Source organism: Podarcis melisellensis (genome assembly GCF_964234715.1).
Source record: "Podarcis melisellensis genome assembly, chromosome: 4".
Classification (NCBI taxonomy): Eukaryota; Metazoa; Chordata; class Lepidosauria; order Squamata; family Lacertidae; genus Podarcis; species Podarcis melisellensis.
In genome coordinates, this window is record NC_138531.1 from 13,163,252 (window position 1) to 14,316,684 (window position 1,153,433).

The 1,153,433-nt window shown below is 43.1% G+C and overlaps 5 protein-coding genes and 1 pseudogene across 9 annotated transcripts; 3 read left to right on the top strand and 3 right to left on the bottom strand.

The window, feature by feature from the left end:
* Positions 1-20,156: 20,156 nt before the first annotated feature.
* Positions 20,157-23,849, top strand: SOX21 (SRY-box transcription factor 21). The gene has a single exon (XM_081908270.1). The coding sequence runs from the start codon at positions 22,489-22,491 to the stop codon at positions 23,347-23,349; it is 861 nt and encodes a 286-aa protein (XP_081764396.1). The 5' UTR covers positions 20,157-22,488; the 3' UTR covers positions 23,350-23,849.
* Positions 23,850-63,716: 39,867 nt separating this feature from the next.
* GPR180 (G protein-coupled receptor 180) lies at positions 63,717-83,054 on the bottom strand (the record flags this gene model as incomplete). Its single annotated transcript, XM_081909072.1, has 10 exons — positions 63,717-64,974; positions 65,562-65,639; positions 66,555-66,746; positions 69,382-69,539; positions 71,891-71,940; positions 75,360-75,540; positions 77,871-78,071; positions 80,529-80,687; positions 82,547-82,714; positions 82,997-83,054. 10 exons carry the CDS (start codon positions 83,052-83,054, stop codon positions 64,816-64,818), a joined length of 1,404 nt encoding a protein of 467 aa, XP_081765198.1. The 3' UTR covers positions 63,717-64,815.
* Positions 83,055-84,250: 1,196 nt separating this feature from the next.
* On the top strand, positions 84,251-103,408 carry TGDS (TDP-glucose 4,6-dehydratase). 3 transcript variants are annotated; one of them, XM_081908254.1, is made up of 12 exons: positions 84,253-84,421; positions 86,356-86,422; positions 87,459-87,527; positions 87,859-87,949; positions 88,597-88,739; positions 90,549-90,647; positions 93,005-93,064; positions 93,613-93,656; positions 94,303-94,468; positions 96,767-96,825; positions 100,622-100,719; positions 102,583-103,408. In XM_081908254.1, exons 1-12 carry the CDS (start codon positions 84,333-84,335, stop codon positions 102,660-102,662), a joined length of 1,065 nt encoding a protein of 354 aa, XP_081764380.1. In that variant the 5' UTR covers positions 84,253-84,332; the 3' UTR covers positions 102,663-103,408. The 3 variants fall into 3 exon arrangements, with proteins under 3 accessions (XP_081764381.1, XP_081764382.1, XP_081764380.1); XM_081908255.1 differs by lacking the exons at positions 100,622-100,719; positions 102,583-103,408 and adding an exon at positions 97,014-97,103 and having other exon boundaries at positions 84,251-84,421; XM_081908256.1 differs by lacking the exons at positions 100,622-100,719; positions 102,583-103,408 and adding an exon at positions 98,305-98,649 and having other exon boundaries at positions 84,252-84,421.
* A 13,063-nt stretch (positions 103,409-116,471) lies between these two features.
* Positions 116,472-137,035, top strand: DCT (dopachrome tautomerase). The gene is made up of 8 exons (XM_081908219.1): positions 116,472-116,979; positions 123,143-123,442; positions 124,283-124,383; positions 126,238-126,404; positions 128,278-128,457; positions 128,539-128,674; positions 133,203-133,404; positions 135,644-137,035. The coding sequence occupies exons 1-8, from the start codon at positions 116,682-116,684 to the stop codon at positions 135,823-135,825; spliced, it is 1,566 nt and encodes a 521-aa protein (XP_081764345.1). The 5' UTR covers positions 116,472-116,681; the 3' UTR covers positions 135,826-137,035.
* Positions 137,036-146,556: 9,521 nt separating this feature from the next.
* GPC6 (glypican 6) lies at positions 146,557-933,957 on the bottom strand. 2 transcript variants are annotated; one of them, XM_081908217.1, is made up of 10 exons: positions 933,684-933,957; positions 694,950-695,108; positions 503,222-503,613; positions 341,400-341,565; positions 203,366-203,496; positions 196,724-196,867; positions 185,981-186,010; positions 155,382-155,518; positions 149,847-150,022; positions 146,557-149,009 (listed from the first exon to the last, which is right to left on the bottom strand). In XM_081908217.1, exons 1-10 carry the CDS (start codon positions 933,844-933,846, stop codon positions 148,804-148,806), a joined length of 1,704 nt encoding a protein of 567 aa, XP_081764343.1. In that variant the 5' UTR covers positions 933,847-933,957; the 3' UTR covers positions 146,557-148,803. The 2 variants fall into 2 exon arrangements, with proteins under 2 accessions (XP_081764343.1, XP_081764344.1); XM_081908218.1 differs by lacking the exon at positions 185,981-186,010.
* Positions 785,853-786,267, bottom strand: LOC309368760 (large ribosomal subunit protein eL27 pseudogene; annotated as a pseudogene). The gene has a single exon. The product of its transcript is annotated as a large ribosomal subunit protein eL27 pseudogene (transcript).
* Positions 933,958-1,153,433: the final 219,476 nt, after the last annotated feature.

The window sequence follows — 1,153,433 nt, forward strand, 5'->3', positions numbered from 1 at the left end:
CAACACACAAGCAAGGAGTAGGTGCTTGGTATGAAGAAAGATGGAGAGATGCTATTGGGAGACAGAGAGAAGGCAGAACTACTCAACAGCTACTTTGCCTCCGTCTTCACCTAAAATGAAAGCACTGCCCAAGCTGATGATAACAAAATGAACTAAACAACAACAACAACAATTTATTGTACCACGCCCATCTGACTGGATTGTCCCAGCCACTCTGGATGGATTCCAACAAAATATAAAGGGACAAAACAAAACATCAAAAATTAAAAGCTTCCTGAAACAGGGCTGCCATCATAAGGTCATGTGATTGTTTCATGACACCACAAATCAGCCGTCTGAATGCTTGCTTCCGTGTAACTATGTGGACTAATAGTCATTAATTTGTGTATTCTCTCCAACCCCAGAATATATACAGTATTTTTAAAGCTATCTATATATAAGAAAAAGGAATGAGGGGAGAGAAACTGCTGGAACTTTACCCAAGAGGTTTCTCACCACTATCTTGTCAAATCCAAATGTCAAAACATTGAGGGTGGCAATAATATATACTGATGAAAGCAGTTTATCGGTGTTTCAATAGAGGACAACTTCAAAATGTCTTTTGAGACGGGTGGTTTCATCTCCCCCATCCCCTGTCACGAAAGCAAACCATAAGACAATGTTCTTCCAGGATCGCAGAGCCTGGAGTAAAATTTCATGGCACGCTGCTATGATAATCTGCTGTAGTTGCCACTCTGTTACTGATATGGGCTGGTGAAACATCACCCCGGACTTGATTTGCTATTTATGTAACTGATCCGTCAAGTGGAAACCTGCAAGTCCTCTATTCAGTTTGGTAAACATGGGCTTGTCTGTCACCTCGCATTGTTCCTCTTCAAAGTACAGTTGCCACCTTATCTGGCAACAGCTTTCTTTAAGAGTGCTGTGCCTGTGAAATCATCTTTCACCACCGAAGCTGGCATCTTCTTGTTTCTTCTTCTTCTTTTCTTTGCAGGAGCAGAGACATTCATCTCTACCTTAATGGTTAATTAATTTTGAAAATGTGTATTTCACAACACAGTCATAATAAAGAATGAATGGAGACTGGGAGGTGGACAATGGAGCCCCTTCTTCACATTGCCTCCCTATTTAGTTCTTCCAATGTCATCCAAAACACAGATAACTTTTCTTTCATGAATTGTCCTCTTGAATGATTTATACATGTTGTGTTATCTGAAGCCCTCTCCAGATCCCCTTGTGGGTTCAGCCAGCCATCAGCTGAATAATTGTTAATTTTAACACTATAAAAGGTTCTGATGCCAGGGAGATAAAGTGTTGAAGGGGAGAATTAATTGAAATGTATCTTCTAATCACAGTGACTCTCCACTTTTCAGCCCTACAAAAAAATTATACATTGGTTTTGAGGCGGAGAGAAATTTACATCTGCGTGGCCCATAAAGCTTTAGGACTAGCAGGAAATAGATAAGTTAATTGTCTCTTGGACCCATAAAGGGCTTGCCCAGAAAATAGACCAGGGCAGGCCTGCTGTTCACAGAACACTGAGCGCTCATACATCGGATCCTTCCAAAGCAACGACAAAATTGACCGGGAGATCTTTGACAGGCACCTTTGACAAGACAGGAGATGAGGAAAGATAGAGGGAGGAGCAGCAGGCTGGGAGGGTGGGGAAACGATTCAACTCAACCAAAATTTAATCTGGGTATTAAACACTCTACGCTTCTGAGATACTTTGGAAAACATGCTTGTGCACACATACATACATATATATATATTGAATTAATATGAGGCACCATTTCAGATGGCAGCAGGACAGCTGCAAAGAGATCCCAAGGTTCCCCAAGGACCGAGGCCCTGTTCTTGGATGCGTTCAAGGTCAAAGTGCAAAAAAAAAAAAAAGCAATGCAATTTCCCTCTTCAGTACAATAGAGAATGGGGACCATTATCAACCCAGGACCAACTAGCATCTGTTGTCGCTGGGCTTCTTTTAAAACAACAAAGGAGCCTGCGCCTTTGGCATGCTAACATGCTACATAGGTATTGTTTATTGGAATTGTCACTGAGTGTGTGGCACCTGTCAGCTATCCTGAGACGTTCCTGAGGATTAGTGGGGTCTGAAATGTGGAGGGCCGGGTCCCCTTTCTGGCCTCACCTGAACTTAAGCAAACAAATGCCAGCCATTTTCCATCCGCAGGATATTTCTTTATAAAAACAAACCAACCAATAATATATACAGCATGGTCCCAGGGGTTATGATCGGAGCGAACTTGTGGTTGTTCAAACAGAGGGGGAAACAAGAGCCTAATCTGGAGGACAGGATGGGAAGGGAGAGCAATGGGACAATACTGAGTTCATGGCAGCAGCGCCATGCCAGACCACTGGTGCCATGAAACCGACTCTAGAAAATAAATCGGAAGTTTTGTGAGAGTACAATATCAGGTGTGTCCTGAACAAAGGGAAAAGGTATTAAAGTACATTAACGTGGCCTTTTCTTTAGAAACTTGAGTTTCCCCTCACAATTACTTTAAGTGAAATGAACTTTGAGCCACCTCTGCTGTCCTTTGCAGATGCTCCCCTCTGCAGGGGAAAAAAACACACCTTTGGGACAGTGCTGGAACAACAGGACGTTACAAGATTTAGGCTGCAGTCCTATCCAGTGTATAGCAGGCTCGTCCAACAGGTAGATCGTGATCTACCGGTAGATCACTGGATGTCTGTGGTAGATCACTGAAATATACTCGGAGTCGAGAGTGGATTTCATGCTCTTTATTCAGCACATGGTGGTGAGGAGGAATAGAAGTTCTCCCACAATATCTGCTTTATATACATTATTTACACAATAGGCTGCACGTGATTGGCTACCTCGAGTTAAGAACTTAATTCATTCTGGAGGTCCGTTCTTTTTTTATATATATATAATTATTTTTATTAGTTTTCAATACAATCATACAATTTTATCCAAATTTTAACTGATTCTAACAAAGTACAAATTTTGGTCTTCCTTCAGCTTCTCTGGTAATCATCCATTTTTACCCTTCAATATGCATTTCTTTAATTGCATTGCCATTTGTCTTCCCTCCTTTTTCTATTTTCTTTCAACAATACCTCTTAAATTTTTTACAGTGCTTCTTGGAACCCCACTAGCGTTGTTTGCACCTCACATATATTTTTCAGATATTCTACAAATTTTCCCCAATCCTCAATGAACTTTTGGTTTCGGGCATATGTTATTTCCCCAGTCAGTTTGTCCAGTTCCGCATAGTCAGTCAGTTTCATTCTCCATTCTTGAATCGTCGGTATTTCCTCTTGTTTCCATTTCTGGGCCATTAACATTCTTGCTGCCGTAACTGCATATGGAAAAGTTTACAGTCTTTTCTTCTTATTTCTTTTCCTGTAATCCCTAAAAGAAAGGCTTCTGGTTTCTTAACAAAAGTATATTTTAACATCTTTTTCAATTCATTATATATTGCTTCCCAGAAACTCTTTACTTTCTTACACTCCTACCACGTATGGTAGAATGTTCCGTCTTTTTATTTACATTTCCAGCACTTATTACATGTTTTATACATTTTTGCCAATTTCGCCGGTGTGATATACCATCTATAAAACATTTTCACTACATTTTCCTTCAACCCCGTGCATGCAGTAAATTTTAAATTTTCCTTCCAAAGTTTTTCCCATCTTCAAATTGAATGTTATATCCAAAATCTTTGGCCCACTGTATCATTACCGATTTCACAGAGGGAGATCAGTGCATGGCCAAATTAAATTTGATGGGTTGCTATGGCTGAAAGGACCTCCTTTAGTGGTGGCACCCTGGTTGTGGAACACCTTTTCCTGACACATGCTTGAATGTCTTTTCTGTAACTCTGGGGAGTTACAGATTTGGATATTCCACAAAAAATGAAGGGTATCTTTTTATACGACACGGCGGCGGCAAGAGTTCTCATCGCAGCAAAATGGAAGAGTATTTAAATTCCCACTATACATGAATGGATCCAAAAGCTAACAGAATATGCTGAATTAGACGGTCTATCAGAAAAAAATAAAGAATAAATCAAAACAGGAATTTGTCTCAAAATGGGAGGTTTTCAAAGAATATTTGAAATATAAATATAGTAGTTTAAACTCTGTTGCAGCATTCAAGGAACTTCAGTAATAGCTGCAAATTAGACATAAAAGTTAAGATATATTAAGAAAAAGTTAAATGATGATAAAAGTGTGTATTAGGAATAAGTAATATGAAATTGAAATAAGGAATAGACGGGAGGTCGGGTCTATAGTGTTAAGACCAACTTATGTTTCATTGTTTGTTAAGGAAATTTTGTGTTTATTGTTATTCCTGTGTGTAATTCGTATCTGTGTTTTCTCTCCCCCCCTTGCTGTATCAATAATTTTTTTAAAAAAATGTTTTTTCTGGTGCCCCCCTCCTTTTAAAACTTGTAAAATAGCTTTTAAATAAGTGTGAGTTGTTATGTTTTACCACTGCTCTTCATGGGGCGTATTTTTTAATTTAACTTTGGAAACCATTTTCTGATATTTAGAATGGGAGTGTCCCACTAGTGGAGGAAGAGATGTGCAGGGGCAACGTGATCCCGGTGGGGCGCCATCGCGGCTACCCCCCCCCCCGCGCGCTGGGTGGCGTGCCCCTGCAGGTGGCGCAACACCCCCCGGGACGTGCGCTAGCCCCGCCCCCACCTGCTCTCTCCCCCACCCCCCTAGTGCCAGAACATGAAGCTCCGCCACTGGGAGTTCCATTGCTTATATGCAGACAAAACAGCACCACCTGCATATAAAACGTAGGCATTGGCAACCTTGGGCAAGTGCCAAAGTTTGCGGGAAGTATGTATATATATATATATACATACATACATACGGCGGGGGGAGGCTTTAGGGAGATGAACACAGCCCAATGAACACAGAGGATGCTCAATAGAAATAGAATGCATTTGATGGGGTGGGAAATGAAACGGTCTATCTGAGACAAGAGCTCTGCAGGTTGAAACATTCTTATCCAGATCCTGGTTGTTCTATTGTCTTCTTCTTCTTGTTGTTGTTGCTTAGTCGTTTAGTCGTTTTCTTTGTGACCCCCTGGACCAGAGCACGCCAGGCACTCCTGTCTTCCACTGCCTCCCGCAGTTTGGTCAAACTCATGCTGGTAGCTTCGAGAACACTGTCCAACCATCTCGTCCTTTGTTGTCCCCTTCTCCTTGTGCCCTCCATCTTTCCCAACATCAGGGTCTTTTCCAGGGAGTCTTCTCTTCTCATGAGGTGGCCAAAGTATTGGAGCCTCAGCTTCAGGATCTGTCCTTCCAGTGAGCACTCAGGGCTGATTTCCTTCAGAATGGATAGGTTTGATCTTCTTGCAGTCCATGGGACTCTCAAGAGTCTCCTCCAGCACCATAATTCAAAAGCATCCATTCTTCGGCGATCAGCCTTCTTTATGGTCCAGCTCTCACTTCCATACATCACTACTGGGAAAACCATACCTTTAGCTATACGGACCTTTGTCAGCAAGGTGATGTCTCTGCTTTTGAAGATGCTTTCTGGGTTTGTCATTGCTTTTCTCCCAAGAAGCAGGCGTCTTTTAATTTCATGGCTGCTGTCACCCTCTGTAGTGATCAAGGAGACCTAGAAAGTAAAATCTCTCACTGCCTCCATTTCTTCCCCTTCTTTTAAAGGTTCTTTAAAGATGCCCTGAAACCTGTTGTTATAGGACAGCCTATACGTATAGAAGATAAAAATAAATGTATTAACTGTGTGGATAGCTCAGTTGGTTAGAGTGTGGTGCTGATGATGCCAAGGTTGTGGGTTCGAGTCCCCTGTGGAGCAGCTGCGTGTTCCTGCATTGCAGGAGTTGGACTAGATGATCCTTGGGTCCCTTCCAACTATACAATTCTGTGATTCTACTATCTGCCCTGGGGCCAGTGGCATCTTGAAGCTGTGAACTAGATTTGGAGTATAAATAAACTGAACAACTTTTCTTCCATAGGAAGGTGCTAAATTCCTGATTTCTGCCTTAGCGTTTGGACTTTGAGATAAGTGTGTGTGTGGGGAGAGAGAGAGAGAGAGAGAGAGAGAGAGAGAGAGAGAGAGAGAGAAAGAGAGAGAGAGAAGATTGCTATTATGTTTCAAGGCACATAGCAAAATGAAGATTAAGCATATAGCTTCAGAACAAAATGCAAAAGCATCCAAGATACTGAACGAACCAGGGACATACTTGCATAAACTGCATTGTATTAAAGTACACAAAAATGTCATCCGAAGCTTTCCTCTGCAAAGCCCAAAAATGGTCTACGGGCTCAGAAACAGCTAAATAGCAAAAGTTTACTCATTACTTAGATGAAAAGTAATTCCCATTTCTCAGCAATCCATGTCTTTAATTGCATTTTCTTTATAAGCTGAATGTAGGTAGGCAGAATTGTAGGCAGAATTACAATGGAGCAATTGAGAACCAATGATTTTCTAAGCCGCCGATAGTAGGTATTTAATTTTGCTTTCAAATCCATACTGTGGTGGGCACTTAGGCACACAATAGCCGAGGAGATATGCCCCAATCAGTTTATAAGATAGTATGAAGAAAATGCATAATGGAGCAACCAGATATATAAATAGAATAATACAAAGAAACCTAATCTACTACCAAAGCTATAATTCAATCCTTTTGCAACACAAGTGCAGAGCTAAACTGGCTTATGAATAAGCACTACAATCCATAGATGGGGCTGTATAACCTTGGCTGGGTCTAAAACCTTGAATTATTGTTGAGCATTTTAGAGGAAAGAAATAAAGAAAGCTAATGACTGTGTCAGAAACAGGAAATATTAGTAAATACTAATTTTGGATTAAACGCATGACAAAAGAGCAGGTCCCACACCCCCTTCCGCTCTCCTGTCAATCCCACCATCTTTTCTTACACATGCACACCCAGCTCTTTTTATCTCTCTCTCTCTCTTTTTGAATGTAGCCCATACAAGGGGTGGGGGAGGGAGACAGACCACAATTATGGAACTGCAGTTCAGGGAAAGGCTGCCCTGGCCTTTATTCCGCACAGCTCTCTTGATATCAGATCAACAGACTTTAAGGGAGGATAAAATTTAATCAGCAATGCTGTGATGCATGTCGCTGGGGCCCGGATGCACCAGTCATTATGCATGTGTGTATATGTATTGTTGTTGTTGTTGTTTAGTCGTTTAGTCGTATCCGACTCTTCATGACCCCATGAACCAGAGCACGCCAGGCACTCCTGTCTTCCACTGCTTCCCACAGTTTGGTCAAATTCATGCTGGTAGCTTTGGGAACGCTGTCCAACCATCTTGTCCTCTGTCATCCCCTTCTCCTTGTGCCCTCCATCTTTCCCAACATCAGGGTCTTTTCCAGGGAGTCTTCTCTTCTCATGAGGTGGCCAAAGTATTGGAGCCTCAGCTTCACGATCTGTCCTTCCAGTGAGCACTCAGGGCTGATTTCCTTCAGAATGGATAGGTTTGATCTTCTTGCAGTCCATGGGACTCTCAAGAGTTTCCTCCAGCACCATAATTCAAAAGCATCCATTCTTTGGCGATCAGCCTTCTTTATGGTCCAGCTCTCACTTCCATACATCACTACTGGGAAAACCATAGCTTTAACTAGACGGACCTTTGTTGGCAAGGTGATGTCTCAGCTTTTGAAGATGCTGTCTAGGTTTGTCATTGCTTTTATCCCAAGAAGCAGGCATCTTTTGATTTCGTGGCTGCCATCACCATCTGCAGTGATCATGGAGCCCAAGAAAGTAAAATCTCTCACTGCCTCCAATTTTTCCCATTCTATTTGCCAGGAGGTGATGGGACCAGTGGCCATGATCTTCGGTTTTTTGATGTTGAGCATATATAAACATGGAAACATATGAAATATATCTCAGACAGTTTAATTGGTGGATTCATGCTTTCTACCTAGGGAAAGGTCATCATCGCTCAGTGGTAGAGCTATGCATGCGGAAGACCCCAAGTTGAATCTCCAACATCCCCAGGTAGACCTGGGAATGTTCCGCCTCTGAAAAAAGTGGCTGCCAGCGAGCACCAACAATACTGAGCTGGTTGGACCAATGCTGTGACTTGGTGTGAGTCAGCTTCCCATGTTCTTCAATCACTCTCCTGTCAAGAAGAAGAAGAAGAAGAAGAAGAAGAAGAAGAAGAAGAAGAAGAAGAAGAAGAAGAAGAAGAAGAAGTTATTATTTATACCCCATCCATCTGGCTGGGTTTCCCCAGCCACTCTGGGCAGCTCCCAACAGAATATTAAAAACATGTTCCAGTAGCACCTAAGAGACCAACTAAGTTTGCTATTGGTATGAGCTTTCGTGTGCATGTACACTTGTTCATGTTTGCACACAAAAGCTCATACCAATAACAAACTTAGTCGGTCTCTAAGGTGCTACTGGTACTATGTTGTTGGAACAAAAAAAAATTATTTTGTTTTAACTACAGCAGACCAACACGGCTACCTACCTGTAATTAAAAACACAAACATGAAACATTAAAAACTTCCCTAAACAGGGCTGCCTTCAGATGTCTTCTAAAGGTCAGGTAGTTGTTTGTTTCTTTGATATCTGGTGGAAGGGTGTTCCACAGTGTGGGTGCCACTACCAAGAAGGCCCTCTGCGTGGTTCCCTGTAACCTCACTTCTCACAGTGAGGGAACTGCCAGAAGGCCCTCAAAGCTGGACCTCAGTGTCCAGGCTGAACAATGGGGGTGGAGATGCGCCTTCAGAAACTCCTGAGCTTGTGCTGTGGATTCCTCATGCATTGCAAATAACACTAGGTCTTTTTGTAAGGACACACACTCCATTTGCACCCACCAGGCCCATGGGGAATTGATGCTGACCCCTGTGAACTTACTTGCCGCTGTGGATTGAGCATATTTTTGCACGTTGCAGTGAAGATCAGCTGAAACAGACAAGCTGGAGAAGCTTGTTCATCATTTCTGGTCATCTCACTGCACTCTCCACAATAAGCTTCCAAGGAAGCCCAGCCCTATGCAGCAACCTGTTCATTGAGCTCGTCCAGCAAAACTTAGTATGTTCTTTGGTCATAAATGAATTTTATGGAAATGAATTGTCATGATCCTAGCCATGCCACTGTTGTCCCTCTTGTTGGAGAGGACAAAGAGGAAATTGCAGTAGGGTTTGCAGACCCAAAAATGCCCAAGAGGAGAACTAGCTGGTCCACAAAACACGTGTAAAACTTCTCGCAATTGTACCTTCCGTTTTGCATCACATCACAATCATACACGAGTCTGGCCATTTTGCCAAGGTCCCTTTTAGAAGGTGCATTCACAGGGACCTCACCAAGGAAGCACAACATTTAAAAGTTCAGGTTATTCCACCACTGTTGGAATAAAATTGAGACTACATTTATGATGTTGAGGAAGGATTCATTTTGCAGAGTTACTCACATCTATGTTACATCATGCCAAGATGATAGAAGGTGGTCGTAGTTCAGGGGTGGTGAGGGTTGGAGAATGTGAGGCAGAGATTTGCTGCACTTTGAGTTTTTTAGAGCTCTATTCCAGATTCTCCATCATGTTCAGTCCTGCGTACATGCTTTCCATAATGATTGTTTTTCTCATTTGGCTAGATTACCTCCTATGATTTTTAAGAGCGACATTTGTGTTCAGGTGTAGACAACTCTAAACACTTACATAAGGAATTGCATACAAGTATATTAAAGCCGCCGCTTCCACTTTCCCCCCTCTCCTCCTCCTCCTTTTTCAGGGGCAATTTAATATTCTGCAAATGTTACAACTTTTCTCCCTCCCCCAAATTAAAAATAAATCAGCTTAAACGCCTAGAGGAAATCTGGCTGTTTTTAATTTATTGTTTTGTCGTAAAACTCTGTGTGCTAAGAGCCAAAATAAACCAACTCTTGGAACTCAAAAATATAATGTGAATGTTCTGTCTCTCTTCTTTTTTAAAAAAAGAAGCCAAGGCAAGCAACAGCTGTTAAAGGGTGAAAGCATTGCGCTTATTGTTTATTACAATTCTATACTACCTTTCTTCCAAGAAGATGAAGGTGACATCTCCTCTTCCCTGAGTTTATCCTCACAACAACCCAGAGAGGTAGGTAAGACAGAGTGGTGCCCGAAAGCAAACAAACATTTCAGGTCTATTTATCCTAATGCAGCTGCTTACAGACATGCCTCTGGTCTCCTTGTGAGTAACGCAGCATCTTGGATGTTCAGGGCTTGATAATGAAGGACAAACAGGGAGGGAAGACCATTGGCAATATTCCACTCTTAAGGGATCTTGACCCAGGTGGGTCAAAGCACAATCCTATACATATCTGCTCAGAATTAATTCTTGTTGAGGTTTAGGATTGCAACATAAATGTCTAACTAAAATGCATGCATGCTATACAGTTTGGCTCCAACACCCCTTGCAGTATACCCCCACCCTCAATATTCAGTCCACCTGGTCATTATAGCATTTAGAGTAATTTTCTCAGCAGCAGGAGGGTTGGGAGATATTGGAATTACTTTGTTTTTCTTCTTTCCACTCTACGCTCTTTTGCTTTTTTAAGAAAAGCATGTCCATTAGATGCTTGGCCTATGGTCAGGGCCTGTGTTGTCATTGTAGACTAATTTGTGCAGCTCCTGGAAAAAATGTGCAGGTGCGCCTTGTCATGTGATTGCACCCCTGAGAACGACTGGTGGAAAAGTCACTCCTGCAAGATGGGGTAGAGAGGGAAATACAGTCTTGCCTTGGTTTTCGAACAGCTTAGTTCTCGAACGTTTTGGCTCCCAAACGCCGCAAACCCAGAAGTGAGTGTTTTGGTTTGTGAACTGTTTTTGGAAGTCGAATGTCTGACGGGGCTTCTGATTGGCTGCAGGAACTTCCTGCAGCCAATCGGAAGCCTTGCTTTGGTTTCTGAACGTTTTGGAAGTCAAACGGACTTCTGGAACGGATTCCGTTTAACTTCCAAAGTATGACTGTATGGCTTAGGACAGAGGGGTGGGTAGCTGGGAAAACAACGGAGTACTGATCTAGCCCCCAGCACCACAGTTGGGTGAGTGTGCATGTCCTAAGGAAAAGTGGGACATTCTGGTATCAAATGAGAAACTGGGACTGCTTCTGTAAAGCCAGGACTGTCCCTGGAAAATAGGGACACCTGGAGAGTCTGTGAGGAACATACACATCTGAAGCAGACTTTGGTGTAGCAGAGCCTTTCAGATGTTGCTGGGCTGCATAAGAAGCCCCTGCTGAATCAGGCCCAAGCCCCATCCTGTCTGGCCTCCACTTCTGAGAGTGTCCTATGGGAAGCCCACAAGCAAGACTACAACACCCATCATTCCTGGCCAGTGACCATACTGGCAGACCCTCCAAGTATTCCTATTTTCCAGGGACAGCCACAAATTTACAGAAGCTATCTCGGTTTCTGAATTGATTCCAGAATGTCCTGCTTTTCCTTAGGGCATCCCTAAGGAATGTTGAAGGGTATGATAGGATGTCCCTATTTTCATTGGAGAAATGTTGGAGGGTATGGAGTTATGCAACCACCAAGCCAAGGAGATAAGTAACTATGCAACCTTTAGAAGACATCTGAAGGTAGCCCTGTATCGGAAAGTTTTTTAATGCTTAATGTTTTGTTATGTTTTTATATATGTTGGAAGCCATCTAGAGTGGCTGGAGTAACCCAGTCACATGGGTGGGGTATAATAATAATAATAATAATAATAATAATAATAATGGAATAGGATGTCCCTATTTTCATTGGAGAAATATTGGAGGGTATGTACTGGCATGGCCTGATGGGAGTTGGAGTCCAACAACATCTTGAGAAGGAAGGCTGTCATGGCTGTTACTTGAGTTCTCCACTGAATAAGTTCCATACCAGTTCTTGGATTCTGCTAAATCAGCTCTAGGGCAACTGAAGCACTTATAAACCTTAGTGTGTTCTCTCTCTCCTTCTCTCTCTCTCTCTCTCTCTCTCTCTCTCTCTCTCTCTCTCTCTCTCTGTGTGTGTGTGTGTGTGTGTGTGTGTGATGGTGGGAGCTAAAGAAAGAAAACTATACAAATGAGGAATGTAGTCTTGCAAGTGTGTTTAAGGGCCTGGCAACTTTTGACAACTGAAAGTGATGTGGAATTGGTGGCGGAGACCTGCACAAAGAAAAATGTCAACTTTGAAGGGAGGGTATGGAAAGGCTTTCGTGCACAAACAAAGCAGCAAATACACAAAGTGCCTCTTCAAATAGCACAGTGATAAGTCTATTGAGCGTGTGAGTCATCTTTTCAGTTAGTGAGAATGATTAGGTGCAGATCGCTATCAAGAAAACCACTATTCTCTTCTAATCCTTTTTTTTTTAATCTCTCATGCTTGCCAATTTATTATTACATTCAAATTGCCAAAATTAGATGGGATTGCGGCTTTTTGCTTGCTCAGGAGTGTTGTTGACGGTAATAAAAAATAATGCAACCAGACTTTTTAAACTAGGCCCAAGTATGTCAGAGACACATACACACAGAGAGGGGGGGGGCGTCAATTAAATACCACCCTTTCTCAAAGCTCAGAAGTAGAGTAGCCATGCTGTTTGTGGGGAAATGTTTTGAGTCCCTGAGCCAACTGAAACTGCTTCTCATTGCCGTTTCAAAAACTCTCCCTTCTGCGCCTCAGTTTTGTGAAATGATTTATTCAAATAAGGCAACCATTGCCAGCATTGCGTTTCCCTGAAATGGTGGGCTAAAATTCCCCTCAGCCTTAGCTGGCATGGGAATTGTAGTCCAAATTCCCCTGAGGGCACCAGGTTGGATGAGGCTGAAATCAACTGTTGCAATTTCCAGAGAGAGTTTATTAAAAAGAAAAGAAAATCAATCTTTGACATGGTAATGGATCTTATTCATTAAGAGACGATAAAAAAAAACAAAAACCCCAAGCAAAATGAAGGGCCTGGATTTAGGTTGCATCATATGCTTCAGATGCAAATTGACTCCCTTGCACAAGATGACTTTCTCATTATTCCCCGTAATTATATCGATACCATTGCATCACCGCAAGAATTAACACATAATAAAGGCCATGTTAACCAAGCATCAAAGCAACTGAATGCATTTCAACCATCCACTCCTAATTAATAATTTTCAAGGGTCTAAAGTAAGAGTGTGATGGATGACAACAGGATTCCGCTTCTGCTGAAGTCAGTGGGAAATCTCGCAAAGGCAAGAGAAACAAGATTAGTATAATTGTGGTGTCTTGGTGGTGGGAAGTATGAAAAGGGGCAGATGTCTCGGGAGCATTTTTCCTTGATAGCAAAACTGTCAGCCCTTTGATAGCAGCGACAGCTTTGTCACTGCATTCAAGGAAAAGGGAAACCAGCGAGGAAGGGATACCATTACTGATATCAAGAGGGGAGATGGAAGGGGCAGAGATTCCATTAGGAGGATAAGATTCTCGGCCTACCTTAGGAAATGATGAGGGCTGAATTGCAAAGTAAACATAAACCCCCAAACCACCCAATGCATTTTAAGAGTTAATTGTTGTGCGGTGCAAGGAGACAGTCGGGTCGTGCATCCACAGCAGTGGACCACTGGGAGGAGCACTAGATAAGAAACACCTTCATCTAGTCTGGCTGCAACAAAACATGTCTCTCCCATATCAGCCTCTACAGCCACAGCAGGTGCTGTAACTCTCCAACAATTTGACTTCACCCCCAAAGGTGCACTCCTCCCAAGACATATGCCAATAGATGCCACCAAGTTGCCAATACCACTCTGTTTCTTAAACTTCTTGGACTCGCTTCCTTTTTGAAGCTTGTATTGGGGAGAGAAGCTTGTGACCTCCTAGATGTTTCTAGACTGCAGTTCCCATCACCAGTGACTATTGGCCTGTTGTCTGGGATTGATGGGCATTGGAGACCAAAACACCAGGAGAGTCACATGTTCCCTATCCCTGATTTAAACTTTTAAAAGAGCTTATTGTGTACACTAGGGATTTATATTGGTTTTGCTTCAGTTTAACGGTAATGATTTTCTCTAACAAATTCCTCCATGGGGGCCTGCCCCACAGTTTGAGAACCATGGCAATATATTATATCACAGAGCCATTACTGGGAGCAGGGGTTTGTGCCTTTGAGGTTCTGCATTTAATTGTTTCAAATAAGAGTCAGGCCAGATGTAGTTAATGCAATAGCTAGCCAGAGGTAGAGGTGCTCCTCCTGAGGAATAGCCATTTGACATAGATGGGGTTCAGGAGGACGGGCAAAGCTTTCCCCTTCGCTCTCCAAATGGTGTCCCTGAACACAGCCTTTTCTCTACTGCAGGTCAATTTTGTTTGAGGTAAAAAGAGCAGAGAGTCCTAACACACTAACATATTTCTTGCGACATAAAACTTTATGGATTAGAGACCCACCTTCATCAAATGCAAGAAGTGTTCAGTTTGGGGTGGGGCATATCTGGTTTGCTTCTCTCCCCCAGCTGATGAACTTGGAGATCAGGCAATGAGAGAATGTTCCTGATGTGTTTGAGTATCCTCTAACTTAATTCTGGGCAACAGAGAAAGGCCCCTTGCTTTCAACCTGATGTGAGGTGGAACAAGAAGAAGAAGAAGAAGAAGAAGAAGAAGAAGAAGAAGAAGAAGAAGAGTAGTAGTAGTAGTTTGGATTTGATATCCCGCTTTATCACTACCTGAAGGAGTCTCAAAGAAGCTAACATTCTCCTTTCCCTTCCTCCCCCACAACATATACTCTGTGAGGTGAGTGGGGCTGAGAGACTTCAGAGAAGTGTGACTGGCCCAAGGTCACCCAGCAGCTGCATGTGGAGGAGCAGGGAATCAAACCTGGTTCACCAGATTACGAGTCCACCACTCTTAACCGCTGCACCACACTGGCTCTCAAGGAAAGAGGAAGCTGAATTTAAGCAATTATAATGTTTAGGCAAAATATATGTATATTGCACATTTTAGATCCGTTGTATACAGCCAAACTATCAACTTACATTCCAGGGATAACGCTTAAAGTCAAATTGCATATAATCAAAACACATTTTTTCCTGGATGCCTGCCCCCTTTCCACCCCCCCTTTTAATTTAAAGAAATTGCCAAGCGTGTAAAGCTGAATGCACACAACTTAAATGCGGGTAAGTTGCAAGCTACCTGTATTTCACATTATGTGCACATTTTATGTCAAGTACACATTACAGAGTAAATCTCTATAATCTCTGCAATATGTAGAGCAGGGCTTCCCAGATTGAAATCTGTGGACCACCAGAAGTCCATCACATGTCTGCATTAAATAGCCATATAGATTTTTAATTGTATTTTATTGCGTCTTTTATTTCTTATACTGTACTCTGTTGCATTACAATTTGAAATGTAAGGAATGCAAATTGTAATACAATAAAATACAATATGAGAAATAAAATGCAATAATAATACAGTTTAAAATCACACAGCGTTTAGCAAAGCACATTACAATTACTACAACAAGCAGAGAAATCATTATGTGTGTTGCCAAGACCCTCAACTATTTTCAAGTGGTCTGTGGGATAAAATGTTTGGGAGCCACTGATGTAGGGTTCCTCCCTCTATATAATTTCAATATAAATTTCAAGTTTGGAGAAGCCAAAAAAAGGAAAGAAAGAAGTGAAGAAAGAAGTCAGTGTCATAAGAAGTAAGTGAATGTACCATCAAGTCTTTCATGTTAATTGGAACCATGTACAGGTTAAAAAAAACCCCACTTTTTTTACAGGGAGTGGATAAATTCATTGGCTTAGTCCTCTGCATTCTCAATCATTTCGCCATTTAATATGCAGTCCTATATTTACTTGACTGGAAAACTATGGGACTTACTTCTAAGTAAACATATAGAGAAGTGTGCTATATGATCCCCCAACTTTCCTGAAATATCAAAAAGTTTGGAGAGAATCATTTAGTAGCAGCCTGAAAGGATTAAATTGTTTTGAGCTGTAGAGGATCTCAGTGATCAATGACTTCCATGGTTAATGACTCAGGAACTTGCATTGGTGATATTGAAAATGTGAATAATAATAATAATAATAATAATAATAATAATAATAATAATAATAATAATAAAGGCTGCCTCTGAGTATATACAGAGGACTCCCCACACCCGCCTACTGAATTACATAGCCATTCTTTACGAAAGGATTAGGATAAAGTCTTCTGCATCTGAAGCAGTTTTTCATAGCTTTAAGTTGAATATAGAAGAGTAATTAGAATAGCATTTCACTTACAAGAACAATCAACCATCTCACGTCTCTCTCTGCAAAGCATATTTCAAGAAATAACAATGGTGATGATAATAATATCTCTTACATTATTGGCTTTTTCAATGCATAAAAAGAGGAAACTTATACATTGCTTAACTGGACCAGTCAGATTCCAAGCAGATGATGGAAAGGAGCATAGGAGTAGGCCTGGAATTAGGTCCTCACTTTCCCATTAAACTCACCAGTTGATATTGGGCCAATCACCAACTCTCGGTCTACTTCACAGGGTTGTTGTGAGGCTCAATAGAAGAGAAAAATATTTGTGGTTTTGAGGTCCTTGGAAGAAAAGGAGAGTACAGTGGTACTTCGGCTTAAGTACTTAATTGGTTCCGGAGGTCCGTTCTTAACCTGAAACTGTTCTTAACCTGAAGCACCACTTTAGCTAATGGGGCCTCCTGCTGCCATTGCGCTGCCGGAGCACAATTTCTGTTCTCATCCTGAAGCAAAGTTCTTAACCTGAAGCACTATTTCTGGGTTAGTAGAGTCTGTAACCTGAAGCGTATGTAACCCGAGGTACCACTGTATGATGCAATAAATGGCATAAAAGGAATTGTCAATGACTGAGAGTAAATCTGGGCATGTCAGTCTGTGTTTGTGATTCTTCCCCCAGAATTTGTGGGGTGCTTAATATTTATTATTCAAAGCATGGTAAGTGTTGTAGTAGTTGTAACGGTGTTGTGTTCAATTATGCCAAAAGGAATTTTTTTTGTGTTAAAAACACACCACCACCACCACAACAACAACTTTGGCTGCCGTCCTAAATGCACCATGATGAGCCCCACTGAAAGCAGGACGCAACTATACCGTATATTAAACATGTGTAGGATTTGTTTAAGGCATTTGACTTTAAAACAACAGCAGCAAACACATTTGCCTATCCGAAATTCTAATCTGTGTGATAAAATGTAATCTTTCTAAAATCCGCCCCCTTTTCTTAAATCCATGCCCACAGTTTGAAGGTCCAAAGTACAAATGGAGGAGGCTATTTCAGGATTGTGGGGTTTTAGAAAGGGTGGCAAGTCGCACCCCTTCTCTTCTCGCTCCCCCCACCCCCCACATATCCTCTTTTTTTTTGCTTCCCGGTTTAACTCTTCTAAACCCAACTGAAGCGAATGACACACAAGCGGAGTCGCTCCTTTGGGGTCCGCATTAATCAATCTGACACGTCCATTCATGCCGTGGCCACGGGAAGGGAGTGTTAATCGTTGGTTCTCTTTGACTCTTGAAGGGTGTAGCATTCTGCCATATGCTGGTATTTTCCAGATCTGGCTCTCTTGGGGCGAGGGAATTAGTCGACCCTTAGTCTTCTGGGTATATATGGCTGGCCTGTCTACCCGTTCCGGGAAGGGAGACAGATAGACAAATTAGATGCATGGGAGGAGGGGAAAAGAGGCTGTTAAAGGGGGGGGGGAGCTGCTCCCATTCTGTTTATTGTAACAAAACGAGTTATAAGAAGTTCCCAGAAAAGATACGAGGAGGGGGGAATCCCATGCCAGCCGCTTTCCTGCCTGGTAAGTAAATTTCTCAAAGAGAATTTCCTAGCCATCCTGAACGGTTCAGATGCCACAATATGACGCTATTGGCAAAGAGATGGATTTTTTCATTATTTTTTGTCGAGGCCTCGTAAGACTTTGCAATCTGATGCATGTCTATTCAGAGGTTAGTTCGAATGGGTTTTACTCCCCCAACCTTACCGATATGCTTCCTCGAAATTCAGCCCCCGCTGAGTACAAGGGGACTTTCTGCTTCTTCTTGCAAAAACCGAAGCAGATTGTAGAAATAAGGCACGAGTCATTGAGGCACTTTTAAGTCCCTTTGACTTCGGTTTCCATTCTCAGAACTAAGCCCACTGTGTTCAGCGGGACATGTTCCCCGGTCAGTGTGTGAGTGACTGGGACTTCAAATAATAATTTTTAATTTTTATTTTTATTATTAACATTTGTGAACCGCCCTTCATTGGAAAAGCCTGAGGCGGTTCACAACAGAAAAAATACAAAATGAGAATGCAGAATACATAGTAACACAGAAACGAACCAATAACCCCACCTCCCACAACACAGTTTAAAGAGGAACGCTTTTGCCTGGTGCCTAAAGATGTATAATGAAGGCGCCAAAAGACCCTCGCTGGGGATAGCATTCCACAAATGGGGAGCCACGGCAGAAAAGTCTCCTCCACCCTCCGGACCTCTGCTGGAAGAGGAACATGAAGAAGGTCCACCAGAAAAGTGCTGATTGCTTTTTTCAAATCTCAGAAATAAGGTCCCAGATATTAGCCCTTGACTTCTCCAATTGAACCCAAGAACCTGAAAGAAGCCAGAGTGGAGAATAACTGGGGTTAGATGAAGACATCGTCTGCCTGCGTTTTTCTCCCTCCCTTACCCTCTGCCTCCTTTTCCAGATTCTCCTCTAATCCCAGTTTTGATTATATCGGTGTGAACATGCAAGATTATATGGGTGTGAACATGCAAAAGCGCCTCCTTCCACTCTGGCCTGGCTGGCGTTGTTGGTGTAGCTTCACTTTTAGCCAGGCACCTGTTACTTCTCTCTCTCTCCTTCCGTCTAAAGTTGGCGGCATGCATTTAAACAGGGGGCGTCGTGGAATGAGCCACCGGCCCCGCTATACCTGAAAATGCAGACTGAATGAAGTTCGACGGCTCCCGACTGATCTCTGGAAGAAAAGAACTTGAAGAAGGGAATAATACCGCGATGCCCAACCGAAGTCCCAGTTAAGTCGCAGCGCTTGAATTCAAGCCGACTTTGGTGTCGCTGAACGACACCGTCTGGACAAAACGCTCTGAATTTCAGTCCGGAGTGAAACCGATTTAAGTCGTGCTAGCACCAAGGAGACTTTAATCGGTTTAAATTCAGACACTGCGCCCAAGCAGTACATTCAAAGCGCATTGTCCCTCTCTGGGAACTCTCGTTTAACTCCCACAAAGCTATAGTGCTCAGCACCCATAAGAACCACATTTTCCAAGATTCTTGGGGCGGAGGGATGAGGAGAGAGATGTGTGTTTTAGATGTACTTTAAATGTGGATCGGGCTGACAGGTGGCTGCAGCAATTCTTCACCTGCCTATTTGGGGACTGGGAGGGTCACTTAAAGGAAAGGTGGATGAGTTCAGAAGCAAAGGTTTGTGGGTTAGCTGCTAGACGGATGGCAGGGTCGAAGCAGGTAGCGGGACAAATTTAAGGAGTAAGTGGCGGGTCTTGTGGGAAGGCGCCGGGCAAAAGCGATCTGATTTCAGAGCTATCCGACGTGGGATGGGGGAAGCCTTACGCCCCACCCACTTCTGCACTCTTTGATCCGAGGCATCCTTTCATGGAAGTAATTTTTTTTTTTAAAAGTCCCTTTGATTTAAAATGAATTGCGCCTCTCCACAAAAATAATAATAATCAAAAATCAAAGTAGCGCTGCTTAGGGTCGCATCCTCTGCAGAGCATCATTCCACACGCAGTGATAACGTTTCCAAAGGCATCCGAGGGGAGATTGGAGGAGCAGCCGCAGGAGGAACTCCCTACCGAAGTTGATGCTCTGAAGTGACCGAATTTCGGAATAAATCGTTTAAGAGAGCGAAAGGGAAAGTGCGAGGCGTGGTGAGGGGGGCTTCTTGCAAACTGCAACGGAAGAAATGCGCTTGTTGAACGTCCCCGTCCTCTCCATGGGCGTAGCCAAGAGGGGGAAGGGAGGGGCAGCTGCCCCCCCAATCAAGAATAATCAATAAAAATACGTAGCAAACTGAGGTTCTGCCTCCCCTTAGAAAAAAGGTCTGTCCCCCCCCCAACAAAAATCCTGGCTATGCCCATGCCGCTCGTCCTGCCTGAGCGATCCCGGGGGGGGGGGGGCGACGTGGGCTCGGTGCTCCCTCCGGCTCTCTCCCCCGCTACTTCCCTCCCCCACCATCACCCGCCTTGTGGTATTGATCAGAGTTCACGGATTGAGGCAAAATAAGCTCTCCCCCCACTCCCGTCCCGTCGATCAGCCTCGCCTTCGCCGGGGAAAGAGTTAATGGTCCCTGCCGGGCCGCTTACTTCCACACACCGCGAAGGTAAGTCACAACTAAGCCCTACGTTCAAACCAGGCGAGCGGGTTTTCCCTTGACAGACGGACGGGCAAGTCAACGCGACGGCAGCCGACCTAGCAGGTGATCTGGTAGCAGGGAAGCAAGGGGCCGGTTGAATAGGTTCCCTCCCCACCTCCCGCCGTCCAGGAGACAAATATTGGGGGGACCGGGGTCTCCTTCTCCTCCGCCGTTAGCTCCCTAAGGATTTCGGGCCTTCCTCCTCAATTCAGGACCTCCCCTCCCAGCCAGTTAAGTCTGAATTGCCAAAGGGAACGGGGTGCGTTTGGATGCGCTCGTTATCCCTTCCGCTGCCTTCCGGATCTCTCCCGGGTCATTTTTCCCGGTGCGCCCAGGTGTGCACCTCGGAACCAAGCGCCGCCTCCAAGTGGAAGAGCGTTTCCGAGAAAACTTCGCCAGCAAACTGTCGAGAGAGCACTTTTTTCCGCGCAAGAGAGATCCGCGCGGACCAACTCTCTCTCCCCCCCCCCCTTCGACGGGCAATATGCTCCTCGGAGAGGAAGAGGAGCGAGAGCCAACGAAGCGCGCGTTCAGTTTGGGGATCCTCGTGAGCGATCGCGGCCGTCGAGAAAGGGGGAGCCGTGGCGGCCCCGTCCGCCCCCTCTCCTCTGCTTCTTCGACAGGCGAAGCCGGATGGCCGGCTTTTTCGGAAGAGGAGGGCGCAGGGTTTCCAAAAGGAAAGGTCCCGGAGAGATGGCTCCGAGTGCGCACGCGCCCCGTTTTTCGGGGGGGCGGGCGGAGAGGGAAGGGAGAGAGGGAAACACCCCCCTGGCCCAGTCCCCGCCCCTCGAAAGCCTGCGGCAGCGTGAATGAGAGACGGAAACGCGCGCTCTTTAATCAATGGGACGCGGGGGAGGGAGGAGGGGAGGAGCCGAGGGGGGCCGCCCATTCACTCGCCTAACACCCCGCCCCCTCCTCCTCCTCCTCCTCCCCCGCCTCCTGCCCCCAGATACACACGCTGCCCATGCACCATATAGGCGAGCCTAATGCATTCGCCAGCGCACAGGGAGCAGAGCCGGCGTCTCGGAGGCAGCTGGCACCCAGCGCTAGGGCGAGATACGGATATAAATACAGATACGGAGAAGGCGCTTCCAATCTAAGGGCTTTGCGCCTGGATCGTCCGTCGTCGACACCGGCCGCGTTTCCAGCTTTTGTTTTGTTTTGTTTTCCCCCTCCTCCCTCCTCCCCCAGCCGCCTTCCGGCCCCCCCAGGCTCCCTCTAAACTTCAGCGGAGCGGGGCGGGCGCAGGAGCGAGCGGGCAGAGGTGGAGCCGACGGGAACTTGCGGCAAGTTTGCATCGAGATCGGGAGAAAGGAGCCGCTCCGGAGAGCGCTTGGCCGCCGCCCGTCGTCTTCCTACTGCGCCCTCGACGGCTGCGAGGAGCTAGTCGTGGCGAGCGCAGGAGGGGTGCTAGCGGCTGAGCAGCCCGGAGGGGGAAATCCAGCCCGGGATCTCGAGGGGAAGGTCGTCAACCTGTTCCAGGAAGAGACCGGCGAGCGAGGATGACGGCCGGAGAGGAAGCGCCTCGCTCCCCGTCCACATAGAAAAGTTGACGGAGAGAGACGGGCGGGCACCGGACAGCCAGGCTGAGGGTCTCTGCGGGAAGCGGACAGCTCCCGTCCCCCTCTCTCTGGCAATCCAGATCGACTTTAGATTGGTGCATTGGACTTCAAAGAATAACACTCGTAACTAAGTTTTTTGGCCTGCTCTTACCGTCGGGTTTAAACTTTTCTCGGCGGCCAGTCATGCTGCCGGTGACGACAGTCCGGGGCTCCTTTGCTGTCCTCCAGTCGGCTGTCAAATGCCCCGATTCCCGCCAAGAGTAAACTCCAGTCGGACTTGGGTGTTGCAGGGAGCGCTTTGCACCTACTCGAGCTAAGGAGCGGGCCATTGGAGGGCGGGGGGCGTCGGGGAACGGGACCCGAGGAGCAGGAGGAGAACCGACGGCGCGCCTAACCACCTCCAGTTATAGGCCGTGGCAGGGAGACTGCGGCGGGGTTTTGCCGGAGCACGTTTCGGGGTTCGGAGAGAGGGGTCAGGCACCCCCGAATTTGGGCGTCCGGAGCGCAGGAGCCACCATTGATTTCCTGCGGGTGGCTCGCAGCGACGGGCTGGGCGCTGCCGCCGCCGCTGCCGCCGCCGCTGCCGCTGCCGCCGCAGGCATGGCCAAGCCGGTGGACCACGTCAAGCGGCCCATGAACGCCTTCATGGTGTGGTCGCGGGCGCAGCGGCGCAAGATGGCTCAGGAGAACCCCAAGATGCACAACTCGGAGATCTCCAAGCGCCTGGGCGCCGAATGGAAGCTGCTGAGCGAGGCAGAGAAGCGGCCCTTCATCGACGAGGCCAAGCGCCTGCGGGCCATGCACATGAAGGAGCATCCCGACTACAAGTACCGGCCGCGGCGAAAGCCCAAGACGCTGCTCAAGAAGGACAAGTTCGCTTTCCCCGTCGTGCCCTACGGCTTGCCCGACGCCGCCGAGCATCACGCGCACCATCTCGGCCACCACCACCCGGCCCTCAAGGCGGGCGCCCTCCACAGCCACGAAGCCCTGCTGGCCAACCCGGAGAAGGCGGCCGCAGCCGCCGCAGCGGCGGCCGCGCGCGTCTTCTTTCCCCCGACGGCGGCCGCGGCTGCGGCGGCTGCTGCAGCGGCCGCTGCCGGCAGCCCTTACTCTCTGCTCGACCTGGGCTCCAAGATGGCAGCGGAAATCTCCTCATCGGCGTCTGGAGGTTCGGGCGGAGGAGGCGCGGCGTCGGGGCTGCCCTACGCCTCCTCGCTGGCTTACCCGACGGCTGGCGGCGCTTTCCACGCGGCGGCGGCGGCGGCGGCTGCCGCGGCGGCGGCCAGCGGCGGCCACACTCACTCGCACCCGTCCCCGGGTAACCCGGGCTACATGATCCCCTGCAACTGCAGCGCCTGGCCCAGCCCGGGGCTCCAGCCCCCGCTGGCCTACATCCTCCTGCCCGGCATGGGCAAGCCCCAGCTGGACCCCTACCCCGCGGCCTATGCGGCGGCGCTATGACATCCTGCCCCCCACGTTGGACCCCTGTACAGAGGAAGCCTGTGGGGCGCCTGGGGGCTGGACTCCGACGCCGGACTCTAGCCGACGGGACCCTCTTCTTCCCAGCCTGATGCTGCTGCTGTTGCCGCCGCCGCCGCGGTGCCCTCCAGCCATCTGCTCTACGGGGACGCCGACTGGGGTGTCCGGACGAGAACATTTCGCCTCTCCATCCGTCTTGTCGCCTCCCTCGCCGCCCGTCCATGTCTTCAACCTGTTGCCTTCCCTTCCCCACTCCAGAATCTGCTGGCGCTGCTCCTCTCCTTGGTTTTCCTCGACGGATTTGTTGGAGGGTGATGGGGGGGGGGAGAGAGGAGAGAGGTCGCGCGTCTCCCGGTGGATACGCTTCGGGTAGCCCGTTGCCTTTTCTCCTCGACGTCTCTTGGGATTGCCTTTTCCTTTCCTTTTCTCTCTCCTTAACCTCTCCTCCCCGCAAATCCTTCTCTCTCTCTCTCTCTCTCTCTCTCTCTCTCTCTCTCTCTCTCTCTCTCTCTCTCTCTCTCTCTCTCTCTCTCTCTCTCTCTCCACACCCCCGCTAAATCCTGCCCAGTCCACAGTAGGTCCAGAAAAACGGACCCAAAGCCATTAGCCTTTACTCCACGCTGAACCAAGTGGACGAGGCGCGCACAGCTAACCACCCCGCGAAATAAGCAGAGTTTGATACCTCGCTTTATGAGGAGGAGATCGGTTCACTAAAAGGAGAATCAGTATGCACTCCCTCCCGCTGTTGATTTCCTCCTAGCTCCCCTCCCTTCGCCCTTTCCCCTTTTAATGTATACAGCAAAGTTCCCCATGACAACTTTTGTAATTCTGGAGAAGGGACCTGTAAATGTCTACATGCGCGTGGGAGCTTTAGGTGTAAGACTGCTTCGCTGTATTATCTGAGTCACTTTTTTAAAAAATGAGATATAGATATATATATTGGCTGCGATCCTAAGCATACAGTATCTTGGTAATGGGTCTCGTTGCAATCAATGGGGCTTGTTTCCAAGCAAAACTGTGCAGGAGCTCGAGTGCCATAAATAGACAGCGCCAACAGACCGCGAAACCCCTTTTTGGGGGGTTTCGGAGTTCAAACTAAAAATAAAAATCAGACTTCTTGTCTGAGAGATAATCCTATACTTTCTGTGATGTTGGCGTATCCAAAACTGCTGTGTTTCGAGCGAAGACATTTGGAATCCGCTCCCTTTCGGACACCTTCTTACGGCAAAACCTGGAGTGCTTCCATGCGATTTGGCCCGACTGGGGAGGTGGGGGAAGGGGAGAAAATATTATTCTTATTCTTCTTTTAAATAAAAGCATACAGGATTCAGTTGCAGGAAATGATTTGGGCGGGCGGGGGAAGTCATTCTGAGCAATCTCTTCCATCATGACCATTTTCGTTTACTTTTGTAATGTGTATATTTGGATTAATGTTTGTGAATCAAGTTGGCTAACCTGTATTTAGTTTCCTTTCCTTTTGTTTTTCGCTTTCTGTAATATAAGGTTTTTGGAGGGGGGGTAAGTTTTTAAGTATTGGTTTTAACATTTGACGTGTATAAATGAGTTTGCTGGTGTGTTCTAATTTAAAATTAGACGTCTAAGCTATATCTGTACATTTAGAATCCGACTTACCACTCTGTTCATTTTGGAACAATGAGTTTAAATAAAAGCCTGAAGCAGGGGAAAGAGAAAATACTCTATTTCTTGTTGAGTTACTTACAAGATTTTAATCTCAATTGCCCTTACCTGCCTAGGCCAGGTGAAGTGTAAGGTATCCTCCAAAGACTTTCTTTGTTTCGCTTTTGAATAGATTGACTAGGAAATCTAAATCAGAGCATTGTAAGGTAGAACTAAACCCTGATTTATCACATTTGAAATCGTGAATAGGAAAGTAGGGTCCCCCCCCTTTTTAAAAAAAAATCCAAGTAGCTCTATTATGTGGGGGATGGGTGGGTGAAGAAAAAGAAACAGCATTCATTTGTTGGTTGGATAAGACACACAGGGAACCCTGAACCGGTTTCCGTGCAGTGTTTTCAGAGTAGAAAGTTGTTTGCCTTCTCTGTCTTCCCACTACAAAGGGTTTCTCTGCTTCAAATCTGTGCAATTTGCTAAAAGTGGGATATTTCTTATATTGCACACCTTGAGGTCGTCACCTGGCGCTCAGGACATGCCGTCCGGGCCTGTTTGAAGCAAATAATTAAAAAAAAAAGTGAATGGGGAGCCACCCGGTTAAATAAGCTCTTTTAAGGACTATTGATTCCAGTGGCCAACGTTGCATGCCGCCCTGTTAAAAATCAGCGGGCACTTATTTTAACGCTGCACCCCTTAAAAAAAAAAACACCTTTAAAATTTCATCCAGGTAAGCACATATCAGATCGGTGTGCCTAGCTGCAATTCTTGGCAACTTGGAAGTGTCTCTCGCTCCGGTTACTTTCGAGAATCCATCCTCCGGGCTGGGGTGGCACTCGGTTTCCATTGAGCCGGTTTCTTAATTTGTTGAGGAGAAAAAGGAGGATGGAGAAAGGCTCATTGAGCAAGCCTAAAAGGGAGGGGGGCTACTACTTCACCCAACGGAAGGGGAATCAGCTAGAAATAAAGCCCCCTTCAATCAATTTCAGCTTCCAAATCTATTTTATTAGCTCGGAGGAGTTAGCTCCCTGTTCCAAGGCTGGGCCCAAGGTTTGCTTAGGAAGGGATTTATTCTTTGCAACTCCCCTCCTCGCTGGACGAAATTGAGTTTCCTTGTGCGACACCCCCTCCTCGCTGGACGAAATCTCCAGCGCCATTCTTGGCACGGTTGCTTGGAGGCAAGTCCCGCGGAAAAAGCAAGCGGGTCTCTTGCTCCCAAGCAAATGGGCACCGGCGTGCACACGTGCGATTGCTTCCCAAGCGCGTCTTTGACTCGGAAAGAGCTTCAGTGGGACGATCTCAACCGAGTATGCAGAGGACTGGAGCCTTTAGTTTTTCGAAATGAAATGTGTGCGCGTGTGTGTGCATTTTGCGGGGTGTGGGTCGGTGGGATTCTGCGTGGAAGGTGGGAAACACGTCCGAGCAAGGAAGTCTTTCCTGACCTGGCACTGCTCATTAAAGCGATCTTCCTTTGTCGCCACTCCAGCTGTCCCCCCCCACCCCCAATATCCTAAGTGAATTCATATGGTTAGGAGCGATTATGCAAAACTAACTCGGACTGTCCAGGGGTAATTAGCCCTGACACGGTTAATTAAATCCCTTTCAGGGCTCGCCATCCTCCACCCCCTCCTTTTGTGGCAGCCCATCATTGCTTCACATGGAACTTCCTGCTGCTCTCTAGAAATCCCAGCCCTAAATCTTCCCTGACCCCCTCTCTGTTCTGTGGACTCTCCTTGGACTCGAGGACCCGGGAGGCACCGCTGGCTTCTTCTTAGGCGCCGTAGGGCCTTATTTGTTAACTCCTAGGGCCCGTCGAGGGGGTGTTCACCAACTGAGAGCTTATAAAGGGTGCCCCCCTCCTCTCCACCCCAGAAACCCCTTTGCAATGCACGTGGAAATGGCGTTTCTCGTCCGCCTTGGACAAGAACGCAGAACGAGGGGGCAGAAATTGCTCCAGATTAATCAACCTGCCCCAAGATTAATCAATCTTGTCCACTTTTACTGAGATGTAAATCGATTGGCGGGACTGACCGAAGCCCTAAAGGATCCTCCGTCCTCTAGTAATAGCAACAGTGCACGTTGTGATCTTGTGTGTGCAACCGTGGTAAACTTTCGACCAACTTTGCCGCCTGAAGCGTCTTAGAAAGGAATAAACAGAAGGGTGAATCGTTTGTTTTCCCCGATAAAGCGGGATTGTGCGTGGAAATGAGTCCCACCAACAATTAGTAAGGCAGCCTTACTGCTAAGTAAATGGTTTTAGTTTTAATTTCTTCGCATTCCGCTCGGGACAGGGACCCTGGCAGTCAACCGTTTTTGGCCCAAGGATGGGGGCTTTTGCAAGATCAGAATTTCCCCTTGCAAAGTTCAAGCGTGCAAAACGTTTCAAAAGAGGAAGCGAACTGGCCCAGGGCTGGCGCAGAGATCAAGCTCTGGTCCTGTTCTTCACCCAAGGGCGGGGGTGATCCCAGACACCACCGCCTAGTAATTAATTTGCAACGACGTTGTCCACGGTCTCCAAGTATTTGAATAAGTACTTGAAGCAACCGTCTCTTAATTGCAGTCTGGGTTAAACAGAGACCGATGAAAGTATGGAATGGGGATGTGTATGTGTGTTTTTAAAAATGGGCAACTTGTTTCCTAATGGCCCCGTCCCTTTCCTTACTCCCGTACCTCCCGCCCCGCGCCGTGGAAGGGAACCCAGATTTCTCCCGTGCAGGTCACTTCCGACGGAGGCCGAAGATTCCTGGAAAGAATGCAGAGGAGGCGAAGATTCCACCAGAGAACGACAAGAGCGCCAACATTCCACCAGAGAACACCGGAGAGCTCAAGATTCCACCAGGGTCCCTTCGACGACAGGGGTTAGAGGCGGAGCGGCGGCTGGCGCGACCGTCGGGGAAGACACCACTTCAGACCTGGAGATCTGGAGCCCCCCAGATGGGACGGAGGAGGCAACGGCCTCTTGGAGGGGGACCAGGGACGGCGCGCAGCACTTTTGCCCGGAATGAGGACGACACCGCTCGTCCCCCCGAGCACCAATGCCCCCCCCCCGGGCCACTCACTGCTTTAGAAACTTTCCTAATCTCCCCCTCGCCCCTACCCACCCCCCACCCGGCCCTTCCCTTTCTCTCCTCCCTCCCGGTATCCCTCAAAGGTCACCACTTCCCTTTTCAAAGACTGATATTATTAATTCGCGGACAATTTCCCTCTCCTCCGCAAGCTCCTTTCCCTCTTTCCCCCCCTCTTATTCCCCCCACCCCCTCTCTCTCTCACACACAAGGGAAATGGGGGCAGGGAGAGAAGGGACCAAATCGAGAAACGCTCTCTTTCTCTCCCCCCCCCCTTCCCTTTCTCCTCTCTTTTTTTTGTTCTGCAGTGGGAGCGTTTAGACTGTCGAGGGGTTTTTTTGTGCCAGAACAAAACCAGGGGTTGGGAGGTTCTGTGAGGGTGTTGTTTGTTGAAGTGGAGCTAAGAGAAAGCGGCGGCTTTCTCCTCTTTGTGAAGAAACCAATCAGTGGTATTTGGAAAACTGTTAGCATTGTGCATTTCTTCTGTGCCCATTGTAAAGCAGTTCTTTTCACAAGGCTTCTTCTTCTTCTCCTCCTCCTCTTCTTTTCTTTCTTTTTCTTCTTCTCGGGCTTTTTTTCTTCTCTCTCTCTCTCTCTTTTTTTAGCCGATCCAGCTGGCCAGACTGAATAGCGGTGCAATTGTGTACACGCTTTGTCCCTCCGGCCCTTCAAGTAGCCCCCTTTGAATAGACTAAGTTGACACTGCATGACAGAGAAACAACATAATAAAAAATACATGAGCCCCTGAATGGGAACAGGCGCATAAATAAATAAAATGGGTGACCAAAACTGGATAAACTGAATGACAAAACGGTGAAAGGGGAACAAAAAGATATTTAACACGCTAGATTAGCATTAGAATGCCATCGACAAGACTGAACAATTGATGAATAGGGTTACCGGCGAAGAAAGAAAGAAACTAAATGCCCTTTGAATAGATTTTTTTTTTTTTGCGTGTGTGTGTGTGTGTCGAGGGCACTGAATAGAATATGCTTCTTGCAAGACTGAATGAGAAAAGGTAAAAATGAAGCTATGCAAATTGGGGGAGAAGATGGGCGTCCGTGTGTATACGCGGTTATGCATATAGACATGCACACGCATATAAGTGCATATTCCTGTGCGCGCGTATATGTTTGAGAGATGCGCATCTACGCATGCACACGCATATCCTTGCACGCGCACACACTGCACTGGCAGATGCTTGCAGCAAGCCGAATTACTGAATATAGATAGCCATATGCGGAGCATTATACAAACATACACCCTAGCTGGGAATATGTAGGCACATCTATGCATATTTATTTATATATCGCACGCACTTTATTTTTAATTGAATGGGTTTTTTTTCTAGCTTTGCGTGTGTGAGAGAGAGGTAGAGGGAGAGAGAGAAATCCTTGCAATTTAGGATTTACAAGGTATCGCAGCAATATCCGCGCTTCTTTGCATAGTCTTGGGACGGGAATCAAGTAACTGGACTGATTGTATCCATTTCCCGAGGCCTAACTCTTCGACGAAGGAGCGGATCTCCACGCACCCATCACTAATCTTTCCCAGACAGGTTAAGTTCCCGCGAACTGACCTCAAATCCCGCCCGGTCCTGAAATTCAGCGAGCGAACCCTGGAGGTTGCTGCGGCTGCCTGCGCGCAAATCACCTCTTATTAGCTCTCTGGTTCTCTAGTTATTTATTTCGTTTTTTCGAAGTGTCGCGTTTGTGGGAAGGATGGTCTTGTGGCAAGCCCCCGCTTGGGAATGCGAAGTGGTGAGGAACTCTTCGGGAGATGTAGCTAAGGAGAATTAGGACAGAACCCCGAAAAGTTTGCAGAGAGTTTTTGCAGCCTTTTTGTGGGGTGCTGAGGAACAAAACAGCCTGTGATCTATCTTGCTCTCGGCTAAAAACTGTAGGCACACATATAGGAGCGGAAAAACCTTTCCGCTGCCTCCTGTGGTCCATAGAAATGACGAGAAAACGTCCTTCGGGCATCGTTCCTCCCCTGGCTGAGCTCTCTTTGTGGTCTGAGCAATATATGGCTGACCCGCGTCAGGATGATGCGTGTGGAGGGCGTGCTTTCTGGAGTTGGTGCGTGTTTGCTGGAAGAGGGTCGGGAACTGGATTTTAGGGCCTTTTCGCTCCCTCGGATGCTGTGATGCCTCCCAGTTCTGCTCCCTCTTGAGGAACCGATACTATTTGTTTCTTGTTAAAAATAAAAAGTGCTTTTAACAAGAAACAAATAGTATCTGGTTCCTCAGGAAGCCCCAGTAAAGCTGAAGTTTAGCTAAATGTTTTTCGACGTGTCTCCTCGAGAGCCTGCTGTTCGCGGCCGCTTTCTGACGTTTTGAAAACCCGCCTAGTTTCCAGCATCTAAGAGCGCACCTTTTCTCATACGAACAGGTGCGTGATGCGCGCGTTGCCTGCAGCCAGCGGGAACGACCCGTTTTCAACGGGCGAGAGTCTGTTTCGATTTTGCACCGCTGTTGCAGGCGACGGCCGCTCCTGCCTTGAACCTGGACGTGAGGACCCCTCCTCCAAGTATAAGCCGCGTTTCTCTGGGAGAGGAGACCCCTCTAAAAAGGGTGGGCGAGGGGAGGAAAGTGAAGTAGAAACCTAGTCCGATTCAGTCGCACTGAATCTCAAATAAACCGAAGTGGAATCGGATTGCAACAGGCATCCATTCCCCAGCCCACCCCCAATAAGTTAATTCGGTGAAAGACGATCACAGGTCGGAGTACATTTTCTGCACTTAAATCCCCCCCCCCCCGCGGTATGCTTTAAACCTTCGTGAAGTATAATGTCATATCGTAGACGCACACACGTGTAATTCCATAGGGATTCCTTTTTTATTTTTCTTCTCATTTCGTCCTTTGAAAGAACCCCCCCGCCCCCAATTCATTGAAACTTTCGCATCTACAGACCCTGGGAATTTGCCGGTTGCCTCTGAATACAAGGTTATCCTCTACCACGCGCGCGCACACCGAAAGTGACACTTGTTTGAGAAAATTGACGTCGAGGGTGCCACGCACAGACACAGTCGCCTCGCTCCTCGGAGTTTCCTCCTTGCGCCTGGCTCTTTCCTTCTTTCCATTTGGAAAAGAGGAGAGCCCTGGGTTGTCAGGGAGCCTTTGAAGAATCCCTAACAACAGCCTGAGTTAGCTGTGGGCACAGCAATGTACATAATTTCTTTCCGCCCGCTCCCCCCCCGTCGGAAGCCCGGAGGATGCAAGTTGCCTTTCGCTGGTTTCAGAAATAAAAAGTGTGCTTCCTGATCTCGATTTGCTTTCCTTCCAGCCGCACCCCCCAGCTCACCTCGCCAGTCCTGAGACTTCTTAGGTGAGTGAAAGGAATGAAGCAGTCATTGTAAACACCTCGTTGCATTTTCTGAATGTGCTTATTATCATATTAGCAGAGGAGTAAGAGACACATGGCGCATTACTCATCCAGCGCCTCTAGGCAAAGAATTCTCCTATTGAGATCAACCAGTATAACCAGATTTCTTATGGGAAATTACAGAAGGCAGCTTTAAACGCTTCTCCCGGAAAGAGATTGCCAGTCCCCTTTCTCCTCTCTCTCCCCCCGCCCCACATCAGCTACAAGCAAAAAAAGTAATTAGCTATTTACAGCTCAAGACTTGGAATTCAGCAAAGAGAAGAAGTGGGAGAGAGAGATGGAAATCACTTGGAGCACTCCAGAGGAGAGGGGCGAGGAGTGGCGGGCTGTGATTGGGATCCTGGCCACACTGAATGGAGAACAAGTCCTGTAGAACTCAGTGGAACTTGCTCTGGTGTAAACACACAAAGGGACATGCTGTGCATATTGCTATGGATGGCACAACATACAGGACTTTTTTAAAAAAAATATTGCCATGTCAGGAAAGTGATAGGAATAATGCTGGCCTTTTGAAAAGGTGTGATCAAAGGAGCAGGAGGAGATCTCTGTCCTCTTAGCAATTCCTAAATTTCTTCATGGATTTTCCCTCCCTGTATGGGCATAAGAGAGACTTACGTGTGTAGATCATAGATTACGTCCTGGTTCACACATGCATGCATTTTACTTGATTACTCTGCAGTTGATTACTGTATAATTTGGGCTGGGTCACACCCACGTTATTCGTAATTTGATGAATGTGAAATTTACAGCCTGTCAGTGTGTAATTGGGCCACCACAGATATAATGGTACAGATAGCACCTCGCACCACCTCAAATGTAAAAGCCGACTTTCCAAAGGAGCCAGGTCACATGTTTAGCTGCCGGTCATGGATGAAGCAGTCCTTGATGCTGACTGCATCAAAAACACTGGTGTTTCTGTCTTGTTTTATAGGCGATGGGAAACTACATTAAAGTTCCATCTCTGCATCTGTAATGGCCCATTCACACCTGCAAGTTATCACGATGCTAAGTGACTGGCAGGTATGTACCAAGGAGCCCTGTAAACTGCATGCATGTTGTTTCCCATAAAATGGATGCTAATTGCTTCTGCAAATGTTGGGAAGCTGCAATAGGTTCTGGCCTCTCAGTTGCACACAGGTTTCCTACATGCTATAGCCTCCATGCCATAACCATAGACTTATTGCAATATCTCCATGTAGGAGTTCAGTATCATCAGGTTTCCACATATTGCATTGCCATCTCTTTCTCTCCTTTTAATACTTATCATGAAGGGAGAAACATCTCAAAACAATTAATAGTACATCGTTATGGTGTCTATATAGTAGAAAAATCATTACAGTAATCCTCCAGAGGACACCAAACTTAAGATTCACAAACACACTATACAATTAAAGCAAATTCAAAGCACATTTCCCCCTCAAAAATTATGGGTGCTACAATTCTCAGCAGCCCTTGACAAACTGTAGTGCCCAGAGTTTTTGGAGGGGTGGGGTGGGGGAATGTGTTTGGGATGTGCTTTAAAGGTATCCAGTGGTACCTCAGGTTACATACGCTTCAGGTTACATACGCTTCAGGTTACAGACTCCGCTAACCCAGAAATAGTACCTCGGGTTAAGAGGTTTGCTTCAGGATGAGAACAGAAATTGTGCTCCAGCGGCGCGGCAGCAGCAGGAGGCCCCATTAGCTAAAGTGGTGCTTCAGGTTAAGAACAGTTTCAGGTTAAGTATGGACCTCCGGAACGAATTAAGTACTTAACCCGAGGTACCACTGTAATGTGTATGGTGCTTTGGAAATAAAGATTATAATAATCAAATAATGATAATGCAAGAGTGTGTGTTTTTCAGTGTGTGACCAGAAAGCCATGGTTTACTTTTTTCCCAACACTGTGACCCATTTTCCAGTCCATTTATGCTGTTTCATGGAATTTAATGGGAGCCTGTTTGCAAAAATTGAGCCTGTTCCCAGCTCTGCATAGCTCCATCCCAAGTTCTGCTTCTTGGTCTCCCTGGACTGTGGTGGAATCTTCATATCCAGGTCTTGTATGTTGAGGTTATCTTAAGACCCATCAGGTTTAATGAGGGTGGGTGGGTGGGAATAAAGCATGCCATCCCTTTTATCTATCCACATTTACTACCCCTAATCAAGACTGTCTGCCCCTAACCCAAGACTTACTACCCCTAACCCAATCCTGAAACACACAGCATTAGAAGCAAACTATCACCTTTACCTTTTTATCACAGTGCATCTGACTCTGCAGGAGTGATGGCTTAGTGGTGGAACAGAAGGTAGGTTAGAATCTGCTGATAGAAGGAATTATGAAACGAAAATCTCTGGTAGATCTCTGGGTAATTTGCAGCACATCAGCAAATGCTTCTGTTCTGATTCTCAACTATTTTACAATGCCAATCACACCACACTTTTTCTATCTACATTCCACTACTGAAATGAAAAAGGTAATGAGGAGTGGGATGTGTTTGAAAGGACTGTGAGCTCCATTCAGTTCTGGTACTGAAAAGAATGTCCATCTGCTCAGAGGCACACTATTCTATAACTCTGATTTTAGATGTGACTCTGTTTGGTAGAAGATCTTGGGGTTCTAGCAAAACACCAAGTAGATCTGGCAAGTCTGCCCACCTCTGTGATATACTGCACGGCTTGGCTGCAGGAGGTCCAAATGGGGAGGTCCATTCATGACACCGCCAGTTTAAAAGGATCTTGGGTAGCATCACTGGGTAAAGACCTCTGCCTTGAGAATCTGCTCAGCAGGTAATACCCAGAGCAGGCAGTACATTGGACCAGTGGCGCAAGACAGCTTTGTGTGTTAGAAAGGTTGGAGGACGTTTCTATGTTAATAGGATTCTCTATATACTTAACCAACAATTGCATTCTCCTCTCCAAATGCAGTAAACAACTGAAAAGGAGATTATAGCCTCAACACAGCGTAGAGTTGGGTGCCCTTAAGCCTACTGAAATCAAAGGATTCTAAGTGTATGTAATTCTGTATTGGATTGTGGCCTGCATATTCTGCACCTCCTTCCAAGAAGTCTCTTGTTGTGCTAGCTGGCTGCATGATAAACGTGGCTGAAATGTTTTGTCCCTTCCTGTAAGCTCCTGCCCATGTACATTTACCCCGGGAAGCAGTGGCGTAGCGTGGGGGGTGCAGGGGGGCCTGGCCGCACCGAGCGCAACATCTGGGGGTTAGGGTTAGGGGGCGCAAATCCACGGGTTAGGGGGTGCAAATCCATTGGTTAGGGGGTGCAAATTACTTGCCTTGCCCCGGGTGCTGACAACCCACGCTACGCCACTGCCGGGAAACAATCCCCTGTGAGCCAGAGAAGACAACTGAGAAGGAGTGAGAAGAAAAGGAAATGAAGCGGGAAAATTTGTCCACCTTTCCCCAGTTCCCGCCTGCTTTTGGTTGGTTCCAGGACTGTATAGAGCCTCTGTAAGCAAGCCCTCTCATTGCTATTTTCTCTCATGTTTATCAAATGCATAATAGGTAAAGTAAGCTTTATAGTGGGCTTGACTCTTTCCCACCCGCTTCAGTGGAGGTTTCCACCTGCTGGGGAGAGCTTTGGGCTCCAGCGATAACAAGATAAAAGGGACAGAGCTGGCATCTGGCTGCTGATTGGACGACAGGCCCTCCTGTTTGTTCTGTAGGACCAAACAGCTTTTGGAAAAAGGGAAACAACAGCAGAAGCAGTATTTGTTGTTTTTTTTTATAAATATTTTATTAGGTTTTTAATAAACAAATTTCCACTTTCAAATACATACTTCCGTAAATCCAATGGACTTCCCCCATCTCCCGAGCACTGCATTCCCTGTGTAACCAAAACCTCAGCAATTTGTTGACTTGTTTTATACATAACAATATATCTTCCATTTTATCGTGCTATCTGTTGTAAACATTTCGATACAATTGCATTAATTTTTAATTTCCACACAATAAAAATATTTCGTTACCTCACTTCTGTCTTATAGTGTCTTATTTATCAATTCAGAAATTTGCCGATACTGAAGGTATACCTTCCTAGAAAGGAGCATTTTTTAACATTCATACAACTTATAATGCTTTTTCAAATAGTCCTTAAAATTTTTCCAAACTTCCTCCGTTTCTTCTTCTCCCGAGTCTCGAATTCTGCCAGTCATTTCAGCCAACTCCATATAGTCCATCAGCTGCGTCCAGCAGAAGCAGTATTTGAACCCTCCTATCAGTTTTGCACATTCGCAACATCAGAAACAACCAGGAAAGCCCAGCTCTCTATATCTTTAAACAACAACAACAACAACGCAGGGTCAGTAGAAGATTGGAGGGAAGAGGCGGCCATAGACAGAAGCGCGAGCTTTTAAAGGAATTTTCAGGAGTGCCAGTGATTTTTGATCAAGCTATTCCCTTGGAAATGTTCCTACATGCTCTCTTGAATTGAAATTTCCTTCGGCTGCCAGTAATGAAATGTGAGAAATTACGATCAATTACTAAGCAAGGGGAATGCAAGGGAAACTTTGGGAGGGGAAGAAAAGAAGACGGGGGGAGAGCCAAATAACTGTCAGGTTACATAATCCAGTATTCCTTCATGCTTCTAACAAAGTAAACCCATGAAAACTGTGGCAGTTTTCTCACTGAACCAGGTATATGCAAGATCAGATTTTTAGATTCTACGTGTCTAGAACAAATGTTAAACTCCATTCTCTGGTTTGGTCTTGAGAACTAATACAATTAATAAGAAATATAGGTAAAGGGACCCCTGACAGTTAAGTCCAGTCGTGAACGACTCTGGGGTTGCGGCGCTCATCTCGCTTTACAGGCCGAGGGAGCCGACGTTTGTCTGCTTCCGCAGACAGTTTTTTTGGGTCATGTGGCCAACATGACTAAACTGCTTCTGGTGCAACGGAACACTATGACGGAAAGCAGAGCACATGGAAACACCGTTAACCTTCCCGCCGCAGTGGTACCTATTTATCTACTTGCACTGTGTGCTTTTGAACTGCTAGGTTGTTAGGAGAATAAAAAATATAGAGAACATTAACAAACCACCCTGCAATGTGGACTGTGTTGGTTTTTTTGCACATAGCTCACTACAAATTAGCTACAGCTTAAAACAGCTTTAATTACCATTTTGTTCAGAGTAGCTAAAGAATTGCAAAAGATTGGTATTTCCTGAACTTTTCCAGTGCATATTTGTGGGACTCTTCTCTTAATCCCCTGCTGAGCTTATTTATTCCAGGAATACCCCTCATATTCACCATAACTGATTAGAATGACTGGTCTATATGTTAAGACTTAAGGTTTAAGTGCTCCTCGGAGGACTGAAAAAATCATATTTATTTTATCATTTCTAACCTACTTCTCAGAAAAAAATAAAAATAAAAATGAATGTTCAGGGAAAACGACTTCATACAATCACACAAATGTCTACCTTGGGAGCATTGTACACACTATGACTTACTTCTGAGTAACATGCAGAGAACTGGGACACACATGTCCAAGGTGCATAACTAGTTTCTTCTTCCATACTTTCCCCAAGTCTAGTGGATGAGAGTTGAACTATGACCAGTCATAATGTCCCTTTTAAGGGCAGAAAGTCAACTCGTAAATTCAAAGATTAGGAACTCCGGTTATCCATTTGGATGTATACAAACTTTGTCAGATGCCTTTGTCAAATTTTTTTATAGTAGTGTTGGTGGACTAGGTTTTTTAAAAAAATAGTGATGGTGGTAATGAAACCACGAGAACATGACATTTTTTGGATGTGGCAACTGGTCTTACGAATGCTACAATACATTTACACACACTGAGACAGTGATAAACCGCTTGGTTGGAACTTACTCCTAGAACATGATCCTCAGGAAGGTTTACCTGTTATCATTTAGGCATCAGGAAAAGACCATTTTATCTTCTCAAGCTTTTCAATTACTTTTGTCCTTATCTGTGCTGGGTTATTTCTTACGCTGTCTTTAATTGGCCATTTTTAATATACGATGTTTTAATTGCTATTTTATTATGATCAAAATATCTGAAATAATAAATTATGCCAAGGATATAGACTTGGGTGTCCAAAGTTTGTAGAGATTCTCACAGCCTCAAGCCAATTAGACCCTTGTCTGAGTCCCACCAGCTACAATATCTGTGGCAACCTGGTTGTCCAACTCCCTTGTAAGAAGCTACCCTGGTGCTCATTTTATTACCTTTTAGGCACCAGGGTACAACATTTTTATTCTTCCAGGCATTTATACTTCAAAACAATGGAACTGGGTTTTTTGTTTTGCTATTTTAGTTTGTGAATTGTGTTGTTAGTGTTATTTTTAACAAATATTTCTCAATGGTTGTTTGCACATTCCATTGCTTTGTTTTAAATCGCATTGTGACCTGCACAGGGATAAATATTATGATGGGCATTATCTAAATACATGGGCTGAGCAATCCTGTGGTTGAGAATTCACAAGCCCAAATGTATGCCTTTGTAAGAAAAACCCCCAAACCACCCCCAGCTTAGGAAGGGTGAAAACAAGAGAAAGGAAGAGGTGGACTTCTCACAGCCTGACTTGGAATTGGATCGGCACTTACAAGTGTACCTGGAGAATGTTATGTATATCTCTATGCACACAGATACAAACACAATATTCTGTAAGGGCTTATAATTGGGTCATTTTAATTTTTTTACACATGCACGATTGCTCTCTGGAACACTCTAAGAATCTGCATGTATTCCAGAAATCAACCATGCATGTGCAAAAAAAAAAAAAATTATAAAAAAGGAAAAAGGTGGGGAGAAGAATGTTGCTTGGGAATTTAGGGGGCGAGACATTAATTCCTACAGGTAGGTAGCCGTGTTGGTCTGCCGTAGTCGAAACAAAATAAAAAATTCCTTCCAGTAGCACCTTAGAGACCAACTAAGTTTGTTATTGGTATGAGCTTTCGTGTGCATGCACACTTCTTCAGATACACACTTCCTACAGTTATGGCAGATAGACACTGATAAATTCAACTCTCCACTCTCAAAACAAAAACATCCGGTAGCAAGGTTTTAACTCTGAAGTGGGGTTGGGGTGGGGCAGTGATAACAAAAAATTAAAAATTAAAAAAAATATATATTTTTTAAAAAAAACCCTTCAAGAAACAGTTTTTGAGAATTGACTCAAATATGTTCCACGGAAAACAACAGGATGCTTGGTCAGGCTGTGTGTTTCACAACAATCAGCAAGGATAAGGGTTTAATGTTAATTAACTTCTGTGCATGTACTTACAAGGCACCTAGTTTTGAGCGGCAAATCTGCCGAAACATGACTAAGCATGGTCAGAATCTTCTTTAACTGTTCCAAGCCAGATAAGAACTTCTCAAGGAAATCACACTTAATTCAGAGTGGGACCAGTTTGTATTTTGAACCAAGCAGTTCCAAACTTTGAAACCTAGATTTGCAGAAGTGCTGTACCCTTTGCCAAATATTTAAGCCCTCACAGTTAGCTTTGTCAACATAAATTGATGTATTCAAGAGAAACATACTGCAGGTTGTTCCTAAATGTGGATTTCTAGACCAAGAGTCCCATAAAATAAATAGCTGGAAACAAGGAAATATTGAGGACATGTTGTAAAGCTAAGTGCATACATATTCTTTTCCAATGATAAAGCATCACAGAGTACAATCTCCAAGATGCCTCATATCTAGTGATATCTCCTGTATTTCTGCTTTTCAAGACAACATGTAATTAAAAAACTGAGTGCAGTACCTGGATCAATTTATTTTACTGACTTCTTTACAATTTTATTTTGTCCTGAAGAATTCATGTAAACTTGAGAGTTTTGAAATAAAACTTATCCCTATATTTGAGTATTTTGAAAAGAGAAAAGGGGGAATTTTAAAATCCACACAGGAGTGGAGTCAATTTTTCTTCCTTTACTCTCTATTCATTTTCAAAAATTCCCCTTTTTTAAAGCTCCCTTTAAAATGCAAAAATAAAATATTATATTCACATTTCCTGGATTACTTTGAAGCAATGTGTGTCTTCTTGCGTTTGGTCACACCAAAATTGCACCAACTCTTGAGCTCATCACAAAATATATTGTAATAGTACCCATAATATTAACCAGAAATAACAATAAGCTATCAGCATCCGATACAATTTGGACAATACAAGTCTCTAACCAACACTAGATATCTCAAGAGGTCTATATCCCCTCACTCCTCATCAAACAAAGCATTCAGTTTTGCAATGAATCTACGTAAATGTATTTAGGTTCTGGTAGCAGGATATTGGTCCAAGCAATTTTCGGCATGAATTTTCAGCAGCTAGATTTCAGTATGGAACCACGCACCGAAGGCAAGCAAGATGGGATTCAAACACAGGGTCTGAAGATTGCAAACAGATCACTTCATTAGCAGACTGGAGAGAGGAATTTCAATTGGCAATTCCACTCTAAAGTGGGGAATTCTAGTTCCTGAATCTATATCTGGTTATGTTCAGGTTACAAGACTCACGGAAAACTCTCAACTGGTTTCTTTGACCACCACATACAAGAAGTAGATGCCACACTTGAGCACTGACTCTTCAGACAGTTGTTGACTGGACAGTTGTTGCTTGACCACATTATGTACCTACTTTGCTGTGACTTCTCTAGGACAACATATATATAATTTCAGAACTGAGGTGGAGGTAGCAGAGGAAGCAGAAAAGAGTTTAAAGCCTTTGTAATTGCAGAGGCAAAAGCTTGTTATGAAAATAAGTGCTCTGTGAATCCTCTTAATATAAATGGGGCCAAATACAGACCATGTTCTCAGTGCTTCAATATATAATGACTATAGTTAAAACTTTGGTTTTCTGGTAATAAAAGCAGAGGCACGATTGCCTATGGAAAGGTAAAGGGTAAAGGGACCCCTGACCATTAGGTCCAGTCATGACCGACTCTGGGATTGTGGCGCTCATCTCGTTTTATTGGCCGAGGGAGCCGGCGTACAGCTTCCAGGTCATGTGGCCAGCATGACTAAGTCACTTCTGGTGAACCAGAGCAGCACACGGAAACGCCGTTTACCTTCCCGCCAGAGCGGTACCTATTTATCTACTTGCACTTTGACGTGCTTTCGAACTGCTAGGTTGGCAGGAGCAGGGACCGAGCAACGGGAGCTCACCCCATGGCGGGGATTCGAACCGCTGACCTTCTGATCGGCAAGTCCTAGGCTCTGTGGTTTAACCCACAGTGCCACCTGCATCCCCGGCCTATGGAAAAGGGATGCATTAATTTTAAATAAAGTAGGATTGTCAACACTCCTATGAAAATTCAGGAGGCAAGACTATTCCTGGCATGCGAGTGATGGGGAATCACTTTACCTGCATAACTGCTGTTTTGCCATGTTGTCATAGCAAGGCCCCAAAAGCAAACGTACAAACTGACATCTAGCACTAAGCAATATAGAAGACCTGCATGTAAAAGAAGCCGATAGAAGGATAACATTTGTTTCACTGATACGACAAGTTTATTCACAGAATATCAAGGACTGTAGCCATGAGCTGAAATTTAACAGATGTGGTGTTGAGAATCAAGGATGCTCCCTATGGGCCAACTGGGTTAACTGCCTTTTCTTAAACATGTAACCCAATGCTCAAAGCTTCTACAGCAGATGTCTGGCAAACATTTTCCTGAAATCTTGTATCAGTCTTCCGAGGTGTTTTATTTCATTGCTAAATTGCTCTTAACCTCTAGGATGTTTTTGTTTGTGGTAATGACAATGATCCACTATTATCCTCATACATTCTCCTCTTAATCCTTTTCAAGCTGCCATAATATTGAGGATGCTTAGCCAGTACTGGCTATAATAGCTTCTATTTCTTTTTTAACAGTGCGATCCTATACATCTTTACTCAAAAGTAAAGACCTAATGTGTCAGTGGCACTTGGCTTAATCCCAGAAAACCATGGTTGGGATTACAATCTAACAGCACAACACTGTATTTACCTGCAATTAAGTTCTACCATGTAGGGACACGGGTGGCGCTGTGGGTAAAACCTCAGCGCCTAGGACTTGCCGATCGTATGGTCGGCGGTTCGAATCCCCGCGGCAGGGTGCGCTCCCGTCGTTTGGTCCCAGCGCCTGCCAACCTAGCAGTTCGAAAGCACCTCCGGGTGCAAGTAGATGAATAGGGACCGCTTACCAGCGGGAAGGTAAACGGCGTTCCGTGTGCTGCGCTGGCTCACCAGATGCAGCTTGTCATGCTGGCCACGTGACCCGGAAGTGTCTCCGGACAGCGCTGGCCCCCGGCCTATAGAGTGAGATGAGCACACAACCCTAGAGTCTGGCAAGACTGGCCCGTACGGGCAGGGGTACCTTTACCTTTACCTTTAAGTTCTACCATAATCAGTGCAGCTAACCTCCAGATAATGTGAACAGGGTTGCAACTGGAGTCTCTGAAATGTTTAAAGTAATCGTAAAGGGCAGCGTCACAGTTGACTCTAGTTCAGTTTGTTGAATCTCTGCATATTTCTTGGAAATGTTGCTTGGTTATCATCTGATTTATATTGTAAACTGGTATCTTATTTTGTATGATATTTGCATCTTATTTACATTTTGTTACAGTCTGTTTAATTTTTTCACCCAGGAGGGCAATTTTTCTGAGACTATTTAAACATTTTTATCCTCTAAAGTGATAGGCAGTGACCAAAGGGCAGCTTGCAGACTATATCAGACACCTCAACCAGTTTAGTCTTGCAGCACCTGCCAGCAAACAGAGGGAGTCTCTCACACAGCTGCTATTTTTGTACCACATCCCTGTTAGGTAGGTTCATATTATATACATATTTCAAGATGAGGGTGCAAGTGGCTTGTTTATGACGTCATACTGAGTTTATGGCTGAAGTGAAATTTGAATTTGGGACTTCGTAGCTGGCACTCTTAGGTACCACTCAACACAGTTACCATGTCACAATTAAGCAGTTGTATTTATAATAAAGAAAGAAAACAGACAATACGTTTCAGGAGGGATGGCGCCTATTCACCATTTGCTGACAGGAAAAAGTTAAGCTGAAGGATAGAGAAAGGAATAAATCTATTTTCCAAAAAATATACAGTGTTGTTCACAATTACGGAACATGGTGCCATTTTGTAGTAACATTATTAACTGAGCTGAGTGCCTATAAGAGGCTTTGTGCTAAATCAGCTGACATTAGATTTCAAACTTAATTTAAAATAGTATGTACAAATTGTGAGCTATGGAGTGTACTCCTATGTATGTTTGCTCAGAAATACTGTGTTCAATAGGGCTTATTTCCTAATTGGTGCATTTAGTATTGCAGCCACAGGCAAACGTACATTATTGCTCTGTTTTAATTCCCAAACCTTGTGACAGTAATACAAGCACTATTGGTGTGAATAGGCCTTGAGTAAGCAGTTCAATGGTGCTAGCCATGAAATTAAGATGAATCCACAGTTGTTGTTTTTATTTCAGTGCAAATATTACTAAGAAACACATACTTTCCATTAAGATTGCCATGAAGTATCATCCCTCCCGCCATCCCTCCCGCCATCAAATAATTCACAAATAATATAACAGCATAATTGGGCTTCACAAAAGGCCAGAATGATGAGAGTCAACTTGGGGGACACACACAAGCAGAGAAATAATCACACACTCACCCCAAAATGTTCTGCACAAAAAAGGGTCAGATGATTGAGGTTTTGTGGAGGAAATCTCCTGCAAATACTTTACAAAAAAGAAGTGTGGGGATGAAGCTATTAATTTTAATAGCTATGAACTACAATGTGAAGGGTTTCAGATAATACAGTTATATAGTTCAGCCACATTCCTGCCAATGGTAATTTCACTTTGAGGAGCTTTTCCTCTAACAATCACCCAGTTAGAGAAACACAGTGAAGCTGGCTATTTTTAATTGTAAGATATGGGCAGGAGCCAGCCTTAAGTATTAAACACGAGACGCCATCTAATATGGTTTTTAGGTCACTTTTACTACTTCATTCAGTGCCTGATACCACATTCTCCCATGTTGTTATCTCTTCTGGGCCTGACACCATTTCATCTGGGCTGTGCATCTTTAACAGGGAATTCAAACTGGCAGTGTGGAGAATTAAGAGATTATCAGCCATCAGATGATAGGCAAGTTGGATTTATGCTTAAACATTACAGTATCGCTGGTTTAAGAAATATATCAAAAGGTACATTTCAATGTGGTTTGAAATGTGATTTGAAAAGATGACCCTAATCTTCTGAGAGTCTGTCTGGACACATGTGCATTTCACTAGATTGTACCTTTTCTTTCCCTCTTTCCCCCACCCTGAGGAATTTAAAGAGATATGCTAAACTGTTACCTAATGCAGCTTTTCTGTACAGGAAGTGTTAAACTACAGCTACTGATAAAAGCGGCTGATAAAGCGCATGAAATATATGCCACTGCTTCGCTAGGAATCTCCATTTTTACATGTCTGAAGCTGAAGTAAAGAGCAGGTTGCCTGGAACCAAAACTTCCCATGCTGAAATTGTAAGGGGAAGAGAGATTTGGGATGTAATGAGCATCCTTATCCTCCCTGGTATCTTTTACAACTGCTTTAGATGACTTCCTAATGGTTGCTTTAATACATTTTAATTAGGACGACACTTCCTCATTTTCGAGGATGATATATTAATATTACAGATCATTAACATTGCTAAATGGCTGTAATGGCAAAGAAGTCTTTAATTGTCCCAGTTAGACAGAGACCCACTTTTTCATTTGGCTTTTTTCTTTTCTTCCTTTTTTGCTATTGGTCATGCAGAGAATTCAGGAATGACTCCCCAGTCTTTAAAGCATGTAGCAAGAAGCAGCTACACCCTCCTTATTAAATTATGGATAGAAGAAAGACTTTTGTGTAATGCGATTTCTTCTTGAGACTGCATGACAGCTAATATTGTCTTTCTAATATCCACTTCATCAATATCAGAAGTTAGGAAACTTTGGCTCTTGAGCAGAGCTTTCTTTAAAAAACCAATTAGAGCAGACTGTATTTAACATCTGCAAAATACTCATGCTTATAAGGAATGAGCTGTTCCATTCTGTTTGCAATGGTTTTAATCTCTTAACTTTAATATATGTCCTCTAGCAGGCTACACTACTTGGATTTCATTTTTAGATCCTTAAGGCTGCATATATCTGTCAAACAGACATAATGAATTTAAAGTGCTAATGCTTAGGAGGAAAGAAAAAAACAACAACATTGAAATATATCCTCGGTTGATTAAATTGCCACCTCCAGCGACTTTACCTCCTTATGTCCAAACTGATTTCCTTTTCTACTTTCCAGGTACTGGATCTAGAAGATGTGGAAGATGTAATTTAATGGTAAAACATGCACAAGTATTTAGACAAGAACATTTTCTTTAAGCATCTTTTTGACTCTGTGTCTATAAGATAGGGCTTCTAACTGACTTGAGGGACTTTCAATTATACTCAACCTCCAGGCTGACCTTAGGCTGAAGGAAGACTTTTGTATACTGGCACCGAAAGATGATTAGGGTTAAAAATATCTGGCATCACACTTCAAATTTCAAACAGCCTATCTCCCTCTTTCTCAGTTTAACTTGCTCTGCTTATTTCATGATTTATTTCATTATACACAATTGGTAGTGTGTGCTGTCCACACCTAATACTGTAACCTCTGTGTGATTTTGTCACCAAAATAAACAACCCTCTTAATGTGAATTTAATTATCACACTTTTTTTGGGGGGGGGGAGAGAAACGTCTTTACTATCATTGCTCCACTGGCAGTATGTTTTTGCAACAAGCAATTGCCTTGCTTTGCATCTACAGCTGTGCCATTATCATCATCATCATCATGCAATGGCTCATCAAATATAATCTATATACCATATTTTTTGCTCTATAAGACTCACTTTTTCCCTCCTAAAAAGTAAGGGGAAATGTGTGTGCGTCTTATGGAGCGAATACAGGCTGCGCAGCTATCCCAGAAGCCAGAACAGCAAGAGGGATTGCTGCTTTCACTGCGCAGCGATCCCTCTTGCTGTTCTGGCTTCTGAGATTCAGAATATTTTTTTTCTTGTTTTCCTCCTCCAAAAATTAGGTGCGTCTTGTGGTCTGGTGCGTCTTATAGAGCGAAAAATACGGTAATGTCTTGCTTCTGCTGCCATTGTGAAGTGCAGTGCCACTATTCACAAGGTTCTTCCTTAAGGCATGGGAAGTGTCCACCCCAATTTGGCCCAGTCTTGTGGTACTCGAGCTGTGTAGAAGAATTAAGTAGTGGGAAGAATTAAGCTGGAGATGGTACTCCCTGCTATGGTAGTAGACTGGATAAAATACTCTACGGAGGCTGTTACGGTGTGATCAAAATAATATACAGACCAGGCTTTACTCATAATAGTTGAAAGCAGAGAGCACGGGGAATTATACGGGTTAAGCAAGGTTGTAGAAATGTCTTGGTCTGCATAGAATCATGGTATTTGAAGGACACCATGTTCTCTTGTCCTGGAAGGTTTGAAAATATGCCTGTGCAACCACAGCATGCATATATGTGCCAAATAAAAACATGAATATTCAAATAACTTCAGAAACGCAAAGGCACAAATATGAAGGAAATTCTCCCGTATGTACACATTTAGTCTACGTAAAAAAGTTTACTCATGCAAATAGCTACACAAACAAAAATCCAGTTCAGGAATATTAACTCGCACAAGAGAGAGGGAGTGTGTGTAGATAGATTAGATAGATTAGATGATAGATAGATGATAGATGATAGATTAGATAGATAGATAGATGATAGATATAGACAGATAGATCGATCGTACCCATTCAGGTAGCTCTACTAACCCATAAATACACGTAAATGAATAAATTGCTGTTGCATCTAATATATACCATAATTAATCTTACTCTTTCATCTTTCAGGAAATACAGACATAAACATAGTCAGGCCTTGCAAGAATGTGCTCGTGTAAATCTTCATTATAATAAAAAATACCCTATCCTTCATATTCTTCTCAAGATAACTCACATCCACACAATCCTGGGGTTGCACAGTTACAAATATTTGTTTCCTTGGCAGTACAAATATGCATGTGGTCAAGATGAACTTGCATATACACCCTACGGAAGCGCTATTGCTTCCTCCAGACACATCAATGCCCCTTCACCCCAAACACAAATGTGAACAACACACTCTGTTCGCACCAAACATGAATGCCCTTGGTTCATGGCCTGGGCTGCTTTGGTAGGAAGGGTGGGATACAAATGACATAGTAAATGGCAATTTCCCTATTCACATGCTCTCATCTTCTTTCATTTTTCTCCAAGCATGGTGTTCACACTTTGAATCCACCCTCACAAAATATGACCACAGCTCCCTTGAGATGCACATTTCTAGACTTTCCCCGCATTCGGATTGGAGCACACTTTCTCATCCCAGAACAACCCCCATCAGACCCACCTCACACTTATTTACCATTTTATTTCATTTTTTACACTCCTTGCCCACCAAGGAGCTCAAGGTGGCACACATACTTCTGCTTGTTCAACAACCCTGTGAGGTAGGCTAGGGGGAGAGCAAATGCAGGGCCCAACATCACCCAGCGAGCTGCGCTGCCAAGTGGGGATTCGAACCCTTCTCGGGGAGATTTGCCTAGAAATACCGCTCACTCTGTCCGTAGATACAAATGCATCCCCACAAGGCCTAATACGTGGCCCACCCAGTTCTTCCGTTTCCTCAAATAAGCGCCCCATGTTACACTGAAGCACCCTCGCACCCCATCACGCCTCACGCCAATGCCCCCATGCTCTCCCATCTCTCCCCGTACCCAGACAACGCCCAGTTGGCAGAGTGCAAGACCCTTTTAACCTCAGGTCCGTGGGTTTGAGCCCCACCTTGGGCGAAAGGTTCCTGCATTGCAAGGCATTGGACTACATGGACTATGCCCTTTTAAAATGTGGTTCTTTTTGGAGTGTGTGTGTGTGTGTGTGTGTTATTGGGTTGCTGTTTTTATTTTGATTATATATATCTTGTGGTTTTATATTTTGATTTTGTTTTGTGAACCGCCCTGAGACCTCCAGATATAGAGCGGTATATAAATTAAATTAAATTAAATATAAAATAAAATAGTCAGGGTTTTCCAATCTCAGGTCTCCGGGTATTGCCGGACTATGACTCCCATCATCCCTAGCTAGCAGGATCAGTGGCTGGGGATGGTGGGAACTGTAGTCCAGAAACCAAATTTTGGGTTTCCCAAATTCCCAAATTTGGGAAACCCTTGGGGTCCCTTTCAACCCTACAGTTTTGTGAGGCATCCCTTGGCCCTTCCTCTCAAATGCAAACAGGCTTAAGCCACACGTAGTAAATGGCCACTTCTTCAAGTTTCTCTCTCACACACTCACAAGACACCCTTTTCCCGCACAGCAGTGTCGATCGATCGAGACAGGGTTCTCTTTTTCTCCCTCTGGAGTCAATATGGCGGCGTTCCCTTGCGAAGCGAGGGGCCATCTTCCCATGAAAAGCCCCCTCGCCTACTCTGGAGAAAAGAGTTTTCCCGCCAAAACTCCCCTGCTATGAAGTTCCCTCTCTTTTTTTTCCCTTTGGAAAATTTATTTATTTGGTTTTTCAGTTGAAAGTTTTTACAATCACACGTCCAACATGCAACATGAAAACAAGATTCCAAAGGATCTCCTGGACTTCCCTCCTCCCCTTTGTGGGTCCCATTATTAGTCATTTCCGCCTGCATCTTTTATAATAACCCAAAGCATCATCTTCTTCTTCTTCTTCTTCTTCTTCTTCTTCTTCTTCTTCTTCTTCTTCTTCTTCTTCTTCTTCTTGGAATTTATATACCTCCCTATACCCAGGGTCTCAGGGTGATTTTACATCTCCATTATATCCAAAATTCACCATTAAACTGTTGTTGTTTAGTCGTTTACTCGTGTCCGACTCTTCGTGACCCCATGGACCAGAGCACGCCAGGCGCTCCTGTCTTCCACTGCCTCCCACAGTTTGGTTAAACTCATCCTGGTAGCTTTGAGAACACTGTCCAACCATCTCGTTTTACATTCCAGGTTCCTATGCAACATTTTTCTTTACAGCATTGGACTTTCCTTTCGCTTTCAGGCATATCCGCAACTGAGCGTCCTTTCGGCTTTGGCCCAGCTGCTTCATCAGCTCTGGAATCTACTTGTACTTGTCCTCCGCTCTTCCTCAGTAGCATGTTGGATGCCTTCCACCCTGAGGGGCTCATCTTCCAGCATCATAACTTTTATTTGCCTGTTGCCTTTGTCCATGGAGTTTTCTTGGCAGGGATACTGGAGTGGCTTGCCAGTTCCTGCTCCAGGTGGATCACGTTTGGTCAAACTCTCCACTATGACCTGTCCATCTTGGGTGGCCCAGCACAGCATGGCTCATAGCTTCTCTGAGTTATTCAAGCCCCTTCGCCATGGCAGTGATCCATGAAGGAGACCCATTAAACTACAAGTGTTATTCCAACCCTACTAACAATTTTAGCTGTTTGCAAGGTTTTTTTCAGATAAATTATAAATGTTCCAAATTCTTTATTAAAATTTTGGTCTTCCTGATCAGGAAAATCAGGACATTTCCTCTCCGCCATGGCAAGGTAGTGATCCATGAAGGAGACCCATTAAACTACAAGTGTTATTCCAACCCTACTAACCATTTTAGCTGTTTGCAATGGTTTTTTCAGATAAATTATAATTTTTCCCAATTCCTTATTAAAGTTTTGGTCTTCCTGATCAGGAAAATCAGGACGTTTCCTCTCTTTTGCCAGGGGAGGTGTTTACCCCACCTTTCCCCCCTTGCCCTCAGCCAGAGCCACAAGGGCCAAGCAAGCTCAAGTTTCCCAAAGGCCTGAGGGGTCTCTCTCTCTTTCTTTCCCGCCATTTTGTTCCATGCATGCGCCTTCTTCTCCCTCCTCAGCAGCAGACAGAGCTGGGGGGGGAAGGGGGGACACAAATGGGGCTTTTCTTCTTCCTCCATTGCTGCTGCTGGAGGGCTGGTGGGGCCTCTGAGGCGCCCACAAGACGACCAAGGGAAGGGGATACGACAGATAGATGTATTTAGGCATCGTTGGATAAGGAGCTTTCCCTCAGTTTTTCGTTTATTTTATTATTTTTTGAAAAGAAAACCAAGTGCCCCCAACAGATGAGCAAAGTCCCCACAATTTGAAGTGGGTGGGTGGGGGTTAGGGGGCAATGGGTGTGGGGCAGCATGAGGTAAAAATGAACAGGGGACGGTGAAGTTATTGGGGGGGGGGGTAGGGAGAAGCAAATGGAAATGAGTGAGACAAAAAAAAAGGGAAAAAAGGCAGAGAGAAAAAGAAAAGAGAACAAGAGGGGGGAAAAAGAAGTAATATTTTCCTTGATAAAAATGCACAAAAGGGAAGATGAACTTTGTTCTTTTTCTCTTTCTACTCTCCTCTCTCTTTCTGCTTTTCGCCTCGCAGCACGCCAGCCTAAGCTGAGAGCTGTAATGTCATTAAATTGCAAATGCTTTTTCATTTCCGACACACACTGTTTACTTATCTGGCAAAAACATATGTTGGAAGGAATCCGTTAAATTCTGCCCATTGCCTTGGGTAAAAGTGCAATGGAAACGGACCCAGTGAGCGTCTTCTTTCTTCTTCTTTTACCACTTCCCTTATCTACAAGACTGCTTCGCAGCAAACTGGCTAGTTCAATGAAAAATGAAGATACAGCAGGAGATTAGAGAAGAACAGTGAGCAAAAAATTCCTGGAGAGAGGGTCACTTCATTGCAAATGATTTCACTTCTCTAGATCTGCATAAATTACTATTTTTAAGGCATCTCCAAAGTCTGTATATTTTTCTCACTCTGTCAAACATTTAATTTCACGCCCCGTGTTCTGAATATGCTAAAATGCATATCTCTGATGCACCTTTAAGCCAGAAAAACGAATGCAAAATTGAAGATAAAATGATGTGATTTGCACTACAAGCCTATTACTTGAGGTATTTACATATAGTTTACCTCTGCAGTTCTGAGAATGATTTATTAAAAAAAAAATCGGGATTAAGCTCATATAAATATGTATAAATCTTTGTTTAGAAAATAGATTTTGCAGCTGTTGTGTCAAGAAGTTCTTTAAGATTCTGTGAAGAATTTTCCTTTTAGTGTGCCTTTCTATTTAAAAAACAACAACAAAAAGAAAGAAAAGAATTTGACAACCTTCTTTGGCAGGAAAACACATATTTTTTTCCTAATGCCTTGGGGTTTCCCCCCAAAGATTCACTTGAAGTTTCTTTCCCCCCCACCGCCTTTTGCCTCTCCCCACCTATTTTCCTAATGCCACTTGGGGCCTTTCTGTCTTATTTGTTTGGACCCTGAAAATAACCGCTACGGTATCTCTCGAATTCAAAGGAAATATTCCGGATTTATAAAAGTAGATCAAACCACTGTGGATTTCTCTTATTCCCACTAAACTATTGTTGTTGCATAGGCCCCAGCCTTGGGAAAGAGAGCTCTTCAGATTTAAAAGATTCTTGAAACAGAAGCATCCTTTTTAAAAAGGGATGGGGAGGGTTGTCCCTTTTATTTTGAAATTGATGCTCCTTTAATCGCCTCCGTTTAGGTGAACAATACCTTCCAGATCTGGCATCCTTTCACCTGGTGAAATAGAAAATAATGACATTATGACGTTTTCACCCTCCTTGGAATAAATCCCATCCCCACCTTCTAACAGTGAGAGTCTAACTCTTCTCTCCGGCCTTTGCTTACAGAAATCAAAGCAATGGGAGATGCAAAAGCAAGGCTGAGCCAAGGTGCTGCCAGTCTCCAAACTAAAACCAGGAAGATGCTTCTGGTTTCCTCTGCTCTGGTGCTTGCTAGCTCAGCTAGCTCTGGGGAACAGGTACTGGAGGAAAAGCAGGTACTTCAAAGGTTACGTTAATGCAATTAAAAAGACGAAAGGACTTTGGCCAGAGACAGATTGTACTGGAGAGAGTGAGAGAGTTTGCTGTTTGCTTACAAAAGCTGCGATTGAGAGCTCTTAAGATGCGCTTGCTTGGAGTTGGCTAATGACCGCTGGGAAGAGGGGAGGGGGGGAAAACACCCACAAACTTAACAGTTACTTCCAGAAATTCAATTTAATTTTCTCCCACACACAAAATGGTTTAACGATCCCCCTAGCGGTATTTCTAGTGCTACTGTAAGTACACACAAAAAATTGCACATAAACAAATTCCTACTTGCAAGTGATAGCACGGTTAAAAGATGGAGATTGTATAGGAAGGGTGTGTGTGTGTGAGAGAGAGAGATCATTCATGTTGTGAAATAAGCACAGCTTATGTTGTATATAAACTGCACATGCATATGCCTGTGAAGAGATATAAAAATGTATTTTAACAAATGTTTTTACCCTGCACATCTCAGATCAAACACATTGGTATAAACTACCGTAATTTGTCAGCATACTTTATCAAATGGGGCAATAAATTAAAAGTAAGCATCCTTTGGATAATTAAATCGTGTCAATCTCTCCGCTGTTAACCATTTCCTGAAACAGGACTGACTATGACCACTGCCTGTTCTCCAGCTAACCAATCCTATAACTAAGATTCAGAGTTCAATGCGACTAACTCCCAGTTAATGAGTATAGTAGGACTATAGCCTAAATACTATAGATCTGTAAAACGAATATAAAAGCTTTATTGGCTAAAACCCACATTTGATTTTCAAGTTAGCTTTCTTACACTGCAATCAAATATCAGGTTATGTATTTCAGCACAAAGTGTGTGAAACATGTGCTGTCATCATTTGTGAAAATGCAGTAGAAGAACCATTTTACATATTATGCAGAAAGAGTTGTTAAGCTGTGGTGGTAGATTACTGGAGCATGCCGCTTCAGACTCCAGGTGGAGTTCATATTATTGAATGCGTTCCCTACTTAAACAGCAAATAATAATATTAGTTACTGCTACCTCCATCTAATGAACAGAAGGACTCTAACATATCAGCTCACAAAAGCAAGGAAATATATAAACAATAACTTTTGATTGTTACTGTCTATAGCTGTTGTCTGACATACGTAGCTGAAATATTATAAATGTATTCATATAAGTTTGTACAACGTAAGGGCCAAACTGCATCCCTGTAGTAGCAGTTTATCTGAAACAATTAAAGTTTGTGTGGCCTTCCCATTGCAATGCCTTACATTTTCCACACACCTGCGATTTCAAAGGTTAAAGGTGGGTTGCTCCTTTTGCTATAAGATTGCATCCTGCATCCTGTCACCTGTTTGCAGTTATTATAGAAAATTGCATGCTTTATTTTATCTATTGTCCATTTCCTCTGCTTTTACATGCACTTAAAAAAGCAACTTTGTGAGCTATCTACATCTTAGCCATAAATGCTTCAGAGTCATGTTTGGCAAAAATACAAAGGTAGTTTTAAATGGTGTTTGTGGTGGTTTAAGCAAGAGTAGAAGGCAGGCATGACTTGCAGAATTACCTGGTTTGGTTTTCAGACCCCAAAGAAAGAAATTACACATACAGTAGGTGCTGCAATACACTCTTTGTATATTAGGACTGATGCAGGAGTTACACGGGAACAACCTTTGCACTTGTGGAACATCTCCCAACAACCACATTCATGTGACTAATGTAACATATGAGGCAGAGACCTTTGCTCTCTAATGCATGTTAGAGATATTGCTGTGGATGAGGTTCACACAGTTTGCTGCTAGGAAGAATGCTAAGAGAGTTTGGTGAATGCAAAAATCACCTCCGTGTAATGTTAAAATTGGTCCTTAGATATGTAGGTGAAAATGCCTTTTGCCTGACACAAGCAATTGATATTCATGATAGCCTTTTGTTCCAGTGGCAAATAATTATGGACCATTCCACAATATAAGAATCAGGCATTTAGTATCATGGCACCAACCCTTTGGAATTCTAGACCCTTTGGAATATTAGACAGGCACCATTACCATTGTCTTTTGGGTGCCTACTGAAGTCCTTCTTTCAATAGGCCTTTTCAGTTGAGCTCTTTCCCAGTCCGCATCTGTACTGAGATTGTTTTTAGATGTTTTAATTGTTTTCCTCTGGGCTCCTTTGGCAGAAAGTGTAGGATATAAATTTGAATAATGATAATGGTAATAATTTTCTTGTCTTACATTTATATCCCACCTTTCTTTCCTTGTGAAAGTATGTCCAAGGTAAGTGCACCTCATGGTATAAAAAGTAAACATGCATTTTGTGCATGTTAATGAGACATCATGTGACTTTTTTAGACAAAGAAGCACAATCTGGTTCTTTTACCCAGGTGGAATCTACACACATAGTAAAAATGCTGTGAAAATGCTTTAAAAAAAGTTTTGAAAAATACATTGAATTTGGTATAGCTCACTGTCACCATCTAGTGTTAGAACACATTTAAACTACTCATTTGCATAAACATAAACAACACATTTGCAGCTGTATAGCTGAGTCCCAGGTTGCCATTACTAGCATTTTCATATACACACATCTCTAATTTTTGGATATCAGAGCAGCAGCTTTCTTGTTCCAGTGAATGACACATTCATATGTGATTGATATAAGAACTTTCAAGATTGTTGTTACTTCCGTTCATTGTTTTCCTAAACACACAATCTAAGGTCCACTTTTCTAGCAAATGTTTCCCATTTCTATCTTTGATTCCCATTGCAACACACTATATGGATGGTGTCAAGCACTGTTTTCCTTTGCAGGAAGGAAAACTATAGTTCTGTAGAGATGATAGAGTTCAGCTCAATTCTACTTGCTTTGCTGTTCACTTCTGACAATATTGCATATGGCAACCAGATCAGGAACTGAGCTTGGACCTGCAGGGGAGCTGTCCAGCAGAATCTAAAGCTGAGTTAGGTAGGCTATGTGGCAACCTTCTTCATTGCTTTGTACTGACAGCTAGCAGGCCGGTATTTTATAGCAGACTTGGCAGCAGCAGCACCTCTTCCTGAAGCTGTTGTTGTTGTTGTTGTTTAGTCGTTTAGTTGTGTCTGACTCTTCGTGATCCCATGGACCAGAGCATGCCAGACACTCCTGTCTTCCACTGCCTCCCGCAGTTTGGTCAAACTCATGCTGGTAGCTTCGAAAACACTATCCAACCATCTCGTCCTCTGTCGCCCCCTTCTCCTTGTGCCCTCCATCTTTCCCAACATCAGGGTCTTTTCCAGGGAGTCTTCTCTTCTCATGAGGTGGCCAAAGTATTGGAGCCTCAGCTTCAGGATCTGTTCTTCCAGTGAGCACTCAGGGCTGATTTCCTTCAGAATGGATAGGTTTGATCTTCTTGCAGTCCATGGGACTCTCAAGAGTCTCCTCCAGCACCATAATTCAAAAGCATCAATTCTTTGGCGATCAGCCTTCTTTATGGTCCAGTTCTCACTTCCGTACATCACTACTGGGAAAACCATAGCTTTAACTAGACGGACCTTTGTTGGCAAGGTGATGTCTCTGCTTTTAAAGATGCTGTCTAGGTTTGTCATTGCTTTTCTCCCAAGAAGCAGGCGTCTTTTAATTTCGTGGCTGCTGTCACCATCTGCAGTGATCATGGAGCCCAAGAAAGTAAAATTTCTCACTGCCTCCATTTCTTCCCCTTCTATTTGCCAGGAGGTGATGGGACCAGTGGCCATGATCTTCTAAGTAGGCCCAAATCCAAAACATGTACTAGTGCTTGCTTCCTCCTCCTAAGTAGGGAGGAGGGAAGGGAAGTCTTGGGTTGCTGAATGGGCACTGTATCTTCAGTGCCTATTCTTGTACAGGGCCTTCCTTGCCTTTGTTCCTGTGGTCACTGGAGTGATGGTATAGAGTCTAGAGCTGTTTGGGTTCCTAGTGCCCACAACCTCTTGGAGCAGCCGCAATCTGAGTTCAGGGCATTTACTCCTTATGGTCCTCGTATGAGGTGCAGCTCTCAGAATGTGCCACCATCAGTGCTGTGCCTGCCCCCCCCTAGCAATGGAGAGGCAAGAAGAAGCAGCGGTGCCTTCTTGTAAAATTTCACGGAGCTCTTGTGAGATCTTGCTGGAAGCCACCGTTGCTTCTCCTTGCTTCTCTGCTGCCGCTGTGGACATCCTGCCTGCCTTCTGCTGCCACAACTGGGGGAAATCAAGGCAGCTTCTGGGGGTTGTGGCAAGATCTTGCCAGGACCTGGAAGTTGCTGCCACAGCTGCACAACCCCAATAAGTGAGATTTTGGTGGGGGCAGTGGCACCTTCCCATTTTGCCTCAGGCTGTGAAGCAAGATGCACCAGCCCTGGTGAACACACACAGACCAAAGGCAAATAAAGTTTATTTGCATCTGGATGTACCTAGAATTCCATGGGAAACTCATTAGCCCCAAAGTTGCAGCATTTCCTGTTTTCTACCCATGGGTAGAAATAACCCACGCAAGACTTTTCATAGCTGCTCTCAATTCCCTTGCATTTTAGATTAAATCCAGCCTCTCTCATACGCTTATCTTACTGCCATTTTATCTGAATATGTTTATTTAGAAGTCACCCACTGACCTCCACTGCTCTTGTGCAGCAATTGCTGCCTATCACTCAAATACATATTTGAGCTTTGAGTAGCACCTTCAGTGTATGTTCGGCAGAAAACCTCCTGTGTCTCTGAAAAGTGGTTGCACTGTGTGTACAGCAGGCACTTTTCAAAGTAAAATATATCTTTTCAATTTTTTTTTTTTAGTTTCAAAATACCCAAAGCAGTAAAATCATGTAATTGACTAATCACTTGCCAATTTTCCTTTTTTTAATCTAATCTATTTTAATTTTTAACAGTGCCAAAATGCAAATGAAACTGGTATGCTTCCAAGCTGCTTTATTTCTTTTACAGCACAATTTAAGGTATTCACAATTTAGAGAAAACATTCCCCCCCAAAAAATAATAACATTCCCTCTAGTATTCATGAGCGTTGTTTTGCAAGTTTCAGCCTGAAGCAAAGGTTCGTGTTGAGGGAAGTGAATAGAGGCCTTTTGTAAATATTGAAACACCTTTGACTGCAATGTATGTTTTCAGCGTATGGATTGAAATTCATAACTCAATTGTCTTAAAGTGAATCACATGCCCAAGAAATGTTTGTTAAATGACTTACTGTCCTGATTGCCCTTTCAGCTCTACCTACCACATCAAACAAGCCAATAGATGGCCTCCTGAGACTGCCTGTTTGCAGAGTTTTCCCTGGTGAGTTTTCTTAGTGTACCGTGAAATACTCATTAACCAGCCTAAACACACTCTTCAGCACTTTATCCTGAAGTGGGAAAACACAATTTAAGTAGGCTGCTTAAATGAACCTTGCCACCATTTTGTTTGTATTCCTTAGTACCCTGTACAATTCAGGCTGGTTAGCCTAGTGCTTTAAATCAGCCTAGTTCATGGACTGAATACAACTATCAGTGTATGGATTATGTATCTGTCTGTCCAACAATTCACCCATCCAGAAAGAAACACACACACACCACACACACACTTCCAGAAATCACATATTTTTAAATGATGTATGGCAGGGATGTCCAACCGGTAGATCGTGATCTGGCTGTTCCTGGTAGATCGCGGGATCCTTACCGTGTACAAAAAGTTATGGGGAAAAGGCTAAAAAAACTCTGTGCAGTCCTCCCCTCAAAAGTTCAACAACTCTGGGCAATCCACCCACCCCACCCACGCTCCTCCTCCCTCCAATGACAAAGGGTAGATTACAGCCAGTTTTTATATATATATATACTGGGAGGAGATCACAGTCTCTTGGGAGTTGGACATGCCTGATGTATGGCTTCTCTTGCCTTTCTTGCTCCAGATAATTTTTTTTTTAAAAGGGTTTTCACAAGGAGAAGGCAACAATGACATTCTGGTGTGTAGAGGTGACAACCATCTAGAGAACCAAGAATAGGATGGGGGGTATCTTGGACCTTCTTATTTGCCCAGGTGTTTCTTGATTGCTCATTACGTGTAACTGTTAGACGCAAATTATTTCCAGACTGAGGATGACTCCATTTCCCCACTCTCTTAAGCCTGGGCCTACTGAAGGCTTTGCCACTGCTACTAATGGGTGGACAGAACAGTATGGCGAGTGTTATGCAGTTTAGGCCTGACATTCCAAAGGGATTCGATGATTAAATCAACTCACGTTGGTTGATCTCGTTTCTATGCAAGCCTTAATGAGGAAAGATAAGCAAGAAGTGGGGATAGGCATGAACCAACTAATACTTTCCAAATGTGTAGCTTCCTAGAAGTTACAGAGGGCTATGCAGGATCTCCCCGCTCTCTCTGGATAAGCACTCTTAAAATGCCCAGATACTAGGTATCAGGAAGAGTGGAATAAATTGAATGATTATTTAGTTAAATTTGCTAAGTTAAACTAACTGAAAATAGCTTGCAGATACTTAATGGGCTTAGGATTTTATTTATGTTAAGTGATGAATTAATATGTTTAATTCCATAAGGTGAAGATTTAAGGATGCTAATGTTTAAGTTAAATTTCATAAAAATTGGGATTTGGAAAACCCTTAAAAGGACATGCAATGAAATTCAACCAAGGGGAAGTGAGGAAGTCACTTAACAGAGTTAATAACTGTAATTTTCAATAAGGCTATGATTTATGTTTGTTTGTTTTGTGTGTTTGTTTGTTTGCTGATAATATTGTGAAAACTAATAAAATTTTGGGGAAAAATAAAATAAAATGCCCAGATACCATCGCCACCAAACAGTATGTCCAAAATGGGCAGTGTGTCTCCATGAAAGCATTTGGAGTTGCCTCGTTTTATTCACAGCTTTTCTTGTAAAAAATAGCTAGCATGAAACTTGAGCACAGAATTCACCACTGAAATAAGGCTACTCGTGCAACGCATCAACAACTGCCTCCAGGAGCTTAATATCTACCATGTGAGTGCGAAATATAGGCTTTGGCTTTGAAGAAGAAGAAGAAGAGTTTGGATTTGATATCCTGCCTTTCACTCTCCTTCAGGAGTCTCAAAGCGGCTAACATTCTCCTTTCCCTTCCTCCCCCACAACACTCTGTGAGGTGAGTGGGGCTGAGAGACTTCAAAGAAGTGTGACTGGCCCAAGGTCACCCAGCAGCTGCATGTGGAGGAGCAAAGACGCGAACCCGGTTCCTCAGATTACGAGTCCACCACTCTTAACCACTACACCACACTGGCTCTCATTGAATGCAGCATCATGCATGAGAACAGCAATGCAGACTGCAGACAGGTGATGCTGCCTTGATAATAGAACTCTGGTGGAGCCCACGTTCCTCTGAAGAAGACTGGGGTTCTCCAGTATTTTATAAAGATTATACCATTTGATAAAAGAGTGTCATAATAAAATACTGAAAAAAGCCACTTGGAGGCCTCCACTTCACTCTGCTTTCAGGTGGACAGCAGAATACTTGGCAGTTGGGCTGACAGGGACAACTGCTGCAGAATCGGCTGTGTAATATATTTAAACTTGTTTAAACGCTATTAACTTACATAGCATTTATTTTAATTTCGAACAACTAGACACTTTTTAAGGCGGGAGATTTTGCTAGGAGGCTTAGCAAATGCAGCTGGCCAGATAAAGTGGCAATTTTGCAGCCTTTCAATTTTGTGCCTAGAGTCCTAACACTGTAAATTGGATAGTGCAGGATACGGGAAGAGAGAGAATTTGAAAGAGATTCTGGACAAGTACTACGCTATTTGGAAAGGAGCGTCCAGCAGTGAGTAGCAGGAACAGTCAATCTGAACAGTGGGAACCAGACATTTTAGTTATCAATTAAATTATAAACTAGATTATGTGTACTAATTTACCCTATGCAGATGAGGCTGGTAGGGGTACTTGCTGCAGGAACAACGCACCTTGAGAAGTCATATATTAAAGGAAAACAGAAACCTTCTTCTACAGTGGTACCTCAGGTTTCAAACACCTTAGGTTACAAACACTTTGTTTTACAAACTCCACTAACCCGGAAGTAGTACCTTGGGTTAAGAACTTTGCCCCAGGATGAGAACAGAAATTGCGTGGCAGCAGCAGGAGGCCCCATTAGCTAAAGTGGTACCTCAGGTTAATGAAGGTTTCAGGTTAAGAACGGACCTCCGTAACTAATTAAGTTTGTAACCCGAGGTACCACTGGATATGTACTTCATGTCCTCTTCATGTAGCTAACGAACTAAATTTTCTGTCATGAAAGCTGGTATGTCAGAAACAAATTGTGGCCCAGTTGCAGTTCTGGTACTTGTGGTCTGGGTTTAATAGTTCTATTATGATGCGTTGTATTATCCCGGGCAATTGCTGGGTTTGGTATAGTTTTGATAAGAGTTGTAAAGGACCTTGCAAAGATTTTTAGTTTTGAAAGGTGATATGTATATTTATTAAATAAAATGAAATAAAATCAGTCTGTGCTTTATTATTTTTTTGTACAAATTAAGTAAAACAAGCAAACCAGCATGCATTTATTGCCGTACAGTGTTATTCTTCTTTTTACAATCACTGGGAGAGCGAAGAACTGTGCAGACTCCATAAGCATGCACACCCCCCTGCCCCACCCAGTTCTGAATCTTGCTTCAGATTAGAACATTATCTCCAGCATCACCCACACATTTACTGCCTTAAGCGCTAGAAACTTCTTCCAATTTTTTTTTTTTAAAGCTAGGATTCTGGCCCCTTCTGGGCCTGTGATTGCACGAATAGGGAAAGCATAAAAATCAAGGCAGACGATAGGATGTATGCGTGACTGAGAGTGAATCAGAGCATGGAGAAGGTCAGTCAGGGCATCAGCGATTCAAAATGGGTATTGATAATGGCCTTCATCTTTCAAGACCATACCTTTTGGAGAACTGCAAAGAGAACTAAATGGTGCCCTGGTGCCTTAGCCGCTAAATGGTGTCTTACATTCTCAGTTTAAGGGCAGGTGTAACCTAATAATAGAATCTAACAAAATATGAGACAAGGGTCAGAGAATCTGCCTGCAGTTCTGAGATTACTTTTATTGCCATTAGGGCCTGTTCACTTAGAAAATCAGAGTTTCTGTTACATTAGCATCACTTGAAATATTGTGCATATTAGCAGAACAATAGATTGCTTAATTTTTTCCCCTATTCCCATTCTATTTATAAGACCTTTAAAAAAGCCACACACCCAAAGAATGCCCTCTCCACTAATGCACGATACAGCAAGATTATTTTTTTACTCTTAAACCAAAAAATGTGATGAACTAGAATCCAACAATGTGTTGATCGACTAGCTTCTGAGAGAGCACCCTTTCTGTATCCTGAACCTTTTCTAATTATTAACTATGTTGGCTATGTTTGCACAGGTTTCCACAGCTCCAAATACGCCCACTGGGTGCTGCTTAAAGGGCCACAAAGCATGATTGTGCTGGTTCTCTAGGCTGCCCTCTTGCACCATTGCAGGAATTCTAATGATGGGTGGTGTGGCGATCACACAGGGCCCCCGGACGTTTGACGGTCTATTGACCCTGTGCCACCACTGTGATTGCTTTCTTCGCTGCCACCAACCCGTTTCTCCTCTCGGGTACACACGGAGTCCAGTCAGTTGTTAACGTTAACAAATAATCAAGTTTATTTTTAGGCATGAACATTAATTTTTCTTGGCAGTTTCTTAATCTTAGTTCCTTAACTGCCCAATGTGTTCCTAACAACTTCAAACTGATTATTCCAACTATCTATCTGACTCCACCTAACAATTCCTCTCACTCACAACTCGACCAACCCACAGACTATTCCTCCCTCCTCCTTCTCCAACCCCCAACTCTCAACTGACTTTCACACAACTCCCCATCTAACCCTAACTCCTCCTATCAGTTTCCACTGGCCAATCCCATCACTCATTTTAACCCTTTCCTTATGACCCACCTAGGAGGCAAACGCCACAGATGGGCTGCTGAATCAATGTGTGAAACAACAGAGAACTTCAGAGCACACCCATTTTAAAGACCAAAGGCCATAGCACTCGCAGGGACTTACTGTTTTTAAGGGCCATACTGCCAAGAAGCAAATTTCTACAGGGTAAAACTAGATAGCTAGTAGAGGAAGAGCGCCACAGCCAAAGATTAGAGTTAATGACTGGCCAGTGTGGAAACAAAACTTCCTTAAATGGCAGTACAGCTGTAGGATCCAGTCTGGAGAAGTTCAAGCAGAATCTTTCACAGATGAACACCCCTTTCTGTACCAAACTCTGGTCTTTTATTCCTCTTCCCATAATCCCTCCTCATCATCTCAGTCATGAAGGGCAGTGCTGTCTGCCCATACTGAGAAGGAAGCTCTCAACGTTCTTCTGTGTAACTCAGCAGCTTCTGAAAAATAAGGGCGAGAGGAGAAAACAATGCAGCTCACGGCAACCGTTTATCAATAGAAATGGTGTATGTGGACAATTAACAATGTTACCATATGCTGCTGTATGGCATGTATGGGGTTTCGGGGGGGGTAGGACCTCTGGTGGGGGACATGTGGTGCTCCTTCTGGGGTAGTGGGGCCACATTTGGACCCCACCCTGCACTCAGCTCTTACCTGTGGCTTCTAGAAGCTGTCAGCATTCAACAGTGGCCACAGCCCGGGGAACGGTTTCACCTGGTCGGCTAAACCAGGCAAGGGTAGCCAATAGGTCTCAAACCCTTGGTGCATTACGGACTTCTTCTAAAAGTGAAGCAGACTGCATGTGAAGCGGATTGAGTTGATAAGACCAATAGCAAGTCCAATGGTGGAGACAGTTACTGCACATGCTGTAGAGGGAAGTGAAGCAACCTGGGAAGGCAGCCCATCGAGGAGAAGGAGAATCGTAAACTTCCACTGCCTTGGATATACTCATTTGTGAGAAAGGGGGAAGAAAAGGCTGAGGAGTAAGCCCTACACAAATCTGGAGTGGAGTCCCTAAGACGATTGAATGGCATCCTGTACGCCTCTTTCCGGCAATTCCTGAAGCCAAGCTGGTGGCAAACATATTGCTCTGCTTTCCTTTTGAGCGCATCAGCCAGCCTGAGAGCGGGGTCTTGCTGTCTGCCCTGACAGTGGCTTTGGTGCTGCCAACGCAGCAAAAACAAAGTAGGATGCAGCAGTTATGAGTCTTTGCAGCCACAGCAGGTGCTGTGATTCTCCAGTGGTTTGACTTCGCACCCAGTCCACTGACTTTTGAGACAGATGGATGCTGATAACATGCTGATGGTGGACCATTCATCAGAAGCCCAATCATTACATTCTCCCCTAACTTCAACTCCTGGACTCCACTTTATGAGTAGCAACCCCCTGCGGTTAAAATAATCCAATCTCTAATTTGCCGGCACTTGGACTACTGAAAGCAGAAACCACACTGCACAATTAATATGAGAATTGAAGTATCAGAGTTTCATGCATTTTTTCTGGCCAAATGCAACTTTTATCACTCAAGATGACAATTGGTACCATTCCTCACTCTTGGTGCAATGTGTGCATTTTGCGTGAGAGGAAACCCAGATATGTGTTCTCTTGTATTATTAAAAGTTTGTGCCAAAACCCACCTTTCCTATTCTGAATACGAGCACAGAGATAAACACAATTTAAGCCGACAACATTTTGATGTGGCTACCAGAGAAATGCAAAAATTAACGTTGCAGTCGATCTGCTGATGGCATGAAAGTCTACGATTTCAGTCTTTCCAGCCTCAACCTGCCGTTCTTGTCCTGAATTACAAAGAGTAACGAGTGAACCTGTTTAATGAACAACTATGTCATGTTGCCATTTGCCTTAGTCAGAGGCAAAAATGTGGCACCTATAAACTTAAATGAAATCCCGAGACTGATTCTCAAAGCGGTTTGTAACTGGAAGCTCTATTACCTTTAGTAAGGCTTGTGCTGAAGCAGTGCTTTTGAAGACTAGACTGTCTGATTTTAAAGGCTGCATTCCTAAAATTATGTTCAAGCTTGTACTGTATCAGGATTGCTGCCTCAGGCTCCCCTGACGCTCTCCCTGTACGCTCCTGACCAAGTTCTTTGAGGATAAGTCTGCCATAGTTGTATTCCCCACTGCTGCTAATCCTGGTGTGAAGGGGGAAAGAGAGTGGGGAAGGGGATAAGTGGGAAGCATTAGTTTTGTACGGCCTTCTCCTCCTTTCTTCTGGCAGTTGGCTCAACGCAGTGTGAGTATTGCCTTGGAGCAAGTAGGAAGAGTAAATAAGCATGAATCAATCAGCTTTCATGGCTGGCTTCTGATGATGGTACAAACACAGCCTTGTGTCTGGAACTCAGAAAAAAACCTGAAGCGTATTATAAAACTAGCTTCACATTTCCTCCGAGACACCAGTTTACAAGCATGATTTAATAGCACACAACAGCACAGAAATTACTTAACAGGAATGTTTATTTTATATAGCAAAACTCATTCAAATTATTTCAATCTTGAGCAATAAATAGGCACTTCAACAAGAGTATATATTTACAATGGCAGTCTGAATGCTAGGAATCATTTCAAAGTGTGCTTCTACTACAATGGGTGGGAGATGGCAACTACTTAGAACCCACTGCCAACATGGATTATAACAAATCCAGTGAGTATTTTGTTTTTCAATTATTCATAGAAAATTTAATCCTGATTAAGTATCCTTGGGCAGGAATTCATGGGTAGTTGATGACTGAAACTAACATTTATTTGAAATGCTTCTGTTAATTTAATCTGTGAATATGGCTTAATTATGATTGAATCCTCAATGTAAGAGTAATGAATTATATCAGGATTAAAATTCTAGTGCTGCATCACATATTCCCCCCCCCAAGTTTAGGAGATGCTAGCCTGCTGTTTTTATAACCTTAACAATGCCAAGTTTTTGTTTTTTAAAAAGCAAAACTCAAGTTTGTCCATCACCCTTATGCTCTTGTAACATTTGTCACAAACATGGTGTGTAAAAAGCAATTGGTAATCAAGCTGAAATCTGAACTACATCCAAATCTCAAGGCAAGGAAGTGTTTTTTTCTTTTCATTTTCAAAAACACAAATAACAAGTGCTACAGTTTGCTGTAAACATTTTACACTGGTTTCCTGGACCTATTACAATTTTCAAGTCCTTTTAAACTTCTGCACAATTTGCACTGTTTCAAAGCAACTTTAAACCAATATATTATTTTAATTCCAAAAGTGGTCTATGTGATCCATTTATGCTTGTAGTTATGACAATTTGGATCTAGTTCCAACATAAGATGAGGCAGTTTTTAAATGAAAACACCGAGGTTAAGAATTTTCTTTGACTTCATCCAAGGTGCTTTGTCACAATTTTTGAGAAAATCTGCCTCATACCTGCACTCGTTCAGCTCCTGCAGCAGTGTAATTCTGTATTTTGATTGTTTCGTTTCTCCCAAAGATCCTCTGTGGTGGATTCACTGCTGAAAATAGCTGCACATTTCCAAGTCTTTATTGCACATTTGTCAACGGATCTCCCAGATGCATCTCAGAAATGATGCCGACTTTTATGTCCAGATGCTACAGTAAGTGGCAGTGTTACTGAAGAGAGGGAGGAGACTTCCCAGTACAGACTATGGGAAACAAAGAGTCGGTACAGGAGCACCATGGAGAACAACTGGCAGAGGATGACGCCTACGGTAATGACCTAAAATATGAAAGGAAAAGAGAACAAAGGAGAGAGCTTTGTAGGAAGAACAGAATATTCACCTGAAATTTACTGGACCTACCCAGGAATTCACGTTTAGAAGTTCACCTTGAGAATCGCCAGATCTCTTAAAACACAATTTTATGTAGTTTTTCATGGGATCTCTTAACATTACAGTTCTAAAGCTGCCTGCATACATTACGCACATGAAGGGGCAACACAGGTAGGAAGGGACTGTGCAGTTCCCTCTGGCCCCGCCATTCACGTTTTGCAGGCTTTCCTGGAACTTACACAATTAAGATATGAGGAAGTCTACATGCTCAGATTTCCCTGCCTCAAGCATCCACACTAATACATGACGGGTGGGGCCAGGGGAACTTGATGTTCTGGGGGAATGGAAGGGGTCCCACAACCCCCCTCTATACATGTTGCTCCTTCATGTGGAATGATTGAAGGGGGCTACGGGGGGGGGGGAATAGATTCATAAATTCCCATTACTTATCAAAGTTTAACAATCCAAAGTCTTGCATACAATTAAGCCTTCATTTGGTAACTGACTCAAGTTTTATTATGCTGTATCTACCTACCTTCTCTCGCTGGTAATCTCTTAACATTAGAGATATGGATACAAGACTTGGGTGACACAAAAACCAAAGAAGACAGCCCTGAAAGAAGAAGGAAGACCACTATCAGCTAAGGAGCATCTCCATCATTCAGCCCGGACACTGAGGTTCTTCTCCGAGGGCCTTCTGGCGGTTCCCTCACTGCGAGAAGTGAGGTTACAGGGAACCAGGCAGAGGGCCTTATTAGTAGTGGTGCCCACCCTGTGGAACGCCCTTCCATCAGATGTCAAGGACATAAACAACTACAGTGGTACCTCAGGTTACAAACGCTTCAGGTTACAGACTCTGCTAACCCAGAAATAGTGTTTCAGGTTAAGAACTTTGCTTCAGGATGAGAACAGAAATCAGGCTCTGGTGGTGCGGCAGCAGCAGGAGGCCCCATTAGCTAAAGTGGTGCTTCAGGTTAAGAACAGTTTCAGGTTAAGTACAGACCTCCGGAACGAATTAAGTACTTAACCTGAGGTACCACTGTATCTGACTTTTAGAAGACACTTAAAGGCAGCCCTGTTTAGGAAAGTTATCAGCATCATCATCATCATCATGTCAGTACTAAAAGTCACTCTGTCCATTAATGGATCTCTAGTTACATATTTTCATTTTCATTTCACACATTAAAATACGTTCTGTAAATTACCAAGTGCTCTTTTGCATCAAGCCATAGAACATTATGAGAGTCTTGATGTGTAACATCATACCTTGCTTAACCAAACCCTATGTATGTATGTACTCAGAAGTGAAGTCTCACTGTGTTCCATGGGGTTTACTTCCAAGTAAGTGCATAGGATTGTAGCCTCAGACTACAATCCTGTATACAATAACTTGTAAATAAGCTCCATTAAGCACAAGAAACATTTGTAAGTACATATGAGATTGCTCTGTTTTATTTTCCTCCAAACTAGTCACTGCATTCAATAGCGCTCTGGAAGAATACACTGAGTTTCTATATGATGCACATACCTTTGTGAAAGTGATATAGAATTCTCTTTTCAGTGTACTTCTCTCAGTTCGGATGATCTGGTAAAGTCCGCAGCCGAGCGACAGAGCTAGGCAAATTCTCAAGCCAATGAGAAGCCCGCCTGCTAAACTTTGGTGTGAGTGGTAGCTGTGATGATTTGTATCCTCAAACTGTTCCCAAATTAGCAAAATGCCCTGCAAAAGAACAAGGAACACAATTAGAAGATAGTGTCAGATGGATCTTTCTTCATATAACTTTGTACAGTATAAAAACAAAATATGATGGCCCCACATTGTTAGTCTGGGCAGTGGAGAGAGGGGAAGGAGGAACAGAAAGAGTACAATTCGCTGAAGGCCTCTTCAATAAAACTGAGATTCTAGTCAGCAATTGTTTTTTTTTTAATACAATCTTTTTAGGATGTGAGGTGGTCAGGGGTGGACAAAAGTTCAAGCGCTCTGTTTGGGACTGATGTGGATAATTTTGCCTCAATTATAGGGTCTCAATTCAGTGGCAAATTCCATCTGTTGACAGCACCATGCAGGCTTCTATGAGGTGTGACAGGCACTTGCCAAGAGAACTCTGTGAATGGGCTTTTTAGCCTTGGGAGAAGAAATAAACAAGCATTGGTTTAGAAATAATTAGAAGTATGTCGGAGAAGGAAACCTTTCACCTGTGGCCCATTTAGCTTGTTTGTTTAAAAAGTAATATAATCTTTCAATATTCCGTATTTTCCCCTGTATAAGACTAGGCTTTTTTCCCCTAAAAAATAATATAAAAATAGGGGGCATCTTATACATGGGGGCATCTATAAGATGGAAAAATATGGTACCTGTGTGTGTGTGTGTGTGTGTGTGTGTGAGTGTGTGTGTGAGAGAGAGAGAGAGAGAGAGAGAGAGAGAGAGAGAGAGAGAGAGAGATCACAATAAAAACTAAATGGCAGAGAACACTTATCATGGCTGATGTGCATATAATACAGATACCAGCTCAGGGCCACATGTTGTAATGGGGTTCGCAAAGGCATATGGCTGAGAGGTGAAAACTGCTTTTTTCTGCTGAATGCCCATCGATATATGAAGCACAGAGGGCCAATGAATGAATGAATGAATGAATGAATGCTTGGAGACATGTCTCTTCATTCTCTAGACTAGGGTGGATAAATCAAGGCCTAATCCCGTGGCACCCTGAGTTCATACAGGTAATAAGGGGAAACTAGGGAGTTAAAGGGAGAGAACGGAGTGGTAAAAAGAGAAAGAAAAGAGAAGCAGTGCCATCCACCTTTGGTGCCAATATGCAGTCTCCCACAGATTACCCTAAGGGTATGAAGCCCTTGACAGAAAAGAGTTTGTTCACCACTGCTCTAGACAATAGTCCAAGAAGTATATTTTGCCAAAAATGAGAAAGAAAAGAATCCCGTCTATAGGCTCTCATGGAATCTTTAGATAACTGATCAGTTGGAACATTGCATACCTTCCCCTCACCCCCCAAAAGGCATGTAACATTCACATGTGAAATTTTCCTCACAGCTTTTGAGAACATTGGCCTTTTCCTTTCTAGTGATGAGCTGGACAAAATAGTTACCAAATCTTTATTTGAATTTGGTAGAGTTGCTGGGGGGGTGGGGGACGGCGACAGATCAATTACAGTGGACCCTCTAGTTACATACCGCTCTGGATATGCAACTTTCGGGTTACGAACGCAGCAAACCCGGAAGTCTATACTTCTGGGTTTCGTCATGCGCAGAAGCGGCGCCTCTGCCTACAGACTTTTTGGGTTGCGGACGGACCCCTGAAACAAATTTAATTCATATCCGGAGGGTCCATTGTACTTTGGCAACTAGTAAGCCAATGCGAGTGGCGCTGTGGGTTAAACCACGGAGCCTACGACTTGCCAATCGGAAGTTCAGCGGTTCGAATCCCCGCGACGGGGTGAGCTCCTGTTGCTCGGTCCCTGCTCCTGCCAACCTAGCAGTTCGAAAGCACATCAAAGTGCAAGTAGATAAATAGGTACCGCTCTGGCGGGAAGGTAAACGGCGTTTCCGTGCACTGCTCTGGTTTGCCAGAAGTGGCTTAGTCATGCTGGCCACATGACCTGGAAGCTGTACGCCGGCTCCCTCGGTCAATAAAGCAAGATGAGCGCCGCAACCCCAGAGTCGGCCACGACTGGACCTAATGGTCAGGGGTCCCTTTACCTTTACGCCAATGCTGGTATGAAGAGAAAAACAGTTTGCCTGTGGCAGCGGCGGCAAACATGATGCCCTCTAGACACTGGGCTACAAATTCCACCATCTCTGACCATTTGCCATGTGGTCAGGAGCTGATAAGGATTTTAGTCCAACAACATTTGGGTGGGTGAGGGGGGCAGGCTGGCTTCCCCTGGCTTAAGACAGCAAAGGAAGTTCCTGATTAAGAGCAGATTTGAACGAGGGACTTCCCATTTCACACTTTGGGCTGATGCAGTATATCAGTGTAGCTAAAGGAGAGACTTTGAGTGACCCTGGAAATACTTAGCCATCAGTGAGGATTTATAAAATGTACAACCAGGTACTCGGGGCTGCTACTTTTTCGGGAGCTAGGTATTACATTAAATCCTCTGTCAGCCTGCAAGAGCTCTTCTGAAGAGTTTTTCAATCATCTGTATCACTACCATCAACAGCAGCATTTGCAGTCTTTCGGGTTGGAGACCCTTTCACAACATTCCCAAAGGAACATTAGTATAGACAGCCTCTTCTCTTCATGCAGGACCATTATCACATCATATGCTTATTAATGTTTCTTAATTACCCCACAAAGCACTTCCACAGTAAATCAAACACCCAGCATGAAAACAGACCTGTGTTACCACGACAGCTATTGCAATGGCTGTGGATGTTGGAGTGGAATCCCACTGGAGAGGTTTACTCTGAGATTTCTTCATTCTCCCTATTGTCCATCCCATGCACAAACTGAGCAGTAGATAGAGCATCTGCACCTGAGAGATTATGTCGCACACTAAGGGGAAGAACATTAATATAATTGAATTGTCTGAATTACGTCACCAAGAAAAACCGCTGTATAAAATGGCCTCTTGTAAGGCTGTACTTCTGCAAAACATACATAAGAGGTCAATTAACACTGTTGTAAACACTTCAATATAACTAGCGGGATAATCTAGCCTAGATAAATAGTATGCATACTGACCAGCACTCTTGCAGTGTACAAATTCGTTTAAATTTTGTCCATTGGTGTTCCAATACGAAGTTTCTTGTATACACTGGCTTTTTCCTCAATATTTAGAGCCTCTGCTGTACGCAATGTCCTCTAGTGGAAGAATGCAATTTTCATAATCTGGACCAGACTTCCCCAACCTTGGGACCCAACATCTTCATCACCCCCAACAACTGGCCATGATGTTAGCGAAGGCTGGTCCAGAGCTTTACTGTGGCTGTCACTGCAACCACAGCATGAACAGTTTGCAGGGACAGCCTTGCATGGCTTTTAATCTATTTTTGGAACGCTTAAACCAGAATCAGATATACGGAACGCACAAGGAAGAAGGAAAATGCCATAAAAATATTTCTGAAATGAGAGGGGACAAAATGAAGGAGGACCATGATTTCATGCTAATGTTTTTCCCCTCCCTCTTGAGAGTATGTACACGTCATCTATCCAGAGCTGTTCTGTATGTGTCCAGAAAAGCATCTTTTTTTTTTAAAAAAAAGTCTACGTCACCAGATGCATCCAGTACAGTGGTACCTTGGTTCTCAAACGCCTTGGGTTCCCAAATGCTGAAAACCCAGAAGTAAGTGTTCCGGTTTTCGAACGTTTTTCAGAAGCCGAACATCCGATGGGGTTGTTTCTGGAGAACCTGCACCAATCAGAAGCTGTGCCTTGGTTTTTGAACATTTCAGAAGTCAAACGGGCTTTCGGAACAGATTAAGTTTGGCGCTTTTGTTTCTGCCATTTATTTTGCGTTTTTGTTTTTCAGGCTTTTTCAGTTCATTTGTTTTTTTGTGACTGTGTGGAACCCTGTTCAGCTACTGACTGATTGGTTGTGCGACTGAGAAAATGGATAAAAGCCCCCCATCCAAACAATTACTATCATCAGTGCAGGTAAGAAAAAAATAATAATTTTAATTTTTATCATCTACAATACTGTCTTATTTAATAAATAGTACAGTAACTTGATTATTGCTTTCATTTTATGGATCAATGGTCTTGTTAGATAGTAAAATTCATGATAAATTGCTGTTTTAGGGGTTGCTTTTAAAAGTCTGGAACGGACTTATCCGTTTTGCATTACTTTCTATGGATAAGTGTGCCTTATCCATTGGTTTTGGAATGCTTTGGTTTTGGAACAGATTTTCAGAACGGATTAAGTTTGAGAACCAAGGTACCACTGTATTTGCCACACAACAGCAACACAGTCACCTTTTGTACACTGAGGGTCAACAGTTGCAATAGCTAGGGACAGAAATGTGTTTTTTCCCCTGACACTGGCAGGAGATACACTGGTTTGCAATTAAGTAAGTTTTGCCACAACAAAAGCATTGGCTGCTCCAATTAACACTGCACAGTCCTCCTGGAAGTACAAGAGCCCCAGGAAACTGCACAGTATTGTAATAATTGTACCCAATAGATTCTACGCAATATGCTACAAGAAAAATTAAATTAAATTAAAATCAGGACATGTAAGGGTGGAGTCGTGTTGGCATATCTTGAAATAGTAAAGCTGTCAGGTTTAGCTTTTGCTGCAAGAAATTCAGCGAAGGCGTATGGAGACTTGAGTCTACAACGTCTGGGGAAAATGCACACCTCTTTTGTGAGGAAGCAAGAGAAAGAAACTGGAAGTGAGGAAAGGAGCAGTGGCAAATCATAGAGTGGGATCTAACCTGTGCCACGTCTTTACAGGAATATTTGCACAAGAAACTGTCTGCCTGGAACACCCTAAGGGGGGAAATGAAATTTGTTTAGCTGAAGCGATTTAACTTGTAGTTAAGCTGCAATCCTATATTGACTTATATGAATGAAGTTTTACTGATTTCATGGGGCTTAGTTTTGAGCAGAATGCTTGAGTGGACTCTAACACTGTTCTAAAAAGCGTAACTATTTTTAATAAATAAGGGTAAAGAGCTCTATTTGCTGCAGGGGCTCCTTCAGACGCAGCCGGGAATTGCAACTCTGTGCAAAGACAGTTTTCTAGGTGTGGCTTAAATTTTTTATCTAATATTTTAAACCACTCTGACTTCCCAACAGACTCAGCATTTCATGTTATACAAGATATATTAACATCCAGATAACGTGTTTCCCTAAAACCAACGTCCTCATTTGTGACCAGCTCAAAGAAAGCAAGATGTACTTACGCTCTGCAAGGCTTCCCATAAAAGGGGCTCCTACTCCATTTTTAGAGTAACTAAAAAGGAAAACCAGCTTGATAAATTAGCCTATACTAAAGAAATATGCATCATAAAAGCATAAACTAATTGCAAAACACAACCACCACTAATATTATTTTTGGATATTAAAAAAAAAGGAAAATAACTTTGTAAAAGCTTTAAGAATACATAACATGAAAATCAGCTGGGTTTGCCTCCAGCTTGTAAATGATAAAGGAAATGGGCAAATCTACTAGCATATAACTATTTTGCATTCCGCACAGAAGCTCCAGAATTCTGCTTTTCTCATATGAATTTCTGTGAAGCAGATTTGACTTCTTAACAGAAGAGGCTACACTAGCGGTGCGCAGTGGCATGCAAATTGGATTGATTTGGAGGTCTCCTGCCTCCCAAAATGCAATGCCAATACCTCCCTGAGTTGGATTAGCTGCTGCACATAATGTCCTTTCTCTGCACTGTATTTCCTATTTTTCTTTAGGTCCACAAGTTTTGCAATAAGTGGAGCTGTCCAAAACGTTGCCTGCAGAACACTGAAAAGCTGGCGATTGTTTTTTGTGAAAGTGCAGCAGAAGAGGACTTTCAAAAACCTAAAAGCTTTTATTTACTTACTTTTTAAAGTGTTTTTTTAATTGGAGGGCAAAAGAGCAATACACATATATATATAGAGAGAGAGTGTAAAAAGTGGAGTGGTAAAAAGGTAAAGGGACCCCTGACCGTTAGGTCCAGTCGTGGCCGGCTCTGGAGTTGCGGCGCTCATCTCACTTTATTGGCCGAGGGAGCCGGCGTACAGCTTCTGGGTCATGTGGCCAGCATGACTAAGCCGCTTCTGGCGAACCAGAGCAGTGCACGGAAACACCGTTTACCTTCCCGCCAGAGCTGTACCTATTTGCCTACTTGCACTTTGACGTGCTTTCAAACTGCTAGGTTAGCAGGAGCAGGGACCGAGCAACGGGAGCTCATCCCATCGTGGGGATTCGAACCGCCGACCTTCTGATCAGCAAGCCCTAGTTTCTGTGGTTTAACCCACAGCGCCACCCGCGTCCCCTCCAGAGTGGTAGGCCTCAGTTAAGTTTAAATGCAGCAAATCTAGAGGAACCAACAATAACGACAATTGATCAATACATCTGAGTTGAAAGGAAGCTGAAGCATACATGTTTAATTACAAGAAAATAAAATTAACCTTTAGAACAGCATATTTAGGCTTTATAGTGGAAAGTGACAAGTTTGTTTCTTCACCTGTTTTCAGCACTGAATTGTATTCCCTACTACAAAACCTAAATGAGCTCTGCTAAATGGTTATTTCCTATCTCACTCTTTTGTACAGAGAACAATGATGATCTATTGGGGATGGTGTAAATATTAGGAGATAGATGTGTTTCCTACACACCCACACACCAGTGTTTCCTGCAGCAAATATGTATTACATAAAGTGTGGGAAACATTCACACCTGTGAATGCATATGGAGACTTTGGAGATTCAGGGTTCCAACATACATTTACAGTGGTACCTCAGGTTAAGTACTTAATTCGTTTCGGAGGTCTGTACTTAACCAGAAACTGTTCTTAACCTGAAGCACCACTTTAGCTAATGGGGCCTCCTGCTGCTGCCGCGTCGCCGGAGCACGATTTCTGTTCTCATCCTGAAGCAAAGTTCTTAACATGAAGCACTATTTCTAGGTTAACGGAGTGTGTAACCTGAAGCGTATGTAACCTGAGGTACTTAAGGTACACGTTTGTACATCTTTTATGCTGTTCTAGGAAACAGCAGTGTAATACTGTGGTACCTCGGGCTACAGACGTTTCAGGTTACAGACTCCGCTAACCCAGAAATAGTACCTCGGGTTAAGAACTTAGCTTCAGGATGAGAACAGAAATCGTGCTCCGGTGGCGCGGCGGCAGCAGGAGGCCCCATTAGCTAAAGTGGTGCTTCAGGTTAAGAACAGTTTCAGGTTAAGCACGGACCTCCAGAACGAATTAAGTTCTTAACTCGAGGTACCACTGTATTGCAGTATATGTAGCAAAAACATTTATTGAGCAAAGCAGGGAGCTGCCCTAAGATACATGTAGCCTACCTTTGCAGAGTTGTTCAGGTAATTGTATCAGTGTGCCTGAGAGTTCAAAACCTGCTGTTCCCGTGCTGGGGCAGACCAGCACCCTGCATTTTGCTCTACCACCCTTGTGTGGTGATTTGCAGAAAGAACATTTCAGATTCAATCTGAAGGGAACAAAGGAACATGGGTAGGAATGACGTCTGGGTCAACTGCAGGCAATGGAGGACGATGGAGGCCACTTACACTGAGCGGCTTGATTGCTGTGAGGAAATGGGAAGGGAGCAAAAAAGTCGAAAGGAAAAGTTTGAATTCTGAAGGGTCCAGCAGTGTTAAAGGACGCTCTATAGGAGCTCCCAAAGCTTTGGAGGGAGCGGCTGGAGCTCCAAGATCAAGCACAGATACATTCCACCATACGTGGTGGGAATGTAAGAAAGTAAAGAGTTTCTGGGGAGCAATTTATAATGAATTGAAAAAGATGTTAAAATACACTTTTGTTAAGAAACCAGAAGCCTTTCTTTTAGGGATTACAGGTAAAGAAATAAGAAGAAAAGACTGTAAACTTTTCCAGTATGCAGTTAGGGCAGCAAGAATTCTATTGGCCCAGAAATGGAAACAAGAGGAAATACAGTCAATTCAAGAATGGAGAATGAAATTCACTGACGATGCGGAACTGGACAAACTGACTGGGAAAATAAGATATGTCCGAAACCAAAAGTTCATCGAAGATTGGGGAAAATTTGTAGATTATCTGAAAAATATATGTGAGGAGCAAACAACGCTAGTGGGGTTTCCAGAAGCACTGTAAAATTTTAAAGAGGTATTGTTGAAAGAAAATAGAAAAGGGAGGGAAGACAAATGGCAATGCAATTAAAGGAATGTGTATTGAAGGGTAAAAATGAATGATTACCAGAGAAGCTGAAGGAAGACCAAAATTTGTACTTTGTTAAAATCAATTAAAATTTGGATAAAATTGTATGATTGTATTGAAAACTAATAAAAATTTATTATAAAAAAAGATCAAGCACAGATACACGGTGTAATCGAGACCCACAGCAAACTGCCTCAAGAGCTGCCACTGAAGCAGAAATTCTCGAAATAAAAGAAATTTGGGCCAATTTGACAATGTAAATTCCTTCTTGAAACCTGGGAAAGTCACTACCAAAGCAAGACCAGGGATGGAAGACCTGTAGCCCTCCAGATGTTGGACTCCACCCTGCATTTGCTCCAGGCAGAATCCCCAATGATCAGGGGTGATCACTGTCAAACAACATCTGGAGAGCCACAAGTTCCCCATCCCTGACACAGACAGCACTAGACATGGAAGACCAATGATGTTACTCGGTATGGCAGCTTCGTATGCCCAAAGGCGGAGGGTTTAAATTTACCTTGAAAAATGTAGGTAGTTAGCAAAAGCGGAAGCGGCTTGCAAGAGCAGAACAGTCGACAGAACTTTTAACACAGTGTGCATAGGCCCTGCTTTTTTAATCGTCTGCCACAATGTCTGAGCGTATATGCAAGCAGCGACGAAGTATGCCAGAACAAGCAGGAAGAAGAACTCATGGAGGCCTGCAAAGAGAAGAAATACCTTACATAACATTTCTTTACTTAGATATTTAATGTCCAATCCTTAAAAAAATAAAAAAAATAATACCAGAGCTAAAATAATGACAAAACACAGTAGCAACCTGACCAGATAAAATTTAAATTAAGAACAGAAGTCTCAAAGGGAAACTCAAAAGGGTTTCACCCAGTAAGGGTACTACAGAAAACGACTCATCTCTGGTGCGCAAAGATGAGCCTATTGAACAGGCCAAAGAAGTGGTTGAACAGGCCAAAGCAGGGTTATTATTAATACAGGCCTATATACTGAGTAATTTCAACAGAGACAATTGCTAGCTCAGTTTTAAAAAAGGCTGGAAATTTTTTTTCTATTAATAAATAGAAGCAAGAAACTGCCCCAGCAGATTGCAAGTACTGTGCTCGCATATATACTCACAATACCAGCATAACAACACTGGAAATGCTGGAATCTTGTCATTAATTATGTTTGTTACCTGTCCCAGGTCCCAGCATAGGCTGCATCTAAAAGATAATGCAATACATTTCTGCTGATATGCCTTAACCTATGTTGTCGTGTGCTACCTTTCAAGGGCATTGCAACCAATTTATTTCAAAGAACCAATTAAGATGTGACCAAAGAATATTGTGTTCCTTCACCAAAATAACTTAATAGGTTTTAAAATAACTGTTAACTATAACACCAATATTTCCAGTGTGATGCTGGTACAATGGAATATTGCTTACAAACCTTGGGGACAGATATTGAATTTTCTTGTTTCTGTGTAATAACAAATAATTTGCAGCCTACTTTATTTTTACTAAGCCGGCAACCGTCTCTGTTGAAATTACTAAGTATATATGCAAACAAATGCGCCTTGTAAGAAGTGTCTGAAACTTACTGTGCTTAGTGACAAGAATCTAGCCTTTGGGTAAATGTAGCTTCTCTTTGCAGTCATGGAATAGAGCTGACTTTGCAATACAAACATTATACGTTTGCCTTGAGGATATGGCATTTGTGAACAGTGCTCTCAACTCAACAAATCTGTTTATACGAAGACCTCTTTGTTGCTGTTGTAATGTCTTTTGCTAAAGCAGTTGACAAACACCGAGTGACTGAAATGTTTCAAGCACAGCACACACAGAAGTATAGTAAACGCCAGGATAGTAGTATATGCATGTCAGGCACTCCCAGGCTAATGCCACATCCATTGTGAATGGGCATCAATGCCACGCTTCACACACAAAATATTATTGCTTCCCAAGGGTGTGATTCTCCGAACCCTAGCTTGAAAGCGTCACTGAATTAATGGGATTTACTTCTGCGTAAACATGTGGAGGTTGGCACTATAAAAAGTGCTTCCCATGCACTCATATCTCTATTTTTCCTCACAATACCAAAAAGAGATGTTTGCAGCAAGTTTGCTGCATATATTCATAGCGATTGCAGCGTTTGAAGAGGAGGTTCTCAGGTGTCTGTTGGCAGACATACATTTCTGTTCAAATATAATGCTGGACATGCTCCAAACACCACTTTTTCATACAGAACAAAGAAGCTTCCCCTTTTGCTTCAGACTTGCGGACACAATTGACTCACCGAGATTTTACTATGCCAACATTTGAGAGGCCGTGCAACAGATGTGTGAAACATTCATCTTACCACTAGATGTCATTGCTGCAACATTTAAAAGGCATAGCCAGACCACAATGCACTTATTTTCAGTTTTGAATGAATGATGTTCGTGTTCTATGGTGTGTAACATGAAGATGAATTAAAGAAACCTGGTCCCTGAATTTCTCAATATTTTATTTTCCTTTTATACTTGTGTGGATTTTTTTTCCTGTGTAAGAAGTAGTCATTTATCTCTGTTACATTGTAAATTCTTAGCCCATTCAATGAACCCCAAAGAACTTTCTTTAAAGCTGTGTTTGCAGTCAGAACTAAAGTGCCATATATATATTAGCAACTAATGTTAATTATGTAATAATAAAATTGAAGTGGTTGATTCTATTAATATGTTACTGTATCTTCTGAGACATCACAATTAGAATGCACCAAAAATGGAACTAAGTAGATACTTTGGGTAATTGTCCTGGATTGTAGAAAAAAGGTAAAAAAAAGTGGGTGAACACTAATCTATTCGGGCAAATTAAAGTTATCAGACACTTCAAAGTCATTGTTATATGACTAATCCTATACTTTTTCCAAGCAAGTATGTTTCCCTCATCCTATAGATAACTGGATAGCAACATCTAATATATGTATACAATTTAATGGGTTATTTTTGCCTGTCACTTCCCCAACCAATTTCCTCCAAAGTCCAGAAGAAACATCTTACCTGATTCCCCTGCGCTAAAGTGATCTAAAGGATTCCCTTCCGCATCTGGATTTAGTAACACCATTTCAAATTGAACTTCCTCGGATTCAGAGTCCTCATAATTCACCGCACAGGTAAACTTGTCAACATAAAACACATACCATGTGTCAGGATATGGAATCTGGGACACAGTCAAATTTTGTTCTGTGCTGTTCAGGTGCACTGCAAAAGGAACCAGACTTGAATAAACTCAGAAAGCTTTGGCTTACAGGACATAAAACAAGGCTGGAAAACAAGAAACTTTTCAGGTTAGCTATGGCTAAGGAATGCAAAAGGCGTTTTTGCCAGATGCACATGCATCAAGGTGCTTTTTAAAAAACAGATCCATATGATGCATTTGTGTTACATGTTTTAGTGTGCCTGTACCCCTTAAAAACCATACGGTTCAATGCATACACATGTTAAGCAGTTTCAGTTATCTTTTAATTTCAGTAGGAGGCAGTTAAGCATGTGCATAACTAACTCACTGCAATCAATGGGATATAAAAGTGCTAAGCTGTGCTTAGATTGTGATCATAATATTTGGTCTAGTTCAAATGTTAATTCAGTGGCATGCCTTCAGCCCCAAACCACATTCTCAATTCTCTACTTGTCCATGGTAAAATCTGAACAGGCTGGGCTAAAGGAAAAGGGGGGGGGGATTCAATTATAACTAGACTTGTTCATATAAATACACACATGATGCTACAATAATGTTTTTAGTATCTGTTCAATTCAGTTATATAATTATACTGTCCTGAGATATAATTTGCACGTCTTTATTTTGATCAATAAAATTAAGAATGAGCATGATTAGCACTTCTTTGATAATAACTGTAAGAGGAACTTCGATATTTTGTACATTAAATATTTGTGCTCCACAAATGTTATATTAAGCTTTAGATTCTGAACTGCTGACTTCATTTTCAATGAGTCTGTAATTGGACCATGGTAGCGTATGGGGAGATAGGATGATACAAATGACTTAATTTTCCCAGAAACTAAACAACACTGCACGCTCATTCTATGCTAGCTTACTTATGAACTAAATATTAACACTCAAGATATTCAAAGACAAACCACAATTAAGTGATGAAATTTGTTTTAAACCAGCTGTAAAGAGAGCAGAGCAGTCTACAAGTATTTTGAAGAGATAAAATGTTTAAGAGAGATGAGAAGCAAATATTTAGAAAACAAACAGACACTTTGTGCAATGCAATTCTATGCATATCTACTCTGAGGTAATTGCCACTGAGTTTAGAGGAACTTGCTCCCAGGTATGTGTATATAGGATTGCAGACTTATCGATGTATCTTAAAAACTCAGACATTATGCCAGCAATGAGGAACTTGGGGTCCTCCAGATGTTCTTGGACTACAGCTCTCACCGTCGCTGACAGTTGGTCATGCTAGCTGTGGCTGATGGGAAATAGAGGCCAAAACATCTGGAGGAACGCACCTTCCCCATTGCTGCCCTAAAGCTCTTGGCATAAAAGCAGGGATGGGAAACCTGTAGCCCTCCAGATGCTATTGAACCAGCTCCCATCAGCCCCACCCAGTCAGAATGGTCAAAGGTCAGGGATGACAGCTTTATCTGGAGGGCCATAGGTTTCCTTCTCTTGAATGTGAGCATAGTCCAGGGGTGGCCAACTCCCAAGAGACTACGATCTACTCACAGAGTTAAAGACTGGCAGTGATCTACCTCCTTTTTGGGGGTTCAGATCAAAGAAGTTGTTGAGCTTTTTTAGGGGAGCCAAACTTGTTGAGCTTCTTTGGGGGGAGCCAGTGATCTATCAGTGATCTACCACAGATGTCCAGTGATCTACTGGTAGATCACAATCTACCTGTTGGATGTGCCTGGATAGTCTATACCTGTAAGAGCTTGGATTCTAACAGGTTCATGGTAGAAAAGTTTCCTCCTTCCAATCCCAATGCCCTCTAAATCCCAACCAAAATTGTTTAGGAAGACTCCTGATTTCCTGGAGAGAGGGGTTTTGGTGGAATAATGGGCCGGGAACTTATCTTACGATGCAAGGCATTTTTTCAATAATTACAAAACTTTCCCCCGATGGATTATCATGGCAGTTTTGATACTTCTCAGATTAAAAATGGTGGTCACAATTTGAGCAGGCTGCTTTCTGGATTGAGGAAAGGGCAGCCAACATGCTGCTGTGTGCATTTTGCATGTGCTGAGCTGCTTCTTGCACATGATGCGTTGCTGTGCATATTTTTATGTGATGTGCTATTGCACATGCTTGCTCATGACACAGTTCAGCCTACTGCTGCATGTGCCTGCACGAGACACACTGCTGCACACATTACTGTGTGAATGTGCTGTGCATTGCTACTGCATGTATATTCCCCCAATATGAAAATTGTGGCTGAAAAACCACAGGAAAGTGCATGTATGAAGGCTAAGTTGCAATCAGGCACAATATATACTGCTTGTATGGCATGGAAGTTAAGTCTAGGTAACTTGGCTTACAATTTCATGCCTTTTGTTTACATGAGCAAATTTATAAACACCATAACTCTTCTCTTAGTTTTTTCTTCATCCTAAACCTATTGTTCAACTGATGCATATAATAAGCTATGAACTGACTCAGTATATTTATGACACCCACCGCCCATTCGAACTCACTTATCAGCTGAGCTTTGGCCAATCTCTCTTTACAGCTGTAATCCTGGTAGCTTTCTTGCAGCTTTAGCCATTCCTGAGCTTGAAAGAGGTGAAGCTTGGCTTCTTTTCCAACTGCTGTTGCTACATTGTTGATTCTGACATACAGAAGAGCACAATCACCTTGATATTTAAAAAGAAGTCAAAGTCTATTACACAGATAAGGACGGAAATAAAGGAGAAATATTATCTAGATGGCAGAATCGCCTCTTAATGCAAACTGCTGCCTAGTGTTCATTTTCCTACCAATATTTAGGTCAAGAAATAGTTGTATTAGATGCCTGCAATTATTTTTCCAGCTTACATCAAGGCACAAAAAAAATCCAAACTGCAAAAATGCTCTACATTGGGCTGCTATATATTTATCTTAAAATAGGATTGTAGAACCTAGATTTATTTGGGGAAGGGCACTTTGGACATTCTGACGTGGGTATAAAAAATGTTTTGGATTGTCCCTGCTGCAAACCAGCAGAAAGGAGATGCGACTAGCAAGGCAATGCTTGTCATTTGACAGCTGCCTGCAGGATAGATAGCTCACTCAGTAGAAGAGCATGAAGCACTTTATTTCAGGGTTGTGAGTTTGAGCTCCATGTTGAGCAAATAGATTTCTGTATTGCAGGGGGTTGGGCTAGGAGACCTTCGTGATCCCTTCCAACCCTACGATTCTATGACCCTCCAAAGGGGAAAACAAGAAGCCATTCCAACAGGAGAGAAACTCCTGCTGCAACAGCACCGTCCTCCCTCTTTGACAGCGAATGCTGTTTGTTAAAAGTGGGGCATGCAAAATTTAATTGCTTACCTAAGATATATAAAAAGGGAAAGGACCCATGGACAGTTAAACCCAGTCAAAGGCAACTATGGGGTTGCGGCGCTCATCTCGCTTTTAGGCCAAGGGAGCTGGCGTTTGTCCACAGACAGCTTTCTGGGTCATGACTAAACCGATTCTCGCACAATGGAACACTGTGACGGAAACCAGAGCGCATGGAAACACCATTTACCTTCTCTGCCACAGCGGTACCTATTTATCTACTTGCACTGGTATGCTTTCGAACTGCTAGGTTGGCAGGAGCTGGGAGAGAGCAACGGGAGCTCACTCCATGGCGGGGATCTGAACCTCCAGCCTTCTGATCGGCAAGCCCAAGAGGCTCAGTGGTTTAGACTACAGCGCCACACCCTTCCCTTTACCTTTACAGTCACTTATATATGCAGGACTAAATGGTCTAAACCACTGAGCCTCTTGGGCTTGCTGATCAGAAGGCTGGAGGTTCGAATCCCTGTGATAGAGTGAGCTCCCGTTGCTCTGTCCCAGCTCCTGCCAACCTAGCAGTTCGAAAGCACACCAGTGCAAGTAGATAAATAGGTACCGCTGTGGCGAGGAAGGTAAATGGCATTTCCATGCGCTCTGGTTTCCGTCATGGTATCCTGTCGCACCAGAAGCGGTTTATTCATGCTGGCGAGATGAGTGCCGCACCCGATAGTCACCTCTGACTGGTCTTAACCATCCAGAGATCCTTTACCTTACCTATATCGGTGACGATATATATGGCTGCAAGATCAGCTGAGGTCCAGTCAGAGCCGTAGCTACAGGGGGAGCCAAAGGGCGGTAGACTTCAGCATGGGGCGGGTCTCAGAGCCCCCTGGAGTCGGGGCAAACCCTTGTCAAAAAGGCGTGGAAGCGGGTGCAGACAGCAGAAAACGCCCTGGCAGGTGATCCCTCACATCCCTCCTTCTCCCAACCGAAGGCTCTGCTGCGCTCCATCCGGAGCTCGGTGTGCATAGGATCGCGCTGCGCAAAGGCGCATAACGCTTGGAAACGGGCGCAAACAGCAGAAAACGCCCTGGCACGGGGCCCCTCGCATCCCTCCGTCTCCTCCCAACCGAAGGCCCTGCTGCGCTCGATCCCGAGCTCGGCGCGCATAGGATCGCGCTGCGCAAAGGCGCTGGGCGGGATCCTCCTCCAGGCCGGGCAGCGCCCAGCTTACCGTGGAACTGGAACTGCGCCGCCGCCTGGCCAGCTCCGGCGGCCGCGCTGGAGAAGCCGCCCCGGACCGTCTTGGCCTGCGCCGCCGGGAGCCACGCACCGCAGCACAGGGCGGCCCAGGCGAGCCAGAAAGCCCCATGGTCGTTCCCTCGGCGGCGGGAGCGGCCGCCTCAGTCACCGCTTTCTCATCCCCGTACCACGTCTACAACCTCACGGGTGGGCGGGCGGGAGCGGGATTGACCGCGCAGCTAACCAATAGCGTCCTTCGGATCGGCGGGATGGGCGGGGCCAGCCGATAGAGACGGGAATACTTCCGGCCTGCCGCCCGTTTGAATCCCCCACTTCTGCGCGCGGCGGCGGTTGCTAGGGAACGAGCTCTCCAACCGCGTGACCCGGCCGTGTTTGACGAGCCTGTTGATTGGTTGCTGGGTGGGTAGGGGGGCGGGGAAACTTCCAAAGAAGGGCAGAGGGTGAGGGAACGCGGCGTCAGAAGGGGCTCGTGACGTCATGGCCGCGGGACACGTCTTATACACAGGATGATTATGGTCATTAAGATGATTATTTATTGAATTTATATACCCCGAGGTCTCAGAGCGGTTCACAGAACAAAATCAAAAGACTAAAAGCACCAAATATATAATCAATATTCGTATTTTACTTTATAGTCAGAATCAGAAGAATCTTTGATTTGCATCAGCCACTAAGCAATAGCAATAAAATAACTTGTACTGAAGAGATAAAAACTATACAAAATGTATTTTGCAGGTTTACATCAATAATCAGATAATAGATCTTATTCTAATTGCCCCCGCTAGAAGCCTTTCAGTTTTTGCTGTCACCTGATCATCTTTATCTGCTAAAAGAAAGCAATGGTCGAGCGACAATAATAGATGGGTAATAACTTCACTCCTCAAATCTTTACAAAAGAGTGCAAGCCAGAAGCACATGAGCCACTGACTCAATACTGCCATCTCCACAGAGACGCAACCACCCTTCTCTCTGTGCATGCCTCCCCTTTTTCAAAAAAATAAATTGTACAGTATAGGGAGTCAAACCAACCCCACTAGCCTATTTGCCTAACCTGCTTTATTTCAGAATTAAAAAGATTTGCAAAAGGTGCCAGGAGACCTCACTGCAACGTACACTCCCCATTAGAGTAAATAATTTGCCAGATTTGACCTTTTCATATATTTCCTTCGTGGTTGTGTAATAATGTCCAGTCAGCCAACTTGAGGACATATTGAACGTGTGATCCCAGCCACCTGGAGTCACGGGTTAAATGGGAGATCCAAGGGCGGTTCACGGAATAAAATACAGGGTAAAACGCAGGTAAATATAATTAAAGCAAAACAACAAAACTAAAACTCCCCTCCTTTCCCACGGATAACATTTAAAAGGGTGTAGGATATTCAAAAGTCTGGTTGAAGAGGAGCGCATGCCGCCTTTGCACAGTGCCAGCCGCGCTCAAGGCGGTCGACGACAGAAGGAAAAAGCACATCGTTGCCACATAACAGAAAAAAACTGAATATATATATTTTTTGGGGGGGGAACAACTTTATTTTATCACGCCCAGTTTTAGAAAGAGACGAGCGCCCGAGTGCGCATGCCCAGGACACCCCCCCACCCTTGCGCTACGTTCGCCGAACGAAGATAGAGGCGCACGTGCAAAGGTCGCTGTAGGTGACAGTAGCAGGCGGAAGTGACGTATACAGCCGTGGCGGAAGTGACGCGTCGACGGGGAGGAGGCGAGAGAGGGAGGAAGGAAAGGCTCTCCAGCTGTGGGGAGAATGTCTGGGGGGTTGTCCGGGTCCGAGGCCGCCCCGCTCCCCCCGGGCTTCGCCAAGAGGATTTTGGTGACCGGCGGCGCGGGCTTCATGTAAATTCTCGCCTGGGTTGGGTGTTTTTTTTTGGGGGGGGGGGCTTTCAGGCTCCCTAAAAGCCCTCGCGAAAGGAGCAAAAAGCGCATTGAATAGGATGGGGTGGGCTTACTCCTGAGTAAAGGTGCCTAGGGTTGTGTGTGTGTTTAAAAAACCAAAAACTTTTGGCCTGCTTTCTCTGCCAGCTTGCCTTTCAAGCAGCCTTGCGAAATTACCGGAGTATCACTTCCTTAAAAAAAAAAAGCTTGCAAAAATAGGTTTTAGTATAACTCCTCTACCTGGTGAGCTGCAGGGTAGTTCTTTACCTATTAAGATTTCCTTCTCAGAAAATATGGGCCTGGAAAGAGAGAAAGGTTTCTTATGTTTCTTCTCCATTGAAGTTCTTTACAACGAAAAAACAAACTTGCTTGTGTTTGCTACTTAAGAAAAAGAGAGGAAAGCAATAGGTTTTAGTATAACTCCTCTACTTGGTTAGCTGCAGGGTAGTTCTTTATCTGCTAAGCTTTCCTTCTCTGAAAATATGGGCTTGGAAAGAGAAAAAGGTGTCTTATTTTTCTTCTCCATTGAAGTTCTTTACCAAAAACAAAACAAAAAACAACAAAAAAAACCCATGCTAGTGTTAGCTACTTAAGAAAAAGAGAGGAAAGCAATAGGTTTTGGTATAACTCCTCTACCTGGTGAGCTGCAGGGTAGTTCTTTACCTATTAAGATTTCCTTCTCAGAAAATATGGGCTAGGAAAGAAAGGTGTCTTATCCTTCTCCATTGAAGTTCTTTACAAAACAAAAACAAAAACTTGCTTGTGTTTGCTACTTAAGAAAAAGAGAGGAAAGCAATAGGTTTTAGTATAATTCCTCTACCTGGTGAGCTGCAGGGTCATTCTTTACCTACCATTTGTGATTTGGCTTGTGTCCGCTTACAGGGTTGGGTTGGGGTGAGTTTGGGGCAAGGGATTAAAGGCTTTAAGCTTTCCTTCTCAGAAAATACGGGTTTGAAAAGAGAGAAAGGTGTCTTATTCATCTTCATTGACATTCATTCATGAGGCCCATGTCATGTTTTCCATGACTGTAAAAATAAAGAAATCCTAATATGTGTGACTGGAAAGGGTGTCACTTATTTCTTAATGCCCCTAATAAAGGGGTGGGAAGTTCAAACTATTTGGAGGTGGGTAGGTAGGTTGCTTAGGGACGCAGGTGGTGCTGTGGGTTAAAGCCTCAGCGCCTAGGACTTGCCGATTGAAAGGTCGGCGGTTCGAATCCCTGCGGCGGGGTGCGCTCCCGCTGCTCGGTCCCAGCGCCTGCCAACCTAGCAGTTCGAAAGCACCTCCGGGTGCAAGTAGATAAATAGGGACCGCTTACTAGCGGGAAGGTAAACGGCGTTTCCGTGTGCGGCTCTGGCTCGCCAGAGCAGCGATGTCACGCTGGCCACGTGACCCGGAAGTGTCTTCGGACAGCGCTGGCCCCTGGCCTCTTAAGTGAGATGGGCACACAACCCCAGAGTCTGTCAAGACTGGCCCGTACGGGCAGGGGTACCTTTACCTTTACCTTTAGGTAGGTTGCTTATTTGCCAGAAGCTTTTTATGTTTTTGTTTCTTAAAGAAAACCACAGTTGCTTCTTAAAGAAAACAATATTTTGGATTATTCTGAAAAAAGTTTACAAATATTCTAAGAGTCCGCAAGTGAATATATTTTCCACTGAGATTTGCTTCTCTGTTCAGGCTTATTTCTTGAGAGACAGTTCGTGAGACATTGCCACAAGACTCTTTTGCGGTGTGCCAGTCTTAGTGACAGAAAAAGCAATCTGACCATAGCAGCAGAAACAAGGGAGCAGCATGGGACTGGTACATGTGTGTATGTGTTTTGGAAGTGTATCTGAAATCAATGCAGTTTGAATTTGAAATATGTTGATTTTTTGTTTTTTCTTCAAAACCTGCAGTGCATCTCATGTAGTGGTTTCCCTCGTAGAGAAGCATCCAAACTATATGATTATTAATCTTGATAAGGTAAGACTCTTTTGCTGAAATAAACATAAACTAGCAAGCCAACATATACTTGACAGGCAATAGGTGACTGCATGCAAGATTTCAGGTCTTCATTTTAAAGTAAGCCATTACCATGGAACTCATAAGCATGTGCTGCCATGGTGAATTTTGATCCAGAAGGCCAGTGTCTTGCAAAATACTCTATTTACTTAGCTCTGGAGATAAACAACAGTAAATGAGATTTGAATGTTTGCAGCTATGCCACTTTAATCCAAATAGCCATGCTCTAAGGGAGAAATCCCATGCAGAAGAAGCTGATGTAAAGTGAGCTAGTGTAAATTAAGGTGGCCTAAGGTTACACTAGATTCCAACCCTGTTCAGCAGTTTCTTTGTTGCTATAATATAATAAAAATAGTCATTCCAACTTCCTCAATATACCTCCTTGTTCTTATATAAATTGAAGGATCACTCAGAGTATAGATTACAGATACCACTTAAGGTTTCTTCATATGATACATATTATACCTGGTAACAGATTCTAAACGATGAAGTTCAGTGCATTGTCATTAATGAAGAAAAAAAAAACTTATCATCCTTCACAGCTTACTGTTACTGACTTCCACACTGTTTCTTTTTGTAATCCTGGCTTTTGGTCTTCTCATTGACCAGTTCTGTGTGTCTTGCACATTTATCCATGTAAATAAAAAATTAAGTTCTTCCTTGGAAGAGTTTATAATGAAAATACAGTCTCTATGTCTCCTTCAGATATTAACTCTGCAGACCAAGGAGTTGTCATTAAACAACTGCTTTCATTATACTTTTTCTCTCTCTTAAGAATTGATTTTCTTGACATTATTTTTGTAATTGAAATGTGGATGTGATTATTTTCATTTATTTCATACCAAGACACACGAGTTTAATTAAAAGGGTTGATTTGTATGAGTCCTAAGATACAGAGAAGGTGGGTTGGAAGAGAGTGCTATGAGAAAAAATGGAGGAGCAGAGGTTTGACTCTAGAAATAAAACTTCTCTGTTATTTTCTTTTTTTGCTGTTAAGCTGGACTATTGTGCAAGCTTAAAAAATCTTGAGAGAGTTTCTGAGAGACAGAACTACAAGTTTATCCAGGTAAACTAGATCTTTTTTTGGGGGGGGGGTAATTCATTTTTATTTTAAAAACCACCTACAATATAAAGGATGCATACCTGTGCAGACTTACCTGAGCGTAAGTCTTGTTAACTGACATGGAACTGGTAGCTTTTTCTTTTCTTTGTTACTGAATATTTCACTGTGTTCACTGAAGTTAGAACTGACTGGAGCATCCCTCCGCAGAGCTTTGTGAAGTGAAAATATTAAACTTTCTGCAACAGGTGTAAGATTTGGTGTAGTTGAAGAGTTTTGGGCATACATAACCAAAGCTGATGTTGAATACTAATTTTATACTTTTCATCTTTTATAGGGAGATATCTGTGAACCCAATTTTGTAAAAGCATTATTTGAGGCTGAGAAATTTGACATAGTGCTACATTTTGCAGCTCAAACACATGTAGGTGAGCATTGCCTGTCACTACAATAATCTACTAGTAGTAGTAGCTTCCAGTTTTTGCACGAGGGGCAGAGGAAACTGCTTATGCTGGCACTGCTAACATAGCTGGACACCTATCCTGCTGTACTCCTAGTGACAATGTGCGTAAATTGCTACGTTTTACTGTTTTGCCATTGTGTCCCTTGATTCATCATTGCTTAAACTTTTGACGTCAGGTGATAATTATGCTGCTGCTGTAAGTGGCACAGCACATCTGGCCCATGGACCTGATTAATGTTTTTAATAGGAGCTGCTCAGAGTGGCTGGGGAAACCCAGCCAGATGGGTGGGGTATAAATAATAATTTTTTTATTATTGTTGTTATTAGGCCCCGTAGGGATCAGCCTGCAGTAGCTCTGCTGCTGAGTGGAGTTTGGGTCTGATGGAACTTTATCATGGCTTAATTTACACTGGCTTGCTTTATACCAGCTTCTTGTGTGTAGGACTGCTCTCTTAAGAGTAGTTTTGTTCTACTGCATATGGAGACAACATTTTTTCTTTTACTTGAGTTCATGTTGTAGGTCTGAAGATCTCCCAGAGATCATGGCCTCAGGCTTTTTTTGGTACCAAGTTTGACGTACATTTCTCTTTATTATTTTGTTTCAAAACTTAGATCTTTCTTTTTGGCATAAGCTTGAATTCAACTATGTCAACGTTTATGGAACTTGCATTCTGGTTGGTGCTGCTTATGAGGCTAATGTGGAGAAGTTCATATATGTCAGTACTGATGAAGTTTATGGGGGAAGCTACAACAAGGTGAGCATGAATTAAATGAGTTTCCTACATCTCTTGGGTGAATTAAACAGGCCTTGATCTTGCAATGACCAGTAAGTGGAGACTGTTAGCTTTGTTTAACTAATACCACTTTACTTCCCATGACCAACCAATAAAAATAGACAAACATTGGAACTGAGCCTCTCTTGTTTCCAACTTAGTAAGCATATTGTTTTACATTTACACCAATGTTCGGCCACTTGAAAATAACCAAAAGATAATGATAATCTTACACAGAAGGAATGTGCTGGTACAAATTTGACCTAAAACGTTGTTGATTCTGCTGTCTTTAAAGGATGCAAGAGTTTTTGTTAGTACTTTGGTATTTTAGGATTGCTGTGCAAGTAAATGCTTTTTTTTCAGTAAGAGGATGGAACATAAAACCTCACTTGTCACGGAGCAAGAGTAAAATATTAATTACTGGTAAAGGTAGTCAGAGTTGAATTTAGGAGAACACTTTGGGCAGGGTGGTTTCCTTATACTATATAGGTAGACAGGATCACTCTCCCTTTTTCCATGATTTCAGCTGCATCTGCTAGGAAAAGGATCAGGCCCTTTGGGGTATCTTGCAGCACAATCCTAACCAACATCTACTCAGAAGTAAGCCCTATTGAATTCAGCAGGGCTTACTTCTAGGTAAGTGGGTTAGTATTTTATCCTTATGTGCTTAGCTGGGGGTAGATTTTTCTTAGCACTACTGCTAATTAGAGAGTGGAAGTATTATTTGGGTATAATGTTAGATAACTAGCAATGAGAAAGATTCAGGTAGGTAGCCTTGTTGGTCTGATGCAGTCGAAATAAATAAATAAATTTTTTAAAATTATTTTTTTTAAAAAAATAGTCTAGTAGTACCTTAGAGACCAACTAAGTTTGTTCTAGGTATGAGCTTTCGTGTGCATGCACACTTCTTCAGCTACTCTTCATGCACATGAAAGCTTACACCTAGAACAAACTTAGTTGGTCTCTAAGGTGCTACTAGACTATTTTTTAATTCTTTTAATTTTTTAATTTATTAGCAATGAGAAAAACCTCTTAAATTTTTTCACTCCGTATATAGCATTTTGTATTTATTTCAAAGTGGTGGAGGTGTTTTTTTTAATTTACTACATGTTTTTGGCAAGCTTGCACTGCTTATTTGTGTTAACTCAAACCAAAAAAGGAAAGGTGTCTAAAGTAACAATTTGCGTGCAAATCCACAACTATCTTAAACATTACTGTTGGTATATAAATGTAGAATTTAGTATTGTGCAACCATTAGCCAAACTGAACAATGTTTCTATGAATTACTGCTACATTAGTAACTTAATGTTTCTAGTTTCAAGTTTATCCTCAATCACTAGTCTAGTTTGTAGACTATTTAAGCCATGAATTACTGTTTTCTGAAAACACTGGCAAATGACATAACTGTTTATTACCAAGGAACTGGAATATAAAGTTGTGATTTGTTGCTGGCTTACAAACCCTGCTTTGTTTTACTTATGACTTGCTCTTAATGTGTGAGTCTAGTACCCTTCCATAACCATAGTTTGTTTGGTTGCTTAACCCCAGATGCTCACTAAGCTACAAAGACACAAGGCTAGTGTTAAAAAAATCCCAAACAGTGGAGGAACAAGCTGTTCTTTGCTGCTTTATCAGACAGCTCATGGTTAATTTGAGGTTTGTTAAATAAGCCATAGTTTAGCATTATGTGAGAATCTGGCGATTAACTAGAGTCATTTTAAGCTGCCTTGTAAATCAATATAAATTCTTTTTAAGACTTTGAATGTCTGGCATGTAAAAAAATTGTTCTAGGAATTTGATGAATCCTCATCTAAAGAACCGTCAAATCCTTATGCAGCTTCTAAGGCGGCAGCTGAATGCATTGTCCAGTCATATTGGGAAAGATACCAGGTAAGCAGATATGAAACTTGGTATTTTAGGTACTATTATTAATTATTTGAATTTCTGAACATGGTCCATATGCCCAAAGATGTTTTGGACACAGAAGAAATGCACAACAACCCACACTGAGGTTAAAGAAGTTACCACCGCAAACTATATACATTTAGTCAGAAGTCAATTTCCTTATGTTTAATGGGCTAGCCAATGTTGTGTCCTCCAGATACGATGGGACTACAACTCACATTCCTCACCATTGTCCATGCTGGCTAGGGCTGATGGGAGCTGGAGGACACAATATTGGCTACCCCTGCTATGCTGGTACCAGCGAGTTTTAAAATACATAGTAGATTTCCAGTATAAAATATGGTAGTTATATTTTTGCTGTGGGCTTACTTACAACAAAAAATGAACATTTAAAAACTTGATATGTAACCTGCTAAACTTGCTATGCTTGTTTGTGGTTTTCAGTGAAATGCTGCACCACAAGTATCAATTTCCTGATAACGTCTGGCTTTTCCCTCTTTCGAGAATATCTGTTTAGCCTTTGACCCCAAAGCCCAGCCTTTAAGAGAAGTGAAGCATGTCCCAGAGTCCCCTTCTGCTTCTCCATATTGGAAGCAAGGAATACTTTAAAATAGAACACCACTAATTACTCTTGCTGGGCCTGGTGGCCACGTGGCACGATATACAGTGGTAACTCGGGTTACATACGCTTCAGGTTACAGACGCTTCAGGTTACAGACTCTGCTAACCCAGAAATATTGCTTCAGGTTAAGAACTTTGCTTCAGGATGAGAACAGAAATCATGCTCCGGCGGCGTAGGAGCAGGAGACCCCATTAGCTAAAGTGGTGCTTCAGATTAAGAACAGTTTCAGGTTAAGTAAAGACCTCTGGAACGAATTAAGTACTTAACCTGAAGTACCACTGTATGCTTGTCAAGGAGCAAAGTTTTTTTAGTTTGTGTACATGGTGATAAGCCCAGGCTTGCCATTGTATAACATGCAATAGGGCCCAAAGTCCTATCCCAAAAGTGTATTACAGTGGTACCTCGTAAGACGAAATTAATTCGTTCTGCGTGTTTTTTCATCTTGCGAATTTTTTGTCTTACGACGCATGGATTCCAACCCAAAATCCAAAAACCCCCAAAAAAGTTTTAAAAGTTTAACTTACCAAATAGCTGCAAAATAAGTTTTGGAAAAGCTTCAAAAATCACCAAAGTCTTCAAAAACCTCAAAAAAGTCTCAAAAAAAGGACACAAACTTGCAAGACGTTTTCGTCTTCCGAAGCAAGCCCATAGGGAAATTCGTCTTGCGAAACAACTCAAAAAACGAAAAACTCTTTTGTCTTGCGAGTTTTTCATTTTATGAGGCATTCGTCTTGCGAGGTACAACTGTATTTTGATCTTAGCTGATATTCTTCAGAGCTGTGAAAAGTGCACCACTTACTGCTTCTACTGTTTGTGGAAGAAGGCATTGGTTTGTATCCTTACTAGTCCCCTGCAAACAGGTGGGCTTGTTTCATTTGCAGAGGGAGCTGTGAGGCTAGGACATGATTTTTTCATTTCACTTCACTTTTAATTTGTATACAATGGTACCTCCGGAGGTCCGTTCTTAACCTGACACTGTTCTTAACCTGAAGCACCACTTTAGCTAATGGGGCCTCCCGCTGCCACCGCGCCGCCAGAGCACAATTTCTGTTCTCATCCTGAAGCAAAGTTCTTAACCCGAGGTACTATTTCTGCGTTAGCGGAGTCTGTAAACTGAAGTGTATGTAACCTGAAGCGTATGTAACCCGAGGTACCACTGTACAGTCTTTCTATTTTACAATACCCAAGGCGGTTTACAAGCTGAAGAAACAAAGAATGTACACCTTATAACAATCCAATTCAAAAATGTGATAATAAAACATAACTTTAAGCAACATATATCAAATAAAGTAATGTACAACAATCCATTAGAATAGTATAGAATAATATTAAATATCAGCATATAAAAAATTAAACAGAAATCCACTCTTAACAATTACAATAAATAATTGCTAAACTATAATCAGCAAAACATCGGCAAATCACAGTGCATAAAATAATACAATACAAACTGAGAAGCAGAGACTGGCGGGTGGGGCAAGGCAGATGGAAGAAGGCCTTGCCTGATGAAGTCTCTCCCCTCACATGCTTCTCATGCTGCTTGGGAGGATATACCAACACCCTAGAGCAGGTTTCACAGGGGAAAATCAGCTGGGTGGTGGGAGGAAGGGGAGATGCCCCCCACCAGCAGAACCTGAGTTAGGATCTAAGCCATCGCAAGCTTTTTTATGGCTGTTCTCCTTGAATTTGTGCTGGCACACTCATAGTATATCCTTTACAGTTTCCAGTGGTTATCACGCGGAGCAGCAATGTTTATGGACCCCATCAGTTTCCAGAAAAAGTAAGTGAGATGAAGGCATTTCTTTTATTAAACAGACCCTTTGTGAGCCCTCAGTTAACACGCCACAGTACTTTGCCAAGCATTTATTACGTGGTCTCTGTTCTGTAGAATTACAGCTTACTAATGTGCATGCCGTCAAATATTAAGAGTTGGCCATTCATCTAGCTAGGGATTCTAGCGTGTGAAAATAGGCTTCCATGCAAATAGTGAATCCCAGCCGGGTGAGGAACCATGCATGCAGCTAAGTGCTACCCGTCCAGTTCACCTCTCCGATCCAGCAGCCAAAATTGTGTGTGCAGAACCCATAATTGAAAACATTTTGGCTTTTAATTGGCTGTTTAGGAGATGGAGCAGGGTGTCGTTTCAGCCCCTTCCCTTTAAAAAAAGAAAAAAGAAGGCACTGCTACAAGTGATTGGTGGTTTCTATTACTGTCCGTTGCTAGAATTAAATATGTTCTCACACAAATATTTCAAAAAAGCTGAAAGGTTTATCATTCTCTTTAAGTAGCCTGGATTAACAATTGCTGCCTATTTTTAATGTTTCTTAGGTTATTCCAAAGTTCATTTCTCGCTTGCAGCAGAACAGAAAATGGTATGTATCACAGTCATATTCGGTCCCCCTGCCCCTTCTGGTATAAGTGTATGGCAAGCTAAGTCAGTCACATGCACCCTTGAAATTGAACACCCCGTGCTAAAATCAGTCCGGACAGTAAAATGGGTCACGTTTTGAGACCGCACTGCCCTGGGACAAAACCTGCATGCACAACTGCTTTTAACCAACAACAATAGGTATATGGTTTCTTAATACTCCGTCCCACCACAAGAGGTCATAGATGACATAGCAGAGTCACTGTTTCATGCTTTTCGCTAATTTAAAACCTTGCTGAAGAGAATGTATAAAGCTGGGGTAAAGAAGATTTGTTTTCTTGGTCTTGTAGTTTCTCATTGACATGGATTTACACCTGTTATATGTTTTAACACTGCTAGGACACACTCTGTAGTGCAAAGTCTGACACAGGGTGCAGTGCAACAGCCACTTTTCCGTAATTCTTTGTAACTTGCTGTGTGTGCCACCAGATTTATTGCCATTGTGAAGAATTAGCATGAATGGAGGTTGTGTTTTGTTATCACATACTTTGCCCTTTGTAAGCAGTTTATGATTTTGCAAACCTGGCTGGAATGTTAGAATAGCGTTTGAAAGCAATGCTAAATGTATGCACTGTCTTACTTGCTTGTAGCTGTATTCATGGCTCAGGACTTCAGAGAAGAAATTTTCTTTATGCCAGTGATGTAGCCGAAGCATTTCTTACTGTTATGAAGAAGGGGCAGCCAGGGGAAATCTACAACATTGGGACCAGCTTTGAGATGTCGATTGCACAACTTGCAAAGGAATTAATCCATCTAGTGAGTAACAAACAGTGTTGGAAATTGGTGGCTTAGTAGCAATAAATACTGACTAGGACAAATGAACTCTATTGGTACATTTCAGTAAATGACTCTGTAAGATGTGTGTGTGCAGATACATTTGGAAATGGGGGAGCATGTGCAAAGTTTTATTTTACTAACCAGTGGGGTCTGTTTGCTCTGCCTTTGATCCTGTGTTGACAAATTCATTTCCATCATATTTCAGGAAGGCTCTCTGCTTTTGGGTTTTTTTGTTTATTTTCTAGCACTCGCATGCTTATATGTTTAAACATTTGACTTAACCTCTTTTTGCCTATACAGTGGTACCTCAGGTTACATACGCTTCAGGTTAAAGACTCCGCTAACCCAAAAATAGTGCTTCAGGTTAAGAACTTTGCTTCAGGATGAGAACAAAAATCGTGCTCCGGCAGCATGGCGGCAGCAGGAGGCCCCATTAGCTAAAGTGGTGCTTCAGGTTAAGAACAGTTTCAGGTTAAGAACGGACCTCCGGAATGAATTAAGTACTTAACCTGAGGTACCACTGTAACTATTATTATTATTGCTGTTATTAAATTTGTATGCTGCCCTTCATCCAAAGATCCCATAGTGTTTCACAACATAAAATACAAAATGAGAACACAAAATATGTAATAGAAAACAAAAACAAGCCAATACTCCCCTCCCACAACACTTGGAAAACTTCAATGACAAGAAAAGTGGCTTCATTTCTGATGCTAGAGAAATCAGTTGGGCTTTCATAGAGGAAGGTTGATAGGGTAGAATCATAGAATTGTACAGTTGGAAGGGATCCTGAGGGTCATCTAGTCCAGCTCCCTGCAATAATAATAATAGTAATACATTTTTATTTATACCCCGCCCTTCCCGGTTCAGAAAACCGGGCTCAGGGAGGCTAACAACAAATTTAAAACACTTAATTGATGCAAAAAAAACAGCATAAAATACAGGAAAAAATGTGAAGAACAATAAATTCAGAATTCAAAAATCAATTTAGGGGGGAAATCCATCCAATAAACATTAGATGATCACCAGGGCTAGCTGGTTAGATTAGTCCTATTTGGTCCAACAAGGAGACCAGGGGAGAATTAGCTGTGGGATCCCAGAGCGGGTAATCTTCATAAAAAGGGGAGGGGGAGGGAAGGAAGGGGAATAAAAGATCAGGCTAAGTTCAAATTGAAAGCCAGGTGAAATAGCTCTGTCTTACAGGCCCTGCAAGGCCCTGGTCTCCTGGGACAGAGCATTCCACCAGGTCGGAGCCATCACTGAGAAGGCCCTGGCCCTGGTGGAGGATAATCTGACTTCCTTAGGGCCCGGGACCTCTAAACTATGATTATTCATGCTTTAAGGTCCTCTGTGGGGCATGCCAGGAGAGGCGGTCCTGTAAATACGAGGGCCCTAAGCCACAAAGGAATCTCAACTAAATGCAGGAGGTCATTCAACCGCTGCTTAAAAACCTTCCGGGAAGAAGGGTCAACCCTTTTCCATGAGGAACCGTTCCACTGTCGAAGAACTCTTAGCCAGAATTTCCCTGTAACTTGAAGCCATTGGTTCAGGTGTTACCCTCTAGAGTAGGAGAGAACAAGCTTGTTCCGCCCTTTCGTGTGACAGCCCTCAATCCATTTTCTGCTCAAACCAATCCTTGTCGTTCCCCCCCCCCCCAAGTTCAAACCAGGGAAGAATGTGGCTTGCCCAATTACAGCAGACTTCCTATGGTGGACTCCTCACTGAAATGTTGTGTTTATGGATGTACCCATTAATTCCATTAGAGTCTCCCTTCCTGACACTTTCAGGTATCACCAATTATATAAGAACACAGCAGTTCTTTCTCTTCTCTTTAAGTGATGCAAGGTAGTTCCATTCAAACTACTAGGGCAAATCCTCATCACTAATCTGCATGGCTTCATGCTCTTATATTACGGTCAATATTGCATGGCTCAGAATATATTTAGTAACCATGTTAGTCACATACACCAAAAGATAAACACCTTTGATTTCGGCCGACTAGCTAGCACTTAGCATCTTAAATGTAAGATTTATTTACGGCCACTTGAGTGTTTCTCACAACTTACGTCTCTTGTTTTCCTTAGTAGTTTTATAGATACGGCTAGCAGCACTTGGGAATCGTCTACATTTTAAACAAAACAGAGGATGGAAATGTTTGTGGAAATCTGTTCATTAGAAGTAGTTGTGCTTACAATGCAATAGAAATCAAAAACGTTTTGTTAAATGTTAAGTCTCTCACTGCTGACATAGATCTCCCCCCTCCCTCCTGATTTACAGATTAAAAATACCAGTTCTGAAGCAGAGACAGAATATTGGATGGATTATGTTAAAGACAGGTAAGATATTTATTATTTCGTTTCAAATATTTTGTCCTGTCCTGTAAAATATCCCACAGGATTTCAGATGCCATCTTAATTTGGGTAATATAATGTGTCCTCTTCTTTAGTGGTACAGAATGTTTTCCTTATGTTACAGCGAAGCCAAATTTTGAGCTCCTCTGCCCTCCACCCCCCACCCTTTGTAGGTTGGGCTGTGGCATAGAGAGGCAAGCATGGAGCTTTGCTGTACAATCCTTTCCTGCTCCAGGATAGGAAGGTGAGTTTGGTCCTGGGTGCCCAAGGTAAAAAGGTAAAGGACCCCTGGACGGTTAAGTCCAGTCAAAGGTGACTATGGGGTTGTGGCGCTCATCTTGCTTTCAGGCCGAGGGAGCCGGCGTGTTCACAGACAGCTTTCTGGGTCATGTGGCCAGCATGACTAAACCGCTTCTTGCACAATGGGACACTGTGACAGAAGCCAGAGCGCATGGAAACGCCTTCCCGCCACAGTGGTACCTATTTATCTACACCCTTGTGCAAATTAATTGAAACAAAGCATGTTTTCTGTCTTCCTCGTAATCCTGTACTCAAAACAAACACGAAAAGTCACTTGATCATTGTGGTGTCGGAAGCCTGCAGCCAATAGAAGGAATGATGCGCTTGCCGCAATATATTGAGGTTCTACCAAAGAGAGTTATTCCAGAGCTGGAAAAGAGGTATCCTGACACTACTGGGATATTGCAGCAGGACCTTGCCCTCTGTCACACATCAAAAGTGGTGAAGAAATTCATGACAGAGCAGTACTTGATTGGCCAGGGAATTCCCCAGACATAAATCCCATTGAGAATTTGTGGGCTATATGCAAAAGTCGCCTCCGTGCTGTAGACTGTATGACTATGGAGAAACTCAGGCGCTGATTCAAGTGTGGTCCAGGGATCCAAAAATCAGCAGTGACTGTTCGAAACTAGTAGACTCCATGCCAAACCGTGTTCAAAGGCTGCTTAAATATATTGTACGTATATGTGAGTTTTGTACACTAAACAACATTTTTTGTTTCAATTAATGTGCACAAGGGTGTACTTGCACTGGTGTGCTTTCGAACTGCTAGGTTGGCAGGAGCTGGGACAGAGCAATGGGAGCTCATCCTGTCGCGGGGATTCGAACCACCGACCTTCTGACCAGCAAGCCCAAGAGGCTCAGTGGTTTAGACCAATACACACTACCATGAGCAGTGAAGCCAGAACAAACCTTTGGAGTAGCTTTGCATGCAAGCCAAGTCACTGCATTTCATATTGGCGTAGACACTGCTTTTATGTTTTACCAACCATCAAGTGACTTGCTTGAGACTTTTAACTATTTGAAAGTAGCTATAACTATTTGAAAGTAGCTTATAGTTTATTGCTACAGTTAAACAAAGACCCTATGCTTGGATTTGGATATAAAAGTAATGAGCCAAACTACCCAGTATTTTTACTGGGATATTTTATTTCTGTTTTATAGTTCCCTGAAGCAATTCAGTTAAAGATTTCATATAATGAAGCTTCTTCTTGAAAAACCAAAAACACCACAAGAGATATTCAATTGGGTCTGCGGTCACACGGCAATTTTTTGGTCTTCCTGGCATTTCCTGTTATTTTCTGCATTGCATTTGATCTTTCACACAATGGAAATCTGGCTGAATTTAGCATTAATTGCTTTACAGATAAATTCTGTATCCAACTCTTTTAGCTTGGAAGACCACAGGAATCTGGCGTTTTAATTTCATGTGACAAGTTTTGGGGTGGTATCCCAGCATGCACTCCTTTCCTGCCATTTAAAATTTAGTGTAACATGGTGGTATATCAGTTTAGTAGAGATCCAGCGCCGAGGGCCTTCTGGTGGTTCCCTCATTGCGAGAAGTGAGGCTACAGGGAACCAGACAGAGGGCCTTCTCGGTAGTGGCGCCCACCCTATGGAACGCCCTCCCATCAGATGTCAAAGAGATAAAGAATTACCTGATATTCAGAAAACATCTTAAGGCAGCCCTGTTCAGGGAAGTTTTTAATATGTAATGCTGTACTGTTTTTAACACTGATTGGGAGCCGCCCAGAGTGGCTGGGGAAACTCAGCCAGATGGGCGGGGTATAAATAATAAATTATTATTATTATTATTATTATTATTATTATTATTATTATTATTATTATTATTATATTTAGTGTAACGTGGTATATCAATCAATTTAGTGTAACATGGTGATATATCGATCAAAAAGCCGCCACTCCAGAATGAAACAAGTACTTCAGTGTGAAAGGAACTTTTGAAATCGGGAAAGAAATGTTATATATAATAAGAAAAACTAACACAGTAATCCCCACATCTGAATTCACGCAGAATGATTGAATCAATGAACCTAAGTTAACTGATTTGATGAATGTTGTTTATTGCTAGTGGAGCTACTGAAATAGTCCTAAATGTGACTTGTTCTTATCTATCTCATTTTCTTTACATGTACCAATAAAATGTTTCATCTGCATATGGTCTCGCTTAATACATTTAGGGTTGTAGAAAGAGTGGTTTTCTTTTATGAGAAATTAGAAGTTCTCAGTGTGGTGTAATAGATAAAATATGAGTCTTGAATCAAGAATACTTGAGGTTGAAGGGATGCGGGTGGCGCTGTGGTCTAAACCACTGAACCTCTTGGGCTTGCCGTTTGGAAGGTTGGCGGTTCAAATCCCTACGACGGGATGAGCTTCCTTTGGTCTGTCCCAGCTCCTGCCAATCTAGCAGTTCAGTGCAAGTAGATAAATAGGTACCACTGTGGTGGGAAGGTAAACGGCGTTTCCGTGTGCTCTGGTTCCGTTGTACCAGAAGCAGTTTAGTCATGCTGGCCACATGACCCGGAAAGCTGTCTGTGGACAAACGCTGGCTCCCTCGGCCTGAAGCGAGATGAGCACCACAACCCCATAGTCGCCTTTGACTGGACTTAACTGTGCAGGGTCCTTTACCTTTTACTTGAGGTTGAATCATTTCACAACAATGAAGCTTATGACTATTTCAGCCTAAGCAATCTTCTAGAGTTGTTAGGATACGATGAGAGCTCCTTGGACAAAGAGTGGGACAGAAATGTAGTAAACTTTGAAATGGAGTTTTGAATATGCAAGGGCTTTCAAAACTCCATTTCAACGTTTTGATACATTTCCTGAAAAATGCTGTTGGTGTTAGGGCTTAAGGATGTTCATAATACTCCTTTCTAATTTGTTTTTTTTAAAAAATAAAAATTGACTGGGATCTGATTTGGCATGTTTGTGTTATGTGTTCCACATGGTTTTAATTTACACACGCCCCATTTAGTGACTGGAATTGTGATGGGTTATATAAATTAAAACTAAAATAAAGGTATTCATAATCAGAATGTATATGAATACATCTATGCACCTGCCAGGGACAGTCATCTGAAAATGCAATTACAACTGCTCAGATTCATTGGTATTCATCCATAATATTCCAAATAAATTTCCCATGTTTGAGGTTAGTGGTAGTATATTTTTCTGCCCCACATGACTGATCTTTTCTATGATTACTCACACTCGGGTCTGTGATTGCAGTAATCGAGTCACAGATTGGAAATTATTTGGGTGCCTTGCAAGTGCGTAATATTTGTGAATATAGACTATTCTGTGTAAATCATGCGTGTTTAACAAGAGAAGGGCAGCCTAAAGATTAATCCAAAGGAATAAAGTGCTGAACTTCTAAATGTCCTTTGAAGGTAATTAATACACATAATGTATGAAACTTTGAGTTTTCCATTGGAATAACACTCTTCTCATTTATTTAAAGGCCTACGAATGACTTGGGATATCCAATGAATTCTGGAAAAATGCACAGCTTGGGTTGGAGACCTAAAGTGCCTTGGAATGAAGGAATAAAGAAAACCAGTATGTTGTATTGATACTAAATCTGGAATGAGAGTGGAAGGAAAATAGGGAAGCACTGTTTTCAAAAAACCTGTTTTTTATAGGTTACTTTGGAGAGTAAGCTGTTTACTGAATTAGCTAAAGCTAGAATTTTTAAAGTAAAGGCTTTGAACCTCCCATTGTATTTTTGTTTGTATATACAGTCGTACCTTGGATCCCAAACTCCTTGGCTCCCGAACAAATCGGCTCCCGAACGATCGAAACCCGGAAGTGAGTGTTCTGGTTTTTGAACGTTCGTTTGGAAGTCGAATGTCTGGCAGGGCTTCTGCGGCTTCCGATTGGCTGCAGGAGCTTCCTGCAGCCAATCATGCTTTGGTTTCCAAACGTTTTGGAAGTCGAACGGACTTCCGGGATGGATTCCATTCGACTTCCAAGGTATGGCTGTAATGATAAGAGAGGAAATAAATGTTGCTTCTGTGAGCTTGAGAGTAAGCACTGTATGTTGGGGTGGGGGAAGCAGTAAGAAATATGAGAATAAAAATTATCTAATTCAAGGCAACTGTTAGACTAGACCACATAAGCACTTTTCACATACATCATTTACGTTTGGACGTGGTATGTGCTTGGTTGCCGTTGAAGGAATTTCACTTCTGTAGTTTGCACCAGTGCTTTTCCCCCCTAAAGAAATGTTTAGGGGTACTCTCATTTTCCTACCCATATTTAAATACTGCCCCTCAATGAGGCCAAACTTAGATTTACAAAATATTTAGGGGTATGCGTATCCCCAGAAAAAAAGCACTGGTTTCCACCATTAGCTTAAGTGCCCCATTAAGTTCCTAGGCTGCTCTGGAAACTTGGCAAAGGACTGCAGACCTTGATTTAAACTTCCATAAGACAAATATTTGTTCACAAGCTAACCTGGAATTCAGGGCCTTCTGTGTGTGAGCAAAAGCCAACTCTGCTCTTGCAAGTATTGCCTGAGTTTCACCAACTTGTGCTAAAACCCTGTGGACCTTGAGGAGTGGGAGTGCCTTCTCAAGAGACACAAGGGTCTGTAGAGGAAGATAGGATGGCTTGTTGTGAGAGTAGAGTTCTGCATACCTTTCTCTGGTTCCAACCAGAGAAACAAGTCTATATATGCTGTGAGATGAAATTGACTTCCTTTTGGGGCGATCAAATGCCCTGCTTAATCCTAAATGTCTGGCATTGTTACTCTGCTGTTAACGACATTTAAACCGCCATAAACCAAAGCTTTTTATTTGTGCCTTTTGGTTCCTGAATCCTTGAAATGTACTGCTGTAATGGTTCTAGGGGTTGCTCGTGCGTAAGTTGTCGCCACTCCTGGCTAGGTTACCTGGTTGAACCCTTTCTGTCTGGACAGCCTCTCACCCGTGGCTGCCTCAATCGCTGGCAGAATCCATCAGTGGGCGTTTCTTGAACTTCTTCCAGCAAAGAAGTTCTTTGACGCCAAGTCTCCTCCTACTCTCCCTGCGCGGAAGTCTTCTGCGCAGGGAGGGTGTGGGCAGCGGAGTACCTGTGCTCTCCCCGCTGGTCTCCGGCGAGGAGTCCTGGAGCCTCCTCTCCGATTCCCCCATCTGCCCCCCTTCTCCACTGGTGTTACGCTGATTTCCTTCTCCAGCAGATGAGCTGCCTCTCTCCCTACTGGGACCCTCTCCGGCATCCCTCTGGAGCCTTCCCTCCGCCTCTGGCTCCGATGGCAGTTCTCTGACAGCTACCAAAAAAATCAAGAGATGGAAACCTTCTTCAAAGTGAAGAACATTAATGCACTTAATGATTTTGTGTGTGTTTGAGCCTGCATGGAATATCACTGTAAGATTGCTTATTACATATTCATGCTTTGAAATCTTCCTTTTCTTGTCCTAGTTGAATGGTATCAAGAAAACTTCCACAACTGGAAGAACGCGGAGAAAGCTTTGGAGCCTTTTCCTGAAGAATCGGTATGATTTAGTCTGCGGCAAAGTTGTGAAGAAAAATAATAATGAAGGAAAACGTTCTACCTCAAGATCATCACATTAATGAAAAACTGTACTCAAGCAGCAAAATGGGATTGTATTCATGGAATGTCAACTATCAATAATATCAAGAAAGACAATTTTACAGTATGGGCTGTAAAGGCTAACGCCTTTTAATCAGCATTCCAGTGCAATATTGAAGCTTTAATATTTTTCTATAAAAATAATAATTGAATTGGAGCGATTTTTATTAAATAATGCACTTTTTAATACGTACAGCTGTTTTGCATTTTAATTATTTATTAATGTCTTGTATTGACAGGCTTATAGTTTTTTACAACCTAGGCAGCAGATTTTGGTTCAGGAGTATTTTCTGCTTTTTGTAGTTGTATCTTCCTGTCCCAGAAGTCTATGCTTGATCACGTGCTTGTTTTAAAATACTGTCATATCATGTATCTTCAATGATTTGGTAAGGAAATCTGTCTCTCATTGCTCTACAGAAATTAAGCTTTGTAGACAACCAAAGCCTTCCCTGAACTCAAGAATACAGTATAGAAACCTGAGAGTGGCCTCATGCCAAATATTTATCATTTCTAATAGCTTCTTTCAAATTTATTTTGAAGAATAACAGTGCTTCCAAATTTAATTTGTCTTTCTTGTTGCCTAGAAGTATTTTAACTCTAGGAACATGTGAAATTATGTGAACAATATTAAAATGGAAGACTATGTTAAATGTAGGACACATACCCAGTGGTGCATTTTCTGAGCTAGACCTGGAGCTGTGTATTCAAAAGGTAGTAAAGTGCAACAGCTGGCATCTGTTTTGTCACTGAGCAATCTGGCAGGTAACTCCCATGCTTTACTACTATTCTTAATAATAATGATAATAACAACAATTTATTTTTAACATGCTGCCCATCTGACTGGGTTGCCCCAACCACTCTGGGCAGCTTCCAGAAAATTAGAACACCAAACACAATAAAACTCCAAACATTAAAAACTTCCCTATACAGGGCTGCCTTCAGATAGTTGTTTATGTTCTTGACGTCTGACGGGAGGGCATTCCACGGGGAAGTCACCATTGCCAAGATGACCCTCTGCCTGGGTTCCCTGTAACCATGCAGTGAGGGAACCACCAGAAGGCCCTCGGAGCTGGACCTCAGTGTCTGGGCTAAATGATGAGGATGGAGACGCTTCTTCAGGTATACAGGGCCTAAACCATTTAGGGCTTTTGAGGTCAGCACCAACACTTTGAATTGTGCTCGGAAACATAATGGGAGACAATGTAGATCCCGTTTTCGGGTTGCCCTTCACCGAACCCAGAAGTACCGGAACGGGTTACTTCTGGGTTTCGGCGCTCGTGAATGCGGAGAAACACTAAATCGCTCTTTGCGCATGCGCAGAAGTGCCGAATTGTGACCCGTGCGTGCGCAGATGCGGCGCTGCGGGTTGAGAATGCTGCGGATTGCAAACATGCCTCCCACACGGATCACGTTCGCAACCCAAGCGTCCACTGTACTGTTGATGCCACTTGGCACATTCTATCTAAAGGCACTGAAAAAATCAAACCCAATTAGCCTGGACAGTGGTACCTCTGGTTACATACGCTTCAGGGTACAGACTCCGCTAACCCAGAAATATTACCTCAGGTTAAGAACTTTGCTTCATGATGAGAACAGAAATCATGCTGCAGTGGTGCGGCAGCAGCGGGAGGCCCCATTAGCTAAAGTGGTGCTTCAGGTTAAGAACAGACCTCCAGAATGAATTAAGTTCTTAACCTGAGGTACCACTGTACATTGCTTTATGTTGATAGAGATACTGAACCAGTGTATAGTATTCTTCATCACAAACTGCAGTCATATAAAGGCGCTCTGCCAAACCTCTCGAACATCGAATCCAAGTCTAAAACACCATAACCACATTCTGTTGTGCCAAAAGGGTCGTGTGAATTTACCATTGCTCTCTTCCCAAAGCTTTCAGTATGAGGAAACAATGATCAAGGTATTCTGAGGCCAAATTTCATGTCATGCTGGCCACTGGTGAAGCATTTGCCTATATGACAGAGGGAGCTTGCCTTAGGCCAACTTGGAGCATTGATTCATCTATTGTTGACACTGACTTAAGAAATGGCTGTCCAAGGTTTCAGGCCGAAGTCTTTCCCAGCCCTGCCTGGGGACACCCAGGGATAGAAGTAGAGACCTTTTGCATGCAAGGCATGCACTGTACCACCAAACTATGCCTGTCATGTCATTTAAATGGTGTTATTGCTTGAGCTGGCCCATATGCCTGCCGTGTTGGCATGCCAGCAGCAGCACTGTAGGGCTCAGAATTTACCAGCATGCAAATACCGCATGTGATAAGAGAATTTAAACAAGATGCCGGCTTTGTGGAACGCTTACCTGAGAAAATGGCTTGCCCAAGCTCGACATAGCCTTGAAAATCTAGTGAAATCGCAATGGAAAATGTTTACCAAAGAGGAATGCATGCATGTCCATATTGTGTAAAAAAAATAAAAGGCAAAAAAGGACAGACTATAATTGAAATGGCATAGGCTACACATTCAATATTATTATAACACAGGAATCGAGCTAAAGGCTTATAAACCCCCAACTCTGTTTAGCTCCTGAAATGAAAGGTGCGAAAATGGAATAGTTTTCCTTTGTCCCACTTTTTTCTTTCAAAAATTTTATTAGTTTTCACAATATTATAAACAAACAAACAAACAAACACACACACAAGACAAACAAACATAAATCATAACCTTATTGAAAATTACAGTTATTAACTTTGTTAAGTGACTTCCTCGCATCCCCTTGGTTGAATTTCATTGCATGTCCTTTTAACGGTTTTCCAAATCCCAATTTTTATGAAATTTAACTTAAACATTAACATCCTTATGGAATTAAACATATTAATTCATCACTTAACATAAATAAAATCCTAAGCCCATTAAGTATCTGCAAGCTATTTTCAGTTAATTTAACTTAACAAATTTAACTAAATAATCATTAAATTTATTCCACTCTTCCTGATACTCCTCCTCCTTCTGGTCGCGGACTCTTCCGGTTAGGTCAGCTAGCTCCGAAAATTCCATCATCTTCATCTGCCATTCTTCTATTGTTGGTAATTATTGGGTTTTCCACTTTTTAGCTAACAAAATATGAGCAGCAGTTGTGGCATACAAAAATAATTTAACATCTTTCTTCGGCAATTCCAAACCTGTTATTCCAAGAAGAAAGGCCTCTGGTTTCTTTATAAATGTATATTTCAACATTTTGTTCAATTCATTATAAATCTTTCCCCAGAAGTCTTCCACCTTGGGACAGGTCCACCACATATGATAAAAGGTTCCTTCCTTTTCTTTACATTTCCAACATATATTGTCACAATTATGATATATCCTTGCTAATTTTACAGGAGTCAAATACCATCTATACATCATTTTCATTATATTTTCCTTTAACAAAGAACATGCGGTGAACTTGTTTGTCCCACTTTTTTTTAATGCTAAACCATTGAAGACTAAATCAGCTGAATCCCTCGAAGGCATGTTTCCTCACTATGTTAGTTGTATGGAATAATTCATTAATTATGGTCATTTAAAAAACAACAGTGCAGAGAACTTTGATGGCTACTACTTGAAAGCAATATTTGCCTCCTTTAAATGACCTCCCCGCAGTCAATGTGTTTTGATCAGTGCAATGCGCCATGCTTTGAAAGCAACCCAGGACCGTCAGCTGGTTCACGGGACGCCAGCACACATTTTTGTCGTCTGCGATGACTTCCGGTCCATTTCTGTGTCCAATTCAAAGTGCTGACGTTAACCTTCAAAGCCCCAAATAATTTTCCGCCAAGTTATCTCAAAGGACTGTCTTCTCCCACAAATACCGCTCAAGCTTGGCCCCTAAGAGCTTGTGATGTCCTCATGTTCCCTCACCCAGTGAAATGAGGTGAATGGGTTACTACAGAGGGGACCTTTGGAGTTAATAGCAACCCACTGCACAGAAACACTGTAAAATTAAGGAATGTTAGAAGGATGCTGGAATGAAGTTATATGGTTTTAGCAGTAATGTTACAGGGGTATGTAAAAATGGATTGTTAACAGGTGAGAATGTAAAGTTACAATATAGTAAGATAAATTATTAAGATAAAAGTAAAAATGGAAAGGATTTGCTGAAATAACTAATTGAACTAGAATACAAAAAAGGGAGGTGTGAGGAAGTCAGGGAAACAAGTAAATGAAAGACAAGACATGGAAAGATTGACTTGTTTTTAACTGTTTTTATTTTTCTGTATTTTATATTTTTTGTTTCTTTTTTTCCTTTGTAACTTTTTTGAAACTTTAATAAATATCATTTTTAAAAAAATAGCAACCCACTGCAATGCCCTCAAAGATACTTGCATCGTAACCTACCACCAGCTAAAACACTTTTTCTTACAGGCCTTTGCACAACATTTGCATATTTTTAGTACTTTTTATATTCCTCAACCCTTTGGGATTTTATCCTGTTTCATGTTGATTTGTGCTGCTGGGGACATTTTTGCTTGTTTTATCTTTTTTATATATCTATAATTTTTATTAAATTTTCTGTTTTACAATTTACTCATTTTTACATCCTTAAAATATCCGTGACTTCCCTTCTTCTCTTTCCATGGATCATTTTACTTTGCCTGCATTATTTTACAGAAACTATACCATTCAGTATTCCATTATTACATCCATCAAAACTTATTTACACTGTTGAGTTTATTTTAATGTGGCTAGCGTTTTCAGCTGTTGCCTGTTTTATCTTCTATTTGCATGCGTGCAGCCAATTCATACTATATATATTTTTCTGATTGTATGTTTAATGCAATGGTAAACCACTCAGGGGGCAATATATAGAAATGCAGTTTTGGTAGCGTGTTAATAATAATAATAATAATAATAATAATAATAATAATAATAATAAGGCAAAACCTTGCATGCTGCCTTTAAAACCCCACGTGGCAAAACTTGCCCGCAGCTGCTTTCGCTGCCATAACTTGGAAGTAACTCCCGTTGAAGTCAATGGGCCTTAACTCGAAAAGCAAACATTGGCAGAGTTGCCACGTGGGCATCTTTAATAGCGCTGTTATCGCTGGAGGAAAGGCGACAGAGGCTGCCCAACTCGCCCCCAGTTTGCAACGTCGGACTGCAGACGTGCCAGCCTGCGATTTCCTCCTTTCCATATATAATTTTTTTAATATTAATATTTATGTTGTGTATTGAGTCAATTTAAGTTTATTTTTATATATAAATATACATATATATTTCAGTATGTGTGTGTGGATATATATATATATGTATGTATGTATATATGTGTATATATATATATATATATATATCTCCACACACACAGGCACATTCATATATATATATATATATATATATATATATATATATATATATATATATATATAAAATATAGGGAAAACTTTTAGCTCCCGTGGTGCTCTCTGCAAAGCCCGTGCCGATACTAAAATGTAAATTTATATCTATATCTATATCTATCTATAAACTTAAATATAAATATAAAAATTTAAATTTATATATATGAAAAGGAGGAAATCACAGGCCGGCAGGTTTTTCAGAACGTGTGTAAAAATAAGTCCTAAAGAAATCGCCAGGCTTGTCGGGGGAGGGAACCTTTCCAGGTGGTGATTATTATTATTATTTAAATAGTTTCCCCCCCCCCTTTAAGCAGAGGCGCTGCTCACAGCCACTGCCATGAAATGGAACCTGCAACTAATTCAACCATCGTCGAGAAGCTGCACAAGACAAGACCAGCGCCGAGCGAAGCAATATATATGCATTTTCAAATAAAAAGCACGGAATTAATCAAGCGGGAGAGTCCTTTTGCCAGTCCTTCCTCGAAAGCGGCAGAGCAGCTGCCGAAATAGCTCAGTTGGGAGAGCGTTAGACTGAAGATCTAAAGGTCCCTGGTTCGATCCCGGGTTTCGGCAGGCGGTCTTTCCTTAGAAAGGGAGATTTTTTCCCCCCCTCCCCTCCTTGAACTACTTCCTGCACGTTGAAATCTGCTTTTTGGGAGAGGTTAATCGCTGAAGCTCGATAGCTGCTGTGCAGGATCGCACACATACGGAAGCTGAGCTTTTTCTTTTTTTGCTCTGAAAAAGCAAAGGCTGCCAGAGCTCTGTTTGCTGTCTGGGAAACCAGAATTAAGAGGGTTTAACTCCAGACAGAGGCTTAATGTTGCAAACAGGTCGTTCAGAGATCACAAATGGGTTGACAACATTAAAACAAGCCCCCCCCCCAAAAAAAAAAACTTGCTGGGTTTTCTGTAGAAAATGTCAAACTGGATTCAATTGGGGGCGGGCTGGCAATTTTTATGTAGTTTAGATAGAAAAATAGGGGTGGTTGGATTTTGCTGCCCAACTCCCCAAAGGACTGAGGGGTCCCCAAAGTTCATGATCTGTCAAGAGATGAATGGATGGAGGCAGATGCACTGAAAACAAGGCAGAACTTGATTTTTCTGTCGCAACGGAGTCCCCTCCTCTCCTAGCAAGGAGGCCAGAGAGACCCAGAAGAAACACAATAAGAATAATATTAATATTATTTATACCCCACCCATCTGGCTGGGTTTCCCCAGCCACTCTGGGCGGCTCCCAACAGAATATTAAAAACACGATAAAGCATCAAACATTAAAAACTTCCCTAGACAGGGCTGCCTTCATCTCTTTTAAAGGTTTTCATTTTGGTGTGCATCCCCTGTACAGTCAGAAATTACATCACACCTGAGGTTGGGTTACTGTGGCTCAGGCAAGCCAAGGTGTGATGTTCCTGAGGATTTAGCAAGTTTTACATAGTTCCAGACACAGTTTATGCAAAACATTAGCATTGGATAAGACAATCAGGATGCCCCTTGGACATGCCTCAGTGCAGAGCATCTGGGCAAACAATTGCAATTATTACAAAGAAGTTCCATAGATATGTGGGACGCGGGTGGCGCTGTGGTCTAAACCACAGAGCCTAGGGCTTGCCGATCAGAAGGTTGACAGTTTGAATCCCCGCGACACGGTGAGCTTCTGTTGCTCGGTCCCTGCTCCTGTCCACCTAGCAGTTCGAAAGCACACCAGTGCAAGTAGATAAATAAACGGTGTTTCCGTGCACTGCTCTGGTTCGCCAGAGGTGGCTTAGTCATGCTGGCCACATGACCCGGAGGCTGTATGCGGACAAACGCCGGCTCCCTCGGCCTATAGAGCAAGATGAGCACCGCAACCCCAGAATTGTCTGCGACTGGACCTAATGGTAAGGGGTCCCTTTACCTTCATAGATATAGGAGAGGAATTCCTTCAGCAACTTCCCTGATTGCTCTTTGCCTGCATGTTCTCAGGCAAGGGGGATGAAGGAGGCAGAGGAAATATTGAGGGTCTTTAGGAGAGCCAAGATGGCTTTTGGATTGCTCTCCTGTAATGTTTTAGACATGTGGCTTATATACTTATGTATGTGCGTTTACCTTATGCAATTATCAACATTTATTCTATATTTGAGACCTTAGCCAGGGGTCAGCAAACTTTTCCAGCAGGTCCACTGTCCCTCAGACCTTGGGGGGGGGGGCAGACTATATTTTGGAAAACACACACACACAAAAAACCCTGACTTCCTATGCCCCACAAATAACCCAGAGATGCATTTTAAATAAAAGGACACATTCTACTCATGTAAAAACATGCTGATTTTCGGACCGTCCGGGGGCCTGATTTAGAAGGCGATTGGGCCGGGCCTTGGTTTGCCTAAAAGTAAAGGTAAAGGGACCCCTGACTATTAGGTCCAGTCACGGACGACTCTGGGGTTGCGGCGCTCATCTCACTTTACTGGCCAAGGGAGCCGGCGTTTGTCCACAGACAGTTTTTCCAGGTCATGACTAAGCCGCTTCTGGCGAAACCAGAGCAGTGCATGGAAACGCTGTTTACCTTCCCGCCAGAGCAGTACCTATTTATCTACTTGCACTTTGACGTGCTTTTGAACTGCTAGGTGGTCAGGAGCAGGGACCGAGCAACAGGAGCTCACCCCATCGCGGGGATTTGAACTGCTGAGCTTCCGATCGGCAAGCCCTAAGCTCAGTGGTTTAGACCACAGCGCCACCTGCGTCCTCTACCCATGCCTTAAAAAGGTAAAGGTACCCCTGACCATTAGGTCCAGTCACAGACGACTCTGGGGTTGCGGTGCTCATCTCGTTCTATAGGCCGAGGGAGCCGGTGTTTGTCTGCAGACATCTTCCAGGTCATGTGGCCAGCATGACTAAGCCGCTTTTGGTGAACCGGAGCAGCGCATGGAAACGCCGTTTACCTTCCCACCGAAGTGGCACCTATTTATCTACTTGCACTTTGACATGCTTTTGAACTGCTAGGTGGGCAGGAGCTGGGACCGAACACTGGGAAAAGCTTGCCTGCCTGAGGAGCAGTGATGCCGCAATAAACACTTGTCTGGAATGTGTTCCTTCTGCTCCTGATCTGCATGGCTTGCGATAGGGCCAGCCTAGCCCACAGATCATTTAGGTACATTTGCCCTAAATAACATCATGTTGCTTCTAGGTCAAAATCTATCATAAAATAAATTTACGGCTATATTGTTCAGGAAAGCCTTAAGGCTTAAAGAAAGAAGCTTGCTTTGTTTAGCTACTACTACTACTACTACTATTTATTTCAGGCAATCAATGCTTCCATTGTTCCACATGCAGAAATATGTCAATGAATTTGAATGACTTCTGCACAGCCGTGTTGTTGTGTTTCCTTCTGCCAACTTCGAGACTTGGGTTTCTGCACGGATAAAAAGCAAAGCAAATAAACCACTCTCAGGGAGCATGTGATTCACTTCAATGCTTGCTCACGTACGGACACATACCCGGGGCAAACAATTGCATGATTTGCGTGATTTGCTAATATGGCTTCCCATGTCCGGTGAACAAACAGTCCTGCCGATGGCTCACATTTCCTGTTTCCCAGAAGGACAAGCCAGTCATTAAAGTACCATCACATCGACACAAACCAAAACACTAGAGACAAAGCGTTCCACACACAGAAGACTCATTCATTGAATGTTTGCTGAATGTTTGTGCCGCTGCCTTGTCTCGTTCATAGGCTAGTATGCCCTTTGGTGCTGAACTGTTTTCTCAGATCTTGCTTTGAAAAGAACTTTTTGAAGATGAAAAATCAAGTAGGAGAGCCAGTGCCGGGCTTCGCTGGAACTTCAACATGGTGCTGACAGCAAGATGGGCCCCTGCTTGAAACTCAATGCCTGACCCAATGTTTGTTCAAGTTTTGAGTTTCAAGGCAATGTGGCCACTGCGGAGCAGAGCCAAGCGTGAGTTTGTTGTTGTTTAGTCATTTAGTCATGTCCGACTCTTCGTGCCCCATGGACCAGAGCACACCAGGCACTCCTGTCTTCCACTGCCTCCCGCAGTTTGGTCAAACTCATGCTGGTAGCTTCGAGAACACTATCCAACCATCTCGTCCTCTGTCGCCCCTTCTCCTTGTGCCCTCCATCTTTCCCAACATCAGGGTCTTTTCCAGAGAGTTTTCTCTTCTCATGAGGTGGCCAAAGTATTGGAGCCTCAGCTTCAGGATCTGTCCTTCCAGTGAGCACTCAGGGCTGATTTCCTTCAGAATGGATTGGTTTGATCTTCTTGCAGTCCATGGGACTCTCAAGAGTCTCCTCCAGCACCATAATTCAAAAAGTCATAGTGGAGAGTTTGACCAAATGTGATCCACCTGGAGCAGGAACCGGCAAGCCACTCCAGTATCCCTGCCAAGAAAATTCCACGGACAAAGACAGCAAGCATGAGTTTGGCTCCTGTTTAAAAGTAAGGTTTGTGTGAAGTGATGGCAGCAAACGGCAGCAGTGCCACAAACACAGCTTTGGTGGTGGTGAACATGGCAGGGCCACAAAGCGCAAGAAGATGGTCCTGATGACAGCCTGGCAGATGTGGGTAGGCGATGGCCCTTTCTGAGTGCTGGGCCTGCCAGGTGGTGGGGCTGCCAGGAAGCCATACGTTTGAGGAGAAACGTCATTTCTGCACCATCCCTTGGAATCCAGCTACCACATACTTGATATCAGAGGAACAGGAGATGAGGATTCCAAGTAGGAATTGGAGTGATTCTTGAGAGTTCTTGGGAAGTTTCTGGCTAGAATGGTTGACTATTCTGTCAATGTCCTAGTCATTCTGTGGGATGTGGAGATGACTCAGGAGGTTGACATGATTGTTCCTAAGCATCCCATCCTCCAATACAGAGGCCATCCAATACTTTGATTTTCTGGGGATGTATGGGCAATGAAACAGGGCAGGGAGATAGCTAGAACTTTGGTGTTGATAAACCCTGATGTACATCTAGACTAACGCAATGATGAACATGTTATCCAGGCTACAAAGTGGTGGCAAAGAAGTGATACTTCACTGCCATGGTGTCAATGGGCTGCAATCCAGTGATGCTTTTGTTACTGGTCTGAGGCCTCTTACAGCTTTTCTCATGGTGTAGTATGAAGGAACAGGATGCGGGTGGTGCTGTGGGTTAAACCACAGAGCCTAGGACTTGCCGATCAGAAGGTCGGTGGTTCGAATCTCTGCGACAGGGTGAGCTCTCTTTGCTCGGTCCCTGCTCCTGCCAACCTAGCAGTTCGAAAGCACACCAGTGCAAGTAGATAAATAGGTATCGCTCCGTCGGGAAGGTAAACAGCGTTTCCGTGCGCTGTTCTGGTTTGCCAGAAGCAGCTTAGTCATGCTGGCCATATGACCCGGAAGCTGTATGCCAGCTCCCTCGGCCAATAAAGCGAGATGAGCGCCGCAACCCCAGAGTTGGTCATAACTGGACCTAATGGTCAGGGCTTTACCCTTTACCTTAATACGAAGGAACCCTGTAAACATGTTTGCTATGTACTTTGAGGAGAGGAATTTCATTGTCTCAGGAACCACAGTTTCTGCAGATTAGCCAAGGGGTGTGTCCAGAGCACCATCTAGTCATTTTCTATGGGATGCATAGCTTCAGTGCCTGAAGCAGCCCCAGCTTTAAGAAGTGCTGGTTCTCAGTGCTTGAGCCTACAGCTGGAGACATAATTCAGATTTCAGCTGGAGTGATGATGATGAGCAACTGTGTGAGGTTGGGAAGCGACTGTTTGTCCAAATATCTAAGCCTACTTCTATTCAAATATAGATACCTGGTAAAATCAGAAGGTGTATTAGTTAAATAATTGTCACACACTAGCTAATGGGGTGCAATAACATTAAACTTGACAGTGATAGCGGTAGGTTGGAAGAGCTTGAGTCATTTAAATTCCAACTTAATTTCCGATATTTCTCAGATGAAAATAGGAGCTTGCTTGTTAATTCTCCAATTGTCGTCCCAAAGATTTCTGCCAGAGTCCCAGCCACCTCCTCTGTGATACAGAAGAAGAAGAAGAGTAGTTTGGATTTGATATTCCGCTTTAGCACTGCCCTAAGTAGTCTCATTTTGAATTATGGTGCTGGAGGAGACTCTTGAGAGTCCCATGGACTGCAAGAAGATCAAACCTCTCCATACTGAAGGAAATCAACCCTGAGTGCTCACTGGAAGGACAGATTGTGAAGCTGAGGCTCCAGTACTTTGGCCACCTCATGAGAAGAGAAGACTCCCTGGAGAAGACCCTGATGTTGGGAAAGATGGAGGGCACAAGGAGAAGGGGACGGCAGAGGACGAGATGGTTGGATAGTGTTTTCGAGGTTACCAGCATGAGTTTGACCAAACTGCGGGAGGCAGTGGAGGACAGAGGTGCCTGGCGTTCTCTGGTCCATGGGGTCATGAAGAGTCGGACACGACTAAACGACTAAACAACAACAACAACAAAAGTAGTCTCAAAGTGGCTAACATTCTCCTTTCCCTTCCTTCCCACAACAAACACTCTGTGAGGTGAGTGGGGCTGAGAGACTTCAGAGAAGCGTGACTAGCCCAAGGTCACCCAGCAGCTGCAGGTGGAGGAGCGGGGAATTGAACCCGGTTCACCAGATTACGAGTCCACCACTCTTAACCACAACACCACACTGCAGAAGTCTAGTATTTGTTAGTGTTTCTTTCATGGGCTGTACTCATGCCCTGTCTTCTAATGATAAAAAACCCAAGAAAATTCAGGCAAAGAGGTACTAAGTGCAATAATCCCATGAGGTTCCTTAGGCTGTGATAACCTCGCAGCCCAAACGACCTCATGGGATTATTGCAAGCATACAATGAAATAGAAAGCTTTGAACCTTCCGGGGAAGGGGGAGATGTCACCTGAATGAGTATATACATGTTTGATATCATCTTAAAAGTCTAGCCTGGGTAAGTTGGCAGACAACTTGCCTACCGTTTCTTGAGATGGGGTTGCTCAAGGCGAATTTCTGGTGAATTAATTGCATTTGTAATGCTGTTTCATTACTTTAGGAAATGAATCCTCAGTTTAGGGAGATTGGCAGATGCAAGATGGCACAAGAAAACAAAACCAAACAAGCCTTGTGGGCAGGAATTGGGGCAGGCAATCTTATGGGGCGGGTGTGCTTGGAGGGAGAACATCGACATTTGAGGGTGTACCCCTGTGAAAGTAGGGGGTGAAGAAAGCCCACAGCAAGGACTCATTCACACTTCTGCTTGCCCTGTGCCCAGAAAGTTCCAAAAACACTTGTTCCAGTCCTGGAACAGGACCTGAGATCTTATGCATGTGCAGAGTTTCCCCAGAAACAGTTGCACATGGAAAGCTGTCTTATCCCAAGTCAATCCTGCTTCCAATCAGTTTATCTGAACCTTCACATAAGTCTTTATGCATACAAAGCATGTGACTCACCTCCCAGCAGTCTGGTATCCCCTTCTGTGTCTGAGCAAGGACTATAGCAATTGTTGGCTTCTGTTTCCTTTCCTTTCTCCCTCCTTCCTTTCTTGACATTCTTCAGGCCAGAAATATACTTAAAAGAGGGAGGGACGGAGGGAGGGAGGGAGAAAGAGAGAGAGAGAGAGAGAGAAGAAAATGGTTTGGAAGAGGAATGTCACTATTAGTGGCTTGCAAACTCATATTGCTTTTTCCTCCAGTAACAATATTTAGCAGATTTTTGATACTGTTTAAAAGACCTGCAAATCCTGTCTTCTCAGAGGTAACAATGGTACAAAAGATGTGTGTGAGAAGCGAAAACGTCCCTCCAACTGCTCTTGCTTTTCTCATAAACGATTATCTGCTTCCAATTTATTTATAGAGTACTTATTTTATTTATCTCTAGAGAAGTTCTACACCTCAGTCATCTGGTGCCTGCATGCTACTTTTTGCAGCTATGAACAATTAAAACCAATCTGAAAATACAAGGCAAGTCCGAAAGAACAAAGACAAGACAAAGAAACTCACAATATTTATTATCAAACCAGAGATAGGTGCAGCAGATAGGCTGGGGCTTTCAGCGCTGAGAATTTATTTAAGGCTTTTATAGTAGGTTACTGTTTTAAATTCTCTCTCTCTGCATAACATTATATTTATTCTAGCTATCTATGCCACAAAGAAACCGGTGTCTCCATGCACAGTGCATGAACTCTGATGCTAGCGGTGTTGCAGAATACAAAAGACAACAAGCGAGAGAGAAGACAAGGAGACCCAGAGCCAAAGTCTTTCACATCTCCCCCACCTCTCAAAAGGCCTCTCTTTGACCTTCATGTCATGTGCTAAGCACGAGGGTTGGTAGAAAGCTAATCCTTCTAATTAGGGTTTGCTGCCCCTACACAGAAACCCCCCCAGCCGTGGCCTCTTGGCAAGCAACAAAGGACCAAACTGTCCTCGTTTCTACCGTATTCAATAAAATTAGGCTCCAGGATTAAGCAAACGCCCCAAAGTCTAACCCGGTTGTGGGTTGGAGACCTCATTTGGTCACATAAAACCTGGCTTGCTTGTTCAGCCCAGAGGCTGAGAATAAGACCGCCTGCCCTGAATCCCGTGCTGACTTTGCAGGTTGAACAAAGCGAGTCGAGAAGTCCTGGAGTCTGATACTGATGGCCTTCCTGCTGCTTTGCTGTGTTCTCTTAGGATGCCTGAGCCCCTTTTGGCTTCCGGAGACCACGGCGCAATTCCCACGAGCGTGCATGACTGCGGAGATGCTGCAGTCCAAGCAATGCTGCCCTCCTTTGGGGCCTAATCCTAACAACGTGTGTGGCTCGCAGCAAGGCAGGGGCATCTGTAAGGAGGTGCAAGTGGACACCAGACCCTGGAGCGGTCCCTACACTCTCCGCAATGTGGACGACCGAGAACGATGGCCGCTGAAATTCTTCAACAAAAGTTGTCAGTGTACAGGTGAGAAAATAATAATAATAATAATTATAATTATACCCTGCCCACTCTGGGCGGCTCCCAACAGAATATTAAAAACATGACAAGACATCAAACATTAAAAGCTTCCCTAAATAGGGTTGTCTTCAGATGTCTTCTAAAAGTCAGATAGTTGTTTATTTCCTTGACATCTGATGGGAGGGCGTTCCACAGGGTGGGCGCCACTACCGAGAAGGCCCTTTGCCTGGTTCCCTGTAACCTCACTTCTCGCAGTGAGGGAACTGCCAGAAGGCCCTCGGAGGTGGACCTCAGTGTATGAGGGCTGCATGATGGGTGTGGAGATGCTCCTTCAGGTATACTGGGAGGGAGGTTCCTTACTCTCTGGAGAAAGCCAGGAAGATTCAGAAATATACAGTGGTACCTCGGGTTACATACGCTTCAGGTTACATACGCTTCAGGTTACATACGCTTCAGGTTACAGACTCCGCTAACCCAGAAATAATGCTTCAGATTAAGTACTTTGCTTCAGGATGAGAACAGAAATTGTGCTCCGGCGGTGCAGTGGCAGCAGGAGGCCCCATTAGCTAAAGTGGTGCTTCAGGTTAAGAACAGTTTCAGGTTAAGAACCGACCTCCGGAATGAATTAAGTACTTAATCTGAGGTACTACTGTACTAGAAAGTCCCCATGATTCTGCCGGGTTCCATTTATTTTGCATGTGCAAAATAGACACAAAGCTACGTTTTATATTTCTTATTTTCATCCCCAGTACTTGTGATACGTATCAACAGTTTCCGATGTTACTTTTCCCTATTAACGTTGCAAAAACAGCTATACAGAAACAGGAAGAAAATGGCTACAGGTGCCCAGCTTTGTAATGTGTTCAGACCCGAATTGGACGTACATCATGATGAAAGGCAGGAGAGGAGAGTTTTGCCACTTTTGCCACTTTTAGGCTTTTCCCCACATTAAAAAGAACCCTTTTGATTCATGGAACTTACTAATTGCCTGACAAGAAAGACACTGAGAGCAAAGTACTGTTATATGGTCCTCATTTTCCTGAATGGTGAAAATTTACAAGGGAAGAGCTACAAATTTAACTTCCTTTGGGGGAGAGACCACTAGAGATTTATGGTGCCTTTGCAATATATGTTGAAATTGTTAGTATATGAGCAGAGTATATTGGAAGCAAACAGAAACTCCTACAACAGAAAGCAAATACCATACAGCGTTTCTGAAAGCTCAGTTCAGCTTTTCTACCTCCAGACAATTTTACAGCTCCCAAACTCTCTCTAATGCTCTCTAAATTCAGACTGACATCTGGATCCAACTTTATTTACTCTGCCTCTCACCTAGAGAGTCGTCATCTTTTCCAAGCACTGGATATCACATTGCAGAAGCTGGGGGAGAGATTTCTATTCCAGCTATCTCCTATCATTTGGGAATGTTTTAGTAGTCAACAGACTGATAAATAGATGCTCACAGTCACCAAACAATAACAAAACAGTATTAAAATGAATACGACATTTTTTCTTCCCTTCCTGCTCTTGGGTTTTTGAAATGTATTAATTCGGAGGAAGATCTGGAGCTAATTACCAGTTTAGTAGCAGCAATTAGACAAACAAGAGATCCTTTTGGAAATCTCCAAGATCTCCCAAAGTGTGTTCTCTGGTATATTTGTTTGTTTTTCTAATGCATTAGTTTAACCTTCTGGTGGCTGCTTTGCTGATAACATTGCTCTGTTATGCTAAAGGCAGCACTGTTCCGTCTTTGCCAAATGTTTCAGCCACCAGAACACAAAGTGCAGTTATGAGACCTCATGTAAGAACAGCGCATGAGGCAGCTTGAAGGAAAGTTTTGAGCTGACAGATAAGGTTTCATTTGAAAGCATTTGTGTGTTCCGCATCAAATGCATTAGGGTAGCCAATTTGCCCAGAGGCGAGAAAAGGAAAAAGAAGGAAAAGAGCCAGTAACAGTTGCTGCGGTTGTACCTATCAAGTCCCTCAGTGTCAATTTGATTGCTAGGTTAAAACACAGAGATAATGCTATGTTAATTTATTCATTATATTTACATCCCATTTTTACTTCAAGGATCTTAAAAGGTAAAGGTAAAGGTACCCCTGCCCGTACGGGCCAGTCTTGACAGACTCTGGGGTTGTGCGCCCATCTCACTTAAGAGGCCAGGGGCCAGCGCTGTCCGGAGACACTTCCGGGTCACGTGGCCAGCGTGACATCGCTGCTCTGGCGAGCCAGAGCCGCACACGGAAACGCCGTTTACCTTCCCGCTGGTAAGCGGTCCCTATTTATCTACTTGCACCCGGGGGTGCTTTCGAACTGCTAGGTTGGCAGGCGCTGGGACCGAGCAGCGGGAGCGCACCCCACCGCAGGGATTCGAACCGCCGACCTTTCGATCGGCAAGTCCTAGGCGCTGAGGCTTTAACCCACAGCGCCACCTGCGTCCCCTTCAAGGATCTTAAGGCAGGGGAAATGATCCTCCCCACTTTTATTTGGACTAGATAGATCTTTGGTCTGAACCGGGAGCTCTCACTCATATTTGTAGGCAGTCTAGAGAGGGTATTTTGTTCGTGAGCTCCCAAAATCTGGAGCTGGCATTGTCTGCAGATAAGCTTCAAACAGGAGCCAGGTGGCAACTAGATACTTCAGACCACAAAGGTTTCGGTTCTGAAAACAGGGCATTTGCACCTCGTCAAACAACATATGTTCTCTCCATCTTCATTTTCTCCATTGCGGGGGTAATCTTGACTGTATCCTTCCCAGATGCAGTTAAAGAGTTAGTGATGACATTCGCTTGCCTGAACCATCTGAAACAATTGCAGCTTGTCATTGCAGTTATCAGAAGAGTTATTTAGAAGTGTGGCTTAAATGTCCCTGCAGAGCTTAGGCACTTTAAAACTATCATCAGGCATGACGCTACTTCTGAATGCAGTTGTTTTCAAGCCAGAGCAGGGAAAATAATTCTTGCTTGTCGGAACTGGTTTGTCCCCATGCACTCATCCGCAAATTTAGATCGGGTCTGCACAACTTGTGCCCCAGCAGCCATGTGGTGGCCTACTAAAGGTAAAGGTAAAGGGACCCCTGACCATTAGGTCCAGTCGTGGCCGACTCTGGGGTTGCGGCGCTCATCTCGCTTTATTGGCCGAGGGAGCCGGCGTACAGCTTCTGGGTCATGTGGCCAGCATGACTAAGCCGCTTCTGGCGAACCAGAGCAGCACATGGAAATGCCGTTTACCTTCCTGCTAGAGCGGTACCTATTTCTCTACTTGCATTTTGACGTGCTTTCAAACTGGTAGGTTGGCAGGAGCAGGGACCGAGCAATGGGAGCTCACTTCATCGTGGGGATTCGAACCGCTGACCTTCTGATCGGCAAATCCTAGGCTCTGTGGTTTAACCCACAGTGCCACCCGCGTCCCCTGGTGGCCCACTAGGACCTTGTTAAATCTTTGCTTGCTTGCTTCTGGTCTGGGACTGTAGAGGCTGGGAGATTACGAAGCAAGGGGCCAGTACATGACTGATGGTCTCTCTTGCGTTAGGTGGGTCAATCAACACAGACTGCCAATCTAGCTGGATTTCCTGAGAGACCAAGGTTGTGCATGCTATATATGCAAACCCTCCAAGTCTCCCTATTTTCCAGGGACAGCCCCGGATTTACAGAAGCTGTCCCGGTTTCTGATTTGATCCAGAATGTACCGCTTTTCCTTAGGACGTCCCTAGTTTCATCAGAGAAATGTTGGAGAATATGGAATAGGATGTCCCTATTTTCATTGGAGAAATGTTGGAGGGTAAAAGGTAAAGGACCTCTGGAAGGTTAACTCCAGTTAAAGAGCACTATGGAGTGCAGCACTCATCTCGCTTTCAGGCCGAGGGTTTTTGTCCGAGTCATGTGGCCAGCATGACTAAACCCTTCTGGCTCCATGGGACACTGTGACGGAAACCAGAGTGCATGGAAACACTGTTTACCTTCCCACCGCAGTGGTACCTATTTATCTACTTGCACTGCTGTGCTTTCGAACTGCTAGGTTGGCAGGAGCGGGGACAGAGCAATGGGAGCTCACCCCATCACATGGATTCGAACTGCCGACCTTCTGATTGGCAAGCCCAAGAGGCTCAGTGGTTGCAGTTAACGACAGTGGCAAACTCTCAAATTTCAGTGGTGCCTTGCCTGATGCTAAAATTGAGCACCCCTACCTCTCTCACTCTTTTTTGCAGCATCATTTTGGCGCCCCCTGCAATGCAACCACAGTGTTTGCACTTCTATAAAACTGCCTCTGTTAATGACCTACCAATGGGGCAGTGGATCAGTAGCCTTACTGAGCTACTGTTATTAGAGCCATACTTTGTTCTGTGGACACTGCTCCTTCTTGTAGCTAGGGCATTATAAATCAGAAATAATTGAATATGAAAGTCTGACCTATCCCAGTTTTCTTCTACTAATACTGCTTGTAAGGGATTATTCTTTGAATGCGTCGACTGATTTAGGGCAGAGGTCATGAACGTAATTGCAAGCAATTACCAGCCATTATGGCTCTTAGACGGCTTCTTCCATACTTCATCTTTTATGAATGTGATAGATTTTCCTCGTATGTTGAGACAAGTCAGCAAATCCTGTCCACACATTTCCCTTTTCTCTGCATCCCATGTGCTCCCTGTACCAAGTGGTGTTCACAGGGCATTAGTCCCAATCAGTATCTCTACTGTCATTTCTTATCAAGTACTGCATTTGGGGGTCTTTCCCCCCCAAACCAGCTTTGATCTGAATTGAGGCAAAGAATGACCCTGGCCATTTCTACACAGTCTGTACTCTGTTTCTGGGGTTTTTATTTCTGCTGAAGCTAAATCCCAGGGGGCAGTGATCTCTCCAGATCTCAGAACCAGGGAAGGGGAATATTACTGCTTAAAAATAAATATATATATTAAATCTGTTCTCATAGCTGGTTCCATGTTACCTACTGCATGGTGAGCTTGTTCATCAGATTTAGGCTGCTTTTTTTCCAAATGTCACACCAACTCTGCAGACTTCAGGGAGGATGGCTGGCAAATCTGACCAAGGTAGCAGTCATGGTCTCATTTGTTCACAATGCCTTTAGCGTACACATGGAGGTGGATTTATGGAAACAGCCCTTCTGAGATGTTGGAGAGCATGGAGTAGTCATTTTGGCTGCATACACAACATACATTTAAAGAATCACAGAGAATCATGGAAAATGGAGTTTACCCCTCTCTGAGTTACAATTCCCAGCCTCTTTAACAGATTATAGTTCTCAGGATTCTTGATGTGCATGTGTGTGCATGTGTGCGCTTTTGTCAGGCTTCAGGGAATTGGCTCCCCCCCCCCAATGGCAGTAGATAAGCAGAACAAAGGAAAATGAGTCTTCTTACCAGTTAGAAACTTTAATAATCACAGCGAGAGAACAAAGAACACCTCTCCTAGAAATGGCGGTGCTCCCAGTTAAGGAATCCACCCCTTTCCGTCCCTATTAATCGACGTCACTCCTACGTCTTGTAATCTGAGCTTGTACCCTCTGTGCTTTCTGTTCTGCCACTTTCTGAGCTCTCCGTGACTTTGGATAAGGGGGTGGGGGGGGTGGATGTTGTCTAGAGACTGTGAATCTGTTAACCCCCTCTCTCCTAGTGTTTCTTCTCCTAGCTGTTCCCCATCCAGTATTTTCCAGCTTCTGCCTTCTGAGCTATGTCCCTCTGCAAACCACTGTTCCAAATCTATACGGTCCTCCTGCTCCTGGGAAGATTCAGGATCTGGAGCAGGAGCAGGCAGAGGGGGAGGCTCCCAGCATTCCTCTTCAGCACGGTCCCTGACAGCTTTGAATGTTTAGCATTTACAGTGGTACCTCAGGTTACATACGCTTCAGGTTACATACGCTTCAGGTTACAGACTCCGCTACCCCAGAAATATTACCTTGGGTTAAGAACTTTGCTTCAGGATGAGAACAGAAATCGTGCAGCAGTGGCGCAGCGGCAGCAGGAGGTCCCATTAGCTAAAGTGGTGCTTCAGGTTAAGAACAGTTTCAGCTGAAGAAGGGACCTCCAGAACGAATTAAGTACTTAACCTGAGGTACCACTGTATTCAACCTTTAACTCCTCCTCATCACAGAGGTTTGGGCAACATCTGCTTCTGTATGCTGACGTATGACTGATGCTGTCTTTTTAATACAGGGAACTTTGCCGGCTACAATTGTGGGGACTGCAAATTTGGTTGGTCAGGGCCCAACTGTGACGAGAAGAAGCCTCTGGTTGTCCGGAAGAATATCCACGCTTTGACGGAGGAAGAGCGAGAGCAATTCTTGGATGCCCTCAACCGTGCAAAGACCACCGGTCACCCCGACTATGTGATCGCTACACAGCATTGGCTGAGTCTGCTTGGTCCCAGTGGGAATGACCCGCAAGTTGCAAATTGCAGCATTTACAATTACTATGTGTGGCTTCATTATTACTCAGTCAGAGACACCCTTTTAGGTTGGTGATTTCCATTAGCAAGGGATAAGATAGGAAAAGGTGAAACACACACTAAAGGGAATGTCAACAGAGTGTTGTTGTTGTTGTTTTTAAAAAAGCCACTTTGGAAAAACACATATGAAATGGAACATTTTCAACACAGTGGATGTGATTTGTCTGAGAACTTCCCCTCTTTTGGGGAAGGGGATTCCCCCCCATTCTCCCTACTTAGAAGCTTCGGAATGCTCCTTGAAGCTTCTTAGGATTCCTGTAATTTTTGGAATAGTCTAGTTAGTAGAAAAGCAGTATGGTTTGTACAGTACTGAGGTTTGAATTTGTATTACATTTATTTTACACTGTTTGGGTTTTTTTGTGGGGGGTGCACGCACATGTTTCTTTAAAAACACACAAGAAAGCCATTCAAAAACCCCCCAATAAATCAGAAACAGATGTGGAAATGTTCTAGTATTACATTCCTTTGTCTGAAACATAAAGTTTAGAGCCACATACGATCACTGTTCTGATAGCCAAAAATGGAAATAGTTTTCCATTCTGACTTTCCACGCAAAGCATACAGGGTTTTCACCATAGGATAAGAAGAAAGAATGCTGCTGGCAGATAAAATTTCATGTGAGCCTACCTGGCCTAATCTGAATCCTGGGCATATGGCATTCAGCTAAATGGGTAGATATCTAGAATTTTAGAAACAAGAATGTGCCATAATTTATAAGCCAGGACAGCAAAAGGCACAGCTTTCCCTCGTCTGTCAAGGCATTGTAGCAATGTTTTTAAAAATGGATTTCTAGCCAATGTGATAGAGAAAACGTCCCCTTTCTAAGTTTAATTCCATTTTAACCACAGGACCAGGCCGCCCCTTCACAGCAATAGACTTCTCCCACCAAGGACCTGCCTTTGTAACTTGGCACAGGTATCACTTGCTGTTGCTGGAAAGAGATCTGCAGGTTAGTGAAAACACCGACTGGTGTATGTTTGAAAGATGTAAATAGAGACGCTTCTAAGCCCTCCCTCCCTCTCACCCGCCCCCCACCATTCCTGAGAGGGAGGAATTCTCAGCATAATGAGCCTCCTTAAGGTTTAGCATTCTACCACAAAATGGGAAATGTGTAAAGATGGTCCTGAGGAAAGAGAATGATGTGACAAAGGATTTGGAGCTTCCCTATCTGCTGCATTGGTAAAGGTAAAGGACCCCTGGATGGTTAGGTAGGTCCAGTCAAAAGTGACTATGGGGATGCAGCGCTCATCTCGCTTTCAGATGGAGGGAACCAGCATTTGTCCACAGACAGATTTCCGGGTCATCTGGCTAGGATGACTAAACCGCTTGGGCCCAAAAGGACACTGTGACGGAAACCAGAGCGCATAGAAACACTGTTTAGTTTCCCGCTGCAGTGGCACCTATTTGTCTACTTGCACTGGTATGCTTTCGAACTGCTAGGTTGGCAGGAGCTGGGACAGAGGTCACCCAGTCGTGGGGATTCAAACTGTCGACCTTCTGATCAGCAAACCCAAGAGGCGCTCAGTGGTTTAGACCACAGCTGCATTGGCTGGTAGAGGGATCAGCTGAGGTGGGGTTAAACTACACCGACAATAATCCAAGGCCATCCCACTCTAATTAGGCATGTAAGAATGATTGTTTTGCATGCCCAGGCGGTGACCCCCCGGCCCCTGAGAGACCGCTGCATGCTTTGCTGTCAGCTCCGCCCCCTAGTAAACAGCATGAGTAGACCCCTCGGCTGGCCCTGCCTCCACCAATGCCACTGATTGGATTATTTGAACCAAGGTTTGGCAGGAACACCCAACGGCTGTGGCACCAGGGAGGCGGGCCAGCATGGCAAGCTGGTAAGTCCCACAAGGCTCGGGGGTGCTGCACGTGGTCCCGCAAAGGGTGCCCACCGTCTGAGGCCTGAGCGTTCCTTTTCTTCTCCCCTGTATTTTCGCATGCAACACTGTTTCCATTCCACTGCTGTTCATCTTCTGCTAAAACTATGTTTGTCTCGCTGTCTGTTGTTTGCTATCATTACATTGTTCCTCTCTTTTCATTTTGATACAAAGGCAATCCATTGGATAGCTCAGTTGGTTAGAGCATGGTGCTGATAACACCAAGGTTGCAGGTTCAATCCCTATATGGGACAGCTGTATATTCCTGTGAAATATACTCAGAGTCAAGAGTGGATTTCATGCTCTTTATTCAGCTCATAGTGGTGAGGAGGAATGAAAGTTCCCCCAGAGTGTCTGCTTTATATACATTATTTACACAATGGGCCCCACGTGATTGGCTAATTCACCTGTAGGCCAATCAGGTTGCGGATTCACTTTCACCTGGAGCTGGATTGGGTGGCTCCTGTGGACCAATCAGACTTCTGCATTCTGGACCCTATTGTTCTAGGACCAATCAGACTGCTGCATTCTGAATCCTATTGTTCTAGGACCAATCAGACTGCTGCCTTTTGGATCCTATTCAACTCAGTACATAACATCCTGCATTGCAAAGGCTTGGACTTGATGAGCCTCAGCGTCCCTTTTTGTATGCAACACAAGGCACATGTGTGTGTAGAAACTTTGTGCTCTGATTTCAGGCAAATATAGCACACCTACCTGAAGAGATATCCATGTTTTTGTAGTGATTGGGATGTCCTGGATTTGAAAAAGGAAAGAGATGTTTTGGGCAAGTGTTGCAAAGAGGTTATCTGGGGTTTGTTGAGTTGCGGAAATAATTTTAACAAATGTTTTATGCACAGACCTAATCCAAAGTGGTTTCATTTCCACCCCCCCCCCCATTTCCCCACTCTCATATTTAGCGGATGATTGGGAACGATTCCTTTGCATTGCCTTATTGGAATTTTGCTACAGGCAGAAATGAATGTGATGTGTGTACTGATCAGCTTTTGGGAGCACCGAGTCCAGACGACCCAAACCTAATAAGTCGGAATTCAAGGTTTTCACAGTGGCAGATAGTATGCAACAGGTAACAACACATTTTTGTTTAGAACTGAAGTATTGGGGATACCTATGCATCCAGGTTTTTGACTCCTTCTTTGATTATTTTCTTTGAGCTGTCAATAAATTCAAGAATTACCTGCCCTTTCATTGATGAATAACTCATTCATTGCATTTAAAGAAATGCTGCATCAAAACCTCAATAAAGGTGACATTTTAAAATCTCTGGAGGAAGTGTAAGATAATTTTCAGTTTCATAAGTAATAGCTGCCACCAAGACTTGGTTCAGATGTAATGCTAAACTATGGTTTGGTGTTACATACAGAGCCTCAGGCTCATGTTTTCCATCTTTCTTCTGCAGCACAGCTGCAGTAAACTCTGGTTTGCTTTTATGCCCGAAGCCACAACTGTGGTTAATCGTCACTACGGTTTAGCAAAACGAACCAGGACCACAAGCCACAGTTTGAAGTTGACTTGTTTTCCTAAAGTGTAGATAAGACTACCCACAGTTTGTTTGGGTTTAGACATAACAACAAACCTTAGTTAGTCAAAAATGGAAGCAAAAGCTCTCAGCAAACTTGGAGAGGAAGGGGGGGGGGAGCGGCTTATGCACAGGTGCCTGAATACAGCCAACTATTTGAAGAAAAGTCTATTTTTAATTTGTTGAGCATGATTTATTTCACTTTCCTTGCACATGGCTCCAAGAGGGATTCCTCAATTGGGACCTCTAACTCCCCCAGCCCTGAATCTGCCTGAGCATTATCTCAACTGTGTGTGTGTAGGGGGGGGGGATATGTTTGTATTTCCAACACAAAGGTCCAACACTTGTAACTCCTATGCAAGGCCATCTTAAGCATTAGGCCTAGGACCCACATACCTACGGGACCACCTCTCCCCCATGGAGGACCTTAATATTTTGGAGGTCCCAAGTTGCAAGGTGTTTGGATTGGTCACAACTAGGGCCAGGGCCTTTTCAGTACTGGCCCCAACTTGGTGGAATGCTCTGTCACAAGAGACTAGGGCCCTGCGGGACTTGACATCTTTCTGCAGGGCCTGCAAGAGAGAGCTGTTCCACCTGGCCTTTGGTTTGGACTCAGTCTGACCCTTATGTTTCCCTCCCCTTATGGTTTTGAGCTATGGGCTACTTTTAAAATGAGGCTGCATTTTAAATTGCATTTTAACCTGTATTTTAAATTGGTCTCCCCCCCCCCTTATGTTTTTACTGTAATTTTACTGGTGTTAGCCGCCCTGAGCCCGGCTCTGGCTGAGAAGGGTGGAGTATAAATAATTTTTTTTTAATTATTATTATTATTATTATCATATCTGGTGCTGTGCTGCAAAGCTCCCTCTGGTGCCCCTCCCATTTCCCAGAGTTTTTAAGGGAGGACGGCACTGCCGGCAGGGCTGGAGGAGGCGGTCAGTGGCTGGAGGGCGGCTCCTCCGGTGGGGAAGAGGCGGAGGCTGGATGCGACACCTCCCGGCTCAGCTGGACGCTTCGTGCCGTGGTGGCCATGGCAGACGGAGGCTCCGGGCGCGGCACTGCTTCGGTGTGGCATGGGGGAGGTGGGCGAGGGTGGCGAGCTGATTCCGGGAGGCGCTGCGTCCAGCTTCCGCCTCTTCCCTGGCACTCTCCAGAACTTGGCGCCCCGTCCCCCCGCGCCACTAGCCTCTATGGGTAAGATGCCCCTGCTCCTATGCTCCCTGGTGCGCAAACACTTCATGTATGGGTGACCAACATTTCCCCCAACTGGAAGATTAACTAAGCACCGGCTAATTAATCTTCCTGTTAAAACCAGTTAAAGCTTTCGGCCTGTCTTCCTCCCTGCATAAAATCAATAACAAGAAAGCTCAGCCCAAAATCAAGTCTGACTGCTTCATGTCTCTCTATTTGTAAACCCAAGTTTGGATGACTATAACCGCTTGGTTACACTTTGTAACGGGACCAATGAAGGACTTCTGCAGAGGAACCCATTCAGCAAAGCAGGGGACCGGCTACCAACCATGGAAGATGTCCAGAATTGCCTCTCTCTGCAAGACTTTGACAAGCCGCCTTTTTTTCGGAATTCTAGTTTTAGCTTCAGGTTAGTTCTTTGGTTTGCATTGTTTGCTTTGCTGAACAACGGAGCTTGTGGGATGGTAATGCTCTGCGTTGCTTGACACAGGAATACTTTGGAAGGCTTCGATGAACCCAACGGAACCCTGGGCCCATCAGCCGTGAGCCTCCATAACTTGGTCCACTCGGTCTTGAATGGAACGAGTGCTTTCCCTCATTCTGCAGTGAACGATCCTGTCTTTGTGGTATGTCCTTATCTCATTTTAGGTCCCCTGAAGTCCTTGTAACCAAATATGCCTATTGGGACATGGGTGCCACTGTGGTCTAAACCACTGAGCCTCTTGGGCTTGCCGATCGGAAGGTTGCCAGTTCGAATCCCCACAATGGGATGAGCTACTGTTTATCTGTCCCAGTTCCTGCCAACCTAGCAGTTCAAAAGCACACCAGTGCAAGTAGATAAATAGGTAAGGTAAGGTAAACGGCATTTCCGTGCGCTCTGGTTTCCGTCATGGTGCTCCGTTGTGCCAGAAGCGGTTTAGTCATGCTGGCCACATGACCCAGAAATCCGTCTGTGGACAAACTCAGGTTCCGTTGGCCTGAAGCGAGATGAGTGCCGCAACCCCATAGTTGCCTTTGACTGGACCTAACTGTTCAGGGGTCCTTTACCTTTACCTATTGGGGAACATTTCCCAGGAGGACCACTTCTACGAATGAGAACAGAAATCATGTCTTCTCTTGATTGTTATCTGTACCTGTTGATGCTAGCCACCCAATATTGACGTTTTCAATTTTCGCTAGGGCCAGACATGTGCCATTTTTGGAGCTGCAATCTTCAGCAAGACACGTGCCCAGCCATGATCGCGCACGTTTTTAGGTGCTGTGCTCTCACATGATAGCATGGCCCCCCAAAACAGGATGTCCTGGACCTGTGATGGGTGGGTTACACAGATCCCCTGGAGTGAACCACCAGTTAAGAACCACTGGGTTAAAGTGTTGCTACTTCAGATTTAACCAACATATGTCAAAAGTACTCAGGTTGGCGAATTGGTGATCTGACGTCGTGTAAACAGACTTTAGTCCTCTTTCGGAATCCTGCCTGCATTTCAAAATAATGGAATGAACTGTGGAGGTAAAAACAACTCTCTGATCAGATCATTTAGACACAGAAGGGAGGAGGCTGTGGAACGCCCTCCCATCAGATGTCAACAACTATCTGACTTTTAGAAGACATCTGAAGGCAGCCCTGTTTAGGGAAGTTCTTCATGTTTGATGTTTTATCGTGTTTTTAATATTTTGTTGGGGAATATTCCTCAGCCCAGAGTGGCTGGGGAAGCCCAGCCAGATGGGTGGGGTATAAATAAAATTATTATTATTAGTATTAAGACAAATCAAAACTTGATTCATTACTAGTTTTGTTTTGATAAAGTGTTTACAACCCTTTTGTGAGTGTCCTATTCCTGCACCTTATAGAACCCCTATGTGGGCAGTCGGGGGAAAAAGCAGGGAAGAAGGAATATTTCGTATGCATGAAAGTGCCTCTGTTAATTCATAAGATCTTCCATCGGTGTTCTGGGGGCATAATGGAGTATGTGAGCCCCATCTGGTGGCTATATTAAAGCTTGAACCCTGCAGCTTTAGTAATGCAAATAGAAGAACTACATACATGGAAAAAAAACTTGTAGGAAATGTAAGAACTCTGATTGACTGCAGTACAATTCTGTAACGATGCCTAAGGAAAGAAGCCACAGCTGCGTTCCTTCATGGCAGGTTTTTAAAGAATGGTTGATACCCAAAGAAGGAGGTGGATTTTCATTCTCTGTGGCCCAGAGAAGGACCTGAAGGCACAAGATGCTGGTCTCAGTAGAGGTGATGCCTTTATAGATCTCACAGAACCCCATGTGAAGTGTCCTGAACTCCACAGGGATCTAAATGTAATAAATAAAACTGATAAAAACGGAGAGAAAATGAAAACCCGCATCCCAGGACCAGCCCATTAGAGAATCTAGACGTAGTAATATTGATATATTATTAAATCCAACCTTGCAGTTCTTAAATATTGTTGTTGGCTTCCATATTGAGTGCACCCCCAAATCACTGTGCTAGCTGCACCGAAGTAACCTTCCACTGTGTGCAAGCTTGGGCAGTGTGTATGGAGGTCCTGGGATGACTAGACAAGATCTCCCTGATTCTTTCTTCTTCTTTCTTTCTTAGGCAATCACTCATATTGCAGAGTAAAATTGTCTCCCATAAACATGGTTTTAACAATGAGTCCATAGGTGACTGTGGAGGCCAATTCTGGATCCACACGTCCTTCCACAGTGGGGACATTGAAAATCCAGTCAGGGAAAAAGGGAGGCAGACTATGTTGAGGGCAGCTTTTCTAGCTCCTCCCCCTTTTTGGGGTGAGAAGAGTGCATCCTAAAAAGGGCTGCTCAGTCATGGATACAGCTGCTGATCTGCTGAACTGCCTCGTTCCTTGAGTCAGAACGACTAAATCTGTATCCACCGTCCATGTGCCAGTTCATGACTAGGGGCTTCCAGATTTCACGATCCTTCCCCCGTTACCATGGGACTTTTGGGGTTTGGTTTTGGGATGGGTTTTTGGAAGATGCCTGTGCATGAATTTGTTTTATGTGTGTAGATCAGTGCACGCTGACCACCGCACAGTCTTTGCAGTAAGGCTCTGTTCCAATGGCATGTTAGTCACAATGACCAGTAGATACTTATCTGCTGCAGCCTTCATCCACCTTCACAGCCGATGTAACACTGCTTGTTATCACCTCCCTGATGTGCATAGGCGCCGACTCCATGGGGCCTGAGGGGGCCCGAGCCCCCTCAAAAATTCGTTTGGGGGGGCTCCACCCCCCCAATAATTTAAGAAAATTATTAGTTATATTATGCTTTGTAAAATCACAAAATTATGTTGGTATTTTTTATTTTCCTTGTTTGACGATAGTTACCTTTTAAAATACATTCAGTAATGAGTTAAAACAAAGCCACTCCCGATCTAGAGAGGGGGTGGGGTTGCGGGCTCTCGACCCATCAACAATCTCGCGGGGCTGGCGTCAGCCCCGCGAGAAGCGGGGATTCCCCCTAGCTCATTAATATTCACCGCCCACGGCAGCAGCCAATCGGCTGCCGCAAAGGGCGGGCCCTCACAGGTTCACTTAAGGTTGGGGCTCGCCCCTTTCGTTCCCCCAGCAGCAGCGGTTTGGAGGTCTTGGGCCCCCCCAATATTTTTTATAAGTCGGTATGGGCCCCCGCCCCCCCAATATTTTTTATAAGTCGGCGCCCCTGCTGATGTGATCCAAAGGAAAACAGAGCAATATGTTTGACACTAGCTTGGCTGCAGGAGTTGCTGGAAAGACGTGTATAAGGTGCCATCCAACCATCTTAGGGATTCCACTCCAGATTTGTGTAGAGTTTATTCCTTAACCTTTTCTTTTCCCAAAGGTAAAGGTAAAGGGACCCCTGATCATTAGGTCCAGTTGTGGCCAACTGTGGGGTTGTGGCGCACATCTCGCTTTATAGGCTGAGGGAGCTGGTCATGTGGCCAGCATGACTAAGCCGCTTCTGGCGAACCAGAGCAGCGCACGGAAACACCACTTACCTTCCTGCCAGAGTGGTACCTATTTATCTACTTGCACTTTGACGTGCTTTCGAACTTCTAGGTTGGCAGGAGCAGGGACCGAACAACGGGAGCTCACCCTGTCGTGGGGATTTGAACCGCCGACCTTCTGATCAGCAAGTCCTAGGCTCTGTGGTTTAATCCACAGCGCCACCCGTGTCCCTTTCCCCAAAGGTATCCTGTGAGATAAGAAGATGAGCTACTTTTCGGGGTTGAAGAGCCCCATCTTCCCCTTACTTCCTTCTACAACACATGCAGAAACCGTATTTTTGACCATTGGACCCACTCTTAGTCTCATCTGCTCAATCCACTGCAGCCTCACTTTGCATGCAGCAGAAGTCCTTAACTCACCGAGGGTTTGAGGCTCATTTGCTCCCCTTACCTACAGATCGTGGCTTCATTTATCTGAAATTTGGATTATTTTAAATATTGAGTCTTGGTGTCACTTCAAAGCATGCCAGGAAGTAACAGCCAGCACTGCTGATTGCATTATGATAGGACTAGGAAATGTGTGGGCCTTCAAGTGTTGATAGACTCCGACTCCCATCAAGAGCAGATGACCTCCCACCCATCTGGACTAGGGAACCACCCACTAACAGTGCGTCAGTCTTATCTGCCTTGAGCTTCAGTTTGTTGGCTCTCATCCAGTCTATTACTGAGGCATGACACCGGTCCAGCACATCCGTTGCCTCACCTCACAGATGTAAAAGAGAAACAGAGTTGTGTATCATCGGCGTATTGCTGTCAATGTACAGTGGTACCTTGGTTTAAGGAACTTAATCCGTTCTGGAAGTCCGTTCTCAAACTGAAACTGTTCTTAAACTGAGATGTGTTCCCTAATGAGGCCTCCTGTCGCTGGTGCCCTTCCACCATTCGGCTTCCGTTCTTAGACCAAGGTAAAGTTCGCAAGCCGGGACATTATTTCCAGTTTTGCAGAGTTTGTAAACCGAATAGTTTGCAAACAGGCCTGTTCTTAAACCGAGGTACCACTGTGCTCCAAAACTCCAGATGACCCCACTGGACCCCACATATAGATGATAAACAGCACAGGGAATAAAATGAACATGGGCAAATTATTTGTTTTCATCATATTGGCCTGGGCATATCCCTGTGAGCTTAAAATCATGTGTGAATTGGCTTCCCAGATCCTCCATTCCTTTACGGATGCTATTTTTGATGAATGGATGAAACGATTTCGCCCGTCTAGCAGTGCGTGGCCCGAAGAACTGGCTCCTATTGGCCACAACCGGAAGTTCAACATGGTGCCTTTCTTCCCTCCGGTGGCCAACGATGAACTGTTTCTACCTGCAGAACAGCTTGGCTACAGCTATGCCATTGACTTGCCTGGTAACTAGATAGTTTTGTGAGTTATATAGTTTAGCTTGCAAGAGCTCAGCACTGCGGCATGTACCAGTTGTCGCAGTGTGGTACCACTCTGGGCTAAGGGCACAGTGTGGTAGCCTTTGCCAAACTGGTGCCCCTGGTTGTTTTGGCTTAAAATCCCCACCGGTTTAATAGCATGGCTATTAAAAACAATGGAAGCATTGTCAATTATGGCAGTTGTCCAGGGATTTAGTGTAATGGTTAGAGTGTGGCTTTGTTCTTTGTTCTTTTTACAAAATTTATTTATTTGGTGTTTCAAATTAAAAAATTAGAGTTATATTAGGCATAAATCATAAAAGCAAGATTCCAAGGAATCTCCTGGACTTCCATCCTCCCCTATTTTGGTCCTATTATTAATCCTTTCCTCCCTCATCTTTAATTCAAATCCTTTACCTCTTCCACTATGTTCGGAATTTAACCTTAAACTACAAGTGATATTCCAATCCTACTAACGATTTTAACTGCTTACAATGGTCTTTAAGGTAGCTTATAAGTTTCCCCCATTCCTTATTGAAATTTTGGTCTTCCTGATTTCAGACTCTTCCGGTCATTTTAGCCATTTCAGCATAATCCATTAACTCCATCTGCCATTCTTCTCTGGTAGGAAATTTATCTTCTTTCCATCTCTGGGCCAGTAACATCAGTGCAGCCGTGGTCATATACATAAATAGTATTTTCTGCTCCTTTGGGATTTCCACACCTAGAATTCCTAAAAGGAAGACTTCAGGCTTTTAAACAAAGGTTATTTTAAACATCCCCCCAACTCATTATATATCATTTCCCAAAATCCTTTTACTACCTTACAATTCCACCACATATGATAAAAGGTGCCTTCTTTTCCCTTACATTTCCAGCATACATTTGAGCATGTTTTATACATTTTTGCTAATTTACTAGGAGTTAAATACCAGCGGTACATCATTTTCATATAATATAACATGCCGTGAACTTCAAGTCCCCCAAATCACATAGCTATTTATCTGTTTGACATCTGTTGGGGGAGGGTGTTCCACAAGGCAGTTACCCAAAAGGCCCTCTGCCTGATTCCCCGTAACCTCACATCTCACAATGAGGGGGCTACTAGAAGACCCTCGGACCAACAGCTTCAGACACTCAGTGTCACTCTCAGCACCACCCAACCCTTGGCAGCAGACATGCCAACTTTGAGGGCTGACGTATCTCCGGCCCTTTCAGTCTCCGGCCTCGTATCTACGGGACTGCCTCTCCTGGTATGCCCCACAGAGGACCTTAAGGTCCACAAATAACAACACTTTGGAGGTCCCAAGCTGCAAGGTGGTTAGATTGGTCTCAACTAGGGCCAGGGCCTTTTCAGTACTGGCCCTGTCTTGGTGGAATGCTCTGTCACAAGAGACTAGGGCCCTGCGGGACTTGACATCTTTCTGCAGGGCCTGCAAGACGGAGCTGTTCCACCTGGCCTTTGGTTTGGACTCAGTCTGACCCTTATGTTTCCCTCCCCTTATGGTTTTGATTTATGGGCTACTATTAAAATAAGGCTGCATTTTAAATTGTATTTTAACCCGTATTTTAATAAACTGTTGTTGTTTTTTTAGTTTCTCCCCCCCATTATGTTTTATCGTAATTTTATTGGTGTTAGCTGCCCTGAGCCCAGCTCTGGCTGGAGAGGGTGGGTTATAAATTATTATTATTATTATTATTATTATTATTATTATTATTATTATTATTAATATTATTATTATTAAAGGGGTTGGGACCCCTCAGTATTGAGGAGGCCCAGCGCATGTCCCACAGGCGTGACATATAACATGCCGTGAACTTTAAATCCCAATTCCATAACTTCTCCCAAGCTGTGAGCTGTATGTTATACCCAAAGTCTCCCGCCCAGTGTATCATTACGGATTTGACCTGTTTGTCTTTTGTCGACCATAATTGGTGTTATGTACTGAAGTTCTCACCCTGGGCCAGCAGGGGGATACTTTAGATAGTTTTCACTCAGGTCCACATATGCAAACAAGGGATTGAAAGTGACGTTCAGTGATTGGATAGTTACAGAAAATGGTTACTGTTGCGTTGTAGTGGAGCTCTATATAAGCAGGCTGGCTGAACCATTCAGTTCAGTTCTGTTCTGGCCTGTGAATAAACAAGAGCTGTTTGAAGAATCGCTGTGTTGTCTGATATGTTCACCCACAACTTAACAATTGGCTTTGCTCTTCTGCCTTCACAGAATCGGCTGAAGAAGCCCGTGCTTGGGCTCTCATGGTTGGATCTACGATTGGAGGAGCTCTGATTGCTTTACTTGTTCTGGTCCTTTTGCTTGTCCTCTTCCAGCACCGGAGACACCGAAAAGGCTTTGAGCCGCTAATGAACGCAAGGTTTAATGTGAAGAAATACAGCGATGAAGCTTAAGGGGGTGGGGTGGGGTACTAAGTGTTTTGCAATCGACTGCCCTTGAGAAGTGAGTTGGTCAACACATACCATTTGTTGCTTTAGCATCTTGACAGAGAACAACGCCTGGACAACTTATACTTTCACAACCAGCTCAACTAAGCCTCCATTCCTTTCTGATTTGATTCGAACACCCTTCGAAAGGACAGGTGCAGATCTTGATTCCTGTTCCACGGACTGCAACTCATCGGCTCTTGCAGGATTTAAAGTGGGGTGCTCACATGTGCAGGAAGAAATCCTCCCCAGGTCGCCGAATCTCTGTGAAATTGATTTGTCTGCTCTTAGCCCAGAGTTACCATGAGAGATTTCTCTTAAGTGTTATAGGTGGCTAGGTGCACAAATATAGAGGAGAAGAACTGATGTGTTGCAGACATTCAAAATACAGTGGTACCTTGTTTCTCAAACGCCTTGGTACTCAAACAACTTGGAACCCAAACACTGCAAACCCAGAAGTAAGTGTTCTGGTTTGCAAACTCTTTTCGGAAGCCAAACATGCTCCATTTTGAGTGCCACACTTCCGTTTTGAGTGTTACACTGAGGCTTGTCTGTTTTTGCTATTGATTTTGCATTTTTGTTTTTGTGACTGTGTGGAACCCAGTTCAGCTACTGATTGATTGATTGTCTGCAAACAATTGCAGTACGTTGACTGCAAACAATGCAGTACATTGTTTATTGCTTTCATTTTATGGATCAATAGTCTCGTTAGATAGTAAAATTCATGTCAAATTGCTGTTTTAGGGGTTGTTTTTAAAAATCTGGAATAGATTAATCCATTTTGCCTTACTTTACATGGGAAAGCATGCCTTGGTTTTGGAACACTTTGGTTTTGGAACAGACTTCCGGAATGGATCAAGTTTGAGAACCAAGGTACCACTGTATGCCTTGTTATAGACAGGCAATGCTGATATCCACATATCCATCATATGGGTAACACCACTTTGATCTCCTAACTACTTAACTGTGAATGCTGTTCTAACATTTATTTAGCACAGCGTGCTAAGTGCTGTACAGAGCATGCCCTCGGTGCTTAAAGTACACTTGCCAGGGGAGAACTGTTGTCGCTTGCTACCTTCCTATATTTTTAGTCAGCTCTGAGTGCTTATTACACTGTGCTTCACATGTTTCACTGAAGTGTTCTGTATACATTAAATTCCTCATCTCTTTGTGTGCAGTAACATACTTTGATTCCTACTTGTATGTCTGCTTACTGGTGAAAAGGTGTTCACCAGTATCTGATAGTGCCAATTGCCTGTTGGAGAGCATGAGAGAAAAGTGGATTCAGTGGGCCTCTATCCTGCTTCCAAAAGTGATTATTATTTGTTTTTATCTCAGTTTTCCTCTAAGGACCTCAAGAATAATGCATGGCATTCCCTCTCCACCCATTTGATCTGCCCAACAACCCTTGGAGGTAGGTGAGGCCGAGAACCGATGACTGGCCCAAGGTTCCCCAGTGAGCTAAATGGCTGAATAGAGATTTGAACCTAAGTCTCCCTTGTGCTAGTCAGATACTCTAAATACTGCACCACAAATAGTGGGTGCCCTTTTTGGAAACAAATGTATAGGCCTGATTCAGGGCAGCTCCAGGGAATGCCGGACCCAGAAGAACCTAGTTTCAAAGTGCAGCTAGTGATTGCTGGATTTCACTTAATTTGTTTTGTTTAACTGCATACATGAATTCATTTTTTTTTAAATGTGCTGAGATTTCTGTATTACATCCTTGGCTAATGCACATTACAGTAGCACTTTGGATCCCAATGAAATGTGGCTGTTCGTCCTACAAATCATGGAGATGCAAGTCTTACTTTCCCTCCGGTGCTTTGCTTCATTAAATAAAACGTAACCTTCAAATAATGCAAGAAGGAGAAAACTTTGTTTTAGAAGGGATGGAAACCTGTTCTGCATGAAAGTGTGGGTTGCCCTCTTGTGGCTTGCTTGAGAACTACAGGGAAACCCTCTTCTGCTTGATCAGAATCAAGACCGAGGACCAAAGCTTTGGGAAAAAAGCATGGTTAGACTGACCACTTTTGTGTTGAAGAAAAAGCAGCTGTGGCATCCTGACCTGAAACATGGTCTCAAGCCAGATCAAGGGCTCCATGTTGGAGGGCCTCTTCCAACAGAGGTGCCCTCTAAGCTCTCTCCCAGCTCCTGCCATTCTAGCAGTTCGAAAGCACACCAGTGCAAGTAGATAAATAGGTACAGCTGCAGCGGGAAGGGAAAAGGCGTTTCCATGCACTCTGGTTTCCATCATGGTGTTCCGTTGTGCCAGAAGCGGTTTAGTCAGGCTGGCCACATGACCCAGAAAGCTGTCTGTGGGCAAATGCCGGCTCCCTCGGCCTGAAAGCGAGATGAGCGCCGCAACCCCATAGTCACCTTTGATGGGACTTAACTGTCCAGCGGTCCTTTACCTTTTTTACTCTAAGCTACAAAGGGGTGGTATTGAAAACAACCCCGCCACAAAAGCCAGTCGCACGATAAACCTCTGCGTCATGGCATCACCCCAGAGCCTCCCTTGCATTTAGGCTGTCAGGTCACCATGCACATGGAAAAGGGAACCATTTTGCTTCCATGTACAGAACAGCCAATATTCATCCACAGTATTCCCTGGCTGAAGCAGAGTGCCATTATGTCAGTAAGGACCTCAGAATGCCGCTCAGAAAGCGTGAGTGTGGCCTTGTCATAATATATGGCTGCAACTCTTTGGCGAGGGGGTAGTCTATATATGGTGTAAGCTCTTTAGAACCCTTTTGGTGTGTGAATGTGGCAGCACACTCTGTACCCTTCAATAGTTCGGATTTAATTTAATACATTCAGTGATTTGCTACACTTGGTTTAACCTCCCTGTACTCCCCACCAAGAGATGCTGCTGCTGCAGGCTGATTAACAAATTAGATTATGAATTCTAAGAGAGCTTGTTGTTAATTTAATTGAAACCTAATTGTGACTTCATTAGCATCTTCTATTCCCCCCCCCCCCGATACTTAAGGTTATCTGAGGTATTGTGCCTCTCTAAAAACATATTGTTGAAAGGAATCCCCATTGATCCCTACATGACTTGCCACTGTCTTAAGTGCTTAGTTGCCCTTCTGGCCTGATATGGAAGGATATAGGATGCAGACAGGCACCGTTTAGGGAAGACGTCATGTGAAAAGCCCTGCTGGTTCGGATCAATGGCCCATCTAGTCCAGCATCATCTTTTCACAGTGGCCAATCAGATGCCTGTGGGAAACCCCAACTGTTGATCCTGAGCACAACAGCACTCTCTTCATTTCTGATACCCACCTCGATAGAGGTGGCTGGAAGCCACTGATAGTTTTATCCTCCATGAACTATCTTCTAAAGCCCCTCTAAAGTCATCTTCACTGGTGGCCATCACAATGCCTTGTAGTAGAAAATTCCATAGCGTGAACCATGTACTGATAAGGCAAAGGCTTAAGACAAAGACCTCTTGCGTATTAGATAGATCCTTAAAAAAACACTGACTTCCTGAACAACTTCACACTCCCTGCTAGACATTTGTCAGGAAGGTCTTGAGCCCCGAACCCTGGCAGCTGCTAAGACAATTTTGCAAACAAACAAACAAACAAACAAGCTGCATGAATTATTATAGCTAGGGAGTGGAAGGGGCAAGCAGAATATAAAACGGAAGAATGGCATAAAGAGGGGTGGGATATAGCTATTAATGATAAATTAACATGTGCCATTAAGGCAAGGTGGGGAATATGCAGGAGAAATGATTTTGAGGAGATATGGAGGGTGTTTGTAGAATTTGTACGGTTAAAACGGAAAGGGGTCAACCCATCGCAAGAGGTCTTGAAATTTTGGGAGACTGTATAGTTAGAATGGAATGGTCTCGGTGGTGGGGTGCACATTTTTATTCTTATTTATTGATGATTATTACTTTGTTAAATTAGATCAAAAAAATTTAAAAGAACAAAAAAGAGCATTATAATATATCAGAGATATTTAAAACTTATCTGGCTTAAGGCCAATATAAACAACAAAAAGTGAAACAAACAACACAACGCAACACAACGCAACACAAATTACAAGACTGTCTGCATATATCTGTGTTAGAGAAACACCAAGATGGTCTGCAGGGTGGTAAAGGTAAAGGTACCCCTGACCGTTTGGTCCAGTCGTGGACGACTCTGGGGTTGTGGTGCTCATCTCACTTTATTGGCCGAGGGAGCCGGCGTACAGCTTCCAGGTCATGTGGCCAGCATGACTAAGCCGCTTCTGGTGAACAAGAGCAGCACACGGAAAACGTCGTTTACCTTCCCCCCAGAGCGGTACCTATTTATCTACTTGCACTTTGACGTGCTTTCGAACTGCTAGGTTGGCAGGAGCAGGGACCGAGCAATGGGAGCTCACCCCATCATGGGGATTCGAACTGCCGACCTTTTGATCAGCAAGTCCTAAGCTCTGTGGTCGTTGAGGCCAATTCTCTTCCAATGCCTAGTTGCCTGTAGATGATTTTTTACATGTGGCAAGCAACCAGGCAAACTGCTCTTCACAAGCCTGTGGCAGGTTAAGAAGAAGAGGCAGCCAAGTCTGTCCACTGCCTTGCTTGTGATCAAAAGTCACCATGAAATATCTACTCCCTTCTCAGGCGGCAACTGCAACAAGAGGCTATTTTGTGCGGCTAGGAAGACTGCACACTATTTCAGTAGCATCCCTTGGAAGTCTTTCTGAGATTTCTTGCTGCTGTACTAAATGCACCAAACTGACTCGTGACTTTTGCTTTTCCTCTTGTAAAATATGTTGTCCCCATGGTTATTTTAGCTCTTTGTCTATGCCATTGCTCTTCTAACAAAAGGACCATAATTGCAAATGGTAATGAGATCGCTATAATGAACAAGCGTATCTAAGCAGAATGGAAAAGCTGTTCTATTTGGAGCCTTGCTTTGCTGACTGGTCCTTGTTTGTTATCTGAATGCAGGCACTGAGCGCTGAATGCACGGACAAAATAGACTCACATTTAATCCTCAGCATCTAAAGAAGTAAAACTGAAGCACTTCCAGATGCTCTAGACACCAAACTCTGATCGGACCTGTGTTATCTTACCCTTCAACTATAGAGAACCTGGGTTTGCAAATGTCAGAGGCATGGATTCCTTTCAAAATATATGGGGTGCTTGCCAGAATTTCCTTTCCATGTGCTCTGAAAAAACTGCATTTCCACCCTTTCCAAACTTTATTTTCTTCAATGGTGCAATGCTCATGAGGAGAGCAGAGTATGGAATGTGAAAACATTGTTTAAAAAGAGCATACGGCTGTTATTCACCCGAACCCTGTGAATTTTCACCATCAGCCACTATTTGTTCAAGGGCCAAATGCAGGGAACCTTTATGCTGTCAGTTAAATTTGTGATTATTTCTGTGGTGTAACAAAATAATTTCCCTCCTCTCTGCTACTGGGGCACTATTTCTGATTTCTCCTTGCTAGCTTTACAACAATACAAATGGAATATGGACGTTCATTATTCTCTCTGCTTTTCCAATTGCAGAAGCCTCCCCTGCCCATGTAAGTAAAAGGAATGCTGGAATTGTTTAAGGTAGTTCACGGGCAGTTTCTGGCTTAGTTAACTTTACTCCTAAGGCAAATGAACTTTAAAAACAAACAAAACAAAGTGAATTTATGTCCATTACACCAGTGTTGATCTTGCTTCTGGTAGCTTGTTTCAGAGACCTTGAAGTGCTACAAAAACCTGGAAAATCATCAGATATCATAGTGCCACATGAAACGCAGGAGAAATGGCAGCTCCACAGTACCATTTCCAAGTCACAGGAACATTTTCTGTCAAATGCGGTGACATTTCTCGCTGCTCCTGAGACCAGTGTTCTCATCACACTCCCATTCAGCCGATCACTGGAAAAAGGAAACCACTGCCTCGAGAAACAGGTCTTCCTGCAATTGCGCAGATCTTCCAGTAGCTGGAGCTCGTGGAAAGGGTCAGGAGCAGGCTGAAAATATGCAGCTGGTTCTGTGGCGGCTGCCGCAGTATTCAGAAGCTGACCACTGTCAATTAAAATCAGCTGGAAAAAAGTATTCTGAGAACGATGGATGAATCACTCACAACACAGCACACTTCAGCTCCTTGGCTTTCCTGATACACAAATCAGTTGGATTTGGCTGCTGTTGGGATGAATGGGACTTAAACCCAGTGATTTTTTTCTGAGGGTATGCAGGGGTACGCATACCTCTAAACATTTTGTGAATCTTTGCACTTTTGTCCATTTACTGTATTTATTTCCCCTGATTTGAACTATAAAACGGTGCTTTTCCTGAGTCAAAATGAGAGCACCCCTAAACATTTTTAATTTTTTTTAGAAAAAATCATGGCTTACACCATACATCTAAAGCATATTGCTTCCCCCCCAAAATGCTGAGAGCTGTAGCTTACCACTAGCAGATGATAATTCTTCTCATTGTTGTTTAGTCATTTAGTTGTGTCCAACTCTTCATGACCCCATGGACCAGAGCACGCCAGGCACTCCTGTCTTTGCATAATTCTTAGCACTCAACAAACTACAATTCCCAGGATTCTTTGGGAGAAACCATGGCCACTGAATGCCTGGCATCTACGCTGTCACAGTAATAAACTCTCATTTGGAAATGGCATGAAAAATATTCCCCTTAGGGGGTTGGTTTTTACAATGATTAATTGTAGAATCCCATAGGTAAATGTAAGGGGACCACTGACCATTAGGTCCAGTCGCGGACGACTCTGGGGTTGCAGCGCTCATCTCGCTTTATTGGCCGAGGGAGCCTGCGTACAGCTTCCGGGTCATGTGGCCAGCATGACTAAGCCGCTTCTGGCGAACCAGAGCAGTGCACGGAAATGGCGTTTAGCTTCCCGCCGGAGTGGTACCTATTTATCTACTTGCACTTTGTGCTTTTGAACTGCTAGATTGGCAGGAGCTGGGACCGAGCAACGGGAGCTCACCCCGTCACGGGGATTCGAACCGCCGACCTTCTGATCGGCAAGCCCTAGGCTCTGTGGTTTAACCCACAGCGCTACCCGCGTCCCTTAGAATCCCATAACCCCCCCCCCCATTTTAAGCACTTTATCGTTCATTTATGATTATTATCATTATGTCCGGCCGCCCTTTTTGTGTGTGCAAAAGTCAAAGCAACCAGGGCTCTCTCTTCCAGCCATTGATCTGGTCCCATTTATTTACCTTCACCATTGAATATGCAGCTCCAGGGAGCTTCATGTGTCATTCTTGTCATCTTCCCATCGGCACCTGATTGGCCACAGTCAGAAAGAGAATGCTGGGCTAAGATAGGCTTTTGGTTTGATCCAGCAGGGATCTTACTCTCTTAAATCCTCCATGTGCTCCGTCAAAGTGAGAACATTAGGAACTAGCATCCTGAGAAGGTTATGGGAAAAGCACCGAGTTGGACCTCACAATGTTAAATACTCTGAGACCTGGGGAGGCAGGGAGGGCCATAGCACAGGGTCTGCAGCTCCCTCCCTCCACAATTTCACATTACATATCTGCAGTTCCTCATCCAAAGTTATCTTGGTATTTACCAAGGTGGCGGCGGCACTAAAGTCTCATAGATGGGCCACCTAGTTTGTGGAACTGGAGAAGAAACAACACCTAAGGGGAAAAAGGAGGGGGAAATGAGATCTGCATTGCAAGTGGAACTAATGAATAGGGTTTTCCTCCCAAACAAAATTTAGCAAAATCCTTGGGAAGCGTTCTGTTTCTAGTCGGTATGGTTAGGACAACTACCATACAATTATCTGCAACCATAACCATGTAATTTCCACATCCAATTTAATTATGATGCTGCATTAATAGAAAAAAACTATGATATTCTAAGGGATTTCAAATACGCTGCCCCAGCTGTTGCATGATTATTAACGCGACCTCGTTGTGAAAACAACTTAAGCTTTGTTCGCTGTATCTCACCACAAACAGAAGAGAAGCATTTGAATTATGGCACTGAAATAATTCCACATTTCCTGTAGACAAATAGTTATTATAAGCAAAGAAAGTGTAAAGAGAGGCACTTCAAATGATATAGAAACTTGCATTTAGAAGCACCAGGTTTTTAAATTTTTATTTCCTAACTCCAAAATCCAACACGCTCTGTAGATTTAATAGCTCCTTCACATTCCAAGACAATCTGAGGTGTGAAAAAAAGAGAGACAATTCAAGCTTTAGGGAATATTGGAGAATTATGTGCACATCTCGCACAAAGCGATCACCATATCTACTGTGGAGAAATAAACAGAGAACCATGACCGGACAAATTCATCCCTGATTTAACTCACATGCTAATCAATGAACTGTGACCAAAATATGATGGATGGAGGCAATGTTACCTATTTCCATGTTACCTGGCCTCCTCAGCCAATGGCAATCTCAGGATAGGGAAGTAGAACCATTACTATTGCATAGCACATGGCACCTTCGTGAATGGATGCCATCCTGAATCCGGATGAAAATTGCCCTCTCTTGAGAAACTCATTATGGCTGCATGCTCCTCATTTCATCACCATTTGTTCTCTTGCGATGCCGAATATGCAACTGGGTTACTACCATCTCTATGAATACTCAGACCAAGTCGTATGCTAATGCAGTGCTGTGTGAGCGCCATTTCAATGCGACTGGATCTCACATGGCTCTGTTAATGTTTATAGATAGGAAGCATCTGTGACAGGCCAGTGAAGTGGCACCTTCGTGTATCAGCTGGTAGGGAAAAAGTAACCACATCAGCCATCTTTGGCCCATGTGGTTCCTTCCTACAGACATGAGTGGAACGAGATTGGTCCACACAGCAGAAGTTGCCATACAGTTCTAGTATCAAGTCAAGACTGTCCGATTGCCCAGAAGCGGATTGAGTCTGCAGTAAGGGGCAACGCAGTGGAGGGCAGCCCCACAACACTTTCCTAAGAAATGTCTGTGAAGCGGAAACCATTTTAGAAGAAGGCAAATCACATGACAGAGTGGACTATGTTTTTTGTTTTTGTTTTTTTTAAAAAACAGGGTTCTACCATTTCTCTTGCCACTTGTCTCAACTGTGCCAAGAAGTTGTAATGGGGAGTAGCAGAGAACTGAACGAGGATAAAGGTAAAGGGACCCCTGACCATTAGGTCCAGTCGTGACCGACTCTGGGGTCGCTCATCTCGCTTTATTGGCCAAGGGACCCAGCGTACAGCTTCTGGGTCATGTGGCGAACCAGAGCAGCACACGGAAACGCCATTTACCTTCCCGCCAGAGCGGTACCTATTTATCTCCTTGCACTTTGACGTGCTTTCGAACTGCTAGGTTGGCAGGAGCAGGGATCGAGCAACGGGAGCTCACCTCGTCACGGGGATTTGAACTGCTGACCTTCTGATCAGCAAGTCCTATGCTCTGTGGTTTAACCCACAGCGCCACCCGCGTCCCATCTGAACGACGATACATGGGGTTATATTATATTTACCTATAGCATAATTAGATGAAAGTGAAACTGGACTCTGTTTTATTAACATCTCATTACATTGGCAAAGGCCCAAGAAGAATCCTGGCATGCTAGAACATGCTGGATAAGTGTACTGAAGTGTCCAAGGATAATAAAAATGGTAAAGGTAAAGGACCCTTGGATGGTTATGTCCAGTCAAAGGCGACTATGGGGTTACGGCGCTCATCTTGTTTTCAGGCCAAGGGAGCTGGTGTTTGTCCACAGACAGCTTTCTGGGTCATGTGGCAAGCATGACTCAACCGTTTCTGGTGCAACGGAACCCAGAAACGTTGTTTGCCTTCCCGCCGCAGGGGTACCTATTTATCTATGTGCACTGGTGTGCTTTTGAACTGCTAGGTTGGCAGGAGCTGGGACAGAGCAACGGGAGCTCACTTCATCGCAGGGATTTGAACAGTCAACCTTCCGATTGGCAAGCCCAAGAGGCTCAGTGGTATGGACCACAGCGCCACCCGCGTCCCTAAGGATAATAAGGGTGAGCTACAAGATAAGATGGTAAACATAAATCAATAAACTTAAAAATAAATGGGATACAATTAATTGTGGGGTGATTAACTGCTGGCTCTCTCTGTGACAAAGAAGATGGTTTAGCATTCATAGGTAGATGAAGTTGAGGAATCAGCTTATGGTGTTTACTGCATCTTTTTTCTTAACACCTTAGGCAGGTGAAGGGAAGGGCCATTGCTCAGTGGGACAGGATAGGTGCATATAAGGCCCTAAGTTCAACCACTCACATGCTCAGTTAAAAATCCCTTAAGAAATGGTCTGCAAGTAGTCTCTGCCTGAGACAGAGCTGCAGCCTGCCTGTCAGAGCAGATAGCAAATCGACCATTGGCCTAATCGCATACAAGGCAGTCCATTATATCCATATTCTCAACTAGAGATTCTGAGTTTGTGTGTAACCTATAAAATGTTCAGTCCAAGAAAGATTCAACGGCTGATGTACAGTCAAAAGGTGCCTTTACTTAAGCAACCACCGCTACCATCATGTAACTGCGAATGGGGGTTGACAGGGTTGTGGGGTATAACATTTTAAATAATAATAATAATAATAAACCCAGAATAGACCTCTTTTTGAGAATCAAAACCTCTGCCTTTTGTTTACCTACGGGACGTAGCATTTAATCGTTAGCTGCATATATGCTCATTTTAGGGGGAAAGGGGAGTGTAAAAGTGCTTAAGTATACTTTATACATTTGTGCTGTGCGCCTACTACTTTCATTACTAAATCGATAGCTAATTATAATGAGATGAGGAGATGATTATTTTGAAACATGTACAATTCATACGGTCAAAGCCTTAACAGCAACGTGAGCAGCTTCCTTGAATGTGTTTCACTCTGTGCTCTCTCTGCTAGAATAGCAATCCAAACTGGGCCATCTATTTGTAACGACTCCCTTTTCAATGAGGCTGTAACCCTATACCTATTTACACGGGAGTAAGCCCTTTTGAACTCACTTGGATTCCTGTGAAGACATGGAAGGTAGCAAGGATCCAGTTTGGGTCTGCTCACTCATGTTTATCATTAGTTTGTGATCCAGGCCCCTCTGAGCATGGGGCAGGGCTAGGACTTCTGCATAAATTGCCCCCCTCCCTTGCCATGCTACCTTTACACTATGCCTAGCATGGCAAGAGGGGTAGAATTTATGCTGATATCCTAGTCCCTGCTGCTTCCATTTGCACCCAGTGCCTTTGACAGCTCACCTTGCAACGTGCTAAAGCTCCATCTTAGCCTCCCCGTTCCTGGTACACAGGTGTGATACCACACACAGAGGCTTTTCAGACATTATCAATAGGATCGCTGATGGCAGTGTAGCAAAGGAGCATAATATTTATGCACATGTGAGCAGGATCACAGCCCTGGACTCGAACACTTTCTTTTACATCAGATCCTGCTACCCAGACACATTCTGGGGGGTGCTATCACCATGGAGGCAGTCAAACTGACTTTTGAAGGAAGCACACAGGAGTACAAATTGCCACCACAAAGTCACACTGCATTTCCATGTCCGCGTTGCACGTGCAAATGCACAGACACAGAAGAGGGAGAGAGAGACACCCCTTTGCAACTCTGTAAAGAAATGGACCAATGAAAATGCAGAAAAGTTCCCTTTCTGATTCTTGCACTTGCCAGTTATGAAAAGACGACTCTTCCTAAGCAGAACAACAAAAATAAAAGCCGGTTGACAAAACATTTCCCCCCCCCCATACAAAGATGTGTCAACCCTGAGCTTGTAATTAAGAAGTTAAAATCTGTGATTTATATATATATATATAATATTCATATATATAAAAATAGATGATCATACTAAGACTAAAAAAGTGAAAGAAATTTTCCATGTCAGTACTATATATATATATATATATATATATACTTGTGTCGACGTTTTAGCAACAGAGTTCCCTTCTGATACAGAAACTAATAGATACGAAGGATGCCGTTTCTATGCAAAACTAACATATCGATCCAATTACTGTTATCAGTTCCTTTGAAAACTGCCATTTGGTTAAGGTAATGAATACAGTTGCAGGAATTTCTACTTGATGCCAAACCTGCAGCTAAAGAAAAAGGAGAGATTCTATCGCAAGAGATTAGTTTTTATGTCAAAACCCTCGAGTTAAAACTTTTCAAGCATTGTTAAGACTTTGCTACAAACCAGATGGTGATGGGCAACTTAGTGGCCGCCTTTTTCAATTACATACCATGGCTAAAGGGTAAAACCAGCTAAGACAAAGAGTGTTGGAATTCAAATCAGAAGTGTGCTAAACAACGTGAATATTCTGAGACGAATGATGTTCCTTGATTAGTAGACTTGTTCCTGCTTTTATTTTGGACCTCTTGGCAAGTCTTCTATTTATGGCCAATGGAGTACAAATAATACAAAATATAAAAGATACTCCCTCAATAGTAAAGATCATTTCGGTGATCTGAAGTGAGATACAGAAGCACTCCTTGTTTTTTTTTTTATGTATATGTTTGAAGTCACATTTTGCTATTTTGGGGGGCCTTGGACTTAGCTTGATTTTTTTTGTGTGGGGGGAGGCAGGACATTCTTTATTTTGTTTCTCTTCTCTTTTTTTCCTTTGTAATGGAAAACCCACACTTTGTACCCTTAACCCTTTTCCCGCCTCCCCCCCCTTTTTCTTCCTGCAGCATAAAAGCAAATGAAGCTCTGAAAAGTCTCCTGTAATAAAAACGTGAGAAAAAGAGATCTTGCCGGGGAGCGGACAGCGTCTTCATCACAGCTATCTGAAGGAAACAGGGAAAGGTCACTCTAGCACCTGGTGCTCTTTGGAAATGCACAAAGGGGAGCAGGTTGCAGTGCCGCTCTCTTCTACTAGAAAACTGTAAGTATTTGTGGCATGGTCTGTTGCCCAAGAGCATAAGAAAAAGAGAAAGTTGGCTGTTTTTGTTTTTATTTTCCGAAAGCTAAAAGGCAGTCATCGCTGACCAGAGCCAGGATTATCTGCACTGTTTTTGCAGTAGGAGAGCCAGGCAGATGACAAACCACGTGAGTGCTGACCAGCTGGGCTGACTGGCTGAAGAAGAGTCCACTTCCCTTCGGTCTGAATCAACGAGGGGTGCATCTGTGGTGATGAATTCAAACTCCGTGGGACAAATGTCATCCGTGCAACCGCTTCCGCTTCCTGAGCCACTGGTCTCTTCACCTGCGGGAGTGGAGGGGAGAGGAAGAATGTCATCATCGACATCATCATCATCACCATCACCATCTATTTTTTATACCCCATGCATCTGACTAGGGGACCCCAGCCACTCTGGGCAGCTTCCAAAAAAATATAAAGGAACACACCAAAACATCAAACACTAAAAGCTTCCTGGAACAGGGCTGCCTACGAAAAGTCATATAATTGTTTATCTCGAAGGAATGCCTCAACCCCCATTGATCAGCCCAGACACTGAGGTCCAGCTCCGAGGACCTTCTGGTAGTTCCCTCACTGCGAGAAGCGAGGTTACAGGGAACCAGGCAGAGGGCCTTTTTGGTAGTGGCGCCCGCCCTGTGGAACGCCCTCCCATCATATGTCAAGGAGATAAATAATTGCATGCCAAGGCCCCATGACCAAGGTCCCCTAGTGGATAAATAAAACACATGAACAAGCAGATTTTGGTTTATGGGTTCAAATAGGGACACAAATAATAAAATTATTATTATTATTAAGGCCAACTGTCACGGAGGATGGAAGTTATGGGCCAACAATATCTTGGAAGACCACAAGTGGATCTCTGGGGGCCAGGGAGGTCAGACCTTTCCCCATGAGACCTCAGACAGCTAGCATGTAAACAGCACTGAGATAGGTCAAGGCAGTTTCCTGGTCCCAAGTAAGTTTTCATCCAAAAATAATGAATAAAGGGATCACAGTGGACATTGCAGCATCTCAGCCAGTGGTTTCGACTAAGAACAACCTTGAAGAATACTTTTCTACACCATTAAGCACTGCTGTTGTAAGGGACCCGATTAAGAGAAGCTGAATGGCGCGGGATCTTACTTGTATCCTGAAAATTCACATCGTTCCCATTGTACGCGTTCTTGAGTTTGTTCGTCATGACTCTCAGGGCCATGATCTGCTGCCTTATGTAGGTGTCGGGCCTGGTGATGTCGACATCAACCTCAGGATTGTTGATCTGGTTGGTGAGCCCATCATTCATGATCTCTGGGAGGTATCTGTGCATCAGAATGAAGAACTGCATCAGAATGATATGCCATGACCAAGAAATTTCACTAGTCCCTGACACAAAAAGCCGGAAAGTTCAATATGTCAATTCAATGTACATGCAGTATTTACTGCAAACATGCCTCCATGACCACTCACTCAATCCAGTACCGTAGTTTTTGCTCTATAAGACTCACTTTCTCCCTCCTAAAAAGTCAGGGGAAATGTATGTGCGTCATATGGAGCGAATGCAGGCTGCGCAGCTATCCCAGAAGCCAGAACAGCAAGAGGGATTGCTGCTTTCACTGGGCAGCGATCCCTCTTGCTGTTTTGGCTTCTGAGATTCAGAATATTTTTTTTCTTGTTTTCCTCCTCCAAAAACTAGGTGCGTCTTGTGGTCTGGTGCGTCTTATAGAGCGAAAAATACGGCAAGTCTTTTAAAAGTTTTTCTTTTTTAAAGTACGAAGGAACAGGCAACCTGTTTTTCAGAATGGTCACTTTAGCTCACCATTAAACCCACCGTTTGAAACTGAATAAGCAGTGAGTCCCAGTCAGGCAGGCTTTACAGATGATATACTGTGCTGGTTTACACATTTAGGAAAGCACTTTGCTTAGTAGCAATTAAGAAATGTATTGTAGTTAATGCAGGTTTTTTTTTTTTAAGGTAGGGAGATGGGAAAGAAAAGGATTTTCAAAAAATATGTATCTGCATTAAAGAAGGAACTGCATGTTATTTTGACAGGGTTTAATGTAAACTCTGTTAATATTATTAACATGCCGTGACAGAAATGAATGCCTGCAAGTGTAGAAAATGCTATGTGAGAAGCACAAGGAAACTGGCACAAACCATCTGCATCTGTGCCTCAGAGGAAGTGCTTTTAGATAAAGAATAATAATCTCATTTTAATTCCCTTCACTGTCAACATTATGAACTAAAAGCTATGGATCGGATTTAAACTAAGGCTACAATCCTAAATACTGCACACATTATACATTTAAAGCATCTCCCCAAAAGAATCCTGAGAATTGTAGTCCACCCCTCGCAGAACTACAATTCCCCGAACACCCTGAACAAACTACAGTTCCTAGTATTCTTTGAGCAGGGATTGTGCTCTAAACTCACACAGCCACAGACTAGGAAGTAAACACCACTGAACACAGTTAGCCATGACTCAACTCTTGATGATTTCAAAGGGAATTAAATGAAACTAATGGGCAGAGAAATCCAAACTGGCAGAGGACCAAGTTCCGTGTAACAAGGGGGGGGGCTGGTTGTGTGTGTAAGGCCCTCCGCCATTTTGGGGAGGCTTGGTGGGGCCCAGTCCCTCAAGATTGGGGGTGGGGCTCAGTCCCATAGAGTGGGCACAACGTTGGGTCTGGCAAGAGTGTAGCAGCCCCAAATGCCCTGTTTCAAAGACTTCTGCCTCCTACCACGGCACAGGCTGCCTGTTGGCTTCGCACAGTGGTGGCTGATGCACTTGTGAGGCTCCTCACTGCCAGCGGAGGCATACAGGATTGCAAACGACTGGTCATGTTGGACTGGTCATGTTGTAGAATCATAGAATCATAGAGTTGGAAGAGACCACAAGGGCCATTGAGTCCAACCCCCTGCCAAGCAGGAAACACCATCAGAGCACTCCTGACATATGGTTGTCAAGCCTCTGCTTAAAGACCTCCAAAGAAGGAGACTCCACCACACTCCTTGGCAGCAAATTCCACTGTCAAACAGCTCTTACTGTCAGGAAGTTCTTCCGAATGTTTAGGTGGAATCTTCTTTCTTATAGTTTGGATCCATTGCTCTGTGTCCGCTTCTCTGGAGCAGCAGAAAACTACCTTTCTCCCTTCTCTATGTTACATCCTTTTATATATTTGAACATGGCTATCATATCACCCCTTAACCTCCTCTTCTCCAGGCTAAACATGCCCAGCTCCCTTAGCCGTTCCTCATAAGGCATCATTTCCAGGCCTTTGACCATTTTGGTTGCCCTCCTCTGGACACGTTCCAGTTTGTTAGTGTCCTTCTTGAACTGTGGCACCCAGAACTGGACACAGTACTCCAGGTGAGGTCTGACCAGAGCAGAATACAGTGGCATTATTACTTCCCTTGATCTAGATGCTATACTCCTATTGATGCAGCCCAGAATTGCATTGGCTTTTTTAGCTGCCATGTCACACTGTTGGCTCATGTCAAGTTTGTGGTCAACCAAGATTCCTAGATCCTTTTCACATGTACTGCTCTCGAGCCAGGTGTCACCCATCTTGTATTTGTGCCTCTCTCTTTTTTTTGCCCAAGTGCAATACTTTACATTTCTCCCTGTTAAAATTCATCTTGTTTGTTTTGGCCCAGTTCTCTAATCTGTCAAGGTCGTTTTGAAGTGTGATCCTGACCTCTGGGGATGCCTGATGATTGTCCTCTGAAGCAACTACTCTATTTCAAATTTCAAAATGGAAAGCGTAATGCTGGTGGTCAACAAAAGAGGTTTAAAGACTTTCTCAAGGCAAATCAAAGAAAATGTAGTAAAGACACCGACAACTGGGAAACACTGGCCTCTGAGTGCTCCAATTGGAGAACACCCTTTACCAAAGGTGTCATGGGCTTTGAAGATGCTCGAACTCAGGATGCAAGGGAGAAACGTGTTAAGAGGAATGCATGCTTGGCAAATCCACACTGTGATTAACTCCTGCCTGGAAACCTATGGCCCCTCTGTGGAAGGACGTGTGGATCCAGAATTGACCTCTGCAGTCACTTAAGGACTCACAAGACCGTGTTTATGGAAGACAATCCGACTCAGCTATGAGTGATCACCAAAGAAAGAAGATTACGACCTACCGTATTTTTTGCTCTATAAGACTCACTTTTTCCCTTCTAAAAAGTAAGGGGAAATGTGTGTGCATCTTATGGAGTGAATGCAGGCTGTGCAGCTATCACAGAAGCCAGAACAGCAAGACGGATTGCTGCTTTCACTGAGCAGCGATCCCTCTTGCTGTTCTGGCTTCTGAGATTCAGAATATTTTTTTTTCTTGTTTTCCTCCTCCCAAAACTAAGTGCGTCTTGTGGTCTGGTGCGTCTTATAGAGCGAAAAATACAGTATATACTGAAAGTCTGCATTAAATCTCATCTCCACTGAACTGATGGATAGGTTGGATACCTTCTGTCGATGTATTGATCAAATTCTACAAACACCTTCCATATCTCCTTGAAATCATTTCTTCTACATATTCCCCGCCTTGCCTTAATGGCACATGTTAATTTAAAGCTGACCAAAAGTCCAGAGGTAGCATTATTATTAATTTACGATGGGGTGGAAGTTTCGCAGGCTATGAAGGACTTGCTCACAAATTTATTGACAGCTGCACAAATGATGATACCTAGGAATTGGGAGGGGCAAGCAGAATATAAAATGGAAGAATGGTATAAAGAGGTGTGGGATATAGCTATTAATGATAAATTGACATGTACCCACTTTCTTTTTAATTGGATAGGTTTCACAAAATCCACACATAATTGACCCAATTATACAGAAATAGGGTCTCACTTTTTTTTGTTTATTTCAAAGACTTTTAATTTTGATGAAATACGTTTTGTAAAGTAGCACCAATCTGTGAGAACGTGTTGTGTTCGAAACATCTCTCTCCCTTTTATTTTTTTACATAGATGTCTTTTTAGGAATGTTGTTTCTGCTCATTTCTTTTTCTGAGCACCGTTAGTGACAGAGGCCATCCTGCTCTGTATTTCTGAAAAGACCAAAAAGCTCAGAAAAAGCTATGACTGCGTTTTCACTTGTTCATTAGGGTTCCATTCACATTATAAGAGCTGTTTCACACTCCCAGCTCCCTGGTCGTATATGGCCTGATAAAATTACATCTCTGATAATGAGGCATTCCTGGCTGCCTTTCAAATAAAGAGCTAGAAAGATCAATCCTTCTCTGTGTTATTTGCTAATTGATGGCCTAGAATTAACTCTGCCTGGCCTCTTCTTAATTAATAGTGGCAGTTGTAGAGAAAGGAGTGATTTTAATAATCACAAGTAATCTTGACATGATGACTTCTTCACAGTCACATAGCTTCCTTTGCCCTAAAACTTAAGTTAGGTTTCCCCTGCTCAGTGATATAAGAGGCCCATTTTAAGACATGTCTACTATAAATGGAAATTAGTTTGATATCAGTTTGTCATGCCTGTTTAAGAATGAATCCTGGGATTTGTAGCTGGGCAAGCGTACTGAGTGTGCCTAGCCTCTGGTTTCCAGATATAGTTCTGAAAACTTCTTTATTCCTTTGTTGCAAATTGAGCCTTACATTGTCTACTCATAAGTACGTCCTACTGTATTCAATGGAGCTTACTCCCGGGTAACTGGGTACAAACTGTGCAGCCTTACACTGTAATCCTAAGCATTTTTACTCAGAACTAAGTTCCACTGAGTTCAATTGGATTTACTCTCTGGTATGTGAGTATGATCTTTTATTCCCCTTCTCTTACCTCCCCCTCCCCTTTTATGAAGATTACCCGTTCTGAGACCCCACAGCTAATTCTCCCCTGGCCTCCTCGCTGGTCCAAGTAGGACTAATTCAGCCAGCTAGCCCTGGTGACTATCTAATGCTTATTGGATGGATTTTCCCCAAATTGATCTTTGAATTTTATTGTTATTCATGCTTTTATACTGTATTTTATGCTGCTTCTATGTTGTATTAGAATTAAGTGTTTTAAATTTGTTCTTACAGTGGTGCCTCGCAAGACGAAATTAATTCGTTCCGCGAGTTGTTTCGTATTGCGATTCTTTCGTCTTGCGGAGTGCGGATTCCCTGGGTATTAACGGCTTTAAGAAAAAGGAAGCAAACTCGCAAGATGTTTTCATCTTGCGAAGCAAGCCCATAGGGAAAATCGTCTTGCGATAGGGAAAAACCCTTTCGTCTTCCGCGTTTTTCGTCTTGCGAGGCATTCGTCTTGCGAGGTACCACTGTAGTTGCCCTGAGTCCGGTTTTCTGAACCGGGAAGGGCGGGGTATAAATAAAAGTTGTTTATTATTGTTGTTGTTGTTGGTATTAGTATTATTATATCCTGCCTTTTCCCCTGACAGGGACTCAAGTCAGCTTACAGGATCAGCTGAGAGGTTGTAATTGGCTGAAGATGACAGGTGTAGATGTGTATTTGACATCTATGTGTGCAGGAGATCAAACATAGGAGAAGCTCCCTGAGGTGGAATAGGATGTCCCTATTTCCATTTGAGAAATGTTGGAGGGTATGTTTCTGTGTGTGTACCTTCAACACGGTACAGTATTTCAAAACAATGCCTCACAAAGTGAACAATGTATGGTTCCATGGAAGTTTCAGATGCAAATATTAATATATATTTTTGGTCTCCCCCCCTTACTTAGCTTTGGTGTGCCCATTCCAGCAGTCCTCCTCATTGGACAGGCCTGCTGTCACTCTTTCTTCTTTGCAGATACTGTATGGTAAAGTGGACCAAAACTTTTTGGAAAGCTTCAGTTTTTCTTTAATGTCAATTACCTGATCAAAAGACAAAAGAAGGGCATTTGGTTAAAAAGCGATAAGAAAAGATGAATAGACTCAGATTGTGTGCGCGTGTGTGCACACATGTGCATATTTTTTCTTTTCAAGAATTACAAAATGGCATATATTATTCTTGATAGTGGAGACTATTAAGGAACTCAAGATAATTTCTATATAGACTGAAACTAGGTGCAAACCACATGGGACTGCAATCCTATGCCTACTTACCTTCACTAAACTCAACCAGATTTATTTCTGAGCAGGCAGGTAAAGGATTATGCTCTCAATTTACCTTAAGGCCATTTCTACATAACATTTCAATTGCCCTTGTGCCATCCCTATGCATGTGACTTTGTGATTATTCATCCAAAAGAGAGTGTGGGAGAAAAGCACTCGTAATTCAAATTGTCAAAGCAGGTTTGTATTTGCAGGATAAACTGAAGTAAGAAGACGACCTAATAAGAAGACCTAGAAGCTTATCAGGAGTAGCTCAGTTAGATGATCAGCAATGGTGGGCAATTTCCTTTGAGGCTTACCCTCTGCTACTGAAAGATGCACCTTCAAGTTTGTGTGGTTTTCAAGGTCTTGCTCAGTTCACATGGAGCAATGGGGAGGCCCACCAACCAGAATATGTTCTAAAATCCTAGGAATTCTTGCTCAGTATTTCATGCAGAAAGCATACCTTTCTGGTAGAAAGCCAGACAACTGAGATGGAAGAAATGACTTGCCACATGTCAGAAAAACAGCATTTGAGCTTCAGTAAGAAGACCTAGGCTATTTAATTGATTTTTATAATACGTAAGCAAACCTGCCAGCCTTCCATTTCATTGTGCTGAGTCTGAGGAGTTGTCTTTGCTGCTGACTTAAAGAACAGTTGGCTCATCTCCTTGTTTCATACACCCAGAACCATAAAGTACTCTAGATGGCAGCATCGGCCAATATTCTGCAGAATGAAGCGTTTCCTTGGCTGCACACAAAACATTACACCCCAAATAAAATTGTAGATTGTTCTACCGAATAGAAAACTGACAGGCCTGATATTTTAAAACTTGAAACTGACAGGCTGCTATTTTAATGAGGTCTGCCAGAGCCAAGGTTAACCAAAGCCTTAGTTCCTTACAAAGCATTACTGCCTTGCTTCTCAGCAGGAGGCTGCACAATGCAATGTCTATTGATATCTTTATAGAGTTCTCAAAATTGCATCATGGGTGTGTCTGGTACAATAAAGGCCTTTAATTTTTTTAAAAATATGCAGTTTTGGACAAATTTTATTTCTTTAAACAGAAATGGCCTTACCTTATTTTTTGTAAAGCATAGCAGTGTACCATCTAGAACTGAACGGGCCCTTTTATAATTTGGAAATAAAGTTGGAGACCTTTCTTGTAAAGAGATATCTCCTTCCTCTCTGATGTTTCAGAAACACAGAAGGAAATTTAAAGGGAGGAAGTGTGTGTTTGATATTTGCATATGGCTTCATGAATTTAGACAAGGAAATAAATGCCAGAGGTGGTCCGACAGCCCACGCCCATTTCATTTCTCTTCCGCATTGTGTCCTACATGAGCACCACTTGCATAAAAAGCATGCATCAAACTCAAACATGATTTTCCGGCTTCACACGTGACAGTGGTCTCTAAAGACAAATTAAAGGTTTGCTTCAGACACTCTTCTTCTCACATCCCTGGACCTTGAGCTGAGGGAGTTTGTGATGCCACAATAGTGCTTGTAACCTGGCCAGGATAACATGCAAAATATGGGATGAATGAACAAGCCTCTCCAAATTGATTTGATTTAATATTTGTATTCTGCTTTTCCAACAAAAAACAACAGCAAGGCAAATCTTGTGGTCTTGCACACCCTCCAACATTTGTTTGATGAAAATAGGGACATCCCATTCCATAATGATAAATTTACTATTTACACCCCACACATTTTACTGGGTTGCCCCAGCCACCTTGAGCAGCTTCCAACATATATAAAAACATAATTAAACTTTAAACATTAAAAAACCTTCCCTGTACAGGACTGCATTCAGACGGCTTGGGGGTTGGATAACTCCATACCCTCCAACATTTCTCCACTGAAAATAGGGACATCCTAAGGGAAAGTGAGGGGACACGGGTGGTGCTGTGGGTTAAACCACAGAGCCTAGGACTTGCTGATCAGAAGGTCGGCGGTTTGAATCCCCGTGACTGGGTGAGCTCCCGTCGCTTGGTCCCTGCTCCTGCCAACCTAGGAGTTCGAAAGCACATCAAAGTGCAAGTAGATAAATAGGTACCGCTCCGGCGGGAAGGTAAACAGTGTTTCCGTGTGCTGCTCTGGTTCGCCAGAAGCGGCTTAGTCATGCTGGCCACATGACCTGGAAGCTGTATGACGGCTCCCTCGGCAAATAAAGCGAGATGAGCGCTGCAACACCAGAGTTGGCCACGACTGGACCTAATGGTCAGGGGTCCCTTTTCCTTTACCTAAGGGAAAGTGAGACATTCCGGGATCAAATCAGAAACTGGGACACCTTCTCCAAATCAGGGACGTCCTTGGAAAATAGGGGCACTGCAAAACACCTATGGTGAGGGATCATGTTTCTCTTCTGAAAGTAGTATTTTATTATCTTGCTTCATGTTCAACACAAATACAGCTACTGAGTCCTCATACCATGTTTATTTTAGGGGGGAAAACAGCTTTCCAGCTTTCAGGTGGGGCAGTTGGGGAGGAGAGAAGCCACAGGGATCCCTTAGGCATTTCCTGATTCCATCCCCAGCCTTGCTGCTCATATGGGACTTTAAATGTGTGCTTGCTTTCACATCGTCTCACCTTTAGGAGGTGGAACTAAGAGCTGATGGCTTTAAATATTCAACTAAGAGCCATATGAGCTACAAAATTGCTGCGTTCTTGGAAATGACCCACAGTGGACAGGCTAACACCAAAACTGTTTTATTTGTTTGTCTGTCACATTTATATCCCACTGAGACATTCATGGCAGCATGCATATTTCTCTTCACCCCCATTTTATCCTCACAACAAGCCTTTGAAGTAGGTTAGGCAGTGAGACTGTGACTGGTCCAAGGTCACCCAGTGAGTTTCATGACTAGGCAAGGATTTGAACTCTGGTCTCCCAGGTCCTAGTCCAACACTGGAAGCACTAAACTACATTGGATCTCTGGTTCGTTGCAATTTCTAACAGTCGATCTCATGTTAAGATGAGCTCTTGTTAAAGCAGGTTTGTTTATACACTTTCAAATGTCATCATCTCTCCCTCTCCGTTTAGTCACCTTCTCCAGATGACTGTGAAATAAGACTCCTAAAAATGGAGAAAGACAACCAAGTACGGAAGCATAATTTAGCATTCAAAATAATTAAAAACAACAACACGAACAGGTTTTATATGTCACAGCAGAACTGCACCCACTTTAATATGTCCTTCACACCCTACTGTACAATGTAGGATTCAGAAGTAACTCAAAATGGTGGGGAGTTAATTCCCTGAAGTGGAAATCTGAAAAAGTCTGTTAAAGATTTTCCTTCTCCTAGACAACTTGGGAACAGTGTTAAAAAGCTAAGTCATAAATCTGAGTCAAGGAAATCCAAAGCGTTCTGACGGAGATGCGTTTTACTGCAGATGAGTGTAGCAACAGTACTGCAACCACACTTAAAGTGCAGGGAGGGGGTGTTTCTGTGACACATCCATAGCTAAATGCTGAAATTTGAGGAAGAAACTTTCATCTCTCTGAGAAAGTACAAGCAAAACAGGATCTCAGGCAAGCAGATAATAGTGACAGAATGTTGGGTCCCTGCATCTTTCCCACTGTTTAAGAAAACTCATTTGCTTGCAGAAAAGAAATGGCCCACCCTTTTGACATTTTTGAAGGTTGTGAGAATGGTTACTTAAATGGTGAAACATGCGTCGGTAAATCAGTAAACTGGAGGAGGATGGAATTTGATTGATGTGGATATACACATTTGAATGGTGGCAAAGCTAAGGCAATTTTTGCGCATATCCAGAAACTTGAGACGTACAATGGAATGCCACTTTCTTTCAATGCTGTGCTCTCACGCCCTCAGAGGTCAACCTGAATGGTGTTCCAGTCAGGCTGCTGGTCAAGGTCTGGAGGAGACACTGATGACTCCAATGGACCAGAGGCTGATGATATCGTCACAAACCCACAGTACCATCTCTGACAATTTTAGACAGGCCCGGTATCAGCACAGGGCATGATGGGACAAAACGAAGGGAGACCAGCCATAGTGGGCCTTCCTGATGGTACCTCCTTTTCTGAACATCACTTTTCTTTTTTAAAGAGCCGGGAGGTAAATGGAGAAGTTCCAGGCCAAGCAAATGTGGTCACCATCTTTCATTATACCCAGTGCCTCTGGGCTCTGCCCCCAAAGCTTTAGCTACCTGTGAATCTAGGTTGGTACGCAGAGCTCAGTGGAAGGAATGAAGATACGATGTAGTAATAAATGTAAAAGAGAAATCAACAATAAAACACATTTCCAAACAATTTCAAGTCCAATACAGATACAGACTTTGATAAGAAAATAAAAAAGGCTTTCTGGTAAAGGATGGCCTTCTATTGGTGCCAAAAAGGCTTTTGAGAAGGTGTCTGTCTGATGTGTAATAGGAGGGAATTGTAAAAGCTAGGTGCTGCCACCCCAAAGGCCCTATTCCACAGGAGACCCTTTCCTGCAAAAAGCAGGATTATAAGGGGTGAGACAGTTTTTTTCTATTGAAGTTACAATAATCACAGAAAAGAAAATAGCAGGGATGGCCTTGCTGCAGAAGGATATGCTAGATAGGAAGGGAAAGTGCCTTAAAAGAAGTATTTCATGTTCGAACACTGGAGAGCAATAGCACGCAGTCTCTGGAAATACGAAGGGGAAAGAGGGAGGGCAAATTCATATCACCAGTGGACTCTGAAAACGGTGTGGGCAGGCACTGAGCAACATGAACACCAACAAAGAGGTTCCCATCACGCCACTCAAACAACCCCCTTTCCCATGGCAAGGGCCACAAACAGACACAGTTACTGGAACTGGAACTGCTGGAAGCAGCAGTTTGAGTGCCAGTGCGCAACCATTCTGCAACATGAGCATTTCCTGGCTGGCTCAGTCACAGCGGCACATTCCCAGGGGCGAACACACAACATCTGGAAAAGCCCTAAGTAAACACAGGATGCGGCGATATTCCCTTAGTAGACAGAGGCCTAGGTGTTTATTTTCAGGGCAGACATCCTGTGTGAAAATGTCCGCTTGTCTTCAGTCTTCATTCTCTTTATCTTCTGTGAACTTAGCTCCCCTGATCACTCATTCATTCTTTTTCTTTCCTTATCCCATCTCATTTTACATAGTGCAACACTGACCCCAAAGTTTCTATGCTTAACCAAAGGAACATTTAATGATGGGATAGAGTTCTCAGTGTGTGCAAATTTGAGCTATAGAGCTTAAAGCAACAGGCTGGTTCTACTCCACCAGCTGTTGGTAGCGAAACAATCTTTTTCCAGGAGGATTTTTCAGTGGACTTGACGCTGACCTGGGAGTAAGTCCCATTGAACTCAGTTGGACTTAATTCTGATTAGATCTGCATAGGGCTGCAATACGAATGTAGTATTCGTATTCCAGTCAGGCAATCTCACCAAAATGTTGGCTTGATGTGGGCTGGTTTCTAATATTTAAAGAAACAGCTAGAGAACCTTTTGGTAGCTGAACTTCAGTTTCTTCCTACTTAAAAATTGAAATAATAATAGTCAGTGCTTTTCCCCCCACTTGGAACTTGACAGAACTGAGTTCAACATGTAAATAATTGTGTTATTTTCCACATTGTCAGACCCTGTGTGAGAATCCAGAGGCTGAGTGGTAGGGAGTTTCAGAAGGAAACTGATTTGATATTGATTTATATATTAGCAACTTAACAACAACAACAACAATTTATTTATACCCTGCCCATCTGGCTGGGTTTCCCCAGCCACTCTCCCAACAGAATAATAATAACAATAAGCGATAAAACATCAAACATTAAAAACTTCCCTAAACAGGGCTGCCTTCAGATGTCTTCTAAAAATCAGATAGTTGTTTATTTCCTTGACATCTGATGGGAGGGTGTTCCACTACCAAGAAGGCACTCTGCCTGAATTAATGCAACATTTCTATATGTAACTGCACTTTTTGCAATACTTTGCTTAAGTTGTCTGTTGTTGCTTCAGTTTTTTGTATACTGCTTAGAAATATTTTTTTAATATATTAAGTGGAATAGAAATACAATTAATACAATAACAAAATCAAATAGTTGAAACACTTTTCAGCCTATGCTGAAGGCACACCTCTTTATCCTGATACCCTATTCTTGTGATTGTTAATTGCTTTAACTGATTTTTAAAATTGCATTTTTACTTTGTCAGTAGCCTGCCCTGGGACCTTATGGTAAGGAATAAACAGCAGCAGCAGCACCAACAACAATTTTGGTCACATTTCTCCTTAGAAATAAACTCCAGTGCCAGTTTACACTATTTTATTCAACAGCTTTTAATCTCTCTTTCCTAAAGGCAGGAAGGATTTAAATACACACACAGAAGCCTTGAAGGATTGTACTGACGGTTCTTGAGCCATGAGGCATTAGGACCAAACGTTTCTCAGAGAATCCTGCCCTCAGGAGCATTTCTGAAGGGTCTGAGGAGAAGGGTGAATTCAATGAACACCACACACGCCCTTCCTTCAAGTATCAGATTTCACACAGCGGTCAAATTAAAACAAGGACCAGGTTTTCCAAGGTAACCAATGCAAAGGAAGTTTCGCTAGGCTTTTAAGGATGAGTCATGCACAAAATACATTCCAAATATAATGGGTAGAACAGGAAAAGGCTTTGCTGAAGGAACGACAAGACCCTGGTGGATATACGGTTACATGACCTGCTAGTGAACTCTCCTCGCTGCCCCCCAGCAATGCAAGAACGGGAGCAAGTCCTCCAATTAAACAAATGAATCCGAGATTGTCTGTATATAAGATAATAAAAAGTAAGCTCATTCCGCAGTGGTGAAGCTTTATGTAGCCAAAATGGCACCAATCATGCAGAAGGATGAGCTATCTGAATAATGGGATGAACTGCAAAGTTTTCATATATATATATAAGAACCCTAGGGGGGAAATCAGCTTAATGAGAACTGAGCAAGCTGAATGCAATGGGCATGGGGTGCTGATGAAGTATTGCATGTGTGTTTTGGGGGGTTAGATGGAAAACTGATGGGAAAGAATGGAACGGATTATGGAGAAGTACAGTGGTACCTCGGGTTAAGCACTTAATTCGTTCCGGAGGTCTGTTCTTAACCTGAAACTGTTCTTAACCTGAAGCACCACTTTAGCTAATGGGGCCTCCTGCTGCTGCCGCACCGCCGGAGCAAGATTTCTGTTCTTATCCTGAAGCAAAGTTCTTATCCTGAAGCACTATTTCTGGGTTAGCGGAGTGTGTAACCTGAAGCGTATGTAACCTGAAGCGTATATAACCTGAAGTGTATGTAACCCGAGGTACCACTGTATGTTGGAGGCTTGCTGGATTCCTGAACACTCTGAGCTGAAACATTTTGTTGCATTTCCCGCTGAGTTTGGTTATTATGTTCCAGCTCAAGATGACTTGCAGCAAGCACCTAAAAATGTACAACATCTTCCTTTTGCTGATTTCCGCCAAAGAAATACAAACAAGTTATTCCAATTTGTGCATATTCTTTGATGGGAATTAACAAAAGGAGACTGGCATTTTGTATTTCCCAATAATGGAAATTTAAGCAGGCAGCAGAAAGAGGAATATAGTCAATGGGAGAAGAGGGCAACATTCTGCGAGTAAATCCAATGCACACTTACCTGGGAGTAAGGTAAAGGGACCCCTGACCATTAGGTCCAGTCGTGGCCGACTCTGGGGTTGCGATGCTCATCTCGCTTTATTGGCCGAGGGAGCCGGCATACAGCTTCCAGGTCATGTGGCCAGCATGACTAAGCTGCTTCTGGCAAACCAGAGCAGCGCACGGAAACGCCGTTTAGCTTCCCGCCAGAGCGGTACCTATTTATCTACTTGCACTTTGACATGCTTTCAAACTGCTAGGTGGGCAGGAGCTGGGACGGAGCAGCAGGAGTTCACCCTGTTGTGGGGATTCAAACCGCTGACCTTCTGATTGGTAAGTCCTAGGCTCTGTGGTTTAACCCACAGTGCCACCTGAGTCCCTTTACCTGGGAGTAAACCCCATTTAACTTAATGGGGATTAGTTCTGGGGAGATGCATAGAATTAGACTGCAAAGGAGTCAAAAGTGAAGACTTTCAATTTCTGCCTTGTTGTGTTTAAACAGTCTAAAATGTGAAGAAATGGGCAGAGAACTGGGAGTTCACTAAGAGAAAAGGTGGATTCAGTTACCTGATGTAGACATCAAAGTGATCAACATCTTTGATTTGCTATAATTCTTATCTCAGATTTTTCTCAGTGAAAGTGCAGTTTAGTTCTCGTGTAGCTGTAATTTATCCAGGCTTAAGACATGTCCTGTCAAATCTGTCACAGCCTCTCATATTTCATTTGTCCATCAAAGTCAATGGCATTATAGACGGGAAAATTGAAAATAAAGGGAGAAAACCTGCTCAGCAAAGACAGGTCTTTCAAGCAAATGAGGGAATTTGGGGAAGAGTCTTTAGGGCAATTGATTTACTGTAGGTCTTCATGAATATAGAACTGTAATTTTTAGTCTTTAGGCACCCCACGGCATAGACACAGCAAGGCTCTTAACTGGATCTGATGTGTGACGAGGAAGCAAAGCAAAATATAGACAGAATGTAAACGCTCAACAAGAATTTTTGTATGAAATGATTGTTAGGGCCCAGTGAACCTTCTGACATCAATTCTCTGCTCTTTTGATGTGTGTGTGTGTGTGTGTGTGTGTGTGTGTGTGATTTGCAATACAAAGCAGAACTAGAACATGATCCGTCATCAAGAAGACATACAGGGCTGATTCTGAAACCAGCATTGGTGCAGTTAAGGAATTTTGAGTAATAGTGGACTTACAGGAAGGGAGCTTTTTAGATGTAAATGAAAGGTATTCAACAAAAACAACTGCAAAACTGTTCTACTTGCACGACAGGACATGCCCTCTTCTCCCCTTGAGTGCATCCCATACTGCCCCCAGATCTGCTGCAGAGGGTTTGGGGAACCCCCTGAACAGCTTTAGGGGGAACACAGGACTCAAAGAGGGGGAGAACATTTCATTGTGCAAGGAGAAATCATAGAATCATAGAGTTGGAAGAGACCACAAGGGCCATCGAGTCCAACCCCCTGCCAAGCAGGAAACACCATCAGAGCACTTCTGACATATGGTTGTCAAGCCTCTGCTTAAAACCCTTGTGCCAATGGAACATTCTCCTTCGTGCTACTTTGAATACAACCCACTGTACATGACTTCACTTTTAAAAAATATGGTAAGCAAACCCTGCGTGTATGGAGACCCTCATGTACATGTAACTGGGTGGGAGGGGACAGGAAAAGAGAAGGGTGTACTGGGAAGAAGAAAGAGGAAGAAAGACTGGGATCCATCTTGGGTAGGCTGGGTGAAGGCAGGCTGGAAGAGATGCCTTGCACTCCATAGCTGCATAGCTTTGGGGTACAAGTCCCGCTTGAAATGACCACACTGTAAGATCTGGACTCCCTCCACGCATACTGAAGGTGTAAATAGGTGAATAAACCATATTTCTCAAAGCTACATCCGCCTCTGCCATTTCTCAATTCTCCAAAGGAACACAGACCCTGGGTGAGTGCCTGGAACACGCAGGAATCTTGCAGAGAGTGGGGGTGGCACATGACTTTTGTAACAATATATGCGCATTCAGAGTAATGTATTGCCCTCACTTTCTCGTTGCTCCTTTCCTTCCAAATACACAGAAGCAACTCAGGTGTCAGGATGTCAGGTGAATGCCATTGCCTCATCATATTGGCCGCTGCGCTCTGGAGGCTTCACATTACTTTCGCTGAAGCCTGGAGAGTGAGAGGGGTTGGTGCACACTGACCCCTCTTGCTCTCCTGGCTTCGCTTTGCTGGAGAGGCGCTGCACAGCTTTCCCTCTTTGCGCAGCACCCCTTCAGTGAAGCAGGAGGAGAAATGGCTCCGTTTCTCCTGCCGCTTCACTGAAGGGGTGCTGCGCAGACAGGGAGAGAATTTTTTTTCTTGTTCTCCCCGTTTAAAACTAGGTGCATCTTATGGTCGGGTGCATCCTATAGAGCGAAAAATACAGTATCCTACTTTTAAAAGACATCTGAAGGCAGCCCTGTTTAGGGAAGTTTTTAATGTTTAATGCTGCATTGTGTTTTTAATATTTGATTGGGAGCTGCCCAGAGTGGCTGGGAAAACCCAGCCAGATGGGCGGAGTAAATAATAATAATAATAATAATAATAATAATAATAATAATAATAAAAATAATTTGGGATGGAAAGCTGATGAGAGGCAGCTGTAATTGCAATGGCATTCGGTCCAGTGCAAGTTTTACATTTGCAAAAAGTCACATGTGAAAAACACAACGTAAGAATGTAAGAGCCCTCAAGCTATCCACAGCCTGTAAGTAGCTTTTAAAGATATTTCAGATCTAGTGTTCTCAGCGTCAGAGCTACTACTTCAAAATGCTTGCCCAACATTACAGGTCCCCCCCCTCCATTCTGGGCAAACTGGGCAAAGGACAAAACTTTGAGTTTCAAAGAAGAAAAATACTTTGTCTCACAGGCTGCATTTGAATCACTGACACTGACTGAGTGAGAGAAAGAAGAGAGGGAGGTTATCAGCGAGGCTTAAAGGTCTGTTATCGAACCTGTAGGATTAAATTGCACAAAAGCAGCGCCCTTCAAGGGCATTTGTTGTAATTGCTTTCCTCATAATTATTATAGGATTGTTATCAACACATATCAAATAACCATCATAACTTTAAAGGTAAGGGACTTGCGCTTACACAGACCCTTTTAAGTGTTGATAATCATGGTCACTGAGGATCAAATGCTATAGATGATGTATTATTTGCACTTGGAAATAGCTCTCTTTTTGTTATCGTTCTTGAATTTCTTAACATTGAGAATAAATACATATTAGACAACAACAACAACAAACAACATGGGAGATCCATGGCTTTTTTGTTTTGCTCAGTGACTCTTCAGCTGGAGTCAGCAACCTTTTTCAGCTGTGGGCCAGTCCACTGTCCCTCAGACCTTGGGGGGGGGGGCAGACTGTATTTTGAAAAAAAATAACAATGAACGAATTCCTATGCCCCACATACAACCCAGAGATGCATTTTAAATAAAAGCATACATTCTGCTCATGTAAAAACACCAGGCAGGCCCCACAAATAACCCAGAGGTGCATTTTAAATAAAAGGACACATTCTACTCATGTAAAAACACACTGATTCCTGGACCGTCCATGGGCTGGATTGAGAAGGCAATTGGGCCTCATCCGGCCCCCGGGCCTTAGGTTGCCTACCCCTGCTCTTCAATGTTACAGAGCAAACAAAATCACAAAAAGACAGGGTTACAGACTTAGTTTCTCTACTTGTTTCTGTTGGTGATTTCCACAATTTTGCTATGGGACACTTAGTGTTCCCTATGATAGCTAGGGCTGAATAAACTTGTCGATTTCAGTTTCTTTTTTTTGCAAATCTTAATATCTGTTTGCCTCTTTGTCACAACAATTTGTGACTGCATATTTTACCTATTATGCAATTCTTGAAGCAATTTTCCTGAACGTAATGTATTTATCTATGCTCTTTCCAGTAATATATTGATTGTGTGTGTGTGTGCAAGTAGCCTCCTAAATTACACTTTGTTTTGTATGCATTCTCTCTCCCCACCCCCTTTTTTCGGGTGGAGAACAGTGCTGCAAAGTTCAGAGAATTGCAAATTTCAAAGGATTATCTGTTTCAGGTCACTTATTCGTTTGGGAAATGTGAATTAGATGACATAAAAATAAGAACGAAACAAATCCATTCCACCATCCCTAACAATAGCAGATGATCTCAAAGACTCATAAGATTCTTGTTCAAAAGCGGATGCTGTCACCCTTATTTTCTTTTTAGAGTGGAAATCTAGGGTGACCTTCCTTCTTCTGGATAGTTGCTGCATAAACATGAAGTCTTCATTCACATTTTTTTTTGTTTTTAAAAATTGCTAACCTAGCATGGTAGCATTGGAGGAAGAGAGGGGAGGCAGCCCCATTGTATATCGGGGGGGGGGGGGACAGTGTGGAGAAAGTCTCTTCCTTTAAATTCCTGGGAATCCATCTTAGTGAAGACCTTACTTGGAAGGTCAATACAGCCCAGGTGGTTAGGAAGGCCCAACAGAGACTTCATTTTCTTAAGGTCTTGTGAAAGAACAACGTTAGACAACAACTGATGATTTCCTTCTATCAGTCCACGATAGAAAGTGTTCTCTAAAGTGGATTATAGTGTGCTACGCTGGTTTGACAACCATGGACAGAAAGTCCCTACAGAGGTAGTGAGGACGGCACACGATATCATGGACTGTCCCCTGAGTCTGTTAGATGTCATTGCAGGAGACCGTTGCCTCAGAAGAGCGAGGAACGTTCTCAGGGATGACTCACACCCTGGCCAGCACCTTTTTAATCTCCTGCCCTCAGGCAGGAGATATAGAAGCATGATAACAGGTTAAAGAACAGTTTCTAATCGTGGGCCGTGAGGCTGCTGAATGGAAGACAGCAACATTGCACCTGACATTTGGGGTTGGTGGTCGTATGACAGCACACAAGCGTGTAACAAGGACTGAGAGATTGGGGGGCCTCATTTAATCTCACTGTGAACAAGTTGTACAGTGACAATAAAGTATTTCTATATTCTATATATCAAAAACTTGCAGGGATGGATAGAATGCAGTCCAAACCAGCAGGCCTCTGCAATGTTTATACTGAGTGGTAATATATTTATTGCCTTTAGGAGAACCAGGCAAGAGTTTGTGAGGAAGGCTGTGTTTGGTTTCAGAATTATTGCGTGAAATATGGGCAATCTTTAGGACCAAGGGTATATAACAGGAGATAAGGAAGACCTGAGTGTTGCCATATTTTCTATACCTTCCCTACTGCTTTAAGTTGCATATAAGAGAAGTTTCTCCCCCCCCCCCCGCAAAGACCTTTTCTCTCTCTTTTGGTATTGGATGTTTGTTGGAGAAATGCTTTCACGTTTCGGGAAATGGTCAAATCTCTTGCAGGTTCACTGGACTTGAACATCTCTCCTCCCTATTTCATGATCCTTATTTAATAGAATGCTAACTTATCTGTTATCATAACTTATGAGGGACGTGGGTGGCGCTGTGAGTTAAACCACAGAGCCTAGGGCTTGCCAATCAGAAGGTCGGCGGTTCAAATCCCCACAACGGGGTGAGCTCCCACTGCTCAGTCCCTGCTCCTGCCAACCTAGCAGTTCGAAAGCACGTCAAAGTGCAAGTAGATAAATAGGTACCGCTCCGGCGGGAAGGTAAACGGCGTTTCCGTGCGCTGCTATGGTTCGCCAGAAGCGGCTTAGTCATGCTGGCCACATGACCCGGAAGCTGTACGCTGGCTCCCTCAGCCAATAAAGTGAGATGAGTGCCACAACCCCAGAGTCGGCCACAGCTGGACCTAATGGTCAGGGGTCCCCTTATCTTTTTTAACTTATCTGTGAAATTTTGTTTACTTTTGACTACCCCACCACAGTGGCTTCTGCTGCTGAGCTCATAGCTTTCAACTTTTCCCTTTTCTTGTGAGGAATCCTATTTGGAATAAGGGAATTTCCCTTAAAAAAATGGAAAAGTTGACAGCTATGGCTGAGCTTGTCTTAGTATGAGGGCAAAAGCCTCTGCCCTCCTCATGCCAATACATGTCTATACTCAGTGAATCAGGCCATAAAACAATATAGGAAGTATTATACAAACATCGTTGGACACTCTATAGAAATGGATGAAAGAGCTTGCCAGATATTTTCATTTTCATATTTTATGAAGCTAGTAACATGGTCATTGCATCAACTGGAGTACAGAATTCAAATTACCATAAAAAAGGGGGTAAAGTTAAATTGCAGATAAAAATAAAGCCTCCAACCTATATAAACAACCGGCCTGCAGCTGGTGTAATTCTTTATAAAGGTCTTCATAAAAATACTCAGTTCCTATCAGAGGATTCATAAAAAACACCTTCCGTAAATCCAAATGTGCCACAAAGAATTTATATTCTCATGTCTCAATTCCTTATTTTCCCCACAAACCTCCAGAATAGCTTGAATGTTTTTTACATACTAATGAACGATTCCTCACTAAGTTCTCTAAAACAGTTGTGTAAGGGAAAGGGATAAGAGCCAGTGGCCGCGAACATGGCTGTGATTTGGGTACCAAAAAACATGGCTCTCAGATTACAGTGCAGTGCACATTTAGGGAGCTTCCAGATTATTGCTTCTGTGAGGTGGACTTCAGTTATATTGGGTACATTCAAAATATTGGGGAATGTTCCTTTCACATTGCAGTAGCTATTGTGTTCTGGAACTGTGGCATTTTGACGGATATACTGGCATTTTGCACTAAATTTAATTCATACCTAGTGGGTGTGGTCAGGGCCGGATTTAAGTTTGATGAGGCCCTAAGCTACTGAAGGTAATGGGGCCCTTTATATGTCCAGCTGTCCTTTGTCAACAAAGCGTGTTCTCCAATAAATGAGCGCACGTGTTGCGGTGTGGGCCACCGGGCCAGGCCTCTTGTTGCCAGGCAGGTTAATAGTTGTTGCCTGGCATTGTGATTGGATAACCGGGTTGCTGGGGCAAATTGTATGTTGCAAATTGGGTGGGTGGGACCATAGTCTTTAAATATTGGTGCACTCTGGTTTCTCTTTCTCTTTGCAGAGTGCATCGGATCACCCGTCCGCCTGCCCTTTTTTCTGATTGACCTTGCCTGTCATGGGGTCGTTTGCCTTGGCGCAGGGGCCTAGTAGGAATTTTGCCATTTGGTGATTGGCTGTGCCATTTGGTTTTTGCCTACGGTTGTGGTTAGGCATTGGTTACAATATACTGGTGGTGGAGGGGTCAGAATAGGTGGTGCCTGCCCCTCCTATTGCGCTGAAGGGAATTCCGTTAAAGGAATCCTGGGGCTTGCCACGATTTCGTCCAATCCCTGTCATGGAACCAGGGCCGCCCAATCCCTTTCATGGGAATCCTTGTCATAGGACCAGGGCCGGCAAGCTTTCGGGGAGCTGCTGGGGTGAGCGGCGTGGGTCCGACGCTTAGCTCAAATGTCCCCCAAGTTTGACTTTCCCTTCTACTGGCTACTGATCGGACCTCGGGATGTCAGTTCTGTCCCAGGCGGGGGGACAGATAGTCATAACCAATGTCTAAACAACCACTCACTGATTTTGTATTTTAATAAAGTTGTGGCCAAAATAGTGCCCAAAAACCAAAACTAAATTACGTGTTATGTGTGAAGTTATTTGAGGGGTGGCCTAGGGACCTACACAAGCAACAAATTGTTGCTCTTTTTTGTGTTGAATATATGCTAGCTATATGGTAATTTATGCACCTAATAGGTATCTAAAGCCATTTGCTGCATGTAGGTTTTATTATATATATTTTTTATCTTATTATCTTTTATCTTTTTATCTTATATTTTGGAAATGTACATTCAGGTTTTTTTCCTTTAATTTTTTTGGGGGCCTCCAAGAGAGTGGGGCCCTAAGCTATAGCTTGTTTAGCTGATGCATAAATCCGGTACTGGGTGTGGTATGACACAATAAACACCTTGAACAACGCCACTGCTCCCCACCCTTTTTGTGCATGTGCGCTTCTTCTGTCCTCCATAATTCCTTCATGAAAAGAGCAGTATGCCCCAAATTTTGTTATTTTACTCCCACAATTTCCCGTGGAGGCTGGAAATGACCCCCCCCGGGAATCAAATAACATGGAAATGAATGCTAAGCATGCACTACATTTCATTTTTTTTCTGGAAGCGGCTTATGCGGCATGTGGAATCTCAAATGTAATGTGGAAATTAACAGTTTGGGAAATGTTGGGGGAAATGTAATAAACTGCAGTGGTAATGCAGCTGTACTGGCAAATTCACAAACCCTCCAAGTGTCCCTATTTTGAAGGGACAGTCCCGGATTTATAGAAGACGTATCGGTTTCTGTCCCATTTTTCCTTAATATGTTTTTTCATCGGAGAAATGTTGGAAGGTATGGAGTTATGCAACCCCCAAGCCAAGTTGATAAGCAACTATACAACACAACCTTCAGAAGACATCTGAAGCCAGCCCTGGAAAGGGACATTCTTAAAAAATGTTTAATGTTTTAAAATGCTTTAAATATACGTTGGAAGCTGCCCTGAGTAGCTGGGGCAACCAAGTCAGATGGGTGGGGTATAAATAATAACATTATTATTATTATTATTATTATTATTATTATTATTATTATTATTATTATGGAATAGGACATCCCAATTTTCATAGGAGAAATGTTGGAGGTTAGGTTTTAGCTTTGGTGTATGCAGGCTGAAAGCCTGAAGGAGTCTTAACTGTGGCTAGTTTTCAGTGTGTTTTTGGTTATTTTGTTTTCTTACTTTGCTCTTCAGCCGTATACCGTTTCTGATTATTTCATTTCTGCAGAGGCTATGGTGGCTTGGTAAATTTTTAAGTAAGAATCCAGTCTCAGCTATCTGAGCTGCATAGATGCCAGCCTGTGGCATTATCAAGACAGCTGAGGTCTCAGAGCTCCTGCTTTTTTGTCTGTGAGGCTAGTTCAGAGCAGGCTTATGAAGAGAAAGAAGCTTGGCTCAATGAAAAGGTAGATTGATTTCTTACACTGCATGAGATAGCGATTTACCTGAGGTTACAAATTGACTGCAGCTGCTAAAAATAACGAACCAGCCTCATTTCTTACTTTTGGGGAATACTGATCTGAGGGATAGGAAACCAACAGTAAAAAAAATTAATATTTAGCAGTAATCCTGTTGCTGTGCTTCATTATTTTTGATTAAATTTGTGAGAAAAGGTGTAGGCGATGTTCCCATTTTTATATTTTCCAGATCCTACACTCTCCACCCCCGCACACAGGTCATTATTATGGAACAACTATCCTCTTTGGTGAAAACTTCATGCTGGGAAGAAGCCAAGAACTTTTCTAAAGAGCATCATTGTGGTTCTAAAACCAAGTTTAAATGATGTCTAACCTTTTCTCACGCAAACTGTTTTGAAACATGTACACTAAGGATCAACAATTGCAGTGCCCCCATGAGGCAATTTTGGGCTCACTGGGATTTTGCCTCGCTTGGAAACTCACTATAGGGGCCTCCAGTTGCCTGCTAAATTGGAGATTGGGGTGGGTGATTCTCTCAACTTCAGTTTCTCCTTTTTCCAGTCTTAAATTCAGTGCTCTAGATTTCCACACCAGTCCTCATGAAAATGCATTCCCTCCAACTTTTCTCCAATGTCCTATTCCTAGCTGTCAACATTTCCCCCCTTTTTAAGGGAAATTCCCTTATTCCGAATAGGATTCCTCACAAGAAAAGGGAAAAGCTGACAGCTATGGTCCTATTCCAGGTATGTCCAAACACAAGTAGCCCATAGCTGTCAATGTTTCCCTTTTTTAAGGGAAATTCCCTTATTCTGAATAAGATTCCTCGCAAGAATAGGGAAAAGTTGACAGCTATAAAGTAGCCTGAGATCTACCATTGCATATAAAAAACTGGCAGTGATCTCCCACACTCTCCTATTGTCATTCTTCAACTTAAACATATTATGTTTGGCTGAGCTTATGATAAAAATAATAACAAATGACAGTCGCTTCCATAAAACCTGAAAAGTTAATCATAAATCAATATATTTTTTTAAAAATACATACTTCGAATACTTGTAATGTAAGAAAATAACATTGAGGACAGGTTCCTACTTATTCAGAACATGATGCACAGATTGTTCTTCACCAAAGCTCATGCCATAATAAATGTGTTAAGTCTTTAAAGTACCCCAGGACTCTCGCTGTTTTTCAAATGAGTCAGGAGCACATGTCATCCACAGCGGTTTCCCCCATAGTTCGAAACAGAAATTGCGTAAACTCAACTGCAGAGTTGACAGCCTTCAAGCACCACCTTAAGAACTGGACGAAACCTGTAGAAGCCCTTTCCCCTGGATCCACTCCTTCCTTTCGAGTAAACCAAAACCAGCCCTTTCTCTCTCTGAGGAGCCAGTCTGCAGGGCTGCACACACACAGCTCCCTATGTGGGCAGGGTTGGCAGCAGCCACAAAGGGTCCCCAACTCCCTCATGCATGTTTACTCAAGAGTAAGTCTCGTTGCACTCAGTGAGAGAGCTTGTTGGTTTACAATGGGGAGGGGAGCAAGGTACTCCTCTCTTTGAGAACTGGATCCTTGGATCTTGGAATGTCCCTCTCTCTCTTTCTTTCTCTCTCTCTCTCTCTCTCTCTCTCTCTCTCTCTCTCCAAACCAGTCCCTTCTCTCGAGGAGCCCACACACAGGGCTTCTCTCTCTCATTCGGTCTCTCCATCTGTGTATGCTTCCACCCACCTCATGCCCATTTGCGTTTCCTCCTTCAGAGAGAGAGAGAGATCGACAGAGATTGATGATAAACAATCACATGATCTACAAGTAGATCCTGATTGACATGTTGTATGATGCTGTCCTATTCAATAATACCACTACTAAAAATTATTTTATTATTTATACCCAGCCCATCTGACTGGGTTGCCCCAGGCACTCTGGGCAGCTTCCAACATGTACAAAAACATAATAAGACTTCTCTATACAGGGCTGCTTTCAGAAGTCTTCTGAAGGTTACATAGTTACTTATCCCCTTGGCTTGGGGGTCACATAACTCCATACCCTTCAATATTTCTCCAATGAAAATAGGGATGTCCTAAGGAAAAGTGGGACATTCTGGGATCAAACCAGAAACTGGGGCAGCTTCTGTAAATCTGGGACTATGCCTGGAAAACAGGGACACTGAGAAGGTATGAAAATGTAATGGCATTTCAGTGCAAATTTGTTTGGAAAACTACATTGCAAAATTCAGAAAAGCATGAATTTTTTAAAAAAATAATCATTGGTTTAAAATACAGACATAAAAGATCATATGAATTTTGAAGGATGCTAGGGCTTCACTTCACTTATTGTTTTGGGAAGGGCACATTATACAAGTTCACTTTCGAATGTGAACTGAACTGAATGTCTCCCCTATCTCTAGTTGTGGTCTTCTCACAAAAACAGCGAGCTCACATGCTAGCACCATAGATATCTTGGTGGCATACATGTGAAATTCACTTGGTGTAAAAAGACACAAAGGCAACTCAGCAATGGGTTTAGGGTATGGTTACCAGTTTTTTCAATGAATACGTGGACACTTTTTTTTTTTTTTGAAGCTGAGTAGCAACACGGAGTCAGTAGTAGGGATGGTGAGGCAAAAGACCCTGGGCCCAAGCACACATGAATATTGTGTAAAGGTGCAAAGCCCTTCTTTCCCACCCTGTGAAACATAAATGTGCAGAGTTTTTAAAAAACTGAGCAACGGCCACCTGCCCACAACTCCTGAGCCTCCAGCGATCAGTCAAAACAAAGGGGGAAGGGGGCAGGAGATCTGTACCACCGGACGTCCCCGATTCCCCTTCGGCAGTGGCGGTGGCAGCGGCAGTCAGACGCCCAACGCCAGCCTGGTAGCACAGTTGGCTCTGGCTGGCTTCAGGAGCTGCTCGCTGCCGTGGCGCCCACCATTTTTCCTCGCCGGAAGTCCCCATATGATCATATGGGGACTTCCAGCAAGGAAAAATGGCGGGCTCCACAGCAGCGAGCAGTGAGCAGCTCCTGAAGCCAGCCAGAGCCAACTGCGCTACCAGCCTGGCTCTGGGCTGCTGAGGCTGCCGCTGCCACATTTCCCGGGGAAGGTTTCCCAACCCAGAGGACAGGGTCACACTTCAAAATGACCTTGACAGATTAGAGAACTGGGCCAAAACAAACAAGATGAATTTTAACAGGGAGAAATGTAAAGTATTGCACTTGGGCAAAAAAAATGAGAGGCACAAATACAAGATGGGTGACACCTGGCTTGAGAGCAGTACATGTGAAAAGGATCTAGGAGTCTTGGTTGACCACAAACTTGACATGAGCCAACAGTGTGACACGGCAGCTAAAAAAGCCAATGCAATTCTGGGCTGCATCAATAGGAGTATAGCATCTAGATCAAGGGAAGTAATAGTGCCACTGTATTCTGCTCTGGTCAGACCTCACCTGGAGTACTGTGTCCAGTTCTGGGCACCACAGTTCAAGAAGGACACTGACAAACTGGAAGGTGTCCAGAGGAGGGCAACCAAAATGGTCAAAGGCCTGGAAACGATGCCTTATGAGGAACGGCTAAGGGAGCTGGGCATGTTTAGCCTGGAGAAGAGGAGGTTAAGGGGTGATATGATAGCCATGTTCAAATATATAAAAGGATGTCACATGGAGGAGGGAGAAAGGTTGTTTTCTGCTGCTCCAGAGAAGCGGACACGGAGCAATGGATCCAAACTACAAGAAAGAAGATTCCACCTAAACATTAGGAAGAACTTCCTGACAGTAAGAGCTGTTCGACAGTGGAATTTGCTGCCCAGGAGTGTGGTGGAGTCTCCTTCTTTGGAGGTCTTTAAGCAGAGGCTTGACAACCAAATGTCAGGAGTGCTCTGATGGTGTTTCCTGCTTGGCAGGGGGTTGGACTCGATGGCCCTTGTGGTCTCTTCCAACTCTATGATTCTATGAGATTTGCAAATCTGGGGACATTCCAGGGACAGAATTTGTCCAGGGACAGATTTGCAAATCCGGGGACTGTCCCTGGGAACCAGGGACATCTGGTAACCCTAGTTTAGGGTTGTCAGTTTTGAAGGCAGGTTGGGGAGCAGGCTGGTGATGGGGGTGCTATGCCACAGAAGTGTTTTGGTGTCACAGCTGCCCGGTCATGCCGCTCTACTATTTCATGCTCCTTCTGCTCTTGCTCAGAACAGACCTGTTTTCCTTCTCCAAGCCCAATATGAGGATTTACTTCCTTACGGAATGTGAATTCAATGAAATAAACTTGTCGTTATGCAGGCACGAGCCTTTTACCTTGCCTGTTCCCTACCCACCCAGCCAACGAGGGGTGGGAGAATTAGCCCAAACTCCTTTCTCCTTCACAAACCACAACCCTGCAATAAACAGAATATTGTAGCTGAAAACAAGTGCTGGTTCCTGAATGGGAATCATTGGTGATTCCAAATGATGATGTATGAAAGAGAGGCAGGGAGATTTGATTTTCTCAGACTAGGCTGACCCTATAAAACTGAGCGGAGCAGAAAAATTGGTTTTACTAAGCAAACATGACATGGAAGTCATAAAAGGAGCAACGCTTACAATATGAAACATCAGAATGCCTCATTGCTATAAATATATTGTCTAAAGCAGAATGACATTTAAATGACAGCAATAAATGCATTTTCTTCATTATCCTTTATATGCTTGCTTTCCTGCCAATTTTATATATGCCAGTGGAATCCCAGGGCCTAGAAATTTCAGTGCCACAACTGCCCTAGGTGAAATGCAATTTACTAGCATAAAATGTGCTGACTCTTTCAGAAAATGTTAAATATCTGGGGCTTTTTTTGATTAAAAAACCTTTCAAAAGCAAAGTTTCTGTCCACCATGGCTACAGACAATCTAGCCAAACCTGAAATCAGTGGGTGAGATGATGATGATGATGATGATGATAATAATAATAATAATAATAATAATAATAATAATAATAATAATAATTTTTATTTATATCCCGCCCTCCCCAGCCGAAGCCGGGCTCAGGGCGGCTAACAACAATCAAATAATCAAACAATCAAATAATCCTGCATTTTAAAAACATTTCATTATAAAAATTAATTAAAATCAAATTGATGGCAACCGTTAAGCAAAATTCTGTGCAGGTTGCCAGAGGAGGGGGTCGGGCTGCGCCCTGACCAAAGGCCTGGTGGAACAACCCTGTCTTGCAGGCCCTGCGGAAAGATGTCAGGTCCCGCAGGGCCCTAGTCTCTTGTGACAGATGCACATCCTTAACTGTCCCATTTTAATCAAGGGAATTTGAAAGGGAGAGAGATGCACTGGCTGTTTACTATCCCCTTAACATACAGATAGTGTCTGCTACAGACTGAAACAGAAAACAGAGGTGGGTTTAAGGGGATGGATGTCAGTTCCAGATCACCGTCTTACAAATCTGCTCCGAAAATAGCACAAGGCAAGGACCACTCTTTTGCCTTGTCACTTGACTCTAATTAAAACACCACATCCTTATTCCTTAAGCAAGTGACTTTGCATAAATTGTTGCACAGGATATACTAACCAGATTTTAATATCATGGATATTTAAGGCTTAAGTCAGACATCATCTATCTTAAACGGGTGGCTTTCACATAGACTGTTGCCAAATACACTGACATAAAACGGCAATCTGCATACAGGAAATATTACCTATCCATCTTGAATGTTTTATTTATAGAGAGCCGCCAGCTTTCACTCAAGTGAGAGCCTTTGCATTTGGCTTTTTGCAGTTTTCAAACAAAGGCTGCTAGCTCTTACTCAAGTGAGAAACTTTGCATTTGACTTTCTGCAGTTTTCGACCAAAGGCACTTAGGAATGCAGTCTTGTCATCAGTTTTGCACAGTCAAATCTACTGATTCAAATAGGGCTTGTACAGGAGTATCTGTACACCAGATTCAGCCCAGGAGCAGTCATGTGTGGTGTGCAAAAATCACAGTTCCCAGTACTTCAGTTAACACCAGAGTTAGTTGAACATCTGGCTGACCCCAAGGCTCCTCTTTTTGCGATCAGTGCCATAAGCTACAAGCTGGGACATAACCGCATGCCTATAGATTTCTGTACAATGACAAATCATGCTTCTTCATTCTCAGAATCATATGAAAGACATCACAAGTGGGGAAGATGACTCTGAACCAGGTTGGCTTTCTCTCAGTATACATCAAAATGGGTCTAGTTCTCAATGATGGCTGCAAATGGAGAATCCGGGTTCAGGGAAGCAATGCCAAAAGTCTACGGATATCTGAGCATGTATAAAACGTCTCTCCCAGTACTGAGATCCTGCTATCACCTCCTGTAAAACATACATGTGGGTTTAAGAAGAAGGACAATGAGAAGCCACACCTTTTCACTACTTTCAGTATATCTGAAAAGTAGTGAAAGGATCTGAAGGGTAGTGGAACGCCCTCCCATCAGATGTCAAAGCGATAAACATCTACCTGACATTCAGAAGACATCTGAAAGCAGCCCTGTTCAGGGAAGTTTTTAATATGTGACATTTTAGTGTATCTTTCATCTTTGTTGGAAGCTGCCCAGAGTGGCTGGGGAAACCCAGCCAGATGGGCGGGGTACAAATAATAAATTATTATTATTATTATTATTATTATTATTATTATTATTATTATTACTACTACTTTCTGCTAGCAGTACTGAAGCAGATGCCACAATGGAAAATACAGTTACAGTGGTACCTCGGGTTACAAACACCTCAGGTTACAAACACTTCAGGTTACAGACTCCGCTAACCCGGAAGTAGTACTTCGGGTTAAGAACTTTGCTTCAGGATGAGAACTGAAATCGCGCAGCGGCAGCGGGAGGCCCCATTAGCTAAAGTGGTACCTCAGGTTAAGAACAGTTTCAGGTTAAGAATGGACCTCCGGAACGAATTAAGTTCATAACCAGAGGTACCATTTTATTTCTCTAGGCAGCTGGAAGCAGCAGACAGTCAATGCCCACATTACGAGGGCTGGGCCATTTCAGAATCAACTGGCTCACCAAATCAATTGCCCTATAAGCAACCATGGCAGGACCATCTGATCTGGAGGTAATGGTCTCCCATGATGTCACTGCCACAATCAGAGTGACAAGAAACTGGCATATTCCAGTTAGGCCCCAGAAGGCCAAGGTCTCATCCTCTCAAGTAAACATCTCCTGGCTACATCTGCTTAGCTGATCATTATAAGAACTATGTACCATCCACAATCCCTGAGTTTGCTTATTGCCCCTTCCCTTCCTGTTTCTTCCTTTTGTGAGTTGTCTTGTTAAACTGTAAGCTTGAGGGCAAAGTCTGTGCTATTTTCATTAATTCAGCCACTCTGGCCAAGTGATGGGGTGCAATGTCTTTGAATGACTGACTGACTGAATGATTGACAGAGAACACTGCTTTGCTAAGCCCAGGTGAGGACTATGCTTAGAGAGGACAGACAGGTGGCTGAGTAGCTATACCAGCTTCTGCTCCTCCTCCTCCTGCCACTTGTTCACCCCTTTCTGCCACTAACAGTGCTCTTCTTCCTTGTGTTAGATGGCGGTTTTGGCTCTGGGAAGGAGAGAGGAGAGGATAGGAGTAAGTTTCATTCCACCCAGGCACAGTGGGTGCAAGCCACTGTGATGTGAGGATGTGAGGGGAAAAGACCTACACAAAAACCCAGAGCCAGCTCTGCAAGTGTGGAGAGAAAGGTGTGGTGTGAACAATGCAATAGCATCTCTATTCAATGCTAGACATCTTCAAATGGCTGGGGAAGAACTCTGGACTCAGCTAAAGAAAAGGGTAAAGGGACCCCTGACCATTAGGTCCAGTCATGGCCGACTCTGGCATTGTGGCACTCATCTCACTTTATTGGCCAAGGGAGCCGGCGTACAGCTTCCGCGTCATGTGGCCAGCATGACTAAGCCGCTTCTGGCGAACCAGAGCAGTGCACAGAAACACCGTTTACCTTCCCGCCGCAGCGGTACCATTTATCTACTTGCACTTTGATGTGCTTTCGAACTGCTAGGTTGGCAGGAGCAGGGACCGAGCAACGGGAGCTCACCCCATCGCACGGATTCGAACCACCGACCTTCTGATCGGCAAGTCCTAGGCTCTGTGGTTTAACCCACAGCGCTACCCGCGTCCCTCTCTGGACTCAGCTACACAGCTGCAAATAAAACCTTTTTGTAACGTGTTGTAGAGTGTGACAGTACAAGTAGAGGGCGATGGCGAGCTATGGCAAATTCAATACATTTTTTCAAAACGTTTTTTAAAAAAAGCATTTTCACAACATTTTTTAAAAAATGTGTGTGCAGATTCCACTTCACTCTCTCTGGCCATCTTCATGAGTTCAGTACCATTGCTCACCATTTGGGGCTTGCCTGAAAGTTCACGGAGAGAACAAGTCTCGCGGCAAAAGTAAATAAATCCCTTTAGTTTTAGTATCTGACTTTTTTCTCTAAGCACTAGTAACATCCCTAGAAGTCCATAAAGTGTCAAATGTCCATTACGAGCCAAAGAGAAATGTATTAGGGGCTATATGTTTGGCTTGGGAAATCACTTTTCATTTGCTGTAAACCAACTTCCTGTTATGACTGTGTCTGTCAAAGGCAAAACCTTCCGCAGCGCATTTCTGTTATGACTACTCAAGCAGTGCATCTGTTAAAACCAAAAAGCTGAAAATGGTTTGGGAGAACTAGTATCAAGAGGATAGATGAACCGGGGTTTTCCATTTGCAGCTCTGGCCTTCTTTGTCTGCGATAAATTCAGACTGCAGCAAAGAGATTTAATTTCACTTATCATATTCACCCCGGTTCTCAAGTGACTTTTTCCTGGAATGATTTCGACACACACTACATCAGCGTTGTCAAATGAGATTTACATTCCCAACCGAGTGTGAGTCGCCAGTGTCATTCCCTGCTTTCCCTCTGTCGGAGGGAAGTCACTGCCTCCAATTTTGCTGATCTAGAATGAGGTTAAATAAAAGCAGAATTCTGAAACATTTGCTATGCCCATACTAAACCAACAATAAGAATTGTGAAGCCAGTTCAGACATTGAGGAAAAAAGGTGGTACAGTCCTCCCTGGGGAGGACTTCAGAACGCAGATGGGGTACTGTATGCACGAAAATTTACTGAATACCTTAGGGGAGAGCCTTTCCCCTTGTTACCATTTTACAGAAAAGGTCAATTGTCACCATAGCTTTTGTTTTCAAAGGCTCAAGTTTCCTCAATGTTGGGCAGTCTATTCAGTTGCTTCATGTATTCATTCTTTATAATTACTATTACTGAACTGAAAACCTACCAGAACCGAAGAGAACTAAACCGGGAGTAACAGGTTCCTTTACGGAAAGAGATTTAGAGAGGAGTTATTTTACGATCAGCAATTTTTTTCTTTCACCAAAGAAGAAGGCTGCGAGGAAACCTAGCTCCAGAGATTCATGGCTGTTTTTACAGTAGAATATTGCTAAAAATCGCCAGCTGAACGACCAGTTTCTTTTGGACAGCGGTTCTTATGAAACATCAGAATTTAAGTAGCGTTGTGGTGAAGTAGTTCAGCACCTTCATATGCTAAACAGCAGCAAAGCATCAGAATTAGAATAATGTGAACGTAGTTGGCTGCTTTTTGGAATAATACTGCAGTTTAAAAAGGTGTGCGTGCATGCATGTCTCTGCAAGATTTCGAAAGCCATTGTTATCTAACTCCTTGTCAACTGAATCTAGTAATAAGCTATGAGTGGGAGAAAAAAACCATCCAGCATCTAATCTAGTATTGCTGGGTCATCCTTCTCCATTGATATCAAACGGGTAAACTTTCTCTTGCAGGATTCAGCTCGACTTTTAACACTGCTGTCTGCAGTTTTCAGAATCTTTGGAAATAAGGGTAATGTTCAGCCTTCATCTGTGAGACGTTCTCTTATGGAGGAACTGGGCATCACACGAACCTCTGTGATTGTTGTTTATTTCAGACACTGGACCTGGTGCCACCAAATCTACAATTTGAGGTAGTTATCAGGCACAAAGGGAAATGGGTTTCTGAATCCCTTGCCCTCATGCTTCAAATCAAGTCTTCTTCTTCTTGTTGTTTTTAACCTGCTGAGGCCAATTGTAGACCACAGTGGTCCAGGCACTGGTGATTTCAAGACTGGTTTACTATAATGAACTCTCCGTGGGGCTTCCTTGTCAGTTTGCATTTCTTAGTACAGAAAGTATTGATCTGATGTGTAGAGATCTTTCCTGTTCTAATTAATTCAAGAGGGTTCTGGAAGCTTCTGGAAGTTTCTCTGTGCGAAAGAAACAAGCAGATGGTTCATGGTGTTTGGGTTATTCCTTCAGAGAAGCTGAGTACAGCTGGTTTAAATGGTTCTCTTATCTCTTTCTGTCAAGGTCATACTGACTATAACAGGCTAGGAGGAGCCTGGGTTTCATTTGCTTTCTCTTTCTATCTCCTTTCCTTCTAGTGTGGTGTTCTGTATGCTTAGTGCTAAGTTTTAGACGCATTATAAGTTATTGCAAGTTTAAGTTAAGTCTGCTGCAACTGGATTTCTTATGGACAGTGCCAATCCTGAATGTATCGGATTTGTGATCATTACGCTCATTTTGCCTTCAGTAGCAGTAAAGCTCTGCTGGATGAAATATTAATTGCATCTGGTCCACTGTTTGGGAATCCTGCAATGTGTTTAAGTTTTTACTCTGCTAACGATACATTGGAATCTACTCTGGATCAATACTGAGTAGAATTCCAATGACATTGCTTTGGCCTTGGTCCAGAAACTGCAGTTAGCGCATAATGCTGCAGTGTGATTTCTGACAAGAGAGTGGCAGCTGTGGCAGAGAATGTGAGGTGAGGAGAACTGTAGGTGGCTCACCACTTCCTACCTCCCAGTCAGGGCCGTCTTAAGCATATCTGGCACGGTGGTGCAAAGATCCCTCCGGCGCCCCACGCCCCATTTCCCAGAGTTGTCAACCTTTTCCCAAGCCTCTGCAGGGATCGCTCTCCTCCTGCAGGGGCTTGGGAAGGAAGTTGCCTGCTTGCCGGTCATATGGTTGACAGGGCACAGCTGGCAGGCATGCAGGAGGGAAAGGGGAGGCTGCCAGCAAAGCCGCACAGCTCCCCCACTCGCTGGGGTGCCCTGAGAGGCCGGCGCCCTGGCGCAATGCACCAGTAAACCCAATGGGAAAGACGGCTCTGCTCCCAGTCAAAGTAGCCTTCTGACAAAAGTAGCTGGAATTCTAGTTGGCCAATCTTGTTCTTCTGTTTGGGAGGCCAGGATTGAAACCCCACATTTGCCCACGGCTCATTTGAATGGGCAAACTGTGTTCTATCAACTTCAGTTTTCCTCTGGAATAACACAGTGAGAGATTATGTTGCAGGGAAGAACATGATTAAGGTTAGGGATCACTCTTCACATTCAAGAAGATGTGCTACACCCCTGATTAAGGATGACCACAGGGGCTCCCTTTTATGAAGAACATTTCTAAAGGCGTTCAACTCCATCATTGTCTCTTACAGAGAGAACAGACAGGCAGGCGGAGGTTGCTAGATGGAAACTGTATGCTTTGACTGAGATCAGATCCTCTGTTGTGATCTCATCCACGAGATGTTCCATTTTATGCATGAGGAAATGGCACCTGCAGCAGCTTAGCAACCCAGCAGTGTGAAAATATTGGCACGTTTACATCATTGGCTTGTTTTCAACCTGTTATTTTCTGACTTGGAGGTGTGACTGAGACCATGCAAGGTCTTGCCCCTTTAACATATTCTGTTGTCACATCTAAGTATTCCGTATTCACATCTACATATACCCATGAAGAAGAATTGCGGAAAAGGCTGTATCCGTCCCGTGGTGTTAAAGATACTCGATGTCATTTGCATTCATTAAATATGAATTTATTCTACTTTATATTCTGTGAATGCTTGAGAGACAAATTGTATATTTAGAGTATTAATATACTTCCTGACTCAGACATACTGTATGTCTGCAGTTTTAAGCGGCGATGCTAGAGAAAAATCCTCCTTTTTTTTTTTTTTTTTTTTTTTGCTACATTGCAATACACCAGCTAACTGTAAATGAAATCTGGCTGGAGGATTATGGTGACTGCAGACTGATTAAATGTATTCTATTGAGACAAGTGTGCTGGTGTGCCCCAGGCAGCTGACTCAAATTCATCCCTCCTTCAAACACAATGCCCTTCCTCCTGGCTTGGTGATGCAACAGTTAGAGAAATGGCCAGCTTAAGTGGATGACATTAAGGAATTCCTCGTCATAGCTGTTCCCTGACCCACCAAGCAACTGTAAGAAGTTCTGGAGTCTGACATCAACTAAACCAGTTTTTGAAATTAAGCACCGCCCTAGTTCCCCCTTGGACTTTCCTGTTATGAAAGTTGCTTGACTGCATAAGCCTAACCAGAGAATATACTATGTTTTTCTGGGTGGCGCCCAGACTATGAGATGGATAGATTCTATTCCACAACCCTTGGTAAAACAGGAAAAGCAGTAGTCAGGAAAAGGTAGCACAGGAGCTGTGAAATCACTTTTCAGAAGTACATGACACATAAATAAATGTATGAATATCTTGCTCTGGCATTCGCTGATTGAGTCCTTATGGAAAGTAAGAAATTGCCTGTATTTCAGCCTTCATTCTTACCACGACCTATTCCGCCCCCCGTCCAGCTCAGAAATAAACACTGGTTGTACGAACAGAGAAACAATTGCTACAAACAATAAATTAAATGAGCTTGTGCACTAGGTATGCAAGTCAAAGGTACAAATCCCATTGTGAAATAAGTACCGTGTTGATTCCATTGCTATAGGTTTTTTTTTTTTGATGCATTAAAAATAACATAAGATATATTTCTATTATTTCCCTCCCTTTTTACAATAAATTAAATGTAGCTTGTGGGAGGGCATGTACCTTTGAAGTTTACTGAATCTTGTATTTCTCCAATTGAACTATCTACCCACTATCCTAAAATATGAAATTTTACTCTGGGGCCTTGCTGAAACTAAGTTTTACTTCATGAAGGCCTTTCCAGATCATTTAAAGAGTAGAGTCTGCAACAGTTAGAATGGATTGAAGCAAATGCAGATTCATGCAGAGGATGGAGACACCTGAGGGCCAAACGAGATGAGCAATTACACAAATGGCTTTGGAAAAAGGAAATTCCATACAGGGAGATTTGCAACCACTGCAGTGGCCAAAGGGTTAAAGTCCCCCCTATTCCCCACACCAGAGTCCCGATCAGATTCAGAGGCTCCTTGTCCACAATTTATTTTTTTAAAGCCATTAACCCAATTGTTTGGATGGCATTGCATTTAGGTGGGTGCTCAAGAGGAGTAACAACGCAATCTAAAAGGAAATCGGTACAGCTGTATGACTGGTGTGTCATTTGAATTTTAAGGCAGAAGAAAAAAACAACACATTATTTCAGTCATTAGAAGTTTGGGAAACACTGACTTAGATGAAAGCCACTCTGGGAAATGAGGGGTGATGAAAAGAACCCAAATCACCCGTTCCAAACACTGAGATTTCTGAAAACTGGAAATGAATTCATTTTGCAGGAAAGCCAAGGGAACGTGACACAGATGATACTAGATGGAGTTTGCACAGCAAAATCAGAAACAGGCGAATGGATATGAAAGTCAAGAATAAGAATACCAGAGCTTACACCATGTTGCATTGTCCTCCAGATAGTCCTCTGGGAAGCAAAAGAAAGAGAAAAGAAAAGAAAATAATTCAAGACAAAGTGTTAGGTTATAGACAGAAGACAGCTGCAAAGAAGATAGTGTATCAGTATTAGCAAACCACTGTGAATGGGACTTATTTAATTATGGCTGACAATATACACATATCCAATTAGCCCCAAACCACCTCTGTCTCACATTTAGCTTTTATTTTGTTCTATTTTTAATTGAGTGCATGTTTTAACTTTTCTATAGGGCTAATGCTAAAAACTTCAGAATACAAACTCTCAGGAATGTAATAGCAGAATTCATAATTTTTCTCCCCCTGCCATTAATCTCTGTGTCCCACCACTCACCCATCCCCAGTTCCTACCAAAGTTATCAAAGTCTCTCCTGCTAAACAGAAAGGGGCATATTTCCACAATAATAATATCAGACACTTCCTGCTTAAGACCTTAATGGAAATAAAATTGGGGCAGCAAATTATTAGATGCATGCACTTTTAGAAACTCAGACTGCAGTGAAGATACATCAGGGTTTCTGAACTTTTGTGCACCATAAACACAGGTGACCATTTTGCACTCTCTCTTCTCTTTAAAAGGTGACATTCTGACAAAGACTGATGTTTTGATGATGGCAGGGGTGTCTCTCACTTCATTTTAACCACTCCATGCTGCCTGGTATTGGAGTGTGTTATGATAAATCAATATAAAACAATTTGGCCGTATATGATCAGGGAGGCCTCAAAGGCAGTTTTCTTCCAAAGCCCTTGCGTTTATTTTGGTCCTATTCTGGCTTAGTTGCAATCAATTGTTTTGTTGTTTTGTTCTGCTTCAGGTAACTCTCTGTCTGTCTCTTTCTTTCTCACCAGTTGGAACCAGTTCAGATTGTCCTGTGCTGCTACTCAAAGATGAAATCACAATCATTAGTGTGACATTTATACCCCATCTTTCTTTCACAATGAAGGGCAAGGTGGCAGACTTAGAATTCTCAAGTGGTCTCCCATTCATTTATGGACCAGATCGAGACTTGATTAGGTTCAGCTTTTTGGATTATGCTGCGCCCTGGGACCAGCTGCACTGAATGTCTAAATATTAATCTGGGAGATTCGGGGCTTGGTCTATTCACTGTGATTTGTGAAGGTTTTGGAAGTGGGCACTACTGGGACTTTGATGTTTGAGCTTCTTGATTCCTGAAGTCTCGAAAGCACAGAGGACATTCTTTGTGGATTCTAGAAGATTGCTCATTTGATCATGACAACTAAATGAAACCTGAAATGAAATTGCTGAGTGAGGTGCCTTACAAAGTTGGAGGGAGATGTCATTCGTATCTAGATGACACCTAACCCTATTTCACTTTGTCATCAAAGTCAGGTAAGGCTATGGTGGTACTGAATTACTATCTGGACTTGATGAGGACCAGTAATTTGAAGCTGAATCTTGAGGAGACAAGCACTGTGGGTCGATAGTTTCCTGGTCTGGAAAGTTGCTGTGTTAACTTTTCTGGATGGGGTTACACTCCTGCAAAGGAGCAGATAAATAGCTTGGTCCAGCATTGTCAGTGGTGACCTTTCCTGGATAAGGATAGCCTGGCTACAGTAAACCATTCTCTGGTAATCTCCAGGTTGAATTATTATAATGTGCGATATGTGGGGCTGCGGTTTGAAATCTTCAACTTGTACAGAATCCCAGATGGTTTTTCTTGATGGAGCCAAACCACATCCGTTCTGAGGGAACCATACTTGCTTCCTGTTCAATGTCAAGGTGCTGGTTTGGGCCTTAAAGAGCTTGGGCCCCAAATATCTGAAGGAGCACCTCCTCCCATATCAAGCTGGCCATGCATTAAGATAACCAGAGGAGGCACTTTCCCATGTTCCAGTTATTTGAGAAGTGTGTTATACATATGTAGAAAAGAGCGCTTTCTCTGTGGTAGCATCCCAGCTTTGGAATGCCCACTTGGCAATCCTGGTGCCGACAATTTGTTCCTTTTGGCACCTTTCTATTTGCCTAACTTTAAATTATTATATTTTCAGCTGGTTGACTGGTTTTATTCCTCTCACTTTTATGATATTGATGTTTAACATTGGCTTTGTATTATTATTATTATTATTATTATTATTATTATTATTATTATTATTATTAAAGATTTTAAATGTCTACTGCACTGCTCCGAAATCCATTTGGGGATGAAGGCTCAGTTTACAAGTCCTATAAATATATACCTAAAATAAATAAATAAAGATGAATAGCGACACATGGCTTTCCCATTCATAAGCTACCCAGGGAGAGTGGGGGGAAGAAATAACCATTAGCTGTAGCATATGGCTAAGCGGGGAGCTTGGTTATGTGCCTGCTGTTTTTGCAGAAATGCAGAAAAGAATCTGGCAGAGTCACACAAAGCTAAATTTGTCGCTGCAAGTTAATGGGAATGCATAGAGCAGATTGCCTTATTTATGCTGAGATTTGCTTGCCTTTCAGACACCTAGGACCAGCCGCCCAATATAGCTCCTGCAAATCCTTAGGAAAGACAGACATGAGTTGTTCTAAAATGATCCTGGAGTCAAGCTGCTGGTAAGTAGCACAGCTTCAAGCCGTCACTTATCCCCCATTTTGTCAGCCCGTCTTATGAATTTACAGTGGTTAAGCTGACTCCTGCCTGGTAAAATACACAAAGAAGATATTGCACTTGGTCTATACAATAGTGTTTTTCACATTTAAAAATACCTATTCCTATTGTAGAATGAAGAATAAACCCATCTTTAAAGGGTTTTCTTTTCTTTTTTAAAGAAAATGTCTCCGGTGGGGACATGGCAAATCATTTTACAGCTTATTTATGGTTGTAAATGAAAGGGGGCAGGGGATGAATAGAAGAAATTCGCTGTGTAAAATAAATACTACTGTACTGTGCTAGTTGCATTTTCTGCCCTTGATTAAGACTCCAGGAAGTTTTATTTAATGAGTAGAACCATTAAAGTCAATGGGACTAATTAACACTACAATCAGTGAGCCTCCTCTAAGTCTATGTGTGGATCCAACTTAATGGCCCCAATGCTCCCCCAATGAGTTGGGGAATTGGTGGCTCTCCAGATGTTTTTGGACGCAGATTCCTACCAGCCCCATCCATTGTGGTGCCTGAGTCCCATTAGGGTTTATAGGAGTTGTAGTACAACATCATTTTGCCATGGGTTCCCTATTCTTAATGTATTAAGTACTGACGTGGAAGCATCCTTAGGCACTTGAAGTCAGTTCCATGGGATGAAATTAACACTACGGTATGATTAGAACTGCACATTCAGATGCACACCTGTATCCGTATTGGCTAAGTGTGGATAAGCACAATTTTCCTAGATTTATCAAATTGAAAAGTCAGACCCTATGGACCTGGGAGCTTATTCTTCTACCCATTTTCTGCCAAGTTGATTGGAAAGATTAGACTTCTGTATTAGAGCTGCCAGATGTTCATTACTTCACCAGTAAAGACACATTCCGGAAGGAGATTATATATATATATATATATATATATATATATATATATATATATATATATGTGTGTGTGTGTGTGTTTGAAAGCCCAGGATTTCAGATGTATTCAACAGTATTATATTCATAACCACCATTATCATTATTTTGCCATTGCCCCACTCTAAGAATGCTCCTAATCCACAATAAGAATAAAAAACTTGTAGCCCTACTTTAATTTATCCACCTCAAATTGAAAATTCCATGTCCCCAATTAGAGGGAGGGAGAAGGGTTTTCTCAACTGACTGAACAGTGGCCACCTATGTGCTTCTAAGCTTAGAAGTCTGAAAGATTTGTTAATCATGGACATTACTGCATCCATTATATTGCAAGTCTTGTAAAAGATCAAGAGGTTTGTTGTTTTCACACATTCAAATTTGAATATGTGTGTGCAGGTGTAGACAGATAGGTAATAGATAGATAGATGGGCCTTTTTCACTGATAGCAGCAGTGCTGTGGAATCCCTACCCTGATGAAAAACCGGAAGCCCCATCAGCATTGGCATTCCGCCGGCTCTTGAAAACATTTCTTGAAAGCATTCCCCTAATTGGCTTGTTTATCCTACATATGTTAATTGTGGATGCTTTAATGTAGCCGTTTTACTATGTATTTTAACTACAGCAGCTGTGTTTTTAATTAGTTTTATTATTGTCATTTTACTATTGGTTTTATTTGTTTGTGAGCCACCCTGGTATTTATTTTTGAAATGAAAGGCGGTATAATAATAATAGTAGTAGTAGCTGTAGTAGTAGCACCAGCAAAAAATAATCTAGAGATCTCGACCAGAGGCTATACAGCCATATCTTGGGGATTGATTGATTGAATGATTGATTTTGTTAAATTCATAACCCACTCTTCCTCTCTCAGAAGAGACCAGATGCTCTGGCACTGAATTTTCTGCATTAAGCAGGGGGTTGTACTTGATGTGCTATACTGTTTTTAACACTGATTGGGAGCCGCCCAGAGTAGCTGGGGAAACTCAGCCAGATGGGCGGGGTATAAATAATAAATTATTATTATTATTATTATTATTATGGCCTCAAGACTTCTCCACCTCTGTGATTCTATATTTTTAATTCTCAAAATGATTTTGCGTGACAACCGATAACCCCAGCAACATGCTTCTTCTGATATTTTTTTTTAAGTGTAAATGTATACCGATAGCTAAAACATGTAAGTGTTACGAATCCCTTTCATATTTGTACATTTGTAATAAAATGTTATTGCAGCTTTGTCTGTTGAAACTCTTTGAATAGGCTGCAGAGTTAGAAAACAGTAAAAAAAGATAGAGGGTAAAATATGCAGACTTTCACAATGAAAGTCAAGAGCTGCTTTTATGTAGCACACATAACAGCATCACTTTTATATTTTGCACGTAAAGAGTCATTTTTGAGAAGAAGTGAGTGTCAAAAAACTTTTTTTTTTGGTCTGAGGGGACAAAAGAAAAGTACCCGATGGTTGAAGGCATTGATAACAAGAACACTGATTCATATGTTCAATGTAGTTGTGAAATAAGTTTTGTGTCCCAACTCGTTGAAACATGAATTCCTTAATTAAAGTTTAGCGAGCGAAGATGCATTATGCATATGGACACTTAACAACAATAAGTGCTTATTTAATTATGAGAGGAGCTGTAAAAATGAGTGTATTGTAAAGTTAATTGGGAGTTGAAGTGATTGCACTTTAATTTGACAAGCTCAGGATTACTTGTTTCAGTTTTGGGCGCGTTCAATTTTCTCATGGACAGAAACGGATTTCTCCGTTGAAAAGCTGTTCTCGCCATTTCATCTTAAGAGTAATATATTATGACTAGTGAGATGCATGGCAAATTTGTGGGAATGTTTTAAATCTGCAGCATAGATTTGCCATTTGGAGTTCGTATCGTGGAGATTAGTTTGCTAGTAGCAGCAGCCAGTAAATCTGGGAGGAGGAAACTGTTGTTCTCCAGAGGTTGTTGGCCTGCCTTTCCCATAATCCCTGACTATTCGTCATGATGGCTGAGGCTGACAGGAGCTGGAGTGACCATAAGGAAGGTCACAGTTTGAGCGTCCCTGATCTGCTGGCTTCTGCTAGTGCTATAATAGTCTTTTTCCTTGCTGCTTTCCTGTGCAGGGCTGGAATGAACTATCTGGGGGTATTTCTTCCAAGTAAATAGGCATAGATCCCCTAGACAGAGTCTCTTGGATTCCCATCTCTCAGCTTTCTGACAGGAAAAAAGCTAAAGGACCCCTGGATGGTTAAGTCTAGTCAAAGGTGACTGTGGGGTTGCGGCGCTCATCTCGCTTTCAGGCCAAGGGAGCTGGTGTTTGTCCACAGACAGCTTTCCGGGTCATGTGGCTGTGACGTTAACATATGAGAGTGCTGGAGGTGAAATAGTTAAACAGGTTACCCAATCAGGACCCGGGGGGTGGAGTCAGAGGGTCTATAAAACCAGCTCTGGGAGGAGTTTGTTGGGAGTTGGGTGGTTGGTTGGAGTGGGAGTGAATTGGGATAGAGTTTGTGGGTAGGTTGAGTTAGCATAGTGAAATAAGCTGAGTCAGGAACAGTTAGGGGCTAGGAAGACAAGTAAATATCTGAGAGGTGGTTTAGTGAGTGAGAGCAGGTAGCAGAAGTTATAGGTCTGGATAGGCACCCCCTGACTGTAATTGACCGATACCGTTTATGAAACCACATGCTTGTTAAACTGCAATAAATAAACAAAAGTTTATGTTCCAATTTAACCCTGACTGGACTCAGCATTGTACCAGGTAGGGCCTGGGTGGTGGCAGTGAGAAATAAAGTGGCACAGGGATCAATAGATAGTGAAATGTCTGGGAACTAAAACACTTCTGATGCAACGGAACACTGTGACAGAAGTCAGAGTGCACAGAAATGCCGTTTACCTTCCTGCCGCAGCAGTACCTAATTGCACTGGTGTGTTTTCGAACTGCTAGGTTGGTAGGAGCTGGGAGAGAGCAATGGGAGCTCACCCCATTGCGGGGATTCAAACTGCCAACCTTCCAATCTGCAAGCCCAAAAGGCTCAGTGGTTTTTAGACCACAGTGCCACCCGCATCCCTTTCTGACAGTACCTACCACAAGCAACATGCTTCAAAAAAAAATAGCTAGGCAGTGAGAAGGACTCTCTTCCATACAAGGGAAAATCACAATTTGGGGTCTGTGTGGAGAGGGTAACAACGTTCAGATTTTTGGGTATTGAATTACAAGAGGATCTGTCCTGGAGTGTCAACACAAGGGGGCTTGTGAAGAAGGCACAGCAGAGACTGTACTTTTTAAGAATCCTAAGGAAAAACCATCTTCCACAGAAACTGCTGCTTGCCTTCTATCACTGTGCCATTGAGAGCGTGCTCACTTATGGCTTGTGTGTGTGGTACGGAAGCTGTACTACCCAGGACAGGATGGCGTTGTGCAGAGTTGTTAAGGCAGCAGAGAGCATTGTTGGCTGCCCACTCTCCACCTTAGAGCAGATTTATGCGACAAGGTGCCATAGGAAGGCACTGGACATAGTAAAAGATCCATCGCATCCTGGTCACTGTCTCTTTGAGCTCCTGCCGTCGGGACGGAGATACAGGACGATGATGACAAGAATGAGCCGTCTCAAGAACAGCTTCTTCTCCAGAGCAATCTCAGCCCTGAATGGGAAACCTGGACTTTGAAAGTCATCTAATCTTCCTTGCTGTATTATATTATATTGTTTTAATTAGTGTTTTTATAGTTGTTCTGATTTTGAGTGGAGTGCCCTATCTGGGTGGATGGAGCAGCCAAGTAATTTCGTTGTCCCTGAGAGGGGGCAATGACAATAAATATTATTATTATTATTATTATTATTATTATTATTATTATTATTATTATTACAATCCTTTAACACTGGATGCCTGGAGCGGTCTTTCCACTAGGTGACCACTTGTGATTCTTCATTTGGAGACATGAGGACTTTTCTTATTGCAGAATTCTATGGAAAGTAGTTCTTATGATGTATTGCATTTCTGTAGCACATGAAGAGAGGCTTGAAAGGTGATATTGCAGGGAGGCAAGCTGGGTCAATGGAGCCCAGCAATATTTTAATAGGGTAGTAAAAGTTTAACAGGGCCCAGGGAAGATGTGGTTGGTTGAGTAGCAGCAGCCTATTGCAGGGAAAACCCAAGAGAGACCCAAAGAAAGGGAAGGATGGAGTCAAATTGTAGGCTTGGCAGATCTACTCTCTGCCCTAAAAGAAGTCTGAGGTCTACTAACTGGACCCATGTGCAAAACAGGAAAGCTGACATAGAATTGTAGGACAAGGTAAATACTTGCTCAGTCCACAGATTTGTTATCAATACCAAAAATTAGCTCACATGCAAATCTACTCTGATTTCCTCACAAGCTGTCTTAATTTCAGACGGGGAAAGGAGAAAAGAATGTTCTGGGGATTTGGGGGGCAATTGTATTGGGAGTCAGAAACTCTTGCTGGTTTACAGTCAGGTGATCCCAGTCTATCTTCTTCCTGCTTCTCTGAAATGGCATGAAATGTGAGTGAAGTGGACCAAATAGCAGGCAATATTTTTAGTATTTTAATATTGTGTCTTGGGTGTCTGTCATTCTGTTGGACAGAACAGAGTGGTTTAATTCTGTTAAGCATCAGAAAAGGATAGCATAAAAAGTGAACTAAAAAAAGCGATTGTCATTTATAGTAGTTGTTCCTATTACATCCAGCAATCTGTTCTCAAAGAGTTGGGTCAGAATGTGGGTACAAAGAGGCACATTTCACTGAAAACAATGTAGGGAATAGAGATATGTAGCATCCCTACTCAGTTACATAATCAGAACTGACAGTGAAGGAGCTGAGAGCACCTTATGCTATAAGTATTGTTGAAACTAAGCAGGCATGGACCTGATCAGGGCCTAGATGTAAGACAGCTGAGAGCTCCTTATCTGGATGATAGACAACTGGAAACTCCTGAGAAATCCATGTAAGCAGCAGGGAGTTTTCTAAATGAAATGGAAACTACACATGCATATCTTATATAATTACCTGTAAGCATCCGAAATGTGACCGTGTTTTTATTAGGAATGCCATGAAAGGTGTCATGAAAGGTGGCAAGCTTCAGATTTGGTCTTGACTTTGTAGTATCCTACTCATAGAAATCTGGGGCAAACGTGGGTCTTTCTACCTATCCAAAAATGTTTCATGACATTCCCCAAAGGTTTCTAACCTGATATATCTGGGGCAGTGACATTGGGGAACTCCCCTCGTCTTTGATAACACCACATTCAGCAACAGCAAACACCACCAATCAGGAGTGCCAACTTGAATAAAATATTGTGGGGACCTACGTAAGCCCCGCCCTGCATAATCGATCACTAAATGCGGTACCCCCTCATCTGAATGTCAATGCATGTCAACTTTGGGGCCCTCCAGTCTCCTCAAATATTTTATTAGGGGGCGGCTGAAGGGACCTCAACCACTAGGAGTTGGCTCCTATGCCACAAAGCACGTGCAGGGAGACGACAGGAAGGGCAAAGTCAATCCAGTGCTACTATTTATATGTGACATGTTGTACTGGAATGTGAATGGGGATTTACATCTCATTGCAGGAGAAGTTCATATGCTGGTGTCAGGGAACTGACATCGGAGCCAGTAGTGGAGGCAAGGCTCCCAAGCAATGCCAGAGAAGGGCCCAGCAGGGAGAGAGGAAACTCATCGACTGGGGAAGGAAATCAGTGTAACACCAAGGATAAAGGGGGGCGGGTGGGGGGAATCAGCGAGGGGGCTCCAGGACTCTTCGCCGGAGACCAGCGGGGAGATCACAGGTCCTCCGCTACCCGCACCCACCCTGCGCAGAAGACTTCCGCGCAGGGAAAGTAGGCGTAGACTTGGCGTCAAAGAACTTCTTTGCTGGAAGAAGTTCAAGAAACGCCCACTGACGGATTCTGCCAGCGACTGAAACAGCCACAAAGTGAAGGGCTGTCCAGCCAGGAAAAGGTTTAACCAGGCAACCTAGCCAGGAGTGGCGGCAACTTACACACGAGCATATAACCATTACAGCTGGGGGTACCACTGCTACTAAGCCAGTGGTCCTGACCTTGCTGCCATCTTGACCCGTCCATTGCCATCCAGGTAAGCAACAATGGCACTGGTGTTGGAAGGATGGTTCTCCTCATCCTACATGCCCTACTGCCTCACTGGAAGTAAGGCTGAGCACCCATACCCCCATGTGCTTCTCCTTTCCACCCCCATAGTCAGAAGTGCAAAGGACAACATGGGGAAGGATGGCATATGGCTATAGTGCACTTGTGAGCCTCAAAAGGCCATTCTCACATTCTGTTAGGCCAGAGCTCAGTAGATTCATCCGGTTCTAGGAAGAGTGTTGAGTAAGCAAGCAGGTACTTTTTCAGCATAATTCTGCAACATCCCTAGTTTTTAAGAAAACATTTGTTTTGTTGGGTGATAATTGTTCACATCATGTGAGCAAGGTTTTGTCGTTACTAGCCAGCTGCTTTGGCCATGTATAGCCATATGGTGAAGCCACATACATAACCAAGATTAAGAGGCGAATGAGAAAAGATTAATTATCTGTTAAGTTCTAGCTGACCAGAATTCTTTCCTCCCTATATTTTTTAATGATTTGCAATTTGTAAAATTAGAAAACTGCTATAATGAATAAAGACACCCTGGTCAGAATTGTTTTATAGGTCCACACTTTGAAAAGCTAGCTTTTTATGTCCTTTATTTAAGATTTAAATGAATATCTGAGGTAGGTTGTTTTTCTAACATTTTAGGTAGATTCACTGAACCACTTACCTCAAGAATAAGCAATATTTAAGTCTCTGGCCTACAAAACTTCCCCAACTAACACAAACTTTTCCTACCATTGTGTGGCACCTCACTCAAGAATAAGTCATTCTGAAGGAAAAGGAGAGAAAAGCTTTCCCAAGGGAAATGCTTTGAAGGGTCACACATGACATATACTTACGCTGTTCTAGTGGTCTGCAGGAAAGATCATTGTTACTTCCAGTATTGTTAGTTTTTCACTGCCCAAATAATTCAACTATTTTGCCATTCCTTCTTTTCAGAGTGAAATAGCTGTTCATTGTACTGTTAGACATTTTTATCTGGTGGTGTCATGCAACAGGTATGAGCATCTAAGAGTGTGGAGAAGGTCAACTTTCAAAATAAAATCCATTCCTTTTCATAACAATTGAGATCACTTTACCACAGTTATTACTTACCAGCCTGTCCAAACTTGTACCAGCAGCTGTTGTTGGTCTTTCCTCAGGATTATAGGGTCGAAAGCGGGTATTAAAGGTATCCGGAACAGAGCGGGAGGATCTTAAAGCTGGAGCTGGTTTAGGCTGTCCACATCCTTGAAAGACCTGCAAGAACCATGCTAAATTACTCCAAAGGTTCACGCAGAATTGAATCTAGCAGCATCTTATTCCTGGGTCTCAATTTCACATGGATAAATTTGATAACCTGGTGAAAGTGATCGATCAACAGCGTCATCAACAACTGAATAAGCAGATTTTTTGTTACTGACTCGATGTGTTATACTTGTGAATTTTATTGTCTAAGCACCAAGTTACATGAACTGGATTTCAAGCTGTGTCACCTGTATCAAAACAGATACCTCACACATGCAACAGGAAGGTCTGAGTTCAGAATACTTGAATGGCTCTATTTTGGCTTTCAGTGAGACTAATCAATACCTTTGTTTTTTTTACTATTTTTTGCCCAACCTGCTACTCAAAAGCATGAACAAAAATTACCAGAGCATAGACCATCTCAAGCATCATATAGTTATCCCTTTCAAGACCTTCTCTGGGTTCTTTCTTTCTTTCTTTCTTTCTTTCTTTCTTTCTTTCTTTCTTTCTTTCTTTCTTTCTTTCTTGGAACTGCCCAAAGACTGGGTAGTTTCTTCAAGTGTGTACATTTAAGTCTGAAATTTTAAGTCTTAGAATGTCTAAGTACATTCCAACATAATTATCAAACAGCCTTGAAAACATTGCTTTTACTCATTGGCTACCTATTTTTTTTCAATGAACAAAAAGCAAGCTCAATGAAAGGACAACATTTGAGGTAAAAATCAAAACCCATGAAATTATGGCTCAAATTGCTCAGGTGATTCACTGACTTACTTAAGCAATCCGCTTGATTTTTCTACACCTAACTGGCAGCCAAATGTGTGAATGGACTGCACTGGCAAGTGTTCTGTTTCAGGTGTTATTTTCTTAAAGGAGTGTAACTTGTTTTTGGAACTAAATGGAGTTCTTTTTAAAACTTAGCCACTACCACTCCAGCTCCCATCTGTTTAAGCCTTATTTGTGTTTGGTGAAGAGGCATTTGCATCAAGGCTTCCTGGCATGTTTTCTGAGACCCACCAAACGGAGAAAAGCTATACAGTTGTGCAGTAAGCCACTGCTAGATCAAGGGGAGCAGGCTTGTCTTTGGATAAGAAGATGTAAGGACCAGTCTCTTGCATTCAAGCGTGCACCAAAGAATTATGAGCAACACAATCTACATAAACTGAAGGTGAAAACAATGCAGAAGGAGTGGACATATTGCAAAGGTGATTGTGTGACAGCAGCCTCAATATGGCTGGCGTAATAGGTGGGGGAGGCAATGGGGTTAAAAATGAAAAGGAGGAAATTGATCTCATTGATTCTACTTAGTGATGTGTCAGAATAAAGACAGAGTTCTGCCAGAATAAAATAGCGTATTTGGAGGCTGAAGAATATAATGTCATGCTCCTGAGTGGTTTTTAAATTGAGTGCAGCGGATGCTTCGTTTAATCACTTTCCACGTGTTATATTTTGAAAGGTAGTCAGCATATAGGAAATCTAGATTGGACCTGGATAAGCCCCATTCAGGTCAGGCTGGAGGTATGCAGATCTAGATAAATAACCATTTGTCATATTCATATGTCATATTAGATGTTAAGGGCCTTTGATTCAGGCTGACGTGAATGACCTCCGTCTGAGTTCTAGCTAGCAACAAGCTTGTCAAAAACAGTTTTGCCAACGTGGAAAGCTGAAACCTGGAAATTTCTGCATTGATAAAACAAAGCTGCATTGTCTGCAGCCCTAGGGCTCTTCTAAGTAGACAGGAGAACGGAATGGACACATCCTGATAGTGTTGGTGTTTGGGGGAGATCTGTGCACCTTCGGGTGAATGCTGCTGAAGGAAAGCCCAGGAGGGGAACACATGCTATCACCTCTTAAGGAAACCACCAACTGTTTCAACAAACCCTCCTCCATCTTTAGGGATGGGTGAATCTGTCAATTTTGGTTTCTCTCAATTTCTCATTTCCCCCCGAACATAAGTTCAGTTCCCCACATCTTTTTAAAAGGCCTTTTGGAGAAAATACCTTTTAAAATTTGTTTAAGCAAACAGTTGGGTTTAGTTAGAAAAAGGGTGTGTACAGTGGTACCTCAGGTTACATACGCTTCAGGTTACATACACTTCAGGTTACAGACTCCGCTAACCCAGAAATAGTGCTTCAGGTTAAGAACTTTGCTTCAGGATGAGAACAGAAATCCAGTGGCACGGTGGCAGCAGGAGGCCCCATTAGCTAAAGTGGTGCTTCAGGTTAAGAACAATTTCAGGTTAAGAACGGACCTCTGGAACGAATTAAGTACTTAACCCGAGGTACCACTGTACATGGTGGGAGGCCCTATAAGGGCTAGATTAAAATATTAAATATCTGTTGACAGCTGACAGTTGGCTGCCATGTAAGTACCTCAGGCTGGTCTGGGGAAACTCGGTCCTTTTTGATAAACTTTCGATTGGTCATTTGGGCTCAAATGCCTGGTCACTCATTGGACAGTTGAGGTGGTCTGATGAGTGGGGAGAAATCAATGTCACCCAAATCTGGTTGAAGGATAGGCTGGCTGGGACATAATTCATACTGTTGAGTGACCAAAGTTACTGAACAAGACAGAGGGTGAGACTGAGAGTGGCTGAGATTAAGAAGCTGAGAGAGAAGTCTGGGGCAGAAGTAGGTGGAAGGTGGCCAAGACACAACATAGGCTGAAGAAAGTTGAAGCTACAGCGTGCCCTGAAGATGAAGATTGGCAGTGAGGCCATATAAGGATGCCAAGCAGTGAGGAGAATTCAACAAGGAACTTCTAGAACTGACCAGAGTGAGAGCTTCATGCAAGCCTGGCTCAAAGAAAACAGGTCTACAGGACCTTGTGGTGAGATTGACTAGGAAAGAAGGGATATGGGTAAATATGGGCAGTGCTTTTTTCTTTAAATTTCTTTTAGGGGTGCTCTCATTTTGACTCAAGAAAATCTCCATTTTATAGTTCCAATTGGGAAAAATAAATACAGTAAATGGACAAAAGTACGAAGATTCACAACATGTTTAGGGGTATGCGTACCCCTGCGTACCCTCTCGAAAACAGCACTGAATATGGGTAAATGGCATATAAATTAAACAAGGTTAGGAACTAGGTTTTATCAGCCATCATGTAAGCCTCTCCAACTGTCACTTAAAGCTACAGTAACCTTATTAAATCACCTATAACTAAGCCTTAAAGAACTTGTAATAAAACTAGGGAGAAGAGAGACTGTAAGTTTTGTAAATACAGTTAAATGTAGTTCTAAGCCTGCTCTTCATGTTGTGGTCCCCGATCCCTTCAGCTCACCTCCCTTGCAAAATATGTTTATAAGGTGTGTTTGCAAAGCAGTACAGGTTTACTGTACTGATTCTGGTACTATACCATGTCAACTATAGTATTAGTAGCTGCTCTTTAGCTGGAACAATTTATTAAATAGAGAGATTCTTATTTGACTTTTAAAGAAAACCCTAGTAGAGCTGCAGAAATGTAAAGTTGTAAGGGACCCTGATAGTCCTCAAGTCCTTATAGCTTTATAGTTTACAAATAAATAAAGACTATATTGTTATTTTTATTTACTTCTAAAAAGTGTGTCTGGCTGATTTTGCATCACAAAATCACATCTAAATTACCAAGCTACTGGGATATAGTTGGTAAGCAGTATAGGACAGAAAAATAGTGCCAGCCATTAGAAAGTGAATCAGCACTGGTAAATAAAAGCGGGTTCTCCCAACCTACAAAATATTAAGAAACCGGTGGGGTGAAATGTGGGAACACCCTCCATTTTTAAAAAATCATTTTAGTGCAAATCTCTCCTAAGACACATGCCAAGTTGCCTAATACACAGTTTGTCCAATGCAATTCATTTTTGTATGTTATTTTCATGAATGCATGCATTTCTATGCACACTTTACATAGCTATCTGCATTTTTGTATGCATTAGTTGGCCGAACTGAATTGCAAAATTCAGAAAAGTGCAAATTTTGAATAACGGGTGCATTTTGGTTCATGTAATGCTTCGCAAAGTGTGAATCAGTGTAAATGCAAACTGAATCAAGTTTTTAATTTGAAGTCAATTTGTTATATATATATATATATATATATATATATATATATATATATATATATGCAGGTTTTGGTGTCCTCGGGTGTCTTCCCGTGTAAAAGTTGGGGTGTCTAGGCGACGTTTCGACGAGGTCTCACTCGTCATCTTCAGGCTGGTGCTTTCGGCTTCTTGTTACTGGAACAGAGCAGGATCTCAGTGTTTGAGTTCCTATAAATACTGTTGAGGGGGTGTGGTGTATAGCCTCCAATGTTCTGGGCAGAGAGGAAGTTCCCAGGCTAGTGTGCCTTTTCTTCTTTTGTTCCTTAATTACTTGAGGGATATCTTGAGTGATTTCTTGAGTGATATCCTGAGTACCACTTAGGTGGGTCATTAGGTGTGGATTAGTTGCTAAAGTCTTTGTGTCTTGACCTCTTGAACTTTGTGAAGAGTTTTTCTGAGAAGATGGCTGTACTGCACTTAGTTGTGCTCTGGCTTGGCTTCGTGTATAGGGGCGAGCTGTGGTTTTGTGGCCTGTGTCAGCCAGATCTGTGTAGGGATTGCAGGGGGGTGCAGCATCCGGAGGTGCCAACATGGAACATCACCACAAGAGAATAATCATGGAAGCCATCGAGATAGAGAAACACCCTCACAACATGAACAAGCGTGACGACACATCCCGCTTGCCAGACATCTGGAAATTAGCCCTCCCCACAAAAACTGACACCAGATCCAGAGGCACACAGAACGCCATCACCAACCAACCACACCAGACCCAAACCCAGACCCTCTCCACAGATAAATTACAGACACCATCCAGTAGCCAAACCATGGTGGCACCTCCGGATGCTGCACCCCCCTGCAATCAAACACTGAGATCCTGCTCTGTTCCAGTAACAAGAAGCCGAAAGCACCAGCCTGAAGATGACGAGTGAGACCTCGTCGAAACGTCGCCTAGACACCCCAACTTTTACACGGGAAGACACCCGAGGACACCAAAACCTGCATTCCTGTACCCGTGAAAATCTACGAAAGCATATATATATATATATATATATATATATATATATATATATATATATATAGTTTAAATTATATTGGGAGAAAGGTACCAATGGTAAGATGGGCTAACTCCCACAGGCATGCCCTTCAATTGTCCGGATGGAGTGTTACAAATATGGCAATTGGTTTTTGAAGGCTGTTTTAATAAAGTTGGGGACCTGTTGCAACATTTCCTTGTTATATTATGGGAGGAACAAGACAAAGGTCTAGTGAGGGACAAGAAAGAGCAATCCACAGCTAGCAACATGTAACAAGACAGTAACCTCTGTATTTTCTAGCCCAGTGAACAGGCATGGTCGTCCAGAAGCTTTTGTGGGAATCTGGAAGTACAACCTGACCCACTCTTGATTATTGGTGTACAACGGTACCTTGGTTCTCAAACCTCTTGGTACTCAAAAACTTGGAACCCAAACACTGCAAACCCGGAAGTAAGTGTTCCGGTTTGCTATCCTTTCTTGGAAGCAGAATGTGCTCTGTTTTGAGTGTTATGCTTCTGATTTGAGTGCCACACTTTTCTTTTGAGACTTACGCTGAGGTCTGTCTGTTTTTGCTATTTCTTTTGCGTTTTTGCAGCTTTTTGTTTTTGTGACAGTGTGGAACCCAGTTTAGCTACTGACTGATTGATTGTGTGACTGCAGTACATTGTTTATTGCTTTCAGTGGTCTCGTTAGATAGTAAAATTCACGTTAAATTGCTGTTTTAGGGGTTGCTTTGAAAAGTCTGGAATGGATTAATCCATTTTGCCTTACTTTCTATGGGAAGGCGCGCCTTGGTTTTGGAACACTTTGGTTTTGGAACGGACTTCGGGAACGGATTAAGTTTGAGAACCAAGGTACCACTGTAATGAAATTTCCTCTGTTGGTGTGGATGGTCTTTTCATGCCATTCCCTCCTTTGATTTATTGCACAGGCAGGATCCCTGCTTGAGATCCCTTGATTGCCTGCTGAAGACCTACTGAGAGTTCAAGCCTCTTCATGCCTTCATTCCAGCTCCTGCATAGGACTTCAGAAGCTCAGAAAGCAGATTTCAGGCCAGACCTTTCAGGAAAAATAGAGAAAAATGCTCCAGATGCTTAAAATAACACTTACTCCAAGCCTGACACATTTCAGAACAAATCCTTCCTCGGGGAGTAGGAGGAACACACTATAAATATACCAATAACATACATAAGAAATGGGATAGCAAAGCAACTAATGTAATAGATTCTCATAGCCTTGTTTTACTCTATACTTTACTACCTCATTTCATAGAATAAATCATATGGCAAGCATCTGGAGGTTCTCCCCTCTTTTTTCCTGCCAGTGGTGATTTCCTGGTTTTGTGGTTGGTCATCTGGATATTTAAGGAAAGAAACAACCAAATTTCTAAAGAAGCAACGGTAGAGTTTGCTATCTTGCTGAGGCATTTAGTAGCAACAATGTGTTTGATACCTTTGCTGTCACGTGTACACTGTTTTCTTGCATGTTCATGATGGCTTCGGAAATCTTGACATCAATAGGATCCATAACAGATTCAATGTTGAATGGTCCCTCTAATCTGTCTGCTACCAAAAGCATAGCATCTGTTGAAAGACAAAGCAGCCAGCCGTCAGATAATAAGTAACTATGGAGCCTCACATGATGGAACACAAAGGGTCCTGACAGATGATTCAACTTCAGAAACTTGCCATTGTCTCGCAGAGAGACAATGGAAACCAGGTGTGTCTTTCCTATATAAGCACATAAAATATGTCAGTACTCAGCTGGAGAAAAAGTCGAGAGCACCTGAATTGGACACCAGCAGGAGAAAGAAAGAGGAGGAGAGGGACACACGCGCGCGCGCGCGCACGCACGCACCCACCCACAGCCACACAGGAGTACTGCAAACTCAGCCAACAGGTGTACCAAAAAGTAGAGTTGTCTGCCAGTCTCTCTCTCTCTCTCTCTCTCTCTCTCTCTCTCTCTCTCTCTCTCTCTCTCTCTCTCTTTCTCATACACTCATTCATTCACTCACTCACATATATTATAAAAGGTGTACCTAAAAAGCTTTGTTATGTTTATGTTAATACAAGACATTGTATTGTATTTTAGTGTTCTGTTGGAAGCCCCCAGAGTGGCTGGGGAAACCCAGCCAGATGGGCGAGGTATAAATTATCATCATCATCATCATCATCAACATCATCACACAAGTGTGTTTTCAACTACATGTACCAATTCAACAGAACTGGCTTGGGTAGCAGTCCTTTACAGTGGTGCCTCGCTAGACGAAAAGAATCCGTTCCGCGATTCTCTTCGTCTAGCGGTTTTTTCGTCTTGCGAAGCAAGCCCATTGACAGCTTAGCGGATTAGCGTTACAGCTGTCTAGCGGCTTCTAGTGATCAGCTGTTAAGCGGCTTATCAGCGGAACAGCTGATAAGCGGCTTAGCGGCTTAGGAAAAGGGCGAAAAAAGCGGAAAAAAACCCCGGGGGGACGCGAGATTTTTTTGTCTTGTGAAGCAACCCCATAGGGAAATTCGTTTTGTGAAGCGCCTCCAAAACGGAAAACCCTTTCGTCTAGCGGGTTTTCCGTCTTGCGAGGCATTCGTCTTGCGGGGCACTACTGTATTTTACATTTACATCCGTCAGGGCTGGTTCAGCTGCAGGTCAGCACGGAGACTCAGTGATGAGCAATGAAGCTAATTCTTTTTTCAAGAAAACACAATACAGACAGAGAAACCTACAGGCAAGACTGGCCCCGGTAAAGCAGTTGGCAGAATGGACAATCTGTGCCTCCTACTTCCCCCCAAGTCTCCTCCCCATCCAGCTGTTTTCCCAGCCATCGGCAACTCCATCGGGAAGGGCTCTCTGAGCTCTTTGCTCTGCTACATAGTGGCTGGGGAAACCCAGCCAGATGGGCGGGGTACAAATAATAAATTATTATTATTATTATTATTATTACATGCAAAGCCTTTCATGCCCTTGGAGACAAGGGAGGAGAGGAGCTGAATAGAGTAGGACCGGCAGACTCCTGAGAGTCTGCTGCAGCCTCAGCTCCCACCTCCTCCTGCCTGCCCTGCATCTTGAATGCTTTCTGCCTCTTCTTCCTCTCTCTCTCTCTCTCTCTCTCTCTCTCTCTCTCTCTCTCTCTCTCTCTCAGCTGTTGCTTGTTCAGCAACCATTCTGCCCCCCTTCATCCTCTGACCTTGTTCAGTGTCCCACCACCATGTCCTTGGCTCTGAGCCTTCCTCTTCTGGGACTTCCCTTGTAAGGTTCTCCAGCTGAAGCCTCCCACCACTGCTGATCATCCAGCCAATCCCTTCCCACTCTCCAAGGAGCTCAGTGTGGAACATGTATCATTGCATTTTATCTTCATGACAACCCTGGGAAGTTGGCTAAAACAGAGCGTCTGGTTCAAAGCCACCCAGGGATCTTCATGGCTGATCAGGGTTTTGATCTTTGGCCTCTCAAGTCCATGTCCAACGCTAGCCTGGCACAGTGACCCCAGCTGTTAGGGAAGAGCCATAGCGCCATGACAGAACAGATGTTTGGCATGAAGAAGGTTCCAGTTTCAACCCCTGTCAACTTCAGGTAGGGATGAGAAAGCGAAGAGACCACAGCAGCAAGAATACTTATCGCAAAATATTGGAAGACACAAGATCTACCCACTTTGGAAGAATGGCAGATGAAGGTGATGGATTACATGGAATTGGCGGAAATGACCGGCAGGATCCGAGATCAGGGAGAAGAGTCGGTGGAAGAAGACTGGGAAAAGTTTAAAGACTATTTACAGAAATACTGTAAAAATAATGAATGTTTGAAAAATGTTGGAATGAAGTTATATGGCTTTAGTAGAAATGTTATAAGGAATTAAGTACAAATAGATTATTAGTGTATTAAAGGAAAAAATAAGGTTAGAATATGTTAAGATAATTATAGGACAGAAAACAGAGGAAGATGGAAAGGAATTGCTGAAACAAAATTTAGAGACTATTTACAGAGACACTGCAAAACTAATGAATTTTAGAATAATGTTGGATTGGAATTAAGTGGTTTCTAGCTGTAATGGGTTAAAAGAATATGAAAAAATGGGCTTATATAAGTAAATTCAAGATTGTAATAATTTAAGAATAAAGATTTGGGTAGCATAAAGAGGGAAAGAAATTGCTGAGCGAATAACTCGAATTGGAATACAAAAAGGGAGGTATGAGGAGGTCCGCGAAACAAGTAAATGAAAAATAATGTGATGGAAAGATTGATTGTTTTTAACAATTTTTATTTTGTATTTTGTATTTTTTCTTTTTCTTTATTTTTTGTAATGTAAAAACCTTAATAAAAATTTTATATATATATAAAAAAAGAGAAAGCGAAGAGACCTGCTGTTTCTTCATCGGTGTCATGCAGATTTTGCTTATTTGCCAGCCACAGAAAAGAATGCAGCCACCCCACCTTCCTCTGTCAGGCATCTTGGAAATGATTGAGAAGGCAGCACTAGAAGCAATAGGGAGCAGAATCCCTCTTCCCAAGCAGATGAAATGCATGGTCATTATAGCTGAGGATCTGTGAATATATGAGCCAGGTGTGCGTAAATGCTTTGAAGATGGTGTGGCCCACAAGACAGAGAGGTGTTCTGAAAAACTCAATATTGTTGCTTAACGGAACTCTAAGCATCACTGTTAGGTGGTGACACAGTCTACTCCATAAATGCATACCCACATGGGTCCATGTGTGCCAGCCTGTTTGTGGTTTCTTGGCATGTATTTGTGAGGGGTGACTGATACATCCCTCTGGGGCAGAGAATGATGACTTAAAGGATTCTAAAGGATCTATTGTGGCTCCCTGTACATTTCTGAGCACAATTTAAAGGGTTGGTGCTGCCCTTTAAAGCTCTAAATGGCCTTGGCCCAGGATACCTGGAGGAGTGTCTCCACCCCCATTGTTCAGCCCAGACACTGAGGTCCAGCTCTGAGGGTCTTCTTCACTACAAGAAGTGAAGCTACAGGGAACCAGGCAGAGGGCCTTCTCGGTAGTGGCACCCTCCCTTCAGATGTCAAGGAAATAAACAACTATCTGACTTTTAGAAGACATCAGGAAGTTTTAAATTTTGTTTGTTAGTTATGTTTTTATATGTGTTGGAAGCCACCCAGAGTGGCGGGGGCAACCCACCCAGATGACCAGGGTATAAATAATAAAATTATTATTATTATGTGTGCAAATATGTTTGACCCGTGTTGTGTTTCTCTCAAACATATAGCATACAGTCTGTGCGGCACAGGGTTTTAGTGGTTTGACACATAACAGGGTGGACCAGGAGAGGCACAGAAGGGATTGCTGGGCAAAACTGGAGCCCATGGCAGTAAGGAAAGCCTATTGATATATATATCAAAGCTTCAGTTTGAAGTAACAAGAAGCAGGTTGAAAACTTTCTTCACAAAAGCCGTCTCTTGTCATACTTCTCTAAGAGAAAAAAAAGGCAGCAGAGAGTTTAAAAACTGCATTAATAATAGATGCCACATCCTATTGCCTCATGCAGCAGAGTTGAAAACGGGCCTTTTATCTTGACACCCGAAACAGATAATTTGCTAGACGATTCGTACATAGACATATCAATCATAAGAATGGAAGCTGATCGAAATGAACCCTTGGGGTATATTCTGGAGCTTTGCACAAGACGAAGAAAACTTTTATGTGATATACTGGGATCTTATAATTAAAGCAGCTGTTCATTCTGACCCCAAGGACCCCATTTCCTTGCAATACAAACAGGGGATAAATATTGGATTCCTGCCATGACGTACAGGTACAAGTCATGTTTTATGCTCTGTGCTTTGTACAAAATGCAGCTGTCGGCTGCAAGATATATTTTATGGTTCTGCTGGGGTTACACAAACTCATTTGTCTAATTACATGGCGCCGTGCTCAGAGAATTACATAATGTACAATCATAAGAGCATAGTGATGCATATTCTACTGTGTTTACAGTGCACCTTTGACCAAGTTAGACGCTACCAGCTAATCCATCCCTGAGAAGTATGTGCTCCCATGCCTTCTAACCTCAGCCCATGATCAGACAGCGTTTCCTTTCTCAATTGTTTAAAAAGAATATCCTCCCCTCCACTCCCCACTGTAGAATTCCCTTTAAGCTCTGCACTAGACAGACTGCAATATCTGCTCTGCAAGCAAACAAGAATTTACAGAAATGCTGCAAAAGACCTCATGGTTTGACTCAAAATATTGTCATTTCCATCAGAGCATGGTGGTGAACTTGCTACACACCATTCACAGAGCAGCTTTGAGCGGTTTCTTTCAGAGGTGGGGGCAGAGAAAGGCATGAAAGGATGGGTGACAACAGCCACACCCCAGGAACAGCTTCGATTGGTCAGCTAAACCAATGGGTCTCAAACTCATGATGAGTTAGGGACTTTCCCTGTAGGTGTAGACAGGCTCCAGAAGATTGACCAGGCAAGACCAAGACTAGGTCCAACAGTCAAAAAGGTTTCTGCATGTGAGGGGCAGATGTGACTCATCAACCTGAGAAGGTAGCCCATCTTGGAAAAGGAAAACTGATTCTAAACCTCCGCTGCCTTGCAGGACATTTTCAGGAGAAGCAAACTCAGAGTGGAGTTCCTAAGAGGGTTGGACAATGCCTTGTACACCTCCTTCTGGTAACTCCTGTAGCCTAACCAGTGCTAAACATATTGCTCTGCTTTCTTTTGGACCACACCATCAAGGCCGAGAGTGGGGTCTTGTTGTATGAGCAGCCCAGGACCTCCACACACAGTGCCCTGGCTTTCACCCAGGGAATTCACTTTGGTGCTGCTAATGCAGCAGCTTGACATCACCCCCAAAGCCCACTCCATTGTTTCTTAAGACAGACGGATGCCAATAACACTGCTGGTTGATTCAACTTGGCTGACTGGAGAGGCAGGTATGTTATTAGGTTTGAAGCTGCTTGAACTCAGGACGAAAGGGGGAAATGTACTAAGAAGAAGGCACGTTTGGCAAACCCTCACCATGATCAACTCCTGCCCAGAAACCTATGCCCCCACTGTGGAAGGATGTGTGGATCCAGAATTGGCCTCCACAGTCACTTACGGACTCACGGTTAAGATTGTGTTAATGGGAGACAATCTTACTCAGCTATGAGGGATCGCCAAAGAAGAAGAAGAATTACGTTGTGGTCCAGGCCAGAGGTCACAATGAGCTTGAGGTCTTCCACCCCCTTTTATTGTTTTATTGGGTATGGGTTTTTTTGTGGGATTCGTTTGTTGATGATGAGAGGGGGTGCCCCAAAACATAAAGCAGTTCAGCTGTACCTAGCCAATGTGTAGATAGAAACAGTGCATTTATATCACCTTTATACAAAAAAGAAATCAACCCATTTTTTTCTATTTTCCCTCCCCTCCTCTGCCAAGTGCCGACTGGTAAATCATTCAATGGCACTCCTCCTCTTGAAAGAAAATGGATGAAGTTTCACAACACTGACTTATTATACATGCAAAGGATTAGAGAAGTTTTAATGGGAAAGTATAAAACTAATGCTGAATTATTGGGCATCTATGAGTATGCTGGGACCTAAGCCAACTTCTAGTCTATTGGATTTGGGAAAAGAAAAGACTGTGGAAATGAGAGCTTTTGCATCTAGCACATTATTTCTCATCTCTCAAGTGATATACATCACTTGGGATTTATACAGTTTTGAACTAGTATGAAGCGGAAGAGAGGAAACCTTTCTGGACTGGAAACAGAAATATTCAGGGCCAATTTATTCATTTGTATTTTATTCTATTCAATTTATTCCCCGCCCTTCCTCCATGGAGCTCTTTTATCCTTACGGCAACCCTCAAGATAGGACATGCTCCAAGGGTATGAGTGGCCCAAGATGAAATGGGGAGCTTCATGGCTCAGCAGAGAGTTGAACCTGGATTGTATTCAACCATTACACCACACCATTTCTCACATAATGTCAAAGTACTTGTGTGGGGTTTCTCATGACCCAGTGTCAGGGATTGGGTAGATGAGGAAGAATGGTGGAGACCACCACCCCAGGTGTCGCCCAACGTCAGGGACTGGGCAGAGGAGGAATGGTGGAGACCATCTCCCCATCCTGACCCTTCCAGGGAGGAGGAAGAGGAAGACAGTATAGATTTACAACAGTGGTTTGAGGGAGGTCACAGCTCAGAGGCAGATGAAGAGAAAAGCTTGGAAATCATGGGAGAGCCGGAGCAACACCCAGCTGACACATTGTAATTAGAAAGTACTCCAGACCCTCCGTCTCTCAGAACCACAGCGCAACACATCATATGGGGACTTCCGGCAAGGAAAAATGGTGGGTGCCACGGCAGTGAGCAGCTCCTGAAGCCAGCCAGAGCCAACTGTGCTACCAGGCTGGCTCCAGGCTGCTGAGGCTGCCGCTGCCACGTTTCCTGGGGACAGATTTGCAAATCTGGGAACGTTACAGGGACGGAATTTGTCCAGAGACAGATTTGCAAATCCAGGGACTGTCCCCGGGAACTGGGTACGTCTGGTAACCCTATGTTATACCCCTCTGAGAATCGTGGCTCTGTGGGGGGAATAGGGATCTCCTAACAACTGTTTGCACCCTTAACAAATTTCACTTCCCAAGATTCTTTGCAGGAGACCATGACTTTTAAAAATGGTACAATACTGCTTTAAATTTACAGAGCAGATGGGGCCTGAAATGAATGACACTTTAGGCTGCATCCCTATATACTGTGCATAGGGAGCCTTTTTTTTAGTCTGAGGACACAATATCCTTATGAGCGACCTTCTGGGACCACAGCCTTCTGGTGGGCAGGGCCAAAGAGAAAAGTGGGTGGAGCAATGGATGTGACTTTGTATAGTAGGCTACACTTCAGCCCCACAAAAGCCAGAGGTTCCTACACTCCGTACAGACACTTTTCTCCATCCAGGCATTCAAAAAGCATCCTCACAGGACACATTCTGGTCAGGTAAAAGCATTCAAGAAGGATGCAGAAGAGGGTCACCTGGGAGAGACCCAAGGGCTGAGGGCATCACATTTGGATACAATGAGTAGGCAACAAATTTTATTAATTACAGTTCAAGCAATGGTAGACTTATATCGCACCAAAATCATAACAACATTCAAATGAAAATTAAAGGCTACAGCAAATAAACTTCAGATGCTGGTTTTAACTGAACCCAACAATCAAAATAACTACGTTAAAATGAAAGCGTTAAGAACTTCCAATGTGTGCTTTTCTTTAAATATACAAATGGACTTCAAGAAGAGAAACCTGCCCTTTTACACTTAATGAAGTGCACAGTTGAGTAGAGTTTTCCCCCTCCGCAAACGAGATTCCCCATTAGGAGCCATGCCAAGATGTCGGTTTTATTTTTTTAAAAGGTGCTCAGTTTATATTTCAAATCAAAGCTATTATTTAGAGCAAATGGCTGCGGCATGGCTGCCTTTCAGCCATGCGAATGCCGCATGATTTCAGACCTGAAGGGTCAGGGTGAGTGATCTTTCCTTCATGAAGCAAGTGTTGCCAGAGCAGCCTAACAACCCAAACGCCAAAGAACAAAAAATGAGCCTTGAATGCATACAGTCAGGTTACCACTCACTTCATCCTCATTCGTTTCGAGTTCCCCTCTTTTCTTTTTAAATACCAAATTGTGCTACATCTGTGCTTTACACGCATCTCTCAATAATTGCAGGAATCATGGCCTAGTGTCATGACCTTCTGCAAAGCCACTTCAGGGACTGCGGTGCACTGTTGACATGAGCTCAGAAAAGGGTGCAGAAGCAGATGGTGGGGAGAAGCAACAGCACTAAATCGACCCCCAGGCCACGGACTGGCTGCTGTTTAGCGGGGTGGGGGGGAATGGGAGGACCAAATTGGTGGGGAGAAGAGTGCTGTGCAAATGACCTGGCAGGAACACTGTTTGCATGTCGAGGTCCCCAGGTAAAAAGGTAAAGGTACCCCTGCCAGTACGGGCCAGTCTTGACAGACTCTGGGGTTGTGCGCCCATCTCACTTAAGAGGCCAGGGGCCAGCGCTGTCCGGAGACACTTCCGGGTCACGTGGCCAGCGTGACAAAGCTGCACCTGGCGAGCCAGAGCCGCACACGGAACGCCGTTTACCTTCCCGCTGGTAAGCGGTCCCTATTTATCTACTTGCACCCGGAGGTGCTTTCGAACTGCTAGGTTGGCAGGCGCTGGGACCGAGCAGCGGGAGCGCACCCCGCCGCAGGGATTCGAACCGCCGACCTTTCGATCGGCAAGTCCTAGGCGCTGAGGCTTTAACCCACAGCGCCACCTGCGTCCCCAAGCCACCCCCAAATAAATCACAATTCACACAGAATTTAATGTTTCTGGTATAATTTTGGCCACAACTTTATTAAAATACATAAATGTGAGTGGTTGCTTAGGCATTGGTTACGACTATCTGTCCTCGCTCAGGGACAGAACTGATGAAAGTTCTGGATTCCAGCGAAAGCCAGTAAGGGAAAACAATATTGGGGAGAAAATGGAGCCGGGCACCAGACCCTCACCTCTCCCCACATGCTCCCAGGGGCTTGCGTGGCCCAAGCCCCATGCCAGGGATTCGGATGAAAAAATGGCAAGCCCCTGGATTCCTTTAACGGAATTCCCTTGCAGCAGCAGCATTGGAGGGGCAGGCCCAGCCAACCACATCCCCTCCACTAACCAAAAAATTAACCAATGTTTAACCACAACCTTACAAGTTGTGACGATTTGCTACACAGTAGGCAAAAACCAAATGGCACCAGCCAATCCGCCAAATGGACAAAATTCCTACCAGGCCCCTGCCCCCAAAGCAGACGACCCCATGACAGGCATAGCAAGGTCAAACGCAAAAGCCCTAAATTAGGAAGGGTGGGTGATCCGGTGCACGCAGAGAATGCTCAATGTTGCGTGCTCAGTGTATAAAACCCTTGATCCATCCCACAAATTGGCAACATCAAACAGCCCAATCACTGCTATAGCCATCTATATGACCAGCAACAGAGGGGTGGCCTGTCAGACCCCACTGCAACATGTGCTCTCCATGAAGGAGAACAGGCTTTATCAAGGCATCTCCTCCAACATTTCTCTGATTAAAATAGGGACATGCTATTTAATAAAATAAATAAATAAATAAATAAATAAATAAATAAATAAATAAAATAATACTTTCATTATTATTTATACCCCACCCATCTGACAGGGTTGCCCCGCCACTCTGGGTGGCTTCCAACATATATCAACACATAATAAAACATTAAACATTTAAAAAACTTCCCTATATAGGGCTGCTGTGAGGGACTGGGCAGAGGAATGGTGGAGACCACCTCCCCCGCCTGACCCTTCCAGAGAAGATGGAGACAGTTCAGAATTACAACAGGGGTTTGAGGGAGGTCACAGCTCAGAGGCAGATGAGGGGGAAAGCTGGGAAATAATGGGAGAGGAGGAAGAGGAGGAGGAGGAGGAAGAAGAAGAAGCACAAGAGTGGGGACAGCTGATGGACTCAGTGTCTTTAGGAAGCATTCCAGACCCTTCCTCTCCCAGAACCTGGTGAGCCTTGAAAGTAGGAGAGCAAAGAGCTCAAAGACAGAGGGCACTTTTCAGCACCTGCAGTGATGACTCATGAGAAAGTGGGAGAGACGGAGGGGGTGGAGATTCACTCGCATCAACACCATTATTCCGAGAGGCCCCATTCCCAAGCCTCTCTCTGTGAATATTGAATAAAAGCAGATGGTAAGGACTTTTCCTTGTCATGTCCGTTCCCGGCAACCTGCTGTGAGGGTTGGTTCCACTGCCGCCTGACAGTAGGATTGTATCAAATCGCATAATCAAAACCCTATGTGTTTTTTTTCTGGATGGATGGATGGATAGATAGATGATGCTTTCAGTTTTAAGAGATGTGGGAAGAGAGAGGAAACTGCTTTCTCAAGCATACTTTCTGTACTTGAAAATATTTGATCTGCCAGTCTATTTTCTGTGCTTTCAGCACACCGAGACCTTGTCAGAGTGGGCTGAATTAAATTGTATAGAATTGCTAATGTTGTAATGTATTAAGCATTGAGTGGGTTTTGTTGGGCTTTTTTTTTTTATTTAACATATTTATTCCTACAAGCAGAATGTCATTTTCTCAGACATGTAAAGAAATGTGCTGTTCCAATGTCCAATCCACTGCAGAAAGCCCACTGCTCACCCACAGAAACTCATTTCCTTGCTATCAGCAAGTACAAGATGACAAAAGCCTGCCAATATTTTTCACTCTTTATGTCCTATGTGGTAGGAGAATGATTTCTTGAACTGTTCTACGCAGAGGGCGAGAGACAAGCATAACGGGATTGATGGAAAATCTTTCTTCATTGTAGTTTGAGAGAGGAAGCAAATAAACTCTTTTGTATTGTTCAGCTTTTCCTTTTTCTCCCCCACCTTTCCCAGAGGTTCATCTGAAAGCGTACTTGACAGTTCACCTGCCTATCAAAACTTACCTTGAGGTGTGGGAGCGGATTATAGCCTTGGTCCAGCCGTTCCAATATGTGTACAAATGCAAATATTTAAATGGGCATATAAAACGTTCATGTGGGCAGCAGGTTTTCCATTCACTTAAACAAGGGGGACTTGAAATGAATGGGACTTGCAGGTTGAGTGCATCAGTTCCTGGTTCCAGTCAACTAAGCTCTCTGTCAGGAAAGTCTATTCCATTTCTCCTCCTCTTGGACAGCTTTCCATATTTTACTCCCTCAACAATTAGTCAGCATTCGGTGGACACAGAGAATGGAATCGGACTGCTTTCTCCCCCCCCCTTAGAGCTTCTATTTCAGAAGGGGGGGGGAAGACTGGGACGGCTCTTTTGTTTTCATAAGTATCCATGATTTAGAAAATTGTGTTCTCTATTAGTATACAGTGGTACCTCTAGTTACGAACTTAATTCATTCCAGAGGTCCGTTCTTAACCCAAAACCGTTCTTAACCTGTGGCGCACTTTTGCTAATGGGGCCTACTGCTGATGCCATGCCGATGGCGTGCAATTTCCGTTCTCATCCTGGGGCAAAGTTCTCAACCCGAGGTACTACTTCTGGGTTAGTGGAGTTTGTAACCCGAAGCATTTGTAACCCAAGGTACCACTGAACTGCAATCCGAATGTTGTTGGATTACAAGTCCCATTGCCCATTACCATTGGCCATGCAAGCCATGATGAATGACAGTTCTAATCCAACAACAACTGGAGGGCACTAGGTTGGTGTTGTCGATGATATGCAAAATAGGCTCTGTACGTGTGGATAAAGATTTCAAGTTCCTTGGCTCAGTTTCCCTCCCCCTCCTTCTTAACCTGCCCTCTGTCTTTGAGCTCTTTGCTCTCCTACTTTTAAGGCTCGCCGGGTTCTGGGAGATGGAGAGTCTGGAATACTTTCTAATGACAACGTGTCAGCCAGGTGTTGTTCTGGCTCTCCCATGATTTCCCAGCTTTCCCCCTCATCTGCCTCTGAGCTGCTCCCTCCCTCAAACCCCTGTTGTAAATTTATCCTGTCTTCCTCTTCCTCTTCCCTGGAAGAGTCAGGACGGGGAGGCAGTCTCCACCATTCCTCCTCTGTCCAGTCCCTCACACCTACATACCACAGGTGGTGCTGTGGGTTAAACCACAGAGCCTAGGGCTTGCCGATCAGAAGGTCAGTGGTTCGAATCCCCGCGACGGGGTGGGCTCCTGTTGCTTGGTCCCTGCTCCTGCCAACCTAGCAGTTCAAAAGCATGTCAAAGTGCAAGTAGATAAATAGGTACTGCTCTGGCAGGAAGGTAAACAGCGTTTCCATGCGCTGCTCTGGTTTGTTTTCTTTCCTCTGTGATGCCTTGACATGGAAAGCTACATTGGCTGAAACTGCTGTTCTCCATGACTTTTCAAAGGCACAGCTGTCAGCGAGGCTGGACTTGCATAGTTGCTGGCCACATGACCCGGAAGCTGTACGTTGGCTCCCTTGGCCAATAAAGCGACCCCAGAGTCGGTCACGACTGGACCTAATGGTCAGGGTTTCCTTTACTTTTACCTTTTAATGCAGCTGAATGATGGAGGATTTGGGACAGATAAAAGGAACTACTCCCCATAGATAAACTATGGAATTTGCCCCCACAAGATTTGGTGATGCCCACCATATTGAATGGCTTTAAAAGGGGATTTGATGAATTCATGGAGTGGAAGGCCATCAGTGGCTACTAGCCGCAGTGTCTCCATGACGCCTCTGGGATCAGAAGGAATATGTCTTTGAATGTCAGTGGCTGATCACTGTGGGAACATGATGCTAAACTAGAGAAGTCTTTGCTCTGGTGCAGCAGGGCTTTTTGTTAAGTACAGTGATTTACGTAATTGACTGAAATTGGGAATGCTTAAATGCATTAAGGTCCAATCGTGACCGACTCTGGGGTTGCAGCGTTCATCTTACTTTATTGGCCGAGGGAGCCGGCGTACAGTTTCTGGGTCATGTGGCCATTATGACTAAGCCGCTTCTGGTGAACCAGAGCAGCACACGGAAACGCCGTTTATCTTCCCGCCGGAGTGGTACCTATTTATCTACTTGCACTGTGACGTGCTTTCGAACTGCTAGGTGGGCAGGAGGTGGGACTGAGCAACAGGAACTCACCCCGTTGCAGGGATTCGAACCACCGACCTTCTGATCGGCAAGTCCTAGGCTCTGTGGTTTAACCCACAGCGCCACCCACGTCCCACCAATGCATTACTGTGTGTTTAATTCTGGAATGTTCCCAAGAAAGTCTCGTGTGATTGGTTAACCAATCACATGGGAGAGGTATCCTATTACATTCTCTGTTTTGTTTTTGCATGTGAGTGACTTGACTGTAATGGCTGCATCTCCATGAACACTGAAGAAGAGAAAGGGTTAGACAACTCTCACTAAACTCAATAGAGGAGAGGCGTGCTAATGTTTCTGTGTGAATGTATGTGACGGAAAGAAGTACAGAAGTTGATGTTCTCCCAAAGAAGCAGGTAAGGGAAGTCTGCTGGAGGGAGAAAGTGGAAACCTCTCAGAAGGAACTGCATGGCCAAGCTGGGTAAGGTACAGAAGGCTGAGTGCAAGTACTGGAAAGAGAGAAAGACACAAGAACTAAGCCCTTGCTTGGATAAGCATGTGAATGTAAATACTTTGCATATATTCTTGTTTAGCTATACATTCTGAAAGTAAAAGTTTTTTGAATATTCCCGAGAGGCTCCTGCCCCATGACCATTGCGTCTCTGCTACGCATAATGACATATATGTTGAACATGCTCTAAAACAGAGGTGGGGAAGCTTTATCAATCTGTCCCAGGCGGCAGAGAAACCAACCCCCATGGCAGGTTGCCAGGAACGGACAAGACAAGGAAAAGTCCTTACCATCTGCTTTTATTCAATATTCACAGAGAGAGGCTTGGGAATGTGGCCTCTTAGAGTACAGTGGTACCTCGGGTTAAGAACTTAATTCGTTTTGGAGGTCCATTCTTAACCTCAAACTGTTCTTAACCTGAGGTACCACTTTAGCTAATGGGGCCTCCCATTGTCACTGCACCGCCAGCGCACAATTTCTGTTCTCATCCTGAAGCAAAGTTCTTAACCTGAGGTATTATTTCTGGGATAGCGGAGTCTGTAACCTGAAGCGTCTGTAACCTGAAGCGTCTGTAACCTGAGGTACCACTGTATTGCACATGATTTGGCTTCCTAGATGCCATTTGGCTACTCTGCCAGCATGCCCTGCCCCTTTCTGCCCATTTTTGTGAATTTTGGGGTCACTTCCCGGTTCAGCACAATGTGTCTATACGCTGTCACACACATACTGAAAGTGCGTAAATGGGGAGTTTAGCTACTCTGCCAACACTTTTGATATTTGCTTTTGTTCTTGTTTTCTAGTCCTTGAACCACGTGTTGGGAACCTTTGGGTCTCCAGATGTGGCAGAACTACATCACCCATCAGCCCCAGCAAACATGGCCAATAACCAGAGTCGATAGGAGTTGCAGTTGACAATGGAAGGGCCAAAGACTCCCGATGGCTGCCTTACGCTATATGCAACCTGCGATGGAGACCTGGCGAAACAATTCACCAAATAATACTTTGGAGTGAATCTTGAAACTTCCCCATTCAGACATAAGATCAGGGACTGCTCAGCTCTTTCTCTGCACTTTCAGCCCTGATCTCCCAACTTTATCTTAGTTGTGAGCAGTTTGGTTCAACTTCCCTACACAGTCATTCACAATTAAGTCTGCCAAGAGCAGAGGTTTGTAACGCAAAATAAAGTGCAGCTCAGAATGGCTTAGGTCCTTTCTAAATGAATTGCAAGGATCTGTGTTGCAACTTGCACTGGCTTTGCACTTTGCCAAAAACAATTTACAAAGTCCTTTAGTTTCATCTAGCAGGCTCTTCTCTGATCGGAAAACCTTGCAGCCACTTTGTGATTGGCTGTGCTTTCGATTAATCTACCTATGAGTCAGGTACATGAGCTCTGTGTATTCTCATTATATTTGCATTATTGCAGTATTTCACCTTTAATGTCCAGATATCAGTTAGGGATGGGCAAATCTGTCAATCTCCATTTTCCCCAGTTTCTTCCTTTTCCAACCATAATTCTAGCTTTTGTAATCAGTTTGCATTTTATGAAAGGTTCTCACAATGTTCAAAAGCATCTTAGGGCAAATTTCTCATTTATTTATTTACTTAATTAATTCATCCCTCTCTTTTTCCACACACAAAGTCTCAGAATAAAATGCAATGGAATGCAATTTAAATCCAAAAAGAATTCAAAGCATTGACAGTAAAAATTTATATAAAATGTTCATCCTCCAACTTATTAATAAGGACTAAGACCTAACCACCCCACTAAAGGTTTATAGGAGCAACAACATAATATGCACATATTTATATGCAATTTTGTAAAAAAAATGCAAATAATTTTCTCTTATATGGTTCATTTTCTGTACGTTATTTTTCGCCAATATATGCATTTTTATACACATTTACTCTAATACAGTGCATTTTTGTAGACATTTTGCAGCTGGAGAACTGCATTGCAAAATTTGGAGAAGTGCAAATTTTGAAGGATGGTTGTGTTTAGGTTCATACAATGTTTGGGAAAGCACAAATTAATTAGATTTATACTCATATATGTGAACTGAATCAAATTCCTCCATTCCTATTATCAGTGAGTAGTTTAAATTCCTTTCTTCTCAGCTGCAGTCATTTATAGAAGTGAAAATGAAGATGCAGGTGTAATAATAACAATGATTTATGTAGCCTTATGACTACAAGATCCATGATGCATTGTGACAGAGACTTAAATATATTTACATAGAAACATCTGGGGCCTTTAACTGAAACACGCAACTAACAATATTGAAGAAATGCCTGTGCAGATTAAACCAGCCAAAATTTAAACAGGTATATAGATTTCCTGTTGAAGTTTATCTTCAGGGCTGGGAAAATGAAATTGAAAATAGAATTGCACCTTCAGTTTCACACACCCTGATGGAAGATACAGAAGGAAATGGAGTATCTTTTTGTGAGTGGTCTGTGCAAAATACACAAAAAGGAATTATGCTCACAAACTCAAAATTATAGTAATGAGTTGTAATTACTCATTGGGAGTATCCAGTTGTGATAGCATAAAATATCGATGGTATGCTAATTGAGCCTCCATCCCAATTTGTTTGCACAAAATGTGCGGGAAGATCATGATGTTGGCTGTACGCTGAGCATTCATTCTAACAGCAGCAGCAGCAGCAGCAATAACAGCAACTGTCAAATGATTATTAATCTTTGAATCCTATTATTAATCTGTAATCCCATTGTCTCTGGGAGGGTGTTCCAGAAGCTGTAGAAATCTCCACCTGTCTTCAAGGGCTAAATAGGACCTCAGTAGGCACGCGGGTGGCACTGTGGGTTAAACCACAGAGCCTAGGGCTTGCCAATCAGGAGGTCGGCTGTTCGAATCCCTGCCATGGGGTGAGCTCCCGTTGCTCGATCCCAGCTCCTGCCAACCTAGCAGTTCGAAAGCACATCAAAGTGCAAGTAGATGAATAGGTACCTCTCCGGTGGGAAGGTAAACCGCGTTTCTGTGCACTGCTCTGGTTCGCCAGAAGCGGCTTAGTCATGTTGACCACATGACCCGGAAGCTGTACGCCGGCTCCCTTGGCCAATAAAGCGAGATGAGCACCACAACTCCAGAACCATCCACGACTGGACCTAACCGTCAGGGGTCCCTTTACCTTTAACTTAGGGCTGAATAGGGTCTGTGCTGGGGGAACAGGTCTGGCTGTGGGATCCAAAATATTAATAGTCTTTTCAGTCTTCCACCCCACCCCAAAATGAGGACAAAAACTATACCAGGCCTGGATTTGACATAGTGAGTTTGCCTTCTGTTGCTTCCAGTGGAAAAAGATGGAAGGGCCAGTGTGACATATTGGTATTGGACCTGGGCCTTTAGGGGTTAGGATTAGGAGAGGAGTTTTGCACCCAGCTTTACTATTGGGCTCAGGGAGGAGATCAGCCCCCCATCTGGCAGGGTAATGGGGCTTTGTAGCGGCTTCTCCCAAAGGAAGGAGTCAATACAAAGCCCCTCTGGTGGGTGCGCGAATCTGGAAAGGATCCCCCCCCCTGTCTGTTGGGGGAGACGCCTTATGGAGATTGCATCCCCTGCACTGAAATGGCAGCAGAGTGTTTCATTCCTTAATCCTGTGGGTGCCTGTCTGGTGTTTGCTATGTCAGGCATCAGAGGGTCCAGCCCCCATGGCAGGTTGCTGGGAACGGACAAGACAAGTCCTTACCATCTGTTTTTATTCAATATTCACAGAGAGAGGCTTGGGAATGGGGCCTCTCGGAATAATGGTGTTGCTGCGATTGAATCTCCACCCCCTCTGTCTCTCCCACTTTCTCATGAGTCATCACGACAGGTGCTGAAAAGTGCCCTGTGCCTTTGAGCTCTTTGCTCTCCTGCTTTCAAGGCTCGCCAGGTTCTGGGAAAGGGGGGGGGGTCTAGGAGGCTTTCTAAAGACACCGAGTCCCTCAGCTGTCACCCCTCTCGTGCTTCTTCCTCCTCCTCTCCCGTTATCTCCTAGATTTCCCCCTCATCTTCCTCTGAGCTGTGATCTCCCTCAAACCCCTGTTGCAGTTCTGAACGGTCTCCTTCTTCTCTGGAAGAGTCAGGCTGGTGAGGCGGTCTCCACCATTCCTCCTTCCCAGTTGCCGACATGCTACAACACTGTGTTTAAAATTTTATTGCATTCCTCAGATGAAGATTTCTCACTCCCCTCATGACAAACCCTCCTTAACCCCCCCCTTTTTGGTTATCCAACAGCACTACACCAATGGAACACAGTACACATGCCCTCCAGCATTCTGAAAAAAAACTCTTTGTGGACACACAAAGCGTTTTTTAAATAACAAAAATCAAGACTCCTTGCACTCCATGCAGCCCCCCTTTTTCTTTCCATCCAGGGCAGCCCTTCCCTCTGCCTGCCCCTGAGAGCTGGCGCATTATGCTGGGCTGGGCCTTGGTGACAGAAGCTTCTTGTCTTCCTTACCCACTCTCCAGCAGCCACTACTAGCTGCCCAGTCAATATTGTCCATATAACCCTACTTTGTAACAGTTGCTGCTTACTGCAGCTACTAAGGTAAAGGTAAAGGTACCCCTGCCCGTACGGGCCAGTCTTGACAGACTCTGGGGTTGTGCGCCCATCTCACTTAAGAGGCCAGGGGCCAGCGCTGTCCGAAGACACTTCCGGGTCACGCGGCCAGCGTGACATTGCTGCTCTGGCGAGCCAGAGCCGCACACGGAAACGCCGTTTACCTTCCCGCTGGTAAGCGGTCCCTATTTATCTACTTGCACCCAGAGGTGCTTTCGAACTGCTAGGTTGGCAGGCGCTGGGACCGAGCAGCGGGAGCGCACCCCGCCGCAGGGATTCGAACCGCCGACCTTTCGATCGGCAAGTCCTAGGCGCTGAGGCTTTAACCCACAGCGCCACCTGTGTCCCACTGCAGCTACTACTATGCCATAATATCCACTGTCCTGTAATATTACATATGGTATGTACAGTTGTTTATGGTTTTATATTATTTTTGCTGTAAAACGCGTGAGATCATGATATTGTATTTATTTGCATTACTTAGAGCTTTAAGTACTGATGAAGCCCAGGACGGCAAAACAAGGCCAATATTCTGGAAATCCTTGTCTTAGACTCTGCAATAGGATTTTGTGAACCAGTAACAACCTTTCATATGGGTTTTACGAATGGACAGATGGAATAGACACCATTACATGGATGGACCTTATGCATGAACTGACTACAGAATGATCTGATCCACCGGGTCTTCTGCTTTGTTCGTTTGTTGAACTTTATGAGTGACTTCTGTTGAAATTTATAATTTAATACAATGAATAGTATACCTGATTTATTTAAGAAGACAGCCGGTTACATTTCGTATGTTTATCAAGTGGGGAGGCTGGCAGCAGCAGCCATGAAGAGGCAATGAGATGTTCCCTCAGAGGCTCAGCCACTGTAACTTCCATTGCTCGGGACAAACACCAGTTCATCCTCATCCCTGAGCTCAGGGCAGCAGCACTGGCAGGAGAAATAGGGACATTCCCGGATCTAATCAGAAGCCAGGATGGCCTTTGTAATTCCGGGGCTGCCCCTGGAATTCCAGGACAGTTGGAGGGTATGTTATTGCTGCTTATTTATATTAATATTTATTTGCCGTGTCATTTGCAGCTTGTAGAGTTAGCATAATTCATAGAAACCTACTGGGTCTGGCCCCTTCTTTGATGAGATATGCTCAAACAGCAAATCACCACATGAAATTTCTAGTCTAATTTACCCTTCCCTTGGGGAAAAAAAATCCTCTGAATTTACTGTTCATTTCATCTTCTTCCAATCACAGAAATCAGAGCTGAAAAAAGGGACGTTTTCAGCCAGCTAGTTCATTCCCTCGCCACTGGAAAATTATTACCTGCTGTATATATTCTGCAGGGCTGCTTCCAGTCCAATTTTAAAATGGCTCAGGTGCTAAGGCTGTCATCATTCCACTTCAGTATCCAATGCACCACAGAGTCAGAATTTTAAGTTCTATTCTTTAGCTTGCAATTTCTTTGCTCCTTTTTGACCAGATAACCTCATTTATACGGATCATATACAATTGCAATTTTTTTAAAAAATATATGTTTATGTTCTTTTTTGCAGATACTTGCCATACACTTACTAAGTCAATATTTCCCAAAAGTATACATATTTATCTTTTCAAATCCTTTTTCATAAATCAAAGTCTACTTTTCATTTCCACTGCTTCTCAAGTCTTTTCACTGAGCTTCAGTTGAACTCAGAAACAGTTTTCAGCTTGTGTGGAACAAAAACAAGATTGTTGTGTTGTGCTTTTAAAAAACTGGAATATACCCCTTCTTGTATGCTTTGCACATAGCTTGCTGTAGGATATTGAATAACCATAACAATACATTCCATTCATTAACTAAAATAGCTATGTGATATACATATGTAGTACTGAAACCAGCAAATCCCTCTCTCCTCAGGTGGGTGGCAAGAATGCTAAAACTAACTCTGTTTTCTCTAGTAGTTCTCATGTGATTGGCTAACGTTGGTCACATGGGAGGTATTTAGTGAAGGAGAGACTCCATTTTATGTGAAACAAGATGGCTGTGTTTTAGAATCCACTGTGAACACTGCTAAGTTGAATGGAGTGTTGGACTGCTTGTTCTTTGCTCGAAAGAGAGCAATGCTGCAGGAGAGGGTAAAAGTGGAAATCTCTCATATAAGCTGAAGGGCATGGCCTAACTGAGATACAGAAGGCTGAGTGCTGAGCTCTGGAAAGAGAGGAAAATACGGTTTGAAGAAGAGACTGTAGGCCTATGCATGGAGAATCATGTGACTGTAAATACAGTGTTTTAATTTCTCTATCACTATAAGTTTCTGACGCAGGCAGCGGGTGGCGCTGTGGGTTAAACCACAGAGCCTAGGACTTGCCGATCAAAAGGTCGGCGGTTCGAATCCCCGCAACAGGGTGAGCTCCCGTTGCTTGGTCCCTGCTCCTGCCAACCTAGCAGTTCGAAAGCATGTCAAAGTACAAGTAGATAAATAGGCACCACTCTGGCGGGAATCTAAACGGCATTTCCGTGCGCTGCTCTGGTTCGTCAGAAGTGGCTTAGTCATGCTGGCCACATGACCTGGAAGCTGTACGTCGGCTCCCTTGGCGCCACAATCCCAGAGTCAGTCACGACTGGACCTAATGGTCAGGGGTCCCTTTACCTTTACCTATAAGTTTCTGAAAGTAAAGTTTTTGAATGTTCAGGTCTGGACATTGGTTTAACTTCCAAAGAAGACTGTCAGTCAAATATACGGTTTGGGCTTCTTAGCTGCTATTTTGCTATTCTTACTTCAAAAACCTATGGTATCGCTGCCACAGCAACTGCCATACAGTAGAATTCGCTCACCAGACGAAGCAGCCAGCCTGCTACATGGCTATGTGCCACTTTAATCAGCCTATCAAGGTCATGTCTGGCCATGATTAAACTTTAGATCTTATTCAGCATAACAGGATTGTCTTGAAGGATTCACACACACACACACACACACACACACACACACAGACACATTTTTTCCTTTCTTTGTGAGCATGCTGGTACTGGAGGAGACTCTTGAGAGTCCCATGGACTGCAAGAAGATCAAACCTCTCCATTCTTAAGGAAATCAGCCCTGAGTGCTCACTGGAAGGACAGATCGTGAAGCTGAGGCTCCAATACTTTGGCCACCTCATGAGAAGAGAAGACTCCCTGGAAAAGACCCTGATGTTGGGAAAGATGGAGGACACAAGGAGAAGGGGACGAGAGAGGACGAGATGTTTGGATAGTGTTCTCGAAGCTACAAACATGAGTCTGAACAAACTGCGGGAGGCAGTGGAAGACAGGAGTGCCTGGCGTGCTCTGGTCTATGGGGTCACGAAGAGGCGGACACAACTAAACGACTAAACAACAACAACAACCAAAAAGAGGCATACACTATGGGAGTTACCAAATGGCCTAGGGCAAGTAGACACCATTCTGAAGAACCATTCATAAGGATGGATTGCTTATTTGTGCGCTCAAATGGCCCCCTTTCATGTACGGAACAGTTACAGTGCGATAAACTTCTCCTTATGATAATGCGACTTTGTGGAGTTTGTCTCTATAATTAGAATCAGAAATGGTCTAGCCCTCGAGAGGACAACCTGTTCCATTTGAAATGCATGCTAAAAGCACTGGTTCTAAGTGAGTGCTAAAAGCATTCTAACTAGTGCTAGAAGAGCTAGCAGCAACGCATTCCTCAGGGGGCTTCGCCATTAAGAAGACAGTGCGCACAGTCCTGCAGGAGCAGCAAATTTATTGGGCGATTCAAACTGAAGGAAGCCAGTGTATGTTATAACAGGGTGAGTTATGCTGGTGTACCTTACCCTTACTTCAAACTCCTTTCAGCAACAGAGCTTCTATTGGCTGAAACAGCCAGAACCCAACAGAGGGAAAACAAGTCATATAATAATAATAATAATAATAATAATAATAATAATAATAATAATAATAAATTATTTATACCCCGCCCTCCCCAGCCAAGACCGGGCTCAGGGCGGCTAACAACCAATAATAAAAACAAGTTGATTGAAATACAACTTAAAAAACAAGATTGAAATACAACATTAAAATGCAGCCTCATCACAGGAGGAGAAAGGAAAAAAGAGAAAGAGGGGGAGGGAGTCAAATTGATTCTAAGCCAAAGGCCAGGTGGAACAACTCTGTCTTACAGGCCCTGCGGAAAGAAATCAGATCCCGCAGGGACCTGGTCTCATGAGACAGAGCATTCCACCAGGCCAGAGCCAGTGTTGAAAAGGCCCTGGCTCTGGCTGAGGCTAATCTGACTTCCTTAGGACCCAGGACCTCTAGGGTGTTGCTATTTATGGACCTTGAGGCTCTCCGTGGGGCATACCGGGAGAGGCGGTCCTGTAGGTACAAGGGTCTTAGGCTGTGAAGGGCTTTAAAGGTGAAAACCAGCACCTTAAGTCTGACCCTGTACTCCACCGGGAGCCAGAGCAGCTGGAAAAGCACTGGGTGAATATGCTCCCATGGCAGAGACCCTGTGAGGAGCCTCGCTGCAGCATTCTGCACCCGCTGAAGTTTCTGGGACAGCTTTAAGGGCAGCCCCGCGTAGAGCGAATTACAGTAGTCAAGCCTGGAGGTGACCGTCGCATGGATCACTAGGAGTTGCTAGGCCGCGTACCTGAGTTGAATGAAGTTTGGAATAGGTGCAAGTCTCTCCTGGCTCCATCCCATGTCCACAACTCCCCCAGAATGCTTTTTCAAGACTTGTACCCAAGCTTGGGCAGGGCGAAGCATGCCGAGTGGGGAGCCCACTGCAGAGCAGCTTCCTCTCCTGAGCTGAGGAGTCATTGAACCATGCCACAATTTGCCTCCTCTACCCCTGTGACATTGAGGGGGCCAAGCCCCCTGCCAGCTAATATTGAGGGGGCCGAAGATCCCTCTGCCCCTAGGAGTTGGTGTAGGGAAAGCAATACTACAGAAATGTGATTAATAGCAATGTATCACACACACCTTGCCTTAGTGTTTACTGCAATTCACTTTCCATGCGGTGGAGGAAAGAGAGACAAAATAATAAAATACCATATTTTTCGCTCTATAAGACGCACCAGACCATAAGACGCACCTATTTTTTGGAGGAGGAAAACAAGAAAAAAAATATTCTGAATCTCAGAAGCCAGAACAGCAAGAGGGATCGCTGCGCAGTGAAAGCAGCAATCCCTCTTGCTGTTCTGGCTTCTGGGATAGCTGCGCAGCCTGCATTCGCTCCATAAGATGCACACACATTTCCCCTTACTTTTTAGGAGAGGAAAAGCGAGTCTTATAGAGCAAAAAATACGGTATACAGGATGGAAACAGGACTAATCCAAAAAAGGGAAGGGGCATCTTCACGATACCCCCTCTCCACCCAAAGCACCATGTTTCGCAGTAACCATTCTCTCTCTCTCTCTCTCTCTGTGTGTGTGTGTGTTTGTGTGTGTGTGTGTTGTGTCCCACAAGAGAGGGCTGCACAGACGAGTAAAATAGGACATGGGGGTGCTTTCAGAAAACCGTTCAGCTCCCACCTCCCTTTTTATGCCAAAAAAATGTTCCCTGGAGAGCATTCAGCTGAGCCCTAAAGTCAACACCTCTGGAGAAATGTCAATGTGTTTGGAGAAAATCGGAAAATGAGATCTGAGCTAGTGGAGGGGCTGGCGAGCCTAGCCCATATTGTTCATGCCTTAATACCAGCTTAGCTAGATCCTCCTAATCCATGGAGTATGTAGCAAAATTCCTTTTTGTAACAGTGACATCTGGTATCGAACAGCAGAAATAATAATACGTTCCCCAAGTTCTCTGGCTGAGAGCTTTACTCTACAGATCTTCGTCACTGCCTATATCTCTGCACTGCTGAGCCAATGCCAACCAGAAACTATTTCTTGCAAAAAGCCACATTTTATGTATTACCGGGATCTGTTGTTATTCAGGGCCCGGGGTGGGGGTGGGGGTGGGCAGGTCTACGCTAACCTTTGAGACGGGGCATTTATTTATTTTTTAAAAAAATGCTAGCAAAAATTATACAGACTATTTAGTAGTCACCGTGCCAGCAACTACTTTGCTGTCCTGAAGAGCCAATGCGGCTGCTGCCAGCTTTACTAGTATGTAATAAATTCCAATGGCACCGCTGCTAAGCAGGTATCAAACTCAGGGGCACAGGTAATATTGATTTTTTTCTGCCTCTAGCTTTTTGATTAATATGGAAACCTACTGCACATTGCTCACAGCAGTCCAGAATCTGCTAGCTGCATTTATTCTCCACAGAGCTCAATACCACAAATAAACATGAGGTTTAGAAAAAAAATGAAAAAACAAAGTGAAAAGTCCCCCCCCTTTTTTCTTTTGGTTAACATCCAGCTAAGTGCTCAACTACTTAAACTGTAACTCTGAAAAGCACATTTGTATTCCCAAATGGCATTGCACACCAGGACAGCCGCAGATCGATACAGCCGATATGATTTATCTGTTATTTTGACATCCCTTCTTGGGGAAGTTAGAAGGGGTGGGGGAAGCACCTCAAAGGGAAATTTCTTCACACTTGCCTTACTGCGCTAATGACATTATTGGGATGAAAACAGAACTTGATCAGTAACAGAAGTGCAGCATGGTGCAAACTTGTGGATGGTTTCAGCAACACTTAAAGAGCACAGGAAGCTTTAGAAAACTATAATGAGAACCACAGGGGAAAGCAGGAGACTTGTCCCTTTCTCATTCCTTCTGGCAAATACTAAGAATTGCATTATCCATTTCTGATGCTGAGGTTGCGAGGGCCATTGCATATGTTGTCAAAACAGCATCACGCACAAGGGAGGTTTCAGAGGGGAAACACCAAGATTTGCAGAAGTCTAAAAAATATTTAGAAAAAGAAAGACTTGAAGGAGGACTCAAATAGCCCAGTTAGGACTCGTAAGTGGAATGCCGACAGACTATTACATGATATACTGTGTGAAACATGCCTAAGGTGTTTTCTTTTCTTTTTTAAATTTGCCTGGACGATCAGACGAATTCTATGTCCTTCTGCTCCTCTCAGAAAAACACAACAACATCTTATCACCCTTGGTGAGGTCAAGTTCTGTGTACCAGCAAGCAAAACCAGCCAGCAACAGACACCGGACATTTTGAAATCTTCCTCTTTGGATTTCATGCCATTGTTACATATTTTAGAATGCCAATGCTCGTTTCATTTCACTCTACGCTATTTTTATTCATTTTAGTTTAACATTTTTTTTACCCTATTATACACATTTGGATAATGCGTTTCTTGTTTCCTTAATGCTGAACACTGACCCAAACAGTAAAGATTTGATTTGATATATTCACAGTTGCCGTATTGGCCTGAATCTAAGCCTCACTTTCCCCCCAAATTCTAACCATGAAAAGTTAAAGTGAGGCTTATATTCGTGACCTTACGGTATGCAGCCAGGAGCGTAGGGCAAACAGCGCCAGGAGTGCAGAGAAGCAGTGCCCGCCCCATCCTCTCCCCCAAGTCTGGAAAGGGGGAGAGTGAGGAAGGGGAAAGGCCGCTGGCAACACAGCACAGCTCCCCCCCGCGCCCCCAGGTATGCAGCCAGGAGCAGTGAGGAATGAAGCATACATCCAATTTTAAAGGTGCAGCTTATATCTGGGTGCGGCTTATATTCGGGCCAATACGGTAGATCCAATCTGAGCCATGTTTATTGTAACCTAGTTGCAAATCTGTGCAACACATGAGAAGGTTAGCAAAGGATGATGAAGTAGGTGTAACATCAAAAAAACTAAGATAGCCACTGGTCCCATCACCTCCGGGCAAATAAAAGGGGAAGAAATGGAGGCAGTGAGAGATTTTACTTTCTTGGGCTCCATGATCACTGCAGATGGTGACAGCAGTCACGAAATTAAAAGATGCCTGCTTCTTGGGAGAAACGCGATGACAAACCTAGACAGCATCTTCTAAAGCAGAGACATCACCTTGCCGACAAAGGTCCGTATAGTTAAAGCTATGGTTTTCTCAGTAGTGATGTATGGAAGTGAGAGCTGGACCATAACGAAGGGTGATCGCCAAAGAATTGATGCTTTTGCATTATGGTGCTGGAGGAGACTCTTGAGAGTCCCATGGACTGCAAGAAGATCAAACCTCTCCATTCTTAAGGAAATCAGCCCTGAGTGCTCACTGGAAGGACAGATCCTGAAGCTGAGGCTCCAATACTTTGGCCACCTCATGAGAAGAGAAGACTCCCTGGAAAAGACCATGATGTTGGGAAAGACTGAGGGCACAAGTAGAAGGGGACGACAGAGGACGAGATGGTTGGACAGTGTTCTCGAAGCTACCAACATTAGTTTGACCAAACTGTGGGAGGCAGTGGAAGACAGGAGTGCCTGGCGTGCTCTGGTCCATGGGGTCACGAAGAGTCGGACACGACTAAACGACTAAACAACAAAAATACACAAATATGGGAGCATTAGCAACTTGCCATCAATTTTTTGTATAATATATTCTTTTTCTTTTTTAATACGCAATTGGCACAAATTCACTAATGCATGAAAAACTCAGTGGGTCCGATAAAGCTTAAGTTAGCTGAACTTAAAAAGGTAAAGGTACCCCTGCCCGTATGGGCCAGTCGTGTCCGACTCTAGGGTTGTGCGCCCATCTCACTTAAGAGGCTGGGGGCCAGCGCTGTCCGGAGACACTTCCGGGTCACGTGGCCAGCGTGATGAAGCTGCTTTGGCGAGCCAGCACCAGAGCAGCACACAGAAACGCCGTTTACCTTCCCGCTATAAAGCGGTACCTATTTATCTACTTGCACTTAGGTGTGCTTTCGAACTGCTAGGTGGGCAGGAGCTGGGACCGAAAGATGGGAGCTCACCCCGCTGCGGGGATTCGAACCACCGACCATACGATCGGCAAGTCCTAGGCACTGGGGTTTTACCCACAGCGCCACCCGCATCCCTCCTAGCTGAACTTAGTTCTCATCAAAATCAATGAAACTTAAGTCACTACTATTTCCCATTGATTTCAGCGGGAAATAATTTCAAGTAACCTGGGGAGCAATCCTATGCATGAAAAGATGCTCCAAGAATGCTTCTTTGGGGGGGGACTTGCCTTTGCTGGCTGAGCAAATTACACCAGCATATCTTTGGATGAGCTGAGCCTGGCGACTTGATAGCACTGAGACTGAAATTAGCTGGCTGAGCCAGAGTTCTGCTGCATCCTAAACTACTTATTCTGGCAGATCTTGCCATAGAATAATGGCAATCCAATGCCCCCCTCAAAATAATAAATAAAACAGCTATGGGAAGAGAATTTGGAACAGAGAATAAGGGCCTGTGCGCCCTACCCTTTCCCTACCCTAATGTCAATACCTTTAAATTCATTTCAAATCACAAAAAAGAACTGCTGGGGAAGAAAGTTGGGGTAAGTTATCTATCCTCCTTGATGCTTTCCCACTCCCAGTTTTATTCTGTCAAAGCTGCCTTTCTTGTTGGTTTTTAAGAGCACCAGAACTCTTAAATGTGTTGTCAGTCCAGAGAAAAAAATAGACAGGTGTGCTACAGAAGGACCCTATAGAGCAAAGAAATTCAGGCAACTCAGACAAATGAGAAAACTCTCTCACTCCCAAAGAAAGTGAAAAACAACAACAACAAAAAACCCTTTCCCCAAACGACTAGCTAATATGATCTGGGAGAACAATGAAAGTGGGAAAGAGAGCTCATTAAAGAGCATTAGTGCATTTTATCCCTCCAAACCTTTTGTTTATGTTTGCAAACTTTGCGTGTCCTCAAATGATAAATGACAGAGCTTCCATCATAACAGTGCGACGTGGCATCTATATTTCAAACTTCTGCATGCTACACACAGTGAATGACTTCATATGAAATTAATTACCTTTAAAATGGAAGACGCGCATAAATCAATCTAGCCGAAAAAATAAATGATTTATTTTTCCTCCATCAAACAGGAAGAGATAATGATGCATGCTGATCAATGCCTTGCAAAAAGGGAGGGAGGGGGTATGTGATGGGACGATGAGCTGCTTGTGCGTAAAATGCAAGTCCCTCAGAGTTTGATCAGGTTTTCAAACCTCTGCCTGTGACGGAGCCCCTCCAGCATGGCTGCGTCAATCACTAGTAGAATCCGAAAGTGGCTGCTTTCGGAAACGTTTCCAACATAAAAGCTCCTTAACGGAAACACGTCGTCTGGCCTCTCGGCGTGACAGTTTCCGTCGAGGTGTGGGTGTCCCTATAGGAGGTCCTGAGACCTCCCCACTGGTTTCGCTTGAAGCGTCTCTGAGCCATCCCTCCGACTCACTTTCCCTTGGAGTTCTTGCTCGCCCTCTACTGGTTCCCTCTTCCGCTGCTACTGCTCTCTCAACCTCAGGGAGCCTTTGCACCTGCGGCGCTTTAGATGTCAGTTCCCTGACATCCACCTCCCCTCCAGGGCCCCCTTCACCCCCTCCCGTCTCCTCTCCTACTGGCGGTGAGGAGGTAAAACCCCTGAAAGAACCTCCCTCATCTTCCGACGTCGCGAACACTTCCTTCCACTTGTTGCTGTTCCTACTCTCTAGGTACTCTTCGTCATCAGAGTCCACTCCATCTTCCAACTCCGACTCCGCGAACCCTTCCATTTCCTCTTCCTCATCGGTGGTGCCGAAATACTCCCTCCTAAACCTTGCTATAGGCTGAGGTTTCCTCGGGAACCTTTGGTGGAACGTTTCTGTTAAAACCTCGTCATTGACTTCCTCTGCACTTACCCAGGTGTTTTCTGACTCCGGTTCCCCTTCCCACGCCACCAAATACTCCACCTGATTACCCTTCCACCTGGAATCGAGGATTTCCGCTACATGGTTGCGGCGTTCCCTCTCTTCCAAGGCTGGTCCCCTGACGTGCTCCCCTTCACGTCCCCCCCTGTATGGTGACAGTAACGACCTGTGGAACACTGGGTGCAATTTCATGTGGTTGGGTAATCGGAGTTTGAAAGCTACCGGGTTGACCTGCTGAATCACCTCAAAGGGTCCCAATCTTCTGGGCCTCAGTTTCTTACAACCCCCTTTGAACGGCAACCCTTGGGTTGACAACCACACTTGATCCCCCACCCTTATGGTTTCACCTTCCCTTCTGTTCTTGTCTGCCTGCTTCTTATATTGTGCCTTGGCCCTTTCTAAGTTGAGCTGGAGCTGCTGATGGATGGCTTCCATCTCTTCTACAAAATGTTCAGCCGCTGGAACGCTCCATCTCTCCCCTCCTTCCCCTGGAAATGCCCTGGGGTGACACCCGTAATTAGCCAAAAAGGGACTCATCCCTGTGGACACATTCTCCGCATTATTGTAGGCAAATTCTGCCAACGCCAACTTTTCGACCCAATCGTTCTCTCTGTCATTGACATAACACCTAAGATATTGTTGAAGAATGCCATTTGCCCTTTCCGCCTGCCCGTTGGTTTCAGGGTGCCGGGCAGTTGAAAAATTAACTTCCACGTGTAGCAAGCTCATGAGCTTCCTCCAGAACCTGGAAGTAAATTGTTTGCCTCGATCTGAGATCACCCTCGAGGGAGCCCCGTGCAACCTAAAGATATGTTCCACAAACAACTTCGCCGTTTCTTCCGCTGTGACTGCATGTGAGCATGCTACAAAATGGCACATCTTAGTTAACAGGTCTACTACTACCATGATGGCTGTTTTCCCCTTGGACCTTGGCAGATCCGTCATAAAATCTATTGATATCGCTTCCCAAGGCCGTTCTGGTGTGGGTAAAGGTTCTAATAACCCTGCCGGCGCCCTTCTTTCCCCTTTGGCTCGCTGACATTGGTCACACCCTCTTACATACTCCCTTACATCTTCCCTCACCTTAGGCCACCAAAATTCCCTGGTAACCAACCACATGGTTTTGTGTTGCCCAAAATGTCCCGCCGTGGGGCTATCATGCAACTGCTTGAGTACTCTCCCCCTCAATTCACCTTCGGGTATATACAGTGCCCCTTTGTAATACAATGCCCCATTTCTTTCCTCAAAACCTCCGGGGCTCTCGCCCTCCCCCCTGAGACCTCTGAGCTTATCCTGGGCATATTCATCATTTTCCGTTTCCTCCACCAGTTCCCGTTGCCCCACCAGCGCCGCCCCACACACCCAGCGGTCCTCCGGGATGACATGTCTCTCTTCGATCACCTCCTCCCCTTCCCAATATTCTGGTTTGCGTGAGAGCGCATCCGCCCTGACGTTTTCTGGGCCTGGCACATAACAAATCTCAAAGTTAAATTTGGAGAATTCCTGTGCCCATCTCACTTGTCGTTGGTTGAGCACTCGAGCTGTTCTCCAATACTCTAAATTTTTGTGGTCGGTGCACACTTGCACCTTGTGTTGTGCCCCAATTAATAAATGTCTCCACCTCCGGAATGCTTCGTGAATGGCAAGTAGTTCCCTGTCATACACCGTGTAATTCCTCTCGGACTTATTCAGTTTCCGCGAGAAGAATGCACACGGTCTCCACTCCGACGCACTCCTCCCCGGTTGAAGAAGGACCGCCCCTATAGCCCGGTCGGATGCATCTGTTTCCACTCTCATGGGTTTTTGTAAATCCACATGCAGAAGTTGTTCTTCCGAGGCGAAAGCCCTTTTCAGTTCTTCAAAGGCTCGATCCGCCTCCACCGTCCAAACAAATTTCTTCTTGCTGCTGAGGCAGTCGGTGATGGGCGCCGTCAAGTGGGCAAAGTTCTTGATGAACTTCCGATAAAAGTTCCCAAACCCCAAGAATCTTTGCACGTCCTTCTTGGTCTTCGGTGTCTTCCATTCCAGTACCGCTTGAACCTTGCCTGGATCCATGGCCAATCCCTTGTCTGACAAGCGGTACCCCAGGAATTCCACCTCCTTGGTATGAAACTGGCACTTCTCCAGTTTCACCCACAGCTGGTTGGCTTGCAGCCTGCCCAACACTTCTCGAACGTCCCTCACATGCTGTTCCTCATCTTCCGAATACACCAACACGTCGTCTAAAAAGGCCACACAGTTCTTGTAGAGCAAAGGTCCCAGAACGTGGTTTATAAAAGCTTGAAAACAGGCGGAGCCCCCTTGTAGACCGAAGGGCATAACGAGGTATTCAAAGGCTCCCAAAGGGGTAAACATGGTGGTCTTCCATTCATCTCCCTTCCTTATGCGTATCAGATTGTACGCCCCCCGCAGGTCCAGTTTTGTAAAAATCTTTCCCTTCCTTACTCTGGTCAAAATGTCGTCAATTCGGGGCATAGGGAAAGCCAGGGGCTCCGACACTGCATTGAGGCCTGAAGTCACACACCAGTCTCGGTTTGTCTGTGTTCTTTTTGTCCACAAAAAACACTGGGCTGCCCCCCACCGCTCGGGACTCTCTGATGAAACCTCGCTTCAAGTTTTTGTCAATGAACTCCCTCAGCTCCTGCATCTCCCTGTCTGACATGGCGTACAGCTTGCCTACTGGGAGTTGGGCCCCTGGGAGTAGGTTGATTTGACAGTCAAAGGGTCTATGCGGTGGCAGTTTGTCTGCTTCCCTTTCGCTGAATACGTTGCTCAGATCTGCGTATTGCGGGGGCACCTTCCCTTTGCCCATCACTTCCATCCCCGCTAGGGTGACTCTGTCTCCTCCCGAGACCTTCCCCTCCTTGCAGTGTTCTAGGCAATGCGCTGACCCAAAGGAGACCACCCTCTGATGCCAGCCCACTAGCGGATCGTGTAGCGCCAGCCAGCTCATCCCCAAAATGATGGGCGCTCCTCCCAGGATGGCCACATTAAACGCTATCTGTTCGGTGTGCCTTGCCACTCTCATTATCATCGGGACAGTCTGTTGGCTAACTTCTCCCCCCAACAGCTCTCTGCCGTCAATCGTAGTCACCTGCAAGGGGTTACTTAAAGGGATGGTCTGTATCTGGTGCTCAGCTGCAAACTCCTTACTCATGAAATTACAGGAGCTGCCTGAATCCAAAAGCGCCTTGACCTTTAGTGGGTGTCCGTTTGGCAGTTCTAGTAACACCTCTATCACTAAAGCAGGTCTGGGAGGTTCTGGCATGGGCACTTTCATTGCTCTTTGGCCTGGCTGCTGTGCCCCGACGGTGGCAGCCAGGCGTTGGCTTTTACTTGCTCCTTGCTTTCCTCTTCCTTTCCCCCAACAGCTCCTGCCATCCCTTGCCATTCCTTTCTTTGTGGGCAGACTCTGGCAAAGTGCCCTGGCTGTTGGCAGAGATAACATCTCTTGGCGCTCTTTCCCTCCTTCTTCCGCCCTTCACTGGGATTTGAAACTGCGCGCGCCCGCGCTGTTCCAACTTCCATCGGCTCTGCCGGCGGGAAAGATGGCTCTGGAATGTCTGGAATGCGGAACTCCCTCCAACGGTCTCCTTTCCCTTCCCGCCTTTCCAAAGCCCTCGCCTCCTGGCGCGCTCCTATGGCCAGCGCAGATTTGGTTAATTGGTCCATAGACTCCGCCCTGGGCCCCCGGGAAAGCTCATCTTTGACGGTTGAAGAAAGCCCCTCTTCGAAAAGCATTTGGATGGGCTCCGCCGATAGGTCCCACCCCAATTTATGAATCAGCATAGTAAATTCAGTCCAGTACTCACGGACAGATCTGCTTCCTTGCTGGCAAGCCATTAACTGCCTTCGCACCACCCCCTGCTCAATATCGCTGGAAAACATCAGGTCCATGGCACGAAAAAACTTCCTCGTGTCCTTTAAGATCTCATTATTCGCTGCCATCAGGGGTCTAACCCAATCTTTCGCCCCGGATTCGAGATGGCCAATCACATACGCCACTCGCGATTCCTCGTCGGGGAAGTCATCAAACTGCAAGTTTAGAGCGTATTGCATCTCTGTTCTAAAGGCATGATAGTTCCTGGGATCCCCCCCGAATTTCTGCACCAATCCTGGTACCTTTCTGGCGAGCGGGGTGGTTTTCTCCTTTCCCTTTTCTGCATCCTGAGCCCTCCTCTCCTCAAGCCTCGCCGTTTGCAGCGCCAACTGGATCTCCAACGCTCTGTACCTTTCTTCCAGGCTTGGACCCCCTCCAGCTGCTCCTGCACCCCCGGTTCCGGCTGGGTTGCTCATGATGCTTCTCTCTGCACAAGCTGGCTTTCGGTGACTTTCGGATTGCTGTGATGGGACGATGAGCTGCTTGTGCGTAAAATGCAAGTCCCTCAGAGTTTGATCAGGTTTTCAAACCTCTGCCTGTGACGGAGCCCCTCCAGCATGGCTGCGTCAATCACTAGTAGAATCCGAAAGTGGCTGCTTTCGGAAACGTTTCCAACATAAAAGCTCCTTAACGGAAACACGTCGTCTGGCCTCTCGGCGTGACAGTTTCCGTCGAGGTGTGGGTGTCCCTATAGGAGGTCCTGAGACCTCCCCACTGGTTTCGCTTGAAGCGTCTCTGAGCCATCCCTCCGACTCACTTTCCCTTGGAGTTCTTGCTCGCCCTCTACTGGTTCCCTCTTCCGCTGCTACTGCTCTCTCAACCTCAGGGAGCCTTTGCACCTGCGGCGCTTTAGATGTCAGTTCCCTGACAGGGTACAGAAAGTTATATGGCCTCGTGGGATTGCTCCAGTTCCACAAGTAATTTTATTTGCCTGTGTATCTCTAGGAGAGAAGCTTGCACTGATAAAATGACAGACATGATGTAACAAGAGCTTCTTGGTTTCCTCTTGGTGAAGAGGTGGAAACTTCATACAATATGAGGAGAAAAGGACAACCTTATCCACAACTGACACAAGAAATGAATCACAGGAACTGATTAGCCTCAGGCAAAGACCCCCTGAAACAACTTTGTTTTTTCCTCTGTTGCATGAGCTCATGTGAGATAATTTAGCTAAAGTATTTTGAAACGTGGCATTTTTTAAAAAAGCTGTCTTCTTTGAAAGAGATGGCTATGATCATCATAAACACATGATGGTGTGTCCTGCTTCTGCTGAGAAATGATATTTGCCTAGATTTAAAATATTTGCTCAAAGCCTTATAATCAGAAAAATAACCCCAAGGTATAAAATGGCAACTACAGTGGTGCCTCGCAAGACGAAAAGAATCCGTTCTGCAAGTCTCCTCGTCTAGCGGTTTTTTCGTCTTGTTAAGCAAGCCCATTGACGGATTAGCGGATTAGCGCTATTAGTGGCTTTTAGCGGCTTTTAGCGGCTTTTAGCGGCTTTTAGCGGCTTTTAGCGGCTTATCGGCTTATCGGATAAGCGGCTTAGCGGCTTAGAAAAAGGGGGGAGGGAAGGGAAAAAACCCCGCAGGAACTCGCAAGACATTTTCGTCTTGCGAAGCAAGCCCATAGGAAATTTGTTTTGCGAAGCACCTCCAAAACGGAAAACTCTTTCGTCTAGCGCGTTTTCCGTCTTGCGGGGCACCACTGTATCCCTGGCCACTATGATGACCTGTCCATAATAAGTCAGCATAGCACTAAAGCACTACAGCACTACCAGCTACATATATGTACTATTGTTGAGGACCAAGTGCTCTGCTGGATTTTCTCTTAGTTTGAATTTTTGTGCGGAGGGATAAAAATAAATAAATGCATATTCACGGTGGAAGGTGGGTTTCCCCAGCCCTGATCATCTGTTGCTACATGGCTAGCCTGATCAGATTTGGCTCGCTGATGATACCAGCAGGACAAATAAAGCTGTTCAACATGAGTCTTTGCCCATAAGATTTTTCTGCTTTCAATAACATTGTGATGCATCCAAATCTGATGGGATGTGATACCAATTTCTTGTTTCTAGAGTTATGCAGCAGGTGATTAAGGCTGCAATATTTCTTAACAGGTAGCAGGGAGAAGACCTGTGTGGCTGTGGCAGAATGCACTCATGTTGGAGGGGATGTTTTAGAGTAAACATTTTCAGTTCCTTTTGTGTGTACACCCCCCACACCAAATAAATAATAATAATAATAATAATAATAATAATAATAATAATAATAATAATAATTTATTTATACTCCACCCATCTGGCTGGGTCCCCCCAGCCACTCTGGACAGCTTTCAACAAAACACTAAAATACAATAACCTATTAAACATTAAAAGCTTCCCTAAACAGGGCTGCCTTTAGATGTCTTCTAAAAGTTTGGTAGTTATTTTTCTCTTTGACATCTGAATCATAGAATCATAGAGTTGGAAGAGACCACAAGGGCCATCGAGTCCAACCCCCTGCCAAGCAGGAAACACCATCAGAGCACTCCTGACATATGGTTGTCAAGCCTCTGCTTAAAGACCTCCAAAGAAGGAGACTCCACCACACTCCACCATCTGGTGGGAGGGCATTCCACAGGACGGGTGCCACTACTGAGAAGGCCCTCTGCCTGGTTCCCTGTAACTTGGCTTCTCACAGCGAGGGAACCACCAGAAGGCCCTTGGCGCTGGACCTCAGTGTCTGGGCAGAATGATGGAGTAAAGCAGAGGCATAATTTACAGGTTTTGCAAAGAAGCCCTTTGCAAAACACACTCCTTCTGTTGGGAGCAAGTCAAAGGTCATATGCTATTTCATCACACACAGAACCATAGCTGTCAACTTTTCCCTTTTCTTGTGTGGAATCCTATTCAGAATAAGGGAATTTCCCTTTAAAAAAGGATGTAAAATGTCATTGTACTCTGATGCTGTGTGGCTGTCAATAGGAGCCAGCCAGACAATATGAGGAATGCCAGACAAAGTCAGACAAACTGCTTAAATGGGGGTGGGGAGGGGACCAAGCGCCTGTTCTGGTTTGTTACGTGTTTCTGCAGTGAGGTTTAGCAGAGGAATGGAGAGGCCCTTTGCCCAGAGGCTGAGCAGTGGGGTGGAAGGAGCTGTGGGGGTTTGGGGTAAAGTGGGGAGTGGGGGTTTGGCAACTGAGGGTGGGGGTCTGGCAAGGGGATATAGGTGGGGTTCGAGAACTGAGCCCCCAGTATACACAGCTTATGCTTGCTTATAGAGTCGTACCTTGGAAGTCAAACGGAATCTGTTCCAGAAGTCCATTCATTCCAAAACGTTCAGAAACCAAAGTGTGGCTTCTGATTGGCTGCAGGAAGCTCCCGCAGCCAATCAGAAGCTGTGGAAGCACCACCAGATGTTCGGCTTCCAAAAATTGTTTGAAAACCGAAACACTCACTTCCAGGTTGTGATTGTTCAGGAGCCAATTTGTTCGGGAGCCAAGGCGTTTGAGATCCAAGGTACGACCGCATCCACTGTGTGTAGTGTGTAGTGGCAACACTCTGGGAGTGGTGTGTCAACTAGGCCTTGCAGCCAGATTCTAAACATACATTGATTTGTTTAAATGTTCTTATGGTCCATTTTGAGTACTATGTGGAAAAGCATTATATAAATAAACTTGACAATGATGGTGATGACTGGCTAATACGCATTTTAGTTCATTAATAACTCGTTTACAATTATTTCTTTGTTCAAGACGCAGGCAATTAAGAATATTTTCCAGAATTCCCAGACTTAATTCCATCCATTACACCAATTTCACTTGTGATGTATTTCTTTAACTCTCAACGAACAAAATGTGCTCTGCAGCATCTGGTAAACAAAGCAATTTCTTGATCAGATTGGAAGAATCTGGGCAGGTGGCTGGATCAGAAAGAAGCAAGGAAAATTATTTCGCTTAGTCCAGATATTTAAAAAGACATGTCGGAATGGGCTTCCAAGTTTATGCTTCTGTTTTGTATCATGTCAAAATGAAGGACAGATGTCCTTCATGCTGGCAGCTTAAAATATAAAGACCTCCATACTAGGGATTCTCCAGCAGCCAGATGGATGACAAATCCTACACTAGGAGAGATTAAGTCCATGGAAAATGGTGTCCAAACCATTGAGAGCTATTTAACATGCACCCCAGCAGACAATTCTCTACAAAAGACAACTCTTCTACAGTTGTTAAGAGAATGCTGGCACCACAATTAGGCAGAGAAACTAAAAAGGGACAGAATGCTTTAAACTGGGGATCAAAACAGGAACCAGGAACGAAGGAATGTGAACTGAGACTAATATATTGCAGCTGCTGTCTATCTGCAGCAGCTGTTGCAGGATTTTGGAGTAAGTCAGTAACACACTGACAACCATATGCAATGAAGAAAATCAGCACCATAGCAATCTTGCTAGAGGGTGGCCAAACATGCAATGGCAGTGGTGGTGACCTAGAGAATCAGATGGGGCTTTCAGATTGACTGTAGCTCCTGTCAGATCCAATAGCTATTCCAGGCATGTGGAAGCTTTTTCTCATATGAAGGCTCTTTACAGACCTCCTGTGTGAGCCAGGTCTCAGGGTTCTCAGCAGGATGCCAGAAGAATCTTCTCTTTACTTACAAGTAGAGCAACCCAGGCAGTCTCAGAAGGGTGTATTTCTTCCCTCGGGAGTTACCAAGGTTGACTTCAATGCCATGGCTCAGCTCTGCAAAATGCAAAGCCTGTCCTTAATGCAAATGTATTGATGTCTACCACTAATAGTCTTACAGAAACTGTGAACACCATTCTAAGGCTAAGGTCTTCTATCAGAATACATAGTTGTCTCTGAAGAAAAAGAGCACGCCCATTTTCAAGGTGTTAATGAAAATATGGTCAGGCTTGCCAAGGGCATCTTTCTTCATCAAGGCAGAACTACGTATGATGGTGTCAGAGCTATGCTTTCCAATGGAGGTGGGTATCCAAGACCAGTAAAGCCATGGAGTGGGATGGGAATTTCCAGTGCTGAAATGGCAAGCGAGAGGAGGGTACCAGTCTTTTCCTATTTCACCCCTGCAGCCAGGCTCATCTCCACTCCGAGAGCCTGGCAAGGAAAAAGAAAGTGGCTGGGGCATGTTAAGTATAATTGATTTAATTCACACAAAAATGGAAAATGCATGTGTATTAATGAAGGTTTAAAATAGAAAACGGCTCAATGTGTATTGCTGAAAGGTTACTAATGGCCTCTATAAATCCAGACAAGTAGGCAAAATTGTTTACAAAATGTGCATATTGGGATTTATGGGCATGAAAATGCACACAAATTTTATAGGCACTTTTTAAAAAATGCATGCAGAAGTGGGGTAAACTGAATTTAAGACTGGGAAAATGAGATATGGAGAGGAACGGAGACAGATAGATTCCCTTATCCCTACTCCTGGCTTTGGGACTTGTTAGAAACTAGGCACCTGTACTGCAACAAATTAAGACCTGCTTGCCCTGCTGTTCAGAGAAACACACACAAGGAGAGAGAGAGAGAGAGAGAGAGAGAGAGAGAGAGAGAGAGAGAGAGAGAAGGAAAGTACATTTCCTTTCCTCTCTAGTCATGAGCAGAAGTCTCATGAAGCCAGCCCCTAACCTGAAAGTAAAAAAATTCTTCCTGGACACCTGAGTGGATAAGATAGTTAGCAAGAGGCCTGCAATGTGAGCTCTGCTTTTGGGAGTCCAAATAATTTAGAAATCCATTTCATTCGCCACCGTAAAGCTCACAGGCATTTGAGCCAAGGTATGGAAATCATTTTTTGATGAGGACTCTACGTGTGTGTGTGTGTGTGTGTGTGCTTGCCTGTCTGAAGGTCACTTTGAGCAATGTTTGCAAAGGCATGCTGCACATATTTTTGGTACTCAGTCCCTTAGACAATTTCGAAACTGAATTCTGAAAGCACCTTCTTAGGAATGATAAGAAATGTAGAAACCTCAGGAGTAAACCTGCTGGAATGGGGAAATATTAAGAAGCAGTCTATTAACATTTTCCATTTTATTATGTCAGATATGTCAGCATATATCGGCTATTAAAAAAAAACCCAACCACCAGCATGCAAATTGCTCTCAGTCCAGAAAACTCCAGCTCCAAACCTTTCCTTCTTAGCTTTACAGACTGTTGCCTTGGTCCTCAGAACTTTCACAGATCTTGCTATTTGCAGAGCTATCAGCCCCTCCCACTTCCTCAGACATGTCTGTCTTGAAACTCTCTCAACCTATCTCTTGGGACATGAGGATTACTCTGGGTCATTTGCATCACTTAACTTTCAAAGATGAAGACACCTTCTGCTTTAAAGGTCACCATAACCTTCTCTAGCTAATGATGGAAAGGACATTCTTCTGCTTGCCTGCTTTTGCCCAGAAAGTTGTGCTGGTTAACAGTGGTCAGGCAAAAGGATCAAGCCTGTGCTTCAGCCAGAGTTACACGCAGTGCTATTTTTCTAGAAAAGCGTGTTCTCACTAAAGAAGAGCACGTGTTGCGGATGGGGCCTAGCAAGACACCCCGTAGTTGCCAGGCAGGATAAGATAAAGGGGCCTGGCAAGGATTGGCTGTTTGTGTTGCTGGGGTAAAATTGATGTTGACAATTTGGGGGTGGGAACCTTAAACAAGGTTCACAGCAAGCTGCTTTCTCTTTCGATGTGGGAACTGGATCACCCGCCCACCCTCCCTTTTGGGCTTGCGCCTTGACCTTGCTATGCCTGTCATGGGGTCGTCCGCCTTGGTGCGGGGGCCTGGTAGGAATTTTTCCATTTGGCTGATTAGTGTGTGCCATTTGGTTTTTGCCTACTGCGTAGCAAATCGTGACAACTTGTAAGGTCGGCGGTTAGGCATTGGTTTAAATTGGTTGGTGGAGGGGTATGGATTGGCTGGGCCTGCCCCTCCAGTGATGCTGCACGGGAATTCCGTTAAAGGAATTCAGGGGCTTACCATTCTTTCGTCCAAACCCCTGGAATCGGGTGCGGGCCGCGTAAGCCCCTGGGAGCATGCGGGGAGAAGCTGAGGGACTGTGCCGCAGCTCCAGTTATCCCTGATCTTGTTCCTCCACACTGGCTTTTGCTGGAATCTGGGAGTCAGTGCTGTCCCCCAAGGTGTGTGTGTGTGTGGGGACAGATAGTCATAACCAATGCCTAAGCAACCACTCACAATTTGTATGTTTAATAAAGTTGTGGCCAAAATTATGCCAAAAACCTTAAACAAAAAATTATGAGTGATGTGTGAGTTATTGGGGTAGGGGTGTTTTGGGGGACCTCAGCACGCAAAAGAGGTGCCAGAACTCACCATGAACACCTCCCTTCTTCTCTTAGAATGACAAGTTCCAGCAAGATCTGGTTGAAAAAGAAGAAGCTCTGGTTACATCTGTTTTAGATGGGCAACAAAAGACTAAAATGGCCATTTCTGATTAAGATTGGGATCTGGTCAATGTAAAACAAAAATAACGCCACTTACACACGTAAAAAATAATAACGGAAGTCACAAGAAGTTCAGAGATGCTGCCGGTTCCCTGTCTGAAAAGACTCTGTGGTTGAGAGTCATGCAGTTTTCAGCCTGGTAAGGTCACTCTCACAGACATGTTTGTCTCCTCCTAAATTCTTTTAATGAAAATAGCTCTGTGTTTTTCACGAGATTGCTTTACTTTTATCTAACAATCTGCAGCACAGCTGAAAGCAAGCATATTTCCAACACAGCTCAGCTCCTGTCATTTGGAGGTGCCGCTCCAAAGGCGTTCGGCTGCTCCTAGGTGAAAAATGAGCAAGACCTTCTCAGGACCTTCATATAAACATTTCAGTGTCTCACATTCTAGACAGCTGAGATGTAAAGTCTTGCAAATAGACCCAATACAATATACTTACCCTTCAGCTTCCAAGCAAGGCACTATAAAGCAACTTAACATTTTTGGTTTTAGCACATTCTTTGAAACAAGACCAGAATGAATGCATCTGGAAAGTTGTATTCTGGAAAGTTGTTAGTTTGCTCTGCATTTTCACATCTCTCAAGAGATCCTAACCAAATTTAGCAGGATGGTTCCTGAGATCAAGGAGATTTTCCATCTGTGTTTGGATGCCATTTTGAATCAAGGTGAACCTTTCAAAAGTGCAAAGGCATTTTTGCTTCATAGAATTTCGGACACTCCTAGTTTATTATACTTCCCTCACTTTTCTTATCTTTACTTATAACTTGTGAGTGGGGTGTTTGTGTGAGGATTTAAGGAAACAGGAGACCAGATAAAATTCCCCCTGGAAAGTGTGGTAGCACTGACAACTTTGGAAATCCCTGGCTATTGAAATCAAGAGGACCTCTTCACTGTACTCTTTATGGTGTCTGGTAAAAACATTCTAAGCATACCCAGATGCTTAGAAATCCGAGGCAATTTTTATCTGTTTTAGGATTTTAACTTTTGTATGTTTTAATGTATGGTTGTGATTTTTTTTGATTTTTTAAAATTTTATCCTTTTGTAAACCACTTTGAGGTTTGGTTTGGTTTTTACCATCAAGCAGCATATCAATGTTAGCAAGTAAATAAATAATAAAAGCGCTAGTAGCCCCAAATCACTGTTCAAGCAGGGCATAGTTCACTGTGATGGGTGAAGTTTGTAATAGGCAGATCTTCATTCTGGCTTCACCAAAGATATGTTGATGTAAGTCCATCAGTTGGCGGGGAGTGAGAAATGTCCCTCATTTTCATTTGAGGAATGTTGGATGGTATGCTACCTTGTAACCAACCTGAATGAAGTTTGAAGCAGGAGGCAGAGGCGAATTTAGGGAAGCACGACTGGTTCAATCGCACTGGGTGCAGAGCCTTGCAAGCACCACGGAGAATGCCATAGCTATGCTTTAGAACAGAGTGCGAGAGGTGGGGGACGCTGCTGAAATTTGAGACCCCAAGGTCTACCACGGCAAGGAGTTAGATCACCCCGCTCTGCCCCGCCCTTCCTCTGCCACACCCCTTTTTGGGATGTATGTTGCTCTCAGCTCATTCCCCTTTGGCGCAGTTGACTAAGCCGTAATTGAGCCAGGATGGAGGACTTATGTGGCTGGACCAGGATGAGGGACTCGGCTCAGCCAGAAAAAAGTCTTTTCCAATCTGTGCTCAGCTCCTAGTGGTTCTTGGGTTTGGATTGCTTCCTAAAGCTTATTTGCAATTGGGAAAGAAAATTAAGAGGCCAGGTTGGTTTTGAGGAGGATGTTTATGGACAAAAGGGAGAGCTTTCTCCATCCAGGTGTTTGGGAAGAGAGTTCCATAACTTTGATTCATAGACAGAAGTGTTTGATTCATAATTGGCTGTGCAGAAATCGACTCTCCCTTACAAATTCCAGCTTCACAAACAAAGTTATTTGATTGTACAATGGTACCTCAGGTTACATATGCTTCAGGTTACATTCGCTTCAGGTTACAGACTCCGCTAACCCAGAAATAGTACCTTGGGTTAAGAACTTTGCTTCAGGATGAGAACAGAAGTCACACAGCGGTGGTGCGGCAGCAGCGGGAGGCCCCATTAGCTAAAGTGGTGCTTTAGGTTAAGAACAGCTTCAGGTTAAGAATGGACCTCCGGAACGAATTAAGTACATAACCAGAGGTACCACTGTACATTTAATTCGGTGCTACATTGCCTTGTGTGTGCATTGTCATGGAATGGTGGAATAAAAATGCCAAAAGAAAGAAAAAAACCAAAAACTTTGCAACTGGGCCAGAAGGTAAGAGAAACCTAACTAGGCCACGAAAAAAAAAAATCCGTTCGTTGGCAATCATACAGATTCTGCTCTATAGCATATTGCCATGGCAAAAGCAATTCCTTGAGGCCACTATATGCAAGTCTTGCAGGAATTGCCTCTAAATATTCAGGTGATACAAATGCACAAGGCAATTACTAATTGCTAATTGTCTTTTTGGTCCTCTGGGAGCACTTTGCTTATCCCATATCACAGATAAAAATGTGAGAAAATTGAGTTTGGTCAAAGCCAAATAATGAACTTATCTGATTAAAGGAGGGTGAGCTAAGTCACCATTGTCCCAAAAGAACAGAACATCTTATACTAAATTGTGGAGTAAAATGCAATGTTTCATCTATCTGCTGAGATTTATTATTATTATTAAACTTTTCATCTAAGAGGAAATATATGGATGATATACATATGATATAATTGCATTTTAAGTATATTCGTAGCTAATCACAACCATTTTTAGGGCATTTTATTGTGGGAGGAGGACCTAAAAAAAGAACAAAAGTATAACTGGAGTTCATAGCAGACTCTAGAAATGAACTCCAGAAAAGTTCCTAGAGCTTCTGCACAATTTTGATAATGAAATTAGGAACTTTCTGTAGACCTAGAGTCTACCCTGAGATAACACCCAATAAACTGTCTAAAACAACATTATTTAATGGGTATTTTCACACACATACGTTTTAAACCCAGCTTTTTGTAAGCTAGATGATTCATATCAGTTTAGACTTCTGGACCTCTCATTTTCCTTCCTAGTTATTACGATGCAATTGCCAGACAATTTGTGGGCTCTGAACTTTTGCATCTCAATTATCTAAATGCTTATTGCCTTCTTGAAATGTTGTGATGTTTCCAGCTTGTTTGCATCTTGGGCAACACCCAGGGTGTCTACTTGCAAAGCAACTTGTATCTCTGAATGGTGTGGTCTATTTCATTTACGTAAATAAACATTCTGAACTTCTAACCAAAGACCCATGACTCCGGCATAAAAGCAGCCTACCTTTGCAATGGAGAAATACAAGCCTTTATCATGGTTCATACATTTTTCACAGTAACTTAAAATATGTCAGGGCTGGTTCAGCACAGGAACTCAGAGATGAGAAGTAAGGTTGATTCTTTATTCAGAGAGACAAAACCCAACAGAGAACTCCACAGGCAGGACTAGCCTGAGGGAGCAATTGCCAGAACTGAGGATCTGAGGCTCCTACTTCATCCTAAGGCTCTTCCCCAGCCAGCTCCCTATCCAACAGGCACAAACTGCTCCAAGGAGGGGCTCTCTGTGCCTTTTGTTCTGCTACATGGAACATCACATTCTTGGGGACAGAGAAGAAGACAGTGGAACTGGCAGGTGGCTGCGGATCTGTCACAGCCTCAGCCTCAGCCTCAGCCTCCTCCTCCTCCTTCTTCTCAGATGCCTCACTCTCATTTAAACCTATTGCTTGCCCAGCCTCTAACCCATCTGCCCCATTCTTCCTCTGACCTGTCTCCTGCAGGTAAAGAAACAAAAAAGGTAAAGGACCCCTGGATGGTCCCAGTCAAAGGCTGGGGTTGCGGCGCTCATCTCGCTTTCAGGCCAAGGGAGCTGGTGTTTGTCCCCAGACAGCTTTCCAGGTCATGGGGCCAGCAGGACTAAACCGCTTCTGGTGCAACAGGACACCGTGACAGAAACCAGAGCACACGGAAATGTCATTTACCTTCCCGTTACTGCGGTACCTATTTATCTACTTGCTTTCAAACTGCTAGGTTGGCAGGAGCTGGGACAGAGCAACAGGAGCTCACCCCATCACGGGGATTCAAACCATCGACCTTCTGATCGGCAAGCTCCAGAGGCTCAGTGGTTTAAACCACAGTGCCACCCGCGTCCCATCCTGCACCCCACCAGCATTCTCCTGGCTCAGAGCCTTCCCACTCTGATGCTTCCCTGGTGGGGTGTGTGTGGTTTCCCCGGCTGTAGCCACCCACCATTCCCTCTCCTCTAGCTAGCCGCTGACAAAATACAATTACAATTATACACCATATTATGTAGCATTAAAGAACTTCAACATGCCTCCATGTCAGCATTCTAAACTGAGCAAAGCTAAGTTGTTACCTTTCCACCTGGCCACTTATGGGCATCCAAGCTATTAAGCATGCCAAACTGGTTCAAAACATGAAGGATCTCAAGGAGCTTTTCACGACCAAAGTATAAGCATAGTCATCTGATCACATGACTTTGATTTTTAAATATGAAATAGAAATGGGGCCACTCATACCTGATAGAATACTGGCCAAAAGTATGTCATCACCTTTATGCAAATTGTTTTTGGAGTATTGGGAGCCCATTGGCCCATGCAGCCAAGGGGCCAATCAGGATCAGTGTTGTTGGCATGTATCACACCAGACCCCTTCCAGTGGTTGGTTTAGTGCAGGCATAGGCAAACCCGGCCCTCCAGATGTTTTGGGAGTACAACTCGCATCATCCCTAGCTAACAGGACCAGTGGTCAGGGATGATGGGAATTGTAGTCTCAAAACATCTGGAGGGCCAAATTTGCCTATGCCTGGTTTGTTGTCCTTGTTTCTATAGATACGAACTTATCCTTTTGACTTCTACTAATTCAGCAAACATTGGTTGGGAAAACACAAGAGCATGCATTATCATAATGCGAGTGTTGCAGTTTAATTACCATGAGCTTTTTAAAATAAAGAAACCTTTTGACTGCAAATATTTAGCAAGGTGTAACAGTAAGCATTTTCTAATACTGAGAAGATAAGCAAAGCACTAAGATAAATAATGTGTTGGGGTGTTACATTTTAATTGCCTAAAAGTGGTTTACGCTGGGGTTTCTTTCTCACTTATTGTGGAAAAGTTCATTATAAACCCAAGAAAATTAAATATACATTTTTTTTTTAAAAAAAGAAGGAAATTGTGATACTGTACCTAATTATAAATAACAGCCTGTGCTAATTCCCCAATTGTATGGACAAAAAGATAAGGAAATATTGAAGACAGTTGTAATACCTTAGTACGGCAAATGAAACACTAAAGCGTAAAATTGCTAAGTATTACATGTATTTGTAGGATAATTTGTACTTTTTGTTGTTGTTCTTAAGATAGTACTCAAAATGTGCAACAAAGGGTGCTTTGAAAAAAAAGTCCATTTTTTAAAAGTGAAACCAACATAGAATGTGAATCGAATGCTTTGCTTTGGATTTCATTTTGCTTTTCTTTGGATTTAACTTCAATTTAACAAAGTTTGTATACTGCTTTATTGTAAATAAAACCTCTGGGTGTTTTAGAAAGAATATGAGATATACATTAAAATTCTTAATAAAAATCAAGTTTAAATCAAGTTGAAACAGTCCAAAATATGAATAAAACCAACTGTGTGTGTGTGTATAAAAAAGATTAATAGTTAATGTTCCAAAAACAGACACTTCCATTCCAGACAGGAAAGACTCCAGTCTGAAACCCTATAGAGCTGCTGCCACTTCCATGCTGGAAAAACACATTCCAGGAACATAAAATACTTGAACAGTCCTGCAGAGAAGAACATTTTTCCAAGAAGGGACATATGAAGTTGAATCAGGCATTCATCTCTTGTTATGTGGGAGAACATTCAAGCATGCAACTCCCCACCTGCATCCTGAAAATGTACAGTCCAAATGAGCACTTCGTTCTGCAGCAAATCCTATGGCTGAACAAGTTGATCAGCTCTGAGTTACTGGCCATCACCTTGCCTGTGGCAATGACTTGTGTAAATTAATTATGAGTTGCATAAAGAAGGGCACGAAGTCAGGGAAGGGCCGTGGTTCAGTGTCAGAGAATATGCTTTGCATGCAAAAGGGCCCTGGTTCAGTCCCTGGCACCTCCAGGTAGGTCCATGAAAGTCCTGCCCAATGACCGCTCCCCGCTTAAAACGGGGGGCACCTTTTGCGTGGACGCGTGCAGCCCCTAGATCTGGAGCGGCTCCAACAGCATAGGCTTGGCTTTGCCTTCCCTCAGGTGGGATACCTGGAGGTCTCCGCCTACCTCAGTCAGTTGTCCAATCCCACCTGGGGGAAGCGTTGCCAAGGAGACCAGGCCAGGTAGGGGAGGGATTACCTGCCCACACAATAGAGGGAGGATCTTACCTGGGAATTCTCACTTGGCTCCAGAGATTCTCCCACCCTAACCACCCTCAGTTAATGTCTTATTTTGCAGGTTAATTTTTTCTCACAGGTTTTGCAGGTTAACTTTTCTTCACAGGTATGCAGGCGCTGCTACGTTAAGGTCTCTGTTAAAGGGCTGGAAAGGAATTTCCCTGCATTGGCAGGTTTCGCCTTTCCCGTAGCAAAACGTCACAACTTCGGCGGTATCAGGCCTTGGGCGGAATCCTTTTGTCCATCTTCCTCTTTGCGGTGGCGATACCAGGGTTCCCCGTTAAAGGGGTTTTCTGAAGGGAGGCTTTGACCATACGCCGAAAGGTCGTCATTGCTCTCCCCTACGGTGGCAGCGTTATGGGGGCGGCTATCTCTGCTTGAACATATGTTCTCCAGAGCCGGCCCATCCCCCCCCCACTGGATAACCCTGATGCTCCCTAGGTCCCCGGCTGGGGACTGGGGAGGGAGAACGCCCAATGCCTGAGCCAAGGTCTACCCACATTTGAAATCTAATAAAGTTGTGGCCAATTTAATCCCAAAGCACGTTGTCTTGAGTCGTTATTCCACATGACGGGGGGACTGCGCGGGATCTGGGGACTCCGTCTCTCCACGCAAAACCTTGGAGACCTGCTGCCACTTGATGTCAACAAGCTAGGTAAACCAGTCACCACACTGCACTCCTAAACAGTTCCCTTTGTTCACCACAAACATGCCGACAACAACATATCCTTGAATCTCCACATTTTGAGACGGAGGAAGTTTATTTGCTCTTTGCTCCAGTAGCAGATGGGCATGGTAGGATGGTGGCACTCAGTAGCATCTGAGGTGCTGCTGCTGTTTACCAGCATGGAGAAGGAAAAGAGTGAGGTGGTTGACACAGTGCAAACAGATCAGCAGAAGCACCAGAATGGCTCTGATGTGGCGTGTTTGCACCATGCCAACCTTCTGTCCCTTTCCCCCTTTCACTGCAGGGGAATTGCCCTAGTCTCAGATCATCTTCTCCTTTTCTGAGGACAGAGTTAGATGCTAATGTTAATTAATTCATTAATTATCTTGAATACCACTGATATGCAGGAGACACAAACATACCGCCAAAAATGGCATCCTCCACCAAATTCTCTCACCCCCTTTCTCTAACATGTGATTTCACAATGATGTGTGGGGTTTCCCCCTCCCCTTTGGCCATAATGCAGAAAGGGGGTTAAGAAAATCCTCAACTTTGTGGTGTATTTGATACAACGAGTGGTGTGGAGTGGAAAGTGGACATGGAAATATACATTTGCGTGTTGAGTTCCACAGTGCCACCCACCAAATAATTCACACTTCACACTTCAATTTTTGTTTAAGGTTTTTGGCATAATTTTGGCCACAACTTTATTCAAATACAAAATTTGTGAGTGGTTGCTTAGGCATTGGTTATGACTATCTGTCCTTGCCCCCCAAGGACAGAGCTGGTCCCTTCCGGACACCACCGGAAGCCAGCGTGGGAAACAAGTATTGGGTGAGAAAATGAAGCTGGGACACAGACCCTCACCTCTCACCCTCATGTTCTGGTGGGGCTTGCACGGCCCGAGCCCGGCTCCACGGACAAGGACGAAAGAATGGCAAGCCCCTGGATTCCTTTAACGGAATTCCCTTTCACCTCATTTGGAGGGGTAGGCACCTTACCCCTCCAAGCACCAATTAACCAATGCCTAACCGCCAACCTTACAAGTTGTGACGATTTGCTACGCAGTAGGCAAAAACCAAATGGCACCAGCCAATCAGCCAGATGGACAAAATTCCTACCAGGCCCCCGCACCAAGGCGAACGACCCCATGACAGGCATAGCAAGGTCAACTAAGCAAGACCACCCTAATTAAAGGGAGGGAGGGCGGGTGATCCGATCCAAAACGGCCAAGAGGACGTCCCCTCGACTGGCCCCTATATTTAAAACCTCTGACCCCTCCTCCAAATTAGCAACATCAAAAAATCCTCAGCAACCCATTTAACCATTTAAGGCTGGGTTCTACCAAATTTTTGCCTAATCATGCCAGGGTGACCTGCTCCCCAACCGCAACACGTGCTCTCTGTTAGGGAGAACACGCTTTGTGTGATCAGTGCTCCCTCTCCCAATTCAGCCGAACGCCAGAGAAAAAGAGCCTACACCACACCCTCCAACACTTCTCCGATGAAAATAGGGATGTCCCTAAGGAAAAGCAGGACATTTCGGGATCAAATCAGAAACCGGGATGGATTCTGTAAATCAGGGACTGTCCTTGGAAAATAGGGACACTTAGAGGGTCTGCTACATGCATAAAGCTGTATATAACCTTTACCTGACTGGGAGCCCAGAATGCACAAGGTTTCAGTCTGGAGAAAGCCTGAAATGTACAGAGCTATGTGCATGTAGGCTATATTTTCAGAAGCTCTGCTTCAAAGTAGAGGAAATATGGGAGAAACACATTTTGAAAATGTTGTCTACAAGGATAAAAGAAAATTATTATAAGTTAGTTTGGAGGTGGCATTTAACACCAGTAAGATTAAATCAAATAAACAAGGAATATTTGGTGTTATGTTGGAGGGGATGCCAGTAAACCGGGACTTATGTTAACAGGTGGTGGTGGTGGGGTAAAGAAATCACTGGGATAAAAACTGACTGAAAGTCCAGAAGTAGCATTGTTATCAATTTACAGTGAGGTAGAAGGTTCACAGGCTATGAAGGACTTGCTCACAAATTTATTGACAAATTTATTTATTTGTCCTTTGATGCTATGGCCTCTCGGCTACGCAAATAAAGTCTATTGATTGATTGACAGCTGCACGAGTTATTATAGCCAGGAAGTGGAAGGGGCAAGGTGGAAAAAAATGGAAGAATGGTATAAAGTGGTGTGGGGTATAGCTATAAATTATAAATTAACATGTGCTATTAAGGCAAGACGGGGAATATGCAGGAGAAATGATTTGGAGGAGATATGGAAAGTATTTGTAGAATTTGTACTGTTAAAACGGAAAGGGGTCAAACCATCACAAGAGGTGTTGAAATTTTGGGAGGTTGCAGTTACAATGGAATGGTCTTGGTGGTGGGGTGCACATTTTTATTCTTATTTATTTATGATTATTAGTAAAGTTAAAGGGACCCCTGAGGATTAGGTCCAGTCGTGACTGACTCTGGGGTTGCGGCGCTCATCTTGCTCTATAGGCCGAGGGAGCTGGTGTTTGTCCGCAGACAGCTTCTGGGTCATGTGGCCAGCATGACTAAGCCGCTTCTGGCGAACCAGAGCAGCGTACGGAAACGCCGTTTACCTTCCCGCTGGAAGGTATCTACTTGCACTTCGACGTGCTTTTGAACTGCTAGGTTGGCAGGAGCAGGGACCGAGCAATGGGAGCTCACCCCATCATGGGGATTTGAACTGCTGACCTTCTGATCGGCAAGTCCTAGGCTCTGTGGTTTAACCCACAGCAGCAGCACCCGCGTCCCATTTATGATTTTTACTTTGTCAAAATAAAAAAAAAGAAGAAAGGAAGAAGTAGCTCTGCTGAACATGAGGACAGTGGAAGGTGAGGGCAATGGATACATAGGGACTTTGGTGGGGAAGTCCGACTCCCTACTCTGTACATATTCTATATACTTCGAATCCTGGTGGGTGAAATGACTAGCCCCTGGGTATTTGCCCAAACTGGCAAAGCAAATGCTGAAGAAAATAATTAGACCACAATCCATCTAATACAAGGCTGACAACTGTGAAACTAATAAACAAATAGCTTGTTAGCTTGTTTTTAGGTACGATGGTGTTTTCAAGATCATGGGCTAGTTTGCACAGTTCACAACTCAAAATTCTGGTTAATATTCTTGTTTTCACTCTCTGGTTTCCACTTGATTTAAAATACATCTAGTTCATTGACCTTTCTTTTCTCCTTTAGGCCAAGTAGCGTTGGATGAAAAAAGAAAGATTTAAGGGAAGCTAACAATATGAATAATAAAAAATATATAATGATGAATAAAATATGGTTAGATCTATGCATTATACCGTGTAGCCTTTCATTGAAACAGTGTTCTGACGGCAGTCATATATCTTCACAATCTTTTCCTTCCCACCCACTACCGAAACACATTTCCCCGGTGGCATTATAAAAAAAAATATTGCTCTGTTCCCAAAGGAGCTTTTACAGTTTCTTTTATTACCGTGTGTATATTTTACATGCCTGTAATAAAATAAGCAAACAACTTATGAAGCCCCACTTATTTTCAGCAACAAATTACTAGAATGTATGTGAAGCTCCTTCAGTCTGCAGTCTGTTTGCCCTCTTGAATAGTATATGAAGCAGAAGAGTAGAATATGCAGGAAACCTTTAAACTGTCTGCTGCACACATTTTACTACCACACCCCACAATATCTGAATTAATATATTTTTTTGGGGGGGAGCGGAGGGTCCAAAATTGTTCAGTATCTGACTAAAAATATTCATCTTTTTTTCATGAGACAGCCTTCCATAAATGAAGTCTGTATTTAAAAACACCTTTGTTCCATAATTTATGACGGTATCGAAGCACTTTCCACATAAATTACATTGATATCACAGTTCTATGTATGTTCACACAGAAGCAAGGCCCACTGAGTTCAACAGAAGTGGAACTCAATTCCAAGGATGTTCTGAGAAAGACAAGGGAGTTGAGATGGCAAGCTCATTGGCTTAGTTTGCAGGAAGTCCTCTGGGATTTCCTGCAACATGGGCTCCCTCCCACACACAGGTCCAGCTATCCGAATGCCCATTATTTGTTAATTCACTTATCCAAACATGAGGAATTGGTACCCAAACCTTGCTTTACAAACTGGAGATTCAGATCTCCAAAGAGCCAGATGTGAATGTAGTACTGTAATGAAATAAGTAGCCTTAAGCAAACATTACTTTTCATGTTTTGCTGGTCCTTGGCAGCAATTTTGCTAGAAACCATGGTGGGTTGGAAGGTGGAGATCAGACAAATCTTTCTTTCCTTGTTTGTGTTTTACAAGGGTTCAGAGAGTTTTCTAGGGTTTCCCCATCATGATGGGCTTGTGATTCCGTCGCTGGGAACACATTTCACATGCCACACCCAGTATTTTAATGCCAGAGTTCTCTGCATTAAAAACCCTAAGATTTGAGTTTCTACCTGGAGCCTAGGTATTCCTTGGGGGCACGTCTTTCAGAAAGCAGACATTTAAGTCTGAAGAGGAACAGCTTAATCTTGTTCTTTGAGAACAAGACTGTAAACATTTCTAAAACTTCTGTGGGAGATATCTGGTGCTTTAGGGGTCTCTACAAATGTTTGTTACGCAACAGACCAAGTTTGAACCCATGCCTTTAGGAGTACCTGCAATCCCACCCCTGCCCTAAAGCCTTCCTTTAGCACTCACTTTCCTCCATAATTTAAGATAGCATCTCCTCCTCTGCAAAATAAATCATTCATGTGCAATATTGAGAGGGGAAAAAATCTGAGTAAGCTAAATCAATCTGTAGTTAATATTTGATAGCTTCTCTTCATGGCTTGATGATAACATTGTGTATTGTTCCATGCAGGACTAGACTAGAGAGTCTCTTTTCTTTTTCCATACATTGTGTGCGCAATATGATTTATACAAATGCATGCTATTCCTATTAATGGAGGCAACACAGATACCAGCACACAGTTCACACAGAAAGAGAAGCAGAAATGATTACATTATGGCACTGCTATGAAACTAGCTTGCATAAGAACCTAAGCATCTGATACAGAAGAATATACCCCCCCCATAAAATACTGTAAAGACACTGTATCTGATGTATCTGATAATACATCTAGGTTACTTTATCTCATGCAGTGGTATAAAAATTCTTCACGTGGTCACTTATACATCGCCCAAAAAGAGGACAAAAGCGAACACAAATTTGCATATGCTAATTTATGTGTAGGTATGCAAATTTAGAAATAATTACCACTTTTTACAGGAGGAAATTACCCAAATAATTCCTCCTCTTATTTTTCACCCCATTCCAGAGCACCCAAATGTTTCTCTCCAATTACTTTACCCTAGTTAATTCTCCAATTGAATCCTGTTTCAAATCAATTCACCTTCTTCATTTGATTACACAAATCCCTCATCACTCGACCCCTCGTAAGTAAAATTCAAAATAAATGGGGTACAGAAATGTTTGGGTGAATCACTTGAATTGGAGCTGGACGGAGTTAGGTCCTTTCCAGTAGTAGTGAAGCTGCCCTCCTGATGTCTGTATGAAGAAGAGGAGGAGTTTGGATTTGATATCCCGCTTTATCACTACCCTAAGGAGTCTCAAAGCGGCTAACATTCTCCTTTCCCTTCCTCCCCCACAACAAACACCCTATGAGGTGAGTGGGGCTGAGACACTTCAAAGAAGTGTGACTTGCCCAAGGTCACCCAGCAGCTGCATGTGGAGGATCGGAGACGCGAACCCGGTTCACCAGATTACGAGTCTACCACCCCTAACCATTACACCACATTGGCTAGGCGAGGGTAGTGTACACCCAACAGCTCCGAGATTCCTGCCGTCCTCCTTCATCCTCTTCCCAGTAAGCAGCAACGATACCTATGTCAGGAGAGTGGCTCTGCTAGACTGCACCAGCCTCTACTAGTAGGTGTCAGGTTGTTGTTGTTACCAGATAAGTCCTTTAATAATCACAGCAAGAGACAAAGGAAGGCACAGCAAGCTAAAAAATGGCATAGTATTATATAGACATTCAAAATGGCATAGTATTATATAGACATTTATCCAACCCATCTTATATAAATTTCCTGGGCATTCAGAACAACACAACATCTCCTTACTACTACAGGACGAGAGCCCAGAAGTCACCAGATTTTGCACAGCCATGATAGATATTTGACGAAGAATGGTCTATGCTACAATTCTCTGCTAAACTGAAGGCCCTTATTGTCAGATCTGTACTTCTGAAGCCCACCCCATATAGCTGTGTTAACCGATCTTTTATTTTTTCTTATAAATTTTTACTCACCCATTATCTATGCTTAATTAGGTATTTTATGTATATGTTTAAATCTACGTTGGGTTCTCGCTCCTATTTATTTAATAATTATTCACTTAGATTCATACTGTTATGCTATTTATTTAGATGTTTTGCTTATGCTGGTCTAGGACCATAATAAAGTACTTGACTTGAAAAATGGTGTTGCACCCAGTAAAGGTTCACCCCTCTGTCCCCATTAATCTACGTCACTCCTACATCGGGTAATCTGAGCTGGTTGCCATTGTGCTTTCTGTTCCATCACTTTCCAAGCCCATCTAGTCTTAGGGGAAGGGGGGGCTTCAGGAATGCTGTCTAAGGACACCGAATCAGTCAGCTGTCTCTCTCCTAGTGTTTCCTCTTTTAGCTGCTCCTCACCCAGTATTTCCCAGCTTTCCCCCTCTGGACTATGCCCTTCTGCAAACCACTTTTCTAAATCAATACTGTCTTCCTGCCCTTTGGGAGGTTCAGAAGGGGGGGGGGGGCTCCCACCATTCCTCCTCAGTCCAGTCCCTGACAGTAGAGCCCACTTACATAATCCATCCATGGCATAAAGGGTGGCATGCAAAGTTCTGGATCCCCCTCTGCTGCTGCAACTACCAGTCTTGTTGTCTTAAGTAGGATATACTGCCTGGTATAAACTAGTTTTCAGATTGCAGCCTTAGTCTTGGGGGCGGGAGAGAGAAAGTGGTATGTGGTAAGAGATGGTAAAACACAACTCTAACCAATCCTCTTCCCCCCTCCCCCAGCTACTTCTTTCACTTGCCTAGCTGGGTACATGAAGGACAGAAAGAAGTTTATTTTTACCTATTTAAAACACATGACTACCCATGCTAGGGACGCAGGTGGCGCTGTGGGTTAAACCACAGAGCCTAGGACTTGCTGATCAGCAGGTTGGTGATTCGAATCCCCGCGATGGGGTGAGCTCCCATTGCTCGGTCCCAGCTCCTGCCCACCTAGCAGTTCAAAAGCACCTCAAAGTGCAAGTAGATAAATAGGGACCGCTCTCGGGCGGGAAGGTAAACAGCGTTTCCGTGTGATGTGCTGGTTCGCCAGAAGTGGCTTAGTCATGCTGGCCACATGATCCGGAAGCTGTACGCCGGCTCCCTTGGCCAATAAAGCGAGATGAGCGCCGCAACCCCAGAGTCGGTCACGACTGGACCTGATGGTCAGGGATACCTTTACCTTTACCTTTTACCCATGCTAGTCATTGGCAATCAAACAAGCAAGATTTTTTTTTTTTAATGTAATGAATATTTGGATTCTCAGGAATTAGGGTCTTTCTTTTATTAGGTCCTCTCAAGTTTTTATTGGAGGTGTATTGATTGCTTGCATCCCGTGCTGTTAACGTAGTGGTTTGACTTCACCCCGTACACTCCATTTTCTCCCGAGACAGACAAGTGCCAACATTCCTGCAACATGCTCTTGATATTGAGACAATAATAGTGTATTAGTGGCGGCTTTATTATACCTTAGTAATACTTCCACATTTTTGCTGTCTGGAGGGGCTGTTTAGTGCAACGAAAGTGGAACATAAATAAACCAGAACATTTGTGGCATAAAAAGTTTTGGGATTTCAACAGGAAGTAATGAGATATTCACTGACTGGGCGTCTCCAAATCCTTTGTGGGCACAAACAGTAAGCAATTGAAAGTGGGAACATGTGTGAGCACAAGTAATCATGCACACGCAATAAAAAGGAGGTCTGAGGGGGTGTCTCTTAATAAAGCTGACTGTGTGTTGTGTGTATGTGTTTGCATCATTTTAAACTGCAATGTTTTAATTGCAATGTTATTTTGCAATGTTTTCATGCAATGTTATTTTGCAGAAGCAAAAATGGGACAGCACAGAAACAACACGGTATTGAAGCATTTCAGTTTGCCTATTGGGATCTCAAAAATATTGTCTTCACATCCTGTATTCGATATTCCTGCATGATGAGCCGACAGTATAACTAATGGGGCTGCAGGATACCTTATAACCCTCCTGTCAGAGCAGCTTTTTGGATTGATGAAGTGCTGGCACACCTACACGGAGAAAGATGTATGGATCCATGCTGGGTTGCAACTAGCACATAAATCCTCATTTGTTATTGTCTCCTTTGTCACTCTTCTTTATTTTTCTTCTTCTTAAAAATCAAGTATTGGGAGACTTTAGAAAAGTTGGAAAATGCCTTGTGTTCTTACTATCTATATTGGATAATCCAGGCTGGATTATAAAGAATGAAAAACCCAGATATTGTGACCATGAAATAGGATAGCCTGGGGTCACAAGACCATCCTTCAGCCACAGTTTAAGTATTCTCTAGGCTTCTACAAAGAAATTGATACTGCCTTCCGGAAGGGAATAATTTGCAGTTGGCCCAATATTTGGATGGCCCTCCCTACATTACAACAATTATTAACTAGGTGCTGTACAGCAAATTAAAAGTGAACCAATCTTGCCTTTATGCTTAGAATCTAGAAAGACAAGGTTGTAAGAGATGGGGGAAAGGATATCATGAACTTCCACCAAATCTGGATGTTACCTCTTAAACAAAGATAAAAGGTCCTAGCAGAGAGCAAGCTAATTCCAACTTAAATTAGCTTTTGCTTGTTTTAGATGAGGGCATGTAACAGTTATGAAGTGCATGCAATACATGGGTATTTGTGAAGTAGGGGCTTACCAGCCAGTCATTGCAGTGAGACAACTGAATTAAATTAATGCACAGAACATAAGAGTTGCTTTGCCAGTTTATTCCCAGAATATGTTAAACCTGATAAAGGGAAAAAAGAAATGGGGAAATGCAAGCTGCAGTCTTAAACCTTTGTAGCTATTGGGTCTGGGAACACAGCCATTGGGCCAGTTTGGCAGTACACAAAACATAGGACTTAATGTGATGGGTTTGTATACTATCAATAAAAAGTGGTTCAGAGGAGAGAGAAGCAGTGCCATTGAAGTATTAGGCCTTGTTAGCAACTATTGTGCTTGTATAACAATATACAGACCATGTGGATGGTATGTTTAAGTAGTATCTGTATACTGGTATTTCATGTGGGCAGTGTGAATAAGCATATATGCCTATTTGTGAATGTTGGAGAAATTCAAGGAGTGATGGATCGGTACAGATTAAAACAAAACAAAACTGGACACGGGAAACACACCAGCACGGAGCTCCTTTAGAGGCTTTCCTAGGTCGACCTTCCTTCTCCATCCCACTCATATCTGAAATGCTTCCATGTTTTTGAAGAGTATGTTAAACACAATCATTTTGTCTCACCATCCACTTTCCATAAGCGGCGCCTTATAGACCAAATAATATATCATTGCCCAAGTGTTTCAAGGACTTTAATTAAATGTATCACTTCCAATAAATTCCTTGGGCAAACACACCACCATAGGGACACATAAAGAATGTGAACATTAATTGCGTTTGAGATTAGCCTTGCTGAATTGAATTCTCACACACTGATACCCTTTGTTCTTAAGCCATAAATATCAGGCCTTTATACATCCAACTATTGGCAGCTTTACTGTAACTTAGAATTCCCATCAGGGCAGTCTGGGACAGGGGGAAAGGGGCTCAGGAAAGGACCAAATTAGCTGGGGGACAAAGCCTCACTTTTAATTCTATTTTTACAAGGACATTTTTTTGAAATACCCAGAAATGTATGATGTCCTTTTAGTTTTCTAACTGGTGTGATATTAGTGCCTGCATTCATTTGGTCTGCATCTTGATGCAGCATTTTCCTGGCTTGAGTTTAAATAAAGCCTTGTTTTGTGCTGACTTGTAAAGGAATAAATGAAACTGACCTGGAAAAAGCAACCCTCATTCAAATAAAATAACACATTTTAATACAACTCGCACAGAGTAGGGGAAAAAATCTATTTAAAAAAAGAGAGGGGGAGTGGGAAACACGGACACCTAATGAAATTCCAATTTGCTGAAAGATTAATTAAATTCCCTACCCACCCAACCCTGACTGAATCTGTCCCACATGTGAGAGCCTGAAATATGCATTTACTAATTAATGTTAATGCAGAGAATAGAACAATTAGAGGCGCAGACACACAACAAAATGAACATCCTCTTTAACACAGTTAATGCAAACAGCATGGGTTAGTAAATTGTGGTGCTTGCAAGATCTATTGAGAACCAATTGGCCAAAACTAACTACAGCACCTTGGGTAATAAAGCTGTAACTCCTAGAACACAAAACAGGTAACTTGCTTCATATTTGGAGAGATGCTCTATTGGAAAGGATGCTTCAGAAACCTACAAGTTTTGTAGGTGTACTATCTATGTCCCGCTTCCAATAAAGCGAGGGGTCTGGTCTTCTCGTTGCCATGTTCTAGTGAATAGCATGCTCCTGTCTACCTCCTCACAAAAGTGCTTTTAAAAACAAAAAAAATCTTTATCACATTATTGCAAATAGAAGAACAAAGAACACAAAACTCTCTCACTCTATCAATGCACATTTCTAAGTTAATTAACGTTGTCATTATCAGAGTCATTAGGTAGGAGGAGCAAATGAAAGAGAATATGAAGATTATGAAGAATATGAAGCAAAAAGTATTCTACCAAAATGATACTAGGTAAAGGTAAAGGGACCCCTGACCATTAGGTCCAGTCGTGGCCGACTCTGGGGTTGCGGCGCTCATCTCGCTTTATTGGCTGAGGGAGCCGGCGTACAGCTTCTGGGTCATGTGGCCAGAATGACTAAGCCGCTTCTGGTGAACCAGAGCAGCGCACGGAAAGGCCATTTACCTTCCCGCCAGAGTGGTACCTATTTATCTACTTGCACTTTTTGGTGTGCTTTTGAACTGCTAGGCTGGCAGGAGCAGGGAAAGATCAATGGGAGCTCACCCCATCGCGGGGATTCGAACCACCGACCTTCTGATCGGCAAGCCCTAGGCTCTGTGGTTTAACCCACAGCGCCACACGCATCACTACAAATTACCAATCACACTTACACACACACACAAAACCTGTTGTGATATGCCTGCCTCTGTCATGCTGAGCTCCTCAGAATCAATGGGACTTGCATTCTCTCCCTGATACTGACTGAAGTATTGCTAGGGGAACCTAAAGAGGGAATTGACAATGAATATCATTTTCTTAAACTTGGCTTTTGGTGGATGCAGATAGGAAGGAAATAAGCTCTAACCCTTGCAAGTAGCCATTTTGTGTTAAACAAAGAAGTCCCCATTCCCGAATCCTTTTGAAAGGTCTGGGTATAAACTCAGCTCTAACTGTTGAAATAAACAGCAATGGATTGCGCTGAATCTGGTCCAAGTGGGAGAAGAAAGGGCAGACAATGTCCCTCCCAGTCCTTTAAAAATGACCTAAAATAAGACAAGTAACACAAAAGGTACAGAAAGGGCTTAGCTTTCCTGACCTTGGCGGACAAAACGGGGGGGGGGAAATAACCACAATGATGTAAGGATTAACAGCACTTCCTTGGTCATGACCTGTCTTCACCTTGTCTCAATAAGTCTGCTTTTAAAGATCCATTCTTGGCTACATTGTATTTTCAGCTTGGAGTACAATATCTTTTATTGCCAATTAAAGGAAATTAATCAGAGGAGTCATTTCTAAAGGAAAGCAAACACACAGAGAAAGACAGCTTTATTAGCTTGAGAGTTTCCCTCAAAGCACTTGTATAAACCACACGGAAAGTTCATTGCATACAATTGTTTATGATACATTTCATTATTAGCATCCTAATGCCTTTCAATTGCTGATCAATGTTACATTAAATATAGATTTGCTTACAGGGTAGACTTTAAGGAGCCTGCATGGGCCACTGAGTAAACGTCGGCTTTAACAAGTCCATAATTATGTATTTACAATATGAGATTCTCTGTAATAGCTCCTTTGGAGCCATTGCAAACTATTAACTCAATAATGCACATTTCTAAGTTAATTATGTCTGAATGCTGTCACTATCAGAGTCATCAGGAGGAGACAATGAAATGGGGGAGGAACTAGTTTCAGAATATGAAGCAAATGGTATTTTATAGCAAAACAATACTGCAAATCACCAACTACACAGTTCGAGGGAGGCACATTGAGTGATATCTGACACAGCTCTGTGTGGACTCTTGGACCCATTACTATTGCTATGTGCATTATGAAATGTAGCTAAACTAATCCTTTGCCCATTTTTGTTTTGGGCAAGTCAGAGGTTGCTGAAAGTGCTCCAAAACAATGGCTTCAATCAGATATTGTCGCGCTTTTCTGGGGGAGGAAAAATCTTAAACACAATGCAGAGTACCCAAAAAATAGACCACAGGTGATTATATTTCATCCAGCAGAGCTTTACTGCTACTGAAGGCAAATGAGCACAATGGTCACAAATCCAATACAGTGGTACCTCTGGTTAAGAACTTAAATTCGTTCCGGAGGTCCGTCATTAAACTGAAACTGTTCTTAACCTGAGGTACCACTTTAGCTAATGGGGCCTCCTGCTGCCGCCGCCACGCCACCGCACGATTTCTGTTCTCGTCCTGAAGCAAAGTTCTTAACCTGAGGTACTATTTCTGGGTTAGCGGAGTCTGTAACCTTGAGGCGTCTGTAACCTGAGATACCACTGTATATTCAGGACTGGCACAGTCCATAAAAAATCCAGTTGCAGCACTTACAAAAACTTATGAACTTATAACAATACTAAACCTTAACACTAAGTATACTATGCACAGAGCAGAACACCAGAACAAAGAGATAGAAAGAGAAAGTGAGTGAAACCCAGGCTCCTTCTGGCCTCACTGTTTTAGTCAGCATGACCTTGACAGAAAGATAACAGAACCAGTTTAAAGCAGCTGTACTCAGCTTCCTTGAAGAAATAACCCAAACAAGAACCTTCTGCCTGTTTCTTTCACATAGAAAGAAAACTTTTCAGAACAATCTATAAATGGTAAGTGAATGAAATTAGGGATGGTGACCTCTATCTATAAGGTGACAATATCCTCAAATGACTATGTGTGATGGCCTGGGACTCGGGCTCGGAACCAGAGAAGTCTCAGTCCGCACCGGATCCTTTGCCTCAGACGCATCTGAACCAAGTCTGGGGCCTGATTCTGAAGAGCCCCAGTCTGCACAGGTTCCTCTGCAACAAGCACAAGCTGGGCTGAGTCAGGGGCTGAGCCTGCCCTGGCTCCAGATGCGGGGATTACCTTGTTGCCTTCAGCTGGGCAATCACCTACAGCTGCTCCACTACCAGTTGTGTCAGGAGAAGCTGAGGTGGCCTCTGGGTCTAGTAACCCACCGACGTCTCCCGAGCTGCAGAGACTAAGGTCTGAGAGAAGGAGAGACCTGAGTACTTGCAAGGAGGAGTGCTCACCTTCGGGCGAGACAGGGAGGTGAGTGACTGGGGGATCAGGACCGGCCGCTACCCCGACAAATATAAAAGGCTGTCGGACCCCGCCCCAGGTTCTGGAAGCAACATTGCTGTTTGCTAGTACCTGCCTGAGGCCCTGTGCCTGACCTTGCCTGGTTTCCTGCCTCGTGTCCTGCCTTGGCCCTGTTGGACTGACTCCTCGTGGAACCCTTGGATTGGGGACCAGACCTGGACTGTGTTGCTCAGGTTACCCCTGGGCCCAGCACACTGTGTTGCAGGTCTACATCTGTGTAGATCTTCCAGTTAAAGGTGCCCCCTTGGATTTTACCCCAAGTCTTTGGAAGAAGGTGCTAGCAAAATGGACCTTCATCAAAACATGCTCTGTATCACTGAACTATAATAATCTCTCAATGACTTGAAGACGGTTGGAAGGAACTTCCCCTTCTTTGCAGCCCTGGCTTCTGGGGCAGTTTCTTCCCTCCCCTTCCTTCAGTAACACACTGCTTCAGGGTAGCATTCTGAAGTCGCTTGCCACAAGGAGAGAAGGCATGATTATATTTATTTTGCTGTGGGTTTTTTCTTTTTTACAGGAGTTCTTCACAGTGCTAAAGCTGTCACACCTGGATGCTTTCAAGTTTAAGCAATGTATTTGCCTCCCTGTTGTGCTGAATAAATAGGCCAGTATGAAATGCCAGATATATTACTTCTTAGTGGCTCTGCTGATTCTCGGGAGGTTTAGGCAAACCAAGCATTTGTTTCTGATTTAAATTCAGCAGCCTTTCCCATTTCCTTCCCCAGCCTCAGCCCTTTTTTGAATTTCTAAAATCTGGATTTCTTCACTTGTTTCTGCTTACCTGTATGCTGGAGTTATTAGGCTGCTTTAAGGGAAATGAAAGTTGACTGGCATGTACTGATTCCTTCAGGTGTAGACTGACAGTATGTGGGCTGCTGCACCAGATATATGGCCTGCCATTAGGAAGAAAATGCTCGGATGGAAATAGGAAAAGTGCTACAAGGCATCACAGATAGCAGCTTCAAGGCCAGTAGAGAATTAAAGCCAGACTTCTTTTCCACATATCCACAAATATACACTGAGATCCAAAACTTCCTACGTCAAGACTGCAGACTTACAAAGTTCAATATTGCAGATTGCACAGTCGTACGTACCCCCAAACTCAAGAAAGTTCAAGTGAGGATAAGTGAATTTTTGGATAAAAAGCACGCAGATACTAGAAACTTGCATGTATATTGTTTCATTTTTTTCCAGTTTCCAATAGTTTCCATTGGAAAACAGAAATGCTACAATTTTCACCTTTGACTTTAACAAAATGGCTAGACAGTTCCTTGCTGTCAAGGAGTAACACTTGTGAGAAAACCGTGGGTGCCTGCCATGAAATCACAATATTTTCGTTATTTCTTGTAATCGAGATGAACATATTTACATCCGCAATGTCTACAACTCCGCTAAGGCCACAATATATCCCCCATCATAAAATCAGTTTTCTGTTCAATCTCATTTTTATTGTTGATTGAAAGATGCTCTTAACTTCTGGCATGGATGTGCTTCAACATCCTATGGGATTACGTTTTTGCTCTTATCCAGATTTGAGTACCACTGTTCCTAGCAGTGACCATAGAAGTGGAAGAAGAGACTTTCAAAAACACACCCTGCATGAAGCTGACTCTGCGTTTCCATTTTTACAAGCTCCAAAGTGCTAATGCAGGGTTTGCCACTTCGTTGCCACTCAACTATTTATGGAACCTTCTCCAAAGATAAACTAACTGCCTCCCTCATCTCCACACACTTTGTGGTCAAGCCTGCCAGTATAGAACCTGTTTCCTATTTTGCGTAGCTGAAAGTAGCACTGTTTTTGAGAGCCAGTACTGACATCATTACTTGAAATTCTATACATACTTCCATGAGAATATTTATCATTGAACTTAGTGGGGCTCACTTCTGAGAAGGCTTCTTCTTCTTCTTTGGCGATCACTCATAGTCGAGTAAGCTTGTCTTCCATAAACATGGTTTTAACAGTGAGTCCGTAAGTGACTGTGGAGGCCAATTCTGGATCCACACATTCTTCCACATTAGGGACATAGGTTTCTGGGCGGGAGTTGATCACGGTGAGGCTTTGCCAAATGTGCCTTCCTCTTAGCAGGTTTCTCCCTTTTGTCCTGAGTTTGAGCATCTTCAAAGCTCTTTTGTTGACCATCAGCATTACGCTTTCCTTTTTTTTTTTTAAGTTCGGAGAAGGCATGCATAGACTTGCCCTGTTAATCTTCTTGAAAGAACATTAATGAATAATGTTTTGCTGGATTTTAGAAACCAGAGACAATGCTGTTTTAATACAGGGAGCCTTCAAATATTGATTGGCTGAGTTTACCTAAAGCTTCTGCACAGAAGGCATGATGAGCTCATGTTCTGTCAACCCAAGGGTGATCATCTGAAGTCACCTATATGTTGCAGATATTAATATTGCACAGTTTGAAGTGACTGGAAGCATAATAACTGAGTCCATTTGGAAATGAATATTGTCCAGGCCCATAAAAATATTATTCAAACTTTTACTGGCAGAACTCTTCAAAACAAAACATAAACATCAACAACAGAACCAAAATATCCATACAGTGGTGCCCCGCAAGACGAATGCCTCGCAAAACGAAAAACGCGCAAGACGAAAGGGTTTTTCGTTTTTTGCGTCGCTTCGCAAGACGAATTTCCCTATGGGCTTGCTTCGCAAGACGAAAATGTCTTGCGAGCTTGTTCGCTTTTTTCCTAAAGCCGCTTGAAGAGGCGGAGTTGCGACAGACCGTGCTTCGCAAGACGAAAAACATCGCAAGCCGAAAAGACTCGCGGAACGAATTAATTTCATCTTGCGAGGCACCACCTGTACAATGTTTTGTGCTGTCCAGCACAGGCTCAGCATCTTAGAAAATATGAAATAATCCAAACAAACCTAGACACAAAGGTCTCTCTCTCTTTCTCTCTCTTCACAGCCTGCATTCCAGCCTCTATTAGGTTTACCCTCCCTTCAGGAGAGCTCCATGGAGTTTGGGACACAAAGACTCACAAGGCAGCTCCCCTGAAAATTCGTTTAATCCTCTTTTAAAACTATAGAAGTTGGTGGCTATCACTATATCTTGTGGGAATGAATTCCATAGTTATAGGGTTATTACGACATATTGATATGATGATTAGGTGTTGGCTCAGAATTTCATAGCGCTAAGTGTATAAAGTTATAAAAATAAAGTTAACTATTAAAATGGTGTTACAAGGATTTTACAATACCTGAATTATGCATTACTGATTTTAGATTAGGTACTGTAAAATCTTTGCAATACCATTTTTAATAGTGACTTTCATTCTTTATATTATTTTTATATGATTTTTTTTAATATAAAGAGACTTAAATGATGTGATGAATCCAAAACGCCACCTTGAAAGCAGGGCTATGTGGTTTACTGCATCTCCTTCGCCATAATTTTCTCTGACCACCAGAGTATCCTTCATTTTCTAAGTGAAGCCACTTTCTTGGGCTAACATATTAAATATGTAAAACAATTACAGTGTCCTGGTATGGGGGGCATGGCATAACACAAAATTAGACAGACAGCCACCGGCAACCTTATTCTCTCCACAAGAAGTCAGCTATGTCCTGATTGTGGAGATTACACAATATTGACCCCCTTGCATATACAGTGGTACCTTGGTTTGCAACCGCTTTGGATTACAATGGTTTTGGATTACAACCACTTCAAACCCGGAAGTGTGTGCCCCTTTTTTTGGATTACAACCCATTTTGGGGATTACAACCCATGTTTTGGGGGAGGCCCTATTGGTGAAAGCGCACCTTGGGTCACAACCTGTTTTGGTTTACAAGTGGACCTGTGGAACGGATTATGGTTGTAAACCAAGGTACCACTGTACATTGATGCTCTTGGTCTCTGATAGCAACAGAGAGCACTCTTCAGTACCATGAAAACTATACAAAATAGCCACCCCACTCCCCCTCATTTCACATTTTGCCCCATGACATTCTTTGGAGAAGGGGTAGAGACTTACTTTTTGGCTTTTAATGCAAACTCATGAATGTTCTGGCGCCCACAGGTGCTGGGTTGGTGACCCCGTTTTAAATTAATAAGACCCACTTCTGCCAAATCTCAAGCTAAATGGAAATATTTTTGTTTTTTCAGCATTCAATAGGGGCTTCATGCAGAATGAGTGAATAAGACTTGCTGAATGCCCAAAGGGTGGCAGGGCGGAGAGAAGGAAATATTTTGTATTACATTATTTGAACACCTGCTCCTTTCAAGAGGGAATTGACTCCGTATAATAGCTGTGATTCTCAAGCAAGGCTCCCCATTTCCTCCAGTCAAATGGGAGTGGCTCCCAAATGCCTTTCCACTTTCATTCTGCTCCACTCCAAACTTCACTTGCTGACTGTAGGCGCTGAACTCACTTTCTCTCAAGCTCCCGATGGATTCCTTTTTCTTTTTCTTTTTGGCACAAATCATTAGCAAAAGAGACAGAGAAAAGGCAAGGACACAAGCGGTCAAATCATAACTGGAAACACAGACGTCACCCTCCATTGTTCATCACAATATGTTGTAAACATTTAAACAACGCGTAACCTTCTTAGGAGCGGTGGTGAAGGAGGACAGTCAGAAAGCCTAAATTACCTCCCGTCTTTTTCCCTTTGATTTGTTTCAACTATTTTAATTTAGTTCCTAACTGTTTCTAACCAAAGATAAATAAGAATTGCTGATGAGCCACATTATATTCTCACTGAATGAGCTGGAGCAAAGCACAAGATGTGTAATTAATGCAGAGCAGTAGCTCTGCGGTTTATAGGGTTTAAATGAATAGGCATGTTTAAATATGCCTGCATGAACTCTTGCACTCCAATTTTAACAGGGTGAAATTCCATTAACTTCTTTTGATATTAAGCGAGTCAGGAAGATTAGACTCTAAGCGTTCCTTACGTTTTGTAGGAGCAGTTTTTGGCAACCAAAAATCCTTAAATGCACTGACCTTCCATGGGAGCCTACTTATCAATAATAGTAGTCCTGTACATGGATGCATATAGAGACAACCTGTTTACTGTTTCTGCTGTTCTAAAGAAAAGCACAAGAACTCAGCAGGTAAGAGGGAAGAATTCAGTCAGGTAACAATGTCAGCTATATATGTAATGGACTCCAGAGCATTCAGGAAGAATGCTAATCTTCTACGGTTGTGGTTCACTCAGGAGGCAAGACATCACAGGTATGCATATTTGCATGCCAGTGAGGCAAGGCTCACTTACAGAATTTGTCTGCTACATGGAAAGGAATGGATGGAGGATATAGGTGGGCCCCACTTGAGACCTTGTGCACAAATACATGCACATAGGCCTCGGTTTATATTCAATGCATGGAAGAAGCCAAACTATTCAGGCTTTTAAAGTAGGCACCGCAAGTTTGTTAAGTACAGTAATTCAATTCACTGATATTGTAAACGCTTGTATGCATTACTATGTCTTTAAATTTGATTGGTTGGTAACTGAATTCTAGAGAGTTCTCTAGTAGTTCTCATGTGATTGGCTAATGTTGGTCACAAGGAAGGTATGTAGTGAAGAAAAGACTCCATTTTATGTGAAGCAAGATGGCCGTGTTTTAGAATCCACTGTGAACACTGCTAAGTTGAATAGAGAGTTGGGGTGCTGCTTCTTTGCTTGAAAGAAAAAAAGCTGCAGGAGAAGGTAAAAGTGGAAATCTCTTAGGAGTTGCAAGGCATGGTCTAACTGAGGTACAAGGGGCTGAGTACTGAGGTCTGGGAAGGGAAGAAAATACAGTTGTCTGGAAGTTAGAAGAAGAGACTGTAAGCCCATGTTTGGATAAGCATGTGACTGTAAATATGATGTTTTAATCTGTCTATCGCTATAAGTTTCTGCAAGTAAAGTTTTTGAATGTTCAAGTCTGGACATTGGTTAAATTTCCAAAGAAGGGTGTCAGTCATATATATGATTTGAGCTTCTTTGCTGCGTTTTTGCTACCCTTATATTCAACAAAGCTGTGTATGTTTCCAGAGGTCTTGTGATGTCATGTGAGGCATCTGGGGCACTAAGAAGCATGTACTACAGCTGAACTCCTTGGTAGTGGAGAGCCAGTGTGGTGTAGTGGTTAAGAGCGGTAGATTCGTAATCTGGGGAACCGGGTTCGCGTCTCCACTTCTCCACATGCAGCTGCTGAGTGACCTTGGGCTAGTCACACTTCTTTGAAGTCTCTCAGCCCCTCTCACCTCACAGAGTGTTGTGAGGGAGGAAGGGAAAGGAGAATGTTAGCCACTTTGAGACTCCTTCGGGTAGTGATAAAGCGGGATATCAAATCCAAACTCTTATTCTTCTTCTACCCATGTCTTATTCTTCTTCTACCCAAGGTCAATAATGGAGATAATAATAGCAGTCAGAAAATTTCCCAGCTGCCCCTCTTGCATGCCGATGATGGGAAGAACAGGGGTTATCTCTCCCTGTACCCCACTTCCCCCAATCAGGGAGTCCTATCTCAGAGTTTTTGCTCCCTGGACACCTCCATTCATTCATGGCTGGTTCACACATTTATGTTCATCACTTGATTTGCATGTATGGATGGGCCAACACAGAAGTGACAGAATTTATATCACCATAAACATAAGTTAGGGAAGTGGGTGGCACTGTGGGTTAAACCACAGAGCCTAGGACTTGCCGATCAAAAGGTCGGCGGTTTGAATCCCCGCAATGGGGTGAGCTCCCGTTGCTCAGTCCCTGCTCCTGCCAAACTAGCAGTTCGAAAGCATGGCGAAGTGCAAGTAGATAAATACCTTCCAGCGGGAAGGTAAATGGCATTTCCATGCGCTGCTCTGGTTCACCAGAAGCGGCTTAATCATGCTGGCCACATGACTTGGAAGCTGTATGCTGGGTCCCTCGGCCAATAAAGTGAGATGAGCGCCGCAACCCCAGAGTTGGCCACCACTGGACCTAATGGTTAGGGGTCCCTTTACCTTTTAAACATAAAGCATATCACCTAGAATGAAATATATTTCAGTGTATTTCAGTGTAATCAGGTACAATCTGTGTGTGGTTTGGGTATAATATACATACTGTCTTGGTGCAGAGGTTAATAGGAATGCTTTGAGGCTTCAAATGCGATCTCATTGCCTCCATGCACATGCTGAACAGGATTCAAGTGCACAGTTATCAAATATAGACTTTTCATGTGAGCTACATACACCTGTGCTCCCCTAAGGTATATATAGAATGTGCTGCTTTGTAGAAAGCAAATTCAGTTGGTTCAAAATGTAGCAGCTAAGGGGTTAACTGGGTTTTACAGGTTGGAGCACATCAGTCTCATATTGCGCCATCTTCATAGGCTCCCAGTTTGTTTCTGGGCTCAGTTTGAAGTGCTATTTTTGGTCTTCACGTCCCTTGAGAACAATACGAATCTGTCCAAGCACTACCTGCTTTTTTCCTCTCAGCTATCAAAAGCATCGTGAGTGGGCATGGGGGGAAGAACATTTTCTGTTGGCATCAAGATTGCAGAGTGCCCTCAAAGCGTGCCCTACCTAGTTCCATCTCTGCTTGTCATTTGATGAATAGTGAAACTTAACTTTTCAATGAGACATTTTCCGGGGTGTTGGTCTTTAATGCTGTTTGTTCTTATTGTAAATGTTTGTTTGCCTGACATTATTTCAGAAAGGAGTACAAGAACTCATCTCTCTTGGACAGATATTCTTGTGCCCACAAGGGTCTTTAGCAAAATGCTTTTCTAAAGGGCATTTTCCTATTTTATAGCATTTTTCCCCCAGCTCCATTTTGATGTATCACAATATTTTCTCAATATTTGGCCTTTAAAAAAATTAACCTTGTAATTAAAAAGTAATTTGTCATATAATATCTGTTGCTAGGCGCCTTGTTGATTTCTTTAGCAATACAGGAAATACATTCATATGTGCCTTCCTGCAGCAATCCATGCTTTTTCTTTATTGGGATTGGCCAGTCCAAAAGCCTTCCTTCCAGCCGCAGAGTACAAATGTTTTTGTTATGTACTGAAGTTCTCACCCTGGGCCAGCAGGGGGATACTGTAGATAGTTATGCAAATGAAGGATCGAAAGTGAAATTCAGTGATTGGATAGTTTGTATGCAAATGAAGGATCGAAAGTGACGTTCAGTGATTGGCTAGTTGCAGAACATGGTTACTGTTGCATTCTTATGGAGCTCTATATAAGCAGGCTGACTGAGCTCCTCAGTTCAGTTCTGTTCCAGCTTACAAATAAAGAGCTGTTTTGGAAGAATCGCTGTGTTGTCTGATATGTTCGCCCACAACTTAACAGTTTTAAACCCTATCGGAAGGCTGAATAAACACTTTGATGCCTGCATACCTACAGTCCACCAAACAGTCCTAGCTCCCTGGGCTAGATCTCAGCATCAGACTGTGGAGGCTGAAAGTGCCTCTGACTGAGAAAACCCTTAGGCTACAACGCCACATGCCTTCACACTTCAACCTCAATGCAATGTGCTCTAAATGGGGATCTAGGCGGATGATAGCACATTGGATCGCCCTGATTTTTCTTACAGTTAAACCTCCAGACTGCATGATCACTGTAGATGGTGATAGCAGTCACGAAATTAAAAGACGCCTGCTCCTTGGGAGAAAGGCGATGGCAGACCTAGACAGCATGTTAAAAAGCAGAGACATCACCTTACCAACAAAGGTCCGTATAGTTAAAGCTATGTTTTTCCCAGTAGTGATGTATGGAAGTGAGGACTGGACCATAAAGAAGGCTGATCGCCGAAGAATTGATGCTTTTGAATTATGGTGCTGGAGGAGACTCTTGAGAGTCCCATGGACTGCAAGAAGATCAAACACATCCATTCTGAAGGAAATCAGCCCTGAGTGCTCACTGGAAGGACAGATTGTGAAGCTGAGGCTCCAATACTTTGGCCACCTCATGAGAAGAGAAAACTCCCTGGAAAAGACCCTGATGTTGGGAAAGATTGAGGGCACAAGAAGAAGGGGACGACAGAGGACGAGGTGGTTGGACAGTGTTCTCGAAGCTACAAACATGAGTTTGACCAAACTGCGGAGGCAGTGGAAGACAGGAGTGCCTTGGTGTGCTCTGGTCCATGGGGTCACGAAGAATCGGACACGACTAAACGACTAAACAACAACAACAACAGCAAACCTCCAGACGACAGCTAAGTGCTTTAATGTGTGGCATTTTTAAAGGCCTTTATTTATTTATTTACTTTAGGTCTGGCCTCTTTGTCATTGTGAGTTCCTCGTCAAACAGACAGCCTGTCAACAGTCCCTTTGTGTGAACTGGCTCTTCCCTTTATCTCCTGTTCACATCGCTCATTCTTCTCTCTTACGCTTCCTTGTCCTACTGCGTCTCTTACTTGTGAGCCTGCTGCTCGCTCTGCTCCCTTCCCACCTCCACCCCCAAACGCCTTTTCTTCAAGGCAGTGTGCACAGCACAGTGAGATCATGGATGCTACTGTGCTTAATCAATAGGGACAAAAAGGAATACACCCCCCTCCCACTCCCTGCATTGCCTGCATCTCTGATGCTGGAGGACCAAGACTGTGATCCCCATTCTGCATCCCAAAGCAGAGTCTCATGAAGGTTGGGTCTTATTTGGCCACAGCTGAAGGGGCAGCATTTTCCAGCAAGCAAAGCTTAGGGGTTGTAGGTCCAGCCACAAAGCACACAGAGCTCTTGTTCATTATTTACTTAATGAATTCATATACAGAATTTATTCAGAAGACAGGAGTGCCTGGCATGCTCTGGTCCATGGGGTCACAAAGAGTCAGACATGACTAAACAACAACAGCCCTTCATCCGAGGATCACAGGGTGGTTTGCAGCATAACAACACAAAAATACACAGCAGATAGCAAACAAAACAATAACACCCCTACCCCAGTTTTAAAAAGCCATAGATTGTTTAAGGGAAGAGGAATGTTTTCACCTGGTACCTGAAGGTATATAATGAAGACACCATCCCTGGGGATGGCATTCCACAAACAGGGAGCCTATATCCCCAAACTGTCCCAATTTGACTGGAGCGTCTGGGAATTACAGGCGCCATCCTGGATCCTGAGTTGATCTTGTGCAAGAGCACAGGACCCAAAGACAATTGTTTTTGGGTGCCGGCGAGTCAACTGGGATGCTCTAAAAATGTATTTTATGTACCTTTATACTATATCACTGCATATTTGAAACTACATTATTTCTGCACTTAAACGTTGTATTTAAATTTACTATTATCTTAAAACTGTCGCACTTACACGTTGTGTTTAAATTTACTATTAGTTTAAAACTGTTATTCTTAGCAGAATATACACGTTTTTCTTTTCAACTCTCGAGTAGGAATTATTCCTTATATTGAAACTTTTGGCCAGAGCTCTTGGTATATCCTTTTCAGTGTATTTTCAACAAGAACTCCAATTTCTTTAACTAAAAAAAAAAGTGGCAGAAATGTGCATGGCCCCATCTTAGTAGAGGGCTGGACCTGCTTGTGTGCCCTCCTGCCCAAGCATGGCTGAGCAAGGCTGCTTCTTCCTCACCTTCTCCAAGGCAGTGGCAAGGACCCTGATGATGGTGGTGACTGCCGTCTCTGCACCCAGATTGCTGCTGCTGGTCTTGGGGCCACCCCAAGAGGTCCTCGGTGAGGCCCACTCGCCACTGCCTGTCTCGCGGGATGCTGAGTTCACCTTCCCGCAATGGCTCCATGAGGCTCGAGTACCAGGTTAGGGTGGCTTGGTGGGGTTCCAGAATCCAGCTCTCAATCATGTGCATTGGGATTGAGGGGTGTGGGCAACCAACGCTCTTATTCGTGCTCAGTTCCTGGTTGTGGTGGTGGGTAGGCTGCCTCAATGGTTGAGTTTCCACTTGGTTGTCATGACCAAGGCTGTGTGTGCATGCATGACGGGGGGGGGGGGAAGACATTCACATTTTTATCACTGGGATGTTGGAAGGCATGTGAGCCACCACAGAAAAGGCTCATTCTCGTGTTGCCACCCTGCAGACCTCCCACATGAATAATAATAATAATAATAATAATAATAATAATAATAATAATAATTTGTACCCTGCCCCTCTAGCTGGGTTCACCCAGCCACTCTGGGCGGCCTCCAACAAAGATTAAAAATACATTAAAAACTTCCCTGAACAGGGCTGCCTTCAGATGTCTTCTAAAAGTCTGGTAGTTGTTCTCTTTGACATCTGATGGGAGGGCATTCCACAGGGCGGGCACCACTACCGAGAAGGCCCTCTGCCTGGTTCGCTTTGCTCTGCTTCTCACAGTGAGGGAACCGCCAGAAGGCCCTCAGCGCTGGACCTCAGTGTCTGGGCAGAACGATGGGGGTGGAGACGCTCTTTCAGGTATACTAGGCCAAGGCTGTTTAAGGCTTTAAAGGTCAACACCAAACTTTGAATCGTGCTCGGAAACGTACTGGGAGCCAATGTAGGTCTTTCAAGACTGGTGTTATGTGGTCTCAGCGGCAATCCCCAGTCACCAGTCTAGCTGCCACATTCTGGAATAGTTGTAGTTTCTGGGTCACCTTCAAAGGTAGCCCCACGTAGAGCACATTGCAGTAGTCCAAGCGGGAGATAACTAGAGCATGTACCATTCTGGCTAGACAGTCTGTAGGCAGGTTAGGGTCTCAGCCTGTGTACCAGATGAAGAAAGGTCTCCTGACATCTGCTCTCTGCCAACTCAAACAGGTGCTGCAATGCAACCTTGTGATCATCACGTGAGTCGAACATCTTCATCCCAAATGTCTGCTGGAGTGTGTGGCCTGTGGCGGCTCTCTCTCTGCTGGCTTACCTTTCCTAGTGATGGGGAGGAGGTAACTAGCCAAGACAGTCAGCCTGCCCAGATCAGCAACTATCAAACATTGCCTCTGCTGGGCACCAGCTCAGGAGGAAGAGCTGGAGAGGTCCGCCACATGCTCACCCTGCCACCCACCACCTGAGGAAACCATCTCACCCTACCACATACCAGGGGCCATCCACGTAGGCCATGAGTAACCATCAGATTTTAGACAGCACCAAATCCAAACAGAAGAGGATATAACAATGGCTCAGCCTTTAATACTCATTTAACCCCAGCCTTTCATACCTTTTTCATCCATCAAATCATGCTAATTCCCATGGGGGTAAATACACTTTACCCAAATAAACCTACTTCATTATAACACCAAAGAGTTTTGCGCAAGGAAAATCAGACCTGCTTTATATACCGTTTCTGAACTTTCCAAGTGCCAATTTAAGCTGAAAGGTTAGGGAAGGGAAAAAGACGGTACAGTTCAACAGGGAGCCTCCACCCCCCCCATTTCTCACCCCCCGCATCAGCATCAGCTGCAGCCCTGTTAAATTCAATAATATGACGTTCACTAGAGACTTCTTACAATTTACCCACAAAAATCCAATTTCCTAGAAACTATCAGGAGTTTAAAGTCCCACCTTTCTAGAGTTTTTAGAAGCAAAGGTAGCATAGATGCCACAAGTTTTATGATCTCTCTGTAAATATGTAGGGAGGTGGAGGCAGCAGCGGTGGGGGACCCAGCCCAAGTGAATAGAATTAAAAAGCATTAAAGGTACATTTTCCCAGATGCCACCAGCAACAGTCTTCCGTTCAGCTGTCCTCTCAGTACTTCCTGCTGATATTCCAAAAGAGAGCTTTAAAGGCTTTTCTTGCACAGCCTCCAGTATCAATGTCATTTAGAAGCTTGTTTTGGGGACTTGCATTTGGCACTAGCCACAGGGAGCCTTGGCATATTGGGAAGCTAACTCTAGCAACTCAGCAGGCTGCTTTCACCTTGCTCAAGTCATCATCCTGAGCCGCTCTGTAAACCTGTCGCAAGTAAATGCCTTTGGAAAGAGACCTGGCGCTTCGCTTGCATATGTAATCTCTCGCGGGCAGTTAAAAGACTAGATCAAAAAAGCCACGAGAATCCTTCCCTTCATACACGTCGGTAGCAGACGAGAGGTACAGAGTTGCTAGGATAAGGAAAGTTGAGATACGAGCAGCTCTACGGAATGCAAAGGAATCCTTTCTCTGAAATGCTTTCCATGAGTATTTCTCTCAGTGGAAGCTGCCAGACTTCAGTCCTACCTTGAACTAGAACCTGAGGTCTTCTGAGAAGAGAAGTTGTGGGTGGGGAGCAAGACCTCCCCTGTTGCAGAACTCTACATTACCAATGACCCGAAAAGCCATTTGTTCCAAAGATCTCTGCTCCAAGACTGGAGTTCACCACATAGCTCACTGCGGGTGGCATTCAATTAAGGCTTACTCAGAGTAGACCCATGGAAATTATTAGCCCTAATTCAGCTATGTTCATTAATTTACCATATTTTTCGCTCTATAAGACGCACCAGACCACAAGACGCACCTGGCTTTTGGAGGAGGAAAACAAGAAAAAAAATATTCTGAATCTCAGAAGCCAGAACAGCAAGATCGCTGCGCAGTGAAAGCAGCAATTCCTCTTGCTGTTCTGGCTTCTGGCATAGCTGTGCAGCCTGCATTCGCTCCATAAGACGCACACACATTTCCCCTTACTTTTTAGAAGGGAAAAAGTGAGTCTTATAGAGCAAAAAATACGGTAAATGGGCCTGTTATTAGAGAGTGTGTTTTCCTTTCCATGCTAATAGCAGGTTCGGTCCAAATTGAGAAAAATCCCATGGCTATAGTCATATTACTTATGTCCCCTTGTGCTTCTCCAGCTAGTAACTGTTGGGATTAAGAGCACCTGGGGATATCTCTTTCACAGGTGTCCCCCTTCCAATGTATTTAATGTCTGCTATGCCAAAATGGGGTCACAAAGAGTTGGATACGACTAAACAACAAATGCCAAAATTATAATCTTATGGGAGTTTAGAAGAGGAAATGTGTGTCTGCCTGAGCTACGCCAAACCTGGTTATTGTGACAAAATTTTGTCTGCAGCTAATGACTGCTGTCACAGGCAGTACTTTGACTCAGTGCCATCGTCTCTGTCTGCTAGATTTCTCTGCTGAACTGAGCTTGCAAGCTGACAGCTCAAAGCAGTCAGAGGGAAGTGGCACAAAACAGACCTTTCCCAAATCACCTCCACCAACCCCTGCTCTCTCTATACGAAAAGCGGGATGATGCTTTTCCTACATGAAAGAGAGAGCGGACCTATTCTGGATCTTCCTCAAAAGTTGGATTTTCAGTGGTAGAAGGAAAACTGGTTTAGCTTTCGTTTTGGACTTTCTTCCAGAACACCTGATGAATAATTACAATGGTAGCATGCCCAAAAATTTTTTAAAAACAGGAACTATCCTATCCTATACTCATATGAAAAGAGGCAGTCCTTGAGGTATTGTGGTCCGGAGCCATTTAAGGCTTTATAGGTCAAAATCAGCACTTTGAATTGGGCCCGGAAACTAATTGGTAGCCAGTGCAGTCAGACCAGGATTGGTGTAATATGCTCAAACTGTTTTGCTCCGGTGAGCAACCTGGTAGCTGAATTCTGAACAGTCTTCAGAAGCAGCCCTACGTATAACACATTGCTGTAATCTAACCTTCAGGTTACCAGAACATAGGCATAGGTTTGCTTCACACAAGTGTGTGGTGTCAGTAAACCCATAGTGAAGACAATAAATCACCCTGCAAGATCAAAAAGTGGTATGAACAATATTTGAATAAGGTTCGCCCAGCACATGGAGCTTAGATTCTATATATATAAACACCATTGTGGCTTTTCAGTTATGGCTGGAATATTTTCTGGAACTGCTAAATTATTCCTTAGTACTAGGATCCTAGTAAGACGTTCAAGCTGCTACACAGCTGGTCTTCTAACACCTATAACATACATTTAGGCAGTATGTCATGCCTCCGTTGTTAAATGCATTATCTTATTACTATGTTTAATAAAGCCATATATCAAAATACTGGCATTGAAATAAGGTGCCAGGAGCTACAGCCGTCTTCTTCATTACATGTTTTTCCCCCACTGCTGCAAAATAAAGGAGAAACAACTGGTTTGATTGGCACCTTTTCTTCCCTCTTAAGTCTCTCCCGCGCTTTTCATTTAGTAACCTGTCAAATAAAGTCCTCGGCAGCAAAACACTCTAGCGATACTTTTAGAGGGGGAAGAAAAAGCCTCTGATTCAAAATGCTGGTGAGAACTGAAGTAACGTTCACATTCCAAATTCAAAACATTGCAAAAGAGTGTAACCTCCATGGAGAGTCACATTCAGGTAAAGTAAAGGATAAAACTTTGCTTAAACTTCTGACTGATTGCCAGGCACTGAGGCTTAATCCTCAGCCTTCTTCCCTCTCAGGGTAGGTCTTGCTACACTTCAAATCCAAGTTGCAGTCATGGCTCGGAGATCTTCAGTGAGCCACATGCTTTCTGATTGAGTTTCTCTCTATAAAATGGGGATAAAAACACCTCCGTGATTGTCAAACAGTGCTGATACCAAGTTGCCAATGCTGAGGTTCTTGGGAAGCTTAACAAAGGCTAGACGTGTATGGGGTACTAGGGGAGGGGTAGTACCTCTGGTGGGGGACACACTGTGCTGCTTCTGGGGTAGTCTGTCCAACTTTGGTCTCCACCCTGCATTCAGCTCTCACCTGTGGCATGCGACCATAGCCACACCCCAGAAAATGGCTTCGATTGGCCGGCTAAACCAGGTGAGGGGGGCCACTGGGCCTCAAACCTTCAGTGAGTTAGGCACTTGCCCTGTGTGTGAAGACAAGCTCTGGGAGATTGAGCGGATCCAATAGTGGGTCCAATGGTCAAGATGGCAGTTTCTGCACATGTGAGGGGCAGATGGGGCTCATCTACCGGGGAAGATAGCCCATCTAAGAGAAGGATGCTAAACCGCCACTGCCTTGTGAGATATCTTCAGGAGAAGAAAAGGCTAAGAGGTAAACCCTACACATATCCAGAGTGGAGTCCCTTGTAGGAATAACGGCGACGACGGGAGGTTGAATGCAGGTGAACTGTGGAGAAGCACACTGATAAGCATGCTTCAAGCAAGCTGCCGGCTAGCTCTGCTGAGGCTCCTTTTATTAGCAGAAGTCAACAATTGGAAACAGCAGTGACACCACCCTGAACTTATCGTATTTCCATCTAAGCACATTTCCAGCCTTAGCAAATACACGTGTCAGCAGGGGTTTCCCTAAAATGTTTTTCCCCGATACTTGATTACGTCTGCGTCCCCAGTCATGCTCCAGCCAAGCGATACGTCTAACGAACAAATTGTGAAACGACAAAAGGTCAGGGGGAAAACTCTGTTTTCTAGGCAAGAAGGCAAAAGGTCAGGGACAACAGGCGCAACGCTCCTTGACATACTTTGCATGTCTGGTGTGAGGTTTGCCTTCGCAAAGCAGAGCGTTACCTCCACAGTCCCTAAGATGGTAGGATGGCGTCTTGGATGCCTCCTTCTGGCAACTCCTGCAGCCAGGCTGGTACCAATCATATTGCTCTGTGTTCCTTTGAACCACATCAGCAAGCCAGAGAGGGGGGATCTTGCCTTCTAGACAAGAGCTACTCAGGCAAAGTGCCCTGGGAAGGTTACTTCAGTGCAGCTTACACAGCCGTTTGACTTCTCCCTGGGAGTTGCAGTCCATTGTCTCTCAAGACAGAAAGATGCCAACAGCAATGTAAGAAAGGCTAGACAAATATTCTCAAGAGGCTTCTGCCCCATGACCATTGCGTCTCTGCTACGCATAATGACAGATATGTTGAACATTCTCTAAAACAGAGGTGGGGAAGCTTTATCAACCTGTGCCAGGGTTGCCAGGAACAGACAAGACAAGGAAAAGTCCTCACTATCTGCTTTTATTCAATATTCACAGAGAGAGGCTTGGGAATGTGGCCTCTCAGAGTACAGTGGTACCTCGGGTTAAGAACTTAATTCGTTCTGGAGGTTCGTTCTTAACCTGAAACTGTTCTTAACCTGAGGTACCACTTTAGCGAGTGGAGCCTCCTGCTGCTGCCGTGCCACTGCCACATGATTTCTGTTCTCATCTTGAAGCCAAATTATTAACCCAAGGTACTATTTCTGGGTTAGTGGAGTCTGTAACCTGAAGCGTCTGTAATCTGAAGCATCTGTAACCCAAGGTACCACTGTAATGGCATTGTCCAGAGTGAATCTCCACCCCTTCCATCTCTCCCATTTTCTCATTCATCATCTTTAGGGGTGGTGAAAAGTGCCCTCTGCCTTTGAGCTCTTTGCTCTCCTACTTTCAAGGCCAGCTGTGTTCTAGGGGTGGGTCTCTAATGCTTTCTAAAGAAACTGAGTCTGTCAGCTGTTGCCCACCTGATGCTTCCTCTTCCTCCTCCTCCTCCTCTCCCATTATTTCCCAGCTTTCCCCCTCATCTGCCTCAGAGCTGTGATCTCCCTCAAACCCCTGTTGCAATTCTGAACTGTCTTCTTCTTCTCTGTAATGGTCAGGCTGCGGAGGCAGTCTCCATCATTCCTCCTCTGCCCAGTCTCTGACACCCTGATGGCCTTCATTCTCTTCTAGCAACCTTCAGGTGTGTGCATCACCTGCCAGGGGTGTTGGACCAGAGGCAGAAGAGCAATGAATGTGATTTTTATTTTTGTAGGCTAGCGCACACCCACACTCCCTTTTGTCCTCTATGCAGGCAAGCAAAAGCCATTATCAGAGTTCAAAGACATATTCCAGCCAAGCCAAAACTATCCTAATGGTGTTACAAAATGGGGCCAGTGAGGCTTGTGGCTTGGGGAGAGAGGAGAGTCCCACAGAGAGAGACCTGGAGGTTCACATTTGGCCCTTACACTGGAGGTTTCTTACCCCTGTGCTAAGGCAAGCCATAACATTTTCAAGGCAAGGCCAGGTCTAACTAAAGGCATGTTGACAAGAGCTCCCTTCATGCAAACAACACATGGAGTAGGAATGTGGCAGCGTGCACTGACAAATATGTTGTATATTTACAGACACATACTGAATATTTACAGACACATACTGAAATATGTATCGAGAATCTAATGCAGGGGTCAGCAACCTTTTTCAGCCGTGGGCTGGTCCACCGTCCCTCAGACCATGTGGTGGGCCAGACTATATATATATATATATACACGGTATATATATATATATATATATATATATATATATATATATATATGCTTTCGTAGATTTTCACGGGTACAGGAATGCAGGTTTTGGTGTCCTCGGGTGTCTTCCCCAACTTTTACACGGGAAGACACCCGAGGACACCAAAACCTGCATATATATATATATATATATATATATATATATATATATATATATATTATTTGGGGGAGGGGAATGAACAAATTCCTATGCCCCACAAATGACCCAGAGATGCATTTTAAATAAAAACACACATTCTACTCATGTAAAAACACGCTGATTCCTGGACCGTCCATGGGTCAGATTGAGAAGGCGAATGGGCCGTATCTGGCCCCCGGGCCTTAGGTTGCCTACCCCTGATCTAATGTACCAACTGCCCCTTCCGTTTGCTGATATCTCCTGGTGATCCAGTTTTAGTTTTGCAGAATGAGCACTGTGAAGCATTGTTCAGTATCTGTACAACTGATGCTTTTATCCAAGTGGGATAAAATACTATGGAGAATGCTGTAAAAAGCTGGCAGGACACTGTGCCTTAAAAGACCATTATTTTGTTCTTTTTTTTTCTCTTGCCGCCTATGATTACTTAAATTGCATTGCTCAAAAGATTTCTGTTTTTTCCTTTTTGCTATCTTTAGGGCCTTAATGCATTTTAGAGTAATACAGCCTCATTATCAAGTGTAAAATCACAAAGATCAGTGCGGAAATGTATATAACTATGTGCGATTCCATTAATCAGTGCCACAATTCGCAGGGAAACCAACGCAGCAGGCGGCCTGTCACGCCTGCATAAATTGCTTGTATCTGTTCCAAATATCCGAGAGCCAACCAGAAGATGAAATTTGTACACCGCCGCCTTCAAGACCCACAACTGAGGTGGTAGATGAACTCTATAAAATATGTATTTGCGTAATCACCGGGGGTGAGGTCTGATTACCTCAATACATAATATTGCTTGGGGGGTAATAGTGCGAATAAAATGATGACCATATCAACCAGAGAGGTTATCATTAGCTTTCTTCATACTGTTCCATTGGTATTACTCAACTCTCATCCATATTTTACTCGAGGCAGCGGCGATAAAAATGATAAAGTCAGTGATGCGTGGCTGCTTTTAATTTAGATCCATTTCCAGCACAAAGTGCAACACAGAGTTATATGGATGGGTGGTTAAAGGTGAACAGCTGTATTGTTTTTTAAAAGTATTCTAATCCTGCAATACATTGCCGTTCTATTTCATCTAAGGTTCTAGAAATGCAGCCGTTATCTTGTAACAGCTTGGGAAGCTGCTGATAATGTGTTCTTAGCATTTATTTCTTGTTTCACAAATAGCTCCTTTAGCACGGAGAACAATTTAGGACATGGGCCCTGAAACCAGATTTCAACAGGCTAGCTATTCTCAGAGGCAGACTGGCAGTCAAGCATGGCTGAATCCCAGTCCTGGCCAAATCATCCCCAAACTCAAGATCCAGGGTATTTCCAGATTGTCACTATTTTTTAGGTGGGATTTAATCACATACAAAATAGACCAGGCTTCCTCAAATTCGGCCCTCCAGATATTTTTGGCCTACAACTCCCATGATCCCTAGCTAGCAGGACCAGTGGTCAGGGATGGTGGGAATTGTAGTCTCAAAACATCTGGAGGGCTGAGTTTGAGGAAGCCTGAAATAGACACTTATGGCAAAGACCTATTTATGCAACTGGGAAAGCCTGTCTATTAGTAAACCCAAAATGGAAAAGAGTTAAAATGCTCTCCTGAAAGTAATTAATGTGCCTACAATCTTAGACCCTCCAACTTGCCACAGAGTGAAATCAGGACATGTGTTTTTGGGGCTATTCTCTTGCGGGAACCAAAACAGGACATTCCAGGAGCCAATCAGAAGCCGGGATGGCTTCTGTAATTCTGGGATAGTTGACTGGTATATAATCTTACTTCCCATAGACTGCAGTTTTATGCACACTTAGTCCTGGTTTGTGACTCAACAGAGAGAACAAGTCTATGATAGCAGGGGTGGGAGATTCAGCAATGCTGTTACAGTGGTACCTCAGTTTAAAAACAGTCCGGTTTAAGAACGATTTGGTTTTACAAACTCCGCAAAACCGGAAATAGTGTCTTGGTTTGAGAACTTTACCTCAGTCTAAGAATGGAATCCGAACAGTGGAAGGGCACTGGCAGCGGGAGGGCTCATTAGGGAAAGTGCGCCTCGGTTTAAGAACGGCTTTGGTTTAAGAATGGACTTCCGGAATGGATTAAGTTTGTAAACCGAGGTACCACTGTCTTGTCACTTCCTCTAAGGTCTAGTTTTTAATTCTAAGTATTTTGTGAACATTCTGTTATGTTCAAAAATGTGTGCAGCAATCTGCCTTCTTTGTGTGTGCTTTTAAAGTTTGTAAAATTATCCTGGCATATATCCCTGCATAGATTTCTCAGCCCCTTGTCTTTCAAAATATGTAAGGTTACGCTCATGTTTTTCCTCAGCCTGTGTTAACAATTCTAAGGCATTTCTAGCATCAGAGAAAGCAATAGCGACTGATTTCATTTCAAATATATTTTGATATGTTGAACTTAAAGGAACCACGCAAATGGCAATTTCACGTGTGGTAGCCTGGGTACTGAATGTGATTTGGGAATCCAGCATTCAAATCCTCAATAAACTTTGCAGCGTAACATTGGGCTCACCACTTTCTCTCAGCCTAATCTACCTCACAGGGTTGTTTTGAGGATAAAATGAGGGCGGGAGAACTTCATAGGCCACCCCGAGTTCCTTAGAAGAAAGGTAGGATTAAAATATAATAATAGTTATTGTCGTCATCACAATGCTTCTCTGAATCTACATCAACCAGCATTCAAAAGAACAGAGTAGACCCCACTGAATTCAATGAGACTTGCTTTCGGAAAAGTTGCATTGCTGTTGCAATCTGCTTTGCACAAATGCACATCCCTCACTGTCCCATGTTCTGCTGTTGGGCTGGGCAGTTGTGGATTCTGAAAACTATGTGATACAGGAAGACAAGAGTGCAGAAAAGCAGGTGGAACAGGGAACAAGTGAGCAAGTAGCAAAGAAGGGAAGAGGCGCTTGTCAATGCATATCGTCATCCTCTTCCTTCCTGTTGCTGTGCTGCCGCCACATGGAAGAAGTGTGCACCCTCAATTTGGATTGGAAGAGGGAGGGGAGGAGGCAGGTGATCCAGAAAATGGGTGGCTGGGTGGAGGGAAAGAGATTGTTCAGCCTGGACACTGAGGTCCAACTCCGAGGGCCTTCTGGTGGTTCGCTTACTGCAAAAAGTGAGGTTACAGGGAGCAAGGCAGAGGGCCTTCTCGGTAGTGGCTCCCGCCCTGTGGAATGCCCTCCCATCAGATGTCAAATAAATAAACAACTATCTGACTTTTAGAAGACATCTGAAGGCGGCCCTGTTTAGGGAAGTTTTTAATGTTTGATCTTTTATTGTGTTTTTTATATTCTGTTAGGGACGCAGGTGGCGCTGTGGGTTAAACCACAGAGCCTAGGACTTGCTGATCAGAAGGCCGGCAGTTCAAATCCCCGTGACAAGGTGAACTCCCATTGCTCAGTCCCTTCTCCTGCCAACCTAGCAGTTCAAAAGCACGTCAAAGTGCAAGTAGATAAATAGGTACCGCTGCAGCGGGAAGGTAAACGGCGTTTCCGTGCGCTGCTCTGGTTCGCCAGAAGCGGCTTAGTCATGTTGGCCACATGACCCAGAAGCTGTACAAGTTATCCAGAAACGCACAGCCTGAGTGTCTTGTCTTAGTGTGGCTCCTTAATGAACCAGCCACGGAAGGAGAATCACAGCCACGTTGCCTTCTGCTGCTCTCAAGCATCCTTTCATAGACAAAGGTTTATGGGGGCTGCATGTTTGAGAGCCTTTTGGTGCAGGATGTTCAGACACATTCCTCAACGAGACAGGGATAACATTCAAAAGCTTATTACCTTGTGATGGGCGACCAAGAAAAATTAGAAATAAATTAGGATTATATTGAGCAAGCTACACTGACTTTGTATGTTCATTTCACAGTCAGTTAAGTTTTACATTTGTTTTTTGAAATGTTTTTTTAAAGAAAATAATTTGCCAACATTTGTTTTATTACTTTTTGGTTTGTTTTACCTAAAGCCCTTTATTGCACTTTGATACATAACAGCTTAATAATATGGATTGATTGCACTATAAGTCTTGGAGCAGCCTGGCCTACAGCTCTTTTTTTACTCTGCCAGTGCTTGATGGTGATGAATCACAGAACTCTAATTCAGAGATCATCAGTGCATGGATGTGAACATCAGGAACGGAAATAGTTCTAAAAGGTTTTTAATTTTGTTTTAATTGTTCCTCTTAGTTCTGAATTAGTTGAATTGGGGGAGGGTGGTGAACTGAATTAAAACATAGTGTGTTGTCAGAGATCTGTGGTTTTTTTTTGGGGGGGGGTGAACTGTGGTAAGAAAATATTGATGACTAGAAAGAAATTATTACACTAGGATCTTCCTCATTTCCATCAAACCATTCAAATGATACTTAGACTGTAAGTCTTTTGAAAACAGAGACTGACATTGACAAATTTGCTGAAGGTCTACTGGAGTCCATAGGACAAAGTAGGATCAATCAATCAATCAATCAATCAATCAATTGGTATGACTACCATGGCTCATATAGTGACCCTTTCAACCACACTGAAAATATACAGAGTGCACCATGGGCCACACTTGTGTTTTAGGATCAGTATTCCACGTTGGTTCTGTGTAAACAAGTGCTGCAACCTCCATGCTAGCTGCGCATGTGGAAAATGTTTTCTGCTTGTGGAAGTGCTGGTTTTAAACATCTTATCGCCAGCATTACATGAGAAAAACAAAAGTAAAAAGCAGTGTTGATCTACTTGCATGGGAACTTGTACAACCTGTTCCAGAAGCCGAAGTTGAAAACTACTTTAGGACCTAACTCTTATGCCACTGTCAAAACTCTCCTATATGAAATTGTGCAAACATTGGTGGAATAATGCTAGTGGCATTTTTCCTTCCACTTGTGGGTCATTGTTGTTTTTGAATCTAGTTCATTGGCATATTATAATATGGTGTTGACACTTGTAACCAAAGATCAGAAAGCTTCATGACTGGGCAAGACTTCACTGTGGATTTAAATTGATTTATCACTTGGGAATCACTCAACTGCAACCTGGTCTAACGCCCAAAATTAATGTGACAATTAAATTGATGGGTCACTGAATCAAGCAAGTTGGACTTCTGGAATACCATGCCAAAAAGTTTGAGAATCACTAATATAAGAAGACTACCATTTTGCCATTGTTTGATTTGTGCAATTACCACCAGAACTCCACCCATGGTTATGGAGGTTATGCTTCTAAAGAGATAACTATTCCTTGGTAAATATCAGCCAGCGCTTCATTGTCACAAATGATTTCCATAAAATATATTTCTTGCTATGTAGAGAAGACCTCTCCTCTGAAGAAAATGTAGAAGCATGAAAGCACAAGGTGTCTGGATTTATAGGCATAACAACTGAAAGAAATCTCAGTTTTATCATTTTTACTGTGCGGTTCACTCTAAGGTTGTTTCAGGAAGGTGCGAAAGTCAAGAGAACATTTTTACATTAAATGTGCAAAGATTTTCACACATAGGCATTGACGTAAAGAAAACATTAGTATCCTTCATTGATTTTGACTATGTCCTTTGTAAGTGAAAAGGCAAAACAATTTAATTTAGGTCATTCATAATTTCAGATTTCAAAATTTTAATCCATAATGTGAAGACTACCAATTTTAAGCAATTTCACAGTTGCAGTCCACTCATACTAAGGCACAAGTGGGAAACCTGTGGTGGTCTGAATGCTCTTAGACTACAGTTCCCATCATTCCTGACCATGGGCCATGCTGGCTGAGACTGATGGGACTTGGAGTTCAACAACATTCTGAGGGCCACAGATCCTTCACCCTTGTACTAGGTACTGTTTTTTACATTAAGTCTCCCCACAAAGACAAGTATATTTCCATAATAAGAAAAATACATATCTGTACGATGGGACCACCAACAAGTCTTGGGCTACACATTGTATTTATGTATGACTGCTCTTTCAGATGTTGGGTGTACAGTGGTACCTCAGTTTTCGAATCTAATCCGTTCCGGAAGACCGTTCAAATTCTGAAACTTTTGAAAACCGAAAAACTCAATATAGAAAATTCAATACAGAAAACTGAACAGGGAAGCCGTGTGGCATGTTCGACTTCCAAGGCATGTTCGGAAACCGAAGCATTTACTTCTGGGTTTATGGCGTTGGAAAACCGAAATGTTTGTCAACGGAGACATTTGAAAACTGAGGTACCACTGTATAAGGAAGCAGCAAGAAACAATATCGAAAGTGGCTCTGATTTACTGAAATGAACTCATAATTTTAGATATTTAAAATACACCGCACAAACAAATGCCACCTAGGTCCTAGGTCTACAACCTTCAAAGATACACTCTCCTCTTTTCTCTGAGGAGGCATTGATCAGGATGAGACGTCAGCATGGATCACAATATGTACATGCTAGCCCACATGCATTACTATGGATGTAGTGTGCATTGGGGTGCACAGTAAAGCTGTTATGGAGACATTCAAGCCAATATGAGCAAGTTTGGCTCATGGGTAACATCAGATAGATATGGTTCGGATATCACCTCGATGTGTACATATCACCTTGACCAGGGCTCATGTCTCATTTTGTGACTTCTAAAACTATTTAAATGTCTGTAAACATCGGTGTTCTGAGACATCTTGGCCAATTACAGCTCTGGGTAGTTACGGTAGTTTACTTCAGGTTTTCAGACATTACAGATGCTCTTTGAACACTACAAAAAGTTATCCAGGATTGAAATTCAGGACTCTTTCTTCTGTAAAATATGAAGCTTCACTTGAGCTTTGATGGCAAACTGAAACCTTTTACATCTTTACAAGAAACTCGTATCCATTTTTGGTCCCAACATAAAAGAAATAATTTTTAAATAACACACAATGGTCAGACAGTCCGGTTTATTGCTTATAGCCAAAGGCTGCTGCAATGTATACAATGTTATTAAATAAAATATATACTAGTTTGATACAAAAACTTAAAACATTTACATTAAAGGGTAAAGGGACCCCTGACCATTAGGTCCAGTCGTGGCTGACTCTGGGGTTGCGGCGCTCATCTCGCTTTATTGGCCAAGGGAGCCAGCATACAGCTTCCAGATCATGTGGCCAGCATGACTAAGCCGCTTCTGGCAAACCAGAGCAGCGCATGGAAATGCTGGAGCGGTACCTATTTATCTACTTGCACTTTGATGTGCTTTCGAACTGCTAGGTTGGCAGAAGCTGGGACCGAGGAATGGGAGCTCACCCCATTGCAGGGATTCGAACTGCCAACCTTCTGATCGGCAAGTCGTAGGCTCTGTGGTTTAACCCACAGCGCCACCCTCATCCCTCGCAAAAAGCTATAGGAACTCCTTAATATACAAATTGAAACATTAGACAATAAAATTTATAAGCTAAAATCACCGCAGGTCCACTAATATATTAAAAGTAATATTAAACAATGCAATAATGGTCACATAGGGTCCTGCTTTGAAGTGGCTTGTAAATGCATGCAATCAGATCTGAGATCTGTAATGATTTGGTTCTAAAACATAAATTTGTAACTTTCATTCCAAAAGAGTCACCTGGCTCTGATCGCAACATTGCAGAATTGTGAAATTATGCATCCAGAGATGAATTTTGAACTTCAGAAGTTTGAGAAAGACTTAGAATCAGAAGGGAAGGGGAATCAGTGGGTTGGTTTTTGTTTTGTTTTTATAGTTTGCTAATGTGAATGGGTGAAAGAGGAGAGTGCAAAATATGGTCTGAAGCTCAACATCAAAAAAAAAAGATCATGGCCACTGGGTCCATCACCTCCTGGCAAATAGAAGGGGAAGAAATGGAGGCAGTGAGAGATTTTACTTTCTTGGGCTCCATGATCACTGCAGATGGTGACAGCAGTCACGAAATTAAAAGACGCCTGCTCCTTGGGAGAAAGGCGATGGCAAACCTAGACAACATCTTAAAAAGCAGAGACATCACCTTGTCAACAAAGGTCCGTATAGTTAAAGCCATGGTTTTCCCAGTAGTGATGTATGGAAGTGAGAGCTGGACCATAAAGAAGGCTGATCGCCGAAGAATTGCTGCTTTTGAATTCTGGTGCTGGAGAAGACTCTTGAGAGTCCCAGGGACTGCAAGAAGATCAAACCTATCCATTCTTAAGGAAATTAGCCCTGAGTGCTCACTGGAAGGACAGCTCGTGAAGCTGAGGCTCTAATACTTTGGCCACCTCATGAGAAGAGAAGACTCCCTAGAAAAGACCCTGATGTTGGGAAAGATGGAGGGCACAGGGAGAAGGAGACGGCAGAGGACGTGATGGTTGGACAGTGTTCTCGAAGCTACAAACATGAGTCTGACCAAACTGCGGGAGGCAGTGGAAGACAGGAGTACCTGGCGTGCTCTGGTCCATGGGGTCACGAAGAGTCGGACACGACTAAATGACCAAACAACAATGTGAATGGATCTACCACATGCTGAGAAACACTGATCTTACTGGATCACAGAATCATAGAAATGTAGAGTTGGAAGAGACCACAAGGCCCATTGAGTCTAAGCCCTGCAATGCAGGAATCTTTTGTGCACTGTGGAGCTTGAATCTTCAGTTGCGACTGTGAGTAGAAGGTCTCCAGGCAGGCTGGATCAGCTGTTGGTCAAATCTGTTATTGCATGGCTTTTGAGTTCCATAAAAAGCAAGAGTTACTATCCAGGAACAACTTGTGTGATATTTTAGGGATGTAGCAAGTGTGTGCAAGAACATAGGATCACTGGTCCATCTCATTCAGAACTGCCTACTGCAATGAAGGGGATATTCCCAGCCTCACCTGGAGAAACAAGAGATTTGGCAGGGAAAGTATATATTCTATCACTAAACTACTGCCTGTCAAAAGTACTATTACACAGAATAGGGTAGTTACTATTATTTATACACCCAGCTGTTATTTGGCTTCAGGAGCTGCCGTATTTCACTCACTATACTGTGGAAATTCCCCCAGTCAGTTCAGACTTTGGGGTATTATCATTGCCATAAATATATACCTGGGACAGGGCTTTGCTTCAGCCAGAGCTCACCGGAACTGTTCCAGCACCTCTCAGGTGGGTGCCATTGCCATTCTAAGAGAACAAGGTGAGTTCCGGCACCTCTTTTTCTGGCAAAAAAGTAGTGATTTTCTATTTCACTTTAAAACATTGTAGCACCTGTTTTGAGCCGCCTCTAGTTCCTATTCATGCTCAGTGTATCACTAGATTATATGAAAATCACACAACCTTATAGTTTTTTCAAGCTATATACTCTCTGTGTGGGGTGTATGGGGTTTTAGGGAAGGGGTAGTACCCTGATGGGGAACATGTCAACATACAACAGAGGCCACACCCCATGAAATACCTGTTATCATAAAGCACCAACGCAGCAGCAAGCAAAGGCTCTAGCAGCTCAGTCAGCTGCAGGTGGCTGGAAAGCCAGACAGGATGTTTGTGACTGTTGCCATGGGAACAAAGGGGCAGTCCATTCTGTACTGAGCACCGGATGTTAGCTCAGTGTGTGTGTGTCATATGACCCGTACTGGAAGTACATGGGTGGAGTTTATTCTTACTGCTGTTGAGTGCAGACATGTTTCTCTGTACTGATGTAAGAGACAGAAATAAAGGATGTAAATAGATTTCTGTCTGCTTCTTTCCCCTCCCTGGGGGACACCAAAGGGGAGAGAGAATGAACGGTGTGTTCCTCTCACACATCTGGGAAGAATCGCTGAGACCTCGCCTGCTTATCAGCAAAGTGTCGCAGCGGGGAGGTCGACACGGAATATCTGCCAGTGCCTACTTTGTGGCACATTCCTCTGACACAGGCAGAATTCCAACAATACCTTTGACTAGCCAGCTAAACCAGGTGAGGTACACTCCATTCTGCCCACAACTCTCAGGGTACCATTTCTACTTCTACCTTCTGCAAAGAACCCCTTGAAGTTTTGCTACTAGACCTCTGAACACAGCAGAGGATTCTGGGTGGTTTTCTGTGACATATGCTAAATTCATGTGGGATGCTTGACAAGTCTGGGACTATACTCTTAAGACCTCATTGTTGAGCCACATGGACTGAGAGTACACTTACCCCAAACTCATATGACTTCCCATTGAAGAGGAAAACAATGTGGGCAAGTTGTCTCTCAATGAAGCTTGCCCAATGATTTTTATTTTTTTTAAAGAACTCAATCAGTTTTCAAGGAACCAGAGTGTTCTCTGGGACACAGTTTGAAAACTATTGACATAATCCATAGAAAATGACTTTGGAGTGTGTGGAAACAATAACAATAACAATTTATTATTTATTCCCCCCCCCAATCTGGCTGGGTTTCCCCAGCCACTCTGGGCGGCTTCCAACAGAATATTAAAATACAATAGTCATACATTATTGAGAAATATAGAAATGTGTAGCAGATTAAATGTAACTTCTTACCATTCCTGAGCCACACTTCAGTTGAGCTCTGGATATAGAAACCAAGTAACACTCACATCTTTACTAAACAATTTTCAGAGCTATTTGCATTATGCAATAAAGTCTAAATTTGCAGCAATATTTAGTGCAGATTGCAGTCACCCCCTATTTGTACCATACCATTTTACAGTTTATTGGCTTTATTAACTGAATTGGTGTTTTCTGTTTTGTTCTCTAATGTAAGGGAAACATTAGAGCTCCCTCTCATCTGTAAGCCACCTTTCTAAATGAGGTGTTTCTTACATTTTTCTGTTTCTAGTGAAGATAATTTAATAGACAAATAGCCCCAATTCATGATAATATATGTTGACAGCCTGATAGCCAGTTGTGAATTATAAATCTTACACAGGCAAAATGCAGCCTGCTTTCTTATCAGGTCAATAAACACCATTGCCATGGAAAGGTCTGATTCCATGCATATATAATTTGGAAATCCAGCAACAATTTTTGGGGCACCAGTTCTCAAATTAAATTGGATATATGTCTAGTTCACGCTGCAATACATAAATTATGCTCACTGAGTCACCAACACAGCGCAACACAGAGGTACACCATGGTTGCAGTTCAGATCATTTCTAGAAAAATACATTTTGGGGAGCTGATGGGACGAGGTCACTTCTCACAATATGCTTTTTGTGTACCTGAGTAGAATAAACAGGTGGCAGTTAAGACTGGAATTAATGTTGCTTTTTCATGGCAGAAATATTCAAAAATGTTGCTTATGAAAGAATCGGGTTGCCCGAAGCTTCTGTGTGTTTAGACAGTAAAGTGGAAATTTAAATGTGTGTGTGTTTTGTGTGTGTGTGTGTGTCAGTTGCAGCTGCCACAAAGGCAGTGGAACAATAGGAAGATGAAACATCTAAGTGTTGTGATCCGTGCTGACGTCTCATCCTGATCAATGCCCACGTGGAAAAGATTGTATCGGCAGAAATGTATATATAGGCCAAAGAAAGCCACACACTTTCTTTGTAAACATAATGGCACATAATACTTGTGGTGTTATGAAATGTTGCCTTCAGGGCTTCGCATACTGACTAGCCCTTTCCTGCCGACAGCCGATAGGAGCCAGAATAGTGGCTTCTTCCTTTTAGCAAATATGATTGCCTAGGTCTCTTCTCGCTGCATTCGTAAAGCAGCTTGACAGCTCCATTAAACAAAGGATGCAGCATTCCTCCCATCCCTATACATTTTTAATGCTAATGCATACAGATTTTCCTTCAGGAAATGTTTCTTTTTTATGATCAGTGCCCAGATTAAAATTTTAACAACTTTCTTTTAAACTTTAGAAGAGAGGTGTTCTTAACACATTTGCAGCCAGGGTTAAGAGAAGGAATTTGTCATTCGCTGGTATCACTTCAAAGAAAGTCATCCTCTAGGCTGCATGCTCCTACTTTGCCTTCACTCCCCGGGACTGAAGCAAAGTATCGGAACGTCCTTAAGGGCACATTGTACGTCCTGTTTCACAAATGAAAATAGGGACTCTCTTGTGTGCTTGTTTACACCCCTGTTCTCATATCCAAGATCACAGTCTGAATCCCAGTTCTCACAAGTAATTACATATTACTGAAGGTTCATCTCTTCCTGATTTAAGCTACATTCATTTCTCCCGAAATATTATTCACCCTAAGGTCCCAGGATGGGAGATAACCTGTCCTGCACTCATGTCTGAAGCATGTGTATTAAAATTGATTAAAAAATACCAACAGTTTTCTTAAAAACAACCCTCCAGATGCCTTTGGACTCCAGCTCTCTCACCAGCCCTAGCCAGTAAGACCAATGGTCAGGTGTGGTGGCACCTGTGGTTCGTCAACAGCTGAAGTGCCTCAGGTTCTATCTCCACCCCAATTTTAAAGATACATATTGCAACAAAGACAGTTGCACTTGTTATGGAACAGCTGCAAATGAATAATTTTCAGCAGCATTTGCTATCTGGATCTGCAGATAACGGAATACTTGAACCACTGTAGTCTCTACATGGGATTACCTTTGAAGGTGACTCGGAAACTACAACAAATACAGAATGCGGCAGCTAGACTGATGACTCGGAATGGACATTGGGACTATATAACACCAGTCCTAAAGGATATTCACTGGCTCCCAGTATGTTTCTGAGCACAATTCAAAGTGTTGGTGCTGACCTTTAAAGCCCTAAATGGCCTTGGTCCAGTATAGCTGAAGGAGTGTCTCCACCCTCCATCATTCAGCCCAGACAATGAGGTCCTCCTCTGAGGGTCTTCTTGATAGTGGCACCCATCCTGTGGAATGTCCTCCCTTCAGATGTCAAGGAGATAAAGAACTACACAACTTTTAGAAGACATCTGTATTGGGAAGTTTTTAATGTTTGATGTTTGATTATGTTTCTGTATATGCTGGAAGCCTCCCGGTGTGGCTGGGGCAACCCAATCAGATGGGCAGGGTACAAATAATGGAATTATTATTATTGGGTGACCATGGACTTGTCTCCTTCTCTCAGCCTCGTCTACCTCATAAGGTTGTTTTGAGGATAAAATAGGCAGAGGGAGAACTATGTAAACCACCTTGAGCTCCTTGGAGAAAAGATGGGATAGAAATGCAATCAAAAATAAATAACAAGATGCATTTACAGATAGGTAGCCGTGTTGGTCTGCCATAGTCAAAACAAAATAAAAAAAATCCTTCCAGTAGCACCTTAAAGACCAACTAAGTTAGTTCTTGGTATGAGCTTTCGTGAGCATGCACACTTCTTCAGATACACTGAAACAGAAGTCACCAGACCCTTCTATATAGTGAGAAGGTGGGGAGGGGTATTACTCAGAAGGGTGGTGGGAATGGGTGATTGGCAGATAGCTGTGATGAGCCTGTTGACGACTCTTAACGACTGCAATAGGTCTTACAGGAAAAAGCAAGGGGTGAGAAGGTGAAAAATGGCTTTGTCATGTATAATGAGATAAGAATCCAATGTCTTTGTTCAGACCAGGTCTCTCCATGGTTTTAAGTTTGGTAATAAGTTGCAATTCAGCAGCTTCTCTTTCCAGTCTATTTCTGAAATTCCTTTGTAGTAGAACAGCTACTTTGAGATCTTGTATAGAATGTCCTGGGAGATTGAAGTGTTCTCCTACTGGTTTCTCTGTCTTGTGATTCCTGATGTCAGATTTATGTCCGTTTATTCTTTGGCGTAAGGTTTGGCCTGTTTGTCCAATATAGAGAGCTGAAGGACACTGTTGGCATTTGATGGCATACACAATGTTAGACGATGAGCAATTAAACAGTCCCGAGATGGTATGTGTGATGTTGTTGGGGCCAGTAATGGTGTTGTCCGGGTGTATGTGGCAGCAAAGTTGACATCTGGGTTTATTGCAGGCTCTGGTGCCAGTGTCCGTGTTAGGTCTGGTTGTAGTATTATTGTGGGTTAGGAGTTGTTTGAGATTGGGTGGCTGTCTGTAGGCAATGAAAGGTCTTCCTCCCAGAGCTTGAGAAAGAGAACTGTCATTGTCCAGGAGAGGTTGCACAAGATTACACATGCACAAGATGCATGTGTGCACAGGCATAATGAAGTCACCTTGTCTCTCCAACCTTACCTTAGCTATACTGTGCATATGTTTTTCCCCTGGGGTGGGGTGTGTGTGTGTGCAGGATCTAGCAGAACCAAGTAGTCTCTCTCAGCCATGGCTAGGCAAATAATCCCCTTCCAAACCTGCAGGTGGCAACATTTGGGGGACAACTTTTCTTGTGGGAGGAGGTTGTAGAATGTTTTTAGGAGCAGAGAGTTTATTAGTAAAAGCACAATGAGCAACATCTTTCCTTCCCCCTTCCAACTTTGTTTCATGCTAAAGAACGATGCCACTCTATTTGCGAATGGAATATACTGGGAACAGTTTGAGGTGTTCAGAGGATCAAGATGCAGTTGTGTGTGTATATATGAATTATTATTTTTTAACCAAAAAATTCCTCTATTCATGCAAAGCTTACTAAAAGAGATTCAAGGCAAGTAAATTGAAGAATTAAGAGTGGAAAGTACTATAGCATCAGATAAGCCCAAGGACAAATTATAAGGCTATGATGCCCCAGGGCAATAGAGGGCTTCTAACATCACCGTATAATATCTGATGTTTGATGGAGCACTATTAAATATTATGGGAGACTAGGGCGCTCATCAACACATCTGTTAACATGGCCCTTGAGGTATTTGAGGGTGCAATGTAGGTAACTCCTTGAGAGCTTTTAACCTCATTGTGAACAGTTATATAGTGCCAAAACTAGGTGTCTGGGTTTTCTGAGGATGCCCAATATCACACAATAAAGTTAAAATAGAGACTCAGGAGAGACATTTTCTGCTTGATGCCGAAAAGAATTTCAACAGTGTTAGCAAAAACGATAAGAGCAATTACTCCTTCTATGGGCTGAGGTTGGCTTTTTATTTCATTCACTAGCAAAGATGGAGCAATTAACTTGTGGGTTACAAAGGTCTCTGCAGGAAAAAGTAAGCTCTATATAAGGGCGACAAGAAAATCTGTCTATAAAAGGAATGGCTTGTCTCTTTTTTCTCCCCCCTAGAGCTGTAGGAACATATACTGCAGCTATATCGAAATTGCACCCACATTTGACAAAACTTCGAACTTCCCATTTTGACTTTGCTCAAGACGCTCTAAATATACCGACATCTAATCTTCAGAAATAATATCTACTCTTTGCTTTTTTATGAGATGATACATCAAACTTGCATGAGTATTGGTGGTCAAATCCATGCATAACACAATTGTGTTTCAAATCCAACTACTCACATGGCAGAGTACAATGCATATAGATAGAAGGTTCCTGGTTCAATCCCTGGTATCTCTAGAGAGGTCTGGAATAATGCCTCACCCACCTTGAAACTCTGGAGAGCCACATCTAGCCAGTGTAGACAATACTGGATGGTGATTTTACTCTGTCTAAGACAGCTTCCTATATTCCTAACAATAATAAGTCTTAAGGTAAAGGTAAAGGTACCCCTGCCCGTACGGGCCAGTCTTGACAGACTCTAGGGTTGTGCGTCCATCTCACTCTATAGGCCGGGGGCCAGCGCTGTCCGCAGACACTTCTGGGTCACGTGGCCAGCGTGATAAGCTGCATCTGGCGAGCCAGCGCAGCACACGGAATGCCATTTACCTTCCCGCTAGTAAGCGGTCCCTATTTATCTACTTGCACCCGGGGGTGCTTTCGAACTGCTAGGTTGGCAGGCGCTGGGACCGAGCAAAGGGAGCGCACCCCGCCGTGGGGATTCGAACTGCCGACCTTTCGATCGGCAAGTCCTAGGTGCTGAGGCTTTAACCCACAGCGCCATGCGCGTCCCTAATAATAAGTCTTACATGTGTATATTTTTCAATGTATGGTTCCATATGGTCCAATTCTATATGTTTAAACCTCTAAACTGGAATTTGCCATGTTGGTTTCTCATTCTAGAGACCATACTCTTTTGATATGATAAAAAAGGAAGTAGAATATGGACTATGCTTATAAAATTAAATCACAATTTAATTGGGGGTTACTTTCAAAGAATGAATATGTTTCAGATTGTGTATTGTTTCGGGCAACTCCAATTGGGTGGATTCACATTTAAATGTGAACTCAACTGAATTTCTCCTGCAACCCAGGTATACAAAATATGGAACATCATGCTCTATCTATATACTGTTGCAGCACATTCCTCTTAACCCATTGGACTAGTTTGGGGCTCTCTTAGTATGGGTGGTGCATGGAAGGGCTGGTTGACCACCAGATTACAAGTGTGGAAGAAGGCAGCTTGTCTGACCTGTCCAATGTCCAAGTGTTGGAGATAGTGGTATTTGTTTAGATGCCCCCCGCCCCTCCCAAACTGAAACCATGCCAACTTTTTGTTTTGCCACTCCTGCTCCATGTGACACTGATGCATATCAGCACATGTCAGCGAGAAATGAAATGAGAAAAGAAAAGAGGGTTGCGGGGGAGAAGGATCACATTGTTTGACTTGGAGATGTAAATGCAAAGCCACATCTGATGCCTGGATTCAATTTTCAGAGCGACTTTCTCATTATAAAAATGCTAAGAAAGAACCCGCCGTTATCATATCAGTCTATTGACTGGGGAGAATAGGCCCCCGACTGTCAAGAAAAGATAGCCAGTGCTGAAAGATTCACATAGTAAGATAGGCTAGCCTTGCATCAAGGGAACTATTTTCTATGGGCTAGACAAAGGGTTGTGTTTGGGATTTATTCCCACATAACCTCACTGTAACTTCTGCTGCACTTTATATATGCTGTTCACAGAAACATATCTTGTTATAAAGTCTTCTTGCTTGATAAACTTGGCTTGTGCCTTGGATTTAACTTCAGGTCAATGGGAGCTCAGTGGATTGAGCTCGCTGCGTTTACGAATGGGGCCTCGGGCTGCAGCACATGGAATATGCAGTATGTTTGGGATTGCAACAATTCTCTGGGGCTGCTACCCGCTCCATAGAAAACTGGTCTCACTGTGTGACATAGTCTAAGGAAGATTATACTCCATATCCTTTCTTTGGGAAAAGGCAAGAAAATTATAACCTTATACTGAACATTTCTATAAAGGGTTCTGCTTTGGTATGCTACTTCCACTCAAGAAATAATGGTCTTGAGATACGGTTCCATTCATTTACATAAACCTTTTGACTTTCATGGAGTTGGCATTATTATAAACACCAAACAGTAGGTTACAAGTGGGGACCTGCGGCAACTGTGTTTTTTAATTTTTTTTTATTCTTTGATATATAGAAATACATACCCATTACAAAGTATCTTTTTATAATATACTGAGATAAAACAGCTACTTGATCTAAGAAAAGAGCAAAGTCAGAAGGAAGAAAATACAAGAAAAGGAGAAATCTAAAGAAGGGGAAAGCAAGAGAAAAAGAAAAGAAAGAAAACAAAAGAAAGAGTAAAATAAAAGGAATTCTGGCTCTCTGTAACTACATATGATATTCATTTTTTAAGATCCAACCATTCTATCTTCTACAAACCAGTATGTTTTCAATCTTCAAATACAGTGGACCCTCTGGATATGAACTTAATTCATTCTGGGAGTCCATACATACTCCAAAAAGTTTTCAAGTTGAGGTGCTGCTCCTGCGCAGCGTGTGGCACGCTAGAGCGCTTCTGTGCATGCATGAAGGGAGCTTCTGCACATGTGAAACCCAGAGGTATACACTTCTGGGTTTGACGTGTTCGCAGCCTGAAAGTTACGTTACCACTGTACAGATATAACAAATTCATTTTCTCTTTCATGCAAAAAGTCCATAAGAATTTTCCAATCCCTATGTTAGTAATGATTTTTCTCTAATTAAACATGGGGATCTGCAACAAATGTTGATGTGTTTTCCAGACCCCCTAAGAGAAGTGTTACTGTTCATGGCTATAGCCAGCCTGGAAGAAGAACCTTGTAGCACTTCTTTCCTTTCCTTTTCACCTTCTAGCAACCTTCCCTGGCTGTGCTCCATAGCACAAAAGGTAATATTTTCCTGGTGGGTCCTATCTTAAATGAAGTGCATGGTAGAACCTTTTCAGTGCTGGGAAAGACAGTGGAAAGATGCTCCTGCTTTATAGTCATTTTGATGCCAAGTAAAAGCTCACCTTTTCTGGTCAGGTTTTTAGAAGCAGAAGGGTGAAGTCATTTTGCAGGGTTGGTGCCCCTATTCCTCTCCCAGAGCTACACTTCCCAGATTGGTTTCGCAAGCAATCCCTCTTCAAAGAAAACAATGGGAATTGTAGCTTTGAGAGGGGAATAGGGTCTCCTGGTGACTGAGCACCCTTCACAAACTTCAGGTAAAAAATTCTTTGGAAGAAGCCAAACATGCTTTAAACATTAATAATAATAATAATAATAATAATAATAATAATAATAATAATAATTTGTTATTTATATCCCACCCTCCCCAGCCAAAGCCGGGCTCAGGGCGGCTAACAACAATAAAATAATACAACATTCTAAAATCATATGGTGTGAATGTGTCCATGTTGAATCGTGCCAGGAAACACGGGCAACAAGTGCAGCTGCTGCTACCTTCTAAATCACTGGAAGTTTCCAAAGACTTTTCTAAAGGAGCTGCAGGTATAGAACATTTCAGTAACCCAACCTGGATATAACCAAGGCATGTACAAACCTGGCCAGGTCTAAACTTCTCAGGAATGGGTCTCGCTTGAGTACCAGCCTAAGCTGGGCAAAGTCACCCCAACTGCTATTTAGTGAAATAACTTATCAATAAGTAGAAGTATTCTTGCAGGGAGCAATGTTATACAGTGGAACCTCAGTTTTCAAATGTAATCCATTCCGGAAGACCATTCGACTTCCGAAATGTTCAAAGGGTGGTTGGCAAAATCCATTGAAAAAATGGAGAAACGTGACTCAGAAGCTATTTGACTTCTGAGGCGCATTTGAAAATGGAAGCATTCTCTTCCGGGTTGTTGGCGTTTAGGTTCCGAATTGTTCATCAACAGAGACGTTCGAGAACCGAGGTTTGACTGTATCATATTTTTAAATAATCAACTAAAGTGTGTGGGCAAAGACTGGCTAACTTGGTATAGTGAAGAAACACATTGACTTAGCAACATCTACCTCTTCCACACACCCTGTGGAATAGTCCTGTGTAACTTGAAAACTTTAAATGCTAATTGGTTCAAATAAAAATGATATCAAAAAGGAGTCTCAGCACTCTCTACTACTTTATACAGCATTTCATTAACGCAGTTAAGCGTTTATTAAATTTGTTGTTGCTAGTTACCAGCCCTCTGGTTTTTATGGCTAGGAAGATTCCAGCTTACTGCTACTTGAATTAAACTTTCTAGTTTTTATTTGGATTTTTAAAACCTTCCTATAAATTGCTAGAACCAAAATATACACCAACGCCGTGAAAATAAAACAGAAAATCTTTAAAGAGCTGCAATCCAGAAAATGTGTATGTCTATCACGGATCATAAATATAGCCACAGATAATTGTAAACATATGGTAAGTTACTCCTAAATAGTTATATTCTGGGAACATAATTGTGCTATATAGTTTGTTGAAATCACTGAATACTCATAACTTGAAAATCTGTGAAAATATCCTCAGTGCCTCTCCAGCAAGAACATATACAAACAAACAAACAAACAATGGAGAGAATATGATGTGTGTGTGTGTGGCCAATTGCATTCTCCCCACAAATTCAAATTTAAATGTACCTTGCACACAACCCCCCCCCCTGAAATTATTTGTCTAAGCTTTGCTAGGTTTCTTACCTGTACGCACCTCTCTTATGACTGCTATTTTCATAACCCTCAAAACACTTCTGGAGATTAAGGGAGCGACCCCATGCACAAGAAGCTGGCATAAAGCTAGCCGCTGTAATTTAAGCAAGCATAGCATTACATCAGATCCTAAATCTGCACAGCAGTGGAGCGGTTGCTTCTTCTCTGCCTAAGCCTGGCAGAGGCAAAAGAAGCCTGCCAGTCCATGTGAAGAGGCTGAACAGGCTTAGGATTGGGCCTAAATCCCACCGGTTCCGGTTCTGCTCCACCCCCACCCGTGAACGCTCCTTTTTGGGGACTGGCACCAGCCTTGGCTCAGATGTATGAATATTACAGTGGCATATCTTCATCTGAGTTGGAGACTTAATACTGGCTGAGCCAGGAATCAGTTGGCTGTGCCACAGATCTATTGCATCCTAAGCTGCCCATCCCAGTGGATCTTGCCATAGCATAGCCCTCTTAGTGAATCCTTTCATAAGCACACCTAAAACAGGAAAGGCAGCCCTTTCAGGACAACTACTGTAGCTATACCCTTGATATTTGGCAGGATTCATCACCTCAGAAAGAAGAAGAAGAGGAGTTTGGATTTGATATCCTGCTTTATCACTAAGGAGTCTCAAAGCGGCTAACATTCTCCTTTCCCTTCCTCCCCTGCAACAAACACTCTGTGAGGTGAGTGGGGCTGAGAGACTTCAGAGAAGTGTGACTAGCCCAGCAGCTGCATGTGGAGGAGCGGGGAAGCGAACCCGGTTCCCCAGATTACGGGTCTATCGCTCTTAACCACTACACCACAGTGGCTCTCATGCCTACAAATTTCATCCCATTCTGCCAAGTTATAGATGGGTCAGAAATGGCACAGAATCCAGCATACCCTGGAGTTGTTTGCCTATTATATGGCTCACTTTAACCACCCTGGAGGGGCTATAATGCCCAGAAATATCATTAACTTCTGCCAGAAAGGAAAACATTGGTTTCCCCATAATAATGAATGGGAATTTTGTTTTTTCTTCTTTTCTGAATCAGGATTGGATTCATATCAATACAGCAAATCAGATATCTGTTGAAGCACTTAGGACCAAAGTAAGTAGTTTTCTGAAGTGTAAAATCAGCCCCCAAAAGCAATATTATGGTGTCAGTGGATATCCCAAGCTCATACCAATATTCCTCAAGTATTCCTTGATACCGTCAAACAAGAACAACAACAACAACAGCAACAACGGTTTGGTATTGAAATAATTATGAAATGTATTAAGCCTCAAAAGATGGGACGGATCTACACTCATGGTTTATAACGTTAAGGAAGGATTAATGAATGATCTACATAATGTAATAGGCACATTATGTTTTGCTTGTAACGTTAATGCATTATTAAAATGCGACATGAGAGGGCACTGTAGAGCAACCCAGAACCGGGAGTAAGGAAAATTGCACTGTTATGGAGGAAACAAGGTAAGGGACATTTTAAATTTATCAGTATGCCCTGTGATATTTTATCTAATATCGTTCTAATAACGTTTAAAAAGTCAGTGTAGATCCAGCCATGGTCTGAAGGAACATATTGCAGCAATCTTGTGCCTGGATGGAGGCCATTTTGAGTTCCATTTTGGAAAACAGAAAATATAAATAGGAAAATAGGATATTATTAAAATCAAAGTGTATGCGGTTGTTTGTGTGAGAGCGTTGTCGCGTAGTAAGAAACAAACAGTACTATACCAAAGGGTGCTTGATACCACAGGAGTAAGTCCAACTGAATACTTAAACAGGAATTAGAATAACCCACCTGAATGATCATTCTTGCACTTGTCAGAAGTGCTCTAAAATGACTGTCGTCTTATGGGTAATTCAATGAGGACGGCCTCTCCCTTCCATTCAATGCCTGACAGTAGCTAAATCCTAGCTTAAAGGGGAGTGTATGATATATTACATTTTGCTGCTATTGTTTCCTGCAGCAGCCAGACTCTCTTTCTCTCACCTCACTCTCCTGCTCCCGCCTTGGTACTGATTATACCCAAACCTGCTCATTTTAAAAGATCAGATGAAATCACAGTCTTAAGTGGTATGGCTGCAGGGTAGCTTGAAGGGACTAGACCAGAACACGTTAGGCAAACGGCTTATTTTTCACAGTGGCTCGAGGAGCTGGGAGGGGGAAACAAGGCGTCGCCATGGAGAAAAACCTTTAGATATTCAAAACCAATCTTATACTATAAAAGAGAGGGGGGTGAAAATCCTCTGAAAGCTATGCCAGCATCTGCTCGGGACATTGTGCTTAGAAAGGCAAATGAAATGGGTGGAACAATTTAAATATTTTCAAGGAAAGATTATTCTGCCCTTAAGGTATCACACACAGCAGTGCAATTTCCAAATATTCAGAAATAAGAAATGTTGCAGTTTTTCTTGGGCAACAGGTGCGTGGTTTACAGAGCGCAGGTGGAAAAACTCCTGCATTAGCTTCTAGCTAGGATGTTAGCAGTAACTGGGTGGCGCAAATGAGAAGCAAGATGGAATCAGGTCCAGGAATACATAAACATGTATGCATAAGGCAGGCAGGAAGACAAGGTAGGGAACAGGAGTTCGGAACAGATGGTAGGCTAAAGGGACAGATTTATAAAAAGTGCAAGGCATATGGAGGCAAAGGTCTAAAATGAGTAGGTTTGGACAGCTGAAGAAATCCCAGACAAACCCACAGGCAAAAACTGCCCTGCACCTGCTGCTCAATTTGGTCCTGTTTTAATGAACGCAAGAGATGGCAAACACAGGTGTTTGATGGATATAGGGATCATTTCCTGCGGTGTATGCTTATCCCTTTGTGTCCAGTTCTTGTCTCTGGTCATGAGTTTTGCCAATTCACAAGGACACCAGAATCCAGCAGGCTGCACTGGGGACCCTGTGTCCCTCCAGAAATTGTGGGACTACAACTTCAATCATCCCTGACTGGAGCTGATGGGAACTGGAGTCCAACAACATCTAGAGATGTTCCCAGCCTGGCAGTAGGTGGTAAAGGCATCTGCCTGGGGCGGCTGAGCTCCAGGGTCTTATAATGGTCCAACCACGGTCCTGATATCAGCAGGGTGGGCCCTTCGCCTATAGGTGTGGGGCAACAAACAACACTTTTGTAGTGACTCATTGACTGTGGAATTCCCTCTTCCCAGAGAAGCAGATGACCACCACATTTGTTGTTGCTGTTTAGTCATTTAGTCGTGTCCGACTCTTCGTGACCCCATGGACCAGAGCACGCCAGGCACCTCTGTCCTCCACTACCTCCCGCAGTTTGGTCAAACTCATGCTGGTAACCTCGAAAACACTATCCAACCATCTCGTCCTCTGTCGCCCCCTTCTCCTTGTGCCCTCCATCTTTCCCAGCATCAGTGTCTTCTCCAGGGAGTCTTCTCCTCTCATGAGGTGGCCAAAGTACAGGAGCCTCAGCTTCACGATCTGTCCTTCCAGTGAGCACTCAGGGCTGATTTCCTTAAGAATGGATGTGTTTGATCTTCTTGCAGTCCATGGGACTCTCAAGAGTCTCCTCCAGCACCATAATTCAAAAGCATCCATTCTTTGGTGATCAGCCTTCTTTATGGTCCAGCTTTCACTTCCATACATCACTACTGGGAAAACCATAGCTTTTACTATACGGACCTTTGTTGGTAAGGTGATATCTCTACTTTTTAAGATGCTGTCTACCACATTATTGGGCTTCAAATATCAGGTTAAGACACTTGTTCATCCAGACCTCTTTGGTGAAATTTTATTAGATTGTCCAAGGTCCTAGAGTCATTGCAAATTACTGCTGTACTCACTGTCTGTAACGCCTTTTGCACGATTGATTGTTTTGTTGTAGGTTTGTCATTAAAACTGTGTTTCATTTGTTTCTCTCTTCCCAAGTTTAGCCTTGCCTTTTGGAAGGAGCTTGTTTATAATGATTACATGCAGTTGTGCTGGTGTACATATAATGTGCTTTTGTATAGAATATAACCTGGCAAGGTGAGGATGCTCTCTGAAGTGGCAATTTCTAGATTTGCTCTTGATCGAGGAAAAAATAAGCATCACAGTGTCTATGTTGCTTCTATTAATAGCAGCATTTGCATATTTGTTATTATGCAGACCCGATTGCAAAGCATTTTAAACCATTTTTCATACAGTTTAAAATATGGGTCCTAGTCTAAGGTGCAATGGTATGGCAAGATCCTCTGGGATGAGCAATTTAGGATACAGTGGATCTCCAGTTTAGACAGCCTATTCCTGCCTTAGCCAGACTCAGTCCCCAATTTCAGCTCAGCTGAAGACAGAGGCACCAATTTTTAATAATAGTAACAATAACAATAATTTATGACTTATACCCCACCCATCTGGCTGGGTTTCCCAAGCCACTCTACGCGGCTCCCAACAGAATATTAAAAACACAATAAAACACCAAACATTAAGAACTTCCCTAAACAGGGCTGGCTTCAGATGTTTCCTAAAAACCAGGTAGTTGTTTATTTCCTTGACATCTGATGGGAGGGCGTTCTACAGGGTGGGCACCACTACCGAGAAGGCCCTCTGCCTGGTTCCCTATAACCTCACTTCTTACAGTGAGGGAACCACCAGAAGGCCCTCAGAGCTGGACCTCAGTGTCCAGGCTGAAAGATGGGTATACTGATTGTGGGAGCCTGACGCGTTGTCCTGATGTTACATATGTGACATCACAATGAGAACGTGGTGGCAGCATAGTCCCAGCAGCCAGTGGCCCCCATCCTCTCTCTGCCACACAAAAGAAAGACAGGAGAAGCCACCGTAGACCAGTGGTGGCGGCAGCAGCAACAAGAGCTGCTGGCCACCAAAGCCATGCTGCCTTGAGATCTGTGGATGTAGGGTGGTATACAAATTTAATGAATACTACTACTACTACTAGGGATGTGGGTGGCGCTGTGGGTTAAACCACAGAGCCTAGGACTTGCTGATCAGAAGGTTGGCAGTTCGAATCCCCGTGACGGGGTGAGCTCCCGTTGCTCGGTCCCTGCTCCTGCCAACCTAGCAGTTTGAAAGCACGTCAAAGTGCAAGTAGGTAAATAGGTACTGCTCCGGCGGGAAGGTAAACGGCATTTCCGTGTGCTGCTCTGGTTTGCCAGAAGCGGCTTAGTCATGCTGGCCACATGACCCGGAAGCTGTCTGTGGACAAACGCCAGCTCCCTCGGCCTACAGAGCGAGATGAGCGTGCAACCCCAGAGTCGGTTATGACTGGACCTAATGGTCAAGGGTCCCTTTACCTTTACAACTACTACTACTACTACTACTAAAAGAATCATGAGAATTAAAATGCTAAAGTCAGAATCTGGAAACCATTTCTAAGTAGGCAAACTTTACAGTCCTTGCTTGAAGCGTTCCAGACCCCACTGGCACAGAGGGAGGGAGTTGTGTGTGTGTTTTTCTAATCAAGGAAGGTCTGATGGGGCCAGCTCAATGCAGAATCCATTACTAACCTGGTTTCGAAATGATAGACTACAATTGAGGAGTTCCCAAAGCAACGTCTTTAGGAGTCCCAAATGATCCCAGTCATTTCACAACACAGCAATATAGCTTTTTATTTCTCAGAGAGGATGGAACGGAACTACAGCAGTGAGCCAGAAATATTTCGGAAATGAACAGTTAAAAGAAGGCTGAACTGTAACTCTGTGCAAGAGCGCACATTACAGGATAGGCTGGGTCCAATTGTGCAGCCATTTCACAAACAAAGAGTTCCGTGGGCATCTATGAAAGGGCAATCTGCCCAGCTAAGGACCTCTAATGAGGCCCTTTAGGATCCTAATCTAACAGCAAACTAAGGTATGTGACAATTATTTTGCAAGTATTTCCCAAGTCTAGTATTAAGATCCAGGATAAAGCCTAATTACTAATCTTAACCATTCTCAAGACTATTTTAGAGTCCTTTGGAGAGGATTTCAGAATCAATTTGAAAGATAAACACTGGTAGAACTGCAGAAATTGTCCATCGAGGATTACTGTTTAGTCTTGTTCTGCCTCGCATCTCTGGAAAAAAGCATTTTGTTTAACTTGTAAAATGATAGAGTTGCACGGGACCTCATAAGAAAGTAAGAATTTTGCTGAATCCGACCAAAACCTGACCAGATGGCCCTGGGAAGCTCAGAAAAAGCACATGGTGGAGGTAGATATTCCTGTCCTTTGCAAATGGTGAACATAGGCATGAAGACCGTCAACCCAGAGGTTCTGTGTTGAACTGCTATACTTAATAGCCATTGAAAGATCTATACATTATGCATTAGGTGTGGCGCCTTGGCCCCACAATTGAGGGGGCCCAGGGCTGTGCAACATCACCACATCATACACACACACCTGAAGATGAGTTTAGTCATAGCAAGAAAAACCACTGAGATGATGCAGATGTGTCAACTGAAGTTTTGGTCCCAACACTGGATGCTCAGACACAGCTGCAGGACCCCAGTGGTGATTCCTGAACCCATTCAGGCATGTTTCTGTAAAATGTGCAGTGTCCTCTAGCCAGTAATTCAATGAAGCAAGTCTGATTTTTAAACAGAATTTTCTTCATCACAGTATGGGGAACCATAACTGAGTCCATATTATTAAATGCACTGCAAGGGATACAAACTGACTTCTAGTAACTGAAAAATGCCCTTCGGATACCCTCCACCCGAATGTGATATCCATACTCCAAGAGATCGTTTCTATGAGAACTGGGATAATCAGGATGTCCAAATCCATTATAAATAATTTTAGAAGCTCATACTGTACAGTTGTACCTCGTACTTCATTCCAGAAGTCCATTCGACTTCCAAAACATCTGGAAACCAAGGTGCTCCTTCCGATTGGCTGCAGGAAGCTCCTGCAGAGAATTGGAAGCCACAGAAGTCGCACTGCATGTTCGGGTTCCAAAGTACGTTCGCAAACCAGAACACTCACTTCCAGGTTTGTGGCATTCAGGAGCCAAAACGTACAAGTGCCAAGGTGTTTGGCTTCCAAATTATGACTGTATTACCGTTTCAAAACAAAACACAGCTTCATGTTGTGAATGTCTGTAATATCCAGGGCTTTGTTCAGCCGGAATTTGTCAGAGCTCAAGTCCGGCACCTCTGAGGTAAGCACCATTGCCATTCTAAGAGGGAGATGTTCATAGTGAGTTCCGACACCTCTTTTTCTAGAAAAATAGCAGTGGTAAGACCTGTTCTACCAGTATCAATGTATATTGTCCAAAGGGTGGGTGATATATGCAGCAGCCTTTGCTATTTTCTTCTTTGTGGACATTGCCAGCATCAGTCCAATGTAGAAGCCATTTTCCATGATTGGAATGTGCTGTGCTTGTGATAATTTTAGCAAGGGCATACTAGTTACTTGTATTGCAGCAAGGCATGTTGTTTTTAATGAGGTAGAGCTACTTTAGGGTAATAATCAATATAGATGGCTGGAAACAGCCCTGCAATGGCTTATAATTCATACAGATTCAATTATTTCAGCAAATGTAAGCACACGAGGAATAAATATGCTAAACAATTCCAAGCTCCTTGATCCTAAAGTTAATTTCTCTACAACAATGTGCAGTCTTTTATAAAATTATGTGCTATGAAAATCAGACGACGGTTGGTTGGAAGTATCCAGTGTCTGAAATATTTGTTAAACATTATCTCAAGAGGCTGTCTGGATTGTTGCGGTGATGAATGTGAATTATAGAGTGCATTAACAATGTTGACACTTCTATGACAATTTATCATTTTTTTAAAAAAAGCAAAACAAAATCTTGTCTGTACCCCCACCTCGCCTCTTTTATCCAGGAAGCATCAGCAGCAAATGGGTGAAATCAAATCAAAGAGTCAGCAGTGAGTTCTGCTGCTCTCCCCTGAGGCAGAAATGAAAAACCAGTGGGGCTTACTGTTAGTGCATGAGGCAGCAGAGGGTTTTCTCTCCCTCCCCCCCCCCCTGTCAGCAAAACTAAGAAAAGCTTTGGTCTCACTTCACGGGGTACTTCAGTTACAAGGAGTGGCCTGTCTGCACCCTTTCATATCAAGAGGCCCAGCAGGAACACTACATTACACACACAAATAAATAAATGCTGTTGTGATTTTCACACATTTAACGCTCACATGAGAAGATTGCACACTTAAGAAAAAGGTCATAGGCTCAGCGGTAGAGCATCTGTTTGCATGCAGGTTCAAGCGATGGTATCTACACAGGGCTGGGAAAGAGCACAGTTCGAAACTGTTGAGAGCTGCCAGTCAGTGTTGAAAATACAGGCAACCCCCCATTAAAGTGGGAGCTATGTTCCAAGGCTGGGACGCAGGTGGGGCTGTGGGTTAAACCACAGAGCCTAGGACTTGCCGATCAGAAGGTCAGCGATTCGAATCCCTACGACGGGGTGAACTCCCGTTGCTCGGTCCCTGCTCCTGCCAACCTAGCAGTTCAAAAGCACGTCAAAGTGCAAGTAGATAAATAGGTACCGCTCTGGCGGGAAGGTAAACGGTGTTTCCGTGTGCTGCTCTGGTTTGCCAGAAGCGGCTTAGTCATGCTGGCCACAAGACCCAGAAGCTGTACGTCGGCTCCCTCAGCCAATAAAGCGAGATGAACACCACAACCCCAGAGTAGGCCACAATTGGCCCTAATGGTCAGGGGTCCCTTTACTATGTTCCAAGGCACTGTGCACACCAGTGAAACCGCATATATTTGAAACACCATTGAAAAAGCCTGCAAACACCCCATTTTGCCTCTGCCCTATTAAGTATAGTGATTTAATTTACTGAATCTGGGAATGCTTAAATGCATTACTGTGCGTTTAATTCTGGAATGCTCCCTGGTAACTCTCGTGTGATTTGTTAACTCTGGTCACATGGGAGGTATCTTATTAACGTCTCTATTTTTGATGTCCTCCCAAATAAGCAGGAAGGAGAAGTGTGCTGGAAGGAGAAAATGGAAATGTCTCAGCAGGAACTGCATGACCAAGCTGGGTAAGGTAGAGAAGGTTGAGTGCAAGAGCTGGAAAGAGAGAAAGACACAGTTTGTTTGAATATTTAAAGAAGAAGCTGTAATCTTCACCTAAGAAGGACTAAGCCCTTGCTTGGATAAGCATGTGAATGTAAATACTTTGCATATATTTTTGTTTAGCTGTAGCTTTTTGTATATTTTAACAAGTGTTTAATTTCAAGAAAAGAGTTGGTATTGCACATGATTTGGCTTCCTAGCTGCAGTTCAGCTAATCTGCCAACATGCCCTGCCCTGTTTTGCCCGTTTTTAGGTCACTTTCAGGTTCTACTGAGGTAGGTGGGCCAATGGTTTTATTCAATATCATGCCGTTTTCTATGTTCCTACGTTTTCTATGAGCTTTGAAATATGTGCATGAGTCAGAACACATTTGTGAAACGCAACCGGAATTTGTACATTCAGTGGGTGGAGTAGGTGGAGAGATAAATGTTCTTTTCTCGGTCCAAATTACTTTAAAGTCTTTAAAAGATTGCGTTTTTTCCATAAAAGAAAAAAAAATGCCAGCAAAAGTAAAAATGCCGTCACTCTGGAAGGGAAATCATATGAACCCTGCATATCATCTGTACATAAGACATATCAGAACTCATAAATCGTGGTGGCAATATACTAATAGTGTATTTCATGGATCATAATGACTTTATCTTGATCTAAATCATCCAAAAGTACATCTATGAATTATTGATGCCTTTAGCACTCTGGAATAATCAATCCTCTTCTCAACTGTGATATAAATTTCACTACAGTCTTCATGCATGCAGAGACCAAGCTTACACACTCAAAGTGTCAGGCTAAATTGGTACTTGTCCCTCTGCTTGCATTGAGCAGGGAAACAGCAATGACCCATAAGATTGGGTTTCCAGTGCCACCACCTGATGGTACCAAGATGAATGTGCTCCTTGGACCCTATGGCCTCTGTGATATCATGCACAACTGCGTATGTAGTTGATTTAATGGAAGAGGAATCGAAGGGGAAGGGAGTGGTAGACATGAAGTGCTTTATTCAGCCTGCAGTCCTGTCAAGAGACTGGGCCATCACTCACTCCAGCAAGCAGAGGCAGGGCAGTTCTGCTATGGTCATTACAACACAGAGGAAGCAATCTGAAAGGTGTGGGAAAACCCTCATGTAGTTGGCTGCTGGGTTGTCTGCTGGTATTCAGGCCCGTACCTCCCAGTAGCCATAGAAAGGTAAAGGTAAAGGTAAAGGACGGTGACAGCAGTCACGAAATTAAAAGACCCCTGCTCCTTGGGAGAAAGGCGATGGCAAACCTAGACAGCCTCTTAAAAAGCAGAGACATCACCTTGCCAACAAAGGTCCGTATGGTTAAAGCCATGGTTTTCCCAGTGGTGATGTATGGAAGTGAGAGCTGGACCATAAAGAAGGCGGATCGCCGAAGGATTGATGCTTTTGAGTTATGGTGCTGGAGGAGACTCTTGAGAGTCCCGTGGACTGCAAGAAGATCAAACCTATCCATTCTGAAGGAAATCAGCCCTGAGTGCTCACTGGAAGGACAGATTGTGAAGCTGAGGCTCCAATACTTTGGCCACCTCATGAGAAGAGAAGACTCCCTGGAAAAGACCCTGATGTTGGGAAAGATGGAGGGCACAAGGAGAAGGGGATGACAGAGGATGAGATGGTTGGACAGTGTTCTCGAAGCTACAAACATGAGTCTGACCAAACTGCGGGAGGCAGTGGAAGACAGGAGTGCCTGGCGTGCTCTGGTCCATGGGGTCATGACTAAACGACTAAACAACAACAACACAAAGGGACCCCTGGACGGTTAAGCCTAGTCAAAGGCGACCATGGGATTGCAGCGCTCATCTGGCTTTCAGGCCGAGGGGGCCGGTGTTTGTTTGCAGACAGCTTTCCAGGTCATGTGGCCAGCATGACTAAACCGCATCTGGTGCAACGGGACACCATGACGGAAACCAGAGTGCACGGAAACGCCGTTTACCCTCCCGCCACAGCGGTACCTATATATCTACTTACACTGGAATGCTTTTGTACTGCTAGGTTGGCAGGAGCTGGGACAGAGCTCACCCCGTTGCGGGGATTTAAACCGGCAACCTTCTGATCGGCAAGGCCAAGAGCATCATTGGTTTAGACCACAGCGCCACCCATGTCCCTAGAGTGGGTGTACAAGAGGGTTACTGCTCTGATATGAAACCAGTTTTATGGTACAGTGGTACCTTGCATTACAGATGCTTCAGGTTACAGACGCTTCAGGTTACAGACTTCACTAACCTAGTACCTTGAGTTAAGAAATTTGCTTCAGGATGAGAACAGAAACTGTGTGGTGCCAGTGGGAGGCCCCATTAGCTAAAGTGGTGCTTCAGGTTAAGAACAGTTTCAGGTTAAGAACAGACCTCCGGAACGAATTAAGTTCTTAACCCGAGGTACCACTGTATCCATATTCAGGCTCAGCTAAGTGCTCTATTGCTCTAACTCCTTTTGGGTGCAGCTGCTCATTTTAGCTGTGTGTAGTCATGGCTGCGTTATCATTCTTCGTCTTTTATAGCTCACTGTCAGTGCTTCCCACTCTCAAACACTTGCCAACCAAACTAAGGTTGTTAACAAACAACCTTATTTTCAGAGAAATACTCTGGGAAACCAGAGCTGGCAGTCTAAATCCTAATGGGTGCCTTGCTAGGAAGTAAGAGCTGCCCCAGATCTTTTAAGGTGGCATCTAGTTGGTTCCCTTCTGCTGGACTGCAACCACTCTCAATTTCTCTGTGAAGGTGACATGTAAGGTAGACCACACTGATGGAAATGTCAGCCCAGTTTTATGGAGACACCATGCAACACATTAAAAACAACCGCATATGTTTTCTACTATAAAATTACACTGATACTTTGTTCTGCCCCAAGCGCTTAGGAAGAACTTGATATTTAGCAGATACTAATTCTAGCTGACATTAAGGGAGAAAAGGCAATCAAAAAGAAGTGTTCACAGCAGTGATTACGTCTTCATATTTGTGGAAAGTTTTAATTGCAGAAAGGTTCATTAAGGGATGTATGGCTGTGGGTTTGGAAGACCTGGCTTCAGATTTCAGTCAAGCTAAGGGTTTGAGTAGATTAAATTCTCATGCTGGGCGCTTCTCTAGTGTAAATTAAAAAAATAAGGGTGCATTCAGATGTGGGGAATATTGCGTTAGCTTTCCGAATTCCATGTTAACACTTCTGTCCCCCGCCCAACATTCCTTTCACACTGTAATACTTGTCGTGTTAAGCAATTGTGATTTTTTGATCAATACACTGGCATGCAGCCCTGAACTTTCATTCACACCAACTGGTGTGCTGCTACACAACAGCAAACATTACTACTCCCCCACCCTTTCCACACATGCATGCTTCTGTTTCCCCATGATTCCCCCATAAAAATGGCAGGAAAGAGCTGTATGCTGGCAAAGCCTTTGCTCCCTCCCCAGTTTACCTGAGAAGCTCAGTGTGTGAAGACGTTCTGAACTGGTTGCTCCAACTCAGTTAGCATGGCTCTCACAAGCCATTCTTGAGTGCCTATACCAATAATCTAGATTACCACTTTGTAACTAAGCCAAGTTTTACTGCATGTGCAACTTTTCTGACTGATGTATGGAAAAACACATTAATCTAACCTTTAAAGAGTTTGTAAGTAAACCAATTTGTAACTTAAAATGTGTGGTCTTTTCTGATGTAAGGGAAAGAGGGGAACCTTGGAAGGCATATTTTAAAGGTCTTACAGCCTATATTTCTATGCTTTACTTTGCTGCATATTTTGTGCTTTTAAATCTCTGCTGGGATTCTTTCACCAAACAGTACTTGCTCCAAACTTGGATCTTCACATCAAGGAATTCATTCATATATTCCTGAACCAATAATAGGAACAACTCTTTAGAAACTGGTGCATGAATTTTGATTTCTCTGCCTGCTTTCCTCTCTGTTCCTCTACCAACCCAGAAACATGGGTGGATTGGCTGTGCGTCCCTCCAGGAGAGAAGAAAAAGTTTAGTATATGCTTTAAATGTTGCTTAATCATTTCTTCGCACATCAGCAGTGTCCTTGAAATATGGATTCACAACAAAGTCTAGGCTGTAATTATGTCTTGTTTATGCCTACTAATTTCATGCTTACACCTGTTTTGCCTGGTTTGCCTGTTCATTCCTCCTGTAACTTATCTCTGGAGGAAGGGTGAGCATAGACAGGTCTGTCACTCTTTTCCTGTCTTAAAGCAGATGACATGGTCCTTATAGCTCAAATGCCAGTGGTGGGCATGGCTATCAGCAGAAGTGGGTGGGGCAATGAATTTTAGCCATGCTTTCCTAAGCTGTTGACATCCTTCCCCTTTCTCTCTTCCTTTTTCTACCTTAAGCCTTTTTCTGCCTTTTTCTGTTCTTTCCTCATTTTGGGAGCTCCCTCACTGTTTCTGCCCCTCTCTAGGGAAACACCAGACATTCTAATCATCCTTGTTGTCAGCTGTTGACTCCCTCTGGCATTTTTACTCGTGGGGAGTAGGAGCACGGTGCAGAAGGAATTCAGTTCAATTCAGTTCACATTTAAGGCATGAATGTTTGCACTTTCTGAAACAATCTGCAAACTGAGAAACAGCTGCCCTTCGGAAATTACACTTCTCTGAATTTTGCAGTGCAATGCAAAGACGCATATACTGAGCTAATATGTGCACAAAAATGTGTATCTTCATGAAAACTAACATACAAAATTTCATTCTATAACAGAAAACTTTTTTGTAAAAATGTGTCTATTAGGTAAAATTAGATGCAAAAATAAGCCTATCAGTATCAATGTGCACTACAACACTGCTGGCTTTTCAACTGAACCTTACATGTCAAAATGTAGAAAAAATGAGAAATGGGGGGAGATTGAAAATGACAGAATCAACAGCCCCTCCCTGCGTATTGCCCCCAAAGTGGAAATACATCACAAATACCCAAAACGTATATGATGTGTAGAGGCAAATCAGAAATAATTACTACAATTCCAGTACATCTCACCACAGTGGAAAAGACTGTGACCTGATGACCTGTGTGCCTGCTCAGTCTGGTGTCTCGGTGCTAACCATAGCTGTCAACTTTTCCCTTTTCTTGCGAGGAATCCTATTCGGAATAAGGGAATTTCCCTTAAAAAAGGGAAAAGTTGACAGCTATGGTGCTAACTGTTGGTGTGCAGTTTCATTGCCATATTCTCCTTTTCCAAGGTCCTTGATCTTTACACCAGGGGTAGAAAATAAAGTGCTACCCTCTGGCAGCTCTTCAAAACAGAGAGCTGCCCTATGTAAAATTGGACCCATGTATGCCCTAGGTGGTCTGGAGTTGTCTGTTTGGAGCAGCAATTCATTGGAAGGCTGGGAAGCCAAATATTCGCTCTCCAGTTAAGGGAAGAGAGGGGTGAGTGGCGCAATAATCAGGTTAGCGTAAACAGCTTTTTTTGCTGCCCAAGGTGTGTACAAAAGAGCAGGCAGTTACCTCAGCCACTGAGATCTTGCATTCAGTTTTGTGTGTTATTAGCATCCTTATCAACAAAGAACTGTGAGGGGAGAGACTCCATCAGGCAAGGCCTCTTTCCACCTGCCTTGCCCCACCCTCTAGTCTCTGCTTCTCAACGTCAAAGTGCAAGTAGATAAATAGGTACCGCTCCGGCGGGAAGGTAAACGGCGTTTCTGTGTGCTGCTCTGGTTCACCAGAAGCGGCTTAGTCATGCTGGCCACATGACCCGGAAGCTGTACGCCGGCTCCCTCGGCCAATAAAGTGAGATGAGCGCCGCAACCCCAGGGTTGCGTGTCCCAGTTGTGGGATATTACAGTCTAAGTAATTATCACAACTTTTTATGTTTTTCATCCCCCCACACAACTCCAATGTTTTGTTTAGCACCTTATAGCTAGCATGAGCCAGACGCCTGTGCAGGAGATGAATACACATATCATGGGTTGGGACATTTTGCACATTAGCAACCTTAGACTCACACTGCAGTAGATACATATTAGTTCTAAGGTTAGCATTTGCCAACACTGCCCCATTTTGCTTTATCTGGCACTGGTCTCCCACAAAGTTTACTTCAAAGCCTGCTTTTGCCAAGTCAGGAATGCTTAGGAGATTGTTTTGCAAACTAGGCACACACAACACATTCCTGAATGTGTGTCCCAGTTGTGGGAACACAACCTCCCCCTCACAAACCACATTAGCTTTCTGGCCCGTAGCAAGACTTACATGTTTTTTGTTTGAAGCCCTAGCATCAGTTAGCAGTCCTTTTCTTTTACAAAAGGTTTGAGAAGCTCCACTGTCCAGAACCCACAGCTCTTCATTTTCTTGACCATCTGCAGACACCCAAGCGGTAGACTCTCTCTGCTGCCTCTTGTGCTTCTGCTGTTTTTGTTGTTTTCTCGGGCAGTCCCGCAGCAGATGTCCACTGGACTTGCAGCAAAAACACCTTTTTACTCTGTTGACCACCGGCTGGTCTGCAGTAGCTCCTCCTGGCTGTTTCTCCGGCTCCCGACACCTCTGCTCTTCCCGGCTGTTGTTCCCTCTGGGATGCTCCAACAGCTGGGCTGAGGTCATCTTTCGCTCTGCACGCCTGTCCTCCTCTGCATACAACCGTCCGGTAACGTATTCCAGAGTCAGCTTATCAGTCTCTACAGACTCGAGGGAGTTGACCAGCATATCATAGCTGTCATCAAGGGAACTCAGGACTATAAAGACTTTGTCCTCTTCCCCCACAGGCCTCCCTCTTAAGGCTAGCTCCTGGAAACAGCCTGTTAGGAATTTTAGGTGGTTTACCAGGGAGTCCCCCGGTTTCTTCCGACACCGGTACAGTCTCCTGGTCAGTGTTATCAGTGAGCCAGCTGTCTCTCGCACATGGACCGCCTTGAGCGCATTCCATGCCTCACTTGCCGTCACCTTATCAGCTACGTAGACTAGCTGGCTGTCGTCCACTCCAAGGATGATCGTAGCCAAAGCTTTCTCATCCTTTTCTAGCTGGGCCTCTGCTAGTGCCAGCTTTTCGTCGTCGTCCTCATCTTCCTCAGGGGGCTGCGGTGGAGTTTCCACCACCTTCCACAGTCCCTCACGCTTGAGGAAGTGTTGCATGCGGACCGACCAGATGCTGTAGTTAGTGGCCGTCAGCTTCTCCAGCAACACGCCAGTTCTGGACTGCTCCATCCCTGCAGCTCACCTCCAGCACCCACGGCTAGATACCTGCCACCTGTACTCTTGCGCAGCGGAAGCGTGCTGGGCCCATAACCCTGTCGCGTATTCTACGCGAAGCTTTCAGCAGAGACGCTAAGAGTTCCAGGGTTTTCCAGTGCAGTCCTTTTTTAATGTGAGCTATTTACACAGGCATATACAAAAGAAACAGTCCATACAGAGTACTTACAAACGAATACTCTCCTCCACCACAGCTCTACAGCACAACCACCATACAGGACAACCACCACACCAACCACACCCACTGTTACACAGGCTTTCCTTTTAAAGCAGGTGATACTAATTACACTCCTGCTGAGTCACTCTGACCCAGCAGAGTATTGCATCATCCTGAAGCCTGCAGGCTTATCCAGTATCCTGCAAATCCCAACAGTGACATCACATACATGTGCCAGGCACCCACAATATTGTGCAGAACCCGGCGCATCTGTGCAGCAGCATGTCATGGGATAGAGTTTTAGCCAGTGAGTGCAGGAATTGCTGAGTTTTGAATTTCCCTGCTATGGAGATTTCAAATAGCCCTAGTCTTAAGCCATTCATTTTCTGGTTTCTTTTCCGGTGTTGAATATATTTAAACAGACAGCACAGCATTTTAGCCCACAGTTTAGGCCCGTCTCTCTGCCAAGTGCATATATACAGTATGTGTGTGTGTTTTCCTTCATTTATACATTCGGTTTTTAATCCAGACATAAATGGTTTGAAAGAAGATTAGAAAGGGACATGGCCCTTAAGTATCTTGGCTGCCCTCCAGCCATCCACAAGGGAGACCACAAAGCAATGCTTTTCTTCTGATTCTAATCTGGGCTTTGTGTAGTTTAATTGCTCACGACAGCTTCAAAATATAAGGATGAAATTTAAATGATAGCCTAATGAAAACGAGGTCATGGATCAGCAACTCCATGGACACAGGCAAAATCATTAACTACCTGACTTTTCTAATCTTTGCCTGTGGTTAAATAAGGGAAAGCAAATATGCCTATGAATGGGTTTATTGAAAAGCAACACACTCACTCTCTCTCTTTTGTCCGGCTCAGGCATACTGCCTTTCTTGCCTAGGAGTTTTAAAGTTGTACAAATGAGGTTCTACATTAGTACAGGCAGCCATTGTGGAAACTGACAGTCTCTCTAAAATCCCATTATTCTTTTGGCCAACAAAGCTTTGGCTACCAAACATTTTTGCTATCCCTTCTATCTATTCATTTGTTCCATTATTTAGATTCTTGCCCCATCTAATCCTGACGTTCTGGAAGAGTAATTTTTTCCACTATTATTACCTAAGATTTCTAAACATCATTTGATGTAGGGGTTAAAAAGTGAAAGTGGAAGATCTGGACAATTCATTTATTACACAAACACACACACACACAGAGAGCTCCTTCTGTGGTACCTAAAAGTGCATAGTCAATATTCTTCAAGTTTCACTTATAATCCTTTAATTCAACTTAACCACTCTGACTAAAGGCAGAAAAATGTGTCTTTACTCTGCCAATCCGCTGCATGCTATTGTACAAAGTGTGTGGGGTGGGGTAGGATCCAGATCAAGTTAGTCATGTTTTTGCCTAGGTGGGGGGAGCAGACCAATGGTCAGAGGTGAGGAAGATGCAATCCAGCAACATCTAGAGCAGGGTTTGCGTGTCGAGGTCCCCAGGTCCACCCCAATAACTCACACATCACACAGAATTTTTTGTTTAAGATTTTTGGCATAATTATGGCCACAACTTTATTAAAATACAAATTTGTGAGTGGTTGCTTAGGCATTGGTTGCGACTATCTGCCCCCACCATGGGGGACAGACTGACATTCCGCAAGATGCGAAAGTCAGAATGGGGGAATACACTTGGGGGTTACGCGGAGCAGGGAACCTGCCCTCACCCCAAATGCAACCAGGAGCTCATTGCTATGGCCCGAGCCCCCTTGACAGAGTGGACAAGCAATAGTTAGCCCCCAATTCCTTTAACGGAATCCCTTGCAGCAGCAGCATTAGAGGGGCAGCTGGGTTTTGCTGGGTTATCATGCCATTGTTTGGGTGGTGTTTGTTTGAAATGCATCCTCATTTCTTTGTCGTAAGTGACTTTGAGCATGATCTTTTTCTGTGTGGAAGAGTGGTATACAGTGGTACCTCGGGTTAAGTACTTAATTCGTTCCGGAGGTTCGTACTTAACCTGAAACTGTTCTTAACCTGAAGCACCACTTTAGCTAATGGGGCCTCCTGCTGCCGCCATGCCGCCGGAGCCCAATTTCTGTTCTTATCCTAAAGCAAAGTTCTTAACCTGAAGCACTATTTCTGGGTTAGCGGAGTGTGTAACCTGAAGCGTAAGTAACCCGAGGTACCACTTTACAAATAAAATGAATGAATGAAAACCATAGCAATGAAACAAAGGGTTCTGGATACATTGCAAGCCTAATTCATACGGAGATTCAAAAGTAAGATAGATTTCGGAATGTTTGCCAGAATTGTCAGATCACAAACTCTCAAGATCTGGAAGCAATAGAACCATAGTTTGTGACTCAATTTTTCTTTGAAGCGAATGTAGGTTGTTATATGATATAACTTGTAAAAATCGTGCTTCATTATGGAAAACAAAATGGTCGACTGAATCCACTCTTTGAAACATGGTGTTTGCTAGGAAACTGTAAATCTAATAGACCTCCAAGACATGGGACCAGCGCCTTGTTGATGTGGGCGCACTAAAAATATAAATTCTAAACAAAGAAATGCATAAAATCTGTGTGCTTTGCTGCTGTTGAGTTGCCATTATTTTGTTAAATTCCAATCCAATTTTGTTCACGCTTGGGCTGTAAAATCTGGCAGTTTCATGTTGTCTTTATCAATATGGACAGCATCTGTTTCTCTTGATTACAGATTTGTTCCTTCTAGGTGAAAGTGAATAATAAAACAAAATGCTCTTTCTTTCGTGGAGTATTTACTTTGTATTAGTGGGTGTATGCGTTGAGGGAGCAAAGCACAAGGAATCGTGTGCAAAAACAGTTAACAATGTTCTCCTGCCCTGGCTTTGAAAATGAACGTGTTAATCCATGCTAATCTAGTAGAATACTTTGAAAACAATTATGTTTAGTTAACAACCCACCTGCCAGCCTGAGTAGTATTATAAATACGCTTCAATGCATACATATTTTCACTCTATTGCACCTGTAGGCAGAATTAAAGAAAAGGATAATAACTCTGAAATTGATTATGGTGGCTCAGTGGTGTATATGTACAATCCAGTTTAGTGTTTAGCGTTCTTTGATCACTGACATGAAGAGTGGACGGTGCAGGTGAAGAGAGATTTGGTATAGTGTTACCTACAATAACTGGAAACAGTGCTCTGGTAAAGTTGTTATGAGTAAAGTTGGTAAAAGGTAAAGGTAAAGGACCCCTGGCCAGTCAAAGGCAACTATTGGGTGTGGCACTCATTTTTCTTTCAGGTCGAGGGAGATGGTGTTTGTCCACAGACAGCTTTCCAGGTCATGTGGCCAACATGACTAAACTGCTTCTGGCACAACCGTGACGGAAACCAGAGAGCATGGAAACGGCGTTTACCTTCCCGCCACAGCGGTACCTATTTATCTACTTGCACTGGTGTGCTTTTGAACTGCTAGGTTGGCAAGAGCTGGGACAGAGCAACGGGAGCTCACCTCATCGCGGGGATCCGAACCACCAACCTTCCAATGGGTAAGCCCAAGAAACTCGGTGGTTTAGACCACAGCGCTACCTGTGTCCAAATGGACGTCAGTAACATATTTATTCAGCAGCATAGTCCACAACAATTGCATAGCACATCGTACAGCTCAAACAAGTTTTGCTGTGTTACCCGACCCAAAGGAGTCTGCACCGGCACTCTCCTCACTATTTCATGCCTACTCTTCCTTTCGTTGTTTTGTTTTGAGATATTATGACAAATCTCAAAAAAACCTCTACCCCCTCCACAGCAAAAACCGATTCAGAGATTGCAACAGTACACAGCTCTCTATCAGTGCCGGGATGAACCATTCGTTGGACAGATGGGGTAGATGGTTGTCGTGTTTGCCCTCCTAGGTGACATCATGCTGGGTCATAAGGAAAGGGTTAAATGGGTGTGAAGTGATTGGCCAGTGGGAACCCAAGGGGAGGAGTTAGAGTTAGAGTTGGAGTTGTTTGGAAGTCAGTTGGGAGTTGGAGAAGGAAGAGGGAGGATAAGTCTGTGGGTTGGTCAAGTTTTGATGTGAGAAATGAGAGGAACTGTTAGGTGGAGTCAGATAGATAGTTGGGATAATCAGTTTGAAGTTGTTAGGAACGTATAGGTCAGTAAAGAAACTAAGATTAAGAAACTGCCAAGAAAAAATAACTGAAACCATAAACTTGTTCATGTTTATAAAATAAACTTGATTATTTGTTAATGTTAACAACTGTCTGGACTCTGTGTGTACCCAAGAGAAACGGGTTGGTGGCAGCGAAGAAAGCAATTACAGTGGTGGCACAAAGTCAATAGACCGTCAAACGTCCAGGGACCCTGTGTGATCACCACAATGTTATACTCAAGAGGGCTCACAGCAAGTTCTCCCTCTAACTATCCAGTCAAGGGGACCATGGATCTAAGTGAAGGGACCCCAGGAAAGCACTCTGTGGTTGTGCAGCAGCTGCAATGTTTTTTCTCATTCACCATGAATAGAAATGGCAGGTGCCCCAATCACAGGCAGCAGTGGTCAGTGTGGTGGGGTTGTGCTGCACCCTGATCACTTGAGGCAATTGTCTCAATCTGCCTAATGATAGCCCGTGCTCAGCCCAATCCTAATTAGGGGATGGAAGTAAGCTCCAAGAGTTCAGTCGGGTGACATTTGATGAAGTTAATGGACATGGTTAATTTAGGTTCATCAGTCTTGGTGGGACTACTCTGAGTCTTCTTTTTTGGCGATCACTCGTAGCTGAGTAAGATTCCATAAACACGGTTTTAAACGTGAGCCTGTAAGTGACTATAGAGGCCAATTCTGTATCCACACATCCTTCCACAGTGGGGACATAGGTTTATGGGCAGGAGTTGATCATGGTGTGGATTTGCCAAGTGTGCCTTCCTCTTAGTGCGTTTCTCCCTTTCGTCCTGAGTTTGAGCGTCTTCAAAACCCATGACACCTTTAGTAAAGGCTGTTCTCCAATTTGAGTGCTTGCAGGCCAGTGTTTCACTACTCTGAGTAGGACCTAGTTGACTACAACCCTTAGGACAGCAGTGTTTGTATATCAGTTTTCATGTGAATTCAAAGCATCACTTCATGTACATTCTTCGCAACCTTATCAAGTAGTTCTACATTATTATGTCCATGTTACAGATGAATTGGATGCTGAAGCTAATAAGTAGCAGTTTGCATAATGTCACCTTGGACGTTTATGGCTTAGCTGAGATTTGAAATGAGAGGTTATCAGCTCTTAGCTTTTGCACTAAAGAGATATTCTCTTTCAGCTCTGTTCTGTAAATATTGTCGTGATAAAAATGGACATGCATATGGCAGAGTTGCCCTTATGGAAATACCAAGATGGGTCTAATGCAGCTGTGAGTCTTGCAAGTTCTCAAAAACAGTGTGAAGAATCTCCGGTCATATTCCATTTTCCTATAGTTACACCTGACCTTAGCCTGAAATTGAAAATGGAAGCTGGTCCCCATCAGCTCAGGAGGAGGAAGCAAAGGAATATTAAGGCACGATAACAAGTCCCTTGCAGACCCATAATGAAAAGGAAATTTGAAAGAATTCATTGTGCAGTTCTCTTGAAATATCATGACTTTTCAAGCCAACCTTATGTTTCTTGGGGATCTTCATCACAATTCTTGAAAGCCTCCTGTTGGCATCTGTAGCTGCAGTAAATGGCACTTCGGCTAAATGCTATTGCATAACAAAGGTACTCCTGGCAAGGTCACTAGAAAGGTCTGGACATTATTGCTTTAAGGAATAGTAACTGCTTTGAAGCACATTGCATCTATGGTCCCATGCCACCTACATTAGGGACACTGACCTTCAAAATAATTTATAACGTAAAGCATTCAGCCAGTATCCTTTAGCTATATTCTCCAACACACTCTTCTTTCTCCAAGGCATCCACAAATTTAAGTATCAAAAGATGAGTCTGAGCCCAAATTTTAGTTAAATTCCATTCTGCCATCTATAAATGCTTGGTCAGGAGGAAATTGGCGTTTGGCTGATCAGAGGTCCTTGAGAACTGCTTTTAGTTCCTGTAAATGGTATTTATATAATACAGAAATTAAATGTCATGTGTTTTTGAACTCTGTATATGACACTACACACAGCTGTTGTGCTTACACAAGTGTATAATTATTACCCACTCACTTTCCTTTCTGTCGGTTAGGGATCTGTAGTCATAAATCGTGCTGAAACAAGGAGGGGTGGGGAATAAACGAAGAAGGCTTTTGGGAATACCAAACTGATTACACAGCATCTCCTGACATCTATATATCTGATCTGGAGCTACGTACAATTCTTGCACATATAGATTTTCCATCTAGCTCACTGGGGTGTGAACGTTTGGACATACGTATGGAACAAGCCCCTGTTCATTAAGTTAATAGGGAACTTCTTGTCTGCCTATCAAACCTCCACATTCACAAGAAGCATTTGGAATGGAATGCATGCCTTATTTCAGGGAAGAAGAAGTCAGAAATGTTTGCCGGTTCTGGGACACAGAATTTTACGAAAATGGCCATCCTGCAAAGTAAGGACTGCCTACTTCTATAGTCTTGGGGAACAGTTATGTTCTCAAGATCCTAGCTTCTTTATGAATTGTTAGGTTCTATAATAAAATTGACATTAATTATTAGCAATAAGGGCTGTGTGCGTATTGTAGTACATGTGTTCAGATTGTTTCATTCCATCGACTTGGCTGTGGAAGGAAACTTTCTGAAAGGTCCTTTCAAAAGGTAGATTGGCAGTAAAATACAGTACAGACTCTTCCTTAAAAGTGAGGTTGTAGGTGAATTTTTTTACCTGGATTAAAAAATTAGTAAAACTAGTGAAAGGGGCAGTAAAGTTTCTTCAGGGGGTTTAAGTAGCTTGGGTATTCTTCTTCTGAGATATTTTTTCTTTTTATTAGAAAGACGAATTTATGAAATCAGAAATCCTTATTTTTATTTCACTGGGCAATTATCTGGGTATATTTGCTGCCTGCAATATGAAATAGAAATGGCACTTTGTGGGGTGGAAAGGTTGATAGGAAATGTGGAGCAAATCAAATACTTTCATCAGCTATCAATCCCCTCTACACCTGTTTGCCATGAGATTTATTATGGTCTGATTCATAGTGCCACATCACAGATTCCAAATTGTGTTCTGGAAACTTTCTTTTATGTTCCCATTGTTAAGGTAAATGGATGGTCATCTTAAAAAAGAAAAAAGAAATGTCGTCGTGCCAGGGCACACTTTGGTTCTTTATAGCACAAGTCCGTATACCTATCCAGCAATACTGTATACTATGTAATAGTTTGTATTGATATAAAGGTTTTATTGACGCTTTGCTACCTGTGAGTTATGCAGGTCATCTCAAAGAAGTAGCAAAATGACTTTTATAGCGCACCATGCCGCCGTATATTCCACGCACGCCATGCAAAATACATCGCTAAACTGATAGCGAGGAAAAGAAACATAGCAAAGTGTTTTAAAGCTGTTGTTATTGATGCTTCTTTTATATGATGGTTCCCCAGTAACGTGTGCTGACTTGGAGACCCATAAATTCTTGGGGTTTAGTTGGTTCCTTGGGCTCAGTGCAACTATTATGCTGCTTCAGCCTTGTAGAGTGCAAGAGCTTAACTAGGGCTGGAAAGAGACGACAGGGCAGATGTGGTGCTGTACCCAAAACAACAGCCCTGTCTCATTCCAGTGATCCAAAACTGGCAACATAATGCCGTGCTACATGTGTCCCTGTCCTCTAGCAGGAGTAGCCAATAAAGTTCTGTGTAGGCGAGGAAATACTTGGTCCCTGATACCAGTGCTGCACACTTTTTTGTGTCAGTAGATATGTCTGGGGAGAAACAAGGAGATGTAGGTTTGCTGCATTTAACAGCTCCATGTTGCCTGAAATGCTGGTGTAGTAGAATGGCCAAGAGACTGAGCTATGAATGAGGAAGTCCCTGGTTTGAATCTTGCCTCAGCCATGAGCTGGAACACCCTCTCAACCTCAGTCCTCCCCTCTACCTGCAAAATGGAGGCTACTGATGCTGACCTAGTTTACAGAAGCCTCTCCCAACCTGGTGACCTCCAAGATATTGCTAGACTACAACTTGTATCATGTCCTACCACTGGCGATGGTGGCTGGGGCTGAGGAAAGTGGTAACCCAAAATATTTGGGGAAGGCTGAGGTTACAACTAGATAGCACATGTGAAGCACTTTCAACACTCAAAAGCACCAATTTTTTTCACTAGCTCCAGCTTTTTATTAATAAAAGTGTGATGCTGGTGGTCAACAAAAGAGATTTAAAGACTCTCCCAAGGAAAATCTAAAAAAAAAAATGTAGTATAAACACCAACAACTGGGAACACACTGGCCTGTGAGCACTCCAATTGGAGAACAGCATTTACCAAAGGTGTCGTGGGCTTTGAAGACACTTGAACTCAGGACGAAAGGGAGAAACATGCTAAGTGGAAGGCACACTTGGCAAACCCTCACTGTGATTAACTTCTGCCCAGAAATCTATGTCCCCACTGTGGAAGGACATGTGGATCCAGAATTGGCCTCCACAGTCACTTACGGACTCACTGTTAAGACCGTGTTCATGGAAGACAATCTTACTCTGTGAATGACCACCAAAGAAGAAGAATGCAACAAAGCCCTCTTTCACTCACAATGTCCTTTCCTCCCACACCCAACTGGGCTGGCAAATGAGCAATGCTACACAGGAAGATGATGAACAATGCTGTCTTAACCACTTTATGAACCTAGTTACTGGGCCTACCACAAACCGTTCTCCACATTTGATCTACAATCCTACTATGCTTTGTAGTACAGGGATGGGCAGACTTCATGCTTGTGGAATCTTCTCCCCCACTAGCACCCCAAGATCTACCAACTTTGGCCAAGTGTAAAATACAGGAGGACTATAAAACAGTTTGGACTCTAAGCACATTCTGGGCCTAAGAATTGGTTTTCAATACTAGAGCAGAATTGAGTTCACAAACCATTCCACACAGGTTAGCTTTCCTCGTCTCAGCAGCCCAATTTAGAAGGAACAAAAAGTCATTTTGTTGTTGCTATTATCGGTATGCACCGTCCGCGAGACTCAGTTTGAGCTTCAATTTGGCAATTTGGAAAACAGTTCACCTGGATCCAAAGTGCTTTGAAGTCTGTCTGATTTGGCTCAAGGCACATCTGAACCTAGTGGAACGATTGGGAAGCAGACACCCTTACCAATCTCCTGAAAATCACCCTGGGTTCTACCAGTAGATCTGAATCTACTTTCTATCAATCCCTAATGGATAAAACTGCAAGGGAAAGCAAAACAGCACACACATCTGGATTTATATTTAAGTTTCCTACTAGTCTACTACTTTGGCAGTTTTAAATGGACTGGTCTGCCCTATCATGTGAGAAGCTGCTGTAGATATGGTGAAAACACCTTCCACTGTGTGCATATTTCTCCCTTGAGTATGCATAGAGGGTCTTGGCAAAAGCCATGCACCCTGACCCTAAGAATGTTTAGCCAAAAGTAAGCCCCACTGAATTAAAAGGAACTTGAATATATAGAGTATTAATATCGATACAACAATGTCTGTAAACACAGTGGATTCAAATCTAAAAGATCACCATAAATTCATTTCCTACAAGAAGGCTTTCTTATAAGGGGACTTCAACGTTTTCAAAACTCAGGGCAGCTTCTGAAGTTGCATAACTCTACTCTCAACTTGAAAAGGTATGCAATAATACTTAAAATAAGACCAAATACGTTTTTTTATTACTGTAAGCAAAGGTAGTGTTAAGTATTTATTTATTTATTTATTTATTTATTTATTTATTTATTTATGGTTATTTATTCATATTACCCATTATTCAAATCAGATGCCATCTTATGTGCAAACCCAGGTATTTGAGCTCTGATGATAGGGTTTTGGTTTGTGTTTGGAAAAATTATTTTGAAAGTGTAGAAGTGGCCCAGAAGGGGTCTACCCTTACCCTAGTCACAAGTTCCTTTACGCTTTCTGCTGTTGAAATGGCTTTCCTTCCCGTGGGCATCAGGGGTTGAATACGTGTTTTTACTTTTGTACAGAGACTAGAAATCTCTCCAGTGCTACACATATCAACTCAGAAGTAAGGCATGTTGAGCTCAATGGGACCTACTCCCAGATAAGTGTGTATAGGGCTAGAGCCTTTGACATGGTTATAAATAATAAACATTTACTCAGGCAAATTTACCATTGGCAGTAATTCTTATACAACATTGGAGAATACCCTCCAAGATACTCTCCAAAACTATGCACAGAGGGGCCACCAAAGTGATGTATAAGTATTCCCTTGAAGAAGCTGCAGGGCGTTTTCAAAACGCTGTTAACACACTAGGCTCACTGTAAATTGTCAGCACAGTAATGAATATATTATTTGTTCCTAACAGTTTTAAGAATTTAGAAGGTTCTGATGCAGCTTATGTATTTAGATTGCCATCAGGATATTAAATAGATCTTTCCACTGAAGGCAAGCTGGAATCAAGTCTTCCCAAACCATTCATAAGCATGATGAGGTTTGCTCAGTGCCTTGTTCTCTGATTTATCCTCAAATGGGAGCAACGCAACAGCAAATATATGGGTTGTTGGCAGAATGATTTCTGCAAAGCTGCGTCAATTAGAATTCACAGAACATTTGATCCAGAGTGCCTTTGACCTTCATAAAGCTACATTAGAAAACCCTTTCCTTCCCCCTCCTGACTGAAACTAGCAGTGTAAGAAACTAGAAGGGTAAGTATGATTCTCTCTCACACACCCACCCCCATCATCCTGCATGGAATATAGTTTCTGGATTGTAAATGAAAGCTGGGCTAATTGGTGTGAATTGGCTTCTTGTATTTAATCGTACAAAGATCAAAATCAAAATCCCTTTCATCTTTTAAAGATGACTAGTTTTTCCACGTCCAACTACAAATATAATCCAGTTAAAACAAAATGCCAGTCATAGCAAATCCTTCATTAATAGAGGGAAAAATAGTAATTTGCAGGTAGATTTTCCATCATGCTATTTCCGCAAGGCCAATTTATCCATTTATTATTGTCTGTATGCATTCATACATACAAAGATAGCCAATCTAAGTGGTACCTAAGTACTAGAAGGATGGGATAGCTAACGGCAATTAAAATAAAGAAAGAAATGCAATCTTATGCCAAATACACATTACCATAAGAAACAGAGAGGTGCAGCAGATGAAATGGAGATTTTGAACAAAACAATCATCTGTCTGATAAAACAAAACTCTGCCTGAAGAAAAAGGCTTTACTAGAAAAAGGATTTACTAGAGCTGAGCCAAAATATCTCAGAAGACTTTTTCCTAAGAACAATTCTGATTTCCCCCCTCAAAATAGACCACTCCCCCCCCCAAGAATTCCGCATCACTGTTACCTCCAGAAGTGACTCAACAGGTAGGGCAGAACTGCTATGTTAGCTTTTCAGAAGACGGATCGCTGTTGGTTATTGAGAGGCAGAGAGATGAGATGGTGGCAAAGTCAGTGCGGTGCAAATGCCCTGGTGGCGCCAATCTGGCACTCATGCCATGCGTCTGCACCGCCCTGAACTCCCTGCTGTTTCTCCCTCATGATGAATAACACTGCCCCTCCTACTGGGAAGCTAGTGTTGTAGCTACAAGCACAGCACAGTGCTGGGACAGCGGTGTTGAAGTAAGAGTAGCGAAAACGCAGCAAAGAAGCTCAAATCATATTTATGACTGGCACTCTTCTTTGGAAATTAAACCAATGTCCAGACATGAACATTCAAAAACTTTGCTTGCAGAAACTTATAGATGAATTAAAATATTTACAATCACTTGCTTATCATGGCCCTACAGTCTCTTCTTCTAACTTCCAAACAACTGTATTTTCCTCTCTTTCCAGAGCTCAGCATTCAGCCTTCTGTATCTCAGCTAGGCCATGCCTTGCAGCTCCTATAAGGGATTTCCACTTTCCCCTTCTCCCTCAGCTTTGCTGTCTTTCTTTCAAGCAAAGAAGATGCATTCCAACACTCTATTCAACTTAGCAAGTGTTCACAGTGGATTCTAAAATACAGCAATCTTGCTTCACATAAAATGGAGTCTCTTCTTCACTAGATACCTCCAATGTGACCGTGAGCCAGTCACATGAGAACTACTAGAGAATGCTCTAGAATTCAGTTCTACTCAGATTTAAATGCATAGTAATGCACACCAGCATTTGCAATTTCAGTGGATTAAATGACTATACTTAACAAGCGGCACTCACTTGATCTCCGGTGGGTTTCATTGCTGCTGTTTTCTGGGAGATAGAGCAGGAAGCAGCAGTGAGGTTGGTGCAGTACAAACACACCGACAGAGCCAATCTGGTGCTCCCGTTGGTGTGTTTACACCACACCAACCTCCCCTCTATCTCTCAGTAAGCAGCAGCAATGCAACCAACCACAAGTCAGGTGAGTGCCACCACCCCATCACACCACACAGAAGGATAATGATTATGCTTGCTAACTGTGAGTTGCACTCAAAACTAAAATTGCACTCAGACACTGTCCTCTCCTTCTCCTTCTCTGTGTTCAAGAGACTCACTGTGACAAATGCAATTGGAAGAAACTGTCCTACACGGCACCTGCCCATACAGCACCTGCAAATGAGTTTCCCATTCCCTCTTTTTTGGCAATGCTTTATAGAAATAGCCATCTCAGTTTCTCTGATCACAAATAGGGTGGGGGACATTTATCGAAGACATTTGTGCATAGAAGAAGAAGAAGAGTTTGGATTTGATATCCCACTTTATCACTACCCGAAGGAGTCTCAAAGCGGCTAACAATCTCCTTTCCCTTCCTCCCCCACAACAAACACTCTGTGAGGTGAGTGGGGCTCAGAGACTTCAGAGAAGTGTGACTAGCCCAAGGTTACCCAGCAGCTGCATGTGGAGGAGCGGAGACGCGAACCCAGTTCCCCAGATTACGAGTCTATCGCTCTTAACCACTACACCACACTGGCTGTATGGCGAAACACCAGGAAAGAGTCAGCCAACAGAGGCTCATGGGTACAAAGAAATTCATAATTTAGTTCCCCCCAAGTCACAGTAATACTATGTATACAACACACTAAAATTATTTAAGGCTACCCGCTCCGATAAAACCAATGGGAATTCTGCTATTGGTGATAGGATTGCATGCACAGATGGCTCCACAGGTAATTCAGATATCTCTGAGTGTGTTTTTTAACAGTCAACCTCGTGATTTAAAAAAAAATTAACCATCAAGCAGGAAAACATAATATTTGGGATGTGGATTATACGCAGTAAGCTGTAATTGTCAAACCACCTCTGATACTGTGCAAATTCGGTATAATGCAAACCGTAGTATAATTTCAATAAACTGCTCTTACTTAAAAAGACTCTTGCAAGCTTCAGCATTCAAACTGAAACATCACCAGGAAAATGAATGGACTACTTGGCAATATCCCTTGGAAAATAGCTGGGTGGAAAAAGTGGTAATGGTACTTCATCAAAAGACTCTCTGTTACGAATAAAGGTATTTGCAAACTGTTTAGAAACTAGTGAAAATTTCAGGTCACCTGAAAGGCATCAAAATTGCAGCCAGCCAATTTTTGGTGCATTTGTTTACATAGCAGAATCACACACATGGCGTTTTCACCTCCAAGTAAAATATTACACTACCTGAATTAAATGCTAATGGGCTGGAAAGCTATCTACTCCCAATGGAGTTTTTAAAAAATAGTTCTAAAAGCTCCTTACATATATAGTTTCCATTGGGCAAAAACGGTTGTTTTGCTCCAGCTATTATAACTGGACCCCAAAGTGTTGTTTTACATATTCATGATGAAGTAAATCACCTTGCAGTAGTATAAATGATACATTCATCTTCTATAGCATCTGCTTCTGAAGCAAGAATCCAACTGCCTCCAAAACGTCAAAGAATATCTACCTCCTTTTCTTCCTGCCTTTCCAGCACAATCTTATGCATGTCTACTCAGAAATAAGTACTGTTGAGTTCAATTGGGCTCACTCCCAGCTGAATAAGCATAAGACAGGACTGCAGCCGTAATGTTCTTATTAGATTGAAGGAATGCATGCACTGACTTATTTTACTAGTCATTTTAGAGGACACGGCAGAACATTTGCTCCAAAGGGGTCTGTTTCCTCAGTTCTGGGGGTATTAGGGCTGGTATATTGCTTTCAGCATTCTCTAATGGTGGGTTATGGTTCCATTACATATAGCTGCACATTTAAACAGAAAATGGTTTTACAGACTGCAACCCTGGACAATTCTCTTGGCTCCGAATGGCACAATACCCCATGTCTCCAAAGAAGCGAGAATGTTAAACAAAATCCAGCCTTTCATTACCAGGGTGGAAAATATCTCCCCTTCCATATTACTGTATAGTAGGTTAAAATTTGGCCAGCTGACATTTCCAAGTAAATGGCTTGGGCCAAACATGCCTCGTGGGGAGCTTACTCCCAATATGGCTATTTTGCCTGCACACACATCAAGCCAGTCAAATCTTTCCAGAACATTGAAGGACTATTCAAAATCACAGTAAGCGAAGCTCGGCGAGAATCTATGCCACAGATCTGCTCCATCTGAATCTGGAGATGCAGTTAAGGTGCTAGACAGATGTATGAATGCATTGATGGGCTGGGTGTGGGCCAACAAACAAAGTGAATCCTGAAAAGACAGAGATGTTTAGAGTTCCAAGTTCCTGAGTTCAGGAGGTATGAAGACAGACTGTTTTGGGCAGGACTGCACTTCCCTAGAAGGAGCAAGCTTCTAGCCTGGGGGTACACCTAGATTCAATATTGACACTTGAGGCCCAAGTGGCCTCAGGGTCCAGGAGTGCCAATTTTCAGCTCCAGTTGGTTCGCCAGCTGCAGCCCCTGTTGGGCAGAGATGACTAGGGCACAGTACTCCAAGCTCAGATTGGATTACCGCAATGTATTCTACACGGGGCTGCCCTTGAAGACACCTTGGGAACCTGAACTGGCCCAAAGGCTGACATTTGAGTGCTTCAGGCTGCAATTTTTACTGGGAGTAGGGATAGAAGAGAAGTTTGATTCAGTTACCTAATTCACAGTTTCTGAAACAATACAAGAACCAAAACTCAGCCGCCCTATGAAATTTGCACTTCTCCGAATTTTGCAATGCAGTTCTCCAGCCAGGTAATGTGCACAAATGCACTTACCAGGATAAAGTGCGCATAAAAATGCATATATTAGTGAACATATATTAGTGCAGGAAATCCAAAACAGTAGCCTCCCCAATAGGTGAACAACATCCATTTTATCCTCAAAGGGTCTGCAAATATTTATGTATTGTATATATCACATATCCAATCTTCTCACTGTCACTGAAACTTCCTACTTGTCATAGGCAAGGCCAGGATGCCAATACCCATTTTCAGCCATTAATACTCAGCAAAGTAGCAAACTAAAAAACAAAGAAAAAGTCAACGCTAAGCCACTTTAGTTTGTAGATGTTGCTTCAAGCACTATCCTTGAAATGCAAGGCAATTTAGGGATAATTCATAATTGCAAAATGTCAGCATTTTGATTTGTAAGCAAATGAAAAAAGAAGTGTTTCCAAAACATAATCATCCATTTTAAAATAAATTACTTGAAACTCTTGGGAATGAGACTGATGAGCTAGAGCATTCACATCTTTTCCCACTGAGCTGTTGATACCCCTCCCCCTTTCCTACAAGACTGCTTCAAGGAAGGATAAAACAAATGAGAAAAATAATTGTAACAAAAAATAATTAACCAATGAATCAAAATGTAGCTACAGCCTCCCGCTACATATGAACACTTATGCTATTGAAAGCAAATTTTCTATTGACAGTTGCACAATGGACTCATTATCAGAACCAAATATTGGCACCTCTGTGAATTAACCACATCTATATAGGAGATGTAGGTGACATCTTGAAGTGGGGTAAGATCTCAGGTGCTTCCTGACATGGCAATGAGAAAACAAAATATAGTTCAGCTATTACCTGACATTACTGGCATAGCCTGCCTCTCTTTGTGGTGGTGCAAATTCTGCTCACTACTCTTGGGATGAGATAATGTCACTGCCACCAACAAAAATCTGATGGCAGAAAAGAAGAAATGTTTCTCCTCTCCCTTCTGAAGTTGCCTCCAGATTGTAGAGATGGAGTAGAATGTTCAACATCCCCCCAGGGGCTGATGGGAGTTGTAGTCCAACTGGAGGGGATGGTTGGATCAGGAGGAAGGGTGGGAGGAGCTGGAAGAGTTTAATGATTCTGGGGGGGGGGGGTTTCCAGTGGGTTCTGATGGGCCTCTTCCGCTCTCTGTGGGGAACACAGAGTTGACCGAGGAGGAGGCTATAAGTGCAGAGTCAAATTCTGGACAGAGACCAAGCGTGGTGATCTCATACAAAAGTGGCAGGGACCAGAAATTGACCAATTAGCTTCCTCCTGAAGTCTGACATGGAGCTACGAAGAACCCACCAGCACATTCAGAATAACTGTAAAATTGATTGTTTTGGATTCTTCATTTCAGGCAATTTCTCTGTAGAAACTAGGAGATCTGGGCGGGGGGGGGGATTGGATCATGTACAAAACTTGAGTAACAAGTGCACATTTCTTGTTCTATAAAAATCATCTGAAAAGGCCCCAGATTTACCTCACTGTGACTGACAATGCAACATGGCAAATGTGACATTTGAAATCATCTTGGGAGAGTCCTTCAGAGCCAAAATGACTGACATGCTTTGAAAGACATCTCTCATGCCCTGAAATTCTTTTAGGGGAAATGATTTTATAATTGTTTCTTGGAGGCCATGTCTGTGTTTATTGTTGCTCTTTCTTTCACAAACACTCAGCACACTGCAGAGTTAGGCTGTCAACTTATAAACACTAACCTGGAAGTAAGCTCCATTGAACTCAATGAGGCTTACTTCTCAGTAGCCATACACAGAATTGTGCTGTTAAACTGGTTTAATAGCTATTATCTCTCACCAGAGAACTGTGGCAATTGTAGAGGAACAGGTGAGGTGGCTGGAAGTTTCTAACAAAGAATGTCAGTACCTTTCCCTGTGAGGGACACAAGGTCCCGAGTATGCAAAAGGAGCTGGGAATTGTAGCTCTGTGAGGATTAAGGTGCAAGCTCCCAAGATTCATTGGGGTGCATATGCTCTGAATGCATTTTAATTGCATGCTGTATACTCAACCTTAGGTAAAGGTAAAGGGACCCCTGACCATTAAGTCCAGTTGTGACCGACTCTGGAGTTGCGGCACTCATCTCGCTTTATTGGCCAAGGGAGCCAGCGTGCAGCTTCCGGGTCATGTGGCCAGCATGACTAAGCCGCTTCTGGCGAACCAGAGCAGTGCACGGAAACGCCATTTACCTTCCCGCCGGAGCGGTACCTATTTATCTACTTGCACTTTGATGTGCTTTCAAACTGCTTGGTTGGCAGGAGCAGGGACCAAGCAACGGGAGCTCACCCTGTTGCGGGGATTCGAACTGCCAACCTCCTGATCGGCAAATCCTAGGCTCTGTGCTTTAACCCACAGTGCCACCCATGTCCCTTACTCAACCTTAGTGTTTCTTATAAAACCAAAATATCTGCCTCTTAGTAGAATGTAGCACAGCAGAGCATCTAAGAAAGCTGGAATTCAGAGGCAATTTAATGTAATAGATACAATGGTATTATTAGGAAATTAGACCACATGGAGTTGGATCCAGACATTCACAGAAGGGAATCTGGCTAACATTCTTATCAGAAGAAATGGGAAGGATGATTTTCATCGATTTCCCCCTTCCCCAGCGTGATCTCTTCCAGAGCTCCCCTCACCATCAGAAGTAGCTTTTCAACGAGGCACAGGAAGCTACAGAGAGAAGGAAGAACAAGGAAAAAATGGTTTCCTCCAATGAAGGTTTGTGTGAATAGGACTCCTCTCACTTCAGTTCCAGAATTCAAGTATAAATGAAAACACATTGTTGCTAAAACACTCTTTATTCCAGTGGTAAGGTACATATTTGCTTGAGTTGCAGGTTTTAAAGTCTACCACTAAAGGGCAAAGAAGGAGAAATAAACTCCTGTCCTTCAAGAGACATGGAAGCAGGAACCTCCCATATCATCAGATTCTTCCAAAGCAGCTCAGAGTGATTCTGAATCTCTCGGGAAACAGGTTGGGAGTGAAAGACCTTCAGGATTGCAAATGGCTGACCACCCACTTCTTGTGGCGTGGACCAATCAACATATTGGAGATAAGAGAGGGAGAACCTGTGAAAAGCATATTAGCAAGGCTTATTCTGAGATGAGGCATCCATTCTCAAGCTAAGAAAGGTCATTTTGAACCAAGGTCTCTAAGCACTGAGCCTGGAAGGATAGGATTTCTTGCTTTTAAGTCCCTTGGGTCGTTTTGGTGACAAAGTGATATGCTAAATTTGAAGGAAGGGAGGCTAGTGTTGCTGAAGCTGAAAATGCATTCTGAGCAGGATAAAATTGCAGCAGTAATGTCAAACATTCTCAAACTACAATTCTTGGGATTCTTTGTAGCCTGCAAACAATGGTTGGCAGTCATGGCAGTTAAGAGTGGCCTAAGGCAGATACAAATTATCCAGAAGGTTTATATACACATCTGCTTGTATCCAGTTAAGTCATACTTAGAGTAAACCCACTGAAATCCATAGGCCTAGCAAATGATTTCGATAACAGGTCAATTTTTCACAATCACCTTATACAGAACTTCACGTGTTCCTGGCTTGGTAGATCATATGATGGGGTTTTCAATATGGTGCCTTGCAGGTAGAATTGTAGAATTGTCATCTGGTCCAGGAATCTCAATTAGATCATACATGACAAATGGCTATCCAACCTCTGCTTAAAAACAGCCTGGGAAGGAGAATCCATCACCTTGTAACTTGAATCCATTGGTTTGGGTCCTATCCTCCAGAGCAGGCGAAAACAAGCTTGTTCCATCTTTCACATGACAGCCCTTTAGATATTTGAAGATGGCAATCATATCTCCTCAGTGTCTCCTCTTTACCAGGTTAAACATCATCCTGCTCCTTCAACCATTCCTCATAAGGCTTGGCTTCCAGACCCTTGATCATCATGGTTGCCCTCCTCTGCACACATTCCAGTGTGTCAATATCCTTTTTGTGATGCCCAGAACTGGACACAGTATTTCAGGTGTGGTCTCTGACCAAGGCAGAATAGTGCAGGGCTATTACTTCACTTGACCTGGACACGATATTTCTGTTGATGAAAGTCCCATCAGCCCAAGCCTCCTGATCATCAGTGGTCAGGGATGATGGAAGTTGTAGTCCTACAACATCAGGAGGGCACCATAAATTGTCTACCCACTGCCATATGAGGACAGAAAATCTATACAAAAGGAGAAGTGGGAAAGCTTGCAAGGCTGTGTGGCAGCAGCTTTTCCAATAATTGGAAGTAAAGCTATCTTAAAAAATCCCTCCCCCACTTATTTTCAACTTAGGTTTTGGTACATACAAAGAAAAAGTAGAATGAAGGGGGGGGGGGGAATAAAACATTCAGTCACATTTACCTAAGCAAAGACTACTAATGCACAACGTTATATATTATTTTCTTCATGCATGGTTCTCGACACAAGCTCCAGAGGTAAAATCGCTCATGCAGCCTATCCAATCTTTCATAGCTCAGTGGTGCTGCATATTTCTGCTTTTTCATTTTAATTTGGCTAGTAAAAGTTATGTAGTGTTTTGTATGAAGGGAATTGCATATGGTGTTTGTTATCAGAAGAGGCTTGACAGCTGTCTGACAGAAGTAGCCTGCTTGCAGTTCAATCCTCAAGGTGAGCTATGATTTTTTTTTTCTCTTTTGAAAACCTGCCGAATGTATGATTATACAGAATTCCTTTTCCCAATAGGAAAAAAACACACCACGTTGCCTTACTACAAAGTTATCTTTGTTAATACTCAATGAGATATTTTGCATCGGACAAAATATTATTTTTATTATACCATCAGTTTACACCAGGGTAGTCAACCTTTTTATACCTACCGCCCCACTAATGCATCTTTCTTGATGGTAAAAATTTCCTTACCACCCACCAGTGCTCAATGGAAGGAGGATCCAGCTTGTGCCGTAGAACCACCTAGTGCCCACCCTGAAACGCCCATTAGCGGGCAGTAGGGACCAGGTTGACAACCCCTGGCTTACACGGTGCCTTAAGGAATAATTGGGAATGCCCATAAGGGAGTGGAGTTGCATTTGGTTCCTTGGTATCCCAGCATTAAAATTCAGATACACTTTGTTCAACCAGCAAATCTGTTTCATCCATTCCATTTGCTCTACAGAAGCAGGCACCGTTGTACGAAAACCCCTCCCAAACATACTGCCAATTAATTAATTAAATTTATATCTGTGATCTATTTCATTGGGTGTGTACCTGGGAACTCACTGCTCATCATGGCTAATCCCAAAATGCACCCACCTGGCAAACAAGACTCTTGCATAAACCTCAAGCCTGACGGTTCCAGCATCAGTAAAATGGTTGTGTAAAAATGTAGCACACTCTTCAAGGGTTTTAAATGGAATGGTTGGGGGAAAGAAGGCGGAAAAAGGAACAGTTTGAAACCCCCCCCCCCACATACACCACATTTGCAACATAGGAAACAAAGGTTTATCATGAAACTATTTGCACTGCTAAAATAAAATGATAAGGAAGACATTATTTTAGGAGGTTGTATGTGGAGAAGGATGTTTAACAATAGCCGTAAATAACAAAGTTATGCATTATACATTATTACAGCATTTTACAGTATCTAGCGATATTATATTGTGCGTTATATATTAGTACTAGAAAGTATTCTTACATTCATTTTTTAAAAGAAAAAATATACGGTAGAAGCACCACTACCCTACCTATAGTGTACAAACTCATTTATTCATCCAGCCATCAGCTCCAGTCATTCGGGTTTTTTAAAAAAAATAAATTACAAAACACATGCAATAATGGCATGAATGCATGCGTACACACTCATTTGCTGACTCTCTTTAGTACTAGATTAGGTTCCACATTATGGGGGAAGGTGGAGCTTTTACACAAACAACACCTTTTCATTCTATAGTTCTACAGTTGTGCCCCCAAAGATGTGGTTGGTGATGGGGCCATGACAACAATGTGTCTATGGTCACAATCCTGTTCTTCCCCTCCATGTGATTGTAACTGAGTGGGCTGGACACTTTTATAGTTTTTTGTCTAGTGTGGTGAAAACTTCATATTGACCCTGCTTATTATCAATGAAATAATTTGTCATTGGATGAAAGAGAAGTGTGCCGATTTCCCTCTGGTTATTGAATCTCATGCAATTCACTTTACATAATGATATGTGTCCAGGAAGGGTGTATCTTGGGATAACTAAGAATGTAAACACATCTCGACTCATCACGGTCATTTCTCCCTCAAGTACCTTTTAAAAGTATATTCAATATATGTTCCTCAATGTGCCTTCTCTCTGTTCCTTTTTTCATCCAGCCCCCTGTAGTTTCTACACAGTCTACAAACCCAACATAATACAAGTCCACTTGGGTGTGTTTTCTGCCGGAATTAAGATGTGAAGAGCTCTTCTACATTTTTGCCTTTCCTTCACAGCAGAGTTCTGCCTCGTTGCTCATTGTGCGTTTGTTTTCTTCCAAGGTATTCAGTGAAAGGGAATTATTTCAAAAGGAGGCAGGAAGATGAAATAGGCACTTCAAGAAAATTAATTGCTTTTTTTGTGACAAAGGGAAGAAAATCACTCGACACCCAATGGACTTTTTTTGGAATGGGAAGACATCAGATATTTGCTTTGTTTCACTAATACAGTGCTTTTTATATTTTATTTTAAGAAACCCAAAACTTAACACCCTGTAGTGGCACTCAGTCAGGCGAAGACGACTTTCAGATCAACTTCTTTTTGTTCCCTTTTCCTCATTATCTTTATTATGGTTACATTTTGTTGTTTAGAAGCTGGGCATCTCCTCTTCCCACCAATGATTTCTGGATGGTAGGCAAAACAAAAATCTTCCAGGAAGGCACAGAGCTACCTAAATTGACTTACAGCAGAATGGCCACCTATCTGAAATGAAGTTTCCCGTTTTCTTATTTATGTATCAGCATGATGCCTTATTATTATTCTGAGCATGGAAGGAGAGAATTTGGCATATTTTTAACTCGAGTTATCGGGGCTGATAGTTTTGCCTGTCACATCGATGGTCCTCAGAGCATTTCATTCCCCCAATCATACTTGACTCAGGGAAAAAACGAACCAAGGATTGTGTTGCCTTCATATTTGCAGATCAGCTTGAAGCAGGATAGCTTTAACACAAAGCATACTCTCTCACACAATTTCTCTCTCCTGCTAGGCTTGTTACCACAAACCCAACCCAAACATTTGCAGTATGCCTCTCTGCCTCTCTCTCTCTCTCTCTCTCTCTCTCTCTCTCTCTCTCTCTCTCTCTCTCTCTCTCACACACACACACACACACACACCTACGAATTTAGCTTAGGAATTTCAACATCACATGACAGTGTGACACTGAGAGAGATTTAATGAAAACAGCTCCAAGGCGGAACAATGATCGTCCCCTATAAACCGCAGAAACTTTGATCGGAGAGTGTGAGTGACAACCAAACGAAGGCATGCAGTCACTATGTCCCGTTTTCAATTTAGCAAATGCTGAACTTTTCTGAACTTCTCACGGAGTTATATAGATTAATGGCTTCCTCCCGCCGCCTCCTCCCCTCCCTTCCCCTCCAACTGTTCTTACCTACGAAGAGATTCCATTCGGTATCCAAATCAGCTTGGTTTGCAAGGCAGCCCTTCATTACGTTGAGGCAATAGTTGTTGCAAGGTTTCACAGTGGGAAGTCCCCGGCAGTAAGGGCAATACAGCATCTTCATTAGGGCTCGGATGCATCCCGGGGTAGGGCTGACCTGCAGAGTTTAAGGGCAGGAAAAAGAAAACAAAGGAAGTCAATTTCCTGTGTCTATCCAGAGATCTGATAGGTGAAAAAATGCAGCCCTCGGGCAACAAAACCACAACTGGCACTGCATGACAATTGTTTAGCACTTAATAATAACTTTTGGTGGAACCATTACTTATCTTCCAATTATTTAAGCTAGTATAGATATCAATGATTCAAAGGACACACACAGACACAAGTTGACACCTGTGATATTTAGACAGGGAGTTTTTCAAAAGATTTGCTTGAATAAAGAAGCAGCAGGCTGGCAGGAATGGACAGTTAGCGATGGATAGAACAGCCTCTTTTTTATGTATTCACTCCACACCATTTCACATTAAGTTATGATTTTTTTTTTAAATACCTCATCCCAAAGTTTGCATTTAAAAACATTTTAAAAAATATCTTCTCTGAAAATACAAACACACATTTTGATTTTCTTCTTTTAGTTGAGAACTATGTCAGATCATTCAAGAGGCATAACAATATATGGTGATAATGATAATGATGATGATGAATTTCAATTTATATACTGTCCTTTATTAAAAGATCCCCGGGCAGTATACAATATTAAAAACACATTATAGAACATCAATAATAAAAACATAATAAAAAGCCTACTGACAGACAGCCTAATAAAATATAATAACAGTCCTCTTCCCCAGACTTTTACAGGTCAAATATTGTTTTATAGCCATAGGCATTTTTGCCTGGCACTAAAGACATGTAGTGATGGCGCCAGGCGAGTCTCTCTGGGGAGAGCATTCCACAATCAGAAAAGGCCCTTTCTCTTGTTGCCACCCTACAAAGCTTTCTGGGATGGGGAACATATAGAAAGGTCTCAGATGACAAGTGCAGGCTCTGGGTCAGTTCGTATGCAGATGGATAACAACATTCTGATCCTCACATTCAGCTCGCAGTAGCGGATCATGCCAGTTTATACAAGGAATAAATTCCTTGGGAAATCTTGTGGACAATTTCCCCATCTTTGGTGATCAACCTTAGCTGGTTTTGCCACCATGTAACAAGGTTTGCTCTTCCTCAGTGGGAAGTGGTTCTGTGACTTTCCTTTTTTTTAAAAAAAGGGCAACTCAAAAATTATCACCCAAAATTTATAAGCCCACATAGAAGGCAAATATCAACAGATGTACTTTAGTCCATCATTGCATCTCCCTGCCAGGAAAAGCTGTTCTAACTGAGTTTCTGCTTGCTGTAGCCTTTAGCAATAAAAGTGGTAGCACCCTGTCAACACCCTATTTGTTGTTGTTATCGTTATTCCAACTTGCATTTTGCCCTTTTCATATAAATATGCCCAAAGCGGCTCACAATAAAGCGTAAATCAATACATAATTACAACAACACCCGGTGGGAGGCTGCTTTGACTCTCCTCCTCCTCCATGGTGGGAGAAGGAGCTGGCCACTGAAGCTATGCCACGCTCGGCTCTGCACTTTGCCTCTGTGCTTTGGGGATATTGGGACCCTCAACCCCAACTACTAAAATATGGGGGAGGGGACAGTGCTCAGTCCCCAGGAACTGGAACCCCTGCTGGTCAAGAAATGAAGAGTTTGTGTCACCTCACTACAATGGGAAAGGTCTTTGTCTCTCATGTCTCTCTCTCTCACACACACAGAGAGAATTAGCACATTAAATGTTATCATCTACATTTCTGTTTTGGGGAACCATAAAGAAAGCTCAGCCACAGTCCCTTTCCGACAATATTGAACCTATTTTGGTTTGTGTTTACTGGGTTACCCAATCATCCCTCCCGCTCCATATGCTCCCTGTGTTTCTTTGACTCATTATCTTAGCAGAATGCAGTCGCTTCCCGCTGACTGTTCCGCAAATATTAGGGAAAGCACATGCCATTTAACAAATAATGATGTTCTGAAAAAAAGAAGTCCCTATCTTCTTTTTCTTTTAAAACCGAATTTGCTCTCTGCTTGACACAACATTTTCATTTTCACATTGATGATCGCTTATCTCTCCCACGTTCAGTTTGTTATTGCTGCTTTCGTTTAACAAGCTGCACCACGACTTATCAGACTTGCCATTTTCTATGCTGCGGAGCAGCTAGGGTCTGATCTAGAGAAACGTTCCTCTTTCATCTTGCAAGGCTAATCCCCGACTTTCAAAGGGGAGATGCTGTTCTCGTCTCCCAACATGTAACTGAGAGTTTCAATTTTGCAGTATACAAGAAAGCTTCTCCCTTCACAATTTCCAGCTCGCTTGCTTTATTAGTCCTGGTCTCCTCTAGTTGCACTGGTGTAATTGAACAATGACCTTGCTTGTGTCCTGCTCCACCCAAATGAGCCCATTGTGGTGTGAATGACATTTGGTGTATCAGTCAGTGACTCGACTAACTCCTTTCACAGTATACATTTACTCAATGTTACAACACTGGGCTTGCTGGCTAGAGTTCAGTCAAAATGAGCACATGTACATGCTTCCAAATACTGCCTAAGTTGCATTCATATTTTTAAATTTTAGGTGTACGCCCTCCCCTCCAAAAGGGGTACACATTTAAAGATGGTATGTGTGATGTAACTCTTATATGTAGCCATATTTCAGCTATATGTAGTTGCTGCTTAAGTATCCTTTCTTTCTCCAGCCTAGGAGAATGGGAAAAAAAAAACTACTACTACTGACATCGGTGGGACGCAGGTGGCACTGTGGGTTAAAGCCTCAGCGCCTAGGACTTGCCGATCAAAAGGTCGGCAGTTCGAATCCCTGCGGCGGGGTGCGCTCCCGCTGCTCGGTCCCAGCCCCTGCCAACCTAGCAGTTCGAAAGCACCTCCGGATGCAAGTAGATAAATAGGGACCGCTTACCAGCGGGAAGGTAAACGGCGTTTCCGTGTGCGGCTCTGGCTCGCCAGAGCAGCGATGTCACGCTGGCCATGTGACCTGGAAGTGTCTCCGGACAGCGCTGGCCCCCGGCCTCTTAAGTGAGATGGGCGCACAACCCCAGAGTCTGTCAAAACTGGCCCGTACGGGCAGGGGTACCTTTACCTTTACCTTTACTACTGACATCACCAGTGCAGGTATGTTTACGATGAACACAAACAAGCTAATGTCCCCTTGAATTCAACTGGAGTTGCTTCTGAGTGGTCATGCTTAGGAAGCACTATCTTCACTAATGTTATGGCAAGATGATCAAAACTCTAGATAAGATAATGTTAAGAAAACTAAGAGGGATGGAGAATGGTGGATTCCTAAAGCAGAGAGCAAATGGGCAACACAATCATTTAAGAACTAAGGCAACCAATTGTTGAGAAGCGACTATAGTACAGGAAAGCAGGGGGACTTCTTCTGTAGGAAAGTCAAATGCGGAGACTTAAGCAAGGTAATGTTTAAAAGTGTAGTAAACTCAGACAAGTAATGTTGGCACTGCTTCCCCAATTTTCTGCAAAGACCACACGCTACAGCTTTTGGGGGATTTAAAACTTGGGGGGCATAATTCTTAGATCATCAATGTCAGTCTGGATAACCAAAAACACTCATCATCAGATAATTCAGTGGTACCAGAAGTTTTCACTTTAGTGAACATCATATCCCTCTTTCCAACCATCTTCATTGTAACTCAGGCTTTAAACTTGGATGTAATGAGACAACAGCTTCTCAGATGGGTAGGTTTAAACCCTAGAACAGTATTCTTAGAGTGCAATAGCAAATTCTCCTAATGTCCAGTAGAAATGCCAACACTCTTTTTACTTCCATCAGGGAAGGAAACAGGGAAGGATTGCCAGACTGGCAAGTAAAGACCTTGTGTTCTGTCACAATTAACTTTGCAGTATATGATGTTATATGCATTTATGGCATCACACAGGTACCATATTCTCTAACCTATAGCATATGGGGGGTAGCATTTGGCTTGTATTTCTTTTGATGTAGATGGTCAAGAACCACGCATCATCACTGTAAGAGACCTACAAGAAGGGTTGCTCTGAATATGAACATAAATGGCAACACACGGAACATTTGTAACAGTATGTGAATGGTTTTTCAAGGATAGTTATATCTCTCTCTGCTTGAATTAAAAGGGAGGAATAGGTGTCAGCAACAGTGCTCCTTTGCCTGCAATGGTATAAGCATCATCTGAGGATATATACTATAAAAAGGAACTTCTCATTATGGTTACAAATGCCATTATTTACTGCATAATATCGTACCCACCATAGTGGTCATCATCCACTGAAAGCTGAAATCAGTGATGGCTGAAGTCTTATATCCACTTAACTACGGAGGAAGCCCTTTTGAACTCAATGGGACTTCCTTTGGAACAGAGAACAAGCTTATGGCCTCCAGTCAGTAGAGGGCAGGATTGAGACCAGAAGATAGTCAGGGGGAAACATACTTTGTGGTTTCCCACTAAACCTCTAAGCACCGTCCCTCTTGCTCTCTCAATCTCTCTTCTTCCATCCTGTATGAAGCGGTCACGAAAATCACTCCCACCATGTAGGCATAGAAGCGGAAGCCATCTTTGTAAATATGAAGTAACTCTAGTAAAGAAACATTTCCCCCCATTACCAATAAGACCAATGCTAGGTGATGCGTGAATAAGACAGAAAGGGTCACAGAAGCACTGGGTAGAGCCAGTGCCCAAGCTATTAATTATGCAATATAAGCCAACAAATTATATTTTTACACCCAAGAAGAAGTGGTGTTGGTGAGAGGCTCTCATGAGCACCCTCTCCTCTTTACACATGCTGTTGCTGATCAAATATTTAGCATATGCTCAAGTAACCCATGGGATAATGACTGTAGTCTGAAATAGCCTTGCTCTGGGATGAGTCTTAATAATGCTAAGCAAACACACTTCAACTGCATTTTGTTTTGTTTTTGGCAATCTGGAATCAGGAACATACAAAAGTACCGTATTTTTTGCTGTATAAGACTCACTTTTTCCCTCCTAAAAAGTAAGGGGAAATGTGTGTGCGTCTTATGGAGCGAATGCAGGCTGCACAGCTATCACAAAAGCCAGAACAGCAAGAGGGATTGCTGCTTTCACTGCGCAGCGATCCCTCTTGCTGTTCTGGCTTCTGAGATTCAGAATTTTTCTTCTTCTTGTTTTCCTCCTCCAAAAACTAGGTGTGTCTTGTGGTCTGGTGCGTCTTATAGAGCGAAAAATAATAAAATAAAAAAAAATTCTTTGTATTTTAGGACCCCTTCCCCACCTCGTATGGCAATACTTTCTGTGTATCAATCTGCCTGTCTTTACTGGCGGGTTAACGAAGGAGATGCTCATGCTGCGTGCTTGTTGATTGTCATATCAAGTCATGAATTGTGATTGTGAATGAGCCCTGACAGATCACATACCAAAGATGGACCTTTCCGATTCCCTCAAGTCAGAGGTGGCTAAAGTTTTTGGCCTGAAGGCAATGCTCACAACATTTTTTGACTCTCTGGCGACTACATGCCAGGTTGAGCTGTGGCTAGAAGTCAGTCTGTCCACCTGAACAACACATATACTTAATTTCCCCTCCCTGCACCATTCATTGTTGCCAAAATCAGTTGTAGCTTTGGGGGGAGGGCAGAAAAATTGCTTGGGGAGCCACATAGGGTGTTAGCCTTAGGTCAGGAAAGTGCTTTTCAATGTAGACAGTTCACACGCGCCGGACATTGAATAATGAAATGACAAGGGATCCCCTGATCTACACGCGTTTGTGAACCAGCTCTGAGAAATGAATGAAACATACCAAATATATCTAATAATTAATTAGTGAACAAATTGCATTCTGCAATCATAGGCAATTGCATCTACTGCCACCAGCAAACTGGCTTCCCCAATCCAAGCCTGATTCAAGTAAATGAAGGGGCAATATAATTCACCACATTTCATTCAACGTGTGGCCTGACTTTTTCTACTTTGGTGTACTGGTTTCTACCACCATAATGTTCACCACCACCACTGTTTTTCTTTCGATAGTCCTAGCGCTTTGTTTCAGAATCTCCTGGCTCTAAGATGTGTCTTGAGAATAATAGGTTTTTGCATTAGCCCCCCCCCCCCAGCTCACTCAAATGTAATCGTGACCGAGGGTGGCTGCATGCATACTATAAACACCCTAAATTCTTATGAATGTGCCATTTAATACAATGCACTTTTAAATTTTCTCTTTTACTGGATTTCATATAGCCTGCATAGCCTCAACCATAAAACCTTGCCCTATTTATATGGATAAAAATAAACCAGGTGTTGTTATTTAAAAGATGTTATTAAATAAGGCGCTTCTTTCTTTAATACGTGGGCAAAAGCTTCTCAACTTAGAAACAAGCTATTCCTATTTGGCATACATTTCTGGTGCTAAATCACAAATACTAAAATACTATTACATGCCATCCCCAGTCTCTGAGCTCTGCGAGATTCCAGGGAGTTTCATGCTTTACCCAGGCTCTGTTTTCTTCTGACAATGAGGCACAGCAGAGACTGAAGTGTCTCTATGATATAAGGTTTATTTCCACATATATACAACCTGAGCCTACAATGGAGAGGCTAACAGCACTAACACTCCAAAGAGGTTCTTGCTTCTCCCATAGCTAAAGTCTTGTATGCCTGGGGGAGCCTGTAACAGCCAGGAGATAAGAGTCAGAGGAAGGAGAATCTGCAGGATTGGAGAGTGGAGAACAGTTGTGTGAAGGAGGAGAGAGAGATCAGGCTGGTGTGGAGTCGGGGGCAGGCCCTCTCTCTTGCTGCAACTGCACACCTAAGAGCAGCCGAGAGACACAGAACTAATGTACATGCCTTTTCTAACTTGCAATGGTATTTTTCACAAAAAAGAGTTAATTTCTCACTCTGGATATTCCTTGTCAACAGTGCCATGACAGTTTCCAGGCTCGATTCAAAGTACTGGTTTCGATCTATGAAGCTGCACTACCTTAAGGATCGACTCTTCCATATGAACCACCCCAGACTCTGCAATCACCATCTGAGGCCCTTCTTTGTGTGCCCCCTCCACAAGCGATCTGGAGGGTGGCAACACAAGAACAGCCCATTTGTGGAGTCCTATCTCCAGGGAGGTTCACCGGGTGCCATCTTTATACAGTGGTACCTCGGTTTTCGAATGCAATCCGTTCTGGAAGACAGTTTGAGTTCTGAAACGTTCAAAACTGAAAACTCAACAGCTGACACCTAGGCCTCAGGATCTTGCACTCAGTGGAATCCACGTGGCATGTTTGACTTCTGAGGCGTGTTCAAAAACTGAAGCATTTACTTCCAGGCGTTCGAAAACTGAAATGTTCGTCAACGGAGACGTTCAAAAACTGAGGTACCACTGTATATCTTTAAGCGCTAGGCAAAATCTTTTCTCTCCAACCAGACCTTTGGTCTTTAACTATCTGTGGCCTTTTAGAAATGAGCAGGATGTTTTAAATGTATGTCTTTGTCTCTGGTTGGTTGGTTGGTCGGTTGTTGCCTTGGGCAAGATGAAGCTACAATTTTAAAAAATAAAATAAAATAATTGGCAAAGTATTCTCCTGTCTCTCTCTCTCTCTCTCTCTCTCTCTCTCTTCTCTCTCTCTCTCTCTCTCTCACACACACACACACTCCACCACCACCACCAGTATTGCATCTTTCTATGAAGTCAGGACTCTCTGTGAACCATAATCATACACAGAAAGCAAGACCAACACTGGTGCCCAGCATTCAATTAATGCCTTTAGTAAGTTAGATAAAATAAAGGTTTCCCCGAGGACTGATTATTTTTAACTTGCCGTATTAGTGATTTAATTTCACCAGTCATCGCAGGTGGTCATTTGTCAACAGATACTAGCAAATGGGGAGCATGAGTCGAACAATTCATTATCATTAAACTGCACGTGGTAGAGCATAGTTCACTTGCAACTTTCTTCTGGCGAATGGAAGTTGAAAGTACAATATGCTGAAGACTCTCGCTGGGTTGAAACCTCTCCCTTAAGAGCAATAAGTGAGCAGGCCTTAACTATTTGTAATACTCAGAAATCTACACAAACACTCAGGCTTCAAATAGTCCATTGCTACTGCAGGTGAGTAATCCCCGTATGGCAGTTTTGAAACACTAAAGGCTCAAATGGGGAAGTGAAAGACATGCATTTGCTGCCTTTTATGAGAAAACAACAGCAGGAATAGTTTAACAAATAGGATTTGTGTATGTGTCTCTGTGTTCGTACACATGTTCATGCATCATTATTTAATCAACCCTCCAGAGTCTCTCTGCTCACTTATGAGAGTGGAAAAGGAACTGTAGACATCAAAGCTGAGAGCAGTCTATTCTGGGAGCCAGAATAGTATACATAAAAGGCTAATTAAATCATTACTTCATTTCAGCAGGATCCCATGATAAGAATCAATAGCTGGGCCACTGATCTTGCATTAATTTGTCCTCACATTGTCACTAAATCTTGTCACAGTCACACTTTCTTGACACCTCAAGCTAACCTTGATCATAACCTTAGCTTCAAAATAGAAGCCTGGAATAGATTTTACTTCCCAAAACTTGTATTTGTTTCCTGCAAATGGTTCAGTCTCATAGAAGAACAGAATTGTCAAATTGGAAGGGACTCTGAGGCTCATCCAGTCAAACCACCTAGACTGCAGGAATCTTAACTAGATCATACATGACGGATAGCCACCCAACCTCTGCTTAAAAACTTCCAAGGAAAGAGAGTCCAGCACCTCTCCTGGGAGTCTGTTCCACAGAAAAAACAGCTCTTACTCTCAGAAAGGTCTTCCTGTTGTTTAGTCAGAATCTTGTAACTTGAATCCATTTGCTCTGGTCCTATCCTCCAGAGTAGAAAACAAGCGTGCTGCATCCACCATGTGACAGCCCTGTAGATATTTAAAGATGGCTATCATATCTCCTCTCAGCCTTCTCTTTGCCAGGCTAAATATACCCAACTCCCTCAACAGTTCCTCATAAGGTTTGGTTTCCAGACCCTTGATCATCTTGGTTGCCTTCCTCTGCACACGTTCCAGCTTGTCCTTCTTAAATTGTGGTGCCCAGAACTGGACACAATACCCCAGGTATGGTCTGACCAAGACAAAATAGAGTGGGGCTATTACTTCCCTTGACTGGGACACTGTACTTCTGTTGATGCAGCCTGGCCTGTGGAATTGTATATGCTGACAACGAACACAAGTGTGGATCTTTTGTAGCCAAAATGGTAGCATCCATCAACCAGAAGGAGATATCAGCAGGTCTGGGAGAGCCTCACAATTTGCAGAAGTACAAAGTAACTTTTTTTTGCAGGGAAAACCTTACTTGAGGAGAAGAACCGAGAAACACAATGAGGAATGAGTGTGTTCAGTGGTTACAGAATGTAATGGGCATACTTATCTCCATGGCATGTGAGCTCTGCAGCAAGAGTGACTAGCCAGCAGCCTGCAAATCAGATCCACCTCAGCGAGCTTCAGGAATTGACTTGCCAGCTCCTATAGATCACATTGCAAGATGAAGCTCTGCCTGATCTTTAGAGAGGGACTCTAAAGAACGTAGTGCTTTATTTCTCAATCTAAGTGCTAAAATGGGGAGATAAAATTCCTGTCCCTGCTTTTTAGAGATTTTCTAAATCCACAGACTCTATAAACCCCAGGTTCAAATAGCTGTCTGTGACTGAAAGACCTTTGTAAAGATGCTGCACTTTGACGTTCTCAAAACCAGGGCTTCAAAGTGCAGCATCGCCAGCTGTGGACTCAACTCACTTGCCAGATTTGGCCACCAGGGTTGGGGAGATTAAAATCTGGCCCGCCAGTCACAAGATGTCCCCACCCCTGCTATGGAGTCAACAGAGTACAAGCCCCATTCAACCAACCATGGGATAACTGCTGGCTGCCATGGGCACAGCTGTAATCTACATGACAGTGTTCCTGCATACACTTTATATCAAGAAACTTAGCATTGTGAAGTGGTCCTAAGAGCACCTTAAATCTACCAGCCCTTTCTGTATGCTGTATAATTAATTTCATTGCATCTATTAAAACCCACTCATTTTTGTTCTATAATACTATGCGGGATATGAGCCAATATCTTATTCAGTTAAAGAAATAACTGTTTTCAGAAAAGATTGCACATGTACACAGATAATCTTTTAGTACATTTTATGCCTTTTTTATGACAACCGTTTGTCAAGGAACTAAAAATATAACTCATTAATTGCACTCTCTTCTACAAAGGAAAGTCCTTTAAGTGCATAACTCAATGTGATGATCTCATTAAGACAAGAATGGCTATTTATCAAACACAGTATAATTTAGTTATTATTTTATCATACTTAATAGAATTCATAGAGCTAGGACAATGTATTATATGGATGTAACTAAAGCCTGGAAAAGTTTATATATATACTTTGTTACTTTAATAATTATCTTCAAATATTTCAGTGATGGGGGAGATCTTCATTTTTCAGCTGCATTTTGTTTACAAAAATACTTGAGTGAGACATGAAGAAACACTAGCATTTTAAAAGTATTAGTTTATGGGTTGTAGCCAACAAAGTCATTCTGTTAGTGCAATGACTTTCACTTGTACTACAGGACTTCATCTCCCTCTCCCACCTCCCCCCCCCCCACATGAGAAGAGGAAGTCCCATTGCACAGGAAGAAGTTACTGAGCTAACAGGATGGCTTTTTTCAATATAACCTTATGTTTTGGAAAGGATCCCCACTCACCCAACCACTCCTGGATCTTCCTCCCTCTCTTTCCTATGATTATCTCAGAATAAATGAAATACATTTAAAAAACAACCAGAAAAATAAAATAAAAGGGTATAATGATCAATATTTTAATAAGATCAGAATTACAGTTTCTGTTTACAAACTACATTGTAGAATGATAATTCACCTAAGCCCCAATAGGAATCATTCAGAAAAGAGGAAGAAGTGGGCCAACACATGCTCCAACATTTCTGTCCTTCTCAGCATCACCCCAACTTTTCTGACTGGGGAGGAAGGTCTGAAACGGGAACCAACATATGTTTAGCTGAACATGCACCGGATCCTCCACATGGATCAAGAGCCATGAACAATCAAGGTTTACAATAACCTGTGCACATTCCGTGGGAAAAGTGTAGGTTCTCACTACAGTGGTACCTTGGTTTTCTAACTTAATCCATTCTGGGAGTCCGTTCGACTCCCCAAACGGTTCAAAAACTAAGGCATGGCTTCTGATTGGCTGCAGGAGATTCCTGCACTCAACTGGAAGCCATGTCGGACATTTGGCTTCAGAAAAACATTAGCAAACCGGAACACTCACTTCCGGGTTTGCGGCATTCAGGAGCCAAAATGTACAAGTACAAAGGCGTTCGACAACCAAGGTACAACTGTATAGAATTTCTAACCTCCTAACCGGGCCATTGGGATGCGGGTGGCGCTGTGGGTTAAACCACAGAGCCTAGGACTTGCCAATCAGAAGGTTGGTGGTTCGAATCCCTGCGACGGGGTGAGCCCCCGTTGCTCCGCCCCTGCTCCTGCCCACCTAGCGGTTCGAAAGCACATCAAAGTGCAAGTAGATAAATAGGTACCGCTCCGGCGGGAAGGTAAACGGCGTTTCTGTGTGCTGATCTAGTTCGCCAGAAGTGGCTTAGTCATGCTGGCCACATGACCTGGAAGCTATCTGCAGACAAACGCCGGCTCCCTCGGCCTATAGAGTGAGATGAGCGCACAACCCCAGAGTCAGTCATGACTGGACCTAATGGTCAGGGGTACCTTTACCTTTACCTTTAACCAGGCCATATGTTCTTTACCATCACGTGCTTCAGCTTCTGAAGTGGGCAAGAGTTGAATCAGAGTCTCTTGTTTTGAGATATATAATTGAAAACCAGTCTTCATATGCCATGAAAATTCTAACACATTACACCAAAAGCAGTTTTAAGCATGTTATAAAGCAGAATTTAGTTTGAATGGTTTGTGATACCCTATATTAAGAACCTGCTTCCCAGTTTCTCTATGGAATTACAATATCTTTCGAGGGCTGAAACAGCCCCTGTCATTCAAACCCAAAGTGCTCCAAAGTGACAATCTAAATTTTGACACAAAAAGTCCTCAAAGACACAGCAAATATACCTTTCTCATCTGCATTGCAAACAACTCATCACACCCTATCACAGCTGATCACAAAACCCAAATTCTTGCTTACATATTAATATACTAACTATCATACCAAGGATTTATTGTCAAATTATATCATGTAGCATCTTTGCGTCTGCCTGTCTGTGGAGAGGCCAAGACCTTTTGTTCACTCAAGCAATGGTTTTTCAGCTTGATGTATTTTCACCACCCCACCTGAATACCTTGCTGATGCAAATAGGACCCCGTGCACTAAAGGTCACTTCTGAAAGCTGCTGAAAAGTTAAAGAATCTTTCAGGATGAAAGATGTGCAAGCGCAAGGCAGCCTGAGTCAGATGCAAACAGCCAGACATAACATGTATTTCATTGTTGAAACTTAGCTAATGTTATGAACTTTAATGTAGGAATTTGGTATGGTGTATGTCCTGAAGGTCGAGGGAGCTCATTATATTTCAGCATCTAGGAAAGGGGAATGGAAGAATGATGGGAGCAGGGGGAGAAAGAAACGTGTGCATGATGAAGATGAGGAATCACTAGATTTATTCGCGAACTCTAACTGCAAGCTGAAAGAAAACAACGTAATTATTTTGATGAGCCACACCCACTGCCAGCCATCTTGCCTTTGAAAGGGATGCTTGGGTGAAGATTCTTTGCTCTGAGCTTCCCTCGCAGAGATCGCCAGCGCACCTTCCAGGAAGGTGTTCTGACAGTCCTCAAAGCATCTTCATCCTGGAGCATCTTTTTGAGAGTCACTGCATGACTATCAGATACAGTGGGAAATCGGTTGTCGAACACTTCGGAAGTCAAACGCTTTGGAAGTCAAACACCGACAACCCAGAAGTGAATGCTTCTGTTTTCGAACACGCCTCGGAAGTCGAACGGCTTCCGAGGTGCGTTTCTCCATTTTTTCAATGGATTTTGCCAACCGGCAATTGCGCCTCGGTTGTCAAACGTTTCGGAAGTCTTCCGGAATGGATTACATTCGCCAACTGAGGTTCCACTGCACTTTTCGCTATCTTCTAATTTGCATAGTGGGCAGTGGCAGAGTGGCAAAGTTCACCCCCAGTTTTGACAGTGGATTGTTCCTTGAAATAAAAGGAAACACTTGTGCTTGGGTCCAATTTCAGCCACGTAAACCTACCGCTTCTTTTGAAAGTGGTGGGAAAGCTACTTGTGTGAACCTCTGAGGCTATTTTCAGGATACTTATATCGTTGCCCACTAGAGTGCAAGCCATTTTTGAGCATTTTTGAGCATGTAGACAAATCAGCAGATTTATATGGGGCCATGAACAAATGGACTCACTTGGTGTGCTAGACACGAACTTCTTCAAACACCTGCAGTCCCAGTTTGTTGCCCTTCACCTTTGTTTAGCATTTCAGCCTTTAATAGCTTCCATTTACAAACTTGTCTCCTTTTATTTAGGACTATGCATTTTCTTCTACGCTAATAGAAACTTCAAGCAGTATTAAACTGTATCCTCCTCAGGGCAGATGTCTTGATCTGCGTATCTAAAAACAAGAGACATTTGAAATGTTGTTTCTCTCTCTCTCATCAGGTAATGTGTTCAATGCTAGCAATACATAATGTACAGCTTGCTGTGTTCTTTGGCTCAAAATCAGGCTGCTGCAGTGACAAAAGTAGATTTGAAATCCAATCCATGCAATAAAAATGAATCTTTTTCTATTACACGAGGAATTAAAAGTGCAAACTATAAATATACAAGGTTGCCTTACACACATATATGTAACTAGTTTTCCTTGTTAGGCATGGCTGTCACATTTGTAGCTGGACATTTCATGGTGGGAGGTGTTCGGTGCCAGCAAATTCGGAGAAGATGTACAGTCCAGGTAAAGGGAAGGAAAAAGAACTGACCTTCTGTTTCGCTCGTCCTCCATGCAGAAAGTGTGCTAACTTACATAATGGGCTGTGTAAAGGTCAGGCTAAAAAGAAAATTTAGCAGGAACAGCAGGAACTCAGTGACTGGCAATTTTTTTGTTTCATAAGGGGGTGAAAGGATATCAATGATACAGTGAACCATATGATCCCAAAAGGTGTAAAGCAAAGAAAAGAGTTTCTGCTATAACTAAGAAGTTAAAAAACTAATGTGACGCTCCCCCCCAAAAAACTTGTATAATTACAAAAGCAGTAATCATCATCATCATCATCATCATCATCATCATCCTATGGCAAGATCTGCCAAGATGAGCAGCTTAGCATGCAATGGATCTCTAGGACAGTCTGCTGATTCTTTGCTCAGTTGGAGTTAAGCCTCCAAACTTTGCTCAGTTGGAGACATGCCAGCCAAGCTAGCTTGTCCCAGCTGGGACTCAGCTGGAGGAACTGAGGCAGGTGTAAGGTCCCCAACGGGGGCAGTTTGGGGCCATAGTGGGAGCAGGACCAGGGAGGGGGGGGGATTTAGGATCCTAAGCCTGTTTAGATCAGTCACATGACCTGTCAACCCAGCATAAAATACTATTTTAAAGGCTTGTTTTTCTTCTGCCAGTCTTAGGCAGGGAGTAGCCACCGCCTCGTTGCCGAATGGGGTTTGAATGTGGTGTAACTTAATTTACACCACCTTGCTTTACACTTCTTGTGCATAGGATTAAAACAAGCTGTCGTTCTTTAAATAGATGCTGTTATTGTCTATTCCCAGACCCAGGGCTCATCCAGACTTCTTTTGTGCTGCAGTTTCTAGGCACAGGTCCACACCTTAAACTTCTGTGTCAGAGTGCAGGTTTTGTGTGTGTGTCCTGATGCTTTCCCTGGGAAAATCCACGTTTTACTGCTGAATCATAGCAAACGGCAATCTGCAGAAAACCCGATTGCTGCTTTCTCCGATTCAGTGGTAAAACATGGATTTTTCCCAGGGAAAGTGCCAGGACAAAAAGTAACAATGACAAAAAACCATTCAGGCATGGAGATCTAAATTCCAGACTTGTGCCGAGAAACGAGGCACAATAGGAAGCCTGAATGAGCCCCTGGTATCATTTCGGTTATACTAGAGGGATGTGGCATCCACCACAAAATAATGATGGAGAATATCAGGAGAAAAATAACTCACAGGTGAAAAGAAAGAGACACATTACCAAAATAAAGTTTGAAAAAAAAATGTCCTGTGAGAAATTTTGGCTCATGGGAAGAAATGTCAGGTATTGAACCCAAGACTTTTGGCATGCAAAACTTATGTTCTCCACTGTTCCATCATGGCTTACCTTGTACTGCGCAAGCCAAGAAAGGGAATGTGTTTTTGAAGTCTATGAAATCAAAATGACAATGCATTTTTTTAAAGGTAAATTAATAGGCTGAAGTTAAGAGGACTAGAATTTGAAGATGCTCACCTGCCAGGTGTAATCAGTGCATATAATATAAGTATTTCTGACTTGCACAGAGAGGATTTGTTGTCAGCAGCAGTTATATGCAGATTGCAGATACTTTTTCTATGAGGGCATGTTAAGAACTGTGAGGAACAAGCAATCAGCTGACACAGCAAGAAGTACTTTTGTACATGATAAAAACACTTCATGTTAGTTAGGGGTCTCTTCTGCAGTTGGGTGTGCTTTTAGATGTGCTATTTGAAAGTCAGGTTAAGAGCACACCTGCAGGGAACCAGGGGGTTTCAAAACCCATCTTTTAGTCATCACATGAATTTGGCAGTGGAGGAGAATTTGCAGGCAGAAAAATGGGCATTTATAGCCACTTTCTTCTTATTGGACAAATGTGTCCCAGGTTCTCAACAACTGTTTTCCTCCAAGCCAGGATCTGGAGTTGAATATAAACACCAATGCAGCTGAGGGGAAAACTCCAATTTCAGAGGAGAATCAGTTGGGGGGTGGGGAGTGGAGGGGTGAAGTACCCCCTCCTGTCCACTAGTTTTCCTCTCCCTTGCATTCTCAATTTATCAGCATATGTAATAATAATAATAATAATAATAATAATAATAATAATAATAATAATAATAAAAAATTATTTGTACCCCACCCATCTGGCTGGGTTTCCCCAGCCACTCTGGGTGGCTTCCAACAAAGTTTAAATATACATCAAAATGTCACACATTAAAAACTTGAGGAATGTAGGCTTGAGGAATGTGCATTGGATGAGATTCCGTAATATATACATATTTGTGATATATGATATAAGATGCAATAAGAGGCCTAGACACATTTTTCACCCTATTTTTTTCTTTTTTCTTTATGGGATTGCTTTACCCCACCTATGCCCACTCGACCACTTTGATCTTTGGAACTGGCACCTAAGACTTGTTCCTTTTAAGAAATCAATCTTTTAGGGAGCAATCCTGTAGCAAGATCTGCTGGGATGAGCGGGTTAAGATACAGCAAATCTCTGGCTGGCTCAGAAGCTTCCCAGAGCAGCCAGGCTATGTCACGTTAATAATAAATAATAATAATAAATTTTATTTATATCCCGCCCTCCCCAGCCGAAGCCGGGCTCAGGGCAGCTAACAACACTAAAACAGTGCAACATTATAAAAACATTATAAAAATTAATTAAAATCAAAATTGATGGCAACCATAAACTAAAGTTTTGTAAAGATTGCCAAAGGAGGGAGTCAGGCTGTGCCCTGACCAAAGGCCTGGAGGAACAGCTCTGTCTTGCAAGCCCTGCGGAAAGATGTCAAGTCCTGCAGGGCCCTAGTCTCATGTGACATAGCGTTCCACCAGGTTGGAGCCACAGTCGAAAAAGCCCTGGCTCTAGTTGAGGCCAGCCTAACCTCTCTGTGCCCTGGGACCTTCAAGATGTTTTTATTTGAAAACCATAGGTTCCTCTGTGGGGCATACCAGGAGAGGCGGTCCCGTAGGTACGAGGGTCCTAGGCCGTATAGGGCTTTGAAGGTTAAAACCAGCACCTTAAACCTGATCCTGTACTCCACCGGGAGCCAGTGCAGCTGGTATAGCACCGGATGAATGTGATCTCGCAGCGAAGACCCTGTAAGAAGTCTCGCTGCGGCATTCTGCACCCGCTGGAGTTTCTGGGTCATTCTCAAGGGCAGCCCCAAGTAACTCCCTCACCCTCAGCTCAGCCGGAGATGCACTGACATATTTCTCCCTATCTTGGCTTAGCTCGGACACACGTTCTTGTGGTCCATTGTATTCCCAATTTTTGTGTTATAGTCGCACATCCGACACACATTGGTGTTCGAAACTCCCATTGTTCTATGCGCATTTCGCGACAGGGAATTTCATTGGCGCAAGCAGTTTGAGCTCTGGCTGTAGTCCTGCACCTAAGATTTCGGATTAAAACTGCAGAGTGGAAGGAAAGGAGGACCTTTTTCTGCCTCCCCGCTTCCAGCTACTCTCTGAAGACTAGAGAAGAGACCCCTTAAGAATATTAGGGGAGGGGGCAGGGGAAGGACTAGACCATGTGAAAAACGAACATAATATTTTAGCGGCAGTTCATTCATATGCAGCTTTGTATTCTTGTTATAAAAATTGCACCTAGACATTTCCGTTGTTGTGCCCATAACCTAGGTTTAAGGTGCCATTTTGCTCCTAGCTTCCATATCTCAGTTTCTAACACTGATTGGAGCTGGAAAGAGAAACTGCTTTGGCTCACATATACATAGTGCCTTGTCTGAGTGCAAAAGGAGGGCACATATGTAAAATTAGAATGGGGCAGTGAACTGGAAGAGCATAGCAACAGGCTGTGTAGACAACTGGCAGATTTTATTCATCGGCAAAGACAAAAGAGGTGGAATTGAAAGAGGTGGAAGAAGAACATCCATATAATGTGTCACAAAGGAAACTCTGTGTTTTTCCATTTTATTCCCCCTTCCCCAGTTTGGAAGGGGAACAATTTTCCATTTGGGTTTTAATGGATTTTTCGTTCCTTCCGATACAGCGGTAAAGAGCAAGTCTTCTATATTTCTGCATTGGGATATAAACGGAAAGCTTTTGGACCAGTGCTTTATATAAATGAAAAGCTTTTGGACCAGTGAACTGATCCACTGCAAATTCTAAGAAAGCGTGCGACAAACGAAAGTGTGGACAGGGCCTGAGCGCAACCTTTAAACTAAATTTAATAGGAAAACGTCCCATCAGTGGTGCTTGCTTCCAAGTAAACAACCACAGGACCAAGCTGTATGACTTATTCAATAGCTGCTGTCCTGGCCAGGTGGTTATGAGTCAAAAAGAACATTTGCTTCAAATGCCGGGGCTGCAGCAGGCCCCAAGCAGCTGCTGAGTTTCCCCAGTGTGCCATAGCCATGCTGTTATGAGACGGCCATTTTATTTTTCGCTGCAGTTGCCTAGCAACCATGCTCTATTCTACTTGCTGCAGCAAAATGGCTGGGGCTGGGGGGTTGAAGCACAAAAGGCATTGTAGGTAATAAGAGAAAGGAGTGTGTGCATTATGAAAATTAAGAAATGCAAAACCAGCAAAAAGAAAAGGGGTAGGTACAAAATCTGAAGACCCAGGGCCTACATAGCCCTAAAAAGACCAGAAAAAACTTCCTTGCATGTTGCACAAATCAAGTAGTCTGGAAGCATAACATATTATACCTCCATATTTATTTATTTAGTAAGTGTCTATCTAGAAACCAGTCACCTGGAGGACTAGGTTAAGAAGTGACTAAAAATGTAGCAAATAAGAAAATCACGAACAAGCAAATTCCTGCATACATTTGTGTGTGCGTAATAAACTACCTTCCCAATTTTCAGAACAGATTTTGGATGAATTCTTCAGGGTCTGCCAGGAATTTCAAGGGGATAATCCGTGGTTAATAGGAAATCTGAATAATTTTATTGGTGGCAAAGCTGTTCTGGGACCCTGGTTCTACCCAATTGAGTGGACATCATTTTCCATAGCTCACTTCATCTATTTTGGGATGTTCAGACCAAAGTTCTCCAACATAGCTGAGGCACATATAGTGCACAGCTAATTTTGTAGGACATGGGTAACCTGTTCACCGGTGGGAAAATGGCAATTGAAGTGTAGACTGATGTTTTGGTAATCGTTTGGATCATTTCCAAATGCCTTTCGTCATTCTTATTCTGAACACACTCCCTTCTGCAATTGCGCCTGCAATGCTTTTGTTCTTCCCTGCCAACCCAAGCCATTTTGATGCTGCTTGTAGAAGAGAGGGGTTGCTAGGCAACAGCAGCAAAATAAAATGGCCACCTTCTCTCCACATTTCCAGGGCATAGATGGGGCTTATGTAGCACTAGGGCCCAGAAACGCCCCTCAGGCTTTTAAGGTTTGTTTTGAAAAATATATATTAACTGAAGTGTAGGTGGGTTCCCACAAGGCAAGACACAGTGGTAATAGCAAGAACTTTTATTGAACTAACAGAAGTGGACAACATGGGCGAAGCAACTGTTTATATACATTTCTGAAGGCCTGGGCCACTCCCACTCCCAACGTGATTGGATGTCTAGACTTCCAAGCTGCAAATCATGACTCGGAGTTTAAGGGCCAATGGCAGAGGCCCAAATCATGAAATGTTCTGTGATTGGATATCATGTATCAAATTAGAACACAGGGGCTCAGAATCCTTAGTCCAGACTCAAGCTCAGGCAAACACATAACATTAGCCATCTCTTCTGTTTAGGTTGTTTTAGTGTATTTCTGTGTTGGTGTTCTTAATAATTGGGAGTGATATCCAAATGCTTCACACTCAAAGTAGAGCCATCAAAATAAATGGATAACTCGGTCATCCAATTAAATGGATTCCTCTGAATACAACTAATGTTGAATATAACCCTTGAGTTTTATAAAAGGGGTAGGGAGCGTCCAGCCCATGGGTTAAGGGCGGCCAACCAGACACTTTCTGAGTAATTCCCATTACCAGCTACACTGCTTTTGCCTAGTTTGAATGCTCCCTCGAACTTTGATAATGCTTCTACTTAAGTGGGTTGAAAGATGGGTGATGGGGTGCAGAAACCTCTGGCTTTTGGAAACCAGGAATAATTAAATAATAAACAAACAAACAAACAAACAAATTTGTATAACACTCTTTACCCATAGATCTCAGGGTGATTGACAACATAAAATTGCAATAGAAAAAAACACAAAATAGATAATAAAAACAAAGGCAGCCCAATAACCCCCCACTTCCACAACACATTTTATAAAAGGGCATTAGGTGTCAATCAGTCAAAGGCCTGACAAATAAAGATGTACAGTGGTGCCCCGCAAGACGAATGCCTCGCAAAACAAAAAACACGCAAGACGAAAGGGTTTTTTGGTTTTTGCGTCGCTTCGCAAGATGAATTTCTCTATGGGCTTGCTTAGAAAACGTCTTGCAAGTTTGTTCGCTTCTTTCCTAAAGCCGCTTGAAGAGGTGCAGTTGCGACGGACCGTGCTTCGCAAGACGAAAAACATCGCAAGATGAAAAGACTCGTGGAACGAATTAATTTCGTCTTGCGAGGCACCACTGTAAAATGAAGGTGCCAGGCAAACCTCCCTGGGGAGAGCATCCCACAAATGGGGAGCAACTGCAGAAAAGGCCCATTTTCATGTTGCCACCCTCTGCATCTCTTGTGGAAGAGACACACAAAAAGGAGCCTCAGATGATGATTTCAGGGTCCAGGTCAGTTCACATAGAGAACTTGAGGTATTGCGGTCCTGAGCCAATCATATACCCTCCAACATTTCTCTGATGAAAATAGGGACGTCCCATTCCATAATGATAATTTTACTATTTATACCCAACACATTGCTTCCAACATGTATAAAAACATAATAAACATTAAACGTTTAAAAACAAAGTTACCTATACAGAATTGCCTTCAGATAGCTAGGGGGTCGGACAACTCCCTACCCCCCAACATATCTCCAATGAAAATAGGGACATACTAAAGAAAAGTGGGACATTCCGGGATCAAATTAGAAACTGGGACAGTTTCTCTAAATCAGGGACGTCCCTAGAAAATAGGGACAATTGGAGGGTCTGCGGTTGTATAAAGATAAGAGTCGCCTCCTGCCTCTGACCACCAACAGTTTTATAGTTTACAACTCCTTGGTACAGATGAAAATTGGTCTAAAACTGAAGAAGCACACAAAGCACAGCTGAGGGGAACTCACAATTGTGAGGCCTGAGGAGATTGTGATGCTGCATCCCTAGTTGTTGCTATAGACTAAGTACCACCTGTGACATCACAAAAGTACATGGCAGCTGAGCCTTTTCCTTTCTCCCAACATCACAGTTCTGTTCGAGTCTGGCATGTAATTCTTGTTCATGCATCCCGCACAAATACATTTTAGGGTAGGAGAGTGAAGTTTGCCTCCAGTGTTAATTCAGAAAAAAGTATGCCTCAGCTCAGCCATCAGAACTCTAGTAAACAAACACCGACAGCGAATGTTGCAATTACCAGCATGGTTTCCAGTACAAAGAAAGAAAGAAAGAAAGAAAGAAAGAAAAATGATTGAGTCAATAAAACAAATTATGATTGCAGTGTTTTAATAGAAACATGATGTGAGTTTTCATAGCTGCATCTCAAAGCTTCATCCACCACAAATATGTTTGTATCTGTACTGATTTCAGTTTAAAATTAAAGAACAAATGTTATTCATCGGTACAGTGGTACCTCAGGTTAAGAGCTTAATTCGTTCTGGAGGTCTGTTCTTAACCTGTAACTGTTCTTAACCTGAGGTACCACTTTAGCTAATGGGGACTCCCGCTGCCGCCACTCGATTTCTGTTCTCATCCTGAAGCAAAGTTCTTAACTCAAGGTACTATTTCTGGGTTAGCAGAGTCTGTAACCTGAAGCGTCTGTAACCCGAGGTACCACTGAACTTAATTACCTTTTCCTTTAGAATTTAGGGTTTGGGACTTAATGATGGTTGAGCTGGAGATCCGCTGCATCCTAAAGCTGTTCATCTTGGCAGATCTTACCATAGGATTATTCCTGTAAATCCCAATTTGTTTCAGAGGGTGTATTCTAAGTATCTCTTAGTTTGGAACTAATAAAACTACTTCAGGTATGGGCAGTGATTTTTTTTTACTTTTTTATTATTATTACTTAGAGTGGCACACCTGTATGCTACATAATGAATTCATTTTTTCCTCAGTTTTAAAGGATTGATGCAGCATAGGAGACTGATGTTGGAGAAACAGAAATCCAGTGCTGCTGTGGGCACAAATTGAATGAGCTAATCAAATGGTAATTTGGATCCAAGCTATAGCCGAGACTGAGCTTTCTCAGCACCACACATACAAATTCCACACACACATACAAAGTCACACTGAAGTTGCATTTCTGACAACTGAAGAAAAGGAAACATACCAATGAAAGAGAAGCAGAGTTTAAGGTTATATGGGGTTGCTCGTGCGTAAGTTACCGCCACTCTTGGCTAGGTTGCCTGGTTAAACCTTTTCCTGGCTGGACAGCCCTTCACTTCATGGCTGTTTCAGTCGCTAGCAGTATCCGTCAGTGGGCGTTTCTTGAACTTCTTCCAGCAAATAAGTTCTTTGATGCCAAGTCTACGCCTACTTTCCCTGCGCGGAAGTCTTCTGCGCAGGGTGGGTGTGGGTAGCGGAGGACCCGTGCTGTCCCCGCTGGTCTCCGGCAAGGAGTCCTGGAGCCCCCTCGCCGATTCCCCCATCTGCCCCCCTTTATCCCTGGTGTTATGCTGATTTCCTTCCCCAGCCGATGAGCTCCCTCTCTTCCTGCTGGGCCCTTCTCCAGCATCGCTTGGGAGCCTTGCCTCCACCTCTGGCTCCGATGACACAGAGTAAATGGGAGGAAGCACTGAGGCTCACCAGCGCTGAATGGGGTGTGTGTGAGGGACCAGAGCTCCCCCCCAAAAATTAAATGAAGGGGCCACCCCCCAAGTTCCTCAGCAGCCATGTGAGCAGGCTGTGGGGCATGCTTGTGTCATGCATGCACACTGTGGGGCATCCACAAAACACGCCAGCACGTCACAAGGCATTCATGTATGGCATGATGATATTGCACAGCCCCAGATCCCTTCAATCATGGGGGGAAGGTGTCATAATATGGTTCAGGCCAGTCCTAAGGTCAGAAGTATCTCAGTTCATGTAGTCAGACAATCTGGGGGTTGAAAGCCGAAGGTCCAAGGTCACAAGAACCAGCAAGGTCTGACCGGGAATGACAAATGTAGTTTCTAGCAACTGACTGAGGCTGGAAACCCTGCTTAAGAAAGCTGGAGAAAAGCTGGTTCTCATCAGGAGCAAGAAGACTGAAGTCACAATGTGTTCTGCTCCTTCAGGCTGCTGCTCAGCAGGTGAAGCCAACTCCTGGCCCATGACAAAAGGCTGCATGCTTTTCCTTCACCAGATGCAGGTGGTGTTTGTGTGTGAGAGATGTGTGTAACACATTAATCTCGGCTTTTCTGATCATCCCACACTATTTAAGAAAATTTGTCATAAGGTCTCCATGCATGGTCTCCATAAGAATTGAAAAAAGGTAAAGGGAAAGGGACCCCTGACCATTAGGTCCAGTCATGACCGACTCTGGGGTTGCGGCGCTCATCTCGCTTTATTGGCCGAGGGAGCCGGCGTACAGCTTCCGGGTCATGTGGCCAGCATGACTAAGCCGCTTCTGGCGAACCAGAGCAGCACACGGAAACTCCGCTTACCTTCCCGCCGGAGCAGTAACTATTTATCTACAGTGGTACCTCGGGTTAAGTACTTAATTCGTTCCGGAGGTCCATTCTTAACCTGAAACTGCACCACTTTAGCTAATGGGGCCTCCTGCTGCTGCCGTGCTGCTGGAGCACGATTTCTGTTCTCATCCTGAAGCAAAGTTCTTAACCAGAGGTACTATTACTGGGTTAGCGGAGTCTGTAACCTGAAGCGTCTGTAAACTGAAGTGCCTGGTACCACTGTACTTGCACTTTGATATGCTTTCGAACTGCTAGGTTGGCAGGAGCAGGGACCGAGCAATGGGAGCTCACCCCGTCGCGGGGATTTGAGCTGCTGACCTTCTGATTGGCAAGCCCTAGGCTCTGTGGTTTAACCCACAGTGCCACCCGCATCCCTAATAAGAATTGTGCTTTGTGCATAAAGTAATTTCCTCCCATTTCAATGTTCTTAAAGACATTATTGAGTTTACAACTCTATGTATTTCAAAAGCATCAGGTAGGTCAAACTGCATGCTAGCTCAGTAGCCTGACAAGAGTGTTGGTGTACAGAAAATAGTTTTATCTTGCCCCTGCTGTAAAATAATGTTAGCTAAACTAGATGCTCCCTCCTCTACCTCTCTCAAAAACACATGGGATGAGGAAAGGAAAACAAAACTTCAGTCAGAATGACCATCATTTTGATGTCCTTAGAAAATCCGACTGATGTGTGAAAATGAATTTTAAAAAATGGAAGAGGCTGCAATCAATAACTGGAAATTGGTACAGATGTTCGGTGAACATCTGAGGGACTTCTTAAGCAGGTTTTGTTAAAAAATAAATGAAAAGTGTTTGAAAAGAAACACTGACATGTGAAACATCAGGGTTTCTTTGTATTTTATAGACCCCATACAGAGGCAACCAAAAGTTGCATCTAGGAGGTAGTCAAATCAAATCAAAACTTTATTAGCAAAGCCAACAGGCCACAGCTATACAAGAGTTAAAAGTGAAAATAGGGATAAAAGGAAGAAAAGAACAAGCAAAAGGAGGTCCGTCAGATGAACAAGTCTGTCACTCAGATGGTGGCCCTCAATTTCGCAGCTCTCTCGATGTACCTCGCGACCTTCTCTGTTATCTGACTATCCGTGTCAGATAATAGAAAATACAGTGTAATGTCTGGTGAACGGCCGGGGTTGGAGAGAATGAGTGGAGTAATAATCTCATTCCTTAGGTCTTTGTAAAGGGGGCAAGATAGAAGGACGTGGGACACTGTTTCCGTGTTACCATCTCCACATGGGCAAAGTCGTTTTTCAAATGGAGTCTTTTGGTAACGACCTTCGAGTACAGCAGAGGGAAGAACATCCCATCTAGCCAATGTAAAGGCACGTCTGTATTTTGGGATGGTTAGTTTAAACAGATATGAAGCTGGAGAGTCAAAATGAGAAGGGGGAAAGTAGGTATACCATGGGCACAGTTTCTTTAAGATAGTCAGGTTGTTTTGTCGTTCAATGTCTTTCAGGCGCTGGCCTATTAGACTCTTTGCTTTAATGAGGCCCATTGATAGTAGGGACTGTGAATGCAGACCGCATGTAAGGAGTTTTTGATGCACAGTTTTGAACCACTTGCTTTTGTGAGGGTCTTGCATTACTAGAGGCAGTAGACCAGGTGGATTCAGATTAAGGTAGACCAGGTGGATTCAGATTAAGTCTAGGAGGTAGTTTTCCACACAGAAGCTGTAATAACACCCAGAGGGGCTTTTCCCATGGTTTAACCTAACCAAGTAGTCAGTCGCCATGCTGGCTCTACAGAGCTGTGGCCGTTGATTTGCAACAGTCAGCAAAGAAGGCGGTCTGCACCTGGCTGCTCCCTTGAATACCCCAGGGGCAGGCTGGGGGCAGCGCCCAGGACCTTTGCCATGATTGGCCTTGCCAGTGATGCCCAACCACACCTAGAAGGCCTGGGATGGCTGAGATGGGTGGCATCAGGTGACCGTCCCCTCCCCCATCTGTGCAGGAAGATGGCGTCCTCCTCGGACCAGCTGCGGCTACACTGTGCGGCAAATGCCACCACACCCAAGCCCCAGGTGAGGTGAGGTGGATATTTTCCATATGGAAGGGAGTTTTGTTAGGCTCTCCTTGGAGGCTATGGCAAATTGACAATTTCCTCAGAAACAGGAAAATGGATGAACTGCGAGAAATGAGGTTACAGGGGACCAGGCAGAGGGCCTTCTCGGTAATGGCACCTGCCCTGTGGAACGCCCTCCCATCAGATGTCAAGGAAATGAACAACTATCTGACTTTTAGAAGACATCTGAATGCAACCCTGTAATGGGAATTTTTTAACCTCTAATGTTTCACAATTTTTTATGTAAGCCACTCAGAGTGGCTGGGGAAACCCAGCAAGATGGGTGGGGTATAAATAAAAAAATGTTTTTGTTGTTGTTTTTGTTGTTGTTGTTTTATATCAACTGCTAGGAATGGCCATGTTACTCACAAATGGAACTACATTAAAGGTAAAGGGTCCATTAGGTCCAGTTGTGACCAACTCTGGGGTTGCGGCGCTCATCTCGCTTTATTGGCCGAGGGAGCCGGCGTACAGCTTCCGGGTCATGTGGACAGCATGACTAAGCCACTTATGGCGAACCAGAGCAGCGCATGGAAACGCCGTTTACCATCCCGCTGGAGCGGTACCTATTTATCTACTTGCACTTTGATGTGCTTTTGAACTGCTAGGTTGGCAGGAGCAAGGACCAGGCAATGGGAGCTCACCCTGTCGTGGGGATTCGAACCACCGACCTTCTGTTTGGCAAGTCCTAGGCTCTGTGGTTTAAACCACAGCGCCACCCGCGTCCCTACATTACATCATGTTTATAAAGGAATAATATTCTGCTTACTTTCTTAGCAGTGAACCTTGCATCTGAAGGGGTACTTGTTTCTCCCACAGACAGCAAAGAATCGGGGTGCTGAAGAAGAAATTGTTGATACCATCACAATTTTGTGTAATGATACTCTGATAAAGGCATCAATATCTGCTTTACAGGATTATGGAAAAAACAGTTTGGCAAGTTTTATTGAAAGGGAAATTTAAGTATTCTGTCAATGGAAAAACTAGGGACCCATCATAAATATTCACAAAGACAGATTGCCAACCTCCTCTCTTCAGGGGAGAAATCTGCATTATGTTGCCTTTGCCTGTGAAATTTATTAGCACATATATTATCAACGGGGGCTGGGAAACTGCTGATGTTTTCACATAATCCTGCATTTGATGTAGATTTTGGTAACTGGTGCAAAAATCCTGCTGGGTGGATCTCACACTGAGATGCCAGAACTAACGTCAGACCAAGCTGCCACATGTTACTCAATAACTGGTCCTCCTTAACTTCTCACAAAGCATATCTAGTGATATGAATGTGGGCAGCAAAGAGAAAGAAGGATCACTCCTGGATTTTTCAGGTTCGCTAAGTTTGAGCCTGAGCAGACAGAAAGGGGTGGTGTACTTGTAGTTGTCATGGTTGTACAGAAGCAGGAATTTCGGTAGCTGGTGCCAGGAAAGGCTACTCCCACTGACCTGCCTTCTGTCTATATAGATACTAGAGCTATAAGAGAGCTAGCATGAAAGGAATATGGCAATTCTCATTTCTACACTCTGGGCTTCATTATTATTAGACTTCCTTCAGATGATTTCCCCGGGATAAAACCCTTTCCGTTCTCTCCACATCCTCCCCTCTTCTCTTGACTTAGCTTCATAAAGACCTATATCTGGCGGGCCCATTTTGACATTGCTGAACTGATAACATTGTAGCACATCTGGTACATTATCAACTACAGTGGTACCTTGGGTTACAGATGCTTCAGGTTACATACACTTCAGGTTACAGTCTCCGCTAACCCAGAAATAGTACCTCGGGTTAAGAACTTTGCTTCAGGATGAGAACAGAAATCGTGCAGTGGCAGAGCGGTGGCAGCGGGAGGCCCCATTAGCTAAAGTAGTACCTCCGGTTAAGAACAGTTTCAGGTTAAGAACAGACCTCCAGAACGAATTAAGTTCTTAACCCGAAGTACCACTGTATTATCCCCTTCATGGATCATTGTGGTGCTGGAGGAGACTCTTGAGAGTCCCATGTACTGCAAGAAGATCAAACCTCTCCATTCTTAAGGAAATCACCCCTAAGTGCTCACTGGAAGGACAGATCGTGAAGCTGAGGCTCCAATACTTTGGCCACCTCATAAGAAGAGAAGGCTCCCTGGAAATGACCCTGATGTTGGGAAAGATGGAGGGTGCAAGGAGAAGGGGACGACAGAGGACGAGATGGTGGGACAGTGTTCTCGAAGCTACTACCAGCATGAGTTTGACCAAACTGCAGGAGGCAGTGGAAGACAGGAGTGCCTGGCGTGCTCTGGTCCATGGGGTCATGAAGAGTCGGACATGACTAAACGAGTAAACAACAACTACCACTGTATTATACTAGCAAACTTATTTTTTTGTGGGTTGGAAGAAATGCAATTTAGCGCAGGAGTCCTACTTGCAGGGCTGCCATATGCCAGGGTTTCCCTGGACATGTCTGGGAATCAGGCTGCGAAATGTCGTCCGGGCGTATTTATGCTGAATCGGCAAGATGTCCGGCAAAACCCGGATGTATGGCGGGTAGGGCGATACTGTTTTAGAAAATGCTCTTAAAATTCAAGAAAAGTCCAAAGTGTTCCCCCCAAAAAAGCTCAACGGTTTGTCCAGAATATGCCAACTCTATGTAAGGGTCTGCTCATTAGGAACACTGCGTACTCTCGTATCTGCTCAATAGGTACAGTGCCAGTTTCCTCTGTAAATTCACTTTGCATCCCCGAAAGGAAAGGCAGATGGTGTCACCGCATGACAATCTTGCCAGAGTGGCAGAGCCAGATGGCAACCTGACACAATCCTTGTTTGAACTGTGCACAGGTACCATCTGCACCGAAGAGAGAACGGTATCCGCACAGCATGATCCTGTGCTACACTTCTCCCCTCCTAATGAGGAACAGAGATACCTCCCTCCCACAACAAATGGTTGAGACCAGAAGTTATGGTAGGGAGTTAATAACCTTCCCACAATTTCCTGTATGGTAGTCTATAAAAAAACCTAGAGCACCTCCATCGACCAATGTCCTACTGTTCTTTCATAGAATTGTATAGTTGGAAGTAACCCAAGGATCTTCTAGTCCAGGGGTGTCCAAACCTTTCTCAAAGAGGGCCAGATTTGATGAAGTGAACATGCGTGAGGAGAAACCAAAGGGCCGAAGTTGTTGAGTTTTTTTATTTTATTTTTACGATTTTACCCCAAAGTTATTGAGCATTTTATTGGATTGAAGTTGTTGAACTTTTTATTGGCTTTTACCTCAGGAAATAAACTGCCACAACAGCAAGGTTAAACCAACTGGCAGGCCGGATTAGGCCCCCCAAACGGGCTTTGGACGTGCCTGATCTAGTCCAATCCCCTGCAATGCAGAAATCTCAGCTAAAGCATCCATGACAGATGGCCATCCAAGGAAGGAGAGTCCACAACCTTCCGAGGGAGACTGTTCCACTGTTGAACAGCTCTTACTGTCAGAAAGTTCTTCCTGATGTTTTGCTGAATTCTCCTTTCTTGTGACTTGTTTGAGTCCTACTCTCCAGAGCAGGAAAAACAAGCTAGGGAGATTTCTCGCCCACATTTAGATTGTACGCTTGGAGGTAAAACCCTTGCTTGCTTTTATCTGGCTTGAACAGTGCTGCACAAATCTTTGAAAAGTGTTTAATGAACAGTAGCTACAACTAACATCCAACTTAACACCCAACATAAATGTGTAAGAGATTATAAAGAAACATGCCTGAGATGGTTCCAGTTGTGCATATTGTAGTGGGACTGCAATATGGATGGAGTCGCACCTTCAGATACACATTCCCAAAGTAAATGAAATGCCAGTAAATGTCATCAACAAGCATTTTAGCAGGTTGGTCTCCTTTTCAGGACCAAGGTTACATTATGCATAAGTGAAAGAGCTCCAAATCAGATAAAGAGATCTACATGCAGAATCAGATTTCCACATAAGCATCACTTACTAGATGAGGAACCAGTGTTAAAAACTGAGAGATGGAAGCTAGGAGCTAAATGGCACCTTAAACCTAGGTTATGGGTGCAATAACAGAATGTCCAGGCACACTTTTTTATAACAAGAATCCCAAGCTGAAAATGAATGAACTACAGCTAAAATATTACGTTCATTTTTCACATGGTCTAGTCCTTCCCCTGCTCACCCCCCTAATATTCTTAAGGGGGTCTCTTCTTTAGACTTCAGAGAGTAGCTGGCAGTGGGGAAGAAGAAGAGTTTGGATTTGATATCCCGCTTTATCACTACCCGAAGGAGTCTCAAAGCAGCTAACATTCTCCTTTCCCTGTGTCTCCCCCACAACAAACACTCTGTGAGGTGAGTGGGGCTGAGAGACTTCAGAGAAGTGTGACTAGCCCAAGGTCACCCAGCAGCTGCATGTGGAGGAGCGGGGAATCGAACCCGGTTCACCAGATTACAAGTCTACTGCTCTTAACCACTACACCACACTGGCAGAAAAAGTTACAGATAGGTAGCCGTGTTGGTCTGCCATAGTCAAAACAAAACAAAAAAATTCCTTCCAGTAGCACCTTAAAGACCAACTAAGTCAGTTCTTGGTATGAGCTTTCGTGTGCATGCACACTTCTTCAGATACACTGAAACAGAAGTTTCCAGACCCTTCTATATAGTGAGAAGGTGGGGAGGGGTATTACTCAGAAGGGTGGTGGGAATGGGTGATTGGCAGAATCACCCATCACAGCTATCTGCCAATCACCCATTCCCACCACCCTTCTGAGTAATACCCCTCCCCACCTTCTCACTATATAGAAGAGTCTGGAAACTTCTGTTTCAGTGTATCTGAAGAAGGGTGCATGCACACGAAAGCTCATACCAAGAACTGACTTAGTTGGTCTTTAAGGTGCTACTGGAAGGATTTTTTTTTTGGCAGAAAAAGGTCCTCCTTTCCTTCCACTCTGCAGTTTTAATCCAAAATCTTAGGTGCAGAACTGCGCCCAGAGCTCAGAAACTGATTGCGCTAATGAAATTCCCTGTCACAACATGCGCTTAGAACAATGGGAGTTTCGAACACTGTGAGGAACTATGTAAACTGGATTGTGCCCTCGGTACCACGGATGTAAATTGGATTATGTTCTGATGTTGTTATTGTCTGTTCATACTGCCTTACTTTCAACTGGATGTGCATTTGGATGAAAATCCGGCTCCTGATTGTAATATGCATTCAAGCTGGATCAGGATGAAAAGACTTACATCCTGTGGTATGCTTCACAGAACGTGAGCTGCTTCTGAGGCCAAAAAGCTCAGAGTAGAATTATATTAAAGGGATTATAATAAAAAAGTAACATCTCTGCAAGCTGGCATCAAAGTGTGAACTAATTAGCACTCAAAGAGGCTGTGAAAGTTAAAGTGGACATTCACCATCCGGGCAGACAAAATAATTTTTACCTTCAAGCATTTGAATACTACAGGAACCATATGGTGCAGGTTGTTCAGTTAATACCTAATGAAAACATCAGTGCCATAGATCAAGTGTGATAGGTGTCAGAGTGATCTAGTTCAATGGCCTTTCACACCTGGATGTCTTTTTTTCCTCTTAGCGGGAGCAAATACAACATAACAGGGTCAACTGTCACTGCATAAATATATTGCTGTGACAGCATATATGGATGGAGTGTTTGATGGCAAACATTAAAAGCAGCCTTTAGTGCAACCTGAAAACAAAATATCTTATAGGGTTATTGTTGTTTATTTTATTAACAACCAATGCACACAGTGCATAGCAGAGATGGAAGGGTTATGGAAATGGCTTGAAAATACCACATTTTTACGAAATAAACAACTATCTAACTTTTAGAAGACATCTGAAGGCAACCCTGTATCGGGAAATTTTTAATGTCTAATGTTTTATAATTTTTTATGTAATGTAAGCCGCCCAGAGTGGCTAGGGAAACCCAGCCATTTGGGTGGGGTATAAAATAAATAATCAAATTGTTGTTGTTTTATATCGACTACTAGTAATCGACTACTAGTTATGTTACTCATAAATTGAACCACATTACATCATGTTTATAACAGAAAAATAGTTCTGCTTACTTTATTAGCAGTGAACTTAGTGCTTGTTTTCCCCACAGACAGCAAAGAATCGAGGTGCTGAAGAAGAAATTGCTGATACCATCACAATTTTGTGTAATGATATGTTGATATTTGCTATACAGGATTACGGAAAAAACAGTTTAGCAAGTTTTATTGAAAGGGAAATTTAAGTATTCTGTCAATGGAAAAACTAGGGACTGTCGCAAATCAATGGCTACAGCTCTGTAGAGCCAGCATGGTGACTCACTACTTGGTTAGGTTAAACCATGAAAATACCGCATTTTTACGTGCATAAGACAAGGTTCTTTGCTAAAACAAATAGTCCCCCTTTTTCCTCCCCCTCCGGCCTGCATGCTGATGACTGGCTTGCCTACTGAAACCCCGTTGGCTTGACCACCGGAGCAAAAGTAGCTGCCACCGCCGCTGCCTCAGCTGCCTCAGCTAACTCTCCCTGCCCTTCTTTCCTTTCCCCCCCTCTTCCCCTCTCAAACTCCCGCCCTGCCCCCAGCCCGCTCACCACCTTCCTCAGCTCAGTTTCCTCAACGACATGGCCCGGCGCAGAGTGGGCGCTGCCTTCCCCCAGTTCCTCCTTGGTATCCTCCTTGGGAACCTCTTTCCCCTCACTTCCCCGCAGCAGCAGCTGCCACCGAGGTGGAGCTTGCGGTGCCTCAACCGCTGCCTTTGCGTCTGCACCATGGTGCACTGTGTGCTCCTCATGCTGGAAACTTTGAAGGCGATTAAAGGTAAAGGGAGGGGACGCAGGTGGCGCTGTGGGTTAAAGCCTCAGCGCCTAGGACTTGCCGATCGAAAGGTCGGCGGTTCGAATCCCTGCAGCGGGGTGCGCTCCTGCTGCTCGGTCCCAGCGCCTGCCAACCTAGCAGTTCGAAAGCACCACCGGGTGCAAGTAGATAAATAGGGACCGCTTACTAGCGGGAAGGTAAACGGCGTTTCCGTGTGCGGCTCTGGCTCGCCAGAGCAGCGATGTCACGCTGGCCACGTGACCCGGAAGTGTCTCCGGACAGCGCTGGCCCCTGGCCTCTTGAGTGAGATGGGCGCACAACCCCAGAGTCTGTCAAGACTGGCCCATACGGGCAGGGGTACCTTTACCTTTACCTTTAAAGGTAAAGGGACCCCTGACCATTAGGTCCAGTCGTGGCCGACTATGGGGTTGCGGTGCTCATCTTGCTTTACTGGCCGCGGGAGCCGGAGTACAGCTTCCGGGTCATGTGGCAAGCATGACTAAGCCGCTTCTGGCAAACCAGAGCAGTGCATGGAAACGCTGTTTACCTTCCCGCCAGAGCGGTACCTACTTGCACTGGTGTGCTTTCAAACTGCTAGGTTGGCAGGACCAGGGACTGAGCAACGGGAGCTTACCCCGTTGTGGGGATTCAAACCGATGACCTTCTGATCAGCAAGTCCTAGGGTCTGTGGTTTAACCCACAGCACCACCTGTGTCCATTTTCCGGCCTGGGCTCGCGATTTGTGAGGAGAAATTTCCTGTTGCACGTCACTTGTGGCAAAACCCTAGAAAAACACAATGCAGAACGACGCTGGGGAATTTGTGGATCTCTACCTTCCTCGTAAATGCTCTGCTAGCAACTGGATAATTGGTGCTAAAGACCATGCCTCCATCCAAATGAATATTTCTGAGGTTGATAAAATCACAGGCAGAGTCAATGGCGAGTTCAAAACTTGAAGGCGATTGCCCCTCCCCCCAAAAAGATAAACTTGCTGCCGCAGACCACCCAGATTTTCACTTCTATTTTAATAATAAATAAATAATTTTTTATTTATACCCCATCCTTCCTGGTTCAAAAACTGGGCTCAGGGCGGCTAACAACAAATTTAAAATACTTAATTGTAAAAGCAGCATAAAATACAGTATAAAAGCATGAATAACAATAAATTTCAAAGTTCAGAAATCAATTTGGGGGAAATCCATCTAATAAGCATTAGGTAATCCCCAGGGCTAGCTGGCTGAATTGGTCCTACTTGGGCCAGCAAGGAGGCCAGGGGGGAATTAGCTGTGGGGTCTTAGAGTGGGTAATCTTCATAAAAGGGGAGGGGGAGGTAAGAGAAGGGAAAGATCAGGCTGAATTCAAATTAAAGGCCAGGTGGAGTAACTCTGTCTTACAGGCCCGACAGAAGGGCCCTAGTCTTAGGGTTTTGTTTTCTTAATTTTGGGTTAAAAAAAATAAGGGTAGTCTTATACATGGGGGCGTCTTATACATGGAAAAACACGGTACGGTTTAGATAGGAATGGATGCAACCACCTGGTTTCCCTACCATTTTCGTGAATAGCAAATGAAATTCTGCTCTGCCTGCCCAAACGCAACAATGAATTGCAGAAGCCAGAATGTTTTCCACACTTAAATCTGGGGATGCACAAAGAGACCCAGCACTGCCAAGTGTTTGCTTGTATCCTCAAGCAAAGCTGTAAGAGGAATCTGCATTTACTGTCCTATGGTCCGAAGATGCTGTGAGTTCTCTGCAGGCTCACCCACAGTGTAAATGACTACAGTGGTACCTCGGGTTAAGTACTTAATTCGTTCCAGAGGTCCGTACTTAACCTGAAACTGTTCTTAACCTGAAGCACCACTTTAGCTAATGGGGCCTCCTGCTGCCGCCGTGCCGCCAGAGCACAATTTCTGTTCTCATCCTGAAGCAAAGTACTCAACCTGAAGCACTATTTCTGGGTTAGCGGAGTCTGTAACCTGAAGCGTATGTAACCTGAAGCGTATGTAACCCGAGGTACCACTGCACTGCCACTGGGCTACTTCCCTCCAGATGTGAATCTCCATATGCCTTCCTCTTGCTGCACAAAACATATTGTTTTGTGGGCATTAATGAGCTAAAGCCCACTTCACCGGATGCATGATGTGACCTGGAATGCTGCTTGCTGTTGATGCGGTCAAAGAAACACAGTGCTGATGTGTGATTGACTTTTCCAGGCCTTCGTTCATGCCCAGATGCCACTGTCGAGTCCCATGCACTGTTAAACTGTGCACACGGCTGGCAGTAGTTTTGTATTAATTATGTCACGAAGGCCCAGCAGTAGTTTGAGCCACAATGGAGGTGACACGCTTTCAGGTCCGAGAGCTGGCAAGTACCTGGAGCAGATAAGCAGATGGCAGGCAGGCAGGTGGAAGTCAAAGAGGGCAGGAAGGCCAGCACCGGGAAAGTTGGCAGTCAAGTGCAGAGTGATAGTCTAATGCACATTTAATACTCTGAGGTTTCAGAGAGAGAGAGAGGTGTCCTCCCCCCTCATTGCCATGATCTGAAAAATGTCAAGAAAATACAGGCTGGGGTAGTTAATAGAGAAAGCCTAAAATCTCTTTCAAAAGCTATAGGCTGATTGGGTTGAAGGGTTTCCCATTGTTTGTTCATGAACTGCCCTGATCTATGATCCCCAAGGTACTGTTGCTTTCTGGGATTTGCCCATCCTTAAAAAACCCACCCAAACAAACAAACAAACAAACATGCTCTACCAATTGATATGGTTCCCAATGCATTTTGATGAGACTCTTTGCACTTTGAAATAAAACCTGCCTGAGATAAATGCCCCCTTTGAGGCATTATTTTTGCAGAATCTGAATTACTATTGCTGTTCAGAACTTTAACAAATGTTTTATGTTAAAAAGCAATCTCTGTGAATATAAAAAAATATTATTGCATGTGAGGACTCCCAGGAGCTATCCCAATAATAAAGAAATTCACACATGAGGTCATCAGAGCAGAAGAGGGTGGTATTTTTTATCAGGAGGGTATCTGCAGAAGAGGATTTCTCAAATATGGGAAGTCAGTTTTTCATTCCAATGTACCCAATGCTTTCCACTACATAATACATTAAAATACCTGAAACATCTTCCATTTAATCCTCTGTGGTTGTATTGGTATTGGACGACTCTAGTTCTCATTCAAATATCTAATTCCCTTTCATAATATGATAAAAAATGGCTGCTACATAAATGTATTATTCTATAAACATTACAATCAAAGGATGAGGTATAGTGGAGACTGAAATAAGGAGAATAAAGATTACACAAAGGTTCCTGACTGGAAAATCACAGCAGGCTGGATGAGCTCTGCTGAGACCCCTTTTTCAGTTTATACTTGGGGGGCAGGCAAGAGAGATGGGTGGTATGATGACATTTCACCAGTCCAAATGTCGTGCTTTGTTTTGAAAGACTTGAAACAGGGTTTGAAACCCCCGGGGAAGTTTTGCAGCATCCTGGTTTACAATATCAGCTTTATAGCTAAAATAAAGTCCCATCTGCTGCTTAAAATTATCTTGAAACACAAAAAGAATATGTGCCTGCCTCTTTTGTTTTGCATGTGGCTTTCTTTCTTAAATCAGGGCATTATTGGTTGATATAAAGTATTATACATTTCATTGTCAGCTTGGTTAAAGATTCACTCACTCCTTGACCGTGAGCCACAGTTCACTGAAATATCATTTTGAACAAGGGCAATCACTTTGGAGTTGAAGGCTACTCTCAGCCATCACATTTATGATGCACATGTGATACCACCTATGAACACACGGGTTGGTGAAGTCACAATCTCTTTGTTTCAGTACCTTTGGCTCCCAAATATATTTACATGTAACAACTGAACAGATTTAGAGGGGAAACCGATGGGTTTGGCTGGCTGCGCCAAGACTGGTGTAAGTCCCCAGCAAGGAGCATTCCAGGGATGTGGAGTGTGGGTGAACATATCAGACAACACAGCGATTCTTCAAACAGCTCTTGTTTATTCACAGGCCAGGCCAGAACTGAACTGAAGGGTTCAGTCAGTCTGCTTATATAGAGCTCCAGTACAATGTAACTGTAACAATTTTCTCAAACTATCCAATCACTGAATGTCACTTTCGATCCCTTATTTGCATAACTATCTACAGTATCCCCCTGCTGGCCCAGGGTGAGAACTTCAGTACATAACATGGAGGAAGCAGGACCAGAGAGGGGGTACATAGGCTGGATCTTGAACCCATTCAGTTCAGTCATGTTACTTGGCAATTGAGTGTAGAAGCTTGCTTTCACTCTAAGGCTAAGGAATTTGGATCTGGTGCAATGTTGTTCTGACAAGATCAGCTTGCTTTACACCAGCTTCTTTTACATAGGATTGCTCCCTAAAATGGTGGACAGATGCAGTTTTCAGCTTGCATTGCAACACAGATAGAACTGTACCCCACCCCCTCAAAATTGTAGTGCAGGTGGAGTCCAGGTTTGATATCGCTATGGAGAAGCAGAATGGAAAAATTCTGGGATTCCACATCTTCCTGATTCCAAACAGATTAATTCCGGCCAGAAATCTGTATTTTAGAATATAGGTGGCAGAATTCTGTACACATACAATTTCTTTAAAAGCAGAATAGATAGATATAGCTATTAATAGATAGAAAAAGATAAAACCTATCCATTCTTAAGGAAATCAGCCCTGGGTGCTCACTGGAAGGACAGAAGCTGAGGCTCCAATACTTTGGCCACCTCATGAGAAGAGAAGACTCCCTGGAAAAGACCCTGATGTTGGGAAAGATGAAGGGCACAAGGAGAAGGGGACGACAGAGGACGAGATGGCTGGACAGTGTTCTCGAAGCTACTACCAACATGAGTCTGACCAAACTGCGGGAGGCAGTGGAAGACAGGAGTGCCTGGCGTGCTCTGGTCCATGGGGTCATGCAGAGTTGGACATGACTAAACAACTAAACAACTAAACAACAACAACAATTAATAGATAGATACACAATGTCTCCATTGAAATCAGTTAGAGGATTGATAGAGCTATAGCTCTTATTCTGGTGGGAAACAAGAAAAATTGCGGAAGACATTACACCAAGAAGATGCTCAGTGGTTGAACAGCAGCCTATTTTAATACCTTTATCGATTTCATTTGCACCATTGCACCACTTTATCACGAGGAAGGAGGGAGGCAAACACCAGAACCTGAAGCTACAATAATGAGAAGCAGCAACCCAGTGAGGAAGCCCTGACCTGTGACATCTGGCTGTTTTGGAAGCCATTTCTAGGCCAGGATTATTTCCAATGAGGCCTTGCTGTGGTTGAGAGATTCAGCAACCCAGCAGAAGTTGGAATATCTGAGAATTGGCAGGAGGCTTGCAACATCTCTCCTCCCTTAGTGCCTTCTGCATCTGCCACCAGACCCAGAGGCTGAGAGAGGCCTCAGCAGTAGCCAAGTGAGGCAGCCCTGGCTTGAAAGGGAGAACCATCTGTCTGCTTCAACAGCCAGCCCTAGGACAGAACATTCAGTTGAATGGCGGCTGGTACACTGGAGAACCAGGGGGAAAGTTTATATATTCACCCTAACAGGTAATGTATCATCAATTTTATTTTAACTATATTGTAAGCTGCCTCAATATAACCAGGGTATAAGCAGGGCTGTCCCAACACACTTCTGGCACCTCTCAGGTGGGTGTCATTGCCATTCTAAGAGAACGAGAGAGGTGTTCATGGTGAATTCTGGCACCTCTGTTTCTAGAAAAACAGTGCTGGGTTACCTCTCAAAACAAAGAAGCAAACACATACAGTGGTACCTCAGGTTAAGAACTTAATTTGTTCTGGAGGTCCATTCTTAACCTGAAACTGTTCTTAACCTGAGGTACCACTTTAGCTAATGGGGCCTCCCACTGCCGCCACACTGCTGCTGCACAATTTCTGTTCTCATCCTGAAGCAAAGTTCTTAACCCGAGGTACTATTTCTGGGTTAGTGGAATCTATAACCTGAAGCATCTGTAACCTAAAGCGTCTGTAACCTGACATACCACTGTATAAGGTATCTGTTCCTGCTGAACTATCCCATTGCCCTGGGACCATTTTTCAACAAATCCCTGTGGGGAGGAAGAGGCAAAGGAGGCAGGGATATAGAACACCAGATGCTGGCTCCTTTTGAACTGTCCCCTTCCCTCTGAGCCAGTGTACACCAACTGCATTGTGGGAAAGATTCTGCTGACTTGTTATGTGCCAATATTTTATTACTGTGTTTCGATTTTACTTGTAAGTTATCTTAGATGGATTTGTATCTTCCAAGGTGGGATATAGATCATTATTATGAATAATAAATCATTTCACCATTGCACATCTGTAACATTTTCTTTAAAACAGAAAAAACCATTCTTTCAAAACTTTTAGCAGTTTAGTTTGCCGCCGGGCAATTTTTTTTAAAAAAATACTCCTCTGGAATTCGCCTTGCCAAGTTCTAATCTGGAAACCGTGCTGGAAAATATGGAACTGCAAAATCCAAGGCACAATCTGTTTGAGTTAGATTTCATAACCATCCTCTTGCATCAGTGCATTGTAATGTGGGTCTTTCCAAGCATCAAGGGTCATAAACCACCCTTGAGCCTGTCTTGCACTATTTATGTTTAAGTGTGGTGGTTGTTTATGTGGCAGAGAGAGTGGAGGGAGGTGAATTCTTGCCAAGGCACATTTGGTATTCAGAGCTGAATGAGGCCCAAGCAGATGTAAGCCATTTGCATGGAAATGCCCTGGAGAAGCAGCTCTTTTGCTAGACTGGGGCTATTGCCTCTCAAGCTGATTGAAAAACCACATACCAGTTTAATTCCCATGTATTCTACTATAGTTTTCTGGGAAGTGTTGCATGTTGATAGTTCTAAGAGTTGCCTGTGAGAGATACCTCACCCTGTTACAGCTCTCATGCAAGATGGAATAACTGTTGAAGCCATTCTAAGTCTGGTGTTTATCTATGCAGTAAGTGTGCAGTGAATGGTACTGATGAGGTTGCTTACAGCTTGAAAACATGTCTATAAGGGTTATAACTTTTTGACTTAAAAATAAATAAATCCACACAATGAAAGAACAAGGATATAGTTTGAGTTCCTCACTTGTAGTTTTATAAATCATTTAATGTGTCAACACTAATAGAAGTTATTAATATTGCAGTTGTTATATAAGGGATTATTATTATGACTGGAATGTAATGGAAATTAATAAGGTTTTGGAATGCAGAAATAAAGCAAATAATCAAGCCATCAATTCTAGCACGCGGGGGGCCACTTTATCAAAATTATATAATTTGGTATTTGAGCGATTAGTATTAATAGTTGTATTATAAATAGGCTATTGTTGGATTGCAATGGAAAACTAATAAAAATTACTATTAAAAATAAAATAAAATTCCTGTATCATAAAAGGATGAACTACTGCTTAGAAACACTGAAAAAGGGAGTATTTCTTCTCAGTTATGAAAACAGGTCACCACGAAATGAAAAGTTGGAATCACCATATATGTAATGTTACTATTCATTAAGTATTAGCACTTTTAAAAACTTTATGGAATTGTTTAGAACTTTTACAGCTGTAAAAGAAGTTATAAAAGCATTGGAGAATCACTGGAAGCAGGAGCCATCCATACTGCAGATACCGAAAAATAATCAGTGCGCAGAACATGGAATCAAAGTTATGCGGGAACTTTATGGTGCTTGCAGCAGAAAGAAAGACAAATTGCAACCTTGATTTATTCTAAACAATAGGAAGTGATATACAATATACAAAATATTATACTAGAAATACACTAGTAATCAATAATATTACACTAGTAGTAGAAAATTTCCAAGCTCTATTTTTCCTGTATTATAATACATGTTATACATATTACATAATGATTTCGGGGTGAACTTTTTTCGAAAGACTTGGAAATGACAGCTCATTCCTTTGTTTTTAGGGAAAAATGTCATCTAATTAAGCTATAGGAATATGTGGCTGTCAAAAAGTTGTAACCCCAATGTAGAGTTGCAATTGAAATTATTCATCCCCCATTGCAAATCAGGTTTATTATCAAAATATACAGACTTTCAGCTGTTTGCAATGAGCAAATCAAACAAACACAATTGAAATAGCTCAACACAATGGATGCTTTAAGTGGTTCCCCCAAATTCAGCTGAAAATGCAACTCTCTTTGGGGTTTACTCCTGAAACCTTTCTCATGAATAAGTATAGCCACAAGGCAATGGAGAATTTGGATCAGAGTTTTCCTTCTCCTAGATGGGTCAAATTCCCAGGTTGTCGAGCCCCATATGCTCCTCATTTCCTTCTACAGCATGTGCAGTAATCACCTTCTTGAATGTTGGACCCACTATTGGTCTCATCCGCTCAATTCAATGGAGCGTGTTCTTATATGCAGGAGAAGTCCCTAACTCACTAAGCATTTGAGACCCATCCGCTACCCTCACCTGATTGAGCAGGCTAGTCGATGCCATTTCCCAGGTGTGGTCTCTGTTAGAAGCTGAAAGCTTCTAGGAGCCAGAAGTGTGACCAAAGGTGGACAAAATATCCCAGAAGAATCATGACGTGTCCCCCACCAGACTTGCTATCCCTCCCCTAACACCCCATAGACCCATCCTTGTTTTGGAATATAAGCAAAGCAATATATACCACATGGCACTGAGTTTATGATTATGTACCATATTTGATTTGATGCTGAGATCAAACTAAGTATGGTTGAATAAGTAACTCTTATTGTCTAATACAACGGTGCCATAACATGATGAATTGTTACATGTTTCACTCTAGAACCTGATACACAGCGCAGTTATGAGTTGAATTCAATGGAACTTCAGTCTCAAATAAGCGTTCCTAGAAGTACAGACTTAGCACAATCCTATGTGTGTTTTCTCAGCATTAAGTCCCACTTTGTTCAATGGGAAAGTGTGTACTGGATTGCAACCTTAGACAGCCAGCAGAACAGATATAGAACTCACTCAGCTGGTTGCTAAAGCTAGTTGTTTGACCTCTCCCAGAGAGCTATGGGAGTTATGCTTTTCTTTCATCCCCGAACAATGTGGGATCAGTTCCAAGCATTCTTTCTTGGGTTATAATTATTTGAAAAAGATACGAGGGAGAGTAGCATAGAGACCGCAAAGCAAGCCATCAGGAAGGGGAAACAAATTGATAATCTGCCATCCGAAATGATCAAGTTGTCAAGGATGACACTGATATAAAATCCCCAGTTATGGCAGATGAAGCACTGCAATACCGAGGGGATGAAAATGAGCCAGATTTAATTTGTCAATGTGTTGATGTTATTTTGACAAGATTTCAGTGAAATTGTCACATCTGTCGAAATTCTGTTGGAAAATTAGATGTAGCAAAGAACACCAAACACTCTTATTTTCTAGTATTGAGCATCCTGGGACTTTACTCTAGTGAGTCATCAGCCGGCAGCAAACACAAAGTGTCACAACAACACAGCAAAGATACCATCTGTTTAAGGGAGGGGATGAAACCAGAATACCATGTGGCCGTGAAACCCATCAGTTCAAAACTATTTACATTACATGCTTGTATGCTATTGTTGGATCTCTTTCTTGATGTGACATCTACACGAAAATATTAAGCAATGAGAGTAGCAGTTGACAATTATGCGTTTCACTGGAAAATGTTGTTTTGCTGTAAGTTCTGCAGTGTGCATATGTGGTTCCTTTCTGGGGATTGTATGTGGGAGGGTGGGAAAGCATTTTGCTAAGGGCTAGGGCATGAGGGGTTATGTTGCCTTCTGCTGGTGGCCAAAGACACTCCTAATTGATGGGGCATAGGCCTATCAGTGGTTCCTACCCATGTTGCGTGCATATTAACTCCAAGACAAGAGGCAGCATGCCAATCATCAGACCATATGAGCAGAAAAGGGCATTTGCCTGCATGACCTCCTTGTGACTTCCTATAGACATCTGGAAGCCCACTGTGGAAATAGGCTGTTGAACTGAAGATTTATTATTATTATTATTATTATTATTATTATTATTATTATTATTATTATTATTCCCTGCCCATCTGACTGGATTGCCGCAGCCACTCTGAGCAGCTTCCAGCATATACAGAAACATAATAAAACACCAAACATTAAAAGCTTCCCTAAACATGGCTGCTTTCAGGTGTCTTCGAAATGTTCTAAAGTTACTGATCTCTTTGACATCTGATGGGAGGGCGCCACTTCCGAGAAGGCCCTCTGCCTGGTTCTCTGTAGCCTCACTTCATACAGTGAGGGAACTGCCAGAAGGCCCTTGGAGCTAGAGCTCAGTGTCCAGGCTGAACGACAGGGGTGGAGACACTCCTTCAGGTATATATATTGTTGTCTTCTTGATTTATGAATTGTCTTCCACATTGAGTCTCAAGGCAATTTGAAACCAACATTGTACAGTGTGTAGGCAGTTTCCTCAAACCTCTGCTGTTGCTTAAAACCACCATTTCTCTCTCTTTCCCCTCCACCCCTGTTTTACTCAATTTTCTGCCATTGTTTTACACCCCCACTTTCCCCTCTTCTCCCTTCCTTGCCTTGGCCACTATTGTTGTGCAACCTGCCTTTGCTTTTACTCCTATAACCTGCCCTAACTTCATATAAATCCAAGATTGCGATTAGGCACTACAAATCCTTCAGTGGGGGCTGTATGATGACAGCCTTACATTTATATCTATATAGAAAGAAAGGGATAAATTGCTTCCCTTTAAAACTTAATTAGACAGGTGACATTTCTGTTGTCTTTTCAATTAATGTCTTATAAATTAATTAATTTTATTTATATACCACCTTTATCTTTGATTTAATCCATCTGGCCTCTTATGTTCTTCTCCCATTCTCCCCTGAGTGCAGTCAGAGCTAGATTGTGTGCAGCTTTTTAAACACAAGGTTTTCCTCTCCGCCCTAATCAGTCAAACTCATGAATTACTTTGATGTGCTACAAATCTTAATGTGAGGTATTTTTTTAAAAAATGATATATGTAGTATGTAGCGTCTTCCTGTTTCATGTACTTTTGTATGTTCTTGCTTTCTAAGAGGCATGTAGTGCCTTTGGCAAACCTTCTCTGCATCTTCCTTTACGTTTCTGCAACATTGTCCACAAATACACACCACTCTTTAATGTCTTCGGTGTAAGTGAGGAATGATCGCCTGGCTTAGAAATGGAAGTTCCTCTACCAGGAAAGAAGCTGCAGGCAATGTTAGCTTCATCGCAAAACTTGCTATGAGAAACCGGCCAAAGACAGACATCAAAACCTGAGAAGCCTGATCTCACTGCAACTACAAGGAACAGCATCCAGCTAGGGCCCAGCAAGTGTGACCTCAATGCGGAAGAGCTCCCTAAGATCAGTACATACCAGTCACTGAGAGTCATTGAGAGCCAGTGTGGTGTAGTGGTTAAGAGCGGTAGTCTCGTAATCTGGGAAACCGGGTTCGAGTCTCCGCTCCTCCACATGCAGCTGCTGGGTGACCTTGGGCTAGTCACACTTCTCTGAAGTCTCTCAGCCCCACTCATCTCACAGAGTGTTTGTTGTGGGGGAGGAAGGGAAAGGAGATTGTTAGCCGCTTTGAGACTCCTGAAGGGGAGTGAAAGGCGGGATATCAAATCCAAACTCTTCTTCTTCTTCTTCACTGGTGTTACAGGACTAACAGCTCCCTGACCATCTATGGATCTCTGGTCAAGATCACAAACAGTGTGAAAGAATGAAGCCTGACCCCCGTTAGAGCAGTGTTCCCCAACCTTGGGCCTCCAGTTGTTTTTGGACTACAACTCCCATCATCCCTCACTAGCAAGACCAGTGGTCAAGGATGATGGGAATTGTAGTCCAAAAACAGCTGGAGGCCCAAGGTTGGGGAACACTGCGTTAGAGTATTAGAGCTTAGCAGAAATCAGCAACTTTTGGTCAAGATGCTATGGGGCAAGGGGTGACTGTGCAAGCAACTGCAACAAAATGACACATCTGCTGTTTCGGCTTTACACCTTCTTTCTCCTTCCTCTTCTTCATTACAGTGGTATCTTGGTTCTTGAACAGCTTCTGATTGGCTGCAGGAGCTTTCTGCACTCAATCGGAAGCCGCGGAGGCTTCCGGAACACTCACTTCCGGGTTTGCAGAGTTCAGGAGCCAATTTGTTTGGGAGCCAAGCCATTCAGGAACCAAGGTACCACTGTACTCTCAACTTCTAGAGTGCTCATTTAGCAGTGGAAACACCTATCCCTGGTAACTATACCACTGAAAATGTATGTGCATGAGAACTTTGAAGTTGTTGCTCAGGAGCCAAGGTAAAGGTAAAGGGACCCCTGACCATAAGGTCCAGTGGTAGCTGACTCTGGGGTTGCGGCGCTCATCTCGCTTTATTGGCCGAGGGAGCCGGCATACAGCTTCCGGGTCATGTGGCCAACATGACTAAGCCGCTTCTGGCAAACCAGAGCAGCACACAGAAATGCTGTTTACCTTCCTGCCAGAGCATTTATCTACTTGCACTTTGACGTGCTTTCGAACTGCTAGGTTGGCAGGAGCAGGGACCGAGCAATGGGATCTCACCCCATCACAGGCATTCGAACCGCCAACCTTCTGATCGGCAAGTCCTAGGCTCTGTGGTTTAACCCACATCGCCACCCACGTCCCTAGGAGCTGAGGTACTGTTCTATAAATGACATTCCTGTTTTTTATTATTATTAAAAATTATCTAATCAGCCACCCAGAGTTTCATTGGGAGTAAAGGTTTAAAACTACAGCTGAGACAAAATTCCTCTTTTGGTCACCTTATGGTAATAGCGGCCTGTTTATTTATTTACTCATATTTCTTACATCTTCCAAGAAGATTGTAAGATTATTTACATTCTTTATCTTCCAAGAATGTCAAGGTAGGGCTCTCTTCCGCATTCCGTCTACCCAACAGCCCTGTGAGGTAGATTAGGCTACAAGAGGGTGACTCTTGTGAGTGTCATGGCTAAGTGGGCATTCGAACCCTGCTCTCCCAGGTTGGATCATTCAGGCTTGCCTTTGGTGACCTGGGCTATGCTAGCACAGATGCTTGAGCCAATAGGGATAGCATTGGCCATACTTTTTATATCTCCTACTCATTCAAACATGACATCATCATATGGTATCAAGTATTTTCATGACTGCATAAGTATATATTTTTTCTAGCCATGGGCTTATAAAGAGCAGGTTGAAAAGCACAGGCTAGCAGGAAAGTTCAGAGACATCATGGGTCCTCAGAGCCAGAATCTAATTATTAGATGAGGTGGACTTCCTAGTACATCTCCTCATTTGGGTGGGCTTCTTTGACAAACAGGCACTGCAAGCAGCTTTGGGGCTCTTCCTTGACACAAATTTTGAATCTCATTGGAATACAATCCTCATAGACCACAACGCTTTTTTCTACCTCTGCAGTCCAACCAGTTTTCCGTCTCGACTAGCATCCCCTCTCTCTAAGGATGTGTATGTGGGAGATGAAAGCAATAGCTATCAGGCTGCACATCTGTCAGATCCTGACCTGTGAGACGGAAATAGTAATAGACTGTCCCACTTCTACTCTTATCTCCCTAGTGCTTGACTCCAGGCACTTGGTAACAGCCATATTTTTAACTGGCTTCGGACTGTGAGATAGTTTTGCCTCCTTTCCTCATTGGGTGCGGTTACCGATAGCTTGGTGGGTATCATTTTGGCTTCATTTTTTCCTTAAAACTCCTCCTTGCCTTACAGTAGAACAAACCCAGACATCCCGTTGCTCTGCTTTATCCTGTTATTGATTGTTTGGAGCACACATTGGTTTTAATGACCCAAAACATCGTAGACTAAAAAATAATAATTAAGATTGGATGTGTGTTTCAGTATATGTTTCCTCAATTCAGTGTGTGTGTGTGTGTGTGTGGTCTATAGCTATTTCTCTATAATTCTATTTAGCGCAGGCTATGCCTTTGGTTGCTGTCTAACTCTGCGTTACACATTAAGAACAGAATGAATTCACTTTTTAGAGGATTGATTTGCAGTGTGTTTTCTATAATCTTGCAAACCGCTGATTGACAAATATAGTAAATAAATAACAACGCCAAGTGCCACAGAAATGCAGGCGTCAAGATTGGCCATAGATAATTCTTTCAGTTACACTATCTGGATTTTGTAAGACAAATTCTAATGAACCGTGAATATCATATGTTGAGTCTTTTCAAATGCTGTCATTGAAAATGATTTCAAATCATAGGCGGTATTAGCTGTCAGGATACATGGACACACACACACACACACACACACACACACACACAAATGTATTCTACATAAATCAGAAGGGACCTCATGAATTAACAGTAATGCCTATCTAGGCAGCTGTTTTGTCTGTGTGACTAATGTTTAGATTGCTTCCCTATGCTTTTGCCCTTTTTTCTATAGTAAACTGAAATGTAAGTGCTTTCTGCAGGGATAAATGAGTTCATTCATCAGCAGAAAGCAAGAGGGGAATAATAGCTGCTTGAAAATAATAATCAATAACTTATTTACTATGGTGTTCCTTCACAATGAAATGGATAATTTTAACAAAAAAAACCCCTCCACTTTTCTGTACTGTATGACATGTAGACCAGGCTTCCTCTGTCACTGTAATCATTTTTAAATAGCTTTCTTACTTATCTAAGGGAGTATTCTCAAGATCACTTAGCATGCATTAGCTACTGTTGAACCCTTTAAATATCCTGTCATTTTCACAATCACGATGGCAAACTGGTGGGTGTCATTTTGTCTTTTGATGTTTGTTTATGGCTGAAGGAGGATTTTTAACCTACGTTGCCACACTGTGATCATTCAAGAGGAAGGGCAAGATACAAGTCAACATCATAGTAAGAAAAGCAACAACAACAAACCTGAGGGTGTGGTGATTGTTTCAATTAACTAATGCAGATTAGAAGGATGCATCCTTGTGCATAAATTTGTCCATATATATATTGTGTGACTCCTAGCCATTCATATAAATAAGCCTGTATAAGAGACATGTGTACTCAAAAGAGACTCTCCTTGACTTGCCATAGACAGAAATGCAAGTAGCATGAATGAAATTAAAAGTTGACCACGGGTGCTCAGATGGTGGGGACTGGCTGTAGCTCAGTGGCATAACTCGTGAGTTGAATGCAAAAATTCCAAGGTTCAATTTCTGGTAATTTCCCAGGTAGAGCTGGGAAAGATTCAAGCCTGATACCAGCCACTGCCACTTAGCATGGTTAATACCAAGACAGATCAGTGATTTTATTCAGTACAAGGTGGTTTTCTGTTCCTATTAAACCAGTGCAATGGCACATATTGCGCCATATTTCTAGCAGAGGGATCTTTACACTTCATTTTGTGGATGCCACTGTGGAGTTCCAAGTCATCAGATCAGGCTAAAATAGAAAGAGGCAATGGAAGACGGCTCAGGAGCGCAATACCTCAAGGACCGCCTCTTTCAATGTGAACCTACAGAGGGGATCGCAGAGGTGTTTAGGCTAGTCCTGCCTACTGCCATTCCCATTGACCCTGCCATATTCCCTTGCTGGATGTCTATTTGATGTTCATTTGGAAAAAGTGTCTCCACAAGTACAGATGTATGCATAGAAAACTCCTACTTGAGAGAAGGGATCCTGACTGGCTAGAATCCTCACCTGATGTGTAGAAATGATCCGTGCACATCTCTGTATGCATGGAGAACACTTTCTGATGAATATCAAATGCATGTTTATCAGGGCGGCAGCATGGCAGTGGTGCACGCAGGACTTTTTTTGCAGGTGGAGGCCATTACCATTACAAGAGAACAAGGTGAGTTCTGGCACCTCTTTTTCTAGACAAATAGCACTGGGTACGTGGTGGCAGCAGTAGCTGGCAAGGCTAGGGCAAAATGGCTAACATGATGGGAGATATGGATGATCAGATCTTCTGAGGTTTTTAACCTTTCATCAGATCATGTCCACAGCATTGAGTCACATCAAGGCCACAGCAATGGGGAAAGGAGCCAAGCTTATCTCTGGGTGCCACTTTCCTGATCTAAACTGCCCACCCCAAATATATTTGCCCCACAAGAGAAAACCTATAAATACAGGACATGCAACTTGACCCCTTCTGCTGCAATGACCCAGAGACGCAGGCATGACACATAAAAGTCTTCTTACAGAGAAACGTGTATATTTTGTTCATTATGGTAGATGCTTCCTGACTGCGCTTCATTTGCTGTTGAAATTCGAGTCCCATAAAGTGGCTGTCCTACTACCTTGGCAATAAATCTTACTTTGGGGAAAGGTCTGGGGAAACTGTTATTGTTAAAAAATAATGCTCTCTCCAAGATCTAGTTAATTTGGGTTTTGGCCATAATGGCGTAACTAATGATTTACTGTATTGCATCTTACTCTAAATTTACCTGAAATATGTCCTTATTATCAGTAAAATACCCCACAAGCATCGACAGAGAGCCCAATCAAACCTGAAATAATGAGGAGGCTCAAATTAAGCAGGCGATTTAAATTGAAACAGAACGAAGGAAATTGAAATGCTACAGATAGCCACATGTGATCTGACCTTCTGCTGCCCAGCACTACGTGTTCTGACTGCATTTCTCGGCAAAACTAAAATCAACACCTCCATTTGGTGCCTATCAAAGTAATTCTGCTAAGGACTGGTCGCTCCCCTGCCTTTTTCCTTTTACACATTATGGGTTTACTAAGCATGTCCTCTACCCAAGGTAAGAACGAAGGGATGATAGATGGCGTGACATTTTCATTATATGACAAGCATGTGAAAAGCTAAGTAACCATCTGAAAGGTTGCAATTTTCTCTATTTTCAGTAAGATTTTGCAAGACCTCTCTCATAAGGAAAAGGTTCACTGCTATGCTTCTTTCTGACTGGGAAAGATCAGAATCTGTATACATCGTTTTATCTGTATGCCACCTTTCCATAGTTAAAAACCATGCTCAAGGCAGCTTACAACACGAAAAGGAACACACATAATTACAAAAGTAGTCATGGACAATAAATTAAGCATAAAGAAGTACACAACCAAATTGAAACAATCCTTAGTCATTCAGGCTCAGTGGCGGACCTACATTTTGGGGACCCTGCAGCTGGAACTGATATGGGGGCGGCTTTGCAACCAGCAACAAGGTCAGGGTAACAACTCTTATTATCTTCAATGGGGTTGTTCCATGACAGAACTCCACATTTATTTAATTTTTAATAGCTACTACATCTCAGATTTTGATTAAAATTGTTGCTCTGGATTATCTCACATGTCAAAGTCACTGGTGTGAACAAAAAACCCCTATTCCTAGTTTTTGAGTTATAGGGGGATGAAAATTAGGGAAATACATGATACATTTTTAAAGCAAAATTTGGAAGCAAGGTGGACTAAAGTCACTTCTGGGACCCTTCTGGGCCCTGAAACTTAAGCTTAATTGGTTTCATTTGACTTCAAATTCCTAACTGCGCAAAGTGGCTTCATATAGATGTTAAAAATCAGTGAAGACAAGACTGCACCCTGTGGTGCACTATACAGTGGTACCTCGGGTTACAGACGCTTCAGGTTACAGATGCTTCAGGTTACAGACTCCGCTAACCCAGAAATAGTACCTCGGGTTATGAACTTTGCTTCAGGATGAGAACAGAAATCGTGCGGCGGTGGCGCGGCGGTAGCGGGAGGCCCCATTAGCTAAAGCGGTACCTCAGGTTAAGAACAGTTTCAGGTTAAGAACAGACCTCCAGAACGAATTAAGTTCTTAACCCGAGGTACCACTGTATCACAAATATCATGGAGCCAAAACACAAATTCCCAATGCACATGACCCTGTAGGTAGGAGTAGAACCACTGTAAAACAATTCGTTCCCCAGTACCCACCTCACAGAGCTGCTGAGGAGGATACCATAGTAAATGTTACCCAAAGTTGCTGAGAGATTGAGAAGCAGAGTCACACTCACCCAGTCACTCTCTCAATACCAGTTATCATGGTGATTCAGTCCCCAAACCACAGCCAAATATTAGTGCCCTTCAGGAACACCTGCAATTGTTTGGCTCCCACCCTCTCAACCACCTTATGCAACTGGGCATTAGTTCTTATAGTGTCCAGGGTGGGCTTCCTCACGGGTGGGCAGCAGGCACCAAACCATTGTGTAAAGACACATTCACCACACTCTGGACCTGTTTGGCGAAGACCTCCTAAGTGGCTTCCACCAGTTGTGACATGATGCATGCAGATGTTCATGCCTCTGCTGTACTTCAGAATTGGGTCCAAGTGAAGGATGCAGTTCTTGGGTCCAAGCCACAGAGAGTCACTGAAAATCACTCCAGGGAATGGCAAGAAGAAAGGTGCGTTGTTTTCATACTATGGTTTCACATAATGAGCTAACAGAATTAGTAGTTGTGAGGAGACACCAGTGGAAGTGTGTACAGGGAGGCTTGCCGTGTGACTGACATCAACTAACCTTGAAGGCTAAAGATAATAGGATGATGTGGCATGTCAGACCCAGAACCAACACAGTAAAGAGGGAACTAATTACAAGGCATGTGGGGAATTTACTTAACACCAGGTATAGAAAAATTAAAATTGTGAGGGGTTCTGCAACATATAACACTGGATAGGTGTGGTTGCCCTGAAGAGTCCTGACCAGAACTTCCCAATGAATGATAGAGAGTTTGCATGCTCTGGGCTTACACTGAACCTAAACAAAAACCCATACTAGATGGAAAACAGTGAATAATTACACAGTTGTGACCAGAATCTCATGCCTACCACAGAAAACAGTGGCCTCAATTCCGTTCCTTTCCTTCTACCCTGTAAAATCTGATAAATGAAAATGCAAGCGTGGTGTGACATCAGTGTGCTCTGAGTTTCCATGCATCTGCTCCTCTTCATTGGCTATAACACATTTATTTCAACATATAGAAGAATGTAGGCAATAATTTATTTGATAACTAATATGATACAATAAAACATTTACTAGCAACCACCACCATAAATGATAGCAGATAAAAAAAGGGCAAGGCAGACCAAGGGATTATATAAATTAAAATTAAAATTAAATTAAAATCTGAGCCCGGCCTTGGCTGGGGAGGGCGGGGTATAATTAATTATTATTATTATTATTATTATTATTATTATTATTATTATTATTATTATTATTATTATTATACCTGGTTAAATAAAAGCATCAAACCCTGTCACTGAAAAGACTGTAAAGTTGGTGCCAAACTTACCCTTTAGTGAGCGTGTCTCAAAGTTGAGGTGCCACCATTGAGAAACCCCTTTCCTCATTTTTTCATATGAGGTGTGATTGCAAAATTGTTAAGGAGTATTGGGAAAGGCTGAAGAAGTGACCTTAATTTTTGCATAGCCACCTTGGCTTCTGCTGCCATAATGATCATTTAACATCTAGGCTTGTGTATACGTGGGTGGGTGTGCTCAAAAGGTATCTAGCTCTCTTCTAGGACATTTCCACCATTCTTCACTTTCGCAGTCTTCCAAATCACCAAGCAGTATCATGATGTGACAATAGCTTTTGGTTTGTCAGATATTATTGCCGGGATCCTAATAGCAGTGTAATTCATTGAATTCAAATGCAGAAGGACAAAAGTAAATTTTAAAACAACAACAACCCAACTTGCAGCCCCTTCCCCTGTCCTGTGCACAAAGTGGCTGCCAAAATGGTTCAACTATTTTGAAAGCAAAATTAACTGCGTTATGTAACTTTTTTTTTTTTTTTAATAAAAAGTGACTCTGAATGAATAATGTTGGGCTATAGGCCAATGCATACAACATCAGGTTATATGACCAGTGCAGCATTTCTTGCTATAACATTTTTATTTGCCATCTTCCTACAAACTTGCCATTTACGAGGAAGTATCTCAGCATCCTTACTGACGTTTTATGACTTCCTTTGGATATAATTTTGTTAGCTAAAATTTAATGAGGTACCACCTGCTGAAAGTAAGGCTTCATCATTCATTAAGAAAGTTGCGTGCTTTTCAAAACTTTACTAAATCAACCTCCAAAGATTCTTTTCCCCCAGTATTTATTTCTAGTGCTGCAAATAAAAGCAAGCAAACATAGGATCCTTCCTCGGACCACATGGGGCCACTAAGCCCAGTGACGGGGGTTTGCCCCAGGTTCCACGTCTGCGGGGGTGACAAGAAGTCACCCCGCGGGGGCCCGTGGAGGCATGAGCAGCCATTGCGCTCCTGCAGCCGCATGTGGAAGATCCTCCGTTTGTGGCTGCAGCCGCAAGCAGAGGATCCTGGCGCCGGTGGCAAACCGCTAAGTACAGCGCATGTGCAGCATCGCACGCATGCGCTGTACATAGCGATGCCACACATGCGCTTGTTAGGATATAGTTCCGTTCCACCTTAAAAGGGAACAGGCATGAGTATTGTATGTCACATGCCTGTTTACTTCCAGCACTTGCTGGGAACTTCCATTTGTATATAGCTTTTGTGTTTCTGCTGTTATGCTGGAGACGAAGGGAAGCAGACATATTTTCTTCTGTTCATGAACTATGCTGAATAAAATGCTGTAAATATGCTTACACATTCTCTGCCCGCCTCTTCTGCTGTGAGAAGATTTACGCACTCTGCTGATGGAGCGTGCACGGGTCTCTAAACGTATCTGAGGCTCGTGTCGCTAATTGATGCTGTTCCAAGGGAGACCGCCTGATGCCCCCGTCTTCCCGGCAGTATCCCAACAGCGCTGTTTGCTGCCGGTGGCACTCCAGGGCCATATGGATGGTGCCGGGATCCCACTGTCACCACTATAGCCGTGAACGGAGCATCCTCTGTTCACGGGTGCAGCTGCGAGAAGAGGATCCTGGCACCGTCCATACGGTGCTGGAGCGGTGCTGGAGGCAAACCACTATGTACAGAGCATGTGCGGCGTCACTACGTACGGCACATGCGTCCTACGTATGGCACATGCGCCCTATGTAGTGACGCCCACCCCAGGTGTCACAGCGCCTTCCTTTGCCCCTGTCTGAGCCTGCCAGCTCAGCACTCTTTTCATTGACCACCAGTGGCTCTTGAGGGTTTTGGACAGGAGTCTGATCCAGCTGTACCTGGAGATTCCTGGGAACTGAAACCTAGGCATTGGGTAAGCCTTAGTCTTGGCTGGAGGGGTGTCCTCCAGCTGCCCCTCCTTGGTTAAGGGTATCCCATTAAAAGGATCTCTGAGGAGTTGCCCCAGACACTCTGGGCTGCTCACAACATATTTTTTTTAAAGCACACAATAAAACACCAACCATGAAAAACTTCCCTTCAGATATCTTCTACAAGTCAAATACAGTGGTGCCTCGCAAGACGAAATTAATCTGTTCCGTGAGGCTCTTCGTATAGCGGTTTTTTTGGTCTTGCGAAGCAAGCCCATTGACAGCTTAGCGGATTAGTGCTTTTAGCGGTTTAGCGGCTTTTAGCGGCTTATCAGCTTAGCGGATCAGCTGATAAGCGGCTTAGCTGCTTAGAAAAAGGGGGGGGGAACCCGCAGGAACTCGCAAGACATTTTCGTCTTGCGAAGCAAGCCCATAGGGAAATTCGTTTTGCGAAGCGCCTCCAAAACGGAAAACCCTTTCGTCTAGCGGGTTTTCCGTCTTGCAAGGCGTTCGTCTTGCGGGGCACCACTGTAGTTATTTATCTGTTTGACATCTGATGGGAGGGCATTCCACAGGGCGGGCGCCACTACCGAGAAGGCCCTTTGCTTGGTTCCCTGTAGCTTCACGTCTCACAGTGAGGGAACCACCAGAAGACCCTCAGAAGAGGACCTCAGTTTCCAAGAGGGACAATGAAGGTGGAGGTATATGCATGTGATATGCATGCAATATTATATGCATTACAATGCCTATATGTGGGAAGTGTTCATAATTTTAACATAAGCAGCTGAGATAAGAAAGCGAGAAGGAAATGAGAAGGGGGGAAATTGTGCACAAATTCTGTCTCTAGATATGCCTCTCTCTACCTGTGCCTCATTTTTCTTGTTTCAGTCCCAGCGGACCCATTCAGAGACAAGAGATGATGCAATACTTTGTTCTTTGTCAGTATACAGAAAAGCCCACCCAGTAATAAAGATGTACACTTAGCCATCGCAGAGGAATCCCTATTTCAAAAACAGCGACTTGCAGGTGGGAACTGAGGTTATTTTCGAAGAGCCAATGCAATCATAAAATGAAATAGTGCAGAAATCTGGTGACCGGGTTTGTGTGTGTGTTTTGGAAAGAAGTCACTGTCCTGTGTAATTTACAAGAGGAAATAAATCACTGAGACAGAAAACATATGCAATGGCTAAACATGGGGAACTTGTCACATCAGTTCAGTGTCAATCTGCTTCTATCTAGTTAAAGCAGACTTCTTGCATTTTCGGATGCACCCGTCCACATGCTCTTTTTCTTCCTTTTTTGGAATAAGGCTTTTAACCCATTTTTAAGACTCTGCCCCTTGCACCAGATCCACAACGTTTTTAGTACAGAAACAACAAGGATGGCTGGTACCCACTGAGCTTCATAAGGCAGAAGGCAGGTGTAATGGTTATATGGGGTTGCTCGTGCGTAAGTTGCCGCCACTCCTGGCTAGGTAGCCTGGTTAAACCTTTCCTGGCTGGACAGCCCTTCACTTCGTGGCTGTTCAGTCGCTAGCAGAAGCCGTCAGTGGGTGTTTCTTGAACTTCTTCCAGCAAACAGTTCTTTGACGCCAAGTCTCCGCCTACTTTGCGCAGGGTGGGTGTGGGTAGCGGAGGACCTGTGCTCTCCCCGCTGGTCTCCAGCGAAGAGTCCTGGAGCCCTCTCTCCGATTCCCCCATCTGCCCCCCTTTATCCCTGGTGTTACGCTGATTTCCTTCCCCAGCTGCTGAATCCCCTCTCTCCCTGCTTGGCCCTTGTCCGGCATCGCTTGGGAGCCCTGCCTCCACTTCTGGCTCCGATGTCAGTTCCCTGACAGCAGGTTACTCAAAGGTAGCTTGAGCCAGAACCAATGACAAGCAGAGCCAATTACCGTATTTTTTGCTCTATAAGACTCACTTTTTCCCTCCTAAAAAGTAAGGGGAAATGTGTCTGCATCTTATGGAGTGAATGCAGGCTGCCCAGCTATCCCAGAAGCCAGAACAGCAAGAGGGATCGCTGCTTTCGCTGCGCAGTGATCCCTCTTGTTGTTCTGGCTTCTGAGATTCAGATTTTTTTTTTCTTGTTTTCCTCCTCCAAAAACTAGGTGCGTCTTATGGTCTGGTGCGTCTTATAGAGCGAAAAATATGGTGAATCCAGTTTTGCTTCTGCTGAGTTCTATTATGGTAACAGTGAGACTAAGCAGGAGCGAACTGACTGGCAGTGCCACCCCCTGGTCTGAAGGAAGGCAGGTGGGCTTAGCTAAGGGGGGTCAGACCGAGGTTGGTGGGGCAGTGGCCCTTCATTAGCCAGCCTCCACTGAGAAACAAGACTTGAGGTGTGAAGGGCAGGGTGGGGGCACCCATTTCCCTCCCATTTTCTCCCACCTCATTTTTTTCAGGGCCCCCCCCCCCCCCGCAGATACCATATTTTTCGCTCTATTGGACGCACTGGACCATAGGACGCACCGGACCATAGGAGGGGGAGAACAGGAAAAAATTGTTTTTCTTGTTCTCCCCCTCTAAAACAAGGTGCGTTCTGTGCGTTCAAGGTGCGTTCACCCGGAGCCTCCGGAGCCCAGCGGGAGCTCTTTTCCCCACCGCCAGCCTCCAAACCAGGACGGGGAACAGTGGGAAGGCGGCGCTCCGCCTCCCCGCTGTCCCCCGAGCTTGTGGGGCTGACGGTGGGGAGAAGCACTGCTTTCCCCCACCGCCAGCCTCCCAACCAGGTCGGGGAACAGCGTGAAGGCGGTGCTTCGCCTCCCTGCTGTCACCCGAGCTTGTGGGGCTGGCGGTGGGGGAAAGCAGCGCTTCTGGCAAACTCTCAGTTATGACTCCTCCCTGTTTATCCAGCAACATTCATTCTTCATAAACTCTGCAGTTCTCTTAGCTGCCTTCCGAACAGGCAAGGTTTGACACATGTTCCAGTGGCTTGGAGTCATCAAAAAAACCTGTTTCCATCATTAGGTGCCGGGACATGAGCAAATATTTCAGGGCACTTTTTGCCGGAGGCAATATGCATATTCAGATGTGGATCATAAATTGGTAAATACTAAGTCATGAGACATTTAATGATGTGCATGCATGTGCAAATCTCTCTCGAGATGCTACCCAATCAATCTGGTGACTGTGTTCTCCCAAAACGTGCTCCCGTTTCAGCAGAGAGAACACAGTAACTGTGTCTCTTGAACAGCCTCCTACTCCCAGTTGACTTGCTTATGATTTTAGGACTTCAATGCACTGAGATAAATAAATAAGCCGTTTTCCTTTTGCTTTTTTCCCTTCATTGAAATGCCTCCTGAGCAGCTCAGTGTTGCAAACCAATATCTCAGCAGTCAGAAAACTTAATTAAAATTTCATAAAATAACTATAATTATCCTAGCTTAGTAATAAGAAACCTTAGTTATCACACAAATTACTCCTTTGGTTTGTCAAACAAGCACTTTATTTGGGTAACTAAATATACCGAGTTTCCTCTCTTTTTGTCTTGCAGGGGGCTACTGTGTACTTTTAGCTGACACTCAATGTTAGAGCTTGCATTCCTTGTCTATACAAGGCTAATATTTCTTTGCTGAATGTGCACTCTATTGACATTAGGCTGATTTATCCCCGAAAGCGTGCATGGGTGAATTTCATTTTAAAGCTGGCTCCCCAAAGCATTTATTTATTTTGCAATGTTGCGAAGTGCACTACCAGCCCATTTAAGGGGAGTATATTAGGTGACTATCCTTTTGGCAATAATTTACAAGCGTCTCCTACCATTTTTAAGCTATGTTGAGTCTATACTGTCAGTAGCAATGTCCCTGAAACCGACCGAGGACAGGAGGAGTAAAAATCCACAACAGGGCAGGTTGTTACTTCCGCTGAATTTACACATCATCAAATATTGTCCCTGCAGCCCAGGAGTTCTTGAAGCTGAATAATTTAAGCGTGCAGTTCTAGATTCAGAACGGGTTTATAAAATGACAGCAAAGAACAATGCTTTTTTTTTTACAAGCATGAAACAGATCCAAAATACTATGTGTGCCATTTTCAATCAATCAATCAATCAATCAATCAATCAATCAATTTAAAGACCTGTTAACCTTATGGCTCTTCAATATTGTATACTATGCGTCTGCTCTCTATCACGCACCTAAAAGAAAACAAATCTGCTCATTTCATTAACTGCAAATAATATATTGGGCCTGTCTTGCTTCACTAACATTAGAAGGTCATAAAAAGGTTGTGCTTATTGATTGTAACCTTTTAGTCCTCTGAAGCAGGATTTTCTTGAAAGCCTTGGTTTTGCATTATATGCTTTGATAATTATCCGTATTACAGGAACAATGCTAAAAGGTTGAATTGTACATTTGAATTGTATTTGTTCATTGGCAGGGATTTGATGGAACTTTATTTACACAACCTTTCAGATATATTGGTCTTTTGTATATAATAAAATAAAGAAGTATTGTTTATGAAAGCTCATGCAATAGTAAGAGATTATTTTAAGGTGCCATAAAACTCTTTGGTCCCGATCACACAAATCTTGCATGTCACAACATGCGTATCGGTCCATGAGTATATGCACATGCCGAATACGCGCGTGCATATGGTTATGGTCGTTGACATTACCCGTCGCCATTAGCAAGTGAAAGGGAAATTGGAGACTTGTGAAACAAGCAAGCAATGGAAAAACACCACCCAATCATCTGTTTGATAGTTCACATGTAGTCTTAACACAGCAAGTTCTGATGAGGTGCAACGATGCACACAGTAAGCTTTTACATGCATGGTGGCTAATGCAACAGAGGATCTGTGCCCAAGAGACTACTCTGCATGGATCCTTGCAGGATTGTATAATAATTTTGGTACCATATGGAAGTTGCATATGGATGCTCTACAACAGATATCCCATCTATGGATTCTAATAGATCATGGGTTTCCAACAAGATGCTCAGGGGTGCACAGAAGTCTTTCTTGGCACTCACAGGGTTCCACACACACACACTTCTTGACTGAAATTAGGCTTGAAAAAGGCCTTCTTCAGTCAACAGGCAGCCTTGTTAAAACCTAACTGTGGCACGATCGTGATTTCAATGAGAGAAGGAAGAGCAGCATCACTCAAGTGGAGCTCAAACCAGTTTCCCTGGTTGGCAAATGGGCCTGTGCGCCCAAAAAGGTTGGCGACAGTGTGGAGGAAGGGGGTGCAGTGGGGGCAGGCCCCATGGTTGTCACCACTGAAGGGGGTGACAAAATGCCGGGCGACACTCACCACGGGGCCTGCAGCCCCAAATGGTCCTCCCACCACCTCTCCTTCAGCTGCAGAGCAGTTGAGTGGGCAGGCAGACTCCTTGTGTCCTGCCCCAGCTTGCCCTGCCCCACGGGTGGCTGGCCTCACACTTGAGTGTAGGGCACACGTGCTGCCCCAGATGCCCAATTGGCTTGCTCCACTTCTGGTTGTAAAGGTAAAGGGGCCCCTGACCATTAGGTCCAGTCGTGGCCGACTCTGGGGTTGCAGTGCTCATCTCACTTTATTGGCCGAGGGAGCCGGCGTACAGCTTCCGGGTCATGTGGTCAGCATGACTAAGCCGCTTCTGGAGAACCAGAGCAGCGCATGGAAACACCGTTTACCTTCCCGCCAGAGCGGTACCTATTTATCTACTTGCACTGTGACGTGCTTTTGAACTGCTAGGTTGGCAGGAGCATGGACCGAGCAACAGGAGCTCACCCCCTTGCGGGGATTTGAACCGCCGACCTTCTGATCGGCAAGACGTAGGCTCTGTGGTTTAACCCACAGCGCCACCCTTGAAATAGATGCTCAGATTCAATATAAGAGCAGCTTTGAAGGCTCAGCAGTACCTGGGAACAGGAAGAGCAAGTGCCTTGCATTTCCTGCTTTTACTCTGTTCCACACAGCAAATCTCACAACTTTCTCCTTGGTAGCTGAGCTCCCTGAACTGGGAGTTGCTGCATCTCTCTAACAGGGTGAGATGTAAATGTGTTTAACATCTGGCGTGGAAGTCTGTAACAATCTGGGTGTGGGAACATGCTTGCTTTGGAATATCTGTAGCTGCTTCTTAACAGGTAGGCTTGTATACAATTCTCGCATATGGTAAACACATATGGTAAACAGGCCGTATGTAGGAAATGCTGAGTGATACCAACATAGGCATTAAGTGTTAAAAATACTGGCTTAAACTGTGATATTATAAAAGGTTTAAAAAATGAGATTCGTTTTATTTGGCCCTTCACTTCACACAGCAATTCGGAAAGTCTGCTCTGTAGCAATTATGCTGGGAATCATTTTTATTTCAAAAGAAAATTATCTCTCTCCAGATCGTAGCAAGCACATAGTTCCTTTTCTCTTTCCCCTTTCAACCTCTTCCACTTCCACAGGACATTTTAATCCAGACTTTGAGAACCTATGTTTGATACCCGCATTATGTGAATGCATGAATTTTAGGCAGCAGTGACCACAATGACTAAGAAGAAGCTATACTTTAATGGTACTTTGAAAACGGCACACATTCTTCATATTATATTGAAGGGTTTTCATAGATTCGTAGCACAGAACAAAATTAAAAGGTATCACTTGCGTTTCATACAATGTCACCCAAGACTTCATACTGTACATTTTATGTTCCTACTTATTAAATAGATAAATAAAGACATAATTTAGATACGCTGCTTTTATGTCCCTTCTCACTACATGAATATGGGAAGATAAGTACAGGAGAGTTCAAACACAGATATTTGTTTGAAACAGTTATGCTAACAAAAATTATGTGTCTATGGCGAGTTCTCCATTCCTCCCACAGTAATGTACAAGAGAACTTACGCTGCAGATTGTCACCACATTTCCCCAAGTTTCTATGCTCCCATCATGTGCTCTTGCTGGACCAGACATGTAGATTCTTCATATGATGTAAGCCATTCCACACATTGCAATGGAGCAGGGCATATTGATATACAATGGTGGATAACTTATGGGGGCATCCCATGCCGATCTTTCAGTGCAGCCCTATGTATATCTACTTGGAAATAAGTTCCATTGAATTCAATGGGACACACTCTCAGGTAAGTGTGTATAGGACTGTAGTATATATTTCTAAATCCTCTTCTACAGAAGATCAACATTCAAAAGGATAGTCAACTAAATAATTATGCAAGCAGTAAGTACAACAGGGGCATTCCTCTTCTCCCCCTCCTAGGCACATCTGCTCCAGAGGGATGGGGGGAAAGAGATGTAAGTGGCATGATGGGGAAGGAGAGGGAGCAAATGTTCCATTGCACAAGGACCATCTTGCTTGTGAGTCCTAGAGGACCTGCTCCCTGCCTTGCAGGCCTTTTTCCACGTAGCCTGGGAAGACAGGGCCTTGACTGACTCCGGCTGCAAAAGCTGAGACTGCTGAACAGAATATTGGGGTGGGGAGTTTAAGGAGGTTTTTTTAAAGAGGGGGGATTTGCTGCTGTCATTTAACTTTATTTATTTTGGATCTTCCTATTTATGTGGAAATCACTTTTGATATTTATTTGTTGTTTATGACTTCTTTCATTACATTTGTAGTTAGGTAAATTTTAAATGTTGTAAGCTGCCTTGAGCATGGTTATAACTTTAGAAAGACAGCATACGAATAAAATGATTAATTTCTTCTTGTGCTGATAGAATGTTTGCCAAAGAGCTACAATGAATTCCACCTTCACCAAGGAATTTTAATTGGTGTTTGCTTGTAAACGAAATACTTTTACACAGAATTTTAATATCAGCCTCCTATCAATATCGAAATATTCGCAACACCATAAAGAAGTCATAAGTGACATCACCACTTAAGAAAATAATAATAATGATAAACATTGATTTTCTTATAGAAGAGTTACTCCAGGCAGCCATTTCCAGAAAGCTATTGCCCCAGATCCATTTAGATGGTTAAGCAATTTGTTGAGCGTATTTAGAACTTTTGAGATATGTGTATAATCTACACTTTTCCTTTGTGTGGAACCTGCTGATTAGAATTCCTCAGAATGAAGTCAATATTTGTACAATAAAGATGAAGTTGACTTTGAATTTAAAACAGGAACTGGGTCTGTCATGCATTCTACCTTGAAATGACTAATTCTCCCTATAGGAATCTATCAGCATCTTCCAAAGCCTAAGGCTACTCTCTTTCAAAGAACACAGCGATGTAAAAATGCTGATGGAAATTAGAAGGGAGAACATGATATATGGGCTGATTCAACTGAAACACTTTTCCCATGTAAGAATAGAGGTGGAAAAAAGAGAAGATGGAAAATTCCCATTGATTTTGCATAAAAGGCTAGCAAACAGGGACATCTTCTAACTTCTAACATCTGGAAGACGTTCTAACAGATCATTAGTTGTTTTCTCCAGGAACATACATACCCCTCAAACCACGGGGGCAATTGCAAATGAAATCTACCTATGTCTGCCTGAGTCTTCAGTTTAAAGGACACAGGTAGAAACTTGCTAAGATGCATGTACATTAGGTGAGTGCTATAGTATGACATAGGGACGCGGGTGGCGCTGTGGGTTAAACCACAGAGCCTAGGACTTGCCGATCAGAAGGTTGGCGGTTCAAATCCCCACAACGGGGTGAGCTCCTGTTGCTCAGTCCCAGCTCCTGCCAACCTAGCAGTTTGAAAGCACGTCAAAGTGCAAGTAGATAAATAGGTACCACTCCGGTGGGAAGGTAAACAGCGTTTCCGTGTGCTGCTCTGGTTCACCAGAAGCAGCTTAGTCATGCTGGCCACATGACCCGGAAGCTGTATGCCGGCTCCTTCAGCCAGTAAAGCGAGATGAGCGCCGCAACCCCAGAGTCGGCCACGACTGGACCTAACGGTCAGGGGTCCCTTTACCTTTATAGTATGACATTATTTGGGGGAACCAGTGGGGGCACAACCTTTTTATTATTACAAAAGCCCCCTTTTAAATCTTAAAATAAGCTGCTCTCTTATGATATCAAATTATATCACGGGGTTGTTGTAAGCTTGAAAAGCCACTCTTTGGTCATGCTTGAAGCAGACTGGGATAAGAGTGTCATAAAGAAACAAACACGTTACTCACACTGAGAAATGTCTCGGTACAGAGAGAAGTCACTACATTCTGCTCCCACTGAGAACAGAAGTTAATCTAGCCCATGCAATCGATGGGACTTTAATTAAGCCCTCTAGTCATTCCTATAGTTTCTTCATTATCACTGTTGGTTATGGACTGCCCATAAGGTATAGCATGCATCATGCGTGTGTGGGGGGAAGGAGGTAAAGAGGTTAAGTAATGTTCTAAGAAAGGAAGACCAGAGCATTTGATAAAATGGTGTGAGAACTGGGTGGGGGTGCTGAACCACTTAAACATAATTGGATGGCAGGTTTGGCCATGCTCCCCCTAAGTGCTGAATGGAGCTTCTCCTGAGTGGTGATTGTTGAGTAAGTGTTCTTTGTGTGTGTATGTGCACACTTGCTGGACTGTTTGATGGATGGCAATAGTAGCTGGTTAATTAGAATTATTTCCTGTTCCCCACCCGCCTGCCCACCAATCACATGCTTGGTGGCTCCAGCCCAATGTCACACCCATCTTCATCTTCTGCAAGTGGCTTTGACTGTGAGGCTTTTTGGAGTGTGTGTGTAGTGTGTGTGTGTGTGTGTGTGTGTGTGTTATAAGTCACCCAATATGTATTGAGGCCCTGTCACTGCCCTGTTCCCTAAGGTGCAAATAACTAGACAACACACAGCATATTGGTTTGGGATCAAATAAGGCTGCAACTTCATTGGTTACTGATGTGAAGGTTTGGCCATAGGCATTGTGGTATGCAGCTGCGCATGTCACACCTACCCATCCACTGGGAGGGTTACTAAGGGTGAAGCCAGTGGAGAGGATACTCCATGTCCTACGTCAAACTGGGGCATCCCCCAAGTGGTCCCCGTTGGAAGAGTGGTATGGCCCTAGCTCCTATCTGGGCATCAGACAGGATCCACTCCTCCCGGATCCTTTTAACAGGATACCCTTACACGTTGAAGGGCAGGCGAAGGCTACAACCCTGCCTCCAACCAAGACTAGGCTTACCCAATGCCTAAACTGAGGCCTTCACTCCTTGTCCAACCTACTCTTCTTCTGTTACTTCTCCAAAGAGAGCCTGTTGAAAAGTTGGGAAGAGGAGGCTGTTAACTGCTCTTGCTCCATTGCCAAGGCTGCAATCCTGACCACACCTACTCGGAAGTAAGCGCTATTCTACAGAACATGATCCTCAGTAGACATGGTTAGGATGGCACTGTAAGCTGGTGAGTTCCCAAATTAAACACTGTCGTGTTCTTAAAGGCTAAAGCTGTAAAAATAAATAAATGACGAGGTTGAACTTTTTATGAACTAATCCATTAATTTGGGTGGACTGAAACTAGTTTGTTTTGTAAAAGGACACATCTGAACTGGAACAACATCCTTTGGGGACATGATGCGCTTGAAGCAGTTTCTTTTAAAAATGAACCTTCCAAGCAGTGTTCTGAGAATAAGACAGATAACCAGCTTGAACCAACTTGACACAACACCACCTTTCAGGGTGTTCATTGCCTGCAAAATATAAATAAACACCCCTCAAAAATCTACCCTCAATTGCATCAATATTGTGGTAATGATATGATCCACTTTTACCAACCGGAATGTTTGAACTCTGCTTTTCTTCTGAAGGTCAGACCTTTGGCTTTCTAGAAATTCAAATTTGGACCTCCATGTACGTTCATGATCTGCTGGTGACTCAGATACTTTTTGTAGTGATTGCAATCTGTCAGAGCCTGACTGGCAGCTGAGGCTGGTTTAGCAGAGGCAAATACTTTTTTTTCCGTTTGCAAAAAGAGAAACATACCCAAATGCTAGGATTTTATCATTTCAATGAATCAGATCATTAAATTTGAGTTATAGCCCATAAGAGTCTCAGGGAACAAAATGATGAAACGTTGGCTCCTTGCCAAAGCATTAAAACTCTTTGGGTTTATTTTTGTCTGTGAAAGTCAATGTACTCTTTATACAGCCGCTTTCCCAGGTGCAATGAAAATGCAAATTGAAAACTTTGAGGCACTATTGTTAAGTGATTCTCACACTCTTTGATGGGGAAACATGCAAAAACACCCTTTTCTTAATAGAATTTATGTTGGAATAATGCACCTACCAAACATCTGGGGGGCTGAAATGGACTAAAGTTAGGAGCAGAGAACAGCTGTGTGTTTGAAATGAATCTTTTCCACTCAATGGCTGATTATTGGCAAGGCGGGAGGGAGTGCAAGGTGGGGGGGGGGAGAGAAAACAAGTACTCCCTCTTCTTAAATTGATAAACGTGTGTGAACCATATGAAGAATGAAAACCTCTTTCATAGAATCCACCAATGTCTTACTATTCTTTCAGAGAATTGTAGAATTGTAGAGTTGCAAGGGACCCCAATGGGCATCTAGTCCGATCAACTGTGATGCAGAAATCTCAGCTAAAGCATCCATGAGAGATGGCCACCCAACTTCGGCTTAAAAACCTCCAAGGGAGTCCACAACCAAAGGAGACTGTTCCAATGTCCAACAGCTCTTACTGTCAGAAAGTTCTTCCTGATGTTTAGTCGGAATTTCCTTTATTGTAACTTGAATGCATTTATTGGGACCCTAGCCTCTGGAGCAGTATTGATTGATTGATTGATTGATTGATTATGGCCATTGGCCCATATCTAAAAACAATACATCAAAATTTATCCATAAACAATACAATTTAAACAGTTCCAAGTTAAAACACCCCTATAAAAACCAATTTTACTTCAATTAAATAAACTATACACAATAAGCTCCCTCTATGTCAACCGCAATTCAAATCCCTCAGATTTTGGGGGATATGCGTCTTAGTTCTGGCACTTATTGATGGTTCTTAAGTTTGGCTAAGCTGTCAGAGTCATACAGTGATCCATTTCTCCTCTTATGAAATAAGACATTAATCAGGTATCTAGCGACTGCAAGGGATCTACTTGAGTCTTTGTTGTTTAATAAGTATATTATTTGGGCTTCCTGAGGTCTGTCAGCAATTCTTGATAAATATGGGGCCAGAAACTTGGACCGTGAAGCCGAATGTAAAGGACAACAGAAGATTATATGATATAACGATTCTATAGATCCACTTTTACAGTCACAGAGGAGTGAGATCTGTCCGTTGGAGAGTCTGTTACCCAACACATTTGATGGGAAAACATTGAATCTAGCCTTTATAAAGGCGTACCTGTTCATCACCACAGATAAGGTAGTTAAATAAGATGGAAGTTTCGTTGGTGGTGTTAAGCCAAGGTTTATCGGCGAACAGGTGCCACCACCTGTCACAATATTAAATTGTAAATCCATCTCCTCTAATTTGTGAGTTATAATACTCTTGGCAGAAATTAAATCCAATTTTAGTAGTTCAGATGGAGATAGTCCTAAGGACACAAGTTTCCCATGTATTATTTTTGCCCAAGGGCTAGGGAAGTCGTCTCTCCAGAGACACTGTATCAAGTGGAGATTTGGAAGTTTATGCCATAATGCCAACCAGTAACAGAGGATGCATTTCCATAATGTGGTTTCTAGAGATGTAACATTTAGTTTGAGTCGTATAGCAGTATTGCCTGCACACCTGGGTAATTTTAGCAACCTTCTTAGCAGCTGGTTTTGGATTACCTCCAATTGGGTTAGATTAACAAAGGACCCCCATATTGGGATTGCATATGCTATTGTTGCAATCACCTTTGCCTTGAAAACTTTTAACACTGATGGAATATGGAAAGCCCCATCTGAAAAGAAAAAACGCAGTAGCGCAAAGGAAAGGGCTTTAGCTCTATTTAATACATATGCCAGATGGACCTTCCAGCCCATGTTGTGTTGGAGAAGGACTCCCAAGTATTGAAATTTAAAGACTTGGTCAATGGCTTTTCCGTCTATTCTCCAATTATAGGTTTTTCGACTCTTGGTGAAAATTAGAACTTTGGACTTGGCATGATTAATTGTAAGAAAATTTGATTTGCAGTAAGCATCAAAAATTTTCAGTGCCCTCCTAAGGCCTACTCTTGAGAAATATAGGATCACTGCGTCGTCTGCGTAGAGTAGAAGGGGGCAACGATATTGGGCAAGGCAGGGGGCATGGATCGTTTCTTGAGAATCTATCAGAGGCGCCCTCATATCACTTATAAATAGATTAAAAAGGGTCGGAGCAAGGATACATCCTTGACGGACACCTCTATTGATGGTTACTGAATTTGAGAGGTTGCCGGCCGGAGTGATTCTCACCCTTGCGGCTGATCCGTCTGGAGCAGTAGAAAACAGCCCTCGAGGTGTTTGAAGATAGATATAATATCTCCTCTCAGTCTCCTCTTTTCCAGGCTAAACATATCCAGCTTCTTCAACCATTCCTCATATGGCTTGGCTTCTAGACCCCTGATCATTTTCATATTATGGTAGCAGATCATGGTAGTAAAGAGATTGAGCTGTGAATTCAGTCCCCGCCCATGCTACAAACACCTGAGGCATCCTGAGGCAAGCCAGTTTTCTCAGCCTTATCCATTTACTTGTATTTTCTAATCTGCAATCCTAAATGTGTGTGTGTCATGGGAGGGAAGAAGGTGCTCAATCTTTCTCGTTCAATGTCTTGCCAGGCTTCTGCTGGCAAGGCAGAAATAAGGGTGGTTCTTGCTCTCTCATACATCCTCATCTGAGATTCTGCCATCGTGCCAAGGGGGGGGGGCACCTGATATCTTTGATGCCAGTGATCCCTATGCTATCCAATGCTTCCAGTGTGGCCCATTGCTGCTGTTAGCTGCTGGTTCCATTGCCTTGATTGTGTCATTTTGTATCTTATTGTTGTGGTTTTATCATGCTTGTATTCTGTCATTACAATTCACCTTGGAAACAGAGCTGAAATCTCTAAAATAAGCAAACATATTAGCATTATTGATTTGGCTGCTGAAAGAATGAAGCAGAACACTCCAAATGCCATTTGGTTCCCCTTTATCACATACACAGCCCAACAAGACAACAACAAGAATCCCCCGACAGCATACGAATCAATCTTGCTAACCTGATTCAAAAATGCACCCCCGCACCCCGCTCACACACAAAAACGATTCTCGCAACAGCCAACCAAAGACAACCAACCACACCCTAGGCCACACCCAACCTCTCTCGCTACCAAGGAAATACAACGAGAGAATAGCAAGAGAACCCATAAAAGTAACGCTGACACAAACCCTCTCACACACTAAGTAGAAGAATAGAAGCATAACCATTAGACGCCACTCCACTCACCATTCCCCCTCCCCCTCTCCCCTATTTCCCTTTTCTCCCTCCCACTTTCTTCTTCCGAATTGTTCAGGGGTCAGCAAACTTTTTCAGCAGGGGGCCGGGTCCACTGTCCCTCAGACCTTGTGGGGGGCCGGACTATATTTTTTTTTGGGGGGGGGGGAGGGAAAATGAACAAATTCCTATGCACCGCAAATAACCCAGAGATGCATTTTAAATAAAAGCACACATTCTACTCATGTAAAAACACCAGGCAGGCCCCACAAATAACCCAGAGATGCATTTGAAATAAAAGGACGCATTCTACTCATGTAAGAACATGCTGATTCCTGGACCGTCCATGGGCCGGATTTAGAAGGCGACTGGGTGGATCCAGCCCCTGGGCTTTAGTTTGCCAACCCATGGTCTAAACCAATTCATAAACCAAGAACTTTGACCACTAATAATGAAACATACGTTGTAAATATTTTTTCCAGATTTATTATGCTATTTCTGTGATATACAAATGACATGAGAAAACTTGGGATACTTGTTTGTATAACATTGTTCTTGTTTATAAAACCTAATAATAATAATAATAATAATAATAATAATAATAATAATAATAATAAATAATACCAGCAGCAGGATTCAAGAAATGGCTGTGCACAGCAACTTCTGCAAGCGCAACAGGGCTTTGCGTGGACAGGCGGAATCCCCAGATCCCGCGCGGTCCCCCCGTCATGTGGAATAACGACTCGAGACAACGTGCTATGGGATTAAATTGGCCACAACTTTATTAAATTTCAAATGTGGGTAGACCTTGGCTCAGGCATTGGGCTTTCTCCCTCCCCAGTCCCCAGCCGGGGACCTAGGGAGCATCAGGGTTATCCAGTGTGGGGGGGGGATTGGCCGGCTCTGGAGAACATATGTTCAAGCAGAGATAGCTGCCCCCGTAACGCCGCCGCCGCAGGGGAGAGCAATGACAACCTTTCGGCGCATGGCCAAAGCCTCCCTTCAGAAACCTCTTTAACGGGGAACCCTGGTATCGCCGCCGCAAAGAGGAAGATGGACTAAAGGATTCTGCCCAAGGCCTGATACCGCCAAAGTTGTGACATTTTTGCTACGGGAAAGGCGAAACCTGCCAATGCAGGGAAATTCCTTTCCGGCCCTTTAACAGTGACCTTACGTAGCAGCGCCCACATACCTGTGAAGAAAAGTTAACCTGCGAAACCTGTGAAGAAAAGTTAACCTGCAAAATAAGACATTAACTGAGGGTGGGAGAAGCTCTGGAGCCAAGTGAGGATTCCCAGGTAAGATCCTCCCTCTATTGTGTGGGCAGGTAATCCCTCCCCTACCTGGCCTGGTCTCCTTGGCAACGCTTCCCCCAGGTGGGATTGGGCAAATGACTGAGGTAGGCGGAGACCTCCAGGTATCCCACCTGAGGGAAGGCAAGGCCAAGCCTATGCTGTTGGAGCCGCTCCAGATCTAGGGGCTGCACGCGTCCACGCAAAGGGCACCCCCCGTTTTAAGCGGGGAGCGGTCATTCCTTCCACCTCCCCTCATGCACACACCCCTCTCACAATTGATTCGGTGGTGGGAAACCCCCAGAGCAGCATGTGAGAGGAGAGGGAGGTCGTTTTCTCTGGCAAGCTGAAAACCTTGTACTGCTGTAAAAAATTGCCATAGTGCTACATCAAGCTCCTCTCTAAGCATTGTTCTTAAGCAAGAGGGACATTTCAACCTGTTGTTATGTGATGTGTTCCTTATGGTGGCTAACTTGTGGTCCTTTAATCGTTTCTGGACTCCATCTCCCATCATTGCTAACCACTGGCCATGCAGTCTGGGGCTGATGAGAGTTCGAGTCCAATTGCAAGAGGTCTGGAGTAGATGACCCTTTCAGCTCTACAATTCTATGAGTCTATAGACACCTGGAGAGTCATAAGCCATCCCTGCTTTATGATGTTAGCAGAAATAGCTGCTTGATGTGGCTTTCAGTAGGGTTTCTGCTTTTGTTTTATATTGAATTTATGTTAAGAATATTGAAGGTGAATGAAGAATATTAGATAGTAATGGACTGTCGCGCTAAGTGTCGAGTTAAATTGCGGGTTAGACATTTTGTAATCAGTACAGTTTTTGTCATGGGAAAAGATTGGATATATGTTGGATATTTCAGTGGATCATGCCATTTGTTTGTTTTAATCATATCTGAGTGGTACTGCATTTTTGATTGGATTGTTGCATGACTGGTAACGGCTTTTGGCTAAGCAATAGAGATCTGGGTTTGGATTTGCATGTGCTGCTACAATGTATGGTTAAAATGGAAATAATAATAAGAGACACAATGACGGAGAGATTGCGATGCTCACGAGCCATACTGGGATCAGTTTTATTTTATTTTTATATAAGATATAAATAGAAAAGAGACATTTAATGAGAACGGTAATCTCAGCAGGCTCCAACTCCTCGCCAAAATGGCTTGAAATGTCCATGATAAATTGGTAAGCCTTGACAGAGCAAAAGAAGATGAAATATTTTCTGCAGAAAGGGATGTTCATTTTTTAAATTCATCATCCGCAGATTGTAAGTGCAGCCCCGTTGGCATGCTGATAAATTAATGTTAGTCACTGGAACAAGGTGGTGAAAATCAAAACAAAACAAGAAATCCATGAATCATACATCAACAGAGCTCATTTTTAAGTCTCCTGGAAATAATATGTATTTTTTAAAAATGAAATGGGCAACAAGAGCAATAGAACGAGCTGAACCCCTGCTCTGCCAAGCTAGAGGGGGTTGGCGGTGCCCCAGAAGTGTCCATTCATAGATGGGTCAATTGTGTGTGTGTGTCTGTGTCACCACAATGTGCCTGCCGAAAGCATGGAATGGGAGAAACTACTGCTTGCAGATTCCTCACTGTTGGTTGCCAGAACAACCCTCTCCACCCCCCAAAAAACCCAGGGCATTTTTGGGGGTGGGAAAGGGAAAGAGCTGGGCTGTTAAATGATCTGCTGTCCATCTACTTACAATAGACCTGAGCTGCATCTCTCTGTTGCACCATCTTGGAGCTGGTACAACAAAAAACACAATTTCTGGCATGAACGGCAGGTTCCATCATTACTGACCACTGGCCATCCTGTGAGCAGTTCTAGTTGGCCTGCGCAGAAAAGGATATTGTACAGTCATACCTTGGGTTGTGATCACTGCGGGTTGCACATTTTTGGGTTACAGACGTGCCGAAACCTTGAAGTACCAGAATGGGTTACTTCCGGGTTTCGGCGTTTGTGCATGTGCTGAAGTGCTGAATCGTGCTTTGCGCATGTGCAGAAGTGCTGAATCATGTCACACGTGTGCACAGACGCAGCGCTGCAGGTTGCGAACGCTGCGGGTTGCGAACATGCCTCCCTCACGGATCACGTTCGGAACCCGAGGTTCCACTGTAGAGCTGAAGAGAGCTCAGAAAAAGGCATCCAAAATGATCACAAGCCAGGAAAGCACCATACAAAACTGGCAAATTTACTACCACAAGATGTATTAATGTCCACCATTAATGGAGCCTTCAAATGGGTTTGACCAATTCATGGAAAACCATTGCCGCCGCCGCCTCCTCTTCCTCCTCCTCCTCCTCCTTCCCCACCCATCTGACTGGGTTGCCCCAGCCATTCTGGACAGCTTCCAACATATATAAACACATTACACATTCAGATGTCTTCTAAAGGTTGTATAGTCACTTATCTTCTTGACATTTTATGGGAGTGCGTTCCATAGGGTAGGTGCGACTACTGAGAAGGCCCTTTGCCTGGTTCCCTGTAGCTTCACTTCTTGCAGTGAGGGAACCGCCAGAAGGCCCTTCGAGCTGGATCTGTGTCCAGGCTGAAGGATGGGAGTGGAGAAGCTCCTTCAGGTATCATAAGGCTATCATTATGGGTACTAGCATGATGGCTATGCACTACCTCTCGTATCAGAGGTAAAATGTATCTGAAAACCAGTTTCTGGTTCAGAAGTGTGCATTCATGTCCTGCTTGGAGGCTTGGCATCTTGGGCTCTGTTGGAACATGATGCTGAACCAGGTGGGCCTTTGGTGTGATCCAGAAGGGATAATAATAATAATAATAATAATAATAATAATAATAATAATATTTTTTTATATCCCACACTCCCCAGCCAAAGCCGGGCTCAGACGATCTTCTTTTGTTCCTACCTACTTTTATGAATGAAGTAATTTCTTGTAGTGATGTACACATTCCCATAAAACTCAGCTTTTCTAATAGTTACGACAGATTCTGGCCCCCGTTTAGTGATGGGAGATTTGCATCTTGACAGTGATTTATATGGTCCTCTTCACACAACTGATGGACCTTCTTTTTTTGTCCGTTAAAGAGGTAGAGATCAGCAAGTGCCAAAGCTACTGGTATATCCCCATGTCTAGATAGATGGGAGTCAGATTTGGTTGTGTCAACTGAACTCTACTGTAGAGAGGAAGTTAACTTGCATTTTTACATACATTTTAATGTACCCAAACATAAGCCTGAGGCAAACTACAAACAAAAAAAAGCAAATGTACTTAAGTCAGTGTTTTTATAGCTTCATGGATATTGCCAAGATGTTGGTAATAATTAAATTTGAGGTTTTTCCAAAAACTGACTACATGAAAAAATAATATTTTTTACATAATGAACCTGGACCGTTGCCCTAAAAACATCTTTCCAAGTGTGATCCCAATAGGTTTATCAGCTTAGTGACGGATGCTCCGCTTCTGCAGCCACAGAGGGGGAAAAAAGACTTATAGTACTTTAACTTGGAGTCTGGCAGGACTTTATTCAAGTATGTTTAGGGATGGAGCTAAAGGCTGTGTTTGCACATAATGCTAAACCGTGGTTAGCACTTATGTACCCAAGCAGAAAAGGATTCGTGTGAAGTCTTTTGCTTGTGTACTCACCCTCTTGTTTCTTCCTCTAACATGGCCAAAAGGAGGACATTGCCAGGAGTAGTTTCACTCCCACAATTCCTGGCTCCTTGCTATATGCAAACCAGAGATCATGGCTTAAAACAAGCTCTGGTCAGTTTCAAAACATGCCAAGTCAAACCAGGGTGTTATGAATCTGGCTGGCTTATTTGCTGAAGCTTTTAATTTTATTGAGACAACTGGGACCTGAAAAAATAACAGTGTTGTAGTTGTATATTCCCACCCACTCCCGGATATAATCTGTAAGGGTGTAATTTTTACCTATCGTTAATCCCTCTCAGGATGTTTACCATTGGCTGCCACAGGCTTAAGAAAGCCAATTCCTCCCCCCCCCACCTTCATTTCCCCCCTGCTACCTCGTCAATTGGCACCGCAACACTCTGTAAGACCTAGAAGCTCACAGATATTGTCAGGCCATTTTGCTTCCAAACTGAGTTACATGATTTTCCTGTCAGAGGGGAAAGCGTGTTCTCCTTCATGGAGAGCACGTGTTGCGGTGGGGGCCACCAGGACACTCCAAAGTTGGGGGCGGGCTAACTGATCGTTGGCCACTGATGCAATTGGGGCTTCCCTTGTTGTTGGGAAGAAATTAATGTTGCCATTTATTGATTGACAGCCAGAAATGCTAAAACTCCATGCACGAGGCTAGGGCTTCCTCTTTTCGCCCGTGCAGCGGATTGCCCGTCCCTCCCTCCCTAGAATAGGGTTGTTCGCTTTGACCTTGCTATGCCTGTCATGGGGTCGTCTGCTTTGGAGCGGGGCCTGGTAGGAATTTTGTCCATCTGGCTGATTGGCTGGGGCCATTTGGTTTTTGCCTACTGCGTAGCAAATTGTCACAACTTGTAAGGTTGCGGTTAGGCATTGGTTTATGGTTTGGTTGGTTGAGGGGCATGGATTGGCTGTGCCTGCCCCTCTAATGCTGCTGCTGCAAGGGATTCCGTTAAAGGAATTGGGGGCTAACTATTGCTTGTCCACTCTGTCAAGGGGGCTCGGGCCATAGCAATGAGCTCCTGGTTGCATTTGGGGTGAGGGCAGGTTCCCTGCTCCGCGTAACCCCCAAGTGTATTCCCCCATTCTGACTTTCGCATCGTGCGGAATGTCAGTCTGTCCCCCATGGTGGGGGCAGATAGTCGCAACCAATGCCTAAGCAACCACTCACAAATTTGTATTTTAATAAAGTTGTGGCCAAAATTATGCCAAAAACCTTAAACAAAAATTCTGTGTGATGTGTGAGTTATTGGGGTGGCCCTGGGGACCTCGACACGCAAAAGTTGAATTTGCAACACTCTCTTTCAGGACACTTCATGCTACCCCTCCTTTTCTATTTTGTATCCACTGTCAATATTCATTGGTCTGGGTTTTTTTTTTTGAGGGGGCAGGTTGTACTTTTGTAAACTTTGGAGTATGTATATATTTCCCCCGTGTTTCTCATTGGCCCTATTTTGGCTCCATTTTACTGACTGAGTTTGCTGTTAGATGGAGTAACAACAATTGCTCACTTTGTTATATTGTTTTAAAAGTTGTTTTGTTAGCTGTGGCCAAATGGTTCAAAAGATGGGATAGGCAAATTGTAAATGAACACAGCAAAAGTAAACAATGTAATGAAGGACGAAAATCAGTGGATTTATTTACTATCAGGCCAGAATTTGACTGAATAGCAACACTCATATGAATAACTATTATCTTCATGACTTCACTGTGGCTTCCTCCCAAAGTACCATAACTGTGCATGCAGTTTTATCCTGTGTTATAATAACCTGTAGAAGATGGAGAAACTGCCTTGAAAAAGCTGTAAAGACAACTTTTATAGAGATGTTAGCAGTGCTTGCTCAGAATAGAGGAATCATGTCATTATCAGTAGTTTCTCTAGAAGACTCAAGATAATCTTGACCCTAGGATTTTACAATGCATAAAATTTATGTCCTTCAAAACCGCTACACAACTTTTAAAAATTATTTGAGATAATACAGATGACAAATCTTTCTGACCTATATATGGATTATTTAGTTTACATTTAATTTACATTTTATGCAGAAAGAATAAAATATTTTTAAACTAAAGAAGTAGGAGAGTTATGACACACTGTCATCTTCCTATTTTTTGCTTCCACCAAAACACTAAAAAGAAGAAGAACATAAATCAGATTAGAGCATAAACGGAACAAGTGACGAGAGGATTACTGAAATAAGATGAAATAATTCATGAGGTTTTAGTTTAAGGAATGATTCATTTGCATTAGATTGACTGAACTCCATCAAGCCACAGTAGTGTAAAGAATGGTTTGCACTCCCAGAGCTTCTATGTCCCTGAAAAGGAAGGGAAAGTTCTTTGATGATGACAGTCCATTTCACAATCTCCCATCCATGTTTTCATTATACATGGCGGAAGAACTAGCTTGATAACATTTAAATCAGGGATGGGGAACCTCCAGAATAAAATGGGGAGAAGGTAGAACCTTTTATACCACCCATAACCTTATATGAAAAGGTAAAGGTAAAGGGACCCCTGACCATTAGGTCCAGTCGTGGCCGACTCTGGGGTTGCGGTGCTCATCTCGCTTTATTGGCCGAGGGAGCCAGCGTACAGCTTCCGGGTCATGTAGCCAGCATGACTAAGCTGCTTCTGGCAAACCAGAGCAGCGCACGGAAACGCCGTTTACCTTCCTGCCAGAGCGGTACCTATTTATCTACTTGCACTTTGACGTGCTTTCGAACTGCTAGGTTGGCAGGAGCTGGGACTGAACAACGGGAGCTCACCCCGTTGAGGGGATTTGAACTGCCGACCTTCTGATCGGCAAGTCCTAGGCTCTGTGGTTTAACCCACAGTGCCACCCGCGTCGCGGCGCCACCCGCGTCCCCTTATATGAAAAGCAGTATATAAATGGACTATATAAAAGCTTGTTGGCTGGACTACATCCCACCACTAATAAAAGAACAGACGTTGAGTTGCTGTGCCATTAAAGTTAGTTATGTAAGCAGTCTTGGGCATTGCCAGTGTGGTAGTTTATAAGGCCTTATATCATTTTAACACTAGATACCATCGGACTGCTACCATATGCCTCATATAAATATTAGATTTATGCTACTTAATAAGGTGTTAGGAGCCGGAGTCAATGTGTAGCAATAAAAAGCACTGGTATCAGTGAAGTTAACTCGTTATTCAAAGAAACTAAAACAGTGTAGGCCTAGTGATCACAGCAACTCTTCCCAGTGAGGTAGATGTGAGGACTGAAGATCCCCACTCTCTAAGGCTCCTCTCCCTATTCCTTCTCCAACAGCCTAAGACTCAATTGTCTTGTCTCTCTTGGCTCCACCCTCTTCATTTTTCTGCATGTTCTGGGAGACCAGGAGAGAGGAAAGCTGGTCACTGCAGGAGAGAGAGAGATTCCCTGGACTCTTCAGCAGCCTGACTCATGTCTCCTGGCCCCACTCCTCTCCTGCCTCCGATTCTTGGCTGCCTTCTGCCACAGCTTCTTCCTGCTCACCAAACCCTCTTCAGCTCCCGACACCTCCTCCTCCTAGTCTTCCCCCTCTTCTCCCTCTGGCCACTCATTGTCATCCCACCATCAGTCCCCTGGGGGTTCCTCAGCTGGTGCCTCCTCTGCATCTGTGACGTAAACATATGAGAGGGCTGGAGGTGAAATAGTTAAACAGGCTACCCAATCAGAACCCAGGGGGTGGAGTCAGAAGGACTATAAAACCAGCTCTGGGAGGGGCGGAAGGAGGAGTTTGTTGGGAGTTGGGTGGTTGGTTGGAGTGGGAGTGAATTGGGATAGAGTCTGTGGGGAGGTTGAGTTAGTGTAGCAAAATAAGCTGAATCAGGAAAGTTAGGAACTAGGAAGACAAGTAAATATCTGAGAGGTGGTTTAGTGAGTGAGAGCAGGTAGCAGAAGTTATAGGTCTGGATAGGCACCCCATGATTGTAATGGACCGATACTGTTTATGAAACCACACGCTTGTTAAACTGCAATAAATAAACAGAAGTTTATGTTCCAATTTAACCCTGACTGGACTCAGTAGTGTACTAGGTAGGGCCTGGGTGGTGACAGTGAGAAATAAAGTGGTGGCACAGGGATCAATAGACGATGAAATGTGCGGAGACCCTATGTGATCACCACAGCCTCTAGGTAAAGGTAAAGGCACCCTGGAAGGTTAAGTCCAGTCTAAGGCGACTATGGAGTTGCGGCACTCATCTCGCTTTCAAGCCAAGAGAGCCAGTGTTTGTCCACAGACAGTTTTCTGGGTCATGTGGCCAGCATGACTAAACTGTTTCTGGCACAACGGAACACCGTGACAGAAACCAGAGTGTACAGATATGCCATTTACCTTCCTGCCACCTATTTATCTATTTGCAGTGGCGTGCTTCCAAACTGCTAGGTTGGCAGGAGCTGGGGCAGAGCAATGGGAGCTCACCCCATTGCATGGGTTCGAACCACTGACCTTCTGATCGGCAGGCCCAAGAGGCTCAGTGGTTTAGACCATAGCATCACCCACATCATCTGCATCTAACCACATACATTACCTCTGCTTCTAACCAGTCCATGATATAAGGCTATGCTTAAAACCACTGCGGGAGGCAGTGGAAGACAGGAGTGCCTGGCGTGCTCTGGTCCATGTGGTCACGAAGAGTCGGACACAACTAAACGACTAAACAGCAACAAAATGCTTAAAACCAGACTTATTAAGAGTTCATGTAGAACTCCAGGTTACCCTTTCCACTCATGGGGATGCTGTCTACTTGCGAGTCATGTAGCACGAGCCAACATGGACCTCAGCCACGTCAGGTCCTGTGTCCTGTAAGGCCTCAAAATGTACTGCATGGAACACAGAAGTCAATGTGTTCTGTTTGCTACTGACTTCTGTTTTGTACAGCTCATGTGAGCAGATACTTCCCATTAGTGAAAAACTGCCTGCAACATTAAACATGAACCGCCTCATCAGAATCTTTGTTTATTATTCATCAAGCATCTAAAAACAAAGCTACGCACACCCTGAAGCATTCTGGGTCAAAAAGACCAGTGTTTCTGGTTGCAGGACTGCAATACCACCAGGCATTTGCTCCCACCAAATCCCATTCAAATTAAATGGGGTTGTATAGGGGACCGGTGTTCAGCAGAGAGCACCCTAAATAAACTTCATGTACTGAATCTCCTGTGCTGTTCTCTTTAAATGCCTAGGCAGTGCAAAGGATGTCAGCTCTCTTTCTTTCTTTTTTCTCTTTGGTTTGGAAGGTGTGCAATGCATATATTGGCGTGATCTCCCAGAAGAGGCTTAAAAAAGGGCGCAAGTGGGAAGAGATCCTTCTAAAGCAAAGATATATGTGGTTCATTTTTCTCTTTATGTAGGAATCTGATTGCACAACCTTCAAAGAAATGTGCAGGCAAAATAAACAAACACGGGTAATGTTACAGTGAGGAATTGGTTTATGAACTTACATTAGCTTTTCCAGCAAAAAGGAAAAAGTCTGAGAGGCTAACAAAACTTCAGACTCCATTAGCTTGAGTTCACCTTGTCTAAATTAGTCTAATGTACTGCGTACATTCAGCTGTTTCGGTATTTTTTTTAAAATTACCTTGTACTGGCCATTCTAATTTAATCAGTGTTGTTACCCTGGAGAAAAGACGGATGCACTTTGCAAAATCATACATAAGTTATGAACAACCCCCCCCCCTTTCCCTAAAACAAACCACAGGACTGGCTGCTTTTTTACATCCAAGCAGTTTGCATCTCAAGAAACAGATTTCTCATCTCTCAGGACTACTGGTTTTATGCTTTCTCTCCCCCTCTCCCCCCCCTTCCCACTTAAGTTTAGAATTCAAGAGCATAGTTGCTGGATTCTGTTATTTGAGAATGGTAATTTAAAAGGGCAATTTTCTTGACTGAGAGCTTATTGAAAATGCATAGCAACACGCAAATTGCCTGTTTTTAAAAATGCAGGCTACAAAAAGGAAATAAATGAAAGTGCAGTTTTGCTTCATTCAAGTGTTCCAAAATGATGGATTGGGTGGGACCCTTTGATGGGCCATTAGGCTGCCAGTGGTGGCAACTGGTACATTGTAGTACACAGGGTAGTCGGTGGGCCAATTCCCTGTGATTCTCCATATGTTGCTGGACTTCACCAATAATCAGAAATGATGGGGTTGTAGCCCAACGGCATCTGGGGGGCCACCAGTTCCCTATCGGTTTTGGAGGAATACAATAAAAAGTTGATCATTCCATTATTATATAGATATCATTCCATTAGGGATGGGGGTGGCACTGTGGGTTAAACCACAGAGCCTAGGACTTGCCGATCAGAAGGTCGGCAGTTTGAATCCCCGCAACGGGGTGAGTTCCCATTGCTCAGTCCCTGCTCCTGCTAGCCTAGCAGTTCGAAAGCACATCAAAGTGCAAGTAGATAAATAGGTACTGCTCTGGTGGGAAGGTAAACGGCGTTTCCGTGCGCTGCTTTGGTTTGCCAGAAGCGGCTTAGTCATGCTGGCCACATGACCTGAAAGCTGTACGCCGGCTCCCTTGGCCAATAAAGTGAGATGAGCGCCGCAACCCCAGATTGGACCTAATCCCATGACTGGACCTAATGGTCAGGGGTCCCTTTACCTTTACCTATCATTCCATTATTACATAATAGCCATGACTTTGTTTTGAGAATCAAGCCAATGTTCCGTTTCCAACATTCACAGTCTTAAGTGCTTGGGTACCTTAAGAATTTTCTCCTCCCATGTAAGCCACTCAAATTTTGAGAACAAATTCCATGGCCTTTCTCTGTTCCACATGTAAATGTTCAGCAAATGGGTACAAGAGAACAAACTAGACTATTTATTTTATACCATGGCTCATATTGCAATTCCTTTGGGTGTTTTAAAATTCTACAGTCGTGCCTCGGAAGTTGAACGGAATCCATTCCAGAAGTCTGTTTGACTTCCAAAACATTTGGAAACCAAGGCACGGCTTCTGATTGGCTGCAGGAAGCTCCTGCAGCCAATCGGAAGCCGCAGAACTCACATTGGACGTTCAGGTTCCAAGGAACGTTCGCAAACCGGAACACTCACTTCCGGGTTTGCAGTGTTCGGGTGCCAAAACATTTGACTCGCAAAGTGTTCGACTTCCAAGGTACAACTGTATTAAAAATTATATTTCACTTTTTGTTTTTGTTTTGTATCCCTCCTTGATACTTCTTAGCTGCCACTTTATCCTTGCTCTAGTTACCATGGAGTAACTGACTTAGTGTTTGGAAGTTTCATAGGCCCTTAAGATCTATTTCACTTTTTTTAAAAAAATATGTCTTCTGACAGAATATGCAGACTGTAACAGTTTGGGAAGCACAGCAGACATCTGACATCTGATTATCATGTAGCAACAGCCGTCCACCGGGCATGGAATCACCAGCTGCTCCTCAGCTTTGCCTCAGAACCTGCCATGTCTTTCTTGCCTTCATCTCTGTCTGAATCAGACTCTGCATTAGGAAGAAAATGTGAGGCCTCGAAAAGATGTCCTACTTAGTGACTGACAGCCAGCTCAATTCAGGATGAATGATCTCAAGTAAAAATAATTATTTTCCAATCCCCCCCCACAAAATTATAAAAAATATGTTTTATTTCAGAATAAACTCTGAAGTTGCCATATTCCCCAGGGTTCCTGGAAGGGGTGTGGGAGGAATTGTATTTGCATTTAGAAGGAAGCATGCCTACATTGGGGGCCCTGCCAGATCTATGTGTGGACTGAAATGCAGATATGAAGATTAGTCTGCATAATCCATGAGCTGATACATGCACAGGTGATAACAATACTGTCAGGGAACTGACATCGGAGCCAGAAGTGGAGGCAGGGCTCCCAAGCGATGCCGGAGAAGGGCCAAGCAGGGAGAGAGGGGACTCATCAGCTGGGGAAGGAAATCAGCGTAACACCAGGGATAAAGGGGGGCAGATGGGGGAATTGGAGAGAGGGCTCCAGGACTCTTCGCTGGAGACCAGCGGAGAGAGCACAGGTCCTCCGCTACCCACACCCACCCTGCGCAGAAGACTTCCGCGCAGGGAAGGTAGGCGTAGACTTGGCGTCAAAGAACTTATTTGCTGGAAGAAGTTCAAGAAAGCCCACTGACAGATTCTGCTAGCGACTGAACAGCCACAAAGTGAAGGGATGTCCAGCCAGGAAAGGTTTAACCAGGCTAGCTAGCCAGGAGTGGCGGCAACTTACGCACGAGCAACCCCATATAACCATTACAAATACTATTGAAGAAATAGGAGGTGGTATAAGGGCTACTTTTCCCTTCCTTTTTAAACATTCGACAGCTGCTTGGAACAGCTAATAACTCTACTGTAGCTGCAAAAGGCATTTTTAAATGCTCCCAGGAAGCAATGGCGTGTCATAATATGCCCTTCCTTCATAGAGAAACGGCAGTTGCCATAATCGGCACTTGGACCACCTTTTTTGCTATTCAATGCTTTAAAAAGTATTTCCAAGTTTGCATCTAAATTAATAAATGCAAATTTTATTTATGTCATTTGCTGACACATTTCCTCTTTCTAAGCTACTGCTTTTACGAGAAGAGAAGACTCCCTAGAAAAGGCCCTGATGTTGGGAAAGATGGAGGGCACAAGGAGAAGGGGATGACAGAGGATGAGATGGTTGGACAATGTTTTCGAAGCTACCAGCATGAGTTTGGCCAAACTGAGGGAGGCAGTGAAAGAGCTTGGCATGCTCTGGTCCACAGGGTCATGAAGAGTCGGACACGACTAAACGACTAAACAACAACAAGCTACTGCAATAAGTTTGTAGTACAGATTTCTACACTGCATTGTGTGTGTGGTGATAAAGCATATCACACTTCTTGGTTTAACCGGTGCTCAATTGCTCAGAGGACAAAGCAGTTTTTGGTTGACATTATCTGATGGAAAGGAAAACTTTTCATCTGGTTAGGTTTGCATCTAGAACAGGCCAAGGACTTGGAAGAAGGCCTGGAATATATGACCAACAGGCAGGGAAGGTGAAGGAAGGAAGTGTGCAGAGCAGTTAATGGGCCAAGAAAGGGCCACCTGAAGGAATGACCACTCCACCCTTTGCGTGGTCGCGCACAGACCCCCGGATCCCAGTGCGGCTCCCAGTACTACAGGCTGACTTCGCCCTCCTTAGGCTGGATACCTGGAGGTCTCTGCCTACCTCAGCCAATAGCCCCGTCCCGCCTACGGAGGCGTTGTCAGGGGATCAGCAGGTAGGCGGAGGGACTGCCCTGCCAAGACAACAGAAGGTGAATCTTACCTGCAAAGTGTCAGTTGGCTCCAGAGCTTCTCCCACCCTGCCCTCCCTCAGTTAAACCTTCTTTTGCAAGTTAACCTCTTCTCCACAGGTACGCAGGCACTGCTATGCCATGGTCACTGTTGAAGGGCCAGAAAGGAATTTTCCTGCATTGGCAGGTTTGGCCTTCCCGGTAGGAAAACGTCACAACTTTGGCGGTTTCAGGCCTTGGGCGGAATCCTTTAGTCTATCTTCCTAAATGTGTGTGGGGTGTGTGAAACTGTGACCCCCCCTTGCGGCGGTGATCCCAGGGTTCCCTATTAAAGGGGTCTTGAGGGGAGGCATTGGCCATATGCTGAGAGGTTGTCATTGCTCTCCCCTGCGATGGTGGCAAAACGGGGGGGGGGGGCTCTCTGCTTGAACATATGTTCTCCAGAGCCAGCCCAATCCCCACACATTCTGGATAACCCTGATGTCTCCCCTGGCTGGGGACTGGGAAGGATAAACGCCTGAGTCAAGGTCTCCCTACATCTGAAACTTAAGAAAGTTGTGGCCAATTTTAACCCCATAACACGTTGTCTTGAGTCATTATTCCTCTCAGGGGTCGCCTGGGGTTGGGGGGACTCCGCCTGTCTACGCAAATATGGATGTAGATTGAAGCTTAGTTGAGGGGAAAGACAGAATTGATGGGAAGCTGAGGCAAGAGAGCTGAACATGTAAGGTCTGGAATGGCTGCATACTATAGGTGTGCATGTTGACGTGTGTGTGGAGGGAGACATAGACGAATACTAGGGAGGTTGGTCAAGAGAGAGAGGTGAAATGAACTGATGAAAGGTAGTCAGTAGCCTGGAAACCAGAGACTTGAGGAAACAATAGGTGGTGAAGACATGAATAGAGGCATTGCTGAATGAAATATGGTACTCACAATCAGCATGAGTGTGACTGCTGACATATGCAGTTTACAGTGCCAAAATGGGGTGGGGCGGAAAGAGCAGGGCACGGGTGGAAGGGACCAGAAGGGACTTACATGCATCCTGCTGAAGCAGCCAGGAGCAGAATCCCTGAGTAAGCAGGAATTCCCCTGTACCAGGACAAAATCCCACACAATCTAGGAAACAGCTATGCAGTATAGGCAGGCAGGCAGGAAGTGGGCAAGATATATATGGAGATATATGGGCAAGGGGATCTGCTGCAACTCACTGGCTTTCACAATTTTACAGAGAACAGAAGGTTGCATTGAGATCGCTCTTGGTAAATGGTTTCATCCCCTGCCACTCCCACCTTGGCTTGGTCTCTGACCAAAGTAGGTTTTTGGGTAGCTGTAAGTACTGCAGAAATTACTCGGGAAACATCAGTTGTAGCTCCTTGCAACACACACACATCACAACACACATTGTGGACAACTATAGACAGTACCCTGGACAACTAGCACATTCCCCCTGGCCCTTATGCCTGCGGTAATTCTTAATAAGGCTTTTGGCTGCATTTTAAAAAAAATTAATTGCATGAAATAATATTCATGAAAGTTTATAATGATACTTACATTATGTATATAATATACATATATCTGTACCCACTCCTTTTAAAGCAGTGTAGGGTCACCTCTCAGCAATATTGCACCATTAAATAACCTTCCCTTCCTTTGCTTTCCCTGTGAAATGAAGTCAATTTCACCACTCACTTCTCTTGCACAGTTTGGACAAAAGTTACACAGTGACAATTACGGGGATTACCAGTATGGGATTAGTACAATGGCCCTGTCGCATACAGAAAGAAGTAGTTCTATTTGCAGTTCAGAAATGCTTGCCTGTACACCAACAAAAAATGAAGGAATTGTCGGTGCAGCACTCTGTAGAAGTGCTGTCCTACAAAATCATACATTCAGCTAGTGTGTCCCTGTGCCTTTCCTTGAGGAGTCAGACTTGCTTTGGTCATTCACACCTTAGTCAGTTTCAGGTGAGATCCCTGTCAATGCACCTTTTGTGGGGCAGTCCTTGAAGACAATCTGGGGGTATGACTTGTCTAGAATACAGCTCTCAAGATACTAATTGGAGCAGGCAGCTTGGTACATAAAACTCTGACACTTTGTCATCTACACAAGCTGCCAATTTGTTTCCAGCTTCAATACAAAGTACGAGCTTTGACCTTTAAAGCCATAAACTTGCCAGGGGTATCTTAAAAATCTTAGCAATTACTTTCACCCATATGACTCAACCTGACCTTTGAGAACCCTTTCTACCGAAGCCTTCCTCTGCATCTTCTCACTGTCTGGGCCCAAAAGAGACAGGACCTTTTCTGCTGTGGCGTTGAGATGGAAACCACGTCAAAAGAAGTTGGCCCAATTCATTATTTTACCCTTTTTATGGGCATTGCCTTTAAAACAGGTTTCTGACCACTGTAGTTTTTGTACTAACTCTCACTATTTAAAGTTTTAGTAAGGTGGAACACTTTGTTAAGCCCAGGGCATTCTGAGACCAAGAGATGGATCTGCCACATTTTGTGTGTGTTGTTTGCTGTCTTGAATGTTTTCATAGGCTGGAGGAAATGTGTGTGTGTGGTTTTTTTTTTTTTAATGCACAGAATTTCTGAAATCCCAAGTTGCTAATAAACTGTACACCCAGAAAGACATGGCCTCTTATCCCTTGCATAGATAGTTTTACCTCAATCTCTGCTACTGGTTGGTTTTCCTTTCCTTGAATTTTCTCTGTGCCATTGACCTTGTCCTTCAAAAGCAATATGAGAACCAATCCACAGAGACTTGGCATTTAATAGATCCCTCATAGTTTACGCCATTACGGACGCACATCCCTTTTAACTGTGTGAGGTGATGTTTACCAAAGGCTCATTTTATTTAAATTATGATTTGAAGTCAGTTACCGTTTTCTCTAAATAATGACTTATGAGATAATGGTTACACTCCATTATCTTTGATGCCAAAAGTGTATCCTAAAATCTGATTTAAATGTAACTCTTTAATAAATCAAGGTCCGATTGAGTTAAAAGGGTCAAAGTGAAGTGCAGCTATTAAATATGCAATTTTTCCTTACCCTTTATGGGGTTTTGAGAGCTAGCAAGCTCATGCTAAGGTCTTGCATGGATAGCTCGAGAAGGTAGATCATGAACTGGGTTTGATTTCGAAGTAGGAGCTAAAGTGCCGCTAAGAGGAGGAATTAAATGTTACCACTGCAGTAATGTTATTTGTATAGCTCATTTGTCTTTTGCAATATTGTAACAAGGATGCAGGCAGTGGAGGCTGGTCCATTATGGAAAATGGGGCACTGCCCCACAACCCTCAGTCCCCCACCTCCTCCCCACTGCCTTTTTATATTGGCTTCCTCTTCTTGGTGCCTTTGTATAACTCATCAAGGAAAAGGATGGAGGCAAAACTATAATTAGTTGGCTCTGTCTATCAGTAGCCTCCCAGCCTTTTTGCCCCACCAGTCCCAATGGGCATCATCCACCAGGATCTAACAATCACATTGTAGATTCTTAAAAACTATTACTAATTGTTGAATTGGATAGCGGTATTAATACTACAGGCGAGGGGGGAGACTTATACCTCCCTTCCCTTGCACATTCTGTTTCCAAGGCACACATACACATGGCATGAGTTATATATTTAATCAGTTACTAATCATATGATTAATGTCACCTTTAGTTAAGCCTTGATTCTCCAGCCATATCTCTGTAAATGTCTGGTTTACCATAAGAAATGGAAGCATTGTTCATCCTTCAGGTGAAACATGACGTATGGCAGATATTACTGACATTAGATACCACCTCATTTGAGGACCCGATAATCATTGATTCCCAATGCTTATGCAACAATGCAGCTGCCACAATTTCTCAATTTTACATATTCATACTGTCTTTGATCACTGAATTTAGATTCCTAGAATGCAGAGTATGGAGAGAAATGACCTTGGGGGCATTTGCAGAGGTGGAGGAAATAAATCACTCATTTCCCTGCCGGCTTGTTCTCCTTTTCAGATGCACCCATTCTGAAATACATGGGCAAATGCAGCTTTGGGAATACATATTTGCCCAGGCAATATCTATTCTGGACCCATGTTTCATAACTGAGAGGGGATTTGCTGGGAGTGGGGGAACCAGTGCTTCCACTGGTTGGTACGCATGTACAACCCAATTTGTGCCTGAATTTTATAGTTTATGTCTACACAGAGAGACACGTTCTAATATGCTGAACACATGAAACATATGAGATGGCCTGAACATATGAAAGTGCTTTACATTGAACCAGACCATTGGCCAATCTACTCCAGTGCTTACTGCTCTGACTCACTGTTGCTCTACAGGATCACAAGGTCTTTCCTAGCCCTGATATTCCTTTCAACAGAGGTGCCAAGAACTGTTTGTTGCATGAAAGCCTGTGCTCAGTTATGCTCCATTCTCATATGTAATCTCTGGGTTTACATTTGAAGCAAAAAGGTGTGCTTTTGTGATGTTTTGTGTGTGTTTATGCTATTGTGCAAGCACGCACATGGAAAATTTCTCCTCTCCTGCAAATTAGTCAATGCAAAGTAGGAAATCACTACTGAATATTGAATCATGCCATCACACCATAGCATCACCTACAATTCCACTAGAAGCCATTTTTTATCAACTTATTACTTTTACTTACTACTACTACTTATATGGTAATATTCTCTGGGAAATTATCTGTTATCTACAGCCATTCCATTCCATTCTGGTGTGCAACTTCATTTTCCATTTAATAAAAGAAAATAGAGATAATTGTGTTGCCTGTAAAACTAATTTCTTCTCAGCAGCAGGGATTTCCAGTCTGTGACAATGCAGTTGGCAGACTGTCTTGTATTTCAGCCCTGTGATTCAGCAGGTGGCCTCATTTTCATCCTAATCATACTGTATCGGTATCTATTCCATTTTTCTCCTGAATCCCATCCATTCATGTTCTAGTCCTTATCTGACCTTGATAAACTGATTGCATTTGTGAAGCTTACAATTTGCTCTTTAGATTCCTTTCCAGCTGAATTATTGGCTGAACAGCCAAACAGAATTGGTTAATCTTCCCTTGCCTTTGGGCAAGAAATCATATTTTGCTGAAAAGAGCTAGGATGAAACATATAAAATGTTCTACTTTCTAAAGAGGACATCTTCCCATGTCAAACTACTCTATTTTATTATTTGGTGACATTTAGAAAATATTATTCCCATATGAATTGGAATTTTATCGTGTGTATGTGGAAAGAGACAGGGGATGAAGATAATACTTTTGTAAGACCTCTGTTCCTTTCTCTGCTGTTTGTGGCTTCAATAATATTGGGTCCAGTTTTCTATACAGGTTACCAACTTAAAATTTCCCCCTCCTGCAAATATTTGTGTGTGAACCCTGACTATAGAGTCTATCAGTATGCCAAGAAAACTTTAAGGATGAAGTATAGGATTGTGCCAGCAAGGAGATAACATTCGGTATCTTCTCACATGCCCTTCCTATCACAGAATGTGGGCCCCACCATCTCCCTTGGACAACAGCATCTTTAATTCCCCAACCTCACAGAAGCTACAGTCAGCTTCTTTAGGCAGGTGGGGCCAACCACAGAACAGGTTCTGTCTGCCTACATTAGGCTTCAGCTGGTTTGAGCTCCCTGCTGATATAACATCTCTCCATAGCTCAACTACTGAGAGCTGTCCATGGTGCTGACTCCTGTCTTTGCCTTCACCTGGTCTGCTTTTACTGTAATGTGAATTGCCTTGGCCATATCCGCATTTGCTGGTTAAATGCTTTTTCCTGCCCAAAAGAGGCTGTGTCTGACTGCTTCCACATCCCCTGGCAGCCTTAAACCTCAGTGAAAGAGTACGCCATGTGGCCACACTCTTGTGCACAAGGCCATAGAAATTAAAATGCCTTGTATAGAGTTGCCAAAGAACTAGGAAAATTGAAGATAATGTAGAGGTTTTCACAAGCAAAAACAGAAATCATGATGGATCCTAAAAGAGCTGCTATAGGACTAACAAGAATTCTAAAGTTGCTGTGCTAGTGGTACAAAGCAAAATTCAAAACAAAAATGGGAGTTACTTCATCTGAGGAACTGACTAAAAGTCAAGGAACTTTTAGTTAATACTGGTGACATTACTCTGAGAAATCTTGTGGATTTCTAGGATGTATGTCATAATTATTTTTTTACCTATAAATAATAACTTTTAAGTTTCATAAGCTTAACATTCTTAGTTTCAGGAGGAGATAATAAACTGACTACTCACTTTAATGCATTTTGAAATAATGGAAGCATACTCTGATGATCTCAAGACATGACCAAGCCAAGCCTGTCAGATGCAGGTAACATGAAATGGTGAAGAGGAGTGAAAGCACCCCTGTATACAGGTCTCCAAATTTTTCAGAACAATGTCAGGCCTCACCCAGCAGCTTTTATAAATATTGGGGAATTTCGCCTGCCACATTGCCTACTGATTCAATGAGGTTTCCTTGGCACAACAATACGTCACAGCAATTCAAAATTCAGCATCAAAACCAGCTGAAAACAAGTCACAATCACAATGATAGGGGGGGATCCTATTGTACAGCTCAAGTGTCAAAGCGCAGGATAAAGAGGAACATAAGGAAAGTTACAGGTTACAGGAATGAGCAGGTGCATGAATGGTAAAATGGGTGACTTAGGGTAAGCTAGGGTATTGATCCAACAAGCAACTTGCCCACTTCATCTTCCTTTTGAGGAGTGGTGCAAGCATGGGTTTAGTATGGCAAGTGAGTAGAGTCTCAAGACTTGGCAAGCAACTGGGCATTCCCTTGAGTGGCTTGACATTGAGAGATTTGTTCATGCCAATGCTGATATCTCTGTGTCTTAGGTAACTGAGAAGAGGACATTGCTGGTTTGACATCAGTGTTACTGCTAGCCACCTCCGAAGAAGAAGAAGAAGAAGAAGAAGAAGAAGAAGAAGAAGAAGAAGAAAAGAGTTTGGATTTGATATCTCGCCTTTCACTCCCTTTAAGGAGTCTCAAAGCGGCTAACATTCTCCTTTCCCTTCCTCCCCCACAACATACATTCTGTGAGGTGAGTGGGGCTGAGAGACTTCAAAGAAGTGTGACTGGCCCAAGGTCACCCAGCAGCTGCATGTGGAGGAACGGAGACGCGAACCCAGTTCCCCAGATTATGAGACTACCGCTCTTAACCACTACACCACACAGAAGAAATACTGTAAGCTCCTGGGTGACAGGGGGAGGTGATGATGGCAGCTCATTGACAGGAAGCAAAGGACTAGGTATGTTTGGAGTGAGAAGGATGGAAGGCTGCTCTGCTAACACACTTGGTTTGGGTCTCCATCCTCCAAGCTTCTGGGTCCATCCCAGGATCAGACATCAATGCACTGCAGTTGACTAGAAAATTAGGTCTTTCAGTGCCCATTCTTTGAGCTCCTCCCACTCCTTCTCTGGGTCTGATCACCCCCTCCACAACACCCCCAGGGAATCATGGTAATGTTGTTCACTACTGACAGACAGTTTCTTGCTACAGTTGATTTCTAACTGCCCATCAATAATACTTTCCCCATCAGCCAACAGACCAATAGATGAGGAATTTGCTTTATTTATCATTGACGAAATCAATAACAGTAATGCATTAACAATGGACAGATTCCTGACGACAACACAATCCTAAGCGTCCTAAGAAGTAAGTGCCTCTGAACATACAGGGACTTTCTAGTACATGTATTTAGGATTGCACACAGGGTCGGATTTAGGTTTGATGAGGCCCTAAGCTACTGAAGGTAATGGGGCCCTTTATATGTCCAAATTGTCGCTGTTTTTTTGTGTTGAATATATGCTGTATGGTAATTTATGGACCTAATAGGTATCTAAAGCCATTTGCACATAACAAAATATGTACAAAACACTGTTGCTGTATGTAGGGTTTTTTTAATTGTTTTTTATCTTATATTTTGGAAATGTACATCCAGGTGTTTTTTTTCTTTAATTTTTTTGCCCCCCCCAAGAGAGTGGGGCCCTAAGCTATAGCTTGTTTAGCTTATATGTAAATCCGGCACTGATTGTACACTAAGACATTACATCTGAATGCAGAACCCATTCCATGATTGGGCACAAGGTTTTAAAAGGTTCCTTTGAGCAAGTTTCTAAGTTCAGTAGAAAAAATATCACCACTAATTTATGAACAAAAAAAAGGTCGCATAAACAGCACTTGAGGTTTGCAATCTACAAGTGAATCTTCACGTGTTTCAGTTTAAATGAAGAAATAGAAAGAGAAATCAAACAACAAATTTTAGCTAAATAAAAATACACTTACAAGTAGTGGAAATTAGTTTACTTTTCTGTATTTTCTGTTCTGCACTGGCACTCAGTGATTGCAATGGTGGGAACAGCAGAGAAATGAAACAGAGAGGTGCAGATATCCACGTTAAAATGAATACTAGATGAAAAATGATGCATGAAGCCAGATAAGAAGCAGACCCATGAAATGTTTAGCTTTCTCCAAGCCAAAAACCTGGGAGCCTTAATTATGATTCATGAAGTCATTAATTCTTTTTTGGCATGAGAGTTAATGGAATAATGATTTTTAATCACACTGGGATAACTCCTGAAACATCTCAACAAAATGTTATCATGCATAACTATCGTTTCAGAAACAAGGAGTTTCAGAGACAGAAAAAATATATAGCACTCCCAAACAATATGCTCATCTGTGCAACTACCTGCTAGGCAACATAAAATAATTCACCTTAAGACACTGATACCATTTCCAGACAGTGAACCCAAAATGCCCACCACCACTAGATATAGATGAGCATATTGTCCCCCCCCTTATCTTGATTAATTTTAAAGGCTACTGAAAGACACAGCTGTGCTTTTGCATTCATTTTAATAAAGACATTTGGTAGGAAAAGAATTTAAAGTTGGATGATAATAACTAGAAAGTTCAGGAAATCATAGGCTAACTGGGATGGCGTATATGCATGGAATATAGGAAAGGACTTCAGAAATACAACAAAGCTAACCCAGACTGAAGATTAGCTAATATTTCTTTGAAAAATATTAATTATTGGGCATTTGAGGGGACAGCTGCTGATTTCCTTCATTGTTCTGCTCAGCTCTTCTTACTTATGTCATTTAGCCTTAAAGGCTGTTGATTGCAGGAGAAATCAAGCATTCTATCTACAAAAATCACTAGGTTAATGAGTTGGTATACAAAAGCAGAGTGAGGAATTTGTAAATTGGGGGTAAGGGAAACATGAACATGAACATAAATTGCTGGCTAAGAAGATTTGGCTAGTGAGTGAACTCAAGTGAAACTTACTACAAGAGTTATACTGTAAGAGTTAAAGAATGAATTTTGACAAATTCCCATTGAGAGATGAAATGTGGTGAAGCTTTGCATGCATAGCTGAAAATGCCAGAAGTGATCTATTGCTTAGTCCAGTGCTCAGATCCCAGTGTGATGGGATCTGGAAGGATTCCACCCTACTCTCCCAAGTGTTGGTGCAAGACCCCTGAGGTGGCTGAGGGTTATTTTGCGAATGACTTGTCTTTCATTCTGCAAACCATCTCAACAGTGGCCTGAGTTCTGTAGCTTTCCTGGTTGTCCACTCTTTCATTCACGGCCAAGTAACTCCCACCATGGGGTTTTTCCACATCAGGAACAGTGGTCATCAGTTATCCTCAGTTATCCACGATAACCTCCAGATTAGATTGTGGCAATGCTGCCTTTGAAACCTCTTGCCGTCAATGCAAGCTGCTAGGCTGCTAAGTGAGCCTCGCCATTTTGCAAAATGCACTTATAGCCCTCCACAGGCTTTAATTTCCTAGAAGAATTCAAAGATCTGGTGCTTATCTTCAAAGCTCGACACAGCTCAGGTCCTGGATTAATAACCTGATCTGTAAGCAGGACTCAAACCATGGTATCCTGGTTCAGACATCACAGGAAACTGTGGTTTAACAAGGCAAGATACCGGCATCCAAGCAAAGCACATGAAGAGAGGAGAAGAGGGAACAGAGAATGTGCCAAGCACAGGGCTAGTTCCTAGCTTGATCTACTATAAGTCCAATAGATTTTATCAGAATGGAATAGTGGCATCTGAATCTCCCCATGGTTACAGCTAAAGTTGTGGAAGTGGAATATAATCTTTCCTTCCTATCCAATCTCACTACAGCTCCCTGAACTGTACAGGGGAATCCCCACTTACATGGGGGTTCCATAGCAGGACATGTGTTCCGCCCCACTGTACCCCAGATCACAGCCCCCCACAACCTTCTGGAAATGCTTTTCAGAAGGTACAGGGGGCTTCAGGAGAAACAGAAGTGAAAAATCTGTTGCATGAGCTACCTTATACTAATGTAGCGGTGAACAGTTATAGCTCTGCTCTACTATCCAAATGTGATTTGGAAGGCTTTCCCTCAAATTCCTAAACTTCAATAGATTGTTTCCCATCAAATAGTTTGTAGGAGAAACCTTGCCTGATCTTGAGAGGGGAGACAGTGAAACACACACTATAGCTTCATGCGGCACTTTCACCTGCTACTGGATCTGAAATGGGCAGTAAAATCAGTGCTCAGAACAGGAATGAGTGATATGTTCACCTATTCACCACCCTCTGTAACAGATCTCTTTTTTCTGTACATGCTTTGGCAACATTTGAACATCTTGCCCTGTCAGCGGAGTATTTCTGAGCTGAATTCTCCAGATAACTGAATTGAAGGCATGCATCTTATTACCTTGCACTTCATCTAAGCCATTTCTCCTTCACTTGATGTCCTTACGCAGGACAATGCATTTGTGGATTGATGGGGTGGTGTGCCACATGCAAAACTACCGAGAGCAGCAGCTGCACAGAGAATTTGGCTCAGCAGTGAACTGAAACAAGCAATTTATTTAAAGGGCTATGGAATCTTGATTCATTCTGGTTATCGTGTCGCTTTCTTGCTATTCCCGTTCAATTAAAATCATTGCAGTTAATTAAAGAGGCATGATTGGTTACTTGGATCTGACGATGTAGCATTTTGCCGTGTGTGCTGTGATTAAAACATATGAGATATAGTTAGACAGATTTGTACAAGAGGATTTGACAGCTTGAGTGCATATATGCTTGGACAGTGAAATACAATTCCAGTTTAGAGTCGTTTGTCAAAATTACAGCTTATAGAAATACACTTGTCTCTTAATGGAGTTTCTGATGCATGTTTGCATTGATCTAAATTATTCTGCAGGTATTTCCATTTTGTTACCCACCCCACTCTTTAATTTTTATTTATTTAAAAAATAACATGATAAATTGGGGGAGAAACTTTTTAGCTTTGTTAAGATTTTATCATTCCTCTTGGAGCCAACTGCTGCAATCTTCTGCCTTGTGTGTTTGTTTATGTATGTTTATGTATGTATGTATGTATGTATGTATGTTGTGTACATGTCTTTTGTTTCAGAGTTTTGATGGACGACTGGGAAAGAAAGAAAAAAAGCTCCTGAGGTGAATTTTTACATCTCTAGATCAGGGGTGGGGAAACTGCCCCATGCAGAAATCTTGGCCTGCCAGCCTCCTCCATTTGGTCCATAGGACTGTTCTGGGAAAGCCACACTCACCTACCCTGCACCCAGGGGGGGAGGAAGGGGGTGCGGTGGGGGGCGGATCGCCCTGGGTGTCTTCACAGAGGGGGGTGACATTTGGCAGTCATGGGCAGGTGGCATGCCGAATGTATGCCATCAGCGGCTTGCTCCACCCCTGTGGGCAGCTTGCTCTGACTCCGGCAGCAGGGCACGTGCACCGTTCCATGCCCCCAAGCAGCTATCCCACACCTGGGACGGCACCCTCCACACCCTGTCCCCCTCGAGAGCGTGCCCGCCCTGGGCAGCATGGGCACATGCTCTGCTACTGCACTTGATGTCATACAGATTAGGGCTGGGCTTCACTGAAAGGATGGAGCCTAAAGCTGCTTTGTGGAGCTCCCAAAGCATCTAACAATGAGCAAGGGCGTCACAAGGGGGGTGCGGTCCACCTGGGTGTCATGCCTGGGATGTGTGCGACAAAATCCCCCCGGGCGGATCGGTGTGGGTGTGTGCGACAAAATCGGTGTAGAGGCACTCACACCCCCATCAGGCGGATTTTTGCAATCGGCGCGATTGTGGTCATGAAAATCTGCCCGCTGATCATGCAGATCCTGCCAACATTCAGCCTGGCGCCCCCCCAGCCCCGTTCACACGCCCGGCAGGCGGTTTCATGTAATTGTTGGTCGGACTTGCGCGATCTGTGGACATATCTGTTTTGTGGCCAACCTTCCCTAAAAAAAGGTAAACAACTTTGGGGTACCCTAAAAAAGCTCAACAACTCTGGACAACATTCCTAAAAATGTTGGGGGGAGGTACCCACACCGGGTACCACCTGAGCTTGCTATGCCTCTGACAATGAGGAGCCTTTGAGGCGCCACATGAGGCAAGGAACCCCATGCAAAGCAGGATCACTCCAGCTTCATGTCATCCAATTTTGGGCTCTTTGGTGTGCCCAGACTCAACACTAAGCAGGATCAGTGTCCTGCCATCAGGAGAGAGGGTGGTCCCACTAAGTGCTGGGCTTGGGCGAGTGATAAGCCATGTCGCTCCCCTCCCTGCAGAGAGTTATTGAATGTATCCAAACTTTGTGCTAAAAAGGAAGAGAGAGAAATCTCTTCCCTTCCTTTATAAGCCTGATTGTGCTGTGAAACAGGAAGGGGGGGTGCTCCCAAATACTTTATCCCTTCCCTTTTACGCATGCACTAACAAACATTTGCAAAAGCCTATAGGAGTTTCCACCTTCATCTTTAAGAATGCAGATAGATCGGTCTTAAAAGGGATGGTGGAAATTCCTCCGCTTTCCTTTTAAGTGTGCTCTCACTCTGATGAGAGCAAAATGCCCTGCCCATCTGTCAAATTTGGCCTGCGAGGCAGATCCCTATCCCTGCTCTACATGAACCCACCTATTCAGCCTAGCTAGGGAGAGTCGACCAGGATTGGCTTGCTGATGCATCTGACGAGAAGCTGGCAGATGCTTTAAGAAGGTGATAGGGGGCTACAGAAAATTATCAGTTCTACACTTTCTTGAAGTGGTTGAAGTTAGTGGTAATTAAACTGAACAGCTACCAAGTTACGAAATATATTAACATGCCTTTCCCCCCTGAAAGTAATAGTGTATGCCCACCGGCCCCTTATTTGGCTGGTATTTCTAATTGTAAGCTTCTCAAGGGCAGGCACCAGTCCCTTTTTGTAAAACTCTGTCAGATCCCCTACAAAAGAGGCCTAATAGGGAAGGAATTATGAGAGTCCTAAAAAGAGGCTTAAATGACACACAGGACAACACATTCATGTGACGTAAATGGCACATTATAGTGTTACATTGGCAACAAGACTTGTTGCAAGTAAAACACATTTCAGGTAATATCTCCCCACATTTTCTTAATACTAAGAACCTCACAGAAGAGAATAGGTAGGGATGCTTAAGGAACTAAATTTCTGTGGATTCTAAAGCAAGCTGACATAATCCATGCCTTCCAGACTAATGCATGGATCAGAACATAATTATCATTTTGATTTTGCGGTTCTCCAATTCATCTTTAAAAAACAGGCCAAGATGCATAATGGGGGTTTAATGCATACATTGAGGTTTTTATACAGATTTTTAAATTTAAAAACAGCAGATTAATGCAGAAAAGGGACAGAACTGACTCATGAATGGATACATACAGAACTGACATAGATTGGAAACAGAATGATCTACCCATCTTTAATTACAACTCTGTTAGAAAACAGGAATACAGCCACTTCCAACTGCTTATCTGAACCATAGTGCTGAGCACAGAGAGTTCTCTGTTTTATATCTACAGTCTTGTAACTAATGTGATTGCCTTTGCTGACACACTGAAGCATTTTCAGACTATAGAGATAAAAGAAATGGATGGAACTTGAATAATTAATAACCTGAAACTAAATGAGTTGGAGGTTTTTGCAAACCACATGGCCCTCATTTGGAATAAAAGAGAATACAAATACTCAACTGCTGAGAACTTTTGGAGACCTTTAGGTGTTCCAAGCCAATGATCTGAACATCTGGCTTGTAGAACGCCTGTTTTTAACATCAAGAGGATTTGCTTAAACAATTTTTTCTCTGCAGAACATCAAGAATTATGAATTGAATCAGCACATTGCGCACCTGAGCCATACTATGATTAGGAAGCTAATTTCTGGAGAAGTTCACTGGCTAAAAGAGACGTAAAAATCTGCAAAGCAAACACCAAAGGATAAACCCCATAGATAAAAGGCAATGACACATTTGTGTATGATGCAAGTCCACTAGAGAGGGAAATGCCATATGGGCCTGGCAATCCTCCAACACTTTAAGGAAAAACATCCAAATAATTCAACACTTGAATTTTTTGGATTTTTCCCCCTTAACAGCACAATCCTAGTCCTAAAACCCTAGTCCTAAACCTTGGGTATCTGTGTAATTTATTTCCAGCTAAGGTAAGTATACTCTGAAAGTCTGAGGCTGCAATCCTACACTCACTTACCTAGGGAAGGGTACACTGAACTAATAAGATTTATATCTAAATATGCATATATAGAACTGTCCTGCTAGGCTAGAATCCCAATACCTTGATACTGATGCCTGCATGGAGACTAGGAAACATTAAGTACCATATCCCTAAGAGGTGGAACAAGTTTTTACCGCCACTATGCCCCAATGAAACTTGTCACAAATTATTTACATTTCTTTCACAGGGGTAATAATAGCATGAAGAAATCTGGACTGTTATGACTGCTGTCAGACCCCTTCGCTTGAAGAACAAGGAATTAGTGACTTGACCCCGAATACTTGGGGCCCTGTGATCTCTATTTCCGGCTCCGCAGTCCCTCCTCTTTTTACCCGTTAATGCTCTGATGCAGGAAGTGAGCCCTGCTGCGAGAAAGGAGGCTAAGGGGAGATGGGCTGAGGGAGAGTCCAGCCTCACCCTTGTCAATCCTGTTACACTTGAAATTCCACCCCTTTCACTTTAAGACAAGGGTCTGCCACTATTACATCACTTGTAGGGCAGATCTTATCTGCAAAGCCACTTCTCCTGCCCTTAAGGAAGCAGGAAATATTTGCATGAAGTCAAGAATAAGAGGCCTGCCTACTGGTTAATAAATAGAACAGAACAGCCTGAGATTAAAATAATCTGAGGTCTAGTGTTTCAACAGATCACAACTGCAAACCTAAAAAGAAAAAAAGCTATAGGGATGGACATTCCAAGACTAGGTGATACCACAGGAAAGGCCCTATCCCACAGTGCTCAATTTCCTATTACCGGTGGAAAGAGCTTACTGGTCCTAGAACATAGAGAGCTTTAAAAGTTAATCGTGTCCTCCAAATCACGGAGAGCCACGTGTTGCAGTGAGATCACCCAACTGCCTTTTTGTTGCTGGGGCGGACCTGTTTGGAGACCTCCACACCTCATTGGTTGCCTCTTTGTTACTGGGGAAAATTTTCTGTTGGTTGGAGTTTGATTGGCAACTAAAGGGGCTGCACGAGGCGACGCCCTTTCTCTTTCACATCGTGCAGCGGATCTCTCTCCCTATAATTTAAGCTTGTGTTTTTGACCTTGCCTGTCTAGGGGTCGTCTGTTTTTGGAGCAGGGGCCCGGTAGGAATTTTGCCACTTGGCTGATTGGCTGGTGCCATTTGGTTTTTGCCTACCGTGTAGCAAATCGTCACAACTTTGTAAGTTTGGCGGTTAGGCATTGGTTCATTCTTTGGCGGAGGGGATAATGGATTGGCTGTGCCTGCCTCTCATTTTTGTTGCTGCTGCTAGGGAATTCCGTTAAAGGAATCCCAGGGCTCGATTTGCTCTGTCCGATCCCCTCTCAGGGGTAGGGCCAGGCCAGAGTTCCTGGGAGCATCTGGGGGTGAACTAGGAGGCGGAAATCCGCCTCCATGCTCCCCCAGTATGTTTTCCCTCACTCAGCGGCGTAGCGTGGGTTGTCAGCACCCGGGGCAAGGCAAGTAATTTGCGCCCCCTAACCTGCCGCCGCTGCCAGCTTCTTCTTGCTGCTGCCTGGGCTGGGCTGGTGTGGTTCTCTCCCGCGCTCAGCGCTGCGCTGGGCGGCCGCTGCACTGTCCCTCCCCCAGATAGTCCCTCGCTCTCTCTCCGCACCGCACGCCTGGCACCTACCCCCTCCACAGTGGGCGGCGACCCGGCGGCTCGGATCGGATTCGCACAGCCAGCTCTGCAGTGAGAGAGAGTGAGTGAGCCAGGTAGGGGCAGAGAGCTGCGAGTGCGAGCATGCCCCCCCAGATGTTGTGCCCGGTGCGGCCGGCCCCCCTGCACCCCCACGCTACGCCACTGCCCTCACTGACCTCTGAGGTTCCAGTTGTCAGTCCTGTTCCTGCCAGTGCAGGTTCAGGTAGTCCAAACCAGTGCCTAAGCAACCACTCACATGCTGTAATCAATGAAGTTGTGGCCAAATTAACACCAAAAATCTTAAACAAATATTCTGTGTCCTGAGTGATTTAATTTGGAGGGGGTTGGTGGGGGGTCTTCAAACACTAGGGCCAGCACACTGAATTGTGCCCAGAAGCAGTCCAGTTTCTAGAGCAGTTATTTCAAGACTAGGAAAATGTGTCCCATTATTGTTGCAGATTCCTTCCTGGCCAATATGGACGTAGCAACAGAACAAGGGATATACGCTGTGAAGCAGTTTGTGGTCCCACCAGTGACGCTCTTCATTTTTCCAGAACACAAAGAAACCAGACCCACAAGCCTTCCATAGTCACTGCATAAGAATGCAGCTTAATCTAGCACACAAAAGCCCCTTAGGATATGGATTCAAATTGTCTGAGATAGACCTAATGCATTCCTCTCTTTTTGTATTACAGATATTGCCATATCAAAGTGAAATGCGGTGTAGACCGTCGTGTTGTGAATTAAGAACAGCGGCAGAATAACACACATAAACATGTCATAGGCTGTCAAAATCATTGTTACCCCTCCACACCAATTAAGTTCTTGAGTGCTCCAGCCATATTTCCTAAAAACGAAAGTGATAAGCAACGTACGAGCAAACAAATATCCTAATTTATTTAATGTCATTTTAATGGATTCAATTTACTTCTTTTTTTCTTGCACAAGTGTCAACTTCCATTGCAGAGGATAAGTCTTGGCTTTTGTTGTTCATGTATCTTCTGTGCTCACAATTACTTGCAAAATGCTAATCGGGCTTATTTCCTCCCCAGTCCTATTAGCTTACCACTTCAAAAGCGTGGCTGCTATGATTTAAAGAGTGTTTTTGAATAGCCGTGCCCTCTTCATGGCACTGTGAATTAAATTCCCCCTTCCCACTCCAATCTTCATCAGAGTGTTTATTCTATCAGGGGCAATTTGTTCTAATTAAGATGTGTGTGTTCTGAAACTGTAGTCATTTCTTCAGGAAATGATTTGGTGTGGGATCACTGCCTATAACCATATTAGCTTTATAAACAAACTTGAACTTCAAACTACACTTAAAAACAAAACAAAACAAAAGATTTGCCCTTCTGGGCCAAGCAACTGATCTAATAGTCGCAACTAAACAACTATCATTCCAAAGAAAAATTCACACTGTGAAGTGTGCCCAGCACAAAACTAGTGCATAGATTTATACCTGAAGAAGCGTCTCTACCCCTTTGTTCAGCCCAGACACTGAGGTCCAGCTCCGAGGGCCTTCTGGCAGTTCCCTCATTGCGAGACGTGAGGTTACAGGAAACCAACAGAGGGCCTTCTTGGTAGTGGCGCCGCCCTGTGGAATGTCCTCCCATCAAATGTCAAGGAAATAAACAACTATCTGACTTTTAGAAGACATCTGAAGGCAGCCCTGTATCAAGAGGCTTATAATGTTTGAAGTCTTTCTGTGTTTTTATTTTTGGGAAGCCACCCAGAGTGGCTGGGGAAACAAACTAATAATAATAATAATAATAATAATAATAATAATAATAATAATATAGAAGAAGAAGAGTTTGGATTTGATATCCCTCTTTATCACTACCCTAGGGAGTCTCAAAGCGGCTAACATTCTCCTTTCCCTTCCTCCCCCCACAACAAACACTCTGTGAGGTGAGTGGGGCTGAGAGACTTCAAAGAAGTGTGACTGGCCCAAGGTCACCCAGCAGCTGCATGTGGAGGAGCGGAGACGCGAACCCGGTTCGCCGGATTACGAGACTACAGCTATTAACCACTACACCACACTGGCTCTCATAGAATGGCTTCCTGACCACTGAAAGTGATGTATTTGTGACATGTGGAAAATTTATGCACCACACTAAGTCCTTTTATGCTCAGCTCTAAGTGCCCTAACTATTGCTTTATGAGTTTTCATTCTCTTGCTACACAAAGATTGACAGAAAAGCTCCAGCAGTAGCAGAGCTGGTTTACTGGTGGAACACCTGAGAGCTACTTCCATCTGTCTGTGATACGCTTGACTATATATACCCAACAAGCAAACTGTCAGAGCTTGGTTTGGTTCCCTCTAGTACAGCAGCATGGTTTCCGAGCAGTTTTGCCAACTTGAGCAAAACACTGGGGACAGGCATGCTGTTCCCGCATTGCACCACACTCCTTTCAAGCCGGGGATCAGGCTGGTGAGTGCCCAGTCAAGCACGGGAACCATCGGCTAATTTAGAAGCTTCTGGTTTATTTTAAACTAACCACAGTTTCCCATGACACCACACTTGAGGAACTGTAGTTCATTTAAACTGTGGCTTGAGAACAAGTCAGTATATGAAACCATAGTTTGACCCTCACTTATCATCACTAACCATGGTTTAAACCAGCCAATAGACAGGAAGAGCAGGAGCTGTTGTCTACATGAAACCACTGTGTGGGGTTATCTGGAGTTTTGGAGTACGTTATCACACAGCTCTATTGGCTGCCAAATAGATTCTGGACCCAATTCAAAGCCCCGGTTTTGACCTATAAAGCCCTAAACAGCTCAGGACCATAATACCTCAAGGACCACCTCTCCCCACGGAACCTTGCAATCATCACCTGAAGCCTTTCTTTGTGTGCTTCCTCCACAAGAGGGCCTTTTCTATGGTGGCTCCCGCAATGTGGAATGCTCTCCCCAGGGAGACCTGCCTTGTGCCTTCATTACATATCTTTAGGTGCCAGGTGAAAACGTTTCTCTTCAGCCAGTCGTTCGGATGATTAACATTCTATGGCTTTTAAAATGTGTTTGTGGTAGGGGTGGGGATATTGGTTTGTGATTGTTTTATTATGTATTTTGTATTCTCATTTTGCATTTTTTCTGTTGTGAACTGCTCTGGGACCTTTAAACAAAGGATGGAATACAAAATTAATTAATTAATAATAGTCCAAAACATCAGGAGGGAAGGATAATTTAAATAAGCTATAGTTCTTTGAATATTACAGGAAACTGTGGTTTGTTTAGAGCAAAAACTCGCATATGCAAAAAAGCAGGAGAGGGAAGAAAAACACACAAGCCCAAGGCTAATTGTGATTTGTTCACCTAAACTTGGGTCCTCCATTACTGGACCTGTGCTTCCTGGCTTATTCAGAGAAACCACAGGTCTCCATTTCCTGCCCTATGTATCTTCGTCCTTTGTTTCCCATAGCCCTTCTCTTTTCAATTCTTTACATGCCTGTTATTTAGGTCACCTGCCTGTGGAGATGGTGTGTATGTGTGTGTTTGTGTAATTAACAGTATCATTATTATTATTTATGGACATATGTTTTAATATTTTGAGCACTGCTAAATGGTTTAGTGAATCCTTCCTTGATCTATTTCTTCCTTGTTACAATTCCCAACCTAGCTGCCTCTGTCACCTTCACAACTTTATTTCAGAACTTAGTTAATTACCCTTTGATCTGCTAATTGCTTGTTACCGGCAGATCCCTTGTTCCTCCTTGCATATAAAAATGCTGTTCCCTTCACATGAATTGTTATACTGGGAGGAAACAATGGGACATCTGGTCTGGTATTTCCCCTCCAACTGTGGGCAATGATGGCTCTCCTCTTTAACACACTGTGACTGAAGTGGCCCATCTTTTCACCTACAAAATCCCAGAGAAGCAACAGCCACACCTGCTCTCTTTGTTTTAACCTCATTGACAACAGCTGTACAAGACAGCAGATGTCTTTCCTGAACTGCCCACGGTGAGACTTGGGACTTTTTTTTTTTTAAAAAAAGGAGATGTGGAGGAGAAACTACAATTAGTCCAGGACATGGTAGCAAGAATACATAAATAGGGCAAATGTCTACTCTAAAGGTTTTATGCACTAACCAAGACAGGAGTGCCTGGCGTGCTCTGGTCCATGAGGTCACAAAGAGTGGGACACAACTAATCGACTAAACAACAACAAGAAGACAATGCAGGTTTTGATTGGGTGGGAAATCATAAACTTGTCACCTTGTGGTTAGTAATGGCCAATGAATTCACAACTTGAACTCAAGAATCAAGTTTTCTGTAAGTTAGAATGGGTCTAAATCTTTAAAGATATTTTATTTTAGCATCCATGAGTGGGTGGTGGTTGTGGTGGTAGTTTTTTTCTTCTTCTTCTGACCAAAGAATAAAATAAGAAGTCTTCAACCCATTTCTCGCATTTTTCAATTTGGTATTGGACTATTGTTATTATTATTATTATGGCTAAAACTTCCAGCAGGGAGCAGGAAATGTGTTATGTATTGAAGTTCTCACCCTGGCCACCATGTATATATCCCTGGTATCATGTATATAGTTTTCACTCAGGTCCACGCCAGTTACTTTAGGAGGGAAACTCTGGGTTGTTGTTGCTACAATGTTGACAGCTGGCTGCCTATAAAAGCAGGCTGGCTGAGCTGGCTGCTGTTCAGTTCTGTTCCAGCTTACAAATAAAGAGTTGCTTTGGAGAAATCGCTGCGTCGTCTGCTATGTCTACCCATTATTTAACAAAATGAGTGTCTTTGCTCTGTTGCATTCCTTCCTGACTCCGGCAAAGCCTTCTGAAACACATCTTGGGAAGATAGTTTTAGAGTAAGAGTGCTCTATGACTTGCTTTTGACCGGAGGACTGAGTAGGATTCTACCCCGTGTTGTATTGTGACCTGTTGATCGAAGCACATCAGTATGGGTACATATGAAAAATGCCCTGGCTTAGTTTTCTTTGCCAATACAATCCTTAAAAGTATTACACACACACACACACACACACACACACACTCTTTTTAAAATCTTCTCTGAAGTGCACTATTTGGCATCACATTTGAGGACAATGGAATGGTCATACCCTCCAACATTTCTCTGATGAAAATAGGGGTGTCTGCTATGATTACAAGCCATGCATCTGGCAAAACCAGTTGCTATTAGCTCTAAACACTTGATGTATAAATGAAATGCACTTTAGAAAGAATCCTGCAATTCTGAAGAAAATTAGATGTGTTAGGCCGGGTGAGAGAGCCATCTCCTTTGTGGAGCCTATTACAGTAAGAAGGTATTAAATCACTATAGGGTATTAATAGTTTTCAAAGTGTTTTGCACTATCTACTTTCACAACAACCTGAGAAATATATTTGACTTGGAAAATTTCCAAGTGAGTGCACAGTAAATCTTATCCATATGAATTCAGGAATGGAAGTGGGTCTCTTTTAATTTTGCATTTGTATCTTACAATCACCAGACAAGCCCCCTAGCCCATACTGCACTTTTATCTTTCCTTCTCACTTCCATCTTCTTCCAATCAACTTTGCCCTTTCTCTGCACCCCAGAGGCAACTTGAGTAGCCAAAATGTCACCTGAAAAACCCATTACCTAATTTTTGATTAAGCCATTACGCTTTGCCTTTTACATAGCAGTGCAATGACATATTTCAGTCTCTCCCACTTGCACCTCTCCATGCTAGCTGTCTCTCAACCCCATTCCCCTTTCACCTTCACTCATATGAAACCCTCCGTTTCCTGGAGTTGCCAAGAAACCAGCAAGATGACTATTAAAAAGTTAGCTGATTTACCTTTATTGCAGCCGACCGATTTAAATGATTATGGGAATGCTTCTACCTGGATGATATGTGTTTTATATCTCTTAGTAGCCTTTCTCTGGGAAATATTTGCTTTCTGGCACAACCCGCAATGTCCTTTTGTCAGTAGATTTTCTTTTTTACAAACAACAACAACCATGAAGAACAATAACTCTGAGGAGAGGCAGAGCTTCAGTAGGAGCTTCAAGAAGAAGGATCACGCCAAGAAACATTCCAGCTTGGCTTCCTACTTCCTGCTCTGGCCATAAAGATGCTCAGGACACTCACAAAATGGGGCATCATAAAGGTCAATGGATGATACTCGGTGCTGCTTGTCTCCAGTAGCTGGTACTCAGGGTCTTGGATGCTCTCACAAAGCTGACCAATAAAATGAAAAGTCCTGCCCACAAGAGAAAGCATGTTCTCCATAACAGAGAGCATGTGTTGCGGTGGGGGCCTAAAGACCACCCCACTATTGTTTGGCTAATATTTGGCCAGGAGCTGTGATTGGGCAAAAGGGTGTTGCTGGGGAGTTTGCTATGTTGCAAACTGGTGGGAGGGGTCAGAGGGCTTAAATACAGGGCTCGCAGCCTGGGGCTTTCTCTTGGGCTGCGTGCACCGGATCACCCGCCCACCCTCCCTGAAAAGGGGGGATTCATTGTCCTCTGACCTTGCTATACCTGTCATGGGGTCATCTGCTTTGAGGCAGGGGCCTGGTAGGAATTTTGTCCATTTGGCTGATTGGCTGTTGCCATTTGGTTTTTACCTACTGCGTAGCAAATTGTCACAACTTGTAAGGTTGGCGGTTAGGCATTGGTTAAAATTGGTTGGTGGAGGGGTAAGTGCCTACCCCTCCAATGGTGATGCTGCATAGGGAATTCCGTTAAAGGAATCCAGGAGCTTGCCATTCTTTCACCCTAGTCCCTGGCATTGGACTTGGACCGTGCAAGCCCCCGGGGGCATGAGGGTGAGAAGTGAGGGACTGATGCCTAGCTTCATTTCTCCCCAATTTTGTTTTCCTGACTGGCTTCCGCTGGAATCCAGAAGTCAGTTCTGTCCCTGGGGCAAGGACAGATAGTCGTAACCAATGCCTAAGGAACCACTCACATGTGTGTATTTAAATAAAGTTGTGGCCAAATTCATGCCAAAAACCTTAAACAAAAATTGATATGTGTGGTGTGAGTTATTGGGGTGGCTCAGAGACCTCAATGTGCAACTCCCTCTCCTCACTACAGACTTCTCTAGCCAGTGATGTTATTGAATGAGGTGTGAGGACAGGAGCATGTCCATACAGAGCTTCTGATGACAAATTTGAAACCTGAGGAATTTGACCCTGCTCATGTTACTCGCAGTAGCATGGAGTACCTTTGCTACTCCAGACAGCTGCTAAATCTCCAACTACTGATATAGTTGGTACAGATGTAGTGACAGAATCACATGGCTATCACACAAACAACAAACCCACCCCATTAGAAGGGTGTCACCAACATGCTACAGAAGCATCCAGCCCTCTTTAGGATGTGGGTGGCACTGTGGTCTAAACCACTGAGCAGCTTGGACTTGCCGACTGTAAGGTCGTCTGTTTGAATCTATGCAACGGGGTGAGCTCCCATTGCTCTGTCGCAGCTCCTGCCAACCTAGCAGTTCAAAAGCAAACCAGTGCAAATAGATAAATAGGTACCACTGTGGGAGGAAGGTAAATGGCGTTTCCATGTGCTCTGGTTTCTGTCAAGGTGTTCTGTTGTGCCAAAAGTGGTTTAGTCATGCTGGCCACATGACCAGGAAAGCTATCTGTGGACAAACGCCAGCTCCCTCGGCCTGAAAGAAAGATGAGCGCCGCACCCCATAGTCGCCTTTGACTGGACTTAGCTGTCCAGGGGTCCTTTACCTTTACCCTTTGGTAAAGGTCCACTTTGGATAAACACAGATATTACCTGGTGCTGAGTAAAAGCAATCATCCAGGCTACAGTCTCTGGATTAGGTTTAAGCTGTTAAAGGTGGGGTGTTTCTATTGCTTCAGAATAAATTCCTGAAATTCCAGACATCCAAAAACTCTATAGTAGCTCTAATGCATGTTTTAGAAACTTTATTTATATTGGTAGATGTTTCTCTGTACTTGTTTATAAGCCCAGTGTTCTGAAGTGATAAGAACTCCCTGAAGATTAGTGACTGACTAATAATCACAGAATTGCAGATGTCCATTCTCTCTTGTATCCCAAACTTATTACCAAATCACCACACTTCAGAGGAGTCATTGAATAAATGGTATTGCATTTATTCCCCATTGCTCCCTTATTTTAACTACTGTGATTGAATAAACCCTTCAAAGATTTTCACATCTACTCCCTCAGATCATGAATGCAAGCTGTTATTTTACACCTACTTTCTGCTGCGATCTCCATAGTAACATAGGCGATAGTACCTCTCACCCCCGAGGAGAGTTATTTACAAATCACTTAACTGCTGGTCTTGGAGGGATAATTTGGTTAAAAAAATACAACTATACTAATGGAATGTTCAGATACAGCTGAACCTCAAATCAGTTTCGTATTTCCATGTGCAAACAAAATGCTAGTAAGTGTGGGTCTGTTATTTATTCTTTTGCTTTCTGTGATATATAGCTTTCTGTGAAGGCTCCTAGCATATGTATATCCCTTACTTATAATGTAAGTATAAAATTCAACCAAAGGCCTGACAGCACCGCAATTCAAGGTGCCTCTTGAATATAATAGGGATGCCATACGTCCTGATTTCCCCAGACATTCTTCTTCTTCTTTGGCGATCACTCGTAGACAAGTAAGATTGTCTTCCATGAACACAGTCTTAACAGTGAGTCCGTAAGTGAGTGAGGAGGCCAATCCTGGATCCACACATCCTTCCACAGTTGGGCCATAGGTTTCTGGGCAGAAGTTGGTCACAGTGAGGCTTTTCCAAGTGTACCTTCCTCTTAGCATGTGTCTCCTTTTCATCCTGAGTTTGAGCGTCTTCAAAGCCCATGGCACCTTTGGTAAAGGCTGTTCTCCAATTGGAGCGCTTGCAGGCCAGTGTTTCCCAGTTGTCAGTATTTATACTACATTTTTTAAAGATTTGCCTTGAGAGAGTCTTTGAGCCTCTTTTGTTGACCAGCAGCAGTACGCTTTCCATTTTAAAGTTCGGAATAGAGTAGTTGCTTTGGAAGACGACACTTGGGCATCTGCACAACATGACCAGTCCAACAAAATTGTTGTTGAAGCATCATTGCTTTGACACTGGTGATCTTTCCTTCTTCCAGTACACTGGCATTAGTTCACCTGTCTTCCCAAGTGATGTGTAAAATTTTTCAGAGACACCACTGAGGGAATCTTTCGAGGAGTTTGAGATGGCGTTTATAAGTGGTCCATGTTTCACAAGCATACATTAAGGTTGGTAGTAAAATTACCGGGATCTGAAAGGCGGAATTTCAGGGTGTCCTAGTTTTGACTTTATGAAATATGGCAACCCTAGTGTATAATGCCCTAAGTGGCTTGGGACCCATGTGCCCAAAAGAGTACCTTCATCAGTATCAACCATCTCAAACCCTACAATAGGTAGTCGGACAGTTTAGGCTCTGGATTTAATGGTCTTATGCTCCAAATTCCACTTGAGATGCATTACTTCACTTACTTCAGAATATGATACTCCAGCCTTTGATATGTGGAAGTCCCTGTGCTCATTCTGCTATGCAAGACCCTGGAAGTCTGGCCCAAGACCCTCCGTAGTTAAAACATTGGAATTAAAAAAACAGGATGCTTTCTTTCTTTCTTTCTTTCTTTCTTTCTTTCTTTCTTTCTTTCTTTCTTTCTTTCTTTCTTTCTTTCTTTCTTTCTGGCTTTGAAACCATTTCACCACCTGACATTTCTTTGCCTAAGCTGTCTAGGTCCAAAGTTTTCTAAATACGAAGGAGTTGAGAATCACAGAAGCCTCAGCTCTGAATTCATTAGTATGCAGCGTATGTGTGATAAAGAAGAAGGTGCAGAAACTATTGCTCAAAGTGTAAAAATGTGCTCTGGGAATTAGTGTCATCTTTCGAAACTGACAAATTGCTTGCTCTACGGAAAATTTAGACACTGGTGGTTTTCTTCACACAGGGCATGGCAAAGTGACAGGAAAAGGAGAGGGACTTTTTTAGGACAAAGTATGAATTCTGATTTGATTGCTGTGTGGCTGTAAAAGAACCGCTCTCAGGTGCCATTTTTAGCTGGAGTCTGGCGTCGGGGCAACAACAATATTTCTTGGCTATATACGGTATTCCATTTTGCATTACAGGGCATTTGTTCCATTACGTTAATAGTAGCTTATCTTTTCCATTCCCTCCATTTACTAAAATACTCAATTTGATGGTGACATCTGGGACCCGAGAGAAAATGGCAGGCACACCGAGTGCAGTGTTCTTGCCGTGTTGGCAGCAAAGTGTGTCCCAGCAAAGTCACATTCATGCTTCACTGCAGCCTCTGGTTATTGTTTCGATATTTATTTCTAAAATTTCTAGATCGCCTTCCTACTTGATGCAGTTGCTTAAGGGCTGTAGTGCCAAAATAAAAATGGTCTTGCCCTGAGAGCTTACAGTCCAAGGTTTGACAGTGGGTGAGTCAGGAAGAGGAGGGGAGGAATGGGTAATAAGTAGAGCTTTTTCCCCCAGCCGGAACTTGCCAGGACTGAGATGGGCACCACTGCCATTTCAAGAGAATGAGAAATGTGTTCATGGTGAGTTCTCAACACCTCTTTTTCTGGAAAGATAGCAATGGTAATAAGGAATAGATGTGAGCAAACACAACTCATACTTCAGGCTTATTTCTTTAGGCATGAGGTAGGAAATTAACTAGGGATGCGGGTGGCACTGTGGGTTAAACCAAAGAGCCTAGGACTTGCTGATCAGAAGGTCAGCGGTTTGAATCCCTGCGACGGAGTGAGCCCCGTTGCTCGGTCCCTGCTCCTGCCAACCTAGCAGTTCGAAAGCACGTCAAAGTGCAAGTAGATAGGGGGCCACTAGGTGGCGCATCAGAAGATGGCTGACAATAACATCTCTCCGACCCACAGGAGGTAATTTGGAGGCTATGATGGGGGTAATTGGCCTCCTTAACCCCCCCCCCCCCAGGATTATGGGGGGACGGCCCTTGCCTGCTGTGCCCTATACCACGCCCGAATTTGTGGGGGTGGGGGCACTAGGCACAAAGCCCTCCTGTGGGATTCCGGCACTCCTCGACGCTGTCCCTGATTCGTGCCGCTGGTTGCAACAATCTTCAAAAGAAACAATTTGGACGAGATTAATTGCACATGCTTCAAGGAAAAAGAGGAGTAAGACTGCTGACAGAAGAGATCTCTGATAACAAGACAAGAATAAAATATGGGAAGATACGTCAAGATATGGTACCATTAAATGATTGAGGGGGGAGGGGGAAAAAACCTGCCTTCCCTTTTTTCTATGTGATTTAACAAGAATCCCCTCCCCTAATGAGTCAGAAATTAAGGACTTAAGCTGTGGGTTTAAGGCTGTGTGGAGATAAACTTTCGATCCAAAGCAATGTTTCAAGATGAAGCTGGAAAGCTAAGAGTTTTGGGAATGACGCAGTTAAAAATGCCGTCGCCATTTTGGGAGGCATTGTTGGAGCTCTTGGGTCTAGGAGGAGAAAGAGAGAAATAGAGTTGTTTACATATCGTCGATCAACTCCTCGGTGGGACTTAAGAGCGACAAACGCCAAAATTTACGATGGAAAGAGTGATGTTATCTACGAAGGAGATATATGGAAACCATCTGGACTTAGTGGAGGAACGGGAAATCCACACAGGATTATTATACTTGTTACCGGCTTAAGGAGACTAACAGAAGAGATCGTAAAGGAAAAAGAGAAATTATATGAATAAGATATGATGTGGAAACACCAAGATAAGACTGGATAGAATTATGAACTTTGTCTGGACTGATTGGGACTGATTTGGACATTAACGCAGTAATAAGAAGATGATCTGAATCCCCCTTTGGATCTTGAAGTATGGGTTCCCCCAACAAAATTTAAAAATTTGGCTTTGTAATTTGGAATTTATGCGATGTGATTTAATTTGATGTGATTGGCCAGTTAATAAAAATTATTTTTTTAAAAAAACCAAAGTGCAAGTAGATAAATAGGTACCACTCCGACGGGAAGGTTAATGGTGTTTCTGTGTGCTGTGGTGGTTCACCAGAAGTGGCTTAGTCACGCTGACCACATGACCTGGAAGCTGTACGCCGGCTCCCTTGGCCCATAAAGCGAGATGAGCACCGCAACCTCAGAGTCAGTCACGACTGGACCTAACGGTCAGGGGTCCCTTTACCTTTACTAGGAAATCACTACAGCAATGGCTCTGAGGTGGGTTTGGGAGAGGGGCTTGAAGAGAACATCATGCAGGTCAGCTCCAAACGCTGTTGAACCACAACTCTCACCATTCCTCAGCACTGACAGTGCCCAGGATGGCTAAAACTGATGGAAGCTGGAATCCAGCAACATTTGGAGGTCCACAGGTTCCTTTCTCCTGGCGGGGGGCAAGTTAGGAGTGTGTTCTGGTACAAAGGGTTGCAAAAGAGCATGAGGGAATTCATTTGAGAGAAGGTGATAACTTTAGGTGGCTCAGGGTGATAGAACTGGAGGATCAACAGGTGGTCCAGGATATAGGAAGAAGGATTAAAAAAACAACAACAGCTAAGGTGGGTGAGGCATTGGGGAGATTTAACGTGTAAGGGGAAGGACTCTGTGCTAGATGAAGAAAGAGAAGAAAAGCCAAAATATGGATTAAGCAGTGCTTTTATGATCAGTGTAAAATAGAAAGCAATCATGCAGTAACTGGCAGCATGATGGTAAGAATAGCAGCACTACAACAATTCCAATATCTACAAAAAAACCAAGGGGATCAAAACCCAGCAGTTAAATAATAGTTTCAGCAATCCAAGGCAGACATGGCGGTGTGGGGTAAAACACTAGGGCACAAAACCAGCTTTTAGAGAAAGAGAAACCCTTTGGGCCATTCCTTGTCACAGAACTGGGATCCCATGTGGGGCTGTTGAGATTAATATGTACTATCTTAAGCACCTCAGAGGACAGGTGAGATATACATGTAATAAATAATCTGATTAGGCCTCTGGGAGTAGATCACATTGCCTGGAGACCCACTATTTATCCACGAGACAAACTTTCCCAAAAACTATCCAGAGCAGGGAAATGTAGATAAATGTGGAACATGTGCAGTTAGTCCTTTCTTGGGGTTGCAGGGTCTCAGGCTAAGGAAACCATGCACAAAATTACCTACGTGAGTACAGTGGTACCTTGGTTCTCAAATGCCTCGGTACTCAAACAACTTAGAACCCAAACACTGCAAACCCAGAAGTAAGTGTTCTGGTTTGTGAACTTGTTTTGGAAGCCGAACGTGCTCTGTTTGGAGTGCCACACTTCCGTTTTGAGTGTTACGCTGAGGTCTGTCTGTTTTTACTATTTATTTTGCCTTTTTGTTTATGTGGCTCGTTTTTTGTTTTGTTTTTGTGACTGTGTGGGACCCAGTTCAGCTACTGATCAATTGTGTGACTGCAGTACATTGTTTATTGCTTTCATTTTATAGATCAATGGTCTCGTTAGATAGTAAAATTCATGTTAAATTGCTGTTTTAGGGGTTGTTTTTAAAAGTCTGGAACGGATTAATCCATTTTGCATTACTTTCTATGGGAAGGCGCGCCTTGGTTTTGGAATGCTTTGGTTTTGGAACGGACTTCTGGAACGTATTAAGTTTGAGAACCAAGGTACCACTGTACTTCATCCAAATGAATCCAGCTTTCAGAAAAGGTCTGTCTGTCCATATGATGGGCGCACTGTTTCAGATTCACCGTACTTTTAACTACCTCATACATATATAGTTTAGCAGGCAAAGGCAGCACTGCCCATGCATATTTTTTATCTTCTTACAATGTCAATAACCAAATGTGGGATGGTATGCTCCCCCCCCCCCGAGACACACAAAAGAAGAAAATAAATAAATATTATGGTAATGTGCTGTCTGTTCAGGAAAGGATATGATTCAGGGGTTCTGGGGGATCGTTCGTGTTCCCCATGTATAATCTGAATTACTACCTGAATGGGTTGCTCTATTTGTAGAACATTAAATAATTTATTTAGGAAGCACAGTAATAGAGAATAGCGGTGAATCCCGAGAGGTGGGTGAATAATACATTAAAAATATTTTTATTCGGTTGGTGTGTGCACACGTGTGTGTCCTTGTTTACTGGATTTCATACTGAGTAGCTAGACAGGAGTCTGCAAAGTACACCTTTCCATTTTATTACAACCAAACAAATAAAAGCCACTGCCATGTATAAGTGGTGGGATTATTCCACTTCAGTTTCTGCATTACAAAAAAGAGTCCTTAATGAAAAGGTTGCCTCTAGTATACCTCATCCTTGGAAAGTATCTAAAGAAAAAATAACCAAGCTCAAGCATAGAGAAACTTTGCAGAGCATCTGCTATAAACTATTGAAGGAAACGCTCTGGTAGGATTAAATAACTACCCGAACGGCAACCATGTTGAATGCTATGTGCCTCAGGTCAAAAAAGGTTCAAGAAGTCACCAGATTTCAATGCTTCAGGGCATAAATTGATTGCTTTCTAGAATACCAAAGTATATATTTTTTCACATCTAGGTATACAGCAGCGCAGAACTGAACATATCAGATTGGCTTTGAAACACTGCCTATAGGCTAAAGAAGGGAAATGTCTGGCAGATTTCAGTTGCAGTCCTATACACACTTACCTAGAAGTAAGACCCACTGAAATCAAAGGGGCTTACCTCTAAGTAGACCAGTCGAGGCAAATGGGATATTGACAGCAGCAGATGGCTGACACTCATCTGTTTTCGTTCTGTCTGCACTGCTGATACATACTGAGAGGGAGATGGGGAAGCTGGTATGATACAAATGTGCTGGCAGAAGTGATGGAGGTCAAGTAAATAGTGCCTTTCTTTAAGTATTAAAATGGTTAAGGATTCAGGAGACTTTAAAAGGCAGGGAAAGAAAAACCCTGCTGTTTCGAAACCACCGACAGAGTGAGGGACCAAAGCGAGACACCCGGCTACCTTTCAATATCTATCGCCGCATGGCACATACAGGTGTTTTCATTTCTTGCATTACGTGTAGCTAAATTTGTATTATTGGGTCTATTAGAAGTCCAGTGTGGATATGATTTGTAATAACAAGGCACAGGTGTTCTTTTTAAATTCCCACCCCACTCGTTGCTTGACAACATGTTTCACTTCAGCTGTTTTTTGTTATGGCTGCAGGCAGCCAACTGCTAGGAAGTCAGCATAACAAGTATTCCCTCAGATTTTAGGCTTCAAAAAGCCAGCGGAGGAAAGTGAAGGTGAAGATATTGCACACCTTACATAACAAAGAAATAATTACTTACAATCTGTTTCCTCCTTTCTTTGCATGTTATGAAGGCAGCAAACTGACTGCGCAACAAGACAAGCACACTTGCCAGTTTTACCACTTTCCCCGATAAACTGCGAGACTTAACTGCATAAATGAGAGACACATTCGGTGAACTCCCCTGATTTGATCTCAGTTTTGGGTCAAAGCTTGATACAGGAAAGATCATTTCAACGAGAATAACACTAGTATTATATTAGCGGAGCAGACACAATCTTTCCCTCTGGCCAGTGCTCTGGGAGTAGCGCTGACAAAAGGAGATTGGTACAATTGACTTAGATTTACAATGGGCTACACAAGATACTACCAGGAGTTATGGATAGCTGGGGTTTGAATAATAGGTGTTCTACTTGCTAAGTTACCCCATCAGTCATAACAAAGAAAGAGAAAGAGAGAGAGGGAGAGATTGCCATCATATCGCTGTATCAATTCTCATTTATTTACTTCTTTGTGCCAACTAAGCAAGCCAACACACACTGAGAAGGTTAAATTTCCCCAGAAGCCTGCCTGGTAACAGAACAAAAAATGACCTGTGTTTCTTCTTTATGTTGTCTGAAACCGACGAGACAAAAAGATCAGGAGCTGTCATGGGATTGGGAAATGAGCTTTCACCATTATTCATTACTTGCTTGTCAGCAAGTCAAAGATGCTTCAGGAATCCTGCAGGGGAAGAGCAACTGTGGGGCAGAGGAGGGGATCTGGTGGAGAAACAAGGGGGGGTGATTTGCAGTGGAGAATTGACAAGTGGGGAAAGAAAAATACCCTGCAGGGGCACCACATATGGGGGGCTCTGGGTGCCTGTGCACCTACAAAGCTTTTGTTGTGGGTGCTCGGCACCCTCACCTCATGTGGCGATCACACAGGGTCCGTCTATTGATCCCTGTGCCACCACTTTATTTCTCCTTGCCACCACCCAGGCCCTACCTGGTACAATACTGAGTCCAGTCAGGGTTAAATTGGAACATAAACTTCTGTTTATTTATTGCAGTTTAACAAGCATGTGGTTTCATAAACGGTATCAGTCCATTACAATCATGGGGTGCCTATCCAGACCTATAACTTCCGCTACCTGCTCTCACTCACTAAACCACCTCTCAGATATTTACCGTATTTTTCGCTCTATGAAATGCACCAGACCATAAGACGCACCCAGTTTTTGGAGGAGGAAAACAAGAAAAAAGGTATTCTGAATCCCAGAAGCCAGAACAGCAAGAGCGATCACTGTGCAGCGAAAGCAGCAATCCCTCTTGCTGTTCTGCCTTCTGGGATAGCTGTGCAGCCTGCACTCGCTCCATAAGATGCACACACATTTCCCCTTACTTTTTAGGAGGGAAAAGGGGGGCAAAAGTCTTTGTCCCCCCTGCCTGCCTAACCGGGGGCTTTTAAATCGCCCCGGGACTGTCCGGGGCGATTCAAAAGCCCCCGGACGGCTTTTGAAGGCAGGCGGGGGGGGGAGCAAAGACTTTTGCCCCCCGCCAGGTCCAGGACCTCTTCTGAAGGCTGGCGGGGGGCAAAATTCTTTGCTCCCCCCTGCCTGCCTTCCCGGGAGAGCGGAAAAGGCAGCGCGGAACGAATTAATTTCGTCTTGCGAGGCACCACTGTACTTGTCTTCCTAGCTCCTAACTGTTCCTGATTCAGCTTATTTCACTACACTAACTCAACCTACCCACAGACTCTATCCCAATTCACTCCCACTCCAACCAACCACCCAACTCCCAACGAACTCCTCCCTTTGCCCCTCCCAGACCTGGTTTTATAGTCCCTCTGACTCCACCCCCTGGGTTCTGATTGGGTAACCTGTTTAACTATTTCACCTCCAGCACTCTCATATGTTAACGTCACCCCACAGGGCCCCCTTGCAATTTCCGAGGTCTTGCACGGCCTCGGAGATGCTTTCTGAAGCCTTCTGAGACCTCAGAACCTGATGTCTGAGACCTCATGGGAGGTCAAAAACCATCTACAAGGCCTCACAAGGCCTCAGACAAACTTTTCAAGGTCTGACGAAGTCTCAGAACCTGACTTCTGTTGCTACCATAAATCAGGTTCCAAGGCCGGGAGTGGGGGGGGGGAGTGTGTGATGTCATGACCCATAAACTAGGGCCCAAGTTGGATCCTTTGGTGCCCCAACACTCCCCTGGTCCTTTTTCCTCCACCAATTACATATCAACGCATCCTAGCAAATTCGATAGGACCCATACTATGATTTCCAAGTCAAGGGCCAACTTGAAAGACAACGATTTGTTCTGGAATAATAATATATATATATATATTTAAGGACGTTATACGTTTCAGCTTTCAAACCAAATCAGAAAGCAGGATCGAATCAGAAACTGGGGTGACTTCTCTAAATCAGGGACATCCCTGGAAAACAGGAACACTTGGAAGGTCTGCTGTGGGCAGAACTTTTTTTCAGCCAGAACTCACCAGAACTCAGTTCCAGCAGCCCTCGGGTGGGCACCATTGCCATTATAAGATAATGATAATAATAATAATAATTTATTATTTGTACCCCGCCCATCTAGCTGGGTTTCCCCAGCCACCCTGGGTGGCTTCCAACAAAGATGAAAAATACATTAAAATGCCACACAATAAAAATTTCCCTAAACAGGGCTGCCTTCAGATGTCTTCTAAATGTTAGGTAGTAGTTTATCTCTTTGACATCTGATGGGAGGGCATTCCACGGGGTGGGAGCCACTACCGAGAAAGCCCTCTGCCTGGTTCCCTTTGGTTCCCTGCCATTGCTTCTCACAATGAGGAAACTGCCAGAAGGCCCTCGGCACTGGACCTCAGCGTCCGGGCAGAATGATGGGGGTGGAGATGTTCCTTCAGGTATACTGAGAAGAAGGGATGTGTTCATGGTGGGTTCCGGCACCTCTTTTTCTAGAAAAATAGCACTGATTGCGGGTATATGTGAAATTGCATATGACGGGGAACCCCATCTAAAAAGCCTATGGACACACTCTGAACCTGTGGAAACCCTCTAAAAAACCCTTAAAGAACCTTACAAACCTCCTTTCTCACACTACAACTCTCCACAAAGGCTCAGAGGATTGCAGTTGCAAAGGCTTCTGGGATTGCTAGGCATTTTCCTGCATTTGGGGGGTCATTTCCCCCCTTTTTGGAATTTAAACCAATTTATTTAATTCTGGCATATACGCGTCTGTGCGCAAGTAGGGAGTGTTGAAGCAGTGCTGCTGGGCATGTTGGTTTGTGTGGGCATGAAGCAGGCATGCAGAGAATTTACATGTGTTATTTAATTCCAAGTCAAATAATGAAATAAAAAATAGAATTTGAGTCCATGTGACTTTTTTTAAAAAAATGAAAAAGCGTGTTCTCCTTCATGGAGAGCACGTGTTGCTGTGGGGGCTGACAGGACACTCCAAAGTTGTGGGGCGGGGTAATTGATGATTGGCCACTGATGCGATTGGGGCTTCCCTTGTTGTTGGGAAGAAGTTAATGTTGCCATTTGTTGATTGACAGCCAGAAATACTAAAACTCCCTGCACGAGGCGTAGAGCTTCTTCTTTTCGCCCATGCATCGGATTGCCCGTCCCCCCTCCCTAGAATTAGGGTTGTTCGCTTTTACCTTGCTATGCCTGTCATGGGGTCGTCTGCTCTTGGGGCAGGGGCCCGGTAGGAATTCTGTCCATCTGGCTGATTGGCTGGGGCCATTTGGTTTTTGCCTACTGCGTAGCAAATTGTCACAACTTGTAAGGATGCGGTTAGGCATTGGTTTAAGGTTTGGTTGGTTGAGGGGCATGGATTGGCTGTGCCTGCCCCTCTAATGCTGCTGCTGCAAGGGATTCCGTTAAAGGAATTGGGGGCTAACTATTGCTTTTGTCCACCCTGTCAAGGGGGCTCGGGCCACTGCAAGAGCCCCTGGTTGCATTTGGGGAGGGCTGAGGGCAGCTTCCCTGCTCCGCGTAACCCCCAAGTGTATTCCCCTATTCTGACTTTCGCAGGCATGTGGAATGTCAGTCTGTCCCCCATGGTGGGGGCAGATAGTCGCAACCAATGCCTAAGCAACCACTCACATTTTTGTATTTTAATAAAGTTGTGGCCAAAATTATGCCAAAAACCTCAAACAAAATTTCTGTGTGATGTGTGAGTTATTTTGGCCCTGGGGACCTCGACACGGAAGTTGGTTTGGAAAGGTGGAAAGCACCAGGAGAAAGATAGAGCGCTTCCTTTTTACCCCTTTTTGCCATACCTCTTCTCCAATTCCACCCTCTCTATGGCAGCTTTCCCCCTGCAGGGTCCAAAAGCACATTTGCCCATTGTCAAATACTGTAGTTCACCAGCATTTATTTGTTGTCAAATACTTCCCCAGCCTTTGTATGACTTATGGTTCTGTTAATAGAAACATTGTTAAAATAATGGTCAGGAATGATTTATTCCTTTCTTAAAGCTTTCCCATGTCCAGTTTTTTTTTTTGTAATAAATGAATAAAGTTTTAAACTAGTGGGGGGGGGGGGAATCCTGCAAAGGTTATGGCTTGATAAATAAGTTTGATACCCACCATGGTTTGTATGGGAAGGTCTTCTGTTATAGATTAGATGGTGAAAAGGGTTTTTTAAAGGATAGGAAAAATGCACCCTTCATTTTAGAAGGAATAACTCTAAAGGCAAGGTGAACAAGTTGGTTTTTGCAATAAATATTATATATTGCGTGTACATAGTGCTGAGTGCATTGTATGAAATGGCAATGGGAGCGATTGCGCCTGACTATTCCCAGCTACAAATCACAGCTTTGCACATCCAGGAGAAGCTCTTTTCCAGGCAGTGCAAAGCTGTCATTTACAGCCAGAGATTGTGGAGCCTTGCAGGTCCCGTGACCCTTTGCAGTAAATAGAAGCCTCCATTATCCCTGGCCTCAAATGACAGGATCAGTGCTGGTGGAGGCTTCCCGGGGCCATGTGAACCTGTCATTTGCAAAAGTTTAACAGGGATGGACTTCAAGAAATGATGAGATGGGGGGGGGGAGGGGAAGTGCAAATGGGTGGGCTTTCAAACTCAGATTGTCTTGTATATTAGCCAAGCCATTTCCCAACTTTCTAAATAATAATAATAATAATAATAATAATAATAATAATAATAATAATAATATTTATTTATACCCCACCCATCTGGCTGGGTTTCCCCAGCTACTCAGGGCAGCTTCCAATAGAATATTAAAAACATGATAAAACATCAAACATTAAAAACTTCCCTAAACAGGGCTGCCTTCAGATGTCTTCTAAAAGTCAGATAGTTGTTTATTTCCTTGACATCTGATGGGAGGGCATTCCACAGGGCGGGCACCACCACTGAGAAGGCCTCTGCCTGGTTCCCTGTAACCTCACTTCTCACAGAAGACCCTCGGAGCTGGACCTCAGTGCCCGGGCTGAATGATGGGTGGAGATGCTCCTTCAGGTATACTGGGCTGAGGCCATTTAGGGCTTTAAAGGTCAGCACCAATACTTTGAATTCTGCTCAGAAACATACATTTCTGGGAAACTGATCCCCTTATTGAAGAGTTAGTCTGATGGGTTGCTCACCCATCTTAAGGTAAAAAGTTTGCCATCTCCTGAGCTAAGAAAAGAGTTTTAAAATAGGACATAGGGTTATTAAACATACACTATTGTGCGTTGAGGTCCCCAAGACACCCCTCAATAAAACACAAGTGACACATGATTTTAGTTTAAGGTTTTTGGCATAATTTTGGCCGCAACTTTATTAAAATGACAAGCAATGTGAGTGGTTGCTTGGGCATTGGTTGCGACTATCTGACCCCGCACAGGGACAGACTGACATTCGCATGCCCACAAAGTCAGAAAGGGAAAACATTTTGGGGAGAGAGATGGAACTGGATACCACACCTCACCTCTCCCCACATGCTCCCAGGGGCTCTTGCATGGCCCTAGCCCCTTGACAGGGGTTTGGACAAAAGCATGGTGAGCCCTTGGGTTCCTTTAACAGAAAAGAAAGATTCCACCTAAACATTAGGAAGAACTTCCTGACAGTAAGAGCTGTTCGACAGTGGAATTTGCTGCCAAGGAGTGTGGTGGAGTCTCCTTCTTTGGAGGTCTCTAAGCAGAGGCTTGACAACCATATGTCAGGAGTGCTCTGATGGTGTTTCCTGCTTGGCAGGGGGTTGGACTCGATGGCCCTTGTGGTCTCTTCCAATTCTATGATTCTATGAAAACCCTTGCAGCAGCAGCATTTTGGAAAAGCAGGCACAGCCAATCTATACCCCTCCACCAACCAATTCCTAAAACAATGCCTGACCGCAACCTTACAAGTTGTGACGATTTGCTACGCAGTAGGCAAAAACCAAATCGCACCAGCCAATCAGCCAAATGGACAAAATTCCTAGCGGGCCCCTGCCCCAAAAGCAGACGACCGCATGACAGGCATAGCAAGGTGAAGCGAACAACCTGAAAATAGGGACGGGAGGGCAGGTGCTCTGATGAACACAGCGAAAAGAGGAAGCTCAACTCTGCGCGCAGGGTATTTAAAGACTATGGCTGTCAATCATGAAATGGCAACATATAAATCTCCCCAGCAACAGGAAGCTCAATGATAATGGTGGCCAAACTCTTTTCCCGCCCAGCAACAGTGAGTGTCTCTCTAGCCCCCACTGCAACATGTGCTCTCCATGAAGGAGAACACGCTTTGTTTCATAGACAACCTCCCTTGCCTGCTGCATCTCACCCAGTCTGTGGCACTGAAGTTCATGCATTTTCATCAGGTCTGGGTCAGACTGCCTATTGCCTCTTTTTTCTCTCTCTTTTCTTCTTCCCTCTCTCCACGTTGCCAAGAAATATTGCTATCTGAGAGAGAGGCCAAGGAAATGCACATTCGAGATGGTTGTGCAAAAAGCAAAGTAGCAATCCTGTTACTATGGCTCTGAGGAGAAGGCCAAATATCGCAGACACTGCTCTGAGAAAGGAGGATTATAAATTCCTTCAGCTGCCTTGGAATAAGCTCTCCAGTGTTACATTTTTCAATCGCTTCAGCCACAGCTGTAAGCAGGAACTTCCCCATTTGTAACAGACCATCCTAAAGCAAAGCTCCCAAGCTTTTGATTTATTTCACTTGTAAATAAAAGGTCACATGTAGTATATGGAGGCGATTCAGGAATCGCGGCTTCCAGGGGAACCGTCATGGCTAAAAACATAAATATCTGTTCCGCCCCTTTAAATAGGGACAAGAGGGGGCATAAATCTGTAGAAAAGCTGGTGAATACCAATGAGACAAAAGTGCATCTAATGCATCAGTTGGTCGAATATAAATAGTGTTGCCCACAGTTCATTCACAGCTTTGAAACTGTTGAACAATAATAGAATTTTGAGAGATGTCAAGTCTCCCCTCCTCCTCGAAGCAATGTGATATGTGGCCTTGCTTTGGAGCCATGTGACAGCATTGCCTATGCTTTAGCACGACTGGTTTCCAGCATATTTCACTGCATCCATAATTCAGTTTCCAGGCTGCAATATACCTGACCCTGAAAACAAGCTGAAATGTGGCTGAGAACGTGTGGTCCAAGCAGTCCTATGTTTCCATCTTCCTTGATTCCTGTGTCTGTTGTTGTTGTTGTTGTTGTTGTTGTTGTTGTTGTTGTTATTATTATTATTATTATTATTATTACCATCAGCATCATCCCACCCAGTGCTGGATTTATGTACAGTGGTACCTCGGGTTAAGTACTTAATTCGTTCCGGAGGTCCGTACTTAACCTGAAACTGTTCTTAACCTGAAGCACCACTTTAGCTAATGGGGCCTGCTGCTGCTGCTGCACCGCCAGAGCACGATTTCTGTTCTCATCCTGGAGCAAAGTTCTTAACCTGAACCACTATTTCTAGGTTAGCGGAGTCTGTAACCTGAAGCGTATGCAACCTGAAGCACATGTAACCCGAGGTACCACTGTATAAGCTAAATAAGCTATAGCTTAGAACCCCACTCTCTTGGGTGCCCCCCAAAAATTTAAAGGAAAAAAAACCTGGATGCACATTTCCAAAATATAAGACAAAAAAACCAAATAAAATAAAACTTTTGTAATTGCCAAATGCCAATGTGTTTGCATTATTAAGTTTGTTATGAATACAAAATCGTTTTAAGTTAGAGCTTAATAATTATTTCACTATTAATATACTTCTTCTTAATTGTATTTCAGTTCAACAATTACTTTGATAAAATACATATTTTGCTATGTGCAAGTGGCTTTAGATACCTATTAGGTCCATAAATTACGATATAGCATATATTCAACACAAAAAACAGTGACAATTTGTTGTTGACAAAGGACAGCTGGACATATAAAGGGCCCCTTCTGTAGCTTAGGGCCTCATTAAACCTAAATCTGGCCCGGATCCCACCACTCACTCCAAGATTCCAAGGTGGGTTACAACACTAAAGCACTATATTAAAAACAATTTGGATTCACAGAAATAAGATCCTCCCCCATTCACACATGATCCACTTGTGTGCAGCCGTGCATATGCACAGTGTCAGTAAATAAATATACAGAGTCAAACCAGGAAATGGTGCAAGAATGCTCACAAGGAGACCCTCCACAGAGTTCAAAGAGGACTTCAGTGAGGGAGGAGGAAGCCCCAAAGAGCATAGAGGTGCGCAGAGCTTTGTTTCGTCTCCTCAGCTTCTTTGCATAGCAGCTGTCAGGAGTCCAGGTTCACAGCTTGATAACACAGTAAGCGTAGATAATAAAAAAGGAGGATTTATTGCAAAAACAAACAGCTCTGGATGGCTCTAACAAAGCCTATGACATCAAATCTCAAGATGACCCTTCTGAAGACACCTTCCGGTGTCAACAGAAGATATTGAACTTACAACCCTTACGTCTCTTGCTTTGCTTCCTATCTAGCAGCCCTCCCATTCACCAACTCTTCAGACTTAGTGGATCAGCTCCAACCTCTTCCCGTTCTGAGAGGCTGTCTCTGAGTTTGTTCGCGCCCATTTGTGCTTCTGGCGAGCTTTGGCTGTGTTCTAGCCTGCTTTCAGCTTATTCCTTTTAAGCTGCCCGTCAAGGTCAGGAAGAGCCGAAGTCTGCAGCTGCCGACTCTCTCCTGCCTGACTAATATCAAAGCCTTTCTGTTCCTGGCTGCTTTCTGCAGTTGGCTGCAAACCTTTGCTTGGAGCTGGCTCATTCTTGACACCAGCATCCTCCAGCCTGTACCTGGCCCCAGAGCTTCAACTCTAGTAGAAAGGGGGTAGAAAGTGCAGTTTTAATCACCATCAGAATTGGTAGAGTACAGTTACGTAAACTTCAGTAAAGTCTAAAATGCACGAGCTTCTGTTTAGAAGATATTGATCCCCCCCCCCCCAGGATAATAAATATTCACAGGTTTGTATCTTGGCAAGTTGGCAAAGGATTCCCAGTTAATAATTACTGACTTTTACCCTTCTGCATTTAAGCAATCATTCTCCATGTAATGATTTCCACTAACACATTCACATTTATTGACTAATGTTTGTTTGGGCTGTGTCATCATAACCATGACATATTTTTCATCTTATAGATTAAGTGCCATCTTTACTGAAACTGTGCCATGTTGTATATTTTCTGTTTGCTTCATTAGCAAGGCAACGTTGGCCAAACAGGGATTTAAGTTGCTTGCTTTCCCAACCACACAAAGGAGATAGTCCCAACCAAGGGAGCTTTCTTTTTTTTAATTATTATTAGTGGAAAACTGAACTGTGTGGAGAAGAGTTGGTGGAAGAAGACTGGAATTTTTTTTAAAGATTATTTACAGAAATACTGTAAAATTAATGAATGTTAGGAAAATGTTGGCATGAAGTTATATGGCTTTAGCAGAAATGTTATAAGGAATTAAGTACAAATAGATTTTTAAGGTATTAAAGGGAAAAAATAAGGTTAGAATAAGTTAAGACAAACTACAGAACAGGAAACAGAGGAAGATGGAAAGGAATTGCTGAAACAGTTAATTGAAGTGGAATACAAAAAGGGAGGTGTGAGGAGGTCGTGGAAAGATAAGACACTGAAATTAATGGATGTGTTTTAAACTGTGTTTGTTTTGTGTTGTTAATTTAATGTTTTAGAGTTATTGTAATGTAGTGTTTTTGTTTTTGCATTGTTTTGTATCGTTTTGTTGAATTTTTTTTCTTTCTTTTATAGTCTTTAAACAGTTAATAAATATTATTATATATAAGAAAATGAACTGTGTGTGTTCAGTGGACAAAGCCTTTGCCTAAGAGCCTGGCAGTTTCCTTGACCTTGAAAAGATGAAACAAAATCTTGTTCTAACCACAGGCACAGCCCACTCAATAGTGTAATGGTGACCGAGGGTATAGATACACAATAGCACCCCAGGATACATGATTCCTTCCCACAACTTTAATCGAGATAAAGTGTGCCAAACAAGGCTAACTGCCACCTACAGTAGATAGAGCCATTTTGTACAAAAGAAGAATCACAGGGAATTTAACCGTACTTGCCTTTCCCCTCTTGTCAAGGGAGAAAATGATAAATAGGGCAAGGGGTTATGGCTCACACTTCTTCAACAGGAGAAATAGCATCTCGAGGTTAAACAAAATCACTTTTTTCTTTTAGTTATAGGACCAGATGGCAACAGGCCCCTCTCCACCTGTCTCTTCTGATCCACATTCATTGCAGAAATGGTACAAACACATACACTCCAACATTTCTCTTATGAAAGTACAGATGTCCTCTTCCATTATTATTATTATTATTATTATTATTATTATTATTTCATCTGACTGGGTTGCCCCAGCCACTCTGAGTGGGTTCCAACATATATACAAAAGTGGAAAAGTGGAAGGGACGTGGGTGGCACTGTGGGTTAAACCACAGAGCCTAGGACTTGCCAATCAGAAGGTTGGCGGTTTGAAACCCCACGACGGGGTTAGCTCCCATTGCTCAGTCCCTGCTCCTTCCAACCTAGCAGTTCGAAAGCATGTCAAAGTGCAAGTAGATAAATAGGTACCGCTCCGGCGGGAAGGTAAACGGCGTTTCCGTGCGCTGCTCTGGTTCTCCAGAAGTGGCTTAGTCATGCTGGCCACATGACCCGGAAGCTGTACGCCGGCTCCCGCGGCCAATAAAATGAGATGAGGGCCGCAACCCCAGAGTTGGCCACGACTGGACCTAATGGTCAGGAGTCCCTTTACCTTTACCTTTAAGGAAAAGTGGGACATTCCAAGATCAATTCAGAAACCGGGATGGCTTCTGTAAATCTGGGACTGTCCCTGAAAAATAGGGACACTTGGTCTAATTCAGTACTATTTATACTGATTGGCAATGGTTCTCCAGGAATTCAGGCACGGGAAATTCCCAGCCATATCTGGATATATCCAGGATTGAAGCTCGGACCTTGAGCTACAGCCCTTCCCTAATGAAGCTGACTGTGCACACAGAATGGCTGCAGTCATTGCTTTCTAAAATAAGATATGGAACAGCTCAAGACAATGTAGAAACCATGCCCTCTTATTTTAATACTCTGTGACCCTACATGTATGGGGATGGGTGTGGCTATGATGAGTAAATCTGCCCAGGCCTGGGAGAATTTCTGTCATAATCATCATTTATTTATTTTGTTATTTGTTTTAAAATGCATTTCTCACTTTCATTAGAAAAGAACTCAGAAGTGTTTCCGAAAATTGGGGAAGGTAATTATCAATAATTTTCAAAAAAATCTGATAGGAAACTAAGCAAATTAGAGTGGCCGGGGCAACCCAGCCAGGTGGGAGGGAAGGGATATAAATAGTAATATTTTTATTTTTATTTTTATTTTTACAGCCTAAAACAAAAATCCAGTGGGCAAACACAAGGCAATAAGCAAAGCAGTAATAATAGAAGATTGAGAACTAGGCAGAACAGCAGCCACAGAAAGAGGCAGCATGAGTTTCAAGGCTGTGTTGACTGAAGAAGAGCTTCAAGATATGCACTGACTTGCTATTAAAATCATAGTTACTATGCACAGTGAGACCGTGTCGTCTAGTGGTTAAGCACTAGTCAGAAGATCCCAGCTGAACCAAGAGCTAACTGAGGAGCCTTGAGCAAGTCATTGTCTTTCAGCCTCATTGCCGCACCCACATGGCTGATTGCACTTGGGCACGGTTTTCATAACTTTTAACCATTCTGTGGAGCCAATCCTCCTTCCTTGCCACCCCATTGTCTCTCAAGTCCTGGTTCTCTGTCTTTTCCCCTCATCAGCTGTGTGGCAGCCCTGTAGAAAGCCCTGATCACTCCACAGGAAGGGTGGGTGACAGGACCAAGAAGGGAACAAGCAAAGAAGAAGAGGTTGCAGCTGCTATTGAGTGTAAGTGGCAACTCTTATACCACAGTCAACTCGTTTGTTGCTATAAGATATTTTGCTGGTTTTGCTGCAGCTGACTAATGCAGCTATCGCTGGAAGACTGTATGCTGAGATAATTTCCTTATTCATAGGTTTATCCTCATTTAATATCAGTGGGAGGGAGTTTGAGATAGGAGGGATTGCTCTTGATGGATGCTTTTCAGTTTCAGTGAAGCATGGTCTCATCCATATGGAGAAAACAGAATGCAGTGACAGACATTCAGCTTGTCGGCTTGTCACTCATTCAGCAGAAGGAAAAATTCACAGAAGCATAGATTCGTAGAACTGCAGAGTTAGAAGGGACTACGGGGGTTATTTCGTCCAATCCCCTGAAATGCAGGAACCACAACCCTGAGATTAAGAGTCTTATGCTCTATTGACTGAGCTATCAGCAATCAGTCATTTCACAATCATAGCAATGGTTCTTTTTGGGAAAAGGAGTAACACTTTAGAGGTGTTTAACACAAAAACTTCTGGTTCCATTCAGCACGTGTTACACACTTTGGATGGGGGTTAGTGTGTCTGCAAATTTTATCCACTTCTTCAATTATTATTATTATTATTATTATTATTATTATTATTATTATTACATATACATATATATCATGTGTTGTTGTTGTTGTTTATAGTATTGCAATTTCTTCTTACCCTTCACAATAAGCCCCAGGGCAGCTTACAACAATTTGAAAATACAATATGAAAATCAGTTTAAAACATTTCAAATCAGAAGAAAGGTCTTGGTTCTAAAGCATATATCTCAGCTGTAAAAGGCCAAGGTGGATCTTCAGCATGCTATGAAAGCTGTATAATGAATGTACTGGATGAATTTACATGGGAATGGCATTCCACAGAGAACCTTCTTCCAAGCCATCCCCTTCAATTTTTTGAGGGAGGTTGAACTACCAAGAACTCCCCCCCGCCCGCCCCACTGATCTTAACATCTGGGAGGGTCTGTAGGGAATGGAGGCAGTATTTCAAATGTTTGGGACCTAAGTTATGTAGGGATTTGAACAGTCATATGAGCACCTTGAATTGTGCTTGGACCTAAACGGAAGCCCAGTCATTAATCTGGCTGCTGCATTTTGAACTTGCTGAAGTTTCCTGGTTATGACATTGCTTGCCATTTTTTTGTTTTAAAAATTTGCCATTTAAATACTATACAGTATTACTGTGTTCTAAACTGCCCTGGCAGGGTAGACACTCTAAAAGGAGGGTTCTTTTTTATTACTAAATAAATAAATAACCACAATTAGGGAAGGGGACTTTACAGTCACGGGAAGTCTGTTGATTATTAATAATTTTCTATAAATTATGCTGATTTCCCCCATAAAATGCCCACCATTGTGATGGACGTGTGTACCTGGGAGGGCTTGCATATCACAAGGATCCCTGGCAATTTATAGCTTTGAACACACTGCTGACATAGGTTTGCACAAGCATCTGATTTTACAAGGCTTATTCACCGTATTAAAGTTTAATCAGAGCTGCAAATCCTAACCTTCAAGAGGAAGCCTACAATTGTTACAGTATCTGACACCTATCTGAGGCTAGCAAACTCATTTTGAATTAATTGCTTTGCCCTTGTGTGTATTTATATTAGATCTTACGCATTCAGACCTATTGCATACAAGTCCAATTTGCCGGAGGGGGAAAAAAATACATAAAGACCAAATTTGCATAAGCATTGGATACAAATGGGATTAGCATACCGACTACAAGAGATGCATTCAAAAACAGTCAACTGTGTTTTTGTGATCTTAAGCTGTCAGCAAATGAGCAACTAATTTTCAGATGCAGCTTCACTTGGATCATTTTCAAGTGCTTTTGTGGTGGATAGGAAGCTGTCTCCTCTGATTATTTTGTATTCAATTGGCCTTTGTAGTTTGGAAAAGGCATGAGCAGGAAGGTAATTGCCTTCCGAATTCAATTTAGGGCACAAAAATTGAGACAATCACCAATTTATTTATTTCCACAAAGATATCTACTCACTGTTCTCATGAAGACTAGCAAAATGGCCATCATTGTTATAGACAGGAATTATGTGCAAGCATTTTATATTGCATCTCCCCCTGGAATATGTTCCTTACATGGTGTACCAGTAGCCCTCCATACGTTGCTAGATTCAAATTCCCATCAACCCCAGCTAGCATGGGCAATGACCAGGGATGATGGAGGTTGTAGTCCAACATCTGCAGGCCATTTAGTTGCGCCTCGAGGCCCCAAGACCCACCCCCAAAATAAATACACACGGACACTTATATGAGTTTAAGTTTTGGGGCAAAATTTTTGGCCACAACTTTATAGAAAAACAATCATGTGAGCGGTATTGGCTTAGGCATTGACTACCCACTATAACTGGCTCCACCTCTCAGGGTGATCGTCAAATGGGGTAAACCAAACGAGGGAGCTAGGTTGATGAGGACCAACCTAAGCTCACCCCGGGGTTCCTGTGGTCCTGGCATGGCCCTAGCCCCTCAAGTGGACTTTGGACGAGATCCAGGACCCCCAGATTCCTTTAACGGAATACCCATTTCCTGGAGGGGCAGGTGATGGCCGCACCTCCCCTCCCCGCAATCCAACTGGGCCAATGCCTAAGCCACCTTACAAGTTGTGATGATTTGCTAAGGGGTAGGCGAAAACCAAATGGCTAAAGCCAATCTGCCAAATGGAAAAATTCCTACCCAGCCCCTGTTCCAAAACAGGCGATCCAAACCAAAGCAAGGCCAAGTGACTCTAACTAAACTAGAGAGGGTGGGCGGGAGTTCAACAGTGCGAAGCAAGTGGCCCTCCTTGCATCACACTGCTGTTTTTAAAGCCCCTGGGATCACGCCACCACTGGCTATTGACTAAAATCGCCTGGTGTGATCCCAGGGGAATGGCCAGGACTTCTTGCTCCTACCTCCCCCATTTTAACCCTATCAGACGAGCTCTTGGGTCCTGAGCGCAACCAGGACCCTCTGTTATGAGGATCCCATTTCTCCTGGCTCAGTGCTGTTAACCAGATGGTTGAGGGTTCGAGCCCTTCCAGGGTTGGCTATGAACAGGTTTTCTGCACTGCAAGGAGTTGGACCAATAACCTCTGAGGTCCCTTCTAACTCTTCAATCCTATTACTCTATCCCTGTGACGCAGAATTCACACACACCCTTCCTCCACTAAGGAGTCCTTATTGATGATAAGCAGATTTTGCACCCACTATGGTAATGTCCCTAAGATTAATATGTACTTTCCTCCAGTGAAGTGGTGTGTGTGTGTGTGTGTGTGTGTGTGTGTAGGGCTGATATCCCTAGAAAGGGAATTCCAAAGGCGAAGGGCCCCCACTGAAAAGGTCCTATCCTGGTACCCACAACTTTAGCTTCACTAATGGTGGGATAGAAAGCAGAGCCTCTGAAGCCAATCTCAAGGAGGCTTGGATAGGTTTGTATGGGCAAAAGAAATATAAGAATTATGCCCACGGAAAGTTCTGGGGATGTGATTAAACCTAATCTCTCACTGCAATGACTCCGTTGTCTATTGCAGGGAGCAAAGAAGGAAGTTTTTCAAGATCAGCACAACAGGCTCTATTTAACAACCTGAATGCTTTATTCTGAGCCAGTTGATGCTTCTGAACATTTTTTTAAAGACAGCCCCATATGCCAAGCAAAGTCTTATTTGGGACACAATTATTGCAGCCCTATCAATTTCCTTGTTCTTGTATCAATTTGTTCACCCACCTAATTTTGGTCTTTTGTTCTCCAACAAACCATTTTATTGTCCCATTTTGGACCTGAAGGCTGTTTCATTACTGACATCCATATCATGACCAGTCACTGGCAGCCCAATTTCTGTCCACGATTTGGATGCCACTAATGGAACAATTCTCAATGCTGCCCTTTGCCTCTGGTCAGCTGCCCCAGCACCGTACTGGCAATTGGTATCATGCATTTCAAAGACCAGAAACATTTGCTTGGATGGCAAGCATATGAAGAATTCAAATAAAAATGTTATGAGTGGAATTTCCTGCCATTCATTACACCCAACTGACTGACACAATGCCCTATGTAAATTCCATAAAGCTATAGAATAAAGTTTTCCTAGGAGATTAAACACCAGCAACAAATCAGCCAATGTGTGTGGAACTTGGGAAGCAAACCACAAACCACAGACCTGACAAGCTGAGTGAAAGCAAATGTAAAAGCTAAAATGACTGGGAATTGTTAAGTATTTAATTGACACATAAATGGAAAATGTGCATTAATGAAAGTTTGAAATGGAAAATGGCTAAATGTGTATTAGTGAAAACGTTTAACACAGGGTGATTCAATTGAAGTCAAGAAGAGCACTCTGAGCTCTTGCTGAGTTGATAATTAACTAACTGTTGTTTTTTGCCAGCCAACATGTGAGTGTTGTAACCTTAGATCAGGTGACAAAGGTATTGAGTTGCAAACTCGCCATCTTGAAAAGTGTGGTATTTTCAGTCTTTCTCTGAACACGACAAAGAACAGAAGGATGTAAATGAAGCTCTCAAGGAAAACAGCTCAAGGAAAATGGATGCTGTTAAATATTTGCTTATATGTCTGTATGGAGTTATCTTTTATTTCTAAGAAGCTGAGCCTGTGCTGGACAGCATGAGACATTGTCTGGATAATTTGAATGCATCTTTGATAATTATGTTTTGTTTTAAAGAGTTCTGCAAGCAAAAATGTGAACAATATTTTTTATGGGCCTGGACAATGATTTATTCCAAAAGGAGTCAGTTCTTATACTTCCAGTTGCTTCAAACTGTGCGATATTAATATGTGCAAAAGAAATGTCAGACTGTGTTCTGAATCTTGTCAGCTCCCCAACCCTACAAAGCAGCAAAAAAACACACAAACAAACCCAAAACATATATTTGGAGGGGGAATTAAAGGTTTCATATATAGGGAGAATTTGGCGTACTGCATGGTCTGATATACCCATAAAAAGCAGACCAACTCATGCTTATTTGACCTGGGATTTTTTGTGGGGAGCCAGGTGGAAATTAACACATGGAGGCTTGGGGAGATAGCTCTGTATTATGAAGACTGTTACTCAAAACATATTCCCTTCATTCATTATTTGGGTTATCTAGGATTTCCCTTTAGTGACAAACCTCCTTTTCATCCCTGCACTGGGATGCAGCCTCTTGTCAATATACTGTTCAGGAAGAAGGCTTATGGTGGGAGATTAGTGCTGCCTTCATGACCCTGCTAGCAGCTACTGATACTGCTAGCAAGCAGGCTCATGTTGCTGACACCTGGAGTGACATAACCCACAGCAGTATCACAAATGGATAAAGCCATCACAGATGCAGAGCGGGGAGAGCAGAGATTAAGGTTAGAAGGAAAGAGCAGGCCTTGTTGCTTAACCAAGAAAGCAAGTTGCAGGGACACTCTCAGTTCTGACATGTGTGATATGAACAGGGCTGGAGAAATATCAATTTTTCTCAGAGGGAACAGGCAAAAAGGACTAATAACAGGAATAGCCACTGAAACATGTAAAGTCATGGCTCAGATTCCTCTCTCCAATACCGGCACAACTGCTTTAACCTGTAAGGTAGCCTTCAATTTAGTATTAAATGGAAAACTGGACCACTTGCTCCTCACCCTTGGAGGTCTGCTGAAATCTGTACAACAGTATCTCCTCATTCTCTAGCAATCCCTCACTGGAAATTCAAATACACCGAGCCTTCAAAGTTTTGGAGTGTCTCCGCTGGGCAGTTTTCTTTTTCTTAGTACAGCTGAACAAATGTTTCCCCATTATTTCACCAGAAAGAAACTCTGTCATCAATTTGTACAGAGATACATTTCGAAAGAAAGCAGCACCCAAACAAAATAGAACCTTCTGCTGAAAGTTTGCTTAGATCTTTCAAATTCAAGTTGATAAAATTCACCTTTTAAAAAATAAAATAATCTATGGGGTGAAATAAACATCCCCCCTGTCCTAGCATACCTTTCATTGCATACCTTTCCCCTCCAATCCCAAACGACCTTACCTCCTAAAACTGCATGCACATGTAGTATATATTAAAATATTTTAAGAAGCACATGCACATTTATACCAGCAGTTCTCAAACTGTGTGTTTGACACAAGAGACCAGCTAGTGAGACAGAAGAGACCTGCTAGAAATAACTACCAAAAACCTGAAGGCTTCTATCACTCACACACACACAGGTCCATTACCACAGTATCTCTGCATGCTTTCCAATTCTTTCCAGTTAGGTGGTGAACCACTGAAATATAGGTAGCCTTCTACACAAAGTATCTTCAGGCCTGCCCTAGAATGAGTCTGCCCAGCAGGCTGGACATTGAATTTTTTCTGGACAGGAAGGGTTATAAAGGACTTTCCCTTGCAAGGCAATCTTCCTGAACTCCGGTGTGCTACAGTTTCATTGGTGGCTATTTTTGGTCCTGATTTCTAGATTGTTCCTCACACCTGATTCCTGGTCTGGTTTTCACTTTGTTCATTTCACTTCATTTCATTTTTTTATTATACAATACAGTCACAGCAAAGAAAACAACAAAGAATCAAGCCCATGGCATCATTTTACATCATTTCAATCATTGGCAGTCCATATAGTCCACTTTGTTCCTAATATTGGCTTGTCCCATGGTTTTGGGTTTCTGGCTCGTTCACCTCTGGTTTGTCGCCTAGTCCTGACAATTTGCTTCTTTCCAATCAGTCTCTACCTGTATGATGCCTCTGCCATGTCTCTGTGTCAGGTGTGATAGGGTCAAAGACTCCTGTTACACAGATAGAGAGGAATTAAAAGTCCTCAAATGAGGATACAGTGGTACCTCGGGTTACAGACGCTTTAGGTTACAGACTCTCCTAATCCAGAAATAGTACCTTGGGTTAAGAACTTTGCTTCAGGATGAGAACAGAAATCACATGGTGGCGACATGGCGGCGGCGGGAGGCCCCATTAGCTAAAGTGGTGCTTCAGGTTAAGAACAGTTTCAGGTTAAGAACGGACCTCCAGAACAAATTAAGTTCTTAACCCGAGGTACCACTGTACTTGTCTTGTCTTTCTTTCAACAGGTAGAAAAAGAGGGGTGGGCATTTCTGAGTTGGCAAACCATATTTTTCGTTCTATAAGACGCACCAGACCATAAGACGCACCTAGTTTTTGGAGGAGGAAAACAAGGAAAAAAATATTCTGAATTTCAGAAGCCAGAACAAGAGGGATCACTGTGCAGCAAAAGCAGCGATCCCTCTTGCTGTTCTGGCTTCTGGGATAGCTGCGCAGCCTGCATTCACTCCATAAGACACACACACATTTCCCCTTACTTTTTAGGAGGGAAAAAGTGAGTCTTATAGAGCAAAAAATACGGTAATTCACACTATCTGAGTAAACCATTTGTGTTGTAAAAATAAAATATCTTTCCAATTTTAATCTGGGTAAAAAAATTGCCACAGCTTTCAGACATTTGGAAAACACCCATTTATACACTTTTGTCTTGCAATGGCCTCTAGACTCAAATCACAAAAAGGACATCATTATTATTACAATGCTTTTGCCAGTTTCCACAGCCCTGAAAGACCGCATTTGCAATCATTTTTCTGCCTAATCGCTCATCAATGGCAACATGCCTCTTAACAAAGCATTATGCCAATTTTCCAGGACGCAGCTGTCACTCAAAGATGGGCTTAGGTGATGAGGCACAGCCAGTACTTTATCTTCTGCAGGACGGCTGCTGTTTACATGCACAATGTCACATTAATGCCAAGCACCTGATGGGCCAACATGTAATATGTGAACAATAGGGAAAACATTGGCATGGTGCCCCCAACCACATCCTGCCAAAGGCAAATGGAATTGCCGTAGGTACCTGAGAAGCTTATTAAGAGCACAGGTGTCCAAGCATATGAGACCCAAAAAGTGCAACTCCCTAAGGCTCAAATGAAAAAGCTGCAAATTGCAAAACTATTCATCCCATCAAAAGACTAACACAAACATAATTAATGGAACCCAGAACACCAAGTCATTCAGCAAATTAGGCAGTATGAACACATTATAACTTCCTAACTGGCATTAAATGTTTTTCAACAAGAAAGTTAAAAATGTGTTATATGAAGACTAGTCATTCTCATGATCTGCCTTGTTATCCTTTATTACCACCTTGTCATACTTTTAGGAAAGTGCGGCTCGGTACTTCAGTAACAAAATACATATCGTTGTTGTTTGATTTATATACCCCTTAATTGCCAAGATAGCTTCTTAGTGGTTGAAAAGTATACAAAACATATGAGCACACAACAAAACAATTCCATTAAACTATTAAAATAAATCTCCCGCAATTTGAATGTGCATGAAAACAACTTCATTAAAGCAATGAAAACAAGAGGTTCAGGTTAGGAGATCTGGGCAATAATTGTCTAAATACAATGGTTCATGGTGGAATTTTTGTAGAGGAAGAGTTAAGGCCATAGGCACCAGCTTGCAAGAGTAATTGGCGGGGGTAGCGACGTCAGCTGTGAGCACCATGCCTCCCTCCATAAGCCAGGCAGAAGCTTCCCGGACTTTGGGAGGGAGGCACCAGGTTTTTCATACTTTAATGCACTAATTTACCTTGAACATTTAGGGGACTAACCTAGTCCCTCTAGTCCATTGACCATACACCACTGCCTAATGGGTGTGTCGGGTGGAATGCCAGTGGTGGTGAGGTCTTTTGTATTTCAGCAGGAAGAGTGTGCTATGACATGGGCGTTTCCAATCAAAGAGCCACCTTTGTGTTACCAGCAGTCAAGAATAATCTGGCTGCGGCAAAACTAACTGTAATGGTTATATGGGGTTGCTCGTGCGTAAGTTGCCACCACTCCTGGCTAGGTAGCCTGGTTAAACCTTTTCTGGCTGGACAGCCCTTCACTTTGTGGTTGTTTCAGTCGCTAGCATAATCCGTCAGTGGGTGTTTCTTGAACTTCTTCCAGCAAAGAAGTTCTTTGACACCAAGTCTACGCCTACTTTCCCTGCGCGGAAGTCTTCTGCGCAGGGTGGGTGTGGGTAGCAGAGGACCCGTGCTCTTCCCGCTGGTCTCCGGCGAGGAGTCCTGGAGCCCTCTCGCCGATTCCCCCATCTGCCCCCCTTTATCCCTGGTGTTATGCTGATTTCCTTCCCCAGCCGATAAGTTCCCTCTCGCTTGGGAGCCTTGCCTCCACCTCTGGCTCCGATGTCAGTTCCCTGACACTAACTAAGTTCCATTTGTTGATCACTGGGCATTAAGCACTTTATCCAGTTTTCCTAATGTTTCCTTACCTGTTAATTTCTTATTTTTATGCTATGTTTCACATGGCATAAAAAACTTTTGAAAATCTAGTGAGATCTAGTGAAAGCTTAGAGCTAATTTCTGTGTCATTTCAGGAAAGGAAGAAAATATGTTGCTAACCCCATCACCTCATAAAATCACACTATGATTTCACGTAACAATATTTGGGTTGGTATTCTGGCATACAGTTCTTCCTCGCCATGTAAAATTTAGCACAACAATATATTGATAAAAATACACAGTACAGTGGTACCTCGAGTTACAAATGCCTCAGGTTACAAACGCTTCAGCTTACAAACTCCGCTAACCTGGAAGAGTTACCTCGAGTTGAGAACTTTGCCCCAGGATGAGAACGGAAATCGTGTGTCGGCGGCACAGCGGCAGCAAGAGGCCCGATTAGCAAAAGCACGACTCAGGTTAAGAACAGTTTCAGGTTAAGAACGGACCTCCAGAACGAATTCAATTCGTAACTAGAGGTACCACTGTAACATAAAGGGTACAGACATTGGGACAGAAGGGCTGACATTATAACAAGTAAAACTAACGCAATAAACCCCGTGTCCAAATGCAGCTATATATTCATAAATCCTGTTGAATGTGATAGGAGCTATTTCCATGTAGGTGTGCATAAGACTGCAACTTTAATACTACAAATAGATTTCATGTTCAGCACCCCAGTTAGTCCTATTTCAATAGGTGAGTTAATGCTTACAAAAGCCGTGGGTAGATATCAACGGATTAATATTGGTCTTCAATGCACATCTCACAACGTACTCTTCCAGGGGTGACATTTAAGAAGGCAGTGGATGTTAGTCTCTCTGCCTCCACACCTTGTGTCACGCCAGACGCTATGTGAGTATTCATCACATCCGCTCTACACCCTAAGTGTCTACAGCTAGAAACGTATGTACTGTGAACTTATGTACTGTGCATGCAAGCCAAACGCAAAAATTAATAATTTTAGAAACCCTTTGCTTTAAGAGTAGCTGCCTTGTGTGTCTGGCTGCACCACATTTGTTTTGATGAATAAAAAGTTGCCACAAGATGTGCTCTTAAAATCAGTCGCTTTTTATATTCTTGATTTTAAGGGGATAAATTCAGTGTTTCACTCAGTGTTTAACACTATTCTGCAGTAGTTGGTGTTTAATGTGCTTATTTTTGGCTGGTGTGTGCCACAGATTTTCTATTATTACTACAACTACTATTTGAAGGGACGTGGGTGGCGCTGTGGGTTAAACCACGGAGCCTAGGACTTGCTGATCAGAAGGTCAGCAGTTCGAATCCCCGCGACGGGGTGAGCTCCCATTGCTCGATCCCTGCTCCTGCCAACCTAGCAGTTCGATAGCACATCAAAGTGCAAGTAGATAAATAGGGACCGCTCTGGCGGGAAGGTAAACGGCATTTCTGTGCACTGCTCTGGTTCGCCAGAAGCGGCTTAGTCATGCTGGCCACATGACCCAGAAGCTGTACGCCGGCTCCCTCGGCCAATAAAGCGAGATGAGCGCTGCAACCCCAGAGTCGGCCACGACTGGACCTAATGGTCAGGGATCCCGTTACCCTTTACCTTTACTACTTTGAACTCCTTCTGTTCCTGTTCCAAGTGTGCCAGTCCTTTCCAAGCTTTTCCAGGTTATTACCTGGATTGCGTGTCGAGGTCCCCAGGTCCACCCCAATAACTCACACATCACACAGAATTTTTGTTTAAAGTTTTTGGCATAATTTTGGCCACAACTTTATTAAAATACAAATTTGTGAGTGGTTGCTTAGGCATTGGTTGCGACTATCTGCCCCCACCATGGGGGACAGACTGATATTCCGCACGATGTGAAAGTCAGGATGGGGGAATACACTTGGGGGTAACGTGGAGCAGGGAACCTGCCCTCACCCCAAATGCAACCAGGAGCTCATTGCTATGGCCCGAGCCCCCTTGACAGAGTGGACAAGCAATAGTTAGCCCCCAATTCCTTTAACGGAATCCCTTGCAGCAGCAGCATTAGAGGGGCAGGCACAGCCAATCCATGCCCCTCAACCAACCAAACCATAAACCAATGCCTAACCGCAACCTTACAAGTTGTGACGATTTGCTACGCAGTAGGCAAAAACCAAATGGCCCCAGCCAATCAGCCAGATGGACAAAATTCCTACCAGGCCCCCACTCCAAAGCAGACGACCCCATGACAGGTATAGCAAGGTCAAAGCGAACAACCCTATTCTAGGGAGGGAGGGATGGGCAATCCGCTGCACGGGCGGAAAGAGGAAGCCCTAGCCTCGTGCAAGGGGTTTTAGCATTTCTGGCTGTCAATCAATAAATGGCAGCATTAATTTCTTCCCAACAACAAGGGAAGCCCCAATCGCATCAGTGGCCAACGATCAGTTAGCCCGCCCCCAACTTTGGAGTGTCCTGGCGGCCCCCACCGCAACACGTGCTCTCCCTGAAGGAGAACACGCTATGTCAGAAAGACCTGGCTTATTTCAGGTCTTTCCTCCATCCTTCCCTGCTACTATATCCTCTCCCCATTCTGTCCCAAACTTAATTTGTAAGGTAGGAGGGGAGTATGACAGGAAGTGCATATTTGAAAGACTTTGGGACGCTGTAAGCCACCAATGGCCTCATACCTAACATAGTCTAGTGCCCGAGGGAGGAACTATTGGTCCTGCTCATTATTGCTCTGTAGCGCCGCCACTACAGATGGTAAGAGAGTGCTACTGCATTTATCAATTCCTCAGGGATCAAGTGACACAAAGGCCCCAAACATTTCCAATTGGCCTCATAAGGCTGCTGACTTCTGGCACATAAGGTGAACCTGCAATGCTACTGGAATGTTTAGCATCCCTACAGAAGAAGCTACCTTAAAATAAAACCTGTACGTTTTTGTTCTTCAGAGTAAATGAGCTACCCTGCTTCTTTGCAATAACATGTTACTTACCTGATGCGTTTTCATCTACAGATTTTCAGCTACCTTCCCTTGCACAGCTGTGAATTTAAGTAATGCGTGCAAGCAACTAAATAGTATTCATTAAATTGCCATTATAAGTTAACACAAGAGTGAGAATGCATAGCAGAGTGCTCTGAGTTATATGGTAAAGGGGGGGGGAGTGGGAATATTGGCTTAATGAATGAGTTACGGTGAATCACTGAAGTGTCTAGGAATACGCATTGCAATGTAATTCCGATTCAACCTCTATTTTAGTTAAACGGCTTCAAAGGTCAGCCTTACTGTGAAATGTTTCACTTTTTTGTTTAGGGGCTGTGTGATTATTATTGTTCCCCAGTGAGAAATATGAACCGAAATTCCCGTGACAGATGCAGAGGAGGAAGAAGGAATGGCCTTTCCCTCTGTGTTGTGGAAACAAAGGAGAAATAAATCTTTTAACCTGCTAATACATCTCTACCTCTAAAGATATATTCTGACACAAAATTACATTGCACTGAGATCTATTATGCTGTGGAATAGTCTCTCAAGGAAGCGATGCAAACCCAATGGATTGAGACATTTAAGAACACACTAGACAAAGGGTGAGAATAGGTTTTGTTTGTAACAGTTCCCTGCTGTCCTGGGGGGTAAGCTGGAAACTGAGAGTTTGTCCACACTTTGCTTGTCCCACACATAGAAAGCAGAGGTCCGAGAGGTTTTCTGCATGTCCCAGAATGCAGTGGGAGAAACCGAAGTGTAGATGAGCACTTAAGAGCCCCATTTGGACTTCACAATACTAAATCATAGCTTAGCAGGAAGGAGTTGCTTTCAATTTCCACCAACTACAGTTTAGCAAATCATCTAAAAACTGAAGGATAGGTAAGCTTACCTGTGGTTTGTTTGAACTAGCCGATATCATGATGCATAATTTGAAGTTAGCCAATTACCAGAACACCATATTTGGGATTAGCCAGCATTTTGGGGATTCAGCTACAGGCAAGCTGCAGCAAATATAAACTAGAAGTAAGATCATGACCATACCAGAGTGGAAGGAGCGGAGGCATAAACCTGAGGTTCTCTGTGGCTTGTTCTGGTCATGCTAAATGATTGTTTAGCATATTGGTATTCAACTGGTGGTCGGGACACACTAGTAGTTTATGACCTGCTCCAAGGTGGGTCACAATGGGAGCACTATCATCATGCAAACATATGGCAAACGATTTAGGAATTGGTCACCAAATGCATGCTGGGGTTAAAAGTGGGCCTTGTGTCTGAAAAGGTTGAAGATACCTAGTTTAGCATGCTACTTGAACTGGGTTAATGACCAACTAGATCAGGAAAGCAGACATGGTGTTGCCCCTGCCAATATGCCCAATGATCAGGGATGATCAAAGTCAGGGCTATCTTAAGCATATGCGGCGCCAGGGTGCAAAGATTCGCCCAGCGTGTCCCGCCCCCCCGGTTGCCCAGTCCCAGGCACACAGGAGGGTGGAGCCGGCCGACCACCTCAGCGTCTTGCTGACTCGATCATCCCCAAACTTGCAGCGCAGAGCCACCCGCAGCAGAAGAGCCTGCCATGGTGCTCTGACCGATGGGCGGGCTCTTCCCTGGACTCAACTCTCAGGCCTCAGACTCTCGGCCTGGTGCCCCTGAAAGCCTGGGGCCCGGGTGCCTCGCACCCCTAGTGCCTATGGGTAAGACGGCCCTGATGAAAGTTGCAGTTCAAGATCATCTGGAGGGCACCATGTTGGTGGCCTTTGAACTTGATCTTTCGGGATCAAACAAGGGCCCACAGTGGGGTTCCTTGAAGGTCTGTTTTGGGACAGATACCTTTTTTGAAATTTTCCAGAGTGGACCATGAGCAGATTTGCAGGCTGTGAAAGGGATGTCTCCAGATTTGACGAGTTCAATGTAAATAAATATGAAGAGGCTGAGTGAAAAAGGCCTAATCTCACAAGTATGCTATCTGATGGAGTCAAAGGCTGAATCCTACACTCACTTACATGCGAGTAAGCACCATTGAGTTCCCAACTGGATGCCTATTTTGTATGGTTTTAGTTTTGTTTTAAATGTAAATTCGTTTTTGCTGCTTTTGCTGTACAACCACCTTGAAACAATTGTATAGAAAGTGATTAATAAATTAACAACAACACTCCTCCTCATCAGTGGTTCTTAGTTCTGAGTAGACAGGTATAGCATTGGAATGGAAATATGTTGGGACCATTCAAGAAAGAGTCATGCTGAAGCATTCACCAAAAATGTCAGTTCAACATGCTGCCACAGCTGTGGCAACTCTATCCAGTAGCTTTATCATGTAAGAACAGCCATGAGGCTAGAAACTGACAACAGCTTCTGAGAGAGATGAAAGTGCGGCTGAGTTGCAAGTGCTCACAGTTTTTTGTCGTTTTTACCAGTGTCAAAAATGACCTCTCTTTTTGACAAATTCCCATGCCAGTACTTGTTTGTCCATTTACATTTCCCAACTTACATCATCTCTCTGTTTCTTCTTAACAGTTCTCACTTGAGCCTAGTGACATCATCCTTTAAGGTTTATCAAGCAGTTTATACATCTTGTTGAATGGTAAAGTAAACAATGTAGCCAAATATGGGGCATTTGAGTATCATATTTTCCTCTGTGTGATATCCAGTAAGATGGGACTGCTCATATGGTTATTCCAAGGTGGCCGATGCAGCAGTTAGGAGGAACACTGCTGCTGAACAGCTCTTGAAATATACAGAATATTCATCCATGGGGCAAAATGTTCAGGAACATTCAAACTAGTTTCTGACTCAAAATATAAAAAAATGTTAGAAGAGACTTAAATGAAAATTCATTCAACCCGTTGTTACCAATATGTCCACACTTTTTCCTTTCTAGTCAAACAAGGTTTTCCAGCTTTTGAAAGGACCAGAAACAATGGTTCTGTCATTAGCATCTTCAGCAGTCTATTGTCTGTTAGTAGCCCACATCTTAGAGACAGAGCACCAAACAGTGAAACAGTACTTCTGATCCATTATTTAGTCAATTTTGTGTCTTGTATTTTGCAGTTACAGCTTCCAGGGATGGAATAGAACACTAGCGCTCTCTCTCTCTCTCTCTCTCTCTCTCTCTCTCTCTCTCTCTCTCTCTGTGTGTTTATGTGTGTAATGAAAGGGGCAGGAAAGACTAAGAAATCATATTCTACTTTCTAACTTGACCACAATATAATTCATGAAAGAGTCCCAAAGTCAGCTCTCTCATTAAGAAAACCACATGCTTGGAGATGAGACTTATTAGAATGCCAGGAGTGTCTCCGACAGCGGCTGGTGCTATTTACTGAGGCTGTAACTCCTTCGCCAGTTTCATTTTGGGTTCTATATCAAAGTGGGACAGCCAGCAATCCATCATGGGTTTATGAAAAACAAATGAAAAGTACCATATTGGCTGTGAGGCCTCCCTAAAGATATATATATGATTAACAAGTCAAAGGCAAATTTACCTTGCTAATAAGACGAGAACTTCTTAAATATGCTAGGGGGGAAAAACCCCACTACACACCTCTCAGTAGCTGACAGTAATGGTCAATTATTTTTTGTTCAGATCCCTGGCAAGGTGTCACACGGCCCCTTACCCCACCTCACCACTGTCCAGTTTTTAAATGAGGTATATTTGCTTTAAATCATTTCCTGCTGAAAAGGAAGCTAAATGGTTCCGCTTTATTTGTTCCAGAAATACAGCCTGTTTTCACATCCTGTAGCTGCGACTCCTGACATATGAATATTGATGTGAGCTGCTTTTGGCTATCCTCTGGCTCCTACCTGCCAATGCCCATTTCTGATCCACTAAGCACACAGTACAGAAAGATGGTGAACTGAGAATTGCTGATTTATTTTTGTCCCACGGAGCTGTGACCGCCAGCTCAAACAACCGATCCCAAATTTGCATCCTTCCTTCATGCCAGAAGCCTCTCCAAATGTCACTATACCTTTGACAGCAATCATAAAGCAATTGGTTTCATTGGGATGTAGACTCTCGGCTTGGGAAATCCCTTAAGCCAATAATTTTAAATGTTGGCAAAATATATGTATAGTCATCAGGTCCTTCTATTCCCATATGATAGACAACAGCTGCGGAATTTTCCTTCAAAGAGCAATTTCATACAAGCAGAAATAAATATTGGGATTTGCAACTCACAACAAAACACTGGACTCTTTCTTAGTTATCAGTAACTTGTAGCACCTGGCTGAGATACTGAAGTCGTGCATGTTCTATTTATGTCTTCCTGCAAACTTTGGTCAAATTCTTACTGAGGAGGCTGTACCACTTCAGAATATATGAGGTGGTAATCATAGGATGCTCTTTCATAACACACCAAACGTGAAAATCCCCCACATGTAAAATTATGACCCACTTTGGACATTATATCTCAGCTTAACATGCCAAGATATGAACCATCATTTTACTTGTTCATGCCACTTCTCTGTTCACATGAGCTACGATAACACAAAGGAGTCTCCAATCAATTAGAGTTTTCTGCTTAATCTGAACCAAGAAATCAGGGTTACCGCATTCAGAGCAAGTCAGGAACTTAAGCCAGCTTCAAGCATGGTTTACGATCCTGGCTTGTTCTGTGCATCATGACTCAGTCTTCCTCAATTTGGATGAAACCAAAAACAATCGTTCATTAGAGATTTCCTGATTTAATCACAGTTTGAATGAAAGGGCTGCATATGCAGATGAAAGTCTCATTTAATCTCAGCTAAAACAGAGAGAGGAATGTCTGAACAAGTTGGTAGTCAATGGATTCAGGTTGACTCCTGACAGAACAGGGAAAGTACTGTTTCTGGGAGATGGGGTGGGCAGGTGTGGGGGATTCCCTGGTCCTGAATGGGGCAACTGTGCCCCAGGTACACAGCCTGGGCGTCATTTTGGACTCACAGTTGTCCATGGAGGCACAGGTCAATTCTGTGTCCAGGGCAGCTGTCCACCAGCTCCATTTGGTACACTGCCTGCACAATGTCTCACCGGAATGGTACATGCTCTGGTTACATCCTGCTAGGACTACTGCAATGCACTCTATGTGGGGCTACCTTTGAAGGTGACTCAGAAACTACAACTAATCCAGAATGTGGCTGGCAGACCGGTGACTTAGAGCAACCACCAGGTAACACCGGTCCTAAAATATCTACATTGACTCTCAGTATGTTTCCGAGCACAATTCAAAGTACTGGTGCTGACCTTTAAAGCCCTCAATGGCCTCAGCTCAGTATACCTGAAGGACTGCCTCCACTCCGATCATTCAGCCCAGACATTGAGGTCCAGCTCTGAGGGCCTTCTGGCGGTTCCCTCATGGTGAGAAGTGAAATTACAGAGAACCAGACAAAGGGCCTTCTCAGCAGTCACGCTCACCCTGTGGAACGCCCTCCCATCAGATGTCAAGGAAATAAACAACTATCAGACTTTTAGAAGACATCTGAAGGCAGCTCTGTACAGGGTAGTTTTTAAAGTTTGATGTTTTACTGTGGTTTTATAAATTGTTGGAAGCCAGTCAGAATGGCTTGGGCAATGAGAATGCTTGGGCAACTGAGGTCAAATGGGTGGCTTATAAATAATAATTTATTGTTATTATTATTATTATTATTATTATTAGCTCAACATGTCAGAGCAAATTCTACCCTACCCCTTTCCATGATATCATTCTCTCTCTCTCTCTCTCTCTCTCTCTCTCTCTCTCTCTCTCTGTGTGCGTGTGTGTCTGTGTGTGTGTGAGAGAGAGGAGCATTTACCTCATTTTTCACTCTATAAGACTCACCAGATCACAAGACGCACCTAGTTTTTGGAGGAGAAAAACAAGAAAAAATAATATTCTGAATCTCAGAAGCCAGAACAGCAAGAGGGATCGCTGCGCAGTGAAAGCAGCAATCCCTCTTGCTGTTCTGGCTTCTGGGATAGCTGCACAGCCTGTATTCGCTCCATAAGACGCACACACATTTCCCCTTACTTTTTGGGAGGGAAAAAAGTGAGTTTTATAGCGCAAAAAATACGGTATCTATGTGAATCCCACGGCAGTGGTACAGGTCACACATGTTAAACACCTTAGTGAGAAATCTATCTGAGTGCTAAGATACTTGCCATTCTCCCCACACGGCAGCAGCTCAGTTTTCCTATCTTCCATTGTAATCCTATGTTTATTTCTACCCAGGTGCAAACTGTTGCAGAAGATTCCAGTATGCTTCCATACAAGCTCCACTGAAATAAATGAAGCCTGAGTCACGCCTGCTACATTGCACTTAAAAATACACCTGCTTCTTATATAATAATATAAAAAGATCTGTACCAATCAGTTTTCTCAGTTTTCTTATCCCCCATCCTTGCCTTTTACTGACTCCTTTGTGGATGTTCCCCCTGACACTAATATTTTAAATATTGTACTTATAGCTGACTGGTTATGGATTATTTGGTAAGCATTTTATAGGTTCCAAAGACATGTGCGGCTAATATTCCACTTTAATAGCTTTCTATTATGTTGTGAACTATTTTTTTCCCTTTAAGAAAGATCTGACAAAATGGTTCCATTTGGAAATATTTCTTAATAAAAGCCAAAGACTGCAGTCTATTTCTATTTTTATTATGTATTTCATTGGATTTCGGTACTTAGGGGAATGGAGCCAAGCTCAGTGTCCGTAAGAGGCAAGTAAAATGCTCTGGCAACTTGGCCTTATTAAGGACAAAGCTTCATAAGTCTTGGTTAAAAAATGGTAATACCAAATGCTAGAAAGTGAAGAAGCAGGGTTGTTTGAATATCAAAGCAGCATTTGCATTTTAAAGATGGTTGGAATTAGCACCACAAACTCATCACTATCATGTCTCTGAGGAAGAAAGGACTTATCACACAACAACAAATATGCATTGTTGACATAGTAGTTCTAAACTGATTTGGAAGGTATCTCATAACTGAGATTTTCTGAGGAGTGGATGGAAGGAGTACAGCAGATAAACTTGGAAGTTGGGGCGGGACTATTTAAAGAATGGTGGAGGGCAATGAGTAATAAGGAAGGAAGAGACATTTTTTTTACAGCAGATCCATGCTTCATCCTAGACTACGGATGTAAGAATGCATTGATTTTTGTACCAACTTGTGTTCTTTTCACGCAGTGTTTTTTCTGTGCCACTGCAGTTTGGCTTCTGACAAGAGACTACGTTTTTTTGCCTCTGTCACCACTATGACCAAATTCATTGTAATTCATTCCGCAAATAATTAAGTTATCACTGGGTTATTCTGCACCATTCATTTCAATGCAAAATCCATTCATTTCATTGCAAAGGAAACACAGCGCAACTTGGGGCATCATCAAGTACCTATTGTTTGTGAACCAAAAACAACAACAGCAAATATCTAGCCCTAGGACCCACGTACCTACGGGACCGCCTCTCCTGGTATGCCCCGCAGAGGACCGTAAGGAGGTCCCAAGTTGCAAGGTGGTTAGATTGGTCTCAACTAGGGCCAGGGCCTTTTCAGTACTGGCCCCGACTTGGTGGAACACTCTGTCACAAGAGACTAGGGCCCTGCAGGACTTGACATCTTTCTGCAGGGCCTGCAAGACAGAGCTGTTCCGCCTGGCCTTTGGTTTGGACTCAGTCTGACCCTTATGTTTCCCTCCCCTTATGTTTTTGATCTATGGGCTACTATTAAAATGAGGCTGCATTTTAAACTGTATTTTAACCTGTATTTTAAATTGGTCCCCCCCCCCATTATGTTTTTATTGTAATTTTACTGGTGCTAGCTGCCCTGAGCCCGGCTCTGGCCAGAGAGGGCAGGGTATAAATAAATTTATTATTATTATTATTGTTGTTGTTGTTGTTGTTGTTGTTGTTGTTATTATTTCCACTGCATTGTTTCCCATTCTGGGACTTGGGAGGAATAAATGAACATTAGTAACATTTGATGGTTTCGTTGCCGTCTCCACCAGTGGAAAGCCAGCATAGGCTGCAATGTTGACATTTCTGATTTAGCATAATCTAGAGTGATGTTGTAGTGAATTGGAAAGCTCCTGGTTCACAGAATCATAGAATTGTAGAGTTGGAAGGGACCCTGGGAATCATCCAGTACAACTCCTTGCAATACAGGAAGAAGAAGAAGAAGAAGAAGAAGAAGAAGAAGAAGAAGAAGAAGAAGAAGAGTTTTGATTTGATATCCCGCTTTATCACTACCCAAAGGAGTCTCAAAGCGGCTAACATTCTCCTTTCCCTTCCTCCCCCACAACAAACACTCTGTGAGGTGAGTTGGGTTGAGAGACTTCAGAGAAGTGTGACTGGCCCAAGGTCACCCAGCAGCTGCATGTGGAGGAGCGGAGACGCGAACCTGGTTCACCAGTTTACGAGACTACCGCTCTTAACCACTACACCACACTGGCTCTCTACTATACAGGTGTCCCATTTAAGGATCGAACCTGCAACCTCAGCATTAGCAGCACTATCCTCTTGCTCACTCTAACCAACTGAGCTATCCAGTCTTTGCCCCAGCCCCAGTTGTCCATTACTGAGTCAGCCCCAATCCCCTCCCTTATATGTAATGCTGTATCACAACATGTAGTTCTTCTGACCAATCGCAAAAAGGATAGCATTTACAAATGGATTTCCCCTGAACCAATAACATCTGCTCTATAAACTGGTGCTTTTTTTCTTGTCAGATTTTAACCGCTGCTGAGCATACACACACCTGACTCTGCAGGTCCTACCTTCCTAACATCAGCATTATTAATGCAATATATCTGTCAAGCTTTATTAAAATTCTTTGTGATGTGCATCTTGGCTCGTAAACCTCGATACTGTATTGATACTGCCTAAGGGATCGTCCTTGTACAACTGAGCCTCTGCAGATGGAATGACAGAAGAACAATGTTCAAAACATTCCTCCAAGATCAGTTTACGGTACTGAGCTCTGCCTCCTCCTCTGACAACATCTCCTTTTAACACAAGCTTTGCATTGCCACAATAACGCTATTGTTCAATTGCTGACTGACACCGCACACTGGCACACACAGGAATAAACAGCTTTTCAGATAAATAATACAATTTTTCAAATAAAAGCAAATAGTGCCTGTCAATATCGTTTCATAGCTTTTCTTTCTTTTTCATTCTCTATGAACACACCTGTGTGCAAACTGTTGTGACTCTAATCTGCCCGAAACCAATGAACACACCATGGATTGCCACCAAGATTAGAGCTTTTGACAGCTGCTTAATGCAGGAATTGGTATTGCTTTGGCTATATGGGTTAGTTACACACACACCTGTCCCAGTAATAAAACACATATAAAGGGCAGGCTTCAATGTTTAACAATGTGGGATACAATTTCTTTATTCCCTACTGTTCCACCATGAGACGTGGGTGGTGCTGTGGTCTAAACCACTGAACCTCTTGGGCTTGCCAATCAGAAGGTCGGCGGTTCAAATCCCCGCCATGGGGTGAGCTCCCGCTGCTCGGTCCCAGCTCCTGCCACCCTAGCAGTTCGAAAGCACACCAGTGCTAGTAGATAAATAGGTACTGCTGTGGAGGGAATGTAAATGGTGTTTCCATGCACTCTGGCTTCCATCACAGTGTCTTGTTGCATCAGAAGCAGTTTAGTCCTGCTGGACACATGACATGGAAAGCTGTTTGTGGACAAACACTGGCTCCCTTTGCCTGAAAAGCAAGATGAGTGCTGCACCCCACAGTTGCCTTTGACTGGACTTAACCATCCAGGGGTCCTTTACCTTTACTGTTCCACCATTGTAGAACTCATACTGAAGAGAGTAAGCCAATCAGGGATTATATCTGTTCAGTGTAGTACCAAAGTAGTAATGCACATGTGTCTCAATCTTATACGTACTTGTTAAGTATTTAGTGTGCAATACATTGTGTAACCGCAGCAAATGTGACTGCCATGTAGAGTGTGAAGTGTTTCTGGGATGGACTGACAACTAACCAAACTGGCTGAGGGTTTTGTATAACTTTTGTGTAAGTGGGCACTCACTGTTTCATCCCTTCCTAATCTCTTACTCAGGTCCATTAATCATCTTTGCCGCTTGGTAGCCAGTCTGGGAGGTGGGTGGCGCTGTGGGTTAAACCACAGAGCCTAGGACTTGCTGATCAGAAGGTCAGTGGTTTGAATCCCCGTGACAGGGTGAGCTCCCGTTGCTCGGTCCCTGCTCCTGTCAACCTAGCAGTTCGAAAGCACATCAAAGTGCAAGTAGATAAATAGGTACCACTCTGGCGGGAAGGTAAACGGCGTTTCCGTGCACTGCTCTGGTTTGCCAGAAGCGGCTTAGTCATGACCCGGAAGTTCGCCAGAAGTGGCCACATGACCCAGAAGCTGTACGCCGGCTCACTCACCCAATAAAGCGAGATGAGCGCCGCAACCCCAGAGTCGGCCACGACTGGACCTAATGGTCAGGGGTCCCTTTACCTTTACCTAGCCAGTCTAAAGCTGCTCCTCTATGGCTGGATCCAAAACACACTGGTAATGTATAGATACTGTCCATCAAAGTCATAGGTTTGATCACATGAGGTCCAGCTCCGAGGGTCTTCAGGCAGTTCCCTCACTATGAGTAGTGAGGTTATAGGAAACCAAGCAGAGGGCCTTCTTGGTAGTGGCGCCCGCCCTGTGGAACGCCCTCCCGTCACATGTCAAGGAAATAAACAACTATCTGAATTTTAGAAGACATCTGAAGCCAGCCCTGTTTAGGGAAGTTTTTAATATTTGATGCTTTCTCACTTTATTATTATTAATAATAATATTTGGTTGGGAGCAGTCCAGAGTGGCTGGGGAAACCCAGCAGATGGGCGGGAGAGGAAGAAGAAGAAGAAGAAGAAGAAGAAGAAGAAGAAGAAGAAGAAGAAGAAGAAGAAGAAGAAGAAGAAAAAGAAGAAGAAGAAGAAGAAGAAGAAGAGCCTCCCCTGCCAGTGTTAGTAGTCCTAATAGAGGAGATGCTAGCAGGAGTGCAGGATACAAGCAATCCAGGAGTCCCATCTCACCGGGATGGGATTTACTGACCACCAACTGTGACAGAACAATAGGCCTATATGCAGACATGGAATCCCTTACCTACATTCAGTGGTAAATAAAACTGCACATACAGTGGTACCTTGGGTTACAATCGCTTTGGGTTCAAAATGCTTCGGGTTACAAACTCTGCTAACCCGGAAGTAGTTGCTCTGGGCTGCGAACTTTGCCCCAGGATGAGAACTGAAATCGCGTGCTGGTGGTGGGGCAGCAGCAACAGGCCCCATTAGCAAAAGCGCGCCACAGGTTAAGAATGGTTTCGGGTTAAAAACGGACCTCCGGAACGAATTAAGTTCGTAACCCGAGGTACCACTGTATCTAGTTTTGAAGAAATCAAAGTATGCATTTGTCACCACTGTGGTTTGCCTACATCTGCAGGCACCGTTTAATGTGTTATTCAGGAAAGTGGAAATTGTGTGAATCACACATACACTTGTATGCATAAATGCTTGAATCACACCTATATAGCGTGTTCCTACGGACATATGCTGCGCCAGGCTTGCCCACCATTTCACTACATGTCAGCAGTAACCAATGCATAGCCTCTTTGAACAGTGGAGAAAAAGTATGGGCATATGCATTTATATTTCCTCTTTGCAGATTGCAAATTTGTTTAAAATAGTCAAGGCTCAGGAACCAAGAAGACCAAAACCTCACTAAACAATGTCGAAAGTTTATAATTTATCAAGGAGACCACTGTAAGACGATGAAAACATTAGCAGGAATCTAATAACACTTGCAATGGGAAGCAGGTGGCACTGTGGGTTAAACCACAGAGCCTAGGACTTGCTGATCAGAAGGTCAGCGGTTCGAATCCCCAGACGGGGTGAGCTCCCGTTGTTTGGTCCCAGCTCCTGCCCACCTAGCAGTTTGAAAGCATGTCAAAGTGCAAGTAGATAAATAGGTACCGCTCCGGCGGGAAGGTAAACGGCATTTCTATGCGCTGCTCCGGTTCGCCAGAAGCGGGTTAGTCATGCTGGCCACATGACCCGGAAGCTGTACACCGGCTCCCTCGGCCAATAAAGCGAGATGAGCACCACAAGCCCAGAGTCGGTCACGACTGGACCAAATGGTCAGGGGTCCCTTTACCTTTACCTTAATAACACTTTCAATGTAGCAAATATCATGGACAATATGGAGAGATACAAAATATGGATTATGAAGTAATATGCAGTTGAAAAGGTTGACAATAGGACCCATGGAGAAGACCTGGAATCAATCAAGGCCTCCAAAAAACCCTCCTATCTTCATCATCGTCATTGTCATCGTCATCTTCCTCCTGTATGTAAATATCTCCAAATTATTCTTCTAGACACATCAGTCTTTTCCACCGAGTTCTTTTCTTTTTACCCTCAACCAGAAATATGAAAGGGAAGACGGTGGGGGTGGAATCCAGCTCCCTGTAAATATTGCATTAGTGCTAATAAATATTTTGACAACTTTGCTGCATTCATTGAGAATGCAGCTCAAAAAAGCGAGGGGCTGGCTGGCTGCTACTTTCCACTCGCTGCTGCTGTGTAAAAGAGAGGGAGTTGCAGCTTCCAGCCAGCCTATTCCCTTTTAACATTAGCAGGTTGAAAGCTTCGATGGAATGAATTGTATACCACAGTAATAATGCATTCAATCTGGGAGTTCAGAGATTTTAGCAGTTTATTACACTGGGCCCGAGGACTCCCCTAAGAGCTTGAGGCAGGAAGGTTTTCTAGGGAGGTTTCTGACAGCAGCTAACCCTGTGGTTGAGCTTCTCTGTCTCATACTCTGAAAAAGGAATGAGAAAAGAGTGGGGGGGGGGGAGAGAGGAGGGAAGGTGGAAGGAGAGATGATGAAAGACCTGTAAGTGCTTATCTCTCCTAGCGAAGTACATGTCACGCATGACGGATGGGATAGCGGCAGCTTTCTAAACACCTCCTCATAGCGTCCATTCCCCGCCACTTGATGCACAGGGAAGTTTTCTTCCTTGAAGGTTATTTTAAGATCTCTAGAAGGTATGACAAGATGACAGCGTGCCTTGATTTTTCTTTCACGTACCTCAGTCAAATGCTTAAACGAGCTCCTTATTGCACTGTTACATACCCTCTAGACATTTCTCCAATGAAAATAGGGACGCCCTATTCCATAATAATAATTTTATTATTTATAACCCCGCCCATCTGTCTGGGTTTCCCTCCAACATATATAAAAGCATTAAGCATGTAAATCTTCCCTATGCAATTGCCTTCTAAAGGTTGTATAGTTACTTATCTCCCTAGCTTGGGGATTGCATAACTCCATCCAGGCAACCAACGGACATTTCCAGAGTTTGACACATCCTAGAGAGGCAAAATCATCCAAAGAGGGTGCAAATCAGAGCAACAATTATCATTATCATTATCAATACCACATTCATCTGACTGGGTTGCCCCAGGTACTCTGGGCAACTTCCAACATATATAAAAACATAATAAAACATTAAACATTTTTTTAAAAAAACTTCCATAAGACTGGCCTGCCTTCAGATGTCTTCTAAAGGTTGTATAGTTATTTATCTCCTTGGCTCGGCGGGTCACATAATTCCATACCCTCCAACATTTCTCTGATGAAATTAGGGACATCCCAATGAAAAGAGGTCTGTATAGTTAAAGCTATGGTTTTCCCAGTAGTGATGTATGGAAGTGAGAGCTGGACCATAAACAAGGCTGATCGCCAAAGAATTGATGCTTTTGAATTATGGTGCTGGAGGAGACTCTTGAGAGTTCCATGGACTGCAAGAAGATCAAACCTATCCATTCTGAAGGAAATCAGCCCTGAGTGCTCACTGGAAAGACAGATCATGAAGCTGAGGCTCCAATACTTTGGCCACCTCATGAGAAGAGAAGACTCCTTGGAAAAGACCCTGATGTCGGGAAAGATGGAGGGCACAATGAGAAGGGGACAACAGAGGACGAAATGGTTGGACAGTGTTCTCAAAGCTGCTAACAATGAGTTTGACCAAACTGCAGGAGGCAGTGGAAGACAGGAGCGCCTGGCGTGCTCTGGTCTATGGGGTCACGAAGAGTCGGACACAACTAAACAACAACAACAATGAAAAGAGGGACACTTGGATGGTTTGCTGTTATGCATCTTCCACTTCTCCAAATATTGAGGAGTACAGTCCTACATTTCCTCGATGCTTCTACCTGTCTCTTCCTTCCCCAAACTCTTAAGTGCCCATTTGAAATGCACATCAAACAATGTGCAAGTCGACTTGATACCAAAGCAGAGAAGTGGCTAATCACACAGCCTTGTATGGTTAGAACAATGGAGTTCAATCGTCTTAATTTCCATATTGATCCCAAACCACAGGATGCTACAGAGTGCTCTGGAATTCATCTTAAGAAACACTCTTTGTTTGTGCAGGGCTTGGGCAAATCTTGTGCCATGGCTGACCAAACTTAGTTTGCACTCAAAGTCTTCTAATATTGCATGCTGCAAAGGAAGTTCTTTCAGGCAGGTTGACTACCGTGACGGATATTCTTGGAGAACTCCTGTTAAGTTTTCAGGAAACAATTTTCCTGGAAAACCATTTAAAAGCCACTGACATATGTAATTCTTAACCATATACCAGTACCTTACAACAAATGACATTTTGAAGAGAGATGTGGAGAATATATTATCCAATCTATTTATAAATGGCCACTTTTCTGGCCTTCCTCACCTAGATTCAGGGTGACTAGACTATTGAGTAGTTCTATAAATGTCCAGCTAAAATCAAATAGAAGAGAAAAGGAATCATTTATCAAATAAGTAGGTATTCTAGTCATTATAGGTTTTACATCTGAATTATAGATGCAGGAAATGCAAAAGGCTATTCCTTGTGAAAATGGCTGGAGAAGTAATGTAATTCAATCCAGAGTAAGGGTTATGAAAAACCCAAAACTGTTTGGGTTATGAAAACGCTAGTGTGGTGTAGTGGTTAAGAGTGGTAGACTCGTAATCTGGTGAACTGGGTTCGCTTCCCCGCTCCTCCACATGCAGCTGCTGGGTGACCTTGGGCTATTCACACTTCTTTGAAGTCTCTCAGCCTCACTCAACTCACAGAGTGTTTGTTATGGGGGAGGAAGGGAAAGGAGAATGTTAGCCGCTTTGAGACTCCTTCAGGTAGTGATAAAGCAGGATATCAAATCCAAACTCTTCTTCTCTTCTTCTGTTTTACACTGGGATGCACATTCCAGTAAATGGAGGCATTCCAGTCAAATCATGTATGTGTCAGATGTGTAAACAGCTTACTATTAAAATCGTCTTCAAATCTGTTTGGTAGCATTGGGGGGCACAGGGGCAGTTGCCCCGGGTGCAAAATCGTTAGGGACAAAAAAATTCAACACCCAGTGCTGCTTCAATACAGCTACAGACTTCCCTCACTGGGCTCTGCTGAAAGCAACTTCTCCATGCGAACCTGGAAGTGTCCTCTCCAAACAACGGAATGACTCTTTTTTTCATCTCTGTGGTTGCCATCTTTTGGGTGTTAGGCAGTTTAATACTCATGCATACTTTGTCTGTTTCCCTCCATGTTGGGTGCTGGCAACCCACACTACTCCAGTGCTTCAAATTATGGGTTTTAGCCCATTAAGTAAAAGAAAGACCATACTCTGACAAATCAAACTGTTCCCCCAAAAAGTTTTCATTTGAAGTTTGGAAAAACTCTCAGGAAGCAGAGGAGCAGGGCAGGAGGGGCATTGCTAACTGATCAATCTGAGGAGGTTTCTGAGAAATTTAAGTTGGAGGTCTCTTGGGCTTGTGTGTCTCAACCCACTTTCTAGGGAGTATGTGCCATTAAATTTATACTTCTGAATAAACATGGTTAGGACTATGCTGTTCGACAGGTTGGACCCAAGTGATTTATAACTGTGATGTCAGAAATAGCATCACAAAGAGTTCATGGGAACTTCTTTTGCATTTGTTACTGATAAGATTTCACAGGGAGTTCACAGAAATGGATCATACAATCATAGGGTCTTTGAGAGAGCATCACAGAGCCAAAAGAGCAGAGTTAATTCTCTAGGGAGAGAAAGGTCTTTCCTTGCAGAGGGAAACTTGTGGGTATTTTCCCCTTGGCATTCACCAAGGCCCTTTGGCCATTACAAGGATTTGATATTTTTTTAATGGAGGTTTACTCTGGGGGTCAGGTTCTTGTTGTTTGGTTGTGGATTTTTGTTTGTTTGTTTGTTTGTTTTTGTTTTTGTTTTGAGGGATAGGGTTTCTGAGCATAACTGGTTTTTATTATGCGAAATAGGTATTTTTGTATGTGGCCATGACAGCCTGTTAGATTTCCAAGTGTACTACCAGGCATTTAAAAAAAAAATCCTTGGTACCTCTGGATTAGGCAATGATGAATCTCCTTAAAGCAACTGCTTCAAAAGACAACCAGTTCAAATATCATTCATTTTCCCCAAATCAGATATCTTTTTGAATAATACACTGCATGCAGACTTGATGGGCGGAATCCATTGCTCTTTTTACTTCAGATCTGCATAAGAAATGAAATAAGTAGGCCTTATCAAACCACGGTTTGAAAACACCGTTCCTGTTGGCAGTCTGTTAAAACATCTTACAGATAATCAGTGACTCCAGTAGTTCTAAAAAGTCAGCATGTCGCAGAATGATTTACATCTCAGAGTGCTGTTTAACCTTCCGGCTTCTTTATCTCCCTTTCCATCCTCCGCTTGATTCCTCTGCATTTCTCCACGTTACCCCTCCTTACTTCGGCATGCTAAAACAGCAAAAATTCTAAAGCTGCTGTAAGATTAATCACAGAAGAACTACGCGATGTTCAATTCTGGCAGTGTCAGCAGAAGAGTCAATGGTGGGGATCAGATGAGCTCCAGCTCATTGGTGGCACGTTTATCAAATTTCCTCACCAGAGAATTCATTGCAAACCTCCTCCCACCCCCTTGGCTTTTGTTACTGTCATTCTGTAAGCCCTTGTGGCGATACAAGTTAGGTTTTTGGAAATCCTTTGGAAGTCTGGCCTCTGACACTTACCTCTCAGCAATACTGGCAGAGAGCTCTGAAGTTTCTTCCGAGCAGCAATCTGCTTAACCTTTCCCTTACCGTGACTGTGAAGATGCATATTACAAATACGCGGTGGTCCAAATGCTAAACAGAACCCTAGAAAGGATACGAAATGGTCTGTGCAAGGAAAAGCCCATCAAACCATTCTTTGTTAAGGAACAGTGTGTTGAGGGGGACGGAAGACATGGTGAGATAGTATTTTGCACAGCAGCAGCTGGAGAAGGTTGCCACTCTTCTGTGCTGCATGTGAATTGTCCTAACATGTCAGGAGAAAAGAAGTTAAGAAATATGGAAGCAGCAGCGGAGCAAGCTGATCAGGTGCCTGGGACGGCGCACGTGCCCTGCACCCAGGGGTGGGACCAGCCAGCCACGTGGTGGGGCGAGCTGGGGCAGGACGCTCCATGGGGCCTCTGAAGAGTCTGCCTGCCTCATCCCACTCAGCCACCCTACAGCTGAGGGGGAGGCGGCAGGTGGACTGTTTAGGGCAGCGTGGAGCCTGCAGGTGCCCAAGCCACCACGTCACTCCCAGGAGAGATGCGTGGCTCGGGCACGCTGCAGGCCCTCTGGTGAATGTTAGGTTTCTGTTATGCCAATGTGCAGTTCTTGGAGTCACAAGACTCTGTTGACATTCCAGACAGTTGGAAGTCTCATGGGAGACGGATGTTGAAGTTACTGGTTTCCTGTTTCTGTGTCCTGTTGTTTTCTGTCTCTCACAGAGAGCAGACACATATTATTTTCTGTCTTGCGTAGTTAGAAATAAAGTAGCAATGTAGCACATATTTCTGGCTCCTTTTGCTGCTGTCTGAGTACTCTGCTCAATGGAGTGTGTGCCTGAAGTCTCATTCAAAGGCTTGGGTCGTTAATCACTGCGGGAGGAGTAGCCATTACGGAGGCTCCGACAGTGAGTGCCGCCTGGCATTTTGTCACCCCCTCAGTGGTGACACCCAGGGCGGCCAGCCCCCACCACACACCCCTTCCTCCGCCCCTGTATGGAAGATACCCATTAAAGAAAGTGACTGAATTGATACTGTCTTGTATGAGATGATACAAGACCTAGCCCAGGACAGAGACTGAATTCCTACAACAGTGTACAGGAAACATTCCAAATTATTTATCGAGCTGAAAATGTCATAGAAACAGTGCACAAGCTTCTGAGCTGTCCAGAACTCTTCATCGGGTTAGACATAAATGGAACAGCTGAGGCAGAGACAGAGAATAAAACTGGCTGATGTTGGAAGCATGGCATCTACATCTGATCAAAGTCTTGATGTGGAGTAGGTAGCAAACATTCAAATGACGCTCTTGAGGTGCTGTGCTGGTATTGGAATCAGCCTGCACAACAGTGGCTGATTCCCCCATTTCTTAAAACACAAGAACAAACTGGCTGTTACTAGGTCTGTCTGCCTCATTAGGTGGGACTCACAAAGTTCTTAACTGGAGGAAAATAGGAATCAAAAGAAACAAGGCAGGCCTTACAGGGGAAAAGGTGGAAATTAATTTTAGGTGGTGTATTAGGCAAAAGGTCAATAAAAGCGAAATTTGATAGCTTCACATAGCCATTAAAATGAGTGTTCCTTCTGAGAAATAAAGTCCCCTTTTAAGCTGGTTAGAAGCCCCTTCCTCCTGTTTAGCATCTGGTGTTCTGTATTCAGTGGTCTGTGTTTGCCTGAGCTTGAGTCTGGACTAAGGATTCTGAGCTCCTGTGTTCTGATTCGATACATGATGTCCAATCACAGAACATTTCAGGATTTGGGCCTCTGCCATAGGCCCTTGAACTCTGAGTCATGATTCGCAGCTTGAAAGTTTAGATAGCCAATCAGGGTGGGAATGGGAGTGGTCCAGGCTTTCAGGAATGTATATAAGCAGTAGCTTTGACACTGTTTCCCAGTTATGTAGTTCAGTAAAGGTTCTTGCTGTTATTGCTGTGTCTTGCCTTGTGGGAACCCACCTATACTTCACATCCCACTTGAAGAAACTGAGTCTGGTCACAGGCTTCAGATTTCACTTTGCCTGACCTCCTACTCCTTAGAACAGGGGTGGGCTAACATTTGCCCTCTCTGAGTTCTTGGTCTCCAAGTTCCATGTACCCTAGCCAGCACGTCCAACAGTCAGGGATAATGGGAGCTACAATCCCACAAAATCTGAAGGGTTGCAGGATCCTCACCTCTGCTTTAAATGATACATATGGTACAGCATTACACATGTGTGCATCTGCACCCATCCATGCTTAAGCGAATCAACAAATTCTGCGCATGATAAATGTCTCCAACCTACACCCTCACCTCCTGGGAAAAGAGGCAATCTTCACTTGCTATTCTTTTATATGCTTTGGCCTAGCAGAAGCAGCATTTTGACTCTTCTGTGCAATAACTCCTTTTCCACCCGCTTCACATAACACTCTATCAATGTCTTCAAATTGCATTTTCCAGCATTAATATACTATTTGTTTTGGCTCCTAATTACCTGCTTTATCAGCATGTCATATTTGTTCCCCCCTTCCGAGTAATTATATTCCGAATCAGTGTGACACTTGATATTGACCTTTATTTTTAGCTTTCTCTCCCCCTCGCAGAAAAGAGGGTGAATGCTTATTTATAAACCATGAAAACTGAGTTTGTGAGAATATTGATTTGGTGTCTTTAAAAAGCAGCAGGCTGGCAGGCTGCAACTCGAAGTGATCACTGGCAATTAGCAGGGCACATTTTTCACTGCTAAACCTTGCCTATACCTTCTAATTCTATTACTGCATTCGCTCCGCTCTTCCCAGAAAGCACTGTGTTTGTGGCAAGAAACCAGCTATCTGTATAATTTAATGAAAGCCAGTGATCAAAACTGATTTAGTCAGTCTCAAAAATAAGGCAGGGGCATAATTGACACCAGGTGTTCAGAAAAGTTTTCAAATAACCATTAAAAAGATTAGATGCTAATTTAATTGTTAAGTTCCTTTGCAGGAATAACAAGATATTAGCTACAGGGTCAAATGCTCCAGATATTCGCATGACCATAATAATTATCTTTTATGGGAGAATTTGAGGGGCTCCGATGTATGTTGGATGCAGCTTAGAGTTGTCTCATATGCTATACTTTTCCAACATGGAGATATTGGAAAAGGCATGCTATTTTTGTAGCACTAGAAGGGAGTTTTTATTTTCTCTGTCTCCTTTTGCCTGAATTCATATATTGTACATGAAGATTCTGCAAATGTTGACTTGCCAATCCATAAGTCAGTTGTGGTAAGTCAGTTGTGATGGTAGCAGAAACACTTCTAATTGTAGCATGGTCAACTGTTAATATATTATCTTTAAAATATTGCTTTGAGGGAGGGTATAATTCATCGTAGAAGGGGCACAGTGTCTGACATCCACAGACTGCTTGTAAAAATGGATTTTCATAGAGTGAATGAAGGCATCTCCCCTATAAATCCCATAATTGGCCGGGCAGGCGTGATGTGGCTGAGGTTGGCGCAAGGAGACATCAATCCCTTGCCCCGAGCCAGATCACTGCAAGGGCCCAGATGCCCAGCTGCAATGCTGCCCACTATGAAAGTGGAGGGGTTTTCCCCCAACCTAGTGCTACCCAAAATATCGAACCACAAGTCCCTTCAGTGCCAGCCAACAAAGCACATCTGAAAGATACCAGATTTCAGAAGACTGACCCAGATGTTCATTTTCTGTTAACAGTTCTCAAGAATCTCTTCAACAAGGCGGAGAAGTGCCCAAACAGTAGCAATTTTGGAGTGTCCTGTTGAAAGTGATCAAACGTTTTCAGCATTGAAAGTAAGAGCAATGCTATTTTGTTCGCCATCAGTGCTGACACATAGCTAGTTGGCTATGGATCAACATAATGACATCTCGCTTGTTATGTGATCTGGCTGGCACCTCCCATGTAACTATCCCAAAGAGGAAGTTATAACAAAGAAGTCAATAGTAGGTCAGGGAAAACAATAGCATATTGCAATAAAAATATGCAATGTACCCTTCCCACATCAAATTCTGGGTGTGGTTTATTGTTTTTCTTAGACAGATCTAAGGACGTAATCCTATGGAAAGATCCAGCTGGATGAACAACTTGCGATGCAGGAGATCTCCAGCTCAGCTGGAGGATTCCTGGCTCAGTTGATCTCCCCTGGTGTAACTCACTCATCCCAGCTAAATCAGGGCTCAGATATATCCTGGCAACCTGTATCAGAAAAATGTAGCAGAGATTTTGCTAACCTGGGTGAAAGTCATTTCAAATAGGGGTGGGCTTTTTTGGGGGGGGATGATGTTTGTCTTATACCTTTGCTTTAAGGTATTCAGGGCAAGATACACTTGATCAGCCCAGAAATCAGCACAACAACCATGTGGAGTGTTAGTATCTTGACCAAGGTCTTTCAGATGTGAGCTGGAATTCAAACCCATACCTCCCTGATCCAAAGCCCTCACAGTAGGAGCTATGTCCTATTGGCACCCACGGGTTGTGATATTGCTGCAAAATTGGTGATCCAGTGAAAAGTGACACTTCTTTGTCCTCCTTATAATTTCATCTAAATGAAGACCAATCTCTTGAAGTTTGACAACACAATGGAAATTAACTTCATTGCCAATATAGAGCAATTCCTGAAACAACTGCAAGCACTCAGTTATCTATATTAAAGATATGTCAAAGCTGTGGGCTGCTGCAAGTTCTTGAAGTACAAGAGGAGAGACACTGACGAAAAGCATGCACACAGTTACAGAGAAGGCAAGCAAATTCTTTGCTGAATATTTCATTAATCATGAAGACTCTAAATCATCCACATCATTCCTTTTTGCACCAGAACACCTCCCGGTAGATTACAAAGATCTGCAATACGGAGTGGGCGGGGGAATGTGACAGATGACTTATTTTTATATTCTGAATTTGAGCCGTCTACTCTTTACCTACTCAACTACATTCTGTGATATGAATGTAAATTATTTAATCAGATCGCCGCTTTCGCACTCTCATTTTAGACTAGAATGTGGGGGAAGCCTTGGAAAAGAAAGCATGGGGGAATACCAATGCAACGATTCACAAGAGTAAGGACAAACAGTTCGGCTTGGGTCTTCAGTGCTCTGAATGGATAATATACATTTAAATTATTTCACAGAATTGTAGAGTTGGAAGGGACCCTGAGAATCATCTAGTCCAATGTAGGAATATGCAGCTGTCCCATACTGTGATCAAACCATCAACCTTGGCATTATCAGCACCATGCTCTAACCATCTGAGCTAATTGTTGGAAGGGACCACAAGGGCCATCTATTCCAACCCCCTGAGATGCAGGAATCTCAACTAAAGCCTCCATGACAGATGGCCATCCAACCTCTGCTTAAAAACCTCCTATGAAGGAAAGTTCACAACCTCCTGAGTCTATTCCCTGTCAAACAGATCTTACCATCACAAAATTCTTCCTGATGTTTAGTCAGAACCTCTTATCAGCACCATCCAAAGTCATGGGTCAGAACTAATGGCTTTGCAAAGATCAACATATATAAAAATGACAATCATGGTTTTGTCCATCATCAGTCCTCAGGTTCCACTTGCCCTGCTTGGGACATAACCTTTGATCAAACAATCCTTCTTTTGGGATACTGATATCATGCATTTACATGTTTTGTTTCTTCTTTAGATGACAAGCATATGATTTGGATTTATATACTGGAAAGAGGTTTAAAACAAATGAGAAGAGAAAAGAGGCTTGCTCTCATCTGAGAAAAAAGAACAAACTTGGGAGATCCTAATGACAAAAATCTCTCATTTGATACCTAGTCTGCCCTTAGATCCTACAACGTCTGGTGATGTGGAAGAAATTTGTTCCATTCGCACCTACCTAATTTGCACTCTGTAAATCAATCCCGGAACCAAATGAAATTTACACTTCTCTACATTTTGTGATGCAGTTCTCCAGCCAAAACACATGTGCGGAATGTGTGCATTGGGAAAAGAGCACAGAAAAATGTGGATATTGGTGAAAATAACATACAGAAATGTATTGTGCTGGAGGGAAATGCTTGTATGAATGGAGGTGGTTACTTTCTTTAAAAAAGGCAAATTGATGTAGAAATTGATGTAGAAAAGAGTTTGACTGAACTTGAATAAAATGAGAGAAAAACCAACACTGACAGATCTGTCCACCTCATACACCCTCAGACATTCGTTACAGGCTAGTTTTCCACCTACAGCATCCAACATGAAATCCATTAGTTGTACTCCAGAGCTCCTCATCATGTTACTTCTTCTGTATGCTGGAATCGGGTCTCAGAGACTGAGACTCAGGAGGAGGGGGAAATGTGGGTCAAGCAGGCTGGCATCCCTTTAAAGGGATTTGTGCTACGTAAATACTGACATATGTTCCTTTCTAAATGGAAATCTCAACAGTATAGCTATCATCTTGACTTAGTCCAAGGAAGAAAGCATCCCACAGTTACACGTCAACAAACTTGCCTTTCAGCTATAATTGTGGCATAGATTGAAAGTTGCGCACCATAAAGGACAGCGTGGAATAGGAGATGAAGGCTCCAGTGAAGCATTGAAAGGAAAGAACCAGCAATGAAAAGAAATAATTTGGATTACCTTAGATACTCTGTTAGCAACTTCTCTGCCTACGGTCAGCCCCTGAACAAAGGTCCTTGCAGCGATGAAAGCTCTTGTCACTTGAACCTTCAGTTTCCTGGGTACGTCTCCAAAAGGCTTAAGCTGGTCCGTGTATTTGCTTACACACTCTAGGTAGTCCTCAGAGAAATGATAGTGGGGGTTTATGAGCTGGAACATTCGCTCTAATAGCCGAGCCCAGAAGTCATTCAACATTTCTTCCAAGTTCACGTTGCCTCCTGTATAATACCGTTTCAGTTCTATGAAGAGGTCCTGGAACACTTCCGAGTTCTGCATGTACAGCATGCCGTATGTCCGTACAAACATATCATTTAAAGATCTTTCGGCATTCTCCAGGAGTTCTCGGAAAAATTCTATACAAAATAGAAGCATAAGCGTAAGGGAAAAAATATATAGTATGAAGGAAAGCAAACAATATTAGTGATAATCAGGATTACGACAGTGTGTCACATTCATAGCTGTCAACTTTCAGATTTGAAAATAAGGGATTAGCAGCCTTGAAAATAAGGGATCAGCAGCCTCACCTGTCCTGGGGACAGTCTACGGGATATCTAACAATCCGGGACAGCAGTGGGAAGCAGCAGGAAATAGCACTGGAATAAGGGAATTTCCCGCAAAAAAAGGGGGAAGGTTGACAGCTATGGTCACATTTTTAAAATTTTTTAAAGCAGGGGGTTGCCAGAACCAGACCCCAAGCTCACCAGGCACCTTCTAAATGTGTTGTAGAGCACTGGGGTAACATCATAGCACTGAGCTGAAGGGACACGTTTCAGCCTCCCTGCCCAGACAACTACTGTGTAGGTAAGATATTCATATTGCACTTTCTTCACTCCTTGACCAATACACTGTAGAGCAGAAAGAGCACAATCTTCTGTCCCACTGCAGCACTCGGCTGCACTCTTCCACTGATCTGCACCAGTCAGCTGTTGTCAGAGACTGGCTGGCTGAGGAAGAACGATGGGTGCCGCCTGGCCTAGAGCCCACCAAGGATGACACAGAAGACAATTTAGACCTCAGATCATGGTGGTGGGACACTGGAGAGCAGTCTGGGGAAGGGACAAGCTGGGAGGTGCTTGAGCAATCAAGGGTAGGGGGGTCGGAAGAAGGAGGCCCTTCCAGGACAGGGCTGAAGGTTAAGTCTCAATGTCAGTGCAGATGCAGCAGAGAGCAGTCAGAGATGGTCCTGCTACCTATCAGCTGGACAGTCCCAGTCCTACTGGTTCTCCTTCTCCTCTGCCACCCCAATCAAGGAGGGTCTTGCGCATCCTGAGCAATGGGCCAGGCAGGTTCAGAGGAGGAACCCACCCGCCTGTTGCAGTCTCCGTCTGCTTGGGAGGGATAGAGAGAGAGAGGCTAGAGGGGTAGGTGGGGCCAGTGGTCTGATGCTTAATGAGTCGTGCCAAAGTAACACTGCTGTGTTCATAGAATCATAGAGTTGGAAGAGACCACAAGGGCCATCAAGTCCAACCCCCCTGCCAAGCAGGAAACACCATCAGAGCACTCCTGACATATGGTTGTCAAGCCTCTGCTTAAAGACCTCCAAAGAAGGAGACTCCACCACACTCCTTGGCAGCAAATTCCACTGTCGAACAGCTCTTACTGCCAGGAAGTTCTTCCTAATGTTTAGGTGTTGTTACTTTCTGCGAAGAAAAGTTAATTGCATTTCTTGCCTCACTTTCTTTCCTGCCCTGCAGAGGACCTGTGCTTGCCTGACAGCTCCTTGACAGCTATGGACTCAGTGCCTCTCTTTGTGGTTGTGTGTTTGTGTAATGTGTATGAAAATGTGGGGTAGCTGCACAAACTCTGGGCACCCCACTTCCTTGGACACATCTATTCTGGGCGTGCAGCCTTCAACTAAAAAAAAAAACTGCCTATCTCCATCCTTAATTAACTGGTCAAGAAAGAATCTTGTGCCAAGAATCTTGTTGCCTGTGCATGTGGGGTGGTCAATATTATGCAGCTTCGCTCTGAAGATTTGAATTTGAGAAGAGTTCCTTTGAAATAATATTAAGAGAACATTGGATTCCTCATGAGGATGCAGAATATATCATTTTTAAAAAATCCATAGCCCTAAATGTTAAATATGCTTTTAAGGAAAACTGCTACAAAAGCTGTTCCGTTTATATTTAAAGGATTGTTTAAGCAATACAGCTCTTGTCACTTAGAAACTGAATTGGCAGTGTTTCTGCTTTTGAGTATGAAATAAGGGGAAGAATGCTATTTAGCAAATGGTGTGCCTAAGTCAACAAGTCTAAAATAAAGTGTTGTTTTAGAGGCTTGCTTGTGGGAGTAGAGGGAGATGAGGGAGTGGCTTAGAGGAATGCAATCACAGCAGAGCCTTATTTAGCACATGGTCATGCTCAGAATGAGAAGAAAATGAGATGAGGCTGTCATAGTTGGGTTCAGCATAAGGGGGAAACTAGATGCCAGATGTGCATAACTGTCCTTTTTTATAAGTGTACACCAAAGAAAATCCCGTGTTGCAAACAGAACACTGTAAGCTTACTACACTTTTATGTGATTGCTGATCCATGGCCATTTGATGTACCTTTGGGGACAATTAATTTGCTGGTGAAGAATTATCATGGAAACAGTTCATTATCCTGGAAGAACTGTTCTGTCTGCTGCTGTGCTTGGAGCACCCTATTGCTATGTTTGGAGCACCCATCATCATCTCATGTATTCACTGTGGAAAGACATTCTGCCTTCATTTCAGTGACTTAGCACTCCTACCATTCCTGTTCATGGAACATTTATTTGATTCTTAATAGTTTGTGGCTCCATGGACATATTATATGTCTTTTTGATAAGTGGGCAGTGGAAGGAGGAGATAGATCAGTACTGTGGCAAGAGGAGGGGCTTCAAACCATTGCCCCCACACTACGGTCCCAAATAAAGTCAGACCCCTTTGCAATGCCACTGGTCTGGTGAAAGGTACCAATCACTTGTTATTGACTATAGTTCCCTTCCCATGGTTGACTCATGATTCTCCCCCAAGCAAAATCCTTAGCGCTCTTCCCTAATGGAAGAGGTTGCAGCAAGTAATCTCAAGCTTTGCTGAGGATGAAACAGGACTTCTGAAGGAAACCTGTATTTCCAAACACAGTGTTTTTGACTAATGTTCACTTGTCTGTGGATGGTAGGAGGTGCTTGATCTATCTGCAGTAGCTGATTCCCACCATGACCCAATTTTAATTGATTCTTCAGTGAAGCTCAGAAGTACTGGGGGGGGGGGGGCAGAAAGCAGGCAGGTGTGGAGGAGTCCCTGGTCCTGATTGGTTAACTGTGCACCTGAAGGACCAGGCCTGCAGCCTGGGAGACATCTTGGACTCACAGCTGTCCATAGAACCACAGGTCAATTCTGTGTCCAGGGCAGCTGTCTACCAGCTCCATCTGGTGCACAGACTGAGACCCTACCTGCCCACAGACTGTCTCGCCAGAGTGGTGCATGCTCTAGTTATCTCTCCCTTGGGCTACTGCAATGCACTCTATGTTAAGGCTACCAGATGCTCCCGTTTCCCGAGGACAATCCCCAGATTTACAAATCAGTCCCCATACAAAATCCATTGAAGTTGAAAAGTGTCCCTGGATTCATTGAAAAAAATCTGGTAACCTTACTGTATGTGGGGCTACCTTTGAAGGTGACCTGGAAACTACAACTAATACAGAATGTGGCAGCTAGTCTGGTGACTGGGAGTGGCCATATAACACCGGTCCTGAATGACCTACATTGGCTCCCAGTACGTTTCCGAGCACAATTCAAACTGTTGGTGCTGACCTTTAAAGCCCTCAATGAACTCAAAGGCCCAGTATACCTGAAGGAGCGTCTCCACCCCCATCGTTCTGCCTGGACACTGAAGTCCAGCACTGAGGGCCTTCTGGCAGTTCCCTCCCTGCAAGAAGCAAAGTTACAGGGAACCAGGCAGATGGCCTTCTCGGTAGTGGCGCCCGCCCTGTGGAACGCCCTCCCATCAGATGTCAAGGAACTAAATAACTACCTGACTTCTAGAAGACATCTGAAGGCTTTAGGGAAGTCTTTAATGTTTGATGTTTTATTGTATTTTTAATATTTTGTTGGAAGCCGCCCAGAGTGGCTGGGGAAACCCAGCAGATGGGTGGGGTAATAATAATAATAATAATAATAATAATAATAATAATAATAATAATAAAATGAAACCACAAATAAGTGGAGATGGCCAAGAGAAGAACAGTTTGCATGGGGGAAGCAAGTTCAAGTGCAAGGTTCTTCTCTTCCACCTGCCAACGATATACACTCTCCTTGTCTGAAGTCATACAGTTTTGGAAACATGTATTTCCTAACATAGCTATAGCTCCACCCTAAACCATTTAAAGCGATATTTGATCTCGGAATACTCTGCCAATTGTGACCACATCTTTGTGTTTTTACTCCTCCTTTGCAGCCAAGTGAAGAAAGCAGATGTCAGAAAGGCTCACCAGCAAACACATCAGTTTAATGCCATTTCCCAGCAGGGCGTGTTAAAATGCCTTTTGGACTGAATCACGAACAGTTCGGCTAGTCATGTTTTCCTCTTTGCAAAATGTTTGTGCTCCCAATCACCTATAATCCACACTGGCGTATCTTGTTACTTTCAGAAGTGCAAACTACATCCAGTACATTGTATATCATTTATACAGTGAGCTGAATAAGTCTCACATCGCTAACAGAGGAAAATCCCTGTTAACATGTGGCTTTATTGAAGCCACACTAGAAACTTCTTCACTTCATTTATTATAAACTTTCTGCACCATTACAAAACCACCACTGTGTTAATTAAACAATGTTAACGTTAACAGTTAAAGGCTTAGCAATAAGAAAATGTTATAATAGAAGCTGTCTCTCTCTCTTGTGGTCACTATGAGTACTTAGATTTTATGGCTTTTCATATGAGATCCAAGCCTAATCCTAGACCGGCAGATACAATGTCATATATTACAAACATATGTATTGGTGTTAATGAGAAGGGGTGAGTTCATAGTAGCAGCTTTGCAGTCTTGTTTTCTTATCCCACAGATGAAACGCATGTCACTCGACAAGAGAAATTAGCTAACAGATTAGAAGTTCAAATTTATGAAATCTATTAAATATTTAAATATGTACTAAACATATAAGCCACAAGAATTTGAAGATGAAGAATGGAAAGTGAGAAAGGAAACAGAGCAATGCAAGAGAGTAAAACTGTAAGTTATGAGCAGGAAAAAGCAAGAAACAAAGGAAATTTATCCTTTTGTTCCAAATACATTTATTTTCTGGCAAGAGAAATCAATCACAAATATCTAGCTAAAGCTATTAGAATATTGTGTATCTGGTATATTAATTGCTCTTTTATAGGAAATAGTGGTGTTACAAAAAGGCCCCAGTTGATGTGGAATAAGTACAACTTTCTTTATGGAATATACGAGTTATTTTATTTCCCGTCTAATGGAAACAATCAGCAGCCTGCATTCTAACTGGTCATATATTAGGAACAGATTTGGTCAATGCTTTCAAAACTGTTAGGAATTTTTTGCTGACAAGACAGATTGCACATGTAGCACATAGTGGATCTTGAAAAGAGCTTTTCTTTCCTCAATATATTTTCTTTCATTTGATGGGAAATGTCCCTGTTTTATGGTCTGTCCCTTGAACAACCACCTCTGCAAATATTGCATTTGTTCCCACAAGGTCAGTGTGAAAACATCAGTCATACAGTGAATGCAAGGTCAGTGGTATAATGCATACTCTAAGTACACCACGGATACACTGACCATGGGAGTAAGTCTCATGGGAGTCAACAGGGCTTACTACTGAGTAGACAAATAGAGAATGTTGCTGTAAATAGGGTCAAAAAGAATGTATAATACTTAGAAAAGCCTGCCTCAGACATGCATCCCTGGCCTGCCATTCTTTAAAAATTATACCCATTTTTCTTTTTATCAACTATCTCTTCATCTTTTCTTTATTCTTTAGCAGAGGTCAGATATTAGTGTTTTGATATTGTGGCTGAGCCAACTCAGTCATCATTGGAGACACTTGTTTCTTCTCCTCTAACTCTTATCAGTACCATGAGGTAACAGACAAGCATAAAGCACACATTGCAGCCATATTTAGGGACAAATATAAAATGCATATGGAAAGACAAATCTATAAAGATGATCTGATGAAGAGTAAAATCACAACATATATGGGCAGATGCCACAACTGAAGAAGAGGAGGAGGAGGAGGAGGAGGAGGAGGAGGAGGAGGAGTTTGGATTTGATATCTCGCTTTATCACTACCCAAAGGAGTCTCAAAGCAGCTAACATTCTCCTTTTTCCTTTCCTCCCCCACAACCAACACTCTGTGAGGTGAGTGGGGCTGAGAGACTTCAAAGAAGTGTGACTAGCCCAAGGTCACCCAGCAGCTGCATGTGGAGGAGCGGAGACGCGAACCCGGTTCACCAGATTACGAGTCCACCACTCTTAACCACTACACCACACTGGCTACTAACACACACACAGAGAGAGAGAGAGAGAGAGAGAGAGAGAAGAATGACAACCCCATCGGATGAAACATGTTTTATCATTGGATTTAAGTCCGTTTGGCAAAAGATTACAATATCACCACCTCCCTATATTGCCCTCTGGAACTCCTGGAAAATTAAATGGTCAATGTTAAGTTATCCTATTTGTACGTATTCTGTGGGGTGTTTTGTCTTTCAGTATAATTCCACCTGTGTCAGGAAGCAGGTCTGATACTTGTGAGTGCTTAAAATTATCGCCATGTGAATGGGGTCGTGAGTATTTAACTCTTCTCTATGATCATTCCCTTTCACCAAAGAGTTATTTAGAACTGCACAAATTGTGCACACACTGGCATTCTTAAATATCTGTCTCACATGAGATGCAATTTGTATAATGGGATTTGTGGCCAACAATGGGATTTGTGACCAACCTTGTCTTCTGGATAAAGAGTGGCTTCTTATTTCAAGAGCTGGTCTAAATCTTCCAGTTTTCTCCTGGTCTCCCATGCCACAAATTGACTTTATTGTTGCTGTTGTTAAACCAAACTAAGTACCTAATGACAAAGCAATTGCAACAAATCCAGAGGTTTGCTACCTTCATATTATGTAGCATACAAAAGGAATCCATATGCAATCAGTGGACATAACTGAGAGATAATGTGGTATAGTGGTTAGTGCTGTTCGACTAGGGCAGGATCCCAGGTTCAGATCCTTTGAGCCTGTCACTACCTATCAGCCTAACTGGCTTCTTGGGAAAATAAAATGAGGAAATAAGAACTATGCAGGCTGCCTTGAGTTTCTTAGAAGATGGGTGTATTATGAATGTAATAACTCAATTAAATAAATACTTTACCTCATGTCATAAATACTGTACCTCATGAAGGCTGAGATGCTAGCTTGGAAGTTGGAAATGCTATTTGTCTGTGAGAGTAGAATGGACTTTAGCTACTGAAACTTTCACTAAGACTTTGTCGTCCTCGTCTCTCCTCTCCTCTGCAGCTCTCTGCACACCCTAAAAGCTGCTCCAGAGGGTTGGGGAATACTTTGGAACAGATTTGGGGGGCTGTGGGGGGGGGGAGATTACAGTGGTACCTCAGTTTTCAAACATAATCCATTCCAGAAGACCATTTGAGTTCCGAAATGTTCAAAAACCGAAACCTCAGTATGGAAGCCTCAATACGGAAAACTCAAAACGGAAGCCACATTGTATGCTTGACCTTCGAGGTGAGTTCGAAAACTGAAGCATTTACTTCTGGGTTTACAGCATTCAAAATATTTGTCAATGGAGACATTTGAAAACCAAGGTAGCACTGTCTTTGTGCGCCTCTCCCACAGCTAGCGGAGCGCTGCACTAATCCCGAAGCTTGGGGCGTGCTGAGCTCAGCGCGCCCCAAGCTTCTGGGTGCCGGCAAGGTCTCCGCTAGCCATGGGAGAGCTGGGTCTCCCACGGCTAGCGGATAGCTTCCTGAAGCCTGGAGAGCGAGAGGGGTCAGTGCGCACCGATCCCTCTCACTCTCCAGGCTTCAGCAAAAGCCTGCATTCGCCCCATAGGACGCACACATATTTTCCCTTCATTTTTGGAGGAGAAAAAGTGCGTCCTATAGGGTGAAAAATACGGTAATGCAAGCCCCTGAAGGGAATGGAACCTGAAATGATTTTGAAAAGTCATGCCTCTACTCATTACAGCAATGGGAATGTGCGTACAACCCAGCTTCCCTCACAGCCTATAAAATGCTAGGTGCCAACTAATTACACATTTGCCTCTATATTAGTTAAAACCATCTCCAGTATGTTATAATTTTATTGTCCCCTACATAGCCCTAGATGTTAAGTGCTGCTGTATTTACCAAGCATGTAATTAAGTGTGAGTTCCCATTAAGCAATGTAATATTAGGGTTCATTATGAAATTACACTGTTCAGTCAACCTAGCATTGAAAATACAGTTGTCACTTTCACTGACATAAGCATAATTTCATTAGGCACAAGTTAACCCCCTGAATAGCCAAATAGTGCTTTATTCATATTTACATTTCAACTTTCAATATAAACTATGTTTTAATTGGTAGATTTATTTTTCCTGTCCACAGTTAACTATGGTGATAACGTCGGGCCTAATATTATATGATATTATATTACCTCAGGCCTGGCGTACGTAAGCAACAGACTGAGGAAACAGAACAGCTGATGTGGCAGAATGCACTGCACCACGTCAGGTGAAAAGTCACATTTCTGAGTGTTCCTTTGTGTTATTCTGTATATTGGAAGTGGGAGAGAAGGACAGAGGATCTGTGCAGGAAATAAATTCCTCCTTCATGGGCTAAGCTGTTTTGATTTGTTTACAGACAACCTTTTATGAGAAGAAGCATTCAAAATGGCAAAAAAAGAACACTTAGAAAAAATTCTATGGGCCACAGCAGCTGCCCCATCAATGCCAAGTGCTGCTACCTGCCCTGGACATCAAAGGTGGTTTGATGAAAATAGGCGGTGTAATATATATATGTTGTGCATTATTTTATAAGGTTTTGAAATCATCTAAGAACATCTCCAGCATCTAATCAAAAGGCAATTTAGATAACTCCCCCTTCCACAGCTGGATTTTTTAAAACACACACACACACACACACACACGAAAAGCTGTAGCATTAGTCCATTTAAGTCCCTACATAGTCCATTTTCAGGAACAGATAGGAGCACTTGAACTTCATGGCAGCATAACATGGGAAGAAGGCTTCCATAAGTACTGTGTAAACCCCATCCTGGGAGTCTTTGACTGCCCGACGACCTCCCCTATTCATTCACAGTTTCTCCCCCTTCTTTTAAAGTTCTGTGTGTCTGTGATGTCTCAAATGAATACATGGAGCAGCAGAAGGCCAGGGATTTGGCATATCTCCCAGGAGTAGTTTACTGGAACAAATGGACCAAACTGCAGGCATGTTTAATCCCTTGGATTACCTCCTGCTTTTTCAAGGTGATGCTCAGGGATGCTGTTACTTAACGCTGATACGGCCGGGATGCAAAAACCACACACCGTTTTTGAAAGTTAGACGCCAGGTCATTACTTGAACTGCTGATTTCATCCTGATCACAAATTAAAGCTCAAAAGCAAGAGGTCCATGAAGGAACCACAATTCCAGGGCCTGCATTTAACAGCAGCGAGGCTTTCAAGAGAGGCTGTTGCACACAAAAAATATAGCTATTATCTAAAACAAAGGGAAAGCACACTGCAAATTAATACATGAAGTTAGATTTTTCCAGTAATATCATAAAGCTTGCCTTTGGCATACATGATCTGATCGTTTTATCTTAACTGCCCTAATTGTCAAAGCTGCTGTGCTGAATCTATGCTTCTTTTAAGCTTGGATATAAATATATACATACTGTGTGTGTGTGTGTGTGTGTGTGTGTGTGTGCATATTCCATTCACCTGCTTCTTTATAGCAGTCCTGAAAAAACCATTACTACTTCAAGCAGAGAGACAGAAATATTTTAGGACTAGTAATCAGCAATTCTGAGTAGGAGGTGAGGATGGCGGAATGCTACCGGGAATAAGATGTCTGTGCCTTAGTTGGGCTTGTTGTTAAAAGGTTTAGAATCTTCGGTGACAACCTGCTCCTCTGATTTTCGCCATCTTGACCCAAGGATATAGGTGGCCTGTCTAGAGAGCCTGCTTCCCCCCAAATGTCTGTTTACCCAATCTTCCTGAGAATGGCTGATGGTAATGAATCTCTTTCCTCTGGCCCCAAGTGCTGCATTCAGTTATCATCAAGCACAGGCGTCAAGGAGCGCTCTAATCTTCCACTGATGGATGGAATACTAACCTTTCACAAGATTAGAGACACAAGGTGCTCTGAAGATAATAAAATTCAAATAGGTTTATTTCAAAGGGCAACTCAATCTTGATTTTCTTCATGGGTCACTTGACAGATCATTTGCCAACGTAAAGTTCCCCCCACCGCCTCTTTTTGGTGACTTTGCATGTGTGTGTGCATGCGTTTGTGTGTCTTTCAAAACCTGCACTCTGAGCAATGCTCTGTTTTAAATTGGGAAAGAACTAGAGATGGAAACACCGGTCTATTTTTCAGTACCTCTGACTCGTAAGTCTGTTTAATCCCATTTACACATTAATTTACAACTTTAATTTCCCCCCATTTAAATGTGTGTTTAAACTACATTGTAAGATGTTTTCTCTCATTTGCATAAATATTTTTCTCTTACAATGTGCACTTCCAGCTCCATTTCCTCTCAAAATATGCACTTTAACGTGCATTTTTAGACATTTCTTGAGTTGAAAAGTGTGTCGTGACATTTGGAGTTGTGAAAATTCTACAAATCTGCTCCTGATACCAACTCTTAGATATTTTTTTAAGAGTCGTTCTTGCAAGGCATAATAAGGAGTTGAACTTATTTCCACCAGAAGCATTTCTTTAATGTTGGATATAACCATTTGCCAACAGGTTTTTGCATTATTGTACCTCCATCACATATCAGAGGAAAAAACCCTTTCCTCATGCTGAATCCAGCATTTAACATCCCTTGTTCTGCTACTCATTTTGTTCTTCCATAGAATTCAACCAGCGGCATTGAACTGCCATTTTAATGCACTTATAGTTTGTTTCAACTGGAAAACTGGATCTTTTCCTAAACATACCTATAGGCATTTCCTTCTGCATGTCGTAATACCTCAATGTAATTACATCCATTTTTAGTGATATTTCTTTAATAATATTTGACAAATCTTAGAAAAAAGGATCCCATCTTGTTCTTTCTAAGAATATCTCAAAATATGTCTTTCCTTCCTTAAATATGTCATTTAAATGTGTCCTTATGTGTAATAGTAAATAAACAGATGGAATCATTTGCTCACCTTCTCATAATTTCCTATCAACTCCCACTCTTGATATGTTTCGAACCTAGGGGCCAATCCTATGTAAATATCCACTGGCGTGAGCAATTTAGGATGCAGCAGAACTTTGGATTAGCCAGCTGATTCCTGTTTCTGTTGGCATTAAGACCCTAACCTTGGCTCAGCCAGATTTTAAGACAAATATTTATTATATAAAATTTACAACTGTAAATTATAATGGCCATGCCCATCAACTTTGGGGGTCCTTGCCACTTTCAAATATTTTATGGGAGGGGTGAAGGGAGCTCCGTCCCTAGGAGTTGGCTCCAATGCTCTTATCCTTTTTCTATAACCATAACCGTTTTTAAATGTTTCTCTTGACTGAACAAATGTTCTATCATTGGTCTAATATATATATATATATATATATATATATATATATATATATATATATATATATATATATATATATATTATCCTGTATCAGTTGCTTGTGCTAACCATCTTAAGCCAGCTGCTTCGCGATAACTCCAGGTATCTGGGTGGAATCTAGACACATATAAAAAACACTGTGTAAATACTTTTTTAAAAGTTCTGGAAAATATATTGAATTTGTCATAAACTCAACATCACTGTCTGGCGTCACATTTGTATAAAGGTAAAGATAAAGGGACCCCTGACCGTTAGGTCCAGTCGCGGACAACTTTGGGGTTGCGGCGCTCATCTTGCTATATTGGCCGAGGGAGCCAGCATACAGCTTCTGGGTCATGTGGCCAGCATGACTAAGCCGCTTCTGGCAAACCAGAGCAGCGCACGGAAACACCATTTACCTTCCTGCTGGAGCGGTACCTATTTATCTACTTGCACTTTGACATGCTTTTGAACTGCTGGGTTGGCAGGACCAGGGCCCGGGCAATGGGAGCTCACTGTGTCATGGGGATTCGAACCACTGACCTTCTGATCGGCAAGCCCTAGGTTCTGTGGTTTAGACCACAGTGCCACCCGTGTTCCTCACATTTGTATAATGCACTTAAAACACACTTAAAATGCTATATTTGCAGCTGTATAGCTGAGTCTCTGGTATACCTAGGTATACCCAGTCTACTTATGATGATATTTTCTCTCTTTTCATATGAATGTGTCAATTATCTTTTGCCAATCTCCCATCACTGAGTTTAACCTTGGCACGAAAGTATTTTGAAGTATACACAAGATTTTGGGAGAGAAAGAACTCTTTTAGCCCCAAAATGGAAACAACAAGAAGTACCAACGAAAAAAGAGTGGCAGGTGAAAGTGATGGACTTTGAGGAACTGGCAAAGCTGATGGGAAAAATCCGACGAAACCAGCATTATCAAGTACTCCAAAAGGACTGGAGTAAATTTACCGTATTTTTCGTCCCATAGGACGCACCTAGTATTTTGGGGGGGAAATAAAGGGAAAATTTTTTTCCTTTATTTCCCCCCAAAAAACCAGGTCGGGGAACAGCGGTATTGTGGCGCTGTGCCTCCCAGCTGTCCCCCGAGCTTGTGGGGCTGGCCGATGTCTGCCCGGTGCGAGGGGCGCTCTGCTTAAGGGAACTCCCGCAGGGCTCACAACGCTGCAGATGTCTACCCGGCGCGAGGGGCGCTCTGCTTAAGGGCGCCTCTCGCGCCAGGCGGCAGGCTGCTATGTGCAGTGTGGGGAGCCCCGTGGGAACTCCCGCAGGGCTCCCGATGCTGCGGATGTCTGCCCAGCGCAAGGGGCGCTCTGCTTCGGAGTGCCCCTCGCGCTGGGTGACAGGCTGCTATCCGCAGCTGATAGCTTTCTGAAGCCTGGAGAGTGAGAGGGGTCGGTGCGCACCAACCCCTCTTGCTCTCCAAGCTTCAGGGAAAGCCTGTATTCGCCCCATAGGACGCACACAGATTTCCCCTTCATTTTTGGAGGGGGAAAAGTGCGTCCTATAGGGTGAAAAATTCGGTATGCAATATTTGAAAGATCATTGTAAGCAATTAACAACACTAGTAGGGCTATCTGAAGACTTATAACGAGAATTTTTTTACCTTTCTATATTTATTTAAACCTTCCGGTATTTTGTAATGAGTTACTATATTAGATTTGGGAAATATATAAAATCCTGTGATGTAAAGGTTAGATTTGAAAGCCAAGAGGTGGGAAGGAAGGAAGTTGAGAGGCTCTAAAGAGCAAAAGAAGTAAAGTGGATAATAATGATGTGATTATATATGTTTAAATGGAAAATTAATAAAAAGTATTTAAAAAAAAGATTTTGTGGGAGAACATTTGTTTTGATGGTACTTATTCTTCTGAACAAGGGTTTGCTCACATTCCACCCTCTTTCTAAATCTGATTCTGCAATCTTGCATCTATCTATCTATCTATCTATCTATCTATCTATCTATTTATCTATCTATCTATCATCTATCTATCTATCTATCTATCTATCTATCTATCTATCTATCATCATCTATCTATCTATCTATCTATCTATCTATCTATCATCTATCTATCTATCTATCTATCTATCTATCTATCTATCTATCTATCTATCTATCTATCTATCATCTATCTACCTATCTATCTATCATCTATCTATCTATCTATCATCTATCTATCTATCTATCTATCTATCTATCTATCTATCTATCTATCTATCTATCATCTATCTATCTATCAATCATCTATCTATCTATCTATCTATCTATCTATCTATCATCTATCTATCATCTATCTATCATCTATCTATCATCTATCTATCATCTATCTATCTATCATCATCTGCGGTGGCGCTCAAGCTGTCTTAATGCTCTCTCTACTTGCTTCTTCCTTGCCACATGGCAGTAGGGTTGGCTTTCCTTTAAATGAGGTGGCCAAGGGAAGAGTGGTTTATTTCAAGTTTTAAAAGAACACGACAATAGAACCCTTTGAGCTGCCACAACGCTCTAAGCTCCTGATGCTTCCAGATTCAGAATGCCCAGGGACAAGCCATCACCAGCCACAAAAGCATCAGGGACATTTTACCTATCCAATGACAGTAGCAGAAATCACCATTCTCTCTCACTTGGTAGGGGTTGAGTGGACCCATGAGAGAAGAGCATGATGTTTCAGGACAGTGCTAATTTCAGCACAACAATCAACCATTCAGGTATAAGTCCAGGTGGTGCCAATATGTGGTGGTCCTAGGAATTCCCCAATGGCCACCAATGGCCACACATGATTGCTATTAGGCATTTAGATTCCTATTTGGTATTCTTGTCTCATAAAATAAATAAAATAAATAGAGAGTGAGGGAAATTTTGGTTTGTATTCTTAAGCAACCAATTAATTCACACTCCTGGATTCACACTTCATGGATTGGAACGGATTATTATTTGGATTTCACACTTAGCTGAAATGTGAGATACACTTTCTAGCTCAGAGAACAAGCCAAAATATGTTCCTGGAAAATGTATTTTAAGATAAGGTAGTTTGGGAAATACATTCGGGGGGGGGCAGCATTTAAAGTAGATAAACATATGTATTTAAACATGAGTATGCATGTGTGTTGGGTTAAATAACAAATTAATGTGGGAAAAAATGAAAGGGGCTTATGAATGAACACATGAAAAATTCACATGAGCAAAAATTAAACTGTTTCCTTGATTTCTAGAATATACTAGGTACTATCTATACATGTGCATTAAAATCTTCTGTGCGTCCCTAGTCTAATTATCCACCTAACTATAAAAAATATGTATATCCTTTTATTTAGGCTATCACCTCTTATTAATTTAAAATAATAAAACAATATAATAAATAGTACATGGGCTGAGGGATGTCCGGAAATTCCAGTGAAAATGGAAAAGGAGGTTATAAATTGCTGGAATTAGCATGCTCATCTGTGGTCAGGAAGGGAAATCAGTTGAGATGCTTTTTTAAAAAATATACAAATGATTGGGGGGTATTTTGACACTCAAATGAATGCAAGTTATGCAAGCAAGGTAAATAGTTATGCAACATGCTATATAACAGACAGCAGTTGGCAGAAACCAAACTGCAGCAGAATGGAAACAGCACTGTTTGTGATGAATGCAAGTCAGAATGGAAACCGCTGCCTTCTCATAACCCTACATGGGATAGCCGCAGAACAATTTAGAACCTGTGCTGGGTTGTAGTCACCACCACCTGCCACTTTCCCCTCCTTCTCCATGAACCCCACCAACACATCTAACCTACTCTGTGCCCACACTGCTCTTTCCTCCTTCCTCCTGCCTGCCACTTCCTTGAGGTTGCTCCGACTCCTCCCACCACTGCTTGAAGTCTGGTCCCAAGCTTGGCCCTCAGAGTCACACTCTGAGCAGTAGGTCTTTCCTCAGAGTGAGGCATTGTGGTGAGATGGCTACAGCAAGTGCCTGAGCCACTACCACTCTGTTACAATGGTGACAAATCCTGTTTAAACCTTGGTTGCCATCATCACACAAAAGCAACAAGAGTACAGGCACATTCTATGGCCACCTCATGATACATTGTTCTGAGGAAGAACCTCACAACCTTTTCCATGTATGTAGAACCATTTGGAGACACTGACTGCTGCATTCCTGCAGCAGCAGTAGCAGAACTTCACCGTGAGTGGGTGGGCAACAACAACAACAATTTAATAATAATAATTTATTATTTATACCCCACCCATCTGCTAGGCTTCCCCAGCCACTGCTGGATGGTCCCCAACAGAATATTAAAAACACGATAAAACATCAAACATTAAAACCTTCCCTAAACAGGGCTGCCTTCAGATGTCTTCTAAAAGTCAGGTAGTTGTTTATTTCTTTGACATCTGATGGGAGGGCATTTCACAGGGTGGGTGCCACTACTGGGAAGGCCCTCTGCCTGCTTCCCTGTAACCTCACTTCTCCAGTGAGGGAACCGCCAGAAGGCCCTCGGAGCTGGACCTCAGTGTCCAGCCTGAACGATGGGTGTGGAGACGCTCATTCAGGTATACTGGGCCAAGGCCATTTAGGGCTTTGAAGGTCAGCACCAACACTTTGAATTGTGCTCAGAAACGTACTGGGTGGGTGGAGCGCTGACTGCTCTGCCATAGATTTGGCAGGATAAGGCAAGCTGGCTGGCCCATGGGTGGCAGATGGGAGATACAATCCACCACCCTTTGTGGTCCAAGTCTCCATCAGCACTACCCTGCATATCCAAACTTCAAGAAAGATGGAAGTCAGAGTCTAACATCTGGAGAACCACAGGCTTCCAACCCTCACTTTGGAGGAAGAATGTTCAAGATGCTTGTCCTTAACATAACTTTTCACTATCTAAATCATTTAAGAAGGGTTGCAGTTTCTCCATTCTGCCCGAAGTTATATTATTTTGTCAATAGTTAGAGAATTAACAGATTTCTTCCCCTTCCCCCAGAAAGAAGTGGGAATTAGTTGCACCTTGGAGCATCAGCAATCTCAAACGGATTGACCCTTTTTCAAAACTGCTAAGCAAACATCAAAATCCACCCTCCTAGACAGTTGTGTGGAGAAAAAATATATCCAGAAAACATGAAATCATTGTTTCTGGCACACAATGGTGGCATATTTATGAGGTGCTACAAGATGTGAATTCATTTGTACAGCTATGACAACTTGAGAAGCATACTTTCGATACTGCTGATAAAATTCTACATATATTTTTCAAGCTCCATGGAATAAGAGGGGACATCACATTAACAATTAGGGCTTGGGAGAATTTCTGTTGAAAAATCTTCACACGGATAAAGTATATCGCTCAAGGGTAAACATCTGCTACAGTGCTTGACATATGTGCTTGGCTGGACAGTGGAATTTTAGAAACTTGGGTGTCCGTGAAGCATTATTAAGCCAATTTATTTGTGAAATTTAAAGTTATTATCTCTGGGAGGGAATTTGAATTTCTATAAAACACTGAGCCAGCTGGTACACAACTTTATTTCCTGAAATATAAAACCAGCTACATGCATATTTTGCTATGTGGCTTTTGGGGCGGTCTTCCATATTGATTGTCCCACTTGGCATTCAATCACCCGAACCTCAAAAAGTTCAGGTAGAAATCTTCATTCTTATCTTCCTTCCACTGAAATATATAGCACATGTTTCAGACTATTCCGAAACTGGTACTTTCCTTCACTATGAAGGGTGTTTGAAAGCCATAAGTGCTAATTGTTCTTTATATATATTTAGTGTACTGATGCTATTTTACAAACACACATTCAGCCAAACCGTGTTGGTGGTACTGTTTCACTCTGCTGGCAGTATGTGAATGTAAAAGATTCTCACTGCATCAAGAAAACCAGCAAATGATGGAGAGAAGCTGCCATGTACTGCTCTGCTGGGCAGGAGTCTTCAGATACCAGGGAGAATGGATGGTGTCATCCTTAACATTTGCACAGATGTCTGAGGAACCCTGCAAAAGTGCATAACTGCCAGGGACCAGACTGAGGAGGAATGGTGGGGGGCCCTCCCCCTTTCCAAGCCTTCCCAAGGGCAGGAGGACAGTATTGATTTAGAACAGTGATTTGCAGAAGGGCATAGTCCAGAGGGGGAAAGCTGGGAAATACTGGGTGAGGAGCAGCTAGAAGAGGAAACACTAGGAGACAGCTGACTGATTCGGTGTCCTTGGACAGCATTCCTGAAGCCACCCACCTTCCCCCTAAAACTAGATGGGCTTGGAAAGTGATTGAACAGAAAGCGCAATGGCAACAAACTCAGGTTACCTGACATAGGAGTGACATAGATTTATGGGGACGGAGGGGGTAAACCTTTACTGGGAGCAACGCCATTTTTTTAGCCTGCTATTCCTTCCTTTGTCTCTCGCTGTGATTATTAAAGAACTTATCTGGTAAGAACACTCCTTTTGTGTGATCTGCTTAATTACTGCCACCGAGGGAGAAACCCGATTCCCCGAAGCCTAACAATAACAGAATACAACAGCACTTCTACTTACGGACACAGGAAGCTGTCTTAGTTCAGACGGTTCAAATGGATAGGCAAAAATTGTTCATTCTGACCAGTAGCAGTTCTCTAGGGTCACAGGCAAAGGCCTTTCAAGATAACTGCTCTCTGATCATTTTATTGACGATGCTAGGGACTGCACCCAAGACCTTCTCTATGCAAATTATGCATTCAGTCATTGTGATATAGTCCTTCCCCCTTCCTGGCCAGCCATTCCCTTTCTGCCACCAACATGCACTGAAGGAACAGGAGCTGCTTTTCTCATTCAGTAGCTGCTCAGCGGTGGAAACCATGTCCTAAATTGCCACTGGTACCATAAGCGTCATGAATTCTGCTTCATATTGATCCAGAGCAGATCCCAACATATAGTTAGCAGAGTAAAAACTTAAACACATTGCAGGATTCCCCCAAAAATAGATCAGAGGCAATCAGTTTCATCCAGCAGAGTTTTTACTACTGAAAGCAAATGAGCATATTGGTCACAAATCCAATATCTTCAGGTTCGGTACAGTCCATAAGAAATCCAGTTGCAGCAGACTTAAACTTACAGTAAGACTAAAACCTTAACACTTATCATACTATATACGGAACACCACACCAGAAGGAAAGAGAGACAGAAAGTGAAACTGAGGCTCCTTATGGCCTCGAATTAGATAGAGATAATTAGAGATAACAGAACCAGTTTGATCCAGCTGTTCCGCTTCTCTGAAGAAATAACCCAAGCATCAGGAACCTCTTGCCAGTTTCTAGGCAGAATTAGAAGCTTGCTTGTTAGCTAGAAACTTCCAGCTTGCCCCACACAGAGAAGCTTCCAGAACCTTCTTCAATTAATAGAATAGGAAAGATCTCTACACTTTAAACCAATACTTTCTGTACCACAAAATGCAAAACTGACAGTCCTATATGACCACTGGTACCATAATAAAGTAATCTAGATACTCCACATGCCCAATTTGATTCACATTCAGCCACCACAATCAGGCTCATAGTTGTAACCCAGCAATCATATTAGAAATTTAGATCTTCATGTTAGCAATGAATAATGAAATTTGAACCCTGCAGTCAATCTTATCAGTTTTTATCCCTTCCAGGGAGAATTGTTGACTCTATAAACATAACATCAGGTACTTCATAGTAAAACTCCAAGTTCTTTTGCTTTTGTGGGGATTGAGTCACAACCTTAATGCTACTTTAATGTAGCCTGTTGTGGTATAATTACAATATATTCTCTAATGAGGAGCATAGCAACAATTAATCAGTTAGCAGTTAGAGAGCACAAAAGAAATATTTGGCTGTTATTGCATTACAAGCCCCACCAGAGCATCAAAGGAAATAAAAATGAACAAGTCACTAAAGGTGGTATTTTTCTATTGGCATGATTAAAGCATGTAAAAGTATGAGAGTTAAGGATAAAACTATTGGGCAAAATTGTCATCTCAATCCAGCTCTAGCCCCATGTACTCATGCATAAGTAGGTAGGGATATGGATCCAGATGCATGCCCCATTTGAGGCACTCAGTGCAAAAGACTGATGTCCCCATTTGAATGCACATCTGGATATAGATTACAATGGTTCATGGTACATTAGTTTCCACTGATTCTGCATTCATCTGTGCACCTTGATGTGCATCCCCATCCATATTCTGCTTCAACCAGTAGAGAACTCAAGGGATTTAGTGGGCCAAAATTCTGAAGCTAAGTCTCCTGAATGTGTTTATTGGAATATGGTCCTCCTTCAGAACCTGGATTCCAGTGGATTTTACAAGCTTTTCAGAAGGCTATATTTAATTCCCCCTCCCTTTTTAAAAAAGAGGTAACAGCCATGGCTAAGCCATGCTGCTATGTGCAACGGGCCACAAATTCCCCTGGAAGTGATGTGCTATCCCACCCAGGGATATGGTACAGAATATACTTTTTACGCATTTGCAAAAACAACATGGACTGAACTTAGACTGCTCTCTCGTCTAGTCAACTGGGCAACTTGGACTGTCATTAACTGGCTTCAGCAATGGGAATAGGTTCTCTCTTCCTGAGAGAGAACCTCTCTTCCCATCCATTACTGAACATTTCTTTCTTTCCCCCCATAAATTTTTATTAAAGTTTTCGCAATACAATAAGATTATATCTAGAACAGATGAAATCAGAGAGAGAGAGAGAGAACAAAAGAAAAGTCAGGAAGGCAAAGGAATGAAGAAAAGAGATGAGAAAGACAATACAAATAATAAAACACACACAAACATATATCCCTGTATTCTAATTATAACTTAATCCTCAATCCATATACAAAGAAGCAAATCTCCCCAGCTTTCACCTGAGAAGTATATACTTTCCCTCAGTCTCACACAATGAGAAAAACCCACTCTTGCCAAAAAGGTCCCTCCCTTTTGACCATAACCTCTCTGTAGGTAACTTCTTTCACGCAAACAACATTAATAGTGCAGTATCAGAAATGAACAATCATAAAAAACAAAGAAAAGGAAAAAGAAAGGTTTAAAGAGAAAAGAAACTTCTGCTTCCCTGCCTGCCAATCATTGGTATATTAATTATTCATATTACTGAACATTTCTGAATTATTCCACAAAAATCACCAAATGGAGGGACATGTTTTGCAGGGAGTGAAAAGGTTTGAAATTCACCCGTTTCAGCTTAGAGCTAGCTAGAACTAAACAAAACCAAGCAAAGACAGGTCAGGGAGACACTATACTTCTCTTGAAGGCCAAGTGCAATGGTCAAAATATATACCGTACTTTTCTGTGTATAAGACTAGGTTTTTTTCTTTAAAAATAGTGTTAAAAATTGGGGGTTGTCTTATACATGGATAGTGCATTGTGGGGACGTGGGATTGGTTGCTGCCCCAAGTTGGAGATTGCTATTGGTGGCTGTGGCAAGGGCTGGTGTTGATTGGCTGTCGCTGCGGTAACTGGGTAGCCAATTTGCTTCTTTTGTCAGTGAGGGGACAGAGGATAGGTGGCTTTTGGGCCACCCCCCCCAAAAAAGCTCAACAACTATGGGAATCCTTCCCCCCAAAAACTCATCAACTCAGGGCACTCCCGCCCTCATTTTCTTAATTTTGAGTCCCCCAAAATAGAGGGCTGTCTTATACACGGGGGCGTGTTATACATTGAAAAGTATGGTCAGCTATTTCCTCAATCAGTTACCTTTCCCCTGTTTATAACCAGTTACCATTTGAGTCAACCACAACCTTTACAAAATTCACCAGAATGCAGGCATGTAAAATGAGAGCTTGTGCTCATTTACTCGTTCGTTTTATTCGTTTGCCACTTTTCAAACAATGGAATGCATTTCAAATAAACACCACAACAAACTATTTCATAACAAGAGCAAAACAATAACGTCACATTGAACATGAATTTATTCAATAAATAAATGTACAGCATCAATTTAATAAAATAAATAACCTAATCAACATAGTAACATAACAATACCATCTTTTTCGCTCTATAGGACGCACTGGATGATAAGATGCACCTAGTTTGGGGGGGAGGAAACAAGAAGAAAAAAATTCTGAACCCCAGAAGCCAGAACAGCAAGAGGGATCTGGCTTCTGGGATAGCCTCTTGATGTTCTGGCTTCGGGGACAGCCTGTGAAGCCTCCGCAGGACAGCGGGTTGCCTTCACCCCACTGTCCTGCGGAGGCTTTGTGCGGCTAACCCCAAGCTAGAACAGCAAGACGGAGTGCTGTGCAGCGCTCCATCTCCCTGTTCTGGCTTTGGGCTTAGCCGCACAGCCTGCATTCGCTCCATAAGACGCACACACATTTTCCTTACTTTTTAGAAGGGGAAAAGTGTGTCCTATAGAGCAAAAAATACGGTAATTCCAAAACATCACAAAACACATCAAAACAATAACATGCTGGACCAGTCAGAGAGCCCAATTGCTATGCCTGTGGGTGGTCCAATAACAGTGCCAAACAAGGGCATAGCAGCTGTGTGAATTGGTTTTTAAGAATCACGGATTTGGAATACGAAACAAAACACCTGCTTTTTTCTAAGCTTCTAAAATCTATTCCCAGCTGTGCTGCTTCTACTGGTTTGCAAATGTGATATATAGATAGATGATAGATAGATAGATAGATAGATAGATAGATAGATAGATAGATGATAGATAGATAGATAGATGATAGATAGATGATAGATAGATAGATAGATAGATAGATAGATAGATATAGATAGATAGATATAGATAGATATAGATAGATGATAGATAGATAGATAGATATAGATAGATGATAGATAGATAGAGATAGATAGATAGATGATAGATAGATAGATAGATAGATAGATAGATAGATAGAGATAGATAGACATAGATGATAAATAGATAGATGTAAAAACAAGCCTGCAAACATAATAACATTTTAAAAGCTGAATCATACTCCAGTTGCAGAAAAAGTATCCACCAGCATTTATTTATTTAAGGTGCTCAATTGTCACTAATCTTGTGACTTAATTCATTTAGGACTAAAGTACATCTGAGCAGGGAGCTTTGTTGATACGGCACCGCATCTGTACATTTGCTCATTTAATAAAAAAAAAGTTGACAATTGAGAGAGGGAATGCTGGAGCCCATTTCCATTCTTTAATTGCTACACCATGCACTACCAAATGATTAAAAATATAAATCAAAAGTTTTCCAAACGCATGAGGCTCCCAGTCACTTTAATGGGCTTCTTTGCATTACCAAGATGTTTATTATACACTCATTTACAAAACAATGAGCTCTTACTGTTTATGAAAGTTTAATCTCTTACCCGTTTATTGCTTTAATATATCTCACATTGGTAAGTTTTACTTTTAAATGAAATCCATGATTGTGGTATGTGGATTCTATTTTATACATAGACTACCAACAGAATGAGTAACATCATAACTGTATTCATCTACGAAGCAATTAAAATTGGGGTAATTGCTTCTGCTACATTCATATCTGCATACAAAGTAATAGAATTAATATTTTATCATTTTGGCAGTGCCTTTTTGTTAGTAGAATATTTCTACTACGTCCATTTCTCATTGGCCCTGGGCAATTGGACAAACCTTTGGGAAAGTTCAATTGATTTTCTTATTGTATTTTAAGTAAAATAATGCATGATAGAAATTTACAAGTGGAGTGTTTCATAAAGCCCTGAGATAAAAAGTCAGTTTTGAAACCCAGGATTTTGCAACACACACATACACACACACACACACACACACACACACACACACAGAGAGAGAGAGAGAGAGAGAGAGAGAGAGAGAGATTTATAATTATTTATTTATCCCAACACATTTTACAAGGTGATTTAAATAAATAAATAAATAAAATAAAATATATAGCAGGCATGTCCAGCTTTCAAGAGACTGCGATCTACTCCCGTTATATATATATAAAAAATTGCAGTGATCTAGCCAAAGTTGTTGATCTGTTTTGGGGGGAAGGGGGTCGACCAGGGATGCCCAGCAATCAACGATTGACCTGTTGGACATGCCTGATATATAGGATAACCAATTCACGCAGGAATCCTATCCCAGGTGTGGGGAGGGGGAGGGGGAGGGGGAGGGGGAGCAAATACCCTGCTCGCCAGAATAACTCCATAGGATCAAACCAAGCAATGAAAACAAATGGATTCTAGGGCACTTTCAGGCACAGAAGTAGACTGTCTAAAACAGTTCAGGTCCAGCTCCGAGGGCCTTCTGGCGGTTCCCTCAGTGCGAGAAGCGGATGTTACAGGGAACCAGGCAGAGGGTCTTCTCGGTAGTGGCACCTGCCCTATGAAATGTCCTCCCATCAGATGTCAAGGAAATAAAGTACCTGACTTTTAGAAGACATCTGAAGGTAGCCCTGTTTAGGGAAGTTTTTAATGTTTGATGTTTTATCGTGTTTTTAATATTCTGTTGGGGACCATCCAGCAGTGGCTGGGGAAGCCTAGCAGATGGGTGGGGTATAAATAATAAATTATTATTATTATTATTATTATTATTATTATTATTATTATTATTATTATTATTCACTGCAACTAGAGCTGGTGCAAGAGTTTGGGGAATCCTCTTTCCCATTAACTCCCCTTGATGACTATAGAAGCACCAGAGCTGCTGAAGTTCCAAGTCAATTTTGTGGGTATAATGGAAGAATGCTTTGGATTCTGTGCATACATAACTACCCTTGACATGCTCCTGCAATGTCCCTCTTTGCACCCATCACCGGAGGGACCCCATTATCAGAACATCCGTGGCAATGGAGATTTCTTCCAGCAGCACCGATGTCTTCCTACCTGATGACTTTTCTTTCCACCAGCAGAGTGCCAACTAACACCATTTCCTAAGGCTCCTCAGCCAGCCTTCCAACTGACTGTAGCATTGCAGACCCAAGCCAGTAAACAAATCATGTTGTTTGCAGAATACACCATTAAGACTGCCTACTGCCAAAGCATTGCTTACCAAGGTCATATGGTGCCTTCTAGTGACATTTTGCTGGAATCTGATACCATTTCTCCAGTGCATTTTTCAATCCAAGCAATGGATTTTTCAATCTAAAGAGCCACAGATCAGGCCATTAAGTCCTGAGTCCAACATTTCGTGATTCCAGCACTGTAAAAGTTAAGAGGTAAAGGACCCCTGACCAGTACGTCCAGTCGTGGCCGACTCTGGGGTTGCGGTGCTCATCTCGCTTTATTAGCCAAGGGAGCCGGCGTACAGCTTCCGGGTCATGTGGCCAGCATAACTAAGCCGCTTCTGGCGAACCAAAGCAGCGCACGGAAACGTCGTTTACCTTCCCGTCAGAGTGGTATCTATTTATCTACTTGCACTTTGACTTGCTTTCAAACTGCTAGGTTGGCAGGAGCAGGGACCAAGCAATGGGAGCTCACCCCGTCGCGGGGATTCGAACCACTGACCTTCTGATCGGCAAGTCCTAGGCTCTGTGGTTTAACCCACAGCACCACCCGCGTCCCATCCCTGGATGGTTAAGTCCAGTCAAAGGTGACTATGGGGTTGTGGTGCTCATCTCACTTTCAGGCCAAGGGAACCAGCATTTGTCCACAGACAGCTTTCCGGGTCATGTGGCCAGCATGACTAAACTGCTTCTGGTGCAACGGGACACCGTGACAGAAGCCAGAGTGCCCGGAAACGTCATTTACCTTCCCCCCGCAGCGGTACCTATCTATATACTTGCACTGGCGTGCTTTCGAACTGCTAGGTAGGCAGGAGCTGGGACAGAGGCACGGGAGCTCATCCCGTTGCGGGGATTCGAACCGCCAACCTTCTGATCGGCAAGCCCAAGAGGCTCAGTGGTTTAGACCACAGCGCCACCCGCAACATCCACCACTGTATGGAGAGGCAGAACCTAACACTGAGAAAACTTTTAGCCAACTGTGAAACTTTGAAATCTTTTCTTATTCACTTCTATTTTGAAAGTCTTTGCTGTGCGCAAAACTAGGTTGGAGGCTTAATTCCCCATCCCATTTTACATCTGTTGTGGGGTTCAACTCCTCTCAATGCCCTACATTTGAAAAAACCGCATTAACATTTTAAAATGTGCCTGGTTCAAAGCTGTATGTGGGTAGAAGTGCACTCCAAAATTCTGACTGATCCATTTTTTTTAATAGCCTGGGCCATTTTTCTTAATCCATCATTATCAAAGGCACTTAAAATATTTATAGTTGGTTGATTATTACATTTTTATGGAGTTCTTAACCTCTGATCAGGCTTTCTTCCTTTCTTGCTCTAAATGTTTATTTCCCTACTACAGCTCTGCTAAGTCGTCTCTGGAGATACACCTAATGAGTTTAATAGGGAGCTGCATTTTGCTAAGCTTCTTTAAATGATCTTTGTAAAAGCTTTCGTGTTGCATTGATCGTCTTGTAATCTGGTCACATCCTGCTCTTTGCTCTATTTCATTTATGATGAAATATATCTACAGTCTCTTGGGCCAATAGAAACTCAGCATAAAGGTAGCTACAGGCTGGGCTGGCTAAGCAAAAGGCATTTGTGTCTTCCTTAAAATGGACACATTGATAAGAGGTTGCAAGCTTTTCGGTGAGTTCTTATGGATTTAGCCCATTGAAAAGGGATGTGGGGGCCTTTCACCTAACTGAGAGGTGGGTGGACTCTGAAGACTAGGGGTGGGGCACAAGTTCGATTCACTTCACATTTAAAGATGAATCTACCAAATTTGCATTTCCTGAAACAATACATGAACTGAAGCACAGATATCCTTCAGAATCTGCACTGATCTGAAATTTTGATGAAGTTTCCCAAATTTTTTGACGAAGCTTTCCAAACAAACTATGTTTGAAATGCACATACAGTGGTACCTCAGGTTATATACGCTTCAGGTTTCAGACTCCGCTAACCCAGAAATAGTGCTTCAGGTTAAGAACTTTGCTTCAGGATGAGAACAGAAATCATGCTCCAGCAGCGCGGCGGCAGCAGGAAGCCCCATTAGCTAAAGTGGTGCTTCAGGTTAAGAACAGTTTCAGGTTAAGTACAGACCTCCGGAACAAATTAAATACGTAAGCTGAGGTACCACTGTACTACGGGAGAATGTGCATAAAACCGAATATATTCATGAAAATAACATACAGAAAAGCATACTAGGGAAAACTGGTGGCACAAATGTGTACATTAGTCACAGCTGCATACAAAAAAAATGTGCTTATTAGGAGAAATTCGCACTTAGCTGCTGCTGAATTTTCATGAGGATTTTTCTTTTAATTTGCAATGTAGTGGACCAAGTTTCAGAATGGAAAAATTGGAGGCTGAGATTCTTCTATCCCCACTCAATACTCTTGCCCAAGAAGTATAGATGTGGTCCTACCATCAGTCGGAAACACTGATACCCCTTTCATAGGCTCTCCAGATTAAATATAGGAAATATATTCTGTAAAACCAAAGCTGCACCCTTGCCAAATGCTTATTTTAAGTAGGAACCATAATTTATCTACAATATATTCCCTATATTTAATATGGAGAATATATAAAAGGGGTATCATATGAGAACTATCTTTCAACTCTTCTGCATCCAAGAAAGACCTTCTATGTTTCTCTGTAACAGCCAACTATCCATGCAGCCCTCACTTTTGACATCAAGGCTGGTTCACCCTGTGGCGTAGCGTGGGTTGTCAGCACTCGGGGCAAGGCAAGTAATTTGTGCCCCCTAACCCGTGGATTTGCGCCCCCTAACCCGTGGATTTGCGCCCCCTAACCCTAACCTCCAGATGTTGCGCCTGGTGCGGCCGGCCCCCCCTGCACCCCCTACGCTACGCCACTGGGTTCACCCATTAGGTGGGGGTGAAGCATCTGAGTTGAACCTCCACAAGTGCCTCACCTGCCACACTGCCTATGCCCCTGTTGTGCAGAGCACACAAGACCTTACTGGAAATTGATGCTGATGCCAATGGTGCTTCTCTGTCACCACAAAGGTGGTAGGTTGGGCAGTGCAAGAGGTGGTGACAGGCTTATCCTCCTGACTTTATGTCCTACTCCTTGTGTAATCTGAATCCAGGACCATTTACATCTTGAGCTTCCCCTGTTGAGTTTAGCTCTCCCTTTTATCCCACGGTTGAGTTGAGTTGAGTTCATCCACCTTTGCCTGTTGCTTCCTCAATCTCTTCATTTTCCATACAACTAACCTGAAAACTGCTGGTCCAATCTCCCCTTGTCTGTGTAGTCCTTGCCTATATTTGTACCCACTTTTCATAGATATAAACCGTCTCCTAATTATAATAAATATATATTTGCTCTTTGCACACAGTAGTCTGTGGTCAGTAGTTAATTTTCCCCTGGTATAAATTTATAGTGTAATCTACCCATGGCACACTATGATTCTGACTGCAAGCTTTTAAGAAATACCCCATTCGTGGCTCATGTATACGTTCTTGTATGTCTGGACAAGTGACCAGGAACATGTAATAACAAAATGAGCTTTACAATGGTCACTGTGCACAAATTTCTAGTTGTAGGTTAACTGGACTGTGCAAAGTAATTTAGCATTCCCTTTCACGTGAGTAAAAAATATTTCTAAACAGTATTGCATTATCCGATTCAAGTTTGTAGCTGTGTTAGTTTGCAGTTCTTTGTTTTAAAACAAAATGGAAGATTTGGTCTTCATGGCATATTTTTTAAAAACTTATTTTAGAGTGTGACCTTTTATAGACTTCAGTTGAAAGAAAACCTTAAAACTATTGCTATCTTTGATGTTTCATTACGCAATGAGTTTTTATAACCTTGAGAATCGATTATCGTAATGTGATCTACAATGGCGAATATTAAAGACATAGTACTCCATTGTACCAGGTTCTAAATAGCTTTATATACCACAGAAATCTCCCGTTACTCTATGCCCTGTAATAGCTTGGTGAAATGAGACCTATTGGTGGTGAGCATTCACGTGTCAAATACACTCACAGCAAGGGCGTGTAGGCAGTTTTTTTGAACACCATTCCTCTCAGATCCCACCAAGGCCCAATCCTGCACATGGCTGTGTACATAAGCAGAAAGGAACTGTGGTACATGAGTAGGAATGAATCTGCCAATATTCATTTATCTCAGTTTCTCTTTTCCCCCAGTCATAAATCGTTTCTCAATTTCCCATAATATAAATACAATTCAAAAAGTTATTTTAGCTAATATGCACATCTTTATGTACACTTCACCCTAGTCTATGCATTTATTTTTACACATTAATTGGCTGGAGAATTGCATTGCAAAATTTGGGATTCAGCAGTGAAAAATTTGAAGGATGTCTGTGTTTTGGTTCTTGTATTGTTTCAGGAAATGTGAATTACCGTATTTTTCGCCCTATAGGACGCACCATCCCATAAGGCGCACCTAGTTTTTTGGGGGGGAAATAAAGGGGGGGGATTATTTTTCCCCCAAGCGCGGGGCTGGGGCAGGGGAAGCCCGAGCTTCCCCCGACCCCAGCCCCCAGAACAGGCAACTCTCCGCAAGCCGTGGGAGCCCGGTGCTGGGCTCCCGCGCCTTGCGGAGAGCCATGCGAAGGCTGGGCGCGCTGCGCTCAGTGCGCCCAGCCTTCGACATCCAAGCAACTCTCTGCAAGCTGCGGGAGCCTGGCGCGGGCTCCCACGGCTTGCGGAGATCTGCACGAAGCCTGGAGAGCGGTGCGCACCGACCCCTCTCGCTCTCCAGGCTTCAGCGAAAGCCTGCATTCGCCCCATAGGACGCACACACATTTCCACTTCATTTTTGGAGGGAAAAAAGTGTGTCTTATGGGGCGAAAAATACGGTAAGTAAGTTCACCTTTAATGATACTCAACTGAATTACTTTCCCCCTCCCTATGTATGAGCAAATAAGCAAATAACTCTTGTATCCTTTCCACTTGCTTCTGAGTTTGCTGTGAAGTAGAGAGACATAAGTTCACTCTTTGCACAAAATAATTGGTATGGTTAAAAGAGTATTATGAGTTCCTTGTGCAGTGCTTATGTTTGTATCCTGGTAATGTATAAAAAGGTGATAAATGTTCTCCTAGGGAGGAAATGTAATTCTTTCTTTTTCCCCAAAAATAAATAAATGAGGAAGGCTTTATGTAGCTGTATATCTTTTATATGTTCCCCCTGTCTACAGATCTGTTATATTAATCTTTTTTAAATGTAGCGATGCACCCAGAGCCTAAAGGGCAGAGGGTGGAATAAATTTAAATAACTAAAATAAACCTGGAGCACAAATTTTTTATCTATGCCTCTTGTTTTCTAGTAAGTGAATCTTAGACCATTATACTGTATGTCTTCTGGAGTAAATTTCTTGCTGATTGTTATCTGCACTGACATTAAAAAAGAAACAAAAGAAAAGTGCATTTGAAAAAGACATTGCCTGAGATAGAAAAGAAATATGGGATATGATGGAGTCCAATTTTCCAGCTCGATGTTCATGCTGATACAATACATTTTTGTATGCACTGTGAACTTGCCTTCCTTTATTTTAACAAACCATATTTCACACACTTTTGTTTACAGATAAAGTAATTCAGAAAACACAATTTCTTTCTTAGGTCACAGGGCACAAGTGATTGCAATGAACCTAAAAATGTAGTTTTGCAAACCTCATAATTCACTAACTGCTCTCTTCAGATTTATTCTGCACAAACTTTCTAATGGTTGTGCATCATTGTCTTATTTGTCCAAATCTCCTTCTTTGTGATCCTCCCCTCGCATTGCAGATTTCTTAATTTCTCTGGCTCCACCCTAGCCATGTGGGCTGCTTTACAAATAAGCCATGCTCAGCACATCTGAAATATGAGGGAACCGTTTCTCTCATTGCTATCCATATATGCTTACTTCCAGGTCCCACTCACCTTCCTGTTCAAGAGTGATTAACAAAACATTACAATTAATGGAATTGTTATAGCCTTCTGTCAGGGGCTCAGGAGCAGAAGCACAGGAAAAGGAGGAAATGGAGAGCGAAGGGGAGGAATCCGAAGGGAACGTAAGCGATGACAGTGGTCCGAGGTCTCTGAGTCTTTCCAGCGAATCGGAAGACTCACAGAAAGGGGCTCCCATGGTCAGAGCAAGGGGGTGCCTAGGGGGACACCCCAGGAAGAAGGGGCCAGAGGGGACTCAGAGAGCAGCAGTTGGAAATCAGGACCAGCTTCCCCACCAGAGCGCAGTGGGGGGGAGGAGTCCCAGGTATCGGGATCAGGCTGCTCACCACCAGCGGGAGGAGATGAGTCAGGATTGGCCACGCCTCCATCGGAGAGCGAGGAAACGGTCAAGAGGAAGGTTGGAAGCTGGGCGCGCGTGCCAAGTTCAAATGTACAGGCGAGCGGCACAGTGGGTAGCCCGGATAGGGAGCCAGGTCCTAAAGCCCGCTGAAAGGAGGGACAGGAGTCAGGGGGGTCAGCGTCAGAAGAGTCCAGGAAGGAGGAGACACCGGGGGGCAGAAGGACCCAGAGGAGAAAGGAGCGACGGAAGAGGTGGAGTAAGGCGAGAGTCTTAAACTGGTGTACAGGGGGTGGAGACTCAGACGGAGCTCCGCCGATCTAGCTTCTAGACGTAGAGCTGCACGCTGCAGATTGTAAATGGAAACTGAACTTCAATAAAGACTTTTGTACATTAATACCGGCTAGCGTTGGTCCTCTGTGAGCTGGGACCTGGAGGCAGCTCTGACACCTTCTCTTTAAGCAAGGAAGTTCTTGCCCATGAATACCCTTCAAAATAATCAGTCTATAGCAAATAAAACAAAAAAAGAATAGCTTGCCAATCTGTGCCATCAAAGAACAACAGAAACCACCTATATTATGCTTATAGAAGAAAGTTGGAATTGGCCCCTTAGTGCTGATCCATCTGTGTCACCCAATACCACGTACCAAAATGAAATAACCAGGGTTTTACATCTCACAGGGAGTCTACATGAGTAGAAGCAGGTCCATTGGCATCGTGTGGGTTGCCAGCACCCGGGCCATGCAGAGGGGTGGGTGAGAGGGAGGGAAAAGGACGGAATGTGCATGTACATTCAACTGCCTAATGGTGTCAACATCACTCAGGAGACTGCAGCCACAGAGATAAGAGAATAAGAATTGTTCCACTGTCTGGAGAGGTCAGTTCTTGGTTCGCATGGAGAAGCCATTTTCAACGAAGCCCAGTGACAGCTGTACTGAACCAGCACTGGATGTTGAAATTGTGCACCTGGGGCAACCACCCCTGTGCCCCCACATGCTACACCACTGAGTAGGTCCTATGCTCTCCATTCTGAAGGAAATCAGCCCTGAGTGCTCACTGGAAGGACAGATCATGAAGCTGAGGCTCCAATACTTTGGCCACCTCATGAGAAGAGAAGACTCCTTGGAAAAGACCCTGATGCTGGGAAAGATGGAGGACACAAGGAGAAGGGGACGACAGAGGACGAGATGGTTGGACAGTGTTCTCGAAGCTACCAGCATGAGTTTGACCAAACTGCAGGAGGCAGTGGAAGACAGGAGTGCCTGGCGTGCTCCGGTCCAGGGGGTCACGAAGAGTCGGACATGACTAAACAACAACAACATAAATGTTGGATATGTGACTGTAAAGTTTTAATCTGAGATATTAAATAAATAATTTTCTTTTTTAAAGAAGAAATGTATGTGCATTGCTTACTGATGTTAGCTCTGGATTCTTTGAGGAATACAGACCCATTTCCAGAAAAGTGATTTTTCTTATATTTTAAACACTTAAGATTGTGTAGACACCATACATTTAAAGCACACCCTTCCATCCTGTGGGAGATACAGTTTACCCCTCACAGAGAAACAACTCCCAGCACTCTTAAGAAACTACAGTTCCAAATATTATATTGGTGTGTGTGTGTGCGTGCGTGCGCGCGCACAGTGGACAGACAGTATATAGCATATACACTGCCTGAGTCCTGTGCACACAGAATATTGCTTTCTGGAAATACAACCATGACTTTATTTCGTAGTGCAAGCATGCAACAAGGAATTCATAATTGACAAAATAACTATGCGTATTTAAGTGTCTTTTCTCCTGGACTATGACCCCCTGTCAGGCACAGGCAGTGCTAAAAAGACAGGGAAATCTTTTGTAGAGGAAATAACATGCAGTATATTAAATAAGGGCCATGTCAAACCATCCGTGTTCTCTTAAACCTGCGTTCTGAAATTTGACAACTAGGAAGGCTTCTGGTCTCTTGCAATGTGTTAAATCACAAAAAGTGATCCCATAATAATGAGTGCCATGTTATTTGGGGATTTTTATTTATTTATTTTTTAGAAAAGCTGTTCGAGGAGGAAGCCAAAATAAATTTGCATAACACTGTTTTGTGGAACCTCCTCTACTGTAGCCTCCCTTTAACTATTTCCATTTATATGTAAATGACCAGCCATTTTGCAGGGCATGAAGAGCCGCAGCGTTTACAGCTTTGGGATGCCAATTTTCAGCACACCTGAAACCACTTGACTTGCACTTTCCATAATTCTAGTTGCCATCATTTGCAGATGGCCACAAAGTAGGTGATGCAATTCCAAGGGCATTCTGTCTGCAATTCCACTCTTCTCTCTGCATGCAAATGTGCACTGCCATCACCAATACTTCAAGTTTATTTAATGCCAATAGCTTGCAACAATGTTATTCCTCGAGTTTTGACTTGATTAGTTCAACCGACAGGGTTTGCCAAAACTGGGGTTGGAGTCAAACCACACTCAGCTATTGCCTCTCTTATTCTTCTGTGAGGTGAGTCCATTTTATGAGGCTCCAGCTCTCTTTGTCACTTTGTCACTCAGGAGTGACAAACCTTTCTAAAGTCACCTGGCCACAGGTGGTGTACAGATCAAGAGGTAAAAGCAGGTGGAGCTGCAGATGTCTTGCCTTAATAGAGCAATTCTTCAATTTATTTGTTATTACATTTATATACCAGTTTTCCTAGAAGTAGCTCAAGGTGGCATACATGGTTCTTCACCTTCTCCCATCTTATCCTTACAAGGAGCCCTGGGTGGTAGGTTAGGCTGAGAGACAGTCATCAGGGGAGCTTCATGAGAGCCAGCGTGGTGTAGTGGTTAAGAGCGGTAGACTCGTAATCTGGTGAACCAGGTTCGCTTCCCCGCTCCTCCACATGCAGCTGCTGGGTGACCTTGGGCTAGTCACACTTCTCTGAAGTCTCTCAGCCTCACTCACCTCACAGAGTGTTTGTTGTGGGGGAGGAAGGGAAAGGAGAATGTTAGCTGCTTTGAGACTCCTTAGAGTAGTGATGAAGTGGGATATCAAATCCACACTCCTCCTCCTCCTCTTCTTCTTCTTCATGGCTGCAACAGCATAACGTGGAGGATGCAAGCGGGGCTGTGGCCCCAAAGAGTGGAGTTTTGAGGGAGTGCTTTTTGAGGCACCCACACGCAGGTACCACCAGCATGGCCTGGACCGGCACTCCTCTCCGGGCATTGGAGGAACCAGGGCTTGTGGGGGCACCTGGTTCATGCCCATAAAAATGCTGTGTCAGCTGGCCAGGTTCCACCCTGGGCAGATGGCTTAGCATGGGTGGGGTGGAGTCACTCCATCAGTGTTGGTGATGAGGGCTGGGGTGGCACAATGGGCTCCTTCATCCTGCTTGCTCCAATCCCGGTGTGTGCACACCCCTCTGGCACCCCAACACGGGGAGCTCACCCTATGCCACTGCATGGCTGAGTGGGGATCAGGAACTCCCAGTCTGACACTCGAACCAGTATACATTACAGTGTTACCTCGGGTTAAAAATTTAATTCGTTCTGGAGGTCCGTTCTTAACCTGAAGAACCACTTTAGCTAATGGGGCCTCCCACTGTCGCTGCGCTGCCAGACAGAGCATGATTTCTGTTCTCATCCTGAAGCTAAATTCTTAACCTGAGGTACTATTTCTGGGTTAGTGGAGTCTGTAACCTGAAGCGTATGTAACCTGAAGCGTCTTTAACCCGAGGTACCACTGTACTACATAGCAGTCGAGAGGTTTCTCCACACACACACACACACACACACTTCTCCGTCCTTCATCCATACGAGACATTTACACTGTTTGAACTACTTCAATGGGCTCTACGTGGGGCTACCTTTGAAGGTGACCCGGAAACTACAACTAATCCAGAATAAGGCAGCTAGACTGGTGACTGGGACTGAGACCATATAACTCATCCTGAAAGACCTACATTGGTTCCCAGTAAGTTTCCGAGCAAAATTCAAAGTGTTGGTGCTGACCTATAAAGCCTTAGACAACCTTGGCCCAGTATACCTGAAGGAGCTTCTCCACCCCAATCATCCAGCCCGGACACTGAAGTCCAGCTCTGTGGGCCTTCTGGCAGTTCCCTCACTGTGAGAAGTGAGCTTACAGGGAAGCAGGCAGAGGCTCTTCTCAGTACTAGCGCCCGCCCTGTGGAACACCCTCCCATCAGAGGAAATAATGGGAAATAAACAACTATCTGACTTTTTAGGAAACATCTGAAGGCTGTTTAGGGAAGTTTTTAATGTTTGATGTTTTATCATGTTTTTAAAATTCTGTTGGGAGCCGCCCAGAGTGGGTGGGGTATAAGTAATAAATTATTTATTATTATTATTATTAGCACATTCCAGCCACACAAAGACACTTGAGGCAGTAATAGAGCAGAGAAGGGAAGGAGTGTGAGCTAAAGAGAGGGGACATGGCCTTGAAAAATTCCTGATGTCTGAATAGGCATAGGCTCTCCAAATGTTTTGGGACTACAACTCCCATCATCCCTAGCTAACATGACCAATGGTCAGGGATGGTGGGAATTGTAGTCTCAAAACATCTGGAGAGCTGAGTTTGCCTATGCCTGGAATAGAGTGTTCCGGAGGACCACATTTGGCCCCCTTAATTCAATCCTCTGCAACCATATGCATCTGATCAGCCTGAGCCAGAACATTGAGTGGTCAGGGAGCCCTGAGGATGCAGTCCAGCAATATGGACTGCATAAAGTAGTGGTTGTCAAAGGATGTGGTGCACAACAGTGGTGTGGCAAGAGAGAATAGCAAGTGTGGCCAGAAGATTTAAGGACAATCAAGGAAACATTTAAATATTTCATTGCAGTATATTATAGCATCAAAGCCTGTTTTTATTAACTTTGAGAGTGTGTCACCCAGAACACAGTCGGAAGAAGTATGAGTTTTCTGAGAACAATGGCTCTTCTCTTTGGACCAGTCTTCCCACTGCTTGACCACTATTTTGCTCTCGAGCCATTGGGCCATCCAAGCTCAGCCCTTTTTATTTATTTATTGCTGGTAAGTGCCAAGTTCCTCTTCATTTCTGCACCAGAGTTCTTTTGAGGAAGCAAATAATTGCCTTCCAAGTGTTCTCAAGTGAAGCTCAGCACCTGGTGCAAACTCAAGCCACAATTGGAGAACTACAGATGTTAACTCAGACTGTGACCCTCCTTGCAATGTCTATAAAAAGGATCTAAAATGAAAACTCTGTATTCTAACAATTGACAGTGCTTTTGCAGAGTTTTCTGTTCTCAGAAGGGCCCCTTTTCCTGTATTGCAAAGTGGGATCAGCTTCTTCTAAGCAGTTTCTTCCTGCCAAATCCACACAGGTGCTGGAAGTAATATATCTATATTAGCCCTCTGAATGCTTGCTTTGAGCTGTCTTTTATCTTCCGGGGGGGGGGGGGAGATTACTTGCGTAGCTGGAGAATGCTGAGGATACTATGTGCAGGTAGTTTGAGAATACAAATGTGAGAGAAAAAACTGAGTGAAGTAGAGAAATCAGATTGCTGTACAACATTGTTGCAAAGTAAAAGGTAAAGGTAAAGGTACCCCTGCCCATATGGGCCAGTCTTGACAGACTCTAGGGTTGTGCACCCATCTCACTTAAGAGGCCGGGGGCCAGCGCTGTCCGGAGACACTTCCGGGTCACGTGGCCAGCGTGATGAAGCTGCTCTGGCGAGCCGGCACCAGCGCAGCACACGGAAACACCGTTTACCTTCCCGCTATAAAGCGGTACCTATTTATCTACTTGCACTTAAGGGTGCTTTTGAATTGCTAGGTGGGCAGGAGCTGGGACCGAAAGACGGGAGCTCACCCCGCCGCGGGGATTCGAACCGCCGACCATGCGATCGGCAAGCCCTAGGCACTGAGGTTTTACCCACAGCACCACCCGTGTCCCTTTGTTGCAAAGTAGTCTTTGCTATTTCTTTATTTGCCAGATTATGGCTTTGATTTCCACCCCCAGGGAGAAGTGGCAGCTCAGGTGGAAGTATGGATGAGCCTTATGTTACATCCATTAATTTAAATAGGTCCACACTGAATAAAAGTTGATTGCTTATTACAAGATGCGTTTACAAACAATAACTAAATTTTTATCCCTATGCATGGAAGATCCATTATGAACCATTCCAAGTCCAAAGTTGTGGTATATTGAAATGCATCTCAGAAAAATAAATAGCTACGTGATGAACAGGTGACAGAGCAATTGAGTCTTTCAGACAAAAGACCCAAAGAAATTTCATTTCACCGCTCTTAAATTAACAAGCTATTTGAACTATGTCTACTTCAACACCATTTGTAGTAAATAATGGCAACTAACGGCTCTAGTTTTGAAGGGTTTTTGTTTGTTTGTTTTGTTTTTACCTTCCAAGGTCTTGGGTCAATTGTTATACAGGACTGAAGGTTGAACTCTAAGAAGAAGTCTTTCAGAATATTTTTATGGAAGGAGCTTGAGCATTCATCAGGGATATCGTCTCATGAAAAATGGAATGGATGAGACAAGTTTCATTGAATGTTTGGGCTGGAACAACTGAGGGTCAGAATCTGACCACAGAAATGTCAATATTGATTGTTATATATCAACATAACTATTAAAGTATTGTTGGCAACAGGTCCATGTTACACCCTGAGGAACTGAGTCATGATGCTGAGAAAGATGTCACGGTGATAAATAATTTGGCTTCTTTAGGCAGCATGTTAAGACCATTGAAGGTTATAAAATGGCACAATGCCTTCATACTCACATAGGAAGAGTTTTCTTGGTACGTACGTGTCAAGTAAGTACGTAAGTGTCTTTCCTTCCACTGATGCCCTCTGGCATCTCTGCCTCCCAAAGGCTTGCACAGCTGTTTGTTGCAGCAGCCTTGGCTACAAGCTCCTCAGGTGAATGGTGCCTCTGGGGCTGGCCAGAGATGCTTCCCAGGCACCTGTGGGGCAGTGTGAGGAGGCACCTCTCTTTGGGGTGAGGGGCAGCTCAGAGACCAGGGGCAGCAGTAACAGCTGCTCAGAGAAATCCCAAGTAGAGGGGAGAAGAAAGGAGGCTGAGGGAACCCTCCACAAGGGAGAGGGTGTTTGAAAAAGGGTGAGGACTGCAGGTGACATAGCTGGTCTTCTGAGCCCCACAGGGGTTGCCACAGAAAGAATGTAGTTGATCTGGAGGAGACTTTTGAGAGTCCCATGGACTGCAAGAAGATCAAACCAATCCATTCTGAAGGAAATAAGCCCTGAGTGCTCACTGGAAGGACAGATCCTGAAGCTTAGGCTCCAATACTTTGGCCATGAGAAAAGACCCTGGAAAAGACCCTGATGCTGGGAAAGATGGAGGGCACAAGAAGAAGTGGACGACAGATGACAAGATGGTTGGATAGTGTTCTCAAAGCTACCAGTGTTCTCAAAGCTGTGGGAGGCAATGGAAGACAGGAGTGCCTGGCGTGCTCTGGTCCATGGGGTCACGAAGAGTCGGACACGACTAAACGACTAAACAACAACAACAAGGGAGCCGTGGACCCCAAAAGGTTGAAAACCTCTGAACTAGTTGGTAGCCGGTGCAGTCAGATATGTAATAATAAAATTTAAGGTCATATATATATATATATATATATATATATATATATATATATATATATAATGTTCATAAATGTACCAACCAAGCACGCACATAGATCAGCACACAAAGACCGACCTGAAACCATTTTGACTCCCAAACTGACCAAGGGGGAGGGGAGGGGGTGAGGGGGCCTTCCCATTGTTACAGGAATTTAGTAATCACCATTTCAAAGGGTGACAGACTACCCGGAAAAGCAATCAGATAAGGCATTATCAGAAAACCGACAGACAGGAAAAACAACAACATTCGAATTTCTGTTGTAGACCACCTTTTCTGTGATGTAGGTATGATGTATGGACGGGTGGTCTTGAGCTCCAGGGCAGGGAATTTAAAATGTCTATATAAGGCCTTTTGCACCATTGTTCGAGGTCCTCCTCCTTTCCTGCGTGTGAGGGGAGCACTCTGTTGCAACAGATCAATAAAGATCAGGCTTACTAGCTGCTTTGCTTCTCAATATTCTCTGGTTGGCCTCTGTTATTTTCTCTTACCAATAGGGAACCCACGTAAGGACTCTATATGGGCTCTTGGATACCTCATAAGGGAAGAAGGGCAGTTTTTGTTTACAACAGATATTAAAGGCAAAACTAATATTAAAGGCAATGAGGTTTGCAGTAAACAAAAATAATAATGGAAGAGTTGTCCAAAAGCAATAAAACAAAATAAGAACACAAACTTTGGCAAAAGACGTATGAGAAAGATGTTAAGGGATACTAAGATAAAAATTGAAGAGCACATTGCTAAGAACATTAAGACAAACAAGCAGATCCTCAGATGACAAAACAATCAAAGGTGTGCTCAATGAGAATAAAGAGATTGCAGAGGAACTGAATGAATTCCTTGCATCTGTCTTGACAGTGGAAGATATAGATCAAGCTCTCAAAGGACTTAAGTGTGAAATTTTTCATATTGTTAGAAGCCCCTCTCTGTTGACAATAGATGGCTTTGTTTACCTCCTTCACATTCCAGATATCTCATTCCAGATACCTACCAAAGCCACTACACAACCACAACAACTTCCTGCCTATGTATGAAACCAACCCCCCCCCCCATTTCACAGATGTTTTGGACTACAAATCCTATCATTCCTGGTCTACTGGCTGATAGTTGTGGTCCAAACATCTGAAGGGCACCAAGTTGCAGAAGCAGGTGTAGGCAATACTGAACTAGATAGATCTTTGGTGTGGCTTACCAGAAATCATGTCCCTATATTTTTCACAACAAAATATTGGTTGATAAGGGACTATATCACATATGCTTTCCCTTACCTCCAGTTTTGTTTCTGGATAAAATGTTTTTCAAATCTCCCTGTATAAAACCTTGAGATAAAAAAGACACATAAACAAAAACATGAGATGTACATGAAAACGTTTATCCTTACAGAAGGCTGGTTTTCAGTCCCCCACCACACACCCCGCCACATACCTCAATGTCAAAATGTAAAGAAAGTTTAGCTCCAAAAGGCATTTTGATCGAAAAGCATTACTGCAAAAATGCAGGACAAAAAATCAAGGGCATATCTGTGTGAGAACTGATGTGTTCATGCTGAGCTTTAGTCAGCAACTTGAGAGAAACACATTTTAATTCTATGTTTTCACACCTTATGCACACTTTAAACTATAAACAAATGCAGATAGCCTTCAGCAAAAAAGCAGCATATTTGGTTCACATGCACATAACATTAGATGGCATTTAAAAATAGAAGTTAAGAAAGAATTTAGCTCTATTTCTAGCCTTCTTCTTCTTCTTCAAAAGGCCACTCTTTTTGCTACAATCAACTTTTTTCTCATTCCTCTTCACCTGAAAGAGGTTGATAGCAACTGGGGGTTCAAGTGCCAGTTGGATTTTGTGTACTTGGTTCAAGTGGAAACAGTCACTCTAAATCCAACAAGAGCAATGAAGAATTATAAGTGCTCAGAGAAGGTTTTTCTCTTCAGCAGAAGCGCTCTCTGTAGTACAGTGTAAACTCAATTACCTACTCCTCCAGTCGACAACAGCAAATGTTTCCAACCATTAAAATAATCTATTCTTGTTTACATGGGCAGAGAATTACTGGTTACCTGGCAAATGTGTATTCCCAAATCTATGTTCACCAAGGCAGCCTGACTGTGGATGGGATTTTTAGAAGTAAATCAGCAGGCAAGCAGGAGAAACACTGAGACACACAATTTCCCCCCTGCAACTATCCCTTCCCCACTTTCTCTCCCTGGTTAGCTTTCATTCTGGTTTCAGATGTGGACAAGGAAAAATGGATCAAAAATGGCCCTGTACACCTAAAGGAGCATCTCCACCTCCATTGTTCATCCTGGACACTGAGGTCCAGCTCCGAGGGCCTTCTGGCAGTTCCCTCACTGCGAGAAGTGAGGCTACAAGGAACCAGGCAGAGGGCCTTCTCAGCAGTAGCACCCTCCCTGTGGAATGCCCTCCCATTAGATGTCAAGGAGATAAAGAACTACACAACTTTTAGAAGACATCTAAAGGCAGCCCTGTATTGGGAAGTTTTTAATGTTTGATGTTATATCATGGTTTTAAATGTGTTGGAAGCCACCCAGAGTGGCTGGGGCAACCCAGGGAAGAAGAAGAAGAAGAAGAAGAAGAAGAAGAAGAAGAAGAAGAAGAAGAAGAAGAAGAAGAAGAAGAAGAAGACGACGACATATAGGGCCCTACCTCACTGAATTATGTCAGAAACCCAAATTTTACCTCATAAGTCATTCTGCTTGAGCTCCATTCAGGGCTGTCCCATCCATGAAGCAGACTGAGAAAGCTGCCTCTGGTGGCACAATCCCAGGGCCTGCGTCCCCATGGGTTCTCTGCTCACCACCACCCCTACTACCACTGGAGAATTGAGAAGAAGCACTGGCAACTTCTGGGTTCTGGTGAGAGCTCTGTGAGATCTTGCTAGAATCCAGAAGCCGCAGCTACAGTTCTGGTAAGTTAGGCTTGCTGGGGGGGGGGGAGGTAGTGAGGGACAGCACCTTTCCATTTTGCCTCAGGTGGCGAAGCACGACAGGACGCCCCAGCTCCATTTGCCCCTCAGAACTGTTGCAGACATCTTGGTAGGTTTGATCAGCAGATGTTTGAGAAGTGCAATCTACCTCAGTACAACAGAACTAGGTTTTCTTTCCTATTAATTGCTTTTGACATTCCATCACTTCTCCCAGACCAAACCCATGAAGAAAGCTTTGGTAGTTTGCCTAAGGTGAGTTCCTATTTGCTCACCGGGGCAAGACAGCTGGAGCATATTACACCAATCCAGATCCAACTGCACTGGCTACAAATTAGTTTCTGGGCCCAATTCAAAGTGCTGACTTATAAAAACTTAAACGGCTCAGGAACGCAATACCTCAAGGACCGTCTCTCTCTTTATGAACCTACCCGGACCCTGCAATCATCATCTGAGGCCCTTTTTCATGTGCCTCCTCCTCAAAAAGTCTGGAGGATGGCAACACAAGAACAGGCCTTCTCTGCAGTGGCTCCCCATCTGTGGGATGCTCTCCCCATGAAGACTTGCCTGCCACTTTCATTATACACCTTTAAGCACAGACAAAACAGTTCCTCTTTAACCAGGCCTTTGGCTGATTGACATCCAATGTCCCTTTAAAATGTGTCGGGGAGGGAGTGGGATTATTAGGTTGTTTTTGTTTTTATTATGAATTTTGTGTTTTTGTATTGTGATCTTATGTTGTAACTGCCCTGATACCTGTGGGTACAGGGCAGTATAAAAATGTAATAAATAAAAATAATAACAATAAATTCCTCCACTGTTGCACTAGCAGTAGGATGGGACGTGAGTGGCACTGAGCCTCTTGGGCTTGCCAATCAGAAGGTTGGCAGTTCGAATCCCCGCAACGGAGTGAGCTCCCGTTGTTCTGTCCCATCTCCTGCCAAATAGCAGTTCAAAAGCACACCAGTGCAAGTAGATAAATAGGTACCACTGTGGTGGAAAGGTAAACGGCATTTCCATGCACTCTGGCTTCCATCACTGTGCCCCATAGGGCCAGATGCGGTTTAGTCATGCCGGCCACATGACCCGGAAAGCTGTCTGTGGACAAACTCCGGATCCCTCGGCCTGAAAGCGAGATGAGCACCGCAACCCCATAGTCGCCTTTGACTGGACTTAACCATCCAGGGGTCCTTTACCTTTTACCTTTTACTAGCAGTAGGACTTATAGTGGCTTCCACTAGCATACTGGGGGATTTGAACCTATTCATTGTTTATTTTTAGTTTGTATTATTGAAATGGAGTGACTCCAGATATGTATTTGCAGCTTGTATATGGCAAACTTTGGATAAAAATCATTCCCAACAACAATCAGCTTGTGAGGTACATCAAACTGAGCAGCAGTGATTGGACCATGGCTCCAATGTACTTCATGGCTGAGGAAGGGATGGAAGACACGTCTCCCTAAACACTCCACTCTCAGTGTGGCAGATATTTGTTGCTGTTGTCGGCGTCACTGTATCATAGTTACACAATCTGTACAATCTCCCTATTTTGGTGCTGATGGCAGTGCGTGGGCTGCTGGAGCTATTCTCCACATCCATGACAATTGGATAACCAAAGGTAAATACTTTGACTTTGCAAAGTGGGTAGCAAGGAAATTACTGTTGCGTGATATGCTTATGTCTTCAGAATTTAAAGTACCTTTCAGAATGTTCTTGAGATGTGAAACAGCAAGGAGCTGATTTGCTGAAAGGAAAATATTTTCGCTGGCCACCATCCAAATGGCTCAGAGGAATGCAAAAGCCCGAAGAGATACAAACTTCAGAAGCTAGTTAGGAAGGAAGTAATGCTGTGTTTTCACCACATGTAGGAAACATAAACATGCCACCCACTAATTCAAGTCAAGAAGAGCCAGTTCTTCTTAAAATAACCTGCATTCCGCAAGAGTGCTGACCATCTGGAAAATATTGCTATATGTGAGATTGCTGGCTAGGATGGAAGTTTCATTTTTTATATAATCATGTTTTTGATACAAACATGGCAATGGTACAAATGTTTGTTACTGTTGTTAAATTTAGACAGATAATGAATTTCAATGGTGGGCAACTTGTATCCATGTGAAAAACAAAATTGTTCATGGTGTGTCAGTTAAAATTTCTACTGGTGCTGTGCTGTTTCTATTGTAATTACAGTGATGCCTTGGTTCTCAAACTTAATCCATTCTGGGAGTCGGTTTGACTCCCAAAACCTTTCAAAAACCAAGGTGCGACTTCCGTTTGGTAGCAGGACCTTCCTGCACTCAAGCGGAAGCCATGTTGGCTTCTGAAAAATGTTTTCAAACTGATTTGTTTGACAACTAAGAACCAAGGTACCACTGTATTTGCATGGTTTTAAAGTGTGTGTATGTGTGTGTATTCTATCAATGTTTTGCCCTATTCCACCCCACCCCCATGTTTTTACCTGTTTTTACTAAACCAGGTGGGGGTAGCAGATGGGTTTCAAACCCTCGGTGCATTAGGACTTGCCTTGCATGAGAAGATTGAAGGGAGAAGTCTAATAGTGGGTCAAGAAGATGTTTTCCACATGTGTTGCGGAGGGAAGTGAGGGGCAGATGTTGCTCACCAGCCTGGAAAGGTAATCCATCTAAGGGAGAATGAAAACTCAGGTTGATGGACTACATGGAATTGACGGAAATGACTGGCAGAATCTGAGACCAGGGAGAAGAGACGGTGGAAGAAGATTGGAAAAAGTTTAAAGTTTATCTATGGAAATAATGTAAAATTAATGAGTGTTAGAAAAATGTTGGAATGAAATTATATGGCTTTAGTAGAAATGTTATAAGGAATTAAGCATAAATAAGTATTATAGTATTAATGGAAAATAAGGTTAAAATATGTTAAGATAACTACCGGTATATGACAGAAAATAGAGAAAGATGGAAAGGACTTGCTGAAATAATTAATAGGAATGGAATACAAAAAGGGAGGTGAGAGGAGGTCGATGAAACAAGGGAATGAAAGAGAGGGTATTGAGATGGTATGATGTGTGTTTTTTGAATTGTTTTTGCTCTCGTTTTGTTTAGTGTGTTAATGTTGTGTTGTGTGTTGTTTATATATTGTACTGTTTTGTTTTTTCTTTCTTTTGCTTTTTCTTTTTTTCTTTTCTCTTTTTTGTAAGGTGTAAAAGTAATAAATATGATATTTTTTTTTAAAAAAAAGAAAACTCTGATCCTAAACCTCCACTGCCTTGCAGGACATCTTTGGGAGAAGAAAGGGCTAAGGAGTAAACCCTACACAAATCTGCAGTAGAAGTCCCTAAGATGGTTGGACGGCGCCTTGTATACCTCCTTCCAGAAACTCCAACAGCTAAGCTGGTGCCAAATGTATTGCTATGCTTTCCTTTGGCAAGGCCAAGAGAGGGGTCTTGTAGTCTGGGCAGCCCAGGACCTCCATTGTCATGAGTGAGCCAGCTCCCAGGGAAAGGTTGCTGCCAACTGTAGAAAGCAGCCAAGAACAGAAAGCGTTAACTGCCATGCAGGATGAGCATTGACTAGTACCAACTCCCCCACCCCTTGGAATGCTGGCTGATAAGGGAATAGTGCCAGAAGCACAAACAGGCAGGAAAGAATTAAGAGACAACCTCTTAGAGAATGGAGAAGAGGAGGGAGCTGACCCACTCAGTCCAAAATCTTGACAAATGGGAGGGCTGTAAGATTGGAAGCAAAACAAAAGGTGTAGGAAGCGAAAGCTCAGTTGCTTCTGGTCATGCCAGAAGCAGTCTTCAGAAGGGTCATATTGACTGATGATGGTGGGGGCTGTGTTAAAGCCATCCAGAATAATCAGTTTGGTTTGACACTCAATCATCCTTTTTAATTAACTACGCTCACTGTGTTATACAGTTAGCAGGACGCGGGTGGCACTGTGGTCTAAACCACAGAGCCTAGGGCTTGCCGATCGGAAGGTCGGCAGTTTGAATCCCCGCGATGGGGTGAGCTCCCATTGCTCTGTCCCAGCTCCTGCCCACCTAGCAGTTTGAAAGCACGTAAAAGTGCAAGTAGATAAATAGGTACCGCTCCGGCGGGAAGGTAAACGGTGTTTCCGTGCACTGCTCTGGTTCGCCAGAAGCGGCTTAGTCCTGCTGGCCACATGACCCAGAAGCTGTCTGCGGACAAACACCGGCTCCCTCGGCCTATAGAGTGAAATGAGTGCCGCAACCCCAGAGTCATCTGTGACTGGACCTAATGGTCAGGGGTACCTTTACCTTTACCTTTTACTGTGTTATCAAGCTGGGGACTTGACTCCTGACATCCATATACAAATACCCCAGGCTTGTGGCTCAAGGAGGTCACTTCAGTGCGGCTAACACAGCAGTTTGACTTCACCCATGGAGGCGAACTCCATTGTCTCTCAAGACAGCTGGATGCCACCAATTTTTATCTCTAAGCCACCTTGAATCCCTGCCAGGGGAAAGGGTAGGGTATAAATAAATCTATCGTAATAAAATATCCACAGTTTTCATGCACATCTTCTTATTGCACATTCTTGCACAATTCTCATTCACTTGGGTGGCCCTTGCACAGCAGAACCCTTCCAGATGGATCGGGCTGTAGCCTTGACGCTACGAAATTGATATTCTGAGACAGGAGAAATTGCATGACTACAGAGCACCGCAGCAGACAATAGTAGCAAAATGTTTCTCTTCAGCTGCAACTATTATCTGTATATAAAGAGAGACTGTTTGTCTCACCACAAAAAAAGAATATAGAGTCATTACTGTTATTGTGTCAATGACAAATGGACTATACAAGCACATTATGTCTGAGGGACACTGGAAACTACTGTGTTTTCTGTACCAGAGGAGATAGCAATTTTAAAATTGCCGCAGTCAGCAAGATTGAAATTGAACAACAGGAAATAACACTGAATACAGTGTACGAGCAACATGAAAGAACACGGAGATGCATAGCAAGGACATTCTTTTCTCTTTTTTTGAGCAGGAGAGAAAATAAACCCTAAAAAAGTCATCAATCCATGCCATACTTCACATATAGTTTGGAAACAGTGACTAGTTGCTCAAATTTCTACAACATCCTGGGATTTACCTGAGGCTAGAATTTCATTTTTCACTTTAGCAATTCTGTCAGTCCAGTAAAGGTGACTCTGAAATTACTTATGTTTCTTTGGTGGGTTTCATCAGAAATTGGGATGAGCAAACATATTCTACCGTGTCACAAGTGCCTTTCCTATTTTAATTCATCATTTCCCTCTACTTTCTTCCATTAATCAATCACAATTTTTCTTTTTTTTTAACTGACAGAATAAGCTATTGTTGTTTAGCTTCAATATATCATAGAATTGTAAGGTACCCCGAGAGTCTCATGCTCTGCCAGCTGAGCTATCCCAGCCAACGTTATTAAACTTTTTAACTTCATTTATATTCCACCTTTTCTCCAACAACTTCAAGGCAGCACACATTGTTCTGGCCCCTATTCTATCCTCACCCAATTCCAATCTGTGTATGCAATTTCAATCTGCATATCTGTGAAGCAGGCTTGGATAGGCCTCGTTCCATAGCGAAAGCTGATCAGATTGAATTCCGAGTGTATCCCTTATCTAAATGACACTTTTAATCCGCTCTTTCTAAGACAAAGGTCACCTACAGAACACAGCTAGGAGGAGGATTTGAAAAGCTTGTTTTCATTACTTCACACACAAATCCAAGTTGAGAAAATAAGGAACCGGCACCAAGGAGCCAAGCTGATAAAAGAAGGAGCACAGAACAATCCCCGGCACCAAAGAGAATTAAGCAGCTCTAAATGTTTTATTGGATACTGTTGAAAACAAAATCTGCCCTTTTCCCTTATGGGATATACAAGAGCCCGTATAGAGTCCTTACGTGGGTTCCCTATTGGAGAAAATAACAGAGGCCAACCAGAGAATATTGAGAAGCAAAGCAGCTAGTAAGCCTGATCTTTATTGAACTGTTGCAACAGGGTGCTCCCCTCACATGCAGGAAAGGAGGAGGACCTCAAACAATGGCACACAAGGCCTTATATAGACACTTTAAATTCCCTGCCCTGGAGCTCAAGACCACCCCTCCATACATCATGCATACATCACAGAAGGGGTGTAACCCAAGACCCACCCCCCACAAACATCATACCTACATCACAGAAAAGGTGGTCTACAACAGAAATTTGAATGTTGTTTTTCCTGTCTGCCAGGTGATCTGTTAATGCCTTATCTGATTGTCTTTCCTGGTATTCTGTCACCCTTTGAAATTGTGATTACTAAATTCCTGTAGCAAGGAAGGTTTTTCTCCCACCTCCTCCCTCCTTGCAGAGAAACGTTTGGTCAGCAAAATAACAAGCATGTTAGAAGACTTTCCAATTTCCCAAAGACAGTCCCAGATTTACAGAAGCCGTCCCCATTTCTGATTTTTTTCCTGGAATGTCCTGCTTTCCCTTAGGACACCCCTAATTTCTTTGGACAAATGTTGGAGGGTATGAGTTAGCAAAGCCATTACAGTTACATTGTTAACCGAGGTTGTACAGTAACAGCTTATTCCTTTCAAAGTGGGATGGTGTGCAACATTACACATTGCCAGGATGAAAAAAGACCTGTAGATCCTTCTCACTGAGCACCTTGCCTCTTCTATAACAACCTGCTCCATTTTCCTCAGTCAGACATATTTCTGCTAACAGCACTGGTGAACTGAGGTCTTTGATCAGCGAATGTTCCAGCAGATTCTCTTTCCCAACCATTCACTGTACTCTGATAGCCTTTCAGTATTTATTACATAAAGTAAATCAGTGGAAGAACATAGATCTACACTTTTCTTGTGTGGAGTACAATTATGCTACTGGGAGATATTCAGCTGCAGAAAATGTATAGACTTGAATTCTTTCTATTTCATACACTGAACTTCTAGCCTCCAGCCTGCTTTATCGAGCAAACAAGAAAAGGACCGGAAGTTCAATCACTCCTAATTTTTTAGCCCATATGGAGGTTGCAGCCAGACTAAACTTTCCACATCCAACTCCAACACACATATATATTGATTTCTGAGGAGGGAAATATATATTCTACATACCCCTTGATTCCTTTCCTATTCCAATACTTTATTTTTTTAAAATGTAATTTGCAGCAATGCTACAAGTAGCCCTGGGAAATAGGCATTCAATGAAGCCGAATTTTGGAAGATTCAGGTGCTTCTCCATGCAGGACATAGCTAAACTCGAACTCACTTCCAGAGGAGGGAGGAAGAGCTGCCAAAATGGATGACTTTAAAAGAGTATTAGGCATAGTCATGGACAATAATGCTTTAAATGACAGTATGTCAGGCTTTATGTGTAAGGGACTGGACTGAAGAGGAGGGTGAGGAGGGCTGGAGATCACCCCTCCTTCTCCTCTGCTTCCCTTGGAGGAGGTGGAGGAATGGTGGGGATCCCCCCCTTCTCCAGTAGCTTCCAGAGAAGGAGGAGATGGGATTGAATTACAGCAGAACTCAGAACAGCTTATTTATGAGGTGTTAGGAGAAGGAGGGGGAGATGGACCACAGCCAGCAGAGACATCCTTGGAAAGCATAGAAGAGCCACCATCCCCGAGAACATGACGCTCAAGTAGAGTGCAAGAACAATGGGCTCAGCGACATTTGACTACTGGTGGCCCCTGTAGAGCCAAGTGCTGTTGCTGGAGAGAGAAGGGGAGGAGCTCAGAGTGAGCAATGTCACCATGGAGCTAAGGACTGGAGTCTTTGTCTTGCATCATAATGACTGAATAAAACCATAAATACGAGCTTCCTTGCTTCTTCCTTGCTCTTTGATGCCACTGGAAGGAGGAGAGAAACCCCCAGGCCTGGCAGTATGTCTCTGTATCCCAGTTGCTTGGGACTGCAGATGCAGAGAGTGCTGCCATTCTCAGGTCCTGCTCGTGAGCTTCCCAAAGACATCTGGATGGCCACTGTGAAAACAGGATGCTCTTGGACCATCCCATCCAGGAGATGGTTCTCATGTTCTTATGATAATAATATTGTAACACATTTAACAGGCCCTCCAAGTGTCCCTATTGTCCAGGGACATTCCCAGATTTACAGAAGCAGTCCCAGTTTCTGATTTGATCCTGGAATGTCCCGCTTTTCCTTAGGATGTCCCTCTTTTCATCAGAGAAGTGTTGGAGGGCATGGAGATATGTGACCCACAAGCCAAGGAGATAAGTTACTATACAACATTTCGAAGACAACTGAAGGCAGCCCTGTATAGTTTTATTATGTTTTTATATATGTTGAAAGTCACCCAGAGCGGCTGGGGCAACCCAATCAGATGAGTAGGGTATAAATAATAATTTTATTGTTGTTGTTGTTGAATAAAGGTAAAGGGACCCCTGACCATTAGGTCCAGTCGTGGCCGACTCTGGGGTTGTGGGGCTCATCTCGCTTTATTGGCTGAGGGAGCTGGCATACAGCTTCCGGGTCATGTGGCCAGCATGACTAAGCCGCTTCTGGCGAACCAGAGCAGCGCACAGAAACACCGTTTACCTTCCTGCCGGAGTGGTACCTATTTATCTACTTGCACTTTGAGGTGCTTTTGAACTGCTAGGTTGGCAGGAGCAGGGACCGAGCAATGGGATCTCACCCCGTTGCGGGGATTCGAACTGCCGACCTTCTGATCGGCAGTCCTAGGCTCTGTGGTTTAACCCACAGCGATGTCCCTATTTTCATTGGGGAAACTTTGAAGGGTATGGCGTTATAGGATTAGTTTAAGGACTACTGACATTCTTTGAATGCTCAGAAATGGTTCTCTAAGGCTGTATATTGCCATTGCTGGTCCTTGTCTTGCCTATATTTAATATGCTGTAGTTCCCATTGGTGGCATTTGACTGTAATAATGACCTGATAGCCTGTAATGAGGATGTGATCACACTTTCTGATTCATTAAAGAAAGATGCACAGAAACATGGCATGCAGTTCTAGGACTGCATTTATTTGGCTTATTTGTATACTTTGCATACTTTTCATTGCAAGTCAAGTTGATTAATAGTGACACATTAAATGTTCTCAAGGACACAGCCATCTTTTGTTGAAAGCAAATGGACCAAACTAACCAGTCTGAGTTCAGCAATTCTAGATGACACAGTAGTAAGGAAACGTGAGATGGGGTTTAGTTCTTTTAAAGAGTACTGGTTTATACTTTAGTCCTTACCCTCACTTATTAATTAAACTCCTGCTGGGGGACCAGTCTTTTTATCGAAGGAGGAGGGAAAATGGGTGGGGCAAGAAAGGAGGGGCAGGGGAAGCCTGGAAGCTGTGATCAAGTTCTCAGGACTTCGATTAATACTGCTTGAGAAATACTCAATATAAGCAAGATCCTGAAATGAGGGACAAAGGTGAAGTTTTTCTCAATACTGGCAATTAATTCCCACTTTGCATAGGCTAATTGAGGGCAATCAGAGAATAGTATGTGCCGTTTCATTACCTACTCATCAAATGGACTCCAACCTTCATTTCTTGCTACATCTCAACCTACATCTTCCTTTCCTAGTGGAAACAAAAGACCCACATCCTCATTTCCCTTGTAAGTGTTTGACATTTCTCTGGTCCCTGTAACGATTAATTCTTGCGCTCTTGGAAGTGTGTCATGATCAGGACGTGAATTATTATTTCTGAAATCATAATCAATGTACCTGGGTGTCCACAGAGTAAAAGGTGAGATCTTTCCAAGACACTTTCTTTCTGAATCTAGGCAGAAAGGGGGAATAAATGGAGGGAAGAGATGGGGAAGACAAGGAGAACTAGCCAGTGCAAGGAGTGGTGTGGGGAGCCAAAGCTTGGAGCATCCTGCATTCCAGTTCAGTATCACCGCTGAAATGACAGGTGTCCCAAATTTATAGAAACCTCTCACATAGTTATTATGTCCCAGAAGGGTCAGCCCAAGACATGTTGACACTTCAGGTAAACCACAAATTGGTGCCTGGCTCCCTACCAGTGAAGAAGGAATGAGTGAAGATCTACATCAGGAACAAGGAGGGACTAAAGAGCTAGGTTAGGATCTGCTGCTCCTGTGTATTCTGCCACCTGAGGCAGTTGCCTCACCTTGCTTCATGGGTTGACTGGCCCTCCAACACAGCTTTCTTTCATGGAACTTAAGATGGTATTCATGCAGCTCCCATCCAGCACTGACTAGTTCCATATCCACTTAGCTAAGCTTACTATATCCTGTAGCTTCAAACCACATCCATAACGCTAGATCTGTCTTCCCCAATGTAGTATTTTATATTCATTTCTCTTATTTGGGAGTTGGGCCCTGCCTTTTTTGCTAGAATAAGTTGCATTTTAAATTTGCTGAAATGTGTTTATGTTTTGGGTGTGACTTTTTGTGATAATAATAATGTACCCATTCCTTTTATGCAAAACAAACAAAAACCAGTGGTTCTGGGCTGCAGGGTGATGCATTCAAATTAATATTGCAATGGGTATTTGGAATAGTAACATGCTATTCACAACTAGGGATGGGAGTTCAATAAAGATTGCACTTGAAGGTGAACCTACCTAATTTGTACATTTGGAACCAAAACACACCCATCTTTTGTAATTTGTACCATTCTGAATTTTGTAATGTGGTTCTCCAGCTAAGCAATGTGTATGAAAATGCTCGTACCAGATGAATACCAATGAAGAAAGTAACCTCATAAGGGCCATTTCATTCAAACACAGACTTTTAATAATGTCAAAACCTGATTTAAAATACACCTCAATTATTTTAACTAATGGTACTGAACACTGACACTGAGATCCTGGCAACAATGCGCCCAATCTACCTGGCATGCCCTACATCTAGTTTAGTTTTCACTGCAGAACCTCACTCCTCATAAGGAGAGCCTTCTTACTTGAAACATATGCCACATTCCCCGGTGACAAAAGTCAAAGAATGCCAGAGAGGATCTAGGGGTGGAGGGTGGAGGAATACTGCTTGGTAAGGCAGAGCCAGAATGGAATCTTGTGGGTCAGGATTGGAACCAGGAGTAGAACCTGGCAAATCATGGGTTAAACTTGGCAGAATCTGGAGTTTAATGGACTTTCAGACCTGAGTACTGCATTTGTGGGTGGCAAGGGTCTCTAAATGGGATGCGGGTGGTGCTGTGGGTTAAACCACAGAGCTTAGGACTTGCTGATCAGAAGGTCGGCGGTTCGAATCCCCACGACGGAGTGAGCTCCCGTTGCTTGGTCCCTGCTCCTGCCAACCTAGCAGTTTGAAAGCACGTCAAAGTGCAAGTAGATAAATAGATACCACTCCGGTGGGAAGGTAAACGGCGTTTCTGCGCGCTGCTCTGGTTTGCCAGAAGCGGCTTAGTCATGCTGGCCACATGACCAGGAAGCTGTCTGCAGACAAACACTGGCTCCCTCGCCCTATAGAGTGAGATGAATGCCGCAGCCCCAGAGTTGGTCACGACTGGACCTAATGGTCACGGGTCCCTTTACCATTACCTTTAAGTGTCTCTAAGAAGGGGTGCTGCTCCCACACCAGGTCTACCCAACTCCCTATCGGAATCCCCTATGGCTGTAATGGTGAGGTTAATTTGGGAACGGGTGTTGTGAGGTGAGCTTGGATACTTCTGCTTGTCTCCCCCCTCAAGCTGATGCCTCTGGGATCTGTAGCTCCTCAGATGAAAAACCTCTGTAGTCTGAAGCACATATCACCTTCCACCCTTCTCAGCTTCACCCACAGCTAAATCTGCCAATTTCCTCTGCTCTTCACCTCTCTCTCTCTCTCTCTCTCTCTCTCTCCCTCTCTCTCTCTCTCTCTCACTGTGTGTGTGTGCATGGCCGTCACTATATATTATAAAAATATTTAAATACCACTATTCATAAAACTGCCAACCAAGCACTTTGAAAGCACGTCAAAGTGCAAGTAGATAAATAGGTACCGCTCCGGCGGGAAGGTAAACGGCGTTTCCATGCGCTGCTCTGGTTTGCAAGAAGCGGCTTAGTCATGCTCGCCACATGACCTGGAAGCTGTACGCCAGCTCCCTCAGCCAATAAAGTGAGATGAGCGCTGAAAACCCAGAGTCGTCTGCGACTGGACCTAATGGTCAGGGGTCCCTTTACCTTTACTATTCATAACAGAAAATTCCAGAGTGGTTTGCAAGAATAATACACAAAACTGTAAAATGAAAACAAGATAAAAAGTTGAAACTGAAATTAAGCCAATTATTATAGAAAGATGAATTCTTGATTGCCTGCACAAACCTTACAGAATAGCCACACCACTTCCAACTGATCTCCTTCTGTGGCCTTTCCAGGCTTTGCTTCTAGATCTGGTCTGTCCCACATCACTTCTAGTTAGCTTCTAGATACCACTCATATTCCTTGTGCATGGCTTCAAGAGCTGCTGCAACATATCTGGGCTACATGTGGTATTAATGACCACAGCCTACAGTCCTGTATATATTTGATTTTGGGAGTAGTCAGGCTGCAAAAGTTTCTTGTCCAGCACTGCTCACAATTGGTAACATTTATTTTCATTGCAAGGGGAAGTCTATCCAGACAAGTCATTGAGGCTCAGACAAGCAGCACCATGTAAATATGATTTTCCTCTGTCATAGAAGTCTGTTTTGCATGCTGATCTCCTGTGCTCAACTGGAGCAATTGCATCAATGCATACAACTTGCTTCTCAACAAACTGGTCTACAGTCAAGCTCCAGAAATCACAAGTGAACTTTTTTTTAATGAAGTATACAGTAGATCCTATTTTACGCTCCCAGAATTATTCAAGCACAGAAAATATTAAGAGGAATGATGCCCCGAGTGCCATATTAATACTGGAACTTATATCTGCAGCTCCCTTCAGCTGTTTCTGCTGGGGCTTATTTATCCAGCAGAGGTATCTGCTTTTTAGGAAAAGAAATAATGAGCTTACAGACAGCCTCCTCCAATTTTAGTACTATCAACAACATATGTATTTCATGTTGATTTCAATCAAAACAGTTTTATCATGAAAGTATGAAGTACTTTGTGGTCAAGTACTATTCGAATAATATTCAGCAATTCATTTGAATCTGAGAAACCATTTCCAGCAGAGAATTCCTTCTTTGCAATTCCTTCTTGTATATTCTGATACACTCAGTGGCGTAGCGTGGGTTGTCAGCACCCGGGGCAAGGCAAGTAATTTGCGCCCCCTAACCCGTGGATTTGCGCACCCTAACCCTAACCCCCAGATGTTGCGCCCGGTGCGGCCGGCCCCCCGTGCACCCCCCACGCTACGCCACTGGATACACTCTACCAAGGTGGGGGATATGAACTGGTGAAACTTTAATCTCAAATTAATTTTCGTTTCAGTGGCATTCAGCTTTCACCACTGTAATAATATATATTTGCTTATTTGAAATTAACAGGTACTTGATAACAAAAATGAAATGATGTTATTTGCTCTGATACCTTGCTACAAGATATTTTCTATACAAAGAATAGAGATATAGATACGGCTTCTAACAGGCATCTGGTTAGCCACTGAGAAAACAGAATGATGCATTAGATGGCCCAGGGGGCAGGGAGGGGGTCTGATCCAGCATGGCTCTTTTTACATTGTATTTTTGTATAAATATTACATCATTTCAGTGAACTGGGACTTTGCAGGAAACCTGCACGAATGATCTTGTTTGGAAGGTTGATGCAGATCTCGGATGTGGCATCCTAATCAGAATCTTACTTCCTGAGTAGGAAACTGGGTCACAGCTGTGGAAATTATACAGAGATGCCAACACGTATTAATCTCTTAATTATTTTTAAATGTTCCTTTATTGATAATTTTAATATTCCTTATATACCACTTAGAGGTTTTTACTACAATCAAGTGGTATATAATTTTTGTAAAATGCATAAATAGCAATTTAAAAGAATTGATCTGCTTGTAAATGAGGAAAGGGGCAGCGGGAGCCTCAAAGGTGCCCCCTAGATTGGTCCCATACCGCCTATGTCTGCACAGAAGATGATTTTCCATCTTAGATGCAAAAGGGGATATTCTAGTAACAACAGGAATACTCCCCATCTAAGACAGTGCTTGGCAGCAGTGCAATTTGCAATCTCCGCAGTAGACTGGAGGTGATGGGACATTCAAGGACACCGCTTGTTATTTTTTCGCAAATTTACCCAGGCAGCTCCTCCAATCCACCACAGCAATTAGCATTTGTTTTCGCAGCAACCTTCTAGAGAACCTACTGCTTTACTATGGCATATTTAAGGACCTGAGCATGCACAGTGCAAAAATATGTGTCAAGAAAAAGACCTGGGCCGGAACTTCTTTGAAAACTGTCTCACACACACACGTTTCTGTAGAACATCGTTAGATTTTTCTTACATATATCAGTAATAGTTACTGGTATTTTAAGGCAGCATTTGTTCTGTCACACATTGTATGACGCATTACTATCATTATTTTAAATTTATGAATACCATATACTGAATATTCTAGGCAGCGTACAATAAAACTAGTTCAAAATATCCAACGCAATCAGAGCAACTATTATTGATACAAGTATTATCAATACCACTTAAACTGGGCAGAATTTTCCATTATCTTGAACATAAGAGACTCTCAACTTGCTGTCTCTGTGTTTGCCATATACTGCTACTTAAGGAGACCAATTTTCCTCTTTCTCTCCCTCTCTTGATCCTTATCCTAACACAAGATGTCATCACACCAGACAAAAGATAATCACAAGATGTCGCCTCATCAGACACGACATCGTGATGTTATTGACAAAATTATACAGCTGCTTGCTGTAGAGGAATCAGGACCAAAACACACCGAGAAGGGCAAATCAGGCCAAAGACTGTGAACGCAAAGCAGAAGGGAAATGACTCAAGAAACATAACGTCAGAGTTGACAAAACAAATGCTGAAAATCGTTGAATATTAGAGGCACAATTTAGCATCAAAAAGAAGGAGGAGGAGATAAGCAGTTTTGGATGCCCCAAACAGTCAGAATTACAGAGGGCAAGGAGTGACCCAGAGCCAGAGCCAGAATGGGAGATCCAGGATTGGGATCAGAAGCTGGTATGGCTTCTGTCAATCTGCGATGTCTTAGTTAAATCAGGACATTTGGGGAGTATGCAGTTTAACATGACACCTGCTTGGTTTATACCAACTTTTTTTTAAAAAAAAATATTTTTATTGGTTTTTACACATAGGTTTATACCAACTTCTTATGCATAGGATTGCTCCCTGAAAATGTTTAGCTGTTGAGATAGCATTGCCTTTTGGGAATTATAGGGAAAGGGCTAGCTAAATTGTATAGAAATTTGTTTACGTATGCTACTGCCGCAGCAAGAATGATACTTGCCCCAAAGTGGAAAGAAGCAGAAGTCCCAGCAAAGAAAGAATGGATACAAAAACTCATGGAATATGCAGAAATGGCAAAACTTACCGGAAGAATAAGAAATCAAGATAACAAACTTTTTATAAAAGAATGGAAATGGTTTGTTGAATATTTACAGATAAATTGCAAACAGATAAAAACATTAGCAGGATTATTGTAATAACCTGCAGTTTCATAAGAGTATATATTTAAAGTAGATAACTAAATGAGCAAATTAAATGAATTTGGATATGCAGAAGATACTTAAAAAATTAATTCAAGGAACCGCAGAAAGAGGTGGAAGGAAGTCAAACTTTGAAATGTTAAATTGATTGTAAAACTAATGAAATGTATAAACTTGAAAAGTATAAATAAAAACTTTAAAGAGAGAGAGAGAGCATTGCCATCACTCTGAACAGACTTTGAAATGTTTTCACTAGGGATGGACAAAGTCCATCTTTGCAGAAACATCTTTTTTTTTTAAGAGTCCTTAAGAAGTGGTCTGAGGGTTGCAGTGCTGTCTCCAGGGCCGTCTTTAGTATATGCGACACCAGGGTGCAAAGATCCGCCCAGTGCCCCCAAATTTAGTTTAGCCCCCAAATTAACTTTTGTTATGCTTATGTCAGACACCACGTTTTTTTTTAACGATTTCTCTAAATGAATTTGAACTGAAATAAAAATACATTCTGCAATGTTTCACTCGGGGTCAGCGGCACTTTTGACATGACTGATCCCGCGTGGCTTGCATGCAGGCGGCACGAAATTAGCCGTGTCAAAGCTGCCACTGACCCCGCTGCCACATAGCAGCTCAAAACAATACGTAACGCAATATTTCGTAAGAGTTTATTTCGTGTGCATGGCGTCATTGTGAATGACAAGCGCCGTCTTTGGTAAATGAGTGCACAAAGTCGAAATTTAGTGAAACAGAAGGTATAAAAAGGTAAAGGTAAAAGGACCCCTGACCATTAGGTCCAGTCGTGACTGACTCTGGGGTTGCAGCGCTCATCTCACTTTATTGGCCGAGGGAGCCGGCGTACAGCTTCTGGGTCATGTGGCCAGCGTGACTAAGCTGCTTCTGGTGAACGAGAGCAGCGCACAGAAACACCATTTACCTTCCTGCCAGAACAGTACCTATTTATCTACTTGCACTTTGACGTGCTTTTGAACTGCTAGGTTGGCAGGATCAGGGACCGAGCAACGGGAGCTTACCCCGTCGTGGGGATTCAAACTGCCAACCTTCTGATCGGCAAGTCCTAGACTCTGTGGTTTAACCCACAGCGCCACCCGCGTCCCAGTAACAGTAGCTATACATTTCGGTAATACCTAGGTATATATGTATTTTGTTTTTCTAGCTTTATCAAAATTATTTATTATTTCATAACAGGTAGATAGTTAAGAGCTTTGGCGGCTTCAGCGGCAGGTGCCTGGTGCCCCCCAGAATTCGACGCCGGGTGCCCCGCACCCCTTGCACCCTCAGGTCAAGACGGCCCTGGCTGTCTCCATTCATTTTTTTAAAGCACATGCAGCTTCTTGCTGTTGCATGCTTTGAATGCAAACACAGCAAGTCCCTGTGAGAGTGATAGGACTTGATGATGTTTCATCACTCTCAGAGGGGAAAACTGTATGGGAACATTAAACATGCCTCCCACCAGTGATGACACAGATTTCTCCTTCATTCCTAGCACTCACAGAGCCAAATCTGGTTTTCCCCATTGCTTTGTGACACCATCCCTTTTACACTGCAATTTTCTGCATGGTTACTTAGACATAAGCCCCACTGTGACCAATGAGACTTACTTCCAAGTAAATGTGTTTATCGTCACGACAGCATCCCTGTTTGACTAGGATTACCCAAGTGACTAATACAGGGGGAATATGCATTCATTACAGGAAAAATGATGTCTGGGTTGCAGCAGATAGGGGGAGCAATTGCAGTGAACAAGTCTGTGGGGAGTGAAAAAAGACTAAAATGGAGCATCTGTCATACCATAGGGAAAATCAATAAAAAATAAATGACTTTCTAGAAAGGTTGAAATATTTATTAGTTAAGAAGGCAATCAAATTAGATCAGAGATCTGAGTAAGGCTGCAATCCTATGCACACTTATTTGGGAGTAAGTCCCATTGAACTCAGTTGGGCTTCTGCGTAAATATGATTAACATTGTGCCGGGCTTGATTACCCAAGTTTCATTTGACATTGCATTCAGCTACAGTGGAACCTTGGGTTTTAGAACAGCTTAGTTTATGAACAACTTGGAAATAGAACGCTGCAAACCCGGAAGTAGGTTTTCCGGTTTATGAAGTTTGCCTTGGAAGTTGAACATGTTCCGCTTCCTGATGAGTATGTTCCATTTGTAAACCCCACTCCTAATCAGAGGCTTCCTGTTGAGTCTGTTGGTTGTTGAGACCCGAGCCCCCATGCAACACAGAGAAGATATTTGGAGCTTTTGTTTTTGCTATTTTTTTCGTTTTGGTTTGTTGGCTTTTTCGTTTTTTTGACTGTGACTTGTTCTTCATTTTTGTGACTGTGTGGAACCCAGTTCAGCTACTGATTGACTGAATGTGTGACTGCAGAAATGGATAAAAGTCCCCCATCTAAACAATGACTATCATCAGAGCACGTAAGAAAAATAATAATTAATTTTTATAATCTACAATACTGTCTTATTTATTTTATAAATTGATTATTGCTTTCTTTTTATGGATCAATGGTCTCGTTAGATAGGAAAATTCATGTTATATTGCTGTTTCGGGGGTTGTTTTTAAAAGTCTGGAACAGATTAATCCGTTTTGCATTACTTTCTATGGGAAAGCACACCTTGGTTTTAGAACACTTTGGTTTTGGAACAGACTTCCGAAATGGATCAAGTTTGGGAACCAAGGAACCACTGTACTACCAAGTCCTAAGCATGCATTTACACTGGTGCGTGCTCACAATATTCCTTAAATTAACATGTGCAAAGCCAATCTGCCCTGCATTGTGCCCATTTCCTCAAGCACAAAACTTTGTACACGTGGAGGAAAGTTGTGCTAATTTGTCCTGCTTCCCTAGCACCATAGAATCCCACAGCTGCTTCGGTACAGGGAAGGATAAGTAGTTTGTGTTTCTATATGTGGTTAAGATATCTTAGAGCACTGCACACAAAACAGCAGTTCAGTGTAAGCATTACTACTGTGTTATGTAGAAAGGAATCCCTGGTTTGGAGTGTATAACTATGACAAATACCAAGGGAAAACCAAATCAGTGGCAGGACGGGGGAAGGAGGTGTTTAATAAAAGTATTGGGGCTTTTAATAAACAGAATAATTTGGTTCACAAGATGCATTATTTTCACTCATGAGTAGCAGAAACTACACTAAATATCTATGTAAACTTCTTCTTTTTTAAAATCAGTGTTAAGTATGGTCTTAGCTGGGGTGGAGGAGAAATTCATTTCAATTCACATTTAAAGATGAGCCTACAAAATTTGCACTTTCTGAAACAGCCATCCTTACAAATCAAATTCTGCAGCACAGTTCCCCAGCCAAGATATCTGTATAAAGGGTGCATAAATATGCAAGTATTGGTGAAAAGAGCATATGTAAATATGCATTATATTACAGAAATTTGTTTTGGGGGAAATGCCATATTTTCAGTAGCTGCATACAAAAGCATGTCTATATTAGGAATGTTGAAATGTGGACAACTGAAATTAAGACTGCAAAAGAGAGAGAGAGAGAGAAAGAAATAGAAGTTGAAATTGAAAGACCTAGCCTTTGCTCTCTCATCCTGAAATCCCTGGGATATGGAAAGGCTTGACTTTGCCTGAATTGTGCCCTTAATCCCGTGTACCACAGTACATTTAAAAACGCATGCTTCAGTGGCATGCAAAATAAATACTGCTATATCCCTTTGCCCTTCCTTTTTTCCTAATACATGTTTTATGAACTTTCCAGCTGTGCTAATGCTAACAAATTGCTGGGCACTGATACCTAAGGCTCAGCTAGCTAGGGATTTGAACTCAAGCACCTAAGCAATTAAGCAGATATCTTGCCAGGAGAAATACAAGATGGTCCCAATGGTAGGAGTTTTTTTCTGCTAAAGTAATATTGCACAGAGAAAGGCTGTATATGCATCTCTCCATTTGCACAGCACTCACTTCCTAGAGACAGCTGCCTGTGGCAGATGGGTGATGGAAACCATTTGACACTGATCTGAGAGCTTGGAGTGGACTCACCATTTCTAATCCATTCACAACTCTTGCCCCGTCCCCACACCTCAGCATTTGCTGCCAGAGGCAACTGCCTCACTCTGCCTCATTGTAGGGTTGGCCCTGATCACAGGAAGAGCACAGCTGGTTACCTGGCCATTGGGAAGGAGATGCAAAGAGTTGCCAAATAGCTCCCTCAGCCTCAGTGCAAATCCAAGGGTCCCCGACAGTTTAGTTCCCTATCTTCATTGATTGCAAAAGCTTGTTACTTGGTTTGTGTGTGTGAGTGTTTACACATTACTTGGGAAGACAGGCGAACTAATGCCAGTGTACTGGAAGAAGCAAACATAACCAGTGTCAAAGCAATGATTCTTCAACATCAACTTCTTCAACTGATTATCATCTTCCAAAGCAACTACAGTGGTACCTCGGGTTACAGACACTTCAGGTTACAGACTCCGCTAACCCAGAAATAGTACCTCGGGTTAAGAACTTTGCTTCAGGTTGAGAACAGAAATTGTGCTCTGGCGGTGCGGCAGCAGCAGGAGGCCCCCATTAGCTAAAGTGGTGCTTCAGGTTAAGAACAGTTTCAGGTTAAGAACGGACCTCCGGAACGAATTAAATACTTAACCCAAGGTACCACTGTACTCTATTCTGAACTTTAAAATGGAAAGCGTAATGCTGGTGGTCAACAAAAGAGGTTTAAAGACTCTCTCAAGGCAAATCTAAAAAAATGTAGTATAAACACTGACAAATGGGAAACACTGGCTTGCGAGTGCTTCAATTGGAGAACAGCCTTTACCAAAGTTGTCATGGGCTTTGAAGACACTCAAAGTCAGGACAAAATGGAGAAACATGCTACGAGGAAGGCACGCTTGGCAAACGCTCACTGTGATCAACTCCCACCTGGAAACCAATGTCCCACACTGTGGAAGGACGTGTGGATCCAGAATTGGCTTCCACAGTCACTTACGGACTCACCGTTAAGACTGTTTATGGAAGAGAATCTTACTTGGCTACGAGTGATTGCCAAAAATGCTTCCACCACCTGTAGATTCTTCCATTTTAAGCATGTGACTGGCTTGGCTTCATCAGGGGGAAAAACATGGTATCATTATCACCAACAACAGCAATAACACCACTTCAGCACCTTGTTTTGCACTGCATTGTAATCTCCATGATCTAAAGCCCTGCCTTTGTCACAAAGCCTGACATATGCTGTGTGGTCCAAATTTGGCTGGTAACTATTAAGACCATAGAAGAATAAGAATAGAATGCTGGTATTTGAGAGAGTCCTGGAGGTAGAATCTTCTGTGTCAACAGGTGTAGCACAGTGTGTGAATGAACCTGCCTTTCCTTTCAGTTTCTCATTTTTATCAATCATCAATTTGCTTTGCATCATTCCAATATATGGATGGCAACTGACACTCAATTCTACTCAAATATTTCCAAAAATATACATTTGTATATGCAATTGTGCCTAGCATAAGCAACTTGGCAATCATTTCCCCCCAAATGGAGTGCATTTTCAGATGTTGTTTTCACTAATATATGAATCAGTGTGTGCTTTAAAAAAAAAAATGAATATGAGAATATTTGTATGCATTCTTTGTTGGAGAACTTCATTGCAAAATTTAGAGAAGTGAAAATTTTGAAGGAGAGATGAGTTTCAGCTCACGTACTGGTTTGGGAAGTTCCAGCTTGGGAAATTCTCATTAAAACATGAAGTGAACAAATATCTCCTCCATCTCTACTTCACAGATAGAGCCTTGTGGTATAACCAGTGTGTGAGGCCTGATTGTCCGGAACAGAAACATGTCACCTAAGGTGCATCAAACTCAGCCTTGCCTATGTTTTCTTGTCAATAGATCCCAAAGCCAACAATCTCAGCCATCCCATTTTTTTCTTCTGAAGGTCAGTTGGTGATCCTAGATACAAACATGGGTCTGCCTCACCAAATCCTAAAGCAAAGTTCAAAGTAAACTCATCGGAGGATGTACAAAGAAGGAAGATGTCAAGAGGCTGGGAAACTATGCAGTGCAACAGGAAAAGAGAAAACACTCCCGAAACATTCAGAATATAGATAATTCTTTCCTGGAGTCATCAGTCTGTCAAAGTACATTCTACATTCTGAAATGTTAACCTGTAATCAATTTGACCATCTGCAATAAAATAAGATATTTAAAGCTATCAGATGTTCTCTGAGCAGCCCGCCTGGATTCTAAATTTCCACATTTAAAATGCTATTCTGCATCAGGAATATTGAATTTCCATCCTCTGTGCGGCTTTGATTTTGTTTCTTACTATGCCACCTGGTAAAACCCTCTGCTTCTGTAGTTACCTTTTATCTAAGAACTTGGAGCCATTTTGCAAACATTACGTGCAACAGCCCACCAAGGTAGCTGACACAATTTACTGTCTTTCATCACATAAAACTGTAAGATATTATGTAGTAATTCTCCCCCTTAAATATCTTCGTGGCTCAATGAGGTCTGGCAGAATTAAGGCAAAAGCAATGTATCCCAACAGGTTTCGGGGCAGGGGGTGTAAAAGGGGGGTGCATTTCACATTTTTATTCCCAGAAAGATTAAACAACTATGCATTACATGGAGCATCCATAATGCAAATCAAGAATTCTTCATAGATTCATAATGCAAATCAAAAACAAGCCACACTGATGCCATTTTATTAATTTTGTAGAGCTCAAAGGTATGTTTTGTTGAATGCCAGGAATATCGTCTTCGTTGTGAGGAGCAGCGGGAAGGGATTGTGTGCAAAGCTGTGGTACAGATAGATGAGAGGGGAACAGAAGGCACATCAAACAGGATTTTGATACCAGAGGCTGTAAAGTAATTGTAACATAGAAGGGAAATCTCTCACCCTTCGCTGGCTGGCAGCTGCTACACTGGCACCTGTTTTAGAGTTAGCCCAGATGAAAAACTACAAAGTCAAAGAAAAAAGCTGGGTTATTGTCCAGCTCCTAGGATGCGGTATCATCTGAGAGGACTGAAGAACTGCTTTGGGATAAAAGCTTGTTAAAAATGGCAACACTTGAGGCAAATACACATGCATTCTCTGCGCATGTGCAGAGGAACCCTGCCTCTTTCAGCCAGAACAGATCTGATGCATCAGCATAGCTGTCAAGTGTCCCTTATTTGAAGGGACAGTCCCTTATTCTAGCGCCATGTCAGCTGCTGTCCCTTATTGATGGTTGTCCCTTAAATGTCCCTTAAATGATGTCCCTTAAATTTCAAAGGAAGCAGATCTTCTCCCTCCCTCCCTGCCAGCCAGGGAGGAGGGAGGCTCCAACTGTGTTACTTGGCTGTGTTGCTCACCCAATAAGAAATCTAAGAATGACTGGGGGGTGGAGCTTGCATGCCTTGTGTGTGGCTAGTTAATGCAAGCTGAGGATTTTTTTGAATGCTGGACGCCATTTTGTTGCACGTGCTGCTGCAACCTTTGCAGTGCAAAGCCAGGCCGGGGAGCCATCTTAAGTTGAGGCTGCATAGGCCTTGTGGTGCATGTGATTCAGATTCTATTCAGTTGAACCTCTGGTTACAAAGTTGGTTGGACAGTGTTCTCGAAGTTACCAGCATGAGTTTGACCAGACTGCAGGAGGACAGGAAGACTGGAGTGCCTGGAACAGGTGAGGCTGCAGGTCCCTTATTTTGGCTGCTGGTCCCTTATTTTCAAATCTGTAAGTTGACAGCTATGTGCATCAGCTGTGCTGGCACACAAAGGCCAGGTTGGGAGAGGGGGTGCTTCCCCTGATTTTCCCCATTTTCCCCTTCAAACTTTTCATTTCACTGATTTCCCTTTCCTACATTAAAAAGTAAAGGTACCCCTCACCGTTAAGTCCAGTCGCGGACAACTCTGGGGTTGCGGCGTTCCTCTTGCTTTACTGGTCAAGGGAGCCGGCGTTTGTCCACAGACAGCTTCTGGGTCATGTGACCAGCATGACTAAGCCACTTCTGGCAAACCAGAGCAGCACACGGAAATGCCATTTACCTTCGCGCCAGAGTGCTACCTATTTATCTACTTGCACTTTGACATGCTTTTGAACTGCTAGGTTGGCAGGAGCTGGGACCGAGCAATGGGAGCTCACCCTGTCGCGGGGATTCGAACCACCAACCTTCTGATTGGCAAGCCCTAGGCTCTGTGGTTTAACCCACAGCGCCACCCACGTCCCCTTTCCTACATTGCATGCCTACAATTCTATGTTTGCCCACTTTGATTGTGCCGGCCCCACAGCTCCTGTCTATGCATGAGGGCTATTCACATTGAGTAATAATCAGATGAGGAATAAACAAATCACACCCAAATTGGTCTAAAGAGAGAAGGAATGGTTAAATAAGCAAGTGATCAGGTTTTGAGAAGCTACTGAGTTTCAACCTTGCAGAAGCAATGCTGAAACTGTAATGATGGGCATTTGAGAGCACCGAGTTCAAGTGTTCCTGCAAAAGCCCCTTTGTTAGCCTTCATGTAATTTCACAACATGACAGTGTCAGGTAGTGGCGTTTTCCTTTTCCCTCCTTTTTGGAGGGACGAACATGTTCTTTCTCAGTCTGACTTCCTAGTCCAACCCAAATGCCAGTTTTGAGTTAATGTTGTACAAGCAGCAGAATCCACCTGATCATTAATTCACAAACCCCAGCAGTTGTTGTGACAGCTACAGCGCCCATGGGCTCAGTCATGCTTCACCACCACCTCCAGTAATTGTCTGCTGCTGAGAGACATGTTGTCTAGGCCCACAACTGACGGGGCTGTCACAGAAGGGGGAGAGGAATGAAAAGAGCCTGCAGATCAAGGAGAGGTGGCGGCAGGTTTGAACAAGCAGTTGAAGCTGCTCCCCCGACTGACAGGTGCTCTTTCAGGATATATGGGGCACCAGAAGAGAAATCAGGAGCCTACAGAATTGTCTGTAATGGGGGATGAGTTTATTTTTAGCATATAAAGAGCTTGGTGATGGGCAGAGGTATTTTGATAAGCCAGCTGCAAAAAGGTGCACACTCAAAGCTTTTAAAAGCTGAGGTTGGAGGGCCATCTGTCACGAATGCTTCAGTTGAGATTCCTGCATAGTTGGTTCCCTTCCAACTCTATGATTCTATGAATTCCTGGAGGGCCACAGGATCCCCATCTTTGTTTTACACAAATGCTTGTACACATTTGTGACTGATGACCCAAATATTTGTCATTTAATAAATCTCAGTATGTACTGAGATTATTAATACAATTTACTATACCTCCTATATCATGGGTAGGCAAACTAAGGCCTGGGGGCCGGATCCGGCCCAATCACCTTCTAAATCCAGCCCATGGGAATCAGCGTGTTTTTACCTGAGTAGAATGTGTTCTTTTATTTAAAATGCATCTCTGGTTTATTTGTGGGGCCTGCCTGGTGTTTTTACATGAGTAGAATGTGTTCTTTTATTTAAAATGCATCTCTGGGTTATTTGTGGGGCATAGGAATTCATTTATAGATAGATAGATAGATAGATAGATAGATAGATAGATAGATAGATAGATAGATAGATAGATGATAGATAGATAGATAGAGTTTGCTGACCCCTGTCCTATGTTCTCTCCCTCCATCCCATAAGAGATGGCGTTCAAATAATGCTGTGGTTGTTCCACAGATCAAGTTTGATGAGGAATGCATTAGTTATATATAATTCATCTTAAAACAAGTTCATGCACAGTAGCAGCGAAGCATTATATTTGACGGTGGAGGGTGGAGCAAGCTAGGTGTATCCTCACCAAAACAACAAAGAAATGGAATATAACTTCTGCTTCTGTGAGTTACTGAATGTGGTGGCTGGATCTAGACACACTGGAAGAACGTTTCAGGAAAACGCATTGTGAACCTCCTAATGGGATATCATATTGCAGAAAGACGGAACTCTACAGTGCCATCTGGTATTACAGGTGGTTATAACGCATTTAAAACACACTAATGTAGCGGAGTCCGATGACTCAAACTGCACAACAAATTTCTCTGTCAGATGTGCTGTTACCCTGTGTCAAAATCTGCTACCAATTTCTATATCAGCTCTGTATCTCCTGCGTGAAATGTGCTACCATTTACTCTGTTTATAGCAGCCATTAACATCCTTTGTCATTTTTCCTGCCTCTATGTTATCTTGCAAAACCTGTCTACCATGTGTATTGTGGGGGGTGGGGGAGAGATGGTAGTAAAGCTCAGTGGTGGCAGGGACACCAAGGAGTCTTAGGAGAAAATTTCAGGGAAAAGCAAAAGGAGCAGGGGACAGGGTTGGATGGCTCGGCTGGTGAGTAAAATGAGACCTGGGAGTAATATAAAAATGGGAAATCCAGAACAAAATGACTAAGGAAGGCAATCAGCATGACAAAATAATAATTAAAACCATTACCTTAGCAATTCAAACACCACAACAGCACCCACAAAATTTACATAAAATGATTTAAAAAGAACAACAACAACAAAAAGCCCGGTAAATTTAAGTTATCAAAAGGGGAAAATACTTATAGGTCCTTTCTAGTTGACTGGGACAACCGGGGTGGCGTGGGGGGTGGGGAGAGATTAAAGATGGTGTGGTTATTGAGGGTAAGGTGAAGAACAAACTTTGTTTCACTAAGGACGACAAAACCACAAGACCCAGTGGGCACAATATCACTAGTGGAGATGGCAGCCAATATTGATTAAAATTGATTAAACTTATTAGAACTTTACATATCAATTTTGTAATAAATGATTTCAGGTAGAGTTACAAAGCATTTTGTGAACTGAATGACTTAACGAAACAATTTTGAACAAGGTAACTTCAAGAAACCAATGAATGCAAAAATCCCAGTGAGTTCCCTTCCTAGTGTGGACTGAGGACTGGTGGAAAACTACCGTATTTTTTGCTCTATTGGACGCACCGGACCACAGGACGCACCTAGTTTTAAGAGGGGGAAATCAGGCGCAGCCTGTCTGCTTCTCCCAGAGCTTCTCTGGGCTGCGGGGGAGGCCCGGGTTCCACCCCCCCAGCCCCAAAGAGCAAAGAAGCCAAGACAGCGAGCGGGATCCATAGCCGCGCAGCCTCTCCAGCCAGGAGCTAAACCTCTCCAGCGCGGCTAAAGAAGAAGACAAGGCAGCAAGCGCGATCCATCGCTGCCTTGGCTTCCTCTTTAGCCTTGCGCAGCATCTTTAGCCTTGCGCCACGGGATGGATCGTGCCCACTGTCCACCAGGGCTGGACTAGATGACTCCTGGGGTTCCCTTCCAACCCTGCAATTCTATGACCTCAGAAGGTGTTGGGGGTCTCCACCACTGGAGGCTTTTAAGCAGCGGTTGGGGGACCATCTGCCTGGCGTTCTTTAGCTGTGATTCCTACATTGTGAGGGGGCTGGGCTAGATGACCCTCGGGTGGCCCCCCCAACTCTATACAGTCCTATAGTTCTGCGGCAGGAGATCCAAGCCACTTCACACAATGCCCACTCCCAATTTTCATCAGAGAGACACTGGCTTCAGTGTCTAGGTAGGTACACCCCTACCTGCCACACTTCCCCCACCCCACTTAAGCTGAGGGAATATCTGCCCAGAGAAGCTCCTAGGTGAGGCAAGGGTTAAGATCTACCTCTGGTGGATCACGGAGAGGCTCGCAAGGCTAAAGAGGAAGCCAGGGCAGCGAATGGGATGGATCGCGCTCACTGCCCGGCTTCCTCTTTAGCCTTGCGCAGCCTCCCCCGCCCGGCTGGAGGGGCGCGCAAGGCTAAAGAGGAAACCAGGGCAGCGAACGGGATGGATCGCGCTCGCTGCCCGGCTTCCTCTTTAGCCTTGCGCAGCCTCCCCCGCCCGGCTGGAGGGGCGCGCAAGGCTAAAGAGGAAACCAGGGCAGCGAACGGGATGGATCGCGCTCGCTGCCCCGGCTTCCTCTTTAGCCTTGCGCAGCCTCCCCCGCCCGGCTGGAGGGGCGCGCAAGGCTAAAGAGGAAACCAGGGCAGCGAACGGGATGGATCGCGCTCGCTGCCCCGGCTTCCTCTTTAGCCTTGCACAGCTTCCCCCCGGCTGCAGAGGTTGCGCAAGCCTTTTCTAGAGGAGGGAGAAGGGACTGACTGGCGGTGTCTCTCCCTTCTCCCTCCTGGGGAAAAGCCCGCAAGAGCCGCGTGAAGCTTGTGTGGGGCTCTTGGGGGCTTTTCCTGCCTGCCTCCCCCCTGCATTCGCTCCATAGGACGCACAGACTTTTCCCCTTAGTTTTTAAGACGGAAAAAGCGCGTCCTATGGTGCGAAAAGTACGGTATTCCTGTTTTCTAGAACAACCATGTAGTGCTGGATTTACGTATAAGCTAAACAACCTATAGCTTAAGGCCCCACTCTCCTGGGGCCCCTCAAAAAATTAAAGGAAAAAAACCTGGATGTACATATCCAAATATAAGATAAAAAACAAATAAAATAAAACCTACATTCAGCAACAGTGTTTTGTGTTGTGTATTAGGTCCATAAATTATCATATTTCTTATATGTCCATGGAGTTCATGAGAAGAGAAGACTCCCTGGACAAGACCCTGATGTTGGGAAAGATTGAGGGCTCAAGGAGAAGAGGACGACAGAGGACGAGATGGCTGGACAGTGTTCTCGAATCTACCAGCATGAGTTTGACCAAACTGCGGGAGGCAGTGGAAGACAGGAGCACCTGGTGTGCTCTGGTCCATGGGGTCACGAAGAGTCAGACACGACTAAATGACTAAACAACAAATGGGCATATCCATGTACAGTACATGCTGCCCCTGCTGATGTTTTGTTCAGTGCATGCATGTCGGTATCTAGATGGCTTTACCCCTCCATACAATGGATGCACAGTGGTACCTCGGGTTAAGAACTTAATTCGTTCCGGAGGTCCGTTCTTAACCTGAAACTGTTCTTCACCTGAAGTACCACTTTAGCTAATGGGGCCTCCTGCTGCCGCTGCACCACTGCAACACAATTTCTGTTCTCATCCTGAAGTAAAGTTCTTAACCTGAGGCACTATTTCTGGGTTAGTGGAATCTGTAACCTGAAGCGTCTGTAAGCTGTACTGTACAGTGGTACCTCGGGTTACAGCTGCTTCAGGTTACAGCTGCTTCAGGTTACAGACTCCGCTAACCCAGAAATAGCGCTTCAGGTTAAGAACTTTGCTTCAGGATGAGAACAGAAATCGTGCTCTGGCGGCGGGGCAGCAGCAGGAGGCCCCATTAGCAAAAGTGGTACTTCAGGTTAAGAACAGTTTCAGGTTAAGAACGGACCTCCGGAACGAATTAAGTACTAAACCCGAGGTACCACTGTATGTGTTTAGCAGTCTCTTCTGAAAAGCCCTAATCAGATCCCTGACTGTCCGAAATCATGCAGTGAATATGAAAAAGATTAAAATACCATATTTTTTTGCTCCATAAGACTCACTTTCCCACTCCTAAAATGTAAGGGGGAATGTGTGTGCGTCTTATGGAGCGAATGCAGGCTGCGCAGCTATCCCAGAAGCCAGAACAGTAAAGTGGAATTGCTGCTTTCACTGCGCAGCGATCCCTCTTGCTGTTCTGGCTTTTGAGATTCAGAATATATTTTTTCTTGTTTTCCTCCCCGAAAAACTAGGTGCATCTTGTGGTCAGGTGTGTCTTGTAGAGCGAAAAATATGGTAGTGCAAATCAAGAACTGCAAACATGTGTAGAGGGAGGGGCACGAAAAATAATAAGGCAGGGAGGTTTACTAGGTTTTTTTAAAAAATATCCCACGAAAGCCTACTTTTTGTCTATAAAATGTCTGTATGTGAATATTTGCTGCAGCTCTAGCAATAACCGACAATTTTCTGTAATTGAGGGTGAAATAACCCATGCTATAAGTCATTGCAAAATCTGGGATAATATAAGGCTGCCATTTTAAAGCTTTAATGAATATTTTCCTTTGATGGCTCAATCTCTTCTGTTTTAGTCTAAGTAGCATGTTCTTGTTTCACAGTATTAATCATTTACTAGCTCTGTTTGGTTTCATTCCCAAGACTCACTCAGATTGCAGAGATAATTTTTTTCCTACTGCTTTCCTTCTACTTGATGTCCAGAAATACAACCAGACAACTTTTATCACAGAAAGGATCTGCATGGTCTTCAATCTTTAATGCAACATTTCAGTTCTGGTATCTGAGTGTTGATCTTGTTCTGTGGTTTATCCCTTTGATCCCATCAGAACATAATACTTCCCTCCTAGCTGCTGCCATTTTGCCCACACATCTACTCTTGATACAGCTCCAAGATGCTTAGGATATTTCCTGTTTATTTGTGTGTGCTTCTGATATCACTGCCAGATAACCTTTGTGGTTCCTTCCAACTCTATAATTCTATGAAATGATATAACTGAAATCAGTCACGAAGATCATATTGTTACCTCCTGCTATAGTGGACTGTAATATGAATGATATGGGCTATTGGGTTATGAGTGTTTCGTCAGGAAAGAATTCCAGCCCGGAAAGGGATGTAGGGCTTGTAGACCTTCAGGTGCCTTTGAATTCTGAAATTTCATATTTATACAGACAGAAGAGCTGAAAGAAAACCAAATCTATAATTTGAAGCAAATTGGTCTAAATTGGTCTCAATCCTTACAAAATTAGGACCATCAACAGAAACTTTCTACTTTCCCCACTCTCTTGTTAGGTACCCAGAAAACCCTTTAGGTTAAAGAGAGAAAAAAAACCCCAAACAAATATATCTTTGTGGTTGTTGTTATGGCTGAACTAACCTTTGCTCCAAAAATTTTGCTTTGCAAATTTTGATAGATTTGGCAGAGCAAATATTTGTCTACTTATATTTGCATTCTACAAATGAAAGTCATGGTGGGCAAACAGTATTTTATTGAAATTTGCCAAAGGGTGTTCTCCTTCATGGAGAGCACGTGTTGCGGTGGGGGCTGCCAGGACACTCCAAAGTTGGAGGGCGGGCTAATTGATTGTTGGCCACTGATGCAATTTGGGCTTCCCTTGTTGTTGGGAAGAAGTTAATGTTGCCATTTATTGATTGACAGCCAGAAATAGTAAAACTCCTTGCACGAGGCTAGGGCTTCCTCTTTTCGCCCGTGCAGTGGATTGCCCGTCCCTCCCTCCCTAGAATAGGGTTGTTGGCTTTGACCTTGCTATGCCTGTCATGGGGTCGTCTGCTTTGGAGCGGGGCCTGGTAGGAATTTTGTCCATCTGGCTGATTGGCTGGGGCCATTTGGTTTTGGCCTACTGCGTAGCAAATCGTCACAACTTGTAAGGTTCGCGGTTAGGCATTGGTTTATGGTTTGGTTGGTTGAGGGGCATGGATTGGCTGTGCCTGCCCCTCTAATGCTGCTGCTGCAAGGGATTCCGTTAAAGGAATTGGGGGCTAACTATTGCTTGTCCACTATGTCAAGGGGGCTCGGGCCATAGCAATGAGCTCCTGGTTGCATTTGGGGTGAGGGCAGGTTCCCTGCTCCGCGTAACCCCCAAGTGTATTTCCCCATCCTGACTTTCGCATCGTGCGGAATGTCAGTCTGTCCCCCATGGTGGGGGCAGATCGTCGCAACCAATGCCTAAGCAACCACTCACAAATTTGTATTTTAATAAAGTTGTGGCCAAAATTATGCCAAAAACCTTAAACAAAAATTCTGGGTGATGTGTGAGTTATTGGGGTGGACCTGGGGACCTCGACACGCAAACGTTACTTAACTTCTCATCAGGTCCAAATCCCCATTCAACTGCACAGCTCAGGCCATTCATTCTAACACCTCACTGGTAAGTTATGATAAAATGAGCAAAGGAATATCCTCAATTCCATGAAGGAAAGGTGGCATAAAAATATAATAAATACATACAATGAATGGCGCCCATCAGTTTGGAAACGGCGGACATGATCAGACTTGCCCACACAGTCATGGTATTGTGTTGCGATGGAAGGGGAAGATAGGCAGGGTTGAAATCAATGACAGTGTTACAGAGGGCCCAGCAGAAAACACTACAGAGTTATATGCCTGTCACACCTGTATTAAGCTTCTTTAAGATTAATTTGTCAGATCATATTTATTTTAAATGTCAGGTGTGTCTCCAGTTATCCCTACTTGTAAACCTATTATTTCCAGCTCATTCTTTTTCTTCTTTCTTTTTTCCTCCTGCTTTATACACCTATTTCTTTGCTGAATGCACTAAAGATTAATAAAAGGGATTATGCACAACTGCTGGTTTTATTAAGGTCTCTCCATAAAAAATGAGAGAGAGAGAGAGAGAGAGAGAGAGAGAGAGAGAGAGAGAGAGAGAGAGAGAGAATAGGGCAAAATACTTCACTCACTGCTGATTCAAGATCAAATATGAACACAAAAGAGCAGCACTATATATAATTTGAACATTGACTGCTGATTTGTACATCTGGGGGAGAATCTGTTTTGTACATCTGGGGGAGTCCTACACACAGGAATTGGAAGTAAAAGAGGTTTGACGTTACAGCACATATCACCTTCGCTCAAGATGGCAACGCTCATTTGTCAGAACCGATACACATAAGTTCCATTTTATAGTCTTAGGGTTCCCCCTCTTTATCTCTCTTCACTACCTCTCTGCTGTGCCTTTCCCACCTTCCCCTCAAAGTGAGGCTGCAATCCTACTCTAACCCCACCAACCAGGGAGGAAGCTCCATTAAACTGAATGGGACCTACTTCCGAGTTGTCCTTTTTTCAAATTACCATGTGAGACCTCTGAAGCTCTCCCAGACCCCTGTTGTCTTACCTTCTGCTTTCCCTCAGCTCACCAAACTCATTCAGTACAGACACACAGAAGCTCCTCTTTAGGTTGGTTCTCCCCAGGGGTGGATGAAGGGGGGGTGCAGTAGGGGGTGGACCGCCCCAGGTATCTTCGCTGAGGGGGGTGACATTTGGTGCATCACCTGCCCGTGACTCCCAGGCCTACCCTGAGCCATTGGGGCAAGGGGGGAGCTACACCGCTTTGCCGGTAGCATTCCCTCCTTCCCCCTTCATTTTGACAGCTTGGGGCAGGCTTGGGGGTTGCGGGAGGGTGGTGCGCCAAATTGGCAGCTCCCTCTGCCCCCATGGGTGGCTTGCTCTGCCCTCGGCTGCAGGGCACACGCGTAGCTCCATGCACCTGAGTGGCTATACCACACCTGGGAGGGCCCCCTCCGTGCCCTGCCCCACTTGGAAGAGCCCCCCACCCCCCTCGGGAGCACGCCTGCCCTGGGAAGTGTGGGCATATGCTCTGCCACTGGTTCTCCCTGCCCCACCTTTCACTCTTCTGTGCCTTTGGCTTCATCCCTTCCTTCAAGGTAAGCCATCAACGTCAACTTGCCCTCTCCAGCAATTGAGACTGCAGCTCAAACTCATCTCTGGTTGGCAGCTGAAGCCTCATGCTGTCCTGGGAGGAGAAAAGTGTTGGGATGCAGCCAAGGAATCAGGGGCAATTGGCAGGCCCCCAGCTGGCCCCAGCCCACCGACTGGTGTGCTGGGCGATCTCCAGTCCTTGGATCAGCATGAAACTGCAACCCTAGCTTCAGAAGCCTCAGCAGAGTAAATAACGCTGTGCAACAGAAGTGGCAGGGAGAGGCTGTGTTGAGAATATTTACAAGCAGTTTATTCAGCATACATCAGGACAAAAGGAAAACATGTCTTCTCTCCTTCATGTCCAAAGCAAGCAGCTTAAAAGCAAAAGCTATACACAAACAGAAGTTCCCAGCAAGCTGTGCTGGAGTGTAAACAGGCAACAGTCATGCCTGTTCCTTAAGGTGGAACGGAATATCCTAACAAAAACTGCCACATGGAGAGCATGACAGGAAGGGTCAACCTGTGATGGAAACACCTCTTCCTTCAAGAGACAGCCACACATGATTTATTTAATAAAAACAAATAATAAACACATGTAGACCCAAGGCTTTTTTCAGCCGGAACTCACCAGAATTCAGTTCTGGCACCTCTCAGGTGGGCATCATTGGCATTATAAGAAAACAAGGGAGGTGTTCGTGGTCCATTTTTTTCTACAAAAAATACCACTACCAAGAAGTCCCTCTGCCTGGTTCCCTGTAGTGCCACGTCTCGCAGTGAGGGAACCACCAGAAGGCCCTCGGAGGTGGAACACCGTGTCCAGGTTGAATGATGGACACTGAGGTCCAGCTCCAAGGGTCTTCTGGTGATTCCCTCACTGCAAGACATGAAGCTACAGCTTTGGGAAGGAGGCAGAAAGGTGTGCCCTTGGACCCTGCACCATAACTGGTTGTGCTCCTCTAAATCCACCTCTGATTATGCTGGTCAGGTGGAGCCTACTCCATGCACAGCATTGTATGTAACTGAATTACTGAAAAGGACCAATACAGGGTGGGGACCCTCAGCCCCAGGTGCTGAATGCGGGCTTCTAGACCTGTTTTTATTCTCTACACACCTTCACTGGCATTGCTCCACACCCTCCTTGAATGTTTTTGTGTTACTGGGATGCATCCTGAGCTGTCAGCTAGAAAGAACAAACAATTCCTCTTTCCGCCTCACACCTAGCTCAAATTAATCCAGTCTTAGAGAGCTCCTTTGCCCGCCTGCCCTGGTTGTGGTGAAATACTGGGAGGCTTCTAATGAACTTGCCTGGCAGCTGAGCAAGCCATTTCATGGATGGATAGCAAAGAAGAAAAAGCAGGAACTAACAAAAGTAGGGTAATGCAGCAATTCAGCAGGAGCATATGGATCAAATTAAGGCCTCTCAGAGGAAGACAAAAATCCCTATCAACTTCTGAAGTATGCTATTATGTACAAAGGAGGAAAAAGGATCCTTTCAGCACCATGCCATTCATGTAGGATGTTGCTTACTCTGAGAAGCAATGGTTCTTTTAAATCTTATATACGAGGAGTTCCCCCTCTCCTTGGGCTGTTCAAATCACAGAAGGAAACCAGGTTGAAGCAGAAGACAGAAGTGAACTCTATGAAGACGAAAGCAGATGAGGTCAACCATCCATGATGAACCCGCAGTGGCCTGCTAACTTCACACTTTGATTGGGTACACATGCACACTTTAAATGGTCTTTATAGCAGTTGTGTTTCCCCACCCAAAACATACTGTAGGATTCATCTCAAGGATTTGTGGGGCTACTAATTCCAGATTATGTCCCAATAAATGATTAAGTCCTTATTCCATTTGCATCCTTCCCTTCCTTCAAAGTGCTCATTTTGCAATACATAGATGCCTTAGCTGCTTCTAGACACGGAAATTTTATTTGTGAAGATGAACTGAAGATTTACTGCAAAGTAGTTTAAATAACATTAAGTAACATTAAGTAACATTTCCTTATTCTAAATGGTAATGATGCACTATAAGGAATAATCACAGCAGGTGCAGAAAGCCTACAGGCAACCCGGATGTAGGAATCAAACTCCCATCACCCCCAGCCAGCAGATTCCTGCTATATGTTGGGCTATATGACCTTTGTCTCCCCAACTCTAAAATTCTACAATTCTATCAATCTGTGGCCCATTGTGAGGAATGATGGGAGTTGTAGTCCAGGAGTTGTAGTCCAGTAACATCTGGAGGTACAGAGGTTAGCTAGCCCTCAGCTACAGTATGGACCAAAAAAAATCAGAGGTGAAGTGAGTGAAATCTGTCAGTTTGCATCTGCGTGTTCAGACCCAGAGACCTCCCCCCTAAATAAAGACACATTTGACTCAAATTTTAGTTTTGGTTTTTGGCAGAATTTAGGCCACAACTTTATTGATTACAGAAAAGTGAGTGGTTGCATAGGCTCTGGTTCGACTAGCTCCCTACACCTTTGCAGGTAGTGCTGACCCAGAACTCTATCATAGGTCAGCGAAGGGTGAACACCTGAGGCAGGTGAAAAGCCTGGGAACAGACTCTGTTCACTCCCCAGATGCTCCCCTGGACTCAGGCATGGGCAAAACCCCCTCTCAGGGGTTGACCAAACCAAGTTGAGTCCCTGGATTCCTTTAACGGAATACCCTGCACATAGGGATGGCAAGACCATTCTCCCATCCTTATCACATGAACCAGTGCCTATCCGCAGCCTTACAAGTTGTGACGAATTGCTACACGGCAGGTGAAACCCAAATGGCAACAGCCAATCAGCCAAGTAGGGAAAACTCCTGCAGTGCTGCTGTCCCAATGACAGACGACACACAACGGCATGGCAAGGTCAATCGCAAAATGCCCTAAAATTCGGGAGAAGTGCATGAGCTGAAAGAGGAAGCTCTGGGACATGTGTGTTGGTTTTATATAGGTCCCTTGATCCTTTTAGACTGCACCTCATTGGCCAGATTAAACCAGCAATGAGGGACCTACCAATCGGGTGTTGTGGCTATACAATAGACCCGCCCACAACCAGGAGGTTAGTTTCCAGGTCTCACCTCAGCACTCTTTTAGGGAGTACACAATTTTTTAGTGCAGAAAGTATTGATCTGATGCGTAGAGATCTTTCCTATTCTAATTAATTCAAGAGGGTTCTGGAAGCTTCTCTGTGTGAAACAAGCAGAAGTTTCAAAATGTTTGGGTTATTCCTTCAGTGAAGCTGAGTACAGCTGGTTTAAACTGGTTCTCTTATCTCCTTCTGTCAAGGTCATGCGGACTATAATAAGAAGGCCAGAAGGAGCCTGGGTTTCACTTTCTCTTTATTTCTCTGTGGTGTGGTGTTCTGTATGCAGTGTCAAGGTTTCAGACCTATTATAAGTTATTGCAAGTTTAAGTTAAGTCTGCTGCAACTGGATTTCTTATGGACAGTGCCAATCCTGAGTGCATTGGATTTGTGTCCATTATGCTCATTTGCCTTCAGCTCTGCATCTGGTCTATTTTTTGGGGAATCCTGCAACAAGTTCAAGTTTTTACTCTGCTAACTACATATACATTGGAATCTACTCTGCATCAATATCGAGTAGAATTTCAATGACAAAATCTCAGGTGTGTTAAATGAAAATTAAGCTCTTGCACAAGCAAATTATAACTTTTGGTCCATCCCCTGGTTTTCTCCTCCTTTTATGAGACATAGTCAACCTTGCAGCATTTGTATCGCTTGGTGTATTTTTATATCACATTTGGCTGGTGGTAAACTTGCAGAGTTTGCCTTTCTTTCTTCAGAAAGCTTGAGGTAACAGAAAGAAACCATGCCCCATGCCCCTGAATGTGCTCACAATCCCAAACTGTGTGGGAATGTTTATATGAAAGTATGACTTGCTGGAATTAAGATTGCCGGAAGAAATATCAACAACCTCAGATATGCAGATGACACAACCTTGATGGCAGAAAGTGAGGAGGAATTAAAGAACCTTTTAATGAGAGTGAAAGAGGAGAGCGCAAAATATGGTCTGAAGCTCAACATCAAAAAAACGAAGATCATGGCCACTGGTCCCATCACCTCCTGGCAAATAGAAGGGGAAGAAATGGAGGCAGTGAGAGATTTTACTTTTTTGGGCTCCATGATCACTGCAGATGGTGACAGCAGTCACGAAATTAAAAGACACCTGCTTCTTGGGAGAAAGGCGATGGCAAACCTAGACAGTATCTTAAAAAGCAGAGACATCATCTTGCCAACAAAGGCCCGTATAGTTAAAGCCATGATTTTCCCAGTAGTGATGTATGGAAGTGAGAGCTGGACCATAAAGAATTGATGCTTTTGAATTATGGTGCTGGAGGAGACTCTTGAGAGTCCCATGGACTGCAAGAAGATCAAACCTCTCCATTCTTAAGGAAATCAGCCCTGAGTGCTCACTGGAAGGACAGATCCTAAAGCTGAGGCTCCAATACTTTGGCCACCTCATGAGAAGAGAAGACTCCCTGGAAAAGACCCTGATGTTGGGAAAGATGGAAGGCACAAGGAGAAGGGGACGACAGAGGATGAGATGGTTGGACAGTGTCCTCGAAGCTACAAACATGAGTATGACCAAACTGCAGGAGGCAGTGGAAGACAGGAGTGCCTGGTGTGCTCTGGTCCATGGGGTCACGAAGAGTTGGACATGACTAAACAACAACAACAACAAATGAATTGCTAACTAGGATATGGCACAATATCAAGAGAGCTTGAACTTTGTCAAGGTATTTTATATCTGTAGAAGGCATTCTTCTCGCTGCTGAGTTGCAACGTTGCTCTCCCATCCACTTCTGGTTGGGCTGCATTTGCCATATGGTGCACAAACAATATTATACAAGTTGGAAAAATCACCTTGCTACACTGATGTCATGATTAACATTATGGGGTCCATAGGGAGGGGGAGGAACACTTCTGGGGTGAAAAAAGAGATTCTAACAGCTAATTAACTGTCAGAATACAACAGGGACTGAGATATTATGAAGTAATTTAACTGCAAAGTAGTAATATACACAGCATTCAACTTTTTCTGTTATTAGAAAAACAAACAGGTGTGTTTTCTTGCAGCAGAACCATCTTAGCAAACACATGGGCTACCTTCCATATTCCTACTTCCCAGCCATGCACAGACCATCTGTTCAGCCTTTTAATTGTAATTAGTTCTATTGAGTGATTTATTTCATTATCTTCTACAAGGCAGTTCTTCTGCATCGAGACAGCATGGAATGTGTGTATGTGTTGCTGTGCTTTTACTTTAATGAAAAAAGAATAAACAGAATATCACAGAAGTTATTTCCCAATAGATTTTCCCTAGGGATCCTCAAGGAATTTATAATTTCCACTGAAATGTTCTAACTGACATGATATGCACCTCTTAGACAAATGTGCAGATCAAAATGCAGATGTTTTGCACATCCAAACATTTTGCCAAGGGGTCTCCTGCTCAATAAATTCACCAAAATGCATATTTTAAAAGAGATAGTGCATCATCTAAAAAGAAGAAGCAGATCTGCACAAAATGTACATACGCCAATTTACAGAAGTAAATTCAGAAAAATAATTTAAATAGAAATACATTTCACCTTAGATGAAAAGAGTAGGACACATGAACATCCACCCCTTCTCTCTTTCTCCTCACCTTTCCTCAAAGTCAATATTTCCCACGAAACTCTTGGTTTAACCCCTTAATCTTCATTCCCAGCTGTAACAAACCTGAACTTCAGTCGTACCTTGGATCCCGGACGCCCTGGAACTCAGACGTTTTGGCTCCCGAACACTGCAAACCCAGAAGTGGTTGTTCCAGTTTGCGAACATTCTTTTAGAGCCCGAACATCCGACGGAGCTTCCCCGGCTTCTGATTGGCTCCAGGAGCTTCCTGCAGCCAATCAGAAGCTGCAATTTGGTTTTCGAATGTTTTGGAAGTCGAACGGACTTCCGGAACGGATTCCGTTCGACTTCCAAGGTATGACTGTACACGTAACTGCATTTGCTCACATCCATCCCTTGATATTTGTTTGTTTGTTGCCAATTTAGAGTGGTGACAGTCAATAATAATAAATAAAATTTATTATTATAAATAAAATTTATTATTATTGTTCCGCCAGGCCTTTGGTTAGGGCGCAGCCTGACTCCCTCCTCTGGCAACCTTTACAAAACTTTATGGCTGCCATCAATCTTGATTTTAATTAATTTTTATAATGTTTTTATAATGTCGCACTATTTTGGTGTTGTTAGCCGCCCTGAGCCCGGCTTCGGCTGGGGAGGGCGGGATATAAATAAAATTTATTATTATTATTATTATAATAAAAGAGAGAGAGAAAGAAACTCTTGCAATACAAGCTTAAGACTGAGTTGAACTTTCAACAATGTGAAAGTTAATCCTGAATTAGGAAGGCACATTTCAGAGTGAAAACCCCTCCTCCTAATTTGCATCTTTGACATTTGAGGAGTGGCAAATGCTTTTCATGTGGGAAGGGAGAAACTTATGGCAGTTTCTCCATTCAGCTGGTGACTGTAATATTGGTTTTGCAACTGTGTCTTTTGGAGCAGGGTGTTCTGGGGAAATCAAAATGGCATTTACCCGACTACGAAAAAAAGTAAGGTAAAGGACCCTTGGATGGTTAAGTCTAGACAAAGGCGATTATGGGGTTGTGGTGCTCATCTCGCTTTAAGGCCAAGGAAGCCAGCGTTTGTCCACAAACAGCTTTCGGGGTCATGTGTCCAGCATGACTAAACTGCTTCTGGTGCAATGGAACACCATGATGGAAACAGGAGCGCATGGAAACGCTGTTTACTTTTCCGCCGCAATGGTACCTATTTATCTACTTGCACTGGCGTGCTTTCAAACTGCTAGGTTGGCAGGAGCAGGGACTGAGCAAGGGGAGCTCACCCCATCGCAAGGATTCGAACCACCGACCTTCTAATCGACAAGCCCCAGGGGCTCAGTGGTTTAGACCACAGTGCCACCCACATCCAGACTACTAGACCTCCAAAGAACTCCCTGGAATTTATGCACTGCTTCCCCCCAAATAGCCAACTATTTTCAAATGAAGATAGAAAATTGGCCCCAAATACTCAGAAGTCAGGTTCAGTGGGGCTTTCTCCCTTGCAGGTATGCACAGGTTTCAAGCCAAGATTACACATGAAGAAACAACAGCGACAACTTGAAGGGAATTGCACCATAACGAAAATTAACTTCAAGCCAGCAAAACTGCGCACAAATGGCCTCCTAAAATTCTGCACTCTATTAATGAGCAGAGATGTTGGCAGGGGCATTTCACCTATTTATTCCTGGAGATGGAGAAAATCTCTAATGGGTTTTATGGAGTGGCGCTTACCATTAACAGAGGCAGTAGCAAGCTTCATTTGGCTGCCACCACCCCCCAAAAAAAAGCTAGTGTGTTTTTCCTGCACATGCAAGTGGCAGCAGCAGCAATTGCTGAGAAAGCTTTGCAGTGTGGCCTTTTTTTAGAGGTGGGTGGGTGAGAAAATAGCTTTCCTTCCAGGCATGATCTGTGCTATCATCACCTTTGCCAAGAGCATGGCATACCTGCTACATTAATCATTTAAAAACTATTTTACGGTCTCCACAAATCAGGGATACTTAAGCAAGAGATTTACTGGTCAAGTAAGCACTCTTGGGATAGTAAAACTCTAAACAGCTGATATACGGTGGCTCCAATTTCCATGGCAAGGCACATTGTAACATCGCCCAGAAGTCATTTTAAATAGTGTTTTACCTCCCTCACCTGCAGAGCCCTGCAGTGTACAAGTTGAAAGGCAGAAACAGCAGAAAGAAACCCATTCGCTTTTCTTTTTACCGTGCTTTCGCCATTTAAATCTTTTTCTCCTTTAAATTTCAAAGGGATACATTATTTAAACTGTTTTAGCTGCTAATTCAATTCATATCTTGAACTCATGCTAAGGTTGAGCTGAATTACATTTTCAGTGCTGCGTTGGAAAAAAAAATCTCCAAATAAAAGACCTCTTGTTGAATAGAAAATGACTCTTAGTGCTCCACTTCTCCTAGGCAAATGAACACATATTCCAGCAATAACAATTTCTCATGAAAGACAAAATGTGATGGATGGGAGGTTGCATGGCTACTATTGAGTTACAGCCATTTGCACTACCCTTCAAAAGCTTCATAATAACAGGGTAACAAGGCTGGTTTTTGTTATTAACCAGTGACGACACCAGGACTTTCAAGGAAAGTGCCAAAAGCTGCTATTTAAATAGCTGCAGGTCTGTGAAAAATCCACCCTCTTTTCAGAATGTCAGTTTTATAGCACAGTATGTTTTCCTTTATATCTAATACTCTGGTCTACAAACCTATTCTTATCCAACATCATATATGGTTAACCTAAGGAAGGGGCAAGGAAACAGGAAAATACATGTTGTTGGACTACAGTTCCCATCATCTCTGAGCTTTGGCCATGCTAGCTGGGGCTGATGGGAGTTGGAGTCCAACACCATTTAGAAGGCCACAGGTTCCCAACTCCTGGCCTAAGGTGTGAAGCCATGCAGCCCCTCTTAGCACAGATTGCCATCACAAATTTGTGGAGTCTATGTATTGAATTCCACCCCAGCAGTGGGTCTGGAGACAGCTGCATGACTTCCCCCAGGAAAGTACTGGTCTCAGCATGCCTTGGGTTTTTAGCATGGTTCCTACACATGTGAACGTAGTACAGTCAGGGTGGTGGTCTGCAGAACATCTATCCACACTGAGCTCAGTATACATTGGCATCATTCACAAAGGCTTGTCATTGAGGGAAGATAGGGAGGGAGTGTGACTGTGATTTCAGCCATCACATCACCATCTGTGAGAAAGGACGACAGAGTGGTGGTGGTTGTTAGTATAACTAGCTGGCTATATAGGTTGATTGTAGGTTTGAATGAACCTAATTTGTTTTATTTAGAGTGGAACTACTTAGAGTGGAACACAAGCTAACAGCTGAACAATGGCTGCCCACAATTCCCCCCTCCCCATAATGTGTGCTGCACCATGTCCAGCACACAAATGTCATCACAATATCCATTTCCCCATTTCCATTCCAAACATTAGCTGACACTCTTGAGGTACAGGTAATACGCAAGATAATGGTATCATTATGGGGATGCGGGTGGCGCTGTGGTCTAAACCACTGAGCCTCTTGGGCTTGCCAAGCAGAAGGTCAGTGGTTTGAATCCTCGTGACGGGCTGAGATCCCATTGCTCCGTCCCAGCTCCTGCCAACCTAGCAGTTTGAAAGCACGCCCAAAAGTACAACTAGATAAATAGGTACCATTCCAGTGGGAAGGTAAATGGTGTTTCTGTGCACTCTGGTTTCCATCATGTTGTTCCGTTGCACCAGAAGTGGCTTAGTCATGCTGGCCACATGACCTGGTAACCTGTCTGTGAACAAATGCCGGCTCCCTTGGCCTGAAAGCGAGATGAGCGCCGCAACCCCATAGTCACCATCAGAATGCAAATGTTGTGTACATGTCATGAAAAGGAAGGGGAGAATTTGGCCCAGACATGTCATTTGAGTGGCAGTCCTGTTTCGGTTACAAAATGTCACTCCACCTTCAGGATATAATCGAACCTCAGTAAGACTGGCTTTGTGGAAAAGTTGAGGATATCTCATGTATCCTAAATACATATACATTTAGGCCAGGGGTCAGCAAGGCATGCGCCAGATCACTCCCGCCGAGAGTGATCACGCGAAGTGATTTTCAGCATCTGAGCATGCACAGAAGTGATTTCTGGAGCTGCAGAAGAGAGTCCTTGTGCCGCACTGCACTGGTTTAGTGCAGCGCAATGTGCAAGGACTCACCCTTGGTTGGGGAGCGGCTTGTGGGCCAATTAAAGGGCCTCCGTGGGCTGCTTCTGGCCCATGGGCCTTAGGTTGCCGACCTCTGATTTAGGCATTATGGGGAACCCAATGGCTGTCTGCTACATTAATGAATCACAGTGGGCCTGAGACTAGAACATTCCTCTGTACTCTCTGGGTGCCAGTGAGACGACCAAAAGTTTCCCCTTCCCATTTTAAACAAACCACAGTTCCCCATGATGCCCGAATTATGATAGTTATCAAGAACAAGCCAAGATCAAACTGTGATCGCTTCCATTGCATTCTTGCTTCAGTTACATAGACACCATCTGTCTATGCCATTGGCCAGACAAATCTGGAATTTGGATCCACCTCACTGGCACAGACAGCAATCCACCAATACCGCTTGAAGGTATTCAGTGGCAGCAATTCGGCTCCAAGACAGTGGTGAAGCATGACTTGTCCACAACTTAGGATATACTGTACCACATCCATATTGCCTAACCGCCACATCTCTTAAGGGCGTGGCTTTTGGCAGCTGTCATTTCCTGTCATTTCAGAGCTTGTGGGAATGTGGAAAGTCCTTGACACAACAGCTTTTTTGTTAATTGAATATAAATTCATGGCCAAGTACTGTGTTTTTGGCTAAGCTTTTGATATCCGAGAGGACGCTCACAGCCCAGTGTCAAATCACTGCCATAACAGAAAACGAGGCAGATCCAGTGCTCCAAGCTGAAAGCAGGGTTCTGTGCCAGTGTTGCAGGCAGACGTGCTGGCAGAAATGTGTTTAGGTTGGCATGTTAGATTCAGGAAAACATTTAAGCTGGAGACTACAGGGAGGAACAATTCCTACAGTATAGCAAGTGCATTAAGCATTGGGCTGCAGTTTATTGCTTTGGTTGGAATATATATCTCCTACTTTTATGGCCCCTGAAGACTGTCAAAGCAGCTTACAAAGGATTCTCTCACATTCAGTTCTGGTGTCAGGGACAGAAATTACATGGAGCTCTTATGGTGCTAGCTGGCACTTCCTGCTCTTATCCTTGTCCTCCTTTGGTGTTCCCTTTCAGCTCCCCTCTACTAGGCAGAAGCTCCCGCTGAGAACCTCTGTAGCTACAAAGCTACAAAGGAATGTGGCTCTGCCAACAGTAAGACACTGTGGCCATCATTAAAGCAGTCAACTTGCTTCTGATAGCTTAAAGTGTGGTGTGTGAAATCCATGAATTGCTCAGGAAACACAAGACCAGATACCCAGCGGAGCTTCCATTCCTCAACCTTTAATGTCCTGAAGTTCTAGAGCAGAGACAGCTAATGAGATTTCTACTCCTGAATGCTGTGGAATGCACGTTACGTATTGGCAAAGGCATTTGAGGAGAACAATGTATACCTGAAGGAGCGTCTCCACCCCCATCATTCAGCCCAGGTCCAGCTCTGTGGGCCTTCTGGCAGTTCCTTCACTGTGAGAAGTGAGATTACAAGGAAGCAGGCAGAGAGGGCCTTCTCGGTAGTGGCGCCTACCCTGTGGAATGCCCTCCCATCAGATGTCAAGGAAATAAACAACTACCAGACTTTTAGAAGACATCTGAAGGCAGCCCTGTTTAGGGAAGTTCTTAATGTTTGATGTTCTATTGTCCTTTTAATTCTGTTGGGAGCCACCCAGAGTGGCTGGGGAAACTCAGCCAGCCAGATGTGTGGGGTATAAATGATAAATTTATTACTATTATTACTATTGTTATTATTTCTCAACACTGGGCAGTTGTCATTGCAGTGCTGAAATAAAAGACCCTGTGGTACATTCCCAAGAGAGGGCTTGATATACCCCCTTCCCAGTGACAGCACCACACGGAGGTGGAGGAGGAGCCACCAACCACTGAAGCCTCATTGTCGCCACATTCAGCTCCGCCCTTGGCTCCTCCCAACACCCTGACATCACACACACAACGCATTGCCATCCCAACTGCCCTTGCAAGTTGGCGCCTCCGATTGCAATTGTTCTGCAGTTCAATTCACCCCATGAGTCAAAATTAAACTCTATTTCAACTAAGCTTCGTTAAGCTCATGCTGAAATGATTATAAGAGAGGGGCAGGGAGTACAATTATTTGAATTGTAATATGCATGCATATTCTACAAATTGGTTGCCCAGTTATCTTACCAATTTAAGCTTTCAACCTTTTGGAAAGGCTTGACCTCTTCATAACATGGTACAGAATAGCAGATAACCTTATAAGCTGAAGAGTTACCCTTTTTGAGATATCTAATGAATTTATTTTTCTTTCTTTCTTTAAAGGCAACTCTATAATCTATTAATCCAAACGCCTCACATTTTTGTCATGATTTTATGGAAGGAAGCATTTGCAGTCATGGGTAAGACTGCAATTCTATGCACACTTATCCGGGAGTCACTCCCATTGAACTCAATGGGGCTTACTTCTGAATAGACATGTTTAGAATTGCACCACAAAAAAAAGTAATTAGATTTTGTCCTGTTGAAGTGCACTCACCACATTCGGGTATTTGGAAAAGCCTAGGTTTATGAAGGAAAAGTTGTCATGGATTATGTTCTCATTATAAAAATGATTAGAAACTAGTTTTACCTTAAGCCCGACATCACAGAGCTTCATGCTCCTGAATACATTTCACCACACAATATCGCCTCATCCATAGCAATAACAATTTTGACAGCATAGGATCAGCATGATGATCTGTTACCTTTCACAACCCATCCACTTCTTGACTCAAACTCCTCTCCAGCACATTGCAAGTCTTATCCATGGAAACAAAAAGCAGCCTGGAATAAGAGGAATTGTGAATTCTGAAAGTATCAGGGGATAGGGTGGCGGCTTGGGGTGCAATTCTGCACTGACATGCATCTCAATTGCGTATATGCTTACTCAGACCACTGTGTTCAATGAGACTACTTAAGGATGTGCTATATAGGGACGCGGGTGGCGCTGTGGGTTAAACCACAGAGCCTAGGACTTGCCGATCAGAAGGTCGGAGGTTCGAATCCCCATGACAGGGTGAGCTCCCGTTGCTCTGTCCCAGCTCCTGCCAACCTAGCAGTTCGAAAGCACGTAAAAGTGCAAGTATATAAATAGGTACCGTAAGCAGCATTTCCGTGCGCCGCTCTGGTTCGCCAGAAGTGGCTTAGTCATGCTGGCCACATGACCCGGAAGCTGTCTGTGGACAAACGCCAGCTCCCTCGGCCAGTAAAGTGAGATGAGCGCTGCAACCCCAGAGACGTTCGCGACTGGACTTAATTGTCAGGGGTCCCTTTACTTAATCACTGTATTAGTGCAGAAAGGGCAAAGTACATATGTTTGCTTAACCAAAATGCAGAGTCCCTTCACCACTATTTAAAAAATGGAAGTGCTCTTGAATCCAAAAAACTTTCCAGCCAAATGGAAAAACTGACATTTTAACTTACACTGCAATGCAGTTTATTGCAGCAATGTGCTTGTTTTAGTCAGCATATATTTATTTAAATATTTTGCAACAGCAATGCTCGTTTTGCGGTGAAGTTGATCTTTTATTTCTAGCAGTATTAGGAAATTGAAAACCCAAATAATTTTCTGAGCTGTAGCTTAGTTCATAAGAAAACCCGCAGAAGGAAAGTCATAGAAGTATCATGGTTACAGTCGTCTGAAAAGTAATGCAACCAGAAACTGTCAATATATTCCCTCAAAATCATCTTATGACTATAAATACCATTCTTGCAGAAGAACTGAAAATAGAACTCAGGATTCCTGACTCTCATTATCATGTAGATTTAAGCACAGGGCCATATATATTATCCATTCTAAGACATTCAGGAGTGGACGAAAGATGACTTCTGAGAACTAGCGAATATATAGAATGTGTGCAGTTTCAACACACACACACACACACACACACACACACACACACACACACACATGCATGGTATATATTCACCAAATGCAAAGATAACCATAAGATTTATTAAAGAATTATAAGAAAGAGGATTGAGTGTGGATTTATGCAAATTCCTTTACTATGTTTTTTGTATATGTTATAATACGCTTAAACAAACTTCATATTAAGCTTTCCTTCGAAAGGAAGACAGTGGATTATCATTCACAGAACCGTTATGCAGGAAAGCTAGCATCCATCATCTGCTGTTTTCCCTCTGAAGAAAACTTCCACAACACGGCACCAAAGACTACAATTCCCCTCCCTGTTCCACTAGCCTACATCTTATTAAAAGATGTGCACGTCTGTGTGGTGAAATGAAATGTGAGGAAATACAGTGGACTATACAACCAAGGCACAATCATAAAAACATAATTGAAAACCAGAAATATATTGTGTGTGACTGTATTATGCAGCTAATTTTCCACTAGCATTGTAAACGAACAGATGTGCTGCTGATACGCAGGACGTGGTAGAGTGGTTCATGCAATTATTACAACCACACAATTATTTTCACTCCTTCCTGTTTGTTAAACACCTGCTGCACCTATGGGCTTCAGAAAGCATTTCCCTTCCCTTGCCAGGGCACTATTAAACATCTACCACTCCACCAAGGGGAAAAAGCTGGCGTGCTTGATTAAGATGGGGAGAAAATTTCACAAGAGCACCAGAAAAAGAGGCATCTGATTGTATGAAACCTATCAGCATAGTTACTGGAATATTTATTAGCACGATCATGTGGGTTTTTTTTTTGGGGGGGGGGTAAATAAAATCATACTGCAGTACTTTATGAGGTTGTTCAGTCAATACTTGGCTCTAGTATTCTACTAGAGTAGAAATCACAGTGGATAGAAAGCGGTGAATGAGCCAGGGAAATCTCGCACAAGATGCAACCTTCTCGGTGTTAGCATTTGTACATTGTTTGTTGGAAAATGTATTTTACAACAAATAAATTGTACTGGGGAAAAGAAAAGCTATGCAATGTAATGTAACAGCTGCAAAAACTTGTGACTCCAATTAAGGTCACAGAAACGCTGAATCACTGTCTTGTTCACTGGTTAGCTACCTTTAAAAGTGTGTCAAAACAAAAAAAAATTCCTTCCAGTAGCACCTTAAAGACCAACTAAGTCAGTTCTTGGTATGAGCTTTCGTGTGCATGCACACTTCTTCAGGGTATCTGAAGAAGTGTGCATGCACACGAAAGCTCATACCAAGAACTGACTTAGTTGGTCTTTAAGGTGCTACTGGAAGGAATTTTTTTTTTGTTTTGACTATGGCAGACCAACATGGCTACCTATCTGTAACTTTAAAAGTGTGTGTGAGAGAGTGTATGTGTCTTAGATAGATAGGAGGGGTGGGAGTTGGCTGGTTGTTTTGCCATTGTTTTGCCGAGTGTGGAAACTTCAAGCATACGCTGTGTCCAAAGGAGTTTGTGAGGGCAGCCAGGCAACGGACTAATAATTTATGCACTGTGACGAAGGAGTTTTGGAAGCAAGAAGACCCTCTCTTGGGCTCAAGGGAGAGAAATGCTATGTATTGCACCTGATATGTATAAATACTACTGTTTATTAATAGTTGCCATCCTGCAAGTAAAGAGTCATCTTCAACGTCTTGTGTGTGAAATCTACTTCATCACTAGGGATTCGAGAGTGAAACCACTGCATCCTTCTGTATGACTCAGAAAAATAACTAACACTTCATTCTTTTTATCCATAGTGGGTAGGATAGACGAGGACCATGAGATAAAAGTATAGTGGAAATATAGAGTCAACAAACCCCAAATCTAGTTGGTTTCTGAAGGTCCTAGTTACTAAGAGCTAATTCACATGTTTATAGCCTAGCTCACATCTTCGCAATCTCAAGCTACTTAGCACAAAACTGAATGCAAGACTATTCACGCGGCCAGGGTTCAGATCAGGGCCGTGGTTGGTGCTTGAACCCTTTGCCCCCACTGCAGTGGTTATGTGGATCAGAGGCTAGATGCTTGCCATTTGCACTGGGACCAAAGCTTCTTCTGTGCTGATGAAAGCTCTCATATCAGGTTCCCTAGCTGGAACAGTGCCTTTGCCTCTCCTCTGCTGTCGATGCTTAGAAAAAATATTCATATAACTGCTAATTAGCAGTTGTCTTAATGGTACCTCTTGGCTTCCTGTAGGCATCTGGTTGGCCACTGTGAGAACAGAATCCTGCCCTAGACAGGCTTTGTTGCACCGATCCTGAAGGATTCCTATTATGTCCTCACGCTATCATGTTTAGTGTGGCCTTGGCTACAGGCACATATTGTGAAAGTAAATGCAGTGATATAGAACTCAGATGGATGAAACTATAAAGATTGCATGTGGACTGAAAGGAGAATCAGCTTTTAGAGTTAGCAGAAGTCATTGCTTTACCATTGTCCAGATTTAAGCTTGGATAGAAAACAGGCAGTATTTTAAAATGAGATGAAATAAAGAACATGCTCATGAATGACAATGCACAAGAATTCGGTAGATACTGACAAAGAGCTTGCTGGATAACACCTGCAGAAAAATCCAGCTATTGCTATTATGCTTCAAGCACATTCATTTGAAGATTGCATTATTCATCTTTAACTCCCTGTTCCACCCCTGTTGTTACCACAAACTCCCAGAAACGATGACCCTACAAGGGGTTTGTGATTCTGAAGCCAGTTATATGCTGTCCACACAAGTATTTCATTGGATGCATGAATATAACTTACAAAGATGTATTTGACAATTCATTTTAATAGCACTGGATAGTGCAGAGGTTAATGCCCTTCCAACCTCTCGGCAAAGCTTTTTGTTAAGGTTTATGTTGTGACATGACACCCCCCCCCCCAAAAAAGGAGAGAACTCACTGAAAACAACTATTGAGTCAACATGTCTCTCCAAGTCTCAGAGCAGGTTAAATTTATTTCACCAACCTGAATTCCTTTCGTGGACTGCATTTTGGATTTAAGGTGAAAGTCTAAACAGGAATTAAATAAATCTGCAATGCAAGTTCCCATCTGGTTGATCTATGAATAAGCAATTCATTCATGTTGCTGCTGTTCATATTAAATACTGACAAATATTAAGACAGCAATCCTTCTGACAGGTACATGCAGGTAGTCCCCACTGAAAGTACCGGTAATATTCAGCAACGCATAATGCTATACAGGACTGCAGCCTAAGTCTGAAAGACAAAGGGGAAATCTGAACACGTAGAAGAGAACAACAGACATAGCCGGGGAGACACACATTATTTTTGCTGCATCCGTTCCATACCCTCCAACAGTTTTTATCTTGTGAAGTTATTGTGGAGCTCTCACATGTTTTGTGAGATTTTGCCAGAAACCACTGCCACCACACAGCCCCAGTGGCAGTGGCAGGCAGGTGGGGGCTCCCCTTGGTGGTGCTGCCACGCAGGATTCTGCCACCTGAGGCAGCTGCTTCAGTCTACCTCATGGGTGGGCCGGCCCTGCTTCTTACACAAAAATAGGCACATGCTCGCAACATCCCTGTTTTTATATCAAGGGCCAATACCTTGACTTCGGGTGCCTTCAGACTGTCAGTATTTCACAGGAGGGATTCAAGTGCGTACTCAAATTTTAGGTCTGTACCTTTAGAGGGGATTAATAGGCTCTATTGCCCCAGTGCAACAAATTCACTTAAAAATACTTTGGAAAGGGACACAGATATGCAGCCAAAAGTGTGGAAGATGTGTAAACACCCCACAATCAAATAAAAATGACAGTAGAATGAATGCTTAATGTCGTATAAACTAAGGTTACCAGACGTCCCCGTTTCCCAGGGACAGTCCCCAGATTTACAAATCAGTCCCCTGACAAAATCCTAACATTCCAACTCATTTCAATGAAGTGTCCCTGGATTCACTGAAAAAAAACCAGGTAACCTTAGTATAAACTCCTGGTAAACAAATGAGAGCAAATGCTCAATAAAGTCTGGACATTGTCTAACCGCTATGTAAGCTTTGTGCAAGCAAATCAGATGGATGCTCAATGCACAGGTGATAGAATAACAGAATTGTAGAGTTGGAAGGGACCATGAGAGTCATCTAGTCCAATTCCCTGCAATTCAGGAATCCTTTTTGCTCAATGTGGCCTAAAACCCATAACGCTGCGATTAAGAGTCTCAACCTCTACTGATTGAGCTATAGGAGCCTTTTCACAGAACCAGTCCAGTGGTCCATCTATACTGGCAGGCAGCTGCTCCCCAGGGTTTACAAAGAAGTGTCTTTTTAACAGCCCTACCTAGAGATGCCAGGATTTAAGCTCTACCTCTTGGCCACAACACTACCTAATTATACCACACCTTTCTGAATGTTCTGCTAACTCTATTGTATGCTGTATTCCTTTCTACTGCAATCAGGTATCTTCCACCACTTTAAAAAACTAGGCTATGAAGTTATATTACAGGAAAAACCCCACGACTGTTTGAAACATGTTATCAATAGCTCAAAGCAGACCTCAGAAAGCATGTGCAAAAAGGAGGACTCTGCAGTCCACAGAGCCCGGTTTTGGCTGGGGAGGGCAGGGTATAAGTAAAATTTATTATTATTTATTATTATTATACACCTGTATACACTTACATGAATGTAAGCTGTCCGTTAATGATGCAATAACCTAACGGCTCAATCGATTTAACTTCTAAGGACCCTGGAGAGGCAACTAAACCTTGAAATCTGTATACATTATCAAACTCATATTACCCATTTTTAACCAGTCATCTTCAAAAGGCAGAAATAGCGACAAATCAGGTATTGCGATTTTATAGAGACGGTTGGCATTAAGGATGTTTGAGGAATTTGTTCTTTACAAATATGGGCACAGTTATGTACCGTGGTCCACAACTCCCAGCCTAAAAATATGGCTTCTGCAATTTTGCAATGCAATGCAATTTTGGACCTCCGAAAAATAACACTGTACAAAAGTCCATTTGGGGATAAAACATGTTTTTAAAATTTGACATATCGTCAAAAGTAAGATTCTGTTCTGGTGGCTGTTGCCAATTCCTTCTTTCCCAATAGTCCCAGGCCACAGATCGAAATCTCGCCCAACTCTGGCATTAAAATCACCCAGGAGGATAATTTTATCTTCCTTAGGTGCCTCTGATAGGACGGTATCCAGCTGAGAGTAAAATTTTTCTTCAATGTCTTCATCGGCATCCAGTGTTGGTGCATAAGAGCTTATAATAGTAGCCTGTTGGTTTTTGGTTAGCTTTATTCGAAGGGTTGAGAGTCACTCATTAACGCCAGTATGGTCTTCTAGTCCAACCTCTTGCAATGCAGGAATATTTTTTACCCAAAGTGGGGCTCAAATCCACAACCCTGGAACTAAGGGTCTCATGCTATACCAGCTGAGCTATTGCTTCACACAAATGCAGTCACAATGGGTTGAGGAACAGTGGGGTTCTAATTTCTTGCCCTGCCTCCATTACCTGGTCCACTGCCCTCTCCTACCCTGAAGTGGTAACATACACAGCAGGGCAACAGCTGTAAGCATGTAGGCAGACGGTGAGATTCTAAACCCTGGAAGAGAAGGATTCTAAATCATTTGGAGAGGCTAAACACATGCAGCAGGGTCCTCATTGCATAAGATTACCCTTGCAAGATCATCAGGGCCATGTCACCAGGTGACAAGGATGTGACAGAGAGGCAGGAATTGTCGTGGAACAGTTGTAATGGACTGGTTTGATGACGAGGAGTGGTGGGAGGCACCAGCTGGAGTTACCCCAGGGGAGGAAAGCTCAGAGCCAGGGGATTGGTGAGATGGCGATAAGTGGTCAAAGGGAGAAGGAGTAGACCAGGAGCAGGCAGTGTCAGAAGCAGTAGTTAATGAACAGGAAGAGGCTGCAGCAGAGCCCAGTTCAGAGCAGAAGCAGGAGCCAGGGAGTTTCCCCCTCTGCCTGCGATCAGCTCCCCTCTCCCCATATCTCCTAGAACACAAAGAGCAGAGAGTGGTTGTGCGCAGACACAGGCTGAGACTGTGGGAAAGTCCCTGAAGAAGAGGAGTCCCAGTGGGCGCTGGGAAGATGGGGACCTTCAGTCCTCACAACTGCTTCATTGGGGCATGGCCCCCCAGAAAGAGTTGCTGTGACCACTAGGCCACACCTGTGGTTTGTTTCCTTGAATAAAGAATTAACTTCACTGGCTGTGGTTGATTTATTGTTCTGTTGCTCACCTATGCCTGACTCCAGCCCTGACAGCCAGTGGACATGACTTGGGGGAAATGGCATTGTGGGGAAAAGAACTATCACATTTACATTTTTTTAAGCCACTATGTAGATCAGGCCTATAGGTCCACTAAGCCAAACTTAGCCCACCAACTGTTCTGCCAGGTACTTCCTATTCTTGCACTCTTAGGCAAAAACAGCATGGATATCATACACTGAGCTAGATTTGGATGAACAGATTCCCTTGCCTTTCTGCCGTTAACCCACAAGAGCAAAACATTTTATCCACCACTGTGGAGGTTTTTCTTTCCTTTTTTTTCTTTCGGTAACACCTTTTCAAGTTGAAATGAATGCACTGCCACCATATAAAAGCCCACCCTGTTCTTTTCAGAGCCTCGTCTGACAAGAAACAGTCAAAAGTCATTTAGCGCCTGACATTGATGTAACTTTGCCATGAGCAACTAAAGCAATTATGAGGCCTGGTTTGGGCACAGCTGAACCACGTTGATAAGGAGGCAGTGAAAAATGACACATCACAGAGGCTGGATGGCTTCATCGGCACATCGGTAAATCAGCAGAAATGTCCCCAGTGTTCTTCATAAAGAGGCAGGCACATAAGCTGGGGTTGAACTGGGATACTTTTATTTAAATCTCATACTAAAATCAGCAGAGAGGGATGACTATGGGTCAGGAACTAACTTCACTGTATAACTATAGCCATTGGGTGACCCACCCTTGCATAAGGAATTAGGGCACGGCTTCCTAGCCTGCCCCAATTTCCAGGCCACACTTTGCAGGTGAGAAGGGAGGCCTTATCTTGTCACTGCCCCCCATGACTACAAAACCCCAGGTAGATGAGGGAGTTTGGCCTCAAAGGAGGCCCTTATCTCACCCTCTGAACTGCGGAGTCTGAGAAGTGAGCCTCGGGATCGACTCATCACCTGAAATGTGCCTAAAGGATGTCACCAGGCTAAACCAAACCATTTCTTTTCTCGCATCTCTATTTAGTCCCCTTTCTTCACCTCCAAGAGGAGCTCTTGTAGCCCCCCTCTGCAGATCAGTAGAAAGATGTCATTGCTGACATCCATCAAATGGACTCCACCAAGGCTATACACTTCAACCCCATTCCCACCATACTTTCATGGCCGATTACTTGACCTCACCGGCCCTGAACTGCAAGCCAAACTTCCCTGTTGACTTCTGGGCCTTGGCCTATTTATTCCCCTAGGATCAAGAGTACTGCTGAGCTCTTCTCAGCATATTTCAGACCAAACTAAAGAAACTGCCGGCCAACGTCCTTTCCTGCATCCACTCTAGGTTTTGCTCAGCTGACAAGGCCTACAGCAACTGCCAAGTCATCTGCAGTCAGCCTAGGCTGTTAAGGATCCTCCTACAGAAGTTGGGTCCTGCCAAGCCACTGGCCTTCTTGTGAGTAAGGGAGCAGTAAGGAGAACCAACTCTCCCAGAGTCTCTAGGCCAGCGGTTCTCAACCTGTGGGTCCCCAGATGTTGTTGGACTACAACTCCCATCATCCCTGAGGTCTGGCCTTGTTAGCTAGGGGTGATGGGAGTTGTAGTTCAACAACATCTGGGGACCCACAGGTTGAGAAAGGCTGCTCTAGGCTCACTCCTACCCTTCCCCACTCCTACCCACTGTGTTCAGGCCAAGATGTAGTCCTAAGCACAGTTTGAGGCCTCTTTCTGCTGCTGATGTAAACAGAGAGGCTCGAGGGAAGTCAGCTTATCCCTTAAATAGGGATCATGCCCTGCTACCCTCCTCAGACCACTTTAGGAATGCACCGATCAGAGCCAAGGATTTTCCCACTCTGCTTCTCTTGACCAACAGCCCACAAATGTGCCCAGCCTTCCAGGCACCATCTAGGGCTTCTGGCTGAACGTTCCTTTGATGGTAATAAAATCATCTAACAAGGGAGGTGGTATTTTTTACTACTGCCTGCATTTTTACTGACCAACTGAAAGGGAGAGGGGAGGAAATACTCCTGTATGCTATGGTCAAACTCCACAATACAGTACTAGCATGCAGCTAAGTCCAACATTTCAAAAATTAATAGTAAGTATGGGGTAGTGTGGCAATTCACTTTGGAGAGTGAGGGTGGCGCTGTGGTCTAAACCACTGAGCCTATTGGACTTGCCGATAAGAAGGTTGGCAGTTCGAAATCCCCGTGATGGAGTGAGCTTCCGTTGCTCTGCCCCCAGCTCCTGCCAAGTGCACGTAGATAAATAGGTACCACTGTGGTGGGAAGGTAAGCGGCGTTTCTGTGCACTCTGGTTTCTGTCATGGTGTTCCATTGTGCCAGAAGCAGTCTAGTCATACTAGCCACATGACCCAGAAAGCTGTCTGTAGACAAACGCCGGCTGCCTCGGCCTGAAAAGCAACCCCAGAGTCGCCTTTGACTAAACTTAACCATCCAGGGGCCATTTACCTTTACCTTTTTTCATTGGCACCATAAGAACATGGCCTATTTAGTCCAGCATCCCATTCTCACAGTGGCCAACTTAATGCTGATGGGAAGCGCATAGGTAGGACCAGAGCATGAGAGCACTTTCCCCTTCTGCAGCTTCCAGCAACTGGTATTCAGAAGTGTACTGACTCCAACAGTTGAGGTAGTAAACACTAAGTTCTGGCAGGGGCCCAGTGGGAATGGGAAGGCTTTCCAATCACACTTCTCTACACTCCCTCTTTGACCCGGAATGACCAATAAACATTGCTTTAATTTGTAGACTCAAAGGCCTAGGTGCCACAGAGCTGGTAATATCTGTGCCTGGACTGTAGGCAGGGTCTTCTATGATGGAGAATTCCTGTATAATTTAAATCTATCCTAGGTTAGAAAAATTGGAATAACCAGAGGTAAGGGATTGGGGTGGGTGGGAATTAGGCTTCTTCCTGACGTGCCAGCTTTACTTTGTACAAGAAATGTTTTTTGCTTGGTGAATTATGAGTGCCCACATCTGATATTTGAAATGGCGTAGACTTAACTCAGGGTTACCATTTCAGTGAGAACTTGGCTATAGACAGCTTCATAGTTTGAGGAAAGTATAATTACCCTATAATTAAATCATCCATGCAAACGCCTAACAAGATTTGTTTTCCCTTAATACTGAAGAAAATGCATGCGGCTGCAGCCAAGGCTAGTCCTACTCAAAGCAGACCCGTGATTAGCTTAGGCTCATTAATTTCAATGGATCTACTCTAAGTAGAATTTAGTTGGCTATCTGGTGGATGTTTCATGAAGTGTTTGAAACTTTAATGTATTTCCAGAAGTTGGCAGGGATGTAAGGTTCTGGCTGTACACCTGGCAAATCAATTAAACCTGTACAACAGCTACCTAATTAACTTGGCTTAAGACCAAGCTCTTTTAGCAGCCTAGACATCTAAGCAGAGATGACTGAGTGGTATGGAAAGTTGTGCTACAGTGAAACCAACAGTTGCAGTATAATGCTCCTTTTTTTTTTTACCAGTCATTTCTTAAGGGGACGCACACTCTTAAAATGAAGAACAACTCATATTTTATTTGCAGGCAAACTAAAAGTTTAGCCAGGTTTGCCTGCCCTCTTTTGCTTCCCAAAACCCCCACCTAGAAGTGGCAATTAGCAGTGGGTGAGAAAAGAGAGTACTCAAACTTCCCTCTGCCAGTTGCTGTCTTCTGAAACTCCAATCCTGTTGTAGCTTTTGAACATGCAGGATCGAGACCACGCTTGAGAGGCAAACACCATATCAGAAAAGTTGCAGGGTGGGTGATGAATGGCAGGGGAAAGCCTGAATGCTCCCTTTCCTCAGGTCACTTCTCTTACTTTATTTTTCAAGGCAGAATGGGCCGTTTAGCTAGTTGCTTCAGAGTAACATGCTTTGCCCCCTTGAGTAAGAACTCTAGGTGTCGGTCTCTGAAATCACCATACTGGAACAGTGGCAACAACCTGGAAGCACAGTGCAACAATTGGCAAGACCGAGTCACAACTACAAAGATCGGGTCAAAACTGGCAAGGCAGAGTCACTTTGAGAAATGTTACGTCTAGGCAGGTAAGGCAGTCTGGTAAGGCCAGGTCAAGATACATATAAGCAAGGTCAGGCTTAGTCAAGGGGGAAGCAATCAGGACCTTGGACAGATCACTCTGAGAAAGCAGGCTAGAGAGATTTCATTCACAGAAGAGGCACTGATGCAAATACAGTGGTACCTCAGGTTACATATGCTTCAGGTTACATATTCCGTTAACCCAGAAATAGTGCTTCAGATTAAGAACTTTGCTTCAGGTTGAGAACAGAAATTGTGTTCTGGCGGCGTGGCAGCAGCAGGAGGCCCCATTAGCTAAAGTAGTGCTTCAGGTTAAGAACAGTTTCAGGTTAAGTACAGACCTCTGGAACGAATTAAGTACTTAACCCGAGATACCACTGTATTCTGAGGTGTTTTGAAGGATGGCCAGTAGGCAGAGTCTGTATCCAGACTCAGGTCCAGTCCTAGGGTCAGAAAACAGATTATTGTGGTCAGATCGTCCAGGGAGCAGGAAAACTGAAGATCAAGAGGTCAAGAGGAGCAAGAAGCAGTAAGGTTGGGCCAGGAACAGCAAGCTAGAAACCCTGCGGAAGCCCACTGGTTTGCATTAGTGCCTTCTCCTCAGAGTCCTTGAAGGCTGATCAGCTGCAGGTGGAGTCACTCTGCCTTCTCCCCCTTCAGACTGCTGTTCAGCAGGTGTAGCTGACTCCAGGCCCATGACACTGGTTCTGTTGTTGATCGTGCCCCCCTCTGAACAGTTGGCATGTACCCACAAAGGACCATTGCTTTGTTTTGCAGCCATTTGATCACACAATGTGGGTGATTGCAGATGCCCCTGGAGTGATTTTCTGAAACAAAGCAATGTCCTCTGGCCTTGAAGGACCTGTAGTGAGAGATGGTGAAGTTTCAAAGAGGGGCTTATTATCTTCCCCTCTGCCTGAATGTTGGCAAAGCTGAGGAAGACCATGCTATAATGAAACAGATATACTTCTTAATATGCAAATACATTTCCAAACACAGGAAATCTTATGGGAGAGGGGGCAAAAAGGAGGAAGAAAGTCAGCTGAGGGCAGTGTAAGCTACCAGAGTCATTAAACATTATCTTTCAAAAAACATTTTATCAAGCAAAGAGACACAGAAGTTGCGCTGGGTGTTTAAATAAGTAAGTGGAGGAAAACGAATCGCTTTCATGAGAGTTTTGATAAAGATAACAAAAGGTGACAGGATCCCATGAAGGAGAGCACGTTGTCATTTTCTTTCAGTGCTGAAACTCTTTCTCTCTTCTTTATCATGGCATTTCCAGAGACACTCAGTCATTTTCCGGGATCAGATAAGAAGGAATTCTGGCCAGTCACTTAAATGCAACAAGGTTAAATACTGCTTGGAGCATCAGATAAAGTAACTAAAATATTTAGATGCCTTGCTTTTTTTTAAGGACTTCCGAGTGCATCTTAAAAGAAATACATTCCTACCAGGCATGTGTAGGGGCTTTGTACAAATCCCAAGGGGTGTGTCTCAGCTGAGTAAGAATTCTGGGCTTGTCTGAGGCGAAGTGGGGTGTGTCTGAGTCAAAGCAGCGACCCCCCCTAATGCCTCCTAGTGCTTCAGAGATTCTGATGCTCCCAAAATGCTTCTTAGGAGTAAACCCACCAAATACAATGGGTGCTTATGCCTAGGTACATGAGTTTAGGATTCAGCCTAAAGGTCAGAATCAGACCCTGAGTCCTGATGGTGGAAATCGGTGCAAGTTTGTCTGTCTAACGGATTTCTAACTCCTTGGTTCTTTTTAGCAACCCCTTTAAGACATGGGAATCAGAATACTTAAGTTTCCACAAATGTTGGTGCGAATCTGCACAAATGGTTTACTCATACTTTGATCCCACCACCAAGTCTTAGATTTTGAAAATTCCAAGAGGCACAATCTCCCCATGGGCTTTGGCATCTGGCAAATGACCCGTTCATTTTGAAATCTCTAATTTAGTTACAGGCAATTATTGGGCTAGGGCATTATTTGGGTTTGGGTTCGTTGTTTTTTTGCTGGGGGTGTTGCTGTTATTGATGTTAATTTTTCTGTATCTTTGCTTTGGATCTTATAATTCATATGGGAATTGTTTGATTTGATTGTGCACTTTTTGATGTTTTATTTATTATGACTAGTTTTTATTGTAATTATGGGGGGGGAATCATTTTGTAAGCTACATTGACCGTGATTTTGGCTATGTAAAGGTGACCTACAAATAAAATTATGTATGTCTGTAAAATACTGTGGTACTTCAGGTTACAGATGCTTCAGGTTACAGACGCTTTGGGTTACACACTCCGCTAACCCAGAAATAGTACCTCGGGTTAAGAACTTTGCTTCAGGATGAGAACAGAAATTGTGCTCCGGTGGTGCAGCAGCAGCAGCGGGAGGCCCCATTAGGTAAAGTGGTACCTCAGGTTAAGAACAGTTTCAGATTAACAACAAACCTTCAGAACGAATTAAGTTTTTCACCCGAGGTACCACTTTACAACAACAACAACAACAACAACGATGACAGGACCCCTGGACGGTTAAATGCAGTCAAAGGTGACTCTGGGGTTGCGGCGCTCATCTCACTTTTAGGCTGAGGGAGCCGGGGTTCGTCCACAGACAGCTTTCCAGGTCATGTGGCCAGTATAACGAAACCACCTCTGGTGCAACAGAACACCGTGACGGAAGCCAGAGTGCACAGAAATGCCGTTTACCTTCCCACCACAGCAGTACCTATTTATCTACTTGCACTGGTGTGCTTTTGAACTGCTAGGTTGGCAGGAGCTGGAACAGAGCAACGGGAGCTCACCCCGTTGTGGGGATTCAAACCACTGACCTTCCGATCAGCAAGCCCAAGAGGCTCAGTGGTTTAGACCACAACGCCACTTGCGTATAATAATAATAATAATAATAATAATAATAATAATAATAATAATAAACAGTGTTGGGAAGAGCCTGCCCCTCTCCTACCTTGCACTCCTACACCCCTAACTGGCTTAAAGATGCCCTGTAGCTAAAACAACGAAAACACCATGTCCACCATGCAGTTGCCAAGGGGACAAGAAGTGGAAGGGGGATCAGTCCACACTGGGCTCCCCAAAGACTTTTCTAGTGGCATGGACCCTGGCATTTGCCCTATCACACCACATGGTGGTGCCAGGCCGAAGTTCCAGATTTATATCCATATGTGAAGTAAAATAACTGAGGAACAAACTTTCAGATAAGTTTTAAACTTGTAGAAGAGCAAAATATCTCTCTATCCAGTATCTATCTCTATCTCTCTATCCAGTACCTTGTATGAGGCTTGAATACCAAAAACATGGTTGAGGAGTCTTTGAAAATACACTAACTTCAGGGAGGAGAAAAATCCTTGTACTTATTTCTCCACTTCTCCATTATGTTATTGTTTTGACATGCTAAAATCACTGGAAGCAGTGTTTTGTGTGTGTGTGTGTCTGTGTGTGTTTGCATGAATAGCTATAAACCCCTCAGAAAGGCTGATGCCTGAAGCCCAATCTACACATTCAGAAGAAGGAAATAGTAAGAAGTGTCAGGCAAGAAATGTTCAACAGCTTTCACTGAAGATTAAATTTAAAGATAAAAAAAAAATTGAGAAACTATTCCTCTTTAAAATAACCTTTGCAATGCTTTTACAGCTGTGTGTCTTTTCTCACTTTTTGAACAATTCATTCATAAAAAAAGTACTGCCGGACAGCATTCATGTAAAATATCACATTAGTTCTGAAGTGTCAGGGGCACCAAGTTCAAAAACTATTCCTGTAGTTTATACTTTTTGATAACAGGCCAAACTGATATATATATATAAAAGCAGAGTTATTTAAGAGTTTGAAGGAAAGCCAAGGAAATCCCTCCTTTCATTTCCTGGCTCTAAACACTTTAATTTTCTGGCTAGAGGAATCAATTTGTCCAAGCCTCTGTTGTTCAACAATTCACATTACATTACCCAATATTTTAATACATTTTCTTATATTTTCTCCTGTCCAGGCATCTTTGGCAATCTATCACAGATAAAATGTTATGTGAAAACAAAAACATATGGCCACATCTTTTACTGGCAGAGTGCCCCTTGCTCATGGACACCTTTTAATGATAAATATCAGAACTGCACTACATCATTTAGGAAATGTACATGAGTTTGTAATTTGTGACTTTGTTTCAGATGAGTACAACTGAAAGTGGTATGTGTGTTTTTTCTTTCCATTAGACATTTCTGCAGTGTCTCCAGTTGCCCACACTTCCTGACCTTAAAAAAATTCCTTAGGAATTCTATAGTTACCTCCTGAGCTTTAATTCAAGTGTGGGGAAACAGGGAGACTGGCTACCAAAATCCTAAGACTGTTCTGGTCAAGATTTTTCTTCCTAAGGGATGCTCTTCCTTAAAAACAAAACAAAAAAAAACCTTCCTGTACCAATTTATTTTAAAGTAATACATCCCAGTAGTCATGTATGGAAGTGAAAGCTGGACCATAAAGAAGGCTGATCGCCAAAGAATTGATGCTTTTGAATTCTGGTGCTGGAGGAGACTCTTGAGAGTCCCATGGACTGCAAGAAGATCAAACCTATCCATTCTTAAGGAAATCAGCCCCGAGTGCTCACTGGAAGGACAGATCGTGAAGGCACAAAAACAGTTAAAAACAAATTACAGTCACAGGAATAGGTTGGGTCCTAGAAATATTTGTCTGAGGTGTCAAAAAGCATGGGGAAAGAGGTGTGTCTTCAGCATGCATGGAAACTACATACTGAAGGTAAAAGGTAAAGGATCCCTATCAGGAAATCAGCCCTGAGTGCTCACTGGAAGGACAGATCCTGAAGCTGAGGCTCCAATACTTTGGCCACCTCATGAGAAGAGAAGACTCCCTAGAAAAGACCCTGATGTTGGGAAAGATGGAGGGCACAAGGAGAAGGGGACGACAGAGGATGAGATGGTTGGACAGTGTTCTCGAAGCTACCAGCATGAGTTTGCCCAAACTGCGGGAGGCAGTGGAAGACAGAAGTGCCTGGCGTGCTCTGGTCCATGGGGTCACGAAGAGTCGGACATGACTAAATGACTAAACAACAACAACAACAAGAAGAAGAAGACCTCACTTAAACAATAGCAACAAGCAGCAGCAGAAGAATAAGCTTTCTTCTTTCTCTGGTTTCTCATGGCTATATGAAAGCCCAGATAAGCACATCAGGGTAGTGGCAACCTTGAAGACTGCAAATTGCAGGCCACTGGAGAGATTATATGTACAATAAAAGAAAGTACACTCACAACACGTCTTGGTCACCTGGAAAGGTAAGTGCAACAAGAATCCTGCACTCTACCAATGAGAATTATCTTCCCATTGTTAATTTCTGAAATCATTTCCTGTCTCTTTAATGGATGGAAAGTAGTTAAAGAAATGGAAAAAAGTTTTGGCACAGCACTTCTTAAAGGTAGTAGCAAGTGGGAAAGGGAAAGCTGAGTATTGTTGAAATATTCGCCCTAGCACAAAGATATTAGCTGAAGCTGAAGCCCTAAGTAGAAGTTAGTTCAAAAGTAGCCATAGGGAGAAATACACACAACTCCATTGTGCATAGTTATTCAAAGTCTCTTGAAACAAAACACAGCTGTTTTCCTTTACAATTTATTTTTATCTGAAACAACTTGTTTTGGGACAAGAGTGCACCGTGAAAATAAGCAGAGCTGCCATTATGAGTTAGAAATGGATGGCCATAATTCTGCCCCTGTTATGTTTAGGAAATAGTCACAGCTAATGGGATCTCTCCCGGGTCAATTTCCACTCATTAATCCCACTGTGCTGTATGGAAGCCAAGCAAAATGGAATCCAGCTGCTTTCATTCACAGAACTGTGTTCCATCTTTGCTTACTTTCCTGCGTTATCTAGAGGCCTATTGTGTTCCTGAGCCTGCTTGCACCTTTCCTCCTTTTTTTCCTGTGTCAGAAAAGAATGTTACAGTACTAAGAAGTGAAAGTACTGAAAAAAGGGCCTTTGTTCAGTGGCAGAGCATCTGTGTTGCAAAAGGTCCCAGGGTTCAATCCCTGATGTCTCCAGATAGGACTGGGAGAGAACCTTGCCTGAAACCCTTGTGAACTGCTGCCTGTCCATTTAGACAATGCTGAGCTAAAAAGCATGGGGCAAGAGTCTTCAGCATACGTGGAAACTACATAATGAAGGTAAAAGGTAAAGGTAAAGAAATCAGCCCCGAGTGCTCACTGGAAGGACAGATCGTGAAACTGAGGCTCCAGTACTTTGGCCACCTCATGAGAAGAGAAGACTCCCTGGAAAAGACCCTGGTGTTGGGAAAGATGGAGGGCACAAGGAGAAGGGGATGACAGAGGACGAGATGGTTGGACAGTGTTCTCGAAGCTACCAGCATGAGTTTGACCAAACTGTGGGATGCAGTGGAAGACAGGAGGGCCTGGTGTGCTCTGGTCCATGGGGTCACAAAGAGTCGGACATGACTAAATCACAAAGGATCCCTGTATGGTTAAAGTCAACTATGGGGTTGTGGCGCTCATCTCGCTTTCAGGCCAAGGGAGCCGGCGTTTGTTCATAGTCAGCTTTCCAGGTCATGAGGCCAGCATGACTAAACTGTTTCTGGTGCAATAGGACACCGTGACGGAAACCAGAGTGCACAGAATCACCATTTACCTTAGGCGTGCTTTCAAATTCCTAGGTTGGCAGAAGCTGGGACAGAACAATGGGAGCTCACTCCATCAACCACCTACCTTCCGATCAGCAAGCCCAAGAGGCTCAGTGGTTTAGACCATAGCACCACCCACGTGTCAGATACACCATGGTGGGGAGAGAGTTCTATAATCTAGGAGCTGCCATAGAGTATGCTCTCTCTTGGGCTACCTTGCCCAAGTCCGGGGGGGATGTGCAAGTAGGTTGCCCTCTGTTGATCTAGTATGTTGTAGTGATTAGAGTACAGTGGATGCTCGGGGTTGCAAACGCGATCTGTGCTGGAGGCACGTTCGCAACCCACCGCGCCTGCGCAAGACACAATTTGATGCTTCTGTGCATGCGCTGGTCGCAATTTGACGCTTCTGCGCATAGCATGATTTAGCATTTCTGCGCATGTGCGAGCGCCGAAACCCGGAAGTAACCCGTTCCAGTACTTCTAAGTTCGGCACAGTGTGCAACCCAAAAACGTGCAACCTGAAGTGTCTGTAACCCGAGGTATGACTGTACAGTGGTACCTCAGGTTAAATACTTAATTCAGTCCGGAGGTCTGTACTTAACCTGAAACTGTTCTTAACCTGAAGCGCCACTTTAGCTAATGGGGCCTCCGGCTTCCGCCGCGCCGCCGGAGCGCAATTTCTGTTCTCATCCTGAAGCAAAGTTCTTAACCTGAGGTACTATTTCTGGGTTAGCAGAGTATGTAACCTGAAGCGTATGTAACCGGAGGTACCACTGTACTGGATAAAGAGTATTGGAGTTCAAATCCACACACAAAGCCATTAAGTTCTCTGGCTAGCTCTAGGCCAGTCACTTTCTCTCAATATTAACATACCACCAGAAGCAGACTACTTGGTGGTGCAGATGCACTGCTCACTTGACTGTCATCTGGCTGAATTGCTGCAGCATACCAGGATGGAGAGGGGCATAATAGCAGAGACGACCAGTACGGTGCAAACCCTCTGGCAGGAATGCTGGATTGCCTTCTTTGGCATGTTTACACTGCTCTAATCTCACCGTGGATACCCCTCTCCATCTTTGGAGAGCAATGGGCTGCAATGGGCTGAGGTAGATGGAGGTCAAGTGAGTAGCACACTACACTGCTGCCCCCTACCTCACAGGGTGGTTGTAAGGGTAGGATGGGGAGGGAGATGCCACCATCAGATCCTTGGAGGAAAGTTGAGATACAACTGCAGCAATAAAGGCATAATCTGTTCCATCTCAGTCCCACAGAATTTAGGTGTAATGGTACAGAAAGAAGGATGAATTGTTGCAGCTACAACTGGGCTTTATGCAAATGTTAAAGTAATTTTACACTATGTTGTTTATCATCGACTTCAGTCTTGTGACAATGCCCTACCATATGTAAGATCTGGCACAGTAGGACTAGCATTTCTACTAGAGGTATGCATTAGATTACCTAATTAGATTAGATTGTTTAGGGAAGCTTTTAATGTTTAATAGGTTATTGTATTTTAGTGTTTTGTTGGAAGCTGCCCAGAGCGGCTGGGGAAACCCAGCCAGATGGGTGGGGTTTAAAAAATTATTATTATTATTATTATTATTATTATTATTATTATTATTATTATTATTATTATCATTATTATTAGAATGGCCTCTGAGCATAAACTGGGTGCTTTAGACAGATCTACTGCCAGGCAAAGCAGAATCTGTAACAAAGTACCCTGATAAAAGCAAAATTCAAAGTTGTCCCCCACAAAACCCTGGGTCAATTTGTCCTTAATTGGACAGGCTGTTTTCTGATAACTGCGGAAGGTCTACTATGCCTGCAAATTTTCTCCACTTCTGTCAAAAGTGTGTGTGGGGGAGGGGTATAATAGTGCCTCCTCCCCAATCTCCCATTGCTGAATGGGGGAGGAGGGAAATAAACCTCATTTTTTCAAAAGCCAAATCAGGCAGTCTCCAAAGCACAAAACAGTAATTTTGTGGTGGTGCATACTACTAATTTTTACATATTTGGATATGTAGGTTTTCTTGAGCAGTAGTTGGGCCTGAGCGCTAAATATTTATATGCCAAGGAAGGAGAGATGAAATGAAGAATTACTGCATATTAGCAAACTCTGTCATGAAATCTTCCCAACGCTTTTGTATATATATATATATTTACACAGCAGCATAACTTGACTAAGCAAAGGTCAAATATGCATTAATTTCCTGTCCTTAATGAGAATGATGCAGTAGCTGTGAAGGTTCATCAGCCTAAATGCCCATGACATTTCCATTTGAGTCCTGGCAATTCGAAGGCAAAAGTTGATTAAATTAGAGGCTTGCTATTATTTAGACCAAAATACATTTAATCTGAAGAAATGGGTCATTCAAAGCTGACCTAAACTCTACTTTGGGATATATTAATCAAATGCACATTATAATCATCTCTTCATTTTCCTAAACATCTGCTTCATGCATTTCCCATCTTACGTAAAAATACTGAAATACTACCAGTCTTGGAGACTGAAACACACAGAGAGAGTTGTTAATTATGCATGGATGAGAAAGAATATAAAGGTTTTTCTAAAATATGTACTCATACTGAGGGCCTCTCCCCCATCCCATTCTTAATTTTTATTTTTTTAAAAACTATCAGGAGTTATTAAATGTTACATCTTGGTTTTCGCTCCCAAACTGCAGATTACTGAAGGTTTTCCCATAAATAACAGTTACAGTTGTATATCATGTAGATAAACAGTCACCCAGCAACCCACACACAATTGCTCTGAGGTTATCTCTGTGTTTAAATTATTTGGTGGTTGGACTTAACCTTTGTAAATTGTGATGCAAGCACTGCCATAAGCATGACATTTAAAATAAGCTGTGAAAATATTAGGAATTCTTTGCTTTTGACAATGTTAGCCAGAATAGAATGACCTGTAGGATATCATCATGTGGAGGTAATATTTGGACTTAACATGGAATGGAATGTGATATCAGAATCAATTGAGTAGCATTTTCTAACGTCTTAGAAAATATTGGATGCTGTTTAACTACTGGTGCTCATTGTGGTATAGAAAGCCCTATCCATCGCAAGACCAAGATACAGTGGTACCTCGGGTTACATACGCTTCAGGTTACATACTCTGCTAACCCAGAAATAGTACCTCAGGTTAAGAACTTTGCTTCGGGATGAGAACAGAAATCACGCGGCAGCGGCACAGTGGCAGCGGGAGTCCCTATTAGCTAAAGAGGTACCTCAGGTTAAGAATGGTTTCAGGTTAAGAACGGACCTCTGAAACGAATTAAGTTCTTAACCTGAGGTACCACTGTAGCTATAAGATGGTCCAGTGCCTTATGTTGTTTTTTAATTGTTTTGTATGTAATTGTTCTTTTAAAATAGTTTTTCTACATGCAATACTTTATGTTTTTTATTGTAATGTAAATTACTTTGGAAGTGATTTATAGATCACATATAATTTATAGATCACTTTCTATGTGATCTATAAATTATATGGAGAGTGTGTGTGTGTGTGTGTGTGTGTGTGTGTGTGTGAGAGAGAGAGAGAGAGAGAGAGAGAGAGAGAGAGAGAGAGAGAGAGAGAGGTGTCTAGCACTGAGGGCCTTCTGATAGTTCCCTCACTGTGAGAAGTGAGGTTACAGGAAACCAGGCAGAGGCCCTTCTCAGTAGTGGCGCCTGCCCTGTGGAATGCCCTCCCACCAAATATCAAAGAAATAAACAACTATCTGACTTTTAGAAGACATCTGAAGGCAGCCCTGTTTAGGGAAGCTTTTAATATTTGATGAATTATTGTATTTTAATATTTTGCTGGAAACTGCCCAGAGTGGCTGGGGTGGGTGATATGGGCAGGGTATAAATTATTATTATTATTATTATTATTATTATTATTATTATTATTATTATTATTATTATTTCTATTGCACACAACTGCCCGTCTCTATCTAGCATGACTGAAACTGAAGAGGATGGAGGCATTCAGACAAATGGGAGGGACTCTGTAAATAGGAGAATGTATTTCTCAATGCCGGAGTCACCAAAGCAGGGACCATGCTTACCTCCCATACAAATTGTGTTCTCCATATCTATTTGGGAAATACATATTTCTCTTTGTTGCTATGGGAAAGCACTGCCTTTGGGGACAGTGTTTTGTACTCATCCTCACAGCCTTTAAGACGACTTCCTATATAAATAAGACACCACAGAAAAAAATAAAATTTTTAAAGGTGAATATTCTCTTGAACCACATACCCATTGTATTGAAACTGACAACAGGACAGCAAAAATGGGATTCTATGAGCCCTGATGGTGGCCAAGAGATGGATACTGATGAATTGGAAGAATAGAGATATGATTCCCCTTAATCAATGGCTTGACATCATGAGAAAATTGGCAACGTATGAAAGGACAGTTTATAGACGCAGACTTTCTTTGGATAAATACAGTGATATTTGGAATCAGTTTACACAGAACATATTAGGTTATTGGCAATTATATGTGTATTAGGATAATAAGAATATTATATATTAATGTATGGAAAGTAAGAGTATTTTTTTAATTATTATTTCATTCTTACTCATTTTCTCTCTTTTTTCTCACTCCACCATGTGTGTGTAAATTTAAGGCAACAAACTCTGCACCCCACAGGGGTCATTGTAATGTATAACCTCCCCTCCACCTGCAACCTACTAATCATGGTGGGAGGCATTTTGCTCATTTCAAAGGCATCAAAACAAAATAAGAGCAAGTGAGCTATATAAACAATTATAATTCGGTGGTAAGCAATGGTTTTATTTTTTTAAAAGAGAAATGAATAAATGAAATAGCATAAACAACCAACAATTTTGAAAGATCAAGTGAGTCATTAAAGACTGTTTTTCAGGAAAATCTGCAGTTCAAAAAACAACAATAGAAGTTTGGGTTATTTTCTCTTTTCTTACATTGACTGAAGGCCAAGGGGAAATAAATATTTTAAGACTTTAATCACTCCCAGTCACTTTAAACTGCCAATTAGCATATTAATGTAATGGTCCTTTGGTTTTTTTTCCAAGGAGCTAAATGTAAATGACTAAATCAAAAATATTTATGATGTACATATGTAGAGATCAGCATGGCCTGAAGAGGAGAAAAAGGATGCATCTTAATATATTAGGTAATAAAATTATTCTTTTAAGGACTTAGCTACCCTTGTGCTACAACATCTGGAAAGTAAGCCAAATAGCAAGAGAGATCACATTCAGTCATGTATTGCTTCCTCCAAACGATCTCTATGGGATTTATCCATCATTACATCTTCTACTGTAGTTAAGGTGCATTAAATCAGCTTATGAACATGTAATAAAAGCCACAATAATTAATATATTGGAAAATAGGCCTTTTGTGGTTTTAGGTAGATGAAATATTCCTGAATCATTCAAGACAGGTCACTCAGAAGACGAGGTCATGCACAGTAAGTGTTGTGGGTTATCTAAGATCACCCATAAATAAGGACAAACATAATTTATAGGTTTGAACAACCACCAAACTAACCTAATCCCAACTTCTGTGCATGGTTTGTGAGTATTTTCTCTACCTGCCCACAACACCAGGATGATTATGTATATATTCTGTTTGTCTATATATTGTGTATATTCTATTTCTCGTTCCTGAAACAGAAACAACTGACAAACATTTTAAACAGATGACACTTCTTATTCAGTCATTAGGTCGGTCATTAGATGAGGAGAAAAATAGATATAATGAGAGCTAGTCCATATGAAGAAGCCAATTAAGCTATGGCAAACCATGAAATAGAAATAGAGTCTTACACAATGCCAATGCATAGCATGAAAATATGAACTACCTGCTGTTATTCTTCTAAAACAAAAATGATACAAAGTACAACAAGTGGATATATTACTAGGAAAGATTCAAAACTTTCTGTGAAAATGCTTTTCTGCTGTTTGGTAATCAAGTCCGTTTGTTTTCCCCTCTCAGATGAACTGTAAGCTTATCGTGCTTATTTTAATGGCTACTAGTCTCATTTTATTCCAATAAGTGTCTGTTCAGAGAGTTATGCAGTTTTTGCAATGTAAATGCTTTACAATTTCTACTGATGGCACAATTCAATGGGTACACTGCACACTGTTTGGATAATAGCAAGTCTACGTTTAGAAAAATGTGACATGCTAATATTTCATAGAATATAGAATTGTAGAGTTGGAAGAGACCCCAAGGATCATCAAGTCCTGCTCCCTGCATTGCAAGGAATCTCAGCTAATGCATCCATTTGACAAGCATAAATCTTCAAAGGAAAAATAAAATTGAAGGACTTTTGTCTGTCTTCACTTTATAGCAGCCTTTCTCAACCTTGGGCCCCCAGATGTTGAACTACAACTCCCATCATCCCTAGCAAGCAAGGCTGGAGCTCAGGGATGATGGGAGTTGTAGTCCAACAACATCTGGAGACCCAAGGTTGAGAATCACTGCTTTATAGTAAATATATCATGTAGGATTCTGTTATCTAATAAACTGCATAGTGCTGACAATGCCATGGTTTGCAGAGTTATTAAGTCAGAACTGTGCTTCACAAGCCCAGATCTCAATCCTGATTTGGACCAAACAACCACTACACCAAAATGCAACAGGGAAGTTGGGGGTGATACTTTGCATGAGAACCTATTACAATGCTCAGGTGCTCAGGATACCAGTTCCTCATAAGTGTTACATGTCAGTATATGCACAGCTAAATATGATACCCAGCTCTACCTCTTTTTCAAATCAGAACCAGTGGAGGCAATGAAGGTCCTGTGTGAGTGTCTGGAGGTGGTTGAAGGATGGATGGCAGCTAACAGATTGAGGTTGAATCCTGACAAGACAGAAGCACTGTTTTGGGGGACAGGAGGCGGGCAGGTGTAAAGGACTCCCTGGTCCTGAATGGGGTAACTGTGCCCCTGAAGGACCAGGTGTGCAGCCTGGGAGTCAGCTGTCCATGGAGGTGCAGGTCAATTCTGTATCCAGGGCAACTGTTTATTGGCTCCATCTGGTATGCAGGCTGAGACCCTACCTGCCTGCAGACTGTCTCGCCAGAGTGGTGCATGCTCTAGTTATCTCTCACTTGGACTACTGCAATGCACTCTATGTGGAGCTACCTTTGAAGGTGACCCGGAAACTACAACTGATCCAGAATGCGGCAGCTAGACTGGCGACTGGGAGCGGCCGCCGAGACAACATAACACTGGTCTAGAAAGACCTACATTGGCTCCCAGTACGTTTCCAAGCACAATTCAAAGTGTTGGTGCTGACCTTTAAAGCCCTAAACGGCCTCGGCCCAGTATACCTGAAGGAGCGTCTCCATCCACATTGTTCTGCCAGGACACTGAGGTCCAGCGCCGAGGGCCTTCTGGTGGTTCCCTTGTTGTGAGAAGTCAGGTTACAGGGAACCAGGCAGAGGGCCTTCTCGGTAGTGGCACCCGCCCCGTGGAATGCCCTCCCACCAGATGTCAAAGAGAAAAACAACTACCAGACTTTTAGAAGACATCTGAAGGCAGCTCTGTTTAGGGAAGCTTTTAATGTTTAATAGAATATTTTATTTTAACATTTTGTTGAAGCCACCTAGAATGGCTGGGGAAACCCAGCCAGATGGGCGGGGTATAAATAATAAATAATGAATTATTATTGTTGTTGTTGTTGTTATTAAATAGAAGCATAACATAAATGTTACAAGCAGCTGCATGTTTTTGATGTGCGTACACATGGAATCCTGCAAAAAAGCAGAGCCCCTCTCCAAATGCAGGGCAAACCGTCCACTTGTTCACAATTTGACATACAAGGCAGGTCTTATCTGCATCTTTTGAGCCAGCCCACAGTGCTAAATGATCAGGAATAGAAATATACCTGAGCATTGGCTTAAGGTGGTGGGGTAACTAAAAGGTTCTCCAACTGTTTATCGGGTTACAGAAGTGTATAAACTATACATGCTTTAGAATTTCAACATGTACAAGTGTAAAACATTTAGTAAACATTCAGCGTTGTCCTGCTCAAAACAACTGTGCTCTGTCCATTGCTTATGAGATTGCATTTAAGCTTTTACAGTGTCATCCCTTGGTATGAAAGCAGTCTGGCATTTGGTGTTCAAAGACTGCTATAACACCAAACCATCTGCACCACTCTGTTTCAAGAGGGACATTAATTTTTATTCTTCTTGGATCCTGAAGGAATAGATTTGCTAAATCTCAGCATGTTCGCTAGTCAGATATAATTCAGTCAGCCAAGTGTGGCCAAAAATGTGCGCCAGCCGGAAGCTTTCTGCTTTAACAAGTATTTGTTTTTCTGATGTCCTAGATGGCAAAGAAGTGAAGCAAGATAACTCTAAGTAACACTGGCTGCGATAGATCTTGACAACATACACTGACCTAAAACATCAGTGTGCCAGAAAGAGGAGCAAAGGGAGAGAAGGAAAAGGTGGGGAGGGGAGCAAAAGAGAGGGAGGGAGGAAAAGCCTTTTACCTGCCTGCTATCAGCTTGATAAAGAGCTGATACCTCTTTAATGCACATTAAAGAGCAGTCACCTCTTTAATGCACATTCAGAAATAGTAAAGCGTGTTCTCACTAAAGGAGAGCACATGTTGCGGATGGGCCGGGCAAAGCACCCTGTAGTAATTAGGCAGGCTGGAATTAAGGGGCCTAATGTTGGTTGGTGTTTGTTGTTGCTGGGGCAAATTTGATGTTGCAAATTTAGGGGTGGGATCAGAGGGTATTTAAGCAGGGTCCACAGCAGGCTACTTTCTCTTTTGCTGTGGACATCGGATCACCCACCCGCCCTCCCTTGTTTTGGGCTTGCGCCTTGACCTTGCTATGCCTGTCACGGGGTCGTCCGCATTGGTGCGGGGGCCTGGTAGGAATTTTTCCAATTGGCTGATTAGTGTCTGCCTTTTGGGTTTTGCCTACTGCTTAGCAAATCGTCGCAACTTGTAAGGTTGGCGGTTAGGCATTGGTTTAAATTGGTTGGTGGAGGGGTATGGATTGGCTGTGCCTGCCCCTCCAATGCTGCTGCTGCACGGGAATTTCGTTAAAGGAATTCAGGGGCTTACCATCCTTTCGTCCAATCCCCTGGAATTGGGTTTGGGCCGTGTAAGCCCCTAGGAGCATGCGGGGAGAAGCTGAGGGTCGCAGCTCCAGTTATCCCTGAACTTGTTCCTCCACTCTGGCTTTCGCTGTCCCCAAGGCGGGGGGGGGGGGGACAGATAGTCATAACCAATGCCTAAGCAACCACTCACAATTTGTATGCTAATAAAGTTGTGGCCAAAATTATGCCAAAAACCTTAAACAAAAATTATGTGTGATGCGTGAGTTATTGGGGTAGGGGTATTTTGGGGGACCTCAGCACGCAAGTGAACCCCCTCTAAACTAGGCCTAATTGTAACAGGGGCAAAACGTATGACTGAACTGTACCTCTTCAGCTGGCAGATAGGGGCACAGATGTCTCCATAAAAAGGGGGGGGCAAAAATACCCCTCATGCAAAACTAATGTTCCACTTTCCCTTAGGATGTCCCTATTTTCATTGCAGAAACGTTGGAGTGCATGGTAGGATGAAGGAATGACCTTCATGTGGAGCACACTTCCACCCGCAGACAAAGCTACAGCTGTCTGAACATCATGCCCTCTATCTAACCTTTGCTCTCTTAGTGGTCTGCCGTGCCCTATCTGTGACCTATGTCTCCTTCGTCACACATTATTCAAGGGGAAAATGACGCAGTGGAAACAGGTGCCAAACTAACTTTGTACCACCCCACGATTGTGTGATTGGAAGATGTAAAGGGCACAGTCCAAAATGTATCTGACTGGTTTTGCATATTGTGCTAATAAAAAGAGCCTCGGCAGAGCTAGCTGGCAGCTTGCTTGTGTGTGGCTCACCTGCATTACCAACTCCTGCCTCATGTCCTTCACTTCAGTAAAGGTAAAGGTAAAGGTACCCCTGCCCGTACGGGCCAGTCTTGACAGACTCTGGGGTTGTGCGCCCATCTCACTCAAGAGGCCAGGGGCCAGCGCTGTCCGGAGACACTTCCGGGTCACGTGGCCAGCGTGACAAAGCTGCATCTGGCGAGCCAGAGCTGCACACGGAAACGCCGTTTACCTTCCCGCTGGTAAGCGGTCCCTATTTATCTACTTGCACCCGGAGGTGCTTTCGAACTGCTAGGTTGGCAGGCGCTGGGACCGAATGACGGGAGCACACCCCGCCGCAGGGATTCGAACCGCCGACCTTTCGATCGGCAAGTCCTAGGCGCTGAGGCTTTAACCCACAGCGCCACCTGCGTCCCTTCACTTCAGTAGGACATCCCTATTTTCATGAGAGAAATGTTGGAGGCGATGACACTGCCATTACTCCTAGCAATAAGCCACTGCTGCCACCATCAACTGCCTCTTTCATGGGCTCCAGTTTTCACCCAAATGACTTCAACATACAGTCACAAGTCCCCCTCCTCCTTTTTTTAAAAAATGCAGAGCATAGCAAAACGATTACAGATGTCTAATAAGCCATGCAGGCTTGTTTCTTCCTGAAGCTGATATATCAGAAGGATACAGTTTGACATTTTAGATATCGTGTGGTATTTGGTTTAAACTGCTGGTTTCTATCCACCAGGAAAGCCATTCCCCATCGATTTGTCTACAGGGGAACTTCTGGACACGAATCATGGAATTCCTACACATTACAAATGATTTATAGGCATCAGAACACCCAGCATCCTCAAGCAGTTGATGGGAGCTCAGTACTCTGGCAGGACCTACTTTGGGACAGGCCTGCCATACCACTGCCCAGGAACACTTATTGGGTATCAGAAGCGGCAGGCAGCCCTAGAGTACAAGGATGCATCTGCAAAATGCATGGGGGGGGGGGGCAGCTGCTCTTCCACATGAACTGAGGCTTTGCCTTGTAAACCCTTCCCCTGCTCCCAGGTTGTAAATTTCAAGAAAATATCCAAGTTTGCCCATTTCTTCCAGGCCAGCTCAAGATTCTCCCCTCAATCAAGATTTCATCTTACCTCTTAACTAATTTTGGGGCTGTACTCTGAACACAGATCCATCCAAAACCACTGGGTATGTCGTCTCCAACTTCCAGAGCCTTTTACCCCAGTACAGGAACTTAGATGTAAAGCATGTTCTCATTACAAGAGCTGGCAAGCTAAAAAATATATATCAGTACTGGGAGCAAGATTCCTGATCTGCTCATTCAGGTACCACCACTGACATGGTTCAGAGTTTTCCCCTCAGCAAAATGCAGCTTGAAAACCACTACTTAAGCAAATAGGACATCTCCTAATTTGCACTTTGGCAAGGAATGTTTGTCCACAGGACATTCTTTCTTACTTTTGGTTCGAGCAGAAATCCCTGGCAATCAATTTCCCCCTTATTTTAGGAACTTTGTGTTCCATGTTCAGTGAGTAGCATGTTTGGGGAAAATGTTTAATGCTGTATTGTGCTTTTAATATTTGATTGAGAGCCGCCTAGAGCAGTGTTTTTCAACCTTTTTTGGGCAAAGGCACACTTGTTTCATGAAAAAAAATCACGAGGCACACCACCATTAGAAAATGTTAAAAAATTTAACTCTGTGCCTATATTGACTATATATAAAGTAATTCTCTTGAATAGGAATCAAATAAAAACAAAGAAAGTATTTTATAATTACTTTATTATGAAATAGTAAGTGAACAGAAATATGAAAAATTATAAAATACTTTATTTTTAAATCTTTCGAATTTTTCAATTATCCCCACGGCACACCAGGCAACATCTCGCGGCACACTAGTGTGCCGTGGAACAGTGGTTGAAAAACACTGGCCTAGAGTGGCTGGGGAAATCCAGCCAGATGGGCAGGGTATAAATAATATGTTGTTGTTGTTGTTGTTAGTTATTGTTATTGTTATTATGCCATTTGCCTTCTGGCTGGCAGAGAAACCATTTTCAAAGCAGATATAAAACTGGTGGCTGTGCAGACAACCCACAGAAATGTACATGTTCTCAGCCCCATTAAACCAATGCTTTGGGGGAGACAATGGCACCCAAGGGATAAGTATTGAGGTTACAAACCACGAACCTCATTCATCACTTTCTGACAACAGCTCAGATAAAGTTTGTAGCAGCTCTGTGTAGTGTAAATATAGCTACAGTGAGATTACTATGTCCTTCTGAATCAGGGTTTAAGTTAGCTGAGCTGTTGGATAATTTTTTCCTATCTTTATCCTTGGTCAAATCTATCTACATTCACAGAACTCTATAGAGTAGCTCATCCATGCACACCATCCGTACATGGGTGATAAGGAGAGGACACCAATCTAACTGTTAGTAAATTTTAATGCACACACCCTCCAACAAAAATAATGTTGTTGTTTTTATTTCCCACAAAAGGGAGACAGTATTACTTCCTATCTGCGTGAAGCATAATAGCACGGGGTAGGCACAGTGTTAAGGTCCATATAGTTAAAGCTATGGTTTTCCCAGTAGTGATGTATGGAAGTGAGAGCTGGACCATAAAGAAGGCTGATCGCCAAAGAATTGATGCTTTTGAATTATGGTGCTGGAGGAGACTCTTGAGAGTCCCATGGACTGCAAGAAGATCAAACGCATCCATTCTTAAGGAAATCGGCCCTGAGTGCTCACTGGAAGGACAGATCGTGAAGCTGAGGCTCCAATACTTTGGCCACCTCATGAGAAGAGAAGACTCCCTGGAAAAGACCCTGATGTTGGGAAAGGTTGAGGGCACAAGGAGAAGGGGATGACAGAGGACGAGATGGTTGGATAGTGTTCTCGAAGCTACAAACATGAGTCTGACCAAACTGCGGGAAGCAGTGGAAGACAGGAGTGCCTGGCGTGCTCTGGTCCATGGGGTCACGAAGAGTCGGACATGACTAAACGACTAAACAATAACAAAAACATGCACAGTGGTGCCCTCCATATGTTTTGTTTGTTGTTTAAATTATTACACATTTATATCCCACTTTTCCTACAAGTATGGTCTGCAGTAACTGAATTTCATTTTCTTATTTGAGAAATTTCCCAATTTTCTCCTCACAACAACCCTTTGATGTAGGCCCAAGGTCCCTCAGTGAGTTTCAAGGCTGAGTGGAGATGTGATTAGTCCTAAGTCCCAGTTGAACACTCTAACAACTGCACCATGCTGGTTCTGTTGAATGAAACTTCATTCTCTCCTATTGGGCAAGTTCACTGGGGCTAATGGGAGTTATAATTGAACAACAGCTGCAGGGCATCACATTGGCTACTTGAATCGATACAATACGATAATCTTTATTGTCATTGTCCCATACAAAACTACAAAATTGAAAAAATCTCCATCAGACATTCAAAAACCAACAAGCCTGCTATCCCAGTCTGGTTAACCCCCTAAAAACTCTGATAGCCCATAATTGAATACAATATACGCACATAAAGACTACCTTTCACTGCGTATAAAACCAAAATCACATTTGGATAGAAACTGTTTCTCAGGCGGCTAGTCCTCGTCTTTATAACCCTGTACCTTCTTCCAGAAGGCAGAAGCTGAAAGAGATCATTTCCAGGGTGCGCACTATCCTGCACTATCTCGGCAGCTTTCTTATGGCACCTGGAAGGATAGATTTGATCTAAGATGGGAAGAATGCACCCAATTATTCTCTCCACAGTCTTTACAACCCTGGACAGCATTGCTTTTCTCTGACTATGCAGCTTCCAAACCACACACACAGACCATAAGTTAATACACTCTCAACAGTACAATGGTAAAATGCCATCAACAGGTCCTTTGAGAGGTTATTGTCCTGCAATAGCCTAGCTTAGCTTTCCCCAAGCTGTGACTTACAAACATTTTGGATTACATACAAGCGGGATCCTTAGTTTTACAGAAGCAAATTGAGGATTATAAATTGAGGTCTTCCATGATTGAATCTAGCAAAAGTCAGGTTTTGAGGATTGGATCCCGGCTTGGACTGAAGAAGGAAAGTTGGAAAGATCCCTCTATCCAGGGATTGACTGACTTTTGGGACATGGGCTTGGGTTTGGAGGAGCCTGAAGTTTCGGGGGCCTTTAGACTTGGAGGAATCCTGAAATACGTCCTGAAACACTTTATGGACTTTAGTTTTAACCATGGAAATTTGGCTGAACTGTCCAGAAGGAATAAAAGTACTGTTAGGTTGGAGTTTTCCCGAGATTTGCTCCTGAGCATTAAAGAATATGAAGAAGATCTGCAGAAGGGACTTGGAAAAGAGTTAAGAGCCTCGGACATGAGATCTCCAGGTTGATGGACTATATGGAACTGACGGAAAGGACTGGCAGAGTCCGAAACCAGGGAGAGGAGATGGTGGAAGAAGACTGGAAAATTTAAAGTTTATATTTAGAAATATTGTAAAAGTAATGACTGTTAGAAAAATGGTGGAATGATATTTTATGGATTTAGCAGAAATGCTATAAGAAGTTAAGTATATATAAGTAATTTAGTCTTAATGGGAAATAAGGTTAAAAAATATGTTATTTATAATATGATAGAAAATAGAGAAAGATGGAAAGGATTTGCTGAAACAATTAGTAGAAGTGGGATACGAAAAGGGAGGTGTGAGGAGGTCGAGCAAACAAGGGAATGAAGGATAGAGTATGGAAAAGGAGGGAAGTTTTTAAATCGTTTTTGTTTTGCTTTATTTATGTGTTTAGTTTAATGGGTTTAGGTTGGGTTTTGTATTGTTTATATATTGTATTGCATTGTTTTTGCTTTGCTTTTCTTTACTTTCTTTTTTGTCTTTCTTTTTCTTTCTTCTCCTTTTTTGTAACCTTTAAAAGTAATAAATATTATTTTTTTAAAAAAATAATACAAAGATTTTGGACTACAATTCCCATCACACCTCACCATTAGCCATGCTGGCTGGGGTTGATGAGGGTGGGAGCCATAATCCAAAACATTGGGGTGGGGTTGCCAAGTTGGGGAAGGCTTGCTTGATAAAAGTCAACAGAAGATACCATTTCGAAACCTAGAAATGTTCTAGGCAAATGATAATAAAACCAGCACCTGAGATTTCAACACTACAAAAAAAGGAAATAAAAATCTGAAAAGTGGAAGCCAAGGCCCGAAAAAAACCCAATATGGAGGCCGGCCGGCCGAAATATTGGGAAATCATAGAAAAAGTTGGAGACAATTGGAGGCTGCAGAGCTTTGAAAAATTAAAAAATAGGGTGCAGGACTGGTTTCTGTATGCTCAAGTTCAAGAAGTTTTTAAGTCGGACAAAAAGTTAGGATTCCAGGTGGAAAAATCGAAATTAGAGACGGAACTGTTAGAACCTAAGACTAAGGTACTTTCGAGAATGTACAACTTGTTGCTTAAATGGAACACACAGGATGAGACAGTTAAATCAGCTATGATAAAATGGGCTCAGGACGTTGGTTACAACATTATGTTTGAAGACTGGGAAAGGTTATGGACCACCGGATTGAAATTCACGGCATGTAGTGCCCTGAAAGAAAATATTATGAAAATGATATATAGGTGGTACATGACCCCAGTCAAACTTGCTAAGATATACCATTTGTCTGATAACAAATGTTGGAAATGTAAGGAGGCTGAAGGGACATTCTTTCACCTCTGGTGGACCTGCCCAAGAATGAAGACCTTCTGGGAAATGATATATAATGAATTAAAAAAGGTATTTAGGTATACCTTTCCCAAGAAATCAGAAGCCTTTCTATTGGGCATTGTTGGCCAGAAGGTGTTAAAGAAGGATAGAATTTTTTTTATGTATGCAACCACAGCAGCAAGAATACTTATAGCTAAGTATTGGAAGACACAAGATCTACCCACACTGGAAGAATGGCAGATGCAACTGATGGACTATATGGAACTGGCTGAAATGACTGGCAGAATCCACGACTTGGGAGAAGAAACGACGAAAGAGGACTGGACTAAATTTAAGGACTATTTACAAAAACATTATAAGTTGTATGAATGTTAAAATGCTAAACTGTACGATTTGCTTCAGCGATTAGATTTTTGAGATTGAAATTAAGTTAAAAGTAAGAAAAGGAAGAAATTTAAGACATTATTAAAGGTGTTAAAGGTTTAAATAATTGACAAAGAGCATTTTAAATTAAAAATTATTGGAAAAGTATGAATTAAAAAATAAGGTGATAATTTGCTGACATCCTAAAGAGTAAAGAATGCAAGGTACGGGAGATGTGAGGAAGTCCGATTGGTCATGTAAAAATATTTTTGAAAATGGAATGGTTTGTTTATTTTTTCTTTTGTAAGTGAAATCTAAACTTTGGTTTGTGTATTTGAAAATTCAATAAAAATATTTATAAAAAATAAAAAAATAAAAATCTGAAAAGTAACTCAGCCTGCTATAAAGCAAGTGTAGACAAAAATACTATATTCACACCCACATGCACCATTAAATTCAAAGCCAGAAGCGTTTACCCAATCTTAATCTACTCTTTATTTTGTTTCATGATTGCTTCCTGGCCCAACTCCCAAATGTATATGAGAATTCAGCAGGAAGTATTCTTAAATAAAACTTGTCGTAATTTTTCTACTTAAACATTATAGTATAGCTCTAAAATGTAAAAGTGTATGTGAAAGGTTTTATTTCCTGATATATAGTAATAGGGGCGTTAATTTTTGCATTAAGATATACTGAAACATCACCTCTTCTTGCACACAGAGAGAGGCTCGGAAGCATCCGAGATCAGCAGAGAGATTTCAGATAATAGGAGTAGATTGAATATAAAAACAGATTTATAAATATACGTGCATGGGTGTCAGAAAAAGTGTGCCTGTTGCAAACTTATGGAACGGAAAGCTGACAAGTGAGAATTCCCAAACTGAGAATATAATGACCCTTTTGTCAGAGTTACAGTTCTGAGTGTTGACAATTGGATTTTGGTGATTCTCACAATTCACAAGCATATCTTCAAATTTGTGGACATTTGCAACATGCGTTTCTAACTGCCCGTATCTAATTGCCCCAATCTCTCTGTTCCTGTATGTACTGCCCTGCCCCCACAAGCCAAACTGTCCATCATGGGGGGGGGGGGCAAGTCTGTTAGAATTCCTGCTCCATGATTGCAGTCATGGGATTTTTGTCTATCACATGACGGTATATGTTTTGACTCCACAGAGTGGGAAGTGACGGAGACAGGATGTTTGTGTTACTGTGTTCCGTGAAGTGGGACTATTATCCTTTGTTCTTTTTCTCTTTGCTGTCTGATGCTAGAGAGAGGGGGAGCCATGTTGCAGTACTCCATGTGTGTTTATATGTAAATAAAGTAGATTAGCCAAAATGCTGAGTTGCCGAGTTCTGTTACGCAAGCTGCAAAGACTCTGCTGATCCCTAAATGTGCCGATGTCTGTTGGCATCGGTCGCTGTGATGTTCAGGCTGAAGAAAGCTTTTGAAGCTCCCGAACAATCGATCAGGAGGGAGGGAACATGCCGGTCGGGCATGTGTCTCTGCCAGGGTCCTACTCAAGTGTAGGCCAAGCTCCTGACAAAGTTCTCATCAGACCTTTCTGCTCAAAAAGGCCTATCCCCCAATAGCATACAAATCAAAATGGACCTCCTAACCATTCACACATACAAAGAAATCAAACTGCAACCAACTGAACACAACCAAACAAACTCTGGACCCTCCAATCTCTCACGAAGTCAATAAAAAGGATATAAAAATAAAGCACCTACCTATGTGACACTGACACAAAAACCCTGCACAAACATTATGCAATAGAATGAAATTATCCACCCTCTTTTACCCTCCCTCTTTCCCCCCAATGTCTATGGCAAACATAAATGAAATGTGAAAAAGACTCTCTGAATCAAAAGCGGAGGTGCTCTATGTCCTTTTCCTTGTTTATCTGTTTGCTTTGTAACACAAAAATACTTTCATAAAAAGAAGAAAAACCAAGGGGGAAATAGTGTCTCCATCCATCTCTGCTAATACAACAGATCCCTTCCAAATTACCGTCACACAGTAATCGAACCTTGTTTTAAACTGCCAGTCTCCTCCAACTGTAATCCTTGCTCACTCTACTTAAACCTCTGCTGTTGTTTAAAATAGCTGCTTTTCCCCCTTTCAGTATGACTCCATCCCTGCTTTACCCAAAGTTTGGCAGTTGTCTCCCCTTTCCCCCTTTGAGTGCCCCTTCCTTCACACTGTACTTATTTTCTCCCATCTTCCATTCCTCAGCTGCTTCGTGTGAGAGAGATAAAGATGTAGAACCCTCAAATATCCCTTAGTACTTTACTTAAACCTCTGCCATTATTTAAGACCACAATTTCCTTCTCAGTGTTCCTCCTTTTTCATTCCTATGCCATGGCCCCTGCTGATTTGCAACCTGCCCACCCCAGGATTGTGACAATTAATTAATTGTACAGTGGGGACTGTACAATAACATTCTTATAGTTTTACTATACGGACAGATACAACATTAAACCACCTCCTCTCTCTATATACTCAGAATGGGAAAAGGTGTTGCATTATAGACCTCTATGTATAGGGTGGTATATAAATTCAAATTAATAATAATAATAATAATAATAATAATAATAATAATAATAATAATTCCATTTAAAATTCAAGGCCAAAGGATAGTGTGAGTTTCCGTGGGCTAATTCTTCACCTGTAAGTGAAGTTCTTCACCTGCAAGTTTAATGGACTTAGCATTGGCGAGAATAATGTTCTGTATATTATTCTTGATTTTCTATTCTGAGCTGTCAGTCAAGATATTAAAGCCAGACCATTCATAAAACAACCATCAAACAACCAATTAGCCAAGGCAGTGTTGGCAAGTGGAACGCAGTAAGAGGACACAAGTCTGCCCAGATAGGATTCTTCTCAAATTATGACTGGCATTTGATCATAGCCTTCCTTTGAACAAGGATAGGAAGTTATATTTTGAAAACAATGCCTGGCAGACATAGCAGAACCAAAGCCAATTGTAAAGCCTTCAGGAAAAGAAGAATCATTTCACCCTGATGACATCAGCTCACCACGAGAGAGTTGATCTAGATATTACACAACAGGGACTGACATCCCATATCCCAGTCATATAATTTAGTAAAACTCACCCCATAAATTCTGCTCATCGGGAAATGAGTTTCCTTGCCTGCTCTCCACATCAGTTCCCACCAAAAATATGGAGGCAGAAGCAAGAGAAAATCATGGATATGGTAGGCAGTATTCACAGACTGTACTAAGAAACAATAAGCAATACAGTTAATGGTGTTGTGTTCTGATCCATATATATGATGCACTTTTTCTATGCCAATAAAGAAGATTGATTGATTGAAGTGAGCTTTCATTTTGTCAATGGGAAACATAATATAATTATATTTTATATCACTTACAAACAGCAGTCCAGCAAACGGTTTTACCTCACCAACTTACATACTCCAATTTATCTATCAAATGAAGACTGCACCTATTTCAGAACTGGACAACTTTTATTTCAAAAGCAGCTCCCTGGAAGTGAGCCTGCATGAACTTCCAACTCTATAATGCCTCATCCAAGTTGTCATTAGCTTTTACAAGAAATTATTTTATCTAACAGACCAAAATTACTCTCCTGGGCAAAATCATTCTGAACTGGAGGAAATATGCTTTGTCTACTTTCTGACATGGCATTTTGCTCTCACTTTCTCCGATCAATCTCAGTGGATATTTCTCATTTGCTTTCTTGGCAGCCAGATGAATTCCAAAAGTTTTAACTGACCTCCTTTTGCAGGGACCTATACTTTTCAATAAGAAACTTCTTAAAATAGGAAAAGGGAAAGGGAAAAAAGCATAGGCCTTGAGACAAAATAATTTTCACTTCTGCTCATTAAGTTTACGTTTATATGTTGCATTTGTACCCTGGCTAAGGATGAAAGGATTTCCTTGATAGTTATTTCTGGCTCACTCTGTTTTTTACTCCTCCAAAATTCAAGTTTCAAGTATGAGAATTTCTAAAATCAATTCCAGAACTAGAGCATGAACAGTTCTGTTGCAGCTTTCAGTTCTTTCTAGTTCTTTTTCATCTTTCCTTTCTCTAAATGTGTACTGATAAAACCTTTTTAAAAAACCACACTCCCACCCCCCATTCACTGAAGTGATTGCATCAATTCTTTTGTGTGTGTTTTACTTTTTTCATGAAACACACAATGACACAGCTATATGCAAACATATGTGTGCTGACCGTTTTGCACTAATCTGTCAGCGCAATGCATCCTCTATTTTAGGAGTGGCTAACCTATGGACCTGCAGATGTTACTGGTGTACAGCTTCCCTCATCAATGACCACTGGCCATGCTGGCCAGAACTCATGGCAGTCCCACAATATCTGGAAGGCCACATGTTACTCACCTCTGCTCTTTTTTGAAAAGTTCACCAATCCCATTTAGAGATAAAGAACTATAAGAACAGAGGCCTGCCCACAAGATGTTTATCCACATTTTAAACCTGGGCAGCAGGCACACAAGTCACAATCTTCTGCAAGGGTCACCTAGTTACAGTCACCTGGTCACAGTCCCACTCTCTTCAAATACATCTTCCTCTAGTGTGATGTATGGTATTTCTATTTATTTATTTCTATTTATTTCTAAATTTGTGCATCTATCTATCATCTATCTATCTATAATCACATGCAAATGTTATACAAATCTGCGTTCATTTAGTCTATTTTTTTTCTTGAGGTTTTTTTATGCATTTCCTCTTTCTTGGCTATGTGTAAATATTCGCCCAAGTTTGTATGTTCCTCATGTGTGCTGTGTACCAACTCTGGCAGTGCTGGAGAGGGTGCTGAAAGCCATGTTTTTATTTTATGCATGCACGAGGGAGCACGTGGGTGAGTTTGTTTAAAAGAGGACTAATATAGACAATTTAAAAAATTATTGGTATCATGTCTGCTTGCACTTAATGGTCTGTGCTTCTAAAACAGACAATTACTTACAGACAGAAATGTGCACCATTATAATAAACAATTGTTAAATGCATGTTTCAATGAATGTATTCAAACCATGCTTCCTTTCCTACTCAACACTCTCCCCCCCCCCCACAGAAAACCAATTAATGTAAAATTTGAAATTAAAATGAGGAATAGACTAAGTACATAAGGACCAGTGAGAAACACCAGCAAACCATTTGAAGATTAGAGCTCATTCTAGAAGCAGGAGCAGTCATGTATTTCAAACCTCTTTTCAGCCAAAGTGTAATTAGAGACATTTTGACTTGCTAATGCCACTTGGACATCTGTTTAGCTAAGCTCACACTTTAAAGCCCTGATCTTTGTCTCCCTAATTACGCATTATATCTGGGCACTGCTGCTCTTGTTTTCTAGACCTCTGAATAATATGCATTTTATTTGACACAATGTCTCTTTGGTGCCATCCAACTATTCTGGGCAGGTTTCCTTGTTTCCTTCTGCAACATTAATCCAAGAAAATGGGACACAGAAGTGTAGCTAGTTCAGTGAATTTCCATGAACTAACAGGCTGGTTTGTGGAGGTGATTTGTTGTTACATGTGTGTGGGGAGGGGGTGTGTGACCGATACCTTGCTGCATTTCAAAGGTTTGGGCCAAGTCAGTGGCGTAGCGTGGGGGGTGCAGGGGGGTCCGGCCGCACCGGGCACAACATCTGGGGGTTAGGGTTAGGGGGCGCAAATCCACGGGTTAGGGGGTGCAAATTACTTGCCTTGCCCCGGGTGCTGACAACCCACGCTACGCCACTGGGCCAAGTAAAATGCACACACACAAATACATACTGTACACACACACACACACACACACACACACACACCCCTACCTTGAAGCAAAACAGAATTAACTCCCATCCAATTCATTTCAATTTCCTTCCCCTTTCTTCTCTTTTATTAAATATATTTCTGTTGGTTTTACATATATTTTCCAAATAAAACATAGCATAACATCTCTTGTCTTATACCACATTTTGGCTATAAGCCTAGGACTTCCATCAACCATGTCTAATGATTTTCGACCTTCATCTCTTAGTCTTGCATTTCCTTCTCTTAACCAATACTTTTAATAATCCATACTTTAGAATCCATTCTATTTTTTTCTGTAATATTTCATATAGTTCTGCTTACAAAACTTCTTGTAATCCTACAAGCATAGTCAGCTGATTACAATTGTTTTTCAAATAATTCACATATTTACTCCAATCTTTCAAGAATTTCTGGTCCCGCTGGTTTCAAATTCTTCCTGTCATCTTATCCAGTTCTGCATAGTCCATTAATTTCATCTGCCATTCCTCTTTCATCGGCAATTATTCCTGCTTCCATTTCTGTGCCAATACAGTGGTGCCTTGCAAGACAAAATTAATTCGTTCCACAAGTTTTTTCTTCTTGCGAGTTTTTCGTCTTGCGAAGCACGGTTTCCCATAGGAATGCATTGAAAATCAATCAATGCGTTCCTATGGAAACCGCCTTCAGACCAGGTCCGGGGACAGTCTGTCCCCCGACCTCTTCTGAAGGCCGGCGGGGGCGAAAGTCTTTGCTCCCCCCGCCTGCCTTCAAACACCGTCCGGGATAGCGGAGAAACACGCTGCGTTTCTCCACTCTCCCGGGAAGGCAGGCGGAGGGAGCAAAGACTTTTGCCCCCCGCCGGCCTTCAGAAGAGGTCCAGGACCTCTTCTGAAAGCTGGAGGGGGGCGAAAGTCTTTGCTCCCCCCCGCCTGCCTTCAAAAGCCGTCAGGGATAGCGGGAAGCACTTCCCTGCTATCCCGGACCGCTTTTAAAATGCTGGCGGTGGGGAGCAAAGACTTTCAGCCCCCACCGGCCTTCTGGACCTCTTCTGAAGGCTGGAGGGGGGGGAAGGCTTTGCTCCCCACTGCCAGCATTTAAAAGAGGTCCCCGGAGATTTCCCTACGGGCTTTCTTCTTGCGAAGCAAGCCCATAGGGAAATTTGTCTTGCGAAGCAACTCGCAAACGGAAAACCCTTTCGTCTTATGGGTTTTCCGTCTTGCGATGCATTCGTCTTGCGGAGCACCACTGTAGTACTCTTGCTGCCATTGTCGCATATAAAAACAGGTTGTTTTTTTTAATCCTGCCTATTAATATCCATGCCTACAATCCCAAGTAAAAATGCTTCTGCCTTTTTTTATATATAAATGTATATTTCAACATCTTTTTCATCTCATTATAAATCATTTCCCAAAAACCTTTCACCTTTTTACATTCCCACCACAGATGATAAAAAGTACCTTCTTTTCCCTTACATTTCCAACATTTGTTACTTATTTTATACATTTTAGCTAATTTCACTGGTGTAATATACCATCTGTACATCATTTTCATCGTGTTTTCTTTCAAGGCATTGCATGCAGTAAATTTTATTCCTTCTTTCCACAATTTCTCCCAATCTTTTAACTGTATATCACAACCAAAGTCTTTGGTCCAATGTATCATAACCGACTAATTTACTTACCCATATATATAGCCTGAACCCAAAGGCAATAACAAAGCAGGACAGCTTTACAACACTTCTAGAAAGTGTTCCATCCTACATCATGGTGAATAATATGGTATGGGAGGGAGCTCCATAAATGAGGACATAGCCATCAAGGATGGCTTCCCAGCCTTCCCATCTGTATTGATGGCATCTTTAAGAGAGTGCCCTTGGTGGATCTCGAAGACAGGACACAGGGGAAGACGCTATTGGGCTCCAGCTTGTAGGGCTGAAGCTATAACCAGCATCTTGAATTGTGCTTGGGAAAGAACAGGGATCTGATGGAGACATCATAGCATGAGTGAAATGTGCTTCCCCAGCGGACAGAATTCAAACTCACTGACATATCCCTGTGCACAGTAGGTTTCAAGAGGCTTGCCTAAAGCACTAAGAATTTGCATTTCCTTCCTGGCATTTGTCCTTGATCTTCAGAGCATCTGTGTGGGTTGACTGTGCAAGTGTGACATCTCAAGAGCCCATGGCCAACACAATAAACACACAAGATGTAACCGGCTGTACTTTTGAATAAATAAGGTATACTATGCACTTTCACTTACTGCAACCACCACTATGCTATAAAATCCACTATACTGTAATATTACATATGAGCCTGTTCTACTGATGAAGCCTAGGATGGAAAAACAAGGTTAATATTCCGGAAATCCTTGTCTTAGACTCTGTGAAAGGATTCTGTGGAACTGTAACAACCCTTCATGTTGATTATTGGACTCTATGAACAGACAGGTGGAATAGACACTTATACATGTATGGACCTTATGCATGAACTGACTAGAGAATGAACTGATCCACTGGGTCTTCTGCTTTTTTCATTGAACTTTATGAGACTTCCATTGAAATCTACAATTTGATACAGTGAATAGCGTACCTTATTTATTCAAAAGTACATCTGGCTATGGGACGCGGGTGGTGCTGTGGGTTAAACCACAAAGCCTAGGACTTGCAGATCAGAAGGTCGGCACGACAGGGTGAGCTCCCGTTGCTCGGTCCCTGCTCCTGCCAACCGAGCACTTCAAAAGCACGTCAAAGTGCAAGTAAATAAATAGGTACTGCTCCGGAGGGAAGGTAAACAGCATTTCCGTGCGCTGCTCTGGTTCTCCAGAAGCGGCTTAGTCATGCTGGCCACATGACCCGGAAGCTGTATGCCAGCTCCCCCGGCCAATAAAGCAAGATGAGCACTGCAACCCCAGAGTTGGTCACAACTGGACCTAATGGTCAGGGGTCCCTTTACCTTTTCAGCTGATTATGTCGTGTGTGTTTATTGCGTATGTTTCACATAACCATAGGTTTGTTATTGTTGTTTTCCTATGACCAACACAGCATAGATTTGAGTACTTCTGTGGAGCACGTACTCCATGGAGTTATTCTGAGCAGCATCTAGAGCCCAATCCATTCAAGAGTAACTAATGAAACTGCTCTACAGGAGGGATCATTATTAGTTATGATTCCTGCAGTGCTCTGGAGATGGTCCTACTTTGACCTCTCTTCCTGACTTGCTAGACTGTGCAAGGCTACAATCCATTGCCTTCCCTTGCTGGTTCTTGATTAAAGGAACCTTGCAAATTAAATAGGAGAGCATATTGTTTGAGGAATGAACACCAAAGTACAATTCGATATACCTCTTGCCCTTCTTCATGGTATCTTTGTTCTCATTAGAACAGCATATGTTGAAGGAGCAGGAGGGAAATGGCTAAAATTGGCATTGCATCTTTCCTTTTATGGGCATGCTTGCACAAAACTTTACACTGAAATATCTGCACATCTTCAAAAATGGACAATTTTTTAAATAAATAAAAAAATCCAAGTTATAATGGAAGATCTTAAATCCCAAAATTATTAACACGGAGAGTTCATGGTTAGACAAGACGATACTGGATTTATTAAGTTTTCCTAGATATACAACACACTATTTACATTTGAAGACTCAGAACTGCACCACAAAACATGTTCTCAATGTACAAACCGCCAGAAGATAACATGACAGATACTAATACTCGACAGCACTTGCTTGAGTGCTCTTTAGAACAGAACGTCTTTTTATTTGCAATGTCTGCATAACTTTTCCATGAATGAAAACAGTCTCACAATTCTCCTTTCATTTATCTTCCTGACCACCCTGGAAAATGACCTAATCCAGCAGCTTAATGACTCAACAGGAGTTTGAAATTGGGTCTTCTTTGGCAGCTAACTGCAACATGGTACACTGCTCTTCAACTGGGATACCTGCATTACACATTTATATCAGTTATATATCCACTTAACTGCCATAGCTTCCCCACAAAGAATCTTAAGAACTGTAGTTTGGTGTTGGGAGTGAGAATTGTGGCTAGTGGTGACAGCGACCTATCCCCATCCATGATTCTCTTAGGTCAGGAAAGACTAGCTTCCATCTGTAGTTATCATTTTAAACATCATTTCATGAAAACAAGAACTGACTGGTTTATGCCCACTTAGATTTCTTGGCTAGTGGTGGAAAATGCAAGGAGCATTTAGTTCAACCTCTTTCGCTCCAAATTCCTGAAATAACAATTCCCCATTTAATCTCTGCAGAAATTAACTGAAGGACCCCGCAAGTGCTTTGACCAGTGCCAGGTGGCTAGGATGAGATTGCTCCTTATCCTCAGAATAATATCTTTTTTTCCCCAGTTGCCATGAGCAACCTCTCTAATCGATTACACAATGGTACACAGCACAGAAGTTCCTAAAACACCCATCAGTCAATTGCCTCCAACACTGTACTCCTGCCTTCCCCTGCTAAGATGTGCCACCATCACAGTAAATAGGCCAAGGTTTGACATGAATTAGTTAAGACAGGAAATCAGCCGAAGAACCGCTGAATAAGGCGGTCCCCGTTTCAAATATCTTCCATTTCAGCTCTAAAATACACACATAAAGTTACATCCCGAGTATTTGATTTGGCAGAGACTGAGGCTCTCATGCATATGTAACTCCAAGCTTCCACGGTGGCTGTCATTCATCCCCTGGGCTTCCAGCCAACAGCGGCAAAGATGTCACAGCTACTGGCAGTAGCTACCGCATCCCTGTTGCCAATGTAAAAAATATGGAGGCCACACCAGATATTCAAGGCAAAGCTTTGTTTTAGGACTGAGTTCCATAGCCTGTCACCTTTTTTGGAGGGGGAAGATCCCCAAAGCCAGGAACATGCTGTGCAACTACTGCCTTTTGGCAACCAGGTTGCAGTCAACACAAAACACTCAGAATGTGAAATGCTGGTGAGCACAAAAGATGGGCTGCACTGTAACTGGGCTCAACTAACCAAGCTTTTTTAATATACCGTATTTTTCGCTCTATAAGACGCACCAGACCACAAGACGCACCTAGTTTTTGGAGGAGGAAAACAAGAAAAAAAAATTCTGAATCTCAGAAGCCAGAACAGCAAGAGGGATCGCTGCGCAGTGAAAGCAGCAATCCCTCTTGCTGTTCTGGCTTCTGGGATAGCTGCGCAGCCTGCATTCACTCCATAACACACACACACATTTCCCCTTACTTTTTAGGAGGGAAAAAATGAGTCTTATAAAGCAAAAAATACGGTAATTTCTTGGGAGCTTGCTCAATGATTTCCAAGTCCAATTACCCTCATGCTAATCACGACAAGCTTCAAATCCCTTGCCACAGTTCCCCATGGAGTTCTAGTATTCCCTAACCCCACTTTATTTGGCTATCTCCTTCCTCATCCCATTTTTTTTTTGTTTTTTTTAAAATAATATTTATTAAGATTTTGGAAATTACAAAAAGAAAAAAAGAAAAGTTAAACATAGAAAAACAGAAACAAAAACAAAAACACTACATAAAACATCAAATTAGCAAAACAAAACAAAAACAAGTAAAAACACTTCCAATCTTTTCGATCTTAACTTTCATATCCTTGTTTCATTGACATCCTCAACGCCTCCCTTTTTGTATTCCACTTCAATTAACTATTTCAGCAAGTCCTTTCCATCTTCATCTATTTTCTGTCTTATAGTTAATTTTAACATATTGTAACCTAGTTCCCCCCCTTTTAATGCATTAACCCTCTATCTATACCTAGTCCCTTCTAACATTTCTGCCAAAGCCATATAGCTTTATTCCGCCTTTTTTTCTAAAGCTCCTTAATTTTACAGTATTTCTGTAAATAATCTTTAAATTTTTTCCAATCTTCCTCCACCGACCCTTCTCCCTGGTCTCGGATTCTGCCAAGTCATTTCCGCCAGTTCCATATAGTCCCCCATCCCAGTGGCGTAGCGTGGGAGGTGCGGGGGGCCCGGCCGCACCGGGTGCAACATCTGGGGTTAGGGCAAATCCATGGGTTAGGGGGTGCAAATCCACGGGTTAGGGGGCGCAAATCCACGGGTTAGGGGGCGCAAATTACTTGCCTTGCCCCAGGTGCTGACAACCCACGCTACGTCACTGCCCCATCCCATTTTGACATGGCTGTGGAAGAAACAATTGGTCCTTCCTGCCCGCCCTGAAAAGTAGCTCCAGAAGGTCAGAGAACTCTTCTGAACAGCATGGAAACTAGCTAAAGGGTTGCAGGAAGAACTGGTGGGAAATGTCTTCTACTTCTGCTAGATCTGCGGTGGGAGCAATTCATTCCTGAAATGATTTGCAGCACCCAGTTGGATCACTCTCCAGAATTTGGGCCACAATTTTGGTGTGCAAAAAGTACACTCGAAAATGTGTGCCTTCCCACAAAAGATGTGTAAAAAATTAACAGATGAAGACACTGCACATCATTCCATCATATTTTTTAATGCCCCCCACCCAAGGGCTGGATTAACCATGAAGCAAAATAAGCACATGCATAGGGCATCAAGGGAAGGGGGGCACCACAGAAATTTTCCATTGCCGAATTTACCATCGCCCAAATGTGCAGCTGAACCAGGTTCCAGAAAAAAGGCTCCCACAATGTGCACGTCATAAATTCAGTGCAACAAAAAATGTAAAAAGCAGGATTCAGTCATGCTGAACTTTGTAAAATAATTGTACAAGACTATATTTTACTGTTTATTATGGTTTATATCAGGGGTCGGCAACATGTGGCCCATGGGCTGGATGCAGCCAACGAAGACTGTTTTACCGGCCCACAAGCCATCCCTGAACCAAGCGGCCCACTCAGCAAGTCCCCCATATGCTGCACTAAACAGGCACAACACGGTGCAGGAACTTGCCAAGCGGTGGGTGCTGAAAATTGTGTCTGCACACACAAAGATACTGGAAATCATGTCTGCGCATGTCCAGACACCGAAAATCGCTTCTGCGCAAGTGCGATTCTTGGCATCTGGGCATTAAGAGCGGTTTCAGGTTAAGAACGGACCTCCGGAATGAATTACGGTAAGTTTGTAACCCGAGGTACCACTGTATTTTGAATCAGATATACATAGAGGCACCAAAATCTTTTAAGTGCTTAGGGCCTCTAAAGGTCTTATTCTGGTCATGGCCCCACCCCAAATGGTCTATTCCACTGAGATTGCAAACCCCCCTCATCCCACAACTGCAGAACTCAATGATCCTCTAGGAGCTTTGCTGCTCCTAGAAATCAAAAAATGGGAGGTGGGTTAGGGTTGTAGAATACCTGGCAAGCCACAGTACATGCTTCATGTTCAACTTCGTAAGACAAAAGTTTTGTCTGACTGACCTGGCGATGGGTAATCATCCTCTCATTTCCCCCCAAATGAATCAATGCAAAATTTGAAGAGTAGTTGAAAAGACAAAATGCACATCTCCCTTCTCAAGCTTAGTTTTTGGGCCTTAGCACAGGGCAAGGGGATAACTGTGGTGGTGGGCACAGGCTGATTGCAGTGGCTATGGTGCCATTGACTCTTCCCATCATAATTTGGGGTGCTTTGCCTATATGAGCTCCCCACAATTTTCCAGCATCATTAACCTAACCTGGAATAGGATCACTGCTGAATAGCTTATGGAAAGTTCTAGCAAGGGAAGAGTTTCAGTGTCATTTGTTTCCATTCTTACATCTCTACAGGAAACAGTAGGTGCTAGAAAGGGGGGGGGGAAGAGACACAAAACAAAAAAAGCTGTTGAATCCCATTTATCTGCTCCTCTTGCTTTAAAATATATTAGAAGGTACGATGAATGCAAGCATCTGACACAGGCAATTTTGAATGATGGTGACGGTTTTTATTATTTCAAGCAAACCACTTCCCTTGCCCAGTTTATCTCACAGACCAGATGCAGCTGCCATTGTTTTGCACCGTGGCTGCAGATTTTAAAACTGAAAGGAGCATTCCAGAACTGCCCTCCTGTCATTTCTAAGCCTAAAGGATAGAGATGCGGTGTGCAGTGGTTAAGTATTACTTCATTAATTAAACCCAGGCATTGTTTCTATCGAAAGCTTGCTTATATATTTATTTCTGCAACAGCAGTAGCAGTGGCTTTACATTTAAGGAAATGGAAGAGATAAACCTATCGCACCACCTCCTTTGATATAAAATAGCAAAGAGCAAGGATATGATCCAGCCAAAGTTAAGCACTGCTAAGTCTCAATGATGAAAATGGGAGAACGGATCACATGGTTAAATCTCTCACTCACTGACATCAGTTGGACCAGTCATGCATTGCAGCATGGGCGTGGCCAGGATTAGGAGAGCAGAATTGACATGATTGGTCAGTTAGTTAAGTATTTATATTGTTTTACTTGATCCAGGGGGGCAGCTGCCCCCTGCCACTCATTGGCCATGCCCATGCATTGCAACTTAACAGTTCCGACCATCTTCTTGCTCCTGTAGTCACAAGTAAGGAGCAAAAACAAGAGCTGCAAACCCAAGGAGGCTGAACTGTTGAGTCACTTTGCAGATTCATAGTGCTTTACGCCAATACTTATTCCTTTCATTTATATTTTGCTGTTATTTCCACACCCAGAATCGTTGCACACCACTTCCTTGAAGATCACCGTCCTACCTTGCAACGACAGTTTATCATTTAGTGACAGTTCCTTATTTGGAACAAGTGGCATCAATTTTATTTATTTATTTATTTGAAATTTGAGAACATCCCCCTAAGGCAGCCCCATGCAGAAGTGGGAGCACAGATGGGCATACCTGCCCAGGACCTTAGAGGGCTAAGCCAATTGGCTTATAGCACAGACAAGTAAGGAATGGTGATTGATTGATTACTTGAAAAGAAAGATGGGGGGAAAAACCCAGTTATCAGAGCAGCTGACCTGTGTCCCTCCAAATGCTCTTGAAATACAAGTCCAATCTTTCTTTACCATAGGCCATGCTGCCTGGAGCCGAAGGAAGTTTTTGTCCAACAATATCTGAAAGGGCACAGGTTAGCCACACCTGCGCTAGAAGCAAACATTGGCCACCTTAATAGCTGTGCTCTTGTGGTCTTTTTCAGCCTGATACTAAGTGTGCTGGAAGCAGGAACCAATATGGCCAGAAAGCAACAAAGGAAGAGAAAAAAAAAGACTGATGAGTTACAGAAAAGGAAAGGAGGAGTTAGTTTCACAAGATACACTGGAAGCACCGAGAACCCAGGTAGAGGCTGGTGGTTAAGCAAAGTGAGTCATTTGCACCAGGTGGTATCAGGCTGGAGTATTCCATCCCCCTTGCTCCTTCTCTGAGGAGACTCGCTTTCTAGGTCTGGAGACAGGGCTGAACCCTAACAGCAGGGGATCCTTTTTCAATAGGCCAGAACTCTGGACTCATCTAGATTTAGCTCAACATTGAACTGAGGTAGGCATATTTTGTCTGCCTACCTAATTTCCAGCGAGAACACTATGCAGAGCTTTCAGTCATGGATTGCTGCATGGACCAGGAAAAAGCTAATCTCTGAAACATAATCATGCTGTGGGTTGTGATTAAAGAAAATGATATGACAATGATTTATAGATGGTATCTAAGGCCAATTAAATTAGCAAAAATGTATAAAACTAAGGAAAGCAAGTGTTGGAAATGTAAAGTAAGAGAGGGGACATTTTTTCCATATGTGGTGGGACTGTAAAATTATAAAGAAATATTGGGAAATGATTTATAATGAAATGAAAATGATGTTTAGAATAACCTTTGTTAAAAAAAAAAACCCCAGAAGCTTTCTTATTAGGTATTATAGGAGTGGGCCTGCCAAAATTACAAAATAATTTGTTTATGTATGCAACAACGGCCACATGGACTTTATTAGCACCATATTGGAAAGAAGATTGGAAGTTAAACTAATGGAATATGCTGAAATGGCAAAATTGATGGTGAAATTAAGAGGAAGGGATGATAATGAATTTAAGGAGGAATGGAAGATGTTTATTGCATATATACAGAAGCAATGTACACATGGTTAATACATTAGCAGGGTTTTAAGATTACTTGTAATTTTATTATGAATGGATAATAGGTGATTTAAATATGTTACAAATGTAACACTGGACATGCAGTATCTTGATAAATAGTAGAACCAAGGAAAGGATTAGGGGGAAGTCAATTTGTTGGATTTTTTTGTTTTTTTGTTATTTTTTGGAAAATCAATAAAATGTTATTAAAGAAAGAAAGAAAGAAAGAAAGAAAGAAAGAAAGAAAGAAAGAAAGAAAAAGAAAGAAAGAAAGAAAGAAAAGAAATGTAATCATGTTGGGCAAGCTAGAAACATTCCTGCAAAAGGAATTGCCTGTTATTTGCATAAAGCAAGCACGCAAGCAAAGAAAGCTCAAAATCATAATAGGGAAATGTACAGTTTTGACATTTCAACGACATAGAAATCCCAGCCAATACCTTATTTTGTTGTCTGTTTGAATCTTTTGTCAATGACTAACTTGAAGAGTCAAGGCCACTAGCTAACATCCATGCCAACACTGATGAAATTACCCAGTGGATGAAGAATCTCCGGAGGCTCACAGTGTCACAGGTAATAAAAGTAGAGGAAAGAAGAAAAAGTTTCCTGACTTGCAATTCAGTGAAGAAAGTGAAATATTAGAGACCAAGATACTTGCATAAATTGCACTTCCTAGAAGCACTGTCAACACAATTCTGACAAATATGAAATATCAGAAAAGAGAAAGGCTTTGTTGTGTTGATGAGGAGATGAGAGTTTGTCTCAAATTAGACCTAATACAGTGGTACCTCGGGTTATAGGTGCTTCAGGTTACAGACTCCGCTAACCCAGAAATATTACCTCGGGTTAAGAACTTTCCTTCAGGAAGAGAACGGAAATCACGCGGCGGTGGCACAATGGCAGCAGGAGGCCCCATTAGCTCAATGGTACCTCAGGTTAATAACAGTTTCAGGTTAAAAATGCACCTCCAGAACAAATTAAGTTCTTAACCTGAGATACCACTGTATAAACAAGTTTTTCTGGCAATAGGAAGCTCACCCCTCCATTGAACTTGTATACATACTTAAAGTTTGCATGCAAGAGGTTCATTTACATATGTAAGAGGTTCGTTTATAATTATATTTTGGGAAGAATTCATGTTCTTAGGTAGCTGCATTGTTTTATACTTTCTGGAACTCCCAGGAGTTTTTGTGCTCTGTATATAAATCAAGTACTACTACGAGTTGTTTCTTTTTGAATTCTAATGTATTTCTTATCAATAAAAAAATTCAGTGTGGCACAAGATTTTTTTTTTATTCTGAAAGTGTGGCCCAGGGAAAAGAAGCTTGAGAACCACTATCTTAGGAGAACAGGTTTCTAAGACACACAACACCTCTGTGGCCTAGTTAAAAAAACCTACAGAGAAAGATGGGTAGGTGCTGAAAGAAGCTTGAACTACCTATCTATATCTATGGAATCTTTCTGGTATTGATTTATTTATTGAATTTATATACCGCCCTATACGGTATATAAACATATACAAACCCTCACGGCGGTTTGCAGAGCAGTTAATCAAGGGAAGGCCCACACAGTCCAGACACAGGTTTGCCACCTTAGTTAGAACAATGCTTATGATGGAATCAAGACATCATGACTTGGTAAAAGACCATATGAGAATCTAAGCATGGCAGGGAATGGCAGAATAAGTTATTAGACTATGCAGAACTGGCTCAATTGACAGTTAGATTAAGGGGAGATACAAAACAATCATTCACGCAAAAATGGGATATGTTCAAGAAATACCTACAAAAATATAACAACAACATAATATCTATTGCAGAGTTTGAATGACCCTTGTTTAAATTAAATACTACTAAGCAAGGAAAAACAGTACGATATGTTATAAGAAAGTATTAGAAACTATAGTAAGAGTAAAGTAAGAAGTATAAGTAAATTCAATGTCATAAATGTAACTTACATCGGGAAATGATGGGAAGTCTGTTTTCATATAATTTAGTTTATCGGATTTTTTTACTTTGGTCTATTTTTGTTTAGTTAGAAATTATAAGAAGAACATGTACAAATACAAGTTTAAATCAATTAAAGAAAAGAGAATCTGAGCATGGGTTTCCCCACAACTAATTCCACATCTATAACCACTGCACAACACCAGCTGTTAACATGTTCAACTAGTATGTGATACTAGTAACATGATCATGGCCACGTGTGAATAGAAATATCATTTTTATTCTATGCATCCCTGTTTTGGTTCACTACTAGTGGAAAGCCTTATTGTCACTACATTTCTGAAAATGCAGAAGTGTAGAATAAATCAGTAGCATACACAAAGGCTAATGGGACAGATTATTAGTCCCCGAACCTCCAATTTAGCAGGAACTCCCAGGTATAGTTCAGTTTGAAAATTGTTATTCGAAGTGGGAACAGGAGGTTTCAGAACACAGCCTGAAATTCATTTCAATTAAATAATACAAAATGATGGCTCATGTTTGGATGGTTATTATGCAACTGGGGGGCGTAAAAGCACAAGTCTGGAGATGAATAAGTTCTTGCTATCTAATAAATATGACAATTTGCCTTGAAATTTACTGTTTGGAGCTTCTGCTACACAGTATTATAACATCAACAAAAAGGGCAGAGGCATAAAAGACTGAATAGAATCGTTCCCCAACCACATTTTGGAAGTCCTACTGGCCTGTACAAATTACCAATGTAAGTGAATATGATCATCTGAATACCCTTCATCATCCCTGTTCTACCTAGAATAGCCATTTGCTTGTCTTTCAGAACTGAAGCACATAATCAGAAATGGTAGCATAACACTTCCTGGGTGGTATAATAGTCCTATGGTTGGATGTTAATCCATGGTGAAAGACCCCTCTCCCCAGAAAAATAGTCTGGCCTTTTCATACCCATGAATATTTGTTTTTAGTGGCAGAGAACTCTCACTCTTGATGAATACAGAAATGTATTGTCATGATTCTACCACGGATCTGAGAGACAAGGGATGGCTCCCCCTTGACCTCTCACCATTCCACAGACAGGACATTTTTCAAAGTGAGAGAACATTCAAACACATTATCACTTGCCTGATACTGAAAAAGAATGTAGTTTAGGACTATCCAATGTCTCAGCAACCAAGAAAAACACAGATACCAGTTACATGTTGTGGCCTACTAGGTCCTAGACAAACTACCCCCCGCTTCATTTTTTGCACGGGTGGCGCTGTGGGTTAAACCACAGAGCCTAGGACTTGCCGATCAGAAGGTTGGTGGTTCGAATCCCCGCGATGGGGTGAGCACCCGTTGCTTGGTCCCTGCTCCTGCCAACCTAGCAGTTCGAAAGCACGTCAAAGTGCAAGTAGATAAATAGGTACTGCTCTGGCGGGAAGGTAAACGGTGTTTCCGTGCGCTGCTCTGGTTCGCCAGAAGCGGCTTAGTCCTGCTGGCCACATGACCCGGAAGTTGTACGCTGGCTCCCTCGGCCAATAAAGCGAGATGAGCGCCGCAACCCCAGAGTCGGTCACGACTGGACCTAATGATCAGGGGTCCCTTTACCTTTACCTTACACAGAAAAAAAGAAACAAATGTCCTTGATATATCCAGACTTGGGGTAAGGACTATGCACATCCCCACTCCAAAAAGAGAAACTAGTAGGATATATTGAGGTAGGATTCAGATTGGCAAATCAGTCTGCTTCCACTCATATTTGCCAATTCTGTATGTGTTCGTTATTAAGCCAGTTCTGTCCTTTTTCTGCATTGTTGATTTTTTTAAACAGCCTCGGTCCTGTATACCTGAAGGAGCGTATCCACCCCCATCATCCAGCCCGGACACTGAGGTCCAGCGCCAAGGGCCTTTTGGCAGTTCCCTCGCTGCAAGAAGTGAGGTTACAGGGAACCAGGAAGAGGGGCTTCTTGGTAGTGGTGCCTGCCCTGTGGAATGCCCTCCCAGCAGATGTCAAGGCAATAAACAACTATCTGACTTTTAAAAGACAACTGAAGGTGGCCCTGTTTGGGGAAGTTTTTAATGTCTGATGCTGTATTGTTTTTATTATTCGGTTGGCTGGGGAAACCCAGTCAGATGGGCGGGGTATAAATAATAAATAAATTATTATTATTATTATTATTATTAGAAGTGTGAAAGTGCATATTTTATCTCAAATACAGTGGTGCCTCGCAATACGAAATTAATTCGTTCCGCAAGTTTTTTCGTCTTGTGAGTTTTTTGTCTTGCGAAGCACAGTTTCCCATAGGAATGCATTGAAAATCAATCAATGCGTTCCTATGGAAACCACCTTCAGACCAGGTCCGGGGACAGTCTGTCCCCCGACCTCTTCTGAAGGCTGGGGGGGGACAAGGGCTTTTCTTCCCACCCCCAGCATTTTAAAAAACCCCGGGACAGCAGAGGACTTCTCCACTGTCCCAGGGTTTTTTAAAATGCTGGCGGGTGTAGCGCTGCCGCCCGCCAGCATTTTAAGATCGCCCCGGACAGCGGAGAAGTCCTCCGCTGTCCTGGGGTTTTTAAAAATGCTGGCGGGCGGCAGGGCTTCCCCAAACTTCTCCGCTGTCCCGGGGTGATTTTAAAGCCCCCGGGAAGGCAGGCAGGGGGGAGCAAAGACTTTCGCCCCCCGCCAGCCTTCAGAAGAGGTCCAGGACCTTCAAAAGCCGTCCGGGATAGCGGAGAAACGCGCTGCGTTTCTCCGCTCTCCCGGGAAGGCAGGCAGGGGGGAAGGCAGTCCAGGACCTCTTCTGAAGGCCGGCGGGGGGCAAAAGTTTTTGCTCCCCCCGTCTGCCTTCAAAAGCCGTCCAGGATAGCGGGAAGCGCTTCCCTGCTATCCCGGACCACTTTTAAAATGCTGGCGGTGGGGAGCAAAGCCTTTCGGCCCCCGCCGGCCTTCCTGGACCTCTTCTGAAGGCCGGAGGGGGGGGAAGGCTTTGCTCCCCACCGCCAGCATTTAAAAGAGGTCCCCGAAGCAAGCCCATGGGGAAATTCGTCTTGCGAAGCAACTCGCAAACGGAAAACCCTTTCGTCTTGCGGGTTTTCCGTCTTGCGAGGCATTCGTCTTGCAGGGCACCACTGTACAAGTTTTATCTCAATGTATGTATTTCAAAACAAATTGCAACCTCAAACATGAATTTTCCATTCATTTCAGCACACTGATCTGAGAATTGTATTACAAAATTCAGATAACTGCAAAATGCGAAGGATAATCCCTTTCAGATCACCGTACTGGTTCAGGAAGTGCAAATTAGGTCACTTGGCTTAAATGAATGAAATTATCCTCCATCGCAACCTCAGATATTGTGTTAAAAAGAAAGAGAAAGAGAGAAGTCTGCCTGCTTCTGCTTCGACATCTGAAGTGGGGAGTGGCACCTCTCCACAGGAGTGAAATATATATACTCTCAATGTGTGGGAAGCTTGGCTGGCAGCGATGAGGGGAGCAGAAAAGAACACAGAACAATTGCCAGATCCCATTACTCACAGCAATGAAAATTGCCTTCGTTTCTGACTGCATAAATTTAATCAAACCTGCTTAGATCATCCCAATTAGATGAGGTATAATTTAATTAAATTGTTTGAATCAAATTCTCCAGCTTTACTTCTGTTTGATTCAACTTCAGCTGAGAGGTGTTGGACGTCAACAAGAGCTGTGTTTTTATAGCACACCTGACAACCACATCCTTGTTTATTTTACTGCAGCTGGTTCTGTTTTGAAAGTGGGATCTCCAAACCACAGCAACACATGCTCAGGTTCATATTATGCTGAAAATGTCAAAGATGCCAAAGAAAAGAAAAGATGTAATGCCAGCTGTCTCTGGACACAGTCAGTCGTAAAGTAATAACTCCCCTCTGGACTTTGTTTTTACCACTTTATTTAACTAACTCTAACAAGAAACCTTGGAATTGTAGAATTAGCGGGACACGGGTGGCACTGCGGGTTAAACCACAGAGCCTTGCTGATCAGAAGGTCAGTGGTTCGAATCCCCACGACGGGGTGAGCTCCCTTTGCTCAGTCCCTGCTCCTGCCAACCTAGCAGTTCGAAAGCACGTCAAAGTGCAAGTAGATATATAGGTAGCACTCTGGCGGGAAGGTAAACGGCGTTTCTGTGTGCTGCTCTGGTTCGCCGGAAGTGGCTTAGTCATGCTGGCCACATGACCCAGAAGCTGTACGACGGCTCCCTTGGCCAATAAAGTGCGATGAGCGATGAGTCGGCCACGACTGGACCTAATGGTGGGGTCCCTTTACCTTTACCTTAGAATTGTAATAGGGATGTGGGTGGCACTGTGGTCCAAACCACTGAATCTAGGGCTTACCAATCAGAAGATCGGCAGTTTGACTCCCCGCAACGGGGTGAGGTCCCATTGCTCTGTCCCAGCTCCTGCCAACCTAGCAGTTTGAAAGCACTCCGGTGCAAGTAGAAAACTAGTTACCACCTTGGTGGGAAGGTAAACAGCATTTCTGTGTGCTGCTCTGGTTTCGCCAGAAGCAGCTTAGTCATGCTGGCCACTTGACCCGGAAAAACTGTCTTCGGATAAACATTGGCTCCCTTGGCCAGTAAAGCGAAATGAGCACCACAACCCCAGACTGTGGTTAACTGGACTTAACTTAACCCTAACCCTAACCCTTTACCTTTTAAGAGGGTAAATACAGTTGCCAAGATTTATTGGGGGAAGTGCTTGAAATATATGATGTGAATGTGACCAAGGCAGCCATATTAAGAGACAACAATGTTATAGGGGGAAAGTAGCATTACATTGCTGAGCTCCTTTAATCCTGAAACAAAAAGGCTGCTGAATTATGGAATAATAAATGATAGGTGAGAGAAAAGGGAGCAGACTAGACTCAAATCAGAACGGGTTACATCCCACAGCCTTTATCAAGGGTAGATTTTAGGTTCATGTTGTTAACCCTGTGGGAGAAGAGTCGGCATTTAGCAAAAACCACAGAGTCCTGAATTTATTTCTGTTTGTTCCTTTTGATAGCCCTTCATATTAAGGGGTTGAGCAGGCAACAGGAAATAACTTGGCAGATGTCCAAGACCTGTCGACATCTTGAGGATCTTGAAAGAAAGGAAATTGTGAAAAGATACATTCCATGGTTCGTCCATTAGACTCCCCTAAATCTAAACTTAAACTACAGTCCTAGTGGGGATGTGATGAAGATTTCTTTTTTTTTTCTTCCCAGAACTGCAGGGCAATGACTGAAACCATTCTCCTTCATTGAATGGTCATGTATCTGGGACTCTTTAGCTATGATTCCGGCATTGAAGGGGATTCCTTCCAACCATGCAATTCTATGATTTTAGACACAGCTGAACTGAGTTATTTTAAATATGTGTGTGTGTTTGTGTGTGTCAGCATAATAAGAGCTGTGGGGTAGATCTATACTCATGGGTTTTAATGTTAAGGAAGGGTTAAGGAATGGTTTTGATAACGTAGATGGACACATGACATCCTGCTTTTTACGTTCATAATACGTTATCACTTGTCCTTTTAATCGCTTAGTCTTTAATCAATTTATGCTGCTGTATCAGGGAAACACTTCTCATAAATTAAATTTGAAAGTCTGACATGCAGATAACAAAGGACATGTAGGGGGGAAGGGGGGGGAGAATTAAAACATGACACCAGAGAGCAGAGGAACCAGTAACCCGCGGCATGGAAAAAAACATAGTTTTGGGAAATGGTGTGGCCACATATTACATTTGATGAAAAAGCCATGGTAAAAACAATGTTATAATTAACAAGTATGCCCTGTGACATTTTAGAATACAGTCATACCTTGGATGTTGAACTTAATCAGTTTGACTCTCAAAGTGGTTCAAAAACCAAGGGCAGGAGCTTCCTACACTCAATTGGAAGCCATGGAAATGTGTTTGACATTTGGATTCCAAAAAACATTCACAAACTGGAATGCTCACTTCTGGGTTTGCGGCGTTCGGGAGCTGATTTGTCGGGAGCCAAAGCATTCGACTACCAAGGTACCACTGTGTCTAGTCTCATTCTAATCGGGTAAAATAACGTTAAATAGTCAGTGTAGATCCAGCCATAGTTAAAAGGGGGATTGTCTATTGACAACCCATTTAGTGTTTACATTTTAAAGCATTATGCAAACTGGAGGTTTTATCTGGCACATGCGGCAGGATAGCATTATGTCCATGATTCTTAAGTTTCCCTGCATACCCTCCAGATATATAATATGCTAAGTCATTGAAAGGATTGTGTGTGGGACATTTCATGATTTCCTATCTCATTCCACCCCATTTTAAAGACAAATCACCAGAACAAGAGCATCAAATGTAGCAGAAGCAAAAACGCCCTCCCATTCCCAGAGGCCTTTCGAGCTCTCTCAATTTCATGCTTCCCTGCACCACTTATTTACACTAAAACTATTTCTGCTATGCACTCCAGAACAAACACTTGGACTTGATCTTCTGGCAAATCTCAGCTGCATTTTTGTACACTCAATGAAGCCCCTGCTATGGACTCCTGGTTGACATCTCAGGTGAGATGCAAGTCAACTGTCTAATGGAAGTTAATGTCCCATCAAAATGAGGTCAACAAAGATGCAATCAAATGTGTGTGTATATATATCATCCACCCACCCACGACATATATGCTTTTTGCTCAAGCATTTGAATCTGCTGTGGATACTGGAAGAAGTCAGTCTGTGGTATACATAGCTTTCAATACTTCTGCTGTCAATTGTTCTATTAAATACTTCATTTTCTTTTCGTGGGTGCTTAGAGTTGTCGTCATCATGATGAAGTGTGTGTGTGTTTGACTAAAAACCACAACTAGGCAAAACAAGCTACATGGAATTTGATATTGTTTCCACAATCCAAAGACCAACACAACTAGTTTCACACATGCAGGGAAGATCTTGGGGTTCTGTTCTTGAATAGGAACACTGAATTTCGCCAGTCCAAACCCAACACATGGGACAAAATATATGGGGCAAAATACCCTGCAGTCTGGCAGAGAGGACAAGTTTTTTTTATAAAAAAAAACAACAGAAAGACCAACTTTACATCCATTCTCAGTCACTATCTGTAATAATCATTACTGCATGAAGTCTTGTTTCTACCAGATTGGAGGACAATGGGATGAGTTACCATGGCAAAATGATGAAGGGAGGTTGCCATATCAATGGTGAAATAAAAAATCTGGTCAACTTCTTTTTAAAATGTGTACTGTATTTTCTAGTTTGTTTGTTTTTTTTAAAAAAACTTAATGTTTTCATTTCACTAAACTATGTCACATAGTGGGGGACAATACATATAATTAAAGAGGAAGAAGCTGATCACACTCAACAGGAATTCCTAACTGTACAATAGGGCTCATAAGTAGATACCTCAGATGAAGTCTTCCTTCCAGATGTTTTAGACTACAACTCCCAACAGTCCTAGCCTGCACAGCCAATGGTCAGGGAAGATGGGGGTTGTCTAAAGGACATCAAGTTAGGAAAGGCTGTTCTACAGAGTATGTAGTTGAATTGCTATAGACTATAGAGATGTTTTCTCCAGTCAACTCACACTAGTAGCAACTATTTACTTACTAGGATCTGAGAGCTGGACCATAAAGAAGGCTGATCGCCAAAGAATTGATGCTTTTGAATTATGGTGCTGGAGGAGACTCTTGAGAGCCCCATGGACTGCAAGAAGATCAAACCTATCCATTCTTAAGGAAATCAGCCCTGAGTGCTCACTGGAAGGACAGATCCTGAAGCTGAGGCTCCAATACTTTGGCCACCTCATGAGAAGAGAAGACTCCCTGGAAAAGACCCTGATGTTGGGAAAGATGGAGGGCACAAGGAGAAAGGGACAACAGAGGATGAGATGGTTGGACAGTGTTCTCGAAGCTACCAGCATAGGTTTGACCAAACTGCGGGAGGTAGTGGAAGACAGGAGTGCCTGGCGTGATCTGGTCCATGGGGTCACGAAGAGTCGGACACGACTACATGACTAAACAACAGGATCTGCAAATCTATTTTAAAATACTGTTGCAAAAAGTTTTATATACATGGTTATCTGCAATCATGTCATGCTGATGTTTGTTCATGTGTAAAATAACTTGAATAGTGCTTTCTATTTTAACTTTCCCCCCTTCCCAACAGGATCATCAAAACACATCATTTTAAAAGGAAATCATACTAGCATTGTGAATATGGCTTGGACCAAAGAAATATTTTTAGGATCAGGAAACAAATCTTTACTAACAAGCAACACACACACTTATATACAGACAGGGGGAGAGAGAGAGGGAGAGGGAGAGAGAGAGACTTCCTCTTAAAACAATTAAAATAATTGCAAACATATGAAAGAGACAGAGAGCACCATCAGCAAACACAGCAGAATGGTTATCTTCCATGCAATGAATGTCATTATATAAAAAATGCAATGAGCATAAAGATTTGCCTTGGAACTCTGAGCCGGTAAGTGTTAGCTATTTAGACTTTTTTTCCAAATGCAAATTGGTACGCTTGGAAAAATAAACACTAAAAAGTTATTTTACAACAGATGTGCAAATGTCCATTCAAAGACAAATTCATCACAGAGTCGATTATTTTTACATTACGAATTGCTGAACGTTCAATATATCAGGAAGTGAATCCAACCCACAGGCAACTTTAAAATCTCTGTCAAAAGAGTTTCATCTGGCCTCCTTTTGATCTAGGTTTCCTTATAGTTGTAACTGTGTTTTAACTGCTATGTAAGGGGGAGGGAAAATGATGGAGGTGGCAGTAGACACTGTGTACTTTAATTTTCACCTTGGGACGCAAGTAATTTTGATTGGAGGGGCCAGTCTGGTGCAGGAAGGCAATCTGAAGTAGAGGACGACAATGAGTTTCCCTGCTTGGAATACTTACTTATGTCTGCAAATAAGGTTTTAGTAGCAGCATGGAAGGGGACGCAGGTTGAACCACAGAGCCTAGGACTTGCCGATCAGAAGGTCGGCGGTTCAAATCCCTGCAACAGGGTGAGCTCTCATTGTTCGATCCCTGCTCCTGCCAACCTAGCAGTTTGAAAGCACGTCAAAGTGCAAGTAGATAAATAGGTACCGTGCGCTGCTCTGGTTCGCCAGAAGCGGCTTAGTCATGCTGGCCACATGGCCCAGAAGCTGTACACCGGCTCCCTCGGCCAATAAAATGAGATGAGCGCCGCAACCCCAGAGTTGGTCACGACTGGACCTAATGGTCAGGGGTCCCTTTACCTAGCCGCATGGAAATCTTTCCATACAGCAACATAAAAAACCCCTTCATCAGAAAGGTAGTTGGTTCATACAAAGGCATAACAGACTGCTTCTGCAGTACCAAGCAGGAGATTTCCCCATAGGTTTATTACTCTATTGGAACAGAAATTACTCATTTTATTTATTCTAAATGATTTATACAAGAGAACTCTCTGCAGCGCCACAACCCATTTTAAATGAAACTTCTCACGCATGTCAACATTTTTATTTTCCCGTATGTATTGTTTTAGAATGCACATCCTGCCCCCCACTCTTAGGTCTTTCCAATTATTCCTTTAAAAATGTTGGGGCAGAAATGTGATGATTCAGTATGCAGGCATGTAAGTGTACGCAGTGCTTCAGCAGCAGAGAGAGACCAGTGGGTACCAGGACTTCAGGGGTATGTGTTGATGATGGGATGACCCAAGAACAGAAAGGAGAGGTATCAGAATGGCAAGGGATGCATGAACAAATGGGGGCACAATCAGGGAAGGTGGAGAAATTTGATTAATTTACTGAACCTATCCAATTTGCACATTCCAAAACAAACTGACTAAAACATAGCCATCCTTAAAAATTTGCCCATCTCTGGATTTTGCAAATCAGTTCAGCCAAATAATCTGTATAAAGAGACATACTGTAACTAAGGTCAAGTGTGCATTAAAACACATATATTCATGGGGGGACATACAAAATTGCATTATCTGGGGGGAAATCAGCACTGAAATGCTGGTGAATTTTCAGGACTTTTCTTTGTAAAAAAAACAAAATGATATGGAAACATGGAGTACATTGGAAGAACAAAGAACAGAGAGAAATCGAAATCAAAGAAGTCACCTATCCTAGATACCACTACTTAGTTTTGTTACAATTGGGGTTACATATGGACATGGCGAATTGGTCAAAAACGTCACAAATTATGTCACTGATCTGCCTCAATGCTATCTTAATTCACACCCTCCAACGTTTTTATCTTGTAATCTGGAAAATGGCCATGCTCCGGCACGAGATCATGGAGCCTCAAAGTGTGTTTTGGGACAAAACATACATTTTGGGCTCTGTGATATCATGCAAGGTCATGGTTCCACACGTTTTGGGAATCTGTGATCACGTGTTTTGGGGTGCCGTGCTGAGATCAAGACATCTAAAACCGGGATGACCCGATCTTATCAGGGCAGTGGACAGGCATGTTAATTCCACTGACCTCACAGACATGTGTAAAAACATATAGCCTTTTGTTTCTTTCAGCTGAAGCAAAATCTTGTCCTGAAAGTTCTCCCAGGTTTTCTTCACTGCAGTTTTCAATATTCAATTTTCCAAATACTGTTTGATTTTTTCCAAATGTTCACCAACTATTTAATACTATTTTTGACATCTGAAGTTAATTGCTTCGGACATTTAAAATTTGACAGCTATTTTATAGGTGACTTGCAAAAGTATTTAATAACTAAATATATGATACAACAATGGGTTGCATCCATACTAACAGTGCAGTCCAGATAAACTCCACTGAACTTAATGGAATTTAGCTCTGAGTAGCCATGCAGTATTGTGCTGTTAAACTGTAATTCCACATCCAATTAGCAGGGAGTAAGGACAGATATAATAAAAATTGTAGAGTTTGAAGGGCCCCAAGATTAATATAGTCTAACCCCCTATAATGAAGGACAGCAATCCTAAATCACACTGAATTCCCATCAAATGCCAACAATTCCAATTTCCACATTAACATATGAATTTTTGTTTAACTGAACATTTTAGCAGCACTTTAAAAAAAATATATATTATTTTTTACAAATATTGAATATTTCTCCATATTCATTTCTGCTCTGCTTTTAATTCCACTGTGATCCACTTTGGATTGATTCTGCCAGGATTGATTCACAAAGAAGAAACAAAGAATTCCTGGAAAATCTGGGAAAGGTTCATATTACTGTATTCATAATGAAAATTTCTAGTGCATTTATATACATACAGTGGTACCTCGCAAGACGAATGCCTCGTAAGACGAAAAACTCGCAAGACTTAAGAGTTTTTCGTTCTTTGAGTTGCTTCGCAAGACGAATTTCCCTATGGGCTTGCTTCGCAAGACGAAAACATCTTGCAAGTTTGTTTCCAAGGCCTTGCACGCAGACCTCGTCCGGCAATCTGTGCTTCACAAGACGAAAAATTCGCAAGACGAAAAAACTCGCAGAACGAATTAATTTCATCTTGTGAGGTACCACTGTAGATACTTAGTTTTGCGATGACACTTATTAGAGAGATCCTGAAGTAAAATTCTCTTGAAAACAATTATTTCTTCTGTATATCACTTCATTTTGGCAAGTATAATCCCCCCCATACTCATTTATTTAGTTTGAAAATTTCAGGTACTACTTTGTTTTGCTTTTTATAAAATCTCTTTTCCCCTGCATTTCGTGATTTGACCCCTACTGTCACCCAATTTTTGATAATTGTGGCATGTCTCACCTGTAATTTAAGAAAAAGCAAGTCTACAATAGAAAGTCCAAACTGTTCTACTGCGTTCCGGCTTACAACCTGCAATCCCTTTCTTCCTTTTTCTCTCTTAATAACATAGCCTCATCTCCTCAAACCATAAATTTTCACAATTCTTTCCATTTTCTCTTTAGTCCCTACCCCTATTATTTCACAAAATACCTAGTTAAGCACAGGAGGACTGATGTGCACCGTGCAGTCAATATTTCAGCTTCAAAACAGTAGATGAATGCTTTTATTGCCCTCTAGCTGTTTTGGGACTACAGCTCCCACCATCCCTAGCTAACAGGACCAGTGGTCAGGGATGATGGGAATTGCAGTCCCAAAACAGTTGGAGGGCCAAGTTTGGCCATGCCTGATTTAGTGTATTTTAAAAGCTCAGCCTTCATGTTACATGCATGTTTAACTTTTGTCCCCAATGGCAATATGTTGCTTCGATGCTGCAAAGCTATTTATTCAGCTCTAGGCTGAAGATTTTAGTGGGGACCTGAATGAAAGAGGGGCAAATTTTTATTTTTAATCTTTGAGTGAGGATTGGGCATGACTTTTATATAGCAGCCTTTCTTTTAGGCTTGTGTTCACATGACCAGATTTCCCAAGGAGGACTTATCAGGGCATAAGCAGGTCTTTCCCCTCCTCACATCAGATGGCAATCATCAGGAAATGTGTACACAAAAATTAGAGAACAAGTTAAATGGTTGCTTTTTCCTCCCATATAAAACAACAGGGAAAGCCACGCATGCCCTGGATTTCATGTATCAATCTGTTGCTCCCCATTATCACTTTGCCCAGCCAGGTGCATTATGTGACCTATGAGAGCAGCAAAATAACCAGACTGTGCAACGGTGATGGGATAAAATCAGGTCAAATCTTTATTGGCAGCAGCAGGCAGGGCAAGGGTTGACATGGGGTCGCAGGATCAGTTCATCATTCCACAAGCCCTTGCCGATGGAATGGATCCCCTGGGTTTGGACTGCTCCAAACCTGTTCCATGGGAGTCGGCCAGCATTGAACCTTGCCAGGGTACAAGCCAAGCAAGCAAGGTCTCACTGGGGAACCAGGGTTCAGATTCCAACCAGGTAGATATCAAACCCAAGCTTAGGTTTCCCATGGTCAATCCTCCCCTCAGGCCCCTTATGGGGCACCCTCTATACTATGTTGATCCTGCCCAATGACATTTCTGTCCTCATACAAACAATGTTCTTCCACCCAACAAATGAAAGCCATAAGTTCATGGAGGGAAAGGAGAAAAAACAATAATTTCTAGCTCTGTCAACCAGTGAGTTAAAACTGCTCAGTGAAGACTCTAACCCAAGGGTAGGTGGGTGGGTAGCTCTCAAAGCAAAATGGCTCTGGGCTCTAGTGAAAGCAGCCTTATGTAGGCTTCCCCCTCTCTTCTGCAACAAGGACTCATTGCACAGAGAAGATACTGGGCAAAACCTTGCCCAGCATTTTTGCTGCAATCTATGGACCACAGTAGGACGCGGGTGGCGCTGTGGGTTAAACCACAGAGCCTAGGACTTGCCGATCAGAAGGTTGGCGGTTCGAATCCCCGCAACAGGGTGAGCTCCCATTGCTCAGTCCCTGCTCCTGCCAACCTAGCAGTTCGAAAGCACATCAAAGTGCAAGTAGATAAATAGGTACCGCTCCAGCGGGAAGGTAAATGGTGTTTCCTACACTGCTCTGCTTCGCCAGAAGCAGCTTAGTCATGCTGGCCACATGACCCGGAAGCTGTATGCTGGCTCTCTTGGCAAATAAAGTGAGATGAGCGCCGCAACCCCAAAGTCGGTCACGACTGGACCTAATGGTCAGAGGTCCCTTTACCTTTACCTATGGACCACAGTGCCACTGGGCAAAGGCATCCTATGCTTATTGGGCATGGAATGAGGCTTATAGGTCTTCAAACAGAGCTCCAACACATCAAATAACTATGCATAGGCCCAGGCATAAATTATGAAAGTCATCCAGCTGCTGTTAATTCAATGGCTTTAAGAATTTAAGCTTTCCTCACAACCGTCTCCTTGCCTGCATGTTGCCCTTTCCCTAATAAAGTTTCACCACATTCTATGCCACTCTTCTTGTGAAATATTATTGTTGCTAAACTGACAAGGCAGACAAAAATGAATGGAAATTGTTCAACAGCCATAGTGATTCATCTTTTGCCACTTTATGAGAAAAGGTGCTTCACTTTAATTATATTTATAATTAGAGGTTACTCTTAGCAGCATCTCCATCAGACAAATTTATATGGCAATTAACTTCTTTTACAACATCTTTGTAGAGTGGAACCTTTCACTCTTTTTTAATATTTGATATCATCTTTTACTTTCAAAATTCTAATTCACTGCCTTGCTGCGCTCTATATTCTTATAAAAGCTCTATGTATTCATTTCTTCTAATCAGAACCCCAAGGGTAAAAATGAAGTACAATGTGAGTTTGGGGAGCTGGTATAATTACATTTCCTTGTCTTCATTTACCTAGTAAAGTTCTAAGTTTAGGATAAACTTGTGCCACGTCCTCAATCACTGCTAGCAAGCAATTCAGTTGGCTGAGATGTTTCAACAACTGTGTAGTGGTGTTATTGATTACTTAGAAAAATGTTCTTTCACCAAGGGTTGCTTTTAGGAGGTATACAATACCTCACACACATGTCCACAAAACACATGAACGAAGTAGGATCCAGACAGCACCTGCTGGCTTTGATGTCCTACAGTGTTAATGAGAAAGGGCCATCACACATATAATTCTACCATTACAGAAGTCTTCCTTGCAAGGTGAAACCAATCAGTTTTCACTTTGTTGCTGCTTCACGGAGGGCAAAAAAACCAACATCCACCATTTGCCACCTGACACAATAAACTATTATGGGTGGAGAGAGTGCTAATGCCTGTGACGTCCTCCAAACATTTTCATAACCTCAAAAGTTACCAAAAGAAGGGGGACACCTAAACAGCCATGGAAATTGCCCCCTCACATCACCCCCCCCCAGCCTGCTGATCTAAGGAGATGCTAGCCAATAGTTCCAACAGGGACAAGTCTCACAATAGTACAGAATTCTGGCTGAGAAGTTAGCAGACATCAGAAGACTGTCCCAGATCTGCTTTTTGCGTGTCGAGGTCCCCAAGCCACCCCCCAAATAACTCACAACGCACACTTAATTTTTGGCATAATTTTGGCCACAACTTTATTTAAATACAAAATCGTGAGTGGTTGTTTAGGCATTGGTTAAGACTATCTGTCCCCCCCCCCCCCCGGGGACAGAACTGACTTCCGGGCACCACCGAAAGACAGTGAGGGGGAAAGCAAGTCAGGGAGAAATGGAGCTGAGTCACAGACCCTCAATTCTCATCCGCATGCTCCCCGAAGGCTTGCCAGCCCTAGTCCCATTCCAGGGATTGGACGAAAAGATGGCAAGCCCCAGGATTCCTTTAACGGAATTCCCTTTCCGCAGCAACCATGGAGGGGCAGGCCCAGCCTATCCTAACCCCTCCTCCACCAATTTATAACCAATGCCTAACCGCAACCTTACAAGTTGTGACGATTTGCTACGCAGTAGGCAAAAACCAAATGGCCCAGCCAATCAGCCAGATGGGCAAAATTCCTACCAAGCCCCTGTCCCAATGGCAGACGACCCCATGACAGGCATAGCAAGGTCAAAGCAACAACCCCTTACTCAAGGGCGGGTGGGCGGGTGATCCGTTGCACACAGCAAAGAGAAAGCTCCAGGCTGCGTGCAGAGTATTTAAACATTTTACCCCTCCCACCAAAATTGCAACATAACTTTATCCCAGCAACCCAGTGAAACAATCACTGCCCCAGGCCATCTTTAGAGACCCTGCCTGGTAACAGAGGGGTGGCTCAGCAGACCCCACCGCAACACGTGCTCTCCATGAAGGAGAACACGTTTTCTCAACACATATAACTTCACTGAGGGAGATCACCAGACGACTGGCATTCAACTTCACTGTTGCCTGTCTGGATAATTCTCCAAAATTCTCACCCTTGCTTTAGGATGGCAGACACTACAAACACTTTTGAGAATGTGGAGGGATAGCTGGCAATAGGAGGGTTTCTTAAGAGACATAAGAAACAGAAATGATGCTCCTCAGAAGTGTTATTTGCCATCAGGGCTATCTTAAGTATATCCGGCACCGTGGTGCAAAGATCCTTCAGCCGCACCCACCCCCCATTTCCCAGAGTTGTTGAACTTTCCTCAAGCCTCTGTGGGGATCACTCTCCTTCCGCGGAGGCTTAGGAAGGAAGCTGCATGTCTGCCAGCCATATGGTTGACGGGGCACAGCTGGCAGGCATGCTGGGAAAGGGGAGGCTGCCGGCAAAGCCGCACAGCTCCCCCACTTGCTGGGGTGCCCCTGAGAGGCCAGCGCCCTGGCGCAACGTGCCACTAAGCCCTATGGGAAAGACGACTCTGTTTCCCATCACGGATAGGTCAAGAAGGCCTCTCCTGCCTCTAGCAAGCTCTCTCATTTCCAGTTGCCCCCTGGTCCTGAATGGGGTAACTGTGCCCCTGAAGGACCAGGTGCGCAGCCTGGGAGTCATTTTGGACTCACAGTTGTCCATGGAGGCACAGGTTAATTCTGTGTCCAGGGCAGCTGTCCACCAGCTCCACCTGGTATGCAGGCTAAGACCCTACCTGCCCGTGGACTGTCTCACCAGTGGTGCATGCTCTAGTTATCCCTCACTTGGACTACTGAAATGCGCTCTATGTGGGGCTACCTTTGAAGGTGACCCGGAAACTGCAATTAATCCAGAATGCGGCAGCTAGACTGGTGACTGGGAGTGGCCGCTGGGACCACATAACACTGGTTCTGAGAGATCTGCATTGGCTCCTAGTACGTTTCTGAGCACAGTTCAAAGTATTGGTGCTGACCTATAAAGCCCTAAACGGCCTCAGCCTAGTATACCTGAAGGAGTGTCTCCACTCCCATCATTCAGCCCAGACACTGAGATCCAGCGACGAGGGCCTTCTGGCAGTTCCCTCATTGCGAGAAGTAAGGTTACATGGAACCAGGCAGAGGGCCTTCTCGGTAGTGGCGCCTTCCCTGTGGAACGCCCTCCCAGCAGATGTCAAGGCAATAAACAACTATTTTACTTTTAAAAGACGACTGAAGGCAGCCCTCTTTAGGGAAGTATTTAATGTCTGATGCTATATTGTTTTTAATATTCAGTTGGAAGCCGCCCAGAGTGGCTGGGGAAACCCAGCCAGATGGGCGGGGTATAAATTATTATTATTATTATTATTATTATTATTATTATTATTATTATTATTATTATAGTCCTCCTAAGGGTTTCCCACATACACACCTTCTTAGAAGGAAAAACTGACAAGGAAGGCTGACTAGTAGTGTGGATGGGGAGAAATGAATTCTACGGGAAGTCAAACCCAATATTGGCACCACTTTCCAAAGGGTTTGAGCCTTTTGAAATGGGAAAATTAATGATTTGAACTTTCTTGGCTTCAGATTCCCCTCTCCAAACAGTATTTCTTACCTGTTCGTTATCTTAGGCTCATGTGTTTGCTTCTTGGCTTTTATTTAACTGCCTTCACTTTGAAGCAACCCTATCAGCTTTATGTGTCCTTCCCAGAACAGGAACCTTACTGAGAAGACTCACTGAGCACCTTAGACCTTTTAAACTTTCAAATCCAACTGGATCTGTGCACATGTAAAAGGATTATAGTCTTATGATCCGGTCTAGACATCACTGAGCTAGATTGGTCCTATGCTGCTAAGCACACGACGCCAGCTTTAGTGATTTGTAGGTTGCAGTCTCTAAATATAAATATGAAAGACAGTCCATTATTCTATAGTACATGTAATTCAAGTATTGCATGCTACACTTAGCTTAGTTCATCCTATCTATATGCTCTGCATAATCCACACCACCCGTCTTTTTATTATACTTCCATTTCCAGAAAGAATTTTACAAGTGCAACTTGTCCAACTTATCCTTGGGATGCTGCGTTTGAATTCAGAATGTTTGAGACAGTGTCAAAAAAAAAGAAAAAGAAAAAAAGCAGAATGTGCAATTAATAGGTTCTTCCTATCACGATCTCATAAGAGGAATCCTTCTTTAAGGGTCAATATAAAACCTATACACATTCAAATCCTAAACCAAACTTAGTGATAATAGAAAGGCCCAAATCTTATTATGACGCCAAGATCCAATCTTTCACCTGACATTACGACGCCCTTTCTCCTTTAGTTCTCTGTGAAATTATAGAATACTGGATTCTTACACAGTCTCTGTTAACATGTGTGACATTCACAGCTCTTGCTGATAATTTGGTAAAGCAATAGATCAAGATGATGCTGTTTAATGGAAATGTGCCCTTTGTTTAAACGCAGAGGAACAGCTTGTACGTAAAATGAAATTAAATAGAACCCTTCACTTTGTGCTAGATACACATAACAGTGTTCATCAGTTCTTAGAAAACTGGGAGTTTAAGAAGGTTAAAAATGTTGAATATATGATGCTACTTCCTCAAATGCCAATAGGCATATTACCCCTTTAAAAATAATAATCTAGCATTTACATGATGTTCTACAAAGTTTGGCACACTTTATACACCTTATGGCTCTGGTCCGGTTCAAAGTTGTGACCAAGCAATCTCATATTCATTTAGCAGAGAGTAAACCTCACATAACTCAGCATTATTTATTTCAGAACAGAGATGTATAAGATTTTGCTGAGTGTCCTCTTTCCCCCCTAATGTGGCTTGAACTACAGAACTACTTGCAATGCATTTACTTTGGTTGTGAAGAATAACCAACTGGATCAGTGACTGTTGTTTCTAACCCATTCATTGACATGTCCAGATGCTACTTTGCTCATTTAGAAGTGTTAGAACAGCAATTGCCCAGACAACAACCTTTTTGGTAGTGACCCCATTCAGAAATTATAGCATCTGCATAGAACAACATGAGAGTGGGGAATGGGGCCAAACCAACCAGTCCTCACCACCAATATTCTTGCATATCTTACAAATGTCTACAGAAGTAGGACTTGACACAAGTAGCTGTAGGCAGTGGATTCTCATTTCTAAATAGAAATGATACTTGAATGTTAATTCTTTAGTTGTCTATAAGTTCTTATGTACAGTACTAGAAATGATATTGAGAACATTGTGGGTGGGCGTAAGTAAAGCAAACTCAAAGCCTCCTCCATCAAAAGTCCATTATGGATTTAGCCGCAACCAACCCCTCTAAACCAGTCAACTCTAATTGAAGCTTCCCTTCAGCAAGAAGGTGTAACAGCAGAGGAACTATAATGCTTCAGCAGCACCCAGGATATATTATTCTCTGCTAAGGACAGCAGGTGCTATGGAAGACAAGTTACATTTCCCACAGTTCCTTGCATCTGCCCCGTCATATGATTATAATACAGCCTCATGATACAGTTATGCTACCACTAGGTAGTTGTTTTTATATATATATATATATATATATGCAGGTTTTGGTGTCCTCGGGTGTCTTCCCGTGTAAAAGTTGGGGTGTCTAGGCGACGTTTCGACGAGGTCTCACTCGTCATCTTCAGGCTGGTGCTTTCGGCTTCTTGTTACTGGAACAGAGCAGGATCTCAGTGTTTGAGTTCCTATAAATACTGTTGAGGGGGTGTGGTGTATAGCCTCCAATGTTCTGGGCAGAGAGGAAGTTCCCAGGCTAGTGTGCCTTTTCTTCTTTTGTTCCTTAATTACTTGAGGGATATCCTGAGTGATTTCTTGAGTGATATCCTGAGTACCACTTAGGTGGGTCATTAGGTGTGGATTAGTTGCTAAAGTCTTTGTGTCTTGACCTCTTGAACTTTGTGAAGAGTTTTTCTGAGAAGATGGCTGTACTGCACTTAGTTGTGCTTTGGCTTGGCTTCGTGTATAGGGGCGAGCTGTGGTTTTGTGGCCTGTGTCAGCCAGATCTGTGTAGGGATTGCAGGGGGGTGCAGCATCCGGAGGTGCCACCATGGTTTGGCTACTGGATGGTGTCTGTAATTTATCTGTGGAGAGGGTCTGGGTTTGGGTCTGGTGTGGTTGATTGGTGATAGCGTTCTGTGTGCCTCTGGATCTGGTGTCAGTTTTTGTGGGGAGGGCTAATTTCCAGATGTCTGGCAAGCGGGATGTGTCGTCACGCTTGTTCATGTTGTGAGGGTGTTTCTCTATCTCGATGGCTTCCATGATTATTCTCTTGTGGTGATGTTCCATGTTAAAGAGCAATTTGGAATCTGCAAAATTAATTTCGTGTCCTGTTTCTTTCATGTGTTGGAAAAGAGAGGAAGTTTTTTCTTCTTTTTTGACGGCATTCTTGTGTTCTGCGATACGTGCATTTATTCGTCTGTTTGTTTGTCCAATGTACGTGGCTGGGCAGACTTTGCAGGGTATTTCATAGACCCCTTGGTTTTCCAACTGGATTTTATCCTTGGGGTTTCTGAGGATATTGGCTATTTTTTGGTTGGTGCAAAAGGCTGTTTTGATATTGTGTTTATGGAGGATTTTGCTAATTTTATCTGTAGTGCCCTTGATATAAGGAAGGAGGGCCATGCCATTGTTTTCTTCTGTGTCTTGGTTTTTGGGGGGTGTTTCTTTTTGGATTAGCTTCGTAACCCTGTTTTGCTGGTATCCATTGGCAATTAACACATTTGAGAGATTCTGTAACTCAGTTGTCAAGTGGTCTTTGTCAGCCAGGCGTTTGGTTCTGGAGATGAGAGTCTTGGCTACGGAGTTTATTTGTGCAGGGTGGTGGTGTGATTGTGCATGTAAGTAGCGGTTGGTGTGTGTTTTTTTCCGGTAGATAGTGTGTCTTAGGGAGCCATCAGGTTTTTTGTAGATTAGGACGTCAAGGAAGGGAAGTTGGTTGTTGGCTTCTATTTCCATAGTGAATTGTATTTTGGGGTGTAGGCTGTTGAGATGTGTGAGGAAGCTATCCAGTTTTTCCTTCCCGTGTGGCCAAATTACAAAGGTGTCGTCAACATATCTGAGCCAAAGTTTGGGTTTGTGTTCTGACTTGTCTAAAGCATTGGTTTCAAAGTGTTCCATGTACAGGTTTGCGATGACCGGTGAGAGGGGTGATCCCATAGGTGCTCCTTCTATCTGTTTGTATCTTTGTCCATTGTGGATGAAGTACGTGTTGGTTAGGCAGTGGTTGGTCAGGTCCAAGATGTATTCGGGGGGATTGTATTTGTTTTGAATGGCTGTCAAGGCTTCATTAATGGGCACTTGTGTGAAGAGAGATACAACATCGAAGCTCACAAGTAGGTCATTAGGATGTAGGTTTTGCTTCTTTATTGTTTCTATGAACTGGAAGGAGTTTGGAACGTGTGAAGAGATGGATTCTGCATAGGGCTGAAGTTGCTTGGCGAGAAATTTAGCGAGATTTTGTAGAGGTGAGCCTATGGAGCTGACTATTGGTCTGAGTGGTGTTCCTTCTTTGTGTATCTTGGGGAGGCCGTAGAGTTTGGGGCATCTGGATGATTTTTCTCTGGGGATGATTCTTAGCTGGATTTCTTCACTGATAGGAGAGGCTTTTATTTTGGATTTGGTGGTTTTTTCCAGATAGGTGGTGGGATCTGTTTTTATAGGTTGGTAGGTAGGATCTTGGAGTAGGTTTGATAGTTTTGCTTGGTAGTCCGATGTGTTCATCACAACAGTGGCATTACCTTTGTCTGCTGGGAGAATGATTATGTTGTTGTCTTTCCTCAGGTTGGTGAGTGCTTTCTGTTCTTCTTTGTGTAAATTGCTTCTGGGTGGTTTGCTGGAGCAGAGGATGTTGGTGACTTCAAGTCTGATTTTATTGGCTTCATCTGGGTTGATTTTGGTTAGGCTAGCTTCGACTCCGCATATGATGTTTTCCGTGGGGATGCGTCTCGGGGCGACTGCAAAGTTGAAACCTTTGGAGAGTACTTTGGTTTCAGTTGTGGTGAGGACAAATGCAAACAACTAGCCGTCTGGAGAGCTGAAACGGAGACCTCACATAAGACAGACACACACACCAACAAACTCCACAAACTAGAGAAACGCCAGAAGCCCAGCCACCCTCCACAACAACCCATGAAACAAACAGTACATAACATATCAGACAGGATCCTCACCACAACTGAAACCAAAGTACTCTCCAAAGGTTTCAACTTTGCAGTCGCCCCGAGACGCATCCCCACGGAAAACATCATATGCGGAGTCGAAGCTAGCCTAACCAAAATCAACCCAGATGAAGCCAATAAAATCAGACTTGAAGTCACCAACATCCTCTGCTCCAGCAAACCACCCAGAAGCAATTTACACAAAGAAGAACAGAAAGCACTCACCAACCTGAGGAAAGACAACAACATAATCATTCTCCCAGCAGACAAAGGTAATGCCACTGTTGTGATGAACACATCGGACTACCAAGCAAAACTATCAAACCTACTCCAAGATCCTACCTACCAACCTATAAAAACAGATCCCACCACCTATCTGGAAAAAACCACCAAATCCAAAATAAAAGCCTCTCCTATCAGTGAAGAAATCCAGCTAAGAATCATCCCCAGAGAAAAATCATCCAGATGCCCCAAACTCTACGGCCTCCCCAAGATACACAAAGAAGGAACACCACTCAGACCAATAGTCAGCTCCATAGGCTCACCTCTACAAAATCTCGCTAAATTTCTCGCCAAGCAACTTCAGCCCTATGCAGAATCCATCTCTTCACACGTTCCAAACTCCTTCCAGTTCATAGAAACAATAAAGAAGCAAAACCTACATCCTAATGACCTACTTGTGAGCTTCGATGTTGTATCTCTCTTCACACAAGTGCCCATTAATGAAGCCTTGACAGCCATTCAAAACAAATACAATCCCCCCGAATACATCTTGGACCTGACCAACCACTGCCTAACCAACACGTACTTCATCCACAATGGACAAAGATACAAACAGATAGAAGGAGCACCTATGGGATCACCCCTCTCACCGGTCATCGCAAACCTGTACATGGAACACTTTGAAACCAATGCTTTAGACAAGTCAGAACACAAACCCAAACTTTGGCTCAGATATGTTGACGACACCTTTGTAATTTGGCCACACGGGAAGGAAAAACTGGATAGCTTCCTCACACATCTCAACAGCCTACACCCCAAAATACAATTCACTATGGAAATAGAAGCCAACAACCAACTTCCCTTCCTTGACGTCCTAATCTACAAAAAACCTGATGGCTCCCTAGGACACACTATCTACCGGAAAAAAACACACACCAACCGCTACTTACATGCACAATCACACCACCACCCTGCACAAATAAACTCCGTAGCCAAGACTCTCATCTCCAGAACCAAACGCCTGGCTGACAAAGACCACTTGACAACTGAGTTACAGAATCTCTCAAATGTGTTAATTGCCAATGGATACCAGCAAAACAGGGTTACGAAGCTAATCCAAAAAGAAACACCCCCCAAAAACCAAGACACAGAAGAAAACAATGGCATGGCCCTCCTTCCTTATATCAAGGGCACTACAGATAAAATTAGCAAAATCCTCCATAAACACAATATCAAAACAGCCTTTTGCACCAACCAAAAAATAGCCAATATCCTCAGAAACCCCAAGGATAAAATCCAGTTGGAAAACCAAGGGGTCTATGAAATACCCTGCAAAGTCTGCCCAGCCACGTACATTGGACAAACAAACAGACGAATAAATGCACGTATCGCAGAACACAAGAATGCCGTCAAAAAAGAAGAAAAAACTTCCTCTCTTTTCCAACACATGAAAGAAACAGGACACGAAATTAATTTTGCAGATTCCAAATTGCTCTTTAACATGGAACATCACCACAAGAGAATAATCATGGAAGCCATCGAGATAGAGAAACACCCTCACAACATGAACAAGCGTGACGACACATCCCGCTTGCCAGACATCTGGAAATTAGCCCTCCCCACAAAAACTGACACCAGATCCAGAGGCACACAGAACGCTATCACCAATCAACCACACCAGACCCAAACCCAGACCCTCTCCACAGATAAATTACAGACACCATCCAGTAGCCAAACCATGGTGGCACCTCCGGATGCTGCACCCCCCTGCAATCCCTACACAGATCTGGCTGACACAGGCCACAAAACCACAGCTCGCCCCTATACACGAAGCCAAGCCAAAGCACAACTAAGTGCAGTACAGCCATCTTCTCAGAAAAACTCTTCACAAAGTTCAAGAGGTCAAGACACAAAGACTTTAGCAACTAATCCACACCTAATGACCCACCTAAGTGGTACTCAGGATATCACTCAAGAAATCACTCAGGATATCCCTCAAGTAATTAAGGAACAAAAGAAGAAAAGGCACACTAGCCTGGGAACTTCCTCTCTGCCCAGAACATTGGAGGCTATACACCACACCCCCTCAACAGTATTTATAGGAACTCAAACACTGAGATCCTGCTCTGTTCCAGTAACAAGAAGCCGAAAGCACCAGCCTGAAGATGACGAGTGAGACCTCGTCGAAACGTCGCCTAGACACCCCAACTTTTACACGGGAAGACACCCGAGGACACCAAAACCTGCATTCCTGTACCCGTGAAAATCTACGAAAGCAATATATATATATATATATATATATATATATATATATATATATATATATATTGCAAATTAAGATGGACGTGGCGTGGGCTGATAAGGGAATGCCACTCATCAGTAATGCTAAAGAAATTCCATTTTAAAAACCAAAAGAAAACACATGTTTATATTGTTGTGCCTCAGCTACAACTTTGTGGGTTCTGTATGAAAACCAACATAAACCAGTTAAGGGCAGCCAAGAGATAAGATAACACATTATTTATATTTGTTCATTTTGGTTTTTTTTTTAATTAATGTATATTCCACTCCTCAAAACCTGCACTGTAAGGGTAATATTCATTCCAAAACAAAACACACACACTTCAGCAGAAAATGGGCTGTGTTCTGGCTACTATTTGTCACATTCTTCAAGATTAATTAGGCTTTTCTTTATTTGCACTAATGAAACATCTGCCAGTAGTTAGCTGTATGTAGCAGATAATAATGTTACAACAGCAAAAATATGGCTACCAAAAACTGCACTCTGACAATGCAAAAATGTTTAAAATGAACAGTCATTTTATTTTTAAGCAGCTTTCCAGAGAGATTATAGTCCTATCAATGCTGTCTCGCAATCCAATCAAAACTGTCTCACTTCTGGGTATTTTCACTGACCCTCTCACGGTCCACTTGCTTTATCTGCTCATCTGTCTGAACCAGCAGATTCTGAAACCCACTAGAGCAAATCACTTTACTGCAAAACTATAACAGCATATGTCACCCACTATTCCTGCAAATACTTGTCTTTTGAATTCACAGCTACTATTTGGAAAGCCCTTGAATTGATGCGAGTCCAAAGAAGTTCCCAACAAGATGAAAACAAATCTCACATTTGTCCCAAATCCTTCTGTGAGAAAAGCAAGTCATACTGGCTTTACATGGCAATGTACTTGGCAGAGGAGTATCACATAAAGATATATAACTTCATGGAGCACGTCTCCTGATCCTAATGCCCACCTCCGAAATACTATAACCTTTTATGGACTGAAGCAGGCCAGTTCTCTTTCTTTCTATTTTCTCCCCGCCCCAACTGACACCTTCAATATTCCACAGGTCAACTGCCCGCAACCACAGACTTAATTGCCAAGATTCACACAGTCTGCCTGACTTCCATTTCAGACCTTTTCTTTTTCCTTCCCACCAGGTAGAAATGAAAGCTACCTATAAAAACAATGGAGAAATTCAGGGTTTTTACCTAGTTGTGATTGAGCAACACAGTATTCTTAATGGTAGCAACAAAGAAGAGTTTTAAGTGTTAGATGGGTTAAGAAAACATTTTCTTTATGCCCGCAACATCCCATGGGTCTTAGAAACTGAGCGTTAGGGTGGGGGTTTTTTTGCACTCATCTGACCTCCTAACAGCAACATTGCTACTACTTACTAGGTAGGAGAGGGGATGAGACAAAGCAGTGGGGAGGTCAGCACAGTGCAAACACACCAACATATACACACCCCAATCTAACACTTCAGCCATTGCATTTGCACTATGTGGATCTCCCATTCCTCCTTCCAGTAGCAGTAACTCAGCTGCTGGAAAGTCAGATAAACTCTACTGCTCCACTACACTGTCCAAGGGATGCCCTGAGACACTAGAGCCTCAATTGCATAGCAAGTAAGTTCACGCCACAGAGACTCACCATTGAAGATGGGATCGCATATCCAGCATACTCCAAACAAACCAAAGTCAAGCACAGAGAATTGGCCTATAATCTAGAACCAGGGTCAGTTTAAGAGGATGATCAGACAACATACAGGACACAGCAACTAGAATCAGGAACTAGGAGCCAGAGACCTGTGTTACTTACAATAACTAGAAGGCTTAAGAGTGAGCTGCTATATACATTGGCTTCCTGAACCACATCTAACCACAGCTGCTGGCAGTAAAGGAGCATCAGGGATGCGTTATTCACAATTATACCCTTTACTCCTAAGTATACACCTTACTCATGAGTAGTCCAAAGGGTTCATACATACTTGGCCCTGAAAGTTTTGGCAGCTCCACTCTCAAAGACTCGGGGGCTTTTCCATCTTCTCCTCTGAGAGCTCCCGGGGTTCCTCATCAGGTACTAACCCAGACCATTACTCAAGGGGATTCTCATCACTGCTTGCTCCTTAAGGTCCTTGACCTGTGGAGTATCCCATCCGCTCTGTTATGACGCCATGCCTGAGACATTTTGGCTCCTCTCCAGTGCATATACATTTCCCACAACATCACTAAGCTCGGAATTTATATTGACAATGAGTTAGAATTATTAAATTTTCTACTGTAACATTTTACATGTCAACTATTCAACTACTCAACACTTCAGCTATTCAACATATCACCTGAACATATCAACTATTCAATGGTCCAGTCAGAAAAATGAAAAAGCAGAACAGAAACAAATACTAAATGCTTCTCAGTAACCTAATCTCAAAGATTTATAAAAGGGAATTTTTCCTCTGCCCTTCACATTCTAGATCAATAACACCATTTTATCTTTTTGAAGAAGTGTGTTTGGCTTACAGAAAAGGGATAAGAGAAGGGAAATACTGAGGGCTGGCCCTACCATTAAGCAGAGTGAGGCAATGGCTTCAGGCAGCAAATGTTTGGTGTGGGAAAGGGCTGACAGTGCTCAGCAGTTCCTCCTGAGCTCAGTAGAATATCACTGTTGTTGCAGGACAGGACCATGTTTGCCACATGGCCTGTGCTGGACTCTCAAGATTAGCCTCAGGTGCAGTAGCTGCTACAAATCTTTTTGCTTCTCTTAAAGAATAATACCACTCCTGTACACTCCTGTACATGGAATTGAGAGAGGATCACATCTTTTCACTCATCTCAGACAGTAAAGTGCCTTCTGCTGGGCCTGGGAATGCTGTGAATCATATGTAGGTAAAATCCCCCAAATTCAATACGTTATGGTTTTGTTTAGGTAGCATATACTGATATACAAAAGTCCTCTGGCACCTTAATAACTCTGGTCCATGGTTGCCAATGCCTTGCTAAATGCATAAATTCTTATAGTGCCACAAAATTATTGGTTTGCTTTTGCTGTGACAGGCTGACAAATCTACTCATATGGAAAATATACTGATGTAAACATTTGTCAGCTGCAAAGAATTTGCACATAAAGTTTCAATGCTTATTAATGGAAATATCTCTGTTTCCCATCAATTATGCTATGATGTACCATGGCAGGTTTAATTGCACCTGTGAGTATGTTCCGTGCTGCCTTACAAATCACAGCCACAAATACGAAAGGTATACACCATCATTTGATTTTCCTTGGGAAATTAATTATTCCAGTGTTTGGCAACTCAATGGCAAGGATTCAACCACCAACCAGCTAATATGCGCAATCTAAACATTTAGCAGCAGGTTTTTACATTAGTAACAGCAAGGTTCTATTTCACAGAAGATGACTGAGAATAAATTATTCTCATTTTAGAAGTCCTTAAGGCCAAAAGTGCTTTATCCTCTTTCCAGTGTTCTAACTAGCTCTGCGTGATGTGATCGAGATTAATGTTGATGGACGCATTATTTCCGTAGTCTCTGAATAACACTAAACAGCCACTTAAAATATGTAGCTGATGCGGGAGGAAACTGATGAAAGAAGTCACAAAGTGGTATGAAATAAACATGTGGAGCTGCTGTGACTACAAGCAACTGTCACAGGTATGCTTGGGCCATGGTTATGTATTCAAATTTCATGCTAGCCACAAGCAGTACAGCCACTACCATTAACTGCCCTGATGCTGATTCAGAAGAGATGATAGATAAACAGAGTAATTGGTGTGATTTTACCTAAAGGTAGCCTTTTGGAAGAACTAACAAGACAATGAAATTTCCCTGGCATTCTCATGCTGTCTCTAATTAAAAGCTCGTTAGTTGTTCCCTGGAAATCCGTCATGAGTGTAAACTCATGAACATGAGCTAAGTGTAAACAGCAAATACACCCCTTTTAAGAGAAAGAAACAGAAATGGAATCGATTTCTCACACATACCTTCCTTCCCAACTGCTTCTTTCGGAATGATCTGTCCCCATCAGCACTTTTCCCTTTCTCAGATTTCAGGGCTCAGCTTTTAGATCCTTGCCCATCCTAGTTGTTAATGGCCTGTCAAGGAAGTCTGCTAATTGTGTTTATAGTGGTTGTGAATGCCTCTTTGCATGAAGGGCAATGGACACCAGCCCTTTAAGAGGCACTTGGCACATGTCCATTTAAAGAGTCTTCCTTCACCATCATTTATTATGGAACTGATTAGAGTGTTAGGTAATTATATAGACCTGTATCTAACGGGCCAGTTATAGCCTAAGGTGGTAGAGTGGGTGGTGGCATAGCTCTGGATGAAATTGAAACTGATTACTTGGATTAGTTTCAACATGGCTCCTGGACAGGGTTTGCAATGGAGTTGCTTGTGGTCATCTTAGATAAACTGTAACTGTGGAAAATAAAGGTATGACCCTGTTGGTTCTTTGCTGAATGCAACCTGTGAGACAGGGATTGGACGACTAGCTCCCAGCCAATGCCGACTGTGCAAAAGGATATTCATTTTACAGCAGTTTCTCATGCTATTAATTATGCTACACCCCTGGACTGCCTATGTAGATGGAGATAAGTAGGTAAATTAAAATGAGGAGTTGTGTCACACACTCACCTTCCAAAAGCAAGACAATTATTTCATCAGGGACTTGTTCCCAGTAGTCCAGTTTTGAAAGAGTTTGGTGGTCCAATAGAGCTCAGGAAACTCAAAAGGGCTTGTAAGTGATTGAGGCAAAGTTGAAAACTGGTGCTGTGCTAAGACGTTCTCCCATTTTGTGACACTCTCTCCTCTCCCTCCCCTTGTGAGAGAAACTGTTGCCTTCCTGTCTCTTTCATGGAGGGGAAAACTTCTTCTTCTTTTTTAAATTAATATTTATTCAGGTTTTGAAAGATTACAAAATTAAAGAAAAAGAAAAGAAAAAAAGAACAAAAACACAGAGAAATAAAAACAATTAAGAAAAAAAAACAAATCACTCCTTCCATAACTTATCTTTCATTTGCTTGTTTCCTTGACCTCCTCACACCTCCCTTTTTTGTGTTCTAGTTCAATTAGCTATTTCAGCAAATCCTTTCCATCTTTGTTTTTATCCTAATAATTTATCTTAATGTAATGTAACTTTACATTCTCGCCAATTAACAATCTATTTTTACTTAATCTTTTATAACATTTCTGCTAAAACCACGTAACTTCCTTCCAACATCCTTCTAACATTCCTTAATTTTACAATGTTTCTGTAAATAAACTTTAAATTTCTTCCAGTCTTCTGCACTGCCTGCCCATTTGTCTCCATGCTGAGGTCAAACCTTTAAAATGCTATACAGTGGTATCTTGGCTCTTGAACATAATCCATTCTGGGAGTCCGTCCGACTCCTGAAACAGTTTGAAAACCAAGGCATGGCTTCTGGTTGGCTGCAGGAGCTTCCTGCAGTCAAGGGGAAGTCACGGCAGACGTTTGGCTTCCAAAAAAAGTTCGCAAACCGGAACACTTACTTCTGGGTTTGCGGCATTCAGGAGCCAAAACGTGCGAGTCCCAAGGCATTCAAGACCCAAGGTACGACTGTATGTCCTTGATACGACCTTTGAGACTGCCTCTAATCACACACACACCATTAACTTAGAGATAAGAATTAAATCCTCATTCAGCTGGCACCATAAATGGACATGAGGTAATAATCTTTCAGGAGAAAGAACATTTTAGTCAAAGCAGCTGACATGTGCAACCCCTTTCGAAAAAGTAACACCAAAAAAGAACAAATGTCTCACTCAGAGCAAGAAGGGAGGGAAATGGAGGCAGGGGCATATAAAGTGGTTTATAAACATTATACTGGTTGTGTGGAGCAGTGCTAGAGATGTGAAAGCCCGGGGTGGCGTGGTTTTTACTTTTCCTGTGTTTCCCCTCCATTTCCCCTTGTTCTGCGTTTTCCTTCCAGTTTTCTTTCTTTCCAGACTTGTCCCCTCTGCACTTACACTTGATTTAAATAAGAGATAAGTTCATTGCCTGTTTGGAAGGGAGTTACACTTCCAAAAGGAGTACATATTTTGGGGGAACTCCATGATCTCTCTTTCTCACTAAAGGTCCAAGTCACCTCTGTTGGCAAGGAGTGATTCTCCCCAAGTCCAGCTGGTTTGCCTTTTCTCTTTTTAACCAATCAGCATTTATTGATCTTTAATGGAGTTTTTGTAGGTGCCTTTTATTGATTTTATTCTTATATGGTGTACACTGCCTTTTTTTAAAATGAAAGTGTGGATTATAAATACATAAACTAACAAACAAATGGGGCCTTGTTGTTTAGTTTTGTCTGACTCTTCATGACCCCGTGGACCAGAGCACGGCTGGCACTCCTGTCTTCCACTGCCACCTGCAGTTTGGTCAAACTCATATTCGTAGCTTCGAGAACACTGTCCAACCATCTCGTCCTCTGTCGTCCACTTCTCCTCAGTCTTTCCCAACATCAGGGTCTTTTCCAGGGAGTCTTCTCTTCTCATGAGGTGGCCAAAGTATTGAAGCCTCAGCTTCATGATCCGTCCTTCCAGTGAGCACTCAGGGCTGATTTTCTTCAGAATGGATAGGTTTGATCTTCTTACAGTCCATGGGACTCTCAAGAGTCTCCTCCAGCACCATAATTCAAAAGCATCCATTCTTCGGCGATCAGCCTTCTTTATGGTCCAGCTCTCACTTCCATACATCACTACTGGGAAAACCATAGCTTTAACTATACGGACCTTTGTTGGCAAAGTGATGTCTCTGCTTTTGAAGATGCTGTCTAGGTTTGTCATTGCTTTTCTCCCAAGAAGCAGGCATCTTTTAATTTCGTGACTGCTGTCACCATCTACAGTGATCATGGAGCCCAAGAAAGTAAAATCTCTCACTGCCTCCATTTCTTCCCCTTCTATTTGCCAGGAGGTGATGGGACCAGTGGCCATGATCTTCGTTTTTTTGATGTTGAGCTTCAGACCGTACTTTGCGTTCTCCTCTTTCACCCTCATTTAAAGGTTCTTTAATTCCTCCTCACTTTCTGCCATCAAGGTTGTGTCATTTGCATATCTGAGGTTGTTGATATTTCTTCTGGGAATCTTAATTGCGGCTTGGGATTCATCCAGCCCAGCCTTTCGCATGATCAATTCTGCATATAAGTTAAATATGCAGGGAGACAATATACAGCCTTGTCGTACTCCTTTCCCAATTTTGAACCAATCAGTTGTTCCATATCCAGTTCTAACTGTAGCTTCTTGTCCCACATAGAGATTTCTCAGGAGACAGATGGGGGCCTAGGATCCTCTAATAAAACTGCCAACTTTGGTGGGGGGCGGAGAAGAGAAAAGGAATGGATAGTGCTTTAAATTGAGAACTGTCTTTTCAAAACCCTTTGGCCTTTTTTGTTCTGTGCGCCTGTGCTCTGAGGTGCTTCCAATAGTTTTCAGGACACTTAATTTTGACTCTGATCCTGCCAGTGTGCCCCTAACAATGCTTTTCTTGGGACTGGTTCTGTGCAAGAAATAGAAGTGCTTTCAACAAAACAAATGTATTGTTTTTAGCACAATAAAGCCAGTTTGACAATGAATGTTATTTATAAGCAGATATTAACATTGAAGCTCTGAAGACCTGTTTGATAAGCCTGCTCTAAAGAAATAAACAAACTGCACAAGCTAAACTTGAATTAAAATAAATATTTAAAAGTAATCTAAGTACAGAAAACAAAATACAAACAACCTCAACACATTGCTGTCAAATGAAGTTGGTATTCATATTTTTTAAAAAATCTGCATTTAAATACAAACCATTCTACTTTATACTTGATTCAGAATTAGGAAGTGTGTGGAACTGCATAATCCTTCCACACAGAAATGAATTTTTCCAGTGGTGGTGTAGAAAGCATTCCATTTAAATGCAGATTCTGACTTTTTAACTCAGCAAATTGCCTCTTTTGAAATGAGAACAGCAAAGAAAACATTAGTTCAAAAACATCTCATGAAAGACAAAGCCCACTGTAATCAAATCCGAACTAGATTCCCAATTATGAACTACTCTAACCAAAGAGAACATTGTTTCCATATTCTTTTTTTCTTTTCAAAATTCAAAAGCACTTTATTTCTGTTTTTAAATCCTACATGTGTTGAGATAATGTATATATATATATAAAAAACAGAAGAGAGGCAGGGATTTTGTCATAGGGGCCATGTGGTTTCTAACAGAATTCTCTGAAGTTTGCTATGTGCTGGAGGCAGCTGTCGTGAGTTAAATTCCTGTCACTGTTTCACCTCAAGAGGTCTAAGTCAAAAGACTTGGACTGTAATCAGATTTTCTTGCAAGAAAAGTCCCAGTAGATCCAGCAGAACTTATGTCCAAGTAAATGTGATTAGGACTGAGGTATAAGTCTGCCTGGGGTCACTTGCATCCGCTGGAACCTACTGAGGGAAACCATAACAATACAACCACAAATGAACAAAATCACTCAAGCTTCCCAGGATTTTAAGAAAAATGGGGAAATGGAGGAAAACCGACCATCAGCCATCACACAAACAACAATACAATAGCATAATATCATAGCCAGTTTGTTACAAATCATTCAGGAAACACTATGCTAAGAAACCATAATCTCTCCCCCCCATCACACTTTTTCCAGAAACAGATTACCTGCATTGCTGATTAATTGTACAGTGGTGCCTCGCAAGACGAAATTAATTCGTTCCGCAAGTCTTTTCGTCTTGCGAGTTTTTCGTCTTGCGAAGCACGGTTTCCCATAGGAATGCATTAAAAATCAATTAATGCGTTCCTATGGAAACCGAACCGCCTTCAGACCAGGTCTGGGGACAGTCTGTCCCCCGACCTCTTCTGAAGGCTGGCGGGGGTGAAAGTCTTTGCTTCCCCCCCCCCGCCTGCCTTCCCGGGACAGTCCTGGGGGCTTTTAAAATGCTGGCGGGCGGCAGCGAAGCGTTCGCTGCCGCCCGCCAGCATTTTAAGATCGCCCAGGGACAGCGAAGGACTTTTCCGCTGTCCCTGGGCGATCTTAAAATGCTGGCGGGCGGCAGTGAAGGCTTCGCTGCCGCCCGCCAGCATTTTAAAAGCCCCAGTCCCGCCAGCATTTTAAAAGGCTTCGCTGCCGCCCGCCAGCATTTTAAAGTCGCCCCGGAACAGCGGAGGAATTCTCAGCTGTCCCGGGGTGATTTAAAAGCCCCCGGGAAGGCAGGCAGGGGGACAAAGACTTTTGCCCCCCGCCCGCCTTCGGAAGAGGTCCTGGACCTCTTCCGAAGGCGGGTGGGGGACAAAAGTCTTTGCTCCCCCCGCCTGCCTTTCCGGGAGAGCGGGAAGGCAGCGCTGCCTTTGCTCCCCCCCCGCCTGCCTTCAAAAGCCGTCTGGGATAGCGGGAAGCGCTTCCCTGCTATCCCGGACCGCTTTTAAAATGCTGGCGGTGGGGAGCAAAGCCTTTCGCCCCCGCCGGCCTTCCTGGACCTCTTCTGAAGTCCGGAGGGGGGGGAAGGCTTTGCTCCCCACCGCCAGCATTTAAAAAAAGGTCCCCGAGATTCCCCTATGGGCTTTCGTCTTGCGATGCAAGCCCATAGGGAAAATCGTCTAGCGAAGCGTCGCAAAAACCGAAAAACCCTTTCGTCTTGCGGGTTTTTCGTCTTGCGAGGCATTCGTCTTGCGGGGCACCACTGTAAATGAAATTTGAATCCCAAGATTAAAATGGAAGCCTAACCCTGCCCCAATTGTGCATCTGGGAAACACAGAGTTTGTTGACTGGGAATAATTCTGTCTCAGATCCACATTAAATCTTAGGGATTTTTTGATTATTAGATCATTAAAGCAGACAATTAATTTTCAGTGTTATGCATGAAAAGGATGGAGAGATACCCTGAGCCATGCAGCAACTTTGATGCAGGGTAAACAAATTAAAACTTTTCCAGAAGAGTTACTAAGGTCCCAGGAAAAAAAAAATCATTGCTGGATAAAGATTTATTACAGTTCTCCATTTTCATTTCTTAATATTCAGTGAATTTGAAAGTATGTGGTGTTCTGACTTCTGATGATCAAATGCCAGCCCCAAAGCAGATAACTTTGTTATTGCACATGAGAGCTCAATCTGACAGAGGCATTCAAGATTTGATGAATGCTTGGAAACAGTAAATTTGCAAGGTGTATTGCTGTGTGTCCGTAACATATTCCAAATATCGATCTTTTCCCCTGGTATATTAAAAATCAGAAACATAAGCAGTCGCTCAGTACAAACAAACACTCAGTCAATGTGTTATTTATCAAACGTGTCAAATGATAAACTTTCTAATTAATAAGCTTGCAGCCATTGGCAGCTTTGGCATATAAATGATTAGGAAGCTCTGTCCATGACAGTTGACCTTTGATATTCTTTTCACAAAGCTGATCTGCCTGATCATCACTTCATAAACATGATCAAGTGAATCGGCCTGATCAACGGGTGAAGATATGAATGTAAGAATAGGATAGTAAGTGCTCAGTGGGAGCATACATAAGTTCTCAAATGTATTCAGCTGGGATCTCAAATTGAAGTCAGTTGGGCTCCTGAAAATAAATAAATAAATAAATTGTAGCCTTATTTGAGTTCATCGATTGGGTCTGCGTTGCTCCGGGACAGGAGGAAGGAAGTCAAATGACACAGAGGTTGGTTCAAATAAAGAGTTTATTCTGCTCTCCGGATAGCAGAAGGCACTTGCGTGATCAAGTCCACAGCAAGTCCAAAGAAATCAGAGATTACATGCAGTATATATATCCTCCAGGCACCCTCTCCCCCCTTCCCCAGGAATCCAGCCACATCAGCCTATGTACGCAGGTTGACATCACGTATGTTTCTTGCTCTGGTATTCTTAACCATAAAAGGGTATTCCTTCCTGTACTTCTGACCATAAAAGGATCTTCCTTTTCCTACTCTTATCTTGGAGGAAGAGGTCATCATCTCCGGGAACACGCTTCTGGAGTTGTTCCCCGACTTCGGTCTGTGCATCTTTTGTGGTCAGCACCTAAGATAAGGCACGGACGTGTCCTCTCTGTTCTGCTGGTGCAGTCAGGGTCATCCCTGCTGTCACAAACTGATAAAGGAGAGGGCTCTGAGCACAGCCGGGTTTTTGTTTATACATGTGATGGCCTGGGAATCCTATTCAGAGTCTGAACCAGAGGAATCCCAGCCTGCACAGGAGTCCCCGCCTCCAGGGCCGGCTGAGCTGGAGCAGGGCCTTGATTCTGAAGTGCCTATACCTTCACAGTCAGTTTTGGGTTTGGGAAACCCATTCCTTCAAAATTGATAATAATAATAATAATAATAATAATAATAATAATAATAATAATGGTTGATTGATTGGTACCCCACCCTCTGACTGGGTTGCCCCAGCCACTATGGGTGACTTCCAACAGAATATAAAAATACAATGAAACACTGTAAAAATACAATGAAATATGGGGGAGAACTGACAGTGTCCCTCCTGATAAGCACAGTGATATTCTGGGATATAAGGGTGCTGGTGTCTTTTGTTTATTGGTTTGTTTTGTTTTGTTTTTTGAAGAAGAAGCTGTGTTCCTAGAAGCAAGCCATATTCTTCCATAAAGGTAAAGGTAAAGACCCCTGGACGTTTAAGTCCAGTCAAAGGCAACTATGGGGTTACGGCACTCGGAAACCAGAGCGCACAGAAACACAGTTTACCTTCCTGCTGCAGTGGTACCTATTTATCTACTTGTACTGGTGTGCTTTCGAACTGCTAGGTTGGTAGGAGCTGGGACAGAGTACCAGCTCTAGCTATAATTCACTGCTGCACCTTTGCACCTCTGTATGGCTCCAACCAGTTACTGAAGGTCCCACTTTGCACACAGGATTTCAGCCACCTGGATAGATTGCAACTGCTTGCGATATTAATAGTATGTGTGGTTTGCACATATCAACACACTAAAGAGAACTCCAGTTTGGATAACACAGTTAAGAGAATGCTATTGTGAAAAACTTTACAAAATGGAACTGTTCTGTACAATGAACAGCCAAGTTTAATGTGCACTGTTTTTGCGTTACATCTTAAAGCAACATATCACTGAAATGTTAAATATTGTGGATATGGCACAATAAGTTATCAGCAACACTTATTTGGATCCAGATTTCAGTTCCCCTAATAAAACTAGGCCAACAAAAAAACCCTCAAGTTTGTTACGATTTGGGAGTTGTACGTCCATCACACCCGCCATCTCATTTAAAATAGAAATACAGTGGTACCTTGGTTTTCGAACTCAATCCATTCTGGAAGTCCATTCAACTTTCAAAACGTTTGATTACCAAGGCGCAGCTTCTGAATGGCTGATTGGCCCCAGAAACAATGCTGACAGCCAAAATGGACGTTCAGCCTCCAAAAAACGTTCGCAAACCAGAACACACACTTCCGGGTTTGTGTCGTCCGGGAGCCAATTTGTTCATCAACTAAGCCATTCAGGAACCAAGGTACCACTATAACCGTACATAGGTTGGATTCAGACTTCAGTTTCTACGGATGTAAAGAATCTTCCATCCAGGAAAGGGTATTGATCCGGTGGAGTGGCACTGAAGTCAGAGGAGAGGTAACATATATCTTCTGCAATGAGCTCTATGTGGGACTGCCTTTGAAGGTGACCCAGAAACTACAACTAATCCAGAATGCGGCAGCTAGACTGGTGACTGGGAGCGCCTGCCAAGAAGAAGAAGAGTTTGGATTTGATATCCCGCCTTTCACTCCCTTTAAGGAGTCTCAAAGCGGCTAACATTCTCCTTTCCCTTCCTCCCCCACAACAAACACTCTGTGGGGCTGAGAGACTTAAGAGACTGGCCCAAGGTCACCCAGCAGCTGCATGTGGAGGAGCGGAGACGCGAACCCGGTTCCCCAGATTACGAGTCCACCGCTCTTAACCACTGCACCAAACTGGCTCCCATATAACACTGGTCTTGAAAGACCTACACTGGCTCCTAGTACGTTTCTGAGCACAATTCAAAGTGTTGGTGCTGACCTTGAGGTCCAGCGCTGAGGGCCTTGTGGTGGTTCCCTCATTGCGAGAAGCCAAGTTACAGGGAACCAGGCAGAGGGCCTTCTCAGTAGTGGCACCCACCCTGTGGAACACCCTCCCACCAGATGTCAAAGAGAAACATAACTACCAAACTTTTAGAAGACATATGAAGGCAGCCCTGTTTAGGGAAGCTTTTAATATTTAATAGGTTATTGTACTTTAGTGTTTTGTTGGAAGCCGCCCAGAGTGGCTGGGGAAACCCAGCCAGATGGGTGGGGTATTATTATTATTAATAATAATAATATTTCTCTGCTGCCCCCAATGCTTCTTCCACACAGGGATCCTCCAGTCCACTGGAAAAGTGTGGGCGATGGTGCTAAGATATCCAGTGGAATACTAGGGGGGGAATCTTTCCCCCCTCTAACAGCAGAAGCATCCCCTGAGTAGTTTAATAGAAGTCTGAATCGAACCCTATACATCATTGCAAATACTGTAAAAATACCCCGAACAACAAAAGAATTGGACAAAGCCCACTTTGTTGAAACTGACCAACTGTTTATCAATACATGTGGCATTCATTAATATGTTCTGTGAATATGTGACTTTCCCTTCTGAAATGATGTATCCTTCCTTCCCCCGGTGTTATGTCTAGGAGCGTTTTACACAGACACCCTGAATTAATTGTAAACAGGGACAACTGCCTGGCTCCCATCAGCAGGATGTTTAAAATATGTTTTAAAAGCTAGCAGATGGACACTTCTACCATTCTGTGATAAACAGACCATGTTCCAGAGGCATAAAACAAACAGATTACACATTGAATGGAAAAGGGCAAAGTACAAATCAATCATTCCAAGTAATAAGCTATCTGCCAGCAATAGCTTTGTAAAGGACATGGGAGTATTTATTTTGGTATTCTGTCCACAAATATTTCACAGGGAAAACCTCTGCGATGACATACTGAATCTTGGTATACCAAAGCCTGAGACTGGAGATTTTAGAAAGCACAGGAGTCATAGAACTAAGCACTTTACTCAAAGGGCTTAATACTAACCAGGTCTTGCAGGTCCAGAAGTGTAAAGCAAAAATATATGGGCATTTTAAAAATGATGAAAATGTATACTTTTCTATTAAGCACTACCCAGGAACTGTTACTACAACAATTTCATTTGCAATTTGGATCCTTGATGCTTCTCCAGTCCTTCACAGTATCTTTACACATCCCCTTACTCTGGAACCCCACAACCCATTAAAGAAACAATGAAAATGCTGGTTCTAATACTGAAGTATTGCCTGTAATAGACAGTAATCTCTCACATATTGCCAAAATCTATTTTAGGAATCAACAGCTGAATCAGGCATCAAAATCCTGGCAGACAAAACAGCCTGGGACTCAGTTATACAGCTGCAAATAAAATGTTTTGCTTGTGTTTTAAGTGCAATATACAATGTGACGCTAGATGGTGAGCCTCATGGAAATGTGTTTTTTAAGAACACATTTTCAATTTTTTTTTTATGTGTGTGTAGATTCCACCCTGGACTCCAAAGGACCATGACAAATTCATTAGCCTTCACATATGGGTAACACTGTGCAAACAATTTAATGCATTAAAAGAGACCCCATGTGTATATAATGCAAGGAAGCTAATGGATCGAAGGGGATGGGAAACAGGCACTTTGGCAGAACCTACTTTGGGATATTGGACAGGGTCAATATAAAGGCAAACCAACATGCAGTTTTTCTTACTCAGGAAGACAGGGAGTTAGCTGTAGATTCGCAAGTTATCAGACATGCCTACAATTGAACCCAATTGAATTACCAATTTTCCATGACAGACACAGAACTAATTTTATACGCAAGTCCTCCTTTCTGTTCTATAAGTAAATATTTTACACTATGAAAGGTCCACACCTAGGCTCGTTGTTGGTCTTTTCACCTTCTTCATCATCCCACAAAATGTGAATTCCCCCCACCTTCCCTATTCAAAACTAACCATGGGTAAAGTAAAGGTAAAGAGACCCCTGACCATTAGGTCCAGTCGTGGCCGACTCTGGGGTTGTGGCGCTCATCTCATTTTACTGGCCGAGGGAGATGGCGTACAGCTTCTGGGTCATGTGGGCAGCGTGACTAAGCTGCTTCAGGTGAACCAGAGCAGTGCACAGAAATGCCGTTTACCTTCCTGCCGGAGCGGTATCTATTTATCTACTTGCACTTTGACATGCTTTCGAACTGCTAGGCTGGCAGGAGCAGGGACCGAGCAACGGGAGCTCACCCTGTCGCGGATTCAAACCTCCAACCTTCTGATCGGCAAGTCCTAGGCTCTGTGGTTTAACCCATAGCGCCACCCGCGTCCAGCACTGTATTTGCACCAATGTTTGTGCTGTCTATGCATAGATCCAATGAAAACCCCATAAAGGGAAGGAAGGATGTAAACATAGAGGGATGGAGCATGTAATATGCTGCCAGTATCCCAACAATTGTTAGAAGATTGGGAGAACTACATACATATGAACTAGGCTTTAACAGAAACAAACTTAAGATTCCTGAAAGATAAAGGGTAGCCATAAAAGCAGCCAAAAACTACAATCCAACAAGACCGACATATTAACACGGAGAAAATAAGAGCCAGCTTGGATTGGCTAACCAAAGGCATAAACAGTGATACCCAGTTAAATTTAACAATCACCACAACAAATCATGGTACATTTTTTCCTGGAGATTTGAAAAGGGTCTGAAAATTGAAATACTGATATGTGATAACAGTGCCAGCTCTCCCTGACAACATTCCTACATTAATTGGTGATAAATGTAAAGTTCAAAGATCTACTGTGGTTTCGTTGTAATTGAACATGTTTGTTTGAAAATATTTGTGGATGGCAATGAGAGGAAATAGGTTATGGCAGACTATCAGCACTTTCATGATCTTTGTTAGAAGCATAGCCCAAATGAATAGTGATGCTTTATGTTAAGATAATCCATAAGCAAGATTAAAACATCACATTAACTAAATTGGAGCCCCCTCCCCCCTGAAAAAAAAGAAAATCAGGAGAGGTGACAGGGATACCAGAAATACAATGGGGAAAAGGATGCTGAGAAATGGAGATATTGCACATTGGAAAGATGAAGAACACTTCCAGACTGTCACTATTTTTCAGGTGGGAGTCATTCGCATCCCAGCAAATTCAGGTTGCACAATGAAAGATAGTCTGGGGCTCTCACAAAACAAGCCCACTTCCCCTAACCAGGATTGGAGTTGTTGAGCTTTTTTGGGGGGGTTGAAGTTGCTGAGGACTTGGACTATTTGTGATGAATTTGGTGGGAAATGCAGTGGAAAGTGTGGGCTAACTCCTAGAACACAATATCGCCTAATCTCGCCACCAACAAATCAGGATGAATACTCATCAAACTGGTCGTTTGGAAGTGACCAATATTTATTTAAAAGCTTTTGGAAAAAGCAAACAGAGGCAAAAAATAATAATGTCAGTATCCATGAGCAGGCTCCTTCACTTCCCCAACAACTGCAACGTGGTAAACTTGTTTTTTCCACTTCACAGTTCACACTGTACATTAGAATCCGTGTGACTTAATGTTCTCTATACAAAAAGTCCTTGACTGTTTATCACTTAAAGGGTCCCTAACATGCTGGCTTTACATGTGTTGCTGTTGTTTTTTAAATGAAGGGACATTTAATCATGAATTTCCACCTGCACTAAAGAGGTTTACTAGCCCAGTTATCTGGTATCTTTTAACATACTTTGAATGCCACAAGAGCTTACTATACAGTTGAAGGTGGTATAGGGATTATCAGACCTCCACAGATTCATTTTTAGTTTCTAGGTACTAGCCCAAGCTACATTTCCCCCCCTTCCACAGTGTTTCTGTAAGAGTTCTGCCTTTTATAACATTAGTGCTTGGTGGTTTTATTGTTTTTATTGACTTTTTATTGTGATCTGAACTGTGTGCTTTTATTGAATGAAAGATGCTTTTCAATTTGGGGAAAATGTTAAATATGTGGCTTATACAAAGTTCTTTCTTATATGCTCAAACAGTTCCTGCTTACCACACACAGAGCCTATTTTCTTGTCCCTATCCCTGGTTAATCGCTACACTTTTGTGCCTTTGGGAATCAATTTTTTCAAGTTCATTGGCATCAGTTGTTTGACTTGCCATTCTGTAGGCTTCCATTTCCCATTCTGTAGGCTTCCATTTCCCATTTAGGGCGATAGACACAATGGCCCCATCACTAAATAAGAGGAGACAGATTAGCATAAAAATTGCATGTGCTAATTTGTATGCATAGAGGCACATTTAGAAATAATTGCTATAAACAGAGATGGAAGCACTAATGCTTTTGCCATAGAGGGGAAGACTGTGACCAGGGAACCCATCTGCTTGCTCCAACTACTGCCATCCATGCGCAAACCATTGATGTTGACATGCCCCCCCCAGTGGAAACTCACCTCTCAGGTGAGCACCATTGCCATTATAAGAGAACAAGGGAGATGTTCATGGTGAATTCCAGCATTCCTTTTTCTGGAAAAACCAGAACTGGGTGTTGATGACTGGGAGGGGTAGCTAATGCCACCGAAGGCAGAATCAGGATTCAAGATGACCTTAACAGATTGGAGAACTGGGCCAAAACATACAAAATGAATTTCAATAGGGGCAAATGTAAGATTCTACACAGGCAGGGGGAAAAATCAGCTGCACCAATATAAGGTGGAAAGGATATGGGGGCCTTTACTAAACCACAAGCTTAACATGAGTCAACAGTGTGATGCAGAACCAAGCGAATGAATGAATGAATGAATGAATAAATGCTAATGCTATTCTTGGTGCTGGAGGAGACTCTTGGGAGTCCCATGGACTCCAAGAAGATCAAACCTATCCATTCTTAAGGAAATCAGCCCTGAGTGCTCACTGGAAGGACAGATCCTGAAGCTGAGGCTCCAATACTTTGGCCACCTCATGAGAAGAGAAGACTCCCTGGAAAAGACCCTGATGTTGGGAAAGGAGAAGGGGACGACAGAGGACGAGATGGTTGGACAGTGTTCGCGAAGCTACCAGCATGAGTTTGACTAAACTGTGGGAGGCAGTGGAAGACAGAAGTGCCTGGCATGCTCTGGTCCATGGGGTCACAAAGAGTTGGACATGACTAAACGACTAAACAACAACAATGCTAGTTAGATTTTTGATAAAAGAAGAGATTGATGCATCCTGTCTCCAACAGGTGGAACCCACAAACAGGAGCACCAAAGTGCCATATAGCTTGTTACATCCCATTTTACCAGCTAATAAAGCCCACTTACAATAGGATAGTCATGTCTTCCTTACATATATTAAGCCAGACTTAAAACAGTGCAGAAGAGGCTATTACTGATGAAATAAGTCGGAGTCGAGTCTTCAACCATGTATAATAATGGGAGCAGCAGCTCAAGCAGTGAACCTTGGTATTAGAATAAGAACATTACAAGCATTTGCCTATTTTCATCTGTGAAATGTTGGAAGGCAGGCTCTTGCAGGAAAGGATTTCCTCTTGCCTGAAATTACTGGCCTGGGGTTGAATGGCAAAGCAATTGCAGCCCAGGATTGGCAAGCCGGAGGCAGCCTATGCACCATATACAGGATCCCTGCCATCCTATACATGATGTTTAATGTGTCTTTGCACTTATTGTGCTCAGTCTCTTAAAGTGTGAAAAGCAGCTGCAGGGGCTGATAATAATTGAGTTCACAGCAGTTGTGTAGGAGCAGTTTCAACCCTGTTCCCCACATTCCGCGTTATGATCCTGATGAAAATTCTTCCTCCGAAGTTCCTATTTGCCTCCCTCCATCAAAAGAATGCCATATATCCCTCCATCATATCTCAATGGGTAGACCTAGCATCCCAGAAACCTACATTATTTCCCTGAATCCCATTTTCTCATCCACCTCTTACTTAATTGCTTAATTACTTAATTGTAGTCAAATTCACAGCATCTTTCCATTTTCCTAAAAAAAAAAAAAAATACCCACCCCAAACTCCAGAATAACAGCACTGCCGTACACCACCCCAAACTCCAGAATAACAGCACTGCCGTACACCACTCTAATTTCCCAAAAAATAGCTACGATGGGTGCTTTTTGCAGTGGCATTAGCAGAGTGATTAGTTAATGGTTTTTAAATATTTGCAAGCTCAGAGGGCAGTGGGAATCATATTTTTGGTATGAAATAAGACCCATTAGGAATATCATAAACACCTGTCTTTGCTGCTAACTTGCGCTTTTATGATACTCCCCATCACAGCTGCACTAACATTCTGAATAACAGAATGTGGGACAACAATCAGTTCCCCAAAATAAAACGCTTAAAAATAAAGGAAGGAAGTTCCTTCTCTAGATTCTAGGCAATTGGTGTTTCACACTAGTCAGCCCTTTGCCTGATTTTTTTTTAAATAATATTTATTGAGGTTTTGAAAGATTACAAAAATAAAGAAAAAAAAGAAGAACAAAAAAGCAGAAAAATAAAAACAATTTAAAAAAGACAAATCAATCCTTCCATAACTTATCTTTCATTTGCTTGTTTCCTTGACCTCCTCACACCTCCCTTTTTGTGTTCTAGTTCAATTAGCTATTTCAGCAAATCCTTTCCATCTTTGTTTTTATGCTAATAATTTATCTTAATATAATGTAACTTTACATTCTCACCAATTAACAGTCTATTTTTACTTAATCCTTTATAACATTTCTGCTAAAACCACGCAACTTCATTCCAACATCCTTCTAACATTCCTTAATTTTACAATGTTTCTGTAAATAAACTTTAAATTTCTTCCAAACTTCATCCACCGACTCTTCTCCCTGGTCTCGGATTCTGCCAGTCATTTCCGTGCCTGATTAACTAGATATGCTCTTCTAAAAGTCCATCAATTTTATGCCTTTAGTCATTGGCTAAAATCACTAAGAGGCGGGAGCAGGCTAGTTTCTCATAAATCAAAAGATTTCTGCATGTGGTGCCTCATCTCTCAACTTCCACAAGAACCAGAAGCTTACTTTACAAAATAAAGCTCCACACTTGACAAATATGGCTCAGCTGGGGGCGGACACCAATGTGTGTCTTCAGTTCTTTTTAGTACTGGAATACCTAGCAAATATTATTTCACGGTTTCTACACACAAATTTAAATGAAATTATTTAGACATTCACAGAACAGTGCCTCTGAAATAAAAGTTCTCTTTTGTGGTGGTGAAGTAGTCATTCACCTAAAATAGAAGTATTGGGATATGCTATTCCAGACTGCAGTTACCTGATTTACAAATTATAAATAACCTGGGTGTCCTGCTTAAAAAATGTGTCTTTAAATGCCTTTGGATAACTTGTTATTCCATGTTTAATTAATACTTCCTACTAAAAGTCGAAGTTGGTTATTCACAGCAACCCCCTCATATGCTACAGACTGTGACCTTTCTGCCCCATTAAGATAGGTGACAGTATATTTTCCAACCGGACATAAATGGGAATTTTAATTGAGGGAGATTGCCATTCTCTCTAATTATGAAAAATGCCAGAACAGAGCCGATCAAGAGAGCAGAGCAGTCATCTTCCCATGTTACCCACTGAACAAATATGTTAATCCAGTTAGAAAGGTTAGGCAGCTTTAGATGTTCAGCCCAGTGTGTCTTAATAATCTAGATCTCTTCTCAGATTAGGCCTTTCATGGTAAAATACTATCCAGAGTTCAGGTCAGTATCTCAGCTGTAAATAAATACACACACCATCAGCCCCGGTGCATTTTGCCAACAGAAAATGAGAAGGAAACCTGTTTTAATTGTTGCAAGGCTATCTGGTCTATTGGTGAACAGGAGCATGAATGGAAGTTTCCAGTGCTATGTCAGGATAATCATGGGAAAACCATGGTTAATCATGTGCTGAACACATAAGAAATTCTCCGCTACAAAGAATTGTATCTGTCTTTAGGAGAAAGAAAACCCTGTAAGGCCATACCCCCTGCTGACACATAGTTAAAGGAACAAGCTTCTGATGCCAGTCAACCAATGGCTGTCTGCCAAGATACAAATAAGGTTAATTTCTTTGGAGCTACCTTTTGCACTTAATTCTTCTGTGGCACAGACCCTCATTCTTTTGAATACAGTCATACATCGGGTTGAATGTGCTTCGAGATGAGCGTGTTCGAGTTGCACTCCACGGCAACCCGGAAGTAACAGAGTGTGTTACCTCTGGGTTTCACCGCTTGCACATGTGCAGATGCTCAAAATAACGTCACGCGCAGAAGCAACGAAAAGTGACGCGTGTGTGCGCAGACGTGCCGTCGCTAGTTCTGCTTGCTTCTAGATGAGAACTGGGCTCCGGAACGGATTCCGTTCGCATCTAGAGGTACCACTGTACTGCACCTTGGCCCACAAGCTTGTTAATTGAATCTTTGTCCATTTTTATCAAGGTTAGAGTCTTGGCCTCCTGAGCATCATATCTGAGATATATCAATAAAATTCAAAAATTCAGGGGTCATTTTGGGAAGAAGAAAAAAAAAAAACCCAGTCAGTAGACATCAAATGATCACCAGGGCTAACTGGTCAAGTTGGTCCTACTAGGGGCAGCAAGGAGACCAGGGAAGAATTGAAATGTGGGTTCCGAGAAAGGGTTACTTCATAGAAGAGGAAAGGGAATATAGGGTCAGTTAATTCAAATTGAAGGCCAGGTGAAATAGCTCGGTCTTACAGACCCTGCGAAAGGAGATAAAGTCCTGCGTTTCAAAGAAGCATTTCAGTTAAATGTGTTGTAAATTTAAACAGGGAAAACAGGTAGAGAAACACAGGGCTCCACGGCACCGTCTGGTGGCACAATGTTATATCGCATATACAGTGCATATAAATCACTTTTTCTTTACCAATCTAGCTGCGTCCCAGATCTGCACAAAAAGAATATAAATAGCAAGCAGGTCTGTTTTACTGTGATAAAAGATGTTCCTTGGTACTTCTTTCTAAATGTAGTCCTTGATTCTACAAATACTCCGATGGATTGGTGCCTTTATCGTATTGTTGAATCTTCCATGGGAAAGAGACATTTTGTTTATGCCATTTGGATATTTCAGTGAGAGAAGATCAAAGAACTATAAATCAAACAAGTTTTATGGGGCTTTTACTGCCTCTCCTTCTCAAACTAATGTGACTGTCTGTGCAGTTTTGAGACCAGAGTCTGTATAAAATTGGGGCAGTAAATTGCCATAAATCCTTGCTTTATCTGAAACTTGATATACCTGACTTAGATGCACCTACTATGATGATACCATTAGAAGCATTCGCATGTCAGGTGGGCACCAACCATAACAATAAAAAGACACCTTTATGTACGCCATATATATCCATGGAAATTCACACTTCTGCAAGATACACGCATACATACTTTCTGAAAAAATAATAATAACTGACCTCTATCCATGGGCTGTGAGCAAGTGTCAAATCTCAAAGATAATATAAAAATATAATAAAATTTTAAACAGAAAACCCCCAACCCTACGTGAAATGCAACATTTTTCTGAAGCAGATCTGCACACCTATGCATGCAGAGAGGCCTATGAAGTGCAAAAGAACTCAGCTAGTTCTTCCAGGAAAATATGGCTCATTTCATACTCCCTCTTTCCCCAAGTACTGTGATGTTAAGGGTTGCCCTTTTGAAACCTCACTTTCTTTGTGATGACAGAAACAGGTCTACAGACATAAATATATTGAGCATAAGGGACGAGGGAGGCACCATGATAGGGAAGGGAAGTACAGACCCTCCAAGTGTCCCTATTCACTGATTTGGAGAAGCCATCCCCATTTCTGATTTGATCCTGGAAGGTCCCACTTTTCCTTAGGATGTCCCTATTTTCATTGGAGAAATATTGGAGGGTAAGGAGTTATCCGACCCCCGAGCCGTCTGAAGGCTGTATAGGGAAGGGTTGTTGTTTTTAATGTTTAATGTTTTATTACTGTGTTTTTCCATGTATAAGATGCCCCCTATTTGGGGGGACTCCAAATTAAGAAAACCCCTCAGCACTACCTGTGTATAAGACGAGTCCCAATTTCAAACTAATTTTTTGGTAAAAAAAGCCTTAGTCTTATACACAGAAAAATACAGTATGTTTTTATATGTGTTAGACGCTGATTAGAGTGGCTGGGCTAACCCAGGAAGATGTGTGGGGTATAAATAGTAAAATTATCATTATGGAATGGGACGTCAATATTTCCATCAGAGGAATGTTGGAGGGTATGCAAGTATTACTTTTATTGGCCACAATGACACATTTTGAAAGAAATTATTCAATTTGCAAAAGAAATTGGAACAAAACTGATGCATGACGCAGAAAGCAGGGATAGTCACACAAACACACTAAAAGTGCTGTAAAGTTCTACTGCATTTATCTATATCAGAGAAGTTTTTGAAACTTTCAAACTTATTTCTATCCAGGAATGTAGAATTCATCAAATGTTATTTCAATCTGCACACACATCTCTGCCAACTTTTCGCTGGTTAAAAACCAGTATCAACCTTTCAATTAAAAGAAATCACATGCCTAAGCCGTGAAAACATTCCCCCCCCCCACACACATCTGAAAACTTTTAAACTTGTCAAAACTCATCATAAACCTTCCAATTCAAAACAAACCTTATTACACACACATACTCAAGTAGAATAAAGTTTTCAAAAAAAATGTCCTCTTGCAACATCAATTTCTACCGAAGCAAAATATTTGTTTGTATTACAGGTTTTTTTGGCAGGGTATGGTGGTATTGAAGAGATTATGAGGTTTTGAACTATATTTATAGCCATTTTTTGGACTGGGTAAACCGTCAGACCACACACCCCACCACCCGTAGCAAACTGTGTGTGTCTTGCTAGCAAGCAACAGTTTCCCCATCTATTCATCAGTGGAAGATACATATATGTGATATACAGTCGTACCTCTACTTAACGAATCGTCGGGTTACGGCCACACGCACAGAAGCGCTCAATCATGCCGCGTGCGTGTGCAGAAGCAAGCCTCTATTTACGTAATTTTTGGGGTGCGAATGGACCCCCAGAACAAATTAAATTCGTATCCGGAGGGTCCACTGTATTGATAATGAGGAAAAACTGTGATCTTGTCTTATATATTCTAAGACTAAAGCTCAGGGATACTGGAAGTTGCAGTCCACAAACATCTGGAGGCAACAGGTTGAAGAAGACTGATTTAATTAAAGACATTTGGGAAGCTAGTCCCTCTGGTTTTCTGCATTTACGTTGTTCGCATACATTTTCAGAGCCACATGTACAGCAATATAATTTACTTCATCTGTATCACACTGAGAAGCTAGCCACTTGGATGTAGAAACCACTTAATGCAGAATTATTTTCCACTTTCTATGGCAGAGTAAGACAGTAACCAGCTTTCCTTTAACTATTTTTCCCCCTTAAAAAAAATAAAAATCAACATCTCATTGCAATTTGCCTATAGTTATTCAGAGGATTAGTTAAGAAATGTCAGTGAACAGATACCGCCTGCTCATTAACATTCATGGCATTACCCCTTCTGGTGGGTTGGTTTCAGCTGCTGATAGAGCAATACTTTAAACAGATATTGGCTTGGCTGCAAAACAGCTGCTCAGCAAAGCCACCATGCAGTGGGAATTGGTGATAATGAAATGATAGTATTACGACAACTCTGGGAGGATAATATATCTTAAGCTGCTTTGAGGTATGCCTTGTGTTGTCTGACTACTAATAAACACAACTGTTTGTCCAGTCCTGTAAGGGGTTGTTCCTCAGTGGGCAAACAGTTCAGACCCCCACCGTTTCCTGAAATTCAAGCAGAGCTATAAATGTGAATCAAATCTCTGCAAATTGTGATGTTTCTTTGTCCCATACATACTTTCAAGGATGAAAGAATATCAGCTGATTTGCTCCAGTGCTCCTTTACTTGAGGCACTTGATGTCAGGACATTTGGAAGTGCTTGATATTATTCTGAGGCTAAATAATATTCTGAGGTTCTAAAGTTGTGGCTCACTGTTGCTATATGTGGCATAGATGGTTGGTGGGCAGCTGTTAACCTGGAGACCACATGTCTTCATTTAAATGCTCCAGAGCCACAGAAGAGGGTGCAGCTGATGTACTTTGGTCTCATACCTCCTTCGGCCCTCCATCAGCTTTCTACTCACTATAATAAACAGGGAAACAGATTTCGCAAAGAAGCCAGAAGGCTATTGCAGGGTGATGCATATTCTCCTGATATTTCAAAGCTTTCAAAGGGACATGGATTGTCCTCTACTAATCCTGCTTAGTTGGGTAGGAGAGCTGAAAAAATGGCACATCTGGCAACTAATGCGCTCCTTGGGTTTCAGATAGTACATGGGTAGACGAGTCTTAAAAGCCCCACAAACAATTTTACATGGCCCTCTAGCGGCTATGAATGCTTATTAATCAGAAGTAATGTATTTAGTGTTAACTCTGAAAGTGTATACTGTGGTATCTTGGAAGTTGAATGGAATCCGTTCCAGAAGTCTGTTTGACTTCCAAAACGTTTGGAAACCAAGACGTGGCTTCCGAATGGCTGCAGGAAGCTTCTGCAGCCAATCGGAAGCTGCGGAAGTCATGTCAGACGTTCGGATTCCAAAGAACGTTCGCAAACCGCAACACTCCCGCGGTTGTGGCGTTCAGGAGCCAAAACATTTGATTTGCAAGGTGTTCGGGATCCAAGGTACTACTGCACTTGATTTTAACCAAACTAAGCCTCTGACAGCAAAACATACACCAGGAGGTTTAATTTGGTCAGCATCAAGTATACACTTCCATAGTTAACACTAAATACATTAATTCCAGTAAATGAGCCGCCATAGCTGCTAGAGGGCCGTGAAAATTTGTGTCCCGGGCTTTTTAGACTTGTCTACCCATGTACTGGGGGACGCGGGTGGCGCTGTGGGTAAAAGCCTCAGCGCCTAGGGCTTGCCGATCGAAAGGTTGGCGGTTCGAATCCCCGCGGCGGGGTGCGCTCCCCTCGTTCGGTCCCAGCGCCTGCCAACCTAGCAGTTCGAAAGCACCTCCGGGTGCAAGTAGATAAATAGGGACCGCTTACTAGCGGGAAGGTAAACGGCGTTTCCGTGTGCGGCTCTGGCTCGCCAGAGCAGCGATGTCACGCTGGCCACGTGACCCGGAGGTGTCTCCGGACAGCGCTGGCCCCTGGCCTCTTGAGTGAGATGGGCGCACAACCCTAGAGTCTGTCAAGACTGGCCCGTACGGGCAGGGGTACCTTTACCTTTACCTTTACCCATGTACTATCTGAAACCCAAGGGGCGCATTGGTTTCCAGATGTGAAAGATATTGGCATTATTTTCAGCTCTCCTACCCCACTAGTTAGCCTGACCTTGGAGGAAGAAGTATTACGAGTAGTGAGAAAGGGGTGGAGAGACACAGCAGAATCTTCTACCCTTCAACCACTATTTTGGAATGCCAGATTAGGTTTTAGGCAGCAAAATATATTGAGCTGTCACTGAGTGCTTTTCTGCTATGGTTCCCCCCCCCCAAAAAAACACAGCACAATCACAATAATAACTATGATTCTGAAATGTACTAGACAATAAATAAGGGCTATTCAGAAGCTAAGCACAAAAGCCATCTGTGTGACATCTCTGCTGGTAAATTTCCCTAACTGTTTGAGTTCCCTTCCACCAAAAAGGCACTGCATTCAGGTGATCGGTTTCTACCTTTTGCATCTATCTATTGCAATTTGCTGCATATCCCATGAAAAAGCTCTTCCAAAACTGCACGCCAGTTATGTGATGAAATGAGTACTAAAAGTTTCAGCATAATTAGAGTAGCATTGTTCATCCTTCCATGAATCAACACAATTTTCTTCCTCCTACATAATTTCAGCATATGCTTTGATGGAGAGAATGAAAATATCCACAATGAACTCATCCCCTCTGACAGAAGAAAGGGAAAATGTGCTTCAACCCCTGCAAAGCTGCTGAATCATCTTTTGCTTTAACTCTGGAGGACGCGACAATCTCTCTGGAGTGATTCGGAACACAAAAAAAGGAAGTATAAAGTCACCTCACTACAAGTGCACTGGGCATAGACATTGGCAAATATTTGCCCTTTGGCAACCATGTCATAAGGCAAGTGTGAGAATTTGATCCTTCTCTGCGCTTGTAGATTCGGTTAGAAAAGAGCATCTCTGGTCATATTGACAAAGGATATTTCTCTCGGGGTGGCAACACTGCAACCTTCATGCATCCTGGGAAGAGATAGAAGTCCCTTGGGAATCAAACGTTTTCATTTTTATATATCAATGGCAAAAGTTGTGTGCTATTGGGGAAAGTAAGTTTTAAAACCCCCAAAGCTTAATAGCTTTAGAATAAGGTGTGTAGAACAATGACTTGTTTTTCTACTTTCTGGCTTCTGAGTATGTCTAGTCTATCCAAGATTTCGTTTTGAGCTGAGGGCTGCAATGACCAGAAACGGTTTATTAAAGCGTGTTCTTCGGCAGAAACGGAGTCCTTGCTGTCTCTTGTAGGAGGTTGAATATCAAGGCGGGATGTATCTTTCATTTTTAAAATTGATGGATCTTGTTTGTGATGGTCCGGCTGTCTCATTTGGGATCTGTTTTGTTGTTTAGGTTTTTTCCGAGGGTGCAATGAGATTAAGGGCCACTATCTGAATGATAATCTTGGTCATTTGATTGCCCTTTTTACCCATTGTCATCTTTTTAACTGTATATATTGTTTGCTTTATGTTGCTATGGCAGTTGGCTAATGCGAATAAAGTTTATCTATCTATCTACTTTCTGGCCAGGGTTCCACATCCACCATAGTAGTCCTATTATGGTCCTCATGAGGAACATTTCACTTCATAAAGGATGTTTATTAGTATCGTTTTCAGAGCGAACCCTAGACAGCATATTCCAGCAAGAGCTTAACCAAGCCCCCGCAGCATCTATGGTTTATATTTCGCAAAATGTAAATGTGCCCATTCAGGCAAACAAATAGGCAAAGGGGCCATGGCATATCAAGTGAGACGGACCTAATATTTCATCCATGTGCTGTTTTAAACAGTGTGCAAGTCTTTCATCTCTCAGCAGCCCACTCTTTCATATCGTTGGGATTAACAGGAATAATTACAGATAAGGGATGCCAGCTTTAAAGGACGCTCTTATCCTAGCAGGACAACAACTGAATCTGCTATCTAATTGCCTGGAAAATACAATTAACATTCATTCTGAAGAAGTGGTATCCTATGATAAACTAGAGGATTCCAACTAAGGTATCTGACCGTACAATGGATTAATTGATTGAGCCTTTTATGATGTGACACACATGATCAACAGTCTCATATGGTTATCTATTGCTGGATGGTATCGTTCAGACTGCAGGTGTTTGGATCAAATCAAATCTAATTTAATGTTTGGATGCCCTATTTTAAAAGCATCATGTACGTATAAAACTAGCATGCTAAAGAAGGAGATAATAGCCTAGCCTTATCTATGACATGTTTGTTTTGTAAGTTCGGGAAGTGATTTTCCACGGGAGAGCATCTTTTATCTGCCACTTGAAGTGAAATCGGCTGTCTACATTATGTACAGTTTCGTGGATGACTGTGCAGATTGGCTCCATGAATAAGCAAAATATAACATGCTACTCACCATCAAATTTCTTGTGCCTAGACACAAAGGTTGTGCGCACAAAATGACTTGTCTCCTCCACCAAATTCTCAAATTCCAGTTTGCTTTGCTGGCTTAGCTTGTCTTCCATTTCTGATGTGCAGCATGTATATTCCTGAGGGCAGATTCTCAAATGTTCCCCTGCAATAAACATAAATGAATGCAACGTATGAATGAAGGCTGGCAAAATTTACATCCCTGTTCATATGCACACACTGGTCCCACTTTATGAACATTCGCTACGTGAAATTTCACATATCCATACCAGAGGAATCAGTACCCAAACCTATACATATTACATATTCATATATCTGAGCAGAGCAATTTTTTTTTACTTCCTTGCTTGCATTTTGTTGGCTGGCTGAGGAATGGAGGGAAGGGAAGCAAATCGGACAAACCAGAGAGCATTTGTTTGTGTGTTTTCCTGTCTTAAAAATAAAAAATAAAAAATTTGGGGTCAAATTTGCGTGGTTGAAAATGCATTTAAAATTTTCTCATAGAAATCAATGGAAATTGTCAACTCATTCTGTAAACACCCACCTAGCGAATGATTTCCAGGGAACACCTTGTGTTCGGTAAGCAAGATGTGCATGTACTGTCAAGTTACTACCAGCAAATTGCTTTCCATTCATTTGCAAGGAATTATTAGTCACTGCCCAGCCATTCATTTCTGCAACCAAAAGGACTGCATAGTGTAACGGTTGAAGGGGCTTCAGTGCTTAACTGAAAAGAACATACTGGTGAAACCAAGTGTTTGAGTCTTCTCAGGGATGGGGACCCGTTCTTTCACCAAGGTGGTATTCCATGAAGCATTCAGAGGCAAGGTGTGATGTCTACTGCATAGTAGACACTAAGGCTTCAGTGGGTAGAGACCGAAACAAAAGCAGAGGGGCACCGCTTTTCATTCTCTTTCGGCCACTCAACATGCCAACAAGGAAGACCTAATTTGCTCTTAGCCAAACGTTTGGATGGATTGCTTAATTTAGCTTACCCCCTGTCCTTTTCCATTGCTGCATCTATTTTGGCTCCCTGCATCCCCCCCTCCAATCTCCTTCTCTATCCCAGTCTCCATCTCCTCCTCCATACGAAATGGGATGCATGAAATAAGGTCAAAGGTCACAAAGCCACAAGTTTCCTACTCCAGGACATCTAAATAAGGAAGGTCTTTGCCAGCTGAAAGAAAGCTAGTGGAAAGGGCCCTAACTATTAAGTGAATCCCTGGATCTTGGAAATACCACTGAGAAAGCCCTCTCTAACACCTCTGGTAAACACACCTCCAATATTGGCCAGACAAAGAGAAATACAGTCATACATTGGTTGTCGAACGTCCTGGAACTCGGACATCTTGGATCCTGAACGCCGCAAACTTGGAAGTGATTGTTCCGGTTTGTGAACGCTCTTTTTGAACCCGGACATCCAACAGGACTTCCGTGGCTTCTGATTGGCTGCAGGAACTTCCTGCAGCCAATAAGAAGCTGCAATTTGGTTTTTGAACATTTTGGAAGTCAAACGGCTTTCCGGAATGGATTCCGTTTGACTTCCAAGGTAGGATTGTACATCTCTTGTGGATCTTCTCAGTAGAAGTGTCCACCCTGTGGAACACCCTCCCATCATATGTCAAGGAGACAAATAACTACACAACTTTTAACAGCCCAATATAGAGAAGTTTTTAATGTTTTATTACACTTTAATATTTGTGTGCCTATATATTAGAGCTTAAGCTCAATTCTGGCTTCATCTTTTGCATTTTAATAGCAACGTCTGACTGTCAGAAGTTCTCATAAACAAAAGTAGATTTCCTGTTAGACACACATCATTGTAAGTAAAAATGCAATGAAGTATTTAATTAATGTTTATGCTACACAAAAGAAAAGCAATAGAGAAGTAGTGATTTTCATTCAGTTCCCCAGATTTATCTCTTGGTGTACCATGCCACTGCTCTTGACAGTATTGGTTTCTTCAATGGAGGCTACAAGTGGATGCCCATTATTTAGCTCATGAAATTAAAATACTCAGTTATTACTACATGAACCGTGAATTTCCAATTGGTGCTGTTCTCTGGTTGTCAGAAATATTTAGGCTGCCTTGCAAAAAGGAGAAAAACCCACTGTCCCCTTGAGAAATAGAATAAATGCTCTGACTGAAAAGAGCTACACACGTGCCAATGTAAATGTTTCGCTTTCAGCGCAAACCATGCTGATTAAAATCTCAACATGCTCTTTTAATGCACAGAGGCAAGACAAGGGCTTACATATTATTCAGTGACTAACTTTTACACCCCGAGGCTCCCAGGACCCACCCCCAAATTAACTTCACTCAGACACATATTTTAGTTTTAAGTTTTGGGGTGAATTTTGGCCACAACTTTATTGAATTACAATTTCATGAGCGGTATTGGCTTAGGCATTGACTCTTGACTGTAACTGACTCCACCTTCTGGGTGGCAGTCAAAAGGGGTAAACCAAATGAGGGAGCAACGTTGATGCGGACCAACTGAAGCTCACCCCGGGGTTCCTGTGGTCCTGGCATGGCCCTAACCCCTCAAGCGGGCTTCAGACAAGATCCAGGACCCCCAGCTTCCTTTAATGGAATACCCGTTCCTGGAGGGGAAGGTGATGGCCGCACCTCCCCTCCCCGCAATCCAACCTAGCCTTACAAGTTGTGACAATTGCTAAGGGGTAGGCAAAAACCAAGTGGCTAGAGCCAATTTGCCAATTGGAAAAAAAATCCTACCCAGCCCCTGTTCCAAAAACAGGTGACCTAAACCAAAGCAAGGTCAGACTAAACTACCTAACTCTAGGGGGGGGGGAGTGTTTGGCAGCACAACACGAATGCCCCTCCTCCCGTCATGCTGGCACTTTTTAAAGCCCCTGGATCATGTCACCCTCTGGGGATTGGCTAAAACAGCCTGGCGTGATCCAGGGGCTGTGGCCAGGGCATTTTCCACTTCCCTCCACCCATTTTACCCCTATGGGGTAAGTCCCAGGCACCCGTGTGCAACCAGGACCCTCCAATAAGAGGCAGTGTTTTCATCAACCCCTCACTCAGTTTGTGCCTTTTGTCCCCGTGAAGAGATGCCCAACCACACCAGACCTATTTGCACATGTCTAGAGTGGATTGTAGAGTCCAGCATCTACTTAAGAATTTGGCCAGAGCAGAATGGTTTCATTTTAAAATCCAATGACAAGCAAGATGCATCTACCTGTCCCTTTTTGATCATGTACACAAAATCCAGCTGTTTTTGCTTTGAAGTTCACTTCCTGCTTCTAACACTAGGGTTTTTTTTTATCTGGGATGTTTTCAACATGAACATTGCAACCCAGCAGGGGAACTATGCACCTGGGTTTCTAGCAAGGAATTCAGTGGTGCAAAAGGCAAGCACGAGACTGAAATGCGTTCCTTCTGAAATTCTGGGCTTTCATAGGCCAACAGTTCATGATTGACAGGTGGGCCCAACAAACCAGACAATCCTAAATATGACAGAATCAAAACACTGAGATGGGGGAGAGTGGACCTGCGTGCTTGCCAATCAGGGAGAAGATGAGCAATCAGGCAATGCCATCCTCACCACCACCACAACTCTCTGGGTAAGAGGTGAGTGAACAAGAGAGTAGGTTGAAATTATTTATTGGCAGAACTTGATGGAATTTGTGTGCCCCTTCTGAGAGGATGAAGCCAAACCGATTTCAGACCGATTTCAGACTGGTAAGCATTTGGTTTACAAACATCCGCACAGGGCATTAGAGCCTAGTTAGTCTGTAAATGTCCGATGTTGTTAGGCTTCCATGCTTCAGTGAATTGCTATCGGTAATCTTGCAAATTAACCTTATGCCAATAACAATAGAAACAATAGCAAATTAATGGCTGCTCCGTGAACAACATGATCCCTGAACAGGCTAAGTTTGAATCCCTTCACCTTTTCCCTCAAATCAAGCTCATGTTCTTGGTTTTGTTACACAATGTTCCAAAATGACATCAAGGTATCGATTTTGATATTTACAAACCTTGGCGATTTTACAGGCTGTAACCACTCACAACGAACATGCTGTTCTTTTACCCTGAGAAATTCCATGCATTTTGTATTCTTATGGCACTTTCAGCAAAGATTATATAGCATAAGGGGCATCAGATACAGCTAGCTGGCTTTCCCTTGGCCCAAAGGGGGTCTCCATAGAGTAGCTTGACTGCATTAAGTTATGCTGTGCCAGCACTATGCCAGACACAAACAAGAATTAATTCAGCAGTTCACAATGACCTACTGCAACTCAGTGAACCACAGTGCTTCAGACTAAAGATGCTGACTTACATCTCTCTCCTTTCTCTGTGGCCCACATTATATAAATCAAGCCAATCACCTGCTACAAATTCAACAACTAGTGTTCAATTCCAGTTTTTATTACAGCTGTAATCTCACACCTGTCTGCACTTGCTCCATATTGGAAAGCATTTACAGTTGAATTTGGGAACTTATGTAACGTAGCACGGCAGCTTACGAACCACACTTCTATACTCAAAGCCAGATTATTGTGGGGTTTGAACAACAGCTGTCTCCCACTCTCCCCAGTCTCTAGGGATTACCAGGAAATGAAACAGCCCTATATTTACGTGGGGGGGGAGAGAGAGAACCTGTCAGGCAACCACCCAGAGAATTGTGAGAAACAGGGCAAAGCAAAGTAAAAGCAGAATAAACCCAGACCTTATAGTTACTTTAGTGGAGACTTTTAGTCTAGTGGTAGTACAAAGAGGATGAGACTCTTTAGACTCTTGGGAGTCCCCTGGACTGCAAGAATATCAAACCTCTCCATTCTGAAGGAAATCAGCCCTGGAAGAACAGATCCTGAAGCTGAGGCTCCAATACTTTGGCTACCTCATGAGAAGAGAAGACTCCCTAGAAAAGACCCTGATGCTGGGAAAGATGGAAGGCACAAGGAGAAGGGGACAACAGGACGAGATGCTTGGATAGTGTTCACGAAGCTACCAGCATGAGTTTGACCAAACTGTGGGAGGCAGTGGAAGACAGAACTGCATGGCGTGCTCTGGTCCATGCGGTCACGAAGAGTCGGACACAACTAAACAACTAAACAACAACAACAAGAAGTACAAAGAGGCCTCTCAAGTTTCCCAGAAGTTTTCTTCTTTTCCCAATGCTGTTTGGTAACACATAGGCCAAGTCCTGGCCTGATATCCCTCAGGTCACAAGTTTAAGGTCTGTTATTGGGGTTATGTCATGATACTCTGGGATGGTTCCAGGGTTAAGCAAAGTCATGACTAGGTCTGGGTGGTATCAGCTTTTCAACATCGTGAATACGCTGCAATATAATGATACATCTTTTGGGAATTATATGGACAGAACTGCTTAAGTTGTATAGAAATTTATTTATGTATGCTACTACAGCAGCAAGAATGCTACTTGCCCCAAAGTGGAAAGAAGTAGAAGTCCCAGCAAAGGAAGAATGGATACAAAAACTTGTGGAATATGCAGAAATGGCAAATCTCACCAGAAAAATAAGAATTCAAGATATAAAAAAGTTTGTTAAAAGAACGGAAATGGTTTATTGAGTATTTACAGATAATTTGTAAACAGATAAAAAACATTAGCAGGATTATTGTAGTAACCTGCAGTTTCATAAGAGTATATATTTAAAGTAGATAATTAAATGAGCAAATTAAATGAATTTGGATATGCAGAAGATATTTTTAGAAAATGAATTTAAGGAACTGCAGAAAGAGGGGGAAGGAACTCAACCTTTGAAATGTAAAATTGATTGGAAAACTAATGAAATGCATAAATTTGAAAAGTATAAATAACAACCTTTTTTTTTAAAAAAAAGAGATACATCACAATGTTGAAAAGTGGAGGGAGAAACAAGCTGCATCAGACCCAACCGGAGTGAAACTGCCTTGACTCCCTTGGCAGGAGCAATGGTGATTTCACCTTGGCACCTCGAGGGGTTGGGGCCGATGTAGCTTGCTTGTGTGCTGAGTGCTGGTGGGACTCAGGAGCAGTGGTAGTTTAATTCATGATATACTGGTGGGTGAAGGTGCAATCGTGCCCTCAAACTGATCCTGGGCAATGTATTGTTACACCGACCAGGCCTAGTCATGGCAACCTGCTATTTGTGGACCCTCCCACCTCTCAGGGCCTCAGGAAATGTGACACTGGAGTATTGGGCAGGGGGTAGCAGGATATTACCCAACATGTCATGTTTCTGTGGTGGCTGCCATGTTCTTTTCCTCACAGAGTGCTCTGGCTTTCCACCTAGTATCTGGTGGAAAACCCAAGATGATGGCCAGAAAGCTCTTGGTGCCAGACACCATAAACATGTAATTTTGAAGTAAGTTAAAAATGGAGTCCAAGTCAAGTTTCAGAAGGAACTCTCTGAGCTGCTCATGTCGGCACAAGCCCTGATGGTGTGGACTTAGAAAAAGGGCATCATGACACGGAGTTTTAAAATAAGTGTGTCACTTGCTAGAAGAATAGTCAAAACGTAAAATTAGGCTTTTACTTCTCCCACAGCTGAAATCTTACTAAAGCTCAGACCGCAGTCATTAATTATAATGGCACCCTTGTTAAAGTAGAGCTTAATCACACAAACGTATCTGAATTTCTTATGATTTGCGGCATAAATTTTACAATTACAAGAATAATATTTTTTATGATATACTCAGTTTTGATAGTGCCTGCCCTAACCCCAGTTGAAAACCAGTCATAAACTCTACAATTTATAGTATACTACCTAAGGTTAAATTCATGTAAGAACGATGAAAAGAATGATATGACCATTTCTGAACTTTTCTATACTATGCAAGAGTGGGCAATCTTTCTTCTTCTTTCTTACAATCGAGGAAACTGTTTGGTTTCCTATTCATAGGACTGTAGAGATGCAAGGGACACAAAAGGGTCATCTAGTCCAACCTTCTGCAATGCAGGAATCTTGACTTGCAGCCCCAAAGCCAACTTGAAACCATGCCATGCCCTGCTTAGTGTTGCAAATGTGCTAGCATTTTATTGCTGCACCACAAGGAGGAATAAACCTTAGTTTGAGAATGTTGTTTTGTATTTTGTTGATTCAATGACAGAAGTTTTATATAGTTTTCAGCAAGTTTTCTAGAGGGTCTATCAATGCTAGTCAATAAATACAGGAGCATCAGTTGCTTCCTATATGAATATAGTAGCATTAGAAGCTGACTTACACTGAGCCAGGTCATTAATCATTCTAGGCCAGTACTGACCGCACTAATTGCAGAGTTTTCCAGGGCCACAGGAGAACAGAGGTCTTCCATTGAAGGTCCTTCAGCTGTAGAGGCCAAGGTTTGCAAAACAGCCATTGTTCAACTGAGCTACGGCAGCATGTGGCTCTGAAGTAAGACTTCTACCAGCCTTGTACTACTAACTTCCACAATGAGTGGGTTTAGAACTGCATCCATCCTCATTCTTTCTTTGCAAAAGTTGGATGCAGATTAAACATTGCATCTATCTTGGTCCATAGCTGTACTTCAAAGATTGCATTTTGCTTGCACCCTGTTAAGTATTTTCAGAACACTGCTGAGAATCTAGTTTACATTTCTTTCACTAACTGTTTATTCAGTAGAAAGGTCACAACTGACACTCGCCTCCTTGCAGTCACAATTCTTCTGGAGTTATAGATTTAATACCATAAATTCCTTATAATAAATGCCAGCCCAGAGTCTGTGATGCCAGATGTTTCCATTGCTTGCCAGAGTTTCCCACTCATTCATGTCGAGTCTCCAAAGTCACATTTGCAAAGATCTTCGCATCAGAACTGTGGGTGATTTATGTGCCTTTTAGCACTGGTTATCTCACTATAAAATATGCATGCGAACAAGCCTGCATGGCCATCTTTGAAAGAGAGGGCGCAAAAATGTCTGTAAGCTTGGGAAGTGTTATAGGGTCAAGTTTGGATAAGAAGCAGCTGTACCCAAATTTAGATGTGGAATGTGTGTTATCCGGCTGGGATCCCTGGGGTCACTAGTTAAAACTCAAAGCAAACAGGCAGCTCTTCTCTGTCGACCAGACTTTTGTCTAAGCTTCTAGAACTTACACCAATTAAAACTTTCATACTGTTTGCAAATAGTGTGAATGTTTCACACCTCTGTTTCCTTTATATCTGAACAGGGTACTGAGGTAAGGGCAAGCATCATTCGGGTTGTTCTCAAGGCTAGGACTGAGGGTTTTTGTTTTGTTTTTTCAAACTCCTGAGTCACTTTTTTGTTTTTTGTTTTTCAAACTCCTGAGTCACTGCTGACCTTATTATGAGGGAGAACTTCAGGGATGTGAAGTTGAAGGGTCCTTTCCCAAACTAGTGTCTCCTTCTCCAAACTGGCAAATTGTCCCTGCTGGATGCTGGACTTGAATTTATTTCCTTGGTTCTGTGTTTTCTTTAAAAGGTGGTCCCTCACCTGGGTAATGGACAGAGTGGTGTAGGAATCAATTCTTACCACAACCAGGCTGCTGCCTTAGTCCCCCATAATGACAATTTGTCAGTTATCAAAGCAGTCACAACACATAAAAGGTTATCCTTTTATCATAGCAAACCCATAGGTTGGGCAGGGATGAGAGATTGCAGTAGTCCTGAGGGCAGCCAGTTATCTGCATGACCAAGATAGGAGTTGAACTCGCATCTGGACTCAGTTCAGTACTCTTAATTCCATAACACTGCCTCATTTTGTCAAATGTCTTGGTGAGATCAGCAAAAGCAAGGAAGAGCTGTTCTGCATTGCTTCCTGCATTTAGGTTAGCTGGTGCAGATTGCGATCATATTAGAAGTCAAGACTGTCTTCTTGGTGCACCTATATGAGGTCAGTTATAACTTACATTAGCATGGCTAGAATGCTAATGGTGGAAGTTACGAGGTCAATAACTGCATTCTTACAATTCATTGTTTTCGTATGAAATCTTATGTTTCTCTAGTGTTTTGCTCTCTGAGAACATGTTGAATATGCAAACCCATTTCTGTGCAATCAATAAAGATGCCTTTGGCTATTCTTACTTATCTTGCCATGTCTTGATGACTAAAGCACATTAGTCACAAGTTAGCATGTGATCCTATTCTTCCATTAAGGAGAAGCAAACATCTTTATTTGATGTGTGAGCATAGAAAGTTAAAGAGTAATTATGTCAGCACCAGGTGTGGAAGACCAGAACTGCAGGATGCTGGAAGCATGAGCCTCAATAGGAAAGAAGCGCAGAAGAAAGTGTAATGGGGAAATCTTTCAGGAGATGTAGGCAGGACCAGGGAAGGGAGGGACGGAGGGAGCGCAGATAGGTGGTGACTGGAAAGCTGGTAAGTACAACTACTTGGCACCTTGGCTTACTGCATTTTTCAAGAGCAATACTACATCGCAGAATGCTTCACACCATCACAGTTTTACAGCTATTCAAGCAGTTTTACTACAATTGTGTAGCACTAAAGGTAAAGGTAAAGGTACCCCTGCCCGTACGGGCCAGTCTTGACAGACTCTGGGGTTGTGCGCCCATCTCACTTAAGAGGCCAGGGGCCAGCGCTGTCCAGAGACACTTCCGGGTCACGTGGCCAGCGTGACATCGCTGCTCTGGCGAGCCAGAGCTGCACACGGAAACGCCGTTTACCTTCCCGCTGATAAGCGGTCCCTATTTATCTACTTGCACCCGGAGGTGCTTTCGAACTGCTAGGTTGGCAGGCGCTGGGACCGACCAGCGGGAGCGCACCCCACCGCAGGGATTCGAACCGCCGACCTTTCGATCGGCAAGTCCTAGGCGCTGAGGCTTTAACCCACAGCGCCACCTGCGTCCCTTGTGTAGCACTAGGACGCAGTAAATCCACCCACTGCTTTCAGGCAGTAATTAGTTGCTACATCATCATTACATCAAGCCACAGGATGGAGGAGAAGCTGTTTGCTATTGAGATTGTACCAGTTCAGTTTTCCCCATAGTTTTCTGGGAAGGTTTTAATAATCAGGTAGTCAGGCTCAGGAATGTCTATTCCTGCGACTCCTGCAACCACACAATTTGGAAGGCAGAAGGGCTGCCTGGGGCAAATCATGATGATGACCACTTGCACATCACAAAAGTAAGGGGAATGCATAACAAAAAAGGGGTGAGGACACAGCTCTGCATAAAAGGCGTACATGATCATCTATATGCATAAATGCAAATTCAAAAGTAGTTACTGTAATTTAAATAGAAATACACCATGGTGTATCAAACAACCTGGGTGCTTGTCTAAATTTATTGTTCCAGTGATAACTGTTGAGGGGCAAGGCACTTGCTTTCACACAGTACTTTGCTTTGAACCAGACTTTGACCAGATGACTCTTTGTCGTCCCCTCCCTCATCAATGACATGCTGGCACCTCCATCCCAATTTCATGTTCAGCAGTGGCGTAGCGTGGGTTGTCAGCACCTGGGGCAAGGCAGGTAATTTGTGCCCCCGAACCCGTGGTTTTGCGCCCCCTAACCTGTGGTTTTGCGCCCCCTAACCCTAACTCCCAGGTGTTGTGCCCGGTGCAGCCGGCCCCCCTGCACCCCCCACGCTACGCCACTGATGTTCAGTAGCAGACTGGATGATCTAGACAAGATCCCTGCTTGCAGGGGATGAACTAGATGAGCCTTGGAGTCCCTTCCAATTCTATGGTTTGTGGACCTGCAGTTGAATCTTACTTCAACAATAGTGACGAGACAGATCTTCCAAACTTAGACTACACCCAAGGGGCACAAACTAGCTTAGGGGATAAACAGCACACACCTTGCTGCCATTCCCCATTTAATAGCATTCATCACCTGAGGCATCCACCTTATTCTGTTGAATGGTTGGGCCAGCCTTGGAGGGCACCTAGATGAGTCAACACATAATGTTTGTAGCCAGGCTTGACCAGGGGCAACCAATGGACTGCTTGGGTGGGTAGAGCTACATTGGGACCTGAGAGAATAACACAACTGTTTAAGGCATTTGAGTAGGGCAACAGATCAAGAAGCCCCTGCCCGAGTCCCTAACTGATCCCAACCATTTCCAAGATGCTTCTGTCATGGAAAGTTCACGTGTTACTGCACCTCCATCTCTTCCTGCCACCAGAGCAGAAGTCATTCCAAACAATGCTAACATGCTAACACTGTACAAAACAAACGTATTTTTGTTGTTTGCAACATAGTGGGATCTCCCTCTTCAGCACAAAAAGCAATTTTGAGGAGACTCCAGCAATCTGCCAATACGGTGTATGTATCCTAAGACACTTGGGATGCGGGTGGCGCTGTGGGTTAAACCACAGAGCCTAGGACTTGCCGATCAGAAGGTCAGCGGTTCAAATACCCACAACGGGGTGAGCTCCTGTTGCTCGGTCCTTGCTCCTGCCCACTTAGCAGTTCGAAAGCACGGCAAAGTGCAAGTAGATAAATAGGCACTGCTCCGGCGGGAAGGTAAACACCGTTTATGTGCGCTGCTCTGGTTCGCCAGAAGCGACTTAGTCATGCTGGCCACATGACCCAGAAGCTGTACGCCGGCTCCCTTAGCCAATAAAGCGAGATGAGCGCCGCAACCCCAGAGTCGGCCACAACTGGACCTAATGGTCAGGGCTCCCTTTACCTTTATCCTAAGACACAGGTCATAACATCATTGCAGATTTAACCACATCTCACTCTGTCTGTCTGTCTGTCTGTCTGTCTGTCTGTCTGTGTCTAGCTGAATGCTAGCAAACCAGAAATGTTTGATTTAGCATTCTAGCCAATATTCAAGTGAAGAAAATTGAAATATCCATTCACCGGACCAAAGATTGTTCCCAATGAACAGCCGTCTTGACTCTCTTCCTTCTGGCACAGCAATTAACTTCTCTGTAGGGTATAACAACACAGCACATTGCCTTGCTGAAATTGCATCTGGCATTTAAATAGCCCAGTTCAACTTTTCTACTTATACACAAACTTATGCATGCAATGATCTGAATGCATTCTATTGCAATGCTTCCAGACAGGACAAAACTGAAGGAACATCCCCCCTAAAATATGGTTTCCAAAAGAGTAGATTAATACACTGAGGATGCAATGCAAGTAGCTCTACTCTTTGCGTTAAACCTGCAAGAAGAAAAGCACACAACTCCCTCACTGCTTTCCCCACCCCAAGAAATCAATAGTTCCCCCCTTTCCCTGTATGAATTCATCTGTTTGTCCTCAACAGAGAAATCATCTTTCTTCAGACACCTTTTGTTCCCTTAGAGGTTTGAGGTCAATTAAAAAATGAATGCCTTCCAAAACAGACTGATAATTAGTTAACAGTCTCTTCATTATAAGTCCCATGGGGAACATTAATTTACAAGAAGTCCTGACCCAGTTGTCCTTGGAATACCATCAAACTCACAGAAACGAAGGTCATGGCAAAGCTATTCTCTCCAGCACTGCATGGGGTGTAATAAAGAACGATACCTGGAATGTTATTTCCTAATCTGTCTGAAGACCATTGTCTCTTGCTGTCTTGTCATTATATTCTTCAAACATACAGAGGTAGACAGCTGGGTTTTTTATTTTAATGGCCTAACCAGATGCGAGCATTATTGTGAAAGCATGTGTGAATGTATATTGTTGAGAGTGGATTTTAAGGTATAAGGATAGCTTTAGGATAGTCTCACTGAATCAGGCCAGTGGAACGCCCTCCCATCAGATGTCAAGGAAATAAACAACTATCTGACTTTTAGAAGACATCTGAAGGCAGCCCTGTTTAAGGAAGTTTTTAATGATTGATGTTTTATCGCTTTTTTTATTACAGTCATACCCTGGTTGTTGAATGTCTTGGTACTCGTTCGTTTCAGCTCACAAACGATCGAAACCCAGAGGTGAGTGTTCTGGTTTCTGATCTTTTTTGGGGGAAACCAGATATCCAATGCAGCTTTCGCTATTGTTTCCAGCATGCCTGTGCAATCGGAAGCAAATCCAAAGCCACACCTTGGCTTCTGAATGTTTCAGAAGTCGAACGGATTTCCAGAACACATTCTGTTCAAAAACCAAGGTACGACTGTATTATTATAAATATTCTGTTGGAAGTCACCCAGAGGGGCTGGGAAAACCCAGCCAGATAGGTGGGGTATGTATGTATGTATGTATGTATGTATGTATGTATGTATGTATGTATAAGTAGTTGTAGTTGTAGTTGTTGTTGTTATTTCCTGTTTCCAACAGTGGAGAGTCAAATACCTTCAAGAAACCCACAAGCAAGGCAGGAAGGCCAGAGACCAGATATTGTTGGGCCACAGATATTATTCTTGCTGATTATTGGACATGCTGGCTAAGGTTGATGGGAGTTGGGAGTCCAGCAGCATTAGGTGTTTCCTGTATTTCTCTGTGTTATTCAGATTTATATTGCGCCTGAATATAGTTATCACTGCTAACAACAACTTAAATAACTACCAACCACAGATCTGTCAAGTGACCTTTTCAAAGCATCTGAGCCAGTAGCCATCATGGCAATTTGGGCCAGTGAATCCCTAAAGTTACAGCCAATAAATATCATTGGGTGAGCCCATGATGCAATGCCAAAGGAGGTAACCTTTACTATATTGTGGGATATATTCCCTTGGACCCCATTCTGGCAGTGGAAAAATCCAGAGTTAAAACTGGATTGAGCCAGAGCCACAAGTAGGAAGGACACCCCCTTTGTCTCTGCCACACACCCCTTTTTCACCTCTCTTTTTGGAGGTCTCCCTTCATTTCTCATGCTCAGCACCCACATAAAATGAGCCCAAGAGCCATAGGTCGTTCGCCCATGTTCAAAGATTATGAGAAAATGATGGGGAACCCCCTCATATTCTATGCCACAAACCCAAAATTTATGGTTCAGGAAGATAAGAATGGACTCACACAAACACCGATTTAACTATCAGTTAGGGAATACTACAACCGATATATAGGCACACATTTTAAAAGATATCACAGTTTATTCTGAAAATGCCACATGTGACGCAGTCGTCTGCAATTATATGCTTTCTCATTTTCTTTCAGCAGTATATTAATCCAAATCTGACCTTTCTATTAGATTATTTGATACTGCAATGGATCAAAGCTGCATTACAGGGAGCTCAAATAGCCACTGGCGCTCATCTTTAAAGATGATTTCTTAAGACATGTGCATTTTTACTTCATACTGTTCAGCTAACAGTCACCTTTATTCATTGTAAGCCTCCCAGGTTTGTATTAATGATACTAAGAAAAAGAAGACAGAGCACATAAAACGGACACTGGCATTTCAAGATCTGTTTACATAGTGTATGCTTGGCCAGGAGCTGGTTTTAAAAGTTGTCAGTTATCTTCATTATTATCCGTGGATTTATGTTCTTGGCAGCCTCCTATTCTTGGCAAGGTTCAGAGCCTTCAAGATCAATAACCAAATGTAATAGATTCTTGCCCTTCAACTTCTTTAATGGCAAAGGTTTGACCTTTCCAGTTAAAGATCAGCCTCAAAGGAAATCCACATCGAAATTTTATGCCTTCTCTCTAGTTATCTCTTTAAATATTGCTAACCCCCTCATCTCTCAAGAACAGACAACTTCCTTTCTTAAAAAAAAGTATTTGTCCATATGCTGCCTATTAATGGAAAGTGTTTTAATTCTGAAAATTGCCCTCAAGTTCTGCCATGGGGACTCTGAGCTCAAATCCAACATCTCCCACTCTGGTGGGGCAGGTGGAGTGTTCTCTGCCAGACAGAGGAAATAAAAGGTAAATTCAGTATAAAACAGTTTCATAAGTTCAAAGAATGCTATGCAAAATTGAAGGTTAAATCAAATTGACACTTATGATCTGGTGTTGCCTCATAAACCCATCATTTATTTGAACGCTGCAGTCCTAAACCACTTACCTAAGCCACACAGAACTGAATAGGACTTACTTTTGAATACTTTTTGTGTCATGTGGCAGAATGCGCTGTGCTTTTGTGTGTGTGTGTGTGTGTGTGTGTGTGTGCAACCAACTCAACAAATACTGTGCAACAAACTGGGAGAATACTGGGATGTCTTCTGTACCTATATTTTTAAATGCACCTTTCCTTTACAGATCTGTAGCACTTGGTCAAAATGCAAGCAATTTCTCTACTGTGAAGCAAATCTCAAGCAAGAAGCCCAGTGGAGGGGGTTTAAGATCAGAGGAGGAGTTTGTAATATCCACACTGTTACTTTCCCTCATCTATTTATATTTAACTGGGATCTTCTCTTTATTCAGCCCAAGGTATTTTCATCTCTGTCATAAGCTTTTCCCAATGTACAAGATACTATTGGACTGGGAAACAAAGGATGAGCAAGTAAAAAATTCAATGATACATTGGGCAATGTTGTTGTTGTTGTTTAGTCGTTTAGTCGTGTCCGACTCTTCGTGACCCCATGGACCAGAGAACGCCAGGCACCTCTGTCCTCTACTGCCTCCCGCAGTTTGGTCAATAGATATTGGTTATACAGTGGTACCTCGGGTTACAGACGCTTCAGGTTACAGACGCTTCAGGTTACAGACTCCGCTAACCCAGAAATAGTACCTCGGGTTAAGAACTTTGCTTCAGGATGAGAACAGAAATCATGTGGCGGTGGCAGTGGGAGGCCCCATTAGCTAAAGTGGTACCTCAAGTTAAGAATAGTTTCAGGTTAAGAATGGACCTCTAGAATGAATTAAGTTCTTAACCCGAGGTATCATTGTAATATACATAAAGAAGCATGGGAACGATTGTGGAATACGATAGAAAACTTACAGCATGCTGTGGTTTAAGAGAAAATGATATGAAAATATTACATAGATTGTATCTAACACTGAGTAAACTGGCAAAAATGTAAAAATCAAAATCGATTAAGTGTTGGAAATGCAAAGAGACAGTAGATAGGCACTTTCTATCATATGTCATAAAGGGACGCAGGTGGCGCTGTGGGTTAAAGCCTCAGCGCCTAGGACTTGCCGATCGAAAGGTCGGCGGTTCGAATCCCTGTGGCGGGGTGCGCTCCCGCTGCTCGGTCCCAGCGCCTGTCAACCTAGCAGTTCGAAAGCACCTCCGGGTGCAAGTAGATAAATAGGGACCGCTTACCAGCGGGAAGGTAAACGGCGTTTCCGTGTGCGGCTCTGGCTCGCCAGATGCAGCTTGTCACGCTGGCCACGTGACCCGGAAGTGTCTCCGGACAGCGCTGGCCCCTGGCCTCTTGAGTGAGATGGGCGCACAACCCCAGAGTCTGTCAAGACTGGCCCGGACGGGCAGGGGTACCTTTACCTTTACCTTTTTATCATATGTCATATCTTATAGTAAGGTTAAAGCTTACTGGGAAATGATATATAATAATTGGAAAGTATGTTTAAAATAACATTTGTAAAAAACAACAACAGAAGCTTCCCTTCTGGGAATTACAGGGATAGAACTACCTAAACAATATAGAAATTTATTCATGTATGCAACTACAGCGGCAAGGATTGTTATTTGCCCAAAAATGGAAAGAAGGAGTCCTGACGAAAGAAGATTGTATACAAGAACTCATGGACTATGCAGAAATGGCAAAACCTACTTGAAAAAAATATGAAATCAAGACAACAAACCTTTTATAAAAGAATGGAAATGGTTTGCTGAATATGTACAAATAAATTGTAAACAACCTGCAGCTCCATAAGAGTAAATTATTAAAGTAGATGAATAAAAGAATAAGTTAAGTTAATTTAGAATATGCAGGAAATGATAAATATAAATTTAAGGAACCACAGAAAGAGGAGGAAGGAAGTCGAGTTTTGAAATGCTAATATAACTGAAAATCACAAATAATAAAAAATTAAGCCTTTTTACGAATGTACATTTGTGGACAGGGTGTTCTCTTCAACATAACTGACATTTCTAGATATTGAAGAATATTAGAATAGGGAGAAGCGCTGTTGCTTCCTTGCCTTGACACTTGGAGATCAAAGAAATAATGTGTAATGCAATTTATTTCAATGTGTATACGATACAGAAACAAGTCATCTATATAGTCAAGGTCAAAGCATTTCAAAACAAAACAGAACTTCATACCTGTCCACTAAGTAATATGAACATTGGCTTAGCTTATTTTATTATATTTTTAATTACAAATTAGCCATTCATCAACCTGATTATATTCATTTATTATCAGCTAATGATCCCCATAGTGCTTTCTGTTTAGGGAAGACAGATTTATTGGTTTATAATGAGGAACATCTAAGTGCAAGTGATACTAACTGTCCTAATAATTCTGCTTAAAGGCTGAAAGGTGTTATAGCACATCTACTACCACTGTGAGTAGAAATTCTTCTGTTCAACTTGGCTTTCCAAACATTTCTTAAACATACTTCAAGATCATTGGTATTATTTTTACTTCTGCACTTTAAAAAGCTTTGCAAAATAAATTAAAAAAGATCCTAGTTTAGCATGACAAAATATCCATATTTCTGCAAAAAACAACAACAGCTGGAATCGCTACCTGTCTTCAAGAAGAGCTCGATTCTATGCATGTTTCCTAGGAATGGCTTGATACTGAATTCAATGGTACGTAATACAGTACACCCTCAGAATTCTCCCAGGGCCTTCTCAAAATTCTGCGGTAGCTGTATGTGCCTGGCACAGGGAGTGCTGACATGACTCGTGCAAGGTGGACAGCATGCTCATGACACGTCAGCAGGCCTGGCAGCATGTGTGCATAGCATGCAGCCTTGGCCCCCTCAATCGCGGGGGCAAGCCAGGTCTCAGGAGTCCAGGTTCCCAGCTTGATAACACAGCAAGCGTAGCTCATTAAAAAAGGATGATTTATTGTCAAAACAAACAGATAGCTCCGGATGGTTCTAACATAGCCTCCGATATCATCAATCAAGATGAACCTTCTGAAGACTCCTTCCGGTTTCTACAGAAGATGGAAAACTTTCGCATCTTACGTATGTTGCTTTTTTTTCTGGTCTAACAGCCCTCCCCTTAGCCGACTCTGAGGACGGATTGGATCAGATCTCCCCTCCTCCCTTTCTGACAAACTTCCATCTCTGTTTGTGCCTCTTTGAACTTCCTGAGAGCTTTGACTGGGTTCCCGCCTGTTCTCAGCCGTTCCCTTATCACCCAGCATTCCAAGGTGCAGAGGAGTTGGCACTAGCTGCTGTTCATCCTGCATGAAAGTTAACTCTCTCTGTTCCCAGCTGCTTTTTTCCATTGGCTGCAAATCTTCACTGAGAGCTGGCTGCAAACCTTCACCGGGAGCTGGCTCGTTCCTGACACCAGGGCACTTGTTGGAGACCCATGGTGGATAAGTGGAGGAAGGAACCTTTCCTTTCTGCCTCTTCTGCCAATTGTGACTCCCCCACTCTTTTGCCACTGAGGCAGCTGCCCTGTGTTTGCCATTGTAGCCATAGTTCCACCTTTGCTCCCCTGTAAATGTACACAGCACTGAAGCCTCAGGAGTCTGCTTTCTGCATCATTAGAGATTCACTGCATGTGGGAAGAGTGTTTTTGAAAATGCCATTTGTTGACACCTTATCTTACAATTTTCATGAAAATTGGAAAAAAAGTTTCATATCGGAATCTAAGAAAGCGCCTGCATACAGAACTTACATTATCCCTGACTGAGATTGTGGGTTGATAAAAAATTGTGCCAAGGAAATGCTCTACTGGAATTGTGTCTCTTTCCAGATACAGTCAAACCTCGGTTCTTGAACAGCTCCGTTTGGGAACGTTTCGGCTCCTGAACGCCAAACACCTGGAAGTAAATGCTCCGGTTTTCTAACATTTTTTGGAACCTGAACGTCCAACACAGCTTTTGCTTGAGTGCAAGAAGTTCTTGAAACCAATCGGAAGCGGCACCTCAGTTATCAAACATTTCGGAAGTTGAACGGTCTTCCGGAATGGATCACATTCGACAACCAAGGTTTGGTAAAGGTAAAGATAAAGGACCTGTGACAGTTAAGTCCAGTCATGAATGACTCTGGGGTTGTAGCACTCATCTCACTTTACTGGCCGAGGGGGGCGACGTAGCTGAGTCCTGGGTTCATGATTACCTGTTGATTATTTTCTGTTCCACGAAACTTAATGTAACCTTTGATAATGTGATGAGGCTATTGAGTTTCAAATTCACAATCTTTAATGGGTGGTGGCTGTTAGTCTTTCTCTGAACACCACAGAGAACAAAAGCATGCAATAATCGCTCTTTAAGACCTGTAGAACTTTAGACAGGCTAGGGCAGACTGGAATGGGGGAGAGAGACACCGTTTGGGTTTGGGGAGTTATCTTTTATTATTTCTAAGATGCTAAGCCTGTGCTGGACAACATAAGACATTGTATGGATGTTCTGCATGTACCACTTTATTTATTTTGTTTGAAGAGTTCTGCAAGTAAAATTTGAATAATATTTTCATGGGCCTGGACAACGATTTCTTCCAAAAAGAGTCAGTTCTTATGCTTCCAGTTGCTACAAACTTAACAATATTAATATCTGCAATATGCTTTCCCGCCAGCCCTGCTGCTCACCCACTCCACCATCACACTTGTTTGCCCTGGTGCTACAAGCCCTGCTCACCCATCCTGCTGCCTGCCTGTCTCAGATGCTTCCTTCATCCTGGAACACGAGGAGTCTGTTGCCAGCACTATTGATTGATTGATTACATCTATACCCCGCCTTTTCTCCAAGGAGCTCAAGGTACATGGTTCTCTCCCTCATTTAATCCCAGACTAGTACAAATATAGTGTAGAGAGACAAATGAACACTGCATGGCCCCAGCCTCAAGGATCATACTAGCATTGCTCGGCTTCAGTGAATGAAGCCCATCTAAGCATGCCATCCTCACAGCTCCATAATTTCCACCTGGGAAGCAGCATCAGTTCATTTTATAATTAGAGCAGCTGGTGACGGTGGAGGTCAAAATCAGGGGTCGGCAACCTAAGGCCCATAGGCCGGTAGCAACCCACGGGGCTCGTCTATCCAGCCCATGGCACCCCTGCCACCCCCGCCACCCGCTCTTACCGGCACGGTGCGGTGCAGTGCAGTGCGAGGACTGACTTCCAGGTTGATGGCTCATGTGCGCATGTGCACGGGCACTCCTCCGACCTGGATGTGCACCAGAAATAGTGTGTGTACACATGTGTGGGATGGAGAAGCGCTCATGCACATGCGCACATGCTATTCCCGGCACACATCTGGGTCAGAGGAGCGCCAAAAATAGTGCGTGCGCACGCGCATGGGCACTCCTGCAACCCAGAAGACTGCGCATGTGCACATGCTCCGGCCCATCTTCCGACAGACAGAGCGCGGACCGGCCCATCGTTCGGTAAGCTTCCAGACCCCTGGTCAAAAGGGATTGCCCCATAAATAAATAAAACTCTCTTTTGTTGAACACAGTAACACGTATTTTAAGTATTTGTGTACTGCTGTCTCAGAAAATATCAGGGCAGTGTACAAAAATCTGTGTGCAATAAAATATAAAACACCATTTGTAAGAAGTACAAAACCACCATTAAAATTACTAGCTGTTCGACGACATTGTAAACAACTGTATAGGCCCGTGGGCATAAAAAAAGGAAGTCAAAAGCAACGATGCCTTCTTAATCTTTGCTGGGAGAGAGTTCTACAGAATGAGACTGAGAACATTTAATGCTAACTTCTAAAGGAGGTTGGCTAGGCATCTCTAACATGGGGGGCTATTAGGAAACTTAACTGCAAGAAACTGCAGTTTTTATCAATCATTGTAATTCATAGCGGCAAACAATTATCTTGTCACTGCAGAAACGCAGGGCATTAGAATGTGACATTTCAGGTGATATATATCCTTATAGCGAAGTAGTGCATCTGCAGGCATCTGGAGAACACCAGGTAAACAAAGGCTGGTATAGCAAAATGCGAATAACAGAGCATGAAACCATACAGCGGGTGAACCAAGCTGTCCACTTACAACAAAAATGCAAATAGCTTTCTTTGTTCCCTGTAAATATTGAGTGATCAAAGTGCAAAGTATATACATATCTGAGTTTGAATGGTGTACACAATGAAGTGTACCCCCCTTAATATCTGTTCAAAGATGAATAGTATGGTACGTTATTGTATGGTAGCCATGGTACAGAGGAACACTGCACAGAACTATAGCATAATTTCTCTCTCCTTTGCCATCTGCCTAGCATGCCAGTGCTCTGCAAATTATCCCATTATTCATAGGAAACCAAGGGCCCCCTGAGCCTCATCAGGAATCATTTAGGCTGCAATCCTTACCCCGCTTACTTTGGAGCAAGCCCTAATGAATTCACAGGGCCTGATATCATAGCCCCATTCATAATATTACTAGCATGCTGGGCAATGCTTTCTTCAACTGAGAGTAAGTCTGCTCTTTTAGGCATGTTCCGGTGTCATATGTCTTTCCAACAACCACATGTCTCATACATTTGTCTGCAAAAAAGCCCCAATACACAAGCAGCCGCCCAGTTGTGTAGCAATCTGTGGGAAGCTTTGTGTCTGTCTAAATTGTTCACATCCAAATGGATACGTAGTAAATATAAGTATAATGGTTTAATTGTCATGGAAATGGAAAATCCCTCTATGTGTTTGAATGTGAGCTCTCTGACCTACATGGCTTGATAATTAACTGTCAGTGATCTTTGCTAGCTCTTACATGGTGTTTAACTTTAGATCACATGTGAGAGGTATGCAACTGCAAATTGCCATATTGGGGAGTTGGTCTTTGAGGTTTTCTCTGGAAGCCACAGAGAACAAAGGTTGTGCTAATGAGGTCTCTCCTGGAGAGAAAACAGCTGAAGGCTAATGGGGGTTGTGTGGAGAGAGACAGACCTCTGATTTTAGGTCTGTTTGGAGTTATTTCAATTTTGTACGAAGATGAAACATGTGTTTGACATGTACATGACATTATACAACTATTTTGGATGTATTGTTATTTGTTTTGAGTAAAGATTTTTAATCAAATTTATGGGTCTGGACAATTTTTATTCCAAGAGGAGTAAGTTTCTATACATCCTATTGCTTCAAGCTGTGCAATATTAATATCTGCAATACGGATGCCTTCATTTGCCTCAGCTACAACAAAACATGTCTCTCCCATATTGGCCTATACAGGCACAGCAAGCCCTTTAACTCTCCAACCATTTGATCTTACCCACAAAGGTGCACTCTTCCATTGTCATCTGAAACAGATGGATTCCAACCAAAGGGTGGTTCCCATCTGGAGATTTGGGGATGATGACTAAAGAAAAATGTAAATAAATATGATTGCTGCTCTGATATCTAATTTGACCCTCAGACCATACAATGGCACCAAAAAGTATATGTTGGATTAACAGTTTGAGGATACGGTGTGAAATTCTTTAGAATTCTGCAAAGAAAACAAGAAAGAATACAGGAAGCCATCTTATACTAAATCAGACCATTGGTGAATATAACTCAGTATTGTCTATATGAATTGGAAGATGCTCTCCAGGTCTTCTTAGCCATAGCTGCAGATGCTTGGGATTGAATTTGGGACTTTCTACATGCAAAGCTTGTACTCTATCACTAACCCACTACTAGTGTTGGGGGAGAATGTGGTTTTGTTTGCATTTTATTGCAAAACTGCCTAATTTGCATTTCTCAAAGCAATATGCAAACCAAAATATAGGTTTCCTTCAAAAGTAACACTTCTCCAAATTTTGCAATGCAGTTCTCCAACCAAATAATATGCAGGAAAATGTTCATGAAAATGCATGTAAGTAAAAATTACACACAGAAATGCATTAATGTAGGGGGAAATGATTGTAAAAATCAGTCAAAACTACATGCAAATATGTGTATGCAAATTAGAAGAACTTTGCACAATAATGATTAATTTTCATGAGGATTATTTATTTTTTTAAAATCTCAAACTGCTGTAGAAACATGGAAAAGTGAATTTAAGATTGGGGGAAAATGAGAAACAGAGAAACAAAATTGACAGATTCATCCATTCCTCATTACTGGCCTTCCACAAGTTGGATCCTCCTAACAGAGGTTCCATGTTGTGCTCGGCCCTGGAACTCTTCCCTAACTGGCCTGTGGTGCCACAGTTATGCAAATGGCCTTTAGCCAATCAGCAGCGTGGCAAGGTTGGGGGTATCTATTTGGCAGATCGACATAGGGACCTCCTTTTGCTTCGCGCTGCTGAACACCCGCCCACCCACCCATTAATTAGGCCGTGTTTGGCCTTGCTTTGGACTTCGGTTGGTCGCCTGTTTTTGGAATGGGGGCCAGGTAGGAATTTTTTTCAGTGTGGCAGACTGGCCGTGGCCACTTGGTTTTTGCCTACCTCTTAGCAATAGTCACAACTTTGTAAGGTTTGGCAGTTAGGCATTGGTTTAGGGGAATGTGGGGAGGGGAGGTGCTGTCATCACCTGCCCCTCCAAAGAATAGGGTATTCCGTTAAAGGAATCTAGGGGTCTGGATCACATCCGAAGCCCGGAGAGGGGCTAGGGCCATGCCAGGACCCCTGGGAACCCCAGGGTGAGCACCAGTCAATATAAACTGACGGAGATTCCCCTGCTGGTTGTTTACCCTTCCAGACTTCCTGCAGGGTGGGGCAGGAGCCAGATATAGTTTGATACCAATGCCTAAGCCAATACCAGTCACATTTGTGTATTTTAATAAAGTTGTGGCCAATTTTTTTTTTAATAATAAATTTTTTCCATAAAATCTCCAATCATACAAATTTCCAGATCACATATTTTAACTTATTGGACCTCCCTCAACTCCTCTGACAATCATCCGTAGTTAAATTTCTACCTTCACATTCCTTAATTATAGTATCGCCTTAAAAAAAAAATTTCTGTCCTCATTTACATTCTTGCAATATTCCTTATTTTTTCCACAAAGCTTCTTTAAAACACACTAGCGTTGTATGTTCCTCACATACAGTTTTCAAATATTCTCTGAACTTTCCCCAGTCCTCTAGAAATTTATGGTCTCTTTGGAATCTAATTTTTCCAGTTAATTTATCCAGTTCTGCATAGTCTGTTAGTTTTGTTCTCCATTCTTCCAAAGTCGGTACTTCTTCTTGTTTCCATTTTTGAGCCATCAATATTCTCGCTGCTGTTATTGCGTACTGAAAAGGTTTACAGTCCCTCTTATTTATTTCCTTTCTAGTTATTCCCAGTAAGAAGGTTTCTGGTTTCTTTACAAAGCTATATGTCAGCATTTTCTTTAACTCATTATATATCATTTCCCAGAACCCCTTCACTTTCTTACACTCCCACCACATATGAATAAATGTACCCTCTTTCTCTTTACATTTCCAAGTTGTGGCCAAAATTTGCCCATTAATACTTAAACTAAATTCTGTCTAAACTGTGTCTTTATTTCCATTCGGGATGAGTTTTGGGGCTTGAAGCACAAATGTTATTTCAGTAACCCATTTTATAAATTTGCAGAGTCTGATCCTTGTTTAACTTTGGGGTTGTAGATGGTTTTTGTCACTTGTCATGTTGCTGTTGGTTTTAAGGCTTTATGTTTATTTTGCATTTTTAATTTTTATTTTTTTTAAAAAAAATAATCTATAACCTTGCAGGGGACCAGGCTTGTGTGAATTTGTAGTAAGATACTGGAAATAACCTTTTTTTTCCAGTTAAGACATGTCCCCTACCTATTTAAGGGAGATCCTTTCTGTCAAACTATAATGGTATGACTGCTGGTGACAATTCTGAGTTAAGGACCAGCAATTTCATGCTAATTTGATGCAGCGATTATAGTCAAGATGGTATCAAAGCTGTGTTTGACAAGGTACATTCAAAGTCTGGAGCAATCAAACTGAAGCCTTGCCAGTTGTTTTACCAGTGAATGGAGTTTCAGAAAAGGCAAAGTGCCTGCATTTCCATTACAAGAAACTGTATCATCGGCAGAAACGTTTTTAGATGAAACTGACAGATAATATAGTGTGCAAAGTCCATAAAGGTGAAAGTGTGATCAGTCAGTGCCATACCTTCATGATTAAATATGCTGCTATCATATCAGCAGTGAAGAACTACAAGGTAGATTACTACATGATTCTAAAAAGCTATATTACCTTCTTTTTACACCGTTGAATCTAGGGCAACTTAAATAATGATTTAAAGTACTGAGCAGAAAACCTTAATTTAAATCTGTGACTTTAATCTGGTTTTCCCATCTGTATGTCAGTTAATTTCTGGGGGAAAAGGTATTCTCATTAGCTGACAGAACTATTAAGATATGTTAATTTATAACTAAATAGGACCACTATACTAAATTTAGCTGATTGTCAATCTATATTGTATTGTATGGGATAGCCGTATGCATTTATTGGCACAATTAGACAGATTTATGTCTGCGATGGCAATAAATTTCAAAATAGCTCAATACTGGATTCTTTTAGGATAAATTATTATATTATTTGCAAACAACACACCAATGAAAAGCTGCTTAAATCATTACTTTGACTCAAGAGATTATACACATATATAGCCAGTGATTCCGAGTCCTTATTATTTAACAATAGCTTTCCAACAATAGCTTTCCAACGATCCATTTATACATTCTCAAACAATAGTGGATATATGAGATTTGGCTCAAGCAATGTAACCACTGAATCATAATGATAATGTTGAACACACTGGAAAGAAGCTTTAATGGAAATGAGATATAAAACTCTAGATATAAATCTGTAATCAATAACAGCACTATTCAGTCAATCATGGGGGGGGGGAATTAGAAAGAGTATCTTCTTCTTAACGGAGAGCCTTGTCCTGCAGCAAAGACCAAAGTACAGTTTTAATCAAACTTAATGCTCCGTGTAGGTGAATACTTAACAGTTATGCAGGAATTGACCCATTCTCATAACGTGCAATTTTGGTTTAAATGGTGTGTGTGCTTATAATGTCGATTCTAGGATATGATATCAGCTTCACTTCTTTCATCTCACTGAGTGACACGTGTCAATTATATTTCTCACCTTGGGATGTACGAAAAAGTCAATTCCGTTTGTTTTTATGGGCAATTTTTACTTTCCAAAACAATGCACAAACCCAAACATAGTCATCCTTTGAATTTTGCACCTCTCTGAATTTTGCAATGCACTTTTCCAGCTAAGAAATGTGTATAAAAGTGCCTAAAGTAAAAATAGCATATGAAAATGCACTATATTTGAGGAAACATAAATATTAGGGGAAAGTGTATATTGGGAAAATTACTAAAATGATTGTGACTTTTTTAAGGACTTTAAATTTATATGAAAATGTGGTGTAATGAACATAAAACTGAAAACAACAACAGAAAAACCAGAATGGACCATCCCTATTCTCACCCTACCCCCAATAAAATTAAGCGCCCAAGTAGCTAAGAACATTTGTACAAGCAATACAATATTATATACTAGTACTGTGGGAAGAGACGTATATGCCATGCTGAACAATATGGAAAAGGGGGAATAAAAATGTAGTAAAATTTATGGAAGTAAATTATTAAGAGCCCTTGATATGAAGGGCATAAGATTTCTAAGGCAGAGTTTTAAAAAACTGTGTTCTGGGAGATCTTACATTTCTTCTGGGATATATGCTGAGTGCCTCAGTTGAAAGCTGTATATTGGCAGATTGTGATAGGCCACCCAGATCATAATTACCCTATACTGAATATGATGATCATGCCACATGCTTATATTCTGACTCTGGCACAATTCCCTTGATAATTCTTTTGTAGTTCAGATTGTAATCCAAGCCGGAGAAGAAATCCCTCCCCCCCCCATCTGTTTCTACAGCAGTTTCCCAGGGAAACATACTGTTTTAAGGGCTCCTGATAAACATTCCAAAGGAGAGCAGTCATGTAGGTGAGTGAGGTTTGGGGTGAGAGAACACAACTTGGTTCGTATTAGGGTTGGCACAGCTATTTTCTAATACTTGATTTGGAAAAATGGTTTTAGATCACAGGCTTGTCATAGCCATCTCTGTGGCCATTGTGAGAACAGTGTGCTGGACTAGATGGGCCACGGGACTGAGTCAGCAACCTCTTCTTAAGTAAAAATAGATCAGTTTTCTGGGCCAAATTCCAAAATGCCCAGGGGTGTGTCAAACCAGCTTCCCCGAAATATCTCACACCACTAACGATTGTGACAGAAGATGCAGTCACAAATTAGTGTGGCAAGGCTTGCTTGGCTTTGATAGCATTTCATATGAACTCAATGTGCCCCTCTAGAACAATGCCCTCTTCTTCGAATGGCATAATGATAATTGTGCATGCAAAATGGCATGGAAAATCTTCCCTGAATTTGTTTTAAAATCACCATTTTGTGGCATTATTGGGATATGTTTTGATGCTGGTCCTTGAACATTATGGAATGTAAAAAGGAAAAGGTAAAGGGACCCCTGACCATAAGGTCCAGTCATGGATGACTTTGGGGTTGTGGTGCTCATCTCACTTTACTGGCCAAGGGAGCCGGCGTTTGTCCACAGACAGTTTTCCCGGGTCATGACTAAGCCAATTCTGGTGAAACCAGAGCACCGCACGAAAATGCAGTTTACCTTCCCGCCAGAGCGGTACCTATTTATCTACTTGCACTTTGACATGCTTTTGAACTGCTAAGTTGGCAGGAGCAGGGACCGAGCAACGGGAGCTCACCCCGTCGCAGGGATTCGAAACCTTCTGATCGGCAAGCCCTAGGCTCTGTGGTTTCAACCCACAGTGCCACCCACATCCCTATTATGGAATGTACCTCCTATGAAATGAGAGCCTCAGAAATATAAACGATAGTCAAGGTGTGGATAAACCACTTGATTCACCAAGGAATTATATTTCCTTTTCCTTTTCTAATATTTTTTCTTATTCAGTTTCTTTGTCTACAGTATATTTATCAGACCCTTGCAAGCAATTTTTCTTAGTGACTCCCAGGTGTCTTTGTTCAATGCTAATAGCTAATTCAGTGCTTACAGTTTTGCACATAATAATTACAGCTATTTGTCCCAATATGCACAATTTTTCATATTTAATATTATTGCTGGGCCATAACATGCAAAATCTATATGAAATGTATCATTTTATGCATTTCTCTTGTTTGAGAATGGCTAATATTACACTGGCTCTCTATTTATTATCATTACCGTTGTGGTTGTTATTTACCCTGCAGTGTTTCTAAGGTAACTAGTTTTGAAAGTCATGCGGCAACTCTCATGTCTTATCATTTGATTCCAGAGAGAATCCGCAAGCATCCTATAATTTTGGTAAGGTTACTTTCATCTTGATTTTCATATATATGCTACTGGTACCACACAAGAATCAGAGGAAGAAAGAACATTCACTGTTTCATGGCGCATCTTCCAGCTGTGATATTTCAGTTCCTGGTATGAATGGAACAAATCTATTTTTTTCCCCCTGAATTGAAGTTGGAGGCAATATTTCACTTTAACACCTGAAAAGCCTGGGTGGTAGCTACATCCAGAGCACTGGCCTGTGGACACCCAGTGGGGGACACCCAGTAAGGGCAGCTGATTCTGGTATGAGTCTCTGCACGGCATGCGATTGGATCAGCAACTCAAATCTCTCCCCGTGCAGAAAGAGAACATAATTATTTCCCTTTCATTGAAAGTGAATTGGAAGGCAACATGCCTTCATGAGAGTTTTTATTTATCTATTTTCTTTCCAACTTATAGGCTCATCCACTAGCAAAACCTTCTTGTCGTAAATAGCTTAAGACAGTTCTAGCTTCATACAGCAATGGAGTCAGAAGTGTTTACAAGAAAGGCAGATTCAGTGGATAGGGCATGTAGACCCTAAACACAAGTTACGATCGCACAAGGTGGTTAAAACAAGACAAGGATTAGCTAAGTAGCAAAGTGAAAACATGTTCTGAAGAACTGGGGAATGATTTCTGAGCCATGCTAGTGATTCTAAACCCTTATCTGTAGATATAATTTACTTCAAGTTGATTACACCAAGAAGAACGGAGTTTTATTTTAGCAGGTGATTGCAATGTTTGTGTCATATAAAGATGGGGAAAGGAAGATGCTGGGTTGGCGGGATTGATAAAAAGGGCATTGACAGGTGGGTTCCTTCTTTCAAAGGTCCCAATGATGTAAGTATTCTGGAATATAGTTGCTGATTACAAGCAGATCAACTTTTAAAGCTTTCTCATCATTTTGAACCTGGTGACCCTGAATTCCTGCACAAAGATCTTTCTGAGGAACTGTACTCAGCAATGAAGTCATGTTTCACGTATTATTGGAAGTCTCCCAAGCAACCTTCTAAGTATTTTGGAATAAGCTTTTGGAAACCATAAAATAACTTAGCAAGAGAAGCAATTGCAATGTTAAAAAAGATCTTATGGCTTCCATTTATCTCCTCTATAGAAGCCCTTCAAGCTTTTGATCACATTGCACTCAAATGTGTGTGTGTGTACAAACACATACATATCTATTCTACATATCTACAAGCTCCTCTGTGATATATACTAAGGACTGTTAACAATTTCCACCTTTTCTCTTCATTAGTGATTTTTTTGCATTGCCTGTTTAGCTTCATATCAAAATAAAAGTCCATTACTGATGTTGCTTATTCAACCCGTGTTTTGAACGAATATCAATCCAGTGAATATTATTGGTATTTGCTGCTGTTGATGCTTTCTGTCTGCAAATGATATGTAATTGATTACATTTCCCTCCTCCATTTACATTGTGTTTCTTTTGCACTGAAACAAATGGGGCAGAACAATGTAATGACAATAAATTACATAATCTTGCCATATCGAACAGTAAGGCAAATAACGTCATTTTTCGAGGAAGACAAACTGCAGAGGAAGATCATGAAGGCCGCATATATCAAATACAGTACAGAAGGGGGGAAATGCCTTTTTACATCTCTACCCACTAATGACCAACCTAAATAGTCAAAAACACCATTTCAGTGATGACCATCTACCTGAAATCTAGCTTAAAATTTCAGAGACATTAAGCTAAACTGCCACTCGAACCTTCTAGGTATCATAGAACCTAAACTTGGCTCCTGGGATATCTAAAATGGATCAAACAGCATTTGTTTACAGATACTATAATAAATTAATTTGTTGTTGTCAAAAGCATCAGAACATATCATATGAAAGTACTCAATCTGTCAAATAAGTATTGACAAATATTGAATTTCATATATCTTATACATCTCTGCTCTGTATTCAGTAACTGTTGTGTTTGTATTGACACGATTGAGTTGTATATTACTAAGGGATCTAAAATGTCAAGGATAATTGTGAAAATATAACAAAGTAAGGATTTCCTTCAGCTTAATATCAGTTTAGTCATTACTAAGGCTTCAATTGGGACACGGGTGGCGCAGTGGTCTAAACCACAGAGCCTAGGACTTGCCAATCAGAAGGTCAGCAGTTTGAATCCCTGCGATGAGGTGAGCTCCCGTTGCTGTCCTAGCTCCTGCCAACCTAGCAGTTCGAAAGCACGTCAAGTGTAAGTAGATAAATAGGTACCGCTCCGGCGGGTAGGTAAACGGTGTTTCCGTGCACTGCTCTGGTTCGCCAGAAGCAGCTTAGTCATGCTGGCCACAGCTAGAAGCTGTTTGTGGACAAACACCAGCTCCTCAGCCTTTAGAACGAGATGAGCGCCGCAACCTCAGAGTTGTCCACGACTGGACCTAACGGTCAGGGGTCCCCTAAGGCTTCAATCACTTTCCTGAGAGTAAGCCCTATTGAACATAATGAGGCTTAATGGAATTTACTTCTGAGGAAGCATTATAGCATTGCACTATTAATTTCATCAAAAAAGAAAAATAGAACAAACACAATCAACATCCAAAGTGCGTAACATAACCAGATAGTGAGCCTGCGGGATCTAAGAAACAAAATGTACAAGCATTATTAAATAGAACACGTTCAAGTCTGAGAAGACTCCAATTAACTCATTAACAAAGATATTAATCAGTACATCCTAAAGGAACTCTGAAGCATTATTATTTTACCCAAAGCCTTAGATGTGAAGTCTAAATTATTTTCTCATTTTACATTTATCAGGTTCAGTCCCTCAGTGAGCTTTGTTTGGACTCAGCAAATTTTGCTAGTCTCAGCAAATGGGTCTTCCATTAATGAAATTCATTCAAGTACATGGAGGGTCAGGGGACCTTCAGCCTAAATGTGATAATTTAAAATTTCAGAGACATTCAACTAAACTACTTGATATTGTAGAAAGCGAAAGGATATAATGAAAAAGAGCAGCCCTGTATCTCCTTTCACTCCTACAAGGAATCAGCTAAGGCATGGGTAGGCAAACTAAGGCCCGGGGGCCGGATCCAGACCAATCGCCTTCTAAATTCGGCCCATGGACAGTCCAGGAATCAGTGTGTTTTTATATTAGTAGAATGTGTCCTTTTCTTTAAAATGCATTTCTGGGTTATTTGTGGGGGATAGGAATTCGTTCATTTTTCCCCCCTCCAGAATATAGTCCAGCCCCCCACAAGGCCTGAGGGACAGTCGACCAGCCCCCTGCTGGAAAAGTTTGCTGACCCCTGAGCTAAGGCCTCATATGCACTATATCTCTAAAGCAGTAATATACCACATTATTATTATTATTAGTAGTAGTAGTAGTAGTAGTATGGAATTTATATACCGCCCTATACCTGGGGGTCTCAGGGTGGTTCACAGAATAAAATCAAGATATAAAATCACAAAATACATAATAAGAATAAAAACAACAACCCAATAGCCCCCCTCTCCTATTCCTAGAGTGATTTAACAGTCAATCCTGCTTCCCATAAAATTCTGGGAACTGTAGCTCTGTGAGGAGAATAACAACTCTCAGAATAATAGTAGTAATTTTTATTTATATTATTTAACAAACCACAGTTCCCAGCTTCAGTAATAAAGAAAATGGTAACACAATAGCATGCTGTCTGAGAGAAATTAAAACAAAATCATGAGGCAAGAAGCAAGAATGACAGTTGGCCTCTCTAACTGAACTTAACTGAACACCTGAAGGGAGGAGCCGATTCCGAAGCACAATCCAAAGCCTCGCCCACCAGATGCCAGACATTCTACTATTCAAATTAGGCCCTGGAGTTTTTCTTACTGTTAAAATATCCAATACTGTTAAAATAAACAAGATTTAAGGAACAGATAGGTAGCCGTGTTGGTCTGCCATAGTCAAAACAAAAAAAATCCTTCCAGTAGCACCTTAAAGACCAACTAAGTTAGTTCTTGGTATGAGCTTTCGTGTGCATGCACACTTCTTCAGATACACAGATACCAAAACTAACTTAGTTGGTCTTTAAGGTGCTACTGGAAGGATCTTTTTTGTTTTAAGATTTAAGGAGTGAGGTTATTACCCCTCTACTATTGTCCATGCTGGGTCACTCAACCATTGCAACTGTGTCCTTTCTTTTAGCAGATCAAGATGATCAGGTGACAGCAAAAACTGCAAGGTTTTTAGCAGGAGAAATTAGAAAAGATCTATAATTTGCTTATTGATGTAAACCTCCAAAATGTATTTTGTATATAAGTTTTTACCTCTATCTTCAGTACATTTTATTTTATTTTACTGCTATTGCTGGTGAGTGATGCAAATAAAGATTTTTCTTCTATCCAAGTCCATCCTCAAAAAATACAGGCCCCCAAAAAAGCCCCACAGAAGAACTCTGAAGAAGCATAACGTAAAAGTTCTGTAAAAGTTCAGTTGAGCTATATTTTTTCACTCTATCTAAAGCTTGCTGGTTACAACTAGGATCTGATCACACATCTGAACTAGGCCAAGTTCATCCACTTTGAATCCAGACATTCAGAGAATTATTAAAAGTGTGCCGCAATCTCCAGATTTAAGCAAGGAATTCCAAATAATTTATCAATACTCCCTTTCAAAAGATTATCTATCTGTGTTACTTTTTGTGCTGAATATGAGTTCTGAGCCACTTTATCTTATTTTCCAAGATATTATTTTCCTTGTACTCTGAACTTCCTAAGACTTGTCTAAATCTTCTCCAAAACTAAGATCTTTTGCATGCTCAATATTACACTGGTATTATAAAACCAAGACTTTAATCTAACAGTTAATTACCTTTACTGTATGGAATGACTTCTAATTTTTCTCAGTGAATCTTCAAAGCACTGCATGTGAGAATGAATAGCTGTACAAGAATCATCACTATGCCATAATAAGCTGCACTGTATTCTTGTCACTTGTTTAGCAGTAGGACAGAGGAGGCCATGTGGATGTTTTTAGCTTCAAAATAAGTAGGAAGTAAGCGAGAGAAGCACATTGCTCCACAGAGATGTGAAGACTGCATGCCATATCGCACGTCAAACGCATTAGCTGGCACAGTTGATTGGAACAAGAATGTATCTCTGGGGCATTAAGGTACCATTGTTTGTGTGCTTTGTCTATTTGTGTGTTTTGTCTGAGTTGTTACTATTTGTTGTACTGTCAATGGTGATTTCTTGCTTAAAAACCAATTCATGTTGTTTGTTCCCTATAGTGAAATCCTTGACTTGTACACGCTTCTGGTGAAACATATGGAACTGTATGCATGGAATATGCGGAGCGTTTTTTAGGAACATAGGATGCAACCTCAGACCCCTCGTGTGTCCCTATTTACAGAATCCATCCCGGTTTCTGATTTGATCCCAGAATCTCCCACTTTTCCTTAGGACATCCCTATTCTCACTGGAGAAATGTTAGAGGTTGTAGAGTTATGGGACCTCTGGATAAGCAACGTCAACCTTAAGAAAACATCTAAAGGATGCCCTGTATTGGGAAGTTTTGTAACGTTTAATGTTTTATTATGTTTTTATAGGGTCGCCATATTTCAAACAGCCAAACAGTTGAGCTTTTTTTGGGGGGGGGGCGACTTTTTGAGCTTTTTTTAAAAGGGAAATAGCCCAAAACGATACTGCTGACATGGGTTGCCATCCATCCAGATTTTCCCAGACATTTTCATGATTTATGCCCAGACACTGCTTCCAACTGCAGTATTCTGGATATGTCCAGGAAATTCTGGACATATGGCAACCCTAGTTTTTATACATGTTGATGTGATTCCACTACACATCTGCTGTCAACTAGTATGGTGATGTGCTCCAGAATTTGTGATGCCAACTTTAATCTTAGTTAGCGGCACTGTGTGATGCTCCACCATCTTGCTTTCATAACGACAGAAAAACAACTAGTATCAGGTGGTGCACCAATGTAATAATAAACACCCGACATTTTCTGCAGTGCTTCCCAACAATAAGCTTCCAAAATGAACAAACTTCTTGTAGGTACAGCTGCACAAATGTGCACACATATAGATCCATGCACAAACATCCCCCATGAGTATTTTTTGTTTCTCTATCATTTCTCTTTTATTTAAGGCGTTGGCATCTGTTTTCCTACATGTGGAGGACAGCAAGGAGACTTGCCATTCTGAGAAGCTATTAGGCTATCAGCTACATTAAAGGTAAAGGGACCCCTGACCATTAGGTCCAGTCGTGGCCGACTCTGGGGTTGCGGCACTCATCTCGCTTTATTGGCCGAGGGAGCCGGTGTACAGCTTCTGGGTCATGTGGCCAGCATGACTAAGCCACTTCTGGTGAACCAGAGCAGCACACGGAAACACTGTTTACCTTCCCGCTGGAGCAGTACCTATTTATCTACTTGCACTTCATGTTTTCGAACTGTTAGGTTGGCAGGAGCATGGGCCGAGCAAGGGACCCCTGACCATTAGGTCCAGTCGTGGATGACTCTGGGGTTGTGCCGCTCATGTCGCTTTACTGGCCGAGGGAGCCGGCGTTTGTCTACAGATAGTTTTTCCAGGTCATGACTAAGCCGCTTCTGGCGAAACCACAGCAGCACACGAAAATGCAGTTTACCTTCCCGCCAGAACAGTACCTATTTATCTACTTGCACGTGCTTTCAAACTGCTAGGTGGGCAGGAGCAGGGACCCCGAGCAACGGGAGCTCACCCCGTCATGGGGATTCGAACCGCCGACCTTCTTATCAGCAAGTGCTAGGCTCTGTGGTTTAACCCACAGCAACACCCGCATCCCATCAGCTTCATTAGTTTTTCTTTAAAAAGCATTTTAAATGTGTTATAACACTGTGACACCAGATGGGGATGTAGAGTTCCGTCTTTCAGCAATGTGATTTCCCATTATGAGGTTTACAACGTGTTTTCCTGAAACTTTTTTTGATGCGTATAGATCCAGCCTTAGTTACTAAGCCCGATTCTGTGAAGCTACAAGTCTTTCAATTCTGGGATGCTGCATAATGTTCAGAAGTGCTAAATGCTTTCTCTTCCATTCTCGTCCCCTATACAAATCCATTCATTTCTCCCCAGTAGAGTCTCCTGCCTCAGTGATCTAAGCACTTGTCACCTTTCAATTGGGTTTCAGTATTTCACTACATCTGGGACTAGAATATAGGAATTATATTGAGGCTGCTCACAGTGCGTTAAGTAGCTTCCACTGTATCCACTGCATGTATCAAAAATGTGTGGCTCTGCTTTGTTCAATGGTTTCAGGGAGGCCTAAAATATGTAAGCTACTTCAGAGTATGGATGTTACAGCATTTCCCCTTCCTTTCTCTTGGGCATGTATATGACCTGGAGCTTTGTGGGAACTTTGCTATAGCACGGAGTCACAGAAACCAGGGGTTGCATCCAATGTAGTGCTAAGTTACTTGTTCTGTTAGTGCAAAGGTTGGCATAACAGAACTTCCTTCAATCTGTTCTAGGTTTTCCCTCTATTCTCTGGAGCAGCTTCCTTCGAGACTTTTACTCTCAGGGCCTACTTGAGCTGGCTGAAAATGACTGAGGCCCTCCAGTGACAAAATGTGGGTTCAAGGGTAATCTCAGTTAGAAGAAGAGTTTGAATTTGATATCCCGCTTTATCACTATCCTAAGGAGTCTCAAAGCGGCTAACAATCGTGTTTCCCTTCCTCCCCCACAACAAACACTCTGTGAGGTGAGTGGGGCTGAGAGACTTCAGAGAAGTGTGAGTAGCCCAAGGTCACCCAGCAGCTGCATGTGGAGAAGCGGGGAATCGAACCCGGTTCACCAGATTACAAGTCCACCGCTCTTAACCACTACACCACACTGGTTAGAAAATGGTGGCAGGTGGAGGCAGTTTGGCTCAATCAGTGGGCTTTTTCTCCTGGTATCTACTCCATCTTTGGGACTGGCTAAATTCTTTGCCATGAGGTATGCTAGCAGCCAGTTTGGGGGAAATTGCTGGTCCAAAAGATCTTTTTTTCTTTTGATGTTTCCTACCAGCACATGGTTCTCAAACAGATTTTTACCTATCTCCTCTAATTTCTTCTCCTTTCATACTCCCCACCCCAATGAGTAGCTCAGTTGGGTAGAGTGTGAGACTCTTAACCTCAGGGCCATGGGTTCAAGTCCCACATTGTACAAAAGATTCCTGCATTGCAGGAGGTTGGACTAGATGACCCTCATGGTCCCTTCCAACTCTATGATTCCTTGTACCTTATTTCTCCTCGATGCTCCATTTTCTTTATTCCCCCCTCCCTGGTGCTTTTACGTCCACTGCTTTCTCTATAACAGCTTTGGACTATTGCAATGCGCTCTACGTGGGGCTACTTTGAAGATGACTCAGAAACTACAACTAATCCAGAACGTGGCAGCTAGACTGGTGACTGGGAGTGAATGCCAAGACCACTTAACACTGGTCTTGAAAGACCTACATTGGCTCCCAGTACGTTTCCGAGCACAATTCAAAGTGCTGGTGCTGACATTTAAAGCCCTAAACTGCCTTGGCCCTGTATATCTGAAGGATCATCTCCAACCCCATCATTCAGCCTGGACACTGAGGTCCAGCGCCGAGGGCCTTCTGGCGGTTCCCTCACTGCAAGAAGTCAGGTTACAGGGAACCAGGCAGAGGGTCTTCTCGGTAGTGCCACTGCCCTGTGGAACAGCCCCCCACCAGATGTCAAAGAAATAAACAACTATTTGACTTTTAGAAAACCATCTGAAGGCAGCCCTGTTTAGGGCAGTTTTTAATGTTTGATGTTTTATCATGTTTTTAATATTCTGTAGGGAGCTGCCCTGAGTGGCTGGGGAGGCCCGGCCAGACGGGTGGGGTATAAGTAATAAAGTTGTTGTTGTTGTTGTTGTTGTTGTTACTTTTCTTAGCGGTTTCCTTTCTTTACCTGTTTATTTTTTTATCACCATCATCAACAGCATTTCACCTCACGTTGCAATTTCCTTCATCACTGCCTTTGGCTCCTTCCCTTCAGAAGCTGGAGACCTTCATTCCATCCCCCGGCCCTAAACTTCTCTGTCTTCTGGCCAGCTCTACTCCGCAGACAAGGAGTTGCTGCTGCTGGCACTGGTCTAAACAAAAGGCTATGGCATGCCTAGGTGGTAGAATGAGCAAATGAGGAGACCCGACCATCTAAAAGGGGCCCAGTGCCCCTGGTGGATCTCAGCCCATTGTTTGAGAAGCACTGCTTTATAGGAAACTATGTGAAATTCGGATAGTGCTAGTGCTTTGGTGCACGGTGTACTTTTTCGATCTCTTTTAAAATTCCTATTGAATTTGCTCAGTTTACAGTATTCATCAGGTTGCACTAGAAAGTATCAATCAAGATAGACTAATCATTCAGTATACGGAGTTTGTGTTTGAATATTCACTACACTTGAACATCTAAAGCCCAACAAAACCATCAAAGAAATCTGGCACATTAGCAAAATAAAAATTGTGCTAGTAACACAGTGAAAATTACTTTTTTAATGAAAGGAATTCAATTTACGATCCAACACAAAAATCTGTGTTCCTGTGTCATCTGCAAATCCTCCTTAGAAATGGAAACCAATCTGAGGCAGGGTAACTACTATGCAAACCAAAAATGAATAACAAAGTAGGCAATTTTCTAAAGCAAATTAAAATGCAATAGCAAGAATTTCATGAATATTTGAAGGGATGCTCGCCTTTCAGATACAAACATCTGCATGCCTTTCACCAAGCATATTTTTCAGAAACATACTGTGAAAAGGCGTGACTCAAAAGCACCTAGAAACAATTATATTTTAAAGCAGCTAATTTGCTTTGGAAAAACCAGCTTTTTTGCAGTTTAAAGAGTGCCCTCGGTACTGAGCTGATTTCAAAGAGCAATAAAAATATTCCTGATATACACTGAAAGACAATGGCATTTCAAATGAATGATGCCAAGAATGTGGGCAGAACTTATTAAGAGGCACTTGTTTGAACCAGCTACATGCAGTTGTAATGGTGCTTCAGAGGCAAATATTGGTTGACAGAGAATATGAATCCAGTCTGGAAGTTCAGTTCCGTTCCTCGCACAACCCCCGGAAAAGCACATTTTAATAAGCACAGGTGGATTTCAATAACCAGATGGATGCCCTTGCCAAAACTCTTATATTTTGGTTGTTTGTATAAATGTGGTGAGATGATGGATAGATAAATCAAGGGAAGTTATCAGGAATTCAGCTTGCACCTGACCAACCAGAACAAACAAAAACAGAAGCCGCTTAAGAGCTGTTTGAAGGAAGAGTAGGATAAAAAGGAGGGGAGAATTGTGTGAGAGGGGCAGCTCTGACCTCCAGACCTGGAGATTGTTATCTGCTCCACTGAAATTTGATTTCTGGACAGGAGCAGATGTTTCAGGGAAGGGCTTGCCTTTTACCCCATCACTAAGGACAGTCAGTGACTGAGTAGACACCAGGTTCAAGCTGGGCCACCAAGACATGAATGGAAATGTTATTCCTGCTCTGAGAACAGAGTAAGCAGGGAACCCAGACACTGAACTTTAGGCAGGACCTCAAACCAGAACTTTATTCTGAAGCTGTGTTTATTCTGAAGCTTGTGTCCCTCTAGTTTTCACTTCATTCAGAGAAGGGAGAAGGGACCATCTGGTTTTTTGTGGTTTGTTTTGAAGGTACTTCTGGGGTCCTTTTGAAACTTTTATTTTTTAGTCTTACCTGGTAGAGAACCCATTGTTACCCGGAAAAAATAACTGAAAAATTGAGGAATGAATGGATGGTGTGTAAGTGCTTCTGAGTATGTATGTATTTTAAAACATGCAAATAAATGCAAATGAAAATAAAACCCATAATTAGTATATCCATACTACAAGGTGGAATATTATGGTTGCGAAAATGTAGGTTGTGTCAGCCTTTGATAGTCTAGTCTAGTTTCGGTATACAAATATTTTGGGTAGGAGGTTGAGAGAAAGCGTTTGATAACTCTGCAGGGTAGTCCAGGGTTGGTGTCCAGTGTCTTGGTGTGATGGTTTTGTATATGCTTTTGGAGAAATACAGGGAGCACTAATGTTGGGTTGTAATAGCAGCAACACTGTGTGTGTGTGTGTGTGTGTGTGTGTGTGTGTGAGAGAGAGAGAGAGAGAGAGAGAGAGAGATTACTGGGTTCCCACCCATGGGGGCGGATAAGGGAACTATTTTTGCTACTGGTACAAACATATGAATTAGTATATTCCTGTCAACAGCTTCAGTGTTTCTTCTCAAAGACAGAGCGAGAGAAGGGTGGATATTTTGACTTGTGCTGATAACAGTGCCGTTGTTATTGTGGGGGGGGGGGGTGAATAAATAACCACAACAAATCCCCTTAGAATATACTACTTGCTTTTTAATCTTGAATTCATCCAAGTATGGGTAGCTGAACCTTAGCTGCTGCAATCTTAAATCTATTTTGTCTCTCCACCCCGTCTCAGCCATCTGAAACGCCACACCTGATCTTGCATTGAGTAGTATTGCTGGTCTAAAATAAATTGATGACAGGCCTACAGTAATATAAATGATTTACAGCTCATGAAACCCGAGTGCTTTGCATGGTTTAGGGTTGGCATTGGGGAAGACAGCAAGGTTCCTGTACTTTTAACAACTGAATAGTAGCATAAATTTCAACAGGCTAAACCTTTTCTAGTATGCAAAAACAATTGTGGGGGGAAGTGCCACCCATGGCGGAAAGTGTCATGCATGGACATTCTGTCTGTCAGACATCTTATTTTTGGCACCCTCCACCTGTAAAAGAAGGTACAATTTACCATGAGAAAGCGCAATGCAATTTTTAAGCAAAATTGTCTGCACTTTTGTGTAGGTGTCAGGTGAGGGAATTTGTTTCTTTATTCAGTGGCTGAGGATATACATCCCAAGACCTGCCTTGGCTGAAGTGAGGTTGCCATATGTCCTCTTTTTCCAGGATACGTCCCTTTTTTCATGATGAGAGTTGTCACAGAGATCCATAATTAAAAGAAGAAGTCGACAAATGTGGCCTCTTTTTTGCTCTTCAAAATATGCCAGCCCTAACTGAAGGCCATAAACAACCTGGTTGTGCCATGTTTGAAATTTACTTTGAAGGCTTATATGGTGGGACCGTGAAATCAATATATAAATAATAAAATATGAAACATGGCTATATACATTATAAAACATATTGCCTTTCTACCTAACGAGGTGGCTAACAGCCAAGGAAAATTAACACCAAAAGAAACATAAGATTTAAAGGACTCAGGAGGGAGGACTGAACAAGACACTGTGCTTCAGTTGCTTCTATTTAAAGTTTCTGCATTAACTCCCCAGTTAATGGGGGTAGGACACATCTGCTTGGGTAACAGAATCCTAGACCTTCCAAGTGTCCCTATTTTCCAGGGACAGTCCCACATTTACAGAAGCCTTCCTGGTTTCTGATTTGATCCAGGAATGTCCTACTTTTCCTTAGGACATCCCTCTTTTCATTAGAGAAATGTTGGAGGGTATGGAGTTGTTGTTGTTGTTTAGTCGTTTAGTCATGTCCGACTCTTCATGACCCCATGGACCAGAGCACGCCAGGCACTTCTGTCTTCCACTGCCTCCTACAGTTTAGTCAAACTCATGCTGGTAGCTTCGAGAACACTGTCCAACCATCTCATCTTCTGTCATCCCAACATCAGGGTCTTTTCCAGGGAGTCTTCTCTTCTCCTGAGGTGGCCAAAGTATTAGAGTCTCAGCTTCACGATCTGTCCTTCCAGTGAGCACTCAGGGCTGATTTCCTTCAGAATGGATAGGTTTGATCTTCTTGCAGTCCATGGGACTCTCAAGAGTCTCCTCCAGCACCATAATTCAAAAGCACCCATTCTTCGGCGATCAGCCTTCTTTATGGTCCAGCTCTCACTTCCGTACATCACTACTGGGAAAGGTATGGAGTTATCCAACCCTCAAGCCATCTGAAGGCAGCCGTGTATAGGAAAGTTTTTTTAATGTTTGATGTTTTATTATGTTTTTATGTATATTGGAAGCTGCCTTGAAGGAATATGTGGAGCCATCTTTCAAATATTAATTGTAAATGTGAACACAGGCAGAGCAACTGCTGTATGCCTTACAAGTCTTTACACAAAAGGTTAACAGAAAACAACAGGGACGCTCTATGCTACGCAGCAAAGTATTCTTTTATGTATATCTATAGAGAGAGATGTGTTGGCTTTTCAGGGCTCTTACTATAAAATAATACTTCGGTGCATAGATTTCTATTCAGATTTCGTACGTGGAGAAGCAACACTCTTCCTTATCAGACCTAATGCTAAGACGACTGTCAGACGACAGATAATATATTGGAATTCAAGGTACTGCTTGGGTTTTCTATCCGCTGAGTGTTTCATTGCAAAACCCTCATGGTCCAGCAATAAGAACTGCAGATGATCTCCTTTTTAAATAAATAACAAGGAATTTAGCAGGCAGGTCTTCTGCCGTTTGACGTGCTAAGCACATCGTCACAAAACACAGATATAAGCCTTAGTTCCTCCTAATTTATCCATTTAGTGCAAATAACTTTCAGAGAGTAACACTGATGTAAATCACCTTCAAATCCCACCAAAACCACAGACATGGGTTGCCAGCAGCTTAAGCCGACTAATTAATGTGTACCTGCAGCACACAGGAAGTCAGTAATGCTCTGAAGAGCTGGAGCAATGCAATTAATTTTAGGCCTTAGCCTGCACTTCTCTCTCCTTTCCTTTCCCTGTCATCTCAGTCACTGTTTCCCAAAACAATCAGGAACAGTTAATGGCTGCACACACAAAATATTCAGCCTTGGGTTAATATGATCCTGCACACTGTCAAAACATTTTAGTGTGAGCCCCTGTAGCTGAATGCTTAGTGGTTTTCCCAGCACTCGGAAGCTAATCTTGTCAGTCCTATTCATGCATCATGCTGAAAGGGTCAGTGCCGGATTAAAATAATGTGAATGCTCTACCCAAGGCCTACCCAGAGAGCAACCCACCACCTGTTGTGTATTCTACTACGATGGTTGTCAAAACCAACCAAAAATAGGCCTGTGAAATCCTTGGGGAGCCCATGTAGGTGGCAGGTTGGCTGCATTTATTTTGGTGGGGCTCATTTTATGCAGGTTCGTACACCTCTTTGTAATGTGCCACATTCAGAGAACCACCTGTCTGCTCAGCTGCAAACAGGATATAGTGGTACCTCAGGTTACATATGCTTCAGGTTACATACGCTTCAGGTTACAGACTCCGCTAACCCAGAAATAGTGCTTCAGGTTAAGAACTTTGCTTCAGGGTGAGAACAGAAATCGGGCTCTGGCAGCACAACAGCAGCAGGAGGCCCCATTAGCTAAAGTGGTGCTTCAGGTTAAGAACAGTTTCAGGTTAAGTACGGACCTCCAGAACGAATCAAGTACTTAACCTGAGGTACCACTGTACAAATCAATGGGTAGAAGGAGAACTGGATTGTGGCAATGAGCTCTCTTTTCTTCCACCATGGATAGCTCCTGTGTTGCACAGAGCCTATACATTTAGATCTAGATAGACTCTTTCCTTGCCTGTAAAAGGCAAGGTACATTTAATGCAAAGGAAATCTTCACGGGTGTCAGGAATTTAACTTTTTGAAATATGGCAACCCTAGCATTACAAAAAGGACTTATGTATGCAGCAGTAGAATGCTTGCAGACTCTTTTAAAATGCCACAGGTATCCACACCATCCAGAATACAGAGAGCGAAATATCAACAGGTTGCTAAATTGTCCTTCCCTGAATACTGGGTGAGGGAAATGAGGCAGGATTAAGTTTGTGATGAACTGTAAAATCAAGACAGCAAAGCTACAATCCTAACCCTGTTTACCTGGAAGTCAACTCAGTTGAATTCAGGGGGACGGCTGAGTAGAGATGATTAGGACTGCAGCCATGGGTGGGCTTTGTGATGGGCCATTAGCCACTTCATTAGCTTTGCCTTTAAGGTGTCACAAGACTTGCTCTTGGTTTGGCTGCAAAAGATCAACAGGCCTACCCTTCTGGAAATTCATTACTTGGAAAGGGAGCACACGGGGAAGGTAATTGTTTTATAAGTATCTGTTGGTGGCTGAGTTGTGCATGGCTATTATGGTCTGCAGAGGTAGAACATATATTTATATATCCGTATCAACAGATGATGAAAAGGAAGGTTTGTGCAAAATAAACCAATTGCAGAGAAATGGGAAATACCTGATGAAAGTACAAATGTATGTCAGAATGGGTCAAGGCATGTTTGTATAATCCCTACCAGTGTGTCTTACTTTTGAGAATACATGCAGAGGTTTCCACCATGTAAAGGACAGATCAAAAGCTCAACATGCTGTATTCACATAACAGGGAACTGTTAACTCTATAAATTAGGTGAGTGTCATTATTTCCATACCTCAGATGACAAAGATATCTATTACATATACAGTGTACCTTGGAAGACTGTTCAAGATCAGAAACGTTCAAAAACTGAAAACTCAGTACAGAAGCCTCAAAACAGAAAACTCAGTATGGAAGCTGTGTTTCCGGTTTGACGTCCAAGGTGCATTCGAAAACTGAAGCATTTACTTCCGGGTTTACGGCATCAGAAAACCGAAATGTACGTCAGTGGAGACGTTTGGAAACCGAGGTACCACTGTTAAGCTACAAGGATTTAAAAGGTTTGGACTGAGAGAGGATTTCATTTGGTGAAACAGATGATGGGGAAAGGGGAGCCCACGGTTTGCTTATATTAAAGTAGGTCTCTACATTTATGATATGGCAACCCTCCCCAAAATGCCAGTTGGTTTGTTTTTATTTGTACAAGTGAGGATGGAAGAAATTAGTAATTCTTTATTGTAACTGATAAATTGCAAACTGATTAATTATTATTTGGCAATATTGAAATTTTACTGTTTAACATTATATTCTAATGGATTATTGAAAATTGTTTTATTCTGTATAAGATGTTTATTTTAAAGCTACTGTGATTTTCATTGCTGTTGTATTGGATCAGTTTGTTATTACATGTGTGATATTTGCTACTTATTTTGTTGTTTCTTCAGCTTGCTAAACCACCTTGTGTGTAGTGACACAGGAAGCCAGTACATAAATTAAAAGTGAAATCAAATTAAATGTTCCATCGCCAAAGGGACTTCAGGGATGTTCTCTACATATGCAATGAAATGGCACAGTCCAACTCAGATATAAAAATTACCCTGACATCAATAAAAAATCTTCCCTGCTGTATAGCCACAAAGCTGATGTTAAAAGGGTGGTGTTCATTATTCCAATCCCTAGCAGTTTGTGCTGAATGCTTTTCAATGACCCTAAAGACACACCAGAATTTGGAGCTATTCTCCAATGTATTTATGTCTCTGTTGTTCAATGTCAGTGTTTCTTTCTTTAATTTCATTCCACTGATCTCAATTACACCACTTGTATGTTTAAATTATTCTTTCCCCCTCTTTGGCATTTATACCCTTCAACAACCTTAGATTTATGTTCCCATTAGTTATTGCTTAGCAGCATGATAAATATTTAGCTCTTTTAATCTGCTCTCATAAGTCAGTTTTCTCAAGCTCCACGAGTGCTCCTATTGTATGAATTCTCTGCAATTTGTCAATATTTGTCTAGCAACGAGAAGCCCTAAAATGTATGGAATATTCCAGTTACACACACCATATTGGGGAGGGGGGCGTGTGGTGGAATTTCAGAATCCTCTCTTACCTGATGAGAAGTCTTCCAGTATAAAATGTCAAATAAATTGGTGGTTTTTATATATTTGAAAAAAATGGCACAAGTCCTTATAATGATAATGTAGCTTCTTTGTTTATTTCATTTATATCCCACCTTTCAAGGCAGTGGGCACAGTTCACTGCCCGTGCCTCCATTTATTCCTCACAACAACCCTGTGATGTAGGTTAGGCTGAGATCTAATAGTAGTAGTAGTAGTAATAACAATAACAATAACAATAATAATAATACACCGCTCATCAAACTGGGTTATGCCAGCCACTCTGGGCGGCCTCCAAAAAATAAAAACACAGGAAGACATCAAACATTAAAAACTTCATGATACAGGGCTGCCTTCAGATGTCTTCTAAAAGTCAGATAGTTTATTTCCTTGACATCGGATGGGAGGGCGTTCCACAGGGCGGGTGCCACTACCGAAAAGGCCCTCTGCCTGGTTCCCTGTAACCTCACTTCACACATTAAGGGAACTGCCAGAAGGCCCTCGGAGCTGGACCTCAGTGTCCGGGCTGGACGATGGGGGTGGAGATACTCCTTCAGGTACACGGGCCGGGCCGAGGCCATTTAGGGCTTTAAAGGTCAGCACCAAGACTTTGAATTGTGCTTAGAAATGTACTAATCTTCTTCTCCTCTTATCTACACTACCTCTGGCCCCACTGCTTCCCCCTCCCCTTGGGGAAAGCCGCTCTTTAGCACTCAGTTGGTGCAAGTGGCAAATCGGGTTTTCTCCAGATGGACATTTGCTCCAATTTAGCACTAAAGAGCAGGTTTTCCCTGGAAAAGAAGCAGAGCAAGGGGGAAATCACTCGTACGGATTAAGCAGAAGTGTGGATAAGCCCTTAGAACAGGCTTCCTCAACCTCAGCCCTGCAGATGTTTTTGGCCTACAACTCCCATGATCCCTAGCTAGCAGGACCAGTGGGCAGGGATGCTGGGAATCGTAGTCTCAAAAAATGTAGAGGGCTGAGGTTGAGGAAGCCTGCCTTAGAGGCAGAGAGAGGCCCAAGGTCATTCAGTGAGTTTTTGGCCAAGGGGAATTTGAACCTAGATCTCTCCAACTGACCCTTACATAACATATGCATGCATGCCACCTGATTTCTCATCATTTTATTATCCAATACTTGATGACACGCAGCTGAGGCTGGGCCTACCAAAGGATGTAGCAGGACGCGCATTCATACCCTCCAACATCTGAGAAGATGAAAAAAGGGACGTTCAATTTTACACCAGGAAGCTTCTCCCTTGTTGGTCTCCCGCACACAGAGACGTCATATACACATATACATCTGTCACCTTGAGCCAATTACAACCTCTCAGCCTAACCAGGCAGAGAGCCTTCTCAGTAGTGGCACCTGCCCTGTGAAACACCCTCCCATCAGATGTCAAGGAAATAAACAACTATCTGACTTTTAGAAAACATCTGAAGGCAGCCCTGTTTAGGGAAGTTTTTAATGTTTGATGTTTTATCGTGTTTTTGGGAGCCGCCCAGAGTGGCTGGGGAAACCCGGCCAGATTGGCGGGGTATAAATAATAAATTGTTGTTATTGTAAAGAAAAAAATGTGTGAGGGAAGGAATCATGTGCAACACCTTCAACAGATAAATGAAACAAAATAATTTTTAGCTGTTGGCTTCCAAACACAATAGGAAAAGGTCTGGGCTAGAATATTCTCCTCCTTACACTACCTTTCTCCCTGAAATATGTTAAAATACATGTGCAAGGATAGGAAATAGCATAATAAGTTTTCTTATACCAAGTGAATCCATTCATTCATCTAGCTCAGTATGATAAACTATACAATGACTGGCATCAGGTCTCCAGATTTTTAAACCGGATCATCTTTCTAGCCCTACCTGAAAATGTCAGGATTGAATGTGAGCCCGTCTGTTTCAAAACATGTGCTTTGCTGCTAAACAGCAATGTTCCTTTAAGTCTGAAAGCAACACAAGCCATTCAACTACCACAACATCTACACTCTCATCTCACTGCCTGTGTAAGCCTGAAATATGAACAAGAGAAGTGTGGAATCACCTGAGAAATTTCACTCGCCTTACTTAAATCCTCTTGCTTCTCTTAAAATTCCTTGGGAGCAGCAGAAATCTGCAAATCTGTCCCCAAAATAATTTTGCCTTTTAACAATTGTTTCATGTCTAGAAAGGTAAGGGAAAGGGACAGGGGTGGCGCTGTGGTCTAAACCACTGAGCCTAGGGCTTGCTGATCGGAAGGTTGGCAGTTCAAATCCCTGCAACGGGGTGAGCTCCCGTTGCTTTGTCCCAGCTCCTGCCAACCTAGCAGTTTTAAAGCACACCAGTGCAAGTAGATAAATACTGAATACTCTGCCTGAAAGCAAGATGAATGCCGCAACCCCATAGTTGCCTTTGACTGGCTCCTTTACCTTTACAAGTCTAGAACACAGATGATTCCTAACTTGCAAGCCTTACCTCTCACTTTAAATTCTCTGGTATGTTACAGTAAAGAAGCATTCAGTCCAAACATTCACTCCAAACTTTCAGCTTTAGTAGAATTCTGATTCCACAACTCTGATTTTCTTGCTAACCGACAGGAATTTGAAGTCTTGTTCATGCTGAATTGGGGGTGGGGGTGGGGAGAGCCTGATGTTAGCTGTTTTATATTGGCCACACATTCCATGCTAGCTCTCCAGGATTATCCAGCCAGTCCTATACTAGGTCCTCCTTTCTCCTCTGAAATACAATTTGCTTTTGGCTCCTTGCCCAAAGGCTGTGAGGAAGCATTAGCTCCCAAGACAGGTCTCATTCTCTGGGAGTTAAATAAGAAGTGCTGAGCCTACTAGTTCACTAATACCTCTACTACATAATCCCTTATTTCGAGACCTGACCTGGCTGATCCCTGAGTTAAGAACTGCTCAAAGGGAGGGGAAAGGCAGGAATCTTGCTAAAAAAGATAAGCAAAATGGGGTTAGAGTTGTATTCTAGTCAGTGAAGTGGGAAGCAGTGCTAACATAACTCCATTGGGTTAATACATCTGACTCACAAGAAAAAGTTATATACTAATGGTTTTAAATAAGCGTTGAGCTCCCGTACACTATTTCATGGTTTATCATAAAGCAAAGAGGAGAGGGGAAAAATCCCTTTGTAGGTTCTGGTAGTAGTGTCTGCTTTCCACCATAGACTTATAAATTGTAGAGTTGGAAGGGACCCAATCTAGTCCAAGCCCCTACAATGCAGGAATGGGAATGTTGGTTCTTTGCTATCACCTAATGAAGCAATTTGGGCCAAAGAGAACAGGATTAACCAAACAGCACTGGCATCAGGAGACAGCAAAAGAATATCCAAGACTAGAGATCCAGTTTCATGTTTAGTAGTCAAACTCACTAACTGTCCTCATAGTCTTGAACAAGTCCCCTTCTTTCGACTCCACTAAGTAATAATGATGATGATGATGATGATGATGATTTATCATTTATATCCCACCCATCTGACGGGGTTTCCCCAGCCACTCTGGGCGGCTCCCAACAGAATATTAAAAACACGATAAAACATCAAACATTAAAAAGTTCCCTAAACAGGGCTGCCTTCAGATGTCTTGTAAAAGTCAGATACTTGTTTATTTCCTTGACATCTGATGGGAGGGTGTTCCACAGGGTGGGCGCCACTACTGAGAAGGCCCTCTGCCTGGTTCCCTGTAACCTCACTTCTCGCAGTGAGGGAACCGCCAGAAGGCCCTCGGCGCTGGACCTCAATGTCCGGGCTGAACAATGGGGTGGAGATGCTCCTTCAGATATACTGGGCCGAGGCCATTTAGGGCATGGATAGGCAAACTAAGGCCTGAGAGCTGGATTAGGCCCAATCGCCTTCTAAATCCGGCCTGCGGACAGTACGGGAATCAGTGTGTTTTTAGATGAGTAGAACGTGTGCTTTTATTTAAAATGCATATCTGGGTCATTTATGGGGCCTAGGAAGGCGTTCATTTCCCCCCAAAACATATAGTCTGGCCCCCCACAAGGTCTCAGGGACAGTGGACCGGCCCCCTGCTGAAAAAGTTTACTGACCCATGATTTAGGGCTTTAAAGGTCAGCACTAACACTTTGACTTGTGCTCGGAAACATACTGGGAGCTAACGTAGGTCTTTCAGGACTGGTGTTATATGGTCTCAACGGCCACTCCCAGTCACCAGTCTAGCTGCCGCATTCTGGATTACTTGTAGATTCCAGGTTACCTTCAAAGGTAGCCCGACGTAGAGTGCATTGCAGTAGCTCAAGCAGGAGATAACCAGGAAGGTTCGAGAAATTATATATCGTTTTCATCTTGCTTTAAGAAGTGAGAATTAGGCAGGTTCACATTTAAAATATGAACTCAACTAATTTCTCCTCCATCCACAGCCAGGACCTTTCTGTCCTCCCAAAAATTCAGATGGAAGGATTAGATCATTTTTTTGTTAATCACCCAAAGATCATCTTAAAATTGTATATTGTGATCCTTGTATGGAACGTAGGAACATACACAGTGGCGTAGCGTGGGTTGTCAGCACCCGGGGCAAGGCAAGTAATTTGCACCCCCTAACCCTAACCCCCAGATGTTGCGCCCGGTGTGGCCGGCCCCCCCTGCACCCCCACACTACGCCACTGAACATACACAAATTAATTAGTAGCAATTAATTGGGTGGGGGGAGATCGCTTGTCATGTAGGTTGACTTATTTGTTTAATAAGAAGAAATTAAGGCATTCCCTGTTGCTTTAAAATGATTCCCTGCTCCTCCAAAAGATACAAGAGAAAAATCCACCTCCTTTTTAAGTATGTTATTACGGAATGAAGAGATCCAATTTTCATTTAAAGTGTGCCCTTTGCCAATTCATAGGACTCCAACCTGTTCTCACCCAGGTTAATGGCACCAACTCCCATTTATTCCAAGGAAACAAGAACAAGTCTGCCGAGTAAAAAGGTCAACAGAATGCAATTACATCTGAGTTTGGAGGAGCAAAATGTAAAACCCCCAATTAAAGTCAAAGACAGTTTGGGTCGCAAAAAAGGGAATATCCATTAGTCACCGGAAGAGTGAGCCACAATTACTCTTACTAATGCCAACGCTTCTGAGCTGGCCTGGTTCATATGAATTGGACTCCCCAGTCTATTCTGAAACATCTAGAGGTTGGCATTTAACAAGTCAAGTATTTCCCCTACATCCAAGTCCTGGGATTGCCATTCAATCAATTCTAACAAAGTGTTTTTATGGCACAGCTTCTGAATAAAACCTGAAAATGATGATTGCTATGTTTCTGAGCAAATCTCTTAAAAAATAAAAAATACAACGAAGTCACAAGAATCTGTGTTGAAATAGTTAAAAGTCCACATGATGCTGATAGTTTTAGTAATCAAGAAATCTTCCCCTCATAAAAATATATGTGAAGTTAGATAACCTCAAATATTTCGTAAGCTGAGTGTATGATGTAATCTGTAATATAATGTATTGGTTGAATCTAATCTTTCACCAATTTCTATAAATGAACAAACTGCCTGAAAAACAAAAGGAGATTATCTTGCATAGATTTTCATGACAGACCTGAACTCTTATCTACATCATTGAATAGGTTTCCTACCTAAAGATTTCTGCTTCAATGTGAGCTAAATTAATCAGTGAAATGACATTGTTAAGAACCACAAACTAATCCCATAGCATTGCCAAGGACAGGGTTAGAGGGACTGTCTAAGGCACACATAGGTGGGTTATCAATTTTTGGCTCAAAAAACAGAAAGTGGAGCAAGATATATGACCTTTATTATATTTTGTGCCACAAAAAATATAGGATACTGTATGTAGCAGATTAACTAGGAGTCTTTAATAAATGCTAAAAAGCAAAGCTAGCTGTGCTGTTCCGAAGGGGAGAGGGGACACTATAAAAATCACCATTGTGCAATACTTTTAACAGAACCTGCAAAATTTTGCAAGTACGTATGGTATGATACTGCATAATGATACATGGAATATGAGAGGTGATGCACATTTCAGGTAGTTGCGTGTCGAGGTCCCCAAGCCACCCCCCAAATAACTCACAACGCACACTTAATTTTTGTTTAAGGTTTTTGGCATAATCTTGGCCACAACTTTATATAAATACAAAACCGTGAGTGGTTGTTTAGACATTGGTTAAGACTATCTGTCCCCCCGCCTGGGGACAGAACTGACTTCTGGGCACCACCGAAAGACAGTGCGGGGGGAAGCAAGTCGGGGAAGAATTGGAGCTGAGACACAGACCCTCAACTCTCACCCGCCTGCTCCCCGAAGGCTTGCCGGCCCTAGTCCCATTCCAGGGATTGGACGAAAAGATGGCAAGCCCCAGGATTCCTTTAACGGAATTCCCTTTCCACAGCAACCATGGAGGGGCAGGCCCAGCCTATCCTAACCCCTCCATGGAGGGGCAGGCCCAGCCTATCCTAACCCCTCCTCCACCAATTTATAACCAATGCCTAACCGCAACCTTACAAGTTGTGACGATTTGCTACGCAGTAGGCAAAAACCAAATGGCCCAGCCAATCAGCCAGATGGACAAAATTCCTACCAGGCCCCCGCTCCAAAGCAGACGACCCCATGACAGGCATAGCAAGGTCAAAGCAACAACCCCTTACTTTAGGGCGGGTGATCCGTTGCACACAGCAAAGAGAAAGCTCCAGGCTGCGTGTAGAGTATTTAAACATTTTACCCCTCCCACCAAAATTGCAACATAACTTTTACCCCAGCAACCCAGTGAACCAATCACTGCCCCAGGCCATCTTTAGAGACCCTGCCTGGTAACAGAGGGGTGGCTCAGCAGACCCCACCGCAACACGTGCTCTCCATGAAGGAGAACACGCTATACAGGTAGACAGTGACTCCACCTTCAACTTCTGGATGAACATCTTGAGATAATGATGAGGATGAAGATGCATTGGTACAGCCCAAAATCTTGCATCCTGTTCTGCGAAATAGAGTGTTAGACCTGGTGCATTTATGCTGCCAAATGCCCTCGGTTCAGTCCAGTGGCATAGCGTGGGTTGTCAGCACCCGGGGCAAGGCAAGTAATTTGCGCCCCCTAACCCGTGGATTTGCGCCCCCTAACCCTAACCCCCAGATGTTGCACCCGGTGCGGCCGGGCCCCCCTGCACCCCACACGCTACGCCACTGGTTCAGTCAGAACTAGGTGGTGGATCTTAGCTCACAGATGGGAAAACTCAGTGGCCAAAAGCTGCCCTCCAGGCCTCTGGGGGATGTCCCAGTCCACACCCTTTCCAACCCAGTTTTTGCTTGTCTTGAATGTGTCCTTGAATTATGATTCTTCTTGTTTCTCCAGATGGAAGATACGGGGCAAATTCAAGGGTTTGTATAAAATAGACTACTGTGCTGTACATTAAGTGCCCCTCCTGACCTGCTGAACACTGGTATGTGGCCCCCAGAAGGTTTCATAGAAACAAAGAAGTACAGAGTTGGAAGGATCCCAGGGGGTTCTCGGGTCCAACCCCCTGCAATGCAGGAAACTCAACTAAACCATACATGACAAATAGCTATCCAACCTCTGCTTAAAAAACCTCCAAGGAAAAAGAGTCCACCACCTCTCGTGGGAGTCTGTTCCAATATCAAAAAGCTTTTACTGTTATTAAAAGCTTCCTGGTGTCTAGTCAGAATCTCCTTTCTGTTGCCCCTGCAGATCTTGCTAACTGAGGCGGTCACCTCACCTTGCCTCACCTTGCTTGATCCAACAGGTAGAATTTGAGCATGGGCAGTAAAAAAAAAAAATGTAAAGGACCCCTGGATGGTTAAGTCCAGTCAGAGGCGACTATGGGGTTGCGGTGCTCTTCTCACTTTCAGACTGAGGGAGCTGGCGTTTGTCCACAGACAGCTTTCTGGGTCATCTGGTCAGCAGAACTAAACCACTTCTGGTGCAATGGAATACCATGATGGAAACCAGAGTGCATGGAAGTGCCATTTACCTTCCTGCCACAGTGGTACCTATTTATCTACTTGCACTGGTGTGCTTTTGAACTTCTAGGTTGGCAGGAGCTGGGACAGAGCAACGGGAACTCACCCCATCTTGGGGATTCAAACTGCTGACCTTCTGATCGGCAAGCCCAAGAGGCTCAGTGGTTTAGACCACAGTGCCACTGGCATCCCTCAACATGGGCAGTAGACCTGGAAGAGGAACAGAAGCTGGGACTGCAGCTGCTGCCCCTATTTGTTTTGTTTTGTTTCTTCCTGTGGGCATGAATAGTGAATAAGAGACTCCTCCAGTTGGCAACTTGAGGTCCTGTATTTGCTCCCATAAGCTCTGTTACAAATTCTTTCTCAGTAGCTAAGGCTTCCTGCCTCCTGCCCTTTGTGCACAGAATCAGCAGCTTTCATAAGCCCAACAGGGTTTCACTTATTCTAACACATTTGCAATAAAACACAAGCTGGCCCCATGCGCACTCCATCTCTTCTGGCCTTTTGTGACAGGAGGATGAAGGTGTTTTACTCACAGCAGGTGCCCCTTGTATATCAACAATTAATATGGAAATCAGTCTCCACTAATTAATAGCCCACAGGAGATTTGTGTGCTCATTCTATTTTTCACTCAAACAAAGGGTCATGGAATGTAACATCTCTCCTCACCACCTTCAAGCACCAGCTTCTCTGCCTTTGGGGAATTTTCAGGCATTTCGCTTTCAACAAAATAACCTTGCAGAAGTAGACATTATTTTCTAAAATTCACGGGGAGAGATGTGTGAAAGTGTGACACCAGGCCTCGCAAAACAGGGTCGGACATTTTTACAAAAGTTTGGGACCAGCTTCTAACTTTTCTTCCACAAGTTATTCCTTATGCAGGGCAGGCAAAACACATACTATTAGAATTAAAGGACATGGTTCCTTGCTAAGAGCAGCTCATAGTCGTTCCACAAATAGGTCCAACCTTTCTTAGTTTAGCTTTCTATTCTATTATTATTATTACTGTTATCATCATCATTAGGGAGGTCATTTTGCTGCTGAGATTCTTCATCAGGAGTCAAGGAGGGAAAGAAAGCTAAAGCTGATAAAGGATATGAAATCCAAGTCTTGTGAGGAACAGTTGAAGAAAGTTGGGTACCGTATGTTTAGTCTGGAAAAGAGGAGACTGAGAGGAGATATGATAACCATCTTCAAATAACCTTTTTTTGCCAATTATTTCTATTGATTTTCCAATAGGAACCCAATTACACAAATCACTTCCAAATTAATACAATTTTGTTAAGAGGCTTCCCACACAACGTTCTTGATGGATCTTGATGATCTAATATTACTGTGTTTCATATTCTTATTTATTTCTATTACATTCTATTTTTCAAAATTATCACATAATTAACAGCTCCACTCTTAATGATTTCTATTCTTGTTATTGTATGATTTACATTCCGAAAAAAGACTTCAAGTGAGGAGCCACAGCTTTTTCCTTTTCATCTTGCGTGCGCCACATCCAAAAGTCATTTGTTAGTTTCTTGACCTGATATATCTCTCTGATGTTTTCCTTTTTCCTGTGGCATATGAGACTATCTCCTTACTCCCACTGCTGTTGTATTCCAGCCTGGTTGAGGTGGAGCTGCAACTAAAAGGTTAAACCCTCTTCTTTCTCAGGCTCAGCTCCTTCCCATAATACTCAAGCAGTTTGAAATCGACAACAGCAGATCCCTCCCTTCCACTGGCACCAAGAATCAACAAGGTCCAGAGATTCACTATTTCTTCCTCTGGCTGGAAAGGGAGGAGAAAGGCAGTACAGTGGTACCTCTAGTTACGGATTCGATCCATTCCAGGGTGCCATTTGCACCCCAAAAAGTCCACAACTAGAGTGCCGCTTCTGCGCATACACACGGTGCGATAGAGCACTTCTGTGCATGTGCAAAGTGCGCAGAACGCTTCTGTTCATGTGCAGCAAAACCCGGAAGTATACACTTCCGAGTTTGCTGCGTTCGCAAGCTGAAAAGACGTAACATGAACCTAACGCAATATGAGGTATGGCTGTACCATTCTTCTGCCAACATCACATCACATCGCTTTCCTTTCTTGGCTACCATAGCATTTTGCTTTTTTAATTTATTTTTAAGTAGATTATATCTCAACATCTCCATTATATCTTTCAGTCTTTTTTTTCGGGGGGGGGGGTAAGCTCTAACTCCCAGTGAAATCCTTCCAAACGAAACAACCAAGCTTTACATCTTCTTTTAAATCTCCATGTTACATCGTACAGCAAACCATCCTCACTTGTGTATCATGCCAAATCATGAATGTAAAAACTTCCATAAAGTTTTTACTAGCCTCGCCTCCATCCCAGTGGCGTAGCGTGGGCTGTCGGCACCCGGGACAAGGCAAGTAATCTGCGCCCCCTAACCCGTGGATTTGCGCCCCCTAACCCGTGGATTTGCGCACCCTAACCCTAACCCCCAGGTGTTGCGCCCGGTGCGGCCGGCCCCCCTGCACCCCCCCACACACTACGCCACTGCTCCATCCTCCTCCAGCACAAGTTGGAGCCTCTCCATTGACGCTGAGCTGGGAAAGCATATTGGCAAGGCAGCCATGGCAATGTCTTGTCTCTCCCAAAGGGTATAGGAGAATGTGATGCTAACGTCCAATACCAAGATTGCATGTTGACCCCTCCACTTTATGGAAGAGAGTCCTGGGCAGGAGTGACACCTCAACGTCTTCCGCATGTGATATGTCAGAAAGATTTTAACATGGAACTGGCAGAAATGACTGGCAGAATCCGAGACCAGGGAGAAGAGTCGGTGGAGGAAGATTGGAAGAAATTTAAAGACTATCTACAGAAACAATGTAAAATTAATGAATGTTAGAAGGATGTTGGAATGAAGTTATGTGGTTTTAGCAGAAATGTTATAAAGGTTTAGGAAAAAACAGACTGTTAATTGGTGAAAGGAGGGAAAGTAAAGTTACATTATATTAAGATAAATTACAGGACAAAAATTGGAAAAGATGGAAAGGATTTGCTGAAATAGTTAACCGAACTAGAATACAAAAAAAGGGAGGTGTGAGGAGGTCAAGGAAACAAGCAAATGAAAGATAAGTTATGGGAAGGTTCGCTGTGTTTTTTAATGGATTTTATTTTTCTGTTTTCTTCTTTTTCTTTTTCTTTTTTTTTCTTATTGTGATGTTCTGTTTTGTTTTTGTTTAATATGGTGTTTTTACTTTTTCTTTTTGTAACCTTTAAAACTTTAATAAATATTATTTTTTTGAAAAAGAGATATGTCAGAAAGATTTTGGGCATCACATGGCACAACAGAGTTTCAAACAAAGATGTGTTCTCCCAACTCCACATTCCAAGCATCTTCGCACTCCTGTCTCAGCGATGTCTACACTGGCTTGGTCATGTGCACAGAACGGAAGATGGCAGGACCCCCAAGGCCATGCTCTACAAGGAGCTGGCTTCAGGCACCAGGCCCACTGGCAGACCAACTCTACATTACCAAGATGTCTGCAGACTTGAAGACTGGCAACTGTGTGACCATCCCTGGCAGATGACCATAGTGCCTAGGGACAGTCAAGTTGTGTACCCATGGCAGTGGCCAGAGGAGAAATGACCATTGGGATGATCAGAGAGAGGAGAAACGCTATGGTGCATCTGCAGCAGCACAACCAGATACCTTCATCTGCCCCAGCTCCAACAAAACATGTCTCTTCCGTATCAGTTTCTACAGCCACAGCAGGCGCTGCAACCTTCCAACAGTTTGACTTCACCCCTAAAGTCGCAGTCCTCCCTTGTCTTCCAAGGCAGAGTGATGTGAACCTACCATCGTTTGAGAAGCACTTACCAGCTCTGGGAGAACCTGGTTCTTTGAATATCGCACAAATTGTCTCACAAAGTACAGGTGGTTAAGTCTAACTTTTTTTTACTGACTCGCTGCCTGCCTTCTTGCGGTCTATGCTGCTTTCCAATGCAAGCACAGTTTGTCAGTCCATGTGGTGCGCATGCCCCAAAGCACAAAGTGGAAGTAAGCCGAATCAATAAACCTGAGGCCCTGTGCACATAAGCTGCTTTTCTCCTCTCCTGTTCGCTTTTCATCTTGGAGGCCTCCACCTGCGTTTGCTGCTATCCTTCCAAGATAAAGGTAATCCATGACAGGAGATGGAAAAGAGCTTACTGCCTGTCAAACAGTTTGACCATTCCCACAGAGGAGACAAACCTTTGTGTTCACAATGTGCCATGCCGTTAACCAAACCCCACGCCTGCAGTCGCCCGAAGCTCTAATTTATTTTGCAGATGGCTCCTCTTTTTTTTTATTCAACAGTGTCTCATCTTACTCCTGATGGCCATGCCATCTCCTCTTGATCCCAGAAGAGCTTTCAGCTCCACTCCATCAACTTCCATGCATGCAACAGGGGAAAGCGGAATCGCTGTTTTCTAAGCAATGACTGTTGATGGTCATTTCTCATGTTACGCATTATTCTGCTGAGTTTTTGCATTCTGAATCAATGTTTATTCTACCTTGAGGTAGCCAAGCTAACTTACTCTTTAAAATTGATGTCTACCTTTGTTTGGGAAGGTTAAGGGTCTCAGAAAAGTACCTGCTGCAAAGAATACAAGCTGTTTCCTACTGGCAGCAAAGGGGGGGTTGAACTTGGCTGTAAAAAAGAAAGCTTCAACTATTGTTTCTAAGACAGAGTTTGGAAAATCAAAATCAAAGGAAAATGGAAGTAGGAGAAATAGGCCAACCATTCCATATGAGTTGGGGAAATGTGTAGGACGTATAATTGCTGTATAATTTATTGTGCACCTAACAGATTGAAAGAGACATATCTTTTGTAAGATTTCACTGGGATATTGCAGAAATTAATGCCAGCTAATCTCCGAGGCAACCGAGAATACTAAATTCCTTAAAAGCCAAGGCTATATTAAGCTTGGATGTCCAGATTCGGGATGAGATTAATTTAAGATAGCATTTCATTTCACAATAAAGAAATTAATTGCGGAAGTAGGTACTCTATTGAGAACTCTTAAGCTTAATGATTAGTTTTTATGGATACACTTGCATGAATATAAAACCAGCCTTAAGGGTTTCTGTCAAATATCTCACTTTGGGTGGAAGTTAACAAATTGACACCGGGAGCCCTCGAGTGAATTAAAGGGTCACCAGATTGCAGGCAAGGAAGGACTCTGACATCCATCTGCAGATAATTGTGAAACTTTTGCAAACACTCAAACAGGTTTCTTATGGTTGAGAAAGAACTGACTGATTAGAAGGGGTCAATTATTTCTCCCTGCCTTGTAAATCAGATGAGCACAACTTTCTATCCAGTGAAATTCAGTCCACTAGCTATGGTACCTATAGTATTATGGTCTGCTAGATTGCACACAGGGGGGAAAGACAGACATTGAGACCTTCTTATGGCTGAGAGCCTGTTCTTATCCAGAACACATACCAGATTGCATTCAAGTTGGTTGGTCTCAAGTTCATCCACACCCAAGTTGTCTTGCCCATATCTTAAGATCAGAGCCAGAAGGCATGTTGCTGTACCAGCCTTCCTCGTCTCAATTCTTTTCAGTCTGACTTCTCCTTGTTATAAACCAGCTTTGGTAGCCCAGGTAAGCTGAGACTTCTTCTGAGTTAGATCTATGGTCTATGTGAGGAGATTTCACCCCTCCCATATCCAAGAATCTCCTGATGAGTCTGGTGATTCTCCAGAGAGAAGGAGGCGTGTTCTGCTTCTCTACTTATTCTACTCCAGCACCACGTCAGTCAGTCAGTGTGTCGGAGAGAGAGAGACTGAGTGTTAGAGATCGTGTGTATAGATAAGGTTGCTGCTAAGAGCAGCTGCAGACACTCAGTGCAGTTTAGCATTCATTTATGCTTAGAGAACCCATTAAGCTCTGTATATAGTTGTATAGTAGTTGTAGATAGAATAAAGAAGATATTCTACAGAGCTGCTCTCCGAGTCGTTTATATACTCTGCTAGACTCTGCTAGACTCTGCTGTGCGACGACTGTCTACTTGTGGAAGTGAATCCGGTGCTCACAACTCTAAGCTGTGAGTCCACAGAACTTTGACCTGTTCCTGTCCAGAAGGTGGTCTCTGGAAGTGCTACCCAGCTCGCCTAGCCCAGTCGGGGCTGAAGTGCATGAGTCCAGTTGGTGGTACTGGCTCAAGGGCAATGCTGACACTATGATGGGTGAGAAATTGGCAGGGAATATGGATTCCTATTCATTGGACTGTAGTACAAAATGAGATTCCACTTTCTGATACTTTTTTCATGGGTATGTTTTTTTCTGCTGGAGGGAGTGGGGAGCATCCCTAAATCAAATAAGTAAGACTTTAATCATCTTCAGTACAGTCATACCTCGGGATGACTACGCTTCGGGTTAGGCAAATTTGGGTTGCGCTCTGCGGTGACCTGGAAGTAACAGAGCGCGTTACTTCCAGGTTCCGCTGCGTGAGCATGCGCAGACCGTCAAAATGACATCAAGCGCCGAAATACGACTCGTGCAGACGCAGATGCACCGTCGCATCTTGCGTTCCATTCAGGATGTGAACGGGGCTCCGAAATGGATCCCGTTCGCATCCCGAGGTACCATTTCATTCACATGGCCTACACAGGTGTTTTAGTCTGCACACAGAGTCCCTTCATGTGTATGCATGATGAGTACACAGGCAGGGCATGACTCTGGGACAGCCCACAACTTTTCCAATGCACTCCTTGAACATGCAAGCTGCCCTCTCCCCACACGAGCCAGTTAAGGGAGTTTGCAATATATGTGGGATTTTAACCTTCTGCCATTTGATGCATGATAACGTCAAAAAGGATTAAGGACATCAGGTAACAGTCTCCTCACTTCTCACTCTCCATAACATGCTTATATCATTCCTCTTCCTGAACAGGTTTTTTCCTGTCTATAAGAAAGCCAAGTGGCTTCCTCTTGGTCTTATTGGAGTCACAGAAAAGCAGTGTCACAGCAGATTGGGGGCATGTACCATTAAAGGGCAACTCTTTCATTTGTTGTATTTTTGCTTTGACGGGAGGTAATTTTTGGTTTTCTGCAAGATTCGTGGAGCATCTCTAAATCCACCATTTCACCCTGAGATGAAACATAGCTTTGCACATATAGAAATCATGCCAATCATGGCCTCGTCACTTACGTCCATTCCTCCCCAATTCCCGTGACATGTTAAAGCAGACTTCTGCTTCACAGACAAAATCTGTTCTTAGTTCCTTATAGCCTGTTCATCTTCTGCGTTTTAGAATTGCAAAGCACCGCAAAGCGCAACTAGCTTGCAATCAGTATTCACCTCCAGCAAAAGCCCAAGATCCTCTTGCAGGGCCAAATGACATCGCTTGCTGAAAGGTCCATTGCCATCACAGCAGGATAATGAACAGTGCACTGGCCTCATCGATAATACAATTCTCACAAAACGCAGGGCACAGTGACAATTACAGACTTCCAGAAAAAAACAGAACATATGACTGTGGGTTGCTAAATAGGAAACAAAGCTCAATGAAAAGAAGTCTTTAAGCAAAATACAGGGACAACATCTGCTCTTTGGAACATCTGAAAAATGCCACTGGCATGAACAGAGAAATTGCTGGTATGTTTTAAGTCTGGAAGTTATCCCAGTGCATTTTGATTACTTTTGGATGAAATTCAATGAGGAAGCCAAAGGCATCTTCAATGGCAGAAAATATTGAGATTAGTAATTTATCTCAGAAGCAAAAGGAGGCAGGCTTTTAAAAGGGACGGCGAGGGAGTTTCTTAGAAAGAAGCATACTGTCTGTGTTAGGCACATGGCAAGTATGGTTCATCTTTCCCATGAAATATTATTGTGAACCAGCAGTAGGGTTGGATCTGGTGGGCTGAAGCCATCCACCAATATATGGACCTTGCCTCAAAGCATCAGCTTTGCTACCTGTATTACTATGGTGTACCAGAGGCAGAGGAGACACACGCTTCATCATTTTTCATCCAATCTGGAAGAGCCTGGGAAATGGGAAATGGATTTCTTCACTTAGGCACTGATTGGGTAAAGATTCAAGTTGAGGATGCTTTTGGACATGTTTTGTTGTTGTTTAGTAGTTTAGTCGTGTCCGACTCTTCGTCACCCCATGGACCAGAGAACGCCAGGCACTCCTGTCTTCCACTGCCTCCCGCAGTTTGGTCAGACTCATGTTTGTAGCTTCAAGAACACTGTCCAACCATCTCGTCCTCTGTCGTCCCCTTCTTGTTCCCTCCATCTTTCCCAACATCAGGGTCTTTTCCAGGGAGTCTTCTCTTCTCATGAGGTGGCTAAAGGATTGGAGTCTCAGCTTCAGGATCTATCCTTCCAGTGAGCACTCAGGGCTGATTTCCTTAAGAATGGATGCGTTTGATCTTCTTGCAGTCCATGGGACTCTCAAGAGTCTCCTCCAGCACCAGAATTCAAAAGCATCAATTCTTTGGCGATCAGCCTTCTTTATGGTCCAGCTCTCACTTCCATACATCACTACTGGGAAAACCATAGCTTCAACTATACGGACCTTTGTTGGCAAGGTGATGTCTCTACTTTTTAAGATGCTGCTAGGTTTGTGATTGCTTTTCTCCCAAGAAGCAGGCGTCTTTTAATTTCGTGGCTGCTGTCACCATCTGAAGTGATCATGGAGCCCAAGAAAGTAAAATCTCTCACTGCCTCCATTTCTTCCCCTTCCATTTGCCAGGAGGTGATGGGACCAGTGGCCATGATCTTCTTTTTTTTGATGTTGAGCTTCAGACCATATTTTGCGCTCTCCTCTTTCACCCTCATTAAAAGGTTATTTAATTCCTCCTCATTTTCTGCCATAAATGTTGTGTCATCTGCATATCTGAGATATCATATTTTTATATTTTTATATTTTTATATGCATATCTGCATATCATATCTTTCAATGGGCCTTTTGAACGGGTCGTCTGTTTTTGTTAACTGCCAGCACTTCATAATCAAAAGATATAATGTCTCTGAAAATATAGAGCTTCCATTGCAGCTGATTATCCATTAATAAAGCTGTCCTCCAGAATATGTGATTTAGGAAGATCAGAACTAGCCCGAGGCAATTTGCAGCCCAAGGTGGAACAGCAAACAGCACTCTAAACTCAAGATGCATAGCACCCAAAGCTATGTTGGCACCTGAGACAGAAAATCCCACAAGCAACTTTCCTTGGGAGTAAAGATACTTCAATAATAACTAGCAATTTATTGCCCTTGCAAGAGATCCAAAATCTGCCGCAAGAGGCAATTGTCCCACTGCGCCTAATGGAGGGCCAGTCCCAGGGAGCAGCAGGAATACACCACCACTTCTGTGCTAGGCATAGTTTTCCCCTGGCCACATAACCTAGCCACACAAGCATTCACATCCAAAAGAACTGGCTGAGCACCACATTCTTACATACAACAAACAAAGCAAAAAGCTGCCTATATTATATATGCTAATCAAAACAATTGGCTACTAGGAAGCACTGCTACAAATGCTACAAGTGTCATGTTTAAAACAATCTCTTTATGAAATTTGAATACTATAGCTCAGAGGTTTGAAGTAATCAGATTATTGTTTCAAAACTGCATGCTCCGACATTCACTTATCAATGTTGCTGAAGTGCCCCTCTAATCATGCCTATATTGAGAACATCTATTTGCCTGTAAATGATAAATTTGCAGATTTCCCCATTATTTGTGGTCTCATTTGTTTCTCCTCCAGAGCTGATTGAATCAACATTTTTGTTGTTCTTCCGTTACACTTGGATTATCATTGCTGAAAGGTTCACATGGAAATTTCTCTGCCTGCTCTGCTGATCTTAAAACAGCACGCAGCCATTTTTTCCTTTAATTAATACTAGTTTTACCTGCCCTACTGGATATTGTTTTCATTTATACCATTGAAGTAGGCATTGGAATACTACCGACATATGGTATTGGATTGTGTCATGGAAGAACCATGGAGACCATGTTGAACTATGGTAGGCATCCCCAAACTCGGCACCCCAGATGTTTGGGACTACAGTTCCCATCATCCCTGACCACTGGTCCTGTTAGCTAGGGATGATGGGAGTTGTAGTCCCAAAACATCTGGAGGGCTGAGTTTGGGAATGCCTGGGGTAGACCCTCCAAGTGTCCCTATTTTCCTGGATTTACAGAAGCCGTCCCAGTATCTGATTTGATCCTGGAATGTCCAACTTTTCCTTAGGATGTCCCTATTTTCATCCAATAAATGTTGGTGGGTGTGGAGTTATCTGACCCCCAAGCCATCTAAAGACAGCCCTGTATAGGGAAAGGTTTTTTTAAAAAAAATGTTTAATGTTTAATTATGTTTTTATATATGATGGGATCCACCCAAAGTGGGTGTCCCTAATTTCATTGGGAAAATGTTGGAGGCTATGTTCCAGTAAGCATGCCAACTTTGCTCTGTTGATGCTCCCACAGCACATTGACCCTCCTACCTCCTTGTCCTTCCCCCTCATCACTGCTGGAAAGCTGGTGTTGAAACCAAGTCAATTCTGCATGGAGGTGTATACCTTGCCGATGCTATTGTTATTGATGGCTGGTTCAAACCACAGCTGACCAAGACACAAGATGCCCTAGGAGGAGGCCCAGGTTCACCCATGGTGCATTAATAATATCACACCACATATGGAGATGCAGGACCATCCTGAGAGGGAATGTTGGGGGTGGGGAGAAAGCTAACTCAGCTGTGGAACAGGTCTTCTGCTGCCACTGCCACAACACCATCTGCTCTAGGAAATGGGGCTGCCTTTGAAGTCTGTGTGAAAACTGCAGCTGGGATTGCTACTAACAGGCTGTAATCTTAGCCTCACTTATCTGAGATTAAGGCCCACTGAATTAAATTCAATTTATATTGAAGTAGATCTCGTTAGGATTGTGCTGTTAAACTGGTCGTTGTGATTATATTGCACCTGCGCAAAGCCAAATGTACTTGCTCACAGACTGTTTCCATGACGCTTGTAACTCTATAATCCTATAATTCTATAATCAAGTTCTATAATTCCATGATTTCAGAAATGTGGAGTATCCAGGAATCAGTCAATGCTAATTGGCATCCCACAGGGCCATGTTTTCTTGCAAGTTCCAGATGTGATGAATCAATAAAACCTCGACTAAATAATGCCCCTAATTTCAAATTATCTCTGACTTGAGATTAGCCATGAATTATTGTGTGAACAGATTCTCAAGCATTATTTAGTGGGCACTTCCTCATCCTTAGTAGTCACTTATAGATTTGAGGGGGTTTTATGTTTTGTTTTGCCTCAGATTGAGAAATTGCCATATGCAGTAGCTCCCTGGTGAAGATAAATATTCATACATATGACAACATTCCCATTTTTTCCCCCTTATCTACAGGATCTGATGTGGGTGGGATGAGTTTGAACTGTGACACATCCTTGAATGAACTTGCTCTTTTTAAAGCAAATTTATATATTCTTTTGAAGGTGGAGATCACACCTTTTCTGAGAAAGCTGACTCATCACATTTGCATAACCCTAATGCTCTGCCAGGAACAGAGAGAATTACAGTGGGATGGTCAAGCAGATATGTCCTGATTATCTGGCCAGGTGTCTGACAGGAACCATCAGAGATAAGGCTGAGAAACTCTTAATACACATTAAAATGAAAAGAGAAGAACAGACGCAACCACAACTCTTTACAGGTTTCAAGCATCCTAGAAACTACATGTTCCAGTCCCAGGACTCTTGCTGCCCGCATCCTTGCATCTTCCAAGGATCTCAGTTACCCTGGGGAAAACTTTGTTTCCCAGACTCTTTAGCACCGGGTGCATTTGATCAGAAGCCCATCAGAAATGCCTATGCTGCTGCTTTTGCTAATTCCACCACTGCTGCCTGGTCAGGTAAGTGTGAAGGGGGCTGGGGGGACATAGAAGGTGGTTTCAGGGTTTGTTAAATGTCCTCAGGTGTGCAAAAGCTTTCAACTCAGACTCAGAATTGGACTGAAAAATCCAAGCTCTTCTCTGTTTAGTTGCTAAGTCCAATTACAAATCAAACTGAAGAGATAGGGATTGTCAACCATCACTATATTAAACACGGTAGCCATGATGAAATCACTTTATAGTCATGCATCTACTTTCCAAAGGGACCGGACATCAAAAGAGCCGTTTCAAAACAGGTCCTGAGCCACCAAAAGGTATCTGCTGTCTTCTTTGTTTACCTTGCCGGCAGACAAATAAATAGACAGAGACATAGAGAAGTGGCTGCTAAAATCTTTCAGTGGGGAGCTGCAAAAACATATTGACGATTGGATTAAGTTGTATACCCAAGCTCTGTATCTTTTTCATATTTTATGAACGCCTTTACAGAAAAATTATATAAATGAAAGATGAGAAGTAATTTCAACCTAAACACTTGTCACAGACGTACTATGCCTGGGAAGGAGCTCAACAGTAAATTGGAATCCATTAGGCAATCAATCATCTAGCAACCTCTGGTATAAAGCAAGTTGAGTTTTACAGCAATCGGAATTCTCTCTTCTCTGTGAGAAGGTTTCAGGTTAACTTGTTTTCCAGAAAAGGCCTTTAAAGGCCTAACTCCCCTTTTAAGGGACTCTGAGACCCCCACATTTGTTAATGGTCAGAGATGAATGAGTTGAGGAAGGATCCAGTGAAAGCAAGGCAGATCTTTATTATTCTGTTGTGCAAGAACTTTGAAAGCCTTGGGAAATTTGCCAACCATTTATCAAAGACCAGCCAAAAGCATCATACATACATCACAGAAAGAGGCGGTCTACAACAGAAGATTAGGCTAGCTCCTGACAGACAAGATACCTGATAATAAGTATTGTCCTGGTTTTCAGGTGTAAAAATGGCATTGGGGGGGGATGTTTGCAGAATCGGCAAAATGTCAGGGAAAACCTGGATGTATGGCAATGCGATGGAAAAATCAGCGCAAACAGCTAGAAAAGCTTAAAATATTATTTTTGGAGTAGTTTCCCCAAGAAAGCTCAACAATCTGGGTTTGTTCCTGGGGTGTCAGGAATTTTACTTTTTGAAATATGGCAACCCTATGATAATGGTCACTGTTTGCATCATCTGACCAGCCTGAGATATCCCTTTGATATGGTAAATATCTGGGTTCCTGAATCCCTTTTATAAACTTACACCTATTGCTAAGATGTTCTATTGACAGGTCTGCTTAGTTTAACACAGGGGTCAGCAAACTTTTTCATTAGGGGGCTGGTCCACTATCCCTCAGACCTTGAGGGAAAGAAAAGAAAAAAAGAAAGAAAAGGAAAGGGAAAAAATGAACGAATTCCTATGCCCCACAAATAACCCAGAAATGCATTTTAAAGAAAATGACACATTCTACTAATATAAAAACACGCTGATTCCTGGACCCTCCATGGGCCAGATTTAGAAGGTGATTGGGCTGGATCAGGCCCCCAGGCCTTAGTTTGCCTACCCATGCCTTAGCTGATTACTTGGAGTGAAAGGAGATATAGGGCTGCTCTATAGGAATAGAACGAATTCCTATGCCCCACAAATAACCCAGAGATACATTTTAAATAAAAGCACACTTTCTACTCAAGTAAAAACACCGGGCAGGCCCCACAAATCACCCACAGATAAATTTTAAATAAAAGGACACATTCTATTCATGTAAAAACACACTGATTCCCAGACCATCTGTGGGCCGGATTTAGAAGGCGATGGGGCCGGATCCGGCCCCCAGGCCTTAGTTTGCCTACCCATGGTTTAACAGATACTTGCCAGACTGGTTTTGCAAGAAGGAGTAAGCACCTACATTCCACACAGCGAATCTACAAGATTTATGAGTGGAAATAACTATTTGGGGAAGGTATTCTCTCTCATTTCCTTCCTCCTACTGCAGAGAAATATTTTGGGTCATTTAAGAGAGTCAAAATGGCTTCAGGATGGCTCACCTATGATGGCTTACCATTTCAGAATATGACTAATGTACCTATGTATGTGCACCCAGCCTGTGTATTTTGAGCATTTATTTTATTAATCTGACATCTGAGAATTGGAGGGTGGGGGGAAGAGATGAACTGCTATCAGCATTGATGTGAAAGTACAAAGGATATTGCGCACGTGTAATGATGCGATGAGGCCTTATCCCATTCTTTGTTTTTCTGATTTACTTCAACAGTAAATGGAAGACATTAATATTTCAAGGGGCAAATGCAACACTGGCGTATCAGAGTATACTTTAATAGTTCCAAGAGACCCGACGTCTGGTGTCAGACTGTATGTTTGGAGTATAGCCTAAATTCTATTTTCCAACAAAGTGGACTCTATATTTGCCTGAAGAACTCAAGGGGTTTGTTCCTTGAAGACAAAACACCAAATAAGTGCTTAATTGCCTTTCATTGGGAGCTAAAGGGTTGAAGACACATTTACTGAAATCTTTCCACAGCTGCAGATCCTCACCATGATTGTCTAAAAGGAAGAGTAATATGTTTGAAAGAGATATGCAAAATGTAGTTTATATGGCAGTGGGCACTACTGCAAAATTCTCACCATGTCAAGTCAATATCACTTGACTTTCATCACATGGATCTTCTGTAAATGATGAATGACCTCACCATCCTCTCTGGCATACTGAGATCTCATCATTGCAGATCAGAAAAGGCCACTGAGATTTAGAGGATCGTGGGTGGGTGGAGAGTTTTTATATTAAATTTGAGCTGGAGAAGAACTTTGGATTTTTTAAAGAATCCTTGCTTCATATTTAAGATGAGCATAAGAAGTCAATAAATTGATCATGAGATGATTTCGCACCCTTGATGTACCAGCTATGAATGTGCTGCTCTGTGATGTGACAAGTAATTTACACCTTTATACAGCTCTCAACGTTTTACATGATGTAGAAAATGCTATTTATTGATCACACAACATTTGAAATCCTTATCACACAAAAGATACAATCATCTCATAAGGGTGTTATCATATTAAAGATTGTGTTTATTTTTGCCCTCATTCTCATATTACATGTAGCTAGACAATGGTTAGCTATATCCATTTTGGGGAGTGTTCAGCCTGGGTAAGAGGAGACTGAAAGGAGATATGATAACCATCTTCAAATATCTAAAGGGCTGTCACAAGGAAGATGGAGCAAGCTTGGTTTCTCCTGCTCCAGAGGGTAGGACTCGAACCAATGGATTGAAGTTACAAGAAAGGAGATTGCGACTAAACATCAGGAAGAACTTCTGATGGTAAGAACTGTTTGACAATGGAATGGACTCCCTTGGGAGGTTGGAGACTCTCTTTAATGGAGGTTTTTAATCAAAGTTTGGATGGCATCTATCATGGATACTTTAGCTGAGATTTCTGCATAAGCAAGGAGTTGTCCCCCAGGGTCTATTTGAACTCTACAATTTAAAGATTGTGTCAAAAAGTCATCTTGCCACTTAGCAGGAGGATATAGATGACGAAGCTAGGCTGTGGGAAAATATTTAGCCCAGAATTACTTTGCACTGAATTTGATCTGCAGAAGGCTTGGCATGCCACTGGGGGTTGATAATATTTTTTAAAAAACTATTATTCATCAATGAATTGCAGCCCCCCGATGTTGCGGCCGGCCATCCTGCACCCCCCCACGCTACGCCACTGGGGCTGGGGGCGAGCGAAGGAGCCAAGGACCCCCCCTTAAGGCTCAGCAGGAATTTATTAAATTTATTATTTGCGGAGCCCCCGCGAGCCGAGGCAGCCGAAGCCCCCTCCCCTCGGGCGCCTCCCCGCCCCCTCCTCTCCTTGGGCTGTAGGTGGAGTCCGCGCTCCGAGGCGCTCCAGATCCGGGCTTGGCGAGTGCCTCGCCTCCTCCCAGCCGGGTCCGGGGGCTTCCAGCCGCGCTCCGTCCTCACCCGCCCCCCCCCCGCGGCTGAGACTTGCGCTGAGAGCCGGAGCCAGCGGCGCCCCCTTCCGCCGGGAGACCCCGCCGGCTTCCTCTCGGAGGGTTTTGGGGAGCGCAGGGCGCGGTGAGGCCCCTCGGAGCTCTCCTCCCTCCCCGTCGGCAGAAGCAGCCGCCGCCTGTGGCTGGGCCGAGGGGATGGTGGCGGCGGCGGCAGGGTGCGGAGGCTGCCCGTGCCCGGCCAGGCGTCGGTGGCGGCGTCGGCGCCGCTGCAGCGGCTGCTCCTCCTGCGAGCAGTGAGTGGGCGCGGCGGCGGCGGGGAGCCCGGCGGAGGAAGGAACTTGTCCCTTCCCTCTGGACTCGCGCCCCCCCGGATGTTGCGCCCGGTGCGGCCGGCACCCCTGGCACCCCCCACGCTACGCCACTGTTTGCATGTAGTGTTCCACACCACACACAGGGTGGCAGAATACTGTTTCCCCCATATCACTGGATTTTGAAAGCTGGTTGACAGTGACAACCTTATACGGAATGGTCTCTGCATAATGGCTGCAATGTTGTCTCCAGACAGCTATGTAGTAAAAGCATCGGTTAAAAACCACCAATCAAACTAATCCTGTAATGTTTTGACGGCAAGGTCTGTTTCTGGTGCTTTGAAAGCCCCTATGTAAGGGCTTGTGGGAGATGGGCTTGCAACTTGGCTGGCACCACAACATGATTCCAAACATGACGCAGCAGATGAGTCAGCGCTTCCACATGAGACCTCTAAACAAGGCTGTCACAATTTACACGGTGCATAAACAAATGGAGGGATGTAGGATTTGTTGTTGTTGTTTAGTCGTTAGACTTGAGAGCCAGTGTGGTGTAGTGGTTAAGAGCGGTAGTCTCGTAATCTGGGGAACCGGGTTCACGTCCCCGCTCCTCCACATGCAGCTGCTGGATGACCTTGGGCTAGCCACACTTCTCTGAAGTCTCTCAGCCCCACTCACCTCACAGAGTGTTTGTTGTGGGGGAGGAAGAGAAAGGAGAATATTGGCTGCTTTAAGACTCCTTAAAGGGAGTGAAAGGCGGGATATCAAATCCAAACTCTTCTTCTTCTTCATTTAGTCGTGTCCGACTCTTCGTGACCCCATGGACCAGAGCATGCCAGACCCTCCTGTCTTCCACTGCCTCCCGCAGTTTGGTCAAACTCATGCTGGTAGCTTCGAGAACACTGTCCAACCATCTCGTCCTCTGTCGTCCACTTCTCCTTGTGCCCTCCATCTTTCCCAACATCAGGGTCTTTTCCAAGGAGTCTTCTCTTCTCATGAGGTGGCCAAAGTATTGGAGCCTCAGCTTCAGGATCTGTCCTTCCAGTGAGCACTCAGGGCTGATTTCCTTAAGAATTGAGAGGTTTGATCTTCTTGCAGTCCGTGGGACTCTCAAGAGTCTCCTCCAGCACCATAATTCAAAAGCATCAATTCTTCGGTGATCAGCCTTCTTTATGGTCCAGCTCTCACTTCAATACATCACTACTGGGAAAACCATAGCTTCTACTATACAGATGTAGGATATTCAAACCTAAATACGTTCATTAAGTAATTCAGTCACACAGAACAAAGTGTGACTTATTATAGTTTACAGTGCAATATCTCTTCCTAGCTATTAAACGGGCATTGCATATCTTGGTTTCAAAACGTTGCTTACCTGTTTCGCAGACTAATCCAAAAGTGCAAGTTATATCACGTCCTCTGAGATGCCCGTTTATTCATGTCCTACATAGGTTTGGATCTGTGCAAAGGTCTTGTGAATTCAGATGTACTAGGAATGGTCTGGTGATAGAGATCACGTAAAATAAATTTGCTAACAAAGGAGAAGAGTTGGGACACAATGTTTATCTGAAAGTTGTCACACTCTGGCTGCACTTTACATATTTGCTACAGAATTTCCAATCAATGCAAGCCTCTTTCACGTTCAAAAGGCTAGTCATTTTCGCAGCATAACAAATGATTCTCCCAGACTATCTTATTAGCAGCATCGTGCATTATTCAACAGCGTTGCTTGTTGAAACAATTTTTCTGATCAGAAACACTGCATTTTGAAAAAAGCAACTTCTAGTTTAAATATTTAAAGACTCCAGCATCTCCAGATCTCCAAAAGTAACAAGCAATTTCGGCAAAGGAGTGCACTTTGTGCAACGTTAAAAGCATTTCTGGCATTTTGTGTTAGCTGCTTTTTAATGACTGTATTTTACTAACATTAAAAATGAATTAATATCTGCCTGCCTGAACAGTCTGCTGAACACTGACAGAGTAAATCCTGTTGGGGTTACTCATACCTTGCAGATGCTAGTGAGATCAGTGGATTATTTGGTGCTTCATGCTTTTAAAAAGAAAAAGGAAATTGATTTAAAATTCAGTGCTGCCCAGGCTTGTCATACTGCTGGCTTGTTCCCTTGGAATTATATCAAACCCCTCTGTAGCAAGACCCACAAACAATATTTCAGGAAGCAGGACAGGGTTGAAGTGAGTCAGAGCAGGTAAGCTGTCATTGTACTACTTGCAGGGGTGGGAAATGTAGGATGTAATCCATTGGAGCAGTCAAATACAACATTCCTCGTTTGCCCAGAGTGGACACAGACAGGGGGATGCTGATCTAGCCAGTTGAACTTCCTGTTACACCTGGTCTGGAGCATCCTCTCCCGGCATGTGATCAGGTAGGTGGGCGTGATCCTTGCAGACCCCAGAAAAGGTCCAGTCAAGCAGCCACCTTCCTCTTTTGTTGCCTTTTCTTCTTTTGGACTGCACTGTTGGCTCTCTGCCAGCAACACAGGGATGTAAGCCACACTGTATCTGTAACTACAAGCTAAAGCCTGCCTTCAGGGATCCAACCGTGAACTGAATGTGAGTAAACTTATTACTTTGAAAAGAAGCTTCTTGTGTCTTTATTCTTTTTAGGAAGGAGAAAGGGGGACTTACCAGGAACAGAACCCAATCTGGACAAAGCCAGCTTGGATTGCTTAAGTAAAGAGATTCAAAAGAATCTACCAACTAGCTTCCTGCTATATATTGGGGAATGTCGCTTTGCTGCTGACTCACAAGCATGAGTGAGGAAGGACACTATTAAATCAATATATCCTCTCCTAGTATCCACAACATTCCCACAGGAAACCTGTGGCCAGTGGCAGCTGATGGTCAAAGGATGCAGCATGGCTGACAGGGAGTTGTGGTGGTGGGGCCAATGAGGTCACAGGGACATGGCCAGTTGTACTGGTTTTCTCCCCATTCTCCTTCCTCGGAAAGGCACCGTGGGCACTTGAGCATTGCAGCTGCACAAACACTTAGCACAGAACAAAACTGAAAAGTGTCTTACTTTGGCTCGGAAAGCATCACTGCTGTCACAGTTGCTTTTCTGCTGGGAGAAACCTTGTGTGGTTTCCACTTGCTCTAATTCTCTCCCTATCCTTCTCGTTTGCAAAACAAAAACTCAACGGATGCTTGAAAACATTGCAGTTGTCTAAACACCTAACACCCAAGCATCTTTCCTTGGTTCAGAATTGCTGTCACAATTTCTAGTGCAGGTTCACGTCACAATAATCCAGGCTTCCTCAACCTCGGCCCTCCAGATGTTTTTGGCCTACAACTCCCATGATCCCTAGCTGGCAGGACCAGTGGTCAGGGATGATGGAAACTGTAGTCTCAAAACATCTGCAGGGTTGAGGTTGAGGAAGGTTGTAATAATCTTACATTGCTCACAAGTAAGCCACACTAGATTTCATGGGGATTGCTCCCTGGTAAGTGTGTACAGGATTGCAGTCTGCAGTGCATGCATGGCATAGCTGAGTTGGGAGTGCGTGAGATTTTTAATCTCAAGGTTGTGAGTTCGAGTCCCAGATTGGGTAAAAGATTCCTGCATCACAGAAGGTTGGACTCGATGACTCTTGTGGTCCCTTCCAATTCTACTGTTGTATGATTCTATGAATTAGGAAGCCTTAAAGGTGTTACATGAGGGACACGGGTGGCTCTGTGGGTTAAACCACAGAGCCTAGGACTTGCCGATCTGAAGGTCGGCGGTTCGAATCCTCACGGTGGGGTGAGCTCCCGTTGCTCGGTCCCTACTTCTGCCAACCTAGCAGTTTGAAAGCACGTCAAAGTGCAAGTAGATAAATAGGTACCGCTCTGGTGGGAAGGTAAACGGTGTTTCCGTGCACTGCTCTGGTTCGCCAGAAGTGGCTTAGTCCAGAGTCAGTCAAGACTGGACCTAATTGTCAGGGGTCCCTTTACCTTTAAAGGTGTTACACAGAACTGTGAACAAAAGGACTCCACAGATTTCCAGACATATGGTTAAATATTATTCCCTGCCTGTCCCATAATTTTGAACTGGGGGAGGTGTGTGCATGTGTGTGGCCAGCTTTGGAATTGTGAAAAACACTAGCCTAATTCTTTTACTGATATTTCATCTGCCTCTTTGTATAGTTTACCGATCTTTTATTGTATTTTATTGGTCAAAACATGGGAAACGAATTTAACAAATAAAACCAACACACAAATGTACATAATTACTCAGAAGATTTCGGCAGTGCCAATAACAGGTACACTGGATAGTTCGCCTGAATTTCAGAATTTCAGAATCCCAGGAGCCCTTGCACTGATCTTTTAGGGCTGTGGGGAGCTGGAGTTTGAGCAAGGCGGTTTGGAGTGTGTTTGCCGGCTTTTTCAATGGCGTTCCCAATATACGGAATTTCACTTAAACACACAGTGCCTCATAATATAACCCCCATGTAAATGGGGAGTTGCCTGTGTACAGTGCTTTTTTCTAAAAAAAAATGTTTAGGGGTTATCTCATTTTGACTCAAGAAAATCACCATTTTATAGTTCCAAGCGGGAAAAATAAATACAGTAAATGGACAAAAGTCCAAAGATTCACAAAATGTTAAAGGGCATGCGTACCCCTGCGTGCCTCCAGAAAAAAGCACTGCCTGTATACACCTCCCCCCTTACACATGCATGCTAACTGTTAAAACAGATTACTGTTTGAAAGCTCACCACAAGGATATTGGTTAATATAATGGGCAGCCCGTTTCTATGCCACTTTGAATAATTGCTTTAGAGCCAAAACACTGAAAAAGTGCAGTTCAGCAGAAATCTGCTGCTGCTGCTATTATTATTATTATTATTATTATTATTATTATTATTATTATTATTATTATTGCAATTAAATAAGATCTATACATGAAGAGAATATTCAGTAGCAAAATTTACAGAGGCTAATTTTGAGAATTGTTTTGGGTGTGTGTGGGGGGGGGTGAAATTGATTTGAGTTTTAGTTGCCTTGCAACCAGAAATATACAAATCACCTGATTTAGACTAGCATCCCTGCCAAAAATGAAAATGTAGCCTCAGCATTGTGTTGGTGAAGCCACCAGCCTCAAACTAAGGGTTTGGTGATTCTGTGTCCTTGCAGAACATCTATACTTTTGGCAGGCCCAGGCCCGATGGGCGGCCTGCCATATCACCTTCCCTCCTTACCACAGAGGTAAGAAACTTCATAAACTGCAGGCATGCGACAAATTACTGCTATCCAAAAGACAGTCAAGGGCATTTTATTATAAGGTGGCTACAGCTCCATCTTGCAAGCTGTGTGATTTATAACTTGAAGTTGCCTTTGAACATATGATTGAGGATTATGCTTCTACATTATTTTCTTATTCTAAAAGAGGACACATTTTAACCAAGGCAGCTAAAACTGGAAAATTTTATTCTGCTCAAGCCTAAAAGCACCCTGACTCATGCAAAATTTAGTCCTATATTCTGACTATATTGTGCTTTAAAGAAAATGTAATCTGAGTCCTGAATTACTGTTTGAGGGGTGAAGCAGTAATTTACATTTATGCCTTAATCCATATTACATTTGTATTACATCTTAGTATGAAAAATAGTAGAATAATAACTATATATTCAGTCACACCTTGCAAGTTGAATGGAATCCATTCTGGAACTCCGTTCAACTTCCAAAACATTCAAAAACCAAAGGGCGGCTTCTGTTTGGCTGCAGGAAGCTCCTGCAGGAAGCTCCTGCAGCCAATCGCAAGCCGCGGAAGCCATGACAGATGTTCGGGTTCCAAAAATCATTTGAAAACTGGAACACTCACTTCCAGGTTTCGATTGTTCGGGAGTCGATTTGTTTGCGAGCCAAGGCATTCAAGTTCTAAGGTACGACCGTGTGTGTGTGTGTGTGTGTGTGTGTGTGTAGTCTTTACTCAGTTTTACATTTAATTCCTGCAGGCATAGCTGTGAAAGAGGGTACTAACCAAATACTTTTGCAATCTCTCTAGCAAGAGGAAAAGAAATTTAGGTTTTTAAGAATGTTTTTGCCACATATTCAGACCATGGTTGAGAATCATTATGGTTGGCATTCTTTCAGTCCATGTACACATTCATATTTCACCCTTGTACTTGTACTTTTCCCCATCACATTGCCTTCTATGTGGCAGTATGATGTTAGCCCCCTAATGGGGGTCCCATTAGGGTACTTAAAGGTAAAGGGACCCCTGACCGTTAGGTCCAGTCGCTGACAACTCTGGGGTTGCAGCACTCATCTCACTCTCTAGGACGAGGGAGCCAGCGTTTGTCAGCAGACAACTTCCGGGCCATGTGGCCAGCATGACTAAGCCACTTATGGCGAACCAGAGCAGCGCATGGAAACGCTGTTTACCTTCCTGCAGGAGTGGTACCTATTTATCTACTTTCACTTTGACGTGCTTTCGATCCACTAGGTTGGCAGGAGCTGGGACTGAGCAACAGGAGCTCACCCCGTCGAGGGGATTCGAACTGCCGACCTTCCGATTGGCAAGCCCAAAAGGCTCAGGGGTTTAGACCACAGTGCCACCCGTGTCCATTTATTAGGACCTAAGGGGATTCCTACTAGAAAAATTCATTCCATGTTCTATTCATAGTGCAAACCTATACATGTTTACACAGAAGTTCCATGGGACTTGCTTCCAGGTGTAATTGGACCATAGCTACAGCAGCAGGTATGTTCTATGCTTATAATAATAATAATTTATTATTTATACCCCACCTATCTGGCTGGGCTTCCTCAGCCACTCTGAGCGGCTTCCAAAGAAATATTAAAATACTGTAATACACTTAGGAGAATATTTTATTCTTTTGCCAGTTATGCTGTTTCAAATGCGCCTTTTATATTTGACTTCACTTAATAATGCTTTCTTTTGAAATGTTTAAGATATTTTTTTTGTTAACTTTGCTCACTAAACATGCATTCTGCAGTTGACCTCCTCTGTAGAGTTTTTTAAAAAATGTTTTGGATAATATTTTAGTTTCCTGTTAATTATGTTTGAATGAATGTTAATTGTATTTAAATGTATTATTTATATTCAACTTTCTTCGGTAAGGTTTTATTCTGTATTATTTTATTTGCTGTTTTAATGTAGGTTGTAAACTGCTTTGAGAGCCTCCCCCCTTAAAAATATAAAGCGGTATAGAAATGAAAAGAATAACAACAACAACATCTCCAAAGCATGTGTGCCGTGTTCATTACTTTTGCTGTGATTCTTCGCATTTTGTTGCGTTCTTAAAGGGGAAACTACAAAAAATACTGCAATATAATTACTTTCAAACAATGGTTCTCCATCAGAAACAACCTAGCCACAACCGTAACCGAATATGGCCAATTTAAAGTAAAAAACAATATGGATTTGGCAGGTCGGGGAGACGGGGACGGACAGACTCCCAGAATCTTTCCAGATTGAATCCCATATGAAAATAGCAACCATCACATACCAGCAAATTCAGTTTGTCCAACTAAAATAGCTCTGGCACTCTTGAGCAACAAACCCTCCCCCCCCCAAAGAAAAGACTTCTTATGATATGGAAAGTGATATGAAAATGCACTGGGAAATGTGGGACAATGGATGCTTGACACTTCATTCTTTACGTAACCTCCCCATAATGGGAAAGCTATTAGAATAATCTGTCTTGTTTTATTCTAATAGACTTTGGCATATCTCCGTTCAGAATTCAGGCTGTATGGTGTGGGAGAAGGGGGACAGTTCTAGTTCTGTTTGCTTGCTTGCATACACATCACATACTTTCCTGCATGCACTATGCAAACGGAATGCATGCAAGGCTGAAGCACACCCACTAGGGAGCAAGTCCCATTAAACACAACATGCATTCTGTGGTTTTTGTAGATGCTAATAGTGAAACATTTCCAGGCAGGCAGCAAGGAGAGAGAGAAATCATCTTGGCCCAGCTGTAATTTCTTTAATCAGTCTTGTTTCACTCCTTTGAGTAGGCAACCTTGCTTCAAGTCTGTTTTTAAACCACCTGAGCCTCATCATTCTTTGTCTACTTGCTTATATGCGCCACAGTTTCTGAAAGGTTTTTGCCAAGGATAAGGGGACACGAATCTTGTTAGAGAATGTTTTGAAACCCATCCAGCGGGCACGACTATAAATCTTCAAACCATTTCTGACCATATGTCACAACTCCTAAAGGCAAATGAAGGCTCTGACAGCTTTTAAATAATATTTAGTAATGATGGCTATTAAAATGTTCACCCTTTCTATAGCCACATCTCAGAAGGGGGATGTTCCTTTAGTCTGTTCTTCACATATCTAGAACCATGTTAACTGGATGTAAAATGCTGAAACTAATAAAAGAGCTGTAGATGGAATGAATTTTCAGTACTTTTGCTCCTGCTATTCATACATTTCCCAGATAGATGCTTTATCTATTACTCAGTATTTTGGATTCCAGTCCAGATTTTGGATTCTATTCCAAACAGCTAATGACTTTATTTAAGGGTGGGTGGGAATCATATGCACTTGAAGGACAGAAGTTTTAATTCAAAGTATGTCTGGCTTAGGGAGCTGCGTTAAATATTAAGGTCACACACATATTATTCCCTCTCCCTGCTTGGGACACTCAGCTTTCAATGCACTCTCAGGACACTTCACAAAAACATGCACACATACTGGCTGGGAAGGAACAATTTTGGGATTTGGGGGGGGCAACTCCCATCTCTTGTGGGGCGCAATTAGTGCCAGCACCGTCCATTAAGAGTTTGGGTGTAATCTTCGATACCTCCCTTTCCATGGAGGCGCAGATTGCAGCTATAACAAAGGCGGCATTTTTCCATCTCTGCCAAGCTAAGCAGTTGGCTCCTTACCTCTCTCGCCCTGACCTAGCCACTGTGATCCACGCGACGGTCAACTCCAGACTGGATTATTGTAACTCGCTCTACGTGGGGCTGCCCTTGAGACTGACCCAGAAACTCCAGCGGGTGCAGAATGCTGCAGCGAGACTCCTTACGGGGTCCTCGCTGCGAGATCACATTCACCCGGTGCTATACCAGCTGCACTGGCTCCCGGTGGAGTACAGGATCAGGTTTAAGGTGCTGGTTTTAACCTTTAAAGCCCTATATGGCCTAGGACCCTCGTACCTACGGGACCGCCTCTCCTGGTATGTCCCACAGAGAAACTTACGGTCTTCAAATAAAGACATCTTGAAGGTCCCAGGCCCCAACTAGAGCCAGGGCTTTTTCAGCTGTGGCTCCGATCTGGTGGAACACTCTGTCATGAGAGACTAGGGCCCTGCAAGAATTGACATCTTTCCGCAGGGCCTGCAAGACAGAGCTGTTCCACCAGGCCTTTGGCCAGGGCACAGCCTGACTCCCTCCTTTGGCAATCTTCACAGAACTCTAGCCCAATGGTTGCCTTTAATTTGATTTAAATTAATTTTATAATGAATGATTTTAGAGTGTTGTGTTGTGTTGTACTGTCGTACTGTTTTATTGTTGTTAGCCGCCCTGAGCCTGGCTTCGGCTGGGGAGGGCGGGATATAAATAAAATGTATTATTATTATTATTATACCAGTAAAACAGTCTACGAAGAATATAGTTGGTAATGCATACTTTTCTATAAGCCAATGATGAAAAGAAATCTCTAACCAGTAAGAGGTGTAGCCTGGAGAGAGTGTTGAGAGCCAGACATGGAGACATGAGGTTTCCCATCCCAGTTTAAAAATACTGCAGAAGAAGCAGTCAGAACATCCCAGCCCGACAAGCACTTGCATACATACTTTCCAATGCAATCCGTCTAACATCATGACGGAAATTACACCAGATACTGGACCTGCTTCAGCAAACTACTCAGGCTCCTTAGGGGCGTTTTCTCCCATTGATGTAAACGGAATTTGGCCGAGCTGCACCAGCTGTCAATAAGGCACTCTTTGCCTTCCAATCGTTTCATTCATCTCTCATCAGAATTAAGAGAACCCAATCCAAACCCTAACTCATTCCAGAGTGTTGTGTTGTTTTGGCAAAAACTGATGTTGCTAGTGACCGGGTGGGGTGGGGTGGGGGTCCCAGGTGACAGTAACATATTTTTTTATTAGTTCAAATGTAAAGCAATTTAATTGAAAGCAAATGTCACTAAGAGTGAACAGTTTCAAACCACTGCAATTGGAAAGAAAAGGAAAATAAGAGAAACTGAACTCATCAATGCACTTCTAATGGCCTGATGCCCACAAGAGATTTATAAAAGGGGTGGAGGAAAGAAATTCCTAATCATACTTATAGAAAATGTTGGAAAGACATCTGCAGCTGGAGCTTTGTTTTGAGGGATGGTCAAGAACCATGGAGATGTTGTTTCTGAGTACATACAGCCTTTGAAAGCAGCAGGTTGGCTTTATTTCTACTGGTTTCCCATGTTAGTTTCCTTGCTGTGCATGCATCTGGGGAAAACACCAAGAGAGTTTGGATTTGATATCCCGCTTTATCACTACCCTAAGGAGTCCCAAAGCGGCTAACAATCTCCTTTCCCTTCCTCCCCCACAACAAGCACTCTGTGAGGTGAGTGAGGCTGAGACACTTCAGAGAAGTGTGACTGGCCCAAGGTCACCCAGCAGCTGCATGTGGAGGAGCAGGGAATCAAACCCGGTTCACACGGGTCCACCACTCTTAACCACTACACCACACTGGCGTGCCCATGATTGAGCGGCCCCAGGGTGAAGTCACCCTGTGCATGCTGCCGAGGGTGCTGATGTGTCATGCAGATGCCCCGTGGTATGTGCATGTGATCCGAGTAAGGGAAAGGTAAAGGACTCCTGGATGGTTGAGTCTAACCAAAGGTGACTATGGGGTTGCGGCGCTCATCTCGCTTTCAGGCCAAGGGAGCTGGCATTTGTCCTCAGACAGCTTTCTGGGTCATGTGGCCAGCATGACTAAACAGCTTCTGGCACAACAGAACACCATGATGGAAGCCAGAGCACACGGAAATGCCGTTTATCTTTCCACAGCAGCGGTACCTATTTATCTACTTGCACTGGTGTGCTTTCGAACTGGGACAGGAGCTGGGACAGGAGCTGGGACAGAGCAATGGGAGCTCAAGCTCACCCCATCACACTGGTTTGAACTGCTGACCTTCTGATCAGCAAGCTCAAGAGGCTCAGTGGTTTAGACCACAGCGTCATCCATGTCCCACTGTGATGCAAGTACTGGATGCCCCATGGCATGCACAGCTGCTGTGAAGCTTGGGATTGGGGCAGCTCTTTCATCGGAAATATTGGAGGCCCTGGCTACTTCGATCAGATTTAATTTCTGTATTTCTCAAATTTCATTTTGCAGTGGGGGTGAATGGGGAGGTTGCAGTGTGACCCCATGCATTAAAGGTTTATTTATTTATTTATTTATTTCATTTCTCACATAATTCAAAACTTTTATTTAGTTTTGTGTGAAAACCACAGCAAGGAGCAATTGTTATTAATGTTATTTTTCAGGATGCAACGTGCCATGCTAGTCTTACCCACCGTACCACAGTAATAACACAGACTTAAACCTTCCTTCAAGCCTTCATCCTGTCCATTTCCAGATTTTGCTAGTTTCTTTTGGCTATTATCACTTAATTATGAATAGGGAAGCTTTTAGCTGCAGAGAATCAGATATGTCTGGTTATGAATGATTAAGCACACATGGGATTATTGCTGGCACATTACCTGTCTAGCATGAAAAAGAGACATAGCATTTACTAAGGAAGCAGCTGTGTCTATGTGTAAACCCTAAGTGGGAGGCCCTGTGGTTCTTCAGATGTTGTTGAAGTCCAACGTCAATCATCTCCAGAAAACATGGCCAATGATAAGAGTTAATGGGAGTTGAAATCCAACAAGAGCTGGAGAGTCACAGGTTCCCTGCCCTGGAGAAGTAAATCTTTGACAAGTGATTCTCACTTGCTTTCAGTTACAAGAGTGCCATTGCATGAACTGTGGGCTGTTGTTGTTGTTGTTTAGTCATTTAGTCATGTCTGATTGTTCATGACCCCATGGACCACAGCATGCCAGGCACTCCTGTCTTCTATTGCCTCCCGCAGTTTGGCCAAACTCATGCTGGTAGCTTCAAGAACACTGTCCAACCATCTCGTCCTCTGTCGTCCACTTCTCCCTCTGCCCTTAATCTTTCCCAACATCAGGGTCTTTTCCAGGGAGTCTTCTCTTCTCATGAGGTGGCCAAAGTATTGGAGCCTCAGCTTCAGGATCTGTCCTTCCAGTGAGCACTCAGGGCTCCTTCAGAATGGAGAGGTTTGATCTTCTTGCAGTCCATGGGACTCTCAAGAGTCTCCTCCAGCATCAATTCTTTGGCTATCAGCCTTCTTTATGGCCTAGCTTTCACTTCCATACATCACTAATGGGAAAACCACAGCTTTAACTATACGGACGTTTGTCAGCAAAGTGTTGTCTCTGCTTTGGCCTAAAGCACCCAATTATCTGTGGAGCCTACAAACATAACAGTCCCAAATTTGGGAGGAAACAAGTCTGTCCTGCACCTTTCTCTCCAAGTTTCCACATGCAACTATGGTCTCATGCTAATGAACTCTGTTGAAATTCAGAGAAGAGAAGGGGCTGGGGTCAACAAATCAGCTGAGCATAGAAACATCAGTAGAGGGCCTGAGAGCATATGATATTGGCTGGCAAATTAAGAAGGTCAAGGGCTTTTATTTTCAGCTGGAACTCGCCAGAGCTCAGTTCTGGCACCTCTCAGGTGGACACCATTGCCGTTATACGAGAACAAGGGGAGGTGTTCATTATGAGTTCTGCTGCCTTGTTTTCTAGAAAAATAGCACTGAGAAGGTCCTTTATCTGTTTGCATAAGCTGTCCCTCTGTGCTATATCACAAAGAAATCTACCATATCCCTCTGCTTCCATGACTCCCAAACTGGTCCTTTGTTACAAGTTGAAAAAGCAACCTCTTTTATTTTAATTCAAGAATAGGAACCTGCGTCCCTCTAGATTTTTCTGGACTTGCAATTCCCATCACCCCTAAGTATTGAACCATGCTGACGTGGAGATGGTGTGAGTCAGAACCTATCAACATCTGGAAGGCACCCTCATCCTCATTTGGTTGATTTATTTAAAAAAATGATGCAAGAATTAGGCTGAATGAAGCCGAATGGTGAAACAATCAAACAAAACTTCTTCTTGCTGTTCCATTCATTACCTTGCTGCATCATTCCGTGTAATAGAAATGAGAACAACAACATAAAATAATCACCTTATCTGTACCTGGGGAAGATTCTTGAAGCTACCATAACAAAAGAAAAAAATGTAAAACTAGTCATGGTCCCTTTATGCAAAGATCCTCAGCATCTTCTTGAAAGCAAAGTTTCAGCACGGTAAAGCGACGGTGTGATGAATATTGGAAAAGGTCAGTCCTAATTAGCTGTGTACTCTTAATGCATTTTACAGAGAAACAGCTGGCAGATGACACACTGATTTCTTTCTAAAGGACATCACTGAAAGAGGCTCCAGTTAGGATTCTGCAAGAGCCCATCTTAAGCAAGGTAAACAGTATTTGCTCAGATCTGTTACGCTAAAATACTCGATAGTCTCAGTGAGCTCCTAATATGCTCAGAGCCAGCTTACCTTTGGAAATTTGTCTAATGACCAGTTTAAAGAAAGGTAACCTTCTTACTAAATCTTAAACACCCCTGGTCGTAAAATTAAGTAGATTTTACCGCCGCCTATGCTTTGCCTATATTTTAAAAGGATAATTGCATCTCGCCCACCCATCTTCTTTTTACTGTGTCTATAGAATGCTATGGTTTCAATCCAATACATTACGGTCCATTGGTTTCAGTGGGACTTGCAAATGCATAACAAGGTGCAAGCTTTATGCCTTGGTACGACAAGAGATTTACAGTCCCTCCCTCACCTTCAAATCAGCCCTGTGAAGGAGATTATGATTAAGCCAGTTTTACAGATGAGAGACAGAAGCTAAGAAACAGTAAATTGCTAACATCACACACAATCTATCTGCCATTTTAATCCAGGCCCCTTAAATCTTTTGCCCGAGGCTTATAATTGTCTGAAATGATTATTATATGACGAACACCCACTATTTGTACTTTCCGGAAACAACAGAAGGCATTTTTTGTTTCAACAAGCTTTTCCAGCTAGAAAATATATGGTCTTTGCCTTTGGGTGTTCATTTGCTTTCATGCCTATCTTCGGTTGTTTTTATTTCATGATTGTAAAATGACCCAAGACTTATGTGAAAGGCAATTCATAAATTAATAAAATGTTGTTGTTGTTGTTTCCTTTATATAATCCTGTAACAGGTGTTCTGGGTGGCGGGTTCCCCTTTGTGGAATGCCTTCCCTGGTGATAGGCATCTGTCTCTTTTATTCTTAACTTTCAGGAGAAATTTGAAAAGCTGTTTGTATGCTTCTCCCTGTGTACAGTTTTCTCTCCACAGATTGACCACTGTTGAACCAGCTAAGCTTCACCAAGACAGCGTTATCATATACCCTCAGGCCCCAGGACCATACTGGGTGTGTGGACATGCATGCATGAATCCCCTCCAACATTTATCCAATGAAACGAGGGACACATCCTATTCCAACCCATCCAAAATTTATCGGGTATAAACAGGGACATCCTATTCCATCCCCTCCAACCTTTCTTGAGTATAAATAGGGACATCCTTTTCCATCCCCTCCAACATTTATCAGATGAAAAGATGGACATCCTTCAAAAAGGGCAAGAGGAACAGTCTGGGATCAAATCAGAAACCAGAATGGCTTCTGTCATTCCAGGACTTTCCCTGTGAAATCGGGACACTTGCAAGTGTCTGATGTGTGTAGGTGCCTGATGTTTTTAGAGATTATATTTCATTTATGATTTTCTTGTGCTTTGTTCTCTCTCTCTCTCCCCGCCCCCCATGACATGTTTCATAACTGCTCTTTAGGAACAGAAATTATGTCTCCTTTTGGCCACGCTGCATGATCTAGATTCAAACCTTGGGACCTAATTCACAATTGCAAAATCACCTTAGAACTGTTACACCACTTTGGCCCTGTCGATCTTGAAATGCACTGTCAGAGGTGTTGGCCATGTGTCACTGTGGCCCTTTGCTCCAAAAAGGTTAGCCTCCCCTCTGTTATTTATTTATCTGTTCATTATAGTTATGTAGCATTTTTTCCTCCAATTAGCTCAAGGTGGCGTGCATTGGCTCTCTGTTTCTCCTTTTACCCTCACAGCACCACTGTAAAGGTAGGTTAGGATGAGAGGCAGTGATTAACCCCAAGGTCCCCCCAGTGAAATTAATGGCTGAGTGAGGATTGAGACCCTGGTCTTCGAGGTGTTTATTTTCTAAGATAAAGGGGAGAAAATCAGTCTGATGTGCTTGGTGGCCACCCAGTTACTTCAATTGAAAACCAGGGAAATGCATCATTTATTTAAAAAATAATTTTATAAGTTATATGTCTTTGCTTTTCAATTTGTATTGTGTTATTTTATGCACTGTGACTTGCTGTTATTTTCATTGATTATGGTTTATATATTGTTTATTGTAATTGTTAAGAGTGAATTTCTGTTGAATTATTATTTGCTGATACAGTGGTACCTTGGTTTTCAAACGCCTTGGTTCTCAAACACTGAAAACCCGCAAGTAAGTGTTCTGGTTTTTAAACATTTTTCGGAAGCCAAACATCTGATGCGGCTGTCGGCCATTGTTTCCGGGGCGCCTGCACCAATCAGAAGCTGCGCCTTGGTTTTCGAACATTTTGGAAGTCAAACAGACTTCTGGAACAAATTGAGTTTGGCACTTTTATTTTTGCTATTTATTTTGCATTTTTGTTTTTGAGGCTTTTTCAGTTCATTTGTTTTTGTGACTGCATGGAACCCAGTTCAGCTACAGATTGATTGATTGATTGATTGATTGATTGATTGTGTGAATGTGGAAATGGATAAAAGCCCCCCATCCAAACAATGACTATCATTAGTGCAGGTAAGGAAAAAATACTAATTTTAATTGTTATCATCTACAATACTGTCTTATTTATTTTATCGTAAGAGTACATTGATTATTGCTTTCATTTTATTGCAGAAAAATGGAAACCTCTTTCTTTCTGTTAAGGCATAGCACAACCAGAAATACATTTCCGAGCCTGAAGCCAACTTGCACAAACCATCAACTGCTGCCTCCAAGATGTGGGAGGGCCCATAAACCTGTCCCCAACTGATATTTGTAGACACCATGCTCCAGTGAAATCAAATTATTTGACAGCCCAGCGTATCCAATCAGTTGTGTAATGGTCTCTATATACTAAACAGATACCAAAGCATGTCAATAAAGTGGGATCAAATACAACAGGCAAAGCTTTGCTGGCTGTTCTGAACTCACAGTCCTCAAAGTTTTCAATTATAAAAGTCATTGTTTTGTCGTCTCTTCCCCACTGCAGTAGCCAGATCTTCCACCGCTCCATTTTTCTCTGCGTGAGTGAGAAAAACTACTTACTGAAACTATTTTGAGTTTCGTGCCTTGCAGTAAAATGAAGAGAGACAAAGGGACTAAAACCACTTGGTTGCCTTGTGAGATATATACACACCGGAATAATAAATTTCTTTGCTGTATGTTTTCAAGAGTTTCTAGTCATTTAATGTATCTCATTTTTTCCAAATGGTGTTAGGATATTTCCGTTCCACCTTAAAAGGGAGCAGGCTTTGTGAGTCACAGAGTCTGCGTATTTCCTGTTCACAGGAAGTTTATGTTTTCTGTTGCTTTCGTTTCTCTCTCTGTGCCTGAACACGCAAGCAGGCAGTCATGTATTTTCCAACGCTGAATAAACTTCTAAATAATGCTCTCCTGCGTGCATCTTTCGCTGTGCGAATTCTGCTGATAGAGCGTGCATCAGCTCTGGAATGTGGCAAGCTATTTTCTGGAGCTTGTGTCGCTAATTGCTGATACTGTATCTACGAGAGATCGATGGATCGTCCGGAGACGACGTGGGGGCCATGATGGGCTTTAGCTCCCTGGCAGTATCCCAACAATCAAGAAACTTATATAGCTCAGCCGGTAAAGCACGAGACTCAATCTCCGGGTTGTGGGTTGCAGCCCCATGTTGGGCAAAGGATTCCCTTTCAACTCTATAAATCTATGAACTGCCAATAATAAAGGGCATCTACTTATTAACAGATGTCTGTAGGGTTCCGTGGCAGATATGCAGGGATTCTCTTAAGCTAGATAGATAGATAATTTATTATGGTCAAAGACCAGCTTGCATAACACAATAAAAACAGCATTCATAAAGATAAAATATACATTCAGAGCAGATTGCAGTAATAGCTCATGAGTTAAAATTGAAATATATACATACACCCGTACAACTGAGATTTGGGCTACCATAAAAATAGACCCTGAGGCACCCCAAAGGGCAACTTCAGCATTTCCCTAGTAAGCTATTTTATTCTAGAGGATGATCTGTGCCTACAAATCTGGGCGCAGAATCGGGCTACCAGTCTTGTGATCTTTGCCTAAGAGGAGAGAATTTAGTTTAGACTTGTCTGAAAGACCAGCGAGCCTCTTCAGCAAAGGATCAATGGTGTCTCTACGAATCTCAACATAAAAAGGACATCTAAAAATATTTATGTTCGGGGCTTCCTATTTCCCCAAATGGGCAGGCGCAAAGTCTCTGTGCATACGGGACTCTTCTATAGCAGCCTTCCAGAACAGGTGAGGACAAGGCCGAGCTTCTAGCAAGAGTGAAAGCCCTTCTTGCATTAAGCTAGAAAATTTGAACAGCGCTGGCTCATTTGATGGGTGGGAAACAACGAAGCAGCATTCAGAGAATAGGAATCATCAGCAGTGCATTTGGAAACGTGCACTGCAGTCAGTCCTATTTTTCTAGAAAAAAAGGTGCCAGAATTCACCATAAACACCTCACTTGTTCTCTTATAATGGCAATGACACCCACCTGAGAGTTGCCAGAACTGAGTTTCGGTTGAAAAAAAAAGCCCTGACTGCAACTATGCTCTTTCTTAGCATAGTTTGTAGCCTAACAACGAGAGGCCATTTGAACAGGTGATCCTCAAGATTCTTAGGCATTAGTGATTCTGGAACTTGAATTAATCAGATGGAGCTATTTATCTAGCAGCTAATTTGACTTTATAGAGGGTACAGCAGAGGCAGACAAGTCAGAAAATAGCTGATTTCAAAAGAAAGAAAGGTTTTTGTGCTGAACCATATGGTACAAGCTGAATGTTGACCTGCCCTAAAAAATACAAATGAAATATTCAAATGACACTTTGATATACTCTATAAAGTGCCTCGCCTGTGACTGCAACACCCTATATCTGTTGCGCGTTCTTCAGGCTTTGTCGCTTAGAACATTCTCTTGTTTACTTTCAGCTACAGTCTCATAAGTAAAAGAACGTTGATTCCAAACAAATAATCAAGCTAGATTGCAAATACCAGAATATATCCTATATACAGCACATAACAGAAACTTAGTGCATAATAGTGTATAACTAGGAAACATGAAATTGACCACACACACACACACACAAAATGTCCAATCTAAAAATCAATGCAAATTAAGCCACATCCTGGATACGTAAGGAACACCACATTATCAATGATGAACAGACACTGAGCCTAATTTCCCAAAAGTATCCTTCTCTTGTTATTGGTCTACAAAAATGTGTAAACTTCACATCTTAATTGTAAGGTATTTACCACAATTTACAGCTTGAAGAGCCGATGGGTATTCACTTGCCAGGATTTTTGCTACTGTCCCAGACTGATAAATGACCAAAAACTAACATTTTCTCTTTTTTTTTTGGATTTATCTGTCATTTTATTTATGATTTTCAGTTTTATACATTTCAATAATTTTATAATCATTCCTTCTCTTTCTGTGGTTTCTTAAATTTATTTTTAATCTCTTCTGCATATGCAAATTAACTTAATTTGCTCATTTATTCACCTACTTTAAATATATACTCTAATAAAACTGCAGGTTATTACAATAATCCTGCCAATGTTCTTATCTGTGTACAAGCTATTTGTAAATATTCAACAAACCATTTCCATTCATTTATAAAAAGTTTGCTATCTTGATCAAGGTATCAGCTAACATTTTCTGTTGTCCACCAAGGAAAGACTCACACTAGCAAATACTGAACCACCTCCAGACATGTCTGGATTAGTGTTAGTGTTAGGCCGTCAATGGAAGGTGTGAAAAAAGGGCATGAATGCGTTTGCTACTCAGGTCTGCTTATGCTGAATGACGCTGCGCTTTATGTCTGCTATTTAGAGCAGACCAAGATAAATGAAAATGCAACATCATGAAAGGGTGTGTGGCAAAAATAGATGTTGAGGGAAAAATGACAAAGAACAGAAGCTGTCAGGGAACTGACATCGGAGCCAGGAGTGGAGGCAGGGTTCCCAAGCGATGCCGGAGAAGGGCCCAGCAGGGAGAGAGGAGACTCAGCAGCTGGGGAAGGAAATCAGCGTAACACCAGGGATAAAGGGGGGCGGATGGGGGAATCGAAGAGAGGGCTCCAGGACTCTTCGCTGGAGACCAGCGGGGAGAGCACGGGTCCTCCGCTACCACACCCACCCTGCACAGAAGACTTCCGCGCAGGGAAAGTAGGCGTAGACTTGGCGTCAAAGAATTTCTTTGCTGGAAGAAATTCAAGAAACGCCCACTGACGGATTCTGCTAGCGACTGAACAGCCATGAAGTGAAGGGCTGTCCAGCCAGGAAAGGTTTAACCAGGCCACCTAGCCAGGAGTGGCGGCAACTTACGCATGAGCAACCCCATATAACCATTACAGAAGCTGAGTGCTATAACAGAGATAAAGGATGTATAAGGAATCTCACACTTATTTTTGTCTGCTTCTATTTGAAATAAAAGATGTTGGCCTGGAGAATAAAGGTCACAATTAAGATTTAAGGCAGAGTTAAAATCTCAGCATTTTCTTCACTGGGCAAGCAATTAACACCTCCCATTTCAGCTACCTAAAGAGCAGTAGAAGACTCTTACTTGTTTTCATCGTAGGGAAAAAAGTCAACACCTAGACAACTATAGGACATTAATTTCATCCTGTTTCTGGTATGGGGAGAAATGTAGAAAACCATTTAATTTAGGCATGGTTTAACTCTCCAGAGTGCTAAATGACTCTGTTTTGTCTAACATAATGCAATCACAAGTAGCAATGAATAAATTAATGGATATATAGGGGTTAGCACTATTTGCAAGCAATTCCCAGTCATTTAGATGAATGCAACAAATCTGCAAACATACGACAGTTAAGTCACAATACAGAAAATAGGAATTTGTTTACTAAAAAAAATATGGTTGCCGCTAGAAATTGGTCAACGTGCTATATTTCTTTTTAAATTGACATCACAGTAATACCAGCTTTATTAATGAGCACTAAATTTATGAATGAGCTTCATGTTTTTAGCTATGGCTGTAATTTGCGATGCCTGAAAAACTTTCCCTTAGGTCTCTTGCAGAATTCATTACGTTCATAAGAACATACAAAAAGCCATAGTGACCAAATAGGTGCCTACAGCAGCAACAGAAGAAGAAGAGGAGTGACTGGCCCAAGGTCACCCAGCAGCTGCATGTGGAGGAGCGGAGACGCGAACCCGGTTCCCCAGATTACAAGACTACTGCTCTTAACCACTACACCACACTGGCAGGAGTGGATGAGGGCAAGTCTCCTCCTGCTGTCACCCAGAGACTGATATTTCAATGCCTCTGATTCTACAGTTAGTCTGTTACCAACATTTTCTCAGTTTCAGTCATTTCAGCAACAGTGTAGTATGTGAGGAGAGAGCCACTCAGTGCTGCAATGAGAGCCCAGGCTCTGGTCATGGTCCGCATTCTGTGTACATCTGGACCCATATGCACATGGAGCTGTGGGCTGTGGGCTATTGCAACTATCATGAATATGAATATACAGTCATTTATGCAATATTTCACAGTAAAGGAAACATTGGTGCAGCTATCTTAGCATGGCCCAGATCAAGTGAGACACCTGTCAGGATCTGGGCAGAGGAGGAATGGTGGAGACCGCCTTCCCAGCCTGACCCTTCCAGAGAAGATGGAGACCGTTCAGAATTACAACAGGGGTTTTGAGAGAGGTCACAGCTCAGAGGCAGATGAGGGGGAAAGCTGGGGAATAATGGGAGAGGAGGAGGAGGAAGAGGAAGCACCAAGGGGGCGACAGCGGATGGACACAGTGCCTTTAGAAAGCATTCCAGACCCTTCCTCTCCCAGAACCCGGCGAGCCTTGAAAGTAGGAGAGCAAAGAGCTCAAAGGCAGAGGGCACGTAGCAGCACCCATAGAGATGACGAATGAGGAAATGGGAGACATGGGGGTGGAGATTCACTTGGGACAACACCATTATCCAAGAGGCTAGGTTCCAAAACCTCTCTCTGTAGATATTGAATAAAAGGCAGACTGTAAGAAACATTTTCTTGTCTTTGTATGTTCCTGGACCACTGGCCATGGGAGATGTTGACAGCCACCCGACAGAACCACAGGAAGCACTAGGAGTCCATGAAACAAACACACCACAGCTGAGAGCAAGTTGCATGCAAATGACTACGTGCAGAGATCCAAAAAGAAAGACTGAAGTAACCAGGCAATGCATCCTGCAAAGGTGGATGACCAGTTATTGTCCCCCTGCCCTGCTCGGCCCTGCCAGAGAATTATCCATGTGAGGGATTAACTGAACCCTCCAGAGAATTTTTTGGCAGTTGACAAACCAAAGGAATATAATAAATGCATTCAATGTGCTGTATGGCAGTACCATTTCAGTTAGTTGAATATGAGTCCCATTGAAACCAAGCTAGTCATGATTTCAATGGGAACAGTGCAATCTTTGTTTAGGGGGGGCACTTTTCAAAAATATTTATTGGTGCAATCGGAACTTCTGTAAAAACCCCTTGTTCTTGCCTGTGCTGTATCTCTCCTCAAATTTCACTTTGGCCTCTCACCGGGCTTTACGTCTAAAGACACCCTTGTTGACAACAGTCTTGTCAAGGGGAATATCAACAGATTACCTGGTAGGCATCATGCCATTGTAATTGGAGACCTTCACAAAGGACTTGGAATATTTGGCAATCTTCTTCTTGCCCATGCTGGCCGTCAATTTGCATGGGTAGCAATCAAAGCCAGCCACCAGAGCGTGGCTGTAGGGGCAGTCAGAGGTGCCATCATCAATATTCTTAACAATAACAACTTTGCGGCCAGAGTAACACCCAGTGAAGACAAGGGCGATTTCCCTTGGTTTCATAAACTTGCCCATCTTGGAGGGCAGCGGCGATGGCACCCACATCGGAAGAGGAAAGAGAGCTCGCTCAGAATCCTGTACATGTCCACTCAAAAATAAATCCCACTGAGCTCGATGAGACTTACTCCAAAGTAAATGTCTCTGGGATTGCAGCCTACATGTAATTTACACAGCATTTTTAAAGCAGTGCTATTTTTCTAGAAAAAGAGGTGCCGGAATTCACCATGAAGACCTCGCTTGTTCTCTTATAATGGCAATGGTGTCTCCCTGGGAGATGCTGGAACTGAATTCTGGTGAGTTCTGGATAAAAAAGCCCTGATTGTAGCCATGTCTATTGAGAAATACGCCCTACTGAGTCTAATTGGGTTTACTTTCAGGCAAGTGGGTTAGGATTCCAGCCACAGTCTAAAATCAAACCAATTTTTTTAAAAAACTAGCTTCATTGCCCACAACCTATCTTATGAGATGTATTGTCTATGCTGTCGTCTCTTAGTGCTCTTGAAGCCTTTGAGAACTCAAGGCAAGGAAAAGAGAAAGAGCTCCTTCCTGCTTAAATCAGTCTTGAGCTTGACATGAATGAAACAGTTCATTTGAGTACCATTTTAGCCAACATGCTTGAGGGAAAAAATAGAACATGACACAGTCCTTACAGTTCAAGAGCCCCTGTGGCTCCAGGGTATCAACAGACTTTGACCAAAGGATGCTACTGTTATTATGGGACCATTGAAGTCAAGCCTTTGAAGGCCCATGAAATATTAGATAGAATTATAGACATGAAAATACAGACAGTAAGTACCAGTTTCACTTGCTTTTCTTTCGTGTTCAGTAAGCAGTAGCACTTTGAGGTATGTTTTCAAGGCCCTCAATACAGTACTTCCTTGCCACAATGCAACCACCTTAGACCTTTCTGCCTTTAGGCAAAAGTAGACACAAAGTCTGTTGCATAAATCAAATTAATGTGTGTGGTTCTTTGTTTTTTATTATTACTATGTAAATAGCCACCAGGGGCAAGCGGCATCAGGACTGGGCCAAGAAAGGGTAATATTTTAACAACAACAAAGCCTTGAGCTGCCATTTGCATTTTAAAAAACAACACCACAAAAAGCATGCATGTTAATAGGATTCGCAAAATTAATGTCACATCTAGTTTGGATCTCGCTTGCCTTTGTGCCAATGTGCTCATGATTGATAGGAAAGGAGGAGCAAAGAGAAAGATGTGGCCTGGAGCAATGTTGATGTGCCACAGACAGGATGTGAGCAGCATGCTGGAGGGACTAATGGTGTTCGTCCTCTGATGGCAAAAATTTGTGGTGCGCTTCTGTTTATCAATGTGACATGTCGGCATAGTTCAACATGGTCTCCATGGTTCTTCCAGTGCCCGTGCTGCAGATTTTCACAAGGACTTGTTATTTTCAAAATCTGCAAGCTGAGGAGGTCAGCTGAACTTGAGTTTGAGAACAATAAGAAACCAAGTTAAATTGAAATTGACAAATTTGTCCATCCTTATTAAAACTGAGGCAAAATAGAGGAGAGAACAAGATCTTAGAATCATTGTAGAACTGGAAGGGAGCCAGTGTGGTGTAGTGGTTAAGAGCGGTAGTCTCATAACCCGGTGAACCGGGTTTCCGTCTCCGCTCCTCCACATGCAGCTGCTGGGTGACCTTGGGCTAGTCACGCTTCTCTGAAGTCTCTCAGCCCCACTCACCTCACAGAGTGTTTGTTGTGGGGGAGGAAGGGAAAGGAGAATGTTAGCCGCTTTGAGACTCCTTAGGGTAGTGATAAAGCGGGATATCAAATCCAAACTACTACTACTACTACTACTACTACTACTCTTCTTCTTCTTCTTCTTCTTCTTCTTCTTCTTCTTCTTCTTCTTCTTCTTCTTCTTCTGTGGATCATCAAGGCCAAAGCCCTGTAATGCAGGAATATGCAGCTGTCCCATATGGGGATCAAGCCTGTGACCTTGGCATGATTGGCACCATGCTCTAACCAACTGAGCTTATCCAACTGAGATAATTGGCTAAATTGGTCTACAGGAGATAGAGGAAAGGTGGGCCATAGAGAGGAGAAAGAAACTCTTGGAGCTCAAGTCACGCAAAGCCTCAAAAGGTGAAAAAGTCAGAAGAAAATCAAGCAGCATCTCCAAGTAGCTAAAGTTTTCTGACTAAACATGCAGTGGGGCAATGAGAACATAAGAGAACATAAGGGAACATAAGAAGATTCATTATACTGCTTAAGAGTATAAGAGCCAGTGTGGTGTAGTGGTTAAGAGCAGTAGACTCGTAATCTGGTGAACCAGGTTCGCTTCCCCGCTCTTCCATATGCAGCTGCTGGGTGACCTTGGGCTAGTCACACTTCTCTGAAGTCTCTCAGCCTCACTCACCTCACAGAGTGTTTGTTGTGGAGGAGGAAGGGAAAGGAGAATGTTATCCACTTTGAGATTCATTTGTTGTTGTTTAGTCGTGTCCGACTCTTCGTGACTCCATGGACCAGAGCACGCCAGGCACTCCTGTTTTCCACTGCCTCCCGCAGTTGAGACTCCTTAGGGTAGTGATAAAGTGGGATATCAAATCCAAACTCTTCTTCCTCCTCCTCCTCTTCTTCTATTTCTTCTTCTCCTTCTCCTCCTCCTCCTCCTCCTTCTTTTTCACCACTGGCCCATCTAATTCAGTATTGTCTAGTTTGACAGGCCACAGCTTTCCAGGATTTCAGACAGAAATTCTCTCCCAAACCTGCCTGGAGATTGACCCTGAGACATTCTGCATACAAGGCATAGAATCTCCTACTGAGTCATGTCCCTTTCCCAAGAAATATAGGGGTGAAACCACCCAAGGCAGCCTTGTGTGGTGTTTTGGCTTTTTAAAATGCAAAACATTGTCCCTGCTCCCCACTTTCCCCATTCCTCACAACAAAAAGTTTAACAAGGGTGACCTTCAGACTGTCAACGTTTTGCGGGAGGGATTCAGTTGCAAACTGGAAATGCAGGCTTCACGATTACAGTGATTAACCTGCTCTGGTGCAACGGCAAAACAGAGTTTTTGTATCTAGGAAAGGAACGGGGGAAGTGAGCTAAAAAGCGCGGGATAAATGACTGATTTGGGAAGATGTGCCACATCCATGCAAGCAAATCAGGATTAATGTTCACTGTCATGTAACCTCCGTGCAAATGAAGTGGAAAGAATGCTCAGTAAAGGGCAGGCATTGTATAACCCCTTGTATAACTCCCACATAAGCTTTGCACAAGCAAAACTATGATGGATGCTCAAGAAACAGTTTGTCAGGAGGAGCCCAAGAGAACCAGAACATTACTGGTAAACTGTGCCTTTTTCTGGGGGGATGCAGGGGTACGGATATCCCTAAACATTTTGTGAATCTAACTAATTTTTTTAGTTTTTTCTCTAGCATGGTGAATCGTCAGTTCTGTTGCTACCCCTGATGGCAGCCACGTTTCCTGTCACGGTGTTTCCTGAGTCTCAGACGGAAGTGAGCGTTTAACAGGAGTACCCCTAAACATTTTTTTAAAAAGACAAAAAAAGCACTGCTGGTAACTGTGAGCTGCTCTGTGTTCACATTAGCCTTGCTAGTAAACAAGTATTGTGTGACAATCATAGACTTCTAGGTAAAGGTAAAGGGACCCCTGACCATTAGGTCCAGTCATGACCCACTCTGGGGTTGTGGCGCTCATCTCCCTTTATTGGCCGAGGGAGCTGGCGTACAGCTTCTGGGTCATGTGGCCAGCATGACTAAGCCGCTTCTGGCGAACCAGAGCAGCACATGGAAACGTTGTTTACCTTCCCGCCGGAGTGGTATATATTTATGTACTTGCACTTTGATGTGCTTTCGAAATGCTATATTGGCAGGAGCAGGGACCGAGCAACAAGAGTTCACCCCATCGCGGGGATTCGAACCGCCGACCTTCTGATTGGCAAGTCCTAGGCTCTGATTTAGACCATGGTGCCACCAGCTAATTTTTTTTTGTGATAAGTACAGTAGCCTACAACTTTGTTTATCTCCCTCTGTAGATCGCACACCCTTGTTATCAAATAGCATGGATGAAAAAAGCAAAAATATATTACACTGAAAATCAACGACATTGAGCTCGACAAGCAATATCCACGAGTGAATGAACCCTCATAAGCACCGCAAGAGATGGCCATGCATGAATCAACCTGTTTTTCTCCTCTTTATTACTCCTGGAGCTTGAACAATGAGTTTACCATTTCCCTTGTACTTCAAGATTAGCTAATAACAAATTTAAAGAGCGAAAAAGGGAGACAAATACTTTTAATTTGCTACTTCATTTTGTCTTAGCAAACATGCATTTTCTTCTATTTGCTGATCGTTTTTGCCAGGTGGCAAATTAACAAGAAAAGGTTTGTTTCTTACTTTTTTGGTTCCTGTTTAAGGAATTGTGGGGAAGAATTAAGCCTAAAACCACTTAGAGAGATGAAAAGGAAAAACTAAAATTCAACCCTGAAGTCCAAATGATTTTCATGGGGATGGGTGGGAAGTGAAGTGAAGCAAACACTCAGCTTTTCTGTTGAGGGTAATGGGACTAAAACACAGCAAATGTTTACTCAGAAGTAAATTCCATCAAATTCTATGGGGGGAAATGCAGCAATGCTTAACTTGTGACTCCAAAAATACTGTGAAATTCCTAATAGGCCTACGTATTTGGGCTCTTACATAATATTTTGAGAACATAAGTGATCTTCTGAATCAACCCAGAAGACAATAAAGTCCAACATTCCCTCCAGTGCCCGACCAGAGCTCATAAACAGATGAGATAGTCAAAGGCATGCTGGAACCAACATCCAGCCATCATGACTAGCAGCCTTTGATAGCCTTAAAAGGTAAAGGTAAAGGTACCCCTGCCCGTACGGGCCAGTCTTGACAGACTCTGGGGTTGTGCGCCCATCTCACTTAAGAGGCCAGGGGCCAGCGCTGTCCGGAGACACTTCCGGGTCACGTGGCCAGCGTGACAAGCTGCATCTGGCGAGCCAGAGCCGCACACAGAAATGCCGTTTACCTTCCCGCTGGAAAGCGGTCCCTATTTATCTACTTGCACCCGGAGGTGCTTTCGAACTGCTAGGTTGGCAGGCGCTGGGACCGAGCAGCGGGAGCGCACCCCGCCGCAGGGATTTGAACCGCCGACCTTTCGATCAGCAAGTCCTAGGCGCTGAGGCTTTAACCCACAGCGCCACCTGCGTCCCCCTTTGATAGCCTTATAATCCATTAAATAATCAAATCCCTTTTAAAAGTCATCTGAAAGAGGCAGATTTGTTCAGATCCTTGGCATGCAATGACAACCACTGCTACACATTGTGTCTTGGGTTATTCTTGAAGGTGGTTTGGAAGCTGTAGTTGATCTGAAGTGCTGCAGTTTGTCTCCCGGCAGGACTTAGAAGGCAGGTGTATATTCAACCAGTTTTGTGGCAATTTGTACTGACTGCCAATGTCCTTTAGGGTCCCATTTCAGATACTGTTATTAGCTTATAAAAGCTCTTTAACAGCCTGGAACCTGCATAGCTTAAAAAGTTCTTCTTCCCCTATGAACTCACCCATCCATTAAGGTCAAGGGAGAGACCCTATTAAAGGTAATGGAGGAATAAGGAAAGTATCAGATAGACTGAGCATTCGTTGTGATCGCCATAAAATTGAAGTGCACAGATGACCACCTGTGCTACCTTTCTGGAAGTATTTTACAGTAAACACTGTTGCAAGCCGTTCACAAATTAAGTTGATTACCACTAATCTTGTTTGTAGTTTTGGCCGCCTGGCTATGTGTGCAATCTTTTGCCACTGTCATCATCAGTTTTCATTGTGGAGTTTAATTGGGTTCAATGTTCAGTGTTGTAAACCACTCAGATCATTTGGAAGGGCAGAATAGAAATTAAGTCTAGGATCAAAAGAGCTGTTGTGTTTCTGCCCAGTAGGATTTCTGCCTTGCTTTCTTTCAGTGGGAAGGCTTTTAGCATCATTATATATTTATCCATTGCATTTAGAACCTCCCTTCCTTTAAGAAGCTCAAGAAGGAATGCCGAAAATTCCATTCCAAGCAGAAACAGAAGCAGAAATTTGCATATTTGTTTGTGCTCAGGAATGGAAATTAGGTAATACAAATGGTATTCTCTATTTGTTTTTCCCTTCCTCAGTCTACAAATGATACATAACATTATTCTGAACTTTCCTTTGCATTGAAATGAATGCTGTGGAATTATGCTATGACAACATGATGATTTGATTGTGTTAAATTCAGCTACAGCAAACCATGAGATGGATAGTTTAGAGTGGAAGCCAAACTGCAGCAAAATGAAAACAGTGTTGACCAAGACGAATGTGGGTCAGAACAGGCCTTGCTAACTTCATACACTCCTACCTCTAGGTGACATGCCTGGCATCTCAGAATCACCTTGTCAAGAAGGATAGTCTGACAGAGAGTAAATTGCCCAAGGTCATGCAATGCAAATACATACAGTAAAAAAAAAAGATGTGTTTTCAAAGACTGTGGTTGCATGAAAATTGATGAGGTGCTGGCATAGACAGTGGTGGAGCAAGGCAATTGGGCAGCTGGGGTGGGGCCCAAGGACAGGGCAGCACAGAGCCTGCATGCGCCCAAACCACCATGTCTCTTCCAGGAGAGACACGTGGCTCAGGAGTGCTGCAGGCCCTGCGGTGAGTGCCACCTGGCATTTTGTCACCCCCGTCAGTGGTGACACCTGGGGCAGACCGCTCCCACTACACCCCCTTGCTCCACTGCTGATGGTAGAAGATGGTTGGGTAGAGCGGTAACAACGAAGATAATGTATGCATTCCCTATATTGCCTATATGGTGTGGGCCGTAATGTTCTGCAGGCTCTTTCGGACACTATGCGGCAATGCATTACTGAATAAAGACTGACTAATTAAGAATTTGGTGTGAGCCTCCATACCTAACCCCCCAGGGGGAATTTCCCCCACAAGAACCACTGAAAGTCTTGCATTAACTTTAGTTTGTTGTTTTCTGTGCATATGACTTAAGGAGCGATCTAAACCCAAGATCTGCCGGGATGAAGGGAGTTTGGTACAGGTGGATTTCTGGTTAAGATCTCTGGGCTCAGCTAGTTGAAGTCCTTCATTCCAGCTCAGCTGGATATCTGCCAAAGTCACTTATCCCAAGTTCAGCTTTCTTTACTGAAGCTGCCTCAGCTAAGACTAAGGAAAGTCATGAAAAAGGGGCATTTCAGAGGAGTGATGGGTTAGAGTGGGGTGGACAACTTCCTTATCTTCCTCCCTCTGCGCAACTGTGACCTAGAAAACCAGCAGAACTTACATGGGCAAAATGGGCTATTTTCCCTCACTCAGGCTGGCTCAGCCAGCAGTAGCCTCACTCCTGAGTGGCACCTAGAACAGAGGTAAGTTTCCTCACCATGAATTTCATGGACTTCCTATACTAGGATTGCACTGCCCATCAGATGTAACTCTCTACACATGTGCTTAAAAAATAAATAAATGATGCATTTATTTTTTATTTAACTAATTGTTATGGAACTTGTTATTATTTGTACTGCATCTGCATTGCAAATGTATTTCACAAAGAATAAATGGTACTGGGGAAAGAAGGTGGTAGTTGGCTGGTTATTCTGTTAGTTGATTCTTTGACTGAGAATGTGAGAGTGGGGGACCTTCAGGCAGATACTGTTTGGTGGAGTTTGTAAGGACAGGCAAGCTATGGATTTATAATTTATGCACTGCTATGAAGGAGTTTTGAAAACAAAAAGGACTAAACCCTTTCTCGGGAGAGAAACACATTGTGTTCATATATAGATTCTCTCTCTCTCTCTCTCTCTCTCTCTCACACACACACACACACACACACACACACACACACACACATTGTTCAACTGTTGCCAATCTGATAAGTAAAGATTTACATTCAAGTCTTGTGCGAGGAGTCTATTTTTCCCCCACCAATAGCTAAAAGAACTCCCTTCCAGCTAAGATCAAACTAGCCCCCTCCCTGTTGAAGATCTGGTGCCTAGTGAAGTCATTTTTATTTCAGCTATTTTTGATATTATATTTAGTTTTTAACTGATTTGACCTCTATTGTATTTGTTCAGCTCTCTGTCACCGCTTAGAGACAACTGGAATAAAGCAGTATATAAATCACCAAACTACATATTGCACTTTACATGAAATATTCACCAAACATGAACATGAAAAAAATCAAGAAACTTTAAGCACAGTAAAATTAGCAAAATGTAGATAGCATCAACAGAATGTAAAAGCAAGCAAACATCACAGAAAAAAAATGTCTGGGTAGGCTAGCCAAGTTTTGAGCAGTCATTGAAAATAGCACAATGAAAGTCCCGGCCTGATATGAATAGGCAGGGAATCCAGAGCATGGAAAAGATTGATTCTTTGCAAGTGCAGAATGAACATTATATGGCATTTGTAAATGTGCGAGTTCTGCAGATTGAAGCAATTGAGTGGGCAAGTCAACATGTCCCAAGCTTTATATACGAACAGTATCACCTTGAATTCGGTCCAATAGCAGGATCATTATAAATTCCAATTACATTCTTGTAAGGATCTGCTGCTACTTACACATTAACACTTTCTAATATATATTAATTTCCCATTGAACGATCAAGCCAAGCAAGAGAGTTACTTCTTCCAGAAGGTATTACTTGCCACTTTGGCAGAGACGATCAATGCAGCCATTAACAGAAGAGCATTACCTAGGCTCTTTCTGATAACAAGAACAAGTCACATTTTATGAAGGGAGTATATTAATGTTGTCTTCATAGTCATTATCAGTTAATTCCTTGCAGAGTTCATATTGTGGATGTTTCACAAGCTTTCAACAGTCTGTTCTCTATGTGGTGTATAAGCTCTAGAGACTCCAGAGCTGCTTCTACTTTATAGCCCCCTCAGTTTGGTACTAATGATATCTATCCATCTTGTCTTCCGTCTCCCTAATCTCCTCTCACCTTCTGCTTCCTAGTGAAACAGCCTCCTTAGTAATTTCCTGACATTCCCCTTTCGAAACAGTTTGGTCCTTAGAGTATTGTTACAACTAAAAGCTGCACTGAAAGCAAGTAGCACTCCAATGGCATAGGGTAACATTTTGTAGATTAGACCCTTTCTTCTTTAGATATTCTCCTCTCCAGGCCCCAAAGTACTTTTTGTTCTGAATCTCACTGCTCCTTCCCCTCCTTGCTTCTTCTTATACACAAATATTCATTCCATGTTATCTGCTGTGTCAGAGTCACGCAAACAGATTTAATCATGGCTTGCAAAACCTGGTTCTGCTCAGACACGTCAAAAGCAGCTCACTGGCCTCATTTAATTTTCTTACATATATATCTCATTTTTCTTCAAAGAACAAAATAATTATATTTTGTCCCCAAACAAGAGTCAAATGTAGGTCATCTCCAAGACCTGGCCCATAGCGCTTTGAACTACGCACCATTTCTGTAGGTTATCAAATAAGGTGAATGAGGCTGGTTGACTCCGTTAGCCAGGATAAAATCTGGACATTATGGAACCTAAACAGTTCAGTCACCTTAGTTGATGACCTACATTAGGAAATAGAGTGTGTATGTGATCCTGTCACTACTGATACATTTCTCAGCAGGCTTTAATACCATCAATTAATATAACCTTTTGGATTGCCTAACTGGGATGGGGCTTGGAGAGAACACCTTATGGAGGTCAGGTATTACTCGGAAGAGTCCAGAAGGTGTGCCATGGCCCTTCCCCAAGACAACCCACAACTTTACTTGAGAAAGGGGAGGCAGCAAGGCTTCCCAAAGGTGTACAGAGTGCCATCTTTTTGAGTCATGGATATTGTCTATGATACAAAGCGCCGAATGTACACAGGATTCCCTTTGCTAACTTGGGGAAAGAGGCACAAGCACCTGTGGAAATCACTTTCTTTAGCAAGTGCTGGTGGTCTGGAGTCATGTGGGTTGGCAGTCAGGGAACTATCAGATTAGCTCACTCAGAAGAGAGAGTCTACAGCAGCAGCAACATGGAACACTAATACTCCCTTTTGTTACTAGACGTCTGTTGAGCTGGTAGATGCAATATCTCACTCTGGCCATTTGCAGTGATGGAGCTGTGTGCTGGAGACAGCTGCCCAGAATTCCCCCGCCCCCCGGATTGGGACCCATTGAAAGTGGCACAAGTTGGAGAACCCTACCATCTTTTATGTACTTTTATACTTTAGCTTTCAGGGAACTGCCATCGGAGCCAAGAGGAGAGGTAAGGCTCCCCAATGATGCCGGAGAGGGAACTAGCAAGGAGAGAGGGAGAGCTTCCGCTGGGGAAGGAAATCAAGGTGACAACAGGAAGAAAGGGGAGGCTGAGAGTACTTCGGAGGGAAGGCTCCGAGACTCTTCCAGTGAGATCAGCGGGGAGAGCACAGGACCTCCGCTTGGCACGCCTACGCTGCGCAGAAAGCTTCCGCGCAGAGAAGCTAGGAGGAGACTGGGAGTCAAGGAATTTCCATGTTGGAAAAAGTTTAGGAAACGCCCACTGACGGATTCTGCCAGTGACTGAGACAGTCGAGTTTTAAGGGCTGTCAAGCCAGGGAAAGGTCTAGCCATACAACCAGCGTGGAGCAGTTTGTGGGCTTACGCACAAGCAACCCCAATTCCCATTACAGCTTTCTTTCATCATGAGCCGCAAATTGGGATACCTGTGGTTCCTATTATTGTCCAATACAGGCACTGCCAGACCCAGACCTGTGCAGTTTCAGCAAGGCGGTGATCTCATGTGCCTTCGGATCAGACCTTTTATTTGGATTGGGAATTAGAACTGGCAGGTGGAACCCAACCTCCTCTAAGCCCCATGGGTCACAATGGCAGGTAGGTAGCACCCACAGTATTTCCCCCTATTTGCAGGCATAGCTCAAGCAATACATGCAAAGGAGCATCCCTGGAATCATTAGACTGAATCCAAATGCAAACAAATATTTGTGTTTGCAGAAAGCCCTGAATTGCCTTATGACATACCGTATTTTTCACTCTATAAGACGCACCAGACCATAAGACGCACCTAGTTTTTGGAGGAGGAAAACAAGAAAAGAAATATTCTGAATCTCAGAAGCCAGAACAGCAAGAGGGATCGCTGCGCAGTGAAAGCAGCAATCCCTCTTGCTGTTCTGGCTTCTGGGATAGCTGCGCAGCCTGCATTTGCTCCATAAGACGCACACACATTTCCCCTTACTTTTTAGGAGAGAAAAAGTGAGTCTTATAGAGCAAAAAATACGGTACATGAGCCTTATTGTATTGCTAGAGGAATCTTTTTTGTGAATTGACCCGTGGCTATTTGTTGCTTGCATCAGTAGCTGGCAAGATGAGCTAAAGATAGTGGGAGCAAGTGCTCTTCTAGCACTCTTCACATCCTTATGCCGGCTCACCACAGAGGAGGTTTTGTGCAGCATTTCAGTAAGAATGAAAAAGTGAATGCAGAATTATGCAGAACTTCCTCTGTTTGCTCTGCCTGAATATAGTCGATAGCACTTTTCAGACTGCATTTTACATCACAAAATTGTGAAGCTGACGAAACACCAACATTGCTGGCAATCAGTAGCAAGGAACAAAAAACCCCCCATAGTACCTTTAAGAAACAGGGATGGGATCCTGTGAACAGACTCAGGGTTCCATAGCTAGATTTCAGACTTTGCATGATTTAACAGGACAGTAGACTTACGCAGGAGTTATATTCTAGGGATAATGCATAAAGCCAAAATTATATATTGTCAAAAAACATTGAGTCCAATGATGAGTGGGATTGCCAAAGTCCCCCCCCCCCCCGCTGCCTCTTTCTTTCTTTCTTTCTTTCTTTCTTTCTTTCTTTCTTTCTTTCTTTCTTTCTTTCTTTCTGGCCAACAGCATAAAACTGAATGTGTACAAGTTAAGTACAAAACCCTGTGAAATGTAAGTTAGTATGAGGGATAGGGGTTGGGATCTCAGACTAAGAATTTTCAGCACTCTCCCCAATTATAATTCATAGTATTTTATTTTGGGGGTGGGGACTTATAGCAATGAAATTGGCACCCGGGTGATACAAGTTTATACAGTAAATATGCCATAAGGAAACCCAGGTTAGATAATGCATCCAAGTTCCACATAGCTGTTGGTTTGGCATGCATGTTCCTAACCCAGTACTGTATGTGTTTCCTTTGAAAGCAAAGCAAAACATTATTACACCAGAAATGTTTCATTTTTACTGTTCTGTAAATATTAGCTACAACCACAACCAAAGCCTAATAGGACACCCTTCTAGCTGATCTAGAAGATTTACTTGTCACGGGTTGTGAAGCCATCTAATTCCTGGGATAGTTAATTTAGTTTTGTTTCACCTGGTGTGAGCTGAGAATCCCTGGTGTGCCTTGCTTCGTCTTCCCTGGAATGAATAAGGTTACAGCACAGCGGTCCCCCTCACTATTAATCAGTAACGCAGCTTCTCTCAGCACTCCTTTGCAGCTGTTCACAGTGAGAGCTGAAGTGACATCGATTCCCATTAAAATAAAACCCTAAGAAATGGTGTCAAATCTGAAGAGAGATACTTGCCCAGAACAAAGAAAGCGAAAAGACCTGCAAAACCCCAAAGACTCCTGGAGGGTGACCATTATGGCAAAGGGTCTAGAGACCAAGCCTTATGAGGAATGGTTGAAGGAGTTGCGTATGTTTAGCCTGGTAAGGAGGAAACTGAGCGGAGAGATGATAGCCATCTTCAAATATCGAAAGGGCTGTCACACTTTTGGAAGATGGAGCAAGCTTGTTTTCTGCTGCTCCCGAGGCTAGGATCCGAACCAATGGATTCAAGTTACAAGCAAGGAGATTCCAACTCAACATCAGGAAGAAGTTTCTGAGGTTAAGAGCTGTTTGACAGCATCTTTACCAGCTCTTAGCTCCTATAATAGAATTTTATCTTTTCTCTCTTTGTTATACATCTGTGATTTCTAGCTTTACTATCACTGGCCAAGGAATTAGAAGAAGAAGAGTTTGGATTTGATATCCTGCCTTTCACTCCCTTTAAGGAGTCTCAAAGCGGCTAACCTTCTCCTTTCCCTTCCTCCCCCACAACAAACACTCTGTGAGATGAGTGGGGCTGAGAGACTTCAAAGAAGTGTGACTAGCCCAAGGTCACCCAGCAGCTGCATGTGGAGGAGCGGAGACGCGAACCCGGTTCCCCAGATTACGTGACTACCGCTCTTAACCACTACACCACACTGGCTCTCAATTAAGAGAAAGTTTTTTTATATTAAAAAAACAACAACAACAACAATCTGCCACAGCACTTGACTTAATGAACTCCTCAGTCATGGAATGCAGTAGTGGAATATGTGCATTTGCACATATATCCATTTACATGTTCTCAAATTAATGGTTATTATAGTTGAATTCAGTTGAGTGGCCTGCCTGTATGCTTGAGGTTAGACAGGCTTTTAGTGCCTGGGTGGATAATGTACTATACTGGCACTTTGGTGTTTTGGGATCTTATAAGGGAAAGACATTACAGCAGACCTCATAATCTCATAACGCTTCAGAGCAGGGCGCACACCTGCTGATCAACTCAGTAAAATATCCCACAGAAGAAAAAGGAAGCAATAAATCTAGATTGTCTGAACCTATGGCACAAAAATCTATAGTGAAGAGAGGTCTCTGTAACAGATGGTAATTCCAGGGAGGGACCGCAAAGCTAACTCTGAGTGGAACATCACAGTAGTTTTCTCAGTCCAATATCTTTAATCCTTTGGCCATGAATTTGATGAGAAAATCAAAGGTCATGACAATGAGACAAAGCAATTGGCAGAAATATAATTTTTCTTTCAAGAGTTCTCCTTTTGAAACAGCTGTGTCCATGTGATCCAAACTTTATATCCATGGATTCCATATCTAACTGATTTATACTTCCTGAAATTGAGCCATGTCAACAAGTTATGGAAAAGAGACTTCCTTTAAATATGTATATTGATATAGCTTTTCTTCCAAGAGAAGGTTAACTTTATTCCCCCATTTTAATTACTTTTTGGACAGCTGACCTTTCTTGCAATTTAAAATATCTCCAGAATATGATTTCCAGCCCTGTGAGATGTGCTAAATGGGAACTCATCCAGTACTGAGTAACAAAGATTACTAAGTTTCTGGCCAAAACACAATCCAGTTTAAAGGTTTTAAGTAAGTAAGGTGATAAATCTCCTGCATGTGCAACTTCATCCATCCCATCTCCGAGCTCAGAGCTAGTGTGATGAAGTCATAGTAATGGATGGTGTTATGGCAGTGACACCCCAACAGCTGAGTCGCTGCTGCTTACCAGGAAAGATAAATGGTGGCAGGCAAGTGTGGTGCAAATGCATCAGTGGAGCTAATCCTGTGTTCCTGCTTGAGCATTTGCACTGTGCCAACCTCCCTGCTCATCGTCCTCTCCTTCCAGGGAAGCAGCAGTGACTCAGATGTTGAGAGGTGAGCACCGCCACCCCACTATGGCAAAGAGATAGAGTGTCTGCAATCGGACAGCCAAGAAGCCCATGCTTCAGCTCCCTGACATTAAGATGGGGCTGGCCCCATAATATTATTACAACATTCATATCCCATGTTTTCTCCAAGGAGCTCAAGGCGATGTACATGGTTGACCCATTCCTTACTTCATCCTCACAACTGCCCTGTGTAATAGACAAAGCTGAGAGACACGGACTGATCTAGGTCACCCAATAAGCTTCATGGCTGAGTGGGGATTTGAACCTGAGTCTCCCAGGTCCTAGTCCACCTGCAAAGTTCCAATCAAGTCATTTAGAAATATAAGATGATCCAGGTAAGCAAATTTTGACTTCGATACAAAGAGCCCAGAGCACCCGCCTGAAGCACTTCTCTAAGCAGATACATTTTACTTATTGTGTTATTCTCACATGTATTTTTTTAGCTTCTGTGGAGAGAGGGAGCCCTACAGAAACCGCCTCACCAGTCTTTACATTTAGCACCACGTCTCTATTTACTGTATTCCTGTGCTCCTTTATGAAACATGCAACATAAAATTTCCCATTGTTTTTAAGAAGAGCAAATAAGACCTCATTAAGGTTTCATTCAAAGACTAGTTGAACTGCACATTTTCTTGTGAATTTGACAGCTGTCATAGCCCGCTGCTTAGCATAAATATAGGAATAAGAGTATAAGCTAAGGAATGGTGGTGCCAAAAAAGAGAAATCTTATTCATATTATTTCACTTACACTTCATTTTATTTCACCTATTCTATTTAGAGATGACAGTATATTCAAATCCAGGTGTGCTTTATTAGTCAAACTAACATTTTCAAAACCCAAATGTCTGAGCATTTATTCTCTCCATGCTACCTAGTAAAATAAGTGAGGATAAGGTCTCAGGGGCAGATCAACCTCTTCCTTTGAGATTTCCAGGGACCCTTTCCCACATATCAACCCGAAAGGCCCAAGAAGAGGATCCTCAGCATTAGATTCTGAGGGCTCTGCCTGCCCCTCTAACTCCTTGCCTTCATCCTCCAAGGACTTCATGACTGGTACCAAGTCAGGGCTAGGCATGACACCTCCATGGCATAGAGTACATTTCAGCCATATCTTGTTGGCAATAACCTAGCATTAATGATCTCCATACGCTGGTAATCTCCCATCCAGACTACCGCAATGTGTTTTATGTGGGGCTGCCACTGAGCATAGTACAGGAACTTCAGCTGATGTACAATTTGACAGTGACGTTACTAAACAGGACCAGGCATTCTGAACATATTATGTCAGTCCTTGTTCACTTGTACCAGCTGCCAGTACACTTTCAAGCCAGATTCAAGGAGCTGGTATTAACCTATGAAATCATGCCTAATGGTACCTTCAATTTCTGAAGGAACAACTCTACCCATATCAGGCTACCCAAATCTTAACACCATCTACCGAGGCTATTCTCAGGGTGCTCCTTTTATCAGAAGTGCATGGCGTGATGATGAGACAGGGTCTGTTGGGTGGTGCCCCCACCCTGGAGAACACTTTCCCCATGGAAATCTATCTAGTATCTTCTGTGCAATCTTTTTGGTGCGATTCAAAGGACTCTTTTATCAGGCTTTTAAACTGTTTAAACAGTGGCATGTTTTTAGGTTTTTAGAGTTAACGTCTTTCTCTCAATGACAACTTTCATTGTTTATATTGGGGATATTTTTCTTGGGGAAATGTTTTACATATGAATAATGGAAGGATGGCTTATAGGTTTTTAGTTATATTTCCTATTTTGTATATTGTACAGTACCTAGATGCTATGGTGTAGGAAACAAATTTTAATAATAATAATAATAATAATAATAATAATAATAATAATAATAATGCTGCCTCTGTGCAATATGGGCAATGTGCTGGCAATGTGGGATGGGTGGTCTATGTAAAGTACTATTAGCCCTTTTAACTCTGCAAAATGGTCCTTCGAAGTGCAATGGCCATTATTTTTGCTTCTAAACCATTTTACTCATCTATAAATAAATATTACGGTTGCAGCCCCAATGTGATTACTGCTAGCTCCCCAGAGCAAGCACTTTGACATTGCTTTTTATTGATCATTGCTAAAATCCCCCAAAGCAAGCAAGGTATCTGTAGCCAATGCAATTGTCTGCAGCTCAAAATCATCTCCAGTAAAGTTCCCAAGCATGTGTGTGCTTATCTGCAATTTTATGTTGAGTTTTATTGACGTTCCTGTATTCTGCTTAGTTTCTACATTGCAGATTTTTGATTTGAATGTGTATGGATTTTCCACCCTTTCAGCGAAGGGCAGATTGTAAACAATTATAAAAAAGGAATAAATAACCCGAGGTGTATTTTAAATGATTATAACAACTAAACAAACCTGAGTGAACATTCTGAGTGGATATGTGTCTTGGATACAGGTTCCCACATGTCCAGTCACGCACACAGATTTGGTAACAGCTGTGGATTGGATTTTTGGATTTGATATCCTGCTTTATCACTACCCTAAGGAGTCTCAAAGCAGTTCACAATCTCCTTCCCCTTCCTCCCCTACAACAAACACTCTGTGAGGTGAGTGAGGCTGAGAGACTTCAAAGAAGTGTGCCTAGCACAAGGTCACCCAGCAGCTGCATGTGGAGGAGCGGCGACGCGAACCCTGTTCACCAGATTACGAGTCCACCGCTCTTGGGGGGGCCACTAGGGGGCGCATCGGAAGATGGCTGACAATAACATCTCTCCGACCCACACGAGGTAATTTGGAGGCTATGATGGGGGTATTAGTCTCCTTAACCCCCCCCCAGGATTTTGGGGGGGGGACGGCCCTTGCCTGCTGTGCCCTATACCACCCCCGAATTTGTGGGGATGGGGACACTAGGCACAAAGCCCTCCTGTGGGATTCCGGCACTCCTCGATGCTGTCTCTGATCCGCGCCACTAGTTGCAAGAATCTTCAAAAGAAACAATTTGGACGAGATAAATTGCACATACCTCAAGGAAAGAGGGGGAGTAAAGACTTCTGACAGAAGAGATCTCTGATAAAACAAGACAAGAATAAAATATGAGAAGATACGTGAAGATACGGTACGGCGAATGACTGAGGGGGGAGGGGGGAAAAAACCTTCCTTTCTTTCTCTATGTGATTAAACAATAATCCCCTCCCCTAATGAGTCAGAAATGTTGTTTTAAGGACTTAAGCTGTGGATTTAAGGCTGTGTGGAGATAAATTTTCGAACCAAAGCAATGTTCCAAGACGAAGCTGGAAAGTTAAGAGTTTTGGAATGACGCAGTTAAAAATGCCGTCGCCATTTTGGGAGGCACTGTTGGCGCTCTTTAGTCTGGGAGGAGAAAGAGAGAAATAGAGCTGTTTACATATCGTGGATTAACTCCTCAGTGGGACTTAAGAGTGACAATTGCCTAATTTATGATGGAAAGTGGGATGTTATTTACGAAGGAGATGATATATGGAAACCATCTGGACTTAGATTGGAAGAACGGGAAATTCACACAGGATTATTATATTTGCTTATCGGCTTAAGGAGACTAACAGAAGAGATCGTAAAGGAAAAAGAGAAATTATATGAACAAGATATGATGTGGAAACACCAAGATAAGACTGGATAGAACTATGAACTCTGTTTGGACTGATTGGGACTGATTTGGACATTAACGCAGTAATAAGATGATTTGAATCCCCCTTTGGATTTTGAAGTATGGGTTCCCCCACCAAAATTTAAAAATTTGGCTTTGTAATTTGGAATTTATGTGATGTGATTTAATTTGATGTGATTGGCCAGTTAATAAAAATTATTTTTAAAAAAACAAAAACGAGTCCACCGCTCTTAACCACTACAGCACACTGTGGTGAACCAACCCACTAATGTGAGTTAAAAACTGGTTCCTCTACAACACCTGCTGTTTTCTTGTGCTGAAAGGGTATTTGCATAGCACTCCTACATATTGTAGGTGTGGGATGTCTAAAATAAGGCAGTCAAAGCCAACTACTAGATTGCTAGAAGGGCACACACAAAGGAAGTTGGATTTCACAAGGTCTAGAGGAAATCCTTCCTATGATAGGCACTCCCACTGTGTCCAGCCAGGTAAAGGGGTGCAAATTATATAAGATGGTCACATCCTTGAGTCCCAACCTTGTAATATAGCCTAGCCAATAATGAATTAACATCTCCGCCAAGCTAAGCAGTTGGCTCCTTACCTCTCTCGCCCTGACCTAGCCACTGTGATCCACGCAACGGTCAACTCCAGACTGGATTATTGTAACTCGCTCTACGTGGGGCTGCCCTTGAGACTGACCCCAAAACTCCAGCGGGTGCAGAATGCCGCAGCGAGACTCCTTACGGGGTCCTCGCTGCAAGATCACATTCACCCGGTGCTATACCAGCTGCACTGGCTCCCGGTGGAGTACAGGATCAGGTTTAAGGTGCTGGTTTTAACCTGCAAAGCCCTATACGGCCTAGGACCCTCGTACCTACGGGACCGCCTCTCCTGGTATGCCCCACAGAAGAACTTACGGTCTTCAAACAAAAACACCTTGAAGGTCCCAGGCCACAGAGAGGTTAGGCTGGCTTCAACTAGAGCCAGGGCTTTCTCGACCACGGCTCCAATCTGGTGGAATGCTCTGTCACAAGAGACAAGGGCCCTGCAGGACTTGACATCTTTCCGAAGGGCCTGCAAGACAGAGCTGTTCCGCCAGGCCTTTGGTTAGGGCGCAGCCTGACTCCCTCCTTTGGCAACCTTTACAAAACTTTATGGTTGCCATCAATCTTGATTTTAATTAATTTTTATAATGTTTTATAATGTTGCACTATTTTGGTGTTGTTAGCCGCCCTGAGCCCGGCTTTGGCTGGGGAGGGCGGGATATAAATAAAAATATTATTATTATTATTATTATTATTATTATTATTATTATTATTATTATTATTATTATAAATGCCCTGAATTGATTATCAGCTCATGGTATTTTTCATTGTGGTTGATTTTATTTTATTTTTAACCACCCACCAACATCATACATCACATTTCATTTGGGAGGTTTGTATAGCTTACAGTCTTTAAATCTTATCTTAAAAGAAGTATCACTTTAAAAATTCCAGTGATGCATTTTCGACAGAAGAATTGTGTCACTAAGGTTAAATCTGATATATGCAAATACCCGTTTTGTGTATAAGAGCAAAGAAAAAGGAAAGAGAGAAAGAGAGAGGGGGAAAGCAATTTGTGTCTGAAAAATAAAAAAGATGAACTTTCTAGCGCTGAGATTTTTCAGATCCAATTAAATCAAGACTTATCAGTAGCAGGTAGCCTCAAAGATTCTATTAAAACATAATACTAGGGAAAATTGAAAAAATCATAATAGTAATGTAATTGCACCAAAGTCTAGAAAAATGTTCTGTTAGCCAGACTGTGAAAATCAATCACTGGCTTGTGCATATGAGCTAATCCAAATGAACCTCATTTAGCATTCATTTTAATGACAGCTCTGTAGCCAGGTCTTCAGACTGCTGAACTCAGTAATGTATAACCATCTCCTCTGCCAATAATACTCAATTTATGAACTGCACAATAGGCACTTTCCACAATCACAAAGAACCAGCCACCCTTTCTTACTGTACTCTACTGTTTGCCTTTAATGCTGGTGGAAAATGAGAGATGTCGGAGCAGTTCAAAGTATAAGTGTGCATTAAGTTTCTTTAAAAGTTTCCCATTGAATGTTGAGTGAACGGAAGATCATTTCTCAAGTACAAATGGTGAGTGACGCCCCCACTCTCTTTGGATCTTTAATCAAATTGAACCAATGAAGTGTGGATTTATATTTTAACTGCTTCTGATTATTATTTTTTAAAAAGATTCCCACTGTTTTCCAGCAGTCAGTATGTGCAACGTTTGAGACATTTTAGCAGCCTTTACATTCCGTAACACCACTATAGTTAGTAAGAGACCACATATAGACCCTCCAAGTGTCCCTATTTTCCAGGGACAGTTCCAGATTTACAGAAGCCATCCCAGTTTCTGATTTGATCCTGGAATGTCCTGCTTTTTCTTAGGACGTCCCTATTTTCATTGTAGAAATGTTGGAGGGTATGGAGCTATATGAGCCCTGAGCCAAGGAGGTAAGTAATTATACAACCTTTAGAAGACATGTGAAGGGGAAATTTAAAAAACTTTTAATGTTTTATTATGTTTTTATATATGTTGGAAGCTGCCCAGAGTAGCTAGGGCAACCCAGTCAGATGGACGGGTTATAAATAATAAAACTGTTGTTGTTGTTATTGAATAGGACATCCCTATTTTCATTGGATAAATGTTGGAGGGTATGTACAAATTGGTTCAGTCTTTCCCATCCTGTGTCCTCTTGGTGCTTTAAATATTCATCTGCTTCAGAAAGCCCAGCCAATGGCCCAGGAATCAAGGGAGCTGAAGTCCAAAACATCTGGATGGCACCAAGTCCAGGGAGTCCGGCTTGAATCAGTCCATGGCAGTTTCAAAAAGGAACCTCAAATTTCAGGGTTGGGAATGACTTTCATCGGAGGCCTTGGAGAGCCACTGCCAGCCACTGGCCCTGTCTTGCCATTTTCCAGGCAGGTGAACATCTGGACTGAAGAGTGCTGCCCTTAAAAAGGATTTCCAAATTTGCTTAAATCCTTGGTTTTGAATCCTTGTTAAGACAGAGAGCATGAAATGGGATTCTCATTTGTGCAGGATGCAATGCCAAACTGTGGTTAAAGCTAGGAAAGGGTTAGGATCCCACTGGTGTGGGAGGAAGTGCATGTTCCCAATGCTGCTTCCCAATCTGCAAACCACGATGACAGAAGAAAGCCAGAAGAAATAGTGTGTATTTGAAGAAGTGTGCATGCACACGAAAGCTCATACCAAGAACTAACTTAGTTGGTCTTTAAGGTATTACTGGAAGGAATTTTTTTTTTGTTTAGACTATGGCAGACCAACACGGCTACCTATCTGTAACTGTAGAAGAAAGCCAGCAATCCTTTTTAACTGAGCATTTGAAGCGCTGTTTTGCTTTGAATTGGTACACTGACACACCGGTTGCCAAGGTACTTGATGTCATGGATCGGTTGGGTGCAGAGGAATTTTTGATGCCTGGACATCAGTTATTTGTTATGTAGTAGCATTGGCAGAACATAACTTGTAGGAGAAGCTTTTATCCAATGAAACCACCAGAAGAAAGATGCATCTTGGTTGTTAGGAAGGACAAAAGGGGAATCTCACCAGTTTTCAGAACCAAAGAGATTCTGATGGGATATAGCTATTAATGATAAATTAACATGTGCCATTAAGGTAAGATGGGGAATATGCAGGAGAAATGATTGTGAGAAGATAATGGAGGGTGTTTGTAGAATTTGTACTTTTAAAATGGAAAGGGGTCAAACCATCACAAGAGGTATTGAATTTTGGGAGGCTGGATAGTTACAGTGGAATGGTCTCAGTGGTGGGGTGCACATTGTTATTCTTATTTATTTATTTATGATTATTACTTTGTCAAAATAATAATGTAATATAATATAAAATAAAATAAAAAGAACTACAGAGATTCCATGGACTGGAAAATGAAACAGAAGGTGGAAGGAAAAGAACAAAAAATAAATAAAAATATTCCAGCCATACAACTGCACATTCCCACAATGATGCCCTGTCTCCAGGAAAATGTTTTACACAAGCAGACTCAAATAATAACAAAGGTTCTAATTATGGTAGTTCTAATTTAGTTATTTTATCTCCCTTTGAAATCCCTCTGTTGGTAAGTTTTTGGCATCAAATACTCTTTCTACCCTACCTAATGCACACTTTTTATTTTTAATTTAGTTACAGGACGTCTTCAGCTTAAAAATATATCCCTCGCCATTCTCCCTCATAGCCACACGTTCATATTAATCATACCACCAAAGTCACTTTGCTTGCAAGCTTGCCACAATGCATTATGAGCCATACAACAACAGGCAGGGGGCCTATAAGAGTCACAGAACGCTTGAGTGATAGTTATGTTTAAACGCAGAATAGGTAAGCAATGCTCCATCTCCAGCAAGCGGAAAAAATGGAAAGAGAATTTGTGTATTCTTCTCAAAAGGAGGCCTGATAGTCAGCTTTATACAAGGTGGGCAGCTTGAATCACAGTCTTGACGGCTAAATGGAGATCCCTTGATCTTTGGGGATGTGCTCCCTCATACAAAATGAGATGGAAAAGAGCACCATCTATTATCCTTAAAGATAGAGCAGCAAATCTTGATGTCCATATTGACCCCAAAAAACTCCTCCCAGAAAACGACCTGACTGTCACTCAGCAAATTATATTTAACTAGACACTTTCTGACCTAGTAAAAATGATTAGGAAAGTTAGGTGCAGTGGGAAACCTTAAAGTTGATTGCCAACAGCATATTCTACTCAGCTTCCAACTTTCCGCTGGCTTATTTCTTGATACAAATGATCATTTGTTAAATGAAAAAAAAAATCATTCACACATCATTGTTTTGTTCAGATGATTTCTTTCCAGTTCTACTGGATTTTAAAGCATCCTTGACTGCTCCTTGTTTTCAGAGCCATTGTGTCAGCTTAGAGCTGGACAATCCCGGACTCAGATAATTGGAAGGTATGCAGTGACAGGATATCATCTCTCTAAACCATCTCAGGTAGATAACCTGTCCAAACATTTCTGGAAACTCTTCAGGCACAACTGTCGGCAGATCATTTCATTTCATTTGCTCTGATCGTTAGTATGCTTATAGGTAAATCTGTCTAGTTATCCAATCCATTCAATTTCTCCCCCCTACCCTAACAGTCATGGCTTCCCCCAAAGAATCTTGGCATATGTGGTTTGTTAAGTGTGCTGCAGTGGCACTGCATCCTTTTCTGGTGCCCGGGGCACTGGGAAGCACCATGGTAGGCCATGGAAGATGAACAAACCCCTTTGTGTCAGTTCAGCCCTTGCCACCAACGCCACCAGGAAGGCCCGTGCAGGGCATGGAGTGTTCATGGGGCTGTGCTATGCCACCTGCCCACAAGGGAGAGGTAGCCTGGGTGGCAGCAGAGGCCATGGAGAGGCCATAGGATGCTCACTCGCAAACACCACTGCTGCCACCACAGTCTCTCAGGGCAAGCGCTAGCTCATTTTCCTCCCAGAGCTCAGTGGCGGCAGCACTGGTGAGGGATATCGGGACATGCTTTTGTAATTCCAGGACTGTCCGTGGCAAATAGGGACACTTGGAGGGTATGAGGCTCGCAGGCCTCATCAGAAATAAAGTGTGCTTAACCACTAACTCAGCTCATGGTGAATTTCTACCTCAACAACGGAAGACAATGTCATGTGAAAAGGACCTATCATACACCATCCACCATTATTTGAAATCCTATGGTTTTAACCCACTCCCCACGAAATCTTTAGCTTTGTGCATTATTCCTAAAGGCAGATATAAAAACATTGGTCTGCTTCAAAGTGTGCTAATTGTGGCTGTATGTAAGGCACAGTGTATTTTTCTAATGAGAGCCTTTCCCTTTGACTGCTTCACGGAGTCACAATTTGCATTCATAAGTCGACACCCGTCTGCCCTCAGGACACATATGGATTAGCCATCTGAGAAGCAGCCAAAAAAAAAAAAAAGAGTCAGGCAGTTAATTTAAAAAATTAATTTTGGAATCACTCCTCAAACTAATGATCTTGAGCAACACAGCTCAAATTCCCTCGCATTTTCCTTTCCTGGAGGTATAAATGCAGGTAAAGTCCCAGTGAATACCGTGCTCCTCTTCTGTAGAGTATTTTCAGAAGAGATGCCCTGGTGAAAAGGGATTGAATGATCTGCTTCTCTGTAAGATCAAGACTGGGGAAGAAAATTTAATTCTGTTTCCTTGCTCCAACGAAAGATTTACTAAAATATACAGCAATAACTATGGGGTTTTGCAGGAAGTGGGGTAGTACATCATGCTGCTTTTGGGATAGTTTGGTTCCTGCCCTGCACCCAGATCTCACTTGCGACTCCTATAAGTGGTCAGCCTACGACAACAGCCACACTCCAGACAGGCTCTGGAGGATTGAGTGGAGGAAACCAATTGTGGGTCCAATGATCAAGAAGACAGTTTTGGTACATGCCCTGGAGGGAGATGAGGGGCAGGTGGGGCTTGCCATCCTGGGAAGGAAGCCCATCTAGGAGAAGGAAAACCCTGCTCCTCAACATCCGCTGCCTTGCAGGATGGATTTGGGAGAAGAAAAGGCTAAGGAGTAAACCCTACCTAAATCTGGAGTGGAGTCCCTAAGGCGGTTGGATTGCGCCTTGTACACCTCCTTTCAGCAAATCCTGCAACCAAGCTGTTGCCAAATGCATTCCTGTGCTTTCCTTTGGATTATATCAGAGAGGCTGAGAGAGGCCTTGTTGTCTGGGCATACACATTGTCCAGGTTTGCACCCCGTATAGGTCAGTTCAGTGCTGCTAACATAGAAAGAAGCCATGTGGGAGGTAGCAATTATGAGTAATTAGAGTTTGCAGCCATAGCAGGCGTTGTGATTTTTCACCAGTTTGACTTCACCCCTGGAGGCGCACTCCATTCTCTCTCGGGACAGGCAGATACTGTTGGCATTTCCATTCCACCTTAAGGAGCAGACGTGTGGAATTGTTGCGTGTCACATGTCTGTTTACATTCCAGCACAGTATGCTTGGAACTTCTGTTGTGTATAGCTTTTGCTTTTTGCTCTTCTCTCTGAGACGACGTGAGAGAGAGACGACATGTTTCTTTGTCCTGATTTATGCTTAATAAATCTGAAGTTGTAGTATGCTTCCACAAGCCTCACGCCTATTCTATGTGCGCAGTTCAGTCTGCTGATAGTGTGCCCTGGCTTTGAAGCCCAGGTCACTGATTTACATCGGAGCAGAGGCGATGGTCTTTGCACCGGGACGGCTGGAAGGGAACAGCCCAGCTGGGGCTTGGCAGCTGACCTCCTGGCCCTCTGCATGTCGACAGATACCTCCCCGCTCCCGCTCTCTGTTTTTCAGCATTAACACTGGGAACACAAGTTATGTGTGATCAACACATGGCCAGTGGCTACCTCTGTCTGGCAGCCCTTTCTCTCCGATTACTAAACAACACAGCAAGAAATACCGCTGTCCTTCCTTGAATTTTCCATGCATTTCTGAGACTCGGAGAGGGAAACGGTCCCTCATTATGCTGGGCAGAGACTCACCTATCTTACATTTTCAGAGACTTGCAAAAGGGATATGATTGCAACAAGTGGCCCTAAAATAATTATGAACTAGCTACAGTTCCTTGCAATATTTCATGTTTGAACTGAAGCTGGGCTTCCTAGACACAATTTCAATAGGTCAATTACCTGCATAAAGCAATGAGCAAGTCTGTCATTTTCAGTTTCTTTGTTTCTCATTTGTCCAAATCTTAAATTAATTTCTCTACATGTTAACATCAATATGTGTTTTTAAATTCTCATGAAAACTTATCTGCAAATGTATCAGAATGCACATGCTAGTGTGCAATTTTGTCTAATACACACATTTTTGCAAAGCCATTTCCTCTGATATTGATGCATGTCAATGTTATTTTCATGAATATGCACATTTTTGTAAACATTGCTTTACTGGAGACCGGCACTGCAAAATTGGAAATGTGAATTCTGGAGGATCACTATATTTCACTTGATGTATTGTTTCAAAAATTGCATTTGCCTTTAAATGCAAACTGAATCAAATTTCTCCCTACCCCTACCTGCAGTACACTACTTCCCAAACAGTTTGTTTGCCTTTGGACTTCTCTAATGAATGAACTAGTAGAGAACAAGCTTCTAAGAAGAATTCTTTTTGGGGGTGATTTGGGCTTTAATTTTGCTTTAAATGCATGGTGTATGTATAGCCCTGAATTCATCAAAGGGTAGAAAATATTTATTATTATTATTATTATTATTATTATTATTATTATTATTATTATTATTATTTCCTTCCTTTTCACTGCCAGGGAAGGGACCAGAAGTGCTTGTCATATCTCCTGCCTCAGGTTTCAAAATTAACTGACAGGTCTTGGATAATATACACCTTGACATGTGGGGAACAGTATTTGATGTTCTGCCTCAGGCAGTAAAAAGTATATTGGGCCAGTCCTGAATACTAGCCATAACTGTTCCATGTGAAGTCAGAAGGTAGTATCAATTGAATTTATGGAGTCTGTCTTGAAGTCTGGCTCCCATGGCTGTTCTAGAAAGCTGTTCCTACTATTTTTAAATGAGTGTGTGTGTTTAATCATTTTGGTTATTATGTGTGAGTCTCCCACTTAACCTATTAGGCCAAAGAAATTTTTCTAACACAAGTGACCAATTTCTGCAAATTCATGCACATGGGATTATTTTTACAAGTTGGAAAAACTATCAAACAAATGGGGGAAATCGACGGTCAAAGCAAATCTTTAGTAGCCTTTATTTGCTTAACAAGGGACTAAGCTACTCCCCTGAGAAACAATTAAACAGAATGTGTCCCTTCATTGTTTCTAATAAATGCAATGGGAAGAACTGTTAGTGTACTCTCAGTTTATTTAAAAAAGGACATTGATTGGATTCAGCTGGCCAATTAAAGGCACACTTTGTGCTGTAATTCTTCAAGTGGAATGGAAGAGCTGGCACAAAAGACGGCAAGTTTGGATGCTGTGGTTATCCCTTCAGTGTACATAAAAGTCGCTAATTAAAGGGGTGGAGCATATTATTGGCACAGTTATTTAATTGATATTCTTTGTCAGTTCACATATTGTCTTATAAATTGAGGACCTATCAACAAATATCCTTTGCTCAGCTGCACAAAAGCACAAGCCATTTGTCCTGAACCCCTGGCCTACCTGGCGCCCAGTCAGCATGTCAAGTCCAGGGTCAATCGATGTTTCCAAATGAACCATAGTCCCACAGAGATCCTGCAGCATCAAAGGTGAGATTCATCAACATGGACAGTTGAGAGCACCTCAGCTCTGCTGCTCTTTCACTCTTTGCATGCTGACTGCAGCACCTGGGCTTGATGAGGCATGTGACCCTCACCTGTTCCCAGCCAACTCCAGCAAAGGAATCACACACCTGCTTCCAGAGCTAGAGAGACCCACCTGGACAGCTAGGGAGCTGGGCTGTGGGACCTTGCCTGTATCAGCCTCCTGGAGGATCCTGCCCACTGCTCCTTTGCGGTGATCACACAGAGTCCCCGGACGTTTAACGGTCTATTGATCCCTGTGCCACCATTGTGCTTGCTTCCGCGCTGCCACCAACCAGTTACTCTCTGGTAAAACACTGAGTCCGGTCAGTTGTTAAAAGTGAACCAAAAAACAAGTTTATTTTACAAACATTAACAAGTTTATGGTTTCTCAGATAATATTCCTGTCAGTATCTCAACTTTAGTTTCTTTACTGGCCTATACCTTCCTAATACCTTCTGACTGATTATCTCAACTGTTTGACTGACTCCTCTTAACAAATCCTCTCACTCTCTCCCACCAGACTAGCCCAACCCACAGACTTTTCTTCTCTGTCTCTTCTAACTCCAGACTGTCTTCTCAACAACACTAACTCTCTAAAAAACCCTCTATGCTTAAACCTTATTCCCAGGTAACTCTGCCCCCTGGGTTCCAATTGGCTAGTCATTTTACAATTAGTTAACCTTTTCCGTATGAACCCAGTATGATGTCACACACATAGGAAGGCAAATGCCACACTTATAACACAAGTGGGTAGGAGTGGCACTGTGGTCTAAACCAGCCTTTCTCAGCCTTGGGTCCCCAGATGTTTTTGGCCTACAACTCCCATCATCCCTGACCACTGGTCCTGTGAGCTAGGGATCATGGAAGTTGTAGGCCAAAAACATCAGGGGTTGAGAACCACTGGTCTGAACCACTGAGCCTCTTGGGCTTGCTGATCAGAAGGTTGGCGGTTCAAATCCCTGCGATGGGGTGAGCTCCCATTGCTCTGTCCCAGCTCCTGCCAACCTAGCAGTTCGAAAGCATGCCAGTGCAAGTAGATAAATAGGCGGGAAGGTAAACGGTGTTTCCAGGTGCTCTGGCTTCTGTCACAGTGTTCCATTGCACCAGAAGCAGTTTAGTCTTGCTAGCCACATGACCTGGAAAAATGTCTGTGGACAAATGCTGGCTCCCTTGGCCTGAAAGTGAGATGAGCACCACAACCCCATATTCACCTTTGACTGGACTTAACCGTCCAGGTTTTTTTTAGCTTATTTCTAGTACAGTCCCATGGGTGTTGACATGGAAGTGACTCTGCAGGGAGTGTACAGTTATGATCGCCTCCATATAAAATATTACAAGGCATTACACAAAACCACACCACACACATTTAAAGCAATGACCTTACAGAGCTACATTTCCCAGAGTTGTTCAAAGATCAGTTGCTTGTTTCAGGAAACTCTGGGAATTGTAGCACTGTGAGGGCAATAGGTGTCTCCTAAGAAAACTCAGCAACCTTAAACTACAGTTCCCAATTAATACAGTTAATTAAATACAGTTAATTATTTGTTTTTTTTCAAATTTTGAAATTTAAAAAACAATGATCAAACAACCAAAATAGAAAGAGAATTCCGTAGAATCTCCCGGACTTCCTTCCTGCCCTTTCTGGGTCCTTTTCCTCCTTCATCTTGTCTATTAATCCAATTCTATTAAATCTCTATTACAACCATAATTCCAGTTCCCAGGATTCTTTGAGGGCAGCCATGACAGTTTTAAATGGTACGATGCTGCTTTAGATGTATAGTGCAGATGGGACCTAAGTGTAGAAATAGGACATATTCACCTTCTTATGATTATTGTAAATCTGGGATCTGACCACCCCAAAATTAAGACTTACAAGACTTACCTGTCTCAGCATAAATTACCTCATAGTACTGAGGGAGGGATTTGGGTTTGAGCTTCTTTGGGGGAATAGCAGGATAAAAACTATTTGAGCCTATAGATAACTGTGTTACACTATATTCACATAGAAAGATGGAAAGTTGACAAATCCATGACACCCATATACCATTTCAGGTATACCAAGGGGCAGATATACTCAGTGTGGAAACAATGAGCGAAGAGTAATTTAGCATGGAGCTAATTTCTCCTCCTCTCAGAGTGAAAGAAAGAAAAATGCCTCTGGAATCTGTAGTCCCCACGGGCCTCTGTGGATTTTTAAACATGTTTTCTGCAAGTTCCTGGTGACCCTAACTGTGAGCTATTAGTGTAGCCACTAACACTAGACAGAATTTGCTCTCCTGGGTCACGCTTCTGCCATAAATTTTATTCTTGACAACAGCAGCTAAGACAGCATTAGAACAGCCCAGGGAGGCATAATACGAAACAATAAATGTAGTCTTTTAGAAAGTGTGTGCGTGCACACACACACACACACAAATAAAAATAAGACAGGCTAAATAAAAATAAGGCAGACTAAACTTTGAAGCTGCCTGGTGCCTAGCGCAGCACTTCCGCCTTAAAAGAGAATAAATTCTCCATGAAAGCCCTTAATGGCCTCCACAGCTATTCACTGAACTTGCCCTCAAATTAAAGGATTATAAAATGATAAGAGTACCCAACTAAAAATGAAGAGGTGAACCTTTACAGGAAAGCAGGTAAGTTTTTACATCTCTTCCTTCTGTTGGCTTTCGTTGTGCAGCGGAATACCAAAGCACAGCAACAAATAACCACGACCGATTAGCACACCAATACATCGATAGGGCACTTAAATCACCCTCTGGAACATACAAGGCAGAAACATGGTGTAGCTGCAGTTTATAGGCTGGAGATTCCCCCACCCTACCCCAAGCCATATATATATATATTCTCTGCTCTTCAACTAATACACTCCTCTACCCAGGCAAGCACTGTTCTGTGTAGCACAATGCTTCTTCTGCCATCTCTAGGCAATTAAAAGATGGTCTTCCTTTGCAAAGTCACGCTACAAGAATGCCCGACACACCATGAGAAGGCTGCATGCCATATTCACATGTTAAATCTTAAGCAAGGCTCAGCCAGCAGACTTGCATTGCTTGCCCACTCAAAGCTGCATTTCTGACCAGCTGGTAGACATATGAAGCTGGATAAGGTGACAGAATGGATCAGAGTGAAAGTAGGAGTTCACATTTTTAATGCTCTCTCTGTTAACCCCCAAAAGAAAAAGAATACACCTCCCTGAAATTCAGAAAACTTCAAAGAGGGCTGCTGACAAGACTGAATTTAGGGGCAGACTAATGCGCTGTGGTCTAAACCACTGAGCCTTGGGCTTGCTGATCAGAAGGTTGGCAGTTCGAATCCCCGTGATGGAGTGAGCTTCCATTGTCCAGTCCCTGCTCCTGCCAACCTAGCAGTGTGAAAGCACATCAAAATGCGAGTAGATCAATAGGTACCGATCAGGCAGGAAGGGAAACAGCGTTTCTGTGTGCTGCTCTGGTTCACCAGAAGCGGCTTAGTCATGCTGGCCACATGACCCGGAAAAACTGTCAGCGGACAAACGCCGACTCCCTCGGCCAGTAAAGTAAGATGAGCACCACAACCCCAGAGTCGTTCATGACTGGACTTAACTGTCAGGGGTCCTTTACCTTTACCTTACCTCTACATATGCAACAAAAAATAATGTTGGACAAGGAACATTGAAAACATTCCTCACCAAAAGCACCATTTGTCCTGGCAACTTATGTATCTTTAATCCTGATCTACTACTTTTTATTATTATTTGCAACAAACTTTTCCACTGACAGGAGCATTTTACTATTGAACTTACTGTGATCATTTCCTAACAATGACATGCTAGATTGCCTAAAAAAAAAAAAAAAAAACCACCTCAGAAAAACAGAAAGTCTGCTGAATTATTATTTTTTTCCAGATACCAGTACATGCACAATTCTTCCTCTGCCATCCAGGTATTCTATGAACAGATGAGAACACAAGCCTATAAAGAAGCCATTTACATACATTAAGAGTCCGAGGATAACTCACACCAGTAAGAATGGATGAATAATTAACCTGACTGCATCACACATTAGCAACCTTCTATTTTTAGTTTTCAGGACCAGAGATGACATCATAGCCTTTTCAACCAAGGGACAAGGAACAATTAGTGTGTCTGACTGACTGACAAGATGAGGTGTGAATCACTTCCCAAGCACAGAGGAGACAGTTTGTATGCTGTTAAAATGTACATTAAAAAAGGGGGGGGGGAAAGATTGCAAATATAAGGCACCAAAGTAGAAGCACACTGTAATGTTCTGGGTTTAATGATGAGCAGTTCAGGAGTTGAACAAGAAATAGCCTTATTAAAGAAATACGTTTGACTGGTCGTCTTGCTTTTCAGATACTTTCCCACTTTGACTGCTACCCTGCCTCCTTCAGACTAACTTCATTAACTACAGCGGGAGGTACCTTAATAGCAGAGTCACATTAATCCATACACACGCACCATTAATGCATGTGGTGCTTTTATTTTAGAAGCATACTTAATGCACAGGTTTACTATCACAGTGAGAATTTTGCCTGAGAAAACAAAATATATCCAGTTGTTATAGATTGTGAAGACAGAAATTTGAGAAAATCAGTGACTACAGGTTGTCTTTTGTAAGGTGGAAGGTAAAAGGTAAAGGACCCTTAGACAGTTAAGTCCAGTCAAAGGAAACTATGGGGTTGTGGTGCTCATCTTGATTTCAGGCTGAGGGAGCTGGCGTTTGTCCACAGACAGCTGTCCCGGTCACATGGCCTGCATGACTAAACCGCTACTGCTGCAATGGGACACTGTGACAGAAACCAGAGCACATGGAAATGCCATTTACCAGACCCCAATTCCAAGGAGTCTGCCCATTCTGGAGCAGTATTTACTTAGTAGTAAATTTACTAGTATATCTTAGAATTCAAGAACCCAGGAATGGTTGTGGTGAACTTGCCACATCAGGCATATAGATTTTTCTGCCTTCCTCAATCATATGTTATGTTATCCATCACATGTGATATGGAGTTTTTGCAGTGCAAACCTCAAACCACAGCTGCACATTGCTAAGTTGAATGCACTGCCTGTGCACTGTAAAAAAAGTGACTATGGGGTTGCGGCGCTCATCTTGCTTTCAGGCTAAGGGAGCTGCCGTTTGTCCACAGACAGCTTTCCGGGTCATGTGGCCAGCATGACAAAACCACTTCTGGTGCAACAGAACTCCGTGACGGAAGCCAGAGTGCAGGGAAATGCCATTTAGCTTCCTGTCACAGTGGTACGTATTTATCTACTTGCACTGGTGTGCTTTCAAATTGCTAAGTTGGCAGGAGCTGGGATGGAGTAACGGGAGCTCACTCTGTCACTGGGATTTGAACCGCCGACCTTGCGATCGGCAAGCCCAAGACGGTCAGTGGTTTAAACCACAGTGCCGCTCGCGTCTGTGTGCACCATTCAAATGCAAAGCTTTCCAAGTGGTGCAACATGTATTTGAATGGCTTCACATCAGGCTGTTGCCAGCAGTTGGCTTAATTGCTCAACAATTTACACATTTAGTTGCTGTGTTTTGCCATGGATACATCAATACTTCCAACCCTGTGGGCTCTTTGGGATGCTTATCCACAGCAGCCCATAGGCAGCTCTGAGATGCATGTATTAAAGAGAGAGAGAGATGTTTTCCCCAAAATTATTTTGTGGCGAGCAGAAAGTCAGCAATACCCTCCATGCAATAATAGCAATGGACACAAATATTCCCTTCTAAAACAGATCGCCTTTTGTGATGACATTACTTGCAATTTGAAAAGAGAAGTAAAAAGAAGAAGCATGATTTTAGTTTAATAAATAAGCCGTACTTGGAAAGGGGCTGAAGATCAGTTGCTTTCCTCCCTTGCTATAGAGAATGCTAAAGCTCCAATTGTACTCTCAGATCTTGTAATCATGACCATGCTTCTCCTCCACCCTTCTGTCATAGGCTGAGGCAACCCAATGCCCCTAGATGGCCAAATGCAGTGATATCTCTGATGTGCTCAGATTCTAGAGTGCCTGAAGCCATATCAATATGCAGGCAAGTGTGCCATCATCAGAGATAGCAAAGGCAGGAGCTGGTGGCTGCCAATACAGAGAGCAATGATTCATACGAGAACCTAGTTACATCAAAGATTCCTCTCATGCTCCAGCTTCTCATTGGATGGCTGGGTGATGGTGGTATAGTACAAGCGTTTGCTTTCTCAAATTAGTTTCTCTGCCAGCATATGTGGAATGAAGATAGGAGGCAGGGCCTTTGCACCACCTTCTGTTGAATTTCTTTTTCCCTCTTTTTTTTAAATAATCTTGTTAAATTTAAATTACACGCATTTACAAAGAATTTACAATCTCATACTACAAAAAGAAAATTTAAGGAAAAACAATTAAGAAAAAAATAGAAGAAAAACAGAAAAAAGAAAGAAGAAAAAGCAGATTTACGGGCATTAAAAAACTTAATCTTCCTAATTAATACTTAAATAAACACTTAAATAAAAAAGACTTCTGACAAAACGAGTCTTCCAATCATTCTCATTGTATTGTTGATACTGTTGTTGTTTCTTTCACACAGTTTTATATTGTTTCATATTGTTCCCGTCTACTCCACAAACGGTATTTGTTGTGTTTGCAAGTATCACTCAACTTCTGCTAATATGGTGTGGTTGGTACAATATGATCTTATATAATCCTTAAATATTCTCCAATCTCCAAATATTTTCTGGTTCAATACTCCTCTAACTCTTCCCATCAGTTTTGCTAGTTGTAAATATTCTAAAATGAGTGTCTGCCAATCTATGTATTGTTTTGTTTTTCCACTTCCTCGCCACAAGAATTCTTGCGCTGTGGTGGCATACACAAACAGTGGTCTTATTTCTTTTTTTAAAAATTCTAATGCCACCTGCTGTTGAATTTCAGTGACAGAGACACCCCCAAAGTGAGAAAGCAACCTTTTGGCTTTCTCGCCTCTGGGCTGCTGCATAATATACAAAGGTGTGTTTGCCACAGATTCCACAGAGAGGGGAATCTGGGTTTGTGATGGCTAGTGTCCCAGCACAGCACTCGCTGTATCTGCAGGGGTCTTCCTTGCTGTTTCAAGTTTTTGTGGTACCCGCAGTCTTGTGGCGTGGTTTGCTCCTGCCTGTCTCCTTTCTCCATTAGCTCACACAGACAAATTAGGCTGCAAAGGAGAGAGGGGAAAGAAAAGCAGGTCACTCAGTGGTATCTGCCTGGAGGCCTGTTGCCTCTGGCTCTTCCTCAGTTGTCAACTGGTGGCAGCCGTTCCATCAGGCTGCAGAAGAGGTGGGAAGCAAGGAATCTCCATCAGCTCTGCTGGGGGACTTGCTCCTTGCTCTCATCCAACTACTTCGATCCCAACTGGGCATATTAAAAGAACTCTTGTAGATATTGTAAGTGTTAAATATTTTATGTGTGGGAATTGGTATGTGGATAGCTGATGGTTCAGGGTAATAAGTTTTAAAAAAAAAAAACTATTGTATTCTAAGGTTGATTGTAAGGCATTGAATGTGAATTAGAAATAACTAGGGAAATAATGCAGCAACAAGACGAACCTTGGGGCACATCAAGTACGGAGTGCAGAAAACCATTTTTTGGGGGGAAATTTGTATTAAATTTGTCATAATTTGGTAAAAATTTGGAAAAAGCCAATAAAAATTATCTGGCAAAAAAAGAACTCTGCAACTTTAACAACTGTTGCTGTTTGCTCCCCCCCTCTTCTCTCCCTTTTATTTTAGTATTTTTTTATTTGTTTATTAATTTCTATCCCACCTTTCCTCCAGGGAGGGGAATGTTGCCCTAAATACCCCTCCCCATTTTATCCTCACAACAATCCTGTGAGGTAGGCAAGGCTGAGGGTGAGTGATTGGCCCAAGGTCACCCAGTGAGCTTCACAGCTGAGCGGGGATTTGAACTTTGTCTCTCAGGTCCCAGTACAGCACTCTAACCACTACATCCCACTAGCCTTTTAGGCTGTATGGCGTTATTAGGCTGTACGTGTGAGGACAGGGATTGCTTATGTTTCTTTATTGATTACAGGCTATTTTGATCCCCCCCCCCCAGCTGATTAGCAGAGTAAAAATGTTCTGGAAATAAATAAGCATCTTGCGTGAGCACAAGAAAGATAACTGCTTTTCTCTAGGATTCTGCCAATGCCTCTGCTTTTGAGTGGAATCATGGGGAACTGACAACTGTGTTTCTCCCCAAAGGAAATGGCCCTGCAAGCAGAGGGGCAGATCTGTTACTACATCTCCCGGCACTGCCTTTTTTAATGAAATGCAGCCACACATGGGGAAAGTGTGTGTGCTTGTGTTACAATTTTATCAGAGCAGTGGCATCAGAAAAGGGGGTTGATCAAATCTTGCCATGCTATCAAGACTGCAGTTGGTTCCATAAGACCATTTACCTATGTTCCCCCACTTCTGTCAGATCACTCTCTATCTGTGGTTCTGTTTTGCTTTAGTAAAGGTTTAAATATCCCTTCCCCTATATTCCACAGGTTATTAAAATATATCTGCCCATCAGAATAATTGAGCCAAATTTAACCAAAACCAACGAGGTCTGGGCAGTGAGGTCAATTATTGGGATTATCTGATTATTTAGACTCAGATAGTGACTGGAAAATGGTTATTATTTTGGCTCAGAGAGTGAATGGGACATAGTGGAAATCTTGAAGGATGATCAGGGATTTGAACCCACGTCTCCATAATCAAAATCCTATAATTAACTATTGCACCACATTTTACTAGCTTCCTATTCTGTGATTGTCAACGATCAGTTAATTCTGGACACTATGCTACCTGATGGTTTTTGGTGGGGGGGGGGGGAGATGCCTAGGACCAGTACAGATTCCTGAATTTTTGGATTTTTATTGGAGAGTGGGGTGGAAGTTTTTCTTTAACAAATAATTTTGACAACCATGCTTACCAATTTACAGTTTTTGAACTTCCACCAGTACCTCCTTCAATCATCCATTTTTCATATCTTTACACATTTTCTATGTAGTATTGCTGATTTGATAATAACCTTCCATCTCAGTTTCTTTCTTACAATATACCTTGGTTTATCACAAAGCCTCTTTAAAACCCACTAGTGTTGTCTGTTCATCACGTACAGTTTTCAGATATTCCATAAACTTTCCCCAGTCCTCAATGAATTTGTGATCTTTCTGATATCTAATTTATCCAGTCATTTTAGGGGATCTATAATTTTGAGCTCCTATACATCCACAGTCACCAATGCACTACTGACTAAGAGGCATAGGGTCACAATGGAAGCAGACACACCACTACCTGCCTCGCAACTGGCCTCTGAACTCTGCTCTGCCGAAGTACACAGCATTGCAATTCACAGTTCCTCCTGCTTTCATACAGAATGGCAACTGGGGCCTGAAAACCACAAGTTGGCCTGGAAGTGTCTTGTAAGCGTGCCCCAGAGAGATTCTGGGAGCTTTCTTTTCTTTGCAAACACTGCGACAAATTATAGAGTGTGAGAGCCAACACTGAGAAAAAGGCGATAGATACAGATGCAACTGCAACACTAACACATCTGATGATTAACTTAAATTGGTACTGAGAAGAGAAAACAAGTAATTGTGGATATAAATATTGTATAGCAAGGATACAGGCAGTTCCCTGATTTCATATGAATGAGGTTTAGACACATCTGAGTCAGTACAGTATCGCAGTCTGCAGTGCTAGCCTGGGGTGGGGGAGGAGGGGGAATTTGGATTCAGTTCTCAATCAAAAGTTGCACTTTCTGAAACACATTCATCCTTCAAAAGTCACTCTTGAATTTTGCAGTGCAATTCTCCAGCCAAGCAGTGTGTACAAAAATGCATATACCAAAGTGTGCACATGAAAATAGCACACAAGCATGCACTGTGTTGGGGGAAATTGCTTTGCAAAAGTGTATATTAGGTAAATATGCATAGAAACACATGTATATTCGGAGAAATTCGCAGGTGAATTTTCACAATGTCTTTTATTTAATGTAAATGGAAGAGGAAATGGACAGGAATGTCCCCATTGAAATGGACAGGCGCTTAAATCTTACTTCTAATCTGAAGACCACCCCTGATTGCTTGACAAACAGATTTGTCTTCCATCAGAGGGAAATGGCCAGAGGATTCAAGAGGAAGAGCAGGTGTCTTGCTGCTTCTGTCCCCAACACCTTTCTGCTTCTGCCTCTCTTTGCCTAATGATAGGGCTGGTTAGGACAGTGTTTCCCAACCGGTGTTCCGCGGCACACTACTGTGCCGTCAGACATTGGCTGGTGTGCCGTGGGAGGGAGGCGGGCGAGTCGGGCGGTGAGAGGCGGCGGCGAGGATCCGCGTCGAGCCGGGGGCGGCTCCGCGGTGGTGGTGCCGAGCGGCGGGGCAGCGCGTGCAAAAGGGAGGAGCGCGAGACAGCGGAGGAGGAGGAGGCCGGCATGTCCGGGCAGCAGCAGCAACAACAGCAGCAGCAACTCCCGGCGACGGCTCCTCAAGCCCCGCCGCCGCCCCCTCCTCCGCCCGCTATCGCCGCCACCACCACAACAGCCGCCGCCGCCTCAGTTGCCGCCGTCCCTCAGTCCCTCGCTCTGCTGCCTCCTCCCACCCCCAAAGCTTGGAGGTTCCCCGGCAAGGGGGAGGGAAAAAACTTTCACTTTCGTGCGTCCCTCCCGGCGTGACGCTGCGCGCTGACGTCACGGGGCGGGGCTTTAATGGTGGTGTGCCGTGAGATTTTTTTTCAGTAAACAGGTGTGCCGTTGCCCAAAAAAGTTTGGGAAACACTGGGTTAGGAAACGGGCAGAGGTAACCCTGTAGTGCTTTTACTAATGACAATGCAGCATTAGTTGGCTTTGTACTGGAATCCTATAGTCAAGAACCCACTTCACAAGCAAATCACATGCAGGGTCCTTGAGTGACTCAAGTGGCTGTCGGATTGTACCCCTGCCAACATGCAGCTCTCCTTGGCCTCACCACCTCCCCTCCACACATTAATGTAGACACTGAAAAGGGGAAGCCTACATACAGAGACGTCTGTATGTGTAAGCAGTGGCATAGCGTGGGTTGCCTGGACCACACCAAGGGGTGGGTGAGTGGGAGGGAAATGAACAGAGTACACACGTGCATTCAATGGACTAACAGCATCCACATCACCCAGGAGATTGCAGCTGCAGAGATAAGAAAAAAACTAATCATTCCATTGTTTAGAGATTGGAGGCCAGCGATGGAAGAGCGCAGCTGTATTGAGGCAGCACCGGGTGTTGAAATTTTGTGCTGGTAACAATTTTGTACCTGGGACAACTGCCCCTGTTACACCACTATGTGTAAGCTTTTCTGATTGTGCAGGGACTGTGAGCTGCAAATTGTCATGGGCTGAATCGGAGCTATGACTTCCACAGCTCCCTTAATCACAAGCAGTGTACGAAGGGGACTAAGGCAATGTACTATAGGATATAAAACAGACTAAAAATCCAACAGATCAGAGTCAGAACAACAAAAGCCATAAACGTGCAGTTAAGGAGCAGTTGAGACTTAATGCTCTTAAGAGGGGTAGGGGAGAAGGGGCTGTTTCGATGGTGGTGTGCATTGTTTCAAAATGTGGTTAGCCATTTCTGCTTCTAATGGATGCATTCCTGCTCATTCCACAAAGTAGTGCCCACACCACGAGTCCTACTCTAATGAGACCAGTGGCCTCCTCACCTCCGGGTAAAGTTAAAGGGACCCCTGACCAGTCCAGTCACGGACGACTCTGGGGTTGCGGCACTCATCTCACTTTACTGGCCGAGGGAGCCAGTGTACAGCTTCCTGGTCATGTGGCCAGCATGACTAAGCCGCTTCTGGCGAACCAGAGCAGCGCACGGAAACGCTGTTTACCTACCTGCCAGATCGGTACCTATTTATCTACTTGCACTTCGTGCTTCGAAATGCTAGGTTGGCAGGAGCAGGGACCGAGCAACCGGAGCTCACTCCGTCACGGGGATTCGAACCGTCGACCTTCTGATTGGCAAGCCCTAGGCTCTGTGGTTTAACCCACAGAGCCACCCGCATCCCTCACCTCAGGGTAGGGCCAGGTAAAAAGTTGCCTATTTAAACCCTTTACAAAGATTCCACCACCTCAAAAACAAACTCTCTGTAAGCTGATAGACAGGTATGCGGCGACATAGCCTAATGCGGCTGATAGGTTTGTCGTGCTACTCTATTTTATGGGGAAATGTTGACTTGCATCCAGCAGGGCAGCTAATATTCTGTAGCTAATTGTGTGCACTACCATGACAGAACATCTAAGGAAGGACACAGTTTCATATGTCTCAGGAGGGGAATAGCACGATACCTCATTTACAGCCACCCATCTGTCTGGTCATGGCAGAATCACATCCTGTGCAAAAGTCACCGTGTAGTATGCCCTTCAGGAATATTCCCTCTCAGTTAAATGCCACCTTCCTTTTTTAAAACAACAACAACAACAACCCACATGCACACATCTCAGTTTAGATGTCACCAGAATGATACAACATGATTAGTTTGTTGAATGGCTCAAGAGATTGCACTCCGGAGCCAAGGCTGAAAGCATAAGGATATTGTGTTATATGGAGAACAGAAAGCTCCTTAGGCTGATTTGTAGTTATAAAGGGTTACATGGGAGAAAAGATACTTACTGACTTCAAATAATGATGGAATTTCAAAAGTTTCTTCAGGTATCCATGCTAAGCATAGATGTGAAGCATTCCACGTTTAGGCTGCAACCCAAAACCTACTTACTAGGGAGTAGGGATGGATGAATCTGTCAATTTCAGTTTCTCTGTTTCTCATTTTTTCCAATCTTAAACTCAATACGCCACATCAGTTTTAGATTTTTTTAAAAAAATCCTCATGAAAATTCCTCAGCATTTTAGTGTGAATTTCTCCTAATATACACATTTTTTGTATGCTGTTTTCCCTAACATACATTTTTGCTCATCATTTTTTCCCAACATAATGCACGCTTGTTTTTTTCAACAATGCATGCATTTTAATACACTTTACTCCAGTATATGCTTTTTCATGCACTTTACTTGGCATTGCAAACTCTGGAGAGGTGAGAATTCCCAAGGATGGCTGTGTTAGTACTAGTAAGTATTGAATTTCTCCTCCATTCCTACTAGGAAGTGTGCCCCATTGAGTATAGTAAGCAGTGGTGTAGCATGGGTTTTCAGAGTCTGGGGCCACATGGAGGGGGGATAAGAGGGAGGGAAATGGAGTATGCATGTACATTCAATTGCCTAATGACATCTGCCTAATCTCACCCTGGAGATTGCAGCTGCAGAGATGAGAAAAGAAAAGTTACTCTGTATCTGGGGAGGTCATTTTCTGCTTCACATGGAGAAGTCATTTTCAACGGAGCAACTGTATTGAGGCAGCACAGGGTGTTGAAATTTTTCACCTTTCACAATTTTGCACCCAGGGCAACCACTCCTGTGCCTTCCCTGCTATGCCACTGAGAGTATGACTTTACTCTGAGTAACTGTGCATACGAGAGCACCGTTATTTTGCAGAAGTTATTTTCATGAAAATTACCACAGTGGCATCCAAAAGAAAGGAAAAAGTGATATTCAGCCAAGACCGAACAAACTGAATGTTAAATGTGAAACTACATTACCACAGCAAACCGAATATATGACAGCTTGTTTATATGCACCAAAGTCAGTTGAAAATGTTCATTAGATTTTTAGAAAGAGGGTTTGCAAACTACAAGTTACTATACTGCTTTTCTGTTAAAGCAAATTAGATGTGAGGAAAGCCTTCAGGGCACCAAAGGAAACTCTGAATTCAACTAAGCCATATTTGAAAAGTATATTCAAACCCTCAGAGATTTTGAAGAAGGGGGGAATTAACACAAATCTTGACTGTGCTGAGGTTAGTATGTCTCCATTATGTGAATCTGGCTATAGGAGGTATAATTGGCACTTAACCAATTATTGTCTTTGTGCTGTGTGGTTTTTAATCTATTAAGCTTCTCTCTTTCTGTGACGCCGGGTGCAATAAATTTCCAGATCACCAGGTAAACACAGCAGAACCACCCAACATATATTTTTCAGGGAAATGCACAAGGTTACAAGGAAATCTACAATGAGCCTTGCTTTTACAATATTAGAGCAAGTCTATTGGACAAATGAAGAATAAGAAGAAAATCAATAGAAGAAAAGGATAGAATGGTTTGTAGCATGCTGTCTCTCTACCCTGATCCAAGCAAATGTACTAGTAGCTCCTCTTAACAAATGTTACTCAACTTAGACTACAACTCCCATAATCCCTGACAGAATTAGAAGCTGTGAGTCACAGCATGCACACAGATGGTCCCAGGCCTGTTGACTCTCTTCCCCCTCTCACTGGAGGTTCACTGATATGTTGGAGGGTTCAGCCCATCAATGGTATCTCCGACAATTTTTACACATCGCCTGGAAAGACAGGAGAACTAATGTCAGTGTACTGGAAGAAGCAAGGACCACCAATGTTGAAGCAATGATGCTTCAACATCAACTTCGTTGGACTGGTCATGTGTTTGGATGCCTGATTATTATCTTCCAAAGCAACTACTCTATTCTGAACTTAAAAATGGTATATGCTGGCAGTCAACAAAAGTGGTTTAAAGACTCTCTCAAGGCAAATCTTTAAAAATGTAGTATAAACACCAACAACTGGGAAACACTGGCTTGTGTATGCTCCAATTGGAGAACAGCCTTTACCAAAGGTGTCATGGGCTTTGAAGGCGCTTGAACTCAGGACGAAAGGGAGAAACGTGCTAAGAGGAAGGCATGTTTGGCAAACCCTCACCGTGATCAACTCCAGACCGGAAACCTAAGTCCCTACTGTGTAAAGACGTGTGGATCCAGAATTGTCCTCCAACAGTCACTTATGGTAAAGGTAAAGGTAAAGGTACCCCTGCCCATAGGGGCCAGTCTTGCCAGACTCTAGGGTTGTGCGCTCATCTCACTCTATAGGCCGGGAGCCAGTGCTGTCCACAGACACTTCCGGGTCACGTGGCCAGCGTGACAAGCTGCATCTGGCGAGCCAGCGCAGCACACGGAACACCGTTTACCTTCCCGCTGGTAAGCGGTCCCTATTTATCTACTTGCACCCGGGGGTGTTTTCGAACTGCTAGGTTGGCAGGCGCTGGGACTGAGCGACGGGAGCACACCCCGCCACGGGGATTCGAACTGCCGACCTTTCGATTGGCAAGTCCTAGGTGCTGAGGCTTTTACCCACAGCGCCACCCGCGTCCCTTGAGTCACTTACGGGCTCGCTGTTAAAACCATGTTCATGGAAGACAACCTTACTCGGCCACGAGTGATCGCCAAAGAAGAGGAAGAAGCACATTGCTGAGCAATGTGCTAAACAGGCTGAAAGTAGGAGCCAACCCCTCAATGCAGCCTTTGTCTGCCTGGGAGGAATCTGGAGTGAGAGGCTAAAGGGGGAAGGACATGCCTAGAGCTTAGTTTCAGCAACGCCTTCATTGAGTTCAGACCAACCAGGGACATTGCTGTGCTGTTGTTTTCTGCTAATAAAAAGCTAATGGCATTCCTTGCCTTCCATATGTGTGCCTGCCCTGTGGATGACCTATTTCGTCCACCGCCCCTTTATATTCACTCATGTAATCTGGATTTTTTTTAAAAAAAAAAAAACCTGCATATTTAGATCTAAAGATGCCTCTAACATCAGGTGTAGTTTGGGTCTTAGAAGAAACAACTATTCTGGTGTTTTAATTAAAAGAAACCTCAAGAGGAAATACATGGTCATTTCATCATGGCAACAAGTTTGTGAAACAATTAATTAAAAAAACTTGTCAACTCAAGTGATCCTTGGAAGTAGATGAACCTCAAATTTGTTTTTCTCAAATGAAAGATTTGAGGGGAGACATAATAATGTGGACCAGGCAGGCTGCAGAACCATCTAAAAATGTGTTTACCCTTGATTAAGGTAATGGCTAGAGGTGAAAGAGGAATTAATTCATTAATAAAAAAAATAAAAAAAATGATTAACCACTTAGAGGCTACAATTAAGCCGTATAGAATTTTTGTTAAATAAATAAATATTGGTTGTGGTAAAGTTGACAGCAATAACTTTAAAGCAATACAATTATTTTTAAAAAACCCATTCTAGTATTTAATATTTGGATACATATTTTACTGCAAAACTCTTTAAAAATTCAGTTAATTTTTAGTAGCAAAAGATTATGTATTATGAAAGTTGTGTATTAATATTTGCATAAGGTTTTATGTTTTAACAGCTAAAGACAGCCTTTGGATTTAGACAGAGTAGAAAATTGAGTACATTCATAAATTTCAAATAAACCCAAATAAATATTGACAAAAATAGTCAGGAGCTTTTGAATTAATATTGTTTCTACCTGTTTCAATAGTAATTTTCAAAGGAGAAAGGCTCACTCACACATACAAATGCAATAATATTTTCATGTTAACAGAGCAAAATAACGTGCTAAAGTTACTTCCACATCTCACTGTGCCTCAACTGATTTTACTGCTGGAAAAACAAAAATCTTAACAGGAGTCCAAATTGATGTTTTGGAACTGTCACGCCAAACTGGGCATCAAGCCAAATGGGGGGCAATATCTTCAGATTTGTCCTCAGTGCAGTCTGCCAGCTGGATTCAAAATGGCATCTATCACCACCACACCAAATTGCTTAACATCATCTTGAGAGGCACCCAAATTGGTGCATTTTGGAACCATTGCACCAAATGGGGCTAAGTCACACCATATTGGGTGCTGATATCTTAGCAGGCATAGAAATCAGTTCAGCTTGGAACCCTCACCCCAAACTGAGTAAAATCACATCAAATTCCAGTTCCTGGAAACTCCAGAAAGGGAGAATGCTGTTGTGCTTCTTGAGGGCTTCCTTTAGGCACCTGTAGCGATGTATGGAAGTGAGAGCTGGACCATAAAGAAGGCTGATCGCCAAAGAATTGATGCTTTTGAATTATGGTGCTGGAGGAGACTCTCGAGAGTCCCATGGACTGCAAGAAGATCAAACCTATCCATTCTTAAGGAAATCAGCCCTGAGTGCTCACTGGGAGGACAGATCCTGAAGCTGAGACTCCAATACTTTGGACACCTCATGAGAAGAGAAGACTCCCTGGAAAAGACCCTGATGTTGGGAAAGATGGAGGGCACAAGGAGAAGGGGACGACAGAGGACGAGATGGTTGGACAGTGTTATCGAAGCTACAAACATGAGTCTGACCAAACTGCGGGAGGCAGTGCAAGACAGAAGTGCCTGGTGTGCTCTGGTCCATGGGGTCATGAAGAGTCAGACACAACTAAACAACTAAACAACTAAACAACAACAACAACATAGGCACCTGGGAGAACAGGATGCTAGCGTAGATCAGTCATTGGTCTGATCCAGGACATTGTTCTTATGCTCTTACCAGGAATGTAGTCTTAAGGCACACTGAGACCCAAACATAAGGAAGGAACAGTGTTGAGGGATACACCAGCTGGGAACTAGCACACAGACAATGTTCCATCACTTTGCTTTGAATGGAAACTTCTTAAACCTTCTCGGAACACAGATGCAAGTGTTGATCTACTATCAGAAATTGGTCTGTTTTATGTGGATTGGCTTACTCTTGGGTATTGCACCTTATTCATGAAGTAACCTTCTTCCTCAGGTGGACAACTGAGCCTGCACCTTGTGTTCTCAAGGGCTCTGATCGAGTTCATGTATTGAAGGGAAGAGTTGACTGCTGCAACCCCAAAGGATCCTGGGCCCCCTTGATCTGCTCCAATTCCCTCAAAGTTTGCTGCTTCTCTGTGATGTTTGGTTCAGGGAGCTCCAGATCATCTCCTGAAGATGATTCCTTCAGTGGATACATGACATACTTGTGTCAAGAATAGAAAAAAAAAACATGGAGGACCAAATGTGAAGTTTGTCTTCCCATGGACCTCAGTTACGTTTCCCTAATTAAATGTAAAAATAACAGACAAAGGACACTGAGTCTTTCTGTAGATTCTGAGGGAGTGGCCAGCTCTGGTAGGCAATGTCTATTAAATTCTATTAAAAATATGTTCTATAATGAGGACGTTTTCCATTAAAAGACCTTAAAATGTGACAACCTCCATCCCTAGAGTTTTCTGTGTTTCTGTCGATTGAACATCCATTTTCTTGGCTCAACTGTCTCAGGTGTGAATTGTTGAGGTGTTTTCTGACTTAGTCACAGTTGCTAGCTTCCAGAAAATCCCAGAAGAAGCCAACACTGTAAAGGAGTGATATTACTGCTTTTAATAGTGGCCCTGGAAACAGACTCTGAGAGAACTGCTGAGTTCAGGGTTACTCACCAACTTCTATCACTTAAAGGGTTATGAAATATAATTAATACACCAGAGAAACTATCTTCTCTTCTCTTTAGAGCAACTATAACAATGTTGACTTTTGCGTTAAAGGCAGAATAAAAGGCTGCATGCAACTCTGAGGCTATTACGTGGAAAGAATGGCTTTAAACGTTCCCACTCCCAGCTTAAATTATTCTGAAAGACTGAATGCACAGGTGCTACCACAGATTTCAGCGTCGCCCTCACTGGATTTCATTCAGCGTTCATCAACATGAAAATAGTTGTTGTTTTTTTCATTCATGAGAACAGAACAGCTAATAATGTTTTAGAAATGTGTCAGTCACCTAATAATTTTATGAATGCCCCTACAGTGGCCTACAGGAAATCTATATGTAAAACAGGAATATTTTCCCTCACTCTTAAAATAAGAGCATATGGGGAATATGCAGGGATTTTTTTAGTCAGGGCTCACTGGAACTCAGTTCTGGCACCTCTCAGGTGGGTGCCACTGCCATTATAAGAGAACAAGGGAGGCATTCATGATGAGATCTGGTACCTCTTTTCCCTGGAAAAATGCACTGGGAATACGTAATCTGGGAGCCGTTTTGTTATAACCTGAATTAGAGGACAGAGAAGAATATATGACATGAAATTATGTCCTAAATCCACACCACTGGTGGAAAAATGGCGGTGGGCGGAGGCAGTGGGAGATGGAGAGAAAGGACCATGAGGCTTGATTCAGATTGAATTGCTGTACCACCTCCACACTGGTGCAGCAAACTGCTTGATTTGGACAGAATGTCATTATGCAATGGTTCTGAGACCAGCATGGGATTCAGTGAGTCATGGGCTGGCTCAGCCCCACCTTATCTCTGACTTCTGTGGCTTTTCACTGGCCCTCACTACTGGAGTTGCCATCAATGGGCCCACGTGTTTGTAGGCTAGCAGGAGACTCACCCCTTAGTCCAGTAAAAGGGAGGTTTAAGTTGCGCTGTCCATGGTGAAATTATTATTTCTAAACTATGATGTCATTTAATGAGGGCACACTGGAGCAACTGCCTTCTCAGTGTTTTGTATGATGTTTGATCCTTTTTTTGGCACAGCTAAGTCTCTGGAAATTGTAACTTCCAAAATAAAAAAACTCTAAAAAATGCCACAGCTATATTGAAATTTAACATTGACTCTGACACAAAGCAGGAAGGTCAGGGTTTGTATCAAGCACCATCCTATGTTTCTGAACTGCTCCTGTCTCAAATATGAAGCCTAGATTTTTTGAAACAATCCTTCTCCTTTGTACTTCCCTTGGTCTACCATATTTCATTCCATTGTTGCTCATTATGATTATTGTTATCATTATTAATGCAATCCAAACATATATTTATTTATCTCTGACATTTCTGTAATGGTGTGCAAGTGCTTGCAACATTTGCCTTTATAAAAAATTGATTCCAGCAATATCGGAAGTATAATAAAGTGGCATTGTCCAAAATACAAGATAGAATTTATAACAGGATAAACAACTGTGCCTTGAATGCATTTTTTTTTTAAAAAAATTAAAAGCGTAATCTATTTAAAGAAAATGGATTAGCAAACACAATGCAGAAAAATGATAATCACTTTAAAATGGAGTAATTATTTTTCATATTCGTGGAGTAATGTGGATGGCAGGAAGTGACCCACAGAGAGGGACATTAAGCGCTGCAGACTGGCAAAATCCTCACACAAAGAGATAAAGGGCGATAGGATAAACATTTTATGCATTTATCCACTATTGTCAAAAGGCACACAAACCAGTGGGAAAGGCTTTGGTGCAGTTGCCATTCAATTCAGTGGGCTAATATGAGAGAACTTTCAAAAGTACACTGAGCAACAACAATTCGTCATCATGCTCTATGCTTAAAAACAAGTTCAGTGGCCATTATTCATTCTCTCTCTCTCTCTCTCTCTCTCTCTCTCTCTCTCTCTCTCTCTCTCTCTCTCTCACACACACACACACACACACACACACACCATCTTGATGCTAGGCCCAGGGCACTGTGGAGGATGCCAAATGGTAGCTAGGCTGCCAGCCCATTAGGGCATGAAATACACCACTATCTTTCCTTTTGGTCAATATTTTGAGTATGTCACTAGAATACATGCTGAATTTCTCTCATAGTAGCCTGTTCAGACAACGATAAGCATATATGTAAAATACCAGTGGTGGGACGATTGCTCTGATCTGCATCGCTCTCCACCCAGTACAAAGCAGTTTTATCAGTTCATTCACACAATTTGGAGCGACTCTTTTGGAGCTCTTCATTGTGTATCTTGGGATCTTTCCATCCTGAACAATTCGGTGTCATCCACAAATTTCTCTCTCTTAAAGACGTTAAATAGGAATTTCATTTGCCCTCGGTTGGGAAAAGTGTCCATTCTTTTTGCATGGCAGAAAGAAAATGGCTTCCACGGTGTGGCACCATGAAAGTGTGAGGACAGTACAATATGGGAAATTAATTTTAGTCCTATATCTGAGGGCACGTGACCCAAATCTAGTTCCTCAGTGGGTCCTCCAGCTTCAGAGGAATTATGGGAAATTGGCAGAGTTGGCAGCTATGCAAGGAAACAAAGGAATTCAACTTTTTCAGAGAGTCTGAAATCAGGAATTGGTAGTCTATTTATGAAATTGCCACGACATTGATTTTCTGCACACCCCCGTGACCCCAGGTCCTGTGTACAATCCCTCCTCTGTAAACTCAGTTATTTGTAACCGTCAGATACAAATTTCATTCTTGCCTCTGTAGTCACCCAACTCGCAACAAGTCAATTCCATGTACTGGGCTCAACACAATTACATTATTGACATTTCTCAGCTGAAAGGCTCTTGCTAATACCATCCAATTTTCTAGCTCTTTCTGAAAAGTTCAGAAGATGCATCTTGCATGGGAGACATGAATTTACACTGATGGGTACCTATCATCTTGAATACAAATGCTACTCTGAGCATTTGCCCAAAGCCAGAGGGGTGCATCTCTGTAACAACTAGCTGCAATTTAGACAACCAAAGCACACTTGCATTTGAGATAAAATATGTTTGTGCTAGTGAATACTTTTCCTGCTTGAAGAACCTCCAGGCTAAGATCTTCAAGGCCTCCTAATTAGGAAGGTTGGCATTGGATTTCAGACCTGTCACTCTTAATAAAATGTGTGTCAACAGCTGAGAGGAAAATGTCATTTTTGCTCAAAAGCAGATTACAACTGTGTTGCATTATTACTACAGCAACATACATTACAGAATTGGGCCTTTCATGTTATTACAGACAAAATCACCATCGGACCTTAGTGTTGCCATTTGCAGAAGCAAAGAGAGCACTATACTGGATTTTATAGCTTTTGTTTCTAGCCTGAGGTTTTGCCAGAGTAATTGTACCATTAATTATTTAGTTAAGCTTCCATCCCATTGTCTGATTATTTAGCAGCGTCTTGGCACCTAGAGATCCACAATCCTATTTTGGCTAGCCATTGGAAATGGTAAACAAGCTATCCTACATTGGTTCCCAGTATGTTTCCGAGCACAATCCAAAGTGTTGGTGCTGACCTTTAAAGCCCTAAACGGCCTCGGTCCAGTATATCTGAAGGAGCGTCTCCTCCCCCATCGTTCTGCCCGGACACTGAGGTCCAGCTCCGAGGGCCTTCTGGCGGTTCCCTCACTGCGAGAGGCCAAGTTACAGGGAACCAGGCAGAGGGCCTTCTCGGTAGTGGTGCCCGCCCTGTGGAACGCCCTCCCATCAGATGTCAAAGCGATAAACATCTACCTGACATTCAGAAGACATCTGAAGGCAGCCCTGTTCAGGGAAGTTTTTAATATGTGACATTTTAATGTATCTTTCATCTTTGTTGGAAGCCGCCCAGAGTGGCTGGGGAGACCCAGCCAGATGGGCGGGGTACAAATAATAAATTATTATTATTATTATTATTATTATTATTATTATTATTATTATTATTATCCTAGCAACTGGTCCTAAACACACCCAAGTCTTGATCTGCACCTTTGCAAACAGAACTTGGTGAACAGGACTTTTCACCTGATCACTACATGTGAGCATACAACATGTTCAGCTGAAAGACAAGAAGTAATGCACATTCATACAGAACTGACTCTTGGAAGTGTTATAAAGATCCACTGATTTGATGGCCTTGGGGCACTTGGTAGGCTTTACAGTGATGCACTAAACAACAGCCTCATTCTAGAATAGTATGCAGTTGCTCAAGTCTAGGGTTGCCATATTTCTAGAAGTAAAAATCTGTACACAAAGAGTTGCTGAGCGGTTTTGGGGAAAGTTGTTGAGTTTTTTGGGGGGGATAATCACCCAAAGAAAACCCTGAACATTTTGCCGATTTCCCTAAATTCCCCCCCGGGTGCTAATTTCGTCATTGGAAAATCTGGACGTATAGCAACCCTACTCAAGCCTCAATTGCCATCACTGATGAGGCAGCAACAGTGGCTAGAGATAGATTTAGGGGCTGAGTTCTAGCATGGTGATTATGGGTATACTAGCACTGGTATACCTTGGTAAGGTTTACCAAGATGATGTAAATGAAGCTTTTTGGACACTGAAAGACTAGATACATAATATTTATTTATTATTCCCGCACCAATGTACGTTTATTTCTTTGTACCTTCTCTCTCTCTTTCTTGAGCCATTATACTAGCTATTCTCTACATTACAGTGCATAGGTAGAGGGTTATCTATATGGTTAATAGAAGATTAATTGTACTACTACTATGAATAATAATGCCCTTTTTATAATGACCTTAGATACAATTACATCTACCCATTGTTAAAATCGCAGAAGGGAAGGACGTCTCTTGCAAAAGACCTGTTTTTTGTTGTCTGATTTGGAGAGGTATACATCCTTTAGAACACCCCAATTTCTTGCCAAGGCTTTACATATTCGCCTAATGAAACTTAAAGGGGGAATGGGAAATGATTTATCCTGTAAAGGTTGGGGAGAAGAGATGTAAACCACTATTATTAGCAGTTTTTCTGTTATTATTATTTTTATATGTGTAGCAACTCCTTGCCAAGCACAATAAATCAAACTGAACTGGGTTGCCCAAGCCAGCATATTTTGGGCACCTTCCAGCATTTTCAAAAACATAGTAAAACATTAAACCTTCCTATACAGGGCTGCCTTCAGATGTATTCTAAAGGTTGTAAAGTTACTTATCTCCTTGACATCTGGCAGGAGGGCATTCCACAGGGTGAGTGTAACTACTGAGAAAGCCCTCTGTCTCGTTCCCTGTAGGTTCACTTCTTGCAATGAAAGAACAACCAGAAGGCCCTCGGAGCTGGACCTCCATGTCCAGGCTGAATGATTGGTGTGGAGACGCTCCTTCAGGTATACTGGGCTGAGGCTGTTTACGGCTTTAAAGAGCAGCACCAATGCTTTCAGTTGTGTTTAGAAACATACCAGAAGCCAATGTAGTTCTTTCCAGACCAGTATTATATGGTTCCAGTGGCCACTCCCAGTCATCATCCTAGCTGCCACCTTTTGGATTAGTAGGTGTAGTTTCCAAGTCACCTTCAAAGGTAGCCCCATGTAGAGCATGTTGCACTAGTTCAAGCAAGAGATAAGCAGGGCATGTATCATTCTGGCAAGGTAGGGTCTCAGTCGGTATACCAGCTGCCCTGGACACAGAACTGAGCTGCACCTCCATTGACAGCTGTGAGTCCAAAATGACTCCCAGGCTGTGCACCTGGTCCTTCAGAGGCAGAGTTACTCCTTTCAGGACTAGGGAGCCCCCCCCCCACACCTGTGTGCCTACTGTCACCTAGAAACAGTACTTCTGTCTTGTCGGGGTTCAACCTCAATCTGCATCCCATTGTATCCCATTGGATGATTGCATTTAAAACAAGGGGGGAGTGATTTGAACAAGATCTGAGTGAGATACTTAATTCTTTCAAGTGCTGATGTGCAACAAATCCATCATGAATAACTTATGGGGAAAACCATCTGCCTCACCAAAGTGCATGCACTTCACTGGTGTAAAAGGCGCTGTAATGGTACATGTATTTCCATCCTGTTTTTAGGCTTTTGTACCTGTCAGAACAGCAGGCAAAACTAGCAGAGACAAACCGTACACACATGTTTAACAATGTCCCCAAAGTAACTTTAACAGAGAAAGAAAAGACTAGAGAACAAGGAACCAGTTAAATACGCAAGCCAGGATCGGAAAAAGCCCTGCAAGTGTGCAGGCCCAAAGATTTCCACGAGAATCACTGAGTGGTTCTGTGGTAACATGGAGACACCCTGAATTTATGCTGTCTTTGCATTAGAGGCACTCCATATTCTCTCTTGACATTTTGGAGCACTTTATCAGATGTGAGAGGTTGCAGTGGAAAGGAACAAGGGCAATACAATGAAGGGACATTGGGCAACCTTATTGTTCCTGTTTACCACCAGAAGAAGCCACACAAATGGCCCCAATTCGTAAGTGGCAGAAATATTGTCAGAAGGCTATTTATAATAGCTGTCATAATCACAGACTATTTTTCAGGGACAGTCCTGCATTTACATAAGCCATCCCAGTTTCTGATTTGATCCCTGAATGTCCCATTTTTCATTAGCATGTACCTATTTTCATCAGAGGATTGTTGTAGGGTATGGAGTTATATGACCCCCCGAGAAGACATCTGAAGGCAGTCCTGTATAGGGATGTATTTTTAATGTTTAATGTTTTATTCTGTTTTTCCATTTGTTGGAAGCTGCCCAAAGTGGCTGGGACAACGCAATCAAATGGGTGGGGTATAACAACAACAACAACAACAACAACAACAGGTTCTTATTTCCATCAAAGAAATGTTGGAAAGTATGGAATCAACTGCAGATACAGGCACTCAAGGGATTCAGAACTCATTCAGAACCCATTCACAGCCTTATGCTAACTGGTTCTTAAATACCAAGACCAGATAGATCAAAAGACAGATATTACTTCTCTATTGACCCAGTTGTACAGCATGCTAGGGATGTGATGTATTTACCACTTCTAGTCCTTTAAAACAAAATGAAGCCTATATAGAGTGTCAATTCAAATTGATGATGGTCATGGAAAATCCTCTCACCCATGACCTCTCTTGTGTAGGTGTTCCACGTGGCTGATGTCACTTTTTAAAAGTCCTTAAGCCATTTGCTAGTGGCATATTTTTGTGCAAAAAGATACACCTTCAGCTGTTGCCTAAAACATATAAGGGTTGGTGGACACTTCCTTTCAAAGGACGGTTCCATAAATGATGTGTCACTACTGACAAAGCCCTCCTTACAGTTGCCATAATATGAATTTGCAAAAACTGCACACCACCAAAAGGGACCCCTGCCCCAAATCTGCTTATAAGCGTATGTTCCACGTGTATGGACCAAAAGCTTTTTAGATGTACAATTGAGGCAAGGAAGCACCTAGAGAGATAAGTGTTGAGAGGAATCAAAGCAGCCTCCATATTGTCCCATTTAATCCAAGAGTTATGCTTCATTCCCATATTAGACATGACACCAGTGTATGATGCACAGTGAATAATTCAATGGAAATGTCAATACGTATGCTTCAAATTTCATGCTAGAGGTTATGAGGAAATGGATTTCACATAAAACTGCCAGTATCATAATGCCCTAATTCATGTCAATGGTACAGTCATTTGGAATGTTGTACAGTTCTGGCTGACCCTTTTCAAGCAACCAAAATAATCAGGCTGTGCAACACCTTCTTGATTATTTCACACTGAAAGGTTTGTAACTTTTTTTTGCTTCGAAAAAAAAGACAACCAAGCAATGTCATCCTAGAGACTTATAACACACTGCTTGACCAGGGAAAAAGAAAAACTATAACAGAGGTGAACAGAAGGAAGTTTTTGATATCCCAGCAGATGACTGGGCGATTTGCAGTATATTTGCAAGGGTTTCTGACTCCCAATTATTTAAGAATAGCAGCAGTAAGATGACCCCACTCCAATTGTATTGATGAAACTATGAATGCTTAGGGGGGACCAGGAGTGGATTTTTCATGTGGATTCTTCTGTTAGTTCTGTTCCTCAAAACAAATTTCTGGGCTCAGAATTTTTTAATTACAATCACATGTCTTTTTCCCTTGGTTCCAAGGTGGATAAAAATAAATGATTTATTAAAAAAAAAATCAGATTTTTAAATTTTAAATCAGATTTTTTTTTATTGAAATTGGATATTTTAAAAATAAAATGCCTTTGGAGGAAAAATATTTCTAAAGATAGTTTTCTATTTAAGTTACATTATAGTACAAAGGCTATTCATCAGGAAATAAGGATTTGTTTTTAATTATGTAGCATGAGGCTTTATATGCAATGTTTAATATATATTTTTGTAAATGAATTCTATTAACCCATTCACAATGTCATGCTCTTCCAGAGGTTTCTGTAAGATTATCTGGGGCAGTATTTCTAACGAGAAGATATTATCACAGATAATTTTGCAGTTCTCAAAAGTGTGAATTTGTGTCTTCAGAGATAACATGCCTTTTCTTCACAGGAAAAATGTTACAAAATAAACATACAGAGTTGAGGGGAAAACCTTAATCCCATTGTTCCTTTGCAAATTTATATACAGTACACAGAATCAACCCCTTACCTCTTAAATGCTAAGTTCCAAGAGACTCAATGAATAGATTGTTTGGAGTGAAATAGATCTGTACAAGTAGCTAAGTGTGAAGCAGCAAAAATGAAAGTGGAACCTTGTGAGCAGAATACTCTATAAGTCTTGTGATCTTTGTGTAATAATTGTGCAAGTCAGTAATTTTTGATATAACTGTAAAAAACTACTCTGAAAATTTATGATTCCAAAAATGAAACCTTCATCTGGTTGTAAATATTAAGATTATACCAGCAAGAATGAGTCTTTCTCCCCCCCCCCAAAAAAAAGATTTAAATCAAGTCTTACTGACTAGTGATTTAAATCAAATCCACCCTGCTTGGTTCCACTTGATGGATCTCAGGGGTTGGTAAAAATCGAAGGAGATCAAGCAAAGCCAGATGTTTCCCCATTCCTGTTCAATGGGAACAACATCTGAAAGAAGCCAAGATCTACAAGAAGGAAATCTATTTTTCCCCAGGCCTGTCTAATATGATTTCTGACGTCCCAAAATTGGCCACCTGAAACTGAGTGTTTCATGATAGCACAGCTTCCGTAGCACACGTCAGATCACACGTCAGAGTGATATTTTATCTTTTACAAATATGTTACTGTTATAGACGGATAGCATGAGGCCTAGAAGGAAATAAAACAGTTCAGAGTATGATACTCGAGCAATTTGCATAAGAATATTCTACAACACACTGGGAATAATAAACTATATTAGATATACTCAACGCTCCAAAGAAATAAATGTGGGATATATAGAAATGTGCAGCCATGAACTCCATTTGACTTGCAAGCACAAAGCATTTGTAAGAGGTACTTCTGATCACTCATACTAGAAATTGCACTTCCTGTGGCTTTTGACAACTTCATGAAGTATTCCGCATTGGCTACTGCATTAGGCAGTCACATTTACTTTTGCGTCTGCTCTTGGAAAGCAAAACAATTTGTTCAGTTAGTCAATTGATTATGAAGAGTAAAAGCCAGACAAAGGCCTCTAAAAGCACTCTCTCATTAAGGATCATCACTTACTCTTTCATTTGGAAGAGCCCCAAAATTCCCACTGCTACAAGCAAGTCAATCACATTTTGCTTCTGGTGTGATTTGCAACAGATATGATTTGTAACAGATACCAATAAATGTGAAAATGAAGAAAAGAAATAGCAGGAGCACTGAGTTATGCTCCCTCATTCAACCTCAATAAACACACGAGACGTAACTGGCTGGGTTCTTAGATAAATAAGGTATACTATTCATTGTGTCAAATTGTAAATTTCAGCAGAAGTAACCCATAAAGTTTAACAAACGAACAAAGCAGAAGACCTAGTGGATCAGAGCATTCTCTAGTCAGTTCATGCATAGGATCCATCCATGTAATGGTATCTATTCCACCTGTCTGTTCATAAAGTCCAAACGATCCACATGAAAGGTTGTTACAGTTCCACAAAATCCTTTCACAGAGTCCAGTATATCTGAAGGAGCGTCTCCTCCCCCATCGTTCTGCCCGGACACTGAGGTCCAGCTCCGAGGGCCTTCTGGCGGTTCCCTCACTGCGAGAGGCCAAGTTACAGGGAACCAGGCAGAGGGCCTTCTCGGTAGTGGTGCCCACCCTGTGGAATGTCCTCCCATCAGATGTCAAAGCGATAAACATCTACCTGACATTCAGAAGACATCTGAAGGCAGCCCTGTTCAGGGAAGTTTTTAATATGTGACATTTCAGTGTATCTTTTATCTTTGTTGGAAGCTGCCCAGAGTGGCTGGGGAAACCCAACCAGATGGGCAGGGTACAAATAATAAATTATTATTATTATTATTATTAGACAAGGATTTCCGGAATATTGGCCTTGTTTCGCCATCCTGGGCTTCATCAGTAGTTAAAGCACTAAGTAATGCAAATAAATACAATATCATGATCTCACACATTTTACAACAAAAAATTATATCAAACAATAAATAACTCTACACACCGTATGTGATATTACAGGACAGTGGATCTTATGGCATAGTAGTAGCTGCGGTAATTCAACCTGCCTGACATGAAGGAATCATAGAAGGAATCGTAGAGTTGGAAGGGATCCCAAGGGTGATCTAGTCCAACTCTCTGCAATGCAGGGATCTCAGCTAAGGCATCCATGACTTGAGATACAGAAAAGGGAGCATTTCACTGACTAGGAAGCTGTTTTAATTTTTGCTTCTATCAATGAGTCTCATACGGGGGGTGAGGAGCATGTAGGTTTTGTTTTGGTTTTTTTTTGAAAAAAATGTGGCTGATTTACTGTTCTTTTAAATATTTTGAGGTTCTTTATCTACTGTTGTGTTGTTGATTTCTTTTTTGGGGGGCGGCTTTGGAAAGCCACCTTGAACATTGAACAGAAAGACAGAGTATGAGCACAGCAAATAAATCTGCTATGTTCGAAAACCTTGAGCTCAATGCAAACTGGGCCCAGGATTTTCTGGAATAAAATAAAAGAATGTGCTTTTCCATCACAAAAAAGTGCTAGGAAATTGCTCTTTGGATAATAACACTACACTCTACAAAACATAACAAAAGCGGCACTTCTTGAGTGAATGAGGATAGCTTTGGATACAATCCGCTTGTCTAACTGTTGGGCTCGAACTTGGTATGAAGACGAAGGAAAAAATAAAATAAACACCAAGCATCAAAAGCTAAAACGCCGACTTCAATTCATTAAACTTTGTGCATTCTTTATACTAGGGAGAAGGCAGCCAGAGTACACAACATTGTACGTTATTTTAACCAGTCATTCCTATCTTCTGATTTTTCAAAAGCCATAAATCCTTCCCCAACAGGCATGGATCTAAGTCTGGTGGGTTAGTGTACATTAAAGAAGAGGAAAATGTCTTCTTGGAAGATGAGGCAGATTTCAAAAATTGGATTTTACAGGTTTTTCGCAGATCTATTTTGGATCAAAGCCATTCCCGGCACAAAGTGGGTCTATTTGGGCAACTTCTTGGGCACTCTCCCATAGCTCTCTTTCCTTTCTAACAGTTACCTGGATGCAGTGATGGCAGTTAGCATAGGAGCCAATTCCTAGGGGCCAAGGTCACTTCGCCCTTCCCCCAATAAAATATTTGAGGGGGCTGTGCCCTCCAAAGTTGATGGGCATTGCTATTCAAATGGTGTGTGTGTGCTGCATCATAAGACTGAATATGCAAGGACAGGGATTAACCCCCCGCCCATATTTTATTCAAGCTGGCACTCATGGCAGGGAGGGGCAATGGGATGTGGGTGGCGCTGTGGTCTAAACCACCGAGGCTCTTGGGCTTGTCAATCAGAAGGTCGGCGGTTCAAATCCCCATGGTCGGGTGAGTTCCCATTGCTCTGTCCCAGCTCCTGCCAACCTAGCAGTTCGAAAGCACATCAGTGCAAGTAGATAAATAGGTACTGCTGTGGCAGGAAGGTAAACGGCGTTTTCGTGCACTCTGGTTTCCATCTGGTGTCCCGTTGCGCCAGAAGCAGTTTAGTCTTGCTGGCCTTCATTCATTCATTCATTCATTCATTTATGGTGGCCACATGACACAGAAAGCTGTCTATGAACCAACACTGGCCCCCTTGGCCTTTGACTGGACTTATCCATCCAGGGGCCCTTTACCTTTTATGGCAGGCACCATGCTGGGGTCCCCATTAAGTGCTAAGTACTGCTGTGAGCATATGCAACAACAGCATGCAGAGTGTACTGTGGGAACTACATTTCCTGTGGCACTTAGTAACTCTGCACACTGCTGTTATGAGATGTCTATCACAGCTCCCATTGCAAGTTCGAGAAAAGTAATTGGAGGCAGAAACTATCTGAAAGGATATCTGTGGCTGCATGTCTATATGCACCAGACTCTATCAGCTTGTTCACACTTCTGCTTGCCCCATACCTAGAAAGCATGGGTCCGAAAGGGTCTCTGCTTGTCCCGTGGTTTTTCCTTTGTCCCTCTGCTTTCCCCAGGAAACCACACTGTTTACTGAATCAGAACAAACATCAATTCACAGAAAAACAGATTGACATTTGTTCCGATTCAGTGGTAAATAGTGGGTTTTCATGCTGGACAAACAGAAGTGTGGAGGAGCCCTATCTGAGATTGGGATTTCATCCCCAGATTTTAAATATCTGGATGGTGTTCAGCAACACCATTCAGCTCCCTTGAATTATTTCTATAGTAAATTGGGGGAAAGGGGCATTGCCCACCAGCAGAAGAATGTTCAGCTTTGATAAGCAATTCCCTTTATTTTCAAGGAGTTGGGGGGTGGGACCAGAAACAATGTGCTGAATTTTTTGAAGAATCGCTCCCCCCCCCCCCGCTGCCATAGGCAAGGAATGTATTTCAAACTGTTCCTGTATGCACACTTCAATTTACTTTTTAGCTCATAAAGGTGGAAACTACAAATCAAAGGAATTTTATAATGGGATTGACTGGGGCACTGAAATTATAAACCATAGAGAAGGATGCCTTTATATTTAAAACTCTGCCTTTTTTGAAAAGTTTCAGAAGCAGCATTTTACAGTTGTGGTTTCTTGTGGGGTTTTTTTTGTTTTGTAATATATATTTATAAATAATACAGTGGTGCAGGGATAATGAGACAGGATTACTAAGAAGGTCGCAGACTTAAGGCTTCCCCCTTGGAGCTGCTAGAGGCTGTGTCAACCAGTTGCAACCCTCAAATATCTGATTCCAAGCTTTTCGGTTCCTCCCTGTTCAAAGCAACAGCAGTTAGCAGCCATCGTGCATCAAGCAGTCAAAAGTCAAGAGTAAAAAAATCACTTCCATGACACCATGCAGTTGCATGGTGTCATGTTACAGATGTATTCTGGAGTAAACAAGCCATTCACCACTTATTAAAGAGGCTTACAATACGTGTAGCGGAATGGGGACGGCCATATCATGGTATATACTATTTTTAAATGTTGATGGTTTTATTTTTACATTGTTTTATGCTGTTCTGTGCACACCAGGAAAGGATTCTTTGATGAAGCAGTTTCTAAATGATTCTAAATAAAATATAAATATATATATGTTGAGCATCTATGTCAGCAGACTCTGTCATGTGTAAGATTTGCTTAGGAGGATACACCATGGGAGGAAAAATCTGTTATTCTTATTTCACAATTGACTTCAATTGCCTACTCTTGTACAAGCCCACTAGTACTGTCACTTGAACATAATATCTCTGGTGAGAAACATGAGCTTGCAAAATTTATCAAGTTTAATTCTTTTAACTAAAACAAAAAGAATTTTATTGGCAAAACGGGGTAGGCCAGCATCAAAATCTATGAACTAAGTAAAACAAAACAGCACTGAAACCTTTAACTTCTGTATTCTGGCTCAGCAGTAAGGCAATTCCTCCAAGTCTACCTCTGGAGCTTAATACTATGTACTGAGTCCATATAGTCCAGTGTTTCTAGGCAGCTCCAAGGATCAGTACCATGGACAGCATCTCCTCTTCAAGGGAATCTTTCTAATCATCATCAGAAAACAGACTTATTATTATGACAATTGTCAAACTTTTTGAGGTGTTTAACCTTGGGAGGTCTTGGCCAACACTGGCTGTGTTCAAGAGATTAGTGGCCTGAGTTTGATTCAGCCACTGGAGAAGTTGAACGTAAATTTAAATAGGAAACAAAAGCCAAAATATAGTTACGAAGAATTCTATCTGCTTAGCTTATCAAATTGTTAGGCAACAGGACTAGAGGAAAAAAGTTCTAGAAACACAGAACATGTTGTTGTTGTTGTTGTTGTTGTAACCCCACCCATCTATTTATACCCACGCCCCCAGGCAAGCAACACCATTTGAAGACTGAAGACTTCCTGCGACTGTTAGCACTTGGGCAGTAACTAAATGATTTATTTGCGCACAAGAATCTAAATATTTGAACCAGAGATGAGGAGGTTGTGTAGTTTAAATCCTTTCTATTTCTGAATATTCAAGCATTCTATATTGAGTTACCAAATTTGTAAATTTTAAAAAAGGTTGTTTACTCTCCAAATTTTAAAGCTTCTGCTCATATTTAATTATTATTATATTTATATCCAGCTTTTCCTTCATGGAGCTCCAGATGTGCACACGGTTCTCCTCCAGTACATTTTATCTTCAAGTACCTTAAGGTACCTTAAGCTGAGAAAACTGAAACCAGCCCACGGTCACCTGGTGAGCTTCACAGTCAATTTGAACTGTGGTCTCCCAAGTCCTAGTCCAACAATCTGACCACAACACCACACTGACTGTTAGAATTCCTGCTCCATGATTGCAGTCATGGGATTTTTGTCTATCAAATGACGGTATATGTTTTGACTCCACAGAGTGGGAAGTGATGGAAACAGGATGTTTGTGTTACTGTGTTCCATGAAGTGGGACTATTGTCCTCCCCCCCCCGCCCTTTGCTGTCTGATGCTAGAGAGAGAGGGAGCCATGTTGCAGTGTTTCTTTATATGTAAATAGATTAGCCAGAATGCTCAGTTGCTGAGGTCTGTTATGCATGATGCACAAACTCTGAGGATCCCTAAGTGTGCCAGTGTCGGTTGGCATCAGTTGCTGTGATGTTCGGGCTGAAGAAAGCTTATGAAGTTCCCGAACAATCGACCAGAAGGGAGGGAATATGCCAGTTGGGCATGTGTCTCTGCCATGGTCCTACTTGAGTGTAGGCTGAACTCCTGACACTGACTCCCTCTCTTATTTCTAGGCCCTCTAAATTGGATTTCCAGAGAAAGACAATGTTTGCGCTACATACTTTTTATAAAAAAGAACCTTAATGCAACAACAACACATAAGCCACAAACCTACCATGAAATCCTTGAAGCTACAGTGATTCACTTCAAAAGAATCTGGCTTTGTCTGCAAGCTAGTAAAAGCCTCCCCACCAGACTGTAATCAAATAGCATCACAACCTTTGCAATAAGGAGGATGTTCTTAAAGGTGGAAATGTTCCTGTTCCAAATTCTCTATGGCTTGCCTGAGCACTGCGTATTATGAGAGACTCTGAGTTTGTGGGGGTGCCATATTACTTGGGAAGCAAGCAAGGGAAATTATGTCACTGTCACTGTTTGTGATAGATATGGGTAAATTTACCCCATCTCAATTTAGAACGTGCCCATTATTTATCATGTCTTCCAGAGTTCTCTGAAACACTTCCTTTGAACCCTTCTGCAAAGATCTCTGGGAATAGGAATTTCCCTGGAATTTGAGGCCCTTACGAAATGCAAGGGTCCTCTCTATGTAAGCTTAGACTCAAATACATGACAATATAAAGGTAGGTATTAGCCCTCAGTGTCTTGGAAGAATCCTACATCATTGGGTTGGTGTAGGACATATATTCTTACCTCTGTGCCTTCCTCTTTATTTAAAAAAAAAAGATTGCTATAATGCTATATAACAGTGAAACATATTCTTTAGAATCTATGCCTATACTCAGCTTTGACCTAAATGTGCGTGAGAAGAGTTATTGTCAGAACATTTTAAGCTGAGAATTGTCTGTACTTTTCTGATGAAAAGAACTTTTAGTGTTTTACAAACATCAAAGCACATACTTTCTTCAGTGCATTGGTCAGTTCATTCACACAAAAGAAAGAAAATCCTTTTACTACAAAATAACAAATACAGCTGGATTTTAGCTAAGGTGAAACTAAGTTCAAGCAAGCAAGGAGTTTATTTTTTAAAATCTTTTTCAATGTTTCTGTGCTCAATTCTTCATCAGCAAACTTTCAGTCTAAAAATGCTTCATAATCCTTGTCTCATTTGAACTTCCAGAATAAAGAGTTGAGGCTGACAAAGAGTTCAGGCTGACACATGATAGGGTTATCTACCAACTAAGAAAGTTTGCTTGTTTCACTTCCAGATAAATACCTAGAACTTTGACTGTAAAAGCTGGATGTGTGTGTGTGTGTGTGTATAACTTTATTGTTTTCTATGTAACATATGGAGATGTTTGTGGAACATCTAGGAAGGAGAAATAAAATAATACAACAGAAACAGTAGCAACACTGTGCACAGTAGACTTAAAATAAATGTCCGTTAAGAGCAGTACTATTGTTAAAGGTACAAGTGAGAGTCATTGACATTACTTCTCCACATACATAGCTGCAGGAAAGTGAGGAACAGACAAACTGGAGTTCAAACAGGAAACCAAACAAAACTACACTTCATCAAAAAGGTCCTTGGCTCCAATCACTCTGACTGCCCTACAAAGGTATGTGAGGCACTCAGATAGTTGCTGTTTAGTTGTTTAGTCATGTCCAACTCTTCGTGACCCCATGGACCAGAGCACACCAGGCACTCCTGCCTTCCACTGCCTCCCACAGTTTGGTCAAATTCATGTTGGTAGCTTCGAGAACACTGTCCAACCATCTCGTCCTCTGTCGTCCCCTTCTCCTTGTGCCCTCAATCTTTCCCAGCATCAGGGTCTTTTCCAGGGAGTCTTCTCTTCTCATGAGGTGACCAAAGTATTGGAGCCTCAGCTTCTTTTCCAGGGAGTCTTCTCTTCTCATGAGGTGGCCAAAGTATTGGAGCCTCAGCTTCAAGATCTGTCCTTCCAGTGAGTACTCAGGGCTGATTTCCTTCAGAATGGGTAGGTTTGATCTTCTTGCAGTCCGTGGGACTCTCAAGAGTCTCCTCCAGCACCATAATTCAAAAGCATCAGTTCTTCGGCAATCAGCCTTCTTTATGGCCCAGCTCTCACTTCCATACATTACTACTGAGAAAACCATAGCTTTAACTATACAGACCTTTGTCGGCAAAGTGATGTCTCTGTTTTTTGAGATGCTGTCTAGGTTTGTCATTGCTTTTCTCCCAAGAGATAGAGCTATATTCATTTTTTTTAAAAATCCATTTTACAAATTTTAGAAGTTAGCATTGCAGGTTGTTGTTGATGATGTTGCCGTTTTTGCTTAAAATTCAATTCAGATTCTAGTTAAGGAAGAATATTTAGATTACACTGGTGGCATTGGGGTTTGTTTGTTTGTTTGTTTGTTTGTTTGTTATGTGGAGCACCTTTTCTTGTGACACCTGCACACTGTAAAATGTCCCAGTTTAAAAGATATGCTTGTTTAATGGCTTGGAAGTAAAGTTATTTTTAAATCAGAATGAACTTTTCCAGTGGTATGTGAATAGGTTATCATTAATGGATGACAGAAACTGTCAGAGGAATATGAAGTCACAAGCAGAAAATAATTTCTTAACATTGGAACAACCATTGGAGAGCATTTCCAAAGAGCTAGAAGAAATTAAAAGGTTTGGAGAAGTGGCAGGTTTTAAAATAAATTCAAAATGTTGGTCAAAAACATGCAGAAAAATGAAAACTCACTCAACATTATATATATATATATAGCCAATATCCTCAGAAACCCCAAGGATAAAATCCAGTTGGAAAACCAAGGGGTCTATGAAATACCCTGCAAAGTCTGCCCAGCCACGTACATTGGACAAACAAACAGACGAATAAATGCACGTATCGCAGAACACAAGAATGCCGTCAAAAAAGAAGAAAAAACTTCCTCTCTTTTCCAACACATGAAAGAAACAGGACACGAAATTAATTTTGCAGATTCCAAATTGCTCTTTAACATGGAACATCACCACAAGAGAATAATCATGGAAGCCATCGAGATAGAGAAACACCCTCACAACATGAACAAGCGTGACGACACATCCCGCTTGCCAGACATCTGGAAATTAGCCCTCCCCACAAAAACTGACACCAGATCCAGAGGCACACAGAACGCCATCACCAATCAACCACACCAGACCCAAACCCAGACCCTCTCCACAGATAAATTACAGACACCATCCAGTAGCCAAACCATGGTGGCACCTCCGGATGCTGCACCCCCCTGCAATCCCTACACAGATCTGGCTGACACAGGCCACAAAACCACAGCTCGCCCCTATACACGAAGCCAAGCCAGAGCACAACTAAGTGCAGTACAGCCATCTTCTCAGAAAAACTCTTCACAAAGTTCAAGAGGTCAAGACACAAAGACTTTAGCAACTAATCCACACCTAATGACCCACCTAAGTGGTACTCAGGATATCACTCAAGAAATCACTCAAGATATCCCTCAAGTAATTAAGGAACAAAAGAAGAAAAGGCACACTAGCCTGGGAACTTCCTCTCTGCCCAGAACATTGGAGGCTATACACCACACCCCCTCAACAGTATTTATAGGAACTCAAACACTGAGATCCTGCTCTGTTCCAGTAACAAGAAGCCGAAAGCACCAGCCTGAAGATGACGAGTGAGACCTCGTCGAAACGTCGCCTAGACACCCCAACTTTTACACGGGAAGACACCCGAGGACACCAAAACCTGCATTCCTGTACCCGTGAAAATCTACGAAAGCATATATATATATATATATATATATATATATATATATATATATATATTAGTTTCTTTAATAATGTTCGGATTTTTACAGTACAGTGATACCTCATGTTATGTCTGCTTCATGTTACTTTCCTTCAGGTTATGTCCTGCGGCAACCCGGAAGTACCGGAAAGGGTTACTTCTGGGTTTCGGCGCTCGCACATGCGCAGAAACACAAAATGTCGTTATGTGCAGAAGCAGCGAATCACAACCCACGTGTCCACAGATGTGCCGCTGTGGGTTGTGTTCTTTTCATGTTGCAAACGGGCCTCCGGAACGGATCCCGTTCACAACCAGAGGTACCACTGTACTGTATTGTCTACCTTCTCAAATTGGCGTAGTGTGGGTTGACAGTGCCTGGGGCTGCTGGGAGGGAGGGAAATGGGTGGGGTACGCATGCACATTCAATTCCCTAAAGGTGTCCATGTCACCCAGGAGATCGCAGCCACAGAGATAAGAATAGAAGAGTAGTTCCATTGTCTGGAGAGGTCACTTCCCAGTCTGCATGGACAAGTCATTTTCAACGGAGCCTGGCGACAGAAGTGCACAGCTGTATTGAGGCAGCACCAGGTGTTGAAATTTTGTGCCCCTAACAATTTTGCACCGGGGCTACTGCCCTTGTGTCCTCTTCCATGCTACACCACTGCCTTCTCATCCCAAGCCACTTTGTTCATGAGTGAGAAAAGTACCACTGGGAAACTGAGAGGAAAGAGGAAATTAACCAACCGTGGGGATGTTACAGCCTGTCACCTAGAACCCTGAACATTAGGTCCAGTTGTGGCTGACTCTGAGGTTGCAGCGCTCATCTTGCTTTATTGGCCGAGGGAGCCGGCGTACAGCTTCCAGGTCATGTGGCCAGCATGTTTAAGCTGCTTCTGGTGAACCAGAGCAGCACACAGAAACGCCGTTTACCTTCCCGACGGAGCAGTACCTATTTATCTACTTGCACTTTGATGTGCTTTTGAACTGCTAGGTTGGCAGAAGCAGGGACCGAGCAACGGCAGCTCACCCCGTCACGGGGATTCGAATCGCTGACCTTCTGATTGGCAAGTCCTAGGCTCTGTGATTTAACCCACAGCGCCACCCACGTTATAGCCATTTCCACAAGCATCTGGTTGACTACTGTGAGAACAGGATACCGGACAAGAAGGGCCATTGTCACGATCCAACGGGCTCTTCTTAACTACATGGAAGAATTGAACTGCCTTCCTCTGCTTTAGGAGGAAAAGGAAACACTTTTCCTTTTGAAATTACCAGCCAATTTCCAAATCAATCTGCATGCCTAGCATCAAGCCCTTATAAAAGGAGGTGGACACAGGTAAGTGAGCAATACTCACCCTGTAACTGAAAAACAGGTTGCCTCCTAATGTAAATTGCTTTTTGCAATCAGAAGAGTTTAACATTTATTTCCCACTTGCACTCTGAATGTATATATCTGATTTGTAGTCAATATGGTTACTTACTCAAATTTCATGAATAGGATCACCTCTACAGGGGCCTAGAGAAATTCAGTTGACAGTCAGCCCAGAAACATTCGGCAGCCAAGTTTGCTGACTGTTCCCCAGGCTTACAGCATACTCTGATTGAGGGAAGTGGCTTTTTATATTTAACCAAGTTCAAAGCCTTTGCATAAAGTACCCATAGGCCACAGAAACCTCAAATAACAGAGTAAAGAAGATCTACACCTGTGTGTGCATGCAACATTCTGTTTTAGGCAAGCAAATTTTTAATGGCTTGCATTCTCTTTACCTAACAGAGTGCATATTCCTGCCAAAGTGAAACACGGTTGCATCCTGTTGGTTTCAAGAGGAAATATAAAGAACTAACCCACACACAAAACACCACTTCTATCTGAATTATGTTTTGTATTGTTGTTTTTTTAGTTGAGTTTCAATGCCATTTTAACTCTGTAAAGACTGATAAGATGGATGTTGATTATGTAACTTCCTACAACACAAATTAAGTGGCAGCAGATTTTCATTATCACTGGAGTAAATCCTAGAGGCCAGGGAGTCAGAGGTGGAGCTAGCGGCTCTGGCACCCGGAGCACCCGGGGGCAGGGCCTGGACCATCTTTGCTGTGAGTGCTGCTCAGGATTCCAAGAGACTCTTGGGGTGGGGTATTGTTTAGGAGATTTTGCTGGGTGCAGAGTTTTCATTCTGGAGATGCTTAAATTTTGCTGCTACAGTGGTACCTCAGTTTTCTAATGTCTCCGCTAATGAACATTTTGGTTTTTGAACGCTGTAAACCCAGAAGTGAATGCTTCAGTTTTCAAACACACCTCAGAGGTTGAACAAGCCACGTGGCTTCACTACTGAGTTTTTCATATTGAGGCTTCTGTACTGAGTTTTTGGTTTTTGAACGTTTCAGAACTCAAACGGTCTTCCGGAACGGATTATGTTCAAAAACCAAGGTACCACTGTATTTGTATTAACTGTTGGTTTCTTTATTGTTATCATGACTTATATAGGGATTGTTTAATTTTACTGTATATGTACTGATTGTTTTTTATTGCTTATGGCTGCTTTTGCTATGTTTTTGTACTTAAGTAAATCTTCAAGTTGTAAGCCGCCTTGATAATGGTTTAGCTATGGAAAAGCGGCATACAAGTAAACAATGATGATGATGATGATGACGACGACAGCGTCCTCGGTGGGTGGGTGGATGTTTTCAGTTCTCAAGTGTCTTTACTGTTTAACAAATATAATTCTTGTGCACTCAGGGACTCGGCACTCAGTTTGAGAATGAATGCACTAGTAGCTAATAACTTTGGGGGGAAAGGCAGAAAGTTCAGAGGAGTGGGAGAGATAGAAATATAAGAGTGCTATATGCCACTCAGTTGCCTTCCTCAACCAACTTCTCCTCCCATTCAAACTGGATGGTGTGGATGACTGCTAAAATCAATATATGCACCAGAGAAAACCTGCTCAGCTTCATGATTCACTAAGCACACAGACCAGCACACTATTGTCAAGAAAACCTTTGTTGCTTGATCTCTCGCAGCCTCCCTGTTTTCTCCTTTTTAATTTAAAAAATGTCAGCACTATCTTTGATTTCTTTCCTCACCTTCGTGATCCTTGTTCAAGAGATGAAATCCTTCTTCCACTGACATCTCCTGCAAAACTGAAATTGGTTGCAATAGAGTCAGAATTTCACCCTCGGTTGTTGGCTGGGGGGGTGGGACCCATATTGTTGTGACACAGAACATGAAACGAATTTGGGGGCTTTTGCTCAAGGTTAGTTGTATCTATTTTCTCCACCTAATCACAGCAACTCAATTTTTTTCTCCCTAGAGTACTGACTCTGAAAATTCTGGTTTTCAGCCCTACTGCTTTTGACGCAATAGGCAGTTCTTAAAAAAACAAGAACAACACAACACTTTGAGAAGAACATAGAGCCAAACCCTTTTCATCCTTCACTTCAGCCTGAAAACTAAGAAACAGCACCATATTGTCTAGCCCTAATTTATCAAAACTGATGGTTTTTGCACTAAAAAAATGTTGTACATAACACCTCAATTGGACACAGCACTGTTTAGTGATACACAGAGATAATATAAAACATAATGCAATTTACCGCTTCATTTCTTCATGGAGTCTGACTGGCAACACATTATCTCTTGGTGGCAAAGGCATTTGGAAGAACAGCAAACCAATATGCACATAAAACCAGAAATCCTCTTCATTTCGATGGCCTGGTCACACATACACCGTTATTGCATTTTGACTGCACTATCAAGTGATGAGCTTCATATGTGTGAATGACCAAAGACTACAGAGCATTCATGAAGACACCTTTGCAACTGAGAATGTTCACAGAGTTGGTTGACAGCCAACAATGGGATTTCTCATATTTGCAACTCCATAACTTGGACTGTTATAATGTTAAGGGATGAGTTGAATGCATGCGTTAATAATATGTTTGCAATATGTATTATTTGAGTAATACCGCTGACTCAAATTGTAATTGGCTCACACATTCCAAATACTGATTTTGAGTACTGTTGATTGCTTTTTTTAAAAAAAAGTTTCTAATTGGCCCACCGTTTGTGCATATGATTCCATGATTCTTTATTCTTGAGATAATTCTGGCGAACTGTAGAGGGGCAATGGAGGAAGACAGCCTGTTTTCTACACCAAATACTGAATCCACATGTGCTCTACGAAGCTTTCACCTACCCCACACAGAAGAAAGGCCAAAAACTGTGAAGCACACAAGAATCTTCCAGAAAACTACCAAAGAAGCCTATCAGTAATGGTACTGAAGCCAGAATGAAAAGCAGCTTGGACCCACCCCTTCCTGTCTTGGCCAAACATAGGCAACATACACCAGCCAACAGATTTCTCAGAATCCAATGTGTGTTTTCAATGCATCCATATTAAATTTTAAGTCATTTCCAACAAGAAAGGCAGTGTTATTCTACAGTAAGGTCTCAACAGTAAGCACCTTCTAAGCACTGTTACTAGAAGCTAACAGCTATGGGCACTTGATCTGATGAATAATGACCACATTGGCACAAGGTCACCACACACTTGTAAAATACCTGGATTTTAATTAAAGAAGAAGAATTGGAGGGAAAGAAGGCATTGTTCCTCACAAAGCAGTTGGATCAAGCATTCAAGCTATGGGGGTTGGGGGGTGGGATAGTCCTTGAAGCCTGTCATTTTTGAACTTCAGGAATACCACCGTGAGCCATCACATATCAACAGCACAAACAGAACCTCTCACCTCAAACAGAATGATTTTTCAAAGGAGTGGGTTCATACATTCACCAAGAAACCATCAAGTGATGAATAACCAAACAGCAAGACATGAAGCAATGTGAATCTAGTCATGTATGAAGCAGCCCTAAATCTTTCTGAGCGAAATTTGGGTAAATCAAACCACTTAACCACACAGCAATTGAAACACTCCCAAGATTTCTTCAGGCAACTGCCATTACATGCTGGAGGCTAATATGATAAAAGATTCATTGCTTACACGTTTCTATTACTTGAAAAAAATATTTCCCCCTCACCAACTTTTATCCGAACCTTAAAGTCAAAAACAAAAGAGCGCACAATGGAAACATCTTCGTTTAAAACATTCCTCAGGGCATTTTCTCAAAAGAATGATATATAGTTTAGTTTAGTGCACAATTATGAGTTCAGCACAAAGACAGCCTAATTTTACTTCTGAAACTGAATTCCCACCTGGCCAAGGATACAGAATAAAAGAGCTGTAAGGCCAAGATATAGATTTTTTTTTCCTTTAAAAAAGAAAGAAAGAAAATCAACTGATAGGCTCAAATGCTCTTTTTTCCCCCTTTAAAAAAATCCATACAAAGATGTAGAGAATTTACTCTGGATTTTGTCATCCTAGTGATAAAAGGAAGGAAGGGGAGGGAAAGCAAACTGAGGGAGAAAGGGAGGAAAGAAAATTCAAGGCAACCCATCAAACTGCTTAAGTTGCTATCGGAACAAGAGGCTTCCTTAACGCTACTCAAACAACTACTTATGAATCCTTCACACAACAGATACACTGGAGGACTTACCGATGCTTGAGAGAGATTAGTTATTTATCTTGACAAGTGTTGGAAGACATGCCCACAGAGAGGACAAATCCTCTGCCAAGATCTACACAGAGCCTTCATCAGAGGGAGGTAGCCTAAAGTTGATTTAAGCAGCTAATGTAATTGGAAAAGAGAACAAATAGCCTAAGGACTGCGAGTTTAAATTACTTTACAGCTGAGCGAAAACTTTTGCTCTCCCTCTGTATGCTGCTTCCACATACTAAGCAAGATATCCAAAGCGTATAATAATAATAATAATAATAATAATAATAATAATAATACAATACAATATACTAATAACAATAAATGTATGAGTTGCCTGTGCAAGTAGTTTGTAGGTGACACACAATACACCACAGCCAAACAGAACAAGTCAGCAATTAAAAACAGAATCTGCTCTAATTAAACATAAATTTCCGAGTTGGAAGGTAGGAAAATGGAAGCCTCTTTTGCAAAAAAACCTAGAGGTCGGATTCTGGCAGAGCATTAAGCCCCCGAGGCTATTTGTCTCCCCAGCCTTATCCCTACCAATGTTTTATCAAGGTGTGGTAAGAACCTTTGCTTACAATTTCATTTGTAGGGAAAATAAGAGGCAAGTCACCATTTAGATTCCCTCTAAAGGTTATTCCATTGTTGGCCCATGAGCGTTCTAGGATGGCAAAAAACCAATTTGCCTTTTGAGCAGTTCTCATCACATTCATTTCTCATCCACCCCCACCAAAGATCACTTAGAATTTGTATCTACACCTTCCTTGCAAAATCCGGATTAACCAAGTGGTGATGGCTTCAAAGGTTAGCTTCCTGACTTGTGTCAGAAGAATATTAGCAATGTACAGACCAGTGCTTTTTTTCTGGGGGGACGCAGGGTACACATACGCCTTTAACATTTTTAGTTTCTTCTCTAGCACGGTGAATCACCAGTTCCATTGCTACCCCCCGATGGCGGTGTCATTTCCTGTCACAGTGTTTCCTGAGTCTCAGATGGAAGCGAGCGTTTAATGTGTGAAGTAGGAGTTGGAATCTAGCATGGTGATTGATCAGTTTCGTTGTTACCACCCCCAATGGCAGCTTCCTTTCCCAGTGTAATGCATGTTCTTTGTACTTTTACACTTTATTTATTTCCCCAGATCTGAACTATAAAATGGTGCTTTTCTTGAGTCAAAATGAGAGTACCCCTAAACATTTTTTTCAGAAAAGAAGCACTAGTTCAGACATTCATCAGGATTCACATTAGGGTGGGGGAAATGGGATCCCACCCACATGCAGCTCCTTGTCTAAATCCATATAGGAATTCAGAGGAAGCCCAGAAAAGAGCCTAAAGGTAAAGGTAAAGGGACTCCTGACCATTAGGTCCAGTTGTGGCGACTCTGGGGTTGCGGCGCTCATCTCGCTTTATTGGCCGAGGGAGCCAGTGTACAGCTTCCAGGTCATGTGGCCAGCATGACTAAACTGCTTCTGGTGAACCAGAGCAGCGCACGGAAACACCGTTTACCTTCCTGCTGGAACGATACCTATTTATCTACTTGCACTTTGACGTGCTTTTGAACTGCTAGGTTGGCAGGAGCAGGGACCGAGCAACGGGAGCTCACCCTGTCGCGGGGATTTGAACCGCTGACCTTCTGATCGGCAAGTCCTAGGCTCTGTGGTTTAACCCACAGCACCACCCGCGTCCTGGAAAAGAGCGTATGTACATATAAATTGTATGTGCATAAACTGTTCCTGGATGATTGTACACCCTGCCTATTCACAGGAACACAGGAAGATGCCTTATACATCAGGAACAGGTGGGAATACAGATATACATTGGAATCTGATGCCTTTGTGGATCCTGCCGCCCGAGGCAGTTAGCTCACCTTGCCTCGTGGCTGGGTTGTCCTTGGATCTTCGGCATGCAAAGCAGTTGAAGGGGGCTTCAACTGTCTATATAGTTTGTACATGAACCGACACTCAGACCTTCGGCCACATTTGGTTACATGGCAGGCACTGCCAGTGGACACAAACCCGCAACTCAAATTGCTCCAAGACCCCCAGGGGAGGTGTATAAAAACATGTACTGCCATCTAAATGGTAGATCAATACTAAGTTTGTTCCTTTCTTGTTTTTGTTTCTTTTACATATAAAAATGAGTTGACCAGGCACTTTTTGAAAGAAGAATGTAAAATACCTTACTTTCTGAAGAAAACATCTGCCAAACTCTGTTTTAAAAGCATCAAGGGAACAATAGCATGAGGCATTCACTGGTACAATTATCCCTAAATAAGATTTAAAAACAGTAGGTAGAAATTATGAACTGTTAATGGAATGTGGTCCTAAAATATCTCTTTAATTGAAGCCGTGCTCTCAGCAATCCTTTGCTAGGACGCTCGAAGCCCTAATGAGAGAAAAGAAAGCTTTTCATTTCCATAAAAATATTTCTACTCTTGCCCCAGCAAGATAGATGATAAAATACCATATTTAAAATATTGTATTTAGGAATGATTTACGCATGACATTTCTAGCTGATATGCATTCAAGACCTATTGTGTACCTACTAATAGTAACATCTGTGTTTTAAGCGGCTATATATATATTTGGCACTAGACGCTGCTGATAAAAATTACGGTACTCTTCCTTCTCAGTTCCACTGCTGTCAGAAATCTCACTTCATGGTCTCTTCAGAATAGTTTAAAACAATTAGGAAAGATGTGAGTATTCCCTAGAGATATTACTGTGTATGTGACGGGCCCAGATACATTCCCAAGGCTCATCAATATTAGCATTCTGACCAAGAAATGGTGTGGAAAGGAAGTTGCCTCACAGACTTGGAGAAAAGAGGTGAAAAACATATATTGGGGAAGCAACTCTGAGTCCATTCAGGGATCCTTTTGATTGTACATTCATGTTGATTTGTTCTCGTGATGGTATCAAGGGTGGTTAAAAGCAGGGGCATAGGAAGGGGGCGGGGGGCAGTCTGCCCCGGGTGCCATCATGGGTGTGTGTGACAAATTATCAAGGAACAATTACTGCCCTACTAGGGCGGTTCATAATTATATATATATATGCCTGCTCCAAAGGTCTTATCTTACTACACTAGGGATTTCATAGCTATATATGAAATTTCATGCATATCAGTTCATATCTTGACCATCCTTCATGAAAATAACAGTTTACTTGGCCATTTTCCTGTCGTGAAGGCTGAAATTTCAATTCAATGGAGCACTTACTGTTCCCAACCCTAACCCTGAGGAAAGCCATCTAATTAGACTTTAATTTGATTTTCACATGTTTTTAGGAGGTAATTTAATTATTGTTTGCTTTTATACCAACGTTATGTATTTGATGTTAACCGCCCTGAGCCCGGCTTTGGCCAAGGACGGTTAGGATATAAATAAAAGCTGCTGTTGTTGTTTCCTTTGTAAGAAAATATGAAATAAAGTAAAACCATATTTGCAGGCAAAATAAAAATAAAAATTAATCTGGGGTGGGAGTACAAGAAATTTTCCACACCAGGTACCACCTGACCTTCCTATGCCTCTGGTTGTAAGCGATCTCAATTTCAATATTGTTTGTGCCTGCACAAGTTTCTGGGTGATATATTGCTCTGCTTCCAATCAGTGCAGCAACTTGCTGCTGAAGTTCTGTAGCTCTTCATACCATAAATGATCTAGGAAGTGGCGGGCGTTGGTTTTTTCATCATGCTATAGTGAAAGAACTGCTCACCTTCCCAGGGGGGTGGAGTTGCAGGCTGGCCACAAGCATTCCCCATGTACAGCGGGGGCATGGCGATGCCACCCCATGTCATTGGGAGTCCCGGCCACCTTACGCCCCACGGCCGACCAATCTGGTTTACCGGGGGGCATGGCTTACCTGATTTAAACATCTGCACGGCCGGGGGCTCAGTCTCCTTTTCTCCTCCTGCCCCAGTAATATTGGTGTCCATGTGTTATTATCTAAGAAATAGGGTGGGGTTTGGGGCCTCGCCATGCAATGTAGCACTGGTGAAATCGTACAACAAATAGAGTGGATGATCAAATATAAAGCCAACTTTAATGCATGTGTCAACACTATGTTGCAGAATATGACACACACACACACTAACAGAAAAAAGCACGCCAGTATGGACGGGTCCTTTATTAGTAGCTAGATATATATATAGATATAGATGATATAGATATAGATATATAGATGCAGGTTTTGGTGTCCTCGGGTGTCTTCCCGTGTAAAAGTTGGGGTGTCTAGGCGACGTTTCGACGAGGTCTCACTCGTCATCTTCAGGCTGGTGTTTTCGGCTTCTTGTTACTGGAACAGAGCAGGATCTCAGTGTTTGAGTTCCTATAAATACTGTTGAGGGGGTGTGGTGTATAGCCTCCAATGTTCTGGGCAGAGAGGAAGTTCCCAGGCTAGTGTGCCTTTTCTTCTTTTGTTCCTTAATTACTTGAGGGATATCTTGAGTGATTTCTTGAGTGATATCCTGAGTACCACTTAGGTGGGTCATTAGGTGTGGATTAGTTGCTAAAGTCTTTGTGTCTTGACCTCTTGAACTTTGTGAAGAGTTTTTCTGAGAAGATGGCTGTACTGCACTTAGTTGTGCTCTGGCTTGGCTTCGTGTATAGGGGCGAGCTGTGGTTTTGTGGCCTGTGTCAGCCAGATCTGTGTAGGGATTGCAGGGGGGTGCAGCATCCGGAGGTGCCACCATGGTTTGGCTACTGGATGGTGTCTGTAATTTATCTGTGGAGAGGGTCTGGGTTTGGGTCTGGTGTGGTTGATTGGTGATGGCGTTCTGTGTGCCTCTGGATCTGGTGTCAGTTTTTGTGGGGAGGGCTAATTTCCAGATGTCTGGCAAGCGGGATGTGTCGTCACGCTTGTTCATGTTGTGAGGGTGTTTCTCTATCTCGATGGCTTCCATGATTATTCTCTTGTGGTGATGTTCCATGTTAAAGAGCAATTTGGAATCTGCAAAATTAATTTCGTGTCCTGTTTCTTTCATGTGTTGGAAAAGAGAGGAAGTTTTTTCTTCTTTTTTGACGGCATTCTTGTGTTCTGCGATACGTGCATTTATTCGTCTGTTTGTTTGTCCAATGTACGTGGCTGGGCAGACTTTGCAGGGTATTTCATAGACCCCTTGGTTTTCCAACTGGATTTTATCCTTGGGGTTTCTGAGGATATTGGCTATTTTTTGGTTGGTGCAAAAGGCTGTTTTGATATTGTGTTTATGGAGGATTTTGTGTTTATGGAGGACATCTCAACAGCCTACACCCCAAAATACAATTCACTATGGAAATAGAAGCCAACAACCAACTTCCCTTCCTTGACGTCCTAATCTACAAAAAACCTGATGGCTCCCTAGGACACACTATCTACCGAAAAAAACACACACCAACCGCTACTTACATGCACAATCACACCACCACCCTGCACAAATAAACTCCGTAGCCAAGACTCTCATCTCCAGAACCAAACGCCTGGCTGACAAAGACCACTTGACAACTGAGTTACAGAATCTCTCAAATGTGTTAATTGCCAATGGATACCAGCAAAACAGGGTTACGAAGCTAATCCAAAAAGAAACACCCCCCAAAAACCAAGACACAGAAGAAAACAATGGCATGGCCCTCCTTCCTTATATCAAGGGCACTACAGATAAAATTAGCAAAATCCTCCATAAACACAATATCAAAACAGCCTTTTGCACCAACCAAAAAATAGCCAATATCCTCAGAAACCCCAAGGATAAAATCCAGTTGGAAAACCAAGGGGTCTATGAAATACCCTGCAAAGTCTGCCCAGCCACGTACATTGGACAAACAAACAGACGAATAAATGCACGTATCGCAGAACACAAGAATGCCGTCAAAAAAGAAGAAAAAACTTCCTCTCTTTTCCAACACATGAAAGAAACAGGACACGAAATTAATTTTGCAGATTCCAAATTGCTCTTTAACATGGAACATCACCACAAGAGAATAATCATGGAAGCCATCGAGATAGAGAAACACCCTCACAACATGAACAAGCGTGACGACACATCCCGCTTGCCAGACATCTGGAAATTAGCCCTCCCCACAAAAACTGACACCAGATCCAGAGGCACACAGAACGCCATCACCAATCAACCACACCAGACCCAAACCCAGACCCTCTCCACAGATAAATTACAGACACCATCCAGTAGCCAAACCATGGTGGCACCTCCGGATGCTGCACCCCCCTGCAATCCCTACACAGATCTGGCTGACACAGGCCACAAAACCACAGCTCGCCCCTATACACGAAGCCAAGCCAGAGCACAACTAAGTGCAGTACAGCCATCTTCTCAGAAAAACTCTTCACAAAGCTCAAGAGGTCAAGACACAAAGACTTTAGCAACTAATCCACACCTAATGACCCACCTAAGTGGTACTCAGGATATCACTCAAGAAATCACTCAAGATATCCCTCAAGTAATTAAGGAACAAAAGAAGAAAAGGCACACTAGCCTGGGAACTTCCTCTCTGCCCAGAACATTGGAGGCTATACACCACACCCCCTCAACAGTATTTATAGGAACTCAAACACTGAGATCCTGCTCTGTTCCAGTAACAAGAAGCCGAAAGCACCAGCCTGAAGATGACGAGTGAGACCTCGTCGAAACGTCGCCTAGACACCCCAACTTTTACATGGGAAGACACCCGAGGACACCAAAACCTGCATTCCTGTACCCGTGAAAATCTACGAAAGCAGATATATAGATGATATACATCTAGATATATAAATATATAGATATATAGACATAGACCAGGGGTCAGCAAACATTTTCAGCAGGGGGCCAGTCCACTGTCCCTCATACCTTGTGGGGGTCCAGACTCTATTTTGAAAGGGGAAAAAAATGAACGAATTCCTATGCCCTACAAATAACCCAGAGATGCATTATAAATAAATGGACATTTCTACTCATGTAGAAACACCAGGCAGGCCCCACAAATAACCCAGAGGTGCATTTTAAATAAAAGGACACATTCTACTCATGTAAAAACATGCTGATTCCCGGACTGTGCGCGGGCCGGATTTAGAAGGCGATTGGGCCGGATCTAGCCCCCGGGCCTTAGTTTGCCTACTGATGATACAGACAGATAGAGATAGAGATACATATGGATATAAATATATTTGCTAAAACAAAACATAGAATGGAAGTGCATACAAATCTGCTTCTGTCATTTGAAAGAACAGATTAAAAAATGGTGCCTATTGGCTTCCATACGTTTTAGTATAAAAATGTTTATTGCCCAGGGCTCCTTTGGAGGAAGGGTGGGGTGTACATTTAATAAATCATCATCATCATCATCATCATCATCATCATCATCTTGTATTCTTGCTCCACCCTATATTCAGTTATCTCATATTAAGCCCCACTGAACTCTATGGGACTTATTTATTTTATTCTATTTCATTTATTTCTAAACCTCTTCATAACTTTAAAGTTATTGACAACAAAAATGCAACCAGAAAAAACACATATAAAAGCAAGTAAACCTCCCTAAAGGTTTAGGGAGTCCAACCTTCTGGTCAGGGTAAGCCTAGCCAAAAATTTACAAGTTATCTGAAGCAACTGGTGGTTGCTGCTTCACAAATATTTAGTAGAAATATATAGGATTGTGGTTCAAATGGGAAAGGAAGACAGGCAATAACCAAATAAAGGTTGCTTTCATATATATATATTTTGCTTATTTGCCTTTAAAATCATTCCATGTACAATCTGCAGCAGCAGTGCACTGCAGAAGGAAAATGAAAAGTAAACATGTTCAAAACACTGCACATTTCTTTTCTATCAGACACCGCCTTTTCCCTCTGGAAGTTCCCATGGACCACTGCATTTTCAAATACAGATTTTATTTTCCTTTTGCTGAACAGTTTATTAGTAATAAGACCTTAGGCAGTGTCATGCTTAGCAGGCATAATTGCTCCACGAGGACATGTGCGTGGGTTTTGGGGAAAAATAGCTACACAGTGAGAGAGAATATATGCCCATTGTTTTGTGTCCCTGGGCTTAAAATAAGACTGTGTGTGAGTGCTGATGATTGATTCAGGTTTATGGAGATTAGGGATTTGATTTGCTATCATAGCAAGCTGTTCCCAACAATGGATCTTCATATTATGTAAAACTTGTGGCTAAGCCTGCACACTGCATCCTCCAAGTTGAGCTCCTCCTCTCCATAGCATGTAGTACAAAGGCTTGATCACATGTTATACTGAAAACAGACACCAGCTGTCCACACATATATACACGTTTATGTGGAAGAAAGGGCAGCTTGATGATATGCAGAATTCAGCAGGTGTGTGCACAGGTACACAGGCTGTAAAAATAAAAAATTATATGCTGCCCATCTGACTAAAACATCAAACTTCCCTATACAGGGCTGCCTTCAGATGTCTTCTAAGATAGTTATTTATTTCCTTGACATCTGACAGAAGGCCATTCCACAGGGTGGGCACCACTACTGAGAAGGCCCTCTACCTGGTTCCCTGTAGCTTCACTTCTCACAGTGAGGGAACCGCCAGAAGGCCCTTGGTGCTGGATCTCAGTATCTGAGCTGAACGATGGGGGTGGAGACGCTCCTTCAGGTATACTGGGCTGAGGCTCTCTAGGACTTTAAAGGTCAGCACCAACACTTTGAATCATGCTTGGAAGCATACTAGGAACCAATGTGGGCTTTTCAGGACCAGTGTTATATGGTCCCAGTAGCTGCTCCCATTCTCCCATAGCTGTTGCATTCTAAGTCACCTTCAAAGGTAGCCCCATGTAGAAGTGCATTGCAGTAGTCCAAGCAGGAGCTAATCAGAGCATGCAACACTCTGGTGAAACAGTGTGCAGGCAGGTAGGGTTTCGGCTGGCATACCAGATGGAGCTGGCAGACAACTGCCCTGGACACAGAATTGACTCAGCATAAAAACATAAGACAACATGTATCACACATTCCCAAGGAAGGGATGCTCAGTAAATGGCTGCATTTCCCCCCCTGATGACAGGTACAGTGGTACCTCGGTTTTCGAGCGTCCCGGAAGCTGAACGTTTTGGTTTTTGAACGCGCCTCAGAAGTCAAACGGCTTCTGCTGTGTATCTGAAGAAGTGTGCATGCACACGAAAGCTCATACCAAGAACTAACTTAGTTGGTCTTTAAGGTGCTACTGGAAGGAATTTTTTTTGTTTTGACTATGGCAGACCAACACGGCTACCTATCTGTAACTGGCTTCTGCTGTGTGTTTTTCATTTTTTTCAATTGAACTCGCAGCCAGCCCTTTGCACGTCAGTTTTCGACCGTTTCGAAAGTTGAACGGTCTTCTGCAATGATTACATTCGAGAACTGAGGTACCACTGTATTTATTTAAAATATTTTGAATCATTTATAGCCAACTTTTCTCATCTGAAACAAGGATATCATCACACATTAGTTCCAAGATCTGTTTCGGAAGTTATTTTGGCAGCTGAGGCAGAAAATCCCACTAACACCTCCTTCTGCACAGGAGTAAAGATGCAACAGTGATAAAACAAATAATTAACCATTCACTGCCCTTTCCATACACCCAAAACAAAGTGTGTGTGTGTGTGTGTGTGCGTGTGTGTGTGTTTTGGAGGGAGACTGCTTCATTCTGCCTAATGGGAAGGACAGCCATGTGAGTTGGCATGAAAGGGCACATTGGAACAAGCACATTTTCACTGCCTACCACTTGGCTGGCCTCTGCAGCTAACAGTAACTTGGCACATAAGAATTAGCAAGCAAAACCTTAGACATTGTGGTGAAAAAGCCCTCATCGACCCAACTGCTGCAGACCAAGCTGCTGCAAAACGCACCAATGAAGAGACTGGTTGAAAAGCAGGCTATCCAGGTTTGCATAGAGGTTGCAGCCGTAAGCATTCAATAAACACACACAGGTGTACCTCTAAATATTTGGGCTAGTAGTTTTGAATGGATTTCACTTCCTCCCTTTGGTCTGCTTGTTTGGAACCAAAGAGGAATATTTTATTTTTTTAAAAAAAAGATTTTTAATTTTTTTTTAGCAAACACACTGTAGAAATTCAAACAACTTTCACTCCTTGATTTAACAAGGACAAGTTCTGAGAACTCCTGTAGTGGATTTACTGGCTGAAGGGCAACGACATAAAAAAGTTATTAAGTGTTACCTGTCAGAGTTAGACTCAAAGCAGGTTCGTCTATGCTCTAGCCATACTGGAAATATCCACAGTGCTCAAAAATCAATTTAGTCCACCAAGGTCTTCTAGATACTTTCCAGAATACATTGTTTTGCTGTTATATATGATACAGCATATCTAAACATCTGACCTTGGACAGGTGGACAGTGACACCATGAAATCAAGGTGTGCTAAGATATATCTTCTTGCACTTGCTCATGGGTGGATTTTATAGGTCTGAAACAAATACGTCCACACAAAGGCAAGAATTTTAAATTTTAGATATATTACTCAACACCTACCTCCACATTTACTTAGGCCCTATGAAGGAGACTTGACACTGATGGAATATTTCTCAGGTGTGTCCTGCAATGGTGACTATGCTAGTGTTGCTTGGTTCCGATATACCTCTCCAGATGTATCTAGACCACAAATCCCATCATTCCTGACTATTGCCCATGCTTGCTGGGGCTGATGGGAACTGGAGTCCAGCAGCATAGGAAGGCACCATGTTGGCTTCCCCTGTCCTACACTACTGCAATAAATGTAAAACACAAGCATGTTTCTTGTAGCCATTTTGATAGCAAAACCCATGCATGGTCTTAAAAGTTCTGCCACTTAGACCTTGCTACAGTGTAAAAACAAGTTGCTCTTGATGGAACACAAAAGAAGACTATCAGTTCCACAAACGCAGAGATTGCTCTTGATGACTTTTTTGGGGCTGCTGCTCTCAGAACCCCCAGATATTTCATACTAGAATCTATTTCATGGCAGCTGAGACCACCCTCTCCTTAACATCCAGATCGCAAATGATTCTCAGAATTCAATCCCTGTAAACACGCCTTCCCGATATTTTTTTATTACATTGCATGCTATGTTGTGCCTGGATTGACTGGTATCATAGGAGCCAATGCCTAGGGGCCAAGGGGTCATTGCCCACCCATAAAATATTTGAGGGGCCTGCCCTCAAAGTTAATGAGCATTGGCATTCAAATGGTGTATGTGTGCCATATCATGTGATTATGTGGTGTGGGGCTTACCTGGGCATGCCAATACTTTATTCAAGGGTTCTTTTTTTAAATTACTTTATTGAAACAATACTTTTAAAAACAAACAATAAACAACACAAAACAAAACAGTAACACCACCAAAGAATAAACAAACAAGAAAAAAAAATCACATATTCCTTTGACTTCCAATCATCCCACTATGTTTTCTAGGCTTCATTTTCAATTCTACACTTTGTATTATCAATATTTTATTCAAGTTGACAGCCCGATTGGTATAAAAATGGTGGTATCAGAGATATGGGATTGTTTGTGGCTCCTGGGTGTTTCAGAGGCAAACATGATTTTCTTGTTGCATAAATATGTGAAAAACAGGCCTGAAAACTAATTATAGCTGGTATGAACTCTAAGAAAAAATCTTAGCTATTTTTCTTTCTCTCTTCAGGAAAAGGCCTAACCACGTGGTCTTCTCCTTTCTTACATTCCTTCCCAGTACAGGAACATAAAGAGCATTAAGAATTCTAACACTGCTAAAACTTGCTTATAAGTTATAATGTTTACTATTCTAAATAAAGCCATAATATCATGAACAGATGACCCACAGATTTCTCCAGAGGAAGGGTAACTGTAACAAATCTGCTAATGGTGGACACATCGCTATGAAAAATTATTGAATTTCTGTTTCCTAAAAGAATGTATGGAGCCACTAATTAGATGCTGGGTGCTGGGACAATGATATACGAGATGATTTCAGTTAACCCAAGGAGAAAAACAAATCATCTCATTAAGGGAAGAAAAGTGCTGGGATTAATGGCAGTTTGAAGCCAATCTATGCTCTCTTGTGTTCTTTAAATATTCCAGTGATTTGATGCACCATACATCAGAAACAAATACTGGTGATGCAGTACTGACAAAGGACTCAGTAAAATGTCTGTGTTGCAGTAGATCACTGTCCAAGCCATGTGCACTGTGCTCTGATCCAAAAGCATCCCCATGACCTTAAAAGACAGTAAAAACTCTGGTATATCTTATTTTGGTTTTGAGCTATTAATTCTCAGATAGCTTCAGTGCCTTTTCACCAAATCCAGTCTTGCTGGTAATAAAATCCCACTAAGGACACAGCCTCCCTCTCCCCTTTCTGGCACCCCCCCCATGCATTTCTACATACTCCTCCTAAAAACCTCCATCGGATAGTTTGGGTACCCTCCTGAATAGCATGGGTGGCAGCACTGGAAATTGGTGGAAATCCTCTTTCTTTAGAAGCAAAACCAGCAGCAAAACAATTTGCTAAAATAATTTGCCAGGGATTGTCATTTTTAAATCTTTGGGCCCTTGGTTTCTGCCTTAACTCTGTTACGACAAAGGAGCAATGCAGCAGCGAGCTGCAGCTGGCTGGAAAGCCAAACAGGATGTTGATGTTTGGGACTGTACCGTGGAAACAAAGGGACAGTCTATTCACTGTACTGAGCACCGGATGTTAGCTCAGAGTGCCATCTGACCTGTACTGGAAGTACAGGGGTGGAGTTTCTCTCTCTGCTGTTGGTGTATGGAGAGTGCAGACGTGTTCCTCTGTACTGCTGCAAAGACAGAAATAAAGGCATGTAAATACATTTCTGTCTGTCTCTTTCCCCTCCCTGGGGAAGGCAGGGAGGAGGGAAGAGTGGTGTGTTCTTCTCACGTTTGAGGAGGATCGCCGATAGAAACCTTGCCTGTATCCTGCCGGGAGTCGCAGACGGGGAGGTCAACAAGGAAATCTAGCCCGGTGCCTGGAGAATGGCAAATTCCTCTGACAAGGCTAAGAGATTTCCGACAAACTCTCCATGTGGGCAGCTTCACTCAACCCCCCTGAAAGAACATGGGGCAGTTTTGTGGCGTTACAGTGTTGCCATACAGTGTGGCTGCTCTAAACCACAGGTAGCTACACCTGTGGCCTTTCAGACACTGTTGGGGACCCAACTCCCATAACCTCTGCCAACACAGCCAACGATTAGGGAAGATGGGAGTTGTAGACACCACAAATGACCTTGAGAATCATGTACAAAACTATAACCTACCATATATCAAGTAATACTTCCCTTTCCACTGTACCCTACATGCTTAGGACAGGTACACTGGGGCTTCGAGTAGCTGAGTTTAAATGGGTGAGACCCTACCTGCCTGCAGACTGTCTCACCAGAGTGGTGCATGCTCTAGTTATCTCTTGCTTGGACTACTGCAATGCGCTCTACATGGGGCTACCTTTAGGGGCCACAGGTTCCCTGCATAAGCTAAAATCAGAAATTTATTTAGAACAGGGTGGTCCAACACATGGACAAAGGGCCACATGCGGCCCTCGAGGCCTTTTCTGGTGGCCCTCGGCAAAATTAGACACCCTTCCCTCAACCCTCACACTGTTTTTCCCAAGCCAGGTAAGTAAGGCGCTGGGCTTTGGGAAGAAGACGTAAGGGCACCGCCAAGGCCCTAGAGCCCTCCTTTCTGCTACTCAAAGCCTAGTTAGCATTGTTCCAGCTTTTGAAAAGAGATGGGAGGGCTCCAGGACCCTGCCAGAGTCCCATGCCTCCTTCCCAAAGCCCAGCACCTTGCATAGCCAGCTTTGGGAAGGCAGCACAAAGGCTGGGGTGTGTGTCAAATGTTGGCCTCCCCCTCCCCATCATGACAAGGCAGTGTGTGGCTTGCAGGTTCCATGTCCAAGTACTCCTGCAGCCCACTTGGTATGAAAAGTCAGACCACCCTAATTTAAAGGACCTATAAAGGGGGAAACACCTGTAAGAATTTGAATAGAATTCAAGGTTAATTAATTTAACCTTAATTTCATGGAGGTTTCACAAGGCTCTGGTTTTAATTCATTATTTGACATAGTCTGAAACATATAAGACCTTCAAGCATACTGTATATGTCTTTTTTTAACGTGAGTATGTTTTGAGGTCTACTAAACGCTGTGGGTTAAACCACAGAGCCTAGGACTTGCCGATCAGAAGGTCAGCGGTTCGAATCGCCATGACGGGGTGAGCTCCCATTGCTCAGTCCCTTCTCCTGCCAACCTAGCAGTTTGAAAGCACGTCAAAGTGCAAGTAGATAAATAGGTACCACCCCGATGGGAAGGTAAACTGCGTTTCCGTGCGCTGCTCTGGTTCGCTAGAAGTGGCTCAATCATGCTGGCCACATGACCCGGAAGCTGTACGCCGGCTCCCTCGGCCAATAAAGCGAGATGAGCGCCGCAACCCCAGAGTCAGCCACGACTGGACCTAATGGTCAGGGGTCCCTTTACCTTTTTAAACTGTCTAAATATGTGAATGCAGGGCAAAAGTTCTTTCCTTAAACTCTGACCTGCTACTGTCTGGGAGAGAAGTACAGCAAGGAGACTTAACTATGAGAAAAATGTACATCACTTTTCTATGATGGCAAGAGGCTGTGCAATTAAATGAGTGAAAGGATTCAAAGTACAGATTTTAGTGATTTAAAATATGGATAATTTTGTTTCCATGGCCCCTTGATTGATGGGAATGAATGGATTAATAAGGTATGACAGCATAAACACCGAAGTAAGCATGCAGGGCACGTTTCAGTTCTCAAATGCAAGTTTCAAACTGATGCCATTAGGCATCCATATTTGAAAAATGTGTTCAAAGACGCATCTTTCTGATATATGTCACTCCCATTTGGGCAGAGCTTTCTTGGTCTTTAAGGCTAATTTTGATGGGTTTTCTTTTCCTCTAAGCCAGTCTCTTCACCTTACTTTAATGAGGAGACCAATTTTCGCAGTCTCTGAAATTAATGATAGCCCGATTAGTGATAAGATACATAAGCAAAGGAAAAAAACAAAAGAAAAGGTGGCGGCATGAAAAAGAAATCAATATTTGCCATTTGGAAATCATCAAAACTGAAAGGGAAAACCTATTGGCAGGATGATTGGATACAGAGACGAAATTCATTTCCACAAACCAAACAGACTTTCTGCATGGCTTGTCTTATACGTCAAATCATTCAGGGAAGTCAATTGAGCAGAAATGTTCAGAGGCTTTGCTCTATTCCTTAAAAACAAAAAATGTAGAGAGAAGTGGGGACAAGGAGAAACATAATTTCTTTCTTTTTCTGAGCTCTCTACTGTCCGACCCATTTATTGTTAGGCAACCCTCCCCTTGCATTCATTCAGAATCAGACTAGGATTTAGCACTAGATTTGACCATTCGTAACATGAACAAAAACTCATCTTTTCCCCAAAGTTTCTTGCCCACCTCACAGCATTGACACATTGGGTTGCATAGGAGCCAATTCCTAGGGGCTGAGAGGGCTCCACACCCCAAAATAAAATATTTGAGGGGGGCAGGGCTCTCCAAAGTTGATGGGCACTGCCATTCAAATGGTGTATGTGCACTGTGTCATGTGATTATGTGGGACAGGGCTTACATGGGCCCCCCAATATATTCTTCAAATTGGCACCCCTGTTGGATTGGATCCAGAAGATTCAGTTTCAGACCCACTGAAATTAGTGGGTGTTAAGTTAGCCATATAACAAACTAAGAAGTGTGTTCTGTGCTGCACATTGTTGCACTGCTCAGTGCCCACTGGGAACTGAAATTTGGCACTACCGCCTTGCGACAATTTCACAGCACCAGCCATTGCAGAAAGCTGTTTGCAAATTCAACCTCTCCACTTGCCACAAAAAAAGCAATTGGGAAATTGCAGGGGCAATGAACAGTTCACATTAAGACACACATACCTATGGGACCGCCTCTCCTGGTATGCCCCGCGGAGGACCTTCAGGTCCACAAATGATAACACTTTGGAGGTCCCAAGTCGCAAGGTGGTTAGATTGGTCTCAACTAGGACCAGGGCCTTTTCAGTACTGGCCCTGATGGTTTTGATCCATGGGCTACTTTTAAAATAAGGCTGCATTTTAAATTGCATTTTAACCTGCATTTTAAATTGTTCCCCCCACCATTAGGTTTTTATTGTAATTTTACTGGTGTTAGCCACACTGAGCCCAGCTCTAGCCTGGGAGAGCGGGGTATAAATAAAATTTATTATTATTATTATTCTGCCCAAAGCAACTGGGTTTGTAGTCTGCTTTTCAGCCCTGTGGAACCTTCAATGTGGGGTTCCGCAGGCCTCAATTCTTTTTTTAAAAAAGATTTTTATTAAAGTTTCAAAAATTATATAAAAACAAAACAAACAATTATACAAACAATAATACTAACAGACAAAAATAAAAACAAGTATAATTTCAATCCCTTATTTTCTTATAACTTACTTCTCCGACTTCCTCATACCTCCCCTTTCTGTATTCCAATTTCTAATTTATTAATTCAGCAAATCCTTTCCCTTAATTTTCATTTAATTTTTAACTTTTCTTTTCTTTTTACTTATCCATTACAGCTGGAAGCCACATAATTTCTAAACCAACGTCATTCTAACCGCAGGCCTCAATTCTATCCCCCATGTTGTTTAACATGGAACCACTACATGAAACCACTGGGTGGGGTTATCCAGAGTTTTGGAGTACGTTGTCAGCATCCTGCTGATGACACTCAGCTCTCTTTCTCCTTTACATATGCAGGTGAGGCAGTGGAGTTGCTGGACCAGTGTCTTGCCTCAGTAATGGATTGGATGAGAGCCAACAAACTGAAGCTCATTCCATATAAGACTGAAGCACTGTTAGTGGGGGTTCCCTAGACCAGATAGGTAGGAGGTTGCCTGTTCTTAATGGGGTTACCTTTCCTCTGAAGGAGCAGGTTCATAGGGAGTACTCCTGGATCCTTTGCTGTCGCTCGAGGCTCCAGTGGCCTTCAGCTACTGGCTCAGCTACGCCCCTATCTGGACAGGGATAGCCTAACTACCGTTGTCTATGCTCTGGGAACCTCAAGGTTAGATTGCTGCAATGCATTATACATAGGGTTGCCTCCGAAGACGGTTCGGAAACTTCAGCTAGTGCAGAATTCAGCAGCCAGGTTGCACACCAGAGCAAGACAGTCTGAACATATTACACCGATCCTGGTCTGACTGCACTGGCTACTGATTAGTTTCCGGGCCCAATTCAAAGTGCTGGACCTATAAAGTCTTAAACTGCTCAGGACCCCAGTACTTCAAGGACCATCTCTTTCCATATGAACCTACCCGGACCTTGAGATCATTTTCTGAGGCCCTCCTTCGTGAGCCTCCTTGAGAGGTCCGGAGGGTGGCGACATGAGAACGGGGCCTTCTCTGCAGTGGTTCCCCATCTGTGGAATGCTCTCCCCAGGGAAGTTTGCCTGGTGCCTTCAATATACATCTTTAGGCGCCAGGCAAAAACGTTCCTTTTTAACCAGGCCTTTGGTTGACCTGATCAACATCCCATACCCTTTTAAAATGTGGCTCTTTGGGGGGGGGTGTATTATTGGGTTATTGCTTTTATTTTTATTTTATATACTGTGATCTTTTTTATGTGAACCACCCTGAGACCTCGGAGTATAGTGTGGTATATAAATTCAATAAATACATAAAATAATAATAATAGTCCCAGAGCAATCAGGTAGAGTTTTATTGAGACTGGTCTACAGTAAAGAACGTATGGATATGTACCCACAAAGGCAACTTGCTTTCTGCACCTGCTCTTCCAAACACTGATTGTAGATATAAGAATGCTCATTTAACATTCCAACCCAGGGAAAGAGGGCTTGATTTGCAGTAAAGCCAAACATTATGAGTTGGACAATTCTTTACACTGAAGCAAGCAAATGGCTAATTCTGGTGACATCAGTATCTCTTTCATCCAATTCTGCACCTTCTATCACTTTCAATCAGAAACCTATTATTATTATTATTATTATTATTATTATTATTTACTATCCTTCATGCGAGGGTCACAGGGAAGTTTACCATATAAAGACACAAAAATACATAACACAGTAACAAACAAAAGCAGCAAGTGTTTCTGTGTCCTGTGCTTCTTTTCTTTTCTTTTTGCTCACCATTATGAGAATGTGACATATTTACTTCTGCAATAGATTTTGTTAGCATCTGAACGCTCTCCTCTGTCTTCAGGTGACCTTCCAATGTTTATTTCATAGAAGACCGAGACTATTAAATAATGATTGGCTTGTCAAACACCTGGTGGACCAAAATAAATGGCATGGTGTGTCACAATTTGTGCAAGCCTCTCTCAAAAAACAAAGAGCAATTTGGAAATCGTTGTGAGAGTTGCAGTTATTTCCTAAGATCCGAAAAATGTGGGTGCAGTATGAGGGTGTTTACTTTTATTATTACTAATATTTCTATTTTAGACTTCATGGCTGCAGGGATAAGTTTCAAAATGCTGGAGCGCTGCCTAGCAGAGGTGGTTGATGCCTATTGAGACTCATAAAGCAGGAGAGGGCAGCTGAGGGCAAATGGAACTCATTTGTCCTAATGGACCAGCCTCTGCTGCTGGCTAGAGGAAATCATTTTTATTGACCAAATTAATTTAATTTTTCACTTTCATGTAATTCCTTTAACATCAGACAATATTAAAATAGCTCAGAATATGTTGTTGTTGTTTCGTCGTGTCCGACTCTTCGTGACCCCATGGACCAGAGCACGCCAGGCACTCCTGTCTTCCACTGCCTCCCACAGTTTGGTCAAACTCATGTTAGTCGCTTCGAGAACACTGTCCAACCATCTTGTCCTCTGTCATCCCCTTCTCCTTGTGCCCTCAGTCTTTCCCACATCAGGGTCTTTTCCAGGGAGTCTTCTCTTCTCATGAGGTGGCCAAAGTATTGGAGCCTCAGCTTCAGGATCTGTCCTTCCAGTGAGCACTCAGGTCTGATTTCCTTAAAAATGGATAGGTTTGATCTTCTTGAAGTCCATGGGACTCTCAAGAGTCTCCAACTCTCACTTCAGAATATGCATATGCATAATATGAAAACATACCCACCGTTTGTGGCTTCACACCCAGCACACTTATGAAGTGGTGTGTGTAACTTTGGTTTAATAATAGGAGCTAACGAGTTTAAAGAAGACTGGGAAATGTTCGCTGAATATATGGGTGAAAACTGTGTTCATTTAAAAATGCTGGTAGAGTTAAGATAAATTAAACCGTGTAAATAAGTTTTGATGGATGCAACATTAGATTAGTGAATGGTTTAGGTCATGTAAAATATGCAGGGATGTATGGTAAGCAAAATGAGGCATAGAAAGAGAATGGAAGTTATCGATTTAAGGTTGTTTAAATGAATATTTTGAAATGTAATTTAGAAAATTATATATCACACACACACACACTAATAATCTAGGAGCTAACTATTCAAATGAGCTGGTACTCTTCCATACATAATGCACATCACCTCTCATTGATAAACAGACTGGACACAACAAATATTTTAAAACTAATCAATTAATGTTCATGTCACAATTTTAATCTCAGAAAATGGATCTGAGCTACTTTGCCAATTCATCCTAAAGAAGCAAAAAAAAAGAATAGTTCCTGCCCCCACACCTCATGAGGAGAAACTCAACAACTTTATATTTCACCTGGTTAAGTAACTCATCAACATGCATGTTAAATAGCCCAAAACATTTTAACAGGTGTACTTTATTAACAGAATTTGTCATATCTGAGTAGCCTATGGAAAATTGCAAACACTGGAGCAGATTTAAGTAGCAGAGATAAATGATAGTGACCGTCCATAAGACATTTCCATATTCATTACTATCTGGAAGATCAAATTTGCCTAGTCCAAGATAAGAAAGTTCTGCTGTAGTTTATATCACAGTTTCCATAACCAAAGTGCTAAGGTTCCATTTAAAATGGTCTCTTCAGCATAAAAAGATATAGTCCTGACTACATATGTGTTTCTCCCACAAATGTACAGGTCACTTTTCTAGTTTCTGGAATCCTAGTTTTTTTAAAAAAAAAAATGGATAGGTTTTTAATGCACTATAAAATCATAGAATTGCAGAGTTGGAAGCGACCCAACTGGTCATCGAGTCCAAACCACTGCAGTGCAGGAATCGCAAGTAAGGAATCCATGACAGAGTCCACCACCTCCCAAAGAGGTCTGACAGCTCTTGCTGTCAGAAATTTCTTCCTGATGTTCCAACAGAATCTCCTTTCTTGCAATTTGAATCCATTGTCTGGGATCCTACCCTTTGGAGCAGCAGAAAACAAGCTAGCTCCATTGACCATGTGACAGTCCTTTAGACATCTGAAGATGACCACCACATCATTTATCAGTTTCCTCTTCTCCAGCCTAAACATACATCAGTGGTTCAAATCCCTGTGACAGAGTGAGCCCCCTTTCCTCTGTCCCAGCTTCTGCCAACCTAGCAGTTTGAAAGCACGCCAGTGCAAGTAGATAAACAGGTACCACTGAGGTGGGATGGGAACGTAAACGGCATTTCTATGTGCGCTGGCTTTCGTCACGGTGTTCCATTAAGCCAGAAGCGGTTCAGTCTGTTAGAATTCCTGCTCCATGATTGCAGTCATGAGATTTTTGTCTATCAAATGACGGTATATGTTTTGACTCCACAGAGTGAGAAGTGACGGAGACAGGATGTTTGTGTTGCTGTGTTCCATTAAGTGGGACTATTGTCCTTTGTTCTTTCTCTCTTTGCCGTCTGATGCCAGAGAGAGGGGGAGCCATGATGTAGTGCCCTGTGTGTGTGTTTATATGTAAATAAAGTAGATTAGCCGAAATGCTGAGTTGCTGAGGTGTGTTATGCAAGCTGCGAAGACGCTGCGGATCCCTAAGTGTACCGGTGTCTGTTGGCATCGGTCGCTGTGATGTTCGGGCTGAAGAAAGCTATTGAAGCCCCTGAACGATCGACCAGGAGGGAGAAAACATGCCAGTCGGGCATGTGTCTCTGCTAGGGTCCTACTTGAGAGTACGACGAGCTCCTGACACAGTCATGACCCGGAAAGCTGTCTCTGGACAAACGCCGGCTCCCTCGGCCTGAAAGTGAGATGACCACCACAACCCCATAGTCGCCTTTGACTGGACTTAAACGTCCAGGGGTCCTTTACCTTTTACCTCATCTTGGTCACCCTCCTCTGCACACATTCAGCTGTTCTTAAACTGTGGTGCCCAGAACCAGATACAGTGGTCCAATGGGATCTGACCTAGGCAGGTACAGTTATTGTTCACATCTACTTTTATGTATTGTTTGGTTTTATATATAGTACAGTAGACCTTAGAAATTGGATGTGAAAAATCTTTATCTTATAACATCAAACAATATGAAACGATATACATTACAATATAAGTTGTGCATCAATAGATGTTTGAATATGACTTGCAGTCATGCACACCGACACTATCAATTAGCACTAAAAATTGCTGAGCAATCGCCACAGGATGAGACAATGGACAACCTATTTGTTTCCATGGCACAATTCATGACAGAATGGACTAGTGTAACAGACAGTACAACAGAGGCTTTAACAAAAGCAATCAAGTTAATTAGTAAAGAATGAAAATCTTACTGCTATCACTACCGCATACCAAATAAGAGATGATGAAAATAATCCCAATGGAAATCATTGCATTATAGATATAAAATCTTAACGCCACACAGCTAACGAAGAATTCAGCACTAAATAAGAACTCTAAAGATCTGAGAATGAATATTCAGAAGTAATCGCTTCCTAGAAATGTTCACCCCAAGCATTGCATGGAAACGAGAGATCAGAAGGCAATAGGCCATCTGACTGTGAAGAGATTGGGGAACTCTAAAAGCCCCAGGTCACTGAATGAATCTCTTCATTGAATGGGTCATAGCATCACCAAGCTCTCAGTAGGGTGAAGGAACCACAATTTAATGAGGACTACATCAGGCACACAGGTGGCACTGTGGTCTAAACCACTGAGCCTCTTGGGCTTTGCTGATCAGAAGGTCGGTGATTCGAATCCCCATGATGGGATGAGCTCCTGTGGCTCCTGCCCAGCTCCTGCCAACCTAGCAGTTCAAAAGCATGCCAGTGCAAGTGGATAAATAGGTACCACTGCAGTGGGAAGGTAAATGGTGTTTCCGTGAGCTCTGGTTTCTGTTACGGTGTCCTGTTGTGCCAGAAACGGTTTAGTCATGCTGGCCACATGACCCAGAAAGCTGTCTGTGGACAAACCCCGGCTCCCATGGTCTGAAAGTGAAATAAGCACTGCAACCCCATAGTCGTCTTTGACTGGAGTTAACCGCCCAGGGGACCTTTTTTTTCCCCGTCAGGCAATATGCCACATTAAAAAAAAAAAAAAAAAAAAGATACTGGGGTGATTATCCATGCAGGAATGTCAATGAGCCTTTGGATTGGGGGAGGCTAAGCGGCCAAGGACCCCCCAAGATTTTCAAGGAAGGGGCTGGGCCCCTTCAGTATTTTGTGGTGACATGTGAATGCCATGCACACACACCACATGATGTGCTGACGTCACCCGTGCATGCTGCACAACATGCTCACGTCATGCACACAGGCCACATGCAACATGTCAGCATGTCAAACGGCATGTGTGTGAAACTAGCAAGCCATGCAGCAGGCTGTGCAGTGCTGGCCCCCTAAAACACGGGGGCAAGCCGGCACACCTGATTTGTATATTGCATCAACAGCAAGGGTGGCTACTAAACACAGCACAAAAAAGAGGATTATAGAAAGACAGAGATTCCCATAAACTTTGCATGTGCATGTTCTTATTAATATATGGATATATAAATTTGGAATAAAGGATGCAGGTGGCCCTGTGGGTTAAACCACAGAGCCTAGGACTTGCTGATCAGAAGGTCAGCGGTTTGAATCCCCTTGACGGGGTGAGCTCCCGTTGCTCGGTCCCCGCTCCTGCCAACCTAGCAGTTCAAAAGCACACCAGTGCAAGTAGATAAATAGGTACTGCTCTGGCAGGAAGGTAAACGGCATTTCCGTGCGCTGCTCTGATTCACCAGAAGCAGGTTAGTCATGCTGGCCACATGACCCGGAAGCTGTACACCGGCTCCCTCGGCCAATAAAGCGAGATAATCGCCACAACCCCAGAGTCGGTCACAACTGGACCTAATGGTCAGGGGTCTCTTTACCTTTATAGATTTAGAATTAATTACTGTAATTTCAATCATAGTGGAGAAGACTGACCAGATGACTGGAAGTTCATGTTCAGTTCTGCTGTCCCGTTGATGGACAACTTGAAGACAACTGCTGCCCTCTGGCCCTTCATTTTTATACCAGACTAGGACTGGCCACCACTTGAAACGTAGGACTGTAAAGCAGGACACATAGCTACCTTATTGGCAGACTCTATTCTTACTCCATGTTCCTTTGATTGCACCTCTGATTTATGCTAGCAGTTTCTGATCCATCTAGTGAAATAACCTGTGCGTAAGTCTGTTTGCACACATCCATCTCTCTAGTTGGAACTGCGGCAACAGCTAGCCCTGTATGAGATAATTCTTGTAAATGCATTAGGAGCCAAATGAGATTCAAGGGCTAAGGAGGAGTTATAAAGACATGACTATGTAATGCGTTCCAGGGTGCACATGTGAAACAGGAATTATGTAAACAGCACATTTCATCGGACTTGGGAAGAAATTGCAGCAATCAAACGAAAAACAGGCAAACCATATGCCTCTTTTCTCATGTGGTGGAAATCAACCAGAAACACAAAGCTATGCCAATATAAACACAGCAAAGGAGAGTAGAGCAAGCCAAACAAAACACGCCAAGATTGAATACAATATTGAATACTTTGTCCTGATTTCCATAAGTACATGCAGTTTATTATTCTTTCTTAAGTTGCCAGGTTATAGATTCACCCCCCCCCCCCACGGACTTTCAAGCACTAGAGGGAGGGAAAGCAGGCATGCAAGTTACTTCACCTCACCAACATTCCTGTTGGAAAGTGCCATTCATTGGCAGACATCTTCCATCTGCCAAATCACACCAAGCCATTACATAAGGGAGGGGAAAGGGAGTGGGGAAAAAGAGATGACAAAAGAACTTCAGCAGCACTGGTTGGCTGCTGGTGAGACCACAGAGGCTGGAAGCTACATTGGAACAGACCATGTAAAGAAACCATAGTTGACTTGAACAAGTGGAGATTAATCAGAAAGAAGCAGGGAATGAAATGAGATGAGATTATTGAATGATCAGGATGGTGAAAGGTGGATTCAGGCTCTCTGGCACTATAGTTAAGACATTATTTTTGAAAGGTCATGTACATTGTATTAAATTTATTAAATATAACACGTCTGAATTAAAGTTAGCTCCATTTAGATCCTTCTTCTTTTCTTGTTGTGGTTTTACAAAACTCTGTTAAAGGCATTCTCTAATGCAATGGGCTCTTTTCCAGTTGCTGTAGTGGAACAGTTGATATATTTGTTTACTTATGAACATTATAGGCAATAACTCCTTTAAAAATGTAACATTCTATTAATGGATTAGCAAGAACGCTAAATGTTGTGGTTGGAAGTAGCATCTTTGTTCATTCCAGGAAATATTTCATAATGTTATTTTGTTTTCAGACCCTCCAAGTGCCCCTATTTTCCAGGGACAGTCTCGGATTTACAGAAACTATTCCAGTTTCTGATATGATTTTGGAATGTTCCACTTTTCCTTGGGATGTCCTATTTTCATCAGAGAAATGTTGAAGGGTATGTATTTTAAAATAGAAAAATGCCAAGTTTACTGGGGCGGGGCCTGTTTAGAGACTACAGTGGTACCTCTGGTTACATACTTAATTCATTCCGGAGGTCCGTTCTTAACCTGAAACTGTTCTGAACCTCGGATACCACTTTAGCTAATGGGGCCTCCCACTGCTGCCGTCACATGATTTCTGTTCTCATCCTGAGGTAATGTCCTTAACCCAAGGTACTACTTCTGGCTTAGTGGAGTCTGTAACCCCAAGTGTTTGTAACCCGAGGTGTTTGTAACCTGAGGTACCACTGTACAGAGATATGGGATAGGGAATTCCTAAGGAAGAATGCCTTCTATCAGGTCTATCTCACAATTTAAGGAAGCACAAAATCATCCCATTAGGCCAGGGGAAGTCCTTATCTCTGGCTTCTCAACTTTTAAATATGAAAAATACCATGCCAAACTAACTCTACATAGGACCAACCAAAGATCAGTCATAAAATTTATTGGTTAAATGTTGCTGAATAACAAAAAGAGCCGAGAAAATAGTAGACATGATTTGGCACACAATTCACAAACAGAGAGTGGAGCAATTTGTTGAATAAATTATTGGCTGTAAATTATTAACACAGTTCTACTTGTAAAAGCGAACCTTACTATGGCAACAGCAGCAGCGTAGAAACAAGAGCAGACCAAGCAGCGAGGGACAGACATACATCTATATATTTTCTTACCCTATATTACAGATGAAACTATGAGTTGTGCTAAATAAGATTCCTACAGTGCTGTGCAGTTGGTGACCTTGATAGGTATTCAAAGAGAGAATCTCTCAGCTTTGTAAGCCTGTTGCTTTTCTTCAGCACCGATACAATAAATTTCACTGCCAGTGCTGATGTTAATTAATTTATGTAAATCAGTGCAATACAATCTCTGATTACTATCTTCTTTACTTTATTAATTTTGACTGCTTTCAGAGAATGACTGACATACAATATCAACCAAGTTGTGAATCAAATATGCACCCCCAAATGAAGCAATTTTAACATTTGCCCAAATGGCGTCAACATATACCATATTTTTCGGTCTATAAGATACACCCGACCATAAGACACACCTAGTTTTTAGAGGAGGAAAACAAGAAAGCAACACAAAGCCTCTTGAGCGAAGAGGCAGGAGTGCTCCCGTTGCTCTCAAGAGGCTTTGTGTGGCTATCCCTGAAGCCAGAAGAGCAAGAGGGATTCGTGCACAGTGATCCCTCACTGTTCTGGCTTCTGGGATAGCTGCGCAGCCTCTTCAGGGCAGCAGGATGAAGGCTCCCCGCTGCCCTGAAGATGTTGCACACAGCTAAGCCAGAAGCAAGAACAGTGAGAGGGAGCGCTGCGCGGCAATCCCTTTCACTGTTCTGGCATCTGGGATAGCTGCGCAGCCTGCATTCGCCCCATAAGACACACACACATTTCCCCTTACTTTTTAGGAGGTGGAAAAGTGCAGCTTATAGAGCGAAAAATACAGTATTTGTGCCTGGACATTCTTATGGGCACAATTGGTCTCAGGGCTGTCTTAAGCATATGCGGCGGCGCGGTGCAAAGATCCACCCGGTGCACACACACACACACCCCGGGTTGCCCAATCCTAGGGGCGCAGGAGGGTGGAGCCAGCCAGCCACCTCAGCATCTCGCTGGCTCAGTCACCCCCAAACTCTCAGCACAGAGCTGACCACAGAAGAGCCTGCAGCAGTGCTCCAGGCTGAGACTCAACTCTCAGGCCCCGGATTCTCGGCCTGGTGCCCTTGAGAGCCTGTCGCCCAGGTGTCCCACACCCCTAGCACCTATGGGTAAGATGGCCCTGATTGGTCTAGGGATGCTACCTTGCAACTGAAACATTGTCTGCATGCCTTGAAATTTCCCAGTGCAGGAGAAGACAAGGGAGTAATGACTTCTCCCACCAATTTCTTCTGCAGTGCTGCTGTCTACCCCTTCCTCAAGCAGCTGTAGGAATCAGGACCCAAGCTGTGCCAACGTTAGGCAAGAGATGAAGGTTTGTGGCATGACCAAGGGGAGAATACGCAGCCGCCTTGTCTCCCACTCCATCAAAAGGTATTCAGGTTGCAAGGTGACAATTCCAAATCAGTCAAGTATGAAGCCATTCATGGATTGATTCCATGCTCTGAAAATGGAATTAACCCCATGTACTCGAAGCAACCAAATGATGACTAGGTGGAGATGACCAATCCACAATCGCCCTTATTCATCCACCAACTTCCACAATCTTTGGGAACATGCACTCAGGAGCCTCTGCTTATTAAACAAAAATAAACAAACAAAAAAATCTCATTGGGTTAAACAGAAATATATAATAAATATATACTATATACTATATAATATATACTATATACTATATACTATATACTATATAATATATAATATATAATATATACAATAATGTAAATGTAGAATATATCTCATTGTCAAAGACCAAGGGATACATCTCATGGACTGGGGTGATTTCATTTATATATGGTATGTAAATGTATTCAGTGGTACACAATGAAGTTCTTCCCCCTACACTTGACAATCACATGATCCTCTGACTAAAGTCTCATTAAAGTTGATGAAGATTAACTTGAAAGATTGCCAAAGATTATTGTTTACATTTCAGGCATTTACCAGATCATTTACTTTCAGTGAAACATTAATAGTTTGTCAACAGATCCCTCCCACCTCTTATCCTGTGTGTCTTTGGACTTTGCCAAGTTTAAGGATAACAAAGAAATAACAGAACAAACAAAAACAAAGATATCTACATGGAAGCGAGTTGGAATATAGCAGGTGTTTGATCAAAAGTGGCCCAGGATGAATTATTTAAACTATCAAATGTGCAAATTTATGTACTCCTGAGAAAATAAGTGGTAAATCCCACAGAAATCAATTAAGCAGAGAAGATTCCCACTGCGTTCACCAAGAGTTAATTTAGCTGTATTCCTGGATTGTCTAAGCCTGTATTATTCACCTAATACTAATAAAAGTTGTAAGAATGGGCTATCAGCTATAAAAAGTTAGGTTAACAAGGTCTGGAAGCTGGAAGGAGCTATTCCGGCTTAGCGAGCATGTAATTCTTACATTGAAAGTTGAATCTGTACACATTTACCTAAGGGGAAGGAGAAATCATTCAAGGAACTCAGATTGGCAGAATGTTATCCAAGCATTTGGTTGAAACTGCAAGCTCCAAATCAGCTCCAGAGCAGATTGAAGCTCTGTAAAGGTAAAGAAAGGTAAAGGACCCCTGGACGGTTAAGTCCAGTCAAAGGCAACTATGGGGTTACGGCGCTCATCTCTCTTTCAGGTCGAGGGAGCCCCTGTTTGTCCACAGACAGCTTTTCAGGATCATTTGCCCAACATGACTAAACCGCTTCTGGCGCAACGGAACACTGTGAAGGAAACCAGAGCACATGGAAATGCAGTTTACCTTCCCGCTGAAGTGGTACCTATTTATCTACTTGCACTGGTGTGCTTTCAAACTAGGTTGGCAGGAGCTAGGACAGAGCAATGGGAGCTCACCCTGTCGCAGGGATTCGAACCGCCAACCTTACGATCGGCAAGCCCAAGAGGCTCAGTGCTTTAGATCACAGCACCACCTGCATCCCTGAAGCTCTGTAGCAGTGTCCAACACAAGCATTCCCCATACTAGCACAAAATACTGGGTAGGGCCTTGAATTGTGACCATATGTGACCAGCTTCTGAGGACACTGGGGACAATGGAAATCACATATATTTCTGGGCATCTCTGGGTGCTGGTAAATGTTCTGTGACAGCAGTGGAAGCCAGATGGATGCCTACTGTCTTGGTAAATTAAGGGGAAGGGACTATGGGGAAGGAGTCCTCAGACGTGTAGTGGCTCTAAAACAGGTCCCATCCAGATAAGTCCCCAACTTCAGAAAGTTCTGAATCCAGTCTTCTTGGAGCCGGGATCAGTTGGACCCCTCTCTCCCATCCCTTCTAGAATTTCATCCCACCCAGCCTCTTCTGAGTGATTTGCCTTACTGCCATTGGCAGATTCGGCACAATTTCCAACTGGGGAAATAGCCTTATTTCTTCAAACAGCACGTTTGTGTTTCTTCTGCCTCAGCAGAAGATACATTCCTGCCTTTTGCCATCTTCGTCCCTGTCTCAAAACAGGTCTCCCAGACTCAAAGAAGCAAGTTGAATGGTCTGGGGCAGTGTTTCCCAACCGGTGTTCCGCGGCACACTAGTGTGCCGCCGGACGTTGCCTAGTGTGCCGTGGGAGGGAGGCGGGCGAGTCGGGCTAATCCTCCGACGAGCTCCACCTCCAGACCCATTGCTCAAATCCTTTAACCCAGGAGGGCGGGGAGGGGGGGAGAAAGAGAAAAAAGAAAGGGTGGGAAAAAAGAAGGGGAAGAGAAAATATTTTTTTTAAAAAAGGAAAGAGAGGGAAAAAAGCGAGGGATGGAGGAAGGGGAATAAACAGAAGGGGAGGACAATGAAGAGGGGCGGGGCTTGGCAGGCAGCAGATAACTGGGGAGGGGGGCATGGCTGGCGGCGACTCAAGGCAGGAAGGGAGGAGCTGCCTCGCGGAGAGTCTTGGGCTGCAGAGATTTCCCGTTCAGGAGCGCGGGAGGCCACGCCGTGGATGGGAATCTCCTCCTCCTCTTCCTCCTCCTCCTCCAGGAGAGAGGGTGGTCCGCCCCACCGAGTCGGGCGTGCTCAAGCGTGGGAGCCTATAGTTAGAGCTCAGCTCCTTTTCTTGCCTTCCCCGCCCCCCCACGGAGCACATTTTCCTCGCCCCCCCAACCCCCGCATGTAGAATAGAAGCCCTCCAGCCTCCACGGTGCACAAACTCTCCCCTCTGCAACGAAGCGCTTTGTTGCATATCTTTGGTGAGGTTTTTATTTTTTTTTTTTTTTTTTTTTTTTTTTCATAATAATGTTTTTATTTGCTTTTTTCCAAGGTCAGATACATCGTCAGTTATTCAACAAAGGCAGTTTTACAGAAAGAAAAGGAAAAAGGTTATAAGCAAAAAAGAGATCTTACTTTACAAAACAATTTTTCATGATCTACTGGACTTCCCCACATCTTCCATCCCCTGCATCTTTTTCAATAAAATAAAGTTACAGCAAATTAATACCTTGTTTCCTGTGTTTTGTACTTTCCTCAATTGTATATTAGGTTTAGGGGAAATATTGTTAGTTCACAATTCCAACAGTCCTCAATATAGAAACTTTACCCTAGACTTTAGTCATTTCATCATCAGAACTTAAATTCAGCAATATCAAAAATTTGAAATCTGAAGCTTGTTGTCTAAAAACTTAACAAATTCTCAACATTCACATAACTTATAGTGTTTTTGTAAATAGTCCTTAAATTTTTTCCAGTCCTCTTCCACTGCCTCTTCTCCCAGGTCTCGGATTCTGCCAGTCATTTCGGCCAGTTCCATATAGTCCATCAGCTGCGTATGCCACTCTTCCAGCGTGGGTAGCTCCTGTACCTTCCAATATTTAGCCAATAGAATTCTTGCTGCTGTAGTTGCATATAAAAAGAAAGTTCTATCCTTCTTTGTCACTCTCTGGCCCACAATGCCCAGGAGAAAGGCCTCTGGTTTCTTAGTAAAGGTATACTTAAATACCTTTTTCAACTCATTATAAACCATTTCCCAGAATGCCTTCACCTTCGGGCATGTCCACCAGAGGTGAAAGAACGTTCCTTCAGCTTCCTTACACTTCCAACACCTTTTATCAGACAAATGGTAAATCTTTGCAAGTTTGACTGGGGTTTTGGTGAGGTTTTTAGGCAGTCTTGGTGCACCTTAAATCAGCGCTAATTGCGCCTGGACGCAGTATTTACTTCCGAGTAGGCCCCCTTCCCCCCCCCCCGTAGCACCTGACGTTGCTATTCGTATCATCAGGTTTGTTTGTTGATAATTTAATTGTTTTAAAAGCATCATGCTAAAGAGCTCTCTCCCACCCCCAGACCCTTGGGCAAAACAGAAACACACACATACACAAACACAGAGATTGAGCCCTGCAGGTTTTATGAAATGAATGGATTCTGAATGCCTGTTTCAGTGGCTTGTCCGCCTTAGGCTGCTGGGCCAGACACCTGTTACACGGTGCAGTCCGTAAGCTGTGAGCGCTGCTACCTGCCGCCGAGACCACGTAACGACAGTCTTGAAAGACCTACATTGGCTCCCAGTACCTTTCCGAGCACAATTCAAAGTGTTGGTGCTGACCTTTAAAGCCCTAAGCGGTTTCGGTCCAGTATACCTGAAGTAGCGTCTCCGCCACCATCGTTCAGCCCAGACACTGAGATCCAGTGCCAAGGGCCTTCTGGCAATTCCCTCACTGTGAAAAGTGAGGTTACAGGGAACCAGGCAGAGGGCCTTCTCAGTAGTGGCGCCCGCCCTGTGGAATGCCCTCCCATCAGACATCAAAGAGATAACCATTACCTTCTATGCTGTTACTATTTTTTTTTTTTTTACATAAGTAAAAAGTGACCTTTCCCCATCTGGCATGGTGGTGTGCCTCGAGATTTTTTTCATGAAACAAGTGTGCCTTTGCCCAAAAAAGGTTGGGAAACACTGGTCTGGGGTACTTGGGTTTTAGCCCTATGAAGTCAGACAATGATTATATACAGTATATGCTCTCTGACAGCTGATTAACATTCACCACTCCAAGTTGAGGTAGTCTGAATAATTCTTGGCAGCTCTTCATTTTAAATATTAGAAATTCTATTTACATTCTGGCTTGAGTGGAAGGTAACTTTGCCATATGCAAAGAGAAGCCAAAATTATACCTTGCAATTATAGCAAGGTACTCATGGTAGCCATGTTTTAAAAATTATTGTTGTTGCTGCTACCGTTCTTTTTATTTTTTAAAAACAGTCTCTTTCATCTTTAATACTTATTGAAATTATTTTACAGGCTAAGAGAAAAACCCTCTTCTACCTAGACCTTTGGCTAATTAAACAATCTATAGCCTTTTAAACTGTGGGAAGGGGTAAGGTTTTTTGTTTTGTTTTTATGTTATGTATTTTTGTGTTTTTGTACTGTCAACTGCCTTGCCATCCTCGGATGGAGGGTGGTATAGAAATTTAGTAAAAAATAAAAATAGGCAGCTCCTATAGTAAAAGATGCTAGACTTTCTTTCATCCCAACATCATTCTATCAACCCCACTGTTCCATTAGAAAACTACTGGTCCAGAGATGACTACATGAAGAGATTTGTATATCTACATTTGCAGGAGTAGGAGAGAAAAATGCACATTTTTAGTTCATATAACTCTGCACAGTGAAGAGTACTGTGCAGTTATATGAACTTATATATGTGTCCACCTGATTTCTGCTCCTGTTGGCAGGAAGTAGAGTTGCTTAGCCTATAAGGTGCAAGATTGTTCACAGTTCAAGGAAGGAAGGTGGTGATAAAAGACAGGGAGGCTATTGAATTTCAGTATGTTTAGTTGTTTGTTTCTCTACCATGTAAAATATGACATAACGGTTGAACTCTGTAACTGTTTTCATGTCTCTCTTGTGCTGAATCGAAAAGTGGTAAGAACACAGAACACTACAACCAGAAAATGTGTTGGTATATGAAGTATATATTCCATACCCTCCAACATTTATCTGATGAAAATAGGGACATCCTATCCCATAATAATACTAATACTAATAATTTTATTATTTATACTCCACCCATCTGAATGGGTTGCCCCAGCCACTCTGGGCGGCTTCCAACATGTAAATAATAAAACCTTAAACATTTAAAACTTCACTGTACAAGGCTGCCTTCAGATGTCTTCTAAAGGTTGTGTAGTTACTTATCTCCTTAACTCAGGGGTTGCAAAACTCCATACCCTCCAACATTTCTCTGATAAAATTAGAGACACCATAAGGAAAAGTAGGATATTCCAGGATCAAATCAGAAACCGGGACTGCTTCTGTAAATCCAGGACTGTCCCTGGAAAATAGGGACACTTGGAGGGCATGATACTTTTTGCACTAAATTAATAGGTAATCTGTATCACCACTTGCTTTTATTAAAAAGCAGCATTTGGAGGGCAAACAAAATATTATGGAGTTCCTTTTAAAATGCCATTCTGATGATGCTAAATTGCAACTGCTGCATGCTACATCAGCAGTAGGCTGACTCCAAAGAGAGAAAAGAAAATCAATCCGTTTGTAAACTACCCTGAATGACAGTGAGGCAGGGTGTCAATATTTAAAATAAAAAATAAAAAGGAAGCCTCCCCAGTGAATCAAAAAGCCTGATGTAGAGCTATATACAAACTGCATTTTCTTTTTCTTTTACTACTTATTTGGCTACATAGACCTAGTGATATTAAAGCCTTTTATTAATCCTACTAGACCTTACAGGCATCAGTTCTTTTCAAATATTCTTCCAACAATTCAGTACCCATGTCCCACCCTCCACAAATGCCAATCTCCTGCCTGAACAACTGTATGCAATGAATGTGTATAAACCAGGGCGCTCAACCTTGCACTACAGTATTACATACTTCTACTTCATGTATGTTCATTGAATACAAACGGGTTTGAGTTACACACTACTACTGCTACTACTACTACCACTAATAATAATAGAAGAAGAAGAAGAAGAGGAGGAGGAGTTTGGATTTGATATCCCGCCTTTCACTCCCTTTAAGAAGTCTCAAAGCGACTAACATTCTCCTTTCCCTTCCTCCCCCACACCAAACACTCTAATAATTTGCATACAGCCCTTAATCCAAGCACGTTCTCAGGCCAAATTGCTGGACTTTTTTGGGAGGGAGTGGAGATGTGGGGAAGCCACATACAGAAGAACAATCCATTTTTGTTGCTGGCCTTGCAATCTCATTTGCTATGACAGTAGCCAGGCCCTAAGCCTCTGATTTATGCTGAAATGCATTAGCTTTAGCATCACATGAGTGTATGCATCATGGAAGAGAAGGGGCACCTGAGACCATTCATATAAGCTTTACTTGTCATGTTGCTAGTAATGAATTTCTTCCAGTGTATTGAATTTGGGGTTCCAGGTTCATGTCATCATCATGAATACAGACTGGGAGAAGGTTCCCACACAGGAATCTTTGTTTCCCAAGGCAAAAGCCACATTGGATGGATAGGAAGCACGGATCCTTCTGTGGTTTGCAAAGGGATCTTGTAGTTCTACTACTGCCACATCATTCTCAAGTTTCTGTCTTCAGCATGGGTTTTGCCTCTCACCATGGAAATCACCAAACGTCCTACTGTGGGCTCATGGGCTAGGTAAGAAGAAACTGAGAAAGAAAAAGATGAATAAGAAAGAATTCATCACCTTTCTTCTTTCCTAACCATCTTTGCTGAATGCCCCATCTCCCAGCCATGCATAGTGAAGGATCTGGGACTGTGTTTTCAACTGAAGTGGAATGCATCCTTCTACTCTTTAGACTTCTATGTTACAATAGTTTCCAGGCTACTCATAGTTTCTGAAGTATCATTGACTTCAAAGGGTTTTAAGAGCTTGTTGGGTACCATTATTCTGGCCTTCCACTGCTTTTGATTATAAACCATTAGTCTCTGTTCAAGGGCCCCTGCCTAACATTTGCTTCACTGTCCTGTGCTTTTGAAAAGGTGGGATATAATAAAAAGATGAACCAAACAATATTCAAAAGAGACCATATAGGAAAATAATGTCACCCATTCATGTCATGGATTTAAGGATCTGTTCAGTTAGACACATTCCAATCCTCTTAACCTTGGGCAAACAGGGCAATTATTAAGTGGCATGAAGTATCCCTGTCTCAGTAAAATTTATAAAAGCTTCAGATGGTTTTGTTTCTCACCAGAAGACTAGTACAAACATTTGGCAGTAAGAACAACAACAGCAACAATTTGTTAGGCTCCCTTCATTCTAAGATCCCCAGGCAGGTTGCAACAATTAAAACACAATGCTAAAAGCCATTTGAAATGGTACATACAATCACACAAAGGTGTGTCCTAAATACTAAAGATCTGTCCTAAATACATACTAAAAATATGTCTCTTCAGTTTATAGAGTCTGGAGCTGAATGTGGGTTTTCAGTGACACTGCATTTTTCTCAATGGTTTTCTATTGACAACTAGCACAACTACATCAAGATGCATGTCCTAGCTAATGATGTCAGAGGATTCAGCAAATACAGTGGTACCTTGGTTTATGAACTTAATCTGTTCCGGAAGTCTGTTCTTAAACCGAAACCGTTCTTAAACCGAGGTGTGCTTTCCCCAATGAGGCCTCCTGCCTCCGGTGCCCTTTCACCATTCAGATTCTGTTCTTAGACTGAGGTAAAGTTCGCAAACTGGGACACTACTTCCAGTTTTGCAGAGTTCGTAAACCGAATCGTTCATAAACAGGGCTGTTCTTAAACCGAGGTACCACTGTACAGTAACCTTCTCCATCCTCCTGTTTCGCCAGTGATCAGAAAGAGAACACCAAGAAGCAAACACAATCAATGTGAGTTTATGGGGGAGGGGGTTAAAATAAAAAGTCCACAAATGTTACACAATATATTATAGCTTTTTGGACATATTTGTGCTGGGTGTCTGTGCCACTGGAGGTTTTATTTTTTATAAAATCTGAATAATATTGTCCCAAGCATCATTCATGGGTGAGCAACTATTGCCCTGCAGAAAGATGGCTCTGTGATTGGCCATTAGCTGCTTCATTAACATTAAAAGAGAACATACAGGGATGATATGGAGAAGATAATGAGTCAGCAAATGATACAAGTAGCTGATGGCGACTGTAAAATTTGAGACGGGTGACCAAAAAGACTTATGTAAAGGTGTGACATGGACTCCTTCAGCCACTGATGCATCTTGCCTAATGCAGCACAACAATACGCAGCACTCAGACATTCATGCAAAGTAAAATGATACTCTAAAATTAATTAATAATGGTGTCCTGATAACTCTAGTCAGACAAAATAAAGAGAGTAGATGGATGACTTGAATGGAAATTCACAATGCACGCAAACATCTCTGGAGAGACTAACTGAAGCTTCCACAACACTTTCAACAGCCAGTGATAGAAATAGTCTAAATGGCACTAAGTTACTTAGACAGGGCTGGGGGTTGGAGGAGGCAGCAAGGGTGGTATTTGGAGAGATATGAGAAAAATGCAGATGAACACCCTAATAATAACTTAGAAAATAAGGAATAAATAAAATTGCTGAAATACTGTGTCGACATGGGAAACGGAGATGCATGAAGAGGTCTAAATTGTGACAAAAGAAAGAAACCCAGGTATAATTCTGCATCATATGTGCTGAAACAGATATCATTCTATCAGACAGAAGAAGCAGGATTGCTGTGGAATGGAATCATTGGTAGGTCAGAACCAATGAATGTGGAAATGGTCATTCGTACTTTCCTATATTCCACTGTAACACAGATCCATTTTTCTCACTATTGTGTGTGGTGTTGGAAAGAAAAAATACAATACTTTTCTCTCCTATGCACAGGAGGATATCCAAGGACATCCAAGGCCAGGGATATGAAGAAACAGATTCCAGAGGTTCTCTCAGCCTTCTGGCCCAGATCAGCAAGCAGAGGAACAGCAAGCAATCACCCTTTTGTATACAGTGGTGCCTCGGATTACAGACACTTCAGATTACAGATGCTTCAGGTTACAGACTCTGCTAACCCAGAAATAGTACCTCAGGTTAAGGACTTTGCTTCAGGATGAGAACAGAAATCGCGTAGCGGCAGCGGAAGGCCCCATTAGCTAAAGTGGTACCTCAGGTTAAGAACAGTTTCAGGTTAAGAACAGACCTCCAGAACGAATTAAGTTCATAACCTGAGGTTCTCAAACTTAACCCATTCTGGAAGTCCGTTCGAAAACCAAAGCGCACTTTCCCATAGAAAGTAATGCAAAAGATATGGCCGCCGAGACCATATAACACCGGTCTTGAAAGACCTACATTGGCTCCCAGTACGTTTCCGAGCACAATTCAAAGTGTTGGTGCTGACCTTTAAAGCCCTAAATGGCCTCGGTCCAGTATATCTGAAGGAGCGTCTCCTCCCCCATCGTTCTGCCCGGACACTGAGGTCCAGCTCCGAGGGCCTTCTGGCGGTTCCCTCCCTGCGAGAGGCCAAGTTGCAGGGAACCAGGCAGAGGGCCTTCTCGGTGGTGGCGCCTGCCCTGTGGAATGCCCTCCCACCGGATGTCAAGGCGATGGACAACTACCTGACATTCAGAAGACATCTGAAGGCAGCCCTGTTCAGGGAAGTTTTTAATATGTGACATTTTAGTGTATTTTTCATTTCTGTTGGAAGCCGCCCAGAGTGGCTGGGGAAACCCAGCCAGATGGGCGGGGTACAAATAATAAATTATTATTATTATTATTATTATTATTATTATTATTATTACTCTGTTCCAGACCTTAAAAACAACCCCTAAAACAGCAATTTAACATGAATTTTACTAACTAACGAGAGCATTGATCCGTAAAATGAAAGCAGTCCCGTAATCAGTCCATCAGTAGCTGAACTGGGTTCCACACATTCACAAAAACAAAACAAAAAAGCTGTAAAGACAAAAATGCAAAATAAATAGCAAAGACAGACAGACAGACCCCAGCGTAGTAGTAACAACAACAAAAAATTATTACTTATATCCTGCCCATCTGGCTGGGCTTCCCCAGCCGCTCTGGGCGGCTTCCAACAGGAGACTAAAAATACATGTAACACTCAAAACGGAAGTGTGGCACTCAAATAGGAAGCATAACACTCAAAACGGAGCACGTTCGGCTTCCGAAAAACTGGAACACTTACTTCCGGGTTTGCAGTGTTTGGGTTCCAAGTTGTTCGAGTACCAAGGCATTTGAGAACCAAGGTACCACTGTACTGCAGCCCAGGAGCAGGGAATCTAAACCTCTCAAGCAGTCTTGCAGAAGCCCAGATGAAACAGTTTAAAACAGGGAAAGAAGAGCTAGATAAACACTTCCTACCTCGCAGGAATATAATTTTTGAGTAGGCCCAATTCCACTCCCACAATCAAGAGCAAGGAGAGATGGGTTTTGTCTTCATTACTGCTGTGTCCTCATCCTTATACATTCAGTTATGTTTCTGTGCAATTGAACATAGCCTTTCATAACCTTAGTACCGATCACTTTGCCACAAAAGCTATCCTGTTATTTCCAAACTTCATGGTGATCCTGGAAGGACCCAAGATTTAGGGGTGTCAAGGCATAACATGCTATATACTCTCAGTCGTCGACAAGAATCTCCACTAAATGTAGATGCTTATCATAGCTTTCCGTCAAAGGTCATTGCTTACAATTGCCATAATGCACAGCCAAGAGTGATGTACATACATGCACATAAACACTCATTATCAGTGTTCAAAGGAAGTTTAAAAGGAGGGGTGACATTGCCTGTTGATTGCAATTAATGAATAACAACATGGCAAGCCTTTGACAAAGTGTTATTAGAGCTTCCGGAACGTGTGCCGATGTGCAAAAACTTTCAAATGCAAGATATAAGAGTTGCAGGAGCCTGTTCTGCTTCTCCAACATTGTTACACATGTATAAACAGAATATCAAATTACTGTAGCAGCTATATGAAAGAGGAACATTTGGTAAGGCGTTTTTCCTTGTTAATCCAAATGAATAGTTATTAAATATTCACACAGACAAAAAAGCTACTACATTCACGCACTAATCTTAATGTAGTTCAAGAAGAATTCTGAAGTGAGAATAGGATAGCTGTGGGGCTATTATTTATAACATATACATTTTAAAGATTTCTTTCATTATTCAAGCAGCCTTCTAATAACTGTTGGTGGTATGAATCAACTGTCAAGGATTTAATTGTCATGGCGGCTTAATAACCACTTTTTGCCCCACATTACAAATATGGAAACCAGTTGGTTGGTGTGACATTTCAAAATGTATCTCAGGTGAATGAATATAAATGGGAGGGTGAAAGCTACCTTATTTAAATAGGCCTAATTAAGTATTCATTATCAAATGTGGCTATTCCCTCATATCTGAAATAAAGAGATGGTTGGAATTGGTTGCACAGCATGTACTTTACACCTCCAACATTTCTCCAGTGAAAATAGGGATGTCCTATTCAATAACAATTATGATAATGATAATAATAATAATAATAATAATAATAATAATAATAATAATAATGATGATGATGATGTTATTTACACCCTGCCCACCTGACTGGGTTGCCCCAGCCACTCTGGGCAGCCTCCAACATATATAAAAACATAATAAAACAATAAACATTAAAAAAGCTTCCCTAGACATAGGGCTGCCTTCATATGTCTTCTAAAGGTTTTATAGTTTCTTATCTCCTTGGCTCATGGGTCACATAACTCCATACCCGCCAGCATTTCTCTGATGTAAATAGGGACATCCTAAGGAAAAGCAGGACATTCTGGGATCAAATAAAAAACCGGGATGGCTTCTGTAAATAGGAACACATGGAGGGGTCTGTGATCAGGACTCAAACTCCCATCAGGCATCAAACTTTGAGCCTGACAAATTTGCAGGGGAGGAAATAATACGAAGCTACATTGTACCAAATCAAGTCATTGGTCCATATATCCCAGCGCTCCCTTCTCTGACTGGCAGAAGCTCTCCAGCATTTCATGCAGAGATATTTCTGGCATTAAGTGGACATGCCAGTGACAGAGCCTAGGACCCTTCTCTTAAGGCCACAGCAATCGTTGTTGCTTTTGAAATGGGGGAGACTTTCAAAGCTGGTTTGAGGTATGGTATAGTGGTCTGATGTTTAACAAAAATAAGATACTGGCAAGCTTCAAACTCTTGGTGTGCTTCAAGTATCTCTTTCGATCCTGACCACGGAGGACCAGAAGTCCCATGGATCAGACACTATGCAACTTATCTGAAGAGAAGAACCACTTCCAGCAGGGGCAGTCGCAGAACCATCCCATAATCCAGAAGATCAATCCGGATCATGTCTCTGGCCAACATAGAGCCTTGGGAGCTGTTCTGTTCCATTATTGTAGGCAATCAGGCCACCGCGTAAACCATCAGCAATTTGCTTGCTGTCTCCCAACATGCTCAACACCCCTTCCCACACCTAATACAGTTGTGCCCTGCAAGACGAATGCCTCACAAGACGGAAAACTCACTAGACGAAAGGGTTTTCCGTTTTATGAGCTGCTTCGCAAGACGGATTTCCCTATGGGCATGCTTCGCAAGATGAAAACGTCTTGCAAGTTTGTTTCCTTTTTCTTAACACCATTAATACAGTTGCGACTTGACTTCGAGGAGCAACTCATAGAACGTGGTGTACATAGTAGCCTTTTTTGAGGTTTTTAAAGACTTTGGTGATTTTTGAAGCTTTTCCAAAACTTCTTTTGCAGCCATTTGGTAAGTTAAGCTTTTAAAACTTTTTTTGGGGGGGTTGGATTTTGGGTTGGGGTGTTTGGAATTCAAGGACTTGGTGTTGGGGAGGGGTTTGCAAGAATCTGGAAGCTTGTTTTTTTCTGCATTTTTATGATTTTCTGTGACCATTGGGGCACTCTGCTGTTTTTTTAAAAAAAATCTGGATTTGAATTTCTGTGTGCTGGGTGGCTGGGGGAACAGTTGGGGAGGGGTTTGCAAGAATCTGGAAGCTTGTGGTTTTTTTCCTGCATTTTTATGATTTTCTGTGACCATTGGGCCACTCTGCTGTTTTTTTAAAAAAAATTCTGGGTTTGAATTTTGAAATGCTCTTTACAGTATGTGTGACTTTAAAGAGCACTTAATAAACTCTTGTTGTACCAAATTTGGCTTTGTTTGGACTTTTTTTGACCATAGGAACGCATTAATTGATTTTCAATGCATTCCTATGGGATTTCGTGCTTCACAAGACGAAAAATTTGCTAGACGAAAAAAATCGTGGAACGAATTAATTTCGTCTTGCGAGGCACCACTGTATGTGGCATTAATGTGCCATTATGGCATCTTGCTTTGGGTAGACTGTAAAACCCACACTAGCTCTGCTAATGTGTATCCTTTCCCAACACAAGCTGACAACGCATCACTAGATGATAACACAGTGGCATAGTGTGGGGGGCTATAAGGCCCATGGTCCTGAAAGCAAAAACCAGGCACCACTACACAGGCACCAGCTTCCACAGGGATCCCCGCCCTGCCACAGCGAAGGCGGCAGAGCCGCCTCTCTGCAGGTGACAGGGGAATTCAGAGCCCAGGGACACATCGGCCGGCTGGACTCTCCTCTGTGTGCGTGAGCAGGCAGAACAGTGCAGCCTCACAAGCTCCAGTGAGGGTTACTCCAGCAGCATCAGTGGCTTTCCTGTCCTGGGCACTGGCAACCCATGCTATGCCACTGTGATAACTGTTGGGAATTTCATCCCTCCATGCTGCAGGTGTGTGATGGTGGTTTACATTCCACAGTGCTGGATGTCATGGGAATGAAAGTTCAGATATGCTGTTCCGTTCTGAATTGCTTTTGCTTTTCTCTTCTGTCCGAGGAAGAAAGAGAGAGAGGAGTCATGAATTTGGGACTAGCAGTGCACAGAAGCAGCTAGTGGCGATTTGGGGCAGAAAATTGGCAGGGGAGGAAAGGGTTAAGCACCCTTCCTTCCAGCTCCCCTCCATACCTCTGTTCTCAGCCATCCTGTCCCATTGTTGCTTTCTAAGGGCATTTAAAAGAATCTTAAAATTGGTCTATATGTAATGTGTAGTTTCTCCTGCCCACCTAGCAGTTCAAAAGCACGTCAAAGTGCAAGTAGATAAATAGGTACCGCTCTGGCAGGAAGGTAAACGGCATTTCCGTGTGCTGCTCTGGTTCGCCAGAAGCAGCTTAGTCCTGCTGGCCACATGACCCGGAAGCTGTACGCCGGCTCCCTCGGCCAATAAAGCGAGATGAGCGCCGCAACCCCAGAGTCGGTCATGACTGGACCTAATGGTCAGGGGTCCCTTTACCTTTACCTTTAATGTGTAGTTTGGTCCAGACTCAGGTAGAAATCCAGGACAACTATATTATACAGATTTGTAATGCAGTTTCCTACCACTGTGATAAAAACTGCATGCCAGCAAGTACTGAATTATCAAAAGACTGACAACCAGCCATCCTACTGAATGTGACATGTTTATCATTCACTAATATATATTTTTCCTACTTGGTATGATATTTCTGGCATTTAAGAAAACTCACAGCATTCACAAAGCTATGAGGAAGAGGTGTTATACAGCAAACAAATTACTACCCTTTTTTATTTTAAAAACTCCATCTGTTCCACAGAAACTGGTAGTCCCTAAGTAGAGTGGCAATATAGTTGTTATTATTGTCCTTTTTTTTGAGGGGGCGGGGACAGCCATTTGTAAGACATGACAAATAATAATATACTTTCTTTAAACAAAAGCAAACAAAGTGAAATTATTGTTGTTTTGGACAGCTTTTACAAAATGTCAGTTCTCTCACGAGTTGGGAAAATGCCAAATATCTAAGCTTCCATTATTAGCTGGTGTGAGGTGGTCTGCGTTGCTTTTTAAGCTGGCAAAGGTGGAAGGGAAACACAGAGAAAGAAAATTAATTTCTGGCCTTGTTTGTGGGGTTTAGTTGATGAGATTGCAAATGCTACCTAGGTATGCCTAATACGCCTCAAGTCCCAGATGGCTCCTCAGGGGCATAAATAAAGGCCAAGAGAAAACAAATGTATTGATAGCTCTGTCTTTAAAAGAAACCATCTGTTTTCAGCTTGTGGCAACGAAGCTGAATTGTTGCATCCTACCTACCTGTGATTAGTTTTACAGGCTATCTGAAACCTCTAGCACTGGCTGTTTAAAAGAAGACACCAAAACAAATGGCATGCAAGGGAGGCAAGCTTTCTTACCAGCTCCAAATGGTGCATATTTTATTTGGAATCAAGTCCCACAGAGTCTATTTTGGAGTGTATCCTAAAACATACATTACTGCAATGTGACACATCATGTATCAAAAGCCCTTAGGAACTATGCTTTAAAATGCTGAAAAACATGCACAAAATAGAACAAATGGAAGGCATGCAACAGTCTGAACTATAGATAACAACAACATTTTTTATTCCTTTATACCCCGCCCATCTGGCTGGGTTTCCTCAGCTACTCTGGGCGGCTTTCAGCAAAATATAAACACATAATAAAATGTCAAACGTTAACAAGTTCCCTAAACAGGGCTGCCTTCAGATGTCTTCTAAAAGTCAGATAGATCTCCTTGACCTCTGGTGGGAGGGCGTTCCACAGGGTGGGTGCCACTACCGAGAAGGCCCTCTGCCTAGTTCCCTGTAACTTGGCTTCTCACAGCGAGGGAACTGCCAAAAGACCTCAGTGTCTGGGCTGAATGATGGGGGTGGAGACGCTTTTTCAGGTATACAGGAACGAGGCCATTTAGGTCTTTAAAGGTCCATTTATGACTTTGAATTGTGCTCATAAACACACTGGGAGCCAGTGAAGATCCTTAAGGCCCAGTGTTACCGGTATATGGTCCCGGCATCTACTCCCAATCACCAGTCTAGTGGCCGCCATATGGGCATGGTGAAGCCTAAATTATATACAGTGGTACCTCGGGTTAAAGACACTTCAAGTTACACACGCTTCAGGTTACAGACTTTGCCAACCAAGAAATAGTACCTCAGGTTAAGAACTTTGCTTCAGGATGAGAACAAAAATCGTGCTCCGGCAGCACGGCAGCAGCAGGAGGCCCCATTAGCTAAAGTGGTGCTTCAGGTTAAGAACAGTTTCAGGTTAAGAACGGACCTCCAGAATGAATTAAGTTCTTAACCCGAGGTACCACTGTACATTGAATTTGTATGCATATTTGCTTATTTAGGCCCACTGTGCTCAATGGCGCTTGTTTCTGGATGAGTGTGCATAAGATTGAAGCCTGAATCTCCTCCATTTAATCAATTAATTTCTAGCCCATCCTCACAGCACTCACCGTCATTACAGAAGGTGGTGACATTTAAAACAAGAAAAGCAAAATAAAGATGTATAGCATCTTTGTCATGCATCACAGATGGGAGGCTTAAATAGGTTCATTTGAGACATTTGATTTGGACCTCAAAACCCAACCCCGTTCAATATGATCAAAATTATTTAGCCATTGTAATCTCCTTTGGGGGAGATACACCCCGCCCCAAATCTGTAATCAGAGCTTGTTCTTGAAAGCTGCTGCCGCTCTCACCAATGCTGTTTTGCAGCCCTCGGACTGATTAAGTACTAAGAGAAGGAAAAGGAATGTTTGTGCCCAGAGGACGACTGAATGAGCTAATCAGGATGCCGGAACAGGTGGCCTGGAGATCGACTGCTCTTCTGTCTTGCGTCAAGTCCCCTTCTGCCTTGGCGTACCCTTCATGTCAGGGCCTAGGAGTACATCTTAACATAATGCAGTGTCATATCATATAAATGATACAACAAGCTTCATCACGGCATTTGTCTCCCAAATGGTGCTTTGAATATGTATTTGGAAGAAGAATCATGCTCTGATTAAGAGCTTTCTAAAGATGCAAAATGACATCTCCAAACGTCTTTGTTCTCTTTTGCAATCCGGTACAAGAACAATTGTCTACAATAATAATAATAACAACAACAATAAAAGGAGTCCTCGGCTTCCACCCACTATTCATGTTTGACATTCAGAATCACACTGTAAAGGCCCAAATTTCATGAAGAAAAGAGTGCCTAAACGCCATTTGTGACCACAACAAAGAGCTCTAAAGGGCTTATGATAGGCACGTCCAAAGTCTGTTTCGGGGGCCTAATCCAGACCGCCAGTCGATTTAATCTGGCCCCTGTGGCAGTATATGTCCTGGGGTAAAAATCCTAGGCAGTTTTCTTTCCACAAGAGCCAACACTGATGCCGAAATCCAACATCGCTTGAGCTCTGTGAGTGAGGCTTTCTCCCGATTGAAGTGCAGAGTGTTTGAGGACATTCACATGGAAACCAAAATGCTTGTTTAGAAAGCTATTGTACTACCAATCTTACTATATGCTTGTGAAACATGGACCACTTATAAACGCCATCTCTAACTCCTCAAAAGATTCCATCAACAGTGTCTCCGAAAAATTTTACACGTCACTTGGGAAGACGGGCGAACTAATATCAATGTGCTGGGAGAAGCAAAGATCACCAGTGTTGAAGCGATGATTCTTCAACATCAACTTTGTTAGACTGGTCATGCTGTGCAGATGCCTGATGATCATCTTCCAAAGCAACCATTCCGAACTTAAAAAGGAAAGCTGGTGGTCAACAAAAGAGGTTTAAAGACTGTCTCAAGGCAAATCTAAAAAAAAATGTAGTATAAACACTGACAACTGGGAAACACTGGCCTGCAAGTGCTCCAATTGGAGAACAGCCTTTACCAAAGATGTCATGGGCTTTGAAGACACTCGAACGCAGGAACCAAGGGAGAAATGTGCTAAGAGGAAGGCACGCTTGGCAAACCAATGTCCCCATTGTGGAAGGACGTGTGGATCCAGAATTGGCCTCTACAGTCACTTGCAGACTCACTGTTAAAACCATGGTCATGGAAGACAATCTTACTCAGCTACGAGTGATCGCCAAAGGAGGAGAAGGAAAAGAAGAATAACCCCATGGAAAATTTCCATGTTAAAGCCTTTGGTAATACACATTTAGGCATTCACCCTTTCAGTGTCAATGAACCCAATTATACCTAACAGTGACTACAACTGAGCCCCAGCCAGCATAGCCAATAATCAGAGTTGTAGTCCAAAACCTCTAAAAAAGGCTGCTTTATAGGAATATCAAGCAATCTGCTGCTGTGTGCAGAGTCCAGACCCTTGTAGACCTCACACTGCTTATCTATTCATTTCACTTTCCATCCCACTCCCAGAACAGTCCTCTGCTCAATGCTCAAACAAAATGAAAGATCAGCCGCCTCTGTTCTGCTCCTATAGGATGCCTCCCTGCTCTCCTCTCTCAGGGTATCAGTTTCCTTTCCTTTTTGCTGCTTCATCACTCAAAGGGGAATCGGATGACTGCTGCTTGGTGGAATGGTTAGCTGCTGCTCTTGAGGAACTACTATTGCCAAATTAAAGCACCCGCAAAGTACATGGGGTCATCCAGAAGTACAGATCCAGAAATTCTTTACACATCCACTCTTAGCTATCGGACTGAAGACATGGGGCCTTCATCCATTATTTAGGGAGCCTCTTAGATGTACTTTGAGCAGAAATCCATGCATGTCCCTTCAGTGTGTGTGTGTTTTTTTCCATCTTGAGCACCTGTTGCAGCGTCTCTTCCAGGCAACCCAATTATTAATTCAGGAAGATAATCAGCGGAAGGCTAAAAAGCAAGAGCCAAACTGAATCCAGACTCGTCTAGAGAGCCTATTACAAAACACGTTGAGAAAAAAAGCAACAGGCAAATATAAAATGCAGTATTTTCTGCCTGGCCCCTAAAACAGCCATAAGAGATGTGTTTAACTCCTTGAATAACCAACTGCAAGGTTCTTAAATACACTTTCATGGAAATCATAATAAGCAGTGGGGCATGATAGGCACTTAGCAGACAATTCTATGTAGCCTTTGTGACTAAGCACTTAATTCAAGTGGCCTTCTTTTGTGTTGTGGACTAGACACAGTGTGGTAGCCTGATCTTCTGGAAGAGAGAGCAGCGATATTGGCTTCAGGCCAATCAGGCTGAATTACATTGCAACTTCTGATTGGGACAATCTAAGGTGTTTTATGTGGGATTGGCTTTGAAAATGATTCAGAAACTCATGGCTAGGTTACTGGCTTGCACTGGGTCTATATAGAGTACAAATTTGCCTGTTTTTTTTAAAACTACAATGAAAACACACCCTTTGCGTCCAGATATCGCTTCTTAGCCTTTTGGCTAAGATCAAGTGTGTAGATGTGGTTGGACTACATCTCCCATCAAAGGGACATGGTTGGCACTGTGGCCTAAACCACTGATCCTCTTGGGCTTGCCAATCAAAAGGTTGGCGGTTCGAATCCACATGATGGGGTGAGCTCCCGTTGCTCTGTCTCAGCTCCTGCCAACCTAGTAGTTCAAAAGCACACCAGTGCAAGTAGATAAATAGGTACCGCTCTGGCGGGAAGATAAACGGCGTTTCCATAAGCTCTGGTTTCCGTCACAGTGTCCCATTGCACCAGAAGCTGTTTAGTCATGCTGGCCACATGACCCAGGAAGCTGTCTGTGGACAAATGCTGGCTCCCTTGGCCTGAAAGCAAGATGAGCACCACAACCCCACAGTCGCCTTTGACTTTAACTGTCAAGGGGTCCTTTACCTTTACCTTTTACATCTCCCATCATCCCTGACCGTTGGGCCATGCTGGTTGGGGCTGGCTGGATTTTTAGTCCATCAACAACTGGTCCTCCACAGTTTCTCCATCCTTCCTTTGCAACTTAATTGGAGTGTTCCTTGAGGGCTGTTGGTTCTGCACAAATCCTCTTCAGAAGCTCCTTTTCACAAGGCAAATGCCTTTTGGATATGATATATAGTGAAATTAAGAAAATTTTTGAAGTGACTTTCCCTAAGAGGCCAGAATCTTTCCTGCTGGGGATACTAGATAGCAACATCCCCCCAAAATGTCCAAACAGTATTTATGTATGTGACTACAGCAAGAATTCTCTGAGCACAGAAATGGGAGGAGAAGAGGACACCCTCAAATGAAGAACGATTGATCAAAATCTTGGAATATGCAGAGATGCCACTGATAAAACTGATGCCACTGATAAAAGATACAAATTGAGAATCTTTTAAAGAAGACTGGAACCCCTTTCTAGTCTATATAAAAAGTTATTTCCCATATGCAAAGACCACAGCGTGGTTTGAAGTGTAAGAAGACAGCAGAATATATTAAGAAACACGTTAGAGAGGATGAAATTAGATAAGATGGAACCTTAAAACGCAATTGTATGTAATTTGGGTTATAAACATCAGTATTGGGTGAGTGAGAAGTCACTGGTTTTACTGCATTGGAATCTAATTGTTGAGTAAAAAATGTAACTTTTTACATGGAAAAAGGAACAAATTATTATTATTATTATTATTATTATTATTATTATTATTATTATTATTAAAAAAGAAGCTCTTTCTCATACGTGCTGTTAGAAAGCAAGGCATAAGGTAACCTGAGATATAACCTTTTCACTGGTTTCCCCCAAAAAAATTTTTTATTAGTTTTCACAATATTATAAACAAACACACAAGACAAACAAACATAAATCATAGCCTTATTGAAAATTACACTTATTAACTTTGTTAAGTGACTTCCTCGCTTCCCCTTGGTTGAATTTCATTGCATGTCCTTTTAACGGTTTTCCAAATTCCAATTCTTCTGAAATTTAACTTAAACATTAACATCCTTAAATCTTCACCTTATGGAATTAAACATATTAATTCATCACTTAATATAAATAAAATCCTAAGCCAATTAAGTATCTGCAAGCTATTTTCAGTTAATTTAACTTAACAAATTTAACCAGATAATCATTAAATCTATTCCACTCTTCCTGATACTCCTTCCTGATAACCTTTTCCATTGTTGCACAGCATCTAAAGAATTTCCAGCTAGGTTTGATTCTTATTGACCTTGCTACTTTTATCACCAGGTGAAGTCTTTTAATAAATCAGACGTTTTAGATGCTCTTTTAATATTAAAAAGTTCTATTATCTGGACTGCTGTCCAGTTCTATGTACTGCTTTTTATATTGGTTGATAATAGTCGATCATTTTAAATTCCTTTTGATTTTGTAGTTATTCTAGAAGCCCCTTCAGATGAGTGAAATAGAAATGTACAAAATAAATAAATAATTTCAAAGTGCCCTATGCCGTCCTTTGCTGAAAGACTATCTTTATATGCAGCAAGATCCCTTATCTTCCTTCAGGTAATTAATATGTCTCTTACATAGCAGGTCGCTGCTGCGCCAAGAATCCTGAGACAGTTAAAAATTGGCGCTTGCTCAGTCTTCTCATTTTTTCTTCTTCTGAGCCTATGAACAATTTCCATTTGTCAGCTCCCGTGAAAAGAGCTTGGCTGGAGTGATTAATTATGTGATTCAACAAAGCGCATGAAAGATCTGTTTAAGACGTTACAGAAGCATGTCTTAAGTACAAACAAAGTGACCAGAAACCAAACCTTGCCTCACACACAGAGAATTAATGGGATTATGAGGGGGAGTTTCTTGGCCAATCCATCCAAGATGCCAAGAAGCAAAAGGACCAATGCAGTGGTGAAGCAGAATAAATATGACAGGGATCCGGGTAGAGGAAACTTTGACCGTCTGCCACGACACACAGAACAGTTTCCCTGAATAAATATGCACAAAGTGGGTGTCACCTATGGCTAAGCATAACCTGTGACCCTCCAAGTGTCGTTGGACTACAACTCCCATTATCTCCAACCATTAGCCACTGGTGGCAGGGCCTCAGGAAACATCCGGAGAGCCACAAACTTCCTAGCCTTCTCCAACTGATATCTAGCACAAAGCCAAACACACACAACAGAAAACAGTGCCTTTCTCCTCAGGGAAGTCCTGGCGCCTTCATTATAAACTTGTAGGCACCCGCAAAAACATTCCTTTTTAACTAGGCCTTTGGTTGACCTGATTTACATCCTACGCCCTTTTAAAATGTGAGGTTTTTTTGGAGGGGTTATTGGGTTGCTGTTTTTATTTTTATTAGGTATTTTGTGGTTTTATAACTTGATTTTATTCTGTGAACCGCCCTGAGACCCTCGGGTATAGGGCGGTATATAAATTCAATAAATAAAAACAAAAACAGAAAACCTCCACATGAGCTCCAAATGGTGTGACTGTTTGAGGATACTCAGGTCAGAAGCAGCACTTTAATGCTTTTCAAAACTTATTTCCCAAAGTGTTCCTCACAGAACTATGTGTTACATTTGACATTAGGGTTTCACCCAAAACAGCATCCTTGTATTGACAATTCTTTTCCCCAAGCTGTGGAAGGTGACTAGGAATGGACAAATCTGTCAATTTCCTTCCCTCCATTTCTCTTTCTCCCCTCGCCCCAAGCCTAAATTCAGCTCTTCACATTTCTGCAGCAATTTGCAATTTATTTATTAAAATTTTGGTATGTACCCAGGTCGGATTTCCATTGTTGTTTTACAGAATTGCGTTGCTCAACTTTTAACTCATTCATTATTTTGTCAAGTATAGGGAGAAGGGTATTTTGCATGTTTGTGTGTCAAATTAAATTTTCAGATGACATCCGAGGTCTTGTGGCATGTGTTTTAACTTCTGAATTTGATATGAAGCACATTACTTGAAGAGCATAGAGCCAATTTATATTCTGCATTCTAACCAGGGTGTTGTTGTTTTAAGCTGGAGCTCACAGGAGCTCAGCTGGGCGCCACTGCCATTCGAAGAGAACAAGGGAGAAGTTCATGGTGAGCTCTGGCACCTCTTTTTCCAGAAAAACAGCACTGATTCTAACCTTTAAATAGCATACTTCTTCAGCTAGTCACCAGTAATCAAATAGCAGTTTCTTCAACAAAGAGTTGTGTGACAAGGTAGAGCTAGTGTCTCTAAACACTTTTTCCTTGCACTTTCAGATATTCTGTTTCCTGTGCTGCCAAGGTTAAAACTCACAGTTGGAAACACTGTTATCTTCACAATTTACAGATTTCTCTAACTTGCCACCTTCACCTTTGACTTTTTGTTTTGTTTCGCTTCCTAGTTTCCTTCGAAGCTGTTATTGGAGTAAAAGAAAAATGCATACATTTGCATCCAGCTTGTTTTCAATAGACTAGCTTCTAACCTTGGAAATAAAAAAGTTTCCAACATGGAGGGGATCCCTCCTCGCAGATATTGCACATAGAAATTCTCAGGAATTTAAAGGTGCTGCATGAATTTGCATTTCTGCTTAACATCACAATCCTTTATTTCCCCATTGAGTTCAATTGGTTTTTCTTCCAGGTGAGTGAGCACAGGATAGCAGCCTATTCTATTAATAAGATGGAACCCCTCATATTTCCAGCTAGAGAAGAAAAAGGGGGAAATAGGCAGAAATAAAAGTATCACTTAGAGCAGTAATTTCCCATCTATATTGCTGGGGCTCTCTCGTCTGCTGCACAAGCTGTGAATAAATAAATAAACTGGAGAATGGGTTTAGAGAAAGCTTCTCAATGAATGTAATTTGCCTCTACTGGGCATGGGTTGTTGGGTTATTTCTCTGAATCAAACATGGTTAGATGATTCAATCATTGGTGATAAGGTAAAGGGACCCCTGACCATTAGGTCCAATCATGGCCGACTCTGGGGTTGCAGCTTCCAGGTCATGTGGCCAGCATGACTAAGGCACTTCTGGCGAACCAGAGCAGCGCACGGAAATGCCGTTTACCTTCCCGCCGGAGCGGTACCTATTTATCTACTTGCACTTTGACGTGCTTTCGAACTGCTAGGTTGGCAGGAGCAGGGCCCGAGCAATGCGAGCTCACCCCGTCGCGGGGATTCGAACCACTGACCTTCTGATCGGCAAGTCCTAGGTTCAGTGGTTTAGACCACTGCGCCACCCGCATCACTGGTGATAGAGAGGTGCAAAAGAATGGCCCACATGAAGATTGCCCACTGCATGTCTGTTTGGATCACCAATATGTGTTTACCTCCTTCCAGGAAAGAAGAATAGCCGTGAGAGCAGCATGTGCAGAAACATGGCGGTAGTTATTTCCAGATTGGTGCTGGAGGTGGGGTTGTGATGGCAGCCATGGTTGTCCTCTTCCCCTCACATAATTGAAATGGCCAGGTAGGGTTACAGTCAAATACAAATAGTGGCAACCTCTACTTGACTGAATGGCAGTTTTGGTATTCAATGAAAACAACAACAACAATATGTTTTAAATTTGTAAGATATGTACAAGAAACATCTCAAGTGCACAGCCATGCGTAAAACATCTCTATGGGCCATGGCTGGGAAAGGCTGTTTAATTATTAGCGCCGAAAGATTTCATTTGGCAACCAAGTTTTGACAAGGAGCACTTGAGCGTCAACTGTTTCGACAAGACTTCAAATCTGTAAATCAGAAGAGCAAACCATGAAGTGGTAATAGAAGGGGCTCCTCGGGTGTTGGGATTTTTCAAGCTCTTTTAAAATTATCACATTCAGGTGGTGAGAGAATTATCCAGTGCAATGTCTGCTATTGCGACTACTGATTTTGTGTTACAGCATCTGGAACACAGAACAGAACGAAGATGCAATACAGCTTTGCCTTCCCCCCCCCCTGAAGTGATCAGATCTCTCAAAATGATTTTTTTTTTAAAAAAAAGAGGATTTGTATTATTTTTAGGATGGACTTAAAATGTTCTGATTACATAAAAAATGTAAGAAAAAATTACATAAAAAATGTACTTTCTTGTTGTGGAGGGTAGGCATTTCAGTGATTTCAGGAAGTATTTAAAATTCATCTTGAGGCCTCAGGGCTGCTTACCTGGTTTCAGTAACAGCAGCTGCATCTGCGTTCCTCTTCATAGACCCTTTATATTGGTCCATCCCCTCCCCTCCAAAAAAAATAAAAATGTCCTGGGAAAGATGCTATATTTGCATGGACTTTTGTTTCAAGGGAGAGCTCTGCTGCTACTGTCTTTGTCAGATACAACACACACACACACAAAAACCCCAACAACACACAAACACAAATTAGCTGTTGCCATGGACAACACTGCAATAGATTAAACCTTTGAGATTAATCTTCCCTTGAAAATCACGCCCAGTGTAAACACTGCCCCTTGTATTTCATGCTAAAATTTCACACTTAAGAACTCAGCACTGTTCATTTGCTACATTGAAGAAAACAAGACAGTCCACATCTATGCAGGCTCATGACGAAGCAGCCATTTCTGGATTTGTATGGGAGGTCTCAAGGAGAGTGGAGGAAGAAAAATAGCTGGAATATTCAGGGAAAGTTTTAGCTAAAGCAGGAGGGGGGAAGAGACTGTGCACAGAATTGTGGGAAATACCCAGAAGGCATGTTGAGATGCAGAGTTTGAGGATGGATGTGACGAAGTGTGACTGAGAAATATTGAGGGCAAGTGGAGAAATAGGTGGTGGCTATCCAGTTCATATAGTAGAGGACTCACTCACTCCACCATGCTCATAGCGATATAGGAGGGAGACATTTCCACTCAGATGAGCATAAATGCCTAATCATATCATTCAATTTTTAAAGTTTTATTTAAGAGGAATAATTGGGCTTCTACCCCTCAGGTTTCTTTATATTGGACCCATATTGCATCTTCTGTTATGAGTGTGGAGGGGTACGAATGAGCCATGAAATCTATTCCTTCATCCCGGGAACGGGATTTTTGGCCCTCATTAGCACCTGAACCCAGGCCACATTTCCATTTTAAAACTATTTTGTTGTTTGTTGTCGGTATTTTGCCCGTTCATACTTACATAATCGATACGAGGCTGAGAAGGTGCTGATTTTATGTTGATACAAGATCGTTCTCGGAACATACAGAAATACAGCCAATATACTGTAGAAACCAAGCATTACATGTCAGCTCCCTTTCCTCCTCTGTAGGTTATTAAGCACTTAAACAAGCATTTGGTTTCTGGTACCAAGGAACTCCTGATGCATTTTGATAAGCAGTTCATGAAAATGCTCAAACAGCAGCCCAATTAAAAAATAATGAACCCATTTCCTCTGAAACAGAATCATTAACTTGATGGCTTTCAACAGCAGCTTAAGGCTTGCTACTTCATCAAGCTGTCTTTGTGGTTGTTGGCCATCAGGACCTTTGTAAACCTCAGGAGCTCTTCAAATACACAGGCTAATCAGACTCTACTAGTGGAAGATTCCATGTGTCCACTCTGCTCTGCTTCTCTGACTACGTTACGACTTGTAAAGGAAGACTGTGTCCCTGCGCTCTGACACACACACATGCTACTTTGAAAGAAGCCAGCCAGTATTACCAAGGTCACCCAAGAGATATCAAGTATCCTACACTGATAATTATGTTAAAATGGTTCACAAGACTTTCCCCTTAAAGCTTTAGATGCATGAAGCAGGGCCACAGGAGCTAGCCCAGCCTAGCTGGGTGGTGCTGTGTTCGAAACCACTGAGGTCGGTTGTTTGAATCCCCGTGACGGAGTTAGCTCCTGTTGCTCTATCCCAGCTCCTGCCAACCTAGCAGTTCAGAAGCACGCCAGTGCAAGTAGATAAATAGGTACCGCTGCAGCAGAAAGGTAAATAGCATTTCCATGAGCTTCTGTCACAGTGTCCCATTGTGCCAGAAGCAGTTTAGTCATGCTGGCCACATGACCCAGAAAGCTGTCTGTGGACATGAAAGTGAGATGAGCACCACAACCCCATAGTTGCCTTTGACTAGACTTAACCATCCAGGAGCCCTTTACCTTTACCTTAGTCACCATTCCGTCACCACTCTGCTGCCATACTTCTTGACATTCTGAGAGACTGAATTTGACTGCAAGAGCTTTTGTGTTGTTGCTCTGCATATCTTCTCTTCATTCATTTCAAAGTAAGTCTTTTCTTCATCAGTGTATTCCTTTCCATAACTCACAAGAACATGAGTTCTTAAGGTCTGAGTTCTTGAAGACAGAGGCTTAAAGGAACCTTGCTGAATGACCAGAACTCAGTATATATCAATTGTGTCACCTGATCCAAGAGTTTCATTTCATAATCAAAGTCTAGAATCCTCCAACATCCTTCAATTTGGCATGTTTTTGGAACCTCCGGTTGATACGTTATTCTTCCTCACTTTCTTGGAGCTAATAATTCTTCTGATGTGTACTCTGAGTTAGCCGAACTTCCCTCATTCTCAATGTCTGGTCCTCCGTAAGGATTTTCCATTAGAAGTTTCTTGAGTTTATTTAATTTAGGTGGACAGCTTCTTAATTCCCAGTAATAACTGGAGAAGCCTCCAACCTAAGTGCAAAGGATATTACAAGTCATCTTGTCTGTACCAAGTGTTATTCCACTGCAACAGAGAAACTTCACCACCATTTGTGTGTTGATCTATGGGAAAGAAGGATGTGAGGAGGGACTCAATGGTGGGGCTGTGAGCAGCCGCAGAAAGGGTCAAAACTGTGGTACACTGCAAGACTAACCTACATACCCCATCACCCCATCCTCATGTTGTTTGAAAGCAGAGGGCTGTTTTGAACCTTTTCCCTCTTCTTATTGTTATCTGTATGTAAGGACAATCCAACTCGTGACATGACTCAATGTTTCTCAACTGCACAGAACCAGCTTCCGAATGAACAAATATATATTTGCTTTATTTATAAACCATCTTTTCTCCCTAAAAGCTCAGGTGCCATGCAACATCCTCTGGCTGGGTTAACTTCTCAATTACCCTATGGGAAACATGAGGTGTTAAGTTGTGGGTGAACATATCAGACGACACAGTGATTCTTCAAACAGCTCTTGTTTATTCACAGGCCAGAACAGAACTGAACTGAAGGGTTCAGCCAGCCTGCTTATATAGAGATCCACTACAACGCAACTGTAACAACTTTCTGTAACTATCCAATCACTGAACATCACTTTCAATCCCTTATTTGCATATGTGGACCTGAGTGAAAACTATCTACAGTATCCCCCTGCTGGCCCAGGGTGAGAACTTCAGTACATAACATGCGGCTGAGTGTTTGTGTCTGCTCAAGCAGTGAGTTTCATAACAGAGAGTAGAGCTGAGTTCAAATTTCTCAGAAGGCATTCCTCTCAGAAAATTACTTTTTTCTGTCCCCCACCCACAAAGATATCTACTTTGCAGAAGTTTGCCAAAGCCACTAATTATTTCATTTCATTTCATTGGTGCTGACTGCCCCCATTTCCCTCCGCCTCAGTGCTTTCAAGTTTGCTAGGTTCATATGTGTTGCAAAGAAACAATGGGGAGCTTAAAATGCTTTCAACTGTTCCTTGGCAAGTAGGACTCACTATTAGTGCTGTCAGTAATCCCAACTTTGTCTATTTACAGGCATGGTTTCAATTCAGGCCATGCCCGAATATGGACATTTCCCCCCTTTGCAGACATGTTTTCTGGTCTGCAGAGCATGTTTGAGGGTGTAGTTCGAGTGGCTCCATGACAGCATTGATCAGCACCGATAGCGAGCCTTTTTGAAGCCATGCTGTCACCATCAACCAGCTGATTGGTGCTGACAGTGCCCTTTGAAAGTGGTTCGCTGTCAACCAATCAGTGCTGATAGCAAGCCCCTTTGAACTTACAGCCTGATGTCATAAAGGCATCAGGTGATTGGCAGGTGAGCAGTCCTGCCAAAGGGTTCCATGGGGTCGGTGATGATCTGACCTGCTAGGCTGAAAAGGTTTCCTACTCCTATTGCAGAGGATACAAACTGATGGCTCAGCTGCCAAACCTAAAGTGGCAGCAAAGATCCCCTGTGTTGCGAACAGAAAAGTGGCAGCAAAAAGAACAGCAACAAACTCTTAGGATGCTCATCTCCACAACTTCCAAATATTTCGCAGGTGAATTGTTACATTCCTGTTAACCCAGCAAGCATTAACAGTTGTTGTTCTTTTTCTTTAAAAAAAACCACTTTTATAACTTTTATTTTAAAAAGAAGCTTTTTTATTAGGAATTGTAGGTGATGATATTCCAAAGGAGCAGAAAAGACTTTTTAGGTATGCAACAACAATCACATGGATGCTACTAGCCCAGAGATGGAAAGAAGACAAAGTCCCTACCAGAGAAAAATGACAAACTAAGCTGTTGGACTATGCTGAAATGGCAAAACTGACCAGAAAGCTCAGGGACCAAGAAAACCAAAACATCAATAAAGAATGGGGAAAATTTATAATTTACTTGAGAGACCACTGTGAGCAGATGAAAACATTAGCAGGATTGCAATAATGCTTGTAATGGATATTATGGATAAAATGGGGAGACATAAAATTTGGGTGATGAAATAATACGCAGTTGAAAAGGTTTAAAATAGGACCCATAGAGGGGAAGATGGGAAGTCTAGAATTCAGAGAGATCTCCAAATATGGATATGTATTTTGTATTGATATAACTCTTCAGGATGAGAACAGAAATCGTGCTCTGGGGGCGTGGCAGCAGCAGGAGGCCCCATTAGCTAAAGTGGTGCTTCAGGTTAAGAACAGTTTCAGGTTAAGTACAGACCTCCGGAACGAATTAAGTACTTAACCTGAGGTACCACTGTACACTCAAACAGAGTAAGGACAAGACACAGATGCCCCTCACTCAGAGATTTAACTTCCAAAAACCTGGAAGAAGGACGCTAGCAGCACAAAGAGAGAACCGTGTAAATGTGAGGGCACTAGCAATGCATTTGAAAGGCATCTTGAACATATCTCTCACAGGGGAAGAAACAGCGACATTTTGTTTTAGCTGGAACAAGAACTCCAAAAAGCCAAGTCCTGCTAAGAGAGATAATTTGAGCATGTTAACCTGCTCCTTCGTACATGCCGAAAGGGTTTAAAACACTCTTGATAAATGCATTTTGGCTGCCTATAGTCTGTATCACATTTCTAAGCCTCCGTCCACAGCTATTTTTGTTTCCCTGCCCTATGACAGGACTTGTGGTTTAGCCACTATATTGATTCAGCCCCATTTTCATGTTTCTTGGCTCTTTATTAGAATACTTATATTGTCTTGCACAATAGATGCAGTAGTGGCTGAACAGGCAAACCAGGATTACAAAATCAATATCAAAACAAACATTTGTGATTATACAGCTTTTTTAAAAAAAGGAAAAAGAAGTAGGTCTGGCATATGCAGTCAGAAAGAATCTCTTTCTGCATTTAGAGCAGAGAGCGTGATGCTGATAACGCCAAGGTTGCAGGTTTGATTCCCATAAGGGACAGCTGCATATTCCTTCATTGCAAGGGGGTGGACTAGATGATCCTCAGGGTCCCTTTCAACGCTATGTTTATGATTCCATGATTCTAAAACATACAAACAAGAACAAACAACCCCCCAGACTTCACCTTGAAGGTTCTCCACACATGCACACAAAATGTGCACAAAACCACATTACATTGGGGAAAATGTATATGCCTTAAAATGTATATATAAGTGTTTTTTTTCCTTTAATGTTGCTTTCCCTCTGCCAGGTATAAACAGAACAGAACTCAGTCGCTGAAAAAGGCTTGGATCTGGTACAACTTTTGCATATGACCATTCCCTCAGTCATACTGAAATCAATGTGACAAAGACTAAGTCCCATTCCTTAAAAATGGCTTCTCAAGGGAACCCTTTTCGTACAGTGGTACCTCTGGTTACGAACTTAATTCGTTCCGGAAGTCCGTTCTTAACCTGAAACCATTCTTAAACCTGAGGTACTACTTAGCTAATGGGGCCTCCCACTGCCGCCGCCGTGTGATTTCTGTTCTCATACTGAGGTAAAGTTCTTAACCTGAGGTGCTACTTCCGGTTAGCAGAATCTGTAACCCAAAGTGTTTGTAACCCAAGGTACCACTATATATCGTTTATGCAATTCTATTGATCTGAGGTGTTTCCTTCATGCATGGAAGCTCAATGGTTCAATCCTGGACTGAATCATCATTTCGATGCGAGTCAGTATGGCATAGTGGTTTGAGTTTTGGGCTATGACCTGGAAGATTAAGTCCCCTGCTGTGAAGCTCACTTGGGTGATCTTGGGCCCATCGCTGAGTCACAGTCCAGCCCACCTCACAGAGCTGTGCTGATGATAAAATGAGGTGGAGGAGATAGACAGTGCATGCCACCTTGACCCTGTGGTGCAGCGTGGGGAGGCATGGGGGTGGTTATCCCTGGCGCAAAATTGTTAGCGTCACAAAATTTCAACACCCAGTGCTGTCTCTACACAGCTGTGCGCTTCCATCACTGGGCTCCACTGAAAATGGATTCTCCATGCTCTCTGGACAACGGACAACTCTTCTTTTCTTACCTCTGCAGCTGCGATCGCCCGGGTGACGCAGACGCTTTGAGGCAGTTGAATGTGTATGAATACTCCATAGGTTTCCCTCTCCATGTGGCCCCGGGCTCTGGCAACCCATGCTATGCCACTGCCCTGAGCTCCTTGGGGGCAAGATGGGCTATAAAGGTAAAAAATGAATAGACGTAATTTTCCAGTGGAGCCCATATAGCAGTTTACAAGTATCCAGTGGAAAAGAAAGCCTGAGTTAAGAAGCACCATGGGCTCAGGGATAGAGCATGCCTGGCACCACAGGGTCAAGGTGGCATGCACTGCCAGGGAGGGCGAAGAATGTCCATTGTTCAAAATCCTGGAGAGCCCAGGTTTGGAATTGACCAAGAAAGATGTTAAATTATTTTTGTATGCCACAACGGCTGCTCGAATTCTATTAGCTAAGAACTGGAAAACACAAGAAGTACCAACAATGGAAGATTGGCAGATGAAAATGATGGACTTTTCGGAGCTAGCTGACCTGACTGGGAGAATCCGCGACCAGAAAGAAGAGAAATACCAAGAAGATTGGAAGAAATTTAAGGACTATTTGAATAAATATTGTAATATAAAAAATTAGAAATCACTTGAAAGTACCAAATAGGCCTAGGATTAAACTAGGGTTCAGTTAAATAAATGGGATTCAGAACAGTGAATAAGTTAGATAACAATTGGAAATATTTTTGTTTAAGAATGATACAAGGAATTTCAGATACAAGGAAATTCAGAAGGGAGGTACTAGAGGAAGTCAACCAATATGTAAATAAGGTTGGGCTTTTAAAGGATTAAGTTCGTTTTTATTGTCTACTTTTTATGGTCGTGGGTAGGATGATGTTTTTCATATTGTTTTTCTCCTTTATGTACTTTTTTGTTTTGGTTTTTCTCTTTGTTTGTTCTGTTTTGGTATTTGTTATAATTGTGGAAGACTTAATAAACAAAAATTAATTCTGGAGAGCCACTGCCAGCCAGTGTAGACAATATTGAGTTAGATGGATCAAAGGTCTGACTCCATATAAGACAGATTCCTACATTCCTAATATGCTACAAATTTGTTACAGCTGGGTGGAACTGTTTGCAGCACTTCCAAGTTATTTCGATGGTATCTGGCAACAGACTTTCCTGCAATCCCCCATCACATCCACACCCACTAACTGGAGTTAGCTAGTTTGGGAATGTGCTATATGATGCCATGCTTCTTTTCCTAGGAGTGGCTTGACAATGACACCAGAAACATGGCTCATGAATTAATATGGACTACGTACTGACAGTTGCCCAGCTTTCACTTCATTTATTCACCATTGCTTCAAATCTTTTGAAATTTTTGGTGTTGCTGTTTTCGGTCATATCTGTTCCCACCATGTCACTGGACTCCCAAGAGAACAAAAAGCAGACTGCCCATTTGCGCGCAAATCAGAGAGGCAGAAATGAAACCTGAAGCCACCCGCAGTGGGGAAAAAGGCTCCCAGTTGATCAATGGCCTGGATTCATTCTTTTAAAACATCTTTCTGCCACCAGATTTCAGCTTGCAAAGCATTAAAGAATTTGTGGCTTGGCCTGAAAATGCAGGGATGGTTTCTCTGCCCTAGGTGGACTGTGTTTTAGACAATGATTTAATGCATCCAGCTGGAGCGGATGTAAAAAAGCTAACTCAAACTCTACGTTGCTAATTAACTGGGTCCAAAGATGCCACCACAAAGAACCCATCAATTATGGGAGAAATCTCAGTGGGACGCAGAACAGATACCCTTTTAAAAAGATATGGTGGGTTTTTTATTTAAGAACCCAGAGATTCATAGTATATCTTTTTCTATAGCACAACACGTTTAACCGTGATGAACTCGTAGTGAATTGTTGAAAGTTAACGGCGCTTTTGTGCTGTAAAAACAGAAGCAGCAGCAAAAAATGTTGTCGACATAAGCCTCAGCTCTGAAAGAAGGGCACGTCTGTGGGGAATACAGCACCACTGGGACTTAAAATGGAGAGCACAAACCCAGAAAATTTGCACACCCCTCTAGAGAGCTGGGGTTCAACATTCTAGCAGGTTGTTTTAAATCAAAATGTGAAATCTAACGTCCGTTCTTTATCCCTCCAAAAACTAAAAGCAGAGGGCAAAGACCCTCGAAGCATCCTTGTTTTCCAGGGAAAGTCTCAGACTCACAGAAGCCTTCCCAGTTTCTGATATGATCCTGGAATGTCATGCTTTTCCTTTAGGACATCCCTATTTTATCGGAGAAATGTTGGAGGGTATGGAGTTATCCAACCCCTGAGCCATCTGAAAGCAGCCCTGTATAGGGAAGTTTTTAAATGTTTAATGTTTTATTATGTTTTTATATATGTTGGAAGCTGCCCCGGTGGGAAGGGTATAAATAGTAGTAGTAGTAATAGTAGCAGTTATTGAATAGGACATCCCTATTTTCATCAGAGAAATATTGGAGGGTATGAGAGCCTCTCTTCTTCTGCTCCTTATGACCCTCCTGAAGCCTTGCTCTCCCCTTTCTCTCTAGAGCTCAGCTCCTTTGCTTCCATGTGCCTTGGCTTTCCTTCCATTGGGAAATGGCCGCAGCTCAGTTTTAGAGGATCTGACTTACATGCAGTAGGTTCCGAGTTCAATCCCTGCCATCTCCAAACAGAGAGCAGCTGCCAGTCAGTGTAGGCAAAATTGAACCAGACAGACCAATGGTCTTACTCAGTACGAAGCAACTTCAGATGTTCCACAGCTGCTGTCATTTGCCCATGTGAAGTATTCCTCATCTCCATCGCTAACTGCCTGGTCTCCATTCTAGCATCCCTCCCTCTAGGCCTTGAATCCACTTTTTCCTCCCAAGCAAGCCACCATATACAGTGGTTCCTTGGGTTAAGAACTTATCGTTCCGGAGGTCTGTTCTTAACCTGAAACTGTTCTTAACCTGAAGCACCTCTTTAGCTAATGGGGCCTCCTGCTGCTGCCACACCACCAGAGCACAATTTCTGTTCTCATCCTGAAGCAAAGTTCTTAACCCGAGGTACTATTTCTGGGTTAGTGGAGTCTGTAACCTGAAGCGTATGTAACCCGAGGTACCACTGTATCTATGTTTAGGATGCTTCCTTTAGCTGTTGGTTGATTTTGGAACGCAGAAATAAAGAACACCAGGAAGCCATCAAATTTAGCACACGGGGGGGGGGGGCACTTTAATTAAATTATATAATTTGGCATTTGAACAATTGGGTTTCATAATTGTATCACAAATTGGCATTATTATAATGAGGCTATTATTGGAATGTAATTGAAAACTAACAAAAATTCTTCTACAAAAAAGAATCAAATCATCCTCTATTGCTGAATTAGCTCATGGTCTATATTACTTAACGGACGCGGGTGGTGCTGTGGGTTAAACCACAGAGCCTAGGACTTGCCAATCAGAAGGTTGGTGGTTTGAATCCCCACAACGGGGTGAGCTCCCATTGCTCGGTCCCTGCTCCTGCCAACCTAGCAGTTCAAAAGCACGTCAAAGTACAAGTAGATAAATAGGTACCGCTCTGGCGGGAAGGTAAAGAGCGTTTCTGTGCGCTGCTCTGGTTCGCCAGAAGTGGCTTAGTCATGCTGGCCACATGACCCGGAAGCTGTATGCCAGCTCCCTCAGCCAATAAAGCGAGATGAGTGCCACAACCCCAGAATCGGCCACGACTGGACCTAATGGTCAGGGGTCCCTTTATCTTTACCTATATTACTTAACAGGCTCAGAGTACTTTAATTAGAGAACCAGCAACGTTGACTGAGCCATTCTCCTCTCTGAAACATATATGGACCTTGAGTCCAATTCTGACTCACTGCATAAATGCATAACGTGGGAGAAAGCTAGTGACAGCATCATAGATTAAGTTTGAGAACCAAGGTACCCACTGTATTAACAATGTAGACAAAGACATCTTTTTTCTTTTGTAGAAAGGAGGGCGGTAGAGACATTCCCATCCTCCAGCAATCCTTATCTCCTTTGCATCAGCAGCTCAATTGGAAACCCTGTTAAAAGGCTATTAGAATCTTCAGGCAACAGACCTTGCAGGGCTTTGAAAAAACGGTGCAGCAATTTGCTGTTTGTGTTTGGCATGGGAGCTCCAGCCACTTGCCTGGACCGCAAACAGCTTCTGTCATGAGCCGTGAAAATCAATTCCACAATAAGGAGGGTAAAAACCGGCTCCAGGTTCTCTTGCCTTTAGGACCAACTGACGAAGTAGAGCCTCCTTCTGGGCACTAGCAGGATCTACAAGCCGTTTTACAAAGAACGCTCCCCAAAGGCTTTGTGAAACAAATAACAGTTCAGGTACTATTAATAACTTTCCTGGGGAGCCTCGCAGGAGACTTGGCTCTGTAAAGTCTGAATTACAACTATGTGCGGCGTAAGCAGCAGGAAGCGATGCCAAGTGGGGGGGTTGGAATCAGCTAAATGCTTGGTTTTATTTGCCTCTTTTGTGTTCAGGATTACAGTAATTGCCTAGAATGCCCTTTCTTCCAAATAACGGTATTCAAATATCCTTAAAGGCAATAAAGCATTGTTTTATATTGCTCGAAGTAAAAGGTCGTGTTAGTGAAAGTAAATTGTACATTATTGCACCGGTGATCTTGCTGACAATTGTCTGCTATGCCTTAGGAACAAGAGGAATTCCCCCCCCCCCAAAAAAAAACCCCTCTCTCTCTTCCAGGATAAAAATCATAGATGACCACAGCAGGAAAGGAGATAACAGTTAGTGAATGCTGTTCCTGATGATTCACTAGTTTATCAGTAGGAAGACATTGCTTTCACAGTCAGATTAAGCATAACTGGAAAGAATATTATTTTAATTAATTTTTATTGGGCTTTTAATGTTTATTGGGCTCCCCCCCCACTTCCCACAAAGAGCAACGAAAAAAAAGGGGTTTTGGAAGCAAATGTAGAACATTAACCACCTCAGATCGTGCCCACTGGGATAAGTGCTTACTTTAATCCTGACCGAGACAGCAAAGATTCCAACCAAGCCAGTTTTGACCCATGAGTGTCTGTGCATTATGAGAGTCATGTAAAATTGTAGCTGCATTGTTACTGTGCTGGACATTCTAGTTCTCTAGTGCCTGTCACCAGCCCACCTTATCAATTGATAAGGTGTACTCAGCACCTACTTGATGGGCAGCTGCCCCTCAGGACCTCAGTGTGTCCACACTCCAACAAAGGCACCAAGTTCTGCCCAGCATCGGGCGAGCGTCACATGTGCATGCCATCAGGCGTGCAACACATGCCATGCTGCGCACTCCGAGGGCCGGCAAGGCCTGCCATTGCCACCGCAAGGCCCACTGCTGTAAGGCCTGGACCCTCAAGATTGGGGGTGGGGCTCAGCCCCACCTAACCAGACTTGAGGGGGGCTTAAGACACTTCAGCCCTACGGAGTTTCCACCTATGCACTCCACAATCCTTTCCACTGGAGATATTTAATTGCAGAATCAATTAAAACGAAGATCTTCTGGATTCGCTCTACCACTGAGCTAGGCCTCCATTTCCTCCTTAATTCTAGGATGACAACATCAGGCCTTGGTACAATTTGCTGATTTCAGTGCTGTGGTCCTAGGGTTGTGTTCAACATAGCACTAAGGCCAAGGTCATGTCAACAGAACCTTCTTCCCCTCCCTCCTACCTGCACTCCCGAAATCTGTTCCGGAGTTTTCACCAATCCTCCAGAGTAGATTTGGGGATGGTGCAGGAGAAAGTGGGATTCCTGTTATTCTTGTGAGAATCTGTGTCCTGCCTTATGCCGGCACCTGAATTTACTTCTATGTGTCTCCTACGTTTCATCTTTGCGTAACCAATCTGGAGGATATATCCTGCGTGAAATCTGGAGGATATATGGTGCATTAAATTCACAGAGAACATAGTTAAACTATGGATTTTGCAACCGCAAGTGGCAGCGATGGCCACTAACTTGGATGGCTTTAAGAGAAAATTAGACAAATTCATGGAGAATAAGGCTATCTAGCCACACTAGCTATGTTCACTGCCAGAGACAGTAGGATTTGTTTTGCAAATAGTTATAAAACTGCAGTCACTTGTAGCTCAGGCCCCTCCACACATCCTTTTTCTTGCATCTATGATGATTGGTCAATGGTGGCGCTGTGGTCTAAACCACTGAGTCTAGGGCTTGCCGATCGGAAGGTTGGCAGTTCGAATCCCTGCAACAGGGTGAGCGCCTGTTGCTCGGACCCTGCTCCTGCCAACCTAGAAGTTTGAAAGCACGTCAGAGTGCAAGTAGATAAATAGGTACCGCTCCGGCAGAAAGGTAAACAGCATTTCCCTGCACTGCTCTGGCTTGCCAGAAGTGGCTTAGTCATGCTGGCCACAAGACCTGGAAAAACTGTCTGCGGACAAACACCGGCTCCCTCGGCCAGTAAAGCGAGATGAGCGCCGCAACCCCAGAGTCGTCCGCGACTGGACTTAACTATCAGGGGTCCTTTAGCTTTACCTTTTTTTGGTGCAGTCACATACAAACAATTCAGAACGAATGTTAGACATGGTCTAACTTATGCGTAAGCTGCGTCCAAGGCAAATAGGAGGAATGCTCCATCAACAGGTTATCTGAACAAGCCACAGTTTCAGAACAAAAATTTGCTTGTGCCACTGAGCTGCTGAGTGATGAGAAAGACGTTGGAAAACAAAAAAGAAACAATTCCCAGCAGTGCTTGGTTTATAACACAGAACACAACTATTTTATAATATGATCATGGGACAGCCAGAAAGCAGCGGTAGAAACTCAGACATATAGGCTAGGTGCCAAATGGCTCCTTAAACCAGGGTTACAGTCACTAAAACAAAATATCTAGCTGCCATTTGGGAGCCAGAAGGCTCTAAAGTCATATTTTCCAATGCGACTTTTTGGTTCCTGAAATTTGTTTTGATTGTGCAGATAAAAGGTAACAGACAGAAATCTACCGGATGTGTGAAAACGGTCAAGATCCAAGGATCCCCAGGCATCTGCCTCCAGATGGTGGAGACGTCAGACACCAGCCTGACACCCAGGCATCTTCACTTGGCCACAAGAGGCTGATCGCCAGGAGCAAAATGTGCCTGATGCCTGGCTGCTTCCTAACACTTATCAGTAATATTAAAACAAAGCAGCTACATAAGAACACGAATCATTCCCAAAATATAACTATGAACAAACCTCTTAGATATGTACTTCAACTACAAACTGAATGAGGTGTGAGCTTCCTTTTGCCAGCTAATCTCATGTATATCATGTCTAACTTGAGACAAATCAACTCTCATCCGTACATCAACACAAAAAGAAGCCTGTCTCTTTTCTGATCTTTCATATTTGTCAGAATTTGTCATATTTCGTGGAGAAGTGTAGAAGAACAGCCAATTTTCTTGAAGAGGCGTGTAACTACTGCCTCTGGATGCGTATCCAAAAAGAACTGGGTGGCGCTGTAGTCTAAACCACTGAGCCTCTTGGGCTTGCCGATCAGAAGGTCGGCGGTTCGAATCTGTGCAAGAGGGTGAGCTCCCGTAGCTCTGTCCCAGCTCCTGCCAACCTAGCAGTTCGAAAGCACACCAGTGCAAGTAGATAAATGGGTACCACTGTGGCAGGAAGGTAAATGGGGTTTCCATGCTTTCTGGTTTCCATCACGGTGTTCTGTTGCACCAGAAGCAGTTTAGTCATGCTGGCTACACGACTCGGAAAGCAGTCTGTGGACAAACTCTGGCTCCCTCGGACTGAAAGTGAGATGAGCGCCACAACCCCATAGTCGCCTTTGACTGGGCTTAACCATCCAGGGATCCTTTACTTTTTACATCTCCCATCATCCCGGACCACTGGCCATGCTGGTTGGGGCTGACTGGGTTTTTAGTCCAGCAACAACTGGTCCAGGGGTCTTTTACCTTATCCAAAAAGAATTGTTTTGATATTACACTATACTGAAAAGTTTAAATGTTTCTTTGATTGTCCTTGAATCTTCCCACAACACTTGCCATCGTCTCCTGTCACACCCTTTGATAACCACTGCCTTTGAGCATATCCAGATTGCAGTGTTTCATTAACATACATCAGTAATGTAGAGATCAGGGAATTATGCCAAGGAAGCTCACTGGCAACTCTTTCACCAATTTCTAGCTTTAAAAATGGTATTATTTACCAAGGAACATTGCGAGAAGCACTTGAAAGGGACATATGTGCTGGCCCCACATGTTACAGACTAGGTTGCAAAGCTTAAAATGAAAGATAAATTTTCTCAGTCCCTCCTTCCCCACTTCTCTGAAGTTCAATAGTTTGATCCTTTGCGGCAGACATCCTTATAGCAACAGCCTTGTGAAAGAGATGTGGTTGCACAAATGATAACCGTTATCTTCTTTGCATGCTCACTGGTCCATTTCTTAAAATACTTCACCTAGCCAGATGCTTTGATATTTTAATGTCAAACAGACAGTAAAGGTTTTTCCTCTGAACCAAGTGAATGCAGGCATCAGATTCCATTAGAAGCGGCTCTTTTAGCTAGATAACAGCCACCGTGGCCACCTGATGAACAGCGATTTATATGAAGTGAGTAGAAACTCTGCTCCAAGTTTTTCTAAGATATGAAACTGCAGAAATCTAGCTGAGAATTACCACACACAATAGTGGTCACCAGAAAGAAAATGGCTAAGCAGCCTGCCTGGGCTCTTTTGGGAGAAGGGTGGGATACAAATTTAATAAACAAACAATAACAATAATAATAAAAAATGAGACATTTTGCCAATTGGGTAACTCCAGGCTGACATTCCCACCACCACCACCCCGAATGATGCTACTTGGTGACTTAGCACTCATCGTTCCTTGAGATGTCCAATTTGGGCACAGTGACACACACCTTAATTAATTAGTCCCATTTGGATTACTGTAATGTGTTCTCAGTGGGGCTGCCTTCAAAAGGGCCTCAGAAACATCAGCTGGCTCAAAGAGCCGCAGAAGGGTTGCCACCTTTGGTCAAGCAAAATAAATGACAAGTCAGGCAACATACGGGACGGGTCTAAGGGGAATTTGGGGGCTAAAAATGACTCTACCTGCTGCAGAAATAACTTCAAAGCAATCCATTACAATGATACACGGGGCCTCTATAAAACTCTCTTTCCCAATCCCCCCTGCTCCCACTGGGACTTCCTTATGAGTAGACATCCAAAGGATTGCAGCCTATAGCTTTTGGGTCCTTGTTCCAAGACCCCGGGAGTCTTATAGGATCACCCCTAATGATTAAAATGGTGGAACACACGAAGTCTATCTAATATTTGAATGAAAATGTAATTTCACTATGCTGTGGAAATATGAACTCTGATCCTTTAACACAATTCTGCTTAACATTTCAACCGAAAGCCTTAATGTAATTACATGAATCCTTCATTTGCTAAGCAGAAAGCAATATTAGCATGCATTGTGTTCTGCCCTGTGTTACACACACACACACACACACACCCCACCCCAAGTCCAGCAACTACTGATCCTCCTGGGTCCACGGAGTCATTCAAGAGAACAGCAGGTAGTAATTTTAAAAACAAATTGCCCAGAAAAAGCTTTTATTGTTGATCACTTGTTATAAGACTTGCCATTTGCAAGTAATTGGACATTCAACCGAAACTGACCTTTTATGAGAGCCAAGTGGTAATATAAATGAAATTAATATATTCTTTATTGCAGACAGATAAAAAGAGTGACCCGAGCTTTTAACACACTGCTTGACCTCTGTGGTGTTTGAACATCACCAAGTCTCTGGAACGTTACAAGGTGCCCTGGGAAGAAAAAAGGAGCAAAGCAGCTGAAGAAATGGTTTTAGTACATTAGCACTTAGCTAATGCACAGAATACCTGCAGCTTTCACAAACCTTCCCTTTGCATTAGATGGAAAAAAATATATAGCTGCAATACAATACACTGAAAAAAGCATCACTGATTGGGGCTGTCACTGCTAAGGAAAGGGTGACTAGCTTGTGTATGAATCTAAGAAAGGTAAAGGACGCCTGGATGGTTAAGTCCAGTCAAAGGCGACTATGGGGTTGCGGCACTCATCTCGCTCTCAGGCCGAGGCAGCTGGCATTTCTCCACAGACAGCTTTCCGGGTCATGTGGCCAGCAAGACTAAACCACTTCTGGCACAACAGAACACTGTGACGGAAACCAGAGCGCATGGAAATACAATTTACCTTCTTGCCAGAGCAGCACCTATTTATCTACTTGTACTGGTATGCTTTCAAACTGCTAGGTTGGCAGGTGCTGGGACAAAGCAACGGGAGTTCACTCTGTCACAGGGATTCGAACCACTGACCTTCTGATCGGCAAGCCCAAGAGGCTCAGTGGTTTAGACCACAGCGCCACCTGCATCCCACCTGTAAGGTTCCCATTTAAAATTGAAATAGGACTCACTTTATAATATCGTATGTACTGTTTCCATTTAAACTCTCTCTTTGAGGAACTCAGTTTCAACTTACAAATTTAAAGTTTTCTATGAAAAGGTTTTTTCCCCTTTTTACAGGAAACGAACTTACAGTAATTACAAGATGAAGTTCAGTGATGCCCATAGACAATTCTCTGGCTGAATACACAGCATACATTTAAAGCACATTACTTTCCCCAAAGAATCAAGGGAACTGTAGTATGTTATGGGGCCTGGGAACTGTAGCTCTGGAGGGAGTAAACTGCAGATCCTATGATTCTTTGGGGGAGCAGGTGCTTTAAATGTATGGGGCATATGCAACCTCTGTTTCTCACATTCTCACTCTCTTATTGCAAGGACAAGACAATGACAGATGAATTTGTTAAGTCACAACGAGCCCTTCAGTTAGAATGTGGAGCACTGAAATAAATACTAGTCAGTTGCTTCTTTTTACTATTTAATGCAGGTTTGAGGAATTCATTCTACAAGACCAAGGTGAACTGAAATGCTTGACATTCCACTTAACTGCTTCTGAGTACAACTGTGTATTTAAAGAAAATGCTTGAAGTTAAGTTTATTCACAAAAGAAAGATGTTAGTAAGGCCAAAGCTCTCAATGTGGGAAAGAGCTGTGCAGTTGCATAGCGAGTGTGGGGCCACAGGGAAGGTTGCCCCGAATGCAAAATGGTTAGGTAATGGAAAATGTGAACCAGGAAGTGACCTCTCCAGACAATGAGAACAACTCTTCTTTTCTTATCTCTGTGGCTGTGATCTCCTGGGTGATGTGGATGCCCTTAGGCAGTTGAATATGCATACATACTCTGCCCATTTTCCTCCCTCCAACTACCACCCTCCACATGGCCCCGGGCACTGACAACCCACACTTTGCTGCTGGAGCTGTTTGTATCCTGTCTACACAACTTCCTTTCCAGATGTTATAGTGGAGGCATTAAAAAAAGAGTGGCCAGCATATTTGCCGTAACAGTTGAAGCTGATGATAATCTGAAGGATTATCTTCTATAAAGGAATCTATGGTTTTAATGGAAGCTCTGACATTCCAGTAATAAGTTCCACCAAAACTTAGTATAGGATGCTGCCTTGAAATGACTCAGACCATTCAGCTAGATAGCTCAGCAGAGACTATGCTAATGGCCACCAGCTATTCAGGCTTCAGGCAAGGACCTTTCCAGCCCTGGAGATGCCACCATATGTGGGAAGGACAGTATCTCCATGGGAGAACACGTACATTGTATGAAGGTCTCTGGTTTAGGGTAGCTTGCTTTATAGAGGACAGTCCTCAACTTCAAGGGCTCTCCAGTCCATTTCCATGTGCTCTGGCTTCTGTCACGGTGTTCTGTTACACCTGAAGTGGTTTAGTCATGCTGGCCCCATGACCTGTAAAGCTGTCTGTAGACAAACGCCAGCTCCCTCAGCCTGAAAGCAGAGATTAGCACCGCACCCCCAAGTCGAATTTGATTGGACTTAACTATCCAGGGATCCTTTACCTACTGGTAAAGAACCCTAAGAAGGAAGAGATGGGGTCTTGAAGTTGCCCATCAACAACACTTGGACAGAAGCAAGCAGACATGTCATCTGGTCACAGTCTTCTCCACTAAGGGAATATGCACTGTATTTACATTATAGCAATTATTTCATAAGCATATAGTGTAACACATGCAAATATATGCCCATTAAGAGATGCGGGTGGCGCTGTGGGTAAAACCTCAGCGCCTAGGACTTGCCGATCGCATGGTCGGCAGTTCGAATCCCCGCAGCGGGGTGAGCTCCCGTCTTTCGGTCCCAGCTCCTGCCCACCTAGCAGTTCGAAAGCATGTCAAAGTGCAAGTAGATAAATAGGTACCGCTTTATAGCGGGAAGGTAAATGGCGTTTCCGTGTGTTGCGCTGGTGCAGGCTCGCCAGAGCAGCTTCGTCACGCTGGCCATGTGACCCGGAAGTGTCTCCGGACAGCGCTGGCCCCCAGCCTCTTAAGTGAGATGGGCGCGCAACCCCAGAGTCGGTCATAACTGGCCCGTACGGGCAGGGGTACCTTTACCTTTTTAAGTACCCATTTCCCCCGCTTTTTAGGCAATGTCTAAGTGACTCCGATAAACCTGTATGCACTGTGTTTTATCCTGGGAATATTATCTGTCCCCTCCTTCCATCTTGATCTAACATACTGCCTTCTAATTGCAAGATTCTTGCCCTTTTACTGTCATATGAAATCACACTCTCCCACGAGTAGCTCCAGTTTTCAGGCCACTCAGTAATTCCTGTAGAAGATTTGCTTAAAACGATGTAAAAGATCTGGTTGCAGAACTGTGTATGGGCTTCACAGCCTTCAAAGAGGTCCCAATACAATTATTATAGGTACTATTCGATTCATTTCTGTTCTGCGGGCTGTTGATGCATTGAAGAACTGCATCCAACATTACTCATAATCAGCAGCCTTTTAAAAGCAGTTTTCAGCCATCTCTGATCCATCAGCCTCGCAGGCCAAAAGATGATGAAGAAGAAAGCTCTTTTCACAGGGTTTTGTGCGAGACCAGCCACTGGCCCCCATATAATGGGAATTCTGCCTCTACATCCAGTGCTCTAAAAAGGAATTTGCAACACTGCACATTCTCCATGTATGCAAATCCCCAAACAGATTTAGATGTATGTGTTCTGTTTCAAAATTTGCTAGCTGGCACATAAAAATTGTTACACTTAGCAATTTAGCACAAGTATAATAAGAACGTCAGAGTATTATGCTTGGAGTCACATGTTTGCTGTGGTTTCTGAAAAAGATCATGAGAACAAGAAGAAAGCATTACAAACTCAGAGACGTCACCACTCTAGTAGTAACACCGCATTGTTTTATAATCCAACATAAAAAAATATATATAACTTGAGCTTCTGGATATAAAAAGTTAAGAAGAAGGCAAGTCTTCATTCTAAACAAAACATTCAGTTTGATACAAAAGTGACTTAATAAAAATGTTTATGAAGCATCTGAACTGGTGCTTCAGTTCAGATGTATTGGTACTCTGAGGCTGCCATACAGACTGAATCTAAATATCCTTATTTCAGCCTTGCACTGTCAATTGACGATATCCCTAGAATTTTGATCCAAGGATACTTAATGTCCTTATTTTGACCAACAAAGTATTCTTCACATTTCCTTTTTACACCCTGTTATCAAACATATCAGCTAATATGTTTACAGTAGACCCAAAAAAGTTCCAATGCAGCCTTTTTTCTATTAAAAAAGGTAAGAATGTACCACCCACCAGATGTCAAAGAGAACAACAACTACCAGACTTTTAGAAGACATCTGAAGGCAGCCCTGTTTAGGGAAGCTTTTAATGTTTGATGTATTAGAGTATTTTAATATATATATTTTTGGAAGCCGCCCAGAGTGGCTGGGGAAGCCCAGCCAGATGTGCGGGGTACAAATAATAAATTATTATTATTATTAAGAATGTAATAAAAGCTGGACTATTTATTTCTCGCCTTTGCCTTCTACTTTCCTCCAATGAGCTTATGGTGGTATATATAGCTCTGCTCCTCACAGCAACCCTGTGGTGCAGGTTAGGCTGAGAGTGAATGAGTGCCAAGTGAGAACTGGAACTATGACCTCCCAGGTTGACTAACCACTAGGACACACTGTCTCTATTTGTTGATATTGAATCTGAAGGCTCATCCGCATGTCCTGTTGCTCCACTGCTTTCCCACCGGGAAAAACCTCTCTTTAGCGCTCAGTTTGCTCCAATTTAGCACTAAAGAGTGGGCTTTTCAAGGAGTGGGGGATAAGCAAAAGTATGGACAAGCTCTTCATCAATACACTATGAAATCTGATGCACAACTGCAGATTTCTTTTAGAAAAAAAGAAAAACCGAACTAACTACTGAACTGTTCGTATATTTTGCATACGAATAATAAAACAATAAAAACAGACCAAGAGACCCAACTCTTCAGGTTGTTGGCAGTCTGTTCATAACAGTGACAAAAGAAACATCACAACATTTAATGCCGGCATGTCTTTCCCAAACCAGCTTTTTCTTTAATTGAGGCACTCAGCATTACGCACAAAAGAGAACACTGCCAATTACATTCCCTTATAACAATGCAGCCCTCTCCAAGGAAAGTCTACCTCTCCCTCAAATATATCGACAACCAAGCCAAACGTCTCCATTAAATTGCATCAACTTGTTACTGAAGTGAGATGAGCCCACACCCCACAGTCTCCTGTGACTGGACTTAACTGTCCAGGGGCCATTTACCCTTTTATACCTTTTGCATCCAACAGCACTGAAAAGTCAAGAGACTCTTAGTCAAAAAAGAGGGGGAAAAGCATCCACCTGGATCTGGTTGCGATTTCGTATTCCGTACACATCAAAGGGGAGGAGATGGTGTTGAAGTCTTAAGACAAAGTTGAAGATTAATATTGGATTTAACAGTGATTGATGTCGTTATTTAAACCAGAAGCTGATTATTAGGTTCCCCAGCACTTATTTCCGCTACTTTTGCAAATACTTGAACACTAATTAATGCAGCTCCTTCAAGCTTTGCTTTGGGAGCTATCTAAAAAAATGGAAAGGAGGATGCGCAAATCAAAACATTCCAGCGAGCAAATGGTAAGAGGAACCCAAACTATTCAAAATGTGGTATCTGGTCTTTTTTATAAAAGAGAGAGAGAGAGAGAGAGAGAGAGAGAGAGAGAGAGAGAGAGAGAGAGAAGCCAGAGTAAAGCAGAAGCCATCCATCACTGACCTAAAATGAAATAACAGTCAGTCCAGGAAAAACTTGACTGAAGAACCCAGAGGCTTTTGGTCTCAGTCAGAAGAGAGCTCTTGTGTAATTGATTAGCAACTTGAGGGGAATTTTAGAAACGGCACAGTGAGGCCTTTGAAAATTACTTGAAGCACAACACTTCACTTCTATTGCTCACTTTCCTGCCTGGCTTTCAGAATCCCAATTTGGCTAAAGCAAAGGGCATTCTGGTTTGCGTTGTTGGGGTATTGGGGGGGAGGGGCAAGCAAGTACTCCAAATTCATGGTCCTACCCAGTTTATGTTAATGTGCCAGTACTCATCATGAAGTTGCTACAGTAAGTGTCACACTTGAAGCATTTTGTGGGGTGGGGTGGGGGGTGATGGTACTGTGTAGCCTTGAGTACCCACAGAAAAAAGCCATGGTCCTATCAGTAACATCAATGCAACACAAACACTGTTCTAGTTTATGCCTGTTCCCAGACCACAAGCGGTACAAATCTGCCTCCACTTTAAAGAAGACAGATTAGAAAGAGATGCAAAGTCCAAGAGTGATGTGGTTGCATTTACCCTCTGATTACTTCCATGGTGCTCTAAGTGATGACTAGATGTGGTTTGGGTGAAGGTTACCAGATGTCCCTGTTTCCAGGGGACAGTCCCCAAATATACAGCTTTCTCAGCATTCACATGTAGATAGCAAACAATAAGTGTCCTCGGATTCATTGGGGGGGAAAAACTGGTAACCTTAGTTTGGGTGGATTGTTCAGTTATATATGACAACAGCTGATCCATGTCCTGTTAAGAAGACCAGCACTGTATATAACCACATGCTCCATCCTAAATACATGGAAGGCTGTAGGTCAGGGATCGTGAACACCCAGTAGCTTGCGTTACCAATGACCAGCAATGATGGACATCCTAGTCCAACAGCATATGAAAGCAACCACAATGTAATGATAATCAAGAGACAAGAATAAATTAGGGGTCACCCTAGCAGTGGTAGAGAATGATGAAGCAGCAGGCTCACAGTTTGCACTGGCCAGAACATTAGGTAGGGGGAAGCAAGGAAAAATGCCGGCACAGCAAAGGGACTCAGATTGCACCCATTGCCACACTCAAAACAACCCATTTCAAGGGATGGGTTTTCCCTGGCAACAACCATCAGTAGATTCCGGGAACCAGATGACTTTCTAAGGGTATATTCCCCCATCTCTTTTGGCTCTTGGAAGCGATGGTTTTCATTTAACCTTACCCAATTTTTTAGTCCCTTTGCCATAGCCTGAGCCAACGGCATCGAAACCAGTACCGCATACTGAGCCCTGAAGTGCAGAGCAGCAGACAGTTGCAGTCGCGCACAAAGTTGGGGCTGTGGACATTGTGGAACTTTGCAAAAGTGCAGCTTCCATAGGCTGGAATGAGCCACGTGAATCACCCCTAATCTAAGAACAAGACTATCCATTTTCTAATAAATGAATAAGGAGTGCAAATGAGTGGTGTGTGCACTTGTGACTTTTCTGGCAAACACCATTCATAACCATGCACCCATTTCAATAAATGTATCAAATGTAAAATCTTGTTATGGACGTCTAATGTTAAAACAGAGCTTTAGAGCCAAACCAGATGTAACGTTAATCACATGGATGTAATTGAGAGACATATTTCATTAAAAATAATAAAATGTCCATGGCTTGGGGCAGTCCTGAGTATCTTAATGCCAAGACTACAGTAAATAGAAGGGGGAGTTTAGCCCTTTGTCCCCTTATGTGGTCCTGCCAAATCATACATCACTTCTGAGATGCTGCTACCTACATTGGAACTGAAGGCTACACACACGTGTGTGTGTGTGTGTGTGTGTGTGTGGTCCTAACACTGTTCAGGCCCCCTACAGTTGCTATTTAATTCCTCTTTTTAAAAACCTGCATGTTAATTGCAATCAAGGAGGTAACATCCCATCTAACTTGGCCCCAGAAATACATGCACAGAATGCCAATGGGGAAATAAAATGGCCCACTGGCAGACAACTCTACCAGGGTCACCTCAAACCGAAACAGCTAACCTAGTTGGCAACCACGCAGGCTCCAGATTCACTTTAATCCCAGAGGTGAATCGGCATGTTTTAGGAACTGGCTGGCTGTGCTGCTCTGAAGATGTATGAATGCACCCTCGCAAATGGCCAACTATCAATATTAATTGCATCACTTAAGCCTAAGAAGGGAACAATCAGATTGAAACGTGACATCTTTGAGTCTGTGGTTTAATTCAGTGTTGGAAACTGACAAGCAGCAAGTTTCAGTCAGGTCGGCTGCAGCAGCTGTTCCTTCTTCTTTCAGTCCTTTGCTCACACCCACCACAGGTCCTTCCTCCCCCTTTCTTTTCTTAATCACCGATTCATTCTTTGCACACCGAGTTCTGAAGATACAGCAGTGATAAGAGGACAGCAAGGAGCAGAGAACTAGGCTTGAGAGAAAACCTGACATACCATTACTGTGCTAAGGGGAAGGGATAACTAATCATCCTTAGCAACTCAGAACGTTAGTTGGCTTTGAAGGTGGACCTTCAGGAGATCTTCATGGTAACTCACGCCCCTAATCTTTTCATTTCCCCCAGATAGTTTGAAGTCTACAGTTGTTTTATTTCCCCTTTTTTTCCCAGGTGAAGCAATGCTTTTACAGGTGCTCCACTGGAGAGGGGTAAGCAGACTCTTGAGCGAGGCAGAGCACACCCTACTGGCAAAGGACAACTGTCACGGCCCCTTAATAAAGCCGGCCAGGTGCAAAATAAAAGGGGGCAACCCCCCCCCATGCACACACAAATAAGAGACACAAGTTGGGGTCCTTCTCTGTGCAGGTTCTGTAGTTTTGTGGCAGACTGCTGTGCCACAAGCACGAAGGCCCGCTTTTTAATGAAAGAGGCAACAGGCAGCCTCACTTACACCATCTAAAAGGGACTAGAAACTTGCGTTCCACTGTGCAATTCCTTGAAGGCAACTTAGAACTTGAAAAGAGCGGGGAGGGCAGCCTTCCCTGTGTTCTTGTCACATCTCCCCCCAGGCGAAAAAAGTGAACATCTTGCCAAATATCTCCGTCTCTTCTCTGCGCGCGCCCCCCTTCCCCAACTCGTTCTTCCCCCTGTTGGTCTCTTTGGAAATCTAAAACGGATTCTCTATTCACTGCACAATGAGGCAATTCATCGCCTAAGCAGCAGCAGAGTGGAAAAGGCACTGCTCTCTTTCCCTGGGAGGCGAAAGGAGAAGGGAGAGAGAGCGAGAGGGAGATATCCAGGCAAAGCGAGTGTTTCACCGGGGGTGGTTGGGGGGGGGGAGAGGAACGAAGGCAGCCCCATGGCTACGCGAGTGCCGAGATTTCCCCTTGCCCAGGTGCTTACCTGCGATCTCCTGATAGGGGATGTTGAGCAGGCTGAATCCTTTGGCTTTGTACGCCTCCCTCACCTCGCCGCAGCTCCGCGCTTTCGCGTCCGCCGCTCCGGCGCGCAGCGACAGCAGCAGCCCCAGCAGCGCCCCGAGCAGCGCCCCGATCCAAGGAACCATGATGCCCAAAAAAGGGGGTAAGAACAGACCAAAAAGAAAGAAAATAGACACCCCTCTTCTTTCACCCCCGCCTCCCCCTCCAACCCCCAAAAAGAGAGCCCCTCGCCAAATCCACTTGGAAAGATAAATCCCACGGAAGAGTCTTCTACCAGAGCCCCGAGTCCTGCGCAGCCGTGCGCGCCTCGACAGAGCGCACCCCCGCGGGGGAAAGAGCAACCGGGAGCCCCCCTCCCGTCGCGGCCAAACTTTGCGAAGCCGGCTGGGAAGGCGAAGGAGGAGGGCGCACCCGAGCCAGGCGAGGCAAGGCGGCAGCCGCCCGCCCCTTCTCTCGTCTCTCCGCCTCCTTCTCCTCCTCCCTTCTTCCTTCCTCGGCGGGTCCCGTTAAAGTCCGGCCCGGCTCAACGCCGCTGGTGGTGGGGCGCGCTGATCCTCGGCGCCCGGGAGCGCGGAAAGCCCGGAGGTGCGGCGCGGAGGCTGGAGATGGCGAGGCAGCCGCTGGCTTGGCTTTACGCACGGGGAGAAGGAGAGCCTGGAGAGGGTAGCTTGGCTTGGCTGTTGCGCGCTGCGCTGCTGGTGCTGCTGAGAGGCGGACATCCAGGAAAGGAGAGCCGCTGCGCCGCGCAGCCTGCCCAGAACAGCAGCAGCAGCAGCAGCAACCGCCTCCTGATAGAACAGGCGGCCGCGGCAGCCTAGCAGGGAGCCGGCAAGAGCGCACGCGGGGCAGGCGGGCGAGCGGCCGAGGAACGTGCTCCACATTGCAGCGGCGGCTTGCCGGTGAGGAGGAGCGCGAAGGAAAACCCGGGATGGACTCCAAGTCGTGTCCCCCCCCCCGGCCGCCGACCAACGCTGCCCGCTCCCAAATGAAAAGAACGCCCCGCTCTCTCCAGAGGGGAGGAACCCCACAACGCACGTTTTCGCCCAGAGCACCCCCACTTTATTCATTAGGAAACGGGGGGGCTCATGCGCGGAAAGGATGGGGGGTCCCTTAGCATCCCATCCCCAAGTTAATAACAAGGGTACCCTTGTAAGTGGGGTCCCCCCATCCCACTCAGCAGGGGACATGTTGACATTAAGCAGGGGAATCGTACCCTGCTTATCTCCAGTGATACACGGATTTGGGGGCGGCGGCTGTGGTCCTGCTGATGTTGTTCCCATTGACCAGCATGACCAATGGTTAGAGGGGGACCTGGAGTGCAGCAACGTCTGCAGCAGCTCAGGCTTTCCTTCCTTGCAGTGACCTAGGAAATGTGGTGACATCAGGGACAGCGATAAAGAGGGTGACCAACTTTGCTTTTCATCAGTGCCTTCTTCTCCCTCCTTAACAATGCCAGGGTGTGCAGACATTGGCCAGGCATCATACAGTGAAAAGCTTCTGAGAAGCTGTCTTAAACTAAGCAAAAGCTTTGCTCCATCTAACTCAGAATTGTGTTGCAGAGGTCTATTCCAGCCCTACCTGAAAATGCCAGGGACTGAACCTGGACTTTCAGCATACAAAGCATTTACTCCACCACTGAGTTATACCGCTCCATTAAAAAAAGGAACAGGAGCAGGCACAACTGGATTCCCTCCACCCCAGTCAGTTGATCACCTTCAGTGCCAGATTTGGGGCAGTGGAGGCAGTTCTCCTGCACAGGATGCCTTACTAACAAAGACTACCAAAGTCTACCCCTGACACCTTATAACCAACTGCCAGATGTGAGGCTATGGATAACTGTTTTACCAAATCCATCTACAGTACCTGAAGGAGGACTATACGATTGGGGTATATTACCCTCTCCTTCTCATATCCTGCAGAACAAGTAGCTTGGGGTCCCCTGGTATATACAGGTACCTGAAGCTAAGCCTCATTGAACTCATTGCTAAATCCCCATGCAGCAACTGTGTCAAATCTCATCTTCTGTGACATGGTGGTCATGATGAGTTTTCTCCTATGTGAATTGCCTGATGTGAAACTCCAGGTGACTCAAGTCATCTTGTAATTGTGATGAGGACAAAGTTGCAGCTGGCTATTTTTGGTCAGTATGACTAAAGGCTTTGCCACACCACTTTGCAATTCTAATGTCAGAGATAAGGGGAAAGCAAAAGATGTGCAAATACCTCTGGTAGGACCAAACAGCTGCATCTATTAGTTGTGAAAACGTGATGGCAAGTGCAAAAAAAACTTACTTCGCTTTTAAGTGGATATCATCTACAACACGGCTGTCCAACAGGTCGATCGCAATCTACCGGTCGATCGTGTGCTGTCCCTGGTCGATCCTGGATCTGGCCAATCCACTGCCAGTTTATTTATAGTGGGAGTAGATCACAGTCTCTTGGAAGTTGGACACCCCTGATCTACAAGATTGTAGCCATGCACTTTCCCACAAATGCAGCAAAGTCAGAAGCTGTTGGCATGCTGTCCTTTGACTTTCTATTAGAGCCGAGCAAAATTATCACTAGTGAAAATGCTTTTGGGAAGATAAACCTATCTAAGTGCCCCTAAAAACCTATCAATTGTACCCTTTTTGTGTGGAAGGGCCATGTTTTCTCCTCTGTGCCCCAGCCAGTTAGGGAAAATGTAATGAGAGAGATGACCTCACACCTCACACAGTCAGATTTTCCTTATGCAGTATCATCCCAGTCAGTTGCACTATATTATTTTCCGTGCAGCAGCCTAACAGCCCATGGATAGAAATTGTTTGTTAGCCTGTTGGCACAACTGATTATACTTCTGTATCTCCTGCCTGAGGGTAGAAGATTAAAGAGGTGCTGGCCAGGGTGTGAATCGTCCCTGAGAATTTTTCTCACTCTCCTAAGGCAATGATCCCCTGTGATGTCATCTGGCAGGCTCAGGGGACAGCCCATGATATCATGTGCTGTGTTCCCCACCCTCTGTAAAGACTTTCTGTCAAGCCAACTGTAATGGTTCTAGGTGTTGCTCGTGCGTAAATCGGCGCCACACCTGGCTGGGTTACCTGGGTGGACTCTTTCTGTCCGGACAGCCACTCACCTGTGGCTGTCTCAATCGCTGGCAGAATCCGTCAGTGGGCGTTTCTTGAATTTCTTCCAGCAAAGAAGCTCTTTGACGCCTAGTCTCCGCCTACTCTCCCTGCGCAGAAGCCTTCTGCGCAGGGAGGGTGTGGGCAGCGGAGGACCCATGCTCCCCCCGCTGGTCTCCGGCGAGGAGTCATGGAGCCACCTCGCCGATTCCCCCATCTGCCCCCCTTCTCCACTGGTGCTATGCTGATTTCCTTCCCCAGAAGATGGGCTGCTTCTCTCCCTCCCGGGATGCTCTCCGGAATCCCTCTGGAGCCTTCCCTCCGCCTCTGGCTCCGATGGCAGTTCCCTGACACCAACATACCACACTGTGATACAATATGAGAGGACACTTTCTATTGTGGACCGGTAGAAGGAGGTCATCAGTTGTTGCTTAACATTGTTCTTTCGCAAGACCCTGAGAAAATGGGAGTCTCTTTTGGGCCTTCCTAACCACCTGAGTTATATTGTTTTTCCAAGTGAGGTCTTCACTAAGGTAAACTCCTAGGAATTTAAAGGAAGAGTTTGATGAGGCCCAAAGCTACTGAAGGTAATGGGGCCCTTTATACGTCCAGCTGTCCTTTGTCAACAACAAATTGTCATTGTTCTTTTGTGTTGAATATATGCTATATGGTAATTAAGAACGGATTAAGTTTGAGAACCAGGGTACCACTGTATATAGAAATGAGCAAACCAGTGATATTGTAGTGAGCAGGCTAGCAGGCGGGGCCCATTACTTACGTCATAGGAGCCTACGCAACACAAAACACTGTTGCTGTATATTATTGTTCTTTCTTTTATTTGTTTTTTATCTTATATTGGAGATATACATCCAGGTTTTGTTTTTTCAAATTTTGTTTTTTCAGGAGAGTGGGGCCCTAAGCTATAGCTTGTTTAGCTTATATGTAAATCTGGCACTGGGTAGGATGACCAGGTGAAAAAGAGGATATAGTGAGGAAGGAGAGATGAAAATAATGTCAATATATTTCACATCTGGCAACCAATTGGCCCCTTGGGTTTCAGATAGTATATGGGTAGACAAGTCTACAAAGTCTGGGACACCATTTTTCACAACTGTCTAGCGTCTATGGTGGCACATTTACCAGAAGTAAGGTATTTAGCATTAACTCTGGAGATGTATATTCAATTCTGCCTAGACTAAACCTCCTGATGTAAATTGTGCTCTAGGAGGCTTAGTTTGGTCAGAATAGAGTATTCTGGTAAATGTGCCACCATAGCCTCTAGAGGGCTATGGAAATTTGTGTCCCGGGCTTTTTAGACTTGTCTACCCATGTACTATCTGGAACCAAAGGGGAGCATTGGTTGCCAGATATGAAATAAATTGACATTATTTTCAGCTCTCCTACCCCACTGACAGGGTTCAGCTTTAATATTTGTATAGAAAAGTGAAATTGGGCAGACCCAGTTTGTCAGCCTGCCCAAAAAAGAAAGAAAGAAAAGAAATTACTGAAAAGGTATTGCTGAACATCAGCCAAGGGACATTTTGCCTACTTTAAGATGCTGTCAATGTCCCTGTGAATATGACTCACAGTGTTGTGGAGAAGCATAACTTTCACATTCCAAATGCCTTGTGGAGCAGGTGGCAATGCAGCTCAGGGTGGTCTGTTTACAGAGACTTAGCCCCTCCCTCATTGGCCACTGGGCCAGGACTGACTACTATTATATGACTGGAGGAGTCTTAGCCTTCCTTGCAGCAACCTTCTTGATGCAACATAGCATGTTACTTTGATTCTTAGGAGTAAATGGCAACTTTACGGCCGTACTCCGAGCCAACACTGGGCTGTTTGCTAAACCTATTCCATACCCTGGCAACCAGAGTAATTAGAAAGTCGGTCTGGTGCACATAAAAGTTCATTACTGAGACCATGGGAAAGAGGTTGAGCCTACAGTTAAAAAAAGAGAAAAAGGAGGGAGCTCATAAAAAGCTGTCCCCTGTTTGGAGGAAGCTCAGAAAAGGTGCATGTTGTTGTTGTTGTTTAGTCGTTTAGTCGTGTCTGATTCTTTGTGATCCCATGGAGCAGAGCACGCCAGGCACTCCTGCCTTCCACTGCCTCCCGCAGTTTGGTCAAACTCATGCTGGTAGCTTCAAGAACACTATACAACCATCTCACCCTCTCATCCCCTTCTCCTTGTGCCCTCCATCTTTCCCAACATCAGGGTCTTTTCCAGGGAGTCTTCTCTTCTCATGAGGTGGCCAAAGTATTGGAGCCTCAGCTTCATGATCTGCCCTTCCAGTGAGCACTCAGGGCTGATTTCCTTCAGAATGGAGAGGTTTGATCTTCTTGCAGTTCTTGAGACTCTCAAGAGTCTCCTCCAGCACCATAATTCAAAAGTATCAATTCTTCAGCGATCAGCCTTCTTTATGGTCCAGCTCTCACTTCCATACACAAAAGGTGCATAGACAGTTGTTTTGGGACTGCAGCTCCCATCATCCCTAGCTACAGAGACCAGTGGTCAGGAGTGATGGGAGTTGTAGTCGAAAAACAGCTGAAGACACAAGTTTGGGAAACTTTCATCTACACAGACTGGCAGCAGCTCTGCAGGGTTTCAGATCAGAGTCTGTTCCAACCTTATAGGGATTGAACCTGGGATCATCTGCATGCAAAGCAGTCCCTCTGCTACTGTGCTACAGCTCTTCCCCAAAGGAAGGGGGTGGGTGAGAAATCTGGAGCCTTGAAGCATTTTCTGTGGCCATATCTATGAAGAATGACTGACGCATATTAAACACAGAAAGGTTATGTCAAAAGCTGTGTGGGTAGGATGAGCAATCGGGAACAGCATTTGCTAGGTTTCTTCTTGAGGGACACTTTTTTTGGAAAACAGAAAGAACTCTGTACTTGGACTGAAATAGAAATTACTTGCTGAGGATTCTATATGAGGCTGCTGCAGTTTCTCACAGTGACTGAAATAGGAACATAGAAAGGCACCTTGTACCTAATGAGACCATGGATCCTTCCACTTTGGTGTTGTCCAAACTGACCTGCAGTGGCTTGATATTCCAACTGGGGTTTTCTCAGTTCTGCCCAGAGACATTTTCTAGGGGATAGGTGGGTTTGGGGGACTTCCTAGTCTGGAATGGGGTTACTGTGTCCCGGAAGGAGCAGGTGTGCAGCCTGTGAGTCATTTTGGACTCACAACTGTCCATGGAGATAAAGTCAGTTCTGTATGGTACGCCAGCTGAGACCCTGCTGCACATTGTCTCACCAGAATGGTACATGCCCTGGTTTTCTCCTGCTTGCACTACTACAATGCATTCTACATGGGGCTATCTTTGAAGGTGACTCAGAAAGTATAACTAATCCAGAATGCGGCAGCTAGACTGGTGACTAGGAGTGGCCGCCGGGACCACATCACACTGGTCCTCAAGGATCTTCACTGGCTCCCAGTATGTTTCTGAGCACAAGTCAAAGTGTTGGTGCTCACCTTTGAGGCCCTAAATGGCCTCAGCCCAGTATACCTGAAGGTCCAGTGCCAAGGGCCTTCTGGCGGTTCCCTCACTGCAATAAGTGATGTTACAGGGAACCAGGTAGAGAGCCTTCTCAGTAGTGGTGCCCGGTGGCACATCCTCCTATCAGGTGTAAAGCAGATAAACAACTATACAACTTTTAGAAGACATCTGAAGGCAGCCCTGTACCAGGAAGCTTTTAATGGTTGTTGTTATATTCTGTTTATATATGTGTTGGAAGCCACCCAGAGTGGCTGGGGCAACCCAGCCAGATGGGTGGAGTATAAATAATAAAATTATCATCATCTTCATTACAGATTGAGCCTGGCACCTTCTGTAGGCAAGACAGATGCTCCAGCACTGAGCCATGACTCTTCCCAAAGGAAGGAGGAGAAGGAAGCCGGCGCCTTGAAACTTTTGCATGCAAAGCAAATCATCTGGAAATGCTCGCTGTCATCCTGGGAGTCAACATTTTGGAAACAAAACCCAGGGCCCACATGAAAGAAGGATTATTGGGGAGCAAAAGGCCTGCCAATGCAAACAATCCAAGCAAGGGATTTGGGGCAAATAGCCACCTGCATTGTAGGGGAGGAGGTGGGTTGGCATTTTGCCTCCTGGCAAAGCAGAGACCCACACTTGGAATAAAAGGGGGGAGAGAGAGCAGTCAGGGAGGTGCTGAGCACCTGCTCTGGCATCTTTTCCTGATCCCCTACAGAGAATTGCCTCATGCATTCAGAAGGAGTCGAGAACAGTTAGCGCAAAGCCTCAGTTGAGATGTAGCTGAGCATTTGTGCACTCTCTGTATCCCTTTGCTGCCTGAAAAAAGTGGCAGCCATCACAGGTTCTTCCTGTCCTCATTTTCTAAGATATATTACCAGGAACAATCACGCAGAGTTGCACAAAGCACAGTTTCAAATTGCCCTGTGAGTTTATAGCGAGTTTCTTTATTTGTCCATTTTAAAAAGCTCCCCTGATGTGGATTGAGCAATAGCAGCAGCATGGGCAAAGGAAATGGTAATGCGTGCTTGCAAGGAACAGCTGAGACAATATGTTTGCCATTAAGCAGAGTTAAGTATGACAAGGGAGGTCGGGTCTGGCACTGGAAGCTGGCAGAGTCAAACACGTGCGGAGGATCCTGCCCTGATGTGTCACCCACTAGCAAGAGATGCGGGGATAGAGGGGAAAGATGTTGAGATTCGTATTTCTATGCGAACCTTTCCAATTTGAATTTCCAAGAACACACAAGACGAACCACAGCTCTCAGTCAAAATTCACACGTCACTGAATTTTGTCATGCAGTTCTCCAACCAGGTAATATGTACAAGAATGTGTATATTATAGGTAAGTGTGCCTACAAATGCATATTGCTGGAGCAAATAACACATAATATGCATTTATATTTGGAGAAATGGCTTGCAAAAATGTGTTCATTAGGAAAAGTTCGCACTAAGATGCAGATGAGTTTTTATGCTATTGTTATACTATGTATTGCTTTGTGCTGTATTTCATGTTTTAGTGAATTTGTATCTAGCCATTTCACTGCATTTTAAAGGAAGAAGAAGAGTGCAGCTGAATTGAACTAAAGGTTTCGTCCGGCTTCATAATATATACAGTGGTACCTTCGGTTAAGAACTTAATTCGTTCTGGAGGTCCTTTCTTAACCTGAAACTGTTCTTAACCTGAGGCACCACTTTAGCAAATGGGGCCTCCAGCTGCCGCCACACCGCCGCCATGCAATTTCTGTTCTCATCTTGAAGCAAAGTTCTTAACCCAAGGTACTATTTCTGGGTTAGTGGAGTTTGTAACCTGAAGTGTCTGAAACCTGAAGCTTCTGTAACCCGAGGTACCACTGTAGTCCTGAGCAAGTAACTTACATTTTTCTTTCCATTCTCCTAAAAGTGTCTCTCAAGAAGAAACTTACCAAATGCTGCTCCTGATTGCTCATCCTGCCCACATAGCATTTGACATAACCTTTCTGTGTTTAATATTCATCAATCATTCTTAATATGCCTACAGAAAATGAGTTGAAATCTAGTTCTAAGGAACTTAGGAAATGTAAACCATGAATATTATTGAAGGAATAATGGAAGAAAGTAGCAGGACGTCAACTATATGGGGATTTGTATGAAAATGTAGTCGCAGCTGTCCATACATTTAAAGCCTGGATAGCTCAGTTGGTTAGAGCAAGGTATAGTGGTACCTCGGGTTACATACACTTCAGGTTACAGACTCTGCTAACCCAGAAATAGTACCTCAGGTTAAGAATTTTGCTTCAGGATGAGAACAGAAATTGTGCTTTGGTGGCACAGCAGCAGCAGCAGGAGGCCTCATTAGCTAAAGTGGTGCTTTTCCCAGCACCCTTAACAAAATTCAGTTCCCAAGATTCTTGGGAGTGCTCTAAATATATGGTTTGTATTCCACCTCCCTATCCTTTGCCATCCAAATATTTTAAGAGGTTTCCTACTGCCTACCCCCATGTCATGTCTCCTCTCAGGATTCTCGTTCTATTCAGGGTTGGTGCCAGAAGTCATCAGGGAGGTGCTGTAATTAAGCCTGTAATCCTGTGCACATTTTAGCATTTGTCCACCAACAGCTTTCCGGGTCATGTGGCCTGCATCACCAAACTGCCTCTGGCGCTATGGGACACCGTGACAGAAACCAGAGTGCCTGGAAATGCATGGAAACGCAAGGGACGTGGGTGGCGCTGTGGTCTAGACCACTGAGCTTCTTGAGCTTGCCGATCAGTAGGTCGTTGGTTCAAATCCTCAGGATGAGGTGAGCTCCCGTTGCTCTGTCCCAGCTCCTGCCAACCTAGCAGTTCGAAAGCATGCCAGTGCAAGTAAATAAATAGGAACTCCTGCGGCGGGAAGGTAAACCTTGGAGTAAACCCTATTGAACAGAGTGTAATGTACTTCTGAGTAAACATGTTTAGGGTTGTGCTGCAAAAGGTTCCAGTGGCGTAGCGTGGGTTGCCAGCACCCGGGGCAAGTCAAGTAATTTGCACCCCCTAACCCGTGGATGTGCGCCCCTAACCCGTGGATTTGCGCCCCCTAACCCTAACCCCCAGATGTTGCGCCCGGTGCAGCCGGCCCCCCCTGCACCCCCACGCTACGCCACTGAAAGGTTCATAGACCCAATAGACTTCTGCCATTGTGTTTGCTTGGTCCCAGCCTCCCAACTGTGCTCCTGACTGGCCATACCACACAGTTATGGGGCAGTTATGGGTCACTCCCAACTCTCCTGAAAGAAAGCAAAAAGCTATGTCATTCCCTTTTAGTCCTTTAACCTCCCCTTTGAAAGTTAAGCCCACAATTCAATGGTCTTCAAAATATTTGCAAGGGCTTTGTAGTCCACACTGGTAATTTCTGTATGTATATCACCATCAGAAACACCAAAAAAGTTATAGCAACATTACTCAACAGAACATTTAATATGCCAGCCACCCTTGATGGACAAGCTGATTTGCATTGCTTTTGAGCTAGAACAATGTCGAACGAAAAAGTGAATCAATTTAAGGCAATTTACCATTATGTCTTGTTCACACATTCCATTAAAGCTTTAATCTTTCTGACAATTAGAAAACCCATAGTGTGCGACTACATCCCAATTTGGACATCAGATGTACACAAAAATATTTTCCAAGAAGTAATACGGTTTTAAAATGATAACTGACTGGCAATGTGTTTAAAAGTATATGGAGCTCCTTTTTCTCCTTTCCAAAAGATCATCAAAGGGCTAAATATATTTTGTAAATGACTGCTGTAATGATTCCATTTACAAAAGGATATAATTTGCTATCTTAGTTTCACAATGAATGGAAACCTAATGAATCATGCAGGCTTTAGCGTTCAAAAGAAATATGGGGAATCTGAGACCAAATTGGAACATTAATTATGACAATGACTGGATCTTGTTAAATCCCCCTTTTATTTTGTTAGGAGGTCAGTGTTTCCCCAACTTGGGTCTCCAGCTGTTTTTGGACTACAATTCCCATCATCCCTAGCTAGCAGGACCAGTGGTCCAAAAACAGCTGGAGGCCCAAGTTTGGGAAATGCTGTTTTGTGTCAATCATTCATGCTCCCAACTGAAAGTTCTGCCACTGCAATCTCAGACCTACAACCAGCCAGCGTGGTGTAGTGCTTAAGAGCAGTGGACTTGTAATCTGGTGAACCCGGTTTACTTCCCTGCTCCTCCACATTCAGCTGCTGGTTGACCTTGGGCTAGTCACACTTCTCTGAAGTCTCTCAGCCCCACTCACCTCACAGAGTGTTTATTGTTGGGGAGGAAGGGAAAGGAGATTGTTAGCCTCTCTGAGACTCCTTAGAGGTAAAGGGACCCCTGACCATTAGGTCCAGTCATGGCCGACTCTGGGGTTGTGGTGCTCATCTCTCTTTATTGGCTGAGGGAGCCGGCGTACAGCTTCCAGGTCATATGACCAGCATGACTAAGCTGCTTCTGGCGTATCAGAGCAGCGCACCGAAATGCCGTTTACCTTCCTGCTGGAGTGGTACCTATTTATCTACTTGCACTTTGACGTGCTTTCGAACTGCTAGGTTGGCAGGAGCAGGGAATGGGCAGCGGGAGCTCACCCCATCATGGGGATTCGAGCCGCCGACCATCTGATCGGCAAGTCCTAGGCTCTGTAGCATTGTAAAGTGCTATATAGTTGCTGTGCTCTGGATGTTTCTTGGATTTTAACTCAACAATAGATGCCTCATGCAGTTTGTGGACTTGTCTAAGGAAAGCTAGATTTCTTGATATAACAAATTTGTACTAAAAGTGAAACGATGTCTCCAAGCTAACTATATAAATGCCAGGGAGATGGAGCAGGTTAGCTGAAACAAAACTTATCTCTCTGGCTTAAAACAAGAGGATCAGGAGAGGGAGCTCTGTCACAACTGACAAGCTTAGTTTATAATCAGATGGTTTCATTTTACCAGCCCTCTCCAATCCCAGCGATTTGGAGGAGGGAGTATCGCTGCAAGAGAAAAAGTAAGGTTAAGGAAGGTGCCAGGAGAGCAAGGGGAGAGAAAGAGTTGCATTGTGACAGTCAAGACACACTTATAATCAGAGATAAAATTTTTGCCTGGAGAGCAAATCTCCATTAGTTCTTCACACCTCAGATTCAACTTTGAATGTATCTCACACAAAAGCTGCCGAATCTACCGTATTTTTCACCCTATAAGACGCACTTTTTCCCCTCCAAAAATGAAGGGGAAATGTGTGTGCGTCCTTTGGGGCAAATGCAGGCTTTTGCTGAAGCCTGGGGAGCGAGGGCGGTCGGTGCGCACCCCTCTCGCTCTCCAGGCTTCAGGAAGCTCTCCGCAAGCCGTGGGAGAGCTGCGTGGCTTGCGGAGAGCTGCCTGCACCCCGAAGCCTGCACGCCCCAGGCTTCCGGCTTCGTGCGCGCAGCTCTCCCACAGCTTGTGGATAGCAGCCTGTTGTGGGGGCTGGGGTAAATTTTTCTTTCTTTATTTCCCCCCCAAAAAACTAGGTGCGTCCTATGGGCCGGTGCGTCCTATGGGGCGAAAAATATGTCTGCATTTGTTCAGATCATTTGGCAGAATAACTAGTATATAGTTTGGGATCTTGTCTAGAAATACAGAACACTGATTTCGAATGGGTCAGAGTAATTGTATAGTTATTATACCTACTCTGACTCACATCAGCTCTCCAGGGTCACATAAAACATATATGCAGTATCACTGAGCTATAGTATCTCCCCAATATTTTGTTGCTTGATCTTCCTCCTTATTTTCTTTGGATACTTCCATCTTCATGAGCACAGAGACTGCAGGCTTAGAATTCTCATCTGCAAAAGCAGATAAGCTGATATTGTGATGCATATCCAAATCAATGCTGTACATCGCCTGTGTATTCTTATCAACATTTAGCTTAGGTTCCCTTCATGTTTCCTATTCAAATTGCAAGTCTGCTGCCTATTCAAAACAAGTATGACTATGCACAAGGAGAAGATAATTAAATATATTTGCAGTTTCCCAACTCTATTTTTTTTTGGAAGAAACTTCTATTTTCCCCACTTTTTTATTTATTTTTTTAAAAAATTGATTCATTTAATTTTCTTTATAACTGGCTTTATTCCTAAGGCTCTGAGTGACTTACATTAAATATTTTAAAATAATACAAATTGTTCTAAAGTGAAGGACATTCATCAAGTTAAAATAAATGCTAATGATATTTGCAACTTATTGGACAAGAAAAAAGAAATGATTCCATTGTGTGTTTACCCCTAAAGCAGGCATCCCCAAACTTGGTCCTCCAGCTGTTTTGGGACTACAACTCCCATCATCCTTAGCTAACAGGACCAATGGTCAGGGATGATGGGAATTGTAGTCCCCAAACAGCTGGAGGACCAAGTTTGGGGATGCCTGCCTTAAAGTATACCACCAAGAAGTGCACTAAAGTTGATTAACTTTAAGAATCAATTTTGAATTAATGAAATCACCTAGCCCTCCTTTCAGATTTTCTAATAGTGCCAAAAAAATGAAATAGTCCCCTCAAGAATTCTGGGAACTGTAGTTCATTAAGGGCCGCTGGCCCAGATGGCATAAGTCCCAATCTTCTTAAGATAGACTCTGACTGGTGGGCTCCCTTGCTGGCCAACCTATTCACAAGGGTAGATGTGACTGGACTTATGCCAGAGGCATGGACAAGCGCAATCATCGTTCCAATATATAAAAAGGGAGAGCACACATTACCATCCAACTACAGACCAATAAGCCCCTCTCCAAAGCAGGGAATCTGTATGTCAGGGGTCAGCAACCTTTTTTCAGCTGTGGGGGGCTGGACTATATTTTGAAATGGAAAAGGAAAAAAAAAGAATGAATTCCTATGCCCCACAAATAACCCAGAGATGCATTTTAAATAAAAGCACACATTCTACTCATGTAAAAACATGCTGATTCCCGAACCGTCTGCAGGCCGTATTGAGAAGGCAATTGGGCCACATCCGGCCCCCGGGCCTTAGGTTGCCTACCCCTGCTCTATTGCCAAACATCTTCTAAGAAAGCTTTGTCATGGAATTCTACTCAATATTGATCCAGAGTAGTTTCCCATGTATAGTTAGCAGAGTAACAACTTCAACAAACAAATAAAATAAACTTAAGTAAATATTTCATCCAGCAGAGCTTTACTGCTACTGAAGCCAAATGGGCATAATGTTCACAAATCCAATACATTCAGGATTGGCACTGTCCATATGAAATCCAGTTACAGCAGACTTAACTTAAACTTACAATAACTTATAATAAGTCTAAAACCTTAACACTAAGCACACTATTTACAGAACACGACACCAGAAGGAAACCAGATAGAAGAGACAGTGAAACCCAGGCTCCTTCTGGCCTCACGTTTACAGTCAGCATGACCTTGACAGAAAGAGATAAGAGAACAAGTTTAAGCCAGCTGTGCTCAGCTTTTCTGAAGGAATGTCCCAAACATCATGAACCTTCTGCTTGTTTCTTTCACACAGAGAAGCTTCCAGAACCCTCTTGAATGAATTAGAATAGGAAAGATACATCAGATCAATACTTTCTGCACTCAGAAATGCAAACTGACATAGATATGACTGGACCTATGCCAGAGGCATGGACAAGCGCAATCATCGTTCCAACATACAGTGGTACCTTAGGTTACATACGCTTCAGGTTACAGACTCCGCTAACCCAGAAATAGTGCTTCAGGTTAAGAACTTTGCTTCAGGAAGAGAGCAGAAATCATGCTCCGGCGGCGCAGCAGCAGCAGGAAGCCCCATTAGCTAAAGTGGTGCTTCAGGTTAAGAACAGTTTCAGGTTAAGAATGGACCTCCGGAACGAATTAAGTACTTAACCCGAGGTACCACTGTACAAAATTGGGGAGCACACATTACCATCCATCTACAGACCAATAAGCCTCCTCTCCATAGTTGGGAAGCTATATGCTAAACATATTCTGGGATGTCCTAATTTGCATTACCAGACCCTGAGCTGGTGGGCTTTTGCCAGGGCAAAACCACCTTGGAACATTGTGTCATACTTTCCCACCTAGTGAATAAATACTCTAGTGCTCCTAATCAAATACTTTATACAGTGTTTCTGGTCCTAAAAGGAGCCTTTGACTCAATCCTGAGGGAGCTGCTCCGGAACAAACTGTCCATATTGAACATTGATGAAAGGTTACTCTTTCTCATTAGAGAACTACACACCTCCACATGCTGCCAGGTGAGATGCTCCCAGGCAGGCAGGCTAAACCCCCCCCCCAATCATTGCCAACCAAGTGGTAAAACAGGGTTGTGTCTTAGTCCCGTATTTATTCAACCTTTTCTTAAATGAGCTTGTACCCTGTTTTCACAGGGTGGATGGCCATTGCCCAAAGCTCAGCTCCATCCATATTCCCATCTGCTGAACAATTGTAGTAGTGAGAATGTGGCAAGGTTTTTGAGTGACGCTATGAAATTGCATCACCATAGATCCTAAGAGCCATCTTTGTACCTCTCAATGTCTGGACAGTTTTATCCTAAAGTATCTCCTACTATGTTTTGTTAACTGTGTTGTGTTCTGATCCATGTATACAACACACTTTTTTATGCCAATAAAGGAGATAGATAGATAGATAGATAGATAGATGATAGATAGATAGATAGATGATAGATAGATAGATAGATAGACAGACAGATAGAGGTAAATGGACCCCTGACCAGAATGAGCAGTATTCGTCATAATTCCCTCTATTGCTGATGTTCAGGCTGTGAGTACCGTTGTTACTGATAGCAACAAATTATCTTAAACTTGAGCAAGGGAATGTGGAGGCAGAGAATAATAATAATAATAATAATAATAATAATAATAATAATAATAATAATAATAATAATAAGTTTTATTTATATCCCGCCCTCCCTAGCCGAAGCCGGGCTCAGGGCGGCTAACAACACTAAAACAGTACAACATTATAAAACATTATAAAAATGAATTAAAATCAAAATTGATGGCAACCATAAACTAAAGTTTTGTAAAGATTGCCAAAGGAGGGAGTCAGGCTGCGCCCTGACCAAAGGCCTGGTGGAACAGCTCTGTCTTGCAGGCCCTGCGGAAAGATGTCAAGTCCTGCAGGGCCCTTGTCTCTTGTGACAGAGCATTCCACCAGGTTGGAGCCGCAGCCGAAAAAGCCCTGGCTCTAGTTGAGGCCAGTCTAACCTCTCTGTGGCTTGGGACCTTCAAGGTGTTTTTATTTGAAGACCGTAAGTTCCTCTGTGGGGCATACCAGGAGAGGCAGTCCCGTAGGTACGAGGGCCCTAGGCCGTATAGGGCTTTGAAGGTTAAAACCAGCACCTTAAACCTGATCCTGTACTCCATCGGGAGCCAGTGCAGCTGGTATAGCACCGGATGAATGTGATCTCTAAGCGAAGACCCCGTAAGGAGTCTCGCTGCGGCATTCTGCACCCGCTGGAGTTTCTGGGTCAGTCTCAAGGGCAGCCCCACGTAGAGCGAGTTACAATAATCCAGTCTGGAGGTGACCGTCGCGTGGATCACAGTGGCTAGGTCAGGGCGAGAGAGGTAAGGAGCCAACTGCTTAGCTTGGCAGAGATGAAAAAAATGCCACCTTTGTTATAGCTGCAATCTGCGCCTCCATGGAGAGGGAGGTATCGAAGATTACACCCAAACTCTTAACGGACGGTGCTGGCACTAATTGCACCCCCACAAGAGATGGGAGTTGCCCCCTCAGTCCCATGTCGTCCCGTCCCAGCCAGAGGACCTCTGTCTTCGAAGGATTTAGCTTCAACCGGCTCCCACGTAACCATCCAGCCACAGCCTCCAAGCATCTGATCAGTGTGTCTGGGGCCGAGTCCGGGTGGCCGTCCATCAACAGATAGAGTTGGGTGTCATCAGCATACTTATGGCAGCCCAGCCCAAAACTCCGGACAAGCTGGGCGAGGGGGCGCATAAAGATGTTAAAAACCATCGGGGAGAGTATGGCACCCTGAGGCACACCACACACCAAGGAGTGGCGGGATGACAATCCCCCCCCAAGCGCCACCCTCTGTCCCCGACCAGAGAGAAACGAGCGCAGCCATTGAAGGACTGTGCCCTGGATCCCCACGTCGGCAAGGCGGTGGTCCAGGAGTTCGTGATCGACCATGTTGAAGGCTGCTGACAGGTCTAGAAGAATCAGCAGCCCCGACCCGCCTCAATCCAGCTGCCTGCGGAGATCATCTGTTAGGGCGACCAGAGCCGTCTCGGTCCCATGACCAGCGCGGAAGCCGGACTGGAATGGATCCAGAGCTGATGTTTCATCCAGAAACCTACCAAGCTGTTCAGCAACCGCTCTCTCAATCACCTTACCCAGGAATGGAAGATTCGAAACCGGGCGGTAATTGGAAATATCTAAGGGATCTAATGATGTTTTCTTTAAGAGCGGGCGCACCACTGCCTCCTTCAGTTCCCCTGGGAATGTCCCGGTGCCAAGGGACAGATTGATGATATCCCCCAGAGGGGCCCGCACCTCGTCTGGACACGCTCTAATCAGCCATGACGGGCACGGGTCGAGAGGACAGGTGGTGGGCTTTCCAGCTCGGAGGAGTCTGTCCACATCGGCTGGGGATATCCAGTCAAAGTGGTCCAATACTGAACCTGAGGACAGTCGAGGGGCCTCCAGTTCCTTTATTGTATCCAAATTGGCAGGGAGGTCATGGCGGAGCAACAAGACCTTCTCCGCAAAAAAGCTCGCAAATGCCTCACAGCTGTGTGTCAAATTGTTATTTAAATTTGGCTGTCCTTCGAGGGACGTTAAAGACCGAATTATACTAAATAATTGCGCCGGGTGAGAGCTAGCGGATGCAATGGAGGCCGAGAAGTAGGACTTCTTCGCGGCCTTCACTGCCATCTCGTAGGTTTTCATAAAAACCCTATAAGATGTTCTTGAAGCTCCGTCACGGGCACCCCGCCATACTCGCTCTAGCCGTCTGAGGTCCCGCTTCATTTTCCGGAGCTCCTCGGTAAACCACGGAGCCCGGTTTCTGCGGGGTCGCAGAGGGCGCTTAGGTGCGATCTCATTTATGGCTGCCAGGAGCTGGGTATTCCAGGCCTCAACAAGCTCAGTCAATGAGTCTCCAGGGGGAGAAAGGTCCCACAAGGCTTGACGGAATCTATCAGGGTCCATCAGCCTTTGCGGGCGAGCCCAAATTGGCTCGCCACCCAAGCAGGGTGGGGGTGGAACGTCAATCCTGGCTTTCAGAGCATAGTGATCAGACCATGGCACCTTCATCGAAGGAAACATGATCACATCTATACCGATGCCAAAGATCAAATCCAGCGTGTGGCCTGCTTGATGTGTGGGGCCCGAAACAAACTGGGAGAGCCCTAGTGTCGCCATGGAAGACACCAGGTCCAAAGCCTGTGAGGAGGGAGTGGCATCAGCATGGATGTTGAAGTCCTCCAATACCAATAGATTAGGGAACTCCAAGGCCCAGCCGGCCACCGCCTCCAGCAGGCCTGACAGGGTGGCTGCTGGTGCGCTAGGTGGCCGGTACACCAGCCAGACAGCCAAGCTCACCTCGGAGCCCCACACTAGGCCAACACATTCAATGCCGGGGATCGATGGCGATGGTAGAGCCCTGAAAGAACAATCTTCCCGGATTAATAAGGCCACCCCTCCCCCCCGGCCCACAGTCCGCGACTGGTGGAGGACGGAGAATGACACAGTTATGTGACCCATGAGCCAAGGAGATAAGTAACTATACAACCTATAGAAAATGTATGAAGGCAGCCATGTATGGGGAAGTTTTTCAATGTTTAATGTTTTATTATGTTTTTAGATATGCTGTAAGCCACCCAGAGTGGCTAGGGAAACCCAGGCAGATGGGTGGGGTATTACTACTACTAATACTATTATTGAATAGGACATCACTATTTTTATTGGATAAATGTTGGAGTGTATGGGATATCATCATTTTCAGCAGGACATCTGCAGAGCCAGTAGCTTCAGTTTAAAATATTATCCTTATTGAAAATTCTAGATATGAACAAAGTGATTAAAAACACGTGCACACACAAGAGAGATTTTCCAATATAAGGAACTGAGATTCAAGAACGCTTATCCAGAAATTAATACCTTGTCAGCCTATTCACCCTGTGAGCAAAACGTAATTATTAGAATTGCTGACTTCAGTTTTTGCAATAGAAACTTGGAAAATTATGGAACCTTCAAGATGTATCTTGGGCCCATGATTGCATAAAGGTAACAAGGGAAGATTCAGGGCTGCCTTCTCTTCCTCTGCCCATGCCAGCTTTTTGACTCTTTTCCATAACGGTAGCCAAGACCAGAGTGTGCAATTCCTCCCTCTTCTCCCCCCATTTGTATGGAAAAAGCGTAAGTGTTCCAGAGGGAATCCAAATTAATTATGCTTCCATTTTAGTTGTCTGCCAGCTCTGCACAAACTCAATAGCAGGGATTGATTCGCAAGTAAGACTGACCAGCTTCCACAAAGATGCCTCGTAACATCTTTTTGCTGCCTATTCTGCTGGCAGGAGAGCACACAGGACTCTGCACCAGTTGAACCCACAGGAAAATTCAATGGGGTGATTTGCCTGACATGTAAAATCAAGGTTAGCAAATCGCAGTTGCTGGTTTACTATAAAGCACTGTTTTGGAATAACACATGCCTTCAAGAGCTGCATATTCCATTTCCCTTGTAAGTCAAAACAAGTAATACAAGTACAAATGTTATTTCTCATCCAGGAAATCTTTCACATTTGTTTCCCTCTCCCCATTTGTTAAAATGCTTGTTTGCTCTTAAGATTAGTGGGCTCCCAGGTAGTACTGGAAAATTTTTAATAAAAAGACAAAATCCCAATTCTCCCTTGTCCTGTCTGGCCAGATTCCATTTTGTACAGCCTTCTGTTCCGCCTATAGACTTCCAGAAATCATATTCATGTCTACCCTATGTAGTTTCACACAGAAATTTCCATGGAAAAAGCTGGAATTGCTTTGTGATGGCTTTTACATACCCCCATTGTTGCATGTAATGCCAGGTCCATGGAGAATGTCCATTCCAGGCATTGCCAGCAATGGGTAGCACAATAACTCTAGTTACGTACTAACATTAATAGATATTGCCATGCATCCCAATGTATTAGCATAAATAGTGCTGTGAAGCCCCATATTGGGCAAAAGATTCCTACACTGCAGAAGGCTGAACTAGATGTCTCTTGCGGTCTCTTCCAACTCTACTATTCAATGATTGTATTAATGATGACCAAGGTATATCAGCTACACAGACCATATACTTTGTCAGTCAAATGGTCTAGGTCAGTGATGGGCAAACTTGGCCCTCCAGCTGTTTTAGGACTACAATTCCCACCATCCCTAGCTAACAGGACCAGTGGTCAGGGATGATGGGAACTGTAGTCCCAAAACAACTGGAGGGCCAAGTTTGGCCATCACTGGTCTAGGTGGATGCTCAATCTTGTTAATTTGCTTTGTTGCAGAATTCTTAATTTTTTCATTGTCATAGACTGAAAGATTTTAGGCAGAAGGAACTGTGGTACCTCAGGTTACAGACGCTTCAGGTTACAGACTCCGCTAACCCAGAAATAGTACCTCGGGTTAAGAACTTTGCTTCAGGATGAGAACAGAAATTGGGCTCCAGCGGTGTGGCAGCAGTAGGAGGCCCCATTAGCTAAAGTTGTGGTTCAGGTTAAGAACAGTTTCAGGTTAAGAACGGACCTCTGGAACGAATTAAGTACTTAACCCAAGGTACCACTGTAACTGGAACTATCAGCAAAACTGTACGGAACAACCTAACATTTACAGAGCAAAATAACCTCTTGAATTATAGCACATGGAACCTTACAAAAGGACAATACGCGTGGAGTCTCCATGCCCTTACCACAGCAAAAAGACTGATACTGATGAATTGGAAAAATAAAAATGTGACTCCCTTCTGTGATTGGATTGAAGATTTATACAAACTCGCAACTTGCATATAACAACTTGCATATAAACGCAGACTTGCAATAGACAAATTCAATGATATTTGGAATCCATTCTTACAAACACTGCAATAGGTTAAGATCTGGTGAAGTAGAATAACAAATATGTAAAATATACAGTTTAACATTTCCCTCCCTCCTCCATTTTCCCTTATACACGGGTTCTGTTTCTCTTTCTCTTTCTCTCTCTTTTATTTACATCTCACCATGTTTAGTGCACATATAATTATGTACTTTTTGAATTTTCAATAAAGATTTTTTTTTTAAGTCTAATTTATTAGATTTCTCAAATGTTATTTGTCTGGACTTGCCCTATGGATCCAACTGGTGTTATGGATTTGGTTCTTGAATGAGTGCTAAGCTATTAGTCTCCATTTATATTCCACTTGCATAAATGCAAATGCCAAAAATCAACCTAAACACTACACAAATACCACGTCTCCAGAGATCTCTCCCTCCAAAAGAAACTAAATCTGGGTAAGCACTGCCGCTGGAACAACTCACCACTTGCAGAAGTGTGGTGTATGAGGCCATAATATCACTTCCCTTAGGAAGAAGACCTGTGAGTAAGAACTGTCAATGATTGTGACTACGTGGAAATAAAATCAGCTGGTCTTTATTTGCTGATTCTGTTGGCCCAGATTTGCTGTATTGTTATCACTTGTTGTTTTATGATGCACTTTCATATTATAACTTCTTGTTCTTATACTGCCCTGTGAAATCCCCATGGGAAATGCAGGGTATAAAAAAAAAATGGTAAATAAATGTTGTGGTTTAGAGAAAACACCAGACTGAGGCTAGTTCCCGCTGCTTCCCTCTGACAAAGGTTAACTTGCTGACCAGACCTATTAACCTGCCCAGGAAATTATATTGATCTGAACTTTGTGAAAACTTGTGTAACCAAACATAACAGAAGGTTCTCTTGAACAGCTTACCTTACTTTCAGGTACTGGTTTCTCGATATTCCACAATAGCCCTGGCTTTACAATGGATTCTAAATCCACAGATGTCTATTGAAAATCCATTTCGGGGGGTTGCCATAAAAAAAAGATGTTACCACTCTATAAATGAGCACTCTTGCTCCAATGAATTTAATGGACTAAAGTCATCCGATTTGCCCTTATAAAAGCAGTGTTCATTTGTTCCTATTAAATTATACTAATGAACTAATTACTTTAGTGCTAATGATTTCATTAGCTTTCTCTTCCTTTGCTGAGCTAAGAGTTAGGTTTCCAGTATTACCCTATGGATCTGCCTGTAGCTGAGCATCAGTATCAAATTTGCCACCCAGACATCAAATTTCTCAGTACTCCCCATTGCTCAAAGTTGTTTCCTGTTTGCTGGGATGTTATCCATCTCAACCTGTACTTCTGAGATTCAAAAGACTACAAAGCCACTTCCGACCCTAGGGAGGTGGGGGTGTTGCGGGCTCCCACCCCCAACACTTGCACGGAGGCTGGCTCCCAGCCCCTCGCGATCTGGGGAATCCTCTGCTGCTTCATCTCCCTGGCCAGCCAATTGGCGGGCTTGGGGGGTGTGGCTTGCCGCATTTAAGGCAAGAGCGGCAGAGAAGCTTCCTCTTTGCCGCTGATCAGCTGGGGAATTTCCCACCCACCCTCTAGGTTTTTCTTTGACCTTGCTATGGACTTCAATTGGTCACCGTTAAGGGGCCTGGTTAGAATTTTTCTGGTAGGCAAATTGGTACCAGCCATTTGGTTTTTCGCCCACCTCGTAGCAAATCGTCACAACTTCCTCAGTTTGGCGGTTAGGCATTGGTCAGGGTATTGTTATGTAGATGAATGGGGGGAGGAGTGCCATCCCCTCCCCCGGTGATTTAAGGGTAGTCCGCTAAAGGACTCTGGGGGGCGTGGCCTTGTCCGAAGCCTATGGAGGCCAGGGCCCAAGGCACGCTCCCAAGTGGTGACCCCAGGGGAGTGCCTAGTTGATGTGCATTAGCAGGGCTCCCCCTGCTGGTGTTAACCCTTCCCGGCCTTCAGCCGGATAGTTGGTTAGATTAGGACCAATGCCTAAGCCAAAGCTGTGGCCAATTTTAGCCCATTAACCTTAATAATAGTGTCTTGTGTCTTTATTTCCACTGGGGGGAGGCAGGAACTCGCCACGCGATTCATTGCTTTTGCTATGCATGAACTTTTTTCTTTATAATATATAACGCCACCAATAATTTCACTAAAGAGATTTAAAGACTGAAATGTTGAACAAATCTTATAGGTTTACACATACCTTCTTCAATTTTCCTTTTTTATTTTTTTAAACAGCTCTGGCAATTTAAAATGCACCTGATGTCACAAAGGTGCTAGCCAATTGGTACATTCAACACCTGCTTTCCCCACAGTTCATAATCACAACTGTAGAAACTTGTAGAAGTTTCTTCTTTCTTTCAGAAATTCCCTTGGGAGAGAAAGAAAACCTTTTTATAGAACCCAGTGAGGCTACTTTGAAGCCACTTTTAAAATGTTATGTCAGTCTTCAGCTTTAGTGAGGTTGACTGTGGACTTTTGCCATTGTAGAGTCTCTGGTCCGCTATTTGCTTTTCAATTACATCATGTCTGGTGTTATTAATTTCTGTTTACATTAAAAGGCTAAACAGCTGGCATGTATTCTGTTGTTGTTGCTATTTTTTTTTTAAAAGTACTTATTTGCTTTCAACATTTTCCTTCTATTTTTTTTTTTTAATTGAAATACGGTAGCAATTATTTAGTGGTCAGATGAGGAAACGAGGGAAACTTTGTGGGGCTTAAGGACCCAACACACAGGGCTAATCCAATCTCATGGCAAAACTGTATAGCCGTGAAGGAGCACTGATGAAGTAGAAATGGGCTGATAAGATCCTGGTGAGAATTAATCCACATCTGTAGGAAGAGAAAAAGGAGAGGCAAAGAGCTGTGGAGAGGAAAATATCACAAGCCACTAGAGCCATCATGCCCTCTTGCTGTTCCCTCTCTTCCTTGTCTGTACAGTTATTAGGACTTAGAATGTTGTGCATTCCATCAAATTCTTGAAAGTTCAAGCTTTCATTGGGACTATGAACTTCAGCCAACTTGGGCTGGTGCTTCTTGACATCTGCAGTCCAATTACCTACTCATTAGGTCAAAAAAAGGTAAAGGACCCCTGGATGGTTATGTCCAGTCAAAGACAACTATGAGGTTGTGGAACTCATCTTGCTTTCAGGCCAAGGGAGCCGGCATTTGTCCACAGACAGCTTTCTGGGCCATGCGGCCAGCATGACTAAACCGCTTCTGGCGCAACGGGACACCATGACAGAAACCAAAGTTTGCCTTCCCATCACAGTGGCACCTATTTATCTACTTGCACTGGTGTGCTTTTGAACTGTTAGGTTGGCAGGAGCTGAGACGGAGCAACGAGAGCTCACCCCGTCATGGGGATTCGAACCTCTGACCTTCTGATCAGCAAGTCCAAGCGGCTCAGTGGTTTAGACCACAGCGCCACCTGCATCCTACTCATTAGGGTGTTGAGGAAGCCCCCTGGAACTCAGTGAAACTTACATCTGAAGTTCATGTCTTAGATTGAACTGTGAATTATGCTAAATGAGCCAATTTGCTTGAGTTGCAGTAATTATATTGGTAACATAATCTACCTTTTCTTAGTGTGGAATGTATTACACCAGCAAGGGTTATTTATTTATTTAGAAATTCCACAGCGTGGTTTACTAGTTCAGCCAAACTGTTTACTTAAGAGGCACGTTGAAGCCTTTATTGTTATGTAGATGATGATGATAATAATAATAATAATAATAATAATAATAATAATAATAATTTATTATTTGTACCCCGCCCATCTGGCTGGGTCTCCCCAGCCACTCTGGGCGGCTTCCAACAAAGATGAAAGATACACTAAAATGTCACATATTAAAAATTTCCCTGAACAGGGCTGCCTTCAGATGTCTTCTGAATGTCAGGTAGATGTTTATCGCTTTGACATCTGATGGGAGGGCGTTCCACAGGGCGGGCGCCACTACCGAGAAGGCCCTCTGCCTGGTTCCCCTGTAACTTGGCCTCTTGCAGTGAGGGAACTGCCAGAAGGCCCTCGGAGCTGGACCTCAGTGTCCGGGCAGAATGATGGGGGAGGAGACGCTCCTTCAGATATACTGGACCGAGGCCGTTTAGGGCTTTAAAGGTCAGCACCAACACTAATTTAAACAACATGACTCTGCTCCACGTTTGCAGAACATAATTTGAATATCAGTTCCATCATCTGCTTAGAGAAGTGTGTGGATTAAGTTCTCTGATCTGAGACACCAGAGGGTCAATTATTCTGGCTTAATTGCAAAGGACAGGAAAGCCCCATGCAGACAGCATGCCTAATTAAACAATCTTGCATAGGCCATGCCAATATGCAGCCATTGCTGTTCGAAAAAGAGCATGTGATTTTTTTGAAAATAGGCACAAAATGTGTTTGCAAGACTACAGACCTTCTTAAGTGGTGGCTAAATGACTCTTTCATTATCTCTGGAACAGGCAGCAGAGCTTTTGAAGACATCTCTTCTGTCTCCTGGTGCAGTGGTTGATCCAGGTGGTTTGTTCATCAAGTCAAACATTGAGTGTGTTCACAGAACATTTTATTCTAGAATCAATGGAGATTGAGTATTTGTCTTTTCTAAATAGTCCACACAGACTCTGGGTCTGTTGCATATATATTTTTTTGTCCCTGAAAAGTGCTTCTTGAGAAACTGATTTCATTCCACAAATGAAAGTTCATTGCAGATTGATTCTTCATTACCCTATAGTGTGTCCACCTGAAAACAGATGAAAATAGTGGTCCATGGGGCGGGGGTGGAGGGTAGGTTTGGGAACTACTGGCATAATTTAATTTCTCATTAACCTAAATTGGCCCAAAAGGAATCCAGATTGTGCTTGTACACTTGACATTGGGCTATAAGCAGAGCCGCACAGAATGTGGAAGACGCACCCACAAATTAATGAAGGTATAACACAAAGCTGTGAAGCTTGTTTCTAACACACAGGAAGCAGGAAAGGTTAAAAAGAAAAATGTTTCTTATTTTTAAATCCCATTTTCTAGGCCCTCTTGCTTTTCTCTCAATTTCTTCCTCACAAGCATCCATACTAAATACAAACAAAAGCAAAGGACTCGCTCTTGTATCTCTTTTGACCACAACTAGGCTTTGCAAAGGAAGATCTGGTATCTTCCCTATTTGTCTTTTGTCACACATTTAAGAACCACGGCTATGGAAACATTTTCCGCCAGCAACTTCTACTCCTGCCTTTCTCTCTGTGTGATTTCAGATTCCCCTGAGCCACCATAAACCTCTCCCAAGAAGGCACCAACATTTCAGATGCCAGTTAATGCCAGCCAGAATAGCTACTTCAAAATTCTAGCGGCTAGTAACACAGTTCTGCATGGGATTGTTTTAGGTCTGAGATTTTTATTGGCTTTAGTCAAGAGCTGTAGTCCAGTGTTGAAGGACTTGCTTGCAAACAGAAGGCCTTGGGTTCACATCCCCCGTCTGAAATCCCAGAAAGCTTCTTCCAGTCAAAGTAGACAATAAAAAAGTAAATGGGCCAATTCCACACTTTAAATGTGGAATAGTTGCTGTTTGTGGGGAGGTTAGACGATGCTGTTTCAAAGCAAGTGTTAGCCCACACTTATCAGCATTTCTCCATCATTAGCTCTATTGCGAAAAGTCTGATATTTTGAGGGAAGTGGGTTTGTTGGGCAAGACCTCCCAATCAACTGTTATTGCACAACCTGAACTTGCCCGATATGTGATTTCATCCCATCTGAAAATAGTGATAATCTGGAAGCATCCAATACGGATTTCCATCTTGGATCAATGGAGCACCATTACCTTTCCCAGACCTCTTCTTCTCAGCTTCGAAAGAGATTTGCCATATAGCATGGGAGATATCTGTCTGAGAAACACAAATCCAAATCTCCCTTGTGCACACAACACTAGTAATGTGGTTCTTTGGGCCCAGGCCAATGTTTAAGAATGGGCTAACAGAATGGACCTCAAAAGGTGATAGCATATTCTATTCTAATTGGCCGGCAAAACAAGCAAAAGCTAAAAAGGAAGCTAGTCTGGCTGCGATATTCATAATCAAATACAAATATTAATCAAACATCAAGTCAAGCAATGAGGCCCTTCATTTAGCATTTTCATCACACAAAGGTTGTGTTTATCTTTTTAATGCTCTTGCTCATCAGTTCCTACTTTATAGCAGGCAACCAATGTGGTATTCTGCAGATGTTGTAGAAGACAACTCCCCCCCCCATCCAATGTGTGCCCAGTACCCAAATCTGTGGAACTATGGGATTTTTGATAGAGCAAAATGTGAGCCAGAGACTCAGTAAAATGGACCAAATGGATAAAAAAGTTAAGTGTTGAAGAGCAATCTGGTTTCTCTGTTAATCCTTCTGAGCCGATTTAATAAAAGGGATATAGAATATTAATATTTTCGCTGTGCTGTTTGGTTAAGTGACCTTGGTAAAAGCAAGTAGGTGAATTTAGAAATTAGTTTAATTAGCAGAATTTTAATATCAGCTAGCTCATTCAGACCATTTACCATGCTGGCCATTTAAGTCAATTTCACTAATGGATAGAAAGACAGGAAAATACACAGTGCAAACACTGCACGGTAGTCTAATTTAATAATTTCCCTCTAAGCCCCTTCAGCAAATTGCATATCTTAAAATGGAATTTCATTTAGCATTCACACAACAGCACAGAAATGTTGAGTTTATCACTGACCTACTTGCTTAATGAAAACATCTTTAAAAAATATAGCATTTATTATTCAAAGGCTTGATTGGTAAAAGGTCAGCCTGCAAATCTGCGAAGATGTATAAATGTTTCCCCCACATAAAAAGTGTAGATCCAAGATAGCCCACTTCTGTATTTTGGGGTCAGTCACATTGTTTTCCAGAGCATTGTCAGGGGGTGGAAATCTATTTTGCCACATGAGCTCATTACATTTCAGCTGGCAGAGTAGCTACTGGCTGGATCACAGTGCAGGCTATTTTAATGTGTCTCTCAGCCTAATTTCATGTGTGTGGCAAAGATGGAGAAGCGGGGAGAGGGGGTGACAGAGAATGAAAGAACAAAACTGAAGTGTAGGTGGGTTCCCACAAGGCAAGTCACAGTGATTACAGTAAGAACCTTTATTGAACTACATAACTGGGAAACAGGGGCAAAGCAACTGCTTATATACTTTTCTGGAGGTCTGGGCCACTCCCACTCCTAACTTGATTGGCTGTCTAAACTTCCAAGCTGTGAATCATGACTCAGAGTTCAAGGGCCAATGGCAGAGGCCCAAATCCTGAAATGTTCTGTGATTGGACATCATGTATCGAATCAGAACACAGGAGCTCAGAATCCTCAGTCCAGACTCAAGCTCAGGCAAAGACAGACCACTGAATACATAACAAAGACTATGCCCCACACAGTGGCGAAGATGCATGTTTCAGCACCAGGAGCAGAGAGCAGGCGTGGGCTTGGCTGGTGCATGTCCTGGGGGCATGGCACATCGCCCGTGGGGGGCGTGGTGTGCATACTGGGGGTGTGGCGTGCATCCATGGGGTGTGGGGCGCTGCCCACAGGGGTGTGGTGTGTGTCTTGGGATCGTGAAACATGTCCTGGGGGGTGGTTGTGATGGTACCCCCCTCCCCAATGGTGCCGGGGGCAGTGCACTCCCCCGCCCCCCATTCCTCCGCCAGTGGCCCCACCCATTATTCCTTTAGACTCCACCAGTATCAGTATGTGACCCCTGAGAGGGGGAATAGTTTCCTACCTTTGCTTTACATGATCAGAGGTTCTTATCACAACCATTTAATCATGCAGGCTCTTATGTACTAAGCTTGGATCCTAGAACAATAGGCAGGTAGAATCCTAGAATGCAACAACTGATTGGCCTGCAGGAGAAGACCAATCAGGCTCCAGGAAGGAAGCAGAATCAGCCAATCAGACTAGACTCATTGTGTAAATAATATAAAGGCCTGAGGTTTTGGGTGGAGGGGAATTCAATCACTGTTTTACAAACTGCAATATAAAGAGCATGAAATCACTGCAAAACTCTGAGAATATTTCACAGGCATTCCCTGTCCTTTCAAGATATTATTTCGGGGTAACTGAAGGAATGGGACATGCTGCTGTTCGTTGGCAAAAAAGCAGCAGAGAAATGGCTAAGAACCACATTGCCCAGAGGTTTCGTTGCTGTTGTTTCCTTACGCCATTGATGCAGCAGCAACATCAGCACCAATCGCCAGGGGGTTAGTCCTACATAGCTCTGGCCAATTCACTTTCATGAGTGATGCAGATGGGGAACAGATGCAGTTTGAGGGGGAACATTTAATTAGTGCTTCTTTCAGGGCTTATTTTCCTTCACCTAAACCCGCACCTGTTCTGAATCTCCCATTAGGTCACCATCTTCCAACAGAGACTGTGTGTATTTAATGGTTGGTTAGCATTCAACATCTAAAGCACCGGGGAATTGCCTTGCTGGGAAAAGCTGCATCTGTAGAATTTCTTCCTGTCATGCTGCTGTTGCAGGTGAAAAGAGGGAGAAGGAATCCTAATTACCCACTGAATGAATGGAATGAGCAGGGGAATATTACAACAGCTGCCTCTGTACTTTGATGTTAGTTCAAAGGGCAGGTAGGTTTAACCTAGACTGAAGCAAAAGCATATCCTTTAAAAAGTGTCGTGCCCCCCCCCCACATATGTAACAACAACACGGGGGAGGGGACAGGGAAGTCGTATTTGGTTTGTGTGGTATACAATGCTACCATTTCTGTCATTGTTCTTATTTTCATGTTTGTTGTTGTTGTTTAGTCGTTTAGTCGTGTCCGACTCTTCGTGACCCCATGGACCAGAGCACGCCAGGCACTCCTGTCTTCCACTGCCTCCCGTAGTTTGGTCAAACTCATGTTGGTAGCTTCGAGAACACTGTCCAACCATCTCATCCTCTGTCATCCCCTTCTCCTTGTGCCCTCCATCTTTCCCAACATCAGGGTCTTTTCCAGGGAGTCTTCTCTTCTCATGAGGTGGCCAAAGTATTGGAGCCTCAGCTTCACGATCTGTCCTTCCAGTGAGCACTCAGGGCTGATTTCCTTAAGAATGGAGAGGTTTGACCTTCTTGCAGTCCATGGGACTCTCAAGAGTCTCCTCCAGCACCATAGTTCAAAAGCATCAATTCTTTGGCGATCAGCCTTCTTTATGGTCCAGCTTTCACTTCCATACATCACTACTGGGAAAACCATAGCTTTTACTATACGGACCTTTGTTGGCAAGGTGATGTCTCTACTTTTTAAGATGCTTTTTAAGATTTTCATGCTATGTAAGGAGAATATGAAAAGAAATGCACCACTCCATGGAATTAACAGAATTATGGAGTTGGAAGGGATCTCAAGACCCCCTGCAATGCAGGAATATTTTGCCCAACGTGGGTCTCGAACCACATCCCTGATATTAAGAGTCTCCTGCTCTACCAACTGAGCTATTCAGTTGGTGCCTCAACCTAACGAGTCTCTCCATCAAAGTTCTTGTAAAGGTGTTGAGGAACTGTCCATTTCAACACACTCATACCTCATGTTATGTCCGTTTCATGTTACGTTTTTTCAGGCTGCATCCCACAGCGACCCAGAAGTACCGGAAAGGGTTACATCCGGGTTTCGCCACTTGCGCATGCTCAGTAGCACCAATTCGCACCACGCACATATGCAGAAGCACCAAATCGAACCACACACATGTGCAGGTATGGCACTTCAGGTTGCGGGCTTTTCACATTGTGAATGGGACTCCGGAATGGATCCCGTTCGCAACCAGAGGTACCACTGTAGTTGCGTGTCGAGGTCCTCAGGTCCACCCCAATAACTCACACATCACACAGAATTTTTGTTTAAGGTTTTTGGCATAATTTTGGCCACAACTTTATTAAAATATAAATTTGTGAGTGGTTGCTTAGGCATTGGTTGCGACTATCTGCCCCCACCATGGGGGACAGACTGACATTCCGCACGAACCGAAAGTCAGAATGGGGGAATACACTTGGGGGTTACGCGGAGCAGGGAACATGCCCTCACCCCAAATGCAACCAGGAGCTCATTGCTATGGCCCGAGCCCCCTTGACAGAGTGGACAAGCAATAGTTAGCCCCCAATTCCTTTAACGGAATCCCTTGCAGCAGCAGCATTAGAGGGGCAGGCACAGCCAATCCATGCCCCTCAACCAACCAAACCATAAACCAATGCCTAACCGCAACCTTACAAGTTGTGACGATTTGCTACGCAGTAGGCAAAAACCAAATGGCCCCAGCCAATCAGCCAGATGGACAAAATTCCTACCAGGCCCCCGCTCCAAAGCAGACGACCCCATGACAGGCAGAGCAAGGTCAAAGCGAACAACCCTAGTCTAGGGAGGGAGGGACGGGCAATCCGCTGCACGGGCGAAAAGAGGAAGCCCTAGCCTCGTGCAAGGAGTTTTAGCATTTCTGGCTGTCAATCAATAAATGGCAACATTAATTTCTTCCCAACAACAAGGGAAGCCCCAATCGCATCAGTGGCCAACGATCAGTTAGCCCGCCGCCAACTTTGGAGTGTCCTGGTGGCCCCCACCGCAACACGTGCTCTCCATGAAGGAGAACACGCTTTCTTGACAGAATGAATCCATAATACTATCCTATGAAGTCGGCTTCCATATTTGTTTTTCTCATTGTTTGTCCTTACTTTGTGAATCTTTCCATTACAGCATAGTGCTGTATTACAATTTTCCCTTCTTGACATGTTCCACCTACTGCCAAAACAGGTCGAATCCATCACACACTTTTTTTAAATTTTATTGCCCATGTTATGCAAATATATATGATAAGTATTTGGGCCCCTTATTGAAGTAGGGGATTTATCACACTGACTCTTCCAGGGTGCCTTATCTGTTGAATAATTGTAGGAATGACTTTGTGGAGAATGTGGCAAGATTTTTGAGGACACCGTGAAATTACGTCACCATAGGTCCTAAGAGCCATTTGGGTCAGTTTTATCCTAAAGTATCTCCTACTATGTTTCATTAACTGTGTTGTGTCCTGATTCATGTAAACAAAGCACTAAGCCAATAAAGGAGATTGATTCCTCCATCTTGTTTTCCAATATCTCACTATTACATAGTTGTCTGCAGCTAATAACATTGATAACGTCTATTTGCCAAGGAACACTCAGCCAAGCCTGTTTGATCTTGATGTTGCCTTGTGTTACCTAGAACCCACACAACATAATACCGGGCTCTTCTGCTTCTCTTATTCATTTCCAGTGCTATTTTTCTAGAAAAAGAGGTGCCGGAACTCACCATGAACATATCCCTTGTTCTCTTATACAGTGGTACCTCTGGTAAAGAACTTAATTCGTTTTGGAGGTCCATTCTTAACCTGAAACTGTTCTTAACCTGAGGTACCACTTTAGCTAATGGGGCCTCCCGCTGCCACTGCCGCACCATTTCTGTTCTCATCCTGAAGCAAAGTTCTTAATCCGAGATACTGTTCCTGAGTTAGTGGAGTCTGTAACCTGAAGCATCTGTAACCCGAGGTACCACTGTAATGGCAATGACACCCACCTGAGAGATGCCAGAATTGAGTCCCGATGAGTTCCGGCTGAAAAAATCCCTGTTCGTTTCAATGATAAGAATGTAAGAGATTTGGACCTGATGCTTTTGTTCAAGAAATAGTGGGATTAATACATAATACCACAATTTACAATGCTACACTGGTGCAGTCATTCTGATGCTTAACCTGACCCACTCATTTGCTACTGGCCTGCTTCACAGGGTTGAGTCGTAAGCGTATGTACCAATAGGCCACCTGAAAGAGAAACAACATTTTACAGGAAAACTGCACAAATTAATGCCTCATCTAATAATTTGTTATATTTACTCATGATGCCATTTCCACTTCGTGATCCCAGGAGAGAGTTCAGTTCAAGTTTTACATTAAAGTTGTAAATTATTTGTGTAGTCTTCCTTTTTGTGTACTCTTCCCATTTGTGTCACTTAAGCACAAATGTTCTCTATTGTTATTGCCGATACTAGAAGGATAAATCCTTTGGGTGCAATTCACACCTCAAGTTTTCACATTCTGTGAAGCCCTTCAGCTCACTCTGCCGTGATTCCGAATGCTAAGAACACAGACAGCATACGCACAAAACACACGCTTGACATAATCGTAAAAACAGTTTTCAAGTTCATAATTCCTTTTTTCAATCTACAGGACTCATGAGCTTGCACATACTTAAAACACTAGCGCCCCATTTATTGGAGTCCATTTGGCCCAAATAGGACTTCTAAATCAAACACATATTTTCTTTTCCTATTGCTTCTAGAGGATTTTTTAATTTTTTGCTGGAGGGTGGGGGAGAGGAGAGAGAGAAGGTTTGGGTTTATCTACAACTGCATGGAGAAGAACATGAAAACTCAGTAAAAAGAGCAAACTCCACAGCTGTACTCAGGTTGTGAAGATGTATAAAGTTGTCAGAAGATATCTGCATTTCAAATTATTCTTTATCGGTTAGTGACTTAGGGTAGATTCTTCTAAAAAATATTTTCATTACCCTGAAGTATCTCTGAGTAGCTAACTCATGTGTCTAGATCATGAAGCTCTATATCTGTGACTGACAAAATATGATGTGTATACAGTGGTACCTCAGGTTAAGAACTTAATGAAACTGTTCTTAATCTGAAGCACCACTTTAGCTAATGGGGTCTCCCACTGCCACTACACTGCCACTGCACGATTTCTGTTCTCATCTTGAAGCAAAGTTCTTAACCTGAGGTACTATTTCTGGGTTAGCGGGGTCTGTAACCTGAAGTGTCTGTAACCTGAGGTACCACTGTAATATCTCAATAAAAGAGGTTGTCTTCAACTAACTTTTACTCAGAGTAGACCTGTTAAAATTAATGGGCCTAATTTTCTTGAAGACACTAATTTTAATGGATCTACTCTGAGTAATACAACTGGGTCAGTGTAACTGGCCTTGATACTGCCACCAGACCATTTTGGCAAGTTTAGGCTGGTATTCTCTTGGGCAGGGACACAGTTGTACCAAAAGAGCCCCACAATTCTCTGATCTTCTGCCACTGTTCACCAGACAGATTCTCTGTACAGAGAGACACCGCCCACTTTAAGTCAGGGAAGGCTTGGTCCTTGGGTTTTGCCTCCATCACAGCTCCTGTTACTCTTTCCCAGGTCCTGCCAACCTAGCACTTCGAAAGCACACCAATGCAAGTAGATAAATAGGTACCGCTGTGGCAGGAAGGTAAATGGCATTTCCATGTGCTCTGGTTCCGTTGCACCGGAAATGGTTTAGTCATGCTGGCCACACGAGCTGGAAAGCTGTCTGTGAACAAACACCATCTCCCTCGGCCTGAAAGCGAGAGGAGCGCTGCAACCCCATCCAGGGGTCTTTTACCTTAGCTTTACTTTTACCATCACAGTTTTGTCCTTAAGCACAGTGTTTTGATTTTCCTCTCTAGATAAGTTGGCATGCATTCACTCTTATGGGGAAAATGTAATCACTGTCTGGGACAGAGATAAAATTCTTTTCCACACTGTTTTCATCCGTGTCTGATATTATAACCCATTTACTATGTATTATCGAACTATGGACACTTCCCTCTGGAAGTGCTGTTTTGCAGGTGGGATTTAGTTGCATGCCAGCAGACTCAGGATGCACAAAGTGGGTTCAGGACTCTTGTGCAACCGACCTGCTCCTCCTCCCTCCCAAAAAATGAACTTTTGCAGTAGGGAAAGTGATAGGGAAATGAATGGAACTAAGGGATAAATGATGCAGGCTCTTCTTATATCGTTATGACCTGATCTAACCTCCCTGCAAACAAATTGGAATGAATGCTATATAAAATAGTTAACATCACATAACCTCAACAGAAACTTTCTGCAAATGAATCAGGATGAATGCTCAACAAGCAGCTAACTTGGAAGCAACCTCAGCCCAAGGGTTTTGTTTTTGCTCTTTTAAGGAAAATCCATATGGAAATTTAGCTATAGCTACATAGCTGCAGACACATCAGCGAAGTGTTGTAAAAATCATATTTTGCACCGTCATCATAGGAATAACACATTGCAATATAGCAAGATAGTAAGCATTAGTATGCCTGGCTAATTAACCTCATCCTCGTGTAAATAAGATTAATTAGTAATTTTCTCCTCTAATCTGGTGGGAAACATGGATAATTATAGTTGTATTGTTTATGCAAATTTTACCCAAATAGGACAGAACAGGTTGCAAAGTAAAGTTCAGCCGAATGACTACTCCTGAACATACCGCCAAAAGACAGATAAGCTAATTAAGACATGCCATCTACATAAACAAATATGGACATCTACTCTTGCATACAGCTACCCCTCTGCCTCATTTATTCTAGGCTTTCTGGTATAGTACGCTAGAAGACTGAGGTCACTAACTGGAAAATGTGATTTGTATGCAGTATTGACAAAACAGTGACTCATGTTACACAAAGAAGGCAAGTGCCCTCAGAATAGCCGATGAGAATAATGGCAAAACTTTGCAATGAACAACAGGGAAGACAGTTTGCAGGGTGAACAGCATGATTCTGGCACGACAGAGGTCCATTCCATGCATTACCAGATTTGTCACTGAGGGCTCATTGAACAGGAAGCTGCAGACAATCCTAGCTCATAGCTGTCAACTTACAGATTTGAAAATAAGGGACCAACAGCCTCGAAAATAAGGGATTAGCAGCCAAAATAAGGGATTTTCCAGGCACAGGTATGTTCAACTTCTGAGCCCCTCCGAGCCAAAGGCAGAAAGCCCAGCCAGCAGCTAAACGAAGCCTCAAGCCTCAAGGAAAACCACTGTCACCTCTCCGCTGGGAAGCGCTGAGCAAAGGCAAGTCCCCAGGCAATGCAGCCGATTTGATCAGCACAAGGCATGCAAGCTCCACCCCTCAGTCGTTCTTAGACTTCTTATTGGGTGAGCAACGCAGCCAAGCAACACAGTTGGAGCCTCCCTCCTCCCTGGCCGGCAGGGAGGGAGGGAGAAGAGCTGCTTCTTTTGAAACCCGAGAAATTTAAGGGACATCATCAATAAGGGACAGCAGTGGAACATGGCGCTGGGATAAGGGACTGTCCTGCCAAATAAGGGACGCTTGACAGTTATGTCCTAGCTCCTGGAAGAGTATACCTGTGTGTTGGGCGAGGTGAAATTTCAATTTTTGAAAGGCCAAATGTTCGTTTAAAAATGGGGGGATGGCAGTGGAAGAGGGTGCAAAACCACCTCCCCTAGTTCTTGTTTTCAGGTCTGGGATCATATGGGAGAGGGGACACTTACTGTAGCGCTTTGATGGCTACATCTGGGTAATGGTCAGTTTTTTATCTCACAGAATGCCTCACTCCAAGGGACATTTCCAATGGAAACTACAATTTCTCTGTGGTGGCCACCTTTTCCTTCAAAATGCAACCTGGAATGGGGCCAGGGCGCTTTTTCAGCTGGAACTAACACAGTTCCAGCACCTCTCAGGTGGGCACCGTTGCCATTATAAGAGAACAAGGAAGGTGTTCTGGAAAACGCCTGTGGAAAAATAGCACTGAATGGGGCATTATGGGAAATAAAAAAGGCTGACTTCCTGCTGGATGGAGCATCAAAGAGCTCTGGAGTTTTCACTGCCGTCAGCTTGAAGAAAAATGCAGAGAACAAAACCAACCCATGTATATGGCATTTATTGACCTGACTAAGGCCTTTGACACTGTAAATCATACTGCCCTGTGGACTGTCCTTCTGAAAATCAGCTGCCGAATAAATCTGTACAAATCCAAATGCAACACTTGGCTAATAAATTTGTAAACATCCTTCGGCAGCTCCACAATAATATGACAGCAACAATCACAGATAACAATGACTCTCAAAGTGAACCATTCACAGTGGGATCAGGTGTTAAACAGGGATGTGTTATTTCCCCAACTCTATTTATTATTTTCACCCTACACATTGTAGAAGGGAAACTCCCCACTGGGGTAGAAATCATATATCGAACAGATGGAAAGCTCTTCAATTTGAGTAGGTTGAAAGCAAAGAGTAAGCTTACCATAACTTCCATCATAGAGCTTCAATATGCTGATGACAATGTAGTGTGTGCACACTCAGAGGATGACCTCCAAACCATCCTAAATATATTTGTAGAAGCTTATGAAAAGCTTGGCCTATTGCTCAATATCCAAAAAACCAAAATGCACCAACAAGCACAAAACAACCTCTCTGAAGCACCACAAATCCAATTTACTGGTGTAAAGTTGAAAAATGTTGATCATTTTTCCTACCTAGGCAGTTATTTTTCTACAACAGCCAACATTAATGCCAAATGAAAAGTGTTGGACAGAAGTTAAGAAAGATTTAGAAATATGGTCTAGACTGAGACTTTCCTTGTTAGGCCGAATTGCTGTCATTAAGATGAATGTATTGCCTAGAATGTTATTTTTGTTTCAGACGTTACAGATTTTAGACAAGATGGACTGCTTCAAGAAGTGGCAGAAAGACATATCCAAATTTGTCTGGCAGGGCAAAAAGCCCAGAATAAAATTTAAGATTTTAACTGATGCAAAAGATAGAGGGGGCTTTGCCCTGCCGGACTTAAGACTTTATTATGAATCAGCAGCTTTCTGCTGGTTGAAACATTGGCTGCTTCTTGAGGATACAGACATTTTGGATTTGGAAGGGTATGATAATAACTTCGGTTGGCATGCATATTTATGGTATGACAAGGCAAAGGTGTACAAAAGGTTTAAAAACCATATTGTTAGGAAAGCACTATATAATGTTTGGATTCGATATAAAGACTTGTTGGAAAGTAAAACCCCCAGGTGGTTGTCACCAATGGAAGCGAAGGCGGTGAAAAAACTTAATATGGATTCTAAATGGCCAAAATATTGTGAAATCCTAGAACAAGATGGTGAGAAGTTTAAACTTCAGAGTTATGAGAGACTAAAGTTCAAAGTTCGAGATTGGTTACATTATTGTCAAATAAATGAGACATTTAAGGAGGACAGGAAAATAGGATTTCAGAAGGAGAGGTCAAAGTTAGAAACAGAACTGTTAGAACCCAATACTAAGAACTTGTCTAGAATGTACAATTTGCTGTTGAAATGGAATACACAGGATGAAACGGTGAAATCAGCTATGATTAAATGGGCACAGGATATCGGTCATGACATTATGTTTGCTGACTGGGAACAGTTATGGACCACCGGTGTTAAATTCACGGCATGTAATGCCTTAAAAGAAAACATAATGAAAATGATCTATAGGTGGTACATGACCCCAGTCAAGCTTGCAAAAATATACCACTTGCCCAATAATAAATGCTGGAAATGTAATGAGACTGAAGGTACCTTCTACCACCTTTGGTGGACCTGCCCAAAGATTAAAGCCTTTTGGGAAATGATCTATAATGAAATTAAAAAGGTTCTTAAACGGACTTTTCCAAAGAAACCCGAGGCTTTTCTCCTGGGCATGGTAGGCCAACTGGTGTCAAAGAAGGACAGGACCTTTTTTATGTATGCGACCACAGCAGCAAGAATTCTTTTGGCAAAGTATTGGAAGATGCAAGAACTACCCGCTCTGGAAGAATGGCAGACAAAGGTGACGGACTTCATGGGACTAGCAGAGATGACTGGCAGAATCCGAGACCAGGGGAGAGAGACAGTGGAAGAGGACTGGAAGAAGTTTAAATTATATCTTAAAAACTGTTGTAAAATTGAGGAGTGTTGAGATGCCAAGGGGTAAGAAGTAGAGAAATACAGCGGGAACTATTAGGTTTAAGGAAATCTATTGAAAGGAAATTAATAGGTAATTTGATCGAAGGGTTGCTAAAGAACTTTGGAATAAGGATGCAGCGAAAGGGAGGTATGGGGAAGTCGGTATATGTTTAATGTTGTGTATGTTGTTGTTATGTAATGTGTCTGTCTTTTATTATGTGTTTGAAAAATCAATAAAAATTCTTATAAAAAAAAACATTAATGCCAAAATCTAGCATTGCCTGAGCTCTCAGTGCAGCTTTCTCCCAACTGAAGTGAGGAGTTTGAGGACATGGACATTCGCAGGGAAACCCAAATGCTTGTTTACAAAGCTATTGTACTACCAACTTTAGTGTACACTTTTGAAATATAGACCACTTACAAACACCATCTCCAACTCTTCAGAAGGTTCTATCAATGTGTCTCCAATTTTTTTTACACATCACTTGGGAATATAGGCAAACTAATGCCGGAGTACTGGAAGAAGCAAAGATCACCAGTGTCAAAGCAATGGTTCTTCAACATCAACTTTGTTGGACTGGTCATGTTGTTTGGATGCCTGATGATCGTCTTTCAAAGCAACTACTCTATTCCGAACTTAAAAATGGAAAGTGTAGTGCTGGTGGTCAACAAAAGAGGATTAAAAATGCCCTCAAGGTAAATCTTAAAAAAAAAAGTAATATGAACACCGACAATTGGGAAACACTGGCCTGCGAGCACTCCAATTGGAGAACAGCCTTTACCAAATGTGTCGTGGAATTTGAAGATACTCAAATTCAGGTCGAAAGGGAGAAATGAGTTAATAGTAATAACAATAATTTTATTATTTATACCCTGCCCATCTGGCTGGGTTTCCCCAGCCACTCTGGGTGGCTCCCAACAGAGGACTAAAAACAAAATAAAACATCACACATTAAAAACTTCCCTAAACAGATCTGCCTTCGGATGTCTTCTGAAAGTCAGTTAGTTGTTTATTTCCTTGACATCTGATGGGAGGGCATTCCACAGGGCTAAGATGAAGGCACATTTGGCAAACCCTCTCCCTGATCAACTCCCACCCAGAAACCTATGTCCCCACTGTGGAAAGACATGTAGATCCAGAACTGGCCTCCACAGTCACTTACGGACTCACTGTTAAGACCGTGTTCATGGAAGACAATCTTACTCCGCTACAAGTGATTGCTAATAAAGGATGGAACATCAAAGAGGTCTAAAGTTTTGTCCACCCCAATGGACAACAATGGACCCCTGAAATTCACTGAAATGCCCCCCATTTCACCCTAGCCCCATAGTATGATACCATGTGCTCAAACCTTTGTTTTTCATATTAACTATTTCCACTGTTAGTCAGAATACCCAAGGAATTTAAAGTTTGTGTGTCCCAATATGGCTTGACCTGATCTGCTCCTATTGGACTCGTGATGCTTGAAACTAGCCTTCTAGGCACTTCTCAGCTGCAAAAGTAGACCAGAATATGTTTATAAAGACATATTTTGTCAAGAACGTATTAAAACATATTTAAATTTTATTTAAAAGCATAGATTAATGTAGAAAACAGAATTATGACCGAAAAGGCTACAGAGAAGGCTGAATTCTTCCCTCCTAATTTTTAGATGTGTACCTGAAACCAGCACTGTATTTTCAAGCCATGATTTCCAGAGGCATAGAAGAAAGTTCTGTGAGTGCAGAATTCAGCTTCCTGAAAATTTCAGCCTTCATTTGAAGAACAGAGGAAGTTCCCAGATCCTACAGCTGCTTGAAATGTATACAAAGACTGTAAAATAACAGAAACTAGAGAAGTGGCTTGAGAATATTTTCCTTGGGAGTGGGAGTAGGCCTTCAGTGCCCTCGCCCATCCCGTGGCCAAGCAAATCAGCACACACAGCAGTACAAATTGTGCAAAATTAAGAAAAATATATGCACAGTTTGCATACTTTAGGCCTTCAGCAAACCTGGAATTTTCTACTGTGGAGATCTGAATGGAAATAACTTGTGCTTGTGCTATACACATCTAAGACGCGTTTTAGTTAAACATGTTGTAAACTTTGTACAGTGGTACCTCGGGTTAAGAACTTAATTTGTTCTGGAGGTCCATTCTTAACCTGAAACTGTTCTTAAATTGAGGTACCACTTTAGCTAATGGGGCCTCCCGCTGCTGCCGCACCGCTGCCGCACGATTTCTGTTCTCACCCTGAAGCAAAGTTCTTAACCTGAGGTACTATTTCTGGGTTAGTGGAGTCTGTAACCTGAAGCGTCTGTAACCCGAGATAACACTGTATGAGAAATTGGGTTGGCAAAAATGGAACTCCACAGTGCCATCTGGTGTCACAGTGTTGTAATGCATATAAAGGTAAAGGTAAAGGTAAAGGGACCCCTGACCATTAGGTCCAGTCGTGGCCAACTCTGGGGTTGCGGCACTCATCTCGCTTTATTGGCCGAGGGAGCCAGCATTTGTCCGCAGACTGTTTTTCTGGGTCATGTGGCCAGAATGACTAAGCCACTTCTGGTGAACCAGAGCAGCGCACGGAAACGCTGTTTACCTTCCCGCTGGAGTGGTACCTATTTATCTACTTGTACTTTGATGTGCTTTCAAACTGCTAGGTTGGCAGGAGCCGGGACTGAGCAACGGGAGCTCACCCCGTTGCGGGGATTCAAACCACCAGCCTTCTGATCGGCAAGCCCTAGGCTCTGTGGTATAACCCACAGCACCACCCTTGTCCCTTATAATGCATATACAACACATATAAAACACTTTTTGATTACCATTCTAGCTGAGCCCATGGTTTTGTTTTTTTGGGTTTTTTTAAAATAATAATTAAGTTCATACTACCTTCCTTAACAGCTACAGAAAATATGGAGTCAAGTGGCTGTGAAGTTCTGCCAACAGTAGATGTGATACCACTGTGTCATCAGTTGTAGCCGGTGCATAGTGGAAAAATTGAATAATATTTTAGCATTATTTCTTTTCCACAATTATTGTTTAAGGATGTGAGAACCCTCCAAGTGTCCCTATTTTCCACGGACAGTCTGTGATTTACAGAAGCCATCCTGGTTTCTGATTTGATCCCTGAATGTCTCACTTTTCCTTAGGACGTCCCTATGTTCATGAGAAACCATTCCAGGCTTGTGGCAAGGTCGTAGGGTTGACAAGAGGAAGGGATGAGCACATGAGTGATAAGGACAAGGGGATCATTTGCAAACTTTGTTCTGATACCCATTAGAAAGCAATTCCTGGCTGAAACTGTCTTGAGAATTTATTATAGTGGCCATTTCCACACACCCCTCCCAAAAGTGATCAAGCTTGCCATTTCTTTTCAAACAACTGACTTTTACAGTTTCACCTTTGCACCACGTGTATCTTAGCAACCATCAAATCTTGGCTGAGTCTTTCCAGGTAATTTACAGTTCATTTGTTTCCATCCAGCTCAAAAAATTACAAGGTCAGACTGTAATAAGAATGTGACCGATAATTCTATAGTCTGGAGACCCACTTAAAAGAAGGGACCAAAGCCTAGGTGAGATGGGGGTGCTAGAGGCAGACAGGATACAACCAATTTTAAACATGCTCCATTGATTTCACATCGAACATTTGCTTAATTCTCATTGAAATCAGCATGACTTAAGAAGTGCTGGATTATACATGCCCTCTTTATTCAATGGAAAAATCAGGACTTTTAAAAAAGAGATTCAATTTGACTCCCAAAAATAAGAATGAGAAAGACTGAGATCATTCAACTGAAATGGTTGAAATAATTCATTTGACCTACGTGTGAGTCAGTGGTATCTCAGATGATTCTGTTTAAACCATCATGTTCACTGTTTTATTAGTTCAGACTTATCCTGACTTTTCAGTTCATTAATTTCTATGTAAAGCTTACACTATTTAGAGTAGTGGTATAATGCACACATATGGTTTTTAATTCCTGGAGTGAAAATGGCTAGAGCAAATTTCAATCAATCAATCAATCAATCAATCAATCAATCACACCCTAACTGATTATCATGGATCAATTAAAAAGAGAGAGAGAAAGTGGTGAGTTGCGGCACACAATTAAAACAATTGTATGGAACGGTGGATAGTCAAATAATCTGATATTTGAGAAACATCCTGTCTCGAATTGGAATAGCAAGCAAGTAATGATATACAAAAATGAAAAGAAGCAAAATGGCATGTGAATAAATCGTTTGGAAAATCTTCCCTTGACTAAAATTATTACACATTTGATTTCATGGATAGGAAGATGGGAAGCTGTCCTTAGTCCATCTAGCTCAGAATTGTCAATACTGACTGAGCGTGACTGCAGTATTTCAGATTGGGATATTTGCCCCCCAATTTGAATAAGGGCTCAAAACAGGGATACAATTAAAGGTGATTTTCTATCAGAAGGAAGACTTGTGCCAAGCCAAAACAGAAGTGCAGGCAAGCATAAGATGTGCTGGGAGGCAGAAATTCTTCCCAACACCCAAGCCATAGGTATTGGGAAGCCATAGGCCCCCTCGCCCACTGCTCAGCATTCAGCAGGTGGTGCCTGCCAGGCTTCATGAGGACCCACAAGAAGCAACCTGCCCCCCAATCCAATCAACTACAAGCCGTGCTTAGTGGTGTGTCCTTCACCCAATGTGTGCCAGAAGGCTGGCTGGTATCTAAAACGCTCACCTGTTTGTGGTCAATGGCCAATAAACCAAACGGTCAGATGAAACCTCATCCCATCACAAGCCAATCAAATTCAGAACAGAGCAAAACAGGCCAAAAAAAAAAAGAGCACCCTAAAATCAGTGTGCCTCACGCCAATCCTATTATAAACCCCATATCCAACTCCTCGAAAGATTCCACCAATTGTGTCTTCAAAAATTTTTACACATCACTTGGGAAGACAGGAGAACTAATGCCAGTGTATTGCAAGAAGCAAAGTGTTCACCAGTGTCGAAACAAAGATTCTTCCACACCAACTTTGTTGGACTGGTCATGTTGTGCGGATGCCTGATGATCATCTTCCAAAGCAACTACTCTATTCCGAACTTAAAAATGGGAAGCGTAATGCTGGTGGCCAACAAAAGAGGTTTAAAGACTCTCTCAAGGCAAATATATAAAAAAGGTAGCATAAACATTGACAGCTGGGAAACACTGGCCTGCGAAAACAGCCTTAACCAAAGGCATTATGGACTTTGAAGAAGCATGAACCCAGGACAAAAGGGAGAAATGTGCTAAGAGGAAGGCACGCTTGGCAAACCCTCACCGTGATCAATTCCCACCAGGAAACCTATGCCCCCACTGTGGAAGGACATGTGGACCCAGGATTGGCCTCCATAGTCACTTATGGACTCACTGTCAAGACCATGTTCATGGAAGACAATCTTACTTGGCTACGAGTGATCACAAATAAAGAAGAAGATTCAGCTCCACTTCCCACCTGCTCAAGGGTGGGATTGTTGTGGAGGATGGGTGGGGGTTGATTAAAAAACTAATCAATTTGTCATATACCATTTAAATAATAGGCTTAGGCTGCTTTTTTTAAGGTCAAATTGCCTCCCAGATCAGTTTATATCAATGTACACAATTATATACCTATAAAATCCAACAAAGCAATTGTAAGCAGTTAACATGGTGGTGATTAAAAAGTAAATCCTGTCAGACTGGGAATATCCTCTCACTCACCCAAGTTGAGGATATTCCACTATTCTCAGCAGAGTTTCTTTTCTGTCGGCAAAGCGGCTCACCTACATATCAAACAAAGCTTTAATAATAAAGAAAATGTCAACACAATAGCATGATGCCTGAGAGAAACTGAAACAACAGCATAGGGGGGAAGCAAGAATGACAGCTGGCTTCTCTAACGGAACACCCGAAGGGAGGGGCCGATTCTGGAGCACAACACAAAAGCCCTGCCCACCAGATGCCAGACATTCTACTATTCAAATTAGGCCCCAGTGTTTTTCTAAGAGGGATGACAGGATGCAACTGCAAGGAAGAGAAGGAAGTGACCTTGCAGAAGGAAGCTGTTATAGGCCGTCTCCCCTGCCTCAACACTATTGGCTCCAACAGGTCACATGGAGAGTAGATTTCACCTGTACACTGAAGGAAGCCAAACAAGACCTGCTTCCACACCGTGGTGGAGCAAACCCACACCCAACTACTAGTTGGTGGTAGTGCTGTTTTTCAAGAAAAAGAGGTGCCAGGATTCACCTGAACACACCTCCCTTGTTCTCTTATAGTGGCAATGAAACCGAGTTTTAGAGAGTTCTGACTGAAAAAAGCCCTGATTGGCAGTGATCTCCAAACTGAAGATACAGAAGCAGATGACAACCTTACCAAGATACCAATCTGGAGTGAAATGTTTGAAGAATTTCAAAGGGAAGCAAAAGAGGTAAAAGGCTTGTGACATTTCTTAGGGCAGTGGAGAGCCGCCCACCTCTAATTGGAGAGTTAAGCAACCTCAGATGAAGGATCAGAGAATCTGAAGGGGAGCTAAGAATAGGAATGGTCAGATGAATCTTAATCCATTCCATGCCATTTTTACATGTGCTTCGTCACAGGTCTGTTTCATCCTGCTTTTTGTGGATTTTTTTAATGCTCAGCAAACACTTATTGAAATCGTACCTTTCATTAAGAGACACACTTTGTACACATGTTGGACAGATTCTTTCCTTAAAATGCATGTTTCAGAGCACTTTCCCCTGTCAAATCTGCATTCTTGTGTGCGTCATTTGCAGAAGTGCACAATCTGACTGGCAGCTGAATTCTGATCAGCATCCAAATCTGGAACCAGCAGACTGAGTTGGTCAGTGTCCCAGGGGAGCATATTGCTGTGTTTGATTAACTACTAGAACTTACATGGTTAGGAGCATGACTCAAAAGATGGGTTTTCCTGAACTGTGGAGGACTAGAAGCGAACTAATTCATTATTAATATATCCTCTAAGGTATAGAGAATTTATTCAGGAGAGGAGAACCAGAAAGCAGCAAGCTCCCCATTAGTTGGAGTCTGTGATAAGAGCCCTTGGGGAAATAAAATTTTATGTGTTATTGAGTTTTTTAATTGATGGATACATTAGGAAAAGCAGCCCAGTTAACTGATCGTCAGCATATGTTCTGCAAACTGGTTATTTCAGAGGGCTAAGTTGTGTCCTACTCATTCAATGTGCAGTACTGCAACATAATGTATATTAGATTGTTGCAGATATTAATATTGTACAGTTTGAAGTGACTGGAAGCATAAGAACTGACTCCTTTTGGCAGTCAGGCATTGTCCAGGCCCATAAAAATATTATTCAAAATTTTACTGGCAGAACTCTTCAAAACAAAACATAAAATATACATCCAACATATCCATACAATGTATTGGGCTGTCCAGTATAGGCTCAGCATCTTAGAAAATATGAAATAATCCAAACAGACCTCAAAGCAGAGCTTTATCTTTCCCCACAACCTGCATTCCAGCCTCCATTTGCCTTAGGTTATTTACTCTCCTTTCAGAAGAGGTTTCACTCCATGGAGTTTGGGAAACAAAGAACTAAAGGCAACTCCCTTTCAAAATGGAGATTTGCGACTCAATACCTTCATCACATGATCAAACGCTCACTCTCAGCACTGAATAAAAAAAAAAAATCACCAGGTAATCATTAACTAGTTACAGCTCAGAGAGAGCTCTTCTTGTTGTCAATATAGCTTCATGGAAAATTCCCATGTTAAACCTTTTCACCAATACACATTTAGGCATTCTCATTTCAGTGTTAATCAAACCATTATACTTAACATAAATGAAGGTAGCAGATTTTTTCCAATGAATCCGGGGACACTTTTCAACTTCAGTAGGAAGAATAGGATTTTGTCAGGGGACTGATTTGTAAATCCGGGGACTGTCCCCAGGAAAAGGGGATGTCTGGTAACCTTAACATTAACTATAAACAACCAGTTGCATGATTAAGTGGTTGTTTTGAAATGGTGGATATGGTTTTGTATGCATAAGGAGAGGTGCCGCATTTTTACAACTACCCCATATTGATTTCAGCCCATGACGAAAGCTTTTGACTGGGCATGTGGGATAGCATAAGAATGTCTGGATGTGCCCTCGGCTTGGAATTAGAAGTTGTGGGTTCAAATCTTCGCCTGGCCATGAATTATTTTTTTTCTCAGATCATATCCTCTTATCTCCCTATCTGTGAAATAGGATCTTGTAGGACGTTACTGACAGACGTTCTGCAAGAATGGACAAAATGCATATGGAGCAGCATTTCGCAAGCTGGCAATTCTGTGCAAAGTGATTTCAGCTATTAAAGAAAATGTGACTACAACTGACCTGGTCCAACAAATCCAAGCTAAGTGGTTTGTGATTCACAGCCCCCAAAGTGCTGGTAGTTGTGAGGTTAAACAGATACTGCGTGTAAAGAAGGTTATAAGGTTAATGTTCTTCATAATCCATGAATCTTGGGCTAATGGTGTGAAAGAACATACTACAGCTGCTGTGTTGAAGCATTTTAGTTAAGGACCAAACTACACAAAATTATGACATCTCTTTGGCCACTGCTGCACCTACAGCTATTCGTCTGGGATTTCTCAATAATACCAAAATTGATAGATTCTGCCCTCTCTACTTATGGTAAAGTACCTCCTCCTCCTCCTCAAATTACTTTATTTTTCAGTTTCTAAAATATTATTATTATTATTATTATTATTATTATTATTATTGCTGTTATCTATTATTATTTAGGTGGAAGCAACAGAGTACATCGATTCTGGCACATGTTAAAATATTTTAAAATCTCTTCCGGAAATAACAGGCAGCGTATGCGTGTATTGTGATGCCTGGACATGATTGCAAGAATATTATAAGACCAGCTAAAACTGGCTTTTGCGGAGGGGACCCCAAACCCTCCTTTCCCCCCCTGCTTTACTCTTTCATGTTCACATTCCATCTTCTCTGCATCAGCCCACTGAGGTTCAGTCTAGCCAGAACTTCTGCTTCTTTTCTTTTTCCTGTTCTCAGTTGGGAGTGGTCCTAGTGGGATATTTATCCTTCCTCTCTCTGCAACAGAGCATCCTGTGTTCTGTTCAGCAGACAGTTTTGAGCTCTGCTTAAAAATTTAAACAGAACAGCGCACAGGCATCCACACACAGCTCTAGGGGGAAGCAGATATAAATTAATAAAAGTGGCAAAATGGCATGCATAATACATCACAAAACATCGTGTATTATCACAACAACAAAAGAATGGGGGAAACACACTCTTTTCCATAGAAGACTTTGAAGAAAAAGGGTGTGTGTCCATACCCACCCCCTCAGCCCAATGATGAGAAATCCAATGGGTTTGAAATGGAGACCCCTAGGAGGAAGACGTATAAAAAGGCATTAAATCAATTCTTTTGGAAAATAGTCTCCCAATAGTCTGGATAAATGAGTGGGAAGGAGGGATGAGGCAGGATGAAGATGGGTTGTTGTGGAAGGCACAGAACTGGAAGAGGACAGGGCAGGCTTGCACAAGAAAGATGGGACAATTGCAGTATTCAAAGCAAGGGTGATCCCATAAGTGGGCAGCGCTTTGCTCAAAACAGAGCAGCATCAATTACAGGCAGACTTGATGGCATCTTCCCTATGGTGAATCGGACTCACGGCTGTTTTGTTGCCCTCTGTCCTTGCAGCTCCTCGTTCCTGTTCCTCAAGTTAAAAAGGCCCAAAGTTGAGAGGGTAGGAGGCAGTAGATGCAGTCCTGTAGGGCAGAAATCTCAAAACAGAGCAGTAAATAAATGGTGACTTGATTGATTAGGTAATTTTGATACCCTCCTAATTATTCTCAGATCCCTTGTTTCCATTACACTGCAGGGAACACTTCTACATTAAGTTGTCTATGGAGGGATGCCTCTGCATTGTGGGTTGTCTTCTAAGACACCTCTCTGTCATATCATGTTGAAGAATCAGCGTAGTGTAGAAAGTTACTGGTTCAGTTTTTGTCATATCCAGTTTAAAGAAATAGTTTGCAGATGATGAAACAATAGAGAGTAGGATCTGGAGAGTAGGGATTCATCATTTTCTTTTCATTTCTTAATAAGTTTTACATTTTATATTCAACATATTAATCATATAAAAGAAATAATAATAATAATAATAATAATAATAATAATAATAATAATAATAATAATAATAATAAATAATAATAACCACCCCATGACTTCCCTCAACTTCCCCTTCTGGTTCCTTAACTATTTGCTACTTCTGCTTAATTTTATCTTTTTTTCCCCATCTTATAACTGAATGCTCTTCTATTTTTGTCATTTTTATACCAAATTTCCTTCCAGTTATATCTTACATTTAATTAATTTCCTTATTGTTATCTCTTACCCTTTATTGTTAGTTGTAAGTGTTTACTCAAACTGTGCTAGTGAGTCCATTTCTTTACAATGTTTCTGTAAATGATATGATTCCCAGTGTTTCTTAAAGTCTCTATTGTCTTTGTCTCTGAGTCTTCCCGTAAGTTTCACCATTTTCCATAAGTTTAACTTGCCATTCTTCTTTCATTGGTATCTTGTCATCTTTCCATTTTGGGGCTTTTAAAATCCTAGCCGCTATTGTGGCAGGGATGCATCATTTTCTATTCCACCTTGTATTTTATCACGTGCAACAATGTTTCTGTACCACTAGGGTTCATCTCCTGCCCACAACTACATTATCACCTTGCTGTCTGATGTGGTGAAATTACATAACTTACGTGTCAGGGAACTGACATCGGAGCCAGAAGTGGAGGCAGGGCTCCCAAGCGATGCCGGAGAAGGGCAAAGCAGGGAGAGAGGGAACTCATCGGCTGGGGAAGGAAATCAGCGTAACACCAGGGATAAAGGGGGGTGGATGGGGGAATCGGAGAGAGGGCTCCAGGACTCTTCACCGGAGACCAGCGGGGAGAACACAGGTCCTCCGCTACCCACTCCCACCCTGCGGAAAAGACTTCCGCGCAGGGAAAGTAGGCGTAGACTTGGCAGCAAAGAACTTCTTTGCTGGAAGAGGTTCAAGAAACGCCCACTGATGGATTCTGCTAGCGACCGAACAGCCACGAAGTGAAGGGCTGTCCAGCCAGGAAAGGTTTAACCAGGCTACCTAGCCAGGAGTGGCGGCAACTTACGCACGAGCAACCCCATATAACCATTACATTACGCAATTTACACAATCAGTTACACAAATAGTGTTGCCAGTATGTTATTCTACCCCACTGCAAATGGGAGCGGGGAAGTAAATCTGTTACATTTTCCATTTGTGGGCTGCGAGCGACAGCAGCAGCAACAGCAGCAAATACCACACCTGTTCCCATTTTTGTCCCTGTCAGTATTAAGTGAGATCAACAAATGGTCTTAGCTAAAATAGGAGAGCTTCCTGTTCTCCCAGGTGAATTGAGGGTTTGTCCTAGAAAGCACCCAACTCTCTCTCGAGACTATACACTGCAGAAGAAGATTGGCAGTGATTGGCTATTTATCTTCATAGAAACACCCATTTGCCTTTATTCATCATCTCATTGAAGATTCAGGGTTTTCCTAGACTATGGTTTGAAAAGCAACATAGAGTACAGAGCAGCTTGGGAATCTCACTGGTTCTCCACCCAGGCACTGAACATCTCAATGCTCATGTCCTGCAGCTCCAGATGTTGCCAGACCATTACCTAGGTCTTACTCACGAAGAGGAGGGAATGAATAAAAACTTACGCAATCTCTGCACATCAGAAACTATGCCATCAAAGAGAAGGCAAGACTATCTTTTATCTGTACTCTCAGGAGTCTCTTACAGAGGAGAATTTGGAAACATGCAACTTCCTGTATGCTACAATCCCATTAAGGCTGTGTTTAGTGATTACTCCCAACAGGACCAGGATTTGGCCTCTTGGGCCTCAGCTGGTGCCTGGCAGGATCTGCTGTTGATGCTTTTCCTGGGTTTCCTGTGGTTAACATTTTTTGTGGTCCAGATCCCTGAGTAGCCCAGGTTCCTAGTTTTTTTTTTTAATTTCCCACAATAATTCCAACCTAGTGTCCCTCTGAGCAATTAAAACGGTGGCTAGATCCAGCCACTTAGTATGGTTTGGACTATGACCACCACAGCCACACACAGTGGAGATAACACATTGGAGGATGTTTTCCCCAATGCTCCCTCAGACCTAGAGTCTGCTTTGACTCTGAATGTGAGGATTCCATAGAATGGCTCTTGGGCAAGGAGAAGCTATCCCTCAAAGCAAAGGACACTACTCAGAAATGCTCTTACATACTGCCAAATCACTTTCAGCTGTTGCCGCGTCCCTTTGGGAAAGATCATGGAAGATGAGACCCTTTAGATTCGCACAGCCAGCCATTTGTTATAAAACAGACATCAAATAGAAAAACAAAGGCTTAAAAAACAGCCAGAGAAATGGACAGGATCCAGGCAGTCCACCCTTGAGCCTGCTGGCTCTGTCCATTAACAGCAGGTTTCCAGCAAATGAAACTGGAAAAATAACCACGTTCCACCCAAAGTCTGCGTTTCAAGAATTTTTTCTAATCAGAACAAAGAAAAAGCCAAGTACCAGAGCATGCATGCATCCTGCCGGGCCTGAACTTGGCTTCCAGCAACCAAAATATTTGCAGGTACATTGCAAACGGATGAGATCCACATGTCAGCTCTTTGCACAGAACTTGCATTGTTAAGACAGGGCCTAAAATGTGTAAACATGGGACGGGAATCTAAAGGAGGCTTTGTATGTGCATACAATCTGCCTATTATTGGTTTTGCAACTGAAAACTTCTGCTGTTTGCGTCGTTTCTCACACGCCCATAAACTGCTATGTTTGGATCAGGGCTACAGCCCACTCCTTGGCTGTTTGTTTGTTTTTAACAAGCTGATCGTGACAGATGTTAAGTCAGCATGGCCTTTTGCTGAATTGAAACAAGGCTAAACTCTTAAAAATGTTCCACAAATAGCTTAAGCAGCATTCACAGAAATGGCCAATCTTAAAGCAATACAGTCATACCTCGGCTCCCAAATGCCTTGGGAGTCGAATGTTTCGGCTCCCGAACAATTGAAAACCGGAAGTGAGTGTTCCGGTTTCCAAACTTTTTTTGGAAACTGAATGTCTGGCGCGGCTTCCACTATTGATTGCCTGTGCAATTGGAAGCCAATCAGAAGCTGTGCTTTGGTTTCCGAACATTTTGGAAGTCGAACGGACTTCCGGAACGGATTCTGTTTGACTTCCGAGGTACGACTGTATGTCTGTAATTCTTTGTCCACTTACCTGAGAGTAAGACCTACTTCATGAACTCAGTGAGACTTGCTTCTGTGTAAACAACAGGCAAGATTGCACTCCTGTGAAGATAAGCACCCAACAAGGCCTCAAAACAGACTTAATCTTCAAATGCTTGCCTAACAAATTGGGCTTGGGAGAACCTCCTAAATCTCAGTAAGGAGACAGAAAGATGTAGTTTCAAAGCTTTGAGGTCATTGCAAGAAAGGCCTTGCTTTTCCTCTTCCCAGATACAATCTCTCTAGAAAGTGGCACTTTGTTCAATGGTTCATTGTCCTTCTGACGTTAATTGGGAGAATATGTAGCAAAACAAAGGACTGCAAATAAAACTTGGGGCACTTGAGGCACAACAAGCTGAGTTTTGCTACAATTCAACCTGTATGGACAGCTTGGCTGTAGCTGGTTTAAAAACGCCCCCACCCCCTCAAAACAACAACAACTGTATAGATTTTGTCAAAGGTTAGGGTTTTTATGTTCCTGTTTTCATTACTTTCCCCCCTTCATGATCTTGTTTTAGGGTGTCTATTCATCCTGCTGTAGAAATGACAGCCTTCTTTTTGAAGGAGTCATCTATTTGAAAGGTCCCAGTTCAGTTTAAATATAAAGAACCCTAAAAAGGGAGAGCAAGGACTTTGAAACTATCCATCAGCGTTAAGCACTCAGACAGAGGAATGACCAAGCACACAGGTAATTTGATGACAGTCTTCCCCCAACTATAATGCATTGCATTTTGATTTAAATTATATTAATTTAAATTTGGGCTGGGTTGTCACCAATATGCTGATGACACTCAGCTCTATCTGCTGATGGGTGGCCACACTAACTCGGCCCCGGACAAACTGACCAGATGCTTGGAAGCTGTGGCTGGATGGTTTTGTGGGAGCCGATTGAAACTAAATCCTTCAGAGATAGAGGTCTTCTGGCTGGGTCGGGATGGCATGGGGATGAGGAACCAACTCCCTTCTCTTGAGAGGGCCCAATTAGTGCCATTGCCTTCCGTTAAGAGTTTGGGTGTAATCCCTGATGCCTTCCTTTCCATGGAAGCGCAGGTTACAGCAACAGCCAAAGCAATATTTTTCCACCTTTGCCGCATCAAGCATTTGGTCCCTTACCTTTCCCGCCCCGACCTGGCCACAGTGATCCATGCAACGGTCACCTCCAGGCTTGACTACTGTAATTCGCTCTACGTGGGGCTGCCCTTGAAGCTGTCCCAGAAACTCCAGCGGGTGCAGAATGCTCACAGGGTCTCTGCCATGGGAACATATTCATCCAGTGCTTTTCCAGCTGCACTGGCTCCCGGTGGAGTACAGGGTCAGATTTAAGGTGCTGGTTTTGACCTTTAAAACCCTTCATGGCCTAGGACCCTCATAGCTACAGGACCACCTCTCCTGGTATGCCCCACGGAGGACCTTAAGGTCCATAAATAGCAACACCCTAGAGGTCCCAGGCCCTAAGGAAGCCAGATTAGCCTCAACCAGAGCCAGGGCCTTTTCAACACTGGCTCTGGCCTGGTGGAACGCTCTGGCTCATGAGACCAAGGCCCTGCAGGATCTGATTTCTTTCTGCAGGGCCTGTAAGACAGTTGTTCCACCTGGCCTTTGGCTTGGAATCAATTTGACCCCCCCCCCTTTTCTCCTTTCTCCTCCTGTGATGGAACTCCTATTTGGGGACTTCCCTGGATATTTTTTTTGGCCCATGTAAGACCAGTCTGGATAGTTAACCTTGGTGAAGACTTGACATTTTCACCCCCAAAAAAGTTTTTGATTTGAGTTTCCATTGAAATGAGGCTGTATTTTAATGTTTTAATGTTGTATTTTAATCTTGTTTTTAAGTTGTATTTCAATCAATTTGTTTTTATATTGGGTGTTAACCACCCTGAGCCTGGTCTTGGCTGGAGAGGGCGGGGTATAAATGAATTATTATTGTTAAATGTCACCTCTACATATAAATCGGCATGTGCAAGTTTTAGGCAGCTCTGTGACCTCTTCTGTCTTCTTTTTGGTGATGTTTCTTCTTTTTGTGTGTGTGTTGGGGTGATATATAAGAAACCGCCCTAGATCATTGCCACTTTCATTTGTATGCCGAGGAAAATCTTGTACACCTGCCATATGGCAGCTGCTTCTTGCAGAGGAGTCTGAAAAGCACACTAAGGTGTACCATCCAGGTAGCACTTGTGGGATATTTACAAAGTACTCAAGCCAACAATGCATGGTTCCTAGACAGGCACCTGACAACAGCTGAAGCTCACAGAGTTTTCCTGTAAATTCCCTAGAGAGAACTCTGGGAGACACTCCCACTGTGTCTTGACAGGAGAATGCTGTAGTCACATATAATCCCCTCACCTGGCCAGGTACTTCCTCTTTCACCTCATTCCAGCAATTTGAAACATCTGCATGACTGAGCTCCATTGCTCAGACACCATTTTAAGATAGACTAAAGTATGTCTGTAACTGGATTAACTGGATTAAACTGGATTATAACGTTAAATCTGACTGAACAAAACCAGCTGTTACCTGTTTCTCTTCTAACAAGAAATGCTGGGTAAGTAAATGTTGTTGGTTTTATTTATTTTTTTACCTTTTACGAGACCGTCTGTGTGATTATTGTTTTAAATTGGAGATAGCAGGAGAATCCAGCCTGCCCTAAAACAAACTGGATTACTTAAACTAAAAGGCTTCCGTTTTAAGGTGAAAAGGGGTGCCCTCTGCTGAATTCACAAACGTAAGGAAGGAAGGATAATATGTAATGAATATATACTCTCTTAGCAACTATACACATCCCTGCAGCACTTAGTCCAATGAGAGCCCTAGAAACGCCCAACACTTCTTTGACATTTCAGGATGAGATCCTAAATGATAGGACAAAATGGTTTTGAGGGAAACCTGACATGACCTGAAGACCACCGTTGCAATTTGTAGAGTTTCCTGAAGATACGAGATGTGGCTGTTGTGATAAAGATCCTCTGCTCTTACTTCCAAATTTAGGAAAGCATATTTTCTTTTTGTTTTAACAACCTTGGGCAGATTTCAAAAATGCTGGCAAGGAAGATTGGCTCTGAAGTGCAAACACATGTTCTGGCCACCTACGTCGAGCTGCAAAAACACATAAAAGCCTGTTTCTTTGGTCAAAGCCAAAATATCAACGGAGGAATGTATGTGGTACAGTTTGCATTTGGGCTGCCCTGAAAGTTTTCTGTGCTACAAACACAGAAAAGTGATATGATGGATTCCCCTGTCAGGCCGATGGAATTTTCATATTAGAGTGAACGAAATGAAATGATTATGCTGAATATTTATCTGGGCAATTTGGTGAATTGTTTCCTGCCCATGTATTTGACAGGATTAATCATGGATCACATGGTGAGTCAAACCATAGGCATAAAGAGATTCCAGTATTCATACAACGTGGGGCTTGTCTGTTTACAGTGGTACCTCAGGTTACAGACACTTCAGGTTACAGACTCCGCTAACCCAGAAATATTACCTCGGGTTAAGAACTTTGCTTCAGGATGAGAACAGCAGCTGGTGGCCCCATTAGCTAAAGTAGTGCTTCAGGTTAAGAACAGTTTCAGGTTAAGTACGGACCTGCGGAATGAATTAAGTACTTAACCTGAGGTACCACTGTATTTGTTTGCTGAGTTTATTTCACTAGTATTATGGGTGTATTTCCTTAATATAACATTTGTGATATAATGGTATATAGATTTGTTATTGCTATTTTGCTGAAGAAATGGAAGACAACAGCAGAACATACGGTAACTCTTAAGGTCCCGATCCAGATTTAACTGAGCAAATAGTGTTGTGAGCAAATAGTTGTTGTGATAGGGCTCCGCAATGCTCCTTTTCTCTGATATATCCATCGACTGAGGTGAAAAGCAGGTGTGTAATATATTCAAGATTAAAACAGATACCCACAATACAGTCAAACCTCAGTTTTTGATCGTCTCCATTGCTGAAAGTTTTAGCTCCCAAATGTCAAAAACCCAGAAGTAAGTGTTCCGGTTTTCGAATGTTTTTCAGAAGCCGAATATCTGACATAGCAGGCAAGCGGCTTCAGATTGGCTCTTATGATTGCGAGAGCCAATCAGAAGCCTCGTCTTGGTAATCGAACATTTTGGAAGTCAAACATCCTTCCAGAACAGATTACGTTTGACTAAATTTCCAAGTCTACCCGGAAAAGGTAGCATGGCATGTCAACAAAGGCAAGTTATAGTTTGTATCACAATAACAACGTCACATCATTTCATATCACTAGGATTAAATCTATTCAAAAAGGATGACATTACTACCATCTACGGTTTCCATTTTTTTTTATATTTTCAAAATGCTCAGTGCTTCTTTTGGAATTGTAATTATTTAGAGCTTATTGAAAGAAAAATGAGAGAGAAAATGCGAAAGAAAAGAGCTAATGATATTACTCAGATTGAAAGCTAGTTTTAAGTGACAGTTATGTGAAATATTCACATATGTATTTATATGCAGTGATTGAATTTCCATTCTGTATTTGCCAACCCGTGTGTTCATCCTAATGGACTACTGCAGAATTGCTTGCTTAAAAAGCAACAAACCAGCAAGATAAACTAAAACTCTGGAATTTGATAGCTAACAATCACTTCACATAAAAGAGGCAGTTTTAGCATATCTGCTGTATGTCATGAAATGAACACCATAATGATTGAAGGCGGAGATGATATCTGTTGATGAAGATGATGACAATAATTATTATGTGCTTAAAATAGCTTGATGCTTTATATAGATGAAATTAGCAGGTCCCTGCCTGCAGATTTACAAACTAATAATAGTGTTTCACTTGAAACCCCTTGTATGTTGAAAGAATGCGTGAGGTGGACAAGTGGTCTCAAAATACAGTGCTCACCTGTGCACCAGCCATGCACCTTTCTGGCTATATATCTTCTGGCTGCAAAAAGGGACCTTTTGCATGCAGTTGTGGATCTTTCAATCAATCAATCAGAATCTCCCCTGCTGTGGAAAAGCTCTGCAAGCATTCATTCACAGGGGTTCTTCAGACGACCGCATAATATGTGGTCATTGTTGGGTAGGGTTGGGGAATGAATTCAGTTCCGTTTGCATTTAAAGGTGAACCACAGAGCCTCAAAGAGTGGGTTTCAAGGAGATGCTTCCTAAATATAGGATTTACGTTTTGGGTTGATGCATACGCCTGTCATGTATCATGTGTCTTTGCTGCAGGCAGCTGGTTATACTGATGATGGGGTGAGCTCCCGTTGCTCTGTCCCAGCTCCTGCCAACCCAGCAGTTCAAAAGCACGCCAGTGCAAGTAGATAAATAGGTACCACTGCGGCGGGAAGGTAAACGACATTTCCATGCACTCGGGGTTCCCTCACGGTGTTTCATTGCACCAGAAGCGATTTAGTCATGCTGGCCACATGACCCAGAAAGCTGTCTGTGGACAAACGCCGGCTCCCTTGGCCTGAAGCAAGATGAGCACCACAAACCCATAGTCACCTTTGACTGGACTTAACCATCCAGGGGTCCGTTACCTTTCCTTTTTTACTGACTCCTCAGCTCATATAAAATAAAATAAAAATTTTGTTCATGATCCTATTAGCTAATTTTGTCAGAAACAGGGAAAGAAGTCATTTTTTTTTTTGAAAATTAATGTTGTTCTTATGTGGTTGTTGTTTCCCTTTTTACTGACTCCTCAGCTCATATAAAATAAAATAAAATAAAATTTTGTTCATGATCCTATTAGCTGATTTTGTCAGAAACAGGGAAAGAAGTCATTTTTTTTGAAAATTAATGTTGTTGTTGCTATGTGGTGGAACTCTAAGATATAGGATCATGTACAACCATTTGGTTCAGTTTAAGAATTGTGTTTAAGACAAAGCAGATTACAGTCGTACCTTCGATCTCAAATGCCTTGGCTCTTGAACAAATCGACTCCTGAATGATTGAATCCAGGAAGTGAGTGTTCCAGTTTTCGAACGTTCTTTTGGAACCCGAATGTCCAATGTGGGTTCCGTGGGTTCTGATTGGCTGCAGGAGCTTCCTGCAGCCAATCAGAAGCCACGCTTTGGTTTCTGAACGTTTTGGAAGTTGAACGGACTTCCAGAACAGATTCTGTTCGACTTCCAAGGTATGACTTTATGTACATCTCTTATGCTATTTCCTTTTCTTCTGATTTCTTCTTGGTTTCTTTGTTTTCCAGAAGCACAGGCAAATATTGTAATTTTGAAATTATACAAGTTTATTGATGTCATTTTATTCATTCATTTATTTTTTTAAAAAACCAGAAAGGGCAGGCACTGTTTCAAAAGCCTCTAAAAAACAAACCAGTGATGCAATATGCAGCACTTCAGGGGAAATGGTGAAGGATTAGGTAATAGACTTGGTACACTGTATTCCCATTTTGTCAAAGGCATTCTTCAAAGAGATAGCAAAATAATGTTTTTTATAAAAGGTGTTGGCCTATGATGTCAGTTTTTATTTCGTCAAGTGCTTTGCTTTGATCTCGTAACAATAATCTCTGCCATATAGTTTTAATAATGTGGCAAGAAAGATGATTCTCAGGATCCACAGGCTGAATTATTCATTACATTTCAAGCATTAAATTGTCATCAAATGCTTTCCAATCTGCATTACCTACAGTCATGCCATATTGCTAATGCCACGACTGCTTATGTAATGAAAAACCTTGCGGATGTTCTTCGATCACCACAATGCACTTGAGAAACAGCAGGCCAATTATTTTGATAAACAAGACAACTCGAGTGAACCGCCTCCGCTGCCTTTAAGTACATGGCTGGAATTTTAGGAATGGGTTTTTAGCTTTTGCTAACTATGTTTCAATCAAAGCTACTGAGTGGTGCTGGGGTCAAGCTCAAAGTATTTTAATTTGCTTTTATGATATAACTGAAAAATTGAGTTTGTGTGTATGGCCACCATTGTCTTCTCCTTCTTAATTGATTGTGAAAGCTCTGGTAAAGATCGGAATTTCCATTCTTGTTTTCATTAAATCTGAGAACTCAAATCACCCTAGTGTACAACACAGTGCAAACTGGAAGGCTGTAACTCAGTGTATCAACATTGAAAGCTCCAGATTCAAATCCCAGCATCTCCCAGTAAGGCCAGAGAGACTGTGGATGGGGCTGTGGGAACTGAGGATGCGTTGTAGCCTCCAGCAGTAGAGCAGAAGAAGAAGAGTTTGGATTTGATATCCTGCTTTATGTGGCGCTGTGGGTTAAACCACAGAGCCTAGGGCTTGCCAATCAGAAGGTTGGCGGTTCGAATCCCCGCAACGGGGTGAGCTCCCATTGCTCGGTCCCAGCTCCTGCCAACCTAGCAGTTCGAAAGCATGTCAGATGCAAGTAGATAAATAGGTACGCCTCCAGCGGGAAGGTAAATGGTGTTTCCGTGCACTGCTCTGGTTCGCCAGAAGCGGCTTAGTCATGCTGGCCACATGACCCGGAAGCTATATGCCGGCTCCCTCGGCCAATAAAGCGAGATGAGTGCCTCAACCCCAGAGTCGGTCATGACTGGACCTAATGGTCAGGGGTCCCTTTACCTTTACCTTTTAAGGAGTCTCAAAGTGGCTAACATTCTCCTTTTCCTTCCTCCCCCACAACAAACACTCTAGCCCAAGGTCATTCAACAGCTGCATGTGGAGGAGCAGGGAAGTGAACCTGGTTCACCAGATTACGAGTCCACCACTCTTAACCATTACACCACACTGGTTCAATCCCTGGCATTTCCTTCAGGTAGACCTGGCAAAACTCCTGGCTGAAACTCTGGACAACTCTCCTGCCAGTCAGTGTACCCAATACTGAACTAAGAAGGACCAGTGTTCTGACTTGGTATGCATTAACTCCATATGCTATTAGCTGAACATGACTGATGAATGCATAGCAGCCAGTGCTTTAAGAAGGCATCCTTTTCTTTGATCCCATGTAGCACTGTTTCAGTTCCACTGCAGTTCTCCTTCTGCCCAGACCTTTGCTATCTGCCATGGCAAAATGAAAAGCAACGCAAATGGGGAAAATGATCAATTACTTGTTTGTGGGCTGAAAGTAGCAACATCAGTGGATGCTAATCATATTCCCTGGATCAATTTCCTTTCCAGACAGGGATGAATAAGCAAACACTGGCAATTTCTTCTATTTCTATTTTCATTGGCATTCTCCAACATTCCCCTAATATTAGCTATATGCATGTTCTATTGATATTTGTTCCCATAAGTCATTTGATATTCTTTTGCAGTGAAAATCAAACATCAGTAGGCATACACATGTCTTCCAATGAAATAGTTCTGTTGTTTCCCATGCAGTTTACTGAACAGTCATTGTAAAGCTATTATATCTTGCAATTCATTGTTAGGTCACTAGGTGTCATGTAACTATGAGCCAGAAAGGAAATTAATCTACTTGACTTGCTAGGAAGTACAGCTGGCACTGTCTGTGTTGCAATATAGGCATGTTAGTGCATATCTATTGCCACCTGCCTTGATTTTTGTTAACCAGTTGCCACATATGAAAATATGTTCCATTCAGCAACTAGCTATATGCTTGGGTACGACAGAATGTTCTACACTCCCATACATGCCATTTTCTCAGTGTTAAAACTAGAAAGCCTTTGCCTTTATACCCAATACAGTCATACCTCGGGTTGCGAATGCTGCGGATTGTGCATTTTCGGGTTGCGGACCGTGCTGACCCCGGAAGTACTGGAACAGGTTACTTCCAGATTTCGGTACTCACACATGCACAGAAGCACACAATGATGTCACACACATGCACAGAAGCGCTGAATTGCGTCACGTGCATGCGCAGACACGGTGCTGTGGGTTGCAAACATGCCTCCCGCACGGATCACGGTTGCAACCCAAGGTATGACTGTACACTGTTTGCAGTTTCCACTGGTTTCTCTCTGGAATAGCAATCATTATCTATCTTGTTCTCCAAAAGGGGATCAGGAAATTTAACCATTTAAAAAAACTGCTTCTGTTAGAGCAGAGTTCAGCCTATATCACCTGTTCCACAAAATAAGGAAACTTAAAGCCAACACCTTAAAAGACAGCCATAGCTTGTGGTTAGTAAGGGTGTTGTGCATCATCACAAATTGTGTTTGTTTGTACTTATGTTTGGTAGGTGTGTTTATCCAGACATTTGTTAGTTGGGGTGCAATGTACAATGTTTTTTAACCATAGCTGTTTTTTGAATATTTTAGCTGTTCTTAGAATATATTTTAAGTACGCTTTTGTGGTTTCTGAACTTAGTTTCTGAACGCCTCCCTAGTCACGTTTCAGAACTCAAATGCCAGAAACCCGGAAGTAAATGTCTCGGTTTTCAAACGCACCTCAGAAGTCAAACAGGAAATGCACCTTCCATTTTGAGTTTTCCATATTGAGGCTTCCATTTTGAGGCTTTCACTTTCAGTTTTCGGTTTTCAAAAGTTTCAGAACTCAAACGGACTTCTGGAACAGATTACGTTTGGAAACCGAGGTACCACCGTATTAATAACAACAACATGAATATTATTTATTAATAAAGAGTGTTAGTCACGCTTTCTTGCCCAAGGCAACTCAATATGACTTACAACCAAGCAAATAAACACGTAACACAAAAAACCCTTTACATACACAATAAAAGCAAGGAAATAATAATAATAATGTAGTTGCCTTGGACACCTTCAGGAGGAATGGTGACATATAAATTCAGAAACAAGCAAACCTACCTGCTATGCAGCCACACATTAAATCCATTATCTTGAATGCGACAAACGTAGGCAAAGTTTATTGTAGTTCACACTACTTACGTCCACAGCCTTGCATACGTACATAAAAAGTTTCTTAAACAGGACAGACCTTTCCTTGCTTAGAGCAATAATAAATACCATGAATAATACACGACCAGTGTTTCCCTCCTTTTGCCAAAGGCAAATTCTGACATGACTAGTTCTGTAGAGATAAATTTTTTAATTAACATGCAGCACTATGGAAAAGCCACATAGCCCTCTCATTGGGATCTACATTTTAAAATGAGAGGTACTACATAGAGACCAAGCTTCCCTAAGAGAGATCTCATCTGCAGTAACTCTTTATAATAATCATGGCAGCTCTTCAAGGTAACGCGAAACATTGTCAGTTTGGAAAGGGACATGTATTTTGTGATTTATTTGTTCTAGATGCTCAAAAAGTGTGTGCCTCTCAGAATGCAGAGATAAATATTTTCTTTTGGTGCCATAAACATTCGTGCAACTTAGGGATGGGTGAATCTGTCCATTTTCATTTCTCTCAATTCCTCGTTTTCTAATCCTGAGTTCAGTTCTTCCCATTTCCACACCAGTTTGTGATTTGTTGTTGTTGCTGAAGAAAATATCCTAATGCAAACCAATATTTTGGTGTGAAATTTTCCTAATGTACACATGCATGCATGCCTAATATACACATTTGTGCAAAGCAATTCCAACTAATGTTTTAAAAACTAATACATGCACTTTCACACACCATTTGCCCTGGTATATACTCTTTTTTTTTTTTTTGGTATAGATTGCTTTGCTTGAGAACTGCACTGCAAAATTTGGAGGGGTGCAAAGTTTGAATGCTGTTTCGGTTCATGTATGGTTTTGAAATGTGCGAATTAAGCATATATACCTTTAAATCAGGATGGATTAAAATCAATGATTTTTTAAATGGATTTTTTAAAATTTAAATTGGATTTTTAAAATAAAATGCTTTTGGAGGAAAAATCTTTCTAAAGATAGTTTTCTATTTAAGTTACATTATAGTCCAAAGGCTATTCATCAGGAAATAAGGATTTGTTTAAGTTTTTCATGTGTGCTAAAACTTAGCCTAAGTTTCTTTTTTTTTTAATTGTTTAACCACATCAGTTAACAAACATGGATGCATATGCTATAATGTTTTTGTTTTAGTTAAATAAATTGTTTAAATTGTTATTAAGGAAATGGTTAGGTATTTTTCTCCTTCCAAGAAAGTACGGCAGAAAAGTTTTCCAAATATAAACAGTTAACTTATAAAACCTCACAATAATTTCATAATGATCTATTTCTAATAGTATAACCAAATCAGTAATTTTTATATAACTGTTAAAAACTGCCCTGAAAAAGTATTATTTAAAAAATGAAAGCTTCATCTGGTTGTAAATATTGAGATTATACCAGCAAGAATGAGTCTTCCTGTAAAAAAAAAAAAAGATTTAAATCAAGTGTTACTTGCTACCGTATTTTTCGCTCTACAAGACACACTTTTTTCCTCCTAAAAAGTAAGGGGAAATGTCTATGTTTCTTATGGAGCGAATGTGTGGTCCCTGGAGCCGAATTGCTCGAGTGCAGGGGCGAAAAGCAGATCGTGCAGCACGGAGGAGGGAAGGCTGCAGAAGGGAGGCTGCTGGGGTTCAGGGGTGCTGGGGAAGAGCCCTCCTGTCGGAGCGCTGCTGTGCCACCACTGTCTCCCCGGAGCCAGGCCAGGCCAGCCTGGGCTGTGCAGTAGAAGTGGTGGTGAAGGCGGTGGCGGTGGCAGCAGCCTCTGTCAATCAGGCGGACTTCCCTCCCTCCCGTGCTTCCCAGCCAGCCACCTGCTGGTGTCTTGGCTGCCTTCGCAGGGGAGAGCGGCCACTCAGAGAGGGCAGACACGCCAGGGCGAGCACTGGCAGGGCTGAGAGTTCCCTGCCGTGGGCAAGAGGGGGGGTGCCAGGTGGCCTTTCAATGTGGCCTGAGCCCCTTGCAGGGCACTTTTGGCAGCCTCTAAGATGCATCTCTCTTAATGCTCCAGAGCGGAGCAGATCAGCACCCGAACACACGTCCCCCTATTTACTCCAGAGGAATCCAGCCACTACGTAGGGATACTGCCAGGGAGATTAAGCCCATCATGACCCCCACGTCGCCTCCAGATGATCCACCAATCTCCCGTAGATACAGTATCAGCAATTAGCGACACGAGCTCCAGAAAATAGCTTGCCACATTCCAGAGCTGATGCACGCTCTATCAGCAGAATTCGCACAGCGAAAGATGCACGCAGGAGAGCATTATTTAGAAGTTTATTCAGCGTTGGTCAGAACAAAGGAAAAAAAACATGACTGCCTGCTTGCGTGTTCAGGCACAGAGAGAAACAAAAGCACAACAGAAACATCCTGTGAACAGGAAATACGCAGGCTGTGACACAAACATCCTGCTCCCTTTTAAGTTGGAACGGAAATATCCTAACAGGTGCGTCTTATGATCAGGTGCATCTTATGGAGTGAAAAATACAGTAGTGATTTAAATCGATTTGATTTTAATCAAATCCACCCCGCTTCAAATGCAAATGAATTCGCAGTTCTAATGCAACTTAATTATAAAAGGGGGGTTGGCGTCTGAAGAAAATTCCCACAGTAGTTTTAGGGAACATATCATGTCCTATGTAAAATAGGGACATTTGCCTGTTTTGAAAGACAAATATGAAATATTTCCATAGATGGGGAGTGGACAGGGTGGAATACATGTATGTAAAGAGGAGGTAGCATTGGATCAGTGTAAAAAATCCTGAAAATTATCCTGTATTTGTGCTGGCAGCATTTAAGACACTTTGAACTGAGCACAGCCTCTTGGTCGGTTGGTGGCAAATCCATTGATTTCTGTGTATATGTGGAGGGGGAATTGAACCTGAGCAAATTTAATTCTGCAGAAATTGGGTGAATTGATCTCCACTAATCAGTAAACATCAACATTTTCTCATTAGAGAACGAGGCTCCTCTAACCTGCCAACTTCCTCACCTACTGCCACTCTGATCAATTGATCAGCTCTCGTCAAAATAGAATGGAACCAGCTTGCAAAACAATACCCAGAGGGGAAAGAATATTATTTTGATTGCTAATGAAGACACAATGTTCCTTGGGGATTCCTTACAGGAATGATTTTGCTGATGAAGTGTTTAAAGGGATAGCCTCCGTCTGGAAGATTAATTGATGGATTAATTAATTATTATCAATGTTTGTTCTACTTGGTCTCAGTTAAGTTATACTCAGAGTAGACCTATTGAGATCAGTGAACTTTAGATAGTTATGCCCATGAAAGTCAATGGGTCTACTCCGAGCATGGACACAATCTAGTGAGGAGGACCTGGTGTACAGTGATGCTTAAACGCCACTAAGTTCAATCATGCAACCACCCAGTGCTTTTTTTCTAAAAAAAAAATGTTTAGGGGTACTTTCATTTTGACTCAAGAAAATCACTATTTTATAGTTCAAATTGTGGAAATAAATACAGTAAATGGACAAAAGTACAAAGATTCATCCTCCCAGAAAAAAAAAGCACTGCAACCAACTATGAACTGGATTTCAGTCTGTCAGTATTTTCCATTCTCATCTGTATAATGATCATTCATAATTTCATTTCATTACATGTAATTCATAGTTTTATGAATTATAGTTTGCTGAAACATCTTCAGAGTGAAACTATTCATCAGCTTTCCACCAATGGGCAGTACCCCATGGGATTCACACACTGACATCAATCTGGGTTGGAGAACCTTCAGAGCAGGCTGGTATAATAATAATTTACTACTTATACCCCATTATCTTTGATAATGCAACTTACATTCCCAGAGGAATGTATGGAGGAGCAAAACATACTTGCATATGGAGAAACATCAACCAGCCAGTGATGTACTTAGCTCATTTTAAACTCCAGCCTTAATGGGGCTTTTGAAATGATAATGTGCAGAACTTTATTTACTTTAAAAATTGATAAGTCAGCTCTGCTAATTTTGCTGTGTAAAACCCCAGACCTCTGCTCCTACGCCCCACCACAACCAGCTGCCAAGAAAAGATATTGATATGGCAAAGAAACATGCCACTGACCCTTGTCCCATGGTTCCTCAAAGCCAGAGTAGCATGGAATTGGACCATGGAGAAGTGGCTTCTATGCAGTAACACGTGAATCAATTATATGTCACCAACCAACATTTCCTGATGTCTGTTTAAAATATGGAATGGGAAGAAAGATTCTCTTAACTCTCAGACCTGCCTTGCTGAGGAGCTGACTTCACAAAATTGTGGTTCTCTCTCTATTTTTAAAAAATCATATGCAGTGAATAGGACAGATAATGAGATGTGGACAAGAAAGAGTTATGAAACAAAGGGAACGGCAAGGAGGAATTAGGACAGGAAGAATACGTTATAAGAGAGAGAGAGAGAGAGAGAGAGAGAGAGAGAGAGAGAGAGAGAGATGAATAGAGTACATGATGAGTTGGTAAAATGGAAGGGACAGAGACTTGAAATATCTAGCTAAAAATAAAACTGAATGAGAATGGAAGGAATTTAGATAGGTAGACTTCTAATGCTACTGCAGCTGAAAGCATGATAATCAAATGAGAAAGTGTGTATATATGTCAATATTAAAACCACTCTAGATTAAGTCAATATTGCCAATGGCGGTGTGCCATCTTGATGTACAAAGTGCTTTAAGCAGTTTCAGATCAAACATATAATCATAAAAGAGTTAATCTGGAGCTCTTCAATGGTCCATCATGGCTAGCAAACAAAGCCTTATTTGCATTCCATATTTGTATACCGTAGTGACCATGGTTGACCATCATCAACCACAGCAGTTCTCAAAAGGTGTTCTTGGATATCATGAAAGGTAAAGGTAAAGGTACCCCTGCCCGTACGGGCCAGTCTTGACAGACTCTGGGGTTGTGCGCCCATCTCACTTAAGAGGCCAGGGGCCAGCGCTGTCCGGAGACACTTCCGGGTCACGTGGCCAGTGTGACATCGCTGCTCTGGCGAGCCAGAGCCGCACACGGAAACGCCGTTTACCTTCCCGCTAGTAAGCGGTCCCTATTTATCTACTTGCACCCGGAGGTGCTTTCGAACTGCTAGGTTGGCAGGCGCTGGGACCGAGCAGCGGGAGCGCACCCCGCCGCAGGGATTCGAACCGACGACCTTTCGATCGGCAAGTCCTAGGCGCTGAGGCTTTAACCCACAGCGCCACCTGCGTCCCAGGATATCATGAAAGTGCTAGATTAAAAACCATTATAACATAACATGAACCATCCAACTTAAGTGGAGTACAGCACAATAAATGCTGCAGATGCTCTCTATGTCATTCATATCATCATTTTGTGGACCTGCTTGGAAGATGACCAGGAAAGATGACCTGTGTGAGAGCACATTGGGCTTTGCAGGGATTGGATTATCTGAATCAATACATCAGAAGCCCTGAATATACCTGCAATGAATGGATTGCCTTGCTGTTTCCTGCTTCTCATACTGATCTCTCCAGCAAGTACTGTATTTTTCCATGTATAAGACTAGGGTTTTTTCTTAGAAAATTAGCTGTAAAATTTGCCCTCATCTTATACATGGACAGTGCAGAGGGAGGTTGGGCAATTGATGGCAGCTGTGAGCAGGAGATTTTCTGTGGCAATAGGGCTGCTGATTGGTGGCTGTGTGAAGGACTGTTTGGGATTGGCTGCCTTCGTGGCTGCCTCGATTGGTGGCTGCAGGTCTTCGGCAACGCATGCGGTGGGAGAGTGATTTTTGGCAATTCCACCCTCCCAAAAAGCTCAACAACTCTGGACTATCTCCCCCCATTTTCTTAAGCTGGAGTCCCCCAAAATAGGCGGAGAAGATCAAACCTATCCATTCTGAAGGAAATCAGCCCTGAGTGCTCACTGGAAGGACAGATCGTGAAGCTGAGGCTCCAATACTTTGGCCACCTCATGAGAAGAGAAGACTTCCTGGAAAAGACCCTGATGTTGGGAAAGATGGAGGGCACAAGGAGAAGGGGACGACAGAAGATGAGATAGTTGGACAGTGTTCTCAAAGCTACCAGCATGAGTTTGACCAAACTGCGGGAGGCAGTGGAAGACAGAAGTGCCTGGCGTCCTCTGGTCCATGGCGTCATGAAGAGTCGGACATGACTAAATGACTAAACAACAACAACAAAATAGGTGGCATCTTATACATGAGAGTGTCTTACAGATGGAAAACTACAGTATGTAGAATCATATATTTAAAACCCAACCAAGCTCACCCCCTTCTCAAAAGAAGAGCTATTGTGGATCTTTAGGTCACTACTTATATCAAAGTATATCAGAAGAGAGTTATGTTTTTCATGCACAAGACAGTTTCCTCTTTTTAAAAAGTCAAACAACAACTGCTACAAAAAGGAGAGGCTTATGTTTTATGCATCTTCTGGAGATAAGTCAAGGTCATCTTCTTCAAGAGTTGAGGAGCTAAAAAAGACTTGGCTCTGGGGTAGGCAGAAATTCCTCGCTTCCAGTTTAGCTAAGCAGGCTCTTCTGACTCATCCTTCTCTTCTCCTGTACCCAACAAAGGAAATGGAGAATTATTTTAATTGCATTGTTCTTGCAATGATGATGCTACTGTTTAGCATCTATATTGTGCCTTTCCTCAGTATCCAAATCCCTACAACTCTTAGAGGTCTGCTTTTCGCCCCTGGGCAATTTGGCTCCAGGGACCACGCATTCGCTCCATAAGACGCACAGACATTTCCCCTTACTTTTTAGGAGGGAAAAAGTGTGTCTTATAGAGCAAAAAATATGTTAAATATTCTTTCAGAGAGGTAGTTGTGTTAGTCTGTCACAGCAAAAACTAACAGAATTGTAGCACCTTAAATAGTACCCAAATGTCCAATGTGGGTTCCACAGCTTCCAATTGGCTGCAGGAGCTTCTTGCAGCCAATCGGAAACCGTGCCTTGGTTTTCGAACATTTCACCTTCAGAGGTACGACTGTAAACATTATAGATGCCACAGGAGCTTGTGAAATACTTTACATTCCCCTGTATACATCCCAGTTCCTCCCAGGCTAGATTAACAAGCATTTATTTTTACTCCAAGGTGGAATATGGGATACATTCCCTCTTTTTCTTTGGAATGAAGCATGAAGAAAATGTGATACAAGTATAATGGAAAACAGCTTTTAGATAGGAAACACCCCCTTCATCTCACCTTAATGCCGCCTTAAGATCAGAACAGAAGAGTGAATCAAATTTAAGTTTCAAATGAGCTAGGGATTATTAGACCTCTGGGATGATTTTAATGGAAGTTATAAGTATCTGAAGTTGAGTGTTTAAAATGTGAGAGACCAACGCAAATGGAACTATGATGTTATAATTACACAATGGATCAAGAAGGCAGGAATGATTAGACGGCTGAGGAATGATTCATGCTTGGTAGGCTTCCTATTTTTTAAAAAAGGAAAGTTGGAGTAAAATCAGATGTCTTTTCCCATGAAAGAAGTGATAAATTGAGCGACCAAAGAGCCTGCTCATTCCAGCTCCCTGATAACTTGGGCTTTATGAATTAGTCATAAGGACCTGCAGCTGGAGAGTTCAACAATCATATGAGATTTGGGCTGAGGGTGGATGTGGAAGCAAAACACAAAGAACAGTGCCACCTTGATGCTCCAGATGCTAATGCTGTAACCTCCTTGGTAGCAAAGCAGCAGCTCCGGTGAACTTGACACTAGGGAGTGCAATTTCAAATTTTAACTGGGAGCAGGCAAGAGATCCCAAGTTGGGGGGGGGGGGCGGAATATGAACAGAATTTTCTGGATGATAAAGGTCTGGTTTGGGATGCGCTGAGGTATAAATTGCAGTACAAAAGAACACCAGTCATTTTGCAAATTGCAACCTTTGTAAGAATTACTTAAGAAGCGTATGAATGATGGCAATTGTTATGAATGCATTACCAACTTTTTTAAAAAAGAAAAAGAAAATTGATTTCTGCCTTTGACATGCATACATATCTCAGGGGTCATTTCTTCCATTCATGGATGCAACTCCCACCCCCAAAACAATCCACACCACCACCAAATCAAGAGTGCCAGCTTGGCCCCACAACCATGGGTGCTCGGGCCTGTGGGTGTCATGCAGTGCCTGATTATCGTCTTCCAAAGCAACTGCTCTATTCTGAACTTAAAAAATGGAAAGTGTAGTGCTGGTGGTCAACAAAAGAGGTTTAAAGACTCTCTCAGGGCAAATCTAAAAAAATGTAGTATAAACACCAACAACTGAGAAACATTGGCCTGTAAGTGCTCCAATTGGAGAAGAGCCTTTACCCAAAGTGTCATGGGCTTTGAAGATGCTTGAACTCAGTATGAAAGGAAGAAATGTGCTAAGAGGAAGGTACGCTTGACAAACCCTCACTGTGATCAACTCCCACCCGGAAACATATGTCCCCACTGTGGAAGGATGTGTGGATCCAGAACTGGCCTCCACAGTCACTTACGGACTCACTGTTAAGACCGTGTTCATGGAAGACAATCCTACTCAGCTACAAGTGATTGCCAAAGAAGAAGAAGAAGAAGAAGAAGAAGAAGAAGAAGAAGAAGAAGAAGAAGAAGAAGAAGAAGAAGTGGTGTGCATGGACCTGGCACTGAAATTTGTGGGTGCTCAGCCCCATGAGGTATTTTGTGGGTGCTCAGGCACCCAGGGACCCATGGAATTGGCACCCAACACCAGGTGCCTCAAACACGCCCTCTCTTCCCTTTCTTCCCTTACTCCTCACACTTCTCACCTAGCAAGAGCAGGTGCAGTGGAGACAGCAAGACTGAAAAGAGGCAAAGGGGATAGGCCTCTCCTTCCCCTCTGCTTATCTCTCCCCTCCCTGCCACCATTGCTTGGTATGAATGACATTGGGTGCAGTAGACTCTGTGAGGATAATGAATGATGGCTTTTGCAGTTGCCAGATTGTTGATGGAAAGGGAGAGGGAGAGAAAGAGAAAGAGGCAGAGACAGAGGAAAGGATGAAACCCTGGATGTTTCCTCCTCTGTTGCTAAAGGCTCAAGTTTAAGGTTGCTGTTGGATACCACATTGTATCTGGAAAAGCGTGTTCACATAAAAGAGAGCACGTGTTGCGGTTGGGGCCGAACAAAACCCCATTTTAGTGGCTAGGCCATAGATGGCGCTAGAGGCCTGGGAGCAGATAGGTGGATGTTGTTACTGGGGCAAATTTGATGTTGCCAATTTAGGGGTGGGGTCAATGGCTTTATAAGCAGGGTCCACAGCTTTCTCTTTCTCTTTTGCTGTGGACACCGGATCTCCCGCCCGCCCTCCCTTGTTTGGGCTTGCGCCTTGACCTTGCTTTGCCTGTCATGGGGTCGCTCGCATTGTTGCGAGGGCCCAGTAGGAATTTTCCAATCGGCTGATTAGTGCATGCCTTTTGGGTTTTGCCTACTGCTTAGCAAATCGTCACAACTTGTAAGGTTGGCGGTTAGGCATTGGTTAAAATTGGTTGGTGGAGGGGTATGGATTGGCTGTGCCTGCCCCTCCAATGCTGCTGCTGACGGGTATTCCGTTAAAGGAATTCTGAAGCTTACCATCCCCTTTGTCCAAACCCTGACGGCAGGGTGCGGGCCGCGTAAGCTTCAAGGAACATGCGCGGAGTAGCTGAGGGCCTGTGACGCAGCTCCAGCTGACTCTGTCCCGTGTTCCTCCGGGACTGACTAGGGAGTCAGTGCTGTCCCCCATGGCGGGGGGTGACAGATAGTCATAACCAATGCCTAAGCAACCACTCTCAATTTGTATGCAAATAAAGTTGTGGCCAAAATTATGCCAAAAACCTTAAACAAAAATTACGTGTGATGTGTGAGTTATTGGGGAAGGGGTTTGGGGGGACCTCAACACGCAACTTCTGTGCACCAGCTAAGATTGATTCACCACTTATCTTCCCTTGTGGACAGAGACAAGCTGGCCACTGTTATGTGAGATAACCAGCCTCATACAGTCAAACCTCAGTTTTCGAATGGCTCTGTTTTTGAACATTTTGGCTCCCAAATGCCAGAAACCCAGAAGTAAATGTTCCGGCTTTCGAACTTTTTTGGGGAAGCCGAACATCTGACATGGCTTCTGCTTAAGTGCAGGAAGTTCTTGCAACCAATTGGAAGCCACGCCTCAGTTGTCGAACATTTTGGATGCTGAACGAGCTTCTGGAATGGATTACGTTTGACAACCAAGCTTTGACTGTATTACTAACGTGCTTAAATGTAATTAATGCATGGAGAAGTTAATACCATAGAGCAGTGGTTCCAAATTAGCTAAGTACCGTGGACGCCATATTTTTCAAAAGCCAAGCCAGAGAGTAATTGCCCCAAACTTGCATCTTGGCATCCAGGAATTCTCCTTTTTCTATACCTATTTTTCCTTGCTGCCAGCATGTTATGTATGCAGAGAGGACCAACTGGCTTGACTTCTGCATTGCTCTGTATGTGAGGCTACTTTTAAAGACCTCTAAGACAACCCAGTCACCGATAGCAAACACTAGGCTAACCTACTTTTTGATTAAACAGATATACTGGACAACATAATTTTCAGTTCTCAAACCATTATACTGTACTGTGCTATGCAAGTTTTACCATATGCCATAAAATTTCTGCAGATTTTAGCAATCGTTTGACACAAAGTTGGAATCTGAATGTGACAAAAACCGGTTTTGAGGCTGAATTCTATCATAAATGCTGTCATCTAGAAATACATTAGTGCACAACTTTTCTGTCAAAAGTCTTGAAATGAACCACCGCCAACTGTTACTTGTTTTGCTAAAGAGAACCAATAAAAGATGGCTCAATATCTGAAAAAACTTATTTTAAAGGCTTGCTTTTGACTGGTTTGGATAATAATAATGCTATCTAATCTGGCCCAAGTACAGAGCAGAGATGTTTGGAAATGCTTTCATATCTATCTATCTATTTCGATATAAAAGAAAAGATTAGGTTATCCAAAAAATCTGTTTATTATACTGAAAAGAAGATAGAAAGAAGAGGTTCCAGGAGCAGAGGAAACAGAATTGCTCTACTAGCTCTTTGCATTAGTTAACACAATCTAAAACCACCAGAGAAGCTCTCTCTTTTCCCCTTATTAGAATGCAGAGACACAAAATGAATATTTTTTTTTTTATTCTGCTTGATAGCTCATCTCCCTAATCAGATTTGGTTCCCACAGAGTCATTAGGACTCATTTTATCAGCATTACAATAATGCTGGTAAGTTGAGCCTGTATGCTGCGAGCATGGATTGACACACATTTTTGGCTGTCACTGGGAATCCCATGGAGGCTAAATGGAATGTCCATAAAGGCAGAGGAATCCCTATCTCATAATGCTGACTCAATGCCAATAGGAATGCGGACAACTCATATTCTGAAGTGTCTGGTGCATTGTCACTCGAGCAGAAAGGATCAAGTCCAGTGTCTTCAGCCAAAGTAATTGTTCTCCCCATGAAAACAGTGTGATGTCTCTCAACATTGTTACTGAACTTGGCCACTTAAAGTACAAATACACTGGAAAATACTTGGAAGGCAGGTCTCTTTTTTTATTCCCTTCTGCTTGCCTTCACAGTGACCATTAAGAAGTCATCAGTGTCCTGTCTAAGCACTTGCTTCACTTGGGAAGATAGACTAAATGCAGTCTAAATGTACTGTATACAGTTCTTAAAAAGAGTAGAAAAAGTGAAGGTCTTACTTGATATGTGTTCACTCAGTCCTGGCAACCCTATTTAGATAGCCAGATAGACTGCTTATGGGTTTGTTTTGGTTTTTTTAAATTCTGTGCAGGAATATCACCATGCCTTTATCACACAAAGGAAGATCCTGTCTTTGGCATACATAAAATTACATGATTTAATTGAGGTCGTGCTGGAATACGGAAAAGCTGGGACTTGATTCATGCTGGGACTCAGCCCAAAACATAGGAGCCGCTTCCTAGGGGCCGAGGTCCCTTCCCCCTAATAAAATATTTGAGGGGGCTGGGCCACCCACATTTGATGGGCATTGCCATTCAGATGATCTGTGTGCACCACATCATGTGATCGATTATGCAGGGTGGGGCTTACACGCCCCCCATATTTTATTTAAGTTGGCACCCTTGGCCCCAGGCATCAGAGGTCCCCTCTCCCCTTGTGCCAGGGTTCAACTTTCGACCATATGCTTAAAATATAACTAAGGGCCAACACCTGAATGCGGTTTCAGAGGAGTTTCACTTGGGAAGATTACTGCACAACTTCTGTGGTGACTGGGACAACAAACAGAGCTTTTCTTGAAAGAGTTACAGAAAATGTAGAGGTCTAGCAAGAGAAGAGGAAGCCTAGAGTGCAATTTTAGTAAACGTGGTGACTACACATTTGCCCCTAATTTCCTAATCCTATTGCTATTTCAACCTTTTGCATTTTCTAGATCTTAAACAGCTGTTGCCGTCTGCTGATCTCTTTAACATGAACTCATTAGCTTGCAATTGTTTTTGTGTGTTCATTTTACCATTAGTTAATAACTGCCTTAGTGAAATGTTAAGTGTTCTGCGGAACCTTTGCTTAAGGCACACGCTACAGATCACTGAATGGTTTAATTAAGACTCACTGTTGGATGAGGTGTGAACTCTGTGACAGTGTTAAGGTGGAAATCATATCATCATTTGACTGCAACACAGAGTCGGAATAGTTGGAGAAGAAGCCAATTCCGTGGAGCCAAAAGATGCTACCTTGTAGGAGTTGAAATGCTGCCACTGTTCTGCCAGCGTGGGAGGGAAGAAAATCAATTTAATTCATTCTGGAAGCCCTCTACCATTCAGGACTTAATTAAATTATAATTTCTAAATGCATGAAAAATTACATTGTCCCACTCAGCTAGACCCAGAGGACACAAGCCGACCTCCAACTAGATGCAGCCAAACAACAGGCATTCACTTTATCAAGACGATGCTTTATAACCCAGATTTCCTAAGGGGTTTCCAATATGGATAGTTCAATATGGGCACCCTTCTCCTGGCAGTGTGTGGTGATGTGAGGAGCCCCTGGGCTATGTGGGAGGCTGCGTTGCTCCTTCCTAGAGCAGCATTGTCCTAGTTTCTGGGAAAGAGATGCTGGCATGCGGAGAAGGGGGAGGGAGGAGTGATGAAATGATGTGCTTCCCATGATCCAGTTATCTGGAAGGAAAGAACTTGACTTCAGTTGTTTCCAGTCCAATCCACATAGCGAGAGATGTCGAAACCTACACTGGTTCATGTTCCCTCACAAATCAGAACTCTTAGCTTTCTGCATGAACAAACCATGGTGCTTTTATCTATAGCATGATAAGCTTGATAACCTGAAATCCATTTCAGGTGAGAGAGGAGGAGGATTTCAGCAAGCACCACGTTTCCTACCTAGTTTGGGAAATTTCGGCTGCCAAAAGGCTTCTACAAAATGTGGCAGGTATTGGAGACCTGGCCTCCCTTGAAGGTAGACTCCAAATGCCCATTTTCAGACTGAGTCCACATGCTAATAGTGGGTGGGGCCAGGAGAAAAACATATGAGACAACAAAACTCAAATTTTCCTTTGCAGGGGAGGATAGTTTTGACGCATACTCACACCCCCATACTCTCCATCCTCCATCCAAATAAGAGGCATTGCCAGTTGAAATATGCATTTTACATGGTAAAGCAATCAGAGGACCAGTGAGGGATGTAGACTTGGAAGAGATGGACAAATAAAAGGGCCAGGGGGCCACATTTGGCCCCTAGACCTGAGATTCTTTGCCCCTGACATAATAGATGCTTGCTTTTACTACTTGTAAGTCATTTTGTAGAAGATGGTCACCAGCACCTTGCCCGAGCCCCTACCACCATCACTCACAACCACTGGGACTCCTCAGTGGAATGGCCTTTGGTCCTGCTAGAACTCTAGCTCCCTTTCACCCCTTCTCAGCATTGGCAACTGGGCATCTACTTGGTTTTGGCTAAGCATTGGATTGTGGGAATTGTAGAATGTTATTTCTATTTCAATCAATTCGAGTAATCAGTGGAATAGGACACTTCAAGCAATGGCAGAAAGATATTTCTAAATTTATCTGGCAGGGGAAGAAACCAAGGATAAAATATAAATTGTTAACTGATACTAAAGAAAGAGGTGGCTTTTCCCTGCCAGATTTAAGATTATATTATGAGGCATCCTGTCTTTGCTGGCTTCAGGAGTGGGTTACTTTAAAGAATATGGATATCTTAGATCTAGAAGGTCATGATAATAGATTTGGTTGCCATGCATATCTATGGTATGAAAAGCCAAAAGTACGTAAAGGTTTCCTAAACCACTTGGAGAGAAAATCAATTTAATCAGTATGGGAGAAATATAGAAACCTATTGGAGCAGAAAACACCTTAGTGGCTCTCCCCACTTAAAGCTCCATTTTTGAAAAAAGTGGATGTAAAAAGTGAATGGGCAAGTGAATGGTGGGTGATGCTGTTGATGGTGAAGGGAGCCTGTTCTCCGGGAGGTTGCTTTGTGGGGTTGTTTTTGTGTATCACGTTATAGAAAATTGATGGTGTAGGAGATAGTCTAGGATTCTACATCTCCAAAATTCCAAAATATATTAGGAATGTGGGTTTCTTAAACTGATGGAATTTCCAGCATGTTGCAAATTTCCATGAATGAGCAGCATTTAGAGTACAGGTGAGCAATTGGTAGCTCAATTTACTGAGCAATCCTTTGCGTGTCTATTCAGTAGTCCACAGAGCCAAGAAACGGGAAATACCATGTTCTTGCTATATACGTGATTGAACCTTAAAATCTTCTTCAGATGCCCTACTCCATGTCTCCATGCCAAAGTCAATTGAGGCAGGTGGCCACAAGAATAAGGGACTTTTTGGTGGTGGCACCCCAGCTATGGAATAACCCATTCAAAAAGGCTCACCTGATGCCTTCTGGTGGTCTTATTGGCACCAATGGACGTAATGTTCTAAAAATATAGAAGAGAAACTCAATCTGCATGGGTCAAACTCCCCCTGCCCCATCACTAGGTGAGAAAGGAAGTGTGATCTGGGATAACCAGCAAATATTTAATTTGCACTTGCTGAACTAGTGACCCATCATCTGTGTATCATGCCTTGCTAGATACTTGACAATCCATTTGCTTTTAAAGTACCAGCCTGGCAGCTAAAATAAGAAGTTTACTGAGCCCCTAGTAGGATACCAGTCATGGCTGATAGGGTGCTGTTAGTAGCTTGGTGGGTCTCAAGTCAATTATGTCTTATCTAATGTATGAGCTTGGTTAGACTTGTGCATTGCAATCCGAAGCATGTCTTCACGAAAGCATGTCCCATGGGTTTAGTCCCTAGTAAGTATGTTTGGGATTGCAGACCAAAAAGGGGGGGAAAGAGTGGGGGGAAGCAATTATAAGTAACTCAAAAGCCAATCTTTGATACTTGACTGAGCAAGTTCAGTCTTCTGTTGAGTATGGAGTATGTTTTTTTTATGTACCAATTAGAATTCCATTAAAATGCATTAACAATTAATGCTACATTAGCAAAACTGCCACGCTAATAAAAAACTGATATAAAAAGCCTAAATGAAATTAATTTAAACTATTTAGGCTTACACATCTTAAATAGCACAAAATACGCGAAGTAACAAAAAAAAAAATCAGTTGAGAATCCATGGTGTGCAGACTTGTTAATAAACTTCACATTAAATTTCTACATATCATCATTCTGCTATTTATATAAAAAAGTAATAATGCTCTGGAACTGATGCAATATGTTCTTTCAGTTTCTAATGTTCTGTCAAGATTCATGTGACAATTTCAGAAGGTATTTTCAGTAAATAACTGTAAAGAACAGTATAGGACTTGGAATGGGAGCAATTGCATAAACACCTCTTAAATAAAGCACCTCTTAAAGCAACAGTTATAGCATTAAAATAACTGTAACATCATTAAAGGTAACATCTTTAAAAGAACAGTAATAGCTATTGGAGTTGTGCATCATCCCCAAGATTCTTCATGTTTCTCTAGCATAAAAAGTAGATTTCAAGCTTGAATTGGGGGGAAAGGGCCATATCTCAGAGCACCTGCTTTGATTGCAGAAGGCTACATGTTCAATCCCCAGTGTCTCCAGGTAGGACTGGGAAGGGCGATCCACTGCTAGCCAGGGTGGACAGCAGTAGGATAGATAGACCTATCTATTTTTCTAGAAAAAGAGGTGCTGGAACTCACCACAAATGTCTCCTTGGTTCTCATATAATGGCAATGGCACCCACCTGACAAGTGCCAGAACTCACAGCTCTTCACTTCTTTGGCAATCATTTGTAACTAAGTTAGATTGTCTTCCATAAACACGGTTTAACAGTGAGTCCATAAATGACTGTGGAGGCCAATTCTGGATCCACACATCCTTCCACAGTGGGGCCATAGATTTCCGGGTGGGAGTTGATCATGGTGAGGGTTTGCCAAGCATGCTTTCCTCATAGCATGTTTCTCCCTTTTATCCTGAGTTCAAGTGTCTTCAAAACCCATGACACCTTTGGTAAAGACTGTTTTCCAACTGGAGCGCTCACAGGCCAGTGTTTCCCAGTTGTCCATGTTTATACTACTTTTTAAAGATTTGCCTTGAGACAGTCTTTAAACCTCTTTTGTTGACCGCCAGCATTACGCTTCCCATTTTTAAGTTTGGAATAGAGCAGTTGCTTTGGAAGACGATAGTTGGGCATATGCACAACATGACCAGTCCAGCGAAGTTGATGTTGAAGAATCATTGCTTCGACACTGGTGATCTTTGCTTCTTCCAGTACATTGCCATTAGTTCACCTGTCTTCCCAAGTGATGCGTAAAATTTTTTGGAGACACCATTGATGGAATCTTTCGAGGAGTTGGAGATGGTGTTTATAAGTGGTCAAGTCACACACAGCTCCTCACACACCAAACTCACATGTAGACAAAAAGGCTTAGTTACCCATTTTCTCCCAAGGTGAGAGGAAGTGACATAGGAAAGACTGGCAGGACAACTTACTCTATGGCATTAACCACTTCATGTATTAACTAGACATAAACATGCTGGTTATATGAGGATGATTACCCTAAACACACACACCTTCAAACTCAGTTTGGCAGGAGGACACTCCAGACAATATTTTGGTGGTGCAGGGAGGGGAGTGGAAGTGAACAGAAGTTTTGCTATGCCAGCAGAAATCTGCTACTGCTGCTCTGGATACCACAAACTACATTGGAGAACTCCTCAAGAGAGTTTGTTCCTAAAAGGTAGCCTTTAATATTTTAAATAAATGGCATAAGGTTGCTCATCCATCCACAGTATAAGCAGCAGCACTGTATTCAATGAGGCATAATGTTTAGTAAGCATGTTTAGAATTACAGCTTTAATTACACGTTTTCAGTAGTGGTTTAGGAGCTAATCTCAAATACTTTTCTCCGTCTCTCTTCATGGAGATGGTATTTCATTTGCTTGTTTATAGTTGGCTGTGTCTGCCCTATACACTGCTTCCCACTCTCTTTGGCTAAAATCCATCATAAAGGATCATGGCTGTAATAATGCAATGGTGGAGAGATATCAGCAGGACCATCCAAACACTAGTCAACAACGGCAAAAAGCTGGGGCATTCTGTGTTTACGTTCCCATCCCTAGCTGTCAAAAGAAGCTGGAAGCGCAAGACAAATTAAGCCTTCCCAACTGGCCAGTAGTTCAGAGGGCTAATACACAGAGAATACTTGGATGATCTGGCCATGCATAGAATTTGTGAAGCATGTCTTAATGTGTTTCTGAAAGATGGCAGTCAAAAATCACTCACTAATGATAGCCATCTGCTACACAGCAGCTGGTGGTACTTGCCGGACTTCCTTGTGGTACAATTAAACTTCCAGGACATTGAGGACTTTTCTTTCTGTCCTGTGAATATCTCCCCTCCCTCCAAATAACCCTTTCTATTTTTATAAAATGACAACTTTGAAAGAGAAAACATAGGCCTAGATTTGAAAGAGAAGACCACACGGTTGTAATTTTGGAGTTGTATTACTTATTCCGACAACAATACAAAAGCATCGTGCATGAGTAACCATGGCAAATATGCAAAATATTAGCATAACAAGCCAAGAAAAATACAATTGACGTGTTCCTATTTTTAGTTACCACTCAACTATTTCTGAGTGTTGCTCAATGTGGAGCAACAACCAAACCTCCCTGCTTCTTGAAATGAGCATATTAAGGTTAAAACTTCTGGTTTTACCATTTGCATAAAGGTACTATCCAAAATGGGACGCGGGTCACTCTGTGGGTTAAACCACAGAGCCTAGGACTTGCCGATCAGAAGGTGGGCGGTTCGATTCCCCGCGACGGGGTGAGCTCCCGTTGTTTGGTCCCTGCTCCTGCCAACCTAGCAGTTCGAAAGCATGTCAAAGTGCAAATAGATAAATAGGTACCGCTCTGGTGGGAAGGTTAACGGCGTTTCCATGTGCTGCTCTGGTTCACCAGAAGCAGCTTAGTCATGCTGGCCATATGACCCGGAAGCTGTACGCCAGCTCCCTTGACCAATAAAGAGAGATGGGCGCCGTAACCCCAGAGTCGGTCATGACTGGACCTAATGGTCAGGGGTCTCTTTACCTTTACCTTACTATCCAAAATGCAGTCTACCACCTGCTAAATGTATAACCAAGATCATCACCTTGGAGAGCAGGCAAAATGACCCTAGTTGGAAAATTCAGCAGTATCACTACCTGCCTTTCACTTTGTGAACTAACAAGAGCTTGGGCATATATTTTCAACCAGGGAAGGGTAGCAAAGCAAAAGTTCAGACAAAAGTCCAGATAAAATTGCTGGGATATTCCATTCCACCTTAAGGAACAGGCATGATTATTGTGTGTCACATGCCTGTTTATACTCCAGCACAGCTTGCTGGCAACCTCCGTTTGTGTATGGCTTTTGCTTCTGCCATTTTGCTTTGGACATGAAGGAGATGAGACATGTTTCCTCTTGTCCTGATGTACGCTGAATAAACTTGTTGTAAATATGCTCACACAGCCTCTCCTGCCACTTCTGTTTGCACAGTGTTTACTCTGCTGAGTAGCGTGCCCTAGCTTCTGAAGCTGGGGTTGCAGATTCTTGCTGCATCAAGGACTGGAGTTCGCCTGGCACAATGGCCGGTGGGCTGGAGCCCGCTGGGGGCCTGTCAATTGCCCCCGTTTCCTTGGTTGTATGCCATCAAAAATATCATTTCCTTTCTATTTTCTACTTTCCACTTTCAGAGTCCATCTTGTTTTTTTAAACTGGTGACTTACAAATTCCTTTTAGTTGTCGCCTTCCTAGAGTAGTAAGGTTGCTTAAGGAATTCGTTTTAGTGTGAATTCCAATGTCAGTTGACTTGATCAGCACCTCCTGCACTAATGTGCTGATCAGAACAAACTTATCATTCAGATTTGGCACTTCTCTGAAATACAGGAAATGATTCTCAGCTCAAAAAACAAAACAAAACAAAACAAAAAGTACCAAAATGAATTACAAAATGTGACCAAATAATGCCATTGACCCAAACAGCAAAAATTCACTATATGCTCCACTTTAGGAAGTATGGGATAGGTGAAAAAGATGGTCCTAAATGCCAATGAAAAGGGGCAGGGGAGACTAAACTTTAAGCAAATTACTCAGCTGATACAGGCAGCTGCATTATCCCATGCTACAGATTGCCAATGTTGGTAGATGGAATTTTCTCAGATGATGACAAAAACCTGGTGATGGTTCACAGACTGCATAAATACCCTGGGAGTGGACCTGAAAATTTTAATTTTTTTTTAAATTTCTTCTCCTGTTGGAGTCACAACATGTTTCGGGGTATGCGTACCCCTGTGTACCCCCAGAAAAAAAGCTCTGGTAAAAAGTTAAAACTTGTGAACTCCTGGGAATGAAGCAGGCTTGATTCATGAGTTTGGTACAGATCAATTTCCTTGAAGAAACTGCAGAGTTTCTGTGCTATTCTATTACGGAGGGAAAAAAGCAAACAATGTTAATGCTTAAGCTACAAAAATCTTTGTTTTTTTGGCTAATAGCTAATTCAAGTAGTCTCGATGGCGGCTGCAGTACCATCTTTCCGATAAAGCTGATTTGCTGGGTTGTGTGCTCGGCTAGAAGCTGAGGGCTTGTCATGACCTCACAGTAGTATAGTAAGTCAGAGCAGACATTTGGACACTCCCAGATGGTTCTTTTCTTGCCCTTTAAATTAATATCATTGCCAATACCCTCCTGTGTACTTGTCCACACATAGTCAACAGTGGTGACAAGATAGCCAGTTCCTAATAAAATGTGACAACATGGTATGGCTGCCCAGAGCTTGCTGTTTGAGCAGACCCACCAGGAGCCTTTACTAAAAGATTGCATGTCACATTCAAGGCAAATCAAAGAATCACTGTACTGAAAAATAATGTCATAGAGTCTGTAATGAAAGCTGCAGATCTGCATGAATTGAACGGCTGTGGTCAGTAAACTCCTAACAATGAGAGAATAGCTCATCCCCAAATTACCCTTCAAATATTTTAGCACCACAAGTTATTGACACTCACCACTAGGCCTAATAGGGCAGTGTAGCGATCACACAGGGTCCCCGGACGTTTGACGGTCTATTGATCCCTGTGCCACCACTGTGATTGCTTCCCCGCTGCCACCAACCCGTTTCTCTCGGGTATACACGGAGTCCAGACAGTTGTTGACATTAAAACAAATAATCAGTTTATTTTATAAGCATGAACAAGTTTATGGTTTCCGATAATTTTTCTTGTCAGTTTCTTATCCTTAGTTTCTATACCGGCCTATACCTTTCTAATAACTTCTAACTGATTATCTCAACTGTCTATCTGACTCCTCCTAACAGTTTCACTCACGCTCTCACATCAAAACTAGACCGACCCACAGTCTTATCCTCCCTCTTCCTTCTCCAACTCCCAACTGACTTCCCAACAACTCCAACTCTAACTCTAACTCCTCCCCTTGGGTTCCCACAGGCCAATCACTTCACACTCATTTAACCCTTTCCTGATGACCCACCTAGGAGGGCAAATGCCACAGGCAGGCTATTCACACATGTTCCCATCGTATTCGTTTTGGTGATGGGAGATATTTCTTCACGGCAGTAGCGATGGGTGCCCCGTTGGGATTGATAGGCTAGAAGGCAGGGATATCAACTGCAGGTCGAGCCAATGACAAGCAGATCCACCCTAGGTGGGGGCTGAATGCACTTCAGATAGAAATAATAATAATAATAATAATAATAATAATAATAATAATAATAATAATAATTTTTTATTTGTATCCCGCCCTCCCCGGCTGAGGCTGGGCTCAGAGCAGCTAACATCATAAAAACAACACAATATTCAAAGATTATGCAGGAAGTTGAAATAGAATTAGAAATTCACCTTCCTACATTGCCATCCCCCCTACTACAAGTGCGTTTAAAAGTCTTAAAGAGGTAAAGGTACCCCTGACCGTTAAGTCCAGTCGCACATGACTGGGGTTGAGGCGCTCATCTCGCTCTATAGGCTGAGGGAGCCGGCGTTTGTCCACAGACAGCTTCTGGGTCATGTGGCCAGCATGTCTAAGCCGCTTCTGGTGAACCAGAGCAGCGCACGGAAACGCCGTTTACCTTCCCGCCGGAGCGGTACCTATTCATCTATTTGCACTTGACGTGCTTTCGAACTGCTAGGTGGGCAGGAGCTGGGACCAAACAATGGGAGCTCATCCCGTCATGGGGATTCGAACCGCCGACCTTCTGATCGGCAAGCCCTAGGGTTTCCACGCATGAACATCAAATGTGAAGGATTTTTAGATGGCATAGGTGAAATTTGTTTGGATGCAGTGTTGGGATCTGGGAAAGCTAGGCTGCCTTTTCCCCAGTCCTAAGAGGTACAGCAAAGGGCAGGAGACTCATTTATAATTTCATAACAAATAGTTCAGGTGGCAGTAAATATTCCAAAATGGACTCAAGTAATCTGTTGCAAAGCTCACTCGGTCATGCTACTGCTTTTGGAAGAACTCTTCAACCACATCTGCAATGAACAACGGAGCCCTAAGACGCAAAGGATGTAATTTAAACCAGCCTGCTGGCATTTCCTCGATTAAGCCTGCTATTTTTACAAATGCCACTGAGCATATGTGAAATTGCAATTTTGTATACCAGTTACTGACTGCCAAATCTCCTGGCCAAATCACCCTTTTCCTCCTTAGACAGTTGCTGGATGACTCAGGCTACAGTGGTAGAGCTAGAAGCAAAGGAGAAATGTTCTCAATTAATGATCAGGGAGCTCTTGATGCCACTGCTTAGTTTTACCTAAGTGTGCATAATGTGGATCAAATCCTGATTGGAGAACCAGTGGCACCCCAGTGTAAGTTCCCCTAATTCCCCCCTCCCCTGTATATGCATTTTCCATTCTGAATATTCATTGTGTATTGCATGAAGAAAGCCCCAGGAAGAAAATAAATAAGGGCCTCAAGGGACAGAAAAGAAGTAATAGAGTTGGTTGGTTGGCATCAGTTTACCTCAGGAAACAATGGAGTGTCTCCCAGGGTCAAGTCAAACTGCCTCTTTGGGGCACAAGCCTTGGTGGTGTGTATGGAGGTCTGGGGCTGTCCAGATAACCACACACACACACACACACACACACACACACCCTGTTGGGAATTCCATTCCACCCTTTGCTGCAGATGTGTGGGATTGTTACATATCACATGTCTGTTTACATTCCAGCACAGATTGTTGGAGTCTTGTGAGCGGAACATCCTCTCTGTATTGCTTTTGTGCACTCTCTCTCCGAGAAGAATGACAAGGAGAGAAGCCATGTTTTCTTTGTCCTGATTTATGTACAATAAATGTAGCCTAGATCTGTTGTGTGTTTACTCTGCTGAGTAACGTGTGCTCACGCACAGCAGCGTGAGTCGCAGACACACGTCGGAGGAGGATGACTGATGGATCTCCACAGCTGCAAGGCTGAGAAGGGAGACGCTCCAGCTGGGGCCTGTCCAGCTGGATTTCCATCCTGTGGTTCTGACACCCCTGGCCTTGCTGGTGTGGCCCAAAGGAAAGCAGAGCGATATGTTTGGCACCAGCTCGGCTGCAGGAGTTGCTAGAAGGAGGTGTACAAGGTGCCACCTAACTGTCTTAGGGATTCCACTCCAGATTTGTGTAGGGTTTAATTCTTAGCCCTTTCTTCTCCCAAAGACATCCATCCTACAAGGTAGAGGAAGTATGATTGGACTTTTCTTTAGGCTACCTTCCCAAGCTGACGAGCCCCATCAGCCCCTCACTTTCCTCTAGAGTACACCAAAACTGCCTTCTCGACCACTGATCACACTCTTGGTCTCGTCTGCTCAATCCGCAGGAGCCTGTCTTCACATGCAGGGGAAGCTCCTAACTCATTGAGGGTTTGAGGCCCATTGGCTCCCTTCACCTGGTTTACCTGGCCAGTCAAAGCTGTTCCTGGGGCATGGCTGCTGTTGCATACTGACAGCTTCTACAGGTGAGAGCTGAGTTCCGGGAGTCATTGAGTAGGAGCTTGTAAACCTCCCCCCTTTTGTCCAGCCCTCATTTAACAACGCTTGGTCTTCTTTCCTCCTTGTTTCAACAGCCCTTTTTGTTTCCCAATATATTTGTGTCCTGCCTTGCTTCTGATATGTAGGGATATCCTATTTTTTTTATTCCATCATGGGCTGAGTGAGATTCAGCTGTTCAGCCTCACTTTCTTGTTTCAGAAGACGGGCTGCCTGCCATCTTGCCATCAAGGAAAGACTGCTTTAATCACAGACACGGACATCTATATGTTAGGGGAAAGTGTGCAGGTATCTAGTTGTGAAAATAGCATACGACAATGCTTTGTTTTAGGGAAGATTGCTCAGAAAGTGTATTTTGTAGGCAAAATTGCATGAGCATTATTAGGAGAAAGGCACACCCAAATGCTTATAATTTTTTTACAAGGACTTGATTCGTTTTTCAACAAACCGGTGCAGATCAATAGGGCAAGCTAAATTTAAGATTGAAAAAAAATGAGAAATGGAGAGGATCCAAATTGGACAGATTTGTAAAATAATAATAATAATAATAATAATAATAATAATAATAATAATAATAATAATAATAATACCTGTCCATCTGGGTGGCTTACAGCATATCTAAAAACATAAGAAAAACATAAAGCGTTCAAAAACCTTCCGATACAGGGCTTTGGGATTCTAAAGGTTGTGCGATTCTTTATCTCTTTGACATCTGAAGGGAGGGCATTCCACAGGGAGGGCACCACTACTAAAAAGGCCCTCTGCCTTCTCTGTCTATCCCTAGGTGTGCCTACTTTAGTTTTGCATAGTTTTCTTTGGGGTTTAGCTAGAATATCTGGTGCTTTTTAAAAATAGAAAGTGTAGGAATGAGAGTACTCTCAGAACCTCTTAACAGTTAGGGCATAATTAATCTGTTAAGTGATGTTGAGCATGTATACTTGAGAACTCAAGAACCTTCCTTCCTTCCTTCTCTACTACTCCATTTCATCCCTTCTTTTATTGGTCTCTGATGTGCTGTGTTTTACATTCCAGTGCTCCAGTAGTTAGTTGGTTAGTTATTAAGTTATTAAGAGCAGTCTGCATTTCACCCAAATTTTCCAGGGCAGGAAATGCATAAGCATTCAACTCAGATCTACAATGCAAAGGCTAAAACAAAATCCAGCTATAAGTACCCTGAAATAGAAAATAGTGAAAGCCACCCGGCAGCATCAATGGAAACAATTCTCTCTTGATACTGAGTACACCTTGTTCACCTTGCCACTCCTCAAAGGTCTGGACAAAGAGGTGCATCTTTGCTTGCTTGTCAGTAGCGTTGACAAGAGACCTGCCTCAGAGTGGAGCTCATTCTACACATGTGAAGATGCCAGAATTTAAATAGAAGCTCTAAAATTATTTCTGAACGTGGAGCATGTGCAGTTTCACCAGCTTTCTTTAGCTTTCTCCTCTTTAGTTTACCAACACACATGAATGCATGCATAAAACTCTGAAGAAAAAGAAATCTTGGTGAAATCTTTCTGCGTGGCGTTTTACTGCTGCACACACATTGGTAAAAACCATACAAAACCAATGTTGACCCCCCCCTGCCAGTGATTTATCAGTGGCCATAAATGTACTGTGGGTGGGGGAGAGGCAGAGAAACTGTAAACTGTGGCAAACAGCACACAAACATTGCTTTATACAAAATTTGTGTCAGTGTTTCCTTTTAAATGACAAATGGATTGGAAACAAGACTGGGTAATTTGTAAATCTGGGTAATTTGTAAATCTAAAATCTGCAAAGAAATTCAGATGAGGTGGATTTTCGAAACATTGAGGATTTTGCTAATCACATCAAAGAACAATTTTGTAAAGCAAATGTAATTTTTCTGTAAAAATTAGGAGCAGCAGGGAACTCTAGGTGGTTGCTCCTTGGACTGTGGCCCAGGAGAAGGATTATATTTGAAATTATCATCATCATCATCCAGGACTATACTTATTTTATTTGAATTCCTGAAAATAAAAGATTTCAATTCCTTTTCTTTTTAAAAAGACAGCTCCTCTCCTGAAGTGTTACGTATTTTCCGGTTGTTTTTCTACAAAGTTGTACAAACGGAGCAGAACTGACACAATCTTATTTCTACTGTACAAAACTCTTTCAGTTATTCTATTTTGAATAACATCAGCTAGAGAAACCCCCCCCCCAAATGTCTCTAAATATATATTTATATATTTATCTGCTTAAGACAGATGTGCTGGCATCTTCATATTACTTCCTGTCGCTACTGCTAGCTGACGATACAACTGAAATGCAACCTTGCAATGCAATTTACTGCACTCGTCGTTTGCAGTTCACTAACAGGTTGTTTGATCTTTGTGACTGAAAATCATTCTTTCAGTTTCCCCTACAGAGAGAGAGAGAACTTTATTTAAATAAATTTAAAGCCTACCTACTGACAGTGTATCATTGCTATTACCGGCAGCCCTTTGAAATACTGCTTCTCAAAGCTCGAGGATTTAAAATAGATTGTCTGGTTTACAAGCCCTTCTCCCTTTACTGAAACACAGGCAGGGCAGATATGACATCATAAAATAAGGCTGAATTTGCTGGGCGGTTTCCAGTGAAATCTAGAATGCCTTTGTGCAAGATGGTAGCTATAGAATTTAATCACTTTACTTTTCCATTGACAAAAATACCACTAACGTAACACTACCTGCTTTTCTCAACAGCCCTCCTGGAGAGTCAGTGTGGTGTAGTGGTTAAGAGCAGTAGACTCGTAATCTGGTGAATCGGGTTCACTTCCCCACTCCTCCACATGCAGCTGCTGGGTGATCTTGGGCCAGTCACACTTCTCTGAAGTCTCTCAGCCCCACTCACCTCACAGAGTGTTTGTTGTGGGGGAGGAAAGGAAAAGGAGATTGTTAGCCGCTTTGAGACTCCTTCGGGTAGTGATAAAGGGGGATATCAAATCCAAGCTCTCCTACCCATACCCTGCCACCTCTTCCTAAGCCCCTTCCCTTATTCTTTGCTAAACCTCTGCAGCTCACCCACAGCACCCTGACAGTCCTTTCGCTGAACCTGCCCCATTGACACTAGTCCAGTTCCCTTTACACTACAGGGTACCCCTCTTGCTCAACCCAGACACCATCACAACCCTTGCTCATTCAACCACTTCAACAACCCAACATCTACCAGCAAACCCCTCTTGTTTGCCCCCACTGCCCCTCTTACATTCCCGCTCTGCCCCCTGCAATCCGTCTTGCTTCCCCAGCCACCACAAGCCCAGCTTACCCTGCTGTCTGCCACTCTCCAGTGTCACAGTCCTCCATGTGCCGGTAGTGGTTTAGTCCTGCTTGCCACATGACACAGAAAGCTGTCTGTGGACAAACACCAGCTCCCTTGGCTTGAAAGCAAGATGAGCGTTGCACCCCGTGGACACCCTTTGACCATCCATGGGTTCTTTACCTCACCCTACAGCATGCATCGGGACGTGGGTGGCACTGTGGGTTAAACCACAGAGCCTAGGGCTTGCCAATCAGAAGGTCGGCGGTTCGAATCCCCACAATGGGGTGAGCTCCCATTGCTCGGTCCCAGCTCCTGCCAACCTAGCAATTCGAAAGCATGTCAAAGTGCGAGTAGATAAACAGGTACCGCTCCGGCGGGAAGGCAAACGGTGTTTCCATGTGCTGCTCTGGTTCACCAGAAGTGGCTTAGTCATGCTGGCCACATGACCCGGAAGCTGTACGCCGGCTCCCTCAGCCAATAAAGCGAGATGAGCGCCGCAACTCCAGAGTCGGCCACGACTGGACCTAATGGTCAGTGGTCCCTTTACCTTTACACTGCATAGGCCCTCTATGGCCCTAGCAGTTTTAAATGTACTTTCGAACTATAAACCTATGGTGCTATATAAAACATAGTAATAAGCACTGCTCTTCAGAATACCTCTATGACAGCATAGAATTTTCCACTGAAATAGCACCACTTGAGAAATGAACATTATATTAGCTGCTTTTGTTAGTCACGCTTTGTTCAGCTGCCTACCCACTAATTCACCGTGTGTGTGTGTGTATTTAAAAAAACACATTCTCAGGGCTGGTTCACACATCGCTTTAATAACAATGCATATATATATTGTCACTGATTTCCCACTCTTATGTCTTAGGATCTCAGAATGGCTTACATATAGCTCTCAGTTGGTCACCCATCCAGGCTGTAATTGGATGTTGTGAGTTATCACTGGGCTTATCTTCTGCAGGTACAGATTTTTTATAGAAATGTCACAGACTAATGCCCTCTTCAGACAAACTTACTCCTGTGCTCATCGATATGTGAGGAGTACAATGCCTTGATATTACATTCCTCTTTGGTCGCATTCTGCATTAGGATCATGAACAGTTTCAGAGGCGAAGCTGATGCACATACAACTCTGCATGGGTTTAAACAAATTCATGGAAGAGAAGTCTATGTCAGTTTGTATTTCGTAGTACAGAAAGTATTGATCTGATGTGTTCTTTCCTATTCTGATTAATTCAAGAGAGTTCTGGAAGCTTCTGGAAGCGTCTCTGTGTGAAAGAAACAAGCAGAAGGTTCATGATGTTTGGATTATTCCATCAGAGAAACTGAGTACAGCTGGCTTAAACTGGTTTTGTAATCTCTTTCTATCAAGGTCATGCTGACTATAATAATAAGGTTGGAAGGAGCATGGGTTTCACTTTTTCTTTCTATTTCATTCCCTTCTGGTGTGGTGATAATAATAATATCTGGTGTGGTGATAATAATAATAAGGGCGGCTAACAACAATAAAACAATACAACATTCTAAAATCATTTCATTATAAATGTTCTGTCCATAGTATGCTTAGTGTTAAGGTTTAGACTTATTATAAGTTATTGTAAGTTGAAGACTGCTGCAACTGGATTTCTTATGGACAGTGCCAATCCTGAATGGATTTGTGACCAGTATGCTCATTTGCCTTCAGTAGCAGTAAAGCTTTGCTGGCAATCACAGAGGAACCCTCTCTGGCACCCGGGGCAGGATGCCGAGGGGCGGGGCGAACCACCCGGTGGCGCATGTGCAACACCCATACGGACTGCACACACGTGGCAGCCAGTACGGTCATTGTGCAAGTGGCAGCCTGTATGGACGCTGCGCGTGAGCAGCAGCCCGTACGGACTGCGCACGTGTGGCATCCAGTACGATCACTGTTTGAGTGGCAGCCCATATGGATGCCATGCGCGCAGTGCCCATACTGACTGCATGTGTGCCCTCGGCCACTCTACAGCTGGGGGGAGGCAGCAGGCCATCTTGTCACCCCCCCCGGGTAGCACCTGGGGCACACCACCCCCTCCGCCCCCCTTCGTATGCCCTTGTTTTGTGGATAAAATACAATTGCCTCTGATCTATTTTTGGGGAATCATGCAACATGTTTAAATTGTTACTCTGCTAACTATACAATGGAATCTACTCTGGATCAATATTGAGTAGAATTCCATGACAGTCTATTAGTCGATACTACATGGTGATTCTACTGCCAGTGTCAGAAACAGTAAGCCTCTGAAAACCAGCTGATGCTGGGATCACTGATAGTGAGTGCGCTGTTGAGCTCAGGTTCTGTTTTCAGTCTTCGCATGGACATCTGTTTGGCCACTGTGAGAACATGATGCTAGACCAGAGGAGACTTTGGCTTGATCCAATGGGTTTTTCTTACATTCTTATGTAGAATTCCAGACAATCAGGAATCCTATGCAATCAAGTCTCCCAATACCATGGAAAATTAAGCACACAGAGTTAGGTGTGCGTAGTGATGTATGGAAGTGAGAGCTGGACCATAAAGAAGGCTGATCGCCAAAGAATTGATGCTTTTGAATTATGGTGCTGGAGGAGACTCTTGAGAGTCCCATGGATTGCAAGAAGATCAAACCTATCCATTCTTAAGGAAATCAGCCCTGAGTGCTCACTGGAAGAACAAATCCTGAAGCTGAGACTCCAATACTTTGGCCACCTCATGAGAAGAGAAGACTCCCTGGAAAAGACCCTGATGTTGGGAAAGATGGAGGGCACAAGGAGAAGGGGATGACAGAGGATGAGATGGTTGGACAGTGTTCTCGAAGCTACCAGCATGAGTTTGACTAAACTGTGGGGGGCAGTGGAAGACAGAAGTGCCTGGCGTGCTCTGGTTCATGGGGTCATGAAGAGTCGGTCTCGACTAAACGACTAAACAACAACAAGACTTTACTTCCGCGGGTGTTTGTGCTCAAAGAAGTAACATAGCGGGTGGGTACAAAGGGATGTATGATGACAGGGCATGGCTGGCCAATGCAGCCCCAGTCCACGCAGCTCATTTGTTCCTCTGTCTTCATTTGCATGTGTTTTTTATTTGCTAATACAGAATATCAGCATGCATCTGCTGAAATGGGCTTAAGTCCATGAACACTTTAGCTCTTAGTCTTTAAACTGCCACCAAGAATATTTGCTGTTTTGGCAGAAGACTGACATGACTTCCTCTCTGGAAGTAGAATCACCTTTTTGCTGGATACAAATTTTGTCGGCCCACCTCTTGATTAAAGAAAATTTAGTTGATTTATTGACTGATTGAAAGAAAATTATATGATCACATCAGTTAAATAAAATGCTTTGTTTTAGCTAATGGCAGAGCATACATCATCTTTAAAGAAGCAAGTCTCCTTGATTCAGGCGGGGATGTGTCTTTGAAGATGGCAATAGCTGCAAGTACTTGAGTAAAATATTTCTTTACGAAAGTAAAATATGCCATCTCGTTAATCAGAGGAAACCTTTTATTTGATTCAAAATGGTTTAAATGATTAATCTAAATGTAGCTTGAAAGAGGTCTTTCTTTATTCAGAAAGAAAGGTAAAATTCCTGCAACAGAAGTGCATTCTTGAGGGAAGGTGTGTGATCTGCTTGAAACATACGAGCAAAAAGCAAAAACTTCTTGCACACATGATGGATTATATGAAAACACTCTTTCATTTTGTGAAGACACCATGCAATTTTACCACAGATAGTTAAGAGAGCTTGCCCACAACCTCAAGGAACACTTACATGAAAACAGGAGGGAAAAAATCCAGAACATTGTTCTGAATTAATTGAAGACAATTAACTATTGCTGAATTTGAGATTGTTGAAGCCAAGGCAATCTGTGACCTTTCCAAGTTTGTTAATGAACGGCTCTCTTATAATGTCAGAGCACCTAATCAATACCAACAGTCAAACCTTTTTGAAAGGAAATCCCATCTCACACACAAATGACCTCTGTGGCTTTTGGATCTTCTGAATCAGAAATGTGAGCCTACAAATCAACTCTCCTTTTTTATCCTTCAGCTGAAGTGGAGATATAAAGCCTACTGTCTAGGGCCGAAAACCTTTATATCAATGATGTTCCTAAGCCTTTAACAGCTATCAAACATGTAGAAATGTAGCCAGTAACATTTTCCCCATCACCTTTTCTGTGTCTGAAAATGCACTGGCAGTTAAATTATTGCAAGTTAGGCACTTAAGCCCTGCCAGATAATAAGGTTGGAAGTACTAGTAGGGGCAAATGTCAATTATTATTCTAACCGTTGCTCTTTTTGAGGAATTTACCGTATATTTCTGAAAAAATGGTCTGCAAAATCTCCATTTTTTTAAAAAAAAGAAAAGACATGGACAGGAATGCATTGTCAGTCTAGATCCATCCCAGAGGCATTGTCATACTCAAAATAGACCAATTGAAATCACCAAAGTCCATTAATTTCAATGAGTCCACTATGATTTAATATTTCCCTTGATAATTCATATCACTCTTGATATGAATGTTTGGGAGCTATTGGTGGTGGAGAAATGACATCAGTTGAGTCTTCCAAAAGATAAATGGAAGGAAAATTCCCAGAGTTTCCTGTGAAGAGGGAATGCTTGTTAAGCCACTCTGGGAATTGTAGTTCTGGAAGAGAACTACAGCGTCCTAACAACACTGAGCACTCTCAACAAACTCCCAGGATACTTTGTGGGAAGGAATGATTGTTTAAAGGGACGCGGGTGGCACTGTGGATTAAACCACAGAGCCAAGGACTTGCCGATCAGAAGGTCGGCAGTTCGAATCCCCGCGACGGGGTGAGCTCCCGTTGCTCAGTCCCAGCTTCTGCCAACCTAGCAGTTCAAAAGCACGTCAAGTGCAAGTAGATAAATAGGTACCGCTCCAGTGGGAAGGTAAACGGCGTTTCCGTGCTCTGCTCTGGTTCGCCAGAAGCGGCTTAGTCATGCTGGCCACATGACCCGGAAGCTGTACTCTGGCTCCCTCGGCCAATAAAGCGAGATGAGTGCCACAACCCCAGAGTCGGCCAACACTGGACCTAATGGTCAGGGGTCCTTTTTATGATTGTTTAAAGTCATGTCACAGGGCTTTAAATGTATGGTCTGACTAGGAGGTGGGGATAAGGGAATATGCCCAACACAAAATAGATGTGGGTCCATGGGTTACTTGTGTAGGTATTTCTGCCCATAGGCCCTGATTCACACACACATGTTGAGCTTTCAATTTCACTCAGAAGTAATCAAGATTGGTGTAAATTTAAACAAATGATCTATCACACACCATTTCCCCTTCAAATTTGTTAATTCTTTCCTCTGCTTAAAAAAATAGGCATGGGATCAAACTAAAGGAAAAAAATCCTTGAAATGTCTTTAAAGTCATTAGATAAGCAAATGTGACTGGACATCATAAAGGCTTGAAAAAAAACTACAAAGCCTACAGCCAAAGTGGCTTAATTGACATAGAAATTTGCTGCCTGGCCATATTTCCTTTTTAATCAGCACTTTAACACAAACCAACTGCCTTCCTGTGCTTAAACTGGTAATCATTCCAGACAATTTACTTACATTTCTCAAACTTATAAGCCACCATGGGGCTATTCAAACAATTCCGAGACCTCAAATTTACCTTATAACAAAGCCATTGTAAATTGTCCTGTGGGCTTCTCAAGTCACCAATCTGTTATTTATGCTAGCAATCCAAACATTCTTTTAACATGTTGATTTCCCCTCTGCAGAGTGCTTCAAGGTTAACCTCAGCATTACACATCTGCTGTAATTATCCCTTGGCTTTTCAGAGGTTAACAGACTTCTCATTAAACTATAAATGGGAGACCCTGTTCAAGAGTTCTCTTCAAAGCTGAACCTTTTTGACCTTTCTCTTAATGATTTGAGCTTGACTCCTAGCATTCTTTGAAATCGTGGACATGGGAAAGCTCCAGTCTTCAGAAACATGGCACACTTTACCCAGCTGGTCTACCATTTAGATGGCATTTGCACTGTACTCCTCTGCTTTGCCCCTTTGCTGGGAGGTCAGGTGAGCGCTACCACCCCAACCCAACCCACCGTATGCTACTAATAACATAAGAAAAGCATGATGGATCAGGCCAGTGACCCAACTATTCAGCATCTTGTTTTCACTTGAAAACAGGTTCTAGGTGCAAGAGGACTCTCCCCTCCTGAAGTTTCCAGCAACTACGTTTACTGCTTTTAACCGTAATTTCTGAATTAATTGGGGGGGGGATGTCCTAGGTGACAAGACTAAGGTGCCGGCTCATAAAGTGGTTGCTCACCAGATCCAGGTACTCTTGGGTAGTTCTAGTTCTGGATCCCTTCCACCAGGGTGCAGCCCCAATTTTTGTACTTAGACTTCCTTGGACATCCTGTGCAAGGAAAGAGATAACATACTCTCCCACTGATCAAAATTGGGATTCTTGCTTTTTGGTCCCGAGCTCTTGTGGGAGCCAGCTAATTAGCGCGAGAGCGTGAGACCACAAAACGAGTGCCTTTTAGCCTGGCAATCTGGCATCATCACCATCACCATCATCATCTATTATTTATTATTTTTACCCTGCCTGTCTGGCTGGGTTTGCCCAGCCACTCTGGGCAGCTCCCAACAGAATATTAAAAACACGATAAAGCATCAGACATTTTGTTGTTTAGTCATTTAGTCGTGTCAGACTCTTCCTGACCCCATAGACCAGAGCACGCCAGGCACTCCTGTCTTCCACTGCCTCCCGCAGTTTGGTCAAACTCATGCTGGTAGCTTCGAGAACACTATCCAACCATCTCGTCCTCTGTCGTTCCCTTCTCCTTGTGCCCTCAATCTTTCCCAACATCAGGGTCTTTTCCAGGGAGTCTTCTCTTCTCATGAGGTGGCCAAAGTATTGGAGCCTCAGCTTCACGATCTGTCCTTCCAGTGAGCACTCAGGGCTGATTTCCTTAAGAATGGATAGGTTTGATCTTCTTGCAGTTCATGGGACTCTCAAGAGTCTCCTCCAGCACCATAATACATCACTTCTTCGGTGATCAGCCTTCTTTATGGTCCAGCTCTCACTTCCATACATCACTACTGGGAAAACCATGGCTTTAACTATACAGACCTTTGTTGGCAAGGTGATGTCTCTGCTTTTTAAGATGCTGTCTAGGTTTACCATCACCTTTCTCCCCAGGAACAGGCGTCTTTTAACTTTGTGGCTGCTGTCACCATCTGCAGTGATCATGGAGCCCAAGAAAGTAAAATCTCTCACTGCCTCCATTTCTTCCCCTTCTATTTGCCAGGAGGTGATGGGACCAGTGGCCATGATCTTCATTTTTTTGATTTTGAGCTTCAGACCATATTTTGCGCTCTCCTCTTTCACCCTCATTAAAAAGTTTTTTAATTCCTCCTCACTTTCTGCCATCAAGGTTATGTCATCTGCATATCTGAGGTTGTTGATATTTCTTCCGGCGATCTTAATTCCGGCTTGGGATTCATCCAGCCCAGCCTTTCGCATGATGAATTCTGCATATAAGTTAAATAAGCAGGGAGACAATATGCAGCCTTGTCGTACTCCTTTCCCAATTTTGAACCAATTAGTTGTTCCATATCCATTTCTAACTGTAGCTTCTTGTCCCACATAGAGATTTCTCAGGAAACAGATAAGGTGATCAGGCACTCCCATTTCTTTAAGAACTTGCCATAGTTTGCTGTGGTCAGACATTAAAAACTTCCCTGAACAGGGCTGCCTTCAGATGTCTTCTAAAAGTCATATAGTTGTTTATTTCCTTGACATCTGATGGGAAGGTGTTCCACAGGGCCCTTTGCCTGGTTCCCTCTATTTTTATATATATATATTTTATTTTTTAAAACATATTTTCAAGAGTAATTAAACATACTTTTACATCTTATTCAGATTTTTGACTTCCATCAATCCTGTCTGAAAATTTTCCAATCTAATCTCTCAGTATGCATTTCTTATCTTCCCTATTACATTTCAAACTCATAACCAATATCTCTATCTTTTTCTACTTTGTAACACTTCGTATATTTCTCCTTACAAAACTTCTTGTAGTCCTACTAGCGTAATTTGTTGATTACATTTGCTCTTCAAATAATTCATATACTTCTTCCAGCCTTCTGTAAATCTCTGGTCCCACAGGTTTCGAATCCTTCCTGTCATTTTGTCCAATTCTGCATAGTCCATTAATTTCGTCTGCCATTCTTTTTCGTCGGAATTTCTTATTGTTTCCATTTCTGGGCTAACAATACTCTTGCCGCATATGTTGCATATAAAAACAATTTAACATCTTGCCTATTAATGTCCTCTGCCTGGTTCCCTCTAACCTCACTTCTCACAGTGAGGGAACCGCCAGAAGGCCCTCGGAGCTGGACCTCAGTGTCTGGGCTGAACGATGGGCGTGGAGACGCTCATTCAGGAATACTGGGCCGAGGCATGAGCCAGCTGACTTGTGTCAGAGCACTGGACCAAAATACAGGACACTCCGGGATCCAATTAGAAGCCAGAATGGCTTCTGTAATTCTGGGATGTCCCGCTTAAATCGCGACGGTTGAGTGGTATGAGACAGGCTGCATGCAATTCTCTTGGCTTTCTCCAGCCTTTCAGTGTCTGTTGAGACCACAAACTACAGTATCCTTTGGGAACAGCTGTCTGAGTTGGGTCACCACTTGGCGGTGGGGGCAGATGTCATAGGCGAAGGGGATCGAGATACGGATATGCTCATACCCCTTCCAATCTGCGCCCCATCCCGAGAGACGAGGGTAGGGTGAGCAAAGATTACTCACCTCCGTCACTGGTGTTGTGCAATGCCAGGTCTATAGGCAACAAAACCGCCACCCTGCGAGATTTCTTCATCTCGCAGGGGGTCGACCTGGCTTGTGTGACGGAGACCTGGGTGCGCGAAGGGGATACTGTTACTTTACGAGAGATGGCACCCCCAGGTTTCTCCGTCCTCCACCAGTCGCGGACTGTGGGCCGGGGGGGAGGGGTGGCATTATTAATCCGGGAAGATTGTTCTTTCAGGGCTCTACCATCGCCATCGATCCCTGGCATTGAATGTGTTGGCCTAGTGTGGGGCTCCGAGGTGAGCTTGGCTGTCTGGCTGGTGTACCGGCCACCTAGCGCACCAGCAGCCACCCTGTCAGGCCTGCTGGAGGCGGTGGCCGGCTGGGCCTTGGAGTTCCCTAACCTATTGGTATTGGGGGACTTCAACATCCATGCTGATGCCACTCCCTCCTCACAGGCTCTGGACCTGGTGTCTTCCATGGCGACACTAGGGCTCTCCCAGTTTGTTTCAGGCCCCACACATCAAGCAGGCCACACGCTGGATTTGATCTTTGGCGCTGGTATAGATGTGATCATGTTTCCTTCGATGAAGGTGCCATGGTCTGATCACTACGCTCTGAAAGCCAGGATTGACGTGCCACCCCCACCCTGCTTAGGTGGCGAGCCGATTTGGGCTCACCCGCAGAGGCTGATGGACCCTGATAGATTCCGTCAAGCCTTGCGGGACCTTTCTCCCCCTGGCGACTCATTGACTGAGCTTGTTGAGGGCTGGAATACCCATCTCCTGGCAGCCATCAATGAGATCGCACCTAAGCGCCCTCTGCGACCCCGCAGAAACCGGGCTCCCTGGTTTACCGAGGAGCTCCGGAAAATGAAGCGGGACCTCAGACGGCTAGAGCGAGTATGGCGGCGTGCCCGTGACGGAGCTTCAAGAACATCTTATAGGGTTTTTATGAAAACCTACGAGATGGCTGTGAAGGCCGCTAAGAAGTCCTACTTCTCGGCCTCCATTGCATCCGCTAGCTCTCGCCCGGCGCAATTATTTAGTATAATTCGGTCTTTAACGTCCCTCGAAGGACAGCCAAATTTAAATAACAATTTGACCCACAGCTGTGAGGCATTTGCGAGCTTTTTTGCGGAGAAGGTCTTGTTGCTCCGCCATGACCTCCCTGCCAATTTGGATACAATAAAGGAACTGGAGGCCCCTCGACTGTCCTCGGGTCCAGTATTGGACCACTTCGACCGGATATCCCCAGCCGATGTGGACAGACTCCTCTGAGCTGGAAAGCCCACCACCTGTCCTCTTGACCCGTGCCCGTCCTGGCTGATTAGAGCGTGTCCAGACGAGGTGCGGGCCCTCCTGGGGGATATCATCAATTTGTCCCTTGGCACGGGGACATTCCCAGGGGAACTGAAGGAGGCAGTGGTGCGCCCGCTCTTAAAGAAAACATCATTAGATCCTTTAGATCTATCCAATTACCGCCCGGTTTCGAATCTTCCGTTCCTGGGTAAGGTGATTGAGAGAGCGGTTGCTGAACAGCTTGGTGGGTTTCTGGATGAAACATCGGCTCTGGATCCATTCCAGTCCGGCTTCCGCGCTGGTCATGGGACCGAGACGGCTCTGGTTGCCCTAACAGATGATCTTCGTAGACAGCTGGATCGAGGCGGGTCGGGGCTGCTGATTCTTCTAGATTTGTCAGCAGCTTTTGACATGGTCGATCACGAACTTCTGGACCACCGCCTTGCCGACGTGGGGATCCAGGGCACAGTCCTTCAATGGCTGCGCTCGTTTCTCTCTGGTCGGGGACAGAGGGTGGCGCTTGGGGGGGAATTGTCATCGCGCCACTCATTGGTGTGTGGAGTGCCTCAGGGTGCGATTCTCTCCCCGATGCTTTTTAACATCTTTATGCGCCCCCTCGCCCAGCTTGTCTGGAGTTTTGGGCTGGGTTGCCATCAGTATGCCAATGACACCCAACTCTATCTGTTGATGGATGGCCATCTTGACTCGGCCCCAGACACACTGATCAGATGCTTGGAAGCTGTGGCTGGATGGTTACGTGGGAGCCGGTTGAAGTTAAATCCTTTGAAGACAGAGGTCCTCTGGCTGGGACGGGATGATATGGGACTGAGGGGGCAACTCCCATCTCTTGCGGGGGTGCAATTAGTGCCAGCACCGTCCGTTAAGAGTTTGGGTGTAATCTTCGATACCTCCCTCTCCATGGAGGCGCAGATTGCAGCTATTACAAAGGCGGCATTTTTTCATCTCCGCCAAGCTAAGCAGTTGGCTCCTTACCTCTCTCGCCCTGACCTAGCTACTGTGATCCACGCGACGGTCACCTCCAGACTGGATTATTGTAACTCGCTCTACGTGGGACTGCCCTTGAGACTGACCCAAAAACTCCAGCGGGTGCAGAATGCCGCAGCAAGACTCCTGACGGGGTCTTCGCTGCGAGATCACATTCATCCGGTGCTATACCAGCTGCACTGGCTCCCGGTGGAGTACAGGATCAGGTTTAAGGTGCTGGTTTTAACCTTCAAAGCCCTATACGGCCTAGGACCCTCGTACCTACGGGACCGCCTCTCCTGGTATGCCCCACAGAGGAACCTACGGTCTTCAAACAAAAACACCTTGAAGGTCCCAGGCCACAGAGAGGTTAGGCTGGCCTCAACTAGAGCCAGGGCCTTTTCGGCTGCGGCTCCAACCTGGTGGAATGCTCTGTCACAAGAGACAAGGGCCCTGCAGGACTTGACATCTTTCTGTAGGGCCTGCAAGACAGAGCTGTTCTGCCAGGCCTTTGGTTAGGGCGCAGCCTGACTCCCTCCTTTGGCAACCTTTACAAAACTTTATGGCTGCCATCAATCTTGATTTTAATTAATTTTTATAATGTTTTTATAATGTCGCACTATTTTGGTGTTGTTAGCCGCCCTGAGCCCGGCTTCGGCTGGGGAGGGCGGGATATAAATAAAATTTATTATTATTATTATTATTATTATTATTATTATTATTATTATTATTATTATTTGTGGTTGTTCTGCTCATCCTTGGGTGGTTGGTGCCAGAAAGTAGGGCACTATGAACACAGTATTTCATTGGTTTTATGATGCTCCAGAACAGGGGTGACCAAATCCCAAGAGACTGTGATCTACTCACAGAGTTATAAACTAGAATGGCTCTACCCCTTTTGGGGGGTTCAGGTCAACATTGTTAAGCTTTTTGTAGAATGGAAAGCCCTGTTTTTGGGGGTGCAGAGCAAAAATGTTGAGCTTTTCTTAGGGGAATAAACAACTCAGTTCTATAGTTCTATATTCTGTTTACCTCTTTGCTTCAACTCTCTAATAATTTATTTTTTTCAAATGCATTTGGACAGGAAATAAAGGCATGAAAAGAACTGTTTTTCCTTTGACTGCAAGTACAGCACAATTTTGAACTGTAGTCCGCTTGCTGTAAGCTCACTATCAGATGAATGGCTTGTTCTAATTAATATTGACTGTAATAATTTCTGAAGAAAGGGGTGCATGCATCCCCGTGACTCCGACCAAGAATTTGCACAATGGGGTCACAATCTGATAACACTTGCTCACAGAGCAATATTTGTTCTTCTCAAAACTGGCATTTTTTTATCGACAGCTTCAGATCACTGAATTGCACTCTGGTCTTTTGAGGTCATCTGTTTGAAGCTGAGCTGAGTGATCATTGATTGGACTGCAATGCTACAGAACTGGGGACAGAATAGGAGCAGGGAAAGTGAACACAAAGATGTCTGATGGTGCTAAATCTCTTATTTCAGTGTCTGGGGATATGGCCCACCAGATGTTGTGGGCATGATCCACAACTCCCAAAGGAAGGTGAGGGTGGAAACTTAGTTGCCCATTGGTTTCCACGCACTTCAGATGTTCCTTGCTCCAAAAATAAAAATGAACAAGATACTTTCTAAAATGCTCAGTTTTTGATAGAAATTACCCAGAAATGTGCATTTTGAGAGAAAATATATTTTAAATTATATGCATATATAAATGCAATTTTTCATGTAGATTCTTTTAAAAGCAGATGATTAATGAGGAAACAGGGTGGAGTAGATTTATGGATGCTGAATGCTTGAACAAATAACACATAGTGGAACTAGGCTGATTCAGGTATCAGCCTCATTACAATGTCTGGGAGGATTTCTCCAGTAACTTGAATTGCTTTTTCAGTACATGTGTGGCTACACTCATTCATTCACAGGACAGTTCATATCTCAGGGCTCTAATATTTAAGATCCTCTTTTGCAAAACAAAATCATATCATTTGGCAAGGAGAGACACATTTTGCAGAAATAATTATAGTGGTATCTCGGTTTTCGAATGTCTCCATTGACGAACTTTCTGGTTTTTGAATGCTGTAAACCCAGAAGTAAATGCTTTGGTTTTCGAACACACCTCGGAAGTGGAACATGAAATGTGGCTTCCACTGAGTGCAAGATCCTGAGGCTTAGCTATTGGTTATTGGGTTTTCAGTTTTTGAACATTTCAGAACTTGAACGGTCTTCCAGAACAGATTACGTATACAGTGGTACCTCGGGTTACATACGCTTCAGGTTACATATGCTTCAGGTTACAGACTCCGCTAACCCAGAAATATTACCTCAGGTTAAGAACTTTGCCAGGCAAATACAGTGGTACCTCGGGTTACAGACGCTTCAGGTTACAGACTCCGCTAACCCAGAAATAGTACCCCGGGTTAAGAACTTTGCTTCAGGATGAGAGCAGAAATTGTGCAGCGGCGGTTTGGCAGCAGCAGGAGGCCCCATTAGCTAAAGTGGTGCTTCAGGTTAAGAACAGTTTCAGGTTAAGAATGGACCTCTGGAACGAATTAAGTTCTTAACCTGAGGTACCACTGTATAGTATAGTATCCCCGCCCCCAGTTGCTTGTATTTATCACCGGTTCGGACTGCAAGTTACAACATTACCTTGAGCAATGGATTTATTATTATTATTATTATTATTATTATTATTATTATTAAACTTGAATGGAAAAATATTTAAAGAGCTTCTCTCTTAGAAGCATAATATATTGCGTTGTCCATATAAAAAAGCACATCGCAGGAGAATTTGGGGCAAATAAGGACTGCATAGTTACAGAGCTGATGCACTCAGACATGGCTGCCACATTACAAACAAAACCAAGATGAAATAACATAGTGTGTGATCTGTCACATCTGCAGGGGCACGGCTTCCTCATCCCTGAATTTCAGTTCAGATAAACTTTAACTGTAGGCTTTCTATCTCTTCCAGGCAGTTTGCTGGTAATTCCTACTATACTAAAAAAGCACACGCATCAGAAATTAGTGCTGGACCAAAATCTATCCTTTCTTTTCATTCCAAAGTTTCGTTCCTCTGCAAAAGAAACTTCACCTTTTCTGCCTCATTCTTTGGGCTCCGCAGAATTTATTTAGATTTTTGGTGGGTGCTAGCTTTTGAGTTCACCTTTCATTGCAGATATGTGCACATTTCTCTTTGCAGGCGCCTCAGTATATTTTCCAATTCTGTTGGGTGGCTCAGGAGAGCAGGAAGAACTGGAGGTTACAGAAAAGCCTGGGGAAGTGGAATTATTCAGAAGCTGCTGCTGTTGCTACTGCTGATTTGAAGGTACAGTTGATGCTAAAGAACCATAGCGAGGGCAAGCCTTCCCTTCTATTGAGCTGCAGCATCAAAATATCTGAAGGAGCGCCTTTTCCTGCATGGGTCTGCCCATGCCTTAAGTAAGGCTCTGTATTTGTCACATCTGTGGAATGCTTTCCCCAGAGAAACACCCCAGTACCCACACCGCAACATTTAGGCACCATGCAAGACTGTTCTGTCTTCCCAGGCCTTTGGTAGTTGCATGCCAAGGCTCCATGCCCCGCAGTTCTCTATCGATAAGAAACACGTCGACACATCTCCTTACTGTTTATATTTTCTGCTGCAATTTATTGGTAGGAGAAAAATAATCATTTCCTTAATAACAATGTAAACAATTTATTTAACTAAAACAATAACATTATAGCATATGTATCCATGTTTGTTAACTGATGTGGTTAAGCAATTTTTTTAAAAAAAGAAACATAGACTGAGTTTTAGCACACATGAAAAACTTAAAACAAATCCTTCTTTCCTGACTACAATGTAATTTAAATACAAAACTATCTTTAGAAAGATTTCCCCCCAAAAAGCATTTTATTTTAAAAAATCCAATTTAAATTTTAAAAATCTGATTTTTTAAAAAAACTCTGATTTTATTATTATTTTTTTTAAAAAAATCATTGATTTTTATCCACCGTAGTGTGGAATAACCATGTTTCATTCACTCACCCTTTATGGAGCATCATCTGATCATTGCCATTTTGCATTTTCTCTGTGTTATTCTGTCTTTCCTAAGACCACAGACAGTAAGGCTTTTTTTATATACAGAAGTATAGCAGGTATAGGTGCCTTTAGCACTGCTCTTCCATTTAATCTTTCAATTATAATCCATTAATTAACACACTGGGAATAATCCCCAGAGTGCTAATCTTCCTTCTGCAAGGTTTAGGTAGAGCAACAACAGAGGTCCTGTTGTTGAATCGGGGTTCGGTCTAGATAACTTTAAGCCAGTTTAATTTATGCCAGCTTCCTTTACACCAGCTTCTCGTACATTGGCAAATTATACAGGAAAATAAAATCAATGTGTGGGGAGATACTATGGGGAGATTAAGGTCGCATTTCTCTTTATATAATGCGCTAACCTTGCAAAGTTCATGTGGTCCAGAACCATGGAGCTCTTATGCCCATGAAACAGTCTAGGTGTGTGACAAAATATAGTTCTGACCTCTGAATCTGTGCCTGGACTGTTGAGTGCCACGCATAAAGGTAAAGGTAAAGGGACCCCTGACCATTAGGTCCAGTCGTGACTGACTCTGGGGTTGCGGCGCTCATCTTGTTTTATTGGTCAAGGGAGCCGGCGTACAGCTTCTGGGTCATGTGGCCAGCATGACTAAGCTGCTTCTGGCGAACCAGAGCAGTGCACGGAAATGCCGTTAATCTTCCCGCCGGAGCGGTACCTATTTATCTTCTTTCACTTTGACGTGCTTTTGAACTGCTAGGTTGGCAGGAGCAGCGACTGAGCAACGGGAGCTCACCCCGTCGCAGGGATTCGAACCACCGACCATCTGATCAGCAAGTCCTAGGCTCTGTGGTTTAACTGACAGCACCACCCGTGTCCCTGAGTGCCACACATATACAGACATTATTCCTGACTTGTATGATAGTGAAATAACTCATCATACTGGGTCATGGGGAAAGTACAAAATATTCTAAACACTTGGCAATCTTCCTGGTTTATTTTTTAAAAAGCAAACTGATGCTCATCTTAAGTCCTCACACGTTGAAAATGGATATATAATGAATGAACATGGGAAAATGGAGGCACAGCAGGTTCTGCCACAAACTACGCCTGCCTCATGTCCATAGATTGCAGAGGCCTTTAAAAGGCTTTAGGAAAGCTGAAAGGAATTGATAATTCTAACTAGCTCATTTAAAAGGATCCTTTATCTATGTCTGCTATTTTTTTCTTCTTATTAAAATGGTTTGAAAGCAAATCCAGCAAAATGGAAAGGATAACAAACTGGAAATCCCTGTTAATCTGCAGAACTTTCTTAACAGCTGAAATGCATCAGAATCTGTGTGGATTTATTTAAATGTGAGTGTTGCTGAAGCGCTAAACAATGGCAAATGTTTAACACGAATACAGAAATCTGTTAGCCCATGCAAGGCTGATGGGAGGGCTGTGGCTCTGTGGTGAGTATAACTTAGCGGCAGAGCGTGTGCTTTGCATCCAGGCTCAGTCTCCATAGGGCTGAAAAGTTTCCCTATCTGAAACCCTTGAGAATTGCTGCAAATCGGGGGCCGCTAGGGGCGCATTGGAAGATGGCCGACAATACCATCTCTCCGGCCCACACGAGGTAATTAAGAGACTGATATGGGAGTAAGCAGCCTCCCTTGTTACCCCAAGGGAATGGGGAACACTGCGTCACCTGCGGTTGCCATAAATCACCCCCGAGTTCGAAAGAAGGGGGTGAGGGCACAAGGCACACAGCACTCATGTGGGACGGCTCTCCCAGACGCATTATCTGATCATGCGGCCTGGTTGCACCAACTCAAAATAAACAATTAGAGAGAGAAGCAAATGCACATATTTTGAGTGAAGAATGGGAGTTAAGACTGCTAATTGAAGTGACCTCTGTGAAGTGGAGCGACGGCTGGATTTAACAGGAAAAGATATCAAGAAAAAGACACATCAAAGGGTTGGTATGTTGGAACGGGATGGAATGTGGGGGGAAACTTTTTATTTTATCTTATGTGATTACCTAACAATCCGCCCCCCCGGAAGAATCCTTGCAATTACTGAATATAAGCGGAATGATTAAGAACTGTGTGGAAATGAATTACTAATCAAAGACATGGCTTGTGAAATATTTGGAATGGAATGAAAGGCCTTTGGAATTGCGCAGTTACAAAAAGAGACTCGTTAGGAAGCAGGCCTGGTGGATTTACGATCGAGGGGGAGGAGACCACGGCTTTGTTATTATATCGGAACGTGAGTTTGACCTGGCAGAACCCCCTAAGAAGTTTGAGGAGAGAGTGACAGGCCTGCGAAGATTAATGGGCAGACTTTAAGAATGCTTTGTACGGAAGTGTTGAAATGGCGTCTGTTTGTTTGAATATGGCTCTTGGAGGAACAGAAAATCCACACAGGATATAACAACGTTTGTTTTTAACCCGCTTGTTGAGACTATCAGAGGTCACAAAGAAAAGAATATACGATAACAACAAGAAGATGAAGAAAACAATAGAGAGAAGATTGGGCAGAACTGTGAATACTATTTGGACAGAACTGTGAATATTAAAGCAGCAGCAAGAGAGATGTTTGGATCCCTTTCTGAGCTCGAAGTATGGGTACCCCCATCAAAAATTTGAAAATTTGGCTTTGTAATTTGGAATTAATGTGATTTGATTGGGTTGTTAATAAAAATTATATAAAAAAAGAGAATTGCTGCAAATCACCGTAGATATTGCAGAGCTAGGTGAACCAATGGCCTTTTCTTTTCCCAGAGATATCCCACAAGGGAGCGGGTGTTTAGCATCAATGTTTTCCTTCTCCTAGATGGGCTACTTTCCCAGGTTGATGAGCCTCATCTGCCCCTCACTTCCCTCTACAGCACAGGCTGAAACCACCTTCTTGATCGCTGGACCCAATATTGGTCTTGTCTGCTCAATCCACCAGAGCCTGTCTTTGCATGCAGTGGAAGTCCCTAACTCACCAAGGTTTTGAGACCCATCAACTACCCTTATCTGGTTTAGCTGGCCAGTCAAAACTGTTTCTGGTGTGTGGCTGCTGTCACATGCTGACAGCTTCTTGTAGCCACAGATAAGAACAGAGTGGAGGGTGGGGACCCAAGGTGGCCATACCACCCCAGGCGTTGTGGTCTAAACCACTGAGCCTATTGGGCTTACCAATCAGAAGGTCAGTGGTTCGAATCCCCGTGACGGGGTGAACTCCCGTTGGTCTGTCCCAGCTCCTGCCAACCTAGCAGTTCGAAAGCAAGCCAGTGCAAGTAGATAAATAGGTACCTCTGTGGTGGGAATGTAAACACCGTTTCCATGTGCTCTGGTTTCTGTCATGGTGTTCCATTGCATCAGATGCAGTTTAGTCATGCTGGCCACATGACCCAGAAAGCTGTCTGCAGACTACCACCGGCTCCCTTGGCCAGAAAGTGAGATGAGCGCCGCAACCCCTTTGACCTTTGACCTTTGCATTTTACCTTTACCACCCCAGAAACACAAAATGTCCCCTACCAGATGTACTACCCCTCCCCTAACACCAGATAACCCTCTAGTCCAAGCATAGTTAAACTCTGGCCCTCCAGATGTTTTGGAACTACAATTCCCATCATTCCTAGCTAACAGGACCAGTGGTCAGGGATGATGGGATTTGTAGTCTCAAAACATCTGGAGGGCCGGAGTTTGCCTATGCCTGCTCTAGTCTACCATAATCATTACTTTAGAAAGAAACAATAGCACAATCTTCTACACCAAAGGCTGTAACATGAAAGTATTATTGCCTCCTCAGGAATCTGTGAGGCTAAATGATACCTAGATGCAGTTTCTAACTGTGATTTCTTAACTTAATATTATCAGAATATATATGATCAGAAACTATTTAAAGTGCACAATGTGCAAGTCAGCAAATGAGCAAGATTACTCTTTGCTGTAAAATACTCTGGGTGAGACTTCTCGTTATATTATACCAGTGCACATTAGTAAAAGATCTATAATTATGTATAAGGCAATTTCAGTTTCTGCAAGGGCTTTACACAACCTCTTATCTCATTGTGAATTTGACTCACAGTGTTAAGTTAATGCTTGGGAAAGAATACTTTAATGGTGCCATCAGGACAGTTTAGAACGTCTCTCCAACCAAAAAACAAGAAAACCTATAGTAAAAATACAAACGCTTGGATCCAGGCAAAGATACAGTTTAGTCTCACTGAAATTACATTAGACAAAATTAAAGGTTACAGAATTTAAGTTAGTCCAAACCAATGTGAAAAAACAGCAACACCTGTTTTTTAAATTTAAAAGTCAATTAATATTCAAATCCAGACATTAGTTTCTTCAGTAGTTTCAAAAACTGAAACAGCCTTCGCTGCCAGAATATGTTTTCTCTTGAAACATTTCTTGCTCTTATTGTCTTCTAATAACTAGTAAGTCCAAACTTCACAGGTGTTATTATTTTAGATTCTTGGTGTCTGTGGGGTGGTGGTGGTGAACACCTCATGTCTAAAATTGTGGCTTTAGGGTGTGTGTAGTTTTCTTCTTGTTCCTTTTCTTCAAGACAGGAAGCATTTAGAAAAAAGAATTTCTTGGTCTCTCTGCAGAACAATCGTTCTCTGCTTTTGACCTTTCTGTTCTAAGGAACTTTTTGTGCACCCTGAGCCACGGAAGTGACATAAAATTATGTAAAAAGTAGCACAGTACCAAAAGTAAAAAAATATATGTGCTATTTCGGATCTGAATCTATACATTTTCGTTCTGCAGTACATCCCACAGCTATTTCTCAGCTTCTAAATACAAGCTAACTACAAAGAATAGATGATGGTTTTTAAGAGGGGAAAAATAGAAATGTTATCTCCTAGAGCAGGGATACCTATGGCCCTTCTGTTGTTTTTCCACAAAACTTGAAATTTGGGATCCTTGTTATGTATAACAAGCAAGAGTTTAAACAAAGACAAGCACCATAAGGCTTTTCAATTGGATTTAATGTATTTCTAACAATTGTAGTTTACCCTGCTGCACTGGGAAAGAAAGTAATGACACAGTTAGGCCCCCTTCACATTCTACATACAAAAATAAAATATATAATATTAGTAAAAAATCTAAAAGTAAGAAAGTAAGCATATAAGAAATAAAAGACAGATGATTTTTATCTATTTTCTGCTTTTGGTGATGCACGCACCCCCATCATTCAGCCCGGACACTGAGGTCCAGCTCTGAGGGCCTTCTGGAGGCTCCCTTACTGTGAGAAGTGAAGTTACAGGAATCCAGGCAGAGGGCCTTCTCTGTAGTGGCACCCACCCTATGAAACGCCCTCCCTTCAGATGTCAAGGAAATAAGCAACTTTCTGACTTTTAGATGACACCTGAAGGCAGCTCTGTTTAGGGAAGTTTTTAATGTTTGATGTTTTATTGCTATAATAATAATAATAATAATAATAATAATAATAATAATAATAATAATAATATTCTGTTGGGAGTCACCCAGAGTGGCTGGGGAAACCCAGCCAAATGGGCTGGGTATAAATAATAAATGATGATGATGATTAATTTCCTCTGCCCTGCTGCCCCTGAGCACTATCAAAATAGGAACCAGATGGTTGCAGTGAAGGAATGGGTTTCTGTGCAGTCAGTTTGAAACTGACCCAAAATCCGCATTTTTCCTTCTCCAAGGGAGCATTTCTAAAATGCATTAACTTGAGCTGTTGAGCAAATGCATAACAGGAACCCAGCTGTATGAACAAAGCGCTCTCCTTTATCAGTCCGTGACGGCAATGTATGACCTTGACTGTTCCAGTGGAGCAGGGATGGCATGTCTGGGTCTTATCTCACATCCTGACCACACTCTGATGCACAAACCTAGTCCGGGAACAGCGCCAGGAGAGTTGGTGACCTTCTTACCCCAAGATAAGAGTGCCGGAACAGGAATACCCTTTTATGGTCAAGAGTCCAGGAAGAGGAAAACCCTCTTATGGTTAAGAGTAAGGAGCAGGAACATCTGTGGGGTCAACTTGCGTGTATAAGCTGACGTGGCTGGATTCCTGGGGAAAGGGGGAGAGGGTGCCTGGAGGATATATATACTGCATGAAATCTCTCATTTCTTTGGACTTGCTGTGGACTGACCACGCAAGTGCCTTCTGCTATTCTGGACTGACCACGCAAGTGCCTTCTGCTATTCTGGACTGACCACGCAAGTGCCTCCTGGAGGGCAGAATAAACTCTTTCTCTGAATCAACCTCGGTGTCATTTGACTTTCTTCCTCCCTCCCGGGAGCAACGCAGACCCCGCCAGTCGGTAAAGTCTAATAAGGCTACAGCAGAACCATTGGCTTAGAGGAATGGATTTTGAAGGTGCATGTTGTGAGGAGAGGATGGGAACGTCCCATTGCATGAGCAGGATTCTGCACATGCAGCATTGGATACAGCCCACTGTTTGGGATTCTATAAATGGAAACCAGAGGAATATTTCCTCAAGCTGTAGAGTTAGCATCTTTGTCTTGACTTGTACACCAATATCCATTTAATTTTCACAATGCAGAGCTGAAGCATCTTGCCACATCCTTTCATTATTTCTCTTCTAAATAAATTTTCACTCTGGCTTACTTCAGTGTTTTATGCACAATAAATTACCCAAGGGACCTGTTTCAAGCAGTGCGTTTGTTGCTACTGCGTAACATGTGCACCCCCTGTTTAGAAAGCAATACAAGCCTCTTTATGCGCAGTTTAGGCAATGAAGTGATCCAGTAATGATAGAATCAGGAGTGGGCCAAAAAATGTTGCTTCAGGCGTTGCTTTTCCCTACTCACACCTTAAAACAAATGGATTCCGAAAATCGCTCTACAGTTCTATTTCTTTTTAGATCTGTGTAGATCTCCAAATCACAATTTCTTGCTTTCTTTTTGCTCTCTATATTAAAAGATCTAGCAACTTCATAACATTCTCAAGCTCCCATTCTTCTTCTGAATAATATATCTGGGGTTGTTTTGCTGAATATCAAACAGGATACTGGCCTTCAATCAACCACTGAGTGAAATTAGTGGGTTAAGGAGTTTCTGTGACATTAGTTTAATACACTGTTTGGTCTAAAGTTTTTGAAGAAATCTCTACAGTTAGTAAGGAACCTACTCAGTTCACTCCACAGTTTTTGTTTGCAGTAAGGTAAAGGGACCCCTGACCATTAGGTCCAGTTGTGACCGACTCTGGGGTTGTGGCGCTCTTCTCGCTTTATTGGCCGAGGGAGCTGGCATACAGTTTCCAGGTCATGTGGCCAGCATGAGTAACCACTGCTGGCGAACCAGAGCAGCACATGGAAACGCCGTTTACCTTCCCGCCGGAGCGGTGCCTATTTATCTACTTGCACTTGGACGTGCTTTCGAACTGCTAGGTTGGCAGGAACAGGGACTGAACAATGGAAGCTCACCCCAAACGCGGGGATTCGAACCACCGACCTTCTGATCGGCAAGTCCTAGGCTCTGTGGTTTAACCCACAGCGCCACCTACATCCCTATTTTGTTTGCAGTAGGTAGAGTCTAAAACAAGGGTGGGAAATTGCTGGCCAATAGGTCAACACCATGCCACCAGTTATTCTGCCATGACAAAAATGAGAGATTTTTGTGGACACATCAGCAGTATTGTTGTCCCTGGGGGCAAAAAAGAGAGTTTGGCAAGGACAGTAGTAGTGACAGCTTCTTCTTTTTCTTGTCCCCAAGTGTTCTTTCAAATCTTTCTAGGAGCATAAGGACACTTCAATTATTCCAAGTGCTTCTCTATGGGAGTGTTTCTGGAACACTTGGAGAACTGAGAGGAGTATTTACAGGAATATCAGTCCTGACTCTCTGGATATTATATTACTACTGGGGTACTTTGGAAGTCGAACGGAATCTGTTCCAGAAGTCTCTTCAACTTCCAAAACGTTTGGAAACCAAGGTGCAGCTTCCGATTGGCTGAAGGAAGCTCCTGCAGCCAATTGGAAGCCACAGAAGCTGCATTGGACGTTCGGGTTCCAAAGAACGTTCGCAAACCGGAACACTCATTTCCAGGTTTGCAGTGATCAGGAGCCAAAACGGAGGAGTACCAAGGCATTTGACAACCAAGATACGACTGTAGTTATTTATTTATTTATTGGTAGGAGCAATTGGGTGGCGCTGTGGGTAAAAGCCTCAGCGCCTAGGACTTGCCGATCGAAAGGTCGGCGGTTCGAATCCCCGCGGCGGGGTGCGCTCCCGCTGCTCGGTCCCAGCGCCTGCCAACCTAGCAGTTCGAAAGCACCTCCGGGTGCAAGTAGATAAATAGGGACCGCTTTCTAGCGGGAAGGTAAATGGCGTTTCCGTGTGCAGCTCTGGCTTGCCAGAGCAGCGATGTCACGCTGGCCACGTGACCCGGAAGTGTCTCCAGACAGCGCTGGCCCCTGGCCTCTTGAGTGAGATGGGCGCACAACCCCAGAGTCTGGCAAGACTGGCCCATATGGGCAGGGGTACCTTTACCTTTACCTTAGGAGCAATTAATTGGGGACCTGCTGTAGGAGCTCCACCAGGTTAGGGTTAGGATGTGGTGAAAACTGTTGCTTACAGATTCCATGCGTTGCTTACAGTCCAACTGTAAGGAAATAAATACTTTTGCATGGATCCTGTGTTTCCTTCTGCCAGTGGGAGGATCTGGTGACTGGAATTCTGCTCATGATAAGCTCCCATTGTCAGAAGGGAGAGAGATGACATTTGCCAATCTCCCCTTTCTCCTGGAGGTGCTTTGCACACACACCCCTCACCTTTTATTTTTTTAAGAAAAGCTATTTACAGTATTAACATGGTCACAGGGTTGAGGGGCCTTTCCAGAACACTGGGTGGGAAAGTCAGGGGAAAGGGGGCAATCATTGAGAGAAGTGAAGTTACAGGGACCCAGGAAGAGGTCCTTCTTGGTAATGGTGCCCACCCTGTAGAACGTCCTCCCATCAGATGTCAAAGAAATAAACAACTATCTGATGTTTAGAAGACATCTGAAGGCTGAAGGGAAATTTTTAATGACTGATGTTTTAATGCATTTTTAATCTTTGGTTGGAAGCTGCCCAGAGTGGCTGGGGAAACCCAGCCAGATGGGCAGGGTATAAATAATATATTATTATTATTAATTATTATTATTTAGTGAAATTTGCCTCCCTCTTCTTGCACCACTGGGATCCACTGGATCACAACCCCTTCCGTAAATAAAAGGAGCCCTTCCATTTGCTATAGAAACTGGGATCCCAAACCCATATGCATTTCATTTAATTTCCACTGCAATGTTATGCGATTTACATTATGAGAAAGACAAGTATCACTTTTGATCTTCCACTTCATTAGCGCATTCCTTTCTCATCCTTTCCTCTCCAAATGATGACCCAGCACTGGATTTTGGGTGGTGCAGGGAGTTTCTCTGCACAGGGCACTGAGCTGAGGGGGTGCAAAATCAAGAAGATCCATAACTGAGAAGATCCATTTGGGAGTGCCTAATTTTGGCCTTGCACAGGGTGCCATATTATGAAAGATTGCCTAAATCCACCCCATCATCTCATCTGAGTCCTTGTGCTCTGACACCATGATACCCTCACTGCTCTGTGTTGCCAATTTTATTACAGAGTCTGACCATCCATTTGGTCCCACAACTAGTGTCTAGAAAATAAAGTGGTCCATGAACATATAGTATTTGGCCATCCCTAAAACAAAAGATCAACCTTTTCAGAAAAATACATTCTTTGCCTTTATTTTCTGAAATGAAGCAGAGGTCCACGTATTTTCAATCATCTCTAATAGTAACTTTCTAGGTACCCTCAGTCCTCTGGTAGTTATTTTCTTTCTGTGAACTTTACTAATGGAATTACATCTTGAAAGAACAAGTAAGCATTTTCTCCTCTGTGATTCATACTGAGCTGTAATCTTGAAATGGCCCTCTTTGCCAAAAGAACAGCAGAAAGGTTAAATGAAAGCTTTTCAGAGTCAGGTTTATGAAGCTTATTGATGTAGGTCCATGTGTACTCAGCTTAACAAAAAGGGCATTATTTAGCATGTCGAACTGGGATGGATGGGGGAAGGCTGACATTGACATGTGACTCCTCTTTCTTACAGCAAACACTGTGGGTTAGCACAGATTTCCAGAAATCTAGTGTGGAGAACTTCTAGAAAAGTTAGATCATCCTTAACAGGATGCAAATATGAATTGTGAGTTGTGCCAATATTGATGTACCGTTTTAAGTTTGTGTGGATTTCTCTAGGGAATGGCAACATTCATATAGCAAGTTTTAAAAAGATATTGTTGCATATATTCACGATTGAATTGCAAACAAAAAGAAAAGGAGAAAAGGAGCAGTAGCTTTGAACTATATTATTACTCATACAGATCTAATGTTCATCCCATATTTAGAGCATTGCAGTAGCTAAGAGAATGTAATAGGAAATTCCTGGTTTAATTCTGGAGTTCAGCCAGCAACTGACTAGAAACCTTTAGGTAAGCTCCAGTCCTCTCAGTCTCAGCAAAGGCATGATGTATTCTGCCAGAAACAGAAATGAGAGTGGAAATTCCCACAATTCATCAGTGACCAGGAACAGTTGTGTGTTCAGATCCAGAGACCTCCCCCCTGTATAAACACACATTTGACTCAAATTTTAGGTTGGGTTTTTGGCAGAATTTAGGCTACAACTTTATTGATTACAGAAAAGTGAGTGGTTGCATAGGCTCTGGTTTGACTAGCTCCCTACACCCTTGCAGGTAGCGCTGACCCAGAGCTGTATCATAGCGAAGGGTGAACACCTGAGGCAGGTGAAAAACCTAGGAACAGACTCTGTTCACTCCCCAGATGCTCCCCTGGACTCAGGCACGGGCACAACCCCCTTTCAGGAGTTGACCAAACCAAATTGAGTCCCTGGATTCCTTTAACGGAATACCCTGCACATAGGGATGGCTAGAGCGTTCTCCTATCGCTATCACATGAACCAGTGCCTATCCGCAGCCTTACAAGTTGTGATGAATTGCTATGCAGCAGGCGAAACCCAAATGCTTACAGCCAATCAGCCAACTGGGGAAAATTCCTGCCGTGCCCCTGTCCCAATGACAGATGACACACGACGATATAGTAAGATCAATCAAAAATGCCCTAAAAGTAGGGAGAGGTGGATTGGTGTTCTGATGCATGAGCCGGAAGAGGAAGCTCTGGGACATGTGTATTGGTTTTATATAGGTCCCTTGATCCGTTTAGACTGCACCCTATTGGCCAGATTAAACCCAGCAACAAGGGACCTACCAATCGGGTGTTGTGGCTATCCAATAGACCCACCCACAGCCAGGAGGTCATTCACCAGGTCTCACTACAACACGATAAGTCACACAAGTGAATGCAACCAGTATTCGCTATGTGGCATTTTTGGGTCTGCAATTTGCTTTAGATATTTCCCTTAATTACACACATTTTGGCCATAGTGCACACTGAGATGAATAATATGGGTCTTAGTGGAAGTTGAACTGTATCAGAACAGAAACAGCGCTGGTTGTGAAAACCCTCATGCTGGGGCAGAAATTACATCCCTGGCCTCAGCCCTTCCATTTGTAACATGGCAAAGATAATATTGTTCTGACTGTAAGGTGGGGGAAATGGTGGAGTTGGACTCCAACTCTGTAGGAGCCAGACAGCAGGGCCAATGAACAGGGATGATAGGAATTGGAGTCCAACAACATATGGTCGACCTCAGCTTCTCTGTCCCTGCTCTAGCATACAGGACTGTTGTAACAATCACCTAGATAAGATACGTAAAGTGCTCTAAACTTTCAAAAATTACAATATAAATATTGCGACATTGTTCTGCTGCAGTTTCTCTGTCCTGCTTGATTTCATTGGCTGCTGCTTGAAATACATATGCAGGCGTATGTGTGTGCTTATGTGTTGTGTGTGTGTGTGTGTGTGTATTTACCACTTACTTGCCCCAAATGCCTTCAGAACAGTTTACAAGTATAAAGTCAGTTAGCTAAAAGGTAAAGGACCCCTGGATGGTTAAGTCCAGACAAAGGCGACTCTGGGGTTGTGGCGCTCATCTCGCTTTCAGGCTGAGGGAGCCGGCGTTTGTCCACAGACAGCTTTCCAGGTCATTTGGCCAGCATGACCAAACCACTTCTGGCACATGTGACACCTTGACAGAAACCAGAGCGTACGCAAACACCATTTACCTTTCTGCCACAGTGGTCCCTGTTTATCTACTTGCACTGGTGTGCTTTTGAACTGCTAGGTTGGCAGGAGCTGGGATGGAGCAACAGAAGCTCAGCCTGTTGCGGGGATTCAAACCACCAACCTTCTGATCAGCAAATTCAAGAGGCTCAGTGGTTTAGGCCACAGCGCCACCCGCCTCCCATCTAAAGCCAGTTATAAAAGTATGGGCATGCATGAATAAAATCCATAATAAAACAATTCCATCCAAACATTAAAATAAGGTAAAGATAAAGGGACCCCTGACCATTAGGTCCAGTCGTGGCCAACCCTGGGGTTGCGGCGCTCATCTCGCTTTATTGGCTGAGGGAGCCGGCGTACAGCATCCGGGTCATGTGGCCAACATGACTAAGCCACTTCTGGTGAACCATAGCAGTGCACGGAAACGCCATTTACTTCCCCGCTGGAGTGGTACCTATTTATCTACTTGCACTTTGACGTGCTTTTGAACTGCTAGGTTGGCAGGAGCAGGGACCGAGCAACAGGAGCTCACCCCGTTGCGGGGATTCGAACCGCCAACCTTCTGATCGGTTAGTCCTAGGCTCTGCGGTTTAATCCACAGCGCCACCTGCGTCCCTTTTAACATTAAAATAAACACCCATAATTAAAATGTACGCTGAAAGTTAAAGTGGCATAAAACTTAAAGCAGCAGTTAAAGCAATTAAGATCAGGAGGTTCAGTCAGGAGACCTGGTGTGTCTTCAAGAGAGGCCCTTGTCAGAGCACTTGTCACACATCTTTATAGTGCAGGAAGTTACAGAAGAAAAGAGGCGGCTGCGTAGAGAGGCAGGCCTGCTGCTCAAGTGGCAGCCATGAATCTTCCATAACATCTTGTTCTGTCTGGAGCCACTCAAGTGTGCAGAGCTAGTGACTTTGCCAGAGAATAAACTGAGGAATAATCATATGTGGTCTTGAAAGGATCATTGAAAGGATTGACTCCTCAGCCAGCCACCTGATTGGACTAGTGTTAAAAAAAAATTGCCTCATGTTTAACATCTTGGCACCTTCTGCGCAGCTTATAAATCTCACAAGCTGATCTTGTGGGATTTCTCGGTACAGGGATATACTTAACAGCTGCTTGTGCCATCAATTCATGACTCCCTCTTGGAGCTGTCATGTTTATTAGCTGACACTCATCATCCCACACGGTATGTTTCTGGAACGGTGGAACACAAACAGCACCAGAAAGCTATTTCTGACGCTATTTCTGATATCCAACCCTGTTCATATTCAGCTCTTTTCAGAGTCCCACCTCCCCACACCTTCCAAACTGCTTCTGTAATCTACTCCTCCTGCGAAGACAAATTGTCTGACTGCTTTTTTCCCCAGATACACTACAGATTTCTGAGTGAGGAAAGCAGTGAACCTAGAAAGGCTTATTTTTCAAACACACACCCCAGCAACGCTCTCTGTGGGTTAGTAATATGAAGCCCTTAAACTACTGTTGTAGGGTTCGAAATAAATAAAACCTAGACGACGCTCGACAATGCATCTTCATCGGCAAACTTTCAGTTGCATGCATAAGCTGAAATCATTATTACTACAAAACCCTATCTGAACTCTTGTGGCTTGTTGCGAAGAAGAATTGTGAAGAACAAAATGGAGCCAAGTAAACAGATTATTACTTTTTTGCAGAGAGAACAATCTGGGATCCTTTCTATGTCTTCTTTGGTACCACTCCTTGTCCCTGAGCATTCAAAGCATCATAGAGAAGCACTGCTTTGTGTTCCTCTCCCTTGAAAATCTGATCTGTTATCTATCCGGTTCTGAAGTGCTGATCATGAAAGAATAGTCACAAATTTGGATGCATTCCCAGCACTGCATTACACAGTCAACAGCATAGCTCAGCTTTCATATACTTTCATGGGACCAGCTTAGAAGGGGAGTGTAGGATCTGGGAGAGGGGTTGATGTAATGCATTTGTGTGAGAATACACACACACACACACACACAGAGAGAGAGAGAGAGAGAGAGAGAGAGTGAGAGTGCCAATGGGGAAAATAGTAATCTTAATGCAACATTGCTGATGATATGAGATGCTACAGAGTTATATGTTAATGGAAGGCAGACTAATATATGGCATCTATGATTTGAATCATACAACTTGCAACTCACAATACATTACTGTAATGGTTATATGGGGTTGCTCGTGCGTAAGTTGCCGCCACTCCTGGCTAGGTGGCCTGGTTAAACCTTTCCTGGCTGGACAGCCCCTCACTTCGTGGCTGTTCAGTTGCTGGCAGAATCCGACAGTGGGCGTTTCTTCAACCTTTTCCAACATAAAAGTTGTTTTACGCCCAGTCTCCTCCTACTCTCCCTGCACGGAAGTCTTCTGCGCAGGGAGGGCGTGGGTAGCGGAGGACCTGTGCTCTCCCCGCTGGTGTCCAGTGAAGAGTCTCTGAGCCTGCTCTCTGCTTCCCCCATTGGCCCCCCTCCATCCCTGGTGTTGCGCTGATTTTCTTCCCCAACAGGAGACCTGTCTCTCTCCCTACTTGGCCCCTCTCCAGCATCGTCGTGGAGCCTCGCCTCCTCCTCTCATTCCCATGGCAGTTCCCTGACAATTACATAGCACCAAAATCCAAAAAACATCCCCTCCCACCACCCATTACAGCTAAGGCACAGTCCAATACACGTAAGCAGCACATGCATTATATATCTGAGAATTGAGATCTGAGGAATCAGAAGAAAATACTTTTCTTCTTCTTCTACACTCTGAAATAAGTTGAAATGTAGAGTGAGAAAGCCTTTGCCCTGTGGAGCAACCCGTAAAAGAACGATAATCAATCCTGTTTTTATTTGTTAGTTTTCTGTTGTGTGCTTTAATCTTTTTGGTGAGATTTATTATGAAACATAAGCACATGCATAAATGTTGAGTGCCGATAATCCAAGAAGAAACAGCAAATTGTGTAGAACGCTATAAAAACACATCTCTGTTTATAGTTTTCTTCATTTCAGTAAGATAATCAGCATTTTGCAAAGCTTTAAAAAAATTATTTGGTGGTATTTTCATAAACCTGGCCATTCCATAATTTTCTGAATTTTCCTACTTTAAGGTTGGAGGTGTTGCAATAGCATGCCATTTGGTGCAACCATATTTTTTTTGCTGATATTGGCAAGTTTAGGATTAAAGCCTGATATATCCCTAGAACTATCTTCCCATTTCATAGCATATTATCTCTGTTTAAGACCCTGTGATGTCACCCCAGGTTCTCTTGGTCTCATTCTGAATCTGAAACGGGAGGATAGAGAAGGGAACGTGTAACTCATAAGTCCTATTTAAAGATGGGGAAGCCTGTCAATTTCAGTTTCTCATTTTTGCAATCTTCGGTTCTACACATTTCCACATTGATTTGCTTTTGTAAAAAGTCGCCTTGAAAATGCATCATAATGATAGGCTTCTTCCACTTGGCACAGTTGCTGCAAATCACAAATGGGGCGGATCCTGCTTGTGGGTCCCATAGACATCTGGTTCACCTCTGTGTGAACATGTCTTTGGTCTGATCCAGCAGAGGTTTTCTTATATTCTTACATGCTAGAAGCTCTGAATGTTCAAATGTTAGCTTGAATTAGTCCTTTTGCCCGTTCATCAATTGTTACATAGGCACCGACTCCATGGGGCCTGAGGGGGCCCGAGCCCCCTCAAAAATTCGTTGGGGGGGGCTCTGCCCCCCCAACAATTTAAGAAAATGAGCGGCGGCTCAGCTTGTCGGCCAGCTCGTCTGTGGCCATCGCGAACGAGAGGCGAGCAGCAGATCCGGCCCGAGCGCGCCTCCTCCCGCTCGCTCGCCCGCCGCTGGCTCCGCCCCGACCTGCTGACTGGGCGTGCCGCGGCGCAGATGGGCGGCCGCCGGACGATGCCTGCGCAGGAGACGCCCAGACAGGCTGGTACGGCAGCAGCAGCAGCAGGAGGAGGGGGTTTCTGCTAAGAGTCTCAGTGGGAGGAGGGGACGCCTGACTCGGAAGCAGACCCCCCCCCGCCCGCGCGCATCTGCCGCGTGGCCAGCCCGAATCCGAGCTGTCCCTACCCCATGCGCTCTCTGCGCAAGGCTGGGAAGCCAGCCTTGCCGAGTCTCTCCCAGGAGAAGCGCGCAGACGACGGCAGCACCTCCCACCCCACAGGGGGCGACGGGCCTCTTTCTGCCCCGGGCCCGAGCAAGAATCCCCAATCGCCGCGGGAGAGGGTGGGCGCGCGCACCTAGCAGCAAAGGGAGCAGACGCCAGTTCCTTTTGCAGCAGCTGCAGATCGACTTCCACGTGGGGTCTCAGCTTGCTCCTAATGTTGATCATATGACTCTAAAATACTTTAAAAAAACTTTAAAACTCACTAATTTTCATCTAAAATTTAGAAAACTTCCCGGGGCAGGATCCCGGTATGGGCCCCCCCAATATTTTTTATAAGTCGGCGCCCCTGAATTGTTAACATCCCCTTTTAGTAAACAAAAATGACTGAGTGAGTTTGTTTTATTCTATAGAGTTAGTGGAAGGAGCTTACTGAGCCAAATATCAAAACCATTGACCCAGCTGGAGTGGGAGTATCCAATTAGTAAATATGAATCTTCACTTCTATGATGCACATACAGTGGTACCTTGCGAAACGAATGCCTCGTAAGACGGAAAACTCGCAAGACGAAAGAGTTTTTCGTTTTTTGAGTTGCTTCGCAAGATGAATTTCCCTATGGGCTTGCTTCACAAGACGAAAACGACTTACAAGTTTGTTTCCTTTTTCTTAAAACCGTTAATACCCAGGGTGCATTGCTTCTCAAGATGAAAAATTCGCAAGACGAAAAAACTCGCAGAATGAATTAATTTCGTCTTGCGAGGTACCACTGTATTTCAAATCCAGTTAGAACTACAGTCGTACCTTGGTTGTTGAACTTAATCGGTTCGACTCCCAAAATGGTTCGGAAACCAAGGCACGGCTTCCGATTGGCTTCTGGAGCTTCATCCAATCAATCGGAAGCCGCGTTGGACGTTTGGCTTCTGAAAAACGTTCGCAAACCGGAACACTCACTTCCGAGTTTGTGGCATTCGGGAGCCAAATATCCGAGTACCAAGGCGTTTGACAACCAAGGTACGACTGTAGTGCTTTGCATCCATAAGATCAGATATTCTTCATAATCGAAAACTTCAGCAGAAATATGTAGAAGAGACTCTTATTGTTACTGCTGTACCGAATAGCCACTTCTCTCCTTTCCAGGGACATTACAGGGTGGTAAGGGTCACTGCTCCCCATTACCCCTGGAATAATGCTAAGTACCTTTGTTTCTATAGTGAGAAATCTGCTTTTAAAACTGGGAGAAAGGGGAAAAAATTTTGCTGCTACTTTCCCCAGTAAGACACCTCCTGTCTCTGAAAATTACAATTTCTCCTGCCCTGAAAATAACTGCCAAAATGCCCCTCGTGACCTATAAATGGGACCACAAAGGTGTGTGTAGGATTATACTTCAGTAGAAACTCTTTTGAGTGTTGAGAGGTACTTGCCTTTCATGGACTCTTTTATTTTAAATATTGCACAAAAATGGATTTTTTTGCTTTTACTAGGCATAGGTTTCCACTTCGTAAGTTTTTTTTTTTGTGCCAAGAGAATCCACAGCAGCTGGAATTTTCCCTTCAATGAATGTAGGAAGAGATGAATTACAGAAGCATAGGATCTGATTGCCTGTGGTGCTATCTCATGCTGCTTGAGATGTAACAAAGAACTAGATGAGTGGAAGAAATAATACATTTCCTTCCCACTCTGCCTTGGCTGATCCATACACGGCGCAAGGAAAGCTGCGCAAAATGGTGTGAATTTGATTGCAAATCTGTTTTTATTCAGGGTAGTGGTGGTATTCGTCTTGTTCAAGAGCCAGCATGGTGTAGTGATTAAGAGCGGTAGACTCGTAATCTGGTGAACCGGGTTCGCTTCCCCGCTCCTCCACATGCAGCTGCCGGGTGACCTTGGGCTAGTCACACTTCTCTGAAGTCTCTCAGCCCCACTCACCTCACAGAGTGTTTGTTGTGGGGGAGGAAGGGAAAGGAGAATGTTAACCACTTTGAGACTCTTTCGGGTAGTGATAAAGCGGCATATCAAATCCAAACTCCTCCTCCTCTTCTTCTTCAGAATGCATTGGATATCATATCAACCTGTGCAGCTGCCTTTGCATTTGGCAAATTTTCTACAGCTGTTGTTGATCCCTCGTGTCCCCGATTCACACATGCCTGCCACAATACAGGTGCGACATCTCTGTGGTGTAATCTCATGCCATATTGGGAATGTATACCTGAAGGAACCATACAAGCAGAGAAACCAGAGAAACACTTCACTTGCAAATGTCACCTGATCTCCTGGCCAGGAAACATTTGGATGGGAAGGTATCATTTCACTGGCTCCACCACAATGACATCCTTCATGCACAGATTGGAAGGGGAGTTTTAGGACTTCTTTTCAGGGAAGCAACTGTCTCAGCAAGACACCACTGCAGTTAAACGTGAGTTGCATAGAGCTCAAAACAAAAGTCCAAGAGGCAACCCAATCTGCCTTTTGAATTAAAAGTGCTGCTAGATTTTCTATTTGTTTCCTTATTGGTGTTTTTTTATTTGGTCTTCAAACTGTAGTTAATTAAGGCCAACATTTTGCAATGCTCATTTCTCAGACTCCCACTCAATCTTGTGCTAAGACTCAGGGGATCACTTGTGTGGATGGAGAGAATGAGAAACAGCAGTGTTCCGAGAGTTGTGTTTGTTCAAAGCTTTCCATTTTACCTTTGGAGTGTTAGTTATTTGATATGAGCAAGGAAAGAGAAGCCTATGCAATCAATAGACTGCAGTCAAGCCCATTCCCTCATGCAGAATGGGATGCTCAAATTCTGCCCTATGTCACTTCAGATAGTCTAGGGATAGCTGGCTCTGTTTATTTGCAGTCCCTATCACTTTTGCATGTAGCTCATAATTTGAATCTGCTCTGTTTCAGCATTAATCAGTAGTTTGTAATTTCAGAAATCCTCTGGGGAAACCCCACATATTTAAAGAGATGCTATAATACTTATGTTTGTGGTTTCCTCTCATAATGTAATTATATTATACAATCATAATACAAATCTGTTTATTCTTTTTCATTATGTACTGCCATGTTTATGTCCCGCCCTTGAGAATAAAAACCCTTCCAAGATGGCGCTCAAGTAAAATCATAATACTTTAATAAAACCGCAAGTAAATAATGTAACAAGTCATCAGTTGCCTTCTTACAGCTCAGTGTGTATCGGTTGGCCCTAGTGGGAGAGGGGGCAGTTAAGTGGTGACAGGGTCTGAAGTCTGCTTTCCTTGTCTAGTCCCTCACTCTCCCATTCCTTTTCACAGGGTAATTTTTGCCAGGGAGTGTAGAGAATGAAGAACAGGAGCAGATGGTTGGGCTGGCGTACCACCATTCACTTTTCCTCCTATCAAGTGTATTGCTGCTCTTACTGGCCAAGGCAGCTCTTACTGGAAGACAGTAGCAAGGCTGACTCAGTGTAAATGCACTGACTGGGCTACCAGACTGGCTCCACTGGTGAATTTGCACCATGTCAACCTCACTACTAACTTCCCCTTTTGTTCTTCCTCTCAATAAGCAGCAATAATGCAACTGGTTGGAGGTCAGTACCCCATCACATCATTCACTCCTAGGGAAGAGTGTGGTTGGAAGAAGCTTTGCTTGCCTCCCTCCCTCCATGTGCATTTTCTCTCAAAATATGTATTGAAATCTTGATATATTTATTAAGTGTCTCAGTATCTGGATAACTGTGAATTCTACTGGACCGCTAAGGCTGCATACACACAATACATTTAATGCACACTGCCCCTCCAAGAATCCTGAGAAGTATATTCCATTAAGGGTGCTGGGGATTGTGAGAGGTAAGCTACAGTTCCTAGAGCTTGTGGTGTGCATGCACACACACACACCTTAAATGTATGACGCACACACCGTCTAAGTTCCAATTGGTGAATTTCTCCAGGGCATATGGAACCAGTGATTTCATATAGGAATTCACAGATATTATATTCCTCAGCCTCTCTAGGGATTTAATCTGAGGGGTTTCAAGTTAAGGAAAAAAGACTTTCAAAAATCAAAAGTTGCAACCTCAACATATCTTTACCTAGGAGATATATTAATTTCCTCTCCTTGGGAGAATGAAAATGCTATCTTGCCCAAAGCCCTGTCTCATTGTCACTCCAGGTATGTTTCAGTTGCATGACGGCTGTTTTAAAACTATGGGACTTTGTTGGTCACCCAAATATTTTTATTTCTCTTATAACTGTCTTCTATTTTGATGGGTTCACAACTATTTCTATAACTAAGTGCTGAGGGTTTTTTTTTTAAAAAAGAAGAAAAGTATACGTCTTCTAATTACACTTCTTATTCCTAACAGTCTTTTAGTTAATCCCCTGTCCATCGTAACAATAGAGTAAAAAGAACATTTTAACACTGGCAATTAAACTAAAAAAGCCAAAGTGCCTTTTCTTCATTTCTATAGGATGTTTCATTTAAGAAATGTGCAGGGTTGTTTTTTTTCTCATTGTATACCGACATTGATCAATGCATCTTATGCAAAATATCTTACACATCTCTTACAGTGTTGACAATTTTAAGTTGAAACTGAATATGTGCCACTCCTTATTTCTCATATGAAAGAACATTCAGATACCTTAGACTCTATTGGAGCCAGCTCCAACATTTCACCAAAATCTATAAAAGGATAGGAGAGGGATGGCTAAGCTTGTATTCAAGGTTGGCTAAGCCTTCGTGGGCTGCATGCCAAAGTGGCCATTAGAAAAAACCCACACACTCACCACACCTACAAATCACATATAAACTCACCACATATGCAGGACACCCATATGCATACATAGGCACACACCTTAGCCCCATCACAGTGCTAGGCTGAGAGGAAAACAAACATCTCCTCTCAGCCCAGAGCTGCAAGTAGGCAAAGTAAGGTATCTGCCTAATATGCATATGTACCTCGACTTTCAGATATCCTCATACCTTATCGGTGTTTATTTACCAAAGCCAGACTAAATGCATTTCTCTCGGAAGTTCTAAATGGCAGACTGAGAGGAATCCCCTCTCAGAATAGGCTTTGTTTATGTTCCCAGGACGTCGATTGTATGAAGCATATCCTACTGCATTGTGGGCAATATGAGCAAGCAAGAGATCAAGTGATCAAACCCTTACTGGCAAATTTGCCAGGAAAATCCAAAGCCTCCCATATTAAATATCTTTTGGAAGACGGGTCAAGTGATATTACACTGGATGTGGCAAAGTTTCTTTCAGAGGTTATAAGAAACAAAGATCATTATGCCCTAGATAAAACAAAATGACTCCCTTGGTTTCTTCCATCTGCCTATCTGGTCGTTTTAACTGTATCTAGTTTTGAAATTGTTTTGTGGGTCTTTGGACCACAATAAAGCATTATTATGCATATGTACCTCCCCTGATCCAAGCTGCAGGTACACCACCTATGGCAAGTGTTGTAACAACATACTTAAATTCAAGATGCACAATATTGTAGCTCCTCTGCACTGGCAGCTGGCTTATAGTGGTGCGACTTCAGAATAACTTAATTGGGATCTGATGCATTCCTAGTGCAAGAAATGAGGAGAAAACAAGAGGACTTGTCTAGGTCCAGGGGCTTTATAAAAAGCAAAGCCACCTAAATGCTACCTCTGGAGCATTGAAGACCTCTGAATTATTATAATTATTTTTGTTAAAATAGAGATTAGGATAGCCTCACTTTGTAACACCTGTTGGAGGACATTTTTTCCAATGCAAACAAACGCCAGTAAAACTAAGCTGGTCATTGTGAAGCTGTGTGTATGTGTGTGTGTTTGTTTGTGTGTGTGTGTTTTAATGTTTAAGCCAAAATACAAATCACTTAGCCACCTCTTAATTATTTTAAGGTATAAAAAGACAACTGCCCCAGAATATGGAGGACAGTGAATCCCTTTTTCTTACCCCAGAAAGAGCCCCCAGACCTATTTTTCTGAAAATTTGCAGGTTTAACCTAATGGGGGTTGTCTGCAAATTCCATCTATTTTGTCCAAAAGTGAGGGGAAGCTGTAACTGTTTTGAGATAACCCACAGGAGTAAAAGGGGGATATGGACCTTCATTTGATATAGCGTGGCTCACAATTAAAAGCAGAGATCAAAGGAAGGGCCTTGAATACAGAGCTTCACCAGCTTGACAACAGGCTTCTGAGATGGTGGAATAAAGGAAGACATGACGGCACTGTTCCTAATTGCCATGATGGACTTCCCATTGTGGATATATCACTTAGCAAGGGTGGTCGTGGATCCTGACAATTTACCTCAGCCATGACACAAGGCTGTTTTTTTCCTGGCATACAGTGTACAATCAGTACTACATCAAATCCCATATTTTTTTATTAAAAAAATTAATTTAGTTCTTCTGACTCACTAGGAGAAGAAGAGATTTCCTGGGGGATGATGAAGAACTACTTGGCAGTGGTTATTCATCTGAAGAGTACCTGAGGAAATATGGTTAAGAGCATTAATAAAAATCACTACACAACAGCTCTTAACCCGTGGATCTCAAGGAGCTCTTCAAGCAGCTGGAGGGATACCCAGTGGTAACAAAGTAGTGAACCATGGAGATGAACAATTATTAATAATGAATATAACTGGGTCAAGAGAAAGAACAGCTGCTGCTATAAAAGTTGCCCACATGTATTTTTATTTTATTTTTTGCTTAAAAGCAACCACTCCGCTACAAGCTCTTGAAACATACACAAAGACATGAAATGCCCTCCAAATTGTTGGTTGAACATGGGCCTTGGAACTGCTCCTCAGGACATTTGGTGGGGAAGTCGGTGGTGGGTAGGATGCAATTATCAACAAGGTTGAGTATCTGTTCATTTGCAAGTCTGATCTGTTCCGTTCCAGTTCAGCAGTGCTATTTTTCTAGAAAAAGAGGTGCCAGAACTCATCGTGAATGCCTCCCTTGTTTTCTTATAATGGCGATGGTGCCCACTTGAGAGGAATTGAGTTCCGGCTGGGGGGAAAAGCCATGCAGTTCAGCATCATTCTGTGAATGTAAATCTTCCCCAGAATTCACATTTTTGGTACATATTTTGAAGGCAGCTTAAGAGTACAGATTCTGTTCTGTAAAGCACATGCATATTTTACCTCATGTAGCAGGGTTTTTATGTGCATTTTGGTACATTTTTAAGGCAAAATTGGCTGAAGTTCACCCATATTTAAACATTGCAGAAGTCATTTCAGTGCAAAAACTGGAGGGTAACTGCATTCCAAACTGTGCTCTAGTCCAGAAAGTGCAAATCAGGAGGGAAAAATAATTGAGCCTTGGAACAGCACTCTCTCAGTCTAAGCTACTCCATAGGACTGTTGTGAGGATAAAACAGGAGCAGCTATATAATGTCCCAAGTTACTTGGGAATGGCCTGAGATGATGATGGTGATAATAATAATTAATAATAATTAATTATTTATACCCCGCCCATCTGGCTGTGCTTTCCCAGCCACTCTGGGCGGCTTCCAACAAAATATTAAAATACAGTAATCCATCAAACATTAAAAGCTTCCCTAAACAGGGCTGCCTTCAGTTGCCCTCTAAAAGTCTGGTAATTGTTCTCTTTGATATCTGGTGGGAGGGTGTTCCACAGGGCGGGTGCCACTACCGAGAAGGCCCTCTCCCTGGTTCCCTGTAACTTGGCTTCTCACAGTGAGGGAACCGCCAGAAGGCCCTCGGCGCTGGACCTCAGTATCCAGGTGGAGACGCTCCTTCAGATATACTGGACCGAGGCTGTTTAGGGCTTTAAAGGTCAGCACCAACACTTTGAATTGTGCTCAGAAACATACTGGAAACCAATGTAGGTCTTTCAAGACCGGTATTATGTGGTCTCGGCAGCTGCTCCCAGTCACCAGTCTATCTGCCACATTCTGGATTAGTTGCAGTTTCTGGGTTACATTCAAAGGTAGCCCCACATAGAGCACATTGCAGTAGTCCAAGCAAGAGATAACTAGAGCATGCACCACTCTGGCAAGACAGTCCGCGGGCAGGTAGGGTCTCAGCCTGTGTACCAGGTGGAGCTGGTAGATAGCTGCCCTGGACACAGAATTGACCTGTGCCTCCATAGACAGCTGTGAGTCCAAAATGACTCCCAGGCTGCACACCTGGTCCTTCAGGAGCACAGTTACCAGGGAGTCCTCCACACCGACCCGCCTCCTGTCCCCCAGAAACAGTACTCCTGCCGTGTCAGGATTCAACCTCAATCCGTTAGCCTCCATCCATCCTCCAACTGCCTCCAGACACTCACAATATAAAATATATATTGAATAAATCCTCCTCAACCTATATTCAGTATCTTCAGTTCTCAAGCAACATGCTATTAATACAGAGCATGCAGAGTTTTTCTTTCACTTGGTCCAAACACATTCAAGCAGTATGATTAAAACCATTTGTGGATCATGTGCATTACATGCAAACAGATCATCTTGCATTTTGAGATTCTGTATCTGGTTACCTTAAGTAAAGAATATAGTGAAGTAAGTGGAATTATTTACCGGAGAATGTGCCCCGGTATAATTTCATCCCTGCTGACTGTGGACATGAATTCTTAGGAGCTAGATGTATAGTAACAGCTTCTTCTCAGATAATATTTACTAAAGTGCATATGTGGAAATGACATTCTTCCTTTTTTAAACACACACACACACACACACACACGCACACCTTAATTTGTCGCTTAGTTTTATTACCGAAATATTTTCTCCTTCATTGCAATACTAAAGACAAAAAGCAATCCTCCAAAACTGTCCTAGTTTGTCAACGCTTACATCCCATTTTCCATTTTATTTCTCCAATGTCTCATAAAGATAGCTATGAGGCGGTAGCAAAATATCATTTCAAACACTCAAAGTCAACGATGCAGAAAATAGAGGACCGGAATACATTTGTAGGATGAGCACTGCCCCCATTGTTAGACCCAGATGTTTGAAACAACCAGTAGTCTGCATTAAAAAAAACTCGCACAAAAAAACCACCCACAACAGCTTGAAGGAAAGGTCTGCTTAGCTAGATTTATTAGGCAAGATCTCTGGTATACCATATGGCATCCTGGCTCTTCCAAGTAATTCAGTTCTGTGGATGAATGAAACAGAGTGAGCTGACTGGCCCCAACAGATAAATTGATGCCACCCAAGGGGGAAGAAAAGCTTCTTTTGGCAGAGTATTTCTCTTGTGTCATTTTGTGATATATTTTCAAGCAATCCATTACATCCCAATATGTTTTCAGTCAATCTGGTGATCCCCATTTAGCCTCTTCTTTATAGGGATCTGCAGACAAGGGCTTGAAACCATGTGTAAGATTTGTCATGTTGTTTAATACACCTCTCCTTTAACAAAATATTTCATGCAGGAAGCCCAAACAAAGGGATTTAGCAAGGTTTTAAGGGCCATTATTCAAGTCGATGAAAAGAGCAGTGTATATACATTGTTCAAAGGATTGAAAGCTGAGCAAAGATGTTTCCCTATCCCTGCTCAAACTAAGTAACTCCATTAAAGCCTTACAGCATCTAACAGCAACATGCTTCGATTGCAGCGATTTGAATCTGCCTTTGTGCTTCCTTTCCTTTTCATTAACCCGACGGAGCATTTTACAGGAAATATAGATGATACAACATACACTAAGTGGATCCTTGAAAAAAGAAGTGTGTCTCTTTCTTCACAACCATTTCCCAAAACTGCTAGTACTTAAAAAGATGGGTGAATCTATTACTTAAATAGTAACTCTGGAAGTGCTGTACTGTCCAAATTATCGGAAGATGCCAACACATTATTTAGAAATCCTCCTTTCTCTGTATGCAGATGACACTCAGCTCCATTCTGCCTTGTCATCTGTCTAAAGAGAGGTCATGGACTTCTTGGATCAGTGTCTGGCAATGTAACGGGCTCATTGGGAGCCAACAAACTGAAAGCAAATCCTAATTAGACAGGGCTTCCACAGTTTTTGAAACCATTTCGATATAGGAATAATGCTGTGTGTGCAGCAACCCTTGACCAGGCGTTTCATCTTGCAACATGCAGTCTTGATTTTCCTAATGAAGTGTTTCCTTGAGGCATGAATATCAACACTTTATGAAGGGATCTAATCCTTTTCACTTCCACTTTTGGGAGACGGTATCCCTTGCATACAAAACCACCACTTGCTTTTACCGGGGATTTTTGGATGGCTAACCCATATCCCCTTTCCCAGAGTAAGCCTGACTGATTTCAGTGGGACTTGATTTTTCCCTTCACCAACCTGGTGCCCTCAAGATGTTGTTGGACTACAGCTCAAACACGAACCACAATTCAAACACGGGCTGGCTGGAGCCGTTTCCCAACAATTCAAACATGGGCTGGTTGGAGCCGTTTCACTGTTGGCATGAGCCAACAGTGTGACGCGGCAGCTAAAAAAGCCAATGCTATTCTGGGCTGCATCAATAGGAGTATAGCATCTAGATCAAGGGAAGTAATAGTGCCACTGTATTCTGCTCTGGTCAGACCTCACCTGGAGTACTGTGTCCAGTTCTGGGCACCACAGTTCAAGAAGGACACTGAGAAACTGGAACGTGTCCAGAGGAGGGCAACCAAAATGGTCAAAGGCCTGGAAACGATGCCTTATGAGGAATGGCTAAGGGAGCTGGGCATGTTTAGCCTGGAGAAGAGGAGGTTAAGGCCATGTGATAGCCATGATATGATAGCCATGTTCAAATATATAAAAGGATGTCACATAGAAGAGGGAGAAATGTTGTTTTCTGCTGCTCCAGAGAAGCAGACACGGAGCAATGGATCCAAACTACAAGAAAGAAGATTCCACCTAAACATTAGGAAGAACTTCCTGACAGTAAGAGCTGTTCGACAGTGGAATTTGCTGCCAAGGAGTGTGGTGGAGTCTCCTTCTTTGGAGGTCTTTAAGCAGAGGCTGACAACCATATGTCAGGAGTGCTCTGATGGTGTTTCCTGCTTGGCAGGGGGTTGGACTCGATGGCCCTTGTGGTCTCTTCCAACTCTATGATTCTATGATTCAACAATATCTAGAAGGCACCTGGTTGTCGACAGCTGAGGTATAGAATTCTGCCACTTGTGAGCCGCAATTGAAGGAACAGCTACAGGCAGATTTGGGTCCTTAGGGAAACCGAAGGAAACGTTTGTCTCTGCCTATTTAACGTGTTAGGTTTATTGTGCAATTTCGGTGCCGTTTTAATAAGCTCTGCCAGCAGCAGAAGGGCAGAATTGTCTTGCATTATACTCGGAAGTATTCTCCAAGGATTTAACTGGGTGGATGTTTCCTCTTCCTTCAGAGTTCCCTGTTTATTGACCCCCTCTTTTACAACCTTTTAAAACAGACAAATTTCCTAGTGCCTCGTTCCACAGTAAATGTTATATTTAATCATGCAACTCATTGAAAATAAAATGTTCTCCCCACCCCCTGACAAAATAAAGTCAGTAAAAGTGGTAATGATCCAACACAAATGCAAAGTATTGATTTGGTAAGTGCTGTTACACCTGCAATTTATGGGCATCTCGGTTGTTGTTTTCCTGGTTACTTCTGAAGACGGCATTTGTTGGATCAGTGGCTATGTAGCAGAGTTAAAACGGAATCAAGATGCCTAATGGCTTCTCATTCCACCTGACCAATGAGGGCAGGGAAGGGAGTGAGACAGCAAGGTTCCCTCCATCAACTTAGCTGCAAGCAACATTTGGCTTCTTATCTCCCAGAACACCCTTCTATAGGGACTGGAGCCCTTTAAACAGAGATGGGTGAATCCGTCATTGACAGTTTCTCATTTTTCCAATCTGAAGTTTAGATGTCCACATTACTTTGCAATTTTTAAGAAAAATGCTCATGAAAAGTCATTGGTGAATTTCTCATAATACACACGTTTGAATGCCATTTTGCCTAATATATACGTTTTTGCAAAGCCACCTTCCAATATAATGCATTTAAATATTACTTTCAAAAATAAATGCATTTTTGTGCACTCTTTACCCTAGCAAATGCCTTTTTGTAGGTGTCACTTGGCTGGAGCAATGCAGTGCAAAATTCTGAGAAATGTGAAAGCTTGGCTGTGTTTCAATTCATGTATTGTCTCAGAAAGTGTGATTTAGGCTAGTTCACTTTTAAATGAGAGGTGAATCAAGAACTGCAAGGCTGCTTAGAAAATTGCCTTATACTGGGCCAGGTCATGGTTCTACCCAGCTCAGTATTATCTTCTACACTGACAGTGGTTCTAGGGTTCCAGGCAGGTGTGTTTTCCAGTCCCACCTGGAGGTGGTGGTGACTGAGCTGGGACCTTCTGAATGGCAAAGCAAGTGCTCCACTGACAAGAGCAAGATAGTAATAAATCATACCCTGCAGGTGTTAACTCTTTATTAGCAAAAACAGGAGCTCCTGTGAGCCCAGCTACTCACCTCTGGCAGGTCTTGTCCCCATGAAGCAGTTGCTGAGGCTGAAGGTCCCTGCCTCTTTCTCCGCTGCCTAAGTCCCCTCCTCTCCAAGGTTTTCCCCAAGCAATCTGGGACTGTGCCTGCAAGGAGCTAAGCTCCTCCACTCACTTCATGCCTCTTCTTGTTCTGGGAGATCAGTAGGGAGGGGAGCTTGTTGCAGTAAGAGGAAGAGACATCTGTGCCCCTTCACCAACTGGACTCATCTTTGCCTCTTGGCCTCCTTTCCCTCCTGTTTCAGTTTCTTTCTTTTTATTTGGTTTAACATATTAAAATTTGCATTCATCAAAAATAATAACAAATTGAGAAAGATTCACCTGAATCTTTAGACTTTCCTCCACCCCTCCATGGATTCCATTACAAATCCTTTTCTGCTGCATATTTTAGGTCACTCCAATTTTTAACTCTCCATTGTGTCCATAGTACTTGTTACCTTACAAGTGTTATTAGAGAGCCAGTGTGGTGTAGTGGTTAAGAGCGGTAGTCTCATAATCTGGTGAACCAGGTTCGTGTCTCCGCTCCTCCACATGCAGCTGCTGGGTGACCTTGGGCCAGTCACACTTCTCTGAAGTCTCTCAGCCCCACTCACCTCACAGAGTGTTTGTTGTGGGGGAGGAAGGGAAAGGAGAATGTTAGCTGCTTTGAGACTCCTTAGGGTAGTGATAAAGCGGATATCAAATCCAAACTCTTCTTCTTCTAGAATCCTGCTAAAGAGTTCAACTGTTTACAGGGGTCTCCAAGATAAGCTATACATTTCCCCCGTTCTTTATTCAAGTTTTGGTCTTCCTGATTTCTGATTTTCCCAGTCATTTTCATCATCATTGCGTAGTCCAGCAGCTTGATTCTTCTCTGGTAGAAACTTTGTCTTTCTTCCATCTTTGGGCTAAGAGCATCTGGGCAGCTATCGTTGCATACATAAACAGTCTTTTCTTTCCTACTTCAGTTTCTGTCCCTGATTCTGAACTTCTCTGATTTCCCCCACTCACTAATCCCTATTACCTATTCAGCTTCCAACACCTCCTCCCATTCTTCTCCCTCTCATCGTTGTCCCACCACCAATACCCCCGGCTCTTAAGCCTTCTTTCCTTGGGGGTTCCGCAGCTTAGTTCCGCCCACCGTTCCTCTGCACCCAATCAGTTTGTGACATTCACCAATGAGCCACTCTTTCTGCAGCCCCTCAATGAGACTTATTTCAGAGCCAACAATCATAAAGTTAAATGGTTGGTTTGCAATCCTGTGAGAGCATCCAAGTAGCCGTAAGATATTGTGGGCCTCATCCCCTCTACCACCAGTTGCTCCAATAGCAGTTGGGGATAACAGGGCATATTGGTTGGAATGGAGGAATGTTGGGGTGGGTTGAATGAGACTCTTGATCCGTCAGCACACACTTGACAAAGGGATGAAAAATACACTAGTCCCTGTGCTGGTTTACACATGCTGAAATTCCCTCTTCTTTGCAAATGGGATCATTTTAATACATGGTCCTAGTTAGGGGAAGTCCCTCAAACTGGTTCCACCCCACCCTGGTGTGGGTGGAGCTATCACCCTTACCTCGGGGTGACACCACAATCACCCAGAGCTGTTGCCCAATCATTTTGAAGGGTGATTGTGGGGGAAAGTATAAAAGCGGCAGCGCGACATGTGCCTAGCTCCTGCTTCGCGCTGCCGAACCCCTGCCCACCATCCCTTTAATTTAAGTGTCCTTTGGCCTTGCTTTGAACTTTGGTTGGTTGCCCATCTTAGGACGGGGACCAGGTAGGAATTTTTTCCATTTGGCAAATTGGCACAGGCCACTTGGTTTTTGCCTACCTCTTAGCAATCGTCACAACTTTGTAAGGTTTGGTGGTTAGGCATTGGCTTATTGTTGAATGGGGGAGGGGAGGTCGGCCATCGCCTCCCCCCCCCATTTCAAGGGTATTCCATTAAAGGAATCCGGGGCCTGGATCCTGTCCGAAGTCCACTTGAGGGGCTAGAGCCATGCCAGGCCTCCGGGAGCACCAGGGGAGATGCAGGCAGGTTTCCCCAAAGCAGTTTCCCTTTGGGTGGTTTACCCTTACAGACTTCCTGCAAAGAGGGCAGGAGTCCGATATAGTCTTTTGCCAATGCCTAAGCCAATACCGCTCTCATTCCTGTAATCAATAAAGTTGCGGCCAGAATTTTGCCCCAAAACCTTAAACAAAATATCCGTGTCTGTGTGAATTTCTTTATTTTAATGGGGGATGGGCTTGGGGGGTCTTGCCACACAACTATCCAGTACGCAGTAGCCCATGCTGTTTTGCACTTAACCACCCATACACATAAGACCTTTAACCTGAAAGAGCAGGAAAGATCAGGCACACACTACAGCCCCACTAGAATGAATGAAATGAAATACTTAAATCCCATTTATTTCAGTGGGGCTTGGAGTCTAGCATTTGCAGGACTGAGTCCCCTGGATGTCTGTAAATATGTTTGTGTGCAGAATATGACCTTGCCTGCTGACTTAAATGACTGAGAATTGCTGATAGTGTGTCCTCTTTCATGAAGGGAACAGGGCCAAATTTGGGTTGGCAGAAACAATTCAGTTTTAATACAGCTGCAAGCTTTAATCAGCAGATCAATCAGCAAAAGCCTTGCTAAATATTATTGCAAAGCCATATAAAATACACCAATAAAAACAGTGAAAGAAAAACAAGAGTTGTTACAGAATTAGCTTCTTTCTTTTTGGAGGAGGAGGGAGCTTGGAAGAAGCAGAGGTAAGTACTCCCACATTTTCTCCCCTCCTGGCTGCTGTTCCTAGAAACCGCTTTCCTTTTTTCTTTAAATTGGAAGCAGATCACGTAGCCAATGCACTGCTTTGCTATAGTTTTCTGAGAAAATTGCAATGAAAGTTTCCTCTTTCTATTAAATGCTCACGCTTGACTCAGTGTTTGACTCAGGCCTCAAGTATAAGCTTCTTTGTCTAGTACATTTTTCGGAGTACACCTATAACCAGGTATTTCGAAACATGTATATTATATATGTACAATCACCAGAGATTCAGGATATGCCCCCTGCCCACTTGGTGGTAAACCAGGTTTTCGAAAATGTAATGTGTAGCATCGCCCTCGTCTATCACAACAATGTTGAACAGGAGATTTTTTTAAAAAAAGCCCCACAAAATAAAAAAAAGCACACTGCTTTCATTCAGAGCTAATCTGCCCTAAGCTTGCACAAGCTGCTTAAAGATCTAACCCTCCATATCCTGTTTAATCATCCCTGGAGCAAACCATTGCCCTTGATATCATTAGGCCAGTTTTTCACTCCTGTGCCATATGGCAGAGGTCTGAGTTGCTCAAATCATCAAAAGCAGAAATCAGAGTTCTGTAGGTCATTTGATGGATGTAACCGCGTGTAGTACATTATTTATTTGATCAATATATATATATTATAGATGTGTAAGTGAAAGGGAAAGGAAAAGTGGCATATGTTAAGCAAGACAAAAAGTGTTTCTGAACATGCACAGAATTCAGAGTACAAAATAGGTGGTAATAACATTGCTACTTCACTTTTCCACCTCCCTGTAAGCAGTAGCAACAAACCTGACCAGAAATCAGGTGCCCCACCATGTTTAAAAGGTAAAGGGACCCCTGACCATTAAGTCCAGTCGTGGCCGACTCTGGGGTTGCGGTGCTCATCTCGCTTTATTGTCCGAGGGAGCCAGTGTACAGCTTCTGGGTCATGTGGCCAGCATGACTAAGCCGCTTCTGGCAAACCAGAGCAGTGCACGGAAACGCCGTTTACCTTCCCGCCAGAGAGGTACCTATTTATCTACTTGCACTTTGACGTGCTTTTGAACTGCTAGGTTGGCAGGAGCAGGGACCAAGCAATGGGAGCTCACTCTGTCATGGGGATTCGAACCGCCGACCTTCTGATCGGCAAGTCCTAGGCTCTGTGGTTTAACCCACAGTGCCACCTGCGCCCATATGTTTAGAGGCACACTAAAAAGTTGTTTAAACAAGATGACCACTATCCAAGGCTTACTTCTCAGTATGGTGGTTAGTCTGTGTCTGAACTGTATCTCTCCGGACTGCACTTGGTACCTTACATGATGGGATGCTTCCCCATCACGGAAGGAAAAACACAAGTTCTTATAAATCTAGCATATCAGGGAGAAAGGCTAGACTAGAATGCTTGTTTTCTGTGTGAAGGGGGTTGGCGTATGGAAGACACATTCAGCCATGTGGATCCCTACCTGGATTTTAAAGTGGTAGAGCCCTATTGTCACCTCAATGAAAACTAGGCCAAACTTTTTAAGTTTTCAGATAAAGGAGTGAAGGAAGGACATAGTAGCTATTTGCAAGTTTCCCCTTGGATTTTCATCTGCAATCTAGAATCTGGCAACAAAGTGCTGGAGCCTCTTGATCTCTAGGGAGTTGCTTCTCCCAGCATCAAATGTTTTTTGCCCTCAAATTTCAGCTTGGAAAATAGCCATGTAGCTCTTAGAGAACCAATTTACAAGTCTTGCTTCTCTCCCCCATCCCACCCCCCTTTCCTACATGGAAACAATAACTGTTTAGGGAGAGTGTGCTTTCTGAATTTAAATGCAGCAACTATGTTTATTTTGCTGTGAGTAGATGACCTAGATAGACAGGCAACAATTATACATTGCGTGGGCAACATATATTTCTAAATTGAGTTGCCACTTGTCTGCTAAAGTGATAGACAGAAGGAGGAGGATTAACCACACTTTGTACACCTACTTTCAGACAGTTCTCCATACCCCAACTGGGGTTCTAGATCAGTGGCATAGCATGGGGGGTGCAGAGGGGCCCGGCCGCACCGGGCGCAACATCTGGGGGTTAGGGTTAGGGGGCGCAAATCCACGGGTTAGGGGGCACAAATCCACGGGTTAGGGGGTGCAAATTACTTGCCTTGCCCCGGGTGCTGACAACCCACGCTATGCCACTGTTCTAGATGAGCAGTTGTGAAGAAATATGGGTCATGTACCAGGATAGGAGAAAGCTGCTGCACACTGCTTTTCCTTTGCAAATTATCCTTCCTAAATAAAGTACAGTGGTACCTTGGGTTAAGTACTTAATTCATTCTGGAGGTCCGTTCTTAACCTGAAACTGTTCGTAACCTGAAGCACCACTTTAGCTAATGGGGCCTCCTGCTGCCACCATGCCACCGGAGCACGATTTCTGTTCTCATCCTGAAGCAAAGTTCTTAACCCGAGGTAATATTTCTGGGTTAGCGGAGTCTGTAACCTGAAGTGTATGTAACCCGAGGTACCACTGTATACAACAAAGAGTAGCCATGTCCAGGTCTTGGAAATGTAACTAGGCCCCGACCAGGGAAGAATGGCAAATCAAGTTGATGGACTACACTGAAATGGCAAAATTAACTGGGAAGCTCAGAAACCAAGAGGACAAGAACTTTGAAAAGAATGGGGGGGGGGAGAGATAACTTGCTTATGAGACCATTGTAAGCAGTTGAAAACTTTAGCAGAATTTTAATCGCATTTGTAAAGTACGTAACAGAAACTATAGACAATTTAGATGGATAAAAATATCTGGATAACAGACTGATATGCAGTTGTAAATATTGTCATTAGGACCCATGGGGGGAAGTCCTGAGAGCAACTCCTTTATATGTTTTTTTGAAATTGACTTTGTTATATGTTTATATTTTTTTCAAAAGCAAATATAAATTATAAATGGAAATGTAACTAGGCCACTCAGGATTAAATAATCATAGGCAACAGCATATGTTAAAAATAAAGTTGTAATAATATGCTTCCCCCTCTACAGGGAGATTATATCCGTGTAGGATATTACTAATTTTTATGATGCTACCTAAGAATTCTTCTATTATTAGAGAATGGTAAATCATATGAGACTCTCCTGGCACCAGGAGTTCTTTACTTAAAAAAAGAACTCCTGTGGAGTTAAACCACAGCACTGTGGGTTAAACCACAGAGCCTAGGACTTGCTGATCGAAAGGTCGGCGGTTCGAATCCCTGCAGTGGGGTGAGCTCCCATCGTTCGGTCCCAGCTCCTGCCCACCTAGCAGTTTGAAAGCGCCCCTAAGTGCAAGTAGATAAATAGGGACCGCTTTCTAGCGGGAAGGTAAATAGCGTTTCCGTGTGCAGCGCTGGTGCTGGCTTGCCAGATGCAGCTTCGTTACGCTGGCCACGTGACCCAGAAGTGTCTTCGGACAGCGCCGGCCCCCTCTAGAGTGAGATGAGCTTGTTTTTTTAAAAAAATGTCCCCATGAAAATTCACCATTTCAGAAAGAGTTTCTCCTGATGCACCCATTTTTGCATGCAATTTTGCGCAATCCAAACATATTTGCAAAGCATTTTTTTCTAACACGATGCATGCTTATATGTTATTTTATCTAATACACACATTTTTTGTACACATTACATGGCCAGAAAAACTGCACTGCAAAATTCGAAGAAGCGTGAATGTCGAAGAACGACTGTCTTTCAGTTCCCAAACTGTTTCAGAGAATGCAGATTACACAGGGTTGCCTTTAAATGTGAACAGAATTGAGTTTCTTCCCCCATCCCTAGCAGACATTGGGAACTGGAAAATATCAGGAAGGGAAGGGGAGGGGGGACAATGTAGCTGCTTTGGTGACTATGGAGAGAGGAAGTGAAGAGGAGAGCCTTCTAGGCTTGGGCAAACTTCTGCAATATCCCTAACTAGGATGGAAATGGAGCAGTGTATTATAGGGAAGATTGCCAAGTGGAGTCATAATCAATGCCAATATCTATAGATACCACATCTGTCTTTGTATGGAAGGCTGGTTAGCATTATATATAAATATATAATGAAGGTAGATTTCTCCTTGGACTTCTCCAAAATCCATATAATTACAAGAGACAGTTATGATCAAACCTGGGCTTTAAAACTGCCCTCCGGGTTCAAAACCACTAGACAGTAAAAGATATATGGAGGAATCATGACAGATGGGCATGTATTTAAAGATTAGTACTGCCTGCAAGCTTAACTAAGTTGGTTCTGTTTATGCACCTTTTAAGTTGGAGAGAAAAATCAATAAATCCCCAAAGTTTCAGAACCGCTATAAGGCAATGAATGCATTCTGAATGCAGGGAAGATGAGGAGAAAAACTTGCTTTGCCTTAGCATAGCTGTGTGCTCAAGTGTCTTAACATATTACTTGGTAGCAGCAGAACCATTAATTCACACATAAAGAAGTTAGACTGTAACAACAACAACAACAACAACAACAACAACAACAACAACAACAACAACAACAACAACAACATATTTATACCCTGCCCATCTGGCTGAGTTTCCCCAGCCACTCTGGGTGGCTCCCAATCAAGTGTTCAAAACAGTACAGCATTAAATATTAAAAACTTCCCTGAACAGGGCTGCCTTCGGATGTCTTTTAAAGATAGGATAGCTGCTTATTTCCTTCACATCTGAAGGGAGGGTGTTCCACAGGGTGGGTGCCACTACCGAGAAGGCCCTCTGTCTGGTTCCCTGTAACCTCACTTCTCACAATGAGGGAACCGCCAGAAGGCCCTCGGCACTGGATCTCCGTGTCTGGGCTGAATGATGGGGGTGGAGACGCTCCTTCAGGTATACAGGACAGAGGCCGTTTAGGGCTTTAAAGGTCAGCACCAACACTTTGAATTGTGCTCGGAAACGTACTGGGAGCCAATTCAGATCTTTCAGAACCGGTGTTATGTGGTCCTGGCGGCCACTCTCAGTCACCAGTCTAGCTGCTGCATTCTGGATTAATTGCAGTTTCAGGGTCACCTTCAAAGGTAGCCCCACGTAGAGCGCATTGCAGTAGTCCAAGCGGGAGAAAACTAGAGCATGCACCACTCTGACAAGACAGTCCGGGGGCAGGTACGGTCTCAGCCTGCATACCAGGTGGAGCTGGTAGACAGTTGACCTAGACACAGAATTAACCTGCGCCTCCATGGACAACTGTGAGTCCAAAATGACTCCCAGGCACGTATGTTTATCTGAACGGTGTCAAGATAGCAGGCATGTGGTGGGTTCAGGGCACTTATGGGGATAGGTACCAGCAGGCTGCTGTTAGAGGTGCCTAACCTCTGTCACACACCCCAAAATTTGCCCATGCAAATCCTCTCACCCCCAAATAGTTGCATTTCTCTCAGCTCTCATGAGCAGATCATTCTAGTGAGACTTGAAGACATGTGTCTCATTAACCTCTACAGGTGCAGCAGATAGATTAAAAGGGCCTGCCCTTAAAGATGTACACTGCCTCAGATTCATGCTCCTCTTGAAGTGCTTCCAACTAGGAATTCCATCTCTCATGTTGAGTTGGCCTTTTTCACTGGTAGCACCACTGAATGATGTGGAATGCTCTTCCTGCAGAAATATGAGAGGTCCCATCAGTATTGGCATTCTACCGGCTCTTGAAGGCACATGTGCTGGTATGTGCTGGTCCCGAGGTTTAACCGTGCAACAAGGTCCGAGTTCAGGCCAAGGTCGAGGGTGCGGTATGAAGGCTGTCCATCAAAGCTGTAGCGGGGTCCAAGGCAGGGAGTCGGGTGAGGTCAGGAACTCTGACAGAAGAGCAGGACAGGGTGCAGGCAGGAACAGGCTACCAACAATGTTGCTCCCGCAACCTGGGACTGGGGCTGGCTGGCTTTTATCTGCCCCAAGGCATGGGGCGGCCCTGGTCCACAAGTGACTTGCCTCTCCTGGCCTGGAGACGGGCACTCCTCCTGCAGGAACTTAGTTCCCTCCACCTTTCTGCCCTGAGCCTCTGCAGCTCAGGAGAGGCTGGAGGGTTACTGGACCCAAAGGCAACCTCAGCTTCCCCTGATGGGGCTGAGAGTGAAGCACCTGCAAGCAATGGGTCCTCCATCACCTCAGGGGCCAGAGCAGACTCAGCTGGTGCCTGCACCTGAGGACCCAGCACAGGTGAGGACCCTTCAGGCTCAAGCCCCAGCCCCGGCTCAGCTGGTTCTGGAGGCGGGGAATCCTGTGCAGGCTGGGATTCCTCAGGTTTAGCCTCTGAGTCTGAATCCCAGGCCATCACAACACAACTGCTTAGACAAGCATTTCCCAACACACCATATAAAACAACAGCATCCCTTGTGGAAGTCCAAGCCATTGACTTCTCTTTTATCCAAGGCATAGATTTGATTTTAGTGTCTAAGATGGCAGGTTCCTCGATGGATACCGTACAGGGAGGATGTCAGGGACTGGACTGAGGACGAATGGTGGGAGCCGCTCCCTTTTTCTGAACCTTCCCAAGGGCAGGAGGACAGTATTGATTTAGAACAGTGGTTTGCAGAGGGGCATAGTCCAGAGGGGGAAAGCTGGGAAATACTGGGTGAGGAGCAGCTAGAAGAGGAAACACCAGGAGAGAGACAGCTGGCGGATTTGCTGTCTTTGGAAAGCATTCCTGACCCCCCCCCCTCGCCTAAGACTAGACAGGCTTTGAGAGAGATAGAACAGAAAGCGCAGTGGCAACAAGCTCAGATTACCCGACGTAGGAGTGACGTGGATTAATGGGGACGGAGGGGGTAAACCTTTACTGGGAGCAACACCATTTTTAGAGGGATGTGCATTCTTTTGCCTGTCGCTGTGATTATTAAAGAAACTAAGGAGCTCCTTTCATTTGATCTGTTTATTTACTGCCACCTGACAGAAGATGGGGAACCTCAAGTCTCTCTATTTGGTCCTTGGGGCTCTTCCCCCCGATGGACGCCCTCCTGAGCCACAACAACCCTCACCAATCCTGCTTTGCACTCTCCTGTCTACCCTCAACTATAATACTTCTTGTTTGCTGGATGGTGGTTAGGGAGGAATTTGTGGGTGTGCAGAGAAGCTAGCCTACTGTGCAAAAGTTAAATTCACATTGGTTGATTTACCCATTATTATTTATTGCCTCTGATGCCACTCACCACAGGTATGTGCCCCTGGAAAATGGTCCAGAAGAGAATATGGGCTGACACATATTCTACACCTCTGCCATGCAAAAATGCATCGCAGCTGTATTTTGGACTTTGACTACATTTCCTTTTCCTTATAGAATTTTATTTTGCATAGTTAAAAAATTCAGTGAACAAGTACTCTTTTTACCCAGAAGCACTCAGTTCTTGTAAATGGGGGGGGGGTCGTATCTTAAAACTCACATAATACATCTTTCCTTAGCATGCCTCAAGCACCCTTTCCACTAATCTGTCTGCGCATTCTGTGATCACTTAAAGTGAGAAACTGTTCCAGGCCAGATCTGAATTAGATTTGATAACATTTTGCCTTAACCTCTGTAAAGTCAGAGGAGATAACAATTTACAATCAACCAACAGAATTAATGAGATTCTCCTGGGAGCCTTCAAACATGAAGTCCATCAATTAAATAGGGGTTAGAGACCCAAAGAAGAGATTATCGGTCTGTTTTACGATTCCTTGAATTTGCTTTCTTTCTACAGTAATATGCCAGGGACTTGGGGTATTAAATCTGGGGGGGTGGGAGCAAAGACAGCTACCCCCTGACCTGGAAAACCATAGGAATCATCCCCCAATTCATTTTTTCCTGCCTTACCCTCAAGATTCCATAAATTTTGGCTGGGGTGGCAAAATAGTCACACCACAAGAACGGTGTTTACGGCAACCCAACTCTACCTTTAGAAGACTTATAATAAACAGATACAGGAGAAGGACTGTGGTAATATGGCCAAGAGTGTAGGTGGCCCTAAGACCAAAAAAATGTTAGCCACCAATGGGGTAAGAAATAGAATTAAATGTCGAAATGTAGTGAAACCAGCTAGAAGAAAAAGGCAATACATTAGAATTTCATAGTCAACTAAGATGTTTGGACCTGGTCAACCCTAAAAAGAAGAAGAAATTTAGGAGAATGCACTACAAGAAAAATGTAAGTTGGTCATCAGCAAGCAATGATTTTAAAGCCTTGCCCCTTACATAAATCAGAGGACGGTGGTGTGCCAAAAATAGGGGTAACACTGAGAGGGGCAAAAAAGATATGTTTGCAAATCTTGGGGTCCTGAGTTCAACTAAAGACTAGACTGAGCCAGGGGTGAAGCGTGCGTTGCCAGGGCCCGGGGCAGGGCAAGTGTTTTGTGGGTTTTAAATGGGTGATTGCCTGAGAACCACATGCCTTTTGTTCCACAATGGAAGAAAGGTGGAATATAAAGGTAAAGAAAGAAAGCAAACTAAAATAAATGCAGATTCTGAAGACAACTACATCATTGGCAGACTATTCACACGTTTCTTGGTGCCAAACGAAAGCAGATTTTGACAAATTTTCTCCAAATGTGAAGGCACAAAATGGGTAAGCAACCAGCCGCTGTAACGTGAGAGGTGCACTGAGCCTTGCTTGGCTGTACTTTTTTTTTAAAAAAAGAAAAGAAAACCAAGCCACACCAAAAGATGCTTCAACAATTGAATCGAGACCTGAAACAACAATAAGCAATTCACTGGGAATTAGCAGTAAATTGGATTGCTACGGTTTCATGCACAGAATATGTAAAGTACTTTATAACTGTTGAATAGCAGGGTTGTTGGCTGAAGTCAAACAACGTCAATACCGTATGGGATGGAAAAACCAAGAAAAAAGGACTCAACAGGAAATATAGTGGACGATACAAATCTTGTATTGTTTTACATTTAATACTCCTTTTAAATGGTTTGGTACATTGGCCATTGTGGAGTTTTTACATACATGTCTACATGACTGTAGACATGACAATATTCATTTAAGGTCTGGTTAACTATAATAACAATATCCCCCTTTTTGGTAATGTACAAGATACCATTTTGTTCTGTTCTCTTTTCTACATGGGTGCTATTTTTTGTTGTTTCTTCTTTTCCCCCTCTTACCTTATTCTGTGCACTTGTAATTTTGTAATGTGCGTACACAAGATTGTAGAGTTGTACCCTATTTACATGATATTATAGAGTTTTATGATTAATCATTCTTTTAAGAGGATCATAGAGTATCTGTATTCACAAACTAGATTGACACTTAAAATGAATCATAGAATTGTAGAGATCAAGGAGCCAGGAGTGACAAATCAGCAGCAAATCCAGGTTTGTTGTTTTATAATGTGTGAAATGACCCTGCCTAATCTATGTGACATCTATATTCATTTTCTGATTGATATGCTATACAGGGCTGTAATAGTCTCATGTATAAACAATCCCTTGTAGAGAGCCTGTTTTCAACAGTCTTTTATAGAGTTTTCTGTGGCATCAGTAGTCTCTCTGCACAGCCTTGACAAGACATAATTGTGCTTTTGTCTTCAAAGCAAGGCACAATGAGCACTGTTTATATCACTGGAGTCTGGAATGGTAGAGAGCACTCAGCTACAAGTTGTAAGCTATGGGGGCCGAGAAGGAGTGATTAAAAGTCTTCTGAGGAGCTTGTGAGAAATGCCTTCAGAAGTAGCCACCAAACTACAATCGCTCTAATAGATTACTGCTTTGTTGACTGCAAATCCCGCCAAGATCAATAGGAATTACTTTCATACGAAGGAAAAGATTCTGAAATATTAACACATGAATGATAATAAATGTGATTAATGGCGAGAAAAATAAGCGGTGTTTTATGTAGGAATCAAGGCAGCTAGTTCATACGACTCACACGAGCTAGTTGTTTGTCAGGCAGGATTTGGGCTTTTTAAAGCAGGAGGTTGAGTGTACAAGTGCTCCTGAGAAATTCATCTTCTCTTAGCGTCTTTTGGGTTCACACCCATCGTTTCCCCTGCAAGATGGTATGGCTGCTTCCCCAGGAGAATATGTCTACAGTGCTAGAACTTTTCCTGCAATTAGCTAGAAGCCTAATTCAAATGGAAAAGCAGTTAATAAAGCACTACATTATCCAGCACTAAATTAAAGTTCCCTACCTGCAGGTTCAGCTCTTTTATTGCTTTCTGCTTAATTTAGCTGAGTGATTGGTGATGAATAGACCCTTAATTGTCCCTTAATTAGTCATCTTTTGTTCTTTTCGATGACTGGTTTCTTTCCATTATTTATTTATGTTCAATTTAAAAACAGTGAAATAGCAATATTTTAGTTGTTGTTTCTTTAAAACAAAAAAAAGCTTCCTCTCCCAATGAAAAAACAAAGCTGGCTGCTTAAGCAGAGATCACCCCTACACACATCTACAAACACATCCCATGCAGCATTGAACAGGAAGAGAAATAATGGCACAATCTGCAAACAAGAAGCTTTTGATTAAAGGCACAGTAGCCTCTTAGGACCTCAATAGCATATTGCCTAACCACATTGGACAGAGTGCTGCTGCAATTTTAATACAAGAATAATTGCTCAAACCAGTTCTGAGAAAAGCACTGGACTGGGGGGGGGACCCTAGAATCGAACTATTTGGCAATGTGGTCTGCCTGCTCTATAAAAGGGAGTAAACAAAATATAGTAATTCTAGGGGAAAGGAATTTCTAGGGAAAAGCAAGCAAGAAAATTGGGTGTATGCAGGTGTAAACCAGCCTCACAAACACTCATTGAGTGTTTTGCAGTGGTGGCAAGGGCTGGATGTTGCATTTGGTCTTTCAGGTTCGTAGGCACAGAGAGAACCTAAACTACTGGCCTGTAAACTTAAATGCAGATATAGGGAACTTTGCCAGCCCCCAGATCTTCCTGAACTATATCTCTTAACAGTCCCAGCAAGCAAGAACAATGGCCAGGAGTGATGGGAGTCATAGCTTGGCAAATGTTTCCCATGTGTGCTCAAAAGGTTTTGGAGAGATGTATGGGGGAGTACAGGGTCAGATTTAAGGTGCTGGTTTTGACCTTTAAAGCCCTTCACGGCCTAGGACCCTCGTAGCTATGGGACCGCCTCTCCTGGTTTGCCCCACGCAGGACCTTGAGGTCCATAAATAGCAACACCCTAGAGGTCCTAGGCCCTAAGGAAGTTAGATTAGCTTCAACCAGAGCCAGGGCCTTTTCAACTCTGGCCTGGTGGAATACTCTGTCTCTTGAGACCAGGGCCCTGACCAGGGATCTGATTTCTTTCCACAGGGCCTGTAAGACAGAGTTGTTCCACCTGGCCTTTGGCTTAGAATCACTTTGATTCCCACCCCCCTCTTTCTTTTTCCTTTCTCTTCCTGTGAAAAGGCTGCATCCTAATGCTTCAATGTTGTATTTTAATCTTGTTTTTTAAATTGTATTTTAATCAACTTGTTTTTATTTTTGGTTGTTAGCCGCCCTGAGCCTGGTCTTGACTGGGGAGGGCAGGGTATAAATATTATTATTATTATTATTATTATTATTATTATTATTATTATTATTATTTATAACTTCAAACGGACACATAATTTTAGTTTAAGTGTCTGGGCAAAATTTAGGCCACAACTTTATTGATTACAAAACAAATTGAGCTGTATTGGCCTAGGCATTGGTCAGGGACTATAACTGACTCCTGCCTCTCTGGCTGGCAGTCTGAAAGGGTAAACACCAAACGAGGGAGCAACATCGGTGAAGATCGATTGAAGCTTCAGACGAGATCCAGGACCCTCAGATTCCTTTACTGGAATACCCTATTTCTGGAGGGGCAGGTGATGGCCACACCTCCCCTCCCGCACATTTTTATAAACCAATGACTAACCACCAAACCTTACAAAGTTGTGACGATTGCTAAGAGGGTAGGCAAAAACCAAGTGGCTAAAGCCAGTCTGTCAAATGGAAAAAAAATCCTACCCAGCATCTGCTCCAAAGCAGGCAACCCAATCCAAAGCAAGGCCAACGCAGCAGCACCTAAAATAGGGAGGGTGGGCGGTTGTTCGGCAGTGTGAAGCAAGTGCCCCACCCCCGTTGTGCTGCTGCATTTTATAAGTCCCCAGGATCATGCCATTCGCCCCAATTGGCCCAAACAGCCAAGCGTGATCCCGTGGCCCAACAGACAAGGCTGTTGTCTCATTGTTGTGCAAGGATTTAACCTGTTCCGTGCCACAACTTAAAGTAAGATCAAGGGCCTTGAAACGGCTGGCTCAGTTTTTCATGACACCATGATCACAACAGAACAATGGTGGCTGTCTCATTTAACCAAGCTATCCTGCACTAGCTTCAATAATGGCCCCATAAACATGGCAGGCAAAATCTGACCCTTGACTTACAGTATTATCATCCCTCCTTTTCTTTTATTCTATGAACTGCTACAACTCTGCAAGTGCCTAATATTTCTCATCACCCTCTTCTCATTTAAACTGAAATCTATCATCCTTCCTAGTCCAGCTCATTATATCTTCAGCAATTACAGTCAATCTCTTTGACAAATGTTGAGTAACTTTAATTTAAATCCAACAAATCTTAGGATATTAAAAGATTAGGATGAAAAGAACTCATGACTTCCAGAAGGACATCACTGTAGCCAAGAACTGTTCATTTTTAAAATGACTGAATAATTGGAAATTCATTCCTGAATTGAATGGGGAGTTGCGGTACTTATGCATTGTAGGGGACATAAGCACATAAAATGATCCCTGCTGAATCAAGAAAGAGTTCTGTCTAACCCAGTAGCCTGCTTTCCATAGTGATCTCTAGCCATAATGGCTTCGTTTTACCTCCACCTGTTGGAGGCAGTGTGCTTCTGAATATTAGTTGCTAGGAATCACAATGGGAAGTGTGCTATTGCATTCAAAACTTGATGTGGCCTTCCCAATGGCATCTGGTTGGCCACTATTAGAATAGGACGCTGAATGTGATGGCCCACTGGGACTCTTCTTATGTCACAGTGACCAGCCAGATGCCTTCAGCTATTCCACAAGCTGGGCATTTAGGGAACAGCCTTTCCATGCTCTTTTCCTACAACACTCACTGTTGAGAGGGACAATGTCTCTTTATGTAGGAGCTCTGTCATGCCTAATAACTGCAAGAGACTAATCCTCTATAAACGTCTACTTTTTAAAAATCCGCCTAAACCAGGAGCGATAATCACATCTTCTGGCAACAAATTCCACAAATTAAGCAGGTGCTGCAAAAGCGAGTACATTTGTTTCGCTGTTTTCACCACCCTGCCAATGGATTTGATTCAAATTTTAGAATCCTTAGAGCGGGTGAAAAATACCTACAACCGTCGTAATTTGATGGACACCATGCAGGGATGTCAATGGTGCCTGAAGGTACTGTATGGGTTCATCTTTACACTGTAGACACGTTCATAGTGATGTACAGTATCTGGCAAACGTTTTAATTCCGAATGCTTTGCAGAACTGGCCCTACCATTAGGCAGAATGAGCCAACCACTTCAGGTGGCAAATGATGGAGAGCAATGGCACAGGCACCCCTAGCAGTTCTTCTTGAGCCATTCTGCTCTGTTAGATGACAGAGCAGTGCAAGAATGAAGCATGCACTTGGTCTCCTAAACTCCTCTACTGCCTTGGGTGTGGTGCAGGATGAGATCCGATTGCTAGGATTCGGTGGACTGGGGAGAGGGAGGCATCTCATCCTTTGCTTCAAGAAGTAAAGTATCTTTGGCCCTAGAGCTGATGTCACACTGTAAATGACAAACATAGGCAGTTGTTTGATGGATAATCCCGCCACCCCTGAGTTAGGTGGGCTGTCTAAATTGTTGTTGTTGTTGTTATTTATCAATTATACCCCGCCCATCTGGCTGACACCCCAGCCACTCTGGGTGGCTCCCAACAGAATATTAAAAACATGATAAAACAGCAAACATTAAAAACTTCCCTAAGCAGGGCTGCCTTCAGATGCCTTCTAAAAGTCAGATAGTTGTTTATTTCCTTGACATTGGATGGGAGGGTTTCCCACAGGGTGGGTACCACTACCAAGAAGGCCCTCTGCCTGGTTCCCTGTAACCTCACTTCTCACAGTGAGGGAACCACCAGAAGGCCATTGGAGCTGGACCTCAGTGTCCGGGCTGAACAATGGGGTGGAGACAATCCTTCAGATATACTGGGCCGAGGCCATTTAGGGCATGGATCAGCAAACTAAGGCCTGAGAGCCGGATCAGGCCCAATCGCCTTCTAAATCCTGCCTCACAGTGAGGGAATATAAATTTAATAAATAAAAAGACAAGCTGCATACACCATTCTCACAAAGTTCTATTTCTGGGTACCTGAAGTAATATTTGAGTGTCTTCAAATGCCTTAGCGAGCCCTTGCCCTGCACACAAACAGACCAGCAATGATTCTGTAATCTGGCTGCTTTCAAATGAGCCTGGCTGCTTTCAAACGCCCGTCCTAGTTTCTCTGCCTGATCCTCATATTTTTTTAAACTTTTCTATACCTGCTGACACTTTAATGGTGTTCCATTTCTGCTGGCAGACTGGCGGTGGCTGGGGGGGGGGGAATGTGAGAACCAACCTCCCCCTTTCAGATACTTCTACCCAGTTTTAATGACAGAAGGCCTGATGCTGCTAAATTGACATCACAAAGCCATCCTTTCAGAAATCATTGTAATGGGTTAAAATTGTCTCCTGGTTTAGGAATACCTTTGTGAATCACATTTTCAAGTTTTTGTCTCTTAACACCGTGAAGATGGCTTCCTGAATAAAAATGAAAAGTTTCAGGTACTGTCAGCTTTAGGGAATGTAGAACATGTGTACTCCCACCTGGTAACTGTCCTGTAGTCTCGAACACATAAAAAAAGGGATCATTGTTGTAGATTTATGTGAAACACCATTGTTCTTATTAGAGATGGACAGAACAGTCTACTTCTGGTCTAAGTTGATTTCACATTTACCAGTCTGTTTTATTCCATTTCACATTTACAGTGGTGCCTCGCAAGATGAAAAGAATCCGTTCCGCAAGTCTCTTCGTCTTGCGGTTTTTTCATCTTGCGAAGCAAGCCCATTAGCGGCTTAGTGGATTAGCGCTATTAGCGGTTTAGCGGGCTTAGCGGATCAGCTGATAAGCGGCTTAGCGGATCAGCTGATAAGCGGTTTAGCGGATCAGCTGTTAAGCGGCTTAGCGGATCAGCTGTTAAGCGGCTTAGTGGCTTAGCGGATCAGCTGTTAAGCGGTTTAGCGGCTTAGCGGATCAGCTGATAAGTGGCTTAGCGGCTTGGGGAAAAGGGGGGGAAGGGAAAAAAACCCGCAGGAACTCGCAAGACATTTTCGTCTTGCGAAGCAAGCCCATAGGAAATTCATTTTGCGAAGCAGCTCCAAAACAGAAAACCCTTTCGTCTAGCGGGTTTTCTGTCTTGCGGGGCATTCGTCTTGCGGGTCACCACTGTATATGCATATCTTCTATTAAAAATGCACAAAATACTTACATAAAAGCATCGTATCACAAACACACTTTAAAAAATGTATTTTAACTGCATTGGTATTTTATATACATATAAGAACTGCATCACTAAATTTAGATGACTACAAAACCTGATGGATAATTGCATTTTGACCCTCACATTTGCTTTCGAGGTGTTCATCAAGTCAATTTCCTTTGGATTTCACAGAAATCGAGTGTTCTGAGCATCCATCATTCTCATCTTCAAATATCTAAAGGGCTGTCACATGGAAGAGGGAGCAAGCCTGCTCCAGAAGATAGGACCTAAACCAATGGATTCATGTTACAAGAAAGGAGATTCCAACTAAATATCAGGAAGAACTTTCTGTCAGTAAGAACTGTTTGACAGTGGAATAGACTCCTGTGAGAAGTGGTGGACTCTCCTTGCTTGGAGGTGCTCAAGCAGATGTTGGATGGCCATCTGTCATGTTGAGGCAATGGACTAGATGAGACTTTGGGTATCTACAATTCTATGATTCTGTGTTCAAGGTGGTTAAAAGAAAAAGGCAATTTATAGGAGCTCCAAAGTGATTTCTCCAAACTGGGAGAATGGATATTAGAATGGCAAATATGGGTCAATGTAAACAAGTGTAAAGTAAGGCACATTGAAGCCAAAAAAATCCTTGCTCCTCATATAGGCTAATGAGGTCTGAATTGAACCCTGTGTGCAACAGTTGTGAAAAGGATGGATTATATATTAGGGATTATTAGGGAAGGGATTGAAAGTAAAATTGCCGATGTCATAACACCGTTATACAAATCTGTGATGTGACCACGTCAAATTGGTTGTTGTAGAATTGGAAAAGGTTCAGAGATGAGCAGCCAAAATGATCAAGGAGATGGAGCAGCTCCCCTAAGAGGAAATGTTACAACATTTGGGCCTTTTTTCTGGAAAATACGAAAAATCAATAAATCACTTGTGCTCTTTCCACACCTTTTTTCTTTATCAAATACATATTTTCCATCAAGAATGACACATCTTTTAATACATTCCCCCTCAAAGTATGCACATTTTAAAATGTAAAATGTATATTTTTGTGTTTATTTTTTGTGCACCAAAACTGCATTGCAAAATACAGATAAATGTGTGATCTGACTGAGATTTGCATTCCAATCTGCAAGCAAGTTTGGAAGTGTTGGATTGGGGCAGACGAAATGAATTCATCAGGGCCTGACTGGCATGTTGACCTGTGCTTTATTCCCTGTCTGCTATTCAAAATGCTGGTGAACAAGATCCTTCCCACTTACGATGCTAAAAGGATGCCTTTCCTTTTGATGTACAAACCCTGTGAACCAAATCCATTTGTTGTAATAAAATAAGTACTTGTTTCAACCTGTAATGGTCTATTCCACCCATTTGAATGCTTCCCAGTTCCCACTTTAGATATTAAAGACAACATGTCTTCTACAAAAGAAATGCTTCCAGCATATAATCCAAGATAACAATTCTCCATGATTCATCAGATGCCTCATTCAGCAAATCCCAATTACAAGGAGACAGAGATGTATTTTGCAACAGTAGGGTTGTCATTTTAGTCTTCACCCAGTATTAGAATTCAAAGAGTACAACTATCAATCAAAATTAACAAGTTGAAGTTGAGTGTTATTACATGCAACAAATATTGACATTGTGGTTACAGGGAGACTGAAAAGGGCTGCATATAAAGACAAGTCAATATTTATGTAATTAGGTCAATACATATGTGATTCAGAAGGTAAGCTTTACTGCACTGGAACAGACACATTATACAGAAGCTCGGGTCTACCGATCTGACATATCGATTTTTCAGTTTGTCTTTTGTATTCTTTTCCTTTCTTTACCCTTCAAAGATGAATAGCCTGTGTGCATGCATGTGTGCAAAATATATATACCTAGTAAATTACTCTCAGGATACATAATTATGGACATTATGCCTCTTGCTAAACTTTTAGAAGTTTATGTTTCTGATTAACTGCTTTCCCATTTCTTCAGTCATCCACAGCATCAGAACTTTTCCTGATTTTCTGGTGATTGTGTTTCAAAGAGAGAGCAGGAGCTTGAACGGCAACTCATAGATTTAACATGAGCCATATTTCCTTCTATTTAGCTAGGGCTACACTGGTTCCACCCGCTGTCATGAGAACTTAAGAAAAGCCATGTTAGATCAGACTAAAGGTTTTCATGGTGGCCAACCAGATGTCTATGGGAAATCCATAAGTAGAACATGAGCACAACAGCCATCAGTCATGATCCCATAAGTAGGACTCAGAGGCAAAGTGCCTTTGATATTGGCTCACAACCACACTAGGGGAGACAGACAATGGGCTCTTTGACTGACTCGTTTCCTATTTGACCAAAAATAGAGCTTATGGAATTCTCCCCCTTTTTATGCACCTCAGTGGGCCTGAGGTGAGAATTTCCCTATTTTATTTGTCATGCTTGTGGAGAGAAGGATTTCCCAAATGCAGCTGGGGAGGGAAGCCCTAAATCTCCCCTTGATCCCCGTGGTCTTGATCCTCCTGAAGCCCACAAATTGTCAGTTTGCATTTCTTAGTACAGAAAGTATTGATCTGATGTGTAGAGATCTTGCCTATTCTAATTCATTCAAGAGGTTTCTGGAAGTTTATGGAAGCTTCTCTGTGTGGAAGAAACTTCATGATGTTTGGGTTATACCTTCAGAGAAGCTGAGCACAGCTGGCTTGAACTGATTCTACTATCTCTTCTGTCAAAGTCATGCTGACTATAAAAGTAAGGCCAGAAAGAGCCTGGGTTTCATTTTCTCTTTCTATCTCTCTTCCTTCTGGTGTGGTGGTCTGTACATAGTATGCTTAATGTTAAGATTTAGACTTATTATAAGTTATTGTTAAAGTTAAGTTTGCTTCAACTGGATTTTTTTTAATGGACTGTGCCAATCCTGGATGTATTGGATTTGTGACCATTATGCTTATTTTCCTTCTGTAGCAGTAAAGCTCTGCTGGATGAAGTACAATTGCCTCTGGTCTATTTTTGGGAATTCTGAAACTTGTTTAAGTTGTTACTCTGCTAACTATACATTGGAATCTACGGTGGATCAACACTGAGTAGAATTTCAATGACACAAATACCTGGGATTTCATTTTTAAACCATACACATGATTGCTAATCACGCTGTTAACATCCCATGTAGTTAGGACTTGGCTTCTTTAGCAAATGTGTGCTCTTCACAGAATGACTTCTTATTCATGATATCTTTCAAGGACATTCTTACTATAATAATTAACAGTCGTGGCATAAGAGCTCATCAAAACAACCTAGCTGCATCAGGAAACATGGAAACAGAGACCCTGTGCATGGCAGACAATTGTTTAATACCCAGCCACCTAATATTCACTTCTAAGAACTATGGCCACATTTGGAATGTTGACGGAAACAAGAGACAGATTGCAGTCTGAGTTAGTCTTAAAGGTGCCACACAGGCGATTAATAAAGGATCCTATAAATTTCCAGACCAATGGAAAAGATTATCCGCCCTTTTCAGCTTATGCACTTCTATATATCCCCACCCCCCGAATGTGGAATAAGGTGAAGGAATATTAAATGCACTAGAAGACTTTGGAGACCAGGATTAAAATCAGCCATGAAATTCACTGTGTGACTTTGGCAATATTGTAAACTGTGATGCAGCCTAAGGGGTTGAAGAATTAGCACCATCCATAGGAGTCAACTTCCAGGGGCCAATAGCACTTCTCTTCCCCAATAAAATATGTGCTCCAGGTCCCCTCAGTCTTGTGTGGAAGCCGGTGCATTTGGCAAGTGGGAGCACATTCACCCCAATATCACACAGTCCTTTCACATCTGGTACAGTGGTACCTTGGGTTAAGTACTTAATTCGTTCTGGAGGTCCGTTCTTAACCTGAAACTGTTCTTAACCTGAAGCACCACTTTAGCTAATGGGGCCTCCTGCTGCTGCTGCGCTGCCAGAGCACGATTTCTGTTCTCATCCTGAAGCAAAGTTCTTAACCTGAAGCACTATTTCTGGGTTAGCAGAGTCTGTAACCTGAAGCGTATGTAACCTGAGGTACCACTGTATTTGCATACTTCTTCCAAGCAGACACTGAAGAACAACAGAGGGCAGGTTCAGATCCTCTCTCCTCTGCCAGGCTAGTTTGGTGGCACAGAGTAATGGGCCTGACTCTCACTGCTGGAGTCCCCAGATTCTTTTCTCTAGGACCTTAATCCCTTCTTCTGTGGCGCATGTCCCTGCTGAAGGCATTGCTCAGTTTGCCTCCCCACCTCTCGTTCTCCCTAATTACTATATTTAGGAAACAGAGTGTGAATTTGTTTTTCCCAGTGGGAGAAGATTTTGGAAGCAGAGACATTTATCTGTTTTATCAACGTATTCATTTGAAGGGGGTTGTCAAAAGCTACAAGGACACCGCCTGTGGATCAAAAACCCTGTCTGATGTTTGCATGATTCCCTAAGGAGCAGACCTGCTGGCAGCTTCACATCTCTGCAATCAACCAGTTGTAGATGCTAGCTATGATATTGAAGTGTAAAAATATTCATCTAATACATTTTAGCGATAATTAACTCATCATACTTTTCCTCCTCTCAAAACACTCTGTGTGCAGCATGTCATAACAACAGAGCACGAAATCCACTGTGGAACACCAGTTCTTAAACCATGTTGACTATTCATAATATGTTCAAGGGTATTTTTAAGCTACCTGCTACATTAATCCATGCTGATATTGGAAATACCTTATCAATTGGAAATTGCTGGTTCAGCCAGTTAACAAAAAAGGCTTTCTATTTTCTCAATGCCTGCAGGAACACCTTCCAGCTTTAAATTACACGTCCACTCTGATCCTCTCAGGACTCCATGCAAAGTTGTAAGATTTAGTGAGTATTTTAATAGCAGATTTATGGCGTATTCCTAGTTCCAGGTGTTCATTAGTTGAAGTGGACAGTTCAGTAAATTTGGTAGGTAAATCTTTCAGTTCCATGATTTCGTTTCTAAAGTCTTTGAAAGCTATGTCCTATTCCAACACTAGAATTGCTTAAAATGGTCCTTGAAGGGTTCGTAGTCCTCTTTGGAGAGGCATGTGACTTTTAGGGCAAATGATCTTTCCTTGCTGCCTTTGGAGCCAAAGCAGTTTCTGGGTGATTTTTCTTTAGATATTTGGGACGTGGGTGGTCCTGTGGGTTAAACCATGGAGCCTAGGACTTGCCGATCAGGAGATCGGCGGTTTGAATCCCCACGACGGGGTGAGGTCCCATTGCTCGGTCCCTGCTCCTGCCAACCTAGCAGTTACAAACATGTCACATGCAAGTAGATAAATAAGTACTGCTCCGGCGGGAAGGTAAACAGCATTTCTGTGCACTGCTCTGGTTTGCCAGAGCAGCTTAGTCATGCTGGCCACATGACCCAGAAGCTGTATGCCGGCTCCCTCGGCCAGTAAAGCAAGATGAGCGCCGCAACCCCAGAGCTGGCCACGACTGGACCTAATGGTCAGGGTTCCCTTTACCTTTACCTTTTTAGGCTTACCCTTTAATGGTCTAGTTCTTTCCTGTTACAGATAGGTAGCCGTGTTGATCTGCCATAGTCAAAACAAAACAAAATTCCTTCCAGAAGCACCTTAAAGACCAACTAAGTTAGTTCTTGGTATGAGCTTTCGTGTGCATGCACACTTCTTCAGATACACTGAAACAGAAGTTTCCAGACCCTTCTATATAGTGAGAAGGTGGGGAGGGGTATTACTCAGAAGGGTGGTGGGAATGGGTGATTGGCAGATAGCTGTGATGAGCCTGTTGACGACTCTTAACGACTGCAATAGGTCTTACAGGAAAAAGCAAGGGGTGAGAAGGTGAAAAATGGCTTTGTCATGTATAATGAGATAAGAATCCAAGGTCTTTGTTCAGACCAGGTGTCTCCATGGTTTTAAGTTTGGTGATAAGTTGCAATTCAGCAGCTTCTCTTTCCAGTCTATTTCTGAAATTCCTTTGTAGTAAAACAGCTACTTTGAGATCTTGTATAGAATGTCCTGGGAGATTGAAGTGTTCTCCTACTGGTTTCTCTGTCTTGTGATTCCTGATGTCCGATTTATGTCCGTTTATTCTTTGGCGTAAGGTCTGGCCTGTTTGTCCAAACAGGAGAAACAGAGAAACCAGTAGGAGAACACACGAAAGCTCATACCAAGAACTAACTTAGTTGGTCTTTAAGGTGCTACTGGAAGGAAATTTTTTTTTAGTTCTTTCCTGGATATTCTTTAGCTTTCAGGGTCTTGAAATCAATAGGGGAGGTGGATGGTCAGAGCTAGCAGTTTATTCTGCCGCCATAGACAATGACATCAATGATAGTCCGTTCACACAGTAATACAGTATATCTCCACAGGATACCTGTGGGATGAAGATTGGCCATGCAGTGTCAATGACGGCACAGTTTCTACCCATGCCAAACTGTCTCCAAGTGTAGGGGTTTCTTTACCCTTCTCTGTGGAAATTAACAGTACCATGAATAAACAGAGGTTTGCATTCCAGGGATCACTAAGATTTGTCCCTCTCAGCTTTGTCCAAGATTGTGCCCCATTTATTTTCTTCCAGAAAAGTCCATGGGGGCTTTACTCCATTCATCCATGGAGCACATTGCTGGCTTCTGTTACTTCTTATGACAGGAATAAGGTGCTGAAATATAACAGGGCTTTTGGATTTGGAATATAATCTAGGGATGAGCAGATAGAAAGACTTGCAAAAATTAAGCACTGCAAACCCCACCATTTGTCTCAAATCCTAGATTATAAAATGAAACACCCAAGATGACTTTGTAGCACACAATGCATCATCGTTGTGCTGAGAATGAAACTGAGAAATTTAACTAGTCAAAATGTGACAGCCGCTTACTTTGTTAATGAAGAACAAATTAAAAAGCTAATCCTAAGAGCCTTAAGAATTGTGTTTTTTAAAAAAATGAATGTTCCAAAGAAGCTGTCAAGATTTGGGCAGAGGGGTGCATCGCAATTAAAGAAAAATCAATTACTTTGCAATGCACATGGGTTTCATCGTCTCATTTAAAAATATAACTTTATTTTCCAAAGCTTTCCATTTGTTCTTCATTCAGTGGAGCTGCTTATTGTGAAGTGCTACAGGAAGGAAAAGACAGATGAAAAACAAAGAATGGAAATTAAAACAACTGTAATTGATTTGGAGCCTATGCACTCAAAGCCTGCTTACCTATCTTTCCCGACCTGTACGATACATGCTTTCTTTATGGATTACAAGAATGTGCATATAAAGAAAAGAATAAAAGTAATACACCCCCTAAACCTATCCATAGTCCAGCAATTTTATTGACCAGCAATTTACTGTAGTTAATAATAATAATAATAATAATAATAATAATAATAATAATAATAATAATTATCACTGCGGGAGGCAGTGGAGGACAGAGGTGCCTGGCGTTCTCTGGTCCATGGGGTCATGAAGAGTCGGACACGACTAAATGACTAAACAACAACAACAACAACAATAATAAATTTTATTTATATCCCCAGCCGAAGCTGGGCTCAGGGCGGCTAACAACAATCAAAATAATCCAACATTCTAAAAACATTCATTATAAAAATAATTAAAATCAAATTGATGGCAACCATTAAGCAAAATTCTGTGCAGGTTGCCAGAGGAGGGGGTCAGGCTGCGCCCTGACCAAAAGCCTGGTGGAACAGCTCTGTCTTGCAGGCCCTGCGGAAAGATGACAGGTCCCACAGGGCCCTAGTCTCTTGTGACAGAGCGTTCCACCAGATTGGAGCTGCGGCTGAGAAAGCCCTGGCTCTAGTTGAGGCCAGCCTAACTTCTCTGTGGCCTGGGATCTTCAGGATGTTTTTATTTGCAGACCGTAAATTTCTCTGTGGGACATACCAGGAGAGGCGGTCCCATAGGTACGAGGGTCCTAGGCCGTATAGGGCTTTAAAGGTTAAAACCAGCACCTTAAACCTGATCCTGTACTCCACCGGGAGCCAGTGCAGCTGGTATAGTACCGGATGAATATGATCTCGCAGCGAAGACCCCATAAGGAGTCTCGCCGCGGCATTCTGCACCCGCTGGAGTTTCTGGGTCAGTCTCAAGGGCAGCCCCACGTAGAGCAAGTTACAATAATCCAGTCTGGAGGTGACCGTCGCGTGGATCACAGTGGCTAGGTCAGGGAGAGAGAGCTAAGGAGCCAACTGCTTAGCTTGGCAGAGATGAAAAAATGCCGCCTTTGCTATAGCTGTAATCTGCGCCTCCATAGAGAGGGAGGTATTGAAGATTACACCCAAACGATGCTGGCACTAATTGCACCTCCGCAAGAGATGGGAGTTGCCCCCTCAATCCCATATCGCCCCGTCCTAGCCAGAGGACCTCTGTCTTCGAAGGATTTAACTTCAACCGGCTCCCACGTAACCATCCAGCCACAGCTTCCAGACATCTGGTCAGTGTGTCTGGGGCCGAGTCAGGATGGCTATCCATCAACAGATAGAGTTGGGTGTCATCGGCATACTGATTGCAATCCAGCCCAAAACTCCGGACAAGCTGGGCGAGGGGGCACATAAAGATGTTAAAAAGCATCGGGGAGAGAATCGCACCCTGAGGCACTCCACACACCAATGAGTGGCGCGATGACAATTTCCCCCCAAGCGCCACCCTCTGTCCCCGACCAGAGAGAAACGAGCGCAGCCATTGAAGGACTGTGCCCTGGATCCCCACGTCGGCAAGGCAGTGGTCCAGGAGGTCGTGATCGACCTTGTCGAAGGCTGCTGACAGGTCTAGAAGAATCAGCAGAACCGATGTTTCATCCAGAAACCTACCAAGCTGTTCAGCAACCGCTCTCTCAATCACCCTTACCCAGGAATGGAAGATTTGAAACCGGGCGGTAATTGGATAGATCTAAGGGATCTAATGATGTTTTCTTTAAGAGCAGACACACCACTGCCTCCTTCAGTTCCCCTGGGAATATCCCGGTGCCAAGAGACAAATTGATGATATCACCCAGGGGGGCCCGCACCTTGTCTGGACACGCTCTAATCAGCCAAGACGGGCACGGGTCAAGAGGACAGGTGGTGGGCTTTCCAGCTCGGAGGAGTCTGTCCACATCGGCTGGGGATATCCGGTCAAAGTGGTCCAATACTGGACCCGAGGACAGTTGAGGGGCATCCAGTTCCTTTATTGTATCCAAACTGGCAGGGAGGTCATGGCGGAGCAACAGGACCTTCTCCGCAAAAAAGCTCGCAAATGCCTCACAGCTGTGTGTCAAATTGTTATTTAAATTTGGCTGTCCTTCAAGGGATGTTAAAGACCTGATGATACTAAATAATTGCGCCGGGCGAGAGCTAGCAGAGGCAATGGAGGCCGAGAAGTAGGACTTCTTAGCGGCCTTCACTGCCATCTCGTAGGTTTTCATAAAAACCCTATAAGATGTTCTTGAGGCTCCGTCACGGGCACCCCGCCATACTCGTTCTAGCCGTCTGAGGTCCCGCTTCATTTTCCGAAGCTCCTCGGTAAACCAGGGAGCCCGTTTTCTGCGGGGTCGCAGAGGGCGCCTAGGTGCGATCTCATCGATGGCTGCTAGGAGCTGGATATTCCAGCCCTCAACAAGCTCAGTCAATGAGTCGCCAGGGAGAGCAAGGTCCCGCAAGGCCTGACGGAATCTATCAGGGTCCATCAGCCTCTGCGGGCGAGCCCAAATTGGCTCGCCACCTAAGCAGGGTGGGGGTGGAAAATCAATCCTGGCTTTCAGAGCGTAGTGATCGGACCATGGCACCTTCATCGAAGGAGACATGATCACATCTATACCAATGCCAAATATTGCTAGTGTTCCAGGTTGCATTGAACTTCACCACCCCCAAGAGCTGCAGGTGTTATGTGTGTGTATGAGGGCATTCAGGGGGCTTCAAATGAGAGCATTTAAATGCAACTTCCATGGTTACAGAAACATGTTAGCCTACTATTGTGGGCGTTGTCTCTACCACCACCAAACATCAGCAATCAAGGAGCATGACTAGCATGCTTCGGATTCCAGATGAATAGCTGGTTGGCTGCTGCCTGAGATAGTTGCTCCATTTTTCCATACTAAGGCCAGTCATCTCAGGGAGGGATTAAGATCCGTGCTTCAACACAGAATTAAGAATGCTAAAGTCTATCACTTTTACTTCTATGTCTATATTTCTTGAGACTTCTACTACTCCTTAGTTAGGGTTGCCATATGACCAACTACTTCAGACCAAAAAAAAAATACCTCAACAGCATTTGTGTTTGGATTTTCACTTTTTGAAATATGGCCACCCTACCTTAGTCATTGAATACCACTAAGCAAATCCAATTATAAAATGTACAGTATGATTTATGTATGTTTAATTGGACATTAAATCCAATGGAAGTTCATGCCTTTAGCTAATTGTATGCATGATCATCAATTTATCCACATGGGTCTTACTGAGCCTCTCTTAAGAAAACAAGCTCTCTCACCCGCTAGCCTTTAGGAAACCAATCCTCAGATAGGAAGCAGAGGTATGGTTTGGATTATCTTAAACTCCAGAGTTGGAAAATCACTTATTGAGCAACTGATTATTTTCAGTTCAAGTGTATTACTAATAAAGTTTTTTTAAATAACTGAAGTATTTATAATTGCCATTAATTACAGTGGGAAATATTCAAGCATGAAATTTCAGAATTCATGTAGACCATCAGTATCTGTTTCACCATTTTGGCTGGTGGGCTTTAGTGAAGCCACCAGCATTACAAGGCAAAATAGAGAGTATTGGCCAAATTACCTTCATAATGGTTCCAAGTACATTCCAATGGTTCCAATATGTTCCAAACTACTCAACAGGTATCCTCACCAGAAGTGAAAGGTCAGGAATGTAGCAGAACAGCACTATTGTTAATGTGATAACCCAATTAAACACTTCTTTTAAAATAATAATGAAGAAGAGAGGCTAAAAGAATTCTCAGCAGATCATCAAGGAGGGAATTAATTGAATGTGATCTGTTTACTTACACCTCTGTTTTAATTAAAAAAAACCTGTAGAAGTGGGAAAAACACAATCAACAGCCTCAATAAATGTGTGACCTGCTTTTGAAATATTGATAGCAGCTGACACAGATCAGAGAGCAAGGTTTTCTTCATCTTTCAAAGTGCAAAGTAGCATTTGTTTCTTAGTCCAATTTCAGCTCAGCAGACATTGCTGAATCAAGAAACCTTATCCTAGAATTTAAGCTCTAGAACGTTCAGTGCTGTAAGCATGGGTTAAAACTCATAAAAACACAGGGAGTTGCCATATATGGAGTCAGACTACTGCCACATCTAGCTTAGTATTCCATCTACTGGGGAATGGCTCTCCAGGGTTTCAAATGGGGGCAATTACCAGTCTTAGCTGAGATGCCAGATCTGGGACATTTTGCATGCAAGGCAGATGCTCTACCATTCAGCTATGGTTCTTCTAGTAATCAGGACAAGGAAATAACAACACAGACGGTCTCCTCTTCCCTCTTCCTCCTCTTTTGTCATGCTAGCTCAGAACATGTCTCTAAACACATCTGCAAATTCTCTGTCTTCTTCTTTAGCAATCACTCATAGCGAGCCTTAGTACGTTTCTCCCTTTTGTCCTGAGTTTGAGCATTTTCAAAGCCCATGACTCCTTTGGTAAAGGCTGTTCTCCAATTGGTCTACTTGCAGGCCAGTGTTTCCCAGTTGTTGGTGTTTATACTACATTTTTAAAGATTTGCCTTGAGAGAATCCTTAAACCTCTTTTGTTGACCACCAGCATTATGCTTTCCATTTTTAAGTTTGGAATAGAGTAGTTGCTTTGGAAGACAATAATCAGGCATCTGAACAACATGACCAGGCTCCTCCCCCTCCTCTCCTTTGTCATGCTAGCTCAGAACATGGCTCTAAAACAGGGGTCAGCAAACTTTTTCAGCAGGGGGTCAGTCCACTGTCCCTCAGACCCTGTGGGGAGACGGACTATATTTTGAAGGAAAAAAAAGAACAAATTCCTATGCCCCACAAATAACCCAGAGATGCGTTTTAAATAAAAGGACACATTCTATTCATGTAAAAACACACTGATTCCCGGACCGTCCGCGAGCCGGATTTAGAAGGTGATTGGGCCAGATCTGGCCTCTGGGCCTTAGTTTGCCTACCCATGCCCTAAACACATCTGCAAATTACTTCTCTGTACTCGGGTAATAAGCCTGTGGGGGGGGGCAAAAAAAAAAAACTAGGGGTGGAAAATTAGGTCAGATATTCTAGGGAAACCTTCTCCATTGCAATCCTTGTTCTGTTCTCCTGAGCTACAGGCCACTACTTGGGCTGATCTAGAGACTTTTTGGCTTTCCATTTCTTCCTTCCTACTTCCAGGGTGACATGGATGGAGAATTGGGCAAATCTGTTGATTTCAGTTTCTCCAGTCTTAAGTTCATTTCTCCACATTTCCCTTTTGAGAGATAAAAATTCAGGAAAACATTTTTCCTAATATACACTTGTATTGTGCAATATGTATATATGCATTTTGCAAATAATTCCCCCCTAATATACTTTTTTGTTATTTTCACTAATATATGCCTTTTCACGCACACTTTAGCCTAATATATGCATTTTTGTATGCATAATTTGGTTGGAGATCTGTACTGCAAAATTCAAGAAAGTGTGAATCTTGAAGGCTGACTGGGTTTTTGTTCATACTTGGTTTTGGAAATAGCAAATCGGGTAGGGTTGCCTTTAAATGTGAAATGAATCAAATTTCTTCCCCATTCCTATTAAAGTGCTGCCATGATACTGTTCTTAAGTTAGAATAGTCTCTCTTCACTTCTACCTATGTTTCAATTTTCAGGAAAAAGTGTTCTCGGAAATGGTTAAACGTAACAAATTAACCATGGGGAAATTAGAGGTTTTCTGTGATATTTTCTCAGAAATGATTTATATAAATTCACCCTTCATCTGAGGAGAGATTTATTCACTCACTCACTCAATGTTTTAAGTTACTTTTTCATTGTATGTGCTTGGACAAAAGCACACAAGGCAAATAGTCTAAAATAAATCCAACACAAATGTAAAAAAACACCAAAGCTGGAATGAAAGAGGAGCCAACCTACTTTCAATATGTATCAAAGAACAGCAAGTGGTTGTGAGAATGTGATGGGTCAATGTGATGGAGGGAATTCTGAAGGGTGGCTTTTACAACTGACATTTCCAAAATGCGTATCTGCAATTTTGCCCATTGCAATCTTATAGAGATGTCAAGAAATTCTGTTTTGTTTTATATATATTAAGTCTAATTGTGTATAAGGTTTCATCTTTTATGGACGTGTACACACACACACACAGAGAGAGAGAGAGGGAGAGAGAGAGAGAGGAGAGAGAAATGATGAAATCTTGTACCCAAGTAGACTTAAACACTATTCATGTTTTCCACAATATTGCTTAAATCAACAGGATTTAAGCAGCCTAATTGTGTGCTGATTGCAGCCATAGAAAACACATATTCCAATCTTAATGTGTCCCATTCTAACAAGGTTTATTCCAGACCTGTTTCTAGACTCAGCTCCATGTACCATGTAGACCTGCCAGTTTGGAACGACGTGCATTATTTCCTTTTGTTATGGGAACATAATGAGTTGGTATTGTTTTGAAGAAGATCAGATTAAAATCCCCCACGGGAGTTTTGGTCATCCCTAAAATTAAGCACAAACACAGCACTACATATTTTGCTGCTCATTAGACCAGCAGGAATCCTTTCTAAGCACAGATATCAAAAGATAGCATTATCTAAAATCCTAATTGCCATCGCAGCATGAGCACACTGTTAAAATAATCATTGATCATGGTTAGAAAGGTTTTCAGCTATGTTATAGTAAAATTACTTGCCCTCAATATTCATCTACAATTGTATCAACATCCATGCTATTGTTTAAAGAAGCTGGTCATAATCCAGTTCACAGCTGTACATTTTTAAATCCCATTCAAGACACTGGGTTGTTAGCATTCCTTTACTCTGCGGTGCTTTATGTACCATGTGTTTTGAATTCAGAGTCCTAAAACACCTGATAACTTGCAGCTGAATTGAGACAAAACAAGATTCAGTCACAAGATTCTAAGTTTGCTCACCTGAATGCTGCAAAGTGTGATGTGCTGTCATAGCTCAGTCAGTAGAGCATGAGAATCTTAATCTCAGGATCATGGGTTTGAGCTCCGTATTGGGCAAAAGATTCCTGCATTGCGGAGGGCTGGACTTGATTATCCTTGCGCTGCCTTCCAACTCTACAATTATATGTTTCTATGATTCTATGTCATGGCCACTGGTCCCATTCACCTCCTGGCAAACAGAAGGGGAAGAAATGGAGGCAGTGAGAAATTTTACTTTCTTGGGCTCCATGATCACTGCAGATGGTGACAGCAGCCACGAAATTAAAAGACGCCTGCTTCTTGGGAGAAAAGCAATCACAAATCTAGACAGCATCTTAAAAAGTAGAGACATCACCTTGCCAACAAAGGTCCGTATAGTAAAAGCTATGGTTTTCCCAGTAGTGATGTATGGAAGTGAAAGCTGGACCATAAAGAAGGCTGATCGCCGAAGAATTGATGCTTTTGAATTATGGTGCTGGAGGAGACTCTTGCGAGTCCCATGGACTGCAAGAAGATCAGACCTATCCATTCTGAAGGAAATCAGCCCTGAGTGCTCACTGGAAGGACAGATACTGAAGCTGAGGCTCCAAGACTTTGGCCACCTCATGAGAAGAGAAGACTCCCTGATGTTGGGAAAGATGGAGGGCACAAGGAGAAGGCGACGACAGAGGACGAGGTGGTTGGATGGTGTTCTTGAAGCTACCAAAATGAGTTTGACCAAACTGCGGGAGGCAGTGGAAGACAGAAGCGCCTGGCGTGCTCTGGTCCATGGGGTCACGAAGAGTCAGACACGACTAAACGACTAAACAACAACATGATTCTATGAATATGCCATTCATTGGGATGTTCTGGGAAGGGTGCTCCCAACTTTAAGCCCAGTCTTGTTTGCCAGTGGTGTAGTGGTTAAGAGCAGTAGTCTCGTAATCTGGGGAACCGGGTTCGCGTCTCCGCTCCTCCACATGCAGCTGCTGGGTGACCTTGGGCCAGTCACACTTCTTTGAAGTCTCTCAGCCCCACTCACCTCACAGAGTGTTTGTTGTGCGGGAGGAAGGGAAAGGAGGATGTTAGCCACTTTGAGACTCCTTAAAGGCAGGATATCAAATCCAACCTCCTTCTTCTTCTTCTTCTTGCTGCAAGCACCAGAATAGAGCTACAGATGTGTTTCTGAACTACCAATCCTTGCATGTGTCTATAGACTACCACCCCTGATATAGGTTAGCTCATTGTAGGGCTACATCTGCAGGGAGATTTGGCAGGACCCTCTGCTGCCACAGGGAGGCCCAGCAAGGCTGTCCACCACCACAGATATATCAAGATATTTTGATGTTTAGCTGGTGATATATTGTGATATTGAAAACCAGGTATCGCCCAGCCCTAGTGGCAAGGAGACCAGCTGTAGCCAATCCATGAGGGTGGAACAGCACCAGAAGTCACTGTTGTATCCTTAAAATGGTGTCAGATGTTCAGATGGGTACTTATGACACAGAAGATGGAGAGACAGGATAGCCGGAGATACTAGGGTAATGTTGGTCCAAGAGGTAAGAAAGAGAGACCCGGAAAAGGAAAGCCAAATGGAGATGTGTGGGAAAGCACTGGCTGGGCTGAGTATGGAGGAAGAAAGGGAGAAGTCTGCCCTGGTGCCTCATGGGCTGTCGTATGGTAATGCCAAACAAGGAAAACCAGATGAACCATCTTGAGGGAACCATCATCCCTTTCCTTTCCAAAGACCATGTGTCTCTCCCCAGCCTAAACTGTCTGGGCAAGGATTCCCATTGCAGTCTCTACCACCTCTCCGTCCCAGCTGACCCCTAGGCTCCGGGGAAGCAAGTGCCTGATTGGAAGACTCTTGATGTTACTAGCTCTACTGCAAGCTGCAGCCCTAGACTGGATGTTAGAGATCCCTAAGCACAAGGGAGAAGTCTCTGATCAAGTGGTACATTGCACCCTTTGAAGAATTCCACAGCAGGGAGCAGGCACTTTGCATCAATATCTTGTTAAGAGAACAACAAGATGCTTATCGTCTGGAGAGACTCTTCTGACGAACTTGGCACTATTGCTTAAGATTGAGTTAGTGGCTGCTGTTTCATAAACCTGTGGTTTTAATTGTCATGCATTTATAGGCTTCTCCAAATGATCCGTTTGCTGAGGATTTTTATTTTGGGGGAAGCTTACACAACAATGGACATCCATCCTGATTTGTGTATGCATCAATAATTGGTTCCTCCCACACTTTTGACTGCATTTTCCCTTCACTTTCCTAGTTGAAAAAGACTGTATTTCTTAAGTGGATTTGATGTGCTGGGGTGACAGAGTGCTTCAATCTATGCAAATCTAAATTACCAGTATGCTCTGGAATCCCTCCCACAGAATGGGGACAACCAGAAGGTGACCTGACATTTTATGTATGGATGGAAGAGAGGGAATTGGATATGCCCTCCCTTTGGACACATGGGTACTCATATGGGAACTGGTAATTCAACAGAGATCCTGAAAGGCAGTCCCACCCCCATGTTTAACAAGGCGAAAACCATGAAAGTAAAGGATACACAACTATAAGAGCTGAATCCCATGGAAACCTTCAAAAGCCATGCGCAATTCTGACTTGAAGGAACCATCGCTTCCCAGCTCTCAATACAGAACACAATATGTGCCTGTCGAGATTTAAGCAACTTTCTTAAATTGCTTCTGCGACTCTCCTCTTGTCATTTAACACCATCTGGGACAAAGGCGTAACAATACAGCTGCTTTTCAAGGACAAAAAAGGTGTCACATTTATAATGCTTGAAAGCAAAGTGTGATGTATAGGTAATGAAGCAAAGAGATTCTCTCCCCCGCTCTCTAGATGTTTTGAAATGGAGAAGGAGTTCTTGCCATGTAATCCTTTTATTGTCAGAAGGATTCCACCCTCCAGGTATAAACAATTTTCAAACCCATTCTCCAAATTAGATTTCCAGACTGTAAATAAACGTGATGAATTTCAGACAAGTCAATTGTGTTTTCTGCACACACGTATCTGTTTTACAAAAATATGTCATATGACCAGTATATTTCATACCAGCCTGTCTACTCAAGTTAATGAAAAAGAAAGAAAGTACGTTTGGAAAGAATGCAAAATGCAGATCTAACTACAGTCTTCAATGAAAACTCCTCAAATGCTCAAACCACTCATCTTATGTAGGCCTTAAGTTAACTTAGGCTGCATTCACATGCCAATTTTTTCCATTTCCCCAAGTTGTTAATTTGAGCTTTCACACAACATAAAAGCCACTCCTGGAGTTATAGTGGAATATAGCACAATTTTACCTCTCATTTCTGTGTTATTTGCTTCCAGGATTTAAAAAAAGCACACACAAATGAGCACTGAATTTGCCCTATATTCTGTTATGTTTCCAGAACTGGCCTTTACATCATGTGGCAGTTCACAGATAATGCAGAAATCAACAGGGAAATGGAATAAGCTGCTGTGTGAAGGCAGCCATAATGCTCACCCACACTTCCTTACTTTCCAGGCATGGGACATGTGGGTCAGAATGGTTTTCTACTTGACCCATGCCTTCTAGGCATAGGGACCGAGATTTTTTCCACTTGCCCTGCTCCTTCCCCAGGGAAAACCCACTCTTTAGCGCTAAATCAGAACAAATGGCAAGCCACAGAAAAGCTGATTGCTCTTTGCTCTGATTGAGCACTAAAGAGTGGTTTTCCTGGGTGGGATGGGGAGAGCAATAGGACAAGCAGTGGATAAGCCTATAGTAACAGACTTCACAATCAAAACCATACCCGCCATCATTTTGGAAGAAGAATTTGGGGCACCCCCATCTCTGTCACTTGCCCCCTTCCTGCCACTGATTCCTCTTTCTTACCTTTGCTGCCTTTGGCCTCCTGCTCCCAAGACGCTGCATTGGGAGACACTGGGTGGCCTAGAGCGGCCTCCAGGAAAATTGGGGCATTCCGGATTGGGATCAGAAGCCGGGGCAGCTTCTGTAAATTCAGGGTGCCCCAGTTAAATCTTGGGGGGTGTTTACAAAGCATGTTAACTAGCTATAACTTATTGGGCTTGTTCAAAGAAAAAGAGGGGTTCAGATAACACAAAAATAAAATTGATAAGAGGAGTTAGGAGTAAAAGGCAGTTTACTTGTGTTTGTGTGGTATGCTGCAGGAGCTATCTACATCATGTCTTCCAAACATTTCAGACTATAATTCCCACCACCTACTATTGCAAATAGTTAGGGCACCTGGGGGGGGGCAAGCACAGCCCAGTACAACAACGGTCGAGCCCAAGGTGGCGGCGGCGACTAACTGAAGCTGTAGTATAATACCTGGTAAGTATCAAGTTGGGAGCTGGGAACAGGGCAAAGAGCCACCCGGCGCTTCACCCCCCCCCCCCAGGTTGCCTTTTTTTAGGGTTGGCCTTCTCAGCAGCAACAGAGGAGCCTGAGGCGGAGGCAGTAGAGCAAGGCTGGGGCCGGGCACCTGGGAGGGGGCAAGCAGAGTCCAGAGCAACAACAATCGAGACCAAGGCGGTGGCGGTGACTGAGTGAAGCCGGGCACCTCGTATGAGCAGCGTGCGCTGGGTGGGCCTCTTGACAGCCTGCCAATCCCGGGCGCGCAGGAGGGTGGAGCCAGCTGTCTGCCTCAGCACCTCGCTTGCCTGCAGCAGAAGAACTGTGGCGCTCCGACAGGCTCTGCTCTGCTCGGCAGCTGCTGTCGGTTCTTCCCAATGCCCGGACTCCAAATCTCGGCCCCGGCCTCTCGGCCTGGTGCACCTGAGAGCCCGGCACCCGGGTGCCCTGCACCCCTAGTGCCTATGGGTAAGACGGCCCTGGTTGGGAAAGCCCAATCTATATGGGCAAATCTGTGAGGGTTAAATTTTGTAACCCTGAATTTGGTTGTGCAACTAATTGCTCACTTCCACTTCACTGCTTGCCAAGCCGAGATTTCTCCGTGCATCGACAATATGAAGAAACCCTTCTGGGAGTTGGTCAGTGCATTTCATCCAAGGCCTCTCATCATTTAAGCTCCATCCATATATATATTTCAATTCGTCTTTTGTTGCTACCTGCATAAAGAGGCAGAGGGGCTGATTTTTAGAAATATGGCTGATTTCTTTTTCCACTTCAGAAATGTATCTTAGCTTGCCAGGACTGTCCTTTAACAAGACATTAAAGATCCTTGCATGCTGATGGTGCTATATAAATAATAAATTGCACTGTGCATGAGTGACCTTGTCAAAAGAAAAGAAAAGAAAAGAAAGCAAACAAACCACTGGCAGATTCTTACCTAGAGAACTGAACAGGCAATGAAAACCCAGCCACTTTGGAATAAGTGGAAAAAATGGTTTCTGTGCTACAACCAAAGCTCTCAAGTAAAACGCAGGCCCTATGTCTTTCATATCTCAATCTATTTCCATTGCTTTGTATTCAGGTGTCATTTTTCAAAGCACATTCCTCTCTGCACCAAGGCATGGCCAAAAAAGATATTGCTCTTTGGGGAGGAAATATGGTTTTTCTATGGGAGCTTTATTAGAGTCGCAGGCCTTAAAAGACTACTGAGTAACTGAGTACCTTGCTCCCAAGGCTTGCATCATTAAGTGCCCTGTTTCCTTGCATTATTAGGCTTAGTTTTCCCAGTTCAGCCGACAAACTGCTTATTGTGGAATGGTCCCCTGGACATCATCATCAGTATTTGAGTGAGACTATTCTAGACTGTGCCATTTACAGCACAGCCGGTCACAATTTAAACTTCAATTTTGGATCTATTTTAAGTGCATCTGTTTGTGAGATACTGTGTAGGTATGAGAGGGATGGCACTGCAAAACTGGTCACTGTCTCCCAGATTTTATGTTTCAAGTGATTTTTTTTTAATGAGCATTTTATTGCAAATTTAAGGCAGCTACCCCAACCTGCTGCCTTCCATATGTTTTGACTAAAACTCCCATCATCCTGAAACACTGGTCACAATGGCTGAGGTTGATGCATATTGTGGTCCAAAACATATGGAGGGCACCAGGGAAAGGTGACTAAAAGCAAAGATTCCTCTGAACTCCTTATATAGACAGATATCTTCCATAGTTGTATCTATATATGATCTGGGCACAAGATTGGCTTGTATCCATAGCTGTCAACTTGCAGATTTGAAAAAAAGGGACCAGCAGCCTCGAAAATAAGGGATCAGCAGCCAAAATAAGGGATTTTAGTCAACCAGTTGAAACACGAAGTTAAAATGGACCAGATAATTTTGGAGAGCAGCGCCAGTTTTTAGCCCTTCGTTTCTAGAGGTTGCTGCTCAAGACACCAGCTGATGAAACACTCCAATTAAATAACTACAAGCAGCAACCACTTTTTGTGCAAAACGAAGTCCAAGCTACTAAGATGCTGCTGCAGTTCTGTATCTTTTCTCTCGTGCTCCATCTGCAGCTCTCGGTTCCATCAGGTGGGGCAGGAGGAAGGGGGGGCAAATAGCGCCCGAAGTAAACCCGCAGATCAGACCATCTATGCTAGTCTACCACTAAAAATCTATGGGAGAAGCGCTTGCGGTCCTTCCTTCGCTTTCCCCCTCTATGGTTAGCCCTTGGACCACTTGCCCCGCCTCCGCCTCCTCCTCCTGTCTCTGAACTGCTTTCTCTGTGGTTGCCCTTGCTCTCCTCTCAAGGCTCCTCAGCAATTCATAGGCTGCGCCAGGCTGCCCATCTCATTTGGGTCCTTCAGTGGCACAGCTGCAGTACGGCCTAGCGGGAGCGGCGACAGCGGGCAGATGGGAGGCCCCAGGCAGAGATGCTCAGTTCGGCGGCCGCAAGGAGGATTGTGGCAGAAGGGTCTGAGGCTCCCGCCAGTCCCGGCGGGGAGGGGCTCCCGGGGGCCGAGGCTGGTGAGAGGAGGCTGGAGGGGGGCAGGCAGGGCAGCCAAGCAACACAGTTGGATCCTCCCTCCTCCCTGGCCAGCAGGGAGGGAGAGAGAGGAGCTGCTTCCTTTGAAACCCAGGAAATTTAAGGGACATCATCAATAAGGGACAGCAGCGGGACACGGCGCTGGGATAAGGGAGTTTCCCGCCAAATAAGGGACGGTTGACAACTATGCTTGTATCTGTAACTCCAATCTGTTTCAAAGCCACTCTTGTGTTTCTGGGTCAACTCATTATTGGGAACAAATTAGACCTGTTAAAAACAAAGGTAACTCTTTCTCCCCACCTCCCCATTCACTGTAATCAGATATCTAAAAACAGCTATACCATTTCCCCCTCTTTACAAAAGCTGATAAAATTTGTAGGCATGGGAGCACCTCCAGAGTGGATTTTGAACATTAAGGGCTAGATCCAGCAACAGCTAAGCCCATTTCAGTGCAATTAATTTTCAGTAGAACTGAGAAATGGGATTTTGAAGTCTGTTGGTTTGGTTGCTTTGGCTTGCCCCTGAATTTATTACAAAACCTCCTTGTTGCAAAGTATGGTTACTAAGAGTTTAAAACAAGAAAATTCTATGTTTGTGTATTTTGACACATACCCCCATACACCTTGGGAGGCTGCCTATGGAACAGCCAGTTCTCAACAAGAGACTGAAAAATCCTGAAGTCAAAGGCAGTCTGTGTCCTTTTAAATGTGCTTGAGGGAGGGAGCTTATTGGTTTGCTTTCCTCTTGTTTTTATTATGTATTTTGTGTTTTTATTTTGTATTTTTATGCTGCGAACTGCCTTTAGAACTTTGGTTGAAGGATGTTATAGAAATTTAATTAATTAATAAATTAACACCACCACAACAGCAACATATAGAACCAACTGGTTGTTGTCAGAGTGTGGCTGTGCTAACACCCACCTCAAAACACTGGGTGCTCCTGTTCCAAAAAAAGTGGCAGAACTGCAGAGTGAGAGCACAGATCTCCATTTCTGTCTTGTAGTAGAAGATCCCAATCAAATGGTTGATTTAAGTGAGCGGTGGTGGGAAAGAGTTGATTAGATGTTATCAGATCAACAATAATAACATCTGACTCTAGACTGTGCTTTGCAAGTCCGCCATTAATGGCATGGAAACCACAGAACTATCCCAAAGGGAGAAGAATGAGAAGGTCTGAAAAGCCTGTCATGAAACAATCGTTGCTGGGCAAGAGGCTCCGTTGTACCCATTGGTTCAGCAAAGCTATTTCAATTTGTTCCAAACACGGAGAAAAACAAGACCAGAGCTTCTCACTGGGAGCAAAACGGAGTTGTATTAAATCATTCCCAAAGGATAAAAATAAAAGACTCATTTAGCCCAAGACATTTCCGAGGGCACCTTTTCCAGATTACTCTCTTTCTCCCCCTCCTGAATGATAGGTGTTGTTTATTAAAAAGCTCTGAAGCATGTGTTCTGGCAAGCCCTAAAATTTAAACCATTGCTATTGGACTTGAGACATCTCCCAGATGCTTCAGATGGGCCACCCACGTATGGCAGCAACTGAAGCCTGCAGATCTCCTGGCCTAGACTGAACCTCTCCATTGAAACCACCTCCAGTAACATAAAAATGGAGGGTGGGTGATGGGGAGCTCCCTGTCCAAGACAAGGAGATGACACACAGGCTATAGAAGTGTTTGGGGCAAGGCAAACATAGCCTCATTGTAAAATAAACAATGCATCATTTTCCTCTTTCGTGAGAAAATTAGATTGTCTAAAGACTAATAATAAAAGATGGGAGCTGAAAACTAAAACGCTCTCAGTTCTAAAACAATAACTAGTCCCAACAACGTCAAAATCAGCCCCATTTAAAATAAATTAAAAACCTCTGGAAGAAGAACAAGTCATGTGGAGATATTTCTGTTATCTTGCCTGAGACTGAAATAGGTTTCTGGCTGCCCAGGAGACACTCATAAAGGAGCGACATATCAAACAGAAGAAAATGGGAGTAGAATACAGTACATGCTTTCAGCCTAGTTGGTAAAACTACCTCTTGGACTAAAGCATTGCCAGAAATCTAAGGGTTGGCCATAGTTTGACAGGCAACTGACAACTCCCAAGCAGCCCTGGATAATAATGTTATTGCTCTGTTGGCGTATGTGCAATGACAGAAATCGTGCCAACAGTGGCTTCTCCCATGTGGGATGCGGGTGGCGCTGTGGTCTAAACCACTGAGCCTATTGAGCTTGCTGATCAGAAGGTTGGCGGTTCGAATCCCCATTACGGGGTGAGCTCCCATTGCTCTGTCCCAGCTCCTGCCAACTTAGCAGTTCAAAAATATGCCAGTGCAAGTAGATAAATAGGTGCCACTGCGGAAGGTAAACAGCATTTCCGTGCTCTCTGCTTTCCATCACAGTGTTCCACAATGCTCTGCTGAACCTTCACATTGTCCACCTCCCTGGACTATTGAAGGTGGCATAGAGGAATGAAGCAAATATGTGTCTGATAAGGACAAGGGATGAATTAACAGGTCAGGTACAGAAGAAGTTGCCTTGACTTTATCACCTTAGTGAAGTGATCTAAGGTCTGTTCTAAGAATAACCCACCAAATTTGCTTTGAATCTTGCTTTAATTCAAAGATGTAGCAGCCAAAGGCAACCACACCACGAAGGCAGAAACAGCCTTCCTGGTGGTGCAGAGCTCTAATGCTAGCTTTCAGTGGTGGGGTCACTGCCACTTACTGGGGGGGGGGGGAGTAGGGGAATTTTGGATGGAATGGGCATAACAAGGGAGCAAAATCAATGCTTCTGCCAGTGTGCCCCCACTGCACCTACCTCCCACTATCTAACCCTTCCCAGCAAGCAGCAGTGACCCCTATTGCTGGGAAGCTAGCATTACAACAACAACAACAACAACAACAACAACAACAACAACAACAACAACAACAACTTTATTATTTGTACCCCACCCATCTGACTGGATTGCCCCAGCCACTCCACACTACTGGGCAAACAGTTTCTGCACTAAGGTGGAATGAAGCCATATGATAGTATAGTTAGGTCCATGAAGTAAAGTATATAAAAGAAGATCATATGTTGTTCTTGCTAGGCCTTTCGTAAAAAGGTGCTGCCAGTGTTGAAAACTACTGTTTAGTTTCACAACCTCCAAACCATACAGAAACAGGAAGCTGTTTTGATGACATTGGATTACTTGACACTGAAAAAGGTTTAAACATATTGTGCTCTTTGACCATTGCTGCAAACAAGACGTAGGTCCTTTTGAAATTGTTTCTCTCACTTAGTGCCTCTTAGAACCTCCAACTGTCCCTATTTTCCAGGGACAGTCCCATATTTAGAGAAGCCATCCCAGTGTCTGATTTGACCCCAGAATATCCTGCTTTTTCCTTATGACATCCCCATTTTCAACAGAAAAATGTTGAAGGTTTTGGTAGGATGTCCTTATTTTCATCGGAGAAATTTTGAAAGGTATGAAGTTATCTGACCCCCGAGCCATCTGAAGGCAGCCCTGTACCTTGGTTCTCAAACTTAATCCATTCCGGGAGTCCGTTCGACACCTGAAACTGTTCAAAAACCAAAGTGCGGCTTCCAATTGGCAGCAGGAGACTCCTGCACTCAATCAGAAGCCGTGTCAGATGTTTGGCTTCTGAAAACATTCACAAACTGGAACACTTACTTCCGGGCTTGCGGCATTCAGGAGCCGATTTGTTCAACTTAGACATTTGAGAACCAAGGTACCACTGTATAGGGAAGGTTTTAAATGTTTAATGTTTTAGTATGTTTTTATATTTCTTGGAAGCTACAGAGTGGCTGGGGCAAAATGATGGGGTAAAAGGATGATGATGGAATAGGATGTCCTTATTTCCATCCAAAAAAAGTTAGAAGGTATGGCCTCTTCTTGTTGCAGTTTTTGTTAGCGGTCCTAACATATGTTGAAATGTTAAGACAGCACGGATTAATCTCAACTTCATAATGCATTCTTTGATAGCTGCACTAGTATGCTGTTTTATACCTGCACTAGAAACAGCTGTTTCTTTCTTTATTTCTACAAGCGCAACATGACACACATTACAATAACTGATTTATCGCTAGGGCATGTAACTGCTCCACACATCAAGACCAGCCTGATCCTAGACTCCTAACAAGCAGGGCAAACCTAAGAGTCTCATTTCACTTCTGCTCCAATTCATTCCACATATAGGTCAAACCTGTGTTTAAAACCTCTCTGGGCTTCATCAATGTTTCCTGTAAATTTGAGCTCTGCAGGAGGTCCTGGTTATTCCATTTTCCACCTTGTTGCATCCACTGTACAATGCCGGAGCTGTAAGTTGATGGTAAACGTGCAAGACATTTTAAGCTTAACTGTGACTTCTTTCAGACCTCAGCCATTACTCAAGTCTTAACGTCGAATTGCACTTCTTGACCTTACCAGTAGTACTCGTATCACCTGAGTGTTTTGCAATATGCTTAGTCATGTACCACAAGCTAAAATAGAATTGGTTAGAATATTTGCACTTTAAATTACCTTGATGATCTGTAGCAGAATTTGCACACGCAAACCGGTAAAAATATGCAGGGATTTTACACTGACCACAGGCGGAAATTTGGATTTAATTCATATTTTAATGCAAATCTACACCTTTCTTTGAATAAATAAAGCCTAAACACAGCTATTCTTTGAAATTTGCCCTTCTCTGAATTTTGTGATAAAGTTCTCCAACCAAATAATGAGTACAAAAAGTAATATTAGAAGAAATTGGGGCGGGGGGAATAGGGCATGAGATGTTAGGGTCTGCACTTTGGAAATGATGTACATGTGCCATGTTCACTTAGTTTAAATCAGACTATGATCGAGATAGGATTGTCTAATCCCATTGCATGAACTGCAAAGTGAAGAATACACTTCCAACAGTGCAGGAAGTAAAAGAATCGCGATTTAAACAGCAATTGGTTGGGAAATTGCCACTGTTCGCAGATCCGCTCAGTGTTGGCACCAGATTAACTTCATGCAAATGGGAAATTGTTGTAATTAAATTTCAAAGCTGTGAATATCTATCACTAATTAATGTAACTTGCGTTCAAGTTACATTACTTGGATGCAAGCTCAATTGAACCCAGTGAAACTTACTTCTGAATTTACATGCATAGGATCCAGTGCTTCTCAAACTTGGATCTCCAGCTGTTTTTGGACTACAACTCCCATCATCCCTGACCACTGGTCCTGCTAGCTAGGGATGATGGGAGTTGCAGCTGGGGACCCAACAGCAGCTGCCCCCCCTGTATACCTTATAAGGCTGGGTTTTAAGTCTTTGCTCCCTCAAGACAGTTTCTGTTTTGCTTTCTCTAGGGTTCTTGCTCCCATTGTTTCTTAAAGCAACTGCTTCTATAATACAGAGTTTCTCCAAATGTTTCAGTCCCTGCTTTCTAAGATTGTAATGCCTTATGGAGCTCCTCTGCTCACCACCACACTTCTACCATGCACAAACTTTCTTCCACACAACTCTGTGTTCATTCAGTCTGCTGCTGCATGCTGGGATTCGTGGGCTGATATAGTGTATCCCACGCAGGCATTAGAAATGTAGCAAAGTAGTCTGATGTCTACTCAGAAGTAAGACCTGTTGAATTCAGTGATGCCTACTCTCTGGTTAGTGGGTCTTGGATTGTTGCAGCATAGGCATTCGGGAGAGGGAGTTGCAGCATAGGTGAGCATTCGGGAGAGGGAGGCTTTGCCTCAACCCCACAGAGCCATTGAAATACGTCTGCCTCTGGAGCCAATAGGGAAGGTGAACATGCCAGCATTATGTACATAAAGATCTGCCACTGAAGAAGAACAATCAAGGATCAAATTGTGTTTTGTTATATGGAATGGGAGGGGAGAAAGGCCTTTCTTTAACATTGAGATGAAACTGAAGACTTTTTATATCCCTAGTAAAAGGGTAAAATGTAAAGGACCCCTGGACAGATAAGTCCAGTCAAAGGCGACTATGAGGTTGCGGGGCTTATCTCACTTTCAGGCCGAGGGAGCCAGCGTTTGTCCACAGACAGCTTTCCGGGTGATGTGACCAGCAGGACTAAACCACCTCTGACGCAACGGAACACCATGATTAAATTATAGGGAATAACCTAGTATTAAATTACGGTATGTGTATGTTTCCGTATTTCTTTAGGATGACTTGACTGGTAATAAGAGCACTGGTAAATACAGTGGTGCCTCGCAAGACGAAATTAATCCGTTTCGTGAGGCTCTTCGTATAGCGGTTTTTTCGTCTTGCGAAGCAAGCCCATTGACAGCTTAGCGGATTAGCGCTATTAGCGGTTTAGCGGCTTTTAGCAGCTTATCAGCTTAGCGGATCAGCTGATAAGCGGCTTAGCTGCTTAGAAAAAGGGGGGAGGGGGGGAAAACCCGCAGGAACTCGCAAGACATTTTCGTCTTGCGAAGCAAGCCCATAGGGAAATTCATTTTGCAAAGCGCCTCCAAAACGGAAAACCCTTTCGTCTAGCGGGTTTTCCGTCTTGCGAGGTGTTCGTCTTGCGGGGCACCACTGTAGTGCTTTGCTAAAAGTTTCTTCTGCTTAAAAAAACCCAAACATTTTTTATCTACTGATGAGAAAAGAAATCACATTTGAAAATTATGAAAGGCAAAGTGAAATATAGGTGAATTTTTCTATAGGTTATTGGGGTTGTCCTTAGGTTATTTCCAAATTGGCCAAAAGGTTTTGTGAGTGTCCTTTCTTTCAGTCTACATATCATCTCCCAGGAGATCTAAGTACCTCAGTGTACCCAGGTCCCCTGCTTTCTGAAAATCTCATTATGTCCTTCGATGGACTTTCCTGTAAGTGCAGATAGGCAGGGAGGCTGCCCCGCAAGCATCTGAAAGCTCTTCATTGTTATTTTTTAGTCTTTGCCCTTTCAAAGAAATCAGTGTGGAACGATGGTTATTTTTTTATTTTTTTTAAAACCACCTAAGACATCCCCTGAAAAACAAAATCAGCAAGCACACATATCTCAGGTGTTCGGTAGTCTGACTCCCTGGCTTCCCATGCTTCAATTAAAGCTCAGGAGATGATTTCTAGAAGCAACTCTTCCTAAGGGGCTCTTATTAGATCAGGAAGAATAGGCAGCCTGGGAGTTTGCAAATGCTGGAGAAAAGTTTAATGGAAACTAAAGTACAGACATGCACTCCACAACAGCTGAGCCCAGCACCACCAAAATTATAAAGAAATTCGGAGGCACCCTGAGAATAGAGTAGGAACACAGAAGCTACTTTTGTGGGGGAATAAATGTTTAGGAAGCTGGAGGAGTTTCAGAACAGGACGAATAATGTATAAGGGTACACATGTCTTTTAGCTATGATACACTACAGATAGACAGGGAGGGAAGTGCCATCATACGTCTTCTTGGCTCACAAGCTCTTTTCAGATGTTCAGAAGGGAGCTCAGGAGAGTGACATCATCCTATGACATATAAATGTTCATTAGAACATGCACAAAGTAACCACTGTGTGTTCAACTCTGTACATGGAAGGATCTTGCCACACAATGAAAGACCATACCTTTTTAAAAAACACACAAACACAAACGTGAATTTGCTAGCGGGTGAGGCATTGAAAAACAACAATTCACCCTTAATTAAATACAGTAAAATATCCAGTGCTGTGTTGAAAGTCATTTGATCTTCAGCACCTGGTTTATATTGGATGCTAAATATTTCTTCAGTAGTTAATGTTAAAGAAATTGAAACCAACCCAACAGCACCCTTCAGAAAAAAAGGTTTATTTAGGAAGTACCATATCGAAAGAGGTTGAAACAAACGTTGTGGCAGAAATTAGTCTCAAAGCAAAACCAAACTTCTCTCTCTAATTCATGCAGGGCATGAATTTGGTCTCAGAGAAAAGAAACAGGTTCGTCACCATGTGCAAGGCACAAGAAACAATGAAACAGAGATATTATCAGCCGGACCAAGGGTAATTGTCAACTAGGCCAGTGGTTCTTAAAGGGTGTGGTGTGCCACACTGGTGTGGCAAGAGAGGATGGCAAGTGTGGCAGAAAGATTCAAGGACAATCAAATAAACATTTCAGAATAGCATAGTATAGTATCTGTCTAGGATATACTACCAGAAACATTACCCACACTTCTCTTCAAGAGCATTGGGTATTCTTCTACAGTTCTCCATGACATAATGTTGTGAGCAGGGATTTTCAACTCTGACAAATATCAGAAGAGCGAAAGGATTCTTTGTGTTGACAAGGAGATGAGAGTTTGTTTGCTCCCCCCAAAAGAGAAGTTTTGGTTAGCAGTGACATTGCCCTTGGGAAATCTGGTGATATTGAGGTGGGCCCCTCTCCTGACAACCCGTTTGGTCCTTCCCCTGGTTCTAAGTCTCCACTTTATAAAGTGCTGACAAAATGATTGGAAGAGTGTGATTCCTCCCCATGTTTGCAACAAACCACATTTTGAACATTTCACATTCCTTGCCAATCTTCTCATCCTGCCCTTGCCATACACATAAATTGGACAGCACTCTTATTATTCTTCAGATTGTTCAAGCTGGGGGTTTTTTTGTGAAGCACTCCCACACACTTCCTCAAGATACTATACAGAGATCTGGCCACAAGGAGTCTTTGTTGTAGGCAAACAAATATGAATAATGAACAAAACTAGGCACTTTACTTGGAAACAAAGGACTTCAGTCTCACTTGCCTCTTTGCTTTGACATTGATGGATAAGATTAATACTTAGCTAAGGGTTGGCTTATTATACATTAGTTTATTTGGGTAGGGTTTTCTAGTTGTCAATATAGTGATGAAACAAGGCTCCCTGCATGATTTAAAATCCCAAACAATCAGAATTCTGAATTGCCTGGGGACCCTTCACACATAGAGAAAACATCCAGCTTCAGACAGGCTAAATTTGCAGCCATGAAGTACTATTCAATATGCTTATCCTCTACTAGGGATGAGAGAATCTTTCAGTTTTGGTTCCTCACAATTTCTCATTTTTCCAGTCTTCAATTCAGTTCTCCACATTTCCACAACGGTTTGCAAGTTTGTGTGCTTCTATTTTTTTGAATTGATTTGTTTGACTTACTTCAAACTGGGGAAGCCCAGCCAGATGGGCGGGGTATAAATAATAAAATTATTATCATTATCATTATTATTCAATAACAATTAAATTTTAAGAAGCTCATGAAAATGAATCAGCATTTAATGGAAATTATTTCTGTGGGACACAGGTGGCGCTGTGGATTAAAGCCTCAGCGCCTAGGACTTGCTGATCGAAAGGTCGGCGGTTCGAATCCCTGTGGCGGGGTGCGCTCCCGCTGCTCTGTCCCAGCGCCTGCCAACCTAGCAGTTCGAAAGCACCTCCGGGTGCAAGTAGATAAATAGGGACCGCTTACCAGCGGGAAGGTAAACGGCGTTTCCGTGTGCAGCTCTGGCTCGCCAGAGCAGCGATGTCACACTGGCCATGTGACCCGGAAGTGTCTCCGGACAGCGCTGGCCCCTGGCCTCTTAAGTGAGATGGGCGCACAACCCCAGAGTCTGTCAAGACTGGCCCGTACGGGCAGGGGTACCTTTACCTTTACCTTTTATTTCTTGGGTGCACATTTTTGTTTCCAATTTTCTCTAACACAATGCGTTTTTGCATGTCATTTCACTAGAACAGGCATTTTGGGAAACTTTTTACCCTGTATGCCTTGTTCTTTGCCCAATAAGCTTGAGACACCTTTGCCCAGTGGTGCTATAGCCCATACATTGCACCCAAATACAGTGGTACCTTGCAAGACAAAATTAATTTGTTCTGCGAGTTTTTTCGTCTTGCGAATTTTTCATCTTGCGAAGCACGGATCACCAAAGTCTTCAAAAACCTCAAAAAAGGCTACCACACAGCATGCTATGAGTTGCTCCTCTAAGTCAAGTTGCAACTGCACCTCTTCAAGCAATGCACCCTGGGTATTAACGGTTTTAAGAAAAAGGAAACAAACTTGCAAGACATCTTGCGAAGCAAGCCCATAGGGAAATTCGTCTTGCGAAGCAACTAAAAAAACGAAAAACTCTTTCGTCTTGTGAGTTTTTCGTCTTACGAGGCATTCGTCTTGCGAGGTACCACTGTACTGGGCAAGGTTTTGCCTCGTATCCTTTATGTGAGACAGGCCCCTTGCAAAAGGGAGAGAAAAACCTATATAAGGCTGCTTTTCCTGGAACATCTTCCTGCCCACACACCCTTGGGTTAGAGCCTTCACTGAGCAATTTTGGGCCACTGGTTGACAGGGCCAAAAAACATTTTCTTCCCTCCCAACGTGATTGGTGTTTAGTTGGTTTTTTGGTGAAATTATGGCCTTCCTTTGTTAGGCAGAAAAACATTGTTTGTTGAAGATGGAAATAGCAATGAACAGAATCAACATAGTATAGGGTGGGACCATACAAGGGGCCTGAGGGGAAGATTGACTATGGCACTGTCATGAAATTCTACTTAATATTGATTCAGAGCAGATTCCAATGTATAGCTAGCAGAGTATAAACTTAAATACATTACAGGATTCCCCAAAAATAGACCAGAGGCAATTATATTCCATCCAGCAGAGCTTTAATGCTGTTGAAGGCAAATGAGCAGAATGGTCACAAATCCCATACATTCAGAACTGGCACTGTCCATAAGAAATCCAGTTGCAGCAGACTTAACTTAAACTTACAATAACTTCTAATAAGTCTAAAACCTTAACACTAAGCATACTATGTAGAGAACACCACACCAGAAGGAAGAGAGATAAATAGATAAAATGAAACCCAGGCTCCTTCTGAGCCGACTTTTATAGTCAGCATGACCTTGAGGAGAACGAGATAAAGACAACCAGTTTAAGCCAGCTGTACTCAGCTTCTCTGAAAGTATAACCAAAACATCGGGAACCTTCTGTTTGTTTCTTTCACACAGAGAAGCTTCCAGAACTCTCTTGAATTAAATAGAATAGGAAAGATCTCTACACATCAGATCAATACTTTCTGCACTCAGAAATGCAAACTGATAGGCACCCCTAATACTGGGTTTGGTATCTGCCTAGTTGGAATCTGCAGCCTGGTCTCCCAGTGAGAGCTTGCTTACTTAGTTTGCATCACAGCAAGGTTCAACACTGGCCAACTCCCATGGAATGGGTTTGGGGTGGTCCAAATCTGGGGCGGATCCATTCCATCAACATGGGGCTTGTGGAATGATGACATGATCCTGGGAACCAATGCCATGCCAACCTTTGTCTTGCATGCTGCTGTCAATAAATTTGGCCTGATTTTATCCCATCATCATTGTACAGTCCTGTTATTTTGCTGCTCTCGTGGGTCATATAATGTACCTGCCTGGGCAAATGCATTTTTGACACATTACTTGGCTGGAGAACTGCACTGCAAAATTCAGTTTTGAAGGATGGCTGTCTTTTGGAAACTGCCAATTATTCAGATTCACCTCTAAAAGCAAACTGCATTTAATTTACACTCCTAGGTGAGTTGTCTTTGTCCATGGAGTTTTCTTGGCAAGGATACTGGAGTGGCTTGCTGGTTCCTTCTTCAGGTGGATCACGTTTGGTCAAAACTCTCCACTATGACCTGTCCATCTTGAGTGGCCCTGTATGGCATAGCTCATAGCTTCTCTGAGTTATTCAAGCCCCTTCGCCATGGCAAGACATCACCGTGCGAACAAAGGTCCGTATAGTTAAAGCTATGGTTTTCCCAGTAGTGATGTATGGGAGTGAGAGCTGGACCATAAAGAAGGCTGATCGCTGAAAAATTGATGTTTTTGAATTATGGTGCTGGAGGAGACTCTTGAGAGTCCCATGGACTGCAAGAAGATCAAACCTCTCCATTCTTAAGGAAATCAGCCCTGAGTGCTCACTGGAAGGATAGATCATGAAGCTGAGGCTCCAATACTTTGGCCACCTCATAAGAAGAGAAGACTCCCTGGAAAAAACCCTGATGTTGGGAAAGATGGAGGGCACAAGGAGAAGGGGACAACAGAGGATGAGATGGCTGTATAGTGTTCTCAAAGCTACCAGCATGAGTTTGACCAAACTGTGGGAGGCAGTGGAAGACAGGAGTGCCTGGCGTGCTCTGGTCCATGGGGTCACAAAGAGACAGACACGACTAAATGACTAAATAACAACAACAACAGGTGAGTTATGTATGAAAAGGGCACAATCAGCCACTCGCCTACCTCTGTCCCCCACCCAGGGGTTATAAATTCTCTGGGACACCATAGTCTCTCACACTGGGTACCCTGGAAATAATAAACCTATATATTTCATGTATGTAACTTTCACATACCCAAGTACATGCAACATGCTTTAAAGTAAACAGACTCCTATAATGCCCACAGGTGGGAAAAACGAAACAAAATTTCAAAAACACAGTGAAAAGATATTTAGAGTCAGGCAGTTGGAAACAGTTTGTAGAAGGGGGTGTTATCTTCAACCCTATTTTTTGAGGTTCACTAAAAAGGAGGGCAGTGTGGTGATAGATTGCACTCTTAAGCACCATTAGCAAATTACAATTCCTAGGACTGTTGTTAAGTACTCTTAACAAAGTACAATTCCCAGAAGTGCAGCAATGTCTGATTTGCCTCAGGTGCCAAAGTGTCTGGGGCTGGCCATGATGCTCAGCGTAGATATATTAAAATTTATGGACCTAAATTGAGTTACATTCATTAATTTCAGTGGGTCTACTCTGAGTAGGACCATGATCAGCTCCAAGCCTATATCTGTACTGTTTCAACTTTATAAGCCACCCCATGTTTACAAGGAAATATTCTGGAAAGTTAGGCCAATTTTTTTATTTTCTTCAAATAAAGTCTTACTGTTTTCCCAAATACCTTTGCCTGGGTCTCTTTTAATCCGGAATTTTCTCTGTTGAGGAGAGACTGCCTGCTAGATGTGTGTACTGAAGTGCAGCCTATTTTTTATTGGTCAGTATTTCTACTTTAATATGTGCAATAAATCTGAGGTAGGCTAAGTATAAAGTCCCAGTACACAGCAGTCTTTTTCTCCTGGGGTAGATGCTGGAGTCAGAAGCAGCACAGCCCGTCTTCATAAGGTGGCATCTTCTATTGAATGTATCAAAGACAAGACAGCCATGGGTGGTGTTTGCTATAACAGAAGCCCCTAAAAGGGCTGAGCCAACATCTGTCTTTCAAAAAGATAGACCTCTCAAAAAGCACCCCATTCAATGGTGGAATTGTCAGAAGCTGTAGAAGCACATCACAAAATACAAAACATAAAGAGAGGAGACCAGCTCTCTTTTGGAGGACAGTTGCTACATGAGATTAACCATGATTGGAAATCCCCTGAACAATGAGTTTGAAAGACCTGCTAAGAGGTGCTTTAGTTTAGTAATGGTGCTGCAATTCATAAGTATCTCCACCAGTCTTCTTTTTTCTTTGGTGATCACTCATAGCAGAGTATGATTGTCTTCCATAAACACAGTTTTAACAGTGTGTCCGTAAGTGACTGTGGAGGCCAGTTGTCAGTGTTTTATACGACTTTTAAAAAATATATAGTAATTTGGGCATCCTGTAATGATTACCTTTATTATGAATAGCAAATTATTTCCCTTAGAGGGGACAAGTTTACGTGCATGTGCCATCAGACACCCAACAATAGCACTTGCTCTGTAGACATAAGCAATGCTCTCAGAAACGTGTGTGAAATCAATCAAGTAGGCCTTCAATTTATGAAACAAGCGTATCTGCAGGGTTGAGCACTTCCCTTAATGGTGGCAGCATGGGGAAGGAGAGTCTGCTTGCTCATGAGTAGCTTAACCAGCAATCAGCCAGCATGTGTTGCTGCTGAATAAGAGTGGGTCTGATGAGAGGCTGCGAGTCTCAAGTCTGGGCATGATGGCCTCAGACAGAGCCTGATAAAGAAACTTGAGTGGGGAAAAAGAGTACATCTAGAATGTGGATATTGTAATGCCTGTGGGTTGGTTTATTCCCCCATTGGGTGGGCAAAATCAGTATGTTCACCTCTTCCACACTGCCAAGATGCACATTTTCTTGTTGCCTCTTATAATATCTAAGAAATAGGTGGGGTATTCAAAACTTTTTGTTACTGGTGTGTTTGTAAATCATAATGGTGCTAAGAAACAGGGCTACACATACCACACTCAAAGTCATTAAGCCTACCATAGTGCATCAGTAAAGGTAAAGGGACCCCTGACCATTAGGTCCAGTCACGGTTGCGGCGCTCATCTCACTTTACTGGCCGAGGAAGCCGGCGTACAGCTTCCAGGGCATGTCGCCAGTATGACTAAGCCGCTCCCGATGAACCAGAGCAGCGCACGGAAATGCTGTTTATCTTCCCACAGGAGTGGTACCTATTTATCAATTTGCACTTCATGCTTTCCAACTGCTAGGTTGGCAGGAGCAGGGATCGAGCAATGGGAGCTCACCCTGTCGCAGGGATTCAAACCGCCGACCTTCTGATCAGCAAGCCCAAGAGGCTCAGTGGTTTAACCCACAGTGTCACCCGTGTCCCTAGTGCATCGGCTCGTCAAAGAACTATTATGGTGTCTTCAGTCATTAAGCAGACTAGTGCATCAGAGGAGTCTGCTTAATGACCAAAGACACCATAATAGTTCTTTGATGAGTCCATTGTTTGCTTGGCATGTCTCCAGTAAAATCTTGGTTATCACACCATCTCCATTTCTTTTTTTAATTTGGAACCAACTCTGCTTTCACAGTTTTCAATCGGCAAGATGGCAGGGCTAAATTTCACGGTTTGATTTGAAATAAGCCAGCCAAATTTCTGGCTTCAAACAGTTGACAGTAAAAGGAGAAATTGCTTAGAGGGAAGCATCTTTTCTCATTGAACACATATTGTTCTTTGCCTTTTCTTGCCTTTGGCAACATATAAATTCATCATTAAACTAGAAATACTTACTACCAAACATCCTGTTATGCTTTATATTTTTCAAGATGTTTAAATAATAGTATTCATAGAATGCTTTACAGTGATATGAGGAATTCAAACAGCCTTATCCCCTCAGTAGCCCTGTTCACTTCAGTGGGGTTTGTCCAGGAGTATTGCTCTGTGGATTGAGCGCATGCATTATACATGCTCAGCATATTATATATTCAAAGGATCTGGAAAAAACATGTGATTTAGTGCCAAACTGATCAGCTGCAGAATTAACCTACACATTATAAGGAGATACATAGACCTGGATTTTACACAGAAACTGCTTTGGTCACCCTGTATGATGACCTGTGTCATGAGAGTGACAGAGGAAATATGTCTCTGTTCATTCTCCTTGACCTCTCAGCAGCTTTCAATACCATTGACCATGGTATCCTTCTGGGTGCTTTGCTGTGGTTCCAGTCCTACTTGGATGGTGATGCTTGGGGAATGCTCTGGTTCCATGGAGCCTTCAAGGTGGTCTTCTTCAAGGTTTGATTTTATCCCTCCTGCTGCATGAAAGACTGTGTGGTGTCATCTAGAGCTTTGAAGTATACAAGGAGAAGTTGGAGAAACAGAAAAGTCGCTGTCTTCAGTGTTGTCATAGAAAAGGACAAACCTGAAAAGAGGAGGTGTGAAAAAAGAACATAAAATGAACTATGTAGCTTCAGTTCAGATGAAAGCCCTCTTCGTGTATTTGAGTCCACGTGTGTGGACTTAAAATGGGAAGGGACATGGCCCCAGTGTCACCATAAGGCCACCTCCTCTTCAGATCTGCCTGTGTTCCGTTTTAAAGTCTGAAGAAGGATTCTAAATGCCTTCAGGGGAACATACATGGACCCACCTCTCCAAATGTGTAGTCTTTTTCTATGGTAGGAGAAGTGGGGAACTTTGGAAGCAACTTGGAAGGACATGTTTTAAAGGTCTAACAGCCCACCTTTGCTTTGCTGCATATTTTGTGATGTTAAATCACTGTTGGGGTTCTCATCCAAAGGAGCTGCAGTATGGGTTACTGCTGTGTGAGCCTGATCTCACATGACTTTTGCAGCATAAAAGAAGGGAGAGAAGGATGCTTCACAAAACGAGTCTTTGGTTTGATCCAGCAGGCTTCTTATGGAAACCAGTCCTCCTCTCATATCAGACAATAATCTTCCTAACTACAAAGGTATTGGAGAAGCCATTCCAAACTTCAACAAACTTGCGTCCCATTATCAAAGCATTGTCAGACCACCTACTGCCTTGCCTTGAAAGCCGGATGGGGAGTGTCTGTATGGGGTAATTTCATCCTGCTCTTCATGCAGAACTCTCTCCTGGCTTTGTGCCCTCTACCAAGCATGCTTCATTGTTCTGCCTAGAAAGCACTGGGTCTATTTTACTATTAGAATTTCAACCTTCCAGCTTTTTCTTTCCCCCCACCGGAGATTTTGCTGGTTAACTAATTCAAATGAGATCCTGCCTCTATTATGTAGCCCTGTTCCCAACTGACTAATTAGGCCCAGCAATTTCTCTTCAAACTCCCAACTTGGGTCTTCCCCCTCGCCCACTCACTCTTACACATGCAATAGACCTCATCCCACCTAGAGGTACTCATCTCCAGTAGAGTGAGTTATTTGACTCAATTGGATAATGCAATGTGCTATAAATGACCTGGCTTGATCTATTATTACAGCCAGTTAACTTTCACTAAAATGTCAAAGGTATTGTTCCTCATGCAATTCTAGGTGAATGCACTCTACTAAGTGAAATACATCTTCTTTCTCGCAGAACTAGCTAAGAGCTGGCGGGTGCCCTTGGACATTTGCTTCAAGCCATTCACACGACCGTGAAGAGAACAGCAGTACAAAGGCAAAGCCGGGATGGAAATGTTTTCCACTTCCAGGGCAAATTCATACTCCTTCGTAAATACAGATGGGGAAAGCTCAAACGCAAAGTGTATCTGTACTGCAGTCCCATCGCAGTCAGCTCAGAAAGATGATGAGCATCAGTGTCACTTTACACATTGGATTTTTATTTTATTTATTTATTACATTTATCTACCACCCATATAATTGAGTTCTCTGGTGGGTAAAAAAGACTACTAAAAATGCAAACTACAGTACAATATCTGATATAAGAGCCCTTAAACCTATTACAAATAAATAAAAGACAGGTAAAACAAACACAACAACTTAAAATCAACATAAAACCAGCTAGGGGAATCATTTAGATATGTATAAACACTGACAAGTATCATTATAATTAAATTTAAAAGGCACATGAGAACATATACAGTGGTACCTCGGGTTAAGAACTTAATTTGTTCTGGAAGTCCGTACCTAACCTGAAACTGTTCTTAACCCGAAGCACCACTTTAGCTAATGGGGCCTCCTGCTGCCACCGCGCTGCCAGAGCACAATTTCTGTTCTCATCCTGAAGCAAAGTTCTTAACCCAGGGTACTATTTCTGGGTTAGCGGAGTCTGTAACCTGAAGCGTCTGTAACCCGAGGTACCACTGTATTTGCCTGGCACCTAAAAGACCATACTGTGAGGTGCCAGGTGACCTTCTCTTGGAGGGAATTGCATAAAGCAGGACACAACCACTGACAGGTGAACTCATTACATATATTGAGAAAACTGAAGCAACCACATGCAAAATTAGAGTTATACTTTCATCATGGAAGATACTCCTGCTAGATGACGCACATGTGAAGCTTTGTAGCTCAGTCAGGATTTTGAAGGTGAGGAGAGTGGAGTATCTCCATGGGAACATACAACTTCATCCTGGTATCCAGTTATGTTGTCAAATGCAACTGTTGCACTGCTAGCAACAGGGGAAATGGAGAAAGCACCAGAATCTGATGCTGGTGAGGAGGCTTTTGTGGGAATTTTAAGAAGCGTAGGACAGGATATATTGAATAAGTATTATCTTTCCTTCACTCACGCTAATGAGTGATGCAGCAGAGCAAATTCTTCTCAATATAGCTGGAAGTTAGTTTGCACATTCATTTGAATCTCTTAGTTAAGATTATTTCCTGGTGTCGCCTTTAATCCCTCTCAAAAGAAGAAAGACCCGAGAGTCTTTCTGAGTAAAGTAACAAAAAGTTTACTCACATTTCAGTTCACAATTTGATCCCTGAAAGGCAAGCTTTACTTGGTTACATAAACCAAGTACATACTTTGTTACATAAACAAAGTGTGAGTTCATCTCATATGGAGACTGAACTCATGTGCTGCTGGCTGAGAGCCAGCAGACAGCAAAATTACATTAAGACAAAATGGCTGCAGGAGAGCAGCATGGAAGCAAGACAACAGCAGTATCAAGATGAACTGAGAAAATGCCTGCATGACTCGGCTCTTTTATGGAGTCATCCAGGGCCATGCCCATCTCCCTGGTCAAATGCAGGGGGAGGAAGCTCTAGACCAGTGAAACAGGAAGTTACACTGACTGGATGTCCCCCTGCATGTGCCCACTCTAGGGAAACAAGGAATGTTGCATTTGACTGCACCAGTGGATTACATCCCACAGTTTTCATACACATAGGCAGAGGTGATTTAGTAATGTGCATGGGACTACCATAACTGCATGAAGGCTGTTGATATAAGATATTGTAAAGCAGATTATTTTTGGGTTTACTCCTAAAAGGGGTGTCCTTGCAAACATGTGCATGCAAATATGTGTGCTACCTGTGATTCAGCTCTGAGGCTGGAGCTAATTTGTGCCTGAGATCAGTTTTCTGTGCCAAGTAACAACCTTGGAATAGATCAAGTATCAAGAATAAATGGAGGAACTCCTGAGTGACTGTAGGGGACATTTATTGAGTAACTCCAGAAAGTCCACACATTATCAAGTTTTAGGGCATTCAGATCAATGAGTGTTGCTTGTGGGAGTAATTGAGCCTTAGCATTTCTTTGTCTAGAATTTAAGTGGTTGCAGCTTGTTGTTGACTTGTAGAAGTCAGTTGGTAGTTCACCACGCCTCAACCAGTGTGTGTTAAGTATACTTGTTTAACTGTATTGTTAACATTGGGTATTTTCTATGGCTGAGAGCTCTCTGAACTTTACCTGGTTGATACTTAACTGTGATGTTCTCTGCTCTAATACGTGTTTTTAACCTTCAATCATATGAGTAAGGTATTCAGTTGCAAATCACCATCTCGAAGGGAGTTGCCTGCTAATCTTTCTCTGGACACCACAGAGACAACAAAGAATGTGATAATAGCTGTCCAAGAGCTGCATGGCCCTAGGCAAGATGCGGGCTATTACAGGCTGGAATGGGAAAGACACACAGTTTGGATTACACAGTTTGTAAAAAGTATTTTTTTTCTGAGATGCTGGGCCTCTGCTGGACATGGACAATATATTGTATGCAACTATTTTCTATGTATCACTATGGTTTTTGTTCTGTTTTGAAGAAAGTTCTGCAAGCAAAGTTTGGAACAATACTTATGGATCTAGACAATTTTTTCCCCCAAAAGGGGTCAGTTTTTAATGCATCCAGTTGCTTCAATATCTGCAATAGTGTGATGCATCTGCAGAGTATCAGGAACCCCAGCAGAGTCTCCAGAGATTTCTTGCTCCCAGCAGAACAGCTTATTCCAGAGTCCTCAGTTAAGGGGAAAATTCTTCTTCTGCACAGTTCAAAGTAACAAAGTGTTTATTGTCTCCAGGCATGAGACAAAGCTAAACACTACTATCTACTATATATACTTCTTTTGGTCTTTGAAATAAAGATTCATATGTATGGAGAGATTCACTAACACTATCACCATTCTTTCATAATTTATTATGGTCAAAGACCAGCTATCACCATGCTAGCTAATGCTGCTGTTTAAAGCCCACAGCCTCTTCCCTGGTTCTTACAGATTCAGTCATTCCCTGACAACAAACGGAACTGGACACAAGACATGTCATAATGAAAGCAATGACCTAGAGACTATTACACACATCTCTACAGGTAGGCATATTATATTTTGTGAACCAATGGGAGGGTGAATAATAATAATAATAATAATAATAATAATAATAATAATAATAATAATAATAATAATTTATTTGTACCCGCCCATCTGGCTGGGTTTCCCCAGCCACTCTGGGCGGCTTCCATAGAAACCAAAAATACACTAAAATATCACAGATTAAAAACTTCCCTGAACAGGGCTGCCTTAAGATGTCTTCTGAATGTCAGGTAGTTATTTATCGCTTTGACATCTGATGGGAGGGCGTTCCACAGGGCGGGCGCCACTACTGAGAAGGCCCTCTGCCTGGTTCCCTGTAGCTTTGCTTCTCGCAATGAGGGAACCACCAGAAGGCCCTCAGGGCTGGACCTCAGCATCCAGGCAGAACGATGGGGGTGGAGATGCTCCTTCAGGTATACTCAGCAAGTCATACACTCAACCTTGCTGGTGTTGCTACAGTAACCCAGTGCACCTGGTACCCTGATCTCAGATTTTCTAGATGTGGAGGATGTGCTCCTCAGTACATGAGCCCAAGCACTGTGTAATTTAACCCATTATTCACATTGTACTCACACAGCTATCTCCTGAGCATACTCCATTTTCCTTTGTGCAATGTGTCAAATTGACCTCTGAGCTTTCATTGTCAATTTTGCATTTTGATTCAAAGGTGTGGCATTTCAGAGGCAAATCCCGTTGGTGTTTATTACAGTCATATACCAGCATAAGAGAACTGGGAGCCAAGTCAGGCTTTGCATTCTCAGAGTTTTCTTCTCACGGTATAGATCAGTAAAGCCCTTTCATGCACTGAGCCATTGGATCATGGCTGTGTTTTGGGAAATGTTGTGTCTGGAGGATAGAGTCTCCTTCTCATGTCAACAGGACTGTAGAGCTTGAGTCCTGTAAAATGCTTTCCAGTTTAACAGGAACTAGATGCAATGGGGGGTGGGGGACAGCCAACAGAGAAAACGACAGACATCATCTGCTAAGCATCTTATCTTAGTAACACAATCTGACATACTCTCTACAAGCACATGGTGGGATTTTCTATGAGCCCACCCTAATATAAACAGTTTCTGAAATGAGAGCACAACTGGGAAGTTTCCCAAATCAAACTATTTAAATTAATAGGCTATTTGGAGGATTCTTTAAAAAGATTTTAAGAGGGAAGAGGAAAGATAAAATAAATAGTTTATTTTTTCACCCGTCTTTTCCCAGCCTGGTTCTACTTAGGCCTTGGCAAAAAGAAGCTCTTGTCAGATTTATGTCATATAATGCAAAATAAACCCGTTGATGCTTCTGTGTTTGATTTTGTCCTAAGTGGAAATCTTTGTACAAGAAAGGGCAGAATAAAACGGAATAATGATATGATTTAATTTTGTTCTTTTCCTCAAAAGAAGCCAATGCTAGCCCTAGGGAAACCTGCTTTAACAGTTTAAGAGACACAAATTAAAAGGGATAAGTATCAACGGGTGTGTGATGGGGGTGGAGTAGCTTCCAACTTTTCCTGATTCTTGGGGAATTGCTTTGCCAGCTCAACGTATACACAGGGCACTGACACTATGTAAAGATCTATGTTAATGACTGGTGTTCCCATAGCCTTTGACACCCAAAGCAGCAATGATTTGCCCTAAGTGAAATGGAGTATTGCTATAGACGACAAATTTAACTTTCTTTGGAATAAACTTTCAAAAGCAGCAACCCATCATTGGGTTCAGCAATATCCTTATTTTTTAAAAAAAATGAATGGGAGGAAGCTTTTAAGGCAATTGACTTTACTGGAATAAAACACTGAGCACCGCTTCAACAAGGTCAAAGGTAATTTCTTTGTATGGAAGCCAGATGGAGTCCTATTTATCGGCTATGTTTGTAATCCCACCTTCGCCCAAGGGACTTGGGGTGGCACGCAAGGTTGGAGAGCACCATATTCTTCTCACAACAATCCAGTGAGGCAGTTTACAGTGAGAGATGAACCCCGCATCTGCAAATAAATAAGGCATCAAGCAAGAAAAGTCTTTACCATGCTCATTTCAATGCAGCCAAGGTCATCCAGCCAGCTTTGTACTGGAATGGGGCTTTTAGCCCTTCCTGTTCTTCATCGTATTGATTCTCCCTCTTAGGCCCTGGTTATTGGGAGCAAAATGATTGTCAGCAAAAAAAAAATTCAGCTGGAACTCACCAGAACTCAGTTTCGGCACCTCTCGGGTGGCCGCCATTGCCATTCTAACAGAATAAAGGAGGTGTTCATGGTGAGTTCCGGCACCTCTTTTTCTAGAACAGTGTTTTTCAACCACTGTTCCGTGGCACACTAGTGTGCCGCGAAATGTTGCCTGGTGTGCCGTGGGAAAAATTGAAAAATTCGAAAGATTTAAAAATAAAGTATTTTATAATTTTTCATATTTCTGTTTACTTACCATTTCATAATAAAGTAATTATAAAATACTTTCTTTGTGTTTATTTGATTCCTATTCAAGAGAATTACTTTATATATAGTCAATATAGGCACAGAGTTAACATTTTCTAATGGTGATGTGCCTCGTGATTTTTTTCATGAAACAAGTGTGCCTTTGCCCAAAAAAGGTTGACAAGCATAGAATCTAGAAAGAGAGTACTGGATCGCCATTGTCCTGTTTTGGTCCCCACACTGTTCTCAGTGAGGTATGCAGACTGCGTGTTAAATTGAAATAATTCTTAAAGCAAAAAACATGTGATAAGAGCAATACAATGTAAATAAATTTAAAAAATGTTAAGTCCTGGGACTACATCTTATCAAACTGCTTTGAAACATTGTTCAATGGAATGTAGGTATCACCCGTTTAAAGCATTCTTACTGAACACATGAAATGTTGGCAGCTGGGTTGAAGTATTTGGAAGGAACATTTGATAGCAGTTGCCGTCATATGTCAACAACAACAACAAGAAGAACACTTTATTACGGTCATAGACCAGCATAAGGAGGGAGGGGCACAATCTTTTAAAATGATTTAAAATCTTTTTAAAAACACACTAAAAAGAGTTAAAGCAGAATATATATATCTATATAAGTCCATAAGAATCCAAAAGAAGCTAAGAAAGTTTAAAAGAAGGGTTAGGAACATCAAACAAGAGTGAAGGAGTGCAAATATATATATAAGACCACAGAAATCAGTTTCCAGAGCACTGGAGTGCCCATTGTACAGTGGTACCTCTAGTTGCGGACACAATCCGTTCCGGGGTGCCATTTGCACCCCAAAAAGTCCGCAACTAGAGTGGCGCTTCTGCACAAGCGCGGAGGGCAATAGAGCACTTCTGTTCATGTGTGAGCACGCAGAACACTTCTATGCATACATGTGCGACGAAACTTGAAAGTATACACTTCCGGGTTTGTCGCGTTTGCAAGCCAAAAAGATGCAACATGAACCTAACACAACACGAGGTATGACTGTATCTGGTTTGTGGCAAAGGTCATCGTCCGTTGAATCTTGATTGCTGCTATGCAGAATCTGGCAACATTGTATGTATTGGCATCTGAAAGCAGCAGGGTATAGAATTGTCCTGTGCACCCTGGGTACTTATGCAGTGATGATAAGATGAGGCTAGCATGAATGTCTCTATAATAATGACACTGGAGAAGCACATGCTCTGATGTTTCTATTTGCCGTTACCACGTCCCTCTCTGTCAAGGGAGGGGGAGTCACCTTGGGGAGCGGAGAACAGGATGGGGTGTTGGAGGGCTCTGACAAAGACTGGAGTGACCTGGTGGGCATCTTGCTTGAGATGTGACATCTGCGGCATATTTTGACAGAAGAGGTAATTGGGTGAACTGTACGCACCATGATCCCTGGGAGGAAATGACAAGTGACCATTAATTACATGGCATGAGAAGGCAGTTTAGTCTCTCTCCAGCTAGGAACATCCTTTCAATTGGTGCTGTGCTGAAATGTCTCCTTCACACCCCCCCCCCCAAATGCTCCTCCAATTAGCAAGAAAATAAAGTGCCTCCAGATATTATCAAAGCATGAGGACATTTACGTGAAATCCTCTTGGGCGAGGCAAAGCGTTTTTCCTTTTTGCATTTGTCTTATTTTTTAAAGGGTTGGGGGCTGTTTGTGATGCAATGGCTTAACTCTGATCTTAGAATTGTGGTCCCCCAGCACTAAGCTCAGAGATAAGCTTCTGCTGCTGCCTTCTCTCCCCCCACCTCACATTCTGCCTTTTTAAGAGCATGCAGATGCTGAGCTCTTATCTTAGCATCATGATTCCACAGTGCTAAGATCAGAGATAAGAGAAATTCCGCTCTTTGGCAGTCTATCGTCAGAGAGCAGGCAAGGCTGATCTTAGCGCTGTGGGACCACAATGCAAAGATCAGCGAGAAGTCATTGCCTGCTCTTTGACATTACTGTATTGGCCCAAATATAAGCTACCCTTTCCCCGCCCTAAATTCCGACCGTGAAAAGTTAAAGTGCAGCTTAAATTCGGGACCTTACAAAAACTGGCTTTTACGATATCGCTGCTGAAACAGACATATGGTAAAATGGAACAGGTGTGAGTGCCTGTCTTATTCTCTCCGCCGCCCCCCCCCCAAATTTTAAAGGTGCAGCTTATATTCATGTGCGGCTTAAATTCGGGCCAATACGGTAAATGGCATAATATGGGGTCAGGTGATTGCCAGGTGGGTCGCCCCAACCAACTGGAAAAATGGTCCATGAAGGGCTGGTCTTTCCACCTTAAAAGCACTCTACTTCAGTAAGAGTTCATGGAATGAACTCTTCAAATTCTCCCAGCATAATGTCTGCTGTCTAGTGTTCCCACTCAGAATGTTATAACTTTTATATAGAATGTTGTGATGTTCTAGCATGTTGTGTTTTTCTGTGCTTCTACCTATTTGTCTCCTGCTGGTAAAGGAAGACCCTAAACGTTGTTGCAGATATTATATCGTGGGAGGGGTGAATTAAACACCCATCTTTGGTGGCAAGCATGCTTTTAACATACCGTTTAGTTTGACCTCAATCCTTTAAACCCAGATATAACTCCATCCATTGACATTGTGCTGATGAACACCCTTCATTATGCTATTAACTTTCCATTTATGTTCCAGAGAACCACAGAGAAGAACTCCTGTTTAATTAAGAAGCTAGCAGTGCAAAAAAATGTACAGCAAGTGTATAAAACAGACACCTCTGATCCGTTTGCCAAGTTATTAATCCTTCAATTAAAAAGAGGGCAAGGTAAGTCTTCATTAGGACTTAAAAGCTAGGAATCTCCTTGAATACCAAAGACACACAATTTTTTAAATGTTATTTTACTAAACTGCTTTTATGTTAAAATATGCTTAAAGTGAAAATTGCTTTGGGGTTCTGGGAAATGAATACAGAACTCTGGTCCATTTGCAAAACTCAGAGTAGTGGATAAAAAAGGCCCAGCAGGACAAGAACGTTGTTAATATGAACTCTCTTGTACAATTTGGGTAGAGAGAAAAGGGGAAAAAGTAATAAATCATTTGATGACTAAGGATCTGAACCACAGGGGTTGGCTCCCCTCAGAGCTCTACTAAAAGGAAGGTGGGATTGTATAGCTTTAATGCTGGTAGAGAGCACCAGATTTTTAATATACACTTCTAATCTCTCCTGAATAGCATATTATTTCAGAATATAATGTTCTTATTAATTGCAATGATCTTAAACTACATTTTTTGGTGCTAATGTAATTTTGGAATATAAAGGTTAATTTAAATAAAAACATTTTTGGGGGAAAAACATTTTATTAAGTGGGACAGGACGTGGGTGGCGCTGTGGTCTAAACCACAGAGCCTAGGGCTTGCCGATCAGAAGGTTGGTGGTTCGAATCCCCGCGACAGGGTGAGCTCCCATTGCTCAGTCCCAGTTCCTGCCAACCTAGCAGTTCAAAAGCATACCAGTGCAAGTAGATAAATAGGTACTACTCTGGTGGGAAGGTAAATGGCGTTTCCGTGCACTGCTCTGGTTCACCACATAACCTGGAAAACCTGTCTGAGGACAAATGCCAGCTCCCTCGGCCTGTAATGCAAGGTAAGCGCTGCAATCCCAGAGTTGTCTGCTACTGGGCCTAATGGTCAGGGGTCCCTTTACTTTTACCACATGGTTGCTTGCAGCATGAGAAAGAAACAATTGATGTAAACAATAGATTATTGGCAACCTCATAATGGGAGTTGTAGTCCAACACCTGCACTGGATAGTAATGAATGCTCAAGAGTTTCCCTGTGTGTTTCCTCCTCATCTCCATCATCCCAATACTGCCAACTGATTTATAATCATCTGTATAGAGAATTCCTATGACCCATTCAGTATCGTAGCAACATCCTTATTGAAAATGCATCAATCATTTTAAAAATCAAATTCAAAGCGATGAACAACTTCTTACAGCATAATCCTATACATGTCTACTGAGTCCCAGGGAAGTGAAGCTGCAGTTCTCAGATTTTAGATTGTTGTTTACTCATTTCCTTGAGCAGAGAGAAATTCCATAGGCAGTTTTTTAACATGGGTTTGGCTTCCTTTTAGAGGAAAGATCACTGGAGATTTACATGTTTTCTGTAATATGTGGTTTATTGACAAATCTATCAATAGGGCATAGGTGGAGAGAAACATGATAGCATTCCTAGTAAGGCAGCAACTCACAATTAGAGATGGGGGAATTCAATTCAGTACACTTTTAAAGGTAAACATACTGGATTCATACTTCCCAAAACGGTATGAGAATCAAAACACTGCCAGCCTTCAAACTTTGCAGTTCTCTTAATTTTGCAATGCAGTCAATTAATGCATACAAAATGTGCACAGAATGCACTTTTTGGTGGGAACGACTTTACAAAATGTGTATATGAGGCATCTTTTTGTAAAAAAAAAAAGGTCTATTAAGCGTCATTTGTACTAAAATGCTGATTATTTATATGAGGATTTTTAAAAATCACACACTGATGTGCACAACTGAACACTAGATGAGGAACTGAAAGGATTAAAAAATAAGGAACTGAGAGGATTGACAGATTAGCCTAGAGCGATCCACAACCCATATCAGATTCACATTGAGGCTTCCCCCAACATCGATATGGTTCTGTTGCTTGCAGATATCTCACACTCTTTTTCTATCTCTGTCTAAAGCTATATTTCCTCCACACATGGACCTTAGATCTACCATCCGCCCATAGCAACAAGGTGGAGGTGTGTTAACTTCCTCCAGAATCTGATTTATTTGTTAATAATAATAATAGTTATTTATTTATAACCCACCCATCTGGGGGTTTTCTCAGCCACTCTGGGCAAGTCCCAATAGAATATGAAAAACACAATAACACATCAAACATTAAAAACTTCCCGAAAGCGGGCCGCTTTCAGATGTTTTCTAAAAGTCAGGTAGTTGTTTATTTCCTTGGCATCTGATGGGAGGGCGTTCCACAGGTCGGGCGCCACTACCAAGAAGGCCCTCTGCCTGGTTCCCTGTAACCTCACAGAGAGGGAACCGCCAGAATGCCCTCGGAGCTGGACCTCATGGGGGTGGAGACTCTCGTTCAGGTATACTGGGCTGAGGCCACTTACCAGACCACCGTTTACCAGACCACCCTTATTCCAAACAGCTCTCAATGTTCTGTATAATGGACACAAATGCCAGCTACACATGCAACAAAACAAAAAAATACCAACACAATGTAAGAAATTGGTGAGCTATGTGATAATAGCCCCCAGATTAACTTTAATTAAATCCTGGAAATTATCTAAAATACCCAAGATAGGAGTCAACAGCTAAATGTAGGATATGCAGCTATGGCTAAATAAGGAAAATAATTAGAAATGAGATGCATTTCTGGAGAATTGGGAACCATATGCAATTTTTTTTTTGTAGACTTAACTCATTAGTAACAAGACCACTTTAATATTATATCAAATTAATTTGCTCAGCTGGAGCATCCCCCCCAAAGGAAAGTGTTATATAATTCTTATAAGTAAATACAATACACAAATGCAGCAATCTTAACTCCAGTCTAAGGCCAGTTGGCTGGCTGGGTAGAATGGGTGTAGGAATAAGGACCCACCGGCAGAACAGTCTACTTTCCCCAGAAGGCTTTTGTGCTCTCTGCAGAAAGTACCATGGACATAGATGTACTGCCAGAGGTATATCTGCAGGCAGTAAAAACCTGATCCGAGGCATTGCAGAAGTGTATCACGCTTGAAGCTGACATTGTTAATTTCATTCCCTTTTAAAATTAAAATAAAAATGCTGTTGGAGAGGACCTCTGCTCTGACCAGAGAGTGGCTTTGTAACTGGTGAATTGTCCATCATTTAACCCCTTCCTCACCTAGGGTTGCTCCTAATTATAGGGATAGAACTACCGAAACTGTATAGAAACTTACTCATGTATGCTACTACAGCGGCAAGAATGTTACTCGCCCAGAAATGGAAAGAAACAGAACACCCAGCAAAGGAATAATGCATACAAAAAATTATGGAATATGCAGAAATGGCAAAACTTACTGGGAGAATAAGAAATCAAGATAACAGACTTTTTTTATATAAAAGAATGGAAATGGTATATTGAATATTTACACATAATTTGTAAACAGATTGGCAGGATTATTGTAATAACCTGAGCTTGATAAGAATATATATTTAAAGTAGATGAATAAAAGAGCAAATTAAGTTAATTTAGACATGCAGAAGATATTAAAAAAATAACTTTAAGGAACCACAGAAAGGGGAGGGGGAGAAGTCAAGTTTTGAAATGTTAAAATGATCATAAAATTAGTGAAATGTATAAACCTGAGAAGCATAAATTTTATATATATATATATATATATATATATATATATATATATATATATATATATATATATATATATGGATTGATTCAAAATATGTATGCCAATGAACTATTTTCTCTATGATAGTTTGTGATCCTCACAAAGGCAGGTGTTAAGAAAGATAAGGATGAAGGTGCTCTCATATGTTCCAAAATGTTAGAAAGTAAAGATAAATGTGACTGAAAGTTATATCAGATCTTATTTGAGTCTGAGGTGGCCATAGAGAACACAGAACAATTCCCTAACTCAAACTGCTTTGCGGATTTTGAAGGCTCTTTTCTCACATTCATTGTTGATATGATCAAAGCATCAGGAAGGTGACTCTTCCTAGCTATTTTTTGTATGACGAACGTTTATTTTGAACGCTACCTCAGATACCAAGATCTAGTCACTTTGTGAGGATCTAAAGAACCATGGTTTACACATACAGCCAAATGAGGTGGTAGAATGAAGTGAGTATATCATTTCGGTTGGGAGAACCCTTTTTTGAAATGGCTCTATATGGGAACAAAAAAATTACCCCCAAACACTCCATGTAGCAAAATACTTGCACAGTTGGGATTCAGTTAAGCTATAATATTTCCTTCTGGATTTGGAAGTGATGAAATCTATCTGCAGACCTGGCATACACCAGATTTTTTTTAAAGTCTTTTCAAAATGTGGGGAAGCATTCAAAATGGCACCCCTGCCTTCCATGTCAATTGATACCACTTCTCTTTTCAGGATTCTTCTACCTCATCCTGCTGTAGGCCTGCTTTAATGAACCTAAGACTTATTTACATAATGGAGTTTGACTTGATTTCTCTCAAACTACAGCCCTCCTGCCACTACAATATGGTAGTAGGTAGAGTGTTGGACTAGGACCTGGGAGACCAGGGTTCAAATAGCTACTCATCCATGAGTCTCACTGGGTGATTTTGAGCCAGCCACTATCACTCTTCCATAGGATTGTTGTGAGGGAAAAATTGGGAGGGGAGACCTTGTACACCACTTTGGAGGGAAGGTGGGATATAAATGTAATACAGTCAAAAGAGCTTAAAAAAAATTGGTTGTGTTATCATGGGAGGGGAAAGGGATGAGTGAGGTTGATCGCTCTTGAAAAGTCAAATATTTCACCAGGGTATTGCAGACACCTTACATTAGCACAGGTTGTTGTTTTAAAAAAATCTAACTCCCAACTAGATCTCTGCTAGTAGTGAATTTTTGCCACATGATGACATTATGTGGGAATTAGAGAAGATGGGATTAGCATACATCCAGATTGGGCAACAGAGCGGATTTCATGAAATGTGATGTCCGTTAAAACAGTGATTTTGAGATACCAACCAGGAGGGGGAGGGAAAACCTACCCCAAAAACATACTGTGAGGTGTATTGAAAATGAATCAATTTTTAACACATACTGGGGCTATATCATGGTTCTATTGATTTCTAGACCTCTGATTGGCTGAAGGGAATTGAAGTGGGAAGACCTAAGGCTTTAGTTTCTTGGTTCAATAACTCATCTGTTGTGAGCAATTAATCTTGTTCACTGTGTCTTTTTAGATTGGGAAAACCTCCCTCCACCAACCAAAGAAGCTTCCTGAGGAGAAGAAGTGAGTATAGATTTTTTGTTTTGTTTACCTTTAACTGGGGCATTTGCCTAAATCTAGCTTTTAAAACAGTGGTTATTTTAAAAGAAAATAGACTTAGTGAGAATGGAAAAGGCAGACCTCAGTTGTGTGTGGTTTACCCAGGAGAGATTTTGTGGGGAGCAAAACAAGTCATAATAGAGAGAAAGGAGAGAAAGAGCTCCATTGCAGAAGCAGATGAAATCCTCTGTCTAGCTCTACAACAAAACTTGCAAGTTTGGCCCCATTTGCATTATACCTTTAAAAGGTAAAAGGGATGTGGGTGGTGCTGTGATCTAAACCACTGAGCCTCTTTGGCTTGCCAATCAGAGGTTCAAATCCCTGTGATGGAGTGAGCTCCTGTTGCTCTGTCCCAGCTCCTGCCAACCTAGCAGTTCAAAAGCATGCCAGTGCAAATAGATAAATAGGTGCCACTGTGGCGGGAAGATAAACGGTGTTTCCATGTGCTCTGGTTTCCATCATGGTGTCCCTTTGCACCAGAAGCAGTTTAGTCATGCTGGTCACATGATCCGGAAAGCTATCAGTGGACAAATGCCAGCTCCCTCAGCCTGAAAGCGAGATGAGCACTGCAACCCCATAGTTGCCTTTGACTGGACCTAACCGTCCAGGGGTCTTTTACCTTTAAAGCAGTAAAATGTCACTGTTGTTAGGAGACTCCCATCTCCCACACAAAACTAGAGTTCTCAGAATGGATTCACAGTCACTCTCTCTTTGTGGGGATCTTGGGCAATTGTAGCTGTTTCAAGGAATAGGAATCTCCTAATAATGCTCAGCACCCATGATGATGATGATGATGATGATGATGATTTTATTATTTATATGCCACCCACCTGACTGGGTTGCCTGAGCCACTCTGGGCGGCTCCTAACAGAAAATTGAAAACGCATCTAAACATCAAACATTAAAAACTTCCCTATTCAAGGCTGACTTCAGATGTCTTCTAAAACTCAAATAGTTGTTTATCTGTTTGACATCAGATGGGAGAGCATTCCACAGGATGGGCGTCCATACCAAGAAGGCCCTCTGCCTGGTTCCCTGTAACCTCACTTCTCCCAGGGAGGAAACCGCCAGAAGGCCCTTGGGGCTGGAGACTCTCCTTCAGATATACAGGGGCAAGGCCATAAGGGGTTTAAAATTCAGCATCAACACTTTGAATTGTGCCCAGAAACATTCTGGGAGCCAATGTAGGTCTTTCAAGACCGGTGTTATGTGGTCTCGGCAGCAGCTCCCAGTCACCAGTCTAGCTCTCACATTCTGGATTAGTTGCAGTTTCTGGGTCACCTTCAAAGGTAGCCCCATGTAGAGCCCATTGCAGCAGTCCAAGTGGGAGATAACCAGAGCAAGCACCACTCTAGCAAGACAGTCCGCAGTGAGGTGAGGGAACCACCAGAAGGCCCTCGGAGCTGGACCTCAATGTCCTGGCTGAACAGTGGGGATGGAGATTCTACTTCAGATATATAGGGGAAAGGCTGTTTAGGGCTTTAAAGTTCAGCATCAACACTTTGAATTGTTCCTGGAAATGTATTGAGAACCTTAACTAACTACAGTTCCTAGGATTCTTTGGGGGGAAAGCATGGCTGTTTGAAATGGCATGGTACTGCTTTAAATAATATTGTGCAGATCCCACAAGGATGGGGCTCAAGGAAATAGGTTTTTTCCTAAGATATTTTATGCAGTAGACTGTATTTTTTTCCTAGTAGAAACCTGACAATATTGTCTTAGATCTCCAATTACCATGGAGTGCCCACCTTAAAATTAAAGGAGTTGTTATGTTGATATGTACTACTTTTAATCACATCCCCCCCCCTTTTTTCAATACCAGTGAAAACTGCACCATTACAGAAATGTGAAAAGATAAGAATGAGCGTTTTTGTTTGAAGTAAATAAGTACACAAAGGCAGATTTATTGCCTTCATTTTGTTGAACGAAATGGATGTTAAAATACGCTGTAGTACTACCATGTGCAAATATTTAAATTCAGTTATATTGAGTAGAGATGGGAGAGAAACATGATTCAGCTCACATTTAAAGTCAAATTCACCTAATTTGTACTTTTTGAAACCATCTGCAAATCAAAACACAACTATCTTCTGAAATTTGTAGATCTCCAGATTTTGCAATGCAGTTCTCCTGCTAAGTCATACGTACAAAAATGTATATGTGTGGTAAAGAAAACTGCATTGCGTTCCGCCCCCCTACAGTGTACAGTGGTACCTCTGGTTACAAATTTAATTCATTCTGGAGGTCCGTTCTTAACCTGAAACCTTTCTTAACCTGAAGTGTGCTTTCACTAATGGGGCCTCCTCTTGCCGATACACCATCGGCGTGCAACTTCTGCTCACATCCCGGGGCAAAGTTCACTACCAGGAGCAACTACTTCTGGCTTAGCGGAGCTTGTTACCCAAACTGTTCGTAAGGAGGATGGTACATAACCCAAGGTTCCACTGTATGCATTTTATGATATGAGTAAAATAAAATAATGGGGCATATAAATGCATTTATTAGTAAAAATATTATATAAATATGTTATATTAAGGGAAATGGCTTTGCAAAAATGGGTGTTAGATAAAATTGCAAGTAAAAAGGTGTACATTAGCATCAAATCATTTTTTTAAAAAATAAGACAATCAAATACAGGTTGTGGCTAAATGAAAATACAGTACACGAGAATAAATTATACTTAATTATCTGACTAAATAATAGGAAATTTTTACTCTAAAATGCTGGTGAATTTTCATTTGGACTTAAAAAAAAACAACAACCCACAAACTGGTGTGGAAATTTGGAGAGCTGGATTTAAGATTGGAAAAATGAGAAACAGAGAAACAGAGAAACTGAAATTGGTAGATTCTCCCATCCCTACTTGCAATGCATCAAACAGCTCTTTTAACTGAAGAAGAAAAATGAAGTATTACAGAAAATCAGATGCTGCTTACTGAGCCATTCATTGACCTATTCCTTTCTCTCGTCTTAAATAAGACTGAGCGCTAGTTATGGATTGTATTGATTGCTCTTTGATAATGACAGATGACCTAAACATTTAACTTGCAGATGACTGTTTTTTAACAACCCATGTGGATACTTGTCAATGACAGCTAAAACACTGAATGAGCTATTGATGGGTAAGACCTTCAACTTACCATTGAAAGTGTGAAGATCTCCCTGATTATGCTGGTTTTTTGGGCAGATTGAGGTTTTGAACTGCAATTTGCTTTTACAAGAGATTTTAACACAGAATTCAAAATGCCAAGGAAGTCTAAACTGTTCTTATAAACTGGAACCATTTGCATTCGCTACAATACAGCAGTTATAACAGAAAGTCTAACCTAGGAGATAATTCTAGCTATTAAAATAGCAATTACATTTAAATATAGTACAACCAATAGGAGCATAGTATTATTTCATTCATCAAAGTAAACATGACCTTCCCCACCTCCATGTTTCTATGGGTGATTTGGGGTAGCTTTTAATGACTGGTGTTTTAATGTATTTTTAATCTCTGTTGGAAGCCTCCCAGAGTGGTTGGGGAAACCCAGCCAGATGGGTGGAGTACAAGTAATAAATCATCATCATCATCATCATCATCATCATCATGTCTGGGTGTAGCTCCTTCCGACCTTGAATGAATTCAATAAGCCTTACTTAAGAGTAGAAATTGTTAAGATTGCACTGTTTATATGTGAAGCTACCTTAGAAAAAACAAAAAGCACCTCTTCTACTGAAGAATAGAAACCAAAGAATGTTAATTCACTAGAAGTCCTGGAAACTGAAATTCAGAGACAAAGAAGATGTATTCATGGTGAAACTTTAGGACTTCGGCATGTTCCAGAATTCAGATCAAACACTATCTAGATTTCTATTGAATATAGCCATGTATTGTTTCTGCATATACCTCAGATCTGGGGTTCATGAGGAATGAGAAGTGAGAAGAGTGCTGTAGTGTTAATGTACCTGTGACAAATGGTTGGCCGCAGTAGGAATACAGACCCTCAAAGTGTTCCTATTTTCCAGGGACAGTCTTGGATTTACAGAAGATGTCCCAGTTTCTAATGTGATCATGGAATGGCCTGTTTTTCCTTAGGACGTCCTTATTTTCATCAGATAAATTTTGGAAGGTGTGGTAGGACATCCTTATTTTCATCAGAGAAATGTTGAATGGTATACGTAAAAAGGTAAAGGACCCCTGGATGGTTAAGTCCAGTCAAAGGCGACTATGGGGTTGCGGCGCTCATCTTGCTTTCAGACTGAGGGAGCCAGCGTTTGTCCACAGATAGCTTTCCGGGTCATGTGGCCAGCATAACTAAACTGCTTCTGGCACAACAGAACCCCATGATGGAAACCAGAGCACACGGAAACACCGTTAACCTTCCTGCCACAGTTGTACCTATTTATCTACTTGCACTGATGTGCTTTTGAACTGCTAGGTTGGCAGGAGCTGGGACAGAGCAACGGGAGCTCACTCCGTTGCGGGGATTTGAATCACTAAGCCCAAGAGGCTCAGTGGTTTAGACCACAGCGCCACCCGCGTCCCATGTGTCCCATGCGTTGAAGGGTATGGAGTTATCTGGACACACCCACCCCATCTAAAGGCAGTTATAGGGAAGTTTTTATATTTGTAATGTTCTGTAATCTTCTGACAAACGCCAGCTCCCTTGGCCTGAAAGCGAGATGAGCGCCACATCCCCATAGTCGCCTTTGACTGGACTTAACCATCCAAAGATCCTTTACCTTAACATTTTTACTGCTAGTAAGTATAGACAGTAATGAACTCAATAAACCACTGCTTTGACTTAGTATAAGGGAGCTTCCTGTAGTGTTTTTATGTTCCTTTTTGACCTGTATTGTTTACGTTAAGTTTTCTTAAAACAGTACAATTATGTTTTCCTTATGGAAAACCTATTCAGAACTTGGCAGTTGTTTCAACTTACTTGTGGGATTTTACTTTAAAATGATGGAAGCCATAATATTTGTAGGGTTGTTGTTTTCTTCCTTATCATCAGCCAGGTGTTGGCCTTATATGTGATTGTTGTATGTTTCTGTTTTATTCTTAAGATAGTTAATGAAAATATTGAACAGTGTTTTACAAAGAAACAACACTGGTGGGCCTTTATCGAGTACCATGTTCCAAATTGTTCATGGATCAGTAGTAATTATAGCATAATCCATTTTGCTTTTACAGCGATTATTTATATCAATATTATTATTTTTCTTCATGATTTTAAAAAACCCAGAACAACCTCAAACTGGATGGGGAGGTGAGCACACTGTTCAACATCTAAATTTACTTTGATGATTTTGGTTGCTATTGAATTAGCGATGATGTCTGAGGCACAATAAAATTTACCTTGCTTTTCTATATAGTAGCCTAAATCATCTTGGGATATTTAAATTTCTTTAGCTAGTCTGAGTACAAAGCTGTTTCACCTGCTAAAGGTAGACTAAGCTGTTTAGCTGTTCCAAAATTTGAACTCTTATTTATTGACTTATTCAGTAATATCAAAATGATCTTCCTTCACAATGAGGCTACTTGCAGTTATCTCTCTGAAGCCTTTTGATTTAAGATACTGCTCTAGCTGCACATAAAATATGTGGCATGGAATGAAAAGCCAAGCCAGATATCCTTGTGCATTTATTTTCCTTTATTTGGAGATGGTTCTGTTTGGGAATCTTGTTTCTTGACAATTCCTATTCTTTTGGGTCCCATCCTGCATCTGGAGTTGAATGCCTCATATAGCAAGGGTTGTCAACCTTTTTGGGCCAGTGGAATTTTGAGAAAGTGACACATGACACAAATTGGTTGTCACCTCAAACAAGCAGAAAGATACAGGACCACAATATAGTGTATGCATGACCTCCATCAATGGGGAAAATAATGCTATATAATCCATCACCATTCTTGCTCACAGAGATAAGTTCTTTGCCACTCTCTCTGTTCAGAATAGAAAGGAGGATGAATGTGCAGTCCTGGCACATTTAAGGGAGTATGCTTAATGTAGAAGACACTGAATCAGTGCAAAAAGTAATTGTGCAGGAAGAGTGAAGGGTCTCTTCTGCATTGTGGATTTCTGTTGGGATCTTTACCACAACATTTTGCAGGCTCCATCAGAGGTACCAGCAGGCAAACTGGTGCGCTCAGGTGCCAGTTTGGTGATTCATGTAGTATGGGAAGCCAGAGCAATATAACACTGGCCTTGAACAGAGGAAACTTGACTTTGAACCCATGCTCAGCCATGAATCTCACTGAGTCACCTTGGGCTAATCACACTGTCAAGCTCATCACTTGCTTCTGCTTAAAGCCTTTTCCTGGAAGAACTATGATAGAGTGCAATGAATGTGCCATTTGGATACATCTCACCTGCACATAAATCCAATGCGCTTGACATCTTCATCTGCCAACAATGCTGTGATACAAAGCAGGAGGTTTGCCGTTCTGGATTGGCTTATAAGATTCTTGATTATAAGCTATACCTGTCAGTCCCGAAGAAGCTATCCTGGATCTGCCTTGATCTCGGAGATGTAAGTTTTGCTCTTGCACATCTGAACTCTCCCGCAAATCACTGAGATTGGAAGTGCTGGTAAATAATTCCATCTGATTATAAGCCATGCATGTCAGTCACAACAACATTCCTCCCTTCTCCCATCATCTCACCCTGGCATTATAGTATTACACTAACCTCACAAACATCATTTTTGTTTTCAATAGCCACTTGCCCTCAGCATTTTTTTGATAGCTGGACAGTGCAAACCAAAAATGTATACGTAATTGCAACTTTAAGCTGTTTTGATCTGATATAATTTAATGCTGTTGAGATCCAAAGATCTATTTTAGATGTACCCAATAGCTTGAGCATGCCTTGTGGGATAGCGGACATTTTTCCTTTCGGTAATCATAGATACTCTTTCTTTATCACAAACTGCTCCTCAAACATTTCCTCTTTGAGAAACACACACCATGTGTGTATGTTTCATGTTTCTGCATGAACACTGAATGAAGTTTGTTTAGTTTTCTTTGGGGGGGGGGGGATAAAAATAAAATGTTACTTTCTAAAAAGATCTCTCGCCACAGTCAGGGGTGGGGAAGGCAAAACATTTCTATAAAAAAAATACCGTGTCTAATTACCAGCCTTTTGAATAAAATCAAAGAAACATCCTTTGAGGAGCTCTTTTTTGAAATATCGCTCTTCAAAGCAGAGAAATCGTTTTTACTACTTATGTCGCACTTGACATATTGGAAGCATTGAACAAAATTAAGACATTACCAAGCTTCTTGCCGTAATGCCTATAATATAATCATATTTTTATATTTTCATTTTAAAATTGTATTTTAATGAACGCACACCATTCAGTTGCAAAAAAAGGAGAGGGGTTGGTACATCTTATGTTCAGGGCTGTGGCTAGACCACAAAGCAACTGTGAAATTTCTTTAAAGTGGTTATTCCTTTGCATTTCTGTGTATGGAGATCAATAAGAAGCAAAAAATCCTCTCTCTGCATGGTTGCTTTATAAAAGCATAGCTAAGAGAGGCCCAAATTCAGAGTGTCATAATCTCTCTATCTCTCTCTCCTTGCCATATGTGCCGGTCTTAAATGGATCCTTCTTACCATTTGTCTGCAAATGGGTGTCCATTGTACATAATGCACATTCCTCGTACATTTTTGAGCATAATCAGGACCAAGGCAGGCACACTGGCTGGGGCTGTAGAGCAGCAGAAGAGGACAATGTGCTTTGCTTGCAGAATGCCCCAGATTTAAACCTCGGCATATCCCTTTAAACTAGGGATGGGGAATGAATTTATTTGTTTGTTTGTTTATTTAATACCACCCTTCATCTGTAAATCTCAGGGTGGTTCACAACATAAAAAAATACGATAGCAACACAAAATCTGTGGCCTTCCAGATCTTTTTTTCTTTATTTAACAGCTTTATATCTCGCTTTTCAATAGACACTCATCAGAAAATGTGCATCAAAATACAACTGATGTAGCGTAATTTAAAACCAAGTTTCTGAACTCTCCAGTTTCCACCAACTCCCAGCCGCGTGATGGGAGCTGTAGCCAAAGAACATTAGGAGGATCATAAATTCTCCACACGTGAGAGGACAGGATCTAGGCTAAGGAACGCTTCCTGACTGAGACAGGGATGGAAGAATCTGTCCATTTTGATTCTCTCAATTTTCCATTTTTCCAACATATAGATAGATAGATAGATAGATAGATAGATAGATAGATAGATATAGATATATATATATATAGATATATATATAGATATATATATAATGAAAATGAAAATTCTTCAGCAATACAATTTTCTCCTAAAAAACACATTTTTGCATACAGTTTTAACAAATGGACACATTTTTGCAAGGCATTTCCCCAGATTTAATGCATTTTTGTATATTATTTGCATAAATAAATTAATGTTCACGTCTGCAAACATTGTGTGGTTGGAGAAGAGCACTGCAAAATTTGGGGAGGTGTGAATTTCTTGGGTGGCTATGTTTTGGTTTCCATATTGTTTCAGGAAGCGTCAATTTGATAAATAGTCTGAGACTTTGAACAGCATCTTCCAGCAGAAGTAGGCATTGTTTTGTGAGGTGAATGTCTGATTTGACGCAGGATAACGATACCCATGAAAAGCAAGCAGCACTTTACAGACAGATGGAGCCTATATATAGAAAATCACACTCAGGTCAATATAAAATGTCAAAGAGAGTTGATATTCCATCAACAGAATTTGGGGGGGAAATCTACTCACACACTAAATAGTAACTTCCAGGTGTTTTCAAACATTGGAACTTCTAAAAATTGACCTAGGGAACAAACTATCCCAAGTTAAGGTCCTGGTAAATGGGATTTAAAACCAGCTACCTTTTGATTGAAGCAAACATATAATGGGGGGGGGATCTTGTATTTTATTCTGTGAGCCACCCTGAGATCTTTTGATAAATTTTAACTACAGCAACAACTCCATTGACTTCTGGAAGGAGTAGGAAAATTTGTATGTTATTAGGGGGAAACTGAGATGGATCCAGAACTTAATTGAGGAGCCTTTGTGTTGAAATAAAGGAGATTTAATCAGGACCAACTTCTCCCATTGATTTAAATGTGCCTAAATTCAGCTAGATCACAGTGGAATCCCATACATGCTGACTCAGAAATAAGCCACAGTTATATCAATGTGACTTACTTCCAGGTAAGCTCATATAGTATTGCAGTCTATACTTGGATCTTGTCCATTATGACTATAGAAAACCCCTCAATTTATTTATTTGTGTTCAGAACTGAACTGAGCTTTTCTGAATATATACTTACCCATGAACATGAATGATCCCACCAAAGTTAAGCATCTTAAGTCTCCCTGCTGCCATGTAAATAGTATAAGAAATTAAATCTTCCCTGGTTAAATCAATGAGACTCAATGCATGTCGCTGTAGGGTGTGCACATATACCTGTGTGGTTGCAGGTTGTTGACATGCACATGTGAGAGAGGTTGTTTAGTTGGAATTGCCTTTCTTGTAACTTGAAGCCATTGGTTCAAGTCCTACCATCCAGAAGACAGGCGAACTAATATCAGTGTACTGGAAAAAGCAAAGAGCACTAGTGTTGAAGCAATGATTCTTCAACACCAACTTTGTTGGACTGGTCATGTTGTGCGGATGCCTGATGATCGTCTTCCAAAGCAACTACTCTATTCCAAACTTAAAAATGGAAAGCGTCATGCTGGTGGTCAACAAAAGAGGTTTAAAGACTGTCTCAAGGCAAATCTTTAAAAAAATAGTATAAACACCGACAACTGGGAAACACTGGCCTGCGAGTGCTTCAATTGGAGAACAGCCTTTACCAAAGTTGTCATAGGCTTTGAAGACACTCGAACTCAGGATGCAAGGGAGAAACGTGCTAAGAGGAAGGCATGCTTGGCAAATCCACACCGTGATCAACTCCCACCTGGAAACCAATGCCCCCACTGTGGAAGGACATGTGGATCCAGAACTGGCCCCCACAGTCACTTACGGACTCATTGTTAAAACCGTGTTTATGGAAGACATACGAGTGATCGCCAGAAAAGAAGACCATCCAGAGCAGGAGAAAACAAGCTTGTTCCTCCTTCTTCTTCTTTTTTCATTAAATTTTATTAATTTTCATCCAGTTATACATTTAAACCCGAATACAACAAATTGTGTCTGTTTTGAACTTCCTTCAGCGTCTCTGACAGTCATCCATTTTTATATCTTTAATACGCATTCCCTTTTTTTATATTGCCATTATTCCTCCTTAGTCCCATTATTTTTAATAAACAATACTTATTTGATTTTTTACAGTGCCTCTTGAAATTCCACTAACGTTGTTTTATACCACATATGTTTTTTAAAAAATCCACCAATTTCCCCCAGTCCTCGGTGAACTTTTGGTCTTTAGTATATCTGATTTTCCCAGTTAATTTGTCCAATTCCGCGTAGTCTATCAGTTTTAGTCTCCATTCTTCTGTCGTCGGTATCTCCTCTTGTTTCCACTTCTGGGCCAACAGGATTCTGGCTGCCGTTACAGCATATTGGAAAAGTTTAAAGTCCTTTCTTCTTATGTCCTTTCCTATCATCCCTAAAAGAAAAGCTTCTGGTTTTTTCACAAAAGTATATCTTAACATTTTTTTCATCTTATTGTATATCATTTCCCAGAAACTTTTTACTTTTTTACATTCCCAAGCTTGTTCCTTCTTCTTTTCTTTTCTTTTCTTTTCTTGAAATATTTTTTATTTTATTTTACAAGTATGCCACTACCGATTCTCAGGAGGGGGTGGAGTTGCGGGCACACGACCCCTCCCACACTCCCGCGGGGCTGAGGTCAGCCTCGCGGGATTACAGGGTTTCCCCAGTCACCCCCCACGTTCCGGCGAGGCTGAGGTCAGCCTCGCGGGGACATGTTTTCATTGGTACCCCCAGCTCAAGTTAAGGGTAAGGGTGAGAAAAGAAGGTATTACGGTAAAAAGAGGTACAGGGCTCCTCGGGTTGAACGAACTTTCGAGAATTGGCTTAACGGGTATCAAGTTTTTATGGCAGTAGTGGCTGGTTGTTATCCGAAGCGAGGCATGCACCTCGCGGCTTATCTCGCGCACGTCAGGCGGGCTCGGGAGTTGGCAGGCGATGAGGCCGCCTTGGCGTATGATGAGGAATTCCGGAGGAACGCCTCAACGCTCTCCTCGACGCGCTGGGACCAAAAGGACAACAACTGCTGGTTGGAGCATGTGGGACCGAACATCGAAAAGAGATCCTCTGAGCAGCCGAAGTCCGGTAAGGTTGAGTCGCAACGCCGTAGACAGTGTTGGGACTTCAACAAGGGTACCTGTCTGCGCACAGCGTGTAAGTACATGCACGAATGTGACAAGTGCTTGGGCAGCCACCCTGCAATCAACTGCTACAAAGGGAGGCAGCAGCCCTTTCGTGGAGGCAGGGGTCACCTCACACGGGGTAATCGAGGTGCCCCCGCGGGACCTGCTGGTACCGCCCAAGGACCATCTGGGGCCCGGTACTAACATTTCCCTCAGCCTGGCGTACTCCCCGATAAAATTACAGCCCCTGAGAGCACTGTTAAAGCTTTACCCAGATAGACAAGCGGCCTGCTTGTTAGATGAAGGGTTCTCTAGGGGGTTTAGAATCCCAGTTACCTTCACCCCTAACGCTAGTTGTCCGCCTAACCAGAAGTCTGTGCTTGAGCGACCCGACATTGCCGCGAAAAAGATCCAAAAAGAGATCACGGCTCCCATTGAAGGTTTGCATATTTCTCCCCTCGGTATTGTCCCTAAGAAGGCTCCCGGCGAATTTCGAATGATACATAACTTGTCTTATCCTAAGGGTGCCTCAGTCAATGACGCCATTCCCCAAGAAATGTGCACAGTGAAGTATGCATCTTTCGATCAAGCTGTGCGGTTGGTGAGGAGTTTTGGTACGGGCGCCTTTATGGCAAAATGCGACATTGAGTCGGCATTTCGCCTTCTTCCAGTTCACCCAGATGACTTCCGCTGGTTGGGATTCAGGTTCCATGGTGATTTCTTCATCGACAAAGCCATGCCTATGGGTTGTTCTATTGCCTGTGCTTCATTTGAGACCTTTAGTACATTTTTGGAATGGGCTTTGAAGTTCAGGACTGGCTCCGAAGGGGTTGGGCACTACCTCGATGATTTTATTCTGGTGGCTAGGAGCGCCGGTGAATGCGGGACCCTGCTCCATGCTTTTGAAGCCTTAGCCAGCGAATTGGGTGTCCCCCTGGCGAACGAAAAAACAGAGGGCCCAGTCACGACCATGACTTATTTGGGGATCGAACTGGATACATTGGCCCAAACTTCGCGGCTACCATCCGAGAAGTTGGCTGCCTTAAAAGAACTTATTGGCCAAATGCTCCCCTTAAAGAAGGTCACCTTGAGGCAAATTCAATCCCTATTGGGGCACCTCAACTTTGCCTGCCGTGTGGTTTCCCCTGGCCGCCCCTTTTGCGGCCGTCTAGCTAAGCTGTCAGCGGGTTTACGGTCTCCGCATCATAGGGTTCGCCTTTCTAAGGCTGTGAAGTCTGACCTGCAAGTCTGGTTGCAATTCCTAGATGGTTTTAATGGCATATCTTTATGGCAGGATACTTTGGTGCTGCAATCGGACTTTCAGGTACATTCGGATGCAGCCGGGTCCCTAGGTTTTGGCGTCTACTTCAGGGGTCAGTGGTGCGCCCAGCGTTGGCCTCCCTCGTGGCAAGGCAAACCAATACTGCGCGATTTGACATTCCTGGAATTCTTCCCAATAGTTGTCGCAATCCACATCTGGGAAGAGCAGTTTAGAAACCATAGAGTTTGTTTCTGGACGGACAACCAGGCGGTGGTCTCGGTCTTAAATAGGCAATCCGCGCATTCCCCACGAGTTGCTTCGCTTTTACGGTATTTCGTTCTTTCATGCCTGCGGTTGAACCTCCACGCTTCCGCCAAATTCGTTCCAGGTATAGACAATAACATTGCGGATGCTCTATCTCGTTTCCAGATGGAACGCTTTCGCTCATTGGCGCCGGATGCGCAGCAGCAGCCGCAACCGTTTCCGGAGCACCTCTGGAGTATTGGCAACGAGAAGCAATAAAGGGAGTATTGTCTGCGCTGGCGCCTTCCACCCTTAGATCTTACAATAAGGCATGGCTAGACTTTACGTCGTTCCGCAGGAAGAAGGAGAGGTTTAGGCCTGGCAGGCCGCCATCTAAGTCAGAAGTCATCGAGTATATGGTTAAGCTTCGCGATCTGGGTCGGGCCCCCAAAACACTCAACATCCATTCGGCAGCGATATCTTTCTTTTCTAAAGCTTTATTCTCTGTTGATCCCTGTTCACATTTTGTAGTTCGCAAAATGCTGGAGGGCTGGCGCAGGGCCAGACCGCAGGGTCAAGATGGTAGAAGGCCCATAACGCTTGACATACTTACCCAAATACGCAGGAAGCTTAGGGTCCTTTGTTGGTCTAGGTATGAGGCCAGATTATTCTCTGCAGCATTTTCCTTCGCATTTTTCGGGGCGTTACGCATTGGCGAGGTGGTCTGCGAACACCTTACAGCCAATAGGGGCCTGTTGTTGGGGGACGTAACAGTTGCCAGCTCGCACGTGTTGCTAAAAATCCGCAGTTCCAAAACCGATCAGCTTGGCATGGGAACCTTGATCCGCCTCCAAGCATCCCAGAGGGCTGGCCCTTGCCCAGTAAAAGATGCTAGAAAATATCTGTGCGTGAGACCGAATTTTAATGGCCCTTTCTTTGTTCATGCTGATGGCTCCTTTCTTTCCAAACATCAGTTCACGAGAGTCATGCGTAAGGCAGTGGCAGCCATTGGTCTTCCGCAAGAGGAGTACGCCGCGCACTCCTTTCGCATTGGGGCAGCGACTACCGCCGTACATATGGGCTTCCCTGCTGAGAGGATTATGGAAATGGGGCGCTGGAAATCCAACGCGTATAAGGGCTACATTCGTAAGCCCTTTTAATTCCCCGCTAGTATTTACTTTCCCCTTACCCGGTTCTCTTATTCTATTCTTCCAGGTGCTGCCTTGGTGCAACTGTGGATTATCGGTCACAGTATCGTTCATTGGGCGAAACGCCGAGCGGAATTTAGGCGTTGGGACGCTGACCTCAAGCTACCTAACTATGTTAAAGTTTCATGGATCTCTAGGCGGGGTATGCGTTGGGAAGAATTCTTCCCAGTCATATCCCAAAAAATCGCGGATGAGGGTGCCCCGGATGCCTTGCTCATACAACTGGGCGAGAACGACCTGGTATATAGGAAGGGGGTGAACTTAATGTGGAACATTATAAATGATTTGGAACGGTTACAGGCGTCTCACGCTAACACTACATTAATTTGGTCTTCCTTGCTGGAAAGGCGGCATTGGCGGGATGCGGTGAAACCCGCTGCGGTAGATAAAGCCAGGCGAATCGTGGAGCGCAATGTCGGGCGCAGGGTGGCCGCGTTGGGCGGACGAGTTATCAAGCACCCCGAAATTCAATATTGCAATGATACGCTTTATCGCTGGGATGGCGTGCATTTATCTGATGCCGGCAACGATATCTGGCTTGCGGACATTTTTAGGGGAATTAGGGATTGGTTACAGGTCTGAGGGTATTGGCGGCGAGCCTGCTCAATGCGGCTCGTGTGGCGGTAGGCATTGGCCGGGGTATTGTCATGCAAATGAGGTCGGGGGGGAGGAGCGCCATCACCTCCCCCAATGATTGAAGGGTAGTTCGTTAAAGGACTCCGAGGGGCGACGCCTCGTCCGAAACCTACGGAGGCTAGGGCCTAAAGCGCGCCCCCGAGCGGTAACCCCTCGGGGAGCGCCTAGGGATACGCATCTCAGGTAGCTCCCCCTGTTGGTGTTTAACCCTTCCCGGTTAGACCGGATAGTCGGTTAGGGGCCAATGCCTAAAGCCAATACCTCTCTTACCTGTAATCAATAAAGTTGTGGCCATTTTCGCCCATTAACTTAAATTCTTGTGTCCTGTGTCTTTATTCTTTACACCTGTGGGGGGGAGGGAATAGCCACGCAATGCCACTACCGATTCTCAGGAGGGGGTGGAGTTGCGGGCACACGACCCCTCCCACACTCCCGCGGGGCTGAGGTCAGCCTCGCGGGATTACAGGGTTTCCCCAGTCACCCCCCACGTTCCGGCGAGGCTGAGGTCAGCCTCGCGGGATTCAGGGATTCCCCAGTCACACCCCCACGCGCCAGCCAATCGGCTGGCGGCAGGGGCGGGCCTCCTAGAGGCCACATAAGGTCGGGGCAGCCACCGGCTCGCCCCTTTTCTCCCTGGCAGCGAGCGCGATTTCCCACCCACCCACCCTTTAGGTTTTGCCATCGACCTTGCTATGGGCTTCGGCCGGTTGCCGTTTGGGGCCAGGTAGGAATTTTTCCCATTTGGCTAATTGGCTGGTTCGTGAGCCACTTGGTTTTTCGCCTACCTCGTAGCAAATTCGTCACAACTTTCCTGGTTTTAGCGGTAGGCATTGGCCGGGGTATTGTCATGCAAATGAGGTCGGGGGGGAGGAGCGCCATCACCTCCCCCAATGATTGAAGGGTAGTTCGTTAAAGGACTCCGAGGGGCGACGCCTCGTCCGAAACCTACGGAGGCTAGGGCCTAAAGCGCGCCCCCGAGCGGTAACCCCTCGGGGAGCGCCTAGGGATACGCATCTCAGGTAGCTCCCCCTGTTGGTGTTTAACCCTTCCCGGTTAGACCGGATAGTCGGTTAGGGGCCAATGCCTAAAGCCAATACCTCTCTTACCTGTAATCAATAAAGTTGTGGCCATTTTCGCCCATTAACTTAAATTCTTGTGTCCTGTGTCTTTATTCTTTACACCTGTGGGGGGGAGGGAATAGCCACGCAATAAAATTACAACAATACAACCATATACATCCACATTTAAAGATTCCTCCGAATCTCTGGAATTCCGACCTACCACTCTGTGGGCCCTATTATTAACCTTTTCTACTGAATCTTTTTCAATGATCCATATTTTATATAACTCCATGATCTCTATAGTACTTGTTACATTACAAGTGTTATTGCAATCCTGCTAATGTTTTCGTCTGCTTACAGTAGTCTCCAAGACAAATTATAACTTTTCCCCATTCTTTGTTAAATTTTTGGTCATCTTGGTTCCTGAGCTTTCCTTTCAGTTATGTCATTTCGGCATAGTCCAACAGTTTAATTTGCCATTCTTCTCTGGTAGGGACTTCATCCTCTTTCCATCTTTGGGCTAATAACATCTGGGCGGCTGTCATTGCATACATGAAAAATCTTTTCTGCTCCCTTGGAATATCTGTAACTATAATTCCTAATAAAAATGCCTCTGGGTTGTTGTTTTTTTGGGGGGAGTTCATTTAAACATTTTTTTTTTATCTCATTATATATCCTTTCCCAGAATGCTTTTATTATCTTACAAGACTACCACATATGATAAAAGGTGTCTTCCTTTTCTTTACATTTCCAACAGATATTTGTACCTGTCTTACACATTTTTGCTAACTTACTGGGAGTCAGAAACCATCGGTAATTGTTCCTTCTTCTGTTCTGAAACGTCAAGCAGTGGCTTGCATATGTGAACAGCCCATCAAAGATTTTAAAAACCAAATTACATCAAGCTTACCAAAATAGCTTTTGAATTCCCAAGTCGTGTTGCAACTTTTTAGCATCCTTCATTTTCGGAATTTGAAAGCTGAAAAATCCAACATGCCCTACTGCCATAAACCAGAGACCCAGATTTGGGGTCCCTGTCCAATGGATGGTGTTTGCCAAAGCCAGGCTAAACAAAAACCACGAGTATGGGCAAGCTCTCAAGGTGAAGCTAAGTTTGTGACTGAAAGATGGGCCAGTAAGCAATTCTATTTCACCTGTTCATTAGCTGTCAGCATCTCTTCTTCACAATTTAAGCCTTAGTGGCTGAACAGCATTTGAGACTGTTTTTAATAATGGTGGGCCTTTATGTAACTTTGAAGCACACAGAGGTCACAAATCCAATAAGCTATGCTATTCCATCCATGGTAATTAGGAGCACTCAGTGTTTTTTCTTAGATCTGAGAAATTGTGTGGCGCGCTTTAAAATGGCCCAGATAATTGAGTGATTCATAATGAAATAAAATAACAAAGTGGGAAAATAAAAGAGCCTTTGTAACCCACTGAACCATTCATTTGTTGCTAGATCAACAGCAAACTGCTAATGTGCAGCCTTACATTAGGCACAACAGGCTTGATAATAAATAGGGATGCTGTTTTGTTTTTGCAATTCTGAAACTTACAGTGGATTTTTGACCTGAGCAGTGCAGCAGCTTGACTTACTTTTCTGGCCTCAGTCATATCGGCTGCAGAAATGGGTGGATGCCTCCAGGAACAATGACATGGCTCTGTGCAATGTGCTTATTATCCAAGCAGGACTGGAGGCAAAAAATTGATATGACACACCTACATGCCCCCTATGTCTCCTTTAAGTAACTGTTGTTCTTTTCTAAAGGTGGCAACAACAAATAACAAATTCCTGAGCAAACAAATGTCAAATCTCAGGAAGGAGGGCATTCTACAACAAGGGTGTCACAGTGGAGATCTTTTCTCAGGTTGCACATAACAGATAATTTTCAATTGTGGTACAGCTAAGAGGGCCTCCTTCCAAGCACAGTCTTATCTCATGGGCAGGTTGGTAGGTATGAAGCTAACTTCATAATAACTAGGTCCTTCATGTAACTAGGTCCCAAGTTGTTCTGTTGTTGTTGTTTAGTCGTTTAGTCGTGTCCGACTCTTCATGACCCCATGGACCAGAGCACGCCAAGCCCTCCTGTCTTCCACTGCCTCCCGCAGTTTGGTCAAACTCATGCTGGTAGCTTCGAGAACACTGTCCAACCATCTCGTCCTCTGTCGTCCCCTTCTTCTTGTGCCCTCCATCTTTCCCAACATCAGGGTCTTTTCCAGGGAGTCTTTTCTTCTCATGAAGTGGCCAAAGTATTGGAGCCTCAGCTTCAGGATCTGTCCTTCCAGTGAGCACTCAGGGCTGATTTCTTTAAGAATGGATAGGTTTGATCTTCTTGCAGTCCATGGGACTCTCAAGAGTCTCCTCCAGCACCAGAATTCAAAAGCATCAATTCTTCGGCGATCAGCCTTCTTTATGGTCCATTTTTCAGTTCCATACATCACTACTGGGAAAACCATAGCTTTTACTATAGGG

Bases quoted from the DNA above. Each gene is read 5' to 3' on its own strand.
- SOX21 (XM_081908270.1), top strand. From the start codon at position 22,489: ATGGCCAAGCCGGTGGACCACGTCAAGCGGCCCATGAACGCCTTCATG.
- TGDS (XM_081908254.1), top strand. From the start codon at position 84,333: ATGTCTGGGGGGTTGTCCGGGTCCGAGGCCGCCCCGCTCCCCCCGGGC. The intron at 84,422-86,355 runs GTAAATTCTCGC...CAAAACCTGCAG, and splicing joins ACCGGCGGCGCGGGCTTCAT to TGCATCTCATGTAGTGGTTT. The intron at 88,740-90,548 runs GTGAGCATGAAT...AAATTGTTCTAG, and splicing joins ATGGGGGAAGCTACAACAAG to GAATTTGATGAATCCTCATC.
- DCT (XM_081908219.1), top strand. From the start codon at position 116,682: ATGGCCTTCCTGCTGCTTTGCTGTGTTCTCTTAGGATGCCTGAGCCCC. The intron at 116,980-123,142 runs GTGAGAAAATAA...TTTTTAATACAG, and splicing joins CAAAAGTTGTCAGTGTACAG to GGAACTTTGCCGGCTACAAT. The intron at 123,443-124,282 runs GTTGGTGATTTC...TTTTAACCACAG, and splicing joins AGTCAGAGACACCCTTTTAG to GACCAGGCCGCCCCTTCACA.
- GPC6 (XM_081908217.1), bottom strand. From the start codon at position 933,846: ATGGTTCCTTGGATCGGGGCGCTGCTCGGGGCGCTGCTGGGGCTGCTG. The intron at 203,497-341,399 runs GTAAGAACAGTT...GTCTTTCAACAG, and splicing joins CGAATGGAATCTCTTCGTAG to ATGCTATGCTTTTGGTAGCA. The intron at 196,868-203,365 runs GTATCAAACACA...TGGTTCTTGCAG, and splicing joins GTGTACACGTGACAGCAAAG to GTCTTTCAAGGATGTGGACA.